The sequence below is a fragment of the Schistocerca serialis genome, chromosome 8 (assembly GCF_023864345.2).
Source record: "Schistocerca serialis cubense isolate TAMUIC-IGC-003099 chromosome 8, iqSchSeri2.2, whole genome shotgun sequence".
Lineage (NCBI taxonomy): Eukaryota > Metazoa > Arthropoda > Insecta > Orthoptera > Acrididae > Schistocerca > Schistocerca serialis.
This window is the reverse complement of record NC_064645.1, coordinates 140,293,763-141,447,195: the sequence shown is the minus strand read 5'-3', so window position 1 is coordinate 141,447,195 and position 1,153,433 is coordinate 140,293,763. Positions and strand designations below refer to the sequence as shown.

Below are 1,153,433 nucleotides of genomic sequence, written 5' to 3'. Positions count from 1 at the left end.
TATTGTAAAGACATGACAAATCTATCGGCCAGCATTGCACTGAGCTGCGCCAGAAAAATTTCTTCTAGGAGCAGATATATATGCGTTATCCGGCGGCTTCATTGAGGTAAGAATTTTCAATTTATTCAGTATGATCTTTCAGGGCCATGACGCAGCAATGCTTACGTCCAAATTTACCAGTTTAGATTCACAGTCAGTCAATTATTGAAAGGTTATAAGTGAACCACAATTTTACTGAGAGATTAGTCACGTTATTATTGGTAGGTTACGGAATAATAAACTGTTGCTATGTTACACTAAATGTCAATGCTATACATATTTTTACTGTTGGGTAGTCACCTTAAATGTGAATAATATATAATTAATATATTTTTACTGTTGGGACGTTACAACATGCTGTAACAGTCGTGAGCGTTTGTTACCATTGAGTTTGGACGTCGTGAGTTGACGTTAGTCAAGAATGCCTGTAAGGCGACAAAGATGCCATTATAAACACCTCACTCTGTTTGAATTAGGTCCTGTAATAGGGATACGAGAAGCTGGATATTCGTTTTGCGATACTGCAGAAAGACTTGGCAAGAATGTAGCCCCCGTACATGATTGCTGGCAGAGGTGATCACGAGAATGTACGGTTCCAAGATCAGGCTCTGGATGGCCACGTGGTATTACCGAGAGGGAAGACCATCGTGTTCGACTTACGGCTCTGGCGCGTCGCACTGCCTCTGTAGCGGTAATGCGAGCAGCTGTTGGCATCGTTGTGACACTGCGAACTGTTGCAAATCGGTTACTTCAAGCACAGTTCCGAGCCAGACGCCTGTAGCGTACATTCCATTGACCCCAAATCACCGCCATTTGCGACTTTAGTGGCGTCAAGCCAGAGGTTAGAGTGGAAGCCTGTTGTGTTTTCTAATGAAAGCTGGCTACGCCTCGGTCCCAGTAATGCTCGTGTATTGGTTAGAAGGATACTAGTTGTGAGCCTGTAACCAACCAGACTGTGTGCTAGATACACTGGACATACTCATAGAGTTATTGCCTCAGCGAGATTTCGTATGACAGCGAGAGGACTCTCGCTATTATCCCAGGCATCTTGACGGAAAATTTGTACCTCAGTTTGCTGATTCCACCTGTTGAGCTGCCATTCATCAATAGCATTCCAGGAGATATTTTGCAATAGGATAACGTTCTCCCACATACCGCTGATGTAACCCAACATGCTGTACCGCGTGTTGACATGTTGCCTTGGCCTGTTCGGTCACCAGAACCGTCTCCAATCGAGTACGTATGGGACATCATAGGACGATATTTCAAGCGTCATCCACAAACAGCATTAACCGTCCCTGTTTTGACCGATCAGGAGCAAGAGACATGGAACTCCATCCCACAAACTGACATCCCAGCACCTGTACAACACAATGCTTGAACGTTTGCATGCTTGCAATCAACATTCCGGCGGTTACACAGGTTTTATAAATTATAGAGTGCAGCAATCAGTCGTCCTTTTTAGATTTTATTGTGCAAATCCAGATTTCGGCTAGTAGCTAGCCATTCTCAAAGCGCTATTTTGAATGTCTGAAAGTCCCTGTTGTTCGGGCGTGTCACACTTCTTTGAATACTCATACCACTTAATATTGACAGCTCTTTGAATACTCATACCACTGAGTATTCACAACTCTTTGAATACTCATACCACTGAGTATTCAAAGAACTGCGACACGCCCGAACAACAGGGACTTACATGCATTCAAAACAGCGCATTGAAAACGGCTCAAATCCAGATTTCGGCTAGTAGCTAGCCATTCTCAATGCGCTATTTTCAATGCCTGAAAGTCCCTGTTGTTAAGGGCATGTCACACTTCTTTGAATACTCATACCACTTAGTATTCACAGCTCTTTGAATACTCATACCACTGAGTATTCACAACTCTTTGAATACTCATGCCACTGAGTATTCAAAGAACTGTGACACGCCCGAACAACAGGGACTTACGTGCATTCAAAACAGAGCATTGAAAATGGCTAGCTACTAGCCGAAATCTGGGTTTGCATAATAAAATCTAAACAGGATGGCTGATGGCTGCACTCTATAGTTTATAAGTGACATACAGGCGCGAGTGCATCCACTTTCCGAATGGAAGGTAACCTGGTCACACTGGTTATTAACGTACCAGTATTTCACATTTGCAATGCTATAAATGTTCAAATGTGTGTTAAAACCTAAGGGAGCAAACTGCTGAGGTCATCGGTCCCTAGACTTACAAACTACTTAAACTAACTTATGCTAAGAACACACCAGTGCCCCAGGGAGGACTCGCACATCCGGCGGGAGGGGCCGCGCAATCCGTGACATGGCGCTTCAAACCGCGCTGCGAGTGCAGTGGCGTATCTTGCCTTTTCATTAACCTGTGATCTTGCAGTGTGTACTATTAGTATCTGTTTCGATAGCTTAAAAAAAACTTACATTCGATAATCTAACCATGCAGGTTCAAAAAACCCGTCTGTGTAAAAAATTTCTTAGATCGTCGCTGAGCAGTGACCACCTGATATTTCAAAGAATACCTTACGCGCCACGGCGCGGGATATGAATTGTTCATAATTTGTATCGATAGAGATATTTTGTGTTTCTTATTTTTTGACAGCTGAAGAATTGTCATCCTCTTCTGTTAACACAGCCATGATATTTTTTAATGACGGCGGACGCGTATATGGCGTGGTCCGCAATCACTAATTATTTATTATAAAATATTACTATTGTGCAGTTCTATGTAAGAATTTATGTGTGCAGCTAAGATAAAATGTCGAAAATGTTAAAGGACTGTATTTAAAGAAACAGTCAGCAAGGCATAAAACTGAAATGTACGGATCCTATTGTTAGAAATACTAAGGTAATTAAATTGGTTATTGTGCTCTCAAATGCTGTAGTGCCTACTTATTACTTAAAGTATTTCTATACTACCATCTACTATTAATGGCAACAGAAATCACGGTGTTTTTATAGTTTTCATACAGCTACCAGGGACCGACTGCATGTCGGCAAACGTCATAGTCAAGGCAGAAGGTGCATTGCTATTTACCTTGTTTGTGATTTAAATCCAACTTCTTTTAATGTGTGGTGTAGTATAGCAAAAAAAAAAAAATTCCAGCTCTGTCTGGTTCCTTAGGTTTCTGTGTTCGTAGTTGCTATGTCTCATATCCGGTCGTGATCGAACATGATCACGACACAAATAAATTAAGTGGCAATGCGAACTCTGTTCTTAATCTTGAGAACGCTAGGCCTTCTGCAAACGATTTCAGGTGAAATATAGATAAACTATAACTTACATTACTTAAGGTTTTTGAAAAGTCTTTGCTCTTCCCGCCAAGAAGTGGTGCAAAACTCAACAGATTTCTGAATCTTCATAAGAGAATAATAATTTGATCAATATATATTTAAAAAAAGCACCACAAGTGTTAATCACTTAAATGTGACACCGAGACAAATGTACTCCCAAAATTTCATTAGTCTACATTAATTATTTCTTGGTGTTGTGATTTTTTTCTTTCAGTATATTTTCCACTTATTCCTCTCCTCGCCGATTGAGAGTAGAACTTCCTCATTTCGTAAGAATACACCTAATTTTACACATCTCTCTGAAGTACCACACCTCAGACGCTTACATTCTTTTCTTTTCATGTTTCTCAGTGTCCAAGTTTCACTACCATACAATTCTCCACTCTAAAAGTACATTCTGAGAAATATCTTTCTCAAATTAAAGCCGATATTCGATACCAACCGACTTCTCTTGGGCAAAAATGCTTTCATGCCTGTGATAATCTGCTTTTCATGTTCTCCTTGCTTCGAGCATCGTGTGTTATTCTGCTTCAGAAGTAGGAGAATCCCTTAAATTCTTCTACTTCTTGGTGCCGAATTCTAATGTTAATTTTATCTGCTACTCCTCGTTACCTTCGTCTTTGGTCGCTTTTACTCTCAATCCATATTCTATACTCATTAGACTGTTCATTCTATTCAACAGGTCCTCGAGTACTTCTTGGCTTTCACTGAGGACAGAAATCCCGTCAGCGAATCTCGTCATTGACATCCTTTCATCCTCAATTTTAATCCGACTCTTGAATCTTTCCTTTATTTCCGTCCTTGCTTCTTCATTAAACAGTAGTGGTGAAAGACCTCATCCCTGTCTTTTACCCTTCAAAATACGAGCACTTAGTGCTTCGGCTATCATTTTAATTGCTTCCTCTTGATTGTTGTACTATTTTAATATGATATCCATCTACACCTATAGCTTACTCCTTTTCTAAGGATTTAAAACGTCTTGCACACTTTTTCAGGTCGGCAGGTCCTATGAACTGGTCTTGATTTTTCTTAAGACTTCCTTCAGTTTTCAATAGCAACGTCAGAACTGCTCTCGGATGTCCTTACCTTCACGGAAGCCAAACTGTTTGTCATCCCCAGCGTCGACTGCAGTAGATTTCGTAGTAGCCCTTGCCAGCTAAGATTGTAACAGTCTTAGTGTACGGAAGATGTGTTGGATGCCTATCACGTCTTACCAGATTTCGATAGCTTTGTTTGCGTATGCGATCAGTGTCTTACTAGATATCCCCAGAAACGAGAAGCTGTGAACCATCTAGAACTGAAATATAAAGGGTGAGTCACCAACTATTGCCACCAAGAATAACTCCTAAAGTATGATAGGAGCTGAAACGTTTGTGGGACAAAAGTTGCATGGGACAACAGGGGCCATAATATGACGGGTCTTTGTTCCTAGGTTGGGTCGCTTCGGAGACATGAAGGTAATCTTTGTTTTTTAAATGGGATGCTAGAGTTTGGTACTTATTTTCTGATAGCGGCTATCGAAACGAAGCCAGTGATGAGTAACAGTAAGGTCTTTGAAAGGCCCGCCTGATTAGCTGTGCGATCTAACGCACTGCTTTCCGGACGGGAAAGCCTGCCGGTCCCCGACACGAATCCGCCCGGCGGATTAGTATCGAAGTCCGGTGTGCCGGCCAGTCTGTGGATGGTTTTTAAGGCCGTTTTGCATCTGCCTCGGCGAATGCGGGATGGTTTCCCTTATTCCGCCTCAGTTACACTATGTCGGCGACTGCTGCGCAAACACTCTTTCCACGTATGCGTGCACCATAATTACTCTACCACGTAAACATTGGAGTTACACTCGTCTGGTGTCAGACGTTTCCAGGTGGTGGGGAGGGGGGGGGGGGGGGTGTCCACTGGGGGCCGAACCGCACAATAACTCTGGCTCGGTTCGGTGAGCAATGGATTAGTGGTCTGTTGTAGACTGTTGTGTACCACTGCGGGGACGAAGCCTCTCCGTCGTTTCTAGGTCCCCAGTTCCATACAATACAATACAAGGTCAACGAAGGTCAAAAAGGTGGCATGAACGTCCATGTACAGAATGTGCTCGAAGTGATGACCATTGGTAGCAATGCAGTGCTGCAATCTTCTTATCATGGATTGAGTACTATCCCTTGTCACTTCGGCACTTACTGAAGCACAAGCTCTGACAATTCTCAAGACTAGTAGGAACGGCAAGATTAGTAACATCGAATCAAGAGAATGTGAATGATGTATTCCTTCGAAGAACAAGTCGATATGCTTCTCATTTACGGAGAATGCCAACGAAATTCACTGGGAGATAGAGACTTATACGCGGAAAGGTACCCTCAGCGTACTCGCCCTATACGTCGTACATTTAAATATCTGTATGATAAATTGAATCGGAAACATATCCGGCAAAGGAAAGTTACTAACAAGGAAACGGAGATTGGTAATCTTGCCACTGTGGTTCGAGATCCTTGTGTTACTTCGCGTCAAATCGCAGGGGAATCTGGCATGAGCGAGGGTAGTGTTGTTCGTAATCTGTATCGCCATAAATATCTTCCTTACTATATCATTCTCCACGAATAATTAACTGGTACGGATTTTACGCGTCGCATTGAATTCTGCCGATGGGCTCAACTTCAGATTCAGAGGGATGACTCATTTATTAATTTGATTTTATTCACTGACGAGGCTACATTCACGAACCACGGAAATCTTAATTTGAATTACATGCATTATTAGGCAACTAAAAATCCATGTTGGCTGCGGCAAGTTGCACACCACAAGTCGTGGTCGGTGAATGCATTATGAGGGATTCTGGACAGAATTATAGGCCCCTATTTTACCGAAGGTACTCTTAATGGTAGGAAGTGCACCACATTCCTGCAAGAAACATTAGTTCTGTTATTGGAAGAAATACATTATGTGACCAAAAGTATCCGGACACCTGGCTGAAAATGACCTACAAGTTCGTGGCGCCCTCCATCGGTAATGCTAGCAGCCAATAACTAACGTCATATTATAGCCCCCGTTGTCCCATGGAACGTTTATCCCACGAACATTTCAGCTCCTATCATACATTCGGAATTACTCTTGGTGGCAATAGTTAGTGACTCACCCTGTATAAAGCGCCACCTAACCTTGGAACACTTTTGTTCTACTTATTTATCCTTCCATCTGTTACTTAAAAATGAACGTTATTTATAGCAAAATTGGAGCTGTCAGTGTTCAGTTCAGATTTTATTCGAAAATTGTCGATCTGCAGCGTGAAACAAAGGTATGTTGCAGCAAAAGTAAAGAAACATACAAATTTATCATACAGCGCTAAAATGCAATTTCCTGAGAGAAAGATAAAATTAAAAAAAGCAAAACAAAAACTTATTAAACATCATTTTAAAGCTTCGTCGAGCTCATATAAAAAAAGTTTCTGTTCAAATGGTTCAAATGGCACTGAGCACTATGGGACTTAAGTTCTGAGTTCATCAGTCCCCTAGAACTTAGAACTACTTAAACCTAACTAACCTAAGGACATCACACACATCCATGCCTGAGGCAGGATTCAAACCTGCGACCGTAGCGGTCGCGCGGTTCCAGACTGTAGCGCCTAGAACCGCTCGGCCACTCCGGCCGGCTCAAGTTTCTGTTATTCAAGAACAAATTTCACACTTACTTAGAAAAACAAGAGACCCTTTGCCTTTGACTACGGTGAAGAACATTCTTTGAGTACACAATAACAACAATAATTACGTACATATCTTTACGGCTGAGCCCGTAAAATATGCTCACACCAAAAGTAGTTGTTTTAGTTCCACAAAGCGCAGAGAGTACGTGAACAATTTATTTTATTACGTAGAAAATGCAATTTATACTTCGTAGTGATATAAAATACACAATGGTCTAACACTGGATGTTGTCCGTTTCTAGATATATGTAAAACAAACAAATAATAAAGAAAAGTTGTCGTCTCCCAGTTTCTCTCTTGCAGATTCGTTTCTGTCCCTTTCCCTACCAGTGCTATCAATACTACTGGTAATCCTACCATTTACTACGTCATTTATGTTGTGTACCAAAACTACCGAACCATATTTTCGGTAGACCGCAACTCTAGGAGTGAGTACGAGGTTTGTGAAACGCTGTTTTAACACTGGTAAAATATAAATCTGCAGGCTTTCGTGGTCGTTGTCACTAAAGTTAAAATCATCGGCTTGGTATGCCGCGTCATATTTCTTCAAACAATCGGCGTTTCGACGCCTCTGCTGGGGTCTTCTTCAGGATTTTGTTGTGTCCACTGTAATTCAGCACTCAGTCTACAGTTGATACCACAAGATCATGAAGGAGCAGAAGAGTCGAAACGTCGATTGTTTGAAGAAATATGACGCGGCCTAACAACCAGAAGATTTTAACTTCATTGGTAACATGCTTTGCTCACTATGGCAAAGCGAGAGATATCTGACCTGTAGCCGACGCCTGAGATCTCTTGCTTTGAACATTTTTATGTTGCTGTTCAAAAATGCAGTGTCAATGAATGAAACGAATTAATGTCATTAAACAAGTAGCGTAGCGCCAATTCTTTTTTTTTTTTTTTTTTTTTTTTTTTTTTTTTTTTTTTTTTTTTTTTTGTAAGGCTCTATGAGACCAAACTGCTATGGTCATCGGATCGGTCTCTAGGCTTACTCACTAATTAATGTAACTTAAACTTAGTCTATGGACAACACACACACACACACCCATGTCCGAGGGGGACTCGAACCATTAATAGCACTATAATGCGTTATTGTTTGTATTTTAAAGATAGTAGTGTTATAGAGGAGTACATTTGCGTGAGAAGCACTGTTCTCCTACGCGATTCGCATGAATAAGTAGTAAAACATAATCCTTAACTTATTTTATTACAGTTCTCCAACTGCCTAAGGCAGTATGTATAGCTGCAGTATATCAATACGAGGATGCTATTAAATGTACCTACACTAAAGCGCCAAAGAAACTGGTGTAGGCATGCGTATTCAATACAGAGATATGTAAACAGGCAGAATACGGTGCTACGATCGGCAACACCTAGTATCTGGCGCAGTTGTTGGAGCGGTCACTGCTGCTACAATGGCAGGTTATCAAGGATTAAGTGAGTTTGAACATGGTGTTATAGTCGGCGCACGAGTGATGGGAAACAGCATCTCCGAGTTCCGACTAAGTGGGGATTTTCCCGTACGACCGTGAATATCAGGAATCCGGTACAACATGAAATCTCTGACATCGCTGCGGCCGGAAAAAGATACTGCAAGAACGGGACCAACGACGACTCAAAATAATCGTCCAACGTGACAGAAGTGCAACACTTCCGCAAATTGCAGCAGATTTCGATGCTGGACCATCAACCAGTCAGCGAAATATCGTCGATATGGGCTTTCGGAGCCGTAGGCCCACTCGTGTATCTTTGATGACTGCACAACACAAATCTTGAAACGTCCCCTTTGAACAATTATACAAGACTGTGCTTAAACTGACACACAATATTTTTTGCGCAACGCATTCTGACTTTCAAAAATCCCTACAAAAGAATGGCCCCGACTAACATTAACCTATACCTTTCACAAATCACTTACCTCACAAAAATCTTCGTTACTCGAACTACTGCAATACAGCGAGCGCCACTACTGCCAGCTAAACAAAAGATTCAAACTACGGAAGGCACTAATAACTGATAGGCATAGTTAGCAAATGAAAGATTTTAATAGAGAACAAATGATGTATTTACCTTAATACTCATAATATATATAGCAGTTCATGACATCCAGTCTTACAAATTTCAAAACTCCGCCATCTCTCTCCCCACATCCACCACTGCTGGTGGCTCACCTCCAACTGCGCAATGCTACGCGCTGTTAACATACAGCTGCCCAACACTACAATGGCAGACAACAATGCAAACTAGCCACAGACTGCACACAGCACAGCCAGTGATTTTCATACAGAGTGCTACGTAACGTTGCCAATAAGAAAACATAAACAGCCTACTTACAATCTTTACGCCTCGCCTGGGCCCATCAACACCGACATTGGGCTGTTGATGACTGGAAACATGTTGCCTGGTCAGCCGAGTCTCGTTTCAAATTGTATCGAGCGGGTGGATGTGTACGGGTATAGAGACAACCTCATGAATCCATGGACACTGCAAGCCAGCAGGGGCCTGTTCAAGCTGGTGGAGGCTCTGTAATGGTGTGGAGCGTGTCCAGTTCGAGTGATATGGGACCCCTGATACGTCTAGATATGACTCTGACAGGTGACACGTACGTAACCAGCCTGTCTGATCATCTGCAGCCACTCATGTCCATTATGCATTCCAACGGACTTGGGCAATTCCAGCTGGACGGTGCAACACCCGACACGTCCAGAATTGCTACAGAGTGGCTGCAGGAACACTCTTCTGAGTTTAAACACTTCCGCTGGCCACCAAACTCCCCAGACATGAACATAAATAAGCATGCCTATGCCGTGAACATGCTGTTCGGAAGAGATTTCCGCAACCTCGCACTCTTACGGATTTATGAACAGCGCTGCAGGGTTCATGGAGTCAGTTCCCTCCAGTACTACTTCAGACATTAAGCGAGTCGACGACACGTCGTGTTGCAGCACTTCTGCGTTCTTGGGGGGGGCTCTACACGATATTAGGTAGGTGTACTAGTTTTTCTGGCTCTTCAGTGAATATGTGCCTATATTACATACTTACGTTACTTAGTGTTTTTCTCGTAGAATAACGCGTGCTCTAGATCAAGATTTCAAAACACGTTGGACAGATGTTTCCACCTCTCCTCCCCTATTCTTCTTCCCACGTCTTCAACGTTTCGCGAATAGGAGGGCTTTGGTTGCCACTCCACTGTACAGTACTTCGCGCACGATGCGCGCGAAAGTTTAAAAGTTGTGCTTTAAGAAGGTCACAACTGCGTACTACGAGAGTGACACTCCAAACACTACTCAGGGACCACATGGTCAGTAGGGAATTACTGTCTGCTTATACGAAAACTTGAGTGCACACTTTTCCTGCGTCCTCTTACTGTTTCTCTAGCTGCCATAAGCGATGAACAGCCTGCGTTCTCGTGTGTCCTTTGTAACGCATCAGGATCCTCGTGCCATTTTCCAACAGGGGAATGTTCGTCCACATATGACATGTGTCTCTGTGAAGTATCTGCGTGAAGCTGGGGTACTCCCGTGGCCATCGAGATCCCTAGATCGTATCTTACACCGATAGAACGTAAGTGGGATCTGCCGGACGCCCATACCCGTGCCACTGTGCAGTATATCAAGGTGCAGTTACAGCAGTTACGTAACAGGAGAGGATAAAACGGATTTATGGCACCATTCTCAACCAAATCTGTGTATGGATCCAGGTTAAGGGGAGTGCAACGTTGTACAAGTGCGTTCAAATTAGCAAGTTCTTTGTCAACTTGATTTTCTAATCACTGCAGTAATATTTCAAACCCTCTCGAACAGTGAAGTATCATTTAGCTTCAACCTGCCCTTCTGGATGCTTGAAATTTGTTTATTCACTTATTATTATTAATACTTTTTTCGTCAGGCAGTGTACGATACCTTGTGAGAAAAAAGACCAACCTAAATCACAGGGACGTGACGGGGTACTGCAACAAGTTGACCCATTGGCTTATATACTAAGCAGTATCACTAGAGATGGAAGAAGCAAAGAAGAAAAAAGATGCAGAATTTCACATAAAAAAGCGCCTCTACTAAAAAGAAGACGAGGAGGAGACAAAACTAGCTGTTTATTGTCACGAAGTAAAGAGTGCTTTCGACGGGGGATGTCAAATAGATTCCATATATTTAGATTTCCAAAAGGCTTTTGATACCGTGCCTCACAAGCGACCTCTATTTTAATTGCATCCCTAAAGAGTATCGTCTCCATTGTGTGACTGGATTCTTGATTTTCTGTCCGTAAGCATTTGTAGACTTAGAGAAAGCTTTTGACAATATTGATTGGAATACTCTCTTTCAAATTCTAAAGGTGGCAGGGGTAAAATACAGGGAGCGAAAGGCTATTTGCAATTTGTACAGAAACCAGATGGCAGTTATAAGAGTCGAGGGACATGAAAGGGAAGCAGTGGTTGGGAAGGGAGTAAGACATGGTTGTAGCCTCTCCCCGATGTTATTCAATCTGTATATTGAGCAAGCCGTAAAGGAAACAAAAGAAAAATTCGGAGTAGGTATTAAAATCCATGGAGAAGAAATAAAAACTTTGAGGTTCGCCGATGACATTGTAATTCTGTCAGAGACAAAAAAATGGTTCAAATGGCTCTGAGCACTATGGGACTCAACTGTTGTGGTCATAAGTCCCCTAGAACTTAGAACTACTTAAACCTAACTAACCTAAGGACATCACACACATCCATGCCCGAGGCAGGATTCGAACCTGCGACCGTAGTGGTCGTGCGGTTCCAGACTGTAGCGCCTTTAACCGTTCGGCCACTCCGGCCGGCTGTCAGAGACAGCAAAGGACTTGGAAGAGCAGTTGAACGGAATGGATGGTGTCTTGAAGAGAGGATATAAGATGAACATCAACAAAAGCAAAACGAGGATAATGGAATGTAGTCGAATTAAGTTGGGTGGTGTTGAGGGTATTAGATTAGGAAATGAGACACTTAAAGTAGTAAAGGAGTTTTGCTATTTGGGGAGCAAAATAACTGATGATGGTCGAAGTAGAGAGGATATAAAATGTAGACTGGCAATGGCAAGGAAAGCGTTTCTGAAGAAGAGAAATTTGTTAACATCGAGTATAGATTTAAGTGTCAGGAAGTCATTTCTGAAAGTATTTGTATGGAGTGTAGCCATGTATGGAAGTGAAACATGGACGGTAAATAGTTTGGACAAGAAGAGAATAGAAGCTTTTAAAATGTGGTGCTACAGAAGAATGCTGAAGATTAGATGGGTAGATCACATAACTAATGAGGAAGTATTGAATAGGATTGGGGAGAAGAGAAGTTTGTGGCACAACTTGACCAGAAGAAGGGATCGGTTGGTATGACATGTTCTGAGGCATCAAGGGATCACCAATTTAGTATTGGAGGGCAGCGTGGAGGGTAAAAATCGTAGGGGGAGACCAAGAGATGAATACACTAAGCAGATTCAGAAGGGTGTATGTTGCAGTAGGTACTGGGAGATGAAGAAGCTTGCACAGGATAGAGTAGCATGGAGAGCTGCATCAAACCAGTCTCAGGACTGAAGACCACAACAACAACAACAAGGTCCCATTTCGTAATATGAGGCGTGTCTTTTAAGTAAGTACCGTTTTGAAATTAAAAAAAACACACTAAAATATCTCAATAATTTTATTTTTACATTAAAGCCTGTACCTTAATCTAATTTTCTACATAATTTCCCTCAATATTGAGGCACTTGTTCCAGTTTTTGAATAACCTCCTCATAGAAGTCTGCCGCCTGACTTGTTAACCACTGCATCACCACTGTTTTGACTTCGTCATCGTCTTGAAGGCGCTGACCGCCCAGGTGTTTCTTCAAGTGCAGGAACAGATGGTAGTCACTGGGCGCAAGATCGGGGCTGTATGGAGGATGATCTAAAGTTTCCCATCGAAAAGATGTGATGAGATCTTTGGTCTGATTCGCCACATGCGGATGGACATTGTCTTGCAGCAAAACGATGCCCTTGCTCAACTTGCCACGTCTTTTGTTCTGAATTGAACGGCGCAGATTGTGCAATGTCTTACAGTAAGCTGCTGCATTGATTGTCTCATTACGAGGCAAAAATTCCAGAAGCAATACTCCCTTTATGTCCCAAAAAAATTGTGCACAAGATTTTCCGGAGAGAAGTTGTTTGCTTAAACTTCACTTTTCTGGGTGAATCTGAATGCTGCCATTCCATGGACTGTTGCTTTGATTCTGGTGTGACGTAGGCCACCCATGTTTCATCGCCTGTAACAATTTGGCTTAAGAAATCATCGCCAACGTCGTGGTACCGCTCAAGGAAAGTCAATGCACTGTCTAAACGTTTGGTTTTGTGCACATCTGTCAACATTTTCAGTACCCGACATGCGCACAATTCAAGTGCTCGGTCACAATGCCATACAAAACACTACGAGAAACATTAGGAAAGTTATCCCGCAAGGAGGAAATCGTAAAGTGTCTGTTTTCTCTCACCTTATTGTCCACTTCCTGCACAAAGCTTTCATTAACGACCGAAGGACACTGCTGTTCGTCATGCACATTTGTGCGGCCATCTTTAAATGCTCTCACTCACTTTCTTACCATTCTATCACTCATAATCTTTTATCCGTAAACTGCACAGGTCTCACGATGCATATCGATCGCTTTTAGGCCTTTAGCACAAAGAAATCTTATGACAGCCTGTACTTCACAGTCGGCGGGACTCACGATTATCGGACGCATCTTAAAAACTCAGTACACAACGTAAATAAGGAAGACTCAGACTGTAATTGCGACAGTGCGTAGACAACAGATGTAGGTACCCAGTGCGCATGCGCAGAACACCGACCGCAGCGCTGCAGCCGCGGTGTGGCAAAACGGTACTTACTTTAAAAACACGCCACGTAACTGACGGAAGGTCATCGAGTAAGACAGAACTACGAAGGTTACACAGAAAGTAACGCAATGCATTTTTTCTTCTCCGAGAATTCTTTATTGAACATAACAAGAATTACACACATAAAAGAATGGTGTTTTATCTACACCCTATTTTTCCACGTAATCTCCATCCCGTTCTATGGTCTTCCTCCAGCGCGAAACAAGGGAGTGTATGCCCTGTCGGTACCAATACTTGTCGTGGTGGCAGGGCCGGTGCTTTCCTGAGCGAACTTCCTTTGCTGACTGACAGATGCAGCGCCGACTGCCGAATCGTAATGCGTCTGTCATCACGAGTGACATCATCAGCTCGCTGCAACAGGTCAGGTATGACAGCTATGGATGGTCTCCCCGACCGCTGCAAATTGCGGAGCTCCGACCTCACCCTCCGTGGCCAGCTACTAACTGTACTTCTCTCGACAGCAGATGCTCCATAGACTTGCACAAGCGTTTGTGAATATTCCCCACAGTTTCTTTCTCTGCCGGGAGAAATTCAATGACTGCCCGCTGCTTGTGAAGTACATCACCTACAGACGCCATTTTGAAACTGTCCTTCAGCTACGCTATCTGTCGGAAGTGAGGGTAACTTGCCGCGCTCAAATGATTCAAATGGCTCTCAGCACTATGGGACTCAACTACTGAGGTCATCAGTCCCATAGACTTAGAACTACTTAAACCTAAGTAACCTAAGGACATCACATACATCCATGCTCGAGGCAGGATTCGAACCTGCGACCGTAGCAGCAGCGCGGTTCCGGACTGAAGCGCCTAGAACCGCTTTGCCGCGCTCACTCAGGAGGCTTCAGATAATACATACGTAACTTTTCGCGTTCTACATCTACATCTACATACATACTCCGCAATCCACCATACGGTGCGTGGCGGAGGGTACCTCTTACCGCAACTAGCATCTTCTCTCCCTGTTCCACTCCCAACCAGAACGAGGGAAAAATGACTGCCTATATGCCTCTGTACGAGCCCTACTCTCTCTTATCTTATCTTCGTGGTCTTTCCGCGAAATGTATGTTGGCGGCAGTAAAATTGTACTGCAGTCAGCCTCAAATGCTGGTTCTCTAAATTTCCTCAGTAGCGATTCACGAAAAGAACGCCTCCTTTCCTCTAGAGACTCCCACCCGAGTTCCTGAAGCATTTCCGTAACACTCTCGTGATGATCAAACAATAAAACGAATGCAATAAGGCTGAAAGTCGCATGGCCTGTCACGTGACTCTCGCTCCGCCTACTGCTCGAGTTTCATCTGCCTCCTGCACTCAGTCTGCCCGTGGCGTCTGTTTTAAGTAGTTGACGTTTTGTCTGTGCGTCGGAAAATGTTGAGTGTACAGAAAGAACAGCGTGTTAACATCAAATTTTGTTTCAAACTAGGAAAATCTGCAAGTGAACCGTTGGTATTGTTACAACAAGTGTACGGCGATGATTGTTTATCGCGAACACAAGTGTTTGAGTGGTTTAAGCGATTTAAAGATGGCCGCGAAGACACCAGTGATGACACTCGCACTGGCAGACCATTGTCAGTAAAAACTGATGCAAACATTGAAAAAATCGGTAAACTTGTTCGACAAGATCGCCGTTTAACTATCAGAGCAGTGTCTGAGTTAACAGAAGTTGACAAGGAAAGTGTTAGGCAGATTCTTCATGAAAGTTTCACCATGAACAAAGTGTGTTGAAAACTGGTTCCAAAGTGTCTCACAATTGAACGGAAGGAACGCCGAAGAATGATTTGTTCTGACATCCTGGAAAACATTGAAAGTGACCCCACCTTCTTACAAAATGTTATTACTTGCGATGAATCGTGGTTTTTTACTTACGATCCCGAAACTAAACGCCAATCGATGCATTGGAAAACTCCTGGTTCTCCACGACAAAAAAAAGCACGAATGTCAAAATCGAAATTCAAGGCAATGATGATTGTTTTTTTTGAAATCAAAGGGATTGTGCACATTGATTGGGTACCAGAGGGACAAACAGTGAATCAGCATTACTACATTAGCGTCCTGGCTACCCTACGTGAGCGAATATGGAGAAAACGGAACGACTTGTGGAGAAAAAAGTCATGGATCCTTCACCAAGACAATGCCCCAGCTCACAGTGCGTTGTCAGTGAAGACGTTTTTGGCAAAACACAACATTCCCATCTTAGATCATCCACCCTACTCACCTGATTTGGCCCCCTGTGACTTTTTTCTTTTCCCTAAAGTCAAGTCAGCTTTGAAAGGAACTAGATTTGAGACTGTTGAAGCAGTAAAAGAAAAAGCGACGGAAGTAATGTATGGACTTACCGAAATTGCTATGAACAGTGGAAAATTCGTATGGAGCGGTGTACAGACCGAGGAGGAGAGTACATTGAAGGAGATAACATGAAATTGTAAATAATTGTAAATAAATGTTTTTTCCAGCATCAGTCCGGTTTTTTTCTAGCCGCACCTTGTATGTCCTCCCTCAATCCGACCTGACAAGGATCCCAAACGCTCGAGCAGTACTCAAGAATAGATCGTATTAGTGTTTTATAAGCGGTCTCCTTTACAGATGAAGCACATCTTCCCAAAATTCTATCAATGAACCGAAGACGACTATCCGCCTTCACCACAACTGCCATTACATGCTTGTCCCACTTCATATCGCTCTGCAATGTTTCGCCCAAATATTTAATCGACGTGACTGTGTCAAGCGCTACACTACTAATGGAGTATTCAGACATAACAGGATTCTTTTTCCTATTCCTCTGCATTAATGTACATTTATCTATATTTATAGTTAGCTGCCATTCTTTACACCAATCACAAATCCTGTCCTAGTCATCTTGTATCCTCCTACAGTCACTCAACGACGACACCTTCCCGTACACCACAGCATCATCAGCAAACAGCCGCACATTGCTATTCACCCTATCCAAAAGATCATTTATGTAGATAGAAAACAACAGCGGACCTACTACACATTCCCTGGGGCACTCCAGATGATACCCTCACCTCCGATGAACACTCACCATCGAGGACAACGTACTGGGTTCTATTACTTAAGAAGTAGCATTGTTCTTGGCTCAGAAAGAAATGCGGTGCATTACTTTCTGGATTACCCCTCGTAACTTTTGGCGTTCCTCAAGTAAGTGTTATAGACCCTCTGTTGTTCCTGATCTCTGTAAACGATTTAGGATACTACCTAAGCAGCCCCCTTAGACTGTTTGCAGATGATTCTGTCATTTACCATCTTGTAAAGTCATCAGTTATCAAAACAAATTGCAAAATGATTTAGAAAAGATATCTGTATGGTGCAAAAAGTGGCAATTGGCTATAAATCATGAAAAGTGTGAAGTCATCCACATGAGAATTAAAAAGAACCCGCTAAATTTCAGTTACACGATATATGACACAAATCGAAAGGCTGTACACTCGGCTAATTACTTAGCAATTACAATTACGATTAATTTAAAATGGAACGATCCCGTAGATACTGTTGGAAAGCATATGAAAGACTGCGATTTATTGACACAACACTTAGAAAATGCAACCGATCTACTAAAGAGACTGCGTGCCATACGCTTGTCCGTCCTCTTCTGGAGAACCGCTGTGCTGTGTGGGACAAACACCAGATAGGACAGACGCAGGACATCGACAAAGTCCAAAGAAGAGCAGTTCGTTTCGTAATATCAAGAAATAAGGGAGAGAGTGTCACAGATATGATACGCGAACTGGATGGCAGTCATTAAAACAAAGGTGTTTGCCGTGGCAGGACCTCCACATGAAGTTTCAGTCACCAACCTTCTCCTCAGAGTGTGAAAATATTTTGTTGGTGCCCACCTACATAGGGAGAAACGATCATAATAATAAATAAGAGAAATCAGAGGTCCCACGGAATGATTTAAGTATTCGTTTTTCCCGCGCACTGTTCAAGAGTGGAACGATACAGAATTACGCTAAAGATGCTTCGATGAATTCTCTGCCAGGCACTTAGCTGTCAGTTGCAGAGTACTCATGTGGATGTCGATGTAGATTTATCGCTAAACGTTAACAGCCTGCACATCAGGAGACCGTTTCTGAAAGCATACGTGTGAGTATGGTTTTGAGACCTGGACCGTGCATACTGATAATAGGAAAAGACCTAATTCCTTAGAGATATTATGTTACAGGCGCGTGCTGAAAATCAGATTGGCTGGTAAGATCGCAGATGACGAAGTCCTTAAATGAGTTAGGAGAAGAATGCATGGAACACTGTTGTTATAAAAGAGTCATCTACTGAGACATGAAGGGCTCCTCAAGACGATAATGGACAGGTACGTCGCTGGAAAAAAAAATTTTTTTTTGAGAAAAACACGACTGTAGTACACAGATCAATTGTAATGCGCTGGCTGTAATTGCTACACAGAGATGAAGAAGTCAGAAGACCCGAAGATCTGCTGTCAACGGCCTCTACATCAACATCTGTATCTATCTGACTGAAATTCGTGCTTAATTGTTTTGGAGACTATTTCTCGACCACTTCACTCTCGAATATCTCGTGGAAAAAACTGGCGCCTAAATCTTTGCATGCAAGTTCTGATTTCCTTTATTTTATTACAAGTATTATTTCTCCCTTAGTAAATCTGTTGGAATTCAGATGAGAAGATTAAGACTTGACCCGGGTTCCCGGGTTCGATTCCCGGCGGGGTCAGGGATTTTCTCTGCCTCGTGATGGCTGGGTGTTGTGTGCTGTCCTTAGGTTAGTTAGGTTTAAGTAGTTCTAAGTTCTAGGGGACTGATGACCATAGATGTTAAGTCCCATAGTGCTCAGAGCCATTTGAACCATTTTTTTGATTAAGACTTGAAATTTCTTAAAAACAACAAAACGTCCGCGTTTTAATTATTGCCGCCCCTGCTAACTTATCTTGGTCACTCCTCTATGTCGCAGTAACACGATGTCCACCACGTAGCAATACTCGAGAAGAGGTTTGACAGACGTTGTAACTCCCTCTCACGTGAAAGGTAAATTGTTATAATTTTACTGAGATGTAATGATTCATTAGAGGAGTCATTATTTCACACTAAACCCAGTTACTGTATGGAGATTTGTGGTGAAAATAAGTAACCTCGATGAAAAGCTTTTATTCATTTCATTACTTCTTTGATTTAATTATTATTATCATTACTGATTCAAGGAATTAGTTCTTTAGTATTCCGTCTCTCTAAGAAAAGAGTTCAGTTCTTTGAAATGTGTAAATAACAAAACAAATCTCACAAGACGACGTTTATGTTCAGCGTGTTCTGCATGGTAGACTAGAGATCTGCTGCTGCACACTGACTGTAAGCTGTACTCGATGTCTCCGCCGGTCGTCGAACTGTGTGCTGAATCTGTAGGAATCTTAGTCTACGTGAACTACGGTCCAATTCTCCTTTCCATGGAAGCTTGTCCCTCAAAGTGAATTTATTTAAATTTTAAATTCATGACCGCATAGGGTTTGCAAGTTCAAGGTTCCACAGTCCAAAGAAATGTCTCGTAGGTATGCACAAATGGTTGAAAATGTGAAACCATAAGGTGGAGAATAATTTACACAATACACACCTTGTTCAAGCTACCGAGAAATTGCTTTATTGGCTTATTATTCTCGCACAAAATCAGAAAATGCCTTTCAATTAAAGATGGCAGTCTCGCAACAATGCCTTCTCTCTTAAGTGGTAATACATTCGTCCATACTTGTTAAGATGAGAAGCTAGGCTCTACTTTTTCACAATAGTTAACTTCGAAATAAAGCTCTCTTATAAGTAGTTCAAGGAATAGCGACAGCATCAGCGATAATGCTGCTTTCTCGCAGTCAGTTGCGCGCGAGTACGTTTCAAATATTATCTCGTTCCGCCACCGTCACACCTCCACAGTGAATGCAAACCATGTAATTTGTGATTAAATCTTTGAAATCTGCTCTGGGTAGAGAATTTAAGATATGGCTACTAGGGGGATATTTAGTCTTTTCCAGTTTGTTCATTCCTGAAGTTTAGTTTTGAATTTCGGTATCTTCAACATGCTCTTAATAGGTTACAGAAAAAATTACTTGCTAGCAACTCGTTATACTACAAAATGTGTTAAGAAACATAATCTTAAGTACTCCTGGTACTCAACAATGTAAATAACGAGTGCAAGAAGTACTTAAGTACGGAGCTACTATACTTTATTTCGTACTATTTAAAGATATAAGCGGAATACATTTATGGAACAGAATGTTAAAGTGCTTTAAAAGTTTGAAACAATGAAATGGCGATTTAACTAACTTCAGTAATGCATGATAGATATGATATTTCCATTATAATTTTTGTGTTTGGGTTTCTTGTCATGATGACTGATTATTGTTCTGTTGAAATGGGTAAAGTTAAACCCCAATACACCCAAAAGTTTTCGGAAGAGTGGTTAAAAAATCCGAGATTTGTGTAATGGTTATCACAAGCTGTAGGAGATAACACAAAGGCATTCTGTAAAGTGTACCACTGTGAGCACGGTTAGCGGATACAGAAATTCACACGAAAAAAAAAGAGTAAAGAAAACAAACCGGCAGTTTCTTCCTTTTACTCCTAAAGATAGGCAAGAATTATTTTCAAACGAGTGGAGGTTTCCGCAGTACGTAACGAAGCTGAAGGATCATTTGTCCATTGTGTGTCCGCTCTCATTGCGCTATAATGTTGTATGACCACTTAGGAGAAATGTGTAAAAACACGTTCAAAGTTTGTGTTATTACATGGCAGATTACGCTACATTCTACAAAGCGTAGAGCTGTCACCAAGAATGTCCTTGGGCCCTATTTTGTGAAAGATCTGAGAACAGATGTTGAAGGTGCTATGTACAGTATTTTAATTGACAACCCAACTAATGTTATTGTCACTAAACTCATAGCAATCACTATAATTTATCAGACTACAATGTCTCACAAGACTGTATCGGCATTTCTTACGAGTCTATTTTATCCGTATTAAAGATGCGTTGAAAGAAGCTTATTTGGATATAAAGAAACTACAAGGAATAGGAACATACAATGCTAGCGTGATGGTCGGTATTAATAACGGAGGGTATAAAAAACTTAACAGGAAGGTTCCACATTTGACACTTACAAGTTGTGTCTGTCACTGCATTCAATTGGCAAACTCTGAAGCAACTGCAGAATGTCTTCAAATAACTTTGGACTTTCTGATTAGGTAAAGTTACAACAGATTTCCTCGATCTGCTTCACGACAGCTTTTTTACCGCCAGATTTTCTCAGTCGTGAATGACGGGGAGGAACCATTGAAAATCCCCTAGGGTTGTGGCACGATATGGTTATCTACAGAACTTTGGGTATGTAGAATAATTAATCAATGGCTCGAATTAAAAACTCATTTTGAAATTGTTAGGCTAAGTGAAATGTGCTACACAACTGAAATGCTCTATTTGATGTTCAGTGATGAACTTAATTTAGTATATCTCCTGTTTTTGAAACTTATCTTTTCATGTCTTCAGAGAGTCAATACAGCATTCGAGTCAAATGGTTGGACCCATGTAAGTTATTACATGACCTGGTAGTTCTTATTCAATCTCTTTTTAACTAAGTTTTAATTCCCTTCTGTCCAGTTTAGAGAAAATACGCACATCAAAAAAAGTTTAGCATTACCCCCGGTTCCCAGAACTCCTGAAGATAGACGTTGACCGTGGATATTGTATGACAGACGCAGTCCCTTTGACTGTTCAGAGATGTCACTAAACCCGCGCAAAGATGTAAACAACCATGCATGAGTAGCGCCTATTAGAGAGGGTCCGACAGCTGATCAGTTCCAGTCATTCCAACAGGAAGGAGGTACACAGCTCGTGTTGTCTGTAGCTCAATCATGCCTAGGCGGTAATACCGCGGTTTGATCGCGTCCACATTGTTAATTTGTGCCAGGAAGGGCTCTCAACAAGGGAAGTGTCCAGGCGTCTAGAAGTGAGCCAAAGCTATGTTCTTCAGACATGGAGGAGATACAGACACACAGGACTGTAAATGTTATCCCTCGCTCAGGCCGCCCAAGGGCTACTACTACTGCGGTGATCACCGCTACCTAAGGATTGTAGCTCGGAGGACCCCTGACAGTAACGCCACCATGTTGAATAATGCTTTCCGTGCAGCCACAGGACGTCGTGTTACGACTCAAACAGTGCACAATACGCTGCATGATACACAACTTCACCCCCGACGGCCATGGCGAGGTCCATCCTCGCAACCACGACACCATGCAGCGCGGTACAGAGGGGCTCAACAACATGCCGAACGGGCCTCTCAGGATTGGCATCCCGTTTTCTTCACCGATGAGTGTCGAACATGCCTTCAACCAGACAATCGTCGGAAACATGTTTGGAGGCAACCCGGTCAGGTTGAAAGCGTTAAGCCGTCGGCACACGGACCGTGCATCCGAACGTTGAGCGTTGAGCGTGCCGAGTTTCTGACGTCATAGCGTACAATAGCACGCTCGGGAGTCTTTCCGAACGTGCAGAGCAATATCTGGCATGTCAGATATCCTGAGCGTGCGTCTGAACGTTGACCAATGAGATGGCACAACGCCGCCTACGTCACACGCACGCCATCTCCCTTCAGTACAGATTTGAGAGGCGCCATATTGGCATTCATTTCAAGCTTATATGTATATATGCCGTTTCCGAGCACCAGCAAATTGAGAATCACTGGAAAACCAGTTGTTAGTTGTGTGATTCGTTCCAATAACATAATGAGAAACATCATATTCGTGGCAAAAGAATTACTATAACTTGCGTATTATGAGAGGAGGCTATTTGAAGGCAGCGACACACTGAAGATCCAGCCAAAACGCATTGTTCTTGGTACAGTTCGTTATAATTAAATTTCAATTAGTAACATACTTATCTACGATTAACGTTTTCGGTAAGAGCTAACATAATATGATTAAATACAAGGACCGAGTTGTTGGTTTAGCGTAATTAGTAGCGTCTTTCTCCGGTAATGGGTTTTTGTTGAGGCAGTGGTTCGCGTGTCAACACTTCCAATTTTTTTTCCTAACATTCACGTTTTTATTAGATTCTGATACTTTATTATTAGTTTAATATAAGTATATGCTATAATATTTGATGTTATGTAAATATAAGTTCACCTTGTTTTGAGGAGTGACTTTATTCGATTGGCTAAATCTGCAGGACAGCTTGCGCTACTTGTATAAAGATATTTTGCTCCTTTTTCTTTTACGCTTCGTAATTCACATGTTGCAAAGATTCTGCTACTGGGTAGGAACAGTGATCAAGTAAGACTGACCTTGGGGTTTTACTAAAATGTGGGAATGATGAAATAATGTTTATCTTATGCGGAGAAGTGTTCCAAATTTGTACCGCACTGTTTGTAATGGAACTTTTATAAGCCTGTGTCCTTATTGATTGGACACGGTACTTTCCTTTTCGTGGACGATGGAGGAAATGTGTGCTTTAATAAAGCTAACATGGGAATTTTACGCGCGCCCGTTGAGTAAACACTGTGATTTACGAACTAGAAACATGTCTCAAACTGCCGCTGGAGTGCGTTGCGATCGCGTGTACCACGTTGGGGGCCCACGAACCGTATGCACAAGTCGCACCGTTCCTGAGCGTTCAGCAGCACGTTGAACTTGGCACGCTCAACGTTAACGTTCGACAGCACGGTCCGTGTGCCGACGGCTTTAGACACACTGTCCAGCGAGTGCAGCAAGGTGGAGGTCCCTGCTGTTTTGGGGTGGCATTATGGGGGCCGACGTACGCCGGTGGTGGTCATGGAAGGCGCCGTAACTGCTGTACGATACCCGACCGATAGTGCAACCATATCGACAGCATACTGGCGAGGCATTCGTCTTCATGGGCAACAATTCGCGGCCCCTTTGTGCACATCTAGTGAATGACTTCCTTCAGGATAACGACATCGCTAGACTAGAGTGGCCAGCATGTTCTCCAGACATGAACCTGCTTACATCAACCTACAGACGCCATTTTGAAACTGTCCTTCAGCTACTCTATCTGTCGGAAGATACGGAAACTTGCCGCGCTCACTCAGGAGACCTCAAATAATAAATACGTAACGTTTCGCTTTCATAGCGGTGCCAACAGAATGTTTTCGCAATCGGAGGAGAAAACTGGTGATTGAAATTTTATGAGAAGGTGAAACACGTATGTAACATAGCAGCGATGGCGAGGCATTGTAGCATCTGTGACCAGAGAGTATGCGCTTGACCGCGCGAGTGTTGCGAGCGGTTCTCAGTCTGTCTGTCAGTCGTTGCGAGTCTGTAGCTCTGTTTAGTTGGGTACAGTAGTCTGTCAGTAGTCGTTGCGAGTCTGTAGCTCTGTCTAGTTGAGAGCAGTACTCTGTTAGTAGTAGTCGTGCAGTACAGTTGCGAGCAGTACGCTAGTAGTCGTCATGCAGAGCGGTCGGTCAGTGGTAGCAGTCCAGTGGGATTGCGTGATGTGTTCTGGCGACAACACTGGTCAAGATGCTGAATGAGGTATACTGTTAATTAAGATAATCATCGGATAATGTAAAGTTTAATTATTGTAACTAATTTTCAACAAGTGCCCCCAATAATAACTTTGATTTCAAAAGCAATTTTACATAAAAATTTTCATTTTTTATTGAAGTAACTATTTCGTTCCACTTCCCCTAAACAAAAGTTTCAGTTTTCAATTAGATTACAAAAAAAAAAAAGGGAATATTATTATTTGCAATGCAGTTCCTCCAAGCGGTGCGCAACAACAAGAGCAGAAATTTGACTAGGTGTTGCAATGAGGTAAGAATTTAATTTTGATTTTTTTGCACAGGGCCAAAGACCGATATTTCGGTTTAATTGAATAATCATTATCACTGAATGGACCTTAATTTTTTTTATGAAGAACTTATACTTGAGTCAGATTGCGATTCTCACTTTTATTGTCATTAAATTTAATTGCAGGGAGGTTACGTTTGGCTCCCATTTCTATTAAGTATTGTCATTACATTCCTTTTAAATTTTTGTGGGGAGGTTACACTTGGCGACACCCAGTCCAGGATCGTATTTCGTTGAGAGTCTTTTGAGCGACAGTCAGATATCTGCTCTTATTTGCTTAGATATAATTAGGATTTAGCGCAACGCTTTTAATAATATTGTGACTTTCTTTCTACAGGTCAACGGCAATTTGTTGCTTTGTTGTATTTGTGTGTTGCTTTTGCATTGTGCTTATTTATTTTGTGAATAATTTTGACTATTGTTAAAATGCCGCGAAAGACTGTGAATAGTGTATCGCGAGGTATTATGAATGAAATTACCGACGCAAACAACTTTACCGATAGGACATGTGACACGCAGTGTAATGATGACAATCCTGCGTTCACTAACAATCAGTGCATTCCAACCACTAATGATGACTTTTACCTTAATGATGAACAAACGAACTCAATTGTCTCGTGTGTTAACTTGACGACAATTGATGACGCGGAGCGGTCTATAGTAATGAGCGCTGCCGAGCTTAACACAGCCGATTTGGAAAACTCAAGTAACGTACAGACAAATTTGTCTAATGAAAATGAACAGGATACACAAAGTACGACGGATTTATTTAATTCTGAAATAGTGAGTGACAGTGTAGGTCCGACTGATAATCCTTTTTGTAAGTTGCAAAATGACCAAATGGTCACACAAAGCGCGACAACTGCACATATACCACCACACAGTACTGAGAATGCAACAGCTACTTTTGGGTGGGATCAAGTTATGGCATTTTTACGACAAATGGCTGAAAAACAGGATAATGATTCCAAACACTTAAATGAAAAACTTGACAATAATGACAAAAAACAAGACAAACTTAGTGAACAGGTCAAACAACAGAGTGTAGATAACAAACAAGATAACGAAAAACTCAAACAATACTTAAATGAAAAATTAGACGACAATTCCAGACAGCTTAGTGAACAAATTAGAGCCGTTGCCGCGCAGTGCCATGACACTAAGGAACAGTTGCGCGTGGAAATTGAGGCTTGTTCACGAAAAAATAGCGAAGAAATAAAGTCTGTTGCGCAAGAATTAAGGGAAATGCAAACAGCCGCAACAGAAACACTCAGAGACGAAATTAGCGGAGTCGCTAAACAGTGCTCTGAAAAAGCTACACAACTACGGGACGAGTTTAAAGCAATGACAGCAGAACTTTCGCGCACAATGGATGAAAAGATCGACGCGAAATTCGACCAACAGAACACTCAGATGAACGAACGCTTTAATCTTCACATACAAAACAGTGATACACGGTTCCGTAAATTTATTCAGGATCAAAACAAAATAAAACGACAAGTAATGGAAACAATCACAGCACAGAGACAAGAAGACAAACGTAAAATGTTCGCGAAAGTGAAGACGTATGTAGACAATAATATTACTACAGTGTCCGACAAAATTAATACCATAGAACAGTTGAACGCGGAATTACGGGATGAAATTTCTGATCTTAAATCAAAAACAGATACACACACAGTAAATATTCAAACAGTGACAGACAGATTCGAACAATTAGATCTAACACAGGATTGCGATGTCATCAAAGCTGATGTTAAAAAACTGAGCGAAACTACGCGTAAGTTGCAAAAACAGATTAATGCGTCTGATTCTAAAACCGATGATCAGGTTAAAATACTGACTGAAAAATGTGATGAATTGGCCAGTCGTATTGATGTTATCGAAAATACTAATGACAATAAATCAGACGATACTGCACCGGTTTCATTTATCCAAACACCTGAATTTCAAAATTTACAGCAGACAATTAATAAGATCGATTCATCTAACAACACGTTACGTAGGAAGTTATCGAGTTTACAACAAGAAGTAACAGAGATGAAAAGCATCTCAGTTAATAACACATCACAGCAGACGCCACTTAGCGAACATTTGTCAGACTTACGCAGCGCGTATAATGTGAGCAATTTACAGAGACTACGAGACGTAAAATCCGAAAAGCCACGCGACTTAAAATATGAAAAGCTACGCAACTTGAAGTACGAAACGACACAGACGAACAGATTCACACACAAACCTGAACGTGTTCTCAAATTCAGTGACGAGAGCGTTGATAATAAGCAATTTGTATTTGTAAGAAAATGTAAAGAATTTAATAATGACAGAACACAGGTACACGCTTTGAGCTATATACGACAATTTGTTTTTGTACTTTCACCGCTATTATCTGTAATGGAGAAACTAGCTTTGAATCTGAGGCGACAATTTGCTATTGTATTTTCATCAGCATTATCTATTATGCAGAAATTTGAATTAACATGGTTACAACAATTTGGTTTTGGAATTTTACCGCCATTGCCTGCAACGCTAAAGCTAAAATTTATTTGCAGTGCGTAATTGACCTCAGGGGATTCATTACGCTTTAATGAATATGTGCCGTAGCGAGCATAGGGCCCCGAGCTGTAGTAGTGCTGTTTCATCTTTAGTTTTCTGCACTGCTGCTTTTTCTTCTACTATCCTTTATATCTATCCAAACTGCTCTTTAACTATTGCTCTACCTAGTATTAAGAAACGAGTAATGAAAACCGGATATGACAAATATTTCACCGAATGTGACAATTTTCAGTAGGCACTCCCGTATTGATAACTACCGCCGTAATTTTAATTACAGATAAAATCGTAATCATCAGTATGTGTAAAATTAACAGCAAACGCATTTTTTGGTAACAATAGACCTTTTTACCACAACAGCATGAAAGTCAACCGCTTAGCATACCTAACCAACAATGCAGTCTACAAGGTCAACCAAACTTTAATGTTTCGCCGCGTGCACGTATAGTCCCAGCCCCAACAAATAGTAACGCATGGCAGCAAAGAAATAACTACGTACAGACAACACACTATTTCAACTCGTATCGCAATTCGCCGTATAGAAATTACTATCATGACAGACGTAAAAATAACGAGCACAATTTTCAGCGTACATTTAATAACAGTCGATCTTTTCAGCAGCAAGAACATCAGCAACAACGAATAATCATGAATGATCCAAACAATAGGTGTCATCTATAGCGTAATACGTCAGTAAGAAATAACAGAGCAATTCATATAATGGATATGCCACAGCATCCTCCCATAAATAATAACACGTACGATAGATTTTAACCAGATACAGCACAGATTGCATATTACAGTAACGTAAGCAATAATTTTGACACGCAGAATCTTCTTCACGAAAATGTTATTAATTTTGACGACATCCGACACACGTTTGCATTAAGGACAGAATTACGACGTATGTAGACGACATTCTTATCGCAGAAGCTAACTGGTCTGAACACAATCTGATTCTTGAACAACTGTTACAAACTTTCCATGCACAAGGACTTACAGTTAATCTTAGTAAATCGCACTTTGGCAAAACTTCCATAAAATTTCTTGGACACGTAATTTCAGCAGAAGGCATTGCACCTGATCCGGAAAAACTTCAAGCTCTACGTGACATTACTGTTCCTACGACGAAGAAGCAATTACGCAGTTTTTTGGGCTTAATTAACTTTTTTCGTAAATTTATTCATCACTCTGCTTTAGACACACCCAGATTATGTCAATTAACAGGTAAAAACAGTATTTGGTCTTGGGATAAGCAAGCACACTCTGAATTTGTGAACCTGAAACATGCTTTGTTGAATGCACCACTTTTATCGCACCCCGATCTTACTAGAAATTTTTCCATTGCCACCGACAGTTCTAACACCGCTTTAGGCGTACACATTTTCCAGGAAATTGAAGAAGATGGTTCTACAGTAATTAAAAACATCGCGTTTGCAAGCCGCATTTTGTCACCTGCTGAAAGAAATTATTCTGTTACAGAACTTGAAACATTATGTGTTGTATGGGCTTTTACGAGATTTAGGCACTTTCTTTATGGCAGACATACCACCGTCTACACAGACCACAGAGCGATACAATTTTTACTTTCGGCTAAATTCACTCACGACAGGTTAAGTAGATGGAAACTATATTTACAAGAATTTAATTTTACGATTGTTCACATTCCCGGCACAAAAAATGTTATAGCAGACGCACTATCGCGTTCTCTCGGCAACAATCAGCAAGACGTAGCAACCAACTTCTGCAAAACAAATTTCAGTGTCATGTACATTCAGCAAGTCGCATTTGAAAACTTTATTTCATCGTCACTACAGGACATAGCGCAAGAGCAAAATAAGGACAATGTGTGGAAAGAAATTAAACACCTTTGGCAAGATAGGAAAAATGTTACGATTAGGAACCACTACACTGTACGCAATGACATTCTGTTTCGCCGCTCTCATCCTGACAGCAACAATTGGTTATTATGCATTCCTGACGAACTGGTTAACAAATTAATTTGGTACACTCATTTAAGTTACGCACATTACGGAGCACGAAAATGTTTTCTTATACTGAGACGGAACTGTTATTTTACCAACATGGAGAAACGAATACGACGAGTTTTAGCGTCTTGTAAAATTTGCCAGAAAGCTAAATCAGACACCACTTCACATATTCCTCCTTTATATCCCATTGTACCTGTTAAATTAAGACATATGGCCGCAGTAGATATTTTTGGTCCTATTCCGAGAACTAACAGAGGTTTTTGCTACATCTTTGTCGCTGTTGAGCTCACTTCAAAATTTGTTACTTTCACTCCATTACGCAAAGCTACTGCTAAAACTGTTTCGAAAGCATTTGTAAAACATTTTCTATTTCATGTAGGGCATGTGATGAGAGTAATTTCTGACAATGGATCTCAATTTCGTAGTAGCGTATGGACACGCATGTTACGAGCCAGAAACATTTCTCCGATCTATATATTCAAGTACCACGCTTCTTCGAACCCCTGTGAACGATTAATGAAAGAAATTGGTAAACTGTGTAGAGTATACTGCCACAGAAGACATATTGATTGGGATACACACATACTCTCATTCCAAGATGTAATTAATTCCATTCCAAATGAATCCACTATGCTATCTCCGTCTGTTATATTGAAAAACGTTGAACCACCAAACAAAATTAAAGAATTAGTAAACTTCCCCAAATGTTGTCGACTAAGACACCACGAAATAATTGACATTGCGCTGAACAACATCAAACGTGCCGCAGAGCGCCGGAGAAGACAGCAAAAACAGGTTTGTACACGCCGCGACTTTCACGTTGGACAGAAGATATTAGTACGTACACACTATTTATCCAGCAAAATAAAAGGTGAGTGCAGTAAATTTGAACTTCTATACGCAGGTCCATATCGGATTCGCAGCATCCCTCACCCCAATGTTGTACACGTCGAAACTTTGAGAACTGGAAAATCGAAAGGCAACCACCATATCTCAAACATTAAACCGTTTATTGAATGAAGACACTTTATGATTCAACACACTATGATGTCATTTATTAATGCAACTATTTCACTTAACTAATTACTGATGATTATCGCATTTTTTCTTGGCAAGTGCCCGGCAAGGTAAGGTTAGCAGGTCGCTTTTCTTGTCGTTACACATCAGACCGTGCACATTTTCCATTTTTTTTTTTTTTGTGTATATGATTGTACTCCAGTTTTGTTTGTATGCACTGTGAAATAGTTAAGATATAACACACCTGTTGACTTTGACATTTTTTGCCTTATGACATCTCAACATCGTGACTGTTTTACATTTTTGCTGCTGCATTGTGATATTATCTGTACATTTTGCCTCTGAACACTGTCAATGCCTTTGACATATTACGTTTTCTGTCATGTTATGCTGTATGCTTAATTGTGTTACCATAAACCAGTTATTATTTAGTGGGTATATGATTTAAATGCAAGACATTAATCTTTGTTCATCAATTTCAGAAAGAAATAATGCGTGTAAGAAATAAATTCAACAGAAATGGGAATTTCACCTACGGAATAAACGAAAGAAGATGCAATAACTTTATGAGGAAGAGTAAATGGATCAGGATTAACAAGCATTAACAAGAGTATACTATACACATCGTAGAATAGCAGTCTTAACTAATTATTTCTTTCAGAATACAAGGTGATTGATGCAGGCTGTCAGACTGAACTACACATCTTAGTTTTAGTGATGAAATATGCTAGAGATAAGGAATAGTTGTATAATGAGTAATGAAGTGATTTTTTTACAGATGATAATGAATACTGATGAATAATGATGAAGGATATGGTATTATGAATAATGAAGTTTTTATTTACAGGTGATGATAATAGTGAAGTTATGATAATATGGATAATGAAGTGATTGATAATGAAGTTTTTTCTTTACAGATGAGGATAATGTTGGAGTTTTATATTTATGCTATGTAGTTATTTAAGTATTTGTTGCAGTTTGTTTTGACAGCAGGTGTTATATTGCATAGTAGGATGACGGAAAGTTTTGGAAAGGACAGCTATGGAACACATTTTATACACATTTCACTACTTGTTAATTCGAAGTTCACTACTTTTCAGCATAGTGTGCGTTTCTTCTTTCAGGTCAATAATCCATTTTGTATTTTTTCCAGGAGATGCTTGTCATGATACTTACTAAACCTGTTACCTATTATACCTGTTCTAGTACTTGCATTTTTTTTTACCTATTTGTGTTTATCATTTATGAATGTGATCACATATACTGCCTTGTTACATAACCTTGCTACAGCTGACTCATGACGAATGACGTTACTATCCTCATTTGCAGCAATAGGTCAAAAGCAAATAGTGTTATGCCTCAGCAATTAATTATCGATCCCAACGCAATGCATTGCTAACAAAAAAAAAAGTGTATTACCAGTCCCAAATAGTGATACCAGTTTGAGAAAGTTCTGAGTAATGCTGATTAGCTCTGAATAGTATGTCACTTCAGTAATGACTTCTTAATGAGACAAAAAAATATATATGTATAAAATAATGCTTTGTAACTGGCTAAAAACTGCCACTATTTATTGTAATGAGACTACTTATAATGCCCATGATTATTAATGCTATGACTGTAATTAACTGATTTTAATAATGACTTTGTAATGATCTGAATACTACTGAATGAGGAACACTGTTTATTGTAATGAGACTACTTATAATGCCCATGATTATTAATGCTATGACTGTAATTAACTGATTTTTAATAATGACTTCGTAATGATCTGAATATTACTGAATGATGAACAATGTTTTATTCTATTCAATACTTGCTGGCAACTGAGTGCCAATAATTAATGTCACTCCATGAATATGTTATTAATTATGCCATTAATTAACTCTTGTTTTCAATGCTATACTTTGTAACTGGAAAAGAATGTGATTGTTTAATAGTGCTTTGTAATTAGGAGAAAGCTAATGATTATTACTATTGGAATGACAAATGATTAATTAACTGTAATTAGGAAAAAGCTAAGGATTATTACTATTGAAATGACAAATGATTAATTAACGATGCCATACTTTGTTATTGGAAATGAATGACTGTTTAATAATGCTTTGTAATTAGGAGAAGGCTAATGATTCTTACTATATTGGAATGACAAATGATTAATTAAATATGCTATACTTTGTAACTGGAAAAGAACGCGATTATTTCATAATGCTTTGTAACTAGGAAAAGAAGGCTACTGATTCTATGTAAAACAATTCATGAACATTTTTCTGTAATACTACATACTTGGTACAGAAATGTTCAATAACTGGGCTATGAATGCCACAAACTATCAATGAAGACTGTAATTGTCAATATTATGTGACATCATGTCCTTCACCTCATGAACTAACTACCCTGAATTAATGCAATGTCCATTTGTCCTGTTTATCCTAGTGATCATGGAGCACTATCTTTGGTTTTGCACTAATTCTACGTTGGTGTGCCTTGTAAGAGCGTGGTGTTGACACGACATGCTGTCCACCACCGTGAGCGGTGAAGACGTTATTATGGTCCCACTGTTTGGTGTACCTAATGTACTGCCAAAATGAAAACATGGAATATTACTACGACAATTCAGTGTCTTGGCTACGCTGATAAATTCTGATGGGAAAAGAACTTCAAATTGTGTCACTTGGTGTTGTACTTCTGTGGAAAGATATGGACTTTCAGAACAGCTGTGTGCAATCTAAAGTGCTACAACCACGATGCAATCCTTCCCTTTCCTATCCTAATTCTTGTCACATAGTGAAAATCATTTTTTTGCTAACATCATTTCTGTTCGTGGCTATACATTTTTTTCAATTCGCTGAACTCCAGTGCGAGTACACTTATGTCACTGGTCGACATGATTTTTTGCTATTATGTTTATTTATTGCCAAAATGCTAAAGACATTTTTTTCGATTTGTTCTGAAGTACAGTATATGTGCACTCTTGTCTTTTATATTGTATATACATTTTTTTATTTTAATGATATGTTCTGAACTACAGTGCATATGCACTTCTCTTAGGTGTTAATATGTTTTCTACTGAACTTCAGTGCCTGTGCACTTTTCTCATTTTTCAATATGATTTCTACTATTCTGTATATTCAATACTTTAATGCGAATGCACTTATGTCATTTGTTACTAATTGTACATACATTTCATCAATTACTGATATGTTCTCAACTGCAGTGCATGTGCACTCATGTCACTTGTCAACATAATATTTTGCCAGTCTGTTTATTTGTTCCGAATATGTAAAGAATTTTTTTTTCAGTGCCTGTGCACTTTGTTATCTGTCAAATAATTTGTATATACATTTTTCTGATTTGCTACTATGTTTTGTACTCACATTTTGTCTTTGTCTGATATATTTTGTACTTAGTGCGTGTGCACAACATTTAAATATTCTGTAAGTTGTAGAATTTTGTTAATTAAAGAAAAATTTTGCCGCGCTTGGCAAGTCCAAATGACTCACCATCGCTGCCAAATTTTTGCCCCCCCAGTGGAGGGTTATGAAACACGTATGTAACATAGCAGCGATGGCGAGGCATTGTAGCATCTGTGACCAGAGAGTATGCTCTTGACCGCGCGAGTGTTGCGAGCGGTTCTCAGTCTGTCTGTCAGTCGTTGCGAGTCTGTAGCTCTGTTTAGTTGGGTACAGTAGTCTGTCAGTAGTCGTTGTGAGTCTGTAGCTCTGTCTAGTTGAGAGCAGTACTCTGTTAGTAGTAGTCGTGCAGTACAGTTGCGAGCAGTACGCTAGTAGTCGTCATGCAGAGAGGTCGGTCAGTGGTAGCAGTCCAGTGGGATTGCGTGATGTGTTCTGGCGACAACACTGGTCAAGATGCTGAATGAGGTATACTGTTAATTAAGATAATCATCGGATAATGTAAAGTTTAATTATTGTAACTAATTTTCAACAAGTGCCCCCAATAATAACTTTGATTTCAAAAGCAATTTTACATAAAAATTTTCATTTTTTATTGAAGTAACTATTTCGTTCCACTTCCCCTAAACAAAAGTTTCAGTTTTCAATTAGATTACAAAAAAAAAAAAGGGAATATTATTATTTGCAATGCAGTTCCTCCAAGTGGTGCGCAACAACAAGAGCAGAAATTTGACTAGGTGTTGCAATGAGGTAAGAATTTAATTTTGATTTTTTTGCACAGGGCCAAAGACCGATATTTCGGTTTAATTGAATTACCATTATCACTGAGAATTCTTATCACTGAATTGTTTTTCATCATTTTCGTGACAGTTTATACTTCGAGTCAGATTGCGGTTCTCATTTTTTATTGTCATTAAATTTAATTTCTAGTGAGGTTACGCTTGGGTGCCATTCATTTATTATTTCTGTCTTTAAAAATTTCAGTGGAGAGGATACACTTAGCGCAATGTCCATTAGCTTTTCTATATAATATTGTCTTTTTAAAATTTTGTGGGGAGGTTACAAAGGTCCCGTCGCAAAGAAAAACGCCTTTGTTTTAATGATTGCCATTCGAATTCACGTATCATGTCTGTGACACTATCTCCCCTATCTCGCGACAATACAAAACGAGCTGCCCCTCCTTGTACTTTTTCGATGTCATCCGTCAGTCCCACCTGATGCGGATCCCACACCGCACAGTACTCCAGAACAGGGCGGACAAGCGTAGTGTAAGCAGTCTCTTTGGTAGACCTGTTGAACCTTCAAAGTGTTCTGCCAATTAATCGCAGTCTTTGGTTTGCTCTACCCACAATATTATCTATGTGATCGTTCCACTTTAGGTTATTTGTAATTGTAATCCCTAAGTATTTAGTTGAATTTACAGCCCTCAGATTTGTGTGACTTATCGCGTAAGCAAAATTTAGCTAATTTCTTTTAGTACATGTGAATAACTTCGCACTTTTCTTTATTCAGAGTCAATTGCCACTTTTCGCACCGTACAGATATCTTATCTAAATAATTTTGCAAGTCGTTTTGATCATCTGATGACTTTACAAGACGGTAAATATATTTAGTTGAATTTACAGCCCTCAGATTTGTGTGACTTATCGCGTAAGCAAAATTTAGCTAATTTCTTTTAGTACATGTGAATAACTTCGCACTTTTCTTTATTCAGAGTCAATTGCCACTTTTCGCACCGTACAGATATCTTATCTAAATAATTTTGCAAGTCGTTTTGATCATCTGATGACTTTACAAGACGGTAAATGACAGCATCATCTGCAAACAATCTAAGATGGCTTCTCAGATTGTCTCCTATGTCGTTAACATAGATCAGGAACAATAGAGGGCCTATAACACTTCCTTGGGGGACGCCGGGTATTACTTCTGTTTTACTCTATGACTTTCCGTCTATTACTACGAACTGTGACCTTTCTGACAGGAAATTACGAATCCAGTCGCACAACTGAGGCGATACTCCGTAGGCACGCAGTTTGGTTAGAAGACGCTTGTGAGGAACGGTGTCGAAAGCCTTCTGGAAATCTAAAAATATGGAATCAGCTTGACATCCCCTGTCGATAGCACGCATTACTTCATGATTCTAAAAAGTTAGTTGTGTTTCACAAGAACGATATTTTCTGAATCCGTGCTGACTATGTGTCAATAAATGGTTTTCCTCGAATACAGTATTTGTTCCAAAACCCTACTACAAATCGAAGTTAGTGATATAGGCCTGTAATTCAGCGGATTACTCCTACTTCCCTTTTTGGGTATTGTTGTGACTTGAGCGATTTTCCAGTCTTTAGGTACCTATCTGTGAGCGAGTGGCTGTATATAATTGCTAAATATGGAGCTATTTTATCAGCATACTCTGCGAGCAACCTGACGGGTGTACAGTCTGGACCTTTTTTTTTTTTTTTTTTAAATAGAGGTGGAGCCCCTCCACGCCCACACCGGTATGATGGCCAACACAAAAGGTCTACTGCCATCTCTGCATAAGGGTTAGTTTTCACTAAAGTGAGGTGTCGCAGGATGTGGATACTGCGATGTTTGCGTACGTCTGGTTAGGATTAACCATTAATACGCGCTCATCTGGAGATAGATTGGTCGAAATCTGACGAAGGGTAGCGGTTTGAAGGGCAGAGGAAAAAAAGTGCCAAAGCAAGAGCCAAGGGAAAAAAACCTCTGCAGTTAGGTCGGGCGGCAAGAGCAGTAGCGGTTGTCTTGCTGCCTGCGATAGGTTGTGCAAGGATAGGCTTTGTTAGTAGTGGGTATCATGCATGTCGATACCTTGACGTTGTGGGTTTGTGCTGCTCGGCGGCTGGCGCTGGGTGCTGGTACAGAGTCCTCGTTCAGCGTCCTGCAACCTGCAACAGTTATGTTTGTTATCGGTCTCGTGTCCGATAGGTCATATACCGGAGGCACAGTGTGAGGGAGTGTTGGCAGATTGTTCGTGCGTCTGTGGGCGAGCTCGTTGGTGTCCCTGCTGTGGCCTGTTGGTTGGCTCTAATAGCAGCTGGTAGTTGCCAGTCAGTGTTGCTGATATGCAGGGGCTTACCGGCGTTTGTCGCTGTTTGCGTATGTTAGTTTACCATAGGTGGTTATGCCCTAGCTAGCAGTGTCTTTGGCCGCTTGTGTTTCCACCTGTGGTTGTGATCGTAGTTTCCCAGAGTGAGGATGAAAGGATTGTTCGAGTGTCTCGAGTTCCTGTATAGTCGTGTGGCGTGTTTCTTGAATACTTCCTTGAGGGTATCAAGGCGGTATTCATGGTGAAGATCCACGGTGCGTGTGTAGCGTGGAGCATTGCTGATGATTCGTAGCACCTTGTTCTGTATGATCTGCAGGCGGCGCAGTCGTGTGGGAGCTGCATATCCCCAGACGGGAGCTGCGTACGTCATCAGAGGTCTAATCAGTGTCATGTATAAGGACCTCGACACCCTCCTATTCAGTGTGCTTTCCCTGTTGAGCATTGGGTAGAGCTGTTTGAACCTCGCGTGCGCTCGGTTGGCAACGTATTCGATGTGGTCCCCCCATGTAAGTTTCCGGTCCAGCCAGACACCAAGGTATCTTTCACTCGGAAACGTATTGGGCGTGTATGTAGTGTTATCGGTCTACAGTGTTGGTGTTTGTGCAGTAGTTTCGGTCTGCGTGTGAACAGAACTGCTTCGCACTTGTCGACGTTTACTTTAATACGCCATCGCTCCAGCCAAGGCTCAGCTGTTCTGAGTGCTGTCTGTATTCGTGAGTTGATGTTCGACGGTTTCCAGTCTTGCGCGAGGATGGCTGTGTCATCCGCGTAGACGGCTAACGTCGTGTTTCGTGTCGCTGGGAAGTCATTAATGTACAGGTTAAACAAGATGGGCCCTAGGATGCTTCCTTGGGGTACTCCAGCTTGGATACCGTGTTGTGTTGATTGTTTATCCTGCACGTTAGTGTTGAAACTTCTGTTCGTGAGATATGAGTGTATGAGACGTACGAGTCCGTCCGGTAAACCAGCTTCGCTTAGTTTGCGTATGAGTCCGTTGTGCCAGAGACGATCGAAAGGCTTTTCGATGTCTAGGAACACGGCCCCTGTGGCTTTGTTCATGTTGTAGCCGTGTGTTATATGTTCGACTACGCGGAGGAGTTGTTGTGTTGTCGAGTGGTGATTCCTAAAGCCGAATTGCTCCGGTCTTAGGGTGTCGTTGGCGATGCAATGCCTAGTGATACGTTTTAGTATTACCTTCTCAACAATCTTGCTGAGCGAGCACAGCAGATTGATAGGTCGGTAATTTTGTGGGAGGGAGTGGTCTTTCCCTGGCTTCCTGAACATCAGGACCTTGGCCGCCTTCCAAAAGTCAGGGAAGTGTTGGTGTGTCAGGATGGCATTCGATAAGTGTGTGAGGTATTCTACGGCTTTATCCGTGAACTCCTGGAGGACACGGTTTTGGATGCCATCAGGCCCAGGGGCTTTTCTAGCGTTGGTGTGCTTGATAGCCCATGTGACTTCATTTGTGCTAGTACGTCTTATTTCGTTGCGCGAGGGCTGGGCTACAAGTCGTGTAACCTCCTGGTCCGTTTCAAGTGTGAATGCTGGGTCTGAAGGAACCAGATTCGGCTTGAAAGACGCTGCAAGTGTTGTGGCCATAAGCTCTGCCTTCTCCGTCGCGGAGTAGGCTGGGCCGTCTGGTCCTTGTAACGTGGGAATGTAATGTTTCTCCCTGGTGAAGTGTCTGGCCAGCTGCCACACGCCAGGACGTGTGGTATCCAGCCCAGCGAGTTTCTGTCCCCATTGTTCGTTTCTGAATGTTTGAATTTTATTCCGTATTATGCCCTGGAGTCTGTTGACGTGCAGTTTATAGAACGGGCGCCTGGTACGCTGCCAGTATCTCCTGAGGCGGTTCCTCATTGAGATAAGGCCCAGGATTTCCTGGGCCAGGGCCGTCGAGTGTTGTCTTGGTGTTGTAAATGGAATGGCGTCAGTCATTGCGTCTTGGACGGCAGTTGTGAGAGCCTCCACAGCCTCATCGATTTGCTGTGTGTTGTTAATTTCGTGGGTGTCAGGAATGCGACTATCAAGCGTTTCCTTGAACAGTGTCCAATTCGCACGCTTGTAGTTAAGCATCCTGCGTGGTTCGATGTCCTGCAGTGTCTCTTCCATGTGCAGTATTACAGGCGTGTGGTCTGAGTCCCGATCGTTTTCAACCGTTAGGTTGAGTGTACATGTGATGCCCTTTATGAGGGCTATGTCTAACACGTCTGGCCTATGTCGGGCCTGTGTAGGCACGAACGTGGGAACGTCCGGTCCAAGTATAATGTAGTTTCGGCCTAGCGCGTGTTCGTACAGTTTCTTGCCGTTGGAGGTTCGTATTCGTGAGTTCCAATCAGGGTGTTTTGTGTTGAGGTCTCCAGCGGCTATTACCCGCGGTGCTATGTTGAGTACTGTGCTGATATCGCGTGTTACTATGTTTTTAGGAGGATTGTATAGCGATACCAGTGTGGTGTTGGCTCCGTTGAACTTGACCCTGACGGCCGTAGCCTCTAGTCTTTCAAGTGCTGGGAGCTCGATGTTCGTGTGGTCTATGTCGCTGTGTATGATGATTGCCGTGCCGCCTCCCCTCCTGCCATCCGCTCGGTCGGTACGATAGACGCAATAACCTGGGAAGTTTAGTTGTTTGCGATGCGTAAGCAGTGTTTCGTTCACAAGAGCGATTCGGATACCCTTTCGCTCCATGAACGCGGCCATCTCGGCTTTTTTGCTTGCGATCCCGTTGGCATTCCAAAACAGGATCTGTGTGATTGTGGTTAAGTCTGCGTTTCTGGGCTGGTGTGGTGTATTATCCATGTAGTAGTGTGAAAAGCGGTGTGATAGTGGCTTGGAAGCTAGTCCAGTTGAGCGTACCCGACATGAACTGCATGAAGAGTTGTGAGACACACCCCATAATCGCCGGCCGCGGTGGTCTCGCGGTTCTAGGCGCGCAGTCCGGAACCGCGCGACTGCTATGGTCGCAGGTTCGAATCCTGCCTCGGGCATGGATGTGTGTGATGTCCTTAGGTTAGTTAGGTTTAAGTAGTTCTAAGTTCTAGGGGACTGATGACCACAGCTGTTAAGTCCCATAGTGCTCAGAGCCATTTGAACCAACACCCCATAATCTTCGAGACTATTTCGGTGGTCGTGCGTCCGGGGAATAATGTTTCCATTATTCTCTGGAATGTTGTCGTAATGTTGGTCATGTCGGCCTGCGAGTTATTGGTCGTGTTAGCGGCCGCTTGTTCCAGTGTTGGCGTCTGGTGAGGGCTGGCCTGCGAGTCGGTTGTTCGTGTGGCAGTTGTGGGCGCCTGTGTATTTTCTGAGGTGAGTGGGTGTGTTATGTGGGTTGTTGAGTTGGTGTCCGGGATGTATTCGTGGGTGTTGGTGTTCTGTTGCCTGTGTACTTGTTGTGGTGTGGTCGTGTTCCTCGTGCTGCGGCTGTTTCTCCTTCTCCTCCTCCTCTGGCGCTGTGGTTGTCCCTGTGTAGGTGCGTTTTCTGTAGCCTGTGGTGGGCTGCAGTTCGCGATCTCAGGGGGTAGGGTGGTGTTGTTGCTGGTTTCGTGTGGTGTGCCCGGTGCGGGTGTGGTGTCAGGTGTTGTGCTTGTCTGTTGTGTGTCTGTTGCTGGGGGTGTGTGCTGAGCGTGTTCTGAGCTCTGGGGCTCCTCTGACCGTCCCGCGCTGCTGGGGCTGCCAGCGACCACTCCAGCGAAGGATATTCCACTTCTTACTGGGCGCGGGGGCGGTTTTGGAACTGTGATGGCGGTAGGTTTCGCATGTTTCGCTATTTTGCGCCTCAGAGCTGCTTTGTAAGCAATGCACCCTCTTTAGTTTGCCGGATGGGCAGCACCACAGTTGGCGCACTTGCGAGGTGCTGTATGGGGGAGTTTGCAGCGTTGGGTTGTGTGACCGCCAGCGCAAATGCGGCAGCGGGGTGCGAGACCGCATCTGATACCCGCGTGCGCATAGCGCTGGCAGTTGTGGCATTGTTGGGGGGTGCGCGGCGTGTTGTAAATTTCTTCATTTACGACCATGTGAAGAAATAGCTTTAACTTCAGCAGGTCGCGGGATTTGGCCGTGTCGGCCAACTCCGCCATGTAGTTATGAGACGGTCTCGCTGTGCCGAACTCTGACATTCGGTTTACCCGAATGCACTCCCACCCGAGAGCAGAGAGTTCATTGTGTACTGTGTCGGTCGGGGTTCGTGAGTCTATCCTCTTTATCACGTACTGCTGTGTTTTTTCCAGGACTGTCCTGTACGTGAAGTGTTCTACCTTCCTTTCTTTGAGAAAGTCCAGTAGATTTGTGTAGTCTGCCTTGTTCGCCACGTACAGTGCGGCGTGTTCCCCGGTGAGCTTAGAGTAGTATGTTGTGGGGCTGTGCTGATTGTTAAATTCCTTGTTTAGGAGACTTACGTCTCCGTAGTTGTGGATGATGACCGGTGGGAAGCCAGTCGCGGTGTTGTTTGTGTTCTGCGTAGCTGCTTGTATATTTGTGGTTGCTGCAGTCGCAGGGTTGTTTGTGTTGGTCCCTGTGTTGTTATTGTTGTTTGTTCGCGATGTAGATGGTGTTGGCAGCAGCGCTCGGCCGTTGCCTCGTGAGTTTGTGGGCTAACTTGTTTGCGTATTTGGCTGCTGTTTGCGCCTTGGGCCGACCTGCTGCCACGGCCCGTCTTCATCTGTGTTTGTTGTGTCCTCTGTCGGCTCTGGATCCGGTTCCGTCGGTGCCTGGGCCGCCAGAGGTGAAATAGGGGGCGTGTCCTTCTGTTGTTCAGCAGGTGCCTGTGTGTGTGGTGTGGGTGCTTCTGTTTGTGTGTTTTCACTGCCCATCAGCTCTGCGATCAGCTCCAGCTGTTCCGCGATCTGTTTATCCTTCAAGGCAACCTGCTCTTGGAAGGTGGACAGTGGGACGGAAATGATGGCGGGAGTAGCCGGCATTACCGCCTCTTGTGCTGCAGCTTTGCTGCGGGTGAGTGGTGGGGAAGCACAGGAAAGATCGGACATCTTTGCTGTTTCGGGAGTATTTATTTATTTGGATAGGGAAGGATGGATGCACGACAATTTTGCTCTTTTTCAAGAAGCGACAATATTTGCTTTTTAGCGAAAGCGCTGTGTATCGTGTTCCTACAGAAGAGAGGGTGTCCCTACGACCTATCTGCGCGGAGTGCAATGCGCGGCGCAAGAGAGCGCGGGTTGAAGAGAGCGGCCTACAGTGCGCGGGGTTATCCGATGTGAACGGGCCCCTGACACTGAGATCACCCTACCAAAGAACGGGAGAGTCCCGCTGGGGAGATTTGCAACCGAAGTTGCAGGAAGTTGAGCCGAAGCTCTTGCCACTTAGCGCCCGAAAGCGTTAAGCGGCTTGCGCGGGTTCGTGCCGCTCAGTAGAGCGTCACTGGCAGCTACGCCAATTGCAGCTTGTTAGAGACCAGTCCGAGGAGCTATCAGCGGGCAGCTACGCCAGGTGCAGAGAGCAGCGTTCCGCTCGGGTCGGCTGCTCGACTGCGAGTCACAGTCTGGACCGGAGGCCTTGCCTTTATTAAGTGATTTAAGCATTGTCCATAATGCTCTGAACTTTCTCAACTGGGGAGAGATCCAGCGGACCTGCTGGCCAAAGGATGGTTTGGAAAGCGCGGAGACAAGCAGTAGAACCTCTCGTGGTGTGCGGGCTAGTATTAACTTGATGAAATACAAGCCCAGGATGGCTTGCAATGAAGAGGAACAAAACAGGGCACTGACATACCACTGTGCTGTAACGATGCCGCGGATGACAACCAAGGGTGTCTTGCCATGAAATGAAATGGTACCCCAGGTCATCACTACCGGCTCTCAGATCGTACGGCGAGCGACATTCAGGTTGGTATCCCACCTCTATCCAGGGCGTCTGGTCATCGGGGCTCAGTTCGAAGGAGAACTCATCAATGAGGACAATTCTAGTTCATTCAATGAGATTCCACGCCGAAAATTGTAGAGACGCCACAGACAGCGGTAGAACACCAACGTGACCGTCGCTCGTCATACGGTCTGACGACCATGACCAATGGTCTGGAGAGCCATGGCGGGATCCCTTTGGTTGGTTGGTTGGTTTGGGGGAGGGGACCAAACAGAGAGGTCATCGGTCCCATCGAATTAGGGAAGGATGGGGAAGGAAGTCGGCCATGCCTTTTCAAAGGAACCATCCCGACATTTCCCGGGAGCGATTTACGGAAATCACGGAAAACCTAAATCAGGATGGTTGGACGCGTGTCTGAACCGTCGTCCTCCAGTATGCGAGTCCAGTGTGGTAACTACTCGCTCGGTAGTATCCCTTTGCTTGTCATCAACCGAAGCCTTACAACATAGCGGTACATCGACGATGTCCAGCGCCTCGTTTTGTCATTCCTGGCTTACATTTAGGAAGATAATACCCGCCTGAGCACGTCTGCTTGTCTTTGTCCTTGCCAAACTCTACCTTGGCCAGCATGGTCGCCAGACCTCTCCACAGTTGAGAGCGTTTGGAGCATTATGGCTCAAATGGTTCAAATGACTCTGGGCACTATGGGACTTAACATCTGACGTCATAAGTCCCCTAGAACTTAGAATTACTTAAACCTAACTAACCTAAGGACATCACACAAATGCATGCCCGAGGCAGGATTCGAACCTGCGACCGTAGCGGTCGCGCGGTGCCTGACAGAAGCACCTAGAACCGCTCGGCCACCAAGGCCGGCGGAGCATTATGGGCAAGGCCCTTCAAACACCTCGTGATTTCGACGATATAAGGCGCCGATTAGACAGAATGTGGCATGATATCACTCAGGAGGACACCAACAACTCTGTCAATCAACGCCACGCCAGGTAACTGCTTGCGTAAATGTCAGAGGAGGACCAATGTGTTACTGACTTGCTCGGATGTGTAGCTCTTTCTCATGAACAAGTGAAGTAATTTTTCTGAAAGTGTAATCACTTGTTTGTCTTTACATGTACATTACATCTACCGATATCCGACCCATTCGGATAATACCGACGCGGTGCGTCCTTCTTTTTTGTCTTAGGCTGTACATAAGGATGTAGATTATTCCGTTCCTTTCTAATGGCTCAGATAGTCTCTCTCCTTGACACTTGCCGTGGCCATACACCACGGAGTTATTGTTCAGACGTCTCCTTGCCTCATAACGCCAATGGAGCCCGATATATAGTCCCCGGAACGCCGCTCCTGTGTTCTCCCATGTCCCTGGGGCGCGCTATTCCGGAGGAAGCTCTCACAATTAATGGACTGCCCCGTCTCCGTGGTAAGGGATTTCCGGGCGCGCTCCCTATATTTCCTTCTTAAAATTCCCTCGTAGCTCCCCCTCTCGCTCTTCATCTTGCGCGACCATTCTCTCTATCGCCGCAGTAACTCCTGCGCGGAAACTTACGAGGCCGGGGCCCGCAGAGCCCTTTGCGGAGCCTTCCTCTGCATGAGCTTCACGGGAACCCACACCAGGAGGTAAGCAGGTCCTCACTTTCACTCCTACTTACAGAGCATGCACCACCTATATACTACGTATTAACACATTTCGTTTTGACATCAGTCGAACTGCAGTTTCCAGTCCCTGTGCAGAGGCGCACTCAGTTTTTCAAAGTGTGCCCTGAAAATAAAACGCATCTGGTTTCGCTTCAACAGTTTCCGCTGATAAGCTAGCACGAGGACTTGTCTGATAACATGATGGAAACAGGTTTGACAGGGAAGAGACAGGGGGAACCATTATTAGAATTATGATTTAAAAGAGCTTTGGACGACTTAAGGTCAAAATAACATTCCATCAGAATTTCTAAATTGGTTTGGGTAAGTGGCAACAGAACAACTATTCACGTTCATGTGTACACTGTATTGTAAGTAGGCTGTTCATGTTTTCTTATTGGCAATGTTACGTAGCGCTCTGTATGAAAATCACTGGCTGTGCTGTGTGCAGTCTGTGGCTAGTTTGCATTGTTGTCTGCCATTGTAGTGTTGGGCAGCGGCAGCTGGATGTGAACAGCGCGTAGCGTTGCGCAGTTGGAGGTGAGCCGCCAGCAGTGGTGGATGTGGAGAGAGAAATGGCGGAGTTTTGATATTTGTAAAAATGGATGTTATGAACTCCTATATATATTATGACTTTTGATGATATTAAGGTAAATACATTGTTCTCTATTATTATCTTTCATTTGCTAACTATCCCTATCAGTAGTTAGTGCCTTCCATAGTTTGAATCTTTTATTTAGCTGGCAGTAGTGGCGCCAGCTGTATTGCAGTAGTTCGAGTAACCAAGATTTTTGTGAGGTAAGCGATTTGTGAAACGCATAGGTTAATGTTAGTCAGGGCCATTCTTTCGTGTCTATTGTCTTGCTAGTTGAAAGATTGTTTACTGCATTATGAAATGCCATATAGCTAGTGAATGACGTTTCACGCCTTGCTTTGCCAATTTCGTTTAATATCTAGTTTCTAGCTGCACTGCAACATTGGTTAAAATAAAACTTAATAGATGTACTAATATAAATATTTTATGCCTACAGATCCAGTAAATAATTTTATGATCTATTCAAAAAAACGAAGGAGCATAAAAAGACATTTCCCTTCACAGGAATTGCATACGGAATTTTCTTTTCAACTACTTGGTAATTTTTTTGGTAGAATAACTTCTTGTGGTGCACCACTTTAATTACATAGACATTAAGGTGTGAATACACATTTCCCTTGTCTGCATTGTTGTCGTTAGTGTAATTTTTTTTTTTTTTTTTTTTTTTTTTTTTGCTTGAGCTATGTCATGTTTAGATATAAGTTATTTCATTTGCTGCTGCTGTTTGCCAGACATAGTGTTACTGAATTTGACTTTGTGTTACTCTGCTAAGCCAGTTTACTACTGATTTATTTTTCTTGTTTGCTGCTCATTGCCTTACATTAGTTGTAGTATTGTTGCTTACTTTGCCAATTTGAATTTTTTTGTCATTGCTGTTTGTGTTAATTGTTTTGTGCTGCTGCATTGCCTCATTCCTTAGTTTAGCATCTGAGCTCAGTAGATTTAAGTTAGCTTAAGATGGGGTAGGCTATATGAGAGAACGAGTTGTGATGAACTGGAAGAAATCAACTGAGAAGCTATAAGAAAATGGTTTGGCCAAAAAAAAAAAAAAAAGTATTTTGAAAGGGGATATGAACAAGAAAGTAGGGTTTAGGGACAACAGGTTTAGGTAGGATTTCTTGGAAATAAATGATGAGGTAAGGTAATGGAAATAAATTATGAGATAAGAAATATGTGAACATATAAATACAGATAGATTGCTTGGATAGGTTTTTTTTAGTGGAAACAAATGTTGAAATAAGACAAAAGATCTATGGAATGAAGTTTTGGGTTGGATTGCAGTACCAAATGTTACACTGAAAACAAACCCTGCCTTTTCCTCTTGTGTTATTCCGCTATGTGTTTGTGTACTCTTTTGTATTTGTGTTTTTCCTGTCTTTATGTGTTTAGCTGATATGAGTTATGTTGTGGAATTTTTCTAATAATATGTTATTTACTTTGTAAAGATGTTTAGACATTATTTATCTATTCTGTTTTGTTGCTCATGTATGAAGTTGATGTTTCAATAATTATTCTGATATTATATGTATTTACTTATGTCATAATTCCTGTAACACTGATGTATATGTTTATTTCTATTCTTTTGTAAAGCCCCTATTACTACAAATGTTATCTGTATGATTACGTTTTTAATGATGTATTTTGTACCTTTGTTATTGTATTCTTATGTTATAAAATTGTAATTGATACCAGTTCATCATATTATTAACTTGTAAGTTCCATTTCACTGCACACATTTCAGTTGGTCATAGTATATGGACAATATGTGAGAAGTAGGGACTGTTAGTGTTTGCACGTGTGTTAATAATTCAGCAATGGACTGGATGACAGCATTGCTGGTTCTAAGGACAATTCCAAAAACTTTGTGAGTGCACAAGTGGTGGTTATGGACTTGCTATATTATCCGCAAGACTCTTCAATGGTGATTGTGCACCTTCACAGTCACAACAGATGGCTGCTGGCCATTTCTACAAGGACTACAGTGGGTCTACACCTTTGCTGACTCACCAGTACCATTATTTCTACAAGGACTGCAGTGGGTCTGCACCTCTGGTGGCCCACCAATACAGTAATCTCTACCAGGACTACAGTGGGTCTGCTCTGTGACGACCTACCTACCAATATTCTTCAAAACTTCGACTGACTCTGTGGTGGGTTTGCATTGTTGTGGCCCATTACCTGTCTGCATGTCAAGAGTCAGCACTGTCTTTCCATTGGAAGGACAACACTACTTCTTCAAGACTGCATGGAAATCCACTACTTCTGTGTGCATTTTCTTTTAGTGCTCAGACTTTGAGAAAAACACTGCGATTTTACTGTGATGAACGATCAGGACTGTCTTTATGGACTGTGAGAAAATTTTAGCTTTTGACCAACATTGTATCAATACGTGTGTGCATTTGATTTCTTTGTTATTGTAATTGTGAAAAAATTTTAACAAATATGTATTGGCCAGTGCCCAAAACAATTTGTAAAATTTTTTGTGGGGAGCCTGGGGGCTATGTAAGTAGGCTGTTTAGGTTTTCTTAGCGCTCTGTATGAAAATCACTGGCTGTGCGGTGTGCAGTCTGTGGCTGGTTGGCATTGTTGTAATACTCGCCATTGTAGCGTTGGGCAGCTGGATGTTAACAGCGCGTAGTGTTGGGCAGTTGGAGGTGAGCTGCCAGCAGTGGCGGATGTGGGGAGAGAGATGGCGGAGTTTGGAAATTTGTAAGACTGGATGTCATAATTTGTTATGTATATTATGATCTTTCAACACTATTAAGGTAAATACATTGTTTGTTCTCTACTAAAATCTTTCATTTCCTAACTATGCCTATCAGTAGTTAGTGCCTTCCGTAGTTTGAATCTTTTATTTAGCTGGCAGTAGTGGCGCTCGCTGTTTTGCAGTAGTTCGAGTAACGAAGATTTTTGGTGAGGTAAGTGATTTGTGAAAGGTATAGGTTAATGTTAGTCAGGGCCATTCTTTTGTAGGGATTTTTGAGTCAGATTGCGTTGCGCTAAAAATATTGTGTGTCAGGTTAAGCACAGTCCTGTATAATTTTTCTAAGGGGACTTGGAAGAAATGCATTGAGAAGATATAAGAAAATGGTTTGCCAAAAAAAAAAGTAGTGCACAGTGGAGAAAAACTATTTTGAAAGAGGATGTGAACAGAATACAGAAAGCAGGCTTAGATAGTACTTTTGGGAATAATGATGAACAAAGGGAGATCTCCATGCAAAATACTGCAGTAAAACAAACCCTGTCCTTTCCTTTTGTGTCATCCCTCTATGTGTTTGTGTACCCTTGTGTATTTGTGTTTTTCCTGTCTTTATGTGTTTAGCTGATGAGAGCTATGTTGTAGAATTTTTCTAATACTATGTTATTTACTTTGTAAAGATGTTGAGACATTATTTATTCTGTTTTGTTGCTCATATGTGAAGGTGATGTTTCAAAAGTTATTCTGATCTTTATGTATGTACTTATGTCATTATTTTTTTAACACTGATGTATATGTTTATTTCTATTCTTTTGTAAAGGCTGTGTTTCTACAAATGTTATCTGTATTGTTATGTTCTTTAATGATGTATTTTGTACCTTTGTAATTGTATTCTTATGTTATAAAATTGTAATTGACACCAGTTCATCATATTATTAACTTGTAAGTTACATTTCACTGCACACGTTTCTGTTGGTCATAGTATATGGACAATATGTGAGAAGTAGGGACTGTTAGTGTTTGCACGTGCGTTAATAATTCAGCAAGGGACTGGATAACAGCGTTGCTGGTTCTAAGGACAATTCCAAAAACTTCGTGAGTGTACAAGTGGTGGTTTATGGACTTGCTATATTGTCTGCAAGACTTCTAAGGACAATTCCAAAAACTTTGTGCGTGCACAAGTGGTGGTTTATGGACTTGCTATCTTCTCTGCAAGACTCTTCGATGGTGATTGTGCACCTGCACAGTCGCAGTAGATGGCTGCTGGCCATCTCTACAAGGACTACATTGGGGCTGCATCTTTGATGACTCGCCAGTACCATTATTTCTACAAGGACTGCAGTGGGTCTGCACCTCTGGTGGCCCACCAATATCGTAATCTCTACCAGGACTACAATGGGTATGCTCTGTGATGACCTACCTACCAATATTCTTCAAAACGTCGAATGACTCTGCTGTGGGTTTGCTCTGTTGTGGCCCATTACCTGTCTGCATGTCAAGAGTCAGCACTGTCTTTCCATTGGAAGGACAACACTACTTCTTCAAGACTGCGTGGAAATCCACTACTTGCGTGTGCATTGTCTTTTACTGCTCAGACTTCGAGAAAAGAAACGGCAGTTTTACTGTGATGAATGATCAGGACTGTCTTATGGACAGTGAAAAAATTTTAGCTTTTGACCAACATTGTATCAATAAGTGTGTGCATTTGATATCTTTGTTATTGTAATTATGAAAAATTTTATCAAATCATTATTGGCCACTGCCCAAAACAATTTGCAAAATTTTTTGTGGGGAGCATGGGGGCTATGTAAGTAGGCTGTTTATGTTTTCTTATTGGCAATGTTACGTCGCGCTCTGTATGGAAATCACTGGCTGTGCTGTGTGCAGTCTGTGGATAGTTTGCATTGTTGTCTGCCATTGTAGTGTTGGGCAGCGGCAGCTGGATGTGAACAGCGCGTAGCGCTGCGCAGTTGGAGGTGAGCCGCCAGCAGTGGTGGATGTGGAGAGAGAAATGGCGGAGTTTTGATATTTGTAAAAATGGATGTTATGAACTCCTATATATATTATGACTTTTGATGATATTAAGGTAAATACATTGTTTGTTCTCTATTAATATCTTTCATTTGCTAACTATCCCTATCAGTAGTTAGTGCCTTCCATAGTTTGAATCTTTTATTTAGCTGGCAGTAGTGGCGCCAGCTGTATTGCAGTAGTTCGAGTAACCAAGATTTTTGTGAGGTAAGCGATTTGTGAAACGCATAGGTTAATGTCAGTCAGGGCCATTCTTTCGTAGGGATTTTTTGAAAGTCAGATTGCGTTGCGCTCAAAATATTGTGTGTCAGTTTAAGCACAGTCATGTATAATTGTTCAAAGGGGACGTTTCAGTATGAGATTGGAGATGTACCACCACCCTTTGGGAGGAACATTATCCATACAATTTCGAGGACAACAAGAGATGACAAGTACGAGAACTAGCCCACAGACAGCGTAATAGTTCGTTGATCGAAGTTGCAAACAAGAATGATATGTAAGAGGACGGAAAAGAAAACTGAGGATCTGTTAGACGACGACCAATTTGGCCTTAGAGAAGGAAAAGGCACCAAAAAATTGTTCAGATGGCTCTGAGCACTATGGGACTTAACTTCTGAGGTCATCAGTCCCCTAGAACTTAGAACTACTTAAACCTAAGTAAGCTAAGAACGTCACACACATCCATGCCCGAGGCAGGATTCGAACCTGCGATCGTAGCGGTCGCGCGGTTCCAGACTGTAACGGAAAAAGGCACCAGAGAGGCACTTCTGGCGTTGTGGTTGCTAATGGAAGGAACATTAAAGAAGAATCAAGACACAATCGCAGAACCTGTTGACCTGGAAAAAGGTTTCGGCAATGTCAAATGGCGCAAGATGTTCGAAATTCCGAGAAAAATAGGGGTGAACTGTATGGAAAAACGGGTAATGTGCAAGAATCAAGAGGGAACGACAAGACTGGATGACCAAGAACGAAATGCTCGTATTAAAAAATGGTGTAAGACAGGACTGTAGTCTTTCGCCCCTACTGTTCAATCTCTACATCGAAATAGCAATAACGGGAACGAAAGAAAGGTTCAAGAGTGAGATTAAAATTCAAGATAGAAGGATATCAATGATGATGTTAGCTGACGACATTGTGTGGGGTGGAATGAACAATTCGAACTGATAGTAAACGGAAGAAAGACAAAGTAATCAGAAGTAGTAGAAATGAGAACAGCGAGAAACTCAACATCATAATTGGGGATCACGAAGTAGACAAAGTTAAGGAATTCTGCTACCTAGGGAACAAAATAACCCATGAGAACGAAGCATTACTCGACGACATTGTTGTATAAAACATTCCCGAACTTCTTCCCCCGTGAATTCAGTACAAAACCTCGAGCTTTCGACGATTACATCTCTCTCTTGGTCGGGAGCAACTGACTGCCAAAATTGATGGTGTGGTGGCCTTATACAGCACATAGACGGCTTTTGATTGGTCGGCAATTACGCAATGCCGTCGCAGATGATGTCAACGTCTGCGTTCGAGACCCACCGTTCCGACCGTAGCCTAGAACTCTCGATGGAGAGAAGAGCCAGAGATATTCGTCTCAGTTCTTACGCAACGGCCAGAGCAGTTGCGCCTCCGCGCAGACGTTGACACCATCTGCGACGGCATTGCGCAATTACCAACCATCAGAAGCCGTCTATGGGCAGCAGTCTTGTCAGTCAAGAAGACAACGGAAGCAGTTGTTGAAAGCTTGAGGTTTTACCCTGAACTGACGCGGCAAGTAGTCCGAGAATTTTTCTCGTAAAGTAACCCACGATGGATGGAGCTGGAGGACATAAAAGACACACTAGAACTGTGCCAAGAGAACTCTACTATTATCAAACATACTCCTTAAGTTGGGGAAGAAATTTTTGAGAACGTACGTTTGGAGCACAGTATTGTACGGTTGTGAAACATGGACTGTGAGAAAACCGGAACAGAAGAGGATCGAACTTTACACATGCTCATAAATTAAGGATAATGCTGATACATGGTGAAACAACGCTCTGGTGGGCGGTTTGCGGGTTTAAATCACCTCGGGTTATGACCATGCGGTTCATTTGACCTGCGGTCGTCGCACGGTGGCGCTGGCAGCAGTCCACATACTCAGAGGTGTGTTGGTACATGTCAGAGTACGGTGCAGCGAGTAAGTGTGCAGACGTTTTCAGACGTGCTAATGGTGTCTGTGTGTTGAAAATGGCTTAAACAACACATATTGATGACGTTATGAGGGGTAGAATACTAGGACGACTGGAGGCTGGTCAAACACAGCAGGTCGTAGCACGGGCCCTCCGTGTGCCACAAAGTACGATCTCAAGATTATGGCAACGATTCCAGCAGGCAGGAAACGTGTCCAGGCGCTACAGTACGGGACGTCCACAGTGTACAACACCACAAGAAGATCGATATCTCACCAGCAGTGCCCGCTGACGGCCACGGAGTACTGAACGTAGAATTGCTCGGAGCCTTACCGCAGCCACTGGAACAAATGTCTGCAGACATACTGTCTACAGGCGACTAAACAGACATGGTTTATTCGCCCGGAGACCTGCAAGGTGCATTCCACTGACCCCTGATCACAGGAGAGCCCGTAAAGCTGGTGTCAAGAACACGGTATATGGTCATTGGAACAGTGGTCCCAGGTTATGTTCACGGACGAGTCCAGGCATAGTCTGAACAGTGATTCTCGCCGGGTTTTCATCTGGTGTGAACCAGGAACCAGATACCAACCCCTCAATGTCCTTCAAAGGGACCTGTATGGAGGTCGTGGTTTGATGATGTGGGGTGGGATTGTGATTGGTGCACGTATACCCCTGCGTGTCTTTGACAGAGGAACTGTAGCAGGTCAGGTGTATCGGGACGTCATTTTGCACCAGTATGCCCCCTTTTCAGGGGTGCAGTGGGTCCCACCTTCCTCCTGATGGATGATAACGCACGGCCCCACAGATCTGCCATCGTGGAGGAGTAACTTGAAACAGAAGATATCAGCCGAATGGAGTGGCCTGCCTGTTCTCCAGACCTAAACCCCATCGAGCACGTCTGGGATGCTCTCGGTCGACGTATCGCTGCACGTCTTCAAACCCCTACGACGCTCTGAGAGCTCCGACAGGCAGTGGTGCAAGAATGGGAGGCTATACCACAGCAGCTGCTCGGCCACCTGCTCCAGAGTATGCCAACACGTCGTGCGGCCTGTGTACGTGTGCATGGTGATCATATCCCATATTGATGGCGGGGAACATGCGCATAAAACAGTGGCGTTTTGTGGTACATGTGTTTCGGGACGGTTTTCTCAACTTGTCATCAATACCGTGCACTTACAGATCTGTGTGGTATGTGTTCCCTATGTGTCTATGCTATTAGCGCCAGTTTTGTGGCATCACATTCCACAATTATCTTTAATTTATGAGAATGAGTGTATTTGAGGTATGTTGTTACAGACGAATGTTGAAAGTTAGGTGGACTGATAAGGTAAGGAATGAGGAGGTTCTCTGCAGAACCGCCAAGGAAAGAAATGTCTCTTAAACACAAGAAGAAGGGTCAGGAAGATAAGGCATCTGTTAAGCCACTAGGGAATAAGGTACTAGAGCGTGCTGTAGAGAACTGAGATGGTAGAGGAAGACAGAGACTGGCATACATCCAGCAAATCATTGAGGATGTAGGCTGCAATTGCTAGTCTGAGACGGAAAAGTTGGCACAGGAGAGAACTTTATGGCGAGTTACATTCAGAAGACTGATGACTAATAAAGAAAGGGAAAAAAAAGAAAAACCTGAGTCATCCAGAGAAGCGCGCACTTTGACACTTTGCGATGATGATGTAGGGTCTACTGTAGCTCTTTGACCTGGGCGGATGTGTGACATATTTCGTGGGAATCCCTTTGGGTTTCGGGGGCCAATCAGAGAATTTGCCGTGAGAATTTGTTTCCTGAATTTGTGTGCCATGGGCCCAGTTTCGGGTTTGCCCGAATTACTGATATTTCTGCTTTGTGTTCTGGTTTTCGTTCTGCTTCGTAATGTGGTCACCGGTTGCTGTTCCACATAACACTGCTGTGAAAATTATGGTGAGATCGCTAAATACTATTGGCTTCATCAATGCGGTGCAGGTGTAATCCAATGCACTCAAACAAGACATGTTGTTTTCCTATGTTGTCGTCAGGCACGGCAATACTCTCGTCATTACCTGGTTTAACAATACCACCACTTGCAAAGTAGATTAGAAATGAGATTAATAATGTTGCTCAGGCAGCATATGTTCGCTTTATCGGGCAACAACTAATTTATTCACTGTAGATGGTATCGTAGAATAGAAATAATGAAGTCACTGTCAAAAAGGTCATTAATTTTGCACTTATCTCGAATGGATTCCCACGTAGATTTCGCCGAAGTCGGTATGACTCATCTTGTTGATTCTAGGGTGATTCCATTTTGGCTGCTAGAAGGTCGAGATCTGTATTTTAGCAATATTTGAAGACCTAACAAATGCGTTTTACAGGAAATTCTTAATGATCAAACAATCCCTGATCAGAACAATGGTATGGTAGAAATAATTTTTGACTTGGTGTTCACGATCCACATTTTTAATAAATTTCTTGTAAAATCACATATACATCTTCTTAATTGTCACATCATCAAGAAAACAGTTTTGTATCAATCTTCACATATTTAATTTCCACTTTAACCAAACACAAGACTTGACTGTTCTTTTACAAAGCGAAAAAACAACATAGCTTCTGCAAAGTCAAACAAAGACTGCTCTGTGCGCATTCGCACCAAAACGGATACAAAAAAGTCAAAGATTATGACAGTCTCACAGAAATACATACACACAAGAACCATATCACTGTAATATATCGATACATCGGAGTACCTATACATTAATAAAACCAAATGTGAATATTGTCACAAAAATATGTCTGTCACTTCACAGAAAAGTAGTTCGATGTTACTGGTATCGAGAACTGGGGTTGGAGTGCCGTAATGGTCACGTAAATAAAGAACCATTAAAAAATGGCTCTGAGCACTATGGGACTCAACTGCTGAGGTCATTAGTCCCCTAGAACTTAGAACTAGTTAAACCTAACTAACCTAAGGACATCACAAACATCCATGCCCGAGGTAGGATTCGAACCTGCGACCGTAGCGGTCTTGCGGTTCCAGACTGCAGCGCCTTTAACCGCACGGCCACTTCGGCCGGCAAAGAACCATTACATTGGCCTTTCGAATAAAAATCGAAATTTAGTTTCTTTGTGCATCAGCTGCGTTGCGTGTCCGCGTGGTCCACAATTTCCGTAAATGCCGCTGCCATGCATGAACATGCTAGATTCTGAAACACTCTCTCGTTCAACAGCAAATTTCTTTATATACTCCTCATCTCCTACCTTCCAAACTTCACAGAAGTTCTCCTGCGAACCTTGCATGACTAGCACTACTATAAGAGAGGATATTGATGAGACATGACTTAGCCACAGCCTGGGGGATGTTTCCAGAATGAACTTTTCACTCTGCAGTGGAGTGTGCGCTGGTTTTTAAACTTCCTGGCAGATTAAAACTGTGTGCCGGACTGAGACTCGAACTCGGGACTAGCACTACTATAAGAAAGGATATTGATGAGACATGGCTTAGCCACAGCTTGGGGGATGTTTCCAGAATGAAATTTTCACTCTGCAATGGAGTGTGCGCTGGTTTTGAGACTTCCTGGCAGATTAAAACTGTGTGCCGGACCGAGACTCGAACTCGGGACCTTTGCCTTTCGCGGTCAAGTGCTCTACCAAGTGAGCTACCCAAGTAAGACTCACGACCCGTCCTCACAATTTTACTTCCGCCAGTACTTCATTCCTACGCTGCAAAACGTTCTGTTTTTTAAAGTTTCGCTCAGTTTGGGATCCTTTCCACAAACGGTCATTATTTTGGTCCTGTTGGCCGACATAGACGGAAAAAAAAATCGCAACGCCAAGGTGTCGTGCGACACAAACTAAAGTTGTTAGGCGCGTTTGTACATCTGGAAAATGATGTCTATTCAAATTTCGCTCCACGCAGATACGAGTGGCAATAGTATCGTCACTATGACGATGCAAATCAGATTTTATTTAAATACATGCTGTAGCAGTCATGAACTTTAGTTACCTTTGAGGTTGGACGTGAACCATACTGAGTTTGACTGAGGTCGTGTGATATGAATAGGAGAAACTGGATTTTCCTTCTGTGGTACTGCAGAAAGACGACGGGAATGTAGCCACTGAACATGATGTTCAAATAACTTCCGGGAATGCAGCCAGGTAACACTTTCAGCGACAGCCGATATTTCGGCGGAAGAACAGCTCTCCATTTTCAAGGCAAACTGCAACGAACAGGCGACGTACATGCAAATTTAAAACCTCGGTTCTCGGACTGAAGCAGGAAAGATAACGCACACACTGAACACTAGTGCCACCAACCATCTTCAGATATGTTCACGATACCTTTGTTGTTTGGCCTCATGGTAGGGAAGAATTTGAATGCCTTTTTAGAACATCTGAACTCCATCCGCCCGAACATTCGTTTTACGATGGAAGTGGAAGAGGATGGTTGTCTTCCCTTTCTTGTCGTGTTGGTTAGGAGGAAGGATGATGGATCATTGGGACATGCAGTCTACGGGAAACGTACTCACACCGACTTGTACTTACCGGCTAATAGTTGTCACCATCCGGCTCAGCGTGAAGGGGTACTTCGTACCTTGGTACACAGGGCACATGTCGTTTCTGACGCTGAGACTTTGCCAGCTGAGCGGTCCCATCTTGAAATAACATTTCGCCAAAATGGTTATAGTGATAGACAGATTGAACGTGCGTTGCGCTATCGACCAACTGTACATCGGGTGATTTATGATAATTCTGAGTCGATACCTAAGTCTACTGCCTATTTGCCTTACGTAGGAACCACTTCCAACAAGATCGGTCGTATTTTACGGAAATACGATGTGAAATGTGTTTTCCGACCTCCATCTAAAATTAGAGCGCTTTTGAGTTCTGTTAAGCATGATTTTGGTCTGCGTAAGGCGGGTGTATATCGTATTCCTTGTAGCTGCGGCATGGCATATGTTGGTCAAACTATCAGGACCGTGGAGGACCGATGTACTGAGCATAAACGGCGCACACGATTACAGCAGCCAAGTAGATCAACTATTGCCGAACATTGCTTGGATACTGGTCACCCCATGTTATATAACAGAACCGAGATATTGGCATGCACGTCCCGCTATTGTGACAGTGTAATTAAGGAGGCAGTTGAGATTAAACTAGCGAGCAACCTCGTTAACAGGGATGGAAGTTTTTGTTTAAACTCTGTTTGGAATCCGGCTCTCACCGTTGTCAACCAACAGAGGGACAGAGTCAATGCTACCTCACCTGCGAATTCGTAGTCTCACTATCGATAGCTCTGACTTTGGTCATCTTTGTTGGCACTAGTGTTCAGCGTGTGTGTTATCTTTCCTACTTCAGTCAGAGAACCGAGGTTTTAAATTTGCATGTACGTGGCCTGTCCGTTGCAGTTTGCCTTGAAAATGGAGGGGTGTTGTCCCGCCGAAATATCGGCGGTCGCTGAAAGTGTTACCTGGCTGCATTCCCGGAAGTTATTTGAAAGTTGTATACCCCAGGAGAAACTCAGGTCTCACACTGTGCATGATGGTTGGCAGCAGTGGTCACGAGAATGTACGATCGCAAAAAGATTGCGCTCCGGACAACCACTTGACGCTACCGAGAGGTAAGACCATCGTATTCGGTGTATTGCTGTGGCGCGTCCTACTGCATCTGCAGCAGCAAACTGAGCAGCAGTTTGAGCTAGACACTGGACCTACATCTAGAGTTATGGCCTGGGGTACGAATTTGTATGGCAACTTCAACACTCTAGTGGTTATCCTGTGCACCCTGACTGCAAATTTGTACATCAGTCTGGTGATTCGACTTGTGCTGCCATTCACGATCAGTATTCCAGGCGGTATTTTTCAACAGGATAACGGTCGGCCACATACCGCTGTTGTAACCTGGCATATTCTACAGAGTGGCGACTTATTTCCTTGGCCCGCTCGATCACCAGATCCATCTCCGATCGAGCATATATGGGACATCACCAGACGACAAATCCAGCGTCGCTACAAGCAGTATTAACCGTCCTTTTATCGACCGACCAAGTGCAACAAGCATATAACTCCATCTCACAAACTGACATCCATTATCTGTAAAACACAATACATTCACTTTTGCATGTCTGAGTTCAACATTCTGGCAGATACACAGGTCATTAATGCACCAGCATTTTACATTTTCAATGGCTTATGTCACGCTTGCATTAAACTGTGACCTTGCAATGTTACAGCATTTTACATTTGCAATGACTTATGTCGCGCTTGCATTAAACTGTGATCTTGCAACGTTACTTACATACGTTATTTAGTCAATTGTACTGCCGAAATTCTGTTAATCTACATTAATTATTCTTGGTGCTGCGAATTTTTTTCCCGTCAGTGTGTTTCTGACCTTATCGACAGACCTTGTAATCGTTTTCAGTGATTACTGTTTAGTCGAAATAGCCTGTAAAAATCTGTGCGTCTAGGTATAGATTTTTATTGACGGGGACTTAATCGGATTTTGTTGGCCTGAAATCTCTTATTATGGCGTTCATGTTGTAAGTAGGCTGTTTAGGTTTTTTTATTGGTAACGCCACCTCTGTATAAAAATCACTGGCTGTGCTGTGTGCAGTCTGTGTCTAGTTTGCATTGTTGTCTGCCATTGTAGTGTTGGGCAGGATGTGAACAGCGCATAGTGTTGCGCAGTTGGAGGTGAGCCGCCAGCAGTGGTGGATGTGGGGAGAGAGATGGCGGAGTTTTAAAATTTGTCATGAACTGCTATATATATTATGACTATTGAGGTAAATACATTGGTTGTTCTCTAAAAAAAAAATTAAAAAAATAAACGAAGGTGCACAAAAACATTTCACAGGAATTGCATACAGAATTTTCTTTTCAAGTACTTGGTAATTTCTTTTGTAGAATAAATTGTGATGCATCACTCTAGTATTAAGATGTGACAGAGGTATTAGACATGGCCATTTTTAGTGTAATATTTTTTCTGCTTGAGCTATGTCATGTTTAGATATATGTTTTTTTTATTTGCTGCTGCTGTTTGCCAGGCGTAATGTTACAGAATTTGACTTTGTATTACGCTGTTAAGCCAGTTTTACTACGGATTTAGTTTTCTTGTTTGCTGCACACTGCCTTATATTAGTTGTAATATTGCAATTGCTTTGCCAATTTGAATTTTTGTCATTGACGTTTGTGTTCATTGTTTTGTGCTGCTGCATTGCCTCGTCCCTTAGTTTAGCATCTGAGCTCAGTAGATTTAAGTTAGCTTAAGAGGGGGTAGACTATATAAGAACCTAACTATGGAGAATAGGGAAAGAATGCATTGAGAAGTTATATGAAAACGATTTGGGCCAAAATGAGTATTGTACAATGAGCCATAATTATTTTGAAAGAAATATGGTTAGAATACAGAAAAGAGGTATAGATAGGACTTTTGGGAATAATGATGAACCAAGGGAGATCTCCATGCAAAATACTGCAGTAAAACAAACCCTGTCCTTTCCTTTTGTATTATTTTGCTATGTGTGTATGTACCATTGTGTATTTGTCTTTTTCCTGTCTTTAAGTGTTTAGCTAATAAGATTTATGTTGTAGAATTTTTCAAATACTATGTTATTTATCTTGTAAAGATGTTTAGACATTATTTATTCTGTTTTGTTTTAATGCTCATGTGTGAAGTTGATGTTTCATAATTATTCTGATCTTTTATGTATGTACTCATGTCATAATTCCTGTAACACTGATGTATATGATATTTCGATTCTTTTGTAAAGCCCATATTACTACAAATGTTATCTGTACTATTATGTTCTTTAATGATGTATTTTGTACCTTTGTAATTGTATTCTCATATTGTAAATTTATAATTGTATAGACACCAGTTCATCAAATTAAGTAACTTGTAAGTTCCATTTCACTGCACACTTTTCTGTTGGTCATAGTAATGGACAATATGTGAGAAGAAGGGACTGTTAGTGTTTACACGTGTGTTAATAATTCAGCAAGGGACTGGATAACAGCATTGCTGGTTCGAAGGACATTTCAAAAAAAATTTTTTTGAGTGCACAAGTGATGGTTCATGGACTTGCTATATTATCCGCAAGACTCTTCAATGGTGATTGAGCACCTGCACAGTCACATCAGATGGCTGCTGGCCATCTCTACAAGGACTACAGTGGGTCTGCATCTTTGATGACTCGCCAGTACCATTATTTCTACAAGGACTGCAGTGGGTCTGCACCTCTGGTGGCCCACCAGTACTGTAATCTCTACCAGGGCTACAATGGGTCTGCTCTGTGATGACCTACCTACCAATATTCTTCAAAACGTCGAATGACTCTGCTGTGGGTTTCCTCTGTTGTGGCCCATTACCTGTCTGCACGTCGAGAGTCAGCACTCTCTTTCCGTTGAAAGAACAACACTACTTCTTCAAGACTGCATGGAAATCCACTACTTCCGCGTGCATTCTCTTTTACTGGTCAGACTCTGTGAAAAACACTGCAATTTTACTGTGACGAATGATGAGGACTGTCTTTATAGACTGTGAGAAAATTTTAGCTTTTGACCAACATTGTATCAATACGTGTGTGTATTTGATATCTTTGTTACTGTAATTATGAAAAATTTTATCAAATCATTATTGGCCACTGCCCAAAACAATTTGTAAAATTTTTTGTGGGGAGCATGGGGGCTATGTAAGTAGCCTGTTTAGGTCTTTTTATTGGTAACGCCACCTCTGTATAAAAATCACTGGCTGTGCTGTGTGCAGTCTGTGGCTAGTTTGCATTGTTGTCTGCCATTGTAGTGTTGGGCAGCGGCAGCTGGACGTGAACTGCGCGTAGTGTTGCGCAGTTGGAGGTGAGCCGCCAGCAGTGATGGATGTGGAGAGAGAAATGGCGGAGTTTTGATATTTGTAAGAATGGATGTTATGAACTCATATATATATTATGACTTTTGATGATATTAAGGTAAATACATTGTTTGTTCTCTATTAATATCTTTCATTTGCTAACTATGCCTATCAGTAGTTAGTGCCTTCCGTAGTTTGAATCTTTTATTTAGCTGGCAGTAGTGGCGCTCGCTGTATTGCAGTAGTTCGAGTAATGAAGATTTTTGTGAGGTAAGTGATTTCTGAAAGGTATAGTTTAATGTTACTCAGGGACATTCTTTTGCAGGGATCTTTGATAGTCAGATTGCGTTGCGCTAACAAAATTTTGTGTGTCAGTTTAAGGACTGTCGTGTATAATTGTTCAAAGGGGACGTTTCAATGTGCAGGATGATGATGCCTCAGGGGACGTAGAAGCTAGAATTTTGCAAATAATTAACCTTTGTTGAGCTCCGGCCGGAAGACCGTAGTTCATCAGTGGCGACCTCGCATAAGTGTGCATTTAACGTGACTTAGCTTTTCTAATGCCTGTTATGCTAAAGAGCGTAGTTACTCGTTCAACTAGCTCAAGGTGCTTGTTAAAACTACATGGTCAAAGCTAGTTGAATTTTAAATTTCTATCCACGGCTGGTCTCGTTAGATGCCTTTTTTTATGTGACGTTAACTGTGTAAAGCTTGACTATTAAATTAGCTACGCTCCAGATACCATAAGATAATAATCTACAGTAATAACGTGCACTACAGCAACATCACTGCAATTTGTGTATGGTACCGTAAGGTGCTGTGTTTTTACTTATGACACCTAAAGTGCTTTTATTTTAATTATTTTAATTTTTTCTAATAGACGAAGAGCCTGAATGAACTTAGCTCCTAATAAGTAGATCAAAAGCTGTAAATTAAAACACTGATGTAACAGCTAACGGAATTTACTTTTTAAACATCTGCTTTGTCAAATACCACTTTTTGGGAAATTTTCGAAATAATTGCCTCCGTCATCGCCATATAGTAATCACCCGCGAAGAAATGGTTACTTCGCCATCCCAGAAAGTGTTCTAGTGTTGTGAATGATTGTGGTAATCTCAAAACACATTGTGACCTGCTCTTGATGGCTGTTGAATTCCGGGCATTCTTCGCTGGACTGACAGTGGTTGCCTGTCTGACAATCACCAACAGATATTTCTCAGTTCACGCCTCCTACCCTAATCCGAAGTGATTATCAGTATTTTTTCTGCACTTGTACAGAGGGTGAAGCCGCACTCTACCGTCATGATTTCGGTGTTATACTATGCGATCAAAAGTATGCAGAAATCGCCAAAACATACGTTTTTCATATTAGTTGTATTGTGCTGCCACTTACTGCCAGGTACTCCATATCAGTGACCTCAGTAGTCATTAGACATCGTGACAGAGCAGAATGGGGCGCTCCGCGGAACTCACGGACTTCGCACTTAGTCAGATGATTGGGTGTCACTTGTGTCGTACGTCTGTACGCGAGATTTCCACACTCCTAAACATTCCTAGGGCCACTGTTTCCGATGTGATAGTCAAGTGGAAACGTGAAGGGACACGTACAGCTCAAATGCGTACAGGCCGACCTCGTCCGTTGATTGAAAGAGACCACCGTCGGTTGAAGAGGATCGTAATGTGTAATAGGCAGACATCTATCCAGACCATCACACAGGAATTCCAACCTGCATCAGGATCCACTGCAAGTACTATGACAGTTAGGCGGGAGGTGAGAAATCTTGGATTTCATGGTCACGCCGGTAAATGCCACACGACGCCGCGCTTGGTGTGAGGAGAGTAAACATTGGACGATTGAACAGTGGGAAAACGTTGTGTGGAGTGAATTATCACGGTACACAATGTGGCGATCCGATGGCAGGGTGTGGGTATAGTGAATGCCCGGTGAACGTCATCTGCCAGCGTGTGTCGTGCCAACAGTAAAATTCGAAGGTGGTGGTGTTGTGCTGTGGTCGAGATTTTCGTGGAGGGGGCTTGCACCCTTTGGGCCGGCCAGGGTGGCCGAGCGGTTCTAGGGGCTACAGTCTGGAACCGCGCGACCGCTACGGTCGCAGGTTCGAATCCTGCCTCGGGCATGGATGTGTGTGATGTCCTTAGGTTAGTTAGGTTTAAGTAGTTCTAAGTTCTAGGGGACAGATGACCTCAGATGTTAAGTCCCATAGTGCTCAGAGCCATTTGAACCATTTTTGCACCCTTTGTTGTTTTGCGTGGCGGTATCAAAGTACAGGCTTAAATGATGTTTTAAGCATCTTCTTGCTTCCCTCTGTTGAAGAGCAATTTGGGGATGGCGACTGCATCTTTCAACACGATTGAGCACATCTCCTTAATGCACGGCCTGTGAAGGAGTGGTTACACAAGAATAACATCCCTATAATGGACTGCCTTGCACAGAGTCCTGACCTGAATCCTATAGAACACCTTTGGTATGTTTTGGAATGCCGACTTCCTGCCAGACCTCACCGACCGACATCGATACCTCTCCTCAGCGCAGCACTCCATGAAGAATGGGCTGTCATTCCCCAAGAAACCTTCTAGCCCCTGACTGAACGTATGCGTGCGAGAGTGGAAGATGTCAACAAGGTTAAGGATGGACCAGTACCATATTGAATTCCAGCATTACCGATGGAGGGCGCCAGGTGGTCCGGATAGTTTTGATCATGTATTTCTGCTGGAGGGACAAGAGGTCTCAGTTGGCTCGTTACAGAGAAATTTCATTAAGTCTGGACATCAACGGTTTGGTCGCAGTGGTCCTTTTCCAAGCCCATCTGGTTCACCAGACATGACAACAATGTATACCTTGCAGCCTAGTTTCCGAGACCGGTCGATACTGACAAGGACTTGGATGCTAGAACTATCGTAGCCACGGAAGTGGTACGCCAGACACACTGGATTCTTGAGCGGGTACGACGCCGCCATGCTCCGGTGGCCCATACACAGCAACATTCACTGAGTAGTCATTGAGGAGACACTTCTGGTAGCCCCTTGTTTCATCTGGGCATTCAGTTTCTGAACAGTTGCACGTCTATTCGCCCATACACACGTCCGCAGCCGTCATTCACCCCTGTCGTCTGTGGCCTATAGTACACCACATGTGTCTTGTGCCATTTTCAGATAACTTATCATGCACTTTTGAACGTCAGATAAATCACTCATTTTCCGCATTAGGACAACGTTTGCACTGCTTTCTACGCCCTCCCCCCCCCCTCACCCCCTCTCACCGCCATGTGCTTTATATACCTACCACTGCTTGTGTTGCCACCTACCGTCTGTGAGTGGTTTTTGCACCCCCTTGACGGCGAACAGAGGCGTGATGGAATTAACGTAACGGGACCGTGCACCAAAATACTCAGAAAGCATCCCTGAATGACATTCGAAATTCTCTCGATGAATTTCGGTTTCCCTCTGCATATTGGACAGGAAGACAGACAGTCCTCCTCCTTGCCTGACTTCTGCCAAACTGTTTGCATTCATAATCAGTACATCGCATATTCGTGTGAATTTCCTCTGTACTTAGTACGCATTACATCAAAAAACAACACAGCTTAAGTACCAGGTGATCAAAAAGTCAGTATAAATTTGAAAACTGAATAAATCACGGAATAATGTAGATAGAGAGGTACAAATTGACACAGATGGTTGGAATGACATGGGGTTTTATTAGAACCAAAAAAATACAAAAGTTCAAAAATGTCCGACAGATGGCGCTTCATCTGATCAGCAAAGTAATACAAAGCAAAGATGATATTCTTTATAGGAAATGCTCAATATGTCCACCATCATTCTTCAACAATAGCTGTAGTCGAGAAGTACTGTTGTGAACAGCACTGTAAAGCATGTCTGAAGTTATGGTGAGGCACTGGCGTCTGATGTTGTCTTTCAGCTTCCCTAGAGATTTCGGTCGATCACGATACACTTGCGACTTCAGGTAACCTCAAAGCCATTAATCGCACTGACTGAGGTCTGGGGACCTGGGAGGCCAAGCATGACGAAAGTGGCCGCTGAGCACACTATCATCACCAAACGACGAGCGCAAGAGATCTTTCACACGTCTAGCAAAATGGGTGGAGCGCCATCCTGCGTAAACATCGTACGTTCCAGCAGGTGTTTATCAGCCAGGCTGGGGATCATGCGATTTCGGCGTACCTCTCACCCGTCACGGTAGCAGTTTTGCTGTCCAGCGCCATCTGTCGGACATTTTGTGAACTTTGTTTTTTTTTTGTTCTAATAAAACCCCATGCCATTCCAAGCATGTGTGTCAATTTTTACCTCTCTATCTACATTATTCCGTGGTTTATTAAGTTTTCAAATTTATACTGACTTTTTGATCACCCTGTATTTAGTAGTGTACAGCACAGTCTTCTAAATAAAATACTGGTTACTTTTTTTACATATTCGTGTCCGTGTGAATTGTCAGCCATGTTCTCTGATATTAGTCACCCTTTTAACATTTTCGGCCCCATATTTGGGGACTACAGCTACATTGTTTCCCAGCCACACGTCTTCGAGGGGGCATTTGTAATCACTGATAGACAGTATAATCTATATCCTGCACCTCACCAGACTTGCATAAAAGGAAACTGTAACCTTGACCTTGACACGCTTGTCTTTGCTGGTACAACGCCTGTTGCTAGTCTGCTCACGGTCCTCCAAGTTTCAAACTCCAGTTGGGCACCTGTTGTCTCATTTTCTTGTGATGGATACCATTCGAGAGGGTCTAGGCCCATACTATTCATGAAGCTTCTTCTGGATTTTAATCACAGTGGTAACGTTTTATACACATAATGCGGTACATGCCTGTCATTGAAAGACTGACTGAACATTCCCACCCTATTCCTGATCGTCGGATTCATGGAGCAGAGAAACCAGTTCATGCAGAGGTGTAGCCTGCATACAATTAGTTTTCAAACGGCATGTTTCAGTCAGAATGACACCTTCTACCGTATGGGCAGATCTTTGAGTAGCCCAGAACGGACAGGTGTGCTATACAGTGGAAAAGAACAGGACCTTAACAGATGATCTGAGCACAATAGTATTTGCTCCACACTTACTGAGAATTTCTTCGAAACGTTGTTTCCAGTTGTTACTTTCTTAGCAGTTTGAATACCGTGATTTTACTGATCAGAGACCTGTCAAGGAACATTAATAGATATTTAAGAATTTCTTTTTTTTCAGTTACTAATCCTCCCGAAATACACTGAGTTCTTCTTACGAGTCTAGATCTTAAGTGATATGCGTACACTTGAGTTTGGGAAACGCATTTTTTTCTTATTCGTTGCCATGGTAGACGGAACTCCATTTAGTTACTCTTCAACAAGTTCAAATTTTTACCCGGTACAGTAAGAGCAAAGTCATCTGCGCAGAGGAAATGCTTCATGTTGCAGATAACTGGTTGGTCGTTTGTGTACAAGTTAAGTAGTTAGCGGAGGTAGACCATTACGTTGATTTTTCTTCCTACATCTTCCCTTATCCAAACAGACTGCCTGAAGATCGATACTGGAATCGGGTCGTATTCTGAATAACGCTGACTTTTGTAGCGGCAGATCTTTCAAGTACCTTGCAAAGATAAGAAAAGAGACGTCAACGGCGAAAAATTCAACATACGGTTCTTTTCAAAATATTCAGTCACTGTTATCAGCATTACGAGAAACAAGGAAGATATATTGTCAGCCATATTCACAAACAACTTTTGCAATGTGTTATATGTTCAGAAACAAACAAATACTAGAACATCATTAATCCAGAAATACCTCATATGGTTTTGGTGAAAGAGTTATCACACGTAACTATGGAAGTACACCGTATTTGAGAACTGGGACTAACATAGCGCAGCTGCTATGTGATAAGCAAATGCCATTTCCCACAACTAGTTTCGGCTAGCACTGCCAACATGTATTCGAAATATGTGGTCGCCAAATTGATGTTCTGATAAGACAGTCTACAACTTAAAATACAGAAGCAGTACGAGTAATTTGCCAATACCCCAATGCGAAAGCTGTCACCGGCAGACCGTTGTAGCATAAATCGAAACGAAAACAGTTGCCCCATCACGTAACAGGGGACGGCCCTGTTCTGAGGCTGTAACACTCCGTCCCACAGCAAGGCGAAATGACGTGCCACACACTTGATGGAGGGGCTGTACTTTCTCAGCTTCAAATAATTCACGGCTGGAACGGCTCTCTTACGTCATTGGTGTAATTACCAGGTGACGCACTGGGCGGGTTCCCGCGTTCATAGACCCTTAGCAGACACGAAAAATTCTCTTCATTTCTAACTTGTTTGGAACGGGACCGTGCTTAGCATTTACACGTCCATAAGTTGAACCTGCTGCCACTATTAGAGGACATTTTGTGGTACCTAACCTTGACAGATGTGAAAATTACCGAAGTATCAGTTTAATAAGTCACAGCTGCAAAATACTAACGCGAATTCTTTACAGACGAATGGAAAAACTGATAGAAGCCGACCTCGAGGAAGATCAGTTTGGATTCTGCAGAAATGTTGGAACACGTGAGGCAATACTGACCCTATGACTTATCTTAGAAGAAAGATTAAGGAAAGGCAAACCTACGTTTCTAGGATTTGTAGACTTAGAGAAAGCTTTTGACAATGTTGACTGGAATACTCTCTTTCAAGTTCTAAAGGTGGCAGGGGTAAAATGCAGGGAGCGAAAGGCTATTTACAATTTGTACAGAAACCAGATGGCAGTTATAAGAGTCGAGGGATATGAAAGGGAAGCAGTGGTTGGGAAGGGAGTAAGACAGGGTTGTAGCCTCTCCCCGATGTTGTTCAATCTGTATATTGAGCAAGCAATAAAGGAAACAAAAGAAAAGTTTGGAGTAGGAATTAAGATCCATGGAGAAGAAATACAAACTTTGAGGTTCGCCGATGACATTGTAATTCTGTCAGAGACAGCAAAGGACTTGGAAGAGCAGTTGAATGGAATGGACAGTGTCTTGAAAGGAGGGTATAAGATGAACATCAACAAAAGCAAAACGAGGATAATGGAATGTAGTCGAATTAAGTCGGGTGATGCTGAGGGAATTAGATTAGGAAATGAGACACTTAAAGTAGTGAATGAGTTTTGCTATTTGGGGAGCAAAATAACTGATGATGGTCGAAATAGAGAGGATATAAAATGTAGACTGGCAATGGCAAGGAAAGCGTTTCTGAGGAAGAAAAATTTGTTAACATCGAGTGTAGATTTAAGTGTCAGGAAGTCATTTCTGAAAGTATTTGTATGGAGTGTAGTCATGTATGGAAGTGAAACGTGGACGATAAATAGTTTAGACAACAAGAGAATAGAAGCTTTCGAAATGTGTGCTACAGAAGAATGCTGAAGATTAGATGGGTAGACCACATAACTAATGAGGAGGTATTGAATAGAATTGGGGAGAAGAGGAGCTTGTGGTGCAACTTGACTAGAAGAAGGGATCGGTTGGTAGGACATGTTCTGAGACATCGAGGGATCACCAATTCAGTATTGGAGGGCAGCGTGGAGGGTAAAAACCGTAGAGGGAGACCGAGAGATGAATGCACTAAGGAGATTCAGAAGGATGTAGGCTGCAGTAGGTACTGGGAGATGAAGAAGCTTGCACAGGATAGAGTAGCATGGAGAGCTGCATCAAAACAGTCTCAGGACTGAAGACCACAACAACAACCTTTAACTATAGCACTGTAGGGCAATTCTCTAATTAAAATCCTTGAAAGTTCTCGTCCAGCGAATGAAACCAACTTACAGTAACAACAGACGAGCGAGTGCAATGCTCGTTGCTTTCATAAAATAATTAGTAAATTATCCTTCTAGTTGTCCACTAAGCACAAGGGCAACCCTGACGCTGTGAAGTGAACTAACTGGCTACACAACAGGTTCATTTATAATGTGTCGTCTAACCAGGGCAAGTTGTACATCGAGTTACTGCTGAGACTGACAGTTATTCATTTTCCCTGGCTATTAACATAAATCACAATGAAATTAAGAGAGATCAAAGTCCTAATACAACTCGGATCGAATTACAAAATTACACTGACAAAGCGGGAAAGCACCAAAAAGTGTGGAAGACTGTATGGACAGTTCGTGAAATCAAAGCTAAAGTTGCAACAAGAATCCACAAATTGAAACCAAAATAACCAACACGAGTTGCGTGGCAAAGTAAACAGTTACGAGCAGCACAGAAAATGGCTGGCGCTACCGCAGTTGAAAATTTCCCTAAACAACTGGAGTGCGCCGATGAGCACCTGACACTGGCCGGGGATGACTTCTCCTCTGTGATGACCCCGAGCAGAATCCCTGCAACTGCAGTTTGTAGCTCTCAACTCTCTACTTACAGAAAAACTCTACAAGGACGGGACGACTGTGGTACCACCCAGAGATCCCTGTGTCACACCAAAATCGGCAAAGCACGTCGATGCCATAAACGTAAGCAAGGTCTGCCTGCAATCCGCAACGACGAATGGGAAGTGCTGCGGAAGACACACCTCTCAGCACTGCACCTCCCTCTCATAGATGTCAACACAGAGCCAAGCTTTGAAGCACTCTGCCCAATTCGCGACCTCAGCTGACGTAGTCACCATCATTTAGTGGGACTAAGGAGTTATTCGAACCTCAGATGGAAACGTATTTTTATAAATGTTAAACATTGTACTTCAAGAAGACAGTTCAATAATAAGGGCATCTGACTGTCAGTGACAGTTGTAAATTATCAGCTACTCCTGTGACAAAGAACTGTATCAAGTTATCTTTTCATCATTTATGGAATAAAGTGAACTAGTATTTCATATGTTGTAGTCCAATGAATCCTCTCCCATAGCAAACTAAGAACACAGACGTATTGCTGGACGATTGTAGTTTTGTCTGGTCATATGGTGTTGCCCATCTGATCGAGTGAAGTCTTGAAAATTCACAAAAAAAGCACGAAATACACACGTAACTTCGCTCCTTTTGTGTACAAGGCGCATATTCTTAAACACAATGTTGGTACTGTGCCAAAGGAGCATCTCCATGATTGGTCAGCCTTATGTGCCAAGAACACTGTCCAGAGAGACACAATACTACTGATTGAGTTTTAACATTTCGTTGACAGGGAACAGCAACTTTATTCAAATTTCTTCAAGCGTTCATTAATGGTTCTTTCAACAGTTGCAGATTATGTCGCAACGTCTGGCTCTTTGAAGTAAGTGAAGTATGGCAAAAGCTCTCGAGCTCATTTGTTTTCTAGGGGCTGTGCAGCAGCCGCGACGTTCACTTAGCAGAGGGGTGCACATGCCTGCCCGGCATACAATAGTCATGGTGTGACTCACTTCCAGACTGTCTTCTGCTGACAACAATGGTCATAGAGACATTCCCAGTCTAACACCTACCCAGCGTGGCGAGCACGAAGCTACCTTTCCAAGCACTCTTCTCCAGTATACTAAAATAACGGACGCGACACAGTGGCACGAAATAAAATAACAGCACACAGCGATATGTAAGGGCAACGTCACTTCGCAACAGTAATGTCACAACTTACAACAGAGAATTTAAGGCTTATTACACTGGGCAACAATGAAAAATTTTCAGGCTTAAAAATAGTATATTTACATGTATTTCCATCTGCTGAATTCAAAAATCACCATAAAAATGACAGATTAGCTCTTATTTTGAACACAAAGTGACATTTCATTTTTTAGAGTGAATATTTTAAATTTTGGGGATTTTTTTTTGGGGGGGGGGGGGGGGAGTTGGCACAACTGTCAAATAACAAAGCACAAATGCTCTTCAGCTGTTTGTAAGTCATAAACATAGATACCGTTGCTGTGACTGCGAATTACATGTAGTTTCTACTCAAATTAATGCAAAATTTCTGGTTCGCGAGAGTTTTTTTAGTGTAAAATTTGTAAAAATGACGCGAAAATGTGTAAATATGGCGAATAACTTTTGTTATATTTGTGGTGAAATAACATTTTCCTCACAGAAATGCAATCTGACGCCTCTTGTAAAGACTGCCTATCGGTATTATTTCGGTATGAAAGTAGTGGAGCAAGATAAGTTTTGGGCTCCACATACATGTTGCAACGCATGTTCAGTTACATTGCGAGAATGGCTGAAAAGAAGAAACGATGTATGGCTTTCGCAGTGCCTATGATTTGGCGGGAGCCTACAAACCATACAGATGACTGCTATTTCTGCCTGACTCCACCTATAAAGCCAGGATTGTCTATGAAGAAAAGAAGAACAGTTCAGTATCCGAACCTTCCATGTGCTATTCGACCTATTCCACATTCGGATAGTTTACCAGTTCTTACTCCACCCGAAAATTGTGTGTTTGAAGTAGAAAATGAAGACAGTGTGGAACAAGAAGAACCAAACAAGCCTTCCACATCCCATGACCCTGCTTTTGAGCGGAAAGATGACAAACCGCACAGACTGAGTCAACCGGAATTGAGTGATTTCATTAGAGACCTTGGCCTGTCAAAGGAGAATGCAGAAATTCTTGGGTCTCGACTACAGCAATGGAATCTTCTCCAAAGTGATGTGAAGATCTCACAGTACAGAAAATGTCACATGGAACCGCTTCCCTTTTTTTAAAAGAAAAATAATCTTGTTGTTTGCTGCTTTGAATTTGAACCATGATCCAACTGAATGGAGGCTATTCATAGACTCCTCCAAGCTTAGTTTGAAAGCTGTGTTGATCCTTTCATCTATTCCTGTTGGTCATGCTCTTCACCTGAAGGAGACATATGCAAATATGACAGCTCTCTTGGACTCAATTAAATATCATGAACACAAAGGTAAAATCAGTGGTGATCTAACAGTCAAGCGTTGCTGCTTCTTATGTATATGGGACAGTTGAGATAGGAAATTGCATTATATTAAAGAAGACTGGCCTGCGAGAAATCTTCACCCTAGCGAGAAAAATGTTGCCAAGCCTCTTATGGACCCAAAAGACGTTCTTCTTCCACCCCTGTATATCAAGCTGGGTTTGATGAAAAACTTTGTCAAAGCTATGAACCGATAAGGACAGGCTTTTAAGTACATAAGGAGAAATTTTCGAAATTAGGTGATGCAAAAGTTAAGGAAGGCATTTTTGTCGGACCACAAATAAGAGAACTTGTAAAGGATCCTGCATTTGACCAAGTTTTGGAGGGGAAAGAAAAGGAAGGGTGTTGTTCATGGATTTTTAGGCAACAAAAGAGATGACAACTACAAGCGTTTGGTGACAGTGCTTCTTCAAAAATACCATAACCTTGGATGCAACATGTCCCTTAAGATCCATTTTCTCCACTCTCACCTAGACTTTTTCCCTCGTAGTTGTGGAGCTGTTAGTGATGAATATGGTGAGAGATTCCATCAGGATATTTCTGTTATGGAACAAAGATATCAGGGCCGTTGGAATGAAGTAATGCTTGCGGATTACTGTTGGTCTTTGTGTAGGGATTCTGCGGAACTCCATTACAAGAGGCAAGCTAAAAGACGACGAAGTCAGTAGGCCACCACATGATTTTCTTCAGACACGACCAACTGCGAAGTATTTTTCCGGCAATTTAGAACTCTTAGCATGTAATTACCAGTTAAAAAAATCAAATGCACTTTCATTGTTGTTAGCATGTATGTTATTAAAATGTATCCTTTTCTCTCAATCCGTTAATCTGTAATACTAGAGCTAATAAAAATTTTTCATTGTCATATTTGCTTTTCTCAACCCAAAATTAGTAGGAACTGCTTCATGAAGTGCTCGAAACATTCAAAAATTATTTTTTTGTTGCGCAGTGTTTATTTGACTGTATAACCACCTCCACAGCTGAGGTCACCAACGCACGCCTGTGAGGTGGCACGCGACTCAGAGGTAAGCCAGTTCGAATTCTGGTGAGGCAAATGTTCACTGCAGTTATTTGACAGGAGAGGGGAGGAGAGGTAGTGGAGTAAAGTTCCTAATCATCAATGTCCTGCATTAAATTCCACAGTATCTGATGAAGGTCATGTTTTTTTGTTGTTGGTGATCCATACATCAGATGGGTACGTTAAGGTCAACAGCCGCTTGGTGCTATTAAAGAGAACTAGACTATGAGCTGGCACCAGATTCCACCCTCTCCCTTCCTTTCATCCATGACAACACAAACTCAACACTACACGGTACGCGCACTCATCATAGCCACCCGTACGACGAAGATACACAGATGATAACAGATCGGAGGAAAGCAACGTCTGATAAACCACCTGCACTCGGACTGTGCCTTGAAACGTTATACAGCGTTCTTGCTGATGTGACAACTTGGAGTCATTTTCACTTAACTGCATGAATGTTTTTGAAACAGTTAATGATTTAAGGAATCTCTGAGATTTAAAAAATGAAGATAATCGAAAAAATGATATTCAACATGATTATTAACATGAGCACGACTAGTTATATTTTCTTTAAAAAGAAGAAGAAGCTGAGATTTTTGCCCAAACAAAAATTAGTATTTCAATTTTAAAAATGAGGTACTGTGACTAGAGACAAACATGATTCTTAGGCAAATTCAAGATAAAAGTAATATATCAGCCAAGCAAATCTAGACATATTACAAAGTAGAGTCTCCGCCATGTTTTTCTGTCTACATGTGAAGACTGATCTCAGGAACTACTGTAGGAATTTTGATACGGTTTTCGCTAATAGTTGGACTGATTCACAGGGAAGATTTGTGGGTATAATTTATTACCGCTACAGCAGATGAAAGTTTTAAATATTCTTATTAGCTAATCGCTCAGCGTCTACGCTTCACATTATTGTCTTAAAATATCACTTTGATACTGAGCTGTGGCCTACTTAGCCTGTGTGTAAATGTGACCCTGGTTTCTAATAAAGTAAAGGGTCTCTCATAAATGTACTGAGCCATTCAGAGACGGAATTCGCCGTGACAGTGCTCTTGACAATACCAACCCGATCTACAACAAAAATACCGAGTTCCTTGCAAGCAAGAACCTGCCTGAATGAATTTTCACGCTGGAGTATGCGCTGAAATGGAACTTCCTGGCAGATTGAAACTGTGCGCCAGGAAGTATTAACAACCTACCTTCTCATGGCCCCTTCCCAGAAAAATATGAGGCATAGGTCATTTTCTGTCGGATCACCATAACGACCATCAGTACTTCACTTGATCCTCAAGTTATTTACCATGTCAAAAGTACAGAAATATTAAAAAAAATAAGTGTTGACATAATTTTACACAAAAGAAGACCAAAAATTGGACACTTCAAGTGCATTTGGTGTAGCTCTCATAAGGTCTTGCATGGTGGAGGTGGTTGGTGATCAGGAACACTGAAGGAAATTGCTGTTAGTCTGCTCAACGCCACACTGCTAAAGAACTGAGTCCACAGAGAAACGCCAAGTCCGCAGATTGGTCTTGCATCTTGTTTTGTTTGATCGTAATCTATTGAGAGACCTCTATGTTGACCACTTCTCCGGAAGTCCAGGGGGAAGTTCTTTCTTTGGAGCCATATCCATTCTCCCAAATACCCACATTTCTCCCGCCATCGCGAGCTCCTTGCCGCATGTGGATTCTCGATGAGAGCCTCAGTAGTTGTCAAGAAGCTCTTCCTTGATTTCAACCTAGTATGTGCGGGCTGATGACCGTATGATGGATCGGCTTCCTTCGTTGTGACCTTACTTTTCTCATATCTCGCAGCTACGTCACATCTGATTTCAGGAGGAGGTATGCCAGCGAGGCAATGGAGTTCGTCCACAGAAGTAGGTCTTACGCAACCCGTGATAATCCGGCAAGACTCATTTAGAGCCACATCTACGTTCCTGGCATGACTGGACTTGTACCATACCGAACATGCATATTCAGCAGTGGAATAACACAGAGCAAGCGCGTTTGAGCGCACACTGTATGGATTAGTGCCCCATGATGTACCTGTCAATTTTCACAATATGTTATTTCTTGCTGCCACTTTCTGTTTGGTGTTTAGGTAATGCTTTTTATATGTTAGTGCGCGATCCAGAGTTACTCCAAGATATCTAGGAGTAGGATTATGTTCGATTACGATGCCTCCCCAGGATATATTTGGGGATCTATTTGCCTGTTTATTCATCAGGCGGAAAGCGCAAGTCTGAATCTTGGGAGGATTAGGTTTCAAGTAATTCCCATGATAGTAAACAGTGAATTCTTCCAAAGATTTTGATAGTCTGAGTAGTGATAGCGCAGTCATCAGCATAAATAAAGCTTCGGGTTCCTTCAGGGATAGGTTGATCGTTGGTATAGATGTTGAATAATAGCGGCGCAAGCACGCTGCCTTGTGGTAGCCCATTTTTCTGACTGCTCCATCTGCTTTTCTTACCCTGAAATTCCACACAAAATCTGCGGTTCTAGAGAAGGTCCTAATACTGCACATTAGTGTGAAATCTTTAGTTATGTCATAAACTTTATTCAGAAGGAGCCGATGGTTGATCGTATCGTAAGCCGCGGATAGATCGATAAAGACATAACCTGTAATGAGCCGTTTCTTATATCCATCTTCGATATGTTGTGTTCAACTTAATGTTTGAGACGTGCAACTTTTTCCCTCTTCTAAAACCTGCTTGCTGTGGTATTAGAAGAGGCTCCAACTTTCTAATCATTCTCTGAAGAATGAGCCTCTCCAGTATTTTGTAGAGGTGACAAAGTAACGTCTATAATTTTTGGGATCTTTCCTATCCTTTCCTGGTTTCGGTATGGCAATTACTCTTGCTTTTCGCCATACTTTAGGGTTCTTGCATTATGGAATACAGTTGTTCATGTACTCCAGTAACCAAAGCATTGTAGCAGGACCAAAATTCCTGAGTTGTTCAGCTCTAATGTCATCCAATCCTGCTGCCTTTCTCAATTTGTACACTACTGGCCATTAAAATTGCTACACCACGAAGATGACGTGCTATAGACGCGAAATTTAACCGACAGGAAAAAGATGCTGTGATATGCAAATGATTAGCTTTTCAGAGCATTCACACAACTTTGGCGCCGCTGGCGACACCTACAACGTGCTGACATGAGGAAAGTTTCCAACCGATTTCTCATACACAAACAGCAGCTGACCGGTGTTGCATAGTGAAACGTTGTTGTGATGCCTCGTGTAAGGAGGAGAAATGCGTACCGTCACGTTTCCGACTTTGATAAAGGTCGGATTGTAGGCTATTGCGATTACGGTTTATCGTATCGCGACATTGCTGCTCGCGTTGGTCGAGATCCAATAACTGTTAGCAGAATATGGAGTCGGTGGGTTCAGGAGGGTAATACGGAACGCCGTGCTGGACCCCAACGGCCTCGTGTCACTAGCAGTCGAGATGACAGGCATCTTATCCGCATGGCTGTAACGGATCGTGCAGCCACGTCTCGATCCCTGAGTCAACAGATGGGGACGTTTGCAAGACAACAACCATCTGCACGAACAGTTCGACGACGTTTGCAGCAGCATGGACTATCAGCTCGGAGACTATGGCTGCGGTTACCCTTGAGGCTGCATCACAGACAGGAGCGCCTGCGATGGTGTAGTCAACGACGAACCTGGGTGCACGAATGGCAAAACGTCATTTTTTCGGATGAATCCAGGTTCAATTTACAGCATCATGATAGTCGCATCCGTGTTTGGCGACATCGCGGTGAATGCACATTGGAAGCGCGTATTCGTCATCGACATACTGGCGTATCACCCGGCGTGATGGTATGGGGTGCCATTGGTTACACGTCTCGGTCACCTCTTGTTCGCATTGACGGCACTTTGAACAGTGGACGTTACATTTCAGATGCGTTACGACCCGTGGCTCCACCCTTCATTCGATCCCTTCGAAACCCTACATTTCAGCAGGATAATGCACTATCGGATGTTGCAGTTCCTGTGCGGGCCTTTCTGGATACAGAAGATGTTCGACTGCTGCCCTGGCCAGCATATTCTCCAGATCTCTCACCAACTGAAAACGTCTGGTCAATGGTGGCCGAGCAACTGGCTCGTCACAATACGCCAGTCACTACTCTTGATGAACTGTGGTATCGTGTTGAAGCTGCATGGGCAGCTGTACCTGTACACGCCATCCAAGCTCTGTTTGACTCAATGCCCAGGCGTATGAAGGCCGTTATTACGGCCAGAGGTGGTTGTTCTGGGTACTGATTTCTCAGGATGTATGCACCCAAATTGCGGGAAAATGTAATCAAATGTCAGTTCCAGTATATTATATTTGTCCAATGAATACCCGTTTTTCATTTTCATTTCTTCTTGGTGTAGCAGTTTTAATGGTCAGTAGTGTAATAAAACCTAATCGCAATATCGTGGTCTTACATCCCCTCTGACTGCAACCCACATTACGTCTGCACTACGAGGGCAGCCAGCATTCGTACAAACGATACTTAAGGATGACCGCGCTACATCCGGCCACTAAACGGCGACTGAGGCACCTGTAGAGGTCGCTGGCCCCACGAACATCTTTCCTACTCCGTCCACGTGGCAGGAAGCAAGAACGAACGTATCCTGACGCCAGAGGCTGTACTTAGACTGGTGCTCAGACCTTGCCTGGCCACTTTACTCCAAGCGGCCATCCCGGGCCAGGTGCTGAATGCTTAAGCGTTTCTTCCATCGGGAACTCATTCCGGAGCTGTGCAACGCTGTAACCGCTATTTGAGCCTGTCTTCTCGCTGAACTCTCACTGCTATCCGAGCCAGCCTTCTCACTATGCTGTCACTGCTAACTGAGCCAGCCTTCTGACTAAACTATCACTGCTATCTGAGTGAGCCTTCTCGCCCCAGATCCTGCAACGTGACCATCCAGAAGTAGACGCGACCACGTAGTGGTAATATTTCTATAATTGTCTTCAATTCGGCTTTACCAGTTCTAGAAATTTTGACTCTAGCAGTTCTCTCACTGACATTGTTTCTTCACATGTGCGCCCAGGAGCCGTTAATCGGACTTTGTTCGACCTTATGATTGTCTAGTATCTTTAATCGGACTTGGTTGCTATACTGTGCTGTGTTAATAACTTCGACTGGCTTTTGCTTCTCAGTCGCTTAAGAACTTTAACCCAGAACTTTTGTTTCCACCTTTACCAGGCGTTGTGTTTGATTTACTGTTTGCGCTCAGTCTAGAAGAGTTTACTTTGTTCACACGTAAACTAGTCTTACAGTGATGAGACATTCTGAAGGAACTAGTTCCGTCATAATTGTGCCAAGAACGTTTACGTCAGGATTTATTTTCTTTATTACCAGGTGTTCTGTCTGACGTACTGTTTATGTTCAACCAGAAGACCTTAATTTGACTATAAGACATTTTTGCAAGAAGAAAACTTGTACTCACTTACTTGTCTGATCGCCTGCGATAGAGACTTTACTAATGTTGTAGATTCATTTGTGCATTGCATTTAATTTGGAGTAGATATGTTATTATCTGATGAATCAGGGGAAGGCTGTTGTTGACTTTCACTAACTTGAAAATGAGGACTTAACGTTAGGTGGGGAACATACGTTGCTGAAGTGTAATATGTTTTCTAATGAGTACATCGAAACGTAGTAGAGTAGCTACTCTCAGACTACTGCCTTGTAGTTGGTGGTTTATTGAAGTGCTACTCCACATTGTGATTGCTAAATGGCTCAAATGGCTCTGAGCACTATGGGACTTGACATCTGAGGTTATCAGTCTCCTAGAACTTAGAACTACTTAAACCTAAGTAACCTAAGGATATCACACACGTCCATGCGCGGGGCAGGATTCGAACCTGCGACCGTAGCAGTCGAGCGGTTCTGGACTGAAGCGCCTAGAACTGATCGGCCACCGTGGCCGGCGTGATTGCTAAAGTGAAGGTAATCTACAGTGAAATATTCTGACTGAATTGAAAATAATTTCGTGATTTAATGTTCAAATGTGTGTAAAATCTTATGGGACTTAACTTCTGAGGCCTTCAGTCCCTAAGCTTACGCACTACTTAACCTAAGTTATCCTAAGGACAAACACACACACACACCCATGCCCGAGGGAGGACTCGAACCTCCGCCGGGACCATGTGATTTAATGGTGAACATTTATTTCTTGGAAACGATAGAATCTTTGGGAGAGTGGAAACTCTTTAGGTTGCGTACTATGATGCAGGTTAATCAATACTGTTTTAATGTGTTACAATACCTTAATTGAACATAGCGTTTCTACGGGGGATATGCTACAGTGCCATCTTGCTGGTGATCGCACGTAGATTGAACTTAATGGTTGTTGCGCATACTGAATCGGGAAGGTGTTACATTGTGTCGTTAGTCTAAAAACATTTTAATTTTCACCTCCAGAATTTTTTCTAGTATGTGTTCCACTGTTCATCTCTACTAGGCGTCGTCATAAATTTCACATTATCCCCTAGAGAGAATAAAGTTGTGTAATTAAGTTTTTATTTGTTTGATAATACGTATTTGCAGGTCTTTTACACGTTGAAATGTGCGTGCTGCTGTACCATACCACACCAAAACAAAATGGCAGAGCCAACTGAAAAGGTGGAGATCGTGTGTTAATGTGTTTTCTGCATTTGACAGGGAACAACGGCGCAACATTTCATCCTGAGTTAGTGGAAGAAAACAGCGCATTAGATACGTGGCACGAACTCTTTCATTGTGATCAAACCATCTCTCTCTGAAGAACAGGGAATCGCAAGGGCAGTGGAAGCCGTGGAGCTGGAAGATTGGCGTTAGTGGAAACAGAGAAAATCAGTGAGGGATCAATTTTCAATATCTTTGCACACCTTCTGAATATGACAAAGGGCCCCGGCCACTGGGTCTAGCGACTGCAGCAGCGGGTAGTGTGCAGCTCTGCCTCATCGACCCAGGTGACCAGTGGAGCCGCGCAATCGCCGTGGGGACGAGCTGTGGGACAGTCACTATGACCCCGAGAGAAGCACCAAAGCAAGCAGTGGAAACATGTGGATTGATCACCGCTGACAACGCCGGAGACAAAACCATCATTGATCAAAACGGCGGGACTGCCATGATGAAGCGCTAACAGTGACACAAAAGTGGACATTCCGTCCCATTACTTTATCTCAAGGTACACTATATTCCTTATTAATAATGACACATTGGTCATATTCATAATTTGTTGTGATACCGAGAGCCTCTTGCGAAGTTGTGAGCATCACTGTGTTTATTTATATACTTTGTTATACACTTTTCCTATTCGTATTATGTTGCTTCAGCTATGGAGTGAACGATTGTTTTGATTGTGATTTCATGAGCAGATCAGCTGCAGTTCAGTGTTACGTATGTCATATAGGTTTTGGTGTCAATCTAATTCGGGATGACTACGGTTAATGATGCACCTGTAGTGGTGGAATCTTCAGAGTTTGGTAGGATGTTCTCTCCTCTCCTTCAGGGATAAGCCGAGTGAACGTTAGCGGTGCTCCGTAATTTCTTTTCACTCGTCTTCTGGTTGACTGACAGTATGGACGGACTCGGTGCAGGTCTTTGTCAAGCAGTACGTACATACATACATACATTAATACGTATCCCATAGGTCATAAATGCGACAGTTCGTAATGATGTGGAACGTGTCACTTTGACATACGTTTTCTTTACAAAAAATGATTAATTTTTTTACAGTTACTACTTTATATCTAAAAGTTTGTCTATTGAGTAGAAGGAGTTGTCATTGAGAAATTCTTTTAATTTGTTTTTAAATTCTGGTTGGCTATGTGTCAGGCTTTTAATGCTATTTGGCAAATGACCAAAGATTTTTGTGGCAGCATAAGTTACCCTTTTATGTGCCAGAGTCAGGTTTAACCCATAATAGTGAAGATCATCCTTTCTTCTAGTGTAGTACCTAACCAGTTCACTGTTATTTTTGAACTGGGATGGGTTATTAATATCAAATTGCATAAGTGAATGTATGCATTGCGAATGTAGTGTGAATATCCCGCGTTCCTTAAATAAAGATTTGCAATGTGATCTTGTGTGGGCTCCAGCTATTATTCTCATTACACGCTTTTGTGCAATGAATTCTTCTTCTCTTGATGATGAATTACCCCAAAATATGACGCCATATCAAAGCAGTGAATGAACATAGACATAGTGGGCTAGTTTAATGATATGTTTCTTACCAAAATTTGCAATAACCCTAATAGCATGAGTAGCTGTATCTAACCGTTTCGCCGGCCGGAGTGGCCGAGCGGTTCTAGGCGCTTCACTCTGAATACGCGCGACCGCTACGGTCGCAGGTTCGAATCCTGCCTCGAGCATGGATGTGTGTGCTGACCTTAGATTAGTTAGGTTTAAGTAGTTTTAAGTTCTAGGGGACTGATGACCTCAGATGTTAAGTCCCATAGTGCTCAGAGCCATTTGAACCATTTGAACCAAACCGTTTCAGCAGATCATTGATGTGTTTCTTTCAATCAAATTTCTCATCAATGCACATATAAAGAAATTTTGGATATTCTGCCTTAGCAACAGACTTCCGTTCATAGTCTACATTTATCAAGGCGTTATGCAATTTACTGTACAGAATTGTATATACTGAGTTTTCTCAAAATTTAGTGAGAGTCCACTTGCAGAGAACCATTTAATAATTTTCTGAAAGACATGATTTACAATTTCCTCAGCTGATTCTTGTTCGTTGGGTGTGATTACTAAGCTTTTCTCATCAGCAAAAAGAACTAGCTTCGTGTCTTTATGAATATAGAGTGGCAAGTCATTAACGTACATTAAGAACAATAAGGGATCCAAGATTGAACCCTATCAGACACCATTCTTGATACCTCCCCAATTAGAGGACTCTGCTGATTTTTGCGGACTATCTGTACTATTAATTTTAACCCTCTGCATTTTTCCAGTTAAATTATCATTTGTGCACTATCCCACTCATACCACAAAACTTAGGCTTATCTAGAATAATTACATGACTCACACAATCAAAAGCTTTTCACAGATCACAAAATATCCCAGTGGATGATGTTCAGGTATTCAATGAATTTAATATTTGATCAGTAAAAGCATATATAGCATTTTCTGTTGAAAAGCCTTTCTGAAAAACAAACTGACATTTTGTTAGTATTTCATTTTTACAGATATATGATGCTACTCTTGAATACATTACTTTTTCAAGAATTTTGGATAAAGCTGTCAGAAGTGAGATTGGGCGGTAGTTGTTAGCATCAGACCCATCCCGTTTTTTTGGAGTGGTTTAACAATAGCGTATATCAGTCTATCTGGAAAAGTGCCCTGTTTGAATGAGCTAATACAAGTGTGGCTGAGAATCCTACTCATGTGTTGGGAACAAGCTTTTAATACTCTGTTGGAAGTGCCATCAGTTCCATGTGAGCTCTTACTTTTGAGTGAATTTATTATTTTTCTACTTTCAGTAGGAGAGGTGGGTTGAATTTCAATTTCATCGAATTGCATATGTATTGCCTCTTCCATATACTGCCTTGCATTTTCTAATGAATACCTGGATCCCATTTTCTCTACAACACTTAAAAAATGATTATCAAAAATGTTTTCTACTTCTGACTTCTTGTTAACAAACTTTTCATTGTGTCTCATAGAAATACAGTCTTCCTGTGCTCTTGGTAGACCTGTTTCCCTTTTAACAATATTCCAAATTGTTTTAACTTTATTGTCAAATGTGCTAATCTCAGACACAATGGACACACTTCTGGCCTTTTTAATAACTTTTTTTAGTACAGTGCTACAGTTTTTATAACTTTTCTGGATCATTACTCTTCCTGGCTATAAGATACATTTCCCTTCTCTGTTTACAAGATACCTTTATCCCTTTAATAAACTATGGCTTTTTAGATGATTTATTACAATTATATTTCACTGTTTTCTTAGGGAAACTGTTTTCAGATATACTCACAAATATCTGATGAAGTAGGTTAAATTTTAAATTGGCATCGGGTTGCCTGCACATCTGATCCCATTCTAACTGTTGTAAGCTTTCCTTAAAATTTTGAATTGTTAAATCGTTAGTTGAATGCACTACTTTGGAGGATTGTTTTACATTACTGTATGGAGCTATGTCATATACTGTAACTAGCTATGCATCATGAACAGACAGATCATTCATAACAAGAAGAGATTTTTTTTATTAAATTTATCTTGGTCTATAACAACATTATCTATCAGTGTGCTGCTTCCCTGTGCCACCTGAGAAGGAAAATCAATAACTGATGTCAAATTGAGAGAACCAAGTAATACATCAAGGTCAAGCTTAGTATCAGACCTTTTCAGCAAATCCACATTGAAATCCCCTCAAACAATAATCTGCTACCCTCTGCCTGACAGATAACATAACAAAGAAGCCAAGTTTTTCAAAAATAGCTGAAAATTTCCCAATGGAGACCTGGACTTATACATGGCAACAACTATAAAAGTACCATTATTTAGTTCAAGCTCATACATATATGCTCATATATGTTGATCTACACAAATTGTTTTAGTTTCCACATTTTTCACACTATGACAGATTTTAACATACATAGCAACTCCTCTCTCCATAGTGTCTTTACTTACATGTGCTGAAAGCTTATATCCACCTACATTTACCATTTCCATACCTGTGAATATATGATGTTCAGACAGGAGTAGTACATCTATTCCACCCTCAGTTTCTAAATCTTATGAACAAACAAGAAGCTGATCTATTTTTTTTTAATCCCCTGATATTCTGATGCAGTATACCAACTTTATTTTTCACTGTGCTATTATGAGAATCTTGTGACACGCTAACATTATTTTTCACTGTGCTGTTATGAGAATCTTGTGATATTTTAACATCTCTAGTACCTAGCTTCTGAGCTTCTCATTAAGCTCAATTTCAATCGATGTTGGATGACTGGACACTGATCTTAGCCTAAAGAGGAGGTATTCCTATGAGTTTCAGTGCCCCCTCCCTCTAGAGATTTTGCTATAATCCCTTTCCTACTGAGCCTGACAAAATTTCAAATGGATGAGATATATTATAGTTAAAATTGCTGATCCATTCTTTTTCAGCACCATCGTAGTGAGGGTTACATTGCGACTACGATTTTTAATCATTTTACAAGTATAATCACCGGTTAGGACTTAGATTTGTAATGAAATCATAGTTCTCATTTTCGCCCAGTCAAATGAAGTTATGCCTTCAGCAAATTTGATGTTTATTCAGTTTTTTTCAGTTCCCTTGCACTTATTCATTTAGTTAAGTTGTTTGCTGAGTATTTGATAGTTTTTCCTTTATAGAATGGACATTACCCTTTTCGTTCAATGAGCTGTGTGGTCCCAATAGTCGTAACAAAGAACGGGCCTTCTCATACAATGTTTGCACTTCCCCCTACGAATATCAGTAGATTAACCCCTTGCACCACCACCACCCACCATATCCACTCCCTCCCTAGCCTTCCCTGCGTGTAATATTTAAGTAATCTTGCGTGTGAGATTATGTGATTTTATTTCTTTTTTGGTCTGGTGGTCGTAGTCTGCTTACTGCCACGTGTGCAGTACTGCTTGGAGAAGAGACCATCTGCATCCTAAGTTAATTAAAATAGGTCTTGTGTGTGTGACGTGTGAAACTTTACGATTAATCCAAGAATGATCCACTTGCTGAGTACACATTTAGGCCACTGATTTCCAACTTCACACTTGCAATTGGCTGCACAGTCACTGAGCTATGGACGTTCGGATGGTTATTCAAATTAGGTCATCCATGTGGAACTTTTGCGATCAGTCCACGAACAATCAAATTAGGTGAGTAATTGTTTATAGCATTGACTTCCAATATCCTGAACGGTATTGGTTGCACGGTCTTTGCACTATGATCGTTCTTGTGGAATTTCATAATAGGATGTATTAATAATTTGTATGTGTGTTATGACATGTACTTATGTCTGCTTTAACCATTTTGCCCCAATGTGCATTATCTTATGGACCTCATGTACCGTTTGTTCCCGCCAAAAGCATGCATTCCCAACACACATTTTGTGTAGTTAATCGTTAGAATTTTCAGCCATAACTCCGTGTATGGATGCAATGAGAGTGATAGCTATGCATGAAACAGGATTTCATGAACAACATGACATTTGTCCCGTACACAATTTACGAAACCGATTAGATTATGGTGAGCGCCGTCAGCGCACGTAATATTTTTATCGTTGTTTGTTTCCCACAGAGACACTTTTGAATATCGGAATAAATTGCACATCTAATTGAGAACCCACACTTCCTTCGACTAATGATATGAACCACCTGATCCCACGGGACTGAATTATCCCTGGTTACGATTCTAATCAAGCAGGTAAATAAAAGTGCGACTCTTGTGACAATGGATCCTGTCTGACTGTGGTGCTAACATTTTCAATAAGTAAGCTTCTTTGGTTGCTTGTTTCCCCCAGTTGCGTTATCCATTGTGCAAAACTGTTCCGTTTAGTATCTGAATCATTACCTGATCAAGTATATGTACCGCACTGACCCCTTTTTATGAATGACTAACAAGCACTGAATCAGGAAAGGTAGTGAAAGTATTAGTTTATCCCACACATTAACGCCCAACGTCAGGCAAAGACCTCCAAACAGACTCGAGGGGGTTAAAATGAAAGTTCAGCCCAACAGCAAATACAACAACAAAAAAAGCATGCTACAGGTTCAACAGATTGTGCTCAGAAGTAGCAAACCGTTACAGCAGCAAAGAAACAATGTCTCCTGAGAAGTTTACGGAAGGCTATGAAGAAGCTTCGGGAGGAGGAGGTGAGCTTGTAGGGAAGCAGCCTACTCACGCCTTATAAAATTCACATCAGTCTTTCCATTGTGTGCCAGCCAGTCTGCTGTAACTAGCTCTGACGTCATAAATATTGTGCAATACTTTAAGATGAAGTAAATAACCTGAAACGTTTCTAGCATGTCAGGAGTAATACTAAATCAATATGTGTTGAATATCAGTTCAATAACTTTAACCATTTTCGAAATTTGGACGTTTTTCTGTAAAAATCATTGGCGCAACAGAAAAGAGCTAGAAACTTAAAAATTTATATTTAGATTCCTTTTGCATAATAATTTAGTAGAAACAGTATTCTGGATCTCACAAATTAAAATTTTAGTTGAAATTTATGATTTTCTGGTTTTTGTCTTAGAAATTAAGGAAGTAAGATAGATTAAGTAGGCGAATAAATAAAGCTAGGATGTTTAAATTTAAGTAGAAGGGAGATCCGCTATAATTGTAAAAATGTGAGAAGTTTCAATAGAATTACTATAAAACTATAGCTCCAAAGAGCAAGTTCAGAGCTTGTCTACTGAGTGTAGTGTAATTAAATTCTCTCGCCCAAAATATTTGACTTATCCACGTCAGACTTTTATTATGATTACTTACCTGTGTGCTGATTGCACAGTTAAATTTAAAGCTTCATCGGCCATCAGCAAAGAAAGCAATGATTTATTCGATAACTTAAAGTGGTGCATTAATAGCCCAGCGGCTAGTCGGGAGAGCAGATTCGATCAGGCGTTCCCTTAGCCATCCACACCGCAGCTTTATATGTAAGAACGCTGCACGAGAAAAAGAAGGCCCCAGTTCTCTCCAGACCCTGATTAGCACACCACCTGTGCCGGGAGTCGCGTCGCGTCGGTATCGTTGATATAAACAGCCTCGGATGCAGTAATAAGTTACTTGGATACGCGTAACCATGAAATCGTTTTCGAGTGAAGTGTTAATTTTGGGATGACGTTAATGATCTATCTTTAGTTTGCGTATGTCGTATTTTCACGTGCTGCCGCAGGACAGACATTCTACCATTATTTAGCGTGGCGTTTGATGAACATTATCATCAAATTATGGCGAGCATTCACTTAAACATTTAATTTGAACAGTTATAGTGGCACCAGCACATTAGACTCTGAACTGCTCTGGTAGTTGGATTGTGTGGATTCTTTTTGGTCTGTGACTTTCAGAATATAGTGAACATTTTAGAGATAATATTTTTTGATTGTGAATCCCAGACAGTCTCCTAATTCCTCAGAGCTATAAGCTGTAGCTATAAATGTATTTCTCAGATGAAGTGGGCACTAGGAATTCTAATTACAGGCTTCACATTTTGCTAATCACTTTCTGGTTGCCAATATTGTAGTTAGAGAGCCAGTGTTGAGAATGGCAAACAACAGCATTAAATAAATAATAGGAACATTTAACAATTATTCCACCCACCGCCCCACATATGGTGCATTGGCCGGGAAACAAACTGAGTAAAAGTGAAAGTGATTTTTAAATATTCGGATTCGGGAGTGAAATGCGACACGCAACTGAGTAATAGAACAGTGCTAGTGTTACGTGTGCATGTGGACGACGCAATTGGATTAACAACGCATCTGGATTGACGGAGCTGGCACTGAGTCTAGCGGCGCTGCCGGCATCACGAGAAGCCAGTTTCGCCTCACCGCAGTCGTCCGCCAGAGCAACCGGAGCCGCGCCTATGGTTGCGGGCCACGCAAACACACAGCAGCCGTCGAAGTGCCGTCTGCAGTTCAACGCATCAGTAATCCTGGTACGCCGCGCCGGCAACGCCATACGTCGTGCAGAAGGAACTAAGTTAAGTGAAAATCTGTTAAAAATTTTACTAACCTGCACTAAGAGACCGTTGGCGATGGAACCGCCAGAAGAAACTGAGGTTAAACTTAAATCAGAACCTATGTCTGTTGAGGGAACTGTAAATCCAGACAACGGTTCAAGTGTAAATATGCATGAAAATAGTAATGTTAAAGTGAAATATGAAGTATTGGCTCCTGACAGTAGTGTGAAAGAGGCAATGATTCAACAATAGAGACCCCTGTAGTAAAGCAGAAATCAAAAATTGTTAATTTATTGGATGATAGTTTATCTGATGAGTTAAAAACGAAACAGTCAGCAGAGGTGGTAGAGTTTAAAATGGATAAGTTAGATATGACTGATATATCAGATGTTTCATTTTGTTTTGATGATTCTGGTATTGGAGCTAGTTTTTCGTCACCTGAGTGTGATAAAAAATCAGCTAGTGAGCAACCCAAAGATACTGGGGCTATTGATTTAAATGTTATATTACAAGCAATAGCTACCAGTAATGCTAAAATGACAGCTGAATTAAAGTCTGAAATAACTGAGGTCAAAAGCAGTAATGCTGAATTAAAGCATGAGATTGTGGCCAGCCAAACTAATTTTAATAAACGATTGGAGGTAATGGACAATACCTTCAAGGCTGGTTGCAATAAGTTGAAAGAGGATCTGGACAGTTTGAATTATAAAATTGATTATAATCATGAGGATATTAAGAAAAAGGTTGCTCAACAATTTTCTGAAATGTATAAAACAGTGAAATCCGAAGTTGCTGAGGTTCACAAAGACTTCCAAAGGAAGATGCGAAGCTGGAGCACAAGTTAACAGAAAAGATCGAGGCGGAATCTGAACTGTGCTCAGACAGGTTTAAAGATGTTAATATAAAAGTAAACATATGTCAAGCAGAAGTAGATGCAATCAAAACTGATACTACTCACATTGTGCAAAGAGTAGATAATGTTGAAATGAGAGTAGAAAATATTAGTACTAACACTGCTAACATTGAGAGTAAAGTAGCTTCAGCAACTTCTGGTAATGGTAGTATGCAACAAGTTGTAGCTGCAAACGCCGCTTTTATCGGGTGTCGGCAGTTCTTGCGGTTCGATCCAGATAAAAATATCCACCCGCTAGATTTCTGGAACAATTTCGAAGATGTGATTCCACCAACTTGGTCTGAACGAGAGAAAATCTCATTTATTAGAAGCCATTTGGCGGGTGACGCCATGCGTTGGTCAGCTAATGTTATGTTGAAGTGTAAAACATTAGCGGAATTTAAAACAGCTTTCATTAATGAGTATTGGTCTAGCAATAAGCGAAATGAAGTGTTGAGAGAATTTTGGAGTGGAAAACGCTTCAATGCGGGCAAGGAATTTATTGAAGAGTTTGCTAGGTCATGGATCTCACGTTTGTTACATTTGGCGGAAAAGCTGAAACCTGAAATGATAATACTAGGTCTTGAAGCCAAACTGCCCCTAGAGACAATCTGGATCGTTTCATTGAATATTTGGAACGTGTAGAGCGTGTGGCTGCCAATGAGGAGCAAGCACATAATAACAGAAATGCTAATAACACTAGTAGTAATTTTAAGAACGAGCAGAATGGCAATATAAACATCAGAACAGTAGGTGTTCGCCATCCTAAGAAAGGTAGGAATTGGAGAAATAATTGCCAGAACCAACAATGGCATCCAAATGATAGTAATTTTGTTCTTAACAAAAATGTGCAAGTAAACAACAGTGTTGAAAGCAATGCTGTGCCAGTTAACTATAATGCAAATAAAGGTAACAGTAGTAGTCAGAGGCTGGAAAACTAGTTCCCGTCTATGAGGATACCGGCGCTCACCAGGCGGTTTCTTTTCCTAAGCCAGTAATTACAGTAATTAGTATGACAGATCAGAATACTCAAACTGAGGATTCGGATGATGGGTCGGTAGCATCCATTGATATTGATAGATACCGTGTTAGAGACGCTTTCCAAGTGGGAAGAGAAAGAGAAAGCGCAGCAGTGTAACGGTAGGGAAGAGCAACAAAATACTGAATTGTCAGGTGAAGAAGCAGAAGAAATTCATGCTTATATTACGATGAGGATGATGTGCTCTTATCTAAAGTGCCTGTGCAGGATGCTGATTCTGTACTAATAGATTTAGGACAGGAGGTAAGTGAGAATGTAGAGGATAGCCTGTTGGGGTCGATGAACCCAGTAGCTGTGACCAGTTGTCGCTTGAGAAGGAACCCGACGATAATAGTGAAAGTGGTTTAGCTGTAGCTAGTGTTATGCCCTGTCTGTAGGCGCAGAATCGCTCAGACTACAGTAATTTTGGTCATGTTCAGCAAACTAAATGTAATTAAGTCGTGCGGTGTTTCGATTTAAAATTAATAGACCGACTGGAAAAGGCAGCTGAAAATGTAATTCAGGAAACCCCTACACACTTTGACCTAAATGTAATGAAGACAGATGTCGATCACTTTAGTTGGAGACAAATCCAAAAAGGAACTAATGGATGAGTTTGAGGTACCACCAGTACAACCTAGAATAATAATGAATATGTTGGGTATCAATGTACGTTGTCTCGTAGACTGTGGAAGTGAGGTGAGTGCGATATCTCAGTCCTTCTTTGATGCATTACCTGGTAAAGACAAGCTTACAGTAATGAGGGTATCAGGACTAAGAATAATTGGTGCTACTGGCAAGGTGTCAAAAACGGTAAAGAAAGAAGCTTTACTGCCCTTTGATATTAATGGTAATTTAATTGATCATCCATGTTTAATTGTAAACAATCTCAGTATTGAGCTTTTAATTGGCATAGATTTCTTGTCGAAATATCAGAGTGTTGTTGACTTTGAAAGAAGCCAGTTAAAATTGTTCTTGCCGATAACCGGAGTAATTACGGTACCTTTTATTGATAAACATGTAGTAACTAATGATGAAACTTGGGAGCTGCCTATACAAGTTCTGAAAAATAGGAGATATTGGGACGAAGGTGTTAATCTTAGCAAAAGTAAGCTAAACACAGTAGAAAGAAAGACGCGTCATGACGCAAAACCTGTACCCACCAGTTTTGAAATAGGTCAGTTAGTCCGTGTCAAAACCAAGGAAAAATCAAAGAAAATAAATGCAGAAACAAAGAAATCCATGTTCGTATACCAAGGACCTTTCAAGATCATAGGAAAACCACATGCCAATGCATATAGGCTAGAGTACCCTAAGAGTAAAAAGCTATTAGGTCTCAGGAACGTGATCGACCTAAAGAGATTCATAGGTAGTGAATGAATTCTGTAGGGAGGAGGTTGTTCTGTAACCTCTACACAGTGTGGCAGCTGTGCAGTCCCAGCTGTGTGAGATCTTCCTTCCTTTTCAGGTCTCACTCATTCTTCATCTTTCCTATCCACCAAAATTTCGGCTCTTACTCTCAAATACTAAAATCTTCCGGTATGACTATCAAGTCAGCATTAAGCTAATGAATTCTGTAGGGAGGAGGTTGCTCTGTAACCTCTACACAGTGTGGCAGCTGTGTAGTCCCAGCTGTGTGAGATCTTCCTTCCCATTTCAGATTTCACTCTCTCTTCATCTTTTCTATCCACCTCTTCTTTCCAACGCATTAAATTTTCCGTTATGGTTATCAAGCCAATAATAAACTAATGAATTCTGTAGGGAGGAGGTTGTTCTGTAACCTCTACACAGTGTGGAAGCTGTGCAGCCCCAGCTGGGTGAGATCTTCTTTCCCATTTCAGGTCTCACTCTATCTTCATCTTTCCTATCCACCAAAGTTTCGACACCTTCTTTGCAATACAAAAATTTTCCGTCATTACTATCAAGCCATGAGTTCTGTAACCATTCTATCCACCGATTAGTGAAAAAAATACCCAATGTGACAAACCTAACAGTGACATGAACAACGGAAAAGTACGATGTAATTAAGATACAAAGGTATTTGAGTAACAAGTATGTATAGAACCCTGGTAATATTATAAGTACAAAGTTGTTGTTTTATTGGAAATGGTCCACCAGCAGTAATTTAAAAAGATATACAAATTCGTGTACAAGCAGGATCTGAAGTGGCAGTGAAACCTATTGTATGCTGTAGAGCTAAATAATTAATAGTAAAAGAGATTGCTTAGTGTTATGAAAAATATGCAGATAAGTTGTAAGAATGAACTCACCTTGTGTAGTAAGGAATGGCAATGTAATAGAATTGAACAGTGTTTGTGGTTGAGACGCGAAGGACACGTCCTTGAAATATTTATAAGGTTGGAGCTGGCCGTTATTTGGTGTAGTGTGTGACAGGACACACCTACACGTCTTGAGGTTATGAGTTGGAGGCGCGACCATATGTACCCTTATGTTAGATGAGACAGAGCAGCTCATGGTGTCCTATAGGTTTGAGGAATTTAGCATTACGCTCGGCCATAATTACTTAATGCACTTTACTGGTAGATCGAGAGAGACTACCTGTGGTTTCAGCATCCAATCAAGTGGAAATGGATTGCAACGTGAGCAAACTGATCAGCTGCAATACACTATAGATATGAAATAAATGTGCTATCCTATGTGTTAAATGTTAATAGAGTGAGTGTTAAATAAGTACATACACTAGCAACATAATTGAGTAACAAAATGGCAGACATGAAACATTATTTATAGCTCAGCATAAATACACTTCGATGAAGTAAGTGCATAATTGCAGATGTGGAACTGACACAGCAGCAGAGGACCAATAAGTGGATTTAGTAGTAAATTAAACGTAGTGTGTTTTGAACACTCAGAACTGTACTATTACCACAAGTTACTCACATGTGCAAAGAGGCTGAGAAGACAACTGCTAATCAAATATACTCATAGTATATTTAAGAATAAGGTAATCGAAGATGATCCAGTTAAGTAAATAAAATACAGATTTGTCAGGAATGTACCGAGCATTGGTTCAGTATTCCGGCCCAGAAATAATAAATTGAGATTAAATAGGATTCATGATCGTATGCCTTGAGCAAAAATTTTTTCTAGTACGTGACTAACGGCGTTTCGAGCCATTTGTTTACCGATGTTATGACAGTTAAGTAACTGCGAGAGTAAAATTGAAAAAGTTCTGTTAACTTTGTTCCAGTAACATATTGAAAGATAAAATGTATATATCCCCATTTCATTGTGACCCACCCTTAGATATTAAGTGAACATAGTCTGAAGCACTCTTTTTGTTTGTTCTACAGGACAAACCAGATAATGGCAGCCTGGTAGCTGCATGAAAGCGTGGAGTAACTTGGACACAACTCACAGTGACCCCTCCCCTTTCGCCATGTAATTTAGAGTGAACGTGAAGGACGCACACCATAGCAACTTCCCCTCCTCTACCCTTGTGAATGGAAGTGTAGAACGCCAGCCAAAGCTGCTACAACCGCGTGTGTAAAAATGAAATTGTCATGATTTGTGAAATTTTCTTTCAGGTTTAGAAAGGACTGCTGAGATATAAATATCTGTTTATGTATCATGAATAACTGTGTTATTTTCTTTGACTTTGTGTATGTAAAAATATTTACAGGCAATTTAATGGATTTAAGATTTTCATAATTTTACATATTTTTATGTGTTTATCTGTCTAAGGCAATATGTATGCCAAAGTGTTTCATTGATTTTGCTTAAATGTTGAGTGATAATGTTGCTTAAGAGGCAGTGAACATGCCAGCAATTTAAATAATTGAAGTAGGTAATAAGTTTTCTTTTAATATTTCTATATGTTTACATTTCAATTTTAATTTTCATAGGGAGTTAAGCTGTACTCTTGCTTCCCTTTTTGTAATTAATTTCTTTTCATTTACATTCAAATAAATTAAGTAGAGGGTGATGTAGGGAAGCACTGAATCAGGAAAGGTAGTGAAAGCATTAGTTTATCCCACACATTAACGCCCAACGTCAGGCAAAGACCTCCAAACAGATTCGAGGGGGTTAAAATGAAAGTTCAGCCCAACAGCAAATACAACAACAAAAAAAGCATGCTACAGGTTCAACAGATTGTGCTCAGAAGTAGCAAACCGTTACAGCAGCAAAGAAACAATGTCTCCTGAGAAGTTTACGGAAGGCTATGAAGAAGCTTCGGGGGGAGGAGGTGAGCTTGTAGGGAAGCAGCCTACTCACGCCTTATAAAATTCACATCAGTCTTTCCATTGTGTGCCAGCCAGTCCGCTGTAACTAGCTCTGACGTCATAAATATTGTGCAATACTTTAAGATGAAGTAAATAACCTGAAACGTTTCTAGCATGTCAGGAGTAATACTAAATCAATATGTGTTGAATATCAGTTCAATAACTTTAACCATTTTCGAAATTTGGATGTTTTTCTGTAAAAATCATTGGCGCAACAGAAAAGAGCTAGAAACTTAAAAAATTTATATTTAGATTCCTTTTGCATAATAATTTAGTAGAAACAGTATTCTGGATCTCACAAATTAAAATTTTAGTTGAAATTTATGATTTTCTGGTTTTTGTCTTAGAAATTAAGGAAGTAAGATAGATTAAGTAGGCGAATAAATAAAGCTAGGATGTTTAAATTTAAGTAGAAGGGAGATCCGCTATAATTGTAAAAATGTGAGAAGTTTCAATAGAATTACTATAAAACTATAGCTCCAAAGAGCAAGTTCAGAGCTTGTCTACTGAGTGTAGTGTAATTAAATTCTCTCGCCCAAAATATTTGACTTATCCACGTCAGACTTTTATTATGATTACTTACCTGTGTGCTGATTGCACAGTTAAATTTAAAGCTTCATCGGCCATCAGCAAAGAAAGCAATGATTTATTCGATAACTTAAAGTGGTGCATTAATAGCCCAGCGGCTAGTCGGGAGAGCAGATTTGATCAGGCGTTCCTTAGCCGTCCGCACCGCAGCTTTATATGTAAGGACGCTGCGCGAGAAAAAGAAGGGCCCAGTTCTCTCCAGACGCTGATTAGCACACCACCTGTGCCGGGAGTCGCGTTGCGTTGGTATCGTTGATATTAACAGCCTCGGATGCAGTAGTAAGTTACTCGGGATATGCGTAACCATGAAATCGTTTTCGAGTGAAGTGTTAATTTTGGGATGACGTTAATGATCTATCTTTAGTTTGCGTATGTCGTATTTTCACATGCCGCCGCAGGACAGACATTCTACCATTATTTAGCATGACGTTTGCTGAACGTTATCATCAAATTATGGCGAGCATTCACGTGGTAGTTGGATTGTGTGGATTCTTTTTGGTCTGTGATTTTCAGAATATAGTGAACATTTTGGAGAGAATGGTTTTTGATTATGAATCCTGGACAACCTACTAATTCGTCAGAGGTATAAGCTGTAGCCATAAATGTATTTCTCAGGTGAAGTGGGCACGAGGAATTCTAATTACAGGCTTCACGTTTTGCTAATCACTTTCTGGTTGCCAATATTGTAGTTAGAGAGCCAGTGTTGAGAACGGCAAACAACAGCATTAAATAAATAATAGGAACATTTAACAATTATTCCACCCGCCGCCCCACAAGCTATCCAATGGACTGTTTCTATTCCATCACAGAGACCCATCTCATTCTCTCTGGATCTATGAAGAAGAAGCTATTCTGTAATGGCATTTCCAGAATGATTTGCGAGGTGGAACATTTCATGACCAGCCTAAATGTAATAGTCTACAACCAAATTTTCCGCCAAGTTTTCCGTCGCTGGGGAAAATGTATCCGATTGTAGAGAAAATATGAAGAGAAGGACTACCGACTTTGATTTTTTCGCGGTGATAATTGAAACTTCATGACTACCGCTCGCATTATATAGCATAATAACATGGAATGAAAGAGGTGGAAAATTACGTTATTCATACTGAAATATTGCTACACCCTGAGCAGAGGATTAAATGGTACAGTTGAAGACGTAATAGAACACATTAAAAACGCCTTTCCACAAAACTTCAAGCAAGTAGAAGCGGCACCAACATCCTTCACTGAAATTAACAGAATTCAAAAAATTCTAAAAAACGAAGTCCCATATGGTGTTGATGGAAAATCAACAGAATTTCTAAAAGCTGTTCTACCTTAATAAGTAAACTCCTTACTGATGTATATAACGCATTTGTCACAAAGGGAATTTTTCCAGGCAGATTGAAATATACTATTGTTAAACCGCCTTGTAAGAATTGTAACACGAAAGACTTAATTAATTATCAACCAATTTCTTTATTGCCATAAGTTTCCAAAATATTCGACAAATTAATGTGCTGAAATGTCGTCTCACACTTAGTTGGATACCATTTCCTTAGCATATCACAAATTGGATTCTGGAAGCGTTGTTCGACTGAGAATGCTATTTATACACACACACACACACACACACACACACACACACACACACACACACACACCAAATATTACAAGCTTTTAAAAATAAAATCTCGTCAGCTTATGTGTCCTTGCACACAATTGCTTTGAATCACACTTATCAAATAATATGCTAAACGTTCTACTGAATAATTCAATTATTATTGAAATTTAGTTAATGGGGAGAAATCACAAAGGGAGTCATGCAGGATTCAGTTTTGGATCTACTCCTATTGCTTACATGTGAATACCCTTCCATTTCGCATTCAATATGCAGAATTGGTACCTTTTGCAGGTTGCACTGAAGTTACCTTAAATTCTACTAGACAGAAAACAATGGAGGGGACGGTTAATTCTTTTCTCAAAGGATATTACGTGCTACTCTGAAAACGAACACTCGCTTGGTTTTGAGAAAGCACACTGCATTCAGTTCTGTACAACAAACAGAGTCATACCAGTGGCTGACGTATCACATGAACAGGAGTCAGTAAATAGGTTAGTTTGCTCCAAATTTTTCGGTTTAGGGCCTACTTATTGAAGAAAATTTGAACCAGAAGAAGCATATTACTGATCTTCTCCAACAATTAAGTGCAGCTACCTTTTTCTTCGTATAATTGCTAGCCTTGTAAACAAATTAATCAACCTCCTGACGTAATTTGCACATTTTCACTCATTGATATCCTATAGAGTAATTTTCTGGAAAAAAATATTAATTGTACAAGAAGGAGCAGAAAGAATATTTTTGCCGGCCGGAGTGGCCGTGCGGTTCTAGGCGCTACAGTCTGCAGCCGAGCGACCGCTACGGTTGCAGGTTCGAATCCTGCCTTGGGCATGGATGTGTGTGATGTCCTTAGGTTAGTTAGGTTTAATTAGTTCTAAGTTCTAGGCGACTGATGACCTCAGAAGTTAAGTCGCATAGTGCTCAGAGCCATTTGAACCAACCAACCAAAGAATATTTTGACGTGTTCACCCACAGTCATCACGTAGGTACCTATTCGAGGAATTACGCGTTTTAACTGCACCATCACCATACATATTTCCTAACAAAGTTCATCATAAAGTATCCATTACAATTTAAGAAGAATTATAATCTCCATACCCGCAACACTAAAGGAAAAAAATTTTTAATACCCATTATTTTGGTTGTCGGTGGGTCAGAAAGTTCACCACGTAACAACAAAAATTTTAGATGATTTACCCATTAACATAAGCTGCCTGACAGGCAACAAAACAAATTTTAAATCTAACCTAATAGGATTTCTTCTGGACAACTTCTTCTATTCCATGGACGAATTTCTGTTTGACAACTAATTTTTGAATGTAATTGCATGAGTAGGACAAAAACAATGTATTTATTAATGTTAGCGTTAAACCTGACAAATCCTGGAAACTGACTCGCTCATCAGTCCAATAAGAGAATCGTTCGAATAATCTATGGGGCGTGTAACTAACATCTGGATCTTCATTATAGTAAAACAGAAGTAAGTCTGAAAAAATTGAAATAGGAGTTCCCAATTCATAAGTAGCACATGTTACAGCAACTGTATAAGTCCATCTTGGAGACATTTCAGTTAAATTACTCCAGAGATTACCATTTCGAATTCATGCTTCACAAAACGATCTCTTGCTCTGTGCTTCTAAGTCACAGGTTATAATATAGTAGTAGACGAAAATAACAAAGACAGTACATCCATGGGACTCAGTTTACATTATCTTCAGGCTGAGTTCGTTATAATGCCTTCGACCACACTCCTGCTAACTGAGCTACTTACAAAAATTGCTTCTATTGGCCAGAACAGTACAATGTAGTATACATAGGCTTCGTATGCACTAACTGTTGTGTGCATGTATTACAAGGTTATTCGTTTTTGTAATCGTTTTATGTTTCCTTTCTGTGCACAAACTCCAATTTAGATTCTTGCTCTCATCTAGTTCGTTAATTAGTTACACTTTCGCTCTTCATTTTCGCCATTTCTAGCAAAATTGGAACTGATCAGTTTAGAGTCTTTGTACAATCACTTACTTTTGCATAAGCTGTATTCTCACCCATTAAAGAATAGTAAATGACCGAATGGGTTAAATGTACTGACATGAACTACACTGATCAGCCAAACTATTAAAAATGGGACCACGGATCGATGGAAATGTTTTGCCTGTTCCGATGAATTGCCATGTTACTTGCGCTGAATCATGGCAGTATTGCGATACGCCGTTTTCCATGGACCTGTGGTAGTAATTAAAGGCACAATGACAGCTGTGGAGTACATGAGCACTTTTGCGGGTGATCTGCATCCACCATCGAATGACATCTACCCTAACGGTGATGGCATCTTTCAGCAGACAACCATGAGTGCTTCTAGGCCAGAATGGTAGTATAGTGGTTAGAGGAGCATGACAGTGAACTTATGTTGATGTTTTGGCCTGCAATTTACCTGACAGCAACCTGATGGATCACATCTGGGACATTGCCTGGTGCCAGTTCGGCGTCCACAAACCCTCTTGTAAACATCTGATAGCACGTGCCACAGGAAACCTGCTAAGTACTTGTCGAATCCTTGTAGTGCAGAATCACTACTGTATTGCGTTTCGAAGGATGACTAAAACGCTATTAAATAGTCTTCATGTTTTGGCTGATCACTGTTGCTCCTCATGGACAGCACAGTATAATTGTAGGGGCCCACACTTTCCCTTGGCTTCGTATGCAGTCACTGTTGGACGTAAGTGTTGCACTTTTTTGTGATCCTTTAGTTTTCCATTCTGTTTACAATATCAAATTAATAGTGGCGTTAAAGTTTATCCACCACTCCCTTGTAGCTAATAGGTTACTCCTTTCATATATAATTTTCCCAATTTATACCAAAATTATGGGGAGTTGATCAGTTTAAAAACGAAACAAAATTAATTACTTGCATTTATCGCTGCATTCTGCTAATTACACGATAATAACATGAACACATTAGTCTTTGTCAGTGTCATGGTACAAGTGAAACACAAATTACAATTGTACAAAACATATTTCGCTACTGTGACACGTAGACTACGAGCGTTTAATTAAATTGTCGTCTGTAGGGTAGCGAAAGATCTGTACAAAAAGTGATTTCAGATTAAGTAAAAATTCATTTTTATACCTGTCATAATTATTCTTATTGTCTTCGTAAGTGATGTGTTAGTTCAGAGAGATATATCATAAGACGTTAATAAGTGGTAACATAGAAATTATGTGAAAATGTTCTTTTCCTTTCTCCCAAGATTAGTAAAATATCCGAAGTGCAAGTGAGCTCAACTTAGCTGTTTGAGAAGGTAAATATTATGTGCCTTCCAGTTAAAATTTTCATAAAATGTACAGCCAAAATTTGAAATTTTCTGACCTATTCAGCGATAGTTTGTATATAGTAACTGTTAGTTTTAGCCTGTTTGTTCTACAGAACTGAACATACTGTATTTTTCGAAATTAAGTATGAGAAACATCTATTAATTCTTTCAACTATTCAAAATGTCTTATGTTATTATAATACTTACTTAAAATACAAACAGACCAAGATACACTTGATGAATGTTAAGTGGAATGTCAGTTACATGTACAAGTAGTTAGTTTGGATCCAAAACTGACCTGTATTCATGATTCCCCTTCCATCAAAAAAATTTTCACTTATTCCCACTTTCTGCATTCCCTTTGTTGAAGTGATTCAGATAAGTCGTTCAAAGAGTGTCATGATCAAAATAAGTGCCTTGGAAATATAACATAATGTAATTTAAGACTTTTAATATTTGGTGAGTAAATGTATAAATTATGTTGTCAGTTCATCAACACTCCAGAACCAAACCTCTCACATACCATCCCAAAGGGACGATGTATCTTGTCATAATAAGGTTGGGGGGGGGGGGGGGGGGAAGGAGATAAGTCAATGTTCGTTAAAAAGATGGAAAAACTTCAAACTTTTGGTAAATAATACAGAGATATAGTGATTTAATTAAGCAATACAGAAATGTAGTGATTTAATAAACAGAATAATTGAATCTTAATATTACAGAGCGTAATAAAAGTCATAGGTAGATTTTTATTCTTCAGTATTGAAGAAAAGCAGATGTTCTTTTTAAAATTCCCACTACTCCTTTCATTAAAAGAAGCAAAAAAGAGGTCATCAATGGTAAGTCAATTACGAATGCTGTATACTGAGTTCTTAATTTCTATTAATATTGTAGTTATGATTAGTATAGTTAGATTTAGTCAATGTCATACACTTCAGTCCCTTACATATACATTAGAGTCAAGTTAATTTTTTTAATACTTCACACAGAACAAAAGTGTTTGGCCCAGAGGTTGTTCTATTTTTTTGGTTTTGGTGCCACCACCAACTACACACAATGTTATCACAAAGTTGTCAAGTCTTTCTCATGACATATTTTCTGTAACATGAAGCACCACAATTAAACTGGTCAAATGTTGGTTCTGCTCATTGTGTAATTCCAGATGGTTTCAGTTACGTAATACTCCCGGCAGTTCAGTTGTTGAAAAAATAAAATTCAAACTACTGTATTTGCAAGGGGTACCAATTTTATGGCTACTTAGTCTTACTTGTTTAGTAACTTTGGACGTCTTACCGGTCTTGTATCTTTTCTTTGTCTGTAAACGGAGCTTACCATCTACGTCTGAGGTACTGGCAGCACGAAAATACTCGTCACTTTTCGTCAATAAATCAATACTACAGTCCAAGTAACATATAGAGCATAACCTGACGACGCATCGCAATGATAACACAGTGTAAGAATTGCGTTTGGTCTGATCTCTGTCATAAACTAAGTGACTTTTCTTAATTTCCACTCTACTCTTCCCGCATCTTAGCAGTACAGCAAAACTTAAGCAAAACTTCTGTTTCACACAACTCTTAAGTTAAATGGCAATGTTGAAAAACTTTTGACAGAATTGGGTTACCTATGATATTGTACTTTAAACATATAGCTGGATCATGATATAGCGACATCCATTCTGGCATTTTTTATATTTTTATGCAGTCATTGTGTCACCGTAACTCAAGACAAACCCGCCGAGTAGAAAATGTATGGGCTGTCTCAAAATTTTAAGTTGTCAGCACCGTTTTAACCATAGCTAATAATCAGCATTTCTACTTACTCTTTCGTTGAATCAATTTATATTGTTATTGGTCCTAAAATGTTAGATAGTGGTGATGGTAGTGATAAATGTCAGGAAATAATGAAAAAAAGAAAGAATGCAGTGGAATTTCCGAAACACATAGCCATAAAACGAGCAAGGGTGAAATATGAAGCATACATAAATTGTAAAGGGAACAGAGCTCCATCAAAACATCACGGCTATATCTTCAGGTGTGCTCTAACCTGAAACTTAGTACTGCTTCAAAATGAAGGTTTAACTAACATAGTGATGTACAATATTAAATTCAAACGAATATGTAATTCTGTTTTCAGTTTCCAGACGAAATGCATGACAACTAACATGATGGAGGACAGTAAGATAGAATTATCTGCTAAAATTATTGACTTCCAAATAAAAAAAGAACAGGATGGATTTCTTCAAAGTTTCATAGAAGTAAAACCATTGGCAAGAAAGAAGCTTAGTAGTGATAAGGAATTTGGCAGCAAGAAACCAAAAAGACAGTTATATGTTTTTTTCCTTATAAGTGTCTGAAGGTAAATTCAAGCTTATAAAACTGCCTTCCAAAGTGAGTCAGTAGTGACTGAACAAGGCGCCTGTGCAACTCGCTGAAAGAAGGTAAATTTCTGCAAGATAAGAGGTGAAAATATCGTCCTGGAAATACAAAACTAGTGGCTTTAATAGTAGAAATAAAAATCACATCAGCTCATTTCCAGTCAGGAAGGTGCATTGTACAATGAAGGATGGAATCATCTTGACCCTAAACTTAACGTAAATATTATGTGGCAGATATTCAAAAATATTAAGTGGGATAATCAAGTTGACAATCAATTTTATCTGATAATTTTCCGAGAACATTTTAATTTAAAATTTGGGCAACCACAAGTGGAAACATGTTGCACATGTGAAGAGCTCGGTGTAAAAATAAGAATTCCATCTCTGAATAATGCTGCTAAAAGGGCAGCAATAGTTGAGTCAATAGTGCACAACAGGTGTGCTGATAAACTCTTCAAGAAATTACATACAGTTAAAAAGCAAACTGAAAATGATTATGCCATTGCAGGCTTCTCGTTCCATTTTATTCAGATCTGCACTTGCCTCAGATACCAATATAAGATACGTTTTAATCACGTCAGCTTTCAGAAAATGCCTTTAATGTGCTTTACATATGGAGTGGAAGACCCAGGTTTTACCTCTGTCATGAAGGATTAGCAAGGAAAAGTCTCATGAAACCTCAGGCACAGATACAAGATACGTTTATTTGCGTCACCTTTCAGTAAATGTCATTCATGTACATGCCTTACAGAGTGCAGGAACCAGGCTTTACATCTATCATGAAGGAATAGCACGAAAGACCCCGATGAAATTTGTTGATTTCTTTTTTTGTCCATATAAACAAAAAAGTTGAACTACATGCTAAACACCTTCAGTTGTACTCTGACTCTTGTGGAGGTCAAAATAAAAACCAGTCAGTGCTGAGATTTTATTTACCGCTTGTCACACAGGGAAGATTTCAGTTCATCACCCACTACTTTCCAATAAGAGGCCACTCTTATCCGTCATGTAAAAGAGATTTCGGTATGTTGAAATGGAAAATCATAAAACTGGATAGCATATATTTACTGGCAGAATATGCAGGATTAATAACAGAATCCAGCACAAAGAGGGACACATTTGCTGGACGAATATGCAGAATTAATAACAGAATCCAGCACAAAGATGAATTTTGAAGTGAAAATACCAAGAACATGTGAGGTGCTACTAAATTTTAACGATTGGGGTAGCCACAGTCCTACCGAAAGAATCGTGTTTTCGTTGAAACTCAAGGAAAGGCTACACACAGAAGCAACAAACGGCACTTTCATGTGACACAGTTCATGTAGTTCTGCTATTCACATGACATTCTTGGTGTTAAAGTTCGGCTATTCATTGGTGGGGTAGAGTACTCGTTCCAAATGGCTAATAAAACTATAATTCCACCAAGTAAGTCAGACTTATAAAGGTCATGTGCCTTTAAATGAGAAGTACATGTATGACCCAAGGCGATTTCTACAATTCCTGCCAAATGAAGAAATCATCACGAACTTCTTTCTGGCATATATAGTTGCCCAACATGTGCCAAGGAATGAACCATGTGTGTAATATGATACTAGAGAGAATGAAAAGTAGCCATAATTTGTTTGACTTTTGTCCATATTTTATCATTAAAATGTGAGTTAAGTACTGATTTATGTTTATTTATTATAAAATATTGAGAAATCCTGCATGTTCACGAAATAAATTTTAACATAGCGTCAAGAAAATATATTAGTATTGCTTGCAGAGCTTTGGCATTCATCCCTCTACATGTTTTGTAGCTCTTTGAAAAGTTTAGTTTCTTGGTCTTTTTTTTTTTTGTGCACTGCGTCCTCAATGATTTGTTGGATATATTCAAATCTCCGTCTTCCTCTATAGTTCTACAGTTTATAGTTTTTACCTCTCCCTAGTACCATGGAGGTTATTCCCCGATTCTCTGATGCCTTAACGCATGTCCTGTCATACTAACACTTCTTGCCAGTGTTTTCCATACCTTCCTTCCTTCGCCGTTTCTTCAGAGAACCTCCTCAGTCGTCATCTTATCAGTGCATCAAATTTTCAACATTTTTCTGGAACACCAAATATCAAATGCTCCTATTTTCTTTTATCTCGCTTTTTTACTGTCCAATACTCACAACGTACATTCTCAGAAATGTCTTCCTCAAATTGTGTCAATGATTGATACCAGTAGACTTCTCTAGGACAATAATGTCGTCTTTGCCTGTTATAGTCCGTTTTTATGCCCTTCTTGCTTCGTATGTCATGGATAATTTTGCTTGCAAGGTAGCAGAACTCTTTAACTTCAACTACTTCAGGATCCCCACTCTTGATATTTAAATTTCTCGCTATTCTCATTTCTGCTACATCTCGTTACCTTCGTCTTTTTCCAGTTCACACTCAGTCCACCTTCTCTACTCATTTGACGGTTCATTCTATCCAGCAGATCCTGTAATTCTTCTTCACATTCGCTGAGCATAGCATTGTCAACAGCGAATATCCTTTCACCCTCAATTTTCAACCCACTTCTTTTATTCCCGTCATCACTTCTTCGATGTACAAATTGAACATAGTGCCGAAAGACTGCATCCCTGTCTTACTCCCTTTTTAATCCGAACACTTCTTTCTTTGTCTTCCAGTGTCTGTTGCCCCTCTGTTCTTGTACACACTCTATATTATCGATCTTTTCCTACAGCGAACTCCTATCTTTCCCATTATTTCCAATATCTTGCCGCACTCGACATTGTCGAACGCTTTTTCCAAGTCGACAAATCATATGAACGTGGTTTAATTTTTCTTTACTCTTGCTTCCATAATCAGCCGCAATGTCAGAACTGCCTCTCTAGTGCCTTTGCCTTTCCTAAAGCCAAACTGTTCATCATCTAACAGATCCTCAGTTTCCTTTTCCATTCGTTTGTATGATATTCTTGTCAGTAACTTGGATGCATGAGCTGTTAAGCTGATAGTGCGATAATTCTCGCATTTATCTGCCCTTCGGAATTGTGTGGATGATATTTTTCCTGAACTCAGATGGTATATCGCCAGATTCATACATTCTGCATACCAACGTGAATAATCGTATGGTTGCTACTTCTCCCAACGATTTTTGATATTACAGTCCATTGTATCCCTTCCAACTTATTTATTCTCAAGTCTTCCAGAACTCTTTTAGATTCTAACTCTAGTACTAGATACCCTACGTTAGACTTATCGAATCCAATTACTTCTCTTAACACGTCGTCAAACAATTCCTCCCCCTCATATGGGCCTTCAATGTACTCTTCCCGTTTATCCACTCTCGCTCTTGCGTTTACAAGTGGATTTCTCATTGAACTCTTAATTTTACCACCCTCACTTTTAGTTTCAATGAAGCATGTTTTGACTTTCCTGTAGGCTGAATCAGTCCTCCCGATGATCATTTCTTTATCGACCTCTCCACGTTTTTTCCTGCTGCCACTTTGGCTTGGTTGCTCTTGCGCTTTCTATTTATTTCACTCCTAAGGGATTTATATCGCTGTATTCCGGTATTTCCCTCAATATATTTGTACTTCCTTCTTTTGTCGTTCAATTGAAGTACCTTTTCTGTTACCCAGGGCTTATTCACAGATACTTCAATTTTACATATATTTGTCAGTCAAACATCTGTGATTTCGTTTTCAGAGATGTCCTCTCCTCTTCAACCGAGCTGTGGTGTTCCTCATCACAGCATCCACATCCTTAGCTAATACAAAACGTATCTCGACATTCCTCAGTACTGCAGTATCCAACTTCCTTCTGTTGTGTCAGGTACTGTGGGCTGTCGGCACCGATACAAACAAGGAAGGAGAGAAGTTGCATTGGCCGGTGGAAGGAACCCAATATGATCTGTACGGAGCACTTTCAAATTAATAGAGTTCTTTGTTTCTAAAAAAGAAAGAAACATAACTTAATTTATCGTTATGAAATGGATTCCTGTGCTTCCAGTGCCTCCTACAGGCAATTGCTTTTCACTATTACTAGGCGCAGAATGCAGGCTGAGTATCTTCTTGCTATTACTCAGTACTCATACTTTCGAAGTCTGCAACCGAACTGGACCCGACGAGAGATGGGTGGCTGGTTATGTCAGCATTGACAGGGGGCGCTGAACGCTGTCTTTCTGGAGATATGGCGCTGCCGCTCCTTTTGCTGCAGCAAGGGTGAGCATCTTTGTACTGTTTCTCCTGGGTGGAATGCCTATTCCATGGATCTCAGATTCTGTGTTTGAACTCTGACCTCTTTTGTTATTACTATTCTTCTTCTTGGCTTATGATCTGGACGCGAACGCCGGCCGTTGTGACCGAGCAGTTCTAGGCGCTTCAGTCAAGAACTGCGCTGCTGCTACGGTCGCAGGTTCGAATCCTGCCTCGGGCATTGATGTGTGTGCTGTCTTTAGGTCTCATTTGAACCATCCATTTGAACCATTTGGAAGCGAACTGTAAGGAGCGTTTAGCGAAGGTTCATCTTGCTGTATCAGCCAATGTTAAGTTATTAACAGAACTGAAAACAGAGTTGTTTGTGATTTAAAAATTGTGTCCGAGTTGAATTCATTTGTAATCCTAAACCTTGCTTGTCTAGAGTAGACATGGGCCTTGACAGAAGTTCTTCATTGTTAGGTGCCATCTTAAAAAATAATTAAGAACTTTCTTTTAGCTCACCGTAGAGACGTGCCGCCGGTTAGAAAACTAAACCTTCCTTTCAGATTGTACGAGCCTATCGGTCGCTGCAAATAATTTAATAAGATCCACTTTCAGATTTTCTCAAAGTTGCGAGATGACATCGCAGGCAGGAAGGCCTGGTCACAGGATTCTAGTTCTCTTATAAGATTTCATTTGCAAAAGCTACGCTTGTTATCTTATTTTGGGAATTAAGACGAAACCACGATTTTGAGTTACGGAATTTAAAATGGTTCAAATGGTTCTGAGCTCTATGGGACTTAACATCTCAGGTCATCAGTCCCCTAGAACTTAGAACTACTCAAACCTAACTAACCTAAGGACCTCACACACATCCATGCCCGAGGCAGGATTCGAACCTGCGACCGTAACGGTCGCGCGGTTCCAGACTGTAGCGCCTAGAACCGCTCGGCCACCAACGGCCGGCTAATTACGGAATTTATTGTTGTACAGTGAACGGACTGGTGAGGTATTCTCTGGTGCTATAAGCACACGACTTTTAACCTGACGTCGACTAGGCATATATTGAGCAATGTCTGTGTTGTTTTAATAGTTAAACAAATGAGTATTTACAGTTCCGGAACCCCTGAGAAATGAGCTAGTTTACTGAGTGCTTATAAGAGTCAGGCTAAATTAAACAACATATTACCCTGTTAATAATACTCCTACATTAGTTATTTCTCTTTTATGCTGACCCATTGCATTAATGTGTGTTTCTTTTTTATACAAGTCACGGCTCGTATTCATTCTATTACATACACTGATAGTAAAGAAAATGAGTCACAACTATTTTTATTTTATTACATCTTCTCAATGCTGTCGCCGTACTACGCTGGTCGGTGTGCAGTCACTGCATTAGCATTGCACAATCCTCTCCAAAATACCACCCCATTGTCTTACGAGAACGGGTGGGGGGGGGGGGGGGGTCGTGAGGTGCCAGGAGCTGGAACTGGGACTGATGCCAAGCCCACAGTCACGTCCCTCGTCCCTACATCTGTCCCGCACTCCGAGGGGAACGTTGGCTGGAAAAACCCCGAAAATGCACCCACCCTCTTCCTGAGCTGGTATAATGAAAAACGGAGAGGATGGCGACGTCGACGGTGGCGGCGACAACGACGATGGCAATGACGACGACAGCGCCGGTCAACGGTAGGCAGCGGGACGAGTGCGGGGAAGTTGAGCTGCTGCAGCGGCGAAGCCAATGAGTCGAGTTCCATCGTCCCACAGGTGGTGCCCAAGATGTCCCTGGAGGCGGCCGTACCCTCTGGAAGGTCCTAATAGGAAGCGAGTTTAGGAACAGAAAATCTGCGGAAGAATCTCGCAATCGACAGGCCCAAATCTGGTTCCGATGGCGGTGCAGCAACGCAGCAGGACCTTAAATATATGCAAGCGCTTACATTTCGAAGAATCGTTCCTCCCCCCCTCCCCAGCGCCTGGTGTGACCAAAAGCTCTGAAAAGAATAGGGTCATTAGGCGCAAAGCGATACTTATGGAGCCTTGGAGGCGCCGTGCGCTGCGGTGAATGTGGCAACTGTAGAAGCTCAGCTGGCGATGGCTCCGCCGCGGGGCTGGAGCGCTATGTCTTGAGGAAGAGCAGCAACACTTGATCCCATGTGTGGAAGGTACGTAGTTAGTTAATCTGTTGCTTCTCCATTCAACTGAGGATGAAATGGAGCATTGGCAAGTTGAATGGTACCATTGGTTGTACAACATTTGTTTAAGTCCTGAGCTGTAAACTGTGGTCAGTTGTCTGTAACCAACACTCAGACAAACTTTCCAAGCGAAAAGTACATGACAAAGCTTGAATAGTACTAAATAAATAAATAAATGTCGTGTGGCTAGGGCCTCCCGTCGGGCAGGCCGTTCGCCGGGTGCAGGTCTTTCGAATTGACGCCACTTCGGCGGTCTGCGCGTCGATGGGGATGAAATGATGATGATGAGGACAACACAACACCCACTCGCTGAGCGGAGAAAATCTCCAACCTGGGCCCTTAGGATTGACATTCTGTCGCGCTGACAACTATTTTCTTCTTTTTTTTTTCATTTTGTTCGTTGTTGATCGTTGTGTTTGTTCGCTGCGGACCTCACATGATATCCGGTGAAGTCCGTTTGTTGATCCTTCCACTCAGTTTTTTATTACAGAGGTAACTTAGCTACCGCGACGGACTGAATGGTACTACGCGACTTAGTCGAGTTCATGGACACTGCAAACGGATGTTTGCTAAACAGAGTCCACAACAATAAGCCAACGAGTGTTCCAAAAGGAACCAGTAAAGTCAATATGCACTCACTGCCATGGCGATTGAGACTTTGACGCCGGCCGGTGTGGCCGAGCGGTTCTAGGCACTTGAGTCTGGAACCGCGAGACCGCTACGGTCGCAGGTTCGAATCCTGCCTCGGGCATGGATGTGTGTGATGTCCTTAGGTTAGCTAGGTTTAAGTAGTTCTAAGTTCTAGGGGACTGATGACCTCAGATGTTAAGTCCCATAGTGCTCAGAGCCATTTGAACCATTTTTTTGAGACTTTGACCAAGCTGCAAACGTTGGCAGCGGGGCCGATAGGGTTACAGCACAGGCGCGACACTGTGACATCATCTGTTCAATGTGGGCGTCTGTTCTCCGCCAAACACAGTGCCGACTGGCTAACGGTTCGTGCGTACAATTTCCCAATGTCCCTGGTGGAGCAATTCCAACGTGTCAGTTTGCAATACTTTAGGAATAAGCACACGCGACTGTCCAGAGGTATTTTGCAAAAAAAAATATCACACCATGCTGGACAGAGAGGCTATGATGACAAGCAAAATATCGGCGCACGAAAGAATTCTTAATGTTTTTCACCGAACGAGGCCAAGCAGTACAGACGTAGTGCAACGGAAAGTTCAAGTCAGGGCCGGCTTCTGTGGCCTGTGCATTTTTCCTATAGTGCAGTGTCCTGCCCACCGACCTAACAAAAGGACGTGGCAGTAGCATCGAATTCAGGATCAGGACCAACAGGAAGGCGAGAAAGGGCGTCAGCATTTGCATGCTTCTACGTGGGCCAGTTTAGTATTTCGTACTGGTACTGTGACAAGAACAAAACCCGACGTTGCAGCTTCAAAGCCGTGCGTAGTGGAACAGGCTTGGACGCATGAAACGAAGACTGAAGTGGATTACCCTCTGTCACTAGGTAAAACTTCCGACCAAACAGATGATGTGAAACTTTGTAACACGGTAGATAATAACGAGCGCTTCCTTCTATATTTGGGAGATTTGGGAATAGTTACGTAGAGTCTTGGTCAATAACTTTGAAGCGAAAGCGATCGGCCTGTCCTATAAACCAAACCTCCGCGACAGCACAGCTTCGATTCCGTCCGAAGAAGCGTCCATAGCTAAAACGACAGGCTTAGTGGGATCGAAATTAACAAGGCATCTGCCACTCAACAAGTCATTTTTAAGCGTCTGGAATGCGTCCTGAAATCTTTTGTCCAAACAAAAGGCACGTTCTTCCGGCGCGAACGATGCAATGGAGCCGCCGTCTTGGTTGCGTTGGGTATAAATCGGATATAATAGGTCATCTTCCCGAGAACTGACAGCAACTCCGCGACGTTCCACGGGGCACGGAGGACCTACAAGACCAGCAAATGTGAGTGAAGGGAATTAACACCCTGGCTATTAAGAATATGGCCTATGTACGGAATTTCAGTTTGAAAAAAAGTCACATTTGTCTAGGCGGCACTACAAACCTGCAGCTGAAAGTACTTGAAAAAGCGTACGAAGGTTACTGATATCTTCCTCTGGTGTACGTCCTGGCACCGCAGTACCGTCCAAGAAATTTGAACAGCATGGAATTTTTGCAGTAAGCTGTTCCAAGTAGCGCTGGAATATGGCAGGCGTGGAGGCGCTGCCGAAGGCCAAGTACAAAAATTTGAACAACTCTAACTGTGTGTTGACCACAAACATATTCTGAGACTCCTCATCTAGCGAAATTTGCTAATGCGCATCGTATAAGTCAGTTTTTGAAAAATAGCGGCGTGCACAAAGCCTGTACATTAATTCCTCAGGGGGAGGCATTGGAGAAGTACTCGTATCAATTATCGTTTGTGGACAGACAGTGGATTTAAAGTCAGCACAAAGACGAAGTCTTCCAGGAGGCTTTGGTAAGATTACTAAGGGGCAAGTCCATTGAATAGCCTGGATTGGAGAAATAACACGACTGTCTTCCCATTCTTTAAGTACACTTTCAAATTTGTTTCTAAGTGCATGAGCGACGGGACGCACCCAAAAACTTAGGTTGCGCATTGTCCTTCATTGTAACGTGCGCCACAAAATTAGTTACTCTGCCTTGTCCTTCAGCAAATAAATCTGGAAACGCCTCAATCAACTGAGTAACACTATCTTTTGGGTTTAAAACAGAAACAGAAAGTACATTGTCCTGAATACAAAGACCAAACAAGTCAAATTAATCTAACCCAAAAATATTTTCACAGTCTCGCAAACGGTAAATGTCACTGTTCTAGTGTGATACTGGAATGCGGTATGCAAAACTACATGTATCAAGCACTGAAATATACTGACCCTTATACGCAGCACGTTGTGTGCAAGATTTTGTCAACTGTTGGGGGGCCCAACTGTTCATAAGTGGCATGATTAAGTAATGTAACGGAAGAGCCAGTGTCTAACTGCAGTAGCACACAGCCTCCGGCTTTGGCTAAGTTCACAAACAATTTGGGCAGGATGAAGACACATCCTGAAGCTGGTGATTACTAGTACCAGTAGCAGGTTTAGAAAATACTACATTCACTGAGTGAGAAGGTGCTCTGCACTTAGAAGAGCAAACATGGGTAGAGTTCTTGTTCTGTTACAAACACACAGAATGAACTGGTTTTCCACAAGCAAAGAAAAGAGCAGTATTGTCTTTTATGCATGGAAAAGCAGCGGCGACTTGATTTCACAACAGACACAAGCATTGACATCAGTTTACTCTGTCCATGGTGTGGTAGCCCGTTTGCACACTGTTGTCAGTCACAAAGCCAGACCTGTTTGTCTCTTTGCATTACACCGCAATTGGGAAATACCTCATACTTTTCAGCGGCATTATCACACGAGTCCTGATGTTCAGTAATTTGTAACACTTGTTTCAAAGTACGACCAGAATATTTGAATTTGTTCGTGAATCCTACTGTCTGGCACACTGTACATGATGGCATCACGAATCATTGCGTCACTATAGTACTGCCCACAGCTACATCGAAAACGACATTGTACTGTCAAACTCTGAAGTTCAATGACCATTGATGGTATGTCTGCTCTGTCTTTTTCCACAAGCAACGGAACTTGTAACGGGCTGCAGCAACCTGTAAGGGATCCTCGTAATACACTACTGGCCATTAAAATTGATACACCACGAAGATGACGTGCTACAGACGCGAAATTTAACCGGCAAGAAGAAGGTGCTGTGATATGCAAATGAGTAGCTTTTCAAAGCATTCACACAAGGTTGGCGCCGGTGGCGACACCTACAACGTGCTGACATGAGGAATGTTTCCAACCGATTTCTCATACACAAACAGCAGCTGATCGGCGTTGCCTGGTGAAACGTTGTTGTAATGCCTCGTGTAAGGAGGAGAAATGCGTACCATCACGTTTCCTACTTTGGTAAAGGTCGGATTGTAGCCTATCGCGATTGTGGTTTATCGTATCGCGACATTGCTGCTCGCGTTGGTCGAGATCCAATGACTGTTACCAGAATATGGAATCTGTGGGTCCAGGAGGGTAATACGGAACGCCGTGCTGGATCCCAATGGCCTCGTATCAGTCGAGATGACAGGCATCTTATGCACATGGCTGTAACGGATCGTGCAGCCACGTCTCGGTCTCTGAGTCAACAGATGGGGACGTTTGCAAGACAACAACCATCTGCACGAACAGTTCGACGACGTTTGCAGCAGCATGGACTATCACCTCGGAGACCATGGCTGCGGTTACCCTTGACACTGCATCACAGACAGGAGCGCCTGTGATGGTGTACTGAACGACAAACCTGGCTGCAAGAATGGCAAAAAGTCATTTTTTCGGATGAATCCAGGTTCTGTTTACAGCATCATGACGGTCGCGTCCGTGTTTGGCGACATCGCGGTGAACGCACATTGGAAGCGTGTATTCGCTGACGTATCACCCGGCGTGATGGTATGGGGTGCCACTGGTTAAACGTCTCGGTCACCTGTAGTTCGCATTGAGGGCACTTTGAACACTGGACATTACATTTCAGATGTGTTACGACCCGTGGCTCTACCCTTCATTCGATCCCTGCGAAACCCTACATTTCAGCAGGATAATGCACGACCGCATGTTTCAGGTCCTGTACGGGCCTTTCTGGAGACAGAAAATGTTCGACTGCTGCCCTGGCCAGCACATTCTCCAGATCTCTCACCAATTGGAAACGTCTGGTCAACGGTGGCCGAGCAACTGCCTCGTCACAATACGCTAGTCACTACTCTTGATGAACTATGGTATCGTGTTGACGGTGCATGGGCAGCTGTACCTGTACACGCCATCCAAGCTCTGTTTAACTCAATACCCAGGCGTATCAAGGCCGTTATTACGGCCAGAGGTGGTTCTTCTGGGTACTGATTTCTCAGGATCTATGCACCTAAATTGCGTGAAAATGTAATCACATGTCAGTTCTAGTATAATATATTTGTCCAATGAATACCCGTTTATCATCTGCATTTCTTCTTGGTGTAGCAATTTGAATGGCCAGTAGCGTACTCAGTGAGGCCTGAAACTAAATCGTCAAAATCTAGCAACTCTGGGCTACTAGTCTGGAATAACTTCTGAGCGAGGTGGTAAACTCCTGTGCCGGCCATTGAGAGGAAATAAGAAAGTTCCACATACCTTCCACTTGATGTGTAACACTATGAGTGTTGAACTGAATGTACTACTCGTTTCATTCCTCTTGGTATTCACGGAAAGGCCGGAACGGTGGAATGCATAGAGGCGGTGCTATGGACATGGCTGGCTGTTGTGGAGTTGACAATGGCGCAGATGATGCAGCAGCGGCTTATGCATTAATGAGCTGCTGGACTGCCGTCATCAACTGCGACGTTTGATGATCCTGAAACTGAATAAACTACACTGGATCAAAAGCAGCAGCAACCGGAGGCGTAGGCATAGGTGGTGTAGGAGGCAGGTTAGAGACGTTATTAATGAGAGGAGCGCCGCAACAAATTATAAGCAAAGCAAATACACAACAGTGCAAGTGTTGTGGCTACTGAGCAAGAAAGAACGCAGTTAGTAGCAATGCTCCTCTGAAAGAAAAGAAATATTAGTGCCGCGCTGTGATGGAGGGTGAAAGGCGAAGCAGCGTTGGCTCTGAAATCGACGGCGTCAGGTGTTGTGTCGGCTACTGTAGACTGTCAACACCGATACAAATAAGGAAGGAGAGAAGTTGCTGTGGTCAGTGTCAGGAATCGAAAATTATCTGTACAGAATACTTTCAAGTTAATAGAGGTCTTTATTTGTAAAAAATATAGAAACGTAACTTCTCGTCATGAAGCGGTTTCCTGTACTTCCAGTGTCTCCTGGATGTAGTTACTTTACTATCACTACTCGCAGAACGCAAGCTAGGTATCCCTTCCTATTACTCAATACTTATTCTCTCGAAGTCTCCAGCCAAACTGGGGCCGACTAGCGACGGGTGGCTGGTTATTCAGCGTTAACAGGGAGCTCTGAACTCTGTCCTCTTGGAGGCGTAGCGCTGCCCTCTCTTTCCATGGGCGCGCGCATCCGCACCATCTTGATGTCGTTTGACGACGCTACGCTGGTCGGTGTGCAGTCGATGCATTTGCACTGCGCACCATCCACACTGAGTCCTTTAAACTTCAATCTACTCTTCATTAGTACTAAATTCTGATCTGAGTCTTCATCGGCACCTGGGTACAGCTTACAACTCAACCTCAAATTTTGGTATCTCTGTCTGACCATTATTTAATCCAGCTGGAACTTTCCAGTGTGTCCCGTCTTTTCCAAGTGTACCATCCTCCTCTTGTGATTCTTGAACATATTTTTCGCCATTTTCAGCTGAAATTTATTGAAAAACTCAATTAGTCTATCACCTCTCTCATTCTTGCTGCCAGGCCCACATTCTCCCGTAACACTTTCTTCTCTTTTTCACCTCTCTTAACGTATTGAATAATCCGTTCATTATCCTCATATGTTCTATCTCCTGCTGTAAGTAGGCTGTTTAGGTTTTTATGTTGGTAACGCCACGTACCGCTCTGTATGAAAATCACTGGCTGTGCTGTGTGCAGTCTGTGGCTGGTTTGCATTGTTGGAATATTTGCTATTGTAGTGTTGGGCAGCTGGATGTGAACTGCGCGTAACTATGCGCTGTTGGAGGTGAGCCGCCAGCAGTGGTGGATGTGGGAAGAGAGATGGCAGAATTTTGAAAGCGGACGATCTGGACATGTGTCCATCAGAAAGAGTAAATTTGTAATACTGGATATCATGAACTGATATATATATATATGATCACTTTTGAACATTATTAAGGTAAATACATTGTTTGTTCTCTATCAAAATCTTGCATTTGCTAACTATGCCTAATAGTCGTTGGTGCCTTCAGTAGTTAGAATCTTTTATTTAGCTGACAGTAGTGGCGCTCGCTGTATTGCAGTAGTTCGAGTAACGAAGATTTTTGTGAGGTAAGTGATTCTTTAAAGGTATAGGTTATTGTTAGTCAGGACCATTCTTTTGTAGGGATTATTGAAAGTCAGATTGCGTTGTGTTAAAAATATTGTGTGTCAGTTTAGTGTTGATCAGAATAAGTAAAGAGAGAAATGTCTGAGTACGTTCAGTTCTGCTCAGCTGTTTAAAAATCAAATAACGTAAGAGGTTTTCCAGCACTGTCATTTTTAAATTTTCCTTAGGGGACGTTACACTGCTTACAACATTGGCACGTATACCTGAACTATTATTGTTGGAGTTGGTTTTCTGTCTAATCTGATGAGAATAACTCTATCAATGACCTGTTCACAGCAGCCGACTCTCTGCATAGCTTCCTACTAATAACGAATCCTACTCCCTTTGTAGCATTTTCCGTTTCAAAAATGGTTCAAATGGCTCTGAGCACTATGGGACTTAACTGCTAAGGTCATCAGTCCCCTAGAACTTAGAACTACTTAAACCTAACCAACCTAAGGACATCACACACGTTCATGCCCGAGGAAGGATTCGAACCTGCGACCGTAGCGGTTGCGCGGTTCCACACTGTAGCGCCTAGAACCGCTCGGCCACTCCGTTCGGCGGAGGGGCTACATTTTGAATGCTGCGGACCGGAGCGAAGTCGACGTAATGTCTCGTCCAAAAGGTGTCCCATTGGGTTCAGATCTGGGCAGGTCAGTCCATTTCACTAATGTTATTGCCCACAATCTTTTTCTCACAGATGCTGCCTTATGGCAGGGTGTATTGCCGTGGTGATACATACTTTGTCTCTGCATTGTTTCGCCAACGTACACGGTACACAATGCCGCAGTACACAATGCTGCAAATTTTGTTCATATCCTCCTGCATTTATCGTTTTCTTAAGTGCAAGAAGGGAACGACACTCTGATCACGACAAATATCCCCATGTTGTAACACAATCGCCCTTGAAAAGCGCTGTTGGCACTACACACAATGATAGGTAACATCCTCCAGCTATTCGCCAAACCCAAACCCTTCCATCGGGCTGACACAAGGTGTAGCGTGATAGATTACTTCCAAGTCACTCGTTTCCAATCATCCACTGTCCAGTGGCGTTGCTCAAGCGTCCCTTACCAATTACCTCAGAAACGTATAGCTTCAGTGGAGCTATTCGGCCGTTGTACCCCATACTTTTTAACTCACTACATATAGTGTGGAACACTGTGGAACTCACGATTTATTCCTTCAGCGCCGGCCTTTGTGACCGAGAGGTTCTAGGCGCTTCAGTTCGGAACCGCGATGCTGCTATGGTCGCAGGTTCGAATCCTGCCTCGGGCAGGGATGTGTATGATATCCTTAGTTTAGTTAGGTTTAAGTACTTGTAAGTCTAGGGGACTGATGACCTCAGATGTTAAGTCCCATAGTACTCGGAGCCATTTGAACCATTTTGATTCCATCAGTTGATTTCATGCGATTTTTTTTCACAATCACCCTATGGAATGTTTGCCAGTCCCTCTCCGTCAGTACATGAGATCTGCCTTCTCTCTGGTAATCTATCGAACAAAATGGGACAGCAAATGGACATGAAATACTTCAACGATACTAGGGTAATCCCAAAACTAAGGTCTCCTCTTTTTATAAGTAGATAGACGTGTTTATTTCTACAATGGTTTACATCAGTTTACAGCTTGAATATTTAGCTATTTTGCGACATAATCACCATTTCTGTCGATGCACTTTTGTGGACGCTGTGGCAGTTTTTGTATACCCATGTCATACCAGCTCGCCGCCATATTGTTCAGAAAGTTACGAACCTCTTCCTTCACCTCGTCATCGGAGCTGAATCGCTTTCCGGCCAAATATTCTTTTAACCTAGTCACTGGGCGCCAAGTCAGGACTACAGGGACTATAGGGTGGGTGGGTGATTATGTTCCACTGAAACTGTTACAGGAGAGCAACGATTTGCCGATTTATGTGTGGGCGAGCGTTGTCACGGAGAATGTGTACGCCCTTGCTCAACATTCATCTTCTCCGGTTCTGCATCGTCCGTTTTAGTTTTTTCAGAGTCTCACAGTACCTGTCAGCGTTAATTGTGATCCCAGCGATTCAGCACCGGCGACGAGATGAAAGACGAGGTTCATAACTTTCTGAACAGCATGGGGCGAGCTGGTATGACATGGGCATACAAAAACTGCCACAGCATCTACGAAAATGCATCGACATAAATAGTGATTATGTCGAAAAACAGCTAAATGTTCAACCTGTAAACTGATTTAAACCATTGTAGAAATGAACAGGTCTATGTACTTATAAAAAAAATAGGAGACCTTAGTTTTGGGATTACCCTCGTAATAAAAAAACCAACAGCTTTATTGAAATCCAACGTCTTTTATTTCTTTTAACACATGCAACCTGTTTGACACCAAAAGGTGTGATCTTCAGGCCCAAGCGTAGCCTGCCATCCACATTCGCAATAACAAAGGCCAACGAAGTCTTCAGATGGGAACAGTTATCAAGCATTATACGAGAATGCAGGCTTTGGCGGCGCCTGGAGAGGGGTAAGGGGGGGGGGGGGAAGAGCCGCGGATGCCAGGTCCTGGCTTCTCGTCTCGGTGCGGTGTGTTTATTCCATCAGCCGCCATCGTTCTGCCTCCAACGGTGCGCTCTCGTTGTGTTCTTCCAAATGTGTCCCACATGGTGCTGATCTGGAAGCCGCTGTCCCGGATGGCCAGGTTATCATTGACTCGTATATCTACTGCCTCTTTAGTAATAGAGACCCAGGAACCTTTCGCTCTACACAGCATCTTGGTTTGTTCAGACTGAAACGCGTGTTCTTCACTAAGGCTGTGCTCCGCTACGGATGATTTTTCATTTTGTCCGCGGCGAACGCTTCTCACATGTTCAGAGATGCGTTGTGCGATGCAACGCTGCGTCTGTCCGATACATTGTTTTCCACATTCACTGGAAATGCTGTAAACACCTGGTGTTCTTAGACTCAAGTTGTCCTTCATTCAGCCCAGCATATTTCTGATTGTTGCTGAAGGACGGAAGATGGTTTTGTTCTTCTCCAGTATACTGGCAATCTTTGCTGTGGGCGGCCCCACGTACAGGAGGAACGCCAGGCCGTTGTTGTCCTCTTCTTCCTGAAGGTGTTCCTTCTTCTTCACTTGTTCAACTCGAGAGCGCATCTAAACTGCGTTTCAGGGTAGCCATTCTTCTGGAAGATTTTCTTCAGGTGCTGCATCTGCGCAGGTAGATTGTCCTTGTCGCATTTGGCATGAGCTCTGCGGGTAGTGAGCACGGATTTCCGTTGTGCTGGATGATGGCAGCTGTTGGCGTTGAGGCACAGGTCCATGATTTTTTTCCCCAGTAGATTGAGTGTCCCAGTGTGCCATCCATTTTCTTCTTTATTAGGATATCGAGGAAGGGTAGGCACTCATTTTCTTTTAATTCCGTTGTGAACTATGGAATTAGAATTCACGAGAGGCCGGGGTTCGGTTCCCGCAGATACACCCTGTCGTGCATATGTGCATTCCCTTCACGTGTTTAAGCCAAGTAGTATGCATATTTATGCGATCGGGAATGCTCAGTAGCAGCAAGGCTACATGTACATTTGACAATTAAGCGTCATCAAGGAGTATTAGTGATTAAATCATAAGAGGCAATGTTGTGCAACCTTAGTAGGGACAAGATCCGACTATTCGGGACTAGGATCTTACAATATGGGACAGTGTACCGAGCCAAATTTCCGTCACAATGTCCGCAAACTTGACGTCAGATTCGCCTAGCAACAGCGATCTGAAAGCCCATTGGCTGAAAGTTTGGATATATATACACTCCTGGAAATGGAAAAAAGAACACATTGACACCGGTGTGTCAGACCCGCCATACTTGCTCCGGACACTGCGAGAGGGCTGTACAAGCAATGATCACATGCACGGCACAGCGGACACACCAGGAACCGCGGTGTTGGCCGTCGAATGGCGCTAGCTGCGCAGCATTTGTGCACCGCCGCCGTCAGTGTCAGCCAGTTTGCCGTGGCATACGGAGCTCCATCGCAGTCTTTAACACTGGTAGCATGCCGCGACAGCGTGGACGTGAACCGTATGTGCAGTTGACGGACTTCGAGCGAGGGCGTATAGTGGGCATGCGGGAGGCCGGGTGGACGTACCGCCGAATTGCTCAACACGTGGGGCGTGAGGTCTCCACAGTACATCGATGTTGTCGCCAGTGGTCGGCGGAAGGTGCACGTGCCCGTCGACCTGGGACCGGACCGCAGCGACGCACGGATGCACGCCAAGACCGTACGATCCTACGCAGAGCCGTAGGGGACCGCACCGCCACTTCCCAGCAAATTAGGGACACTGTTGCTCCTGGGGTATCGGCGAGGACCATTCGCAACCGTCTCCATGAAGCTGGGCTACGGTCCCGCACACCGTTTGGCCGTCTTCCGCTCACGCCCCAACATCGTGCAGCCCGCCTCCAGTGGTGTCGCGACAGGCGTGAATGGAGGGACGAATGGAGACGTGTCGCCTTCAGCGATGAGAGTCGCTTCTGCCTTGGTGCCAATGATGGTCGTATGCGTGTTTGGCGCCGTGCAGGTGAGCGCCACAATCAGGACTGCATATGACCGAGGCACACAGGGCCAACACCCGGCATCATGGTGTGGGGAGCGATCTCCTACACTGGCCGTACACCACTGGTGATCGTCGAGGGGACACTGAATAGTGCACGGTACATCCAAACCGTCATCGAACCCATCGTTCTACCATTCCTAGACCGGCAAGGGAACTTGCTGTTCCAACAGGACAATGCACGTCCGCATGTATCCCGTGCCACCCAACGTGCTCTAGAAGGTGTAAGTCAACTACCCTGGCCAGCAAGATCTCCGGATCTGTCCCCCATTGAGCATGTTTGGGACTGGATGAAGCGTCGTCTCACGCAGTCTGCACGTCCAGCACGAACGCTGGTCCAACTGAGGCGCCAGGTGGAAATGGCATGGCAAGCCGTTCCACAGGACTACATCCAGCATCTCTACGATCGTCTCCATGGGAGAAAAGCAGCCTGCATTGCTGCGAAAGGTGGATATACACTGTACTAGTGCTGACATTGTGCATGCTCTGTTGCCTGTGTCTATGTGCCTGTGGTTCTGTCAGTGTGATCATGTGATGTATCTGACCCCAGGAATGTGTCAATAAAGTTTCCCCTTCCTGGGACAATGAATTCACGGTGTTCTTATTTCAATTTCCAGGAGTGTACATGTAGGAAACGAGAGACGTGCCCGTATTGGCTGAGGGAGAAAGGGGGGGGGGGGTCTCTCTTGCCCTTCGGAGAGACAGGGCGAGTTAGTCGCGAGGAGCCACTCAAAACGCACGGTCGAGTAACCGGGGTGGCCCTAAAAGAACGGTCGCGAGTGCATATTTGAGATGTTAAGCAAGATATAAAGTGAAGTTACTACTTATCAGAACGTCACGTGTTGTGGGCAGTGACTATCATTATCTAAAGTCAGAAAACTGTGTTAGTGCGTGTAAAGGGTCGCATATAATGGCGTAGCCCAGAGCCGCCATACTGCAAATTCTGATTCTGTGACGTGCGTGACCAAGCAATTTCTGTATTAAATCAACTGTAGTACAAACGTTGTAGACAATTAACAACTGGCATCCCTAAACCCCCCCCCCTCCCCCCATGAACCATGGACCTTGCTGTTGGCGGGGAGGCTTGCGTGCCTCAGCGATACAGATAACCGTACCGTAGGTAAACCACAACGGAGGGGTATCTGTTGAGAGGCCAGACAAACGCGTGGTTCCTGAAGAAGGGGCAGCAGCCTTTTCAGTAGTTGCAGGGGCAACAGTCTGGATGATTGACTGATCTGGCCTTGTAACATTAACCAAAACGGTCTTGCTGTGCTGGTACTGCGAACGGTTGAAAGCAAGGGGAAACTACAGCCGTAATTTTTCCCGAGGGCATGCAGCTTTACTGTATAGTTAATGATGATGGCGTCCTCTTGGGTAAAATTCTCCGGAGGTAAAATAGTCCCCCATTCGTATCTCCGGTCGGGGACTACTCAAGAGGACGTCGTTATCAAGAGAAAGAACACTGGCGTTCTACGGATCGGAGCGTGGAATGTCAGATCCCTTAATCGGGCAGGTAGGTTAGAAAATTTAAAAAGGGAAATGGATAGGTTAAAGTTAGATATAGTGGGAATTAGTGAAGTTCGGTGGCAGGAGGAACAAGACTTTTGGTCAGGCGAATACAGGGTTATAAATATAAAGTGAAATAGGGGTAATGCAGGAGTAGGTTTAATAATGAATTAAAAAAATAGGAATGCGGGTAAGCTACTACAAACAGCATAGTGAACGCATTATTGTGGCCAAGATAGACACGAAGCCCACGCCTACTACAGCAGTACAAGTTTATATGCCAACTAGCTCTGCAGATGACGAAGAAATTGAAGAAATGTATGATGAAATAAAAGAAATTATTCAGATAGTGAAGGGAGACGAAAATTTAATAGTCATGGGTGACTGGAATTCGGCAGTAGGAAAAGTGAGGTCAATGTGGTTTGGAGGTAAGAAATGAAAGAGGAAGCCGCCTGGAAGAATTTTGCACAGAGTACAACTTAATCATACCTAACACTTGTTTCCAGAATCATAAAAGAAGGTTGTATACATGGAAGAAGCCTGGAGATACTGGCAGATTTCAGATAGATTATATAATGGTAAGACAGAGATTTAGGAACGAGGTTTTAAATTGTAAGACATTTCCAGGGGCAGATGTGGACTCTGACCACAATCTATTGGTTATGAACTGCAGATTGAAACTGACGAAACTGCAAAAAGGTGGGAATTTAAGGAGATGGGACCTGGATAAACTGAAAGAAACAGAGGTTGTAGAGAGTTTCAGTGAGAGCGTAAGGGAACAAATGGCAGGAACGGGGGAAAGAAATACAGTAGAAGAAGAATGGGTAGTTTTGAGGGATGAAGTATGAAGGCAGCCGAGGATCAAATAGGTAGAAAGACGAGGGCTAGTAGAACTCCTTGGGTAACAGAAGAAATATTGAATTTAATTGATGAAAGGAGAAAATATAAAAATGCAGTAAATGAAGCAGGAAAAAAGGAATACAAACGTCTCAAAAATGAGATCGACAGGAACTCCAAAATTGCTAAGCAGGGATGACTAGAGGATAAATGTAAGGATGTAGAGGCTTATTTCACTAAGAGTAAGATAGATACCGCCTACAGGAAAATGAAAGAGACCTTTGGAGAAAAGAGAACCACTCGTATGAATATCAATAGCTCAGATGGAAACCCAGTTCTAAGCAAAGAAGGGAAAGCAGAAAGGTGGAAGGAGTATATAGAGGATCTGTACAAGGGCGATGTACTTGACGACAATATTATGGAAATGGAAGAGGATGTAGATGAAGATGAAATGGGAGATATGATACTGCGTGAAGAGTTTGACAGAGCACTGAAAGACCTAAGTCGAAACAAGGCCCCGGGAGTAGACAACATTCCATCAGAACTACTGACGGCCTCTGGTGAGCAAGATGTACGAGACAGACGAAATTCCCTCAGACTTCAAGAAGAATATAATAATTCCAATCCCAAAGAAAGCAGGTGTTGACAGATGTGAAAATTACCGAACTATCAGTTTAATAAGTCACGGCTGCAAAATACTAACACGAATTCTTTAGAGAACAATGGAAAAACTAGTAGAAGCCGACCTTGGGGACGATCAGCTTGGATTCCGTAGAAATATTGGAACACGTGAGGCAATACTGACCCTACGGCTTATCTTACAAACAAGATTAAGGAAAGGCAAACCTACGTTTCTAACATTTGTAGACTTAGAGAAAGCTTTTGACAATGTCGACTGGAATACTCTCTTTCAAATTCTGAAGGTGGCAGGGGTAAAATATAGGGAGCGAAATGCTATTTACAATTTGTATAGAAACCAAATGGCAGTTATAAGAGTTGAGGGGTATGAAAGGGTAGCAGTGGTTGGGAAGGGAGTGAGACAAGGTTGTAGCCTCTCCCCGATGTTATTCAATCTGTATATTGAGCAAGCAGTAAAGGAAACAAAAGAAAGATTCGGAGTAGGTATTAAAATCCATGGAGAAGAAATAAAATCTTTGAGGTTCGCCGATGACATTGTAATTCTGTCAGAGACAGCAAAGGACTTGGAAGAGCAGTTGAACGGAATGGATAGTGTCTTTAAAGGAGGATATAAGGTGAACATCAACAAAAGCAAAACGAGGATAATGGAATGTAGTCGAATTAAGTCGGGTGATGTTGAGGGTATTAGATTAGGAAATGAGACACTTAAAGTAGTAAAGGAGTTTTGCTATTTGGGGAGCAAAATAACTGATGATGGTCGAAGTAGAGAGGATATAAAATGTAGACTGGCAATGGCAAGGAAATCGTTTCTGAAGAAGAGAAATTTGTTAACATCGAGTATAGATTTAAGTGTCAGGAAGTCGTTTCTGGATGTATTTCTATGGAGTGTAGCCATGTATGGAAGTGAAACACGACGATAAATAGTTTAGACAAGAAGAAAATAGAAGCTTTCGAAATGTGGTGCTACAGAAGAATGCTGAAGATTAGTTGGGTAGATCACATAACTAATGAGGAGGTGTTGAATAGGATTGGGGAGAAGAGAAGTTTGTGGCACAACTTGACTAGAAGAAGGGATCGGTTGGTAGGACATGTTCTGAGGCATCAAGGGATCACCAATTTAGTATTGGAGGGCAGCGTGGAGGGTAAGAATCGTAGAGGGAGACCAAGAGATGAATACACCAAGCAGATTCAGAAGGATGTAGGTTGCATTAGGTACTGGGAGATGAAGCAGCTTGCACAGGGTAGAGTAGCATGGAGAGCTGCATCAAACCAGTCTCAGGACTGAAGACCACAACAACATCCCTAAACACTCCACTTCAGCAGGGTCACCACCTACATGGAACCTGGCGACTGAGCGCTACTACTGTGTTACGAGGGACTTACCGAAGCAGCAACACACCAGGTTAGTCATATCGCCCAGAGAAGTACTTCCTTCTCGCTACAATGCCACTGAGGATGTTGTAATCTCCCCCCCCCCTCCGGCACCGATTCTGCTCGCGCCTGGTTGGCCCGACCGGCACTGAGGATGCAGAGAAGCATGTGGTCCAGCGGCTATAAAGACCCGGACGAGATGTGAACCCAACACTTGAAGATGGCAAGTAAGAAAATTGCTGAAACGTTGCCAGAGAACGGCGCATTGACTCGGCTGTCAACTCGAGAAGATTTTATCAAAGTTATCAAGTATGTGCGCCAGCATGTGCTGCAAACAGAGTGGTAAACACCAGGGCCAAAAATAATCGGATTCCATACCTTCGTAGCAGTAACAAGTCCAGTATGGTTGTCTGACAGTCGGCTTCTGTAGCTTTAGAAGGGTTGAAATGTCCCTGACGGATTTTTACTCAGATGACATCGAATGAACAGTCAACGTCCGCATTCATTGGGCTCTCCCGACCCTCCTTTTCTGGTGTGCTGCTTTTCTACTGACACCACAATGCTTCCCGCATCCTTTTATATTGGTGAGTCCACCTGTCGTGACATCTAGTGGTGAATACTGCATTACACAAGGTCGTCTGGATACGTTTGAGCAGATTGGTGTATACATACACTACTGGCCATTAAAATTGCTACACCAAGAAGAAATACAGATGATAAACGGGTATTCATTGGACAAATATATTATACTAGAACTGACATGTGATTACATTTTCACGCAATTTGGGTGCATAGATCCTGAGAAATCAGTTCCCAGAACAACCACCTCTGGCCGTAATAACGGCCTTGATACGTCTGGCAATTGAGTCAAACGGAGCTTGGATGGCGTGTACAGGTACAGCTGCCCATGCAGCTTCAACACGATACCACAGTTCATCAAGAGTAGGGACTGGCGTATTGTGACGAGCCAGTTGCTCGGCCACCATTGACCAGACGTTTTCAATTGGTGAGAGATCTAGAGAATATGTTGGCCAGAGCAGTTTTCGAACATTTTCTGTATCCAGAAAGGCCCATAAAGGACCTGCAACATGCGGTCGTGCATTATCCTGCTGAAATGTAGGGTTTCGCAGGGATCGAATGAAGGGTAGAGCCACGGGTCGTAACACATCCGAAATGTAACGTCCACTGTTCAAAGCGCCGTCAATGCGAACAAGAGGTGACCGAGACGTGTAACCAATGGCACCCCATACCATCACGCCGGGTGATACGCCAGTATGGCAATGGCGAATACACGCTTCCAATGTGCGTTCACCGCCATGTCGCCAAACACAGATGCGACCATCATGGTGCTGTAAACAGAACCTCGATTCATCCGAAAAAATGACGTTTTGCCATTCGTGCACTCAGGTTCGTCGTTGAGTACACGATCGCAGGCGCTCCTGTCTGTGATGCAGCGTCAAGGGTAAACGCAGCCACGGTCTGCGACCTGATAGTCCATGCTGTTGCAAATGTCGTCGAACTGTTCTTGCGGAAGTCCCCATCTGTTGAGTCACGGATCGAGACGTGGCTGCACGATCCGTTACAGCCATGCGGATAAGATGCCTGTCATCTCGACTGCTATTGATACGAGGCCGTTGGGATTCAGCACGGCGTTCCGTATTACCCTCCTGACCCACCGATTCCGTATTCTGCTGACATTCATTGGATCTCGACCAACGCGAGCAGCAATGTCGCAATACGATAAACCGCAATCGAGATAGGCTACTATCCGACCTTTATCAAAGTCGGAAACGTGATGGTACGTATTTCTCCTCGTTACACGAGGCATCACAATAACGTTTCACCAGGCAACGCCGGTCAACTGCTGTTTGTGTATGAGAAATCGGTTGGAAACTTTCCTCATGTCCGCACGTTGAAGGTGTCGCCACCGGCGCCAACCTTGTTTGAATGTTCTGAAAAGCTGATCATTTGCATATAACAGCATCTACTTCCTGTCGGTTAAATTTCGCGTCTGTAGCACGTCATCTTCGTGGTGTACCAATTTTAATGGCCAGTGGTGTATTATTACCGACTGGGACAAAGAAAACGTATCATTGACAAATGTCCAAAATGATTTCAGAAAATAACGCTCTTGTGAAACACAACTAGCTCGATATGAGTAATAAATAATTAGTGCTATCTACAGGGTGTCTCAAAATGATTCCACGTTTTTGGACTTCCAGAAGACTTTTGACACTGTTCCTCACAATTGACTTCTACTCAAATTGCATGCCTACAAAGTATCGTCTCAGTTGTGCTACTGGATTCATGATTTCCTGCCATAAGGGTCATAGATCATAGTAACTGACGAGACATCATCAAGTAAAAGAAAAGTGAATCTGTTATTCTCCGATGCAGTATTATGGCCCTCTGCTGTTCCTGGTCTATACGAAAGATTTAGGAGACTATCTGAGCAGGCCTCCTAGATTGTCTGCAAATAATGCTCTCAATTTTTGTCTCATACATTCATCAAATGATCAAAACCAATTGCAAAGTGATTTAGACAAGGTATCTTTTTGGTGCGAGATGTAACAATTGACTCTAAATAATGAACAGTGTGAACTCATCCCAATGAGTACTAAAAGGAAGCGTCAAATTTCCGTTATAAGATGAATCATACAAATATAAAGCTGTGAATTCAACTAAATACTTAGGGATTACAATAACAAATAACTTAAATTAGAACGACCACATAGATAATGTTGCGAGGAAAGAGAACCAAAGACGGCGATCTGTTGGCAGAACACTTAGAAAATGCGACAGGTCTACTAAAGAGACTCTTTACACTACGCTTGTACATCCTCTTCTGGAGAACTCTTGCGCAGTGTAGGATCCGCATCAGATGTGATTGACGATGGACAACGAAAAAGTTCAAAGAAGGGCAGCTCGTTTTGTATCACCACGAAATATGGGAGAGGCCCCCTTGGATGTGACCTACATCTACATCTTCAAACCACCGTGAGGTGCATGGCAGAGCGTATGTCCCACCATATCAGTTATTAGTGTTTCTTCGTGTTCCATTCACGTATGGAGCGTGGGAAGAATGGTTGTTTGAGTACCTCTGTGTGTGCAGTAATTATTCTGATCTTATCCTTATGGCCCTGTGTGAGTAATACGTAGATGATCGTAGTATATTCCTACAGTCATCGTTTAAAGCTGCTTCTTGAAACTTTTTAATAGACTTTCTATGGATAGTACACACCTGTCTCCACGTTTTTTTTCCATTTTAGTTCCTTCAGTATCTCTGCGACACTCACCCACCGATCAAACAAACCTGTTTCCATTCGTGCTTTCGTTTTCTGTTCATGTTCCATATCCCTTGTTAGTACTATTTGCTATGGGCGCTATACACTTGAGCATTGTTCTAGATCCAATCGTATGTTTGGTTTGTAAGCAGTCTCCTCTGTAGACTTACTGCATCTCCCCAGCATTCTACCAATAAACTGAAGTCTGCCGCCGGCCGGTGTGGCCGAGCGGTTCTAGGCGCTGCAGTCTGGAACCATAGTGCTCAGAGCCGTTTTTATTTTTGAAGTCTGCCACCTGCTTAACTTGCAACTGATCCAAAGTGGTTCAAATGGCTCTGAGAACTATGGGACTCAACTTCTGAGGTCATTAGTCCCCTAGAACTTAGAACTAGTTAAACCTAACTAACCTAAGGACATCACACACATCCATGCCCGAGGCAGGATTCGAACCTGCGACCGTCGCGGTCTCGCGGTTCCAGACTGCAGCGCCCAGAACCGCACGGCCACTTCGGCCGGCGATCCAAAGTGATAATTATATTTCATATCCCAGCAAAGTGTTACACCCAGGTATTTCTATGAGTTGGCCGATTCCAACGGTGATTCATTGCTATTATACTCATAGGATACTATGTTTTTTGCGTTTTTTTAGGTGCGCAATTTCACATTTTTAAACATTCAAAGCAAGTCTCCAATCTTTGCATCACTTTGAAATCCTATTAAGATGTGACAATATTTATGCAGCAGCTTTCAGGCAGTACTTCATCATAGATAATTGCATCATCTGCAAAAATCCAGAGATCACTATTGATATTGTCAGCAAGGTCATTGATATACAACATGAACAGCAAGGTTCCAACACCTGTCCCTGGGATCCACCTTAAGTTATTTGTATATCTGACGATGACTCTCCAACCAAGATAAAATGCTGTGTCCTCCCTACCAAAAAGTCCTCAATCAAATCACAAATGTCACCTGATACCCTATATGATTGTACTTTTGATAGTAAGCGTAGGTGTGGTACAAAGTTAAAATACTTTTCGGAAAGCAAGAAATACTGCATCAACCTGACTGCCTTGTGACCCGCGAGTTTGTATGAAGATCATTAAAAAAAATGAAGATTTTCATCACAGGAGGACGCTCTCATGAAATTTCAGTCGCCAACTTTCTCTTCCGAATGCGAACATATTTTGTTAGGGTACACCTATGCAGGGAGAAATGGCCACTGTAATGAAATAAGAGAAATAAGAGCTCGCACGAAAAAATTTAAGTGTTCGATTTCCCGCATGAGCCGTGGCTGGCTCGTGTTATACTTTGCATTAAACCTTGGTCGTTATTCTGTGATTAGTCTCCGGCAGTTATCACGGTTATGCTGTTATCCTCTCTCTCCACGAGTTGCACCAGGAGCGTGTATCGATATTCGTACCCTTGTACTATCTTTGGCCTCGCTCTTAAAGTTTCCGGCTGTGCCGTGTGCGGGCAGGTGGTCGGTTGGCGTGGAGCAGCGAGGCAGTCGCCATGGCGCCGCTGGCGGCGTCCATGCGCGGTCGGAGTGTGAGGGGCTGTTCCCATTGCTACGAGGTCCGTGGCTCACCCATCCCGGACACGAAAGTTGAGTCTTTACTTAATCTACCAGCCAGCCCCAACTGTTCACATTGTGTCGTTTGAATTTCGTTTTGGACTGTTGGGACATTCCAACGAGCAACAACGTGTGTTTTCAAGTTGGCGAAATTCTAGCCACGCTCCTGTGGAGTTTAACTGAATTTGATTATTTTTGAATTGAAGTGCACCAGAGGAATCTTCTGCCTCGTGGCCGGCCGTTAACGTTCCATTTACCTGTCCTGGCCACTGACGTAAATCCACGCAGTGTAGTTTCCTCATCGTGTTGTGGCTGTCCAGCACGGCGTGTAGTTTGACAGCTGAATGTGTAATTCGTTGTGGCCGCCGATACCTTCTGCGTTGTTCCATTGAACTCCCTGTTGTGTGCTGGTCGGGTGGAGCGGAAGTTATCCTGTTGTTTGGTCCATTGACTGTCTGTCGGTTGGGTTGCCGTCGGATTGAGAATTGTTGGGCCGACTGCCTGTCTCACCTAAGTGAGTGTCAGAGTTTGCAATCCAGGCCTACACTTGGAAATTTCTGAGCGCCGTTTGATGAGCTGCCTTATTTGTCCTTGTTGTTTGTTTATGTATGGCTTCTAGCCGATTTTAAATTAAAGTTGTTTTGCCCTTAAGGTGTGAGATTGTTTGGGCCTTCAGCGTGATTTAAAGAAATTTTAGGATGAGGCCTTCTGCCTCTTGAAATTCAAATTTCTGTTTTGAGTCTTAAGTTATTGGCTTTCAGCCGTTTTTAAGTTAAATTTGTTTTGCCCTTAGGGTGTGAGATTGTTTGGACCTTCAGCTTAATATAGAGAAATGTTTTAAGATTAGGCCATCTGCCTTTTAAATTCAAATACCTGTTTTGAGTCTTAAGTTATTGGTCTTCAACCGGTTTTAAATTAAAGTTGTTTTGTCATTGAGGCATGAGATTGAATGGCGCATTTAGCCAGGAGTTAAGTTCTAAAATTCATGTTTGGCTTGCTCTGTTTTTAATGTTTTCTCCACTCTTGTAATATTTGTCAAATGAATAAAGTAGTATGTTCGAGTGCAACTGACAGCTATTCATTTTGACCCCTTTCCACAAATTAAACTATCTGTCCTGTCCTGCGGGTATAGAGAAATAGCTGAAGGTGGATCGATGAACTCTTTGTCAGGCAGGGTAGTCATGTAGATGTATAGTCAGAGACAGCGTTAATGGTCTGTGACTGCACAGCTCACAAGGAATGCTGCGTTGTCAACTCGGCTGAAAGTGCATAGACAGCAACTACTTTACGTTCCTGCACTTTGGCAACACCGTAGACCGGCTCGCCTGAATCTGCCTCATGTCTGAAGAACAAGTACGCTTTAAAATTAAAGGTCTCTTACCTGTTCGTGAAACACTTGGCACCTTCTAGATGTTTCATTTATTACCAGAAAACTCATAGAATACCGCAGAAATCAGTTAATAGTAGTTTCGCGCGCGTAAAACACAATAGAACCTCAAATACGACGGAAGTTAACACAAAACGGAGCGCTGATTGGCTAGTTGCGCAGCTGTCTCCTGCGCATCCCCGGCAGAGGGGTTTTAAGCGCTGTCGCGGACTGAAGATGTAGAGACAGCGTTGTATGTGAGAATTTTTCTGTAAGCCCCGTGTTGCACGAAACATATCGGAAAAGAGCAGGAGGACCCAGCTGCGTGTGTAAAACACTGGTTAAGACATAGTTACTTTTATTAACGAGCAGTTGAAGCCTTAGTTTCAAAATGAGAACTTCTATTGCAGGTAAATATTGCTAGCCGCTGTTTGGCACGGATACAGGCCTTGAGAACGACGCCAGCGCCCCTGGTGGCGTCGCGCTGAAGGCCGGGTGACTCCTCGTGCACAATGCGGCCGCCGGCGCCGCCGCAGACGAATTCCCTGAAGGCGGAAAGAAGACTCGGCGGCCCCGGTGAGCAGCCTCGCTGATGAAAAGGCGCCTCCCAAAATAATACTCGGCGCGTCTGCGTCTGCGTTATTAAAAACACGCCGAACCATTGACTATATGGATATATATACATATAAAAACTTTCTGCCCGGAAATCCTTTCAGAAAATCCCCGCGGCGCCTTCATTAAATATTTTTGGTCGGGCATTAATCGGCAGCGGGAGGACCGGAGGTAAATTTCTGGCCGGGCTGCCGCCGCTGTTGCGACCGAGGCCCGCTTTTTAAAAAATGCAGCGGCGTTTCTAACGACGCGCCTGTTTCCAGGCGCGACATCGCCCCCACCACCGCCGCCACTCCCTGCTCGTCACACTGTTTCGGCTCCTCTCCCTCCACCCTTTCCCCTCAGTCCCCCCCCCAACTACCCCCACCCCACCCCCAGCACTCTTGTTTACCTGCGCAGGCTCGGTGACGTCACACGCCTCTCGAATTTCGGGCGCAGTTCCAGCAAGTAAGAATCTCTTCAATATTCATTGCTGTGCTCTCCGCAGTTTTTAATAGCGGAAAATCTCGGTACATACCTTTTCTCTCTGTCTCGGTATGAGTCCTATCGACTACATTCTTTTCAGTTGCCTGCTTCCTATTTTGTTCTTTTATTTTGCGAAATGTTTCTCACGCTCTCTTGGGTTTTCTCTCTTTTGTCGCTCTTCCAGTTAACACTAGATGTTTCTGGTTCATGTCTGCCACGTTACTGGTAGACAGCAGCAGCGATCAGTCTTTTTTTTGCAGTAAATTTTCAACGAGCATTCAAATGAGTACAGAATATGGATTGAGAGGAACGGAAGAGAGATAAAACTAATGAAAAGTAGCAGAACTGAGAATAGCTGGAAGCTTAATATCAATATTGTTGAGCATGATGTAGACGAAGCTAAGGAATTCAGCTTCACTGGAAACCAAATAACCTATTTCGACCAGAAAACTTAAATAAAATCACATGCTGCTTCTCATGAAGGCTCTGTTGATCATGTCAGCTTCCTGTTCTGCTCATTGCTGAGAAAGGGTTATGGGCAGATCTCATTGAACAATTACAGATTTATATTCACAAGCTAAAATCATTGCAAAAAATCCTTAACAAACAAAGTGAAACAATGCAGAATTTTTTATTGCAGAATTTCTAAGACATCCTACCACCAAAATACCAAAAAAGACAATAATAAGACATAATTATTTTTGGTTGAAATGGCTCTGAGCACTATGGGGCTTAACATCTGAGGTCATAAGTCACCTAGAACCTAACTAACCTAAGGACATGACACACATCCATGCCTGAGGCAGGATTCGAACCTGCGACCGTAGCAGTCGCATGGTTCCGGACTGAGGCGCCTAATACCGCTCGGCCACAGCGGCCGGCCATAATTATCTTTATTCATCACCCTGTGTAAATTATATTTTCTTGGTCATGTAACAACTATTGCAGTAACTCAGTCACATTTTAATTTCATAGTAAATATTTTACTCTCTTAGTTACATAACAACTAAGGTATGCTGTAACCAACGAGTTAAAATTTCATAGAGTGGCTATAGGTCCGCCATGTTTGAAGCAAATTGAAGTTCTGGCCGCCATGTTTTCTTTAGTCAAGGCATTCGTCTGCTGTGTCCCGCCCCCTTGTAGCTGCGTTTGACTTACTTGAAATAGCCCATACTAGCTTTATTTTTTTCTAAAACAAGCAATAGACAGCAGTGATTTCAGTGTACACTGACAGCAAAAAGGGATCTTTTTGTCGAAATATGGCTAAACTTTTCGATGTAGATAACACTACAAGACAACTCAAATAAGTCTGTCCATCCACTATAACGTTACTTGTTGCCCATAAATTAATGCAATTAAAGCAGGTACCACCAGAATATTACGGTGAAACTTCTAAACATGCTGTGGTTAACTATTACAAACAGTAAAGGGCGCAGAAATGCGATATTTTTGTCGCTATTTCAAAGTAAACAGTCAAAGCCTCAAAAACCAGTACACTGCGAACGAGAATTTATCTGAAATATGTGTTACAAGTAGTTAACACAAGCATAGTAATTCAATAACAAAGTCGAAGCGTTCTTGGGTGGGGTAATTTCACAAATTTTCGTAAGTAGCTGTATGCCTTGGCAGAATAAAAGTGTAGGGTCAGGGCAAATTTCCTTATTTGTTGAGAATAATGGCATATTTTAGCACCGCACTGAATTTCCAATAGCTCCTTCAACAAACCAACTACATGTTCACTGTTTAACATATCAGAAACTGAACTACATAGCCTTCTTCTCAAACCAGCAACTAAAGTCTGTAACTGCACTATTCTTCTTTTGTGTCGTACACTAAGTTGCTTCATTTGCTTTATCCGTTTCTTTAGTCGCACATTCTCTGCTTGTACTCTGTTATATTGTGTTTTCAACTTCTTAGGGCTTGGTAGACAGTAATTGTGGTCAGCAGAAACAGATGTGGGTCCGACAGGCACGGAAAGAATGTAGTTACATCATAAGTTTATAACAGAGTTACACCATAAGATTATAATAGAAAGTATGTAATTCAAAGTAATAACAACACGGAGTAAAATTAAATTATTGACTTACTTTGTGCTAATGATGTCACTGTAATAGCACTATCTTGCAAATTGTCGAAAGATCGCTTTCTGGGTTGTGGTCGTAATACTTAATCTTGCTTTTGTAAATGTGGTGGAAAGTTAAAAGATAGTAGGTACTGGTTTTGACAAAAGGCGCCTCTGGACATTTGTGTGGTACATATATTTCTCTTCAAAATGAACTGAACAGAGGTAACTGGCTGTAGTAGGAAACCAGTTTTCTCGCTTCATATTTATAACCCATCTTTTTCTAATTTCCTTATCTTTTAAAGGAAATCTGTAATCAACGATAAATAAATTACTTCCTGCATTTGTCTTAAGCATAATTACAGTTCCAATGCAAATGACTCTTTAATAAACATTAAAAAACGTGTGTCGTATTTCGGTACTAATATACTTACTTATAATATGAAATATTTGTTGTTTTATCGCTTCAATTTGTGCAGTTGAACGCTGAACACACTGCAGGCATGTTGACTTTATATTTTGTAACAAAAAAAGTCAACTAGAAAAGTTAAATATTGCAGTAATATCACAACAGCTGACACACTTCCAACACAAACAACAGTAACGCTTCCCTAATGTTTTGACTAAGGAGAACATGGCGGCCGAGTTAGCGTTGGTTGCCGCTAGGAGCGCTGTAACTAGTATCTCAGCCACTCTATGAAATTTTAACTCGTTGGCTGTAACTCATTCATACTTTAATTTCATAATAAATATTTCACTCTGTTTGGCTCTTTTTGTGTAACTTTCTTATCCCCAATGTAATGAATCCAAAATAAGAACACCCATGCAGCTTGCAAGATTCATTTAAAAATATTATCTGTATTTGTAAATATGTATTCCTTAATACAGCCCATCTCAGGTCAAAGATCACAATGTAGCAAAGTGTGATATCAATCATATTCGTGTTCTTTGTAATTACACACAATGCGTACGTTCTGCGAATTACGGCAGCTAAATGTTGCGTATATTGTGTGTATTACATGGTAATGTACATCATGGGAACGTATTTATTATGCATTCCACGATGCAGTGCACTTTAAGTACTCAAAATATAACAACAGTTCGGTTTCATAAACGTTTCGTTACCAGTTACTAAATGGCCGTCAGTTTCGGAATCTCATCATCACAGCATATCCATCTGATGATGAGCGTCCAGTAGGTCGAAAAGTAGTTAATGGGTCCACAAAACGCATCAAAAATCCAAAAAAGCAACTCATTGCATATTTATATCCAAATAAATCGCTAAATATCGTATGGCTGATGAAGCACAGAGGACATATAAAACACACTAGCCACGCAAAGAGGGCATTCGTGTCCAAAAAAATCTGATAGTATGAAACATATTTTTTAATTAGCGGAAGAAATTTTTCATAGTGTTCGTCTTGAGCACAGTGTTGCGTGGTAGTAAATCACGGGCCGTGGAAGAACTGCAAAAGGAAGTAATCGAAGCGTTTGAGTTGCCGTGTTACAGAAGAATGTTGAAAATTAGGTGGACTCATAAGGAAGAGATTCACCACAAAATTGCTGAAGAAAACTAAAGCAAAAACAAAAAAATAGTGAAAAACCACTTTAAACCCGAGAGTCATATTCCAAAAGTAGTTGTTGTTGTTGTTGTTGTGGTTTTCAGTCCAGAGACTGGTTTGATGCAGCTCTCCATGCTACTCTAACCTGTGCAAGCTTCTTCATCTCCCAGTAACTACCGCAACCTACACCCTTCTGAATCTGTTTAGTGTATTCACCTCTTGGTCTCTCTCTACAATTTTTACCCTCGACGCTATCCTCCAGTACTAATTTGGTGATCCGTTTATGCCTCAGAATATGTCCTACCAAGCGATCCCTTCTTCTAGTCAAGTTGTGCCACAAATTTCTCTTCTCCCCAATTCTATTCAATACCTCCTCATTAGTTATGTGATCTACCCATCTAATCTTCAGCATTCTTTTGTAGCACCAAAAAAAGTAAAGAAAGTTTATTTGGATTTCACAACACATTTTAATACTGTAGCTATTTTACTACGCAGCCACCGTATAGTTTTAAAAATATGTCGTACTGCTCCACTAGCTTTCCTGTATCTTATGCACTCGGTTGCCGCCAAGTTGTTGAACAGTCACTCAAGTCCTCTCTCACATCGCCGATAATCCTTGGTGCTTTCCGCCTATTGAATCTTTCAATCTGAAAAAAATAGCTGGTAATCGCTCAGGGCCAAGTATGGGCTATAAGACACTTTAACTGCCGACGCAACCTTTCCATCTCGAAACATTGCGGCCATAAATTTTTTGGTACTCAGCATCTGTTTGACTTTTTTTGTTGGGAATCGTGAATGATGGCGCTCTGTTTCTGGATTTTTATGCAAAACCCATATCTCCTCACTAATAACAACGTGGTTCAAAAACTCGTGCTAATGAGAAAATTCACTGCAGCTCCCATTCGTTGTTCTCAGTGATCATCTGTCAAACGTCGAGAAACCCAACTGTCAGACAATTTTCTCAACTTTCTATAGCCCAAATCACGACTGAAAGTTTGACAACGAACGCATCTTGGAATTTTAGGAAAGCGCGAGATCAGTCCATGAACAGTGAACGTTGGATTTTTTACCTCTGTTCTTGATTTGAGTTCGTCAGTCACAACTGAAGGTCGAGCTGATCGACCTTCTAGAACATACGTTCGTCCGCCATTAAATATGATGCACCGTTTTAGAACTGAAGCTTCATTCGCCGCACTTCCATAAAACTCAGTTTTCTGTCCATTCATTTATCGGCGAGCGGACTTTTTTGTTTCACAAACCGTGTTACGCAACGAACGTTACACTTGACAGTATCGATATCATATACACTCCTGGAAATTGAAATAAGAACACCGTGAATTCATTGTCCCAGGAAGGGGAAACTTTATTGACACATTCCTGGGGTGAGATACATCACATGATCACACTAACAGAACCACAGGCACATAGACACAGGCAACAGAGCATGCACAATGTCGGCACTAGTACAGTGTATATCCACCTTTCGCAGCAATGCAGGCTGCTATTCTCCCATGGAGACGATCGTAGAGATGCTGGATGTAGTCCTGTGGAACGGCTTGCCATGCCATTTCCACCTGGCGCCTCAGTTGGACCAGCGTTCGTGCTGGACGTGCAGACCGCGTGAGACGACGCTTCATCCAGTCCCAAACATGCTCAATGGGGGACAGATCCGGAGATCTTGCTGGACAGGGTAGTTGACTTACACCTTCTAGAGCACGTTGGGTGGCACGGGATACATGCGGACGTGCATTGTCCTGTTGGAACAGCAAGTTCCCTTGCCGGTCTAGGAATGGTAGAACGATGGGTTCGATGACGGTTTGGATGTACTGTGCATTATTCAGTGTCCCCTCGACGATCACCAGTGGTGTACGGCCAGTGTAGGAGATCGCTCCCCACACCATGATGCCGGGTGTTGGCCCTGTGTGCCTCAGTCGTATGCAGTCCTGATTGTGGCGCTCACCTGCACGGCGCCAAACACGCATACGACCATCATTGGCACCAAGGCAGAAGCGACTCTCATCGCTGAAGACGACACGTCTCCATTCGTCCCTCCATTCACGCCTGTCGCGGCACCACTGGAGGCGGGCTGCACGATGTTGGGGCGTGAGCGGAAGACGGCCTAACGGTGTGCGGGACCGTAGCCCAGCTTCATGGAGACGGTTGCGAATGGTCCTCGCCGATACCCCAGGAGCAACAGTGTCCCTAATTTGCTGGGAAGTGGCAGTGCGGTCCCCTACGGCACTGCGTAGGATCCTACGGTCTTGGCGTGCATCCGTTTGTCAACTGCACATACGGTTCACGTCCACGCTGTCGCGGCATGCTAGCAGTGTTAAAGACTGCGATGGAGCTCCTATGCCACGGCAAACTGGCTGACACTGACGGCGGCGGTGCACAAATGCTGCGCAGCTAGCGCCATTCGACGGCCAACACCGCGGTTCCTGGTGTGTCCGCTGTGCCGTGCGTGTGATCATTGCTTGTACAGCCCTCTCGCAGTGTCCGGAGCAAGTATGGTGGGTCTGACACACCGGTGTCAATGCGTTCTTTTTTCCATTTCCAGGAGTGTATTATTGAGACAACAGTTTTTCGTTCGCATGAGGTAATGTGTCGGATGGCCGAGTTAAACACACAAGTCGTCGTCCACCGTAACGAGGCAGGTAACGTTGACGTGCGCCAGACTGGATATCCAACGTCACGAGACACTGCGCCGTAGGTACACGGTTGGGTGGTTGGTTGGTTTGGGGGAGGCACCAAACAACGAGGTCATCAGTCCCATTAGGGAAGGAAGTCGGCCGTGATCTTTCAAAGGAACCATATCGGCATTTTCCTGAAGCGATTTAGGGAAATCACGGAAAAACTAAATCAGGCTGGCCGGACGCGGGTTTGAACCGTCGTCCTCTCGAATGTGAGTCTAGTATGCTAACCACTACGCCAGCTCGCTCGTTCGGCAGACGGGACTCTCTCCAGCGGCAGTTGTCAATTGTATTTGGCTCGGGAACAATACAGTTTTTTCATGAAAACGGACTCGTTTAAGATTCCTACTATATGAAAACGCACGTTATATTCTATATCCATATGCTAATCGTGTTGTTCTGTCTATGGCATACATAAATGAAAACTTGAGTATCCATGAACATGGAGTAAGATAAAAAGAAAATATACATGTCCACTCAGTTTGGACATCAGCTAATAGTTCTCCAGATGGAACAAACTTACTCCAGACAGAAAATGCACTTATATTTACATAACATCAAATGTTACAGAAATTATTTCTATTAATGTCATAGTTCGGTCCCACGGCCTTTTAGAAATCACGACGGGGAGGGGTGGGGTGGAAGAGAAATTTTAGTTGCAGCGAGACACGAACCCTCTGTCGTTCTAACCCCTTTTCTGTTATGTGGTGCTTCTACTAACAACGCTATGCTCAAACTCTGGAATCAGTGACCTTTTATTTCCTGACTCAGTCTTCTTAAGGCGTTAACCGCCGAAATATTATTAACTGACATTTAAGTACAACAAATTCTAACAAGTGTGACACGTTTTCCACGAGTCTTCGATGTACCGTTGCCTCAAAACGACTTACTTTCGTAGCAGGCGAGCTATAACAAAATAACGACACAACAAAATTATTTGACCACCAATATGACGTTTCCTGTCATTTTATTACAACAAATGGTACCAACAACGATTCGTTCTCGAGACTTTCAGTGTGCTGGTGCTTAGAAACAGCTCATATTCGTAGGGTGTAAGGGTAACATAAAACCCACCGAACATGGCCTTCTACTGAACAAGACAAAAACAGTACGACAATATGACGATTCCACTATGGCTTTATTATATTAGGATAAGTTCTAAAATAGATCTGAAGATGGTCATTACTGAACGAAACCGCTAGTCTATGGACCAAAAGTTATGGACCTTTGACGGAAATAAAATAAATTCGAAACGCAATAGGGCATCTTGCTTTCTGCTTGAGGAAGCGTTCTTGTTTCCTATTGGTTCTGCTTTACAGGGCACTTTGCCGAAACAATGCAGAATTTATTTTGTGTTTCACATGAGAAAATGGCAGGAAGTGACGTCACAAAACTCGTAGAGCGCCATGTGAACGTTATCTGCCTCGCCACGTACATCTACGCCTCTACGGCTTCAGGGCACGGCGCCTCTCTTTGCATCCATGAATTTGCCAGAATCTTTTCGTAGTACATTCAGAGGAGGTTCTGCATCGGGCTGTCGCTTTTTAAACGTTTCAGGGATCTGTCACACCAGGATTCTAGTGGAATATGCCGTGGCGAATTAACGATGCATGCATGCTGGTGCCAGTGGAGAACTGACAACCTACTGATTAAGTAGGAAGTTACGTTCCCTGCTGACGCACTGGTCTGGCGTCATAGATATTAGCGGTATCTTCCAAAAGTACGTGGAATGGTCGGGGGGGAGGGGGGGGGCGAATGAGCAACTTTCTGCTTGTGAGATCGATGGAGAACAGTTGGTGTTTCAGGATCCGAGGCAGCAGCCAGGATGATAAGTACTTTTGCTGTAAGAATAGGATTTAACAGACACTGGCATCGTGTGAAGTTCAGGAACCTTGCGATCAAGTTGGAGTAGTTTCACAGTCGTAGTCATGACTCTAAATTTTATCACTTAACTTCCTTCACGTTTCGTGCCTCAATGTTTGTTACAGTAAATATTGAGTTACCATGACTTGCTCATTAACTTGCCCATTGCGTGTATTAAGTCTAATACATGTTTTATACTGTGTTTTCCAGTTCCTTGCAGACTGATATACACGCATTACTCGTAGGTGAGATAGTTTAATACTATATGTATTTCTGGTTATTTTTGAACGAAGACGTTCTCCACGTTTAGTTTTTCCCATGTCCGTAGAGCTTCGTAACGTAAACGTTTAATAATCGAATCCTTCTCGATCTCATTTCGGTACTTAATTATTCCCATGTCATTTGAATATAGATTAACCAAGGCCTTCATCCAACCTTACATGTGAGGAACATTGTCTCTTACGACAATTCCGTGGTGCAAAAGTTCTTTTAAATAACAGATGGTTTCCTTTCGGCGTATAGGCCATTGGATATATTGCTATATTTTGTATTAATCATTGATATACAGGTTTAGTTCCTTCAACATAGAAGCAGACAACTATTAACACCAACCTGAATAGCTGTTTGGTTGCTGCTTCCCCCAATGACCCCAGAAATTCATGTGTCACTTCTGTTTTGTTTGACCGCAACTCCTCTGGAGCAATGTCAAACTCTGGCTCTGATACTCGATATCCTATAATGACTCCCATTCTTCGTCAGTCACGTCGACAAGTCCTCCTCCTCGTAGATACGTTCAACGTTATCTTTCTACCTATCAGCTCTCTCCTCTCCGTTTAACTATGGATCTTAAAATAAGGTAAATAAGTAGTAAACGACCGTTCCTACTCGTTAATAATGTCATTCTGACGCAAACAAATAGGACTGTCTACGACTCAGTAGCGGGGTGGGCAAAAATTGGGAGGTTCGTCGGTTCAAAATATTCTTTACTTTTAGTATGGCCCTCGTATTTCTGCGGCTATGCCAGTATTTTTCTGAGTGTTTTTCGTAGACAAAGGAACTGGTCTTCGCCTAAGGTTGTGTCATAAAATGTCATGTTGCAGAGACAAACTGTTTTAGCTCTTGAAAATTATTGGTTCAAATGGCTCTGAGCACTATGGGATTTAATTGCTGGGGTCATCAGTCCCCTAGAACTAAGAACTACTTAAACCTAACTAACCTAAGGACATCACACACATCCATGTCCGAGGCAGGATTCGAACCTGAAACCGCAGCGGTCGCGCGGTTCCAGACTGTAGCGCCTAGAACCGCTCGGTCACCCTGGCCGGCTGTAAATTATTACCTTATGCTGCTCCTTAATGTATAGTTAAGGTTGGCAGCAGTGCTGTGAAAGGTAGTGTTTCTGCAGAGGTGAGAAGGAGTAGCGTGCCATCTCTTTCACTGAAATCTGGTTTTATTAGGTCTACATCTACATTTATACTCCGCAAACCACCCAACGGTGTGTGGCGAAGGGCACTTTACGTGCCACTGTCATTACCTCCCGAATCTGTTCTAGTCGCGTATGGTTCGCGGGAAGAACGACTGCCGGAAAGCCTCCGTGCGCGCTCGAATCTCTCTAATTTTAAGTTCGTGATCCCCTCGGGAGGTATAAGTAGGGGGAAGCAATATATTCGATACCTCATCCAGAAACGCACCCTCTCGAAACCTGGCGAGCAATCTACACCGCGATGCAGAGCGCCTCTCTTGCAGAGTCTGCCACTTGAGTTTATTAAACATCTCCGTAACGCTATCACGGTTACCAAAGAACCCTGTGACGAAACGCGGCGCTCTTCTTTGGATCTTCTCTATCTCCTCCGTCAAACCGATCTGGTACGGATCCCACACTGATGAGCAATACTCAAGTATAGGTCGAACGAGTGTTTTGTAAGCCACCTCCTTTGTTGATGGACTACATTTTCTAAGCACTCTCCCAATGAATCTCAACCTGGTACCCGCCTTACCAACAATTAATTTTATATGATCATTCCACTTCAAATCGTTCCGCACGCATACTCCCAGATATTTTACAGAAGTAACTGCTACCACTGTTTGTTCCGCTATCATATAATCATACAATAAAGGATCCTTCTTTCTATGTATTCGCAATACATTACATTTGTCTATGTTAAGGGACAGTTGCCACTCCCTGCACCAAGTGCCTATCCGCTGCAGATCTTCCTGCATTTCGCTACAATTTTCTAATGCTGCAACTTCTCTGTATACTACAGCATCATCCGCGAAAAGCCGCATGGAACTTCCGACACTATCTACTAGGTCATTTATATATATTGTGAAAAGCAATGGTCCCATAACACTCCCCTGTGGCACGCCAGAGGTTACTTTAACGTCTGTAGACGTCTCTCCATTGATAACAACATGCTGTGTTCTGTTTGCTAAAAACTCTTCAATCCAGCCACACAGCTGGTCTGATATTCCGTAGGCTTTTACTTTGTTTATCAGGCGACAGTGCGGAACTATATCGAACGCCTTCCGGAAGTCAAGAAAAATAGCATCTACCTGGGAGCCTGTATCTAATATTTTCTGGGTCTCATGAACAAATAAAGCGAGTTGGGTCTCACACGATCGCTGTTTCCGGAATCCATGTTGATTCCTACATAGTAGATTCTGGGTTTCCAAAAACGACATGATACTCGAGTAAAAAACATGTTCTAAAATTCTACAACAGATCGACGTCAGAGATATAGGTCTATAGTTTTGCGCATCTGCTCGACGACCCTTCTTGAAGACTGGGACTACCTGTGCTCTTTTCCAATCATTTGGAACCCTCCGTTCCTCTAGAGACTTGCGGTACACGGCTGTTAGAAGGGGGGGCAAGTTCTTTCGCGTACGCTGTGTAGAATCGAATTGGTATCCCGTCAGGTCCAGTGGACTTTCCTCTATTGAGTGATTCCAATTGCTCTTCTATTCCTTGGACACTTATTTCGATGTCAGCCATTTTTTCGTTTGTGCGAGGATTTAGAGAAGGAACTGCAGTGCGGTCTTCCTCTGTGAAACAGCTTTGGAAAAAGGTGTTTAGTATTTCAGCTTTACGCGTGTCATCCTCTGTTTCAATGCCATCATCATCCCGGAGTGTCTGGATATGTTGTTTCGAGCCACTTACTGATTTAACGTAAGACCAGAACTTCCTAGGATTTTCTGTCAAGTCGGTACATAGAATTTTACTTTCGAATTCACTGAACGCTTCACGCATAGCCCTCCTTACGCTAACTTTGACATCGTTTAGCTTCTGTTTGTCTGAGAGGTTTTGGCTGCGTTTAAACTTGGAGTGAAGCTCTCTTTGCTTTCGCAGTAGTTTCCTAACTTTGTTGTTGTACTACGGTGGGTTTTTCCCGTTCCTCACAGTTTTACTCGGCACGTACCTGTCTAAAACGCATTTTACGATTGCCTTGAACTTTTGAGCTTTTTCCATAAACACTCAACATTGTCAGTGTCGGAACAGAAATTTTCGTTTTGATCTGTTAGGTAGTCTGAAATCTGCCTTCTATTACTCTTGCTAAACAGATAAACCTTCCTCCCTTTTTTTATATTCCTATTAACTTCCATATTCAGGGATGCTGCAACGGCCTTATGATCACTGATTCCCTGTTCTGCACTTAAAGAGTCGAAAAGTTCGGTTCTGTTTGTTATCAGTAGGTCCAAGATGTTATCTCCACGAGTCGGTTCTCTGTTTAATTGCTCGAGGTAATTTTCGGATAGTGCACTCAGTATAATGTCACTCGATGCTCTGTCCATACCACCCGTCCTAAACATCTGAGTGTCCCAGTCTATATCTGGTAAATTGAAATCTCCACCTAAGACTATAACATGCTGAGAAAATTTATGTGAAATGTATTCCAAATTTTCTCTCAGTCGTTCTGCCACTAATGCTGCTGAGTCGGGAGGTCAGTAAAAGGAGACAATTATTAACCTAGCTCGGTTGTTGAGTGTAACCTCCACCCATAATAATTCACAGGAACTATCCACTTCTACTTCACTACAGGATAAACTACTACTAACAGCGACGAACACTCCACCACCGGTTGCATGCAATCTATCCTTTCTAAACACCGTCTGTACCTTTGTAAATATTTCGGCAGAATTTATCTCTGGCTTAAGCCAGCTTTCTGTACCTATAACGATTTCAGCTTCGGTGCTTTCTATCAGCGCTTGAAGTTCTGGTACTTTACCAACGCAGCTTCGACAGTTGACAATAACAATACCGATTGCTGCTTGGTCCCCGAATGTCCTGACTTTGCCCCGCACCCGTTGAGGCTGTTGCCCTTTTCTGTACTTGCCCAAGGCCATCTAACCTAAAAAACCGCCCAGCCTACGCCACACAACCCCTGCTACCCGTGTAGCCGCTTGTTGCGTGTAGTGGACTCCTGACCTATCCAGCGGAACCCGAAACCCCACCACCCTATGGCGCAAGTCGAGGAATCTGCAGCCCACACGGTCGCAGAACCGTCTCAGCCTCTGATTCAGACCCTCCACTCGGCTCTGTACCAAAAGTCCGCAGTCAGTCCTGTCGACGATGCTGCAGATGGTGAGCTAATTTCAGAAAGTTCGAGAGTGTAAAAGCTTCTATAGGTCTTGGTTATAGCACTTTAATTCAAGTAAGCAGTTTATACTGACGTGTAGCTCTTATAGATACAGATTAATCTAACCTGTATATATTACTTCATCAGAGGAGATGTCTCTTTCCCCCTACACTATATTTCTCGACCTCTCAGAGCAATCACTGTCTACTCTGTCAAGGCACACAGAGGACTTGCTTTCGTTATGCTTACGTCCAACTCTTAACAGGACTATCTTTCCAAGAACAAGTACTGTTTGTCAACTAGTTCTGAATGATATACAGAAATTCGCAGTGATATGAATTTATAGTCATTAAATTCGATCTTCAACACGAACGGTAACTACGATTCAAAGACATTCAAGTTTTAAACCGTCTATAATTTTTTTCGTCGCTGTACTTCGGCAGCTGCAGAATATTTCAACAAAGGTAAAAATCAATCGTCAGCTGTACGAGAAAACCTTTATTTGCTTGACTTCACCGATTTCGACAAATTAAACTGTCATCTACAGGCATGTGCGATAAGTAGCAAACAATAAACTGTCCAATCTCACATCGTACATCGTACGTGCGAAGACACTGATGACATAAGGGCATTAATGCTCCTATGCACGGTCATTCAAAAGTAATCGTGTAAGAATTGTATAAGAATTAAACAACTGCGTCTTAGTCAAGGGTTAGTTTTGATCTGGTCTCCCTGTTTACACGTGTTCCAGTTAAAGACTGTATAGATCTCCTCCCCCAGTTATTTGATAGCACAATTGTGGGACTGTTTAAGCACACGTTGACATAGTCGTACTTCCTACATGGCGTCGTATTTCGACCAGTTTGACGGCGTGGCTATGAAAAGCCCATTAGCTCCATCCATAGCCAACCTTTTTATGGAAAAATTTCAAGAAATCGCCTTCGACACGCCTCCAGCTAAGCCAAGTTGCTTTTATCGTTACGTCGATGACACTTTTACCATCTGGCCCCATGTTAGTGAAAAACTGGGTGAATTTTTAGAACACCTGAACAGCATTCACGGCCACATGAAGTTTACGATGGAAGTCGAGATAGATGGTGCATTGCCCTTCCTTGACTTCCTCGTTCGACGGAAAACCAATGGGCACCTCAGCCACAGTGTCTACTGGAAACCGACGCACAAAGATCGGTATCAGCACGCTCTCAGCACGAAGGTATTTTGGGATAGCGTCATAATAAGCTATTGAAATAAAAACCTCTGAAAACACCATCAACAAGGACGGAGGTTTGCAGCTCAGCACACCCTGGGACCCCGCTATCGCGATGTTAAAACGGGCGCGACGGACGTGGAATGAAAACATTACCATATGTGGCGAGGAAGAGAGCACCAGTGACGTCACAGCCAGCAGTGTGGCTATATAACGACGCGGCCACGGCGACACAGCAGTCAGTCTTACCACTTGACAATGACCGGGGAGAGCTCGGTCGAAAGCTCGTGGGATTTTAACCATGTGACGCCGCTGGAAGCCCTAGAAAATTTTAGTAATTATATACACTTCGAGGGTGTACTGTATGCCTCAAAATTAGCGCAAAATGTTAAGTAAAGTTTTGTCTGAAATTGGTTTATTTCAGAGTTATGCAGTAGGTTAGGGATAACAAGTGTAACACAAGCAGTACAAAATTAATTCTTCTCAGAAAGCAACGACACGAAAGCACCCGGAATTCAACACAACTACCACCCGGGAACATGTTCAAAATGATGTCCATGCAGACGAAGACAGTGACATGCTCGACCGTCCTGTAGCTCTCAAAATGCATGCTGGACCGTCCTATCGCTCTCAAAATGTTGAAGGACCCGTTTCGTCTCATTGTGCACAGCTGCACATCAGTTTTCAATTAACTGCTGGAGTTGTGCTACATTCTCAACAGCAACATCATACACGATCTCCCTGAGACGGCCCCAAAGCTGGAAGTCCAGAAGGTACGGAGTCTGACAGGCCAAGCAACTGGTCCTGCACGACCTACCAAGTAACCTGAATAAGCAACAAATACATATTCTCTTGCTTGGCGACTGAAATGCTGAGGGCACCGTCGTGCATAAACCGTAAGTTGGTTTCTGTAGCGAGTGGGACATCATGAAGCAGACCAACTGTAGTGGTTAATAAAAAAAAAGAAAAATAAGAGAGAAGAAAAGAAAAAGAAAAGGTTGAAAATGTGGGATGAAATGGTGAATAAAAAAAGGGGTTTTATAATCGTAAATGACCGTGAAAAAGGGAAAGAATGAAAAGCAAATCGGACTTCGTATTATAGAAAAGCTATCGAACTTCGTTATTCGGAAAAGCTATTGTTGGGGTGGTCCTTGTGGTGTTTTTGAGCAAAAGTTAAACCAATTTCCACTACACAAATTTTTGAAAAAGAACAGAGAATAACAAAATGTAACACAGGGGGAAATGGCGTAGCTTTGAGTTCATTCTCTACCAGGATAACATGTCTTCTTGTTTCGTGCGGCGTCCAGGTCTTCAAAATCTCCTTCAATTCTGCGGCCGGCTGAAGTGGCCGTGCGGTTAAAGGCGCTGCAGCCTGGAACCGCAAGACCGCTACGGTCGCAGGTTCGAATCCTGCCTCGGGCATGGATGTTTGTGATGTCCTTAGGTTAGTTAGGTTTAACTAGTTCTAAGTTCTAGGGGACTAATGACCTCAGCAGTTGAGTTCCATAGTGCTCAGAGCCATTTGAACCATTTTTCAATTCTGCGTGAAAAGTCTGCTCCGAAATCTTGCAATCAGTTTCATTGTCGAGGAATTTCTAATGTACACAAAACCGTCTTGATATTAAATGCAATTTATTTTAGTTGCTTCTCTCCATCCTTCCTCAATATGTCTACACATTAAAATCATATCAAGACTAGCTAATAAGTTTTTTACGTCAGCATCAGATCACGTCGGCATTAAGCTTCCGCTCTCGAGAAACAATAAAGAAACGGATAGAAAAACAAAAAAAGTTACAATTTTAGTATTTTCTCTGCCGCCGAGCGCTCATACAGCTGCGACAGTATAATTTTTATCTGAGGGAACGAGTGCAGCGCGGCGAAATTCAAAGTCCCGCTACACAACCAATTCATGCTCCAAAAACTACCGACACACTCTGCCAGTCAGACGCTGTGGAATAACATGCAGTCCGAGTAACTGATTTTCCACTATACCACACCAAATACACTGCGAAACGATGTTGGTATCTCGTACCACTGTTACGTTAAGATTTTCGTACGCCCACAAGTGCATATTATGAGTGTTCACAATACTTCCGTGAGTAAAGAGGCTCTCATCTGTAAACACTACCCGACGACCGAACAGTGAATCAGCCATATGGCGCTCGAGTAACCACTGATAGACATTCTGATGTCTAGGATAGCTACAGGTGTCAGCTCCCGTGCCTTCAGCAGGTGAAGTGGATGGAATTGCTGTCTCCGAAGCATGTGCCATACATTTGATTGAGTAACCTTTACAGTGGCACTTACACGGTGGGTACTCATGGCCGGGTTTCCATCTATTGTTCCCAGGATGTTTTTAACACCCACTCTACCCAACTGATTGTGACCTAACAGTGGCAATCCCACGAATGCCATATTATTCCCTTAAACGTCTGCCCACAGCTATGACAGTCTGATGGTTTTCTACTCTTCTGTTTGGAAACATTTCCTTATACCGCTGTCTTGCTGCTTGTGCGTTACCTTCTGCTCCGCCATGAAGGAGATGCATATACTACTATTCACCGTTTGAGTACGCCACAGAATGGTTCACAAAGATTGCAGTCTATGGACTACCAACAGAAGGAATGTATATAGTGCGTCTAGTACCGCCATAGACTACAACCGCCCACACCGAAGGGAAGTAAACAAAGGCATTTCGTGCCAGAATCAACCTAGCGGTATAGAAGGCTGTACAAAGCCACATCAGTCGATATACAGGCGAGCACGACGTACTGCCCCATTATGTAATACCTGCCACACATGACAGCAATTTCAGACAAAAATGTATTTAAAATGTTACTCTTATTTTGATGCATACATCCCACCCACGAATTGTACACAATTATCTTTGAATCACGCTGTATACAAAGTGAGATCGCTAGTGCACGCAAACACTGTAAGAAATTCTGCAGCGTGCGGTTCTGGGCGCTACAGTCTGGAGCCGAGCGACCGCTACGGTCGCAGGTTCGAATCCTGCCTCGGGCATGGATGTGTGTGATGTCCTTAGGTTAGTTAGGTTTAAGTAGTTCTAACAAGGGGAGGCCGCCAATTGTGAAATTCAGATTCGCTTCATACTGCGCATAATAAAAGCTCATGGCCAGAGGTGTAATGTGGCAAAGCACCAAGATGCACTTCTCAGCCCTTGTCGAGAAAATCGACAGTTAAAAGAAACCGTTGCGGTGAAATACTCTCTACGGTTGATAATTTTCTACAGCGTAGTGGCGCAGCGTTAAGCGCTCGGGTTCGTAACCCGAAGTTCGCCGGATCGAATCCCGCGGCATGCAACTTTCTTTTATTATTAGTTTTTTGTAATTCAAATATATATATATATATATATATATATATATATATATATATATATATATATAGGCATGCATAAGCAATGGGTTCGTAATCCGAAGGTCGCCGTATCGAATCCCGCGACATGCAACTTTCTTTTATTATTAGTTTTTTGTAATTCAAATATATATATATATTTTACGTTTACCGCGTTTACCGAGCGTTTACCGCTGCGCCACAACGCTGTAGAAAATTATTAATCGTAGAGAGTATTTCACCGCAACGGTTTCTTTGTAACTGTCGGTTTTCTCGACAACGGCTGAGAAGTGCATTTTGGTGCTTTGCCACATTACACCTCTGGCCATGAGCTTTTATTATGCGCAGTACGAATCGAATCTGAATTTCACAATTGGCGCCCTCCCCTTGTAAGTTCTAGGCGACTGATGACCTCAGACGTTAAGTCGCATAGTGCTCAGAGCCATTTGAACCAAATTCTGCAGCAGTTGAAGCGCAAGTATGCATTAAACCATATACAACCATATAAGTTGATTAACAGAAGACAATAAATCATGGACCAAGTATTAAGCTAAGAGACATACAGCAAATAACATCATTACTATGTGAATGGTGCTAAACAAAGGAAGGTAAACTGTTGATATTTTGCTATCGTTTTAAGGTGGCGCCATGGGGATACTGGAAAAGCGACAATACGCTGAACTGTTCAGTATCATGGAGACAAGGCCGCCCCCTGGACGCGCGATAGCAGGAAACACAAGTAAGTGAGCTGCAGACGGGCTTCGATAGCAGGGACTGGATGGCGCAGACCCGATGGTTTGCACACCTGTCGCTGGGAAAAAAATATTTTACAGTACCTTTCATAGGGGACATGCCATATCGGACTACCAAGTTGTTAAGAAAATAAGACCACAATGTGGTTCAAATGGCTCTGAGCACTATGGGACTTAACATCTGAGGTTATCAGTCCCCTAGAACTTAGAACTAATTAAACCTAACTAACCTAAGGACATGACACACATTCACGCCCGAGGCAGGATTCGAACCTGCGACCGTAGTGGTCACGCGGTTCCAGACTGAAGCGCCTAGAACCGCATGGCCACTGCTGCCGGCCCACAATGTCGTGTTCACCACTAATAATGCCACTAAGTTTTTCCTCAACATAATGGCAAGAATTCTTGGAGCCGTGTGCGGCTCGCGTTCTTGCCGTTCGTAACTTGGCGTCTTGTAGTGGTAGTGGCAACTTGTTTCCCTCTTGTGTTAATGGCACCACTGAGTTTGCTAGTATTGGTTGTCCGTGAGTGAGCAGCAGCGGTTATCGATAGCCAGTACTGTGGTAGTATCTTTGGTGCCACGGCTAGTATTTCCGGGTCGTCGTGTGTGTCAGGCAGTGAGGCTTCGGACGTAGCAGCGAGGAGGTCCACAGCACGGGGGCAGACCGGGGCTGCTGGCAGCGTGCAGGCACTGTCAGACCGAGGGGCTGTAGCCGACGACCGAACCCAGGAAGTTTGAAGTTGAGTGAACCGTGTCCAGTACTAAAACCTCCACTTTTGAGATCTCACTGTCGTCTGCATGTTGCTGCTCCCAGGGTCGGTGAGACCAACTGCAACAAGTGGAGTCTGTCAGGTCGTCAGAAGCTATTAGCCGATTTCTTCTCCTTGATGTTAGTTTGGATTTAGTATTATTCTTATTAGTTAAGTGCAACCAGTAGTGTTTTCTGCCTTGTGACCGCTAACGCCCCAGTTAGCGTACTTTTCCGGCAGTGTACCTTTCTCGTCATGTTGATGCTGTCCGACACGGCGTGTAGTTTGACATCCTCTTGAATTGCACTGTGCATATGTTTTTGTGAGATCTCCCTTGGATTTAGTGTTTCCTTCGGCCTTGGGTGTGTTTCTGAAGACGTGGTGCTGTCCGTCTCTTCGCCCTTGCCTAAAAATATTACATCATTGTACCAATGATCGGACATTAGGCGGATTGGTTAGTTGGTCAGTCGGGGCTTAAGCTACCACCTAGAGTGAGTTGCCATCGTGTTACGTGAGTACAACTCTTGGCTGCCTGTCTCACCGCTTACACAGCTGTAGTCACCTTCCTCAGGTCGATCCAGGGAGCACTGTCTTATTTGGACAAGTTGTCATAATTGTTTAAAATTTACCCTAGTGTTTTAACATGTTATTGCCTTCCCCACTTGTAATTCCAGCCTTCAGCCGTTAAGTGTTTGTAACATTGCTTGTGGCCTTCAGCCGACAATATAATTTGCAATTCTTCTAATAAGGCTTCCAGCCGCCAGTGTAGTAAAATCGCCGGCCGCGGTGGTCTAGCGGTTCTAGGCGCTCCGTCCGGAACCGCGCGACCGCTACGGTTGCAGGTTCGAATCCTGCCTCGGGCATGGATGTGTGTGATGTCCTTAGGTTAGTTAGGTTTAAGTAGTTCTAATTTCTAGGGGACTGATGACCACAGATGTTAAGTCCCATAGTGCTCACAGCCATTTTTTGTAGTAAAATCTCTAAAAATGATGGTTGAGAGTTTTGTTTTTTAAAAATAAAGTGTATGTATTTTCTGTGCTACCACACGTTTTCTGCTTACCCTAAGTGCCACGTCTCATTCTTCAGTCTTAAAATAGAAAAACACACTTATCCTCCCCCTCCCCCTCCACGACCACAACCCTGTCTTTAATGCATGTGGTAATTTTGCGTATAGTCGACAAAGGGTGCAAAGTGAAACCTTTAAAAGAAGTTGAAATTTATATACATTCCCGAGGTAACTCTAAAGGTTTGTTGAATGATGAACTTGCACTGAAAAACAAGCTGTTCTTTTATTGTGTAGCTACTCTGTTACATGACTTAGTTACTTATTTCATGGTCCAAATGTTGTCGTATCCGATTACACATTCGAAACTGACTTGCTCATTGACTTTAAAGTAATTTTATTTCATCCTTCCTATCCAATATGTAATAATGATTTATAGGTAACAATTTTTTTTTCTTTCTGACGATATTTTCTCAGCATAACCAGAACTATTATTTATTTGCAATGAGTGTCACACGCTGAATTGTTAAAACTCCTACCAAAGTTTATCAGCTGCCACACACCAGGTTTTGCTGACATTTGAAAAAGCTACAGTCATCGTTCCCCACACCAAGCCATATTTGTAAACACGCCCTGTGGATCGGCGCACACCATCAGGTCTGCGTCACAGAGTCCCTGCTATAGAAGCCCGTCTGCAGTTCGCTTACTTGTGTTTCAAGCTAACGCGCATCCAGCGTCCGACCTCGTCTGCAGGATAATGAACAGTTCAATGTATCGCCGCTGTTCCAGTATCCCATCCGTAACCTGCTAATACAATCTGAACAGTTTGCCTTCCTCTGTTTAGCTTCCTTCACATAGTAATGATGTTATTTTTTGTATGTCTGTCTGCTTAAAACTTGGTCCATGGTTTGTTGTCTTCTGTTAGTCAATTTATATGGTTTAATAAGGTTTTTTGCATACTTGCGCTTCGACTGTTGCAGACTATTTTACGGAGCATATGTACTCTAGCGCTCTCACTTTGTCTACAGGCATGCTAAAGTCCCTTTATGCTATCAGTATAATGGTTGAACGTTTTCAGCACGTACTGTGTTGTTTATTGTTTGCTTCTTACGCACGTATCATTTACATTTAGCGATGTCACTCTCATGACTGATTCTGTAGCGAAGGTATGTTGTGGCTCATAAGCTTGACTATTTTATATTTGTTTTAACAAACCGGTTTTACTGGTGCTGGTCAATCTTGGTATTGTATTTGTTTTAAAATGCTTTCTTTGTATATGTACAATGTTGCCAGTTCTTTGTAGGACACTACTATCGGATTCTGCTTTCGACGTTGGCTTACCAATGATCTGACCTAATTTCACTTATAAAGACGCCAGGCTTAAACTGTCGAAACCTATAAAGTGAACTAAATAAAAGTTTGATTGTGCAGCTGACGACTGAGTTTTTGTCTTCGTCTAAACGGTCTACTGCGGGCTTTTATACACATCACCTGTTTGTATATTGGACCCACCCAGATAGCTGTGCATGTTAGATCTCTGCTTCTGGTACTGGGAAGAGCGCCGACCCCTTGATCGGATCCGTATGGAAGATTAAGGATGAGGGCAGGTGTGCCGGCGAGTCTAGATTTGGTTTTTGGGTGGTTTTTCTTCTTCTAGGTAGGTTAATACGAGGCTGGGGCTGGTATCCATGTCCCGCCTCAGATACACTATTTAAAAGAAAAAAAAAACTTTCGCAGGAGCTTCACATGTCGGTGAAATATTTTTCGCCAATTTTTGGGAGAAATAAAATTTATTGTAACTTATTCCGTTCTTTTCTATTGTGTGCATGTGTGTGTGTGTGTGTGTGTGTGTGTGTGTGTGTGTTGAACCGGAGACCTAGAAACAATTGAGAGGCTTTGTCCCGCCTTAGCCAACAGTGGTCCGCAACCCCACAATTAGCCACAGTAGTCCACCCTCCCCACCGCCGCCCCACACCAACCCAGGGTTATTGTGCGCTTCAGCTCCCAGTGAAACCCCCCCTCCCCCCCCCCCCCCCCCCACGCCCGGGCAATGTCTCATACCAGACGAGTGTAACCCCAAATGTTTGCATGGTAGAGTAATGATGGTGCACATGTACGTGGAGAAAGTGTTTGCGGAGCAATCGCCGACATAGTGTAAGCGAGGCGGAATAAGCAGAACCAGCCCACATTCGCAGAGGCAGATGGAAAACCGCCTGAAAAACCTACATCTACATACATACTCCGCAATCCACCATATGGTGCGTGGCGGAGGGTACCTCGTACCGCAACTAGCATCTTCTCTCCATGTTCCACTCCCAAACAGAACGAGAGAAAAAAACATCCAAAAGCTGGCCGGCACACCGGACCTCGGCACAAATCCGCCAGGCGGATTGGTGCCGGGGACCGGCACGCCTTCCCGTTCGGGAAGCAGCGAGACCGCGCGGCTAGCCGGGCGGGCTTTTTTCTGGTTAATTCAGGTTCTTTTTTTCTACGCTGACGATAACTTGGAATAACTTTGGAATACCTTCTACAATTCAAATACTTACGGGAATGCAGCCCGGTCAAACCGTCGACAACTGCAGTTGTCAACATTGTCTCCTGGTTGGATTCCCATATATTATTTGAACATCGTACGCATCGGTAAAAAGCTCTCACGTCTTCTAGTGTAATTTCTAGTGCTGCTATCACTTTTTTGGTTAGCCACAGAAATTCATCATACAGGCAATCACAGAAATAGTGTACAGTATAACGCCAAGTAGTGTTTTAGACGCTGTTCACAGGCAGGTAGAATTCAACTGACAGTTGTGCCTGCAGTGCAAGTGAGAGAAATGATGGCTGAGCGAGTGAAGAGGAACATGGAGAAGTGGTGTGATGCAAGTATAGAGGAAAGCAAAAAAAAAAAAAAAAGAAAAAGGTCTGGGACACTGAGAGATCTAGGTTTGAGATTATGAGGAGCTGCTGATTATTTGATCTATAGAGCTAGATGCTCATGTAGGCGTAGAACAGGATGCTCAGATAGCTTGTCACATTACAGCCATTTTAACTGGATGTATGAGGCACTCATATGGTGAAATGGGAGTAAACATTCAAGCATTCATAGTAGCTCCAATGTCCGCCCCCAGTAGCTGAGTGGTCAGCGCGACAGAATGTCAATCCTACGGGCCTGAGTTCGTTTCCCGACTGGGTTGGGGATATTCTCCGCTCAGGGAATAGGTGTTGTGTTGTCCTAATCATCTTATCCCCATCGACGCGCAAGTCGCCGAAGTGGCGTCAGATCGAAAGACTAGCACCCGGCGAACGGTCTACCCGACGGGAGGCCCTAGTCACACGACATTTATTTTATTTTATTTTATTCTAATCTTAGCGTAGTAACTATTCTGGCAAAGTGATTCGAATTTGTCCGCTGGAAGGTCAAAAACCATTCAATTATAGTTAGCGGCACCTCGCGTAAGGGCAATTTCAGATATTTCGAACTCACATCGTCACACTATTGTCTATGACGATTTGAACACGGTTTTTTCCCTGTGAAAAGCTATTTTTATATAAATTTCGGAAAAACGAAAATCTACAGGAGGTCTAGCCTGTGGTCTTAAAATTGGCCATATCTGTCTCATTTACCAGCACTTCTTCCAGCTGTTAGATGTTTCACTGAACACAAAGACTTTAATTCACGAGGATCCGCGGCCCTCTCCAATATTTCGCGAATTCGGAGTAGCTCCTGATGTTTGTTAAAGCATTTAGGGGTTTTCACCACGCACAGCTGTAGCTACGCAGGCAGTCTGGCTTGTCTCTCGCCCACGGGCATTCTCAATTATTGAGCACCTTCCTCCGTTGATAACCTCACACTCGTGAGCGTATTTAGAAAGCTAACGATCGGAAAAGTTCTCATGACGCCACAGGAAACACTGTAGCCCTGACAGCATTCCTGAGTGCCACACCTCATCCCTCTCATACTGCCAATAAAGGCAGTATCATGCCTCCCGCACAGAAACTCCCGTTCTTAAGCGTGCGTGTATGCTGCTGCATCCTTGTTGCTCGCACCTCGCTGGCATGGACTGACGCTGACGAAGGTAAGCCCTTCGAGTCTTACCAGCGCTTTACGCTGCAACATCGCTGCGCGCAATGCTGCTCACTACGATCCTTCACAGGCGAAAATATTGATAGGGAGTAGGCAAGTGGCTCGGAGTGGCGAGGTGTTAGACCGTGGACAATTGCGATGCTTAACTAGGATATTTGCTCAAATAATTTTTCTAATGGATATTAGCTTAGCCTTCTACAAGATAATAAAATTACTCAACACATTATTTTTTAAAACAATTTTTTGTTTGTAAAAAGATATCAACGTTTACTAAACGAAACAGAACAACATTTGCGCACCTGAATGAAATTTTCACTCTGCAGCGGTGTGTGCGCTGATATGAAACTTCCTGGCAGATTAAAACTGTGTGCCGGCCCGAGACTCGAACTCGGGACCTTTGCCTTTCGCGGGCAAGTGCTCTACCATCTGAGCTACCCAAGCACGACTCACGCCCCGTCCTCGCAACTTTACTTTTGCCAGTACCTCGTCTCCTACCTTCCAAACATTACAGAAGCTCTCCTGCGAACCTTGCAGAACTACCACTCCTGAAAGAAAGGATGTTGCGGAGTCATGGCTTAGCCACAGCCTGGGGGATGTTTCCAGAATGAGATTTTCACTCTGCAGCGGAGTGTGCGCTGATATGAAACTTCGTGGCAGGTTAAAACTGTGTACCGCACCGAGTCTCGAACTCGGGACCTTTGCCTTTCGCGGGCAAGTGCTCTACCACTAGCACTTGCCCGCGAAAGGCAAAGGTCCCGAGTTCGAGTCTCGGTCCGGCACCCGGTTTTAATCTGCCAGGAAGTTTCAACATTTGCGCAGTTCGAAGAGATTTCAGGATTGCAGCCGGTCGTCGTAAACTTCACTCCGCGACATCGCAACTGGACACTTGCCTGTCATCTTCCGGTAAACCATCGAAGATTGACGAAGACGTTCTCCGCTCCGGCTTGTACAGAACGCTGACAATATTGCTGCGCATGGGTGAGGATCACGGTGACCGAAGGACCACACCTCCCGGCGGCAGCGCCCTCACTGGAGGAACTCCAGGGATCAGCTGTCTTCGGCGTTGCAGCTCCCCGCAATCATTGGAGCATTCTGGCGTCTTCGTTTGGAGATGACGGGATTCCACACATTATCAAGCCTGTAGCCGCTGTCACGCTCAGTTCATTAGATTTTCCGTGATGCGTGTTTGACCGGATGCTTTTATAATGGAGTCCCAACAAGACGATGCTGCGGGCAGAATTGTTTTGTTATACTCCACTGAATGTCCGTTGGAGATACAATATTTCGCAATTGCAGACTTGCTGAGTTGCAGAAGGCGAGTGCAACGTTTACGTTCTGTGCAACAGTTTTCCACTGTTTTCCACTGTGTATCTTGTTTGTTCTATATAGGCTACAGCACACTGGCAAGGTATTTTGTAATTTTGTTACTTTCTTATTTTATAATTGTGTGATTCTGTTATTGCGGAAAGCAGGAATTTACAAAATGTCACATGCAAAAGGGGCAGTCAAGTAAAGCACTGCGGTGTTAATCAAATCTCTGGATTATTGGCAGCTTCACCTCTTTTCATTTTTTAATTGTTTGTGTGACGTATACTTCAGCTGACTGTTGAAAGAAATCTAGGAAAAGAAGCGAATAATTTCACTTAGGACCGAAAACAGTAGCAAGTGCAGGGAAAAGGAAAGATGGGAAGAAATCAAAGAGGTAATGGTCACCAGAAGAGCAGATTTTGCATACAGAAGCGTGGAAACAGCGAAAATTCAAGCGTGGGTACCAACATTCAGAATTCAAAAAAAGTGTCGTCACTAAACACAGAGAAGAGAGAGAGAGAACAGTCTCCTCATTGACAGAAGAAGAAATGTGGGTCAGTTTGGAATGCATAATTTTGAAAGAGTTTAGGAATACTTGCAATTAAGTGAGATGGAAGACATAGATAACGTTTCCTAAAAACTTCTAAAACCGTTTGAGGAAGTTGAAACCAAATGGGAAGATATCATCCACACAGTCTTGAAGATAACAGATACAGTTAAATTTGAAAACTATCGCACAGTCAGCATAATAATTCATGCATTGACGTTGCTCTCATAAACGATATCTAGAACAATTTGAAAAGAAAATTAAGGATCTGTCACATAACGACCAGTTTGGGTTTATGAAAGGTAAGGGACTAGTGATGTAGTTCTGACATGGTGCTTCATGATGAAGGTGAGACGTTGCATGGGGGCTTAATTAAATAATGAATGCAAATACTTTTTTTTTAGTAGCTGTCTGTCCGATCACGAGGTCTCGTAAACGGTTGGCCCTGACTAGTTTTAGTACGCAATCTGACTGCATAGAATAACAACAAAGAATGAAAGAAAATTTCCGTTAACACAATTAATTAATTAAGCCCCCAGCAACTATAAAACGTACGAAACCAAAGCACAAGTGTAACTGTTCTGTGTGTGGAAGTGTGATTCAACGTGCACATCTGGCACGGTTCTTCTTCAATAAGACAAGAAATTTTAAATACCATTTATACTGAAGTAATTAAAAAAATAAAAATACTATAATTGCGCAAGAAAACCAGAATTACACTCTAATACAAGAACACGAGCCAGGTGCTTTGTTGACTGAACCGGTGACGAGGCATAGTTTAAGAGATAATGAAAAAAAAAGGAATTTTTTTACCTTCATATATATTGACGAAAAGCACTCTGATCATTACAATATCTCCATTCGAACAACATCTGCTGTCTAGCCCATCAAACAACTGCATATAACATGGCCACAAATAGCTATCAATACCCTCTCAGCAAGATCTGCACAAGCACTCACTACTGCCACATCTCGACAAGCACTCTCCACCACGACTTCTCGACAAGAACTGCCAGTGGAGGCGGCGGAATAAAAATCTTTGGCGTAATCACTGGCGCTGTGGCTCAGTGTAGCAACCTTTCAACGTATGAAAAATCAAAACATTGTCGTAGGACTGTGACACCTAGAAAAACTTTTTGGCAACATAAAATGTTACAAGACGCTTGAAATTAAAATAAAATGGGTAAAACTTGTGAGAAGTGCCAGGTATTATATAATATGTAAAAGGACCTGAAGGAATAACGCAAACTGAAGACCAAAATAGAAGCGTATAAATCAGTTACACAATTGTATCTTAGTAATTTTATCACGGGGTGCCAATTATAGCGTTTACACGAAGTTGATTTTTAATTAATCTTAGCCATGTCACCAAATATAAATCAACGGGAGAGCTATATTTATGTAATTCTGGCACTGTGAACCAACTAAAATCTGCTTATGGCCCCTGTCTGAAAAGTTTATTATTTGTGTGCAATGGAAATTTTGACGTTGTTTATATTACTTAATTTGGCTTCATTTTAGATTAAATCCATCTGCTTTTCTGAACAGAATTTAACTTCAAATTAAAGTTACTTGTAGTTCCTGTGACACGGAAACAACGTTGATCATGTCTTTCTGTATGGAAATTTGCTGTCAACAGACCAGATTGAAAGTAAGTAACATGTAAAATCGTTCCCTTTTTATTATCCTCATTCCATTCACTACAGTTGTGGCACCAACTATTACAAGCTACTTTTTCCTGACTGCACCATGTTTATTCACCCTCGAGGAGAACGGAGCAAGTACCATAACCCTATTTTCCAGATACTTCGGTCACTGGAAGAAGGGTCAAAATAAGCGAACATAGGTCTCATTTTATCTGTACGCACTCGACCATTTCCGAGAAAAAGACTGTCAAAGTTTGCGAGGTACTTTATATGCTGTACAGCATATAATTACCTCAGTCGGAGCGTTGGCACAGTGGCTAATATCTGGACTTAAGACTTCTGTGCCCCATGCTCGAAACCGGATTAATGCTCTTTCATTTTATTTTCAACTATCTACCCACGTTCGTATAACATGCCTATACGAATGTGTAAAAATATACGTGAATGCAAAAAATTTGAAATTGTTTTCAGTCAAATTCCTGTTGTGTGGCTTGTCAATAATATTGGCGGTGTTGTGTAGTTGTTTACTAGAAGTGGATTTCGGTCGTCAGCAGGTACACCCGTTGATTCGTATGGCGTGCAAGGAGGGTCTTGTACTGAATCGATTCTGACCTGCCCATCTGGTTTTGTCCTCTTGAGGGTATCAGTAGGGAAAACAATCAATATACACCTATTATATAATAAATACACACACAAAAAAAGTTTTGTATCGCCTCGGTTCCGAGAGTTCCGGAACCTGTACTGAAAATTGGAATAGAGACCAACATAAACATCAAATAGCTCAAATGGCTCTTAACACTATGGAGGACATCACACATCCATGTCCGAGGCAGGATTCGAACCTGCGACCGTAGCGGTCACGCGGTTCCAGACTGAAGCGCCTAGAACCGCTCCACCACACCGGCCGGCCATACACAAAATTTCTGCCCCTTTTATTGCTCATGAAAACCACACATTGAATGTTATACCACCATACAGCGAGACCTTCAGAGGTGGCGGTCCAGATTGCTGTACACACCGGTACCTCTGATACCCAGTAACACGTCCTCTTGCATTGACACATGCCTGTATTCGGCGTGGCATACTATCCAGAAGTTCATCGAGGCACTGTTGGCCCAGATTGTCCCACTCCTCAATGGCGATTCGGCGTAGATCCCTCAGAGTGGTTGGCGGGTCACATCTTCCATAAACAGCCCTTTTCAATCTATCCCAGGCATGTTCGACAGCGTTCACGTCTGGAGAACATGCTGACCACAAAAGTCGAGCGATTTCGTTTTCCTGAAGGAAGTCATTCACAAGATGTTCACCATGGGGGAGCGAATTGTCGTCCATGGAGACGAATGCCTCGCCAATATGCTGCCGATATGGTTGTACTATCGGTCGGAGGATGGCATTCACGTATCGCACAGCCCTTACGGCGCCTTGCATGACCAACGGCGGCGTAGGTCTGCCCCACATAATGCCACCCCAAAACAGCAGGCCACCTGTACCTTGCTGCACTCGCTGGACAGTGTGTCTAAGGCGTTAAGCCTGACCGGGTTGCCTCCAAACACGTCTCCGACGATTGTCTGGTTGAAGGCATATGCAACACTCATCGGTAAAGAGAACGTGATGCCAATCCTGAGCTGTCCATTCGGCATGTTGTTGGGCCCATCAGTCCCGCGCTGCATGGTGTCGCAGTTGCAAGGTCGACCTCGCCATGGACGTCGGGAGTGAAGTTGCGCATCATGCAGCCTATTGAGCACAGTGTGATTCGTAACACGACGTCCTGCGGCTGCACGAAAAGCATTATTCAACATGGTGGCGTTGATGCCAACGTTCCTCCGAGCCATAATCCGTAGGTAGCGGTCATCCACTGCAGTAGTAGCCCATGGGCGGCCTGAGCGAGGCATGTCATCAACAGTTCCTGTCTCCTTGTATCTTCTCGATGTCCGAAAAACATCGCTTTGGTTCGCTCCGAGACGTCTGGACTCTTCCCTTGTTGAGAGCCCTTTTCGGCACAAAGTAACAATGCGGACGCGATCGAACCGCGGTATTGACCGTGTAGTCACGGTTGAACTACAGACAACGTTAGCCTTGTCCCTTCTTTCTGGTGGAATGACTGGAACTGATCGGCTGTCGGACCCCCTCTATCTAATAAGGACTGCTCATGTGTGGCTGTTTACATCATTGGGAGAGTTTAGTGACATCTCTAACAGACAAACGGACTGTGTCTGCGATACAATATCACAATCCCAATTGTAATTTTACAGATAATATAACGCCCTTACATCCCCAAAGTTGACAGGAAACCACCGTGTAGTAACCTTCTACGGACATGGGTAGATAAAGGAAACAGAAAAAAAAAAAAGAAAATGAAAACAATAATCGGATTTGAACACGGGGCGCAAAATTATGGAAACTATGATGCTACCAACAGTACTAATGCTTCGACTGTTCTTATCGCGCAGTAAAAGGCATCTAAATTGCGTCGAAAACCCTGCCCGAAAGTGTGTTATGGCACTTGCTGTGTTCTCCTAGTCAGTCTAAGTAAACTTGTTCACATAGTTACAGTGACACAACAGTTCTCTCTTAAAATCTCTTTATACTACCTTCCCAATGTTAATTAATCCATTTGTCTTCACAAAAATTGATCTAACCACTTTGAATCCGCTGCAGCCTGCTGTCCGGCCTTATTTGCCCCTACCGAGCCTTTGCCTCTTTCTGCCCGTGTGTGCACTGCTTGGCGTCACTCCAGGAAGAGTACAACAATTGCGTGATGCTGCGGGTAGCATCCTGATGCCACCCATGGACATGACAAGTCTTGTAAAACTTTGGTCCATGTGATCTGATGATTCAGTAGTTGAAATGTCCTGCTTAAGTCGGCAGGATAGATCAGGTAGTTGGAATTGTGGAAAGGGGCCAAAAGGGGGCTGTCAGTTACACTCAAACACATATAACTTTATTTTGCTGTCTAAACAGTACAGCAAAATTTTTTGAACTTAGTTATCGGCTGAATAGGCCACACCATCATATGCCTCAAGGGCACAACCACTTTAATTTAAAAACGGCTGAAAGCCATTAACTTAAAATTCAGACTCAAAACAGAATATTTAGAAGGCAGAAGGCTTCACGTAAGTGAGTTCTATAACTTGGCTGAAGACCCAACAAATCTAACACTTGAAAAGCAAACAAGTTTAATTTAAACACGGCTGAAGGCCCATGATTTAAGACTGCAGGTAAAAATAATTTTAAAAAAAAACACAAGGCAAAAATGGTTCAAATGGCTCCGAGCACTATGGGACTTAACTTCTGAGGTCATCAGAACTTAGAACTACTTAAACCTAACTAACCTAAGGACATCACACACATCCATGCCCGAGGCAGGATTCGAACCTGCGACCCGAACGGTCGCGCGGTTCCAGACTGTAGCGCCTACAGTCGCTCGGCCACCTCGGCCGGCAAAACACAAGGCAGAAGGCCTTATCTTCAATTAAGCTGAAGGCCTCACACAGTCTGATACTTGAATGACAAGAACTTTAATTTAAAAACGGCTGAAGGCCGTTTACTTAAAACAACTAAAATAATTTTTTGGTATGCAGAAGGCCCAAAGCTTTATCTATAAACATTATTTTACACAATCTAAGATTTAACAAGTAAGGAATTTAAATTTTAAAGCGGCTGGAGGCCCATTATTGAAAAAACAACTACAGTAAATTTTCAAAAGGCAGAAGGCCCAAAGCTTTATCCAAAAATTTATTAATGAGTCTGAAGGCCCAAACAATGCAAGACTTTACAAGTAAAGAACTTTCAATTTCAAAGCGGCTGAAGGCCCATTACTTAACACCCAGCTAAAAGCATACAAATTCAAACCATCGACTATAAGCCATTAAAATACACAATCAAACACCAATAAGAAAAGGCAGTACAGCTAGCGGCGCTCAGAAGTTTCCGGAGGTCGGTCTGCAGTTGAAATATTAACGTTCGCTTAGGGTAAACAGGTAGTCGGCCCAACTATATCCGATCCGCCAGCAACCCAACCAAGAGAGAGTCAACGGACCCACCGACAAGACTACTTGCTTTCCACCCGACCAGTACACAAGGAACTCCAAAGCCAAAACCTAAAAGGCGTAGCCGCCAACAACCAAGTATGCAACTACACACACGTGTTGGACAGCGACAACAGGGCGAGGAAAGGACACTGCCTGAATTTTACGTCAGCGGCCAGGGCAGGCAACCGGAAAGCTAACGGCCACAATGCAGAAAATTCCGCTGGTGCACTTGGACTTCAAATAACCAAAATACAGTTAAACTCCACCGGATGGTGGCCAAACTTTCGCCAACTCGAACACTAGCTGTTACTCACGGGAATACACCCAACAGCCAACCATGAAAACCAACGGCACAATGTGAACTGTCTGGCTTCGGTAATTAAATTACCACCCAACTTTGATGTCCTGGGTCGGTGAGCCACGAACCGCGTAGCAATCAGAACAGCTCCCACACACTCCGACACTGCGTAGAGACCACCAGCGGGCCCGGCCCACTGGCGCCGCGTGGAGATTTCCTGGCTGATCCACACCAACCGACCGACTCGGTACACAACAGCACGCCGACACCATTTGAAATAACTTGTCAGTCGAAATCACACAAACTACACACAGTTTCACGAACACTTGCACGAAGAACTAGACAGTACGAATGGCAGTGACAGTGCAATAACAAGTCGAATCACGAGTCAGCACACGCAGCCAACCCGTAAGCGATCGCCGGCCAACACACACGTCGTCCGACCCGACGACCGACCGACGACCAACCAAGGTGGTCCGCACTCAAGTGATATGTATCGGCAACCGTCGGGCGATTCATGACTGTCCGGACGTCACTGCAGCTGCGCCCCGATTGGACTCCAGCCGCGTCCTGAGTCAAACACTGCCAGGTCCGAACTGCACTGCTGGCGCCCTCCAACTGACTGAGATCCGACGTAACACCGAACACACAACCGGGAAGAAATAGCAGTCAGCAAAGATAATACGCCAGGGCTTATATCGATAAGCGCCGCTGCTGCCGCTCACGGGCAGGCAAGGCGGCAACTCAGTGACACCATTAATTGTAATTAACATAACGAGGTGGTAGTACAGTAAAAACAGGTAGTCAAATGAGATATGGCACGAACACGACCCACGCATGGCTGAGTAAATTTTTGTAACAATCGTCTTTTCTTATTGGTGCACTGTAATACAGGCTGGTCAGAAACAGTCTGAAAAGCTTGTAAGGGTTTTGCAGGGTAGGTCGCTCTTAGAAATAATTGTTAAGAAAAAATTGTATGCGTCGCGCCGTTTCCGAGTTATCTAGCACTGAAATTAGCCTATCAGGCTGTTGCATGTGCGAATTCAAGCGGCCCTCAAATATTCGGCTTAAAAGAGGGATAAAGCTAGACTTCAGTCCATTTCTGCCATCATTAAACCTGTACACCAACGAAGTACTGATGGATATAAAAATGTCAGGAATAAAGTTAAAACACTTTGTGAAGGATATCAAAGGCAATACCGTATTAACTGATGATATGTCTCTTCTCAGCGAAACTGAGGAATAATTACGAGACTTGGTGAAAGGAATCGAAACTCCAATAGACATAGAATATGAAAGAATAAAATAAAGGGAAAAAAGTAATTAGGAGTAGGAGAAATGCAATTAGCGATAAACTTGACATCAAAATTGTGTATCACGGAGAAGAAGTGAAGGAATTACGCTATCTTCGAATTAAAATATGGCAGACGGTCAAAGCAAGAAGCACCTAACAAGTACACTGGGCCAGTCTGGGGATATTCTTCACTAAAAGAAGTCTACATGTATCGAACGTAGGCATTAATTTGAGGATGAAATGTACGTCTGGATCATGGACTATGGGATAACTGCAAAAGAAAAGACTCAAAGCGTATGGTGTTACAAGTGAATGCTGTAAATTATGCAGGCTGGTAAGATAAGAAATACGATCATCCCCAAAGATGGTGAGGAAAGAAATACATGGAAACACTACGTAGGAGAAGGCATAAGATAACAGGACGTGTTTAGCCACCAGGGGAAAGCTTTCATAAAAATACTAAATGGAGCCGAGGAGCCTTAGAAAACCTGAGATGTAGGAGAAGACAGAGGTCAGAGACTGGAATATACCCAACACCTGCTTCGCTGCACTTCTGTCCCTGGATACGAGAAGATCGACAAGCATATAGAAACACCAAGACCCCAGTACATTGCCATACCTAATGCGGTACAGGGAACTCGTTGTTATTCGAAACAACTTCTAGTCGTCTCAGAATGGATAAATACAGATCCTGCATGGATTTTAAGGAGATTTTATATCATTCCCCCTGCAAAATAATGGCAATTTCAGGTACTTATGATGTAGGTGGATAGTGATCATGTACCCTGCTTTCCAGAGTAGACCACAAAGTGCAACCAGATTGGTAGGTACTCAGAGAGCGCTCAGGATAAGGTAACGAATGTGGATGGGGCTGTAAACAGTTATTATGAGTTGCTCAATCAAACACACAACTTGATTTTTCTAAGAGCCACTCATTTACACATTGCTTTAAAAGATCACAATTAAACAATTCGGCTCAAGGCCTAGTTAAAGAACTTGAGATGCTTTCTGGGTTGAAAGCCCAAAACCACACCAAAAACAAGAACGGCTGAAGGCCTGGCTTAGAAATCAAAAGTGTAATGTTGTTGCATTAATTTGTTATGAAAGCGGTGCTGATAGACAATAAAAGCGGGTTAAAAGCTGTGAGCTATGTGGGGAAGTTAACCTTGCATTACTGAGCAACTGTTTCACCAGGTATCCAGTCTAGCTTACCAAATTCCCAACCAGACTAACATTAATTATAATCTTTTAATCGTCATACGACAACCGGTGATTATATATATATATGAAAGAGAATTTAAATAAAAAGAAATAAATCAGTTTATATTTGGAAATTTATTTTAACATTGATCATTGAAATTTCAGCATATTAAACTTGAGCTGGTGCCTTATTTAGGACTGTGAAAACGTGAGTTTGTAATCTTACGGCACACATCAAATATGGAGCCAAGATTGGGAGACTGCATACAACACTGCATTCATAAAATAACACACGAAGAACGTTGAAACATATGCAAGAGGAAATTAACCACAACCAACCGATTCAATTATCACCCAAAGAAGTTACGTTCGTAGCGCAATCCTGTCCGTCATGTAATTACCACACACTGGTATACTAAATTCATACTAACTCTCTCTGAAATCTTCCCGAAAAGAATAGCTGAGGGCTACTTTGATGATTACACCACATGCTTCACGTGGTGAACTTGGTTTACCCAAAGAGTGTAACTCCACAATAATTTTGATAATTAAAATAAATTAGATCGAAAAGCAATTTACAAAAGAAAAACCTCGAACTGGTTACTATCGTCTTACTATTAACCTAATGGGTCAAACAATTGTATAAGCACGTGGTACTGGTCTCACAAAGTACACCCCACGTGGGTTGAACGTAAAGAAAAGTTGCTATATTGAAAAACAATCTCACGCAAATTCGCATTTAAGATTGATGCTCTTAGTTAGAGTTACTGATCAACACGTGGTTCCACTTTACTCACGAAGTAGTAACAAAGCAGCTACTGGAAGGTATTCTAAACTTCACACTCGAATTTCACTGCGTTGCAATTTAAGATAACATAAGATATTTTAGATCTAAACCTGAAATAAAGGTGATTAAATTTTCAGTTAGGCTGAACTTAAGAAATCCATTGTCCTACGGACTTAGCTGACACGCGCTTAGCCGGAGATCTTACCACTTCAGACGCTCGCCGGGGACAGACTGCCGTGGTCCCTTCCTGAGGGAGGCTCACAAATACAAACGGAAGTGGCCAGAGAGGCAGCTTCCTATACCAACATGACAAGGGACGGACAGGACCATACTAAGTATAGAAACCTCTTTGCTTTTAGAAAGCGTAGCTACCTGTTCCGACGTTGGTCCTACTGTTCTCTAGCAGACAGGCTTGTCTGCTACCCTGAAGCATGCAACTAGAAATACATTTGCTCATTCATCCTCTCACACAGAAGGGAAGGGGGATGACAGTATCTTATCATATACAGTATATAAAAGAAAGCGGATGTAGGTTCCGTATGAGACTGTGTGACATGAATTACATATAAACTGTGTTTTAAAGTGTAGTAGTGTGACAGATCGTTCTTGTTTATGTGTAAAAGTAACACGTTCCACTACTCAGTCTCCTCCCAGATAGTCAGAAACGCCACAGTAAATTTAGAAGAGGAATTTATGCCGTAAATGACAACAGATTTAAGAAATCAACATGAAAGGAATCCAACAGAGACCTTTCAAAAGCAATCAAAAAATAGAAGGTAAAATTTTTTTCCTTAAAAAAACCATGCAATTGAAAACAATTAGCGGCTGAAGGCCTACACAAGACGTCTGAAGGACAACTATAATTAAAACACATTAATGAACAATTTTCCCAACCAAGAAATTTCTTTTCAAACCTACAACAGAATGGCCGAAAGCCTAATTAAAGAAATATTAACTTATTGCACGGCTGACGGCCACAAACAAATTTGAAACAACGGCTGAAGGCCTGAACAACAAGTCACACCAACAATTTAAAATGAACCCCTTCCTTCTTATAAAAAATTTTCCTTTAAAGAATACACGAGGCTGAAGGGCTTATTGAAAGGGGTTCACGTAAATCCTCGGCTGAAGCCCACACTGAACACATAGAACAACTAACAGCTTAGGGCATGGATAAAACCAATTTCAGATAGAACAAATTTTAAGGAAAAAAATATTTTTTTAAAAATTAAATCAATATTCAAAATTTTAATTTAACACAGCTGAAGGCCTTTATGCAAAATTTAAAAAGAACTGAATTAATACAGAGCCAAAGGCCTCGCACAATGCTTCAAACTAAAACGAAAATCGCAATCTAAAACAAACAGAACAAGTGGTGCTCAGAAGCGTTGCAAGGGTCGGCCTGGGAAGGTAGCTCAAACGTAAGGTGAGGTGAGACAGGCAGTCAAGAGCTGAAGTTAAATAATCGGATGGCAACCCAAACTAGGGACAGCCCAAGGGCCGACCAACAATTTAACCAATTCCCTTCCATCCGACCAATGGCACAACGCTGGAAAATATTGGCCAAGGACAAGGATAAGAACAGCACTACGTCTTCAGAAATTGACGTTTAAAAACAGCCAAGGGAACAATAACCACTTTAACCAAATATGAACCAAACTTAAAAGGCTGTCGAACTACACGCTGTGCCGGACAACATCAGCATGACGAGGAAAAACACACTGCTGGAAAACTACGCTAACGACCAGGGCAGGTAACAGGGGCGTTAACGGCCACAGGGCAGAAAACACCGCTGCTGCACTTCACTGGTAAGTAACAGTCAATTTGATAATTAATCACAATATAGGAAAACGGCTGCAAGATTTTGCCGACCCCAATACATCATACGTTGCTGCTAGCGCGAACGGCCCAGGGAGCAACAACCCGCAAATGAACAAAGAGATGTCACAATGGTTGAGGCTTCATAACAGGTTAACTGATCACTCAGCTTCAGCGTCCAGGTTCGGTGGGCAACGAACTTTGTCGCTCTCTCAGCTAGCGCCTCACGATCCGACAGCTCTTGCACGCCGCCAGCAGTTCCGGCCTGGTCACGCGCCATGGAGAGTTCACCGCTGCTCCATCCCAACCGACTGACCGCCACACACCATCACCACCTGGAAATACTAGCGGTGACACCAAAGATAGTACGACAGTACTAGTATCGATAAACGCTGCTGCACTCAAGGAGGCAAGCCAGCAACTTCGTTACTCCAGTAAGTAAGGAAGAAACAAGACGTCACTCGATGTGACAAAATGCCAAAGAACAAACGGCATGAACACGAGCCGCACACGGCTCACAAAGGTTAACTATTACTGAGAACTGTATTGTGGTGGCCAGGGAAGATGCGACAATTCATACTCGCCCTGTCGTCTGGAACACAGCATCACGATTGGAGAACAAACATTGTACCATCGGACAGAGTGCCACGATATGGCTGCCCGTATCATCACAGAACACCCCATCCCCAACCTCTCACCGCGTGTTTGACTCTTGGGACGTAAACTCGGGAAAAAGTAGGAGCCAGTGTCAAACAAGACGTATCTGACCAAATCGACTCACCCAAAACTGAATTCTTACACCGACCCATAGCTCAATTGTTCGTTCTTCTGATAACTGTTCTTGCATCAGTTATGAGTGGTTTTGGAATTCCAGCTGCCCTGTAATTCCTTGCTCATGGAACTCCTTTCGTCTTGATTTAATCTCGACAGGATTCTCGCGCACGACGTTCAGTCTGCAGCAACTTTTGCAGATGTCGTTCTCCTATTTTTCGCCACAATACTTTTCAGTGGTCTCGAGCCACGCTCATTCAGAGCACACTTCCGTCCGCGTTGTGACTTAGCGAATGTTGTTTTTCCGCTTTCCCTGTATGAGCCATAAATCTTCGCGAGGCACACGTACTTAGCTATGGAGGCACCCACCATAAGAGCACCAACAATTTTCCCACGTTCCACATCATTTAGCTCCGACACAATCTTTTCACAACTACACAGAACCCTTTCCCGACCGCGACATACACTTGCAACGTATTGAGGACATTCCACAGATGCTGTTCATGGCCATACACAACAGTACAACCTTCAGGCTTGTCTAGCATTTGCATGTCTATTCAAGTATGCATTTCTCGCAGTGTTTCCATACAGGGTAGTCCGAAATTGGACTTGAAGAGGGGAGTGAGTACATCGTATTTTGAATAAGAACCCATGTCCGGAAACGTCAGCCAACGAGACTACAGAGCGTCAAAGTAATAGGCGCGGTCGTCTGTAAATGTACGAATACATGGGGTGATTCCGTGATGATGTTAGAGTGTTTCTAGGACGATGGAGAACGATAAATGTAATAATTTAAAGTAAGGATCCCTGTACCGGAAACGAACGAGTCGAATGTTACACTCCTGGAAATGGAAAAAAGAACACATTGACACCGGTGTGTCAGACCCACCATACTTGCTCCGGACACTGCGAGAGGGCTGTACAAGCAATGATCACACGCACGGCACAGCGGACACACCAGGAACCGCGGTGTTGGCCGTCGAATGGCGCTAGCTGCGCAGCATTTGTGCACCGCCGCCGTCAGTGTCAGCCAGTTTGCCGTGGCATACGGAGCTCCATCACAGTCTTTAACACTGGTAGCACGCCGCGACAGCGTGGACGTGAACCGTATGTGCAGTTGACGGACTTTGAGCGAGGGCTTATAGTGGGCATGCGGGAGGCCGGGTGGACGTACCGCCGAATTGCTCAACACGTGGGGCGTGAGGTCTCCACAGTACATCGATGTTGTCGCCAGTGGTCGGCGGAAGGTGCACGTGCCCGTCGACCTGGGACCGGACCGCAGCGACGCACGGATGCACGCCAAGACCGTAGGATCCTACGCAGTGCCGTAGTGGACCGCACCGCCACTTCCCAGCAAATTAGGTACACTGTTGCTCCTGGGGTATCGGCGAGGACCATTCGCAACCGTCTCCATGAAGCTGGGCTACGGTCCCGCACACCGTTAGGCCGTCTTCCGCTCACGCCCCAACATCGTGCAGCCCGCCTCCAGTGGTGTCGCGACAGGCGTGAATGGAGGGACGAATGGAGACGTGTCGTCTTCAGCGATGAGAGTCGCTTCTGCCTTGGTGCCAATGATGATCGTATGCGTGTTTGGCGGCGTGCAGGTGAGCGCCACAATCAGGACTGCATACGACCGAGGCACACAGGGCCAACACCCGGCATCATGGTGTGGGGAGCGATCTCCTACACTGGCCGTACACCACTGGTGATCGTCGAGGGGACACTGAATAGTGCACGGTACATCCAAACCGTCATCGAACCCATCGTTCTACCATTCCTAGACCGGCAAGGGAACTTGCTGTTCCAACAGGACAATGCACGTCCGCATGTATCCTGTGCCACCCAACGTGCTCTAGAAGGTGTAAGTCAACCACCCTGGCCAGCAAGATCTCCGGATTTGTCCCCCATTGAGCATGTTTGGGACTGGATGAAGCGTCGTCTCACGCAGTCTGCACGTCCAGCACGAACGCTGGTCCAACTGAGGCGCCAGGTGGAAATGGCATGGCAAGCCGTTCCACAGGACTACATCCAGCATCTCTACGATCGTCTCCATGGGAGAATAGCAGCCTGCGTTGCTGCGAAAGGTGGATATACACTGTACTAGTGCCGACATTGTGCATGCTCTGTTGCCTGTGTCTATGTGTCTGTGGTTCTGTCAGTGTGATAATGTGATGTATCTGACCCCAGGAATGTGTCAATAAAGTTTCCCCTTCCTGGGACAATGAATTCACGGTGTTCTTATTTCAATTTCCAGGAGTGTATAAACGAAAACCGTTCTGATGCTTCTGGCAGTTGAATACATGTACCGGTTCTTGTGTTGCGAAGAACGTAGGTTTGGTAACTGTCTGTGGTGGTAGTGTGGACAAAAACGAGAAAAAAGTCCAATAAACGTGGGCTCGAAAGTGCGTACCTTAACAGCTATGAACACTTGCTCAGTAGAGGAGATGTGTTTCATATTAGCGAAGATGAACGAATAGTCATAGCTCCTCAGGTATGCAATTTAGAGCCCACGTTTATTCGACATTTTTTCTCTTTTTTTTGTCCACACTACCACCACTGAAAGTTACCAACCCTACACTCTTCGCAACACAAGAGCAGGTACATGTATTCAACTGTCAGAGGTATTCGAACGGTTTTCGTTTATACCTTTCGACTCGTTCGTTTCCGGTACAGGGATCCTTACTTCAAATTAATACATTTATCGTTCTCCATCATCCTAGAAAGTCTGTAACATGATGACGAAATCACCTCGTGTATACGTACATTTACAGATGCCCGCGCCTATAACTTTGACGCTCTGGACATTGGATCCTATTCAAAATACGATGTACTCACTCCCCTCTACAAGTCCTAGAAGTCTGTAACGGGAATTTCCGACCACCCTGTGTATTTGTACACTCCCTGTATACAGGATGTCGACCAGAGCAGCGCCGTAGTATCAGTAACCAGCAGCGCCTTAGTATCAGTAACCATCTGAAGGTGGCAACAAGTCTGTTTGCTGAAATACCGTTGAGAATTTATAATGCGACCTGGTCGGTCAATGGAGAACTCTACAAACCTAAGTTCTGTGATGCTGATGGAAGCAGAAGAAATGAATTACAAATTTGTGCAACAGCCGGGACTTGAACCCGGGTCTTCTTCCTTACTAGGCAGAAATGCTAAGTATCCGAGCCGTTCTAGGCGCTTCAGTCTGGAACCGCGCGACCGCTACGGTCGCAGGTTCGAATCCTGCCTCGGGCATAGATGTGTGTGATGTCCTTAGGTTAGTTAGGTTTAAGTAGTTCTAACTTCTAGGGGACTGATGACCTCAGATGTTAAGTCCCATAGTGCTCAGAGCCATTTGAACCATTTTTAGCCAGAAATGCTAACCATTACACCATCGCAGCACTGTGGTGAACAGTGGTGCACGAACTACCTGAGTCAACTACCCTCGCCAATACTAACTTCATTTCACATCTTCAGCTTATCTTCCCCTTACATTGTCACTATTGCCAGAGCTCTCTGGCATTGGAAGATCACCCCAGCATTGGACGTAAGTGGTGTAATGGTTAGCGTTTATGCCTAGTAAGCAAGAAGGCCCGGGTATTGAGTCCCGGCCGTAGCACAAATTTTAATTCATTTAATCTGTTCCATCATTATCTTAGATAAAGAAGAGACTTAAATGTTTCGGGGAAAATTTAATTAAACTTAAGTTCCTTCGTTGACGTACCGCAAGCAATGCTGTTGAGACAGACGTGGATGGTTTCGATGCCCTCTAACTCTCTAAAGTACCAAATGTTGTTGCGAGCACTGCGCGAAGTTACATTTGCTTTCCGTCAGTTTATAAACCTCATATTTGTTAACAAAAAGTAGCCCAGTGGCAGTCATTGGCACCTATAATGTCAATAGTCCGTATCACCGTTGGACGACGTTCGCAGACATGAGTTCCTGTCCTCATTTTGTTCTTCTAGACACAGTGTACAACCGCACAAATGGCGTTGCAATCGTTTTGCTGCATCGTCTATAGAGACTACTTCAAAATTTGTATGATCAGCTGAAGCGACGAAATAAATTTTAAAAAGCTGGGACAATCAGACATTAACGCGTAGGTAGCTTACATAGAACCTCACGTGAAAGAGTAAACACAGGGTGAGCAAAATTAAATATTCCATTCACTTTAAGACAGGCATCACAACATACATCGTTCCCACCAGACACAGTTGTGGTAAGCTGTGCTGCCTACCTTAAGGGGTATAAAATATTCTGTAGACCACTTTTATTTTGCCCTACATTCCGGAGTCTTATGTCGTTATACAGCTGTTGACAAACAGCACCTTGTGGCCCAGACGTGAAGTTATCTGCAGCACAGACTGGAACCGATAGTCGCTAGAAAAAGAAACTGTGTTTCTTCTTTTATTACGACGAAAGCAAAACTGACCTGAACAACGTTTTCGTCGTTTTGTGACGAAGCAATGCAAATAGGAGTTCATTAGAAACTACACAGTCATTTCAGCTGTATGGAGCAACAGAATATTCTGCACATGCAACCTTATCAAGAGTGTGAGATACTCGACTGCACAAGGTCACCTGATCTATCCCGCTGTACATTCAACCTATTGGACACGTTGAAATGTTTGGTGTCCTCTGTTAATGCCACATTCAGTGGAAGAACTAGAGGAGAATATAGAAGAAGCTATTGTAGCCATTCCTCAGTCAGTGAACCTGTGAGTGTCTCTTCTGGAAAGAGCTGCAGTCCTGTTTATTAGCTAGGAAAATATATTTCATGTCGGACTTATCCATCGAGCCACTACCTGAGAGCCCGTCATCAGTTTTCTTGGTTTGATGCGCTCCGCCACGAATTCCTCTCTTGTGCAAGTCTTTTCTTCTCAGAGTTGCATTGGCAACCTATGTTCTCAGCTATTTGCTGGATGTATCACAATCTCTGCCTTTCCTCTCTCTACAGTTTTTACCCTCTACAACTCCTTCTAGTATCATGGAAGTTATTCAATGATGTCACAACAAATATACTATCATCCTGTCCCCCCTCCTTGTCAGTGTTTTCCATTGATCCCTTTCCTCGCCGATTGTGCGGGGAACCTCTTCGTTCCTTACCATCTCAGTCTACCCAATTTTCGACATTCTTCTCTAGTACCACATACCAAATGCTATTAATCTAAGAGTTTACGAAAGCAAATTGCCACACATGTATTTGCAACTTTCTTCTTGACGAAAATTATCGTACTCAGTCATTATTGTGAGAATTTTTTTACGTACTATGGCGGACATAAAAGAGGAAATTACTTTTGTTCAAATCATGGAGTAACTTTCCGCCCATTTATGCCAGCTAAGCTCGATAATGGTCAGTGACTGAAACTAGCAGCGATTTGGGCAAAATAAATGATAGCTGAAGATTTCACCATGAACTTTAATGATTGTTTGGCGGCTGAATATTCCAACCTGCAAACGTATATAAATTGTCTTCGAGTTTTTTCAGGCTAGGAAATGTTCTTCTGTCTGGCACTTCACAGTCACATCTCTCTTCCCCAGTCAGGTGTCCCCACGTAACAGTATTAGTTCCACATAGTGAAACTCCTGTCCTCAGTGGATTAAAGGACTTCCTAGTGAGCTGTGGATGATGAAATCCAGTAGAGGGGGTCTCCTTGAACTTGATCTGGCCACAGTTCCATTCTGCAAGTATCTGCATTACCAGTGACTGGCCATTTGCTTTGAAAAAGCTTTTGCTCGATCTGAGTCTGGATAGTAGCATCTGATGATCCTCCAACGGATGGTGTGCTTTCCCCACACGATTTCTGCTGCGACGATACTCTTTGTATCTTATTTTTCTTCTGGCTAGTGCCATCGTTTTGGAACAAAGTTCTCTTTTTGCTTCAAAGTATATCATTTAACGTACTTAAAATACATTCCAATCTGAGTTTAGAATTTCATTACTGTTTGCATCTGGTTTGAGCCAACTTCCTCTCCCTAGTACTATGAGGGCATTGTGACCGTTTATTAATGAGAGTAGTTCTGGGACCTTTCTATAGACGCTCCTGCAGTTTACTATTACCACATTAAAATTGTTATTCCCTGCTGCTACCCACATGTGCACTCCACATGTACTCCGCTACCTTTGTAGCCGATGACATACGAACTGATCCCGCACGTTCTGGTTACTCAGATTTTGCCCAAAAGTTGATAATAAACTAGTATCTCGATTGCGTAGTTACAGCTCAGTACTGTGAGCATCCTCCACACTATTATAAACAAAATCTGCATTACATTTTTTTTATTCACATGTTTCATCTCTCAGGTGAGCGAAGATGCAGTAGCTGACACATAACGTCATGAAGTGGAACGAGGTAAGACAGAAGTTGTTAAACTTACACGGATGGTGAGAAATTGCGCAAAATACACAGTTTTGTAATTCCATTGACGGCTATGATAGATGAAGTATTTATCATCGGGACTGCTCACCAGAACTCTCATTTTCATTCATTAATTATTATATCAGACTTCCGTAAACATTGCAGCACAACATCTGCCGTAATAAAGATAACAGATGACTTGAAGTGTCCGCAGCCGTAAGATAAAAAAAAAGTGGTCAGCGCGACAGAATGTCAATCCTAAGGGCCCGATTCGATTCCCGGCTGGGTCGGAGATTTTCTCCGCTCAGGGAGTGGGTGTTGTGTTGTCCTTATCATCATCATTTCATCCCCATCGACGCGCAAGTCGCCGAAGTGGCGTCAAATCGAAAGACTTGCATCCGGCGAACGGTCTAACCAATGGGAGGCCCTAGACACACGACATTATTATTATTATTATTATTATTATTACTTGAAGTTTGCTGCGGGTGTACAAGAGGCAAAAATAACGTGCTTCTCAGATTTCAGCAAACCCTTTAACACAGTCGACTATGACATTTTACTTACGAAACTTAGCAGCCTAAATTTCCCGCCAATTTCCGTAGATTGGTTTCGTTCACACCCGATCTCTCGCCAGCAATGCCATATAGTCACGATGGAGTGAGGTTGTATCAGGCGTCCCCCAGGTATTGGTATGAGATCCTATACTAAAAAAAAAAAATGGTTCAAATGGCTCTGAGCACTATGGGACTTAACTTCTGAGGTCATCAGTCCCCTAGAACTTAGAACTACTTAAACCTAACTAACCTAAGGACATCACACACATCCATGCCCGAGGCAGGATTCGAACCTGCGACAGTAGCGGTCGCGCTGTTCCAGACTGTTGCGCCTAGAACCGCTCGGCCACCCCTGCCGGCAGATTCTATACTCTTTCTTTTGTACGTAAATGATGTATCATCAGTTTTTTCCCCTGTGGATAATACCATGGGTGCGCTAATGACCGCCAGTTGAATCTAAATGCAAAACCCATAAACCTGAAGACAGCTTTCGTGAATTTCAATACCGACCTGAGTGGACTATTAAATTGCGGCAGGCTATAGGTTTAAAGATCAACCTATCCAAAACTCAAGCGGTACTGGTTAGTCATTCTACACTCAATAGGCCGAAATATCCAGTATCCCTACCATTTTTAACCCTAAATGGGACAAATATCAACTTCCCTCTAGTAAAGGGTCTAGGAGTAAAAACAGATGAAAATCTAAACTGGATAGAGTACCCAACTGAAATTCGCAAAAAGACATCAGCATCTCCCCATGTCATTAAAAAATATAAAAACCTCTTCCCTCTTGAACTGAAAAAGAAATTTGTACAAACACTTTTACTCTCTATTATTGATTACAGTGATGTTATCCTGCAAGGCCTTTCTCAGGAAAGCTCACGGCGTGTGGAACTGGTTACGAATGTACATATGTGTTCGTTATATCTGTGATGTTGGACTCTTTGATCACATTTCAGCATCAGATGCATTGCTATGCTGCCTGCTTGCAGACAAGCCCAAAGGTTTCCATACCCTCCGTTTTCTCTACTGTCTCATCAATGAACACTCTCATATACCTCTCAACCTTAACGCTCTCGCCCGATCAACATCGCAGAAACACCAGTTCGCATCAGAGCAAAATCCTTTCTGTCCCACTTTCACAAAATCTTTCTCAGTCGCAGAAACCCGACTCTGCAATAACTTTCCGCGTTATATTAGAGAACTGAATAATATCTCCAGCTTCAGAAGGCAGTTAATGACGTATCTATTAAAACAACAATAATGATTCCCATTGTTCCTGTACACACTCATTATCTTTGTACATCCCTCCTTGCAACCTGATAATCCTCGCTTACAGCTACTCTTATTCAGTGCTGTCCCCTTAAATTTCCTTTCCTAAGAACTCGCTATATCATAACATCTAGTTTGTATGGCTATAAATTCTTCTTATACCTGTCAATATCATTATTCTCATAATTTTCAATATTATTGTTATTAGTATTACTATTATCACTATCAGTGGCAGTAGCTGTAATAGTACAAGTAGTGGCAGTATTAACTTAATTACCTTCCAGTCAGTAAAATTTACTCGCGATGCCACTTCAGAGACTCAAACCATATTAGTTGTCATATTAAAATTGTTATTTCTTAGGTAACTATGATGTAAGAAGGATATTACATGTATCAGACCCTGGTCTGATGTAAGAGACGACCTGATGGCTATAATCAGACGACATTAAATGAGTAAATAAAAAAAATGTAATGCAGATTTTGTTTATAATAGTGTGTAGGCTGCTCTCAATACTGAGCTGTAACTACGCAATCAAAATACCAGTTTATTATCAACTTTTGGGCAAAATTTGAGTAACCAGAATGCGCAGGATCAGTTCGTATATCATAGGCTTCGCACCGAATGACCCATTAGTTAAGCGGTTCACGCTACACAGTTCAGTCATGTAAGGAATAGCTGAACTGTTCGGTTGAGTGGATTTCAGTGTCCGTCTAACATCTCGAATCTGTGAACAATGAAGAGTATAACTGAGCTTAGGAAAGTGTAACTTATATTGTGAAATGTTAACAATGAAATGTTAACAACATTTAATAATGATCAATAACTTATCATTTGATTATTGAGGCATATTCATTACAGCGGTATATTATCGACCAGTTTTCTACTTCGTCTGATGCTAGGTGCATAATAAAAAATATATGGAATCCCACATACTTCGGAACTTATGACTTGAGTAAGAGACAGGCTTAGTCAATTCCTAACGGTTCCTTTGCAGCCTCGCAGCAGACAGAAAAAGCAGGGTATTCAAGATCGTGCTAGCTTTGTCCTGGGACGATATCATCACGAGAAGACGCCAGCATGGTGGACATTTAAAGGATTCTCTATCTTACTCTGACGCTGCTAGATACAACTAGTCCCTTCGCACATGCTGGTACTCCGGGACAAAGGGAGACAGCGACGGGGAGCCTGTGGTGACAAAGGAAGGGACTTACGTCATATACAGTCGCAATGTGTAATTGACACGATTGCGAGGGTCCCCGTAAACTTTACACCAAGCAGTAAGGAAACCCAGATAACTTGCCAGTGTATTTGTTCGTCTAAATTCGATTAAACAGTTTTCGACAGTTTACTTTAGTTTTTGAGCAATCGATCGTCTATTACAACGAAAATTCTGATCGCAATAGCAAGTTTGCGACAAGGATTTTATTTATTTATTTACCCATATTCAGTGCAACAAAGTTATGTCCGATGATCTTCGTCACCAATAAATGTGACCACGGCGGCCGATCTTTCGTCCGGGAATGTTCCTTCCACCTGACGTTTCGCCTCTCTGCTGGAATTTCCAAGGGGTCAGCAATAACGAAAGCGTAGCCCAGTCTTTCAGTCAAAGGCTACTTTCACAGCCCTGCACACATGGTCCCTCCGTGACATTCCCGAAATGCAGCAGGATCAGTTAACTAACTGTTAATTACATGACACGAACAGACTCAAACTTCACGTCGTAAACTAGTTGCCTGTGTGCTAGTAATCTGTTCCAAACTTGCTCCTCACGCGGCTTTCGACAGTAACTCCAAATAGCTGTAACTACATACGTGTCAGAAACAGGCACCACGTTTCTCAGATTTTCTACTAGTAACTCTCCGTACTATCGTCTGCGTAAATATTAAATCTGAAACGTATAGAGGTGACACTACCAAACAATGCTGCAATACTGGTGTTCCGTCTCTATCTTTGTGGAAATTAATAATAGTCTGCAGTAGTCTTCTACCCTGTAGGCTAGCTGTTCATCTTCATACAGATCTTGAACCATAATCCAGTTTTCCTTGTATTAATTGTCTTCGTATAAATCTGATCGTCTATTAACATTGCAAACACTAAGATGTAAAATACGAGAGTGGATCAAAATGTGATGCTTCCTGTATCATACAATGAACATATAACAGCGAAATTAGTACAGACGTGTTCTCTATATTGTACTACCGTAATACATAATCACCGTGCATTTTTAGACATTTGCGCCATAGCTGAACGCAGGCATTAATACGAGTTTGGCAACATTCAGGGTTTTACGAACTTCCAGTACGCTGTATTTTTGGTGTGCACTTAAAAATTTGGTTTTACTTGTATTCTGTATGATTGTAAATTTGGTTTTCTATCCTGTAAGGTGATTTGGAAACGGGTCCCGGTGCGAAACTAGTCATGAAGCAAATAAAAAAAATGAAATTTGCAACTTTGGCTGCTTTTCCGTTGTACTGATTCAGCCGTTTGCTTCTTCTCCAATGATTTTAAAGCTGTATTAATCTCACCCACGAGGAAAGTGTGTGGTGACGTTCTAATGAACATCAGCAGTGTGCGGCATTGTATGGAGCAATTTGGTAACGGAGAAACGTACATTGCGAATAAACCACGCAGCTGCAGGTGCGCAACATCTGTCACAGATGCCTATCGAGAACTTTCTGACAAGTGATTCGAGGCGACAGATGCGTTCAAGTTCACAGTCAACAGTGAAACGTGGGGTTTTTAAAATCATGGGTCAAGAACAAAATCCTTGAATTTTTCCAAACTGGTTTTTATGCCTAGGCTCAGTGATTGGTCTAACGTGTACAAATGCATAGCGACTGTTTTGAATGGTAAAGCATTGTAGAGGACAGTTCAGGTTATGATCTGTACTAATTCCGCTGGTGTATTTCCATTATAAAATTTTCATGACAGAGGAATCATTAATTATTTTTCCACACTCATACAACAATATGATTATTAAAACTTAAATTCTCTGTAGTGTGTTCGAAGAAAAGTGTCCCATACTTTTACAGAAGACAGTAACGTAGTAATTGACAAAACTAGACGAAAGTCGTATGAGGACAGGTCTGGAATCAAATACTTGTTATGAAATGTCAATCATCCGTCTGCTGACAGTACAGAAGGTGGTCAATGTTGACTCACTCACACACATTCTTCGGTTCTCTTTGTCAAAAAATTATTAATTCGAATGACACCTGCCCACCTTCGGGTTCGATCTCACGCATGGGACTCATGCTACTATGATTAGAGCACATTGTCGATGAGTGTGGAATACATCAATGCCTTTCATGACCGCAAGGCCAGAAAAATATTCAATTAAGGTAATGTGAACGGGGAGGTCGTACTACTAGGCCAGTCCATTGCACAGTAATCGTATGCGTTGGGTACTGTCGTGCCATGCGTAGAGAGTGGACCGGTGTCTTGTCACGCATAAACAACATCCGTTGTCTTTCTTCAGTGGTAGTGTTCCATAATAGTGCGGGTAATTTCTCGCTCAGAAACTGTTGATAATCAGAGTCTGTAATTCTGTCCGGTGAAATATACTGCTCCCATCCATACAGTTATACTAAAGCGAGCCTGATACTTTGCTGCCAACTGCAGATCTTCAGGCCTCTGTAACCTGGTGGGTAGTCTTGTGGCCTGAAAGCTTCCGTGCTCTGTGAGTGATACGGATAAAGTAACTGTTCCCGCAAAACGGGGCACACAAGGACGTTGCCAGGGCAAACTTTCTCCTGACATACCTGGAACCAACGTAATTATTTTCTTTCTTTTTTTTTCTTTCCACCACTGTATTTTCTAACGTAACTAGAGTAGTGTATGGAAAGCAGTCGTCATTTAGTGACTGTAGGAGGATACAAGATGATAAAGACAAAATTTCTAGTTGTTGTGATGAATGACAACTAGCTTTAATGTAAAAAAAAAGGAAGTTAATGCACATGAGTCGGAGATACAAACCCATAATGTTCGATTACAGCATTAGTAGTGTGCTGCTTGATATAGTCAGGTCCATTGAATTTCTAAGTGTAACGCTGCAGGGCAAAATGAAATGGGCGCCTGCCCAGCTAGCCGCGCAGTGTAACGCGCATCTTCCCGAGTGGGAAGCCGTGCCGATCCCCGGCACGAATCACCCTGCAGATTAATGTCGAGGTCCGGTGTGCCGGTCAGCCTGTGGATTGTCCTTAAGCCAGTTTGCCATCTGTCTCGGCGAATGCAGGCTGGTTCCCCTTATTCCGCCTCAGTTACAGTACACTGTCTCCACGTAACCATAATTACTCTGCCACGCAAACATTTGGGGTTACACTCATCTGGTATGAAACGTTGCCGATGGTAGGGAGGGGGGGGGGGTCCACCGGGGGCGGAACCACACAATAACCCTGGGTTCGGTGTGGGCAGGCAGTCGGGTGGGTGGAGTGCTGTGGCCTGTTGTGGGGTTGTGAACCACTGAGGGCTACGGCTGGACGAAGCCTCTCCGCCGTTTCTAGGCCACAGTTCAATGACTCTCCATCCAAGATAACACAATGTGTCCTCACCACCAAGAAATCCTCATTCCATCACAAATCTCGCTTGGCTCTCCATATGATCGTACTTTTGATAAGAATTCAAAGTGTGGCACTGAGTCTGATGACTTTTGGAGGTTAAGAAATACTGCATCTGCCATGATCCATGGCTTTCATGGTGTTAAGTGAGAAAAGTGAGAGTTGGGTTGCACATGATCGATGTTTTCAGAATCCATGCTGGTCGACATGGAGATCATTTTGTTCGAGATACAAGACATTTGAGCTCAGCATATGTTTTAAGTCTCTAAATCAAATGTATGTCAGGCACATTGGACTGTAGTTTTGGGATCATTCCTGTTGTCCTTCTTGAAGATGGGTGTGACCCTTACTTTTTCCAACCACTGGGCACATCTTTTTTAGCGACTTCAGCTCTTTTTTAATCCACTCGCAGTAGTATCTATTTCACTCATGTTTGCAGTGGTAAGAGAATGAAACTCGGACAGTTCCCTGAATTTTCTGATGTTAAAGAACACGTGGAAATGGAGTTCAGCTCTCTGTTTCTGCTTTGCTGTCATCACCTGTTTCGTCTATGAGTGTCTGTACATTAAATTTGGTGCCACTAAAAGCCTTTGCGTATGTCTACAATTTCTTCAGCTATCGTGAGAAATCTTTTTATAATATTCTGATACGGTAGTCATTGATGGATTCACTCATTGCTCTCTTGACAGCAAACATGTTTCATTGAGAATCTCTCTGTCTGTACCACTATGTTTTGTTTTATTCATGTTATGCAATGGCCTTTTTTTCTTTTTAACTTTCTTTATTATTACTGTATGCCCTGTTTGGCTAGGTACATACCTTTCCAGAGCACGATAAATTATCATTTTAAACTGGAGCCATAGTTCCTCCAGTTTCTCCTCCCCTAAGCTGACAGTTCCCAGTTCTTCATTAATGGAAACGAATAGACCTGACTTCTCATAGGAAGTCCACATCGAAAATGGTATCTGTGACCAAGGTGCAGTTGTAGCAACAACGATCACCAAAGTACAAATGGAATTAAAATAAGTAGAAAGGTTAACATGTTCAGTAAACTAGATAAAGAAGCAGTAGTGCCGTGTCTTAATCTTCAAACTGTCCGTTCTATGTAACTTTCGCAGAAGCCATTTGCTAATGTTCCACAGAATGTTTTGTCAGGCCCACCACTAACAAAACCGTAACTATCCCATTTCATTGTTGGATGATTAAAGTCCCCTGTGATGATCACAGTATGACTACGGAACTTATGCACTACCAAACTGAGATTTTGTTCTGAAGATTTTGATTACATCTGGGTGTGAGTGTGCTTGTCAATAAAAGCACCCAGTTACAAATTTATATCCAAGTCTGATACTGAGTCGAGCCCAAAGAATCTGGTATATAGCTTCAGCTTCTGTTTTGGAGGACTTGAACTTCTCGTCAGCTGCAACAAAGACACCACATTCATTTTCCATTAGGGATCCTTTCAACAAACATTTAAATTTCCCCCAAAAATCTCGATATTGGTCGATATTGGTCATTTCGGGTTTTAACCAGCTTCCTGTACCTAGTGTTATGTGAACTTCTTTTTAGGACTGCTTCAAACTCTTGCAATTTTTACGAATGTTTTGGCAGTGAACAACTAGGATTTTAATACTATCGCCTGTATGAGGCATTGTTTTGGATCTTACATAGATACTTCCAGGTCTCCTACAACTGTATATACCTGGACTTGGTGGAGAGCTGCCTACTGTAAAAAGACCCTCGTGTGCAACCCACACACAGTCGTCTACTTAGATAGCAGTCTGTGATATGTAGTGCCCACCTGACACGATTATAGGAGCTGTACTATGGGAAGTATCGTCTGCCATGCACTTCACAGTGATTTGCAGAGTATAGATGCAGATGCAGATGTAGATGTAGAGGTGTAATTGTGCACCGCTAGATACTCAGTTTGGAACACAGGAGTGTGGCACTGGCAGAATTGAAGCTATGAGGGAAGACCGAGGGTCGTACATGGACAGCTAAGGAGATATGAGCTATACGTGAACCCACATAGCAGTTCCGCCGGTTCTGCCTTCTGGTGATGGGCGAAAACATTATTGTCAGCTGGCCCAACTTTGATTTATCCAAAATTAAAGTTGTTTCACGCATCCTAGCATCCAAATTCCCGTTCCATCTGCAAATTACTTTCCAACATAGCTCTTCTGACTGTCTCTTCCAACGTTATTGGACGGCTATCTGATCTTCCTCTATTGGTGGGAGTCTTGTCTATCATATTCTTACATCATCTGTCATCATCCGGCTCACACGCCCATACAGTAGTTTCGCTTCACCTTGTATCTATTACAGTGGTGCCCCGCTTCATTCTCTCACGTATGTTTTCATTTTTAATTTTATGCGTTACCGTCAACCTACAGCAGTATCTCCAAAATCCCATTTACGTTCTCCATAAGTTCCTCCTAATTCTTTTAGCTATTTTCCACATTTCGGCTTCATAGGTTGCTTTACTTTCCACAACAGTTTTAAATGCCCCATTTTTCGTTTCTGATCTGAGTCTTCCATAAAACTGAGTTTAAATGTTTGGTTTGCTTGTCTACTTTGGACAATGCTGTCTTTAATCTCACCGTTATTGGATCCGTCTTTGTCAATAATGACCCCCAAATATTTATATGTAAACTGAAGTTCACAGACCTTACTATATCAAATTCTATCAGGTCTTCACTCACTCCTCCAGTAACCAAATGTTGCGCTTTCTCTAAATTAATAGTAAATATTCCTTGAGTTATTTAATAACAATGTAGTTTATGACATCGTCATCCTCTGGAAAAATGACTTCGTCATCAGCAAAATGCAAGAGGGAGAACTTGACATCATTCATAGGCACACCCATATTACGACAGGAACGTTTCCGTACTTTAATTATGCAAGTTGTGCCACTATACAAAGCTCTAACAGCCTGACTATATGAACGACTCACTCCATTCACCAGCATTGAATAGTACAATTTATAAAGGGGAATGTTACCACAGACTTCTTTCAGATAAATGAAAACCATATGAGTCTCTAAATTTCTGACCAATCCCGTTTCCACGAGCTGTTTTAGGAAAATACGAGAATATTGGCTGTGCAAGATCTTCTGGCACAGAACCCATCCTGTTCTTCTTTTTCGAGAGTCTGTGATTCGATTCTTGCCTTCACAAGTTTCCCATATAATAAAAGGACTGAATCTGTCACAATGAGCATTTTTTCTTGTCACTCTCTCTATGCATATTGGATATGTATGATGTTTTCCATTTTTCTGGTAATTTATCCACCTTTAGGAAGGAATTGCAAAAATAGGGCATTAATTCCAGAAGTTTATGTGATCGACTTTTTTACCATTCGATGGGCATTCCACATGGAACTGAAGCTTGTCCATTCTGAACCGTTATAAACACTTTTTGACTTCTACAGGCGAAATTATTTCGTTCTTCGAGCTAAAAAAACTCATCGTCATTTGTTACAAAGTACTGTAGATGGTTTTCACTAAATAGTTTCCCATCATCTTCATCCATTCATCCAATAGAATTAAACTAATTGGAATCCTTTCCATTCTGTGTCGTTGTGGCGAGTTTAGTATTCTTCATGCTACGTTGCTTCGCCCACCTTCAGTATGCTGTTCATCTATTATTCCACACTCCATGCTTTGTATTTCTGATCCTTCGTATTTCTGATTGCCTTCTTCATCTTTGTTCTATATTTTACATTGCCATTCCTATTTATTTTGTTCTTCAACGTCAGACATATACTGTATGCATTTTTCTTTTCCAGTACCAATTGCTCAATGTTCTCATTCTCGTTTGAAATCGCGGTTTGTGCTAATCCACTCATAAAGTTCCTTTGCTGCTTTCCTCAGACATTTAACAATATCTTAATATATATTATTCCCAGAAGAATGTATTACATTATTTTATTTCAAATACAATCCAAGCCTCTAGACGAATGCTTTATGGTTGTCTCCAAACTTGCAAACTTTCTAGGTTGCACCTCACTTCTCTTACTTATCCATCATCGCCGTCTATCTGATTTTGCTATTCGGAAAAATATTTTAGTTTTCAGTACCACATCTGGCGACTCCATACACCGCACCTGTGCTGAAATTTTGAAAAGGATTTCTGTCAGTTTATAATCTAAACTCTCCGTCTCAACAGGCCTTGGAAGGCCCCACGGTACCGACCGGCCGCCGTGTCATACTCAGCCACAGGCGTCACTGGATGCGGATATGGAGGGGCATGTGGTCAGCTCACCGTTCTCCTGGCCGCATGCCAGTTTACGAGACCGGAGCCGCTGCTTCTCAATCAAGAAGCTCCTCAGTTTGCCTCACAAGGGCTGAGTGCACCCCGCTTGCCCACAGCTCTTGCCAGACCGGATGGTCACCCATCCAAGTGCTGGCCCAGCCCGACAGCGCTTAACTTCGGTGATCTGACGGGAACCGGCGTTACCACTGCGGAAAGGCCGTTGGCAGTTTATAATCTAGTGAATTATAATTTTCACTGGAGCGTAGCCTGTGCCCACGTAAATTCATATGAATCTTTGCGGCTAAAATACCCAATTTGAATCCTTAGCTAATACAGCTCTCATATGGCTATGAGTCCCTTATCATTCTCATCATTTTCTCCATATAGTCCCACAATTGCATCCATTAGTCTGGACACAATATGACCACTAAAACCAGCTAAAAGACTTATCTGTTTCCTGCTGTTGAACCGGCCGGTGTGGCCGAGCGGTTCTATGCGCTTCAGTCTGAAACCGCGCGACGGCTACGGTCGCCGGTTCGAATCCTGCCTGCATGGATGTGTGTGATGTCCTTAGGTTAGTTAGGTTTAAGTAGTTCTAAGTTCTAAGGGACTAATGTGAGCCGTGGCTGGCTCGCGTCATGCCTTGTTTGTTTTTTTTATCATTTTTGCAGTCCACTGGTGTGTCATTTCTTCTTTGGTTACTGCCATAACGTTGCTGTCTTCTCTCCTTGAGTGGCAGCAGCAGCGTGTATCGATATTAGTAGTGCTGTACGATCTTTGGTGTGGTGGATATATTTTCCGGGTGTGCGGTATGTGGCAGTCCGTCGGTTGGGGCAGAGCAGCGAGGAAGTCTCTGTGACGCGCGGTCAGGCCGGAGCCGCTGGCAGCGTGCACACGCGGTTGGAGTTGTGAGGCGCTTCTTGCGAGGGTTGCGAAGTTCGTCGCCCACCGATCCTGGACACTAAAGTTGAGTGCTCACTTAACCTACTATCAAGCCTCAACTGCTATGACATCATTTGATCATGGTTGTTGCTTTCTGGGAGATTCCTGTGAGCAACAACGTGTGAGCATTGAAGTCGGCTACAATTGCGGCCGTCTTCCTGTGTGGTGTTTAACTTAATTTAATTCATTCCTTCATTAATGAAGTGTACCAGCGATATCTTCTGCCTTGTGGCCGTTGATGTTCCGGTGATCTGCCCTGGTCGCTGACGTAGTTTTTGGCAGTGTATTTCCCTCGTCGTGTTGATGCTGCACAGCACGGCGTGTAGTTCGAAGGCTGAGGTGTTGCTGGTAGTTTTGGGTGTTTATTCTGACTTGGCTGGATTAGGCACCAGTATCCACAACGTTGTGCTATTGACATATTGTTGTCGTTTGGCTGATCGGGTGGAGCACAACTGATCTTGTTGGTTGGTTCATCGGCTGGCTTTTGGTTGGGTTGCCTTTCGATTAAGAGGTTGTCGGTCTCGCTGCCTGTCTCACCTAAACATGCGTTAGTGTTACCTTCCCAGGCCGATCCTTGGGACCTTCTGAGCGCCTCTACTTATGTTTTACATAGTGATTTCCTTTTTTAGTCTTAAGAACTCTGGGTTGCCTTCAGCCGAGTTTCAGCTTATTAAAATTGCAAGGCTTTTCTTCTTAGGCGTTAAGCTGTAAAAAAAGAAATTGTTTCTTGTTTAGTACGTGGCCTTCAGCCGAGTTTCAGCCTTTCAAAATTAAAACTGAAAATTTCTTGTGCATAGGCCTTAAGCCGTAAATTGGTTTCAAGTTTGTTTGTGGCCTTCAGCCGAGTTTTCAGCCTATTGAGATTAAACTTTGAAAATCTTTGTCTCGGCCTTAAGCCATAACACTGTTCTTGATTAATGTGAGGCCTTCAGCCGAGTTCTATGGCAAAAATTTAAGCTAAGGCTTTCAGCCTATTTATGTTGAAGATAAAAAAAAATTTCTAAAGAAGTGAAACCTCCAGAAGAACTCTTGTACCTCAATTCCCTGCTTAAGCCTTGTGCCTTGAATTTTCGATGTGGCCTTCAGCCGATCTAAATTAAATCAAAGGAGGTCTTTCGTTAAAACCTTGGGAGTTTTGATTCTTGCTTGTGTGATTGTGTGTTTTAAGAAATAAAGTTTACATGTTGAGTGCAACTGACAGTATTCTACTTAGGCCCCTTTCCAGAAATATAACCGCATCCACTCTGTCCTGCTAGCCCAGGGATTTCACAATGTTTTAAAATGTTTTCGTATTCTTCCACATTTAGCATTTCCTTACGAGCTTTCGAAGGGGGGAGGGGGGCAGACACACTACTCAAAACACTCCCCTACTATAAGATCACCTAAGACCACCTCCTCTGCAATTCACTGCTGGTATTGCATATAATGGTAGGTAATGTTCTCCAGGCAGTCGTCAAACCCATATCCTTCCATCGCGGTGCAGCAGCGTATAGCGTGATTCATCACATCAAATTGGTGGTTTCTGTTCAACCACTCTTTACACTACATCAAGCGTCGGTTAGAACCAACTACAGAAATGTGTGGCTTACGAGTAGCTGCTCGACCTTTGTGCTCCTTCCTTTTTCACTCTCCACGCACAGGAATTGCGATAGCTGAGCTGCTGGTCGCAGTTTGGAACTCACGATTGATTCCTTCCCCTGGTTTCCTGAATTTCTCACAGCCTTCTTCCGAAATCATAGACGATTCCTGTCCGTCGTTACGTGACGTCTACTTGACCTTAGCTTGGCTGTGGTTGTTCCTTCGCTTTTCTACACTGATAGCCATTAAAATTGCTACATCACGAAGATGACGTGCTACAGACGCGAAATTTAACCGACAGGAAGAATATGCTGTGATATGCAAACGATTAGCTTTTCAGAGCATTCACACAAGGTTGGCGCCGGTGGCGACACCTACAACGTGCTCACATGAGGAAAGTTTCCAACCGACTTCTCTTACACAAACAGCAGTTGACCGGCGTTGCCTAGTGAAACGTTATTGTGATGCCTTGTGTAAGGAGGAGAAATGCGTACTATCACGTTTCTGACTTTGATAAAGGTCAGATTGTAGCCTATCGTGATTGCGGTTTATCGTATCGCGACATTGCTGCTCGCGTTGGTCGAGATCCAATGACTGTTAGCAGAATATGGAATCGATGGGTTCAGGAGGGTAATACGGAACGCCGTGCTGGATCCCAAAAGCCTCGTATCACTAGCACTCGAGATGATAAGCGTGTTATCCGCATGGATGTAACGGATAGTGCAGCCACGTTTCGATCCTTGAGTCAACACATGGGGACGTTTGCAAGACAACAACCATTTGCACGAACAGTTCGACGACGTTTGCAGCAACATGGACTATCAGCTCGGAGACCATGGCTGCGGTTACCCTTGACGCTGCATCACAGACAGGAGCGCCTGCGATGGTGTACTCAACGACGAACCTGGGTGCACGAATGGCAAAACATCATTTTCTCTGATGAATCCAGATTTTGTTTACAGCATCATGATGGTATCAGATAGATTACATAATGGTAAGACAGAGATTTAGGAACCAGGTTTTAAATTGTAAGACATTTACAGGGGCAGATGTGGACTCCGACCACAATCTATTGGTTATGAGCTGTAGATTAAAACTGAAGAAACTGCAAAAAGGTGGGAACTTAAGGAGATGGGACCTGGATAAACTGAAAGAACCAGAGGTTGTACAGAGTTTCAGGGAGAGCATAAGGGAACAACTGACAGGAATGGGGGAAAGAAATACAGTAGACGGAGAATGGGTAGCTTTGAGGGATGAAGTAGTGAAGGCAGCAGAGGATCAAGTATATAAAAAGACGAGGGCTAGTAGAAATCCTTGGGTAACAGAAGAAATATTGAATTTAATTGATGAAAGGAGAAAATATAAAAATGCAGTAAATGAAGCAGGCAAAAAGGAATACAAACGTCTCAAAAATGACATCGACAGGAAGTGCAAAATGGCTAAGCAGGTATGGCTAGAGGACAAATGTAAGGATATAGAGGCTTATCTCACTAGGGGTAAGATAGATACTGCCTACAGGAAAATTAAAGAGACCTTTGGAGATAAGAGAACCACTTGTATGAGCATCAAGACCTCAGATGGAAACCCAGTTCTAAGCAAAGAAGGGAAAGCAGAAAGGTGGAAGGAGTATATAGAGGGTCTATACAAGGGCGATGTAAATGAGGACAATATTATGGAAATGGAAGAGGATGTAGATGAAGATGAAATGGGAGCTATGATACTGCGTGAATAATTTGACAGAGCACTGAAAGACCTGAGTCGAAACAAGGCCCCCGGAGTAGACAACATTCCATTGGAACTACTGGCGGCGTTGGGAGAGCCAGTCCTGACAAAACTCTACCATCTGGTGAGCAAAATGTATGAAACAGGCGAAATACCCTCAGACTTCAAGAAGAATATAATAATTCCAGTCCCAAAGAAAGCAGGTGTTGACAGATGTGAAAATTACCGAACTATCAGTTTAATAAGCCACAGCTGCAAAATACTAACACGAATTCTTTACAGGCGAATGGAAGAACTAGTAGAAGCCGACCTCGGGGAAGATCAGTTTGGATTCCGTAGAAATACTGGAACACCTGAGGCAATACTGACTTTACAACTTATCTAAGAAGAAAGATTAAGGAAAGGCAAACCTACGTTTCTAGCATTTGTAGACTTAGAGAAAGCTTTTGACAATGTTAACTGGAATACTCTCTTTCAAATTCTAAAGGTGGCAGAGGTAAAATACAGGGAGCGAAAGGCTATTTACAATTTGTACAGAAACCAGATGGCAGTTATAAGAGTCGAGGGACATGAAAAGGAAGCAGTTGTTGGGAAGGGAGTGAGACAGGGTTGTAGCATGTCCCCAATGTTATTCAATCTGTATATTGAGAAATCAGTAATGGAAACAAAAGAAAAATTCGGAGTAGGTATTAAAATCCATGGAGAAGAAATAAAAACTTTGAGGTTCGCCGATGACATTGTAATTCTGTCAGAGACAGCAAAGGACTTGGAAGAGCAGTTGAATGGAATGGATAGCGTCTTGAAAGGAGGATATAAGATGAACATCAACAAAAGCAAAACGAGAATAATGGAATGTACTCGAATTAAGTCGGGTGACGCTGAGGGAATTAGATTAGGAAATGAGACACTTAAAGTAGTAAAGGAGTTTTGCTATTTGGGGAGCAAAATAACTGATGACGGTCGAAGTAGAGAGGATATAAAATGTAGACTGGCAATGGCAAGGAAAGCGTTTCTGAAGAAGAGAAATTTGTTAACATCGAGTATAGATTTAAGTGTCAGGAAGTCATTTCTGAAAGTATTTGTATGGAGTGTAGCCATGTATGGAAGTGAAACATGGACAATAAATAGTTTGGACAAGAAGAGAATAGAAGCTTTCGAAATGTGGTGCTACAGAAGAATGCTGAAGATTAGATGGGTAGATCACATAACTAATGAGGAAGTATTGAATAGGATTGGGGAGAAGAGAAGTTTGTGGCACAACTTGACCAGAAGAAAGGATCGGTTGGTAGGACATGTTGTGAGGCATCAAGGGATCACCAATTTAGTATTAGAGTGCAGCGTGGAGGGTAAAAATCGTAGAGGGAGACCTAGAGATGAATACACTAAGCAGATTCAGAAGGATGTAGGTTGCAGTTGGTACTGGGAGATGAAGAAGCTTGCACAGGATAGAGTAGCATGGAGAGCTGCATCAAACCAGTCTCAGGACTGAAGACAACAACAACATCAATATGGACGCATCCGAGTTTGGCGACATCGCGGTGAACGCACATTGGAAGGGTGTATTCGTCAATGCCATACTGGCGTATCACCCGGCGTGATGGTATGGGGTGCCATTGGTTACACGTCTCGGTCACCTCTTGTTCACATTGACGGCACTTTGAACAGTGGACGTTACATTTTAGATGTGTTACGACCAGTGGCTCTACCCTTCATTCGATCCCTGCGAAACCCTACATTTCAGCAGGATATTACACAACCGCATGTTGCAGGTCCTGTACGGGCCTTTCTGAATACAGAAAATTTTCGACTGTTGCCGTGGCCAGCACATTCTCCAGATCTCTCACCAATTCAAAACGGCTGGTCAACGGTGGCCGAGCAACTGGCTCTTCACTATACCTCAGTCACTACTCTTGATGAACTGTGGTATAGTGTTGAAGCTGCATGGGCAGCTGTACCTGTACACGCGATCCAAGCTCTGTTTGACTCAATGCCCAGGCGTATCAAGGCCGTTATTAGGGCCAAATATGGTTGGTCTGGGTACTGATTTCTCAGGATGTATGCACTCAAATTGCGTGGAAATGTAATCACATGTCAGTTCTAGTATAAGATATGTGTCCAATGAATACCCGTTTATCATTTGCATTTCTTCTTGGTGTAGCAATTTTAATGGGCAGTAGTGTACTTCACAGCCACAGAACCTCCAGTCGACCTGAGCAGCTTCAGATGGGTACGCACGTCCCTGATGGATTTGTTACTCAGCTGACATCCACCGTCTGGTCCACGATGGAAGTCATTGACCTCTCCTGATCGAGTCACTCTGCTATTACTGCTTCTCTGCTGACAAGGCAACACTCCCTGCCTCCCTCTACAATGCCTTTCCTAATAACTAGGAGTCCTCCCGCATTATTTTTGTAAAACTTGACATATATCGAATAGCAGTCTTAATTTTCAATTTTTTTTTTATTTTTCGAAATGGAAAATTTATACAGTGATAAGACCGGTATTCACGTTGGTATGTAGAATGTATGAGCCTGCTGATATACCATCTGACTTTCGGAAAAATATCATTTACACAATTTCGAAGACTGCAAGATCTGACAAGTGCGAGATTATCGCAGGATCAGCTTAACAGCTCATGCATCCAAGTTGCTCACAAGAATAATGTACAGAAGAATGGAAGCGAAAATTGAGGGTGTGTTAGATGACGAATAGTTTGGATTTAGGAAAGGTCAAGGCACCAGAGAGGCAATTCTGACGTTGCGCTTGATTGTGGGTGCAAGACTAGAGAAAAATCATGATCCGTTCATAGGATTTGTCGACCTGGAAAAAGCGTTCGACAATGTAAAATGGTGCAAGACGTTCGAAATTCGAAGAAAAATATATGAGTAAACTATACGGAGGGGTGGGCAATACGCAGTATGTACAAAAGCACAGAGGGAATAATAAGAGTGGACGACCAAGAGCGAAGTGCTGGGATTAAAAAGGTTATAAGACAGGGGTGTAGTCTTTCGCCCGTACTGTTCAATCTGTACACCAAAGAGGCAATGATGTAAACAAAAGAGAGCTTCAGGAGTGGAATTAAAATTCAAGGTGGAAGGATATCAGTGATACGTTTCGCTGATGACATTACTATCCTGAGTGAAAGTGAAGAAGAATTACATTATCTGCTGAATGGAATGAACGGTCTAATGAGTACAGAATACGGACTGCGAGTAAATCGAAGTAAGATGAAATTAATGACAAGTAGCAGAAATGAGAACAGCGAGAACCTCATCATCAGGATTGATGGTCACGAAGTAGATGAAGTTAAGGAATTCTACTACCTAGGCAATAAAATAAACAATGACAGACGGAGCAAAGAGGACAAATGGTTCAAATGGCTCTGAGCACTATGCGACTTAACTTATGAAGTCATCAGTCGCCTAGAACTTAGAACTAATTAAACCTAACTAACCTAAGGACATCACACACATACATACCCGAGGCAGGATTCGAACCTGCGACCGTAGCGGTCGCTCGGTTCCAGACTGTAGCGCCTAGAACCGCACGGCCACTCCGGCCGGCCAAAGAGGACATCAGAAACAGATAAGCACTGGCAAAAAGGACATTCCTGGCCAAGAGAAGTCTACTAGTATCAAACATATGCCTTAATTAGAGGAAGAAATTTCTGAGAATGTGCGTTTGGAGCACAGCAGTGTATGGTAGTGACACACGGACGGTGGGAAATCCGTAACAGAACAGGATCGAAGCATTTCAGGTGTGGTACTAAAGAAGAATGTTGAAAAGTAGGCGGACTGATAAGGTAAGGAACGAGGAGATTCTTCGCAGAATCGGAGAGCAAAGAAATATATGGAAAACACTGATAGGGGAGAAGGGACAGGATGGTAGGACATCTGTTAAGACATGAGGGTATGACTTTCATGGTACTAGAGGGAGTTTTAGAGGGCAGAAACTGTAGAGGAAGACAGAGATCGGAATACGTCCAGTAAATAACTGACGTAGTAGGTTGCAAGTGCTACTCTGAGATGGAGAGGTTGGGATGGGAGAGAAATTCGTGGCGGACCGTATCAAACCAGTCAGAAGACCGATGATTAAAAAAAGAAAAAAGAAAAGACTGGTTTCAGTTGTGGTGGCAGTTATCTCCAGTGCCTATGACGAGTTACACACCCAACGATAATTTTAAACCGGCCGCTGAGACAGAGCGGTTCTAGGCACTTCAGCCCGGAACCGCGCTGCTGCTACTGTCGCAGATTCGAACCCTGCCTCGGGCATGGATGTGTGTGATGTCCTTAGGTTGGTTAGGTTTAAGTAGTTCTAAGTCTAGGGGACTGGTGACCTCAGATGTTAAGTTCCATAGTGCTTAGAGCCATTTTTTTACTATAATTTTATGATCTGAAGCTGATTGCTAGCACAGTCCAAACACGTCGTACCATTGTAAAAATTTTAGTTCTAAACAAATAAAGAAATATTACACTAATATCGCATAACATAAGAGCGTCCGAGTGCTTTTGATCGTACAATGTCAAATTTTCATCGTAAGTATGGACACTCCAGCCTTTGCTCGCTTGATTTTATAGACACCACTGTATACATGGATATAACTGCCCAGTTGTTCAGTTCCTTCCCCCTTCCATTTAGTTTCGTTAATGGGCACTACGCCCATTCGAAACTGCCTTACTTCAGCTAAATCCACTTTTATTTTTGTTTGCAAGTGTTTTACATTCCAAGCTCCCAATTCAAAATCTGTTTTTGTTGGTATTGTGGTCTTCTGTTAAATCCATCCGAATTATTCTTCTTATGACTTTAGTGGTGGTTGTCCGCAGAATGCGCAGTTAGCCTAGTGCTGCAACCCCAGGAGGCCCAGGTACATTTTCATCAGAGTTTTCTTCCTCTACCTTTTGAATAACAACACCGTGCACTGCAAGGTAGAAGCGTTTCTAGAGAGAAATATCTTCCGAATCTTTGACTCTTGGTCGAGCAGTTCCACTCTCGGAGCCTTTGGACTTCTTCTCGGATGCGTTTATCGTCCACATTGCCTTTCCGCACAAGTTCACCTTCCAGATAAATATCTTCAGATACGATTTCCTTGAAATCAATTTAAGTTTGACGATGACAAATTTCTCTTTTTCAGAAACTCTTTTCTTGCTATTGGCAGTCTACATCGTCTCTACTTCAGCCATCATCGGTTATTTTGATGCTGAAAAAGAAAAACCCATCGACTGCTTTTTCCTAATATTATTCCCTCATTATCACCTGATTACATTCGACTGCATTCCATTCACTTGTTTTACTTTTGCTAATGGTCGTTTCATAACCTATTTTCAGGACACTGTACATTCTGTTCAGCTGATTTTCCAAGTCCTTTGCCGTCTTTGCCAGAATTACGATGTAACCGGGAAACTCAATGTTTTATTTCTGCCCGCCGGGGTGGCCGAGCGGTTCTAGGCGCTTCAGTCTGGAACCGCGCGACCGCTACGGTCGCAGGTTCGAATCCTGCCTCGGGCATGGATGTGTGTGATGTCCTTCGGTTAGTCAGGTTTAAGTAGTTCTAAGTTCTAGGGGACTGATGACCTCAGAAGTTAAGTTCCATAGTGCTCAGAGCCATTTGAACCACTTTTTTTTATTTCTTCTCAGTGAACCGTAATTCCTTTCTAAATCTCTCCTTGACTTCCTTTGCTGCTTGTTCGGCGTACAGATAGAATAACATCGGGGATAGGCTACAACACTGTCTCATTGCCTTCTTAACTACCGGTATCTCTCATTACATTCGACAGTTTTAACTGCAGTCTTATCTCGCGTGTTGCTACGTTTGTCTGGAGCCCAAAATGATTGTCCCCAAGTCGGCTTCTATTAGTTTTTCCTATATTCTGTGAATAATTCACAACTCCATGGATCATGCTGGGCTTGTTATTGCCACGGAAGGTACGGAATCCACTTCATTTAGACCCATTGCATATGGTTCTGCTCATTGCACATGAAAACGGTTGTGGATGGCAGGTTACGCTCGGGGCGAAGATGACACCATGTGGTGTCGAAACCGGTAGCATGTTTTAAAAAAAATGAGTGATGTTAGATTCAAATACAGACGCTGGTTTTGTCACCGTTATTGAAGTACTACAGGGCGGGCTGCAGTCCCACTTGATGGATTGGTTCAAATGGCTCTGAGCACTGTGGGACTTAACTTCTGAGGTCATCAGTCCCCTAGAACTTAGAACTGCTTAAACCTAACTAACCTAAGGACATCACACACATCCATGCCCGAGGCAGGATTCGAACCTGCGACCGTAGCGGTCACGCAGCTCCAGACGTAGCGCCTAGAACCGCTCGGCCACTCCGGCCGGCCTGTATGCACACCAGCAGTTACTATTTGCTATAAAATCAGCTGGTTGGATGACTATTAGCACGAAGGTGTGCGTATGATTTAGGGTTATTGCCACCAAGCGACGTCCCTGGTATACTGCTGTAAAATAAAATTAAAAAAATCTTGCAGCCAGTTATTCTCTTGTTAGTAAAACTTGTATTTGTAAAGCTAGTCATTTATATATACTTCCTTGTACACGTGCACTTATTGAATGCACTCACTCAACAGTAACTGGTTTGTGTATTTTATTATCTATTTCTTAACGTATATTGACTGATGTTTGGTTGGTGTTTGCCGTGTCTTCTGCGGTCTGTTTGTGTTCTAGTTTCTGTGAGTTGGGTTGCGTGGGTGCGGCGCCAAGTCCCGCTTAGGTGCACAGAAGCTGTGACGTGCTGTCTAATGGGAAGTGACTCCCGGTTGGGCCATGGGGTTTAGGTGTTGTTTGGACGGCTGGTCTGCTGCTTCCGGCATTTAAGACACTTTTGCCCAGGGCAGCCTCAGGTCACTGCCCGTTTGATAAACGTAAACTATTTCATGTAATGTCTCTTTTTTTTAAAAAAAATGTTTTAAATTTATTGAGTATGAATTGTAATTCTAGGCACGTGTTGTGCTGGTTGGGTTTTTGGGGGTTCTAAACGAACTGATGCTTTTCGTAAACCAGTTTCATACTGTAAATTATTTGTTTAAAAGTAAAAGTTTGTGCCATTTCTTTAAATCAGCTTCAGACTCTAATTTATTTGAAATCTCTGTGGATCATCTCTTTAAGTCTGTTGGTGGTAATCGTTATCTGCTGTCTTGCTTGAGAAGCAAGATGCCCACGTTGATTCTCTCACCTGTTTTGCATAATCAATGAATTTGGTAGTTGTTGTTTAAGGAGTGACATTACAGGAGCCTTGACCTTCCATTTTAAATGTACTCACAATTGGTTCACTTCTTACTTTAACAACAGACAGCAAAAGGTCATTATTCCCTGTGTTGAGAATGGCTGTGATGTGGGGTCTGAGTGGGTTACGGTCAAATAAGGGGGGTGGGGGGTGCCCCAGGAATCGGTGTTGGACCCACTCCTGTTCCTTATTTATATAAATGATATGCACTCTAGTATCACAGGTAGCTCTAAAATATTTCTGTTTGCTGATGACAGTAGCTTGGTAGTAAAGGATGTTGTGTGCAACATTGTCTCGGTTTCAAATAATGCAGTACATGAAATAAGTTCATGGCTTGTAGAAAATAAACTAACGCTAAATCGCAGTAAGGCTCAGTTTTTACAGTTTCTAACACACAATTCAACAAAACCTGACGTTTTAATTTCACAGAGTGGGCATATGATTAGTGAAACTGAACAATTCAAATTTCTAGGTGTTCAGATAAACAGTAAACTTTCGTGGAAAGCCCACGGTCGGAATCTTGTTCAAAGACTTAATGCTGCCGTTTTTATTATTCGTACGGTATATGACGTAAGTGATCGTTCGACACGAAAATTAGTCTACTTTGCTTATTTTCATCCGCTTATGTCGTATGGTAATATATTTTGAGGTAAATCTTCCCACTCTCAAAGGATATTTTTGGCTCAGAAACGGGTGGTTTGGGCAATAATTGGTGTATGTTCGAGAACCTCTTGTCGACACCTGCTCACTAGTCTGGAAATTTTGACATTGGCCTCTCAATATATATGTTCTTTAGTGTTGTTTCTTATTAACAATATCAGCTTATTCCCAAGAATAAACTGCTTTCACTCAGTTAATACTCGGCAGAAATCCAAGCTGCATTTGGATCGGTCTTCCTCAACTCTTGTGCAGAAAGGTGTGCAGTATACTGATGCATCTATTTTCAATAAGCTACCACAAGAATTCAAAAATTTTAGCAGTAATCCACGCGGTTTCAAATCGAAACTGAAGAGTTTCCTCATGGGTCTATTCTGTTGAGGGGTTCCTTGAAAAATTAATCTGATTCTTATGTTATATTGTTGATTGCGTTTACCTTAATTTAGGGCTTGACTTATTTTGCTTCATAAAACTTTTATTTTTATCTGTTACTACTTTTTTGTTGTAATTTGGTGTACTGACACGTTCCATGACCTTGGAGATTTGCTCCTCAATTTTGTCCTACGAAACTTAACGGGTAAATAAAATAAAATAAACGAATAACCTGTGGTGTCACCGCCAGACACCACACTTGCTAGGTGGTAGCCTTTAAATCGGCCGCGGTCCGTTAGTATACGTCGGACCCGCGTGTCGCCACTGTCAGTGATTGCAGACCGAGCGCCGCCACACGGCAGGTCTAGAGAGACTTCCTAGCATTCGCCCCAGTTGTACAGCCGACTTTGCTAGCGATGGTTCACTGACAAATTACGCTCTCATTTGCCGAGACGATAGTTAGCATAGCCTTCAGCTACGTCATTTGCTACGACCTAGCAAGGCGCCATTATCATTTGCTATTTATCTTGTGATGCATGTACCGTCAGACCGATGTTCACCAATTATAGATTAAAGTTAAGTATTCCACAGCTACGTCCTGTTTTTGCTAGTTCATTTCCGTGTCCTATTCCAGACCTCACGCCAGCCTGCGTGAGCTTAAACGCGTGCCTTTCGGCTTCACCTCGTAGTGGCTTGGCTGTCTTGCCAAGTCACAACATAACCCATGAGGCCTCCACCATACTGGAACTGCCGTGAGAAACAAAGGAAGAGCTCCGGCTGTCACTATTAACATACGAAACTGAAAGGGAAAAAGACGAGAAGACAGTGGTACCCGACTACGACGGCTTCCTGCAGCCGAGAATAACTGTTCGACGAGCACATTTATCAAGCACTCTCCCAACAGAAGCTGGTAATGCATTTACACTGCTCTCAATGTTTTGAGAAGGCTCAGAATGCGCTACCACAGCGCAAAAATCTGATATACTTCTTAAAACACTTGAGCCGTCCACGGCTCGCGTTTACCCCATTTATTTTTTGTCATCTTCTATTACCGTACTGCCTCCTAGTTTTCTTATTCCATTTACTGGCGTCACTTACTTCCTGCCTTACTTGCCCGTGAGCGGCAGCAGTAGCGCGTATCGACAAGTGCACTGTCGTACCATCTGTAGAAGGACCGATAGTATTTCAGGGTTGTCGTGTGTCTGGTAGTGAGTCGGAGACGGCCCAGCAGTGCTGTCGGGACGGAGCAGCAGTGAAGTCGGGGACGGTGCGCCGGTGAGGCGCCGACAGCCAGTGCTCGCCGACCGCTGGCGACACACATGAATTGTCCGACGGAGGGAGATTGGAGCGGGACCACCGTTGGTTGGTCGTTCGGTTGGTCGTCTCATCGGCCGATATATATTTGATCCATTCGCCGTTTCCGGGCCTGGGCAGTTGGTCGGTTGGCGTGGAGCAGCGAGGAAGTCTCCGTGACTCGTGTCTGGCCGGGGCCTGGCGGCGTCCACGTGCGGTCGGGGTGTGAGGGGCTGTTCCCATTGCAACGAGGTCCGTGGCTCACCGATCCCGGACACGAAAGATAAGTTATCCTGTCGCTTGGTCCGTTGACTGTCTGTCGGTTGGGTTGTCGTCGGATCGACAATGGTTGGACCGACTGCCTGTCCCACCTGGGCGAGCCCATCCTCGGAACTTGGGTGTACTGACTTTTCTTGTTTTTCTTGTTGTTTATACTTGTATGGTTCTAGCCGATTTTTTTAAAATTAAGTTAGTTTTGCCCTTAAGGCGTAAGTTTCTTTAGGCCTTCAGCCTAATTTAAAGAACTGTTTCGCGTAAGACCTTTGGCATTTAAAAAAATTTTAATGTTGTTGAATTTTAAGTGTTTGGCCTTCAGCCGATTTGAATTTAAAAAATGGTTCAAATGGCTCTGAGCACTATGGGACTCAACTGCTGAGGTCATTAGTCCCCTAGAACTTAGAACTAGTTAAACCTAACTAACCTAAGAACATCACAAACATCCATGCCCGAGGCAGGATTCGAACCTGCGACCGTAGTGGTCTTGCGGTTCCAGACTGCAGCGCCTTTAACCGCACGGCCACTTCGGCCGGCCGATTTGAATTTAACTTGTTTCTTGTTTGCTCTTAAAGTGTCTGATTCTTTGGACCTTCATCCTAACGAAAGAACTGTTTTAAAATAAGGCTTTCCCCTTTTAAATTTCTGTTTTGGTTGAGTTTCGCCTAATTAAGAACTGTTTTAGGTATGGCATTGTTTTTTTTTTATAAAAAAAAGAGGTTAATGTTGTTTAGCCTTAAGTGTTCGGCTTTCAGCCGATTTTGAAATCAAATTGTTTGCTCTGAAAATCTCAGATTCTTTGGGCCTTCAGCCTAAATAAAGAACTGTTGTAAGATAAGGCTTGCCTTTAAATTTCTGATTAAGCTTGCGTTTTAAGTTATTGGCCTTTAGCCGTTTTTACATTAAAGTGGCTTTTGTAGTGTCACCGCCGGACACCACACTTGCTAGGTGGTAGCCTTTAAATCGGCCTCGGTCCATTAGTATACGTCGGACCCGCGTGTCGCCACTGTCAGTGATTGCAGACCGAGCACCGCCACACGGCAGGTCTAGAGAGACTTCCTAGCACTCGCCCCAGTTGTACAGCCGACTTTGCTAGCGATGCTACACTGACAAATACGCTCTCATTTGCCGAGACGATAGTTAGCATAGCCTTCAGCTACGTCATTTGCTACGACCTAGCAAGGCGTCATTACCAGTTTATATTGAGATTGTTATTAATGTACCGTCAAGAGCGATGTACACCAATTATGGATTAAAGTTAAGTATTCCAAGAACTACGTTCTTTTCTTATTAGACTCACCTTCTTTAATTGTTCCAGACCTCACGCCAGTCTGCGTGAGCTTTGAACGCGTGCATTTCGGCCTCCTCTAGCAACACGGTGTTGGCTCTTCTGCCAACACTACAGCTTTCAGCTAGTAATTAAGTCCCAAAAATTAAAGCTGTGTGTTTAGAAAAAAAATTTTGGGCTCTTGTAATGTTTGATCAAACAATAAAGTTGTATGTTCGAGAGTAACTGTCAGCCCCTTATTTTGGCCCCTTCCACAATTTAAACTACCTGTCCTGTCCTGCGGGTTAAGCAGGGCGTCTCAACACTATTACTTCAGTTTCTGTCGAAATAAAGTCAGCTTCAGCAGCTCCTCTTTGGATGGACAGCCGCTGTGTTCCCGCTCAACGTTTGCAGTAAGTGACACGGAAAGAAAACTACCTTCCTATACTAACGCCTCCAAGCCTGACGAAATGATCAAGGTGGTAAACTCCATAATCTGCCCCTTAACATGAACCCAGATCAAATTAAGGACGGACTTGACGGTCTGATCTCCCCTGTAAGAATGACCGTAAGATATAAATCGCCCAAGACAACAGAGGACACACCCCAACCCACAATCGGGAAAACAGAAAGGTTTACCAACTAACGCTTCATCAACCTCACGATGCAAGCAAGAAATCTGAGAGCTAAAGAGGGCCCAGCGCAGTGCTATTGGTGGCAGGGGATTATGTTGCACGCCGTTGTTCCACGTCAAGCGAAAGTGTCAAATATACTGGCAACCGCACTAGTTGTGATTGACCTCACTTACAGCGTTCGATGCTGCTAGGCACACTCTGTGTCAGCGCAGGTGATGTGGCTGACTACCGCGGCTGCACTGTATGAAGCGCTGTATCTCACTAACGTGGAGAAACTACTAAGTTGCAACAAAAGTAGTCGGTCTAGTCAACGGTGCCATGCACTGCGAAAACATCTGCCCTGCAGCGCCATAGCATCTCACAGAGGGGGACCAATGACCATAGCAGTCTGGTCCCTTTAATCCCACAAACCAACCAACCATCTCACAGAGGGAAAACAGCATCAAAACCACGCAAAAGACTATTCGGGGCCTGAAGATGCTGCCATCTTCCCAGCAGCCACGCGAAACAATTCAGCAATCTACTTTCGACGCTCCTACTGATACAGCCGAAAGCTGTGTTTCGACGTAACAAGAGCTGAAATAAGGACGAAGACGAGAAGCAATGCCAAATTGAAGTTGGGCGTCCATGAAAACCGTCACTGACGCAGCCCATGAAACTGGACACAGCACCCGTGTGATTACAGCTGCTCCAAACAACTATCTCAGCAGCTTAAAGCCGCAGGTCATAGTTATGGTTAACAGCGTAACGAGGCTGACAGAGCTCCTTCCGCAGGAAACTGGCGCTGCACTGATGTCAGTTATGTAAACAGCCACCTTGTCTAACCACAACAGCCACATTATGGACAGCATCAATGAGCTGACAACAGCAGGGGAACGCCAATGGCGTCCGCTGTCAAACTGGTGATCTTCGCCAGTTTCTCCCAAACAGTGTTATTGACCAGACTAAATTATATGTTCCAAAGATTTATTAAATCTAAATTTTACCTGTGAGAAAGAATGCTGACCGAAGCAATGAATTCAAATACACTATGTGATCAAAAGTATCCGGACACTTGGCTGAAAGTGAGTTACAAGTTCGTAGCGCCCTTCATCGGTAATGCCGGAATTCAACATGGTGTTGGCACACCCGTAGCCTTGATGATAGCTTCCACTCTCGCAGGCATACGTTCAATCAGGTGCTGGGAGGTTTCTTGGGGAATGACACCCCATTCTTCAGGAAGTGCTGCACTTAGGAAAGGTATCGTTGTCGATCGCTGAGGCCTGGCACGAAGTCGGCGTTCCAAACCTTCCCAAAGGTGTTCTATACGATTCAAGTCAGGGCTCTGTACAGGCCAGTCCATTACAGGGATGTTATCGTCGGGTAACCATTCTGCCACAGGCCGTGCATTATGAACAGGTGCTAGATCGTGTTGAAAGATGCAGTCGCCATCCCCGAACTGTTCTTCAACAGTGGGAAGCAAGAAGGTGCTTAAAACATCAATGTAGGCCTGTGCTGTGATAGTGCCACGCGAAACAACAAGGGGTGCAAACCCACTCCATGAAAAACACTACCACACCGTAACACCACCGCCTCCTAATATTACTGTTGGCACTACACACGCTGGCGGATGACGTTCACCGGGCATTCGTCATACCCACACCCTACCATCGGATCGCCACATTGTGTACCGTGACTCGTCACTCCACAACGTTTTCCACTGTTCAGTCGTCCAATATTTACGCTCCTCACACCAAGCGAGGCGTCGTTTGCCATTTACCTGCCTGATGTGTGGCTTATGAACAGCCGCTCGACCATTAAATCCAAGTTTTCTCACCTCCCGCCTAACTGTCATAGTAGTTGCAGTGGATCCTGATGCAGTTTGGAATTCCTGTGTGATAGTCTGGATAGATGTCTGCCTATTACACATTACGACCCCCTTCAACTGTCGACAGTCTCTGTCGGTCAATAGACAAGGTCGGCCTGTACGCTTTTGTGCTGTATGTGTCCCTTCACGTTTCCGCTTGACTATCACATCGGAAACAGTAGACCTAGGGATGTTTAGCACTGCAGAAATCTCGCGTACAGATGTATGACAAAAGTGACACCCAATCACCTGACCACGTTCGAAGTTCGTGAGTTTCGCCGAGCGCCCCATTCTGCTCTGTCACGATGTCTAATGACTACTGAGGTCGCTGATATGGAGTACCTGGTTAGGAGGCAGCACAATGCACCTTATATGAGAAACGTATGTTTTTGGGGATGTCCGGATACTCTTGATCACACAATGTATGTACGAAGGTCGAGATGCGAACCTGGGTCTTCCCCTCATTAGGTAGATGCACTAACCATTGCGCCATCATGGCACTGCAGTCTAGCTACAAGGGGTATCATAGTACATCTTCTGACCTTGGTACAAATTTCAGTTCATTGCTTCAGCCTGTATCCATTATCATAGATAAAGTTATTGACATTTGCCTCGCGCTTGTAACATATCTAGTGTGCTGCGTACATCCTCGTGTGTAGAACTGCTTATGTTTCCACATGGATATACCGACGGCAGGCAGATGGCGGTTCAGCATTATACGTGCAAAATACACTCCTGGAAATTGAAATAAGAACACCGTGAATTCATTGTCCCAGGAAGGGGAAACTTTATTGACACATTCCTGGGGTCAGATACATCACATGATCAAACTGACAGAACCACAGGCACATAGACACAGGCAACAGAGCATGCACAATGTCGGCACTAGTACAGTGTATATCCACCTTTCGCAGCAATGCAGGCTGCTATTCTCCCATGGAGACGATCGTAGAGATGCTGGATGTAGTCCTGTGGAACGGCTTGCCATGCCATGCCCTGTGTGCCTCGGTCGTATGCAGTCCTGATTGTGGCGCTCACCTGCACGGCGCCAAACACGCATACGACCATCATTGGCACCAAGGCAGAAGCGACTCTCATCGCTGAAGACGACACGTCTCCATTCGTCCCTCCATTCACGCCTGTCGCGACACCACTGGAGGCGCGCTGCACGATGTTGGGGCGTGAGCGGAAGACGGCCTAACGGTGTGCGGGACCGTAGCCCAGCTTCATGGAGACGGTTGCGAATGGTCCTCGCTGATACCCCAGGAGCAACAGTGTCCCTAATTTGCTGGAAAGTGGCGGTGCGGTCCCCTACGGCACTGCGTAGGATCCTACGGTCTTGGCGTGCATCCGTGCGTCGCTGCGGTCCGGTCCCAGGTCGACGGGCACGTGCACCTTCCGCCGACCACTGGCGACAACATCGATGTACTGTGGAGACCTCACGCCCCACGCGTTGAGCAATTCGGCGGTACGTCCACCCGGCCTCCCGCATGCCCACTATACGCCCTCGCTCAAAGTCCGTCAACTGCACATACGGTTCACGTCCACGCTGTCGCGGCGTGCTACCAGTGTTAAAGACTGCGATGGAGCTCCGTATGCCACGGCAAACTGGCTGACACTGACGGCGGCGGTGCACAAATGCTGCGCAGCTAGTGCCATTCGACGGCCAACACCGCGGTTCCTGGTGTGTCCGCTGTGCCGTGCGTGTGATCATTGCTTGTACAGCCCTCTCGCAGTGTCCGGAGCAAGTATGGTGGGTCTGACACACCGGTGTCAATGTGTTCTTTTTTCCATTTCCAGGAGTGTATCACCTGCCAATACCCAATGTATCTCCTGCCGCTGGAAGCCATTGGCATTGTTGTCCATACTTTATTGTGATGTAACACGTTCACTGCAGCAGACAGGTCACGCTCTTGTCCTCTGCATCACAATAATTTCGTGTCCTTGGTGACTATATGTGGCAGGATTTTCATTGCAGGCGACATAAATGTCAAGCATGCCGCATCGCACTGAAGACTTGCAAATGTCTTATGGGTGTTTACTGTTCGTCGTCTTAGTGAAGGGCTCTTACGACCCTAGTGTATTTCCCAACAACAGAAGGCAATTTGATGTCAACTATGTCGGCATCACTACAGGCATACCAAGACAAATTTCTGCCTCTACAAGCAACGTTATTTTCAGACGATATCGCAGTCAGTTTTCACAATGATTCAGACGCCTCACCACTGCCTCAGCTTATAATGTCATTGAGAGGCATAAACTGGATACACTACAGTGCCAAAATTACCGGAAAGATTTCTACAGTCTCTGAACCTATGAAAAATGGGATCGATGCCATGCTATTTCAGTTCAGTAACGCAGCACTATCCACTGCTACGGGAACAATACCATGTACACTCACAACTACCTCCAGATGTTCTTGCAACCATAACTTAGAAGAAGAGAATACAGTGGGAATTGCAACAATGAAACTAATTGGTTGCTCAAACATCACAGTGGCTATAGAAGCACATCGAAACTCAGAAGGGGCAAATGAGGTCTCTACAGGTTGGAGATGATTCTGTCTAGAGAAAAACCAAGTACTTCCTTCGTTACACTTAGCGAATACCTCCACTCCAGGACGGTAACAGAATCATCGGCGAACCAAATAAAAAAGCTAACTCTCTAGCTGATTACTGCAAATTTCACAACGGCCCAGCACACGCAGCACATATCGCTTTGGTGGGTGATTGACTCGCAAACTAGCTAGCGGCGAGAGCTGAAAAGAACGAGGTAGATAAAACATCAGCTGAAGACTCGACCCCAGGCAGGCTCGAGATCATAGCGACGTCAGTAGTGTCATACTGAAGAAGATGCCACCAGCTGCCGCAACACATCCAGTCAGCATGTTCGAGATTTTCAGACCAGTCACTACCTCTTAGAACTGAATTATACAGTGATAGTGGCATATCAAAAACGCAGAGATCTGCGACTTGTGTAGAGTTTCGCAACTATAAGCTTATTACCAGCCCTACACAGTGCTTTCAAGAGGGTATATCTCAAGAGCTTTCAGCGTCACGCCACTTCGGGGCGATAATACCTGAGGAGTAGCTCGGCTTTCAGACCATTCAACCGAGAATCAACTCCCATGATCAGAGCAGGAGACCTTCGTCACTCTGGGGCCCCCTCAGCACCTTAATTTTTTCCAATTTTTTCCAGAGTGCTCGACTGTGAATGGCATGACAGCACCTTGTTAAGTTTATTTAAACATGTTGAGCTTGTGTCAAATGTCCACCTTATTAGCTCCTGTCTCGACGATAGGATCTTCAGTGTGCAAACTGAGCCTGGACTGTCCACAGTTCCTCGTATCTTTTCTGGCGGCCGCATGGATTTGTTTCAACGTTACTTGTTCTAAACAGAATCCACTAGTAAACGAAAAGTAAAGCACCATGTGATCTGGGGGTAACGTCTTTAACTAGGTTCTGGGATCCATATCACAACTTAAATTTACAATAAAAATAATCAGCAATAGTACCCCAAGGCTTCTGGCATAATAAATAACCCCCTTCTGTCAAAGACCTCGTCACAGAGGGTGGCCAGAGGTTCAGGATACCTTCTTGCTCTTGGGATGGGTGCCCCCAAAAGGAGAAAGTATCAGCAACGATCGACGGCATGAGGATGCAGACCGAAAACCACATAAGTAATGTTCAGTGGACTTGTGGCTTGTAATTGGATAAGCATCATGATGATATTTACATTGACAAAATAATCCCCACTGGTCGCCCTTTCGGATCTGCAGGAGGTGTCTGCAAAGGCGGAGGCGAACTTGGGCAAATGAATAACCATCGAAATGGTGGCATTCTACGAATCAGAGTGTAGAACTTCAAAAGTCTGAACTACTCGGGAAACTAGAAAATCTGAAAAGTGAAACACAAAAGCTCAATCTAGATTTAGCGCGCTTATCAAAGTGGAAGACGATAAGGACTTGTGGACAGGTTAATACACAACTGTGTCAGAAATGGCGTAATGGCAGTAAGATTCTTTACAAATAGGTAGAGATTGAGTTAAGATGAACGTATTTGCTTCTGGAGGGCGTCTGCCTTGAGCAAAATGCCATTTTATCTTTTCTTCTACATTCCAAACATGCTGAGGTGAAGTTTCAGCATGATCAGTGGGGTTTTAGTGTGTTTTTTTTAAACAGGAAAAATGCGTTTCACTACTTGTACATATGTAATTTTGGGTTTTTCAGACATTATTTAGAAAGCTGAAGAACAGACAAACGTTTGTATATTGTTTTTCTTTTAAGCATTTGTTTTCTTTCACAGTTTGTCATCAGTAATAGAATAAAACCTTATGTAGGAAATTTTACGACTGGAAATGTTATGGGAATGTTATGACTGGGGATTTAGGGATAACATTGACTAATTCTATGCGCAAGATTGTATATATATGTGTGTGTGTGTGTTTGTGTGTGTGTGTGTGTGTGTGTGTGTGTGTGTGTGTGTTTTGTGTGGGCGAATGGATGTGGGTTTTGTTTATTTAAGCACTAATCTTTTCATTTCTTTTTTTCTTTATTTTTATTTTTTTACTCTATTTGTTGAAGTCTGTCAGTATCAATACTTGAACCAGTTTCTTGTGTGTCTGTGTGTTTGTGTGTGTGTGTGTGTGTGTGTGTGTGTGTGTGTGTGTGTGTGTGTGTGTGTATATGTGTTTGTGTAAGTACCTCATTCACACAAAGTGACAGATAAACCTCACAAAGATTCAAATGCCCCACCCTGACCACATCAACTGTTGAGTTGACCGCCATCGTGTTTTCGTAGTTTGTGAACAGTGTCAGTGAAACTTCCTGGCGGATTAAAGATGTGTTCCGGACCGAGAATCGAACTCGGGAGACCACTTGCCCGCGAAAGGCAAAGGTCCCGAGTTCGAGTCTCGGTCCGGCACACAGTTTTCATCTGCCAGGAAGTTTCATATCAGCGCACGCTCCGCTCCAGAGTGAAAATCTCACTCTGGAAACATCCCCCATGCTGTGGCCAACCCATGTCTCCGCAATATCCTTTCTTTCAGGAGTGCTAGTTCTGCAAGTTTCGCAGGAGAGCTTCTGTAAAGTTTGGAAGGTAGGAGGCGAGATAATGGTAGAAATAAAGTTGTGAAGATGGGGCGTGAGTCGTGCTTGGGTAGCTCAGATGGTAGAGCACTTGCCTGCGAAAGGCAAAGGTCCCGAGTTCGAGTCTCGGTCCGGCACACAGTTTTAATCCGCCAGGAAGTTTCATATCAGCGCACACTCCGCTGCAGAATGAAAATCTCATTCAGTGTCAGTGAAAGTTACATAGTGCTGTGTTTCTCAGTGAAGATAAAGGGGTAACAAGAAAAACTATTCAAACATATTGCAAATACACACACACACACACACACACACACACACACACACAAACAAACAAACAAGCACAAAATCTTTCACATAGAATTAGTCCGTGATGGGCCTAACAATAACACTCCCAGTCGTAAAATTTCGAAGTGGATATCTTTTCTACACTAGGTTCTATATGGTTGCAAATGACAAACTGTGGAAGAAAACAAGTGCTATAAATAACGAGGAAAACGACGGCATGTGGTAACAAGGTATGTATACAAAACTTTGTTTGTTCTTCAAACTTGTAAATACTGTCTTAAAAACTCAAATTTATACATGTACAAGTAGTAAAGAGAATTTTTCCTGTTTAACAGAAAGGAAATAAAAATCCACTGATAAAGCTGTAACTTAAGCGATCATGATTTGGAAACAGAAAAAAAGACTACATTGTGTTTTTCTCAAGGCAGATCCACTCGAGAAACAAATTTATTCGTAAGAAAGCCTCAAGGTGACTATGAAGAACACTTTAGTGAGAGATAGGATCATTCTTATCAGAACCGACATCTAACCAACGTCAACAACTGTTCAGTACATGCCGACGTCACAGTCAGAAGGTGAAGACATAACTGAACGGCCCGCATCTCGTGGTCGTGCGGTAGCGTTCTCGCTTCCCACGCCCGGGTTCCCGGGTTCGATTCCCGGCGGGGTCAGGGATTTTCTCTGCCTCGTGATGGCTGGGTGTTGTGTGCTGTCCTTAGGTTAGTTAGGTTTAAGTAGTTCTAAGTTCTAGGGGACTGATGACCACAGATGTTAAGTCCCATAGTGCTCAGAGCCATTTGAACAACCATAACTGAACGGTTAATCCAATATTTAAAGGGAAATGAAAATTTTCATAATCAAGGGTTTTTACAACGCTGTATTTGGGCAAGCAATGGAACATGAAGCTACGAGGGTATATGGACTCGGTAGTAGAAATGAAAGAGGAGAAAAATACTAGTAGTCTTGCAACAAATTTCAGCTGGTAAGAGCAAAAACCTTTCTCAAGGATCGCCAAGGGAAGAAGCGTACTTGGAAAAGCACAATAGCAATATAAGCCGCTTAGAAATGATACAAATAGGAAATGCAGAGACGTCATGGCGAAAAGGCTGCAGGATTACTAAGAAGTAATCGAGAAACGAATGGTCGTCGGAAGGACTGATACAGAAAATATCAAAGTCAAAACTAGTTTCGTTCAAATTAAAACATTAATAGTGCTAGTGTAATTTTATTTTAAAACACAGAGGAGACAGTGGATAAGTGGAAAAAGTACATTGAAGGCCTCGGAGAGGGGATGAACCGTTTCATGACGTGATAAAAGAAGAAATGAGAGTCGATTTGGAAGAATTAAGGGATCCAGAATTAGAAGCAGCGTTCAATGGAGCTTTGGAAGACTTGTGGTCATATAAGGTGGATTTGTACATGATTGGAAGAAATGGTAAGCAGAGGCCTATTCGATTTGTTGGGTAGAATGTGTAAGACTTTGGTAAAAATATGTTGCACAAAAATCAGAAGAAAGCAAGTGCAAATAAGTGCGCGAGGTATCGCTCAATCAGCGCAACACCTCGTACATCCAAGTTATTGACATGAATAATATACGGAAGACTGGGAAATAAAACCGAACATCCGTTAGATGACGATCAGTTTTCTTTTAGGATAAGTAAAGCCACCAGCGAAGCAATCTGAGGTTAGGCTTTGTTAATGAAGCAAGGTTTATGATCGATGACGTAAAATGATTAAGATGGTCTGAATCCCCAGAAAAATAAGTGTACGATCCTGGAGCAAAAACAATAAGAACACTGAGCTAATAATAAGAACGGAAGGCCGAGAACAAAGTACTCGGATTTTAAAGTTAGTGTAACAGAGGGGACCAACCTTTTCCCTCTGCTGTTCAGTTTGTACAATGAAGAAGCGGTGACGGAAGTAAAAGAAAGTTTCAGGACATAGATTAATATTCATGGTGAAAGCATATCGATGTTAAGTTGCACTGATGACATTACTGTTATCAGTAAAATGGAAGTGGAATTGCGGAACATACTGATTGGAATGAACAGTCCGATGAGCACTAACTACGCATTGAGAATAAACTGAAGATAGAAAAAGTGTTGAGGAGCAGCAGAGAAAAGACTAATAATAAACTTAACATCAAGACGAAGTGAAGGAATCACCTACCACAGGCAAAGAGGAGGTTCTTCGCTATACAAAAAGCCTGCTAGTGTCAGACATTGGCCACAATTTGAAGAGGAAAATTCTGAGAATATGTGTTTGGAGCACAGTGAGCCGTGTATGGCTCGCGTTGGTGCCGTTGGTAGGTTGGCATCGTGTAATAGGGATAGTGGCGTCTAGTTTTCTTCTTCTGTTTACTGGCGCCACTACGTTTGCTAGCATTGTCTGTCTGCGAGTGGCAGCAGCAGCGTTTATCGATATCTAGTACCCCTACCATCTTTGGAAGGACATGAAGTGTTTTCTGGGTCGGGGGTGTCGGTAGTTCGGTTGGGACAGAGCATCAGAGAGGTCCGGCAGCGCGGGAACATGCCGGGACTGCTGGCGGCATGGATCGAGGGGCTGTAGTTGCGAGGACCACAACCTCGTTGTCCACCGGACCCAGCATGTTGAGTTGAGTGAACATTAATCCAATAGTGAAACCTCCATTATCTGTGATGATGCCATTTCTTTGCATATTGCCGCTTGCAGGGTCGCCGTGAGGCGTCGAGTTGGCAGAATCTGTTAGCTGTTTTACTGCCTGTTCTAGTATTTGAGTTTTGTGTTATTATTGGTGAAGTGCAACCAGCGGTATGTTACTGCCTGGTGGCCCCTAACGCCCCAGTTACCTGCCCCGGAGATCAGCGTATTTTGCGGCAGTGTACGTTTCCTCGTCTTGCCGATGCTGTCCAGCATGATGTGTAGTTCGACAGCCTGCTTGATTGTGGTGTGGATTGTGGTTTCTTTTGCCTACCTTGGCTGTAGTCGTTCCTTCTGCCTTTCAATATTTTAAACAACGGATTCTGAAGGCGCAGTGCTATCTGTCACTTCACCCTCACTTGAATTATTCCATCATTGCACTGGTTATCATAGGTGGATTTGGTATGAGGACTGATCGGCGTTTAAACTGTTCCTAGTTTGACTTGCCATCCTGTTAGGTAAGCATAACTCTTGGCTGCTTGTCTCACCACTTACGCAGCTGTAGGGGCTTTTCTCGGGTCGATCTGTGGATCACTCCCTTCCTTATTTGGTCTGACTGTCAATTGTCTAAAAATAACATTTTGTTTAAATTATTCCTTTCGCTTGTGGCTTTCAGCCGACAAATAATTTGAATTCTTCTTAATAGGGCCTTAAGCCGTCAGTGTAGCTTGTGTTACAGTCATTTTTTTAATGATTGTTTTAGTAATCACTTTGGTATTTCCAACGTATAGTTGGCTTCCTCACTTGTAATTGAGCCCTTCAGCCGCTAATTGTTCTGAAGTATTCCCTGTGGTCTTCAACTGACACATAATTTGAATTCTTTTCAGCTGTCAGAGTAGCTTGTGTTACAGTCAGTTTTTTAATGATTGTTTTAAAAAATCATTTTGGTATTTCCAACATGTAGTTGTCTTCCTCACTTGTAATTCAGGCCTTCAGCCCTAATTGTTCTGTAGTATTGCTTGTGGCCTTCATCCGATAAATAATTTTGAATTCTGTCTTAATAAGGCCTTCAGCCGTCAGTGTAACTTGTGTTACAGTCAATTTTTTTTAAAAAATGATTGTTTCTAAAAAAAAAAATTCCTGAAATGAAGTGTATGTGTTTACTGTGCAACCAAAAGTAACTGATTAGGCCCCATCCACACCTTTTCCTGCTTCCCCTAAGTCCCACTTTCACACAGCATGGTATGGAAATGAATCGTGGGCGGTGGGACAACCCAGAAAGCAAGGAAAGCGAATCGATTGACATGTGGTGGTGTAGAAGTACATTGATAGCGAGATAGGCTAATTGGGGACATATGCCACAGAATCGTCGAAGAAAAGAATGATACATCACGTTTTGAGATATCATGGAATAGCTTCCACGGTAACAGTGAATGCTGTAGAGGGTAAAACCGCTAAGGGAAGTGAGAGATTCAACTATATCCCGCATAGTATCTACTGTGAGTCTCCAAAAAGAAATATGTTAGAGGACAGAGCTGAGACGTGGAGAAAGTACACAGTGAGCATCTGCGAAGGGGAGGAACTGCCTGATGACGTGGAAGGATAAGAAGTAGTTGTCCATTTCAAGGACATAGTTTATGCACACATGGTCTAGGGGTTATCAGGGCTCAGTTCGAAGCAGGATTCACCATTGAAGGTTTTATTCCAGTCAATGAAATTCAAGGCCGAAAAGGTGCAATACCAACCTAAAAGACTGTCGCTCACCATATGAACCGACAGCCAGGAGTGATGGTCTGGGATGTCATTTCTTTTCATAGCAGGATCCCTTTGGTTGTCATCCGCGGTACCTCTACAGCACTGCGGGAAGTTGACAATATTCTACGCACATTTTTGTTACTCCGAAAGACAAGCCATCTTGGGCTTACACTTCAGCAAGATAATGTCCGCCCGCACACGGTGAGAGTTTCTACTGCTTGTCTTCGTACTTCCTTGCCAAACCCTACCTTGGCCAGCAAGGTCACAGGATTTCTCCCCAGATCAGAACGTTTGGAGCGTTAGGTGCAGGCGCCCCACCCAGCTCGGGATTTTGAGCATTTAACACGCTAATTGGACAGAATTTGGCACGGTGTCCCTCACGAGGACATCCAACAACACTGTCAGTCAATGTCAAACCGAATAACTGTACTTATAAGGAGCAGAGGAACAAAGTGTTATTGACTCTTTCTCTAGAATAAACCTGTCACTTTTTCTGAAGTAACAATATGTTTGTCTGTACATTTATATGACGTTTACCGATTTCCGTCCCATTCGGATAATTTCTTTGTGGTGCTTCCCTTCTTTGTCTTACAGTGTATAAAAGTGTGGAACATACTGTATAAGAAACATAGTGATGTGTCGACAGAAGTGCCGACACAGTGTGGTTTGAGGAGACCGAAATGCACGCTATAAGCTCACGCAGGATGGCGTGAGGTCTGAAACAGGATACGTAATGAGTGCTATAAAGAAAAGTACGTAGCTGCTGGAATACTTAACTTTAATCCATCATTTGTACACAGCGTTCTTGATGATACAAGTGAGACTCTCTCTAGATAAATGCAATGTAATGCTAATGGCGCCTTGCTAGGCCGTAGCCCTTGACTTAGCTGAAGGCTATGCTAACTAGCTGCTCTGCAAATGAGCGAGTCTTCGTCCGTGTAGTCGCTAGCAAAGTCGTCCGTACAACTGGGGCGAGTGCTAGTAAGTCTCTCGAGACCTGCCGTATGGTGGCGCTCGGTCTGCGATCACTGACAGTGGCGACACGCGGGTCCGACATGTACTATTGGACCGCGGCCGATTTAAAGCTACCACCTAGCAAGTGTGGTGTCTGGTGGTGACACCACACATAGAACTTGAAATAATGGGTCATAACACTTAAAGGCCAGCTTTCAGTATTTTTTGAATTTCACACACACACTGGGATATAAAATTGTGGCAATTGAAAGCTTTGTAAAGGATTAGGTGTCGAAACGTGCTCCCTGCCTTACATTGGGAGTGAGTTAGCAGTTGCGTAATACTGTTTATTTACATACTATGTATCACAAATGCAACTCAAAATTTACACAACCCTGTGATCCACGGTTACACTGTTTCCGTTAATTCGACAAAACTGATCTCCAAACACCATTTTACCAGTTGTTGTAACTGCGACTAGGGCGGTCGCGGGGTTGAAAGCGCTGCGGGACCCGCGGAGCGGCCAGAGGATAACAACACAACAGCAGAGGGTGGACACGACCAACGGAGGACACAACGAACAGCAACGGAGTCACAAGGAAACATAACAACAACGTCCACTCGTACACAGAACAAGAAAGTAAGTAAGCTGCCTAACGCGAGGCGATGTGTCCACAGACGTACGCGAGATTAGACTGGCTGCTTTTTTTTTTCCTTTATTGATTTTCAATTCCCCCCCCCCCCCCCCAAAGGGGGCAAGATGGCAGCAGCTTAGTACGCTGCTCTACAGCCTGCAGACTTTTTTAAAAATGGAAGAAGAAAAGAAACAAGAAAAACAGGCGATAAGACGTGTAAAATGGCGGAAAAATGCGGAAAGTAAAAGCAGAAAGCAAAAGGGGTTGGCAATGTGAATAAAATACATAGGAATCAGACAAGTAACATAGCAGACACACAATTAAAAAACATGGCGACAGTCTGGTTTCTAATCGCAAGAGAGAAAAAAGCACACCCAGCGACAGTATGATGGCCGTTTGCAACACTTCCCAAAAGACACAACACGGAACACTTACTGTAAAAACACTCACTGTAAAACACTGCACGAAAATGGCGGCACAAAGATGACACTCCCGAGCCAAAGGCAGATGGGGGGGGGGGGACCTGGAGGAGGGGGAAAAACAATGAGGGTGGAGAGGAAAAAACGAAAAGGGGGGAAACCAAGGATGGAGAGGACTCAGAAGGGGGGCTAGACTGACTGCTTTTTTTTTTCTTTATTGTATTTCAATTCCCCATCGGGGCGGGCTGGCAGCAGCATATGCACTGCTCTTCAGCCGAAAGATACAACAAACAATAGAAGACATTTAAAAATAACAAAGGAGAGAATATGGCGAACATAGATATAAAAAAGGGGGAACATCATGGAAGGCAATAGACAAAGAACGGGGTGACTGTAAAATGGAGATAAAAAAACTGTTTAAAAGTAGCACACACAAAAAGCCACACACTGCGACAATTAAAAGAGCACAAGGCACATGACTGGAGCATAAACGGTATCGGCAGATGGCGTAGCACAGAACAAACACCGACGGCAAACCGCAAGGCAGTACACAATAAAAATCACACCTCTTGACGCACAGGAGAAACAGCACTAAACACAACACTGATGTGGCACACCGACGATGATCAATACGGAGGATCTGCCAGGCGCAAGGAGATGAGGGAGACCGGAAGAAGGGAGGGAGGGGAAGAGATGGGGGAGATGAGAGGGGGGCGCGCTGAAGAGGGCCAGGTAGGGAGGGATGTGGGAAGGAAAGAGGCAAGTATGGGGTGCAGTGTCTCTGAGGGGGGGGGGGGGGAAGGAGGAAAATCCGCTCTGGGAGAAGGAGGGAAGAGGAAAAAGGGGGCCCTGGGGAGGGGGGGGAGAACAAGGCCAGGTTATAGTTGGAAGGAAGGGTAGATGTCACTGCGAAGTTCGTCATCCGGGAGGGGGAGGCGTTGGAAATTGCCCTGATGAAGGAGATAGAGGGCGTGTAGGTGGAGAGAGGGAGGGATACAGCGATAGAGGCGCGGCAACAGGTGGGGGTGGAGAGGAAGGAGGAAACCAGAGGGTGGGGGGGATCAAGCCTGCAGACATTGTAAAGGATGCGGAGATGTTGGAGGAACAGGAGGAGGTGGGGGAAGGGGATCAGGTCATACAGGAGCCGTGTGGGGGAAGGAAGGCGGATACGGAAGGCAAGGCAGAGCGCATGGCGTTCAAGGATTTGGAGGGCCTTGTAAAAGCGGGTGGGGGTGGAGTTCCGGGCAATGCTGGCATAGCAGAGGATAGGACGAATGAGAAATTTGTAGGTGTGGAGGATGGTAGAAGGATGTAAGCCCCATGTCTGGCCAGACAGGAGTTTCAGAAGGCGGAGGTGGGAATGGGCTTTCTGCTGGACGGTCTGGAGATGAGGGGTCCAGGTGAGGTGTCGGTCGAGGGTGAGGCCAAGGTATTTCAGGGTGGGGGTGAGCTGGATGGGACGACCATAGAGGGTGAGGTAGAAATCATGGAGGCGAAAGGAGCGAGTGGTGCGGCCTATGATGATTGCCTGGGTTTTGGAGGGGTTGAGACGGAGGAGCCACTGGTTACACCAAGTCGTGAACTGGTTAAGGTGGGTTTGGAGAGTACGTTGAGACTGTTGAAGGGTAGGATAGAGAGCCAGGAAGGCGGTGTCATCAGCGTACTGGAGAAGGTGGACTGGTGGGGGTGGCTTGGGCATATCAGCCGTATACAAGAGATAAAGGAGAGGGGAGAGAACAGAACCCCAGGGGACGCCAGCTGTGGGATAACAGATACGGGAGTTGGTGTGGTGGAGGGTGACATAGGAAGGATGGTGTGAGAGGAAGGAAGCGACCAGACGGACAAAATTGATAGGCAGGGCGTAGTTTTGGAGTTTAAAGAGGAGACCGGGATGCCATACACAGTCATAGGCGTTTTGGAGGTCAAGGGGAACAAAAATGGCGGAGCGATGGGAGTTGAGCTGGAGGGACAGAAGGTGAATGAGATTGAGGAGTTGGTCTTCAGCAGAGAAGGAGGGTCGGAAGCCACACTGGGTAAGGGGGAGGATGTGGTGTTGAGCAAGGTGCTGATGGATGCGGTGGGAGAGGATGGATTCAAAGACTTTACTGAAGACGGAGGTGAGGCAGATGGGACGATAGGAAGAGGCGGCAGAAGGGGATTTGTTGGGTTTGAGGAATAAGAGGACGTGGGAGGTCTTCCACAGGTCAGGGTAGAAGCCAGTAGAGAGGATGACATTATAAAGACGGACGAGGACAGTCAGGAAGGAATATGGGCTTTCTCGAAGGTGACGGTAGGTGACACAGTCGTGATCAGGGGCCGTGTTGTGTTTGGACCAGAGGATAAGTCTAATGTCTTGTGCTGTGATGGGAGTGTTTATGTCGGAGGGGGGGGGCAACTGCCCCAAGTACTGGAGACTAGGAGCAAGTGGAGCGACCGAGGTATCGGCACGTTCCATGACGGTGGGGAAAAGAGAAAAATCAAAGTGGGGATCATCGGGGATGTACAAGACCTCGGAAAGGTGGGAAGCGAAGTGGTTGGCCCTACTGACGTTGTCAGGAAGGGGGCGATCGTTATGGAGAAGGGGGTAGTGGGGAGCGGAAAGGGAAGCAGTAAGGCGATGGAAGGCGGACCAGTACTTGGAGGAGTTGATAGGGAGGGTGGCGTCGAGTCGTGTGCAGGTCTGGCGCCAGTCTCGGCGTTTCGTTGCTGTAATAAGGTTCCGTACGTGTCGCTGTATTTGCCGGTGGCGTTGGAGTGTATCCCTGTCACGAGTGCGCAGGAAGGAGCGATAGTGGCAGCGGGATTCACGGAGGAGGAGGACAGCCCGTGGAGGGAGAGTGGGACGGTGGGGGTGGATGGTTTTAGTAGGAACATGGGCCTCCACGGCGTCAGTAGACTGACTGCCTGGGCGAGAGGCTTAAGTTATCGGGGGCACCGCTATTGGACGCTGGGACCACGTGTTCCACTGTGGCACCCTCACACTAAAAGCGGGCCAGGAGGCGCGCGCCGCCACAGCTTACGGCGCGATGGTGCAGAGACCTCTACGGGTCTTCGACGTCCATGACGTCTGGCGGGGTTTCAAATTCCGCGGCACGCGGTACCAGACCAGTTGTCCTTTTGCTGGACGCATATTTCGCCACATAAACAGCGTTTTTTACCGCTACTCCCTAAAGCCAAAATTTTTATTATAAATGCCACAGAGGGGAAAGAACGAAAAATTTTCACATGTTGGAAATCGAACGCAGGGCGCAGTTCTTCCACTTCAAGCTAACAGTGAATACCAGAAGATCCTGAAGAATATCCGAGCAGAGCGGCCGAAACTGAAGGGAAGCATGATGTGGCTTGACAACGCAGATGTTTTCACTTTATTCCGGTCCTTTCCATTTCTGTAGTAAATGTAAATAACACGGGCCTGTGTCTTCCGCATTTGTTATGCTGCAATTCTGTACGATTGTACAGTTGTGTGAAACTGTAGAGATATACACTCCTGCGCTAACCGAAACTAATTTCCACAGCTCTCGTATCCCAGGTAGCCTGAACGAATATCCCAGGGAGCCTGAACGTAAAGCCCTTGCCCCACCTCGCTGGCGAGATAAAAATTGATTGATAGGCCTTCGGCATCTGATATTAATATTTTCACCGATATCAGAGCGTGGTGAAAGCATGAACTATGACCCTAGTTGCACGGAGCCAATGACTTGAATAGATCCTGGGGAAAGGTGTAATCACAACACTGATAAATAAAATATTTAGGTTTTGAAAATAAACACAACGAGATATATTCAGAAATTAGCATAGAACAAGGTACTCGTAACCGAGGGCAGCCTCCACTGGTACATAAACATTCACGGGACGACTTTAAGAAGGGGCATTGACATATAAATTCATCTGAGAATATTTCGGGGAGAGAACACTGAGGTCTGAGAACTGGGTTTAGCCGACAAGAAGGAGGGTGGCAGACGCCCACTCGCTCATCACGACACATGGCGTTCTTGGGAGGGTTCGTAGCACGATTTCTTATAAACCCAAGGAAAGGTGACCCAGGTTACTTGACAACACACTGAAGAGTAAAAAAGGAACTGGTAGACCTGCCTAATACTCTGTAGGGGCCCTGCGAGCACGCAGGAGAGCCGCAATAAGGCTTGGCATGGACTCGTCTAATGTCTGAAACAGTGCTGGAGGGAATTGACACCAAGGATCCTCCAGGGCTGACCGTAAATCCGTAAGAGTATGAGGGCGTGGAGATATGCTCAATAACGTTCATGTCTGGGGAGTTTGGTGGCCAGTGGAAGTGTTTAAACTCAGAGGAGTGTTACTGGAGCCACTCTGTAGCAATTCTGGACGTGTGGTGTGTCGCATTCTCCTACTGGACTTGCCCAAGTACGGCGGAATGCACAATGGACATTAATGGACGCAGGTGATCAGACAGGATGCTTACTTCCGGGTCACCTGTCACAGTCATATCAAAACGTATCAGAGGTACCGTATCACTCCAACTGCACACGCCCCACATCATTGGTTCAAATGGCTGTGAGCACTATGCGACTTAACTTCTGAGGTCATCAGTCGCCTAGAACTTAGAACTAATTAAACCTAACTAACCTAAGGACGTCACACACATCCATGCCCGAGACAGGGTTCGAACCTCCGACCGTAGCAGTCGCTCGGTTCCAGACTGTAGCGCCAAGAACCGCACGGCCACTCGGCCGGCCCACACATCATTACAGAGCCTCCACCAGCTTCAACAACTCCCCTGCTGACATGCAGGGTCCGTGGACTCACGTACACGTCCACCCGCTCGATACAATTTAAAACGAGACTCGTCCCACGAGGCAATACGTTTCCAGTCATCAACAATCCAATGTCGGTGTTGACGTGCCCAGCTGAGGTGTAAAGCTTTGTGTCGTGCAGTCCTCAAGGGTACACGAGTGGACCTTCGGCTCCGAAAGCCCGTATCGATGATGTTTCGTAGAATGGTTCGCATGCTGACACTTGTTGATGGCCCAGCACTGGAATCTGCAGCAGTTTTCGGAAGGGTTACACTTTGTTTTGTTGAACGATTCTCTTCAGTCGTCGTTGGCCCCGTACTTGCAGGATCCTGTTCCAGCCGCAGCAATGTCGGAGATTTTATGTTTTACCAGTTTCCTGATATTCACGGTACACTCGTGAAAGGGTCGTACGGGAAAATCCCCCCTTCACTGCTACCTCGGACATGCTGTGCCCAATCGCTCGAGCGTCGACTATAATACAACGTTCAAACTCACTTAAATCTTGATAACCTGCCTTTGTTTTGTCTTATATAGCCGTTGTCGGCCGCAGCGCCTTATTCTGCCTGTTTACGTATCTCTTTATTTGAATACGCATGCCTCTACCAGTTTCTTTGGTGCTTCAGAGTATAATTTATAAAGAAGTATATAAACCATTGAAAGAAATTTGTGTAAAAGAAACGTCGATTAACAGGACGCAACCTGAGACATCAAGTAATCGTCAATTTGGAAATGGCATAATGGAGGGAAGTTCTGGATCTGAGAATTGTAGACTGAGGCCAAAGCTTGACTTACATAGGTAGCTTCAAATGGAGCTACGTATGTTGCAGTAGGTTTGCAGAGGAGACGCTTGCAGAAGATAGCCTAGCGAGGAGAGCTGCGCCAACGTATGAACAGTTTCGTATCGTCGTCCTGGATGTGGAACAAGCCTTGATGCACATTAATAAGGTGAACTTCTCACGATGGTAGAAGACAGAAAAATATCTTAGAAAGTACAAAAGAGGGCAGAACGAACAATTTAAAAAGGCTGCAGACGCAAGCAGCAATCTAATTAACTGTCCGATAGGCACCGACGGAAAACGAATCGCAACACCATAAACAAATAGTGTAGAGTGAATGGAAATCACCGCGTGGAATGCTGTTCACGAATGGCAGCACAACATGTCGTCGAGGCACCAGTTGATGTACGATACTGGGATAACAAAGAGAGTGCTCCTGCTGTCATTCGAAATCACACACCAGGCCATAACTGCAGGTGGAGGTCCAGTATGTCTGGCAAACAGACACACCGGTTGCAGGCCGCCTCCTAACCAACACACGGTCATCACTGGCACGGAGGCAGAACCAACTTTCCTCAGAAAACAAAACAGACGTCGACCGTACCCTCCAATGAGCTCTCGGTTGACACCACTGAAATCACAAATGGCCGTGGTTTGGGGTCAGCGGAATGCACGCTACAGGGCGTCTGACTCGGAGCTAAGTAGCCAATGTGTAACAGTTGGTTGTGTCACTGCTGCCTGCTGTTGCAGATGCAGTACGATTTGCCAGAGCCAGACGCCGAAAACGATGATCTTCCCTTATACACTACTGGCCATTAAAATTCCTACACCACGAAGATGACGTGCTACAGACGCGAAATTTAACCGACACGAAGAAGATGCTGTGATATGCAAATGATTAGCTTTTCAGAGCATTCACACAAGATTGGCGCCGGTGGCGGCACCTTCAACGTGCTCACATGAGGAAAGTTTCCAACCGATTTCTCATACACAAACAGCAGTTGACCGACGTAGCCTGGTGAAACGTTGTTGTGATGCCTCGTGTAAGGTGGGAAATGCGTACCATCACGTTTCAGACTTTGATAAAGGTCGGATTGTAGCCTATCGCGATTGCGGTTTATCGTATCGCGATATTGCTGCTCTCCTTGGTCGAGATCCAATGACTGTTAGCAGAATATGGAATCGGTGGGTTCAGGAGGGTAATACGGAACGCCGTGCTGGATCCCAACGGCCTCGTATCACTAGCAGTCGAGATGACAGGCATCTTATACGCATGGTTGGAACGGATCTTGCAGCCACGTCTCGATCCCTGAGTCAGCAGATGGGGACGTTTGCAAGACAACAACCATCTGCACGAACAGTTCGACGACGTGGTTGCGGATACCCTTGATGCTGCATCACAAACAGGAGCGCCTGCGATGGTGTACTCAACGACGAACCTGGCTGCACGAATGGCAAAACGTGATTTTTTCGGATGAATCCAGGTTCTGTTTGCAGCATCATGATGGTCGCATCCGTATTTGGCGACATCGCGGTGAACGAACATTGGAAGCGTGTAATCGTCATTGCCATACTGGCGTATCACCCGGCGTGATGGTATGGGGTGCCACTGGTTACACGTCTCGGTCACCTCTTGTTCGCATTGATGGCACTCTGAACAGTGGACGTTACATTTCAGATGTGTTACGACCCGTGGCTCTACCCTTCATTCGATCCCTGCTAAACCCTACATTTCAGCAGGATAATGCACGACCGCATGTTGTAGGTCCTGTACTGTTCGACTGCTGTCCTGGCAAGCACATTCTCCAGATCTCTCACCAACTGAAAACGTCTGGTCAATGGTGGACGAGCAACTGGCTCGTCACAATACCCCAGTCACTACTCTTGATTAACTGTGGTATCGTGTTGAAGCTGCATGGGCAGCAGTACCTGTACACGCCATCCAAGCTCTATTTGAGTCATGGCCAGGCATATCAAGGCCGTTATTACGGCCAGAGGTGGTTGTTCTGGGTACTGATTTCTCAGGATGTATGCACCCAAATTGCGTGAAATTGTATTCACATGTCAGTTCTAGTATAATATATTTGTTCAATGAATACGTGTGTATCATCTGCATTTCTTCTCGGTGTAGCAATTTTAATGGCCAGTACTGTAGGTGGTGCTGCGGGGCTATCTGGAGCCCGTCTTGCGACCATGCTTTCTCGTGACCACCGCTTCCATCTGTCATATATAGCGACTTCATTCCTGCCATGTCTTTCTTTAGTATCGCAGAAGGAACATCCATCTTCTAGTAGCCCTATTACACGACCTCGTTCAGTCTCAGTGAGGTGTTGGTAATGGCTTTTTTTTTCTTTTTTTCGCCTTAAAGGTCTTCTTGAGAGTAACATCAAATCACCACGTCGAATTTTAAAGGTAACCTGAAATGCACCCTCGTAGCAGCGCTACTACCGCTACTCTTATGCGACTGGTGCGAAATTTGAATACATATCATCTTTCAAATGTAGAACATGCCTATCAACTTTCGTTTTGGTCGCACAACTCCTTGGCGTTCCGATTTTTTTTCGCTCAGTTCATAACTGCCGTGCCAGGTCTTCAGTGCTGAGATATCCGCTTTGGCCCGTAGCAATTCTCAATCAATCATCAGCTGCTTCCTCCCATAATCTGTAGATACCGGTAACGCCGATATGTGTCCATCAAGCAACAGTCGCTTAACACATTTCTAACTCAGTAGCCCTCCCATCATCTTCAGCCCAGCCAACCAGAGTGTCACCAAAGGGTGAGTAACTCGCCACCCCAAGCAAAATTTTTGAAATATGCAGACAACTGATTTCACAGATCCGGATGGAACAGTTAATCTTCACCCTTGTTAGATACTCCGAATTGTGCTAGCAAAAATTTTTACATCATTTTTCCACTCCTTGATATATTCCTTCACTTACTCTGTTGTAACTGTAAATTTTATTGTCATTGCAATGGTATTGAGTTCACAAATGGTCTTGTGCAGCTTTCCCCGTAAGTCTACCCCGTGAAAGCCTCCTAGTCTTTGTATAACTACAGTAACCTACATGCACGGGGACCTGTTTATTATTGGGTTGGTGCATGGGTTCATAACGACTAATAAACAAAAATGGTTCAACTGGCGCTGAGCACTATGGGACTCAACATCTGAGGTCATCAGTTCCCTAGAACTCAGAACTACTTAAAGCTAGCTAACCTGCCCGAGGAAGGATTCGAACCTGCGACTGTAGCGGGCGCGCGGTTCCAGACTGAAGCGCCTAGAACCGCTCGGCCACACCGGCCGGCCACTAATAAACACAAAAGGTACACGCAACAGGGCTATAATCATCAATAATTTTTTCTCCTACTCTATTTACAACAGTCTGCCAAAGCTGGGGTAACTTTTAGACTTCGCGACTATAAACATCACCCGGTTCTTTGAGGCGGAGAACTCGTCGAGCCATGTTCGGAGCTCATTTTCATCCGGAAAGGAAGTTTCTTGAAGGCTGTTCGATAGAAGGCAGGAAAGGTGAAAATCTCAGGGTGCAAGATTACGTGAATGAGGCTGGTGCGAAATGTCTTGCCAACCCAATTCCAATATAGCTTTTTTTTTTTTTTTCAGTCCAGCGGAAGGCGGACGGGCGTTATCGAGAGTAGCACGACACAGTATTTCTGGTCGTTGTTCTTGGATTGCGTCTGCAAGACGTCTGCCGGCCGAAGTGGCCGTGCGGTTAAAGGCGCTGCAGTCTGGAACCGCAAGACCGCTACGGTCGCAGGTTCGAATCCTGCCTCGGGCATGGATGTGTGTGATGTCTTTAGGTTAGTTAGGTTTAACTAGTTCTAAGTTCTAGGGGACTAATGACCTCAGCAGTTGAGTCCCATAGTGCTCAGAGCCATTTGAACCATTTTTGCAAGACGTCTCAATTGTTGACAGCAAATGTCAGCAGTGATGGTTACAGCTCGGTAGAGCAATTCGTAATACACCGCACCGTCGCTGTTGACACCAGATGAATAAGATTAACTTCAGTCGATGCGCGTATATCTTTGAACGGGAAGTTGCTACTTTGTTCGGGCTCAACCATTCAAGTCTTTTTTCCTTACGTTAGATATCATTTCTCGTCATCAGTAATGATACATTACAGGAAAGATCGGAGTTGTTCACGAGCGAACTGATGACGAGCAAGTAGAGATGCGCATATGGCCACTGACAAATTTTTGTGATTTTGGCATAGAGCTCATGATCAATGCTCATCACATTTGCCAGTTCTCGAGAATACTGGGTTAATGTGTCGAAACGATCTTTATCATACCGCAATGGTGTTCCTAAACGTTGGGAGTCACTATTGTCAAAACGAGCATTCTTAAAACGAGATAACCATTTTCTTGCCGTACTCTGTTAAATGGCATTATGCCCATATATGGCATAAATGATTCTGCGTACCTCCGCTGCTGTGATTTCTCTATTGAACTCAAACAGAAGAATATGTCGGAAATGTTCAGAATTCTCCACTTGGCACTCCGTTTTCTAGCGTCCACAGCTCCACTCATTATCTCCAAATGACAAATAGGCAGTATGTAAACACGAATAGCAACGGTGTACTACATATAAAAAATGGCACTCTATAAATAAACCCATAGCAACAGGAATGCCAACATGCAAAAACCCTACGAACTTATGCATCGACCTAACATATTCAGCTCTTGGTCTTCCTCTATAATTTCCCCCCTCCGCTACACAAACACTTCTCTGCATTACCAAACAGTCAATTCTTTCATCCCTCAGGATGTGTCCTGTTAATTCATCCATCATCCATTCTTTTATTCAAATTGTGCTACAAATATCGTTTTTCTGTAGTTCCATCCAGTACCTCCTCTTCAGTTGTTCGATCTATCAATCTAATCTGTAGCAGCCCTCCATAGCACAACATTTAAAAGGCTTCTGTTCTCTTCAATGTCTGAACTGTTTATCGCCCATGTTTCACTTCCGTACAAGGCCACCCCCCAGACAAATATCTTCAGACAGAGGCCCAAACACTTAAATTCATTTTTTAAGTTAATAAATTCCTTTCTTCAGGAATGTTTTCTTGCCACAAGCAGTCTACATTTCATATCCTCTCTACTTCGAAAATCTTCAGTAGCTATACTCGTCCACTTTTAATCTCTTAATATCTAATCTAATTACTTCAGCATCATCTAATAATTCGACAACATTCCATTATCCCTGTTGATATTCATCTTATAATTTCTTTTCAAGATATTTGTACCTTCCGTTCAAGTGCTTTTCCAAGCCCTTAACAACATCATCGACAAACCTCAATATTTTTATTTATTATCCCTAAACTTTAAACCTGTACCCAAGTATCTCCCGGATTTGCTTCAGAGCTTGCTGAGTGCACAGACTGAAAAAAATCACGGATATGTATCAAATCTGCTTCATTCCTTTCATAACCACTACTTCCGTACAAGGCCACCCTCCAGACAAATATCTTCAGATAGAGGCCCAAACACTTAAATTAATTTTTGAAGTTAATAAATTCCTTTCTTCAGCAATTTTTTCTTCCTATAATCAGTCTACATTTCGTACCCTCTCTACTTCAAACATCTTCAGTAGCTAAACTTATCCACTTTTAATCTCTTAGTATGTAATCTAATTTCTTCAACATCATCTGATAATTCGGCAACATCCATTATCCCTGTTGATATTTATCTTATAATTTCTTTTCAAGACATTTGTACATTCCGTTCAAGTGCTCTTCCAAGTCATTTACAGCATCATCGGCAAACTTCAATATTTTTATTTCTTATCCCTAAACTTTAAACCTGTACCCAAGTATTTCCTGGATTTGCTTCACTACTTGCTGAGTGCACAGATTTAAAAAAATCAGGGATATATTTCAAATCTGTTTCATTCGTTTCATAACCACTACTTCCCTTTCATATCCTTCGGCTCATATAATTGCAATCTGGTTTTTGTAAAAGTTGTAAATAGCTATTCGCTCCCTGTATTTTAACCCTGTTACCTATAAAATAAAAGAAGGCAGACCAGTCAACATTGTCAAATGCTTTCTCTACATACACTCCTGGAAATTGAAATAAGAACACCGTGAATTCATTGTCCCAGGAAGGGGAAACTTTATTGACACATTCCTGGGGTCAGATACATCACATGATCACACTGACAGAACCACAGGGACATAGACACAGGCAACAGAGCATACACAATGTCGGCACTAGTACAGTGTATATCCACCTTTCGCAGCAATGCAGGCTGCTATTCTCCCATGGAGACGATCGTAGAGATGCTGGATGTAGTCCTGTGGAACGGCTTGCCATGCCATTTCCACCTGGCGCCTCAGTTGGACCAGCGTTCGTGCTGGACGTGCAGACCGCGTGAGACGACGCTTCATCCAGTCCCAAACATGCTCAATGGGGGACAGATCCGGAGATCTTGCTGGCCAGGGTAGTTGACTTACACCTTCTAGAGCACGTTGGGTGGCACGGGATACATGCGGACGTGCATTGTCCTGTTGGAACAGCAAGTTCCCTTGCCGGTCTAGGAATGGTAGAACGATGGGTTCGATGACGGTTTGGATGTACCGTACACTATTCAGTGTCCCCTCGACGATCACCAGTGGTGTACGGCCAGTGTAGGAGATCGCTCCCCACACCATGATGCCGGGTGGTGGCCCTGTGTGCCTCGGTCGTATGCAGTCCTGATTGTGGCGCTCACCTGCACGGCGCCAAACACGCATACGACCATCATTGGCACCAAGGCAGAAGCGACTCTCATCGCTGAAGACGACACGTCTCCATTCGTCCCTCCTTTCACGCCTGTCGCGACACCACTGGAGGCGGGCTGCACGATGTTGGGGCGTGAGCGGAAGACGGCCTAACGGTGTGCGGGACCGTATCCCAGCTTCATGGAGACGGTTGCGAATGGTCCTCGCCTATACCCCAGGAGCAACAGTGTCCCTAATTTGCTGGGAAGTGGCGGTGCGGTCCCCTACGGCACTGCGTAGGGTCCTACGGTCTTGGCGTGCATCCGTGCGTCGCTGCGGTCCGGTCCCAGGTCGACGGGCACGTGCACCTTCCGCCGACCACTGGCGACAACATCGATGTACTGTGGAGACCTCACGCCCCACGTGTTGAGCAATTCGGCGGTACGTCCACCCGGCCTCCCGCATGCCCACTATACGCCCTCGCTCAAAGTCCGTCAACTGCACATACGGTTCACGTCCACGCTGTCGCGGCATGCCACCAGTGTTAAAGACTGCGATGTAGCTCCGTATGCCACAGCAAACTGGCTGACACTGACGGCGGCGGTGCACAAACGCTGCGCAGCTAGCGCCATTCGACGGCCAACACCACGGTTCCTGGGGTGTCCGCTGTGCCGTGCGTGTGATCATTGCTTGTACAGCCCTCTCGCAGTGTCCGGAGCAAGTATGGTGGGTCTGACACACCGGTGTCAATGTGCTCTTTTTTCCATTTCCAGGAGTGTATACTGGCAACCGCACAAGTTGTGATTGACCTCACTTACAGCGTTCGATGCTGCTACGCACACTCTGTGTCAGCGCAGGTGATGTGGCTGACTACCGCGGCTGCACTGTATGAAGCGCTGTACCTCACTAACGTGGAGAAACTACTAAGTTGCAACAAAAGTAGTCGGTCTAGTCAACGGTGCCATGCACTGCGAAAACATCTGCCCTGCAGCGCCATAGCATCTCACAGAGGGGGACCAATGACCATAGCAGTCTGGTCCCTTTAATCCCACAAACCAACCAACCATCTCACAGAGGGAAAACAGCATCAAAACCACGCAAAAGACTATTCGGGGCCTGAAGATGCTGCCATCTTCCCAGCAGCCACGCGAAACAATTCAGCAATCTACTTTCGACGCTCCTACTGATACAGCCGAAAGCTGTGTTTCGACGTAACAAGAGCTGAAATAAGGACGAAGACGAGAAGCAATGCCAAATTGAAGTTGGGCGTCCATGAAAACCGTCACTGACGCAGCCCATGAAACTGGACACAGCACCCGTGTGATTACAGCTGCTCCAAACAACTATCTCCAGCTTAAAGCCGCAGGTCATAGTTATGGTTAACAGCGTAACGAGGCTGACAGAGCTCCTTCCGCAGGAAACTGGCGCTGCAGTGATGTCAGTTATGTAAACAGCCACCTTGTCTAACCACAACAGCCACATTATGGACAGCACCAATTACCTGACAACAGCAGGGGAACGCCAATGGCGTCCGCTGTCAAACTGGTGATCTTCGCCAGTTTCTCCCAAACAGTGTTATTGACCAGACTAAATTATATGTTCCAAAGATTTATTAAGTCTAAATTTTACCTGTGAGAAAGAATGCTGACTGAAGCAATGAATTCAAATACACTATGTGATCAAAAGTATCCGGACACTTGGCTGAAAGTGAGTTACAAGTTCGTGGCGCACTTCATCGGTAATGCCGGAATTCAACATGGTGTTGGCACACCCGTAGCCTTGATGATAGCTTCCACTCTCGCAAGCATACGTTCAATCAGGTGCTGGGAGGTTTCTTGGGGAATGACAGCCCATTCTTCAGGAAGTGCTGCACTTAGGAGAGGTATCGATGTCGATCGGTGGGGCCTGGCACGAAGTCGGCGTTCGAAACCTTCCCAAAGGTGTTCTATAGGATTCAGGTCAGGGCTCTGTACAGGCCACTCCATTACAGGGATGTTATCGTCGGGTAACCATTCTGCCACAGGCCGTGCATTATGAACAGGTGCTGGATCGTGTTGAAAGATGCAGTCGCCATCCCCGAACTGTTCTTCAACAGTGGGAAGCAAGAAGGTGCTTAAAACATCAATGTAGGCCTGTGCTGTGATAGTACCACGCAAAACAACAACGGGTGCAAGCCCCCTCCATGAAAAACACTACCACACCGTAACACTACCGCCTCCTAATATTACTGTTGGCACTACACACGCTGGCGGATGACGTTCACCGGGCATTCATCATACTGTATAAGAAACATAGTGATGTGTCGACAGAAGTGCCGACACAGTGTGGTTTGAGGAGACCGAAATGCACGCTATAAGCTCACGCAGGATGGCGTGAGGTCTGAAACAGGATACGTAATGAATGCTATAAAGAAAAGTACGTAGCTGCTGGAATACTTAACTTTAATCCATCATTTGTATACAGCGTTCTTGATGATACAAGTGAGACTCTCTCTAGATAAATGCAATGTAATGCTAATGGCGCCTTGCTAGGTCGTAGCCCTTGACTTAGCTGAAGGCTATGCTAACTAGCTGCTCTGCAAATGAGCGAGTCTTCGTCCGTGTAGTCGCTAGCAAAGTCGTCCGTACAACTGGGGCGAGTGCTAGTCCGTATCTCTAGACCTGCCGTGTGGTGGCGCTCGGTCTGCGATCACTGACAGTGGCGACACGCGGGTCCGACATGTACTAATGGACCGCGGCCGATTTAAAGCTACCACCTAGCACGTGTGGTGTCTTGAAATAATGGGACATAACACTTAAAGGCCAGCTTTCAGTATTTTTTGAATTTCACACACACACTGGGATATAAAATTGTGGCAACTGAAAGCTTTGTAAAGGATTAGGTGTCGAAACGTGCTCCCTGCCTTACATTGGGAGTGTGTTAGCAGTTGCGTAATACTGTTTATTTACATACTATGTATCACAAACGCAACTCAAAATTTACATAGCCCTGTGATCCACGATTACACTGTTTCCGTAATTTCGACAAAACTGATCTCCAAACACCGTTTTACCAGTTGTTGTAACTGCGACTAGGACGGTCGCGGGGTTGAAATGACGGAAAGCGCGGCAGGTCCCACGGAGAGGCCCGCGAACAACAACACAACGGCAGAGGACGGAAACGACCAACGAAGGACAGAACGAACAACGGAGCCACAAGGAAACCTAACAAACACGTCCACTCGTACACAGAACAAGAAAGTAAGTAAGCTGCCTAACGCGAGGCGATGTGTCCACAGACGTACGCGAGATTAGACTGACTGCTTTTTTTTCCTTTATTGATTTTCAATTCCCCCCGAAGGGGGCGAGATGGCAGCAGCTTAGTACGCTGCACTACAGCCTGCAGACTTTTTTAAAAACGGAAGAAGAAAAGAAACAAGAAAAACAGGCGATAAAACGATGACTTAAAGTGTAAAATGGCGGAAAAATGCGGAAAGTTAAAACAGAAAGCAAAAGGGGTTGGCAATGTGAATAAAATACACAGGAATCAGGCAAGTAACATAGTAGACACACAATTAAAAAACATGGCGACAGTCTGGTTTCTAATCGCAAGAGATAAAAAATCACACCCAGCGACAGTAGGATGGCCGTTTGCAACACTTCCCAAAAGACACAACACGGAACACTTACTGTAAAAACACTCACTGTAAAACACTGCACGAAAATGGCGGCACAAAGATGACAGTCCCGAGCCAAAGGCAGATGGGGGGGGGGGACCTGGAGGGGGGGGGGGGAAACAAACAGGGAGGAGAGGAAAAAACGAAAAGGGGGCGAACCAAGGACGGAGAGGACTCAGAAGGGGGGCTAGACTGACTGCTTTTTTTTTTTTTCTTTATTGTATTTCAGTTCCCCATCGGGGCGGGCTGGCAGCAGCATATGCACTGCTCTTCAGCCGAAAGATATAGAGCAAACAATAGAAGACATTTAAAAATAACAAAGGAGAGAATATGGTGAACATAGATATAAAAAAGGGGGAACATCATGGAAGGCAATAGACAAAGAACGGGGTCACTGTAAAATGGAGATAAAAAAACTGTTTAAAAGTAGAACACACAAAAAGCCACACACTACGACAATTAAAAGAGCACAAGGCACAGCATGACTGGAGCATAAACGGTATCAACGGATGGTGTAGCACAGAACAAACACCGACGGCGAACCGCAAGGCAGTACACAATTAAAATCACACCTCTTGACGCACAGGAGAAACAGCAAACACAACACTGATGTGGCACACCGACGATGATCAAAACGGAGGATCTGCCAGGCGCAAGGAGATGAGGGAGGCCGGAAGAAGGGAGGGAGGGGAAGAGATGGGGGAGATGAGAGGGGGGCGCGCTGAAGAGGGCCAGGTAGGGAGGGATGTTGGAAGGTAAGAGGCAAGTATGAGGTGCAGTGTCTCCGGGGGGGGAAGGAGGAAAATCCGCTCTGGGAGAAGGAGGGAAGAGGAAAAAGGGGGCCCTGGGGAGGGGGGAGAGAACAAGACCAGGTTATAGTTGGAAGGAAGGGTAGATGTCACGGCGAAGTTCGTCATCCGGGAGGGGGAGGCGTTGGAAATTGCCCTGATGAAGGAGATGGGGGGCGTGGAGGTGGAGAGAGGGAGGGATACAGCGATAGAGGCGCGGCAACAAGTGGGGGTGGAGAGGAAGGAGGAAACCAGAGGGTGGAGGGGATCAAGCCTGCGGACAATGTAAAGGATGCGGAGATGCTGGAGGAACAAGAGGAGGTGGGGGAAGGGGATCAGTTCATACAGGAGCCGTGTGGGGGAAGGAAGGCGGATACGGAAGGCAAGGCAGAGCGCATGGCGTTCAAGGATTTGGAGGGCCTTGTAAAAGTGGGTGGGGGCAGAGATCCGGGCAATGCTGGCATAGCAGAGGATAGGACGGATGAGGGATTTGTAGGTGTGGAGGATGATAGAAGGATGCCATCCCCATGTCTGGCCAGACAGGAGTTTCAGAAGGCGGAGGTGGGAATGGGCTTTCTGCTGGACGGTCTGGAGATGAGGGGTCCAGGTGAGGTGTCGGTCGAGGGTGAGGCCAAGGTATTTCAGGGTGGGGGTGAGCTGGATGGGACGACCATAGAGGGTGAGGTAGAAATCATGGAGGCGAAAGGAGCGAGTGGTGCGGCCTATGATCATTGCCTGAGTTTTGGAGGGGTTGAGACGTTGGAACCACTGGTTACACCAAGTGGTGAACTGGTTAAGGTGGGTTTGGAGAGTACGTTGAGACTGTTGAAGGGTAGGATAGAGAGCCAGGAAGGCGGTGCCATCAGAGTACTGGAGAAGGTGGACTGGTGGGGGTGGCTTGGGCATATCAGCCGTATACAAGAGATAAAGGAGAGGGGAGAGGACAGAACCCTGGGGGACATCAGCTGTGGGACAAAAGATACGGGAGTTGGTGTGGTGGAGGGTGACATAGGAAGGACGGTGCGAGAGGAAGGAAGCGACTAGATGGACAAAATTTATAGGCAGAGCGTAGGTTTGGAGTTTAAAGAGGAGACCGGGATGCCATACACGGTCATAGGCGTTTTGGAGGTCAAGGGAAACAAAAATGGCGGAGCGATAGGAGTTGAGCTGGAGGGACAGAAGGTGAACGAGATTGAGGAGTTGGTCTTCAGCAGAGAAGGAGGGTCGGAAGCCACACTGGGTAAGGGGGAGGAGGTGGTGTTGAGCAAGGTGCTGATGGATACGGTGGGAGAGGATGGATTCAAAGACTTTACTGAAGACGGAGGTGAGGCAGATGGGACGATAGGAAGAGGTGGCAGAAGGGGATTTGTTGGGTTTGAGGAATAAGAGGACGTGGGAGGTCTTCCACAGGTCAGGGTAGAAGCCAGTAGAGAGGATGACATTATAGAGACGGACGAGGACAACCAGGAAGGAATATGGGCTTTCTCGAAGGTGTGACGGTAGGTGACACAGTCGTGACCAGGGGCCGTGTTGCGTTTGGACCGGAGGATAAGTCTAATGTCTTGTGCTGTGATGGGAGGAGGGGGGCAACTGCCCCAAGTACTGGAGACTAGGAGCAAGAGGAGCGACCGAGGTATCGGCACGTTCCATGACGGTGGGGAAAAGAGAATAATCAAAGTGGGGATCATCGGGGATGGAGAAGACCTCGGAAAGGTGGGACGTGAAGTGGTTGGCCTTACTGAGGTTGTCAGGAAGGGAGTGATCGTTATGGAGAAGGGGGTAGTGGGGAGCGGAAAGGGAAGCAGTAAGGCGATGGAAGGCGGACCAGTACTTGGAGGAGTTGATAGGGAGGGTGGCGTCGAGTCGTGTGCAGGTCTGGCGCCAGTCTCGGCGTTTCGTTGCTGTAATAAGGTTCCGTACGTGTCGCTGTATTTGCCGGTGGCGTTGGAGTGTATCCCTGTCACGAGTGCGCAGGAAGGAGCGATAGAGGCAGCGGGATTCACGGAGGAGGAGGACAGCCCGCGGAGGGAGAGTGGGACGGTGGGGGTGGATGGTTTTAGTAGGAACATGGGCCTCCACGGCGTCAGTAGACTGACTGCTTGGGCGAGAGGTTTAAGTACTCTATCGGGGGCACTGCTATTGGACGCTGGGACCACGTGTTCCACTGTGGCGCCCTCACACTAAAAGCGGGCCAGGAGGCGCGCGCCGCCACAGCTTACGGCGCGATGGTGGAGAGACCTCTACGGGTCTTCGACGTCCATGACGTCTGGCGGGGTTTCAAATTCCGCGGCGCGCGGTACCAGACCAGTTGTCCTTTTGCTGGACGCATATTCCGCCACATAAACAGCGTTTTTTCCCACTACTCCCTAAAGCCAAAATTTTTATTATAAATGCCACAGAGAGGAAAGAACGAAAAATTTTCACATGTTGGAATTCGAACGCAGGGCGCAGTTATTCCACTTCAAGCTAACAGTGAGTACCAGAAGATCCTGAAGAATATCCGAGCAGAGCGGCCGAAACTGAAGAGAAGCATGTTGTGGCTTGACAACGAAGATGTTTTCACTTTATTCCGGTCCTTTCCATTTCTGTAGTAAATGTAAATAACACGGGCCTGTGTCTTCCGCATTTATTATGCTGCAATTCTGTACGATTGTACAGTTGTGTGAAACTGTAGAGATATACACTCCTGCGCTAACCGAAACTAATTTCCACAGCTCTCGTATCCCAGGTAGCCTATAAAAATTGATTGATAGGCCTTCGGGATCTGATATTAATATTTTCACCGATATCAGAGCGTGGTGAAAGAATGAACTATGACCCTAGTTGCGCGGAGCCAATGACTTGAATAGATCCTGGGGAAAGGTGTAATCACAACACTGATAAATAAAATATTTAGGTTTTGAAAATAAACACAACGAGATATATTCAGAAATTAGCATAGAACAAGGTACTCGTAACCGAGGGCAGCCTCCACTGGTACATAAACATTCACGGAACGACTTTAAGAAGAGGCATTGACATATAAATTCATCTGAGAATATTTCGGGGAGAGAACACTGAGGTATGAGAACTGGGTTTAGCCGACAAGAAGGTGGGTGGGAGACGCCCTCTCGCTCATCACGACACATGGCGTTCTTGGGAGGGTTCGTAACACGATTTCTTATAAACCCAAGGAAAGGTGAGCCAGATTACTTGACAACACACTGAAGAGTAAAAAAGGAACTGGTAGACTTGCCTAATACTCTGTAGGGGCCCTGCGAGCACGCAGGAGAGCCGCAATACGGCTTGGCATGGACTCGTCTAATGTCTGAAACAGTGCTGGAGGGAATTGACACCAAGGATCCTCCAGGGCTGACCGTAAATCCGTAAGAGTATGAGGGCGTGGAGATATGCTCAATAACGTTCATGTCTGGGGAGTTTGGTGGCCAGTGGAAGTGTTTAAACTCAGAGGAGTGTTACTGGAGCCACTCTGTAGCAATTCTGGACGTGTGGTGTGTCGCATTCTCCTACTGGACTTGCCCAAGTACGGCGGAATGCACAATGGACATTAATGGACGCAGGTGATCAGACAGGATGCTTACTTCCGGGTCACCTGTCACAATCATATCTAAACGTATCAGAGGTACCGTATCACTCCAACTGCACACGCCCCACATCATTACAGAGCCTCCACCAGCTTCAACAGCTCCCCTGCTGACATGCAGGGTCCATGGACTCACGCACACGTCCACCCGCTCGATACAATTTAAAACGAGACTCGTCCCACGAGGCAATACGTTTCCAGTCATCAACAATCCAATGTCGGTGTTGACGTGCCCAGCTGAGGTGTAAAGCTTTGTGTCGTGCAGTCATCAAGGGTACACGAGTGGGCCTTCGGCTCCGAAAGTCCGTATCGACGATGTTTCGTAGAATGGTTCGCATGCTGACACTTGTTGATGGCGCAGCACTGGAATCTGCAGCAGTTTTCGGAAGGGTTACACTTTGTTTTGTTGAACGATTCTCTTCAGTCGTCGTTGGCCCCGTACTTGCAGGATCCTTTTCCAGCCGCAGCAATGTCGGAGATTTTATGTTTTACCAGTTTCCTGATATTCACGGTACACTCGTGAAAGGGTCGTACGGGAAAATCCCCCCTTCACTACTACCTCGGACATGCTGTTCCCAGTCGCGCGAGCGCCGACTATAATACAACGTTCAAACTCACTTAAATCTTGATAACCTGCCTTTGTTTTGTCTTATATAGCCGTTGCCGGCCTCAGCGCCTTAATCTGCCTGTTTATGTATCTCTTTATTTGAATACGCATGCCTCTACCAGTTTCTTTGGTGCTTCAGGGTATAATTTATAAAGAAGTATATAAACCATTGAAAGAAATTTGTGTAAAAGAGACGTCGATCAACAGGACACAACCTGAGACATCAAGTAATCGTCAATTTGGAAATGGCATAATGGAGGGAAGTTCTGGATCTGAGAATTGTAGACTGAGGCCAAAGCTTGACTTACATAGGTAGCTTCAAATGGAGCTACGTATGTTGCAGTAGGTTTGCAGAGGAGACGCTTGCAGAAGATAGCCTAGCGAGGAGAGCTGCGCCAACGTATGAACAGTTTCGTATCGTCGTCCTGGATGTGGAACAAGCCTTGATGCACATTAATAAGGTGAGCTTCTCACGATGGTAGAAGACAGACAAATGTCTTAGAAAGTACAAAAGAGGGCAGAACGAACAATTTAAAAAGGCTGCAGACGCAAGCAGCAATCTAATTAACTGTCCGATAGGCACCGACGGAAAACGAATCGCAACACCATAAACAAATAGTGTAGAGTGAATGGAAATCACCGCGTGGAATGCTGTTCACGAATGGCAGCACAACATGTCGTCGAGGCACCAGTTGATGTACGATACTGGGATAACAAAGAGAGTGCTCCTCCTGTCATTCGAAATCACACACCAGGCCATAACTGCAGGTGTAGGTCCAGTATGTCTGGCAAACAGACACACCGGTTGCAGGCCGCCTCCTAATCAACACACGGTCATCACTGGCACGGAGGCAGAACCAACTTTCCTCAGAAAACAAAACAGACGTCGACCGTACCCTCCAATGAGCTCTCGGTTGACACCACTGAAATCACAAATGGCCGTGGTTTGGGGTCAGCGGAATGCACGCTACAGGGCGTCTGACTCGGAGCTAAGTAGCCAATGTGTAACAGTTGGTTGTGTCACTGCTGCCTGCTGTTGCAGATGCAGTACGATTTGCCAGAGCCAGACGCCGAAAACGATGATCTTCCCTTATACACTACTGGCCATTAAAATTCCTACACCACGAAGATGACGTGCTACAGACGCGAAATTTAACCGACACGAAGAAGATGCTGTGATATGCAAATGATTAGCTTTTCAGAGCATTCACACAAGATTGGCGCCGGTGGCGGCACCTTCAACGTGCTCACATGAGGAAAGTTTCCAACCGATTTCTCATACACAAACAGCAGTTGACCGACGTAGCCTGGTGAAACGTTGTTGTGATGCCTCGTGTAAGGTGGGAAATGCGTACCATCACGTTTCAGACTTTGATAAAGGTCGGATTGTAGCCTATCGCGATTGCGGTTTATCGTATCGCGACATTGCTGCTCTCGTTGGTCGAGATCCAATGACTGTTAGCAGAATATGGAATCGGTGGGTTCAGGAGGGTAATACGGAACGCCGTGCTGGATCCCAACGGCCTCGTATCACTAGCAGTCGAGATGACAGGCATCTTATTCGCATGGTTGGAACGGATCGTGCAGTCACGTCTCGATCCCTGAGTCAGCAGATGGGGACGTTTGCAAGACAACAACCATCTGCAAGAACAGTTCGACGACGTTTGCAACACCATGGACTATCAGCTCGGAGACCTTGGCTGCGGATACCCTTGACGCTGCATCACAAACAGGAGCGCCTGCGATGGTGTACTCAACGACGAACCTGGGTGCACGAATGGCAAAACGTGATTTTTTCGGATGAATCCAGGTTCTGTTTACAGCATCATGATGGTCGCATCCGTATTTGGCGACATCGCGGTGAACCAGTGAACGCACATCGAAATCCTGCATTCGTCATCGCCATACTGGCGTATCACCCGGCGTGATGGTATGGGGTGCCACTGGTTACACGTCTTGGTCACCTCTTGTTCGCATTGACGGCACTCTGAACAGTGGACGTTACATTTCAGATGTGTTACGACCCGTGGCTCTACCCTTCATTCGATCCCTGCTAAACCCTACATTTCAGCAGGATAATGCACGACCGCATGTTGCAGGTCCTGTACTGCTGCCCTGGCAAGCACATTCTCCAGATCTCTCACCAACTGAAAACGTCTCGTCAATGGTGGACGAGCAACTGCCTCGTCGCAATACCCCAGTCACTACTCTTGATGAACTGTGGTATCGTGTTGAAGCTGCATGAGCAGCAGTACCTGTACACGTAATCCAAGCTCTATTTGACTCATTGCCCAGGCATATCAAGGCCGTTATTACGGCCAGAGGTGGTTGTTCTGGGTACTGATTTCTCAGGATGTATGCACCAAAATTGCGTGAAATTGTATTCACATGTCAGTTCTAGTATAATATATTTGTTCAATGAATACCTGTTTATCATCTGCATTTCTTCTTGGTGTAGCAATTTTAATGGCCAGTAGTGTAGGTGGTGCTGCGGTGCCATCTGGAGCCCGTCTTGCGACCATGCTTTACCGTGACCACCGCTTCCACCTGTCATATATAGCGACTTCATTCCTGCCAAGTCTTTCTTTAGTATCGCAGAAGCAACATCCAGCTTCTAGTAGCCCTATTACACGACCTCGTTCAGTCTCAGTGAGGTGTTGGTAGTAACATCAAATCACCACGTCGAATTTTAAAGGTAACCTGAAATGCACCCTCGTAGCAGCGCTACTACCGCTACTCTTATGCGACTGGTGCGAAATCTGAATACATATCATCTTTCAAATGTAGAACATGCCTATCAACTTTCGTTTTGGTCGCACAACTCCTTGGCGTTCCGATTTTTTCCGCTCAGTTCATAACTGCCGTGCCAGGTCTTCAGTGTTGAGATATCCGCTTTGGCCCGTAGCAATTCTCAATCAATCGCCAGCTGCTTCCTTCCATAATCTGTAGATACCGGTAGCGCCGAGATGTGTCCATCAAGCAACAGTCGCTTAACACATTTCTCACTCAGTAGCCCTCCCATCATCTTCAGCCCAGCCAACCAGAGTGTCACCAAAGGGTGAGTAACTCGCCACCCCAAGGAAAATTTTTGAAATATGCAGACAACTGATTTCACAGATCCGGATGGAACAGTTAATCTTCACCCTTATTAGATACTCCGAATTGTGCTAGTAAAAATTTTTACATCATTTTTCCACTGCTTAATATATACCTTCACTTACTCTGTTGTAACTGTAAATTTCATTGTCATTGCAATGGTATTGAGTTCACAAATGGTCTTGTGCAGCTCTCCCCGTAAGTCTACCCCGTGAAAGCCTCCTAGTCTTTGCATAACTACAGTAACCTACATGCACGGGGACCTGTTTATTATTGGGTTGGTGCATAGGTTCATAACGACTAATAAACAAAAATGGTTCAACTAGCGCTGAGCACTATGGGACTCAACATCTGAGGTCATCAGATCCCTAGAACTTAGAACTAGTTAGAGCTAACTAACCTAAGGACATCACACACATCCATGCCCGAGGCAGGATTCGAACCTGCGACTGTAGCGGGCGCGCGGTTCCAGACTGAAGCGCCTAGAACCGCTCGGCCACACCGGCCGGCCACTAATAAACACAAAAGGTACACGCAACAGGGCTTTAATCATCAATAATTTATTCTCCTACACTATTTACAACAGTCTGCCAAAGCTGGGGTAACTTTTAGATTTCGCGACTATAAACATAAACTGTATGATTAAATGATGATGGCGTCCTCTTGGGTAAAATATTCCGGAGGTAAAATAGTCCCCCATTCGGATCTCAAGAGGATGTCGTTATCAGGAGAAAGAAATCTGGCGTTCTACGGATCGGAGCGTGGAATGTCAGATCCCTTAATCGGGCAGGTAGGTTAGAAAATGTAAAAAGGAAATGGATAGGTTGAAGTTAGATGTAGTGGGAATTAGTGAAGTTCGGTGGCAGGAGGGACAAGACTTCTGGTCAGGTGACTACAGGGTTATAAACACAAAATCAAATAGGGGTAATGCAGGAGTAGGTTTAATAATGAATAGGAAAATAGGAATGCGGGTAAGCTACTACAAACAGTATAGTGAACGCATTATTGTGGCCAAGATAGATACGAAGCCCACATCTACTACAATAGTACAAGTTTATATGCCAACTAGCTCTGCAGATGACGAAGAAATTGAAGAAATGTACGATGAAATAAAAGAAATTATTCAGATTATGAAGGGAGACGAAAATTTAATAGTCGTGGGTGACTGGAATTCGAGTGTAGGAAAAGGGAGAGAAGGAAACATAGTAGGTGAATCTGGATTGGGGCTAAGAAATGAAAGAGGAAGCCGCCTGGTAGAATTTTGCACAGAGCACAACTTAATCATAGCTAACACTTGGTTTAAGAATCATGAAAGAAGGTTGTATACATGGAAGAACCCTGGAGATACTAAAAGGTATCAGATAGATTATATAATGGTAAGACAGAGATTTAGGAACCAGGTTTTAAATTGTAAGACATTTCCAGGGGCAGATGTGGACTCTGACCACAATCTATTGGTTATGACCTGTAGATTAAAACTGAAGAAACTGCAAAAAGGTGGGAATTTAAGGAGATGGGACCTGGATAAGCTGAAAGAACCAGAGGTTGTACAGAGTTTCAGGGAGCGCATAAGGGAACAATTGACAGGAATGGGGGAAAGAAATACAGTAGAAGAAGAATGGGTAGTTTTGAGGGATGAAGTAGTGAAGGCAGCCGAGGATCAAGTAGGTAAAAAGACGAGGGCTAGTAGAAATCCTTGGGTAAGAGAAGAAATATTGAATTTAATTGATGAAAGGAGAAAATATAAAAATGCAGTAAATGAAGCAGGCAAAAAGGAATACAAACGTCTCAAAAATGAGATCGACAGGAAGTGCAAAATGGCTAAGCAGGGATGGCTAGAGGACAAATGTAAGGATGTAGAGGCTTATCTCACTAGGGGTAAGATAGATACTGCCTACAGGAAAATTAAAGAGACCTTTGGAGATAAGAGAACGACTTGTATGAATATCAAGAGCTCAGATGGAAACCCAGTTCTAAGCAAAGAAGGGAAAAAAATGGCTCTGAGCACTATGGGACTCAACTGCTGAGGTCATTAGTCCCCTAGAACTTAGAACTAGTTAAACCTAACTAACCTAAAGACATCACAAACATCCATGCCCGAGGCAGGATTCGAACCTGCGACCGTAGCGGTCCTGCGAAGGGAAAGCAGAAAGGTGGAAGGAGTATATAGAGGGTCTATACAAGGGCGATGTACTTGAGGACAATATTATGGAAATGGAAGAGGATGTAGATGAAGATGAAATGGGAGATATGATACTGCGTGAAGAGTTTGACAGAGCACTGAAAGACCTGAGTCGAAACAAGGCCCCCGGAGTAGACAACATTCCATTGGAACTACTGACGGCCTTGGGAGAGCCAGTCCTGACAAAACTCTACTATCTGGTGAGCAAGATGTATGAAACAGGCGAAATACCCTCAGACTTCAAGAAGAATATAATAATTCCAATCCCAAAGAAAGCAGGTGTTGACAGATGTGAAAATTATCGAACTATCAGTTTAATAAGTCACAGCTGCAAAATACTAACACGAATTCTTTACAGACGAATGGAGAAACTAGTAGAAGCCAACCTCGGGGAAGATCAGTTTGGATTCCGTAGAAACACTGGAACGCGTGGGGCAATACTGACCTTACGACTTATCTTAGAAGAAAGATAAAGGTAAGGCAAACCTACGTTTCTAGCATTTGTAGACTTAGAGAAAGCTTTTGACAATGTTGACTGGAATACTCTCTTTCAAATTCTAAAGGTGGCAGGGGTAAAATACAGGGAGCGAAAGGCTATTTACAATTTGTACAGAAACCAGATGGCAGTTATAAGAGTCGAGGGACATGAAAGGGAAGCAATGGTTGGGAAGGGAGTAAGACAGGGTTGTAGCCTCTCCCCGATGTTATTCAATCTGTATATTGAGCAAGCAGTAAAGGAAACAAAAGAAAAATTCGGAGTAGATATTAAAATCCATGGAGAAAAAATAAAAACGTTGAGGTTCGCTGATGACATTGTAATTTTGTCAGAGACAGCAAAGGACCTGGAAGAGCAGTTGAACGGAATAGACAGTGTCTTGAAACGAGGATATAAGATGAACATCAACAAAAGCAAAACAAGGATAATGAAATGTAGTCTAATTAAGTAGGGTGATGCTGAGGGAATTAGATTAGGAAATGAGACACTTAAAGTAGTAAAAGAGTTTTGCTATTTGGGGAGCAAAATAACTGATGATGGTCGAAGTAGAGAGGATATAAAATGTAGACTGGCAATGGCAAGGAAAGCGTTTCTGAAGAAGAGAAATTTGTTAACATCGAGTATAGATTTAAGTGTTAGGAAGTCATTTCTGAAAGTATTTGTATGGAGTGTAGCCATGTATGGAAGTGAAACATGGACGATAAATAGTTTGGACAAGAAGATAATAGAAGCTTTCGAAATGTGGTGCTACAGAAGAATGCTGAAGATTAGATGGGTAGATCACATAACTAATGAGGAAGTATTGAATAGGACTGGGGAGAAGAGAATTTTGTGGCACAACTTGACCAGAAGAAGGGATTGGTTGGTAGGACATGTTCTGAGGCATCAAGGGATCACCAATTTAGTATTGGAGGGCAGCGTGGAGGGTAAAAATCGTAGAGGGAGACCAAGAGATGAATACACTAAGCAGATTCAAAAGGATGTAGGTTGCAGTAGGTATTGGGAGATGAAAAAGCTTGCACAGGATAGAGTAGCATGGAGAGCTGCATCAAACCAGTCTCAGGACTGAAGACCACAACAACAACAACAACAACAAACATCATCCGGTTCTTTGAGGCGAAGAACTCGTCGAGCATTGTTCGGAGCTCATTTTCATCCGGAAAGTAAGTTTCTTGAAGGCTGTTCGATAGAAGGCAGAAAAGGTGAAAATCTGAGGGTGCAAGATTACGTGAATGAGGCTGGTGCGAAATGTCTTGCCAACCCAATTCCAATATAGCGTTTTTTTTTTCAGTCCAGCGGAAGGCGGACGGGCGTTATCGAGAGTAGCATGACACAGTATTTCTGGTCGTTGTTCTTGGATTGCGTCTGCAAGACGTCTCAATTGTTGACAGCAAATGTCAGCAGTGATGGTTATACCTCGGTAGAGCAATTCGTAGCACACCGCACCGTCGCTGTTGACGCCAGATGAATAAGATTAACTTCAGTCGGTGCGCGTATGTCTTTGAACGGGAAGTTGCTACTTTGTTTGGACTCAACCATTCAAGTCTTTTTTCCTTACGTTAGATATCATTTCTCGTCATCAGTAATGATACATTACAGGAAAGATCGGAGTTGTTCACGAGCGAACTGATGACGAGCAAGTAGAGATGCGCATATGGCCACTGACAAATTTTTGTGATTTTGGCATAGAGCTCATGATCAATGCTCATCACATTTGCCAGTTCTCGAGGACACTGGATTAATGTGTCGAAACGATCTTTATCATACCGCAATGGTGTTCCTAAACGTTGGGAGTCACTATTGTCAAAACGAGCATTCTTAAAACGAGATAACCATTTTCTTGCCGTACTCTGTTAAATGGCATTATGCCCGTATATGGCATAAATGATTCTGCGTACCTCCGCTGCTGTGATTTCTCTATTGAACTCAAACAGAAGAATATGCCGGAAATGTTCAGAATTCTCCACTTGGCACTCCGTTTTCTAGCGTCCACAGATCCACTCATTATCTCCAAATGACAAATAGGCAGTATGTAAACACGAATAGCAACAGTGTACTACATATAAAAAATGGCACTCTGTAAATAAACCCATAGCAACAGGAATGCCAACATGCAAAAACCCTACGAACTTATGCATCGACCTAACATATTCAGCTCTTGGTCTTCCTCTATAATTTCCCCCCTCCGCTACACAAACACTTCTCTGCATTGCCAAACAATTCATTCATCCCTCAGGATGTGTCCTGTTAATTCATCCATCATCCATTCTTTTATTCAAATTGTGCTACAAATATCGCTTTTCTGTAGTTCCATCCAGTACCTCCTCTTTAGTTATTCGATCTATCAATCTAATCTGTAGCAGCCCTCCATAGCACAACATTTAAAAGGCTTCTGTTCTCTTCAATGTCTGAACTGTTTATCGCCCATGTTTCACTTCCGTACAGGGCCACCTCCAGACAAATATCTTCAGACAGAGGCCCAAACACTTAAATTAATTTTTGAAGTTAATAAATTCCTTTCTTCAGGAATGTTTTCTTGCCACAAGCAGTCTACATTTCATATCCTCTCCACTTCGAACATCTTCAGTAGCTATACTCGTCCACTTTTAATCTCTTAATATCTAATCTAATTACTTCAGCATCATCTAATAATTCGACAGCATTCCATTATCCCTGTTGATATTCATCTTATAATTTCTTTTCAAGACATTTGTACCTTCCGTTCAAGTGCTTTTCCAAGCCCTTTACAACATCATTGGCAAATCTCAATATTTTTATTTATTATCCCTAAACTTTAAACCTGTACCCAAGTATTTCCTGGATTTGCTTCACTACTTGCTGAGTGCACAGATTTAAAAAAATCAGGGATATATTTCAAATCTGTTTCATTCGTTTCATAACCACTACTTCCCTTTCATATCCTTCGGCTCATATAATTGCAATCTGGTTTTTGTAAAAGTTGTAAATAGCTATTCGCTCCCTGTATTTTAACCCTGTTGCCTATAAAATAAAAGAAGGTAGACCAGTCAACATTGTCAAAAGCTTTCTCTACATATATACGTGCTATAAAAGTAAGTTTGCTTTTCCTCAACCTATTCGCGCCAGAATACATAATGATCTTCGCCAGTGTCGGCTTCTATCAGTTTTTCCAAACTTCTGTAAACAATTCGTGTCATTCTTCTGCAACCATGACTTATTAAATTGACGCTTAGGTAATATTCACACCTGACAGAACCTTTCTTCTTTGCTGTATGTATTATTACATTCTTGACCCGCAAAGGTAACCGAGAGCGCTAATGCGCTGCTTCCTGGACTGGAGTAGGCGGGCCGGCCTCGGATCGAATCCGCCTGGCGGATTACCGACGAGGGCCGGTATGCTGCCCATCCTGGATGTGGTTTTTAGGCGGTTTTCCCCATTCCGCTAGGTGAATACTGGGCTGGTCCCCACGTACCGCCTCAGTTACACGACTCACACACATTGGAAAATGTTCGCCCTATTCCATGGTTTACACTAGACGCAGACAGCTGGCGTAATTCCATCCCGGTTGGGGGGCGGGGGGGGGGGGGGGGTTGGGGGTGGTGGCAGGAAGGGCATCTGGCCACCCTCTGCAAATAACACTGCCAAAGCAACAGTAACACGGCCAACCCCGAGTGACGCTGGCAAAGGCCCCAAGATAGAAAGAAAGAGAAAAAGAAAATTATTACATTCTTGATTAATTCCGAAGGTATTTTGACTGTCTCATACAACTTGCTCACCAGATACTACAGTTCCATCGTGGCTGGCATTCCAAAGGATCTCAGAAATTATGAGGTAATATTTCGTCTTGCATCTTTCAGTAACCTATCAAATTGTTCTCGGGGTATCATATCTCCTATCTCATCTTCATTTCTCTTCCCATTCTATAATATTGTTTTCTACTTCATTTCTTTTGTATAACCCTTCAGCTTTCCCTTCTTTTCTTAGTAATGGTTAGCAATCTGAGCACATGATATTCATAGTTCCTTCTCTTTTATCTAAAGGCCTCTTTTCCCTAGTTGTACACGCTGCTACAGTCTTGCATTTGCTCTCTAGCCATTCCTGCTTAGCCATTTTGCACTTGGCCAGTCTCATGATTAGGCGACTGTATTTACTTTTACCAACGGCCTTGTCATAGTGAAAACACCGGTTCCCCTTGAATCACCGAAATTAAGCGCTCTCGGGCTTGGCTACCACTTGAACGGGTGACTGTCTGGGTCTTCCGAGTGCTGTTGGCAAGCGGCTGCACTCAGCGTTTATCAATCCATTTGAGCAGCTACCTGACTCAGAAGTACTGGCTTCAGTCACGAAAACTAACAACGGCGGGAGAGCGGTATGCTGACCACACGCCCCTCCATATCCATATGCAATGGCGCCTACTAACTGAGGATGAGACAGCGGTCAGTCTGTACCGTTAGGCCTTACAACGCCTGTTTGGAGTTAAGATTTTTTTATATTCCCTTTCGCTTGCTTCATTTTGTGCATTTTTACTTTTTCTACTTTCGTCAGCTAAATTAAATATCTCCTGTCTTATCCAAGCATTTCCACTGCGCCCTCTCGTTTTATCTATTTAATCCTACGGCGCCTGAACCACGTCATCTCTGAAGCTTATCCATTCTTCTGATGTATTCCTTTCCCCCTGTTTCCGTCAATCGTTGCCCATGTTCCTTCTCAGACTCTCAACAACCTCAGTTCTTTCAATTTATCCAGTACCCGTCTACTTAGCTTCCTACTTTTTGCAATTTCTTCAGTTTTAATCTTCAGTTCATAATCATTAAATATGGTTATAGTCAACATCTGCCCCTGGAAATATGTTGCAGTAGGACGTACAAAATTTAGAAAAATCGATTTTTCAAAAATAGGCCTGTTTCGTAGCGCACATCTTCCTGAATAGTTTGATGTATAAAACATATATATTTGAGAGATAAAGACACGTTATTTGGTCTTAAGTGTACCAAGATGCAGCGCCACATCCCTTTGCACATCAATCTTCTGTAAGTGTATTTCGCTCTGTAGAATTCAATGTATATATTTGCGACATCAAACCTACATTCAGGGACCTTGCAAATGAAAACGTATTGAAGAAACGTCTTCATGGCGGTACCCAAAACCCAAATGAAAGTATTAACCAATGTGTAAGGGAAAGACTGCCAAAAACCGGTTTTGTGGGAAGAAATGCAGTTGTTATTCGTGTTTTCTTATTCAATATTAAGCCTACTTTTGTGGGTGGTGGCTGTATGTCTGTCTAGGCTACTAGGATGTCTGTTATTCATAGTAGCTTACCTGCATTTCTATTTTCATACTCAGTAGTACGCTAACTCTTGCATTACCCCTGTTTGGTGTTTATAACCCTGTACTCACCTAACCTGAAGTTCTGTTCTATCTGCCGTAGCATTTTGCTAACTCTCACCATGCATACCTTCAAGCTATCCGTCTCGATTTTTAAATTCTACTACCTACCTAACCTATTAAGGGATTAACATTGTGCGCTCGGACCCATGTAATGTCAGTTTTGTTTCTCCTGATGTCGACGTCCTCCTGAGTAGTCCCCATCTAGAAGTCTGAATGGAAGAGTATTCTACCTCGAATATTTTACCCATGAGAGTGCCATCACCACTCGATCATGTAGTAGAGGTTCATGCCCTTGGAAAGAATCACAGCTGTAATTTCCCCTTGCTTTCGGCCAATCATATGAGCAGCACAGTAAGGCCAGGCTGGTTGTGTAATACGGCCAAATTAGTTAATCGTCGAGACTGTTTCCCCAGCAACTATTGAAACGGCTGCTGCCCCAGTTCATGAACCATACCTTTTGACCTCTCAGCAGGCACCCCTCTGCTGAGTTTGCACCTACAGTACAACTATTTGTAACGTTGGGGCATGCAAGCCACCCCACCTCATGAAGCTCAATTGTTCATGGGTTGTGGGAGGTCAGATGTGGGTTATAAGTCCAGAGTCCAATCTTTAATAACTGCAGAAGGGACAAGGTAATCACAAAGTAATTGTTTCGTATAGTGAGGCTCACAAAAAACACAACATTACATATATGGTTTACTCCATTTGCTGAGTGTGAATTACTTGACTTCAGCTGTATTAGGTATAGATCTACCACCCAAGTGGTTAATGCGACCGACCGTGACAAGTGGGAAATACTGGTTCGGGTCTCCGGCCAGCACTAATTTTCGAACGTCGCTATTGAGATCTATACCTAGTACAGCTGATATACGTAACTCACAGAAAGCGAATTAATTTCGAAGTATTTCATACAGCTGTGGATCATCAACAGTGTCTGTTATTTGAGACACTAGGCATGCACATGACAATAAGTATACCGGTCCATATTCGTTGTCTCATTCACCCTGTGCAGGAATCCAACTAATGTTGTGAGCATTAGGTGTTGAGTTTAGTGGACGACGATATAAGGATGTTGACCGTGTCACATACGGAAAATTGTGTCGGTCATGGCGGCGTGCACGGATATCCGATAAACAGGAAATCCGGGTTCTAGTTCTGATCCAGCACAAGATTTTTATCTGTCACTAGCTCGATACCTAATACAGCTGATGTCACGTAATTCACAGTGAGCGAGTTAATTAAAAAGTATTTGCTACAGCTGTTGTTTGGTTGGTTGATTTGGGGGAGGAGCCAAACAGTGAGATAATCGATCCCATCAGATTAGGGAAAGATGCAGTCGTGCCCTTTCCAAGGGACCATCCTGCCATTTGCCTGAAGTGATTTAGGAAAATTGCGGAAAACCTAAATCAGGTTGGCCGGACGTCAGCCCCACGAATGCAAGACGAGCGTGCTAAGCACTGTCCCTTCTCGCTTGGTGGTACAGCCGTGGATCGACAACAATGTCTGTTATTTCAGACGCGCATGTAAATTTATTCCAGTATTTTTCAGGCATGCGTCCATTATATGTTGATGTTCGGACATATTGATATATCTGGAACGTACATCTGAAAACTGAGGGAATATTCTGTCTGCCACTGAGGGAATATTCTATCCGCCAGCAAAACTTCAGCAGTCCAGTATGTTCACATGTTTTCATGTACCATCACACCGAGACCAATGACGTCACAGAATGTATAGGCATGTGAACAAATCATTTCTTAGTATTTTAGTTCCTTGTAGAAATACCTACAGAGCTGTATTAAAACTTGGATTTGAATGTCATCTGGACTGTTACCAAAACGCCTAGCGCAACCAAGACTGTGAATTCTTAACTACATAGGCTGTTTTTATATAACACACATTTCTCACCCTCATCTAACAACCCTAGGTGTCTCACAAACTCTGAATTTTGTCCAGTGTTAGTAAAACATAAATGTATCGAGCTCGGTGTCCACAAGTTCTCATACGCACCCCTATGGCTTTGGCTAGGGATTTCTTTACCCTGAAGTAATTTTCTCTAAGGCAGTAAGTCAGATATGTTCCAAGTTTGGTTGACGTTGCATCAGGCATTCCAGAACTTTCGTCAATGTGAGATTTACGTTAATGCATGTGCCTCTATGTTGTTCCAGTCTTATAAGTAAAAACATTCAACAGCCGAGATCGTATAAATATTACTTTACTTAAAACAAATGGTTATGACAGACTTTGCTGTCATCTTCAGGTCTTAGTAATTATTTTATTATGAGACGTGTTCATTTTACGCTGGACCTCACGCCAAGTTGTAATGCGGATAAAAATCAGCACATTATAAAAGGTTTGTCACAACTAAAATATTTAAAAACATAAAGCACCTTGTACAAATGGCCATGTCTACCATATATCGCTCACAGATGCTTGCTGCGTTACAAAAACATGCTGTTCTTTTATCCATATGAAAACTTGGCGTGAGGTCCAGGGCAAAATGAACATGTTTCATAACAAAATTTCTTTAAGACTTGAAGATGACAGTAAAGTCTGTCGGAGAAAGTTGTTTTAAACAAAGAAATATTTGTGTGATCTCGGCTGCAGAATGTTTTTAGGAACCAAAGCAGATCGGTCCTTTGGTCTTCTCAAAATGAGGAAACTCAGTTTAAGTAAGAGATCAGAAACCTGACTAGTTTTACTGTTTTTTATTTATTGAAAATAAACTGCAGAGCTATACTACAAGATATGAAAATAGGTTAGTGGAGATGAAATAGAAGTTATGTAAAATAAAATGGGATACTTCATGGAGATCAAATGATGTCGAAACAGGTAGACCACAGAAAGGAATAGAACACGGAGGAATGTCTACTTTAGCCATTATTATAAAAAGACAGCATTATAGATATTCTAGAACTCTCAGGTACTTCTTTTACACAGTAAAGAAAAGACATACCTTGGAAATCATTCACCTGCAATTAGTTACAGAAAGCATTAATGCCAGAAAAATTCAGTGGTATATAACAGTAGGGGATTTTAATGAGAAATTAATACAAAAGCGACGGGATGATTCTTAAGGGGAATCTTTGGGTTCTATGCTGGAAATTACAGATCTTACATTAGTGGAATATGATATGATAATATCCTCAAGAAAACGGAAATCAAAATGAAAATGAAATGCCTACAACAAAAACATTATGCATGATGTGACTGTCTTTTCCCAGTTTAGAATTTCAAGTGATCACTGACTAACGACGGCCATAGACAAAACACAACCTCATGAAGCACTAAATCAAAAATAATTATTAGCTCCACATGCGAACAACAACGCTCTTTTTCAAAAAGAAAAATCGCACCACAAGGAATTATCGGAATGGGACCGAAATCGGTAGATGTGATGTACATAAACAGATAAACGAATGTAATTTCAGAAAAATGGCATGATTTTTTTCAAGAGAAACAGCTTCAAAAATTGAGCAAATCAGTAACACGTAGATCCCCCTGCGGCCCTTACGCAAGCAGTTATTCGGCTTGACACTGACTAACAGAGTTATTCGATGTCCTTCGGAAGATCATCGTGCCAAATTCTGTCCTACTGGCGCATTAGATCTTCAAAATTCCGAGCTGGTTCGAGGGCCCCTGCCCTTCACGCTCCAAACGTTCTCAATTGGAGAGAGATCCGGGGATCTCGCTGGTCAAGCACGAAGGAAATGGAAGGCTATCTTGCTGAAATGCAAGCCTAGGATGGCTGCCATGAAGGGAACTGTAGAACGGAGCGTACGAAATCGCCGACGTACCGCTGTGCTGTAAGGGTGCAGTGGATGACAACCAAAGGCGTTCTGCTGTGAAAACAAATGGCACCCTAGACAATCACTCCTGGTTATCAGATCGTATGGCGGGTGACAGGTTGGTATACCCATGCTATCATGGTCTTCTCCACACACGTCTTTGCTGGTCATCGGGGTTCAGTTCGAAGTGGGACTAATGACAATTTTACTATCGTCGCCATACGCCCGACAGGCAGGGGTGATTGTCTGGGATGTCATTTCTTTTCACAGCAGGACCCCTTTGGTTGTCATCTGCGGCCCTCTTACAGGACAGTGATACTTCTACAATATTCATATTCCTTCGTGGACTGGCCCTTCTTTTCGTCTTCGAGTGTACATAAAACTGAGTAAGTTCAGCAACGTAGAAAATGAAATATTAGGACCAAGACGGAAGGTGCACTTACTAAACAAAGGTGGTTAGGAAAACAGCGAAATACGATGCAGGTATGAATAAACGAAAGTAAATGTTTGAACGGAAAGAGTCAGTTATTAGACAGGAGACCAGAATCTCAAGCGGAGGATAATCGCAACATGATAAATTAAACAGAATTAGTTGACAAGATACACTGAAAATGTTCATGGAAACATGACTGAAATCAGTGACAATATGATGAAAACAAAACAGAAACATCATACTTCATCCGTTTAGGTACCACATGGCACAGTAATAAGACCACAGTAAAAATTGTAGCAGCATTCCAGAATTTCGTTAAAAGTTGGCATCGCTCAAAAGATGAATCAGAAACACAAACAGGTGATAAGGCGCACATTGATCTTCTGGAACTTATTAGTTTTATAAACTGATTCGAGGTGTGAAAAAAGGCAAATCACCTGGAAGTGTGGGTTTTTCAACAGATAACATAAGCAGGGAGTAAAATACTACAATAGGAACTTCTAAATTATTTGTAGCGTATCTGTTGATGAAAAAGTTTCCAAAAACTGGAACGATGTTCTAATGCTTCTGCTTCGTGAACCACTAAACTGAAAGTCGTACAAATACGAATAACAAAGAGCATGAATTAAAAGCTTTTGATGCAGAAGTTGTAGAATTAAAAACCGAGATGATTACCTAATGGAAGGTAGGCACATGAAAGGCAGTTCTGACGTTGAAGGCGATGAATGAGTTTTTTCGCTATTTTCTCGAGAACTGACATGTTGAGAATCGTGGCAATAGTACTATAAGGCCAAAGAAACTGGCATAGGCACGCGCATTCAAATACAGAGATATGTAAATAGGCAGAATACGACGCTGCGGTTGGCAACAATGGTCTTGTGCAATTGTTAGATCGGTTACTGCTGCTAAAATGGCAAGTTGTTGGTCAAGATTTAAGTGAGTTTGAATATGGAAGTATAGTCGGCGCACGAGCGATGGGACACAGCATCTTCGAGGTAGCGATGAAGTGAGGATTTTCCCGTACAACCATTTCACGAGTGTACCGTGAATATCAGGAATCCTGTAAAACGTAAAATCTCTGACATCGCTGTCGTAGGAAAAAGATCCTGCAAGAACGGGACCAACGATGACTGAAGACTATCGTTCAACGTGACAGAAGTGCAACCCTTCCGCAAATTGATGCAGATTTAATGCTCGGCAATCGACGTCAGCGTGCGAACCATTCAACGAAACATCATCGATATGGCCTTTCGGACCCGAAGACCCACTCGTGTACCCTTGATGACTGCACGACACAAAGCTTTACGCCTCGCCTGGGTTTGTCAACATCAACATTGGGCTGCTTATGACTGGAAACATGTTACCCAGTCGGACGAGTCACGTTCCAAAATGTATCGAGCGGATGGACGTGTATGGGTATGGAGACAACCTCATGAATTCATGGACCCTGCATGTTGGCAGGGGACTGTTCAATTTGCTGAAGGCTCTGTAAGGGTGTGGGGCGTGTGCAGTTGGAGTCATATGAGACCCAGTGGCTCCAGGAACACTCCTCTGTGTTTAAACACTTCCGCTGGCCACCAAACTCCCCAAACATGGAACTTTATTGAGCATAACTGTGACGCCTTCCAACGTGCTATTCAGAAGAGACTTCGACCCCCTCGTACTCTTACGTATTTATGACCAGCCCTGCAGGATTCATGGCGTCAATTCCCTCCATCACTACTTCAGATATTATTCGAGTCCATCCCATGTCGTGTTGCAGCACTTCTGCAAGCTCGGGGGGGTGGGGGGGGGCTATACGATATTAAGTAAGTGTGCAAATTTCTTTGGCTCTTCAATGTAATCGATACAGGAAACAGCGTTACAGATCCATATTCAGATGGTTGTTACACGTCTGATATCGGTTTTCTGCACTTGGATAGACATACCGCTCTTTGTGTATCATCACCCTGAGCCGCGTATTACGACCTCAACTTTTCCATGCATCGCGAAAATTTTCTGCATCCATATTGTTTGAGCGTGTTTTCTCAAGTCATCTACTCACCTTCTATCACGTCATTTCTCAAGTCTTATCTTGCCTCTTCAAATGGAGCAAAGAACGTCGTTGATCCATCTACCACTCATTCACCAGACCCATCTCTTTCATTTTCATCTTATAATTACGTCTCCCGCTGCATTATCTTACCGATTCCATTTTGTTTATTTTCCTGCCTGTGATTGTAAATATGAATTCAAAAGTTGAGGGCAACCCAACGAGTAATGTGTTATTATGTGCGTACGTGTAGGATGAACAACAAAATCCCAGAAATGTTTTTTCTACATTTTGTAACAAAGATATGTTCATTAAGTAGGGTTACTACTGCATGGCATGCTTACAGATGGTTCCTGGGCTAGATCTGTTTTGGTCTCCGTACAAAACTACGTGCAGTTAGAAACATTTTTTTGCGATCTGTGTATAGCGCACTGTGTACCAAATCCAGAAAAATAATAAGAGTCTTTGATAGTGAGGTCATAATTTACAGTGCTGATGTTGTCATGGAAAAATAGTTACTCGACTTCTAGCTAAGATTAGTGGTAATAACAGACAATTAATCTTGTACGGGTTCTTGTTGAGGTTTCGTAGTTCTTAATTACATTCCATTTGCCCTTGTGCTTTTACGTACCTGTTGTTGATGAAATGTCTGCAGCATCTTCACTGCCGCTTGGCTCACGGATCGTACAGCGCCGACGCATTTTTAATAAGCTGACAAGATGCGAAATGAAAGGGTTATTTGGGGTAGCCCATAAATGACGTCACATCGTTCGCTAAGTGAGGAAATGGTGTAGGTGGCAACACATTAATATACACAGGCATAAGGTGTAAACAAATTTAATTATAATACACATTACAAAACTGTTAATTCCAATCCAAAAAATAAGTTGTAATCAAATATAATTTCAAAAATACCTGTGTATAATTATGCTATGCAACATTCTCATTTTTTTTCATTTCACACACATAGGTATCTTAAACAGTAGTTTTGGATGTGTGTACATCCAGTTCTATATACCATGCAAATGAGAAGTGTCAATGTAAAAAGCGTTGCAATAGCACAAAGTAACATTTATTATATCCATGCCCATAAAAGCGAGGGAACTTTCAAATCGGGATGTCTGTATAAGGTTAACCGCAATACGTAAGCGTGTACTCCTCGTGTTACAAATCGCACGCAGCCGAGTGAGTTTTCGTCTCGTATAACAAGGGTCGGTCGCCCACAGTACCTCTGTCGACGGTACATTAATATCAAAATCGTATCAACTGCGACAGTTAAAGTTAATGTACACCTCGGTGTTGGGCGGTCACAAGCAGTAATTACTTTCCAATCAGAAACATCCATGGATGTGTTTTATGCCATAGCTGCTAAACCACTGCTTTACTGGCATCTTGAACGGTGTATTTTCCACGTTTTATGCAGTCCCCTGCTACTGGAGAAGCTTTAGGACGAACCAATTCTTTCTGAATTTCCATCGGAATTACATTTATCTGCACGTCGTCAGACTCTTGACGCGAGGGCAAAATTCATGCATTTTTTTAACGGTTCCAGAATCAGAATCGTCTCTTCCATTTTAAAAGGTAAAGCCACAGCTTTGGCACAGGTACTTCAGTTTGGCTCCGAAGACACACAAACACACTCAAAGTTTTAAGGATGGTCGCCAAACGTGTGCCACCAGGATACGTGAAACAAAGTTTCCTATTTTCTTAGTTTATCGTTATTTTTATTAGACATTATCAAACAACAACAAAAAATACTCGGTTCACGACTTTACAAGGTTCTAGACGAGAAACAATCGCTCCAGTGGATTATGAAATCTTTTATAAACTGCTAAGTATCAAGACTTTCCGAAACAACTTGTGGCTCTGTCGTAACTAAGAAATTAACAAACCGATAGAAAACTGATTTTAACCTGTGCAGCAAGAATGCGATCTGCCTCTTCACAAATTACAGTTAACAGTAATGAAATAAATTCGCAGTGAACCAAAACCAATGGATGTCCCAAGCTTGCAGGCAGTCACATCAAGCACAGAGGCCGCACATCAACTTGCTGGTGTATAAACAGTCTAAGTAACATTGACAAACTCATTAAGTTTCTGTAGTTTTCTGTCGTCTAGTCCTTCCTTTGTACTTCACACATTTGGTTTTAACAGTGTGTCCTGTTACATTGTATGGTACCTGATGTGCATACTCAAAAACTCGTGCAGTTTTCAAGCAATTTAGTGAATGTAATTGTTAAAGTAATGTGTTTCCATCAGTTACATAAAAGGTGCTATTTAAAGCTGATGACGTCATTCATGTCACTGCCCCTTTATGATAAGGAATATGTTGCTAGGTGGTAAAATGATGAAATATTAAAGACAAAACATAGTTATTAGTCTTTGTTATTTCATTCTCTATTATGGGTGTAATATGAAAACCTATTTTCTAACAATGAATAGAAGAACATTACTGGTAAGCCAAGATGTCTGGTTAGGCTCATAAAAAGACTGCTGTTAGTTGGGCTGAATTTCTCAGATTTGTTTACAATTTATTTTGCGGGAAAACAAACAGCAGCTTAGTAAGTTTCTTTCTTTTTTGTACACTCAGGTGCCCCACGTTTCTGCACTGTACCCTATCTCCCCATCAAACACAATATCACTCAGTTTCTTTGCAACATGACACTTCATTTTATTAAAATAATACATCTCATTCATAATAGATAATATTTATACTCATAATTTCAAATTAATGTGTGCATACGAATAGGTGATGAGTTACAATCAGTTACAAGACCAATATCTTTAAGCGAACGTTAGCGCATCGGTGCTCGTATCGACGTAAAGTTAGTGTAGGTTTACTGAAAAATGTAAATACAGGTAGTGACAATTTTAGAAATGAAATTTCCATACTTGACATTGGCGTCTGAAGAAGAGTACTGGATGAGCCCCTACGAAAACAAACAATTGGCAAAAATTATTTTACTATAGCACAACATATCTGCCACCTTGCAGTGCTTTTAAGTTACAACTCTTTTCATGAAAATAATTCAGAATTTTCGTGAGGTAGAGTGGCAGTAATGTTTTTGTACTTTTCTTTCAAATAATGGAAAAGAACACACACATTCAGAGTTCTATTACAATATAGTCATTGGCAGACTTTTCAACTCCATTTGGCAAGGATTTTGACATTACATTTTTGTGTTTCTCTTTTTTTTGCAAAATTTTTCATATTGGAAGTTTAAATTGACACTGCCATGCCACTAAAGCAGACTTGAGATTTTTTTTCCATTTTTTCACTTATGTAATACTTTGCTTTTAAATTTGTCTGCTGCACTAGAAACAATGAAGCACGTGCAATTTGCCTGCACAATACTAGATTTAAACTACCATGTTTCCATTGTTATACAAAGAAATATATGTCTACAATAAAACATCATAGCATCATACCATTGAGTGACAATTACATTTAGGTTCTATGTCATTCTCGTTGCGTTACCAGTTTTTTTTTTTTTCAAAATAAATGTTGACAGTGTGCCAAATATTCAATACAGTGCTTTTTTTAAATCTTTTCGACACAGATTACACATATTATGTTTTTCCCCAAAAAATGTACGTTTAAACAGGAAAAATCTCCACGAATTATATGCCGAGCCTGTGCTGCTTACAATTACAATAATGACAACAATAACGACAATGTGAGAATGAGACTGCACTTTTTTTTAAACCACTCTGCACGTGTCGATCACTCGCATAGCAGATCTGAATCATTGTTAAGCACTGGTACAAAAAAAAAGAAAAGTTTACCAATAAAGAACACCTATCATTTCCCTTAGTAACCCCTCTTAGGAAATACATTTTCAGTATTCTTGCTACCAAAACATCTGGACTGCATGCCGCGAAACATACCGTTAATGTTGGTGGGTTAAATAACAACACAAAGAAAAGGATACATTTTGAGATCAAGAGTATAACATAAAACACTGCAAGGGAACGGCTGCTGCAATAAAGCAGCCGCTTCCCACAACATACAGACCGACATCATAGTCTTGGCCACTGTGACGCACACTCGCTCGCACCCCGCGCCGTATGTCAACATCAGCAAGGATTTGCTTCATCCGCGTAAGTCAACTGGCTCCCGTCACAGTGTGCGTTGCATGGCGAGGAATAAGCTGCACCTCTCGAACTGATTTAGTAACATACAACGTAGAAACTATACATACGGTTAAACACATTATAAAGACACACACACTCACTCATGTACGTTCCTTGTCAGCAACAAACAGCATCTCTCTTCTCTGAAAGCAATTAATGCGAGGCTCGGCCCTGGCAAAATCTATACTAGTTCACGAACGAGGATGCCCCGTCAGTTAACACTTCCTATTAGGTCATGCCCTCCCCCTTCCAGAGCACACGCCGGTATTGCTGAAGACGACAAAAAAAGCGTAAAAAAAGAAAGACTTCTTGGGAAGATTATTTACAGATAATCAGTCTGCGTTCAAAAAAAAAAAGAAAAAAAAAAGAGTAAGCAACTTGACACCCTCCAACTTTGTACTAAACGAGAGAAAAATACTCGCGCAAGCGCAATGCCAGCGTAAGATATTAGGTACCGCACCGTAACCACATAATCATGTTACATAAAAAAGTACTGGATAATGACACAACAAAAAAGCAATGAATCGCTACATTTATTATCATTATTATTATTTTTACAAGTCCACATACGTAACAGCTTCAATCGCTGGCTGATAGCCTGATTCACTTGTATGTCGAAACGAATAGTCTTACCGCGACACAGTACCAGAGTCAGAACACAAATTGCTCGTCCACAGCCAGCTTTCGGAGAAGTCGTCCACTCCATGGTCACGAGCCGTGATTGGCTCCTTTGGGATTGCGAGACGTAGTGGCAATGATGCACTCAACAAAGCAAACAACAGTCCCAATCGTAGCACTGACTAGTTTGTGCACATATTAAGATACACTTGTATTACAGGTCAGACTAATGTACATTGTCACCTCGCAGCAGAAGAGCTGATCACAGGAAATGTGCACGCGTATAGGTTAGTGACGATGTGAAGGGAAAAGAAGCGGAGAGGGAGCAGATGACATGGAGTGCCTTTAAAACGCTGAAACTGTTGAACTATGGAAGGAGTGACACGACGCTGACCGAGGTGGGAGTAAGATGCACAACCCAAAGGTGGATAGGCAAAGTACGTCATGCTGACGTCATGCAAAAATGTCTCACCAATTAAAAATTTCTGCGATAGTGTGCATACTCTATCGAGGTTCCATTTAAACTTCATTCTGTTCTTTTCCCAACAGAACTGAAATTACGGTTATTAAAATAACACAATCGCATAAATTATTTGGGCGAAAGAAGGCTGATTAAAAATATTCAGGGTTTAAAAATGGGAAAACTAATTGAATATTTTTTTAAAGGACGTTGCGCATAGAAATGTTTAAAAGTAAAATAGGCTAACAGAATTAGGTATAGAGAAGAACAGAAGAGGGGAAGAAAAGCGATGAGAATGAGGAAAACATTTTGGCTGCAGTGAAGAGTCGTCGAAGGAAAGATTGGAAGGGTAAAGAGGAGAAAGAAGATTTGGAATGGTGAATTATATGGCAAACGGGAAATGTCAGCAGCAAGTTAGGGAGCTTCACCGAACAAAAAGAAGTGGGCAGCGACGAGTCGAATAAATGTCATGAGAGAGATATACGAAAAAATGAGAAAAGTGAGTGAATAAAAAATAAATACGCATAGGGTATACAAAGCAGATTATTTCGCAAAAAAAAAGAAGCAATGGAATTCACACCAGGCACGGAACCGCGTAAACTGTTCTGTGACTGAATACAGGCAAACGACTGACGTCGGACGAGTATGCCACTATCATTTCAGTGCCCCTAGAACTTTAACGAGTAACGAAATTCTGTTTGTAGAAAAATAAGAATAGAGAAGCTCTATTTTGTCTCTTTGTCTGTCCCGTTCACCGATGTAAACACAGCAGTGTTCCGTGTTCACCTTGCTGAGCAAGAGATGGCTGCAAGCGAGGTGGTAATTGCAAGCAAAAGGTACAAAGTCTGTACGGTGATACAGGCGTCAATAGTGGCAATTTATCAGGCACAGAGCTAATTTCTTTGCCTTCCTCTGACCAGTCAATCTCAACAGATAAAAGCGGAGTAAAAGCCACGGCCGAAACGTTATATTCACAGAGCGTTGCTGAAGGAGAGAGGGGGGGGGGGGGGGGGGAGAAAGGGGGACGAGAGCAGGGAAGAAATACTAACGACCCGCTGTGGGTCGATCTCAGGACCTCTGGAATTGGAATCAACAGGTTACTTATGCAGTTCCCAACACAAATGCCTCGAAGTGAACGACCTATATCTCCAGAAGCTTTGGCTGCAATTTACTTCTGACCCGGCAGTTCGGAGACGTAACGTTGTACTAATCAAACGGCAAATTCACGTAAAATTACCTCTGACTCACATCAGTTACACACGGAGAAATAAATTCACAGCGACATTGGTGTGTGTGTGTCTCTCTCTCTCTCCCTGTCATGTGGCAGGAACACACCAGTCGTCTAGAGCTGAAATTTATTTATATATAAGCCGGTGGTAGCAACTACAAACAACTGCCGCACACAAGACGTAAACAGAAAAACATAAACAAACAAATAAACGAATAAACGAAAGACGCGCCCGCAATGCGACGAACGGCAATGAGATCTAGCCGGTTGGACGCCGGCGATGCAGTCCAGACAAAACTCAAGTCCCTCCCCCCCACCCCCCACCCTACCCACAAAAGAAAATCCCCACCCTTCCCCATCACACAGGTCAGCCCGCAGCCCAGTACGCTGAGTGCTGCCAACTAAAAGCAGTAGCATTAGCTCGTTTACGTGTATACTAAGGCTCAAAACGTGTAACTCAATACAGCAATAATCATAATAACCACAATAATTATAATAATTATAATATAATGATAATAGTATTTATAACATTTTTCCTTTTTTATTTGCATAGAATAGCATTAAACGTAAATCTCTTCGCACTCTAGCTTAGTTCGTTACCCACTCTCATAATTTTTTTTTCCCATCTCGTGTACAAAGTCGCTTCACATTAATAACTAAAGAATTAACTCGTTAAACATAAAACAGAAAAAGAAAGGCCATTTGCTCCATCCTTTCGGGCTGATAACAGCCCACAACTCTCTCTTCTCTAAACAAAAAAATGCGCTCTTGCGGGAGGAAAAAATAAAATAAAAATAAAACAAAGGCTGGAATTGCACCACACAACCGCATCGCAAAACAGGAAGATGCTTCATCTCTTCCTCAGCGCGTACACACTTTCTGTCACGTTCAAAATACCAAGCCATTTTATTTTATTTATTTTTAAAAAAACGTCCATGTGTTTTATCTATTATGTTAGAATTATATTTCATGTATATATCCTGTATTATATATATATATATATATTTATTTATATTTGTGTTTGTGTGTGTTTTGTGTGTGTGTATATATATATAATTTGTTTTTCCGTGTTGTACAGTTTGTTTGTACGGTCCCTGCCGCTTGGCAGCGCTGGCGGCGTCGTCGTCGTCGTCGTCGTCGACGTCTTGGTCGTCGTGGCCGGCCTACCAGCAGAAGACGGACAGCTCGCCCCCACGGTCTCCTCCGTGCCTCCACGCCGTCACCGCTCGCGCCTTCAGCTGCAACAAGTTACACGGAACGTGTAAGTGACGAAACACGTGACAACAACTCGAAACAACAGGAAAAAAGTAAATTTCATTTGTACACGACCCACAAAGCTGAAAACCTTAAGGCATATTACATAAACTCAAGGTGGAGGGGGAGAAAGGGAAGGGAAGGAGCTGATGATAGCAGCTGCATCGGGTCTTTATGCAGAATCGACGTGGACGAATGAAAATATGTACAGGATCGGGGCTCGAACCCAGCATCTCCGCTTACTAGGCAGCTGTGTTAACCAATGCCCCATCCAGACGCAGTGTTTATCGCAAATGCACAGACTATCTCGGCACGCTCCCCGGGTCTGCAGCTCGTGGTCTAGTGGCTAGCGTTGCTACCTCGAGGTCCCGGGTTCGATTCCCAGCCGGGTTGGGGATTTTCTCTGCCCGGGGACAGGGTGTCTGTGTTGTCCTCATCATTCGTGACAGCGGCTGGACTGAATTGTGTAAAAATTGGACTGTGCAAAAATTGGGACTTTGTACGGGCGCTGATGACACAAACCAAACATCATCATCACCATCATCAACGATCCCCGGCAGACCCACATTCCCACCTAGCGCCAACTATCTATCCTCCAGTCCCCGCTGATGTCCTCCACGCTCGCTAAATTTAGATTAGATCGAAAGATATTCTGCATCTGCTCTGAATGTTGTGAATTCACTGCCCGTGGATGTGGTTCAATTATGTGAATGGATATTGTTAATCCTTCTAAACCACAAGGGGTAAGGTGTCACAAAACTGATACAGTTATGCGGCCATTGTTTAGAAACAGTTAGCCGTTTTTCCATTAGAAATTTCACTTTGGAGGTAAAAATCAGTTCTGACAGAGAGCGCTTTCGGACTCAAAATAAATATACAGACGATCTTAGAACATTGCCCACATCCAAGCAAATATTGACTATGTACCCAGGCCGGCCGGAGTGGCCGTGCGGTTCTAGGCGCTACAGTCTGGAGCCGAGCGACCGCTATGGTCGCAGGTTCCGATCCTGCCTCGGGCATGGATGTGTGTGATGTCCTTAGGTTAGTTCGGTTTAATTAGTTCTAAGTTCTAGGCGACTGATGACCTCAGAAGTTAGGTCGCATAGTGCTCAGAGCCATTTGAACCATTTGACTATGTACCTACCAAATTTGCGTTACATGCACACAACATTGCGGTCTTTTTACTGAATTATTCATTATTCTCACATTCATTGTATGGAGATAATTATTAAACCATACATATAACCCTTAATGCAGTTTAATCCTAAAATTGGTGCGCTAACGCCTACGACTCATCCACCAGACATGCAGAGGTAATCCGCTTGCTGAAGAAGAAAAGCCTCCAAAGAAAAAGGGAGTAGGCCAAACGTAGGACGGCCAGAAATCTATGCCTGTGACCAAAGCTGTTCCAAGTAGTCAAAAATAAAGGAAAATGAAGAGACTGGTTGTGATTCCGACATCTCTTTGAAGAGTGACAACACCATGGACGATGTCAATTTCTTTGGAGAATCCAGATCCTATTGTAAAGTCTGCACATGCAGGTGTAGGGGATTATATCTTAGATAAATTTCGAGGAGGAAGGAGGAATTCATACGAGATATGTTTGCACAAAACTACTAAATAATGATCCCAAAGTTATAGATCTAGAATCTATGGACAAGAAAGTTTTTAAAGTAAATGAAAAGTACATTTGTCTTATTAATAACAGTGATATGAGGTAAATTGCCAATATTCCCCATGCTGCCACTGGGATGGTAAATATAAAACGAGGAATCTGCTTTGTGTTTAACAGTCCTGTTGAAGTTCATGAAAAAAAAGGACAATGGTTCTCTTTTCGATATATCTTATTGTTAAGTATGATTGTTAAGAGTTCCTAACCCATTGTTCACTTTATAGTACTGAAAATACGGAAAACAAAGAAATTCCTGTGGTTCGCTCTGATATGCATGTCATGCCATAAAATGTCAATTGTACATATGTATCGTTTTGCGTGTTCTCTATCTCATTTTTAAGAGCTCAAGTTTCTATTTTCAGTGTATATAACAACATCACGTTTGTATCATATCTTGGAGCAGCTGTACCACATTTAAGAATTTCAGTTCAAAAAACGATGCACTGTTTTTTTTCTAGTCTTCATCTGTAGCTTTCAAAAATGAAATACAGTGCCATTTTAAAGCAGATTATAGTCTCAAACATTAACATTTGTTTCTAACAGTTAACCTTTCTACTTCAAAAACAGAGACAAATTTTGCGATTTTGTATGACAATTACGAGGTGCGGCTAGAAAAAAACCGGACTGATGCTCGAAAAAACATTTATTTACAATTATTTACAATTTCATGTTATCTCCTTCAATGTACTCTCCTCCTCGGTCTCTACACCGCTCCATGCGAATTTTCCACTGTTCATAGCAATGCTGCAGATCATTTTCGGTAAGTCCATACATTACTTCCGTCGCTTTTTCTTTTACTGCTTCAACAGTCTCAAATCTAGTTCCTTTCAAAGCTGACTTGACTTTAGGGAAAAGAAAAAAGTCACAGGGGGCCAAATCAGGTGAGTAGGGTGGATGATCTAAGATGGGAATGTTGTGTTTTGCCAAAAACGTCTTCACTGACAACGCACTGTGAGCTGGGGCATTGTCTTGGTGAAGGATCCATGACTTTTTTCTCCACAAATCGTTCCGTTTTTTCCGCACTCGCTCACGTAGGGTAGCCAGGACGCTAATGTAGTAATGCTGATTCACTGTTTGTCCCTCTGGTACCCAATCAATGTGCACAATCCCTTTGATGTCAAAAAAAACAATCATCACTGCCTTGAATTTCGATTTTGACATTCGTGCCTTTTTTTGTCGTGGAGAACCAGGAGTTTTCCAATGCATCGATTGGCGTTTAGTTTCGGGATCGTAAGTAAAAAACCACGATTCATCGCAAGTAATAACATTTTGTAAGAAGGTGGGATCACTTTCAATGTTTTCCAGGATGTCAGAACAAATCATTCTTCGGCGTTCCTTCTGTTCAATTGTGAGACACTTTGGAACCATTTTTGAACACACTTTGTTCATGTTGAAACTTTCATGAAGAATTTGCCAAACACTTTCCTTGTCAACTCCTGTTAACTCAGACACTGCTCTGATTGTTAAACGGCGATCTTGTCGAACAAGTTTACCGATTTTTTCAATGTTTGCATCAGTTTTTGCTGACAACGGTCTGCCAGTGCGAGTGTCATCACTGGTGTCTTCGCGGCCATCTTTAAATCGTTTAAACCACTCAAACACTTGTGTTCGCGATAAACAATCATCGCCGTACACTTGTTGTAACATTACAAACGTTTCACTTGCAGATTTTCCTAGTTTGAAACAAAATTTGATGTTAACACGCTGTTCTTTCTGTACACTCAACATTTTCCGACGCACAGACAAAACGTCAACTACTTAAAACAGACGCCACGGGCAGTCTGAGTGCAGGAGGCAGATGAAACTCGAGCAGTAGGCGGAGCGAGAGTCACGTGACAGGCCACGCGACTTTCAGCCTTATTGCATTCGTTTTATTGTTTCACCAGTACTAGTCCGGTTTTTTTCTAGCCACACCTCGTATATAGGTCACAGTTTCCTATATTATAGGTTAATGGAATATTCTGTGATAAGTCAAAAGCGTCTGACTGCATAATCATAACATCCCTTCAAGTAAATTAGAATATTACAGTCACTAGGCACTTCACGACTTATTCATGTAAGAAAAAACAAAAAGAAAGAGAGAGAGAGGGAGAGAGATTTGGGGGGGGGGGAGCGGGAGAGAGAGGGAGGGAGGGAGGGAGGGAGAGAGAGAGAGAGAGAGAGAGAGAGAGAGAGAGAGAGAGAGGTCATTACCCACCTATGAATTAAACACAAAGAAATAAATGTAGAAAAGTAGGAAACCGACAGTATCAGCGGGAAAGAGCCCTGTCACTGTCTGACTGAGAAATAAATTCATGTGGTGTCCCGCAAGGATCCATCTTAGGACCCTAGTTTTTATTGTGTATGTGATGTTCCAGTTATATCCGCCGCATATTACTCCTTCTAAAATGTTAGTTTAAAATTTAAAACGAATGATGGCATATAAAAAAAAGATCTCTTGCTGAGTGCCAGAATAAGGGTGAAAAACGGGGAAATTCTTTTTTATTGATCTGTGCGTTAAATTACGTTTCACATTACTGGCTAGAAAAGAACATCTGAGCTGACAGCCGGCATTGCATGCGAAGAAGGTCACGAAGAATGGAAACGGAATATGATGGGGAAATTTCTTCAGCCAGCAGGTGTATTACAATAAAGGAGATGAACAATGTGCTGTAAAAAACTCAACCGTTGCCTTGTTTTCGAAATGAATTGACGGCTTTTGGCTGTACCAGAACAGAACTATACTGATTTATCGTTCTGTATTCTCAAAAACAGGTAGTACAAAGAGGCGCAGTGTTTGAAATTTTATTGACGAATTAGTGTATTAAAGAGTGTCTGTGAACAAATGAAAAAAGTGAGCTGTCCGTCGTAACATTTTCTTCAGGGTGATATAAGGTTTTCAAGTTTTCTAGCTAGGGCAGTTGTTTATTCTTTCGAATTCCAACAGACACTCTAATAAGAAAAAAATGAGGCTCCACGAAGGAATTATCCGAATGGGACGGAAATCGGTAGATGTGATTTACACGTACAAACTAACGAGTGATCACGATTTCAGAAAAATTGGATGATTTATTCAAGAGTAAGAGTTCACAAAATTCACAAAATAGGCAAGTCAGTAATACGCTGTTCCACAGCCGGCCCTTATGATGGCAGTTATTCTACGTAGCATTGAATGGTAGAATTGTTGGACGTCCTCCTGAGAGATATCGTGCCAAATACTGTCCAATTGGCGCATTAAACCTCCCGTAATGCTGCAAACCTTCTCAATTGGGCAGAGATCCAGCGACCTTGCAGGCCGAGGAACGGATTAGCAAGCAAGAAGAGAAGCAGTAGAAACTCTCGCCTCGTGCGGGCCGACACAGTCTGGCTGAAATTAAGCTCAGGATAACTTGCCATGAAGGGCAACAAAAGGCGGAGAAGAATACCGTCGACGTAATAGACTGCTGTAAGAGTACCGTGGATCACAACCAAAGGGGTCCTGCTACGAATTAAAATGGCACCCCAGACAATCGCTCCTGGTTGTCGGTCCGTATGGCGGGCGACAGTCGGGCTAGTACTCCACCGCTGTCCACGGCGTCTCCTTCGCTGGTGATCGAGTCTCATTTCGAACCATGACTCATGACTGAAGACAATTCTACTCCAGTCAATGAGGTTCCGGGCCGAAGACGTGTCTGGAATCACTCCAGTCAGCGAAGGTATACCAACTAGACTTTCGCCCGCAGTACGACCCGACAACTGGGAGTGATGGTCTGGGGTGCTATTTGGTTGTCATCCGCTGCACCCTCACAATACCGAGCTACGTCGACAATTTTATACACTCTGTTTTGTTGCCGTTCACGCCAAGCCATCCTGGGCTGAAATTTCGGCAAGATAACGCCCGCCCGCACTTCAAGTATGATGATGATATGTTCTGCTCATTCGGCACGTCTGTCACTGCGAGTTCAGCGTTCTCCAGTCCTTGCAGGTTTCCGCCATACTTTTCGTAGCAACTTACGACGTATTTTTCTTGTGTCGTTGAGTAAAACCTCACAAAATGCTGTCTATTTCATGAACATTAATAAAGAGAGACAAAAAAATTTTGTGTCACTAAACCTCGGAAGACAGACTAAATGCACATCATAACTTCTGTTCAGAGAAGTATACTACAGAATTTCGTGAGAGATCACATTTTGGGGGAACTCGGTTCGAGCTGCTCGCTGCCATGCCCTCAGCTGCCAATATTGAGAGAATCTGCTTTTGCTTCATAGCGCAGAGAAATCACCAGGTAATGGGCGCGGCGCCTACACGATCGCTCCTTGGTAATGTTTCTGTTTGTCTCACAGTAATAACGAATACCCCAACACTGAGATCTTCATTAGCACAATCGATATATTGCTGCTTTCTTTTTAATCTTATTCCGTGATAGAAAGCTGTTTCAGATAAATTCTGTATGCGATAACTGCTCAAAACGGTTCAAATGGCTCTGAGCACTATGACACTTAACATCTGAGGTCATCAGTCCCCTAGAAGTTAGAACTACTTAAACCTAACTGACCTAGGGACATCACACACATCCATGCCCGAGGCAGGATTCGAACCGCGACCGTAGCAGTCACGCGGTTCCGGACTGAATCGCCTAGAACCGCACGGCTACCACGGTCGGCTGCGATAACTGCACTCAATCTGACTGTGACCAAAAACGGAATATCTATGAAAGTAAAAGCATTTTTAATGTATTTTAATCACATTCCCATAGCAAGTGTACCTAATTTGTTTATTTGGTACTGAAGCTACACTCCAATTTTACAACAAATAAATATAATTTGCTTCTCAATCAGCAAAACACGAAAATCCAACTTCTTTCCTTTATTTATTTATTTTCCAGTTTCTCTACGGGGCCGGCATTTTTATATATTCGTTTCGGCAGTCTGTGGCGTTTGGTAACTAGATGTCCTTCCCGTCATCACTAGTCTCCCAAGAAAGGAACAAGTGTACCCCATATGTCTGTGTCTAGTGTGGATGTCATGTTCAAGCACGATAACGTTGTATAAATGTTTGTGTAGTGTGTATCTGACACGGGACTTGGGTACCGGCCGGTGTTCACCTGATGGAATGTGGGAAACCGCCTGAAATCACATCCAGGCTTGGCGGCACACCGGCTCTCGTCGATCCCGGACGGCCTCGCCTTCGAAGCGAGCTACTACTGCTCCCCACTGTCAAGGAGGGTGAATGTAAAAAACCAGTCAGCATCTGAAGTAGCTTTCCAATGTGGTGCTAACAGAATTCTATGATTAGAATACCGAACCATCACTTATACTTTTTCCTTCTTTGATTCTTGCCAAGAATAAGCATGTGTGGTGTAAATTTACACTGATACGTAATCCAGAACGCCTGATCATTATGACTCACACTTCAGCGATTATGTGAGCGCTGTGAGGTACATCCATCATTAAAAAAGTAGCGCGACTTCCTTTCTGTTAGATTTGAAAACAAGTTTCTGAAACGGACCTCGTGACAAAAGGTAGGCTCGATATTTCTTTAATGTTGTCATTCTTCTTCTTTCTGCTACAGTGTATGCGTCTTATGGCACGTTTCAACTGGAGGTTCCCCAACAAGTCGTGTACTGAGCATCTTTCTTCACCCGTCTGTAAGTTCGTCCTCTTCTAATGTCGGTCATCACTCCAATTCCCTTTCTATCTTTTGCTCTCATTCCTTCCACTATTGCCTCCATAATTATTTCTTGTAGACAGTTTCTGAGCAGTATACGTTAAAATCAAGATTTTTTTCCTCTTTCTGATCACTTCCAATAATCTTCTTTCTTACCCTATTTTCTTCTTCACATTTTCATTCTTAAGTCACTCAATCCACTTCACTTTCAGCATTATTCTCCGCAGACACATTTGAAAACTTTCTAAACATCTCTCTTCTTTCTTTTCATCTGTCCATGCTTCACTGCTGTGTAACAAAACACTTCACACATAAGTTTTTGCAAATCTTTTCCTCAGCTCCATTGGAATTCTTCTAGATGTTAGCAACTGCTTCCTCTTTTGAAATGCTCTCTTTCCCAGAGATATCCTCCTCCTTATGCGTTCTGAACAACTTCCATTCCACATCATTAAGCTTTCCAGGTACAGGAAGGATATTACTTCTTCTATATTTTTCCATCTAAGAATATGTTACTAAAACTTGCTTCTCGCTTATTCTCATCACTTTTGTCCTTCATATAATTATTTGCATTTCAGACACCTTCTGTTCAATACTCTTCAACTTCTTCTGTAGCTCCTTTCCTGATTCCACCAACACATTTGCGTAGTCTTTATCCTTTATCCTCCAATAGCAATGCCTCTTGCATCCTCTATGGCTTTTCCTCTCAGTTCTTCTCCATATACTTGAATAGCTTCTGTGCCAATCAGCCTCACTGCCTTCCACCCCGACTGTCGTCTTATTCCCTACTCTGTCTCTTTTTGCTTTATGTTCACCACTTAGTCTGTACTCACATCTTTTAAAATTCTCAGTAGTATACTCCAGTTGACTCTACCCATAAAACAAACGTACATCACCTTATTCATTTCTATCATGCTTTCCCCAATCATCCTCAGACAATCTATAGTAACTCTTATTCCTTTACACTTTCTGGACCTGAACTGGTATTATCCAGTATTTTCCTCAATTTTCTTTTCGTTTCTCCTTAGCATGACTCTCGATGTAGCCTTTGTAACATTGCTATTAAAAAAAGCAATTGTCCTGCATTCTTTAACGTTGCACTTTTTAGGTAAAGGTATGAGAATGGTCTTTTGAGTAAGTCTTGAGGCCTGTGTCACGAATTTTGTATACTTCCTTAGTCAATCCGTTTATCATGCAGTCAAGCCCCATTGTCCGAGCAGTACAACTTTGTAAACATATGTTTAAGAAGTGGAAAATGAAAAAGAAAGTGGAATTTGGCTCATACTTAATGAGCATGGTTAGAAGAGAAACGGTGTAGCACAAGGGAAAGATAAGTTATCTAAATCGGCCTCCGGCAAGCGCTTTCCCCGTCACTCCGTGACAGCAGCTTCGATTTTTCGATACAGACCCACGCGTTCAGTTAACAAGCTCGCCGTTTCTATCACGTGTAAGCCATTTATGTCGCAGCCATCTCTCGAGACGGACACTGAACACGTACCGTAAGCGCGGGAGATTTGAGATGGGACTAGTCCCACGAAAGGGAGAAGTCAAATTCTCGGCCAGAGCGATCGAATACTTTTCAAGCATTTCCCGCCAGGGTAATCGTAGCTGGGTAATAACCAAAAGCACTTGGTCACCTAAAGCAGCGATCATTTTGAAACGCTGCTACTCAAGATTCTAAATGAAACTGAACAGAGCAACAGGTCGCAAGCACTATTACAGCCCGTTCAAATTTAATTTGGGATTTGTATAAAATGAATGAAACAGTGCTAGTTTTTAATTTTGTGTTTATCCCGAACGGTTTTGGTATTAAACCATCATCCAGAGAAAAATAAAAATAAAAAAGCTCTCACATATTATATATTATGCCGAAACCGGTCGGAATAAATACGAAACTAATCATGCATTTATACGATATATCTCACCTGTTGACTGTCGCTAAAAAGGTACAGGGTGTTTGAAAAAGAACTTCCTAGTTTTAAGTATAAATTTAATGGGGAAATTAATGAAAAATCACATCAATGAGTACATATCATGAAAGAAAATTCCTTCAAGTTTTGTTTAATGTTAGTAGTCGTCAACGTGGGATCCATTTGTTGCCCTTCACACGTCGACACCATATTCCACTTCTCGGCATGTATTCACCAACACTGCAGGTGTAAGTGTCCCAACCGCTGCGAAGATTCTTTCCCGTAAATGATTGATGTCTCTGATACTTTCACTGTACACAAAATTTTTTATGTGGCCCCAAAAGAAAAGATCCAGTTGGGTTACGTCTGAGTTTCGTGGTGGCCAAGGTATTGGGCCAGCCCTGGCTATCCACCTACCTCGAAAGTGAGTCTCTAGAGCCGCATGGACATGGTTACTGTAATGAGTTGGGGCGCCATCTTGTTGGAAAAACACAAGCCCCTTTTCCGCCTCAGTATCGTACTCTGTCAATATGGTCACAGTAAACGTCCCTTTTTATTGGTTTTTCTACAAAAATGAAAGGACCAGTCACATGATATTCCATCAAACCGCACCAGACATTAATTTTGGGGAGTCACGTTGATGCTAAATAACTTCATGTGGATGCTCTGTCCCCCAAATTCTACAGTTACGACAATTAACTGTTCCACTGACATGAAATGTAGCCTCATCAGAGAAGTGGAAGTTTTTTTAAAAAAAATTGACATCGTCAACAATTCTGTGTAGAAAGTCAACAGCAAATACCTTTCGATTTTTTCCGTACGTTTTATTTCACGTAACAGTGGCAATTTGTAGGTGGGCAACTTTTTAACGCACAACATCATACACAGTACCTTTAGGCTACGTCTAGACTACGTCTATCTGTTCAACATCATATTCAGAAATTCTCGTATACCTGGTAATTTGGCTTTTAAAACACTACCAGTTTCCTTGAAAGTCTTTAGCCAATGACAGTTTTCGCTGTAGGTGGTTCACCACCATACTGACGTCTGAAATTGCGTTCCACTATTATGTGTTCAAATGTGTGCGAAATCTTATGGGACTTAATTGCTACGGTCGTCAGTTCCTAAGCTTACACACTACTTAACCTAAATTATCGTAAGGACGAACACACACACCCATGCCCGAGGGAGGACTCGAACCTCCGCCGCGACCAGCCGCACAGTCCACGACTGCAGCGCCTCAGACCGCTCGGCTAATCCCGCGCGGCTGCTGCACTATTATGACTGACTCAGTTTTCACAAGCCAAATAACACACTGCGCTTTCTGTTGCGGGTACACATTGTTGCTGAGTTGCTCTGCACTGCACTGCACATACGCCTGGACTGAACTGAGGGGAACACAAGAAAAAAACAGCACTGGTGCCGTCTCAAGGTCAACCAGACCTGCCAACTGCAGGGGAGCCACACTTTGAGAGTTGATGAATCGAACACTGCAAACTAGAATAGTGGATGTCACTTTGTACAGATTCTAGGACACATTAAAACTAGGGAGTTCGTTTTCAAACTTACAGTATTTACTTTGGAACTGACGCTTCGGTAGCAGGACCACGTGGTGGCACGGACCGGAGTTGCCACGTCCCGAACGGAGCACACGTGAAAATTTCATTCAACTCGCTCAAACCCGCAAACGATTTAATATGCAAAGCTATAACTGGCACCTGTGTCTTCCGTATGAGCTGTACTATGTTATTTTTTTCTATTTTTATCTTTATTTGCGGCAGAAAATTTTGAAAACACTATACAGAAATTTTATGAAAAAGTATCTCCTAGCGACTTTATCGAGTTTTGGATGTGCGGTGAACCATTTTGTCATCGAATTTAGGTGAAAACATTATGCGACGAAATCTTGAGAATTTATGCTAACATTATAACTGCGGAAGTGACTCTGTCTGTCACGTGTTCACGATTAAACTGCAGAACGAATACTGATGAAATTTAGTATGGAGACAGCTTGCTCTCTGAGGAAGGATGTAGGCTACTTTAGAAAGTAGTACCTCTCATAGGGGTGGGGGTGAGACTAAAAGAAGCACAACGCACAGTGCACAATTGTCTGGAATATATTCATGCAGTATTTGAGAATGAAAGCACTTAGTGACTTGCAACAAACTTCACACATAATTTCAAACCTTCAAAAAACTTTTTCTCGCTGACACCCTCCGCAAAATGATAAAAGGAAAAAAGATAATCGCTTACTACATTCTCGCTGTTCGTGCAATAAAACTGCCTCATCAGGCATGACTTTATAATTTATTACTTCTCCACTAACAACTTTGTTCACAACATGCTTTGCAGACAGTATCACTTATACCACTGAATATGCCTGCGAAATTGTATCGCTGTATGACGCACAGTTGAGGAGATATAACGTCAAAGATATAAGTGCGTGAGAAACTGCCGCATCACGCATGGCGTTTTAATTTATTATTTTTTTACTACTAACTCTATTCGCAACGCATTTCACAGTCAGTGTCCACTCATACCACTGAAAGTACCTGTAAAATTATACATTTTACGACACACAGTTCAGGACATTTTACTTCACAAACATTGAAAAGAGATGACAAGTCTGGAACACGTGGAGCAATTTCATGCAGATTTATTACGGACCTGAGTCGTTATTTTTATAAAAATGTTATGAAGTAAGATACCCCTGGGTGCGAAGGAGAAGGAATAGTGTCAGAATGTTAGCAGACGAAACTGCAGGGCAAACTTCGCTACACATCATGTCGAACACGTGTATAACTATATGTAAAATATATTAGATGGACGTGAAATGTTTGTGATACGTCCGTGCGAGGCCAAAACCGCGGGTATAAGGTTAGTACTTCATATTTTCATGTGCTTCGAAATGGTATTCTGTTGTAACTCTCTAACACGAGATAAAAGAAGTTAAATGTGACGCATGGTGCTTTACAAGAAACAGATCTAGAGGTTTTAAAATAACACGACAAAAAATTAAGCCTGTTAATCGAGGTGAGGAAACGATAAAGAGAATAACGATAAAAAAATATACTACCTCAGTATTCCAACAGCTACAATGCAAACAGTTGAAGGGAATTCTTTTGTGCGTTTAAGCCTTAGATTTTGACATGAAGTTCTTCAGGATTCACTTGCTGATAAAAATGGTTCAAATGGCTCTGAGCACTATGGGACTTAACAGCTGTGGTCATCAGTCCCCTAGAACTTAGAACTACTTAAACCTAACTAACCTAAGGACATCACACACATCCATGCCCGAGGCAGGATTCGAACCTGCGACCGTAGCAGTCGCGCGGTTCCGGACAGCGCGCCTAGAAGCGCGAGACCACCGCGGCCGGCTCACTTCCTGATAACAGCCTTCATATTACCAGTCAATGTTGACGAAGCAATACTTTTGCTATGCAGGTACTTGAATAAGACACACCGTACTTTCGACAGTGCACCTTAAACTCCACTGATATTACTCTCATAGCTACCACATATGCTTGAATTAACACAATTCTTGGCGTTATTTAATAAGGCGTAGCTTCATATAACGATTTATATTTCACACAGCTTCATTCTGCCACGCCGTTTCTATGATGCGCTGTTCTTCCAGTCTTCGGAGATGACTCAGTGCCTCGACTCAAGGCAGTGTAATACACCTGTTTTTAAGTTCCGTAACTCAATCGGTAAAAATGGAATCCTTATAGGATCATTTTGTTGTCCGTGCGTCTGTCCGTCTGGTTAGATCCCTTTTTTTCAATAGTGCGTAGACGTATCAGGTTCAAATTTACGTCAAATACTAAAATCGATGGCGATGTAAAACATTTAAGCTTCTCGATCCCTGCAGTCAAAAGATGAAGCCATTTATCTCATGTATTTTGATAGTCGCAAATTCGCTTAGCAGAGCCATATGTGAACTAACAATGATACAGAATTCCTATTAAAGGCTTGTAGGTGTTGTAGAAGGGTGCTAGTAGATTAAGTTTTGATACGGAACACATGTCCGCAAATGTACCGTTTAAAAATAAAATAAATATGAAGATCGGATCACTTTCAAATCTCCCACATCACGGTAAGCATATAAGCTAGAAGAGGGCGCAGTCGTCTCTCCCTGTTGTAATTATCACGTCACGTAACACCTTCCGAGTTCAACAACAGCTACAAGTAGTTGCTACGTTCGCAACTAGGAGGGTTGGCTCTGGTGCTCCACGGACGTGCTGCACTCTCGACTTTGAAGAGGGCGTCCTTCGTCACGTAGAAGAGAGCCCGAGGACAAATACTCGAAATGCCGCCTAGCCACGTGCTCCTGCAACTTACAGGTCACAGTTCAGTGTCGCCGCCGTGTGCGTGCCGTGACGTGAAGCGGGGGACTTGAAAGTGATTTGATGAACCGATTTTACATCTTTCCCAGACATGGTGTCCTTATCGAAACTTCATCTAATAAGTCCCCTCTGCAACCCTAGAAGTCTGTAATTCGAAGTTCGAGTCACACTGTACACAAAATTAAGTTTGCACGGAACCCTCAGAGCACGGGTACTATTCGCACTTGCTCGCAACGTAACCTTTTATTTGGCTCCACATCAATTCTATTGAGTTCAAATGGGGATGACGAAGTGATAGCCTAATGACAGTATGGCCGTATGTTTCTGCCCGCTCGTCGATTTCGTATACGGGGAATTGTAGTTTATGGAGATATTAGTTCCACCCTTTCTTATCAGTTACTTTGACGTTTTGTCACTGGAGCGGATCACCGTTTCTTTCGCTTTGCCATTGCACACGTCTTGTCAACAATAACAGAATCGTTGGGAGCATTATCAAGAACGGTTGTTGATGGTGTAGGCATGCATCGACGTGAGCTTCGTGATACCTCCTGATAGTGAATAATTTTTTTCTCTAATGTGCTTACTGTGGTATTACGTCGAAAGAATTTGATATTTCATTGTATCCTCTGTCTTCCGACGCGTGTGCGAAATTGGTGAAAGTGTCAACGCGGTTAATTTCACATATGTTTTGAAATTTAATGCATGACCGGTTTTTAAGTCAGATCTCGACAGACTAAAATATCTGTTCATTGGCATACATTTTTTTTTTTTTTTTTTTGATGGACTTGTAGTCCGGGGTGATATGTTACAATACAGCATCGCCGGTCTATCTGTGTTGGTGAGGCAGTAAATTTCCACTGGGCAGTGACTGCGTCACTGGAATTCACTTTGGAGGTGTGGCGGTAGGACTTGTAGTCCCGTACCACCCTCTGACGGTGATAGTGCTACATGAGTGAGGCAGAAAAATTTTGCCTAACATGGGCAGATGAAGGTGTGGCGGTGGCGCGTCGGCATACATTTTATAAACTACGACGGTAATACTGACATTCAAAGATTTAGTGGCTGCGAGTAGCAGCAGTGGTGCTAAAAAGAGACTGTTGTACATTGTATCTCTGGCTTTGTTAGCCGACTTGGATGTAATTTCTAATGTTTTTTGTTTTGTATTATCTTCCCAGCAGGAGTGGAGAGACGTATGTATTGTTATATGAATGGGATAGTCTGCCACTGGAATCAGAATTGTAATTTTAATGTTTGGTGTCTATATAGAAAAGGTGGAAGGATTAAAAAACCATTTAATTCGAAAGAGCTCATCTTGATGAATAAACGGCGAATATAATCACCGTCAAAGACAACAAAACATGAAAATGTAATTCATTCTTTTAAAAACTCGACACTTCATATTGGACATTATATATGTTTAAGTTTTATCAGCAAGATTTACATCCTGTGGCGAAAATAATTTCAAGAGCCTGCATCGAATTTATAATAACACGGATCAAAACCAGCGACATTGCCGTCTTTTCTCCAAAGGAACATCAACAGCCCGGACATGGATTCATTCTCGCTACGACGATTAAGGATCTGCTGCCAATTTTGTTCCCCTCCCGTTTTTCTTTGAGACTGTGCAGAACCATCACAGGGTGTATACGGGGACAAGGAAAAAAAATTCCCGGATTATTCCCGGATTTCTCCCGGATATCCCGTTTAAAAAATATGCTTTTTCCCGGGCCAAAATACACTTTTTCCGTGCTAAGTGACAGTAGGTTTTCCCGTAGATTTTCCCTCGGAACTGTAAAACTTATCAATCCTTTGAATGGTTAACGTTTGATACAATCGCGTAGAACTTCCCGGGGAGAGAAAAAAAAAGAAGAAGAAGAAAAGACGGGTCAGAAAAGGTTTAGGAGAGACTTTTAATTTAAAAAAAAGGGGAGAAGTTTTCGAAAGACCTTTGATCTGCAGTAACATACGCTACATATTTTCGTATTACGAAAGTATAAATTCGAATTGCACCAAACACAGTGCGTTAGTTTCCGGAGCGTTGAAACCGAGGTTGCGATGTCCTTTTGTAAGCGAGTCATGTCTCAAGCCACGAGATCTCGCCAGCCGATGACAGCAGCTATTCAGAGCTTAGGACACGTGTTATAGTCAGCCAATAGCAAGATCACTGGTTGCATAGCGCGAACACACAAGAGGAAAAGTTAACGGTTTACATTAATGTAAACAGTACCGTATATCTACAAGATAAGCTAAGCTTTCACATATAATATTGGTCTCTAAGATAAACAGGCTACAACAGAAGCTAAGCTTTCACATGTAATATTGATCTTTTTTTGCGTGTGTTATGCTTTAAGATACGTCACACAAATGTGCCAGTAAATTTAAAATTATGACGTAAATGTCTCGGCTCGAAATTCTTGTAAGTGGCTGGTTCTCAAACTGTTCAGTTTCGAACGCTCTGTGATTTAGATATCCGTCCCACTTTCTTACACGTGACATATTTCATCTTGCGTAAAAAGAAATTTACTTTAAAAGTAACGCTTTTCTAACCACCGTTCGCAGTATTATCCGGAGGCTGTTAAAAATAGGTTCGATTTACCAGTTGCCGGAGAGCGCCAGAAAACAGGCATTATTGTGCGTGTGCAACTGCAGCGTGGTGTAGGAAGCCCGCATGTTCGTGTGCATAAAGCACTAAGAGAGCTTACATTACACCATAAAAGAAACAGGGCATCAGAGGATACTCCAAAGAGCATTAGAATTTCGTAAACCATACTAAAATGCATAATTCGGCTTGGAAGTGCAAATTGGCTTTTTCCAGATTCAGAATGAAGTAGGTCCCATCTGATATTAAGCTTTTCAGTGTGGTTTTTTGGGATGTAAATTTTCTTGGAGTACCAGTACTCTACGATCTCATTTTTGGTTCTTTGTTAGGGCATAATGCCATACATGGCAGAAGATGATAACGTGCACTTGAAATACAGCGAACAGTTGGAACTAGCCAATACTGTAGAATGAAACACTTGGTTTCAAATAAAATGATTGCCTCAGCGGAAAGATTAATAAAGCCAAATTTCTTTAGCAAACTTGCAAAAATAACTTCATTGTTCTGCAAGGCGATTAATGCTTGACTGCTACTAACTTGGAAATTATATAAAATCAGAAAACTGAAATTAATAATATATTTTTGCCCTCCATAATTATGTGAATGTATTTTAATTCACTTGATAGCTTCCGGCCACAGAAATCCGTTTTGTTTTCATTTGACATGGGAGCTGTACACGAAGAGAAGCAGCGAAATCACTTAACGTAAACACGGGTCACATGGAGACTAACCCCCTCCCCACTGCAACTCAGACAACTCTGTGCAAGCGCGAATCTGGCAGCTAGAGCGCGCGAGCAAAATTTTTCTCGTTTGCATCTGGCTGCTTGCTGCTACTACCGATACAGCTAACAGCCAAACTTCAAGTAGGGAAGCGGGAGAAGGTACTGCTTATACGCGAGCCAAATGCGCATGCGCAACAGACCGCTGGCAACTGGTCAAACGAACCTAATGTGAACAGTTGTGACGTCAAGCTCATAACAAGCAGTTTATTGTTACGAAAAATTACAGTCTGCACCCTACGGCCTTTGACATATTTTTGCTATTTGCATACGCTTGTGTGTGCACGGTGTTTTGTTGTTGTAAATTGCACATTTCCTTTGCCACTAAAGTTTTATTTTTTTCCCTCTCGTTTATATTTTACTGCTGCAGTATCATTCTCCAGTAGCAGGATACAATAACATTCTTTGCTAGAGATCAATTCTGCAGTCAAAATCACAAAAATTTAACCGAAAGCTAAAACAGTGAAAAATTCCCGGAATTCCGAAAAATTCCCGGGTTTTTCCCGGTTTTCTCCCGGACGAAAAAATTCCCGGGTTTTTCCCGGATTTCCCGGTTGTCCCGGGTCGTATACACCCTGCATCAATACTAAATCGTCGATCGCCTGAGCTGTGGAGTACCGGGATCGACATCGACGAGATTCAGAAGAAGAATTCTTTCTCCAGTGAATCTGTATGGCTGGAGATACAATAATAATAATAATTATTATTATTATTTTCAGAGAATCTTCAAGATTATTCTTAGGAAAAGTCCTGCAATTAGCTTCGCAAACATTCATAATATTTTTGTTCTTTTTTTTTTCATTTTTTTATCTGCACAGTCGCCCAGTACAGTACACATTCATAAAGAGAGAATTAGGACATCATTGCAATTAACTTGGGGAAGGGTTATTACATTATGAATGGCACATTTACCGGCACACTATTGTCAATGCCTGTCCGCTACGTTTTCTCATCGCCTTCAAATAATCAGAGGCAGCTAACTGCACCCACTGACCTGCTACACTTCGGTCAGATGACCGTACCTTCAGTTTCCCAAAACACAACAAGCTTCCAATCAAATACCGTAGTAACCACAAGTGCAGTGATTCATCTTCTTTCCCGAGACTTGAAATTCTAATGGATTTACTCTGTGTCCTTCTGACTTCACTGTAAGATTTGGCTGAGAAATGTAACATGTTAGCAGTACGTTCGTACGGTCTTCTTCGATAAAGGTTCTCTACATTCACTCAACAACATCGTGTTTCTTCCAATAATTCCCATATAAGTTATACTGGGACAGTAACCTAGAACTGGTCACGCTAGCGTCTTGTACCTTCGATGACCCTCATGTGGTACCGCCTACACTCCTACACTCAGGCACAGCAGCAGACGTGTGGCACGCTCACTGAATAGGTGTCGAAGTCCCTGAAGGTAGATTTTTATAGCGCTCAAAAAATGTGCGTGGGTGGACTGAGGGTGGATGCCGAACTGAGGTGTCTTAGAGGGACATATTGCCTTAGTCACACCCACATGTGAATGTTGCTCTCTCCCATGATCACGACACAGAGGGGCGCGAAACAGGAGGGCTGGAAAAGCATAAATACCCTTTGACGCTGTGGAATCACATTTATATTTTGTCAAATGGTTTTAGTCCTTCGTGACTCCACCCTGTATACGAGAGCTAAAATTTACTGCTTACCCCTAAATATTTACGTGATCAAGGCGTACCTACTAATTTCCTGCTGGTTTATTTCTCTAATGTAGGTATTATCTTACATCAATCCACATTTGAATAGATCTCCCACTTATTAGTTATCACATCACGTGGAAATATTGTACAAGTCATTCGGCATTTGCTTACCACCGATAAACGGCGATTCTTTCCTGTAGACCGTCCTGATCCTGTCTATAAATCGTTTAAGTAAATATATCACTTCAGATGTCCCTTTAATCTTTCTTGGGCACTTTTGCAGTCGAGTACTGGGTTGTAACAGTGAAATATTACAAGAGACTACCACGTACCTCCGAAGACACTGCGTATGATCGTATGTTGGTTAGGAATCGACAACCTGGCGCTGTATTTAACGCCCTTTGGAAATCTAGGAAGGTGTAATCTACGTGTTCATCTACAGCTACGGTTGTAAGACGCGAGGCTTGGTTCAAATGGCTCTGAGCACTATGGGACTCAACTGCTGAGGTCATTAGTCCCCTAGAACTTAGAACTACTTAAACCTAACTAACCTAAGGACATCACACACATCCATGCCCGAGGCAGGATTCGAACCTGCGACCGTAGCGGTCTCGCGGTGCCAGACTGCAGCGCCTAGAACCGCACGGCCACTTCGGCCGGCAAGACGCGAGGTATAATGCAAACAACCGCATGAGTACTGTTTGCATCGCCTCTTGAAGAGAATTCGCCACGCAGGACTGAGGAAAAATAGTGTGCATGGGATCGTGAGACGGGAACAGACGGTCAGGAATCTATCCTGGACCTTGGACTGTAAAACGTCGTTCGCCCTTTCACGGAGCGCGCCTGCGTCATGTTGGGTCCGCTGCCCAGCAGCAGCAACAAGCTGAGCGGGTTGTCTCCACACACGGCTCGTCCGCTCACGCAAGGACCTCTTTGTTCGCGTTTACGTTACACACAGCAATTCAAATCGAAATACATTTCAAAAAATTCAGTTGTCATTCTGACATACCTCAAAACTGTGCCCTATGGACAAGACGTGAATGTTAATATATAAAAACACACCGCACGCCTTTGGACAGAACAACGCTTCGAAATAATGTTGGAGCTAAAATATTGACTACTGAAGATGCTTTAAATAAAGCGAAAGGCGCCTAGTAAAATAAGATTCCTATTAGGAAGCAAAACACGGCATGTCTCCCTTATTACTTACAAAATTCCTACGGCAGAAGCCATAAAATAAAAAAGGCAAATAAAAAGATTAAAAAAAGGTAAATAAAAAGCATACACGAGAATGTTTTGTCGCAGAGGATGTATCTAAAAACTGTAACATTTCTGGCTCTTGCTGCTATAACCTTTATTGCCACATTTCACATCTCGGCGGAACAAAGACGCAGTAGCGCCGACAGATGACGTTTTACATTGGTGTCACATGTGAACAACAGACGCTACAACGCTTACACGTATCGTGAAAAGTTTTCGCCAGCTGAAACGAATTGTGTTCTGACTGGTTATTGAAATGAAAGATATGAAATTAACCCTCGGGCCAGCGCGCCGAAGCTGATGTTTTCTTTTACTAGCAATTAATAACTTAACATCGAGATTTCGTTTGTAATGCAAGGTCACCTCTTAACATTGAGGTAACACAACAGAGTCATAACATCATTTTATTTTCAGCTTCTAGGAAACATTTGAGCAACTAGTGACAGTCGAATTTGTTCGTCTGTCATTGGCTTTGCGCCGAATGACCGACTAGCTAAGCGGTTCTCGCTAGACAGTTCTTTCAGATAAGCAGGGGCAGAACAGTTATGTTGGATGGACTGGCAGTGTCCGTCTAAGATCGCGACTCTGCGAAAAATGTTAGGTATAACAGAGTCGTGGAAAGTGTAATTTGATTTGTGAAATGTTAACAGTACTTTCCTTCTTGTCTGAAAGTGAGAAGGAATTGTATTATGAATAACAATGATTAATAGATTTGTGTGTGATTATTGTAGGCACATCTCTACATCACATCATTGGAAAAGATGCTGTTTTGTCTCATGCACTGTGCTTATTAAAACGTACCTGTCATCCCTACAAACTTCGGAACGTATTTTTTCAATACACGGAAGTCTGAGCCTGTTGCTTGGTTTCATTATAGCCTTACAGTAAAAGCAGCTGACTGCAGATCTTCGTCCTGCCTCAGCGCTGAAAAGACAACATCATTTGGAGACGGCAGGTTGTTGGACATTTTTAGAGATTCTGTATTCTGCTTTGATGTGGCAAGAGACAACTAGGATCCTTACACGTCGTGTTAACACAGGGAAGGGAATCGCATGTGTCGTATTCAGTAACGACGTCATGTCTATGGGGATCACTGTACAACACACATATTACAGAACGAAATAGCAATCGTGGTTTTGGTAAAAACAGTGGTGATGGAGACACAACGAGGAAAAAATGGTTCAAATGGCTCTGAGCACTAGAACTAATTAAACCTAACTAACCTAAGGACATCACACACAGCCATGTCCGAGGCAGGATTCGAACCTGCGACCGTAGCGGTCGCTCGGCTCCAGACTGTAGCGCCTAGAACCGCACGGTCACTCCGGCCGGCTTACAACGAGGAAGAAGATGAAGAAGAAGATGATGATGATATGATGATGTCAATGATGATGACGATGAATTGCGGATGAAGGATGTAAATAAGTTCACGTCTGAAATCCTGAAAGTAGTGATGGTGATGACCACTACGAGGAAGTGGAAGCCGAGGATGTAAATGAATTCATGGATCACACACGTCTCAAATCCAGGTAGCGGTGGTGGTGATGGCGATGACGAAGGTGAAGAAGAAGAAGATGATGATGATGATGATGAAGATGATGATGATGTGGTAACTGTAACGACGATTTCTCTCGTGACGACTAACGCAATGACGATGACGAAGGAGACAGCGACAGGTATTGCGACAAAGGTGAGAAGGGCGGGGATGTGGCCCAACCTGCGGCCCGACACGCATCGATCGGGTAGCGCGCCCTGGAGCAGCCACTTTAAAGCGGACGTGTGGGCGCCACGCTGCGTCCTGTAGTAACGCCGTAGTACTAGCGCCCGAGTTACGGGAGAGGGAGGGAAGAGGGAGAGGGAAAGGAAGGGGGAAGAAGGGTCGCGGCAGCAGAAGGAGGGGGGGGAAGGAGGGGGGAGGAGTGAAGCGGGGGGGGGGGGGCAGCGGACGTGGTCGGCATGCCAGGCCAGACCCGCTCCGCTCGGCTCTTTCACGGTCGCTCCGTGGCGTAGCGCAGCACTCCATTCAGAGGGGTCGCCGACTACCGCCTCAAATACAACCTCAGCCCTCTAAGCTGGCGACACTCAACTGTCCTTCTCGACATAGTGACGTCTGTCCATTTCTAGTTCCCATGTTTCCAGGAACTCTGAAAAGTCGAGACTACCACTAGTACAGACGTTACAGAAAAGCTACTCCCACAAAGGCGCAGACTGTGCCTTCCTCCCTTACTCTAGCCTGTTAGGAAACCGATTATTTTTGTGTGTGGGGCACTATCATTGCTAAACGATACGTTGAGGATAATAGAAACGTTCTTTGTTTTAAAATAGCATTTGATTGTCTGAACCATGCAATACTTTCGCGTCTGTTGGAACACTATGAGCTTAGGGAAATAGCTCAAGAATGCTGCACTTAATATCCGGAAAGAGCAAAGCAGATGGGTGGCTTCCAGTGTCAAAAAACAGGTAAGAAGTTTGTTTCTGACTGGGGATGCCTTTCTTCAGCTGCAAGATTTTTTACTAATATAGGTGGCCTACAAACGAAAGGGCAAATAAAGAGGGTTGCCTTTCTTCATCTGCAAGGTTTCTGACTGATATAGGTAGCCTATAAACGAAAGGACAAGGAGAGAATAATAAAACAAGCAAATACTCCTAATATGCGCATGTAATATAACCAATGGTTTCCACGGTATGACGCATGCACAAGTGTAGTGTAATGCAGCGTCCAGTCGCATTAATGTGACCGCCTAGCAAAGGACTCAGTAACCACCTTTTGTAGCCGCACCGCTATGAGACGTGCAGGAAGGGAGTCAATGAGGTTCTGAAGGTACCGGCAGGAATGTGGAGCAATGCCGACTCCAGGGACGTGGCCTTCTGCGTCCAGGTTTCTCGGTTGATGGTCCCTGACGCGAGAGCCCGATCGAGGTGGTCACACAGATTCTCGACTGGGTTTAAATCCGGTGAGTTTCACTTAATTCAGTAGTTTGTGGTTTTCACCAATATGGCGTTTTCCTCTGCAAGGGAGCCCTTTGTGCTAAGTTTTAATGGCCCTTCGTCTCATGAATACGCCAGTAAGGCGCCGTACTGACCATTAGAAGAAGTCAGTGTGTAACAACCTTACGTCGTCGAACAGCCTGCCAAAACAGTGTAAGTGAGTACAGTTAAGCTGTCTTTGAAAAACAAAACTCATACCAAGAGCTGTGCCTCACCGCGACCCGAGACGTCCAGTTGTCAAGACGCGTTTTTGGGGACTGGTACAGTCAAGTCTCCAGATTACACGGTCCTACAGATTGGGCATCGTCTTGAGACAGTTTACATGGCTGCTACAGGCACCACGAGAGCGATCAAACATTGCCGGGTAGTCACAGAAACAATTAATGATCTTATTGTTCGGTAGTTGCGACAATAATATCATCCGGAATTGCGATGGCAACTTGTAATTATAATCTCATACGGACCAGAGACGCTCCCATGGAGCCGCTAAGGTGATCTGCCACGTGTGTGCAAGCATTAGAGTGTATCTGTGTCGCTCGCCCTCAGTTACATGTTTTGTTTCTTCATTTTGAACACGACCACTGATTGCTTGTTGTTTTAGTAAAATGACCGGTCTAGAAATAACTGTCTTGTAAACAGGTACTTTTACCACCTATTTCAGTGCCTTTTTACCTAAAGACTATAGAGGCAGTTGTGTTTCACAAGAATGAAATATATATGTAGAGTATTCGATAACACACACTCTTCACAGCACGAAATGCATTCAAATTACAACTATCCGATTTTTTGCTCATAAAGTAATCACATGAAAACTGTGAAACTTGAGTCGCATCTCTTGAAGTAATCTCCCTACAGCCGTACACGTTTTTCACAAAGTCGACGCCACGATGCCATAGCCTCTACGAACGCTTTTTAGAAGACCGGTTTAACGCTGAAACCCGTTGTTGCAGTAGCGGCACGGCTAGTAACGTGTGACACGGAGAGTGTCTCTCGTCGTTGAAAATTGCCAAATGCCGCTAGGAGACATTTCAGGTGAGCAGGGAACATGAGAAATCACTTCAGACATGTTGTGACGGAGAAAGTGCAGTGTCGCGCTCGCCCGACGCGATGGTGCGTTGTCTTGATGAAAGAACACGCGTGCAACCTTTTCCGGCTGTTTTTCGCGTAATACTGGAAGGAGAGTGTTCTTCAAAACAACTTAGTAGAGTGCACAAGTCGCCGTACAGCCCTTTTGAAGGCATAGGGGACGGATTACGCCATCATTGTCCCAAAACATGGACGCCACCAGTGTTTCAGCACTGGCGCGAAATTTATTTCGTCGCGGTAAAAATAAATGTCGTTTGACTACGGCCTCCCGTCGGGTAGACAGTTCGCCGGGTGCAAGTCTTTCGATTTGACGCCACTTCGGCGACTTGCGCGTCGATTTCGTGGCGTTGAGTGCGTGTGTTTCCACTGAGCTGACTGGCGCTTCGTATCGGGACTGAAAAACGTCATCCGCGTCTCATACATTGCCACAATCAATTCATGCCGTCATCACACGTCAACATTGCCTAGCAACTTCCTACGAGCGCAGCCTTGCGGCCGTCTGTCAGTGTCCGTGGCACCCACTAGGAAGACACTTTTCGTATCTTCAGGTCTTCATTCAGGATTGTGTGCACAGTTCAAACGGAAATCTCAACCATGCAGCCGATGTGTTCCACATTCATTCGGCGAGCTCCAAACCAACTTTCTCCACTCGCTCGATTATGTTGTCGGACCGACTAATGCGATGTCGACGCTGTCTCGGTTTGTTGTCACACGAGCTCTGCCTCCTTTGAACTTACGAAAGCACAGCCATGGCATTATCACGACATGCCTCATTCAACTGGCGATGAATTTCAGTCAGTGTTACACCTAGAAAATGGAGAAAACAAATATTTTACGCTATTTTTGAAGTGAAAAACTTCGCCATTTTTAGTATCAAAAACAGTCCCCAATCTCTGCACTGCCGCTAGAGTCCTGTGTACTGTACAGTGCTGCTATCTATGCCACGCATTCACAACGGAAGCACACGCATGATCCTATATGCATCTCGAACAAACTCCTGAGGTCAAAAGTTGCTATCAGTCATACATTGATCAGCCAGAACATTAAGATCACCGACCTTCTGTCGAGTCAAACCCGCCCAGGTGATAGTAGCGTCAGGTGGCGAGGAATGACTGATAGTATCACTGCTGGTTGTGTGTAGAAAGGGGAAGGCGGGCGAACTGAGTTTGACCGAGGGCAGACTGTGATGGCCCGGAAGCTCGGCGCGAACATTTCGAAAACTGCACGACTTGTCGGGTGTTCGAGGAAAGCTGTGGTGAGTGTCCACAACACGTGGCGAAACCGAGGTGAAACCACTTCCAAACGTCGTGGGATTTGGCGATGAGCCCTCATTGCAGATGTCGTACCTCGTAGGCTGGGCAGACTGGTAAACCAGGACAGTTGAGGCGGAACTAACTTCAGACTTTAATGCTGGGCTAAGTGCGTCTAACACAGTGCATCGAACACCCCTAATGATGGGCCTCCACAGCCGACGACCCATACATACGCCAATCTTAACACCAAGAAATCGGCAACTACGATTGAAATGGGCACGTGACCCTTGGTACTCGACTTAGGCGTAGTGGCAGAGCTCTGCATGGTCTGACGAATCCCGATACCTTCTTCGTCATGCCGATGGGAGGGCGAGTATCCGCCTTCTTCCGGGGGAAACAGCTCCATGACACCTTTACTGTGGGACGTAGACAAGCTGACGGAGGCTGCATTACGTTCTGGGAGGCCATTCACGTGGGAATCCATGCGTTCAACGGAGCTCGTACAAGGCTCTAATGACGGCCAAGGAATATCGTACACTGGTAGCAGACCACGTACACCACTTCACGAGGATCATGTTTCCCGACGGCTGTAGCATTTTTCAACGACATAATGCGCCATGTCACAAGAGCAGGGGTGTGATGGAGTGGTTCGAGAAACACTGTGGCGTGGTTCAATTGATGTGCTGTCCCCCCAGCTCACCAGATACGAACCCGATCGAACACATCTGGCATGCGACTGAAAGTAACATCAAGACTCATCGCCCCCTTCCTGGAATTTTGCGGGAATTAGGTGACTTGTGAGTGCAGATGTAGTGCCGTCTCCCTCCACCGGCCTACCAAGGCATCATCGCTTCAAAGCCACGACGCGTTGCCGATATTACCCGTGGACATGCCGGCTATTAGGTAGCAGGTCATAATGTTCTGGCTGGTGTAAATTCTCTGGCGTGACGGTCTCACTGTGCCACTGATACATGTTCTGACTGCTTGCTTGGAAGAACTCTGCAGCCAGTAGCAAGCAAATTATGCACACGGCCTACAACAATCGCTGCTACAATTTGTTTGCGAACTGTTCTGAAAGAAACTCAAAGTGCTGTGTGTGGCATCCCCGCCTGAACGGGTTAAAAAGAGGCGGGTCGCCAAGGCCCGATCCGTTACGAGGTGCATTCAAGTTCTAAGGCCTCCGATTTTTTTTCTAATTAACTACTCACCCGAAATCGATGAAACTGGCGTTACTTCTCGACGTAATCGCCCTGCAGACGTACACATTTTTCACAACGCTGACGCCATGATTCCATGGCAGCGGCGAAGGCTTCTTTAGGAGTCTGTTTTGACCACTGGAAAATCGCTGAGGCAATAGCAGCACGGCTGGTGAATGTGCGGCCACGGATAGTGTCTTTCATTGTTGGAAAAAGCCAAAAGTCACTAGGAGCCAGGTCAGGTGAGTAGGAAGCATGAGGAATCACTTCAAAGTTGTTATCACGAAGAAACTGTTGCGTAACGTTAGCTCGATGTGCGGGTGCGTTGTCTTGGTGAAACAGCACACGCGCAGCCCTTCCCGGACGTTTTTGTTGCAGTGCAGCAAGGAATTTGTTCTTCAAAACATTTTCGTAGATGCACCTGTTACCGTAGTGCCCTTTGGAACGCAATGGGTAAGGATTACGCCCTCGCTGTCCCAGAACATGGACACCATCATTTTTTCAGCACTGGCAGATACCCGAAATTTTTTTTGGTGGCGGTGAATCCGTGTGCTTCCATTGAGCTGACTGGCGCTTTGTTTCTGGATTGAAAAATGGCATCCACGTCTCATCCATTGTCACAACCGACGAAAAGAAAGTCCCATTCGTGCTGTCGTTGCGCGTCAACATTGCTTGGCAACATGCCACACGGGCAGCCATGTGGTCGTCCGTCAGCATTCGTGGCACCCACCTGGATGACACTTTTCGCATTTTCAGGTCGTCATGCAGGATTGTGTGCACAGAACCCACAGAAATGCCAACTATGGAGGCGATCTGTTCAACAGTCATTCGGCGATCCCCCAAAACAATTCTCTCCACTTTCTCGATCATGTCGTCAGACCGGCTTGTGCGAGCCCGAGGTTGTTTCGGTTTGTTGTACACTATGTTCTGCCTTCATTAAACTGTCGCACCCACGAACGCACACTCGACACATCCATAACTCCATCACCACATGTCTCCTTCAACTGTCGATGAATTTCAATTGGTTTCACACCACGCAAATTCAGAAAACGAATGATTTCACGCTGTTCAAGTAAGGAAAACGTCGCCATTTTAAGTATTTGAAACAGTTCTCATTCTCGCCGCTGCCGGTAAAATTCCATCTGCCGTACGGTGCTGCCATCTCTGGGACGTATTGACAATGAATGCGGGCTCATTTTAAAACAATGCGCATGTTTCTATCTCTTTCCAGTCCGGAGAAAAAAAATCGGAGGCCTTAGAACTTGAATGCACCCCGTATTTTCACTGTGGCGTCCTTCCCGCGGTCGTTGCTTCACTGTGTGATAAGAAGCCTCGTGGCGGCGGCTTGCCAGCCTCTCCGAATCGTCTGTCACCTCTTGCAAGCACAGTGGGCGCACTGAAATCTCAAGTTACTCCGAGATACCGTTGCATTCCTCTCCAGCAGCTTTGCCACAGTTCGTAGGAAGCCAAGTCTCTCCATGCGTTTGTATCAATCACGTACTCTCGCATGTTTTTCGTTGATTTTGCTGGAGGTCTCTGGCGTACTGAATCGTCCCTTCGTCTCGCCCTACGAAAACGGTTTAACCACGTGCAGCTTCACCCACGGTAGCGGCCCGAGCTTTGGCTTTCTTTGACTCGCGAGGCAAACTATGTGACACATTTCTTCCCGAAGATGAACTCGGAAACGCCAGACGGCGGATTCAGATTACTGCTAGACTCCGTAAACTTTCTCACTAGCGGACACCGGCGTTGCTTCGATACACGAGACAGAGCTCAAACTGACAGTGCTCCAATATTAATAATAAATATCTCGCACCAGTCTACTTTCAGAAAGACTTCCTTGTCCCGAAAAATGTAGACTGCGAACCAACAACAGACTTTCTCGCTTGCCCCTTTCAACTTCCACAGATAACTCCCACAAAAACAAAGTGACAGTTCACAAACGTTTCAATTCTAAGAAAAACATTGAAGTTTTGTTGACCCCAGTTAAACCTCGCCAAGTATGTCTCTTCATGAAAACCAGTTACACCCCCCCCCCCCCCCCAAATCCCTGATTCTTTAAAGAATCGAACTCCTACACCCCCCCCCCCCCCCAAATCCCTGATTCTTTAAAGAATCGAACTCCCATGAATAAAGCAGCTTCAGACTTCTGGGTAAATTGCGCTCCATTTCAAGAACAAGTAATTTTTCACGCGTATGGATGTTTATGAAGTGATATCTCCTGCACTGTATGTCGTACGATGCTATAAGTTTGCAGAAAGATTCAGTGGTACTGGTGGACAGCGTCTGAAAAATATGTTACGAATAGAGTTAGTAGAAAAGACGTAACAAATTAAAACGTCATACCTGACGCTGTAATTTTACTGCTTGAGTAGCAAAATGTAGTAAGCCATAAACATTTTTTATTTTTTTAGGCGTGTAAGGAAGAAAAAATTTCGAAAGGCTTAAAATTATGTGTAAAGTTTTTTGGAAGTCACTAAGTGCTCTCATCACGAATGTTCTATGAATACAATCTGGATAATTTGCGCGCCGTCGGCCGCACTGATTCAAGACATATACACAGTTTCTAACTTTAATACTTTTATTATTGTGTTAAGTCTTTAACGCTAGGTTACACCTCTTAATTAATTTTTACTTTCCGTCAGTTATTAAATGAAATGCTCAAAATCAGTTTTTTTTTCTCCATTTTCTCTCATGAAAGTCAGGTAGGCACTCTGCAAGAGCGCCCAGGTGACCGCTTTAGCCATTTAGTAATGTAGATACCGCCATCAGCTAGCTATTAACTCTAGAGTCTTACACGGACCTCAACCTGCCAACCATCTGCAGTTGCCTGTATAATTTGGCAGAACTGATTCTACACTGTAAACCTGCACACGGAGAACAAGCTTGCAAATGCTTTTAGGTTTTTCTACTGCAAGAAAACTTTATGGATCACGTCGAAACTCGGAAATTTGTCATTCCCTCCCAACTGGAACGTCCGATATAGAGATTCCAGTACCCTAACAACCAGAAGAGTGGCCAAACGACTTCTCATTGTCATGAGTTCCAAAATGCTCCGTGAAAGTCCTTGTCTGATTCGGGTATTCAAGCCTTGGGAGCAGAATGCAGGCATATTCACTGGTCACCTGCCGCCCCCACTAATATCACCCCTCTAAAGAGTTCTGTTTCTTTCCAGCATCTCTCGTAATTTCATTTCCATCATTTGCTGGAAACCATCTGCCACTAAGGGAAAGTCACTAAACCTTAAACTGTCCTACTGAGGTCAGGGGAAACCATCTGAACACTTGAAGGACAACGTTATTTCTAGGATGACTAAATATATATTCTGATATGTGTTTCTGTTACAGACACGACAAGTTGCTGATGCAACTTCACAGATGTGAAGGTCGTCCTGGGGGATCGTAACTTTTCATACTCTATTAATATGTGACACTGGAATCGAAAAGTAATCGATGTATTAAAATTGTTTCATACTTATATGAAAATTTCGGCGACAGAGTCAAAATGGATTTGAATGTAAAAATAATGACTTCAAAGTATATGGCTTTCAATCACGAGGTAGCACTATACGCAAAAAACTACGCTATGGTAAGACACACACACACACGCTTTCATCTAACGCCATGAAGTATATAGTATGTGTTCTCCCCCTTGCAGATGAACAAACGGCCTGGTGATTCTTTACATGTGGCGGTAACTTTTTTTAATGTCATGTGACTTGTATTCAGAGTCATATACAGTCAAGTCCTTCAATGTGGCGCTACCGTCGTAACTGTCATTAATTTTCAGATTGTGATACTTTGTATATACTTTGTATATATGCTGCGTAATTTCCATTAATTCTCGTAAAGAATGAATTTTTTATACTGTTATCCATCATAAGCTGCTGACAGCTCTAGTCGGTGGCTGAATTATTTGCCGGAAACTATTTTACACAAATCATAATGGTGGGAATTACTCCACGGTAAAAAAAAAGAGATTCATGAGGTCCGTTCTAAATGAATGTCCGAACATGTTAACGCAGTCCAGCAGAACACACACACACACACACACACACACACACACACACACTTCTCTTAGGAGTCCAGACTCCGTCTGTCAGAACGGTAAACAGAGAGTGATAGAGACGTAATATAACTACACTGGCTGATAGCACATCGTAATGATCTCTTGACCAATTACAGTAAATAGTGCAACTGTTTACGAAATGAATCAGGGGATCACCAGCACGGTTCACAGAGGGGAAGCAGAAGCCGTCTGTTGAGGATGAGACACAAAGAAGCTTCATCATGAAGAACGGCGGCAGTCCCTCCAATATCCATACATGGCGGAAATCAACGAGACTGGTGCGGTAATTGTAATATTGACTGCAGACGCGGTCGGGACGACTTTAATAAATGCAGTACTGCGATGTGGAAGGCGACAACAAACTTCCACATTATCTTGTCCCAGTACAGGTTTGTTCTCTACCAAAAATTACATTCTATCTCCATCGAGGAAGGAATGAAGATTAGAGTTTACCGTCCCAAGGACAATGATGTAGGAATCAGCATGAGTTTCGAAAAAGACGATCGTGTCAAACCCAACTCGCGCTGTTCGTCCACGAGACTCAGAGGGCCATAGGCGCGGCGTCCCAGGTAGATGCCGTGTTTCTTGACTTCCGCAAGGCGTTCGAAACAGTTCCCCACAGTCGTTTAATGAACAAAGTAAGACCATATGGACTATCAGACCAATTGTGTGATTGGATTGAAGAGTTCCTAGATAACATAACGCAGCATGTCATTCTCAATGGAGAAAAGTCTTTCGAAGTAAGAGTGATTTCAGGTGCGCCGCAGGGGAGTGTCGTAGGACCGTTGCTATTCACAATATACATAAATGACCTTGTGGATGACGTAGGAAGTTCACTTGTGGATGACATTGAAAGTTCACTGGGGCTTTTTGCGGATGATGCTGTGGTGTATCGAGAGGTTGCGAGAATGGAAAATTGTACTGAAATGCAGGAGGATCTGCAGCGGATTGACGCATGGTGCAGGGAATGGCAATTGAATCTCAATGTAGACAAGTGTAATGTGCTGCGAATACATAGAAAGAAAGATCCCTTATCATTTAGCTACAATATAGTAGGTCAGCAACTGGAAGCAGTTAATTCCATAAATAATCTGTGAGTACGCATTAGGAGTGATTTAAAATGGAATGATCATATAAAGTTGATCGTCGGTAAAGCAGATGCCAGACTGAGATTCATTGGAAGAATCCTAAGGAAATGCAATCCAAAAGCAAAGGAAGTAGGTTACAGTACGCTTGTTCGCCCACTGCTTGAATACTGCTCAGCGGTGTGGGATCCGCAACAGACAGGGTTGATAGAAGAGAGAGAGAAGATCCAACGGAGAGCAGCGCGCTTCGTTACAGGATCATTTAGTAACCCCGAAAGCGTCACGGAGATGATAGATAAACTCCAGTGGAAGACTCTGCAGGAGAGACGCTCAGTAGCTCGGTACGGGCTTTTGTTGAAGTTTCGAGAACATACCTTCACCGAGGAGTCAAGCAGTATATTGCTCCCTCCTACGTATATCTCGCGAAGAGACCATGAGGATAAAATCAGAGAGATTAGACCCTACACAGAGGCATACCGACAATCTTTCTTACCACGAACAGTACGAAAGTGGAATACATCTACATCTACATCTACATCCATACTCCGCAAGCCACCTGACGGTGTGTGGCGGAGGGTACCTTGAGTACCTCTATCGGTTCTCCCTTCTATTCAGTACCACAGAGTGTCTGGACATTTTGTTTTGATTCACCTACCGCTTTGACATAAGATCAAAATTAGGGGAACCGATAAAGGTACTTAAGGTACCCTCCGCCACACACCGTCAGGTGGCTTGCGGAGTATGGATGTAGATGTAGATGTCCTAAGAGTCGGAAGACAAACTCGGACTGGTGAAAGAAATCGGCCATGTCCCTTTCAAAGGAACCATCCCGCAATTCGGTCAGGCGATTTAAGGAAACAGCGCAAAACCAATACTGGATAGCTGAAGGGTGATTTGAGGTGTCGTCCTAACGAGTGCGAGTTCAGATTTGTACCACTGTTACAGCTCTCTCGTTGGCTCCTCCTGGGTAAAGTATCCTGGCGGTAGAACAGCTACCCATTCGCTGGGAACTACTCGGGATGAACTACAAGACTATGTGAGAACTACAACTAAAATAGTACATGTCCATGTATTTCTGGTTACACGCAACCTCACAGTCGGCAGAGTATGCCACCGTTCAATACGGCTCAGCAAATTTGAACTCTTTGATTTTCCCCTCCTCAGACACTAGTCTTTAATCGACGGCAATTTCAGCAAGCGCGGTGGGGCAGCGTCTCGCGACATGGAAGGGTCCGCAGTTGTGAGAGCAGCTCAGCTGATGCGCCCTGGGCGTGGCTCGCAATTCGTTGCGGCTCTCACGGCCTCGCTCCTGCCGTGTTGCGTACGTCCGCTGCTAGATGGTAGCAGCTGCGCCTCCAGCGCGGAACGCCACGTTCCAATGCTTTCTCATCCTGCACCGCTGCACACGGACGTATCTGCAAACGCAGCGGGACGTAGGCGTGGAGTAGTGTAGCGCCAAACACATCCCCCTCCGCGCCACCAAAAATACTGAAGTGGTACGTGGTATACCTACGAAGTTATTTACACAACTAAAATAAAAATTATTTCTAAGATGAGGCCCTTCGAATGTGGCATAATTCTTGTGCATGCACTGCACCGCCTTCTACAAAGATCGTAAGCCAGCAAACCACCGATAAATGAGGAACTGCTTTAAACTATAAGCTCTTTAAAATTTTTTGGAACATTGTTTCAGGAAAAACACCGATCTTTATACGAGGAGCGTTTGAAAAGTCCGTACAAAAATAAAAACTACTTACGTGTGTGGGGTAAACCTTTTTTATTTTTCGACATAGTCTGATTTTAGACTTACATACTTAGTCCAACGCTGTTCTGATTTGTTGATCCCTTCCGAATAATAGGAATTGTCGAAGTCTGCAAAATTGCTATTAGTTGCTGCAATCACCTCGTTTGAATAAAATCTTTGTCCCGCCGGCCATTTCTTCAAATTGGGAACAAATGGTAGTCCGAGGCAGCCAAGTCTGGAGAAAAAGGGGGGGGGGGGGCGTGAAACGAGTTGGAATCCTATTTCCATTAATTTTGCGACCACAACTGCTGAGGTGTGTGCTGGTGCATTGTCGTGATGGAAAAGGACTTTGGGGTCCAATCGCCGGCGTGTTTTTTGCAGCTCGGTTTTCAGACTGTCCAATAACGATGAATAATATGCACCTGTAATAGTTTTACCCTTTTCCAGATAGTCGATAAGGATTATCCCTTGCGAATCCCAAAAGACAGTCGCCATAATCTTTCCGGCCGAAAGAATGGTCTTCACCTTTTTTGGTGCAATTCTCCCTTGGTAACCTATTCTTTAGATTGTTGTTTGGTCTCAAGAGTATAGTAATGTATCCTTGTTTCAGCCACAGTGACGAAGCGCCGTTTTAAGTCCTGCGGATTCTTCCTGAACACCTGCAAACCATCCTTGCAAAACTTCACACGATTCCGTTTTTGGTCAACCGTGAGCAATCGCGGAACCCATCTTGCAGATAGCTTTCTCATGTCCAAATATTTATACAAAATATTATGTACCCGTTCATTCGAGATGCTCACAGCACTAGCAATCTCACGCACCTTAACTCTTCTATCATCCATTTTGAAACCACTTATAAACTGTTATAATCGAAGGTGCAGAGTCACCGTAACGTTTATCAAGCTTCTCTTTAGTCTCCTGAGGCGTTTTGCCTTTCATAAAGTAATGTTTAATCACCACACGAAATTCTTTTTCGTCCGTTTCTTGACAATCACTCGACTTCCTTGATACACACGAATGCCAATCACAAAGAAATAGACCAAACTGCCTGAAACTTGGTGTGCGTTCTTTCCAAAGATGATACTAACTAAACATGATCTCGACACGCGCCGGTACTGCCATCTCTTGGATTTTGTACGGACTTTTCAGACGTCCCTCGTAATATTATAACGTATTTCATTACACACGAATGTAATCATATTTCAGTTGTTTATTTTTATTTTTGGATGACCGGTTCCGATCTTCTAAGAGATCATCTTCAGATCTTAAACTGAAGATGATCTCTTACAATATCGAAACCGGTCATCTAAACATAAAAATGAACAACTTAAATGCGAACACGACTGTTTCTATTGAAATAAGTTATAAAAGCTCTTTGATTCGCAAAGTAAAGTTTTGTAATAATAACAATTGGTTCTGATACAGTACAACACATCTGCTCCTATACTTCACAAGTCACCATTCGGTGTGGAATAGCGTGATTCACGTGCCACTCTCATTTCCACATTTTCCAAATTGTGTGTGTAATTTCGCTAAGCCTCCCTATGTACTCTAATTTGTCTAATTCTTTTCTTTTTTTCAATGTGACGTATTATATTCTGTGGAGCAATTAGATTTTGTGGGAGAACGGCTTACATCCCAGTACGGCTGGAATACCAAAGTGCTGCACACATGACTACAGTCAGTTTTTATACAGTTTGTAGTAATTACTATCCGAGTCAAAGTAAAAGGCCAGAATAATCCCGTTCCCATATTTACTGTATCTCAGATTTAATTGTTCCTTAATGTTACTAATATTACCAGCCTTGTCGGCACTCTGTGAGGGAATCCCTACACTATTACTGGTCATAGAATTACACAGTAAAGTAACAAATATAGCTATAATTTGACCCAGGAGTGATGTAATTGCGACGTATCGCTCGTTTGACACCCATACAATGAAGCCAGAGGCAGTGGCTTAAAAGAAACTGCTTCAGCTGAAGCTATAAATATGTGGAAGGCTGAGATATAATGGGTGCTAAGAGTCTTTAGGCGCGTTTTTCACTGGTGTTCCGTCAGATACTTACAATTTAGAATTATATATTAATACCTTCAGCTGCTGACGGGCGTTGACATATATCAACGGGGACAGGTGAAAATGTGTACCCCGACCGAGACTCGAACCCGAGATCTCCTGCTTACATGGCAGACGCTTTTTTTGTTCGTTGTTGATCGTTGTGTTTGGTCGTTGCGGAAGTCACATGACATCCGTTCAAGTTCGTTTTGTTGATCCTTCCACTCAGTTTTTTATTACAGAGGCCAACTAGCTCTCTAACCGAACACGCTGAGCTACCGTGCCGGCAAAATGATATTGGGGAGATTTGAACCTAAGCACGAATATCCGCTCTTTCATATTATTCCATTACGCTACCGAGTGCGCCACAATGTCAATCCATCTGAGCCACCGAGGGCACGGAGGATAGTGCGACTGCAGGGACTATCTCGCGCACGCCTCCCGCGAGACCCACATTCTCACCTTGTATGTCCATACACTGCATTCGTAGTGTCCCTACCCAACGCACTCATTACCCGTGGAAGACATTCTTACCGAGTCCCGTAAGAGTTCGGGTAAAATGTGTGCCTCAGCACACAAGAAGAAGGTCATGGCCGGTATTGCCAGAACTGTATACTAATATGGCTCTGGTGTCTGTTCTTTTGGACATGTCCGAAAGAACAGACACCGCCGTCTAGAACAAATTAGAATTATATATTAATACCTTCAGCTGCTGAAGGGATATACTTATATGGATACGGTGTCTGTTCTTTCAGACATGTCCATAAAAGGACTTAGAAATTAGTTTTTGTACTGTATAGCTGGAGTCAGCCAAAACAAATAATGCTTACCATCTCTTTCACATGAAGCCCACCGTCGACGGAAAGCGTCAGATTGTTTCCCGTTACAGACAAAATTATTTTTAAAGCGGAAATTTACGTGCCTATTCGACAGAGTGATCCCAAATTAGTCTGTGCAATGTTTGTTTTATCAGTTAACGAAGAATAACCAGCCCGCGCTGGTTGCTGCCGTGCAGCAGCGCTGTTCAATCGCAGCTGGAGTACTCGTTACTCTACGTGTTTTACTGCTACTGTTATCTCATACCGACAAAACAAATACAGCACTAGACGAGTTTGGAACCACTCTAACGAATGGACACGTAAAATTCCGTTTCAAAAATCATTTAGTTCGTGACGGGAAACAAACCGAGTTCTGGCTATTCTTCGTGTTTCACTGCTCCTGTTAACTTATACCGACAAAACAAATATCACACTAGACGAATCTGGAACCCGTCTATCGAACGGGCACGTAAAATTCCGTTTTAGCAATTATTTAGTTTGAAACGGAAAACAAACCGACGCTTTCCTTCGACACTGGGCAACGCACGAAAGACGTGATAAAGAGTATTTGTTTTGGATGACTCCAGCTACACACTGCAAAAACAAAATTGCACATATATCCGAAACATCAGAGTAAATACGCCTGACGACTCTTAACCACCAAATCTTTGGCCTCCACGCATCTCTGTAGTACCATAAGACTTCCCTGAGGTCTTTAACACACGTGTCAAGCTGTCTCTTCTTGTAGTTTGAGTTAAGCACAGGTTCCTTCTCTGCTGTGGACAGTACTGTAAGCATCCGACTAAGATTATTCCCAGATGCTTGGGGGTGGTATTATACCACAATGTATGACTCCTGAGTTTGACCGTCGGCTGGCGGTTTACTTTCACGTTACCGAGGAGGTACGTAGTTATTTCTGCCATTAGCTGGCTACGTTGCAGTCACGAACGCATCATCACTTCTCTTCTGCAGGTCTTCAGGCAATGAATTCTCCAACTCGCTGAAATCTCTTCTTTGTATGGCGAAATCTCTATCGTCACCATGGACGATGTGCAGATGCCGTTTGTGCAATGTCGTGAATGTACAAGTTTACAACTGAATTTAATCGGTCATTTCTAAAAGGCCTCATAAAACCACCGGGCTACTTTCGAGAAACACGCCAAAATGTGTTTTAAAATCAAATTATTGGCCCCAGGGCAACTATTTCTTTACACCAGTAGTTAACATCAGAGAATATGTTCTACACTAAAAATAGTTTTCCACATTCAGTATGAAGAACGCGACAAGCTGCCGATTTCTGTGGGACAAGGAACATTCAGCAATGACTTCAGAAATACTTTTTTTATAATCCGAATATTTAAGAATTCATCTTTTTAAAATGCAGTGTCACAAGTTTTGTTTTTTGAAAATTAACGTTGTCTTTCAAATATAATTAATGAAACGGCGATGAACGTAATCGCGAAGAAACAGGTTTTATTGTGCAGAATTATTAACGAATGGATAGGACAAACGCTGAGGTACCACAATATGGTCAATTTGGTAATGCAAGGAAGAATAGACGGTAAAAATTATAAAGGGAGACGACGGCTTGAGTACAGTAAGTAGGTTCAGGAAGATGTAGGTTGCCACACTTACGCAGATATGAAGAGCTTTTGCACAGTACAGACTAGCATAGAGTTGCATACAACTAGCCTTCAGCTTCAAAACAAAAGCAACAACAACAATAATAACAGAAAAAACCGTCCAGATACTTTTTGAAAAACGTACGTGATGAACTACACCCTTGTGTGATGCCTTTGTTTTGTATAGCGTGCGTGTGTAAATGGGAGGAAAACTGTAGAGCGAGAAAACGGTTTACAACAGGAATCACATTCAATTGGATGCAGCAGTTAAGCAGATACGAAGAAATTTACGCTGTATAGAGTAGCTCGAAGAACTGCGTCAAATCAGGCTTCCGACTGAAGGCGACGACAAGAGGTTGAAAGTATACCTTTAAAAGACCACCAATGATATCAAATGTGATCAACATACGTGGAATGTTTGTGTTGTTCTGAGCAACTAACAGATCCGATGCGTGACGTCACACATCTCTTCCTCGCAATTCTACGGAAAATGCACCAGTCCTGCAGAAATGTGGCCACTACCTTTTACAATATAAAATTTCCCTCCGTATTCACCAACTGAAGATGTGTAGCTCTTAACGCAGTTTACAACTGTTGCCGGCTTAAATGCGCCATTATTGAAGAAAATGAGCATTTAAGAAATAAATGAAAACATTGTTCGACACAGTAATTTCTGCCGGCGTATAAAACGCTGAAACAACTTAGGGGATTCCCCGCCGTTATTTTGACAGGTGCTCACAAACTCTGTGCCTTTGTCGATTGACCAGAAGGCAAGCAGGGTTCCAAGCAGAATTAAAGCATAAACCTCCATCTCTATAGTGTCACTTGCTAATTTAACCACAATTATTTGCTTAATAACTCCATCGCAATAGCTGGAAGTGTAGGCCAGAATCTTTTACTCCAAAGGATGGCAGGACCCAAAGCATTGATCAGCAAAAGTAAATTTGCTCGGCTGTTTAAGTGTGTGTCATGCTCAACACACCGCTCCCCCATGGTCCTGAACGGAAACACCGTCGGTTCCTTATTGTTAACAACTACCAAAGAGGCCTCGTTAGCGTAGTATAATAGTACGATACGTCTCTCCCTCCACTCCCATGGATGGCGGCAAAGCACTTTTTCCAAAAAGTATGAGGAAGGTACTTATAGAAATGAACAATTCAGTTAGAGTAGTAAGCTGTTATCTGATGAGCACACTCCTTATTAGAGAGAGAGAGAGTGAGAGAGAGAGAGAGAGAGAGAGAGAGAGAGAGAGGACGATGGGAAGCGGGGGGACGGGGGGGGGGGGGGGTGGAGGGGCGGAGGAAAAAAAAAGAATATTACCGAAAAATGTGAGAAAGGGCCTTTTGGAAACACACGATTCAATTGAACACTATGGTACCATGCTCTTAACTGCTATAAAAATGACCAACACGAATTCGATAAAGTATTAGGCCCGTGCATAGCTTTGTAGCGTTTATATTTTCGATGTTGGTGTACCTGTTGCTAACGGTTTATTTATAGATTGCGACTTTTATTTGTAGTTTATTGTTGCTACATGAGTTTACATGTTGTCATTTGGAGATAGTGAGTTTAAATGTGGACGCTAGAAATTGGAGAGCCAAGTGGAGAAATCTGAACATTTCCCGACATATTATTCTGCTTGAGTTCAACAGAGGGATGATACGTACTAACAAAGGCAAACAGGAACATTAGCGCCATCTTTGGGTATAATTCCATTGGACAGGCCATGGCAACAAAATGTTCTCGTTTTAAGAGGGATCGTTCTGACAACAGCGACTCCCCACATTCAGAAAGACCATTGCGGTTTCATGAAAATCGATTGAACGTATCAATCCACAATGATCCGCGTCAGTGTCCTCGAGAACTTGCAATTGTGATGAACAGTGATCACTCCACCATCGTGCGACATTTGCACGCAGTGAGGGAGATTCAAAAATCTAGAGTATAGATACCGCACGCTGTAAGCCAAAATCACAAGTGGATGACCTTAGGTGTATCTCTGCTTGCTAGTCATCATTTGGCTCGTGAACAACACAGATCATTGCTATGCTGTATCGCTGCTGGAGACGAGAAATGGTGTCTTTATGCAAACATAAGAAAAAGACTTGAATGGTTGAACCCAAACAAAGCAGTAACTGCCCGTGTAAAGACATGCGCGCGTCCCCAAAAGATAATGTTATCCCTCTAGTGGAACAGCGACGGTGAGGTGTATTAAGAATTGCTCTCCCGAGGTGCAACCATCACTGCTGACAGTTACTGTCAACAACTTACACGTTTTACAGACGCAATACAAGAACGAAGACCTGGAAGACTGCGTGATGCTACGCCACGGTAACGCCCGACCGCATTCTGCTAGACTGACAACAAACATTATACTGGAGGTACGTTGGGAAGACACTCCACACGTACCCTAATCACCTGATCCGGCGCTCTTCGAGTTTCACCGATTTTCACCTTTTCCGCTCTCTATCGAATAATCTTCAAGTAACTTCCTTTCCAAGTGAAAACGCACTCCGAACGTGGCTCGAAAAGTTCTTCGCCTCAAAAACACGTGATTTCTACAGACGCGGAACCGGAAAGTTATCCCAGCGTTAGCAGATTGTTGTAAATAGTGAAGGGAGAATATATTATTGATGATTAGGTTCTCAGAAACTGGTACACCTGCCGAATATCGTGTAGGCCCCCCGCGAGCACGCTGAAGTGCCGCAACACGACGTGGCATGGACTCGACTAATGTCTCAATTAGTGCTGGAGGGAACTGACACCACGTATCCTGCAAGGCTGTCCGTAAATCCGTAAGCGTACGAGGAGGGTCAACAGCACGTTGCAAGGCATCCCGGATATGCTCAAAAATGTTCACGCCTGGGGAATTTCGTGGCCAGCGGAAGTGTTTAAATTCGTAAGAGTGTTCTTGGAGCCACACTGTAGCAATTCTGAACCTGTGGGGTGTCGCACTGTTCCGCTGGAATTGCTCAAATCCGTTGGAATGCACAATGGACATGAGCGGATGCAGGTGATAAGACAGGATGCTTACATGCGTGTCACCTGTCAGAGTCGTACCTAGACGTATCGGGGGTCCCATATCTCTCCAACTGCACACGCCCCAAACCATTACAGAGCCTCCACAATGTTGAACAGTCCCTGGTGACATGCAGGGCCATGGATTCATGAGGTTGTCTCCATACCCGTACATGTCCATCCGCTCGATACAATTTGAAACGACACGCGTCCGACCAGGCAACATATTTCCAATTTTCAACAGTCCAATGTCGGCGTTGACGGGCCCAGGCAAGGTTTAAATCTTTGTGTCGTACAGTCATCAAGGATTCACGAGTGGACCTTCGGCTCAGAATGCCCAGTTGGATGATGTTTCTCTGAATGGTTCGCACGCTGACATTTGTTGATGGCCCAGCATTGAAATCTGCAGCAATTTGCGGAAGGGTTGCTCTTCTGTCACGTTGAACGATTCTCTTCAGTCGTCGTTGGTCCCGATCTTGTAGGATCTTTTTCGGGCCGCAGCGATGTCGGAGATTTGATGTTTCACAGGATTCCTGATATTCACAGTACATTCATGAAATGGTCGTACGGGAAAATCCCCACTTCATTGCTACGTCGGAGATGCTGTGTCCCATCGTTCGTGGGCTGCCTATAACCCCACGTTCAAACTCACTTAAATCTTGATAACCTGCCATTGTAGCAGCAGTGACAACTACGGCCAGACACTTTTCTTATATAGACGTTGCCGACCGCAGCGCCGTATTCTGCCTGTTTACATATCTCTGTATTTGAAGACGCATGTTGGCGCTTCATTGTAGCTCCTCTTGTCGTTTTTTGGGCTTTACGATAAGGATCCGTTAAGGCACGAATACGAGATGAAAGACATGTTGGAAAGGATGGGAAGGGAAATTGAATCTCGCCTATTCGTTCTACGGGCAACAAACGGAGCACATCTGGAAGTGTATCCATAGGAAACTTCACGAGTTAAGCTATCATCTGCATCAAACCGCGTAGCAGTATCTAGCATAGTTCCTTCGAAATAAATCTGTGCCACATTGAACGATTCTCTTCATTCATCGTTGGTCCCGTTCTTGTAGGATCTCTTTCTGGCCAGTGATGTAGGAGATTTGCTGTTTTATCGGATTCGCCATATTCACGTGAAGTAATCGTATGGGGAAATCCCCACTATGTCGCTACGTCGGAGATGCTGTGTCCCATCGCTCGTACGCCGACTATAACATTACGTTCAAACTCACTTAAATGTTGATAACGTGCCACTGTAACAGCAGTAATCGATCTAACCAGACAGTTGATGTCTTATTTAGGCGTTGTCGACCCCAGAGCCGTATCCTGCCTGTTATATATCTCTGTATTTGAGTACGCATGCCTATAACAGTTTCTTTGGCGCTTCAGTGTATATATATAGGGTACCACAGCAATGGCTCTGAGACGTGGATACCATCGTCGCTGGCGGCGCAGTGCTCCAGTGTATAAGTCACTGAGAGCTATAGACATTGACTTGGCTGGTCAATTCAATAAGCAGCAGCTTATGGGTGGTCCGAATGTTTTTCGTGGACTACGAATGCATATCACGTGTGATGTCCAAGCTCTGTTTGGGGGCAGTACATGGCTGACATTGGCTGTTGTATGGGGGAATCATGCTGATTATGGTGGCCTTGAAGCATTTCCCGATGCAAACATCTCGGCTTGGAAGACATGGAGTATAGCCGAGAGTACAGGTCTGCTGCCCAAAGTTCCGAAAGGTCCTTTGTTACATTTTTTGGGATAAGTGTTTTGCCAAATAATGTGTATTGTGCTGCCACCTACTGCCAGGTACTCCATATCAGCGACCTCAGTAATCATTAGACATCGTGAGAGGGCAGAATGGGGCGCTCCGCGGAACTAACGGACTTCGAACGTTGTCAGGTGATTGGATGTCACTTGTGTCATACGTCTGCACGCGATATTTCCACACTCCTAAACATCCTTAGGTCCACTGTTTCCGATGTGATAGTGAATTGGAAACGTGAAGGGACATGTACAGCAAAAAAGCGTACCGACCGACCTTGTCTTGACTTACAGAGACCACTGACAGTTGAAGAGGGTCGTGACGTGTAATAGGCGGACATCTATCCAGACCAACACACAAACTGCATCATGATCCACTGCAAGTACTATGACAGTTAGGCGGGAGGTGAGAAAACTTGGATTTCATGGTCGAGCGGCTGCTCATAAGACACACATCATGCCGGTAAATGCCAAAAGACGCCTCGCTTGGTGTAAGGAGCGTAAACATTGGACGATTGAACAGTGGAAAAACGTATTCTGCCTGTTACATATCTCTGTATTTGAGTACGCATGCCTATAACAGTTTCTTTGGCGCTTCAGTGTATATATATATATAGGGCACCACAGCAATGCCTTTGAGATGTGGATACCATCGTCGCTGGCGGCGCAGTGCTCCAGTATATAAGCCACTGAGAGCTATAGACATTGACTTGGCTGGTCAATTCAATAAGCAGCAGCTTATGGGTGGTCCGAATGTTTTCCGTGGACTACGAATGCAGATCACGTGTGATGTCCAAGCTCTGTTTGGGGGCCGTAGATGGCTCACATTGGCTGTTGTATGGGGGAATCATGCTGATTATGGTGGCCTTGAAGCATTTCCCGATGCAAACATCTCGGCTTGGAAGACATGGAGTATAGCCGAGAGTACAGGTCTGCTGCCCAAAGTTCCGAAAGGTCCTTTGTTACATTTTTTGGGAAAAGTGTTTTCCCAAATAATGTAAGAAAGAACCATTCGCAAAAAAAAAGAAAAAAAAAACGATTCAATTTGAGACAGGAGTGAACCCTGTGGCAGCTTGCTGTTATGTGCTACATACATGATCAGCACAAATTCGGTAAAGCATAATGCCAAGCATACTTCGTATCAGTATGTATGTGTCTGTGTGTGTGTGTGTGTGTGTGTGTGTGTGTGTGTGTGTGTGCGAGAGAGAGAGAGAGAGAGAGAGAGAGAGAGAGAGAGATGGATGGTGTGAGAGTGTAGTGAGGGGAGAGGTCGGCTTTAAGAGGGTGCAGGCCCGGGCTGGTGGGACGCGCATGAATGAAACGGCAGCCAGCCCGGGCGATGCAGCGGCGATCAATAGCGGCCCAGCACAGCAGACCACGGCACGGCAGAGCCGAGCCGAGCAGGGCCCAGCTCGGCTCAGCACGGTGCCACACCAGGGCTGGCTGGGCGAGTTACGACCCGGGACAGGCACACAACGACTGCACTCGGGAAGACCATCTCGGAGAAAAGTCCACTGGTCGCCAGGCCTGCTCCACCTAGCAAACTCAGAGCGCTGGTATGTAAGGACGCTACTGAAAGTTAGTCCACTGGTATAACATTGTCTGGCACACAGTATGCGGGTAGCCGGCCGCTGTGGCCGAGCGGTTCTAGGCGCTATAGTCTGGAACTGCGCGACCGCAACGGTCGCAGGTTCGAATCCTGCCTCGGGCATGGATGTGTGTGATGTCCTTAGGTTGGTTAGGTTTAAGTAGTTCTAAGTTCTAGGGGACTTATGCCCTCAGCAGTTGAGTCCCATAGTGCTCAGAGCCATTTTAACAGTATGCGGGCACCCATGTCGGAACTGACCAGTACGGAAGTGGAAATCAGCATAAAAACGTGCATACTTGTAGGAAAATGAACACTGTCGGTTGGAATAGTTGTGCACAGTGTATACTAAATAGTAAGAGATCGAGTACACCAACAAATGCAGTGGTACGGCATCGCATTTGATGTCAGTAGAACAGTATACAGGGTGACTTTTTTCACTGGGTACAAACTCTAGGACATGATCGATGAGAGGATACGGAACAAATAAGGTCAAATGAACTTACATCCGGAAACGCATGGTTTCCACGCTAGAGACCAGTTATTCAATCACACTTTGCTACAGAGACTGCGGTCTGATATGCACTGTACCACGCAGCCACAGTTACAGTACGCATGTTATCCTACTCGAGAGTGGTATTCTTCCTCGTACGTCATACCCTAGCGCCCTCTCCTGCCATAGTAATTGGCAATGTTGTCCCGGATTCACTTCTCCTGCTGACTCATCTTGTAGTGGATGTGATACAGCATTGTACACAATGGTTCCGTAATCGAATAGAGAGCTTACCGATATGGTGTATACTTACGCAAAGGCAAATGGCAATGGGCGGCGGGCAGCAAGGTTGTATCAGGAGACCTATCACTGCCGACAACAACCACACCATTCAATGTCTGCAGCAATGTTTCGCCGTTTGTCTGAGACAGGGTCGTTTCAGGAAGCAGGAAATAATGAAGGAGGTATCCGAAAAGTCCGGACACCAGATCTGGAGGAAAATGTGATTAACATTGTGGAAGGCGACCGCCGTATCAGTACAAGGAAGTTGGCCCGTTAGTACAGGTTAAGCCACACGACAGTGTGGAACATTCTCGATGACAATTGTTATTACCCTTATCGCCGGCCGCGGTGGTCTCGCGGTTCTAGGCGCTCAGTCCGGAACCGCGCGACTGCTACGATCGCAGGTTCGAATCCTGCCTCGGACATGGATGTGTGTGATGTCCTTAGGTTAGTTAGGTTTAAGTAGTTCTAAGTTCTAGGGGACTGATGACCACAGATGTTAAGTCCCATAGTGTTCAGAGCCATTTGAACCAATTTTTTACTACCCTTATCGCTTACAGTACGTGCACGGCTCGCATTGAAACCATTTTCAACACATATTGTAAGTGTGGCTGATAGGAACAGCGCTTATTACACCGCACTCTCCCTAACAATGCATGGTCGAATAAATGGTCTCCGGCTGGTGAGGCCGAGCGGTTCTAGGCGCTTCAGTCTGGAACCGCTCGACCGCTACGATCGCAGGTTCGAATCCTGCCTCGGGCATGGATGTGTGTGATGTCCTTAGGTTAGTTAGGTTTAAGTAGTTCTAAGTTCTAGGGGAATGATGACCTCAGATGTTAAGTCCCATAGTGCTCAGAGCCATTTGAATCATTTGAATAAATGGTCTCTAGCATGGATGCCATGCATTTCCGGACATAAGTTCATTGCAGTTTTTTTGCTCTGTATCCTCTCATCGATCAGTCCCTAGAGTTTGCACACGGTGCAAAAAATCAACCTGTATAACATGACATAAACGATTCAGGTGTCAGAGGGCCGTACTCGGTATAAAGGCAGTAGGCTGCAGTGTTAGTAGGCTGCAGTGTTAGCGTGTGCGTATGTGCCCTTACTGCGGATACGAAACAGACACCATTAATGGCAGTGCGTGTTCTGTACATAAACCACGAGTGTGACAATGCTACGCGGAAATCAGTTATCATGTGATGGAAAAGCAAAAATCAGCGCATACAAGGAAATGAGACTCTCTAACCATCAAATCGCCATGAAGATAAACCGTTCAGTTACTGTGATTGATAATTTCGTTAGATTGGAAGCACGCTATAGACACAATGAAAAATATGGACAAAGTGGAAAAATTATCTGAGGCATCGAAATGGTTACATTTGCGCAAAGCAAAGCCCGCAAATCATCATTCTTCTCAACCTGCTGCTGATTTACAGTTCCCACTAACTGCCAGACGTGTACGACGAATTTTGATGGATGACAAACATCTTGCATTCGCAAAATCCTCCTGCAACACCAAAACATAAACAAGCTAGATTGAAGTTTGCTGAAAAATGTATGTTACGGACTTCAGAATAAGATAAAGGGAGCTTCAGTGATGAGATTTCAGTATTATTGGCATGATCCGAGAACAGAGCAGCAGGTAATAATGAGCAGAAATTTTGGTGACGGGAGTGTTATGATTTGGGCAGTTTTGTGCGCTACATCACGCATTGCTTGGCTGAAAATTATAATGCATCCCATCACGTACACTGAGATATTAGAAACAAAACTGATTAGAGAGTATGAGGACGTAGGGGACGTAAGTCTAATGCTTCATGAACATAATGCGTCTGTGTAGGTTTCTGCTACAACCAAAATGTGTTTTGAAGACAAAACTACAGATATCCTGCCAAGGCCTGCCCTTAACTCGGATTTGAACCACGTGGAAAACATTTCCGGAATACTTGCAAGGCGTATTTGTCGCAATAGAAGGCAATTTGAGGCCCTCTGTGAGCTAAAAAGAGCGATACGAGAAGAGCAGGTGACAGTTACATTGTAAGGACTAACACAATTAATGCCGAAGTGAATTATTGAAATAATTTGGAAGAAAAGAGGTTGGGCAACGTACTAACAACGCAGGAACACAACAGGACAGTGGAGGCCTTTATACTAACTTCCATCCACGACATCCAAACGCCTTCATTTGTTACTTGTGGTATGAAAGAAAAACTGGTTCAAATGGCTCTGAGCACTATGGGACTTAACATCTGAGGTTCCAGTTTGAAGAGCCTAGAAAATGTGTGTGAAATCTTATGGGACTTAACTGCTAAGGTCATCAGTCCCTAAGCTTACACACTACTTAGCCTAAATTATCCTAAGGACAAACACACACACCCATGCCCGAGGTAGGGCTAGAACCTCCGCCGGGACCAACCGCACAGTCCATGACTGTAGCGCCTGAGACTGCTCGGCTAATCCCGCGAAGCACGCCTAGATCCGCTCGGCCACATCGGCCGGCTATGTTTGGCTACTTGGAGACCATTTGCAGCCATTCATGGACCTCATGTCCGCAAATAACGGTATCATATAGCTGGGCCATGATCGTGCGCTATTGGTTTGAAGATCATTCTGGACAAACCGAGCGAATGATTTGGCCACCCAGATCGCCCGACATGAACCCCATCGAATATTAATGGGACAGTTCGTGCACAACATCATCCACCGGCAACACTTCCGCAATTATGGATGGCTATAGCGACAGCATGGTTCAGTACTTCTGCTGCGGACTTCCAACAACTTTTTCAGTCCATGTAAAGTCGAGGTGCTACACTACGACGGGAAAAAGAAGATTCGACACGATTTTAGAAGGTATCCCACTACTTTTGTCACCCCTGTGTATTTTCCGACCACCTACGGAGATAAAAGGACATGCAGCGCCCGGTTAAGGACAGTCTCGGCCTCACAGTCCCTGGGATTAATAATATCTCCTGAGAGTGCGGAAGCAATTACATCGGTCAGTCCATCCGTACCGCTTCCAAGCGCTGAGCAGAAAAACAGCGGCACATTAATAAAGGGAACTTGAGAAATCAATAGTTGCTGAGCACAGTCTCACGAAGGAACACTAAATACTATTTCACGAAACGAAAGTTTTCACCCAGCCTTCTACATACTGGGATTCTCTTATTAAACAGGCGGTGGAAATAACCCAGCGGATATGATCTTGGTGGTGCATTGAAGCGACCTCTCGACGCAGAGAAGAAACAGAGAAATTAACCGCATTGTTTAAGGCTCCTGCGGGAGGTGACGCCAGCAGTGCAAACATTGACATCATCTCTGGCAGTATGACGGAGGTGCTGACTAACCAGAAGCCGTCCATTGGCTACATAAGGTCACTATGCAGCAACCACGACAGTCATTTTCTTCTCTCACAAACAATGCTCGTCGTCGAAAGCTCGATGTTTGATGCAACAAGAAGTTCGAGAACATTAAATGTAAATATGTATTGCCTGTTCCTAAAAGCTCTTGTCCTGTGCTCATAGAGTGTTCTCACAACTTGATTTACGCTTTCGTCATGTTCAAAGTATGTTCCACATAGAGAACCCTTCAGAGGCCCAAACCGAAATCAGAGGCTCCCAGGTCTGAGTTACACGGTGGATGAGGCAATGTTGTCCAAACCAGCATGGTGATGTCCTCCCGATTTCTGAGGTTTGTGTTTGGGCGTGTGTCTTCGTGTTGGAGCAAAATTTCTTTCGATTCTTGCCAGACCGAACACGTCGGAAACGCTTTTTGAGTGTGTTCAGAGTCCTGACACATGAATCTGAATCAATGGCTATGCATCTGCGAGAATAACACCTTCACTTACCCAAAAGACTGAAATTATGACTTTGCCAGCAGAGAGAGCTACCTTGAATTTCTTTTTTGGCGAGTGTGGGTGGTGTCATTTTGCCTTTCTCTTTCCAGCTCAAAGCAACATACTCAAGTTATGGCACCTGTAACGATCCGCAACAGAATGACCTCTCCGTTGACCTTACTACTCCAAAAGTTCAGATGAAATGGCTTTTCATTGAATTTTGTGCTCTGTTGTCCCACTGATGGAATCCTTGAATATGCGCTGGTCTGCTCTAAAAATGGCATTCGCGCAACTCACCATGTCGGGAGCAGCGGTTGTGACGGGACTTACCAAAGGTGTCCGAACATGGAGCTCAGTTTCTGCACTTACTTACACTTTAGCTCTCTTTACCCAACAGTACCCTATCAATATCGTTATCCACCATTCACTGCATACAAACGTTTATGGATGCTACCGTGTTTTCTTTCTCTACAGCCGAGAGTTCAATTATAGCACGTTCCTAATAATGAGTGTTAACGTAGATACCATTGTTGATGGTTCACTGCAGCTCTACCATCTGTCGGACCTGTCGGAATTTCTTACACATGCAGAAAATGGTTCAAATGGCTCTGAGCACTATGGGACTTAACATCTGAGGTTATTAGTCCCCTAGAACTTAGAAATACTTAAATGTAACTAACCTAAGGACATCACACACATCCATGCCCGAGGCAGGATTCGAACCTGCGACTGTAGCGGTCGCGCGGTTCCAGACTGAAGCGCCTACAACCGCTCGGCCACACCGGCCGGCATACAGAAAAAACATCAAATTTGGAGCCTCTAAATGATCGTGTTCCTACATATACATAAGGCTGTGAAAAAAATGGGGCGTTATTTATTTAACGGCTCTAGTGCAACTAGAGGGTGAGAGACCGAAAACGAGTGCAAAAACGAGGCATCAGATGGCTGTCTGTCAACATTCACAAATCCAGAATTTGGGTAACCAAAAATCCTAAGACTGCCGTGGAACACCCGTTGTATGAGAAAATGAGTTTTTGTGGTGTGGATTTACTACTCCAATCGTGATCGGTCCCTTTTTGTTCGGGGAAATGCGGGTTGCTGCATTTTACACTGTGAGCGTGACGGGTGCGAGGTACGCCGATATGTTGCAGAATCGCATTATCCCTAGCCTGGCTGATAGCCACGAGGTGGAAGGTAGATTTTTATGCGGGATGGCGCTCCACCCCATACTGCTACACGTGTGAAAGATCTCTTGCGCATATCGGTCGGTGAGAATAGCATTCTGAGCCGCCTCTTCCGTCGTGCTTGCCCCCCCCCCCCCCCCTCCAAGTCCGCAGGCCTCAATGCGTGTGATTACTGGTTGTGGGGCTGCCTGAAGTGGAAAGTCTACCACGTTCATCCGACCGCATTGGGGATGCTAAAAGATCCGACAGCAATTCTCACCATACCTACTGACATTCTGTACAGTTCTGTCCACAACATTGTCCCTCGGCTGCGGGTATGTCGATGAATAACGTTCGACATGCTGAGTACTTGTTATAAAGAACATCGTCTTTGCTAAAAAAATTAATTATCATGCTAATTATTCATTTTGTATCATATGAAACGCCATCTGTTCTTCATTTTGTATATTTTTTGGTTTCAGTAAAACCCCACGTCATTCCAAGCATGTGTGGCAGATTTTACCTCACTACCTACATTGCTTCGTGAAGTACTGAATTTTCACACGTTACCGGGCTTTTGTTTCACCCTGTATATTTTGCAAAGCTGAGAGTACTTCTCATTGCACCAATCATTAGGGCTTCTTCCAGTTACATTCACGTATGGGTCGCAAGAAGGATAATTATTTAAGTGCCTCTAAGCGCTGTAATTATTCTAATGCTAAGGGAACGATACGTAAGAGGTCGTAATATATTCTTCTTCCTCTAACGCTTGTACTTGAAACCTTGTAAGAAGGATTCAGCAGGATAGTCTGCGTTTATCTTCGAACGTCTGCCCGTTCAGTTTCTACTCGATGTCCGTGAAGCTCTCCCATAGGTCAAACAAGTATGGTGACCTTTCCTTCTTGCCTTCTTCACATACGTTCAATACTGCTTGTTAGCCCTATTTGGTTTGGGGCCCACAAACGTGTGTTGCACGAGCGATGTGTAATTTACTTGTCGGCAGGAGCGGCCGAACGGTTCTAGGCGCTACAGTCTGGAACCACGCGACCGCTACGGTCGCAGCTTCGAATTCCGCCTCGGGCATGGACGTGTGTGATGTCCTTAGGTTAGTTACGTTTAGGTAGTTCTAAGTTATAGGGGACTGATGACCTCAGAAGTTAAGTCCCATAGTGCTAAGAGCCTTTTTTTTCTTTTTTTTTTTTTTGTAATTTACTTACATGCTGGTGGCATTTTCCTAGCTTCCTACCAATGAAAAGTCTGCCACTTGCTTTACGTTCGACTAGGCCTATATAATCGTTCCACTTCTTATTCCCAGATACTTGCATGAGTTGAAGATTCAGATTATGATTCATCGATATTGTAACTGTACGATGTCACTTTTCTTCCGTTTTGTGAAGTGCACAATTTTACATTTCTGAAAATTTAGGAAGAGAAACACTGATCAGAATAAGGTCGCATTTGAACAGCATATTACTGATGCAGGAGGAAACGTCATGGAACAAAAATGAAATTAACGACAATTTGACCAATAGACGGTACTGTCAGTATCAGAATATTCACAGCAACAGAGACGCAGCACACGGGTATTCCTCAGTTTACATCCGAGACGCCCACCACGGCTGTCTCAATGAAGGATCGGGCGCTGCTGCACAGCTTTTTTACAAAAACGGTGAATGTGCACCAGTAGGCCTGCAGAAGTTCTGGAGACTCACGGGTTTGAAAAAAGTCATTGGTCCGATGTCCGCTAGCGGTCTGGAGGAAATGATTACAAAATTCGGAAAAACAGTGAAGTGAAATGCGGTGAAGGGAGGAAAGCAATTGATCAGGCGTCTGTCGAAGATGTGACCACAGCATTCCAGGATGGGTCGAGCGGTTTGTGCAAACATGCAGCGTACGGTGAATTTCCCGAATGCTGTACACGCCTTCCAGCACAGTGCACACAAATGCTACGAAACATCCTGCATTGCTATCCACACAAAATCACCCATTTTCAAGGTTTGCTTCCTGCTGACCTGCCAGCAAGACAGACAAAAAATGGTTAAAATGGCTCTTAGCACTATGGGACTTAACATCTGAGGTCATCAGTTCCCTAGAACTTAGAACTACTTAAACCTAACTAACCTAAGGACATCACACACATCCATGCCCGAGGCAGGATTCGAACCTGCGACCGTAGCAATCGCGCGGTTCCGAACTGAAGCGCCTAGAACCGCTCGGCCACTGCGGCCGGCCAAGACAGATAGAATAACCCTCAACTCAGACTATTTCAAGGCATGTCGCAAGAGCGATGGGTCTGTGAACGATGTAAGCACTCCCATACGATGTGTCAAGCTCCCGGGAAATGGCAGTGATGTGCACACGCCGATCTTCTTTCATCATTGCATCCATGCTAGATACGTTGTCGTCAGTCAGCGACGAACACGACTTCCCCGACCGCTCAATATCATGCAAGACTTCACGGCCTTTGTCGAACTCACAACACCACCACCATATCGTTCTCAAAGAGAGACAGTTTTTCCCACCGATAGGCTGCATTTCCCTGTAGATCTTGAGGGGCGTTCGGCCCTTGTCCCATAGAAAACGAATGACACTTCGTTGCTCTACCGCCGTGGACGTGTGAAGCACAACCGCCATCTTTAGCAACTGACAGCAGCGCCGTGCGACGGAGCTACCGGCAGATAGGGCCGGCACGAACCTACACTACTGGCCATTAAAACTGCTACACCACGAAGATGACGTGCTACAGACACGAAATTTAACCGACAGGAAGAAGATGCTGTGATATGCAAATGATTAGGTTTTCAGAGCATTCACACAAGGTGGGCGCCGGTACGACACCTACAACGTGCTGACGTGAGGAAAGTTTCCAACCGGTTTCTCATAAACAAACAGCAGTTGCCCGGCGTTGCCTGGTGAAACGTTGTTTTGATGCCTCGTGTAAGGAGCAGAAATGCGTACCATCACGTTTCCGACTTTGATAAAGGTCGGATTGTAGCCCATCGCGATTGCGGTTTATCGTATCGCGACATTGCTGCTCGCGTTGGTCGAAATCCAATTACTGTTAGCAGAATATGGAAACGGTGGGTTCAGGAGGGTAATACGGAACGCCGTGCTGGATCCCAACGGCCTCGTATCACTAGCAGTCGAGATGACAGGCATCTTATCCGCATGTCTGTAACGGATCGTGCAGCCACGTCTCGATCCCTGAGCAACAGTTGGGGGCGTTTGCAAGACAACAACCATCTGCACGAACAGTTCGACGACGTTTGCAGCGGCATGGACTATCAGCTCGGAGACCATGGCTGCGGTTATCCTTGACGCTGCATGACAAAGAGGAGCGCTTGCGATAGTGTATTCAAGGACGAAACTGAGTGCACGAATGGAAAAACGTCATTTTTTCGGATGAATCTAGGTTCTATTTACAGCATCATGATGGCCGCATCCGTGTTTGGCGACATCGAGATGAACGCAATTTGCAAGCGTGTATTCGTCATCGCCATACTGGCGTATCACCCGGCGTGATGGTATGGGGCGCCATTGGTTACACGTCTCGGTCACCTCTTGTTCGCACTGACGACACTTTGAACAGTGGACGTTACGTTTCAGATGTGTTACGACCCGTGGCTCTACCCTTCATTCCATCCCTGCGAAACCCTACATTTCAGCAGGATAATGCACGACCTCGTATTGCAGGTCCTGTACTGGCCTTTATGGATACAGAAAATGTTCGACTGCTGCCCTGGTCAGCACATTCTCCAGATCTCTTACCAACTGAAAACGTCTGGCCGAGCAACTGTCTCGTCACAATACGCCAGTCACTACTCTTGATGAACTGTGGTATCGTGTCGAAGCTGCATGGGCAGCTGTACCTGTGCACGCCATCCAAGATCTGTTTGACTCAATGCCCAGGCGTATCAAGGCCGTTACTGCGGCCAGTGGTAGTTGTTTGCGTACTGATTTCTCAGTATCTATGCACCCAAATTGCGTGAAAATGTAATCACATGTCAGTTCTAGTATAATATATTTGTCCAATGAATCCCCGTTTATCATCTGCATTTATTCTTAGTGTAGCAATTTTAATGGCCAGTAGTGTAGAAAGGTCCAAAGCTGGGAATGGATACACTGACTTCGCATTTACAGCCGTAATATGGCTAAGAGTTTCACACCTGGCATTTCCAGGTTCGCGGTGAACAAGGGTAACTCGGCTGGTGCGGTCGTGTCACCGGCTGCGACCGGCGGCGCTAGGATTGGCGAGGGGGAGGGGGGGTGGCAGTCGACGCCTGGGCTGCGCGGTGTGGGATGCAGCTGCCGGCGTGTTTAATGAACGGCCCAGATTAATGGATCCTCTGGCCAGCGCGCGCGCATTATTAAAACGGGTCGGGGACCGGACTGCGCCGCAGTACAGCACGGACACTGGGCAGTCGGCGCCGCGAGGTAATTCGGCGACGCGACGCCGGCCACACTGCGGCCGGACACCGGCTGCGACGGCGCGCGGCGGCGCGGCTTCCGCTAGCGCTGAGAGTGGACACTGTGCGGCAGGTAACATCAACGGTGCACGGATGTTTCAGTCTGCAGCGGAGTGCGCGCTGATATGAAACTCCCTCGGAAAACAAAGCTGTGTTCCCGATCGGCAATCGAAACCGGAAGCTCTGCCTTTCGCAGGCAAGCACTCTACCGAAACTTCCTGGCAGATTGAAACAGTGTTCCGGACCGAGACTCGAACTCAGGACCTTTACATTTCGCGGGCAAGTGCTCTACCAACTGAGCTACCCAAGCATTACTCACGCCCCGTCCTCACAGGTTCAATTCTGCCACTACCTCATCTCCTACCTTCCAAACTTTATAGAAGCACTCCTGCGAACCTTGCAGAACTAGCACTCCTGGAAGAAACGGTATTGCAGAGACATGGCTTAGCCACAGCCTGGGGGATGTTTCCAGAATGAGATTTTCACTCTGTAGCGGAGTGTGCGCTGATATGAAACTTCCTGGCACGTTAAAACTGTGTGCTGGACCGAGACTCGAACTCTGGACCTTTGCCTTTCGCAGGCAAGTGCTCTACCAACTGAGCTACCCAAGCACGACTCACGCCCCGTCCTCACAGCTTCAATTCTGCCAGTACCTCATCTCCTACCTGCCAAACTTCACAGAAGCTCTCCTGCGAACCTTGCAGAACTAGCAGTCGTGGACGAAAGGATATTGAGGAGACATGGCTTAGCGACAGCCTGGGGGATGTTTCCAGAATGAGATTTTCACTCTGCAGCGGCAGGAGAGTTTCTGTGAAGTTTGGAAGGTAGGAGATGAGGTACTGGCAAAATTGAAGCTGTGAGGACGGGGCGTGAGTTGTGCTTGGGTAGCTCAGTTGGTAGAGCACTTGCCCGCGAAAGGCAAAGGTCCCAAGATCGAGTCTCGGTCCAGCACACAGTTTTAATCTGCCAGGAAGTTTCATATCAGCGCACACACCGCTGCAGAGTGAAAATCTCATTCTGGAAGCACTCTACCAATTGTCGCACTATATATTCACAGCTATTCTCCTGCCATTACCTCGTCTTCCAGGAGCGCTACACCTGCAAATAACGTGGGAAAACTTCAACAGGGTGCGGCAAATAAAAGTGTGCCGGACGTTTGGCGCGTTACACTGCCAACACTTTGAAAGCTTTTCTGGCAGCATTAAGGAGGAGGAAAATACCTATGCTTCCAACAGGATGGAGCAACTGCCCATACATCTGGCAGAATTACACAATTATCAGGCCAATCTGGTCGGGGCCCTAGCTGGCCACACAGGTCACCTGATTTTTCAGTGTGCATTACTTTATGTGAGGAGTGATCAAGTCTGAGGTGTATCCCAGCACCCCCATTGTCTTCAAGAAAAGCAGCTGAACATTTCGCGTGAGACTGCAGTAATTCAAGCAGTCCATCTTCGATCTGCCTTCAGCACTTTGGCCAAAAGTGCCAAGAGGTGAACGGTGGTCACTTTCAATATCTGCTATACTCAGGCTAGTACCGTATTTCCTTTCCCCTGCTGTACTCCTTTGTACTCTGGGTCTCTGTTCTCCGGGCCACCTATTTGCCACACACTATAGCAAGTTTGGGAGATTGGAGATGAGGTACTTGGGAAAGTAAATCTGTGAACAGCCCGTAACTCGTGCTTGGGTAACTCATTCGGTAGAGCATTTGCCCGCAAAAGGCAAAGACTTCGGATTCGACTCCCGGACAGCACACAGTTTTAATCTACCAGGTTGTTTCAAGTCTAAACATGTGTGGTAAAAATACTACGAAGAATAGTCAGAAAGCAATGTTTTCATTAAATTGTAATGCAGTTATCATGATTTTGGCGCACTCCCGCAAACCTTCTACAGCCCACTTCAGTAACAGAGTGTTATTGTACATCGACATATGCATGCAGTGTATAGCTTTCGAAAATGGCCGATATTGACGCACGTGCAAGACAGAGTTTTTTTTAATTTTAATTCTTCACTGCAGAAGGTGAAACGACCAATTGCGTTCATGAAAGACTAAAGAAGTTGTACGGGGTGCTACGGTGGACGTCAGTACCATTACACGATTAGTTCGTCGCTGTAAAACAGGTGAAGGTCGAATGCAGTTGATTAATGCAAGCCGGCCGAAGTGGCCGTACGGTTAAAGGCGCTGCAGTCTGGAACCGCAAGACCGCTACGGTCGCAGGTTCGAATCCTGCCTCGGGCATGGATGTTTGTGATGTCCTTAGGTTAGTTAGGTTTAAGTACTTCTAAGTTCTAGGGGACTAATGACCTCAGCAGTTGAGTCCCATAGTGCTCAGAGCCATTTGAACCAAGCCTAGCGTTTGACAACCGTAGCTGTAGATGAACACGTAGATTACACCTTCCTAGATTTCCAAAGGGCGTTAAATACAGCGGCAGGCTGTCGATTCCTAACCAACATACGATCATAGGCAGTGTCTTCGGAGGTACGTGGTAACCTCTTGTAATATTTTTTTTTTATTAATGCAACCGGAGCGGAGCGGCTAGCCAGCGACTGCAGTGGCTGTCGATCAGAACATCCGAGACGAACTCCGGGTAACTACAGATGAATTGTATCGCCTGTTATCCATTGGTAAAGGCAGCATCGTGGCCATTACCGAAAAACTATGCTATTCCAAGATCTGTGCCCGCTGAGTACAGAAAATGTTGACTGACCAGAATAACGAGACAAGGAAAACAACAGAACCCTTTCTGTCAAAGCGTTTCAAACTGGAGGGTGTAATGGAAATAGTCAGTGGACCAATTTCATTACATATTGAACAACTCGACACACTCCATAATTTCATTCACGATATAGACAAATTTTATGTGCAAGATCAAAATTTGTGTTTCTGACTGAAAGGTTTCTCGACATGGGAGTCGTATTCCGTTACTAAAGACTGCAGGCATGTCGGAACGATGCCGAATTATTAAACTAGGTGTAAGTCAAATAGTAAGAGAGAGAGAGAGAGAGACAGATGAAGGAAGGAAGGGATCAGTGCCGTCGACCCGAAGATCACTGGAGACGGATCACACGCTCGGATTCGGGAGGGATGAGGAAGGATGTTGGCTGTTTTATCTTCACAGTAACCAGCTCAAAAATTACAATAAATGAGTCTGGGTAATTATCGGAAGCAAAAATCTGGACCGGGATTTGAAACCTCGTCCTCGCTAACGCTAATCCAGTGTCTTACCACTACACCACATCGCTCGCTGTGGCCAGTACTAAAGTTTCATCATCTACAAGTGCAGTTTCTCCGATTTTGTTCTGTACCATTAAAGACATACATGTGCATGTACAGTGAACGCAACAACAAGTGCATCAGATGTTACAAAACTTTGGTGCAATCGCATGTAACTTTACTTCTGATAATTCAATTTTCTTTGAAAATTATTAGTATTCTAACTATCTTTACGCGAATAAACAACTACCCCAGAAAGAAAAGTGTTTTTTACTATATGTTCATCCACACTGTTCTTCTCTTCTTGGTCGTAAGGACACCTTCCAGAAGTCTGCACCGTTATTTATTCGATATCCTGTATACCTACTTTCACGTGATCTTCGCACTATGTCTAGTTGTTTGACGATGTGGTACATCGAAATTATAAATAATTACAACTGCACTGATACCGTCGTTAGACAGTTGCAGACAATTATTAGTTCTATGGTTTGTCTCAAGGATCCAAAACAAACTTTCGAATCCAGATTTCTCCAGTTCTGGGGTAGGGCAGTGAATCTTGTCATATACTGCACTCTGTGACCACTACAATATCTTTAGCAAGGAAACAATATCAGCTACTGGAGCTGGGGTAGAGACTAGGGGGTCTTCCCATTCGAAAAGAAGAATGAAACAACGTTTAACGAATTAGAAGGGATGTTTAAAAGAGTTCTACCAGATGATGACCTCAAGATTGAAACGAAGAATATTAAAAACAAAACATTTTGCAGGTTGTTGTGGTTATTTACTACCAAAATCTCCATTAAAATGAAACTATGTTAAACAAATTAAAAAAGTCACTTAAATCAAATTTCTCAATGTCGTAACAAAACTGGCTCTTCTATATGGGACAGAATAAATCATAGAACAGAACATACAGTACACCGCTGGATCTGAAAATGCAAGAAAACAATGGAGCAGAAGTAATGGTACATGATCTACAGACACACGAATCTTAGCTCATCGGACAAAAAAGCAGTCACCCCTAGAGAAATCATTACAAGCACCATTTACTACCGTGGATTCCGCCTCTGTACTCGATAACCGCCTGGTTTCGGCTAGGAAGTGAGTTCACAAAGTTGTGAAGGTACGTCGCATCCAAGTTCAGCCACTTGCTGAGTATTTGGTCACGCAATTCCACCAAACTGCGGGGATGCTGATGTCGGAGTTTTAGCGCTGTTCCAACATGCCCCATAGATTTTCTGTGAGATTCAAGTGAGCTGATTTTGCAGGCCAATCGGGATATAATGGGGTGGTGGACTGTTCAGAAAACCAGTCACATATTCTTTCAGGCCGATGAACGTTGCTGTTGTCATGTTGAAAAACAGGGATATCAGTGGCTTACTCCTCATGCAGATGTTGGCTAAAAGGCAACACCTGATCATTCGGAAAGCTTAAATAAGCACGGTAGTTCATGTTTGTTGTCACCTCAGTGAGCGGGTCCAATTCATAAGAAAAACACTCCCAAAAAATCATGGCCTCACCTTCGGCACGCATCTGATCTTGCACACATTCAGGATGATATGTTTCACTTGGCCTTCGGTGCATCATTTGATTATAGGATGCTGCGGAATTTCGATGATTTTCAGCCCATCGGAGACGCGCAGGTTTGGGTGCCTTTGTGAGCAATGGCCTCTTGAGAGGTGATAGACTCCAAGTGTTCACTGCTTGCAGTTCCCGCTGCTATGTTGGGATGGGTCTTCATTCACTGTCTACTGCAATTCCCGTCGGCTTTGGAAGCGATTTTCTCTCACAAGCCGTCTGCGATTGATCTTAGTCAGGCTCTTACTCCGACATCTATTCTGACCTCGTGTTCCCTTGCCACAAATATCGCCGCTTATACACATATTGAATAGTCCGCCGCGAAACACCTACAAATCCAGCACCTTCACACACCGTATGGCCATGGGCACGGCCAAACACGGTTACCCCTTTTTGTCAGTCTGTCACGTCCTTACATTTACCCATGTTCACTTGGAACACTAATATCTCACTGGTAGCTACTGCCTCAGGCTCACGTAGAGGCAGTGAGCGTGCGGTTGAGAACGTGACTCGATCACTGTAAAAGGCTTAACGATTCATCTATGCGTGCGCGCTGGGGTGACTAATTATATAGCTCCAGCACATCATGAGGATGGGAGAGGATAGCTTCCCAAGTAATGTGTTGACGTGTTGTTGGAGTAGATGATTAATGGAAACGACACAATCACCAATCAGGCCAGAGAGTGATTTGATGCAGTTCTTCATACCAGTCTCCCCAGTGCAAGCCTTTGTTAGATTTTGCGAACATGCAAGAGAACATCGACCAATGAGTAGCAAGACTTGCTTTCGTGGCTGCCTGATTCGACTGCAGTTCAGTATGTTCTAAAAATTCTGCTACGGAATAGAAGAAGTGGTCTAGAAAGAATGACCTTAGTGTTCTACTAGCAAGTGAGAACAATGAAATAACTTTTATCTTATGTGGATGACTGCTGTAAATTTATGTCGCACCATCTGTAATGGAAGTTTTAAAAGCTATTTTGCTTACTGACTTGACATTTCAGCCTTGTATCATGTTAATGGATTGTATTTCAGCTGCGTCCATTTTCGTAAAAAAATAATGTGGTTTGCAACGCAGAACGGCCAGCATCGTCTGGAAAGCACTCCAGTCAAAGTACACGATTAGCTCAAAGTCCCGTGTGATGTATCGGCTCATTTTTGAGCGTGCAAGCAACCGCGTCTTGTGCGCTTCACGATGTCAAACACGTCCCGTGTGAGGAAGGCATATGACAGCGTGGACGCCACGACCTCTCCTAGTAAGACATGATTATGACGTTTACACGTAATGCCCATTGCGTGGAAACAAAGCTCTGGGAGTGCAGTGCGCTCCGTTTGCAGGAAAGAGTGTTTCGCTTTGGGACAGGAGTCGACCGTCGCTGGGCAGCGCCCCGGGTTTCCTTTCGTTTCCCGTGAGACAGGAAGGCAGTCGGAGACGGCCACGGCCGCGTTCACGCTCACGCTCGGCCGAGTGGTCGCCTAATTGCAAAGCCCTGTCGCGCTGTGTCCACTGTGCGGCGTGGGAGCGCCTGCCAGCCCCACGCCGCGCCTCTGCTGCAATATTCAGCCGGCCGGCCGCGCCGCCGCTGCCGTAGTAACGGCCAACTACTGTCCAACAATTAAACCGAGTTTATCTGTCCGAGGCACCGGTTTACGTACTAATCAAATCCCTGCCGAATCGTAATAACTTTACAACACAATTCTAGTCGTTAAGCAGTGCGCCTGCCTATCACGGCTAAGGGAAAATGCCAGTTAATTCGGATGAGTGAGAAGAATAAACCTCTAATGTTCGGATACAGCATTAGTAGTGTCCTGGTTGAAACAGTCAAGTCATCTGGTACTAAATGGCTCTGAGCACTATCGGAGGTCATCAGTCCCCTAAAACTTAGAACTACTTAAACCTAACTAACCTAAGGACATCACGCACATCCATGCCGAAGGCAGGATTCGAACCTGCGACGTAGCGGTCGCGCGGTTCCAGACTGTAGTTCCTAGAAACGCTCGGTCACCGCGGCCGGCTTTAAATATCTCGGTGTAAAGTTGCAAAGCGATAACCACCGAGACTCGAACTCTGCGAAAGTTCGCAGGAGAGCTTCTGTAAAGTTTGGAAGGTAAGAGACGAGATACTGGCAGAAGTAAGGCTGTGAGGGCCGGGCGTAAGTCGTGCTTGGGTGGCTCAGATGGTAGAGCACTTGCCCGCGAAAGGCAAAGGTCCTGAGTTCGAGTCTCGGTCGGGCACACAGTTTTAATCTGCCAGGAAGTTTCATATCAGCGTACACTCCGCTGCAGAGTGAAAATCTCATTCAGTATGAAAATGACTTGGCGGCACTCTTAGGGGCCGGCCGGAGTGGCCGTGCCGTTCTAGGCGCTACAGTCTGGAACCGCGTGACCGCTACGGTCGCAGGTTCGAATCCTGCCTCGGGCATGGTCGTGTGTGATGTCTTTAGGTTAGATACGTTTAAGTAGTTCTAAGTTCTAGGGGACTGATGACCTCAGAAGTTAAGTCCCATAGTGCTCACAGCCATTTGAACCACTCTTAGGAAGTTCCATTGAACTCTACACTCTCGCAGATAGAAACAACAAATCAACTCTACTCCCATTGCTGCATTAAACTGTCGTAACAGCGGACGAGGCTGTACGAGTTTTCTGACGTCACTCCCTGTTATTTTATTATGAGGAGCCAGTCTCTCGCATGAAACACAAAATAACCAATAAGAACTGATATGAGGCAAGAACGCTCTCTACGTCACTCGCAGAAGTTCCGAAACGTGATGTTGTATTAGTTGTTTTCAGTTCAAGGCCATATTTCGTGGGATTTATACATACAGTATTATAAATTAAACCCTCTACATACAACGACTTCATTTAGACCAACCATCTCCCTACACTTCTTATAATGTGATTATCGTTCGTACCAATTATTTACTTTCATATTCTTCCGATTCGTAGTTTGCGAGCTCTGTAAATCTTGGTTTGCTGGTTCCATAATTAGCTTTGTAACGTCTAGAGCAATTCCAAACAAACGTGGTGAGCATAAGTCTTAGCATCTGAAACAAGCGTTGTGTGAGGGTCAAGGGCGCCGTCTCTGAAGTACCGGCGACGATCTCACCGCGCTTCACCCCTGGCCCTGCATCGATGCCGCGTCAGCTACTGTCTCTGGTCAGTCGTCACAAATCCCTACTTCCATGTCTTTCATTTTCTTCGTCCCGTGCATGCGGTCTGATTTAGAGTGGTAATTGTTATCCCATGTCCTCCTGGCCTACGCCGGGACCGAATGGACATAACAAAACATCGTAAATATGTAATAACTAATGATTTAAAGTTTTTCAACGAATTTGCTTGTGACGAAGAAGCTAGATGGGACATTACTGCCGGCCGTTGTGGACGAGCGGTTTTAGGCGTTTCAGTCTGGAACCGCGCGACCGCTACGGTCGCAGGTTCGAATCCTGCCTCGGTCATGGATGTGTATGATGTCCTTAGGTTAGTTAGGTTTAAGTAGTTCTAAGTTCTAGGGGACTGATGACCTTAGATGTTAAGTCCCATAGTGCTCAGAGCCATTTGAACCATTTTGGGACATTACTTTGCCCAAGCACAAAAATTGACGGCATAGGCATGCAGAGTCACAGAAAGAACCGTGCAACGTGTTAGTGATATCGTAACTTCCTCACAGGCTGCGGGTCTGAACGCTGTCTACCATTCACCACGAAATGGGTGTAAAGTGCAAAGTACATTTACTCAAATGGACGGTTTTAATAAAGAAGATGTGCGCAGGCCTTTTAGTATCCTATTTCCAGCAGCGTCCGTGCCTAATTAATATACAGTATTGAGTCTGATGGTTCTGATACGTCCGTTCTTCCCTTTCTACATGACGTCGATGTTACGTCCAGAAATTGTGGCGATGGACACAAACGTTTTGTGGATGGATGCGATATTATCACCCCAAAAGATAATTTTTTTACGCGAATAAATATATTTGGCACGACTCCGAGGGAAACAGTGGCCCCAAAATACCTATAGGCACTTTTGTATAGCGAATATCCGTGGTTTGACTCATGGCTGTAGTGACGAAGAGTCTGCAAACATAATACCTTCGGGCGGTAGGGAATATTCTCGGTCGTATTAAGGCGAGCCGTCAGAGCAAAAACTCTGGCAGTGGCTTTCAAGTCGTCCGAGTATCTCGCAAGTAAATCTCGTTCACAACGACGATGTTTTTCGTTGCATTGTTAAAAAATTTCTTGCGTCTAACGGTATTTTATTTCTTACCTCGGAATACATCATGTCTTCAAGATAAAATATGTATGGCATACTTCTATGAGATTTGAGATTGTTCATACGTTTTTTTTTTTTTCCCAGTCCAAATACGTTAGTGCTTCAGGCTGTTTCCACAGCTCATGTACATACAAATATTTTTCTTTAAAATTTCTTGTAAAGTTTGTTTTTCTTCTTTTTTCACAACGACTGGTAATAAACTACTTTCCGATAGTACTGCATCATATTTTAGACTAAGAACAGAGATGGGTCACCTTTTTTTCGGAGCAAGCAGTAAAGGAAACAAAAGAAAAATTCGGAGTAGGTATTAAAATCCATGGAGAGGAAATAAAAACTTTGAGGTTCGCCGATGACATTGTAATTCTGTCAGACACAGCAAAGGACTTGGAAGAGCAGTTCAACGGAATGGACAGTGTCTTCAAAGGAGGATATAAGATGAACATCAACAAACGCAAAACGAGGATAATGGAATGTAGTCGAATTAAGTCGGGTGATGCTGAGGGAATTAGATCAGGAAATGAGACACTTAAAGTAGTAAAGGAGTTTTGCTATTTGGGGAGTAAAATAACTGATGATGGTCGAAGCAGAGGGGATATAAAATGTAGATTGGCAATGGCAAGGAAAGAGTTTCTGAGGAAGAGAAATTTATTGCCATCGAGTATAGATTTAAGAGTCAGGAAGGCGTTTCTGAAAATATTTGTATGGAATGTAGTCTTGTATGGAAGTGAAACATGGACGATAAATAGTTTGGACAAGAAGAGAATAGTAGCTTTCGAAATGTGGTGCTACAGAAGAATGCTGAAGATTAGGTGGGTAGATCACATAACTAATGAGGAGTAATTGAATAGGACTGGGGAGAAGAGAAGTTCGTGGCACAACTTGACTAGAAGAATGGATCGGTAGGTAGGACATGTTCTGAGGCATCAAGGGATCACAAATTTAGTATTGGAGGGCAGCGTGGGGGGTAAAAATCGTAGAGAGAGACCAAGAGATAAATACACTAAGCAGATTCAGAAGAATGTAGGTTGCAGTAGGTACTGGGAGATGAAGAAGCTTTCACAGGATAGAGTAGCATGGAGAGCTGCATCAAACCTGTCTCTGAACTGAAGATCACAACAACAACATACCAAGACCTGAAATTATCACAAAACAGCATTGCTGTAAGGCGAAACTTTATTCGCCTATTTTCATGACTACCACTATGGAAGTGGGAGCAGACGGGGAGTGATGCATAAAAATAATCGGAAACCACTGAGAAAAAGAGTCCACCTCTGTAGCTCATTGGCCAGCGTGCCCGGCACCAATGCGAAAGAGCCGAGTTCGGTTCGCGCTCCTGTCAGGGATTATTCCTTCGTGGAAGGACTGTCTCGTGAGGCCCATAACTGAGAAGCCACCTGAATGAGTGGTAGCGGCTCCAAGGTCAAGAATGCCGGGAGAGCATCCAATGATGTCACTGGCAGTGGATGACACGGCAGTCGGTCGCTCCCGATTGGCCCATCAGCGTCAGCACGAGGAGCTTCGCTTTGTTTTTACTGAGAAAATGGAAATAAACTTGTTGAATGTGCTTTCTGCTTACGAAGTAAAACACGACGGCGACTCTTAACTGCAGAAATACAAATATGGAGTCATCACGTATTCGTTACAGTTCGAGTGTCGAACTATCGGCAGACGTTTCTCAGCCAGCAATGTTTCACGAGCTCCAGCCCATCTAATGGCAGCGGCGCGACGCGGCAGCAAAGCTGTTCAGGCTGCAGCAGCCCCCACTCCTAGGCTGAGCTGCCGACGCGTCGCGTTGGCGCACAGTGCTAAATTATTCCAACAGCTAACGCGAAAAATGAAAAGAACCGCTCCGTAGTTTGACTGGGCTCTTAGCGAGCTGCGACGGATGAATGTTTTATGGGACATCTCCTCACAAAAAAAAAAAACCACACCTTACGGTACTTTTTCTCCCTAAAAGATGAAATGTGCCCTGAATCAACAGTTGTTTCCGATTCTTTCTGTAGGTATTCACGGGATGTTTTTCTTCCGCCCCCGCCTCCTCCCTCGCTCCACTCTTGTCGCGGGCCCCCCGGGGCGGAGCCCGCGGCGGCCGCAGCAGAAATTATGTTCATGTTTTATGTATCGGCCGCGCCGGCGGGACGCTGCTCGGAAATAATTGAAGCTAAAAAACGGGTGGCAGCGTAGGCAGCACAGTGCGACGTTGGGGAGGAGGAGGGAAGGTCGTGTCGTGCGATGTGCGGGTGGCCGACACAGCAGGCGCTTACCAGACGGGCGGATCCGTCCGCTGACTCGTGCTGACGGGACGTCTGTTTTACTTGTCTGCCACCAGAGCGAATTAGTGAAAATACAGGGTGTTCGAAAATACTTTCCCTGATTACAGAAATTGATAACTCAGGCTAGAAGTAAGATACAAATATGAAACTTGTGTCGAATTGTTAACAACTATCAAAGTTTTTTTTCTGTTTTAGGTTCGCAGTACGTAAGTAGTGTATGAGGTGCAGTGCCCAAGAATCCATGATAACCAATCAGGATAAGGCACAGTGTGTCCTGTGGTACCATGAGACACGATCACCAACCACAGTGCAGAGACACTTCCAGACAACATTTGGAAGGAATCCACCTGATGTCAAGAGCATTAAAGCCTGGTATGAGAAGTTCAAGAACACAGGATCGGTTGCTGACCTTCCGCGGTCTGGTCGACAACGAACCTCAGCAGACAGGGGGGAAGCTGTAAGGCAGTCTTTTCTGCGAAGTCCGAAGAAATCGGTGCGCAGGGCCTCACATGAATTACAGATGCCAAAAAGCTCTCTCCATGACATTTTACACAAACGTTTACTGTTTCGTGCATACAAAGTGCAAATCGTTCAGGCCCTGTTGCCCAATGACAGTACAAGTCGATATGACTTTGCGGTCGAAATGCGATTACGTATTGAGGACGATAATGGTTATCTCAGATGAATTGCCTTTTCCAACGAAGCGACCTTTTTTGTCAGTGGCGTAGTGAATCGACATTATGTGCGCATTTGAGGTTCACAGCCCCCTGGCGAGATCATGGAGTGCACCAAAGGCAGTCCAAAGGTGAATGTTTGGTGCGCGCTATTGCACGATTCTTCTTCGCTGAGACTACCATCACATCTTCAGTGTATCTGGACGTGTTGCAACTGTATGCTGTTCCTCAGCTGCTGCAGTATCACCCCGATGTCTTGTTTCAGCAAGATCGTGCACCGCCTCATTGGGGTTTGGACGTCCGTGCCTATCTCGATATGACCTTTCCTGGGCGATGGATTGCTCGTGATGAGCCAACGGTTTGGCCTCCACGCTCTCCTGACATAACCCCATTAGACTTCTTTTTACGGGGTTATGTCAAGGACGAGGTTTACCGAACACGTGTACCAGATGTTGAAACCCTGCGGCAACGGATAACCACAGTCGTTGAATCGACCCCTCCAGTGATGTTGGCTAATGTGTGGACGGAAATTGAATATCGCCTAGATGTGCGACGTGCTACCAAGTATGCTTATGTGGAAGTTTACTCAAGTGTGAAAAACCTTTGATAGTTTGTAAACAATTAGACACCAGTTTCATGTTTGTATCTTACTTCTAGCCTGAGTTATCAATTTATATAATCAGGGAAAGACTTTTCGGACACCCTGTAATGTAAGTTGCGTGGCACTGGGAGCGGGAGAATGCTCGCTAAGTTGGTTCTAGCTACGAAAGGAGTCCTCTGGGAGGAAGTTCATTACAAAAGACTGGGGGCTGCTCAGCTGAGTAGGCAGCGGATAGCTTCATCGCCTTCGGGTCCGTAGACCGTTCTCTTTGCGAGCGTGCTCCAGGATGTCGATGTTTCTTCCTCCAGTTACGTCGTGAAAGAAACTGCGCTTTCATAATCAAGGCCATATAAGCTCACCGTACAAAATGTACACTTGTAGCTTTCGAACGCTTGTAGTATTCGGCGCCAACCCGGCTCGTGTTTCGCCAAATACTTCAGTTTTCCCTGTCAGACAGGCGACACTCGACAGGAAAAGACATGCTGGAAGTTGGTAAGTCGAAACAATGTCACGGTCGAAAATGTTCTGTTTTCTGTAAGCGAGAACGAGGTGGTCAATGGTGGTCGCGACAACCAAATCGACACCACCTGTAGCGTTGCAAATACGCTCTTAGACAAAAAGAAAGAAGCGCCCGGTGGAATTATCCGAATGGGACAGAAATCGCTACGTGTGATGTAAATGTACAGACAAACAGGTGATTACAATTTCAGACGGAGTGGATGCGTTATTGAAGAGAAAGAGCTTCACAAATTGAGCAAATCAATAACGCGTTGGTCCACATCTAGCCTTTAAGCAAGCATTGGCAAGCACGAAGAGAAGCAGTAGAAACTCTTGCCGTGTGCGGTCGGTCGTTATAGTGTTGAAATGTAAGCCCGGGAAGGCTTGTCATGAAGGGTAACGAAACGGGGCTAGAATATACTCGACGTACTGCTGTACTACGAAAAGAAATGGCACCCCAGGCGTGATCGTCGGCCCATACGGCGGGCGACAGAGGTCTATATCCAACCTCTGCCCGGGATGTCTCCAGACACATCTCCGCTGGTCGTCGGGGCTCATCACAAACGAAAGTTCTACTCCTGGCAATGAGATTTCAGGCCGAAAAGGTGTCTTGAGACGCTGCGCACAGTGGTGGAACATCAGCCTGACTCTTGCCCGCCATACGGCCCGACACCCGGGAGCAATGGTACGTGGTGCCACTTATTTCCGTAGCAGGACCCCTTTGTTTGTCAACCGCAGTACCCTTATAGCACAGCGGTACACTGATGATATTCTACGCACCTTTCTGTTGCCCCAAATGGCTAGCCATCTTGGGATTACATTTCAACAAGATAACACCCGCGCGCACACGGCGAGACTTTCTACAGCTGGTCTTCGTACTTGCCAAACTCTATCTTGTCCAGCAGGGTCGTCGAATCTCTCCCCAATCGAGAACGTTTAGAGTGTTATGGTCAGGGCCCTCAAAGCAGCTCGGGATTTTGACCATCTAACGAGCCAATTGGACTGAAAGTGACACGATATCCCTCAGATGTGTACCAATCAATGCCAAGCTGAATAGCTGCTACCATAATGGCTTCATGTGGACCAACGCTTTATTGACTTGCAGAATTGGTGAAGACCTTTCTCTTGAATGAATCAACCAATTTTTATGAAACTGTAACCATCTGTTTGTCTCTGCATGTCCATACATCTACAGATTTCCGTCCCATTCGGATAGTTCCTTCGCGGCGTGCCTTTTTTTTAAGTCTCGTTGGACCACGACGTTGGAGACCGCAAAAGCGCTGAATTCCTATGAAGCTATTATTTGGTACGTAGGGTCTTCAGAAATTAAGTTACACATGTTGACGTACGCTAAGGCTATTGCGCAACAAGAGCGGCTCATTGTTGAAAGCGAGTACATGTTCTGGATTTGCTGCGGACACAGTTCTGCTGCGGTACGAATGACAGGTACGTCACAATGCGTGATCGAAATGGCGCGGTAACTGGAAAAGTACTCCACTGTTCAAGTACGCGGGACAATTAGATTCTTGTGGGCAAAACTTCTAAATTACACAAAAACCCACAGCGAGATCCTGGCGGTATAAGGACAAAATACAATTTCGCATCCAGCTGCAGTAAAATAATTTGATCAAGGCTGCACAGTCGTGAGTGATGCCAGTCGGGAAGTCCAGCTATTGCACCATGCGATTTCTATCTTCGAAAGAAAATCTGTAGGAAAAGAGATTTCCCAATGATGAGAACGTGCACACAGAACTTCTCGAATAGCTCTGTGACCAAGAAGCAGATTTCCATTATTGAGGTATTGAACGATTTATACAACCCTGTATGTCCACTTTTCAGAGATGGTCCTGGGTTCGAATCCTGCCTCGGGCATGGATGTGTGTGATGTCCTTAGGTTAGTTAGGTTTAAGTAGTTCTACGTTCTATGGGACTAATGACCTCAGATGTTAAGTCCCATAGTGCTCAGAGTCATTTGAACCCTTTGGTGGTCGCGGGATCTCAGCTGTTCAGTACAGAATGTCAAATCAGAACACCTTTCAGCCATCTAAATTTTCGAACTGTGATTTTATTGCGTTACCAGTTTCGGCGCCATATTACGCCATCTTCAATCCCCTTGACCGACGTGTAGGTAGATTACAACCTCTGTTTCGGTCAAAGTACAGATCATCATTCAGAGACTGGTATCTGTAGATTTTTGATACAGCAATAACTTCAAACATCATCTGCCATCTGAATCAGTTCAGTCGGCAGATGATGTTTGAAGTTATCGCTTTATCAAAAATCTACAGATTCCAGTCTTTGAATGCTGGCCCCTGTTTTGACAGGAAACCGACATTGGAAACTTCCTACACGGTGGTCCGGGGGCCTGAAGATGGCGTAACATATCGCCGAAACTTGTAGCCCAATAAAGTAAGAGTTTGGAAATTTAGACGGCTGGTTTGATTTGTCATTCTGATTTGTAGAACATTCCGATGGTTGTTGACAGATACTTGGTGACTATGTTAAAAACAGAGCCAGACATGTGTCTGCGTCATTTGGAAGTATAGTGCAGCAATCAGTAGAAGTTACTTGGACCCCCATAATGATTTATTACTTACTTTTTGAAGTTCCCTCGTAATCATGCTGCATCATAATGATATTTTCACTCTGCAGCGGAGTGTGGGCTGATTATGAAACTTCCTGGCAGATTAAAACTGTGTGCTGGACCGAGACTCGAACTCGGGACCTCTGCGTTTCGCGCGCAAGTGCTCTTCCAACTGAGCTACCCAAGCACGACTCACGACCCCTCCTCACAATTTTACTTCCACCAGTACCTCGTCTCTCTCCGCTGCAGAGTGAATGTTTCATTCTGGAAACATCCCCTAGGCTGTGGCTAAGCCATGTCTCCGCAATATCCTATCTTCCGGTAGTCCTAGTCCTGCAAGTTTCGCATGAGAACTTCTGCGAAGTTTGGAAGGTAAGACATGAGGTACTGGCGGAAGTAAAATTGTGAGGAGGGGTCGTGAGTCGTGCTTGGGTAGCTCAGTTGGAAGAGCACTTGCCCGCGAAAGGCAAAGGTCCCGAGTTCGAGTCTCGGTCCGGCACACTGATTTAATCTGCCAGGAAGTTTCAATGCTACATCATGCTTGAACAGAAGGAAAAAAATAAGAAGGCGGAGGTGTAGCCTAGTCATCTGCTTTCTCCTCTTCGTTTTAACAGCAGAATTCCCACAGCACTCTTAATGTTACCGTTCTTTGATTTTAATTTCGTCGAAAGTTGTTATGGCCTTCCTATGCAATGATTCAGTCCTCCCGACGACCATTTGTTTTCGATTTCTTCATATTCTCCCTGCAGCCATTTCGCCTTGTCTTCCCTGGACTCCCGAATGATTCATACTGCTGTATTCCCGTCTTTCTCTAAAACATTTCTGTATTTCCTTCTTTCGCCTATCACTAGTACTAGCTTTTTGTTACCCACGGTTTCTTCTCAGTTACGTTCCTTGCCGCTATGTTTGTCTTCCCAACTTCAGTGATTGCCTTTTTCAGAGGTGAGCATTCCTCTTCAAATGAACTGCCTAATGTGGTATTCATTTTCATTGTATCTACAGTCATGGAGAACTTCAAACGCATCCCATCACTCCTCAATACTGCGGTATTCAACTTCTTTCCTCATACGGACGACTCTTAAATTTCAGTCTACTCGTCGTCATTATTAAACTATACTCCTGGAAATTGAAATAAGAACACCGTGAATTCATTGTCCCAGGAAGGGGAAACTTTATTGACACATTCCTGGGGTCAGATACATCACATGATCACACTGACAGAACCACAGGCACATAGACACAGGCAACAGAGCATGCACAATGTCGGCACTAGTACAGTGTATATCCACCTTTCGCAGCAATGCAGGCTGCTATTCTCCCATGGAGACGATCGTAGAGATGCTGGATGTAGTCCTGTGGAACGGCTTGCCCTGCCATTTCCACCTGGCGCCTCAGTTGGACCAGCGTTCGTGCTGGACGTGCAGACCGCGTGAGACGACGCTTCATCCAGTCCCAAACATACTCAATGGGGGACAGATCCGGAGATCTTGCTGGCCAGGGTAGTTGACTTACACCTTCTAGAGCACGTTGGGTGGCACGGGATACATGCGGACGTGCATTGTCCTGTTGGAACAGCAAGTTCCCTTGCCGGTCTAGGAATGGTAGAACGATGGGTTTGATGACGGTTTGGATGTACCGTGAACTATTCAGTGTCCCCTCGACGATCATCAGTGGTGTACGGCCAGTGTAGGAGATCGCTCCCCACACCATGATGCCGAGTGTTGGCCCTGTGTGCCTCGGTCGTATGCAGTCCTGATTGTGGCGCTCACCTGCACGGCGCCAAACACGCATACGACCATCATTGGCACCAAGGCAGAAGCGACTCTCATCGCTGAAGACGACACGTCTCCATTCGTCCCTCCATTCACGCCTGTCGCGACACCACTGGAGGCGGGCTGCACGATGTTGGGGCGTGAGCGGAAGACGGCCTAACGGTGTGCGGGACCGTAGCCCAGCTTCATGGAGACGGTTGCGAATGGTCCTCGCCGATACCCCAGGAGCAACAGTGTCCCTAATTTGCTGGGAAGTGGCGGTGCGGTCCCCTACGGCACTGCGTAGGATCCTACGGTCTTGGCGTGCATCCGTGCGTCGCTGCGGTCCGGTCCCAGGTCGACGGGCACGTGCACCTTCCGCCGACCACTGGCGACAACATCGATGTACTGTGGAGACCTCACGCCCCACGTGTTGAGCAATTCGGCGGTACGTCCACGCGGCCTCCCGCATGCCCACTATACGCCCTCGCTCCAAGTCCGTCAACTGCACATACGGTTCACGTCCACGCTGTCGCGGCATGCTACCAGTGTTAAAGACTGCGATGGAGCTCCGTATGCCACAGCAAACTGGCTGACACTGACGGTGGCGGTGCACAAATGCTGCGCAGCTAGCGCCATTCGACGGCCAACACCGCGGTTCCTGGTGTGTCCGCTGTGCCGTGCGTGTGATCATTGCTTGTACAGCCCTCTCGCAGTGTCAGGAGCAAGTATGGTGGGTCTGACACACCGGTGTCAATGTGTTCTTTTTTCCATTTCCAGGAGTGTATGATCCGAGTTACTACACTGCTGGGCATTAAAATTGCTACACCATGAAGATGACGTGCTACAGACGCGAAATTTAACCGTCAGGAAGAAGAGGCTGTGATACGCAAATTATTAGCTTTTCAGAGCATTCACACAAGGTTTGCGCCGGTGGTGACACCTACAACGTGCTGACATGAGGAAAGTTTCCAACCGATTTCTCATACACAAACAGCAGGTGACCGGCGTTGCCTGATGAAAGGTTGTTGTGATGCCTCGAGTAAGGAGGGGAAATTCGTACCATCACGTTTCCGACTTCGATAAAGGTCGGATTGTAGCCTATCGTGATTACGATTTATCGTATCGCGACATTTCTGTTCGCGTTGGTCGAGATCCTATGACTGTTAGCAGAATATGGAATCGGTGGGTTCAGGAGGGTAATACGGAACGCTGTGCTGGATCCCAACGGCCTCGTATCACTTGCAGTCGAAATGACAGGCATCTTATCCGCATGGCTGTAACGGATCGTGCAGCCACGTCTCGATCCCTGAGTCAAAAGATGGGGACGTTTGCAAGACAACAACCATCTGCACTAACAGTTCGACGACGTTTGCAGCAGCATGGACTATCAGATCGGTGACCATGGCTGCGGTTACCCTTGACGCTGCATCACAGACAGGAGCGCCTGCGATGGTGTACTCAACGACGAACCTGGGTGCACGAATGGCAAAACGTCATTTTTTCGGATGAATCCAGGTTCTGTTCACAGCATCATCATGGTCGCATCCGTGTCTGGCGACATTGCAGTGAACACACATTGGAAGCGTGTATTCGTCGTCGCCATACTGGCGTATCACCCGGCGTGATGGTATGGGGTGCTATTCGTTACACGTCTCGGTCACCTCTTGTTCGCATTGACGGCACTTTGAACAATGGACGTTACATTTCAGATTTGTTACGACCCGTGGTTCTACCCTTCATTCGATCCCTGCGAAACCCTACATTTCAGCAGGGTAATGCACGACCGCATGTTGCAGGTCCTGTACGGGCCTTTCTGGATACAGAAAATGTTCGACTGCTGCTCTGGCCATCACATTCTCCAGATCTCTCACCAATTGAAAACGTCTGGTCAATGGTGGCCGAGCCGGCCGGAGTGGCCGTGCGGTTATAGGCGCTACAGTCTGGAACCGCGTGACCGCTACGGTCGCAGGTTCGAATCCTGCCTCGGGCATGGATGTGTGTGATGTCCTTAGGTTAGTTTGGTTTAAGTAGTTCTAAGTTCTAGGGGACTGATGACCACAGTAGTTAAGTCCCATAGTGCTCAGAGCCAATGGTGGCCGAGCAACTGGCTCGTCACAATACGCCAGTCACTGCTCTTGATGAACATAGGTATCATGTTGAAGCTGCATGGGCAGCTGTACCTGTACACGCCATCCAAGCTCTGTTTGACTCAATGCCCAGGCGTATCAAGGCCGTTATTACGGACAGAGGTGGTTGTTCTGGGTACTGATTTCTCAGGATCTATGCACCCCAACTGCGTGAAAATGTAATCACATGTCAGTTGTAGTATAATATATTTGCCCAATGAATATCCGTTTATCATCTGCATTTCTTCTTGGTGTAGCAATTTTAATGGCCAGTAGTGTACATCAGGTGCAGCGCTAACAAATGAGCCCTTCCACTGCCCACAGCCGGTTTCGTGGCCGAGCGCTCACCGCAGACGTTCGCATAAGCAGGGCGACGTTATGAACTGCGGTGAGCGGAGATGTGACGTGAGGTGGGCGCTGGTTTAGGTTACGTCGCATTGCGCGCGCTTGCCTCAGACGCCGACCGCACGCGCTGGGCGTAATTGCGAGCGAGTGTAATTAAAGCGGCCAAACTAAATGCCCAGGCGCCCCTAATTACCTGGTCTAACTCCGTGAGCTAAAAAGAGTGCGCCGTCCGGCTGCGTAATACCGCCAGACCCGGGAAGAACGCCACGGTTCCACCACATTTGCCTCCTGCTTTTTTGAATATTCTCTCTCTTATAAATATTCTCTCTCTTCAACCCTGTAAGTGGTATACACGGGCACTGTGGGGGTATCTGCTGGACGGGTGGAAGAATTAGAAAATCCACGTCTCTTCAACGCTGTAAGTGGTACACACGGGCACTGTGGGGGCATCTCCTGGACGGGTGGAAGAATTAGAAAATCCGCGCTGCCTCAAGAAGTACTCAACCACGCGATCACTTGTGTCTGCGGCTGTCTTGCATTCATAACGAAAGCCCACGTGGACATGAATACGTCCGTGGTTCACAGCGTCATCGGTGCCCGCTCACGAACACACGGGCGTGGTCACCGCTGTGATATACGATCGCAACGCTCTCTTAAGGCTCCCAACAAAGCACACTCTAAAGCGAAAAGTCCCGAGCGATTAGGCGCGGCACAAAACGCACATCAGTTCTGCACGAACAGAACAAGCTACTAAGGCGCCGAGAGCTGAAAGGAAATCAGCAGTTCTTGCTTTATGCCGTGGCAGTGAACAGCAAGAGAGAAAGAAGAAAACAGTTACTGTGGGGGAGAGGGGAAGTTGACTGTTCTTCCAAAGTAACTTATTTTAGAGGACGAACACACGTTTCGAATTTCCTTCAGCAAAGAAGACGACAAAATATTCCACAATACGAATCGAGAACAAATACCAACATGAATAACTTAGAAGTAGATATCCTCGGTGCAGCTTTGATCACTCAGCATGGCAAGGGTTCTGATGCAGACCGTATACCTGTCAGCTTCCTTTTACGGTATGCTGACACAATAGCTCCATACTTAGCAATCTTATACAACCGCTCGCTCGTCAAAAGTACCGCACCCAGACAATGGAAAGTTCAACATGTCACAAAAATGCTCAAAAAAGGGAATAAGAATGATCCGCTGAATTACAGGCCCGTATCACTGACGTCGATTTGCAGTAGGATTTTGGAACGTATAGGCCTACTCTGTTAGTGACACATAGTCAGTACGAAAACATCATTTTTGTGGAACGTAACTAATTCTTTGTTCAAACGAAGTAATGAGCGCTATCGACGGGGATCCCAAAATGATTCCACATTTCTGGATTTCCAGAAGGCTTTCGACACCATTCCTCACAAACGACTTCTGATCAAACAGCGTGCCTACGGAGTATCGTCTCAGTTGTGCGACTGAATGCGTGATTTACTGTCAGAAATATCACAATTTGTAGTAAGTAATGAAAAGTCGTAGGTTAAAACAGAAGGGACATCTGGCGTTCCCCAAAGAACCATTACAGGACCTCAGCTATTCCTGATATATATAAACGATTTAGGAGACAATCTGAGCAGCCCTCTCAGACTTTTTGCACATGATGCTGTCATTTACCGTCTTGTTAAGTCATAAGATGATCAAAACCAACTGCAAAATGATTTACACAAAGTATCTGTAAGGGGTGAAACGTGGCAACTGATTCTAAATACTGAAAAACGTGACGTCATGCACGTGAGTACCAAAAGGAACTTCGGTTACACGATAAATCATACAAATCTAAAGGCATTCAAGTGAGCTAAGCCCTTAGGAATAACAATTACGAGTGACTTGTACTGGAACGATCACACGGATAACCAGAGACTGCGACTTATTGGCAGAACACGTAGAAAATGCAACCGCTATACTAAAGAGACTGCCTACACTACTCTTGTACGTCCTCTTCTGGAGTACTGCCGCACGATGTGGGATCAGAATTCAGATAGGATTGACGGAGGACATCGAAAAAGTACGAAGAAGGGCAGCTCGTTTTGTATCATGGAAATCATGAAAACAGAGACGTTTCGCGTTGTGGCAGGATCTTCTCATGAAATGGCCATCTGTAGCTTTCTCCTCCGAAAGCGAAAATTTTTGTTGGCGCCCACCTACGTAGGCAAAATGATCATCACAATAAAATCAGTAAAATCAGAGCTCGCACGGAACGATTAAAGTGTTCGTTTTTATGACGTGGTGTTCGAGAGTGGAGCTGTAGAGAAATAGCTTGAAGGGGTGGTTCAATGAACCCACTACCGGGTGCTTAAATGTGAATTGCAGAGTAATCATTTAGATGTAGAAACTGAGGATGAGCAAGGATAATTACCGGTTCCTTTTGGAACTTCTGCAACAGAAACTAACGAAAGTGGACACTGCGACAAGAAAAGTAATTTCATCTTCCGAAACGTTAACGCCTACTCTAAGATTCCAGGCTACTGGTAATTCGAAGTCTGTGAAAAAAGCTATACTTTTGGTATGTGGACACACATACTGTCAGTACCACTTTCCTTCAACGTCTCAATGACGTGCCTTTCTCGCTAGTGCTGGAAACACAGAGTATTATTTTCTTATTAATTTCCCCCACTATTGCCCGCGACTAACACTCTTTTGCCTATTTCGTTTAATGGTGTATCAGGTTTCGTGGTAATCTTTACTCCAGATGTTAAAAAGCCTTGGCTTCAGTTCATACTGCTCAACTACAACATTCACGCGTTTTTTGCACGAAGCTACCTTCTATCTTGTCGAAACAACTTTCAGCGCGCTGCTTGAGCTGTGACGTGCTCGCTGCTGACGCCTCCACTGCTAGGAAACACACGTGTGAGCGAACGCTTCGGCAGCCTTCGTGTAACATCGTATGTGCTTTCACGCACGTATACAGACTTCGGCTCCGTGCAACATTCTGCACGCAGAGTGCAGGTAGCGTCTTTAGGCAGTCCGCACAAGTTGGGGGATTCTTTCTGTTACAAGGAACATATCAGTGGGCTCTTAGCGGTAGCTATTTATTTGGTTTCGAGAATGTACACGCGTGAAACTGCTGCGTTAACTTCATATTCGATTCTCTAATGAGAGAAGCATACAAGCAAAGAGTCATCGATTTTGCTCATCTTCGGCATGGTTGTGCCCATACTTGGATGATCAACGTTGCTCCATTACGATGGGTTTCTCACGTGTGTTCGAGAAATATAGGTTCTTAGTTTTGCGAGGCTGCTGAGGAAGGCTGGAAGTGCTGACCGTACCGCGGTGTAGTTTCTTTTATTTTCTAATCTTGAATCGCAACAATGAATCATGTTTCTGCAAAAACGTATGTAGTGACGTCATCCCAAGCTATACCAGCCTTGAACGACGAACACTGCATTGGTGACACATGCATGAATGTATCGATAAATGAATGTTCACTTCATCTATTTCCTATTATACCTCGCCACGAATGTTCGTTTACGCAGAAAAATGACTCGATGCTGCAGTGCTCGTGGGTAAGTTCCAAGAATGATTGCCTATCGAAGTTGCGGTGTCTAAACGATACATACCGAAAGTGCGATCGTAAATCGATCATGCGACTCTGGTGGCGGGCGTTGTGATCAATTATTTGTGATCGTCATTTTTATCTGTTTTCCGTCGTTCCCTTAGTTGCTCTAATTTACATACCTCCGCGAATTATTTGTGTGTTGCTAGGGAATGCCAGACGATTTATGTCGTTAGTGAGTGGGATGTCTGGTGTTCTTGACGTTTCTCCGGCGGATTCTCTCAGATGAAAAAATCTAATTCCATGTTTATCCAGCGTGGAAAATTCTTCGACTTTCTGTCGTAAATATGGAGTACCACCGGACGAGGAAAGAAGGGACTATGTAGACTGTGGTGGTGAGAAGTGTGTAAAACTTCGGAAGAACAGTATCGATGCTGAAATACCGTTTACAGTTTCATTGCGGACAGTGCGGAAAACGAACGAGTATCAGGAAGAATACATGGTTCGACTCTTCCAAATTATCAAATGGCTCTGAGCACTATGGGACTTAACATCGGAGGTCATCAGTCCCCTAGAACTTAGAACTACTTAAACCTAACTAACCTAAGGACATCACACACATCCATGCCCGAGGCAGGATTCGAACCTGCAACCATAGCGGTCGTGCGGTTCCAGCCTGAAGCGCCTAGAACCGCTCGGCCACTCCGGCCTGCTCCAAATTATCCATCCAGACCACCGTAATGGACTTTCACATGATGACAACACCGACTACTTACGATCGCACGTTAGATATGTACCGTTTGGACCCCGCGACTTCGACACGCAATTATTGTTGGAAATTACCTGCTCGTGTTTGGCGGAATACAGGAAAATATTGACGAGACTCGTACGTAATAACGGCAGATTTCCGGTGATTTCCCTTAGCCAGTTGTGCTAATGCCGCTTCTCTCCTACGTTATTCAGCAATTCCACAAAACTTTGAAAGTCCACGTCTCGAAAATGGTCGGGAAGCGCATCGTAGCAGACCAGCATCCGTTACATCTAAGTACGCAGTGCAACCGTGTCAAAGACCAGCAAAATTCTTGGCCCGTTGGATGTATGCTTCCGTTGATGCGCGGAGAAAATCACAAAAGAAACTGTGAAGATGTAAATGCATACAATGGAGTCTGAAAAATAGATCTCTAAAAATATTCGAATTTTTGCTTCACGAAAAATCGGTGAAAACATATCTGAACAAGCAGACTAAGATTCGATTACTTGTGAAGAGTAAAAACTGTGTGCCCTTTCGAGTACCTGTACGCAGTATCGATCCCCCCACCTGTGAAAGCCGTGGCAGTCCTGAATACGTTATCTCTGCAAGAGACACGAATACCATCAAACTTTGAATTTCTAATTTGTTTACCTTCATACCTTCCAAGTTTAACTCGATCAAAATTTTCATTTCTTTCTAATCTGCGGATACGCACAGAGACACTGACTGAGAAAAACTTCGGGAGAGGCTTACATTCCAATCTCACCGATTTGCTCGTTTTAGAATAGTCAGATGAAATTTCAAATTAAACTTACTGGTTTCCGCCGTCACCGGCCTAAGATGTGATTAAGCCAAACTCTACCAATCACGGCACTTCGGCTACCTAAGTTGTATTTCAAGACGGCGTGTGCTCGGATCAGCGTCTGACACAAACAAGCACTATTGGATCGTATAAGCCGACACTCGAGCGCTACGTCACAAGAACGTGACCATCCATTTTAAGGATGAAGTTTCTAAAACCATAATCCGGCCAGTGTTGTTTTACGGCTCAGAATCTTGGGCTGCAATAATAATCTCTGTTGGAATGGACATGACAGTCTTGTGAAGGTCCAAGAAGACGTAAGGGGATGGATGTGAGAGAAAGCAATTTCGGGCAAATTGAGATAAATATGCCTTAGTTGGTACCTGTAAACCCCACTTCCCTCCCCCCCCCCCTTTCCCTCCACCGCTCCGGCAATTCCTTAAAGAACCGATCTCCGATGGATAAAACCGGTTTTGCGCATCTGAGTATTTGTAATGAATAATGACACACTTCCTGAACTCTGCGTAGTCCAGTGATATAACTCAGTGGTATAAGTGGATGCTGTCCGCAGAACGCGTTGTGAACAGAGTTAACAGTAAGTAATAAATTAAAACGTCAGAGAATGGAACACAAATATTAAGAGTGGTTGCAAAAAAAAAGAGCTTTAACGTAAATTGCATTGCTTTTGCAGATGATATGGCTCTGTTTGCTGAAACAGTGGAAGAAGCACGGGAGCAAATCCCCTGAACTAAAGAAACAAGCAGCTAAAATAGGTCTTCACATCTCCTTTGAAAAAAGTAAGATACTGACAAACATCAAGCACTCAAAGTTCAAGATCAGAAGATCGAAACAGTAAAAGAATTCAAATATCTCGGGGAATGAATTAGTTGGAATGCTGGGGAAAGCAAAGCAATGGAATCCAGAAAAAATAAACTTGAATTGACCTTCCAACTAACAAAAAATACATACAACAAAAAATCCCTTTCATGGGGGTCCAAAACTACTCATTACAAGACAGTGATTAAGCCAGAAGCACTGTATGCAGCAGAAACACTAAACACGAATTTCAAAGGCCAAATGGAGAAACTTGAGCTAAAGGAAAGAAAAATTTTAAGAAAAATTATAGGACCGAAATTTCAAGACAATAAGATTATATACATCAAAAATGAAACTCTCTACAAGAAAACTGAAAAACTTTCAGATACTATGCAAAGGAGGAGGACAAATTTTTATGGTCATCTTCTCAGAATGAATTCCAACAGATTAAATAAACGAATCTTTGACTTTTCCGTAACCGCAAAACGAAACTCAACTGGTTTAAAGAAACTGAGAAAGACCTAATAGAATTAAAGATTTCAGAAAATTCACTTATTGATCGAACAGCTAAATTAATTACTAAAGATTAAAACATAAGGTTCCAAGACAAATCTTCACAAACGTCCAAACCCTTCATCTCGGAAGAAGAGAGGAAAAGAAGAGCAGAAAGAATGAAGAAATACTGGGCCCTAAGAAAAGAAGAACGCACAAATAAATGATTGATCCAGCGCACCCCCAAGAGGGTGAAACGAAAGAAGAAGAAGAAGAAGAAAACGTCAGGGCTGATATATGTAGTATTACTGCATGAACCGCGATGAACGTAAACGAGAAACTTTTTTCTTTTCATTATTTTGTGTGTGGTATCACGGATAAAAAGTTTCACAAAGGTTTCAAATTAAGTGTAAAGTTTGTTGGAGGTTGCTAAGTGCTCTCAGTCTCAAATACTGCATGAACGCAGACTCAGCATTTTGCGCGCCACGAGTTCCGCCGCCTTAAAACAGTTCGTAATTTGGCTTATTTGTTAAACTTTTAACGTAACGTTATCCCTCTTGATAATTAGATTATGAAAACATTTTAAATTTTTAAATTCGGTCACTAATTACAAGAAATACTGATAAACAAAGCTTTGTTGCCCGTCGAGGCCGTGGAGTAGGCAACCTGCAACTATGATTGAATCATCGCTTTAACTGCCTAGTAATGCACAGGATGTTTCACAATTCACACTACATTTCTAGAGGTTTTAGAGGGCACTGAGTAAATCAAGTTTTAATAGGAACCCATGTACGGAAACGTCATACAACTACGCTACAGAGCGTCAAAGTTATAGACTCCGGCGCCTGTAGATGTGTGTGTATACAGGATGATTCCGTGATGACGTTACAATCTTTCAAGGACGTTGGAGACGGATACATTGATCAGTTTGAGGTAAGTGTCCCTATACCGGAAACGAACGAGTCGAAAGTACAAGCGAAAATCATTCTGACACGTCTGACAGAGGAATACATGTACCAGTACTGTTGTTGCTAAGAATGTAGGGCATGCAACTTTCAGAGGTGGTAGTATAGATCAAGACAAGAAGAAATGTCTAGAAACTATACTTGAGGATCATGAGCACTTCTTCTTCTTCGCTAGTGTGAAACACATCTCCTCTACTGAAAAAGAGCTCGCAGCTCTTAAGGTATGCATTTTAGAGCCCATGTTTACGAAACATTTTTTCTTGTTTTGATCCAGATTACCACCTCCGGAAGTTGTCTACCCTGCAATATTTGCAACAGCAGTACCGGTAGATTCATTCCACTATCAGAGGTATCAGAACGGTTCTCGTTCGTATCTTTGGACGGGTTCGTTTCCGGTACAGAGACGCCTTACTCCTAACTGATACTTTATCGTTATCCATCATCCTTGAAAGTTTTCAACATCACCACGGAATCACCCTCTATATACACAGATTTACAGGCGCTGGATGACCTTTCCAGAAATGAGTTCCTCTGTAAAAGTGGATCTACTAAGTTTCCTCTACAATCTCTAGAAGTGTGTAACATGAATTGTGAAGCACCTTGTAGATGGTCGTATGACACCAAATGACGACAAATCCCCCAATACGATGCACGAGGAAGTCGACCCAGTGGCCGTCTCAAAAAGCGATGGTTAGATGAGGCCAAGGCGGACACACTAGTTGCAGGACTCAATTCCGACGATGCACTCCACAGAAATGTTCTGGCGGAAAGCAACCGGGAAGGAAAGAAGAGGAAGAAGGGGGGATGGCTGCGTCCGAATATGTCCTCCTGACGTCCAACTTCACATTTACGTTTGCTTTGGAGTACACGCTTCGGGATTGGATGATTGGTCGTGTGGACCACCTATAGTACACTGCCGCTGATGTTCCATTAGCTTATCATGTATGCGTGTACGTTTAGAAGGAAAGACGGAAGAGCAAAGTATAAGGTCGTGTCGACGACGAGCCCATTAGAGGTGAAACACAGGCTCGGTTTGAGTAAACATGGAGAATGAAATCATTTGTATTCTTTTCATAAACCATCGCAGTATTCACTTTAAGCGATGGACTGTTCCCTTACACTCAAAACCTACGGCGAAGAAATAAAGCTCACAGTACCTGAATGGAACAACATCATATGCAGACTTACAGGAACCAGCTGGGATTTGAACCGAAAGTGTTTCGAACATCTGCCCTAGCACTATGTTTCCCTGCAGCAGAATATTCTGTACCAGTTTGGCAAAATGTTGTACATGCAGCTTTAAACGAGACGGGACGCATTGTGCCAGACTGCTTAGGTTCCACTCCAGTCTGTAAACTGTACCAAATTAAGGGTACAGCACCACCCGAGTTTCGGAGAATAGCAACTTCAGAAGTGGAGAGGAAGAAATAGAAAACTGATCCCACACATCCCTTGTTTGGACACGAGCATTAACGACCAAGGCTCAGATCAAGAAAGACCTTCGTGCAGACTACAGTAATTCCTTCGTTTCTCCGACATCTCGGAGTGGACTTTTTTTTGGCGATATTCTTTACCTGAAGCACACGTAAGGAATGTAAAAGAGGAGCATTTTGTGACATGGAAGATGTGCTCTCCATTAAGAGCTAGGGTGTCACGATACAAAGTCAGCCTCAGCAAATGGCTCTTCGGCAATGATGTTCAAATGTGTCCGTGTAGTGACTTGCAGGACCAACATTACTAGTTTGCGAAAGCCTGCCGGATACATGTGTTACCAGTGACCTTTCCGCAGCTAACGAAACACCAGCCAAAACTGCCGAATACTGGGCTCTGTACAAAAAACTGTAAAAAATCTTTTCGAGTCTTAAATGTCTATGATGTACACATGTAGACTGAAGTGACGAATGAAAATTTGTACTAAAAAGTCGAACAGCATTGCACAGGCTCTCCAACAGTACTGGAACAGGACCTCAGTATTGAACAATATGGGGATCCTTCCCGAAACCTATGCATAGGTGCTTTCATGAAATGGAACTATATGGTCCCAGAATCCTTTTCACGTCTCTACCATCTATGATGTACATATGCAGATTGAAGAGACGATGCGTAGTGTTCGTGCAAACGGTTTCTCATCTGCTGCGAATCACTTAGTGCCTTCTCTGCCACGTGATGACTGGGTGTTGTGTGCTGTCCTTAGGTTAGTTAGGTTTAAGTAGTTCTAAGTTCTAGGGGACTGATGACCTCAGAAGTTAAGTCCCATAGTGCTCAGAGCCGTTTGAACCATTTTTGAACTTAGTGCCTTACAATCGCTATAGAACATGTACCCAGCTGAGAAGTTGCCCCAGATGATATATGACAAACTATACACTTGCTCCAACCGCAGGGAAAGCAAGTGTCATTCTGCTGGATGCCTGGGGATATGGGGAAATAAACAGGCCAATCGGGCTGCCAAAGAGGCCTGCGGAGGGCACGATGTGTCACAGCGTCCTATTTCCCTGCATGCTGGCGTTTCTGCACTACACAGGAAGTTTATCAGTTGTGGGATGAGGAATGGCTGACAGTAACGGACAGTTGGTGAAGTCAACTATGACGGCCGCGGTGTTCCTCTTGCTGGTTGTTCAGGCGGGATGAAGTGGTCCTCAGACGTCTTCGCATTGGGCACTGCCCTCTTACACGTGGCTTTTTACTACGGCGAGAGGATCCACCGTTTTGTGATGCCTGGGCGTGCGCATCACGGTACGCCTTGTTTTAACACAGTGCATTTTATACCGTGATGCAAGGGCAAAAGGAAATATCGATGGGGATCTGTCCTCTACTTTAGCTGATGATGTGACGAATCTGACGAAAGTTTTAAAGTTTTGTGATGTATCTGGACTCTGGCCGAAGCTTTTAGGCTGGAGGTTTTAGAGTGCTGCAGAGTGGCTGGCTCGTCGTTTTTTTACTCTTGCGGTCAGCCATCCACGTCCATCTGCTATATTGTTTTAACTCTTTTCTACCGTTTTTTCCTGTTTAGTCGATGTTTTAATATTGTCACGATACTTCGTTTCGTGCTTCCATGTAGACACATACATAGTTTTCTACATTTTGTTACTTTTCGTTTCCGTGCTGTTTTATACTCCTACTTCGTATATTTTCCCGACGCCTATCTCAAACTGTTTTCGCGCGGGCGCTGAAGACCTTGCTGTCGTCGCCCATATAATTGTATCCATCATCCATCTTGAAAATTTGCACCAATATAAGTTCGAATCCTGGCGTTGGTACAAAATTTCAATATTAATCCCTGTGTTTTATTGCTGTTAATTTCTCTCTGTGTTCGTTGAATTTCTTCTTATTAATGATCTGACAGTATCGTAATAATTTCATGTCCTAGAGATGTAACCAAATAAATGAATAACCTTTGCGATTTAGGGAAAACGGGAAATCTAAAATTGGTTGCTCGTCAACCCGAACGCGAATCCAATGTCTTACAATTATGTCACCTCTTTCTTTTCCAGCGCTAAAATTAGGTGGGTTAATCACTGTTATCGCGGTGTCTTATAGTCCTACACAAACGTACTTCCGGCATCCGTGTCAATGAAAATTCCTACTGGAGGAGTTTTGAATGCGGTAGATAAATGAGAATTCGCCGGCCGGGGTGGCCCAGCGGTCCTAGGCGCTACAGTCTGGAACCGCGCGACCGCTACGGTCGCAGGTTCGAATCCTGCCTCGGGCATGGATGTGTGTGATGTCCTTAGGTTAGTTAGGTTTAAGTAGTTCTAAGTTCTAGGGGACTGATGACCTCAGAAGTTAAGTCCCATAGTGCTCAGAGCCAAATGACAAATGGCGCAGACAAATTCAACAGCTATTGTCAGGTGCGTTATTATTTGCAACTGTGTCTTCAGCTATTTGTGATCGGAACAACATAGAGTTACCTCTTTCACTCTGACATGAAAATCGGTTGCACCTTAAGAGGATAGTGCGATCATCCTAATAAGTCCCTGTACGAAGCTGTGCGAGGTTTACCTCTGGCGCTGAGCATCTAATTGTTGTGACGGCAGACACACAAAGTCGCGAATGCAGTGTGCAAAACTGGCCAATGTCTCCGCTGGATACACCACAGGCGGGAAGAGACTATAAGTGTATTAAGGAGACCAGCTCACGAACGTAAAACTATTGTTGCGCAATAGACTCTCTCTTTCCCAATGTTTATCCTGTTGTATGGGGACCACTGTTTTTTTCCCGTTACTTTACATTTCTTTTGCACCTCTGTGGACGGATGCCCTTCCTAGAGCCATAGTCGTCTTAATCTGAGGGAGGGAAACTGCGTCTTCCATCTCCGGGAGGCGACTGCCAAGGCGGAAGTAACTATGAGAAAAAGATTGATTAACCAACGAACGGGTAACATTCTGCTAGACAGTGCGTCGACTGTCGGAAGTCTGTACGTGGTAGGGAAGCTAGAAAATCTGAAAAGGGAAATGCTAAGGCTCGATCTAGATGTAGTAGGCGGTCACTGACGTGAAATGGAAAGGTCAGAATTTCTGGCCAAACGAATACAGGGTAATATCAACAGCAGCAGAAAAAAGGCTTAGAAGTAGTAGGATTCGTTATTAATAAGAAGATAGGAGACGAAGGGAGTTACTGTGAACAGTTCAGTAATAGAATCACCGGCAAACCAGCGCCAACAATAGTTCAGATATACATGCCGACGTCATAAACAGACAGTGAAGAGATAGAGAAGACTCGTATGAGGATGTTGCACGGGTAACTGAGTATGTAGGGGAGATGATAATTTAATAATCAAGGGAGACTGGAACGTGGTAGTAGGGGAAAGAATATACAGCTAGGGGAGAATATGGGCTTGATTGTGGGAATGAGAAAGAATAAAGGTTAACTGAGTTCCGCAATAAATTTCAGCTAGTAATGACAAGTTCAAAATTCACAAGAGGAGCAGATATAGCTGGAAAAGGACGGTGAATAGGCGCAAACTTTGTTTTGAATGTTTTCGAGTTTTTACTGTTCGTGTACAGATGTTTCTGTGGCGCCGGCCGGGGTGGCCGAGCGGTTCTAGGCGCTTCAGTCTGGAACCGCGCGACCGATACGGTCGCAGGTTCGAATCCTGCCTCGGGCATGGATGTGTGTGATGTCCTTAGGTTAGTTAGGTTTAAGTAGTTCTAAGTTCTAGGGGACTGATGACCTCAGAAGTTAAGTCCCATAGTGCGCAGAACCATTTGAACCATTTTTTTTGTTTCTGTCGCGCGGAATGGGAATCAACCCACTATTTGTCTAAACTAGCGTGGAAAACCGCATAGAAGCCACACTCACTCTGGCCGGTGCACCACGTAAAGCACTTATGTTTAAGCTGTACGAATGTGTCCCGTTCCTCAGTGAACTAATGTGTAAATTTTGCTGATAAAGAAAGCTATCTTTCACTGTGAGGAAGAATTGCAGACCCTGGCTAATGGCAAATGGAATGACTGTAAATCTATTAAAAACGGAAGTACTGTGGAGCAGTGTCGCAGAGACTGACAAAATTAGCACCAAAATTAGGGACTGTACACAAGAGGGAGATAAGAAATTCTGCTACCTTGTCAACACGGACGAACCTGGTAGTGTATCAGAAGCAGTAACGTACAGGGAAGGAGGGCAATGCTCATCAGAAGAAGTCTATCTACTAACATGTAACGCAGGCCTCAATGTGAGGAAATCACTGACTACAGGAAGGGATTAAAAACAGGGAAATAATTTTCATGCCACAAAAGGGAGCCGTAGCCAGCAATCACCGTATGTGATTAGAATATATCTAAAAAGTATTTGGGTATATTACTCAGGGTCGAAAAGACTGGTAGAGGAGAGAAATCAGTCACACGGAAAAAAAATCTAGTTCATAGCAGCACCAATTCTCCCCAAAGCTTCACAGTTGCGAATTGCCTGACATGCCTTTCAACGGTGGAGGCAGAGAAAAGAAGTCAGAGGGGCCAGCACGAAAATACGCCATTTCACTGCACCATCGCATTTAATATCCGTCGACGAAGTGTCTCTTCCGGTACGATTGGTTATAATTAAATAATAAGAGTAACATCGACGTTTAAAAGTGCTACCATACCACTAAAATGGAGTAAAAGTTTCAGTTACTGAAATGCACAGAATCTACCAATGTTTTCACCGAGAAATGTACAGGTAAACGTACACGTTCCGCACCATAGCGAGTTAACGCGGGTATGATCCAAGAAGCAACACAAAAGCTAAACTAAACGAAGAGCGAAGTTTCGAATGGAATTATTAACTTCTTCAGAAGCGTTACTAAAAAAAATGGGTGTGAGCATATCCAGAGATTACTTGAGATTAAGAACTTTATTCGCGATGAACTTCGAAGGCAGGAAGACTTGCAAGTTAGAAATATGAATTTTGAGAAGTTTTATAATGCGTGCCCACAAAGCAATATAATAAACCCACTGCTTTCAGAATTCTGGGATTGTGATTTGTTCCTGCTTAATGAATTCATGCCTTGTCTCCCTCTACAATTTTTCCGCCCTCCCCCCCCCCCCCCCCACCCCCCTTTAAACACACACATGCTTCCCACCAATGCTAAACTGACAACTCCTTGATGTGTCAGAATACGTCGTATCAACCTGTTTATTTTGTTAGTCAAGTTGGGTCATAAATTTCTTCTCTCGTCAATTCGATTCAGTGTGTGTGTGTGCGTGTGAAATCTTATGGGACTTGAACTGCTAAGGTCATCGGTCCCTAAGCTTACACATTACTTAACCTTTTTTTTTTAAAATCTCATTTTGTTCGTTTTTGTTCGTTGCATCTGCTCGGGGCGGACGTCGTAAGACATCCGTTTAAGTTCGTTGTTGATCGATTAGCTCAGTTTTTTTATTACAGAGGGCTGCTAACCCTCTGACCGAACACGTTGAGCTACCGTGCCGGCTAACCTAGATTATCCTAAGGACAAACACACACACCCATGCCCGAGGGAGGACTCGAACCTCCGCAGGGACCAGCCGCACAGTCCATGACTGCAGCGTATTGGACCGCTCGGCTAATCCCGGGCGGCTAATTCGATTCAGTACCTCCTTCATTAGTTAGCCATTTAATCTACCCATTTATTCTTCCCGCCCGTTTAGTCTTTAGTTTTGTGTGTATCGCTACATTTTATAAGCTTCCATTCTTGTCTGGACGGTTTATCGTCTAAGGGTTCCACTTCTGCAGAAGACAACACTCCAGACAAATACCTTGAAAATGACTTCTTAACTCTAAATTGATGTTACATGTTAAGAAATTCCCCTTTTTCTGAAACGCTTTTCCTGCTATCGTCAGTCTACATTTTATATCCTCTCTACTTCGGCCGAAACGGAAAAACACGTCGGTTTCTCGTTTCCTAATTCCCTCAACATCGACGGGTTTATTTCGATTACACTCCATTACCCCTGTTTTGCTTCTGTTGATGGTCATCTCATAACTTATTTTCAAGACACAATCCACTGCGTTCAACTCTTCTTCCAAACTCTGACAGTATTACAAAGTTATCTGCAAACCTAAGAGTTATTATTTATTCACCATGAAGTTTAATTCCCTTTCCCTCTCTCCCCTCGGATTCGTTTACTGCTTGCTCAACGTACAGGTTCAATGATGTCGGGGTATGTTACAACCCTGTGACGCTCCCTTCTCCACTACGAATTTCCTTTCATGTCCTTCGAAACTTGTAACGGCAGTAACTTTCTGTAAAAGTTGTATATAACCTTTCGTTCCCTGTATTTTATCCCTGGTACCTGCTGAATTCCAAGGAGTGTAGCCAAGTCAACATTCTCAAAAGATTTCTCTAAATCTACAAATTTTATAAATGTAGTTTTGCTCTTCAACCCATCTTCTTCAGTAAGTCGCAGAGTCAGTATTACCTCATGTGTTCCTACATTTCTCCGGAACCCAAACTGATCTTCCTCGATGTTGCCTTTTACCAGTTTTTCCATTTTTATGTAAATAATTCGTGTCATGAGAAGAAAAATGTGCGCAGCTGGCGCGGCAGATGTTACTGACAACTGCCGCTGGATAGCGCGGCGGTCGCAGATGACCCCGCGCACGTAACCTGTGATCGTTTCTGGCTGCTCACCGACCACGCGAGAAACCACGTCTATTTCCATGTCAGGATTCAAAACGCTTGTAACATCTGCTTAAAACCCCGAACACAGTAGTTCCTCGCCGCAGACGACGACTGCAGCTAACGATCTCTGCCACTGCGGCAGCAACGTAATGCATCATAGCAAGGGCTTCAGCGATTACACAGAAAATTGCCTCGTGATGACTGGGTATTGTGTGATGTCCTTAGGTTAGTTAGGTTTAAGTAGTTCTAAGTTCTAGGGGTTGGTTCAAATGGCTCTGAGCACTATGGGACTTAACATCTGAGGTCATCAGTCCCCTAGAACTTAGAACTACTTAAACCTAACTAACCTAAGGACATCACACACATCCATGCCCGAGGCAGGATTCGAACCTGCGACCGTAGCAGTCCCGCGGTTCCGGACTGAGCGCCTAGAACCGCTAGACCACCGCGGCCGGCTACGTGCTAGGGGACTGATAACCATCGATGTTAAGTCCCATAGTGCTCACAGCCATTTGAACCATTTTTGAACACAGAAAATTGCGTCTATTAAGATGCACATGAAGTGGTCAGCTGCAAAGAGTGCTCTAACAGACGACCCTCTACGCCAAGAGACAGTAGCGAAGCAGCCGTAGAGCGCGGCAGAATACGCCTGCGCTCGCAAACCGCCAGCGCGTTGCATTAGAGGCGGCCGGGCGAGCCCCATAAAGTAAGGCGAGGCGTCGTGTGTGTGTGTGTGTGTGTGTGTGTGTGAGAGAGAGAGAGAGAGAGAGAGAGAGAGAGAGCGGCAAGTAGTACGGCTGACCTTCGGCCGGTTGTAAGGTTGCGCTGCTCAGCTGTTCGCGCCCCTCCGAGCCGCCGCTCCCCACCACTGCGGTCGCACCCGCCCCTCCCGCGATTCCCCCACCACCGGCTGCCACTCGGCGCGGCCGCTGACACACCCACCTCCTCTGGACGCCATAACGCGGAGCCAGCGCGCCACGTTCAAACGCGCTAAACAGGGTGACAAGTCTCCCGCCGGGCATTTAAGAACTGAAATACGCACCTTCTTTCCAGGTTGTGACCTTCTAGGTCAGTGTTCTTTATCAAACAGTCTGGAAACGCTCTGAGCAGCCTTTAAGCCAATTTTACAGGACGACTTTCTTGTCTAAATCGACCGCTCGGGACAAGCGAGTTTACAGCGACGCCCCTGGCATATTGTTCCTGTACTAACAAGGGAACCTCCCCATCGCACCCCCCTCAGATTTAGTTATAAGTCGGCACGGTGGATAGGCCTTGAAAAACTAAACACACATCAATCGAGAAAACAGGAAGAAGTTGTGTGGAACTATGAAAAAAACGTGCCTCTCCAATGGGAACCGAAAACATTTGGTCACAAGGTCATAGGTCAACCGATTCCTCCACATCAAAATACGCCTGATATATTCTATACGACACTGGTGATGGCATGTGCGTCACATGACAGGAATATGTTGTCGACCCACCTAACTTGTACACTTGGCGAATGGGTAAAAAGATTCTTCTACCTTGCCCGATTTAGGTTTTCTTGTGGATGTGATAATCACTCCCAAAAAAGTGATGAAAACACAAGAGTTTGTCACATAAACTGCAACAAATGAATCCAACAGTTTCACAGTCGCTCAGTTTTCCCTGTGCTCTGTCAAAACATATGTTTTTAACGTTTTCAAATTTTTCCGTGTGTAGACCGTCAAATCCTGCATATGTCCAAGCAAATCTGAACATGTCCTGGAATTTTGGAGAGTGAAGTTGATTTTGTGTGAGTGCCTGAACTTTGATAATTGTCTGAAAATAAAAAATTAAAATTTTCACTCTAGGGAAGACTTGAACCAAGGACCTCTCGTTCCGCAGCTGCTCAAGCTAACCAGGGACCACGGTGCTCCTCAGCTCATATTAACCTCGATGTTGCTTATGTTGCACATGGACTACTCAGTTTGTATATTTTACTTATTTTTTCATATTTCCACATAACTTCTTCCTGTTTTCTCGATTGATGTGTGTTCAGTTTTTCAAGGCCTATCCACAGTACCAACTTATAACTAAATCTGAGGGGGGTGCGATGGGGAGGTTCCCTTGTAAGTGTCGCCTGTCAAGAATGGGCTTTTGTGTTTACACGTCGGCTTAAAGCTGGTTGTGTTTTGACAGCACTGAGCACTACAAGCTACGCCTGTGAGACACTGTCGGTGGAATAAGATGTCGATAAATAATAACAGAATTATGAAACTAACAATGACAACAGAGCTCATTAATCATACGTCTTTAGAAACAGTATATGTAAGACACAATGGAACGGCATAAGATAACAAAAATTTTGGGAAGGTACTGGACCCAATAGGCTGGTCACGTGCCAAAGATGTTTGAAGAGGGAACATGTAAACTCGTCGCGGAGAGAAAAACAATAACAAAACATGTCCGCTTAGCAGCCCTTAAGTGAGGTAGTGGGATGAGCTGCAAAACTAGATCGACTGAATGTTTCAGAACATCAGAAGGAAGTGCTTGTGTGAGGTAGGCAGAGACAGTTTGTTAAGGGTTTGCATCGTCTCCAGCGCCTGTCATAACTGGACGATGATGGTGGTGGTGATAGACTACGAGAACGATGATGACAACTATAGTATTGACGATGATGACCGATAACTACAATACTAATGAGCATTGTGATGAGTACAATAGCAACGACTAGAATGACAATTACATTAACGATGACAGGAATGCAGAGTACAATAACGATGACTCGAATTTCCACTATAATAGTGATCCCTAGGATGTTGATCACAGTAATGATCACTACAGTGACGATTACAATATTGAGGAGTATACTGACGTTCACAAATAGTGATGATTACAGTTATTACAGTGACAATTAGTCCAGTTTTTTAGTTTACTTATGTTGAGCAGCAAGGGCCGATCTGTGGTTATCATTAGAGAATATAAAAGTCCTTGCCATATCTAGGTTTGGACGTAACCACTGCTTAAATTGCTACTTTAATGACACTGTAAAAGCCCAGATTGTAATTTTTTACTCCTGTATTTTTAAGATTTGTAAATTTTAAAAAAATTCAACATTTTAATGGCTTTGTACGGCTATCTGTGTGTTTTGTACATTGTTAAAGGCTGTGTAAGGTAATCTATTGTATATCAGTTTGCAGTAATTGTACCAAATACAAATTCGGCTTCTACATAGGTTTACTGCGTAAATAACGCTTTAAGAATAAGTTTTAGTCAGCCTTAATTAACTGACAGTAATTTTGTAAACATGTTTTTTAGATTTATTTTCGTCCACGTTTCAGCTACCACATTGTAATGTAATCATATAAATAGTTTTAAGAAAGAATGCAATGTTACCCTAGTGAAACCTGTCGATCCAACTGTCAATGCTTATCCTTTCTTGATCACCGCCTTCCAGTCAAGGGGCGCCCTGGCTTCAATTATGTGCTCTGTTTTGAGTGACATACAACGGATTTATGTGGTGAATAACTGTGTGTATAGTTGTTTTAATGCTGACATGCCGATGCATCAGTCTTCTAGTCTGTTACGTACCTGCCAATTCATCAGAAAGAGTACTTTTACTGCTACTTTAAGAAAAATTCAATAACCTGTCTGTCGAGGTGTGTTGTTCTTATGCTTTTTTCTTCTTTTATATCTTACCTGATACTGTACATTACGATTGTTTTGTATATAGTCGCACTGTATAAATACTTTCGAGATCTGAAGACGGTAACATTGATTACTGAAATCGGTTATGAAGAAAAATAGCGATCTCGGCAAAGAAGTTCAGAATCTCCAACGTAATTACAATAGTGATTGATGATTATGATAATGAGTGCAGTGATGACTATGGGGTGATGACTTCAGTGATAATGGTTCTAGTGGTGATGACTGCAGTGGTCATGACTTCACTGATGACAACTATGGTGATGATGTCTGTTGTGGTAATGCGTATGGTGATAATTACTGGTGACAATGACAACACTGATGATTACTACGACTGCGACGGTGATGACTGTGAGGCTGATGACTGTGACGGTGACAAGTTTGATCACGAGAACTGTAACAATGATTGTGACATGGGTTATGACGTCTGGAACGATGATGATGACGTTGAAAGCGATGATGCCTACAACAGTCGCGATGATGAGTGAGACAAGCAGTAGAAAGCAAATGCGATTTACAAAAAATGTTTAAATGTGCATGAAATCTTATGGGACTTAACTACTAAGGTCATCAGTCCCTAAGCTTACACACTACTTAACTTAAATTATCCTCAGGTAAACACACACACACATGCCCGAGGGAGGACTCGAACCTCCGCCGGGTCCAGCCGCACAGTCCATGACTGCGAGTTACAACAACAGTCTGTTCACTTCTAAGAGTTCTCTATACGACGTTCCCTGTCTAGGTCAGTCCTGAACGATGATCTTCGAAAGAAAAACCAACGATAATGACCGACTACAATACGTACTTCTTATCATCTTTGCGCAGTGCACAGTTCTGCACGGAGCGAATAACGAAGTAAAATTAAACGTCACCGGCCGACTTCAATAAATCGACTCGACAATCGGGAAATTACCTGCTTTTGTCTGCGGTGTTGTGACGTTTGTGTTGTTCGTAGTTCGTACTGATTGTCCTCTGAGGTATCCTTTGATTAAATCGTCATTTCCCTGTTTTGTTTTGTGTTAGCGACTAATTTCGGTGTAAACGTAAATGCTGAAATATAATATAAAATGTCAAAACGATCATATAATAGCAGAATGAAAAAAATCTGTACATCAGAAGGAAGTAACTGAAATGTTACCAACATTATCCGCGTATTTTACTACCACACCTGGAGCAACTTCCGTAAGTAGCATTCAGATAATAAATCTTTCACGTGATGAGTCATGTCGACCCACAAATTGCGGGAATTTCTAAATGTTCATGTTCTACAAATATGTCGCTCTTTTTTTTTAAGAACTGGTGACAATTGTCAGCCGAAACCTGTTATTCATGCCAATAAATCAAAATGAAACCAAGCTTGCGACTTATGCCGTTAATTTAAGAGCAAATTTATCGAAATGAATCGCGTTTCAAGTGCTCGTACTGCACCCTCACTTATTATGCTACCTTCATAGCTGATACGTCATTAAGCACGGCTCGTGTAAATGCAGCGACGGTATCTCCGACCACTTGGAGGAAGTCTTCCACAGTCACAGTTCCACAATCACACAATAAACATTAAGAACAATACGACATTGCACTAGTCCTAAACAATGAAATATTGAAATTCGTTCGTTAGAGTGTCATCTGTAAAGTTATTCCTGGACGATGATCTATAACCAAGAGGGCGAGCGTTGCTCTTCTATCTTCCGAGTAGGCTTCTGTCTGTTGTCGTCCGGTTTTTGGCCGATTTTACTCGGCCGGCAATGGACCGAGGCGAAGTCGATACCTTCATCCTCAGCGCCGCCTGTGGCGCTGGTGGAACTCGCGCAAGTGGAGAGTCTTTGTGGCATTGGCAGCAGCTCGCATCTTTGCGCCTGTGGTGTTTCTGTCCTGGCTGTGTCTTGTTCGGACGACACAGCAAAGACGACTGAGTGTATCTGAACGCAGGACGCCGTTCCTTCGAGAACAGGAGGAGGAAAGAGGGGATAGGTGACAGTGAGTGGCGTGCCGTCGCTTAGCAACGAGCACGCAAGATGAGCCTGACGCCGCACGCTGCCCGCAACATGCTGGGCAATCTCGACGTGAAGCCCAGCAAGTATCCGTTCGCGGCGCTGCTCGTCATAGCCAGCAACCTGTGCACGGGCACCATCCTAGGCAAGCACTGGGTGCTCACTGCGGCCCGCTGCCACCACAGTGAGTATAGCCTATACCTGCACCACCTAGCCACACGCCGGTACTCTCCCAAGTATATTCCGTAAAGTTGTTTTTTTTTTTTTTTTTCGTCATCAGTCTACTCACTGGTTTGATGCGGCCCGCCACGAATTCCTTTCCTGTGCTAACCTCTTCATCTCAGAGTAGCACTTGCAACCTACGTCATCAATTATTTGCTTGACGTATTCCAATCTCTGTCTTCCTCTACAGTTTTTGCCCTCTACAGCTCCCTCTAGTACCATAGTACCATGGAAGTCATTCCCTCATGTCTTAGCAGATGTCCTATCATCCTGTCCCTTCTCCTTATCAGTGTTTTCCACATATTCCTTTCCTCTCCGATTCTGCGTAGAACCTCCTCATTCCTTACCTTATCAGTCCACCTAATTTTCAACATTCGTCTATAGCACTACATCTCAAATGCTTCGATTCTCTTCTGTTCCGGTTTTCCCACAGTCCATGTTTCACTACCGCACAATGCTGTACTCCAGACGTACATCCTCAGAAATTTCTTCCTCAAATTAAGGCCGGTATTTGATATTAGTAGACTTCTCTTGGCCAGAAATGCCTTTTTTGCCATAGCGAGTCTGCTTTTGATGTCCTCCTTGCTCCGTCCGTCATTGGTTATTTTACTGCCTAGGCAGCAGAATTCCTTAACTTCATTGACTTCGTGACCATGAATCCTGATGTTAAGTTTCTCGCTGTTCTCATATCTACTACTACTCATTACCTTCGTCTTTCTCCTATTTACTCTCAAACCATACTGTGTACTCATTAGACTGTTCATTCCATTCAGCAGATCATTTAATTCTTCTTCACTTTCACTCAGGATAGCAATGTCATCAGCGAATCGTATCATTGATATCCTTTCACCTTGTATTTTAATTCCACTCCTGAACCTTTCTTTTATTTCCATCATTGCTTCCTCGATGTACAGATTGAAAAGTAGGGGCGAAAGGCTACAGCCTTGTCTTACACCCTTCTTAATACGAGCACTTCGTTCTTGATCGTCCACTCTTATTATTCCCTCTTGGTTGTTGTACATGTTGTATATGACCCGTCTCTCCCTATAGCTTACCCCTACTTTTTTCAGAATCTCCAACAGCTTGCACCATTTTATATTGTCGAACGCTTTTTCCAGGTCGACAAATCCTATGAAAGTGTCTTGATTTTTCTTTAGCCTTGCTTCCATTATTAGCCGTAACGTCAGAATTGCCTCTTTCGTCCCTTTACTTTTCCTAACGCAAACTGATCGTCACCTAGCGCATTCTCAATTTTCTTTTCCATTCTTCTGTATATTATTCTTGTAAGCAGCTTCGATGCATGAGCTGTTAAGCTGATTGTGCGATAATGCTCGCACTTGTCAGCTCTTGCCGTCTTCGGAATTGTGTGGATGATGCTTTTCCGAAAGTCAGATGGTATATCGCCACACTCATATATTCTACACACCAACGTGAATAGTCGTTTTGTTGCCACTTCCCCCAATGATTTTAGAAATTCTGATGGAATGTTATCTATCCCTTCTGCCTTATTTGACTGTAAGTCCTCCAAAGCTCTTTTAAATTCCCATTCTAATACTGGATCCCCTACCTCTTCTAAATCGACTCCTGTTTCTTCTTCTATCACATCGGACAAATCTTCACCCTCATAGAGGCTTTCAATGTATTCTTTCCACCTCATAGAGGCTTTCAATGTGTTCTTTCCACCTATCTGCTCTCTCCTCTGCATTTAACAGTGGAATTCCCGTTGCACTCTTAATGTTATCACCGTTGCTTTTAATGTCACCAAATGTTGTTTTGACTTTCCTGTATGCTGAGTCTGTCCTTCCAACAATCATATCATTTTCGATGTCTTCACATTTTTCCTGCAGCCATTTCGTCTTAGCTTCCCTGCACTTCCTATTTATTTCATTCCTCAGCGACTTGTATTTCTGTATTCCTCATTTTCCCGGAACATGTTTGTACTTCCTGCTTTCATCAATCAACTGAAGTATTTCTTCTGTTACCCATGGTTTCTTCGCAGCTATCTTCTTTATACATATGTTTTCCTTCCCAACTTCTGTGATGGCCCTTTTTAGAGATGTCCATTCCTCTTCAACTGTACTGCCTACTGCGCTATTCCTTATTGCTGTATCTATAGCGTTAGAGAACTTCAAACGTATCGCGTCATTCCTTAGTACTTCCGTATCCCACTTATTTGCGTATTGATTCTTCCTGACTAATGTCTTGAACTTCAGCCTACTCTTCATCACTACTATATTGTGATCTGAGTCTATATCTGCTCCTGGGTACGCCTTACAATCCAGTATCTGATTTCGGAATCTCTGTCTGACCATGGTGTAATCTAATTGAAATCTTCCCGTGTCTCCCGGCCTTTTCCAAGTATACCTCCTCCTCTTGTGATACTTTAACAGGGAGTAAGGGATGTAAAATGTGGGTTTAAAGAATGGGAACAGGTGCGAGAAACAACCCCGCAGCTGAAAAGTACTTTAGGTTTCATAGCTTCATCCCAGGCGTATGTAGGATGACGGGCCTTAATATCGTCCCCGCTCCTGCGCTACATTCGAGCCCTACCATCAGCTCTTACCAACTGAAATCGGGGTAATTTCCAAGAACGATTGCCTAGCGCAGTTGGAACGTCCCAAACGATACATATCGAAGTTGCGATAGGAGGTCTCGTGGCGCGCGTTACAAGTATGTTTCATGTTGTCACTAGAGAACGACAAAAGAAAAGCGTTAGAGAAGCACTGGTAAATTGAAAGGAGACGACTTACCTTAGTCGCCATCGGTGTTATCGTCTTGTGAGAGTCCGCTCGATGTATAAGCTGCAGGGACAAATCCTTTTTTGCCATACCCGGGGTATATTCTGCCAATATCGCGTAGGAATATCGAAGAGTGTCGCATGCGTCGACTTTCCCCTGGAGACGCAATTTGTGAAAGTATAGGTAGTGGAACAAATAGAGTTGGTCCCTCTGATCTGGACGGCCTTCTCTTTTTATGGTTGACTTGACAGACTTCCACAGGCGTTCTATGTTCTGGGTATGGACACTGGCGTCATCTGAAGAGACAGACTCGACAAAGCGGTTCACAAATTCGTGCTCGAACCCTTCAGCTTTGAGACTCTGGTATGACTGAAACCCGTCGGTGATGACTTTTGTTCCTGGCAGTACGAAATGGTTTATAAGACCCACTAGAGTCACCTTCTCTCGCAATACCCTGACAACGAAACACTTGCGTGACTCCCTTTCTATCCCACCAAAAACCCAAATATGATCTACTTCAGTTTTAGTAGGCCGCCCTCTCTGATTCTTTCGCCTAGCAATGTGAAACTCGTCTACTTCCACTATTTTATGCGGCCCACCAATCGGCACACTGCCGTTTGTCACTATGACGCAGCACACTTCTCGACAAAATCCGAAGTAACCATAGACTGTACTCGCCGATAGCCCAGTTTCTGAGCTGTGGCTTGCAGAGTGTAATCACGAATCCAGCACGACACAAGAATTATGCTCGTCTCAATCGATAATTTAGAGGACTCGATGCTAGTTCGCTTTCCACAAAGCCCGCAATGATATTGCAATGGAATCTCTGTGTCCGCACTCCTCTTACGCAGTTTCACAGACTTGGCAGCACCACAGTCAATAGAGTCTCTCGTGACTTCGTCGGGCAGAAGTCCATATTTCCGGGAAAAAGTCAAACGTTTGTCTACACTGCTTATGCATGGGATGAGAGTTCTCCATGTGAGGTAATCCGCAGACGAAACTTGAGAAGCACCACTCATTACACTCGCTATGAAGGGAAAATGTCACAAACAATTATGGCCGAAACGTAATTTACTGAAACTGAAGAAACAACATAAACCTGATACAAATGACGATCACAAGTAATTTATCATAACGCGCGCCACGAGACCTCCATAATCGATTTACTATCGCAACCTCGATATGTATCGCTTGGAGCGTTACAACTTCGATAGGCAATCATTCTTGGAAATTACCGAAATCGGGGCTCATCTCACCAGGCCAACGTTTTCCAATGGTGTAGGGTCCAACCGATATCGTCACAGGCCCAGGAGAGGCGCTGCAGCCGATGGGATGTTAGCGAAGGCACTCGCGTCGGGCGTGTGCTGCCATAGCACATTAAACACAAATTTCTCCGCACTGTCCTAAGGATACGTTCGTCGTACATCCCCCATTGATTTCTGCGGTTATGTCACGCAGTGTTGCTTGTCTGTTAGCACTGACAACTCTACACGCAAAGGCCGAAGCTCTCTGGTGTTGAGTGAAGGCCGTCGGGCACAGCGGTGCTCGTGGTGTTCTAGGTACATTTTTCACACTGTAGATCTCTGAATATTGAATTCGCTAACGATTTCCGGAATATAATGTCCCATATGTCTACCATTTCGCGTCGAAAGTCTCTTAGTTCCCGTTGTACGTCCATAAGCACGTCGGAAACCTTTTCATACGACTCACTTGAGACCAACAGACGGGTCCGCCTACGCACTGCCCTTTTATACCTTGTGTACGCGATACTACTGCCATCTCTGTATGTGCATATCGCTATTCCATGATTTTTGTCACATCAGCGTAAGTGACCTGTTCGATACACCTCACTCTAACAGAAAAATGGCTCAAAGTATAAATTCTGTCTAAGGAAGGCTGAAAGAACAAGCTTTCCTTAGACAGAATGTATACTTTGACACATTAGCATCTTTCGTTTATCCGAGTCAGTGCTATAATCCAGCTTTATCCTACCTCATGATCGTTCTCGTAAATGAGTGGATAGTCAATATATTTAAACTAGTAATTTCATACAATAACATGTTTATAAATATAGGTTCAATGGCTCTGAGCAGTATGGGACTTAACTACTGTGGTCATCAGTCCCCTAGAACTTAGAACTACTTAAACCTAACTAACCTAAGGACATCACACAAAGCCATGCCCGAGGCAGGATTCGAACCTGCGACCGTAGCGGTCGCGCGTTTCCAGACTGTAGCGCCTAGAACCGCTCGGCCACTTCTGCCGGCTTACAAACATAGGCGAAATATGTGAGTAATTATGGTGTAGTGATGATATAAATGTTAGACTTTAGTCGTCCAAGTATGTGGGTGATTTGGCATTTCAATGATTGTTGTTAACTTATGTCAACCCTTGACTGGATTACGTATAACAATATGAGAGTTATACTTTGTATATCTTACTGTGTACTCTTCTTTAATAATTAGTTATTAGAGGTACGACAAGTATTTTACATATGTGACGAACTGTTTTGACTGACAACACACTGTTTACTTCTATTTGGAGCATTGTTATGTAGTTGATCGTTCTTTTACTTATGCGGGCATGTTAGAATTAGATTACCTTAGACCAGGGTCACGGCCTTAAATGAGGCACCGACATTGAAATGGTACATTTTGGTGGCATGTTAGCTTACATTTCTCTTGTGGGAATGAGTAGATTAATGAATTTACTCATATGCATTTATTTTACACCATTGACTACCTTTTAATATATTAACTGGGTTCCACACCATTCTTCTTGTTCCTCCTCACTTGTGTTTTGTATCGTTATGATGTTGTTTCAGTAACCTGTTTCACTTTGTTATGCAAACGTAAATCCTTTCCATCTTTCCCACCATTCACTATTTATAAACAATGGAATCATACCTTACATATGAATGATTGGCAATGCATATTTTCCTTCCTGTTAGTTAAACAGTATACACAAATAAGAGTTTTTAGGGTATTATTATTAGTTTTTAACACAATTTTAGTACGGTTTTATTCCTATTTTATTATCTCTAAGAGTAATGGCATGTCAGCTAGACTTATATATACCCCCATTTTTATTCTAATGTCCGGTATTGATCTATAACGGAAATAACCGTGTATATTTAACGCAATTTGTACTTGTTTGTACCATTAAAATTGTTAATGTCAAGGTAAATTGCATCTTAGTGAAAATGAACGAAATGTGACTACTTTTAATGAATTCTTCCTATATATAATATGTTTATAATATATTTATTTTGTACACTAGCTCATAGACTACTGATGTCTCACATTGTTTTATGTATGGTGTTGTTATATAGGGCCTGAAGATGGCGTTGACGCAACGTCGAAACTAGTAGGGAAGTAAATAAATATCTTAAGTACAGCTGGAGGAATTTCATTTTTAATAAAAAGTGCTATGTAGGTTAATCAGGTAAAAGTACACGCGCGCACCAAAGGAAGAGTACTGCACCTCATTTGTTTATTCAGACGATCTGGCCCTCTCAACTAGGATAAAACATTTGAAGGCGCCGAAAGACAACTCTCTTTTGCTCTTGACGACCTGGAAGAGTATTACGAAGCCAACAGCCCGACGCCAAACCGTAACAAAACAGTACTCACTGCTCACCACCTCCGCAACAAACGTGTCAACTACAAGTTAAAAGTTTCATGGCTCAGCACTCATCTCAGTAACAGCTCAGCCCACAAATACCTCGGAGTTATTCTCGACAGCAATCTGACGTTGAAAGAGAAGTGCGGCAACATCAGAATGACACTTGCAACATGACATAACACACCGAAGCGCCAAAGAAACTGGTTAAGATATGCGTATTTTAATACAGAGATATGTAAACAGGCAAAATACTGCGCTGCGGTCGGCAAAGCCCATGTAATACAAGTGTCTGACGCAGTTGTTAGATCGGCTACTGCTGCTGCAATGGCAGGTTATCAAAATTTTAAGTGAGTATGAACTTGGTGTTAGAGACGGCGCACGAGCGATGGGACACAGCATCTACGCGGTAGCGATGAAATGGTGATTTTGCCGGACGACCATTTCACGAGTGTACCGTGAATATCAGGAATCCGACGTCGCTGCGGCCGGAAAAAGATCCTGAAGGAACGGGACCAAAGCCGGCTGAAGAGAATCGTTCAACCCAACAGACGTGCAACCATTCCGCAAACTGCTGCAGATTTCAGTGCTGGGCCATCAACAAGTGTCAGCGTGCGCACCATTCAACGAAACATAATCGAGCTGGGCTTTCGGAGCCAAAGACCCACTCGTGTACCCTTGATGACTGCACGACACAAAGCTTTACGCCTCGCGTTGGCCCGTCAGCACCGATAGTGGACTGTTGATGACTGGAAACATGTTGCCTGGTTGTACGAGTCTCGTTTCGAATTGTATCGAGCGGGTGGACGTGTACGGGTATGAAGGAAACATCATGAATCCATGGACCCTGCTTGTCGTCAGGGGACTGTTCAAGCGGGTGGAGGCTCTGTAATGGTGTGGGGAATGTGCAGTTAGAGTTATGTGGAACCCCTGGTGCGTCTAGAAACGACTCTGACAGGTGATACGTACGTAAGCATCTTGTCTTGTCACCTGCATCCATTCATGTCCAGTGTGCATTCCAACGGACTTCGGCAATTCCAGCATGACAATGCGACACCCCACACGTTCAGAATTGCTACAGAGTGGCTCCAGCAAGACTTCTCTGAGTTTAAACACTTCTGCTGACCACCAAACTCACCAGACATGAACGTTGTTGAGCATATCTGGGATGCCTGGCAAGGTGCTGTTCAGAAGAGAGCCACCCCCTTGTCCTCTTACGGATTTATGGACATCCCTGCAGGATTCATGGTGTCAACTCCCTCCAGCATCACTTCAGACAGTAGTTAGAGTCCATGCCACGTCGTGTTGCGGCACTTCTGCGTACCAGTTTCTTTTTGATAGAACCCAAATGTATAAGTAGGGAGGGGGGGGGGGGAGGGGGAGGTGTTTCCTGGCAGGAGAATATGTTTCTCCTGTGCGGTATCAATCCTGCCACTCTAAGCAAGTTGACATTAGTTTTCACCAAACTTGCCACGAGGGACGGATCGCTCGATACGAACTCCAGTCGAGAAGATGTAGCCGGAACAGCTCCAGCAGACAGCTGATGGATAGGAACAGACAAATCCGAAAGATGCATAGTCAACGCTCATGGTAGACATCCACTTTATGGGCATGAATCTGTGGAAAAGCAATATCTGGAGTACCGCTGCCCTAGTGAAATCAAAGGGAGAAGAGAGACCAACACTGGCAGGACAGAGCTACATGTGATTGGATACCACCAAAAGAGGAGCTACCCCCCGGGAAACATCCTAACTTGCCGAACATGGATATAACTTAACCGTCTTCGCGCTGGAAATGTCCGAAATACAACTGCCATGTCAAAATGAGGACTTTGATGTAACGATGATGGGTCCTGTGCTACGCAGACGATGAGTCACTTCCGTCATTTCCCCGCCCACGCCAAACTCCTCGCATCGGGACCCAAGAGGATCTGGCATCAGCAGGCGCAACAGCAGTGCACCTTACTCAGGTGCTTCACTTTATCTAAATGTTATTCAAATTATTGTCATTGACACGCTAAGAAGAAGAATGGGCGCATCATCAGTCCAATTTCGTACGCTAGCTGGAAAAAGTAAAGCCGAATCACGAAGCGACAGCTGAGCGATGAACGCACAGTCGGCGAGGCGAAACTACGTGACCGGCATGGGCCGCGCTAGCCATTGTGTTCGGGAGTGCTGCGGAGTGCAAAACGAGCTGCCAGCTCCAGGGGTGTCCACACTGGCGGCCAACACGCACGGAGTGCCAAGCGCTGCAGTCAGAGGCGAAGCAGACCCAACGACCTACCGATTCCGCCGAGCTTCGGCAAACTGGTCAGTGGCCACTCGAACGTCACTCCCGTAAAAGGCCACTTCCATTTTAGAAAAAATCGTAACGGATCAAGTGAAACCGTTAGAACTCGCAAAAAAGGAAATTTTATTTTTAGATGTAGTAAAATGGTTCAAATGGCTCTGAGCGCTATGGGACTTAACTGCTGTGGTCATAAGTCCCCTAGAACTTAGAACTACTTAAACCTAACTAACCTAACGACATCACTCACATCCATGCCCGAGGCAGGATTAGAACCTGCGACCTTAGCGGTCGCGCGGTTCCAGACTGGAGCGCCTAGAATCGCTCGGCCACTCCGGCTGCAGATGTAGTAAGAAACTAAATAGTTTTAGAGAAATAGAAGGATTTCCGATGCGCTGCGGATATACTTTTCCAGAATAACTGTTCCTAAGTACAACAGTGGTCAAGTTATATAAGAAATGAAATATGTTAACTTCTTTTTCTGAAGCTTACGATTTCATTACTTGTTGTGGCTCGCTCGGACTTCGATAACAATTAGTCTGTTTCTGGGTTCTATTGCAATCACGCCTCATACCATGACCAGACCGTATTTAGAGACACGGACAGACACACACACACACACACACACACACACACACACACAGTGAGAGAGGGGGAGCGAGAGTGTGTGAGAGAGAGAGAGAGAGAGAGAGAGAGAGAGAGAGAGAAAACAATGAGAACAATAATTGAGTAGCAGCTTTGGTCGAGTTTCCCTCTTCTTTCTTCGTATTCACAAAAAAAAAAAAAAAATAAAGGGTACTACGCGAGAAAACGAGAAAAAAACAAAAACAAACAGTCAGAACCGAAGATTAAAAACGCGTCTTAAGTAAGTTAGGTATCAGTCGACAAAGTAAACTAAAGACGACGTGAATAGATCGGCACTGCTGAGTGTTTACGCCCAAGAAACAAATGGTTCAAATGGCTCTGAGCACTATGGGACTTAACTTCTGAGGTCATCAGTCCACTAGAACTTAGAACTACTTAAACCTAACTAATCTAAGGACAGCACACACATCCATGCCCGAGGCCGGATTCGAGCCTGCGACCGTAGCGGTCGCGCGGTGCCAGACTGTAGCGCCTAGAACCGCTCGGTCACAGAGGCCGGCCAAGAAACAAATAGGCGCTGTATTACCCCTACATTACTAAAACTAAAAAGAAAAAAAAACTAAACTCCGACCGAACAAGTCATGAAGATCAACGGTACCGACCGGCCGCCGTGTCAACCTCAGCGCATAGACAGTACTGGATGCGGATATGGAGGGGCATGTGGTCAGCACACCGCTCTCCCGGCAGTATGTCAGTTTACCACCGGAGCCGCTACTTCTGAGTCAAGTAGCCCCTCACTTTGCCTCACATGGACTGAGTGCACCCCGCTTGTCAACAGCGCTCGGCAGACCGGATGGTCACCCATCTAAGTGCTAGCCCAGCTCGACACCCCTTAATTTCGGTGATCTGACGGGAACCGGTGTTACCACTGCGGCGAGGCAGTAGGCCTACATTACTAAACCCGTGTAAAATTTACGATTGCAGTAGGGTATAAAACAAGGCATTTTGAACTTAATTTGGTATGTAACGCACCACTGCAGCAATGTAACATTCCCTCTCCCCCCCCCCCCCCTTTTACTGTTCTAAGGTTAAGAACGTGCACTGCAGTAATCTCAAAAGAAGATAGCTGTCGCAAGCTACAAGCTGTGCACCAATACCTCAGTTAAACAGTGAGATGCAGTTTTGTTTGACAATAAGCTTCACGTACTTTGACAGCATTTATTCACAGTGCAAGGTGTATGAATCCACGTTCCTTCTGGTGCTTAATTCTTTCAAAAGATTTTTTGAAATTATGTCGTCTGCTTCGCGCACATGACAAGTCGTTTATTCTGGCGTCTTTAAAACCAAATACCGTAAACAGAATAACTTTTTTTCGGAGATTGTTTGATGAACTATAAAGACTTTATTTTCACTAAGTATTTAATTCGTAACAGTAACTCCCATCCCCGTTTACCTGGGGAATCGAACTCATAGGTATAAAACAGCTTTCAAAAGTCTGGTTACTTAACAAACGATTTCCTGTGTTAAATAATTGGCGTTAAGCATCCAAAACATTTATGGTTGAAGACACAAAACCCAGTTTATAATAGTTTTGTCAGTTTTGGGTTATTTTCTGATAAGTATTTTCTATAAAGATGGTTTTTCAGACATCTTAGCCGTGCGGAGTGGCCGCGCGGTTTAAGGCGCCAGCCGGCTGCGGTGGCCGAGCGGTTCTAGGCGCTTCAGTCGGAACCGCGCTGCTGCTTCGGTCGCAGGTTCGAATCCTGCCTCGGGCGTGGTTGTGTGTGATGTCCTTAGGTTAGTTAGGTTAAAGTAGTTCTAAGTCTAGGAGACTGATGACCTCAGATGTTAAATACCATAGTGCTTAGAGCCATTTGAACCATTTTAAGGCGCCATGTCAAGGATTGCGCGGCCCCTCCCGCCGGAGGGTCGAGTCCTCCCTCGGGCATGGGTGTGTGTGTTGTTCTTAGCCTAAGTTAGTCTAAGTAGTGTGTAAGTCTAGGGACTGCTGACCTCAGCACTTTGGTCCCTTAGGAATTCACACACACACACGTCACACATCTTAATGTTTATGACGTCATATCCGTGAACTTATTGTCATACAATGATAAAACTTTACAGATACATTCTGTCTGCAACATGTACTGTGAATAGCGTTTGTAGTGCAGAATCAATAAAACGTAACGCCCGATGTTCAGGTTTTACTACATGAACAGCGAAACTTGTAAATAGCCGGCCATTGTGGCCGAGCGGTTCTAGGCGCTACAGTCTGGAGCCGAGCGACCGCTACGGTCGCAGGTTCGAATTCTGCCTCGGGCATGGATGTTTGTGATGTCCTTAGGTTAGTTAGGTTTAAGTAGTTCTAAGTTCTGGGGGACTGAAGACCTCAGAAGTTAAATCCCATAGTGCTCAGAGCCATTTGAAGCATTTGTTGTAAACAGTAAACATTCCTCCTTTCACTAATTTGTATATGTGTGTTTGGGGAGAGGGCGGCAGCAGCGATAGAAATTTTTAAAAAGGTTTGAAATTATTTGTATAGTTTGCTGGCAGTCGCTAAGTACTCTCATTCCCAAATACAGCACGAATATGGTAATTTGCTCGCAGTGTGGTAAGCCTCCTCAAGACACACACAGTTTCTAACTTTAATACTCGAGTTATTGTGTTGCTAACCTTTAATACAGGCTCGCCCAGGGACTGGGTGTTGTGCTGTCATCATCATCATCCTATCATCCCCGTCGACTGCAGGTCGCCGAAGTGGCTTCAAATTGAAAGACCGGCACCCAACGAACGGTCTCCCCGACGGGGGGCCCTTGCCATACGATTAAAAAAATTAAAATACAGGCTGAAGATTAATAAAACCGAAAAATGGCAGGGACGGATTCCTGACTGCAAATGGAGGAAAAAAGGTCCTACGAACATGTGTCCAGAAATGTATCGTTTGCCATAGTAGACGGCGCTGACGAATGCCAGTTCCTCTGACGTCGGCTGTGTGATTGACGCAGAGTACTGTAAGCAGCAGAATGGTGCGGTAATCATGTCGGGAACAAACCGAGATGGTGTCTGTGTGCGACCAAGCACATGGAAACGGTCGAGATGCAGCCCGGCTATACCAAAACAAGTACCCTCGCAGACACCAATCGCACGTTTGAACCCCCTTTTAGGTGTTTGTGTGATCATCGGTGCATTCAGACAGACGTGCAAGGAGGCTGTGGATTGTGCGTACACCAGATCTGGAACTTGTCCTGTGGTTCGTCTCAATGTCCTGCAGAACTTGGTCCTTTACATCTAGTTAATGCACAATCAGGCGCCTATCTGCCCGTTCGTCTGTATGAAAGGACCCATGATCACGCAAACGCCCAAAAAGGGCTTGAAATGTTGTGTGCTGTTGTTGGTGTCTGTGGAGGTGCCCTTCTGGTGTAGCCGTGCTGCCTATCGACCGTTTCTATCCGTTTAGCCGTACACAACACCATATCGGCTTGTTCCCGACATGAATACCGCTCCATTTTGCTGCTTACAGTACTCTGCGTCAATTACACAGCCGGCGTCAAAGGAACTGTCATTTTTCAGTTCCGTCTGCTGTGGCAAACGATGAATTTCCGGACACATGTTCACAGGACCTTTTTCCCTCCATTTCCAGTCAAGAATCCGTACTTGTAATTTGTCGGTTTTATTGAAGTTCACGCTGTGTAATAGCTCATTAGGAATAGGTTAAGACAGCATTTCAAATTTTTAAATTCGGTCAATGGACATATGAAATATAAATTCGGTCAATGGACACATGAAATACAGAATATCAAATTTTTATTGCCCCTGGAAGCAACCTGCAACTGAAGTGTCTGACCCTTTCAGTAGGTTAGTAACGCAGCTTCTGCAAAGACGCTGATAAGCACCAGGAAACAATCAAGATCACTACCATTATAATTTCAGAGATTCGAGCTCAGACGGCGTTTTGTCCAGCAGTCTTTCTCCCGTGCACCACTCGCGACTCAAAGAGGAAAACGAGAGATGTGGCAAGATCCCCTCGGTTCTAAACTGGTACTGTTATTACTCAGCTCAGCCGCGAGTCCGTAGAGGCTGGTGTATGTGACGTACAGTATAACTGGTCAGCATTTCCAACCGGAATTTGCTAGTGTAAGTTCCTTGATCCGCCTTGGTGGGTCGTGTCGTCGGATTTACTCCTACCTGTGCGCGGTGCAGCTCTCGTAAATGTCGTCCCGTGCACATTCTTCATTGGCGCATTGGATGTCTGTGTCGGTGGCAGCTAATTATCTGAAATTGCTGTCGATCAACTTTGGGGTATCTATTTACTCGAAATTAACATTCAGAATGCCGTAATGTCACTTTTATTCCTATTAGATCAATAATGAAACACGTCACAAACTACTCGTAACCGAGAGCATGGCTACCATCGAAGAAGACAGGAAGAGCTCTTAACGCCGACTGCCGACTTTGGCGCGCAGTCCGTATCTCTTACTAGTTTCGTCACAGTTCGTGGATTTCCGATCAAGTTCGTACTTACTAAGATATGCATTTGTTAATGAACGGGCGTGAATTTTAACGAGGCAAAATTATGATAAATAGTTTTAAACTTCCGGAGACTCCTCCTAGTATTCATGTTGTCATAAACGACTTTAATTATTAAATATAAATAAACAAAATCGGTGACTTTGGCGCCAAGATGGCGGTTCTTCCCGTCATGTATATTTCCCTGGCTGACGCTTGTTGCTACGGTCCAGCGCCGAGTCCAAACCTACTACGCGCGACATATGGTCGCTTCGTCACCTAACCAGCCAGCGTGGGAAATGCTCTCCGACTCATGGCCGGCTACGGACTACAACACTTACTAACTATCGTGAGTATATCAATAAGAGACAATAATTTATTAAAACTGGTAAAAATGTTTTCCTCACGTAAGAGGCACCTTACAATGTGACAGTGGACGCGAAGTACCCTACGCCACAGCCTTATTCTCAATAGACGTAGATATGGAATGTACTCTGATGAGGGAAACTCCCCATCGCACCCCCCTCAGATTTAGTTATAAGTTGGCACAGTGGATAGTCCTTGAAACACTGAACACAGATCACTCGAGAAAACAGGAAGAAATTGTATGGAACTATGAAAAAAATAAGCAAAATATACAAACTGACTAGTCCATCCGCAAGATAAGCAACATCAAGGATAGGTGAGCTCAGGATCGCCGTTGTCCCGTGGTTAGCGTGGGCAACTGCGGAACAAAAGGTTATTGGTTCAAGTCTTCCCTCGAGGGAAAATTTTACTTTCTTTATTTTCGCAAAGTTATGATCTGTCCGTTCGTTCATTGACGTCTCTGTTCACTGTAAGAAGCTTAGTGTCTGTGTTTTGCGACCGCACCGCAAAACCGTGCGATTGGTAGACGAAAGGACGTGCCCCTCCAATGGGAACCGAAAACATTTGATCGCAGGGTCATAGGTCAACCGATTCCTCCACAGGAAAACACGTCTGATATATTCTATACGACACTGGTGACGGCATGTGCGTCACATGACAGGAATATGTTGTCGACCCACCTAACTTGTACACTTGGCGAATGGGTAAAAAGATTCTTCTACCTTGCCCGATTTAGGTTTTCTTGTGGATGTGATAATCACTCCCAAAAAAGTGATAAAAACACAAGAGTTTGTCACATAAACTGCAACAAATGAATGCAACAGTTTCACAGTCGCTTAGTTTTCCTTGTGCTCTGTCAAAACATACGTTTTTAAAGTTTTCAAATTTTTCCGTGTGTAGACGGTCAAATCCTGCATATGTCCAAGCAAATCTGAACATGTCCTGAAATTTTGGAGAGTGAAGTTGATTTTGTGTGAGTGCCTGAACTTTGATAACTGTCTGAAAATAAAAAATTAAAATTTTCACTCTAGGGAAGACTTGAACCAACGACCTCTCGTTCCGCAGCTGCTCACGCTAACCACGGGACCACGCCTCTCCCGAGCTACCACTATCCTTGATGCTGCCTATCTTGGGCATGGACTACTCAATTTGTATATTATGCTTATTCTTTTCCTAGTTCCACACAACTACTTCCTGTTTTCTCCATTGATCTGTGTTCAGTTTTTCAAGGCATATCCACTGTGCCAACTTATAACTAAATCTGAGAGGGGTGCGATGGGGAGGTTCCCTTGTGAGCACTATTTTCAGTGTATCGAGTGAAAGGCTGACAACGCACAGGGTTTCACATCTGTCCCCTGTTTATTGTTGCGACCGTAATGGGAGACGTTGCGGTCCTGCAGACGACTGGGAGAGCCGTTCGCACCTGCTGGCGGGCGACGTGCGCTACAGGCTGGGCGACGAGGTGCTGCGTGCGGGGGTGCAGCGCCGCCCACTCTTCCACCTGCTGGTGCACCCCGAGTACTGGGGCGGCGTCGCCCACGACGTCATGCTCGTTGGCGTCAAGGAGGCCCTCGTCTTCAGTGAGCGCTGCCACCATCTGCAGCTCACAGACATGATCGTGTGAGTGTGGTTTCCTCCGGTCCCCCACTCACATCGCGTCTGTCACTCATGTTGGCTACCAGAATGCAAAATGCTCCTTCCACAGCAGAAACAGGTGAGTATGTGCTGGGCAGAGTTAGGGATGTAAAAGAAGGGAACTAGGGTTTCCAACATATCGTGCAGCTCCAAAGCCATTTAAATCAAAACATCGCGACATACTCGCAAATTTTTACCGTAAGTATTAACACCCACGTCATGTAAATCTGCACTGATCAGCCTGAACACTACAACCACCTATACTAACAGCCGGAATATCCATCTCTGGCACAGATACACTCTGATCATTAAAATTGCTACACCACGAAGATGACGTGCTATGCAAATGATTAGCTTTTCGGAGCATTCACACAAGGTTGGCGCCGGTGGCGACACCTACAATGTGTTGACATGAGGAAAGTTTCCAACCGATTTCTCACACACAAACAGCAGTTGACCGGCGTTGCCTAGTGAAACGTTGTTGTGATGCCTCGTGTAAGGAAGAGCAATGCGTACCATCGCGTTTCCGACTTTGATAAAGGTCGGATTGTAGCCTATCGCGATTGCGGTTTATCGTATTGCGACATAGCTGCTCGCGTTGGTCGAGATCCAATGACTGTTAGCGGAATATGGAATCGGTGGGTTCAGGAGGGTAATACGGAACGCCGTGCTGGATCCCAACGGCCTCGTATCACTAGCAGTCGAGATGACAGGCATCTTATCCGCATGGCTGTAACGGATCGTTCAGCCACGTCTCGATCCCTGAGTCAACAGATGGTGACGTTTGCAAGACAACAACCATCTGCACTAACAGTTCGACGACGTTTGCAGCAGCATGGACTATCAGCTCGGAGACCATGGCTGCGGTTACCCTTGACGCTGCATCACAGACAGGAGCGCCCGCGATGGTGTACTCAACGACGAACCTGGGTGGACGAATGGCAAAACGTCATTTTTTCGGACGAATCCAGGTTCTGTTTACAGCATCATCATGGTCGCATCCGTGTTTGGCGACATCGCGGTGAGCGCACATTGGAAACGTGTATTCATCATCGCCATACTGGCGTATCACCCGGCGTGGTAGTATGGGGTGCCATTGGTTACACGTCTCGGTCACCTCTTGTTCGCATTAACGGAACTTTGAACAGTGGACGTTACATTTCAGATGTGTTACGACCCGTGGCTCTACCCTTCATTCGATCCCTGCGAAACCCTACTTTCAGCAGGATAACGCACGACCGCATGTTGCAGGTCCTCTACGGGCCTTTCTGGATACAGAAAATGTTCGACTGCTGCCCTGGCCAGCACATTCTCCAGATCTCTCACCAATTGAAAACGTCTGGTCAATGGTGGCCACGCAACTGGCTCGCCACAATACGCCAGTCACTACTCTTGATGAATTGTGGTATCGTGTTGAAGCTGCATAGGCAGCTGTACCTGTAAACGACATCCAACCACTGTTTGACTCAATGCCCAGGCGTATCAAGGACGTTATTACGGCCAGAGGTGGTTGTTCTGGATACTGATTTCTCAGGATCTATGCACTCAAATTGCGTGAAAATGTAATCATATGGCAGTTCTAGTATAATATATTTGTTCAATGAATGCCCGTTTATCATCTGCATTTCTTCTTGGTGTAGCAGTTTTAATGGCCAGTGGTGTAACAGCGACGACGCGTGGTGCTGTGGAAGCAATAAGACCTTCGTAAGTCGTTGAGGGAGCTGGCACCGCATCTGTACACCGCATCTGTACACGTAATTCCCATAAACTGCGGCGAAGAAGGCGACGATCTTTTGACGCCACGTTCAATCACATCCCAGAAGTATTCCATCGCATTCATATCTGGCGAGTTCGAGGGCCAGAATACCAACTGTGTTCCTCGAACCACTCCATCACACTCCTGGCCTTGTCACATGGCGCATTGTCTTGTTGGAAAATGCTACTGGCGTTGGGAAACATGATCGTCATGAAGGGGTGTATGTGGTCTGCAACCAGTGTATGATACTCCTTACCCGTCATGGTGCCTTAGGCGAGCTCCGCTGGACCCATGGTTGCACACGTGAATTTCCCCAGAACATAACTGAGTCGCCGCCAGCTTGTCTCCATCCCACAGCACAGGTGTCAAGGAGCTGCTCCTCTGGAAGACGACGAATTCGCGCCCTCCGATCGGCGTGATGAAGAAGGTATCGGGATTCATCAGACCATGCAACCCTGTGCCACTGCGCCAACGTCCAGTCCCGATGGTTACGTGCACATATCTGTCGTAGTCGCTGTTTCCATGGTGTAAACTCTGGCACACGCATGTTTTGTCGGTTGCGGGGACGCATCATTACGAGTGTTCAGTGCGCTGTGGTTTCAGACACACTTGTACTCTGCCCAGCATTAAAATCTGATGTCAATTCCGCCACAGCTCGCCGCCTGTCTTGTTGCACCAGTCTGCCCAGCCTACGACGTCCGACATATATAATGAGGAGTGGCAACCCAACACCACTGCGTCTGGACGTGCTTTCACCTTCGTTTCACCAAGTATTGAAGACACCCACCATAGCACTCGTCGAACACTAGACAGGTCCTGCTACTTTCGAAATGCTCATGCCGAGGCTCCGGTCCACCACAATCTGTTCTCGGTCAAACTCAAAAAATGGTTCAAATGGCTCTGAGCACTATGGGACTTAACATCTCAGGTCATCAGTCTAACTAACCTAAGGACATCACACACATCCACGCAGGATTCGAACCTGTGACCGTAGCGGTTACGCGGTTCCAGACTGAAGCGCCTAGAACCGCTAGGCCACACCGGCCGGCGTCAAACTCAGATAAATCACGCGCCTTCACCGTTCTACACACGGCCAGAACGCTCACTGATACCTCCATGCACCGTACGTGTGTCTGACTAGAAGTCATTCCTCGACAGGTGACGCTGCTGTCGCCTGGATGGGTTTATATCGATAATAGGTCGGTGGTCGTAATATTCTCGTTGATCACTGTAATGCATCCATCACCAGAAATTTTATTCCCCAGAAAAACTTTCCTAGGCATTACATGTATCCTCTTCAGTCACATTATATTATCTCTTGTTTACTATTGCTGGTGAATCTTCTGGATTTTGGGCACAGGATCAGGTAATCAGGTATTTCAGCTTACAAATCGCAAGATACAGGGGTGCCAACACCCTGCAGCTAACAGAGCTCACTGCGCCGTTCACAAAAATACAGGACGACGATTAATTAAATGTATTTGTCTACCGTCTGACAAAATTTTAAAGGATTCGTACAAGTTTGAAACATAGAAGTGCCATGCGTAAATAAACTCACAAAAAACGTGCAAAATCTGGATGAAGCTAGATTTTTGAAAGCGAGTTTTCAATTTTATCGTAAGAACGCATTTTTTATTTATCTGATTCACTTTAAACCGTTTCCGCACATTCAGTTCACTTTAGACTATAATATCACGAGAATGGATAAAAATTATGCGACAACAAATTTTCGTTTTAACTTTAGCCATGCAAAGTCTGAATTGATTCATACAAGTTTAAAGTACGTAAGTGGCGTGCTTCAGAAGCCTCCCAGAAAACGTGTTTTTTACATGTAAAATCCCAAGAAAGCAAGACTTTTCAGATGGTTAATTTACCTTGGAGCAACGTCCGATACACCACTGGACCATATCTGAACCATAATAGTCTCATTCCAGTCCGGAGTTATTTAAGGGTAACTGTTTTTGATCGTTATATCCGAATGGTTCAAAGGGCTCGGAACACTATGGGACTTAACATGTCATCAGTCCCCTAGAACTTAGAAATACTTAAACCTAACTAACCTAAGGACATAACACACATCCATGCCCGAGGCAGGATTCGATCCTGCGAGGGTAGCGGTCGCGCGGTTCCAGACTGTAGCGCCTAGAACCGCTCGGCCACACCGACCGGCCCTGTAAGTGGGAAGACATGCTAAAACGTCACATAGAATTAGAGCTGCAGCGAAACTCTCTGAAGTTCCCAGTTCGATCAAAACAACGAATGCGTTTAAAAGGACGAGTGTACCCCCGACTGACTGGCGCTCGAAATATTAGATGCATTTTCTTTGATCCGATGCGCGACAGTCCTCAATCTCCTAAGAATTACCTAGTGGCTACTAAGCAGACTTACTAGTCAATAATAGCTGCAACAACCGAAAACAGAATCATTAGACGACGAGGGGAAATAGGGAAACGCCACAGTAATGTGGTTTTTGCTCATAAAATTATTCAGTACCTCCAGGATATTACTGCATGAAACCCACGAACAATGCAGTGATATGAATGCGTGGTGTCGGTATTTTCGGTCATGTCCGAAAGAACAAACACCACGGTTTCATGTCAGTGATTCGCCTAGATGGACAACGGATCCATCTTCTTCAGTGCGCATGACAGAGCTCCTGCGAGAATATCCGAGTACCAAGCATGAAGGGCATGCACAGGGACTGTGGATAGGTGGCGCTCGTTGGGAGAGTGGGTCGGCCGTGAGGCGTGCCGAATTAGTCCGCGCAGGGTCGATAGACCCTGTGTCTGGTTGGCGCGTCTGCCTACTAAACAGGAGGTCGCAGGGTCGAATTCCGGTCAAGCACATATTTTCAACCATCATTGGCGATGCCGCATAAAATCCTGATGCAGCTGATATCAATAGTCCCTTTCCTTCACTTTCTTCCTCCCCCTTCTTCAGTTTAGAAATATAATGATCATGATAGACAAACGAAATCTCTGTGCATTCGACTAAAAATGAAGCGTATTTGTGAATATTAAACTTCCTGGCAGATTAAAACTGTAGAACTCGGGAACCTTGCCTTTCGCGGGCAAGTGCTCTACCAACTGAGCTACCCAAGCACGACTCACGCCCCGTCCTCACAGCTTTACTTCTGTCAGTACCTCGTCTCCTACCTTCCAGACTTTACAGAAGCTCTCCTGCGAACCTTGCAGAACTAGCACTCCTGACAGAAAGGATATTGCGGAGACATGGCATAGCCACAGCCTAGGGGATGTTTCCAGAATGAGATTTTCACTCTGCAGCGGGGTGTGCGCTGATATGAAACTTCCTGGCAGATTAAAATTGTGTGCCGGACCGAGACTCCAACTCGGGACCTTTGCCTTTCGCGGGCAACATCTCCTAGACTGTGGCTAAGCCATATCTCCGCAATATCCTTTCTTTCAGGAGCGCTAGTTCTGCAAGGTTCGCAGGAGAGCTTCTGTGAAGTTTGGTAGGTAGGGGGACGAGATACTGGCAGAAGTAAAGCTGTGAGGACGGGGCGTGATTCGTGCTTGGGTAGCTCAGTTGGTAGAGCACTTGCCCGCGAAAGGCAAAGGTCCCGAGTTCGAGTCTCGGTCCGGCACACAGTTTTAATCTGCCAGGAAGTTTCATATCAGCGCACACTCCGCTGCAGAGTGAAAATCTCATTCTATTTGTGAATATTGTTTACGCTAGTGCGTCGAGAAAAAAATTCCTACTGCTGCTCAAATGTAATTTCGTATGGAAAGAAGCACCTATAAAATCGGAACAAGAACACATATAGACCACTACCTCCGAAATTTGCCATTGAAGATGCATTTCAAATTACAAGTAAAACGCCTACACCATTAAAGTTCGTTTCATTCAGATGTAATTAGAGAGATCCCAATGGATAATTATTAACGTAATACTACACTGAGGACAACAGACCAATGAAAGCTAAAGATGTTATCAGAAAGCAGGTTAAGAAATTCAGAATTCTTGAACTGTCAAAATTCTTGATTCATGTTGGATCTACAACACTCACAGATCCATTAACTCACGTATGGGCAAGTTGGCGTTGGCAGCATTCTTTCGTCAGTTCTTACCTGAAACAAAGGAAAGCACAGTTAGAAACTCAAAAGGATATTCACTGTTGCAGTGACACAAACACAGATACACTTCCTTAAGTACATGTCGTAAGAGAACAAGAACCTGATAGTACGGTCAGCAAGGTTGCAGTGTAGGAAACGTGTAATCGGGAAAAATTTTTCAAACAGCCAGCGGTTGGAAGGGCGCCATTGTCGAGCTACAACCATAAAACGACGGACAATGAACAATGAGTGCTCGGAAATGTGTGCATTTAAACTAATTTGTTCCAGCTAAATATGTTATACTACGTAAGGAGCGCAGTTACTGACTAAATAAGATGGAGGTATTAGATTCAGGTGAACAGCCAAGGCAAACTATAAATATTTATGCATGGCTCGTTACGTCATGCGTGATTATTTCTGTGACGTTTTCTGGGTACAGCTTGCCTATTAAATCAGATACACTAAAAGTACCTTCTGCCATTAATTTATTGAGAGTACAAACTGTACTCCGGAAATACCTCTGCAGGAAGATAACGAGGTGCCATGTTATTAACTATGAAATGTAAAGGTCACATGTTTTACTTTTTACTATGGTACAGGGAGCATGCATGAACTTTTATTCTGTTGAGTACTGTGGAGCACAACAGCAACAGCATAACACAGCAGTACCGAAGTCGGACATAGCCAGAGTGATACACACACCAAAACACATTCAATTTCTGGATACAATCCTGCATTCCCCGCCTACGGTAACATGGAAACTTTTATTGGATTCAGTGACCCCTAGCCTTCTCTTACCTTATTATCAGGTTGTTTTACTCCATACCGTGTACATCTGTACAATATACACGGACAATTAAAATGAGAAACTTATACATGTAATGAAACTAACTTTATAATAAAGGGGAGGCGAGTATATTTCTCTCTTCTTTAGTGGAAAATGCGCCGCGAAAGATTTAGGTCAAAGAATTTCACTCCGTACCACACCAGCTTTCATCTGCAAGTATATTGTCTTGTGGAATACTGAAAGGAATTCGGGACGGGGTTGGCAGGGTACAGCAAGTTGTCTTGGATGCGAAGTCAACGACAGATGTAGAAGCAACTTCGCCGGCCGAAGTGGCCGAGCGGTTCTAGGTGCTTCAGTCTGGAACCGCGCGACCGCTACGGTCGCATGTTCGAATTCTGCCTCAGGCATGGATGTGTGTGATGTCCTTAGGTTAGTTAGGTTTAAGTAGTTCTAAGTTCTAGGGGACTCATGACCTCAGATGCTAATTCCCATAGTGCTCAGAGCCATTTGATTTTTTTTTTTTTTTTTTTTTTTCCTAGAAGCAACTTCTGAATTACCGCAGGGAAGTACAACCTTGTTATTCATGTCGTGTATTAATGATCTGTCAGACAATGTCAACAATAACCTCAGAATTTTCGGAGTTAGGCCTACGTAATTATTTGCAAAAATTATAAAAATATCCATCAGATATTAATAAGATTTGAGTGGAGAAAATTGAATACTGAATCGGCGAATGCAGAATATAATACGAGGGGGAATAAAAAAAATATTTCAATGCATTGATACAACGATTGCGCAAACTTCTCAACACAATTACTAAATTCGCTCAATGTTCCCCGTACCTCCTGCCACAAAAGCATCTAACCAACACCCTAGAAGCGGAAATATTAATCCGAAAAGAAAAGGCAAATTAATATTCACACGAGTAATTCCAAGGATTTCAACAAACTTATCATTCTGTTTTAAAAGGCTCCACTTCCCGTTAAGATTGGCGTGCAGTATTATCGTCAATAAATTACAAAGGCAAACATTCCACTGATGCGGAGTGAGTTTGTTCACCGTCAAAACTTTTACTACTAAGTCCGGGTCTACTCCCGCCAAAAGTCTGTAATTAGGAGTTGTGCAGCACCATAAGAATTATAACTTTGTGTAATATTCTCGATTTTTTCCCTTGAAAAATAAATTGATGCGAAAGAGACAGATGTCCTGGTGATCATGTGACGATGTGACGGCGCCCACTTCAAACACTCACATCTAGAGAATCACAACACATACTACCACAGGCCCACTGTAGTACACAACGGAGAAACCAAGACACAAAAAGCAATGACTGGCGATGGGTGGTTTTGGAGGTATCGTCAATTTCATCCCCAAACACTTTTCCACCTGCAATTTTCTGTGGAATCACAACTCGTTGTGCCTGACCTGGACGAGTAGCATCTTCCACTGAAGTCACAACATTTGCGAACTTCCTACTCCACTCGTAGACTTGCTGCTGTGACAAACATGCATCTCCGTATGTAACCTTCATTCGTCGATGTATTTCAATAGGTTTCACACCTTCACTACGCAAAAACCGAGTAAAAGAACGCTGTTCTTCCCTGGTGCTAGTCGCAAGTGGGGCGGCCATCTTTATCTGATACTACGACGGTATGTGTGCATCTGCTCTATGCTGAACACCTAACAGGCTATTCTGCACGCTGTTTGTAGCACGCTTACCAACATACAGGATAACGGCGCGAAATTTCGATTTGTATTCCAGATTTAAGGTTTTCATTTTATTCACCCTCGTAATTTAGATCACCCGCTTATTTAACCTCAGAGTGGACAAGACGAACACAAGCCGTCGTGGAGTGGTTAAATGTGCGTCTGCCTTGCCGCAGGGTGGCGGACAACACAACTCTGGACTGCGAGATGACCGGATTCGGCGTGCGCGGGCGGAAGGGGTCGGTGAGCCTGCAGACGTCTCTGCAGAAGGTGACCAACCTGACGCAGTGTCGGACAGGGACCCCCGAGGAACGGCAGGTAGCCCTCTGCACCGACAGCCCCAAAGAGTCCAGCGAGAGCGCCGCGTGCAGCGCTGGCTCCGGCGCACCCCTCGTCTGCAGGCCCGGCGTACTCACCGCCGTCACCCACTACAGGTACACTCTGGGTGCACGCCGCTACCTCAACCTCCTGCCCTCATGCTGCGAGGCCTTTACAGACCCTCCCACCTGTAGACAGTCGATTCAAGGCAGTTCCAAGTACACTCTGGCTGCACGCCGCTACCTCAACCTCCTGCCCTCATGCTGCGAGGCCTTTACAGACCCTCCCACCTGTAGACAGTCGATTCAACGCAGTTCCAAGTACACTATGGGTGCACGCCTCTACCTCAACCTCCTGCCCTCATGCTGCGAGGCCTTTACAGACCCTCCCACCTGTAGACAGTCGATTCAAGGCAGTTCCAAGTACACTCTGGCCGCACGCCGCAAACTCAACCTCCTGCCCTCATGCTGCAAGGCCTTTACAGACCCTGCCACCTGTCGACAGTCGATTCTCGACAGTCCCAAGTACACTCTGGCTGCACGCCGCAAACTCAACCTCCTGCCCTCATGCTGCGAGGCCTTTACATACCCTCCCACCTGTCGACAGTCGATTCTCGACGGTTCCAAGTACACTCTGGCTGCACGCCACAAACTCAACCTCCAGCCCTCATGCTGGGAGGCCTTTACATACCCTCCCACCTGTCGACAGTCGATTCTCGACAGTTCCAAGTACACTCTGGCTGCACGCCGCAACCTCAACTTCCTGCCCTCATGCTGCGAGGCCTTTACATACCCTCCCACCTGTCGACAGACGATTCTCGACAGTTCCAAGTACACTCTTGCTGCACGCCGCAAACTCAACATCCTGCCCTCATGCTGCAAGGCCTTTGCAGACCCCCCACATGTCGGCAGTCGATTCTCGACAGTTCCAAGAACACTCTGGCTGCACACCGCAAACTCAACCTCCTGCCCTCATACTGTGAGGCCTTTACATACCCTCCCACCAGTCGACAGTCGATTCTCGACGGTTCCAAGTACACTCTGGCTGCACGCCACAAACTCAACCTCTTGCCCTCATGCTGGAAGGCCTTTACATACCCTCCCACCTGTCGACAGTCGATTCTCGACAGTTCTAAGTACACTCTAGCTGCACACCGATACCTCAACCTCCTGCCCTCATGCTGCGAAACCGTTACAGACCCTTCCACCTGTCGACAGTCGATTCTCGACAGTTCCAAGTTCAACAGACCTCCGAAAAGGTTCGAATAATTGGTATTCCAATTTAATCAAGGTGTGACGTGTGGAGGGGTGGGTACATGTTTTGAGCTGTGTTGCTCGGAAACAAGTACCGGCTACATTCCTCTCTTCCCTAACCTAGCCTAAAAGCCGGGTTGACTTATGCTGCCACCTCGCCGCTCGCCGGCACGTCCCAGCGATGATGGGATAGGAACGCAGAGTTTTACCGCCTCATGTCACCTACACCATCACTGATCGCCGCGCTGCTCGCTAGATTCTCACAAGGTCACGATATCAAGCTGGTTTGTGTTTCGCGGTGCGAACATCGCTGCATGTCTTGTAACTTGAGACATGATTGGTAGCTGTGACAATGTTACTCTTGCAGTACCGTTTTTCACTACGCTTACTATGTTAAGGGGACCACACCGTGGTTCAGGTCGAAAATAATCGATTTTCGGTTTTCATCATATTTCGATAGATTAAGCTTTTATTTAAGTATTCTGAAAAGGATTTTGCGGAGAAACTTTTTTTTCGAGCATTTAAAGAGCATTTTCCTACCACGTGTGTTTATGTGCCACGCCCACTTTTCTGTCACCCACTGTCGACCCACCCACTGCCAACTCTAAGAAACATGGAGATGCCATTATTAGCAAAATACGATGTGTAAGCCATGTTCAAAAACGTTTGGGAACAAGGCTGAGAAAACTAAATGTTGATAGAGAGAAAAAAAATTAGGAGGTGGAAAACTGTTGACCGGACAGGGTCGGTTAACCAAAACTGAAATAGAAAACATGCAGGTATACTATGGGCAGGCAATTAGGAGAAATAAAGAAAATCTACAGGCAATTAACAGAGATGTTTGGGCAATATTCTTCCATAAGTCCTCTACTGATGATAAGCCATGTCATGGATTGTGCTCATCAGGAGAAAATTCGTGGTGCAAATACAATAGGGCTCAGGCAACTGGAGAATCTTATTCTCACCAGCATTCTCTTCCTGCTGCTGTCATTACAGCAATTAAACCTATTTTCAGAGACATGTCTCACCCTGACCTTCTAAGGAAATGTCTGCATGGGCAGACACAGAACCCAAACGAATGTTTCAACAGCATAATTTGGAACCACCTTCCTAAAACTGTATTTTGTAGGCATCTTACAATGAAACTAGGAGTTTATGATGCTGTTATTACATTCAATTGTGGTAATACTGGAAATTGTTGGGTACTGAAGAAGCTGGGAATTAATCCTGGTGAAAACATGATCACTGGGCTGCAACATCTAATACGGCCAGGAAGGTGAAAAATAAACTGGAAGACCTGCTAGAGGCCAAAGAAGGGCCATCATATGCAGCAGGACAGTTTTGATTAACTGTAAGTAACAAATTTCAAAAGTTTCTCCCACAAACTAAAATTTTCAGTACATATGCCCCATTATATCATAGATAAATGAAAGAAATTTTCAGAGACTCTGCATAACATAAAAAGCCACCTCTGGTACTACATTCATTAATATTCCCCCATTAGGAAGTTCACAAAAAATATTTTCTGCAGAAAAAACTTAATATTTTTTGTTAATAAATTTAAAAAAGTATTTGTTTAAACCATAAAATGGATAAAGTAGCTTTTAGCACAGTTGACTATATTAGCATCATGTAACATACAGTAAAAATATTAAGGTCCTGCATGAAATAGTTTTTTCAGAAATGGGTCAAATACTTGCCTAAATTAACATGGGTTAGATAGGGAGGGTGCAGCTGCAGACTAATCGCTCATGGGGAGCAGTACCGTAAGCAGTCCATTACCACAGCTGAGCAGTCAGTGCGACAGACGCGGCGAATCTGGGTACATTCCCAATACTGCCAGGGATTTTTGCATAGTGAGAGGACTGGCCAGGGTGCACTCAGCCTCGATCAGGAACTCTCTGACTGAGAGGTCTACATGTCAACAATGGTGAGAAGTGCAGGGGTGCTGACTAGATGCCTCTCCATACCACATCTGAGTACGAATGGCTGAGGATGGACACTGTGGTCGGGCAACTATCGTGTGGGAAGACACGACTTCAGGGTTTCATCCTCCCCCCCCCCCCCCCCTCTCCCGTGGAGCGAGGCTGCACAGCGAAAATCTACGGAAGCTCCCGGCGAGTAGCGATGTTCCATCTGCGAAGTGCCAGTACCTAAGCTGCAGCATAAGCGTACCCTTACCGTCCCATTTAACCTGCAGCATCACTGCTCGCCCCGCTGCTCACTGAGATCCTCGCCAACGATGATATCAAGCCGGTTTGTGTTTCGCACCATGTCCAGCACCTAATGCCATGAAAATTAAGCTATGACTGACTGCTTAAAGGTCACTCCAAAAAAGTCGTGCTTTAGTCTGTCGGCACTCTGCTAGCTATATGAACAGCTGCATGGTAATTACGCCTGGCGAGCAGTGATTCTGCAGCGAAAAGGTAACAAGGCTCCCAGGGAGCAGTGAGGTGCGATGTGCCACTACAGCTGGAGTCACGAACGATGGCGCTCGAGCTTCGGCTTGTTCCGCGCACCTACGTCACGTTTTCTCCGACAGCCAATGAGCGCTCAGTAGTGTTCTGAGCGAACTGCTGTGAATCCCGTAGCTAATGCGAGCAATAAGCGTGATTTTAGTGACTTGTTTACTGAATACGCGAGTTGCCACTGCTGATTGTGGTGCTAAGTGGTAAATTCTGCATAAGCAAGTAGGAGACATAATTTGCAGGACGTACACTTTCTTCAAGTGGAAAGCACGCGCATGCGCGTACCGCAATTGTCGCTTGGAATTGGCAACGATACAATCCCCGTCCGTGCCTCGACATGCTCGAACCTCGGGCATGGGTGTCTGTGTTTGTCCTTAGGATAATTTAGGTTAAGTAGTGTGTAAGTTTCAGGACTGATGACCTTAGCAGTTAAGTCCCATACGATTCCACACACCTTTTTTTTTTTTCTGTGGATACAAGTCGGCGTTCCCACCCATGAATGCGAGACAACGCCTGGTAGGACACGAAAAACCGCACACACAAATTGTTAGAGAACACTTGCAAACGAAAGAAATAAAACATGTAACTGACAGTGTGTGTGCGTGTGTGTGTATGTGTGTGTGTGTGTGTGTGTGTGTGAGAGAGAGAGAGAGAGAGAGAGAGAGAGAAAGTGAATCAGAGAGAGAGAGAGAGAGAGACGATCTATTGATTGCACAAGGCAGTAGTTTAGTAGATTACGTTAGCGGCATCATGGAGGTCCCGGTTGCCTAGTTAAGATCGTAATTACGTGTGGTCATTATAATTTGAGATGGTCTCATTATCGCAATTAGCGTGCAACAACACCATGTATTGATTCCCCGACCAACCATTAATATTAGATCCACCTCTTGGTGCTTCCAGCACACAGCTAAAATCTCTCCACATGGCATATGATAGGTCCATGTTGTTTTGAGACTCTACGTACCAACATGCGAAATCGCGTCTTGACTACAGATGAAATCGGGCCCGGGGCAGAGCTCTTGCTGTAGGGGTCATTTAATAACTCGGGTTTCGAAGAAAGCGGCCCACTTTCCGGAGAGCTCTCCTTTTCGTAGCTAACTTAACTGTGCTCATTTGTACAGCTTTGGGCAGACTGCAAAGTTACGTTAGGCTGACAAACACTGCCTACCTCTAACGATCAAGGCTACTTTCCTGGCGACTCGCTGGTGTGTCCATGTGCGGAGGAAAATCCAAAGGTAGCAAAAAGGGCTACCTTGCAAAGGGAAAGGCCATCTTGGCGAAATTTACCAACTTCTGAATTAATAGCAGTCGCAACCTGCAAAATGTATGGACAATATTCCTGTATAGTAGCATTATCACAGTCTATTCGGTATTTTTTTTCACAATAAAAGGCGTCGTCAGTAATTAAGATATCATCTCCATTTGTATAACATGTGTAATGGGCACGGGGTAAAAGTTTTATTATTCTCCATTGCATGATGTAATTCTAGAAGTTTTACTTCTGATGAAGGTATATTTATATGTACCGAAACCTTGGTCAGAATTTTAATAAAAAAATTTTATCCTGCAACTGTTTTTGGCTGTCATCCTTTTATTGTGAAGAATTTTAACAGTTGCTGCTACAGCCATGTTTAAAATCTATTCGGTATATTTCGTCCGCTCTCGCAACACGCGTAAAATCATAAATAAATTATAGTTAACATTAATTATTTTACAGAGTGACAGTTATGAAATAATATAGTCATAACTTCTGAACGGTTTGCGTTAGAACGTTCAAACTGCACGGTCTGCCGTGGGGCATTATGGGAATTAGTATATGCATGCATGGTTTGATTTGGCGACAAAGCCCACTTTCATATGGATGGGTTCGCCAATAAGCAAAATTGGCGCTTTTAGGGGACTGAGAATCCGCATTTCGCGATGAAGAAGTCTTTTCATCCTCAGTGGGTGATTGTGTCTCAACGTCCAGTCACGGAATAATCGGTGCGATATTCCTTGATGGCACAGTGACTACCGAACGGTACGTTCTGGAAGATGATTTCATCCGCATTATCCAAAGTGACACTGATTTCGACAAGACGTGGTTCATGCAAGACGGAGCTCCATCCCATCGAACCAGGAGAGTGTTTCATATCCTGGAGGAGCGCTTTGGGGACCGCATTCTGTCTCTGGGATACCCAGAGGCCACTGGCTTGGACCTCGAGTGGCCGTTATAGTCTCCGGATCTCAACACATGGGACTCCTTTTCAAGGGGCTACGTTAAAGACAAGGTGTACAGGAATAACCCCAAAACCAGTGCTGAGCTGAAAACAGCCATTCAGGAGGTCATTGACAGCATCAGTCCTCCGACACTTCAGCGGGTCATGCCGCTATCCGTCTGCGCCGCATCATCGCCAATGATGGCAGGCATATCGAGCATGTCATAACCTAAATCCGAATATCTGTACTGACGTTTACATGTTGAATAAAGGGTGTCCACGCTGTAGTCTTTAACTAATTTACGTATTTATTTTTTTTCAAATAGTTCAATAATTGTCACCCTGTATATAGAAATCTCTTTGTAGCATCAAAGGCTTGTTAAGCCATAATTACCCAAACTCAAATGTGGCGATAAAAGTTTGCCCTGTGCTGTAGCGCGTGGCATCACATGATCAAGAAGAATTAGGAAAAAGTAAGAGTAATGGAACCCCCTCCTAAGACGCAGTTAAAAAATATATTGTTGGAGTTTCAGCAAATTTTGTATTCTTTTAAAAACCAACAACTGGAACTCAAAAGAATGTTCGCTCTTTTACGTTTTATTAATTGTCACTTTTTTAACATTTAAAACGAAAGAATAGATAGAAATTTCCGATAATATATAAGAAAAATTCAATTTTATTTTGCAAAGACCTCCATTAGCACAATGGACTCGCATTCGGCCGTCCTGATTTAGGTTTTCCGTGATTTCCCTAAAGCGCTTCAGGCAGATGCCGGGACGATTCTTTTGAAAGGGCACGGTCGTCTTCTTTCCCCATCCTTCCCTAATTCGAGCTTGTGGTATGTCTCTAATGACCTCGTTGTCGACGGGATGTTAAACACAAATCTCCTCCACCCTGCACCTCTGTGACCTCCAGTGCGCTTGATTAAGCACATTTTCTGAAGTCACCAAAAATCGAACATCACGGAGTACTTCCTCTTTTAACTGAAACCGCTCAACAGAGGAAATGCGACTGAACCGTACGGGATACCACTCATTTCGGTTCTACACAGAGTATGCGAAAGAACTTGCCGCTGTTGTAGCAGCAGTGTCTCGCGGATCTCTTAGAGAAGAGAAACGTTCCTAATGATTCTGAAAAAAAGCAAGAGCGCTCCCGTTTTGAAGTAGGGTAGCGAAACAGACGCACAACACTATAGGCCTACATCTCTGACGTCTGTCTGTTTTGCTACTTTCTAGTCTTTAAGTATGCACATTTCGTCGAACGAGCAGTTGTATATGACTGCTAAATACGGAGCTATTATATCAGGATTCTAACGCATATTTTAGGTATACAACTTTGCATCCGCCGTTTTGCAGTAGACGGCATTAGAGGAAAGTAGTGGCGCAAGTCGTAGGTCGTAAGTGTCATACAGTAAGCTTAGGCATTTGACAACATAACGCCATAAAACTGTTCGTCGATTTTTGATTGCATCTCAAAGTTATTCTCGGCTGAATATGTCAACTTACGAACCCAATTCTCGTCATCTACGGTAGGTTTTAATATTCTGCTTTGATATGAAGAAATCTGCGGCTGAGGCTCATAAAAAGCTGGGTAAGGCCTATGATGAGACGCCTGTTAGTGACAGAACTTTGCAGAAAATGGTTTCAATGTTTCAAAGTGGCTCTGAGCACTATGGGACTCAACTGCTGAGGTCATTAGTCCCCTAGAACTTGTTGTTGTTGTTGTGGTCTTCAGTCCTGAGACTGGTTTGATGCAGCTCTCCATGCTACTCTATCGTGTGCAAGCTTCTTCACCTCTCAGTACCTACTGCAACCTACATCCTTCTGAATCTGCTTAGTGTATTCATCTCTTGGTCTCCCCCTACGATTTTTACCCTCCACGATGCCCTCCAATACTAAATTGGTGATCCCTTGATGCCTCAGAACATGTCCTACCAACCGATCCCTTCTTCTGGTCAAGTTGTGCCACAAACTTCTCTTCTCCCCAATCCTATTCAATACTTCCTCATTAGTTATGTGATCTACCCACCTTATCTTCAGCATTCTTCTGTAGCACCACATTTCGAAAACTTCTATTCTCCCCTAGAACTTAGAACTACTTAAACCTAACTAACCTAAGGACATCACAAACATCCATGCCCGAGGCAGGATTCGAACCTGCGACCGTAGCGGTCTTGCGGTTCCAGACTGCAGCGCCTTTAACCGCACGGCCACTTCGGCCGGCAGGTTTCAATGTTTCAAGAACGGTAATTTTGACAAAGACCGGCATGGCTGTGAAAGAGAGAAAGCTTTCGATGCGACTGCAACCGACGGGAACAATCACAGGAGATCGTTATTGAAAGCAATTGATGTGTTTGGGCCGATCACTGGAAGACAAACGGCCACAATACAGCGACAGACATGAAAAGGCGATTTTGCAGCATGACAGTGCTCGACCCCACGTCGCAAAACCCGCCAAAACATACATGGAAACGTTGAAGTGGGAAGTCCTACCCTACCCGCCGTATTCTCCAGGCATTGTTCCCTTTGACTACCAATTTTTTAGTTCAATGGCACACGATTTGGCTGCCCAGCGCTTCCTGTCATATGAACAATTGCAAAATTGGATCGATGCATGGATCTTTTCGAAAGACGCCCAGTTCTTCCGCCTCGGGATTCGTATGCTGCCAGAAAGATGGGAGAAAGTAGTGGTCAGCGATGGCCAATACTTTAAAACGTAAATTTTTTGTAAGATGCTCACAATAAAGCCTCGAACTTTGAGAAAAAACGGCGGAAGGAAAGTTGTAGACCCAGTACAACCTGGACTGGAAGACTTGTCTTTACTAAGCGATTTGAGTTGCTTCGCTAGACCTAAATACTTTCTTTTAACTTACTCATGTTGGCAGCAGTTGTTGATTCGAATTCTGGAGTATTCACTTCGTCTTCTTTGGTGATACAATTGCTGAAAATCGTGTTGACTCTGCTTTAGTGGTACTGTGATCGGTAACATCATCATCGCTACCGCGCAGTGAAGGTATTGATTGTGTCTTGCCGATGGTGGATTTTCCGTCATATTTCAAGACATGTCCAAAAGATGTTACGATCTAGACAGCTAGGCGCCTCACACAGGTCTACATCTACATTTATACTCCGCAAGCCACCCAACGGTGTGTGGCGGAGCGCACTTTACGTGCCACTGTCATTACCTCACTTTCCTGTTCCACTCGCGTATGGTTCGCGGGAAGAACGACTGCCTGAAAGGCTCCGTGCGCTCTCGAATCTATCTAATTTTACATTCGTGATCTCCTCGGAAGGTATAAGTAAAAGCACTCCGTCTCCAGGCCACATGTGGCCCATCGGTACCATCCGACCGCCGCATCATCCAGAGTTGAGGATGCGGATAGGAGGGGCATGTGGTCAGCACACCGCTCTCCCGGTCGTTATGATGGTTTTCTTTGACCGGAGCCGCTACTATTCGGTCGAATAGCTCCTCAATTGGCATCACGAGGCTGAGTACACCCCTAAAAATGGCAACAGCGCATAGCGGCTGGATGGTCACCCATCCAAGTGCCGACCACGCCCGACAGCGCTTAACTTCGGTGATCTCACGGGAACCGGTGTATCCACTGCGGCAAGGCCGTTGCCGGAGGTATAAGTAGAGGGAAGCAATATATTCGATACCTCATCCAGAAACGCACCCTCTCGAAACCTGGACAGCAAGCTACACCGTGATGTAAAGCGCCTCTCTTCAAGAGTCTGCCACTTGAGTTTGCTAAACATCTCCGTAACGCTATCACGCTTACCAACGTGACGAAACGCGCCGCTCTTCGTTGGATCTTCTCCATCTCGTCTGTCAACCCGACCTGGTACGGATCCCACACTGATGAGCAATACTCAATTATAGGCCCAACGAGTGTTTTGTAAGCCACCTCCTTTGTTGATAGACTACATTTTCTAAGGACTCTCGCAATGAATCTCAACCTGGCACCCACCTTACCAATAGTTAATTTTCCACTTCAAATCGTTCCGTACGCATACTCCCAGATATTTTACAGAAGTAACTGCTACCAGTGTTTGTTCCGCTATCATATAACCATACAATAAAGGATCCTTCTTTCTATGTATTCGCAATACATTACATTTGTCTATGTTAAGGGTCAGTTGCAACTCCCTGCACCAAGTGCCTATTCGCTGCAGATCTTCCTGCATTTCGCTGCAATTTTCTAATGCTGCAACTTCTCCGTGTACTACAGCATCATCCGCGAAAAGCCGCAAGGAACTTCCGACACACTAGGTCGTTTATATACAGGGTGTCCCAGCTATCTTGTCCACCCAAAATATCTCTGGAACAATAACAGCTATTGGAAAACGACTTTCACCGGTATCAATGTAGGGCTGTGGCCCATGAATGTACATTTTTGGAAACATTCTAAAACGAAAGCATATGTGTTTTTTAACACAAACTTATGTTTTTTTAAATGGACCTTCTATATTTTTTCTTCAGCAATCCATAGCATGACAAAGCACATACACAATGGCGTTGATTGCATTGCAATATTCCCATTACATCCCGAGATATTAAGACGCAAAGTTCACGCTTGAAACACCCGACATGCGCTGCTAGCGCACGTCCTGAGGCTCAGGCGTGAACCCCATGCTGCCCGTAATCGCGATGTGATTGACATGCGTAATCACACTTCCATACTTATCAAGAGGTCCGAAACGAATAATACGGTCTGCTGCCATCCTGCATTAACGTCGTACATTCCAGCAGGTATTTACCCCATAAGCTAGTGGTGATGCGGTTCCGTAACGTATCTGTGTACCGCAACGTTAGTCACAAAGTTAACTTCGCTTATCGTGATGCCGTTCAACTTTAAAACTTTACTTTAATGTAGATCTAGCGCAAGTGACAGTTAATCATTCACTCGTCATAGTAAAATTCATGTTGATGGTTTTAGTGAAACGAGCAAGTGGACTAAAAGTTTTACCGTTGTTTCGGACCTCTTGATAAGTATGGAGGTGTGATCACACATGTCAATCACATCGCGATTACGGGCAGCTTGGGGTTCACGCCCGAGCCTCAGGACGTGCGCTAGCAGCGCATGTCGGGAGTTTCAAGCGTCAACTTTGCGTCTCAATATCTCGGGATGTAATGGGAATATTGCAATGCAATCAACGCCATTGTGTACGTTCTTTGTCATGCTATGGATTGCTGAAGAAAAAATATAGGAGGTCCATTCAGAAAAACATAAGTTTGTGTTAAAAAACACGTATGCTTTCGTTTTAGAATGTTTCCAAATATGTACATTCATGGGGCCCAGCCCTACATTGATACCGCTGAAAGTCGTTTTCCAATAGCTGTTATTGTTCCAGAGATATTTTGGGTGGACAAGATAGCTGGGACACCCTGTATATTGTGAAAGGCAATGGTCCCCTGTGGTACGCCAGAGGTTACTTTAACGTCTGTAGACGTCTCTCCATTGAGAAGGTCTCAGCAAAGCTCCCTGTATGCCCGGCAGCCGGCACCTGCACTGCGACCAGGCGGCGCGCTTGAACGTCTACCTGTTCGTGGGCGTCTTCCGGCCCTGGCTGGAGAGCGTCGTGCCAGACCTGGCCACCGCCGCCTGGAGCCGCGCCACTGGCTCTTCCTGCCCACGGCGGCTGCTGCTGCTCGCCTTCCTCGCTGCGGCCGCAAATGCTGTCCCACCTGCCTACGGACGGCGAGGACGCGGACAAACACTCTTCAGTGCCGTGTGAGCTCGCTACGTCTGCCTGGACTCGAGTATCGATCTGTTTTTCAGTACTTCTGCTCGAAGCACCACGCCAGATCTAAAGACTAACGGGATTCGGAAACGTCGCATTTCAAATTAATTTTAAGAATATCTGTAAAAGCGTCCTATGTATCGACAACAAGTGCACTGACGTAAGCAACTTTTTTGCCTTTTTTCATAAAAATTATAAGGAAACTAAATACGTAAAACTGAAATACACGTAAAATTTAGTCCATTCCACTTTGTCGGGCTGGTACAACAATAGTTTTAAATTATCTCAAATTGAAAAGCAGACTGCGTTGCAAAGTTATTTAACTTCAGTAACGCGTTTCGCCCCTTTGGGGCACTGAACAAAAGTAAGGATATAAAACATATGCGTCATAAAATCATATCGTACGAGCGGTTGACTTCAAACACTACAGCAGTCACCACCATGGCACCACAGTAGAGGACCACGCTTACAAGAGATATCAGCGTGCACGGTACTATAGGTCCGTTTAGCGCTCACACAGATATGACTTCTGGTGTGCTTCAGATCCATCTCTCACTTTATATGACTCTATTCTTATGGCGTAACTACAAGCGCCGGAACGAAGATGAAGGGGAGCGGCCTCGGCTGCACAGTGTTCCCACAGTACCTGACCGGGACTCGCAGACCAGCAAAGTATTGGCACAGTGCTAGGTGAGCACTACGGCAGCACTGACGTGTGATCCACATCAATTGCTTACATGAACCTCGTATAGTCCACAGAAAAGGACTTCCATTGTTTGCATGTCGCCCATCGCTTGCGACATCGCTATAAATTCAAAGTGTTGCCAAGCTCCTTTATTGTAATGAAACTATTAATGTCATTTGCTTGAATTGTTGTATAGCATTCCGAGAACGCAACATTCTTTAGGCTCCCTGTAAGAGACGAATGGGTAGGACCCCACATCTATGACGGACAGGCTTTATATCCAGTTACTTTTCTACAATCTGATGCCGGCCGAGTGGCCGAGCGGTTCTAGGCGCTTCAATCTGGAACCGCGCGACCGCTACGGTCGCAGGTTCGAATCCTGCCTCGGGCATGGATGTGTGTGAAGTCCTTAGGTTAGTTAGGTTTAAGTAGTTCTAAGTTCTACGGGACTGATGACCTCAGATGTTAAGTCCCAAAGTGCTCAGAGCTATTTTTTTTTCTTTTTTTGGACAATCTGATGCTGCCCCATGAGGCTGACACGCGTTACTGAAGTTACGCGTCTTTGCAATCCAAACTGCTCATTCAAATGGTTCAAATGGCTCTGAGAACTATGGGACTTAACATATGAGGTCATCAAGTCCCCTAGAACTTAGAACTACTTAAACCTAACTAACCTAAGGACATCATACACATGCATGCCCGCGGCAGGATTCGAACCTGCGGCCGTAGCAGTCGCGCGGTTCCGGACTGAAGCACCTAGAACCGCTTGGCCACAACGGTCGGCCATATACAGTGTATGTAGGGTTGAAGAGGAATGCGTGCGGTAGCGTTCTCGCTTCCCACGCCCGGGTTCCCGGGTTCGATTCCCGGCGGGGTCAGGGATTTTCTCTGCCTCGTGATGGTTGGGTGTTGTGTGATGTCCTTAGGTTAGTTAGGTTTAAGTAGTTCTAAGTTCTAGGGGACTGATGACCTAAGATGTTAAGTCCCATAGTGCTCAGAGCCATTTTTTGAAGAGGAATGCACAGGGTACACTCGCGTGGTGATTTGCATCAAATCAGTCTTCGTACTCTAGAACACAACAACGACAACAAAAATAAATAATAATAATAATTTTTCCGTTGTATCATCACATCATCGACTCAATTATCACCTTTATCAGTGTTCAAATAATCCGGAAAGTTAACCCTCTGGATTTCATAATCCCGGCCTCCGTGGCCGTAGCGTCCACATTTCTCCCCAGCTGTACAGGTGGGTCCATTGCGACTCGTCTGCCCTTTTATACGGCAGGGCCAGAGTGAGGAGTGACCAGTCGGAAGCCATGTTTTCCGATCTCCCCCTGCTGCGGGGGCTCAGAACGTACGGACCTGTAACGCCGTGCCGCTCTGCAGCATAATTTTCGCCGCGGAATGTCGCGTTAGTGCGAGTTTTTGGCGCTTTTTTTATCGGCGACATTTATCAGCGAGTGCGCGGGGATTAGCTAGCTGCTCCGCGCCGGGTGGGACGCGTACACACTACACAGCGCGCGCGCCTCTATAAATATAAGTACCCGCGTGCTCCATCTGATGGCTGGCGCGCTGAACTCGGCGCCCTTTCGGGGTCGCTGCGACGGGAGATTTCTGAAATAAGCGCCGCACTCCACGGGGCGCGAATTTTTCCGTCCTCCATTTAGGTAGCAATTTTATACGTTGCGTCCACTCTCCTACTAACCTCTCACTCCGCCGCACTACGTTTCTCACTCACTCGCAAGCTTTTGCGCCTCTACACACACACACACATACACACACACACACACACACACACACACACACACACACACACATACTTGATTGTCTGTGACTTAGACGAAAATTTAGCTACACAAACTGGTCCACCAGGGTGGAACCACCCTTCTAAAACCAAATGAGGGATCAACAGATATTCAAAAAACATGCAGTAGGCGCTGGGAGGCGGAATAAAACCTGGAACTCTACGTCACCAACGTGGTTGCCAGTTCTGAAGCCGCCATCTTAGATGAAACTCTTAATTTTCAAATGGAAATGCGGTCACGTGACGTATCAAACAGAAAATTATTTATGGCTGCTTCCGTTACTTCTTGGTATCACAATTCCATATTTAAGGTTAAATAACAATGAGCTGCTTTTGTTCTACTGATTTTTGGTTGTTCAGAAGCCAGTTTTCGGCATCACAGCCATATAACCTTTAATAGTTTAAGATTAAGTATTATATTATTGGGTGTTTAGTACTGTCCATTGCCTAAACTTTAGTATACAATGCTAAAAAACATGTTTGCTACACAACATAACTGAACAGTACTCAGCTTAACAGTTTCTCAGCCAATGTCAAGACTACAAAAAAAGGCATTATAACCATTTAACCCGTAACACTGTGTAGTTTAATTACTTATTGTGCTTAAAGTTGTCGACTATGTATAGTGTAATTTGAACTTTACGAAATACGTTTGATGTATAGGCCCGACACTATGCCAGTGATTGTATCTTCGCCTATAATGTTTGACTACCTAAGAACCAGTTTCTTTCCAGATACTAGTCAGTTGTTTCCTGATGATGGGTTAATGCACCAAAAACTAGGTCTGTATAAACAAAATCAGTAGAATACAAACACTGTTTCTTACTTAACCTTAAACAGAGATTTACATGAGAAAAACAATAGTTCCTTTCCTTCAAGCGTAGCTTTACTCATTCTCTGATCGTTTTGCCCTTACAGGTGACGTAGGAAGCGATGGATTTAACACATACCGAAAGCACTAAGATCGACAGTGACTTTTTTTAGACATTATAATTTCATGTCTGATACAAACCTTCAAAAATGTAAGCAAACAAAATACAAAGGGTGTAAAAATATTAAGAAATCAACGTGCGTATATTCTTATGACATACAGACATAATTCTTATGACATAAAGATCTAGAATTCTATTAAGTAAAGTGTCACAGCATTGTTTAGTGTGAAAATGTTCGAGTACAACCTACAGAAGATACTATAATTTCGAAAAATCTTAATGTTCCGACACTACCTGATCTTCCCCTACACCTCTGAGAATAGTGGAGGGTACATTTTATTTCATACAGGGTGTATCTGGAAAGATCAGTGAATGATCTCAGAAAAAAACAAGAGTTATAAACAATATATGTTTACTGGCCTTCAAAGTAATCAGCATTAGATATAATACATTTCTGACATACCTTCTAAAGCAGTTGGAATTTGTCAGCAAACGTTTCTTGTGGAATCGCTGGACGCAGCGTGGTTAGGCACTGCTGAATGTCCTCAGCATTACAGCAGATTAGGCATACCGCTACCAGTGCGATTCGGAGACCAAGCGATGGCCAATGGCTTGGTGTTCATCATCTTCCCACCCCAACGCTCCGTTCCTTTAGCAGAAATTCATGATGGATCAAGCCCTTGGTATCCAAAAGGGCAATCAACATCGTCGAAATTTTGGATTTTGTCAGCCGACTTTGTTTGGGTGCCTATTGACTGTCGCTTAGCCCCTGAGTAATGACCATAGTCTTTCGAGCGATTCCAGAAATGTTCGCTGACAGTTTCCAAAAACTTTACAACCGATGTCAGAACTGAGTAGTAGCTAACGGTGATTACTCAGAAGACCAGTAAACCTATTTTGTTTACAGCTCCTGTTTCCTTTATTTTCTGGAACCATTCACCGGTCTTCTGAGACGCAACTTGTATTAGTTTATAGAGATGTTTTGTGTTAACGGTAGGCATAACCATGCACCAGATAGTGGGCGAGAATATGAATAGTGTGGTGCAATCTCCATATGCCCGTAGTGAAGTAACCAGACGAACGAGAAAAAGAGCGAATTCATACTTTGAGTCTCTTTGCGGCCAAAGATGTAAGCACAGATAATCGTAGAAGTGCCATCTTGACATACGGTGGTGGGCTGGCTGGCAAAGGGAAAGCACTGTCGTCAGATGGTCAAATATGTGGCTTTCGTGATTTTAGTGGAGCTTGGTACCTTGCTAAAGCCTGACGTCTATTTGTTGGTGTTGGTGGTGCCATGAAACATAATAATATAACAGCACGTGACATCGGAACACGTGCGTCGTGCATCAAATAAAACTATATATATTCCGGGAATGAGGTCGGCATCGCTGGCAGCTGTAAATACTTTAATCTGGACCGCCTCTATCTACGTCGGTGCATCCGCCTCTCCTAAATTCTGTCACTCCGTAAACTACTCTCCTACGGCCCCATTCCCCGTTCGCTGTTTAAAATACCTACGTGGCTTCCAGAACCGTGCCATAGCAGATGCGAGAAGCATTGAGTTATGCTTTTACCAGAAACGGCTCTTGGTGTATAGTTCATCTATTGCACGTCAGTACATCGCAGATACTGCTCTCATAAACCTGACATTCGATCCGCGCCGCCTTTCTTGCTAGTAACGACTGAAAAGTACCTTTTGTCACGTCTCGAGAGCTTGCGCTTCGTCGCGCGAAATCGCACACATGCGCCAGGGATCAGAACCCACGCACTCTTAGCGCTGCGCTGCGCTAGAGGCAAATAATACCACGTACTGCTCCGCGTATTTAATTACAAACGTTTATTCGGGAGTCTGAATTACTTTTCTGCACTGTCACACTATCTTATTATTGTAAATAAGAGTAGATCAGACGAACATCCGCAACTGAGAAACATATTAATAGAACAAAAATCCGCTTCAGTTGCCAGTAATCTCTTATTTATTGCATGAGTGGTTTCGAAGCCTAAAGATTCATCTTCAGGTGCCAGCAGCACTCGAGCCAGCCATTCAAGGCGGGTTCCACTCTACGTCGGCTGATGAGGCGGGCGCCTTTGTTGCTAGTCCTTAGCTCCCATGCGTTTGTTTGGCGTGGGTGTGACCCTTCATGATAGACTGACCCGACTGTCAAAAAGTTATGTTCCCATAATTATTTGGTGGCACCTGAAGACGAACCTTTAGGCTTCGAAACAGGTTCTGTCATGAACAAGAAACTATTGACCACTGAAGCTGATTTTTATGCTATTAATTAGTCTAAATAAGATTGTAAGCAACGCTTTGTCCAAATAATTAAAGAACGGTATCATAAAACTTTCAGGGAAGATTACGACGTCCGACGACTGGACTGCAATATGTTCACCGCTAATATTTATATACACCCCCTACAGCCAGCTCCTACAATCTTATGCATGACAACAAAACAGGAAATAGAGGACATTTACTGGCATCAGCTATTCCTAGCTAGAGTAAGTGAACGCGGACGCCATGTTACTGGACCTCCTCGATCAACTTATCGTTTCATTAAATGTTTGTGTTAGGTGCTGTCGTGCGAGGCACACAAAATGGGTGATGTCCCGTTGTGTATAAACCTCATGTGGTGTGTTCGTGGCCAGCCTGAATCTGGGATGTATCCCTGCCATGCATAAACCACATCTGCTGTGTGTGTGTGTGTGTGTGTGTGTGTGTGTGTGTTTGTGTGTGTGTGTGTGTGTGTGTGTGTGTGTGTGCACAATCAGCGAAGCAAGCACAGAGATGTACACAACGATTAAAAAGTGAACAAAGAACGTCAACAGGAAGACAGCCTGCAATACTGAGAACAAGACACACGTGAAATGGCCAACATTTCAACTATTTACACTTTTTTCCGTACAGATGTCTACAGGTCACTTTTCTCTAGTTTTGATCAGAGTGTCGTTTATATTTAATAATACAGCGCATTTTTTAAAAGTTTTGCATACTACTACCAGAAGGTAGTACTTGTCAAAACCACAAGAAAAGTACCTAATGATACGTTCCGAAAGATTTGCCGCGCGGGGTAGCCTTATCAGGGGCCGCGCGGCTCTCCTCGTCGGAGGTTTGAGTCCTCCCTGTGGCATGGGTGTGTGTGTTGTCCTTAGCGTAAGTTAGTTTAAGTTAGATTAAGTTGTGCGTAAGCTTAGGGACCAATGACCTCAGCAGTTTGGTCCCGTAAGACCTTACCACAAATTTCCAATTTCTTTGTCCCGAAACAAATACTTGTTGAGATATCGGCCGTTGAAGATGCGCACTCCAGAGCCTGCATTTTAGTTACAGACGAAGCAGGATTCACAAGAGATGACATAGTAAATTATCACAATATGCATGAGTGCACAGATGCGAATCCTCGAGCATTCATGGAGGTGAGCTGTCTGGATAATGTTAGAACAGGTACTCAGTATTTCTAACTGCAAATACTACTCATAATACCATACAGACCATGTTGTAACGTCCGCTCTTACTCGCGTGCTCCGTTTCCTTTGTTTCAGTTACAATTTCTCTTGTATTAAATAAAATAGTTTGTGTAATAACAGCTGCATCACTCACATGCTTAATATCACTATTATATCTCATCTGTTCGTAATTTATGGACTATTAAGAACAAGATTAGTTTGTTCAGCCACGTCTATGGAACATGTCACCAAAGCTTATAGTTCAGTTATGTTCTTCTATGTACAACTGTTGCAATTTGTCAATAGTTCATTAGTTAATGTCCATATTTTATCTTGCATTGTATGGAACTGGGGACCTAGAAACGACGGAGAGGCTTCGTCCCCGCCGTAGCCCTCAGTCGTTCACAACCCCACAACAGGCTACAGCAGTCCATTCACCCCAACGCCACCCCACACAGAGCCCAGGGTTATTGTGCGGTTCAACGACCCCCCGGGGGAACGTCTCATACTAGACGAGTGGAGGCCAATGTTTGGGTGGTAGACTAATGGTGGTGTGCGCGTACGTGGAGAATGTGTTTGCGCAGCAATCGCCGTCATATTGTAACTGAGGCGCAATAAGGGGAACCAGCCCGCATTCGCCGAGGCAGATGGCAAACCGCCTTAAAAACCATCCACAGACTGGCCGGCACACGGCACCTCGACACTAATCTGCCGGGCGGATTCGTGCCGGGGACCGGCACGCCTTCCCGCCCGGAAAGCAGTGCGTCAGACCGCACGGATTACCGGGAGGGCTATATTTTACCTTCAGAAATGTTGAAATGTGTGTGAAATCTTATGGGACTTAACTGCTAAGGTCATCAGTCCCTAAGCTTACACACTACTTAACCTAAATTATCCTAAGGACAAACACACACACCCATGCCCGCGGGAGGACTCGAACCTCCGCCGGGACCAGCCGCAGAGTCCATGACTGCAGCGTCCTACAACGCTCGGTTAATCCCGCGCGGCATATTTTATCTTACTTAAATACCTTACATCACATTTACACTGAAATAACCTCGTCGGTTTTTCTCCTATTGTAACATTAACAATCTCGTCTCTGGAAATGGAGATACTCCGTACATCGACTGTTGTAACAAACAATTTGAAAGTTTTTACAACACAATTTTTGTTTACGTGAGTCTACATGGAAATAACTAAATAACAACTAGAAGTCACAGTCACAAAGCCAGTAAGAATTTCCTACTAGAGGCAACAAACGATAACTTCTAAGTTTCGCACAAGAGTCCGTGGTAACACACACACACACTTAATTCCACGTCCTATTCCGATGGCGAAGACGTAGTGTTCCGTGGAGACGTCGTTGAGGTCGGTATTCGGGGTGAACTGATGGCCGGTGCTGGTTCTAGCCTTTAAATATTATTGGCCAGCCAATCAGAAGTTGGTGTAGTAATACTTCCTGTAGGCCATCTCGAACTCCCTCTGCAGGAAGTAGTATGCGAAATGTCTGTTTCCAAAACAGCCGATGTTTACCATTGTTTACGCCTTGGGCATAGACAACTTCGGTCCTGTGTGGTGTTAGATGCGTTGCCGGCCCGCAGGGGCTACCTCGGCGACGTCGTGACACCCACTAGTTTAAAATTTTTTAGCTAACCAACTTTCAGTGCACCACATACCTATCCTTGTAGCTGATGACGGCGTAACAGCAGAAAATCGGTTCGTGTAACAAATAATTAGTTTCGTAAAATATTAGACCAGTGTTTTGTGTGCTTCATTCATAATATACCGCCAAATTCATGAATAATGAATAATACACCCGTCAAACGGGGTGATTTCGGACGGTTTTGTCGTTATTTTGATTGTAACTTTCGTATATATTGTTAGATTAAATTGATTGTTATAGAAGTGGTAGGGTACATGTGTAACAAAATATCCCAGAACCAGAAAGTTCCCGGGCTCGATTCCCGGCGGGGTCAGGGATTTTCTCTGCCTCGTGATGGCTGGGTGTTGTGTGCTGTCCTTAGGTTAGTTAGGTTTAAGTAGTTCTAAGTTCTCGGGGACTGATGACCATAGATGTTAAATCCCATAGTGCTCAGAGCCATTTGAACCATTTTTTGAACCAGAAAGTGTATGTCTAGGTATATTTATCTGAGGCAGTTGAAGAAAGTGTCTGAAGTCACCCCATGAATCCATGGATTGGAGTGATTTCGGACACATCTGCTTTTTAAATCTCTGTCCGAAGTTACAGTATATAGAGGGCGAATTCGGATAGTTACTGCCTTTTTTTAAATTCTACATGCTTTTTATTTCACTTTGGTGACATTTTACACATTTTAAAGCAGCCCTTTGTTACGAATAAGTGATATGGAATGATATAATGAATTTTATATATTACAGATAAGTTTTTATTTTGCAAGAATTTGCCGGCCGGTGTGGCCGAGCGGTTCTAGGCGCTACAGTCTGGAACCGCGCGACCGCTACAGTCGCAGGTTTGAATCCTGCCTCGGGCATGGATGTGTGTGATGTCCTTAGGTTACTTAGGTTTAAGTAGTTCTAAGTTCTAGGGGACTTATGACCTCAGAAGTTAAGTCCCATAGTGGTCAGAGCCATTTGAAGCATTTTGCAATAATTTAAATAAAGAGTCTCTTTGTTCACTTCTGCATGAGCTCATTTAATATTTTCGCTTAAGCGAACGGAAAGATCTTCTGACTGTCGTTTGGGGAATAAATGCACCCATTCTTGTCCTGGCGAATTATTACGAAATTTCTTGTCTTTTCGGCTAGATTTATCAAGGTAGCCTTTAACTAAATATCTAATATCCAATTTAGTAAAGGGAAATCCCCAATGTGCAGGCCTCAAGATACCTTGCTTCAACATTTCTTCTTCTTCTTCTTTATTTAGCACTGGCTGTCCTCCCATTTTTTTCGGATGTGCTTCCTGCACTTTATTTTGTAGGGTTGATTTAGGTATACCATACAAATCACATGCTTTTCTGTACGATAATTTACCACTCTGAATATCACGGACAGCTTTATCTGACAGTTGCGGGTCATAATTACACACCACTCCTGCTCTTATACGTTCTTGGCATTGTCCGAAATCACCCCACACACTACACAGTTTTACAGAAACGGTCGTTATTTTATAACCTTGCACGAGATACTCGACAAACGTGTACAGGAATTGTCTCAATACTGTTATACTTCAATTCTTTTATCTTGGCAGCCCGCGCATGCTCGCACAGACGCGGCAGATTGCTGCGTTGCCAGTTGCACGCGCCAAGAGAAGCAGCACCATAGTACAGTATAGTTCGCAAAATTACGTTTAGGGTGGAGCGCGCAGTTTATGAAGTAAAACCACCACGGCCGCATTAACCCTTTCGCTGCTTGGGAGACGTGCTCCCCGCATTCCGCGCTGTGCGCGATTTTGTCATCACTGCACTGCTCGCCTGTGCAGACACATGGTGTTACGACTGCTTTGACCACTTATCATTCGATTTCACAAAAACTATTTGGACCAAAAATTTAATTTTTACACATCTTTTTGACTGATACCTTCCCCCCATAAATGACTTAATTTTGTTTCGATGTTCAACGCAGTTATTGTGCGGCTTTAAATGTAGTAAACCATTGCACGAAATTTTGAGGAGTTTGCAGAGGTAAAAGTCCACAGCGTATACTTTCTGTATGGTCGATTTTAGTCGCCACTAGAAATTTCTAAATTTACGGTCCAACGAATAAAATTCTTGAAGTAAAACACTTTGATATTGTTTTTAAATAAACAAAATATTAAGCACCGAACAAGATTTGAACTCGGAAATCCTTTGCTTAGCAGTCAAGCGCCTTAACCGTTACACTAACGCAACTCGTCGTTCAAAAGATTTCCTGGAGTACTTTAAGGAATCAAGAAAAACATCGACAAACACTGTTGATATGACTATGAATTACTCACGTTTCGTCGAAGTACAATAGGAAATAAACAATTACCACTGTTCATTATTGCGAAAAAGCGGTTAGTGAGAATGAATTTCGTTGCTATCGCCTGAATTAGGAGGCTTATTGCTTGTTTGGTTTAAATAATTAATATAATATGAAACAGTTGGTATAAAGAATGCTTTTTCCAAACTTTCTTTTATAGAAAGTCTGCTATCAAGACATTGCTTTTGTTCAATTACTTTATTTATGACTGAACGTTTCTAAAACTGAAGACAGTCGTCCGTGCTCTGCACTGCAGTCGAACTCTGGCAATGTCGTTCTCTGTTCATTGGCTGACTGTGTTTCGTGACGTCAAATGCGCAGAACGAACCTAAACTCGGCCGCCGTCGTAAATGACGCGCACTTTAGCTACCGAGCGCACCGACAATTACAGTTACAATAACTTCCTGCTCGGCGCAACAATAGGAAGTTGCCACTTTACGCTAATGCATGGATTTTTAACACTGATACTGTTCGTCAATTAATCACCTAGGGAAACAATTGACGCAAAATAAAAGTTGTGGAAAGTGATAAATGCAATCTTGCGCTTAAAATAACTGGCGCACAGACGTTAAAATAAGTAACTCTTCGTTTCTATGCAAGAACAAAGAGAGCAAATAAGCCATACTGTCCGAATTCTTCCCGGTGTCCAAAATCACCCCGTTTGACACATTTAAACTGTCTAGTTCCGGGAAATACTACCTAAATATACTCTGTTGTTGTAGTCTTCAGTCCTGAGACTGGTTTGATGCAGCTCTCCATGCTACTCTATCCTGTACAGGCTTTTTCATCTCCCAGTACCTACTGCAACCTACATCCTTCTGAATCTGCTTAGTGTATTCATCTCTTGGTCTCCCCCTACGATTTTTACCCTCCACGCTGCCCTCCAATACTAAATTGGTGATCCCTTGATGCCTCAGAACATGTCCTACCAACCGATCCCTTCTTCTGGTCAAGTTGTGCCACAAACTTCTCTTCTCCCCAATCCTATTCAATACTTCCTCATTAGTTATGTGATCTACCCATCTAATCTTCAGCATTCTTCTGTAGCACCACATTTCGAAAGCTTCTATTCTCTTCTTGTCCAAACTATTTATCGTCCATGTTTCACTTCCATACATGCCTACACTCCATACGAATACTTTCAGAAATGACTTCCTGACACTTAAATCAATACTTGATGTTAACAAATTTCTCTTCTTCAGAAACGCTTTCCTTGCCATTGCCAGCCTACATTTTATATCCTCTCTACTTCTACCATCATCAGTTATTTTGCTCCCCAAATAGCAAAACTCCTTTACTACTTTAAGTGTCTCATTTCCTAATCTAATTCCCTCAGCATCACCCGACTTAATTAGACTACATTCCATTATCCTTGTTTTGCTTTTGTTGATGTTCATCTTATATCCTCCTTTCAAGACACTGTCCATTCCATTCAACTGCTCTTCCAAGTCCTTTGCTGTCTCTGACAGAATTACAATGTCATCGGCGAACCTCAAAGTTTTTATTTCTTCTCCATGAATTTTAATACCTACTCCGAATTTTTCTTTTGTTTCCTTTACTGCTTGCTCAATATACAGATTGAACAACATCGGGGACAGGCTACAACCCTGTCTTACTCCCTTCCCAACCACTGCTTCCCTTTCATGTCCCTCGACTCTTATAACTGCCATCTGGTTTCTGTACAAATTGTAAATAGCCTTTCGCTCCCTGTATTTTACCCCTGCCACCTTTAGAATTTGAAAGAGAATATTCCAGTCAACATTGTCAAAAGCTTTCTCTAAGTCTACAAATGCTAGAAACGTAGGTTTGCCTTTCCTTAATCTTTCTTCTAAGATAAGTCGTAAGGTCAGTATTGCCTCACGTGTTCCAGTGTTTCTACGGAATCCAAACTGATCTTCCCCGAGGTTGGCTTCTACTAGTTTTTCCATTCGTCTGTAAAGAATTCGTGTTAGTATTTTGCAGCTGTGACTTATTAAGCTGATAGTTCGGTAATTTTCACATCTGTCAACACCTGCTTTCTTTGGGACTGGAATAATTATATTCTTCTTGAAGTCTGAGGGTATTTCGCCTGTTTCATACATCTTGCTCAACTCTGTTTATGTTAAATTTGGCTGTGCAATGGTAAAAAGCTACATAAAAATATGTGCAGCATGTAAGTTTTGAGCCTTCTAGCCGTTACGATATGTGCAAAAATAGTTCGCCGGCAGTGTGACAAGTGGCGATCCGCCGGAACCGCCCGGTGACACCTCCACAGGCCGTGAACGCGGCACCGCGGCTGCAGGGGGCCGCGTTTTAGCGAGCAGAGCCGAGCTGAGCCGAGCCGAGCCGCGTGTGGCAGGCAGGCAGGCCGCACTGCTGTGTTCGCGACGGCCGTGCCCCCCGCTTTCGACGCACGCCCGCGCAAATGTTATTTACCCAATTTCGTCTCATTACCGGGCGACATTAAACGAACAGATGGCGTTATTAAGCGCGTTATTCCGCCGCCAGTAATTACCGCCACAGCGGCGGCAGCTGGCGGCTCTGTTTACAGACACGGCGGCCGTAGAGCGAAACCGGGCCCCGTGCGTAAGCGCCACAGCCGGGCCAGGCCACTAGCTGCAGCAGCGGCAGCAGCGCGTGACACGCAGCGAGGGGACTACGCGCGTGCGTAGCGGCCCACTGCGTGACGGCGCGACTCATTTTAAGAGCTCCAGTATCGCTCATCGGGCAGACCTGTGCGCCGTAGACTGACTTTTTTCCTATTGGCGACGCCAACAAATAACTTAGTTCACTTTTTTTGATTTGTAAACAAAAGAACCCTTCCATTGCTCAGACTGGTTTAAATGGCTCTGAGCACTATGGGACTTCACTTCTGTAGTCATCAGTCCCCTAGAACTTAGAACTACTTAAACCTAACTAACCTACGGACATCACACACATCCATGCCAGAGGCAGGATTCGAACCTGCGACCGTAGCGGTCGCGAGGGTCCAGACAGTAGCGCGTAGAACCGCTTGGTCACTCCGGCCGGCCCTTCCCTTGCTGCGCTCTCTTTGATTCTCCCAGACGCGTTTCGCCTTTTTTTTTTCACTTCAAGGCATCATCAGTGAGATCTATAACGTTACAATTATGATACCTTTTTGTTGTGATACGTATTATTCGTAGATTATAAAAAAGTTCGCATCTCGCTTTTTATGTAAATAAGTGATTACTTTCAGTTCTTCGCGTTTTTTAGTTGCCACCTGCGTTTCCCCTCATCTCGTCACATAGAGGTCGCACTACCGCTCTACTTACGAAACTTAAGCATGTTTTTACGTTTCGAACATTCTTCTTCCCACTTTTCATTTTGTTTTCCCTTGCTCTAGTGATGAACTACAAGGCGTGTTTTTTAAGTAAGTACCGTTTTGAAATTTTAAAAAAAGGCGTGCTAAGATATCGCAATAATTTTATTTTTACATGAAAGCCTGTACCTTAATCTACTTTTCTACATAATTTCCGTCAATATTGCACCACTTTTTGAATACCCTCCTCATAGAAGTCTGCCGCCTGACTTGTTAACCACTGCATCACCACTGTTTTGACTTTGTCATCATCTTGAAGACTCTGACCGCCCTGGTGTTTCTTCAAGTGCAGGAACAGATGGTAGTCACTGGGCGCAAGATCGGGGCTGTACGGAGGATGATCTAGAGTTTCCCATCGAAAAGATGTGATGAGATCTTTAGTCTGATTCGCCACATGCGGACGGGCATTGTCTCGTGGACTGTTGCTTTGATTCTGGTGCGACGTAGGCCATCCATGTTTCATCGGCCGTAACAATTTTGCTTAAGAAATCATCACCGTCGTTGTGGTACCGCTCAAGGAAAGTCAATGCACTGCCTAAACGTTTGGTTTCGTGCAAATCCGTCAAAATTTTCGGTATCCAACGTGCGCACAGTTTTCGGTAATTCAAGTGCTCGGTCACAATGCCATACAAAATACTACGAGAAACATTAGGAAAGTCATCCCGCAAGGAGGAAATCGGATAGCGTCTGTTTTCTCTCACATTATTGTCCACTTCCTGCACCAAACTTTCATTAACGACCGAAGGACGCCCACTACGTTGTTCATCATGCACATTTGTGCGGCTGGCCGGTGTGGCCGAGCGGTTCTAGGCGCTTCAGTCTGGAACCGGCAGGTTCGAATCCTGCCCCAGGCATGGATGTGTGTGATGTCCTTAGGTTAGTTAGGTTTAAGTAGTTCTAAGTTCCAGGGGACTGATGACCTCAGATGTGAAGTCCCATAGTGCTCAGAGTCATTTTTTTGAACATTTGTGCGGCCATCTTTAAATGCTGTCACCAACTTTCTTACCATTCCATCACTCATAATGTTTCTCCGTAAACTGCACAGATCTCACGATGAACATCGATAGCTTTTAGGCCTTTAGCACTAAGAAATCATATAACAGCCCGTACTTCACAGACGGCGGGACTCAACGATAATCGGAGGCATCTTAAACACTCAGTACACAACGTAAACAAGGAAGAATCAGACTGTAATGGCGTCCGTGCGTAGATTAAGCTACAGGCTTTCATGTAAAAATAAAACTATTGATATATGTTAGCACGTCTTTTTTTTAATTTCAAAACGGTCCTTACTTAAAAAACACGTATCAGTCTGCTGTAGTCACTGGTAAACCAAGATTCCAAGTATTGCAACAGGTGAACTTTCCTGAACCTCATGCCATCTACCTCAAGAAATTATTCCCGCTCTTGTCTTCCTCCTAACTACATGAACTCCCTTTTGTCTTGATCCCCATTTATCCCAGCCTTCTGCGCTCAGTTGTCCATTTTCTGCTACATTTCTTCCGACTCATGGTTTGCATTACTTAGTAGTACCATATCATCTGCATATGTGAGGCAACTGAAATTTCCGTCGATCTGTACTCCAGCCCACTCCTGTTGCCTACAAGCCCCCATTACTTTTCCAAAGATGACACTGAACAGAAAAGCTGAGATAGTATCCTCTTTTCCGAGACTTGTCTCAGTCTCAAACATTCCTGATGTCACCCCTCGGGAGTGCACTGCTGCCCTCGAAACATCCATACAGGTCTGCACCATTTTCACTAGCTTCTCAAGAATTCTGAAGTCATGTAATGCGTTGTACACTGGGGTGAAATAAGTCATGTGACACATCCTAACATCGTATCGGACCTCCTTTTGCCCGGCATAGTGCAGCATCCCGACGTCGCATAGACTCAACACATCGTTGGAAGTTCCCTGCAGAATACTGGACCATGCTGCCTCTACAGCCGTCCATAATTGCGAAAGTATTACCGGTGCAGGATTTTGAGCACGAAATGACCTCTCGACATGTCCCATAAAACATCGATACGATACACATCGGGCAACCTGACTGGCGAAATCATACGCTCGAATTCTTTAGAATGTTCTCCAAACCAATCGCGAACAACGGTGGATCAGTGAGATGGAGCATTGTCATGCACAAAAATTCCATCGTCGTTTGGGAACATAAAGTCAGTGAATGACTGGAGATGGTATCCAAGTGGAGGAACATAACCATTTCCAATCAATTATCAGTTCAGTTGGACCAGTCCATTTCATGTGAACACAACCCACACCATTATGGAGCCACCACCAACTTGCACAGTGCCTTGTTGATAACCTGGGACCACGGCTTCGTGGGGTCTGCGCCAGACACAAACCCTACCATCAGCTCTTACCAACTGAAATCAGGACTCATGTGATCAGGTTTTCCAGACGCCTAGGGTCCAGCCGATATGGTCACTAACCCAGGAGACGTGTTGCACGCGATGTCGTGGTGTTAGCAAAGGCACTTGCGTCGGTCGTCTGCTGTCATAGCCCATTAACACCAAATTTCGCCGGACTCTCCCAACAGAAACATTCATCGTACGTCCCACATTGTTTTCTGTGGTTATTTGTCGCAGTGTTGTCTGTCTATTAGCACTGACAAATCTATTCAAACGCCGCTGCCGCTGTTAAGTGAAGACCGTCGGCCACTGCTTTGTCCCTGGTGAAACGTAAAGCCTGAAATTTGGTAGCGTTGGCACGCTCTTTAACACTGTGGATCTCGGAATACTGAATTCACTAACGGATTCCGAAATGAAATGTTCCATCCGTTCGTTAATTCCGACCGTGCGGCCACAATTACGTCGGAAACCTTTTCACATGGATCAGCTGAGCACAAATGACAGCTCCGCTATTGCATCGCCCTTTTATAACTTGCGTACGCGATACTACCGCCATCTGTATATGCATATCGCTATCCCATGACGTCTGTCACCTCACTGTAGTTAGGCACGTCTAAATCTAGATCCTGCGAGTACGAAAATGAGGAGGAGAAGATCGGCAATACGGGTCCATACTCGTACAAATAAATTTCGCTAGCGAAATGTGGAGTGCAGAGCCGCCACCTGCAGCGAGGTGTGGTCCCGGGCCGGTCGCAGCTGGGTTTGAGCTCGACCGCTGCCGCCAGATGTCCGGGCGCTATTTTTAGCCGGACCAAGGATAACGGCCCAGCCAGGCCGCCTGCATCTGGTTCGGCCGCGGGACGCTTTCCCAACTCCAACACTCGCGATCGCCCGTCATTTCCCACCTGCCTCGGACACCCGGCGCGATGCAGTGTCTGCATCTGCATCTGCACCGACACACGTGCTCTACAAACCACTGTTAAGTGCATCGCAGAAAACACTTCCCATTGTACCAATTATTACAGCTTCGTCCTGTTCCATTATGTACGCAGCTAGGGCAGCATGAATGCTTGAACGCCCGTGTTGCGTGTTATCTTTTATCTTCAAGCGTCTACCAGTTCCGGCTGTTCAGCACTTCCGTGGCGTTCCCTCGTGAGTGAAACAAGCATATGACCATTCGTGCTGTTCTCCAATGCATACGTTCAGTTTCCACTGTTGGTTGAAAATCTCAGTAGTTTTGGTCGCAATAGAAAATAAAAATTACAGCTTGCTGATTACCAGTTTCGGTTGCCTAACAACCATCTTCAGATCTATGAAAATAATCGAAAAATTACCTTTCATTTAATGTCAACTTGACAACTCTTAAAACACATACATTCCTTAAAAAAGTACCATGCTTACTAACGGAAGGGATATTTCCAGAAGAAAAAGTCAGGTGCTGTTAGGTCAGGCGATCGTGTAGGCCAAAGTCCCTGTGAAATTATGCCTATGTACATTACATCTGTTGGTGGGTGGGACGTGCTTTGAGCAAAACACCATTTTTTCTTTTCTTCTGTTACACAAACATGTTTCGCTGAAGTTTAGTATCACCAATCTTGGACTCTTATTTTCTTTCTATTAAACAATAGGAAAACTGTTCTTTACTACTTGTGCGGGGTGTTCAAAAAGTCTCTTCGCAGTGCCGTATGATTGTTAGCCGCGCGTGCCGTATGCCGTATACCGGAATGAAACTAAGTGAAATACAAGTTATTAATTTATTGAATATTCATTTTTACTTAGAAATTTTCACATTAAATGTTGAAAGTGTCCCCCCTGTTGTCGAATACACAATTCAATTCGTCTAATCATGTTTCCAAACCCAAGCAGTAACAGATCTTCTGTAAGAGAAGTAGTGAAAGTGTATATTCCTGTTTTGAATTCATCGATGGATTTTGGACGGTTTTTATAGACAGTTGCTTTCGCTGCACCCCAGAAGAAAAAGTCAGGTGGTGTTAGGTCAGGCGATCGTGTAGGCCAAAGTCCCTGTGAAATTATGCGATCACCAAAAACATCAGCAAGCAGTGACATTGAAACGCGAGCTGTATGCGCGGTTGCACCACCTTGTTGAAAATAACCGTTCAGTATTTTACTTATGAATTGGTACAGAACATCACTGCAGTATCCTTGTGCGTTTATTGTTTCGTTGAAAAATATGGGACCCACAATCGCACGTCTAGAAATTGCAATCCAAACTCCTATTTTCACAGAATGTTCCTCATGAACACACAATGGATTTCCAGTACTCCACATACGAGAATTTTGCAAGTTCATGTACCCGGATAAATGAAACCACGCCTCATCAGCGAAAAACGTTTCATTAAGAATATCCCTTCCATTTTGTTGAACGAAGTTTTTGAACCATTGACAATAATGAAATCTCTTGGCATGATCAGTATTTTTCAGTTCTTGTACGACTGTCACTTTGTATGGGAAAAGTTCTAATTTTTTCCTTAAACAGCTGTGTGGGCCGTTCCGACACTAACATCGATTTCCTGGGCGAGTTTCCTTACTGACTTGATGGGACTCATGGACACTTTATCGGAATTATCAAGCAGTTTATCCTCAGACAAAACACTCGGACGACCACTTCTCGGTGCATCTGTCACTGAACCCGTACTTCGAAATCTTTTAATCAAATCTCGCACAGTATAGCGATGTGGGAGTGTTGTCTCCGTGAAAACTGAATTAAATGTTTGACGAACTGAAACCGTATATTTACCGCCAGCTATGAACACTTGTTCGAAAAAAAAACACACGTTCTTCAATGGTTAGCACTTTAACTGCGACAAAAACGAAACAAACGAACAAAGAAACTAAACTTAAACGTTCACGTCAACACGTAACGACACACACCAACGATACTAATGACGCTGGCTGAGATACACGAAACAGTGGAATGTTCTAGGCGCCCAGTCCGGAACCGTACGACTGCTACGGTCGCAGGTTCGAATCCTGCCTCGGGCATGGATGTGTGTGATGTCCTTAGGTTAGTTAGGTTTAAGTAGTTCTAAGTTCTAGGGGACTGATGACCACAGCAGTTGAGTCCCATAGTGCTCTGAGCCATTTGAGCCAGTGGAATGTTGGTAGAGTCCACTTGAAGGGAAGTAACCCAGGCAGGCGAACAATCATGTGGCACGCGCGGATAACAATCATACAGCACTGCGGAGAGACTTTGAACACCCCGTATGTACACTGAAGAGCCAAAGTAACTAGTACACCTGCTTAATGTCGTGTAGAGCCCCCGCGAGCACGCAGAAATGCCGCAACATGACGTGGCATGGACTCGACAAATGTCTGAAGCAGGACTGGAGCAATCAGATACCATGAATTCTGCAGGGCTGTCCATAAATCCATAAGAGTACGAGAGATGGAAATCTCCTCTGACCAGTACGTTTCAAGGCATCCCAGATACGGTCAATAATACTCATGTCTGGGGAGGTTGGTGGCCAGCGGAAGTGTTTAAACTCAGAAGAGTGTTCCTGGAGCCACTCTGTAGCAATTCTGGACGTGTGGGGTGTCGCATTGCCCAGCTGGAATTGCCGTCGGAATGCACAATGGACATGCACGGATGCAGGTGATCAGACAGGATGCTTACGTACGTGTCATCTGGCTCAAATGGCTCTGAGCACTATGGGACTCAACTGCTGAGGTCATTATTCCCCTAGAACTTAGAACTAGTTAAACCTAAATAACCTAAGGACATCACAAACACCCATGCCCGAGGCAGGATTCGAACCTGCAACCGTAGCGGTATCGCGGTTCCAGACTGCAGCGCCGTTAACCGCACGGCCACTTCGGCCGGCACGTGTCATCTGTCTGAGTCGTATCTAGACGTATAAAGAGTCCCGTATCACTCCAACTGCACACGCTCCGCACCATTAGAGATCCTCCACCTTGAGCAGTTTCCTGCTGACATACAGAGTCTCCATGGATACATGAGGCTGTCTCCGTAGCCGTACACGTCCATCTACTCGATACAATTTGAACCGAGACTCGTCCGACCAGGCACCAAGTTTCCAGCCATCAACATTCTAATGTCGGTGTTGACGTGCCCAAGTGAGGCGTAAAGCTTTGTGTCGTGCAGACATCAAGGGTACACGAGTGAGCCTTCCGTTCCGAAAGCCCATACGAAGATGTTTCGATGAATGGTTCGCACACTGACACTTGTCGATGGCCCAACACTGAAATCTGCAGCAATTTGCGTAAGGGTTGCACTTCTGTCACGTTGAACGATTCTCTTCGTTGTCGCCGGTCCCGTTCTTGTAGGATCTTTTTCTGGTCGCTTCGATGCCAGAGATCTGATGTTTTACCGGTTTCTGATATTCACGGCACACTCGTGAAGTGGTCGTAAGGAAAAGTCCCCACTTCATCGCTACCTCGGAGATGCTGGGTCCCATCGCTCGCTGGATCACGGCATCGATTCCCGGCCGGGTTGGAGATTTTCTCTGCCCGGGGACTGGGTGTCTGTGTTGTCCTCATCATTTCATCGTCATCATCATTCCTGACAGCGGCTAAATTGACTATGAAAAAATTTGGACTGTGTGAATATTGGGACTTTGTATGGGCGCTGATGACCGCGCAGTTGAGTGCCCCACAAACCAAAAATCATCATAACCCATCGCTTGTGCACCGACTAGAACACCACGTTCAAATTCACTCGGATCTTGATAACCTGCCATTGTAGCTGCGGCAACCAATCTAACAACTGCGCCAGACGCTTGTTGTCTTATACAGGAGCTGCCGGCCGCAGCGCTGTATTGGTTCAAATGGCTCTGAGCACTATGGGACTTAACTTCTGAGGTCATTAGTTCCCTAGAACTTAGAACTACTTAAACATAACTAACCTAAGGACATCACACACATCCATGCTCGAGGCAGGATTCGAACCTGAGACCGTAGCGGTCGCGCGGTTCCAGACTGTAGCGCCTAGAACCGCTCGGCCACCCCAGCCGGCGCAGTGCTGTATTCTGTCTGTTTACACATCTCTGTATTTGAATACGCATGCCTATAACAATTTAGTTGGCGCTTCAGTGTATATAAATTCGAATTTGTAAGAAGGTATTTACAAACCGAAGAATCATATCAAGTATTTACAATTATTAAAAGACCAGATTTTTTTTTATATCTACTTTGTTCCAACATGCTGTGGTTTTTCAGGCATTACATTTGTTTCTTTCTCAGTTTTTCATTTGCAGACATATCGAACCTCATGATGAAAAGTTATTTAATCCAAATGTGATCGTTAGGTGTGATATTAATCAACCATAACATTCCCAGTCGTATAATTGCGATGTTAACAGCTTTTCTACATTAAGCTCTATATGGATGCAGATGACAACCTGTGAAAGGAAAACAACTTACTGTAACATAGAAAAAGTAAAACAGGAAAAGCACACCATGTGGTAATGAGATACATATAGAAACTCTTGTGTGTTTTCAAAATCGTAAATACTTTTTTAGAAACTTGAATTTATATCCGATATTTACAAGCAGGAAAGACCCATTTTCTCGTTGTTTAGTAGAAAGAAAATAAAACCCCACTCATGCTGCTGCTACTTCATCGAAACATGTCTGAGTAATAGAAAAAAAACAATTTGAGTTACGCTCGAGGCATAGCCTATGCACAAACAAATTTATCTGAAAGCATACACGGATGAAAGCGCTTCAGTCTCAAGAAGAATATCTACGTACAATGTTGGCCACAACATTATCGTTACTATTACTCAGATCCAATGAATGAAAGGAACTTGCCTTTCAGCAAGTGAAAACTTCACACTCTTTAAAAACACACATTATTTATAAAGGTATTAAAGCATTCAAATAGTAAAAAACATACCATGCTTACGAAGGAGTTGGTAACCACGTAGAATGTTGACCACATCAACGTTACTAAGTGTAACATATAAATACCAGGAAGTTGGTCACAGAATAACTTAACTGTGGAACCATCAGAAGACTAAGCTGTTGTACCTATCTGATATGGATCTCAAATACGTGAGCATTAATCTAGAATGGGTAGCACTAGATTTTTGTAAGCTATCTCCTTTGTAGATGGATTGTATTTTTTTAGCATTCTACCAACGAACCGAAGTCTGGCATCTGCTTTATCTATGACTGAACCTATGTGATCATTACATTTCATATCCCTACAAAGCATTACCTGCAGGTAGGTATATGATTTGGCTGACTGCATCTGTGGCTCATTGATATCACAGTCATCACACATTACGTTTTTTTCATATCGTGAAATGCACAATTTCATATTTTTGAACGTTTAAATAAAGTTGTCAATCGTTACACTACTTTGAAATCTTATCAGTATTTGGCTACATTTGTGCACTTTTTTTCATATAGTACTTCACTGCACACAACTGCTTCATCCTGTACACAGTCCACGTTGCTGTTAATATTGTTCGCCAGGTTATTACAACAAGAAAAGCATGCGTTCCAACACACTTCCCTGTTGGTACCTCCGAATCTTCATATAAGACAACATGCTGCGTCCTCCCTAGTGTGGAATCCATTCTCAAACCAGTCACAAATTTTGCTTGGTACTCCACACAATCGTCTCCCTGATAACAAGCGTAGGTGTGACATTCACGCAAATGCTTTTGGGGTGCCAAAAGGTACTGCATCCATGGCTTTCAGAATGCCATTGGAGAAAAGGGCGAGTTCGGTTTCTCTTTTGATGGACGTTTTCGGAATCCAAGCTAGTTGTCTTGGAGGAGATCATTCTGTTCGAGAGACCCCACAACCTGTTGGAGCCAGGTATTTCTAAAAGTTGACTGATTCCAATTGTGACTCACTGATATTGTACTCCTAGGATATTACGCTCCTGCGTTTGTGATTTGCACTACTATACATTTCTGAGCATTGAAAGCGATTTACCGACCTTCGCATCACTTTGAGATCTTATCAAGATCCGACTGGATATTTGTACCACTTTTTCGCTACTACTTCATTATTAACAGCTTTGTCACCTTAAAAAAAGTCTGAGGTTGCTAATGACACTGTTTTTCAGGTCTTTCAAAATGGTCCAAATGGATCTAAGCACTATGGGACTTACCATCTGAGGCCATCAGTCCCCTAGACTTAGAACTAATTAAACCTAACTAACCGAAAGACTCCACACACATCCATGCTCGAGGCAGGATCGAACCTGCGACCGTAGCAGCAGCGCGATTCGGGACTGAAGTGCCTATAACCGCTCGTCCACAGCGGCCGGCTTTCAGGTCTTTAAGACGGTTCTCAGGCGTATGCCTAAAGTTACATCTACCTCTGTCGATGACTCATTGTACCATCGGATGCACATGATCACCCAAAACGGTCACATAAACCTTGGTAATAACGTGACTATGTAAAGCAACCATGGGGCTTGTGGAATACCACGCTATGGCTGCCCAAATCATCACCGAACGCCAGCGATGTTTCACTCTTGGGACGTAAACTCGACCAGAGGTTTGAAACAGTTTGAAACAAGATTCATCTGACGAAATGACCTTCTTCCATGGTTCTATAGTCCAGCTTCTATGGCTTCGGCACCAAGTTCTTCTGTTACGGGCATTTGCATGTGTGATGAGTGGTTTTGAAATTCCAGCTCGTCATGCAGTTCCCTGCTTCTAGAGTCCCCTCTGTGATGGTTTGGTGCTGAGAGGGTTCGTGAGCGCGATCTTCAGTTCTGCAGTGACTTTTGCAGCTGTCGTCCTCTAATTTTTCGTCACAGTCCTCTTCAATGACCGCCTGTCATGATCACACATCATGCAACGTATTGAGGACATAATACATGTGCCGTTCATGATCAAAATACAACAGCGCAACCTGCAGTTCTGGCTAGGATATGCATTTCATGTTCAACCCTGAAAGTTGTTAAGTTGTATTATTCGTGGCTTTTTCTACCAGATGTTCATAGTGTGTATATATTCAGGCTATGCATGCTCCATCTTTCTAGAATTTGCTTCTGCAATCACGCCAACTCGTCTTTGAATTACGATTATTTTATACGGTGCATATCATAAGCTTATCTGTAATTCGCAGTTTTCATGTTACCACGATTTCTTAAATACTCGGCGCATCTTTCCTTTGACAGACCTCCACGTATCTTTCAGTAAAAAAAAAACTTAAAAATATCAGGAATTTCTTGACTCTTTGACCACAATTCTTGTGTTTCTTGTGTTGTATTTGAAACTAATAAATACACATGTCAACGAAAATAGAAATATTATGAACATGTCGTGGGGAATGTAAGAAACTAAAACGGTATGTTAAAAGACTAACCTTGGGTCCCTGCCGCAATCAACCAGCCAGTCAAGAAAACCAAAGCAGTTTTTATGACGCCAGCTGCACGTTATTCATTTCCCTCGGCCGGTTTAGGGCTTAATTCGACAGTCAAGTGGGTTATATAAAATGTTACTATAGTTTACTTTCGCACTGTTCACGGTCATCTTCTTACGACGATGTTGTAACGTAACAGTCTGGGCCAGTAACTCCGGATTATAAGTGGAATTCCACGCCACAGTGGACCTGCACAAACAGCCACAAGAAGAATAAACTTCTATATCATAATTATCAAAAAAAAAACATCAACCACGCCGTACGTTCACCAGTGAAAGACGCCATGAATGTTGCAGGTAAACGACTCTGACATTCTGAATTTTCCACTTGAGAATAGGTTCACCGATCGTGAGAGCGCTTGTTGTTTCCACTGGTGCCGTATGACTCAGTGGTAACAGCAGGAGATCCGTTTCGAATTATGTTCTGTAGTCTGACAGACTACTGTGTGTTAAATGGCTATCACGATCCACAGTTAACATCGGCAGCGGAGCGTGCTTTAAGTGGATATCCTTTTTGGAACCAATGTCCCAGGATGTAGCACAGCCGTGTCTCCGCAATGGTAGCCCCGCAAGCTGTGCGGGAGAACTTCTGTGAAGCTTACAAGGGAACCTCCCCATCGCACCCCCCTCAGATTTAGTTATAAGTTGCCACAGTGAATAGACCTTGAAAAACTTAACACAGATCAATCGAGAAAACAGGAAGAAGTTGTGTGGAACTATGAAAAAAATTAGTAAAATATACAAACTGGGTAGTCCATTCGAAGATAGGCAACATCAAGGACAATGGGAGTCAAGGAGCGCCGTGGTCCCGTGGTTAGGGAGAGCAGCTACGGAACGAGAGGTCCTAGGTTCAAGTCTTCCCTCGAGTGAGAAGTTTAATTTTTTATTTTTAGTTTATGTGACAAACTCTTATGTTTTCATCACTTTTTTGGGAGTGATTATCACATCCACAAGAAAACCTAAATCGGGCAAGGTAGAAGAATCTTTTTACCCATTCGCTAAGTGTACAAGTTAGGTGGGCCGACAACATATTCCTGTCATGTGACGCACACGCCGTCACCAGTGTCGTATAGAATATATCGGACGTGTTTTCCTGTGGAGGAATCGGTTGACCTATGACCTTGCGATCAAATGTTTTCGGTTCCCATTGGAGAGGCACGTCCTTTCGTCTACTAATCGCACGATTTTGCGGTGCGGTCGTAAAACACAGACACTAAACTTATTACAGTGAACAGAGACGTCAATGAACGAACGGACAGATCATAACTTTGCGAAAATAAAGAAAGTAAAATTTTCAGCCGAGGGAAGACTTGAACCAAGGACCTCACATGCCGCAGCTACTCACGCTAGCCACGGGACCACGGCGCTCCTGAGCTCAAGTTCTCCTTGATGTTGCATATGTTGCGCATGGACTACTCAGTTTGTATATTTTATTAATTTTTTTCGTAGTTCCACACAACTTCTTCCTGTTTTCTCGATTGATCTGTGTTCAGTTTTTCAAGGCCTATCCACTGTGCCAACTTATAACTAAATCTGAGGGGGGTGCGATGGGGAGGTTCCCTTGTTAGAATGTAGGCGATGAGGTGCTGGCAGAAGTACACTGAGGTGACAAAAGTCATGCGGTATCTCCTAATATCGCGTAGGATCTGCTTTTGCCCGACATAGTGAACTAGCTCGACGTAGCATGGACTCTGCGAGTCGTTGCAAGTGTCCTGCAGAAATATCGAGCCATGCTGCCTCTGTAGCGATCCATGATTGCGGAAGTGTTGCTGGTGCAGGATTTTGTGCACGACCTGACCTCTCGAATATGTCCCATAAATGTTCTATGGGACCCATGGAAGGCGATCGGGCTTACCAAATCATTCGCTGGAACTGCCGAGAATATTCTTCAAACCAATTACCAACAACTGTGGCCTGGTGACATGGCACAACGTCATCCATAAAAATGAAGTCCATGAACGACTGCAGATGGTCTCCAAGTAACAGAACATAACCACATCCAGTCAATTATGGATTCAGTCGGACCAGAGAACCAAATCCATTCTACGTAAAGACAGCCCACACCATTATGGAGCCACCACCAACTTACACAGTATCTTGTTGACAATTTGGGTCCAGCTGGCCGGAGTGGCCGAGCGGTTCTAGGCACTACAGTCCGGAACCGCGCGACTGCTGCGGTCGCAGGTTCGAATCCTGCCTCGGGCATGGATGTGTGTGATGTCCTTAGGTTAGTTAGGTTTAAGTATTTCTAAAGTTCTAGGGGACTGATGACCTCAGAAGTTAAGTCCCATAGTGCTCAGAACCATTTGAACCATTTGAACAACTTGAGTCCATCGATTTGTGGACTCAGCGCCACACTCGAACCCTACCATCAGCTCTTAGCAGCTGAAATCGGGACTAACTAGGGGACGGTGCTTTAGCCGTCTAGAGTCCAACCTATATGGTCAGGAGCCCAGGAGAGGCGCTGCAGGCGATGTCGTGTTGTTACCAAAGGCACTTGCGTCGGTCGTCTGCTGCCACAGCCCATTAACGCCAAATGTCTCCGCACTGTCCTATCCGATAAGTTCGTCACACGTCCCACACCGATTTCTGCGGTTATTCCACACTGTGTTACTTTCCTGTTAGCGCTGACAACCCTACGCGAACGCCGCAACTCTCGGTTGTCAAGAGCAGGTCTTCGGCCACTGCGTTGTCCGTGGTAAGAGGTAATTCCTGAAATGTGTATTCTCGGCACACTGATATGTGGATTTCGGAATACTGAATTCCGTAACGGTTTCGGAAATGTCCCATGCGTCTGTTAACTTCCATCATGTGGCCATAACCTGTTCACATGAATCACCTAAGTACAAATGACAGCTCAGCTAATGAAGTGCCGTTTTACACCTTGTGTACGCGATACTACCGTCATGTGTATATGTACATACAGCTATTCCATGACTTCCGTCACCTCACTGTAAAGCTGAGACGGCAGGTCACGAGACGGGCTTGGGTAGCTGAGGCGGTAGAGCAATTGCCAGCAAAAGACAAAGGTTCCAGGACACAGTTTTAATCTTCCAGGAAATTTCACTGTCACGATGTTCAACAGATCAAGAAATGTGTGTGTGTGTTGGGGGGGGGGGGGGGCTGTAGGTCGGTGGATGTATGTGTGTTTTGAGGTGGTAGGGAGATTGGGCAGTTGGGCAGGGGAGAGGGACTGATACTGAGTTCTCCAATGGGCTGATAGTTCAACATTTCGTTGACGTCTATGTCATTAGATACGGAGTAAGGGCTAAAGTAGGACAAGGTTCGGACAAGGAAGCGAGAGCTAATCGCCAAGTTTTAACTGTCACATCGAAAAAACAAAGTTATGTAATGTTTCCAGAGCATTGGTTCCCAAATTCCAAACACCCAACCTAGACCTATCGTAAGTCCAATTACTGCTTCTACAAAACCCGTTTCGGCAAGGTAAAGGCACTAGAGAGGCAGTTCTCACGTTGCGCTTGATAATGGAATCAAGGCTGAAGAAAAATCAAGGCGTGTTCATAGTATTTATCGACCTATAAAAAGACATCGACAGTGTAAAATGGTGCAGGATATTCGAAATTTTGAGAAAAACTGGGGTAAATTGTAGGGAAAGATGAGTAATGTACAATGTGCACAAGACCACGAGGGAACAATACGACTGGAAGACCTAGTGCGAAATGCTCGGATAAAGAAACGCGTAAGATAGGCACGTAGTCTTTCGCCCCAACTGTTCTGTCGAAGAAGCAATGACGAAAAAAAAACGAACAGTTCAAAAGTGGGATTAAAAAATCAAGGTGATAAGACATAAACGATGTGATCCACTGGTGGCGGTGCTATCCTCAGTAAAAGTGAAGAAGAATTACAGGTTCAAATGGTTCAAATGGCTCTGAGCACTATGGGACTTAACTTCTGAGGTCATCAGTCCCCTAGAACTTAGAACTAGTTAAACCTAACTAACCTAAGGACATCATACACATCCATGCCCGAGGCAGGATTCGAACCTGCGACCGTAGCGGTCGCGCGGTTCCAGACTGTAGCGCCTAGAACCGCTCGGCCACCCCGACCGGCAAGAATTACAGGATCTGCTGAATGGAATGAACAGTCTAATGAGTAGTTGAAGTGAGAGTAAATCGAAGAAAGAGGAAAGTAATGAGATGTAGCAGAAATGGGAACAGCGAGGAAACATCAGAAATGAGGATCACCAAGCAGACGAAGTTAAGGTATTCTGCTACCCAGACAGCAAAGTAATCCATGATGGACTGGGCAAGAAGGACATAAAAAGCAGACAGGACATTTCTGACGAAGAGAAGTCTACTGGTATAAAGAAAAAAAGCCTGAACTTGAGGAAGAAATTCCTGAGGCAGTACGTTTGGAGCACAACACTGTATGGTAGTGAAACATGGACTGTGAGAAAACCGGAACAAAAGAGAATTGAAGCATTCGACATGTGGTGCTACAGAAAAATATGGAACTTAAGATGGATTAATAAGATAGGGATGAGGAGGTTCTCCGGAGGATCGGCGAAGAAAGGAATACGTGGAAAACAGTAACAAGAAGAAGGCACAGGGTGACAGACATCTGTTAAGACATCAGGGAATACTTTCCGTGATACTAGAGGGAGTTGTAGAGGGTAAAAACTGTAGAGGAAGACAGAGATTGGAATACATCTAGAAAATAACTGAGAACGTTAGGTTGCAATTGCTACTCTGAGATGCGAAAGTTGGTGCCAGAGAGAAATTCGTTACCGGTTGCATGAAACCAGTCCGAAAACTGATAGGAAAAACGAGGGTCCCAAAGAATTCCATTCACAACACGATACAATTAAAAAAACTGGGATGTGTTCTCTGAGATACTAACATCCTTGAGTTGAAAATAAATCCTGCCCTGAAGCATTAGATGATTCTGTAGCACCCATTCTGGAGTCATCTGATGCCGTACCAACAACGTTCCTGGTCTTGGTAATGGAAATGTCCACCTGCTGCAAGGAGACACAAAACTCTTCGAGGAAAACACTTTCAGTGAGCAAACGTCAGTTGCTGCTTTCAAATGTATTCTATATCTGGCAGCAGGTAAGAAAAATCAGTGGACACAAATGCTAGAAGGGCAAGGCATGATCAAAAGTAATCGACTCGCAAGGATCCCACGTCGTCTGAGTACCGATCCAACACGAAAGGAAATTAACGCGGTCATTACAGAGAAACAGATTTTTAGCAGTTTCTAAAAATGTTAAAACAGACAAATATGGGGGGGGCTCAGCTTTCAGAGGCAACAAAACCTAGAAACAAATGAGACTTCAACCCCAGATCGCGAAGAAGAGCAGCAAAAAGCTATACAACAGTGTAAGAATAACAAGGCAACTGGCTTGGTCCACATACGAATAGATCAGGTAGAGAAATTCGGATCAACAACACTGAAATGGCTTGCACAGTTCTACAATGACTTCTTAAAACAGAACAAGTTTCCAAAAATATGGAAGCCAACGTAACTGCTACCTTGAAACGGGGAAAAGAGTCTTCTGATACTCTCAGGCATATCGACCTATCTCGTTATTACGATATGGACACCTACACATTTGAGAGGATGCTTTTGAACCACAGACTGACAACTTGCTTATAACTGAACAGGCCGGCTTCAGATCCCAAGGAAAGCGTCCAGTACAAATTATCGCAGCAAGCAGACGATAATTTGAAAGGGGAAGTTCACTGGAGTAGCGTTTATTGACCTTTCATCAGCTTACGAAGCAGTCGAAACCGCATAATGCTTCACACGATCTACGCTCTACCACAAAATGACCAACTTTAGGTTTCCTTTTTCTTTCTTTCTTTCGTTTCATGAGTCCTTCGTGATGATCTAAGTTATATAATGACGTAGATTAATCGGCAGCTTAGAGAAACTTGATATGTTGTAGGACTACTTGGCTCAGCAACCAACGAACATTTATTTCTGCACAGCTCCAACGGCAAGCTGTTTTAAACAGAAAACAGCTGTTAAATGAGGGCTGTCTGCGAGATGTATCCGAAAATGAGGCCAGATGGCAGATGGATACGAAACATAGGCTGTACTGGCCTTCGCACATTTACTGATGCCAAGATCGCAATCTGCCAGCTACACCACGATCATAAAATGTCGAGTCAGCAAAACAGATGGCTTCCTCAGCAGATATGCAACGCGTGGAACTAAAGATAACTACAAACTTCGTCTTGAAACTGTGTAGCTCGGCACCTCCCGCTGTCCGATTACGAAAGACTCACTGATGCTCCGAAATTACGGCCAGGGAGAGAGAGTAGCCAATGGGGAAAAAGGAGACCCCGGCTCACACTTTCGAAATTCGCTTTGGTTGCTGGCCAAAAGCTTGCTAGGTGCACAGCTGACACCCATCCAGTCGTTCAGTAATCCCTACGAGGCCGATTTGCCGATGTAAGTTCCTCACAATGGGCGCTTTCGTATCACAATTATACCGATGGCAGAGGATCCAAAACTGGTATTTTAAGATACAAGGAACCAATGGTCGGAACTGTGAGTAAGAAATGTGAGTGTGTTTGTTAACTGTTTAAGTTCATCTACACCTAAATCTACATCCATACTCCGCAAGCCACCTGACGGTGTGTGGCGGAGGGTACTTTGAGTACATCTATCGGTTCTCCCTTCTATTCCAGTCTCGTATTGTTCGCGGAAAGAAAGATTGTCGGTATGCCTCTTTGTGGGCTCTAATCTCTCTGATTTTATCCTCATGGTCTCTTCGCGAGATATACGTAGGAGGGAGCAATATACTGCTTGACTCCTCGGCGAAGGTATGTTCTCGAAACTTCAAAAAAAAAATGGTTCAAATGGCTCTGAGCACTATGGGACTTAACATCTATGGTCATCAGTCCCCTAGAACTTAGAACTACTTAAACCTAACTAACCTAAGGACAGCACACAACACCCAGTCATCACGAGGCAGAGAAAATCTCGAGACTTCAACAAAGGTTATAAGTTCTAGGGGACTGATGACCTTAGGAGCTAAGTCCCATAGTGCTCAGAGCCATTTGCACCAAGGAATCGATGTCGGTCGGTGAGGCCTGGCACGAAGGCGGCGTTCCAAAATATCCCAAAGGTGTTCTGTAGGATTCAAGTCAGGACTCTGCGCAGGCAAGATCATTATAGTGACCTTACTGTCATGTAACCACTCCAAAAAAATGGCTCTGAGCACTATGCGACTTAACTTCTGAGGTCATCAGTCGCCTAGAACTTAGAACTAATTAAACCTAACTAACCTACATGCCCGAGGCAGGATGCGAACCTGCGACCGTAGCGGTCACGCGGTTCTAGACTGAAGCGCCTTTAACCGCACGGCCACACCGGCCGGCTGAACCACTCCGCCACAGGCCGTGCATTACGAACAGGTGCTCGATCGTGTTAAAAGATGCAATCGCCATCCCCGAACTGCTCTTCAACAATAGGCCTGTGCTGTGATAGTGACAAAAAAAAAAAAAAAAACCCTAGGGGTGCAAGGCGACTCCATGAAAAACACGTACGCACCACAACCTCCGAAATTTTCTGTTGGCGCTATACTTGCTGGCAGATGACGTTCACCGGGTGTTCACTACACCCACACCCTGCCATCGGATCGCCACATTGTGTACCGTGATTCGTTACTCCACACAATATCTTTCCAGTGTTCAATCGTCCAATGTTTACGCTCCTTGCACCAAGCGAGGCGTCGTCCGGCATTTACCAGTGTGATGTGTGGCATATGAGAAGCCGCTCGACCATGAAATCCAAGTTTCCTCACATCCCGCCTAACTTTCATAGTACTTGCAGTGGATCCTGACGCAGTTTGGAATTCCCGAGTGACGGTCTGGATAGATGTGTCCGTGTTACACATTACGACCCTCTTCAACTGTCGGCGGTCTCTGCCAGCCAACAGACGAGGTCGGCCTGCACGCTTTTGTGCTGTAGGTGTCCCTTGACGTTTCCACTTCACTACCACATCGGAAACAGTGGACCTAGGGATGTTTAGGAGTGTGAAAATCTCGCGTACAGACGTATGACACAAATAACACCCAATCACCTGACCACGTTCGAAGTCCGTGAGTACCGCGGAGGCCCCCATTCTGCTCTCAGTATGTCTAGTGACTACTGAGGTCGCTGATATGGAGTACCTACCAGTATGTGGCAGCACAATGCACCTGATATGAAAAACGCATGTTTTTGGGGGTGTCCGGATACTTTTGATCACAAAGTGTATGTATGGTCCACAAGTTACTTGGCACTGACACCTCAAGCGAAAGTTACTTTCGTCCGTAAGTTTTGCACACAAGTGTATTTCCCGCATTCATTAGCTTTAGATACACGTTACTGTAGAAAACAGCAAGTTGCTGGCACTGCGCACTCGCGCTGCAACCTTTCCCCCCCCCCCCCCCCCCCTGCCACTCCCCTGCGGCCACCCTCGCTTGTTACGCCTCCAGAGAGCAGAGCCCCACGCATCCTGGTGGGCAGCCTTCGACCGCGTTCAGACAGCTGACGTTTCCAGCTCCCTTCTGTCTGCCACTCCGTGCAGGCAGCTCACTAGTGACTGCCATCGGCTGTAAGATATTCCGCCTCTCCCTGCCAATCAGCTTTCAGATAAGTGCCTTAACACTTATCGTTGTGGCTGACGTAATTTCAACGGCACTCGCGGTAAATGGAAATGTGCGGCGGACGTAATATTACGTCACGCCAGTTGCGATGACTTCCGCGATGCGAAACGTATTTTTAAGGATCCCAGAATCGTCTGTGAGGTCTGCAGGTTTCGCAGATCTCAATAGCAGTATCACTTAAACAATTATTGTCGCTTGCTACGTACGCATTAGGTGAAGTTCGAGTTGTCACTGTTTCTGTGCTTTTATTTTGATTTTGTGGAGGGGAGGAAGATTTGGAGAAAATTATTTACAAAGTTCTTCAAGGGTCTACAGAAGATAAAAACGGAGTATTTGATGACGATTCTGATTACACGTCATCTGTAAATTGTAGTAATTCTTGGCTTCTTTGGAGGTGCTGCATACGCTTATCGTATTTTTTTCGCAAATACTATGATTGTGAAGGTACGTCATAGAACGAATGAGAGCACAGGAGGCCAGTGACCGTAATGTTAGACCGTGGATCTCTACGTGTTTCAATTTACATCACACAGTATTCCACTATGACCGCAAAATTTTACTTTGATCTTATGTTTTGTGTGTTTCTTTAGATGATTACTGGCTGTACTAAACATGTACACGGAAAGATCATATGTTTGTCTACATATTTGAATACTAGAATTCCTTTCCAACTTATCACCAATACGGTGGACTTACAGATCTGTGTCGTGTGTGTTCCCTATGTGCCTTTGCTATTAGCACCAGTTTTGTATAGTGCCACGTTGTGTGTCACCACATTCTGCAATTATCCTTGATTTATGAACATGAGTGTAGATTGGCGTCAGCAAAATATTTTAGTATTCGGAGGGGAAAGTTGATGATAGAAATTTCGTTAGAAGATTCCACCGGAACAAAAAATGCCTTTGTTTTAATTATATCCACCACAAATCCTGTATCATGTCCGTGCCACTGTATCTCATATTTCGCTATAATGCAAAAGATGCTGTTCTTCTTTGAACTTTTTCGATGTACTCCGTTAACCCTATTTGGTAAAGATCCCAGACGCGCAGCAGTACTCCAAAAGAGGGCGGACAAGCGTGGTTTAGGCGGTCTCTTTAGTAGATCTGTTCCATTTCTAAGTGTTCTGCTAATAAATTGCAGTCGTTGGTTCGTCTTCCCCACTACATTTTCTATGTGTTCTTTCCAATTTAAGTCGCTCGTAATTGTAATTCCTACGTATTTAGTTGAATTCACGGCATTTAGTTTTGGCTGATTTTCCTTTTAGCACTCTTGTGGTGACCTCACACTTTTCATTATGTAGGATCAATTTTCACAACAAAGTTTAATTTTATCGATTAACTTTTCAAATAAATATTGAATATACGTAGAAAATACATTACATATGTCGTGGTGCGCTAAGATCGTTGCAAAACAGTTGTGCCGCGTTGTCAGAAGACAACACGTGTTCTGGGTTTCATGCATGCAAAGTTCTGCTGCTGTACGAATAACAGATGCTTCAGAGTGTGCGAGTGAAAAGGTGGGGTAACACAAAAAGTACTACAAAAATGATAGTGCAAGTCTTGTGGACAAAACGTCTACAGCCCCCGAGATACACCTTGAAAGTCTGTATATGGACTAAACGCAGCGTCGCGTCCATTCGTAATGAAAAGGTGACAACATTTTGACCAAGGCTGCACGGATATGGGAGACGCTGAAGTGGAAGGAAAGCCATTAAACGGACCACAGAAGACAAAAACTCCAGGCCATCTAAGACCTAATTCCCAGAAATCGCACTAGTAGACATGTCTCAGCCTATGCAGATCTCAACACACAGTACACATCCCAGCGTCCAACGTCGTCTGCAGTATCTGAAGCCATGTCCGCTCCGGACTTCACGGTCACTATGGCGTCTCTTGACTTCCTTGAGCGCTACTCCGTCGAAATCGAGGATTTCGTAAGCTGCATCATTACGGGCGATGAGGCACGGGTCGCAGCATTTCACACCTACAACAAAGAGTGTCTGTGGAATAGAGACACACCTCCTCGCCTTCGCGGAAGAAATGCAAAGTTTCTTTTCCAGCAGGGAAGATCATGGCCACCGTTTTGTTCGACAGTGAAGGAGCTGTGTACACACAGTTCATTGCAAAGGGCAGAGCCGGTAATGTCAGTTCGTACTGCGCAACAATGGCACCGATTTGCAATGCAGTGGTGAACAACAGGCGTGGAAAATTAAATAAAGGCGTTGTTCTCCTGTACGCCAATGCAACACACCACAGAGCACGCAAACACAAGCTTTGCTTCAACGTTTCCGACGGGACATTTGGAATTATCCGCAGTAAAGTCCAGATCTTGCACCATGGGATTTTCATCAATTCGACCTAGATGAAACAACATCTTGGGGAAAATGATTTTCCAACAATGAGGACGTTCACACAGAGCTGCTAGAACAGCTACGCGACTACTGAGTGAGTCTCTAACTGGACGATTGTTTGAATTTTACGACCGTTATTTATAGAGACTTGGTGACTATATAGAAAATTAGTCTCATGTATCTCAGTTTCTTGGAAGTGTAGTTCAGCATTCAATAAAATTTAATTCACGTGCCATGGTGATGTGTGATTTACGTTTTTAAGTCCCCTTGTAATATTGTTGCATTAATTTGTTATGAAAGCGGTGCTGATATACAAGACCATAAAAGTGGGTTAAAAGCTGTGAGCTATCTGAGAAAGTTAACCTTGCATTACTGCGCAACTGTTTCACCAGGTATCTAGTTTAGCTTACCAAATTCCCAACCAGACTAACATTAATTATAATCTTTTGTTAGTCATACGACAACCGGTGATACATATATAAAAGAGAATTTAAATAAAAAGAAATAAATCAATTTATATTTGGAAATTTATTTTAACACTGATCATTGAAATTTCAGCATATTAAACTTGATTCATAACTAAACTGGTGCCTTATTTAGGATTGTGAAAATGTGAGTTTGTAATCGTACAGAACACATCAAATATGGAGCCAAGATTAGGAGACTGCATACAACAGTGCATTCATAAAATAACACACGAAGAACGTTGAAACATATGCAAGAGGAAATTAACCACAACCAACCGATTCAATTTTCACCCAAAGAAGTTACTTTCGTAGCGCAATCCTGTCCGTCATGAAATTACCACACACTAGTATATTAAATTCATACTAACTCTCTGTGAAATCTTCCTGAAAAGAATAGCTGAGGGCTACTTTGATGCTTACACCACATGCTTCACGTGGTCAACTTGGTTTACACAAAGAGTGTAACTCCACAATAATTTTGATAATTAAAATAAATTACATCGAAACGCAATTTACTAAAGAAAAACCTCGAACTGGTTACTATCGTCTTATTATTAACCTGATGGGTCAAACAATTATATAAGCACGTGGTACTGGTCTCACAAAGTACACCCCACGTGGGTTGAACATAAAGAAAAGTTGCTATATTGAAAAATATTGTCAAGACGAGACGTTATAATCTCACGCAAATTCGCATTTAAGATTGATGATCTTAGTTAGAGTTACTGATCAACACGTGGTTCCACTTTACTCACAAAGTAGTGACAAAGCAACTACTGGAAGATATTCTGAACTTCACACTCGAAATACACTGCGTTGCAATTTAAGAAACATTAGATATTTTAGAGCTAAACCTGAAATAAAGGTGATGAAATTTTCAGTTACGCCCCACTTAAGAAATCCATTGTCCTACGGACTTAGCAGAGACGCGCTTAGCCAGAGATCTTACCACTTCAGACGCTCGCCACGGACAGACTGCCCTGCTGGGCTCCTACCGAGCGTGCTTCACAAATACAAATGGAAGTGACCAGAGAGGCAGCTCCCTATACCAATATGACAAGGGACGGACAGGACCATACTAAGGATAGAAACCTCTTTGCTTTTTAGAAAGCGTAGCTACCTGTTCTGACGTTGGTCCTACTGTTCTCTAGCAGACAGGCTTGTCTGCTACCATCCAGCATGCAACTAGAAATACGTTTGCTCATTCATCCTCTCACACAGAAGGGAAGGGGGATGACAGTATCTTATCATATACAGTATATAAAAGAAAGCGGATGTAGGTTCCGTATGAGACTGTGTGACATGAATTACATATAAACTGTGTTTTAAAGTGTAGTAGTGTGACAGATCGTTCTTGCTTATGTGTAAAAGTAACACGTTTCACTGCTCAGTCTCTTCCCAGATAGTCAGAAACACCACAGTAAATTTAGAAGAGCAATTTATGCCGTAAATGACAACAGATTTAAGAAATTAACATGAAAGGAATCCAGCAGAGACCTTTCACCCTCTTAAGGTCTTGTAAGCATGTGAGTCAATGGAAGCTTGTAAATATGAGAAAAGTTTCTTGGGATATGCATGCGTGTTCGAAGTAACTTTGCATTGCACTTTTCAACAACACAGGCACGGCAGTATCGTATTTATCCTCCGAAACCGGGCAAACGACTTTCAGTTACAATGTCTCCCCTCTCCAGTGTATTGTCTCCTGGAAATGGAAAAAGTGCTAAATAAATATTTTCTTGCGTTTGAAAAATACACGAAGTGACAAAAGCACAAAATCCAATAAACTGAGATAACAGCCGTATCTGCGATGCAACAAACAATGTTCATAGTTGACACTAATTGTGTTAAGACTGTGATGTTATTCGCACTTACTTCTGTTCGAGCTCTTGGAAGAATAAGACGCAAACTTGCACGCTAACATTTTATTACGTTGGTTGGAAAGGTCTGTGATGTAATAATTTCTGTTTGATATCTCAGAATATATTTACTGTCCGTTAAAATAAAATAACTGATTTTATTTACTGTTCATACACGTGTAAAGCACTTTTCCTCCGAGTTATCGCGATTTTCAGTGTAGCAGATGTACGTTAATTGTTGGCAGCCATTGCTGCAACATTCTCTAAATACACCCAAGGCTGGGTGTGGCGCCCACATACTCGCAAAAAACTTGCTTCATTAATCAAGAGACGTAAAATGTGCAAGCAATACAAGCACATGTGCTCCGAATTTTAAATTATTTCAGGTACACCAGAACGCAGCCAGATGCATATGTTAAACAACCACGCAGTTCATTTCCTAATACTATTTTCAGCTACTTATAAATATTTTCTACGTCATCAACAGCCACACATGCAGCAACGACATTTACCCTGAAACTAAAGTAGCTCATGTTCTATTTAATCTGCTGTTCAAGAGAATACTCTTCGTCACAGTCTGATGGAGCTAGCCACACCTTGAAGCAAATATTAATTATTGCGAGACATTCGTCTTTAAATACTTGTACTATTACGTGAAATGGACAACATTCTCTCCACAGTTTCGTATAATCCACCTTATATGAGCTTCGTATGAAACTTAAATAACTTTCAAACCAAATCTTTAAGGAATAACAATAACCGTTCTTCTTTTATATTTTCCATCAAGTTTAGGGAAATTAAAGGGCAACATTTTTCCCGTTTATTCATTGTATACATTTTTAATAAGTTAGGATTTATTATAACAGGAATATGCATAATTGATGTAGGAGTATAGGTAGTAGACACATGGTTGACGACATATGCAAGTTTGGGTCCGGACATCAGTCGTACTAGGATAACCTAATGGTAAGGTGACCGTTCGCGATAAGAGGGAAATCTGGATTCTAGCCCCGGCAAGGCACCAATTTTCATCATACAGCTGATGGTTGTCCATATTCGCAGTGATTTCCCTACATCGCTTCAGGAAAATGCCGGGATGGTTCCTTTGAAAGGGCACGGTCGATTTCCTTTCCCATTCTTACCTAATGCGATGGGACCGATGACCTCGCTGTTTGGTCCCCTGACCCAAACCAGCCAATCATATTCGCAATTGGGGGATACATTTTATGTAATACAAGAGGAAGCTCTTTGAATCCCACTTAACATCTTGCAGCGAAGCACGTATGAAACGAATTCGCCTTGACAGCTGAGTGGTAAGCGGAGCGGACTGGCATGCGGATGATCCGAGTTCGATTCTCCGTACTGCCAGGGGTTTTTCGTTGGTGGGAGGACCGGAACGGAGTGCAGTCGACGTCGTGATGCCAACTTAGGAGCTGCTTGGCAGTTTAGTAGCGGCTCCAGGTCACGAAAACAGGCAACGGGAGGGAGAGCGATGTGCTAACCTCACGCTCCTCCATACCGCATCCAATGAAGCCAATGGCAGAGGATGACACGGCGGTCGGTCGGTTCCGATGTGACCGCCAGGATGTGTGGACCGAGGGCCACGAGAAAGACAGGCCGCGGCGCGTACGTCACGAAGGTAGGCATGAGCTCGCTCGCTCGCTTAACTCAGCAGACAAAATGCGTTTCTAAACCTGTCGACTCGCAACTGGGTGTGTACCTACTAACAAGTACTGCATCTTTTACTGGAATCTGGTACTATGAAGTCTTAGTGATTACCAGTCGTACAACAAAGTTTAAGACCAATTATCAACATAAATAGTATAACGGCTTATTTATAGCTTTAGTCTCTTCCGCGTAACAATCCTCATTTCACACAAGATGTGGTGCCTTATGCAACTGATAATCATTTTGACATGATTTTGGTTTTATTGTACCCCAGTACAGCCGTAACAAATTATTAGTAGGTCTATGCACCTTCTATCATTGTAGGACTAATAACAGTAAGATTCCATAATAGTGGGTTTCAGTAGAAGATACAATTCTCGTTTGTACGTACGTAACCAGTTACGAGGAAAGAGTTGTAGAAATGCAGTTCCTCTGCTGAGTTGAGCGAGCGAGCTAGGCCTACCTTCGTGACGGTACGCGCCGCGGCCTTACTCGTAGGCTTCGGTGTGGACGGAGTTTACGTTTACGTACGTGATGAGCGCATTTCCAGTATGTCGTGCGCCCCAGGTGACTACATCACCAACCCCAATTACGTAAATTTTAAAATACAGGATGTATCGAAAAGGATCATCCGATTTTAAAAATATCAAACTATTATGTTATTTGAGATATGTGTGTGAACAACGAACTGTTCGAAAGAGAAAACTTTCGAGTTTTACATGGTGGCACACTGGCATCTAGAAATGGGGGAATATTTTAATTGAAGGATTACTGAACGATGTACCGGCTCAGTGGACCAAATGATTCACTCTTACATTACTGGCCTCCAAAGTCACCGGACCTGACTAAATGTGGTTATTTCTTGTGGGGGTTTATTAAAAGACTCTGTTTATGTGCCTCCGTTAGCAACAACAATGAATGAATTCAGACATTGTGTAACAGCAGCTGTGGAAGCTGTAGCTCAAGACAGGCTCTCTGCAGTGTGAGAACAATTTGAATACCTCGTTGACATATGCCGTGCATCTCAAGGGTGCATGTTAAACACCTTTCGAAAGTATGAAAAAAAACTTTTTGAGCTTTTGGTTCATCAACAAAAATTAATTGTGTATATTTATCTATTTAGTTCTGTTTCCCAAAAGTTTATATTACGAAAATGTGTTGCCTGTTGTTCCCTTTTTTTGTGTTTTTTTCAATGTACCCTACCGTCTCGTGTCACCTTGTACACCGGCTTAAGCTCGGCCACGATGACACGAACGTGCGACAGGGGGATGTAACGTCACCTGGCCAGTCGTCATAAAAAGCGTGTGATAGAATTTTTTTCCGTGTGTAAGACCAGTTAACATGTATCGATATAGTGCCACGCACACGGCGGAAGAGAAATAATTTAAACACGACCAAGTGAAGCAATAAAGCAAGACTGTGTAAACATTTCACGAATGCACTATGTGTGGATGTAGAACATTCATTATTATTTGACGCTTTATGCATTTGTTAACTTTGAATCCATGACACAGTATTATCTTTGAAAATTTTGTTAAATGAATTAGTGCCTCAGATAAAAAGGACAATTCAGTACTTGTATAAATAGTAAAAAGCATTGTAATAATCTGTTCTCTTTGGGGTTCGTTACGAGTAACAATCGCGTGTTAAGCAAATGTATATGCTAGCCGTGAGTCTTTTGTTCATGAAGCTTGGGATCCGCCATTAGGCGAGTTGTTGTAAAAGGTGTGTAAAATTAATGCATTTTTGTTTGAATATATAGAGTTTGAGCAAATATGTTTTTAAAATAATTTGTAGAGTTGCCAGCAATTCGTCCCGTAAATAATTTAGACATTTTCAGCAATTAATTTAGCGAAAGCCGCTGTACCAATCTGCGAGGGCAACGGCCATAGACGCGGCACATTTAAAAAATATATATTTATTTCAGACATCGCAGTCGCCTCGCCGGTAAAGCGAGGTAACATAATAGTGTTTAGCATTTCCTTACAGCTTCCAGCAGTGCCGGCAGACTATATCATATTATTCAGTGCATTTCTCAGTTTGATTTGGAAGGTGCTGTGCGACATGTTCCATGCGGCCGCAAAAAATATAACGAATAACTGTGTTATGACTTTATCATTTTCACATTTGTGGCAAGGTCTGCTCTATGAAACTAAAGCAATATTTTACATTTTTTCCCTGAGATTAAGAGGACGCGGGCTAGCCGTGCGCCTATTCTAATTAACAGTATTTAAAAATCCACTGCATAACGTAAACAACATTCAGTGCTGTAACGATCATTTGAATTTCATTACTGACTTTTCTGAATACTATGCAAGATAGTGAGTTCAGATACAGTTTTCTTTCTTTCTTGGTTACGTTACAGTAGCAAGTGAATGTTCCCTACATGATTATCCAGAGCAGATGTGGAAAAGCAATAACTTCATCCACGGTGTGCCACACTTATGATAAAAGTGTTTATTGCCTCTCCCACTCCATAACCACAAGCCGAATAAAATTAACTCCAGCAGTAAAAAAGTGAGAGGTGGAGTAAGGGAGACGGAGTAGGGTCTTCGGTGGCAAATGCAGATTACCCGAAAGCTGGTAAGGCTAGGAACGGGGCACCGGCGACGGAAAGTCCTGCCGCGGCAACGGGTAACAGGCACAGGGCAGCCGCGAGCTGCCAAACCTGATCCACTGTGCCGTTATATACCTGCCTACCCGCCGCTCACTGTTGGCAACCAACTGCTCGCCACCCGCGGCACGTAGCAACTCCGACATGTCTACGGCACGGAATATGCCGAGCGAAAAAACAGTCCGCGAAAGGCGTGAGCAGTTACCAGACAAAAAGCATCCTTCCACGGAAAAAAAAAAAAACATATCGTACTAGACAACACAGAGCCCTAATAGCCACCAGTATAACAAAAAGGTTTCACGGAAGTATGCGGGCGACAGCGTCTATGAAGTTGAGATAAACGCCAATTTAGATGACTTCGGTACATTTCAGTGATGAGATCCGCCGTTCACATTCAAGAGGCGCCGAACACAAAAGCAAAACTGTCAACAACTCGAAAATTGGTGTTGTCCTATTTGAGGTGGTACCAGTAAAAAGCTTGAAGGTGGTTCGATGAACCCTCAGCCAGGCACTTAATTCTAAATGCAGAGTAGTCATGTAGATGTAGAACACAGCATAGGAAACCTTTTTGTTGATGTTCGATGGAGCGATACGTGTTGGAAATCGTATTTTCCACATTATTTTCCCCATTTTTTCTGAGACAGCGCCGGCAGAGAGCTCCCAAACTATGTGAGATAAGTGGTGGCACCAAACGACGCACACGATATCAGCAAATTGGAGACTTATATCTAGAATTAGGTAAATTAAAAACTATAATTTCAACTTCAAGGGCATGATCTTTATTAAAACATACCCACATTAGAGGTAGAAAAACTCTTCCGCCAAAATGATGTTCTGTCCAAAGATCCATCTCTATGTTATCAAGGATAAATAAATTTCTTTCGAAAGAAAATTTGTTTACAAATGCTTTATGCTTACGTTTGTAGCCTCAGTTCCTGAACAACAGCCGATGTCGGGAGCGGCTTTACGATTCTTGATCCTTTTCTTACCTGAAACAAACACACAATTTTTAAGTCCTTATGGACTATAAACTTCCTGGCAATGAAGCAAAGGCATAATTTTATTATATGTTTATTAGCGTTTGGATAACATCCCAGGAATCCAACGCCATTTTATGTACACTGTATAACTGAAACTTGAAAATAAAGTATGGAAGAGCATATGTAACATAAACATAGTACTGCAGTTAAATGAAGCTAAACTCCATAGAATGCAGTATGGTGTAAGGCAGATGGTACATTTACATATCCATATACATCTACATCAATATCCCGCAAGCCACCTTACGGTGTGTGGCAGAGGTTACTTTACGTAGAGTCTGCGCAAAATGTCGTGGCCGGTAGATGCGCAAAAGACAGGGCACGCATGGGAAGAGTGGTAGTGGTGGGGCTGCGACGTGGCGCTGCTGTAGGGGAAATGCTGAGCACTGGAGGGGAAGGGCCATTCTAAACTGAAGCTCACATCTTTTATAAATGTTAAGTGGGACGCCTCCACGCCCACACTTGCATGGTGACCATTTAAAAAGATCTATCATCTCTGCTTTAGTTAGTATATAAAAGGATTTCGCTGAAAATGCAGCGATTTATTTTCGCCTGGCTTGTTAACCATTTGTAACTTTCAGCGGAGTTTAAACAGTTTTACCTCATCAACATGCTGTGCAGATGCCATTGCAAGAGAATTCTGAAACAGTGGTTTATTAAGTTTCAGTGAGGAACTGAGAAAAACTAAGGACAGTAAGGAAAAAGCAGCCCACCCAGTTAGCCATGCGGTCTAACATATGGCTTTCCGGAGTGGGAAGGAGCACCTGGTCCCTAGCATCAATCCACACGAAGGACTTGTGTCAAGGTCCGGTGATCCGGCCAGTCTGTGGATGGTTTTTAGGCGGTTTTCCATCTCCCTCAGCGAATGCGGGCTGGTTCCCCCTATTCCGCCTCAGGTACACTATGTCGGCGATTACTGTGCAAACAAGTTCTCCACGTACCCTCTATCACACAAACATAGGGGTTACACTCGTCTGGTGTGAGACGTTCCCTGGGGGGTCCACTGGGGGAAGAACTGCACAATAACCCTGAAACAGTGGTTCGGTATGGGTGAAGTGGACTGTGGTAGTCGTCATTGGGTTGTGGACCATTGCGGCTGCAATGGGGATGGAGCCTCTCCATCGTTTCTAAGCCCCCGTTAACATACAATACAATAAAATACAAGGGAAAAGCACATCCTCTGTACAAAATAAATGTGTAGTGTCTTCACTTACATTGTTTCATCGAAAAGATCAATAGTTAGTGGAATAACACTGTAGATATTGAAGTTGCGCATAATAACCACACGGCAGGAAACTCTCTTTTTTTATACAGTCATTTTCCACAATCTCATTTCGATATCTGAAAACGTTTATGAAATATGAGGAATGTTGTGGACATTTCACTCTTGGTTTTATTGCTGGCGCGGAGCGATCGCAAATGTGTGCTATGTCAGAACAATTTTCTCGGTATTGGTGACAGATTGAGACCTCCACCCAAGTCTAAAGAAAAATATGTTAAATAAATTTCATACACAGCAACATGTTACGTAATATGCACCAAACGCAATATCGAAATGACTCTTATTTTCACTGGAAAGTTTTTCCAATTTCGCGCAGTGTCTTACATTCAGGAAAATATCACAATGAGTATAACCATTAACGAAATTGTAGGCACATCATAATGAACTGACATACAAAGCTGCAAGTAAAAAAAAAACGAAATTTTTTCCCCGAATAATTTCTATGATATGGTCTGACATAGATTTGCAGGGCGTGCGCCTCGGTTCTGTCATCGCCGACCGGCCGAAAGGTGGCAGACACTTGTCGCCCTCCCCTTCCAAACAAATGAATGAATTCGCAAAGTGGTCTGGACGAAAATTGGTCACTGAGCCTCGGCCACCGTATCCTGACCGAACTGTATCAACGTCACTTCCCTTTTCCTTGTTCAGTCGCGAATGTCGCGGGAAGATTGACTGCTGGTAAGGCACCGTCTGAGTTCGAATCTTTCTCATTTTCCCTTAACGGTCTTCTCGCGATATATTCGTAGGAAGAAGTAACATATTGGTTGGCTCTTCTAGGAGTACACTCTTGGAATTTTAACAGTAAACCACACCGCGGTTCAGAAGGCCTCTCTTGCAGTGTGTGGCACTGGAGTTGGCAGGGCAACTATGCAACGAAACGTGCTGCTCTTCTTTGGATATTCTTATTTCCCCTATCAATCCTATACAGACAATACTCAAGTACCGGCCGAACGAGGTTTTAGCCAGCTACTTCATTTGTTGTGCTGTGGATTCTTCAAATGATCCCAGTCTGGCATCTGCCTTACCTGCGATTCGTTTTATGTTGTCTATGTTAAACCGCTCCGTAAGCATAGTCCTATGTATTTTGTGGGTGTGACTGCCTCCAGTGTTTGTTCTTCGACTGTGTAATCATACAAGAAAGGACCTTTCTGCCTATCTGTGCGCAATAAGCTACATTTGTTTATGAAATCTTGGATATTCGGGAACCCAGCCGGATGTTCGCGTCGATCTCGCACGATATTTCAACAGCGTGCCTCGCTGTCTTCTTCAGGTGCTACGTGAGACTAATTAAATCAGCCATAGCAGAGCATTGTCTGGAACTTGACCATACAATGGATTACAATGACACCAAGACTGTGACACAGACCTCAAGATTTTGGGACAGTTTCATTAAAGAAGCCATTGAGATTAAGGTCACAGATAATCTAATCAACCGTGACTCGGGATACCAAATCAGCATTGCCTGGAATCCAGTGCTTGAGCTTGTGAAAACTCAACGCAGGACACTCGGAGATTCTACAACAGCCGTGAGACAAGGTGTCGGACATTAGAGACCAGATTTGACACACCCCGGATCATGAACTCGACTTCAGAAGACGGCCAGGCCGGGCGCGGACGGAGGTCGGAACGCCGGCGACCAGAGAGGGCCAATGCAGCCGCGTCTGGCGGGCGCGGACCACAGACAGAAGACACGACGCAGCGCGGACCGATTATGGAGCGCCCAGCACGAAAAAGAAGTGGAAATCATAGTAACAGTCATGAGACACAGTACCCAACATCTCAGATCGGGTCTGACACACCTCAGATTACGACCACAACCGTTGGGGACTACCAAAACTGGCGCGGGCAGCAGTCGGAACATCCGCGACTAGAGGAGTCCATTGAAGTCGAGTCTGGCGGGCGCGGACCACAGACGGAACACTCGACTCGGCGCCGACCGATTACAGAACGCCCAGCTTGTTCCAGGCATAAATACTGGACTCAATCGAAACAAGGACCAGTCTCAGGTAGCACCTGGCGAAGACCGCGAGGCACGCTGTTGAAATATCGTGCGAGATCGACGCGAACATCCGGCTGGATTCCCGAATATCCAAGATGTCAACAGATCGCCGGGAAAGCATGAAGAATTACATCAGAAGACTCTACGGAGTAAAGAATTACATTTGTTTATGTTTTAGCATCAGCTGTCAATCCCTGCACCAAACGTAAATCCTCAATATGTCTTTTGCATATCCCTACCGTTTTCTAGCGTTGCGGCCTCTCTGTATACAACAGCATCATATTGTTAGATTTAATGCTCCTTTGAGGCACCGAAAAAGTTAAATTTGGAAATTTCTCTCCGTTGAGAACGACTTGCTGTGTTCTGTTGCTACACACTCTTCAATCCACACAGTCGGTCTAACATTCCATGGTCTCGTATTTTGTTCAGTAGGCTGCAGTGCGGAACTGTATCGATCATCTTCCGGAAGTCATGAACACGGCACCAACCTGGTTGCCTGTATCTACTGGTTTCTGGGTCTCGAGCACAAACAGAGCGAGCTGGTTTGATACGATCGTTGTTTACGGAACCCACGTTGATTCCTGCACCGAAGATTTTCGGTGTCCAGAAGTATCACAATACGAGAGCATAAAATATGTTCCACAAATCTACAACAGACCGACGTCGGAGATATAGGCCTATAGCTAACCTCGTACTGACGGTGAATGACCATCCTATAACGACGATCCTATAACGTCCTTTGAGATGATGAAAGGACACAATGAAACAAGACAGGCTTCACGGGATTTCTATTCAATAGATCTAAATGACGAACGATGAGACAGAAGTTACAACTCCGGTACCGTGCGGAGATACGTACAGAGAGGCAACAGCGAAGAAGAAACGCGTCTATCAGTTAATATACTTTCTTCGTATGTTACCTGTTTCCCAGCTAACAAAGTCGAAGAGCATTCTGTAACTGTGATGCTGATTTATGAGTAGCGTTTCGCCGATTCCTGACGGTATCTAGCAATGATGTATAGCCGCTACGCTGGTTCGCTACAGCCTAGAAATCTCTTTCACTGTCCGAGCCTGCAGAACGTTTACAGTGCGAGCACGCAGTCCTTGGGCGTAGTCTGTTTCGTTACGTTCCGTCGCACGTAAGGGGCGATCAAATACCTTCTAGGTGAATCTCCGCACGCAAGACTGCCTCTGCGACACAACTCGCTACCACTGAAATGTCACCTACTGGAATTTCCTTACGACATCTTTAACAAATTTCTTTAATTCCCACATTTTCTACGGTGAATATATAAACAGATACTTTATATTTCGCTAAAGCATTTCCGCTCTACCTAACGTGACGTAAACTTGCTTATCCACAATTCTTTTGCTTCTTTACGCAAATATGATGTAATGTCTTCAGAAATAAGCAGTATTAAAAATTGTCTCTTTTCTTTATTGGTTTAGGCTACTAAGGACAACATGAAATAATTTGTGTCTTCTTTCTTTTCTCCTTTCTTTCTGTCCAGCAATTTTTCATTCTTTCTCTGTGTTTTTCTCTTTCTTCTTCTGCCCACATTACGCCTGTCTCTTTCTTCGTTTCCTCCTGGAAGCCCTTGAAACTTTTTACTTTTTCTCTGAAATTTTCTCTTTCTCCTATTTCTTCCTCGGTTATTTCCATGTATCTCAAGTCTGCTTTAACTTCTTTGATCCATGTGATTTATGATGTTGGGCTTCTGTCAGAAAAGTTAAAAATCTTTTCTGTTACCTTCTTTTCATCGAGCCGTTTTTGGTGTCCATACAGTACACACCTCTCTCGTGTCTGACAATGGTTCTATTCTTTTCACAAATTTCTTGTTACTCTTTAATTTCCGTTTTCATTCTCATATTTTGGTTCCAAGACTTTTCTGATTATTTTTCTTTTCTTCTTCGCTATTTCATCTAATTGTTTACCTGTATTTAACGAAGTGCATTCTGAAGCATAGGAAGTAGAATTCTTGTAATACATTTCTTTTGCTAACTGAAAAGCCACCCCCGTTTTCCTTTTCCTTGCTAAGTTAGTTTCTTTGTCCAAAGTACTTGGTTGTTTTATTTCACCTAGATATTTAAATTTTGTAGGCTTTTTTATTCTTCCATAATCAGTTTCCATGTATTTCGGTGCCTCCATCGCATATTTTACATACTCTCTTTTTCCAAAAGATATACATTACATAGGTATGCTTTTGGAGAGGTCTTTTGTAGGAGATTTACCTGCATTCTTGCACCTTCTGTAGATTCAGCTACGATGGCAAGATCATCTGCAAAAGCCAAACAGTCGAAACTCAGATTATTCCGCTTTTTTCCCCAATTGTGATACTTTAAATTCATCCTTCTTTTATTCTCTTCCTCCACTCCATGATTATCTTTTCTAGTACACAATTGAATAGCGATGGGGGCAATCCATCTCCCTGCCTTACCCTATATTTTACCTCACGCAAAATTTTTATTGTAATTTATATAACATATAATGTTACCTATTTTGGTAGTTAAGTTCGAAAAATTCGTCCCTATGTCTCGGCTTTATCTGGTCATGTGGTCTTTACCTAAGACCAATAAATTAAATTAAACGAAAAAAGTATGTAATGTGACATCCACCAATCTACACCTACATGATAACTCCGTAACTCAAACTTGCGTCGTTGGCGGTGGGTTGGTAGAACCACTTCTTCCACTCTATTTCTTTAGCGTTTCATTATCAGTAAACACGTGGGGAAAATAAACACCTCCATACGAGCACTGATTTCTCTTATTTTATCACGATGGTCCATGCTCCCTGTGTAAGGTGGTAGTAATCAAATTATTTTGGCATTCGGAGAAGAAATTTCGGCATGATAATTTCGTGCAAATATTTCGCAGCAACGAAAAGTGCCTTTTTTTAATGATGGCCATCCCCACTTGCTTATCATATCTGTGACACTTTACACAATTTCGTTATACGACATATAGGGGGGAGTGTCGAATAGTATTACAGATCTAAACTCCGCTCACAACAAATTTTCATCAACTCTCTGTGTGGGATGCATCATTTGATACCAGGTACATTTTTGAGTTCCCCATAACATAATTTTTCATTTCAGATTCATAATTTTGTTGAAGAAAAGAGGCAGTCCAGTCACGAGCGAATACCGCATAGGTCCTAACTGTAGATCTTCGGGATGCGTCCCCTGAAAAGCGCCGTTCGTTCAGTAAAAAATTGAGAGGGCAACGCACATGTAACATATATCATGTGAATAATGTGGGAGCTCAGTAGTAATGGTTGTTTCCTGTTTCACATCATTGAACAGAAGAGGAGGAAGATATAAATTGATGACAGAATTTTTCTAACAAAAAATATGTCACGGATTCATTATTTTTTTTTTATTTTGGTCGTAAAAGACTTACACCGACAAGGCCAGAGAAAAAAACACAACAGAACTTCTAATTTAACTCTAAGTTCATCTATTAATGTTTTAAAATAGAGTCCAAAGCTAATTTTCGATATTTCAATTCTAGAGTATGTAATCCTTAACACATCATGCCAAAGTCGTCAACGTTGTTTACCAAGCGGGGGTTCTGGGGAACCCGCTTTTTTTTCTTATTTTCTCAACATAATATCATAGATTAGGTTCTTTGGATTCTAACAGTATATTTAAGTAACCGTTGTAGACCTGTTGTTTTATCGTCAAATCCGATAAACTGAAAAATACGCGCAAATCAGTTCCCTTCCATGGCAGCAATAAAAACTGCACAACGAATATATTCGTCTACTGTGCACATTTAAAAAATCGATTCCTTGCGGCAGCGAAGAGCTCCAGCAATCGGTAGGACACACACACACGCACACACACATACACACACACACACACACACACACACACACAAACCTCAGTTTGTCAGAATCTACAATTGACCTTTTTCTCATTCTGCTCAGAGCAGCATTTGCATTGTAGTGCTGAACGACACATGATGCTTCAGCAAACGTGAAGGTGTATATAGTATCTACAGTTTGGTCACCAAAGAACATGAAGACTTCGGACACTGTGAGTGCAAGCCTACTTTCATTCGTTGGCCTCGGGGATCCCCCGACAAATGTTGCTCTGACGACAGTACGTCACGGGGACACTGAACTTGTCCATTTTCATCCTGACTTTGCAGTAAACGCATCTGCTTCATCCGAATCTCTATCAGAATTTACACTGGCAATGTCACTTTCTTCTGTTATCTTCCCTGTCTGACGCATGTTGTTCCGGAATAAAGTCATCGGCCTCGTTCTTGACATCTTCTGGTTCACTGCGGTCGCATTCATCCAGCACCTGAAGAATGTCGTCGTCTGAGATTTTCTTGCAGGCTATTTTTTGAAAATTTGTAGCGTTCCCATTATGAGAAATAAAATAAATAAATAAATAAAACCGTCAAAATATGTAACATAATATACAAGCTGGGGGTCCCGCCAGGATCCCAAGAATGTTTTTATATGTTTTTAGTACACGCATCAGAAATCTAATTATGTAATATATATCTCAAACAGATGCAGGACACACATAAAAATCAATCAGAAAAAATCGTTCTCTGGGGCTCCTAGAGGACTCCACTTGGCACGCTGAAGTGTAATACCTTTCTTCAGTTATAGCTTAGCAAGATCGTGTTTTACTTTTACCTTAGGCACTAATCTCTTCCAAACCTGCACTCATACATATTCGTATTACTGGTTTACACCGTTCAAAATTCTAGTTAATGCTCAATTTCATCATTAAATTTCTTCCGTGAGCAGATTTCTTTATCATAATTCCATGACACTTACGTCTGCCTCCTTCGTTTGATTTTCTTCTTTTTCTCGTGCCTTTGTCCCGCATCTGCGCAGGGTCGCCATGGTTTTAACGGATTTGGCATGGTTAGTACAAGCGGTGGCTGCAAGGCTCTCCTGTAGCCAACTTTTACTCCCCAGACGGAATATGTCTGAGTGTAATGTTATTCAAGTGAAAGTGAGCGAAGCTTCTCTAATGCTTGCAAATCGTATAACTGTGGCGGGATTTGGGAACCAGCCCGTTATTCGACTAGACACAAGGTCCTAGTCGGATATCGGAGACCGCCTAAAAACCACATCCAGGCTGGACGGCACCCCGACACTCGTCTGCTTACTGCTCTGAAATGGCCACATAATATACGTTATTGACAAGTCATTGGTGTAATGAAACTGTGTACAGAATATTGTCTAATAATGTGTTTTTATAAGAATGATTCATCGTAATGACAAATGCCATTATTTCATTGTGGTCAGTTTTATGTATGAGCTACTGCTAAGTTGATGTCAATCTGCCTTTACCTGATGTAGGTCAGCCACTGTACTCGAACTAATAATTGATCTGAAGATGGCTCAATGTTCAGCCGAAACAAGCAATCATTGAATGTTACACAACTACGATATGGTTTTTTACAAGATTCTGTCCATACCATTTTTTAGCCTCTTAACACTTTAATGTGATTTACGGTTTGTTCTGTGCAGAGCTGTGACGATGGCAACACAGAGACAAAGAATTGTCGACGGAAAACTTTTGTTTGCAATGAAAAGTCGCACGTCTTCCGACAGTCAACTTCGGATGTAATACCTAGTGTCTTTCATCGCATGCAGTATGTACACAGGTGCCATTTGTGAACAGAATGAAGTCACGCTACGGCGGCGTTCGCAAATAACACCTTCAAGGGACGTATATTACGTGCCGCACCACGCGAACGCCATGCATCTCTCTTCCTTTATTAATCCCAGGTGCGTTTAATTACTTATTATACATGTATCAATGTTACGTTAGTGCCCGCTTTAATATAGGGAGGGTAATTTTATGGAGGGAATTTAATGAGGGAGCAGTTTAATGAATGGAGTAAGAGGCGGAAGGAAGAGAAAGAGGAGGAGTGAAAACAACAACAACAAATGGGAAACAAGATGAATGAGTAAGGAAAACGGCGTTGGTGTGGGAAGAGAGGAGCCGCACAAAAATATAACGTAATCAACTGACCCGCACTCTGCACACACATAAAACGTCCTCGGTTTTCAATGTTAATGTAATCGAGGATTTCGTGGTCTCTTCTCATTTGGTTTTTCTCTCTCTTGCCCTGTTTTATAGGTGGTGTTTTCCTTTTAACGCTTCACCGTTCCTTCGACCGAGGTCTCGCCAGAATGGCAAGAGCATCTCACCTTTCAGTAAAATGATGATGTAAACATACGTGCTCACTGGTCCACAACAGAGCGAAGTGACTGATGTATAAGGCTATGCTCGACGTCCACTGTCCACAATATCGTACAGAACGCCATCAGTAAAAAAGTGTTACATGATGTCACATATTTGAGCAGGTACTTCGACACTGTACTGTTTCGAACGCCTTTCAGAAGTACATGTCGAACACGATTCTTTTGAGGTAGTACACCTAATGTCAAAATCAGGGAGCATGAAGTAAACCTAATGAAGGAATTCTGCCACCTTGGAAGCAAAATAACAGATGACGGACGAAGCAAGGACAGAGAAAGCAGACTAGTACCGTCAAAGAGGGCATTCCTGGCCAAGGCAAGTCTCCTAGCAACCATCCGGCGTTAATTTGACGAACAGATTCTGAGAATGTATGTTTGGAGCATAGCATTGTATCAGAGTGAAACACGGACTGTGGGAAAGACGGAAGAGAAGGGAATCGAAACATTTCAGATGTGGTACTACAGAAGAATGAAAATCAGGTGGGCTGGTAAGGTAAGGATGTTAAGGTTCTCCGTAGAATCGGCGAGGAGAGGAACATGGAAAATATTGACAAGAAGAGGATACAGGTTGACAGAAAATGTGTTAAGACGTCAGTGAGTAACTTCCATCGCAGCTGAGGAAGCTGTATAGGATAAAAAATGAAACGGGAAATAGAGATGGGAATATATCTAAAAAATAATTGAGTACGAGAGAGGGGGGAAAAACAAGAATCCACAGTGTGTATCGTAAAAATTACGACGCTACAAGCATGGGACTCTTATCGCTTCTCCATTGTTTCAGTACTGTTGCGCTGTCATATTTGCACGGGTATTAAATAAGTCAACTGAATATCACCTAACATACACTCTCAGAAAAAATAGAACTATGCACCAAGAAGGATTTTTGCGTCACAAATCAACAATTTTCGAATAAAATCTAAATTAAACATTGACAGTTTCATTTTTTCTACAAATACAGTTTTTTTTTAATAACTGACAGGAGGATAACTACGTACAACAAAGGTGTTCCACAGACTATGTGGCGCTCTATATATATCATCACTCAGTTTCTAGATGGTTCAGAGCTTCCAGTTTTTAGGGGAATCGAAGAGAGACACTGATCGCATACGCAACAAAGCGATGGAAATGATGTGACGCCCGTCAGTTATGCAACACACCTAACGTATAGGTAACGCGGTTACACGCTTAACTGACCAAGACTACCAGAAAAACTACCGCAGTCTTCAGTAACTTATGATAGCCTACGGTAGTTCTACAAATCTATACAGGACACTCTATACAGCAGCGGCGTAGATATAGATGCACGGTGGCTCCATCTCTTCTCTCCGCAAGGAAGTACTCGCTCTCCAGTCTCGCTTTCTTCACAGCCGCACAGTGCTCGGCCTTTTAAAACTAGGCGCGCCAGAGTTCCTCTAGCAATCAGAGGTTTTAATTTGGCGCGAGGTATCGAACCAAGACAACCACTGAAGCAAGGTCAACCCCCCACAGCTCATTTCTGTTACATGAGAGTGTCTATTGTGCAGCGTTTGTAAATATCACGAGTGCTGTATAACAAATGGCTCAAATGGCTCTAAGCACTATGGGACTTAACGTCTGAGGTCATCAGTCCCCTAGACTTAGAACTACTTAAACCTAACTAACCTAAGGACGTCACACACATCCATGCCCGAGGCAGGAGTCGAACCTGCGACCGTAGCAGCCGCGCGGTTCCGGACTGAAGTGCCTAGAACCGCTCGGCCACACGGGCGGCGCTGTTTAACACATTAAAGCTATTTTGAAGATATTGTCAGTTCTTCGTTTACAGAGTTTTGTGATGAGTAAAATTCTGTGTGATTTTAAAACGAGTTCCATAAAGTGTGGACGGCTAAGCCATCCTCGTCAGTCGTACGCCATCATGTATCTTTAAACGGAAGGTCTTTTACCATGGAACATGCGATATTTGCAAATGAACCGAGTTTCTTTAATCTCTCAACAATTTCCCCATCTCGAAAATGGAAAATTGTGTTGGTTTCCAATAGCTTCTCGATCAAAATCTTTTTAACTTCCAACTGGTTTTTGATAATACTGCTTCTTAACGTGATTTCATACACTGATTTTTGGTGTGTCACAGAGTAATAATGAGGCCGACTATTAAATAGGGCACTGACAAAATTTTCTCGCTTGCAACGCTTGTAAATCTGAACAGAATGTGTGTTCCTAGATACAGGACCACGTCGTACCTTGGAACAGTTTTTCACATGTGTAATACCTTACCTTTTTTCCTTCTTAATTGGCATTTGTTCATCATAGAACCTTACTTCTCCGGAGCAATTTTTTGTAAGTTCAGAAAAAAGACTGCAGCACACGTAAAATGCTATCCCCTCAAAATATAATTCTTACATATGTATTACTATTATGTAGACATATTACGATTCTACTACAGGGTTGGCTAGAGCCGAAACTCTGAAAAGTGTTGAAAGGTACAGCACTCCCCATTATTAAATGACGAATCGGAAAGTTCTAATTGTTGGTCATCTCTCTAACGGCTTCCAGTGGTAAACAAAAATTTGATTTTCATCATTTTTTACAAACGGAATTTAAAAATTTAAAACGTTACAATAATTTCCTCATTCAGATGTAACGCAACAACTCGAGTAGTACAATCAGACACAGCTAACTCAAAGTGCGCAAATTACCCAGACTATATTCATCCCGTATATCCAAATGAGAGCACTTGGCGACTTTCAACAATCTTTACGCACAATTTCAAAATTTTTGAAACTGATTCTCGCTGACAACCTCCAAAAATTAAAAAAATAATAAAAAGAAAGAAGTTTATCGCTTGCTACATTTTCGCTGTTTGTGCAATAAAACTACAGCAACAGGTATGACGTTTTAATGTAATACTGCTTTACTAATGACTGTATTTATAACACCGTTTGCAGGCAGTATGCACATATACTATTGACTGCACCTGCAAAATTATATAATATTATATTTCAGGAGATATGATGTCATAAACATTGAGATGTGTGAAAAGCTACCTTTTATTAAAACGGAACGGAAATTATCCAACACTTATCCGGTGTTTTATAATCAGAGCAACTTCATGATTTCTTATAAACTCTAAACATAATTTGAAAACTTTTCTAAACATTGTCTCTCTTGCAACTCCACGTATTACACGCTTAATAGGTGTTAGCTCTTCTTGCGGTAAAACTATTGACTATTACATTAGCATGTGGGTAAATAATCCGCAAGTAATAAAACCTCAACATTATTTTGTCCTTTGCACCTTCAACTATAAAGGTTTTAGATGTTTAACAACTAACACATTCACTTATTTGTAATCAGATGTCTGTACCTGTTTTACGTACGAGTGTTTGATTCTTTAAAGAATCGGGGGTAGGTGGGTTAGTAGTCACTTTCAAAATGACTCGAAGTAGTGAACTGCAGGCGTATCTGATCTGCCATGATAACAGGGTGCAAAGAATTCCAAGGTTCGTCTCTGACGCAACAGTGACGAAAAGCTATTATCTACTCTTTTTTCCGAATGACGCGGATATAAAGCGGACACGGCCGCACTCACAGTCTCTAGCGCAGGGCATAAATACGGTAGGTGTTTCTGGTCCTTAGTGGCATCTGACGTAAGTCAGACCGGTTCTGCTCGACTGCTGTGAAGAAATTTCAGGAAAATTGCCTGATGGGCTGACGGTTGTAACCGACGTTCAGCGCACTCGGTTGCCGATAGCAGCTGACATTTCTCGAGGAGTTCCACGCAAGGTGTTTCAGAGGAACACCTGTGATACAATTCTCATGAATACTTTGCTGTAGACTTTCAAATACTGACTACAAGCACTCAATAGATATTTCACTGACTGCTTATATTGACTCTGATGTTTCGTAACACAATAATTCGTCTTAAACTAAGACTACTTGAAATTTCCTGTTTCTTTTCATTGCAATCAGTTTACAAATACTTACCTGATCAGATCATATATTACTCAAGCTTTTGCTTTTCTTTTCTTTTATAGAAATTGTGTTATCATTTACTGACTGCCATAAGAATCTTTCATTTGTACTGAGACAACAGGCAGGTTTTATTTGCGTACACCCAGCTTCAAATTAATATATGGACAGCAGCTGACAAATATATGTGAAGCAATGAATAACACCGGCACCTGTGCACTTGTATTTATCATTTATTTAAGTGCGAGCGGTTTCGATGGTCCGCATCACCGTCATCATGTATATAGATACAGCAAATATGTCGTTAACATGACGTAGCGAAAAAAAAATGCAACATCATGACGTAAGTAATACCTATTATACTAGCTAATATTATTTTTTTAAATTTATTACTCGTTTAGCCACTGTAATTGACTGTTGGTGTCGGCCGTTACGAGAATGTACGTTCTCAAGAAGACCGAAACGGAAGACCATCGTGTTCGGCTACATCTGACCAGGAACAACACATACCAAAATCATTCACAGGAATAATAATAACAACTGGCACTAATGATCTGCATCCACATAGATACACCGCGAGTCACCGTGAGGTGCTTGGTGGAAGGTACCCTGTACCACTCCTTGTCATTTCCCCTCGTGTTCTACTCGCAAATAGACCGAGGGTAAAACGACTGTCTGTACGCCTTCGTATGAGCCCTAATTTCTCGTATCTCATCTTCGTGGTCCTTACGTGCGATGTATGTTGGCGGCAGCAGGATCGTTCGAGACTCAACTTAATAACTATGATAATAATAATAATAAACGGCATTAATAATAATATGCATTAATTTAGCACATTTGGATACATGTTTGGTATTACAGAAGCGGAATGGGTAAATAAAGAGGATAAGAACGAAATGACTGTGACATTGGCTGATACGGAAGAACAGAATTTAAATAAGGTACTCTCCCAAAATGCGGGAGGGAAAACTTGCGGGGGAGGGGGGGGGGGGACATTGACGAGAGTGACCTGCAGAATTTTATATGGGAGAGATGGCTACAGTGATAGAACGTGGGCTATCAATCATCTGTTGAAGTTTGGAAGGAATTTGATTTCTCTGACTGAACCAAATGATGTTAAGTCTTTTCGTCTTACAAATGGTTCTGAGCACTATGGGACTTAACATCTGAGGTCATCAGTCCCCTAGAACTTAGAACCACTTAAACCTAACTAACCTAAGGACATTACACACATCCATGCCCGAGGCAGGATTCGAACCTGCGACCGTAGCGGTTGCGAGGTTCCAGACTGAAGCGCCAAAATCCGCTCGGCCATGCCGGCCGGCCTTTCGTGTTACAAGAAAAAGACATAAACCATTAAAGAACCATACTCGCAAATGTTGTTCCGTTATACACTGATGGAAAATAAGGAGTGATCGAGCAGGCCAAGACAACATGTCGACTCTGTGTAGAGTTACAGCAGCGATACGTGGGCGAGCGTTACCACCTCCTAGAATGATGTTCATGAATGGCAGCACAACACATCGAATCAGCAGGCTGGCGTACAAATTTGCTGTCAGGTTGCGTGGAATAACCACGAGATTTCTCCTGGTGTAATACGAAATCGCACCCCAGACCACAATTCCAAGTGTAGGTCCAGTGTATCTAGCACACGAGACAGGTTTGCCTGCAGACCCTCATCTGGCCCCCTGCTAGCCACCATACTCCCATCACTACCGCGGAGGCAGACACATATTTTATCAGAAAACACAATAGTCTACCAGCATACTACTACTACTACGTGATCAGGCCCAGTGGACCGCACGCATCTACAAGTTTCCTCCTCCACTGTATTCTGTCCATTGCTGCTATCCGCCATTCGTCCACATCTATTGACACTTGGTTTAAATCTTCATGGAGTCCATCCCTCCAACGCTTCTTGGGTCTCCCTGGCGGTCTCTTTCCTGTAGGTGTGAAATCCAGGAGCTTCCGAGGCCATCTGTGATCCTCCATCCGGGCCACATGGCCGGCCCACTGCATTCGTTTGGCTTTGACAGTTCCTGCTATATTGGGCTGCTGGTATAGTTCCTCAAGCTCTTGGTTGCATCTGATCCTCCATTCCCCTGTACCTGCATCCAGAACCGGACCGAAGATCTTCCGAAGCACTTTTCTCTCAAAAACAAGGAGCTTATGGAAGTACCGTTTCCGGATACTCCATGTCTCACAGCCATATAGAACAACAGGCTGGATCAGGGTTTTGTACAGTCGAATCTTGAACTGTCTGGAGAGATATTTGGACCGAAGCAGTTGTGCTACGCTGTGGTAAGATCGGTTTCTTGCTTGTATTCTGGCATTGATCTCTGCTTCACATGACGAGTTCTCAGTGAAAAGTGCCCCTAGGTATTTGAATTCTTGCACTCTCTTGTAGGAATGGTCCCCAACCTGCAGTGATTGTAGATGATCAGCAGTCTGACAATGATCACGCGTCATAACGAGGTACTCTGTCTTGGCTTCGTTTATGTTTAGCCCAAATTTGCTGGCAGCCTCCTTTAGTGCTTTGGTCATTTGCTCCAACTCCTCTTCCGACCTAGAGAGTAAACATATGTCGTCTGCATAGGCCAAGTATGCCAGTCTCTTTCCTTCGATTTCAGTCCCTTCGTTCTCTTGGAAGGTCTTGCGTACGATCTTCTCGAGGGCAAAGTTGAACAGGATAGGGGACAACCCATCTCCTTGCCTGAGTCCTGTCACAATTTCAAACTCTTCAGTTACGCGATTTCCCATCTTCACCTTTGCGCGTGTTTCGTTCAGACAGATCTTTATCAGATTGATGAGTTTCTCTGCTGTGCCAAACTCGCTTAAACAGTTGAGCAGGCTCTTGCGATGTATGCAATCATAGGCCTTCTTAAAATCAACGAATAAAATATGCAAATCTTTACCATATTCACCCAGTTTCTCAGTGAGCTGCCGGAGACTGAAGATGTACCCTCCACGTAACTCTCACTAGACACCACCAAAGTCGCAAACGACGGCCTACTGCAGACCGTCACTTAAACGGGCACGAAACACAAATCGACATCGAGAGAGAGACCCTGTCATATGACACGTGCGGTGTATACGCTGAATTCTTTTGTGAGCTTCGCTCTACTGCAGTGTCACACATGACGCATAAACAGGGAAACAGTAGAACGTCTGTGTATGGTCATGTTTTATCCACACTGTCATATGGCTGAATGTGTACAAGGCTCTGTGGCACTATACAAACAGAGCCAAATCGTCATAGTAGCTGTGTCTCGCTCATAAAGGCACGTTACAGGGCACCTGGCTCTGAGCTCTCCTCGAAGTAACCAATTTTTAACAGTTCGCCGTGTCAGTGTGGTGCCATCCGCTGCTCATACTGCTGTTGCAGACGCAGTACGACGCGCCAGAGCCATACGCCGAACACGATGGTCTTCCCTCTCGATAGTGTTCCGTGGCCGTCAGGAGCTCGATCTTTTTCAGACAGTACATTTTCGTGACCACGATTCCAACAGTCAAGCACCGTGGCTACATTGCTGCCAAGTCTTTCTGCAATATCGCAGAAGGAACATCCGGCTTCTCGTAGCCCTATTACATTACCACGTTCAAACTCAGTGAGGTGTTCATAATGGTGTCTTTGTCGCCTTAAAGGCACTCTTAACTAACATCAACTCACTACGTCAGATCTCAAAGGTAAGTAACGTTAACGATTCTTAAAGCGTGTATTTAAAGGAAACCTTATTTTCATCCTTATGCCACTGGCGCGAAATTTGAATAGGCATCAGCTTTCAGATATACAGGGTGTTACAAAAAGGTACGGCCAAACTTTCAGAAAACATTCCTCACACACAAATAAAGAAAAGATGTTATGTGGACATGTGTCCGGAAACGCTTAATTTCCATGTTAGAGCTCATTTTAGTTTCGTCAGTATGTACTGTACTTCCTCGATTCACTGCCAATTGGCCCATTTGAAGGAAGGCAGGTAATGTTGACTTCGGTGCTTGTATTGACATGCGACTCATTGCTCTACAGTACTAGCATCAAGCACATCAGTACGTAGCATCAACAGGTTACTGTTCATCACGAACGTGGTTTTGCAGTCAGTGCAATGTTTACAAACGCGGAGTTGGCAGATGCCCATTTGATGTATGGATTAGCACGGGGCAATAGCCGTGGCGCGGTACGTTTGTATCGAGACAGATTTCCAGAACGAAGGTGTCCCGACAGGAAGACGTTCGAAGCAATTGATCGGCGTCTTAGGGAGCACGGAATATTCCAGCCTATGACTCGCGACTGGGGAAGACCTAGAACGACGAGGACACCTGCAACGGACGAGGCAATTCTTCGTGCAGTTGACGATAACCCTAATGTCAGCGTCAGACAAGTTGCTGCTGTACAGGGTAACGTTGACCACGTCACTGTATGGAGAGTGCTACGGGCGAACCAGTTGTTTCCGTACCATGTACAGCGTGTGCAGGCACTATCAGCAGCTGATTGGCCTTCACGGGTACACTTCTGCGAATGGTTCATCCAACAACGTGTCAATCCTCATTTCAGTGCAAATGTTCTCTTTACGGATGAGGCTTCATTCCAACGTGATCGAATTGTAAAGTTTCACAATCAACATGTGTGGGCTGACGAGAATCCGTACGCAATTGTGCAATCACGTCATCAACACAGATTTTCTGTGAACGTTTGGGCAGGCTTTGTTGGTGATGTCTTGATTGGGCCCCATGTTCTTCCACCTACGCTCAATGGAGCCGTTATCATGATTTCATACGAGATAATCTACCTGTGCTGCTAGAACATGTGCCTTTACAAGTACGACACAACATGTGGTTCATGCACGATGGAGCTCCTGCACATTTCAGTCGAAGTGTTCGTACGCTTCTCAACAACATATTCGGTGACCGATGGATTGGTAGAGGCGGACCAATTCCATGGCCTCCACGCTTTCTTGACCTCAACTCTCTTGACTTTCATTTATGGGGGCATTTGAAAGCTCTTGTCTACGCAACCCCGGTACCAAATGTAGAGACTCTTCGTGCTCGTATTGTGGACGGCTGTGATACAATACGCCATTCTCCAGGGCTGCATCAGCGCATCAGGCATTCCATGCGATGGAGGGTGGATGCATGGATCCTCGCTAACGGAGGACATTTTGAACATTTCCTGTAACAAAGTGTTTGAAGTCACGCTGGTACGTTCTGTTGCTGTGTGTTTCCATTCAATGATTAATGTGATTTGAAGAGAAGTAATAAAATGAGCTCTAACATGGAAAGCAAGCGTTTCCGGAGACATGTCCACATAACATATTTTCTTTCTTTGTGTGTGAGGAATGTTTCCTGAAAGTTTGGCCGTACCTTTTTGTAACACCCTGTATTTAAAGGAAACCTTGTTTTCATCCTTATTCCACTGGCGCGAAATTTGAACAGGCATCAGCTTACAGATATAGAAACACGCCTACCAACTTTCGTTTACGTCGCATAACTCCTTCTTGGTGCTGCGATATTTTTCCGTCAGCGTAACATTCATATTTGCCGTTGAAAACCAGGCGGCTAGAACAACTTGTGTATTGGTCAGGAAAGGCAGCCTGTCGCATATGTTGAGCAACGTACAAATGTATAATAAAACATGTATAGTTATCTTAGACAAATTGAATCATATAGCAGAAACATTCAAATGATGCAGAATTAATACTGTAATGCTTGTTACATCTGACTGTCTGCGACGTTCCACCCACTTCGTCCAGAAGAGGCAAGAAGTGTTATTTGTATTGCTGTTAGTGTGTTGCTGTCACAGTTTTTATGTTTACAACACTAAATTGTCTGTCCAAACACTTTCACTTTTCTTTTGTACGGAGCTGACAGATAAATATATCACACAAAGTTTATCATTTATTTCATTCCTTGGCTATATTAGCAAAAACAACCTCAAAAGCCGAAGACAAGCCGTCAGCCTATGCCTATGGAAGAGACAAAGAAACACGTTAAGTATGATATTCACGAAACTATTAGATATGTAGATCGATGTAGACCGCCATGAGTAGGGGGACTGGTGATAGCATGGGCCTTTCAACGGAGAAATATCAGACAAACGTACGATCTGGTCACAGTACTAATCTAACTGTGTGTTTTGGTAGAGGGAAGACTGCGGGGAGCTAGGTGAAACACAACATTGCACTAACCCGTTTCTGTGAAAGGAAGAGGTAGTTAGATGCCACCACATGAACCATAAAGTCTTCTACGAGGATATCGGATGCTTTTAAGGTCGATGTGAACAAAGAAGAGTGTGAGCTAGCGAATACAATAACACACCTTTGCGATATTCTTTCACTGTTGAACATTTTTCCGGCACGAACGCTTTTTAAGAGTTCCCTGGATGTCAGACTAGTATCTGATGCGAGCATAATTGTATACCTCACAGCGAACCTTAGTTACTAAAATCTTAAATTTCATTGATCCATTTTGGTTTCTAACGAAAACCACATGCGGCGACAGACTCCACAGTTTTATACGACGATGTTTTTTTTTCGTTTCTTTTTTTTCTGGCGTCCTTGTTGTCCATTAGTACAGGGGAATGCAGACTCTGTGTCCATTTTTGCAAGACTTTTTTCTGTAAGGTCCAATAACTTTACTGCACTTAACTCGGGGCGCATTAACATATGCAAGAGTCCTGTAAAAACTCCGGTCCCTGTAAGCTGACACGCATTACCGGTCTTAAATCCACCGGTCTCTTTCGCTTAAGCCATTTGTCCATCAGGGCGTACACGTTTCCAGACTTGCCAGTGGTACAAAAGAAGGAAGAAAGACTGTGGTTCAGCACTCCGTCGATGAAGATGTCACTGGAGTACAAACTCGGATGAGGGTAAGAGGTGAAGATGGAACCATCCCAATATTTGCCTTAATTTGGGGAAATCCTGTACGTCTTTGTGGCTAGACGCAGATTTGAACCGTTGTCCTCCCGAACGTGAGTTCAGTGTCTAACCACTATGTTATATCAGTCGGTGCCAGCGGTACAACCGCATCAATGTTTTTCTTTACTTCTCCGATAGTTAACTTGCGGATGACACACCGCATGTGATACTAAGTTGAGAAAATGTTGTAAAAATTTGAGATTCTTAGCATCTTTGTGTTTTCCTTCACCTGTGTGGGACTGTTTCTGAGCGATTCAACTCATAAATGGTTACAACTGGAATGTAAATTCTTTCTGGGAAAAGTTCAGTATCGTTCTTGGGTCTATATGTTATCTGTCTGATGTGCATAAAGGCGCGATGGTAGTCGAGTTTGCCCGTTAACTCTGTTGCAAAGAGTGAACTGTTGCTGCTAGCCGAGAGTCTCTGGGAGTGTCTCTCAAAGAACGCCTCAGGCACATAACATCTTGGAAGATGTCAGCTGAAAAGAAATAAACTATGTCGGAGTGAGTTACCGAAGTATGGTTCAAATGGCTCTGAGCACTAGAACTTAGAACTACTTAAACTTAACTAACCTAAGGACATCAGACAACACCCAGTCATCACGAGGCAGAGAAAAACCCTGACCCCGCCGGGAATGGAACGCGGGAACCCGGGCTCCGAAGTATTTATGCGAAGGTGAAAAGAAGAGAAGTAAATGACATTGCGGTTCCTTTGCCAGTGAATGGTGGTTTACGAATATTTGTAGATGAGACCTCTCTGTTCGTCAGGGAGAATCTACACTCCTGGAAATTGAAATAAGAACACCGTGAATTCATTGTCCCAGGAAGGGGAAACTTTATTGACACATTCCTGGGGTCAGATACATCACATGATCACAATGACAGAACCACGGGCACATAGACACAGGCAACAGAGCATGCACAATGTCGGCACTAGTACAGTGTATATCCACCTTTCGCAGCAATGCAGGCTGCTATTCTCCCATGGAGACGATCGTAGAGATGCTGGATGTAGTCCTGTGGAACGGCTTGCCATGCCATTTCCACCTGGCGCCTCAGTTGGACCAGCGTTCGTGCTGGACGTGCAGACCGCGTGAGACGACGCTTCATCCAGTCCCAAACATGCTCAATGGCGGACAGATCCGGAGATCTTGCTGGCCAGGGTAGTTGACTTACACCTTCTAGAGCACGTTGGGTGGCACGGGATACATGCGGACGTGCATTGTCCTGTTGGAACAGTAAGTTCCCTTGCCGGTCTAGGAATGGTAGAACGATGGGTTCGATGACGGTTTGGATGTACCGTGCACTATTCAGTGTCCCCTCGACGATCACCAGTGGTGTACGGCCAGTGTAGGAGATCGCTCCCCACACCATGATGCCGGGTGTTGGCCCTGTGTGCCTCGGTCGTATGCAGTCCTGATTGTGGCGCTCACCTGCACGGCGCCAAACACGCATACGACCATCATTGGCACCAAGGCAGAAGCGACTCTCATCGCTGAAGACGACACGTCTCCATTCGTCCCTCCATTCACGCCTGTCGCGACACCACTGGAGGCGGGCTGCACGATGTTGGGGCGTGAGCGGAAGACGGCCTAACGGTGTGCGGGACCGTAGCCCAGCTTCATGGAGACGGTTGCGAATGGTCCTCGCCGATACCCCAGGAGCAACAGTGTCCCTAATTTGCTGGGAAGTGGCGGTGCGGTCCCCTACGGCACTGCGTAGGATCCTACGGTCTTGGCGTGCACCCGTTCGTCGCTGCGGTCCGGTCCCAGGTCGACGGGCACGTGCACCTTCCGCCGACCACTGGCGACAACATCGATGTACTGTGGAGACCTCACGCCCCACGTGTTGAGCAATTCGGCGGTACGTCCACCCGGCCTCCCGCATGCCCACTATACGCCCTCGCTCAAAGTCCGTCAACTGCACATACGGTTCACGTCCACGCTGTCGCGGCATGCTACCAGTGTTAAAGACTGCGATGGAGCTCCGTATGCCACGGCAAACTGGCTGACACTGACGGCGGCTGTGCACAAATGCTGCGCAGCTAGCGCCATTCGACGGCCAACACCGCGGTTCCTGGTGTGTCCGCTGTGCCGTGCGTGTGATCATTGCTTGTGCAGCCCTCTCGCAGTGTCCGGAGCAAGTATGGTGGGTCTGACACACCGGTGTCAATGTGTTCTTTTTTCCATTTCCAGGAGTGTATATACACTGGTGAAAAATAAATAAAAATAAATGTATCACCCACAAGGACAATGTTAAGTTGTTGACAAGTGATGCGACATGTAGTTCATCGTTGTAGGAGTATGTGATGAAAAATTTTGACCAAACGAAACACATGTCACAGTCAAGGGTGCCAAAACAATCGCATCAGAAAACACTGTACTCCTCTCCAGCGGCAATGCAACCGTGTATTCACGCATGCAAACCATCATACAGGTGCCTAATGGCATCCTGCGACAGACTGCAAAGCATTTTGCGCCCTTTTTTGTTGCAGGTTCTGGAGAACGTGTAAATTCCCATTTCATCGTGTCCCAAACGTGCTCAGTTGGCGAGAACTCTGATGATCTAGCTCGCCAGGTCAGTTGAGCACCTTGGGTCATAGCAGCCGTATGCCAGTCGATCTTGCCCCCACTGTTGTTGAACGATACGTCAAAATCTTCTGAGTGTGGAATTTCATGTGGCTTGTGAATAAGATGTTTCGAATCCTTCAACAAAGGATGATTTGAGACTCACTACCGCTGTAAAAGAGCACTAACTAAAAAAAAGGATATACCTGAAATCTGATTTTGAATTCTCTAGCCGGCCGGAGTGGCCGTGCGGTTCTAGGCGCTACATCTGGATCCGCGTGACCGCTACGGTCGCAGGTTCGAATCCTGCCTCGGGCATGGATGTGTGTGATGTCCTTAGGTTAGTTAGGTTTAAGTAGTTCTAAGTTCTCGGGGACTGATGACCACAGCAGTTAAGTCCCATAGTGCTCAGAGCCATTTTTTTAATTCTCTACTTCTGTTGTGTAGTTCTTATGTACATGTCTTATTTCATTTTTTTGTGTCAATTAGATCGCTCTTAGAGTACGGTTGTGGTGCTATGTTTATTTTATTACGGAATTAAGCCATAAATTAAAATAAAAAATCCTGTCTAACGATTTACTGTGTTCCCAGAAGAGAGTGAAACGGAAATTATTTAACATTATTCCCTCTGAACAGGAGTAATTTTGGGCTACGTTAATTTTAAACTACCCTATAGGGGAGAAAATACTGTAAGCTACAGGTTATCTACAACTTGTACAGAAACCAGGCTGAAGCAATAAGAGCCAAAAAAACATGAGAGGGAAAAAGTGGCTGAGAAGAGACTGAGACAGGGTTGTTTCCTCTCCCCGCTGTTATTTAACCTATTCAATGAGCAAATTGCAGTTATTGGTGGTCATCAAGGTGGTGAACGTTATAGAAACTCGTTGGTATAAAGACGAAGGCCAACAGTGCAGGGGTAGTTGGGACGTAGTAGCCTACTTGGACCTTCCAGGCAATGGCAACCAAACAGATCTGGACAGTTCCCTCAAACCGTATCGGTAAGCCGCGTAGCTCTTTGCAGGGAAGGTCGTTTATGGTGACAACAGAAAGAAGTACCTTCTTGACAGTCTGCTGCATTCTTGTTAGGACCAAGTTTTTATGTAGAACCACAGAGTAACACGTTTGTCTGCGGCAGAACCCAACAACGTCACTAAGCCTCGCTACTGTCGATATCCAAAAACAGTCAACGTGTAGCGTCTATCAAAGAGGTTCTCGTGTCATGGACGACTGCCAGCCGCAGTCGGTACAACACGGCGAGATGCTACGGCCTACTGCTAGGTAACGCATGTTCTTCTGTTCCTCGTCACTGCTAGCATTTTTCTCTCTAGCTCGTCTCCACCTTATAGGCGCTTCTTTAATTCCTTTTCTGTTGCTTTGCAAATCTCGAATGCACAATCAACCTCATTTAAGTAGTGAATTTGGGCTCTTCCCGTTGTCACGGTTGTGGTACTGCCCTTCCTCTTCACCTTCATCGTCATGATTAGCTTCGATTAGCGTGTGTTCAAAATGACAGCTTGATTCACACCTACAAATAGGATAGAGTCAGGTACTTCCATGGCTTCCGTTGGGTTCCGTTTGTCACCGGAAGCGGTGAGCAGGCGAGGTGTAACCACACGCATTCGATGAAGCTCACATTTGAACCCTTCAAATAACACCAAATATGATGGAGACTTCTCCCTACAGTAGAAACGGTACTGCGCTCATTCGAACCTCGCCACGGAAGAAATTTTAGCTTGTTGTCTGCAATTTAGAGGCGTTGTTTTTTTTAGGTAAAGGCGCAAATTGCGTCTGGGTAAAGGTAGTTGGTCATATGCGTCTGTCTATCTTGACGTATGTCCTTTCCACCTTTTATCAGCTTGAGCAGATTTTGTTTTCCATATTTTAGATACCAGCGAGAAGTAATTAAATGCACTAAACGAATCGATGGGCGTTCATTTCGCACATCCGTTGTGGCAAGCTAAGTCACGGTCCTCCACAGACTACGCTACCCCAATGGAAGAATCCCCTGTTAGCAGTGTTCGGAAATAATTTTCGGAAAAATCACTGGAGACGTGCTCATGTAACATACTGGTTAAAATAAATAATCCCGAAATGCAGGAAATCCAGAGTTCGAGTTCCGATCTGACAAAAATTATCAATTATCACTGCCGGCCAGAGTGGCCGAGCGGTTCTAGGCGCTACAGTCTGCAACCGCGCGACTGCTACGGTCGCAGGTTCGAATCCTGCCTCGGACATGGATGTGTGTGATGTCCTTAGGTTAGTTAGGTTTAAGTAGTCCTAAGTTCTAGGGGACTGATGACCTGAGAAGTCCCATAGTGCTCAGAGCCATGTGAACCATCAACTATCACTACGTAGTCAATGTGAAATATGCTACGATCCACTGGAGACGCAGTCAGAACTCGTAAAACGTATAATCCAACTGAGGGCTATGTCAGTGAAACTGTAAGGTTTCATTGTCCTACGATCCCTCGTTTTTCATGGGGGCTCTCTCAAGTAGCGAAAGTTTGATTATAACTACCCTGTATTTAACACATTGACTCATTTGTAATCAGGCGTTTGAAGCTCTTTTATTTACGGGAGGTAGGTTCTTCAAAGAATCGGAGGGTGGGGATTACTGATAGAACACTGTGCAAGGTTGTAGAGCAGTGTGAAAGCTATAGATATACACATACTGATTTTAAATTGAAAATTTTTCAAACTTATTTGTTGTAGGACCCTTTTTCTTTGTTGCTGCAACTTTCTTCCTTGTTCCTTACCTTGAGTGAACGTTCTACAATTCTGAGAAATGCACCACAATAACTCTACAAAAGACACCTTTACAACGACAAAGGACACAGTAGCTGTGCGCGGAGGAATCAATTGAGAAAATGGAAACACATCTAAGCCACAAACTGGGTGGATAGGTTGAATTGAAGAATGCTTTCGAGCAAACGGTGGAACGGAGGAAAAGGATGTCAGGTACTTTTCCACATAAACTCGCAATGGCAAGGTAAAATTTCAGATGTGATGTTGGTTGAATGCGGAGAAGTTGGGCCGACAGAAGCTGGATCATTTCCAGTGCTGGAACCGTAACCAAACTCGACAAGACTCTCGAAGGTCAGCCAGTAACGGTAGAAAGCGCCTCAGTTTAGCTGGTGGCTTGGACAAGCCAAGGTGCTGTCATCTTCCGCAGCAAACTGGGGAGAGAGAACGGAGAGTGAATGACAGAACTAAACGTGAAAAGGGCAAATAAAACTCATCCAGATAAGGTATGGAGTTTTATTCTGCAACATTATTGTCACATTACAGCGGAGGCTGGTGATCCTTTTAAAACTCCCTACGCTCTTTCACTGTGTCAAAGGTTCGACATATTTGTACTTAAACAAGAAATAAGAGCTCTTCTGTGCCCATGAATTGACCTCATGCTCAAGAAGGACATTTACTTCGTTATTTATTTTGGCATGAGAAAGCACTTCTGTAGAATCTTTTTTACTCCACAGTTCCAGAACCGTGTTTAAAATTCAGTGCCAATCCCAAATTATCTCCCCGCGTTACGTATAGGACTGCATTGAAGTCGTGTTTCAAGGACGCTTGTCTCACAGAGCAGAGGCGCGTTATTGGTGGGTCAGTAGTTGAAAAAACGTATTAGTAGTTGAAATATCTCAGACTCGATCTATGATTACTATAGATCTTTTATGGCACCTAACACGTTTACCACAGCCAGTACTCTGTAGATGCAAAAATTACTACGTGCTGGTGTGGTTCCAATTAGACACTAGACAGTACTTTGCCACGTAACCACTCGGTTCTCCGGAAGCAGGAGGGGATGTACAACTTGTTGAAATAAATCTTCCGATTGAGAACAGCTTTTTAGACTAGAAGAATGTAATGTCTCTTAATATGTAACATGGAATCGATACTCAGTACCGGCAAAGGTGTGCACGGGAATTTCAATGGAGATTAGAAGCTACAAGCTAGCAGAAATGAAACAGATCATGAAGTGCGTTTGGATAGCTTAGTCGTATTATCATTACATACAAGAGCTAAGGATCAGGATTAAAATACCGATGCGTCGCACTGCTTTAATCCGGCAGAAATTTTGAGATTGAACAAAGTACAAGATGAGAATAAAGTCTTTAGTTGATCTATTCCTAAAGAAGTATACTAGATACAGCTATATGGTTTGTTGCAGATGGTAGTTTAAATCACAAACGTTTATATGATACACTTCCACATATCCACTGACAGCATTTGATTCCTTTTCTCTTTCTTTCTCTCTCTCTCTTATTACAGGTACCGTAATTCAGGAGTGCTGTTGTCGCATTCATTTTTGTTCGCCAGTTCTTGAGTGAAATCTTTCCAGATAGCTGGATCGGCAGAGACGGTACAACATCAAGATTACCACGTTCAACAGACATACATTGAAGAGCCAAAGAAACTGCTACACCTTCCTAATATCGTGTAGGGGCCCCGTGAGCACGCAGAAGTGCCGCAACACGACGTGGCACGGACTCGACTAATGTCTGAAGTAGTTCTGGAGGGAACCAACACCTTGAATCCTGCAGGGCTGTCCATAAACCCGTAAGAGTACGAGCGGGTGGACATTTCTTCTGAACAGCACGTTGCAAGGCATCCCACATTTGCTCAATAACGTTCATGTCTAGGGAGTCTGGTGCCCAGCGGAAGTGTTTAAAGTCAGAAGAGTGTTCCTGGAGCCACTCTGAAGCAATTTTCGACGTGTGGGGTGTCGCACCGGCCTGATGGAATTGCCCAAGTCCGTCGGGATGCACAATGGACATGAATCCATGCAGGTGATCAGACAGGGTGCTTACATACGTGTCACCTTTCAAAGTCGTATCTGGACAGATTAGTGGTCCCATGCCCGCCCCCAGTACTGAATGGTCAGCGCAACATAATGTCAATCCCAAGGGACCCCTCAGAGAGTGGGTGTTGAGTTGTCCTAATTATCATCATTCCATCCCCATCGACGCGCAAGTCGCCGAAGTGGCGTCAAATCGAAAGACTTGCACACGCCGAACTGTTTACCCGACGGGAGGCCATAGTCACACGACATTTACATTTTTTTTTAGTGATCCCATATTAGTCAAACCGCACACGCCCCACACCATTACAGAGCCTCCACCAGCTTGAACAGTCCCCTGCTGACATGCAGGGTCCATAGGTTCATGAGGTTTGTTTCCACACCCGTACACGTCCATCCGCTCGATACAATTTGAAACGAGACTCGTCCGACCAGGCAACATGTTTCCAGTCATCAACAGTCCAATGTCGGTGTTGACGGGCCCAACGAGGCATAAAGCTTTGTTTCGTGCAATCATCTAGGGTACACTAGTGGACTTTCGACACCGAAAGCCGATATCGATTATGTTTCGTTGCATGGTTCGCAGCTTGACCCTTGTTGATGACCCAGCATTGAAAGCTGCAGCAATTTGAGGAAGGGTTGCACTTCTGTCACGTTGGACGACTCTCTTCAGTCGTCGTTTGTCCCGTTCTTGCAGCATCTTTTCCCGGCCGCAGCGATGTCGGAGATTTGATGTTTTAACGAATTCCTGATATTCACGGTACATTCGTGAAATGGTCGTACGGGAAAATCCCTACTTCATTGCTACGTCGGAGATGCTGTGTCCCATCGCTCGTGTGCAGACTATAACACCACGTTCAAACCGACTTAAATCTTGATAAGCTGACATTGTAGCAGCAGTGACAACTACGCCAGACACTTGTCGTATATAAGCGTTGCCGACCGCAGCGCCGTATTCTGTCTGTTTACATGTCTCTGTATTCGAAGACGCATGTTGGCGCTTCAGTGCAGCTCCTCTTGTCGTTTTTGGGCGTTACGATAAGGATAAAGTGTTCAGTTCTCCAGTTCCTGTTGTGCAAACTGTTAAGGGAAGAATAGGAGATGAAAGACATGTCGGAAAGGCTGTGTAGGGAAATTGAATCTCGACTATTCGTTCTACGGGCAACAAACGGAGCACATTTGGATGTGTATCCATAGGAAACTTTACGAGTTATGCCATCATCTGCAGCAAACCGCGTAGCAGTATCTAGCACAATTCCCTCGACATAAATCTGTGTAATAGAGGAAGGATTTTACGCTCACGCTTCGTATCTACGAGTAACTGGTTGGTTCAAATGGCTCTGAGCACTATGGGACTTAACATCTGAGGTCATCAGTCCCCTAGAACTTAGAACTACTTAAACCTAATTAACCTAAGGACATCACACACATCCATGCCCGAGGCAGGATTCGAACCTGCGACCGTAGCGGTCACGCGGCTCCAAACTGAAGCGCCTAGAACCGCACGGCCACACCGGCCGGCTACGAGTAATTACTTCATTTGGTACAGGAAGGGCAGAAAGCATTAGGAGGAGCTACGTAATAGTTTATGAGTATATTGCTTACGCCAATGAAACGACAGGATAATGAGAATAGGGTTGGCGAGTAACGAAAAATACGTTAAAGTAAGCTACAGGAGAAGCATCTGTCAATGAAGGCTCACGGTGTAAGAGCATGGACAGGAAGGCGGTGTAGTGTGTGAATGTTGAAAGACGTACCTCGAAGCACAGGAAAATTAATTTATTCGGGCACAGAATGGAGGGGCATAAAAACGTTTCCCGCAGACGCGACGGTGCTTTCTGGGTAGCTGGTGGCGGCGACGCGTGAATGTCAGACGGTTGGCCCTTAAAGGCCATCGCTCGCAGTAAGCCGCGGCTTTCCTTGTTCGCTGGGTTCCACACGTTTTGCCACGTCACCTGATGGCCGTTCCATTGCAGTAGCGCGCCTGGCATAAGGCAGCGGTTTCTGAGAGGACAGCGGCCGGTCGTCACCGCTGCAGATCGGGTATTTACCGCAGCGCCTCTGTTCTTCGTCACATATGCAAGAGGCTTTCAAGACATTCAACCGTTTTCACAATATAACATCTCCTATCTGGATACAGTCAGAGGCTTGGGTTGTGTGATATCGTCTAGATATTACGGTTTCATACCAAAGTCGGCACTGCGAATCGATATCACAGACAATAATTAGGGGTCGCTGCAGTCCGCAACAACCCCATCTACATCTACATCTACATCCATAATCCGCAATCCACCATACGCTGCGTGGCGGAGGATACCTCGTACCACAACTAGCATCTTCTCTCCCTGTTCCACCCCCAAACAGAACGAGGGAAAAATGACTGCCTATATGCCTCTGTACGAACCCTAATCTCTCTTACCTTATCTTCGTGGTCTTTCCGCGAAATATAAGTTGGCGGCAGTAAAATTGTACTGCAGTCAGCCTCAAATACTGGTTCTCCAAATTTCCTCAGTAGCGATTCACGAAAAGAACGCCTCCTTTCCTCCAGAGACTCCCACCCAAGTTCCCGAAGCATTTCCGTAACACTCGCGTGATGATCAAACCTACCAGTAACAAATCTAGCAGCCCACCTCTGAATTGCTTATATGTCCTCCCTCAATCCGACCTGATAGAGATCCCAAACGCTCGAGCAGTACTCAAGAATAGGTCGTATTCGTGTTTTATAAGCGGTCTCCTTTACAGATGAACCACATCTTCCCAAAATTCTACCAATGAACCGAAGACGACTATCCGCCTTCCCCACAACTGCCATTACATGCTTGTCCAATTTCATATCGCTCTGCAATATTAAGCCCAAATATTTAATCGACGTGACTGCGTCAAGCGCTACACTACTAATGGAGTATTCAAACATTACGGGATTGTTTTTCCTATTCATCTGCATTAATTTACATTTGTCTATATTTAGAGTTAGCTGCCATTCTTTACACCAATCACAAATCCTGTCCAAGTCATCTTGCATCCTCCTACACTCACTCAACGACGACACCTTCCCGTACACCACAGGATCATCAGCAAACAGCCGCACAATGCTATCCACCCTATCCAAAAGATCATTTATGTAGATAGAAAATAACAGCGGACCTACCACTCTTCCCTGGGGCAGTCCAGATGATACCCTCACCTCCGATGAACACTCACCATCGAGGACAACGTACTGGGTTCTATTACTTAAGAGTCTTCGAGCCACTCACATACTTGGGAACCAATCCCGTATGCTCGTACCTTAGTTAGAAGTCTGCAGTGGGGCACCGAGTCAAACGCTTTCTGGAAGTCAAGGAATATGGCATCCGTCTGATACCCTTCATCCATGGTTCGCAAGATATCATGTGAAAAAATGGCGAGTTGCGTTTCGCAGGAGCGATGCTTTCTAAAGCCGTGCTGATGCATGGACAGCAACTTCTCTGTCTCAAGGAAATTCATTATATTCGAACTGAGAATATGTTCGAGAATCCTGCAACAAACCGATGTTAAGGATATTGGTCTGTAATTCTGAGGATCCGTCCTTCTACCCTCCTTATATACAGGTGTCTTCTGCGCTTTTTTCCAGTCGCTCGGGACTTTACGTTAGGCTAGAGATTCGCGATAAATGCGAGCTAAGTAAGGAGCCAATGCAGTAGAGTACTCTCTGTAAAACCGAATTGGAATCTCATCAGGACCCGGCGATTTATTTATTTTCAACCCATTCAGCTGCTTCACAACCCCAGGGATGTCTATCACTATGTCCTCCATACGGGATTCTGTACGATAATCAAACGGCGGTATATTTGTACGATACTATTAGGGAACACCCCAAAAGACACGCCCTCCCTCTCAATATGCTACCACCATCGCACTGAGGTCAATATAGTGTCGATAATGCAAGAGTAGGCGTGATCAACGAGTTGTTACAAGTTTCTGATGAACGTCAGCAAAGGTCGAAAATTGTAACTCAAGAGAGCGGTTCAATAATTAGTGCATCAAATGGTGCTTTGTTAGCGAATCACAGTTGTTAACTGTCCAATACTCCTGCGGCAAAGAAGTGTGGCGAAGGTAAGGAAATCTTTTATTCATTAATGTAATGAAGTGAACCAGTATTTCATGAGTTACAGTTCCTACGTGCCACGAGCATGATTGTAAGCAATCACAGAACCCACAACTATGGCCTGACAACATCAGTTTCATTCAGCTTACGTAACCTGATTAAAAGTTACCCTTGGTTCCTCTTGTCGTTACTGGTTTTTGCGGTAGCTTGTAGGGGGTCTCCACGGCACAGTTAACTCGTTCACTTGCTCATTAAAGTCATCCTCATATGGGTGATGACGTTGACGTGGAACTGTAGGAGTTTTGTGACGTCTCTTCGTGTTATTTTACGTTGCGAAGCTATTGCCTCGCGTGAAACACAAAAATAAATTCCTTGATATTTCTATAACGTGCTACAAAAGGCTGAACCAATAAGACGCAAGAACGCACTCTACATCACAAGCAGAACTTGCTATATACAATAATGTATTTGTCGCTTTCGGTTGAAGTCCATATTTGGTGGGTTTTATGCTGTAATTTACAGTCTACGTTGTTTAAAAGGAGGAGCACTTTGAGGCTATATCGAAAATGCGTCGTTATTGGCACGATTTGTTGTAATAAGATAGCGCGAAACTTAAACTGACGCTTAAAGTATTTTCATATTTAGTTATTTTCGTGTTATAACTCGCCTGTTGCGAAAGTACTTCGTTTTCAGGGAACGGAACACTGAAGATTCATCAAAAACGTGTCGTTCTAGGTAACATTTGTTATAGTTAAATGCTAGGTAATAACAATTATAGCCTTCAGAAGTTCCTAACATAAAGTACAAGGTCCACTGGTTGTACAAGTTCAGTGTGGAGTAGTTTACAGAGGTGTCGAGTTTCGAAATAATTAGTACAACGAGTAGTAGGTTCGTGTCTTGGTGTATCTTTTTTTCCCTACCTTCGTTTTTTCTAAAAGGTTGTGGGGCATTCCTACTAAATTAATAAAAATATTTTCTGTAGTATTCCATGTTATGTAAATATATGTGCGCTGGCTCTCTGGAGTGGGTTCGTCCGAGTTTGTAAAGTTTTATAAGCTACGTCCTTACTGAGTGGACATTATACTTTCTTTTTCGTCTTATAACGTGGTTATGAATACTGAAGTTCTTATGTATTTATTACAGACAGAGTAACGAGTATATGGACAAGGGGGAAAAAGTGCGTTTTAATAGAGATAACGCCCACTATCATAAACAAACTCTGTTGTTTTCGAGCAGCATTGTAAAACTACCGTAGGCTGCAGGAGACTACAAGAAGTAAGAGTCGACTGCGATAGTTATCCAAGCAGCCTTGGTCAGTTAATACTGTAACCGTGTTACCTGTACACTAAGAGTGTTGCATACGTATCAGGCGTTACCTCATTTCGATCGCTATATTTGCGTATGCGATCAGTGTCTTGTGAGATTCCCCTAGAAACCGGAAGCGGTCATCCGTCTAGAAACTGAGTGAGGATACATGAGTTGCACGTCAGTTACGGAACAATTTTGTTCTACGTTGGTATCCTCCCATCTGTTACTTAAAAATAAAGAGTATTTATAGCACAGTTGAAATAGTCGCTGTTTAATTAAGGTTTTATTCGAAAAATGTTGTTTTGTAAGGTGAAACAGGGGAATGTTTAGTAATTATAAAAACAATGCATATTTATTTATACAGCGCTAGAAAACGCGATTAGGTGTAATAAAAAAAATGGAAACAAAAACTTATCGAACATGGCTTCAACACTTCGTCGAGATTATATGAAACGTGTTTCTATTATTCGTAAACAACTTTTGCACTTATCAACAGAAGCAGGAAACTCTTGCCTTTGATCATGACGAAGAGCATCCTATTGAGTTCAAAATAACAGCAATAAGTTATATTACATTTGAGTATTTAAACAGAACTCGCATCAAAAGTAACTGTTTCAGTGACATACAAAAACAGAATTTAGGCGATCAGTCAATTTTCATTACTTACAAAACGTAAGTTGTATTTTGTAATGATATAGTTGTAACACTGAACCAAACCAAGCGAGGTGGCGCAGTGGTTAGCACAATGGGCTCGCATTCGGGAGGACGACGGTTCAATCCCGCGTCCGGCCATCCTGTTTTCGGTTTTCCGTGATTTCCCAAAATCGCTCCAGGCAAATGCCGGGGTGGTTCCTTTGAAAAGGGCACGGCCGACTTCCTTCCCTGTTCTTCCCTAATCCGGTGAGACCGATGACCTCGCTGTTTGGTCTCTTCCCCCAAACAACCGAACCCAACCCCACTGAACGAAGTGCAGCTGTAATAACGTGAAAAACAAAAGCAATAAAGAGAAGTCCTCGGCTCCCAATTTCTCTCTCACACGTTCATGTACGTTTCTTTGTGTACCCGTGCCACCAATATAGCCAGTAATCCTAGTATTTACTAAGTCATTTATGTACTGTACCAAAACTACCAAACCGTAGATTTCGAAGAGCACAACTCTGTTTGCGAGCAACATACAGGCGATAGCTGCTGCTGGACAACACTAAAGTCGCAAATCACGTTTAGTAGCATGTCCCATATGGTGTGAGCATTGCGTCTCATGAGGTTGGGTTTCCCGTTCGCGTCCACGTCCACGTTGGCTGCCTCGTCCCGTATGAGGGCGGTGTAAGGTTAGTTTTGCACGACGACTCTAAATTCTGAAGCTAACAATAAGCTTCGAAACTACATTACTGGCCACTGCGCACGAGCGATTGCGCAAGTCTCCATCGAAACTGAATAGCTTTGGCTTATTCGATCTTTGGCGACCAGAAACTAGTAATTACGCTTGATTTGGGGGTATCTATCGTGACGGTGGCGTGTCAATGAAGTTAAATATGAAGTGGGAAATGGAGCAAATTGTTCGCTTCTCGAAAAACTATCCTACTCACAGGGGCTTGCAGATTTTCAATGATACTGATTACAGAAATAAGCAGCAAGGTGTTTCTGCACATGGGGCCGTCCTACGAGACGTGAACGTGGATGGATTGGCGGTATATGAGCAGCAGAACAAAATTTAATCCATTAGAAATATAGACACAAATGAATTGGGAGAAATACAAGCAACTGAAACATCTGCTTGTGGAAAAGATCGCATCTACGAGACAAAAATCCCGCGGTACAAGTCGGCTGATACAAGAGGAAAAACTGCAAAAATTGGTAAGCTGAAATCTTTTTCAAATACTTATTTATCTTACGTCATATCACTGCATCACACAAATTGTAGTTATGGCTTCACAAATAATTGGAGAAAATATTGGCTGATGGTCATTTTGGATCACGAAATAGATCCTGAAGACAGATACGAATCCGTTCTTGCCAAAAAAAAAAAACGCAGCATGATCCGTAGTTCCCGTTTTGGCGACAATTCTTCACGCATTATAGTATCTTTCGTCCTTATCGCATTATAAACGTTCTCAGATATTGAAATAACTTCTCGGAACTTCCATAAAAATTTGTTTCAGCAAGACCGCTGAGCAACCGAACTAACGTCTTTTAGTTTTTTAATCGAATCACGAATCTGAACCCGTTTCTTGCCTCATTCCTTATACAGCTATTTTATGCAGACAAGCATTAACTCCACCATTAATCGTGCAGCTGCCGAAACCATTTCAGACACGATTCCGACACAAACAAAACAAAAAATTAAGTGTATACCGGTGTCGCCGTTTCGCAACCTAATGTCGTCCTGCAAAACAGATAACTGAACCGCCACAACGCAAAAATATGCGAAGCACAACAGGCACATACAGTGGTGCAAGACTTAAGGAGTAAAGTAACTTTAGCATGGTGTCTCGCTAACTAGTGGCATAACTAGATTAAACTTGACCGTACATAGAAAGAACTGCTACAGTACAATGCAAAAGCTAACTGATTTCGACAAGATGTGGTTCATACAAGACGGAGGGATCCAATCGAAGCAGGAGAGTATTTGATGTCCTGGAGGAGCACTTTGGGGACCGCATTCTGGCTCCAGCGTACCCAGAGGCCGCTGGCGTGGGCTCGATTGACCGCCATATTCTCCGGATCCGAACACATGCGACTTTTTTTTGGGGGGGGGGTTATGTTAAAGACAAGGTGTACAGCAGTAACCCCTAAAATCAATGCTGAGCATGAAAATAGCCATCTATGTTCCGATACTTCAACGGGTCACACAGAATTTCGCTATTCGTCTGCGCCAAATCATCGCCAATAATGGCAGCCGCATCGAACACGTGATAACCTAAATCCGAATTCTTTTTCATATAGTTCAATAATTGTGCCCCGTACATTCATGCAAAATACAGTATAGTCCTGTAAAATTTGACCGCTACGGTCGCAGGTTCGAATCCTGCCTCGGGCATGGATGTGTGTGATGTCCTTAGGTTAGTTAGCTTTAAGTAGTTCTAAGTTCTAGGGGACTGATGACCTCAGAAGTTAGGTCACATAGTGCTCAGAACCATTTTTGAATCTGTAAAATTCGATCAACCTTCGTGAAATACTCCGTGCAGTGGTTTCCAAACTGAGCCTTACAAACTCCGACAGCGTGTTAGAAAGCGCTTGGCAGGCAACATTTTGAACGGGAATAGCGAACCACGCACGCTGACGGCCCGTAGCCTTGCGTCAGGAACAAACATTTAAAACTGACTCTCCCACGTCAGTTGGCGGAAAGAGAAGCACATTAATTATTACAACTAACCCATGCGGTAACGACGCGCACGCAAAGCTATTGTGCAACGGGAAGTGGGGCATCAAGGGAGGATGAAGCACCTAATGTAGCAAATGGACACTGTGCCTTCCGTGTGCACTGTAGCAATGAGCATTATTACCACAATCGGCACATGGTTACAATGTAGTAATTACCAGACTCTACGAAAATTGCTATTATTGTTTCGTTCAGTAGACGCAGGAGAGGGAAGCCTTTTTTTTGTGGGAGGGGGGAGTTGAGGGGGGGGGGGAGGGAAGCTTTTAGTCTAGATGCTGTAATTGTGTTTTGCTCCTAGTTATACTGCCAAACATCATCGATAAATCTTGTATAAAGCTAGGACATGAAACATCTTATAAAAAATTTGTTATAAAGTTCTTTTACAGGTATTGAATGCATTAAGAATTTCTGGACCTTTGAGGGCAGGGCTAAATTTAAAGCAGGTGTCCCAGGAGTAATGGTCAACATCTAGGGATATGGTAGGAACGATCATTCGAAGCAGAGAAGTCTAGTAAACTGGTGCTCTAAAAATCTTATCTTAAGAGTTATGAGCAGTTGTTCAAGAGAGGCGATGTGTTTCATAATGGAAAAGATGGACAAGTGCTCATAGCTCTTAAGATATGCATTTTAGAGCCCACGTTTACCAAACGTTTTGCTTCGAATGAGCGTTCCTGTCATATCCGTGAATACTCACTATTACTCCTGGGACACGCTGTATAAATGCTGTGTTGTTGTTTTTAGTATTAATGTTTTACTTTAATTAAGGTGAAGAGCCACAATAGTAGATAATGTTTGGTTACATCTGATTAACTCTAAGAAAAGTACTTCTTGATTGATGCATAGTCTACATGGAAAGGAAATGTGATTTATTCTCCTTCAAATTATCCATCTATCACAAACACTTGTAACCATTAGTTTATACGTGTACACAGAGGAGATGGCTTGAGAACTGTCAGTGACTGAAATCTGCACATTACGAAACTTTCATAATTTTTATCGGCTTTAAACGTGCAGAAACACGGCTTAGAAGGAATGTTCGACTGTAGCTGTTGATGATTTTTCCATTCACTGCATTTGAGACTTGATATTCGCCTTTCCATTGCCGTCTTCTCTTCTATATAAAAAGTATCCTTAAGTCTGATGACGGTAGTTTGACATTTTCAAGCGATTGTTTTCACTTATTCATCATTTACTTCATTACATTTAACTTTAGCGTGCCTCTTCACCCACATAAATTTCACCTTCCTTCAGAGATTTTTGAATCATCCATGGTGACGCATAATATCCATTAGACCTCTTAATAGTGGCTAAGGTCTGCAGTCTTCGACCACACTGCTGCAATGCGTTATGATTCAAGTATGGTTTGCTGTGCGATTCCATACGCACAAACACATTATATCACACGTTGACCCTGTGCCCTCCACACTTTTTAAGATTTTTTTGAGGTATAAACAGAAATACCCTCCATTCAAAATGCAAAGCTTCCATAAACATCTAGCTGCAAGTGAATAGTTTTGTACCTTCTGAAAGTCCATTCACTCAGATTTTCAAATTGTTTCCAGCTTCCAGATTGTGGAATTAGCGACTCTTCCTAACTCATCTAACTTGCTCAATTCGTCCCCGCCGAATCATAATCCCCCTTGCCTCCTTGGCTGTACTGTTCTTTCCATTCCATTTAATTATGTAACGATTACATCGTTACATAATTAAAAACATGTAAGTGATCAATACTTTTTTCGAATAACTAGTAATAGTTGTTGTTGCTTTAACATCACTTAGTCTAAAAACGCAAATCTGCACCGCTGATAGTCTACCCTCGCCTGTATGCAGAGGAAATGAAAAAATAAAAAGAACAAAAAAATCCGCATCCTCTGAGGAAGGATAACAGAACCGGTATTGTCGTTTGTCACCCTACCGTTGCACAGCCGAGGTCAAAGCAAGCGCTACGTGGTAACCTAACTCCATGGCCCTAATGACTAGCCTTTGCTTCTTCCTCGTCCATAGACGGCGGTATTTGCGTTTGGGCCGAGCATAAAACCCCCTCACCTCACCCCCTCTTTCCGTAAAAGTAAAAGCCCTATCCCCAAATGTCGAAAATTTCAGCATTCGATCGCCTTTCTTCCCTGCGTAAATGAAATCCCTCTTCCAGAGATAAACGCAGGAAGAAATTTCATTCGCACACTTAATTATTTATCTGTCCTTTGACCTTTATTTTCTAAAATATATCTGTGAACATTGAGTTTTAAGTACTTTCATTTGTTAAAGTCTAAAACGACGGCTTCGCCGACACTACAAATTTTTTAACAGGTGTTTCTTCTGTCTGAATGGGAACCCAAAGTTATGCTGGTATTATCTGTTCCGGATTACCAACAATTGTACAACATTTGTCATTTCTTCAACATTCTCCAAAATTCTCGAATATTCCAATAGGAATTCACATTTGTTTGGCGCGACGCACCGAGAATGCTTAATTAGTGCAAGATTTAGTGGTTATTTAGTTAAGTCATTAGCAGTTTTTTTAACTTAACGTGAGTTAAAGGAAGATGTTCTCAGTCCCATAGTTTGAGCACCACAGTGCTTTACTAGTCATCAGTTACGCCAATAATGAAACTGCTATGCTTCAGGCCTTTAACCTCAGTCAGTTGTGGGGTGATGGGGTTTCACCTGAGCTGTTAATCATAGTTCAACAAGGCATTTTCATGAACATAGATCATTACCTAAGTGAAAGAAGAGACGACTGTGAGAACAATAAGCGCCAGGCTTTTGGATGAAGGGGAACTGAATGAAGAAGACCGAGTTACTGAGGTATTGAAATGGGAACTGGTCAAAGCAGTTCTGGTGTTCCAGGAAAGAAAGCGTTGGGGTGTGAAGAATACCATCTTAGGCACTGAAAGTCTTAGGTTCACATTCAACGGTCAGATTGACTGAGGAACTAAACTGAATTTATGACAAAGATATCTGGTCTCAATGTCTACTTAAGACCATTCTAGTACCTGATCCTACAAAAATTCAATTTAGAAGAGAGCAATGACCATAGGATAATTATTTTTATCAGTCAAGTTACAAAGGTTGTAACGAGAGTCATACTAAGGAGAAGTGAAAAGAAAACTGAGGAAGAAATTGGGAAGGTAACGGAAAAAGACATGGTATAGGTTCTCTGAGGATGGTTGGAGAAAGAATGATAGCAGTGAACAAGTCGGAATATAGTTGTGTTATCGACAGTGAGAAGGCTGTCGATAGAGTCAACTGGAGTATACTGCTCATAATTTTAAAAGATGTTGGCATAGACTGGAGAAGTAGAAGGTTAATAAAGGAGATCCATATAATGCAAAAACTGGCACAGTAGGGAATCAAGAGGTAGAAGTGATGCGGGTTGGAAAGGATATAACACAGGAATATTCACTGACACAGAAGCTGTTAAACATATATGGAGATGAACTGATATGTCATGCGAAGAGGCATTGTAATTGGAGGAGAACGGAAGAAGATTGTAAAATATATGGATGATCAAGCAGTGCTGGCGGAATAAGAACAGGAGTTACATAAGATGTTGAAGAGTGGTTCAAGAAGGGGTGACGAGTATGGAATGAAGATAAATATAGGAAACACAAAAGTGATGAGAAAAAGCGAGAAGTTAACATATTGTAAGACGGAAAAAAGACATAACGAGTAAAATTCTTTCTGTAACTGAGAAGTTTAACGACATGGAACAGAAGGTCCACAGGAGAAATAAGGAGGAAGATATGCTGTTACTAACATGTAGCAGAACGGAGCTGAGGAAAAGATCTGCTACACATTTTGTGTGGAGTGTAGTATCATACAGCAGTGAATCATGGACAGTTAAAAACAAAAAAGGAAGATACTTAGGAAGTTTTGAAATGTGGCCATGGAGAAGAATGCTTAAGGTGAAGTGGACTGACAGATTTAACGGTTGCGTTGTTTTGAGGGAAGAGACCAAACAGCGAGGTCATCGGTCTCATCCGACTAGGGAAGGACGGGAAAGGTAGTCGGCCGTGCCCTTTCAAAGGAACCATCCCAGCATTTGCCTGGAGCGATTTAGGGAAATCACGGAAAACCTAAATCAGGATGGCCGGACGCGGGATTGAACCGTCGTCCTCCCGAATGCGAGTCCAGTGTGCTAACCACTGCGCCACCTCGCTCGGTAGATTTAAGAATATACAAGTAATGAAGCGAAAGTGGGAAGAAACCAGATTGCTGTAAGCACTCAGAAAAGAGAAAAAATTTGGCTGGGACACAAACTGCGTCGTGATTGTCTGCAACAAAGAGTTATACACTCATTCTCATAAATTAAGGATAATTGCAGAATGTGGTGCCACACAACGTGGCACTACACAAAACTGGCGCTAACAATATAGGCACATAGGGAACACACACTACACAGATCTGTAAGTCCACGGTGTTGGCGATAAGTTTAGAAAACGGTCCCGAAAAACATGTCCTACAAAACGCTACTGTTTCTTGAGCATGTACCCCGACATCAATATGGTATATGATCACCATGCACACGTACACAGGCCGCACAACGGGTTGGCACACTGGATCAGGTGGTCGCGCAGCTGCTGGGATATAGCCTCCCATTCTTGCACCAGTGCCTGTCGGAGCTCCTGAAGTGTCCTAGGGGTTTGAAGACGTGCAGCGATACGTCGACCGAGAGCATCCCAGCCGTGCTCGATGGGATTTAGATCTGGAGAACAGGCAGGCCTCTCTATTCGCCTGATATCTTCTGTTTCAAGGTACTCTTCCACGATGGCAACTCGGTGGGGCCGTGCTTTATCATGCATCAGGAGGAAGGACATACTGCATCCCTGAAAACGCGGACACACTGGTTCAAAATGACGTCCCGATACACCTGACGTGTTACAGTTTCTCTGTCAAATACATGCAGGGGTGTACGTGCACCAATCATAATCCCACCCCACACCATCAAACCACGACCTCCATACAGGTCCCTTTCAAGGACATTAAGGGGTTGGTATCAGGTTCCTGGTTCGCGCCAGATGAAAACCCGGCGAGAATCACTGTTTAGACTATACCTGGACTCGTCCGTGAACATAATCTGGGACCACTGTTCCAATGACAATGTACTGTGTTCTTGACACCAGGCTTTATTGGCTCTCCTGTGACCAGTGATCAGTGGAATACACCTTGCAGGTCTCCGGGCGAATAAACAACGTCTGTTCAGACGTCTGGAGACAACTTTTCCAGTGGCTGCGGTAAGGTCCCGAGCAAGGCTACCTGCAGTATTCTGTGGCCGTCTGCGTGCACTGATGGTGAGATATCGGTCTTCTTGTGGTGTTGTACACTGTGGACGTACCGTACTGTAGCGCCTGGACACGTTTCCTGCCAGCTGGAATCGTTGCCATAATCTTGAGATCACACATGTGGCACACGGAGGGCCCGTGCTACGATCTGCTGTGTTTGACCAGCCTCCAGTCGCCCTAGTATTCTACCCTTCATACCGTCATCAATATGTGTTCTTTGAGCCATTTTCAACACACAGTCACCATTATCACGTCTGAAAACGTCTGCACACTTTCTCGTTGCACCGTACTCTGACGTGTACCAACACACCTCTGCGTATGTGGACTGCTGCCAGCGCCACTGTGCGACAACCGCAGGTCAAATGCAGCACATGGTCATACCCAGAGGTGATTTAAACCCGCAAACCGCCCACCAGAGCGTTGTTTCACCATGTGTCAGCATTATCCTTAATTTATGAGCACGAGTGTAGAAGGAACGAGAGGAAGAGGTAGGAAGAGAACTGATAGACGACACTGGAAGAGAAAGAAATTAGGAACAGATGAAGGAAGATGCTCAGAACATGACACGATGGACAGCCACTTGGTGTAACCTGTTTTAAGACAGATACACTAAAGAACAAGAAAGAAAAAGCGTGGCACAGCCATAGGGCCAAAGAGACGCACACGTCTCGATTGACCATTAGCATCGAGCGTAGCCCCCCCCCCCCCTTCTCGTACAGCCTTGATGCTGAAGCGGCTCTTAGTTTCTCGTCTTCGGCAGAAGCGCCCGCTTACGTCACCTTTGGACAGCAGGGCTCCTTTACAAATGGACTTGCAGCTTCTCAAGGTCCTTCACAGCTCCTGGATGAACTATGGCGTGCAATTAGCGGTCCGACCGCGTCCTTCAACCTCCTATAGCGCGCTCAGAATGGTCCTGCGTTTGCGGACGAAACCGCCCGCTTCAGAAACGGCGGAACCGTTAGCCGTGCGCTCACACAGACACCTTACAGCGAAGAAATATGCCCCATAGGATACGTATGAAACGGGAACCCATATCAGGCTACCGGAGGAATGGGTCTCGGTACTCTGCAAGTGCTAAAACTCGTTCATTAAGAGACAGTGACTTTTTTTTTTTTTTAAGCTGCATTACTAAACGATTAAAACGGTCACTCGATTCCAGTTGCAGCTTGCCTACCTAGCGGCTACCAGGACAACAAAAATTTAACTTTCAGTGTTTCATAAACACTGACGGAAAAGATATCGCAACACCTATACGGAGCTGTGCGACATAAACGAAAGTTGTAAGAAGTGTTTCTACACATGAAATATAATTCTATTTGAATTTCACGACCGCCACTATGAGAGTGCAAATCAGGTTTGCTTTAGATACGCACTGTAATGGTAGTGTTAGTTATCTCTGAGAGATGACATGGTGAGCTGATGCTAGTCAAGAATGCCTTTAAGGCGACAGTGACGCCATTTTCAACACCTCACTGAGTTTGACCGTGGTCGTGTAATAAGGCTACGAGAAGCTGGATGTTCCTTCTGCAATACTGCAGAAAGACTTGGCAGGAATGTAGCCACTATACATGACTGTTGGCAGCGTGGTCACGAGAATGTACGAGGTGCGGCTAGAAAAAAACCGGACTGATGCTGGAAAAAACATTTATTTACAATTATTTACAATTTCATGTTATCTCCTTCAATGTACTCTCCTCCTCGGTTTCTACACCGCTCCATACGAATTTTCCACTGTTCATAGCAATGCTGCAGATCATTTTCGGTAAGTCCATACATTACTTCCGTCGCTTTTTCTTTTACTGCTTCAACAGACTCAAATCTAGTTCCTTTCAAAGCTGACTTGACTTTAGGGAAAAGAAAAAAGTCACAGGGGGCCAAATCAGGTGAGTAGGGTGGATGATCTAAGATGGGAATGTTGTGTTTTGCCAAAAACGTCTTCACTGACAACGCACTGTGAGCTGGGGCATTGTCTTGGTGAAGGATCCATGACTTTTTTCTCCACAAATCGTTCCGTTTTCTCCGTACTCGCTCACGTAGGGTAGCCAGGACGCTAATGTAGTAATGCTGATTCACTGTTTGTCCTTCTGGTACCCAATCAATGTGCACAATCCCTTTGATGTCAAAAAAAAAAAACAATCATCATTGCCTTGAATTTCGATTTTGACATTCGTGCTTTTTTTTGTCGTGGAGAACCAGGAGTTTTCCAATGCATCGATTCGCGTTTAGTTTCGGGATCGTAAGTAAAAAACCACGATTCATCGCAAGTAATAACATTTTGTAAGAAGGTGGGATCACTTTCAATGTTTTCCAGGATGTCAGAACAAATCATTCTTCGGCGTTCCTTCTGTTCTATTGTAAGACACTTTGGAACCATTTTTGAACACACTTTGTTCATGTTGAAACTTTCATGAAGAATCTGCCTAACACTTTCCTTGTCAACTCCTGTTAACTCAGACACTGCTCTGATTGTTAAACGGCACAAGTTTACCGATTTTTTCAATGTTTGCATCAGTTTTTACTGACAATGGTCTGCCAGTGCGAGTGTCATCACTGGTGTCTTCGCGGCCATCTTTAAATCGTTTAAACCACTCAAACGCTTGTGTTCGCGATAAACAATCATCGCCGTACACTTGTTGTAACATTACAAACGTTTCACTTGCAGATTTTCCTAGTTTGAAACAAAATTTGATGTTAACACGCTGTTCTTTCTGTACACTCAACATTTTCCGACGCACAGACAAAACGTCAACTACTTAAAACAGACGCCACGGGCAGACTGAGTGCAGGAGGCAGATGAAACTCGAGCAGTAGGCGGAGAGAGAGTCACGTGACAGGCCACGCGACTTTCAGCCTTATTGCATTCGTTTTATTGTTTCACCAGTACTAGTCCGGTTTTTTTCTAGCCACACCTCGTACGGTCGCAAGAATATGGGGCTCCGGACAGCCAGTGGCACTACCGAGAGGGAAGACTGTCGTGTTCAGCGTATGGTTCTGGCGCATCGTACTACATCTGCAGCAGCAATTACAGCAGCAGTTGGAACCACAGTGACACAACGAATTGTTACAAATCGGTTAGTTCAAGGACAGCTTCGAGCAAGACGTCCTGTAGCATTCCGGCGACTCCAAAACCATCGCCATTTGCGAGGTGAATGGCGTCAAGCGAGAGCTCGTTGGGCGACAAGGCGGGGGTCTGTCGCGTTTTCTGATGAAAGCCGGTTCTACCACGGTACCAGTGATGGCCGTGTGTTGATTAGGAGGAGACCAGTTGAGGGCTTGCAAACAACCTGTCAGCTCCATGCATTCACCGTGGGACACAAAGATATTGACCATCTTAGGTCAGAATTTAAAGGTAATGTCCACCATGTGCTAGAGAAGTATGTGCCTAGCAAAAGTATAGGGGAGGGAAACGGTCCACCTTGGTACAAAAAACATATTAGGAAGTTGCTAAGAAAGCAGAGAATTTGGCACAGTCGTTTTAAACGTAGTCACTGCCCCGCTGACAAACAGAAACTATGCGAAATGGAAGCAGCTGTCAGAACGACAATGAGAGTTTCTTTTAACGAATTTGAAAGCAATATTTTATCTGCAGATTCTAAAAATAATCCCAAAAAATTCTGGTCGTTCGTAAATTCTATGAACGCTACAAATAATTCAATGCCTTTTCTTGCTGACAGTATGGGTAATGTAACTGATGATGATAAACAGAAGGCCGAAATTCTAAACCTAGCTTTCAAAAACTCGTTTACGATAGAGGACTGCAGCACCATTCCCCCTGGATGGCTGACATAGTGCTAGGGTATCTGGGATTGTAAAACAGTTAAGATCCTCAGACGCCAGGAAGGTATCTGGCCCAGACGGTATCCCCGTAAGATTTTATGTTGACTATGCTACAAATATAGCACCATTCTTATCCGTCACCGACCAGAGATCATTGGAACGGCGGAAAGTTCCACGGGACTGGAAGAAGGCCCACGTCATAGCAATCTATAAAAAGGGTAGAAAACCGGATGCACATAGTTACCGGCCAATTTCACTGACATCGATTTGTTGTAGAATCATGGAACATATTTTGTGTTCAGACATAATGACCTTTCTAGACTCTCAGAAGCTCATCTGCAGAAAACAGCACGGTTTTGGGAAACAGCGGTCGTGCGAGACAAGCTGGCCCTCTTTGTGCATGATATGCAGCAGGCTCTAGATACCGGCTCCCAAGTTGATGCCATATTTCTCGACTTTCGAAAAGCGTTCGACTCAGTTCCGCACTGTCGCTTGCTACAAAAAGTGCGCGCTTACGGTGTATCCGATGACATATGCGGTTGGATAGAAAGTTTTCTAACAGTCAATGAGCAGTATGTCGTCCTGAGCGGGATGACTTCAACAGGAACACGCATAACTTCAGGTGTGCCCCAGGGCAGCGTAATAGGTCCTCTGCTATTTACGATTTACATAAACGATCTGGTTGATGGTATTAACAGCGGCATTAGACTGTTTGCCGATGATGCTGTAGTCTACGGGAAAGTAGTATCACACGAAAGTTGTGAACAAACCAATGAGGATTTGTAGAAAATAAATGCGTGGTGTAATGGCTGGCAGTTACCTCTCAATATTAGTAACTGTAACCTACTGCGTATAACAAGGCGAAAATACCCATTAATATATGAGAACAAAATAAATGCCCAGTCTTTGGAAGCGGTAACGTCCGCCAAGTATCTGGGTGTGACTATTCGAAATGATCTCAAATGGAATGATCAGATTACTCAAGTAACGGGTAAGGCGAACTGTAGATTGCGGTTTATTGGTGGAATCCTGAAGCGATGCTGTCCTTCAACAAAGGAAATAGCTTACAATATGTTAGTTCGTCCAGTCTTGGAGTATTGTTCGTCTGTATGAGACCCTTACCAGTTAGGTCTGATTCAAGAGATTGAGACGGTCCAAAGAAGAGCGGCAAGATTCGTGACTGGTACATTTAGCCATCGCGAGAGCTTTACAAATCTCATAGAAAGTTTAAAGTGGAACACACTTGCAGATAGAAGGCACGCTAAACATAAGAGCCTGCTCACTAAATTCCGAAATCCGATTTTCACCGAGGATGTAGAGCAAATATTATTACCACCAACTTTCAAATCGCGCAATGATCACGATTCAAAGATAAGGGAAATAAGAGCTCGTACTGAGGCGTTCAGACAGTCGTTTTTCCCTCGCGCGATCCGCGAGTGGAACAGAGAGGAGGGGAGGGGGGAATATGACTTTGGTGCGAATTGTGCCCTCCGCCGCACGCCGCTTGGTGGCTAGCGGAGTATATATATGTAGATGTAGAACCTGCCGGCTTGCTAGACACCCTAGCCGTACACCTGGACTTATGGTATGGGGTGCGATTTCGTATGACATCAGGAGCACTCTCGCCGTTATCCCACGCACCCTGATTGGAAATTTGTACGTCAGTCTGGTGATTCGATCCGTTGTGCTGACATTCATTCCAGAGGATGTTTTCCGACAGGATAACGCTCGACTACATACCGCTGTTGTAAACTAACATGCTCTGCAGACTGTCGACATGTTATCTTTGCCTGCTGAATCACCAGATCTCTCTCCAATCAAGCACGTACGGGGCATTATCAGGCGACAACTCCAGCGTCACCCACAAACATTAACCGTCCCTTTATCGAGTGATCAAGTGCAACGGGCAGGGAACTCCATACCACAAACTGCCATCTGGCACCTGTACGACACAACGCATGCACGTCTGCATGCTTGCATTCCACAGCGTCGCGGTTGCGCCGGAAATTAATATACCAGCATCTCACATGTTCAATGGCTTACCTCGCGTTTATATTAATCTGTGATCTTGCAATGTTAATCACTTTAACAAGTGACCTAGACAAACGTATTCCCGAAATTTCATTACTCCACTTCGACTACTTTTTGGTCTTGTGATTTTTTTCGTCATTATAATTATTGATCGACTTTAAAAACACCGTAATGTACTCATAAAGAGGTATAATCGAATTTTTCACGAGAGTTTGGCGAGAAATTTATGTTAGCGTTGTTTCCTGACAGCTGTTGGCGCAGCGGATAGAGTGCAGAACGGGAATCCGAGGATCGCGAGGTTGAGTCCGTACGTGGAATATATTTTTTATTTCTTATTTTCAATTTGTATGTTACATAAACTGGAAAAAAACCGAAATAATATTCAATATGTTGGAATTATTAATATTTTGATAAAATGCATCGAAAGGAAAGGCAAAGGCAAAATACTGAATAAGTTCGATGATGAGTAGGAATTAATTCTAATACATGTTGAAGAGCTGAAAAACCTACGAGCAGCTGGACATCTCGATAGCTTCTTCTGTGTTTACCAGTTTCAGGCTGGTTTGCTCATCTTCAGACGACGTCTAGATTAGAATGGAATATGACAGTTTGGTTCTGAGTTGGCGAAACCAACGAATTCAAAAGCAAAACCCCTTGTTCTGGTGACAGACTGATTCGTAGTTTAGGTTAGGTTGAAATGTCACAGATTGGGTGTGAGTTGGCGAAGGCAACGAATGTGAAAGCAGAAAAATTCCTGAAGTGTCTTTGTCTCCGGAGAAATGTCCCCACATTCGATCTCTGCACAAGTGTCGTTTCGCAGAACTATCATAAACTCGATGAAGAGGCTGCCACAGGACAGGATGTGGGGGCGGACCGCACATAAGCAATGAGGCGACTGATAAAAAAAGAAAAAGAAATCTCATTGGCGTAGTACCCAGAGGAAGAGCCAAGTCTCTTGAGTTCGAAACATAACAAGGGGAAAGTTACGAGAGAAGAAATGCTGTTCGCCTAGGCGCGATAACAGCCAGATCTCGGAGGGAGGTTAAATAAAATGCCAGAGGCTCCTAAACGCATCGGGGAAAATACACATCAGCGGCGGCAAGGCGGCGACGGGCGCGCATAGCGATAACACAATAAGATGTAAGAAAAAGAGAGATATAACTGCAGACAAGGAGCAGGGGTAAGAGTGGGACAATGGGAGAAAGTCTTTGGAAGGTGCACATATTCATCATAAACAGCATACAGCAGGCCTACGACGTAATTTAACAATAAACGCCTGTAGTGGGACGCGAAATTGAAGCGTCACCCATCCACCAGTGTCAGCCCAGTTTGCAGGTGAATATAAGTTTAATTTAGTGTTTTGTTTATGTATTTTGTAATATTTGTAATGTTTGTGAATTATCTAAAGTTTTGGATTTATTTTTATGTTTCATGTACGGAGAAGGCGGCGCAACGAACGGAGACAGCATCTCCACTGCCGGGACCAGACAGAAAATTGCTGGCCACTATACGTCGTGGGTCGACAGCCAAAGAGCAGCAGAAGATCCTGAAACCGAGTTGTTGCGTCGTGCTTCTCAAAACTGAAAAAATAATAATTTGTAATGTTTCTACAACAATGACGTCATAGAAAGTTTAATCATGTTGTGAATGTTCAGTCCTATCTTGTCAAGGCTCATGTTCACGTCTATATGTAGTATATATGAAGATAATAAACTAGTGGATACTACAAAAGTTTAAATACGTGTTCCGAGAATTTATTTATGAAGAACTATATTAAGGAAGATTTATTTGACAAGATTATTAATTTTTGACAACGTTCATCGCGAGTTTGAGTCTTAAAAGTTTATTCATTGTGGTTTTAATATTTATTAAAGCAGATAACTTGCATTAATATAATTTCTGAAAAGAAACAAACGATATCTAAATTGAAAAAAGTTTGCGCAAACCAATTGGACTGAGTGACGTAATTCTGCGCATACGACTCAAATGATGATGTTTTAATTACAGTTTCGTTCAAGAACCATTCAGAGACAACTTTAAAAAAAAATTAAATAGTTTGGAAGTGTTTTGTAACTGACATAGGTGACGAAGTCTGCACATGGTCATATGTCAAAAGAAAATCATTTATACAAAACTTACGTCGTTACACTACACGCCTCCCTCCCTCCATTCAGCCTCTGAAGAATACTTTGAGGTGACAAAAGGTGGATACCTCCTAATATCATATCGGGCCTTCTTAAGCCCAATGTATGCAGCACTTTTTCGCGGCACAGATTCAAGTAGGAGGTCCCCTGCAGTAATACAAAGCCATGTTGCCTCTATACCCGTCCATAATTGCGAAAGTATTGAAAATGCAGGCTTTTGTACATCAACTGACCCTTCCATTATGTGTCATAAATGCTTGATGGGAAATCACGCAGGCAATCTGCTTGGCCAAATCATTCGCTCGAACTATCGAGAATGTTCTTCAAATAATTTGAGAATGGTTGCCACCCGGTGAGAAGGAGTACATGAAAGGTCTCCAAGTACACGAAAATAACCATTGCCAGTCAATAATCAGTTCAATTGGACCAGGGGACCTATTCCATTCCGTGTAAACACAGCCCATACCATTATGGACCCACCACCAGCTTGCACAGTACCTTGTTGACAACTTGGGTCCATGGCTTCGTAGGGTCAGCGCCATACTGGAAACTTACATCACCTTTTACCAACTGAAATCGGGACTCCTCTGTCAAGATCACGGTTTTCCAGTCGTCTAGTGTTCAACCGGTACGTTCACGAGCGCAGGAGAGGGGCTGCAGTCGAGGACGTACTTTCGGCAAAGGCACTCACGTCGGTCGTTTGCTCCCAAAGCCCATTAATGCCAAATTTCAAATGGTTCAAATGGCTCTGAGCACTATAGGACTCAACATCTGAGGTCATCAGTCCCCCAGAACTTAGAACTACTTAAACCAAACTAACCTAGGGACATCACACACATCCATGCCCGAGGCAGGATTCGAATCTGCGACCGTAGCGGTCGCGCGGTTCCAGACTGTAGCGCCTACAACCGCTCGACCACCCCGGCCGGCTATATCGCTATACCATGACTGTTTGTCACCTCAGTGCACTGCACAATTAGAGCCACTGAGACGGTGGACCGCTTCAACAACACAACGTTTCAGGAACTGGCGGAGGCGAAGGGAAAAACTGAATAAAACTCGAAAGCACGACGTTCCGAGAGGCCTACTGCAGTCAGATTAGGAAGTTGGTAATTGCATCAGCAGAGATGCAGCCGAGAGCGTAGCTAGGCGGGGCTAAGCAGAATTATCTACAGTAGTTGCAGCACAGCTGGTGGAATCCTAGTCGTTCAGCTAGCACTGAAGATCAAGGCCACTGCTGGTGCAACTGCTAGGTGTGTGCAACCACCGCGGTCTACTGCGTGTCGTGTCATGGGTGCGGGCAGTACTGACAGTTTCGTTTTAAGTAGAAGGAATAGTGCTGGATGGTCACCGTGTCCGTGTAAAGACTTGTTCTCTTCGTGGATACAAATCATTTAGATAAATTATACACTAATGGCCATTAAAACTGCTACACCAAGAAGAAATGCAGATGATAAACGGGTACTCATTGGACAAATATATTATACTAGAACTGACATGTCATTACATTTTCACGCACTTTGGGTGCATAGGTCCTGAGAAATCAGTACCCAGAACAACCACCTCTGGCCGTAATAACGGCCTTGATACGCCTGGGCATTGAGTCAAACAGAGCTTGGATGTCGTGTACAGGTACAGCTGCCCATGCAGCTTCAACACGATACCACAGTTCATCAAGAGTAGTGACTGACGTATTGTGACGAGCCAGTTGCTCGGCCACCATTGACCAGACGTTTTCAATTGGTGAGAGATCTGGAGAATGTGCTGGCCAGGGCAGCAGTCGAACATTTTCTGTATCCAGAAAGGCCCGTACAGGACCTGCAACATGCGGTAGTGCATAATCCTGCTGAAATGTAGGGTTTCGCAGGGATCGAATGAAGGGTAGAGCCACGGGTCGTACCACATCTGAAATGTAACTTCCACTGTTCAAAGTGCCGTCAATGCGAACAAGAGGTGACCAAGACGTGTAACCAATAGCACACCATACCATCACGCCGGGTGATACGCCAGTATGGCGAAGACGAATACGGGCTTCCAACGTGCGTTCACCGCGATGTCGCCAAACACGGATGCGACCATCATGATGCTGTAAACAGAACCTCGATTCATCCGAAAAAATAACGTTTTGCCATTAGTGCACCCAGGTTCGTCGTTGAGTACACCATCGCAAGCCCTCCTGTCAGTGATGCAGCGTCAAGGGTAACCGCAGCCATGGTCTCCGAGCTGATAGTCCATGCTGCTGCAAACGTCGTCGAACTGTTCGTGCAGATGGTTGTTGTCTTGCCAACGTCCCCATCTGCTGACTCGGGGATCCACACGTGTCTGGACGATCCGTTACAGCCATGCAGATAAGATGTCTGTCATCTCGACTGCTAGTGATACGAGGCCGTTGGGATCAAGCACTGCGTTCCGTATTACCCTCCTGAACCTACCGATTCCATATGTGGAATCTCGACCAACGCGAGCAGCAATTGTCGCGATATGATAAACCGCAATCGCGATAGGCTACAATCCGACCTTTATCAAAGTCGGAAACGTGATGGTACGCATTTCTCCTCCTTACACGAGGCATCACAACAACGTTTCACCAGGCAACGCCGGTCAACTGCTGTTCGTGTATGAGAAATCGGTTGGAAATATTCCTCTTGTCAGCACGTTGTAGGTGCCGCCACCGGGCCAACCTTGTGTGATTGCTCTGAAAAGCTAATCATTTGCATATAACAGCATCTTCTTCCTGTCGCTTAAATTTCACGTCTGTAGCACGTCATCTTCGGGTTGTAACAATTTTAATGGCCAGTAGTGTACTTAATGAACATAATAGTTTTCTGTCCATGCGGCTATCTGAATAAATTCAGGAGTTGTGCAACACTCGCAGTGTATGTCATTTCAGTACTTATTCCAAGCCTTACTTTTCGTAATACGGGAATTTTAACAACATAATCGGCGCAAGACTCCGTCAATTAGGCCAACCGACTGTTTGCCTTCTTCCCGAGCCCTGTCGCAGAGTCCCAACCATCATTCACCCTTGGGACACGACACTGTACAACCTCTGAAGCCAACAGAAGTATACCTTTCGTCCTCTCTTCACAGTGTGACAAAGTCGTTGAAGTTCAAGGCCACTGCCAGAGCTACTACTAGGTGCGTGCGGCCTCCGCGGTCGCACCTGCAGCAGCCGGTCGCCATTCACTGTGCGCCTGCACATTCACGTCTGCGCACGCCGGACGCCGGCGAAGGTGACCGTCCGGCCGGTCGGCGCGGGTTTTTTGGGCGACTGGGTTTCCGCCGTGACCGGACTGCGGGGCTCGACGCCCGGACCAAGGTCTCGCGGCTCACGTCGCGCCGGCCGGCGTCTGCATTCCGCGCCAGCAGCCGGCAGCCAGCAGGTAGAGGCTGGCTCCATCCTGCAGCCTCACCGCTCAGCTACCCGTCAACGACGCGCGCGGCGCAGGTGCCGAATACACCTCCCGACACCTGCTGTGTACATCTGTTTCCATCCGACAACATGAGTAACTAACACGTTCCAAAAAACCGCGCATATTGTCGGGATTTTCCGGTGCATACCTTGGGTTCTATTGCCGATAAAAAGGTAGCGTCAAGAATTTTGGATAGCCCTTGAGCTACGGATCATTTCTATGCCGAACAGAAAGATCAGATTGTGTCACTATCCTACAGTACAGGGTCATATTATGAATATTTCACACTTCCTCCTGCTTAGCCCGTTATTACAAAATGGCTCTGAGCACTATGCGACTTAACTTCTGAGGTCACAAGTCGCCTAGAACTTAGAACTAATTAAACCTAGTAACCTAAGGACATCACACACATCCATGATTCGAACTTGCGACCATAGCGGTCGCTCGGCTCCAGACTGTAGCGCCTAGAACCGCACGGCCACTCTGGCCGGGCCGGTATTACACTATCAAATTTCTTTGTCAAAGATTTGGTCAAAGATGTGATCAAATATTCCGTCAAATATATTTGACAAAGGTCTTTGACGTAGCGCTAGAAGGGGTATTACACTGTCATCATATTTTTCGTCAAAGTTCAAGATGGCTGACAACAACAACTTGTTATTAACCGCAGCAGTTGCATGTACCACAGCTGCATTGTGTGCACATGCGGAAGAGAAGCGGGGGAAAAAAAGGACACGTACCTGGGTGTAGCCGTGGGTTTTACGACGACACGATAAAAGCATTCAACAAAACTTATTACGTGAGCTTATAGTGGAGGACGTCAAGTCGTACGTCAATTACTTAAGAATGGATGAGCATACATTTCTGTATGTGCTCAGTGAAGTGTATCCTCATATCACAAAGCACAATATTCACTTAACAACTGCTACATCTGCAGAAGACAGGCTCACTGTAACACTCCGATTCCTTGCTACAGGACAGAGTTAGGTTAGGTTAGGTTAGGTTAGGTCTCCAATCTTCTTAATCTATTTTTGTATTCAGGGTGGCTCAAGTTGTAAAGCGCCCCTTCAGCATTATAAATCTCTATTAATTTTGTAGTTGTTGGTACACACCAATTGCATTTAGCGACAATGTTTATAAAAAAAACTACAGATGACAGAATGCTGCAGCGATGCTAGCGCTCCACGTGGTAACATGTCACATTGCAGTCAACAGAAGACAAGCGACTTCCTTTATCAAATCTACAGCGAGGCCCTAGATTTGATCAAATATTTGACGACATTTGACAAAGTTCCCTATTACACCATCAAATTTCTTTGACAAAGATACTTGGCAAAGATATTGGACAAAGAAATTTGATAGTGTAATACCGGCGTTAGGCAAATGGATCAAATTTGTTGGTTCTTTTTGCATTTGATGTGGTCTACGGTGAGCTTGATGGGACTTATGGAGCCACCATTAGTTCATAGGCGCTTACTGCAAAACCCCATAAAAGTGTTTCTTTACTATATTTTCGGCGTCACCAGCAGACCAATACGCGGGCGAGGATTCCACGACGGCTAAGCATAGCAAATGGCTGACATTTTTGCAACATACTCCTAAGATCCTGATCTCGAATAACCTTGAAAATTTTCTCGATACCTGAACGCGTTTACGATATACAGAAGTTCAAAGTTACCCAATTTCTAAACGTAAAATACGCACGTAAAACCACCTGAGAGGCGGAAAAGTGATTTACAAAGTGACGTGGCACGGATAAATATGCTGTGAATTTTCTCTATTATCATCAGGGAACACCATGTTGTAGTACTGAAACACATGCAACATTTTCTGTACGTAAAATCCGGTCTGAGATGTAAAATTAGTTTTGCGTTATTTCAGTTTCTGATGAGTAAAATATCTACATTGTATTCATCAATACTTTTTTTTCACATGAGTTACATGCCCTGCTGCAGCAGGGAGAAGGACAAAAGCGGGAAAAAATATGCGAATATGTTGCTGTTTTTTTAAAAGGCTCTGACTGAAAACTGGAGTACCTCCTCAGCTCCTTAAAATTTTGGCACGCGAACATATTCAGGCTTTTTTATCCAGAGAGACGGCCGCGGTGGCCGAGCAGAACCGCGCGACTGATACGGTCGCAGGTTCGAATCCTGCCTCGCGCATGGATGTGTGTGATGTCGTTAGGTTAGTTAGGTTTAAGTAGTTTTACGTTCTAGGGGACTGATGACCTCATCTGTTAAGTCCCATAGTGCTCAGAGCCATTTGAACCATTTTTATGCTGAGAGAGAAGGAGACAGTGCAGTTCCAAAGAGATGGAAAAGCAATAAATACTGGGAGGTAGTAGACAGTGACTGTGTTATAGAAAGAGATGTAGGTATAGAGGGAAAGACGTGATACAGTGGCAGTGGAACTTAGTTGGCCGTGACAGGACAGTGCTAGGAAAAGAGTGAAAGAGAAAGTGCCAATGGGGGGAGGAATAAAGAGAAAAAGGAAAGTTTAAGTGATAATGAGAAGGAGAGTATATGACAATGACAACTAGTAAGAGAGAGATAGTGACAGTGAGAAGAGACAGCAGCAGTAAGTGGGAAAGAATGAGATATTAACAGTAAGAGAGAGAGAGAGCAAGAGGGAGAGAGTGATAGAGAGACTTTAGTAGTAGGACAGAACGAAGGGGACTGTGGCTGTGACACAGGATTACAATGACCGAGAGACACAAAGAGATAATGAAAATGAGTTGGGCTGAATGAATGATTGGGAAATGGCAACTGGCGATGCACTAGTGGATTTGAGTGAGTTGCAGTTAGGCGAGCTTGTGGATGTTTGAGGTGAGCCGCAACTTAATAAAAGCGCGAATATGTTCGCATGCCAGAATTATTGGGAAAGTTTTGAAAGGTGCTCCGGAAGTTAGAAATAGGCAGCTGGTAACCCCACTTTTTTGTCACAGTCTTTTAAATTAACAGGAACATGTTCGTCATTTTTGTGCATCGATAGGAGCATTTTTCTACGGATGCTGTATATTGCTACACTGTTCCCGCAATACGCGAAAAAGACTAAATTCCAACTTGTACTATATATACACTATCTGATCAAAAGTATCAAGACATCTTCACTATCTCATCAAAAGTATGCACACACCTATTACTGTACGTTCATGCGGCGTGTGCCCACCCTGAACCTTTATGATAGGTTGCTGGGAACACTTTCAGCGAGGTTGTTGATTGCCATTCTTCCTCAAGAGCTGAGACCAAAGAAGGTAGCTATGTTGGATGCTGGTGTCTAGAACGAAGTCTACGTTCTAACTCGTTCCAAAAGTGTTCCACTGGGTTCAGGTCGGAACTCTGGGCATCCCAGTCCTTTTCAGGAATGCTATTGTCCACAAACCATTGTCTCACAGATTCTACTTTATGACATGGCCCACTGTCATTCTGCTACAATCGATCATCGTTCCCAAACCGTTCCCCTGCTGTACGAAAACCACAGTTCTGTAAAATGTGTTCACATCCTTCCGCGTTTATCGTTATCTTAAGCTCTGTAATCGGACCACTCCTTAATCAAGGAAACCGCCTCTCATGGTAAACCACCTCCTCTGTACTTCACTGCTAGAAGCACACATGATGCAGGTAACGTCATCCAGTCATTCGCCAAGTCCAAACCCTTCCATCGCATTGCCACAGGGTACAGCGTGGTTCATCGCTCCAAATCACTCGTTTCCAGTCATCTACCATCCAAAGTAGTCGCTCTTACACCACTTCAACCGTCGCTTAACACTGACTAGAAAAATGTATGCGTTATGAGGAGCTGCTGGACCACTTTACACCATCCTTTCTAACCCCCTACCTGGGCTACTGGTAGCACTTTGGAACTCGCAAATAATTCCAACTGCCGATTTTATGCGATTCTTTTTACAATGGCTCTTGGACATGACCGAAAGAACAGACACTACACACTCATATAATCTGATAGTCCTAACTGGGCAATGAATCCACCTTCTTCAGTGCGGATGCATAAATACGTCCCACCTCCTGTGGGGATCTCGGAAGAGTGAATATGGAGGAAATGGACAGCGGCTGCGGATTGATGGCGCTCGATGAGAGTATGGATCGGCCTTGAGGCTTACCGAGATACTCCGTGCAGTAGCGATAACGCTGTGCCCGGGTGGCGCAGTGGTAACCGCACCTGCCTAGTAAGCAGGAGATCCAGCGTTCGAATCCCGGTTAGTACACATTTTCACTCGTCGCCGCCTATTCCGTGTAATTTCCCAATGCGGCTGACAGCAGTGATCCCTCCCCTTCCTTTCCTCTTTTCCCCTACCAACCTTCAATTTCCATACACTTACCGATATATTTCAACGTGCCTCATAACCACACAAAAACGTTTCTCCCGGTGGGCTTGGGCTCTGTTTCGTGACTGGTATATATTCCCCAATAATAATAATAATAATAATAATAATAATAATAATGAGCGTATGGCACTGGTGGCAGCGAGACTCCTCGCGGGGCAGTTCAGCCGCCGCTCCACAAGCTCTTTAACGCCACTACGGCGAGGTATCACAAAGTAACAAAGTACCGAAAGGACTTGTTAAATACGGTTGCCTATCGAAAATCCGATATGCCAAAGTTGTAAAGTTTGTTTTAAGCAAATTTTACGAAATTTTGTAGTTCACTGACATAAATTAAATTTTTCATCCCTCAAAATGGACTTTTTATTTTTCTTCCCACTGGACGTCCCATAAGAGATAAAATTGTATTTTCTATGTCGTTTTAAAGCTAAAGCTTTAAAGAATAAGGTACAACTAATTGTAATATGTCTAATACAGTGCATCACCTCTCAATTAAAAAAAAGTAAAAAAATCAAATTTTTCATTTTTTTCTATTTCAACACCACCGCCAAGTCAAAAAGTGTGCGATATGGAATAATGAAAATAGTATTCCAGTAAAGAGCGTGTTTCAAGCTTCATTTAAAAAAAATCAAAAAAATTCACCGATAAGTCAAATACTGTAGATTTTATAAGAGACGAAACAAACGCCGGCCGGTGTGGCCGTGCGGTTCTAGGCGCTTCAGTCTGGAACCGCGTGACCGCTACGGTCGCAGGTTCGAATCCTGCCTCGGGCATGGATGTGTGTGATGTCCTTATGTTAGTTAGGTTTAAGTAGTTCTAAGTTCTAGGGGACTAATGACCACAGATGTTAAGTCCTATAGTGCTCAGAGTCATTTGAACCATTTGAACGAAAGAAAGCTAAGGGATATGGGACCCGCACAGCGCCGCTGAATTGCTCCGCTTTGGGGAAACGCACACCGTCTCGAAAGGGTTAATGGTTGCGGCAGAGAAAGGGGCAGGCAGGCTGGAAGGAGAATTTATACGCCTCTGGTCCTACAGCACTACCTTGGGGTGCGCTCGAATTTACTTTTGCGTCTGAAGATTTCACTTCGTAGCGTATGACATGCTGTGTTCTGTTTGCTATAAACTCTTCAATCTAATCACACATGTGGTCTGATATTCCGTAAGTAAAGTCGTATTTTCAGAATGAGATTTTCACTTTGCATTGGAGTGTGTGCCGATATGAAACTTCCTGGTGGGTTAAAACTGTGGGCCAGACCGAGACTCGAACTCGGGACCTTTGCCTTTCGCGAGCAAGTGCTTTACCAACTCAGCTACCCAAGCACGACTCACGCCCCGTCCTCACAGCTTTACTTCTACCAGTAACTCGTCTCCTACCTTCCAAACTTCCCAGAAGCTCTCCTGCGAACCTCATATCAAGCTCGTATTTTGTTGTTTAGGCGACAGAGCGGAAACTGTATGGGATACTTTCCGGTAGTCAGTCATTTAACACGTGTAATTACGCCGCTGCCTGCGAGAGTCGTGGCACCATGAAGGACCCGCGCCGCGGGCGTGAAATGTGCCGGATGTGTACGCAACGGCCAGAGATGCGGCCGCGATACAGTCGACGACGGATATCGCTGCTTGTGGCCGCGCTGCGGCGCTGCGCGCGCGCGTCAATGGCTCTACTGACAAGGGAACCTCCCCATCGCACCCCCATCAGATTTAGTTATAAGTTGGCACAGTGGATAGGCCTTGAAAAACTGAACACAGATCAATTGGGAAAACAGTAAGAAGTTGTGTGGAACTGTGAAAAAATAAGCAAAATATACAAACTGAGTAGTTTGTGGGAAGATGGGCAACATCAAGAAGCATGGAAGCACAAGAGTGCTGTGGTCTCGTGGTAACGTGAGCAGGTGTGGATCGATAGGTCCTGGGTTCAAATCTCCCATCGAGAGAAAATTTTAAATTTTTATTTTCAATGTATGTGACAAACTCTTATGTTTCCATCACTTTTGTTGGAGTGATTATCACATCCACAAGAAAATCTATATCGGGCATCGTAGAAGAATCTTTTCACCCATTCGCCAAGTGTACAAGCTAGGTGAGTCGACAACATATTCCTGTCATGTGACACACATGCCGTCACCAGTGTCGTATAGAATATATCACATGTGTTTTCCTGTGGAGGAATCGGTTGACCTATGACCTTGCGATCAAATGTTTTCGGTTCACATTGGAGAGGCACGTCCTTTCGTCTACTAATCGCACGGTTTTGCGGTGCGCTCGCAGAACACAGACACTAAACTTATTACAGTGAACAGAGACGTCAATGAACGAACAGACAGATAATAACTATGCAAAAATAAAGAAAGTAAAATTTTCACCCGAAGGAAGACTTGAACCAAGGACCTCTCGTTCCGCAGCTGCTCACCCTACCACGGGACCACGGCGCTCCTGAGCTCGCATAGTCCATGATGTTGTCTATGTGACCCATGGACTACTCAGTTTGTATATTTTGCTTATTTTTTCACAGTTCCACATAACTTCTTCCTGTTTTCTCAATTGATCTGTGTTCAGTTTTTCAAGGCCTATCCACTGTGGCAACTTGTAACTAAATCTGAGGGGGGTGCGATGGGGAGGTTCCCTTGTGAGTGCTGAAAACACGGCCGGCGCGCTTTTTGTCGTCCTAACGCCGTCGCGATATGCGACGTACGTGGGGCAGTAGAGGCCCCTACACGCTCGGGAAACTGCGGCGGGCTTCTTCTTGAGGAGATAACCGGTCGTCGCTTCCAATGAATCACTTCTGGAGCTCTTGCGTTTTATCTTTACCACTAGACTCCAGCTGCGAAATACACTGGTGCGTAACTCTTCGTGCATACATAGGAAGAACAACTACGGTATACTACACAAGGAAGTACGCAACGAGACGAACAGAGAGACATTTCTATTCAAAGACAATAATTACACCGAAGGCACCGTGATTTACAATGGTCCCCTGGATATGGTTCTTAATACGGTGAGTTATCACCACGGACAAGAGGTGCATGCTGTACAACGTCCTCCGATGAATATCAATTTGGGATTAATTTCAGATTTCGGTTGCCGTATCAAAATAACGCAACTGTTGGAAACTGCCTCCTTCTTCTTCTACATCAACATTTATACTCCGCAGGCCACCCAACGGTGTGTGGCGGAGGGCACTTTACGTGCCACTGTCATTACCTCCCCTCCCTGTTCCAGTCGCGTATGGTTCGCGGGAAGAACGACTGCCGGAAAGCCTCCGTGCGCGCTCGAATCTCTCTAATTTTAAGTTCGTGATCTCCTCGGGAGGTATAAGTAGGGGGAAGTAATATATTCGATACCTCATCCAGAAACGCACCCTCTCGAAACCTGGACAGCAAGCTACACCGCGATGCAGAAGCACCTCTCTTGCAGAGTCTGCCACTTGAGTTTGTTAAACATCTCCGTAACGCTGTCACGGTTACCAAATAACCCTGCGACGAAACGCGCCGCTTTTCTTTGGATCTTCTCTATCTCCTCCGTCAACCCGATCTGGTACGAATCCCACACCGATGAGCAATACTCAAGTATAGGTCGAACGAGTGTTTTTTAAGCTACCTCCTTTGTTGATGGACTACATTTTCTAAGGACTCTCCCAGTGAATCTTAACCTGGCACCCGCCTTACCAACAAGTAATTTTATACGATCATTCCACTTCAAATCGTTCCGCACGCATACTCCCAGATATTTTACAGAAGTAACTGCTACCAGTGTTTGTTCCGCTATCATATAACAGAAGTAACTGCTACCAGTGTTTGTTCCGCTATCATATAATCATACAATAGTGGATCCGTCTTTCTGTGTATTCGCAATACATTACATTTGTCTATGTTAAGGGTCAGTTGCCACTCCCTGCACCAAGTGCCTATCCGCTGCAGATCTTCCTGCATTTCGCTGCAGTTTTCTAATGCTGCAACTTCTCTGTATACTACAGCATCATCCGCGAAAAGCCGCATGGAACTTCCGACACTATCTACTAGGTCATTTATATATATTGTGAAAAGCAATGGTCCCATAACACTCCCCTGTGGCACGCCAGAGGTTACTTTAACGTCTGTAGACGTCTCTCCATTGAGAACAACATGCTGTGTTCTGTTTGCTAAAAACTCTTCAATCCAGCCACGCAGCTGGTCTGATATTCCGTAGGCTCTTACTTTGTTCATCAGGCGACAGTGCGGAAGTGTATCGAACGCCTTCCGGAAGTCAAGGAAAATAGCCTCTACCTGGGAGCCTATATCTAATATTTTCTGGGTCTCATGAACAAATAAAGCGAGTTGGGTCTCACACGATCGCTGTTTCCTGAATCCATGTTGATTCCTACAGAGTAGATTCTGAGTTTCCAGAAACGACACGATACGCGAGCAAAAAACATGTTCTAAAATTCTACAACAGATCGACGTCAGAGATATAGGTCTATAGTTTTGCGCATCCGCTCGACGATGATTCTTCCTCGGAGACGCGTTGTAATACAATGTGAAATGCGTTGCTAACGGTTGTAACAGAGCCGGCATAGGAAACCTCTGTCGACAAAAGGACGTGAACGGATGCTGTGTCTCATGAACTCCCGAGGCGGACCAGCAACTGCAACTTTGTCTCCATTACTGACGCGCCTTGCTACAGGAATTCGTCGCTTTTCGGATAGTAGCAGCTTAGCTGTTCATCAGCTTGAAAAGAAACAGGTATGTTTCCTATGCTCGCCTTTTCGTTCTACTCTCTTCGTTCAATACTCTTCTCTCCCTGGCTTGATCGTAGTTCTGTGTCCCTGGCTGTTCTTTTCAATACATGTGCTCTGTGTCGTTTATCACTGCACAACTTTATTGAACGCTGTCCCCTGGCTAAATATTACGTTTTTCTTCATTCTAATTTCAGAATGTGTCAATATTTTGGTACGCCTTGTTTCTTTCTTATTAAGGGCAGTGATACCCAAGAAATCGCGGACCACCTGCAGCCGGCCACTGTGGCCGAGCGGTTCTAGGCGCTTCAGTCTCGAACTGCGCGACTGCTACGGTCGCAGGTTCGAATCCTGCATGGATGTGTGCAATGTCCTTAGGTTAGTTAGGTTTAAGTAGTTCTAAGTTCTAGGGGACTGATGACCTCAGATGTTAAGTCCCATAGAGCTCAGAGCCATTTGAAGCATTTCAACCACCTGCAAGTAGGGACTTTGCCGACGCCTTACCGAGTCGAATATTGCACAGGTAATCAATTTAAAATCCCGGCGGCCAGAAAACATTTATCGAGCCTGGAAACTGAGACAAACTCTCTTTACTTTCGGCGGCTGGGATGGGATTGCTAGAGCTGTAAAAACTGTCTACGGAGGTATTTGCTCCATGTACTAAGGCACGTGCACACTACACACTAGCCAGCCGGTATGGCCGTGCGGTTCTAAGCGCTTCAGTCTAGAACCGCGTGACCGCTACGGTCGCAGGTTCGAATCCTGCCTCGGGCATGGGTGTGTGTAATGTCCTTAGGTTAGTTAGGTTTAAGTAGTTCTAAGTTCTAGGGGACTCATGACCACAGATGTTAAGTCCCATAGTGCTCAGAGCCATTTGAACCAACACTACACACTAGGCCAACGAACTGCAATCAGCCGCTACGTTGTCCGACGTTTTCTTAGTGTGTACCGGCGGCAAATCGGAGCCAACGAGGCGGTTGACTTTGCTCGCGGTTCGGTCTGCTGGCGGTAACATCACAGCGTTGGCGGTTGATTAGCTTTGGGATCCCTCTCTAATGCGGACTACAAGTCGAAAGTTCGTTAGTTGAGAAGAGATTTCTTGTGTCTCTAAAACGAGTGCGTATTCAAGTTTTTCAGGAGAGCAAGAAGTCGCACTTAGTTTCATTGACCGGTTTCGCTTCTTAATTTAACTAGAGCATAATCAGAAAATCTGTAACTTACAGTTTAAAGCACAGTAGTTGGTTCTTAAATGAAACATACTGAGTGAGACTTGTGACTGTCCAGGAACACTTAATTTCATCAGTTGCTGTTCTCCTGTAGGCAGTCCCTGCTGTCGCTGTGGGTGTGTATTTATTGTGTTTAAAAATACTGGCGTATGGAATCGAATATGGTGAGTGCATTAAAGCTGACAGAACTTTATCGTGAAGGGGTATGTTTATGGGCCCCTAAGAACTGCGACTATCAAAATAAACTGAAAAGACTAGACGATTGGAGAAAAATAACTTACCTATTATAAAATGATACGCACAGTGTGAAACAGGAAATGATGTCTTCATTGACGTCTTTTTTGCCGTGAACTACAAAGAGAAACAACCAAATGATAATTAATTGAAACCTTCAGCTGCCACCAGGCGTTGTTGACATACCTCGATAGGGACAGCTGAAAATGTGTGCGCCGACCGGGACTCGAACCCGGGATCTCCTGCTTACATGGCAGAAGCTCTATCCATCTGAGCCACCGGCCACTGACCTTCGTCTCTGCGAATGCGCACAGGTTGTCAAACTCTTACGGGAATCGTCACCTTAGTGGGCGCGAGTAATGAGTGGATAGGCAAAGTATCTATTAGGAACATTACGTGTGTAGATTGTGGACAGTTGGGAATGTGGGTCTCACGGGAAGCGTGCAAGAGATAAGCCCCTGCAGTCGCGCTATTCATCTGTGTCCTCTGTGGCTCAGATGGATAGAGCGTGTGCCACGTAATCAGGATAAAATGGTTCAAATGGCTCTGAGCACTACGCGATTTAACTTCTGAGGTCATCAGTCGCCTAGAACTTAGAACTAATTAAACCTAACTAACCTAAGGACATCACACACATCCATGCCCGAGGCAGGATTCGAACCTGCGACCGTAGCGGTCACGCGGTTCCATACTGAAGCGCCTAGAACCGCACGGCCACACCGGCCGGCGTTTGTTTCGTCTCTTATAAAATCTACAGTATTTGACTTATCGGCGAATTCAGCGGCGCTGTGCGGGTCCCATATCCCTTAGCTTTCTTTCGTTCAAATGGTTCAAATGACTCTGAGCACTATGGGACTTAACATCTGTGGTCATTAGTCCCGTAGAACAACTTAAACCTGACTAACCTAAGGACATCACACACATCCATACCCGAGGCAGGATTCGAACCTGCGACCGTAGCGGTCACGCGGTTCCAGACTGAAGCGTGGTTCACGCACCATCACTACAATTGGACGGGCGAGGTGCCAGGCTACACGGCCCCGGCTGCACAGTGACTTTTCTCGGTGTTGCCGGCGATACGTACAGTAGAGCGGAGGACGGGGCGGTGGCCGTCCCACGGTGCGTGCGCGAGTGGCCGGTGGTGGTGGTGGTGGTGATTTATTCAGGCGTCGCTACCTGGCCTCTAGGGAGCGCGACGCGCCGATACATAAATAAGACGCGCCGCTGCGCTGGTCGCATTGTGGCACGGGAGGATTTCCACTGCGTGCGCATGCGCATCGAGCGAGACACCGGCATAAAAGCTGAAACACCGGTGGCCGCGGCTCGGCGCCTGCTTATCAACAGCACACAACACCAAAACACAACACAGCACAACACGCACGGGCCGGATGCGGGCGCTTCACCTGCTGCTACCTGTAGCTTAAGCCGCCGGCACAAGGACAGTGCTGTCGAAAGTCAACGTTGAGCGTGCCGAGTTCTACGTCATGCTGACTGTTAAAAACGATGTGACATGTAAACCACTGGCCATTAAAATTGCTACACCACGAAGATGACGTACTACAGACGCGAAATTTAACAGACAGGAAGAAGATGCTGTCATATGCAAATGATTAGCTTTTCAGAGCATTCATACAAAGTTGGCGCCGGTGACGACACCTACAACGTGCTGACATTAGGAAAGTTTCCGACCGATTACTCACACACAAACAACAGTTGACCGGCGTTGCCTGGTGAAACGTTGTGATGCCTCGTGTAAGGAGGAGAAATGCGTACCATCACGTTTCCGACTTTGATAAAGGTCGGATTGTAGCGTATCCCGATTGCGGTTTATCGTATCGCGACATAGCTGCTCGCGTTGGTCGAGATCCAATGGCTGTTACCGGACTATGGAATCGGTGGGTTCAGGAGGGTAATACGGAACGCCGTGTTGGATCCCAACGGCCTCGTATCACTAGCAGTCGAGATGACAGGCATGGTTGTAACGGATCGTGCAGCCACGTCTCGATCCCTGAGTCAACAGATGGGGATGTTTGCAAGACAACAACGATCTGCACGAACAGTTTGACGACGTTTGCAGCAGCATGGACTATCAGCTCGGAGACCATGGCTGCGGTTACCCTCGACGCTGTATCACAGACAGGAGCGCCTGCAATGGTGTACTCAGCGACGAACCTGGGTGCACGAATGGCAAAACGACAGTTTTTCGGAAGAATCCAGGTTCTATTTACAGTATCATAATGGTCGCATCCGTGTTTGGCGACATCTTGGTGAATGCACACTGGATACGTGTATTCATCATCGCCATACTGGCGTATCACCCGGCGTGGTAGTATGGGGTGCCATTGGTTACACGTCTCGGTCAACTCTTGTTCGCATTGACGGCACTTTGAACAGTGGACATTTCAGATGTGTTACGACCCGTGGCTCTACCATTTATTCGATCTGCGCACAACCCTACATTTCAGCAGGATAATGCACGACCGCATGTTGCAGGTCCTGTACGGGCCTTTCTGGATGCAGGAAATGTTCGACTGCTGCCCTGGCCAGCACATTCTTCAGATCTCTCACCAACTGAAAACGTCTGGTCAATGGTGGCCGAGCAACTGGCTCGTCACAATACGCCACTCACTACTCTTGATGACCTGTGGTATCGTGTTGAAGCTGCATGGGCAGCTGTACCTGTACACGACATCCAAACTCTGTTTCACTCAATGCCCAGGCGTATCAAGACCGTTATTACGGCCAGAGGTAGTTGTTATGGGTACGGATTTCTCAGGATCTATGCACCCAAATTGCGTGAAAATGTAATCACATGTCAGTTCTAGTATAATATATTTATCCAATTAATACCCTTTTATCATCTGTATTTCTTCTTGGTGTAGAAATTTTAATGGACAGTAGTGTAGGTTTTTCGTTGTTTTGCTAAATCGCTCAAAGCAAATGCCGGGATGGTGCCTTTGAAAGGGCACAGCCCTTCTGAAGGTGGTATGCGCGCTCCAGCGGCAGTTACCGGCTGCATCTCGCTCTCACGTCACACTGTTTACGAAAGGATTTGTGTGATGATGATGATGCTTGGTCCGCAGGACGCTGAACTACGTGGTTATCAGCCCGCGTACAAATTCCCAATCTTTTCACTATCCAGTCTAGCCACTTTCCGAATGGTGAGGAAATCGTGAAGACAACACAAACACCCAGTCCCCGGGCAGAAAAAATCCCCGACTCTGTCGGAAATGAACCCTGGGATTCCGTGATCCAGAGGCGATAGTTTACAAAAGGGACAGGGGTAAAATTGCCACGTTACCTATTAAAATCCACATTTGCTCCCTTGTCCATAGGCTAGTAATGCTGTTCTGTCTGTAGTATACATAAATAAAAACCTCAATATCCATAGACATGTTGTAAGGCAAAAAGGGAAAGTACCACGTCCATTCAATAAGGACATCAGCTTATAAAAGTTCAATGACATATAGAACTGTACAAATGTGCAATAGTACTCCACATGAGGTAAAATTTATTTCATCGTTCTCACATTTTGGTAAAACACTAAGGTCATTGTTACGTGATCACTGTCTCTATTCAGAAGCAGAATCTTTACAAGATGCGGAATATAAAACAATACAAGAAAGTGCAGAATATCTCACTGCAAATAGTGGAAGCCGTCTTGTAGATTAAGCAAATCGAACAAACTCACTCCTCCAAAGAGTGCACTTATATTTACGTAATATGGAATATCCCCGGGATTAGGTAACATTCCATTAGAACTACTGACAGCCTTGGGATAGCCAGACCTAACAAAACTCTACCATCTAGTGAGCAAGATGTATGAGACAGGAGAAATATCCTCAGACTACAAGAAGAAGATAATAATTCCAATCCCAAAGAAAGCAGGTGTGGACAGATGTGAAACTTACCGAACTATCAGTTTAATAAGCCGTGGCTGCAAAATACTAACACAAATTCTTTACAGACGAATGGAAAAACTGGTAGAGGCCGACCTCGGGGCAGATCAGTTAGGATTCCGTAGAAATGTTGGAACACGTGAGGCAATACTGACCCTGCGACCTCTCTTAGAAAATACATTAACGAAAGGCAAACCTACGTTTCTAGCATTTGTAGACTTAGAGAAAGCTTTTGACAACGTTGACTGGAATACTCTCTTTCAAATTCTGAACGTGGCAGGAGTAAAATAGAGGGAGCGAAAGGCTATTTAAATTTGTACAGAAACCAGATGGCAGTTATAAGAGTCAAGGGGCGTGAAAGAGAAGCAGTGGTTGGGAAGGGAGTGGGTCAGGGTTGTAGCCTGTCCCCGATGTTATTCAATCTGTATATTGAGCAAGCAGTGAAGGAAACAAAAGAAAAATTCGGAGTAGGTATTAAAATCCATGGAGAAGAAATAAAAACTTTGAGGTTCGCCGATGACATTGTAATTCTGTCAGAGACAGCAGAGGACTTGGAAGAGCAGTTGAACGGAATGGACAGTGTCTTGAACGGAGGATATAAGATGAACATCAACAAAAGCAAAACGAGGATAATGGAATGTAGTCGAATTAAGTCGGGTGAAGCTGAGGGAATTAGATTAGGAAATGAGACACTTAAAGTAGTAAAGGAGTTTTGCTATTTGGGGAGCAAAATAAGTGATGATGGCCGAAGTAGAGGGGATGTAAAATTTAGACTGGCAATGGCAAGGAAAGCGTTTCTGAAGAAGTGAAATTTGTTAACATCGAGTATAGATTTAAGTGTCTGGAAGTCGTTTCTGAAAGTATTTGTATGGATTGTAGCCATGTATGGAAGTGAAAGGTGGACGATAAATAGTTTGGACAAGAAGAGAATAGAAGCTTTCGAAATGTGGTGCTACAAAAGAATGCTGAAGATTAGATGGGTATATCATATAACTAATGAGGAGGTATTGAATAGATTTGGGGAGAAGAGAAATGTGTGGCACAACTTGACTAGAAGAAGGGATAAGTTGGTAGGACACGTTCTGAGGCATCAAGGAATCACCAATTTAGTACTGGAGGACAGCGTGGAGGGTAAAAATCGTAGAGGGAGACCAAGAGATGAATACACTAACCAGATTCGGAAGGATGTACGTTGCAGTAGGTACTGGGAGATGAAGAAGATAGCACAGGGTAGAGTAGCATGGAGAGCTGCATCAAACCAGTCTCAGGACTGAAGACCACATCAACAACAACATGGAATATTACAGAATATACTTTTATGAAACTAATAAAAAGTATAAGAACGTATTAGGAAACGCGAAGGATAGAAAAAAAATTTCTGCATCCAATGAGATGCGAACCAGCGACGCAGTGCATAACAACTTACAGTTCTGCAACTCTAGCCACTGCGCTGTACCGACCGTAGCTACAATACGACCATTCCTTCCAACCCACGGTCTCCTGGAAGCTTTAATCGTAGATACGTTATAACTATCACTTAATTATAACGAACTGCATTTCTTATGGATTTTCCGTCTGACGTTGCCCTGAAACGGTAGACTTTCAAAATATGAAAGTTACAATAATTCTTTAACCACCAATGTAACGTTTCCCTTCATTTTATTACAACGAATCATACAATTAACTACGTGTTTTCAAGAGATCTCAATGTGATGATGCTTAGAAACGCCATACGCACGAGGGGCGTTCAGTAAGTAATACAAAACATATATATATATATATATATATATATATATATATATATATATATATATATGAAAGCAGTGTCAGTTCATTCAGGATTCCAATACGCCATACTATTCGCCACTCTTTTGATGACAAAACCCTATTTTTCTCAATGTAGTCTCCATTGAATGCGATGACCCTTAGCCACCTTACTGGGAGGGTGTGTATACCCGCATGGTACCACACTGCTAGCCGGCGTCGGAATCAACCGTTGCTGTATCAATAGCCGGCAGCTGATGGCCGAACGGTTCTAAGCGCTTCAGTCTAGAACCGCGCGACCGCTACGGCCGCAGGTTCGATTCTTTCCTCGGGCATGGATGTGTGTGATGTCCTTAGGTTAGTTATGTTTAAGTAGTTCTAAGTGTAGGGGACTGATGACCTTAGATGTTAAGTCCCATAGTGCTCAGAGCCATTTGAACCATTTTTTTGAACCGTCGTCCTCCCGAATGCGAGTCCCGTGTGCTAAGCACTGCGCCACTTCGCTCGGTAGCACGCTTGCGTCTCGGTGTCATGGTTGCCTGCTTGCTTCAAACATTTGCTCCACACTGAGCCCGTTGGCTAGGAGGTAACAAGGGAAACTCCCCATCGCACCCCTCTCAGATTTAGTTATAAGTTGACACAGTGGATAGGCCTTGAAAAACAGATCACAGATCAATCGAGAAAACAGGAAGAAGTTGTGTCGAACTATGAAAAAAAATAAGCAAAATATACAAACTGAGTAGTCCATGCGCAATATAGGCAACCTCAAGGATAGTCTCAGCTCAGCAGCGCCGTGGTTACGTTGTTAGCGTGAGTAGCTGTGGAAGCACAGGTCCTTGTTTCAAGTCTTCTCTGGAGTGAAAAGTTTAATTTTTTTATTTTCAGATAATTATTTTGCGAAGCTGCACAGGTACACGTGATCGTGTGTCAATTATCAAAGTTCAGACACTCACACATAATCAACTTCGCTCTCCAAAATTCCAGCACATGTTCGGATTTGACGTTTTACACGCGGAAAAATTTGAAAACGTTAAAAACATATGTTTTGACACAGCACAGGGAAAACTGAGCGACTGTGAAACTTTGCATTCATTTCTTGCAGTTTATGTGACAAATTCTTATGTTTCCATCACTTTTTTGGGAGTGATTATCACATCCACAAGAAAACCTAAATCGGGCAAGGTAGAAGAATCTTTTTACCCATTCGCCAAGTGTACAAGTTAGGTGGGTCGACAACATATTCCTGTCATACGACGCACATGCCGTCACCAGTGTCGTATAGAATATATCAGACGTGTTTTCCTGTGGAGGAATCGGTTGACCTATGACCTTGCGATCAAATGTTTTCGGTTCCCACGGGAGAGGCACGTTCTTTCGTCTACTACTCGCACGGTTTTGCGGTGCGGTCGCAAAACACAGACACTACACTTATTACAGTGAACAGAGATGTCAATGAACGAATAGACAGATAGTAAATTTGCGAAAATAAAAAAAGCAAACTTTTGACTCGAGGGAAGTCTTGAACCAAGGACCTCTCGTTCCGCAGCTGTTGCCGCTAACCACGGGCCCACGGCGCTCCTGAGCTCCCGCTATCCTTGATGCTCCCTGTCTTACGCATGGACTGTTCAGTTTGTATAGTTTGCTTATTTTTTTCATAGTTCCACACAACTTCTTCCTGTTTTCTGGATTGATCTGTGTTCAGTTTTTCAAGGCCTATCCACTGTGTAGGAATGAGTGTAGGAAAAGGGAGAGAAGGAAACATAGTAGGTGAATATGGATTGGGGGACAGAAATGAAAGAGAAAGCCGCCTTGTAGAATTTTTCACAGAGCACAACATAATCATAACTAACACTACACTCGGTGAAGGCAGCAGAGGATCAAGTAGGTAAAAAGACGAGGGCTAGTAGAAATCCTTGGGTCACAGAAGAAATACTGAATTTAATTGATGAAAGGAGAAAATATAAAAATGCAGTAAGTGAAACAGGCAAAAAGGAATACAAACGTCTCAAAAATGAGATCGACAGGAAGTGCAAAATGGCTAAGCAGGGATGGCTAGAGGACAAATGCAAGGATGTAGAGGCTTATCTCACAAGGGGTAAGATAGATACCGCCTACAGGAAAATTAAAGAGACCTTTGGAGATAAGAGAACGACTTGTATGAATATCAAGAGCTCAGATGGAAACCCAGTTCTAAGCAAAGAAGGGAAAGCATAAAGGTGGAAGGAGTATATAGAGGGTCTATACAAGGGCGATGTACTTGAGGACAATATTATGGAAATGGAAGAGGATGTAGATGAAGATGAAATGGGAGATATGATACTGCGTGAAGAGTTTGACAGAGCACTGAAAGACCTAAGTCGAAACAAGGCCCCGGGAGTAGACAACATTCCATCAGAACTACTGACGGCCTCTGGTGAGCAAGATGTATGAGACAGGCGAAATACCCTCAGACTTCAAGAAGAATATAATAATTCCAATCCCAAAGAAAGCAGGCGTTGACAGATGTGAAAATTACCGAACTATCAGCTTAATAAGTCACAGCTGCAAAATACTAACACGAATTCTTTACAGACGAATGGAAAAACTAGTAGAAGCCAACCTCGGGGAAGATCAGTTTGGATTCCGTAGAAACACTGGAACACGTGAGGCAATACTGACCTTACGACTTATCTTAGAAGAAAGATTAAGGAAAGGCAAACCTACGTTTCTATCATTTGTAGACTTAGAGAAAGCTTTTGACAATGTTGACTGGAATACTCTCTTTCAAATTCTAAAGGTGGCAGGGGTAAAATACAGGGAGCGAAAGGCTATTTACAATTTGTACAGAAACCAGATGGCAGTTATAAGAGTCGAGGGACATGAAAGGGAAGCAGTGGTTGGGAAGGGAGTAAGACAGGGTTGTAGCCTCTCCCCGATGTTGTTCAATCTGTATATTGAGCAAGCAGTAAAGGAAACAAAAGAAAAATTAGGAGTAGGTATTAAAATTCATGGAGAAGAAATAAAAACTTTGAGGTTCGCCGATGACATTGTAATTCTGTCAGAGACAGCAAAGGACTTGGAAGAGCAGTTGAATGGAATGGACAGTGTCTTGAAAGGAGGATATAAGATGAACATCAACAAAAGCAAAACAAGGATAATGGAATGTAGTCTAATTAAGTCGGGTGATGCTGAGGGAATTAGATTAGGAAATGAGGCACTTAAAGTAGTAAAGGAGTTTTGCTATTTGGGGAGGAAAATAACTGATGATGGTCGAAGTAGAGAGGATATAAAATGTAGGCTGGCAATGGCAAGGAAAGCGTTTCTGAAGAAGAGAAATTTGTTAACATCCAGTATTGATTTAAGTGTCAGGAAGTCATTTCTGAAAGTATTCGTATGGAGTGTAGCCATGTATGGAAGTGAAACATGGACGATAAATAGTTTGGACAAGAAGAGAATAGAAGCTTTCGAAATGTGGTGCTACAGAAGAATGCTGAAGGTTAGATGGGTAGATCACATAACTAATGAGGAAGTATTGAATAGGATTGGGGAGAAGAGAAGTTTGTGGCACAACTTGACCAGAAGAAGGGATCGGTTGGTAGGACATGTTCTGAGGCATCAAGGGATCACCAATTTAGTATTGGAGGGCAGCGTGGAGGGTAAAAATCGTAGAGGGAGACCAAGAGATGAATACACTAAGCAGATTCAGAAGGATGTAGGTTGCAGTAGGTACTGGGAGATGAAAAAGCTTGCACAGGATAGAGTAGCATGGAGAGCTGCATCAAACCAGTCTCAGGACTGAAGACCACAACAACAACAACAATCCACTGTGCCAACTTACAACTAAATCTGAGGGGGGTGCGATGGGGAGGTTCCCTTGTAAGAAAGGGTAGACGCTCTGGTAGGTATGCCACTACGGAATCTGTAGGCGGACGACGTCGAAACCATTACCAATACATCCACTATCCTCCAGGTGGCATATGTGGTCATCGGAGGGAAATGGAGATCGTCTTTCAAGGTGTACTTTTTTTTCCGCTGCGCATGTCACACGTCTGACAACTGGAGCGATACTCTGTCTGCAGAGAACATTACAAATGCATTCGGGTCTTGGCAGCGAACTGCAGTCAGGTTAGGGGGGACGACACGAAGAGGGAGACTCCAGCTAGAGCACACTTGTCCGGCACACTGGCCGGACACGCGGTGACAGCGTGGCATCCCCGCAAGACGGGAAGAGGGGCTGTCCGTCCGAGTGGCGTGCCGGATGCTAATTGCAAAATCGAACAAGCAAACAGGGCAGCGGAGGGGAGTGGGGGGAAAAGCGGGCGGCTTGGGGCGGGGGGGGGGGGAGCAGGAGGAGGCAGAGGGTCGCACAGTGTCGAGCGGCCGTGATTAAATTGTCGGCCGTGACGGCGCCGGCGCTAGCGTCGGCGCGCGATTAATTAGGCCGGTCGCTGGCTTAGCCCGACCTCCGACCGCCGCCCATACACTAATTGCTAATTATAGGGGGGGGGGGCCGGGGGCCTGGGGAGGGGAGCTTCCGCGTTTAGTGCCCCTCCCACTGTGCGGGGGTGAGTCGGGACGCAGCGCGAGCTGCGCTACTTCTGCGCTCTGCCTCTGGTCCGCTAGGGAGTAATCTGCATCTACATTTACGTAGATAGTCCGCAAGTCACCGTAGTACGTTGCGAGGCGGAGGGTACCCCGTACCACTACTAGTCATTTACCTTGCCTTTCCCTTCGCAAATAGAATGAGGGAAAAAAGACAATCTACATGCCTCCGCGTGAGCCCTAATTTCTCGTATCTTATCTTCGTGGACCTTACGCGCAGTGTACGAGGTCTGTTCAAAAAATTCCGGAACTTAGCCCACAAAATTTTTCTACGCTTACCTTTAACTTACTGTGCATGGTCTCCTTCGAAACACACTCCTCCACAATTGTTACACCGCTCCCAACGCCGTTTCCACTCCGGAAGCAGTCGTATGCCTCTTGCTGGATCCCGAGAAGCGCCGTATCCCAATTTTCTTTTACGAGGGTCACTCCAAAAGAAATTCACACTATTTTCGTAAAAATACAGTTTTCATTCTGCATGTGTGAAAGTTTTACAGTGTGTAGATATATCCTTCCCGCCTGTTTTCAAACTTAGTTCAACCTGTTCCCGTGAGTAGCGCCGTCACAGCGTATCTTCAAGATGACTGCTACACTTGACGTTCGTCAGAGGCAACGTGCTGTCATACGCTGGAACAAGACGGTCAACGCCTTCTCGGAAAAATGTTTGCGGTTTGAAGAATGACTCTACACAGAAGTACCCGTCTTCGCCCAATGCAAATCGACGCCCACAGATGTCTTTCTTCAGGGCTCCAAAAATATGGAAATCGCATGGGGAGAGATCGCGACTGTATGGAGAATGTGTAAGGGCTTCCCAGCGAAACGTCTGCAGCATAGTCGAAACAATTTTGTCAACAGGTGGGCAGGCATTATCTTGCAACATAAAAATGACTTCCGTCAACTTTCCTGGGCGTTTGGACTTGATGGCGCGCTTATATTTTTGCCAAAGATCCACGTACCACTGTGCGTTAACTGTAGTGGCGTTTTCCTGAAAGTAAATGAGCAACAGGCTCTTGCAATCAAAGAAAAAGGTCATCACAACTTTCCCGAAACAGCCGAGCCTGATGTTTCGACTTCTCTGCAGAAGTTTCGATGGGGAGCCCTTACACATCCCCATATAGTCCAGTCTCCCATATGCGATTTCCATATTCCTAAGACCCTGAAGAGACACATTCGTGGCCGTCGATTTGCTATGTGCCAAGAGGTGCTTGCCTGGGTACGACCATGGCTCCGCAAACATTTTCTCATGAAAGCACTGACCGTCTTGTCTCACAGTGGGATAAGTGTATTAACAATTATAGCGATTACTTTTCAACTGTTCCCTTACTTTTTTCTACCTGTCACGTTTTCATGTGACTGCCCCTTATACATCTCGTGGTTGGTGAGACCGTCTATGCAGATGGCCTCATTTTTTTTCCACCGACAGCTGACGTTCTTCGTTGAATGTAGTTCTCATAAATGTCTCATAATAGTCTCTTCCCAGTTGTCCGTTATAGTCACCAGAACGTCGATTTATATGAAATTCGTTTTCACATATCGTCCCCATCCACAGCACAGTGGTCGGCGTTTTTGGCTGCTATGTGGAGGACCTGTGTTCGATTCTGGGTACTGCCAAGGATTTTTTCTTAGTGAGAAGGCTGGAACGCAGTGGATCCGGCCTCGTGATGCCAACTGAGGAGCTGCCTGAGTGAGAAGTAGCTACTCACAATTCAAAGAAAGCCGAAAACGGCAGGGAAAGCGGTGCATCTACCCCATGAACCTCCAAATGCCGAATGACGTCACTGGCAGAGGATGACATGGCGGTCGGACGGTACCGATTCGCCCGTTTGGGCCATAAAGTAGGGCTTTGTTTTGCTTTCTACATATTAGGCTTTGAAATAATTGTTGAGAAAAGAGTATTTGTGCCTTCTGTTTGAAAACAATTGAATTGGATTATAATAGATGTATAATGACACAGTTAGTTTGCTGTAACAGGTTCCTACATGTTCTGTTATCACCTTCCTTTAAATTTTTGATTCATTACTCACGGCAGATACTGTATAGAACTGGTCAACATATGATCCTCTTAGAGCAGAACTGGTGTAACATTATTTTTCTTCCGAGATAATTAACAGTTTAGCTGTCACCAGAGTGTTTATAGCAGAAATCTGTGCTGCTATCAATGCGACTGCTATGCGAGTCACGAATTACACCATTTGCTCTATTAACAGAATACCACTTGCTCAGCAAGATCTCGACTGTATCTAAAAAATAAGTGAAAGTGGATTACAGCACTTGGGCTGTAAAGAGGTTCAAATGTCAAGATACAGAATCGATTTTTTAAAACTGTAAATAGTTTTTAGGAAATAAAAAGGTTTAATCTGACAGTTCCCAATAAGTAAAAATTTATTACTGTCGTGACATAATAAATTAGTTAATTGCTCCGGTTTTGTGGGCTCTTGTTCCTTTGCTGTTTTGCCTTTTAATTTAGTACTACTCTTTTATTATTTTATAGAGCTCTGGTAACTCTAGTGTTGTTGCACTGCACGAATTAACTATAACCTTTTTTTATGTAACCGAAAATCATTATAGAGGCGTGCTACCAATTTCAGTAACATTACTAAAACAATTTAAAACAGGTGCTAGGTCGCGGAATAATGGTCACTCGGTGTTACTAAAAGATTTTCATTTCTCCATTACGCTTTTCGGGCGCTGCCCGTCTTCAGAGGATCTACCAGCTGTTTTAAAATCTTTTAATAATTTTACTGTAACCTGTTGCAACAAGATGAATCATAGTAACAAGGGAAACTTCCAGTCTCAGGCCCTCCCCAACCCTCCCCCTCAGGTGTATTGGTAAAGTGTCTCAGGAGATAGCGCCTCAAAAACTGAATACAGATCAAGCATGAAAACAGGAAGAAGATGTACGGAACTGTGAAAGAAAGAAGCAAAAATAGAATTAGTGAACGATACAAGCTCAAGATATGCAACATCTAGCGACAAACAAGTGCCAGGACGCGACGTTTTTGAATGCCAAAAGTTCTCCCACACCGTACTTAGATTTTTGTCCCCCCCGCAATGTGCTCAAGCGGGCAAATACCAGAACTCAGCCGGCAGATGTGGCCGAGCGGTTATAGGCGCTTCAGTCTGGAACCGCGCGACCACTACGGTCGCAGGTTCGAATCCTGCCTCGGGCATGGATGTATGGGATGTCCTTAGGTTAGTTAGGTTTAAGTAGTTCTAAGTTCTAGGGGACTGATGACCTCAGATGTTAAGTCCCATAGTGGTCAGAGCCATTTGAACCAGAACTCAGCAAATCTGGGAAAATCAAGATGGGCTAAGGCATGAATTTAAGTTTGTTGTAGGGAGGGCATTGGATCAAAGTAATCTGAGCAGCTCTCTCGCCACATGCCAAGATGGTTTAGTGGACAACACGTCTGCTTTGTAAATATACGACACGGGTTCGAGCCCCAACCGAGGAACAAATTTTAATTCATTACTTCAGTTTCTATCCTTATCGAAAATAACGCAAAGTAAAAAAATCCTACCAGCATACAACACAAACGCTACAATGAATCACGTAACGTATTAATTTAAGTCACATTTGGGGCTAGGAGTAACATCACTGTTGAACCATTGTTACAGATATCATTCCACACCTATTTATTGATTTCAACCTCATCCACCCATTCAGGGATAATCAGTTATTCAAACACTGTGTCTGATCCTACAAACCACCTCCAATTTAAATTGTCTAGATATACATCGAATAGCATTGGGATAAAACAGGAAAGAAATCGTGGACGCGGCCAGTCTCAGAGTCCTGAGAGCGTACTGTGCGCTTGCAGGCACACAACGCACAAGCCGATGTTCGCACAAATTTCGTGAGGTCGTCCAACGATGCTGAGTCGGCGGTCAACCGGGTACGACCTCAGCGACGGCCGAATCAGATCTGAGGGCTAGGACGCTGCTCCCAAAGAACACGTTGGGCCAGCTGTCCGACTGGAACAGAGGGTCCCTTCACTGTGCGAGAGAGGGCCCATTTCTGTGAGGTGCGTCCTCTTCTGTTGCAAGCCTAAATGCGTGAGGACCCCACCCTGGTCTAACAATAACTTCTTTCTTGACTGCCCGAGGTCTCTCACCAGCTGCGCGCGACAGTCAAGCTCTGCTGCACCCAGTGACACACACGAGGAAGATCTCATGTGAGACGCAGTTCCAAACAAAAATGACACTGCACGAAATTCAGATTACAAAAAAATGTGTGTGAAATCTTATGGGACTTAACTGCTAAAGTCATCAGTCCCTACGCTTACACACTACTTAACCTAAATTATGTTAAGGACAAACACACACACCCATGCCCGAAGGAGGACTCGAACCTCCGCCGAGACCAACCGCACAGTCCATGACTGCAGCACCCCTCGACCACTCGGATAATACCGCGCGGTTCAGATTACAGAAAGATAAGATTTACAGAAAGATTTGATGGTCAGTGGAAGGTTCGAATGGAAGAGAATGGGGAAAGGGACAGCTGGCTTCGCTATGATTTAACAGCGCGTTACAGCATTTCTGGCGCCAGACGTCGACGACCGATCTAACAGCAAGTTGTCACAAATTGCGCAAGCGGAAAAGGGTCTGGAAAAGGCTTTCTTCTCAAGCAACTATGATTTTGTATAGCATATAAAACACAACGCAGACGAAGTTTGTGTTAAGAATACGTTTTTGGATGTTTTTACCTCAGGCTTTCAAACTGTTTAATGCTGCTTCAAGGAATAATCAGCAACAAGAAACGAAGTAGGTTTTCATGATTTGAGACATACTAACAGCTGAGTATTCCTTGTTACGCACCACTTTTTTTTGGTAATTCATTTCGATCCGTAATGACCAGCCATATATATATATATATATATATATATATATATATATAAAGAGACAGGGTGGATATTTGTCGTACATCCCTTTCGGCAATAGCTGCAAGCAGGGTAAACTGTCATCTGTAGTGAACTACGTCGTCTATGTATTTGCAAATGCCTCAGCATTTTCTGTTTTCTTAAAGATTGCAAGTGCGATCTCCTAGTAACATGTACTAGTATGCTATTAGAGTTCACACACAACCCCAGTCTTTAGAATCTAACTGCCATGTATAAAACAGCTTCAAACGTCAGATTACTTTACACATCGGTCAGTCTCTTAAATGCTTGACGTTAAGCATGAAAAAACTTCACGCTTGAAGATACAAAACCCAAATTACGTTGGTTTCATTGGTGTCGAACTATTCAACGACAGACTAATTAAAAAGTCAAAACCGAAACTGGTAAAAGAAAAAGTGGCAATTTCTTCATAGGTTAATGTAGGACCAATTAGGGAAATAGTGCTTAGTGTCAAACCGTTTATTTTAGGCCTGATCACATCAGAAGAAACTCGTAAAATAATAATCACTAAATTACAATTTAACATATAATTTCGTGTACATACCACGGAACCATTTTTTAATTTACATGATGATCATGTTACAAAATAAAAATGCGTGTAGTTGTACTTTACATGTAAGTAAGACGAGTAAGAAGAGTTCAAATGGTTCAAATGGCTCTGAGCACTATGCGACTTAACTTCTGAGGTCATCAGTCGCTTAGAACTTAGAACTAATTAAACCAAACTAACCTAAGGACATCACACACATCCATGGCCAAGGCAGGATTCGAACCTGCGACCTTAGCGGTCTCTCGGCTCCAGACTGTAGCGCCTAGAACCGCACGGCCACTCTGGCCGGCGAGTAAGAAGAGTTAAAAAAGAACAATGTACACTTTTCGAAACTAAAAGTTTCCTTAACTTATTTCAGGTAAAGGTTCTGACGACAGTAAAAAAAGTCCAACAACAATTATTCTTTTATTTGAAAAATGTTTAACCTTAACATTTTTAAGATTTGTTTTAAAAGCAACTATATTTGTCCAAAAGTTAAATTATCAAAAATTCCTCTGTACACAATACTGGATGATGATAATATTTAGTAATTGGGTCGCTCAAATGCGCGGTCATCAGCGCCCGTACAAAGTCCCAATGTTTACACAGTCCAGTTTTGACACAGCCCAATCAAGTCACTGTTATGAATGATAATGATTATGAAGAAATGATAAGGACAACACAAACACCCAGTCCCCGTGATCCCGAGACAGCAACGCTAGCCTTTTTTTTTTTTTTTTAAATCGTAGTGTTTGGTCGTTGCGGACATCACAATGACATCCGTTCAAGTTCGTTTGTTGATCCTTCCACTCAATTTTTTTTATTACAGAAGCCAACCGGCTTTCTGACCAAACACGCTGAGCTACCGTGCCGGCGTCACTAGACCACGAGCTCTTGACAATAGGATGAGAGCCTTGAATTAGCTTACAGTGGTGAGGAGTAAGTAAAACCTTTACTTTACGTCACATGTACGTCGAATGCAACGAACTGGGTGAATGTAGCCTGTGTAATTTGCGATAACGACCACGAAGCTGAACCTGGCCTCAGTGACGCATAAACATTTAATTTCGTTAACAGGCAGCGTCAGTGAAACCATGCTACCACGCTGACATCTGGACTAGTTGCCTCACTCTTAGCTAGTAAGATAGCAACCACCAGAATCAGAAGTAACAAACAAATATTTGATCGATGAAAAGAAAGCAGCTCGTAAAAATGATGCCATGTGAAAGGTGGTATGTACGATGGAAAAAAATCAAGTGATTCTGCTGGTATTGGACGGAGGAGGACGTGGACACGATAGGGACACGTTGCGAAAAGAATGGAAGAAGTATGGAGTATGTAACAACCAGAATAATATTACGAGGCAGTAGGGGAAGTGCTGGGAAAACAGTAGCGGACTACGTAGACAGGGAGCTTCCGACACAAGCTGTGTGTGTGTGTGTGTGTGTGTGTGTGTGCTACGTGCCAGCACGCCTGGTGGCGGTCCAGAAGCGACCTCTCACCTCCTGGCACGAAGGATACCGACTCCCACACCAGAGGGCTCGCAGTGGTAGCGGTGAAATCGTGATGCACAGGCGCCCGGCACGCAAACACGACAAATCGCGGCGCGAACAGGTTTTTCCGCCGCTGGTGTTTGCTGGCACCAAAGTGTATAAGATATCGACGTTCCGGTTCTACCACCTACGGACACCGTCTCTCTCTCTCTCTCTCTCTCTCTCTCTCTCTCTCTCTCTGTGTGTGTGTGTGTGTGTGTGTGTGTGTGTGTGTGTGTGTGTGTGTGTACAGCCACATGTACTCAATATTACCGGCCACTATCGCCGAATAACGTTTGCGGGCCGGAAGTGTTTACACGGGCTCACACTACTGCGACAAAATGGACGAACGCGACCTAGTGGAAGTGAGTGTTTACTTCACACAAGGAATAAAGAAAAGAAAGAGAAATCGGCGCTAGTGGCTTTGTTCTTTTTTAAGTAACATAAGAGATAACACAGAGGAGGACTGCCTGCAAAGTATTTACATTTACTTGCTACGTATCGGTCGATACATGAAACGATAGAGTAGTCTATATTATTATGTACTGCACGCACCTTTGGGCGCTTTTTGTTAATGCCACTTGTCGTTGTTTTCAAATTATATACAAGTACATGAGATAAGTGTCGAAGGCAGTGCAGTATCAATGATAAGTCAGGAAACGCACAAAATCATCATCATTGCACCACTAAAACGACGTACGAAGTTCTTCACCTGCTTGTACTTGCACACATACGGTCATCGAAAAAAGTATCCATGCACCGTCGTTCATGTAAAATAACTATACTTATCTGAACTAAAAATCACAACCAGGTATGTTATTTCGTAAACTAACAGTATTGTGTTTCCTTCCTAATTATATATATATATAGTTTGCAAAAAGCTAGTTAATCATTTTATATATTAGGAAGGAAACACAATATTGTTAGTTTACGAAATAACATACCTGGTTGTGATCTTTAGTTCAAATAAGTATAGTTATTTTACATGAACGGCGGTGCATGGATACTTTTTTCGATGACCGTATGTGTGCAAGTACAAGCAGGTGAAGAACTTCGTACGTCGTTTTAGTGGTGCAATGATGATGATTTTGTGCGTTTTCTGACTTATCATTGATACTGCACTGCCTTCGACACTTATCTCATGTACTTGTATATAATTTGAAAACAACGACAAGTGGCATTAACAAAAAGCGCCCAAAGGTGCGTGCAGTACATAATAATATAGACTACTCTATCGTTTCATCTATCGGCCGATAGGGAGCAAATAAATCTGTGCCAATGACGGACAATGATTTAAGTAATAATATAAGCAGCGGGTAACGTTACCAGTACCAGGAAATTAGCTATGACGTCCATTAAAGGGATTCAGTAGTTACCGGCACCTTTATAACTGTTCGCGAAATGCAAGATATCTGAATTAGAATCGCGCGGTGGCACCAATTTATAACAGTCACTAATTATGAATTCTTCCTGGGTTATCAGCCGAGTGGTGGCGTCGTCTTGTCGCAAGGTTTCAATGAGTTTCGTACCCATCATCTTCGTACCCATCATCTTCGCCAGAAGAACAATCTTGAAACCTTGCGACAAGACGACGCCACCACTCGGCTGATAACTCGAGAAGAATTCATCAGTGGAATACGCCGAGAAAGACAAATCGCAACTGTCACAACTAGTTTATTGCAAGGCAGTTCAGCATATTTGAATGGTAAGAGCTGATATCAGTTCGTATCACTGCATCTCCATTTATTTCAACCTCTGTGATCCACTTTAGTGGATGTAATTCATTTAATAAAAAACTTGATTTTACAATACAGATATGCTGTACTCTGATACCTGTCTACAACAGAACTGGGATAAATTATCGTAGTGTCGTAATATCGTACAGTAACAGCCTTACACCTAGTGAACATGTATTTCTGTATACGTAGTACACAATTTTCATCATATTATTGCACAGGGGGGTGGTGACGATGTTTATTTCATTATAGCAGAACGAAGGTACGTAACCACGCATTAGCTACGAAAAATAAACGGCTTCTAGCTTCATGGCGCCTGCACACTTGGAGGAGACTTTGAAGGTCGCCTTGCGTCAGTTAGCTGTATTTCGTTCGTCATCGTGTAAGCACCGATGGATTGAATTTTTCGCTGCTATCGCGCTTCCCGCCAGCTGCGAGATATGTCCTGTCATTCGCTTCCTGCAAGCGGAAGGTGCTGTGTCGTCCGAAGGAGACACAGCCAGGGTAAAAGCACCCCAGGCGCAAAGATGCGAGCTGCTGCCAGTGCCATAGAGACTCTACACTTGCGCGAGATCCACCAGCGCCACAAGCGGCGCTGAGGATGTCGATATCGACTTCGCCCCGGCTAATTGCCGGCCGAGTACAATCCGCCACTGACCGGACGATAATGGACAGAAACCTACTCGGAAGATAGAAGAGCAGCTCTCACAACTTGGTTACAGATCATCGTCCAGGGCTGACTTAGACAGGGAAAGTCGATTAGTGAACTCTTGGAAGTGAACAGACAGTTGTTGTACTCGTAAATTGCATTTGCCATGTTCCCTGAAGTTTAACTAAGATTGTTCCACCTAACCATTGAGGACCTTTTTATGTTGTATTACAAGCAGTGTTGCAGATTTCATTATTCAACTACTCACAAAGATAAGTAAACTTTTTAACTCATTTGTGTGACTTCGTTACTAATTTGTTGGAGTACTGTAAAACCTTCGATCTCCTATCCTGTTACCCGGAGGAGGACTCGAACCTGCGACGGGGGGAGCCGCGCGGACCGTAACAAGGCGCCCTAGACCGCGCGGCGGACGTTCGTATTCACGCGACATGTACTCACAAGGGAACCTCCCCATCGCACCCCCCTCAGATTTAGTTATAAGTTGGCACAGTGGATAGGCCTTGAAAAACTGAACACAGATCAATCGATAACACAGGAAGAAGTTGTGTGGAACTATGAAAAAAATAAGCAAAATATACAAACTGAGTAGTCTATGTGTAAGATAGGCGTCATCAAGGACAGTTTGAGTACAGGAGCGCCGTGGTCTCGTGGTTAGTGTGAGCAGCTGCGGAACGAGAGGTCCTTGGTTCAAGCCTTTCCTCTAGTGAAGATTTTAATTTTTTATTTTAAGACAATTATCAAAGTTCAGGCACTCACACATAATCAACTTCGCTCTCCAAAATTCCAGGACATGTTCAGATGTGCTTGGACATATGCAGGATTTGACGGTCCACACACGGAAAAATTTGAAAACATATGTTTTCACAGAGCACGGGGAAAATTGCGCGGCTGTGAAACTGTTGCATTCATTTGTTGCAGTTTATGTGACAAACTCTTATGTTTTCATCACTTTTTTGGGAGTGATTATCACATCCACAAGAAAACGTAAATCGAACAAGGTAGAAGAATCTTTTTACCCATTCGCCAAGTGTACAAGTTAGGTGGGTCGACAAAATATTCCTGTCATGTGACACACATGCCGTCACCAGTGTCGTATAGAATATATCAGACGTGTTTTCCTGTGTAGGAATCGGTTGCCCTATGACCTTGCGATCAAATGTTTTCGGTTCCCATTGCAGAGGCACGTTCTTTCGTCTACTAATCGCACGGTTTTGCGGTGCGGTCGCAAAACACAGACACTAAACTTACTACAGTGAACAGAGACGTCAATGAACGAACCGACAGATCATAACTTTGCTAAAATAAAGAAAGTAAACCTTTCACTCGAGGGAAGACTTGAACCAAGGACCTCTCGTTCCGCAGCTACTCACGCTAACAACGTGACCACAGCGCTGCTGTGCTCGTGTTCCCCTTGATGTTGCCTATCTTGCGCATGGACTACTCAGTTTGTATATTTTACTTATTTTTTTCATAGTTCCACAAAACTTCTTCCTGTTTTCTCGATCGATCTGTGTTCAGTTTTTCAAGGCCTATCCACTGTGCCAACTTATAACTAAATCTGAGGGGGGTGCGATGGGGAGGTTCCCTTGTCAGTATGTTCTGGTTGGTTGGTTGGTTTGGGGGATTAAAGGGACCGTGATGACTGGGTGTTGTGTGATGTCCTTAGGTTAGTTAGGTTTAAGTAGTTCTAAGCTCTAGGGGACTGATGACCATAGATGTTAAGTCCTATAGTGCTCAGAGCCATTTGAACCATTAAAGGGACCAGACTGCTACGGTCATTGGTCCAGTATTTCTGCGGAAATGATTAGCATTTCAGTCACCTCGGTTCAGCATGTGTCCTGTTGCCTAGTAGGAACAGGGTCCGCCATAGGCCCTGATAACATTCCCATGCGTGACAGCATCGAAGCATATAAGGCGCGAATGGCGTTCTGTGGTGCAGCCATGCATGCTGCATTCACGTGGTTCAAAACTTCATCTGTGGTGGTTGGCATTGGGTCACAGCACTGAACCCGTCCTTTCACCATACCCCATAGGGACAAGTCAGGTGATCTGGAGGGCCAGACCAAATGGCTAATATCCTGTGACACCAAGAAGGCACGTGTTCGTGCAGCAACACGTGGTCGTGCGTTGTATCGCCGAAAAATGGCGGCTGGGGTGCTGTGCAGAAAGGGCATGGCTACGGGTCACGGGACGCCATTCACGTAGGTCACCCTGGTGACAGTGCCCTGGTTACGCACTAATTGTGACTTGCACCCCATACCATAAGGCCTTAAGCTGGCGCTGTATGTCATGCGTGAATCTGTCTGCGGCTGGAGTCATCTGAAAACACTACTTGATGTTTCCTCTCCCCATTGACGTCGTTCCATCCACCATTGCCGTCTAGCATATTACTGCATATTCGCCAAAAGTGGATGACGCGTATGTAATCCGTGCCGTAATAGACGGTGTCGGACTAACCACCCCTGATAGTGTACGATGTGATACACTGTTCTACTGTTGCACCAGAGCCACGGAGGACGCAGATCTGTCCTGCAGTGCCATTCGGATGAGGTGTCGATCTTGTCGTGGGGTGGTCTGGGTCAAGCGACCTGACGCATCTCGCCGTGCTCTACGGCCTTCCGTAAACCGTTCTGCACACATCCGTTGCGCTGCCGAATGCTTCATCCCACATGAGGAGCAATTTCCCGGATGGATGTATCATATTCTCGACAGATTAAAACTGTGTGCCGGACCGAGACTCGAACGCGGGACCTTTGTCTTTCGCCCCGTCCTCACAGCTTTACTAACATCCAGCACGTCTGCTCAAGTCACACTGATGTATTACTTTCGGTTTACAGCGAGAACGACAGCCGCAGGCACATTATACTGGTAGCTGGTGTTGCGCAGGGACATTGATGTTGACACTGATGCCGCAGGCCGACATCGTTCAGATGCTAATGTACATGTACACGTCCTGTGAATCTGAACGTCCTATCTCTAGTCGTTCAAGGTGTTCTTTTTTTTTTCTGAACATGATCGTAATATGCATTTAGCAACAGCCGAATCCAAAAACATCCACTAACGTTAAGAACTTCATAAGAGTGTAATTTTTCAAGCTCAGTAACAAACAAAAATACTTTCAGAGACAATAATATTTCAAGACGTGTTTAATTTTAACTGACGTTGGTTAATTTGGCCGTAAACTGAGTAGAGTTGGCCTCTTACCTCAGGGCACAGAGGAAATCAGCACAGCTCCTGTGGGGGTACAGAGTGTGAGAAGGGGAATGCTTTGCGGTTTCTCTGCCAGTACTTCCACTGCTCACAAGTCAAGTGCGTCAGCGAAGGTACGAAGTAGCTGCAGGCATAGGAATATCGACATGGAAGTAACATGGATTTGCGAATAAGCATGAGGTAGACAACCTTATTCAACAGCGAAATTAGAATTATGTGTTAATACCTTCAGCTACTGACGGGCGTTGATATATATATATAAATGGGGACATGTTCAAAATGTATGCCCCGACCGGGACTCGAACCCGGGATCTCCTGCTGAGCCGGCCGGAGTGGCCGAGCGGTTAAAGGCGCTACAGTCTGGAACCGCACGACCGCGACGGTCGCAGGTTCGAATCCTGCCTCGGGCATGGATGTGTGTGATGTTCTTAGGTTAGTTAGGTTTAAGTAGTTCTAAGTTCTAGGGGACTTATGACCACAGCAGTTGAGTCCCATAGTGCTCAGAGCCATTTGAACCATTTTTTTCTCCTGCTGACATGGCAGCAATGAGGCCTTGGTAGGTCGCTAGAGTAAGTTTGCACCACATCTGCATAGGCAAGTCACCTAACTCCCGTAAATTCCGAGGAGGGGGGGGGGGGGGGGGCGGCGACGTGACGCCACGTCCAGTCACGTCCCAGATGTGTTCGATCGGGTTCAGATCTGGCGAGTTGGGTGGGCCAGCACGTCAGTTGGAACTCGCCACTGTGTTGCTCGAACCACTCCATCACACTCTTGGCCTTGTGACATGGCGCATTATCTTGATGAAAAATGCCACTGCCGTCGGGAAACATGATCGTCATGAAGCGTTGTACGTGGTCTGCAACCAGTGCTCCCTAGTCATCCCGGGGCCTTGCATGAGCTCCATTGCACCCATGGATGCAAACATGGATGTTATCCCAAAGCATAACGGAGTCGCCGCCAGTTTGTTCAAAATGGTTCAAATGGCTCTGAGCACTATGGGACTTAATATCTGAGGTCATCGGTCCCCTAGAACGTAGAACTACTTAAACCTAACTAACATGAGGACATCACACACATCCATGCCCGATGCAGGAGTCGAACCTGCGACCGTAGCGGTCACGGGGTTCCAGACTGAAGCGCCTAGAACCGCCGCCAGCTTGTCTCCGACCAGAAGCAGAGGTGTCAAGCAGGTGTTTCCCTGGAAGACGACGGATTCGCGCCCTCCCATCGTCATGATAAAGAACGTGTAGGGGTCCATCACACCACGCAACGCTCTGCCACTGCGCCAATGTCAAGTGCGGATAGTCACGAGCCCATTTCAGTCGTAGTTGCCGACGTCGTGGCGTTATCATTGCCATATGCATGGGCCGCCGGCTGCGAAGGCCCATCGTTTGGAGTGTTCGGTGTACGGTGTGGTCATAAACACTTGCACTCAACCCGGCATTAAAGTCTGACGTTACTTCTGCCAGAGTTCGCCACCTGTCCTGTTTTACCAGTCTACCCAGCCTACGACGTCCGACACCTGTACTGAGGTGTGGCCGCCCCACCCCACGATGGACCTGGTTTCACTTTGGTTTCGCCACGTGTTGAGAAACTCACCACAGCAGTCCTCGACAATCCAAGTCGTGCAGTTTCCGAAATGCTCTTGCCGAGCTTCCGGGCCATCACAATCTGCCCACGGTCAAACTCAGATAGATCGCGCGCCTTCCCCATTCTACACATACACAATATGCTCACTTATACTACATGCACCTGACTAGCCGTCATTCCTCGCCACGTGACGCTGCTATCGCCTGGACCTGTTTATATCGATAGTGTGCCGGTGGTCATAATGTTCTGGCTGATCAGTGCAAATACAATACACTGACTGTTCTTAACCAGTGAATCGTCCGCTCACACAGACATCACAATAACACTTCGCCAGCGTTACAACTTTGGTGTCGCTTAGGGAGGCAGCGATAGGAAACACAGAACAGTCGACACTAAGTGTTCCGAATAGTGCCGACTCTTAACCATCAGTACGAAAGGGTCGGTGGTCAACTTATGGCGCCTTTAGTGTAAATTGTCTATTGGGGGCTTACAGGATACTAATTTTTTTAGGTTACCAATTATTAACAAGATCGGTACACATGCAGCCAAAGGCGTCGGCCCGTAATTTCCGTATTGGCCCTTGAGCAAAAAGTTTCACTGACTTAGAAGCTTAAATTTTTCTACGCTGCCAAGGGACTGAAGACCTTCGTATTTGACATAAATTGCAAGTTGTTACCTTTACCCGTGCTTGAGAAAAAGAGTTCTTAACAAAGGGATGGACAGACGAACAACAAAGGGACGTTGTACGTAAAGTTAAAAATGAAAAAACAATTACCATCTCTGGTTCTCTGTACCCTATTGTGGAAGAGTGCGTAGCGGTACAAGACTGTTGTGGCATCATGGGAAGTGCTGGCAGCGACCACGCCCCGACAATACCCGTCGCTCCGGAAGCGCATAGCTGGCCGTTCCGTTGCGAAGGAGTTCGTGGCGACGTGACGCACATACTTGCGTGGGTATGGCGGTCTCTCAGTGTGTATGCGAGTGTGTGTGTGTGGGGGGGGGGGGGAGGGAGGCGAGGGTTTTAGGGGGTGCGTCACTCTCCAGAGAGTGCAACACAACACAGCATCCGCCGTTGCAAAACTCGCAGAGTTTTTCATATCGCACAGGTCCACATTTGTTGAGTGACGAGCACATGTCGCACTTGTGGACGCCGGGAGGTATGTGTGCCACTCTACTGCTACTCGGAGGGTTGTGCCCCGAGTGCAGTGTATCTGCGAATGTGACGCTTGCAGCACATATTCCTTAAATACGTAAACGCATTTCGCGAATGATGCTGTTCTGTACCAGGTATAGAAGTATGAAATCGGAATTTCACTATAGATGTTGCTAGTGGTCAGTGTAGGGCCAGTGAGATCGCGTCTGCAGCGCCATCTGCTTCCTGTAACGGCTGAGACGAATGTCAACACATAGTAACCCAAGTTACATACATCGGTATCTGTTCCAAACCCGTAAACATGTCGAGTTTTGTGCCTACGAACTACGATTTGCGGACAGCATTGCTTTTCTGTTATCATTTGAAGAAATCTGCTGCAGAATCGCATCGAATGCTTGTCGATGCTTTCGACGAATGTGCTCTTAGGAAAACACAATGCTTCGAGTGGTTCAAAAATTCAAAAGTGATGAGTTTGACGTGAGAAACGAACCACACCGAAATAGTACGAAGACAACGAATTGCAAGCCTTATTGGATGAAAATGACACTCAACAGGAACTCGGGGAACAATTGATTAAGACACAGAAAGCCGTTTCTCTTCGGTTGGAAGCGATGGGAAGGGGGCAGGAAGCGGGAAAATGGGTTCCGCATGAACTGAATGAAAAAATGGTTCAAATGGCTCTGAGCACTATGGGACTTAACATCTATGGTCATCAGTCCCCTAGAACTTAGAACTACTTAAACCTAACTAACCTAAGGACATCACACAACACCCAGTCATCACGAGGCAGATAAAATCCCTGACCCCGCCGGGAATCGAACCCGGGAACCCGGGCGTGGGAAGCGAGAACGCTACCGCACGACCACGAGCTGCGGAAAACTGAATGAAAGACAGCAAGCAAATTGGAAGACCACTTATGAAGCGCTGCTTGCCAAATACAAAAGAAAGTCGTTTCTCCATCGAATAGTGACAGGTGATGAAAAATTGAGATATTTTGAGAATCGTAAGCGTCATAAATCATGGGTGAATCCAGGCAAACCATCTACATCCACTGCAAGACCAAATCGCTTTGCAAAGAAGACAATGCTCTGTGTTTGGTGAGATCAGAAGGGTGTGCTGCTAAAACCTGGTGAAACCATCAACACTGATCGCTACGGAAAGCAAATGATCGATTTAAATCGATCATTACTTGAGAAACGACAGGAATATGGAAAAAGGCAACACAAAGTCATATTGTTCCATGGTAACGCTCCGTCACATACAGCAAAATGAGTCAGTGAAACGATTTTGGCGTTCAGTTGGGAAATACATGCGACTTATTCTTCATACTTCGCTCCGTCTGATTATCATCTATTCGCATCACTGGGACACGCTCTCGCTGAACAACGCTTCAGTTCGTACGAAAATGTACGAAAATGGCTCGGTGACCTGTTCCCTTCAAAAGTAAAACTGTTTTCTTGGCGTGGCATTCATAGCCTGCCGGAGAGGTGGGAGAAACATATAAATAGCAACGGAGATTATTTTGAATAAAATATTGTTTACCAGTTTCAAACAACAAACGTGTAATTATTGCAACCAAATTCCGGTTTCTTACTTCTACACCTGGTATATAGAAGTCGCAACGTTAGGGAATTGTAAGCAAGTGCAGGACCTGAAGAGTATCGACGCTTGATGGCGTGCTCGGAACTGACCCTCAACAAATGTAAACATAACGTGTAGTTGATAAATAGGCAAAAAGACCCATTATTGTACGAAGGGACTTATTGCTATAGATCAACTGATTTTTATGAAACGCTGCACTACACTTCAAACTGATACAGAGACGCGATACTTTCCTTCAAAACAGTAATTAAGTCTCTGTAAACAATGGTCGAAAGATTCTACCAATTGTTCAACCGGTCGAGGATAATAATTCGCTCCTAGATTACAGAGCTGTTAGACACCCACTATTTGAACATCCTCATAGTCGGAAACTCTGCGATTGCTTCGAAAACAGTTCCTCGATTAGATGGACGTTGCGGTCTGTGGTCGATATCAATGGCCTTCCTTCCCGATCAACATCATCCACGTCCGTGCGTTCTTTGTCAGACTGTTGACACTATTTCGCAAACGGCTGTACGCGACAGTACATTTGTTCCATAAACCGCCACAATTTCACGGCGAATTTGTGTGCAATTTATGCACTTCTCCCACGATAATCGCACTGCCTTGCTTGCTTCGTATTTGGTATACGTTTCCAGTTGCCGCGCTATTTTGCTCCCACACCTGTTACCCGCAACGCAGCGGAACTGTGTCTGCATGAAACCCACAAGAAGTAGGGAAAAGTGTTGTAGGTAGAGTAGAGCGCGTTTTCTGCTCGGTACTTCTGTTCAGTAACTGACCAGAATCACAAGAAGGAATGTGCGATAGAGAACACCATAAGCAGTTTCTTCCATATATATATATATATATATATATATATATATATATATATATGTGTGTGTGTGTGTGTGTGTGTGTGTGTACAGTTGTATATAAATATACAAATATACATGCACTGTTTTGAGCAGTATTTGTAAATATTTCGCGTTCTACACATTTAAGTGTTGTATGGTACATTAAAGCTATTTGGGATGCATTGTTAAATCTTCAGGTACGTAACTGTACGGTGAGTAAAAGGCTACACATATATAGAATCACTTACATAATATGTGGAGCGTTAACCCATGCTTCGTCGATAGTGCACTACTTTCTATTTTGAAACAGACGAAGGTCTCTTTACCAGGAACATGTGGTACTTGCAAATGAACTGCGTTTCTTTAGTGTAACAAATTGGTTCAAATTGCTCTGAGCACTATGGGACTTAACATCTAAGGTCATCAGTCCCCTAGAACTTAGAACTACTTAAACCTAACTAACCTAAGGACATCATACACATCCATGCCCGAGGCAGGATTCGAACCTGCGACCGTAGCGGTCACGCGGTTCCAGACTGAAGCGTCTAGAACCGCTCGGTCCCAACGACCGGCCTTTAATGTAACAGTTTCACCCGTCTTGAAGATGGAGATATGTGTTACTTTCCAATAAATTCTATTTTAAAATGTATTTAACCGTAACTGGTTTTTGATCATATTGTGTCTAGGAATCTGCCACTCAAACAAAAAATGGTTCAAATGGCTCTGAGCACTATGGGACTTAACATCTGTGGTCATCAGTCCGCTAGAACTTATAACTACTTAAACCTAACTAACCTAAGGACATCACACACATCCATGCCCGAGGCAGCATTCGAACCTGCGACCGTAGCGGTCACGCGGTTCCAGACTGAAGCGCCTTAACCGCACGGCCACACCGGCCGGCCCACTCAAACAACTCGTATTAATGGGTTTTCTTACAAGACCATTACAATACTTAACTCTGATAGACGTGTGGCAACCACTGGGCGACATACAAAATAATCAGTCTTTTTCAGGACAGACAAACACAAGTCTGTGCAACGTAGAGAGTACTAACGATATAGATTACGATGCGTCGGCTAACGTTGAAGCTGATATCAAAGTGGGCTGCCATCAGTCGGTCGCGGCGCTTACGTCCTCTTCATCTATCGGCCGCTGCGTCACGTTGTCGTCCTGGAGGGAGGTCTGTCAGCGTGCCATTGGCTGATCTCACAGACGTTTTTTTCTCTGTTGTTCCTGACTGGCGTGCCGGCGCTGCCTTCACGCCGTAACAGATCATACTTCTGTTTTCGTTCATATGACCTATTGATTATTGTGTGTAGTAGGTTAATAACGCAACAGACAGGCTATTAAATACACTATTGACAAGATTAGCTCGATTGCAACGTTTCCAAGTTTCAATTTGTTCCTAGGTACATGACCATGTTGTACCTTTACATATGTTTTTCACATCAGGTTCAAATTCAAATGGGTCTGAGCACTATAGGACATAACATCTTAGGTCATCAGTCCCATAGAACTTAAGAGCTACTTAAACCTAACTAACCTAAGGACATCACACACACCCATGCCCGAGGCAGGATTCGAACCTGCGACCGTAGCAGTCCCGCGGTTCCGGACTGAAGCGCCTAGAACCGCACGGCCACCACGGCCGGCAGGCTGCTGACATCAGGAAAAATCTTAATCTTCTGGAGTATCTTTCGTGATTTCAGAAAAAGACTGCAGCACACAAAAAGTGAATGCCATCATTTAAAACTGGAATAAGAAAATATATTAAATTTTTATCACAGGGCTCACAAGAGGAGAAAGTCTTAACAGTATACCAAGGTACAAAACACTCCCCAACTCTCTCCTGACAACTTGCCACTCTCGTTGTGCAGTGGTGTTAGCGTGTGACTATACGTGTAAACTTACTTTTCGAAGTTCTCTACATGATTACAAAATGGTTCAAATGGCTCTGAGCACAATGGGACTTAACTTCTGAGGTCATCAGTCCCCTAGAACGTAGAACTACTTAAACCTAACTAACTTAAGGAAATCACACACATCCATGCCCGAGGCAGGATGCGAACCTGCTACCGTATCGGTCGCGTGGTTCCACACTGTAGCGCCTAGAACCGCTCGGCCACTCCGGCCGGTACATGATTACACATTAGCAGAATAAACGCTGGAACAAGTGATATCCATTAAATATCTGGAGTAGGCGTACGGAACGGTTTAAAGTGAAACCCCACATAAAATTAGTGGCAGGTAAGCCAGATGACACATACTGTCTTTGAACGAATTCTCACGAAGAAAATCCCACGAAGAGGGTGGCTTACAAAATCCCCGATCGACCGACGCTTGATGCTGCTCGTCCCTCAGAGATCAGTGCCAGACAGGACTGACAACAAAGACAGTGCGCTTCGTTATAGGTTCAGTTACCAAGAGTGAATGCGTTACCGAGACGCTCACACAACTCCCTGTGGCAGACGCTACAAAGACAGCCGTTGTGCATCACGCTGTTATTTACTATTAAATTTCCGAGAGCGTACGTTCCTAGAAGCGTCAACTGACGTATTGCTTCCTCTTACACCTATCTCGCGAGAAGACCCTGAGGGCAAGATTAGAGATATTCGACCCTGCACAGACGGCTGCCCCTCTCCGCCCCCTTTGGCAGGAAAGAAAAAAAGAATATTTGAAACCGAGCTAGCATCCTGCCCGGCCATACAAACAGGCCTATCGATCCAGTATCATTTTTTAAATAAATCCGCAACATGATCTTTTTTTTCACCGCAGTTCTCTTTGTTACTGACAATGACTGTTGGATCTGCGATCTGAAAGCTTCCAATAGTGCTGTGTCTTCCATTTCCAATAGCGCTGTGTCTTCCATTCGCGAAGTTTTCCTCGCGTTATTAGTCAATATGGAAACTGCTAAGAAACTTAATATAAAAAGTATTCACATTTATACATGTATCTCAACGTTACTTGCATGACACCATAATACTATATACAAATCCCATACGAACTATGCTCTCTCAATTATGTACAATGTACGTAGCAACTACCTATTATATACACATTAAAAAAAAAAAAAAGGTAGCCGGCCGAAGTGGCCGTGCGGTTAAAGGCGCTGCAGTCTGGAACCGCAAGACCGCTACGGTCGCAGGTTCGAATCCTGCCTCGGGCATGGATGTTTGTGATGTCCTTAGGTTAGTTAGGTTTAACTAGTTCTAAGTTCTAGGGGACTAATGACCTCAGCAGTTGAGTCCCATAGTGCTCAGAGCCATTTGAACCATTTTGAAAAAAAGGTTTTGCATCACCTCGGTTCCGAGAATCCGGAACCTGTACAGAAAATTGGAATAGAAATCAACATATACATCATTTCCGCCCTTATTATTGCTCATGAAAACCACACATTGTATGTTGTACCACCATACAGCGAGACTTTCAGAGGGGTTGGTCCAGACTGCTGTGCACACCGGTACCTCCAATACCCAGTAGCACGTCCTCTTGCATTGATGTATGCCTGTATTCATCGTGGCATATTATCCACAAGTTCATCAAGGCACCGTTGGCTCCACATTGTCCCACTCCTCAACGGCGATTCGGCGTAGATCTCCCACAGTGGTTGGTGGGTCACGTCGTCCACATACAGCCCTTTTCAATCTATTCCAGGCATGTTCGATAGGGTTCATGTCTGGAGAACATACTGGCCACTCTAGTCGAGAGATGTCGTTATCCTGATGGAAGTCATTCACAAGATGTGCACGATGGGGGCGCGAATTGTCGTCCATGAAGACGAGTGCCTCACAAAAATGCTGCCGGTATGGTTGCTCTATCGGTCGGAGAATGCCATTCACATATCGTGCAGCCGTTACGGTACCTTCCATGACCACCAGCGGAGTACATCAGCCCCACATAATACTGCCCCCAAAACAGCAGGGAACCTCCACCTTGCTGCATTCGCTGGCGTTCAGCCTGACTGGGTTGCCTACAAACACGTCTCTGACGATTGTCTGGTTGAAGGCATGCGCTACACTCATCGGTGAAGAGGACGAGATGCTAATCCTGAGCGGTCCATTCGGCATGTTGTTGAGCCCATCTGTACCACGCTGCATGGCGTCGTGGTTGCAAAGATGGAGCTCGCCATGGACGTCGGGAGTGAAGTTGCGCATCATGCAGCCTATTGCGCACAGTTTGAGTCGTAACACGACATCCTGTGGCTGCACGAAATTCATAATTCAACGTGGTGCCGTTGCTGTCAGGGTTCCTCCGAGCCATAATCCATATGTAGCGGTTATCCACTGCAGTAGCAGCCGTTGAGCGGCCTGAGCGAGGCATGTCATCGGCAATTCCTGTCTCTCTGTATCTCCTCCATGTCCGAACAACATAGCTTTGGTTCACTCCGAGACGCCTGGACACTTTACTTGTTGAGAGCCCTTCCTGGCACAAAGTAACAATGCGGACGCGATCGAACCGCGGTGTTGACCATCTAGGCATGGCTGAGCTACAGACAAGACGAGCCGTGTACCTCCTTGCTTGTGGAAAGACTGGAACTGATCAGCTGTCGGACCCCCCCCCCCCCCCCGTCTAATAGGCGCTGCTCATGCATGGTTGTTCATATATTTGGGCGGGTTTAGTGACATCTCTGAACAGTCAAAGGGGCCAGTGTCTGTGATACAATATCCACAGTAAGATCTGGCTTCAGGAGTTCTGGGAACTGGGGTGATTCAAGTGGTTCAAATGGCTCTGCGCACTATGGGACTTAACTTCTGTGGTCATCAGTCCCCTAGAACTTAGAACTACTTAAACCTAACTAACCTAATGACATCTCACACATCCATGCCCGAGGCAGGATTCGAACCTGCGACCGTAGCGGCTCCGCGGTTCCAGACTGTAGCGCCTAGAACCGCTCGGCCACTCCGGCCGGCGAACCGGGGTGATGCAAAACTTTTTTTGGTGTGTGTATAATGGTAGTATTAGTATGTTTAGAAGTTAAAAATGCAATTTCTCAAGGGTTTTTAATTTTATTTTGTTGTAAGAATCGCTCTTCTTTTCCTCCGCAGCCCCCTTTTTTTCCACGTAACCTTTATGCCCCCCCCCCCCCACTTTCCCTGTCAGCTCAAACCCTGGGTATGCATTTGAGTCATATATCTAGTAATGTGTACATTCGCCGTAATCGCGGGGACAAAGCATCCTGGCGTGGACACACCTCAGTCGTGTCGGGGAGCCACCTTGAACCACGACGACTCAACTGCAGTCCAAAACACTCAGTTCGGTGGCAGATCAAAGCGATACGCATTCGTCTCAGTCGATGGTGTCTAATTTAATGATATGCTCCACAGGCTGTCAGGCTACCTGGAGAGAGCGGGACATGAAGGACCATTATTTTTGTAGAAGAGTTTCTCAAACCTTTCAGACATATCCGGAGCGATGGAGAGGTGTCCTGCGGTACTGATGGCAGGACTTACTTGCGGAGTGCCGTCGAAGACAATAGGTTCCCACACCGTTCAAAGATGAAACACAGCTGCACAAGTATTAGGGTCGCTATTGCATCTCACGCTAGCACCTCCCAAGGCGGAATATCCCCTCGACCTTGGCTGATCATTGCCCTATCAGCAAGTATCATGCATGACGCTCTCGACGCCCTCATAAGCCACCACAAGCGTGTACCACAGTGTGTCGCGATGCATCAGTGAAGGCTTAGAAGAACCTGTGGCCGTGTTTCTGCGGCCATGTTAATCTGTTCGCTCTGCCGCGCGCTGTGCAGAGGTGCACTTCTCGGCCTGTGGTCAGCGTGTCTCTTAGCTTGCCGGTGTTGTCCAGCTTGTAACCGAACTGTCATCTCCGGCAACCAGCAAGCCCCACACAGTTTTTTTGAAACATCGGCTTCCCCTGTATAAAACTTGTTCAAGAGTCTGATTACAAATCACTTAAAGTGTTAAATATGGAATGTTAAGTATGTAAAGGTTTATAATTAACAACGCAAAACCTTAATTATTTTGGTTTTATTAATTTCGGATTATTCGCCCAATGACTAATGAAGACGACAGAACCAAAAAAGTTACGAAGTGTAATCAAGAATTTTTTTTTAAATGGTTGAAATTAAGTTTGAAGTTTGTTGGAAGTAGCTAAATGTTCTCATTCTCAAACACTGGATGGGTATAGTCTGTATAATTTGCGCTCCATTTTAAGAAAAGCCAGTTTTTCATGCTTCTCAATGTTTATGACGTTATACCTCCTGAGCTATGTGTCAAACAATAACATGATTTTTTAGGTACGTTCAATGGTATATTTAGATGCCGTACGTACAATCTGTTGCGAAGAAAAGTGATAGTAATGATGTAATGAATTATAACGTTGTACCTGATACTTTAATTTTCCTGCATGAACGGAGAAAATTTGTACGTTAACCTCTTTTCGTTTCATTATTTTGTGGGCAAGGGAGAGTGGCAGTGAGAAAACGTTTCGAAATAGTTTGAAATAATGTGTAAAGTTTGTTGTTCGTCGCTAAGTGCCCTCAGTCTCAAAAACTGGATGACTATATTCTGGATAACTTCTGCGCCGTGAGTTACGTAGCAGCGAAACCTGCAGACACTTTCTAACTTCAATGCTTGACTTATCGTGGTAAACCTTTAACGTAAGATTACACCTCTTAAATTCGATCAAGTTTTTGTTGCCCCTGGGAGTCGTCATACCGGCAACCTGCAAAGGGGATAGAGTGACTGGTTTAGTACGAGGGTTGTTTTTTAAGTAAGGCCGTTCGCGCGTATAGTCCCGTAGTTCGCGCGGACGCCGCAACAAGCCACCGCACCACTTACCGGCATCCTTCCTGTTCACACTGATGCAAGTTGCAGCTCTGTAGCTGACGTGTACGTATCGCTGCGCTACTTTATAATGTTTACGATTATTGAATCGCCCGCCGCCTGTGAGATACAGTCAGTGATACGTTTTTTGACCGCGAGAAGCCTATCAGCTGCAGAAATTCATCGTCAGTTAACAGAAGTTTATGGCTTGAATGCAATGAGGAAGGTAAAGTGCGTCAATGGGTTAGAGAGTTTAAAAAAGGCCGTCAAAACGTCCATGACGAAGAACGCTCAGGCCGGCTCTCTGTGATCACTGATGATTTGGTGGCTGCAGTCGAAACAAAGATTCGTGAGGACAGAAGATTCACAATTTCCACTCTTTCTTTGGAATTTCCACAAGTTTCAAGATCGGTTTTGTACAAAATTGTGTCTGAAAACCTAAACTTTAAGAAACTGTGTTCTCGGTGGGTACCCAGACTCCTCACAGAGGACCACAAAGGGAAGAGATTTGCCACTTCATTGGACTTTTTGATTCGTTACGAGGAAGAAGGGGATGACATGTTGAGTCAAATTGTCACTGGAGATGAAACATGGGTATCCCATATCACTCCCGAAAGCATCACCCGTCAAGGTCAAAGCCAAACAGACGCTGTCAAAGCGCAAGGTTATGGCAACTGTGTTCTGGGACCGGCGCGGTGTTTTGCTAGTGGACTTTATGCCACGAGGAACGACAATCAACTCAGATGCCTACTGTGCAACTCTAAACAAGCTCCGCAGAGCAATTCAAAACAAAAGGCGCGGCATGCTGACAAAAGGAGTTTTGCTCCCGCACGATAACGCTAGGCCTCACACCTCTCAAAAGACTCGGGATTTGATTGATTCTTTTGGCTCGGAAGTTTTGGACCATGCACCATACAGCCCCGACCTTGCTCCTAGCGATTTTCACTTTTTCCAGTACCTGAAACACCATCTTGGCGGGCAGCGCTTCAATGACGACGATGAAGTGAAAGCGGCCGTGAACTCTTGGCTGTCGGAGTAGGCGGCCGAATTCTTTGAAGAGGGAATTAAAAACTTAGTTGTACGGTATGACAAGTGCTTAAATAAGCAAGGCAACTATGTAGAAAAATAGGTAAAAGTGTGTAGAATCAGAAAATAAAAGTTTTTTACAAAAGTATTTGTATCTTTTTTTAAAAATAAAAACGGCCCTTACTTAAAAAACAACCCTCGTACTTCAGCAATACAGATGTGGCCAATTTATGCTTTGTTACAACTGTAATCGATGGCTGCCCATGTCATCAACACGCCGTTACGCACGGCAATTCGCTCTGGTGGTGGCGGTATTCGCTACATAGAGATACCCAACGCACATTCGTGACACCTTGGCATTTGGACAGCCCAGTAATCACACGACGTCGGAGAGTGTAAGCTGCATGCGTGGTGCACCTACGCACTGGTCGCTATCTGACTGACTGGTATCGCGCTGGGTGTTTATCTTAGAAATAAGTCGGCACAGGTAAGAAATAACAAATCCTACAACGAAAATTCCTGGCAGATTAGAACTTCGTGCGGAACCGGGACTCTAGACGCTGTAACTTACCTACCCATGCACAACCCACAATCTGCCCTCACAGCTTCACTTTCGCGACTACCTACTTCCACATCATGCTTCGCAAGGCACCTTTCGGTGTGTGGTGGAGGGTACTTTGCACACCGCTGCCCCTTTCCCGTTTCAATCGTACATGGTCCGCGGAAAGAACGATTGCCGGAAGCTTCCGCGTCGGCTTGAATTTATCTAATTTTACCCTCATGGCCTTTTCGTGAGGTGTATCTAGGAAGATGGTTGACTCTTCTGGAAACATGCGCTCTCGAAACTTTTGACAGTAAACCACACTGTGATGCAGAAAACCACTTTTGCGGTGGCTGCCACTGGATTGGTTGATAATTTCCGTGACGCTTCCTGTCGTACTAAATGTATCTGTAACGAAACTCGCCGCTCTGTTTTGGAGTTTTTCTTCTTCTTCCATCAATCCTATCTGGTACACCTACCACACTGAAGACCAATATTCAAGTATTGGTCGAACGAGGGTTCTGGCAGCTAAATCGTTCGCTGACGAACGACATTTCCTGGGGATTCTTCAAATGAATCTCAGTCTGGCTTCTACCTTACCCGCGACTAATTTTATATGGTCGTTCCACTTTAACTCGCTCCGTACGCAGACTCTTACACGTTTTCTGGAACTATTTGCTTTCAGCGATTGTTATGCAACCGTGTAATCATACAATAACGGATCTTAGGCTCTATGTACGTTACATTTGTTCATGTTGAAGTTCAGTTGCAACTCCCTACACCAAGTTTCGATTCTCTGCGGGTCTCTCTTCTTCTTCCCAAACTTCTCAGAAGATCTTGAACGCATGTTGCGGGACTAACACTCTAGGATACCACGGAGAACTGGCTCAGCTACAGCGTACGAAGATGCTTCCAGAACGAATATTTTACTCTGTGTAGATGTGTGATGTGGAGTCGAAAGTCGTGTCTGCATAGCTCATTAGACAAGAACATTGTCTTTGGAAGGCAGGGTTCCATGTTAGAGGCCCGGATCGGCACACAGTTTTAACGTCAGAAATTCTGAAGAACAGATCTTACTCTACTACACTGCGATGGACTGATTCTGAAAAACTTCAGTATTTCCTACTCCTTACATCAGTTTCTCTATAAAAAAATTTTTGGTTGCACAGAGCGGGCAGTCCGATCCTTCCAACCTCTTTTCATCCAACCCCTAATTCGCGGCACAATTCTGACAATAATCTGCCTCTTGTTCTACACTGGGATAACATAATGAACTGCGTGAGTTTTCACATTTAAGGAAGTAGGAATCGATATCGTCTAAATTAGTTTAATACAGGAACCACAACACACTAACTAAATCACAAACACAAATATGTAGTTTAGATCAATACTAGGAACTTGCCCGCTAGAATCCAGTCTTAGCAATACTTTACTTGGATGTTTGCGGAAGGTTATAGGAGGGTAGCTTGAAAAGTTCTTGGAGCGGAATAGAAACAAACGATTTAAATGGGTCAAATGGCTCTGAGCACTATGGGACTCAACTGCTGAGGTCATTAGTCCCCTAGAACTTAGAACTAGTTAAACCTAACTAACCTACGGAAATCACAAACATCCATGCCCGAGGCAGGATTCGAACCTGCGACCGTAGCGGTCTTGCGGTTCCAGACTGCAGCGCCTTTAACCGCACGGCCACTTCGGCCGGCTCAAACGATTTAACTAACTGATACTTTTTTATTTTTCAGTTTAGTCTCCCAATGCACTAATGCACTTGGTCCAGCGATGTTACAGTGCCTTTATCCGATCTCGAAAATTAAATTCGAATAGTCCTGCAGAATATCGCAAAATACCCGTCAACTTCGACAGTCAGTTCTTCGTTTGAAGAGAATCTTCGTCCACCGAGGAAAATTTTGATCTCATAGAAGAGATGGAAGTTTGATGGACCCAAACAAGATGAGAAAGGCGAGTGCGGCAACAATTCGTATCTTCTTTCATACATTTCTGCCGTGACAACGACACATGCCCCGGCGTACATTATCTGGATGAAAGATGACCTACTTACTTATTTACTTCCTTGCCAATCTTGGTACATTTTCGTGGGTTTTTGCTATGTTTGGCCCAGGGGTTAGTGAAGCATTGTCCCATAATCGTCTGACCAGCAGAATCCCTTTCGCATCCCAGAAAACTGATGCCACGACCTTTCCGGCCATACTGCATTTGTTTTCTTTGGTGAATGTGAATCAACATATTTCCATTGCTGTGACTGCTCTTTCGCCTCTGTGGTATAGTAGGGGACCAAAAGTTCAGCTATGAAAGAACAGAGTCACATAGTGTGTCCTGAAAATCGGCTTGAATTTCCATTGCTTTCAAACCGTTCTTTACGAAGTGCTTAATCACTGCATGGCCAAATACTATTGGTAAGCGCTACCAATATTTTAACTTTCGTGAACTGTAATCAATATATGCCACTTAATTGCACATTCATCCCGGAAGATAAAATCCAGGAGCATAAAATTAAATTTAAGAACTTACATACCACACCATACGACAAAATGGCCTCTCTCTAAAACCCGTTCTCTTTATGGAACCCATTCAGCTTCTTCCAAGTTTTCTTATTCACTTTTACAGGTATAAAAAGGCTGAACCAACGCTCAAAATTAAATTTCGCGAATAGTACGAGTAAACACTTCATTTGATTTTGGCCATCTTCCAAACGATTTTGTAGGTCAACTGAAATACACAAATAATTAAACTTTCCACAAAGCTATTTTTTTTTCTTTTCAATTTAAGTAAATCCACCTGATGAACGCAAATGCATTCGAAACACGAAGTGGAAAAATCAGTAAAAAAGACGTTAAAGTTATTTATTTACATCAGCTGATACTAGTAACAGTCAGAGGCCAAATCTAAAATATGCCCTGAAATGGAACACGCGACTTGAGTGCCTCCACCTCTCAAAAAGAGTGTGTAACGAAACGAACTCTTACAGCGGCTTTTCAAACAAATTTTGTTCCTAAAAAGACGTAGAATACGTCCTTCACTTCTTCTTCATGTATCGGCGATGTAATGAACATTCGCCGCGACGGTTTTTCTGATGAAAAATACACTCCTGGAAATGGAAAAAAGAACACATTGACACCGGTGTGTCAGACCCACCATACTTGCTCCGGACACTGCGAGAGGGCTGTACAAGCAATGATCACACGCACGGCACAGCGGACACACCAGGAACGGCGGTGTTGGCCGTCGAATGGCGCTAGCTGCGCAGCATTTGTGCACCGCCGCCGTCAGTGTCAGCCAGTTTGCCGTGGCATACGGAGCTCCATCGCAGTCTTTAACACTGGTAGCACGCCGCGACAGCGTGGACGTGAACCGTATGTGCAGTTGACAGAGTTTGAGCGAGGGCGTATAGTGGGCATGCGGGAGGCCGGGTGGACGTACCGCCGAATTGCTCAACACGTGGGGCGTGAGGTCTCCACAGTACATCGATGTTGTCGCCAGTGGTCGGCGGAAGGTGCACATGCCCGTCGACCTGGGACCGGACCGCAGCGACGCACGGATGCACGCCAAGACCGTAGGATCCTACGCAGTGCCGTAGGGGACCGCACCGCCACTTCCCAGCAAATTAGGGACACTGTTGCTCCTGGGGTATCGGTGAGGACCATTCGCAACCGTCTCCATGAAGCTGGGCTACGGTCCCGCACACCGTTAGGCCGTCTTCCGCTCACGTCCCAACATCGTGCAGCCCGCCTCCAGTGGTGTCGCGACAGGCGTGAATGGAGGGACGAATGGAGAAGTGTCGTCTTCAGAGATGAAAGTCGCTTCTGCCTTGGTGCCAATGATGGTCGTATGCGTGTTTGGCGCCGTGCAGGTGAGCGCCACAATCAGGACTGCATACGACCGAGGCACACACGGCCAACACCCGGCATCATGGTGTGGGGAGCGATCTCCTACACTGGCCGTACTCCACTGGTGATCGTCGAGGGGACACTGAATAGTGCACGGTACATCCAAACCGTCATCGAACCCATCGTTCTACCATTCCTATACCGGCAAGGGAACTTGCTGTTCCAACAGGACAATGCACGTCCGCATGTATCCCGTGCCACCCAACGTGCTCTAGGAGGTGTAAGTCAACTACCCTGGCCAGCAAGATCTCCGGATCTGTCCCCCATTGAGCATGTTTGGGACTGGATGAAGCGTCGTCTCACGCGGTCTGCACGTCCAGCACGAACGCTGGTCAAACTGAGGCGCCAGGTGGAAATGGCATGGCAAGCCGTTCCACAGGACTACATCCAGCATCTCTACGATCGTCTCCATGGGAGAATAGCAGCCTGCATTGCTGCGAAAGGTGGATATACACTGTACTAGTGCCGACATTGTGCATGCTCTGTTGCCTGTGTCTATGTGCCTGTGGTTCTGTCAGTGTGATCATGTGATGTATCTGACCCCAGGAATGTGTCAATAAAGTTTCCCCTTCCTGAGACAATGAATTCACTGTGTTCTTATTTCAATTTCCAGGAGTGTATCAGACTTATTAATTTCAGTACAATGCTCAGGCGTAAGCTTGTCGAAGAAGAACAAAGAAAAAGGTCATATGTCGTAGTTGGAATGATATACTGGATGTGACTCTGCACAACTGCAGATCGTATCTCTTTTCACCAACTGACAACGTCAGCGCGACACAGAGAAGGAAAACTTGTTTTGAAACCCTGCCTCAGGCGGGTGAGCTACCAGCAACGTAGCAACAAGAGATGCGGACCGAAGGCATCGCTGCTGTAACGCCGGAGATTAAGAAATAAAATGTCGTATCGCACTGCTGGCTAACATGCCCTGAGGAGTTGTCCGGTCTCCTAACAAAAAAGGTCTTTTTCTTTCTTCCGTGCACAACGGTCCGTTTCCGGGTAGAGCCGTGTCTTACCTTTATCTGTACATAGGCGACTGTAGTAAGTGCGTGCGTGCAGTGTGGTGTGATGTTTGTTTTCTATAATGAGCAAAGGGACAAGATGTAAGGTGCAAGGCGCAAAGAGAGCAGCTTGTCATACAACCGACTCGCTAAAACAAACTGTTAAATCTCCTGGTTACCAACAGGCCCGAACCTTTAGACTCAGCGTACGACAGGTAATCGTAAGGCCGGTATAGCATATCTCAATACGGTTGAACATAAGAATATAAAGAAAAGTAGAAGATCGTTCTGCTTAGCAAGCGCGGCAAGAAACAGATTTCAGATAACCTCAGCGGTCAACACGAAAATTTCATTTCCAGCACTGACAATGTTGAGCATCCACAGGCAAAGTTCAAGAGTATTCTACAGTACGCCTTAGACAGGTGTGCGCCGAGCAAAGGTGCGAGGGATGGGGAAATCCCGCTGTTGTTCGACAGACGTTCCAGAAAGCAACCATGAGAGTCAAGAGAACTTCACCGCATATTTATACCTAGCCAAAGCCCCACAAACAAACAAAAACTGAACGAAACCAAAATTAGCGGAAGGAGAGCCGCACTTGAAGAGTTCCACGAACTGGAAACTGACATCATATTTACCAACTTGACGGAAAATCCTAAGAATTTTTTGTCTTACGCTGTATCACTAAACGGATCGAAGCCATCGGTGCAGACACAGTGACCATACCGGCGTCAAAACAGATGATGATACAGAGACGGTCGGAATACTGAAGTCGTATTTATTTTCTCTTGGGCCCGCAGCGTGGTACTTGTCTTGTAATGACATAATGATAAACGGCTGCTATAACAGTTAAATGCTACACATTTTGCATTAGCAATAGGCCTATTTCGCCATTGTCGCCATCTTCAGGCTGTTTCCACATTGCATCGTGGCGCTATTGCTGTATTATAATCTCATTGCTGCATAGGGCGTTTCCAAATGCAGCCATTTTTTTTAAACATTTAACTTAATTAGCTCTATTAGTTGCTGTTATTCGCAAATGTAAGCTAGGTCTTTTATCGTTTGTATATATTGTTGTGATTTGAGAGTTACGATTGACAGCGCCACGATGCAATATGGACATAGCCTGAAGATGGCGATAATGCCGAAATGGGCCTACTGCTACCGTCGCAGGTTAGAATCCTGCCTCGGGCATGGATGTGTGTGATGTCCTTAGGTTAGTTAGGTTTAAGTAGTTCTATGTTCTAGGGGACTGATGACCTAAGATGTTCAGTCCCATAGTGCTCTTAGCACACTGGTCTCGCATTCGGGAGGACGACGGTTCAATCCCGCGTCCAGCCGACCTGATTTAGGTTGTCCGTGATTTCCCTAAATCGCTCCAGGCAAATGCCGGGATGGTTCCTTTGAAAGGGCACGGCCGACTTCTTTCCCCGTCCTTACCTAATCCGATGAGACCGATGACCTCGCTGTCTGGTCTCCTGCCCCCAAAACAACCCAACCCAACAAACCCATAGTGCTCAGAGCCATTTGAACCATTTTTGAGGAAAATCGCGCCACAGTTCCTGCTTTTAAATCGACTCACGAACGTCAATTGAAAAAGACACCCAAACAAGTGACCGCGGGATCAAAAAACCACTAATATCGCTCAATAAAGGACCGATCATTGGACATGACTGGACAACAATATGATTCTACAAAGGGTATGCGAAAAAATAACTTGCCCTCTTTTAGCAGAAATGTACCGTAAGTCGCTGAAGGAGCAAAGTGTTCCTTGTGACTGGGGAAACGAGCAGATCATCTCAGTTTTCAAGATGGGTCGCCGAGGAAACGTGCAAAACTACAGGCCTATACCTCTGAAGTCCGTATGTATTAAAATTTTTGACCATGTTGTATCGTCGTGTAGTGTGACATTTCTAGAGACCAAAAACTCTGTACGAATCAAAAATGTTTTGCGGAATCGACGATCAACTTCGTCCACTAGCTCTAGAGAACGGTAGGTACTTGAGCCCAGGATGATTGTTTCTTGACTTCCGGAAGGCGTTCGATACAGTTCCGTACCGCCGCCTACTGAATATAATACCAATGTATGGTATCTCAGACCACTTGTGTGACTGGACTGAACAGTTTCTAGCAAATAGAAAATAGCATGCCATTCTCATCGAAGAGGAATCTTCTGACGTGAAAGTAACTTTCGCACCTGCCTTAAGGGGCCATTATTTTCCGCAATACATACACTATGTTATCAAAAGTAAACGGACACTCCCAAAAACACAGTTTTTCATATTAGATGCATTGTCCTGACACCTACTGCCAGGTACTCCATATCAGCGACCTCACTAGCCATTAGACATCGTGAGAGGGCAGAATGGGGCGCACCGCGGAACTCACGGACTTCGAACGTGGTCAGGCGATCGGGTGTCACTTGTGTCATACGTCTGTACGCGAGGTTTCCACACTCCTAAACATCCCTAAGTCCACTGTTTCCGATGTGATAGTCAAGTGGAAACGTGAAGGGACACGTACAGCACAAAAGTGTACAAGCCGACCTTGTCTGTTGACTGACAGAGACCACCGACAGTTGAAGAGGGTCATAATGTGTAACAGGCACACATCTATCCAGACCATCACACAGGAATTCCATATTGCGTCAGGATCCATTCCAAGTACTATGACAGTTAGGCGAGGGGTGAGAAAACTTGGATTTCATGCTCAAGCGGCTGCTCATATGCCACACATCACGCCGGTAAAGGCCAAACGATGCCTCTTTTGGTAAGGAGCTTAAACATTGGGCGACTGAACAGTGGAAAAACGTTGTGTGGAGTGACGAATCACGGTACACAATGTGGCGATCCGATGGTAGGGTGTGGGTATGGCGAATGCCTGGTGTACGTCATCTGCCAGGGAGTGTAGTGCCAACACTAAAATTCGGAGGCGGTGGTGTAATGATGTGGTCGTGTTTTTCATGGAGGAGGCTTGCACCCCTTGTTGTTTTGCCTGGCACTATCACAGCACAGGCCTACACTAACGTTTTAAGCACCTTATTGCTTCCCTCTGTTGAAGAGCAATTCGGGGATGGCGATTGCATCTTTCAACACGATCGAACAGCCGTTCATAATGCACGACATGTGGCAGAGTGGTTACACGACAATAAGATCGCTGTAATGGACTCGCCTGCACAGTGTCCTGATCTGAATCCTACAGAACACCTTTGGGATATTTTGGAACGCCGACTTCGTGCCAGGCCTCACCGACCGACATCGATACCTCTCGTCAGTGCAGCACTCCGTGAAGAACGGGCTGTCATTCCCCAAGAAACCTTCCAGCACCTGATTGAACGTGTGCCTGCGAGAGTGGAAGCTGTTATCAAGGTTAAGGGTGGGCCAACACCATACTTAATTCCAGCAGTACCGATGGAGGGCGCCACGAACTTGTAAGTCATTTTCAGTCAGGTGTCCGGATACTTTGGATCACATAGTGTATAAATTATGTAATGCATAAGGGAAGCTCCATCAGGCTTTTCGCGGATGATGCTGTTGATTACAGAGAAGTCGCGGCGCTAGAAAACTCTAGCGAAATGCTGGAAGGGCTGCAATTGTAAAGTATTGCGCACGCTTAGGCAGAAAAGACCCGTTACTCTAAGATTACACGACTGCAGGAAAATCACATTGATAAAATACCTTGAAGTACGCTTACGGAACGATAGAAAGTCAAAGGTCTACATAAAATTAATCGCTGGTGAAAATGAAACGTCGTGTGGTTAGTGCCTCCCGTCGGGTAGGTCTATCGCCTGGTGCAAGGCTTTTGGGTTGACGCCACTTCGGCGACATGCGTGTCGATGGGGATGATATGATGATGAGAAAGTTAACACAACACCCAGTCCCTGAACGGAAAAAAATCTCCAACCCAGCCGGGAATCGAACCCGGGCCCCTTTGCAAGGTATTCCGTCGCTCTGATCACTTTCCTTTTTCTTTTTTTTCTTCATTTTGTTCGGTACTGTTCGTTGCGTTTGGTCTGCGCGGACGTCACATGACATCCATTCAAGTTGATCGTTGATTCCTTTACTGAGCTACTGTGCCGGCAGCACTCAGCTATCGAGGTGGACAATTGCTGGTAACGTACACGCAAGGCAGATTCATTTGAAGATTGCTCAAGAAATGTTGCCTACCGACAACAAGACACAGCATTAAAAATATCGATAGACAGTACCATATAGGACTGACAGAGTAAATGGAGAATATCTACAGAGAAGCATCGCGTTTTGTTACCGGTTCATTTACTAAGCGTGAAAGCGTATCGCAGATACTTATCCAACTCCAGTGGCACACACCACAGGAAAGGCGTTCGGCATCACGGTATGGTTCAGTGTTAAAATTTCAAAGACAGTACGTTTCTAAAAGAATCAATCATTAAATCTCCCGAAAAGACCATGAACGTCCAGAAAGATTCGAATTCATAGGGACACTTGCTCTCATTGCAAACCATTCGCGACTAGATCAGGATACAGAAAATACCATCCGCCACACACCGAAAGGTGGGTTTCGAATACAGTTGTAGATTTAGGTGAATTCCAGCGCCGGTACACAACCTACTCCTCTCGATCAACACCGGACTTTACGTCCACAACCGACGGACAGGTCACTACGAACAATGTCACAAGTACTCACTTCGTCGCACGCTGTGAAGAGACTTGAAATTCAATCCAGCGGATGGTTTTTAGCAGCTTTACGCCAACACTTCTCCTCGTCTTGCCAGGCAAAACCCGGAGGTGAATATTTTTTTAATCACCAGGTTTCGAACCGGGTAATTCATAGTGATCGGCACCGGACAGCTATACGAGGGCATCTTCCGCTAAGGCTAAGGAGAACGTTTGCGACAGAGGTAGTGTTACGTGCTGAATTCACGTATCCGTGTCGCGTTAAACAAGTATCTGCTCGGTCCATCAAGAAAAACGGCCTTCCTCGTACAAGAACACAACGGCGCACTGGACGCGGAGACATGACGGCTGGCGCTGGAACAGATGACGTCGCCAAAACAGGCGACTCGTTTCATGCACGCGAGACGTGCATTACGGAGCTTGCGTACACCGCCAATTAGGGGCCAGTATGAGAAATTCACCTGTCACCCCAGCAAAAAAAACGCTCTCTCGGCGCAACACATTTTAATTACGGTAGCCTTGCAAGGGTCATACAGCGCTGGGCATGTTTCACGACACGTAATGTGTTGCGCTGACATGCGAAAGCTTCTGAGAACCTGAGGGTCCGTGTCGCGCTCTCTCCCTTTAGCAGTACCTTAGAGGTAACAAACAGTTTACGATTACTTCGAAATTAATTCTCTGGCTGCGAATTCCTTGACATCAGCTGTATTAGGTGCAGATCTACTACACAATAGTGAAATATGCAAATTTGTGCGGGACCAGGACTTCAACCCAAATTTCCCGCTTTTAAACACGTCGGCTATCCGTGCACGCTTCCTGGACCGACCCAAACTTCCATAGGTTCATAATGGTTCAAATGGCTCTGAGCACTATGGGACTGCCGGCCGAAGTGGCCGTGCGGTTAAAGGCGCTGCAGTCTGGAACCGCAAGACCGCTACGGTCGCAGGTTCGAATCCTGCCTCGGGCATGGATGTTTGTGATGTCCTTAGGTTAGTTAGGTTTAACTAGTTCTAAGTTCTAGGGGACTAATGACCTCAGCAGTTGAGTCCCGTAGTGCTCAGAGCCATTTGAACCACTATGGGACTTAACATCTGCGGTCATCAGTCCCCTAGAACTTAGAACTACTTAAACCTAACTAACCTAAGGACATCACATATATCCATGCCCGAGGCAGGATTCGAACCTACGACCGTAGAGGTCGCTCGGTTCCAGACTGTAGCGCCTAGAACTGCTCGGCCACCCGGGCAGGCCACTGGTCCAACCCTAGAGTATACCTGAAGTAACTAAAACTTGCTATCACCTGAAAACAACGGGATAACTGACGGACTTTCTGAACGTGGCACGTCGCATAATTCCGCTGGTGTATGCGCAGCTGGAGAGGCCGGATCGCCGGTTCCGAGAACTACCGATAACGGCCTGCAGGTCGTGCCTGTGCTAACGCGAAGGCGGAGCCTGTGGTTTTCCATAATCCGTCTGCAATATTCACGCCACGTCGCTAAAATCCGCTCGTGTGTAGCCAGCCATTGTAACACTGGGCAAGATCCTAATGGAGGCGGACAGCTTTTCACAGTTCAATACAGATCGGAGGAAGGCATGTGTGTGTTGGTCTAACGTGGATGAATGCATTTACAGTAGTGTTGTGTTGCAGATTGAGTATTTCCAGATTTTCGAAAAGCATTTGACACGGTACCCCACTGCACACTTTCAAAGAAGGTTCGAGCGTACCGGTACATGTTCGCAGATATGTTAGTGGTTCAAAGATTTCTAAAGTAGTAGAACACAATATGTTGTCCTTGAGGGCGAATGTTCATTTGGGACACGGTTTATCTTCAGGAGTGCCCCCGAGAGGTGTGGTATCATGTATTCATACCACGACATGGGCGCCGCGAAGTTGGCAAAGGATCTGGAAATTTCCATCAGACGCCATAGTGGTCGTACCGGATCTGGCGGACCCAATGGTGCGCGCCCGCTGGGGCACGCCTACAGCGGCTTTGTACTATGAGCGCCCTCTGCCTCCACGATATACGGCGGCTAGTGGCACTCGCTCTTGGAGCCACTTCGCTTCATAACGCTGTCCTATTTTGGCCCCCGACACCATTGGTCGTGCTTTAGTTCAGAGAGCCTCATCCTTATTTCTTGCTGCATTATTCGTAATGAGTCTTTATACATTTGGAGAAAAACAAGTAAATCTTCTATTTAACGTCTTAACTTGTTCGCTGATCATTTCTCCTCCAATGCAGATTTTCTATGACAGTTGCTGCACCACTCTTCGTACTTTTGTGTTCAGAGGTCATACACAACAGAAAGCGTGATAGGACTGCTATTGCTTGCTACATACGTAAATGATCTGGCGGACAGAGAAGGCAGTAACCTGCCATTTGATGCTGTGGCATACAGGAAGGTGTCGAAGTTGAGTGCCTGCAGGAGAATGCAAGAAGATGTAGCCCAAATTTCTATTTGGAATGATGAAAGGCAACTAGCTCTACATGTAGAAAAATGTAACTTAATGAGGATGAGTAGGAAAAACAAATCCGTAAAGTTCGGATGCAGCATTATTAGCATCTTACTTGACACAGATGCGTCGTCTAAATATCTGGGCGTAACGGTGCAAAGCGATGTGAAATGGGACGAGCATGTCAGGACTGTGGTAGGAAAGGTGAATGGTGGACTTCGGTTTGTTGGGAGAATTCCACAAAAATGTGGTTCATCTGTAACAGAGACCGAATTTAGGACGCTAATGCGATCTATTCTAGAGTGTTTCGGATCCGCACCAGGTGGATTAAAGCAATTCTGCGATGGGCTGCTAAATCTGTTATCGGTGGGTTCGAACAACAAGCAAAGATTGCGAGATGCTTCGGGAAATCAAATAGGAGTACCTGGAAGCAAGGCGCCACATTTTTCGAGGAAATGAGAAAATTTAGAGTAGCGGGATTTGAAGCTGACTGCAACGATCCTACTGTCGTCAACATACATTTCCCGTAAGGACCACGAAGATGGGTACGAGAAATTAGGGCTCATACGGGAGCATGTACACTCTTGCTCATAAATTAAGGATAATGCTGATACATGGTCATACCCCTAGGGGTATGACCATGCGGTGTATTTGACCTGCGGTCGTCGCACGGTGGCGCTGGCATTAGTCCACATACACAGAGGTGTGTTGGTGCATGTCAGAGTACGGTGCAGCGAGTGGGTGTGCCGACGTTTTCAGACGTGCAAATGGTGACTGTGTGTTGATAATTGCTCAAAGAAATGTTAATGACGTTATGAGGGGTAGAATACTAGGGCGACTGGAGGCTCGTCATGAACACAGCAGGTCGTAGCACGGGCCCTCCGTGTGCCACAAAGTGTGATCTCAAGATTATGGCAGCAGACAGGAAAGGTGTCTAGGCACTACAGTACGGTACATCCACAGTGTACAACACCACAAGAAGACCGATATCTCACCACCAGTGCCCGCAGACGGCCACGGAGTACTGCAGGTAGACTTGCTCAGGCCCATACCGCAGCCACGGAACAGTTGTCTCAGACACACAATCTACAGACGACTGAACAGACACGGTTTATTCGCCCGGAGGTGCATTCCAACTGACCCCTGGTCACAGGAGAGCCCGTAAAACCTGGTGTCAAGAACACAGTACATGGTCACTGGAACAGTGGTCCCAGGTTATGTTCAGGGACGAGTATAGTCTGAACAGTGATTCTCGTCGGGTTTTCATCTGGTGTGAACTAGGAACCAGATACTAATCCCTTAATGCCTCTGAAAGGAATCGGTATGGAGATCGTGGTTTGATGGTGTGGGGTGGGATTATGACTGGTGCACGTACACCCCTGCATGTCTTTGACAGGGGAACTGTAGCGGGTCAGGTGTATCGGGACGTCATTTTGCACCAGTATGTCCGCCTTTTCAGGGGTGCAGTGGGCGCCACCTTCCTCCTGATGGATGATAATGCACGGCCCAACCTAGCTGCCATAGTGGAGGAGTACCTTGAAACAGAAGATATCAGGCGAATGGAGTGGCCTGCCTGTTCTCCAGACCTAAACCCCATCGAGCACGCCTGGGATACTCTCGGTCGACGTATCGCTGCAAACACCTAGGACACTTCAGGAGCTCCGACAGTCACTGGTGAAAGAATGGGAGGCTATACCACAGCAATTGCTCGACTACCTGATGCAGAGTATGCCAACCCGTTGTGCGGCATGTGTACGTGTGCATGGTGATCATATCCCATAGTGATGGCGGGGTACATGCGCAGGAAACAGAGGCATTTTGTAGCACATGGGTTTGGGGGCGGTTTTCTCATCACCAATACTGTGGACTTACAGATCTGTGTCGTGTGTGTTCCCTGTGTGCCTATGCTATTTGCGCCAGTTTTGTGTAGTGCCACGTTGTGTGGCACCACAATCTGGAATTATCCTTAATTTATGAGCATGCGTGTAGATAGTCTGTTTTTACAGGGTACCCTCAGCCGTACGGTGGCTTGCCGATTTTATACGCAGAAGCAGATCAGTTTTGGATAAGTACACAGCCTACTGTTTCGAACAGCACAACAAGGTCGCCGATGGCAGTATCACTGACCATACCATCATAGGAAGCTTTGAGAGGACATTTGGAATTTATTGGTGACATAATGTGGCCGACTTCGCACCTAAATGGTCAGCGTTTGACATGCGGAAGGCCCTGTTGCAATTCCCAGTGCTGAAATGAATTTTCCCTTTATGAGAGGACCGGAACGGAGTGCACTCAGCGTCGTTATGTCAGCTGAGCAGCTATTTGAACGAGAAACAGCCGCTCCCCTAGACTGACAACGGAAAGTGGTATGCTGTCCTCAGGCTCCTTCATACCGCATCTAAATGACGCCATCGGTAAGAGTATGAAACGCTGGCTGTTCGGTACTGTACGTACGCGGAGCTGTTACTGGGGCAATGTCTGCTGTCTCTGCGTAGGGGTTTGGAACTACGTTCAGGACACTGGCGCAATGTCTGCTCATCAGAATCGTAACTCCATCACTTCTCTTCCCACTGACGTTCAATTACTGTTGGTAAAAATTCCGTCTAGCGCCAGGATTCGAAATGAGTACCTATGAGTCGAGTGCTCCGTGAGTTAAGGGCAGCGACTGGTCAGTCATGGATCACGATGGCTCGCCCAAGCTTTGATGCGTCGTCGCCGTCGCCACCAGAGCGAAAGTAGGTGCTAAACTCTACTAGGTAGCTGCCATTTTCACTTAGTCATGTGACTATAAAACCCATAGTTCAACGGAGAAAAGATAGTCATTTAATTTAAAGTACAACAATTGTTTCAGATACTTTACTAGCAAATTTTTGCAGAACTTTTCCACAATACAAACTGAAATTTCACTGTAGTATGTTTTGTGTGTGTCCACACATAACTCACCACAGCCATGGTACACCTTACTCACGAGCGGTTACTCACCTGTAAAAAAAAAAAAAGATACAAAAAATCAGTCACTAACACGTAAAAAATATAGACATTATGTGATACTTCTGTAACCACCTCTAGTTCGCACAAATGCTTTCCCAGCAATTGCTAGGTACGTAAACACACTTCCCTGAAACTACTCACAGTTGTTAATGCTCCTTCCTGAAAATCCACAATCCAGTTACAAATTTCCATAGAGATCCACTATGATCATACTTTCATTAACAAGTGTTGGCACTTGTTATGGTGTAAAGTCAGCCGCCGGCACGGCAGTCGGGAACGATGAAGAAGAGATGGCTGTGAGAATATGTCAGCCAATCGTACGTTGACTGACCCCTTTCCAGGATGACAACGCTACAGCAGCGGCCCATATGTGAAGAGGACATAGCGCTGCGACCGATTGGCGAAGCCCCATTGGAATCGCTTTAAGACAAGCGACTTGGATAGAAGTGTCAATGCTCGTTACTTCGCTTGTAGCCGGCCGCTCTGGCCGAGCGGTTCTAGGCTCTTCTGTCCGGAACCAAGCGGCTGCTATGGTCGCAGGTTCGAATCCTGCCTCGGGCATGGATGTGTGTGATGTCCTTAGGTTAGTTAGGCTTAAGTAGTTCTAAGTCTAGGGGACTGATGACTTCAGATGTTAAGTCCCATAGCGCACAGAGCCATTTTTTGAACCTCGCTTGTACACTCTATGTAACACAGACTTGGCAATTGTTATACTGAACAGTTTGCTTATTTTGTATGTCGCCCTTTGCTTGCGACACATTTGTGTAATTGTCAAAGTTAACTATTATCATTTACTTTTTTGTAATAAAACTCATTAATTCGATCTGTTTGAACTGTTTGTCTAGCGAACCGAGTACGTAGGATTCCTAGACTCCACGTGTTTGACAACAAGCATAGAAACATAATATTTGACGACAAAGTTGGACATAATAGTACTTACGATGTAACAATACTGATTATTGCGGTGAAACACTACTGTTTATGCATTGAAGTAGAGGCTCTCTCTGGCTCTGGCTCTGAGCACTATGGGACTCAACTGCTGTGGTCAACCGTCCCCTAGAACTTAGAACTAATTAAACCTAACTAACCTAAGGACATCACACACATCCATGCCCGAGGCAGGATTCGAACCTGCGACCGTAGCAGCAGCGCGGCTCCGGACTGGAGCGCCTAGAACCGCACGACCACCGCGGCCAGCTTGAAGTAGAGGGATTTACTACTTTATAATTCCGGATATAAATTAACAAATGATGTTCATGCAAAACAGCTTGATCTGTAACACACACAATGAAAACGCAATCCTTGTTTCTCACTAAACTGCGATGACATATTTATTAACGGACGCCACTAAATTCTACATTAAACGTTATCTCTGTCAAGGGGCCAAATGATCACATACACGCCACATGCTTCTAAGAGCCAACACGGTACAAGCGCCAACATATGAGTGCCAAAGAACGAGTGCCCTGCACGGTTACAACCTTTTAGTGTTTGAAAAACTCTGAGGAAACTCGTCGTTTTCAAGGCATGAACTGCAGCCTAAGCTGTTGGTGGTCTGAAATATAAAAAACTGTTAGCTTTCAAGTCAAGTTTAAGACGACGTCATGCCGCCATATGTACTAAAGCATTATAAATCCTACGTTTTAATTTTCGATGAATTGAAGGGACCATTATGTCAAGCACCGGTACCATAATTGGAAACGTTTGCCTTAATGTTCTCGTTATATATCTCTTGGCTCTGTACCCCATGCAGGACCTATGTCTACCTATAATATTCTCTGTACCAGAGAGTCAAATGACACCAACGTACAAGGGATTTATCATCGACACTTCTACTAATCATTAATGTTACGCCGCTATATTGAAACCGTCACTTCCACTACTCGTTCGCTGTGTCCTACAACCAACAAAAATCCCTTGACGATACCGAGTATCGAACGGGGGCCTCTCGTGAGGCAGTTTTCAGCACACATCCAAGAAGGTGTATACACAAGCACGCACACACAGCTACACACAGACAGACACACACACACACACACACACACACACACACACAGAGAGAGAGAGAGAGAGAGAGAGAGAGAGAGAGAGAGAGAGAGAGAAGAGGGTGTACTTGCAGCGACCTCTTACGTCAGAGCACAGAGTGACAGCGAAAATGGCGGTCCACAAGCAACAGGCTGCAACCGGCGCGCCGTGTGCTGCTGTACTTTTGCTGTTCTTGCGTCTATGGTCCCGCATTCCAGCACTCGACAGATGCCAAACGGCCAAATCGTGACGCGAGCAACGATTACTGTCTCCTCTCCTTCCCACTTGGCCCTCCCGTTCCTCGCCTTGCTTATACCAGTTGGGTCGAATTCTGGGTACTTCGCCAGGTAACTACAGTGGAAAGAAGCCAAACGTTATACATATGAACGTAACTACTGAACATCACAGACATACTGATATCCCACGATACTAGAATTACTAAAACTAACACAGATATTTAGTTTTGGGGAGCCTTATACTTACTACAATAAAAGATGCTGTGATGCAGCAAGTGCATTTCATTTCGATAACTATGCCCAAGTGAAGATGACATCAAAAAAGGGCTTGAACTAGATGGCAAACAAAGTAAACACAACCGAATGAAAAATTGATATGAAAATAGGCCGCATCCTTCAAAATAAAATAATTTACCGCTGAAGTTCCCAATATTCAGCGTCATGAAAGCAACAAGATCATACAGACTCGTCTTTGCAGTCACGAAAAGATAACACTGAGATGTAGATCTGCTGATAAACTGGTAACGTGAGAGCGAACGTGACTGAAAAGAACGCTCAGACCGTTCCTGTCTACATACTATAATATTCTATTTTCCTCTGGATAGTTGGAGCAGTTGTGCGGAGTAACTATTCTGTAGCGGGACATTTATGCAGAGCCAGGGGCTCCTGCTGTGATAAGCAGGTAGCATTCACGCACGCTAACTTCTTTCCCATCTAGCAGCGTAGCACAGGGTACTGTAGCCTACGACACGAGTAACTGGGATTTTGTTCCAATATTTGTTGAAAGTTTGAATAAATTACGACCAGCAACTTTTTATGGTAATGTATTTTGCCTTTACTAGCTTCAGGCCGATTTCCTCATCTCCAGATAAGGTCTGGTTAGGTTGTAAAGGGACAGTTTAGTTGTGAGTTGGCGAAGCCAAAGAATGTGGATGTAAAACCGTAACCAAAGTGCTCTGAGCTCGGACGAGGTCTAGGTTAGGTTGGAATGGGACAGTGTGGTTGTGAGTTAGCGAAACCAATGAATTAGGTTCATATGGCTCTGAGCACTATGGGACTTAACATCTGAGGTCATCAGTCCCCTAGAACTTAGAACTACTTAAACTTAACTAACCTAAGAACATCACACACATCCATGCCTGAGGCAGGATTCGAACCTGCGACTATAGCGGTCGCGCAGTTCCAGACTGAAGCGCCTAGAATCGCTCGGCGACACCGGCCGGCCAACGAATTAGGAAGTGAAACCGTAACCAAAGTGCTCTGAGCTCGGACGAGGTCTACGTTGGGTTGGAATGGAACAGTTTGGTTGTGAGTAGGCGAACCCAACGAATGTGGAAGTAAAACGCTAACCAAAGTGCTCTGCGCTCGGACAAGGTCTAGGTTAGGTTGCAATGGGACAGTTTGGCTATGAGTTGGCGAACCCAACGAATGTGAAAATAAAACCCTAACCAAAGTGCTCTGAGCTCCGGAGAAGTGCCACTGCATTCAGTCTCTGCACAAGTGCTACCCCGCACAGCCATCACAATCTGTACCTCTGCACGTGTCCTAATCTCACTATCTTTATGTGAGGAGTACTGTACTGTGGTGGCAGCAGAATAGTGAAACAACCTTCCTCAACAGGCGTTCTAGAGTTAGGCGAGAACTACGTCGTCTTTCTTCGAAGGATTTCATATCAACCACGGCGTCCTGTTACGGTCCCAGCAATTAATTTGATGAGTAGTTACTTCATAAGGCCTCCAAACAATGGAACAGTAGTCTAGAACTGGTAGCACTGGCATCTTCTATAGATTTTCTTTTACAGAAACTGCACTCTTCTAAACCCTTGCAACGAATCTGTCTCCCATTCGATGTAATGTCTCTTGCAGCGGTCTCTCCGCGATATTTTCAGAAATTTTATAAATTATATAACTCAGTACATATCTCGAAATATCTCTTCTTATCTTACCGATTATCAATGCAAGGTAGTTTCAAGCCCAATTATTCCTTGGAGCGTCCATTTACTCCATGGAATAGCTTCTCTGCTATCTATGTTTTCTCTTATGAAAAGAATGGGGACTTCTTGCCGATTAGTCGTGAAAGAAGGATGTATATGTATGTATTGTTGAGCTAGTCGCCATCTTGATGAGATTCTGTATGAGAAGGAATTTAATACATGAACTAAACTAAAGTAAGTGTGTTCGCGTATTATTTAATTGACAGTGTCTGCTTACTACGCTGTGTTGCACGGGATCAGTGGGGAACGTCTGATTTACACTGGACGAACCTGCCGTTTTGTATGCTCAAGATATCCAGTTATTTCAAATAAATAGGCTAACACGATCTTACCAGCAGATCTCCGGTCTTCCTTATGCGATCACCGAAAGTTAATAATTATTACAAATGTTTCCAGGAGATCGACTGACAATTTTCGTCGCACCGAGACTTCGAAATTGCTTCACTGCCTTATGGAATTTAAGTCAAGCTCAATTTAATCAGGATAGAACAGTATTGAACTGTGTGAATGAGATAAGCCTGCTTTTTCAATGAAAATTCCCTTAATATACGCATGTTTTTACTATCCTGATCAGTGAAGCTAAATCAGGCCGGTGTGAGAGAGGTTTTAAATTTATGAAGTATTAAAACTGGAATCTTCTATAGATTTTCTTTTACAGAAACTGCACTCTTCTAAACCCTTGCAACGAATCTGTCTCCCATTCGCCTTCCTTAATACTGATTTTACTTGATCCTCTGCTTTTATACTATTTGTCACTATTAGGTGGGGTTCTCTGTGAGGCTATATGATATACAATATGACATGTTGCAATAGAGGTCACGCGGCGCGAAGGTTGTTCATGTGTCACTCGCATTCTCATTGCAGCGATACGACAAGTAACAAGACGCAGCTTCAGTATGGAAAACTACCAATTATGTTTCGTATTTACTAGCGACTGGAAAGCGGCATGGCTCTTCCTACAGCATTAAAGACAACTGAACATGTTAGCCACATTTGGTACACAGCATTGTACGACGTACAATGCACAAAATATAAGCTGGTCACTGGCTGCGTTCCTTACTGCAAACTTTTCAAAATATGTACTATGTTTTACTTAATTTCCAAGTATCACAATAACTATGGAAAATAGCGAAAAGAAATAAAGTTCATTATCGAGCTATGGTATCAAACTATACGATGCAAAAAAAAAAGAAAAAAAAAATCAATTTTTTTTTCAAACAGTTTCCTTGAAACCGAATGAGAAAGTTTGCATAGCGGAGAACATACACGAATCTCAAAACATGGTTTTTAGTTTTTCACGCGAAAAATAAAATCTTTACTGAGAAACTGACAACAGAGACGGGTGTAATATAGCTTCATGTACATGAAACAACTTCTTTAAAGGTGAGTTCCCCTCCCCAAATATCACAAGATACAGTTGAATTGAGCAACCAGCACTATGTGTTGCGCCGGAGAGATAGTACAGAAAATAGTGCTGTATCGTTGTAGTCGCAGTTGAAACAGTTAAGCCGCTTCAAATAAGTTTCCACGCGTTCCACCAATGCACGTTGCTCGAGCATCGTATCATGAGTGGCATCGCGTACAGCATCCTCATTCAGTCAGAATCGCAGCTTACCCCTACATGATGAAGATGTTCAACACTTACTAAGTATGGATACAAATGTAGAACGTTGCTTTTGCAAGCGAAAAATGTTGTACACGGATGTTGTTGTTGTTGTGGTCTTCAGTCCTGAGACTGGTTTGATGAAGCTCTCCACGCTACTCTATCCTGTGCAAGCTTCTTCATCTTCCAGTATCTACTTAATCTGCTTAGTGTATTCATCTCTTGGTCTCCCTCTACGAATTTTACCCTCCACGCTGCCCTCCAATACTAAATTGGTGATCCCTTGATGCCTCAGAACATGTCCTACCAACCGATCCCTTCTTCTGGTCAAGTTGTGCCACAAACTCCTCTTCTCCCCAATCCTATTCAGTACCTCTTCATTAGTTATGTGATCTACCCATCTAATCTTCAGCATTCTTCTGTAGCACCAAATTTCGAAAGCTTCTATTCTCTTCTTGTCCAAACTATTTACCGTCCATGTTTCACTTCCATACATGGCTACACTCCATACAAATACTTTCAGAAATGACTTCCTGACACTTAAATCTATACTCGATGTTAACAAATTTCTCTCTTCAGAAACGCTATCCTTGCCATTGCCAGTCTACATTTTATATCCTCTCTACTTCGACCATCATCAGTTATTTTGCTCCACAAATAGCAAAACGCCTTTACTACTTTAAGCGTCTCATTTCCTAATCTAATTCCCTCAGCATCACCAGAGTTAATTTGACTACATTCCATTATCCTCGTTTTGCTTTTGTTGATATTCATCTTATACCCTCCCTTCAAGACACTGTCCATTCCGATCAACTGCTCATCCAAGACATTTGCTGTCTGTGACAGAATTACAATGTCATCGGCGAATCTCAAAGTTTTTATTTCTTCTCCATGGATTTTAATACCTACTCCGAACTTTTCTTTCCTTTCCTTTACTGCTTGTTCAATATACGTATTGAATAGCATCGGGGACAGGCTACAACCCTGTCTCACTCCCTTCCCAATCACTGCTTCCCTTTCATGTCCCTCGACTCTTATAACTGCCATCTGGTTTCTGTACAAATTGTAAATAGCCTTTCGCTCCCTGTATTTTACTCCTGCCACCTTAAGAATATGAAAGAGAGTATTCCAGTCAACAGTGTCAAAAGCTTTCTCTAAGTCTACAAACGCTAGAAACGTAGGTTTGCCTTTCCTTAATCTTTCTTCTAAGATAAGTCTTAGGGTCAGTACTGCCTTACGTGTTCCAACATTTCTACGGAATCCAAACTGATCTTCCCCGTGGTCGGCTTCTCTCAGTTTTTCCACTCGTCTGTAAAGAATTCGCGTTAGTATTTTGCAGCTGTGACTTATTAAACTGATAGTTCGGTAATTTTCACATCTGTCCACACCTGCTTTCTTTGGGATTGGAATTACTATATTCTTCTTGAAGTCTGAGGGTATTTCGCCTGTCTCATACATCTTGTTCACCAGATGGTAGAGTTTTGTCAGGACCGGCTCTCCCAAGGCTGTCAGTAGTTCTAATGGAATTTTGTCTACTCCGGGGGCCTTGTTTAGTCTCAGGTCTTTCAGTGCTCTGTCAAACTCTTCACGCAGCATCATATGTTCCATTTCATCTTCATCTACATCCTCTTGTACACGGATAATCAGACTTAAATTTAGAAAATCTTGTACACTCAAATAATATACTTCAGAGTGTTCTTGAGTATTAATTGATATTTACATTAATCAGTATCCTCTAATAATCGTTAATGACCAGCGACGAAACTTCCTGGCAGATTAAAACTGTGTGCCGGACCGAGACTCGAACTCAGGTCCTTTGCCTCTCGCGGGCAAGTGCTCTAATGACCACCGACGACTGACGGCAAGGTGAACACAGGATACTGAATGTATGTAAAGAAAGAGAGCAGGACTGTCCACAAGTTTGTTTCATACACGGAAAAGCGTCACGAAAATGTTGAAAAGCATGAACTGGTAGAGTCTTGAAAACAGACGCAAATTGCCCCGCGAATACCAACTTACAAAATTTCAAGAACCAATGCTCAGACAATATTCTAGAGTTATTTTTCAGGCCTCTACGTACCACTTCCCCAGGGTTCGTGAGGACCAGCTTAGACTATTTACTACACGTACATAGAGGTGACAAAATTCACGGGATACCTCCCAACATCGTGTCGGACCTTCTGCCCGCCGTAGTGCAGCAACTCGACGTGCCTTCGACTCAACAATTCGTTGAAATTTCCCTGCAGAAATAGTAAGCCATGCTGACTCTATAGCCGTCCATAATAGCAGTAGTACTGCCGGTGCTGAATTTTGTGCACGAACTGACCTCTCGTCTATGTCCCATAAAATGTCCGATGACATTCATGCCCGGTGATCCTGGAGTCCAGATCATTCCCTCGAATTATATAGAATGTTTTCAGACCAATCGCGAGCGAGCCGGTGTGGCCGAGCGGTTCTAGGTGCTAATCCTGCCTCGGGCATTGATGTATGTGATGTCCTGAGGTTAGTTAGGTTTAAGTAGTTCTAAGCTCTAGGGGACCTCAGATGTTAAGTCCCATAGCGCTCAGAGCCATTTGAACCATTTTTTGAACCAATAGGGAACAATTGGGGCTTGATTACATTATATACTTGGGAACATGAAGTCCACGAAGGTCTGCCAATGGTCTCCCAGTAGCTTCAAAAATGACTCTGAGCACTATGGGACTTAACATCTGAGGTCGCCAGTCCCCTAGAACATAGAACTACTTAAACCTAACCAACCTAAGGACATCACACACATCCATGCCCAAGGCAAGACTCGAATCTGCGACCGTAGCGGTCGCGCAGTTTCGGACTGAAGCGCCTAGAACCGCTCGTCCACAACGGCCGGCGTCTCCCAATAGCCGTACATAACAATTTCTAGTCAGTGATCCCATCAGTTGGACCAGAGGACCCAGTCCATTCCATGTGAACAGATTCCACACCATTATGGAACCAGCACCAGCTTGCACAATACCTTGTTCAAAACTTCGGTCCATGGCTTCGTGGGGTTTTCGCCACGCTCGAATCCTACCATCAGCTCTTACCAACTGAAGTCGGGACTCATCTGACCAGACCACGGTTTTCCACTCGTCTAGGATCCAACCGACATGATCACAACCCCAGGAGAAGCGCTGCAGTCCGATGGGCTGTTAGCAAAGGAACTCTCGTCGGTCGTCTGCTGGCATAGCCCATTAACGCCAAATTTCGCCGTGCGATCCAAACACATACTTTCGTCGTGCGTCCCACACTGATTTAAGCGGTTATTTCACGCACTGTTGCTTGTTTGTTAGCACTGACAACTCTACTCATACGTCGCTGCGATCGGTCCGTAAGCGAAGCTCGTAGGCCACTGCGTTGTCCTTGGTGAGTGGTAAAACCTGAAAATGGTGTTCTCGGCTTCCTCTTGACATTGTGGATCTCGGAATATTGAATTCTCTAACGATTTCTGAAATGGAGTTTACCATGCGTCTAGCACCAAATGCAATATCGTGGTTCAAAGTCTCTTAATTCCCGTCGTGCGGTGATTATCATGTCGGAAACCTTTCCACATGCATCACCTAAGTACAAACGAAAGCTCTGCCAACGCACTGCCCCTTTTATACCTTACGTACGCGGAACTAACACCATCGGTATGTGTGCATATCGATATCCCACTACTTTTGCCACCTCAGAGTACAGGGCATTCAAGGCGTCATTCTTCCTTCGCACCATATGCGATTGTAACGGCAAAAACCCCTAAAATGCGGTACCATGTAAAGTACCTCTTGTTCCGCACTCCGTAATTGTTGTACATTTAGCTGTAGTGCGGAGAGCGTTCTGGAAAGTGGTCAGCTTACAGGAGATTTTGCATGATTTTCCATAGCCGCTAAAAATATTCCCAGGCTACGAGATCCCTTCTCTGGTCCACAATACAATTCAAAATGTGAATACACGTTAGATAAGCTGGAAAAAGAGAAAGAGATAATAGAAATAAAAAGCCTAAACCTACAGTGACAAGAAATGCCAGACAAGTACTGATGCCACGATTTCGTGACTGCGCTGCAGTTCTTACTCGGCACGTTCGTGCGGTCGTAGAGATAGTCCGTGCTGCTCGCACAACTGAATAATCAGCTTTAATCATCCTTTTTTACAGCCCGGATATATTTGAAACGGTCAACATATGACTACAAGTTTTCTCTCAGATTTTAAGCCTATATTAGAGACATAGGTTCTCTCTTACGCGAAACTTGAAATGCTAATTCCAATCACTGTAGTCATCAGTAAGGTTGGCGCAAGTTCTCCGCTCTGTGTCACTGTAGGTTACGTATATTATGTGTACAAATGACTGCAACCCTTCTCTCATGGTTTTTGCTTCTGTTTGAAGGTGTAGCGGAAGCGTGAAAGTGACAGATGATATTGCGAAATGTTTTTTTTTTGTTTTTTTTTGTTTGTGTGTACTACAAATGGACAGTTACAAGTTGAGTGTTTGTAAGAGGAATCCGTTCCTCTATGCACTGAGGAAAATCACGGTGCCGGCCGCTGTGGCCAAGCGGTTCTAGGCGCTTCAGTCCGGAACCACGTGGCTGCTGCGGTCGCAGGTTCGAATCCTGCCTCGGGCATGGATGTTTGTGATGTCCTTAGGTTAGTTAGGTTTAAGTAGTTCTAAGTCTAGGGGACTGATGACATCAGATGTTAAGTCCCTTAGTGCTTAGAGCCATTTGAACCTTTTTTTAAATAGCGGTGAATCCGAAGTTGGTGAAGATAACAATTACTATAATGTGCAGTCTGTTGCATGTAAATGGAATGTTTATCGAGACGATAATCTTAATCAGGTTACCGTAGTCTGCCCGGCAACGAGAGTCACGCTTCCTGTAATGGAACAGTTATTACTTTATGCAGACTAACTAATTCGCGAAACTGAGTCCAAAGCAAATACGTACGCGGCAGGAAAAAATGCAGAAGGTTAATCCACTAACAAAGACTTCATTGTGTCACTCACGGATAGGTGTTTGATCATAAATAATGAAAGCATTTTTCGCGTGATAATTAACGTGGTACTGGTCTCAAAAACAGAATCAGGTGACTATTTTACCGAAGATTAGTTAGATCGTGTCCAATTCCACAAGAATGCTTTCGTTTCCGATTTTCCCAAAAAATCTCTGAAGCTATTTCCCGTCCAAAATATATAGTAGTTGGTGAGAACACGGTTGGCTAAAAAGAAAGTAGAAGTCGAAATAGTTAAACACCACTCTGTTATCCACATAACATTTAATATGCTCTTGCAGGTTTTTGGATAAATGTGTACACAGTGTTCTCGTTAATGCACTAATGCAGTCTTTTTAGAGGCTTGTTTTGGTCCTAGAATTGTATTAACGGCTTGCATAATTTCTCTTAAAAAAACGTGATACCAGTGACAACAATTGCGAGAGAGAGAGATAGAGCGAGGGAGAGAGAGAAACAGAACACAATTCGTTTTTAGAAGATATCTAACCGAAAGTAAGTTGACACGCGTTAGTGCATTCCTTAGTGCATTCCCTGCAATAATGTATCATAACAACATTTTTATCAGCTCTGTCTCTGTCAGACAAGGTCTTAAATTGGCGTTATTACATGTGGTACTTGGAGAGTGTGTACGGCCTTAGCCGAGGGAAGATATACATCGACTGCTGACACTGCAAGTAGTTAATGTTGAAGTGGTCACAACGTAACGACACTGTCAGCTCAGGGAAACAGGGAAACGTAATTCCGGTCCAAGGAATGCCGTCCCAAGGATATCTGCTGCAACGGTGGAAAGTCGCTCATTAGTCGGTCCTCATGGGACACTTGGCGGTTCAACTTACTCACTCTCCAAGCAGTTCCACTGCGTTTCTCAGGCTACTACCGTATACCAGATTACGATTCCGTCGCGTTATGAGGCTACGTTTCCGATTAAAGCGTGCCTGAGTCAATTTCTTCGTACAAACACGTACCAAGAGAACGGCAAGTAGGTATTACAATTACAGTAAATAAAAAAGGAAATAGACAACTATTACATATTTACTGGCGAACTACCCTGCTTCATGCCACTTATAACTATTAACAGCAATAATCAGAGACAGTGACACACAGAAATAGTAGAAGAACAGCAATGATTCAGGAAAAATAGGAGCGCAATAGATGCTATTTCTGCTCTAAGACAGACTGAACCCAACAAACAATCGAAACCCTAGTCAGCAGAAGAAGAAGAAGAAGAAGGAGAAGAATAAGAACCGCGAACACGTATTATTATGAATATTTATCAAAGTAATCGCCCCACTAATAAAACATCATTTAGCAAGAAACGCATTTCGAAGCGTGCAGTCGCTGGACCTGGTGGGATACCAGTTCGATTTTACACGGAGTACGCGAAGGAACTTGCCCCTCTCCTTGCAGCGGTGTAGCCTACGTCTCTAGAAGAGCGTAGCGTTCCAAAAGATTGGAAAATGGCACAGGCCATCCCCGTTTTCAAGAAGGGACGTCGAACAGATGTGCAGAACTATAGACCTCTATCTCTAGCGTCGATCAGTTGTAGAATTTTGTAACACGTATTATGTTCGAGTATAATGACTTTTCATGAGACTAGAAATCTACTCTGTAGGAACCAGCATGGGTTTCGAAAAAGACGATCGCCTGAAACCCAGCTCGCGCTTTTCGTCCACGAGACTCAGAGGGCCATAGACACGGGGTCCCAGGTAGATGCCGTGTTTCTTGACTTCCGCAAGGCGTTTGATACAGTTCCCCTCAGTCGTTTAATGAACAAAGTAAGAGCATATGGACTATCAGACCAATTGTGTGATTGGATTGAAGAGTTCCTAGATAACAGAACGCAGCATGTCATTCTCAATGGAGAGAAGTCTTCCGAAGTAAAAGTGATTTCAGGTGAGCCGCAGGGGAGTGTTGTAGGACCGTTGCTATTCACGATATACATAAATGACCTTATGGATAACATCGGAAGTTCACTGAGGCTTTTCGCGGATGATGCTGTAGTATATCGAGAGGTTGTAACAATGGAAAATTGTACTAAAATGCAGGAGGATCTGCAACGAATTGACGCATTTTGAAGGGAATGGCAATTGAATCTCAATGTAGACAAGTGTAATGTGCTGCGAATACATAGAAAGAAAGATCCTTTATCATTTAGCTACAATATAGCAGGTCAGCAACTGGAAGCAGTTAATTACGTGAATTATCTGGGAGTAGGTATTAGGAGCGATTTTAAATGGAATGATCATATAAAGTTGATCGTCGGTAAAGCGGATGCCAGACTGAGATTCATTGGAAGAGTCCTAAGGAAACGCAATCCGAAAACAAAGGAAGTAGGTTACAGTACACTTGTTCGCCCTCTGCTTGAATATTGCTCACCAGTGTGGGATCCGTACCAGATAGGGTTGATAGAAGAGACAGAGAAGATGCAACGGAGAGCAGCGCGCTTCGTTACAGGATCATTTAGTAATCGTGAAAGCGTTACGGAGATGATAGATAAACTCCAGTGGAACACTCTGCAGGAGAGACGCTCAGTAGCTCGGTACGAGCTTTTGTTGAAGTTTCGAGAACGTACCTTCACCGAGGAGTCAAGCAGTATAATGCTCCCTCCTACGTATATCTCGCGAAGAGACCATGAAGATAAACTCGGAGAGATTAGAGCCCACACAGAGACATACCGACAATCTTTCTTTCCACGAACAATACGGGACTGGAATAGAAGGGAGAACCGATAGAGGTACTCAAGGTACACTCCGCCATACACCGGGAATATAGATGTAGGTGTAGAATATGGGTTCGCTCACGTTAAGTGCGCCCCTGTCTATAAGTAGAGCGTAGTACAGTGTCTGCGTTGTGAGTTTAATGTTCCTCGCTACTTGATGGTTCAATCATTCTCGCTGTTGGACGTTTGCTGGACCGCTGTTGGACGTTTGTTGGAAGAGCTACCTTTAGTGGGACGGTATCATCAACCATCTTAACGTCCACCTATGGGTTACGTTGAGTCCACATGGTAAGGTGGCAGCCCAGCACCGGTTCAGCCTCAACGTGTTGGCGGGGGTTATTGGCTACTGCTTCGTGGGACCAATCACCCTCGCACAACGCCTCACGGCCGAGGCATACCTGCACTTCCCGCGGATAACCCTGCCCTGCCTGTTGGAAGAGGTGACTTTGGAGGTACGAATGGTAACGTGGCTACTAGATTATGGTGCTCCAGCTCATCATCTTCTTGTGTGAGGAGATACAACACTTGTACAGGCGAGACTTTTCCACTGGCCTGGTCTGCTCTCATGCGTGCTTTCAGTCACCGAAACGTACACTGTCAAAGATCTTTCATCTCCACCTTCAAGTGGTACGCATTTCCGGCTGTATGTCGATATGACCTCTTTTGCTCGTTTGTCACCATTCAGCACAACCACCCCGTAATTATTTATCTACTTCTTTACGGGTTGCTATGCGCACGAGAAGTTACGTTCAAACTCTGTAACGGACAGTCAAGATTAGACTGCTTGTTTCCAGAATGAATAATTCACTCACCAGCAAAGTGTGCGCTGTTTTGGAACTTCCTGGCAGAGAAAAGCTGTTTGCCACACGTGGACTGGAACATGCTACCTTGCCTTTCGTGACCAATGCTGCCACTGACTGAGCTTCTCAGGCAGTATTGGCTATCTGTCCTCACAGCAAGAACTGTGTCGCTACCTCTCCCCCCCCTCCTGTATACCATCCCGCTTTAGCGTGATTACGGTCAAGTGCCGGACATGTACGGTTATGCGTTCGAATTCCGGTCCGCTAGAAGGTTTGAGATTGCTCAATTATTCCGCCTCAATGCCGACAGAACACAGTGTCGGTAACCAGCGAGTTGTAAGGGGCTAGCCATATTTAACTTCCACGACTTACCGCCAACGGTATTACATTTATTCACTTCAACAGTCAACATGAACCGATTTGGAGTTTAATGTCAGGACAATGACCCGTAGTTTGATAGTGAGGAATTGTTCCTCATCATGGTGTGTGGCGGCAGGTAATTTGTATTTTGTGTAATCCCTTTGCGGTTCCAGTCGTGAATAGTCCGCGGGAAGAACAGTTGTTTACAAGCCTCCGTGTGAGCTCAGATCTCTTCAAGTGTTACCTTCACTGTCCTTTTGCGAGTTAAACACAGGTGGAAGCAATATACTGACAGACTGTTCCAGAAACGTACGCTCTCGGATCATCAACATTAAACCACACTGTGGTGCACAGTGACTCTTTTGTTTCGTCTGCGACTGGAATTCGATGAACATCTGCGAGATGCTTTCGTGCTAACTAAATGATCGTGTAACGAAAGCGCTCGGATCTTCTTTGGAACTTCCCTCTCGTTCTGTTTTATTGCTTTTTCAATCGTCAGTCATGTGAGTGGTACGATGAAGCCCGCAACGAATTCACTTCTTGGTACCAATATCCTCACATCAGAGGAACAGTTGGACCTTACGCCCTCAATTATTTGTTGTATTTATTCCAGCCTCTGTCTTACCCTAGAGTTTTACCCTTTACACCACCTCTTATATCACGGAAATTATTCTCTGATATCTTAACACATGTCCTAACATCTTCTTCCTGTCAGTGACTTCCATATTTCCTTTCTTCACCTATTCTGCGCAGAACTTCCTACTCTATCAGTCCTATGTAGTATGGATCCCCGACTGACGAGCAATATTCAAATATTGATCGAACGAGCTTTTGTAAGCAACTTCCTTCGTCGCTGGGCTATACTTAGTGACTATTATGCCAATGAAACTCAGTTCTGGCACCTGCCATATCTGGGATTTACTTTTATGTGGTCGTTATGCCTTAAATCACTCCGTACCCATACACCCAGATACGTAATGGATGTGTTTCCGCCGCGCGGGATTAGCCGAGCGGTCTGAGGAGCTGCAGTCATGGACTGTGCGGCAGGTCCCGGCGGAGGTTCGACTACTCCCTCGGGCATGGGTGTGTGTGTGTTCGTCCTTAGGATAATTTAGGTTAAGTAGTGTGTAAGCTTAGGGACTGATGACCTTAGCAGTTAAGTCCCGTAAGATTTCACACACATTTTTTTAATGTGTTTCCAATTAGTGTTCTGCTATCGTTTAATCATGCATTGAAGGCTCTTTCATCCCATTTACGTGCAATTCGCTGTATTAGTTTGTGTTGAATTTCAACTGGCATTCCCTGCACCAACTGTCGATCCTCTGCTGATGTTCCCGGATTTCGCCAAAATTTTCTGGCACTGAGATTACTCTACACCTGCAACAGTATCATCCACGTAAAGCCACACTGTAGTCGCGACGTTATTCAATTGGTAATTCAAACATAGGGCTAGCCCGACTACAGAAATTTATTCCAAGGAACAAAAAGGAACACCTATGTGGTTTGTTGCAAAAGGTAGTTTTTTATGGTTATACTTGGCCTAAACATCAACATCAACACCAACTTCCCCGGACGGTGTGTGGCCGAGCGGTTCTAGGCGCTTCAGTCCGGAACCGCGCAGCCGTTGCGGTCGCAGGTTCGAATCCTGCCTTGGGCATGGATGTGTGTGACGTCCTTATTTAGGTTTAAGTAATTCTAAGTTCTAGGGTACTGATGACCTCAGATGTTGAGTCCCATAGTGCTCAGAGCCATTTGAACCCGGACGGTGGATAGAAGTCGACGCCCTGTAGCATGACTTATCGATCATAGGACTGGATTTTTACCTCTGGGGAGATCTGAAAAGCGTTTTGTATGGTGAGCCAGTTCCTGGCGTGTAGACCTTTCAACGGCGTGTTCACTGCGCCTTTGACGCTGCTCAGTGAGATGTCGGAACATGCTAAAAAGTCCGGCAATCCATGATGCGATGCATGAACGCAAGCTCTGCATCCCATGGAGGCCACTTTGAGCATCTGTTGTGACGTGAATAAGATTTACTGTGATCCAGGCGATTAGTTGTCGTTGCACGCACACTGTCCATTTCCGGGACACATGTCCAAAGGTCCTTTTTTCCTCCATTTCCAATGAGGAATTCGTCCCTTCAGTTTATCAGTTTTACTAATTTCATCCTGTACGTATATTACGTGAAATTCAGAACTCTGAAAAATTCTCAAGAAAAATGATTCTGAAGTTTTTTTGAGTTTACTTAACACCCTAACAGAGGCGTGTACAAATAACAGCCAATAGGTCATGTGCGCAAAGAGTTTTTGTGTGGCTCACCAAGACTGTCAGAAAGATATGCCTTTGCTCGAGATTTCCTTTCCGTGAGCGACCGTATGTCTTCAATGGGACAGCCACGTCAATACATATTTCTTTCTTTCTTTGGATCTGTGTCCCGCTTCCACGTGGGGTCGGCGTTGTTATTACGGATTTGGCAGTGTCAGTTGCAGAGGGTGCCCAGATGCTCTTCCTGCCGCCACACCGAACCCCCTGGGACGTAAGTAGTCTAACCCAACTGTCAGTACCTAGTGTAAGCCAGGTAATAGTGCGAACGTCGGCAAATGTCTGTGAATCGTGTAACTGAGCCGGAACGTGGGGACCAGCCCGGCATTCGCCTAGCGGGATGTGGAAAACCGCCTAAAAACCACATCCAGGCTGGCCGACATACCGGCCCTCGTCGTTAATCTGCTGGGCGGATTCGATACGGAGCCGGCGCTCCTGCCAGAGTCCAGGAAGCAGCGCATTAGCGCTCTCGGCTATCCTGGCGGGTAGCCACGTCAATACGTATGCGCAAGTGTACATACTATTCGCGCAAGCCAATTTGACAATCGGAGCGCCGGTTGATGGCAGCTACCGTAAAGGCATTTCCAATTTACGCTCGCTCCCATTAGCCACCGGATAAGTATCACGAGTATCAACATGATTTGCGCATACAATACGATGCGCGGCTTTTCCGGTTAATCTTATCTGTTTCCAGAATATAAATGTCCAACTTTAGGGAAACCATAATCCTCACAAAAAGAAAGTAAGGTAAGTGATGAGTGTCTTGTGTACAATGAAGAATCGACGTTTTCCGAAATACAGAGTTAACAAATGAATGCAAACTTTTTAAAAGGTGCGACCCCCATCAAACTCTGCGCCCCCAAGCTGCAACAAATGCCCATTCCTGCCCTAGTTAGGTCGACACTTCCGAGTACCAGCAGGCTGTGTGGTAGAATGCTTGCCTGCCACGTAGGAGTCATGCGTTCGATTTGTGGCCGATGCTACCTTTTGAACAAAAGTGCATTTCTTACGCACATTTACGCGAAGGTGAAAGTACATAAGGTTGGCCGACCGCTGTGACCGAGCGGTTCTAGGTGCTTCAGCCCGGAACCGCGCTGCTGCTACAGTCGCAGGTTCGAATCCTGCCTCGGGCATGGAAGTGTGTGATGTCCTTAGGTTAGTTAGGTTTAAGTAGTTCTAAGTCTAGGGGACTGATGACCTCACATGTTAAGTCCCATAGTGGTTTGAACCATTTGAACCTAAGGTTGAAAAAAAACTGTAATGCGGAAATGGGATGATGCTCCATCATACAGAAACCACATAAACTGTTGCATGCTCAAAGGCAGAGTATTCCGCAGAACATCCAATTATGTTCCTTCGTCAAGGCGTTGTGGAATAATAACCGTTCCAAGTAAATGATTGCCAAGAGTCTTTCCCCACGCATAGATGCTGAATCGATGCTGAGGAGACGCCTCAACCACTCCCTGAGGATTGCCCACAGCTGACAATTATGCAGACTGATGCTGCCAGTTCTGGTAAAGGCTGCTTTGTCGGTAAGGATGACTGATGACAGAAATCTCACAACTGTGGTGGTCTGGAACGGAAACAATCAAATGGTTCAAATGGCTCTGAGCACTATGGGAGTCAACTGCTTAGGTCATTAGTCCCCTTGAACTTAGAACTAGTTAAACCTAACTAACCTAAGGACATCACAAACACCCATGCCCGTGGCAGGATTCGAACCTGCGACCGTAGCGGTCTTGCGGTTCCAGACTGCAGCGCCTTTAACCGCACGGCCACTTCGGCCGGCCGGAAACAATCGACAAAATTTTTGTCGCAGAGGGATAGCAGCTCATGATAATCCTTCCACTCGTTGTAGGTGATAGGGATAACAGCGTTTCTCATGCAGGATACATATAATCGTACTTTGGGTTACACCACGTAGGCGGGCCACTTGCATGGAGATTGTACTACTGTCATGCAGGAACTGGTTCTCCAAATCTGGTGTACGCACAGTCCGCCACCTCCCTGCACGTTCGAGTATCGCAAAGAGCTTGAAATATTGTGTGATGTAGTTGGTGTGTGTGACGGTAATTGTTTCTGTATAGCCATGCTGCTTATCGACCGTTTCCATTTGCTGGCCGTAGACCAACACCATCTCGGTTTGTTCCCGACACGAATACCGGACCATTCTGCTACTTACAGTACGCTTCGTCAATCGCACAGTCTGCAACACACAAGAAACACACGGCACATCGTCAGAAGAACTTCCATTCGTCAGCGCCAGCTATCGTGGCGATGATGCATTTTGCGGGCACATGTCACTGAAACTTTTTCCCTGCGCCGGCCGGTGTGGCCGAGCGGTTCTAGGCGCTCCAGTCTGGAACCGCGCGACCGCTACGGTCGCAGGTTCGAATCCTGCCTCGGGCATGAATGTGTGTGATGTCCATAGGTTAGTTAGGTTTCAGTAGTTCTAAGTTCTAGGGGACTGATGACCAACAGAAGTTAAGTCCCATAGTGCTCAGAGACATTTGAACCATTTTTTTTTTCCTGCGTTCCCAGTCAGGAATCCGTCCCTGCAGATCGTCAGTTTTATAAATATTCACTCCGTATAGTAAAAATACAAAAATTCGATTGCCAAGTGGTCTCCTTGTAAGTGGAACACTACCGTACTATCTTCATTACGGAGACGAGTAGGCAGGTAAGTGGGACGCTGGAAACGACCGCCACTTTAACTGAGCGGAGCTCCTGCAGCAGAGTAAAATTTCAAAAGGCGAGAGGTTTGCCTGCAGCGGGCAGTGTGTACACACTGCGACGGCCATTTGTGCAGCCAAAAGCCACGCAGCGAGCGCGTGCTAATTGGCGTGGGCTGCTAAGTGGTGGGCACGTGCGGCCCTGCCTGCACAGTGTTTACCAGAGTCCCGCCGGCCTTCACCGGCGCCTCCTGTGGACCTCGCTGCGCTCGCTAGCAGCGGCGTCAAGAGGTCTGCCGCACAGAGGGCGCCAGATGGTCGCAGGCTACACAGACCCATCTCACCGTTTTAACCCTCGCATTACCAAGCGGGGTATTCTGACTACCCCAGGTCGATTTTTTCCCTATAATAAAGTTATCTGAAGTGCCACATCCCTGTAGTTTCATGACTTTCTACTAGAATGATTGACGCTGAATTCACACTCACGACTGTCTAATTTTTTTGGCTTTATCACAGTTCTTCAAGTCTTTTATTGGTGGGATTGTGAGACTACCCCGCTTGGTATGAAATGTCTTATTTTCTTATTTGTAGAAAAAGAAGATTTTTGGGAGCATATCTGTCATTCATCTTCTTTGCTGAGTTTTGCCATATTTGTTATTGTTGCTGTTTACTATTGTTGAGTTGAATTTGACGTTCACTGTTGAGCTGACATTAGACGAGTCAGTATTTCATGTGCAAGTAAGGATGTCCAAAGGACTTTCTAGCGAAGAGATCATGGAAATTCTATACAATTCTGACGATGAAAATGAATGGGACATTGATAATGAACTGAATGAATATATGGAACCTCTTGACATAGACCATATCATAGCATCAGATGAAGCTGACGATGAAATATCAGAAGACACTACACATTCACGTGAACAAGTAGAAGAAGAAGAAGAGGATGACGGTGAAGAAGGAGAAGAAGACGAAAACACTGGAGATTTGTTTGTTTTTGGAAGTGGACTACAATTTTCTAGTGAACTACCAAAAGGTGGACGGCGCCGACGTCGCGACATTTTGAACGTAACACCTGGCCCAATGAATGATGGAAAAACAATCAAAACAATAACAGAGTCATTTTTATTATTTATCTCACCGGAAATAGTGAGCATCATTGTAGAAGAAACGAACAGGTAAGCAAAACGAGTGGAATGAAGCTCATTCTTCGAACAAAACGACATGGACAGATATAAATGCAACTGAAGTGTACGAGCTGGTCGAACTCATGGACATCGCACAAGTGCTTCCGATCTGTGGGGAGGTAGTGTTGCCTTTCGGCAACCATTCTTTTCTGCTGCCATGTCAAGAAACCGATTTTTGTCTATACTGAAATTCTTGGGATTTGACAACAGAGACACAAGAGCATAGAGAAATGATGAAACCAAGGACAAGCTACAAGCCATCAGTGTGGTGTTCGACAAATTTCAGTCTAACATGTGCAAGAACTTCTATCTTTCTGAATACGTGACTATTGATCAGCGATTAGCAATGTACCGAGGAAACTGCCCTTTTAGGGTTTATATGAAGAAAGTATGGCATTAAAATTTGGGTTAGCGCTGATGTGAAGACATCTTACTTACTACTGATCCAAATTTACACAGGAATGGTGGACAATACCCGGGAAGTGAATCAAGGAAAGAGAGTTGTTTTGGATCTGATGGAACCATTTCTGAATAACGGTCATGGTGTAACAACTGCTAATTTTTTCATCAGTTTTCCATTGGCTGATGAACTACTAAAACGAAACACGACATTGGGTGGTACATTTGGTTCCAATAAGAAAGAGATTCCGAAGGAATTATTGCCAAACAGAAAGAGATAAGTTCACTCTTCAATGATTGGTTTCACAAATGACTTGACCCTAGTATGCTATGTTCCAAAGAAGGGAAAGGCAGTAATAGTACTCTCTACTCAGAAGAATGAAAGACAAATGAGTGGCGAAGAAAGTGAACACAAACCCGAAATCACACTGCACTACAACAAAACAAAAGGTGCTGTAGATAATGGGGACAAAATGACAAGAGAATACAGTTGTGTTAGAGGAACGAGGCGGTGGCCACTAAGAATCATCATGGAAATGATAGATATTGCAGCACTGAATGCATATATTCTGTACACTCAAAAATTTCCTGAATGGTAGAAGAATAACCGAAGCCGACGTAAACTCTTCACGACTGAACTTGCATTTGGACTCAGAAAAGGAAACTTGGAAGAAAGAGCCAAAAATATCAACAGTCTTCATAAAGCTGTACAAGATGCACTGAAAGCTTGTGGTATTGCAATTCCTACAGCAGTGATCCAGACCCAGTGTTCCAAGTTACCAACGCCACAATGATGTCAACATTGCAAGAGAAACGAAGATCGGAAAACAAGATCTGCTGTGTAACGTGCAAGAAACCCGTTTGTAATATACACAGAGAACAAACTGTTACTGTGAAGTGCTTGCAGTGCAAATATGTACTTGACTGAAAAGTTGAAAAAAGTCTTGTTATTTCACTGCAGTGACTGTTGAGGTACACAGATTATTAATTTTCTGTTCGTTGAGTACTGAATTTAGTGAAAGATATAAAACGTTTTTTGTACTTTGTATCTGTGATCGGATTAAATACTACTAATAACCCGAAAAGCTGTTTTTCAATACTAAATAAACCCATTCAATGGAAATCCTCCACCCATGAACCATGGACCTTGCCGTTGGTGGGGAGGCTTGTGTGCCTCAGCGATAGAGATAGCCGTACCGTAGGTGCAACCACAACGGAGGGGTATCTGTTGAGAGGCCAGACAAACGTGTGGTTCCTGAAGAGGGGCAGCAGCCTTTTCAGTAGTTGCAGGGGCAACAGTCTGGATGATTGACTGATCTGGCCCTGTAACAATAACCAAAAACGGCCTTGGTGTTTTGGTACTGCGAACGGCTGAAAGCAAGGGGAAACGACAGCCGTAATTTTTCCCGAGGGCATGCAGCTTTACTGTATGATTAAATGATGATGGCGTCCTCTTGGGTAAAATATTCCGGAGCTAAAATAGTGCCCCATTCGGATCTCCGGGCGGGGACTACTCAAGAGGACGTCGTTATCAGGAGAAAGAAAACTGGCGTTATACGGATCGGAGCGTGGAATGCCAGATCCCTTACTCGGGCAGGTTGATTAGAAAATTTAAAAAGGGAAATGGATAGGTTAAAGTTAGATATAATGGGAATTAATGAAGTTCGGTGGCAGGAGGAACAAGACTTTTGGTCAGGTGAATACAGGGTTATAAATACAAAATCAAATAGGGGTAATGCAGGAGTAGGTTTAATAATGAATAAAAAAAATTGGAGTGCGGGTAAGCTACTACAAACAGCATAGTGAACGCATTATTGTGGCCAAGATAGACACGAAGCCCACACCTACTACAGTAGTACAAGTTTATATGCCAACTAGCTCTGCAGATGATGAAGAAGTTGATGAAATGTATGATGAGATAAAAGAAATTATTCAGGTAGTGAAGGGAGATGAAAATTTAATAGTCATGGGTGACTGGAATTCGACAGCAGGAAAAGGAAGAGAAGGAAACGTAGTAGGTGAATATGGATTGGGGCTAAGAAATGAAAGAGGAAGCCGCCTGGTGGAAATTTTGCAAAGAGCATAACTTAATCATAGCTAACACTTGGTTCAAGAAACATGAAAGAAGGTTGTATACATGGAGGAACCCTGGAGATACTAAAAGGTTTCAGATAGATTATATAATGGTAAGACAGAGATTTAGGAACCAGATTTTAAACTGTAAGACATTTCCAGGAGCAGATGTGGACTCTGACCACAATCTATTGGTTATGAACTGTAGATTAAAACTGAAGAAACTGCAAAAAGGTGGGAATTTAAGGAGATGGGACCTGGATAAACTAAAAGAACCAGAGACTGTACAGAGTTTCAGGGAGAGCATAAGGGAACAAATGGCAGGAATGGGGGAAAGAAATACGGCAGAAGAAGAATGGGTAGCTTTGAGGGATGAAGTAGTGAAGGCAGCCGAGGATCAAGTAGGTAAAAAGACGAGGGCTAGTAGAAATCCTTGGGTAACAGAAGAGATACTGAATTTAATTGATGAAAGGAGAAAATACAAAAACGCAGTAAGGGAAGCAGCCAAAAAGGAATAAAAACGTCTCAAAAATGAGATCGACAGGAAATGCAAAATGGCTAAGCAGGGATGGCTAGAGGTCAAATGTTAGGATGTAGAGGCTTATCTCACTAGGGGTAAGATAGATACTGCCTACAGGAAAATTAAAGAGACCTTTGGAGAAAAGAGAACCACTTGCATCAATATCAAGAACTCAGATGGAAACCCAGTACTAAGAAAAGAAGGGAAAGCAGAAAGGTGGAAGGAGTAAATAGAGGGTCTATACAGGGGCGATGTTCTTGAGGACAATATCATGGAAGTGGAAGACGGTGTAGATGGAGATGAAATGGGAGATATCATACTGCGTGAAGAGTTTTGACAGAGCACTGAAAGACCTCAGTCGAAACAAGGCCCCGGGAGTAGACAACATTCCATTAGAACTACTGACAGCCTTGTGAGAGCCAGTCCTGACAAAACTACCATCTGGAGAGCAAAATGTATGAAACAGGCGAAATACCCTCAGACTTCAAGAAGAATATAATAATTCCAATCCCAAAGAAAGCAGGTGTTGACAGATGTGAGAATTACCGAACAATCAGTTTAATAAGTCACAGCTGCAAAATACTAACACGAATTCTTTACAGACGAATGGAAAAACTAGTAGAAGCCGACCTCGGGGAAGATCAGTTTGGATTCCGTAGAGATGTCGGAACACGTGAGGCAATACTGACCCTACGACTTATCTTAGAAGAAAGATTAAGGAAAGCCAAACCTACGTTTCTAGCATTTGTAGACTTAGAGAAAATTTTGACACTGTTGACTGGAATACTCTCTTTCAAATTCTGAAGGTGGCAGGGGTAAAATATAGGGAGCGAAAGGCTATTTACAATTTGTACAGAAACCAGATGGCAGTTATAAGAGTCGAGGGACATGAAAGGGAAGCAGTGATTGGGAAGGGAGTGAGACAGGGTTGTAGCCTCTCCCCGATGCTATTCAATACGTATATTGAACAAGCAGTAAAGGAAACAAAAGAAAAGTTCGGAGTAGGTATTAAAATTCATGGAGAAGAAGTAAAAACTTTGAGGTTCGCGACGACATTGTAATTCTGTCAGAGACAGCAAAGGACTTGGAAGAGCAGTTGAACGGAATGGAAAGTGTCTTGAAGGGAGGGTATAAGATGAACATCAACAAAAGCAAAACGAGGATAATGGAATGTAGTCGAATTAAGTCGGGTGATGCTGAGGGAATTAGATTAGGAAATGAGACACTTAAAGTAGTAAAGGAGTTTTGCTATTTGGGGAGTAAAATAACTGATGATGGTCGAAGTAGAGAGGATATAAAATGTAGACTGGCAATCGCAAGGAAAGCGTTTCTGAAGAAGAGAAATTTGTTAACATCGAGTATTGATTTAAGGGTCAGGAAGTCGTTTCTGAAAGTATTCGTATGGAGTGTAGCCATGTATGGAAGTGAAACATGGACGATAAATAGTTTAGACAAGAAGAGAATAGAAGCTTTCGAAATGTGGTGCTACAGAAGAATGCTGAAGATTAGATGGGTAGATCACATAACTAATGAGGAGGTATTGAACAGAATTGGGGAGAAGAGGAGTTTGTGGCACAACTTGACTAGAAGAGGGGATCGGTTGGTAGGACATGTTCTGAGGCATCAAGGGATCACGAATTTAGTACTGGAAGGCAGCGTGGAGGGTAAAAATCGTAGAGGGAGGCCAAGAAAGGAATACACTAAGCAGATTCAGAAGGATGTAGGTAGCAGTAGGTACTGGGAGATGAAGAGGCTTGCACAGGATAGAGTAGCATGGACAGCTGCATCAAACCAGTCTCAGGACTGAAGACCACAACAACAACTACAATGGAAATAACGAAATCTGTCCAACTACCTTGCTTGGTAAAGTAGAGGTGTGAAAAAGCTTCGTAACGGTGGGGTAAACTGCTTGACTCTAGGGAAGAAAATTTTCCCAAGTTTCGGTAAAGTCATTTCGACATCTATTAGGTTCCTTGCGTTTCTATTTTGCTTTTGGTTATCTGGTTGCTATGGGTTTATTTATCGATTGTCATTATTTATTTGTAGTTCACGGTTGCTATTTGAGTTTACATATTGTCATTTCGTCATTTGGAGGTAGTGAGAGGAGCTGTGGACGCTAGTAAATGGAGTGCCAAGTAGAGGAATCGAAAACATTTACGGCATATTCTTCTGTTTGAGTTCAACTGAGGGGTGACAGCAGCGGAGACAGCCATAAATATTTACACCATGTATGGGGATAATGCCATTGAACAGAGCACGCCAAGGAAATGGTTTTCTCGTTCTAAGGAGGATCGTTTTGGACATCAGAATGATCTCCGGAGTTTTCATAAAGATCGTTTAAATCCATTAATTCGTAATGATCCACTCGAACAGTCCACGGGTATACCGCCGGTTCATAGTGTCCAACGGGCACAGTATTTCTGCGATCAGACATGTCGCCATTGTCAGGTGCGCTGACGAACTGAGCTCTTGAGGGCGGGCGGCCGTATTAAATCCCCTCCCCTCGCGAGGCGTTCTCTCCGCGGTCCGCGCCCGTGCGTCAGCGGTCGGCGAGACGCTGGCGTCGGCGTCTGTGGTGGCGTCGGTGTAATTGCCTCATCCGCCCTAGTCACCCGATCATTTCCTTTGCTGAGCGCGTTTTTAATTAGACTCAGTGCTGGATCCCATGCCCTGCTGAGGTTGTAGCCGCAATCTCGGTTGATGAGACCGTCCCTGGTACGAATTTCGATAGCCTCTCTAACGACGCTGTCGCAGTATTTATATGTCTGTGACAAGACCCTGGTATGTTGGTTGTCCATTTCATGATTTTCGGACAAACAGTGCTCTGCAAAGACCGACTCGTTGGGCTACCCAAGTCGAGTGTGCCTCTGATGATCTCGGCAACGGAAATATGGACGTGAAAATGATAAAAATTGTGTAACTAACAAGGGAACCTCCCCATCGCACCCCCCTCAGATTTAGTTATAAGTTGGCACAGTGGATAGGCCTTGAAAAACTGAACACAGATCAATCGAGTAAACAGGAAGACGTTGTGTGGAACTATGAAAAAATAAGCAAAATATACAAACTGAGTACTCCATGCGCAAGATAGGCAACATCAAGGATCATGTAAGCATAGGTGCGCCGTGGTCTCGTGGTTAGCGTGAGCAGCTGCGGAACGAGAGGTCCTTAGTTCAAGTCTTCCCTCGAGTAATAAGTTTACTTTCGTTATTTTCGTAAAGTTATGATCTGTCCGTTCGTTCATTGACGTCTCTGTTCACTGTAATAAGTTCAGTGTCTGTGTTTTGCGACCGCACCGCCAAACCGTGCGATTAGTCGACGAAAGGACGTGCCTCTTCAATGGGGACCGAAAACATTTGATCGCAAGGTCATAGGTCAACCGATTCCGCCACAGGAAAACACGTCTGATATATTCTATACGACACTGGTCACGGCATGTGCGTCACATGACAGGAATATGTTGTCGACCCACCTAACTTGTACACTTGGCGAATGGGTAAAAAGATTCTTCTACCTTGCCCGATTTAGGTTTTCATGTGGATGTGATAATCACTCCCAAAAAGTGATGAAAACATAAGAGTTTGTGACATAAACTGAAAACAAAAAATTAAAATTTCCACTCGAGGGAAGACTTGAACGAAGGACCTCTCGTTCTGCACCTGCTCACGCTAACCACAGGACCACGGCGCTCCTTACCTCACCTTCTCCTTGTTTTTGCTTATGATGCGCATGGACTACTAAGTTTGTATATTTTGCTTACTTTTTCATAGTTCCATACAACTTCTTTCTGTTTTCTCGATTGATCTGTGTTCAGTTTTTCAAGGTCTATCCACTGTGCCAACTTAGAATTAAATCTGAGGGGGGTGCGATGGGGAGGTTCCCTTGTAAGTGGCAAAACTGTCACCACAGCGTAACTATAATAATGGTGTCTCATCTTTATGTAAGTACAGATATATTTTCGTCAAATGCTGCCTTGCCACTTACAATTGTCCCACTTGTATCTGTTTAGTCACCAGCAAATAATTTTTTGTATTTATACAGTTATCTCCAATAGTATAAACATGTACATGAATGTATAAACACCTGAAGATGGGCGCAAGCCCGAAACCGGTCGTGTGACAAATAAATGACCTTTTGTTGTGACTGGTAGCGGATATTTTTCTGCACCCTATAAAGGAACACTCACGGAGTACGACAGCATCCACTAAGGATAAAATTCATTTAAAGGGTGTTTTGCTTTATGTTTATTCCTTCTTGGTAACTGTACGAAACAAGAAGTTTAGATTAAGTACAGCGCACGTGCAGAGTAATGACGACAGCAGAGGAATCAAGAGGGAGTCGCGAGGCGAGTGCAACAGGAGACGAGCAAGAGCAGAGCATAGCCGTGAGATGAGGGCGAGGCCACGTGAAGGCTAAGGCCGTGTCTGGAGGGAGGGAGGGAGGCGCCGTGTGACGGCGTGGCCACAGCTGTGCCGCACCGGCTGTAACCCTAGCCTCGCTCCGCCAGGGCCAGGGCTCTGGTTTCTTCTCCGGGACGCGCCTGGAATACCACGCGAGGGCCTGGCCTACACACAGGACCCTGCACCCCAAAGCACCTGCATCCGCGCCCCGAAAGTCCGCGTAAACTAGGCCAGTACTACAGTAGTCGAGTGGGCAGGTGATTTGTAGTAACTACACTGTGCGATCGATATTGTTTACAGTCAAGTACGAGGCGTTTGCGATCCTCGCAAGTAAAATATCCATCGCAACGAATACGACGTCAGATAGTCAGTCATCAGTGCAACTGTGATTTCCTTCTCTGTCTTACTACACACGGCACTAAACTACTAGGGTTGACTGAAAAGTAATTCCTCCACCTTCGTAACTCTTCAACAGTTGGTAGCATTGGTATGCGGCAGGTACTGGCTTGTTTCGTAGCCCCTTTCCTACAGCTCCAGTTGGCGGGAAGCCTTAGCATTGAACGGTTGTGTTGGTACAGTGTAAAGTACGGAACCCTACGCAGACGGTCAGTCAAAGCGATTTACGCAACGTGCAGTCATTGAATTCTTGACGGCAGAAGGTGTCGCCCCAAAGGAGATTCATCAGAGAATGAAAGCAGTTTATGGTGACTATGTTGATGTGAGCACTGTGCGTCGTTGGGCAGATAAGTTTAAAGATGTTGAGGCGGGAACATCTGACGTGCGTGACTAACAAAGAGTTGGACGGCCTGTGACAGCAACCACCGAGTTCCACAAGCGAAATGTTGACAGGCTGATTCAGCACGATCGTCGTATCACCCAGAGAGAAATTGCAAGCACAATCGGTATTTCACAAGAACGAGTGGGTCACATTATTGCTTTTCTTGGCTATCGGAAGATCTGTGCACGATGGGTAACCCCGATGCTGACTCGTGAAATGAAAGCGCATAGACTTGAAATTTGCCAGGAACTCCTCTCGCGTTACGAGAATGAAGGTGACGCCTTTCTCCATTCATCTGTGACAAGAGACGAAACGTCAGTCTACGGAATATCGACACAAAGTCTCGCCCCAGAAAAAGAAATTCAAGACGCAGCCCTTTGCTGGAAAAATCATGGCCACAGTGTTCTGGGACGCAGATGGTGTTATCCGTTTTGATTTACTTGATCGTGGAACAACAATAAATTCAGAGTGTTACATCAAAGCGCTGCGAACTCTGTAAAGACGGCTAACAAAGGTCAGAAAGAAAAGGGGAAATGTTTTCCTGCAGCATGACAGTGCAAACCACACACCTCACGTGCCACCGCAGCAGAACTTCAGAGAGTGAATCTCACCACCGTACAGCATCCTCCATACAGTCCACGTTTAGCACCGTCTGACTTCCATCTGTTCCCGATAATGGAAGACGATCTGCGGGGACATCATTATGCTTATGATGAAGACGTTGAGAGAACTGTGAGGCCGTGTTTGAGGAAACAGAGTGTCAACTTCTTCCGTGACGGCTTCAGAAAACTTGTTCATCGATGGCTGAAACGTATCCAAATGGCTGGTGATTATGTGGAAAAGTGAATATTGGTATTTACAGATCACATTCAAAGGATTATTTCTGAGTTTGATTTATTAAAATATTCCCGTCCAAACACAATTAACGAAGGTGGAGGCATTACTTTTCATTCAACCCTCGTATCTTCGTCCGAGAGGCGTTCAATAAGCAACGCAACACCCTTTTTCCTGGAAGCAGCTTGGTTTTATTCAGGATTCCAAAATACCTTAATACTCTCCATTCTTTTGTCCACTAAACCTTATTTTTCAGCATAATCTCCGTTCGATGCGACGGCCTTTCGCCACCTTACTGAGGTGGCCTGTATGGCTGCATGGTACCGCTCTACTGGTCGAGCCGGCCGGAGAAGCCGTGCGGTTCTAGGCGCTACAGTCTGGAACCGCGGGACCGCTACGGTCGCAGGTTCGAATCCTGCCTCGGGCATGGATGTGTGTGATGTCCTTAGGTTAGTTAGGTTTAAGTAGTTCTAAGTTCTAGGGGACTGATGACCTCAGAAATTAAGTCCCATAGTGCTCAGAGCCATTTTCTACTGGTCGACGTCGGTGCCAAGGTGTCGCTGCAACACTAACCTCCCAATTATCGACATACTGCTTCCTGCGGAGTGCATCCTTCATAGGGCCAAACAGATGGAAGCCAGAACGTGCGAGATCCGGGCTGTATAATCGTTGAGGGAGACCAGTCCAATGAACTTTTGTGAGCGCCTCACGAGAGCGCCGACTTGTGTGACGTCAACGCCTAGGGCAGGTAACCGGAACGTTAACGGCCACAAGGCAGAAGATTCCGCTGGTGCACTTCAATTCAAATAACCAAACAGAGAGAAATTCCACCGGAGGGTGACTAGAATTTTCCAACTTGAAAACCACGTTGTTGCTCGCGGGAATAACAGCCGACAACGAACTCCAAACGACACAGTGTGAACAGTCTTGACTTGCTGGTAGGTCTAATCAAAACTCAACTTTCGTGTCCAGTGTCGGTGAGCCACGGACCTCGTAGCAATGGGAACAGCGCCACACTCTCCGACACTGCGTAGAGGGCCCCGGCCAAACTACGCCCCGCCGAGAATTCCTCCCTGTTCCACGCCAATCAACCGACTCCTCAGAGGCAGTACGCCGACAACATTTAAAATAACTTAGCAATCAAAATCGCACAAACTACACACAGTTTCACGAACACTTGCATGAAGAACCAGACAATGCTAACGGCAGTGGCAGTCCAATAACAAGGACGAATCACGAGTTGCCACACACACAGCCAACCCATAACCCATCTGTGTCTGGCGATCACATGGAAAAAGAGAAGTTCATTTGCATTTTCGTGGTGACTAATATGCTGAAGACGTTTCTTCAGTTTGCTGAGGGCAGCACAACACACTTCAGAGTTGATGGTTGCACCATGAGGGAGGACGTCAAACACAATGACCTCTTCAGAGTAGCAGAAGGCCTTCGCCATAGCTTTACTGGCTTAGTGTGCGGCTTTGAATTTTTTCTTCGGACAAGAGGTGTTGTGGCGCCATCAGAAGTGTACAGCGAGTACAGGAGTGGCCCCAAGACCGAGCCCTGCGGCACACTGGCGTTGATGCGGCGGACGGAGGACAAGCCATGCGCGGCCCGCAAATGTAAGGTCCTATCGGCAAGATAGGAATGGGTGAGACGGACGTGCGACGTCGGGACCCCAAGTTCAAAAAGTTTGAATAAGAGGCCGCGGTGCCACACACTGTCGAAAACACGCGACACGTCCAGGAACACCGCGCCGAAGAACTCGCGCTGCTCGAGGGCGACGAACGCATCTTCCACTAGCCGAAGGAGTTGGTGAACAGCCGAGTGGCCCCTGCGAAAGCCGAACTGCTCTTCGGGCAGGAGGCCTTCCTCGTCAACGTGGCGCTGCAGCCGCCTGATGTACACCCTTTCAAAGACCTTGGAGACGGCTGGCAGTAAGCTAATAGGTCTGTAGTTCGCGGGCTGACGCAGATCCTTCCCCACCTTCGGAATCGCCACGATCTCTGCATGCTTCCAGGACTGAGGAAAACTGCAGGACCGGAGGATTACATTAAAGACGTCGGCGAGATGAGTGACAGCCACCGGCGGCAACTTCTGGAGTAGGGCGTTGGAAACTTCGTCTGGGCCCGCAGGTTTCCTGGGGTTCAGGGCACGCAGGATGGACGACACCTCCTCCGCCGTTGTCTCTTCAATGACGTCATCGTCGGCGCGTTCCTCCAAGTCGCTTGGGAGCCGGTCAGCAACCAGGGCGTCGTGGACAGCGTCGGTCGGGTCTTCGATCGGCGTAAACGCAGCCTCAAAGACGTCTGCGTGGGCATCAGCGAGGGCTGGTTCGCAGACAGCCTGACCGTGGACCAGCAGCGGAGGGATACGTTGCGTGCGGCGTAGGAAACGCTTCGTCGTCTGCCAGGCCGTGCCGTCGTCAAGACAGAGGGTGGCGACCTTGTTATTCCAGTCGTGATTGCGATGGTTGTCAATGGCGGCCCGGATGTCCCGACGCATCCTGTTGAGGAGGACTGCCGTTTTGTTTTCGGTTCGAAGTGATGAACCCATGTTTCAACGCTTTTGGCGATATTCGACAACGCGCGAGCAATTCCGCACAGACGGTCCTTCGTTGCCGTTTATGGTCTTCAGTTAGGCGGCGAAGAACCCCGTGAGCACGCAGCTGAGTACCCCATCTGGTGGACGAGTGTGTTACCACTACCAACACAGAAGTCCAGCCGAGCAGCGAGGTGTTCGATTGTGATCCGTCGATTGCCTCGAATGAGAGTATCCGCACGTTCCAACACAGGAGTCAAAGCTGTGTGAGGCCGGCCAGCAAGGGACATTGTTGCAGTGATGACAGACGCGTCGTCCGACAACACACAGTGCTTTTGTTCACTGCCACGGCTCCGTAGACATTCTGCAAACGGCCTATAAATATGTGCGATACTCTGGTTTTCCTACAACAGAAACTCAGTGACAGATCGGAGCGCACCTCAGTTACATACGCCAATTTGAAGACTACGTATAGCACCGCCACCTGTCGGAACTTTATGAAACTACAGGGGCCGAAGCGGGAGTATCCCACGATGTCCCACAACAAACCACATTTTTTCAACAGAAATTGGCCGAGAAAAAATGTGTTGCATTGCTTACTGAACTCACCTCGTACTTGAGTAGCTGGACGTGTTCAAATGGCTCTAAGCACTATGGGACTTCACATCTGAGGTCATCAGTCCCCTAGACTTAGAACTACTTAAACCTAAGGACATCATACACATCCCTGCCCGAGGCAGGATTCGAACCTGCGACCGTATCAGCAGCGCGGTTCCGGACTGAAGCGCCTAGAACCGCTCGGCCACAACGACCGGCTAGCTGGACGTGTAACGGTCCTAGTTGTGGCTTGGCGCATCAAAAGAAAGGACAGAATTTCTAAAATGTCCATCAATGGCTTTTTGAAATGATGTCGTCGTTCCAGCACATCGGCAGCAAGTGTCTCTCGAGTACGCTGCTTTGGCTTCGAGACTTTAATGGAACTATCAAGAAACAAGCAAAGAGACTCTCTACTGAAGTAATGAAGTCCGTAGTTTGGACGGATGTCGGAAACTTTTCGGTGTTATGCTCACATCTTCAGACTAAACTGCGAACTGTGGTGTAATGAAACTTCCTGACAGATTAAAACTGTGTGCCGGACCGAGACTCGAACTCGGGACCTTTGCCTTTCGCGGCAAGTGATAGATCTGCAAGGTTCGCAGGAGAGCTTCTGTAAAGTTTGGAAGGTAGGAGACGAGGTAATGGCAGAAATAAAGCTGTGAGGACGGGGCGTGAGTCGTGCTTGGGTTGCTCAGATGGTAGAGCACTTGCCCGCCAAAGGCAGAGGTCCCGAGTCCGAGTCTGGGTCCGGTACACAGTTTTAATCAGTCAGGAAGTTTCATATCAGCGCACACTCGCCGGCCGCGGTGGTCTAGCGGTTCTAGGCGCTCAGTCCGGAACCGCGCGACTGCTACGGTCCCAGGTTCGAATCCTGCCTCGGGCATGGATGTGTGTGATCTCCTTAGGTTGGTTAGCTTTAAGTAGTTCTAAGTTCTAGGGGACTGATGACCACAGATGTTAAGTCCCATAGTGCTCAGAGCCATTTTGAACCATTTTTGAAGCGCACATTCCGCTGCAGAGTGAAAATCTCAGTGTGCTGTAATAACGAGTATTCTTACACGAGCTACACCTAAAGTTGCTTACCATTCTCATCAGTCAACATACAAAAAATGGTTCAAATGGCTCTGAGCACTATGAGACTCAACTGCTGAGGTCATTAGTCCCCTAGAACTTAGAACTAGTTAAACCTAACTAACCTAAGGACAACACAAACATCCATGCCCGAGGCAGAATTCGAACCTGCGACCGTAGCGGTCTTGCGGTTCCAGACTGCAGCGCCTTTAACCGCACGGCCACTTCGGCCGGCAGTCAAAATACAGTTCTTCCTCATTTTCAAACTGAGTAGCAAAAAATGCTAACGTTTCACAAACCAAATTACACTTTCTCAAGCTCAGTAATCGTCTGCAAATGGTTCAAATGGCTCTGAGCACTATGGAACTTAACATCTGACGTCATCAGTTCCCTAGAACTTAGAACTACTTAAACCTAACTAACCTAAAAACATGACACACATCCATGCCCGAGGCAGGATTCGAATCTGCGACCGTAGCCGTCGCGCGGTTCCAGACTGAAGCGCCTAGAACCGTTCGGCCACTCCGGCCGGCTTATCGTCTGCACTACACGCAGAGTCGCGATCTTAGATGCGCACTTCATTCCATCGATACTAACTATTCGACCCTTCCACAAACAACTGAACTGTTTGGCGTGAAACATTTCGCTAGTCGTTTATTCGAAGCAATGCCAAAGACACACGAAGTGATTCGGCTCTTTTCAGTTACTCAAATGTTTTCTAAAATTTGTTAACGAAATAGTCTTTTGATTATTTACTGTATTAAGCGGTTATCACATATCATTATCAACGAAATCAGAATGTTAATTCTGCAATGACTGATTAATGAAAATGCGTTTTGGCGTGCATGACAAACGGTAATCCCTGTTATTACAGAAGCCAGTCAGAATACAAGTCGATTCAGTTGCCACAGTTTCGTTCAAGCTTTACAATACGGTAGTAGCAGCTGTCATTCCTACCTGAATCCACCTTACGACGTAATGTGCTAGTTACAGTATCTTCGCTCAGCTGAGATGTGATATGTGAGACTAAAGCTTTGGTTCCAAGAGCCAGGAAAGTTGCACGTGTATTAAAAAAGTAAGGCCATCAATACATTTGTTGGATTTTTTTAGCTGATGTGGCCATAGTGTGAGCAGTTATTTTACAATTATTAAAAGTATTTAAAATCATTCTGTGCAGTGGCGAAAATGCGGATTTATATTGCCTTACCCGATTCGTTTAATTGATTTAAAACATCTTCAATGACATGCAATGAAAGATATTCACAACTTTAATTTGCTCTCAGATCTAAAAACAGATCGTTACTTTTACTTACAGCACTTTTTGCCTGATTTTCGCTTAGCCACTGAAGTGACGCCAATTTTCAAATTTTGCAGTACTGACTTTATTGATGAGAAAGACGACACAATATATCACCAAACGCTCTTCTAGATAAACGTATGTGTAGTGATGCCAATGATACTGTAAGTTTAGGTTCCGGCTCTGTATAAAAATGTCCTTTCGACCTGTCGCTGCCACTTGTGTGTTACGTCGTTTTATTTATTTTGTCGTAAACCGCATCAAGAAATGTGTAGTGTTGCAACCCACAGCGAAATTACACTAAAACATGTGCCCAACGGCCGAAATACCTGGAAAACGTGCAAGCAGACGACAATTCCACATGTAAGAGGACATCCTACAAAAATGCTGTAAGAAAACAAAATCATACGTAAAGAGCTTTTGTAGTGACTGATCTTAACTGTAGAAAGCAAACCAAAAGTACAAATATGTTCCACTCCACTGACAATGTTTTAAATTATAAAAACGAATTTTGTACGACAGCTTTTTAGTAGTTGCTAAGACTGATTGCAAATACTACAATAATCGTCAGAAAAAGGTTTTACTGGTACTTTTAGTTTCCTGCACAAATACTTCGATTTCCCACGTAATCGTGGATCACTCCTAGACTAACGATGCACTGCGTTGTTTGACATAGTAGTTTTCACTTGGAAATGAACAAAGGCAATCTTCAGTTCGTCCTCGTCATCCAACCTTTGCCCATCAATTTATTGTTTCGAGGGCAACAAAAGATAACACTCGATGGATGTGCCATAAATCAAGGATTTTGTATCCCTGCTATTGTATAAACCAGTCCACGCCTACAAAACTTTACACTCAATACAATAACTGTTGATTTTTTCTACGACCGACGGGGGTGGAGGACCTTCATTAACTATCCGTCACCTGCAGCAACTTGGATGGAAGCACCTTCATATCAGGAGAGACCTAAATTGACGCCTTATGTACAAAACCCAGCTTCAGGATTATTCACAAGCAGATACTCGGTCACTCGAGATCACGTACAAAGTAGCCTCGAAATGAGAGGTCCGCTTGTTGATGTTTACACCACAAATACCAGCACATTTGACACACAGTTTTACGGAATATTTCGACACCAGCATTAAAAAGCTTCACGTAACAGTACTCAAAAGTAAACCATTCTACTAAGAAACATATTGGCCGCAAATCATGGTTGATGCAAGAGTTACAACTGCTTCAGATTGATTAGCAGCATCGAAGTTTTTCGCAGCGGCATCCTTGTGTCAAATCTTTTCGTTGTTCATACCGAGTCAAATAGGAGTTAAAACTCTAGCTTTCGAAGGTTGACGCTTCGTCAAGAGATGACTGTCTGCTGGGAGCGAAGTCAGCTTGCTTTACAGTAGCTTTTAAGCATGCGAATCCCGCCCTTCAGGTGACCTCACTGCGAATAGAAATTAGAATTCCAAGCGACGTCGCCCGACCATTCACAAGCTTGAACGTTATTACAGAGTGTCAGGAAACTCCCGTTACAAATTTCTAGGACTTGCAGATGGGAGTGAGTACATAATGTTTTGTCCGGAAACGTATAGTTTCCATTCTACGACAGTTTCAATTCAGGTGTGTACAGTTCTACGTCTACTGAGAGCAAGAGATACTGGTCCTAGTGTGCAATAGGGCAGACAAAATGACTTGTACTATGTCAGACGGTCACCTAATGTCACTCGATGTCCACTGCTGCGAGAAGTCGGGCGTGCGGCTTTGTCGTGGAGAACCACAGTCCTGCCTCCTCGCGGTGAAGGTACCTGTTTCTCGTAGCCGCTACGTAACTCGGGCAAAAAGTTTGTGCGATGGCGTGCTACGTTGCGGGAAACGTTCGTGATACAGCCGACTCGCCGTTCTTGCGTCACATTCCGAAAACGTGTACCGAGCCATATTTACTGTTCGAAGACGCACATGTTTTGTAAAAAGTGATAAACGGATGTTTCGTTAAGTTTCCTTTCAAATCGCTACTTAATAATTATAGTGCGACACGCCAAATTCAATTTCTCAAGCAGAATTGAAACCGTCGTGGTTCCGGACAAGGGAACCTATTCGAAATATTATGAACTCACTCCCCTCTACAAGTTCTAGAAGTTTGTAACGGGACTTTCCGAACACCCTGTATAAATGAAACAGATTTTCTGCCTGTTATCTCCTGACGAAGAAGACACGTTAAACTTCGAAAACCCGAGTTTTAGCTCCAAAGTGACGCAGTCTGAACACAAAGAAAAATTTTATACCTTCTAATTCTGTCAGGTATTGACGGTCTGTGCTTTTGCATCGTCCCGCTTGAAACAGTCATAGGTCTTTTCGTTAGTACTTCTTTTTCAATGTTCTGAGTGGTTTGATGTGGTCCGCCACGAATACCTCTCCTCCCACAACGGAAAAGGCCTTTGTTTTAATGATTACCACCCCCGTTCGCGTAGCATATCCGTGGCACTCTCTCCCCTATTTCGCTATAACACAAAACGAGCTGCCTTGTTTCAACCTTCCTGATGACCACCGTCAATCCTACACGATGCACATCCAACATTGACCAGCAAAACTCCAGAAGAGGGCGGGCAAGCATCTTGTAGGCAGTCTCTCTAGCAGACCGGAGTGCGTCAATGGAGGTCCACTACAAAGGATCACCGACACCAAAAAAGTTCAAGGCCATCCCACAGCAGGCAATGTCATGCGCACAGTGTTTTGGGATACTCAAGGTGTCGTGTATTTGGAATTCATGCCTAAAGGCACCACCACCACAAGCTGTGCAACGTTCTGTGAGAATCTAAGAATACTGAAAGCACGACTTCGACCAATTCGTCCCTACAACGGAGCATCTTATGTTATAGCACGACAATGCCAGACCACACGGGACGAGCGCTGTGGTGGCCGTGCGGTTCTAGGCGCTGCTGTCCGGAACCGCGGGACTGCTACGGTCGCAGGTTCGAATCCTGCCTCGGGCATGGATGTGTGTGATGTCCTTAGGTTAGTTAGGTTTAAGTAGTTCTAAGTTCTAGGGGACTGATGACCTAAGATGTTAAGTCCCATAGTGCTCAGAGCCATTTGAGCCATTTTTCGAGCGCTGTGACGTGCAACGATCAGACTGCTTGGGTTCATGTCCTCCATCGTCCTCCATACAGTCCCGACTTGCCCCCCCCCCCCGACTTTCATCTATTTCCAAACCTATAAAACACCTTAAAGGACCACCTTGATAGTGATGAAGCGATGCAAGCAGAGGTCAGGTTGTGCCTCCGTGAATTAAGCCAAACATTCTACAGTGACAGTAATGAACTGCTCTCTCGTTCGGATAAACGCATGTCGTCACCAGGATGAGTGTGTAGAGGAATAAGTATGTAGACATGAAGAATAAATGTGTAGAATGTTAACAGCGTTTGTTTTGTTAAAAAGCTTTAAGAGTTTTCACATACACAATTAGGAGACATTACTTTTCAGCGTGCCCTCCTAGAATTCCTTATACAGGGTGATCCACTGATAGTGACCGAGCCAAATATCTCACGAAATAAGCGTAAAACGAAAAAACTACAAAGAACGAAACTTGTCTAGCTTGAAGTGGGAAACCAGATGGCGCTATGGTTGGCCCGCTAGATGGCGCTGCAATAGGTAGAACGGATATCAACTGCGTTTTTTAAAAATAGGAACCCCCATTTTTATTACATATTCGTGTAGTACGTAAAGAAATATGAATGTTTTAGTTGGACCACTTTTTTCGCTTTGTGATAGATGGCGCTGTAATAGTCACAAACATTTGGCTCTCAATGGTAGACAAACAGTTGGTAACCGGTAGGTTTTTTAAATTAAAATACAGAACCTACGTACGTTTGAACATTTTATTTCGGTTGTTCCAATGTGATACATGTACCTTTGTGAACTTATCATTTCTGAGAACGCATGTTGTTACAGCGTGATTACCTGTACATACTACATTAATGCAATAAATGCTCAAAATTACGTCCGTCAACCTCAATGCATTTGGCAGTACGTGTAACGACATTTCTCTCAACAGCAAGTAGTTCGCCTTCCGTAATGTTCGCACATGGATTGACAATACGCTGACGCATGTTGTCAGGCGTTATCGGTGGATCACGATAGCAAATATCCTTCGACTTTCCCCACAGAAAGAAATCCGGGGACGTCAGATCCAATGAACGTGCGGGCCAATCCACCTGTCATGAAATACGTCATTCAATACCGCTTCAACCGCACGCGAGCTATGTGCCGGACATCGATCATGTTGGAAATACATTGCTAATCTATCATGCAGTGAAACATCTTGTAGTAACATCGGTAGAACATTACGTAGCAAATCAGCATACACAGCACCATTTAGATTTCCATCGATAAAATGGGGGCCAATTATCATTCCTCCCATAATGCCGCACCATGCATTAACCCGCCACGGTCGCTGATGTTCCACTTGTCGCAGCCATCGTGGATTTTCCGTTGCCCAATAGTGCATATTATGCCGGTTAACGTTGCCGCTGTTGGTGAATGACGCTTCGTCGCTAAATAGAACGTGTGCAAAAAATCTGTCATCGTCCCGTAATTTCTCTTGTGCCCAGTTGCAGAACTGTACACGACGTTCAAAGTCGTCGCCATGAAATTCCTGGTGCATAGAAATATGGTACGGGTGCAATCGATGTTGATGTAGCATTTTCAACACCGACGTTTTTGAGATGCCCGACTCTCGCGCAATTTGTCTGCTACTGATGTGCGGATTAGCCGGGACAGCAGCTAAAAACACCTACTTGGGCATCATCATTTGTTGCAGGTCGTGGCTGACGTTTCGCATGTGGCTGAATTCTTCCTGTTTCCTTAACTATCCGGCGAACGGTCCGGACACTTGGATGACGTCTTCCAGGATACCGAGCAGCATAGACAGCACAGGGCCGTTGGGCATTTTGATCACAATAGCCATACATCAACACGATATTGACCTTTTCCCCAGTTGGTAAACGGTCCATTTTGACACGGGTAATGTATCACGAAGGAAATACCGTCCGCACTGGCGGAATGTTAGGTCGGCTGGTCCCGGCGGAGGTTCGAGTCCTCCCTCGGGCGTGGGTGTGTGTGTTTGTCCTTAGGATAATTTATGTTAAGTAGTGTGTAAGCTTAGGGACTGATGACCTTAGCAGGTAAGTCCCATAAGATTTCACACACATTTCAACATTTTTTTTAATGTTACGTGATACCACGTACTAATACGTTTACGACTATTACAGCGCCATCTATCACAAAGCGAAAAAAGTGGTCCAACTAAAAAATTCATATTTCTTTATGTAGTACACGAATATGTAATAAAATGAGGTGTTCGTATTTTAAAAAAAACGCAGTTGATATCCTTTTGACCTATGGCAGCGCCATCTAGCGGGCCAGCCGTAGCGCCATCTGGTTTCCCCCTTCAAGCTAGACGAGTTTCGTTGTTTGTAGTTTTTTCGTTTGATACTTACTTCTTCCCTGGTTTGTCAATTAGAGGTGGGACTCCGTCACCTCCAAAGATGCGAGGCATTTTGCTCTGATTGTTGCCAGCATCAAATTTAAAGTACCAGGAAAGCAGGTTGCTAGCCTTACTTGCCCCGGGTCCCATTGAGTTTTACTCCCAACAGTTGAGGGACTAACTGGTCGATTTGGTAGTCTTTGCCGTCTGAGCACAAAGGTGACGACGACACAGAATATGTCCGAGATGTCGAGCCTTATTCCAAAGTAACTGGTATACCGAGTGTCAGGACCACTTACTTGGCCACTCATACGTTGCCCGTGGTTCATGAAAGAGAACATGACAACAGGAACCCACACCATGTACCATGGGCTTAACATCAGAAGAGGCACTAATGTAAGCACTGAATAGGGGATCATGGAGGAATTTTATAAGGGGGACTATGCTCCAGCCTGAACTCTGAAGGCCGGCCGGGGTGGACGAGCGGTTCTAGGCGCTACAGTCTGGAACCGCGCGACCGCTACGGTCGCAGGTTCGAATCCTGCCTCGGGCATGGATGTGTGTGATGTCCTTAGGTTAGTTAGGTTTAAGTAGTTCTAAGTTCTACGGGACTGATGACCTTAGAAGTTAAGTCCCATAGTGCTCAGAGCCATTTGAACCATTTTTTTGAACGCTGAAAGGCATAATCAGTCTTAAATGATGATGATGCTTATTTCGTGAGATATTTGGCCCGGTCACTATCAATGGACCACCCTGTATGGAGATAAACGTATGAACTAAAACTTTTTGGCGGGGAAATGGATCCACTCTCCACCTCCCACAGTGCTTTCACCTAACCCCCCCCCCCCCCTCCCACACACACACACACACACACACACACACACACACACAATCGAACCCGGGATCCACGCGTTTCCAGCGACCACGACGTGCAGCGTGTACGCCTTTCGCGTCATTCTCCGGCGCTCAGCGAGGAGTGTTTGGTGCGGACGACAGGGGGCTACTTGCGGCCGCCTTCCTCGCGAGTGTAAGTGATAGTCTGGTCTGGGAGCCGGCCGGGTCGCATCCGAGACGAGCGCCCCCGGTCGGGCTTCCCTGGCGCCCCCTGGAAGGGAATCCCATGCAGTGCCGGCGCGGCGCGGCGCAGCGAGTGCAGGCAGGGAGGCGGGCAGAAGCCGTGCGAGGCCTGGGAAATGCGGGCGGCGCGGCGCGCCCAATAAAGCCGTCAGCAGCCGGCACATCGATCTGCACGCGTGGCGCGGACGCGGGAGCGGGCGTGGCCCCGGCTTTCGCTCTGCCTCCGGCTCGGCTGCCCGCGCTGCTGCGGTACCGGCGAGAAGCGCCGGCAACGCTACTGTCTCGTCTCCTCCTCCCCCCTACCAAAAAACCACTCAATTTGTATTTCTTTTTATGAGGACTGTAGTGACGAAGTGCTAGCAACTTAGTGGCTGGACTTCCGTTGTGGATGGTCAAGGTGTAACTTTATCTTTATTGCAATCTTGATATGGGATTGGGCTTTCAGTCCTTTGGCCGTTATAACAGCTGCCAACATGAGTAACGTAGAAGTAAATATCCTCGGAGCAGTGAAGCAACTCAAATCACTTAATGAAAGCAAATCTTCTGGTCCAGACTGTCTACCAATTAGGTTCCTTTCGGAGTATGCTGATGCACTAGCTCCATACTTAACAATCATATACAACCGTTCGCTCGACGAAAGAACCGTACCCACAGACCGTAAAGTTGCACAGGTCACACCAATATTCAAGAAAGGTAATAGGAGAAATCCATTAAATTATAGGCCCATAGGTTATATAATGGTAAGACAGCGATTTAGGAACCCGATTTTAAACTGTAAGATATTTCCAGGAGCAGATGTGGACTCTGACCACAATCTATTGGTTATGAACTGTAGATTAAAACTGAAGAAACTGAAAAAAAGGTGGGAATTTAAGGAGATGGGACCTGAATAAACTGAAAGAATCAAAGGTTGTACAGAGTTTCAGGGAGAGCATAAGGGAACAATTGACAGGAATGGGGGAAAGAAATACAGTAGAAAAAGAAGGGGTAGCTTTGAGAAATGGAATAGTGAAGGCAGCAGAGGATCAAGTAGCTAAAAAGACGAGGGCTAGTAGAAATCCTTGGGTAACAGAAGAGATACTGAATTTAATTGATGAAAGGAGAAAATACAAAAACGCAGTAAGGGAAGCAGCCAAAAAGGAATAAAAACGTCTCAAAAATGAGATCGACAGGAAATGCAAAATGGCTAAGCAGGGATGGCTAGAGGTCAAATGTTAGGATGTAGAGGCTTATCTCACTAGGGGTAAGATAGATACTGCCTACAGGAAAATTAAAGAGACCTCTGGAGAAAAGAGAATCACTTGCATGAATATCAAGAGCTCAGATGGAAACCCATTTCTAAGCAAAGAAGGGAAAGCAGAAAGGTAGAAGGAGTGTACAGAGGGTCTATACAGGGGCGATGTTCTTGAGGACAATATTATGGAAATTGAAGAGGAGGTAGATGAAGATGAAATGGGAGATATGATACTGCGTGAAGAGTTTGACAGGGTACTGAAAGACCTAATTCGAAACAAAGCCCCGGGAGTAGACAACATTCCATTAGAACTACTGACAGCCTTGGGAGAGCCAGTCCTGACAAAACTCTACCATGTGGAGAGCAAAATGTATGAGACAGGCGAAATACCCTCAGACTTCAAGAAGAATATAATAATTCCAATCCCAAAGAAAGCAGGTGCTGACAGATGTAACAATTACCGAACCATCAGTTTCATAAGCCACAGCTGTGAAATACTAAAGTGAATTCTTTACAGACGAATGGAAAACCTGGTAGAAGCCGACATTGGGGAAGATCAGTTTGGATTCCGTAGAAATGTTGGAACACGTGAGGCAATACTGACCCTACGACTTATCTTAGAAGAAAGTTTAAGGAAAGCCAAACCTACGTTTCTAGCATTTGCAGACTTGGAGAAAATTTTGTCAATGTTGACTGGAATACTCTGTTTCAATTTCTGAAGGTGGCAGGGGTAAAATACAGGGAGCGAAAGGCTATTTACAAATTGTGCAGAAAGCAGATGGCAGTTATAACAGTTGAGGGGCATGAAAGGGAAGCAGAGGTTGGGAAGAGAGTGAGACAGGGTTGTAGCCTCTCCCCGATGCTATTCAATCTGCATATTGAGCAAGCAGTAAAGGAAACAAAAGAAAAGTTTGGAGTAGGTATTAAAATCCATGGAGAAGAAATAAAAACTTTGAGGTTCGCCGATGACATTGTAATTCTGTCAGAGACAGCAAAGGACTTGGAAGAGCAGTTGAACGGAATGGATAGTGTCTTGAAGGGAGGGTATAAAATGAATATCAACAAAAACAAAACGAAGATAATGGAATGTAGTCGAATTAAGTCGGGTGATGCTGAGGGAATTAGATTAGGAAATGAAGCACTTAAAGTAGTAAAGCAGTTTTGCTATTTGGGGAGCAAAATAACTGATGATGGTCGAAGTAGAGAGGATATAAAATGTAGACTGGCAATGGAAAGGAAAGCGTTTCTGAAGAACAGAAATTTGTTAACATCGAGCATAGATTTAAGTGTCAGGAAGTCGTTTCTGAAAGTATTTGTATGGAGGTTAGCCATGTATGGAGGTGAAACGTGGACGATAAATAGTTTAGACAAGAAGAGAATAGAAGCTTTCGAAATGTGGTACTACAGAATAATGCGGGAGATTAGATGGGTGGATCACATAACTAATGAGGAGGTATTGAATAGGATTGGGGAGAAGAGGAGTTAGTGGCACAACTTGACTAGAAGAAGGGATCGGTTGGTAGGGCATGTTCTGAGGCATCGTGGGATCACCAATTTCGAACTGGAGGGCAGCGTGGAGGGTAAAAATCGTAGAGGGAGACCAGGAGATGAATACACTAAGCAGATTCAGAAGGATGTGGGCTGCAGTAGGTACTGGGAGATGAAGAAGCTTGCACAGGATAGAGTAGCATGGAGAGCTGCATCAAACCAGTCTCAGTACTGAAGACCACAACAACAACAACCGTTAACGTCGATACGCAACAGGATTTTAGAACATATATTGTGTTAGAACATTATGAATTACCTCGAAGAGAACTGTCTATTGACACACAATCAACATGGGTTTAGGAAACATCGTTCCTGTGAAACACAACTAGCTCTTTATTCACATGGTGTGTTGAGTGCTATCGACAAAGGATTTCTGATCGATTACGTATTTCTGGATTTCCAGAACGCTTCTGACACTCCACCACACAAGCGGGACGTAGTGATATTGCGTGCTTGTGGAATATCGTCTCAGTTTACTGAGTGGATTTGTGATTTCCTGTCAGAGAGGTCACAGTTCGAAGTAATTGACGGAAAGTCATCCAGTAAAACAGAAGTGATTTCTGGCGTTCCCCAAGGTAGTGCTATAGACCCTTTGCTGTTCCTTATCTATATAAACGATTTTGGAGACAATCTGAGCAGCCGTCTTCGGTTGTTTGCTGATGACGCTGTCATTTATCGACTAATAAAGTCATCAGAAGGTCAAAACAAACTGCAAAACGATTTAGAAAAGGTATCTGAATGGTTCGAAAAGTGACAGTTGACCCTAAATAGCGAAAAGTGTGAGGTCATCCACATGAGTGCTAAAAGGAACTCGTTAAACTTCGGTTACACGATAAATCAGTCTAATCTAAAAGCCGTAAGTTCAACTAAATACCTACGTATTACAATTACGAGCAACTTAAATTAGAAGGAACACATGGAAAATGTTGTGGGGAAGGCTAACCAAAGATTGCGTTTTATTGGCAGGACACTCAGAAAATGTAACAGACCTACAAAGGAAATTGTCTACATTAGGCTTGTCCGTCCTCTTTTAGAATACTGCTGCGCGGTGTGGGATCCTTACGTTTTGTATTATCGCGAAATATAGGAGAGAGTGTCACAGTAATGATACAGTATTTGGGCTGGAAATCATCAAAAGAAAGGCGTTTTTCGTTGCGACGGGAACTTCTCACGAAATTCCAATCATCAACTTTCTCCTCCGAATGTGAATGTATTTTGTTGACACCGACCTACATAGGGAGGAACGATCACCATGATGAAATAAGGAAAATCAGAGCTCGTACGGAAAGATATAGGTGTTCATTCTTTCCACGCGCTATACGAGATTGGAATAATAGAGAATTGTGAAGGTGGTTCGATGAACCCTCTGCCAAGCACTTGAATGTGATTTGCAGACTATCCATGTACATGTAGATGTAGATGTATAACATGTAAGTGAAAGCAGACATGTATAGCTACTGTGGGACGTCTATAATCGTTCTAGGCACCCCGACCCGGTGCTGAGGCTCAGGAGCTAATGAGCCAACATATACAAGGTGATGTGATGTGACTTGGGTCGTACGGCTCCTAGTTTGTCCACGGGCTTGCGTGTGTGTTGGATGACGGTTTCCTGGGTGGTTGGTTGTTTAAGCTGTTCATGTAGGTCACATATTCTTGCCCACTGGGACATCCCAAGAATGAGTGGAAGACATCGATTTTGCAAAGTCTGAATGGTTTTCAAATTAGAGGGGCTGATTGTTCCCCACGTGGAACAACCTCATAACGTAGCTGGGAGGACTGTTGCCCTGTAAGGGCATTCACGTTCATCTGCGAGCTGGCAGATTAGTTGAGAAATCTTGATCCTCTTATCCAGTACATGCAGTTTGAAAAGTAATTTCTTGTCGAACGTGACCCCTCTAGTTACACTACTGGCCATTAAAATTGCTACACCACGAAGATAACGTGCTACAGACGCGAAATTTAACCTACAGGAAGAAGATGCTGTGATTTGCAAATGATTAGCTTTTCAGAGCATTCACACAAGGTTGGCGCCGGTGGCGACACCTACAACGTGCTGACATGACGAAAGTTTCCAACCGATTTCTCATATACATACAGCACTTGACCGGGGTTGCCTGGTGAAACGTTGTTGTGATGCCTCGTGTAAGGAGGAGAAATGCGCACCATCACGTTTCCGACTTTGATAAAGGTCGGATTGTAGCCTATCGCGATTGCGGTTTATCGTATCGCGACATTGCTGCTCGCGTTGGTCCAGATCCAATGACTGTTAGCAGAATATGGAATAGGTGGGTTCAGGAAGGTAATACTCAACGCCGTGCTGGATACCAATGGCCTTGTATCACTAGCAGTCGATATGACAGGCATCTTATCCGCATGGCTGTAACGGATAGTGCAGCCACTTCTCAATCCCTGAGTCAACACATGGGGACGTTTGCAAGACAACAACCATATGCACGAACATTCCACGACGTTTGCAGCAGCATGGACTATCAGCTCGGAGACCATGGCTGCGGTTACCCTTGACGCTGCATCACAGACAGGAGCGCCTACGATGGTGTACTCAATACCGAACCTGGGTGCACGAATGGCAAAACGTCATTTTTTCGGATGAATCCTGGTTCTGATTACAGCATCATGATGGTCGCATCCGTGTTTCGCGAAATCGCGGTGAACGCACATTGGAAGCGTATATTCGTCATCGCCATACTGGCGTATCATCCGGCATGATGGTATGGGGTGCCATTGGTTACACGTCTCGGTCACCTCTTGTTCGCATTGACGGCACTTTGAACAGTGAACGTTACATTTCAGAAGTGTTACGACCCGTGGCTCTACCCTTCATTCGATCCCTACATTTCAGCCTCTCACCAATTGAAAACGTCTGGTCAATGGTGGCCGAGCAACTGGCTCGTCACAATACGCCAGTCACTACTCTTGACGGACTGTGGTATCATGTTGAAGCTGCATGGGCAGCTGTACCTGTACACGCCATCCAAGATCTGTTTGACCCAATGCCCAGGCGTATCAAGGCCGTTACGGCCAGAGGTGGTTGTTCTGGGTACTAATTTCTCAGGATCTATGAACACAAATTGAGTGAAAATGTAATCACATGTCAGTTTATCATATGCATTTCTTCTTGGCGTAGCAATTTTAATGGCCAGTAGCGTACTTGACGTGACTGCTCCACAGGATTTCCTGAAGGTGAAGAATCAGCCTGCCTCTCAAATCTGGGCGGCTTCGGATAAATATCACCGCTCTCGTCTTGTCTGCACTGACAGTACTTGTATTTTCCTTGGCCACCGTGATTTGACGTTGTAGGCGAACGATGACCGCGTTGACCCTCCGGCTGCTGGTCAACAAGTCGGTGTCGTCCGAGAATTAACCAGGCATCACCCGAGGCGATAGCGGAGTGTCATTGACGTAGATGACAAAGGGTAGTGGACAGAACACAAAACTAGAGGGATGCTGTCAGTGAGGAGTCTGAGGCTCGAGTGCTGTTCCTCGATCTTCACAAGTATACGCCCGTCGTACAAAAATCTGTCGATGATCTTGAGGCTGTAGTCCGGGAGTAGTTACAAGTTCGCCAGTTTGAGTAGTATCGTGTCTCCAGGCCACGCCTCGCATCTCGAGTTTCGCCAAGTTCTCCTCACGTCAGCCACCAACTTCCCGCAGTCTCCTCCCGAGCGACCATATTGCGTCACTGACAGCGACTAGTTCAGGACCGTAAGTTGGTTGGTTGGTTGGTTTGTGGGATTGAAGGGACCAGACTACTAGGGCCATCGGCCCCTTTTTCCATGAACTTGAAACCTCCATATGGAATAAAAATAAACAATGGAGATGGCAAGAGACGACACTTGACAAGAAAGACACAGACAGACACCAGACAAAAGGAATTAAAATCACATCGAGTGGGACAGTGGTTGGCCGACCATAGAAACAAAAAAAGGAAAAGCCAACCACCAAAAAACGCACTAAAAACCACAGTCTAAAATCGTAGGCCAAAGGCCAGACTCAACACAAAAAAAAGGACAAACACTTAGATCGAGCGATAAAAACCGCGTGCACAATTAAAACTCAAAACTAAATCTGCCATCGCAACGTCATCTGATAAAAGTGCAGGAAGCGTATCAGGCAGCGCAAACGTCTGTCTGAGCGGAGTTAAAAGCGGGGAGTCCAACAAGGTGTGGACCACAGTCAAAGATGACCAGCAGCAACATAAAGGTGGATCCTCGCAGCGCAATAAATAGCTGTGCGTTATCCAGGTGTGGCCAATGCGCAGCCGGCCGAGGACAACTGAGTCCTTGCGAGAGACCCGCAAGGAGGAGCGCCACGCACCGGTAGCCTCCTTGATGGCTTGGTTGGTTGGGTTGTTTTTGGGAAGGAGACCAGACAGCGAGGTCATCGGTCTCAACGGATTAGGGAAGGACGGGGAAGGAAGTCGGCCGTGCCCTTTGAAAGGAACCATCCCGGCATTTGCCCGGAGCGATTTAGGGAAATCACGGAAAACCTAAATCAGGATGGCCGGACGCGGGATTGAACCGTCGTCCTTGATGGCCCGAAGTTTGTTGGGTGAAGGAATGGTGCGCCATTCTTCACCTCAAGTGCGAAGTACCTTCGGCCGCAAAACTGACCTGAGGTCACTCTCCGAAAGGCCAATCTCCAAGGCTGGTGCACCGACAACCTGTTTGGCCAGCGTACCAACATGTTCATTTCCCGGGATGCCTACGTGACCCGGGGTCCATACAAAGACCACAGAGCGGCCGCAACGGGCAAGATTATGGAGGAACTCCTGGACAGCCATCACGAGATGAGAGAGCGGGAAACACTGGTCGATAGCTCGTAAACCGCTCAGGGAGTCACTAGAGATTCTCTTTGACACGCTCCTACAACACAATGGGACGCCACGTAGCCTATGTTGTCAGCTGCTACGATTACTATTATACTGAATAACGGAAGCGTATGCCTTTATGCAAGAACATAAATTGTTATTTTATCTTCCGAACATGTTTCGGCGCAGTTGTGACATGCTAAGTGAGTTTTTTTATTACTTTCCTGAAATTCATAAATACAGGTTATTTTTAGGTTAAGGAATATGACAACATCTGATTTTATTGTCATATACAGTAAATTGTATGTGCACTTTAACATTGCGTGCGGCTGTCAACCAAAGTCAGCCACAATTGTAAATTAGGATACCATATCATCTGCAAACATGAAGGATTTTACAATATCATCTGAAATGAATTTCTTGTTTATTATCCGCTAATTCGTTTAGAGTGTTGAACACAGTTTTGTTACACAGTACTGTTTGGTGACATATCTTTTTTGTCTTGTGTGATAATTTTCTGGACGTGGTAATTCAGCACTCTAAACGAATTATCGGAGAACACAAAACACACACACAAAGTTCGCGGATGTCAGATCAAAACAAAACAATAAACAAACGACAGTCGGACGCGCATCACAGGCGTAAATTTGTGCAGTGAAACGTGTGTCAAGCCACAGCAACATAACAGGACTCAGTAGTTACAGAAGAACTGGAGAAAACATTAGTAAACACTGTCAAAATACAAAACTCAGTCCATGAATATACAAACCGCACGAAACAGTTCGCCATACTTAAGCTTCACAAAACTTTTATGATACCCACAGGCCCAGCTAAACTACACAAAAACTCGTTTGATAACTAAAACCAAGATGTCACAGCTAAGAACTAGAACAATAATACAATGATAAGGACAAAAACATGTATACGCCATGAATTTTACCGAAATATATATTTTAAAGACACGATTATAAACAAAAAATTCAATGCAGACGTTAGTCTAATATCCTTCATGTTTGCAGACTACATGGAGCTGTAAAAAATAGCCGTTGCTAATGTTGGTTAGCAGCCACAGGCCACATACAAATTAAAATAAAAGGTAAAGAGCGCATACAATATATGACAAAAAAACTGACGTATCATATTACTTAACCTAAAAATAAACTGCGTGTATGCATTTCAGGAAAATAATAAATAAACCACTGAGGATGCCACAAAATGTTTGGATGATAAAACAAAATAATAGGTTTTGCACTTTCCAAAACGCTCACCCATCCTTAATTCACTATCATTTTTCTGCAAGCACGGGAAATGAGCTCAAATCTCCAGTATGATAGTGATTACTAATACGTTGTTATTTGGTGACAAATACACGCAAGTGTATTTGCTTTCGGTAACTAACTCTGACCGTTCTTTCGGTCATTGGTGGCCCCCAAAACACGTTAAGAATTTTTTTTCAGTGTATTTCAATAGATTAATTTTATTAGTTTTCAACAATAACTTTCTTTTATTCTTCAGTCACTCCATGATCCAATACTTTCCTGGGTAGCATTTACGAGGGGCATCTTCTATTGCTTGACATAGGCCCACAGGAACATATTTTAATCGAAAAAGTGATGACAGCCCGTAATTTCGACACACGTCAGCCTGTTTCTGTTAGTTGTTCCACGTTACATGCGGAGTGCCACCACCTCATTTTCTTTTTAGTTACTGCTTCACTATTTTAATCAAGGATCAGTTTCTCATTCCTAATTCTATTCCTTCGCTTTTTAGACTGGACACTCATCACTGATGCTGGTTTTCTGCAGTTGAGGAGCGCTAAGAACTTTGCCTACCACGCCAACTGTTATTATGCGCGGCATTCTGTAACAACTCCCTATGTCATATGACACAGCATTTGCAACTAACCGTAGCTTGGTATGAAATTACCAACCTCATTTATTAAATCCGTACAGCCTGTTCTTTGTGGGACTTGCGTGACCCACACCTAGTTTCCTGACTAGATGCTTAATTTTTCTTTTTCATTTAGTCTGTCCACTCAGTACTTAAATATACAGAGTGGTTATAATTAAACTTTCAAACCGCTGTAGAAATAACACCACTGGTCAGAATAACGTCAAATTGCAACGGAATATTATCGGAGAAGGTGGAAAAACGTATGGCATAATAAAAATAAATAGTTATCAAATGTAGCAATAGATGGCGCTGTAAACATCATACTTTAATAGTGGTTGACTACAAATGACAAATGAATTACACAACAATGCCTACGGTGTACGTTTGACGTCAAACTGTACTACTCAGTGCCCATGAGTGTGCAGGTGTGATGCTGTTAGTTACGTAAGCCCATCCACCAAGGCAAGATCAAATCACATGGGATGGGAAAAGTCGGTTTTTAATTGCCCTGAAGCCAAAAACCGCATAACAAGCATCACTCACATCGGTTTTTAACTGTCCTGAAGCCAAAATTCGCACAAAAACATCAATCACGTCGGTTTTTAATTGTCCTGAGGCCAAAAGCCGCATAACAAACATAAAGATGAGGGTCTGATTGATAACGATGAGTTTGGCTTTAGTCAAACGAGAGAGAGTTTAAAGGTTCCGCCTGATAATGAAAACAGTGCTGAAGAAAAATCAGGGCACTTTCACAGGGTTCGTTGTCCTAGAAAAAGCATTCGACTATGTAAAATGGTGCAAGATTCTGAGAAGGAGTACGCGAAAGGAAAAGACGGATGATATACAGCACGTAAAAGAACAAAGAGGGAGCGAAGTGCTCGGATTACAAAGGGAGTAAGACAGGGATGCAGTCTTTGACATCTACAATTCAATCTATACATCGAAGAAGTAAAGACGGAAATAAAAGCATGGTTGAAGAATGGGATTAAAATCTGGGGTGAAAAGATATCAACGATAAGATTCAATGATGACATTGCCGTCCTCAGTAAATGTGAAGAGGAATTACATGATCAGTTGGGTGGGATGAACAGACTAATGAGTACCGAATATGGACTGAGAGTAAATCGAAGAAAGAGAAGTAGCATAATGAGAACAGCGAGACTTAATATCAGGACTGGGAAAAACGAAGCAGATGAAGTTAAGGAATTCTGCAACCCAAACAACAAAATAACCGATGACCGACGGAGCGAGGAGAACAACCAACAGAAATCTCCTAGTATCAAACACAGCCCTTAATTTGCGGAAGAAACTACTGAGAACGTACGTTTGGAGCACAGCTTTGTATGGTAGTGAAACATGGACTGCGGGAAAACCGGAGCAGAACAGAATCGAAGCATTTAAGATGTGGTGCTAAATAAGAATGTTGGAAATTAGACGGACTGATAAGGTAAGGAATGGAGAGGTTCTTCGTAGACTCAGCGAGGAAAGGAATAAATGGAAGAAGTGACAAGAAGCAGAGACATGACGATAGGACATCAGGGATTAACCTCTATGGTATTACAGAGATGTACAAAGGGAGAGACAGAGATTGGAATATATCCAACAAATAATTGAGGACGTAGGTTTTGGACTCAGAGGTATTAGATTATAAAATGTTGAACTGTTCTATACTTTGTACGGAAAAGGAACTGTTTTAAGAAATTTCATTTGAAATAGTACAAAATTCAATCATTTTTTCGGCCTCAGGAAGGACAGTGAAGTACTTATAGCTCACATGCGACTTTTACGAGCAATGGTGCTTACTGGCAACGTATACTATTTTGAAAAAAATTGTTTACATGATCATAGATATCTAAAAAAAATGGTTCTGAGTACTATGGGACTCAACTGCTGAGGTCATTAGTCCCCTAGAACTTAGAACTAGTTAAACCTAACTAACCTAAGGACATCACAAACATCCATGCCCGAGGCAGGATTCGAACCTGCGACCGTAGCGGTCTTGCGGTTCCAGACTGCAGCGCCTTTAACCGCACGGCCACTTCGGCCGGCTCATAGATATCTAATTTCAGTTACTTAATACCATTTTCATCAAAATATTTTTAAGTGTATGCCAAAAAAAAAAGGGGGTTAGCACAAGACGATTTCCAGTTGCTTTCGTGCCCACGCGCAGGGGTCTTTGAGCTGGCGGGTAATATTCGAGTCACGTAAACGCAGGACGTTAACAAGCCGACGGTCCCTGCTGTCAACAATCAACAGCAAATCTGACACGGATGGTGAGTCCACAGTTAGCACCGCCCATCACAGGAAAGTGGTTAAAGCAAGGCTGAAAAGGAAAGACCCAATAAATATACACTGATCAGCCAGAACATTCAGACAAACCACCTACAATCGATATAAACCCGTCCAGGTGATAGCAGCGTCAAATGCTGAAGAATGTCTGCGAGTCACACACACGCACGTTGCACGTAATACCAGTGTGTATGCTGGCCGCGTATAGAGCGGGGAAGGTACGCAATCTATCTGAGTTTGACCGAGGGCTGATTGTGATGGCCTGGGTGCTCGGCACGAGCATTTCGGAAACCGCACGACTTGTCGGGTGTTCGGGGAGAGCTGTGGTGAGTGCCTACAGCACGTGGCGAATTCAAGGTGGAAACACGTTCAGACGTCGTGGGTTTGGGCGGTCACACCTCATTACAGATTTCATAGCCTGGACAGACTGGTAAAACAGGATAGGCGGCGAGCTGTGGCGGAACTAACATCAGACTTTAAAGCTGGGCAGAGTACAAGTGTGTCTGAACACTCCTAGAGATGGGCCGCCGCAGAAGACGACCCTTGCATGTGCCAATGTTAACCAACGACATCGGCAGCTAAGACTGAAATGGGCACGTGGCCCTCGGCACTGACGTTGGCGTAGTGACAGAGCGTTGCGTTGATGAATCTTGGTACCATCTTCAACATCCGGATGGGAGGGTGTGAATCCGTCGTCTTCCATGGGATCAGCTCGTTGACACCCGTACTGCTGGAGATGGCGGTGGCTCCATTAAGCTCCTCGGAACATTCACACCGTCATCGATGCGTCCAGTGGAGATAGTGCAAGGCACCATGACGGCCAAGGAGTGTCGTACACTGGTTGCAGACCACATACACCCCTTCACGACGATCCTGTTTCCAGACCGCAGTTCATTTTTCACAAAGATACTGCGCCATGTCACAAGAGCAATTACAGGGTGGCGCACGAAATGTGTTACCAATTGTTTCTTTCACAATTTACGACGCACATTGGATATCCCGCTGGGATCTCTACAGCAGTACCAGCAGACCTTGGGAAAACAAATGAGTTACGAAATGACGTGTAATTCACGATACTGCCGCTAGGAGACTAGTAAGCAGCAATGGCTGACAATGGAAGACTGACGACACAGCAACGATCGGCAATTGTGTTACTTTATCAAGAAACGAAAAGCCTTGTTGTGACTCAGAGGCGTTTTCGACAACAGTTTAACACACGATGGGTCCCTTGCAACAAGACCATCCACAGGTTGTACGATAAATTTGTACAGGAAGGAACAGTATTGGAAGCGAAGCGACCTCGGCCTAAGCCTGTTTGTTCGCCGGAGAACACTGAAGCGGTACGAGTTGCTGTCCCGGGAAATCGTGTAGAAAGCCAGCAGTGCAGCTGGGAATATCCAGACCCTCCGTTCAACGCATTCTTAAAAGTGACCTCCATATGTACCCATACAAGATGACCTGTGCACAGAAGCTCACTGAAGAACACAAGCAGCAGAGGCTACTGTTTGCTCAGTGGGCGGAGGATAGGGAAGAAACTCTCAACAACGTTTGGTTTTCAGACGAGGCGCATTTTCATTTAGACGGTGTGGTTAACAAACAAAATGTACCCTGTTGGGCCACTGAAAACCCACAAGTGCTTCATGAACGACAACATTATGCTCCGAGGATTACAGCGTGTGCAGCAATTTCCAGTCACGGACTTATTGGACCCTTTTTCTTTGAAGGAACTGTGAACAGCGAGCGTTATTTGAGCATGCTCCGCAATAGCTTCGTTCCACAGCTTCTTGCTACTGCCTTGCCCTTCAACACGCAGTGGTCCATGCAAGATGGAGCAAGGCCACATGCTGCAAACACTGTGTTGGAGTTTTTACACGAGCATTTCGACATGCGGATCATTTCACTCAGGTTTCCAGGTCGCTTCAATGACGGACAAAATTGGCTCCCCAATAGTCCAGACCTCAATCCATTTGACTTTTTTCTTTGGGGGTACCTAAAGGAAAAAATTTTCCCGAAACGTCCACGTGATTTAATGGAGCTCAGAAGACTTATTCTTCAAGCTTGCAGTGAAATTACGGAAGACATGTGCCGTAGGGTAATCACTAACTTCAGCGTTCGTTTGAAGGAAGTTAGGAAACGAAATGGTGGACATATTGAGCATGTGCTGAGTTAGAACAAATCTCCATGGACGGCTCTTCATTGTAGTATATGTTCCTTTCAGATTGCATTGACAATAAAGTTTATATTCAAAAACAAAACGGTAACACATTTCGTGCGCCACCCTGTAGGTGACTTGTGTATGCAGATGTGGTGTCAACTGCCTCCAGCGGCCTTCCAAGGCCTGCTTCCACGCCACAGCGCGTCGTTGCTGTCATCCGTGCCAAAGGTGGACGTACCGGATGTAAGACAGGTGGTCATAATGTTCTGGACTATCAGCGTACACGTATGGAATGAATTACCTAAAACTTGCGCCGCAGATATTGCGGAAATGGAAAGTGCTATTGAGGTGCGGTTTTCACAGAGTGGATTGGTTGTCAGAGGCTCGTATTCTTAGCCAGTCAACACATTGCAATAATAGAAAGTGTATTTTTTGTGCAAAAATATACTTTTTTATTGAAACAATGCCTATTGACAATAACAAACTAAAAGTAGGGTAAATTAGAATGTCAATGGTGTTTGTTGCAGGATTCTAGTGCGAGTCGTTTACAAGGTATCTACATCTACATCTACATTGATACTCTGCAAATCACATTCAAGTGCCTGGCAGAGGGTTCATCGAACCACCTTCACAATTCTCTATTATTCCAATCTCGTATAGCGCGTGGAAAGAATGAACACCTATATCTTTCCGTACGAGCTCTGATTTCCCTTATTTTATCATGGTGCTCGTTCCTCCCTATGTAGGTCGGTGTAAACAAAATATTTTCGCATTCGGAGGAGAAAGTTGGTGATTGGAATTTCGTGAGAAGTTTTATTCGCAACGGAAACCGCCTTTCTTTTAATGATTTCCAGCCCAAATCCTGTATCATTTCTGTGACACTCTCTCCATATTTCGTGATAATTCAAAACGTGCTGCCTTTCTTTGAACTTTTTCGACGTACTCCGTCAGTCCTACCTGGTAAGGATCCCACATCGTTCAACAGTATTCTAAAAGAGGACGGACAAGCGTAGTGTAGGCATTCTCCTTAGTGGGTCTGTTACATTTTCTAAGTGTCCTGAGAATAAAACGCAGCCTTTTGTTAGCCTTCCTCACAACAATTTCTATGTGTTCCTTCCCATTTAAGTTGTTCATAATTGTAATACCTATGTATTTAGTTGAATTTACAGCTTTTAGATTAGACTGATTTATCGTGTGATCTAAGTTTAACGAGTTCCTTTTTGCACTCATGAGGATGACACACTTTTCGCTATTTAGGATCAACTGCCACTTTTCGAACCATTCAAATATCTTTTCTAAATCGTTTTGCAGTTTGTTTTGATCTTCTGATGAGTTTATTAGTCGATAAACGACAGCGTCATGTGCAAACAAGCGAAGACAGCTGCTCAGATGGTCTCCAAAATCGTTTACATAGATAAGGAACAGCAAAGGGTGTATAGCACTACCTTGGGGAACGCCAGAAACCACTTCTGTTCTACTCGATGACTTTCCGTCAATTACTACGAACTGTGATCTCTGACAGGAAATCACAAATCCAGTCACATAACTGAGGCGATATTCCATAAGCACGCAATTTCATTACGAGCCGCTTGTGTGGTACCGTGTCAAAAGCCTTCTGGAAATCCAGGAATACGGAATCGATCTGAAATCCCTTGTCAATAGCACTCAGCACTTCATGTGAATAAAGAGCTAGTTGTGTTTCACAGGAACGATGTTTTCTAAACCCATGTTGACTGTGTGTCAATGGACCGTTTTCTTCGAGGTATTTCATAATGTTCGAACACAATACATGTTCTAAGATCCTGCGGCATATCGACGTTAACGATATGGGCCAGTAATTTAGTGGATTACTCCTACTACCTTTTTTGAATATTGGTGCGACGTGTGCAACTTTCCAGTCTTTGGGTACGGATCTTTCGTCGAGCGAACGGTTGTATAAGATTATTAAGTATGGAGCTAATGCATCAGCATACTCCGAAAGGAACCTAATTGGTATACAGTCTGGATATATCGTATTGGGCATAGATGTGTGTGATGTCCTTAGGTTCGTTAGCTTTAATTAGTTCTAAGTTCTAGGCGACTGATGACCTCAGAAGTTAAGTCGCATAGTGCTCAGAGCCATTTTAACCATTTTTTTATATCGTATTTTGGAAAGTTACTACACCGGCTCTCGTACAATACCTGTGGTAGCTGACAGTAAAAAATAACGGAATCACATGCACTAGTTATGTGGATTTTAACCAGCAACGGGACAACTGACCGTCACAAGCTGTATCAGAATGACCACTGGCAACGGCAATACCGCTTCCAGTCTGCTAATGAATGACTGCTGCAGACTTGCTACCATTTCAGCGGAGATGTCCAAGCAGACTGTAATAATATGTCGTTGCAAGTCACTGGGTGTAATTGGTATGTCCTTACAGACAGCATCTTTCATCTTTGTCCACCGGCCAAGATACAGGTCACATGCGTCCAATGCAACGATTTGGAAGCAGTTCATGAACATGTGCTACAGTACTTCGTGCACTATGCACTGGACAGCCATCTTGCTGGTATCACATGTTCCTCTTAGTCCACGACGAACGTGTTCTAATATCCGCAGAAGATGGTCTGTTAGGTGGCTGAGATACTTGTGCACGTTCACTGCTCTGTCTATGAAAAACGGGCCTATGAGCTGATTGTTCACTATCCCACACCAAATGCCTACACTCCCCCTCGTCACTTGTTTTCTTCTGTTGCGTTGTCTAGGTGTTACACTACCACTTTCAGGTAAGCGGTTGAAAAGGATGATAAATAACTGCCGAGATGGTTGACGTCTGTTGGGATTCTGGCCACATACACTGTACAAGAACAAACTGCTCTCTCCAAACACCATGACCATGTCAGTTAGGTCTGCATTCGTATATCCCATCGTCCACTCACGGCCTACTGCTTGGACTATCACTCTCTATCAAGTCGCAATGCACTCTATGAACAGAAATACACATTGTAAGCAAACATAACAACATCGTACCTAGCAACTACGCAAGTTGAATGTCACAAACAAGTGTCAGTGTGGGAGCTTTTCAAAACACGATATCTGTAAAAGGACTCCAACTAGAATCCTGCAACAAACACCACTGACATTCTAATGTACCCTACTTTTAGTTTGTTAAGGAAAACAGTCATTGTTCCATTTAAAAAATGTATGTTTGCAGAAAAAATACTATTTCTAAGTACTACAATCTTTTTATTGGGTAACAGTACGAGCCTCTGACTACGAATCCATTCTGTGAAAATGGTACGTCAATAGCGCGCTATATAGTTACAAGCGTACAGGAAACATCTTACAGTACTGGTCATTAAAATTGCTGCACGACGAAGATGACGCGCTACAGACGCGAAATTTAACCGACAGGGAGAAGATGCTATGACATGCAAATGATTAGCTTTTCAGAGCATTCACACAAGGTTGGCGCCGGTGGCGACACCTACAACGTCCTGACACGAGGAAAGTTTCCAATCGATTTCTCATACACAAACAGCAGTTGACCGGCGTTGCCTGGTGAAATGTTGTTCTGATGCCTCGTGTAAGGAGAAGAAATGCGTACCATCACGTTTCCGACTTTGATAAACGTCGGATTGTAGCCTATCGCGATTGCGGTTTATCGTATCGCGACATTGCTGCTCGCGTTGGTCGAGATCCAATGACTGTTAGCAGAATATGAAAGCGGTGGGTTCAGGAGGGTAATACGGAACTACGTGCTGGATCCCAAAGGCCTCGTATCACTAGCAGTCGAGATGATAGGCATCTTATCCGCATGGCTGTAACGAATCGTGCAGCTACGTCTCGATCCCTGAGTCAACAGATGGGGACGTTTGCAAGACAACAACCATCTGCACGAACAGTTCGACGACGTTTGCAGCAACATGGACTATCAGCTCGGAGACCATGGCTGCGGTTATCCTTGACGCTGCATCACAGAGAGGAGTGCTTGCGATGGTGTATTCAACGACGAAACTGAGGGCACGAATGGCAAAACGTCATTTTTTCGGATGAATCCAGGTTCTGTTTACAGCATCATGATGGTCACATCCGTGTTTGGCGACATCGCGGTGAACGCACATTGGAAAGGTGTATTCGTCATCGCCATACTGGCGTATCACCCGGCATGATGGTATGGGGTGCCATTGGTTACACGTCTCGGTCACCTCTTTGAACAGTGGACGTTACATTTCAGATGTGTTACGATCCGTGGCTCTACCCTTCATTCGATCCCTGCGAAACCCTACATTTCAGCAGGATAATGCACGACGGCATCTTGCAGGTCCTGTACGGGCCTTTCTGCAGAAAATGCTCGACTGCTGCCCTGGCCAGCACATTATCCAGATCTCTCAACAATTGAAAACGTCTGGTCAATGGTGGCCGAGCAACTGTCTCGTCACAATACGCCAGTCACTACTCTTGATGAACTGTGGCATCGTGTTGAAGCTGCATGGGCAGCTGTACCTGTACACGCCATCCAAGCTCTGTTTGACTCAATGCCCAGGCGTATCAAGGCCGTTATTAAGGCCAAAGGTGGTTGTTCTGGGTACTGATTTCTCAGGACTTATGCACCCAAATTGCGTGAAAATGTAATCACATGTCACTTCCAGTATAATATATTTGTCCAATGAATACCCGTTTATCATGCGCATTTCTTCTTGGTGTAGCAATTTTAATGGATGCAGATACAGGGGAATGGAGGATCAGATACAACCAAGAGTTTGAGAAACTGTACCAGCAGCCCAACATAGCAGGAACTGTCAAAGCCAAACGAATGCAGTGGGTCGGCCATGTGGCCCGGATGGAGGATCACAGATGGCCTCGGAAGTTCCTGGATTTCACACCTACAGGAAAGAGACCGCCAGGGAGACCCAAGAAGCGTTGGAGGGATGGACTCCATGAAGATTTAAACCAAGTGTCAAGAGATGTGAACGGATGGCGGATAGCAGCATTGGACAGAATACAGTGGAGGAGGAAACTTGTAGATGCGTGCGGTCCACTGGGCCTGATCACGTCCTAGTAGTAGTAGTAGTAGTAGTAGTAGTAGCAGTAGTGTATGATAAGTAAGTGATGGGAAGTCTGTTAGACGGTAAGAAAGAAACAACTAACACACTGTTGTGGTTACACATTAAAGAACCAAACCACGTCATGAAACGTGTGTTTGTTGCTATTATAGTTCTTACATTACTGCGTACTCATGTAGTTCTCAATTGAAAGCGATTTTCAAAGGTTATATTTTTCAGAATTGCAATCATCTTGGACATTATCCTACAGCAATACACTATTTTCTGATACAAATAAATCATTATATTAATTTTTTATATATTTCATAGTCTTAACATTGCGGTTGCCTCCATTTGGCGAACGCAAGCTACACTATGTGATCAAAAGTATCCGGACACTTGGCTGAAAATGACTTACAAGTTCGTGACACCCTCCATCGGTAATGCTGGAATTCAATATGGTCTTGGCCCCACCCTTAGCCTTGATGACAACTTCCACTCTCGTAGACATACTTTCAATCAGGTGCTGGCACGTCTCTTGGGGAATGGCAGCCCATTCTTTACGGAGTGCTGCACTGAGGTATCGATGTCGGTCGGTGGATCCTGGCACGAAGATGGCGTTCCAAAACATCCCAAAGGTGATCCATATGATTCAAGTCAGGGCTCTGTGCAGGCCAGTCCATTACAGGGATATTATTGTCGTGTAACCACTCCGCTACGGGCCGTGCATTATGAACAGGTACTCGATTGTGTTGAAAGATGCAATCGCCATCCCAGAATTGCTCTTCAAAAGTGGGAAGCAAGATCGTGCATAAAACATGAATGTAGGCCTGTGCTGTGATAGTGCTATGCAAACCAACGAAGGGTGCCAAGCCCCATCAGTGAAAAACACTACCAGAAAGTAACACCACCGCCTCCGAATTTTACTGTTGGCACTACACACACTGGCAGATGACGTTCACCGGGTATTCGACATACCCACAACCTGCCATCGAATCGCCACATTGCGTACCGTGATTTGTCACTCCACACAACGTTTCCAACTGTTCAATCGTCCAATGTTACGCTCCTAATACCAAGCGAGACGTCGTTTGGCATTTACCGGCGTGATGTGTGGCATATGTGCAGCCGCTCGACCATGAAATCCAAGTTTTATCACCTCCCGCCTAACTGTCGTACTACTTGCAGGTGATCCTGATGCAATTTAAAGTTCCTGTGTGATGGTCTAGATAGATGTCTGCCTATTGCACATTACGACCCTCTTCAACTGTCGGCGGTCTCTGTCAGTCAACAGACGAGGTCAGCCTGTACGCTTTTGTGCTTTACGTGTCCCTTCACGTTTCCACCTCAAAATATCACATCAGAAACAGCGTACCTAGAGATGTTTCAGAGTGTGGAAATGTCGCGTACACGCGTACGTATAATGCAAGTGACTCCCGATCACCGAACCACGTTGGAAGCCAGTGAGTTCCGCGGAGCGCCCCATTCTGCTCTCTCACGATGTCTAATGACTACTGAGGTCGCTGATATGGAGTACCTGGCAGTAGGTGGCAGCAGAATGCACCTAATATGAAAAACGTATGTTTTGGAGGGTGTCCGGTTACTTTTGGTCACATAGTGAGTATTTGGCGGGGAGACAACAACAAATTGCGACTCCCCCACCACGAATCGGACACTGGATCCTCGCGTGTGAAGCATATATGGAGTGACAGATGCCAGCGCATTAGAATATGCATATTTTGAAGCCTGGAATTGTTTTCGGCATAGGATGTACATACACAACGTGTTTCACATACCTTCATCAAAAGAAATCAACGGTTCTAACGTCCAGAGATACCGGTCTTTTGTGTATGTAATAGAACTACCGAACCACAGTCATTCCGGCAGAGCGCAACTCTACCAGAACGTTCCGACGATTTGTGTGTATACTGTATCGGAAAACAGCGTCAGGTAAATGTGTTACTTTCAAGTATGGTACAGCATTCAATAAAAGGTACTTGGCATGCCATTAAACTGTGTAATTTACTTTCTGAAGTCCCCTCGTAATAATAAAGAGCGGCCATTGCTTAACAGCTGAAGATCCAAATATCTTTTTATACGACAGCAGGTGTCTCTTGGAAATGTTGGGTTCCTCCACGACAGTATTGTAGACCAGCCTCTGCACCTGCTGCACGGAGAAGCGGTTGCAACGTCACCACAATGCTATGCGTCCCGCAGTGCGCCGAAGGACACAGGAACTGAATGCACTGTCTCAGCCACTATGCCCAGGAGCCGTCTCTGAATGAGGACAGAGGACAGGCGTCCTGGGTGACTCAGATTTCATTCACCCACTACTCCTTTAACGGCAAGAGCAAGTACAGTACAACAAACGCTGTTGCCACCGCGGACCTAGCACGCAGTGACAGAACTACTGCTCTACTGTCATCGTGACAAGCGTGGCAACGACGGTGGGGAACGCACTCAGCACCTGCCGAGGAAAAAATAGCACGCGAGCGCCATTTGCATACAATGGTCAAACATACGTGCACTATAGACGAGGATGGGTCGCGCTGTGCCTAGGCGGCGGAAGCGAGGCCCGGCGGCCGACCTTGCGTCGCCGTCTCGCGAAGTTAATTCAGTTTCGCCACGCGTCTATCTGTCTCGTCCGTTAAGGTGTGCGTACAGCCGTGACTTCTGGAGTTGTTCGCTTGCCTTGTGAAGTCATACATAATGTTTTCAGTCGGTGAGAGATCCTGCTGTGTACGAAGCCAGAGATACACAACAAATAACGCGAGAGACCGCCTGGCGCCTCTGAAGTTGGTGCTACAGCCTCCAGATGGCGTCCACGAACAAGGACTTCTTCCTGTTTCTGTCTCTCCTTCCTTCAGCGCATCGTGTATGTCATTCAGTAGAGTGGACAGCAGCCAATAAGGAACGCTTTCCGGCGCTTGTTGGTGGACCTGTAAATCTTTCCATCAACAGGCAACGAAACCAGCAGACTCTCAGTTAGCTCTACACCAGTAATTAGGCATACGTGAACAATAAGTTTTACGAGGGTAGTTGGAGAAGTCTGGTAAAAAAGCTGGAAAAAATGTTTGGTTCGTAAACAAGTCGCCTTACTTCTCGACACAGTCTCCTTTGAGGAACATAAACTAGATCCAGCGATCCTCCAGCTTTTTCGTTCCATCAGAGAAATAGGTTATGTTAAATTCTGCAAAATACTCGTTGACTAGCTCAATCGCTTCCTCATTTGATGTACCGGGTGATCAAAAAGTCAGTATAAATTAGAAAACTGAGTAAGTCACGGAATAATGTAGATAGAGAGGTACAAATTGACACACATGCTTGGAATGACATGGGGTTTTATTAGAACCAAAAAAATACGAAAGTTCAAAAATGTCCGACAGATGGCGCTTCATCTGATCAGAATAGCAATAATTAGCATAACAAAGTAAGACAATATATTTACTAAGATGGTATCTGTACTTTCGGGCATGTCCGAAAGAACAGATACCATCTTAGTAAATATATAGTTAAGGCTCACCGGCCACTTGACCATCTTCTTCTTCTGTGCGGATGCACAAAAAGTGCCCGAACTCTTAAGGGAATCGGCAACGCTCCGCGAGTAATGAGTATAATGGGCGGGGGCACTACGAATGTAGTGCGGGACAATACCTTGAGAATGTGGGTTTCGCGGGAGGCGTGCCAAAGATAAATATCCTGCAGTCGCGCTGTCTTCAGTGGCTCAGATGGATAGAGCGTCTGTAATGTAAGCAGGAGATCCCGGGTTCGAGTCCCGGTCGGGGCACACACTTTCATCTGTCTCCGTTGACGTATGTCAACGCCTGTAAGCAGCAAAGGGTGTTCATTTCATTGTAAAGTAAGACAAAGCAAAGATGATGTTCTTTGCAGGAAATGCTCAATAAGTCCACCATCATTCCTCAACAATAATGGTTCAAATGGCTCTGAGCACTATGGCACTTAACATCTGTGGTCATCAGTCCCCTAGAACTTAGAACTACTTAAACCTTACTAACCTAAGGACATCACACTCATCCATGCCCGAGGCAGGATTCGAACCTGCGACCGTAGCAGTCGCGCGGTTCCGGATCCTCAACAATAGCTGTAGTCGATCAATAATGTTGTGAACAGCACTGTAAAGCATGTCCGGAGTTATGGTGAGGCATTGGCGTCGGATATTGTCTTTCAGCATCCCTAGAGATGTCGGTCGATCACGATACACTTGGCGACTTAGGTAACCCTAAAGCCAATAACCGCACGGACTGAGGTCTGGGGACGTGGGAAGTCAAGAATGACGAAAGTGGCGGCTGAGCACACGATCATCACCAAACGACGCGCGCAAGAGATCTTTCACGCGTCTAGCAGTATGGGGTGGAGCGCCACCCTGCTTAAACATCGTACGCTCCAGCAGGTGTTTATCAGCCAGGCTGGGGATGATGCGATTCTGTAACATATCGGCGTACCTCTCACTCGTCACGGTAGCAGTTACTGACGTTTTGCTGTCCAGCTCCATCTGTCGGACATTTTGTGAACTTTTTTTTGTTTGTTCTAATAAAACCCCATGTCATTCCAAGCATGTGTGTCAATTTGTACCTCTCTATCTACATTATTCCGTGGGTTATTAAGTTTTCAAATTTATACTGACTTTTGATCACCCTGTAAATTTCTTCCCAGGAAGTCAAAGTTGCAAGTTAGCGAACAAAAAGAAGTCACCTGAGGTTAGATCTGGTGAATAGGGTGGATGAGGAACCCATTCAGAGCACACTTCATGCACTTCCACCATTGCTATCGTCGATGTGTGGGATGGTGCATTATCCTGGATAATAAGCATTCTTCTGTGTGTCAATCTTGGTCGCTTTTCAGCCAACGCAAGTTTCAAACGATCCAACAATGAAGCACAATAAGATCACGTTATGGTTCTGTCCTTTTCCAAGTAATCTACGAGGATTATCCAAACAAAAAGCGGCCATCACCTTACCAACTGACAATATGGTTTTTGCCTTCTTCGGTGCACTTTCCATTTTTTTGACTTCCCTTTTGTCTCTGGTATATAATGATGGATCCAGTATTCATCAACAGTCACAAATCGGCGCAAAAAGTGCTGCGGATTGCGATTAAACATCGTCAGACATTATGTTCAAGCGTGCCTAATGCACTTTTGGTCGACTGTGAGCAATCGCGGCATCGAACTAGCACACAAGTTTTTCATAGACAATTCTCCATGCAGGATATTATACTCTCCACTCAGTTGACATGCCTACAGTCTCAGCAATCTCATGAATTTTTATTCGGCGGAGTTGCATTACCTTAGCATGAATTTTGTCTGTGGTTTCCTTTTGCGGTGATCTCGACTGGATGACCAGAGCACGCTTCGTCTTCGGTGCTCGTCCGACAAAGTTTAAATTCATTAATACAAAAGTAAACGATCTTCAGTGATGTTGCCGGCCGATGTGGCCGAGTGGTTATAGACGCTTCAGTTTGGAACCGCGCGACCGCTACGGTCGCAGGTTCGAATCCTCCCTCGGGCATGGATGAGTGTGATATCCTTAGGTTGGTTAGGTTTAAGTAGTTCTAAGTTCTAGGGGACTGATGACCTGAAAAGTTAAGTCCCATAGTGCTCAGACCCACTTGAACCATTTTTTCAGTGATGTTGCAGAGTTTGCGTGAATTTCATACAGTTCTGTTTTGATTTGTGCGGCAGTCCAATCCTTCAATTGAAAATGTTTATAATAGCAGCATGAAACTCGATTTTCTCCGTTTGCAGTCGTAGTCTACACATGGCAGTCAATAATGAATTATACGCTGTGCATTGTTGAAATTCCTTACACGATCGTCGGAATAATCAAGATTACCAACGATGAACTCGCGACAATTCCATTATTTCATGAAAATTTACCAGACTTATCAAACCATAATCGTACAGATTAGTTCATTTCAGTGCAGTAACCTGAAGACTGCCTTTCGATTTAGTAGTCGCTACTGGTAACTGGACTACTAAGTCTGTTTCCAGCATTACTATCAGTTATACATCATAGACTGCCAAGAGATAGCAAAAGTATTCAGCAGTTACGTTTAGGACATCAAGAGCCACACATCAAAATGTACCAAAGTTAAGTACCATTTTATAACATAAAAATTAATAAATGTTTCCAGAATGAGATTTTCACTCTGCAGCGGAGTGTGCGCTGATACGAAACTTCCTGGCACATTAAAACTGTGTGCCGTACCGAAACTCGAACTCGGGACCTTTCCCTTTTGCGAGCACTTTGCCCGCGAGAGGCAAAGGTTCCGAGTTCTAGTCTCGGTCCGGCATACAGTTTTTGGGTTGGCACATTTCTGTTGTAGTGCGCCCCAACACATTTAGGAGTTTACTTAACAATCTTAGACTGCAACACCTGCCTCTAAGGAACAATAGCAGGGAAGCATTTTTCTACTATCCAGGATGTCTGGGCTGGTTTAGTGGTAGTATTGGGTGAGTTAATACATTCACAACAGATCTGGAGAACACGCTAGCTAGTACAACACCTTCTGTATCAAGATCAACTGCATCACAGAAAGACGCAGTCGTCCACTACCTTGCAGAAAGATAACATCATGGAGACCTCGAAGACTGGGCACTGAGCTTAAAATATCATAAATGCCACCTGCTGTCCAAAATTAACCATCACGCGAGGACTGAACCAGTATCACGGTGACAAAGGCCACATGGCAACGGTCAGTGACCTCATAGCCTCAACACACAATTACGTGTATCGCGATGCTCCACGCTGTTACGGGACTGGTCTGAAAACTCGACGAGATGCCCTCCTGTGTCTAGTATGGTCGTCGGTCACACCAACGACGGCGCCACTCGCTCTGCCAGCGTTTCAAGGAAATCCGCATCAAAGGACGCCGTGCTGCTTGTCTTTGATGCTCCAGCATAGTCACCCTGCCCATGTGAACAGTTGTCTTGCTGAAAAATGCCAATTTCGACATTTAATGTATGTAGTGTAACGGTACAATCCTGTACCACCAAACGAGCAATATATCCTCTCTGGCGCAAGTCGCGTGCGGCCGTTGAAGCTCAGCACGGCATTGAGTATGGCCCTTCATCGATTCCATATGCACATGGCAGTCATGTGATCTCAACCAGCGTGAGCAGCCAACATCGAGTGACTATAAATTGCAGTCCCGTTAGGCCACGTTTCTCTTTCTGTCCCAACTCCAATGGCTGAAACCGAGTAAAAATGCTCATTTATTCACGAATGTCTTGATACACAATTAACCGGCTTCAACTGTAGGAGGTCACCATAGGAACTAGTATCTTGTTACAAAACAAACACGTCCAGACGTAATCTAGTGCTCCTGGTGGCGACTTGGTTGTTGTTGTTATAGTAGTAGTTGTTGTTTTCAAAAACGTGTGTGTGAAATCTTATGGGACTTAACTGCTAAGGTCATCAGTCCCTAAGCTTACACACTATTTAACCTAAATTATCCTAAGGACAAACACACACAGCCATGCCGGAGGGAGGACTCGAACCTCCGCCGGGACCAGCCGCACAGTCCATGACTGTTGTCTTCAGTCTGTACTGGATTGATGCAGGCAGCTCTCCACGATAGTCTACCGTGTGCAAGCTTTTTCATCTCTGCAAAAGAACCGCAACTTCCATGCATTTGAAGCTGCTTATCAAGCATTGGTCTCCCTCTACAATCTTTATGCAGAGGTCACTTAGAATCACTTAACTTGATTCTAGGTGACCATGATGAGCATTAAATGACGAATCCGTAATAATGTGCTGCTTATGATGATGACTCAAGAGCTGAAGTGGTTACCTGTCAAACCCACCAAATTTGATCACGACATATATGACTAACGGCAAGCTCCAGTTGATAATGTCAAATTTCACCGAATAAAAATGATTTTAAAATACAGAGATATGTCTCTTCTCTTATTCAGCAACGTTACATGTCTCTTCATTTGTGTACAATTGATGTTTGAAAGTTAAAGAAATCAAAAACTATACAAGCGCAAGTCTTCGAAGAAACAATACCCTGTGTAACAGACCATATACTGTGGCCAGCGGATTCACAGCAGGAGTGACTCATACTTCCCAGAATAGAAGTTACTGCGTTGTCGCACATTCTTCCTTTATTCGTCATCGAAATGTGAATGTGCATTTCAGTGTGGCGACCAGCTAATAGCGGAACGAAACAGCTAGTGGCAAAGACATGAGTAAAGCGACCCTTATCGCTTTTGACACTGGACCAGTGCAGTGCAGACACGCCGAAAAAACATCTCTCGACCTGTTGCCCTTGACAGCTATGCTCACTGTTCCATTCCGCTGTGTTTAAATCGCTTTAGTGAAACTCTGTATTCCCACTTCAATGACGATTAAGGGTACAACACACACCACAGCGGTTCGTGTAGTCGTGTGATTGTCTTATGCAAATGTTCTTCATTCTATAGAGGAAGCTGCTCCCAAAACACTACCATATCTTGATGCTGACGGAGTCTTATAAAAAGGAGCGAGCGGGCAGTGATACAATCATGATAATAGGCACGAAGCACTTACCATACTATTCAGCATGAATGGCGACCAGCGGCACTCACCTGGAAGATAAACCAAATATTACTCACATATAAATATTATGTAGCGCACGTTAGACAATTACATTACCTGACGACATCATTCATAACTGGTTGATTATATTAAACGACACATTAAAGAGTGATATTTTTTATTTCATTACCTGTTATATGTTCATAATCAGAAGAATGCGAAGAAAAGATTCAAACTGTACTTTAGTCAATTAATACAGAATGAGAATACCGACAGATAAAACAAATGCATTTCATAGATGGACAAACAAATGAACATGTAAGTTTTAAATTCCTCAAGTCAGATGATGTAGAGCTAATAAAGTGCTCTCCGCCACACACCGTTGGGTGGCTTGCGGAGTATAAAAGTAGATGTAGATGTAATATTGGCCAGATTCAGGCACATCTCTGGAACCATACAATATACACTAAAATATAACGTACGGAAAAACATTCATTAAGGTTTACAAAGCAATAGCCTTGCCTTTGCTGCTGTATGGTAGCGAATGTCGGATCATAACTTTAAATCAGTTACGACAAATCGAATTATCAGAGATGAAATTTCTCCGCTTTGTAGCAGGATCTTCATTACTGGTCCATATAAGAAACATCTATACCAGAAAAGAACAGAATTTAGACCCCGTTACTACTGAACTACTAAAATATATACACTGTGCTGCAAGACCATGTCCAGTGTAAATCTCACCATAGAAAATACTGAAATATACAGGGTGTGACGGGTATAAGTGAAGATACACTGAAGAGACAAAGAAACTGGTACACCTGCCTATTATCGTGTAGGGCCCCCGCGAGCACGCAGAAGTGCCGCAACACGACGTGGCATGGACTCGACTAATGTCTGAAGTAGTGTTGGAGGGAACTGACACCATGAATCCTGCAGGGCTGTCCATAAATCCGTAAGAGTACGAGGGGTGGAGATTTCTTATGAACAGCACGTTGCAAGGCATCCCTGATATGCTCAATAATTTCCATATCTGGGGACTTTGGTGGGCAGCGGAAGTGTTTAAAGTCAGAAGAGTGTTCCTGGAGCCATTCCGTAGCAATTCTCAACGTGTGGGGTGTCGCATCGTCCTGCTGGAACTGCCCAAGTCACTGGGAATGCACAATGGACATGAATGGACGCTGGTAACAATGCCACTGACTGGTGTTATGTACACGCGATCCTTAACAAACCGCAAAATACGTCTAATGGCGTGGCATCGAGAACGTGTGGCCCATGTTATGTGACCATCACGATCCATCCACATCTCTGAAAATACGTTCAGCACATACAGCACGTTCAAACTCCAGTGTGTAGGTGCACCATCGTGCTGGAAGATGATGGATGGCTGCAGCTCTTCCATCTGGACGGTTCGAGCATATCCGTGGAACATTTCCCGTTATGGTTTTCCCTGGGAAGAAAATTGAGTGTATCACGCTGCTCTTCATTAGGCTACTGCAAACAGTACGCTTCGGGTTTCGGAGCTGAAAATCATTTTGTTGTGACGATTCGCATATACAGTAATGCGGAACAGCGCGTCATCTGAAAACAGGCAGTTTCTCTGATAGTCATTGTCAGAATCTGTAGGGGGAACGTAATGCTTGCCGCAGAGGACGATCTCCGGGCTGCAGTGCTTGTACCATTTGCGCTTTGTATGCGAAATGGCATAACCAATTATGTAACTATATAGACAGTTGATCTTGCTTCCTGCAATTCGAGTGATGAAGACGAATTGACTTCTGGGGTCTGTGTTGAAATGAAGCTTGCACTCTCTCAACATGTGACTGAGACTCAGGGGGAAGTCTACTTCGAGGAAGGTCTTTGACACTGCCTTTTTCTTCAAAGAATTTGCTCCACCTCATTACACATATTGCTGTCGGTGGTCCCCACCCACACCAGCGTCGATAATTCCGCAATACTGCAGATTGGGTTTCTGCGTCTTTCGCCATTTTTATTCACTCTAAGTCATATCTGTGACAAAAAAAAAAAAAAAAAAAAAAAAAAAAACGAGCGAGGTGGCGCAGTGGTTAGCACACTGGACTCGCATTCGCAAGGACGACGGTTCAATCCCGTCTCCGGCCATCCTGATTTAGGCTTTCCGTGATTTCCCTAAATCGTTTCAGGCAAATGCCGGGATGGTTCCTTTGAAAGGGCACGGCCGATTTCCTTCCCAATTCTTCCCTAACCTGAGCTTGCGCTCCGTCTCTAATGACCTCGTTGTCGACGGGACGTTAAACACTAACCACCACCACCACCACAAAAAAAGAAAAAAATTGTTTTGAGAACTGCGAAACATTTTATAGAAAACCGCTATTGTCTGCCCGTATATCTCATAACGCGCGAAATGACAGCGACAAAAAAACATCAGAGATGTGTGTGGTCATATGGGGCATAAGGGGGGGGGGGGGCGCGAAGAAGGGGGGAAAGGGGGGGAGGGGAAGACGTTCATGGAATTGACCGAAAAAATCAATTTTCATTTATTAGTAGACCTCTTGGACAGTAACCACCCAAAGTTTCATTGATGAAATCACAAACGAAGCGCCTGAAAAATAATTAAATGTGTGATGCGATCTTCCCGCCACGTCCATTTTCTGAAGAAACTCTTCAATACTGGTATCGAGCGAGATGGTGCAGTGGTTAACTGTATTCAAATTCGGGAGAACGACGGTTCAAACCCGCGTCCGGCCATCCTGATTTAGGCTTTCCGTGATTTTCGTAAATCGCATCAGGAAAATGCCAGGATGGTTTTTTGAAAGGTCCATAATCCGAGCTTGTGCTCCGTCTCTAATGACCACGTTGTCGACGGGACATTAAAAACTAATCCTCTCCACCTCCTCCTTTTCAATACTAACTCGATGATCAAGGATTCTGTGTATCGCTTCCAAGAAATTTGCACGCGAAATATACTCTTTCGTTTTATAGAGCATTTGAGACTGTGTTTCGTATCCTAAAAGCAATAACGAACCAGCTGTTTGTTTACAAAGAAGCAGTTCTTCTTTTGCCTTGTGCCACTGACGAAGATTTACGCAAGTGTTCGATTACGATGAAGTTCTTGTATTTGATGATGGGATCTTAGGGAGGTTGGACCTATCAGAGAGAAAAAGCTTTGAGATAGGAAATTTCACTCAACGTATCTTGAGAAACGTAACTTTACAGCGTCTCTGCGCTGAAAATTCAGTTGAGGACGTGGTAAAGGTAAGGAGGCAGAAAACATGGAAACATAAACGAAGGCTTGAAAGGAAAGGGCCCTGAGTACCAATCTGGAAGGTGATGAGGTGAAAAAAGAAAAGAAACATTACCTTGAACTTTAAGTTGCATTTCCTGAAAAGTATGTTTTTTTAAAGTTCATGGTCCAATTTCTCAGAATCTATGAGGTCTTTAAAAACGAATTTTTTTACAGCTATTTCTATAAACTCAACAACTGTACATTTTGGCCACGCGGGATTACCCGAGCGGTCTGGGCGCTGCAGTCATGGACTGTGCGGCTGGTCCCGGCGGAGGTTCGAGTCCACCCTCGGGTATGGGTGTGTGTGTTTGTCCTTAGGATAATTTAGGTTAAGTAGTGTGTAAGCTTAGGGACTGATGACCTTAGCAGTTGAGTCCCATAAGATTTCACACACATACGAACTTTTTTTTGTAAATTTTGAAATTCTAAGTATATGCTTAGATATGGGATTTAGAATTTCGCACGAATTTTATATTATATTTAAAGATTTATAATTAAAAAATTATTGATAGTCTCCCATTTGATATAATTAAAATTCCTCATGAGAGGAACTTTCTATATGGAACGAGATTAAATACAGAAAATTTTGTATAAATCCCTTGAGTAGTTTGTGAGAGAAGAAGTACATACAATATTTTTTGAAAATAATGTTTTTAAATTCCATGAATATACTGTATGTAATCAAAGGAACTGTATATGTGTCAATTTCATGTAAAACATGGTACAAAACTTTATTGCCGTATCATGAAATTGTGTATTTGGTGTCTCTGTTAAATAATGCGCGTCTTTCTTGAACGTCCCCACATCCCTCCCTTAACAACAGTAGTTCCTCTCCAGAACTATTCATGACTGGAACAGCCGGCCGCTGTGGCCGAGCGGTTCTAGGCGCTCCAGTCCAGAACCGCGCTGCTGCTACGATCGCAGGTTCGAATCCTGCCTCGGGCTTGGATGTGTGTGATGTCCTTAGGTTAGTCAGGTTTAAGTAGTTCTAAGTCTAGGGGACTGATGACCTCAGATGTTAAGTCCCATATTGCTTCGAGCCATTTGAACCATGACTGGAACAGGGAATGGAGTAAACGATGTTTGTAACGATAGTATCCTCCATTAGACACAGAAAGATGGCTCGCGATGTGTAGGTGTAGCGTAGATGTAGATGGAGAGCTACATCTACATCACACTGATACTCCGCCAGCCATCGTGGGGTGCGTGGCGGAGAGTACCCTGTACCACTACTAGCCATTTTCTTTCCTCTTCCACTCGCAAATTATAGCCCTTGGAAATACGACTGTCTATACGTCTCCGTATGACCCCTAATTTCTCGTATGTTATCTTCGTGATCCTTAGGCGCAATGTATATTGGCGGCAGCAGAACTGTTCGGCAGTCAGCTTCAAATGCCGCTTCTCTAAATTTTCTCAATAGTGCTTTGTAGTTTCAAGGTCTAGGGTAAGTCCACTGCGTGTGGGCAGCCCAACTAGCTGCTCACGACAGTTTTCAGACAACGCGTTCAAAAGTATGTCGCATGACTGTCTTTCTGCACCCCCCGCAAAGAATCCATAGACATCCGAATCTACACTCGGTAGGTTAGAGTCGCCTCCAAGCCGTATTGCAAGATTTGGGTATTTACGCGCTATTGACCCTAGACTTTCTTTGAATGATTCTAGAACTGTCACAGCAGGATCGGATGGAGGGTAAAAACCTGCAACAATTAACTGGGTTTCACCTACATCTGTTATAAGTGACCAGATAACTTCACTGCCACACTCAACTTCGGCCTCATATTTTTGTCAACTGCAATGAACACTTCCTCTCCTATGGCATAAAAATCCGTCATCCCGATATACACTACTGGCCGTTAAAATTGCTGCACCACGAAGATGACGTGCTACAGACGCGAAATTTAACCGACAGGAAGAAGATGCTGTGATATGCAACTGATTACCTTTTCAGAGCATTCACACAAGGTTGGCGCCGGTGGTGACACCTACAACGTACTGACATGAGGGAAGTTTCCAACCGATTTCCCATACACAAACAGCAGTTGGCCGGCGTTGCCTGGTGAAACATTGCTGTGATGCCTCGTGTAAGGAGGAGAAATGCGTACCATCACGTTTCCGACTTTGATAAAGGTCGGATTGTAGCCTATCGCGATTGCGGTTTATCTTATCGCGACATTGCTACTCGCGTCGGTCGAGATCCAATGACTGTTAGCAGAATATGGAATCGGTGGGTTAAGGAGGGTAATACTCAACGCCGTGCTGGATCCCAACGGCCTCGTATCACTAGCAGTGGAGATGACAGGCATCTTATCCGCATAGCTGTAACGGATCGTGCAGCCACGTCTCGATCCCTGAGTCAACGAAAAAATGGTTCAAATGGCTCTGAGCACTATGGGACTCAACTGCTGTGGTCATCAGTCCCCTAGGTTTAAGTAGTTCTTACTTAAACCTAACTAACCTAAGGACATCACACACACCCATGCCCGAGGCAGGATTCGAACCTGCGACCGTAGGAGCAGCGCGGCTCCGGACTGGAGCGCCTAGAACCGCACGGTCGTTTGCAAGACAACAACCATCTGCACGAACAGTTCGACGACGTTTGCAGGAGCATGGACTATCAGCTCGGAGACCATGGCTGCTGTTACCCTTGACGCTGCATCACAGACAGGAGCACATGCGATGGTGTACTCAACGCCGAACCTTGGTGCACGAATGGCAAAACGTCATTTCTTCGGATAAATCCAGGTTCTGTTTACAGCATCATGATGGTCGCAGACTGGAAACGTCTGGTCAATGGTGGCTGAGCAACTGGCTCGTCACAATACGCCAGTCACTACTCTTGATGAACTGTGGTATCGTGTTGAAGCTGCATGGGCAGCTGTACCTGTACACACCATCCCAGCTCTGTTTGACTCAATGGCCAGGCGTATCAAGGCCGTTATTACGACGAGAGGTGGTTTTTCTGGGTACTGATTTCTCAGGATCTATGCACCCAAATTGCGTGAAAATGTAATCACGTGTCAGTTCTAATATATTTGTCCAATGAATACCCGTTTATCATGTGCATTTCTTCTTGGTGTAGCAATTTTAATGGCCAGTAGTGTACGTCCAACGGTGTGCACGTTTTGTGTAGCAGTCGGCGCTGGCCGGTCCCAGCTCGCCGGCTGCTTATAGATGCAGAAATGGCACTGCCTCGCCAGTCGGAGCAGCCGGCCACGCCCATGTGGCTCGCCTTGGCTGGAGGGCGGCCGTGCCCCTCTGGCAGTCCGGTGCCAGCCCGGCCAGCCACCGTGGGCGCGGCTCGACCACACCGGCCCACTGAGCGTCCCCTGCCTGTCTGTCAGCTGGTGGCCGCCTCGCACTCACACGAGCCCTCCTACTCTGCCGCCTGTCCCGCGGTAATGGTCATCTGCGGATGTACAGCGAAGCGCCAAAGAAACTGGTACTGGCATGCGTATTCAAGAACAGAGAGATGTAAACAGGCAGAAACGGCGCTACGGTCGGCATCGCCTATATAAGACTATAAGTGTCTGGCGCAGTTCTTACATTGGTTACTGCTGCTCCAGTCGCAGGTTATCAAGATTCAAGTGAGACTGAACAGGGAGTTATAGTCGGTGCACGAGCGATGGAACACAGTATCTCGGTGGTAGCGTACGACCATTTCACGAGTGTAGCATAGTGTTGTGTACATAGTTCCGCGTAGTCAGCGCATACACAACTTTCCCACTAGAGTGCGCCCTGCTAAGCACAACAGCGCAGGCGCAGCACTCGCCCGTCTCAGTACTACGAGATGGCGCTGCCTTAGAGACGGACCAAATTCTGCTTCCACCGATCCACGAATTAATATGTAACGCAGCCAATGAGATTGCTGCTTACATAGAACCTTTTCTCCTCGCAGATCACACTCGCGCAGTGATACATGAACGCGCAATGTATTATAACGAGTGTACAGACCTCCGATTAGTCAGTCAGCATTAGTCTGTACCAGTCCGTACGAGTTCTACACTTGTCTGTACCAGTCTATAGTCAAGTTTCAGTCTGCGCCTAATAAGATTCCCATACTCCTGTACATAGCCATGAAGATAAATGTATAGACACTTTTGTCAAGTATCAGAGATATATGTGAGAATAAGATTGACGTACCAATACCAAAGGAACTTCAGATTGTCAATTGTAGATAGCATCCAGAACCAAGTTAAGTAATTTTTATGCTTGTTATTATTTTAATAAATGTGTGTGAAAATTAATCAAGTTCTGTTTAAAGTTGGTCAGCGGCAATCTGCTACTCTAAGCGTGCAAGTGGCATTTCAATCGTCTGACCTAACGGCAGAAGATAAACACACCACGATAAGACCACGAGACATATTGCTGACACTCGCCTACTTCGTTAGAACGACAAGTCAAATAATCTGATGGTGTGTGTACTGAAGGTCTTACAGTACGCACACCACACGTAGCTATTAGGAATCCTGTAAAACAACATCAAATCTGTGACATCGCTGTGGCCGCAAAAAAGATCCTGCGACAACGGGACGAACAGCGACTGAAGAGAATCGTTCAATGGGACAGAAGTGCAACCCCTCAGCAAACTGCTGCACGTTTCAATGCTGGGCCATCAACAAGTGTCAGCGGGAGAACTATTCAACGGAACATCATCGATATGGGCTTTCGCAGCCGAAGGCTCACTCGTGTACTCTTGATGACTTGACGACACAGAGCTCTATCCCTCGCCTGGGAGAGTCAAGAGAGACATTGGATTGTTGGTGACTGGAAACATGTTGCCTCGTTGGACAAGTCTCGGATGGATGTGTACAGGTACAGAGGCAACCTCATGAATCGAGGGATCCTTCATGTCACCAGGCGACTGTTCAGGCTGATGGAGACTCTGTAATGGTGTGGGGTGCGCGCAGTTGGAGTGATATGGGACTCCTTATGTGTCTAGATACGACGCTGACACGTGATACGGACGTAAGCATCCTGTCTGCTCACCTGCATCCATTCATGTCCATTGTGCATTCCGAAGGACTTCGGCACTTTCAGCAGGACAATGCGACAACCCCCATGTCCAGAATTGCTACAGAGTGGATCCAGGAACACTCTTCTGAGTGAAAGCACTTCCGCTGGCCACCAGACCCCCCAGACATGAACATTATTGAGCATATCTGGGATACCTTCGAATGTGCTGTTCAGAAAAGTTCTCCATCCCCTCGTACTCTTACGGACTTATGGACCACCGTGCAGTAGGCATGCTGTCAATTCCCTCCAGCACTACTTCAGACATGTGTCGAGTCCATGCGACGTCCTGTTGCGGCACTTCTGGGTGCTCGCAGGGACCCTACTCAATGTTACGCAGGTCTACCATTTTCTTTGGCTCCTCAGTGTAGCTGCTCGTGGATTACTGAAAGTATTGGGGCAGGGGAGATTCTGGCGCACTCTGCATTGTTGCCAGATGTATCCAAGACGGCGGTGATGACGTCATCCAAGTTGGCGGCGATCACTTATTTTCTCGATCGTAGTCCATGGAATCGGTACTGGTTTAGCATGGTTTTTGATTATTCACATACTTATCGTTTTCTAGATGGTTTTTTTCTGTGTGTTTTGAAACATGGCTTTCTATACCATGTGATACATGTCACATATGCAAAGAGTACAAACCGTAAACAATGGACCTTTCTTAGACTCGATAAACCACGGAAACTGCTTCACGAAAACAAGAGCTAAATTTTTTGCGATAATGAAAGACAAAACACCGAATCGAAATCCTTTCTGGGATTCGGGTAACAACATAACACTCATATCCATTCACTCTAACGAGTTATATAGATTATAAAATCAAAGACTAATAAGCGATTTCACTCAGGCACAACGATGACACACAAACACAAGTCAGAACAGAGCACAACACCGAGCAGTATGAGTATAAATTCTACAAAATGCGAGAAAAAGAGGAAAAATAACTTTCAATATACTGGTCAGGGATGACTTCCTGATTTCTACAAACTTCTGTACGTATTTCAACTGAAAACGACTGATAAGCTAAAGAGTTCAGACCACTGGCCAAAGATACTGAAATGTCGCGTTTTGAAAACAAATGTCTTAGGTTTGACGATAATTAACGAAAAATAGGCAAACATAATTGAATAATAGCGAGTGGAAGATCGGGAGTTTCCCGCCTACATTGGGATAGTTGGTAGCTATGCAATGGCATAGATTCTTTTGCATATGGTAATGTGAAGAATGGCTTCGTCCTCTGAATTTTAGCAGTGGTCTTCGGCCTGGTATGTTATATTAAACGGATAGTCGATACATTTGGATGTCGTTTGACACACTTTATACACTACAGCGGATCTTCAAACCAGTAGTCATAAACGAATACTATATATGAAAGTAGTATCTGCTCCCGGAAGAACAGATACCAATGATGACCGTGCAGCTTCTCTAGAATGAAATGAAAATTAAATCCACACCGTAGTTACAAACAGGCGTTCATATACATCATTGGGGACATGTTGAAGTTGTATGCCCCGAGCGGGACTCGAACCTGGGATCTCCTACTTACATGGCAGGCTCCTACTTACATGGCAGACGCTCTATCCATCTGAGCCACCGAGGGCACAGAGGACAGTGAGCCTAAAGGCACTTCCACGCTCTCCGTGAGACCCACTTTCCCAACATGTGCACACCACTACATCGGTAGTGCGCCTAACATCGTGTACCCATCACACTCATTACTCGTGGCAAATTAATCTACCAAGTCCCGTACATGGGTTCAGCAGTAGAGGGTAAGAGGAGTCAGGGTAGACCAAGGAGAAGGTACCTGGATTCGGTTAAGAATGATTTTGAAGTAATAGGCTTAACATCAGAAGAGGCAGCAATGTTAGCACTGAATAGGGTTGGGGTTGTTTTGGGGAAGGAGACCAGACAGCGAGGTCATCGGTCTCTTCGGATTAGGGAAGGATGGGGAAGGAAGACGGCCGTGCCCTTTCAGAGGAACCATCCCGGCATTTGCCCGGAGTGATTTAGGGAAATCACGGAAGACCTAAATCAGGATGGCCGGACGCGGGATTGAACCGTCGTCCTCCGGAATGCGAGTCCAGTGTCTGAATAGGGGACCATGGAGGAATTTTATCAGGGGGACTATGCTCCAGACTGAACGCTGAAAGGCATAATCAGTCTTAAATGATGATGCTGATGATGAGTCCCGTATGAGTTGGGGCATAGCGTGTGCGTTCGCACAAGAAGGCCAATGGCCGAGTAGCCATATTTTAACTATATATGAAAGTAGTATCTGTTCCCGAAAGAACAGATACCATTGATGATTGTGCAGCTTCTCTAGAACGAAATGATAATTAAATCGACGCCCTAGCTGCAAACAGGCGTTGATATACATCATTGGGGACATGTTGAAAAGTGTGCCCCGACCGGGACTCGAACCTGGGATCTCCTGCTTACATGGCATTATGTATATCAACGCCTGTTTGCAGCTATGGTACCGATTTAATTATCATTTCGTAAACGAATACACCTAAAGCGAATGAGGTTATTTAAACTTTGGTGCATCGTGTACTATAACAGCCACCGCAATGGAATTTGGACTGAACTCTGAATGTGCTCAAAACACTGATGATCCAGTGGAGAATATGCAAGACAATTATTGAAAATGCTGAACGCAGCCACTCTCGTTGGAGACCACAGCAAACTGCAAGTACGCAGTTGATCACCGCAGTTGGAGAGAGGGGCTTCACTAGACTCAGGGCTACCCGTCTTCTCGCTTCATTAGAATACAAACGAGCGCCAAACGCCGCTGGATCACGTAGCGCCTCCTCAGTCTTTCAGAGCCAAGTTCTGTTGCCCGAAAACCCACCCAGGACGTGCCGCTATGTGGCACTGTGTTCGAAGCGCTCTACCCCTCTGTATTCTGTTCGTGGCGAACTCACGCAATTAGCTTGACCGGGCATCCTTTGAATTTCTGAATAGCTTCCTTCTGGGGCCGAAAACAGTTTTCAGCTAAGGGCGATGGCTGCTGATGGAAAGGTTACTCCTTCACCTTCACTTTCGAACAACTGAACTTGGTCTTCCGTGTTTTTCAGAATATCCCATTTCTGCGAACTGACTGACCACAAGCAGACGTTAACTCTCGTCACTGATGAGGCTGCGTATCCGTCACGCAAACTTCCACAATCGCCTCCACAGGACAGATGTCTACCTAGTTTGTTCGGCTCATTATCGAAGGTGACTTAGAGCACATATTCTTTTCCAGTGAAGATGTGTCTAGAGACGCCCCGGACAGCGGTGGGGTACCAACCCGACTGTCGCCCGGCATACTTTCCGACAGCCAAGAATGACGTTGTGGGGGCCATTTCTTTTCATAGCAGGACCTCTTTGGTTGTCATCCGCCGCACCCTTACAGCACAGCGACACGTCGACGAATATTCTACATCCCGTTTCGTTGCCCTTAATGGCAGGCCATACTGAGCTCACATTTCAACAACATAATGCCCGCCTCACACGGCGAGAGTTTCTACTGTTTCCCTTCGTGCTCGTCAAACCCTACTTTGGCTAGTGATGTTGCCGGATCTCTCCCGCATTGAAAACGTTTGGAGCATTATGGGCAGGGCCCTCCAGTCATCTCGTATTTTGACGATCTAACGCGCCACTTGGACAGAATATGGCACAATATCCCTTAGGAGGTCAAGCAACAACACTGTCAATCAATGCCAATGAGAACAACTGCTCGCACAAGGGCCGGAGGTGGATCAACGCATTACTGACTTGCTCGGTTTGTGAAATCCTTTGTCATCCCCAGATGGGCGCCCCCGGCCAACAATGTCATACAATCATTTCATTTTATCTTGAGTAAATTACCCTATTTTTCGGAAATTGTGATCATCTGTTTGTCTGTACATGTACACCACTTGCTCAGTTTCTTAAGTCCTTGCTCTTGAACAAATCACCCCATTTTTCTGAAACTGTAATCGTTTGTTTGTCTTTACATGTACAGCATATCAACCGATTTCCCTCCTATTCGGCTAATTCCTTCGTGGTGTGTCGTTCCTTTTGTCTTATAGTGTATACTCACAGAAAGTCAATACATTATGACCACTGTCCTCCTGTGGACCAATACCGCCTGGTGGCCTTGTGGACACGTGATGCGGTAAAGAAAGTACGTAAGCGGAACAGCGACCAATGGGGAATTATTCCAGCGACGACATTGGCCGCAAATGGTGAAATCTACTGACAAAAGCGACTTTGACAAAGGGTAGAGTATTAGGGGCGGGCGTCTAGAAAATACACTACTGGCCATCAAAATTGCTACACCAAGAAGAAATGCACATGATAAACGAGTATTCATTGGACAAATATATTATACTAGAACTGACACGAGATTACATATTCACACAATTAGGGTGCATAGATCCTCAGAAATAAGTACCTAGAATAACCACCTCTGGCCCTAATAACGGCCTTGATACGCCTGGGCATTGAGTCAAACAGAGCTTGGATGGCGTGTACAGGTACAGCTGCCCATGTAGCTTCAACACGATACCACAGTTCATCAAGAGTAGTGACTGGCGTATTGTGACGAGCCAGTTGCTCGGCCACCATTGACCAGACGTTTTCAATTGGTGAGAGATCTGCAGAATGTGCTGGATAGGGCAGCAGTCGAACATTTTCTGTATCCAGAAAGGCCCGTACAGGACCTGCAACATGCAGTCGTGCATTATCCTGCTGAATGTAGGGTTTCGCAGGGATCGAATGAAGGGTAGAGCCACAGGTCGTAACACATCTGAAATGTAACGTCCACTGTTCAAAGTGCCGTCAATGCAAACAAGAGGTGACCAAGACGTGTAACCAATGGCACCCCATACCATCACGCCGGGTGATACGCCAGTATGGGGATGACGAATACACGCTTCCAATGTGCGTTCACCGCGATGTCGCCAAACACGAATCCGACCATCATGATGCTGTAAACAGAACCTGGATTCATCTTAAAAAATGAAGTTTTGCCATTCGTGCACCAAGGTTCGTCGTTGAGTACACTATCGCATGTGCTCCTGTCTGTGATGCAGCGTCAAGGGTAACCGCAGCCATGGTGTCCGAGCTGATAGTCCCTGCTGTTGCAAATGTCGTCGAACTGTTCGTGCAGGTGGTTGTTGTCTTGCAAACGTCCCCATCTGTTGACTCAGAGATCGAGACGTGGCTGCACGATCCGCTACAGCCATGCGTATAAGATGCCTGTCATCTCTACTGCTAGTAATACGAGGCCGTTGGGATCCAGCACGGCGTTCCGTATTACCTCCTGAACCCACCGATTCCATATTCTGCTAACAGTCATTGGATCTCGACCAACGCGAGTAGCAATGTCGCAATACGATAAACCGCAATCGCGATAGGCTACAATCCGACCTTTATCAAAGTCGGAAACGTGATGGTACGCATTTCTCCTCCTTACACGAGGCGTCACAACAACTTTTCACCAGGCAACGCCGGTCAACTGCCGTTTGTGTATGAGAAATCGGTTGGAAACTTTCCTCATGTCAGCACGTTGTAGGTGTCGCCACCGGCGCCAACCTTGTGTGAATGCTCTGAAAAGCTAATCATTTGCATATGACAGCATCTTCTTCCTGTCGGTTAAAATTCGCGTCTGTAGCACTTCATCTTCGTGGTGTAGCAAATTTAATGGCCAGTTGTGAACCATCTGAGAAACATTGAAGGTAGTCGGCTGTTTGGCGTGCTACTCTTGTGAGCATCTATGGCAAGTTCTGGAAGGACGGTGGATCAATGAGATGGCGACCAGGTGTCGGATGGTCACGCCTCGGAACAGAACGTGGAGGACCGAGCATTGGCTGCTCTGTAAAGCTGGGTGGGTGGTGATCCCAAGACAATACAGTGCCGGTGCCGGCACAAATGTATCCGAGCTCGTCGTTTAGCGCTCATTCTTGAACGTGAGGACTCCGAAGTAGACGATCCTTCGTATTTATACGTTGACCGAACAACATCGCCACTTACGATTGCGACGGGAACGGGGTCGTCTAGATAGAAGCGTGGATCAATGGAACCGCCTGGTGGATGAATCACATTTCTTGTTTCACCAGTTCGGTGGTCGTGCCCGTACACCCCGTCGTCCAACTGAAGAGCTGCTTGAAACATGCAACGGGCCGCACACGCAGGCCGGTAGGAGCTGTATTGTGCTTTGAGGGACATTCACCCCATGAAACCAGTGGCAGTAATCGAACGCACCATGATAGCTGTTGGACTACGTGAACATTACCGCGGTCCACCTGCACCCTCCTGATTTAGGTTTTCCGTGATTTCCCTAAATCACTCCAGGCAAATGCCGGGATGGTTCCTCTGAAAGGGCACGGCCGACTTCCTTCCCCATCCTTCCCTAATCCGATGAGACCGATGACCACGCTGTCTGGTCTCCTTCCCCAAACCAACCAACCAACCACCTGCACCCCTTCAGTCTTCTCCGATGACGATCGCATCTTCCAACAGGGCACCGCCCATGTCACGACGCCAGAGTCGTGCTGGAGTGTTTTGAGGAGCATTGCAGTGAAATGTTAATGTCTCGTTGATCTGACACGAATGAAAAACATACGGGACACTATCGGGCGTCAGCTTAGCGCCCTCAGCGCACCGGGCCGCAATATACAGGGACTGCTAAGGACTTGTGGTATCCGTGTCACACTGCATCGCTGCTGTATTGCTTTGCAAAGGTGGACCAACACACTGGTCATGACATTTTGACTCACCAATGCGATAATGTCCTGTTAACAGTGTTAAACCCCACCGTACACACTTCACATACGCCGGCCGCTGTGGCCGAGCGGTTCTAGGTGCTTCAGCCCGGAACCGCGCTGCTGCTACGGTCGCAGGCTCGAATCCTGCCTCGGGCATGGATGTGTGTGATGTCCTTAGGTTAGTTAGGTTTAAGTAGTTCTAAGTCTAGGGGACTGATGACCTCAGATGTTAAGTCCCATAGTGCTTGGAGCCATTTGAATTTGAACACTTCACATACGACACTGAATAGGTTTCAATAGTGCCACCAACAGGAAATTGTTTCCTACGAAAAGCAGCTTACAAACACTTTACTGACAAGCATTACTCAGAGTATTTCGCATTACGTAATGTATTATTTCTGACCGTTGGTGATTTGAAGGTATTATTTGTAATTCTGTCGAAGTTCCGGTGAGAAAAAGTCTTTTATTTGCGGGGCCTAGTTTCGGACATGACGTCCGTTACCAAACCATCTCCTTCATCGCAAGTACTGATACGTAATACAACCAATAGATTTGCAAATAGCCAGTACCTGCAATCAAGAGTAACACGTACACACTCATGATTTCCAGTTGTGGCTATTTGCAAATGCACTTGTTGTTTTATGTGTCAGTAGTTAAGATGAAGGCGATGGTTTGATAATGGACGTCATGTCCAAAACTATTCACCGCAAGTAGTGAATTTTTTGTCGCCGCAACGTCGAGAGAATTAAAAATAGTATTTTTAATAAAAGTTAGCTGCTGATTCATTTTTCCTGCCTCATTCTGATTACCCATAAGCATTGGTTCTTTATCTCAAAACACTTGGTTTAGAACGCGACATACTAGAGGCATACTAGTAAATGGGAAGATTATGTACATGTACGCCAAAAAATTATATTCATTGCCTGCAAAGTGACTCTTGTCACGACATTAAGATACTTCGTAAAACTGATGTTCGGAATATGGAACTAGTTAGAGAAGACATCGTTCACATCTCGAAAATGAAGGTAGCCACGAAAACAGTTACATTGGTGACGGGTCAAAAGCCAAAAGATTTACCAACCACCAATGATAAATTTGTTTTTTAAGTGCGACAAAATTAATCACAACTACATGATGAACGGAAAGGTAACCTGTATCAAAAAAATAAAAAAAAGTCGGTATATCTAAAGCATGTCTAACGGTAAAATAATTTCTTTTAAAGCAGCTTATTTTGTTTGAATTCCAAGTTTTTCTTGCTCTCTTTCTGTTCTCTTTACAAAAGGAAGACTTATATCTTTGAGAAAGATGCATTGCTAAGTGCTTCGGAGGACCAGTTTTTCTGATCGTTTCAAGCTGTCATGCCGACATTCATTCTGGCTCTGTACCAAGAAACATAAGCAACAAAGTGTAACGTGGTATTCAGCAGCTCCGTGGAGCCGTGGGGTACGTGTAATCTTACTTTACTGAGAAACAAGTTCCCAGTACTACAATGAATATTTTTAGCCTCTACTTAGTGGTTGCTCGTGTGGAATCATACCAATATGCTACAATGTGGTGGCCTGTACTTTCCACTTAGAACGGTAGTAAACGTAACTTAACCAAATATACAGGGCGGCGCATGACAGGTCACCCTACTGAATTTTGATCCTACAAGCATACTATTGGGGCAATAGCTTTCAAATTGTGCGCTCAACATCGTGCAGTTCATGGAAATTACGCCAGATGTCGTTGCGAGTTCATCGCTTCCGTTGTGAGTCCGTCATTTCAGTCGGCCGCGATGGCGGACAAAGGACGGTTGACCGTCGCACAAAAGACGAATATTGTGTTACTGTTGGCGGCTTAGAACAGCGTTACATTGAAACAGAGAAGGTTTCGTGCTCATTTCGGCACACGCTGGGCTCCCAGCCAACAGACAATACGCAGATAACATAAAAAATTTGAAGATACGGGATCTGTTTTGGAGTGTCAGCAACCACATGCACGTACCGTACGTTCGCCGCAACACATTGGACAGTTCGAGTGGCTTTGGCTCGTAGTCTGAGTAAATCAGCAAGAAGAGCCAGTGCTGAGCTGGGAATATCACAAAGAATTATTCAATCCGACCTGCGCTTGTATCCATACAAGATGACTGTGGCGCATAAGCTTACTGCGAGAGATAAGGAGCGGTGACTACAGTTTGCTAGGTGGGCAATAGAGCAAGAACAAGAGGCAGTGTTACACAACACATGGTTTTCTGACGAAGTTTATTTTTACGTGCACGGTGTTGTGAAGAAACAGAACGTTCGATTCTAGGCACGTGAACCTCTGCGAGCACGAAATCCACCAAAGGGGAGAAAGTGTGGGTGTGGGGTCGCGATGTCAAGCCACGGGATCATCGGTCCGTTCTTCTTCGATGCTACAGTAACTGGTGAACGCTGTTCACACATGCTGCAAAACTAGTTCTTTCCTCAACTCGTGGCCTCGTGTCTTCCATTTCAGACACAATGGTTCATGCAAGATGGAGCATGCCGCCGTACTGCCAACGTTGTGCTTGATTTTTTACATGAAACACTTGGCCCTAGGGTATTGTCAAACAGATTTACAGAACGTTATGCAGGAGGAGGAATGCGGGCGCCCCACAGCCCAGAATTAACCCATGTGACTTCTTCCTTTGGGGGTTCCTTAAAGATGTACCACAGAAAACCCAAAAATGCAGTGCAACTTAGGGCCATCACTGTGGAGTTACGCCGCGCCATTCCAGAAGATCTGTGTCGGAGAGTCGTCATAAATGCACGCGTAGGACTTGAGGAAGTTGTAAACCAAAACGCCAGTTATATTGAACATGCACCTCATCAGATTGTATTTCCAAGCTGTATTCTTTACTTCTACATCAGTAAATTACAAATCTTGTCAACAACAAATGTGTTATTCATGAAACAAATCAGGTGACTTATCGTGCACTACCTTGTACTAAATTTACGTATATAAATTTAACTGTTTAAATATATTTAAATTTTATAATGAATTAACATTGGGAGAAATAAAATAAGTCGAAAAAAATGTTTGCATCTGCGGAAGTCAACACAGGTCTACTAATTACCAATCAACGCTTTAGACCACCTGTCAACGGCACTTTAGACGTTCCCCCTACTGCAAGCTTGCGCAGAGCACTACACGCAGTTTCAAACAAAAATACTGACCTTTTGAATTCAGTAATCTGTGGCAAATGTTTGAATTTGGATTAAATATTTGTTCATAACTTGATCTGCCCTTCCTAAAACCACCTTGATACACACCTAAATTACTTTCCAGTGTTGTTACCACTCTCTTTAGTTGTTGTTGTTGTTGTTGTTGTGGTCTTCAGTCCTGAGACTGGTTTGATGCAGCTCTCCATGCTACTCTATCCTGTGCAAGCTTCTTCATCTCCCAGTACCTACTGCAACCTACATCCTTCTGAATCTGCTTAGTGTATTCATCTCTTGGTCTCCCTCTACGATTTTTACCCTCCACGCTGCCCTCCAATGCTAAATTTGTGACCCCTTGATGCCTCAAAACATGTCCTACCAACCGATCCCTTCTTCTAGTCAAGTTGTGCCACAAACTTCTCTTCTCCCCAATCCTATTCAATACCTCCTCATTAGTTACGTGATCTACCCATCTAATCTTCAGCATTCTTCTGTAGCACCACATTTCGAAAGCTTCTATTCTCTTCTTGTCCAAACTGGTTATCGTCCATGTTTCACTTCCAAACATGGCTACACTCCATACAAATACTTTCAGAAACGACTTCCTGACACTTAAATCTATACTCGATGTTAACAAATTTCTCTTCTTCAGAAACGATTTCCTTGCCATTGCCAGTCTACATTTTATATCCTCTCTACTTCGACCATCATCAGTTATTTTACTCCCTAAATAGCAAAACTCCTTTACTACTTTAAGTGTCTCATTTCCTAATCTAATCCCCTCAGCATCACCCGATTTAGTTTGACTACATTCCATTATCCTCGTTTTGCTTTTGTTGATGTTCATCTTATATCCTCCTTTCAAGACACTGTCCATTCCGTTCAACTGCTCTCCCAAGTCCTTTGCTGTCTCTGACAGAATTACAATGTCATCAGCGAACCTCAAAGTTTTTACTTCTTCTCCATGAATTTTAATACCTACTCCGAATTTTTCTTTTGTTCCTTTACTGCTTGCTCAATATACAGATTGAATAACATCGGGGAGAGGCTACAACCCTGTCTCACTCCTTTCCCAACCACTGCTTCCCTTTCATGCCCCTCGACTCTTATAACTGCCATCTGGTTTCTGTACAGATTGTGAATAGCCTTTCGCTCCCTGTATTTTACCCCTGCCACCTTCAGAATTTGAAAGAGAGTATTCCAGTTAACGTTGTCAAAAGCTTTCTGTAAGTCTACAAATGCTAGAAACGTACGTTTGCCTTTCCTTAATCTATCTTTTAAGATAAGTCTAGGGTCAGTATTGCCTCACGTGTTCCAATATTTCTACGGAATCCAAACTGATCTTCCCCGAGGTCCGCTTCTACCAGTTTTTCCATTCATCTGTAAAGAATTCGCGTTAGTATTTTGCAGCTGTGACTTATTAAACTGATAGTTCGGTAATTTTCACATCTGTCAATACCTGCTTTCTTTGGGATTGGAATTATTATATTCTTCTCTCTTTAGTATAATCTTGGAAAATATGTTGTATGCAACTGGTCGCAACGAAATTCCTCTTCTGTTGTTAACATCTTGTTTGTAGCCTTTCTTATTAAGCGGATGTATCAACGTCACCTTCCACTCTTTTGCGAGTTTTTCTGTTTTCCAAGTTTTCTCAATGATTAATTTTACCTATTTTTTTTTAATTTTTGGTAGAGACTATTTCAATAGTTCTGCTGTAATAGAGTTTGCTCCACTATCTTTGTAAGGTATAAGAACTTCAATTTCTTTGATATTTGGGGTAAATCTACTTCTAGATTTTCATGAGTGTTTGAGTATTTCAGGTTATGGATCGGTTCTAAGCAATTAAGAAGCTGACTAAAATATTTTGCAAGAATTTAGAAATTTTCAGTGTTACATACACCATATCGGTGACCTTGTCCCGCACTCCTTTGTGGTTAGATTTTCATTTGAAGTGCATCTACCTAAGTTGTTAAACCTCACTTTCTCCTGTAAAAGTCTACTTGAAAAGGGTCTCTCAATAGATCAGCTACAGAAATACTTTCACACTAAATTTTCTCGTTTACTCACTTGTTTTATGACAATCAAGTCTATTGCCTTTCGATTTACAGAGGTATAAATCGAAATTAAATGGAATATATTAATTTTATGTATACAATCTGAACAGTCATTTTTAAATTTTACAACTAGTAGTTTAATATTGTGCCAAAGGCCTTGCCGCAGTGGTAACACCGTTCCCGTCAGATCACCGAAGCTGGACTAGCACTTGGATGGGTGACCATCCGGTCTGCGAGTGCTGTTGGCAAGTGGGGCGCACTGAGCCCCTGTGAGGCAGACTGAGGAGCTACTTGACTGAGAAATAGCGGTTCCGGTCTCGTAACCTGACATACGGCCGGGAGGGTAGTACGCTGACCACATGCCCCCCCCCCCCCCCCATATCCGCATCCAGTGACGCATGTGCTCTGAGGATGACGCGGCGGCCGGTCGGTACCGTTCGGCCTTCATAACCTGTTCGGGCGCAGTTTAGATTTTTTTTTTTTAGTTTAATATTGTGAAGAATAAAATAGAATAAAATGTTGGTATCTGCGGGAATCAAACCTGGATCCACACATATCGCCCACAGCGCTGTCACGACAGCAGTTCTTAAAGAAGTCATCTTACTCTAGGCTTGCACAATACGCTACACACAATTTCAAAGAAAAATCCTGACCTGGTGCTGTGAGCAACGCAGCATTCGTAGTCCCAGGAGGAATGATGTCACAAAACAGCATGCGTAGTAGCAAACAGGCCGCTGCATCGCTTCTGTGAGTCATTCCGGCACTAAACACTGGTTTCTAGTTATCATGAAGAGACTGCTACAAAACACGCTTTAGTCCGTTTTATTTGTCTACCAGCACGCATTCAAAGAGGAACGGCCTAATTTTAGTTCGATTTCGGCTCGTATTCGAAGAGAAATGGCGTAACTTTATCGCGATTTTTAGCTCGCATTCGAAGCGTAATAGCATAATTTTAGCCTGTGATATTTAGAGTATGTTGTAGCACATCAGCACATGATAACTGGCCACCACTGCATCCTGGCTCGGCTATCGACGGCTGGTGGAGTAGTAAACCAAACGTTCGGTGTTTAACACCCCGTCAATCGTAATATGTTTGGCATTTTAAGTGTCTTATATCTATGGATACATTTTTCGTACTGCTACACTCGTTTTCCTTATCAGGCTATGAAAAACATAATGCTGCTAAGAATTAATTCAGTATACTACTCCCATTGTCTAACATTCTCCTTACGAGTGGTATACATCACAGGCCTGTCGAGACAGTTTTATTTTGGCCGAGATCTGTTAAAAATACTTGGATGAATTATTCTAACATTCAGATAATGCAGTCTACAAGGAGTTAACAGACAGTGCTCGGAATCCCTTAACCCTTTTTCATTCCAGAGCCGCAGGAAACAAATGATACGGGCATGATATTTCTTATCAGCCTATTACCGTGGTTCGTAGTGGTACTAGAGAGAAGAATGTGGTGTCACCGCCAGACACCACACTTGCTAGGTGGTAGCTTTAAATCGGCCGCGGTCCATTAGTACATGTCGCACCCGCGTGTCGCCACTGTGTGATCGCAGACCGAGCGCCACCACAAGGCAGGTCTCGAGATACGGACTAGCACTCGCCCCAGTTGTACGGACGACGTAGCTAGCGATGCACACTGTCGAAGCCTCGCTCATTTGCAGAGCAGATAGTTGGAATAGCCTTCAGCTAAGTCAATGGCTACGACCTAGCAAGGCGCCATTAGTAACATTGCATGTATCTACAGAGTCTCACTTGTATCGTCAAGAGCGATGTACCACAAGTATGGATTAAAGTTAAGTATTCCAGAAGCTACGTACTTTTCTTTATAGCATTCATTACGTATCCTGTTTCAGACCTCACGCCCATCTGCGTGAGCTTAGCGCGTGCCTTTCGGCTACTTCCGTGGCGTGGCAGTCTTGCTACGCCACAACAAAGAAAATGTGCGGTTACTTGAAAAGCTACTTACAAACCACAAACTATCCTTCCACTGCAGTGTTAAGTAGTTTATTTTTGTACCTGAGCGAAACGCTGTGTATCATAGCACAATCAGTACCTGTAATCAGTATTTATGGGGGTGACTGTCACTGTATGCAACATTACGTCAAAATCTGGAAGAGCATCTGAAAGGAATGAACAGTGTCTTAAAAGGAGGATATAAGGTGAACATCAACAAAAGCAAAACGAGGATAATGGAATGTAGTCGAATTAAATCGGGTGATGCTGCGGGAATCAGATTAGGAAATGAGACGCTTAAAGTAGTAAATGAGTTTTGCTATTTGGGGAGCAAAATAACTGATGATGGTCGAAGTAGAGAGGATATAAAAGGTAGACTGGCAATGGCAAGGAAAGCGTTTCCGAAGAAGAGAAATTTGTTAACATCGAGTATAGATTTAAATGTCAGGAAGTCGTTTCTGAAAGTATTGGTATGGAGTGTAGCCATGTATGGAAGTGAAACGTGGACGATAAATAGTTCAGACAAGAAGAGAATAGGAGCTTCCAAAATGTGGTGCTACAGAAGAATGCTTAAGGTTAGATGGGTAGATCACGTAACTAATGAGGAGGTATTGAACAGAATTGGAGAGAAGAGGAGTTTGTGGCACAACTTGACTAGAAGAAGGGATCGGTTGGTAGGACATGTTCTGAGGCATCAAGGGATCACAAATTTAGCACTGGAGGGCAGCGTGGAGGATAAAAATCGTAGAGGGAGACCAAGAGATGAATACACTAAACAGATTCAGAAGGATGTAGGTTGCAGTGGGTACTGGGAGATGAAGAAGCTTGCACAAAATAAGAGTATCATGGAGAGCTGCATCAAACCAGTCTCTGGACTGAAGACCACAGCAACAACAACAACAATAACAACAAGGACAGTCATGGAAGAATGTAGTACTGTCGAAAGTACGATCGTATGGGTTATCAAATGAAATTTCTGACTGTTTTCAGAGTTTGTTGGTAGGACGACACAGCACGTTATCCTTCTTGATTGAGAGTCATCGACAGATGTAGAAGTATCCTCAGGAGTGCCCTGCAGAAGCGTATTGGAGTTCATGCTGCATACTAATTACCTTGTAAACAACATTAACACCAGACTTCTCACAGAGCATGCATTGTCTGAAAAAAGCTGCACAAATATTCCTCCGTATCTAGATAAGATTCTGATTAGTACTACAAGAAAAAGGAAATTCAACGACACTTGACATGGACCATAAAAAGCTTATACAAGGACACTAAATTTGTAATACAAACGGGGAACAAAATAAACAATTAAGGCATTATAGCTAACCAACGAGTTAAACAAAGCTGCACTCTTCCTCAAATTTTATTCAGTTTATATAAAAGGTGTTTCAGAATGACGTATTGAAAATTGGGAGACATTTTCCCTACAACAAAACAAGAACAATAAGTCTGTTAACCATGGTCTCTAAAATGCATACTTTTAAGAGCTATGAGCACTTGCTCGTCCTTAAAATACTGCGAAACACATTTCTTCTACTCCTAACTCTCTGTTTTTTATATTTTGGTAGAAGGTTGTATGAACAAAAACAAGAAAAAAAAAACGTCCTGAAAACGGGCCCTTAAGGTGCATACCATAAGAGCTATGAGCATGAGCCCTTGTTAAGCAGAAATTTTTTTCTTGTTTTGGTCTAAAGAACCTGTGCCCAAAGTTTGCAAAGGATTTTCTGGAACATTTCGTATATCTCATAGATAAACGTATGATTCAAGGCTGCCATCTGTACTATTATTCTCCGCACGAAGCGGTGTGTTTAGGGAAAAACAACCCACACTGCGACTTTGTTTGCCGGAGAGATCCAGCTGCCCCCTATATCCGAGCAACTGCTGGAGTGTACGGTTGCTGGAAGCCGAAGGGATCGAACCCACCAAACTTCGGAAATTGGAATTCCCGGCCACAAACTACATAGTGCGCAGGGTACTCTGAAGAGTTTGCTTTGCGCTATACGTGTTGCATTCAAATGCCGTGTAGTTTCCTTTGAGAAAGAAGCCACATGAGACAGGGCTCTTTCGCGGCTCTGTCATGGACCCTCGTCTCTACAGTACTGATACTGCTGATACTCGAAACACAGCAGAGGAACCTGTGGCCCTCTTCAGCAAACATACTGGTTTTTATAACAGCCACCATTACGTCTCTCGATTTTATTGTCAACTGGAACAAATCTAATGGTCAATTCCTTGTTCAGGAATGGAATCTACCGTGGTCTCAATCAAAGAATTACTTAAGATTTCAAATGAAACGTCTCTTTGGCAACTTTCGTGTCCCTAACCTGCCCCAGTTATCCATCATGGGAAACGAGACCAACCGTTTAACGTGGAATTCGAATCATGTTTCTGGTGACTCCTCACATCTTCGAGATGTACTCGTGGACGGGCTTTGACGATGGAGCTTGAGACTATCAAACTATGTGACATATATGACCGTATCTTTTGATTATATTGACTTAGAAGCTTTAATTTTTCATATCGGCAAGGGACCGTAGACCTTAGTGAGTAACACATATTTTAACCTGATAACTCTGCCGTTCCTGAGAAAAAGGGGCCTTAGTAGTCAGACAGACAGACAGACAGACGGTGAACAATATAGTGATCCTGTAAGTGTTCTGTTTTTACCGAATGAGGTACGTAACCCTAAAAAGTAAACTATTATTTCAAATGCAATCGCTATAACTGTTAACACATTTATCCCACTGTGAGACAAGATGGTCCACGCCTTCATGGAAAAATGCTTACGGTCGCCTATGAAACGATTATTTTACCCTGGCGTGCACCTCTTCGTCCGAAACAAACCGAAAGCCACGAATGTCTTTCCCAGGGGTCCAAAAATATGTAAATACACTATGTGATCAAAAGTATCCGGACACTCGGCAGAAAATGAATTATAAGTTCGTGGCGCCCTTCATCGGTAATTCTGGAATTCAGTATGCTATTGACCCATCCTTAGCCTTGATGACAGCTCCCACTCTCGCAGGCATACGTTCAATAAGGTGCTGGAAGCTTTCTTGGCTAATGGCAGCCAGCCCCTTCTCCACGGAGTGCTGAACTAAGGAGAGGTATCAGTCTCGGTCGGTGAGACCTGGCACGAAGTCCGCGTTCCAAAACATCCCAAAGGTGTTCCATAGGATTCAGGTCAGGACTGTGTGCAGGTCAGTCCATTACAGGGATGTTATTGTCGTATAACCACTCCGCCACAGGCCGTGCATCGTTAACAGGTGCTCGATCCTATTGAAAGATGCAATCGCCATCCCCGAATTGCTCTTCAACAGTGGGAAGCAAGAAGGTGCTTAAAACAACAATGTAGGCCTATGCCACGCAAAGCAACAAGGGGTGCAAGCCCACTCCGTGAAAAATACGACCACACCATAACACCACCGCCTACGAATTTTACTGTTGGCACTACACACGCTGGCGGATGACGCTCACCGGCCATTCGCCATACCCACACCCCGCTATCGGATCGCCACATTGTGTACCGTGATTCGTCACTCCACACAACGTATTTCCACTGTTCAGTCGTCCAATGTTTACGCTCCTTACACCAAGCGAGACGTCGTTTGGCATTTACCGGCGTGATGTGTGGCTTATGAGCAGCCGCTCGACCATGCAAGCCCACTCCGTGAAAAATACGACCACACCATAACACCACCGCCTACGAATTTTACTGTTGGCACTACACTCGCTGGCGGATGAAGTTCACCGGGCATCCGCCACAGCCACAACCTGCCGTCGGATCGCCACATTGTGTACCGTGATTCGTCACTGCACACAACGTATTTACACTGTTCAGTCGTCCAATGTTACGTTCCTAACTCCAAGCGAGACGTCGTCTGGCACTTACCGACGTGATGTATGACATACACTCCTGGAAATGGAAAAAAGAACACATTGACACCGGTGTGTCAGACCCACCATACTTGCTCCGGACACTGCGAGAGGGCTGTACAAGCAATGATCACACGCACGGCACAGCGGACACACCAGGAACCGCGGTGTTGGCCGTCGAATGGCGCTAGCTGCGCAGCATTTGTGCACCGCCGCCGTCAGTGTCAGCCAGTTTGCCGTGGCATACGGAGCTCCATCGCAGTCTTTAACACTGGTAGCATGCCGCGACAGCGTGGACGTGAACCGTATGTGCAGTTGACGGACTTTGAGCGAGGGCGTATAGTGGGCATGCGGGAGGCCGGGTGGACGTACCGCCGAATTGCTCAACACGTGGGGCGTGAGGTCTCCACAGTACATCGATGTTGTCGCCAGTGGTCGGCGGAAGGTGCACGTGCCCGTCGACCTGGGACCGGACCGCAGCGGCGCACGGATGCACGCCAAGACCGTAGGATCCTACGCAGTGCCGTAGGGGACCGCACCGCCACTTCCCAGCAAATTAGGGACACTGTTGCTCCTGGGGTATCGGTGAGGACCATTCGCAACCGTCTCCATGAAGCTGGGCTACGGTCCCGCACACCGTTAGGCCGTCTTCCGCTCACGCCCCAACATCGTGCAGCCCGCCTCCAGTGGTGTCGCGACAGGCGTGAATGGAAGGACGAATGGAGACGTGTCGTCTTCAGCGATGAGAGTCGCTTCTGCCTTGGTGCCAATGATGGTCGTATGCGTGTTTGGCGCCGTGCAGGTGAGCGCCACAATCAGGACTGCATACGACCGAGGCACACAGGGCCAACACCCGGCTTCATGGTGTGGGGAGCGATCTCCTACACTGGCCGTACACCACTGGTGATCGTCGAGGGGACACTGAATAGTGCACGGTACATCCAAACCGTCATCGAACCCATCGTTCTACCATTCCTAGACCGGCAAGGGAACTTGCTGTTCCAACAGGACAATGCACGTCCGCATGTATCCCGTGCCACACAACGTGCTCTAGAAGGTGTAAGTCAACTACCCTGGCCAGCAATATCTCCGGATCTGTCCCCCATTGAGCATGTTTGGGACTGGATGAAGCGTCGTCTCACGCGGTCTGCACGTCCAGCAGGAACGCTGGTCCAACTGAGGCGCCAGGTGGAAATGGCATGGCAAGCCGTTCCACAGGACTACATCCAGCATCTCTACGATCGTCTCCATGGGAGAATAGCAGCCTGCATTGCTGCGAAAGGTGGATATACACTGTACTATTGCCGACATTGTGCATGCTCTGTTGCCTGTGTCTATGTGCCTGTGGTTCTGTCAGTGTGATCATGTGATTTATCTGACCCCAGGAATGTGTCAATAAAGTTTCCCCTTCCTGGGACAATGAATTCACGGTGTTCTTATTTCAATTTCCAGGAGTGTATGTGCAGTCGCTCGCCCATGAAATCCAAGTTTTTTCACCTCATGCCTAACTGTCATAGTACTTACAGTGGATCCTGATGCAGTTTGGAATTCCTGTGTAATGGTCTGGATAGATGTCTGCCTATTACACATTACGACCCTCTTCAACTGTCGGCGGTCTCTGTCAGTCAACAGACGAGGTCGGCCTGTACGCTTTTGTGCTGTACGTGTCCCATCACGTTTCCACTTCACTATCACATCGGAAACACGACCTAGGGATGTTTAGGAGTGTGGAAATCTCGCGTACAGACGTATGACCCAGGTGACACTCAATCACCTGACCACGTTCGAAGTCCGTGAGTTCCGCGGTACGCCCCATTCTGCTCTCTCACGATGTCTGAGGTCGCTGATATGGAGTACCTGGCAGTAGGTGGCAGCACAATGCACCTAATACGAAAAATGTATGTTTATGGGGGTGTCCGGATATTTTTGATCACATAGTGAAGCACGGTGAGAGATTGGAACTTTGTAGAGGATGTGTAAGAGCTTCCCAGCGTAGTTGAAACAACTTTGGCAACATATGAGCGGTGTCACAATTCCAATAGGCAACAAAGATAATCTTTGCTCATAAAATATGTTACATAATTTAGAGTCACAATCGAAAATAAATTTCCTATTGACACTCTCCAGTCTGCATTGCTCGCAGATACTTGCACAAACAAAATAATTGCACAGAAGGGGCGCGTATAAGATGTTAGACGTACGGCCTCCCATCTACAACCGTACCGCCCAACTGCTCTATCCGGGCGCCTCATCCGACATAACCCTCTACAGTAAGATAAGGATGGCGGTTATCGCTGGTTGAACCGGTCCTCATTTACAGTGGTCCTTTTTCGTCTCCAGTTTAAGATGATTGCAAAAATCGCTCAGAACAACAGGTTTCTGAAATAATCGATATTCGGTTTTCATTGTTATTATTTTCAGTAATAGCTGTAGACGTCCAACAAAGATTGAAAAAATTCTAATCAAGGTGAAGAAGTAGGAGATCACGATCAATATAGTGTTGAGACTGTGGCAGGAATGGGTCTCATTGTCTCAAAGAAACACTGCGAAGGCGAAAGAGACAGGTGCAAAGTCAGCGGGAGTGAAAGGTCACAGTTTGATGTTGCTGAGCAAATCATACAATAATTGTTAAATGAACACACCGCCATTTGACTTCATTGTTGTTCATTTAATTACGACCCAGGTTTCGGCCTTTTACGCCATTTTCAAATGACTGAGTTTATGTCTTTAAGTTGTATTGCAGGACACCAAGCTCAAAATTGGTCATAAATTAAGAAAAATATTTGCTTTTCGTGGGGAGAAAATATTTTCTTAATTTATGACCAGTTTTGAGCTTGGTGTCCTGCAATGTTAATGACATAAACCCAATCACTTGAATACGGCATAAAAGGCCGAAACCGGAATCGTAATTAAACAACACTACAGCCAAATGGCGGTGTATTCATTTAAAAATTATTGTATGACTGTTGCTCAGCAACAGCAAAAACTATTTATCAAACTGAGACCTTTCACTCTCGCTGACTTTGCACCTGTTGGGGACATGCCATCGGAATGCAATGCCAACCCTCAGATTTTCGTGAAAATAGAGCCACACCTCTCAACCCCGTCCACTAGGAAGGTTCCAACTGCGGGGTGGGTTGTTAGGAAAAGTGGAACGGTATTTGACCTGTCGTCTAATTATGTACTGCCGTGTTAGCAAAAAGGTCGAAAAATCGACCATGTTCTTGTGTCCTTTATCTAACTAAGTGACCGTGTGCATCCTTGGTGGTGGAAAATACGTCGCTTTCGGATAGAAGAGATTGTGACCTCCCCACAGATAATTAATATGAATAATATTCATATTTAGTGTAACCTCACAAAAAATAAATTGCGTAACCTATCAATAATAAAATGTGACTAATCTCTCAATAAACAATTGTGGCTCACTTATAACCTTTCAATAATTGACCGTGAATCTGAACTGGTAAATTTTGGACGTCAGCAGTGCTGCGTCATGGCCCTGAAAGATCATTCTGAATAAATTGAAAATTCTTACCTGAATAAGGTCGCCGGATAACGCATATATATCTGCTCCTATAAGAAATTTTTCTGACACAGCCGAGTGCAATGGTGGCCGATAGATTTGTCATGTATAAAAAGGAACAACTGATTTTTCTTTTCAATAATCGAGATGACCAAAGACTGAAGAAATTAGTAAATTCTTTAAATTGAAATGAACGATTGTCAAAAGTTACTTTTTATGAGAAAGATTATTATTAAGAGATTTTTAAAAAACATTTACATGGGACTTGATATAACAATACTACATATGCGCGAGGCTGCTTTTACCTTATACTACAACGCTCAGGCTCCGCCATCGCTCCCCACGACCGGCCCAGCCAACTCCACAAACACGACTGCTCGCCAGCTACTACTTACTCCTACTGCTACACAGTTCCTACTACATACAACACTGCTCTCTGGTCTGAGATTCTCTTATAGCTTACATATCGCAGGCAGCGCGTGAGCAATCCATCGAAATTACATCTGCTCGGGTGCGCTAGCAACAAATTCCTTAGTCATGGACCTCTTACAAGATTACTGGGGACAATCGCGTGTGTTAGCACCAGGAGATAATGGGCCAGTAGCTACAGGTGAAGGAACGATACACCCGCCGCCGCGAGGCAGATCAGACAATGTTCGTCCTTGTCGCCCACATTACGCCTGAGGCAGACGAGGATGTCTGGCAACGCGATGGCATGGACTTCGTGTCGTGTCGAGTTGGGTATTTACCAACTGGCGCCCGTTGAAGTATGGTGTTGATGAACTGCGCAGGCCAACTGATCTCTGGGTGACGACTTCGGCTACGGAGGCCGAGCAGTGGCGGCGCTGCTGTGGCGTTATGGCGTGCGCTACGGGCAGGAAGAAAAGCCCCGCGCCGGGTGCAGCGGCGCCGGCGGCCTTGCCGGCCCGCCACGTGCTCCGCCATGACGTCACGGCCACTGTGAGTATAACGAGCCGACCGCCAAGGACGCGCCCCCGGCCAAGGCGACAACGCGGCCGGGGATCCACCGCCCCGCCTGCCTGCCCGCCGGCCTGCGAATATGCCGACGTCGCGTAACCTCTCTCAGTCCTGCCAACTTACCAGCCCCCGTCCGACACACTGCTGCTCCTGATAATTGCTCATCCACTCCATAGGAAAGTTATGAATATATGCGGGTCCCCTAAAAAGGTGATCGATGCAGTATCGGTTGAAATAGCACTACTGGCCAATAACATTGCTACACGACGAAGACAACGTGCTACAGACGCGAAATTTACCCAACAGGAAGAAGTTGCTGTGGCATGCAAATGACTAGCGTTTCAGAGCATTCACACAAGGTTGGCGCCGGTGGCGACACCTACAACCTGCTGACATTAGGAAAGTTTCCAACCGATTTCTCATACACAAACATCTGTTGACCGGCGTTGCCTGGTGAAACGTTGTTGTGATGCCTCGTGTAAGGAGGAGAAATGCGTACCATCACGTTTCCGACTTTGATAAAGGTCGGATTGTAGCCTATCGCGATTGCGGTTAATCGTATCGAGACATTGCTGCTCGCGTTGGTCGAGATCCAATGACTGTTAGCAGTGTAAGTAGGCTGTTTAGGTTTTGTTATTGGTAACGCCACGTAGCGCTCTGTATGAAAATCACTGGGTGTGCTGTGTGCAGTCTGTGCCTAGTTTGCATTGTTGTCTGCCATTGTAGTGTTGGGCAGCTGGATGTTAACAGCACGTAGCGTTGCGCAGCTGGAGGTGAGCCGCCAGCAGTGGTGGATGTGGGGAAGTGAGATGGCGAATTTTTGACAGCGGATGATCTGCACGTGTGTCCATCAGAAACAGTACATATGTAAGAATGGATGTCATGAACTGATATATATATTATGACTTTTGAACACTATTAAGGTAAATACATTATTTGTTCTCTATCAAAATCTTTCATTTGCTAACTAAGCCTATCGGTAGTTAGTGCCTTCAGTAGTTTGAATCTTTTATCTAGCTGGCAGTATTGGCGCTCGCTGTATTGCAGTAGTTCGAGTAACGAAGATTTTTGTGAGGTGAGTGATTTGTGAAAGGTATAGGTTAATGTTAGTCAGGGCCATTCTTTTGTAGGGATTATTGAAAGTTAGATTGCGTTGCGCTAAAAAAATATTGTGTGTCGGTTTAAGCACAGTCATATATAATTTTTCTAAGGGGACGTTTCAGCAGACTATGGAATCGGTGGGTTCAGGAGCGTAATATGGAACGCCGTGCTGGATCCCAACGGCCTCGTATCACTAGCACTCAAGATGACAGGCATGGCTGTAACGGATCGTGCAGCCACGTCTCGAATCCTGAGTCAACAGATGGGGACGTTTGCAAGACAACAACCATCTGCACGAACAGTTCGACGACGTTTGCAGCAGCATGGACTATCAGCTCGGAGACCATGGCTGCTGTTACCCTTGACGCTGCATCACAGACAGGAGCGCCTGCGATGGTGTACTCGACGACGAACCTTGGTGCCGAATGGCAAAACGTCATTTTTTCGGATGAATCCAGGTTCTGTTTACAGTATCATCATGGTCGCATCCGTGTTTGGCGACATCGCGGTTAACGCACACTGGAAGCGTGTATTCGTCATCGCCATACTGGCGTATCACCCGGCGTGATGGTATGGGGTGCCACAGGTTACACGTCTCGGTCAACTCTTGTTCGCATTGACGGCACTTTGAACAGTGGACGTTACATTTCAGATGTGTTACGACCCGTGGCTCTACCCTTTATTCCATCCGTGCGAAACCCTACATCTCAGCAGGATAATGCACCACCACGTGTCACAGGGCCTCTCTAGATACAGAAAATGTTCGACTGCTGCCCTGGCCAGCACATTCTCCAGAACTCTCACCAATTGGAAACGTCTGGTCAATGCTGGCCGAGCAACTGGCTCGTCACAATACGCCAGTCACTACTCTTGATGAACTGTGGTATCGTGTTGAAGCTGCATGGGCAGCTGTACCTGTAAACGCCATCCAAGCTCTGTTTGACTCAATGCCCAGGCGTATCAAGGCCGTTATTACGGCTATGCACCCAAATTGCGTGAAAATGTAATCACATTTCAGTTCTAGTATAATATATTTGTCCAATGAATACCCGTTTATCATCTGCATTTCTTCTTGGTGTTGCAATTTTAATGGCCAGTAGAGTATTTGTAACTTTGCTGGCAACCCATCTGCGCCTGACCAGAGCACCGCTGCTCCTGCAAATTGATCATCCGTTCTATAGGCATTATCAGTGCGTGTGGAACCCCCTGAAAAGACATTGGTTCAAATGTCTTTGTAACGGCAGTTCGGTGATACCGACTGAACTCTTGACACTAGTTGCGTCGCACAGTGGCAGCGTAAAAAGATGGTGCGTGACGCATTCAGCGTAGGGAATAATATTTACGTGAAGTGGTGCCTCACAGCTGATAGAGCTGAAAAAAAATACTAATACAATGAGGCGACTAAAGACATGGGACCCCTCCATATATCTTGTCCCGCCTGGTGTATGTAATGCAGCAGCTCGACGTGGCATGAACTCAACAAGTCATTGTACGTCCCCTGCAGAAATTTTAAGCCATGCTGCCACTATTGCCGTCCATAATTGCGAAAGTGTTCCCAGTGCAGGATTTTGTACACGAACTGACCTCCGGATTATGTCTCATAAATATTCGATGGAGAGGTTAAATCATTCACTCTAGCTGTCCAGAACGTTCTTCACATCAATGGCGAATAATTGTGGCTCGGTGGCATGCACATTGTCATCCATAGAAATTCCATCGTTGCTTGGGAACATGAAGTCTACGATAGCTGCAAATAATCTCCAATTAGTGGAACGTAACCATTTCCATTCAATGATCTGTTCAGTTGGACCAGAGGACCCAGTCCATTCCACGTAAACACAGCCCACAACATTATGGAGCTCAAAAATGGTCCAAATGGCTCTGAGCAGTATGGGACTTAACTACTGAGGTCATCAGTCCCCTAGAACTTAGAACTACTTAAACCTAACCAACCTAAGGACATCACACACATGCATGCCCGAGGCAGGATTCGAACCTGCGACTGTAGCGGTCGCGCGATTCCAGACTGTAGCGCCTAGAACCGCTCGGTCACTCCAGCCGGCTCATTATGGAGCCATCAGTGTCTTATTGACAACCTAGTTCCATGGCTTCCGCATTTGTTGTTGTTGTGGTCTTCAGTCCTGAGACTGGTTTGATGCAGCTCTCCATGCTACTCTATCCTGTGCAAGCTTCTTCAACTCCCAGTACCTACTGCAACCTACATCCTTCTGAATCTGCTTAGTGTATCCATCTCTTGGTCTCCCTCTACGATTTTTACCCTTCACGCTGCCCTCTAATGCTAAATTTGTGATCCCTTGATGCCTCAGAACATGCCTTACCAACCAGTCCCTTCTTCTTGTCAAGTTGTGCCACAAACTCCTCTTCTCCCCTACTCTATTCAATAACTCCTCATTAGTTACGTGATCTACCCATCTAACCTTCAGCGTTCTTCTGTAGCACCACATTTCGAAAGCTTCTTAAGTCTGTTATTTCACTTCGTGCGGCCATAACCACGTCGCAAACCTTTTCACATGAATCACCTGAGTACAAATGACAGCTCCGGCAATGCGCTGCTATTTTATACATTGTGCAAGCGATTCTAACGCCATTTATATATATATGTGCATATCGCTATCCAGTGATTTCTGTCACCTTAGTGTAATATGGGTCTTTTATTCAGTTAGATTAAGCGTATACTGACTTGATAAACACATCTGGTGTTCATAATGTGAACAATTTTGCGTTTCGGAGGCGGTTTTGCACCTGAAGATGGTCCGAACGGCTAAACTGGCTGTAAAATAAAACCAGTTCACTCAGCAGCTACCTCATACTTGATGAGTTTTATACAAAGAGAGAAAACTTCGCACCGTCGTTGCATTCTTACAATATCTCACCACTGCTACACTGTTCTCTATTCACGCATCTCATCTCACAACGCTGGGCCACGCTGCACATGGAAACAAAGTTTCTCCTTCCGCTTCTCTCTTTATCACGTGTCTTTAAACAAGTACAAGGTTCTTATAAATTGTTGAAGCAACTTCGTATGTTCGCGGTAGTTACATTAATCGATTTATTGTCTAAAAACTCAAACCACATATAGAAAAACTCACAAAGATTCGTCTTGCCGGCCGGGGTGGCGGAGCGGTTCTAGGCGCTACAGTCTGGAACCGCGCGACCGCTACGTCGCAGGTTCGAATCCTGCCTCGGGCATGGATGTGTGTGATGTGCTTGGTTAGTTAGGTATAAGTACTTCTAAGTTCTAGGGGACTGATGACCTCAGAAGTTAAGTCCCATAGTGCTCAGAGCCATTTGAACCATATGCCCACCCCACTTGGATCTACGCCTCCCCCCCCCACATACTACAAATCCCCCCAACCCCTCCTTGAGCGCCATGCACTCTGCCTCACTTATCGCATCCGTCTCCCGTCCCCCATGCGGATCCTTTATGATCTGATTCCCTTCCATCATCTCCTCCTGTTCCTTGAACGAATACGGATCCTATACGTCTCCCGCAAACTGTATCCCCCCCCCCATCCTTTGGTTTCCCCCATCCTCTCCCACCCTAGTCCGCTGCCGCGCCTGTACCACATGTTCCCGCCTGGTCTCCATCTCCACACACTCCATACCCTCGCCCGAGGTGGCTTCCACCAACTCCCCCTCCTGGATGATGTCCTCGTGCCTCCCACTACCCCTCCTACCAGATCTAATCCCTCCTTCTTCCCCCTCATCAGGGCTCCCTCTCTCCCTCCCTCTCCCCCTTCCCTTCTTTTTCCCTGCCGAACACCTTCTTTCTCCTTTTCACCCCCCCCCCCCCCCAGGCTTCTGGCTCCTTTCCTTCTCCCCTCCACTGGCCCCCTCCTGGGTTTCCCGCTACCGTCTCTCCTGCTCCCTTTTCTTCCCCCCCCCCCTCCTCCCATCACTCGGTGTAGATTCCCTTTGGTGTAGTGATTTTTAACGTTTTCGTAGTGGTGGCAGTGTTTCTTTAGTGTCAGGTGCAGTGATATGTTCCACCAGCACCAAGTGTCACCAGCATCATTCATTTGTGTTCCCACTGTGGGGTTTTCTTTGTTTTCATGTCGACTCAGAGTGTTCATTCTCCGCATGTGTGTGTGGCTCTTGTCAATATTGTTTTCAAATCTACCATTTACACTCATCTATTTTTGTTCTTGTTTATTCATCACTTTATACCATTGTATGTTATGTGTTCTTTTCTAATTTGACTATGTTTTTTTCTGTAACTCTCTTGGCTGAAGAGCGACGTATTATGCCGCTGCCAGTCCGCCCCATTTTGGGGAGTGAAATAACAATAAAGAAAAAAAAGACGAATAGAGCGAGCAGAGAGCTGAACATACCACAATCGGCCATTTGGGATGGGTTTTGTGAGAACCTCATCTTCAGTGATAAAGCAACATTTTTTTTTTTTTTTTTTTTGGCACAGTGAACAGACACAATGTGCGAAACTGGGAGACACAGAACCCCCACGCTATCATGCAGCACGTACGAGATTCACCATAAGACAATGTGTTCTGGGCAGTCTCATGGTTTAAAGTTTGCGATCTTTATTTCTTCTGCGAAAAGACCGTTCCGGGACACATGTATCTGGACACGCTGCTAAATACTCATGCCACAACTGGAGACCGACAATGTGGTCTTCATCTGCCAACAGGACGGTGCTGCACCCAACATCCATCATTATGTTTGTGAATTCATTAACAGGAAATTGAGAAATCGATGGATCTTGTCGTAGTGGATTTGATTAGTAAATCTTGTCATGGCCTCCACGCTCTCCCAACCATGCATGGTGTGTTTCTTTCTTTTTGATGCTACGTGAAAGATTCAGTGTTTACGCCTCCTCTACCAACAAACCTACCAGAACTACGAGTTCGCATAAACAGTACCTTTGAACAGACTGAAAGGAACATGGTGCGCCGAGCGTGGGAAGAACTTGACTATCGAGTTGATACCTACAGAGTCAGTAACGGGGTACTTACGGAAATTGGTAAATGTTATGTAGAAATTCGAAAAATGGAATGATTTATTCAAGAGAAAGAGCTTCACAAATTCACCAGGTCAGTAACGCGCTCGTACACCTCTGTCCCTTATGCAATCAGTTATTGGGCTTGGAGCTGACTGACAGAGATGTCGGACGTCATCCTTGAGGGCTATCGTGCCAAATTCTGTCGAACTGCCGGGTCAGATCGTCAAAATCCCCAGATGGTTGGAGGGCCCTGCTCATAATGCTCCAGACATTCTCAACGGCGGACAGATCTGTCTACCCTGCTGGCCCAGGTAAGCTTTGGCAACCACGAAGACAAGCAGCAGGGCTCTCGCCAAATCCGTGCGGGCATTATCTTGCTGAAATGTAAGCCCATGATGGCTTGCCATGAAGATAACAAAATGGGACGTACAACTGTGTTGTAAAGGATGCTGTGGGTGGCCACCAGGGGGGTTCTGCTGCGAAAAGAAATACACTAATGGCCATTAAAATTGCTACCTCAAGAAGAAATGCAGATGATAAACGGGTATTCATTGGACAAATATATTATACTACAACTGACATGTGATTACATTTTCACGCAATTTGGGTGCATAGACTCTGAGAAATCAGTACCCAGAACAACCACCTCTGGTCGTAATAATGGCCTTGATAAGCCTGGGCATTGAGTCAAACAGAGCTTGGATGGCTTGTACAGGTACAGCTGCCCATGCAGCTTCAACACGATAGCACAGTTCATCAAGAGTAGTGCCTTGCATATTGTGACGACCCAGTTGCTCGCCCACCATTGACCAGATGTTTTCAGTTGGTGAGAGATCTGGAGAATGTGCTGGCCAGGGCAGCAGTCGAACATTTTCTGTATCCAGAAAGGCCCGTACAGGATCTGCAACATGCGGTCGTGCATTATACTGCTGAAATGTAGCGTTTCGCAGTAATCGAATGAAGGGTAGAGAAACGGCTCGTAACACATCTGAAATGTAACGTCCACTGTTCAAAGTGCCGTCAACGCGAACAAGAGGTTACCGAGACGTGTAACCAATGGCACCCCATACAAACACGCCAGGTGATACGCAAGTATAGCGATGACGAATACACGCTTCCAATGTGCGTTCACCGCGATTTCGCCAAACATCATGATGCTAGAAACGGAACCTGGATTCATCCGAAAAAATGACGTTTTGCCATTCGTGCACCCAGCTTCGTCGCTGAGTACACCATCGCAGGTGCTCCTGCCTCTGGTGCAGTGTCAAGGGTAACCTCAGCCATGGTTCCGAGCTGATAGTGCATGGTGCTGCAAACGTCGTCGAACTGTTCGTGCAGATGGTTGTTGTCTTGGAAACGATCCCATCTGTTGACTCAGGGATCGAGACGTGGCTGCACGATCCGTTACAGTCATGCGGATAAGATGCCTGTCATCTCGACTGCTAGTGATACGAGGCCGTTGGGATCCAGCACGGCGTTCCGTATTACCCTCCTGAACCCACCGATTCCATATTCTGCTAACAGTCATTGGATCTCGACCAACGCGAGTAGCAATGTCGCGATACGATAAACCGCAATCGCGATAGGCTAGAATCCGACCTTTACCAAAGTCGGAAACGTGATGGTACGCATTTCTCCTCCTTACACGAGGCATCACAACAACGTTTCACCAGGCAACGCCGGTCAACTGCTGTTTGTGTTTGAGAAATCGGTTGGAAACTTTCCTCATGTCAGCACGTTGTAGGTGTCGCCACCGGCGCCAACCTTGTGTGAATGCTCTGAAAAGCTAATCATTTGCATATCGCAGCATCTTCTTCCTTTCTGTTAAATTTCGCGACTGTAGCACGTCATATTCCGTCGTGTAGCAATTTTAATGGCCAGTAGTGTAACACCCCAGAGTCCTGGCAGTCGGGTTGCACTGCGGCCAGTGAGGCTGTTATCCCACCGCTGTCCGAGGTGTCTCCAGAGACCTCTTCGCTGGTCACCAGGGACTGGAATCCCGCTGACTGGAGTACAGAGATGAGCCCTGCTTCGAATCGTGACCGTTGACCTGCGAAGACGTGTCTGGTGAAGACCCGGACATCGGAGGGCTGCCAGCCAAATGGAAACATAATTCTTTGTCACGTAAGCTGCTACAAATTACGCGACAGTTTCACAATCACACAGTCTCTCTGTGATCTGTCAAAACATATGTTTCTAATGTTTTTGAAGTTGCGTCCTGTTTATCTGTTATTTTCATTTCTGTGAGATGTCTTAATGTTATATGACCCTCAGTGCCCCCCTTTTTTTAAACTAATTTGTGTCTGATTTTATTCTGAGAAGCTCAGTAATGTATGTAAATACTGTAAATGTAAATTTTTATTCAAAAAGTACTTGAAGTGAAGTGAAGCGCAGCTCGACAGCAACAAACTCTTTAGCGCGCAATCCTCGCAACGATAGTAGTTGTGAATGTTTGAGTATGGACTCTAAAAAAAAAAGACAATTGATTTATTAAGAAAAAGGGAACTGTTGATCTGTATCTTGTGGAAAGAGGACGTTTTGCTAGGCCGTCGCTCAGAACGTATTGTTACATTTAATGAAAATTTATATTTTAGTGATAAAACCGAGTAAACTATTTGTAAGAGTTGCCAAACATTTATGTATACAAATTTTCTGGAAGTGAAGAATAGAAATATCTTGTTTTTGGAAAAGGAAGTGAACTTCATTGTCGTCGCCGGCTATCAATCGACAGAATTGTAAGTGTACAAAGTTCACAAAAATACAGGAAAACAAATGCATTCTCTATATTTTTCATTCAATAAGTAACAACCTCTCATAATTTCTTAATTACAGTAATTGGATTATGTTCTTGTACAATAGTATGGTGCTGAACTCCACTGACCAATTTTGATGTAGCAGGACGTGTAGTTTGAAGGAAGTTTGTGTGCTTTTCTCACGAAAAGCAGATTGCTGTTTGATCTTATTTACTTAGAACAGTGGTCCCTTAGGTATGAAAAGCTACGAAAACTTGGGCTCAAAGCTATCCGCAATACGGCCAAGTAACTAACAGAGTCGAATTTTAAACCTTAAAGAACAATAACCTCCTCCAAATTGTAATACGTCACCAACTGGTGCAGAAGCTGATCATTCAAGGAGGAAGCAACCAAAATTCAGGTGCCAGTTACGACTCAAAGTAAAAATCTCAATCAAAAATTAACCTCTCTCTCTCCAAACACATATATAAATATTCATATTATTATTTTTTTAAAAGTCATTTTATATTGGCGCCCGAACAGGGACGCAAAACGAAATTAAAAATATTTCATGCTGCTGTTCGAAACGCCTTTGTAATTATCTTGTATTTGTTAGACTCGAAATGTTTAAGATCTGGTAAAAAAAATTTCTATTTCATCGTTGCTAATCGATGTCACTTATTTTCATGTACCACGACAAAATTATGCCGGAAACAATACTGATTTGCTGAGCTGGTAAATAAAATGCGGAACGGATGATAAATGTTGCCGTGAAAAGAACATTTTGGACTTTGAAAAATTCTTCAGCAGTAGCAGACACGCAAGAGTCAGTATCATTTTTGTTTCCGTTGAGAAGCTTCATTAATGCCATCTCATGTAACAAGATTCTGGGTTTTTTCCATCAACCTATTCCAAATCCAGTAGAAAGTGCATGGAGGTATTTTGTAGGTAGACATTTAGTAGCATTGTATAATTTCAGGTATTGTTATAGTCAACTTAAAAAAAGGGGGGCAGTGAGGCTCACATAACATTACAAAGTCTGTGTGGTATCTCGTGTGCTATCACTATTCACCACATTTACTTGCGACGGTAACGTATTCTTACCACATGACTCATATTCTGTAACCAATGTATAGAGTGACTGCTGCCAAGACTACAAAAAGAGAATAAACATTTCAATGTCCGGACGGACAGTTCATAATGTTGTCGGGAAAATAAAGACAGGGGTGAGTTTTGAACACGATCCGCTCGCTTAGCAGTCCAACACTGACGCCGTTGCTGTGTCAGACTGCCCTTTATTGCACGTCTTGTTCTTGGACCGTTCACTCTTTCTATATTGCTTTTTTCCCACAGTTCAATACACCCTCTTCCTGTTTTCATGCTTAATCTGTGTTCAGTTTTTAACGCGGTATCCAGTGGGCCATCTTGCCACTAAATCTGACGGGGGTGCGATGGGGCGTATCCCTTATGAGATGGCGTGCATGCGTCGTTCTTCCATCTCACTGGTCAACGTTCAGACGTACGGTCAAAATGTCTGTCATGCTAGATATTGCTCTGCATGCACGGAATGACACCCCAACGTGGTTTTTCCGCGCTATGACGTCAGAAACTCGGCACGCTCAACGTTTGAATGCCACGGTCCGTGTGCTGACGGCTTCAGCCGGCGCGGCGGGGTGCCTTCCATAACAGATCGCGCTAGTGGCGGGGAGACGTTAATGACGGCGCATGCACGCGTGGATACGGGTCACAGGCGACTCGTGGCTGACCCACTTCTTGTGGTGTAGACGCTTTGAGCAGCAGCGAAACCAGAGCTCTCGTGTGGAGTGCTGCATCTACTCACTAGCGGGGTTTCTGCTTACTAAACATGGGAACCAGCCGGTTTGCGAGTCTGACGCACTGCAAAAATATTCGTACTGAGGGTGTTGCACTAAGGAGGCAGAAAGTTTCGACCGTGGTCGTTTTCATGAACATTTAACGATAACCTCATTAAAGCTATCTTCGTCTTTAGAACGAAATTTTCACTCTACAGCGGAGTGTGCGCTGATATGAAACTTCCTGGCACGTTAAAACTGCGTGCCGGACCGAGACTCGAACTCGGGACCTTTGCCTTTCGCGGGCAAGTGCTCTACCAACTGAGCTACCCAAGCACGACTCACGCCCCGTCCTCCTCTAGAAACATCCCCCAGGCTGTGGCTAAGCCATGTCCCCGCAATATCCTTTCTTCCAGGAGTGCTAGTTCTGCAAGGTTCGCAGGAGAGCTTCTGTGAATCTGGAAGGTACGAGACGAGGTACTGGCGGAATTAAGGCTGTAAGGACGGGGCATGAGTCGTGCTTGGGTAGCTCAGCTGGTAGAGCACTTGCCCGCGAAAGGCAAAGGGCCCGAGTTCGAGTCTCGGTCTGGCACACAGTTTTAATCTGTCCGGAAATTTCATATCTTCGTCTTTCTTATAATAAATGTATTCTAAACGTTAGACTGCGATCACAGTGGCGCCGATATCGCTGGAAATCTGTCGAAGGCGGCCGGTCTTTTCAAATCAGTACGCCACTTCGTGCGCGGTCACACTTTAACCGATCTCACCGTCCAAGCTATAGACTACGGACGACAATAGGTGAAATTCAAACGATCTGTTTTCTTTGGTTAAATCGACCGGCATACTCACACACGAAATATGAACTGTGAGAAACTGATGAGTTTCATCAAAAAAAAAGTGAGTTCTGGCATCCTGAGAATAAAAGTACCATAATCCTAACATATTATCGAATTTATGGACTGAAATCACAGGTTTACTGGAAACCACAAGACGGCAAAACCTTTATCGGAAATTTTGGATGTAAATTATAACCTCAAAAAATAACTTGTTCAAGTGAGAACGATGGGTTGTCTCATGCTTAAAGTTACTGTAGTGGGTCCTTTTTTTGGTTGTGACAGATGGACATTAGTTGACTAAAACTGCTATTAATGCTTACTGGAGTTTTTATGTCTTACATGAAGTGGTTTCCAAATGTGGTGTATGTGTCTCCATGTTTCTGTGCTTTAGCTGTTCAGAGTATCTTATTCTAAACTTTATATCTGACTTCCACACGTATGCTGGATGACAGCCATTAAAGAGTAATTTAAGTCTGCACAACACCAAATAAACGCTGTTTGTAATCTTGTTTCCCAGGGGCACCAATAATCATCTCGAGTACGAGTATGTAAACCTGAAGACTCATCCGTGTAACACTTTCGGATAACGATGCTTAATTTCCAATAACTGTAGCGATGTGATTCGAATTCTTTTAAAAATCGGTACTCACATTAAAGATGCAGTTCTGGGTCATGTAAAACTGAAAGCGACACTTCGATATTTGACATTTGGCAATTACATTTTCCGAATATTTAGACCTAAACAAAGCTCAGAAAAGTACAATTTCAAAGTCTTTTTTGTGATACGTTTGGTGCTATTTACTATGACCCAAATACTAATTTAAAAGCTAATATCTTCACTCTTGCACCCAAATACTGCGAAATACTCGACTCGCATTCGGGAGGACGACGGTTCAAACCCGCTTCCGGCCATTCCGATTTAGATTTTCCGTGATTTCTCTAAATCGCTGCAGGCAATGGCCGGGATGGTTCCTTTGAAATGGTACGGCCGACATCTTTCCCCATACTTCCTTAATCCGATGGGACCGATGACCTCGCTGTTCGGGCCCTCTCCCAAATCAATCAGAAAAACCAAACACTATATATTGAATTTATTCTACACCGAATTTTTGGAGATATGCTTTGTGCAAGTGCACTAAAAGAGACTGTAATATAGTTGATTTCCTTTATTGAAAGTTACACCCAGTGTGAAATAATAACGCTACCATAAACTTTGCTTCTTCCTTTCTCCAACTCTCTGGGGCAAATTTTTAACTCCACGTCCCCTGGAAGCGCAACTCATTGTATCTAGACCATACATCTGCCCTCACCGGCTTGCAACTGTGGCGCGGTGCGTGTTTCGTGCAGCCATTCGCCTGGATGACGGCTTGTACTGACCTGGTGTAACAAGAAATGCGTTTCATTCGATAGGCGACACGCTTCTATTGGTCCACGGTAAAAACCCAGTGATGTTGTGCCAACTGCAATCATAACTGTCGATATCATTGGATGAACACAGAACACAGGTGTGTCGTGTGATATGGAGCTCCTTGTTCAACAATGGTCATTGAACGGTGTGCTCCGAACACTTGTGCCTGCCCCAGCACTGTACTCTGTCGTCACATCTGTCACAGTCCGCTACCTATCCAGGATTACACAGTGGGACATCCCCCAACCTCGAAGTTTTATGATGACATGAGGTCGTCCAATACCATACGGCCTATTCGTTATTTCTCCAACCCATAACCACAACCCACAGGTGCTCACGACTGTAGTACGCCAACAAGCGACCATCTTCGCCTGCCACCATGCAGAATACCAACAGTGAAATACAGAAGAGGTAGTGTTACGATATGGCGGTGTTTTTCGTGGTTAGGGTGTGTTTCCTTATTGCGCTTAGGAAAACGCTAAATGGGGAAGGATATTGACACATTTTACAAAATTCGTACTGCGTGAGGTAGTGAAACAGTTTGGAGACTGTAAGGCGTAAACAAATTAAATTTGATGAAAAATGATAACAAGAAATTTAAAATCTTCGGTCAAACGAGTGGCAGCAGCCAGAGTAGATAAAAATAAAGAAACACAAAAAGGACGTAAATGAGCTTTTAGTTAAACGGTGCTCAGCTAACATTACAGAAAGGAGCTTTCTGCCATTTTTGCATGAAACGATAAGGAGTTGGAAAGTGTATGTAGAAATTCAAAACATTTAATGCGTGTTAATACTGTTTCCTCGAGAAGCTATCTTATAAACTGGAATAAAAGTTTGCACCGGCCGTTGTGGCTGAGCGGTTCTAGGCGCTTCAGTCTGGAACCGCGCTGCTGCTACGGTCGCAGGTTCGAATCCTGCCTCCAGCTCACACTGGCCACATTCCAAACATTATTGTGTGTGTGTGTGTGTGTGTGTGTGTGTGTGTGTGTGTGTGGACGGAAATAATAGAAGACAAAGGAACCCGCTGGAGAAAATGATTTGGAAGCAAACGAGAGAACAGAAAGAAAAAAGTGCATCCGAGTTTTCAGATATGATACGTCTTTAATTGAAACGAGGAGAAAAATACGTAATAAACATACTAAGGGAAGAGGGAGAGAAGCTCAGTGACTAAGTTGATGGAGCAGAGTCACTATTTAGGCTGCGGATGACGGGGCTCTGCTGCCACATCCAACTAACAAAGGTCGATGTTTTACTAACAGAGAGTAAAGCAATTTCCGCAATTATCTTTAGAGGAAATTAAATTTTTCCGGCTGCGACTGTGCTGACGCGGCCACGGCTACTCTCTGCGACAATGGCACCGTGCAATGACCGTAAATTTGCGCGGACAGACGGGTGCCTTTGCGTCCCATCAGAACAGACGACCCCTTTAGATGCAAACGCAATTAACACCAACCTGCAAAGAATATCTTTTTCTGTAAGACACATCAAAGTATTCCTTCTCGTTTTTGGCTTCTGAAATACAAATACGAGGATTAGAATGGCTCAACACATACTGTTTTTGAGTTACAAGAAAATTTGAACGCTTTAATAAATACTGAAAATATTCTGAATAACTCTAATTACAACCACAGAAGGTGTAAATATTCTTAAAGAACACAAGGCATTCGTCTTTATGTAAGACTAGAGAAGCAAGTGAACAATTAGAACCTCGATGACACAAAGCTGTTTTTTCTCTCTTATGTGGTGTTAAATCTTCTTTCTCAAAGAAAACAGCCGTAATAGCCTATCCCTCTGTATCCTGTTGGCTTTGCAATCTGTTTTCCATTGTTCTAATGTCTTGGTGAAATCTTTCATCTTCTTCATCACTAATTGCTGCTAGATTCTCTGGGATATAATCCACGTGTGCACGGAGAATGTCTTCAGATGGGTTCTAACAAGGCACTGGTAATTTTTCCTGGTTTTTGCCAAGAAGGCTTTTCATTACCTTCACAAATGCCTTTCATGCAACCTGCCCTGTTTCTTTAGCTTACTCTATTCCTTAACTGTCTCTGCCAGGAAAAACCTTATTATAGATTATTTCCACTAATATGCGATATGGTGACTGATCTCGTATCCCATTACAGGTAAATTCGAACATACAAATAAGTAACACGTTTTTGTTTTTATTTAATCATCTCGAGAATTACTGTAAATGTGAAATTTGATATAACTGTCGGCCACTATCAACTCTCGGTAGACGTGTCCACCACACAGGGCAGCTCTAAACGAATATAGATATTACACACGTTACAACAGTTTATGCACAGCGAAACATCGATGACGATTAGAGTGAATGTAAAAAGAGAGTTCAAAATTTCGACAGTCGTGTAAGCCAGTACCGAATTTGTAAATCAACACCTTCCAAACTACTACGCAATGTTCTACTCTTGGCCACCTAGATCTCTAGGTCTGAACCAATGGACTTCTTTTTTAGAAGCCGGCCGGAGTGGCCGAGCGGTTCTAGGCGCTACAGTCTGGAACGGTGCGACGCTACGGTCGCAGGTTCGAATCCTGCCTCGGGCATGGATGTGTGCGATGTCCTTAGGTTAGTTAGGTTTAAGTAGTTCTAAGTTCTATGGGACTGATGACCTCAGCACTTAAGTCCCATGGTGCTCAGAGCCATTTGAACCATTTGTTTCTCTTTTAGAGGCTATGTGAAATCATTTGCGCTGTCTGAAACACTGCTACAACTCACAATACGCATTATTCATGCGTCCATGTCGGTGAATGGACATGCGCTTCAGAGTATATGGTGTGAAATCTATTATCACTTAGATGTTGTCCATTTGAGCAAAGTAAGTCAGTAATTTCGTGTAGCTCAACGGCCTGGTGCAAGTCTTTCGATTGGACACCACTTAACGCGATTTGCATGTCCCTAACCTGCCGCAGTAATTCCACTGGGGAAAGAGGACCTGTAGTTCAATGATATAACCGAACTATGAGTCGTAACTGGCGAATCTGTACATAACTGAGAGGTGAAAGCTAGGTTGAAGGCAGAATAAAAAATTCGCGCTCCGATCGGTATTAGAATCCTCACCTTTCGGTTTTCCGGCATGCATTTCACCGCAAGAACAGCTAACCCGATTACATTGTCTGTAATTCTTATCGATTTATCGATGTGCATTAAACAGCTATAGACATGTGTAATCGCTATATTCATTCTGAACTGCCATTTATTACTGAACAACTGAGATCTCACTTCTCACAACCACAAAAATCTGTGAACAGATGGATATACAGGTTGTTCCGGCGTATTGCCGGCACGAAGATGAAGAACACACGAGCAGAGAAGGCTGCGAAATGACGTTAGCCAATGGTACGCTGACTAGCACGTCACCACGACACTAGCGGCCTCTACAAGAAGAGAATACAAGCGTTTCCTGCCAGCCTCGGCTGCGCAATACTAGACCGGCACTAGGAGAGCACTGCGGTAGCAATTATTAGTGATCCATATCCATTGCTTTAATGGGCATAGTATATACAGAAAGACACTGACTGTTTGCCTGTCGCTCAAATGGCTCTGAGCACTATGGAACTTAACATCTGTGGTCATCAGTCCCCTACAACTTACAACAACTTAAACCTAACTAACCTAAGGACATCACACACACATCCATGCCCGAGGCAGGTTTCGAACCTGCGACCGTAGCGGTCACGCGGTTCCAGACTGAAGCGCCTACAGCCGCACGGCCACACGGCCGGCTTGCCTGTCGCCCAACGCTTGCGACACGTTCCTGTGATAGAAAGTTAAGTATTGTCTATCTTCTTTGTTGCAATAAAGACTGCCAATGTGATTTGCTTGAATTGTTGTATAGCATTCCGAGAACGCAAAATCCTTTAGGCACCCTATACGGGATGAGTGGACAGGACCCCACACAGGGTGATCCAAAATTCCCGCAGTGGAGCACAGCAACACGATTCCTTGCATACTAACATTACAATCATGTCTCTAACAATATTTCTTCCTGTGCAAATTGTCGGTATAAAATGGATGAAAAAGAAAGGCGATTTGGCAACGCTGTAGTTACTAGAAGCAAAGCAATGTTACACAGCTGTCAGTTAGTGTAGTGCGTAGAGTTCTCTGTGAGAATACTCGAGTCCGCGAAATCGATTCTAGGTCTAGGTGTACATCTACTTCATAATTTTTATCTGCCAAATGACTGAGGAGCTAAATGATTGGTAAATAGCAGCCCCAGGTTCGAGAAAGCCAACACCTGTGGGAGGGGTGTACTGGCTCCATGCTCCTTCGCACCACGTCCAAGTGTCACCACTGGCAGAGGGTGACGCGGCGGTCGGCCGGTTCCAGTTGTCCCGTGTGGGACCAGAACGTGGAGCTCTGCTTTGCTGCATATATATACTCCAGGACACGGTCCGAGTTTTCCCTTGTCTCAGCTACAAGGAGCAATTCGTGTCTAAAAATGGTTAAAAATGACAAGTTTCCCACTTCTTTACTCAAGCATCACTACTTGTATCGTAGCAGAAAAAAATACAGAAGATTTGCAGCGCCATAGTGGACGATATCAGAAAGTGAGTAAACAGGCGGAGTTGGGAGTGCGCAGGCGTTGCTGGCCGTCTGGTGCTGCGCAGTGCCGGATCAATAGGCGCCCGGCCCGAGGCACCGGCAGCGAACCCCGGCAGGGGCACACCTTGCACGCCTCCGCTTCCTCTGCGCGCCACACACACCATACAGTAGTAAAGACTCGTACGTGTTCAAACTTTAGGGTTCACCATGTGTAAGAAGATAACCGGTACGCGTCCCTCCTCTCTCTCTACGCTAGAACTCACAGGATTCTTTTTCTAACTCTTCTTGGAAAGCTTAACTTTTAGAGTCCTAACGCCGTTACGAACGACTGATTTTAATCATACTGAACAAAAAGTCCTCCAAAGCCAGTTCCACGTAACTAAAGATGGTGATTTGGCGGAAATGATTGTTTCATGTGCACAAGAAGTCGGTGGCCTATGCCAAAAAAATAAACAACCAAAGAAATTCAGTGCCAAAACTGAAACCCTTTTACAACAGAGGAGAGAAATAAATATCCAAACCGATCGTGACATGGTAGCGTATTCCGAACTATGTAAGGCAGTGCGAAGAGAAATGAAAACTGACATACAGAAAGTCACTGAAGACACCTTACGAGCAAGCTTGGAGAACAAGACAAGTTTAAAGTTAGCCAAACGCAAACTCACAATCGGCAAAAAGCAGATTATCGCACTCGATGGAAATGACAGTCGAATCACTGAAAAGAAGGAGGTTTTGAAGTTCATCAGAGACTTTTATAGCAATTTGTATAGCAATCCAAGGGAAAATTTGAGTGTAACTAAATTAAATGATGTACCTAGGGTTCCAGATATACTCCCATCGGATGTAAAGTGTGCTCTAGATAGCATGAAGAAGGGAACAGTGCCGGGTGATGATGAGCTCAGTGCTGACATCCTCAAACTGGCAGGAGAGGTAACAATAAATCACTTGGCAAAAGTATTTACTTCCTGCCTGCACTATGCTTCAGTCCCACTATCGTGGAACAAGGCTAAGATTATTTTGATACACAAGAAAGGAAGTATTCACAATATTAAAAACTACCGTCCTATCAGCTTCCTCTCAATTTTGTACAAAATGTTCACAAAGATCTTATTAAACCGAATTAGTTCCACCCTAGACTCAGCCCAACCTACAGAACAAGCAGGATTCCGAAGCAATTTTAGCACTATTGACCACATTCTGACCGTTAGTGAAATGATAAGCAGAGCGAATGAATACCAACTGCCTCTCTGCATTGCCTTTGTTGACTTTGAAAAGGCATTTGACTCCGTTAGCTGTATAGCTGTCCTCCAAGCTTTGAGTGAGCAAGGAGTGGGAGCAGCATACATTGAAGTGCTCAGGAAAATCTACGAGAATTCTTCAGCTTATGTTAACATCGGCGAATCAACTAAAGAATTCCGCATCATGAGGGGTGTCAAGCAAGGCGATCCCATCTCCCCAAAACTGTTCTCTGCTGTACTGGAAATGGATTTGTCAAAGCTGAGCTGGGAAGGTAAGGGAATTAGAATTAATGGAAGAAGGCTTACCAACTTGAGATTTGCTGATGATATTGCCTTACTGGCCAAAGACTGCGCAGAGCTCCAAAACTTAGTTACAGATCTTGCAACGGAATGTCAGTTGGTTGGCTTGAACATGAACCTTTCCAAAACAAAAGTAATGTCCAACAAATGGGTCCCAGCTGGAGATGTGAAAGTCAAGGATAGTCTATTAGAAGAGGTCAGTGAATATGTCTACCTCGGCCAGATTATAAAAATGAAGGGAGCCATAAGGCCAGAAATCTTTCGACGCATCAAGCTTGGCTGGCAAGCATTTGGGAAGAATTGAACGGTATTCACATCAAAAATGCCAGTAAATCTGAAGAAAGCAGTATTTGATCAATGCATTCTTCCTGTGATGACGTATGGCTGCGAGACATGGACACTGAACTCATTTACAAAAGGGAAACTTAGGACAGCACAGAGAGCCATGGAGAGATCAATGCTGGGCTATACAAGAAAGGATAGGAAAAGGGCAGATGACATCCGGTCTGTGACGAATGTTAATGACATGTAAGAGACAGTAGGTTCCTTGAAATGGCAGTGGGCTGGCCGCGTCGCCAGAAGAAAAGACAACAGATGGACGAAGCTAGTACTGGAGTGGAGTCCGAGAGAGCACCGGAGGCCTAGAGGTAGACCACCAGACAGATGGGACAAAGACACCAAGAAGATTGCTGGTAACATCTGGCAGAGAACTGCCCAAGACCGTCCCACTTGGAGAAGACTGCTGAAAGCCTACCTGAATCCACGACTCGAAGAGGCCATATCGTTTAATGACTGAATTGGCTGATGATGATGAACAAAAAGAACCTCTCCTCCCCAAAAAAAAACCATAACTGAAACCTTGCTGGAAGGCGATAGGAGGTACCCAGCGAGGGGTTGTTGCCTCTCCCCCCCCCCTTTTTTGCAAAGTAAATTATCTTCGCAAATTGCATCCTGGTCCACCACAGACGTATCAATGCAGTCTGTGAGTAAACTCAGAATATGTGACGGATACCTAACAGCAAGCCATTTCGGCACGTATGCTGGCAAATGGTGTAATCACAAAAAATTCAAATAATTAGTTGGATGAAAATGAATTTTTAATACACATGTTTTTAAGGGGATACGGAATCCCCTATCCCCGCAATGTTAATATATGCCTACTATAGGGAACATTTTCTCACAAACTACTGGAGACAGAGAGGTAAAAATTTTACTGTATGTGCATTCATATGTTACAACAATACTGAAACAACAGTTTATTGTCAAAGTATTTTCTTACAGAGATATTGTACATTTATTTTTAAGTAAATTTTTTCCATCGCTTTTTACTAGACTATCACCTCTAAGTCTTTTGTAAATCAAGTAATTAAAAAATCGTTGTTTCAGTATGTAATAGGGACCTATGTCACTACGTCATAAAAATTTCAGACTTCTAGGTTGACCAGTACCTGAGATAATGTTCCTAGATGAAGTAAAAAGTAAACTTACGGGAAACGGAGAAAGAAGATTAAAACATTCCTGATCCGTAGCTAATACCCCCTTCACAGTCTTCATAATCATCTTCAAGTCTTCTTTTGGCACCCCTCTGCACCTGTCTTGCTTTTTTCACTAATGTCTTGATTATATTATCAGCATGCCTTAGTCTGTGCTGATCTAAAAAGAACATAGCACGTACCGTACGGGAACCAACACACATACCCAACTTTTGAAGGACCTGGCATTTAGTTATATTTCCAAGATTGAAGGTTGCCACAGCATCATACACACCAAAATGTAGTGTATTAATTCCGACAAACACTGTTTTTGGGAGACGATGCCATATCACACTATTCAAGCACTCGTTGGGGTTCTGCGTTTTTCCGTGAAGACATTTCATCAGAAGACTTCTGTCAGCCAGATCTCTGAAAATGGGCTTTATTTCTGCCATGATGGCTGATGGTAGACTGTGGTGGTGAATGTATTTCTCTCCTGTTGTTAGTCCCCTATTGTATTTACACCAGCTGTTTTCACCTTTGGGGCACAAACCATGTTGTGGATGCTCATCCGTGGATGCGGTGTGGAAATATAAAGCCCATATAGCTCTCCTCATTTCTTCAAGATTGCCTGTATTTTGCCTGATTGCAAGGCCATAGCAGTTCTGAATGTGGTCTATTATGGAATCAGTCAATCTTCCTCTGCCATCCAAGGTTTTCCCATCATCTAGTTTTTTCCCTTTCATAACTGATTTTAACCTTCTCAGCCTGGCACCCATTCTCTTCTGCACATGTCCTATACATTCAAGTTTGCTTATATTTACACTGTTCCCATATGGTTTGCTTTCCAAAACTTCTTTGAATGCTTTAGAGTCACCATCTCCCAGATATTTGACATAGCGAACATTATACCACTGTGAAGAGCGATGAAAAATTTTCTTCACCCCAGCAACCTCCATGCCACCACTACTACCATAATAATTAGCAATACAGTCATCACTGTGTTCATTTTTCAGCCTGCCTGTGCACCTACAGTATTTAGACATTATTGCAACATCAATAACCTTGCCAGTATCAACACTAGTTGCTGTTACAACACCATTGTTGGAGGTGTGGCCCCTTTTCTGCCACGTGCCATCAAACGCCACTGTGAGGTCACGACTGCCGTCATTTTCTTCCACTGCTTCTTCCACAGCAACCTGCATTGACTTCTGTGCTACATCTTCAACTGCAGATCCTAGTACATAATTGTAAGCTTCAAACTTTGAAGGTGCACTTGGAAGATTTAGAACACCACATAGCATATCACCAGCTGCTTTGCCCTTACCAATTGCTCGCAATCCATAAACTAACCTAATATTTACACTATAAAGTTCAGTTTTCTTGTATCCATTATTTACAGTTACTGAAACCGAACTTGGAAACTTACAGCTGTATTTACAAACACTGCATATTAAATTAAACTGGGCAGCCAGGCCAACATGGGATTCTACTTTCAGAGAAACGTTTCCATGACATTTTTTGCAGCACAAACTGTTTTCAAGAGCTTCACACAATATATTCGTATCAATGAGTTCAAAAACTTCATTCCCTCTATCAAGTAAATTATATTTCTCTTCCAAATCTCTTAGTTTTTTATGAGAAGCACTGTTTTCATTTAGTGTAAGTTCGTTCGGCAAATCAGTAATAAGTGGATTCACATTTTCCAACAGTGATGATGATGAACTGCTTTGCTTTGCTAATGAATCATTATTTCTTTTCTTTTGCCAGTTCACACGCTTTTTAAATACTTTTGCTTTAGCTCTAGGCATTTTCACTGCGAAAAATGAAGCACTAAATACGAAATAACTCAACAACAACTACTTTCTTATATCACACTGTTTACAAAACAGTCCCGCCACAAAGTCAAAGAGTAACTTGAGGAAACCAGAGAGAAACATTTTCGGGCAACTAGTGTATAAATAGTCGCTGGAAACCGGGATATTTGAATTATTGTCACTTTAAAGGTACTGCCAAAAAGTTCATGGTCAGCCACGAGAGACGTGTATAACTAAAGCGCAATACCCGATCTCACAAATATATAAAAATAAAATAGTTATAATTGTAGTAGAGCTATGTATGATACGTCATTTTATAGAGGAAACATGGCAGAATATAATACGCCAATAAAAAAAATTCGATTTTTTAACCCAAAATCCGATTCCGTATCCCCTTATCGGACTAAAAGGATAAAATGATTTCTTCTAGCCCCATACAGATCCTAACTTCACACAAACAGTCGTGACAATTTGTAATTGAGAATTTTTAACAGCTGCAATACAAGTATTTTTATTCTTCGCAACTCGCATCCTGGTCCACCACAGACGTATCAATGCAGTCTGTGAGTCAACTCGGAATATGTGACGGATACCTAACAGCAAGCCATTTGGGCACGTATGCTGGCAAATGGTGTAATCACAAATAATTCAAGAAATTATTTGGATGAAAATGAATTTTTAATATACACGTTTTTAAATCGGACTAAAAGGATAAAATAATTTCTTCTAGCCCCATACAGATCCTAACTTCACACAGACAGTCGTGACAATTTGTAATTGAGAATTTTTAATAGCTACAATACAAGTATTTTTATACTTGTAAGATATTGAGTGAAAAACATGGAGAGCACGCAACAGAAAATAGTAAGGAGTTGAACTATTCACACAACAATTATGTACTGCTAGCGCCCCCACCTTTTTCGTTTTAAATCTAACAGTATTTTCAGAGCTATCAAAAATTCACAACCATGTATTTTCAGGCCTATTTGTGTTGGGTTAAGAATCGGTATGGGGCTCAGAAATTATTTTAATCCAATTTAAAAACGAGATACATTAATAATTCATTTTTATTTAAATAATTACTTTCTCCTTTTCGGTCAGTGTGTGTGAAGGTTTCCAATCGATATCACACATTCTGATGAGATTACAACAGACTCGTGTGGCATATTTCAGGTTTACTTTAGTTTCCTTCATTAACTCAAGCAGTAAATTGATTACTCCTAAGTATATCTCGCAAAAAGACCGTGCAGGTAAAAATTCAACAGTTTCGAGCTAACTCAGAAGCTTACCACCAATCGTGCTTCCCATGAATCAGCCACAAGTGGAATACGAAAAGGGGGCAATGGCCATGGTGCATAAAGTATCCTCCGCCACACACCAGACCAAGAAAGCGAGTTAATACTGCATTGTCATTCAGTTCTGAGCTACACTGAAAGTTTCAAGTCTCGAGCTCATCGAGAAATCACAGTGGTAAAGAAAGTCCCCTAAACCACAAACCCGACAACAAAGCAAGTTAATATTTCATTGCCATCCAGTTCCGAGTTATATTTAAAATTTCAGATCCCTGGGTCATCGGAAGTTAGTTTAAATCAGTTGCAAAACTTGTACCAAATAGACAGACAGACAAGAAAGTGACATCCCCTTTCTCTCCTCATCTGGGCCTATTTGCTCTCATACTGCCTGGAACGCATTCTGATACTACCTGTGCGACACGCTGGTCTGCACACAAACGAGATGTCAGGCATTATCAACCTTTTCACCCTCACCCCCACTCGTCATAAACATACAGTTCTGAGCATAGTTTACAATTTCAAGCCTCTAGATCAGCAGGAAGTTAGTTTAAAGTCGACTGCAAAATCTGTATCATACAGACAGACAAGAAAGAGTTGCAATAAAAACGTGATAAAATGGAGTGACACCACTTATCATTACTAGACAGGCAGATCTTTGTATCCGATAAGTGGCGCTCTTCCTAGATCAATAGTTCACTCACAGCATGCATAGGATGTTATTACACTGAACGAAACCGCTAAGCGCCTTGGCAGTTAGTGGTGTACATCCAAGTGCTCATTGCAGTCAAGCCTCCTACCATCGCCTGGTAACCTTGATTACTTGTGTGCCACTTGTTCTGTTGCGAGTGAAACATTCATATTATTAGGTTCGCATTGTTCAAGAGTAAAATAACATGGCTTATGCGTTAGAGACTGTAAAAATGTGGATGTGAGTGCTGCAGTTCCACGGTAGGAAACGTAAGAAAATTTGACGGTCGTCAATGCGATATCGGAAAAGGGTTGCTGAACAGTGGCGAATCATACGAGGATCGCTAAGGTAGGCTTACACTGCTTACAGTGTTTCGTAATGCAGACTGAACTGCCAGAAAGGTGTCTTTAGTGTCTCTAGAAAGCTTGAAGTTCCACAGTAGATTTTTTTATGTGACGTCCAATGATCAGTCCACAATAAAAGTCACGGAGCTCTCTGATCGACCCATTCTGCTCTTACTGCTCTCCGCCGACAACACAATACTCCCCGCAGTCTTTTATACTGGGAGGCTTGTCTTTCATGACATGTAATGGTTATTTCCGCATTGCATAGAGGTATCCGGTATTTTTCATCAAATAACGTACGTTCCCCAAATATGCGTGTTCCATGCTACGCAACAGTTTATATTCCCAGCGTGCAGCATTCCGTATTTTCAGTGTACCCAATGGATGCAGCGTTCCTTACTGTAGGGTACGAAAATTTCCCAAGAAGGGGTACAGAATTGGTCATTAGACTTCACTCGTCCCTCACTGCCTTAACCCACTCTCTTACGAATTTTGTCTCGCTGTTTGTTTCTTCTGTTCAAAATCACTCTTTGTACTAGCATCCCCCAACTGAATAGATATACGATGGTGAAAATAATCACATGGTGGGATGCAGTATAATGTATTATTTACGCACAGCACAGGACAAAGATGAACACTATGTTTTGAAAGAAAATGATTTTTGCTTGGGGCTTTTAGTGTGCTGAATCGTAACATGATCACCCATCGCTTTTTGCAGCTAATAATCTACATTTAAGGAAAAATATGTTTTTTGGAAGACATCAGGATATAATTTAGATTGTACTAGTGGGAGCTGTAGAGGAAAAAGAAAACTATAGAGGCAGATGAAGTTCCCACCTCCTGCCACATGGAGGGTACGTAATGCACTCACGGTCGAACATGGTCGTCTTGGTCGTCCTGGTGTTAAGTGTTGGGAGGCATAATGTTGCAAGTGTGTTCTAACCTCCAAATCTTTGACCGCGACGTAGTCACAGGTCAAAGTTATTGCGACACTGTACTCCTTCCTCACATACGCCCTCTCAGGAGTGCATTCGATTTTGACTTCATTTTTATGGATGACAATACCCGGACGACCACAACCAGGTCTTTCACATTCGTCGGCTTCGTAAACTCACAGACTACCTGTGAAAAGCCAGCTATCACAGCAAGAGCCTCAGGCTCGGCATATATGTCTCTTTGCAGAAATACCACTCCGCAGAAGTGCTCCAATCCAGGTCCTAAAGGACACCCTATCATTTCGAGTATGTCTTTCTTTATCAAGCACCTTCAAATGTTTCTGAACGACGCATTTATTAAGTTGGTGTTTAAATTCATGGCTTTTTTTTCTTTTGTTCCGATTGCTGTGAGTTTATTTATCGATTTTCATTTTATGTTTGTAGTTCACTGTTGCTATTTGAGTTTACATACTGTCACAACGAAACTTTGTCTCGAAACCTGGCAGAAAATACAAAGATATTCTGGTCGTACGTGAAGTATGTTAGCGGCAAGAAACAATCAATGCCTTCTCTGCGCGATAACAATGGAGATACTATCGAAGACAGTGCTGCCAAAGCAGATTTACTAAACACAGACTTCCGAAATGCCTTCACGAAAGAAGACGAAGTAAATATTCCAGAATTCGAATCGAGAACAGCTGCCAACATGAGTAACGTAGAAGTAAATATCCTCGGAGTAAAGAAGCAACTCAAATCCCTTAATAAAAGCAAGTCTTCTGGTCCAGACTGTATACCAATTAGGTTCCTTTCCGAGTATGCTGATGCATTAGCTCCATACTTAACAATCATGTACAACCGTTCGCTCGACGAAACATCCGTACCCAAAGACTGGAAAGTTGCACAGGTCACACCTATATTCAAGAAAGGTAGTAGGAGTAATTCACTAAATTACAGGACCATATCGTTAACGTCGATACGCAGCAGGATTTTCGAACATATATTGTGTTCGAACATTATGAATTACCTCGAAGGAAACGGTCTATTGACATACATTCAACATGGGTTTAGAAAACATCATTCCTGTGAAAGACAACTATCTCTTTATTCACATGGTGTGTTTAGTGCTATTGACAAGGGATTTCATATCGATTCCGTATTTCTGGATTCCCGGGATGCTTTTGACTCTGAACCACATAAGCGGGTCGTAGTGAAATTGCGTGCTTATGGAATATCGCCTCAGTTACGTGACTGGATTTGTGATTTCCTGTCAGAGAGGTCACAGTTCGTAGTAATTGACGGAAAGTCATCGAGTAAAACAGAAGTGATTTCAGGCGATCCCCAATGTAGTGTTATAGGCCCTTTTGCTGGTTCAAATGGCTCTGAGCACTATGGGACTTAACATCTGAGGTCATAAGCCCCCTAGACTTAGAACTACTTAAACCTAACTAACCTAAGGATATCACACACACCCATGCCCGAGGCAGGATTCGAACCTGCGACCGTAGCGGTCGCGCGATTCCAGACTGAAGCGCCTAGAACCGCTCGGCCACACCGGCCGGCCCCTTTTGCTGTTTCTTGTCTATATAAACGATTTGGGAGACAATCTGAGCAGCCGTCTTCGGTTGTTTGCAGATGACGCTGTCGTTTATCGACTAACAAAGTCATCAGAAGATCAAAACAAACTGCAAAACGATTTAGAAAAAATATCTGAATGGTGCGATAAGTGGAGTTGACCCTAAATAACGAAAAGTGTGAGGTCATCCACATGAGTGCAAAAAGGAATTCGTTAAACTTCGGTTACACAATAAATCAGTCTAATCTAAAAGCCGTAAATTCAACTAAATACCTAGGTATTACAATTATGAACAACTTAAATTGGAAAGAACACACTGAAAATGTTGTGGGGAAGGCTAACCAAAGGCTGCGTTTTATTGGCAGGACACTTAGAAAATGTAACAGACCTACTTAGGAGACTGCCTGCACTACGCTTGTCCGTCCTCTTTTAGAATACTGCTGCGCGGTGCGGGATCCTTACCAGATAGGACTGACGGAGTACTTCAAAAAAGTTCCAAGAAAGGCAGCACGTTTTGTATTATCGCGAAATATGGGAGAGAGTATCACAGAAATGATACAGGATTTGGGCTGGAAATCATTAAAATAAAGGCGTTTTTCGTTGCGACGGAATCTTCTCACGAAATTCCAATCACCAACTTTCTTCTCCGAATGCGAAAATATTTTGTTGACACCGACCTACATATGGCGGAACGATCACCACAATAAAATAAGGGAAATCAGAGCTCGTACGGAAAGATATAGGTGTTCGTTCTTTCCGCGCGCTATACGAGATCGGAATAATAGAGAATTGTGAAGGTGGTTCGATGAACACTCTGCCAGGCAATTAAATGTGATTTGCAGAGTATCCATGCAGATGTAGATTCTGTCATCTGGAGATAGTGAGTGTGGACACTAGACAATGGAGTGCCAAGTAGAGAAATCGGTACTTTTCCGACACATCCTTCTGTTCGAACTTCGTAGAGGAGTGACAGCACTGGAGGCAGACAGAAATATTTGTGCCATGTTTGACGATAATGCCATTGGACAAAGCAAAGCAAGAGAATTGTTTTCTCGCTTTAAAGTGGGTCGTTCTGACATTAGTGACTCTCCATGGTTCAAAAATCGGGTGTATGGGTACCGCATGTCCTAAGCCAAAATCACAAAAATCATTGGGTGTTTATATGTGCGTCTCGTCATCAACTGACTCGTGAACAACGCCGACCACTTCTACCCTGTATCGTTACTGGTGACGAGAAATGATGTCTTTATGTCCAAAAAGCAGCAACTCCCCGTACAAAGATCTGCGCGCATCCACAAAAGGTAACGTTATAAATATGGTGGAAGAGCGACGGTATGGTGAACTACGAATTTTTGCCCCGAAGTGTAATCGTCACTCCTGACATCTGTTGTCGACAACTGAGACCTCTTGCACACGCAATCCACGAACAACGACCAGGAAGACTGCGTGAAGTGATGCTACACCACGATAATGCCCGCCCGCATTCTACTAGACTGAAAAACAAAGAAAAAACACACACACTGTACAGTAGTTGAGTTGGGAAGCTATTCTGAACCCACCTTACTCAGCTGACCTTGCGTCCTCAAATTTTCACCTCTTCCACTCCCTATCGAATAACCTCCAAAGAAATTTCTTTCCGTATGAAAACGCGCCCCGAATACGGCCCAACAAGTGCATTGTCCCAAAGCCACGTGATTTCTACAGTCGCAGAATCGGAAAAGTTACCACAGCTTTGGGAGACTGTTGTAAATAGTGAAGGAGAATACACTAGTCAGCCATATTATTAGTTCCTGCCTAATAGCTGGTCTGTGCATCTTTCGCACGGAAACAGCGGCGACACGTCGTGGTGTGGAAGCAATGAGGTCTTGGTAGACCGCTGGAGGGAGTTGACACCACAACTGCACACACAAATCACCTAATTCCAGTAAATTCCGGCGAGGGGGACGATGAGCTCTGACGCCATGTTCAATCACATCCCAGATGTGTTCGATCGGGTTGATATATGGCGAGTTGGGGGAGGGGGGGGGGGGGGGCAGCACATCAGCTAGAACTTGCCACTGTGTTCCTCGAACCACTCCATCACACTCCTGGTCTTGTGAAATGGCGCATTATCTTGTTGAAAAATGCAACTACTGCCGGGAAACATGATCGTCATAAAGGGGTGTACGTGGTCTATAAGAGTACGATACTCCTTGGCCGTCATGGTGCCTTGCAGGAGCTCCACTGGAGCCATGGATCCCTATGTGAATGTTACCTCAGAGCATAATGGAGCGTCTCCGTCCCACAGTACAGATGTCACGGAGCTGTTCCCCTGGAAGATGACGGATTCGTCCCCTCCCATCGAAATGATGAAGAAGGAATCGGGATTCATCAGACCTCGCAACGCTCTGCCACTGCGCCATCGTCCAGTGGCCAGGTGCACCCCATTCCAGTCGTAGTTGCTCATGTCGTGGTGTTGACTTAGGCGCATGCATGGATCGTCGGTCCATCGTTAGGAGTCTTCGGTGCACTGCGTGTTCACACACACTTTCACTCTTCAGACATACTTGTACTCTGCCCAGCATTCAAACCGCAGTTCGCCGCCTGCTCTGTTTTAGCAGTCTGCAGTTCGGCATCTGCAATGAGGAGTGGTAGCCCAAACCCACGACGTCTCGACGTGCTTTCAGCTTGGTTTCGCCACCTGTTGAAGACGCTCACCACAGCACTCTTCGAACACCTGCAAAGTCGCGCACTTTCCGAAATACTCGTGCCGCGCCTCCGATCCACCACTCAGCTAGATCGCGCGGCTTCCCCATTCTACACAGAGACAGTACGCTCATTGACACTTCATGAACCGTGCGTGTGTCTGACTAACTGTCATTCACTGCCAAGTGACGTTGCTATCGCCTGGACGGGTTTATATCGATAGTAGGCCCATGGTCAAAATGTCTTGGCTGATCAGTGAAGTCTCTGTTGCGCGTATCTGTTGTGTTCATGAAACTTATGGAAAAACCCTACAAACTTAAGCACCCACGTAATAGTTATTCCTGTTTCCAGCGTTTCTGCAGCCGAGTTACAGTCGAACGCAGAAACTGGTGGTGCGCTTCTTCGGTCAAGCAATTTCGCAAGACGGTGTTAAAATGTTAAAAAATATATCGGGGCTCAACGACTTGTTTATAGTCTAAAACTCTAAGATTGACGCGTTTCGGAAGTCAAACTTCCTTCATCAGAGTAATAAAAAGTAAAAGAACCTGTTAAAACTCGCTAAAATGGAACATGCACCAGGCACAATAAAACTGATAATAAAATTAAAACATAAAATTGATAATAAAATTAAAACATCGTGGCTACTTCCCTTGTTGCAGCCGTGTCTTCCAAGGTGCATCTCCACATATTCGTCAAAATATAAAGAACTCTAAAATGGTGTCGCCTATGGTGTACAACATCTAACTACATGGCTCTCTCCTCTGTCGTCGTAAAACCGCCCGTGTGTCTTCGTTGATACCACACACCAAGTAGCCAAACACGACAATGAAACGCGAGTGAGCTCACGCGCAAGTAAACAAGGAAGTCACAGAGATGTCTATACAAACAGATAACGTATACATGTTCAAAGGACCTCATGAAATGATGGTATCCTGCCAATTGCTAAAAATGTAGTTACTAAAAGAAACCAGTGAAATGTTCGAAAAAGTTATTTGTATCACCAGTTAGCTGTTCATTCAGTGTGTTCTGATTATCCACGCTATGTATCGTAATTTCCAGTTGTTCTAGTAGATCCAGCTTTTTGCCTTTGTCCTGTCTATGTAAAATAACGAGATGCTGATCTATTCCCAACATGGGGTGTCCCGTTTCCCAAATATGCGTGGCTACAGCTGATTTTTCGAAATTATTAAGCCGGAAAGCATCGCTATGTTCTTTGTAACGTACTTTAAAGGACCTACCAGTTTGGCTTACATAGCTTGCCTTGCACGTGTTACACTGAATTTTATAGACCCCAGCTCTCTCATATTTATCGCTTTCCTGCTGTAAATTATTTCTTAGTTTAAACCAGAGCGTATTATTGGTCTGAAAAGCGGTATCAACTTTAAAAGGTTCGAAAATGTTAGCCACTTTTTGCGAAATATGTCCGAAGTATGGTATTGTGACTCGCGTAATATTATTTGCGGTATTCTTCCTTGCATTCGCGCGCTGTTTCTGTCGTATTAATTTATTGACAACGTTTTGGTGATATCCGTTAGCTCTGGCTAGTTGTTTCACGATGTTCAGCTCAGTCATTCTGTCTCCTTCATTCATAGGGACTCTAAAGGCTCTATCTGTGAAAGATCTAAAAGCAGAAAGTCTCTGGATATTAGGATGGCAGGAATTATTTTGTATCAAGACATCATTTGTGGTTGGTTTCCTAAATATACTTCATATATACTTCTCTCGGGACCCTACCATCTTCCCCTTCGATACAGTCACTTTCAACGGCCATCTGGGCGGACGACTCAAGAGTTCGCCGTCAGTGCCCGTCCAGCCGCGCAAAGTACAATGTCGGAGGTCCCGACCGCGCCGGGGTGGGAAGGGGCGACGGTTTGGGAGCGAGCGACACGGTCGCAGCGGCGTAATATTTGAGAGTGAGCCTGGGCGCGGATTTCTTTCTGAGGGGTAGGCGAGAGGCGGGAGGCAGGGCAGGTAGCAACAGAGGCGCGGCAGGGTGGAGGCGGCGGGCGCGTTGCGGGGGCGGCGGGGGCGAGGCGCAGCGGCGCACACAATGGGGCCAGGAGGCGGCCGGCGGTCGATAGGCGGCCGTAATGAGAGCGCCGAGTGAGCCGCTAATGAGCGCCGCGCTCTTATCACACCTGAAGATGATGCCACTGCTAGAAACCACTTCGCCGGCAAATATTTATATCAAAATATTTACCTTCACCAACGCGTATAGGCTCTCATTACTATTACTGCTAGCAGTATTTATCATTGTTACTAATGCAAATAATCTGTCAAATGGTTCAGTGCAGCTCACTAAGGCAGGAAATAGACAAAAATATGCCTTTCAGATATACGTATGTTTGGCCCCTGCTTTTGTGACTGTTTTGAAATATAAATGAAAATATAAAGTGAACAGTCACTAAATTTGAAAGTTTTTATTTTTATTCTTTAGCGTTCCGGCAGAGGCCTCGGGAGCAGACAACACTCCATTAGAACTATTGACAGCCTTGGGAGAGCCAAGCCTAACAAAACTCTACCATGTAGTGAGCAAGATGTATGAGACAGGCGAAATACCCTCAGACTTCAAGAAGAATATAATAATTCCAACTCCAAACAAAGCAGGTGTTGACAGACGTGAAAATGACCGAACTATCAGTTTAATGAGCCAAGGCTGGAAACTATTAACACGAATTATTTGCAGACGAATGGAAAAAATGGTAAAAGCCCACGTCGGGGAAGATCAGTTTGGATTCCGTAGAAATGTTGGAAAACGTGAGGTAATACTGACCCTACGACTTATCTTAGAAAATAGATTAAGGAAAGGCAAACCTACGTTTCTAGCATTTGTAGACTTAGAGAAAGCTTTTGACAAGGTTCACTGGAGAACTCTCTTTCAAATTCTAAAGGTGGCAGGGGTAAAATACAGGGAGAGAAAGGCTATTTACAATTTGTACAGAAATCAGATGGCAGTTATAAGAGTCGAGGGACATGAAAGGGAAGCAGTAGTCGGAAAGGGAGTGAGACAGGGTTGTAGCTTATCCCCGATGTTATTCAATCTGTATATTGAGCAAGCAGTAAAGGACACAAAACTAAAATTCGTAGTAAGAATTAAAATCCATGGAGAAGAAATAAAAACTTTGAGGTTCGCCGATGACATTGCAACTCTGTCAGAGACAGCAAAGGACCTGGGAGAGCAGTTGAACGGAATGGACAGTGTCTTGAAAGGAGGATATAAGATGAACACCAACAAAAGCAAAACGAGGATAATGGAATGTAGTCGAATTAAATCGGGTAATGCTGCGGGAATTAGATTAGGAAATGAGACGCTTAAAGTAGTAAATGAGTTTTGCTATTTGGGGAGCAAAATAAGTGATGATGGCCGAAGTAGAGAGGATATAAAATGTAGACTGGCAATGGCAAGGAAAGCGTTTCTGAAGAAGAGAACTTTGTTAACATCGAGTATAGATTTAAGTCTCAGGAAGTCGTTTCTGAAAGTATTTGTATGGAGTGTAGCCATTTATGGAAGTGAAACGTGGACGATAAATAGTTTAGACAAGAAGAGAATAGAAGCTTTTGAAATGTGGTGCTACAGAAGAATGCTGAAGATTAGATGGGTAGATCACATAACTAATGAGGAGGTATTGATTAGAATTGGAGAGAAGAGAAATTTGTGGCACAACTTGACTAGAAGAAGGGATCGGTTGGTAGGGCATGTTCTGAGGCATCAAGGGATCACCAATTTAGTACTGGAGGGCAGTGTGGAGGGTAAAAATCGTAGAGGGAGACTAAGAGATGAATACACTAAGCAGATTCAGAAGGATGTAGGTTGCAGTAGGTACTGTGAGATGAAGAAGCTTGCACAGGATAGAGTAGCATGGAGAGCTGCATCAAACCAGTCTCTGAACTGAAGACCACAACAACAACAACAACAACAGGGTTCCGGCACTCAGTCGGTAAAACTTGAACTCCTATTGCATCATTTTGTCGTCCATCTGTCTGTCCGACTATTAAAAACCTTTTTTCTCAGGACCGGGAAGAAGCATCAAGTTGAAATTTATCTCACAGGCTAAGATCTATAGGACCTCGGAGGAGTAATGAATGTAAGCTTCGAAATCAATGCAACCAAAAGATGTAGCCAATTATGTCACATATTTCAATACTCGCAAGCTCACTAATCGAAAGCTACGGGGCCTAGAATCATGAAATTAGGAGAGAAGCAAGGTTTCACGGTACATCGAAAGGAAAAAATCCGAAAACTTTAAATTTGAAACTATATCACACAAAAAAGTTTTTTTATCCTTTCTTATCAGAGTCTGTATGTCCGTCCGTCTATAAAGACCCCTTTTTCTCTGGAATGGATAGACGTATCAAGTTGAAATTTATGTTACATACTAAGGTCTATGGTCCCTTGTCGATATACTAAACGTTATCTCCTAAGACAAAAGGTACCGCCATTTATGTGACATATTTTGATACTCGTAAAATCCAAAACCCATACGGTACTTTCCACTGGCCTAGAATCATAAAATTTGGCAGAAAGAAAAGTTTCACGGTACAAGCAAAGGAAAAATCCCAAAACTGTAAATTTGTAATTACATCACACGCAAAAATATTTTGTTATTTTTTATCAGTTCGTCCGTCTGTTACGGCCCCTTTTTCAAAGGAACAGGTAGACATATCACGTAGAAATATACGTCATACACTAAGGCCTATAGGTCCTTCGCACTGTAATACATGTTAGCTTCCAAGTCAATGCAATCAACAGATACTGCCATTTATGTCACATATTTCGATACTCGCTAACTCACTCATCGAAACCTATAGTATACTTCACGTTGGCCTAGTATCATGAAATTTGGCAAGAAGCAAGATTTCACAGTACAAGCAACTAAAAAAATCCTAAAATTGTTAATTTGTAATTATATCACATGAAAAAATATTTCCTTTGTCATGGTGAACTAGAAATTTAAACTATCAATAGTTCTGCATTCAGGCTTGGGTTGCAAAGGTAAAAGTCAGACATCAGGCAAGGACTAAATTAACTGCTCATATAACGCGTTTCGGAATTTACCCGTCATCAAGTATCCACGAACTGTGTTCAACGAAACGCTCAGTGTAACGCGGTGTCTGCCAGGAAGTTGAATGCAGGCATGCAAACATGCATGTATTGTGTTGTACAGTGCGGTAGCGTTCTCGCTTCCCACGCCCAGGTTCCCGGGTTCGATTCCCGGTGGGGTCAGGGATTTTCTCTGCCTCGTGATGACTGGGTGTTGTGTGATGTCCTTAGGTTAGTTAGGTTTAAGTAGTTCTAAGTTCTAGGGGACTGATGACTATAGCTGTTAAGTCCCATAGCGCTCAGAACCATTTGAACCATTTTTTTGTGTTGTACGGGTGCCGGATATCAGTTTGTGCGATGGAATTCCGTGCCTCTTGCACATAATTGATCGAAACTAAGAATCAAACAACATATTTAAAAATTCTACAAGTTCAGGCGCTGGATCGCCATCGCCATACGTTTATTGTGACCACGTCGTACTTTATCATAATGGAGATTGTACAGTAAAATACTGATCCCAACTACTGAGAAATGGACAAAGTGATCGGCGCTCTTCTGTTAACTTTGTGAAGGGCAGTCACAGACAGATGACAGTAACCTGGCAGTGGTGCCTGTTATAAAGTGTAATTCAAAAGCCTCACACAGCCTTTCCTACAAACCTTTGTTGTCACATACGCTCCATCCAACCGCTGTTGTTAGACGTTACTCCATGAAACACGAAATTTTATTTAGAGTTACGCGATAAACATATTTTTGTTCGTTATTTCAATGTATCTGCGCGCAGAACTCACCAGGTCCCTGGCAAGCTTAAGATGAATCACTCACCTGAAAAGAAGAAAAGAAAATAATTAATCATGTTAATGGTTCCCTTCGTATCTAAGTATTAGAACAATTTCTTATTTACGAGTAAAAGACACACAAATTTCAATTGTCGTTCCTGACCTCTAAATTTAGTTGCCGTATGCAGAATGTTCACTACGTATCACGTGTTGCTGTATAATCCTTGTTCACAGATTCAGTGTCTCTTATTTTTGGAGCCGATACACTTAGTTTCTATTCATTCGTCCAAATGTACAATTTGATCACTTTCAAACTTTCATAAGTTCGAGGTTTAGTTTCTCAAATTTAACTTAAGGCAATTTTCTGTTTTTTCTAGTTTTCAGAGCTGAATATGTTTGCTTAATCAACAGAATATAGACATCATATTTTAATGTTTTATAAGGTACACAATCTAGACAACAATTATAGAAAAAAGAATTTTTTAAATCTTAAGAAACTTACAATCCATTCTTCTGAGTAATTTAATTAGGGTGTGTAGTTTAAGTTACAAACAGGAATCTATGTACAGCCTATACTGCAATTAAGTATTCATATGTCTTTCAACATAACTGTTATTTCGTTTATGATCTGAGACCTACTCTTAACTTCACATCGTACCATTGCACGTAAATCATTAGCTACTAGATTGTAGGAGAAGTTAGTTTTAACATGTGTGGACAAAATACTCTATCAGAAACTTCCGTTACGACGTTGTCAGCTGTATGTATAACAGTGATGTCTGTATTTACCAAGGTATGATTAATTTTCATGCTAGCGCCTATGGGGACGCTAGTCACTGGTAAATTATCTATGAACTAATAAGCCGAAAGTCGACTAGCAACAAAATAAATGCTTGTTGAACAATCATGATATGTCTATTTTTCACTTTTATTCAAGAAAAGAATTAATCCTTACTTGTTGGTACAGGAGAGAAATTTATGGCGGGTCGCAACAGACCAATCAGAAGACTGATGACGCAAAACAAAAACGGTTAAGAGTTACTGAGCAGTGTTGTTCTTCGTTAAGGAGACTCCTTCGAGGTGGAGGGGGACGTGGATGGATTTAAACCATTCTGATATTATTATTAAATTATTTCCAGTGGTTCAGCAAGAGATGGGTGGATTTCATGATTAGTTTTTGCCCAAATGACTCCAGTGCTCTCGGTGGGTTAGTTTTTGAATGTCCGATGTCAGTCCTCAATCTGCCCTAGACTCACTCATATGGCGTGTAGGCACGTTCTTCAACAGAAGTGCCACTAGGGAGTCAGCTAGTACTATTGATTTCTAACATCCAGTCAAAGTTGTTTCCAGTTGTTCTTCAATAAGGTGCATCGGTCCAGTTACATCCGCTTTTTTTATTCCCCCTACAGTATTAAATTGCAGCCAAAGAAGGTATATAGAAACGATTAAGTTGTTGAGTACAGAAAGAGGCGAACAAGCAGGGAAGTTCCACGTACTAATCCGAGCGTCAAAATATGTTTCATATTACTTCCTTGTAAAAAAATCATCTTAGCCGTAAACCAGAATCCTATCCTGGGGAACTGAGTACCCAAAAACGTCATGTGGATGCGGCGGAGGTAGTGAAGAATGCCCACAGAGTACGATGAGGCAACCTCCATAATCGGCCTATTTTTAGATTAAAGTAAATTAAAACTGTATTGTACTGAAGTCTTTCGTTGTTTTTTATTCGAACTGGAGTGAGGACTCTTTGGTTGCATCAGGCCACGACTATACTGATTTACTGCTTCCTGTTCTCAAAATTATTTGGTCAGCTAATACAAAGATACGCATCATTTGTAATCATACTGAGAGATTATAGCAACCGTTTTCTCAAAATTATTTGGTCAGCTAATACAAAGATACGCATCATTTGTAATCATACTGAGAGATTATAGCAACCGTTAACCAACATGCAGTATTTGTATTTTAGAAGGTACAGGTGAAGAGATGGGGAAAGTGTGCTTTCAGTCTTTATATTTGTTACAGAATGATACAAGGTTTTCACATGAAAAGATTTAGTCGACGCTTAAAAACTACAATAGTTTTTTACTCTGCAAAATTTCCGCTTTTATTTCAGTTGCTTTATGGGAGCTGTTTTACTGAATACGAACAATCTGATGCTTATTTTCGGTTCATGTAACCCAGCGAATTTCGTCAGGTCACTAAAAAGCGGTGCTTCACCTGATCGGAATTTTACAGACATATTTTATTCCGAGCGATTGCGCTTGAGATAAAAATTACCTATTTCAATCCTCCTACATTTAACAAGTGACTAACGCTCGTAAAGAGGGCAGAATACTGTATAGTAAAAACACTATCGCCGTAGGAGGGTGCACTGAAGAGGAAGGAATTCTTTGCTAACGTCCAGAGAGGGAGCGCCACGGACGAAGGAACCGAGCGAGGTGGCGCAGTGGTTAGACACTGGACTCGCGTTCGGGAGGACGACGGTTCAATCCCGCGTCCGACCATCCTGATTTAGGTTTTCCGTGATTTCCCTAAATCGCTCCAGGCAAATGCCGGGATGGTTCCTTTCAAAGGGCACGGCCGATTTCCTTCCCCGTCCTTCCCTAATCCGATGAGACCGATGACCTCGCTGTCTGGTCTCCTTCCCCAAACCAACCAACCAACCAACGGACGAAGGGGATATTTGTTCCTCGGCCTTGTTTAAGGAACCTCCCCAGCATACCGCTCAGATGCGTTAGAGGAACAATACGAGCAGACGCAGGTCTCAACCCAGCCCCTCACTGTTGAGAGTACAGAGTTTTAGCTCCCGTAGAACCGTACTGGACTCTTACCCATGAGGAGCTCAGGCCAAATCCCCTTTCCGCTGCTGCTAACTGGTTTACGTACTTCCAACTAAATAGGCAAGCTCGCTCTGCTGCTTTCAGTAAGAGCGAAGCCCACTTCCTTATCCGTCTTTCTCTACACGGTACTCAATCTCTAATGCCGAAGGTACCTTAACTACACTGCCTGACACAAAGAATCACGCACCCACAAGGAGATGGGAAAATAAAACAGCACGCGTTGAGGCGTATGTGCCGTTACTACAGTGATTGCAAAACTGAGTCAGCCTCACAGAAAACTTGGCCGTATGAGCCCGCTTATCAGTATGAATTTGGACCCCTTTGATCTGGATACATGCACTGATTGGATCGGGAATGGACTCATAACGCCGTTGTATCTCTCCTGACCCAAGCTGCCCCACAACTGTTGTAACTGGCCCTTTGACATCCTGGAATACTGGCACTAGGTATGAGTTTACGTCAGAATTGGTCCCTCACTATCGGGGACACGGGTGTGCCTCACCATGACGCAGACAGTTCGTAGACAAATGCGCCACGTGCGGACGAGCACCATCCTGTTGAAAATGGCACCACGATACTGTCGTACATGAGGTAACTTATGAGGACGCAAGACATCCGTGGCGTACTGTTGACCGTTAAGTGTTCTCTCAATCACTACCGGCCGTGACCTGAAATTCCCACACCATGAGGCTGAGAGTAATATCGCTGCGGCTCTCTAAAAGATCGGACCTCTCACCAGATTGCCGCCATACTAGGAGACGATGATAATCCGCGGTATTTAAGAACAATCGCTGAATACAATGCGACGCCATTCGTCAGCAGTCTATGCTTCTCGATCTCGTAAACATTCCAAACGTTTCCAGAATCAGGTTTCACTCTGCAGCCGAGTGTGCGCTGATATGAAACTTCCTGGCAGATTAAAACTGTGTGCCGGACCGAGACTCGAACTCGGGACCTTGCCTTTCGCGGGCAAGTGCTCTACCACTTGTCCGCGAAACGCAAAGGTCCCGAGTTCGAGTCTCGGTCCGGCACACAGTTTTAATCTGCCAGGAAGTTTCATATCAGCGCACACTCCGCTGCAGAGTGAAATTCTCGTTCTGGAAACATCCCCCAGACTGTGGCTAAGCCATGTCTCCGCAGTATCCTTTCTTTCAGGAGTGCTAGTTCTGCATGGTTCGCAGGAGACGAGGTACTGGCAGAGGTAAAGCTGTGAGGACGGGGCGTGAGTCGTGCTTGGGTAGCTCGGTGGTAGAGCACTTGCCCGCGAAAGGCAAAGGTCCCGAGTTCGAGTCTCGGTCCAGCACACAGTTTTAATCTGCCAGGATTTCATTCCAAACGTTGCCGTTTGCGTTGCGTTGTTAACGGCAGCCTACACTGTGGACAGTAATTCTCTACTTCGGCTGCTACAGGTCTCCGACCAGTAGTACTGCATCACACAAAAAGTCGCAGAGAGTCAGTTACTTAAGTCTCTGTGGATCCATTATGGACGTGGGTCAGCGGCGGGTCAAATACACTCATGATCATAGGGTAATTGCCGAATGTGGTCCCACTCAATGTGGCTATACAAAAAACTGGCGCTAATAGCATAGGCACATAGGGAACACACACTACACAGATCTCTAAGTCCACAGTATTGGTGCTAAGTTGAGAAAATCGTCCCGAAACACACGTGTTACGAAACGCCACCGATTCCTGCGCATGTACCCCGGCATCAATATGAGATATGATCACCATGCACACGTACACAGGCCGCACAACGGGTTGGCATACTCTGGATGAGGTGGTCGAGCAGCTGCTGGGGTATAGCCTCCCATTTTGCACCAGTGCCTGTCGGAGCTCCTGAAGTGACCTAAGAGTTTGAAGACGTGCAGCAATACGTTGACCGAGAGCATCTCAGATGTCCTTGATGGGGTTTAGGTCCGTAGAACAGGCAGGCCACTCCATTCGCCTGATAACTTCCGTTTCAAGGTACTCCTCCACGATGGCGGCTAGGTGGGGCCGTGCGTTATCACGCATTAGGAGGAGGGTGGCACCCACTGCACCCCTGAAAAGGCGGACATACTGGTGCAAAATGATGTTCCGATACACCTGACCAGTCACAGTTTCTCTGTCAAAGGCATGCAAGGGTGTACGTGCACCAATCATAAACCCACCCCACACCATCAAACCACGACCTCCATACAGGTCCCTTTCAAGGACATTAAGGGGTTGGTATCTGGTTCCTGGTTCACGCCAGATGAAAACCTGAAGAGAATCACTGTTCAGACTATACCTGGACTCGTCCGTGAACGTAACCTGGGACCACTGCTCCACTGACCATGTACTGTGTTCTTGACACCAGGCTTTACGGGCTTTCCTGTGACCAGGGCTCAGTGGAATGCACCTTGCAGGTATCCGGGCGAATAAACCATGTCTGTTCAGTCGTCTGTATACCGTGTGTCTGGAGATAACTATTCCAATGGCTGCGGTAAGGTCCCGAGCAAGGCTGCCTGCAGTACTCCTTGGCCGACTGCGGGCACTGCTGGTGAGATATCGGTCTTCTTGTGATGTTGTACATTGTGGAAGTCCTGTACTGTAGCACCTGGACACGTTTCCTGTCTGCTGGAATCGTCGCCATAATCTTGAGATCACACTTTGTGGCACATGGAGGTCCCGTGCTACGATCAGCTGTGTTTGACCAGCCTCCAGTATTCTACCCCTCGTAACGTCATCAATATGTGTTCTTTGAGCCATTTTGAACACACAGCCACTGTTAGCACGTCTGAAAACGTCTGCACACTTACTCGCTGCACCGTACTCTGACATGCACCATCACACCTCTGCGTATGTGGACTGCTGCCAGCGCCACCGTGCGACGACCGCACGTCAAATGCACCGCATGGTCGTGTCCTGAGGTGATTTAAACCCGCAAACCACCCACCAGAGCACTGTTTCACCATGTATCAGCATTATCCTAAATTTATGAGCATGAGTGTAGTTAACAAAGAAATTCGCCGAACAGCCGTGCGAACTGAGAAGTTCTTTTATAGTATTTTTGCTACCAGTTTCGGAAGTTCATTATGCCATCTTCAGGCCCCATGTGCACCTCTCAAAAATAATCGATACTGGCACGTTGGGGCTATGTGTTTCTAGATGTCGTGAATTCTCAAGTGCTTCCTTCGAAGACTTGACTGCAAGGGTCAAGTCTTTGAAGGAAGCACTTTAGCTACGAATTGACGACAGCCAGAAACATATGGCCTCAGTATCCCAATATTTTATTTTTGAGAGCTGCATATGGAGCCTGAAGATGGCATAATGAACTGCCGAAACTGGTAGCGAAAATAAAATAAAAGAACTTCTCAGTTCGCACGGCTGTCGGGCGAATTTCTTGGTTAAATAGTCAATAACTTATTCTCGGATAGCGGACGCAGGTATGAAGGGGTTACGATGTGCCTGGTGCACTATACGGAGACCCTCCCTTGCGGTGGACATAAAAAAATGTGGTCTACCGCAGCCTTCACGACGACTATACCAGCCCTCACGTTTCCGAGCAGTTCAACATCGGACTACTGTCACATCAGAATGCCCTACAAATCCGGATATTGCACGATTTGACCAGCAGGCCAAATGGAGACACACAATGATGACACTTTCAAACTTTGTCAGGTGATGATAACGCTATCTTATATGAGTACACGACATCGACGTTTCTTTCACAGTGATTACTTATCTGACGCTGTTCTACCAGGCCTGGTAACAACACTAAACACGAACACTAACGCACTCTGGCGGTCGTCCTACCTGTCACAGAGATAGTGTATACCAATACGAAGTTCCTTATAAATCTGACCATGTCTTAAGACAGCGTATATAAAACAAACAAAAAAACAAAAAACAAAAAAAATGAAAAAGACATCAAGTCGAAAAAAATACTCCAGACCTACGCGTGATTAAATTCGGTTTTATAGGGAGCATCTGACACTAGAAATTACGAGGACACGTAACTTTCTTTTCCAACTTTTGACCTGTTGAAAGCTCTTCGGCAATGTAGACCAGAAATCTCTCTGCAAGGTTACTCTTAAACCGTTGCGTGTCGCGTAAAATTCGTTTTATGGACTTGTTTAACACGTTTCTGAACCAACCACTTCAGTTTCGCAAGTTACGCGTCTTGAGACTACCTTCCCAGTGGGCTTTAACGCACGATCATAAAACGAGAACATTTTAAAAATTATTTACTTACCCTAAGCAGTGATTAAAAATTTAGTGCTTACTTCCTATGGCGTGGCATAACTGTTCACCCAATTTTCCCTTTTTCATCGCGTACCTTGCTCCCAGTAGTCTCCCGTGTAATAAGGGTATTTCAGTTTAGTGCTATCTGAATACAACGGTTCAAGTCTAATTACAAGTTGAAAGTTATACGTTAGCTCTTGAATTGTGTTCGTAAAGTAAATTCCTCGTGGAAAGTAGGTACGTTTGAGTCCCAGCACGGTACACTTTTAACATCACCCAGTGCCCAGTTATCACTTCCAGATCAGCACCCCCTGTGCAAAGGAAATAGCGAAGGTCTTCGTGCCTGCCGAGGTGGCCGAGCGGTTCTAGGCGCTACAGTCCGGAACCGAGCGACCGCTACGGTCGCAGATTCGAATCCTGCCTCGGGCAATGTATGTGATGTCCTTAGGTTAGTTAGGTTTAAGCAGTTCTAAGTTCTAGGGGATTGGTGACCTTAGAAGTTAAGTCCCATAGTGCTCAGAGCCATTTGAACCAAGGTCTTCGTTATTTTGATGTTTATGGATTCGATCGAGAACAGACGCCTCACGCTTTTGAATGCACGTTTAACAGTGAACTGTTCACGTTTCTCCCCAGCGCCCAGTCTTACCAAAACTCTACACCCCACAAGACAGCTTACGTGGTATCGTGGAAAGCGAAGTACCACTCCTCTCGTCTTTCGTGTTTCAGTTGCGTATGGTACGCGAGAAGAGCTGTTTGTAAAAGACCAAGGCTTCTGGGCCTTCACGCGAGATACATGCAGGAAGAAACAATGTAGGCTCTTCTTTGAACCTTCTGTATCCCGTCAGTCCTACCCGTTAAGCATTCCACATTGAGAAGCAATTCTGAAAAATTGCTCGAACGGCAGTTTTCTGAACTACCTCCTTCGTAAGTGGACTACACTCCCTGATGATTCTTCCTATGAATCTCAGTCCTACCATTCCTACGATTAATTTTATGTGCGTTCCGCTTTAATGCGTTCTGTACCTATACTCCCTGATATTTAATGGATGTCAGGTTGCGGGTTATTGGATTACATGCAATACGTATCACCTGTCAAGTCTCAATGACTGCGTCGATCCTTTGCAGGTCTTCCTACATTTCACTACTATTTCCTAGGTAGCGTCTTCTCTATACAGTGTGTAACAAAAATGTACGGCACAAAATTGCAGTACACATTTCCCACGCGTAGACGAAGACATTATGTTACATAAACATTGGTCTGGATACGCTTTCTTTCACATTTTCTCGAACTCATTAATCATGAGAAACACACACAAACATAACTCACCAGCATAGCACATGCAATTCTTTCTCTCAGGAGACGTTCCACATGCTCTCCGTGCGCATTGATACATGCATCAACTCCCCGTCGTAATGTATCTCGGATGCGTTGATGTATCCCTGGAGTATTGCGTATGGTATCGCAGCCTTCCATAATATGGACACGGAGGCTCTGAACATCTTGTACTGAGATTCCATACACAAAAGCTTTCAAATGCCCCCACAGAAGTCTAGTGGCTTTGGGTCCGGAGAGCGTGGGCTCCAGGCAGTTAGTCCATCTCTACCTATTCATCTCCCACCGAACCTGTTATTTAGAAGCCGACGGACGTTAACGCTAAAATGAGGAAGTGCTGCACTGAGCATCAAGCACATGTTTTGTCGCACAGCTAAAGGCACGTCTGGTAACAAATGGCTCTGAGCACTATGCGACTTAACTTCTGAGGTCATCAGTCGCCTAGAACGTAGAACTAATTAAACCTAACTAACCTAAGGACATCACACACATCCATGCCCGAGGCGGGATTCGAACCTGCGACCGTAGCGGTCGCGCGGTTCCAGACTGAGGCGCCTAGAACCGCTGGGCCACACCAGTCGGCTGTGAACATTTCTCTCCGTTTAGGTTAACATGCTGTGTTTTCTTTGCTAGGAGCCTAAAGCTGGTCTGATACTCCGTATGCTATATTTTGGTCACTAGGAGACAGTATGGAAGGCTACTTTTTGAGTGTCAACCAACTGGCTTCCTGGGAAACGTCCTTGGGTGCGGCGGGTTTCTAACCCTTGATCTGCTGTCCTAATGAACGCAGGATTTTTCAGGAGGAAAAGTGACTTTTTGTAGGAGGTAGTAGTGTAGACTAATTCGAATAAAACATTCCATGTAACACGAGTCCAATTTTTGTTAGTTGCGGCGACACAGATGATTATAGAGATAAGTTTTCATTTCGCGTGTTGATGATCCAGTTGCTGCGGATTTATTTATCGTTCGTTATGTTCGTTTTGAAGTTCAGTCTGTGAAGTTTTGTTTGGGTTTACATAATTTAACTACTCAACTGTTATTGTGATTGCGAGGATATAAAATGTAGACTGGCAATGGCAAGGAAAGCGTTTCTGAAGAAGAGAAATTTGTTAACATCGAGTAAAGATTTAAGTGCCAGGAAGTCGTTTCTGAAAGTATTTGTATGGAGTGTAACCTTGTATGGAAGTGAAACATGGACGATAAATAGTTTGGACATGAAGAGAATAGAAGCTTTCGAGATGTGGTGCTACAGAAGAATGCTGAAGATTATATGGGTAGATCACATAACTAATGAGGAGGTATTGAATAGGATTGGGGAGAAGAGGAGCTTGTGGCACAACTTGACCAGAAGAAGGGATCGGTTGGTAGGACATGTTCTGAGGCATCAAGGGATCACCAATTTAGTATTGGAGGACAGCGTGGGGGGGGTAAAAATCGTAGAGGGAGGCCAAGAGATGAATATACTAAGCAGATTCAGAAGGATGTAGGTTGCAGTAGGTACTGGGAGATGAAGAAGCTTGCACAGCATAGAGTAACATGGACAGCTGCATCAAACCAGTCTCGGGACTGAAGACCACAACAAGAACAACAACAACATTGTGACTGCAATTTGCTGCCCAATGCATCGTTTAAGTATTCCGCACGTATTTACAAATGCTGATCCCACTGAGGTGACGGAAGTTATGGGACAGCGATATGCACATATATAGGTGGCGGTAGTATCGCGTACACAAAGTATAATAGGGCAGTGCACTGGTGGAGACGATTATGGAAGCGGAATGGTAGTTGGAGCTAGACAAATGGGACATTCCATTTTGGTAATCGTAAAGGAATTCAGTATTTCGAAATCCACAGTGCCAAGAGTGTGCCAGAATAACAAATTTCAGGCATTACTTCTCACCTCGGACAACGCAGTGGCCGACGGCCTCCAATTAACAACACAGGGTAGCGGCGTTTGCGTAGAGTTGCCAGTGCTAACAGACAAGCAACACAGCGTGAAATAACTGCAGAAATGAATGTGAAAGGTACGACGAACGTATCCGTTGGAACAATGCAGCGAAATTTGGCCTTAATGGGCTATGGCAGCAGACGACCGATGCGGGCGCCTTTGCTAACAGCGCGACATAGCCTGCAGCGCCTCTCCTGGACCGGCGACCACATCGGTTGGACCCTACACTACTGGAAAACCGTGGTCTCGTCAGATGAGTCGCGGTTTCAGCCTGTAAGAGCTGATGGCAGGTTAGAGTCAGGCGCAGACCCCAGGAAGCCATCATAGACCCCAGCTGTCAATAAGGCTCTGTGCAACCTGCTGGTGGGTGCATAATGGTGTGGGCTGTCCTCTGGTCCAACTGAAAGGATCACTGACTGGGAATTGTTATGTTTGGCTACTTGGAGGCCATTTGCAGTCATTCATGGACTTCGTCTTCCCAACAAACGATGTAATTTTTATGGATAACAATGCGCCATTTCACCGAGCCAACGAGCGAATGATTTGGCAACTCAGATCGCTCGGCATGAATCCCAAAGAAAATTTATGGGGCATAATAGAGAGACCAGTTTGTGCACAACATCCTGCACCGGCAACATTTTCGCAATTATGAACGGCTATAAAGACAGCAGGGCTCAATATTTCTGCACGGGCCTTCCAATGACTCGTTGAGTCCATGTCACGTTGAGCTGCTGTATTAACCCCGGACACAAGGAGCTCTGACACTATATTAGGATTTATCCCCTGACTTCTGTCATCTCACTGTATAGTTCAAAAAATGGTTCAAATGGCTCTGAGCACTATGGGACTTAACATCTGAGGTCATCAGTCCCCTAGGACTTAGAACTACTTAAACCTAACTAATCTAAGGATATCACACGCATCCATGCCCGAGGCAGGATTCGAACCTGCGACCGGAGCGGTCGCGCGGTTCCAGACTGTAGCGCCTACAACCGCTCGGTCGCACCAGCCAGCCTCACTGTATGCCGACATGGTATTTGTAAACAGGATTTGTAGCGGAAATGCTGCCGCTACTTATAGATTTATATATTTAGCATATGGCTAGCACAACTATATTTTACAAGTACTTACAATAAAGTTGATACGAGGTAAGATAAAATGATATGAATCAGTACAAACAGATACATCTATTTATATGCATCTATTGGAAATAATGAAAGCTGAAGAACCGGTAGTAGCTAAAAGAAGATGTGATACAGTTTTCCCATAATAGCTGGAGATCCAAAGGCTCTAATCAATCAACTACTGCAAGTGTTGCCACTCGGAAGTCTTTCCAGGTACCCATGAATTTTCCCTCTGAGCAGTCGTGCAAAATGTAAATGCCGTGCGGCTAGGGTCTCCCGTCGGGTAGACCACTTGCCTGATGCAAGTCTTTCGAGTTGACGCCACTTCGGCGACTTGCGTGTCGATGGGGATGAAATGATCATGATGATGACGACAACACAACACCCAGTCTCTTAGCGGAGAAAATCCCCGACCCAGCCGGGAATCGAACCCGGGCCGTTAGGTATAACATTCCGTCGCGCTGACCACTCAGCTACCAGGGGCGGACGTCGTGCAAAATGTGCTTCAACGTTCCTTCTGGTGTCCCGCACACGCACTGGTTATCATCGGTATTTCCCGTTCGAGTAGTATTCCTTTGGTCACAGCATGTCCACTTCTCATACGTTTGAGGGAGCTCCACATGTTTCTTTGTTAGTTCGCTCTCGGATTTAGACGGCCGGATCTATATTAACTAACTTCTTCTGAACATGGAAGAACACTACTAGTTTCTCCATTCATCTTTTAAATTGCAGATATCTGATGCTTGTACAGAATATGGATTCGTGAGTGTGTATTCATGTTTTCACTGTAAAATGGTTCAAATGGCTCTGAGCACTATGCGACTTAACTTCTGAGGTCATCAGTCGCCTAGAACTTAGAACTAATTAAACCTAACTAACCTAAGGACATCACACACATCCATGCCAGAGGCAGGATTCGAACCTGCGACCGTAGCGGTCTCTCGTCTCCAGACTGCAGCGCCTAGAACCGCACGGCCACACCGGCCGGCTTTTCACTAAACAAAAAGAGTCCGTCACGGTGCCCGATAGCCGTATTCCATTTCAACGTGCAAATGAACAGAGGGTGGGTGACGTAGAAGACATCATTCAAGTGATAACAATGTAGTCCTTCGACAAGCACTCGCAGAATTTCTACACACGTCGGTGTTCTATACGTGGCAGTCAAATGAAAACGAGTAAGTAAACTGTTCACTACTTCAAAAGTAATCCTCATAATTGTTAATATATTTATCCCACCACGAGACAAGACGGTCTATGTCTTCATGGATAAATACATGCAATTGTCTATGGAACCATGATTACACCCACACGTGCACGTCTTCGCCCTAAGCTAATAGACGGCCATGAATGTCTATTTTCATGGCTCCAAAAATATGACGCGGCATGGGGAGGAGTCGGGACTTATGGAGGGTGTGTAACGGCTTCCCAGCGTAAATTCAGCACACTCTAAACAAGCTTAACAAAAAGTGGGCCCGCCCACGAATGTCCTTCCTCAGGACTCCGAAAAATAGGGAAATAGCATGGGCAAAGATTGGGATTGTATGGAGCATGCATAAGGGCTTCCCAGGTAAACTTCTGCAGCACAGTTGAAACAACTTTAGCAACATCTGGGCCCGCCTGGATACAATCATGGCTCCGCAGGCAACCGCAAACATTTTTCCATGAAGGCACTGACCGTATTGTCTCACAGTGAGATATACTGTACGTACTAACCGTTATGGTGATTATTTTTTAAATACTGAACACTTTACTTACTTTTTCCCGTCTTTTTCGTTTTCATTTCTCTGCCCTTTATACATGGAAGAATATAGCTGACATTACGTACGAACGGCCTCTACCCTCACATTTACGGTGGATTCAACTCTTCGAGAACGAAATGAAGGCGTACGGTTGAAATATTGTTGTTGGCTGATTGGAAGTCGCCGAGTAATCCCATTAATACTGTCCACTCATGAAGCCACTTTCACTCGTGACGGCATCAATAAAGATGGCGCGAATTGTGCCCTCCGCCACACACCGCCTGGTGGCTAGCGGAGTATATATGTAGATGTAGACGTAGCTCACATTGGTTGTCCGACGAGTACGGGTTCGTGAATAGATCTTTTCAATGAAGCTTCTCTGTAAATGTGTGGTGTGGTATACAGTCAGTAGGCTGAGCCTGCTGTGCTACCGAATCGTCTTTCAGGGAGTCGTTACCTAGACTTTCTCGAAATCCAACTTCCAAAGTTATTGAAAGAGGCCCCTTTGGCTTCAAAGATAAAATGAGGTGACAAGAGTCAGGGGGTATCTCCTAATATCGTATCAGACCTCCTTTTTCCCGGCGTAGTGCAGTAACTCAACGTAGCATGTGTTCCGGCGTTACGAAAAGCGCCGGCACGAAGATGAAGAACGCAAGAGCAGAGAAGGCCGTGAGACGACGTGAGCCAATAGCTCAATGGAGGTAAGAATAGAGGGAGACGCCGTGACGTCACAGCTGTGAAGCTATGTGAAGCCGAGGGTAGCCATCTCAATCCGACCAAAACATTGCTGCTGTAAGCTTGTGTGCGTAGGCTTGTCGCTCGCTTTTGAAAGGATTTTGCGCTGTTATGGTGACTTGTGTGGTGTTCGGATGTACGAATCGTTCTGATTGTGATGCGAAATCGAAGGGAATAACATTTCATGTGTAAGTTGTCTCGTTAAGTGTGATTTTACAACTTCATTGTGAATGAACGTGTGCTACATCGGTACTTGTACTATAGCGTGTTTTCCTCCTGTATGATTTTAGATTTCCTAAAAATGAAAGTCGGAAAGCTCTGTGGGAGAATGCCGTGAGGAGGAAGAATTGGCGTGCGTCTAAATGGAGCACTATATGTTCTCAGCATTTCCCAGAAGAGGACATAGACCAAACTTCCCTTTCAACAGTAAGGCTCCGAGAAAATGCTGTACCATCAGTTTTCCCTACACACCCAAAACATTTGCAAAAGGTATGTTAATTCAAATAATTAAATTCTTAGTTTTCAAGTTCACGTTTCAGTATAATACGTACGTATCGTCGATAATCGAAGTGTTGAGTAACTCACTTTGTCTTCATCAAGTACCAAATTAAAAGCTAACACTACATAAACTGGCGTAAAGTATAGGCCTAAACAGGACACTGTGTAGATTTGCCATTCTATGTACCGTATTTCAGTAAATATTGGTGGTAATGAACAGTGTTTCCCAGTAGTGTAACGTAACTGAAATGTCCCAGTACGTATTACAAACAAGATGTATTTATGGGGCTTTGGAGGGAGGGTATAGCTAACTTAGTTTCCAGTTTCTATTATTTAGTTTGTGATACACGTTTATTACTGAATTAACAAAATTGTATCGTTTACATTGAAGGCTAGCTATTCGTAATATTACGTTAAAAACTATTTTTAATCAGAAGAAACGCGGAATTTCGCCTTTACGAGATTTTATTTTAAACAAAAACTTTGAAACAACCAATCTGCTGACGTTACATGCGTATATGGTGCAATTAGCGACTGTAATACACGCAGCGCTATAGCACACTGGCAATGTTTTCGTCAGAGTGTGATGGCAGCGAGCCACGCCCCCATGGCTTCAAAACGTAGTACGGCTGGTATACGTAGCGCCATCTCCTCTTATTCTTACCTCCATGCTAGGACCGCACCACGACAGGAGCGGCCTCTACCCAAAGAGAACATAAAGCGCCCCTCCTGCGAGTCACGGCCGGACAGACGCAGACGCACACTAGCAGACCCGGATTAGAAGAGCCGTCATCCAAACTCTTATACTGAGAATTGTGCCTCGCATCAATTGCTTACATAGCCGCTGACTATTTTCATGTCGCCCGTCGCTTCCGACACCAATGTAAACCAAAGTTATTGTCAATCTACTTTATTGTAATAAAAAAAGTTAATGTGATTTGCTAATGCAGCATCCTTTAGGCACCCTATAATAAGAGCCGAGAGGGCAGGACCCCACAGGATGGACTGAACAAGTCGCTGAAAGTCCCCCCCTCCCCCTCCCCCCCCCCGGAAGTACTGAGGCATGCTGCCTCTCTACAGTCGTCCGTATTTGCGCAAGTGTAGCCGGTGCAGTATTTTGTGCACGAACTGACCTCTTCACTATGTACTATAAATGTTCAACGGGATTCACGTCGGGCGATCTGGGTCGACAAATCATTCGCTCGAATTGTTCAGAATTTTCTTCAAACCAACCACGTACCATTGTAGCGCGTTGACATGGCGCATCGCCGTCCATAAAAATCCCATCGTTGTTTGCGAACATGAAGTCCATGAATGGCTGCAGATGGTCTCCAAGTAGCCGAACATAATCGTTGCTTGTCAATGATTGGTTCATTTCAAGTAAACACAGCCCAAACCATTATGGACCCACCACCAGCTTGTACAGTGTCTTGTTGACAATGCTCTTACCGCCTGAAATTGGGACTCATCTGACCACGCCACATTTTGACAGTCGTCTAGAGCCCAAATGACATGGTCACGAGCCCAGGGGCCGGCCGGTGTGGCCGAGCGGTTCTAGGCGCTTCAGTCCGGAAGCGCGCTGCTGCTAAGGTCGCAGGTTCGAATCCTGTCTCGGGCATGGATGTGTGTGATGTCCTTAGGTTAGTTAGGTTTAAGTAGTTCTAAGTTCTAGGGGACTGATGACCTCATATATTAAGTCCCATAGTGCTCACAGCCATTTGAACGAGCCCAGGAGAGCAACTGCAGGCGACGTCGTAGTGTTAGCAAAGGCATTCGCGTCGGTCGTCTGATGCCAAAACCCATAACGTCAAATTTCGCCGCTCTATCCTAACGCATACGTTCGTCGTACATCCCACATTGATTCCTACAGCTATTTCACGCATTATTGCTTTTGTGTAGCACTGACAATTCTACGAAAACGCCGCTGCTCTGGTCGTTAAGTGAAGGCCGTTGGGCACTGCATTATCCGTGGTGAGAGGTAATGCCTGAAATTTGGTATTCTCGGCACACTCTTGATGACGTGGATCTCGGAATATTGAATTCCCTAACGACTTCAGAAACTGAATGTCCCATTGGTTCAAAGTCTGTTAATTTCCGTCGTACGGCCATAATCACGTCCGATACCTTTTCATATGAATCACCTGAATACAAATGATAGCTCCATCAATACAGTGCCTTTTTATACCTTCGGAAAGCGATACCAGTGCCACTTGTATATGTAGCAGTGGTCACGTTTCTTAGCCACCAACTTCCTCAGACGTCATTTCATTGGATTTTTGACTGTGGGTATGGTTGATAGGCGACGTCAACAATGAGCAAGTGAACAACTAGAGAGACGAACTGATCGGATTATGAATAGCATTGCTCTAATAAAAGACGCTCTCAGAAGATCTCACGAGGTATCAGCAAGCGATTTAGAAAGTGCATTGAAGTCAGAGGTGCAATTTATGAAAAACAACTTGGAACTTGAAAGAATGAGATTTTCACTCTGCAGAGGAGAACTCAGGACCTTGCAGGTCGAGTCTCGGTCCGGCACACAGTTTTAATCTGTTAGGAAGTTTCATATCAGCGCACACTCCGCTGCAGAGTGAAAATCTCTTTCTGGAAACATCCCCCAGGCTGTGGCTAAGCCATGTCTCCGCAATATCCTTTCTTTCAGGAGTGCTAGTTCTGCTAGGTTCGCAGGAGAGCTTCTGTAAAGTTTGGAAGGTAGGAGACGAGGTACTGGCAGAAGTAAAGCTGTGAGGACGGGACGGGAGTCGTGCTTGGGTAGCTCAGATGGTAGAGCACTTGCCCGCGTAAGGCAAAGGGGCCGAGTTCGAGTCTCGGTCCGGCACACAGTTTTAATCTGCCAGGAAGTTTTAACTTGGAACTTAATCGGTTCCATTTGCTTAACTCCTTTTGTGGGTACTTTGGGTTTATGTTCTAACGACTGTATCTCTGTACCCAATTAAAACTGGAGACATGTTACATGATGGAATGTTTTATTCGAATTAGACTATGCTACCCTCTCCTGAAATATTTACTATTCTTCCTTAAATATCCTGTACTGTCCGTCGTTTTTCAGTACTATAAAGGAGGTTCCTTTTTTTAAAAAGGTCACGGTAGACTTCTTACTCCACTGTCAATACCGTGCTAGTGCTTCGCCTCCAACTCATCTTGTTGTCTATTCCACGCTAAACCTCGTACCTTCTCCTTCAACCAAGGAAATTTATCTGCTTACAAAATAAACTTTTCCCGCGAATTACTGCACTCTACTCAAATCATATCAAATGGCCTGACAACAAATAATAGCGGTTACCCGCGAGCGATATCGCTGCCGGAAACCGCGCCGTGTCGCAACCAACTGTGTCAGGTAGCTGTCTGGCTAGCGTATTACTTAACGGGATACAGTGGCTGCCGGCGAGATATGCACGGCTTTCTGGTCTCCGCGAGAGACGCCTGAGTAGAGCGCACGATTGCAACGAGATTTAATAAGTGAAGCTCTCAATTGTCTCACGATTATTTGCAAATTCTCTCGCATTAGTTGACACTACACGACAGTAGGAAGCGCAGTGATCAAATACACTGGTGTTCAAAGCTTAAGGACGAAAGTAACTTTCGCATGATGTGTTACTGCCAAGTAATATAGCTCGACGAAACTTTGACCACACATAGTATAGAAGGTAATTGAAAGAAACACGGAATCAGACGAACAGAAATGAGACTTTTATCCGACAACAACAATTACACGAGAGTCATTGCGATTTATAATGATTCGCTGGACATTAAAAATGACGGGATCTGTTTTTTAATACGGTTTGTCATCACTACGGGCGACAGTGCATGCTCTGTAAAGTGCTCCCATGCTGGTGACAAGTTTGGTAAGGGGGTTGTTTAGAGTCATCATACTCAACCACAAGAAGATCTTCTTAGAGCATGTGAGAAGGCAGCAGTGGGAAGATGACGTTGTGTGGTGTGATGTACAGACCGCAGATGCGTTGTTGCAGCAGTGGAAAGGTGACGTAGTGCAGTGTGAGGTACAGATGGCAGATGCGTTGTTGCAGCAGTGGAAAGATGACGTAGTGCGGTGTGAGGTACAGACGGCAAATGCGTTGTTGCAGCAGTGGAAAGATGACGTAGTGTGGTGTGAGGTACAGACGGCAGATGCGTTTTTCGGCACGTATATCGTGAGAAAGATCGCCTAAATTGTAGCCCTCCTCCGCGATTGCCTGCTGCGCGCGGAAGCTGCGCGTCAAAATGGTAAATTTCTGTTACTAACATTAGAGAAATTAGTCAGTGAATTTACTTAGCTTTCACATAAAAGCATCTCTCGATAGCAGGGTATCATTCCATTCTTTCGAAAGTGTTAATTACCAGCAGGACAATACACAATTACTGTCCGTAAAGGTAGACGAAGCACTTCGGAGATCTTCGGATCGTACATAACTTAGATGGCTAGCGAAGTGGTTCTGCTGTAAGACCAGAGGTGGTTCGGGAGTCTTGGAAGACAGAAATGTTGTCTGTTTTGATCAATATCGGCCAAGAACTTAATTAGCAATCTCTGGTTACTTGGACATGTAACTGAGAACAATTTGATAGTAATTATGCAAATACAAATACGCAGTTCATTGTTTTATTTATTTTCTATGAAAGTGTGAAGAAAAATGTTCAAATGTGTGTGAAATCTTATGGGACTTAACTGCTAAAGTCATCAGTCCCTAAGCTTACACACTACTTAACCTAAATTATCCTAAGGACAAACACACACACCCACGCCCGAGGGAGGACTCGAACCTCCGCCGGGACCAGCCGCACAGTCCATGACTGCAGCGCCCTAGACCGCTCGGCTAATCCCGCGCGGCAAAGTGTGAAGAATGCAGATTATTTGTGATTCATAAAGTCAAATATAACTGTGCAGTTTCTCTTTTTCTGCTAAGAAAAACAGAGATTTGTATCCCGTACAAACAAAGTAATTGAAAATTTAATCATTTATAATACATATTAAAGACTTTGTTAGAGTCTCAAGATAACGGATTCATGGCCCACGTGCTGTTTTCTGCGCAGGGACAGTAACTATAGAAGACTGCAGGTTGGTGGACATCAATTAGAGCTTATCATCCCACTCATGTCAGTAGAAGCAACTAGGCACCTCGCGTATACTGCTGTCTTAGTACAAATGAGATCAGTGACACGCTCTCTGTGGTGACGGAGCGGAGATATGAAGGAGAGAAATTTTCAAGGGAAGGGATTTATCATATACACGTAAATCTCTCTCCCTCTCTCTCTCTCTCTCTCTCTCTCTCTCTCTCTCTCTCTATGTATCTATCTATCTCCCTCTCTCCTCTACTTGCCGTAACGTCTTCCATTCCTTCACCTGCACTGCCGGCAATTTGTGGATGGTCGATGGTGCATGTGTATGTGCTGCAATACATGCCCCCAATGCATTCCACACGTGCTCGATAGGATTTGCCATAAGACAGTGGAACGGACTGGCCAGTCCATTCGCCGAATATCCTCTCGTTTCAAGACCACCTCCCCTGCGCTCTTGCATAAAAATTGGTCAAGGGCGAATAGGTCTCCTGTTCTGACAGTTCTGTGCAAACTTAATTATGTACATAGATAATAACTTCGTGTGGCTCAATGGCGTTGTACTTGTATTGAACTCCACTTCAGCTCCTTCCGTGTCTGTAACTTACCCCTGTTATCCAATTGGGGAAAGGGCATGTATAGCTTAATGTCGAATCTGAACAACGTATTAGCCGGCCGGTGTAGCTGAGCGGTTCTAGGCGCTTCAGTCTGGAGCCGCGCGACCGCTACGGTCGCAGGTTCGAATCCTGCTTCGGGCATGGATGTGTGTGACGTCCTTAGGTTAGTTAGGTTTAAGTAGTTCTAAGTTCTAGGGGACTGATGACTTCAGAAGTTAAGTCCCATAGTGCTCAGAGCCATTTGCACCATTTTTTTGTAACATTGACGACCGTATCATTTGTTTGCCCTGACTTATAACCTTAAATGTTTTACACTGACAAGGGACCGTAGATGTCATTATGTGACACAAATTTCAACTTGACACCTCTATCAGTTCGTGAGAACAGTCGGACAGAGACTGACAGACAAAGAGACGGACGAAGTGATCCTACGAGGGTTCCGTTTTTACGGATGAAGCCAGGACTCCTGAAAAGACACACATGCGAAAGGAGTACAGCGTCAAAATAGAGTTGGCCGGTGAGAGTACCGTGTTCGAAGATTCAGAGGTCAGTACGCACATGCAACATTATCGTGTCACACACCACAACATCCGGACCACCAAAACGATTAGGTTCGACAGTGTTCCTGGGTGCATCACGTCCCCTCATATGACACGTATCACAGTAATGTCGAATGGGCATAGTTGTGTGTGTGTTGGGGTTTATGGGCGCTCAACATCGAGGTCATCAGCGCCCTGACACACAGTAAAAGGAACGAATGTGGAGAGACCTAATAAAACTGAAAAACACACTCAAAGCAGGAAAAGAGGGAAAATACGACCTGAGAAGGTAAAACCTAAGGTAAGGGATAACATAGCGACAAGAATGACACAGGAAATCGTCATTATCTGGCCACTTACATAAAATATGGGCGAGCTTGTCACACAGGAAACAAGTTAAAATCCCCTCCCTAAAATCTTTGTAAAAACATTCGACATGGCACAGAACTTTAAAACTTTAACCACATTCGTCCGAGTGTTGCCTAAAAGAGTTGGCAGGTCCGCTGGCAAGGCAGCCGCGGCCCGCTGGTCAGAAAATAAAACGCAATCCAATAAAACGTGGCGCGCAGTGACCTGGACGCCGCAAGCACCACACAGTGGAGGGTCCTCCCGCCGGAGCAGGAAGCCATGCGTCATAGGGCTGTGGCCTATTCGAAGCCGAGTGAGGAGAACCTCGTCCCGTCGATGGGGCTGAAAGGAAGTACACCACACACGCGTTGTGGGCTTGACTAGACGGAGCTTATTGTCAGTCACGTCCAGCCACTCGTCCTCCCACCGACACATGACTCGGGAGCTCAACAGCGAGGTGAGTGCGTGCAAGGGGATAGCACACTGAGATACGTGTGGATCAAGACACGCTTCCTTGGCTGCGAGATCTGCCCCTTCATTCCCAGGAATGCCAACATGCCCCGGAACCCAGCAGAAAGCTACAACCTTCCCCATGGGCATAGTTTTTGCCACGGTACACCCACTGGTCAACGGTATTGTGACACTGTAGATTTCGACTTTTCCTTACATTGTGCGCTCATGAGGAAGAAAATCCTCAAGATAACTACATGCTCTGACCTCTGAGCAGAACAGCTGGAATTGACTGACATGGAGTCCGGGCCGCCTGGTGGGTCCCTGGGGTCTGGACCTGGGTTGGGTTCGGGTCCGAGTTTGCAGCTCCCACGGGTCGGCGCCGCCAGCCGAGCAGGATAACGAACCGGAAGACCAGAGCCTCGAATTTCGGGCCGTCGGTTGCAGCCCTGCGGGGCTCTCGTCTTAAGGGGGAGGACTCGCCAATCGCAAATCAAAAGCTATGCCCGTCACACTGAGGTTACGACCGAACTGCTGCACAGGAATATCACATCTGCAAGTAAGTGGGAATCTAGAGATGCCCAGTCACATTTACAGGTTACCTATCTAATGGCCAGCACGGGCAATAAAATTTCGATAAGTCAAAATTGTGAAAGAGTCCACACATTAAGAGGTATAATTTTGTGTTAAAGTGTCAGCGCAGTATGTCAAATACTCAAGTTCGTAACTGTTTATATGTCTTCAGGCGGCATAACTCACTGCGCATACATTACTCGTTTAATGAAACGGAATTTGTGACTTTAGCTGCAAAACATTTCCGTAACTTTGCGAAGTCATATGTGTTTATGTTACAATTTGAAGGGTATTGTATACTGTTTCTGGAGATAAAACACATACACTCTTAAGGCAAAAAAAAGACACACCATGAAGTAATTAACTGAATGGTACGGAAATCGGTGGACGTGTTGTACATGTACAGACAAACAAATGATTAAATTTCAGAAACATTTAATGATTTAGTCAAGATAAAAAACTAAACTCCGAACGAACAGGCCATGAAGGCACTACGGTACCGACCGACCACCGCGTCATCCTCAGCCCAAAGCGTCACTGCGGATACGGACTGGCACGTGGTCAGCACACCGCTCTTCCGGCCGTATGTCAGTTTACGAGACTGGAGCCGCTACTTCTCAGTCAAGTAGAGGGGATAGGCGAAATAATGTGAAAGCCTGTACTTACTTGGGAGTGGTTTATTAATAAGGGGCTGGACCCCCATTTGCCCGTAATACAGCTGCGATTCTTGTTGGAATACTGGCATATAATGATTGTATAGTCTCCAGAGGAATGTTATGCCACTATTCGATCAGAGCCTTCTAACTCCTGCAGTGACGAGGGAGGCGGAAATCTGCTCTGGAGTCTGTGCTCCAGTACCGCCCACGAGGGTTCGATAATGTTAAAGTTCGGGATCTGTGCTGGCCAGGGAAGACGCTGCAGTTCAGTTGCATGCTCCTCATACCACGATGGTACTGTCCTGCTGTGCAAATTGTTGCATTATCGTCCTGAAATGTGGCATCACTGTTGGGGAAGAACATTTGAATCATGGGGTGATAACCTAAAATATTCACACAATCGTTGGCTGTAACACGACCTTTGAGAGTGATGATGGGACCAGCAGAGTACCGTGATATGGCTTATCACACTATTACACTTTCCATGCTTAGCCTTTGGAATCAAGCAATCAGTACTGTAGGCTTCTTTTGGCGTTCTCCAGACGTAAACCCGGCCCGATGTTGGAAATAATGGAAACGTTGACTCGTCGGATCATATGGCGTGTTTTTACTGATCAGCCGTCGAGGATTTATTCTCCTGACACCATGTTTTACGTTTTTTTTTTCCGTTGGTTGTAGTCACTAATGGTTTCGGTATAGCAGCTCGTCCATGAATATTCGCTTAGTGGAGTTCTCGGCGGACAGTGACGACAGATATCGGGTCTCGAACATGAGCTCTGCAGCCACCTTAGCCGCCGTAGTTTTGTGTTGGTTTAGCACAATTCGTGTTAGCGTACGACGATCTCTTGACATTTAGCTTTGATTTGCGTCCACTATTACGTTTCAATAAGTTGGCTGTCTTGATTACTCATGCTCCTCTGCCCTCTTTAGAATTCTGTTAGGTCTTTCATTGCACGTCGACCTCGGCCTCTGAATGTAAATACGAAGTGTGCAGCACTTCTAACTAACCTGCACGGATGCCTAGTTCGCACTGAACACGCGCAGTCCAGCGCGACAAGTGTCTTACCTGCGTTGTTGACCGTCAAACACAACCATCCCGTTACTACCACTGTTCACGTTATTTTGCGTATTCCCTGTGGCTCTGTAGTTTGCCTCATAAGCGCCGAGTGCACCCCACTTGCCAACAGCGCTCGGCACACCAGATGGCCATCCATCCAGATGATAGCCTAGCCCGGCAGCGCGTAACTTCGGTGATCTGACGGGAGCCGGTGTTATCACTGCTGCAAGATAAAGCGCTTCACAAATCGAGCAAGTCAATAACGCGTTGGTCCACCTTTGGCCCTTATGAAAACAGTTATTCCACTTGGCGCTGAGCGGTCGAGTTGTTGTATGTCCTCCTGTGCCGAATTCTGTCCATTTCGCGCAACAAAATCCCGAGATGCTTGGGGTGCCCTGCGCATAATGTTCCAAATGTTGTCAGTTTGGGGGCAGATGTAGCTACCTTGCTGCGCAAGGCAGGGTTTGGCAAGCAGGAAGACAATCAGTGGAAATTCTCGCCGTGTGCCGGCGGGCATTATCGTGCTGAAATGTAAGCTCAGGATACCTTGCCATGGAGGTGCATAATATCGTCGAAGTGCCGTTGTACTGTAAGGGTAACGCGAATGACAACCAAAGGGATTTTTCGATGAAATGAAATGGCACTCCAGATCATCACCCCTGGTTGTCAGGCCGTTAGGCAGGCGACAGTCATGCTGGCATACTACCGCTGTTCAGCTCGACTCGAATCGTAACACAATTTTACTTCCATGCCAAAGACATGTTGTATATCAATTGTGTACCACCCATCTTTGTCTATAGCTTACCTCTATTTTTCTCAGAATTTCGAACATCTTGCAGCATTTTACATTTCCGAACGCTTTCTCCGAAACGTGTCTTCACTTTTCTTTAGTATTTCTTCCATTATGAAGTGCGACTTCAGAATTGTGTCTGGTGTCTTTACCCTTCATGAAGTCAAAATGATCGTAATCGAATAGGTGGTCAATTTTCTTTCCCATTGTTCTGTATATTATTCTTGTCAGAAACTGAGATGCATGAGCTACTAAGCTGATTAAGCAATAATTCTTGCACTTGTCGGCTCTTGCTATCTTCTGAATTGTGTGAATGATATTTTTTTCCAGAAGTCTGATGGGACATACTGAACAAGTACACTACTGGCCTTTAAAATTGCTACAGCACGAAGATGACGTGCGACAGACGCGAAATTTAGCCGACAGGAAGAAGATGCTGTGATATGCTAATGATTAGCTTTTCAGAGCATTCACACAAAATTGGCGCCGGTGGCGACACCTACAACGTGCTGATATGGGAAAAGTTTCCAACCGATATCTCATGCACAAACAGCAGTTGACCGGCGTTGCCTGGTGAAACGTTGTAGTGATGCCTCGTGTACGGATGACAGATGCGTACCGTAACGTTTCCGACTTTGTTAAAGGTCGGATTGTAGCCTATCGCGATTGCAGTTTATCGTATCGCGACATTGTTGCTCGCGTTGGTCGAGATCCAATGACTGTTAGCAGAATATGGAATCGGTGGGTTCAGGAGGGTAATACGGAACGCCGTGCTGGATCCCAACGGCCTCGTATCACTAGCAGTCGAGATGACAGGCATCTTATCCGCATGGGTCTAACGGATCGTGCAGCCACGTCTCGATCCCTGAGTCAACAGATGGGGACGTTTGCAAGACAACAACCATCTGCAAGAACAGTTCGACGACGCTTGCAGCAGCACGGACTATCAGCGGAGACCATGGCTGCGGTTACCATTGACGCTTCATCACAGACAGGAGCGCCTGCGATGGTGTACTCAACGACGAATCTGGGTGCACGAATAGCAAAACGCCATTTTTTCGGATGAATCCAGGTACTGTTTACAGCATCATGATGGTCGCATCCGGGTGGAAGCGTGTATTCGTCATCGCCATACTGGCGTATCACCCGGCGTGATGGTATGGGGTGCCATTGGTTACACGTCTCGGTCACCTCTTGTTCGCATTGACGGCACTTGGAACAGTGAACGTTACATTTCAGATGAGTTACGACCCCTTCTCTACCCTTCATTCGATCCCTGCGAAACTTTACATTTCAGCAGGATAATACACGACTGCATGTTGCAGGTCCCGTACGGGCCTTTCTGGATACAGAAAATGTTCGATTGCTGCCCTGGGCAGCACATTCTCCAGATCTCCCACCAATTGAAAACGTCTGATCAACGGTGGCCGAGCAACTGGTTTATCACAATACACCAGTCACTACTCTTGATGAACTGTGGTATCGTTTTGAAGCTGCATGGGCAGTTGTACCTGTACACGCCATCTAAGCTCTGTTTGACTCAATGGTCAGGCGTATCAAGGCCGTTATTACGGCCAGAGGTGGTTGTCCTGGGTACTGATTTCTCAGGATCTATGCACCCAAATTACGTGAAAATGTAATCACATGTCAGTTCTAGTATAATATATTTGTCCAATGAATACCCGTTTATCATCTGCATTTCTTCTTGGTGTAGCAATTTTAATGGCCAGCAGTGTAATTGACGATGTTGGGTGCCACTGCTACTCTGAGACTGAAGAGGTGTGTACGACAGCGGAATTCGTGGCGGGTCGCATCAAACTAGCGAGGGGAAAACGTAGCCATGGATGCAGAGTGTGACGGCGCACTCAGCGCGCTCGGTGGATTAACTTTTGGCGATACAGTCAACACTTGTGCAGCAGGCGTAGACACAGTGGAACGCTAGACAGAAGCGAGACAATCTGTCCCGCCCGAGGCCCCCGCCCCCCTCCACTCCCCCCATCCCTCCCTACCCCGGCGTCCCGCGCTGCGATTAACTCACAAAACAGCGCCGGCAGTCAATTTCAATTACAAAACGCGCGCCGCCCAGGAATCGCATTAACGTCCGCGCCCGACGCCCTCCCGGATCTGGGCGCGCTCTCCCTGCCGCACAGCCCTAACCGCGCGCTTTCAATTTACATAATGGCCGGCGAGGCGCGCACCACTCAAGAATGGACGGGGCAGGCCTCGCCTGCGGTGTTAACCCGCGAGCCGGCGACAATCAGCGCGTCCGGAAAAGTGTGTGTGTGTGTGTGTGTGTGTGTGTGTGTGTGTGTGTGTGGCGGAAGCAGTCACGAGACAGCACGGTAAGCCAAGCGGACGTGCTCGGTACCGACTGGCCCAACCGCGGCCATTTGTTAGACCTCGGCGTTGGTCCAGCTCTTTACTACCCCGAACATCCATCTGGACGAGCGACCGCGAGATGGAGCTAGGACCTGAAATAAGCTGGTCCAGTTAAATCTTGATCCTACGTCTGTGGGATTTAAAATATTTTGGCATTTGCAGGAGAAAGAGGTTAGAATACTTGTGCGGAACGACCCCTCTGCAGAGGGACATTCCTCCAAAGCATGGGCAAATTTTTGGGATAAGTCGTTTGTTTCCCGTCTAGCACAGAGTGCTGTAGTCTACAACACGTGTTACTGGGAATTAATTTTGATATACGAGGGTCGTTCAATAAGTAATACCCCGCATTAAAAAAAAAAAAAAAAAAAGCCATTAATATACACTACTGGCCATTAAAATTGCTACACCACGAAGATGACGTGCTACAGACGGGAAATTTAACCGACAGGAAGAAGATGCTGTGATATGCAAATGATTAGCTTTTCAGAGGATTCAGAGCTTCCCGGTCAGAGCATTGGGTTGCCTCCAACACTACTCAGAAATTAGTCGAGTCCATGCTACGTCATGTTGCGGCACTCCTGCTTGCTCGCAGGGGCCCTACACGATATTGGGCAGGTGTACCAGTTTCTCCGTCTCTTCACTGTAATTTAAGCTGCTCGTAATTGTTGCTCCTAGGTATTTAGTTGATCCTACAATCTTCAAATTTATGTAATTTATCCTGTAACCGAAATTTAACGGAATTTGTTTACTGCTTTGAGGAGAACGTATACTTTCAGTTGTTTAGGGTCAATTGTCTCGTTTCAAGGAAGGCAGATAGCGTTCCTACATCATTTTCCAAATCGTTTTCATCCTATGATGACTTTATTACACCGTAACAATGTCATCATATGCCAACAATCTTATGAGAGCCGCCCAGATTGCCTCCTAAATAGTTTATATAGATTAGGAACAGCAGGGGTCGTAAACATTCCCTTGGGAAACGAAAGATGTTACTTCAGTTTTACTCGGTAACTTTTCGTCAGGAAAGACCAACCGTCACCTTTCCAACAGAAAATGACGAATGTAGTCGCACAACTGAGACGATAATCCACAGGCACGCAATTTGAAGAGAGTCCACTGGTGAGGAGCGGTGTCAAAAGTCTTCTATGAATCCAAAAAGCTAGTTGAGATTTCCTGTCGATATCACTCATTTCGTCGTGTAAATTGCAAGTATTGATCTTGAAAGATCTGATGATGGAGTTATGCTGAAACGCCTAAAGAGATGACAAAAATTATACTGGTGACCATTTCAGTAATATTTATTTCAAAAGCCTAATATTTTCTGAATCCGTGGTGGTTATGTGTCAATAGGTCGTTTTCTTCGAAGTATTTAATGACGGAACACACTATCTGTTCAAAACTCATACAACAGCTCGATGTCAATGATAAGGCTTTATAATTCGGCATATTACTTCCTCTTCCTTTTTTGTTTGTTCGTGTGACCTATGTAGCTTCCCGGTCATAGGCATGGATATTTCGTCGAGTGAACTGCTAAAAATTAAGCTACAAGTATTTCATCTGCATGCTCCGAAAGGAACCCAGTGGATATACAATCTGGACCGGAAGCCTTAAGTGACTTAAGTTGAATGTTCTGAGAACGTACGGCTGGAGTACAGCATATTGTGGAAGTGGCACATGGACTGTAGGAAAAGTGTTACAAAACTATACTGAAAGTAAAGTAGAATAAGATTAAACATAGGGAAGTTCTCTTGGCGGCTTCCAACACATTTTACACACAATTTCAAATTCTAAACTTTTTCTCGACGACCCCTTCCACCCTCTCGCCAATAAAATAATGAAACGAAAAAGTTTATGGCTTACTACATTTTTGTTGTTCATGCAGTAATACTCCAGCATTAGAGAGCCACTTTCGGTGAGTAGATTATAGCCCAGTGTCGATTACAGGTTGGCGTCAGAAGTCTGTCAGTTCTGTTTCTCGACGTGAGGACTGATCTGTAGATGCACCATGGGGAATGGAGGGAGACTCTTTTCTGAGGCTGATATTTTTTAGAGTTGTGGGGTATAAGCTCTACAGATTCTAGTGCTTTCCATATCCGTCACCACAACACCACACCGCTCTCAAGCACTCGTCTCAAGCCGTTAAGCATGAATTGCTGTGTTGTTTTTTAGTCTTAATTTCCCTTTCCTTTCTACTCGCCCACCTTAATCTAGTAGATCGGCTGTGCCTATACTCCGCTGAAGATCACAGTATTTGATGCAACTCGGTGTCTCGCAGGACACTGTTTTGGAAACGTAGCAGAAACCCCTTTACCTTAAGCTGCGGGGCGCAAAGCAAGAAGTGTGCACGGAGAGACAGCTGCGCGCTAGGGACCTCGCGTTGTCCATTGTACCCAGGTGGCCTTTGTTCCTTATTTCTTTGTCTCATCTATCTGGAAAGCAGTATGTTAAGGTCTGTAAAAGGTACTACCTAATGCAGCATTTTGCGTTCGCATTGAGGACAAGAATATCCCTACATCTTTCACTCTGAAGCACGACGAGGAAGAAGAAGAAGAAGAGGAAGAAGAAGAAGACACTCCTCTAGGCCCGGCCTATGGGCCTAGGTTTGTTACGATGGTGTTCTATAACTCTGGTTAGAAAGCAAGAAAAAATGTTTCATAAATAACTTACATTTCGACATAGTCTCCTTTGAGGGATATACACTTGGTCCAGCGATCCTCCAGCTTTTACAAGCCGCCCGAAAAATAGGTGCTGTCAAACTCTGCAGAATACTCGTTGACTGCAACTATCAGATCCTCATTTGATGAAACTTTCTACCCAGCGAGCCAAAGTTTCAAATTCGGAAAAAGGAAGAAATCAATTGGGACTAAGTCTGGTGAATAGGGTGGATGAGCAACCAACTCAAAGCCCATTTCATGAGTTTTCGCCATTTTTGTTGGTATGTGTGGGATAGCGCGTTATCGCGGTGAAAATGTTTTTTTGTGTGCCAACCTTGTTCTTCTTTCAGTCAACACAAGTGTCAAGCGATCCGACAATGAAGCATGATAAAGGGTCCACTTATGATTCTGCCTTTTTCCAAATGATCTATGAGGATTACTGCTTGGGAATTCCACAAAAAAAGCAGTAAAAGGTGTATGACTTTCTCAGTCAGCAACGTGACTTGCGTTTACTTCAGAGTTCAGTTTGACCAGCTGTCGTTTCATCTTTTGCTAGTATTTACAGTGTTGTGTTAAGCGTTCCAGACTTGCAGTTGATTGTGTCTCGTGAGATTATCCTGGCATCGCTCGTGGGAGACTTTGCAAGGCGATTAGCGCCCCTGTTGAAACACGGCCAGACCGTCAGTTGGCGTCTTTCTGCTGCGTCTCGTGTATTTTGAGAGGGGAGCGAAGCCAGTATACAAGCCATACGAGCTAGGTGCCTGCCTCCGTGTTTATGAGAACTTCTAAACGTGGCTGACCGCACACGCTCAGCTTCCAGCCTCGTCAGCTCACTAGTGCAAGTTGGCGAACTGATGTCAAAAACAAGTAACAGCTTGGTAATATGTGAAACACTGACGAACATACGTGGTAACTAATATAAATTTTATGCAGTCGCGAGGAGACTAGTCACCGTCATGGTGTGAGGACTAATCTGGTTTGACTTCAGGTCAAGACTGGTATTGGTCGAAGCACCTCTAACGGTACAACGGTAGGTCAAGAACATGCTGTGTCCTCATGTATTACTTCCCATGCGACTGCGTCATGGTGGCATTTCTCAACAAGATAATGCTCGTCCACACATAAAAAGCGCCTCTATGAACCGTATGCGTGATGTTGAGGTTCTCCCGTGGTCACAAACATCCCCAGATCTCTCCCTGAACACGTGTGGGACAACCTTGGACGTCAACGGCGTCCCAGAGTCAGTACACAGCCTGTTAGATCTACATCTACGAGGGTGAGTCAAATGAAAACCTTAAGTATTTTTGTAAATATTATTTATTGTGCAGAAGTGGTACAAAGCTGTATCACTTTTCAACATAATCTCCCCCACGCTCAATGCAAGTCCTCCAGCGCTTACAAAGTGCATAAATTCCTTTAGAAAGAAATTCTTTTGGTGGTCCGCGCAACCACTCATGCACCGTGAGGCATACCTCTCCATCAGAACAGAACTTCTTTCCTAACATTGAGTCTTTGAGGGGTCCAAACATACGGAAATCACTTGGGATAAGGTCTGGTGAGTATGGTGGTCGAGGAAGACACTCAAAATGGAAGTGAACCCAGGTTTGGTCCCCAGTAACGATTCTTGCAAGGAAGCCATCACCTTCTTGTTCAAAGCGCCGCCGTGTGGGATTAGCCGAGCGGTCCAAGGAGCTGCAAAAAAATGGTTCAAATGGCTCTGAGCACTATGGGACTTAACTGCTGAGGTCATCAGTCCCATATAACCTAGAACTACTTAAACCTAACTAACCTAAGGACATCACACACATCCATGCCCGAGGCAGGATTCGAACCTGCGGCCGTAGCGGTCGCGCGGTTCCAGACTGTAGCGCCTAGAACCGCTCGGCCACCCCGGCCGGCCTAAGGAGCCGCAGTCATGGACTGTGCGGCTGATCCCGGCGGAGGTTCGAGTCCTCCCTCGGGCATGGGTGTGTGTGTTTGTCCTTAGGATAATTCAGCTTAAGTAGTGTATAAGCTTAGGGACTGATGACCTTAGAAGTTAAGTCCCATAAGATTTCACACACATTTAAACATTTTTCAAAGCGCCGAAGAAGTTCTTCACAAGCATCAACACGTCGTTTTCTCATTTCAGGAGTCAGCTGCTGTGGCACCCATCTTGCAGACTTTTCTGAAACTGGAGCACATCATGCACAATGTGGTGTGCTGACCCACGAGTAATCTGTAAACATGCTGCAGTGTCATTCAGTGTCACTCGGCGGTTTTCCTTCACTATGGCTTCAACTGCTGCAATGTTCTGTGGAGTCACAACTCGTTGTGGCTGACCGGGAGGAGGAGCATCTTCCACTGAAGTCACTCCATTTGCGTACTTCCTACTCCATTCGTAGACTTGCTCCTGTGACAAACATGCATCACCGTACTGAACCTTCAATCGGCGATGAATCTGAATAGGTTTCACACCTTCACTACGCAAAAACCGAATAACAGAACGCTGTTCTTCCCTGGTGCAAGTCGCAAGTGAGGCGGCCATCTTTATACTGACACTGCGACAGTATGCGTGCATCTGCACTATGCTGCCACCTACAGGCCATTCTGCACGCTGTTTGTAGCACGCTCACCAACTCAAAGGATAACGGCGCGAAATTTCGATTTGTTATTACAAATTTAAGGTTTTCATTTGACTCACCCTCGTATATATATACTCCGCAAGCCACTATATGATTCGTGGAGGAGGGTAGCCTGTACCACCACTAGTCACTTCCTTTTCTGTTCAATTCACAAACAGAGCGAGGAAACGATCATCTATAAGCCTCCGTACAGCCCCAATCTCTCTGATCTTATCTTCGTGGTCCTCACCTAAATTTACGTTGGCGGCAGGAGAATCGTTCTGCAGTCAGCCTCAAATGCCCGTTCTCTAAATTTTCTCAACAGTTCTCCTCCATAAGTACGTTGCCGTCCCTCCAGTGATCACCGTTTGAGTTCCCGAAGCATGTCTGCAATACTTGCGCGTTGTTCTAATCTACTGGTAACAAGTCTGGCAGCCTGTCTCTGAACTGCTTCAATGCTTCCTTTAATCCGACCTGGTGCGGATCCCAAACACTCGAACGGTAATCAACAGTGGGTGGCACTTTACTTGTGTCCTATATGCTGTCTCCTTTATACAAGAACTACATTTTCCTCAATTTCTACCAATAAACAGAAGTCGACCATTCGCCTTCCCTACTACAATCCTTACATGCTCATTCCATTTCATATTGCATTGCAAACATTATACCTTGATATTCCATCGACTTGACTGTGTCAGGCAGCACACTAGTAATATCGTACTCGAACATTATGGGTTTGTTTTTCCAATTCATCTGCATTAACTTACATTTTCCTACATTTGGAGCTAGCTGCCATTCATCACACCAACTAGAAATTTTGTCTATCTTGTATCCTCCTACAGTCACTCAATGACGGCATCTTCCCAAACACCACGGCTTCATCAGCAAACAGCCGCAGACAGCTGCATACGCTGTCCGCCAGATAATTTATGTGTGTAGAAAATAACAGCAGTCCTACTTAAGTTATACGAGGTGCGACAATAAAGTAATGAGACTGATTTTCTTTGCAAGATGTGGCGACACTCCAGGCTTGCGTAGGCACAATATCTTTCACCTTGGTCTATAAGCTGCTTCTAGTCTAAGCGGCACATCGATGCAACTGCTCAGTCGTGGGTTGTGCTGTAATTAGTTAACACGTGTTTGTGTCTCTCGTCATGGAAATGGAACCACATAATATTGCGCAACGGTATGCCATTTCTTTTTGCGTTAAAATGGGTGAAAACGCGACGACAACTTACGGTAAGCTTCAGAAGGCTTTTGGAGAGGAGGTTATGTCAAGAACTCAAGTTTTTCGTTGGCATAAAATGTTTAGTGAAGGCAGAACGAATGTTGAAGATGAAGACCGCAGTGGACGACCATCAACCTCACGGACGGATGTCAACTTGGCCAGGGTGTGTGAACTCGTACGACCTGATCGAAGATTATCTGTGAAAATGATTGCAGAAGAACTGAACATCAATCGAGAAACGGTTCGTCTAATAATAACTGAAGATTTTGTATAAGAAAGATTTGTGCAAAAATCACGATAATGCGCCATCCCACACTGCTCTCTCAGTACAGCAATTTTTAACCTCAAAACAAACTTCAGTACTACCACAGCCACCTAATTCACCACATATCGTTCCGTGCGCCTTTTTTCTATTTCCAAGAGTCGAAACGGCAGTCAAGGGACACCGTTTTCAAACAACACAAGATGCCCAGAAAGGTGTGACGAGGGTCTTGGAGGATATTACAGAAGATGAGTTCCAGAAATGTTACCATCAATGGCAGAAGCGCTAGAAAAAGTGTGTGCAATCAGAAGGGAACTACTTTGAAGGAGACTACACGGAACTTGACTAAAACGGTAAGCAACATTTTTTTCATATCAATCTCATTACTTTATTGGGTTCAAATGGCTCTGAGCACTATGGGACTTAACTTCTGAGGTCATCAGTTCCCTAGAACTTAGAACTACTTATACCTAACTAACCTAATGACATCACACATATCCATGCCCGAGGCAGGATTCGAACCTGCGACCCTAGCGGTCGCGCGGTTCCAGGTTGTAGCGCCTAGAACCGCTCGGCCACAGCGTTCGGCCATTACTTTATTGTCGCACCTCGTATTGTGTGTGCTTTATCCACATGTTTTATGAACATTCTGTTCTTATTTTTACGCAAATCGTGTCACTTCCACATGTGGGCTGTTAGATGGATTTCTATGTTACATTCGTTGTGAAACGTTGCAAAGAGGTTATCTGAATGTTGTTAGATAATGACTAAAAGTCGGAAGTTGTACATCCTATAGCGGGCAATATTTTCATTGGGACAAAATTCCTACGCTGTGGACTCACGCGCAAACAAAATTTCCAAGCAGTACTGATCGGTTAGAACATTACGACCACCTCCCTTATAGCCGGTATGTCCACCTTTAGCCCAGGTAAAAACGGCGAGACACCGTGGCATGGAAGCAATGAGGCCTTGGGAGGTCGCTGGAGAGAGTTGGCACCACATCTGCACACACACAGGTCACATAATTCCCCCCTAAATCCCGGGGAGGGTAGCGATGGCTTCTGACGTCACGTTCAGTCACATCCCAGATGTGTTCGACCGCGTTCAGATCTTAGGAGTTGGGCGACCTGCACATCAATTAGAACTCGTCACTGTGTACATCGAAGCACCCCACCACACTCCTGGCTTTGTGACATTGCGCATTATCTTCTTGAAAAATGCTGCTACCGTCGAGAAACATGATCGTCATAAATGAGAGTGTGTGGTCTGATAGCAGTGTAAGATACTCCTTGGCCGTCATTATGCCTTGAACGAACGTCACTGGACCCACAGATGCTCAAAATATAACAGAGCCGCCGCCAGTTTGTCTCTGTCTCTCAGTACATGTGTCAAGGACCTGTTCCCTGGACGACGACGGATTCGAGCCCTCCCATCTGCATGATGAAGGAGGTATCGGTATTCAGCAGACCATTTAACCTTCTGCCACTATGTCAACGTCCAGTGCCGATCGTCACGTGCCCAGTTGGCGATGTCGTGGTGTTAACAGTGGCACGTGCGTGGGTCGTCGGTCGTGGAGGCCCAGCGTTAGGAGTGTTCGGTGCACTGTGTGTTCAGACACACTTCTACTCTGTCCAGCACTAAAATTTAGTGTTAGTTACGCCACAATTCGCCGCCTGTCCTGTTTTACCAGTCTGCCCAGCCTACGACGTCCAACATCTGTAATGAGGGGTGGCTGCCCAATCCTACGACATCTGGACGTGGTTTCACCTCGGTTTCGCCACGTGTTGAAGACACTCGCCACAGCACTACTCGAACACCCCACAAGTCGCGCAATGTCCGAAGTGCTCTTGCCGAGTCTCCGAGCCATCACGGTCTGCCCTCGGTCAAACTGAGGTAGATTGCCCGCCTACCCCATTCTACGCATGGACAGCACGCTCACGAGAACTACATGCACTATGCCTGCATCTGTCTGACTAGCAGTAATTCCTCGCCAGGTGACGCCGCTATCGCCTGGTCGGGTTTATACCGACAGTAGGTCGGCGCTCACAATATTCAGGTTGATCAGTGTGTATGTAGGCGGCGTAGCTCACGACGCGCATATGTGCCTGACTGTATTCATCGAGTATTTGAGAATGGTAGCACTTAGCGAATTGCAACAAAATCTACAAGTAATTTCAAATCTTTTCGAAACTTTTCCTTGCTGACAGTCTCCACCAAATAATTAAATGAAAGGAATTACGTCTTACTACGTTTTTGCTATTGATGCGGTAAACTTTTAGCATCAAGCAACTCTTTTATTTGTAATTTCTTAAGCATTACGTTTTAGCCTATTATTTCTTTACTATTACCTCTGTTCGATACCCACCTTGCAGAGAGAATCTGTATATACCACTGAAGATGCTTACAAAATTATATCACTGTGCGACATACATTTCAGGAGGTACTGCGTAATAACTGCGTGAAACACTCGTACTACCTTTTCTAAAAAGAGACCGGAAATTACCGGGATCATACTTATCGAGTAGTTGGTAATACGAGGCGTGTTTTTTAAGTAAGTACCGTTTTGAAATAAAAAAAAGACGTACTAAGACATCTCAGTAATTTTATTTTTACATGAAAGCCTGTACCTTAATGTACGCACTGACGCTATTACAATCTGATTCTTCCTTGTTGACGAGTGTTTAAGATGCCTCCGATAATCGTGAGTCCCGCTGACTGTGAAGTACGGGCTGTTATAAGATATCTTAGTGCTAAAGGCCTAAAAGCGATCGATATTCATCGTGCAGTTTACGGAAAAAAGATTATAAGTGATGGAATGGCAAGGAAGTGGGTGAGAGCATTTAAAGACGGCCGCACAAATGTGCATGATGAACAAGGGAGTGGGTGTCCTTCGATCGTCAGTGAAAGTTTGGTGCAGGAAGTGGACAATAAGGTGAGAGAAAACAGACGCTTTACGATTCCCTCCTTGCGGGATGACGTTCCTAATGTTTCTTGTAGTGTTTTGTATGGCACTGTGACAGAGCACGCCGGCCAGTGTGGCCACGCGGTTAAAGGCGCTTCAGTCTGGAACCGCGCGACCGCTACGGTCGCAGGTTCGAATCCTGCCTCGGGCATCGATGTGTGTGATGTCCTTAGGTTAGTTATGTTTAAGTAGTTCTAAGTTCTAGGGGACTGATGACCTCAGATGTTAAGTCCCATAGTGCTCAGAGCCATTTGAACCATTTTTGTGACAGAGCACAGAATTACCCGCTAGCGGTTCTGGCGCTGCAGTCCGGAACCGTGGGACTGCTACGGTCGCAGGCTCGAATCCTGCCTCGGGCATGCGTGTGTGTGATGTCCTTAGGTTAGTTAGGTTTAAGTAGTTCTAAGTTCTAGGGGACTTATGACCTAAGATGTTGAGTCCCATAGTGCTCAGAGCCATTTGAACCATTTTTGAACAGAATTACCGAAAATTGTGCGCACGTTGGGTACCGAAAATGTTGACAGATGTCACAAAACCAAACGTTTAAACAGTGAATTGACTTTCCTTGAGCGGTACCACAAAGACGGTGATGATTTCTTAAGCCAAATTGTTACGGGCGATGAAACATATGTGGCCTACGTCACACCAGAATCAAAGCAACAGTCCATGGAACTTGAGCAAGGGCATCGTTCTGCTGCAAGACAATGCCCGTCCGAATGTGGTGAATCAGACCAAAGATCTCATCACATCTTTTCGATGGCAAACTCTAGATCATCCTCAGTACAGCCCTGATCTTGCGTCCAGTGACTACCATCTGTTCCTGCACTTGAAGAAACACCCGGGCGGTCAGCGACTTCAAGACGATGACGAAGTCAAAACAGTGGTGATGCAGTGGTTACCAAGTCAGGCGGCAGACTTCTATGAGGAGAGTATTCAGAAACTGGTACAACGTTATGACAAGTACCGCAATATTGACGAAAAATAGTGTAGAAAAGTAGTGTAGAAAAGTAGATTAAGGTACAGGCTTTCATTTAAAAATAAAATTATTGAGATATTTTAGCACGTCTTTTTTAAATTTCAAAACGGTACTTACTTAAAAAAACAAGCCTCGTAGTTTGGATTTATTTCATTAGTTATGTGCGAGTAGTCCGAAACTAGTAAGACATAACTAACATTCCGCACATCAAACATAAAGGTTTTACATGCTTAACGTCAAATATGTAGCACACTAGCTTAATTGTAATCAGATGTTTAACGCTGTTCTAGGACGGTTACTTGTATTCAGTAATTCATGACATAAGATGACACTGGCTAGCTTCATTCAGCCAGTAAGACTCAATCACGTTCAACCCGATAAAGGAAATTCTACCGTCTATAGTCGCTGAATAAAGTGAAGTTTCCTGGCGGTCACCTGTTTTCACACTCCCAGAAGCTGTCGAGCGCCACCTGTGCAAAGCTACAGCCTTATCTCTGCTCTGAATGATCGATTATCTTGCAGGCGAGTAACCAGTTACTCAGCAAATGTCTCAGCCAGTTCCTCGTGACGAGACCATTTCCCCCCCCCCCCCCCCTGCTCTGTTCGCACACCGTCTAGGCTGGCTGCCTAATAGATCTTACAGAGTACAGGAGTCAGAATGAATTCGTCTGACTGCACATCTGCACTAGGTTTATGATCGTTTTCTTGTGTGGTTCGGTAAACACTGTTGGTTTGTCACTTCTTTTTGTAGACTATAGTCCGATCGACGAACGATGACGGTTCACGCATGTCGAGGAAGGGGGTTGCATTGTTGACGATTCCAAGCGGCAGTTGTGGTACGCACTTGCGCGTGCTTTCCGCTTGATGAAAGCGTATATCCTGAAAACTACACTACTGCCCATTAAAATTGCTACACCACGAAGATGACGTATTACAGACGCGAAATTTAACAGACAGGAAGAAGATGCTGTGATATGCAAATGATTGGCTTTTCAGAGCATTCACACAAGGTTGGCGCCGGTGGCGACACCTACAACGTGCTCACATGAGGAAAGTTTCCAACCGATTACTCATACACAAACAGCAGTTTACCGGCGTTGCCGCCGGCCGAAGTGGCCGTGCGGTTAAAGGCGCTGCAGTCTGGAACCGCAAGACCGCTACGGTCGCAGGTTCGAATCCTGCCTCGGGCATGGATGTTTGTGATGTCCTTAGGTTAGTTAGGTTTAACTAGTTCTAAGTTCTAGGGGACTAATGACCTCAGCAGTTGAGTCCCATAGTGCTCAGAGCCATTTTTGAACCGGCGTTGCCTGGTGAAACGTTGTTGTGATGCCTCGTGTAAGGAAGAGAAATGCCTACCATCACGTTTCCAACTTTGATAAAGGTCGGTTTGCAGCCTATCGCGATTGCGGTTTATCGTATCGCGACGTTGCTGCTCGCGTTGGTCGAGATCCAATGACTGTTAGCAGAATATGGAGTCGGTGGGTTCAGCAGGGTAATACGGAACGCCGTGCTGGATCCCAACGGCCTCGTATCACTAGCAGTCGAGATGACAGGCATCTTATCCGCATGGCTGTAACGGATCGTGCAGCCACGTCTCTATCCCTGAGTCAACAGATGGGGACGTTTGCAAGACAACAACCATCTGCACGAACAGTTCGACGACGTTTGCAGCAGCACGGACTTTCAGCTCGGAGACCATGGCTGCGGTTACCGTTGACGTTGCATCACAGACAGGAGCGCGAGCGATGGAGTACTCAACGGCGAACCTAGGTGCACGAATGGCAAAACGTCATTTTTTCGGATGAATCCAGGTTCTGTTTACAGCATTATGATGGTCGCATCCGTGTTTGGCGACATCGCGGTGAACGCACATTGGAAGCGTGTATTCGTCATCGCCATACTGGCGTATCACTCGGCGTGATGGTAGGGTGTGCTATTGGTTACACGTCTTGGTCACCTCTTGTTCGCATTGACGGCACTTTGAACAGTGGAAGTTACATTTCAGATGTGTTACGACCCGTGGCTCTACCCTTCATTCGATCCCTGCGAAACCCTACATTTCAGCAGGATAATGCACGACCGCATGTTGCAGGTCCTGTACAGGCCTTTCTCGATACAGAAAATGTTCAACTGCTGCCCTGGCCAGCACATTCTCCAGATCTCTCACCAACTGAAAATGTCTGGTCAATGGTGGCCGAGCGACTGGCTCGTGACAATACGCCAGTCACTATTCTTAATGAACTGTGGTATCGTGTTGAAGCTGCATGGGCAGCTGTACCTGTACACGCCATCCAAGCTCTGTTTGACTCAATGCCGTGGCGTATCAAGGCCGTTATTACGGCCAGAGGTGGCTGTTCTGGGTACTGATTTCTCAGGATCTATGCACCCAAATTGCGTGAGATGTCCCTCCCCCCCCCCCCCCCCCCAACCCCTGCTCTGTTCGCACACCGTCTAGACTGGCTGCCTAACTGATCTTACAGTTTACTGGAGTCCGAATGAATTTGCCTGACTGCGTATGTGAACTAGGTTTATGATCGTTTTCTTGTGTGGTTCGGTGAACACTGTTGGTCTGTCAATTCTTTTTGTGGACTACGATCGACGAACGATGGCGGTTAGCGCATGTCGAGGCACGGTAGGAGATTGCATTGTTGACAATTCCAAGCGGCAGTTGTGGTTTCGCGCTTGCGCGCGCTTTCCGCTTGATGAAAGCATATATCCCGCAAACTATGTCTCTCGCTTGCTTATGCAGAATTTATCACTTACCTCCACAATCAGCGATGAAAACTCGTAATAAATGGAATCGAAATTCACTACATAACTCGCTATGATTACATTTAATGCTCGCGTCAGCTACGGCATTGAGAGTAGAGCGCTCAGAACACTACTGAACGCTCATTGGCTGTCGGACACTACGTGACGTATGTGCCCAGAAGAAGCTTAAACTCGACCGGCATCGTTCGTGACTCCAACTATGGACAAGGTAGTCCCGAGTAACAACTCAAGATCTCTAGAGAGCATTTACTGTCTGAACACAATGGAGTGCCGAGAGTGTGGTGGTGATATTGTGGTTAGAGGAGACGGCGGTAGAGGAAAGAGCCTCGCCGGTTGTATGTGCAGCTGCGTTCGGTTTCCTGGGAGGAGTCCCAGCAGGAGAAGATGACGTGGCGCACTGAGATCGGCTTGCGAGCTAGCCAGAGAAAGACGCGGAGAGAGCCCAGGGCAGGCCACGGCGGGCCAGTACAGGCCAGGCCTTGACTTTTTGGACGGCTGTGGCTGCGGCTAAGGCTGTGACCGTTACAGGGCGGCAGCTCCTCTCCCGTCGCCGTTGCACAACCGCGGGGCCGTTGCAGCCCACATCCCAATCCTGCTGCGCCAGAACCTCTAGTTGTAAATCACTCTGTGTAAGTGTGTGTGTGTGTGTGTGTGTGTGTGTGAGAGAGAGAGAGAGAGAGAGAGAGAGAGAGAGAGAGAGAGAAAGAGACAGAGAGAGAGAGAGAGAGAGAGAGAGAGAGAGAGATGGGGAGAGACGGGGCAGGAGAGGAGGAATGTTGCGTCCAAAATGGTTCAAATGGCTCTGAGCACTATGAGACTTAACATCTATGGTCATCAGTCCCCTAGAACTTAGAACTACTTAAACCGAACTAACCTAAGGACAGCACACAACACCCAGCCATCACGAGGCAGAGAAAATCCCTGACCCCGCCGGGAATCGAACCCGGGAACCCGGGCGTGGGAAGCGAGAACGCTACCGCACGACCACGAGATGCGGGCTGTTGCGTCCAAACCTCAAGCAAAAATACTCTCTCTCCCTTCCCGATCCGTTCTGCTTAGACGCATTCTCACAGCCATACTTTTTGTTAAAGCCACCCTCACACGGGACGCGGCAGCTAATGCTGACTTGGACTTGGACGCGGACGGGACATCCGATCTCACGAGAGACAGCGCTGTCGGCACACGGGACGAACTGGTTACCGTGATCTGTGCTCTCAAGCGCTCACCAGCGGCAGTTGTCTGCTTTATTTGGCTCGCAGACCAAACTGTTTCTTTACGAATACGGAGGCACATAAAATATCGGCGATAGATCTGCCAGCGATTGCCGAAGAAGAGCGGAGAAAATCGCGAAGTAGATTATCAACTCATCGATCGCTTGAAAGCCGCGATCGCAGGTATTCGTTAACTTAACTGAATTTCCATCGTCGGTTTTAAATCGCCAAATTTCAGTTTCCAATTGAATATACATGGTTATTACAAATGATTGAAGCGATTACACAGTTCTACAATAACTTTACTATTTGAGATATTTTCGCAATGCTTTGCACACACATACAAAAACTCAAAAAGTTTTTTAAGGCATTCACAAATGTTCGATATATGCCCCTTTAGTGATTCGGCAGACATCAAGCCGATAATCAAGTTCCTCCCACACTCGGCGCAGCATTTTGGTGAATTGCGAATTTGCTGCACGAATGCGTGAGGATTCTCTACCACCCTGATTCGCACATTGTGTCTGTTCACTTCACCATTAAGAAAAAATGTTGCTTCATCACTGAAAACAAGTTTCGCACTGAATGCATCCTCTTCCATGAGCTGTTGCAACCGCGCCGAAAATTCAAAGCGTTTGACTTTGTCATCGGCTGTCAGGGCTTGTAGCAATGGTAAACGGTAAGGCTTCTGCTTAAGCCTTTTCCGTACGATTTTCCAAACCGTCGGCTGTGGTACGTTTAGCTCCCTGCTTGCTTTATTCGTCGACTTCCGCGGGCTACGCGTGAAACTTGCCCGCACGCGTTCAACCGTTTCTTAGCTCGCTGCAGGCACCCGTTGATTTCCCCTTACAGAGGCATCCTGAAGCTTTAAACTGCGCATACCATCGCCGAATGGAGTTAGCAGTTGGTGGATCTTTGTTGAACTTCGTCCTGAAGTGTCGTTGCACTGTTATGACTGACTGATGTGAGTGCATTTCAAGCACGACATGCGCTTTCTCGGCTCCTGTCGCCATTTTGTCTCACTGCGCTCTCGAGCGCTCTGGCGGCAGAAACCTGAAGTGCGGCTTCAGCCGAACGAAACTTTATGAGTTTTTCTACGTATCTGTAGTGTGTCGTGACCATATGTCAATGAATGGAGCTACAGTGAATTTATGAAATCGCTTCAATCATTTGTAATAGCCCTGTACAATGAAGCGCCACAGAAACTGGTATAGATACGGGTATTCAAATACACAGATATGCAAAAAGGTAGAACACGGCGCTGCGGTCGGTAACGCCTAAATAAGACAACAAGTGTCTGGCGCAGTTGTTAGATCGGTTACTGCTGCTACTATGGCAGGTTACCAGGATTTAAGTGAGTTTCAACGTGGTGTTACAGTCGGCGCACGAGCGATGGCACACAGCATCTCCGAGGTGGCGATGAAGTGGGGATTTTTCCGTACGACCATTTGACGAGTGTACCATGAATATCAGGAATCTGGTAAAACATCAAACTTCCGACATCGCTGCGGCCGGAAAAAGATCCTGTAAGAACGGGACCAACGACGACTGAAAAGAATCGTCCACCGTCCTTCTGCAAATTGCTGCAGATGTCAATGCTGGACCATCAACAAGTGCCAGCGTCCGAAGCATTCAACGAAACATCATCACTATGGACTTCCGGAGCCGAAAGCCCACTCCTGTACTCTAGATAATTGCACGATATAAAGCTTTCCGCCTCGCCTCATCTGGGCCTGTCAACACCGACAATGGACTGTTGATGACTGGAAACGTGTTGCCTGGTCGGACGAGTCTCGTTTCAAATTGTATCGATCGGATGGACGTGTACGGTTATGGAGGCAACCCATCAACCAGTGGACCCTGCATGTCATCAAGGAACTGTTCAAGCTGGTGGAGGCTCTGTAATGGTGTGGGGCGTGTGCAGTTGGAGTGATATGGCACCCCTGACACGTCTAGATACGACCCTGACAGGTGAGTTGTACATAAGCATCCTGTCTGATCACCTTCATCCCCTCATGCCCATTGGGCAATTCCAGCAGGACAATGTGACGCTCCAAACATCCAGAAATGCTACAGAGTGGCTCCACAAACACTCTTCTGAATTTAAACACTTCCACTGACCACTAAACTCACCAGACATGAATATTATTCAGCATATCTGGGATGCCTTACAACGTGTTGTTCAGAAGAGATCTCCGCCCCCTCGTAATCTTACGGATTCATGGTGTCAGTTCCCTCCAGCACTACTTCAGATATTACTCGAGTCCATGCCATGTCGTGTTGTAGCATTCCTCCCTGCTCGCGGTGGCCCTCCACGATATTAGGCAGGTGTACCAGTTTCTTTGGCTCCAGTCTTGTTAAGGTGCAGAGTCTAATGTCTGTCTGCGCGAGCATAATATCCACATATTATCGATGTTGTATTTACTACCAACACTCCGAAACAACGTCCAACATCACACAGATTCAAGATCGAGATTCGTTTCGTACTTTCATTTGAGTGGCAGAGGAGATTTTTTCGAACCTGCTTTCCATCTATGACACAGTTATTAACTGGCTTGTGCTAGTCTATACACCTAAAGACATTTTACAGAAAGTTTCATAAGAGCAAAACCTTGTAGTGGCTAATATGTGTTTACTTTCTGACATAGACTGCCAGTCACGGTAAGACTCCCGGCCACTGTAGAAACATTCCGGTCGTTAGACTTAAAAAAAAGAATTGCAGCAAATACATTATTTATAGCAATTAACATCGACGTTTTTAGATAATACTTCTATTAAATCAATAAGAAATCTTTTAGAAAACATTTTTTTTACGACACCGTTTGATACTTAATATGCAAATTGTACCAAAAAGATGCGCTTTCGAATGATCATCACTGTGCCACGGCATACTTTAAAATATCAACTACAAGAAGCCGTTACCTGCCGATATGTAGTTTCCTGTCATTTTATTATAACCAATCGTAGCTAAAACGACGCGTTTTCGAGATATCCTCAACTTTCTAATGCTTTGAAACAGCTTACATTCGTGCCGCGTACTCTATGAGAAAGAAAATACACCAAATACGATCTTGAACGACATACCATATGACGGCTGCTATCTTCTGCTTATGACATAAATCGATGTCGGATCTCATTAGCTATGTTCCCGTGAGAGGATGGCTTTGAGCCGTCCTCACACGGGACGTGTTTCTCATCGCGAAGCACGCCACACGTTGTGCCCTTTGTGACTGCTGCACGCTCTGAAGCAATCTGCTTCATCTCACGGAACGTGACGTGCTCCTCATTGGAATTTGCGACATCAACGTGCTCCAAGGATAGTTCTCCGCTGTATATGGCGCGCAAATCACACAGTTCCTTTGCAAAAATGGACGCGCGTAAAACAGCGGTATTAACTTTGTTAGCGATTGTCGAAGAAAAGCGGAGGAAACCACGAAGGAGATTCTTGGCTCGTCGATGGCCTGAACAACTATCTACTTACATACTAGTAGATGCCATCTGTTAACTCAAATGAATCTTCATCCCATTTTCGCTTTAAATTGAATACAGTTAAAATATAGTGTCTAAAGTCATATGTGCAAAGTTCTATTACGTCTCTCCAAACCCTCGAACGCTATGCACTCCGTCTTGCTTTCTCCATCCGTTTACCTTTCCTCACTTGGATCCTCTACTGTCTCATCAAATTCCCATCTCTCCTCACCCACATCGAACACCTCCGCATCTCCTATAAACTAGACTCCTATCACCCCACCGTTTCCCCTCTGCTCGTCAACCCTAGTATGCTGCCGCGGCTTCACGAACACATCTCTCCGCCCCTGCATCTACAAACTCTTCACATCATATCCCAAGGCAACTTCAAGCAAGTCCCTTTCCCAGACAATGAGATCCGCCCTCATGTTTGTCGCTCCTACTAAATTATACTCTTCCCCAACTATCCGACTCCACATCAGCGCTCCTCTCCATCGACCGCTGCCGTGCGGGATTAGCCGAGCGGTCTCAGGCGCTGCAGTCATGGACTGTGCGACTGATCCCGGCGGAGGTTCGAGTCCTCCTCGGGCATGGGTGTGTGTGTTTGTCCATAGGATAATTTAGGTTAAGCAGTGTGTAAGCTTAGGGACTGATGACCTTAGCAGTTAAGTCCCATAAGATTTCACACACATTTGAACTCCATCGACCGCATCCCTTTCCTCTTGCAACCACTGCCCTATACGACACACTACGCCTCACCCTCCATCTTCCCAGCGGACTGTATTTCCCACTATACACTTCAGCTCCTACCTCTCATCTCCATAGTTTTCCTATCTAACAGACCTCTATCTTTCCACACACACCTCTCAATCCTATGAAACATATTCTCTCCTCTGGCAATACGTCTCATCCTAGTGCTGTTCCCTCGGATTTTAAATACGAGTGCAGTGCTTCGGTGTTTTTATCAGAAGAATTTTACCTTCCTGTGATGTGTTTTTACAATGTATCATGTCCGTTTTCAACTTTCTGGCTTTGATTTTTAATTTTAAATAGAAAGCAATCCCAAATTTTATTTGTGTTTTTCACTGTAATTTTCTGTATTTTTTTTAATTCGCTTGGTTGAAGAGCTAGTTGTCTGGAACGCTTATACCCCACCCCCACCCCCGCCCATCTGGGACGGTATCAATCCTCTCCTTTTTATGACCAACAACTCTACAAAACTTCTCTTCCTATCAAAACTAATGATCGGAACGATCCTGTCCATTTCATCAAATTCCTCATTTGGGGTTTGAATAGGCATGAGAACGAAATAATAATGAAGGGGATAAAGGTCTTATAGCATGAATAATGTAATATCGTACGTGTTCTCGATGTTGCATTGCCTACAATCACGTTTTAAGTAACGTACTCCATTACAGAGATTTTCAGAACGAGATTCATTTCGTAATTTTATTTGAGCGGAAGACGAGGTTTTTTCGAAGCTGCTCACCATCGCTCAAAAAGATATTTACAGACAAGATACAAACACGAGGCAGTCCACAAAACTTAGAGATAGGTATATATATTTTACACGAAGTTTCATAAGGGTGTGTAAATTGTGTTTACTTCCTGACATAGACTGGCACTTACATTAAGATGTTTGGCCACCTGGGAAACATTCAGTCGCTGGCTTTTGCAACAAGAATTCCAGGAAATACATTACTTATGATAAACAACATCGACAACTGTAAGAAAATCTACTAAATTAGTAAGAAGGATCCAAAAGATTTTAGAAAGCGGAGAGAACAAAACTTTGGACCGAGGTGGACGCGAAACTGCCCCCGTTCTCTTACGCTCTTTACAGCGCACGAAGCTCGTGGTACACACTGCACAAAGGCTGTTTTTAATTTCGACAAACTGTCTCAAAACGACGAGCACTTAGTACATCATCACTGTGCTGCAGCACTGAAACGGAGCACTGCCGTAGCACTCAAGTTGTAACACTACGTAAAACGTCCAATACAGGAATCCTTTATCTACCGATATGTAGTTTCCTGTCTTTTTATTACAACAAATCGTAGCTAAGATAACGCGTTTTCCAGCGAACTCAATAACCATAAACATAACGTAAAAGGGAAGTTCCTTGTCCCGTCAGTAAGTACATCAGCTTACAAAAGCTCGATGACAGATCGCATGATAAAAATGTACAGTAGTCTCACAAATAAGATAAAAATTACTTACGTATTCTACGTTTTTAGGAAAACTCTTAGATAATTCTTCATAGATCACTGCTTCTATTCAGTAACAGAATTTCAGAACATGTGAAAAAAAAAGATTTTAAACAAGAAAGTACAAAATATCTAACTAAGCGTAGGGCAAATTATCCTATACATAAAACAAAAATGTGATATTTCCTCGTTGTTACGTAACCTCCTCTCAGTTACTTGCTCTTCTGGCATTTCAGTTACAAAATAATATCTTCGTCTGTGCAACAAGTTTCCTCTCATGCTCTCTCCTTCGCCTGGTTCAGGGTCCAAAATAAGCATCGATGTACTACTTAAGCGTACATCATCAAGAGCTTCACATCAGCGCTTGTTTGGACTAAGCACCTTACAATCTTTGGTCTTGAGCATTCCTCGGCAACACGCTGACTTGTGTTGAGTACAGTACAAAACCATCCTCGAGTCTACTTTGGCTCTCTTTATGATAGACGAGTAACCTTCATAGTGCCCACGTGACTTATCGCGAATGGTCACTGACACTTCATATCAATCTAAAAGCACGCATCGTTTACGTAACTTTCAAGCAGTTAAATCACACGTTGAAATGGGTGAAACTGATGAACATACAGCTGAAAGAAATTTCTTTAATCCACTATAGCTGTATTTATTTAAAGTGCCTCGCACAACCGTTTTGGAAAATATTTTGTTGCATTTTCTGGTGCATCTATCATTTTACATGTAGCTACTCTAGTTAACGATTGACGAGGTGTAATATTGGACGCCGATCGGCATATCCTCACTAGTTATGTGCTTACGGAAGATAATTTTAAACCAAGGGCACCCACAGCTAAAATACTTGTACATAGTTTACAGATGATTCAAAAGCAAAACCACTTGTTAAAATGGGTAAAACTGATGAAGATATGGCGGAATGAAAGCTCTTTAATCCACTACAGCTGTATTCATTGAAGTCCTTGTAGTCTCGTATTACCGGTTTCGCAACGTCATTTGCTGCTTCTTCTGATGCAACTATTGCTGTTACAGGTAGCTATTGTAGTTTACCATTGACAAATAGGGGTAAAGCAGGAGTAGATTTAATAATGAATAGGAAAATAGGAATGCGGGTAAGCTACTACAAACAGCATAGTGAACGCATTATTGTGGCCAAGATAGATACGAAGCCCACACCTACTACAGTAGTACAAGTTTATATGCCAACTAGCTCTGCAGATGACGAAGAAATTGAAGAAATGTATGATGAAATAAAAGAAATTATTCAGATTGTGAAGGGAGACGAAAATTTAATAGTCATGGGTGACTGGAATTCGAGTGTAGGAAAAGGGAGAGAAGGAAACATAGTAGGTGAATATGGATTGGGGGACAGAAATGAAAGAGGAAGCCGCCTGGTAGAATTTTGCACAGAGCACAACATAATCATAACTAACACTTGGTTTAAGAATCATGAAAGAAGGTTGTATACATGGAAGAACCCTGGAGATACTAAAAGGTATCAGATAGATTATATAATGGTAAGACAGAGATTTAGGAACCAGGTTTTAAATTGTAAGACATTTCCAGGGGCAGATGTGGACTCTGACCACAATCTATTGGTTATGACCTGTAGATTAAAACTGAAGAAACTGCAAAAAGGTGGGAATTTAAGGAGATGGGACCTGGATAAACTAAAAGAACCAGAGGTTGTACAGAGATTCAGGGAGAGCATAAGGGAGCAATTGACAGGAATGGGGGAAATAAATACAGTAGAAGAAGAATGGGTAGCTTTGAGGGATGAAGTAGTGAAGGCAGCAGAGGATCAAGTAGGTAAAGAGACGAGGGGTAGTAGAAATCCTTGGGCAACAGAAGAAATATTGAATTTAATTGGTGAAAGGAGAAAATATAAAAATGCAGTAAGTGAAACAGGCAAAAAGGAATACAAACGTCTCAAAAATGAGATCGACAGGAAGTGCAAAATGGCTAAGCAGGGATGGCTAGAGGACAAATGTAAGGATGTAGAGGCCTATCTCACTAGGGGTAAGATAGATACCGTCTACAGGAAAATTAAAGAGACCTTTGGAGATAAGAGAACGACTTGTATGAATATCAAGAGCTCAGATGGAAACCCAGTTCTAAGCAAAGAAGGGAAAGCAGAAAGGTGGAAGGAGTATATAGAGGGTCTATACAAGGGCGATGTACTTGAGGACAATATTATGGAAATGGAAGAGGATGTAGATGAAGATGAAATGGGAGATACGATACTGCGTGAAGAGTTTGACAGAGCACTGAAAGACCTGAGTCGAAACAAGGCCCCCGGAGTAGACAACATTCCATTGGAACTACTGACTGCCGTGGGAGAGCCAGTCCTGACAAAACTCTACCATCTGGTGAGCAAGATGTGTGAAACAGGCGAAATACCCTCAGACTTCAAGAAGAATATAATAATTCCAATCCCAAAGAAAGCAGGTGTTGACAGATGTGAAAATTACCGAACTATCAGCTTAATAAGTCACAGCTGCAAAATACTAACACGAATTCTTTACAGACGAATGGAAAAACTAGTAGAAGCCAACCTCGGGGAAGATCAGTTTGGATTCCGTAGAAACATTGGAACACGTGAGGCAATACTGACCTTACGACTTATCTTAGAAGAAAGATTAAGGAAAGGCAAACCTACGTTTCTAGCATTTGTAGACTTAGAGAAAGCTTTTGACAATGTTGGCTGGAATACTCTCTTTCAAATTCTAAAGGTGGCAGGGGTAAAATACAGGGAGCGAAAGGCTATTTACAATTTGTACAGAAACCAGATGGCAGTTATAAGAGTCGAGGGACATGAAAGGGAAGCAGTGGTTGGGAAGGGAGTAAGACAGGGTTGTAGCCTCTCCCCAATGTTGTTCAATCTGTATATTGAGCAAGCAGTAAAGGAAACAAAAGAAAAATTCGGAGTAGGTATTAAAATTCATGGAGAAGAAATAAAAACTTTGAGGTTCGTCGATGACATTGTAATTCTGTCAAAGACAGCAAAGGACTTGGAAGAGCAGTTGAATGGAATGGACAGTGTCTTGAAAGGAGGATATAAGATGAACATCAACAAAAGCAAAACAAGGATAATGGAATGTAGTCTAATTAAGTCGGGTGATGCTGAGGGAATTAGATTAGGAAATGAGGCGCTTAAAGTAGTAAAGGAGTTTTGCTATTTGGGGAGCAAAATAACTGATGATGGTCGAAGTAGAGAGGATATAAAATGTAGGCTGGCAATGGCAAGGAAAGCGTTTCTGAAGAAGAGAAATTTGTTAACATCCAGTATTGATTTAAGTGTCAGGAAGTCATTTCTGAAAGTATTCGTATGGAGTGTAGCCATGTATGGAAGTGAAACATGGACGATAAATAGTTTGGACAAGAAGAGAATAGAAGCTTTCGAAATGTGGTGCTACAGAAGAATGCTGAAGATTAGATGGGTAGATCACGTAACTAATGAGGAAGTATTGAATAGGATTGGGGAGAAGAGAAGTTTGTGGCACAACTTGACCAGAAGAATGGATTGGTTGGTAGGACATGTTCTGAGGCATCAAGGGATCACCAATTTAGTATTGGAGGGCAGCGTGGAGGGTAAAAATCGTAGAGGGAGACCAAGAGATGAATACACTAAGCAGATTCAGAAGGATGTAGGTTGCAGTAGGTACTGGGAGATGAAAAAGCTTGCACAGGATAGAGTAGCATGGAGAGCTGCATCAAACCAGTCTCAGGACTGAAGACCACAACAACAAAAACAACAACAACAAGGTGTATGGTGGACGCCGACCCGAAACACGAGTACCCTCAACAATTGTAAAATTTAAAACGTGCGTGACCACATTTTCTGTGTATCGTACGGGCAGGAATCCCTTAAAAGCAATACCGTTGGATATCGAATGTGCAGATGCTCTATGCAGACATGAGCATTACTGTTGTTACTTGTAAATGTTTTACCCGGATAACGCGAGTTGCCTAATATCCCGTGCTGTGGTGAGATGTAAACGGCTCGCACCACGGCGTCGAATGTCAGGTCACTCACGGATAAAACATTTACAACAGTAATCCTCATGTTTGCATAGGGCGTCTGCATATTTGATATCGAGCAGTACTGCTTTTAAAGGATTCTACATAGCAAAGGTGGTCACGCAGGTTTTATTCTTCACAATTGCTGAGGGTACTCGCGTTTCGGGTCGGCGTTGACCATTATACCATGTCAGTTGTCAACTACAATACCTTCATGAAACAGCAATAGGTGCACCAGAAGAAGCAGCAATATACGTTGCGAAACCAGTGGTGTGAGACTACAAGTACTGTGTTTATATAAGCTACAGTGGAAAAACAAGCTTTCATCAGCTACATGTTCATCAGTTTTACCCATTTTAACACTTGGTTTTACTATGTGAATGTTCTGTAAACTATATACGAGGGTAATCCCAAAAGTAAGGTCTCCTATTTTTTGTAAGTACAGAACTCTGTGTGGCAGTTGGTCACACTGTTATGAAGAGTGCTTCACGCGTTGTGTGTAAACACGCGTACGCCTCGCTGAGGCACTCAGTCTTGCCTTGGCAGCCGTTGAGAATGGAGCTCCCGATGGATGTTACCGCCAAGTGCGAATTGCGCGCAATTATTCGGTTTTTGAGCGCAAAGGGCACTGCGCCGATTGAAATCCATCGCCAACTGACAGAAGCGTATGGTGATTCGTGCATATATGTCAAAAATGTTCTTAAGTGGTGTAGAGAGTTTGCAGCTGGTCGGACCGAAATTCACGATGAACAAAGGAGCGGGAGACCGTCAATTTCTGAGGGGACTGTGTTGAAGGTTGAGCAAAGCATGCGTGAAGATCGGCGGATCACCCTAGATGATCTGTGCACGTTGGTTCCTGAGGTTTCCCGAAGCACCGCTCACAGAATTTTATCGGAAACATTGAACTACCGGAAGGTGTGCGCAAGATGGGTGCCACGCATGCTGACTGAGGACCACATGCGGCATCGAGCTGATGCTTCCCGCGCATTTCTTCGCCGCCTTGCAGCCGAACAGGACAACTTGCTGGACTCAGTGGTCACGGGTGACGAAACCTGGACATAGCACTTTGGCCGGAAAGCGATTCAGCTACGAGGACGAGGTGAAAGAAGAGGTTCATAACTTTCTGAACAGCATGGCGGCGAGCTGGTATGACATGGGCATACAAAAACTGCCACACCGTCTACATAAATGCAACGACAGAAATGGTGATTATGTCGAAAAATAGCTAAATGTTCAAGCTGTAAACTGATGTAGACCATTGTAAAAATAAACAGGTCAATGCACTTATAAAAAAATAGGAGACTTTACTTTTGGGATTAACCTCGTACAATTATTTTAGCTGTGGTTGCCATTGGTTTAAAATTATCGGACTGGACACTAAAGAAAGCAGAGTAGTGCCAAGCGCTGATCCACCGCCATGGGCGACAACTTTCGGAGTGCTCGTAAACTTTGACTCACAGGATGCGCTTTTGGTGGACGATGATTCTCGGAGTGCATTCAGACTGTGACTTACGTGACCAGGTAGATTTCCAGGTACACTAGGCGCAAATTTTATGGATTTTTGTGAGGGAAAAAATAGGAGGGGCGTCATTAGGAAGAAAAATAACCTAAAGGGAAGTATGGAAGTTGAGCCTTGGAAGAGCGACGACTATGGCAATTGTATCTCAATGTAGACAAGTGTAATGTGCTGCTAATACGTAGAAAGAAAGATCCTTCCTCATTTAGCTACAATATAGCAGGTCAGCAACTGGAAGCAGTTAACTCCATAAACTATCTGGGAGTAGGCATTAGGAGTGATTTAGAATGGAATGACCATATAAAATTCATTGGAAGACTCCTAAGGAAATGCAGTCCGAAAACAAAGGAAGTATGTTACAGTACCCACTACTTGAATACCGCTCACCGGTGTAGGATCCGTATCAGATCCAACGGAGAGCAGCGCGCTTCGTTACAGGATCATTTAGTAATCGCGAAAGCATTACGGAGATGATAGATAAACTCCAGTGGAAGACTCTGCAAGAGAGACGCTCAGTAGCTCGGTACGGGCTTTTGTTGAAGTTTCGAGAACATACCTTCACCGAGGAGTCAAGCGGTATATTTGCTCCCTCCCACTTATATCTCGCGAAGAGACCATGAGGATAAAATCAGAGAGATTAGAGTCCACACAGAGGCATACCGACAATCCTTCTTTCCACGAACAATACGAGACTGGAATAGAAGGGAGAAACGATAGAGGTACTCAAGGTACCCTCCGCCACACACCGTTTGGTGGCTTGAGGAGTATGGATGTAGATGGATGTAAATGTAGAGTACAACGTGCAAAGTGGGAAGACCGACGGCACTGGCAACTGAGATGTGAAAGGCGGGAGTAATCTGCATGTTAATGATAACATTAGTGTGGTCCCCTCACGCTTCTTTGGGGCACAAGGGATGTACTTTCCCGTGGACTAAAGCTCACGTCTGCAGCGCCTGTCTGATTTGCCTATCTTACCTACGAGGAAGGAAAGAATATTACGGTTTAATGACGCGACGATGACGAGGTCCTATTCGCTCAATCTCGGACTGGGGAAGGAACGATATCGACCGCGCCGTTTTCAAAGGAATCGTCCGACGTTTGGCTTAAGTGACTTAAGTAAACTACGGAAAATAGAAATATGGCGAACGGAGATCTGAACCGCCGTTCTGCCGAAAGCGAATCCACTGCGCTGACCAGTGCGACACTTCGTTCGGTCTAGAGACGGGTAGTTCGCAATTGAACGGGTGCAAAGGAACGGTTCACCAAGATGAACGAAAGGACCGAGGAACGAATTCCAAGGAACGATCGGTTCATAGTTCACTTCGGTCGCGGCGGTCTACTTATAGTTCCCGGGAACGAGGAACGATCGGTTCATAGTTCACTAGTTCACTTTGGTCGCGGCGGTCACTTCGGCAGTTCTCGTTCCAGCCTCGGTCGCTTGCTCGTCTCAGTCTCGGTCTCTCTCGGCCGAACTCGTCGTTCTTCGCATGACCACCTGTCTCAATTCCACTGCCGACTGCTCCTAGTTAGTTCAGCATCCAGTTGTTCGTTTCGTTCACTGCGCTCGCCTATTTTACATGTGTTCCAAACTGTTCTTGCACTTGGTTCTGGCTAATCAGCGTCCACGACCGGTAATCAAAAAGTATTTTATAGTTACGTGAATTACATAAAAATTGCGTTGTATGTAATAGGTACGTCTTTTCAGGTAGCAAAAGGGCATATCAGCTCACTTCATTATATCGATGAACAGCAAAAGACATACTTACAACAAGGCAAGTTTTTTTTGTTATTCATATACACTCCTGGAAATGAAAAAATGAACACATTGACACCGGTGTGTCAGACCCACCATACTTGCTCCGGACACTGCGAGAGGGCTGTACAAGCAATGATCACACGCACGGCACAGCGGACACACCAGGAACCGCGGTGTTGGCCGTCGAATGGCGCTAGCTGCGCAGCATTTGTGCACCGCCGCCGTCAGTGTCAGCCAGTTTGCCGTGGCATACGGAGCTCCATCGCAGTCTTTAACACTGGTAACATGCCGCGACAGCGTGGACGTGAACCGTATGTGCAGTTGACGGACTTTGAGCGAGAGCGTATAGTGGGCATGCGGGAGGCCGGGTGGACGTACCGCCGAATTGCTCAACACGTGGGGCGTGAGGTCTCCACAGTACATCGATGTTGTCGCCAGTGGTCGGCGGAAGGTGCACGTGCCCGTCGACCTGGGACCGGACCGCAGCGACGCACGGATGCACGCCAAGACCGTAGGATCCTACGCAGTGCCGTAGGGGACCGCACCGCCACTTCCCAGCAAATTAGGGACACTGTTGCTCCTGGGGTATCGGCGAGGACCATTCGCAACCGTCTCCATGAAGCTGGGCTACGGTCCCGCACACCGTTAGGCCGTCTTCCGCTCACGCCCCAACATCGTGCAGCCCGCCTCCAGTGGTGTCGCGACAGGCGTGAATGGAGGGACGAATGGAGACGTGTCGTCTTCAGCGATGAGAGTCGCTTCTGCCTTGGTGCCAGTGATGGTCGTATGCGTGTTTGGCGCCGTGCAGGTGAGCGCCACAATCAGGACTGCATACGACCGAGGCACACAGGGCCAACACCCGGCATCATGGTGTGGGGAGCGATCTCCTACACTGGCCGTACACCACTGGTGATCGTCGAGGGGACACTGAATAGTGCACGGTACATCCAAACCGTCATCGAACCCATCGTTCTACCATTCCTAGACCGGCAAGGGAACTTGCTGTTCCAACAGGACAATGCACGTCCGCATGTATCCCGTGCCACCCAACGTGCTCTAGAAGGTGTAAGTCAACTACCCTGGCCAGCAAGATCTCCGGATCTGTCCCCCATTGAGCATGTTTGGGACTGGATGAAGCGTCGTCTCACGCGGTCTGCACGTCCAGCACGAACGCTGGTCCAACTGAGGCGCCAGGTGGAAATGGCATGGCAAGCCGTTCCACAGGACTACATCCAGCATCTCTACGATCGTCTCCATGGGAGAATAGCAGCCTGCATTGCTGCGAAAGGTGGATATACACTGTACTAGTGCCGACATTGTGCACGCTCTGTTGCCTGTGTCTATGTGCCTGTGGTTCTGTCAGTGTGATCATGTGATGTATCAGGAATGTGTCAATAAAGTTTCCCCTTCCTGGGACAATGAATTCACGGTGTTCTTATTTCAATTTCCAGGAGTGTATTTTTTGGTTTCATCGACTTGATTTAGCAGCTAATTTTCAATAATTTGCTTAATTATTAGTGTAAGAAAATTCATATAAAACGATTTTCGCGTATCTCTCACATACAAAACATCACATTTAGGAAGGCTCTAATTATTTTTAAGTTTGGTTGTTTCCAATTTGCATTACCTGCTAGTTTGGTATCTTTGAAGAAAAAAAAAGTGGGTTGTGGGTCATTTTGGCTCAGTAGGAAAAGCGGTGCTTCTCCATTTGTAAAGACATAGACTGCCAAAAATCGTATTTACTTATTATCTCAAAAACATTTGTTCAGAAGGAGCTTTCAAACCAAAAACTTCATTACTGCGAACTTAATTATTATTATTATTGCTGCATTAACCTTAATAATGCAACATAAAAACCTAATTTTTACTAAGCGTGTTACGCAAGTATGAGAAAACCACAATATATTTTATGCTTCCATAAAGTCTCTACTTCGCCTACGAAATCAGAGACAACGTGAAGTATATATAGGGTGTAAACGATTATTGTTTACAACGTAGCATAGCTATGTAGTGGAAGTCGAAACGAAGAATTTTATACAACACACTTGTGGTCTATTAAGTTGGGAAATAGCCACCAACAGGTTTACAAGACTACATGAGCTATAGCCCATGCGCGTCGCGTGAGATTTTCATGTTCTCTTCTCCAGCTCTCTACACATCGTCATCGATTGTTTCGCAATTGTTGCTTGCATTAGCTTGTTATTTCTTCACTGCCTAATTATTACACGTTTATCTGTTTATTGTATCTGCTCGTAACGGGCAACACATCGTCCGTAATTGGCGAGCAGTCTGTACTCGGGGCGGTTTTCCGTGCTCGCGCCACCCTATATTATTTCCCTGCGATCAGCCACACAAGGCTACAGTTGGCTAAACGAGATTACAGAAATTACTTCTAAAAGTGTGCAAGAATTCTGTAATGAATAAAAACTCTATACTCCAGGGGAGAGACAAGTGCCCCCTATTGGTGCCCTCCTTCAGTCACCTACACTACCAGTTTTCAGTTTTTCATAAGAACCATATACCAAGCACAAAAGAACGGTGAACGAGTAAAAATGAACGGTTCCCAAAAACGAACGATCAGCAGTGAACTAGTTCCCAAGGATGAACGAGTTTGCCCATCTTTAGTTCGGTCTCATGCTGCAGATGAACAGAAGAGCGGGGTGTCCCACTGCGCGGGGGAGTAGTGTGTATTGTGATGAGGTGTGGGTGCAGGTACGCTTTCGCGTCGAGGTCGGGCATAGCGTGGCGTAGCGGGCGACGTGGCGTGTCGCGGGCGCATCTGGCAACAGCGTCCTGGCCCGTAGCTAGCAGCGTATACTCTCTCTCTCTCTCTCTCTCTCTCTCTCTCTCTGTGTGTGTGTGTGTGTGTGTGTGTGTCCGCACGCAGAGCAGAGCCACTAGCGGCGTTGTCCCCGGCGGGTAACTGGTTCGCCGCCGGCTGGCGCGGTCGGACCTTCCGGTGCAAAACGTGTCGCGTTGGCGGTGCACGACGTCCTGGTAGCCAGACGCGACCTCCAGGGAGAACTTGCGGCACTGTCAGGCCACTCCTGCAGGGAATCTGCTACTGGTGACGTGGGCGGCTACAGTCACACTCTGTTCCCAAATATTTTTCTCGTTATTGTTTTTGTGACCTTGAGGCCGGTGCATCTCTATACCCTAGACCGGGGATCCCAACCTTTTCAGCTGGCGGACCCCTTCTTCAGTCAAAAATCCATGGCGGACCCCTAGTCAGTCAAGAGCACAGTAACTTTAAATTTCAGAGCGAAACCCATGGGAACTGAAAGCTTCTTAATGCAAGTGCCATGTTCCCAATAACCCCCCCCCCCCCCAACCCCCTTCCCCCGTCCGAAGTATCAATAGTCTTTGGTTTTGAGATGAATGATAACAACTTGAAATTAACGATCCAATTTGAATTCCTACTGTATCCAGACACTTACTAGTGGATTTACTCCCTTTGTTCAACACACTATAGTCTGATTAAAATTACTTGCTAATTGAAATTTCACACGATGGAGCTGTCTTCCTCCAAGAGCAATCAACGTCACGTCCAAACTCTTCGCTGTTGACAAGCTACCGCTTATGATCTGTTCACTTCCACTCTTTGGCTACTGTAGTGTAAGGATCATGCATATTTCGTAACAGTCGTGTGTGTGTGTGTGTGTGTGTGTGTGTGTGGTTTTTCGTGAAATCCGAAGAAAAATGTTCAAATGTATGTAAAGTCTTCCGAAGAAAAATGTTGAAATGTATGTAAAGTCTTCCTTTGGTCGTCCTCCTTCCTCATTCATTTCAACTGGAAACTTCCCTTGCTGTGAAGGCGATGGAGAAACTGCACCCTTCTTCAATGATCCTGACTTCAGCCACCGAACCACATTAGAAGTAATTAACTGGTCAAAAATCGACTTATGAAATAGGTAGAGCACTGACAAAGCAAGTTCAACATTTAATGATGCCAGGGGCGGCACACAAGCCAGCGACTGCTGTGAATGGTCGACAAAGCTCGCGCCGCGCATGCGTAAAAGGTTTCAGCGCATCTAGCGCCGTGAGCCGGCGGACAAACGACCCCCGTATTGTTGCGAAACAGTCGATCAGAGAAGCCGCATTCACCGGCACTAAACTGTGTATACGTTCTCACTAAGGAACCGCAAATGCTGCTTGGGGGTACGACCTGAAGTAAAAGTACACATATTTTTCAGACGAAAAAAAAATAGTGATGAATTTGATTTCCACATTTTTATTCAATAATTTTACATGATTTGGTGAAAGGTGGCGGACCCCCTAGAAAGAGCCGGCGGACCACAGGTTGGGAAGCCCTGCCCTAGACTGTCCTCAGCAAGCTACTTTCTGCATAACTACTACCATTTGAACCTGCTTACAGTGTTCGAGCCTTGGTCTTCCTCCACAATTTTTACCCCCTCCCCCTCCTCCCCAACTTTCCTCCATTACCAAACTGATGACGCCTTGATGCCCCAGGATGTGACCTGTCAACTCATCCCTCATTTTGACTAATTTGTGCCGTAAATTTCTCCCCAATTAGTTTCAGTACCTCTTTGTCTTCATCGGGGACATTGGCATCAAAACGACTATTCACGATCGGGTGCACAGCGTATGAAAATGGCGATATGCCAACAGACTTCGCCGAGCGGTTCTAGGCGCTTCAGTCTGGAACCGCGCGACCGCTTCGGTCGCAGGTTCCAATCCTGCCTCGGGCATGGATGTGTGTGATGTCCATAGTTTAGTTAGGTTTACGTAGTTCTACGTTCTAGGTGACTGATGACCTCAGACGTTAAGTCCCATAGTGCTAAGAGCCATTTGAACCAACAGACTTCCGGAAAAACAACATAGAGTAAATAGAGATTAAGCGCATCATGGATTGTAATTAATTCGAATTGACACTCGACGAGATCACATACTTAATACAAGAATTACACAGCTTGTATTTTACTGAGTGGCTGTGTTTGTGTGTATTTATTAGAGGAACAACAAAGAGATTACATATATGACCGTTTTATTTCAACTATCCTTACCTAGGTTGCTTCTATTGAGGGCACTGCCGTGTGCCTGATCGTACTTGTGACCACGTAAACTTACTGGAATTGTTTATTTTAGACCCTGGCCATAGCCTTCGATGAGACGCTAAGTAGGCTGTTTAGGTTTTTATGTTAGTAACGCCACGTAGCGCTCTGTATGAAAATCACTGACTGTGCTGTGTGAAGGCTCTGGTTGATTTGCATTGTTAGAGTATATGCTATTGTAGTGTTGGGCAGTTGGCTGTTAACAGCGCGTAGCGTTGCGCAGTTGGAGGTGAGCCGCCAGCAGTGGTGGATGTGGGGAGAGAAACGGCGGAGTTTTGAGAGCGGATGATCTGGACGTGTGTCCATCAGAGACAGTAAATTTGTAAGACTGGATGTCATAAACTGCTATATATATTATGACTTTTGAACACTATTAAGGTAAATACATCGTTTGGTCTCTATCAAAATCTTTCATTTGCTAACTATTCCTATCAGTAGTTAGTGCATTCAGTAGTTTGAATCTTTTATTTAGCTGGCAATAGTGGCTCGCTGTATTGTAGTAGTTCGAGTACCGAAGATTTTTGTGAGGTAAGTGATTTGTGAAAGGTATAGGTTAATGTTAGTCAGGGCCATTCTTTTGTAGGGATTATTGAAATTCAGATTGCGTTGCGCTAAAAAAAATATTGTGGGTCAGTTTAGTGCTGATCAGAATAGGTAAAGAGCGAAACGTCTGAGTACAGTTCTGCTCAGCTGTTTGAAAATCAAATAATGTAAGAGGTGTATCAGCACAGTAATTCATTAATTTTTCTCTAAGGGGAGGTTTCAACACCGATATAGAAATTATTTCAGCAACGTGTTAACTTTTACTTTTATTGGAATGAATAGTTTTTTTAAAAAATTGATTAGCTTGCATTTTACGCTTTTGACTACCATGTATCAACTGGGTTTCACACCATATTTTTGGTCCCTTACCATTTCTTCCGTGGTGTTAGGAACGAAGTTGCCTAATTAAATTACGCCACTGTTACTTTAATATGATGTCAGTATAGAATTTTGCAAACGTAACTATAGTCTACCTTGCCCACCGTTCACTACTAGAAAACAATGAAGTTTACCTAACGTATGTCTGATTGGCAATGCGTATGTTCTCCTTTTTGTAGTTCAGTATTTTTTAAAAAATTACAATGTTACACGCCTATATTATAATCCATTAGAATAACGGCTTGTCGCTTAAGCTTTTATATACTCCCATTTTTTAATACCTGATATTAACCTATCATAAAACTATTGTACATACACAGCTTCATTTGTATTTAGAGATACCACGTAAATGGTTAATGTCCAGTGTGATGGAATTTTAACGGAATTGACCAAAAATATAATTAGTTCATTAAAATTACCCATTATGTAATATGGTTACAATAGAATTGTTTTGCATAATAACTCATGAATTACTGTTGTTGCATTGGTTGTTTATGTATGGTATGTTGTATTCAGGGCCTGAAGATGATGATGATGTAACACCATCGAAACTAGTCGACCAAAAAACCAACACCTTAATACAGCTGGAAAAATTTCGTCATTTTTTAACATATAACATACAAACAAGTCCGAAGAAAGCAAGAGTCGACAAGTGCGAAAATTATCACATAATCAGCTTAACAGCTCAAGCTTCTAAGTGGTGACAAGAATAATATACAAAAGAATGGGAAAGAAAATTGAGGATCTGTTAGGGAAAGTAAATGCAGAAGAGGTTGATAATGGTAGCAAGACCGAAGAAAAATCAACACGCATAGGATTTTTCGACCTGGAAAAAGAGTTCGACAAAGTAACATGGTGCGAGATACTCAATATTCTGAAAAAACAATAGAGGAAAGAAACGTAATGTAGAATATACACAAGGACCAAGAGGGAGCAGAAAGACTGGAAGACCAAAAACGAAGTGTTCGTATTAAAGGGTGTAAGACAGGCATGCAGTCTTTCCACCCTACTGTTCAATCTATACATCTAAGAAGCAACGAGGAAAGTAAAAGAAAGATTCAAGAGTGGAAATAAAATTCAGGGTGAAAGGATATCAGTGGTGAGACTTGCTGATGACATTGCTATCCTCAGTGAAAGTGAAGAAAAACTGCAGGATGTGTTGAGTGGAACGAACAGTCTAATGAGAACAGAATATTGGATTGAGAGTAAATCGAAGAAATACCAAGGCAATTAGAAGTAGCAGAAATGGGAACAGTGAGAAATTTAACATTACATTTGGGGATCACGAAGTAGACGAAGTTAAGCAATTCTGCTACGTAGGCAGCAAAATAACCTATGGCGGACGCAACGAGGAGGACATAGAAAGGAGACTGACACTGGCGAAAAGGCGTTCTTGGCCAAGGATCGTCTATTAGTTTCAAGTATATGCCTTAATTTGAGAAAGAGGCCGGCCGCGGTGGCCGTGCGGTTCTAGGCGCTCCAGTCCGGAGCCGCGCTGCTGCTACGGTCGCAGGTTCGAATCCTGCCTCGGGCATGGGTGTGTGTGATGTCCTTAGGTTAGTTAGGTTTAAGTAGTTCTAAGTTCTAGGGGACTGATGACCACAGCAGTTGAGTCCCATAGTGCTCAGAGCCATTTGAACCATTTTTTTGCGAAAGAATTTTTTGAAAATGTACGTTTGCTGCACAGCATCGTATGGTAGTGAAACATGGACTGTGGAAAAACGGAACAGGAGAGAATCGAAGCATTTGAGGCGTGGTGCTACGGACGAATGTTGAAAATTAGTTGGGGTGATAAGGTACAGAATGAGGAGGTTCCCCACAGATTCGGCGTGGAAAGCAATATTTGGAAAACACTGACAATACAAAGGGACAGGAAAATAAGATATCTGTTGAGACATCAGGAAATAACTTCCGTGGTATCAGAGGGAGCTGTACAGAGCGAAAACTGTAGCGGAAGACGGAGATTGGAATTCATCCAGCAAATAATTGAGATGAAAAGGCTGGCAAAGGGGAGGAATTCGTGGCGAAATCTTTATCGTTCACGTTTTATTTCCGTACAGGGCTACATTCGAGCCATATGTCTTCAGAAAATATTTACTAGTGCTTAAAATTCATATTCGATGGTAAAACATTTCTTTTGTCCTGGCAAGCTTTTCTTGTTACTCTCAGTCTGCATTTTATATCAACTCCGGTCAGTAGCATCAATTATTTTGCGACCCAAATAGCAAAATTCATCCACGAATGCTACCTTCAGTGTATTATTTCCTCACTTGATTCGCTCTACTAGATTCTATTACCCTTGTTTCACTAATTTTTATGTTCAGTTTACAATATCGTTTCAAATCATTATTCATTCCCAGCTCGTTGTCGATGAGTTTGGATTCCGGAGAAATGTAGGAACATGCGAGACAACACCGACCCTACAATTTATCGTGGAAGATAGGTGAGGGAAAGGCAAACCTACTTGCAGACTTAGAGAAAGCTTTTGATAGTGTTGCCTCGAACACTTTCTTGGAACTTTTGAAGGTAGCAGGTGTGAAATACAGTGAGCGAAAGGCTATTTACAACTTGTTCACAAATCAGATGGCGGTTATAAGAGTCAATGGGCATAAAAGCGAAGCTGTGGTTGAGAAAGGAGCGAGACAGGGCTGCAGCCTATCACCGATGTTATTCAATCTGTACACTGAGCAAGCAGTAAAGGAAACAAAAGAAAAATTTGGAATAGGAATTAGAGTCCAGGGAGAAGAAACAAAAACTTTGAAGTTTGCTGATGACATAGTAATTCTGTCAGAGACAGCAAAGGACTTGGAAGAATAGTTGAACGGAATGGACAGCGTATTGAAAGGAGAATATAAGATGAACACTAATTAAAGGAAAACAAGGATATAGAATGTAGCCGAATTAAATCAGGTAACGCTGAGGGAATTCGTTTAGGAAACGAGACACTAAAAGTAATAGATGAGTTTTGCTATTTGTGCAGCAAAATAACTGATGATGGACGAAGTGGAGAGGATATACAATGTAGACCTGCCTATGGCAAGAAATGCGTTTTGAAGAAGAGAAATTTTTTAATATCGAATACAGACTTAAATGATCGAACGTCTTTTCTGAAGGTATATGTCTGGAGTGTAGCCATATATAGAAGTGAAACTTGGACGATCAACATTTTGAACAAATGGAGAATAGAAGCTTTTGAAATGTGGTGCTACAAAAGACTGCTGGAGGTTAGATCACGTAACTAAGGACGAAGTACTGAATGGAACTGGGGAGACAAAAAAAATTAGTGGCACAGTTTCACTAAAAGAAGGGATCGGTTGACAGGACATATTCTGAGACATCACGGGATTAGCAGTTTAGTATTGGAGGGAAGTGTGTGTGTTGGTGGTGGTGGCGGTGGTGTGGGGAGAGGGAGGAGGGAAGTAAAAGTCCTAGAGGTGAATATAGTAAGCAGATTCAGAAGGATGTAGGTTGCAGTAGTTATTCGGGCAAGTAAAGGCTTGCAAAGGACAAAGTAGTATGGAGAGCTGCATCAAACTAGTCTTCCGACTGAAGACCATAACAACAAACAACCATTCCGTTCAACTGCTCTTTCAAGTCTTTTGTCTGGGACAGAATTACAATGTCATCGGTTAACCTCAAAGTTTCAGACGACAGATTCTGCACGACAGTTTGTACGTACGAGTTTGTTACGCCACTGTCTGTCAGTGGTCACTTCCTGCACATAGGCTTATAAAAAGAAAATTAAGATAACGGTTTGCAAGCAGAAGAGACTCTTGGACATCTTGATAAATTTTGCTATCTGGGAAACAGAAGGCGATGGAAGATGCAAGATAAACACTGTAGCAATAATTACACAAGGCGAATGGTTTTCTACAAAAAGAAATGGCCGCTGACTTCAGAAATGCAAACACCTTGACCAGAGCTAGATGCTTTAAAAACTATGTTTGGAGTGGCAGCATTGTGTGGTTCGGAAACATGGGCAATGAGGAAGACAGAACTGAAACTCTTGAAAGCCTTGTAGGAGGCGCTGCAACAAAGTTTGCGCTGGTCTGAAGCTTCCTGGCAGAGTAAAACTGTGCAACAGACCGGGGCTCTAACCTGGGACCTTTGCCTTTCGCGGACAAATGCTACCCAAGCACGACTTTGGGCCCGCCCTCGCAGCTTTCCTTCCGCCAGTACCTTACCTGCAACCTTGTCTCCGCAGTATTCCTTCTTGCAGAAGTGCTAGTCCCGCACGGTATGCACGAGCTCTGTGAAGTATGGAAGGTACGAGCCGAGGTACTGGCGAAAGTAAAGCTTTGGGGCAGGTCGTTAGCCGTGCTTGGAGAGCTTAGTTGACAGAGCAATTGCCTGGAAAAGGCAAAGATCCCAGTTTCGAGTCCCGGTCCGGCACACAGTAGTAATCTTTATAAAGTTTGTTGTAGATATTTCAAGACCACATGGATTGATCGAATAAGGAATAAATACGTAACACAACGAGGCGACTATATGCTTGGTTGGTTGATTTGGGGAAGGGGACCAAACAGCTAGGTCATCGGTCCCATCGTATTAGGGGAAGGCAGTGAAGGAAGTCGGCCGTGCCCTTTCAAAGGAACCATCCAGGCATTTACCTGAAGCGATTTACGGAAATCACGGAAGACCTAAGTCTGGAAGGCCGGACGCGGTTTTGAACCGTCGTTCCTCCCGAATGCGAGTCCAGTGTGCTAACCACTGCAGCACCCCGCTCGGCGAGGCGAGTAAGAATATGATAATGAAGAGGCGGAACGGCTGAGAACTCAATTCGAAGGGATGGTGGTAGGAAAGAATCGCAAGGGCAAGCCTAGGTATGTGTAAAGCCGATCGCTAGTCATTTCGGATGCACACTTTTTCCTAACATGAAGAAGGCAGGTGGCAAGCGACAGGACTTATTTTATATTAATAATACCTGGCAGACAAATTTAATATAAACCTTAGACTTTTTGCATATGATAGAGTTAACCATAACAAAGTAGTGACTGAAATAAAAACTACGCAGCCAGCTCTTGCTGTTTCAGAGTGGAGCAAAGACTGGCAACTTGCCTTAAGTGTCCAGCAATGTAAATTTATGCATTCCACAAAACAAAACAAAAAGTAGTATCCTGTGACTACAGTATCAATGACTCACATCTGCAACCAGTGAACTCGTAGAAACACCTCTGTATAGGATACAACGGAAAGATCACAGAGGCTCAATCGTTGGTGAATCAAATGGCAGAATTCGGTCCATTGGCAGGATACTGGAAAAATTCAATCAGTGCACAGAGAAGGCTGATTACAAAACACTTGTGTGACCCATCCAATGAAGGTGAGTAGAACCCATGCCAAAAAGGACTACACGTATATAAGAAAGGGCGTCACGAATGGACATACGTTATTTTACTCCTGGGAGAGTCATGAAAATCCTGAACAACGTCAAGTAGCAGACATTTACGGATAGACACCCTACAATCCCGTCGACCAATACTGAAAGAGGAATCTGAAAACATACTAAGACCCCCGACGTATCGCTCACGTAGGGATCACAAAGACAAGATTACACTAATCCCAGCCCGTACCCGATAATTTTTTCTTCCTACGCTCCATTAACTTCACAACGATTTGCAGCGAATAGAAGTAGATATAAAACGCAGCATTGCATCGAACTGTTCTGAGGCTTATAACCGAACTGCGACAGGGTATCTTTCGCAATCTTCTTTACGTCAAACTTTTTGGTATTTGTAAAATGGCTCTGAGCACTATGGGACTCAACTGCTGTGGTCATAAGTCCCCTAGAACTTAGAACTACTTAAACCTAACTAACCTAAGGACATCACACACATCCATGCCCGAGGCAGGATTCGAACCTGCGACCGTAGCAGTCGTGCGGTTCCAGACTGTAGCGCCTTTAACCGCTCGGCCACTCTGGCCGGCCTTTGGTATTTGTAGATCTGTCACATCGATGTGGATACGGGGCTGCGGCTATCAATAACTCGTATAAAAAGGATACCAACACGCGTAATCCTTTCTAAAAATTTTATTACTTACGCAGCAAGTTTCGACGCTTCATTAGCGTCATCTTCAGGCCCCTGTACACCAGAAATCAATAAACATACAATACGGTGTAAATCCGGTATACAACTGTTGATGACGTTATAACGACAAATTTAAGTCAATAAAAAGTTGTTGAAATATGTACAGCATATACATGAACAGATATATAAAGTTAAATGTGCAAAAGACCTGTAATAACATAAACATACAATCAAATACTGATTGGCATTACCAAAACATTTGCATTGTAGGTCCTTTACTAATGTGCATAATGTTTTGTTTGCTTTAGATGGGTTTACGCATCTCCCTCCTCCCCTCTTCCGTTTCTTTCCTCATACCTCCATTCTGTTAGCTTCTTACTTGGTGACTGCTTCAGAGCTACATTTCCCTCATGTTTCGGTAAGTTTCATATAATGATACCTAATGTAAGTGTTATCGTTTTATTATGCACCCACCTATCATATTGTAATTGACATAGTTTCATGTGTAGTCTTTATTTTTCGATACAATGTTTGAAGTTCCATTTTTCGACTCGTAAAATGTGCCAGTACTGTACTATCACGGATTATTCATTGTTAATGATACACTTAGCACAGATCTATTCCCTTTGTACTGATATATTAAACATTCAACTTTAATGCTTACTCTTTACTTCGTCATTGTACACTGTCTCCTTCGCACAGTAATTTCTGACTGGTGTGTTCTTTGTCAGGCCGGCTGGTCCCGGTGGATGTTCGAGTCCTCCCTCGGGCGTGGGTGTGTGTGTTTGTCCTTAGGATAATTTAGGTTAAGTAGTGTGTAAGCTTAGGGACTGATGACCTTAGCAGTTAAGTCCTATTAGTTTTCACACACATTTGAGCATTTTTTTTAACTTTATCAGGCGTGACACATTCTTTTTTAACAGAGCTACGGTTTGAGATATTTTTATGACTTGTTAGTGGTAAATGATAGTCACGTAGCTCGTACCACGTAAGAATCTCATTTCAGCCTAAAATGAGAGTGTATTGTCTTTGTTAGATTTCATTAGCAGAACATTGCAGGAAGTAATGCAAGAGTATACGGTATATTTCACTCCGATGCAGTTTTCATCTACCCTACATTAAGGTATGAAATGACTGACCACCCAAAATATGTTATGACGTCTTGTGAACTGTTTGCCGGCCGGTGTGGCCGAGCGGTTCGAGGCGCTGCAGTCTGGAACCGCGAGACCGCTACGGTCGCAGGTTCGAATCCTGCCTCGGGCATGGATGTGTGTGATGTCCTTAGGTTAGTTAGATTGATTTAACTAGTTCTAAGTTCTAGGGGACTAATGACCTGAGAAGTTGAGTCCCATAGTGCTGAGAGCCATTTTGAAAATAACGAGTCAGTGCTTCGAAACTAATTATGTAAACGTGTAAAAATTTCATTATTATCAGTGACTGTGACCTGACGACCGTATGTGGTGTTAAATAAGCAATTTAAATGAACTGATTGTGTGATTGTGCTGTCGCGCCTCTACCAGTGCGTAGCTCCCAGGCTGTGACGTCAGTAGAGGCTGTATCATATCACAAAGGCCTAGATACAGCACGTCTCTGACGATTAACCGGAAGGCTAAAACCTGCCACGATGCACACAGGTGCAACCCTGATCCCTGTCTCCATCCTATGGTTGTAAACAACCGGTCGCCTGGTGCTGTGCTCCAGGAGAGAGATAAGAGCGACTGCTAACGGGTCCTGGAGCTCGGAGCTGCCTCCAGCAGCCGACCTCTGGCTTGAATAGCGCCAGGTGGGCTGGACGCAGGTCTGCAAGCCACGGCGGGGCACAATGCACTGTCGCCCCGTCCAGTTTGCATACAATACTGCGGCCGCACAATGCGGATGCGCTCCCTAATAGCATACCAGCCGCCATCGCAAATTTGGCACTCCACTCTCTCCCCCTCCCCTGATTCCAGCTACTACACGTCAGCCTGTTCTCTGCGAGCCGCACAGTTCGCCAATTATATGGTGGGACACAGGTCGCATGCCGAACGTATTTCAGTCCAAGTACGCCCTCCCAGCAAATCACACGATATAGCAAATCGAGCAACTTAGTAAGGGAAGGAGTCATATCTCGTTCCACGCCAGGACCGTAAGCTAGCCTCGAATACACTTAAAAGTACTTTTCGCCTACAGCTTTAATTAAGAGACCAGTTCGAGCTCTGGAGAAATGTAGGAATACGCGAAGCAATACGAACACAGCAGCTTCTCTTAGAAACTTGATTTAAAACTGGCCAGGCGTGAGTTGGGCTCGCGCACTGACGTTTCCGTACATACTTAACTATATATGTAGACACCTCATCCATTGAGGAAATCGAGCATCTCGATAATTTTTGCCTGTAACCGACACTGATACTGAAAAGCTACCGGTTCCACAGTTTCCAAGACTTTCGAGGATATTTTAATTTCAAGTTTGAAGTCTGATAAAACACAAAAGAAACACTTTTTCGTGTGATGTAATTACAAATTAACAATGTTCTGTGTTTTTTCCTTACTTGTACTGTCAAATGTTGTTTCTTGCCAAATTTCATGATTCTGTGTCAACAGGATGTACCCAAGAGGTTTTAATGAGTGAGTTTGTAATTATCAAAAAAGTAACTAAAATTGCAGTATCTTTTGGTTGTACTGACTTAGAAGCTTCCATTTATTAAACCATCATGGGACCACAGAGCTCAGTACGTGACACAAATTTCAAATTAATACAGGGTGGACAGACAGCCAGATAACGAATGACAAAATATTTTTTTCGTATGATATAATCACAAATTCACCATTTTCGGTTTTTTTTTACCATGCTTGTACAGTGAAATCTTGCCTATTGCCAAATTTCACGATTCTTGACCAACGAAAAGTATCCTATAGATTTTGAGAAATGAGTTTGGCGAGTATCAAAATATGTGATATAAATTGCCGTATCTTTTGACTGCATTGACATAGGAGATGAAATTTAAGATACCTCCTATCATCGTAGCAATGTTCTCCGTCGTCACATTGCCACAGATCGCTGCCTATATTGCTTTACAGAGCAAGCCAGCCTCCGTTCTCCACGTTCCGTGACGAGGAGTGGCCGTCCACAACCTCGTCGCCTGCTTGTGGTTTCACCGTAATTCAAACCACGCCCTACCGATGTTCTTGGCAGTAGTGAGCGAACAGCCAACCAGCTTCGTCGGTTCCGAGTCGCTCGTTCCCAGGCACCGGGCCACAACAGTCTGTCAAAGTAGCTTATGTAAGTGGTGTGGTGTCACCGCCAGACACCACACTTGCTACGTGGTAGCCTTTAAATCGGCCGCGGACCGTTACTATACGTCGGACCCGCGTGTCGCCACTATCAGTGATTGCAAACCGAGCGCCGCCACACGGCAGGTCTAGAGAGACTTCCTAGCACTCGCCCCAGTTGTACAACCGACTTTGCTAGCGATGGTTCACTGACAAAATACGCTCTCATTTGCCGAGACGATAGTTAGCATAGCCTTCAGCTACGTCATTTGCTACGACCTAGCAAGGCGCCATTACCAGTTACTATTGATACTGTGAATAATGTACCGTCAAGAGCGACGTCCACCATTAATGGATTAAAGTTAAGTATTCCACCAGATACGTCCGTTTTTTCTAAATTCTAATTTCCTTGTCTTGTTCCAGACCTCACGCCAGCCTGCGTGAGCTAAAACGCGTGCCTTTCGGCCTCCTCTAGTAACACGGTGTTGGCTCTCCTGCCAACCACAACAAGTGGATTTAACCATTCACGAGCCAAATCGTCACTACAGTTATTCTCCATTCGCTCTGCTCCGCTTTTACAGGGTGTTAGAGGTATAAGTGCAGATATTATTTCGGTAAGGTCATCGTTTCTTAACGTTTCATAAGAGCGAGGTCTGCGAATGGAATCTCGCTGCTGCCGTTGTCCTTTTTTCACGTAATTCTAAGGAGAAGACATATGCATGGTACGGGACGGTACTGTATGATGGACCAGAACAGTTTATGAATGTAAACCAAGTTTGCTTTGAAATAGACACACTGAAAAAAACCATGCACATTTAAAAAATTGGCTATCATTCCTAATGTTTCACGCCGCAAAACTAATTATTTTCCATGTTTCTATGGTCAATATTATCCCGATAATAGCAGTGATCCATTGACCATTCGTTATACTTGTTACAAATGTAGATACAATAACATAAATAAAATGATAATAGTGATTTGGCTGAAAGGTCTTGTGTATCCTTTTTTTAATTTTCAATTTTCTTCGCCAATTTCTTTCTCCTCTTTTCAGAATAAACATTACGAAAATAGAATTACGTGGGAGTGAAAACAGAAAAATATCAACGTCGAGATTCGATCCAACGACCTTGCTATTTTGAAATAAAGCGCTTCTTCGTTCGGCTGTGGACTCCAGCCATATACGAGGTGCGACAATAAAGTAATGAGACTGATTTTCTTTGCAAGATGTGGCAATCCTGCAGGCTTGCATAGGCACAGTATCTTTGACCTTCTTCTATAAGCTGCTTCTAGTCCAAGCGGCACATCGATGCAACTTCTCAGTCGTGAGTTGTGCTGTAGTAAGTTGACACGTGTTTGTGTCTCTCGTCACGGAAATGGAACCGCATAATATTGCACAACGGTATGCCATTTCTTTTTGCATTAAATTGGGTGGAAACGCGACCACAACTTACGGTAAGCTTCAGAAGGCTTTTGGAGAGGAGGTTACGTCAAAAGCTCAAGTTTTTCGTTGCCATAAAATGTTTATTGAAAGCAGAACGAAAGTTGAAGATGAAGACCGCAGTGGACGACCATGCATGCTTGTGTGCTTCTTTGATTCCAAGGGAATTGTTCATAAAGAGTGGGTGTCTACTGGACAAACAGTTAACCAAAATTATCACAAAGAAATTTTAGAAAGACTTCGTGAAAGAGTTCTTCGTGTCCGTGCCAACATTGCTGTAATTGGATTCTGCATCACGATATTGCGCCATCCCATACTGCTCTGTCAGTACAGCAATTTTTAATCTCAAAACAAAATTCGGTATAGCACAGCCGCCTTATTGACAAGATATCGCTCCGTGCGACTTTTTTCTATTCCCAAGAGTCAAAACGGCGGTCAAGTGACACCATTTTCAAACAACACAAGGTGTCCAAAAAGCTGTGACGAAGGTCTTGGAGGATATTACAGAAGATGAGTTCCAGAAATGTTACCATCAATGGCAGAAGCGCTGGAGAAGGTGTGCGCAATCAGAAGGGAACTAGCCGGCCGGTGTGGCCGTGCGGTTCTAGGCGCTTCAGTCTGGAACCGCGTGACCGCTACGGTCGCAGGTTCGAATCCTGCCTCGGGCATGGATGTGTGTGATGTGCTTAGTTAGTTAGGTTTAAGTAGCTCTAAGTTCTAGGGGACTGATGACCACAGATGTTAAGTACCATAGTGCTCAGAGCCATTTGAACCAAGCCAGCCAGAAGGGAACTACTTTGAAGGAGACAACACTAAACTTGACTAAAACGGCAAGCAACATTTTTTTCACATCAGTCTCAGTACTTTATTGTCGCACCTCGTAAAATACACTCCCGGAAATGGAAAAAAGAACATATTGACACCGGTGTGTCAGACCCACCATACTTGCTCCGGTCACTGCGAGAGGGCTGTACAAGCAATGATCACACGCACGGCACAGCGGACACACCAGGAACCGCGGTGTTGGCCGTCGAATGGCGCTAGCTGCGCAGCATTTGTGCACCGCCGCCGTCAGTGTCAGCCAGTTTGCCGTGGCATACGGAGCTCCATCGCAGTCTTTAACACTGGTAGCATGCCGCGACAGTGTGGACGTGAACCGTATGTGCAGTTGACGGACTTTGAGCGAGGGCGTATAGTGGGCATGCGGGAGGCCGGGTGGACGTACCGCCGAATTGCTCAACACGTGGGGCGTGAGGTCTCCACAGTACATCAATGTTGTCGCCAGTGGTCGGCGGAAGGTGCACGTGCCCGTCGACCTGGGACCGGACCGCAGCGACGCATGGATGCACGCCAAGACCGTAGGATCCTACGCAGTGCCGTAGGGGACCGCACCGCCACTTCCCAGCAAATTAGGGACACTGTTGCTCCTGGGGTATCGGCGAGGACCATTCACAACCGTCTCCATGAAGCTGGGCTACGGTCCCGCACACCTTTAGGCCGTCTTCCGCTCACGCCCCAACATCGTGCAGCCCGCCTCCAGTGGTGTCGCGACAGGCGTGATTGGAGGGACGAATGGAGACGTGTCGTCTTCAGCGATGAGAGTCGCTTCTGCCTTGGTGCCAATGATGGTCGTATGCGTGTTTGGCGCCGTGCAGGTGAGCGCCACAATCAGGACTGCATATGACCGAGGCACACAGGGCCAACACCCGGCATCATGGTGTGGGGAGCGATCTCCTACACTGGCCGTACACCACTGGTGATCGTCGAGGGGACACTGAATAGTGCACGGTACATCCAAACCGTCATCGAACCCATCGTTCTACCATTCCTAGACCGGCAAGGGAACTTGCTGTTCCAACAGGACAATGCACGTCCGCATGTATCCCGTGCCACCCAACATGCTCTAGAAGGTGTAAGTCAACTACCCTGGCCAGCAAGATCTCCGGATCTGTCCCCCATTGAGCATGTTTGGGACTGGATGAAGCGTCGTCTCACGCGGTCTGCACGTCCAGCACGAACGCTGGTCCAACTGAGGCGCCAGGTGGAAATGGCATGGCAAGCCGTTCCACAAGACTACATCCAGCATCTCTACGATCGTCTCCATGGGAGAATAGCAGCCTGCATTGCTGCGAAAGGTGGATATACACTGTACTAGTGCCGACATTGTGCATGCTCTGTTGCCTGTGTCTATGTGCCTGTGGTTCTGTCAGTGTGATCATGTGATGTATCTGACCCCAGGAATGTGTCAATAAAGTTTCCCCTTCCTGGGACAATGAATTCACGGTGTTCTTATTTCAATTTCCAGGAGTGTATATAAAGACGCGTAAAATTTTTAAAATTCGATTTTCTCGGAAATGGTTGAGAGTTGCGTCTTCCTGTTTACAATACGCTGGAGTCCTAGTCGTCCACTAAATATCCTGTCAATATGAAACAAATTGGTGAGGGTAGGTTTGTATGGTCCCCCTGTACTCCTTTTAGACCCTGCTGTTACTGCTTCCCTAGCGACTACACGGAACTCTCTATTTCCTTTTATACTGGTGGGTTCGTCTTTGTTGACATCATGAGACTGGGGTGTCCGGATGGTTATGATCAGCTACTGTATACGTCTCCCTATAAGTGACTGGGCGAATTATTTCGGAGATGTGAGCATCCACCACGTCCACTAGCACCGTGTCAGGTAGAACTGTGCGGTGTCTGAACGAGCCTTCGGACCGAGCACAGCTGTAAGACCCTGCAGTTACTCAGCGATCGTCAGCTGTTCGGCAAGTGCCCGCCCGTCACGGCTATAAATACTGCGGGCAGGTTTCTTGCCTGCGGGCGTCAACGTGCCGCGCGCCCAGAAGCTCCTGCCTCCGTTCAATATCACCGTGCACTCATCGCCGTCTTCTCCGGTGTCTGTAAGTCGTTGCCCCTCGTGCGCAGCCGAGGCCGCCAAAGTAGTCGGTTCGAATTCCGGTAGTGGCAGATACTTTCATCATCCGTATTTGGCTAACAGAAGGTGGATGGACGGCAGAATAGAGTTTTTAGTCGACTGCACAAAACTGGGTGCTTTGCGTACTTTCACTCAATTTTGTCCTATGGCATATCTTCTGTAAAAATGTTTTGTTTGACGTACCGGATAATAACAGCAGCTGAGTAGTACCAGAGGAGGTTATTGGTTATTGGCTCTGAGCACTATGGGACTTAACTGCTATGGCCATCAGTCCCCTAGAACTTAGAACTACTTAAACCTAACTAACCTAAGGACAGCACACAACACCCAGCCATCACGAGGCAGAGAAAATCCCTGACCCCGCCGGGAATCGAACCCGGGAACCCGGGCGTGAGAAGCGAGAACGCTACCGCACGACCACGAGATGCGGGCGCCAGAGGAGGAGCGGTGGCTTTTCCAAAGTAGCTATGTTTCTCGTAACACACATATGTAAAATAATCTAGGAGCAATTGCTGTGATCATCAGCGTTAAGTGACTTTTGCATGCAGTGTCCCTGGCATATAACTAGGGTCGACGAAACTTGTAACCTGTATACGAAGAACTGCTAAGGTATTGTAAAGAAGGTAAATGAAGGAAGTACGCAATGAAACGAACTGAAATGAGAAGACAATAATTACATTGAAATCACCGCTATTTATGATGGTCCCTTAGACGTCACAAAAGGCAGGACATGGTTCATAACAGGGTGTTCGATCACCACGGACAACAATGCATGTTGTCAACGTCCTCCTATGCTGGCCACAAGGTTGACAAGGAGTTTTCTACGGTAGGACTTTCCATTCCTTCACGAGCGCGGTTAACAACTATTGGTTGGTCGTTGGTGGATGTGGATTTTGCTGAAATACGTCCCCTCAGCGCACCCCTCAAGTGCCCAGTGGGATTTAATTCGGAAGAGTGGGCAGGCCACCACACAGGCATAACCATTCGCCCTAGCGCACCTCTGTTCTCGGGAGCAGTCTCCAGATGGTGCTCACAAACCAGACCTCTTCCTGCTTCGGCGCCACTTCCTCCAATGTGTCGTATACGTCTGACGTTGTTGTTGTGGTCTTCAGTCCTGAAACTGGTTTGACGCAGCTCTCCATGCTACTCTATCCTGTGCAAGCTTCTTCATATCCCAGTACCTACTGCAACCTACATCCTTCTGAATCTGCTTCGTGTATTCATCTCTTGGTCTCCCTCTACAATTTTTACCCTCCACGCTGCCCTCCAATACTAAATTGGTGATCTCTTGATGCCTTAGAACATGTCCTACCAACCGATCCCTTCTTCTAGTCAAGTTGGGCTCCAAACTCCTCCCCAATTCTATTCAATACTTCCTCATTAGTTATGTGATCTACCCATCTAATCTTCACCATTCTTCTGTGGCACCACATTTCGAAAGCTTCTATTCTCTTCTTGTCCAAACTATTTATCGTCCACGTTTCATTGCCATACATGGCTACACTCCATACAAATACTTCCAGAAACGACTTCCTGACACTTAAATCTATACTCGATGATAACAAATTTCTCTTCTTCAGAAACGCTTTCCTTGCCATTGCCAGTCTACATTTTATATCCTCTCTACTTCGACCATCATCAGTTATTTTGCTCCCCAAATAGCAAAACTCCCTTACTGTTTTAAGTGTCTCATTTCGTAATCGAATTCCCTCAGCATCACCCTACTTAATTCGACTACATTCCATTATCCTCGTTTTGCTTTTGTTGATGTTCATCTTATATCCTGCTTTCAAGACACTTTCAATTCCGTTCAACTGCTCTTCCAACGATAGTGTGGAAACCACGATAGAGAGCGCTGGCAACTGCGTACTATACTGCTTGCGGCTCGTTCTGGTGGACAATGAAATTCTTCCACCGACAGGCACAAAACGCGACGCGCCCCAGTCACACACACAAAGTTGCTGATTAGCAGTTAGACAGTTCAGTTCAGTGCCTGTAGCATGCTCAGTACAGTACTGTGAAGAGTGCCTTCTGACCTACCAGCAGCTACTTACAGATAACTAGGGCCAGTATCAGAGAGTCTGCTTAATTACATTCTGTCATAGCGACAATATCATAGACTATACGAGGGGCGTCTGAAAAGTCCGTGCAAATTGCGAGAGATGGCACCACCTGCGCTTATCGAGGTCATGTTTAGTTAGTAGCATCCTTGGGAAGAACGCACACCAAATTTCAGCCATATTGGTATATTTCTTTGTGTTTGCCATTCGTGTGAATCAAGGAAGTCGAGTGATTGTCAAAAAATGGACGAAGAAGAATTTCGTGTGGTGATTAAACATTACTTTATGAAAGGCAAAACGTCTCAGGAGACTAAAGAGAAGCTTGATAAACATTACGGTGACTCTGCACCTTTGATTAGAACAGTTTATAAGTGGTTTCAAAATTTTCGGAGTGGCCATATGAGCACAAGTGATGCTGAACTTTCTGGACGCCCTGTGGAGGTTACGACTCCAGAAGAGTTAAGGTGCGTGAAATTGCTAGTGCTGGGGGCATCTCGAATGAACGGGTACACGATATTTTGCATAAACATTTGGACATGAGAAAGCTATCCGCAAGATGGGTTCCGCGATTGCTCACGCTTGGCCAAAAACGGTATCGTATGAAGAGTTGCAAGCATGGCTTGCAGCTGTTCAGGAAGAATCCGCAGGACTTCAAGCGTCGTTTCGTCACTGTTGATGAAACATGGACACATTACTATACTCCTGAGACCAAACAACAATCTAAACAATGGGTTACCATGGGAGAATCTGCACCAAAAAAGGCGAAGACCAGTCCATCGGCCGGAAAGGTTATGGTGACTGTCTTTTTGGATTCGCAAGGGATAATCCTCATCGACTATGTCGAAAAGGGTAAAACTATTACATGTGCATATTATTCATGGTTACTGGACCGTTTGAAAACCGAGCTGCAAGGAAAACGCCGGCGATTGGACCGCAAAAATGTTATTTTTCATCATGACAATGCATTAGCACACACCTTAGCAGTTGTGGTCGCAAAATTATTGGAAATAGGATTCCAATTCGTTTCACACCCCCCCCTATTCTCCAGACTTGGCTCCCTCGGACTACTATTTGTTCCACAATTTGAAGAAATGGCTGGCGGGACAAAGATTTTATTCAAACGAGATGGTGATTGCAGCAACTAATAGCTATTTTGCAGACTTGGACAATTGCTATTATACAGAAGGGATCAACAAATCAGAACAGCGTTGGACGCAGTTTATAAGCCTAAAAGGAGACTATGTCGAGAAATAAGAAAGGTTTACCCCTAACACGTAAGTAGTTTTTATTTTTGCACGGACTTTTCAAACGCCCCTCGTATGAATGCGCGGTGTGTGTTCTATCAGACATGTCCGAAAAACAGATACCATGCATTCATACGATCGATTCGCCCCAATAGGCAATGAATCCATAACCTTCAGTACAGATGCACATTTACGTTCGATCTCCAGCGAGAATCTATAATTAGCAAGCATGGAGGATGTGGACGGAGAATGTGGATAGGTGGCGCTAGGTGAGTGTGAGTAGGTCGGGGGCGTACCGACATAGTCCACGCGACTGCCATAAACAATGTGTGCGGGTGGCGCAGTGGTTAACATAACTGCCTAGGTAGCAGGAAAACCCGGGTTCGAGTCTCGATCCAGCGCATATTTTCACTTCTCGTCGCTGATTTCGCATAAAATTCTGATGCAGCTGATATCATTAGTTCCTTCCCTTTCCTTTCTTCCCCCTCCACCTTCAATTTACATAGCAAATACGGAGTGTTCAAAAAGTCTCACCGCAGTGGCGTATGCCGCAGTGAATATACCGAAATGAAACTCAGTGTAATACAAGTTATTAATTTATTGAATATTCATTTAGCTTACAAATTTTCACAGAAAAAGTTGAAAGTGTTCCCCCTGTTGTTGAATGCACAATTCAATTCGTCTAATCATGTTTCCAAACACAAGCTGTAACATTTCTTCTGTAACTGAAGCAGTAAAAGTGGATATTGCAGTTTTCAATTCAGCGACGGATTTTGGACAATTTTTTTTATAAACAGTTGCTTTCGCTGCACCCCAGAAGAAAAAGTCAGGTGGTGTTAGGCTAGGAGATCGTGGAGGCCAATGTGCCTGTGAAATTATGCGATCACCAAAAACATCAGCAAGCAGCCACACTGAAACGCGAGCTGTATGCGCGGTTGCACCATCTTGTTGAAAATAACCGTTCAGCATTTCACTTAACACAAGTTCTCCTATGAATAGGTGCAGAATATCACTGCAGTATCGTTGCACGCAAACAATCATACGGCACGCGCGGGTAACAATCATACGGCACTGCGGTGAGATTTTTCAAACACCCCGTATCATGGACCGCTAAGAAACAGCGAAGTTATTTACATTTCATTGTATTAGGTTTAGGACAAGAGCCACGCATCAAACTGTATCAAAGTTAAGTAGCCTACAGTTTTGTAACATACTTTTAACGTAGGTTATTGGTGATTTGTTATTACATTTCTGTTATAATGCCATCCTATCAAACAAGTGTGCTATCGACCACTATTGCTTGATACTGTCGATGTTTGGGCTGAATTAATAGTAGCATTCAGTTATATTCTCAGTGTCCACTGTCATAACGAGCGCATTGCTACGTATAATACCATGTGGTATATTTGACGTTAAAATGATGTGTTTAATGTAGTGGGTTTTTTAATTCAAGTTTAAACACACAGTGACACGTGACATGTGATATCCACAGATAAGAATTGTGAATGTTATGTTTTATTCCATGAACCCGTTTTCGAACCTTTTCAGGTTCATCTTGAGATGGTTTCCGGAAGTAACAGCATTATTGCTAGCATAATGTTGGAGGCTGGCTCTATGACAAAAAGATGGAACACACATTAATGTATCGCCATGACTATAGCTTATCTGTCGATATGGATGTCAATTTAGTTTTTTACGTACTGCGACAGTGTAGGCGACTTTGTACGGTTAGTGTCCATCTGTCTCTCTCCATTTTGATTTCCTGTTGTTATATCACTACACATACGTCCACACAAACTATATTAATTTACACTCTGACAGCGAGACTTTTCCAGCATCCAGTATGCGCTTTACAACTGTTGCTTGTAACAAAGATCTTGACAGAAAGATATGATAAGAACAGAAATAAGTCAACAGTTCATCTGAAGATTTGTTAAATTTAATAAAATTAATTTAAATTTAAATATAAAGGTACTAGTCATACAGACAGCTGCATCTCACTGCAGATACAATAACTCTGTATCATTGATTCCTGGGTATTCATGTTAATGCCAATCATGACAAAAAACTGCTATAAACTGCCTGTATTACACGTAATATACAAATAGAAATAAGAAAAAAAATGGTTCAAATGGCTCTGAGCACTATGGGACTTAACTGTTGTGGTCATCAGTCCCCTAGAACTTAGAACTATTTAAACGTAACTAACCTAAGGACATCACACACATCCATGCCCGAGGCAGGATTCGAACCTGCGACCGTAGCGGTCACGCGGTTCCAGACTGTAGCGCCTAGAACCGCACGGCCACTCCGGCCGGCTAGAAATAAGATACCAGATCACCTGAAGTCTGTTCTTGTAGTAATTTATTTATTTATTTATTTTATTTTGTGCTCTCATATTATCGCCGGTCTGATTAAAATATTTACCCTTACATCGACTTTAATACATGTAAAGAAGAACAAATTACAGCTGTGTGCAAAGTAGGCCTATGCCATATCTTTCTGTCAAGATCCTTGTTACAAGCAACAGTTGTAAAGCGCATACTGGATGCTGGAAAAGTCTCGCCGTCAGAGTGTAAATTGATATAGTTTGTGTGGAAGCGAGTTTAGTGATATAACAATTGGACATCAAAATGGAGAGAGACAGATGGACACTAACCCAAAAAAGCCGCCTATACTGTCGCAGTAAGTAAAAAACTAAATTTACATCCCTATCGACAGGTAAGCTATAGTCATGGCGATACATTAAAATGTCTTCCATCTTTTTGTCATAGAGCCAGCACCCAGCATTATGCTAGCAATAATGATGTAACTTCCTGAAACCATCTGAAGATGAATCTGAAAACGTTCGAAAACCGGTTCATGGAATAAAACATAATCATTAAAAAAAGTGACTTACTGCAGTTTTTACAACTTATTTACATTCAGTATACAGTCACGGTTCTAAAATATCCGTAATGGATAAGCATAATAAGAATTGTGGAATCCACATGACGTGAATGGTCAGAGCAGGTATTCTCAATACGTACTGGGAAGAAACAAAGATAATGCTGTGTAGCAGCAGATATACACAAGGCTTCTCTAGTTTTGACCACGAAATACAGACGATTCACAGCAAATTGAACAGGCAGGGGAAGCTGGCTATGGAGACAACCGTATTCATTCGTCTGGTCTAAATCGTCATCGTTCACGGCATATTTTCAGTTTTTAAACATCATTATATGAAGACTGTCCTACGTAATTTTATCACGTAGTATTCATACAAAAATATTTCAAAATAAACAGATGTCGCTGAACAGTAGCGAAATTAGTAGAATTTAGTAAGTTCCGTTAACAGTACATGAAATACCCGTCGATAACATATTTTCAGGCTGTTCATTAAAAGAAACTGTTGTATAGGATAACAAAGACCACAGACAAATTAATATTCGTGTCCAATAATGAAAACCACAGGCTCCTCTCAAACTCGGTAGCAGTCAGTAAAAATCCGACATTTCGCTGTTCCGGTTCTGTGGCCGGTCACAGCGGCAGTACTACAAGAGCAAGTTTTAATCAATCTGCTGCGATGAAAGCCAGAGTAATTACAGCGCCCAAGCAATTAATTAATCGCTGGCACCACATTCAGCGGCCGACCGATTCGTCTAATTCGTCTAGGAAACACGTGACCAACTTTGCCCATTATTTAGTCCTAGTTCGCCTTTTTTTGCTGGCTGCTCATAATCTACTACGAGCTGCAACCAGAGAGAGAAAGAGAGACAGAGAGAGAGAGGAGAGGGCGGGAGGAGGGGAAGGAGACAGAGAAATAAAATGGCGCTAGGGTAACTTTGAACGCCCAGTAATAATTGCGGTACTGAAACAAAATTTATCATTCCGATTGCTGTTAACACAAACTATCCTCGAGTCTATCAAACTATACAGATTCCCACTGTGTACCAACCAAAAGCGTCATTTTTGGAATCTTTTAGCCGACGAGTAATAGTTATTTATTTAAAAACGAATTTTTAATAAACCACGTTTTTAAATAGGGCTAAAAAGGATAAAATAATTCACCCAATACAGATAGTCCTGAAAATTAGTGATTGCGAAGTTTCAATAGTTATGAACATATTTTTAAGATTCAAAATGAAAAACGTAGGGTACATGCAACAGATAACAGTAAGGAGGTGAAATGTTTATGCATCATTTAGTAAGTGGAGTAATAGTCAGGAGGTGAGCTACTCATGGATCAGTTATGTATTCATGTACCCTACGTTTTTCGTTTTAAACCTAACAAATTTTTCACAGCCAATAAAAATTCACCATCACAAATTTTCAGGGCTATCTTTATGGAGTTAGGACTCCGTATGGCTCTAACAGAAACTATTTCATAACTTTTTACTCCGGTTTAAAAACTTGGTAGATTTAAAAATTATTTTCATTTCAATAACTATTTTCTGCTAATAGTATTGAGTGTGTGAAATTTTTCACTCGATTTCAAAGACTCTGATGAGATTATAACAGAGACGTGCAGAAAATTTTAGGATTAGTTCAGTTATCCTTCGCCTGACCCAAGCAATATATTGCTACCTCTAATATCAAGCGTCTGTGAAGACAAAAATTAGAGAGTTTCGAGGCTAACCAGCAGTTGTCTTCCTGGAGAATCACTTGCGACTGCAAAAGGAAAAAGGGCACATCGCAGTGGTAAACAAAGTACTCTCCATCCGCCACACACCAGACAAGAAAGCGAGCTAACATTGAATTCCCAGCACGTGTGAGCTATGTTTAAAATCTCGAGTCCGTAATTTATCGGGAAGATAGTTCAAAATCAACTGCAATATTGGTACCCAACAGACCTGCAGACAAAAGAAGTACTCAAATTAAACTGTGCTAAAAAATTAGATCACCTGAGGTAGGACCGATACCTGCCAAAATTGTCAGATCACCAGTGCACCAATGCGCTGTTGGCTGCGATAGTCACTTGGATAACTTATTTCTTTATCTTGCGATGTCATTTTCCTTCATGAAACGATCTCGTTACGTTTAGAGGGTATCTTTTTTGTCTAGGCGACGTGGTTCGAGGCGCCATGTCACGGATTGCGCGGCCTCTCCCGCCGGAGGTTCGAGTCCTCCCTCGGGCATGGGTGCGTGTGTTGTCCTTAGCATAAGTTAGTTTAAGTAGTGTGTAAGTCTAGGGACCGATGACCTCAGCAGTTCGGTCCCTTAGGAATTCACACACATTTGAACATTTGATTTTGTCAAGGTGAGTGCAACGGATGTATGTGCATCGTAACAAGCACAGAAAAACGTCGGTTAACCGAAACCGCGTCAACCTAAACCCGGGTTATCCGAAACACCTCCGAAAATCACGGAAATAATTCGGGGCAGGAATGTACCGGAGACTGGACTGACGTTAGAGGGGAGAGTTATACGCCTGGTCTTGAGTTGTTTCCCCACCCACCGACTCACAAGTCTAAACAAAGCTGCACTGCCAAGAATAGTGCATTCGAGTGCTTGTTTCTTTCACTTGCGTGTGTATTTTTGTTCTATGCTACAAACTTTTACGTACAGTATGCTGTATATAAATGTACTGAAATCCTAAAAATGTAATTTTAACTTTAATAAACAACGTAAGAGTAGCACAGAAGAAGATTTTTTAATTCGTTTGGCCTTTAGAACTTTTGAAAAATATATTCTGTAATAACACTACAGAATACTGTACTACATAGTACATGTTCGTGGCTTAACCGCAAAATTGTCATCCCAAACGGCTTTCCCCCTTTAGTTCGGTTAAACGGGGTTTTAATGTATTTCATTTCTATTGTTAGTGCCGGAGGAGGGGTGTGACAAAAGTCGATGGTCGCAATTGTAGAACACTGGACTCGAAGACTGAAGAGTAGCGGTTCAGATGTGTGTCTGGTTTTCCGTGAATTTTCGTAATTTTCTGAAAGTGAATTCTTGGATGGTTCGACTAATCGGCATGGCCGATTTTCTTCCCTGTCATTTGCAAGTCTGAGCTTGTGTTCCGCATGTAAACGACATCGTCCTCGACAGGTCGCTATACACTAATCTTCCTTCCGATGGTGGCAGAAAGTCACCCAGTACATCATTCGACCCTCCCACTTTGCCTTGCTTTACCGCACTGCAGATACCTGCATTTGTATGTTGGTATTCCTGTTGCTATGGGTTTATTTATCGATTTTCATTTTTTATCTATAGTTTACTGTTGCTGTTTGAGTTCAGATTCTGTAATTTGGTCGTTTGCAGACATTGAGTTCAACAGACGCGTGACAGCATTGGATGCAATCAGAAACATTTGCGCCGTGAATGGAGGTTAATTACACCGGACAGAGCACGGCAAGAAAATGGTTTTCTCGTTTTTGAGGAGGATCGTTTCGACATCAGTGACTCTCCACGTTCAGGAAGACCTGTAGCGTGTGATGAAGATCGTTTAAACGCGTTAATCCACAATTATTGACATCAGTGTACTCGAGAAACGGCCAATATGATGAAATTTGATCATTCCAACACCGCGCGAAATTTGCATGCAGTGGGGAAGGTTCAAAAATCGGGTGTATGGGTACCGTATGCTGTAAGCCAAAATCACAAAAATGAGCAGGTTCTTCTTGCTCGTCATCAACTGGCTCGTGAGCAACGTCGATCGTTTCTATCCTGTATCGCTACTGGTGACACTGCCAGCAACTGAGACGTCTTTCAGAAACAGTCCTAGAACAACGACCAGAAAGACTGAGTGATGTTACACCACGATACCGTCCGCCCACATCCCGTTAGGTTGACAAAAGAGAGTATACTGGAGCTGGGTTGAGAAGTCAGTCCACACCCACCTTATTCACCAGATTTTCATCTTTTTGGCTCTCTGTCAAAAGACCTTCAAGGATCGTCCTTTCCGGATGAAAATGACCTCAAACATGACTCGACGAGTTCTTCGCTTCAAAACCACGTGATTTCTACAGTCGAGGAATCGGCAAGTTACCCTAGTGTTAGCAGACTGTTATAAATATCGAAGGTGAAAACATTATTGATGGCTAAAACCTATTTTTTTTGTACACAGTATGGTTTGAGAGTAAATCGGAGAAAGACGAAGGTAATGAGAAGTAGAAGAAATGAGAACAGCGAGAAACTTAACATCAGGATTGATGGTCACGAAGTCAATGAAGTTAATGAATTCTGCTACCTAGGCAGTAAAATAACCAATGACGGACGGAGCAAGGAGGACATCAAAAGCAGACTCGCTATGGCAAAAAAGGCATTTCTGGCCTAGAGAAGTCTACTAATATCAAATACCGGCCTTAACTTGAGGATGAAGTTTCTGAGGATGTACGTCTGGAGTACAGCATTGTATGGTAGTGAAACATGGACTGTGGGAAAACCGGAACAGAAGAGAATCGAAGCATTTGAGATGTGGTGCTACAGACGAATTTTGAAAATTAGGTGGACTGATAACGTAAGGAATGAGGAGGTTCTACGCAGAATCGGAGAGGAAAGGAATATGTGGAAAACACTGATAAGGAGAAGGGACAGGATGATAGGACATCTGCTAAGACATGAGGGAATGACTTCCATGGTACTAGAGGGAGCTGTAGAGGGCAAAAACTGTAGAGGAAGACAGAGATTGCAATACGTCAAGCAAATAATTGAGGACGTAGGTTGCAAGTGCTACTCTGAGATGGAGAGGTTAGCACAGGGAAGGAATTCGTGGCGGGCCGCATCAAACTAGTCAGTAGACTGATGACAAAAAAAAAACTCTTTTATTAAACTTACGGAGAAAGCCACGAACTTATTTATTAACCGAATACATTCGTCTAGGGTGAACTGCCAGTTCCTTCACCAAGCGTCAACCCTATTCAGGTCTTACTGCATTTTGCTACAATGTTCTGGCATCGCAACCTTGCTATGGACAACAGAATCTTCAGCGAATAACCTCACGGGGACTCCAACATCATGCAGTAGATCATTAATACAAACTGTTCTAGATTACGAGTGACGTTGGGAATGGATTTACAATTGCGTTGTTTTACAGTAAATATCGCCGGAACGACAAACAGGTCGTCTCGTATGGCGTTGAACTAGAACATCCCGCAGACGTTAGATGTCAGTTGTGAGCACTGTGTACAGTGAAGGAACAAGCGCTTGTTTGCTGTTAAGTAGAGGAAGCTGTGGACAAGATGGAAGGCGAGTGCCGTGGATAAAGATGGACCGCACGGTTTTTGTGGAATTAGGGAGTCAAAACAACACATATTCAGAAACGTTTAACTGCGGTGTTTGGGCAAGAAGCTGCACGTAAGACTGTTTACAACTGGATCGCTAGGTTCGCTAGTGGAAGGGAATGTACACGCAAGGACGTGATCACTGGTCGTCGGCCAACATCGCGCTCTCCGGGAAACACTGAGGTTGTATCTCAATTGATTACCGCTGATAGGCGCGTAACCTTCGATGGGCTGGAATGTCAGACAAGCCATAGCCGAGCAACCCTGCATTCGTGGGCGATTTGTATATGACAAACGTTCCACAGGATTTGATACATGCTCAGAAGGACAACAGAGTTGAAGTCTGCCGTCGACAGTTGAAAATCAAGAATGAACACTCATTCCATGACATGAAGATTGCAGCACTGCATTGATACCAATGGTCATCACTTCGAGCACCTTCTGTAAATGGACGTACATGCCACTTTTTTGACCTTCGTTGACCTTCAGAGACCTTACTGTTACACATCACTGGATTCGTCTCGATAGCCGCTATCAGAAAATAAGTACCAAACTATAGCATCCCATTTCAAAAAACAAAGTTGACCTTCAGATCTCTGAAACGACCCCACGTAGCAACAAAAAACCAAAGTCACATCATGGCCCCCGTTGCCCCATGCAACGTTTGTCCCACAAACTTTTCTGCCACAGATCTGTTACTGTTGCTACAGTGGCAGGCTATCAAGATTTCACAGACTTTGAACGTGATGTTATAGTCGGCGCACGAGCGATGGGACACAGCATCTCCAAGGTAGCGATGAAGTGGGGATTTTCCCATACGACCATTTCACGAGTGTACCATGAATATCAGGAATCCGGTAAAACACCAGATCTCCAATATCGCTGCAGCCGGAAACAGAGCCTACAAGAACGGGACCAACGATGACTGATGAGAAACGTTCAACGTGACAGAAGTGCAACCTTTCCGCAAACTGCTGCAGATTTCAATGCTGGGCCACCAAAAAGTGTCAGCCTGCAAACCACTCAAGGGAACATGTTCGATATGGGCTTTCGGAGTCGAAGGCCCACTCATTTACCCTTGATGACTGGACGACACAAAGCTTTACGCCTCGCCTGGGCCCCTAAACGCCGACATTGGGCGGTTGATGACTGGAAACGTTTCCTGGTCGGACGAGTCTCGTTTCAAACTGTATCGATGTACCCTGCATGTCAGCAAGGGACAGTTGAAGCTGGTGGAGGCTTGTGATATCGGGCCCTGACACGTCTAGATACGACTCTGACAGGTGACACGTACTTAAGCACCCTGTCTGATCACGTGCATCCATTCATGTCCACTATGCATTCCGCCGGACATATTGAGCATTTCAGTAGGACAACGCGACAACCCAAGTCCAGAATTGCTACAGAGTGGCACCAGGACCACTTTTCTGATTTTGAACACGTCCGCTGGTCACCAAACTTCCCACACATGAATATTATTGAGCATGTCTGGGGTGTCTTGCAACGTGTTGTTCGGAACAGATCTCCACCTCCTCGTACTCTTACGGATTTATGGACAGCCCTGCAGGATTCATGGTGTCAATTCCCTCCAGCACTACTTCAGCAGACATCAGTCAAGTCCAAGCCATATTTACATACCTTACTTTCTGAGTATGTCTCGTAGACCGAGAAATTCCATGTATATTGCCTCATGTTCAGTCATAAATAAGGTACAAAAAACTACTACTGTAAATCATTTCTGAACACTTATCGTAAATCGATGTAACATTTGTGTTTGTCCAGGTGGGCCTCACTCTCGGCCACCAAGGTTTAAAGCTTTTTCTGAGCTACATTAGGTTCATTGAGACAAACTTCCCATTCAGGAGGCGGTCAAAAAGTAAGTGAGACGATTATATTTTAACTAAAGTTCAGTCTTGATCACAACATTTATGTCTCAATAACATAGGTGACCGGTTTCGGTTGTATTTATATAACCATCTTCAGACCCATGGATTTCCTTGGAGGATGGTAGACGGAGCTCAACTGATCAGTTGACTTCATAGCAGCTGTGGAGAGCTCAACTGATCAGTTGACTTCGTAGCAGCTGTGGAGAGCTCAACAGTTGACTTCGTAGCAGTTGAGGACATCTCCGCCTACCATCCTCCATGGAAGCCATGGGTCTGAAGATGGTTATATAAATATAACCGAAACCGGTCACCTATGTTATTGAGACATAAGTGTTGTGATCAAGACTGAACTTCAGTTAAAATATAATGATCTATTGACCACTGTATTCCAAAAATGTTTACCAAAATTGTTTGAGTGAGACGAGTAAGCGGAGTACAGTGGTTACCTGCTGCATCTTCTCGAAGTCGAGGCAGGGCCGCTGGATGTGCGAGGCGCGCGGCGTGTGGCGGTGCCTCTTGCGCGGCGAGGCGTCCGCGGCGGCTGCGGCGGCGGAGGCGGAGGAGGCGGAGGCGGCGGGGGCGAGGCCGCAGGCGGGCGCGGGGGCGGCGTCGGCGGAGGCCGCGTAGTGGAACAGCTTGGGCGGCGGCGACAGCGAGCGGCCCGGCTTGTGCGCGTCCAGCGGGGGCCACGTGCGGAAGCGCACCGGCGTCGACATGGCCGCCAGCAGGCCCTGCACCTCGTCGTCCGACGACGAGCTGGACCCGCCGCCGCCGCCCGCCGAGCAGTCCGCCGCCAGCAGCACGTGCGGCGCCGCCTGGTGCGTCACCTGCAACAGCCGTGTCGTCACGCGCTGTCCTGGAGAACAGCCGAGGAAGGTGGGCCACACCTGGATCGAGTCTGCTCCCCAAGCTGACGACGAATGGGGTCTGGATCGCCAGCCAGTACGGCTGTCAACTGGGTTCAATGGTTCAGTGGTTTAACTGCCAAACAGCATATCCAAAAGTGTGGGGTTCGATCCATCATGTGTTAAGATATTTGTCATCAGTTGTTTCACCGCTGCCTAAGCCGACCGGGGTGGGCGAGCGGTTCTAGGCGCTACAGTCTCGAACCGCGGGACCGCTACGGTTGCAGGTTCGAATCCTGCCTCGGGCATGGATGCGTGTGACGTCCTTAGGTTAGTTAGGTTTAAGTAGTTCTAAGTTCTAGGGGACTGATGACCTTAGAAGTTAAGTCCCATAGTGCTCAGAGCCATTTGAACCATTTGAAACACTGCCTAGGTTTCTTAATGTGAAAAAACGCCGAGTTATACTGTGTTTCCAAAACTGTACGACACGGTAAGTCAGTCCGAAGGTAAGAGGAAGCCTAGGCCCTGAGGCTTTACCAGCGCTGCCCCAAATGGTGCGGGCACCGCTGAGCGGTGCGTCAACTCGCTCACAAGCATGCGTACCTACAAGGGGCAGTCAAATGAAAACCCAACACCCGCCACAACGGGGCCATGGATTGGTTTCATTGAAAAGTAATCACTAAACCCGTTAAGACATTTATTCCGCTAGGAGACGAGACCATGAAATCCTGTTTTAGAGCACTGCCTGCCGCTGTCGCATCCAAAATCGCACCAAATTTTGCATTTCCTCGTGTGACTTAAACTGCCATTCACACATGTCGTTCTTCAAGTCGCCACGGTGATAGATCTGGGCTGCACAGACGATGATGCGGTGTTTTCGAAAGAAATTGCGGAGCCGGCCGGTGTGGCCGTGCGGTTCTAGGCGCTTCAGTCTGGGACCACGTGACCGCTACGGTCGCAGGTTCGGATCCTGCCTCGGGCATGGATGTGTGTGATGTCCTTAGGTTAGTTAGGTTTAAGTAGTTCTAGGGGACTGATGACCTCAGATGTTAAGTCCCATAGTGTTCAGAGCCATTTATACTGTGTTTCGAAAACTGTACGACACTGTAAGACAGTCCGAAGGTAAGAGGAAGCCTAGGCGCCTAGGCTTTTCCAGTGCTGCCCCACATGGCGCGGGCACCGCTGAAGGGGTCCGTCAAATGAAAACCCAACACCAGCCACAACGGAGCCATGGAATGGTTTCATTCAAAAGTAATCACCAAACCCGTTAACGGGGGTAGGACGTCAAACAGGCCGACTTGGAGCAGGAGAGGCACCACAGGAGATTTTAATATCCAGCGCCTATTCTTTTACAAATAAATTCATAAAACTTTGTCAGCATGACCAGGAAGGATTCAGGATTCACAGTCATAGCAGTGGAACTTCAAAAACATAACAAAATAATTTTTTTTTTTTTACATGTGAAATTTCAACATTTTTTCACTTACTATTGGCTGCATTTGTTGCTATAGGTACATTATTCTTGACAAGTAATAGAGATTCTTTGATGAATTTTGCACAGCATACAAACCATACTTGCAGGTGTATGAAACTCTAGAATTTTCCAAATCTATTAAAAACTATGGTAAAAATAGATATAATTAACTACAAAATTTTATTTTTTTCTAAACATAAAGCATAAAACGTAACAGCTCATTCATTTTTTCATAAATTAAATAGATTCTAGAGTTTCAGGCACCTGTAAGTAAGGTTTGTATGCTGTGCAAAATTTATCGAACAGTCTCTCTTACTTATGAATAAAAGTGTACCTATAGCATGCAGCCAATAGTAAGCGAAAAAATGATAAAATTTCACATGTAAAAAAATTTATTTTGTTATAGATTCCTTCCTGGTCATACTGACAAAGTTTTATGAATTTATTTGTAAAAGTATAGGCACTGGAAATTAAAATGTCCTGCGGTGCATCTCCTGCTCCAAGTCGGCCCGTTTGGAGTCCTACCCCCCGTAAGACATTTACCCCGCCAGGAGACGAGACCATGAAATCCTGTTTCGTAGACCACTGACTGCCGCTGTCGGACACAAAATCGCACCCAGTTTTGCATTTCCTCGTATTACTGAAACTGACATTCACACACGTCGTTCTTCAGGTTGCCACGGTGAAAGATCTGGGCCGCACGGACGATGGTGCGGTGTTTCCGAACGAAATTGCTGTACCGTAGCCTTTGTCCGATTCGCAGTGTGGGGGCGGGTGTTAACGTGCAACACGATGATTCCGTCTGACAGCATTCACGTTCGTTTTGACCTCATGGTACTAAGCAGTTTCTGCAAAGTGTCTTTATTACGCTGCGATTTGATTGTGATTTCAAACTGGAGGAACTCGACGAGCAGAGGGTCCCTGCAGTTGAAGGAGCCTGTATGAATAGTTTTGGATTTCTTTGGCGGGGAAGTTGTGGAATATTCCCACTTTTGGCTTTGCCGTTTGCACTCGGTCTGTCGGCATGAATCATTCTGTTGCACGATAACGCCCGTCCCCATACTGCCATTTGGACGATGGCCACACTTTAGGGATTTGCATGGGAAACACTGCAACATCCTCCGTACACCCGGGATGTTTCGGCGTCTGATCTTCATATCTTTGGTGACCTGGAAAAGGCATGCCTAGACGTCGGTTTTAGTCGGATGAAAACATGCAAGCGTTGGTGCGATTGCGGATCCGTCAGCGGCCAACCGCGGTCTACGAAACAGGAATGTTCTGAACGTCTCCTCTCCATGTATGATACGTGTCTTACGCGTGCAGTGACTACCTTTGAATAGAAGCATTCCATTGTCCCCCTGTGGCAAGTATTCTGTCTTCATCTGATTGCCCCTCATGGTATAGACTACCCGCCAGGCGGCCCTATCACATGAGTTCTGGACATGCACCACCCACGAGGCTACTCGTGCCCGCATCGGCCTTTTGCTCAACCCTACCCACGTGTGCTCGTGGGGGTCCAGCTGTCCGCCGACAGGCACGCGAGCTGGAACAGCAGCTCTAGGAACACTTCCAATAAGATCATCAAATAATTTTACAACAACTTTTATAGCTAATCCACAACGCCTTGTTTTCCCGAGCTTAAAACAAGGCACAAACACTTGTCAAAAAACCTTGTTCTCTGAAAGCATTTCGCCGGCCGAAGTGGCCGTGCGTTTAAAGGCGCTGCAGTCTGGAACCGCAAGACCGCTACGGTCGCAGGTTCGAATCCAGCCTCGGGCATGGATGTTTGTGATGTCCTTAGGTTAGTTAGGTTTAACTAGTTCTAAGTTCTAGGGGACTAATGACCTCAGCAGTTGAGTCCCATAGTGCTCAGAGCCATTTGAACCATTTTTTTTGAAAGCATTTCATTGTTTGCCCAGTGACTTCAAGCTCCATGTCTGACAAGAAGGAAGATTGAAAGCTTAACATCTCATTAACTACAAGGTCAGGATGAAGCATGAAGATCGGAGTGGGGAAGGGTACGACAGGAAACTGCCCTAGCCACTTTCAAAGGAACCATCCCGGCATTTTGCCTGGAGCGAATTAAGGAAATCACGGAAAACATGAACTAGATGGCCGAATGGGGATTTGAGCCGTCACTCTCCCGAAACCGAGTCCACTGTGCTAACCACTGCATCACCTCACCCGGCCTCATGTTTGAGAGGACGTCTCCATATATCAGTGCTGTCTTCGAAAAGTGCCTTAATCTTGCAAATTACTTACATCCCTATAACGTGCTAAAACAAGGGCTGGGTTTCAACTGTCCCTTCCAGTTCATTCAGTAGAGTTTCCATGGGCTCCTCTGGCGTCTAGGTTCCTGTGCCTAGGGTTGGCGTCGGCCACTGTGGCCGAGCGGTGCTTGGCGCCTCAGTCCGGAACCGCGCTGCTGCTACGGTCGCAGGTTCGAATCCTGCCTCGGGCATCTATGTGTGTGATGTCCTTAGGTTAGTTAGGTTGAATTAGTTCTAAGTCGAGGGGACTGATGACCTCAGATGTTAAGTACCACAGTGCTTAGAGCCATTATAACCATCTAGGGTTGGCTGGCTGTCAAGTAGATCTCATTGCTCATGCTCCATACAGCCCAAGCCGTTAGCTCCCCGTGGCTCAGGGCGGCGTATGTGTCGACTGGTTTATATTACACACATGAGTGATGTAAACCCGTCATCATATCACCAAAGAAAAGCTTTGTTGTAACATCACAATATTATTGAAGATGACGTGGCCTCTCTTTCACTGAGTGTTGAAGTTACTTGGCGGTTATACGGTGTGAGCAAGGGGGGGCGGGGGGCGTGTCGAGGGGGTGTAGGGTCTACTATTTAACGAGAACTATGAACCACAGTGCAACTTGGTGCTTGTTTTTGTACCTTAGTAACAAACTACTGGCACAGATAGAAGACAAAACAAGTATTTGGACCATAGCGCTTTTCATAATCCAACTATTTGTTTACTGAGAACTACAAAAGACCAGAAAGATGCTCTGAATGCAGTTTCACGTAACTTCCACTCTTTACAACACTGAAAAACTGCGTAAATCTGCTACCTTCTTTCTCTCCTGTCATACCACGCAGAAACACACATGCAAATGGAGTCACAAAATTTTCGTTCTGATTTCACAAATTGCAACAACCAGCATTTTAAAAAATTAAATTTTTGATGCCTGGAAAAAACTCTATTCCAATTACTTACATATACTGCTTAACAATTGAAAGTTAATTATGCTTCATATTTCGAAACACAGAAAACACAGTGTGACAGCTGTATTGTGGCCGGCATTAGCCATCGACATGATACCTAGTCGAGTATGCTTCAGTATAAGTTTTCGTCGTGAGATTTGTCACCACAAATGGGTCATTCTTATAATTCTTCGGTGGCTCTACAGTTCAGTGTGGACCTTGGCCTCATCATGAATCCTCTCCCAGTAATCACGATCGAGCGCTGCATCTTTTCATTTCCTACAGCCCATTTTCTGCAGGTCCTTCACAACTCCATCTTGTTCATGGTCGGCACAGACCTGTCGATCCCTGGATATCCACCGAATATCCTTTTCGTTACTTCCGTACCCAGTGCGAAGTGCCTGCTATCAACATGTGGCTCACTGGACTCCTCTTGTAAAAGATCGATATTTATATACACTTTACAGTTCACGACTGTACCGCCTGCTCCTCCCTCTTCCTCAAAGTACCTTTCTCTCTGTCTAGAATTTCAGTATTTCTTGGTATCAAAGATACTGACCAAATTTCGGAGACATGTGTAAGCACTGGTCTAGTAAGTGTTTCATAAATCTGGAGATTCGAGTTAAGAGCATAAGGGCAAATAGCATTCTTCATGCAAAACATGCTCTGTTGTCTGCTGTTAATCTCTGTTTAACGTCAAAGGAGGCCCTTTTCAGTGGGTGACTGTCGATCCTAGATATTCAAACTGTTTAAGTCTCTCGAAAGTACACACTAAGACAAAAAAAAAAAAAAAAAAAGACGGCGCACCGCGAAGGAATTATGCGAATGGAGCGGAAATTAGTAGATGTGATGACGTGTATAGCCAAACAAATGATCACAGTTTCAGAAAAATTGGATAATTCAGTCAAGAGAAGAGCAACAAAAATTGAGCAAGTAAATAACGCGCTGGTCCACCTCTGCCACTTTTGCAAGCAGTTATTCTGCTTGGCACTGGTTAAAGAAATTGTTGGGTGTCCTCCTGAGCAATATCGTGCCAAATTGTCGTGTTTTATCGTCAGAATCTCAAGCTGGTTGGAGAACCTACCCATAATGCTCCACACGTTCCCAACTGTAGACATATCAGGCTGGTAATAGGGGATCTGTTCGAACAGGGACTCGTCACTGAAGACAGTTCTACTCTAGTCAATGAGGCCTGTCTGGAGACCATCCCCCCCCCCCCCCCCCTCCAGACAGCGGTGTTATACCAATTTGACAGTCGTTCGCCATATGGCCTGACCAACAGGTCGCCTTTGGTTGTAATCCGCCGCACTCTTGCTGCACAGCGGTACGTCGACGATGTTCTACGGTCCGTTTTGTTGCCCTTCATGGGAAGCATTCCTGGGCTTACCTTTCGGCGAGACAACGCCCGCCTAAACATGGCGAGAGTTTCTACTGCTTGTCTTTGTGTTTGCCAAACCATACCTTGGCCAGAAAGGTCGCTGGGTCTCTCCCTAATTGAGAACGTTTGGAGCATTGTCGGCAGGGACCTCCAACCAGCTCTCGATTTTCATTACATGACCCTCCAATTGGACAGAATGTGGCACTGTGACCCTCAGGAAGATACCCAACAACTCTGTTGATGAACGTCAAGCCGAATAACTGCTCGCATTACAGGCAGAAGTGGACCAACATGTTACTGACTTGCTCAATTTGTGAAGTTCATTCTCTTGAAAAACAAAAAATCACCCAATTTTTCTGAAACTGTAATCATTTGTTTGCCTGTACTTGTACATCACAAAACTACCGATTTCCGTCCCATTCGGATAATTCCTTGGTGTTGCCTCGTTTATTTTGTCTTCGAGTGTGTAACCACGAAATGTTGTTGGTGGTGGCATGTTCGCCGTACGTGCTTTTCGTTTTGTTTTCTGTTGATTGATACTGCATGCGGCCGGCCGCTGTAGTCGAGCGGTTCTGGGCGCTTCAGTCCGAAACCATGAGGCTGCTACGGTCGCAGGTTCGAATCCTGCCTCCGGCATGCATGTGCGTGATGTCCTTAGGTTAGTTAGGTTTAAGTAGTTCTAAGTCTAGGAGACTGATGGCCTCAGATGTTACGTCCCATAGTGCTTAGAGCCATTTTTGATATTGGATCCCAAATTCTTATTGGCCTGCTCAAGTGCGTTAAATGTGTCCTGCACTGCCCTCCGATTTCTTGCAACTACATCTGTGTCTTTGGCATAATCGAGCATAAGAGCATCTCCTTGCTTACTCTATATTGTATATTTAGAGGAATAGACGCTACTTCTCCTGTTCATAAACTACGCTGACTCATCAATGTCTTTCTCAGAAGCCTTATCAGTCTTGCAGGAGTTCCTAGTTCAGTCCAACCACGGTACAGTTGCTCTCTGTCTATGCTTTCATATGCTAATTTCTAATCCATAAAAAGGTGATGCGTGCCAGTCCCGAATTCAATCTTCTTTTCTAAAATTTGTCTTATGGTGAAGGTGTGATCGGGTGTTGATTTCCCTGGGAGAAATCCGTATTGGTATAAGCCAATCTCTCTCTGAACGCCCTATGTTGGAGAATACTTCATATTCCAAGTTTAGTAGCGTGCGTCTTCGATTCTCGTTACATTTCAACATGGCTCCTTCTCATCATACCATACCGAAATGGCCAGCTTTAGCAGAGTCTGTTTTTACCACAGTCACTATGGTTTGTAAATCATCTCGTCTGCACATGAAATTCGCCGTAACTCTGCGAAATGTGTAGTACCTACACCCAAATACAAGGGGCGTTTAATAAGTAATGCAACACTTTTTTCTGAAAGCAGGTTGGATTTATTCATGATTACAATGCACCATATTATTTCCCACTCTTTTTGTTACAAAACCATATTTTTCGCCACAATTTCTGTTCAATGCCATTATAGTAAGAGGGCCTCTACGTCGGCACGATACCACTCTACTAGTCGCTGTCGGAGCCAGCGTCTTGCTGCATCAATAAATAATCTCCCAATCATCCACGCACTGCTTCCAGCGGAGTGCACTCCGCCCCCGTTTGCTGAGTGGTTCGCGCGGCGGAATTCCACGCCAAGGGTCACGGGTTCGAATTCCGGCTGGGGCAGGAGATTTTCTCAGCTCCGGGACTGGGTGTTGTCTTGTCCTCATCCTCATTTCATCCGCATCTCCGACGACCAAGTCACCCAATGTCTACATCTACATCTACATGATTACTCTGCAACTCACATTTAAGTGCTTGGCAGAGGGTTCATCGAACCACAATCATACTATCTCTCTACCATTCCACTCCCGAACAGCGCGCGGGAAAATCGAACACCGAAACCTTTCTGTTCGAGCTCTGATTTCTCTTATTTTATTTTGATGATCATTCCTACCTATGTAGGTTGGGCTCAACAAAATATTTTCGCATTCGGAAGAGAAGATCTCGCCGCGACGAAAAACGTCTTTGCTTTAATGACTTCCATCCCAACTCGCGTATCATATCTGCCACGCTCTCTCCCCTATTACGTGATAATACAAAACGAGTTGCCCGTTTTTCCACCCTTTCGATGTCCTGTGTCAATCCCACCTGGTAAGGATCCCACACCGCGCAGCAATACGCTAACACAGGACGGACGAGTGTAGTGTAAGCTGTCTCTTTAGCCGTCGAATGCAATAAGTACTTGCCGTCGGCGGCCGAACTTCTTTGAATGCCGTACGCTCATTTCATTTTTAGCGGAGTGCATCCTGCATTGGGCCAAACAAATGGTAGTCGGAAGGTGCGAGATCCGGACTGTAGTGTGGATGACGAAGAACAGTCCAATGAAGTTTTATGAGCTCCTATTGGCTACGCAGATTCCTGTAAGGCCTTGTGTTGAGTTGGAGACGGAGAAGTTCGTTTGGTGTTCGTCTGCATTTTTTTTTTCTTCCAAGGAACACGCTGAAGTCGTGACTTCAGTTTACTAAGGGTAGCACAATAAACTTCTGAGTTCATCTTTGCTTCATGAGGGAGAACATCAAACAGAATAACACCTTCATAGTCCGAAAGGCCATCGCCATGATTTTACCTGCCGAGGATGCGGTTTTGAACTTTTTCTCCGGAGGAGAGGTGATGTGGCGCCACACCATGGATTGCCGATTTGTTTCTGTTTCGAACTGATGAACTCATGTTTCATCGCCTGTGCAAATGATCGACAAAAAGGTCGTCACAATCAGCCTCGTTACGCACAATCATTTTCGTACAGATGGTCCTTCGTTGCTCTTTATGGTCAGCTGTTAGACAGCAAGGAACCCAGCGGGCAGATTTTAAGAAACCAAACTGTTGGGCGAATGTGTTAGCATAACCAACAGAGACGTCTAGTTGAGTAGAACAGGTAGGTGTTTGTTATACCTCGGTCATCTCGAGTCAGTGTCCGCACGTTCCAACAATGCTGCAGTCACGCGACCATGTTGCGATGACTAGAATTCTACTCTGAAGGAATCAGCATGGGTTTCGAAAAAGACGATCGTGTGAAACCGAGCTCGCGCTATTCGTCCACGAGACTCAGAGGGCCATAGACACGGGTTCCCAGGTAGATGCCGTGTTTCTTGACTTCCGCAAGGCGTTCGATACAGTTCCCCAAAGTCGTTTAATGAAAAAAGTAAGAACATATGGACTGTCAGACCAACTGTGTGATTGGATTGAAGAGTTCCTAGATAAAAGAACGCAGCATGTCATTCTCAGTGGAGAGAAGTCTTCCGAAGTAAGAGTGATTTCAGATGTGCCTCAGGGGAGTGTCGTAGGACCGTTGCTATTAACTATATATTTAAGTGACCTCGCGGGTAATAACGGAAGTTCAGTGAGGCTTTTTCCAGATGATGCTGTAGTATATCGAGAGGTTGTAACGATGAAAAATTGTACTGAAATGCAGGAGGATCTGCAACGAATTGACGCATGGTGCAGGGAATGGCAATTGAATCTCAATGTAGACAAGTGTAATGTGCTACGAATACATAGAAAGAAAGATCCTTTACTATTTAGCTACAATATAGCAGGTCAGCAACTGGAATCAGTTAATTCCATAAATTATCTGGGAGTACGCATTAGGAGTGATTTAAAATGGAATGATCACATAAAGTTGGTCGTCGGTAAAGCAGATGCCAGACTGAGATTCACTGGCAGAATCCTAAGGAAATGCAGTCCGAAAACAAAGGAAGTAGGCTAGAGTACACGTGTTCGCCCACCGTTTGAATACTGCTCACCAGTGTGGGATCCGTACCAGATAGGGTTGATAGAAGAGTTAAAGAAGATCCAACGGAGAGCAGCGCGCTCCGTTACAGGATCAATTAGTAATTGCGAAAGCGTTACGGAGATGACAGATAAACTCCAGTGGAAGACTCTGCAGGAGAGACGCTCAGTAGCTCGGTACGGGCTTTTGTTGAAGTTTCGAGAACATACCTTCACAGAGGAGTCAAGCAGTATATTGCTCCCTCCTACGTATATCTCGCGAAGCGACCATGAGGATAAACTCAGAGAGATTAGAGCCACACAGAGGCATACCGACAATCTTTCTTTCCACGAACAATACGAGACTGGAATAGAAGGGAAAACCGATAGAGGTACTCAATGTTCCCTCCGCCGCACACCGTCAGGTGGCTTGCGGAGTATGGATGTAGATGTAGAGATGTAGATGACAGACTACTCGCCCAACAACTCACCGTGCTTTTGTTCACTGCCAGGTTCCCATACATATTCTGCAAGCGCCTATGAACGTGCGCGATTCTCTGTATTTCCGCAAAAAGAAACTCAGTGATAGACCTCTGCTTGCAACGCGCTTTCGTTACAGAGGCCATTTTTATAGCTACGTACAGCGCAGCCAGCAAAATGGAACTTTATGTAACTAGAGGGGCTGAAGCGGGAATATTCCACGATGTCCCACAACGGATTTCGCATTTTTTTCAATCGATGTTGGTCGAGCAAAAAAAGTTTTGAATTACTTATTAAACGCCCCTAGTCATACACTTAACGTGTTTCCCATTAGCAACAGTGCCCTACCCCTCTTTCGCGTGTCTGCGAATACTTCTGAACTACAAGCTTACGCACAGTGTAAATGAACACTACCGGCAAACTTCCGGAAGTGGCTGTGTGTTGGGAAGGTGCGAGCTGTTCTGTAAAGTACTTTGATACACTTAATTATGTCTGCAGGGAACCTTTCCTTAAAAAAACCGCCTCGCCTAGTGTAGATTTTCTGCATTTACAAATAAACAATTTCTATGTACTGCCTGATGACACTTTTTCATTCGCCGCTGAAGGTTAGATTCTCGTTAACACGTTCCCTCGTTTTCGTTACACTATTATAGGACAAAGGAACGCATTTCCCACTGGAGTCCTAAGAAATGGTTCAAATGGCTCTGAGCACTATGGGACTCAACTTCTGAGGTCATTAGTCCCCTAGAACTTAGAACTAGTTAAACCTAACTAACCTAAGGACATCACACACATCCATGCCCAAGGCAGGATTCGAACTTGCGACCGCAGCGGTCTCGCGGTTCCAGACTGCAGCGCCTAGAACCGCACGGCCACTTCGGCCGGCGGAGTCCTAAGAAGATCTCAGTTTTTTTTTTTTCTTCACATGGAATTTGAATCCACCATGTCCGTGCTTGCTACAAAAGTCGCAATCGCTAAGCGCGTGCTATACCTGCCAGCAATACTGCTGATTGTGTGATATTTGCTAACACTTCTTCAGATAACAGTGATTCAGATTTTAAACATATGAACAAAGGTGGGGGACAACAAATCTATATAGTGTAGGTTCGCTTATACGAACATCTTTGCATTCTGGCTGTTTTTCACACACTGACCACTCACAATTAACAACTGTCCACATTTATCAGTGCGACGGAGATCAGTAAAAGATCACAATTTCACATTTGTCTGCTGCTCAGTCTTTATTTGTTATTCGTTCTATGGCTGGTGCCGATAACGTGATAAGAAGAATAGTCCATTAATTATTGTTGGATAACTATGAGAACCCATCAGTCAGAACCCATCTATCATTATACAACAGTCGTAAGTTGTCCGACACGCCAAAATCCTGTAATAACGACTCATACTATGGTCCCCAGCAAGCAGTGACATTTAAGAGGTAGAGTTTGGCGATAATCAATTGTGCAAGAAGCACTTCGGCAGCACAACGTGTGTTTTAAACTCCTGACGTAATACGTAAGGTCGTTACTCATTCGCACTGGAGATAAACGAATGTCTCAGAGAGTTATCGCCTCGACGGTTCTTTAATAACTTAATTCATTACGTGTGCACAAAATGGCTGACAGCATACCCACTCAGCGCTGCCGTTATCTTTTCTTCGGGAGATACGAGTACAATGGACAATGAACGGCTTATCCACACTCTGAGACAAGCTAAGCTCAGGCGTCGGCAGTAAAAACTGTGCGGCCACTCGTACATCCTCTCCGTTGCTGTGAAAGTGACTGCCGTCATACATCTGTGGTTACCATCAACATTGCCTAAAATATGAGACGGTAACGTCACTTTATTTGCCGTAATCGTTAGGCTGACGGAGCAGCTATTTAAATCACAACAGACTGAAAGAAACTTTGAAGATTATTCAAGAGCATTAATTTAAGAATTAAAATAAATGGGTTGCTCCTCAACACAACAATATGCAGGGGGAAGCAGAAGTTTGCGAACTAGAAGTAGAAAGGCCGTTCAGTTAATAATGCAACACTTTCTTTTTCTGGAAGCTGGTTGGTTTTAGTCAAGGTTCCAATACACCAAACTATTCCCCACTCTATGGCTACAAAAACCTAATGTTCAACGTAATCTCTGTTCAGTGCAAAAGCCTTGCTCTACTTAATTGGGAGGACCTATACGCGGTGCGTTTGAAAACTCCGTGGAAAAATAAAAACTACTTACGTGTTTGGGGTAAAACTTTTTTATATTTTGACATAGTCTCTCTCCTTTTAGACTTATACACTTCGTCCGACGCTCTTCTAATCTTCTGATCCCTTCTGAATAATACGAACTGTTCAAGTCTGCTATTAGTTGCTGCAATCACCTCCTCGTTTGAATAAAATCTTTGTCCCGCCAGCCATTTCTTCAAATTGGCGAACAAACAGTAGTCCAAGGGAGGCAAGTCTGGAGAATAGGGGGGATGTGAAACGAGTGGGACTCCTATTTCCATTAATTTGGCGACCACAACTGCTGAGGTGTGTGCTGGTGCATTGTCGTGATGGAAAAGAACTTCTCTGCGGTCCAGTCGCCGGCGTTTATCTTGCAGCTCGGTTTTCAAACGGTCCAATAACCATGAATAATATGCACCTATAATAGTTTAACCCTTTCCCAGATAGGCGATGAGGATTATCCCTTGTGAATCCCAAAAGACAGTCGCCATAACCTTTCCCGCCGAAGGAATTGTCTTCGCCTTTTTTGGTGCAGATTCTCCCTTGGTAACCCATTGTTTACATTGTTGTTTGGTCTCAGGAATGTAGTAATATATCCATGTTTCACCCACAGTGACGAAGCGACGCTTAAAGTCCTGCAGATTCCTCGTGAATAGCTGCAAATCATCCTTGCAACACTTCACACGATTCCGTTTTTGACAAGCGTGAGGAACCGCGGTAACCATCTTGCGGATAGCTTTCTCATGTCCAAGTGTTGAAGCAAAATATTATGTAGCAATTCATTGGAGATGCCCATAGCACTAGCAATCTCACGCACCTTTACTCTTCTGTCATCCATAACTATATCATGGATTTTATCAATGGTTTCTGGAGTCGTAACCTCCACAGAGCGTCCAGAACGTTCAGCATCACTTGTGCCCATATGGCCACTCCGAAAATTTTGAAACCACTTATAAACTGTTCTAATCGAAGTTGCAGAGTCACTGTAATGTTTATCAAGCTTCTCTTTAGTCTCCTGAGGCGTTTTGCATTTCATTAAGTAATGTCCCAACGCGGTCCCGAAGGCCCAACGGTTCCGACCGCCCGCCGCGTCATCCTCCGCCGATAGGCGTCTCTAGATGCGGATATGGAGGAGCATGTGGTAAGCACACCGCTCTCCCGGCCGTTGCCCTTTTTCGTGACCGGAGTCACTGTTCCTCAATCAAGTAGCTCCTCAACTGGTCTCAAAAGGACTGAGTGCACCCCACTTGCCAACAGCGATCGGAAGACCTGGACGGTCGCCCGTCTGATATCTAACCAACCCCGATAGCGTTTAAACTGGGTGATCTGACGGTTACTTGTGTTACAACACGTAATTCTACGTTATATACAAATACTTTGAGAAACGACTTTCAACACTTTATATTCGGTGTTAACACATCTCTTTTCCAGAAAAGTATTTCTTACTATTGCCTGTCAGCATTTGATATAATCTTTATTTCTGACACCATCTGTTATTTCGTCGCCCAAAGAGGAAACTTCATCTACTGGTTATTCTGCCTCTTCATCGTCTGATTTGATCCGATTACACTCCACTAACCTTAGCCGGCCAGGGTGGCCGATCGGTTCTAGGCGCTACAGTCTGGGACCGCGCTACCGCTACTGTCGCAGGTTCGAGTCCTGCCTCGGGCATGGATGTGTGTGATGTCCTTAGGTTAGTTAGGTTTAAGTAATTCTAAGTTCTAGGGGACTGATGACCACAGATGTTAAGTCCCATAGTGCTCAGAGCCATTTGAACCATTTTATGTTTACGCGTTCAGCGGAGAGGAGAGAGAGTTTTGTCCCGTGCTTTGTATTTAGAACATTACTTACCTATTATTGTGAGAATTTCACTGCAAACTTTAATGAATTCGGTTCACTGACTGCCTCTTTCCAAAAGCTTTCGAATGACTTTAAAAAGCTGTATCGTTCGAGTAGAGCAAAAAATCATAGTTGAATCTGTATCTGTATACATAAAAAGTGCAAGCAATACAACTCATCGCGGTCTGCTTGAAGCTGTATGTTAGCAAAATGATGTGGAACAGAATACTGAAAACATTTATCTTGTTTCTGTATTATTGTTTGGAAAGTATGTTGTTGTAACAATCCGTAGCGCAGTCTGCGCTCTAGGTTAGGGTGGAAGGTGGTAGTATGAGTTGACGAAATCCACAACTGTGATATCGCAGGAATCACCATACTCCTCGTTATAACGTATATTTTATGTATATATGACTGCCGTTTTCTTGACGACATGAGTCCAAGTAGACGAGTGATGCCGGTACGTTCATTTGCCGGAAAATTCGTTTCCATATCTGGAAGCGTGTATGAAATGTTTGGGGTCACCTCACATATAATGCATTCTTTGTAGAGATCTGATGATAGTCACTGGAGGCAGAAACCTGTCATTCCTCCGGTTTGATACAGTCCGGCACGACTTCCTGTCCTGCGACATCCTCATCATCTCAGAGTGGCACTTGCTCCCAACGTCTTCCATTATTTGTTGGACACACTCCAATCTCTGGCTTTCCCTGCAGTTTTTATCCTGTACGGCTCCCTCAGGTACCGTGAGACTTACTTCCTGATTTATTACACATGCCCTATCATCCTCTTCCTTCTTCTTGTCAGCGTTTTCCAAATATTTCTTCCCTCGCCGATTCGACGCAGACTGCTATCATTTCTTATCATTTAACCTAATTTTCATCATCTTTCTATAGCACTATAATCTCCTCTTCCCTGGTTTACCCACAGTCGTCGATTCATTTCGGTACAATGCTGTGCTGTGCTCCAGGCGTGCCTTGTCGTAAACTTCACTCTGAAGTTACGTTCAAATGGCTCTGAGGACTATGGGACTTAACATCTATGGTCATCAGTCCCCTAGAACTTAGAACTACTTAAACCTAACTAACCTAAGGACATCACCACATCCATGCCCGAGGCAGGATTCGAACCTGCGACCGTAGTAGTCGCGCGGTTCCGGACTGAGCGCCTGAACCGCTAGACCACAGCGGCCGGCTGAAGTTACGTCCAATGTTTGTTAACAGTAGGTCTCTTTTGACTAGGTATGGTTTTTATGTCTTTCGTGAGTGAGCCGGTGGGTTTCTGGTGCCAGGCGATATCGATTCTTACTTCCATCTTTGATGGTTGTCCCTGTGCCTTGTTCTCTTTGCGTCTTTGAGGCAGGCTATTTATGCTGGCGCGCATGCGCAAGTCGAGGAGAGTGGTCCGTGCATGAGCCGAGTCAGTCTGTGACGTGACGTGCTTTCGATGTTGTCGTTGTCGGGAGTTGGCGACACCATGTCACGTGGCACGGCCGTATGCCGTGAGGAGCAACGAAGAAGCATGGACCGCTGCCGGAAAGTATTAAAGTTGTATTGACACGGCTGCCCAGGGGCGACCAGGATTTGCTAATACCTCGAGAGCTATGTGGATGGATGGCTTGTGAATTTAACACGAAGAAGAAAACATTAATCGCCAAGCTTTCGTGGTGGGTTCCTCCTCCTATATATAGTGAATATTATTGTGTACTTAAGGACTGTTGACTGTTGCAGTTGCTCGTGCTAGTGGCCAGCAAAACATTCACTGTAGTGGTGACGAGGCGAGTTATGATCTGGAACGACCATGAAATTATGTTACTAAAGTGGCTTGAAATAGCACCTCGCATTTGTAAGTTTGGATTTGGTGCTTAGTGGCACGCTGAAGATAGCTGGTTCACTTGAACGTCATTTCTTAATTTAGTTGTAGATTTAGAATTTTCTGGTTTTACGAATTAGTGGTAGCTGTTGTTTCTTAATAATTTCTTGTGGGTATGGATTGTCAGGCAACGGCCTTGCCGCAGTGGATGCACCGGTTCCCGTGAGATCACCGAAGTTAAGCGCTGTCGGGCGCGGTTGGCACTTGGATGGGTGACCATCCAGGCCGCCATGCGCTATTGCCATTTTTCGGTGTGCACTCAGCCTCGTGATGCCAACTGAGTAGCTACTTGACCGAACAGTAGCGACTTCGGTCAAGCATACCATCATAACGACCGGAAGAGCGGTGTGCTGACCCCACGCCCCTCCTATCCGCATCCTCCTCTGAGGATGACATGGCGGTCGGATGGTCCCGATGGGCCACTTATGGCCTTTAGACGGAGTGGTACTGGTGGTACTATCGATTGTCACGTCAGGTACTTAGTATCTAGATTTTTTTTATCACAGGAAATTAAGCTCCTTAATTCTGTTCATGGGTCAACTTGTAATATGTTTATATTCAGGTATTGCTTTTGTAACTTGTATACACTACAGTGTGTCTGCCGCTCATGTTTTCCTGTTTTCAGAAACGTGTATAGTGGTCGACGCGAGCAAACCTCGCACTGCGAGCTTGCAGTGTGACGGAAATCTCAGGATTTGAACTCAGGGCCGTCCGGACCCCGTTAACGCGCGATTTCTCTATTCCATTCAACGAGAGGCTTGTTCTAGGCAGAAGATTTTCTACTGCCCAAAGTTTATAAGTTCACCCTCTGGATCGTGTGTTTGTGAAATCGTAACAGATTAACGTTTGCTCGCGTCCATCAAATGTTCATCAAATTGACTTTTTGCCTTAAGCTTGCATAAATGTAAAACTGAGTGATAATAAAAAGAAGTCAGTAAATTTATGAACATAAACACACACAAACGGCAAATTAGACCCTGGTTGTGCCCATACCTAAGTTGCATATTTAAAGTAAATTAAGATTTGGTCATATTGCAGTATGGCTGTGGCAAGACTGAAATAAGTCCTGTTTGCAAGTTCATTTAAGTTACTGCTTCCATTACATCGAAAAGTTTCATTCCTGTATAACATTTTTAAATGACTATATATTTGAAGCTGTTTCTGTGCTCTACCATTCTTTATACTCATTTTTGTGCATTTTTAAATACTAATTGTGGATAGGGCTGCAATATTATTGGGATTTCTGTAGTATGAAAGCTGTGAGTACCCTTGGAAAGGCATTCTCACCTATCTGTATATTAAGTGATCAACTTATAAGATGAGACCTATTCTTTGAAAGATATTTGTTTTATATAATTTACGTAACTATAAAGATGCGCATCTAGCGCGGACGCTAATACATCGATTGCGCAGTCAAAGAAACATTTTAACAGAAGCTGAACTGAACGTTCTGCTTCGATTCAAACAAAAGATGACATTAAAAACTTTTGTAGATCTTCAGATTTTATCGTACTTCTGCTTGTAATGTGAAAGCGTAAAGAAGGTCGTCTTTAAGCCATAAAAAAGAGCGGTCTTGTCAGCGTGAAGACAACATTATTAATTAATAAAACTCGAGTAATTTATGTTCGAAACTGTAAACCGGGACGTTATTGTTATGAAGGTGCTGAACGGTGCAAGAATTGTCTCGAAGGAAGGAGAAAAGTAATGACTGTAATTTGTGATAAAAACGTGAACCAAGAAACTAGTACAGGACAGGCTGAAGTCTGATCGCACCATACAGTTAGAAAATTACTTATGTAAGTTATACTGTTTATAAAGAAGCTCTAATTGCTTGTGAGAATTATTAGAATATACACTCCTGGAAATGGAAAAAAGAACACATTGACACCGGTGTGTCAGACCCACCATACTTGCTCCGGACACTGCGAGAGGGCTGTACAAGCAATGATCACACGCACGGCACAGCGGACACACCAGGAACCGCGGTGTTGGCCGTCGAATGGCGCTAGCTGTGCAGCATTTGTGCACCGCCACCGTCAGTGTCAGCCAGTTTGCCGTGGCATACGGAGCTCCATCGCAGTCTTTAACACTGGTAGCATGCCGCGACAGCGTGGACGTGAACCGTATGTGCAGCTGACGGACTTTGAGCGAGGGCGTATAGTGGGCATGCGGGAGGCCGGGTGGACGTACCGCCGAATTGCTCAACACGTGGGGCGTGAGGTCTCCACAGTACATCGATGTTGTCGCCAGTGGTCGGCGGAAGGTGCACGTGCCCTTCGACCTGGGACCAGACCGCAGCGACGCACGGATGCACGCCAAGACCGTAGGATCCTACGCAGTGCCGTAGGGGACCGCACCGCCACTTCCCAGCAAATTAGGGACACTGTTGCTCCTGGGGTATCGGCGAGGACCATTCGCAACCATCTCCATGAAGCTGGGCTACGGTCCCGCACACCGTTAGGCCGTCTTCCGCTCACGCCCCGACATCGTGCAGCCCGCCTCCAGTGGTGTCGCGACAGGCGTGAATGGAGGGACGAATGGAGACGTGTCGTCTTCAGCGACGAGAGTCGCTTCTGCCTTGGTGCCAATGATGGTCGTATGCGTGTTTGGCGCCGTGCAGGTGAGCGCCACAATCAGGACTGCATACGACCGAGGCACACAGGGCCAACACCCGGCATCATGGTGTGGGGAGCGATCTCCTACACTGGCCGTACACCACTGGTGATCGTCGAGGGGACACTGAATAGTGCACGGTACATCCAAACCGTAATCGAACCCATCTTTCTACCATTCCTAGACTGGCAAGGGAACTTGCTGTTCCAACAGGACAATGCACGTCCGCATGTATCCCGTGCCACCCAACGTGCTCTAGAAGGTGTAAGTCAACTACCCTGGCCAGCAAGATCTCCGGATCTGTCCCCCATTGAGCATGTTTGGGACTGGATGAAGCGTCGTCTCACGCGGTCTGCACGTCCAGCACGAACGCTGGTCCAACTGAGGCGCCAGGTGGAAATGGCATGGCAAGCCGTTCCACAGGACTACATCCAGCATCTCTACGATCGTCTCCATGGGAGAATAGCAACCTGCATTGCTGCGAAAGGTGGATATACACTGTACTAGTGCCGACATTGTGCATGCTCTGTTGCCTGTGTCTAGGTGCCTGTGGTTCTGTCAGTGTGATCATGTGATGTATCTGACCCCAGGAATGTGTCAATAAATTTTCCCCTTCCTGGGACAATGAATTCACGGTGTTCTTATTTCAATTTCCAGGAGTGTATTTAGTGTTTACCAGATTTCTTATTCTATTCTTTTCCTTTATTTTTTTACCTCCATATCATGTTATTTTTGTAAATATCAAACAGCCTTCACTACAGCAGAGAATACTGCGGCATCCTGATCGTAGACAGAAGGCCGCTCCTTGTCTTCTATACAACTCATAGCTGCCCCATTTATTAATGATTTCATTTGCAAATGCAATTTTTTTATTGTTCATTGTTAAAGATCCCTTAGGTAATTATAAAATTCATACTGATTACGTAAAAAAATCCGGGTTGTTCTTTTCCAAATAATAGAAATCCTTGGGTAATCAAAAACTAGCCTCCTTCTGAAAACGATCAGGAGCCGACCAGAAGACGGACGTCTTCGACCGCTTTCGTGTTTCCTGTGGCAAAGCTGCGCCAAACAGGGAACACGACATTCTAGTATGAAATTATCAGATTAAAATTGAAAAAAAAATCAAATATATTATTTGTTTTTTCATATTAGAGGGCCTAGATATGCAAATGTTGTTAATTCATTATTACTGCTGACGAATTCATGTGTCTGTGTAATCAGTAAAGAAGTGTTGCAACTACTAACCAGTTCTGTTACTGGTATACAAGGTTAGAGTGTGTAATCGCCACACCAGTGAGACCAAAGAGGCGAGCCGGATATGAGATGAAAGAGTGGAATAGAGACCAGATGAAAGAGTGGAACAGAGAACCTCGCCAACGTTTCGAGCAGCGCAGTGGCGACTTCACCTCAGCTGGGACCGCTGTCAGAATCAGCAGGTAGTGGATACCACTGTGCACCCACCTGGGACCACTTGCGCTTCTCGGGCACGGTGACGCTGCCGCTGCGCACCGTGACGAGCAGGGCTCCCGCGCCGGAGGCGGGCCTCGCGCCGCTCCCGCTGCCGCCCCCGCTGCCGCCGCCGCCGCCCCCGCCGGGCAGGCGGCAGCCCGAGGACGCGGCCTCCGGCGGCGAGTCGCTGCTGGCGGGCGCCACGGCGGCGGGGCAGCTGTTGATCACCTCCAGCTCCTCCTCCGAGCTGTGGTGGTCGTGGTCGTGGTCATAGTTGTGGTCGCTGTCGCTGGGCAGCGCCGAGTCCAGGAAGTACGGGCTGCAGGCGGTCAGCGCCGCGACGCCCGCGCTCGGGCCCGCAGACGCCGACGTCGACGCCACCGACGGCGCCAGGCTGGGGAACGGACTCACCGCAGAGCCGCTCGACCGCTCCGCCTCGCTCTCCATAGCTGTAACACCAGAGACGGCGCCGTCAGACGGGGGCTATGGCCAGACACTGCGAGGTATACAGGGTGACAACTACTGAACTGTATGAAATACACTACTGACCATTAAAATTGATACACCAAGAAGAAATGCAGACGATAAACGGGTATTCATTGGACAAATATACTAGAACTGACATGTGACAACATTTTCACGCAACTTGGGTGCATAGATCCTGAGAAATCAGTACCCAGAACAATCACCTCTGGCCGTAATGACGGCCTTGATACGGATGGCGTGTACAGGTACAGATACCCATGCAGCTTCAACACGAAACCACAGTTCTTCAAGAGTAATGACTGGCGTATTGTGACGAGCCAGTTGCTCGGCCACCATTGACCAGACGTTTTCAATTGGTGAGAGATCTGGAGAATGTGATGGCCAGGGCACCAGTCGAACATTTTCTGTATCCAGAAAGGCCCGTACAGGACCTGCAACATGCGGTCGTGCATTATCCTGCTGAAATGTAGGGTTTCGCAGGGATCGAATGAAGGGTAGAGCCACCGGTCGTAAAACATCTGAAATGTAACGACCACTGTTCAAAGTGCCGTCAATGCGAACAAGATGTGACCGAGACGTGTAACCAATGGCACCCCATACCATCACGCCGGATCATACGCCAGTATGGCGATGACGAATACACGCTTCCAATGTTCGTTCACCGCGATGTCGCCAAACACGGATGCGACCATCATGATTCTCTAAACAGAACCTTCATTCATCCGAAAAAATGACTTTTTGCCATTCGTGCACCCAGGTTCGTCGTTGAGTACACCATCGCAGGCGCTCCTGTCTGCGTCAAGGGTAACAGCAGCCATGGTCTCCGAGCTGATAGTCCATGTTGTTGCAAACCTCGTCGAACTGTTCGTGCATATGGTTATTGCCTTGCAAACGTCCCCATGTGTTGACTCAGGGATCGAGACGTGGCTGCACGATCCGTTACAGCCATGCGGATAAGATGCCTGCCATTTCGACTGCTACTGAAACGAGGCCGTTGGGATCCAGCACGGCGTTCCGTATTACCCTCCTGAACCCACCGATTCCATATTCTGCTAACAGTCATTGGATCTCGACCAACGCGAGCAGCAGTGTCGCGATACGATAAATCGCAATCGCGATAGGCTACAATCCGACCTTTATCAAAGTCGGAAACGTTACGGTACGCATTTCTCCTCCTTACACGAGGCATCACAACAACGTTTCACCAGGCAACGCCGGTCAACTACTGTTTGTGTATGAGGAATCGGATGGAAACTTTCCTCCTGTCAGCACGTTGTAGGTGTCGCCACCGGCGCCAACCTTGTGTGAATGCTCTGAAAAGCTAATCATTTGCATATCACATCATCTTCTTTCAGTCGGTTAAATTTCGCGTCTTTAGCACGTCATCTTCGTGGTGTAGCAAATTTAATGGCCAGTAGTGTAAAATCGTCATAACTGCTGAACGGTTTGCCTTAGGACGTTCGAACTGCACGGTTGCCGCGGGTCATGACTGGAATTAGTATGGTATGTGCGGTTTGGTTTCGCGATGAAGCCCACTTTTATTTGGATGGGTTCGTCAATACGCAAAACTGGCGCATTTAGGGGACTCAGAATCCGCTTTTCGATCAACGGGTGACTGTGTGGTGCGCAGTGTCCAGTCACGGAATAATCTGTGCGGTGTTCCTTGATGGCGGGGTGACTACCTAACGGTACGTCAAGGGTTTTGGAAGACAAATTCATCCGTATTATCCAAAGTGACCCTGATTTCGACAAGATGTGGTTCACGCAAGACGGAGCCCTACCCAATCGAAGCAGGAGAATGTCTGACGTCCTGGAGGAGCACTTTGGTAGCCGCATTCTGGCTCCAGCGTACGTAGAGGCCACTGGCATGGTACTCGAGTGGCCCTCACATTCTCCGAATCTGAACACATGCGTCTTCTCTTTGTGGGGCTATATTATAGAAAAGGTGTACAGCCCCAAAACCATTGCTGAGCTGAAAACAGCCATTCAGGAGGTAATCGATAGCATCGATGTTCCGACACTTCAGAGTCTCATGCAGAATTTCGCTATTAATCTGCGCCACAGCCGGCCGTTGTCGCCGTGCGGTTCCAGGCGCTACAGTCTCGAATCGCGCGACCGCTACGGTCGCTGGTTCGAATCCTGCCTCGTGCATGGATGTGTGTGATGTCCTTAGGTTACTTTGGGTTAAGTAGTTCTAGGTCTAGGGAACTGATGACCTCAGATGTTAAGTCCCATAGAGCTTAGAGCCATTTGAACCATTTTTTCTGCGTCACATCATCGCTAATGATGACAGGCATATCGAATGTGTCATAACCTACATCCGAATATCTGTGCTGACTTTTACGTGCTGAATAAAGTGTGTGCACGCCACAATTTGTAACTAATTACGGTTTTTTCATATAGTTCAATAGTTATCACCCTGCAGAACCAAAAAAAGTTTCACTCATCACCTAGAAAAACTAAACTTAGGTAATTAATTTTTTGTTTTATTTAGTATTTTATGCATCTTCAGCAACTGTTGTCGTATATAACGAAATAATAAGCAACGAGTTGCATAAAAGAAATTTAATTTCTTTACCAGTTTCGGGCACTTATAGCCCTTCTTCAGAAGGTTATGCCTATCGCATTATTTGCCAATGTCAGTAATAAAGTGCTGTTATTGCTACGCAGTTGGAAACTGGCAATAGCGCCGCTATCATGGATCTCCTTACAGTGACTCCACTGTAGCACCATCTCCAAGTTCCATGGTTGGAGATTGATTTTTTCGAGGTGCCTCTCGTAACCCAAACCCCAGACAATAGTTACAGGACAAAGCATCCCAACATCCATGACTTTTTCCTAACCATTTACAGCTGTCATATCCAGTTAAATATCACACTCCAGACACCTGGGACTATGTCTCGCCTGTAAACTAACATGAAGACACCACCCTCAACTAATCATCCAACAGAATTTCCATAACAGATTAAAACTACTAACCGGTCGAAAATGGGTACTGAAACCCTTCACTGTCCTTCAGACCTACAACGTCTTGACTCGTAGCAACCTCCGCTATGCCATTGTAGCCTGGTATTTGTTTCAAATGGTTCAAATGGCTCTGAGCACTATGGGACTCAACTGCTGAGGTCATTAGTCCCCTAGAACTTAGAACTAGTTAAACCTAACTAACCTAAGGACATCACACACATCCATGCCCGAGGCAGGATTCGAGCCTGCGACCGTAGCGGCCTCGCGGTTCCAGACTGCAGCGCCAGAACCGCGCGGGCACTTCGGCCGGCTTGGTATTTGGTCCACAGTTGTATAGCTCTCTCGTAAACATTGCTGAGCTGAAAACAGCCATTCAGGAGGTAATCGATAGCATCGATGTTCCGACACTTCAGAGTCTCATGCAGAATTTCGCTATTAGTCTGCGCCACAGCCCTTTTCCTTCCGTACAGCTCTGTCCTCCCTTACGTGAATCCTTTATCAAACCATCACTCTCCTCTCCACCTCCACAATTACTGAACATCTCCAGATACACTACACAATCCTCGAACTCAAATAACCCACTTGTTTCCTGTCTACTTTCCAATCGTAATAACGTATCGTATCTATGCAAACACATCGATTCAGCTCTAAATTCACAATTAAATCTCTCTCGTCAACATTAGGGCTTCGCTTCCTATTCTCTCCTAGTGTTTCCCCCGTACGACCACGACCTGACCTAAATGCAAGTTATACCTGTCCAAAATCCCATGCGTCCCAACCATTTTACTCCGACATTAGCATATTCCCAAATACCAACCATCCTCCTCCATAAATAACTCGAACAAAACACCACCAAATATTCTTCGCAAACTACCCTTCTCGGTACAGAGTTTTCTGGTTTTAGAGCTGCCAAGGTCTCGTCAGTTTTTTCAGAACTTAAATTAAAAGTATCAGACTAAATTATATTAATTTCTATTTCACTAGTAATTAGCGTTTTGGTTATATAACAATTATTAATAGACCAATTTCTGAAATAGATAATAAAAACAAGAGTAATACGATACTGGCAGCAAGGAATCGCAACACAAAAACCTCAGTAAAAGCGTGCAGTGTTTTAACATGTCTACATCAGGAGTCAGTCCGTCTAGCCGCAGTGTAAATACCATTTGGTATCCGTCACCGATTACTGACTATCTCGAAGTTCTCATGTTATAGATACTCCGATACTGAACATCAAAGTAGTTTCCATCGAGGGAGCTTGTGCATCTCCAAAAGAAGGTAATCACATAAGTTTGTAAGGCAAATGCAGAAATAAGAAGGATAATATTTGCGAACTACTTCACCTAGTCGAAGAAAGAGGAAATCACAAAAATTTTCACAATAAGAAAGATAAGAAGAAAACAATCCAGCAATATGATTCACTTAGGAATGAAAGCAATAGCAATTACAAGGAAACTAAAGAAAAATAGCTGCTGGGAAAATGAGAAGAAATCTGAAGGAAAATGATCGCCGGAATAATTCATGAAAGTCAGAATAAATTACGGAAAATTCAAAAGCAACGGCGCAAACATTAAGACTGCAAAACAACCGTGCTGTTAAATGCGTTAAATGCGAAGTAGAGAGTAGACAGGCCACGCGGGATTAGCCGAGCGGTCCGAGGCGCTGCAGTCATGGACTATGTGGTTGGTCCCGGCTGAGGTTCGAGTCATCCCTCGGGCATGGGTGTGTGTGTTTGTCCTTAGGATAATTTAGGTGAAGTAGTGTGCAGCCTTAGGGACTGAAGACCTTAGCAGTTAAGTCCCATACGATTTCACACACACACACACACACACACACACGCATACACACACACACAGAGAGAGAGGGAGCGGACAGGTGGAAATACTATACTGAATATCTCTGCCAAACGCAGAAATCGTCTCCTAAACGACGTAAGAAGACGGATGTCCATTCTGTGGACACAGGGGATCCAGAACGAGATTTTGACAAAGTTTTCAAAGACTTGCGACAAGCCAAGGCTGAAGAGCTCAGAAACATTCATTGGGAATTTCTAAAATCATTCATGGAAGTGGCAACCAAGTTAGTGTGTAGGATCTACGTGACTGTAGACATCAGGCTTCCAGTGTAACATCAGCCGAACAATACGTAAGACAGCAAATGTAGGTAAATGCGAGAACTGGAAAAGAATGGGGCGGAATCAGACAGTGGACTTTTCAGAAAAACTACGGCTTCTTGCCTGTCTTGAAGTAACTCAGAACTGAGAGCTGCAAACCAAACAATCAGCTGGATGCCACCACTCGCTAATTCCTCTGAGCTCGGGAGCGGGAATACACTTGTCACGCAACTGCAACGTATCTTGTGTGAACAATCGTAACAGGCAAATAAAGACGTTGCATAACACGATAAGTCTCGCGATGGCATCAGTCACAGCCGCTGCATAGCAGCAGTAGCCAGCTGACATGCCTAAACCTCGGATTGCTCAACAGTCGGAGCGATAAACAAGATACTGAAAAACCGATTTCCTCTCTTCCATGTCATTCAGAAGCGGTTGCCTTATGCAGCAAATGTTTGTGTTTGCAGTAGTTTATGTGTCTACCAAAAGAAAAATCAGGCAAAATAACAAATGAATACCTACAAACATTTCATCCTGACAATACCTGAAACCAAGCTGGCCATACGCCAGGGGTAACACGTGTGTGTGTGTGTGTGTGTGTGTGTGTGTGTGTGTGTGTGTGTGTGTGTGCACGCGCACTGTATACCAACAGGGAGCCTCTGGTACCAAAAGGTATTTTTTTCATATTTTCTCGCTTATCTTTGTATAATTTGTTTTATGTAGTACCGTGTGTCTTATGTTTTATTGTGACGTTCTGCTCGTTACGTCAAGCCTATATCTAAAACTAGGTCCATACTTTACTATAGAAATACAGCGCCCAGCCACTTTTTTTTAATGCGTTTTATTTATGCCAATATGCATTTCGAGTTTGCACCCATCTTCAGCTGGCTAATTACATGTATCTTCAGTTTCTACAGTGGTACAATATCGACAGCAGTTTGGATGCTGCAGCTGGCCTCTGCAAAAGCAACGATTCCGATCTTTTACTTCAATTTCGCGAGTTTAAAGTTACGCACTATCAGTTGTTCATTTTGCTTACATTCTCCTCTCCTTGTTTTTTCTTGGCTTTTCTTCTTTTTTGTAACAGAACAAACACTTTTTGTCACGTATTTTACACAGGCGCACTGCGTTATCCGCCATGTTGTCGACTGACAGTTTTTGTTCACATACAAGCAGTTTATCTATGGACAGAATTATATTTTACGAAAGTTTTGAGGTTCTAGCTAGCATTGAAGTAGATGATTGGAATCGTTGCTTTTGCACAGGCCAGCTGCAGCATCCAAACTGCTGTCGATATTGTACCACTGTACAAACTGAAGATACATGTAATTTGCCAGCTGAAGATGGGTGCAAACCTGAAATGCATATTGGCATAAATAAAACGCATTAAAAGAAAAAAAGTGGCTGGTCGCTGTATTTTTATAGTAAAATATCATTATCCACGGCCACGGAGCTCAACAGTCCAAATAAAATGGACAAATTGTTATAGGTCCAAACTGTTCAAGCCACTGTGAAGTGTATGGCAGATGACACTTTCCATTGTACCAGTTATTAGGGCTTCTTGCTTTTCCACTCAAGCAAGGAACGCAGGACGAATGACTGACTGAACATGTACATGGTCACTGTAATTGGTCTACCCTTGCTTTCACGATATCTACGGGAGTGACATGTAGCAGTTATAGTACATTACTAGATTCGTCTCTTAAAGCTGATTCTTGAATCTTTGTAAATAGGCTTCCACGGGATAATGTAAGTCTGCCTTCAAGCGTCTGTCAGTTCAGTTTCTTCAGCATCTCCGTGACACCTTCCCGTGGGTCAAACAAAACTGTGACGATACGTGCTGTCCTCCTTTGTATACGTTCAATATTCCCTGTTAGTCCTATCTGGTATGCGCCCCACACACTTGAGTAATATTCCAGGTGGATCGCACGACAGTTTTGTAATCTCCTTCGTAGAAGAATTTCATTTTTTCTACTATTCTACTTATGAACTGTTTGCCGCCTTCTTTACCTTAAACTGAGCCTATGTCATCTCTACATTCGATATCCCTACACCTAGATATTTGCAGAAGTTGACCAATTTCAACCGTATGATTCATTGATATTGCAGTCATAGGATACACCGGTTCCCTCTACTCTCCCCCCCCCCCCCCTCCCTCTCTCTCTCTCTCCTGATTTTGTGAAGTGCATAATTTTATATTTCTGATTTAAAGCAAGTTGCCAGTCTTTTCACAAATTTGAAATCTGTTCACGATCTGACTCAACATTTGCGCACCTTATCTCAGACAGTACTTTATCACAGACAACTACATCATCTGCGAGAAGTCCGAGGTTACTATTCATACTGTCTGAAATATCATTAGTATTCTAGGGTCCCGTCACTCTTCCCTGCGGCATACCTGGATTCCTTCTGCATCCAACATGATATACTGCGTCCTCTGAGCCATGTAGTCCTCAGTCCAATTGCAAATTTCGCGTGATAATTGTATCCTGTCGCACGGGCTTTCTGGTTTGAACATACGACCATAAAGAACATACTTGATACTAGGAAATTCAGTATGTAAATAAAGAGAAAGCATGTCACATTTAAAAGAAAGCAGAATATTCAAGATTGGCGATGTTTTACAGAAGCTCGAAATTCAGAGCGGACTTCAATACGAGCTACTTTCAATAGCTTGCACAATGGCACTCATGTCTCGATGTCTGACAAAAATACCAAAAAGATCCTGGTCGTAGATAAGGCATATCAGTGGCAAGACGCCATCAACACTTTCACTGCGCGATAGCAATGGCAATGTTACTGATGACGGCGCCACTAAATCAGAGTTATTAAGCAAAGTTTTTCCAAAATTCATTTACCAAATAAGATACAGTAAATATTCCAGAATTTATACCAAGAACAGCTGTCACCACGAGTAAATTATTAGATACCCCCGGTGTAGCGAACCAGTTTAAATCACTTGATACATCAAATCTTCCGGTTCAGATAGTATACCAGTTAGATTGTTTTTTTTTTTTTCGGAGTATGCTGATGAAATAGCTCCATCTTTAGCAATCATTCATCACATAAAACCGCTTGCTCCACGGAAGATCCGGAAGTAACGACCTGAAAGCTGCACAGTTTACACCCATGTATAAGAAAGGAAATGGAAATAATCCGCTGACATTATAGAGCCTTACCACTGACGTCTCTTTGCAGTAGAATTTTGGTGCATACGCAGTGTTCGAACACTATGAATAACCTGGAAGAAAACGATCTATTGACACACAGCCACAACAGATCGAGAAAATATCGACCTTGTGAAACATAAATAGTCCTTTATTCACACGAAATAATCACAGGGGATTTCAAGTTGATCCCACATATCTAAATTTCAAGAAAAATGTTGACACTGTCTCTCAAAACTGGGTGCTAATCAAACTGAATGCTGGATTCCTGTTTTCCTTTCAGAAAGGTCGCAGTTCACAGTAATTGATGGGGAGACACCACCTGAAACATAAGTGACATCTGGCGTCCCCCAAGGTATCCTATAGCCCTCGGCTATTCCTAATCTATACAAGCAATTTAGGAGACAATACGAGCAGACCTCTTAGATTTTTTGCGGATGCTGTCGATTATCGTCTAGTAACGTCATCAGAACATCAAAAAGAATTTCAAAATGATTTAGATAAGATAACTATACGGTGTGAAAAGTGGCAACAGAACCAGAACAATAAAAAGTCTAATGTCCTCCACATGACAATTAAAAAATGTCCGTTAAATTTCGGTTACACGAAAAATCACAATAATTTATAAGTTGTCAATTCGACTAACCTACAGATTACAATTTCCAGATGATTTCAATTGAAACCATCGCCGCGCGGAGTGCCCGCGTGGTTTGAGGCGCCATGTCACGGATTGCGAGGCCCCTCCCGCCGCCGGAGGTCCGAGTTCTCCCTCGGGCAAGTCAGTTTAAGTTAGTTTAAGTAAAGTCTAGGGACCGATGACCTCAGCAGTTTGGTCCCTTAGAAATTCACACACATTTGAACATTTGAAACCATCACACAGATAATGTAGGTAAGGTGGACGAAACACTGCGTTTTATTGTCTGAGCATTTAGAACATGCGTCAAATCGGCTGAAGAGACTGGCTGTACTACTACTCTCCATCTCACCCTCTGTGGAGTGACGCAAGGCATCGAGAACGTTCAAACAAGCGAAGCTAGTTTTGTATTATCGCGAAATAAGGGAGAGCGTACCATGGATATGATACGCGTGGCAAACATTAAAACAAAGGCGTTTTTAGTTGCACCGAAGTCTTTTCACGAAATTTCAATCGCCAACATTGTTGGCCGAATTTTGTTGACTCCCAATTACACTAGAGACATGATATTCGTAAACAAATAAGAAAAGTGAAGACTCGCGCGAAAGATTTAATCATTCGCTCTTCGCCACGTACTATTCGAGGGTTGAACTGTCGAGCAATAGTCTAAAAGTGTTCCTATGAATCCTCTGCCATGCACTGAAGTTCGAATTACAGAGTGGTTACGTAGATGTAGAAATGGGTATTTTCTATGCGAAGATCTGCAGTGTTTTCGGGAGTGAATAAACAGACCTATACAGAATACAGCAGCAATGGTGAAACATATCTGGCAACTACGATATTGCATTACCTGCGTTGTTCCAATGTACCATGCAATACTCATTCGGACATACAAGCATGTCCAAAGAAATATTGCATTGTACATTGGAACAACACTGGCAGTACAATATTGTATTTATCTGCCGACAGCAGGCAAGCGACTTTCAATTAAAATGTCTCCCCCGTTCGGGAATATGCATAATGATGATCGTATGGCATTTTTGGCTGGGATATCCCTTTCGGGGTTCGGCTGCCATATTGCAAATCTTTTAGTTGACGCCACTTCGGTGATGAAGGACACAAAACACCCAGTCCCCTGACGGGAATCGAACCCAGGCCCCCTTGCTTGGTAGGCGGTAACGCTACAGCTGCGATACGGAGGCGGACATATCCATAAATGATGCAAATGCATACGAGTATGAAAGTTTGGATCTCGCAGTGAGTCGTGCTCGGATAGCCTAGTGATACGTCGACCGCTGGTGACGAGCGAGAAATCCGGGTTTGAGTCTTGCGCAAATTTTCACTGTCGCTATTCCATTACACAAGATATGTTCAAAAAATTCCGGAACATTCGTAATTTTGCACGAACGGAGTGTTGGTGAGAAAGGCGGTTGGCATCCCTGCATGCGCCTTTGTTTAATGTATAACTGCCGGAAGTTTCATTGTTGTATATCTGTTAGTTATTGTTCAGTGCTGTATTGAGTAGAACGTTGTGTTGCGCAGTTTGCAAATTTGAAATGACAGAGTTAGAGGAGAAACACGTCTGCATTAAATCTTATGTGAAATTCAAGAAAACCTTTATGGACACACCAAATGATGCAGAAAGACTACAGCAATGAGTTGTTAAGCCGTACTCGGTGTTACGAATGGTTCACATGGTTTAAAAATGGCCAGACGGAAGTTAAAGACGACCCTCGTTCAGAACGCCCTTCGACATCTACGGACGACGTTCACTCAGGAACGTCAACGAAATTGAGCGTGCTAATCCAAGACTGACTGTCCAAGAGATTGCAGAAGAATGTAACATTTCAGCTGGATCATGCCATGAAATCCTGACACAGCATTTAGGAATGCATCGTGTTGCCACCAACTTCGTCCCACGGCTCATGAGTCAAGACCAGAAAGATCTTCGCCTCGCAGTTTGCTGAAGAGTTTTTGGATCGCGCAAACGAGAACGACATGTACCTTAAGAGAATCATAACTGGTGATGAGACGTGGGTCTACGGTTATGACGTTGAGACCAAGGTTCATTCTTCACAATGGGGCGGGAAAGTTTCTACAAGACCAAAAAAAAAAAAGCCACTCTGTCAGTTTTCTTTGACTTTGAAGGATTCGTTCCCCATGACTCAGTGCCACAGGGACAACCTGTTAATAGATGGTACTATCAGGACGTGTTGCGATGCCTGCGAGAAATTGTGAGAAGAAAACGGCGTGAAATGTGGGAGACAATTCATGGCTCTTGCATCAAGATAACGCACATTCGTCCCTGTTGATTCGTGACTATAGCGCAAAAAAACGAAATCAACGTGTTGCTTCGTCCTCCGTATGCTCCAGACCAGGGCCTTGTCTTTTTTTTTTTTTTTCTTCATTCTCAGAGTTGAAAACCCCGTTGAAAGGACGAAGGTTTGCAACGATAGACGAGATAAAAGAAAATTTAGACGAGATAAAAGAAAATTCGCAGACGGCGCTTCGCGCTATCTAGCAAGAGGCGTACCAAGATTGCTTCCGGACGTGGAAACGGCGTTGGGATCGGTGTATCAGTTATGGAGGAGAGTATTTCGAAGGAGATCACGCACAATAAGTAAGAGGTAAGGGCAGAAAAAAAACTGTGGACAAAGTTCCGGAATTTTTTGAACAGAACTCGTACAGGTGGTGGTTGTCCATATTCGCAACTGCGCATGCATTTCATGCATATCTGGGTAACGTTTGCAGTAGGTACGATGCAGCTTCAAGTATATTCCCAATCGCACACAGTGAATAGTCATCTAGCCGTAGAATGTCATCCGGCTACAGTTGACATTTATTGTTTCCTAAATAGCCTAAATTATTCTTGCCCAAAGGGTACATACATACCTTCTTCCCCACAACTGCTTTCAACTGAGCAACAACGGTCCGCTCTTTGTTCGTCTGCCCTGCTTGATAACTTCTTTTTGCAGCCGTTTCGAACATGCGTTCGCATCAGTACGTACGATTACCACGCTGCCCAGAGTACGGGTGATTTGTCAGCATACGACTGGCTACAACCGCGGTGGCTCTACACCAGAAACGCACGCATGCAACCACACACAGCGCGATCTGCTTCTGGAACTGTGCTTTCAAGCCTTCAGTGACGGCGCGCACCCTCCACTGCAAAGTAATAAGACTGGAGTCGACCCCACCCTACCTCCTCCCCTTCCGTCAGTGATCCCGCCCCCTTCCATCCTCGCTCAGTAAGTTAAGCGGTCAAAGTCGTCCAATTACGGTCTGCCGTTCGCCGCATGCATATCGTCCGGTTGTGCTCATATTACGAAACTTGCAGCGACCCCTTCCGAGCGGCTGACCCGGACCTAGGGCAGCTAAACTTCGCAGGCCGGGTCCCCCATGCATCTGCATATATACTGCATGAGTCACAATTAAATAAGCCGCAGGGGTTGCCGGCTGAAATCCAGCGAGAGTAAACGTGTCTCCCTCTCTATCCGCTCGCTATATGCGCCGCAGTTCCATGGCAGTACCGCTCAACGACTAGCTTCACATCTTTCCAAAAAGGCCAGGTGACACAGCCCTCAATCCCAGACTCACAGAGACGATTTTGGTATCAAAGAAATTTTGTGTCCGTCACTTTTGTGCGCATTGAGCAATAACGTAAGTCACCTTCGTCACATGAAACAAGACATCAAAATTATTAGAGAAAACAGTCGCACGAGAACTCTCATAACATTACCGGAAAACTTTAACTTACAAAGAGCCCTTGGAATGAACAAGTAACTAATAAATGGCCACGTTAATATAATTAACAACAATCTTATCACGTTAGGCACTAAAACAATGACAAACGGAGACGTAGAACATAACCAGACACAGAACTTACTAAGTCTCTCCAGCACTAATACTTCCACCCATATTAAAAAGAAAAACAATGGTAATAATAATATTTGCGATTTCCTTCGTTCAAATTCCCCCTTTTCCCAGAGTATCCCCCACCACCCACAATAACGCACGCACCTACGTAACAAACAAACGTATGTAAAACTTCGTACAAACACCTCGACGCAAACGAAAGACCACTGAAAAATGCACAGCGACGGTGGCAACGCTACAAATCGTTAACACATACAACTAACACATTGTTAAAAAAAAAAAAAAAAAAAAAAACATGACGAAAATAAAACATCCTGGGGTGCGCAAAACAGACAGGTACAGTTCGAGCGACACATCAGTGATAACAAGATCTCAAAACATAATAAGTAGAATCAACGGTAATTGACATGTACGAATATTATGCTAGAAAATATTTTTCTTGCGCAGCAATAAGAGACTAAGGAAAAGACATACCCAGAACACGTTTATTATGCAAGGCTTTAAATAAAAGTGTCACATATTCCTATAGGATGTAGCAGTGAAACATTTTCTGTAATGATATGTACGGAAATCAATACCTGTTGAAATATGGGCTGATCAGTCCTCTTTCTGATTTCCATCTGTCTGTTGTGTGGAAGTAGACACTACAGACAGTACTGCGTGTGTTACCACACATCCTGACACATGCTTCAGCCCATCTTCACTTTGCCGAGCGGTCTAAGGCGCTGCAGTCATGGACTGTGCGGCTGGTCCCTCCGGAGGCTCGAGTCCTCCCTCGGGCATGGGTGTGTGTGTTTGTCCTTAGGATAATTTAGTTTAAGTAGTGTGTAAGCTTAGGGACTGATGACCTTGCCAGTTAAGTCCCATAAGATTTCACACACATTTGAACCATCTTCACTTTATGTCCATCCTTGTGATTGGAGGTCTAGGGGACTTCATCCGTTCAACCATGTAACAAAAGGAAACACTACAGCCGTCGTTATGATGTCGTTTATTGTATGGCTATCAGTTTCGGTGCTTCAGTGCAGCATCTTCAGGCCTTAGCAGATGCTGAGGGGGTTAACACCAGGCGTATACACGATGCATGAGTGGCCTAAATCTATAACTGCATTTCGCAGACTGCATGTAACCGCGATGTTGCCACTCAAACCAAGAGAGACAACATTGCGGTTACAGGCAGTCTGCGAAATGCAGTTATAGATTTAGGGCACTGATGCATCGTGTATCCGCGTGTGTTAATCCCTTCAGCATCTGCTAAGGCCTGATGATGCTGCACTGAAGCACCGAAATTGCTAGTCATACAATAAACGACATCATAAGGTCATCATAAGGTGTTTTATTACATCTTCACATTGCATCACGCATTCTTTCAAATACACATGGCTCCATTCGGTTTGCATCACACGCAAAAGTCACACGCTTCTGTAACGTCTGCACGTAGCCGATGGGTTGGGCGCACACCCACAGCCAGAAATAAAACGGATTCAGGTCCACCGAAAGGGAAGGCTAAGCTAGCAGAACTCCTCGATCACTCCATTGCCCATAAAACGTTGCAGTGAGGTAATGGGGCACGATCTGTACAAAAAAAAGGGCGGTTCTCTTCCCGCAATAGTAACGTTCTCCAACTACCGCTGGTTATTCATTGCGCAGAAATCGATGATAAACAGCACCTGTTAATCTGTATGGTAACGTGTATGAACCTACGACTCTGTCACCGACTATTCCTGTCCATACACTGATACTGAAGCCGTCCTGATGGCTCACCTCCACAGCTGCTAGAGGACTTGCACCTGCCGACACGTGCATGTTGTGGTAATTGACTGTGTCGTGTCTTGTGAATCCTTCCTCACATGTAAATAAAATGCAGGCTGTGAACTGCGAATTTTCAGCGGCCCGTATCTCAACAACTATAGGTTTCCGGATGTTGTTGTTGTTGTGGTCTTCAGTCCTGGGACTGGTTTGATGCAGCTCTCCATGCTACTCTATCCTGTGCAAGCTTCTTCATCTCCCAGTACCTCTGCAACCTACATCCTTCTGAATCTGTTTCGTGTATTCATCTCTTGGTCGCCCTCTACGATTTTTACCCTCCACGCTGCCCTCCAACACTAAATTGGTGATCCCTTGATGCCTCAGAACATGTCCTACCAACCGATCCCTTCTTCTAGTCAAGTTGTGCCACAAACTTCTCTTCTCCCCAATTCTAATCAATACCTCCTCATTAGTTATGTGATCTACCCATCTAACCTTCAGCATTCTTCTGTAGCACCACATTTCGAAAGCTTCTATTCTCTTCTTGTCTAGCCGGCCGCGGTGGTCATGCGGTTCTAGGCGCTTCAGTCCGGAACCGCGTGACTGCTACGGTCGCAGGTTCGAATCCTGCCTCGGGCATGGATGTGTGTGATGTGCTTAGTTTAGTTAGGTTAAAGTAGTTCTAAGTTCTAGGAGACTGATGACCTCAGATGTTAAGTCCCATAGTGCTCAAAGCCATTTGAACCATTTGAATCTTCTTGTCTAAACTATTTATCGTCCATGTTTACTTCCATACATGGCTACACTCCATACAAATACTTTCAGAAACGACTTCCTGACACTTAAATCTATACTCGATGTCAACAAATTTCTTTTCTTCAGAAACGCTTTCCTTGCCATTGCCAGTCTACAGAGGCGGACATATGTATGCAGAGTGCCGCATGTCCCCACAGGAGATAATATTCGCTAAACATAGATCTTCCTGGTTTCCGGATATACAGGAAGATTTCTTCTATGTTTAACGAATATGATCTCCTGTGGGGACATGCGGCACTCTGCATACATACGTCCGCCTCCGTAGCACAGTTTTCAGCGCAGCTGACTGCCACGCGGGGGGGATCCGTGTTCGACTCCGTGTAATGGCAGGGATATTTCGGTGGTGGGAGGAACGAAGTGCACTCAGCTCGTGAGGTCAACAGATGAGCTACTTGATTGCGAAGTACCGGTTCCGAGGTCGCGAAACCCGACAACGACCGGGAGAGCGATGTGGTGGGCACGTGCCCTTCAATGGCGCATCCGATGCCGCCAGTGCCAGAAGATGACACGGCGGTCGGTCGGTAACGATTGGTCCGTCTAGGACCGGATCGCGAAACTTCCACTATGTATATAATGTTCTGCATGTTACTGCGGATGCATGCAACATGAAAGGATGCGTGATGCGGATGAAATAAAGAAGTACAGCTTTCTATTTAGTTACTTGCAAGGACCATGTCTCTAATATGCTAATAATTATAAGAAGAAGAAGGAGAATAATAATATAGAAGCAACTGAGGAATGTCAGAAACAATAAAAATGACAATTATAAAGGTTTGCATTACAACTGAGGGTGACAATTTTCGATAAATATTTCCAAGAGTTGGGGTACCAACTACTGAAAATATTTGGTTTCGTAGAGCAATTACAGCTGTTACGGATACGCAACCATCAAGGGACTCCAGAAAGAGTTCACCAATGCAGCGGTAAAGATTCCTAGAAAGCTGCCCCACCTGCAATAATTCTCTTTTCTATGCAAACAAAGGAGCTGTTTCAGTCTATCGAAAGATGTTATTTGGAACAACGCCATGAGGCACTTACGAAATTCAGCAAGCACATGCTGTACTAATAAACAGACAGTCATACAGACAACTGAGCTGTTTATGCAGCTCAGAGAACTATTGCATATATGTCCCGCGTCCGACACATTTAACATGAGCGTCAGCAAGTGTTCTCCAGAGGTCAAAGATTAGTGAGGAGTGTATGCGTCGACCGCAAGGTCTCTCTAACAACAAAAGCTGATGCAGTCAGCATTACGTGTCGCGCTGACGGTAGTATAGGGCTTAAATCTTCCGCCTAGGGCGACGTGTGGCACTCGCGGCTCGAGGCGACAGGAATACAATTGAATTTCAATCATTTTCATTTCCAAACGATGTTTGCGTCTTGCTGTAACTAGGAAGTAAACAGCCACTGCTCAGACAGATAGACTTTTTACTCGGCATTCAGTCCCTCGCTAGCCTACAAGTACAAACCGCCAACACCAAACGCCGTCTCTGAAATTATTCCACAAAAAACACGCTGTCGAGAGATCGGAGAGACAGACGAAGGGGAGAGAGACAGAGGGTGAGGCAAAGAGAGAGAGAGAGAGAGAGAGATAGAGAGAGAGAGAGAGAGATAAGGCGCCCTTTGGACTACATATATCACCGTCTCTAGCAGTACGCGTTTCTGTCTATCATCACTCACTTTCCATTGCGTCACTATCTTTTTATCGAGGGCTGTTCGTTTATTAAGGTCCGATCGGTCGCAAGATAGAAACCACAGCGAAAATCAGAAATGTTGTATTTGTGCCGGCCGCGGTGGTCTAGCGGTTCTAGGCGCGCAGTCCGGAACCGCGCGACTGCTACGGTCGCAGGTTCGAATCCTGCCTCAGGCATGGATATGTGTGATGTCCTTAGGTTAGTTAGGTTTAAGTAGTTCTAAGTTCTAGGGGACTGATGACCACAGATGTTAAGTCCCATTGTGCTCAGAGCCATTTGTTGTATTTGCAACAACTAGATCCACCTTCCACCTACTTCTCTCCATAGTCGCCGCTCCTACTTAAGACATTTGCCGTAGCGTTGTACCACCTTTCCAATACCCCTGTCATAGAAGGCAGCCGCCTGTGCTTTCCGCCAACTCTCTTTATGAATGTTGGGCTTCATAAGGTTCCCTTTCAGTGCAGCGACCGAGAAACATAAAATTATAAAAAATGTACCAACCAGTCGCGGAAACATAATTTATTTATCTTGTTGCAAATCGATTTCGACTGATATCAGTCATCACCAGTGATGAAATAGGTTTGCAACGAGACAAATAAATTATGTTTCCGCGACTGGTTGCCACATTCTTCATAATTTTAACTCTCTTTATGCTGGTCTGCAGCTTGTTGTCTGTGCCTAAATGTTGTCTTCATAGTCAGCGGTTCATGTGAGGAGAGCTGAAACTCAAAGGGAACCAAGTCCCGGCGGTACGGTGTGTGATCAAACACTTCCAATCGAAAACGCTGCAGGGGGCGTCTTTATTGCCCCTACAGTGTTCGACTGACAGTTGACATGAACAAGGAGATGCATGACAGGTACGTTACGAGAACTGCATGAGATCAGACATTCATACAGCTCTGCAGACACTATTGTTCTAGGCAACTTCATGTGCTCACTGTGCGCTCAAAGAACGGCATGAGGCGATTCACGAGCATACTATAGGCACTGTCCAATGCATCAGTGCAAAGCCTCATCGGATTTTCACTGTGGTTTCGATTTTGCGACCGGTCAGACCTTAATAAACGAATAGCCCCGGTATCTTCTGGAATCCAGCAATGAACCCCCTCGGTCCACCGGAAATCCGTTCGCCTAGCTACATGTTCCACCTACCTAAATGTTATTTGCATGGCAGTCTAAATTAAGTTTGCCAGCCGCAGTGGCCGAGCAGTTCTAGGCGCTATAATCTGGAACCGCGCGACCGCTACGGTCGCAGGTTCGAATCCTGCCTCGAGCATGGATGTGTGTGATGTCCTTAGGTTAGTTAGGTTTAAGTAGTTCTAAGTTCTAGGGGACTGATGACCTCAGAAGTTAAGTCCCATAGTGCTCAGAGCCATTTGAGCCATTAAATTAAGTTTCCCATTCCAGTCTTTTCCCTAATCCGTTTCTTTGCTTCTCCATCTCTCTAGCAATTCCCAAGATGTCTCTCCCCATTATAAGTCTTATGGAGCGGACTTCGTAATCGAAGCAGGAGCGGAGGCCTGTATTTCATAATGAGACACCGATGAATTTGTTGCAAAATGCATGCTAATGGTTCAAAACCGAAACTGTACGAAAAGAAATGGCGCTGCAGGCAGCACTAAATCATTTGGAGAATTCATCCCACCTGTGGATCCAGTCCCAGCGAAGATCATTAGTAGATGAAGTTTGAACATGGAATCCACGATCGGATCTGTACCGTTTTGATAATGTAAAATGAGCTTCAAAATATCGCATCACTTCCATATCTCTGCTCGCTTCACTGTACGAACACAAACTACTAAGAGAGCGTCGTCATCAGTCCCTATTGTAATTAGACAACACAACATTTTCGTCCCATTACAACAACGGCTGCAGGAATGTGGTACGCTCGCAACTTGCAGGCTTGACTTTGAAGCTCCAAGGACGCGTCGTGCTCTCTTCTTTGAAGAGGAGGTTCTCCGACAAACAGAAGACAACCCGACGACGAATACTCGAAACACGCTGTAGAGAATATAGGCCATAGCTCATTGTGTCTGCTGTGTACGTACCGTGAAGTGGGAGATTTGAAAATAATACGATCTTCAAATATATTTTACATCCAGACGGTACGTTTCCGGACATGGGTTTCTTATGAAAACTTCACCTGTTACGCCCCCTCTGAAATTTAAAGCCTGTGGCAGGAATTGTAAAACATGCTGTGTGTAGCACACTGTCGATGCGCCGTTTGTATGAAGGTGGTTCAAAGAGACGACACCATAGGGCATTAGCTTGGGTTGACTATATTTTTCCCATGTGCGTGTCGAGAATGGGCAGAACAGAACTTCAATTATTCTTTTCCGTCGGAAACACCACTTTGCTACCAGGCCTGGTGAAATTACACCGTTTCAGCTTTCGTATAAACACTATTATCCGAAAGACATTTTGCCGATGGAAATTACACATGTTCTTAGTGCGTCACGTACGTTTGTCCTGTGTGTGTGTGTGTGTGTGTGTGTGTGTGTGTGTGTGCGTGTGTGTGTAAGCGCGCGCGCGCGCTCGCGCGCAGAGTATTAGAGCGTTGAATGTAATAACGGTGCTTACACTACGAGAAAGGCAGGAAAATAAATGCAGAAATATAAGCAGAACTTCAACCAGCCATAATCGCTATTGTTCAGCCTTTATTGTGATGATCGGTTTCAGCCAACTACGATGCGATCCCCACATTTGTAAAGCATACATCAAGCATCTTCAAACACACTGGGATCGGATGTGCTTGAAGAGACTGCTCTATGCTTTACAGATCTGATGATAGTAACGTAGTTTGCTGAAGCCGGTTGTCACAGTAATGGCTGTACAAATGCGATCTTGGCTGTTTGAAGCTGTACCCGCTATATTTCTGCATTAATCTAGAGCGCTCCGTAGCTTGACAATGTCAAGCATATATGAGGAAAATGTATATTTAACAGCTCGTAGACAACGAGGTCATTAGAAATCTTGCACAACATCCAGATGAACTAGAATGAGGGAGTAAATAGGCTATGTCTATTTCAAAGAAACCATCCCGGCATTCACTTTCACCAATTCCGGGAAATCGTAGAAAACTGAAATCTGGATGGCTGGATGCAAAATTTAGCCCCGTCATTTGGAATGACAGTCCAGTAGGATAAGTGTACCAAATCTTCGATAAGTATACAATGGGACAGAGGAAACACATGTTTTTAAAACGGATAGTGCAGTGGAAGGAAATAGCGAGTGTCTTGGCCTGTTTTCCAGTCAGATGCGAATTTTTCCTGCGCCACTTGCCTATCTTGATTTCAGAGAATTTATGTATTCATGAAGTTATACTCGTCTTTGCAACTAAATGAAAGGCACCTTGTTTTTTTATTATTATTCATGTTACATCGCCGGCCGCTGTGGCCGAGCGGTTCTAGGCGCTTCAGTCCGGAACCACTCTGCTGCTACAGTCGCAGGTTCTAATCCTGCCTCGGGCATGTACGTCTGTGATGTCCTTAGGTTTAAGTAGTTCTAAGTCTAGGCGACTGATGACCTCAGATGTTAAGTCCCATAGGGCTTAGAGCCATTTGAACCATGTTACATCTTCAAAACGTTATACGCTTTTAAAAAGTATTTTTCTTCTACGTCACCTTGTATAAAATGGTTCAAAACTTACTTCCGTCAGACAATGGAATGAAGCACGTAGGTGCGACAGCTACAACACAAATCTCTATCAAATAAGCAAAAAAAAAAAAAAAGAAATACACCAGTGATGACAGACCATACAGTGACATACTGCACACAATAGTTTGTATGGCACAGAGCCCCTACTAGCGCAAGATATTCTTAGTCAAAGTAGATAATATTTCAAAGTCACTTGAGTTAATGACTCCACTGTAATCCAACTCTGCATTTTTTGAAGCCATATCTCAGGGAAGAGGATACTGGATTTGACGTCCTTATCATTTAATGGCTCCCACGGCTTATCGCTATCAGGTCATATCGGAATAATTAGCTATACCCGTCGCCGTGCGATAGTCCGATAAGCGAGACTCGGATGAAACCAAACGTTCTGATAGTTCGCGTAATAATATCTTCTCAAGATTTTGTAGGTTCCGAGGTACAGTGCTGTGAAGACTAAAAAGTACACAAGAAAAGGAACATTCGACGCTTTTATGGAAACTGTGCCTCAATTTCTTATGACTTTCGTCAGAGAGGGGCAGTTTGGCTAAGAGAAAAACACTTTTAATTTTTTCCTATATTATGTCATCCGGGACTTTCAATAAACTGTGTGAAAGCTATATTAAAACTCCAAATCACTCTTTTTTGTGCTACTTGTTTCGCTTTGCGCTCACTGTAATTTGTAGGAAATGAAATCGTCAGAAATATATAATCCGTAGATTGCTTAGGTTGTTTGACTGGTTGGTGTTAATTCACGTACATCACCCTCAATGAGATAATGAGCATACAGAATCCTTATTGTTGAGTTCGCACGTTATATTATTCGTTGGAGGATAGCATAGCAGAAAGTGTAATGTTGATCTCAAAATCAGTTTTCGCACAGAAGATACCTTCAGAATGAACATGATGCGTAAAATACCACAAACTGGCATATGTAACGACAGTTTATAGGAAATACTGTAGAGTGGTTATATGTACCAATCTTATAGTTTTTCTCAGGGCAGAAAAAGAAGGAACACACACACACACACACACACACACACACACACACACACACACGCGCGGGTGTAAAAGCAAGCAAGTACTATCAGAACTATGAAGACAAATGTACGTCGAAAAAAGGAGTCTCAATTACAAATAAAGAACAATAAGAAAAAGTCATTGCAAACACGCACTGCGTATGCCTAAATATCATATAATAGATCGATCCTTATCCAGAGATGATATCGATACAATTACTGACAAGGCTAGCAATCATATCTCTGACCAGTAACAGCTTCCTTACATAAAAAAAACAAAAAAACAATTAACACTATAAAGCCAACCTTATCCAAGTAATTGCAATCACTCTAACTACGTAATCATACTCTTAATATATATTTTTGTTTCATTTAGCACTTGCAACGTTTGTTAAGATCGTGTAAGAACTGCTAACTTAACAAGGCATCAGCACATCAACGGAAAAAATAAGTAAGCTAATCTATCATCAATTTCTAACAGCTTCATTTTGTGCACATATGGCTTGACAAGAAGCACAATGCGAAACTAGCAGCAAAAAAAGGAAAGTATGATACAGTACTTGCAGAACACTTGGTGACACCTGTCGGAGCTTGTGTGCTCTTGGTGCAAAGACCCTTATGTGGCCCTAACTCCAGTATTTACCTTGCCCAGAATAAATTTCCCGTATCTCTCGAGCCGCACAAGAAGGAAACAAACATCGTATCAGCGTTATCTAATCACGGCTGCAGAACATAAAAATACAACGAGAGCAAATAGTGGCTCAGCTCAACTCTCCGTGTTTACCAGTCTTGCGTCACACAAGCGGTGTGAGTAAAAACAATTCGGAACGCGTCACCCGATTCAGTGAAATCCGTCGGTCATTCTGTTCAAAAATGGCTCTGAGCACTATGGGACTTAACTTCTGTGGTCATCAGTCCCCTAGAACTTAGGACTACTTAAACCTAACTAACCTAAAGACATCACACACATCCATGCCCGAGGCAGGATTCGAACCTGCGACCGTAGCAGTCCCGCGGTTCCGGACTGCGCGTCTAGAACCACTAGACCACCGCGGCCGGCAGTCATTCTGTTCGATGCTGATTAAGGCCGTTAGCATTTACGTGTCACGAACTGAGTTTATGAAGCACACGGAAATGTATCATTGCTTCCAATGGGAAAAAGCAATAATTCAACCATTTGCCAAGCAAACACCTCCAGCATAGAACTGTATTCAGATCTGGTGGCTCGAACACTTATTATGTATTTCATTCGTAAAAATAATGAAACAAAATCAGTAAATACATGACAAATTACATATTTTTAAATACTCCACAACAGTGAACAAGGATGAATGACTTGCAGAATGGGCTCTGAGCACTATGGGACTAAACATCTGAGGTCATCAGTCCCCTAGAACTTAGAACTACTTAAACCTAACTAACCTAAGGACATCACACAACACCCAGTCACCACGAGGCAGAGAAAATCCCTGACCCCGCCGGGAATCGAACCCGGGAACCCGGGCGTGGGAAGCGAGAACGCTACCGCACGACCACGAGCTGCGGACTGACTTGCAGACAGATACTCCGGAAAGCATGTGACAAATTAAGTTTGGTGATAACATTTCATTTCTAGGAAACGAATGTATCTCATGTGGCAACACAACACTTCCTGAAACTTATGGATCCTCACATCTTAGCCATTTAATTTCAAAGATTTAACATACCGATGTTCCCTCAGCGGTGGCCTAATAATGAACTGCCACTATTTTACTGGTGGTAAAGACTAAATGTTTGACTAAATATTGTAAACACGTCAACTGGTTCACGACACACCTTCTCAAACGTACGATTGAGAGTAACATTTTTCTTGTATTTCCCAGAAAAATGCCCGATCATTCAGAGACTGCCTTTAAACTATTTTTTTATTTATTTTTCTGGTTCCATTGGACTACGCGAGCCAAAAGTGCTCAGACCACGTATGATAGCCGGCCGAAGTGGCCGCGCGGTTCTGGCGCTGCAGTCTGGAACCGCGAGACCGCTACGGTCGCAGGTTCGAATCCTGCCTCGGGCATGGATGTGTGTGATGTCCTTAGGTTAGTTAGGTTTAACTAGTTCTAAGTTCTAGGGGACTAATGACCACAGCAGTTGAGTCCCATAGTGCTCAGAGCCATTTGAACCACCCACGTATGATACCAAACATAGTTTACAGAAAGAAAATTAGATAACAATTATTTAAAAAGAAAAAACCCACATTTTTAAATCAGATAAAAACTATGAAGTAATTTCTTCTAGTTCTATACAGATTCCTAACCTCATTCAGATAGTCCCGAAAATATGTGATTCTCAATTTTTATAGCTATGTAAGGTTTACATCTGCGCGCAAACCTTGATTTTCCCAAAATTTCAGAAGCTGTAAATCATCGCCTCCTCAAAATACGAAAATTATAGTTCTTCCTCTGGTTCTGTCAACGCTGCTGGATCACCTGCATATCTATTTATCCTTTCTACTCCCGTTACGATGTCTCTTGCTTCTTCCAATACTCAGTCTGTTAGTTTGCTACGTAACTATTTAGAAGCGCTGGTGACAAAGAACACACTTGTCTAACACTCTTCCAATACCAGTCTCGTCTGTTTTCTCATCGCCAATCCTTGCTACCACTTTGAAAGGGGTGTACTGATAGAAACAATTGTGCTGTACGAGGTATACCAGGTGTGTGGAAAAGTAATGAGGCTGACAACAATGCGAGCGTTCTAGCAACGCTGTGTTGTGTAGACCAGTTTGTTCATCCCTTCTAGACGCTCAGTCCTGAGACTAGCTCCGTACAACCCTCACGTGATTTTTGAGAGCGCTATCAATGAAATTGTGTTTTTGTTTTGTGCTACGAAAATGCAACAGCGGAATTTACAGCAGCGTTATGCAATCAAATTTTGTGTTAAAACTTGGGTAATCCGCGAGTCTGACTTTTGAAAAGTTGAAACAGCCCTATGAGGAACATTCCTTATCAAGAGCATATGTTCTTCCCTGGCACAAATCGTTTTTGGAAGCCCGAGAACACGCTGAAGATAAACCTCGCTCGAATGAACAAATCGAAGATCAAAAGAACTGTGATTTTTTTTTCTACATCAGGGATATCGCGCATAAAGAAATTGCTCCTCCAGGACAAACTGTCAACCAAATGCTTTACAAAGATGTCCTTGAAAGGCTCACCAAAAATGTTAAAAAATGTTCAAATGTGTGTGAAATCTGATGAGACTTAACTGCTAAGGTCATCAGTCCCTAAGCTTACACACTACTTAACCTAAATTATCCTAAGGACAAACACACACACACACATCCATGCCCGAGGGAGGACTCGAACCTCCGCCGGGACCAGCCGCACAGTCCATGACTGCATCACCAAAAGGGTGAATCGAGTGAGACCGGCCAGGTGCAGACAAGTGGATGCTGCATCACGACAACGCCCCATGCCAAACGGCCACTTCCATCCTGGAATTGGCATTCCTGTTGTTCCATAGCCCCCCCCCCCCTCGCCAATCCACCTAATCTGAGCCCTTGTGACATTTTTCTTTTCCCGAAATTGAGTAATCTCTTAGAAGGACGTCATTTTGGGACTCTGAAGAACGTTCAAAAGAATGTGACCGACAATTTCATTGCCGTACCAGGTGAAGTTTTTTGGCGCTGCTTCCAAAATGGGGACAACGACTCCACCGGTGTGTAGCTGCCGAAGGGAACTGTTTTCAAGGGGGCAATGTTATTGTCTGAAAAAATAATAACTTTGGTAGATAAAAAATCAGTCTTATTTCTTTTCTGACACACCTCGTACACAGTGTGTGAAATTCAGGTCAGAAGTTTAGTAGACCTAGCACGTCCAGCGCACCACATGCGAGACTCCCGCTAGATTCGCGTTAAACTGGCAGACTGGCCCTCGCCCGAGGCCCGTCAGGTTGTCAGCCTGTCTCCTCTACAGCTGGGGACTCCCCCCCCCCCCTCCCCGCCCTCCCATCCATTACGTAAGAGAAGACCGCACGGTGGGGCGCCGTCGCTGCGTTTATTCACGCTGAGTCAACTGCTCGCCCGACGGCCGACAAGTGACGTAAGCCAACTCCGCTCAGGCGGGCTGACCTTCCGCGCTGCACAGCTCCCTGAACCCTGCAGTTCAGCGGCGTGTATTCAATGGTTCAATGGACTTCCAGGAAAGAACCGCTTACCCAGCATACAGCCGAAACAAAGACGAAACTAATGGAAACAGCAACGTAGAATAGCATTCCTTGTATGGGTTGACAAATGCTACATAGGCGCTGCAGATTTTACAGATTATCAGCAAAATTAATAAGCTTGCGTCCACCATAAATATGCACCTCATTTTCCTGAAATGTGCGATCGCAATAGTGTTCTCATCAACATTGCCGCAATGTGGTAGCTTTAAATGGAAACAATGCAATATTACTGATGGAACAGTCTATTGTAGATACTGTGGTGTCACCGCCAGACACCACACTTGCTAGGTGGTACCCTTTAAATCGGCCGCGGTCCGTTAGCATACGTCGGACCCGCGTGTCGCCACTGTCAGTGACTGCAGACCGAGCGCCGCAACACGGCAGGTCTAGAGAGACTTCCTAGCACTCGCCCCAGTTGTACACCCGACTTTGCTAGCGACGGTTCACTGACAAATTACGCTCTCATTTGCCGACACGATAGTTAGCATAGCCTTCAGCTACGTCATTTGCTACGACCTAGCAAGGCGCCATTATCATTTGCTATTTATCTTGTGATGCATGTACCGTCAGACCGATGTTTACCAATTATGGATTAAAGTTAAGTATTCCAGAAGCTACGTACTTTTTTTACTAGACTCAACTCCTTTAACTGTTCCAGACCTCACGCCAGCCTGCGTGAGCTTAAACGCGTGCCTTTCGGCTACCTCATAGTGGCTTGGCTGTCTTGCCAAGTCACAACAGATACTACACGAGGTGTGGCTACATAATAACGGAACTATTGCTGCAAAAAAAATTATTTCAAAAACATACGTATTTAGGTATTATCACCTACAATATACTCCCCTCCTCTACCGCTTCTACGGTCCTTGCGAATTTTCCTTTGATGGAATGCGTTCTGGGTGTTTCCTCTGCTCCACGATGAGGCGTGCCCCTTTTTCTTTCACTGCTTCAAGGGACTGAAATCTTGTTCCTTTTTAATGCTGATTTGACACTTGGGAATCAATAGAAGCCACATCGTGCTAATCAGGCGAATAACGCATGTGTCTAACACTGGGATGTTGTACTTCGCTAGAAACGTCTTAACAGACAGTGGGTATGAGTCGCTTCGCTGTCTCCATGCCGTACCGTGAGTTGTTCTACCACAATCCGGGTCGTTTTTTTTTCCTGTTCTCTCACGGAGTTGAGCATGCACTTCAAGTTAGTACTGTTGATTAATAGTTTGACATTCAGGAACCCAGCGAACAAACTGAGTTCCATGAATATCGAAAAAAAAAAGTCATGATCTCTTTGAAACTTGGCCGGCCGAGGTGGCCGAGCTGTTCTTGGCGCTACAGTCTGGAACCACGCGACCGCTACGGTCGCAGGTTCGAATCCTGCCTCTGGCATGGATGTGTGTGATGTCCTTAGGTTAGTTAGGTTTAAGTAGTTCTGAGTTCTAGGGGACTGATGACCTTAGAAGGTAAGTCCCATAGCGCTCAGAGCCATTTGAACCATTTTTCTTTGAAACTTGATTTTCTCATTTGAGCTTTTTTTCGTCCTTGGTGAAATTGGGCCCTTCCGACGCATGGACGGTTTACCGCTTAGTTTCTGGATCTTAAGTGAAAACCCAACATTCGTCACACGTTATCACTCTTTCCAATAAATTAGGATCATTTTCAATGGTATGAGAAGTGTCAGTACAAATATTTTCACGAGCTTCTTTCTGTTCGATCGTGTGATGTTTGGGCACCACTTTCGCACACAATTTTCTCATGCTAAACTGGTTATGTAAAGTTTGCCTTGCGCATTCTTTTGTCAAATCCTACAGTTTCAGCAATCGATCGAATACTCAACTGACGGGCAGATCGAATCATACTACCTCCTTTATCGTCATTTTCATTTTTTTTTTTTTTTTTTTACATTCGCAGGCGTCCCGGGCGTGAGTCATCTTCAACGTCTTCTCGGTCGTCTTGCAAAGTGGAAGCGTTTAAACCACTCAAAAACTGTCGAACGTGATAAACAGTTCTTGAGGTATTTTTGTTTCGTCGTTGAAACTACAAAAATGCGTGATTTTTTTTCACCAGGTGCGTTTCGCTTTATTGAGGTAAAACATCATCAGTGATCTGTAATTAAGTTATTTACATTTTGGTTCGTTTTTAGATCGAAAAACAGTTCGTTAAGAATAAATTGATTTGTAGTTACGGTGAATTTCGGCTGATTTCTCCCTTACATCGGGAAACGCCGTCTGTTAGCACGTCGTCGTTTCTCTCCGTTAGACACCGACAGTTTTGGTCCAATTTTTAGATGTTCTGCAGCACTATTCATTTCTTATGCTTTTCAGAACACAGTTTCATGCACACCACTGTAATCTGTTTGTTGTTGTACTTCAAATTATCTAGCCCCGCAAAAAATTATTTTAAAACCTTGTTTACAATATTTTACACTGTTCATTCGTAATTGTTGTCGTAAAGTTAGAAAATACGCTGGCGGAAAGAACATTAGCGACAAACATTAGTTTTATCTGGACGAAGTATGTCCTGAGAAACCTCCCTAGGGCAGCCCTGATGAAGAAAATTGTCGCTAATTTCAGAGCGGCTGGCTGCGTACGTCGTTGGTATTCTTTGGCACCTCGCCAAGTTGCAAACGCAGCTGTAGCACGTCCTGCGCATGAAAATGCAGCTGCACTCTCAAAACATGGAGAACAAATTGAGGTTACGGCTGTTGTGTCTGCTACAGCAGTCACCATATGCGACCTGCTGGAAGACTAGTACGGACCTTCAGACGGTCTGCATATGTGCCGTTTCATATTCCGGCCGGCGACACGAGAATCTCGCGCAGTATGTAATTTCGCCTACATATAGTGGATGTGAATGTCATGTAAACATACGGTGCGGTCTGTGTGGGGCAGGCTGGAAGCTGGGACGAGTCTGGCTTCCCGATAGAACAGTTCCGTACTGTCTGCACAGCAAGGAGAATTTATTCTGCGGGTGTGGGGTGGGTGGTGAGGGGGGGGGGGGGGAGGTGGGAGGAATAAATTAACTCTGTGAACGCAGTATAACGAAAGACCGGAGTATGTGCCGTCCCCTTTAGTCAGGTGCGGAAATAAACTCAAATAAATCAAATTTTGAAGCGTAATACCAATACCGGATAGAAATTTCTTAGAGTAGAACTTTTCGAACGGCAGGTTCGATGTATCGCCAAGAGTACGGCGGATCCGAAGAAATATACGAGACGCCCTGCGAAATATTTTCGTCGAGTTAAGCTCTTTTTACTCCCTTCTCCGGGCTGACATATCCAGCACTTCAAGTAGAATCCCCTAACCCCTCACAATCCCTAATGCATCAGATTATTCTCATCTTCTAGTTGCTCTATTATCACCTAGTACGAAACGGCGAGTTCTATACCACTAATGCCTACTGAGAAGACTGTAGAAACACGCAAGTTAATGCACATGAGTAGGAAAAACAATCCTGCTATGTTAGAAGAGAAGCTTAGCGGTGGTCTGGTCTACCCAGTCATGTCGATTACGTATCTAGGCGTAACGATGCCGACCGAAATGAAATGGAACGACACGTAAGGTCAGTAGTACGGAAAGCGATAGATCGGCTACGGTTTATTGAGATAATTTTAGGAAAGTGTAGCTCATCTATAAACGAGACCGCGTATTCAACACTAGTGCGAACCATTCTTGACTACTAGTGTTTGTGATCCCTACCAGATCTATAATATATTTGGGAACTACAGCGACGTAAATCTTATTTCTTTTTTTTAAAAAAAAAAAAAAACGAACAATGTCTCCATCGCTAAAGCGATGTTTTATATGTGAGCAGTTTGTCTTGAAAGATCATCTTCAGACTACAGGGAATCACCGTCGTTGACCCGCTTAGATGCTGGGCACAGTTGTAGTGTATTCAAATTTAAAGACGGACAGCAATCACTTGCAAAATCCATCATCTACCAGATTTCGGCTTTTATACACCCCTCATCATCGCTGAAAATACAAAGACAGGTAGAATCAACAACAGATAGAAATATGTCTAATGCCACAGGCACAGGATCGATATGTGTGTATATAGCAACAACACACAAATTACCAAAGAGCTACATAGGACCCACACGTGTCAGAACATAAACACTGATAAATGACACAAGTCTTTACATGGGTGACACAAAACTGAGGCCGTTGCTTACGTCCATCGCAAAAGGCATGTACAAGCATCGTACCCTACATTGGAATATACATCGAAAAACTATGCTTAAATTTTTTAATAGGCACGTAGCTGGTAACTGTATCTTATAAAAATGTATGTCTGGCATTTAAAAATTACAAAGAAAATATATATATCTATAAAAATGAACACCAAAATTTACATGCAAATAAACGCATGAAGAATATGTAACGTCTCGTAATGAATAAGATTCGACAAATGCATAGTGCATTTAATATTAAGACTAATTGTTCACAATCTATTGTATTTGCAAAAGCTTCATACAATATTCAACTTGGTGTGTGTCAGAAGGTATAAAATCATTTTAAGTAACTCTGGAAATATACTGTGAAGTGTTTAGAGGGTCACGAGTCGCCCTCTCTGGCTTCTATTTAAGTGAGGTGATAAATCAGAAGAGCTTCTTATTACAAAGCGAAGTAGTGGACAAATACATTTACAAGCACTTCATAAATTTTGACAGGACTGGAAAATAAAAACCAACTAGTTGCAGAATTGAAGGTTTATTAATTTAAATGTGCCTTTCTCAGAAGGAAAATGGGCTCACAAAGTCACATATTGACATGAATGGATGTTGAAGCCATTAAGGCTCCACGTGTGCGATTTCCATGTTCTGTCACTCGGTACACGCAAACTATTGGCCCCACGGAAAAAAAATGAATAGGATCTTTTTTGAAGGAAATTTAATATAGTTGAACTTTGTACCGAGACACGTTTTTAATAGAGTCCGTAGTTTACGATTTATTCAAGAAAAACATAATAGAAAAGTGCCCTTCAAACGCACCCTCACTCGCACACTCAGCGCCCATCGGTCAGTGTTTCTAATACGCTGTTCATTACATTCCCTTCTACCACTGTACAACTTACGATTGCACGAAGTATTTTCCACGTTTTGCCTTTTTTGGTGTTCATTGACTGGCCGCATTACGCCACTGGGTTAGTCGAGCATTTACAAACTGTAAAACTGACGTGTGCGTAAATTTTACATAATAATTTTGTGAAATTTAACAGCTTAAAAGAAACAATTACATCGTTGCATTCGTTAGGCCTTCTGACTACGAAACTACTGTGCATGTGTGGGTTAAGTTTGGATCGAACTGTCAAGATAACTCGTTTTAGCGTAACATTTACAAAAGTCTTTTTTTTTCATTGCACTCGCAGGCACGATTAAATTAACAACGTTAACGAAATAATAGACTATCTTGGTGGAGCTATAGCCCCATCAATAGAGGCCAAAAAAGGTCATATACAGGGAATAGTTGGTGCAGTCGGAAACTTTTATAGATTGGTAGGAGAGAGTGCTGCGAACAACATACTAGAAGTCCTGACTGGTGAAGTATGAATGTGGGGGTGGAGGTGAATGTAAAGGTCACTTTTTGACGTTTTTCTTGAATAATTCGAAAACCGTGCGCTCCAGTGGGAACATATCCCAGCACAAAACTTTACTACAATTTCCTACAAAAAAGGCCCTGTTCGCTTTTTTCCTGTGGGATTAATAGTTTGCGCGTAGCGAGCGAGAGAATACAAAAATTTCGCGCGTGGTTTTTGAAGGCCAGGTATAACAATGCGGGTTGCATAAAACGGCATCGGTAGGGCAACTGACTCAATCTGTACTGGGTGATCAAAAAGTCAGCATAAATTTGAAAACTGGATAAATCACGGAATAATGTGGATAGAGAGGTACAAACTGACACACATGCTTGGAATGACATGGGGTTTTATTAGAACCACAAAAATACAAAAGTTCAAAAAATGTCCGACAGATGCCGCTTCATCTGATCACAATAGCAATAATTAGCATAACAAAGTAAGACAAAGCAAAGATGATGTTCTTTGCAGAAAATGCTCAATATCTCCACCATCAGTCCTCAACAATAGCTGTAGTTGAGGAATAATGCTGTGAACAGCACTGTAAAGCATGTCCGGAGTTATGGTGAGGCATTGGCTTCGGATGTTGTCTTTCAGCATCCCTAGAGATGTCGGTCGATCACGATACACTTGCGACTTCAGGTAACCCCAAAGCCAATAATCGCACGGACTGAGATCTGGGGACCTGGGAGGCCAAGCATGACGAAAGTGGCGCCTGAGCACACGATCATCACCAAACGACGCGCGCAAGAGATCTTTCACGCGTCTAGCAATATGGGGTGGAGCGCCATCCTGCATAAACATCGTACATTCCAGCAGGTGTTTATCAGCCAGGCTGGGGATGATGCGATTCTGTAACATATCGGCGTACCTGTCACCCGTCACGGTAGCAGTTTTGCTGTCCAGCGCCATCTGTCGGACATTATGTGAACTTTTTTTTTGTTCTAATAAAACCCCATATAATTCAAGCATGTGTATCAATTTTTACCTCTCTATCTACATTATTCCGTCGTTTATTAAGTTTTCAAATTTATACTGACTTTCTAATGACCCGGTATATAGATGGTACGAAAACGACACTACTGACTTAGCACACTGTGTCTGCTCACATGTTAAGATGGCAATCACTTATTAATAATCTCATCGATAAAATCACTGATTAATAACCTCATCGATAAACTCTTGTGGTTCACGACTGGAATTGTAATAAAATAAATATTTCCTGGACCGCTGTAAAACTCTAATGTGACATGTCGCAATTCGTGCATAATAATTTATTCACTGAAAAAGCGACAAGATGAAGCAACATGTACTCCTTGCGTGAATCAGGTAACAAATACACAGCTCTGAGCGGACTGGAAAACCACGAGACAGGATCTGGTCCAGCAGCAAATGAGTCCAGATGGGAGTAATCCAGGGCGGAGTAGACCGGCGTGAAGGGGCCCTCCAGGCTGGAGCACCTTTCACCGCGGCAAGCCTCGTGGCGGTTGCATGACGGATCAGCTGCAGGTGTTCTAATCTGGGCGAGCGCGCCATTACGCCTGTGGTACCTGCCATCCATTTAGCTATGGCAGACCCAACACCAGTGTTACAGTCCACACCGTGTATCAGAATTCAGAATATGAACGCTTTATAACCAGGATGGATAGAATGTAATGTGCACTACGCCATTACAATTGTAAGTAGGCTGTTTAGGATTTTATATTGGTAACGCCACGTAGCGCTCTGTATGAAAATCACTGACTGTGCTGTGTGCAGTCGGTGGCTGGTTTGCATAGTTGGAATTTGCTATTGTAGTGTTGGGCTGTTAACAGCCCGTAGCGTTGCGCAGTTGGAGGTGAGCCGCTAGCAGTGGTGAATGTGGGGAGAGAGATGGCGGAGTTTTGAGAGCGGATGATCTGGACGTGTGTCCATCAGAGACAGTAAATTTGTAAGACTGGATGTCATGAACTGATATATATATATATATATATATATATATATATATATATATATATATATATATAATGGCTTTTGAACACTGTTACGGTAAATACATTGTTTGTTCTCTATCAAAATCTTTCATTTGCTAACTATGCCTATCAGTAGTTAGTGCCTTCAGTAGTTAGAATCTTTTATTCAGCTGGCAGTATTGGCGCACACTGTACTGCAGTAGTTTCAGTAACGAAGATTTTTGTGAGGTAAGTGATTCATGAAAGATATAGGTTATTGTTAGTCAGGGCCATTCTTTTGTGGGGATTTTTCAAAGTCAGATTGCGTTGCGCTAAAAATATTGTGCAACAGTTTAGTGTTGATCAGAATAAGTAACGAGAGTAATGTCTGAGCACGTTCAGTTTTGCTCAGCTGTTTGAAAAGCAAATAACGTAAGAGGTCTATCAGCACAGTAATTCACTAATTTTTCTCACTAATTTTTCCAAGGGGACATTTCATATGGCGACCCTGCCAGGGTTAATTCACTAATTTTACTAAGGGGACGTTTCACAATGTGTTCATGATTTAGGACCAGTACCGTGAACATGATCATCATTCTGAAAATAAACATCATCATCATCATCTCCATCGTTATGGTCACTAATGCAACCATTATCACCATTATCATCATTATAGAGTGCTGGCGAAAGCCGTCGCCAGCAGTGGGACAAGGTATGTTTTAGACCATTTTGTTAGTGCGGGTTGCCTGCACTACCAAAATTGACTGAAACATAGCTTGTCCCACTACTGTTGCCAGCACACCGGTCGGCAACAATGTAGTGAAAAGATCGATAGTAGGCACTTGATCAAACGAGCCTGTCACGAGAGAGGCCAGAGACAACCCAACAAGCAACACGCCGCGAACATCCTCTTCCTTGCTGCCTTGCGGTACAAGAATCTACAATCAGCAACACAAGCACCATCATCAATGTCATCATCACCATCACCACCACCATCGCCATAATCATCATCATCATTGCTGTGATAATAAAATTTCATCAAAACTGGCATCATTACTGGGATCATTATCATTGTGACCTTCCAGTCTGTCACCACTGTGCAATCTCAGTTGACTACTGCATAAAGGCCTCCTTCCGATTTCTTCACACGCAGCAAGGCCTTGAGTTATATTTATCCACCTGTTCCTGAATGTCGTCCAGCGTCATCCACCTACCTTCCATTTGCTCATCTGGCTGTCCATACTTCCACATCTTTAAGTTGCTAAGTATGTAAAAAGTACTGTTAAGTCTTTCTTCCGGTAATAATGGATTCATGCCACCAATCATTGGCAAAAATATTGTTTTCGCAGACCAAATAACTGGAATTTGACTCCAATATGACTCCCTGAAAATATTCTTCATTCATAGAAAATTGCGCTTTCTAAGACCCACCCACATTTCTGTGGATTATTCAAATCAGGAAAGTAATTCCTAATAGAATTTCATGCTGAGGCCAGATGCTGATCAACTTAAAACACAGATAAGAATTCTTCGTCACTCACGTTAATCCTGGGAGCACAAAACGTGGTCAACGTCAGTCCTGCATTGGTAATACTCCAATTTGGAAAGACAAGTAGCTACCTCATTTTGAGTAGCCAAAATGTTCACCATATTTGCTCTCAAGTCGAACTTAATCGTATTTATTTCTCCTATGATACCGGCAAGACATGCTAACTTGTAAATCAACGTGTTATCCGCTATTGTGACTTGCTTGGAACACATTTCTGGTGACCGTACGACCGTATTTGCTCATCTTCCAGCGATCGTTTCCTGCAATTTGTGCCCGTTTAGCATACAAGAAACTCACGATTATGCAGAAAAGATGATTATATGGTATACAGGGTGATCCAGTTTTATGCAATCCGCAACGCCTTCAAAAACCACGTGTGAGCTTTTCAGAGTTATCAATCGCTATGCACAAACCATTAGTCCTACAGAAAAAAATGAACAGGACTTTTTTTTGAAGAAAATTTAACGTAGTTAAATTTTGTACTTTGATGCATTTTCGCTGGTGGCCACTGTTTTCTAGCTGTTCAAGAAATACGCATCTGACTGTCGCTGTTGTAAGTTTTTCTTGGATAATTAAAAAACTATGGCCTCTAGCGAAAACGAATACCAGTGCAAAATTTAACTACATTAAATGTCCTACAAAAAGTTTGCTCATTTTTTCTATAGGACTAACAGCTTGCAAGTAGCGACAAAGAGAATATGAAAATCTCGCACGTTGTTTTTGAAGCAGTTGCGTGTTGCATGAAACCCAGACATAGGGGCAGTTCAATTAACCTTTATAACGACAGGTATCGCGTAAGAGAAACAGTAGCATACGTCACGGAGAACCAGGGCGTTAGACTAAGCACTGGTACAAAAACTGCAGACTGGTACACAGATCGAAAGATAAGTTTTCTTTTAGAATTACACTAATCTGATTTTTGTAAGATAATCAATTATTATTTCTAGAATTTGTTTCATATCTACATCTACGTTTATACTCCACAAGCCACCCAACGGTGTGTGGCGGAGGGCACTTTACGTGCCACTGTCATTACCTCTCTTTCCTATTCCAGTCGCTTATGGTTCGCGGGAAGAACGACTGCCGGAAAACCTCCGTGCGCGCTCGAATCTCTCTGATTTTACATTCGTGATCTCCTCTGGAGGTATAAGTAGGCGGAAGCAATATATTCGATACCTCATCCAGAAACGCACCCTCTCGAAACCTGGACAGCAAGCTACACCGCGATGCAGAGCGCCTCTCTTGCAGAGTCTGTCACTTGAGTTTGCTAAACATCTCCGTAAAGCTATCACGCTTACCAAATAACCCTGTGACGAAAGGCGCCGCTCTTCTTTGGATCTTCTCTATCTCCTCTGTCAACCCGACCTGGTACGGATCCCACACTGGTGAGCAATACTCAAGTATAGGTAGAACGAGTGTTTTTAAGCCACCTCCTTTGTTGATGGACTACATTTTGTAAGGACTCTCCCAATGAATGCCAACCTGGCGCCCGCCTTACCAACAATTAATTTTATATCATCATTCCAATTCAAATCGTTCCGTACGCATACTCTCAGATATTTTACAGAAGTAATTGCTACCAGTGTTTGTTCTGCTGTCATGTATTATTCTGCTATCATACAATCATACAATAAAGGATCCTTCTTTCTATGTATTCGCAATACATTACATTTGTCTATGTTAAGGGTCAGTTTCCACTCCCTGCACCAAGTGCCAATCCGCCGCAGATCTTCCTCCATTTCGCTGCAATTTTCTAATGCTGCAACTTCTCTATATACTACAGCATCATCCGCGAAAAGCCGCATTGATCTTCCGACACTATCTACTAGGTCATTTATAAATATTGTGAAAAGCAATGGTCCCATAACACTCCCCTGTGGCACACCAGAGGTTACTTTAACGTCTGTAGACGTCTCTCCATTGAGAACAACATGCTGTGTTCTGTTTGTTAAAAACTCTTCAATCCAGCCACACAGCTGGTCTGATATTCCGTAGGCTCTTACTTTGTTTATCAGGCGACAGTGCGGAACTGTATCGAAAGCCTTCCGGAAGTCAAGGAGAATGGCATCTACCTAGGAGCCTGTATCTAATATTTTCTGGGCCTCAAGAACAAATAAAGCGAGTTGGGTCTCACACGATCGCTGTTTCCGGAATCCATGTTGATTCCTACAGATTAGATTCTGGGTTTCCAGAAATGACATGATACGCGAGCAAAAAACATGTTCTAAAATTCTACAAAACAGATCGATGTCAGAGATATAGGCCTATAGTTTCTTGAAAACTGGATCTACCTGTGCCCTTTACCAATCATTTGGAACCGTCCGTTCCTCTAGAGACTTGCGGTACACGGCTGTTAGAAGGGGGGCACGTTCTTTCGTGTACTCTGTGTAGAATCAAATTGGTATCCCGTCAGGTCCAGTGGACTTTCTTCTGTTGAGTGATTTCAGTTGTTTTTCTATTCCTTGGACACTTATTTCGATGTCAGCCATTTTTTCGTTCGTGCGAAGATAGAGAAGGAACTGCAGTGCGGTCCCTCTGTGAAACAGTTTTGGTTCAAATGGCTCTGAGCACTATGGGACTTAACTGCTGAGGTCATCAGTCCCCTAGAACTTAGAACTACTTAAACCTAACTAACCTAAGGACATCACATACATCCATGCCCGAGGCGGGATTCGAGCCTGCGACCATAGCGGTGGCGCGGTTCCAGACTGTAGCGCCTAGAACCGCTCGGCCACTGCGGCCGGCAAACAGCTTTGGAAAAAGGTGTTTAGTATTTCAGCTTTACGAGTGTCATCCTTTGTTTAATTGCCATTATCATCCCAGAGTGCCTGGATATGCTGTTTCGAGCCACTTACTGATTTAACGTAAGACCAGAACTTCCTAGGATTTTCTGTCAATTCGGTACATAGAATTTTACTTTCGAATTTGATCACTGCAATTTTTTCCTATTCTTATTCTCATTTATATGACTGTAGTAGCTTTTCAAGCACTATAGTTTTAATTCAGACGTATAAACTGCTACTGCTAGAATTCATCAAATTCGCACACAGCAAGCTGTCCTTGCAACGGACAGCTGCGAATCTCCCTTCCATAGCTGCAGCGGGTGTAAGTGGCGGGCGCATGCGTGAACTAGTTGCTATTTAAAAGCGCCTTTGCCCTGGGTCCGGAGAAATACTGGCCATTAGCGCTGGCTGCAGCCCAGGGCATTCCGCGCGGGTCCACGAACTCCTCCCCCCCCCCCCCCCTCTCTCTCTCTCCGCTCCACCCCAGAATCTCGCATCCCTCGAGCGTCAGCTTTGAGGGGGAGAGGAGGGGAGCCACACCTAATGTGTGTATTTCGCACCACGCGGAAGCATCGCTCCCCACAACTCGGCGGTGCGCCATGCAAGATTTGGCACGTCGGACCCCGTCTGTTGCCGTAAGTTCTGGAGCTGCGTGGCGGAGGAACACACGGGTCGAGGAGGTGCGGAGGGGAACGAATCGAAACCAAACAAAGCGCCTAGGATTCCGTGCTCTCCTTGAAACAGGGACGACTACTTCGAAACACAGACAATCCGATGCCGGTCTTGATGTTTTCCCAGCGAATCGACTGATCTACATCTACGTACATACTCCGCAAGCCACCGTATGGTGTGTGGCGGGAGGTACCTTGTACCACTACTAGTCATTTCTATTGCTGTTCCATTCGCAAACAGAGCGAGGATAAAGCCGACTATCTATACGCCTCCGTTAATTTCGTGGTCCTCAGCCTAAAAGTACGTTGGCGGCAGTAGGATCGCTCTGCCGTCAGCTCCAAAATGCCAGTTCTCTAAATTTCTTTCAAAAGTTTTTCACGAAAAGAATGACGTCTTCCCTCCAGGCATTCCCATTTGACCGAGCCCACCGATAACAAACGTAGGAGAACGCTTCTGAAATGCTCTTTGATGTGTTCCTTAAATCCGACCCGGTGGGCCCGGCCGCTGAGGCCGAGCGCTTCTAGGCGCTTCAGTCTAGAACTGCTCGACCGCGACGGTCGCTGGTTCGAATCCTGCCTCGGGCATGGATGTGTGTGATGTCCTTAGGTTAGTTAGGTTTAAGTAGTTGTAGGGGACTGATGACCTCAGATATTAAGTCCCATAGTGCTCAGAGCCATGTCAACCATTTGAATTTGACCTGGTGGGAATTCCAAACACTCGCGCAGTACTCGAGAATCAGTTGAATCAGGTTTCTTTACAGATGAGCTAGCCTTTCCTAAAATTCTCCAAATACACCGAACTCAACAATTCGCTTTGTTACATTTCAGCCGCGTGGTTAGAGGTGCCATGTCACGGATTGCGCGGCCACTCACACCGGAGCTTCGATTCCTCCCTCGGGCATGGGTGTATGTGTTGTTATTAGCGTAAGTTAGTTTAAGCAGTGTGTAAGTCTAGAGACCGATGACCTTAGCAGCTGGGCCCCTCAGGAATTCAGACACATTTGAGCATTTCCATTTCATACGGCTCTGCAGCTTTACGCCTAGATATTTAATGGTGCGACCATGTGAAGCAACACCACCTACTAAAGCTGTTTTTTCCCTACACATTAACTTACTATTTCCTATAATTCGAGTAACCTGCTATTCATCCCACCAGCTAGAAATTTGTGAGAAAATACAACGCCTACAGTTGTACTTATGATTTTATTTATTTTGTTACACCCACATTTAGCGCTTCAATGCGTCCTTTTCAGGATTTAGTTGATGAGGAAGGGGATGACACGATCCCTATATACATCGCATCAGTGGCCAGCATAACCGGTTACGCGGATTATCTGAAACCTTAGGTGTCAGCACTCTAACTATCAACTGGCAGTTGATCGGTGGTTATAATTAAATGCGCAACTACTCAGGGAGGTCCAATGTGGGCTGCAGTTACCGCATGGCAGCGAAACTTGGTAGATGTTGAAAGGTGGCTACACTGAGCCACAGCGCCAGAGATTGCGCCAAAGAGTTTTATTCGGCCGCCTCCACTGGCAGTGCTTGTCGAGATGTGGCAGTAGCCAGTGCTTGTTGAGAAGTAGTAGGAGTCAAGTCGTTGTTGAGACGTCGTCGTAGCGAGTGCTTGTGCAGATCTTGCTGAGAGGATATTGATAGCTGTGCTATTTGTGGCCATGTTGTATGTAGTTGTTTGATGGGCTAGACAGCAGATGATGTTCGAATGAAGATATTGTAATGATCAGAGTGCTTTTCGTCAATATATATGAAGGTAAAAAAAATTCCCTTTTAACGCGTTCATTAAATTTTCCCTGATTTTCAACATGCTTATTTATCTTCTGGTACCCTTCGGTTCTTGCAAATGGTAATGGAGCTGTATCATCTGAATCTCTGTCCCCATTTAAACTAAGACTTGTCAGTTTATCTGAAATCTCCTCAACTCTTTCCGATGAGTAACCTATTTTTTCTTTCTCTTTATTTACGTCTTCCGTAAGTGTCGCGACCGGGGTTTCAGTATTGACACATTTAGTAGTTAACTGTTCATACTGTTGTGTTAGGTTATTTATTCTGTCATCCGGTACGGATTCCTCGATTCTTTCAAGTATTTCTTCCTTATCGTGTGCACGTTGTAAATTTAGCTCTGAAAATTTTTGTACTATCACGCGCCGGCCGAAGTAGCCGTGCGGTTAAAGGCGCTGCAGTCTGGAACCGCAAGACCGCTACGGTCGCGGGTTCGACTCCTGCCTCGGGCATGGATGTTTGTGCTGTCCTTAGGTTAGTTAGGTTTAACTAGTTCTAAGTTCTAGGGGACTAATGACCTCAGCAGTTGAGTCCCATAGTGTGCAGAGCCATTTGAACCATTTGAACCATTACTATCACGCGATCTCTTTCTTCCTGTTCTCTGTCCTGTTCCTCTTGTCTAATTTCTATTGAAATTAAACTATTATTGTGAGCATTCAAAATCGGTTGTACTTCTTCTCTAATTTCTTTCTTTGATTCATCTTTCATGTTTTTGAAACATGTCCCTGTTCGTGAGCCTAACTGTGTTTCCATTGTTTCCATCTCGGTTTTACTTGTTCCTATTTGTGAGCCTAACCGTGTTATCATTGCTCTTAATTCAGATCCCAAATTTAATATTGCACTCATCAACTGCTCCATCCATATCTTCTTCGTTAACCACGAATTCTGAAAATTTTTCGATTGTGAAAAATTTTGAACTGTTTCCGGACTATTTTCCCGACTTATTAAATTGTTTTCAAATTCATTATTCATCATCACACTGTCCTCCTGTGTTGGCGAGTTCGCCATGTTAACAATTTCGTCATTCTCACTATTCATCATTTTTGCCTTTTTATCGATCGCGTAATCATTTACAAAACATACAAAACTCGGCACTGTACGAAAATTACACAAAATGACTCTTTATCTCCAACAATACCATTCACACGAAATGTTTCCCTCAATCATGATTAACGAACAATTGAAATAATTGCACTAAATTGTCAAACCCGTAGACAAGACAACAAAAATTAAATTCTGCAAAAAAAAAAAAAAAAAAAAAAAAAAAACCATTAGAAGAATGACAATTACCAAATCTACACATGCAATATAGACTACAATTACTAAACTACAAATTACTACAACAATACAACTGTCTACTATTTTTACAATCAGAAGATTTCCAAGGGACGATCCGAAGCAGCGGTCGCCACGTGCATGGGGGCTTAATTATATATTAATGAAAATAATTTTTATTTTTCGTAGCTGTATGTTCGGTTACGCTGTCTCGTAAACGGTTGGCCCTGACTAGTTTTAGTACGCAATCTGACTGCATAGAATAACAACAAACAATGAAAGAAAATTTCCGTTAACACAATTAATTAATTAAGTCCCCAGCAACTATAAAACGTACGAAACCAAAGCACAAGTGTAACTGTTCTGTGTGTAGAAGTGTGATTCAACGTACACATCTGACACGGTTCTTCTTCAATAAGACAAGAAATTTTAAATACCATTTATACTGAAGTAATTAAAAAAAATAGAAATACTATAATTGCGTAAGGAAACCAGAATTACACTCTAATACAAGAACACAAGCCAGATGCTTTGTTGACTGAACCTGTAATGACGCATTATTTAAGACATTGAAATAATGAAAAAAAGGGAATTTTTTTTACCTTCATATATATTGAAGAAAAGCACTCTGATCATTACAATATCTTCATTCGAACAACATCTGCTGTCTAGCCCATCAAACAACTACATTCAACATGGCCACAAATAGCACAGCTATCAATATCCTCTCAGCAAGATCTGCACAAGCACTCACTACGACGACATCTCAACAACGACTTGACTCCTACTACTTCTCAACAAGCACTGGCTACTGCCACATCTCGACAAGCACTGCCAGTGGAGGCGGCCGAATAAAACTCTTTGGCGCAATCTCTGGCGCTGTGGCTCAGTGTAGCCACCTTTCAATGTGCTAATGTGTTAATGTGGAACCGATTTACGCTGGAAAAAATTAGCTAACATTTTGGCCACTAGGTGCAGATGTGGTGCCGTACAGTATCCTGTCGACGTCTCCAGTGTTCATATTGGACAAACTGTGTAAGTGGCAGTACAAAATCAAACCAACACTCTGCCATTCTGATTTGTTTGACCTTTTCTGCCTACGCCGTAATCCATTAAGTATGCAAACATTTCTATAAGTCTTTCTTGTATCTGCACCCGGTGACCAAAACTGGAACTAATTGTTTTACAGCGTAAATAGGTTACACATTAACGCATTACCGTATGAACCAAGTTTCGCCGCCGCACGATAATTACAGCCCACAATGGACCTCTGTGAATAACTACACTTTAATTATTACTACCTGCTATATCACTCATTTCCACAACTGGTACGTAACATTCTGAGCACGGAAAGTAGGCTAATTTGTGACGTACTGCCGTGTTCACTACACATTCGTCTGCAACAGATAATTCACACATCGGATCAGCAATTGCGCCAAGCGTAACATCTAGCTGCAATATTCGGGCGTCACGCAAGGCACGTGTCCAAATGGGACAACTTTTCCCGTGACTTTTCGCCATTCAGTTCCATTTTAATGACAACAAAACAAGCACTGAAATAGCAAGCAAGGAAAAATATTTAGAGCTTAAGAGTGGACTTCGTGCTCTGGAAGGGCACTGTGCCGCTAGCTCGCAGGCAAAACGCCTCTTGACCTAGAGGCGGCAATTTTGGCTCGCGTCAAGTGGGTCGTGCTTCTGGCTCGGAAAGCGTGTCGCCGATGTAGGCGCGGTTTCTGTCCGTCGCCTGCTGAATGGACAACAGTGTCCCACACCTTGCCGGGTCGTGCAGCGACTGCACACATCGTCTCTGCGACCGCTCCAGGAGCTGCGAGATGTAGTCTCGATTTTCACAACAGTGAAGTCCGCTCCCGGCAGCTGAGTGGTCATTGGATTTTAGACAGAAATTATTTACATTAAATTTTTGGAAGGTTCGGGTTAGGTTAGGTCAGCCGGCACGGTAGCTCAGCGTGCTTGGTCAGAGGGCTGCTCGCCCTCTGTAAAAAAAAGAGTAAAGGAATCAACGATCAACCGGAACGGATGTCTTGTGACGTCCGTCCAGACCGAACGCAACGAACAATACCGAACAAAATGGAAGGGAAAAAAAAGTGGTCAGCGTGACAGAATGTCAATTCTAAGAGCCCGACTTATTCCCAGCTGGGTCGGAGATTTACTCCGCTCAGGGACTGGGTGTTGTGTTTTCCTAATCATCATCATTTCATCTCCATGGACGCGCAAGTCGCCGAAGTGGCGTCAAATCGAAAGATTTGCACCCGGCGAACGGTCTACCCGACGGGAGGCCCTAGTCACACGACATTTACATTTATTTTAGAACAGTCAAGACGTTTCATACGATCATTTAGCGAAAACATGCACTTACCATTTTAATAAAAGAATGCGGTGTCCGATGTAGGATGTTTTGCGTTTTATTAAAATCGTGGTATTAGCTAACTTCCGCAGTAAGCCATTATCAAACATCTGAAATAAACCAACATCGACGTGCGTCATATGTCTACATGGATCGTGATATTTAAATAAAACATTCCATAACTCACATTAACGTAACCAGATTCGCAGTGCAATAGTATTACTTACATTTATTACGTCATGTATTACATATCGTTCTCGTCACATGGTTTTATGTCACATACATAAAACCATAAGTCATACGCCATCGTAACATTAAGACAGTGGTTCCCATCCCTTATTAGACCATTACCCCTGAGAGCAGACATTAGCCAATACCTCCGCCCTCTCCGCCTCCCCCCCCCCCCCCCAACATTATCGCCAACTTTAACACCAAACAAAACTGGAAAAGGAAAGACTTTTTTTGGAACACTTTCACTTTTAAAATGAGGAAAGATGACTGATAATTAGTGTGTGTGTGTGTGTGTGTGTGTGTGTGTGTGTGTGTTAGAATGAACGACGAAGGAATTCGTAGTGCGTCGCAAGTGCTACCGACAACTCCTTCTCAGGAAAGAAAGCTAACTACCCGGATTGAGGGTACACACTTGTTACAAAATAAACATCACATGCATTACTCCTCTGCATTGCGAAACCTGCTTACTCTACACACTGCACAACCAATACTTTGTGTCTAACCACTCTACTACTACTAATAATATTAATAATAATAATAACAATAAAACTGTGTATAGCACTACAGTAACCTTTAGGTAGTTACTGCGGTGTTGTGTTGTCAAATAATTCATTTATCTGTCTCGAGGCAAACAGTGAAGTAATTTGTGGACTGTTGCATGTACTGTAATCGAATCGTTTACTTTTACCTCTCAAAAAATTTCGTTTTACCCCTCAGGAAGTAATTACCCCCAGGTTGGGAACCACTACGCCAACGTACTGCAGGCTGATAACTAAAACAGCTGTTACGAATTCAAAACATTATAAACCTATCGATAGCTAGGTGCAGTTACGTTACATTATTGCTGGCGTGCCACATTACGTGACGCATTATGTACTGGTAATTGGTGACCAAGGGTACTTAAGGGTATAGACACACATCAAAAAAAGTTTTGCATCATCCCGGTTCCCAGAACTCCTGAAGATAAACGTTGACTGTGGATATTGTATCTCGCACACAGCCCCTTTGACTGTTCAGATATGTCACTACACCTACCCAAAGATGTTAACAACCATGCATGAGCAGCGCCTATTAGACGGAGGAGGTCCGACAGCCGATCATTTCCAATCATCCCACCAGGAAGGAGGTACAAGGCTCGTGTTGTCTGTAGTTCAACAATGCGTAGATGGTCAACAAGGCGGTTCGGTAGCGACCGCATTGTTACTTTGTGCCAAAAAGGGCTCCCAACAAGGGAAGTGTCCAGGCGTCTCGGAGTGAACCAAAGCGATGTTGTTCGGACATGGAGGAGATACAGAGAAACAGGAACTGTCGATGACATGCCTCGCTCAGGCCGCCCAAGGGCTACGACTGCAGTAGATGACTGCTACCTACTTATTATGTGGCTCGGAGGCACCCTCACACCAATGCCACCATGATGAATTATGATTTTCGTGCAGTCACAGGACGTCGTGTTACGACTCAAACTGTGAGCAATAGACTGCATGATGCGCAACTTCACTCCCGACGTCCATGACGAGGTCCATCTTTGCAACCACGACACCATACAGCACGGTACACATGGGCCCAACAACATGCCAAATGGACCGCTCAGGATTGGCATCACTTTCTCTTCACCGATGAGTGTCGCATATGCCTTCAACCAGATAATCGTCGGAGACGTGTTTGGAGGCAACCCGGTCAGGCTGAACGCCTTAGACACACTGTCCAGCGAGTGCAGCAAGGTGGAGGTTACCTGCTGTTTTGGGGTGGCATTATGTGGGGCCGACGTACGCTGCTGGTGGTCAGGGAAAGTGCCGTAACAGCTGTACGATACGTGAATGCCATCCTCCGATCGATAGTGCAACCGTATCGGCAGCAGATTGGCGAGGAATTCGTCTTCATGGACGATAATTCGTGCCCCCATCGTGCACATCTTGTGAATGACTTCCTTCAGGATGACGACATCGCTCGACTAGAGTGGCCAGCATGTTCTACCGACATGAACCCTATCGAACATGCCTGGGTGAAATTGAAAAGGGCTGTTTTTGGACAACGTGACCCACCAACCACTTTAAGGGATCTACTCCGAATCGCCGTTGAGGAGTGGGACAATGTGGACCAACAGTGCCTTGATGAACTTGTGGACAGTATGCCACGACGTATACAGGCCTGCATCAACGCAAGAGGACATGCTACTGGGTATTATGGGTACTGGTGTGTACAGCAATTTGGACCCCCACCTCTGAAGGTCTCGCTGTATGGTGGTACGACATGCAATGTGTGGTTTTCACGGACAAAAAAAAAGGGGGCAGAAATGATGTTTCTGTTGATCTCTATTCCAATTTTCTGTATAGGTTCCGAAACTCTCGGAACCGAGGTGATGCAAAATTAATGTGAGTATATTCTTTATTATTCATTATACTTCGACTAATTCTGGCACGCCAGCAGTAAATGTAATGTAACTACATATAGCTATCGATAGGTGTACAATGTTTAGAAAGAAGTTCATCTTTGACAACACCGTAACAGCCGTTTTAGTTGTCAGGCTGAAGCATTTGGAGCATGTTAGTCTGGTTTTGTGTATGTCACAAAAAAGGATGTGATCAGCACGATACGTATACATGACAAAGCAAATGTAAGTAATGTTATTGCACTGCAAATCTGGTAATGTGTGTTCTGGAACAGGTTATTTGTACGTATGACAATCTACCCAAACATGTGACGCTCTTCGTCGTTGGTTTATTTCAGGTGGTTGATTATGGCTCACGGCCGAAATTAGGTAACAGCACGATTTTAACAAAGCCAGTACTGGCTACAAGGGACAATGTATTCTTTTATTAAAACTTAGAGGCTCCCCACGGAAGTCAAATCTTCATTTAACATTTTATTAGGCGATGTAGATCAGTGTTAGTACTACGCTAGTGATATGGGACTCTAAGAACAGCGCAGCAGCAGGCCGAAGTTCAAGCCTGCAAGCATAGCTCGCAATTGAAGATGAGGACATATTTTGTACATATGGTACCTCACAGCGCGTAAATATTTGAAGAAAGCGACGATTAAACCATCAGCTAGAGTTAACAATAATAAACGTTAACTCGCTACCAGTTTCGCTCAAGCATTAATCTTCGTACAGTTGCTATTCTTGGAAGCAAACGAAGCAGGCTTCTGACACTTTTCGCATGTTTGCACTCAGTAATGTTTTATGGAATAATTTTCAGGGGTAACTCATCACTTAGAAAGAAACACAGTCGATTCTTCCGCCACTGCACCACCGCATCTCAAATTCGTGCGTCATACGCGAGATTAGTGAGTCCCGCTAAACGGCGTTTAAATCCACGAACAGACAAACACTGTGTCATATTTCGTTCATCCGCGTGTGCAGCGTAGGTCTGACAGCGCTCGAAGTCAGCTTACACCCAGGTATGGGTTGAGTTACTTTGCGAGAGGCGTTGCGAGCATCATTTTGGCAATTGTCTTAAGCGATTCAAGACGGGTGTGCTGAAAAGTACCAACAGTGCCTCAGACATTTTTAGTCTGTTCACATCTTTTGAGGTATTTCATGACATGCACTTTACTCGTACTCGGTAGATTTTCTCGCTTCGCTGATGCAAGTTACAACCCTCTACCACTAGAGGACTCCGAATTACAGCGAGTAACATAGCGGTGTGTAACGTAATAATGCCTGTGCGTGGGAAACAGCTCAAACAACTGGAAGCACGAATTGAGTCACTCTCGTCAGAGAAACGAAGAGTAAAGCTTATTTCTTTTTAAGTATCTGAAGTACTTCCTTCATTGGATATTTCCAAAAAAGGAAAAAAAAACATTGTTGTAATGAACAGCTGAACAACCAAGTCTTAACTAGTTTAATGATACAAATGTATCAATAGTAATACACCCACGACAGGTCACTAAAAGAGAAACATACTGATTCTAGAAGTTTCTAGATGTGTCAACAAAGGTTCCTGAGTTTCGTAACCAACGTCTTCAAATGTGAGTTCTCGAAATTCCTTAATGGTCCATGATGAGAAAATAATCAACGACGTAAGCGCGGGAACGACATAAGAAGGACACTCACAGAAACACACTGTAGCACAACAATTCCAGAGAGACATAATCAGTCATGTAAGCGCTTATCTCAAGGTTCGGTCAACACTACAAATTCATTTACACATCTAGTACCATTTTACTCACTTTACCCGAATCGAAAGAAATACCACAGATAAAATAAAATAGTGCGAACTCACTGACGGAACTGAAACGAGCTATTCCTGACGCATACACTGTAACATGGTGACGACAAAAGCCGGAATCTGCACAGGATGTTTAAATAAATCTGCAATTTAGACTCTGGTACAAGTTGATGTGACTGTCAGAAAGGCATTCCGAAGCAATATAATGTCTTTGTAATGACGGAATCACCGTTTTTCCCCGCAGCACGATGCCTCCGCAGACAAGCTCGGCGTGTCCATGGACGGGACGGAGGTGGTGGTGGGGGGAGTACTATGAGAACTCAGTGACACTACGATGAGCTGGAATCCTGGCACAGGACAGCGGCGTGACGTCATTAAACTGTGATGGGCATCTGTGTGGCGCGCTCCTAACGACAGCCATTACCGTCATCAGCGTAGCGGCGTAATCGTCGTCGTTAACAATGCGATACCGGCCAGTGGGGCTCCCCGTGTCGTCCAACCCAGGGGGCGCCGCTGGCTGCGAAACAAGAAAATTACCACACACCCACACACCGACGCCTCAGACGCCCAGTACCCAGAGGCTACTGACAACTTCACGCCTATTATCCCCGGAGCCGGCCGCGGTGGTCTCGCGGTTCTAGGCGCTCAGTCCGGAACCGCGCGACTGCTACGGTCGCAGGTTCGAATCCTGCCTGGGGCATGGATCTGTGTGATGTCCTTAGGTTAGTTAGGATTAAGGGGCTCCGGAACGCCCTATACTTGCAATGTTCAAATAACGCTTATAAATTACATCTTTCCTCACAAAGTATTTGAGGTAGGAAGTTGAACTTTTTACAGATTATTTATTGGAATATGGGCTACAACTTAACACAGGGATTTTACAAAATTTTAGTTCAGTTATTAAAGATGATTTTTTTTCAATTGTAATGAAAATTCACAACATTTTTTGCAATTTTTTTTTTATATATTGAAAAATATACAGTTTTTTGGAAAAAGGCTGTGTTAAATTATGCAGAAGGTACTGTGTAACATTTACTGAAAGTTTGAAACAAATATGTTTGGAAGATCCTTAGAAAACATGTAATTAGTATGAGAAAATCAAAGTTTTGGGAATCGAGCGACAAAGATTGGATTAACTTTTTAGTGCATTCCAGGTCCATAGGATGGATTATCTTCATCCTATGCAAACTCCTCCTCTAGCTTCCTCTTGTTCCTCCTCCTGTTTACTCTTGCTTGTATTTCTAGACTCTTTACAGCCCTGTCTGCAGCCCGAAGGCGTTCCTTGTCTAAAGCAAGCATCGCTCGTTGTTGTGTTCGTAGATTTTGCTACCATTTTCTCAGTTGCAGTTACTGCAACACTGTTCCAAAAGGTGGTCATGTATGAACACTTATCACATTTCAGTTGTATTTCACTACCAAGTCCTACGTGCTTTATTATGGAGAGTTCCAGACCAACCTCACTACAATGAATACATCTTACACAGTTTGAAAAAATTCCTTTGAGAACCGACATATCAAATATTTCATTCACATCCGATTCGCCCATAAAACATTCATAGTTTTCACTCATTGAACCAAGCTTCTTCTGTGAAGCATTTTCTTTCCCACTTTGACTGCTATGGGCAGGTGTACTTGAGAGGTTAGGTTCACTCACTTGGTTATCGTCTTTATTGTTTACAGTAATAACACATACCTTTGGCATTCCAACATTTCTCCTTTTCTTAAAAGCCTTCAGAGGATTTCTAATAACTTTACTTTTACTCATTATTATACTTCAACAAAACAGAGACTCAAGAAACAGAATTAATTACGAATATTTTCGAGATAACGACAGAGTAAATAAACATGAAACAATCGACAATCACACCAGCGATATATATTGAACCATCACAGGTTAGCCACAACACATACTTTATCTCACATCACTAAAATGTACCTGATGAACACGGACGTTAATAATAACACCATTTGACAGCAGTTTAACTGCGCCACAGTGGGTCACGCCCATGTAGAACACATTTCAAAAAAAATTTAAAAATAGTTGTAGTCTTCGGAATTGAATAAATTATATATCTATTAAAAGGTAATAGTCTGCAGATTCAGAAAACGCAAAAAAGTAAAATTGAACTTTTCATGATTTTGAGCCTTTCCGGAGCCCCTTAAGTAGTTCTAAGTTCTAGGGGACTGATGACCACAGATGTTAAGTCCCATAGTGTTCAGAGCCATTTGAACCATTTATCCCCCGGAACGTCTTCTGCAGAACCTAAAAGCGCCGGCGGGTAAATCAAAATACACTGGCGCGTTCACGGTCCGACGCACCAGTCCCATATTTAACAAACTTTGTTGAGCTGTTCACAACATAACGAGCATTAATGAGACCTGCTCTCGAAAAAAGACCAAAAATTTGAAAAAAATAATTTTTCTGCTCTATACAGGGTGATTCACGAAGATATGTAAATATTTTTAATGTTAATCGACAATTAAAATCAAAGAAAATGTTCATATAGCAGCAAATGTTTAGTTGCGGAGTTACAGCTAATAAAAGATTTTGCCTGAAATTTAGCAACTTCGCTAATATGAAGCCATCGCAAAACTATACGAGGTTAAGGCACAATTCCCATTATTTTTGTTTTTATTGATCTGGTGAATCTAATAAAACATGTCCCAGACATGTATCTGAAATAGATTCCAGAAAATCCAGAGAAGCAAAGAACTAATTTCGTTAAGTTTTTAATTTATTAACTACTTGTCCCAGTTTGTTTTTTAAATTGCAAACAACTCCACAAAGTTTTCGACAGAAGTTGTAGAGAATTTAATTTTCGAAAAATGATGGTAATAACGTTAACTGAAACCTTGTAAATGTATTAGATAAACTTCTTTGATGAATACCACAACACACGTGAATTCGTGTTAAACTGGAAAAAACGAAGCTCAGTGTTGATGTTCTTTCACTGAACAAAACAGAAAACTAACTCGTTTCAAGGTTAGGAAACGACTGAATCAACTCACCAACGGTTGCCAACAATGACATAAACGTTTCTACATTCTTAATGGAAAGTAAACAAACTTACTTGTATAATAATCTTTGCTTCTCTGGATGTTCTGGAAAACCACTGCAGATACGCGTCTGGGACATGTTTTATTGCCGCGCGGAATTAGCCGAGCGGTCTGGGGCGCTCCAGTCATGGACTGTGCGGCTGGTCCCGATGGAGGTTCGAGTCCTCTCTCGGGCATGGGTGTGTGTGTGTCTGTCCTTAGGATAATTTAGGTTAAGTAGTGTGTAAGCTTAGGGACTGATGACCTTAGAAGTTAAGTCCCATAACATTTCACACACTTTTTTTCATGTTTTATTAGATTCACCAGACCAATAACAACAAAATAAATAGAAATCGTGCTTTACTTTAACCTCGTACAGCTTTGCGATGGCTTCATATTAGCGAAGTTGCTAAATTTCTGGCAAAATCTTGTATTAGCCGTAACTCTGTAACTAAACATTTGCGGACCTATGTTTATATGAACTTTTTTCTTTGTTTTCACTTGTAGAATAACATATTAAAATATTTGCATATCTTCGCGAATCAACCTGTAGAAAAGAAAACTTCGTGCCTATAATAAAAATTTTCGGTTTATTCGTAAATTAATTTCAACCCAATGTTGTACAAGTGCCATACCGCTCTGTCATTTTGAAGTGTATCAGAATATGTGATGTAATATTCTTGTCCGGAATTTTTTCAGCTTTTAGATATTAATTACAAGCTCACGTGTATTTCAGAAGGCGCTGACTACTGGAACCTAAGTACAGACGTATCTAGAAGGCTGTGGCTTAGCTGCAACCAAAGATCTTATCATATATTTGTTTACTTCTTGCTTTCGGAATTTTAAAAACGTGTGCTTCGTAGTTACTGGTATGTTGCTGTATTTCAGCGGATGTATTTTCTGTTTTAGAAATGCCCAGAATAAATAAATTTACCTTCCAACGGAGGTTTCGAGACAACCAGTTCAAAGCACATCGAATATGGTGGCAATTAAGCCTAAAGAAAGGAACAAGGCAAATACAAATATTCTTAAGAGATAGTGGCAATTACGCCTGAAGAAAGGAACATGGCAAATACAAATCTTTTTAAGAGATACCTCCATGGTCCTCACAGAATCCTAACTAAAGCTTCAACAGGAGCATATGAAAGCGAATACTGAAAACTGTACTTGTACGGCTCACAGTATGCAAGATAGGTGTAATGGATGCAGTAATGTTTTGTGTGATTTCTAGGATTCATGATCTGAAAAAATTAAATATATTGACTGGAAGAAATATGGTTCAGCTCTAACTCCTATTGATTGGCTGCGAGTAACCAAAGTGCAAGGAACCTGCAGAAACTGCTACCAAGGAGGCTAGGACAACTACAACAATGAAAAGAACGAGTGTGGAGTACAAAGAAACAAGTGAGCCAAAAGAATATACAGCTTTAATTTTCCAAAACTGCCAAGTGGTAAGCTAATAAGTTCTTGAATTTTCTTTTGGGGTTTACAGGAGAGATGAATTTTTATCATTCAGGTACACTTTACTCCAAGTGACTGAAGCTAAATTCACCAAAACTGGCGCATATAATTAAAATGACTTTGTCTACCTCCCATGCCTATGTTTCCAGAAAATTCTAAAACATGGTTCGTGCGACTATTGATCTAATTTTTTAGATATATTTCTCGTAATAAAATAAATTTTGTATGTTTTTCACAGGTCAGCTTCAGAAGAGGAAACAGGGGGCTTAAGATACTTCACTGTATGTTGTCTGTAGTCTGACTGTGCAGTCAGTGGTACCAAAGAAAACGGTACCTCAGTTAAACAGTGTTCTTCTTTTTAGTCTTTTATAAATATTACTGCCAGTATCACAAGATAATAAATACCTAACCGATTTTCTCAGAAATGCTTCGGCTAATAAGCCTAACTGTTTGTACAAAGAGCTACGTCTCCTTTCTAGATCAATAACGCAGCTAAGGGGAGGAGAATGATAAAAACGCATCTCGTTCAAGGACGGGTCCCCTTAAATAGCTGGTCATTACGTTCGAAACTGCTGTCCATCAGTTTGAGGTGTGAGACCCACGGGCAAGGATACACCCTTGTAGACGCTCTGGAAGGGAAGCAGAGAGCCTCCGAACGTCATCTTGGGGAATTCCTTGTCAAGTCTGAAACACATGCTGTAACAGTTCACAAAGATACCTCGTTGGAGGCTGATAAGAACGTGTACGTCTTTCTATCACAGATCGGCCAAGGATCCGTTCATTCCTCAAGGCGATTATGATCGGAACTGCGGTGTGTGGCCTTACATTGTCGTGCTGGAATATATATGGTACACTGGCCATGAATGGTACGACAAAGGAGTATAGCATTCTTCCCACATACTGGCGAACATCCACCCTCCGTTCAGCAATTACCACATCAGTCCAAATACATCAGCTCCCAACGTTAAGATTCAAGGAATGGTAGAGACGAAGGCCTCGAGAATCGGTGCTTCATATGATCTTTCACTTGGTCGTGTACAGTTGGCGTCGATCTCACCGCCACATCTCTGAACGCCACAGAATGACATTCAATGTGCATGTTGACTCTCTCTAAATAGTGCATGTCTGTGGTGTGGTATCAGCGGTAAGTAATGCATGGCAACTCGACATCTCAATCCGACCGCTCGTTGTGATCCTGTAATAGTGAGATAACAGTAAGGAGGTGAACTATTGATGCATGAATAATTAAGTAGTGTAATGGTAGGGAACTGAACTATTCGCGCATCAATTATATATTGCACGTGCCAACTGGTTTTCGTTTTAAGTCTAGTAAGTATTTTCATAGCTATTAAAAACTCACGACGACAAATTTTCAGGACTATCCCCAAGGGGTTATAAATTGTAAAGGGGTAGAAGAAATTATTTTTAACTTTCTAATCCGATTTCAAAACGTAAGATATTAAAATTCATTTTATTTAAATAATTATTTTCTGCTGTTTAGTCTGGTGTACGTTAAATTTTTCAAATGATTTCTAACATCGTGATGTGATTACTACAGAAATATGTGGTAAATTTCAGGTTTATTTCAGTTTCTCTTATCCTGACACACTCTTTACAGATTGTAATGGGCATAAGTGCAGATATTTCTATTGGCGACTGAGGACGGTGTACTGAATAACATTACATCAGTATTTAGTCACTTGCGGACTATTATTCATACTATTACAAATCGTATAGTTTTGAGTTGGATAGCCGCGCGGGATTAGCCAAGCGGTCTAGGGTGCTGCAGTCATGGACTGTGCGGCTGGTCCCGGCGGAGGTTCGAGTCCTCCCTCGGGCATGGGTGTGTGTGTTTGTCCTTAGGATAATTTAGGTTAAGTAGTGTGTAAGCTTAGGGACTGATGACCTTAGCAGTTAAGTCCCATAAGCTTTCACACACTTTTTTTTTTTTTAGTTGTATAGTACATCCACGTACAGGTGGCACGAGGAAGTCATTAATGTTCAATTTCCCCATGGAAGGAGGTCAGATATTGAAGTATGGACGCGTGGATGCAAAACGGGTAATCTATACTGCCAGGATCGTTCACTTGGCCGGCGAGATACCGCCTTGCATAAAACATCAGGTTGTACAGCTTGTGGAAAGACTGTCTGACACAAGGAAAAAACAACCAACTCACTAATATGTGTACACATTAAGGTACCAGGTGCAAAAATATTCTGTTCTTATACCCCGTTAACCCTGTATATTGGTTCCACCCACATGTATCTCGCGAAAAGATCGTGGAGGTAAATATTTGAGAGATTCAAGTTCGCATGAAGCATTACTAACAATCGTACGACTGGAACAGGAAAAACAGGAAAATATCAGTGGGATACGAAGTACGCTTCGTCACACACCACACAAGAAAGCGAGTTAATATCGCATTATCTTTGACTTCTCCTCTACACTCAAAAATTGTGGTAAGTTCCTATGAAACCAAACTGCTGGGGTCATCGGTCGCTAGTGTTACACACTACTTAATCTAACTTTAACTTACGCTAAGGACAACACAAACACCCATGTCCGAGGGAGGACTCGAACCTCCGACGTGGGGAGCCACGTGAACCGTGGCAAGGCCCCTAGACCGCGCGGCCCTATACTGAAAATTTCACGTCTCCAGCTCATCGGGAAATTGTTTTAAAATAAACTGCGAAATTCGTCCTGGAACGACAGACGAGAATGCGATATCCATCTCCCCTTCTCTCCCGCCTTTCTCCATTCAGCTGTGCTGTTCTCCTCGAATACAGCTTGGAACGTACTGCGATACTGCCAGCACAATACACTGGTCCTGCAGGACTACCGAGATGGCCAATGCGTTCTATCCTTTTCACCCAGCAAAGAAAGCGAGTTAGTACTGCACATTTCATCCGGTTCTGTGCTATGTTTTAAAAAAAGAAAAACGGTTCAAATGGCTCTAAGCACTATGGGACTTAACATCTGAGGTCATCAGTCCCCTAGACTTAGAACTACGTAAACCTAAATAACCTAAGGACATCACACACATCCATGCCCGAGGCAGGATTCGAACCTGCGACCGTAGCAGCCGCGTGGTTCCGGACTGAAGCGCCTAGAACCGCTAGGCCACAGCGGCCGGCTATGTTTAAAAATTTAATGTCTCCAGCTCATGGGAAAGTTAGCTAAATGTCAACAGCAAACTTTGTACGGAGCAAGCAGACAGACAAGAAAGTGGCCTTATGAAAACGTGATAAAAAAAGCCTACTGCGACCCCAGGAATCGCGGCTGTCGAATGCATAATTACGCGTCGTGTAAACACTCGTCGTAGATATTTATGTAGTTTATCCAGCACCTGAGCTTGCTACATGAGAATCGTATCAACAATAAAGAACTTGGGAGTCAGGGAATCCTGGCGTGGTGACAAACCTTTAGGAATCCATTGGTCGAATTCTCAGCGACAGCGTACAAGGTGTGGCTAGAAAAAAACCGGACTAGCACTGGTGAAACAATAAAACGAATGCAATAAGGCTGAAAGTCGCGTGGCCTGTCACGTGACTCTCGACTCTCGCTCCGCCTACTGTTCGAGTTTCATCTGCCTCCTGCACTCAGTCTGCCCGTGGCGTCTGGTTTAAGTAGTTGACGTTTTGTCTGTGCGTCGGAAAATGTTGAGTGTACAGAAAGAACAGCGTGTTAACATCAAATTTTGTTTCAAACTAGGAAAATCTGCAAGTGAAACGTTTGTAATGTTACAACAAGTGTACGGCGATGATTGTTTATCGCGAACACAAGTGTTTGAGTGGTTTAAACGATTTAAAGATGGCCGCGAAGACACCAGTGATGACACTCGCACTGGCAGACCATTGTCAGCTAAAACTGATGCAAACATTGAAAAAATCGGTAAACTTGTTCGACAAGATCGCCGTTTAACAATCAGAGCAGTGTCTGAGTTAACAGGAGTTGACAAGGAAAGTGTTAGGCAGATTCTTCATGAAAGTTTCAACATGAACAAAGTGTGTTCAAAAATGTTTCCAAAGTGTCTCACAATTGAACAGAAGGAACGCCGAAAATGTTATTACTTGCGATGAATCGTGGTTTTTTACTTACGATCCCGAAACTAAACGCCAATCGATGCATTGGAAAACTCCTGGTTCTCCACGACAAAAAAAAGCACGAATGTCAAAATCGAAATTCAAGGCAATGATGATTGTTTTTTTGACATCAAAGGGATTGTGCACACTGATTGGGTACCAGAGGGACAAACAGTGAATCAGCATTACTACATTAGCGTCCTGGCTACCCTACGTGAGCGAGTACGGAGAAAACGGAACGATTTGTGGAGGAAAAAGTCGTGGATCCTTCACCAAGACAATGCCCCAGCTCACAGTGCGTTGTCAGTGAAGACGTTTTTGGCAAAACACAACATTCCCATCTTAGATCATCCACCCTACTCACCTGATTTGGCCCCCTGTGACTTTTTTCTTTTCCCTAAAGTCAAGTCAGCTTTGAAAGGAACTAGATTTGAGACTGTTGAAGCAGTAAAAGAAAAAGGGACGGAAGTAATGTATGGACTTACCGAAAATGATCTGCAGCATTGCTATGAACAGTGGAAAATTCGTATGGAGCGGTGTAGAGACCGAGGAGGAGAGTACATTGAAGGAGATAACATGAAATTGCAAATAATTGTAAATGAATGTTTTTTCCAGCATCAGTCCGGTTTTTTTCTAGCCGCACCTCGTATGCCGTTAGGGGGACACGCCCGTGTTATGTAGACACACTCTCTCGAGGAGCCCTCAGTAAATAGAAGGGAAGACGGAACGGAGGGATGCAGGCGCTTTTTCTCTCAGGACAAATGCGGGCTCTTTACGGGTGCCGCGAGTCCTATAAAGAAAAAAAAAGGGAAGGGAAAGAAGAGGGGGGGGGGGGGAGGAGCAGCGTCGCCGTGGCCAGGAAGTTGCAGTTGGGTCTTATCAGGGTGGTGGCTGGTGGGCGCGGCATTCCGCTCACGTGCGCAGCGCGGCTAAACGTGAGGAACGGTGCACATTACGGCCGCGTGTGACTGCCGTAATCTTGGCCGCCGCGCCCCGCCACCTACAAAACAGGCTGGCCACACTTCCCCCGGCCAGAACAAATCTCCGCCACACCAACAGCCGAGCGCCAGAACTACCCTGGACCCTTCGTCGAACGTCTACTTGATCACACTGGAGGTATCGCCTACTTCCAAACAACAATGCATCACCTTTCAACATACCTGCTGTCCGGCCCTTTCTTATACGAGGTGCTAGAGTGTACTCGTCCAATACACGCTAGTTTTGCTGGTATAAAAAACGTAACCAGTGAAGAGCAGGGGCAAATACACACACCAAAAAAAGTTTTGCATCACCCCGGTTCCCAGAATTCCTGAAGATAGACGTTGACTGTGGATCACAGGCACAGTCCCTCTGACTTCAGAGATGTCACTAAACCCGCCCAAAAAGATGTAAACAACCATGCATGAGCAGCGTCTATTAGAGCCAGGGGGTCTGACAGCCAATCAGTTCCAGTCATTCCACCAGCATGGAGGTACAAGGCCCGTGTTGTCTGTAGTTCAACAATGCGAAGACGGTCAATACCGCGGTTCGATCGCGTCCGCATTGTTACTTTGTGCCAAAAAGGCCTCTCAACAAGGGAAGTGTCCAAGCGTTTCGACGTGAACCACAGCGATGTTGTTCGGACATGGAGGAGATACAGAGAGAGAGAGAGAGAGAGAGAGAGGAATTGTCGATTGTGGTGTCACCGCCAGACACCACACTTGCTAGGTGGTAGCTTTAAATCGGCCGCGGTCCATTAGTACATGTCGGACCCGCGTGTCGCCACTGTCAGTGACAGCAGACCGAGCGCCGCCACACGGCAGGTCTAGAGAGACGTCCTGGCACTCGCCCCAGTTGTACGGACGACTTAGCTAGCGATGCAACACTGACGAAGCCTCGTTTATTTGCAGAGAAGATAGTTAGAATAGCCTTCAGCTAAGTCAATGGCTACGACCTAGCAAGGCGCCATTAGCATTATATTGCATGTATCTAAAGAGTCTAACTTGTATCGTCAAGAGCGAGATACAAATGATGGATTAAAGTTAAGTATTCCAGAAGCTACGTACTTTTCTTTATAGCATTCATTACGTATCCTGTTTCAGACCTCACGCCATCCAGCGTGAGCTTATAGCGTGCATTTCGGCTTCCTCAAACAACACGGTGTTGGCACTTCTGCCGACACATCATCGATGACATGCCTCGCTCAGGCCGCCCAAGGGCTATTACTGCAGTGGATGACCGCTGCCTACGGATTATGGATGAAGCCTGACAGCAACGCTGCCATGTTGAATAATGCTTTTCGTGCAGCCACAGAACGTACTGTTAAGACTCAAACTGTGCGCAATAGGCTGCATGATGCGCAACTTCGCTCCCGACGGCCATGGCGAGGTCCATCTGTGCATCCACGACACCATGCAGCGCGGTAGAGATGGGCCCAACAACATGCCGAATGGACCGCTCACGATTGGCATCACCTTTTCTTCACCGATGAGTGTCGCATATGCCTACAACCAGACAATCGTCAGAGACGTGTTTGGAGACAACCCGGCCAAGCTGAACGCCTCAGATACACTGTCCAGCGAGTGCAGCAAGGTGGAGGTTCCCTGCTGTTTTGAGGTGGCATTATGTGGGACCGACGTACGCTGCTGGTGGTCTTGGAAGACACCGAAACGGCTGTACGATACGTGAATGCCATCCTCCGACCGATAGTGCAACCATATCGACAGCATATTGGCGACTAGAGTGGCCAGCATGTCCTCCAGACACGAACCCTATCAAACATCCCTGGGACAGATTGTAAAGGGCTGTTTGTGGACGACGTGACCCACCAACCAGTCTGAGGGATCTACGTCGAATTGCCGTTAAGGAGTGGGACAATCTGGACCAACAGTAGTTCATGAACTTGTGGATAGTACGCCAAGATGAATACAGGGAATATTGGGTATTAGAGGTACCGGTGTGCACAGCAACCTGAAGGTCCCGCTGTATGGTGGTACAACATGCCATGTGTGGTTTTCATGAGCAATAAAATGGGCGGAAATGAAGATTATGTTGATCTCTATTCCAATTTTCCGTACAGGTTCCGGAACACTTGGAACTGAGGTGACGCAAAACTTTTTTGGTTGCGTGTAGATGCTACCTAAAAAAAATAATTAAAAAAAACACCATATAACACAGCGAGGGGCAGGGGGGAACAAATCACCTCTTCAAACATACATATATACTGCCGGAAGAAATAGAACCTCTGGAAAGACGACGTCGATTTTGATACGATGACGGCATATGCTACCCGGGGCATAGTACATGTACTGATAAAGGTTTCAACGTCCCCGCGAACAGATAGCGTAATGGCACAGCTAACAGAACGCCGTCTGTGTCCACCACTTAATGGTGAATCCTCACAGCCAGAACGCTCAGTATGGCACAAACGTGTGAAGCAAGCAGGCAAGCATACCAAGGAGACGCACTGGTACTTCCTACAGCCAACTGAGCAAGTTTGAAACAGGTCAAATTGTGGCCTTCCGAGTGGCGCGATGTAGATTTGCCACACTTGCTGGACACACTGCGTTACTTGTGCAAGAGCGCTGGTGTCAGAGGTCACGTGAACATTCTCACGCGCCTGGACAAGGTTCTGGAATGTCGACGCAGCAGAAAAGCCTGCCAGAATCGTCGTATTGTAAAGACGGCAGTGGCAAAGCGTACAGCTACCACAGCAGAGGTAAAGGGGCTTGTGATCCCAGACGTGTCAACACGAACTGTTGCGAAACGGTTATTAGCAGTGGGACTATACGAGCACGCACACCTCTACTTCGTGTTCCACTCAAGCCATAGCATCGACGTGCACGGCTCGACTAGTGCCGTCAGAGCATCACTTCGAAGATGAAATGGCGCGCTGTGGTCTTCAATGATGAAAGCAGATTCTGCCTGCACGCAAGTGGCGGTCGTTTGGGCGTAGGACGTAGACTGATGAGCGCTGTCTCGTAGAGTTAATCCGTCCAAGACACACTGGGCACAATCCACGCCTTATGGTCTGGAGCACGATAAACTACAACTCTCGTTCACCTCTGGTGTTTCTGGAGAGAGAGGGTAACCAGCGCTCGGTACGTGCAGAATGTTGTTAGACCAATTCTTTTGCCGTTCTTGCCACAGGAAGGTGATGTGTTGTTCCAACAGGATAATGCTCGTCTACACACTGCCCGCGGAACTCAACGTGCTCTGGGAGACGTGTAGCAACTTCCCTGGCTAGCGCGATGTCCGGACGACTTGTTTCCAATCGAGCACATGACGGATGTGATGGAATGATGAGTGACTTCTGCGACTCGTCGACCAACAACTCTTACAGAACTACGTTAACAGATGGAGCAGGCGTGGTATCACGTATCCCAGGACATTATCTGTATCGACTGGATGCCGGAGTGAGCGCCTACACTGCTGCCCGTGGGGGTACACCACGTACTAATATGGATGTTTCATTTGTCGCCGCGCGGGATTAGCCGAGCGGTCTCAGGCGCTGCAGTCGTGGACTGTGGGGCTGGTCCCGGCGGAGGTTCGAGTCCTCCCTCGGGCATGGGTGTGTGTGTTTGTCTTTAGGGTAATTTAGGTTAAGTAGTGTGTAAGCTTAGGGACTGATGACCTTAGCAGTTAAGTCCCATAAGATTTCACACACATTTGAACAACATTTATCGATGCCTGGTACCTCAGAACCGCTTGTGCTATTGATCTGCACATGTAATCGTTTCATGTATTCCATATGCACCGTTGCAACAATAAATCTTGAGTGAATTGGAAACCTCTAAAAGGATGTACTATTTTTCTATTTTTTCTTTTATATATATATATATATATATATATATATATAAGATTTATTGTTGTGTAGGGTGAGGCAGCTCAGACAGACCACCACAAATATGTCCAGAACGATTAAATACGAGATGCGATTTTCGTGAAGTTATTGCGGACAGTTTGGCAAATTTCCTGACGTTCGCAAGTAATTTTTCTCGTTTATAGTCGCCGAGGTACGACATCGACTTCTTTTTTTTTTTTCTAATAGAACTGTATATAATTTTATGTGGCTTTTGAAAGACGCTTCTAAGAGAACTTCAACGACATAAAATTTATGGAACTTAATTTAATAGTATCTAGATTATAGCGTCGCTAACCAGTGTCCCGCCGCCAGGAAGATAGGTTCCACAAATAGCGGCCCTATTATACCAAATGTGAGCAAGCAGGAAACTCAGGTATGGTTCTTGTGTTTGCCTGTGCGCTTGAAGCCCATCAGTCTGTGTAGTGTTGTTGTAGCAACAAGGTGTGAAGTCCACAAAGTTGTGTAAAGGAATTACGACAGTGAAAATGTGTGCTGGATTCGAACCCCGATTTTCCGCTTCACACGGGAGTTCGACTTAACCGCTTTGGCTATCCGTGCGCGACTGACAACCAGACCCAAACTTGCATATGTCGTCGTTCTTAACGGCTGTAGTCTTTAGTCGCCGCAGTGCATATTGCTCCAGAACACGCATGTATGTCCAAAGCAACGCTGCGTTGCACTCCCTAACAATACAAGCACTGCAATATCGCATTTATCCACCGTGATCAGGCAGCGACTTTCTTACGAACATTCGTAAGACGAAAAAATCGAGCAATGTTCCGCGTTTACTCCGACATACTCGGATTCTTCGCGAATTTCGCACACTGCGCAACTGAAACTGCTAGGCGACAGGAACGCCCTTTAAAATAAATAAATAAATAAATAAATAAAACGCTTGCCTGAAGTGCACTGTCCACATCGTGTTTTTACATTGCTGATTGCGGCGTGTTTTACAGAGACCATGCCTTTCATGCCACACACACGGACGATGATTTTCGCTTGCGAGAGATTTATTTTCGTGTGACATTTGGGCACGGTTCAAGGCAATTGCTTTCGTGTTTATCGCGCATGTGTATACTCGCAGTGTGTGTGTGTGTGTGTGTGTGTGTGTGTGTGTGCAAGAGCTTATCTCGCATCGGCGAAAAACGTGCCCCGCTATCCCGCTGTGAGAAAACGTAAATGCCAAATAGCTCCCGGAAGACCAGAAATTCAGACTTCCTAATAAACCTGCCCTGCGTGACATTCTTACAGAGTAAGGGACTGAAGTAACAGCAGGTTACCCGGACTCGCGCAATACTAAAAAGAGTAGCTCTTCGGTTGGAAATAAGGTTGAATTCCTATCAAGTGTGACATAGCTTAACGTTGGAGAAATCTACCAACACTTCATGAAAACAGCTGGTGTCACACCGGTAGTGTAATTTTACCAGTCTGTTTTTTACACGCTTATTTTCATCATTTGCCCTCTGTTGTAATGTATGGCACAGACCTTTACTTCACAGTAAAAATTAACGACGAGTCCACGAATCAATGAGACGCTTCAAAGAGCGCTGTGGTTCCAAGTAATACGTGCCGGTGTCGTCAATAAATCGTTGCTACCAACTACAGTTTAGAGTGAATCGAACTGGCTGCGGTCCTCGGTTTGAAGTAAATAAGAACATAGGCCCTACAATGGAAAAAAACGTGACAAAAGAGGAGTCAGAATACTGACGAAAGAATTGGAAGGGAAGGACTATGAAGTGCGTACTTTTATTACATTTGCTTTTCTTCTGACGGAATATTTTAGAGGATATAAACTTGTGTGTGTGTTTGTGTGTGTGTGTGTGAAATCATGAGAGAAGGCAGAACATGATCGCCCCCTGATTAACAACGAGAGAGGAGAGTACCAATAAGAGGTTTTCAGGAAGCCAAAGTGGCGATGCTTCGGAAAGCATTCGAAAATTTGTGTGGTATACATAATATTACCTCTCTTTTATAATACACGGCGTAACTTTCACCAACAACTGGGGCGATTCTGATACCAAAGTAATTTTCGTGCGTCCAGCAAGAGTATAAGGGCGTTCGCTGCTACGCAGAAGACATCAACTCAGTTAACGGGCCAAAACAGCGAACCAAGTTTAAGAAAACGTTATGGCCAACAAAGCAGGCCATTAAAACACCTGTCATCAATATTTCCAGCTGTGCTAAGTCACGTTTCCTTGAAGAGCACATTGCCTCGCCGGATACAATAATTTGACGATGGCTCCAGCAGCAAAATAACAGCTGTCGTGGGCAAACACAGACCCCCTCATCTATTTGTGATCTTCATAAACCTGCTGCAACACGATAGCTGCGCATTAAGTATCTCCCCCCCCCCCCCCCCCCCCGCAACACACACACACACACACACACACACACACACACACACACAGGAGGTTAACGGGGAGGGCTTTTAGTTGGAGGCTCGCACAGGTACTAAGGAGCAGTGGGCAGAGGGGGAGGGGGCGTAAGGGGGCGTAAGCAGTTTTCTCTTCCCGTCGCAATGTGTCTCTGCTGTCGAGTGAGTACGGATCTTCGCCCTTGGCTGTGTCAGCGGCACGGCGACTGACTCGACAGATACTCCCAACTTTCGGCTCCTAGGTCCTGATTCCCAACTCCTCTTGTAGCAATAGAAATTCACTCAAGTCTGATGTCGCCCTTTCCCAGCCTGTGTTCAAATGTTTTCATCAATATGACAAACGAGTTGGCTTCAGATTTCAGGAGGCCAATGTCTTCTTGTAAACGTGTATGAACCGCGTCTTTTTTCAGTCGGTTGGAACGCTTGGATTCTCCTACTACCTACGACAAAAAACTGAAACGAACAGGTTCTTTCGTAATACTCTGTGACCAATCGCAGAGGTACCCAGTAAGGTTAAGTTGCCTTTGTTCTATATATACTAAGATGGTATCTGTTCTTTCGGAAATGTCCGAAAGAACAGATACCATCTTAGTATATACACTCCTGGAAATTGAAATAAGAACACCGTGAATTCATTGTCCCAGGAAGGGGAAATTTTATTGACACATTCCTGGGGTCAGATACATCACATGATCACACTGACAGAACCACAGGCACATAGACACAGGCAACAGAGCATGCACAATGTCGGCACTAGTACAGTGTATATCCACCTTTCGCAGCAATGCAGGCTGCTATTCTCCCATGGAGACGATCGTAGAGATGCTGGATGTAGTCCTGTGGAACGGCTTGCCATGCCATTTCCACCTGGCGCCTCAGTTGGACCAGCGTTCGTGCTGGACGTGCAGACCGCGTGAGACGACGCTTCATCCAGTCCCAAACATGCTCAATGGGGGACAGATCCGGAGATCTTGCTGGCCAGGGTAGTTGACTTACACCTTCTAGAGCACGTTGGGTGGCACGGGATACATGAGGACGTGCATTGTCCTGTTGGAACAGCAAGTTCCCTTGCCGGTCTAGGAATGGTAGAACGATGGGTTCGATGACGGTTTGGATGTACCGTGCACTATTCAGTGTCCCCTCGACGATCACCAGTGGTGTACGGCCAGTGTAGGAGATCGCTCCCCACACCATGATGCCGGGTGTTGGCCCTGTGTGCCTCGGTCGTATGCAGTCCTGATTGTGGCGCTCACCTGCACGGCGCCAAACACGCATACGACCATCATTGGCACCAAGGCAGAAGCGACTCTCATCGCTGAAAACGACACGTCTCCATTCGTCCCTCCATTCACGCCTGTCGCGACACCACTGGAGGCGGGCTGCACGATGTTGGGGCGTGAGCGGAAGACGGCCTAACGGTGTGCGGGACCGTAGCCCAGCTTCATGGAGACGGTTGCGAATGGTCCTCGCCGATACCCCAGGAGCAACAGTGTCCCTAATTTCCTGGGAAGTGGCGGTGCGGTCCCCTACGGCACTGCGTAGGATCCTACGGTCTTGGCGTGCATCCGTGCGTCGCTGCGGTCCGGTCCCAGGTCGACGGGCACGTGCACCTTCCGCCGACCACTGGCGACAACATCGATGTACTGTGGAGACCTCACGCCCCACGTGTTGAGCAATTCGGCGGTACGTCCACCCGGCCTCCCGCATGCCCACTATACGCCCTCGCTCAAAGTCCGTCAACTGCACATACGGTTCACGTCCACGCTGTCGCGGCATGCTACCAGTGTTAAAGACTGCGATTGAGCTCCGTATGCCACGGCGAACTGGCTGACACTGACGGCGGCGGTGCAAAAATGCTGCGCAGCTAGCGCCATTCGACTGCCAACACCGCGGTTCCTGGTGTGTCCGCTGTGCCGTGCGTGTGATCATTGCTTGTACAGCCCTCTCGCAGTGTCCGGAGCAAGTATGGTGGGTCTGACACACCGGTGTCAATGTGTTCTTTTTTCCATTTCCAGGAGTGTATATAGTTAAGGCTCACCGGCCATTTGACCATCTTCTTCTTCTGTGCGAATGCACAAACAGAGCCCGAACTCTTACGGGAATCGGCAACGCTCCGTGAGTAATGAGTATAGTGGGCGGGGGCACTACGAATGTAGTGCGGGACAATACGTTGAGAATGTGAGTTTCGCGGGAGGCGTGCCAGAGATAAATCCCTGCAGTCGCGCTATCCTCTGTGACCTCGGTGGCTCAAATGGATAGAGTGTCTGCCATGTAAGCAGGAGATGCCGGGTTCGAGTCCCGGTCGGGGCACACGTGTTCATCTGTCCCCGTTGACGTATCTCAACGCCTGTAAGCAGCTAAGGGTGTTCATTTCATTGTAATGTCTTTGTTCTGTTGGACAATTCTGTGCAAATGAACATTACTGCGCTTGTTGCGTTTAGCAGGTTTATGTTGGCCATGCATAGAATGCTATGAGAACCCTGAAGACATTAGGCAGCGTAAACAAGCAGCTCCTTCCAGTGTCACGCCTTAGTTTCCAGTTCTGATAGTGAAATAGAGATCCTTTCGTGGTAACTTTCTTGACTGTTTTTCATTAAAGGGCCCCAGTACACTCTGTTACGCCTGTGCAACCGGCATCTGGCGTACTTCCTGGACTGAGAAAAGCGCGTCAGTAATTTGTTTAGCCCAACATGCTTCTCGGACATTAGGCATCTGTTTCACATGTCCTATTACAGTCCTCTAAGGCTTTTAGCTGGATTTTAATAGATAATGTTTTGATCACGAACCAATGTCCAACAATGTAGTCTGCCGTTTGGATACAAAATACGTTCCAAGAAAGGAAGACTTCTCCCCCTTCACGGTGTGCGCTAAAACTGAGAAGAGGGCGCTGTCATCAGTCTCTGTTGCAATTATGACGCCACATACCATTTTCGTCCGACTTCAACAACGGCTGCAATACACTGGTACGTTCGCAACTTGTAGGGTTGGCTGTGGTCCTCCACGGTCGCGCCGCATTCTCGAGTTTGAAAAGGACGTCCGTCACGCAGAAGAGAACCCCATGACGAATACTGGGAACATGCTCATGCCCGTAGAGCTCACGGCTCAGACTTCATTGCCTCCACTGTGTGCGCACCATGAAGACGGAGACTTTAAAATGATCTGATCTTCAAACTTACTTTACATCCAAACGGTAAAATTTTGAACCTCCTGCTACGGTCGCATGTTCGAATCCTGCCTCGGGCATGGCTGTGTGTGATGTCCTTAGGTTAGTTCGGTTTAAGTAGTTCTAAGTCTAGGAGACTGATGACCTCAGATGTTAAGTCCCATAGTGCTTAGAGCCATTTGAACCATTTTGAACCTCCGTTCCTGATCAGAAACTTCACCTACTATCCAATAACTACGGCAACAAAAACAAGAACATCACAGTGGAAGCACGAAACGTGATCCAGAATTCTACAATTGCTAGAGGTCAACGGGATAGAGGGATTAGTGAACACAGGGCTGTCGTAGCGTGATTGAATACTGTAACCTTCAAATACTCCAAAATAAACGAAAAATATACCTACTCACAAAAGCAGATAAAAATTCGCTTGACGCCTTCCTGAGAGACAATCTCCACTCCTTCCAAATTAACAATGTAAGAGTAGACCAGATGTGGCTTGTATTCAAAGAGATAGTATCGACAGCAATTGAGAGATTTATACCGTATAAATTAACAAACGATGGAGCTGATCCCCCTTGGTACACAAAACGGGTCAGAATCTCTTTGGATTTTTTGCCACGTTTCGAGACAGAGTTTCGTTGTGGAAACTGTTAGAACCATCCCGCATTTAACTCCGCGCTAAATTTCGAGATTCTGTAAAAGATCGCCAGTCTTGGAGATTTTGCGTCAGTTTGAATTTGGTATGCTTTTTTTGCTGTTTCTGCATCATGCATGAAGTTTTAATTTGTTACGTCTTTACTGCTAACTATTTTCGAGCATATTTCGCGGCCAGTATCTATATACAGCGCTGGATGTACCTGCAAAGTTATGTCACTGAACGAACACAGTTCAGGAGATATTACAGCATAAACATCGCGCTGCTGGTTGGTTCAAATGGCTCTGAGCACTATGGGACTTAACTTCTGAGGTCATCAGTCCCCTAGAATTTAGAACTACCTAAACCTAACTAACCTAAGGACATCACACACATCCATGCCCGAGGCAGGATTCGAACCTGCGACCGTAGCGGTCGCGGGGTTCCAGACTGTAGCGCCTAGAACCGCTCGGCCACTCCGGCCGGCCGATCGCGCTGCATGAAAACGAAACTGCTGGGCGAAATTCGCTAGAGAAATATGTGTACAAATATTAGTAAGATATGTTAAATGTATGTAAAATATATATGACATTGACTTACATGGGCAAAGCCAGGGGGAAAAAGCTCCACTTGGACCCCTGTATAGATTTCAACCAACGTGGTACATATATTACTTAAGATCTCGAAGTAAATACTGCAGGGGTAATAACTGGCAAAGTCCGTTTGGGATGGGGTGATAATGTGGTGAGAGGCAGCGGAGGAGGAAATGGCAGACAGAGATGGGAAATGAGGAGATGAACAGAGATAGGGGCAGGACGAGATGGATAGAGAGAGAGGGAGGAAGAGATAGACTGTGAGAGGCTGGCTGAAGAAATGGTCGAGAAGACGGGGAGCAGGAAATAAGCAAATAAAGGTAAGAGGGGTGGACAGAAAGAGGGGAGAGGACGAGATGCACACATAGAGGGGGGAGGAGGGGATGAACAGAGAGGAAGGTGAAGGAGATGGACAAAGAGGCCGGGAAGGAGGGGATGGGCTAATGGTATCGATACATATCCCAACAATGCCGGGTTCTCTGCTTCTAAATAATAAACAGTAATCACACGTCCTCAAAGTTGTCCTCTACCACCATTATTTTCTTTGGGCCTTTGTCCCACTTCAACAATGTTAGTGTCAGAGGACGGCCGGGTGCCCTTCCTGCCGCTGACCTGTATCTCCAAGATGAAATTAGTGTACTCCAGATGTCTGTGTCTAGTGTAAGCGTTGGAACAGTGCAAACGTTTTAAATGTCTGCGAGTAGTGTAACTGAGGCGGGACATGGGGACCAGCCCGGTATTCACCTAGTGGGATGTGGAAAACCGCCTAAAAACCACAGCCAGACTGACCAGTACACCGGCCCTCGTCGTTAATCCGCCGGACGGATTTGATCCGGGGCAACGCGCCTACCCGAGTCCTGGAAGCAACGCATTAGCGCCCTCGGTTAACCTGGCGGGTCTAAGTTAACCTCTACCTTTATCTCACATTAATACAATGCGACCATCTATGAATAAGTGGACCTATAATAGGGAGTAACGGGACTCTGCGATCACTCGTCATTTATACGACTGCTTTCGGATCCAATGCCTTCATCAAGTGTTATGCTTTTCGTAAGTTGCTTCAGTATGCTGAAAAGCGTCATTATGTGCACCGACCATACAACATAATCAATGTTCCCCTCCGTCAGCGAAATCCTTGTTTTGATTAGTGGTTCAGCGCTTAGCTCGAGGGTAGTGACGTCATGATAGTTCTAACAATGGCAGTTGACAAATAAGGTCGAATCGTTGATGAAACACACAATTATTCGATGTCGTTGGCAAATTACATAAGCACCATGGGGCGAGGAATACGAAGCTAGCACCCGACGCTTACTTTCTATAGCTACTGCACCTTGTTTGGACTAATTGGCGTCAGGAAATATATTTTCGTCTAGTGGGAGGCTAGAAAGACGACAGAAAGCCAAATATTAATTAACTTGTTACGAGTGTGGCGGGATCATGACGAGATCCGAGTCGGGGGCGGGGTGTTGAGACCAATTATAAGCACCGCGACTGACGTCACGATCTCCAGAGTGGCGGGGCGCCGGGTCGGCGGGGCGGAAAATGCGTCGCGAGGCGCGCTGCGGTCTGGACCGGCCGCGGGTAGCAACAGTGCGGCGGGGGCGGGAAAGGGAAGGGTGGAAAAGGGAAGAGAAGAGGCGCTGGTGGCGGCGCCGGTATTTTTAAAACGGCGGCGCCTCGAGAGCGTCCGTGACGCGCGAGCGGGCCGTCGGCCAATGGGAAGCCGGCTCGGCGCCGCGCCGCGCCGCTAGCGGTCGATACCGCACCAACAAGTAGCGGCGGCGCGAGTCGCCATGGCAACGCGCGCTCGTCTCTGTTGCCGCAAGAATGTCGCCCCGGCTGCTGCCGCGACCGCTGTACGAAGTTCACCAAAAGCAGACTTCCCTCTTAGCAGCAGACGAATAACACACTACTGCGACAGTCGTCTTTTATCCGTGGGACGAAGGGATTTTACAGCTCTGGACACACACAGAGCTGGTTTGAATCATACCTGATAAACAGAATACAAACAGTTGCGCTGAAAAATTTAGACAGTTTCGGAAAGGTAGAAAATTTTAGTGACCGGGGGGGGGGGGGGGGCGATCACATTGGGGGTCACACAGTGTTCAATTTTGGGTCCACTACTATTCCTTATATATGTGAATGACCTTCGAACTAACATTCAACAAGCAAAATGGATGGGTACTTTCTGCCGACGACACTGGTGTTATAATGTATCCGTTTAGAGAGAAAGCCACAGAAGAGATTGTTAACAATGTTTTTCAAAGAGTGACTAAGTCGTTCTGTGAAAATGCACTCTAAATAAATGTTGAAAAAAACGCACTGCGTTCAGTTCTGTACAACAAATAGAGTCATACCACAACTGATGTGACACATGAGCAGAAGTCAGTAAATACGGTAGAATACTCCAAATTTTTGGGTGAAAGAATTGATGAAAATTGGAACAGGAAGAAGCACATTACTGAGCTTCTAAAACAATTAAATTCGACTACTTTTGCTCTGCGTACAATTGCTGATGTTGGAAACAAATGTATCAACTTCCTGATATATTTTACATTTTCCACTCTATAATGCCGTATGATATAATTTTTTGGGATAACTCATCACTTAGAAAGCACGTGTTTATTCCACAAATCGAGCAGTAACAATAATATGTGGTGTTCACCCACAGACGTGATGTAGGTACCTCTTCAAGGAGCTAGACATTTTAACTGCGCCGTCCCGATACATATTCTTTATTTGTGTAGCCATATTTGTCCGTAGTTGCTTTACATTTGCTGGGAGTATTTTCGTTCTGTCGTTGCAACTACAAACAAATGCGCGTTTTTTTCTCCAGACGCGTTTCGCTTCATTGGTGTAAAGCATCATCAGTGGTCTGTAATTAAAGATATTTACAATTTGATTTGTTTTTAAAATCGAAAAACAATTCGGTAACAGTACTTACGTGATTTCCGCTTGGTTGGCCTACTTCAGGAAATGCAAATCTTCCTTCATTAGATGCTGATCTTTTAGTCTTATCTTTGTTGCTCTGCAAAACTATGCATTTCTGATGTTTTAGAGCACACTTTTTCGCACGCTACTGTTATCTGTTTATTTTTCTACTTCTAAGTGCTTAAAAGTGTGCTTTGTAAAAGATAAGAAATGCATCCTTCTGCACAGCAACGAAAAATTAGACTACAAGTATCAGTGTTTAATGAAGAAAAACACCAAAGATGTGATGGCACATAGCATTTCCCGATGTAGGCGACAAACCAAGAGGAAATCACAGTAAGAAAAAAAATGACATATTGTTAACGAACTGTTTTTCAGTCTTAAAAAGAAATCAAATTGTAAATATCTTTAATTACAGACCACTGATGATGCTTTACGTCAATAAAACGAAACGCGTTTGGTGAAAAAGAGAGGCATTTTTTTTGTAGATGCAATGACAGAATGAAAATACCCTCAAGAACAATACATATGTTTCCTAATGAAATTCATCGAAAATAATCCACTAAAATTTGAGAAGAACCCACCAGAATTTGAGAATAACAGTGATGTACATAGTTATAACACTATAGGGAAAAAACGAGCCTATCACCAACTGTTAAAAATGTCAGTAACTCACAGAGGAGTTGAATATGTAGCAACAAAATCTTTGATCATTTGCCTAATACCATAAAATGTCTGACGGACATCGAAGTAAGTTTTACATCTACGAATTTCTACTTAAAAACTGGTAGCCAGTAAAAAAATGTAGTTGCATTTTAGGACTAAAAATACAATATGTTTATTAACGTTAACGCTAATCATTTATACATATCCTGTAAATTGCCTTGTTTCACAACATTTCGTTAAACAAATCGTTCACATGATCTATGGAACATGTAACTAACGTACCAACTAGAACATATTCTGAGGTCAAACTTAATGCCGCAGCCTATCTCGAACTGAATGACATTCTCCACGCCAACCAGCATGATTTCCGAATATCCATACTTCGCAAGCCACCTAAAGGTGTGTGGCGGAGGATACTTTTGGCACCAGTATGTGAATCCCCTTCTCTGTTCCGATCGCGAATGGCGCGTGAGAAGAATGGTGTTCGATAACTCTCCACACTGGCTCTAAATACTTGAATAGTGGTAATTTCACGAGCCGTAAGTGGGAGGAAGTAATATGTTGTGCGACTCTTCGCAGAACGTACGAGTACTCTCTCAGAATTTCACTAGCAAACCTCTCCGTGATGCACAATATCTCTTAATAGTGTTTGCCATTGGAATTTGTTGAGTATCTCCGTAACCCTCCCGTGCTGACTAAACAATCCCCTGACGAAATGCACCACTTTTCACCGAATATTTTCGATCTCTTGTACTAACCTACCTGGCAGGGGTCCCAAACTGACGAATAATACTCAAGAAACGGTCGAACTGATGTTTTGTAAGTCACTTCTTCCGTGGGTGAATTACATTTCCGTAAGATCCTTCTTCATTTCGAGTCAGATCTTGATAAGATTTCAGTAATGCATAGAATGGAAACTTGTTTTAAATGTTCAAAAATGTATAACTGTGTGCTTCACAATACGCAAAAATGTAGTGACTAGAACATCAACGGGCCGCAAATGGAGTGAGTAGACCTGTACAAATACCTGGGTGTTACAGTCTGTAGGGATAAGAAATGGAACGATCACATATGCTCAATCATAGGCAAGGCGGGAGGGGGAAAATTCGCTTCATTGCCAGGGAACTGGAAAAATACCATCTGCCTACAAAAGAGACTGTTTACAAATCGCCCGTACATTCCGTGTGTGGCGCTAATATGGCTATTGAACGTATACAGAGTATGGTTCAAAAGGCTCTGAGCACTATGGGACTTAACTTCTGAGGTCATCAGTCCCCTAGAACTTAGAACTACTTAAACCTAACTAACCTAAGGACATCACACACATCCACGCCCGGGACAGGATTCGAAGCTGTGACCGCAGCAGTCGCGCGCTTCCAGACTGTTGCGCCTAGAACCCCTCGGCCACCCCGTCCGGCTATACAGAGTAGGAGGCACGAATGGTCACGTTTTACCTGTCGTAGAGCGTCACACAAATGTTGAAAAACTCGAACTAGCAGATGGACGCCAACTATGCCGCCAAATCCCACTTACCAAGTGTCGGGAAACAAAATTTAGCGACGAATCTAGAGGTATTATTAATCCCTTTTAGTACAGCCCCCGTAAGTGTCGTGAAGAGAAGATTAGACTTTGCACCACGCGCACAGAAACACTTGAGTGTTTCTTTCCGCGTTCCATCCGCGATTGGAAGGAGCTGAAGGCATGTGGTAGCATGCTCCGCCACCCAGCTGAGGAAAAAAAAAAAACAACAGGTTTGCGGGACCGGTATCTGCATACAACAGCACGCAGAAGCCCTCAATACAATCACACATCTACGGCGGCAGTTCCAAACAGCTATAGCATAACAGGTGTCAACAAAAATCATAACAAATAGGCTCCACGAGCGAGCATTACGCGCCACACCTTTGAATGCTCTTCCTCTAAACCGGGTTCGGAGAAGGACTCGTATGGGCACAAAACCACGCTTTGTGGACTAGATGGCAGTGGCACTAAATGCTTCTTTCTGATGAGGGTCACCTCAGTCCCCACCCTGACCACATTGGTATTTGTGTGTGGAGGCAACGAGGACAAGTTTACATAATAGCTGTACCGGCCGTTCACTCACGTTCTGGACCAATAAATGGATGACTGGTGTGAAGTATCGGGACGACATCCTCGCACGCATCGTGGGTCCATTTAGTGAACATAATGATCGGGAATCACGCCGTGGGACGGAATGGTCTCCACATCCTCCCAATCTCAGCTGTATTCAGAATGCATTGGCCATGCTACAACGAACGGTCTGTATTCAGTTGTCTCGCCAGATACCTTAGAGGGCAACACAGAGGCTGCTGTGAAGGAATGGGACAACGTTCCGCAGGCTTATGCGGACAATTTAGTAAGTTCATAAATAATGTGTTATGCAATATGAAAGGACAAACTGTAGCGTTTGCTGTGGAATCATTTCCTAAGTTTTGTTTTTGTTTTCTTGCTTGTGTTTATCAAATGGAAATGCGTTTATTTCCTTCACTTTTATTTTCTTCTGACTATACCTGAGAGAACAAAATCAGTTTTGTTCCCTATTACGTCCAGTATTGACAATAAAGCAACATGCAACCTTTATTCTGACCACTATATATCATGTTTAAGCTACTAGCTGAGGCCTCGTGGTACGTACTTACTGTGATGACAACTGCCCGTAATAGTAGCTCTTATCTTAGCTCTTTTTACAGCATAGTGCAGCAACGTAGGTTGAAGACTTTTACTGCCTTGGGGTGAGGGGGGGGGGGGGAGGAGGGGTATGAAAGGATGAAAATTGCAAAAAAAAAGGGAAAACAGTGATTTAGCAGTTTAAAATTAAAGTATCCAGTTACTTCTAGAAGCAATGGTTTACAGAGGTGCCAATACTACCCCTGGCATAAGGTAAGAATTTAAGATCTCATATGCTCAGTCCACTAATGATAAATGGAGATGAAGGATCAGCGAACTTAGCGACCATTGCCCATCACAATTTCTGAGTATGTCTGAGTTTCCTCTGGTACCACTTTTATTCTAGAAACTTTTGTATGCACACATCATAAAAAGTTTTCCATCACACTGGTTCCCAGAAATCCTGAAGATAAACGTTGACTGTGGATAATGTATCACAGACACAGCCCCTCTGACTGTTCAGAGATGTCACTAAACCCTCGCAAAGATGTAAAAAACCATGGATGAGCAGCGTCTATTAGACGGAAGGGGTCCAAAAGCCGATCAGTTCTAGTCTTTCCACCAGCAAGGAGGTACACGGATCATGTTGTCTGTAATTCAACCATGACAACACGGTCAATACCGCGTCCGCATTTTTACTTTGTGCCAGGAACGGCTCGCAACAAGGGAAGTGTCGAAGAGCTTCGGAGTGAACCAAAGCGATGTTGTTCGGACTGGAGGAGATAAAGAGAGACAGGAACTGTCGACACGCCTCGCTCAGGCCGCCCAAGGGATACTAATGCAGTGGATGACCGCTACCTACGGATTATGGCTCGGAGGAACCCTGACAGCAACGCCACCACGTTGAATAATGCTTTTCGTGCAGCCAAAGGACGTCGTGTTACAACTCAAACTGTGCACAATAGGCAGCATGGTGCGCAACTTCACTCCCGACGTCCATGCCGAAGTCCATCTTAGCAGCCACGACACCATGCAGCACGGTACAGATGTCCCCAACAACATGCGGAATGGACCGCTCATGATCGGCATCACATTCTCTTCACCGATGAGTGTCGCATATATCTTCAACCAGACAATCGTCGGAGACGCGTTTGGAGGTAACCTAGTCAGGCTGAACGCCTTAGACACACTGTCCAGCGAGTGCACCAAGGTGGAGGTTCCCTGCTGTTTTGGGGCGGCATTACGTGGGGCCGACGTACGCCACTGGTGGTCACGGAAAGCGCCGTAACGGCTGTACGATATGTGAATGCCATCCTCCGACCGATACTGCAACCATATCGGCAGCATATTGGCAAGGCATTCGTCTTCATGGACGACTGTTCGCGCCCCCATCGTGCACATCTTGTGAATGACTTCCTTCAAGATAACGACATCGCTCGACTAGAGTGTCCAACATGTTCTCCAAACATGAACCCTATCAAACATGCCTGGGATAGATTGAAAAGCGATGTTTATAGTAGACATTATCCACCAACCACTCTGAGGGATTTACGTCGAATCGTCGTTGAGGAGTGGGACAATGTGGACCAACACTGCCTTGGTGAACTCGTGGACAGTATGCCACGACGAATACATGCAAACATCAATGCAAGAGGACGTGCTATTGGGTATTAGAGGTACTGCTGGGTACAGCTATCTGGACCACCACCTCTGAAGGTCTCGCTGTATGGTGTTACAACATGCAATGCGTGGTTTTCCATGAGCAATAAATAGGGCGGAAATGATGTTTATGTTGATCTCTATTCCAACTTTCTGTACCTTCCGGGACTCTCGGAACTGAGTTGATGCAAAACTTTTTTTGATGTGCGTATAATGATCGCAGCAGTAATACATAGTCACCAGCAGCGCTTATGTCCATTGTTACTTCCGCGAAACTGTTCCGCTACGTTTCAGTTGTGGAAACAGTACTGAATCCGTTGCTCAGTTCCACAGAATTACAGGAGTTTTTACATTGTTTTATGAGCCACGCGGTCAGCTCGCGAACGAGCGAAAGAAACGGCGATTATAGGTTTCAGAAGTACAATAAAAGATGGCTCTAAACGAAAAAATATTCTCCTGTGATATATGGAAAACATTTAAATAAACTGCGAGATATTATTGATAAAATAAGTAAGAAATTTCTAAAAGGGGTGAAATATTATAAAGTCGCTGATAAACTAAGAAGAGAAATGGCATCTTGTTCACAAAGTTTTTTAATCCTGCATTAAGTGTGCATACCGACGAGAGACGTCTCGCTTTACTTAAACCACTCTCGAAGGATACTGCGCAGGTTTCTTAGTTGTTTTCTCCCACAGTTCCAATATTTTTTGCGTGCAGACAAGTGCATATATGTGCCACAGTTGCTTTTCTTCTGTTTATTTTCTTTTACTTCATTCAGACAGTGATTCTTTTTTCTTCAGCCGCCTTCTGTCTGCTCTCTTACTGTTCTGACATCAGAATCTTTTTCACTCTATAATGTGTTCTCTGTGAAAAACACATTCTACTAATTCGTTTTTGTGCTGTATATATATTCTTCCCCATGAATGCAATTGCTACCACTAAATAAGTGAGGATTCAACAACTTCACCGGGCACCAAGATGAATCGACGCATTTTTTGGATCCTACAAAAGGTATCTTTAAACAGAAATCTAAGAGCAAAGCAGTTTATTGTACGACTGCTTCAGGACGCCATATAAAGACCCTAATTAAATACGTATTCTTGAAAACTGCAGCTTTCGACCCTTCGACGTACTCTCGCGTGTTTAATAACCAATATTTTGCCCCAGACGATGATGATATTGATGACTGTCGTCGTCATCATGCGATGAATGACGGATTCAGCTGCCCTAAATAAATCATGTGTAAAAAACGGGTAGGTGAATAGCCTAGGATACCTGCTTTGTGGAACTACTCGAATAGGAACACTTATAATGACGACATCTGCAGACCATGAATACGTGTGGAAAGCTGAGTGCAGAGAATTATCAAGGGGGTCGGAATTGCGAACGGGGAGAATAATGGTGCACCGGAAAAGTACGACGCATCGATGGCAAAATAAAAAAAAGGTGAAAGGGGGTAAAAATTCAGCAGCGCGGCGCAACTAGTTGGGTGGAAATTTCGCAATGTTGGCGCGGAGCGTTGGTAGCACTGCTGCTGGCTGCTACGTCAGCAGCGCGACTCTGGGTCGGAGTCGATTCTGCAGCGGGCTGAGGGGGAGGAGTGGGGGAGGGGGTTAGTCAGTCCCGCTGCAACGAACGCCACGAGGCCAGAAAAGGGGCGGGTGGGGGGAGGTGGGCAGGAAAGGGATTAGCGTCCCGGGCGCTTAGAGAGACGGGATTTTAGTAATTACTGACAATGAAGAAATATCTGTGAATCGATTATTACGGTTTGGTGCATCGACGACGAATCAGAGAGCCACCTCCCCCCCCCCCCACACCAAATGCCGTGTGATAGAGGGGAGGGGGTGGGGGGGAAGAGAGAGAGAGAGAGAGAGAGAGAGAGAGAGAGAGGATACCTAGCGAGCAGCTATACCGGTAATCCCATTATTTGCGGACCGATCACCTACTGCTTGCTCATCGACAATTCTCACTTTGATTACTGCAAAGACGCGAGCCCTCCCGGATCCACATCCTGTTACCTATCCCCTAACTCACATCCATATGGTACGGGTACGGACGGTTGCGCCATGTGATTTGCGTCTAAATTGCTCAAAAAAAAAAAAAAGTTCTGTATCACTTGCATATCTCCGGACGAGCGTGAGCTTAGACTGAAGGGGTGAAGAGAATGAAAGAATAAGCTTTATGATACTAAAAAATTAAGTTCACTTCTAAATACCAACGAATCAAAAAATACAGCCTGTTCGAAAGTGTACCTCTTTGGTAGCAGGACTTCAAGGAAAACAAGACACGTTCATAGGATCTGTAGACCTGGAAAAACAGTGCGAGAGTGTAAAACAGCCGGCCGAAGTGGCCGTGCGGTTAAAGGCGCTGCAGTCTGGAACCGCAAGACCGCTACGGTCGCAGGTTCGAATCCTGCCTCGGGCATGGATATTTGTGATGTCCTTAGGTTAGTTAGGTTTAACTAGTTCTAAGTTCTAGGGGACTAATGACCTCAGCAGTTGAGTCCCATAGTGCTCAGAGCCATTTGAACCAGTGTAAAACAAACAACGACGGAAATGAAGAAAGGGTTCAAGAGTGGGATCAAAATTCATGGTAGAAGGATCAATGAAGGTCATATGTATCCTGTTAGGCACTGTTTGTGCTGACAAAAGTCTCCTGTCAGCTGGTAACCCAAATAAGAGCCTGTGACTGACACAATAGCGCCAGTTTCATAAACAAAAAAAAAAGGGATACATTCTAGTGTCCGATTCCACCCGTCGGCTTTGAGCAATGACATCATACCTAAGGCAAAGATGCTGCATATCGGCAATCTATGACCGGAACGGATCATACTCGTAAACAAACGAATATAGCATGCGATAAAATAATACATTTAACGCGATTATTAGTTAGGCACGAGTTACATGTAAACGAGTTGAAAACAACCGAAATAAATACGAACAGGAGTGTAAGATATTTGTGTCTAATTAGAATTATTATCGTAATTTATGCGAGTGGAGGAGAACAGAGAACCATAAACTGTATTACAGTATAGCGCATGGTGAAATCGTCCTATTGCAAATTTACGTTAATTCTATTATTGATTCAAACGGGAGAAGCACAGGATAGTTGGGGTTATGGGCGGCGGAAATTAAATTAGAACACTCGAAAAAGTAAAACGCAAAAATGACCAAACTTTGGAACCGATAAATATACTACACGAAAGTGACACCAGCTACGGCAGCTCCAAAATAACACTCAGTGAAAGTGATACATCATGAATGAAAGTAAAATTAAGAGAAGTATAGCAAAAACATCCAAAAGGAAAACATAATAGTGTCTACACAAAAAGGAGCTTACCACATATGAACTTCCAAAAAGTAGCACAGTACAATACAGTAAAAAAAGCAACGTAAAAGAAGAAAAAATATAAGACCTAGCAACACCTAAGTAACAATACGAGGCTTGTTCATTTTGCTGACTATTTTCATAAATGCAAGAAACACACAATAACATTTACGAATACCCTTCCTCCAACAGTGTTCATCTAAATGGCTTTGCAACACTGAAATCCTTCTGTTTCCACGCCCGACAAGAGATTTTACAGCCCCCCAATTCTCCTCCTGGTACATGCCCCGTCTTGTAATCTTTAAACTGAATATTGTGATTCACGACCAACTGATGATAACCCCTTTCATCCAACCCCTTGTACGAAGTAAACCATCCGACCTGACTACGGAACCTTCTTTCACATAGTCTTCCATTAATGATGTCAACACTTCTTTGTACGATCTGGAACGATCCTAAATACAACACCAGCACAATCCCCTCCAGAAACTACTACTCCAAAAACCCAAAGCCCAACAACCTCATGCCCCCTTTCGTACCTTCTCTTTTCAAAATGTGATTCATCTGCTTCAACTGTGACTTCTGCCCCCGCCCAAGGATCCCCTATACTTTATCATACTTTGTCATAACCATATAATTTCCACACACACTGCACTTGCAAAATTCTGCAATAACCCCCAATGAGTGCAAAAATTTTATAGTTATTTTCGGTTAGTCATTTTCTGAAGGAGAATTTTTGCTGTAAACACAACTTACTCATCCATAACGAAAAGCAATTGCGAGAGAAATCAACATTTTATAAATCACGACTACTTTCATTAACACAAGATGCCGAAAACAAATTACGATACGAAAACAAAACAATCCTCATCGAATTTTTAATACAAGCGCGTAACGAGGAAATCCAGAGAAATCATTTAAACTTCACTGACACCGATCTGCGGCACAAACAAAATAACATCACACATTACGTCATTAGTCAAAGCCGACGGGTGAAATCGGACACTAGAATTGACCCAAAAAATGTACCAATCATGGCGAAAACCACGATGTTACATGTTCTCGCTATAAATCTGTGAGAGCTCATTAGGCAAAGATTTCCTGCTGCTCACGTGATGCAACCAATAAAGCGGCAAACGATCTTCTCCACTATGGACCAACTAACCGCTCTTTCTATCAGCTATCGGACACTCATTATTCGTTGAGGCATCTGATAGTCCTAACAGTGTTCTTACCTAGATAGAACGACCCGTGAAAAGCCTAGTGCCAGCATGAAATTGCGGATGTGGCCGCTATCAAGGGAGCTAGTATGTTACCTGATTTAACGCGGATCAGAATAACAAAGTGATTCGCCGTCAGTTATTTACGGTCCAGCTACAATAGCCGAAACCAATCACGGACTGCGCATGATTCGCCCCTGTCATATCGCTGTGTCTCTACTGTGGTATAGAGTTGCGGGCGAGCTAGCGCCCGGCAACGTAAACAGTTGAGTGACGTTTGGCTTTTGTTCTTTCTTTGTCTATGGAACCCATTTATCTCAAGCAATTTTCTGTTAGAAACCAACAGCTGAAAATGCGCAAAAAAGAGACTAATCTATTGCAGAACTATAAATCAATCTCAGTAGTGTACTGTACTAAAACCACGCACACCAACGATCTAAATAAAGACTGCAGTCCAGAAAAAAAACTTCCTGAGCAGTACACAACTCCTTTACATACTAAGCGGAAAACAACTAGATTCTAGTTATGGTTAGACTCAGCAACCTGCTGAACTGGGATCCTCAACGTAAGTTTTACCATCTGGAATGGAAGATTTGGAAGTCACGAAACAGATTAAGGATCAGAGTGGGAAGAACAGAAGTATCAGTCGGAACATGGAATCGCCTCTGGAACTGCCGAGTGTTTCTTAACTAAAAATTTGTGTAGGTAACTATCGACACCTGTGAGATATTTGTATATTTTTATTTGCCATCATCTGTATTATTATATTTATTCTTGACCGATTTCGTTTACTTCAACCATCATCAACTGGAAGAAAAATTATAACATTTGCATTTTTAAAGCAATAGACGCTATAATCTTCCTTCCAGCTGATGATGGTTGAAACCGCTCAAGAATAAATTTCATATACACTGCTAGTGGCAAATAAAATGCTTTTCTATAGAAGTCTCTTCATTATCCAGCACTTCTATCCCTGTTCGCTCTATCCGGCAATACGCTTACCGATATAGCTTGGTGGACTTGTCTGATGACGTCTTTAGAAAGAAATCGGAGTCAACATGGAAGACATGGAGGATCCTGTTTTAGTCATAGTTTAATATAGCTCTAGAAGACTTGCAGTCACATAAAGCAGAAGGTATCGGTAACGTTCATTCGGGATTTCTTTAACCGTTGGGAATGTGGCAAATTCATTTTTTTTTTTTTTTTTTTTTTTGTGTGTGTGCAACGTGTGAAACTGGAGACATGACAACCGACATTCGGAAAAATATTATCCTCACAATCCCGAAGATAGCAAAGATAGATAAGTAAGAGGACTGTCACATAAGAAGCTTAACAGCTCAAGCTTTGAACTTCCTGACAAGGATAATATACAAAACACTGGAAAGCAAACGTGAGGATCTGTTAGACGACTATCAGTTTGATTTTTGGAAGGTAAAGGCTTTAGAGAGACGGTTCTGACGTTGCTATCGATAACGGAAGCCACAATTAAAGAAGACAAGGAAACGTTCATAGGATTTCTCGACGTAGAAAAACCGTTCGACGACATATAATGGCTCAATATGTTCTAAATTCTAAGAAAAGTATGAGTAAATTACGGGGAATTCGGATAATATGCGATCTATATAGGGAAAGAGAGGGATAAATAGGAATGGTAGACTAAGAATGAAGTGCTTGGATTTGAAAAGTTGGAAGATACGGTTGTTGCATTTCGCCCCCCATTGTTCAGACTATACGTCGACGAAGCAATAACGGAAATGAAAGGTTCAAGAGTGGCATTAAAATTCAGATTGAAAGAATATCAATCATTCGCTGATGACATTGCTTGAAGTGGTATTACAGGATGTGTTGAATAGAATGAGCAATCTAAGCAGAACAGCTTGTGGACTGAGGGTAAACCGGAGAAATACGGACGCAATAAGAGGCATCAGAATGAGATAGCGATAAACGTAAGATCGAATTTGGGGATCAAACGTAAGATCGAATTTGGGGATCACGAAAGTAGAAGAAGTTCAAGAATTCCGCTTGGAAGCAAAAGAGGACATGACGGACGAAGCAACGAGAATATAAAAAACAGATTAGGACAGGCCAAAGAGGGCATTCCTGGACAAAAAAGTCCACACTGGTATGAAACACAGGCTATAATTTGAGGAAGAAATTTCTGAGAATGTACGATTGGAGCACAGCATTGTACGGTAGCGAAACATGGACTATGGCAGTATCGAAACAGAAGAGAATCGAAGCATTTGAGATGTGGTGCTACAGAAGAATGTTGAAAATTAGGTGGAGTGATAAGAAAAGGAATAAGGAGGTGCTCCACAGAATCAGAGAAGAAATGAACATGTGGAAACATGAAAAGAAAAAGGACAGGACGATAAGACGTATTTTCTCTTGTACTGGAGGGAGGCGTAGAGGAAGAAGTACAAAATGTGGATTGGGAACAAGTAACCGAGGGTGTAGGGTGCAAGTGCTAATCTGAGATGAAGAGTTTGGCACAAGAGAAATTCGTGACGGGCCGCACCAAACCAGCCAGAAGAATGATTTAAAAAGTAAAAAATAAACCTTCATCTGGCCATAGAAAATACTGTGTAGCTTGCAAATTTCAGACTAATCAATACCGATGTTTGAAATGTTTACTTTACTACCACTGCTGACCACTTTCCTTTCATGTTATTTTGATGGTGTTTTCAGTACTATGCTACACACGTGCAATTTCTCGTCGTAATTTACATTGGCTTGTGTCATTAAGAGGAAGTAACTTGGATACATTACACAGCGCTCTTTACATGAAAGAAATAACTGATAGTGAAGTACAATACCACGGAATATTCGAATGTGCGCACTACGGAACGGAGCTGCAGTTAACGTCATAGCTATATTATGGGAGCGGCCAGGTGTGATCGAAAAACGTGACTCCTTCCATGTCTAACTCTGTGTGTCGACCACTTCGTTATTCTCATAAAGGAGCAGCGGTAGCTGTTGGAGAGGGAGGCGGGGCGGAACGGTGAGGTACCCTTTTTTCTTCATTTTTTATACAGTTATTGGAAGACCTTGTGTGTTTTTACATAGTTTTCTACCCAGATGCATTCACCACAAATAAGTGATGGTAACGAAGGTAAGGTAGCTACTACTTTTACGTTTAAGCTAGATGCTTGGTACTTTCCCTAGCTTATTATTTTCCTTTTAATAAAAAAGTGAGATCCAGCCGCGCTCCCTGACTGAACTTAACCGGGCTGGCCGACTGAAATGCTGGAACAAAGTACCGTCCATGAATGAAGGAGCGCCAGCCGAGGTGGCCGAGCGGTTCTAGGCGCTACAGTCTGGAACCACGCGACCGCAACGGTCGCAGGTTCGAATCCTGCCTCGGGCGTGGATGCGTGTGATGTCCTTAGGTTGGTTAGGTTTAAGTAGTTCTGAGTTCTAGGGGACTGATGACCTTAGAAGTTAAGTCCCATAGTGCTCAGAGCCATTTGAACCATTTGAATGAAAGAGCCTATTAATTAGGCATGTGTGTCGGAGCAGCTCTTCTGTGAAATCTATACTGCGTTTTTATGCTACAGGTCATGTTATCGTTGTAATAGAGAAGGCCATCTTAGTTAAACACTAGCTGTGGTTTAATTACAGTATGCGTCAAAAAAAAATAATGATGTTCCTCTATCTCGCTTGTTTTTGCTGGTAAAGGTGCCATCGATCAGTACCTCATTAATAATTAATGATTGGTACTGCAAACTTCGAGCGATACATAACAGAGATATGTTTCGAGCTTTTATACACAACAATCATATGCTTTAGCCGATTGTATTAATGAATGGAGGAATGTGCGAGTTACAACAATAACACTGACTGTTTAATGGTGGGATGAGAACTGGGACTGCAAATTATTTATGATGTTTGTTGGAGAAATATATTTTAATGAGACTGGGAGAAAAATTTGATCCTGTATCTGCTAATATTTTACAGATTGTCTAAGTTACGAGTAATTCTTGTGTAAGCGGGCTATATAAAGACATTTTTTTTCGTTTACGACGACACGCGTCGTCCCACGCTCAGGCCATTGCGTAACAAGTGGCGCATTGTCAAAAAAGAATACACGGTCCGGGTTTCCTGCAGTACCGATAACTGGTGTAATACAAGAGTGCCAGTGAAATGTATTCGAAACTCGACGTACGTAAGCGGGACAGTACGATTCTTGTGGGCAAAATGTCTAAATTCCACACAAATTCACAGTAAAATTCAAGCAGCTTACAGACAAAATGCACCTTCAAAGTCCAGCATGACAACTGCTGGATCAAGACCGCACTGAAATGGGCGGTGTTGATCGGGAGATCCACATCTTGCAATACGAGGTCTGTTCAGAAAATTTCGGAACATTCGCAATTTCGTGCGTTTGGCATCCCTGTACACTCCTGTGTTTAACGTGTAACTGCCAGAAGTTTTATTGCTGTGTGTCTGTCAGTTACTGTTCAGTGCTGTATTGAGTAGAACGTTGTGTTGCACAGGTTGCGAATTTCGAGACGGCAGAGTTAGAGGAGCAACCCGTCTGCATTAAATTATGCGTGAAACTCAGGAAAACCTTTACAGAGGCACACCAGACGATGCAGGAACCCTACTGTGATGAGTGCTTAAGCTGTGATGAGTGCTTAAGCTGCGCTCGGTGTTACGAACTCGGTGTTACGAACGGTTCGCACAGTTTCAAAATGGCCAGACGGAAGTTAAAGATGACCCTCGTTCAGGACGCCCTTCGACATCTACCGATGACGCTCATGTCAGGAATGTCAACGAGACTGTGCGTGCCAATCGAAGACTGACTGTCCGAGACATTGCAGAGGAATGTAACATTTCAGTTGGATCATATCATGAAATACTGACACAGCACCTTGGAATGCGGCGTGTTGCCACCACGGCTCATGGCTCATGAGTTAAGACCAGAAAGACCTTCGCCTCGCAGTTTGGTGAAGAGCTTTTAGATTGTGCAAATGAGAACGAGATGTTCCTTAAAGGAATCAGAACGGGTGATGAGACGTGGGTCTACGGTTATGACGTTTGAGACCAAGGTTCAATATTCACGGTGGGTCAGGAAACGTTCTCTAAGACCAAAGAAGCTCGTCAGGTCAGGTTATATGTCAAATCCATGCTGATCGTTTTCCTTGACTTTGAAGGATTACTTCATAACGAATTCGTGCCACAGGGACAAACTGTTAATCGATGGTACTATCGGGACGTGTTGTGACGCCTGCGAGAAAATGTGTGAAGGAAACGGCCTGAAATGTGGCGGGGCAATTCATGGCTCTCGCATCACGACAACGCAACCGCACATTCATCCCTGACGGTGTCTGTCTATTGCACAAAAAACGAAATCACTGTGCTGCCGCATCCTCCGCACTCTCCAGACCTTAACCCTGCGGAAATTAAAAATTAAAGAGGCTTTTCCAAACATACAACCTTAAAGAAAAAATTAAGTGGTGTTGAATAACAAGACTACAAATCCAAAAATTGTATAGAATATGCAAATTTATGTCACAATCGAAAGTTACAAGTCTCAACTCGATCAGAGCAATATTTTGGTCAAAATCGACGTTTTTCGCAAAAATTTATTTCGCTAAATATAAAATTCAGTAATATGAAAATTCGTGTGTAGCCTCAGTTTTGTGTCAAACCATTAAATCTGTGATAAAAATAAGATACCACTATTAGTTGTCAATTTATTTACTAAAAACCAAATTTGGAAGGAAACCGTCCTTATTCATGATGGGTTAAGTATCACTTGTATTTGAAACAGAAAGTTCTAATTACAAAAAAATGGTTCAAATGGCTCTGAGCACTATGGGACTTAACATCGATGGTCATCAGTCCCCTAGAACTTAGAACTACTTAAACCTAACTAACCTAAGGACATCACACAACACCCAGTCATCACGAGGCAGAGTTCTAATTACAGCACTCGGTTATATTCATGGAATAATACAGCTTTATCAAGTTTCAAGTCTGAAGTTTGAGTAACTATGTTTACAAAGAATCTTAAAGAGGCAGTTCAAAGGTCATGTTCGACTGTCGGTTCCCTTCTAAAAATTCTAGCCGACAAGGTTTAAATGCACTCAAGCTAAATCTTTTTCACTAACTAATGCAAACTTAACTCTGTGTATATAAATATTAAGAAGATTGTAATTTGTTAAACGACACAGCTATTAATTAACACGTGTCCGAAGAAGGTGTCGTTTACATGCTGCTACCTATTGCCGGCCGCGGTGGTCTCGCGGTTCTAGGCGCGCAGTCAGGAACCGTGCGACTGCTACGGTCGCAGGTTCGAATCCTGCCTCGGGCATGGATGTGTGTGATGTCCTTAGGTTAGTTAGGTTTAAGTAGTTCTAAGTTCTAGGGGACTGATGACCACAGCAGTTGAGTCCCATACTGCTCAGAGCCATTTTTTGACAAAACGACGTAACAGGTGGCGAGATTATATTTCACTTTTACGGCGACCTATTAACTTTTGCTGATTCGAACTCAGGACGACTGACCATTTTACTTGTAACTTCCTGCAGAGGTCGCCTCTGAGCTGTTAATAGTGCTGTTTCCCATAGCTACATTATACAGACTAAAAGACGTGTAATCTTTTACAGAATATGTGAGTCAGTTAAAATTCAAAATTTTTAATTCTAGTCATAGTTCCAGATCCTGCTGAGTAAACGGCAAGTATGAACATTTTCTTTCAGCGAGCACAAACAATAATGTGGACTTGCACACTGGAAATTATTGCCAGTATGCCCTCCATCGCTTTCTGGCTCAAGGCAAAAATAGTTTCCAGTCTCCTGTAAACGATGAGGGTAGGTGTAAACCACGCAAGACAATTCAAGTATCTTTTTATAACGAAAAACACTGTCGACCATTATTTGATGATTACCCAGTGCCTCACAACCATGTTTGACCATTTATAGCCGGCCACTGTGGTCGAGCGGTTCTAGGCGCTTCAGTCCGGAACCACGCGGCAGCTACGGTCGCAGGTTCGAATCCTGCCTCGGGCATGGATGTGTGTAATTACCTTAGGTTAGTTAGGTTTAAGTAGTTCTAAGTTTAGGGGACTGATGACCTCAGATGTTAAGTCCCATAGTGCTCCGAGCCATTTTTTGACCATTTATAAAGGATGCGTAAGACTGATTGTTCGTTTGTAGACCCATGTTTACTGAACATTTTTGCTTATAATGTTGGTGTTTCCACCCCGAGCGAATACCTGTAACACCGGAATTGTAGCTGTTGTGTGGTAATTGATTACGTATGATCACCTAATATATTTCGCGTGTAGGACTTTTTTTGTGATGTTACAGTTGGCCCAAGTGACACTGATGAGATTTGAGGCGTGGGACGGTGGAGGGGGGGGGGGGGGGGGGAGGGAGGGGGCGGAAGATAGATGAGCTAAAACAAAATGTGTCTCCGGGACTAGCGAGCGATCGGCCCAAGAGGTAGCAAAGTGCTTTGCAGGTGAGTCTGACATCCAACGTGCCCATCTGGACAGGTTGCGTGACATCTCAAGGAGGCAATAAATTCGTAGACTGTAGTGCAGGTAAGCTGGTCTAACCGTGAGCTTGAGCACTGAATTAGCATTTCACCCCTCGCGTTAAAACCTAGATCTCGCAAATGTGCTCCAGTGCTAGCGTGCAAAGTTGCCGGAATTGTGGAAGAGAATCGCGAATCCTAGCCAACTGGTTTAAAGAATCCAGAACACCTTGGTTTTGTCATCATCGACGTGACCAATAGGCCGCACAGAACGAGAATAAGTTTTCATGAAAACACGTTTTATGTGTTCTACACGATTTGCAAGACGCAGTGTAAAGTTCGCGTGCTTTGAATGAATATACGTGGCAGGTGAAGTTTCACACGAAGTAGTTAGTCCTCACTGCTGCATGTTTTTCAAGTTTTGTCACCGCTCGCTTTTGCACGAAAGCACGCACTTGTAAATTCCTCGAGTGCGTGTCTCGATACGTGCCACATCACAATGAGTCATCGTTCGTTAAGGTCAGTCGACAAAACAGCATGCGACGTTATTTCGATTAAGAGGCGTTAGTAAGCGAGCAACAAAAGACTTCCGCTCATTCGGGATAGCGTACCTGTCTACAAATTTATCTGGGATGTGTAGTCCCTCACGTCATCTGTCATATATACACCAGATTAGAAAAGACATATACCGCAGAGCCACCACACTAGTACCACCGCATCAAGCTCTGATAATGGTTCACTTCGTCGAGGAAGAAGGTCGGAGAGCTTCTTCACGCATTCCATATCCAGCTGAAACAAATCACTGACGATTACATCCTGACGAGCTACAGCATTGCGGGGTGTTTTTTTCACACGCTGTTCCAAACAGTCCGAGATATTAAGATATTTTCTATGGGAGGAGGGTCGGGTGATTTAACGGACTTGTCAGGTGCGGCATGTGCCCGAGTGTTCGTCGCAGCAGAAACTATGCGTGCGACCCTGTCAACACGGCTGTTGGCATCTTGGCAGGAGTGTGAAACTTCCCCTTTTTAACAATTATACACGACTGTCCTTAACCTGACACACAATATTTTGTTAGCGCAACGCAATCTGACTATCAAAGATCCCTACAAAAGAATGGCCCTGACTAACATTAAACTATACCTTTCACAAATCACTAAATCACTTACCTCACAATAATCTTCGTTTCTCCCACTACTGCAATACAGCAAGCGCCACTACTCCCAGCTAAATAAAAGATTCAAACTACTAAAGGCACTAACTACTGATAGGGATAGTTAGCAAATGAAAGATATTAATAGAGAACAAACAATGTATTTACCTTAATATCATCATATATAAATATATCAGTTCATGAAAAATTACAAAACTCCGCCATCTCTCTCCCCACATCCACCACTGCTGGCGGCTCACCTCCAACTGCGCAACGCTACGCGCTGTTCACATCCAGCTGCCGCTGCCCAACACTACAATGGCAGACAACAATGCAGACTAGCCACAGACTGCACACAGGTGGCGTTACCAATAAAAAAAACCTAAACAGCCTACTTACATAGCCCCCATGCTCCCCACAAAAATTTTTACAAATGGTGTTGGGCACTGGCCAATACAGATTTGACAAAAATTTTTTCACAATTACAGTAACAAAGATATAAAATGCACACACTTATTAATATTATGTTGGTCAAAAGATCAAAATTTCTCACAGTCCATAAAGACAGTCCACATTGTTCATCACAGTAAAAATGCAGAGTTTTTCTCAAAGTCCAAGCAGTAAAAGAAAATGCACATAGAAGTAGTGGATTTCCATGCAGTCTTGAAGAAGTAGTGTTGACCTTCCAACGGAAAGACAGTGCTGACTCTCGACATGCAGACAGGTAATGGGCCACAACAGAGCAAACCCACAGCAGAGTCATCCGAAGTTTGGAAGAATATTGGTAGGTAGGTCATCACAGAGCAGACCCACTGGAGTCCTGGTAGAGATTGTGGTATTGGTGAGCCACCAGAGGTGCAGACCCACTGTAGTCCTTGTAGAGATTACGGTATTGGTGGGCCATCAAAGATGCAGACCCACTGTAGTCCTTGTAGAAATAATGGTATTGATGGATCATCAAAGATGTAGACCCACTGTAGTCCTTGTAGAGATGGCCAGCAGCCATCTGTTGCGATTGTGCAGGTGCACATTCACCATCAAAGAGTCTTGCAGAGAATATAGCAAGTCCATAAACCACCACTTGTGCACTCACAAAGTTTTTTGAAATTGTCCTTAGAACCAGCAATGCTGTTATCCAGTCCCTTGCAGAATTATTAACACACGTGCAAACACTAACAGTCCCTACTTCTCACATATTGTCCATATACTATGACCAACAGAAACGTGTGCAGTGAAATGGAACTTACAAGTTAATAATATCATGAACTGGTGACAATTACAATTTTATAACAGAAGAATACAATAACAAAGGTACAAAATACATCATTAAAGAACATAACAATACAGATAACATTTGTAGTAAAACAGGCGTTACAAATGAATAGAAATAAACATATACATCAGTGTTACAAAAATAGTGGCATAAGTACATACATAAAATAATGAGAATAGTTTTCGAAACATTAATTTCACACATGAACATTGAAACAGAACAGAATTGTAAACAACTTTACAAAGAAAATAACATATTATTAATGCAACTTATATTTGAGGATAACAGTATTCCTCCTCATAGTGAATGTAGCTTAATATTAAAAGAGAAAAAAATTCTATGAAACTACACAGAGACAGGAAGAAAACAAATACACAAGGGTACACACACACATAGTGGGATAACACCAATAGGAAAGGACAGGGTTCGTTTTCAGTGCAACACTTGGTACCGCAGTCCAACCCAAAACTTCATATATCCCTCCTCTTATTTCATCCTTTGTTTCCACCAAAAAAATCCTATCCAAGCATGCTTTCTGTATTCTGTTCATATTTGGGCCCAAATCCTTTTTATATAACTTCACAATGCATTCTTTACCTATTCTCCATAGTCAGTTTCTCATATAGTCTACCCCCTCTTAAGCTAACTTAAATCTACTGAGCTCAGATGCTAAACTAAGGGACGAGGCAATGCAGCAGCACATAAAACAATTAATATAAACAGCAATGAAAAAAAATGGAAAATCGCAAAGCAAGCTACAGTAAATCTAAATTAACAAGCAATGCAACATTACAACTAATATGAGCCAATGTGCAGCAACATGAAAAATCAATGAGTAGTAAAATTGGCTTAGCAGAGTAACACAAATTAAAGTTCAGTAGCACTATGCCTGGCAAACAGCAGCAGCAAATATAAAAAAAAATAAAAACTTATATCTATACATGACAAAGCTCAAGCAGAAAAGATATTACAGTAAAAACAACAATGCAGATAAGGGAAATGTATATTCACATCTTAATATCTATGTAATTAAAGTGGTGCACCACAAGAAGTTATTCTACCAAAAAGTTACCAATTACTTGAAAAGAAAATTATGAATGCAGTTACTAGTTCCTTCTTATTGTTCTTTCCTTTCCAAGTGCTCCTTTTTTAAAGAATGTGGATCATAAAATAATTATATAATAGATCTGTTGACAGAAAGTGTTCACATTAGCAAATGCATTTTATTTTATAAAAGCAATGCTGCAACACAGCTGGAAAACAGATGTCAAATGAAATAAGCAACTATGAAAAGCAAAGCATAAAAATATCATTCAGTAGTCATGTGACATTTCATAAGTTAGTAGCTCTCAACTCTCGTAGAAAGACGCTTGTCGTAATCAGGTGTGCAGATGTACGAATATTTCCCATCAATTCATAAGCATTTCAGTAATTAGCACAAAGTGCGAGTAATCATATGTTTTCAAGTAACGAGGGTGTCGCATTAGCGATGAAAGGCACACCCTAATGGCTTGTTCTCCAGGTGTTTGACACGTCCCACGTCCCCTTTTTTTTTTTTCTACCTGTGCCTCCGGAAAGGCTAATGGCTTTTTTCTTTCGGGCGGCTGTCGCCCAGGTGGGTGCCCGCGACGCATTATGTGCAGGTGGTCACTCAACTTTCGTACGGAAATATTTACGACAGCAGTTTCTGCTACCGTTGGAGTCTCATTTAAAAATATTTCACAGGTCAAGAATTAGCGTTGCAAATCTGTAGAAACAAAATCCTATAAATATAAATGTCCAAAAAAAAATATTCGTCAGCATTGTGATACAGTCACACATTTCATAACTCTTAAAGTACGTTTCTTGGTTTCCAACATCCTTTTCATAAATCAGAGTCCCTAAACACTACTCATTATTGAGTTCTGAGGGGCTGTATGGGTTTGAAAGATACTGATTCTTATGCAACATGTCTTCAAAATATTTCATAAGACTGGAAAATTCAGATTGTTCGAAACGTTTCATCATTATGATGCTATGTTTCACACGGTCTTGTGTGGCTTGAGACCAGTATGCTGAGAGGAAGGCATGGTAAAATTCTCCTTCACTGTGGCAATCGTGAATTACCGATCGCATTCTTACAGCTGGTTCATTCTCTAAGTAGCCACACATAAATTCTAATCTGTGTTCCAACGACCAGTTGGGAGGAAAACAATGAGAGAATTGATGGAGCCATGCTTGTGGATGAATGTCGTTGCCAGAATTCTTAAACGTTTTGAATTTACGTGTAGTAATGAACAGCTTATAGTCAAAATCATCATGTCGGCGAGTCGCATGTCGGTCATTGTTACGTCGCTTCGGCGGTTCCATCTCAAAATTCGGTGCACATTCCCAATTTCTTTCATTACTTCCGAAATGCCCTGTGTTATTATTTTGCAGCTTTTCCGTGTTTCTAAGTCCCTCTTCCCGTGTTGGAGCGCGAGTGTCCTCTGAAATACGTAATTCTTGTATTACCTGTGTTAGCTGATCTTGTACTTCCCGGATTTCTCTTTGGTGTTGCGTATCAATTTGATTCAGATTTTGTTTCAGTTTCCTAATTTGTTCGCTCTCTTCTGTGTTATTAAAGACTACCGGTTTTGTGTCATTCAGATTATCATCTACCTTCGTAGATAAATTATTTAGCTGATCCGAAAGTTCAACTACTTTCTCTGATAATGAACTAATTTCCTCCATGTGTCTTTCTACTGTGTCCTTTAAGTTTTCCTGAGTTTTTGCAAGTTGCGTAACCGAATCGGTAGATGCAACTGAGTCAATTTTAGCTTGCAAGGTCTCATGATTTTCATGAACAATGGCTTGCAGTTCTTTTATGGCTGCTTCGTGATTCTGTAATGCATTTTCATGCCGCGAAAAAATAGGTTGAAAATGCTCACAAATTTGTGTTTTTACGTCATTACAGACTTTTTGACATTTCGATTCAATGTTATGTAACTCAGTAGTTAAATCTTCACGTGTTTGTTCAAGCGTGGTGTGAAGATTTTGTTCCATTGCGTCTAACTGTTGCTGTGTTTGTCTCTGGTGTTGTTCCATTGTGTCTAACTTTTGAAGATTTTGTTCCACTGTGTCTAACTTTTGAAGCTTTTGCTGTGTTTGTCTCTGATTTTGTTCCATTTGTTGCATTAATTGCAATAATAATGTATTAGTGTCTGGAATCTGTTTCTCTACGCTTTTCGGCAGTGCATTTGCACCGGCAACATTCACATTTTGACAAGCAGAAAATGCGTCTTGACTTATTTGAGAAAACGGTGATAACCCAAAACCTGAATCTACAGTATTTGCGAAATTGTGTCCTGTCATTTCGGATTCCTGAGGCGAGCTGTTGCCGACCGATCGATCGATAATGCTTCCCTCTTCACTAATTGTTTCACTGTCCGTGCCATTGTTTGCCGCCCGCTCCATTTCCCTATGCACGATTACCAAATTACTACTTTGAACATCAGTTAATTCATTACTCTGCGGCGCTAACACACTGCCTTCGTCTTCACTGTCATTTCTCAGTTTACTTTGGAGCCTAGTATTACGTTTTTCACACGCCATTATTGTCACAGTATTTCACACGACAACACAGAAAAACACAATTTGAAGAGCAAAATAAAATAACGTAGCAATGGAAATAATGTCTAGTTAATTGCAGCTGCGAAATACTTGGTGCAAATCTACATGCATGCCACAACTGTTTTACTCTACAACAATGAAAACTACAACTACAAAGGAGATTCTCTCTACAATTACGCGCTAGCAATAAACAAAAGCTACACTAAATACACAAACTACAAGAAAAAATCAGAAGATTCCAGTGAGGTATCCTAGGCTAAGGGTCGACATATGAAACTTCCCCTTTTTAACAATTATACACGACTGTCCTTAACCTGACACACAATATTTTGTTAGCGCAACGCAATCTGACTATCAAAGATCCCTACAAAAGAATGGCCCTGACTAACATTAAACTATACCTTTCACAAATCACTAAATCACTTACCTCACAATAATCTTCGTTTCTCCCACTACTGCAATACAGCAAGCGCCACTACTCCCAGCTAAATAAAAGATTCAAACTACTAAAGGCACTAACTACTGATAGGGATAGTTAGCAAATGAAAGATATTAATAGAGAACAAACAATGTATTTACCTTAATATCATCATATATAAATATATCAGTTCATGAAAAATTACAAAACTCCGCCATCTCTCTCCCCACATCCACCACTGCTGGCGGCTCACCTCCAACTGCGCAACGCTACGCGCTGTTCACATCCAGCTGCCGCTGCCCAACACTACAATGGCAGACAACAATGCAGACTAGCCACAGACTGCACACAGGTGGCGTTACCAATAAAAAAAACCTAAACAGCCTACTTACAAGTGTTCACAGTATACTCATACGAAGATGGGGAAGAAAAGACAACACTTCTCACCGGGAATGTTGAAATATGCATGTTGGTTCATTTCACGAAAACCTCAACGGGTTAGCCCAAGTGACGGTAGGAAAAACACCAGCAAATCATCACAGAACCACCTCTAGCCTGAAATACACCATCCACATATTGCTGGTTAAATGTCTCACTGGGTCGTCGGTGCACCCTGTAACGTAAACAAGGCCATGCCACGTAGTGAGTCCTACGATACCAGCGGGGGGTATCGATACCTTCGTTTGTATTACGGAAAATACAAAACTCTGTCCTTGAAAAATCAATATTTTGAGCCTAAATATTTGTATTCTACATATTTAAAATAATATTGAAGTTTTAACACAAAATTTTGTAAACTGAATTCTGTTAATTCTGTTAAATATGTACCCGCGATTGTCTCTGACAAAGACGCAAACTCTTGCTTTTTAAAGGATCTCCGTCCTTTTTCACTGTGTGGAGATTTGGTGAAAAGGAGTTGTAAATGGGGGCTGCACGTGTATTTTTAGTTTTGTTTCTTCAAATAGCGCCATCATAATTTATGAAATGGTGCAGAATACAGTTTAAAAATTCAGATACTTTCCTCCATTTAGTATTTCGAGACTCACCCCATTTTCACAATCCTTTCATCAATTAATTTCGCCCGTACTAGAAGAAAACCTGGGGTCGTTATCATGTATCCAAAGAAGACACATAATTAGCTACGTAAAAGTTCATAGTTTCGTGTGCTTATATGCCCTTCTATGAAACTCACTTTAAAATAGTAACTAACGTCCGGTTTGTGGACAAGTTATTGAAAAACAAGCATCGTCACATATTTCGAAACGAGGCAAAATCGTGACTACGCAGACAACACTATAGGAATCCTGTTTCCTACTGTCCAATATCTGTGTTGTTTGGCAAAACGAACGCGTGCAGCTTCATGTGTCGCTGTGAGCGATGTCCTTTTGCAAAGCGTGCGACTCCAGATGTCCATTCGCAACGTTCGTTCGGGAACTGCTTGAGACGGACCTGTGTTCAGTGACTGTAGCAATGCCTGTCAATTTTGAAACCTACTGTCTTCGACAAGGCTTGAGACTCGTCTCCTGTCCTGGTCGGTTGGGAGCTTTTTACGACTACTATTCTTATACCGTACTACATGACTGAAAGCGTTACACTATTCTTTGTACACACATTGGAAAGTCTGCGTTGATAATACGAAGAACACAGGCAACTACATTCACAGTGCGATCACAAGCACGTCCAAACACGGTAGCTACTCTCTGCCGCTTCATCAAGTGTCGAAGACGGTCTGTCTTACTTCGCTGACTCGATACAATCGACAGGCATACATTGCGAACGCTCGGCTATACGTTCGGTGCCCACAGGAAACCAGCATGTAAATGGAAAGTATCTACCGAAGTCCTTAACTTGGTTATCAAGAGTTCGGGTGCATTTAAATTCGCAGCTGTTGTTGCTGTTGCGGTCTTCAGTCCTGAGACTGATTTGATGCAGCTCTCCGTGCTACTCTATCCTGTGCAAGCTTCTTCATCTCCCAATACCCACTGCAACCTACATCCTTCTGAATCTGCTTAGTGAATTCATTTTTCGGTCTTCCTCTACGATTTTTACCCTCCACGTTGCCCTCCAATACTAAATTGGTGATCCCTTGATGCCTCAGAACATGTTCTACCAACCGATCCCTTCTTCTAGTCTAGTTGTGCCACAAATTTCTCTTCTCCCCAATTCAGTACCTCCTCATTAGTTATGTGATCTACCCATCTAATCTCCAGCATTCTTCTGTAGCACCACATTTCGAAAGCTTCTATTCTCTTCTTGTCCAAACTATTTATCGTCCATGTTTCACTTCCATACATGACTACACTCCATACAAATACTTTCAGAAATGACTTCCTGACACTTAAATCTATACTCGATGTTAACAAATTTCTCTTCTTCAGACACGCTTTCCTTGCCATTGCCAGTCTACATTTTATATTCTCTTTACTTCGACCATCATCAGTTATTTTGCTCTCCAAATAGCAAAACTCCTTTACTACTTTAAGTGTCTCATTTCCTAATCTAATTCCCTCAGCATCAACCGATTTAATTCGACTACATTCCATTATCATCGGTTTGCTTTTGTTGCTGTTCATCTTATATCCTCGTTTCAAGACACTGTCTATTCCGTTCAACTGCTCTTCCAGGTCCTTTGCTCTGTCTGACAAAATTACAATGTCATCAGCGAACCTTAACGTTTTCATTTTTTCTCCATGGATTTTAATATCTACTCCGAATTTTTCTTTTGTTTCCTTTACTGCTTGCTCAATATACAGGTTGAATAGTATCGGGGAGAGGCTACAACCCTAACCCTGTCTCACTCCCTTCCCAACCACTGTTTACCTTTCATGTCCCTCGACTCTTATAACTGCCATCTGCTTTCTGTACAAATTGTAAATAGCCTTTCGCTCCCTGTATTTTACCCCTGCCACCTTCAGAATTTGAAAGAGAGTATTTAGGCGCTCAGTCAGGAACCGTGCGACTTCTACGGTCGCAGGTTCGAATCCTGCCTCGGGCTTGGATGTGTGTGATGTCCTTAGGTTAGTTAGGTTTAAGTAGTTCTAAGTTCTAGGGGACTGATGACCACAGATGTTAAGTCCCATAGTGCTCAGAGCCATTTGAACCATTTTTTGAAAGAGAGCATTCCAGTCAACATTGTCAAAAGCTTTCTCTAAGTCTACAAATGCTAGAAACGTAGGTTTGCCTTTCCTTAATCTATCTTCTAAGATAAGTCTAGGGTCAGTATTGCCTCACGTGTTCCAATATTTCTACGGAATCTAAACTGATCTTCCCCGAGGTCCGCTTCTACCAGTTTTTCCATTCGTCTGTAAGGAATTCGCGTTAGTATTTTGCAGCTGTGACTTATTAAACTGATAGTTCGGTAGTTTCAACATCTGTCAACACCTGCTTTCTTTGGGATTGGAATTATTATATTCTTCTTGAAGTCTGGGGGTATTTCGCCTGTCTCGTACATCTTGCTCACCAGATGGTAGAGTTTTGTCAGGACTGGCTCTCCCAAGGCCGTCAGTAGTTCTAATGGAATGTTGTCTACTCCCGGGGCCTTGTTTCCACTCAGGTCTTTCAGTGCTCTGTCAAACTCTTCACGCAGTGTCATATCTCCCATTTCATCTTCGTCTACATCCTCTTCCATTTCCATGATATTGTCCTCAAGCACATAGCCCTTGTATAGATCCTCTATATGCTCCTTCCACCTTTCTATTAAACAGGTCCAAAATAGTAACTCGTAGGGCCTGCAGTTTTGACAGGGGGCTGTAGATAATTTCATAGGCATTTCTATAGTAAACGCGTACGCGGCATTCTGCTGTTTGAAATTATAAGCGCGCAGTGTCATCAGAGATGCTGTGTCGCCTAGGTCTTGCTTGGAGATATCTGCTATGCAACATGCGCGGAAGATGATGCACACTGTTAATCGTGAAGTGAGACAGTAGTCGGCAGTGGCGTGTCATGAGTAACAGTACGGCATACATTTGATGTTACAATTTATCCCAAGTCATTGTCCGAATCCGAAGTCCATGCCAAAATACGAGTTATCATTTTTACTTATTCAGACTTGTTACGAACCAAGCGCTTTGCCTTTTTGTAAAGGAGAGCGCAATGCACCGGGCGCACCTCGGTAGTAAGTTTTAGCTCACCAAATGCGATGCGCTTTCAAGACAAGACAATTGTCGCAGTGTTTCCATTGCGCAACAGGTAAGCCAAAATCAATGGAGAGACGTCTACAGACGTTAAAGTAACCTCTGGCGTGCCACAGGGGAGTGTTATGGGACCATTGCTTTTCACAATATATATATAAATGACCTAGTAGAGAGTGTCGGAAGTTCCATGGGGCTTTTCGCGGATGATGCTGTAGTATACAGAGAAGTTGCAGCATCAGAAAGTTGCAGCGAAATGCAGGAAGATCTGCAGCGGATAGGCACTTGGTGCAGGGAGTGGCAACTGACCCTTAACATAGACAAATGTAATGTATTGCGAATACATAGAAAGAAGGATCCTTTATTGTATGATTATATGATAGCGGAACAAACACTGGTAGCAGTTACTTCTGTAAAATATCTGAGAGTATGCGTACGGAACGATTTGAAGTGGAATGATCATATAAAATTCATTGTTAGTAAGACGGGTGCCAGGTTGAGATTTATTGGGAGAGTCCTCAGAAAATGTAGTCTATCAACAAAGGAGGTGGCTTACAAACACTCGTTCGACCTATACTGGAGTATTGCTCATCAGTGTGGGATCCGTACCAGGTCGGGTTGACAGAGGAGATAGAGAAGATCCAAAGAAGAGCGGCGCCTTTCGTCACAGGGTTATTTGGTAAGCGTGATAGCGTTACGGAGATGTTTAGCAAACTCAAGTGGCAGTCTCTGCAAGAGAGGCGCTCTGCATCGCGGTGTAGCTTGCTGTCCAGGTTTCGAGAGCGTGCGTTTCTGGATGAGGTATTGAATATATTGCTTCCGCCTACTTATACCTCCCGAGGAGATTACGAATGTAAAATTAGAGAGATTCGAGCGCGCACGGAGGCTTTCCGGCATTCGTTCTTCCCGCGAACGATACGTGACTGGGACAGGAAAGGGAGGTAATGACAGTGGCACGTAAAGTGCCCTCCGCCACACACCGTTGGGTGGCTTGCGGAGTATAAATGTAGATGTAGATAATAAAAAAAGGGAACACTGAGTTTATCCAGGGCCCATTTAACAGTTTAAAAGTTTAATGATTCAGACATTGCCATTAATATTGTTTAAACAGACAGGGAACCAGACAGACACTTTCAAGTTACTTTCTCGCCGTCGGATTTTGTAACACATTCTCGCAGTCGAGTTCTTATGCTCAAAGTTTACGAATTCCCATGCTGAAAGGTTACGTAAGCTTACTAATAGCGAAGACTGCCAGCAAGTAAAACTTTTAATGAATCACAACTATCATATTATTTGTATTAAGATAACTTTAAATGTTGCGTGCTGTGACGTATGCCACAGGACCCATATATCTCGTTGCCTCCATCACTGTCATGGCTTTCGTCAGAGGTGAGGTGTCACAGCACACCACTTAACAGCGCTCCGAAGCGCACAGTGCCCTCCCTTACGGGTGAGCTTATGATCTGATCAGCGTGCAGATTTGGGTTAAATACATCCCTCTCCCCGCCCGAACCCACCCCAATTAACCGCCTCCTACCGCCACCGTTATACTGGCATGGAAATTTCCACCGTCGCTATGTGCCCATCAGATGGTTGGCGTGGTCACCGGCTCTTATCCGGTTCGCGGCCTGGCGTTATCTGCAGCAGATAGCGACGGCCTCGTACACGGTAACTAATATGCTGTCCGCACCGAACTGCATAATTACGCGCCCAGTCTAACGCAATGTCGTACTCTAGTGTTACAGTCGACGAACAGTGGCTCACGGACCAAAATAGATGTCGACCAGTTACTTGAGGCCGCCAGTACAAGGTACAGGTTCACAAATCGTTATTCTCGTTATCACTACGAGAGATACATGAAGAAAAGTAGACACGTACGACGGACGTACTGGGGAACAGCCATCCTCCTCAAACTGACTAAACTTAATGAAAATAATTTTCTGCTTGACGCATGAGTGAGTCGAGCGGTAAGAGCCAGCAAGCACTCGCCAAAGCCTTCATCTACAAGTTCCGAAATCGATATTCCCAAACTATTCCCCCTGCTTCATCAGAATATTTTCAGTGTGTTACCTTCGCTCTGTCTTAGAGTGCACTTTTTATTGGAATTTCGCAAAATGAAAATAACCCTACATTCACTGGAAGTGACTCTTGAACCAATGCTTTCATTTGTCTAGTTTTCGTAGTCAGGAAAATCTATATTACCGACCGGTTAAAAGGGTCAACCGGACTCAGTTGCAGGTTGAGTGCATAAACGATCCCAGGAGTAACGAGTAACAAAAAAAACTGAGTTTCGGTATCTTACTAACTGCTGACCAAATACGAAAATTTGAAATGGTGTCATAATCTACTCATTATGGGGTATAGGTTCATGTTAACGGTGTACTACTCAAGTACTGAAGTCAGGAACTGTGTATAAATCTTGATGCACTGTGCCTCTCGTTGCGAATTACCCACACTATATTATTATTCATCCTGTAACAGAATGAGAGCAGTTAGCGACTTCCAACACTATGCACGTAACTTAAAAATATTTCGAAACTTTTACTCGCATACATCCCACGCAAAACAACGAAAGGAAATAAGTATATCACCCATTTTCCTGTTCATGCAGTAAAAAGGATGCATCAAGCACGATGTTTTAATTTACTTCTTCTTTACTACTAACACTATTCGCAATTTTTTTTGCAGACAATATCCACATACATCACTGAATGTACCACCAGAATTATGTCATTGTGCGGCATATAATTTAGGAGATGGAATATTTTTACGTTTTCATAATCTAAAACTACCCTGTCCCCAAAAAATGTACATACTCTTTTGCAGGTGATAACTATAATACATTTTTGCTTTTTCAGGTGTGACAGCTTGAAACATTACGGAAGGCAGGCTGAATTTGAGGAAAGAGAGTTCATTCTGAAGTGCAACTATAAGACTGCAAATGAAGTGCAAAGACAGTTCAACACGAAGTTTCTACGAGGTGTGCCATTGCGACTCACAATTACTCGTCTGCGAGATACGTTTGGGTAAGAAGAAACTGCCCACAAAAAGCATCCCGGAAGAACACGATCATCCACCGGCCTCACAAGAGGAAGAGAAGCCATCGAAAGATTTCAGCAGTCTCCTAGAAAATCAGTGCGGTAAGCGGGCCTTGAGACATGAATTAAAAAAACCAACTTCGATCGCATTTTGAAGCGTGTCCAATGGAAAAGTTTTATTCCTAGATTATTCCATGCTGTGAATGTGATCATGACCGAAAAGTTGAAGAGATATACTCACAAGATAAACAATTCCCATACAAAGTTGTTTGAATTGATGAGGTCGCTTTTAAGTTTAATGGTTCAATTAATCGTCACAATTGTACCTACTGGACAGCTGAAAATCGTCACGTGACAGTGGAACACCATGTTTACCTACCATGAATTACAGTGAGATGCGGCTTATCAGTGTTCGGTTTGATTGGACGTTTCTTTTTTAAGCGCACCACGCTCACCAGATTTGACCCCTACGGACTTTTTTCCATGGGGGCATGTGAAGCATAAAACCAGCTAGAATCAATGAATTGAAAGCAGCCATCGAAAAAGAAATTTGCTAAAATAAATCAGGAACGTTTCGATAAGGACTGTGTCCGTAGTCTTGGTGCAGTTACTGAAAGTTGTCATTTCACTTAGGCTGTACGAAAAACTTTTATTGTTTGTACATATCACTACCGCAATATTAACATTTTGTCTGGAAGCAATCAGTTCCCAAAAAAAAATGAATTACACGAAATTTACAAATTCGACCATAAAGAAAAATACGAAAGTACAATTACTTACGTGGGGTTGGTACCCACATAACAACATGAAGTTGTCATGTATGGCACCATGGTACCGAACAGTGTAAAATAAAATCCTTTTTTTTTTTTTAGTGGCGTGTTGTGCCCAAAGAGTGATCGCCTTTGTCGATTCTTTTTTCTGGGATGGCAAGGTAAGGGAAATAGTTTATTCGCTTGCATGCCGGCCGTGGTGGTCGAGCGGTTCTAGGCGCTACAGTCTGGAACCGCGCGACCGCTACGGTCGCAGGTTGGAATCCTGCCTCGGGCATGGATGTGTGTAATGTCCTTAGGTTAGTTAGGTTTAAGTAGTTCTAAGTTCTAGGGGACTGATGACCTCAGAAGTTAAGTCTCATAGTGATCAGAGCCATTTGAACCATTTTATTCGCTTGCAAAGGCACTTGGGCTCTCTATGGGTCCTTTAGTTCTTTGAGAGTGTTGATTAGGGGTATTCGTACCAGTGATTGACATTAACTATTTACATGTAAGATACCAAATAACTGAACATTGCATCATCTTTAATGGTCTTGTGGGGGTATAAAATCACCAAAAATTTATCCACCTTGGGAATACCATGCAAGAACACATATTACCACAGCTTATTAAGTTACAAACCCTTCACATAATGATAAGGCCAACATCCACGCCAGACACATAAGACAAGTTCCACGTAACCTAAGCGGAAAGACGACCTCTAATGATTCTGAACGTTTTGGACTGCATTGATCAGCGTTATTAGCTATGTCTGTACAACAATGGCCAACAATATGAACACTTTCGATAAACGGGTGGTTTTTACATTTGTTCACATGATTTTGAATTTTTAAATTTTTTCCATATCTTAATAAATATTAGTTTTACAGTCGTAAAAAGAGTGTATACATTTTTTTCGACCACCCTATAGAACCTACATAATAGGGGCTCTGTGTCTTCAATCATAATTTTTTACATGCTTTACATCAAATGTCTAATAGACAGACTCATTTGTAGAGCAATCCGACTCAAGCTTTTTTGTACGTGGAAGTTAGATTCTTTAAAGAACTGGAGGTGTGTGTCGGGGGAGGGGGGGGGGGAGGGGCGGAATACTGATACCACCCCTACTCTGCCACTCGGTATTTCTGTCGCTAGAATGGCAGGCTATTGAGGTACATCACATGAGAAAATATTCAGAAACAACATGGAAAAGAAGAATTTTAACAGTTGCTGCTGCAGCCATGTTTAAAATCTTGAAACATGGAAAAGTTTAGAGGAACCCTTATCCAGCAGTGGGTATCAAATTGCTGCTGCTGATGCATATTACGAGTCTAACGAAATAAATAGAGTAGAGATTATATTTTGAAAATATTTTACAGTCCAGTCATGCCTTAAGTATAGTGTGGGGCAAATAAAAGTGGCCCGGACGAATGGATACATTTGAGCGGGAATGTATGCATATAACCACATCCCGTGACGCACACCGGTTTCTTGGAGTACATTTACACGATCTTGACGCCTGACGGATTTGTGAGGAGAGGTCAGTCCGATTCCGGTCCTCGTTGGCCAAATGGGTCACCTGATCTGTCAGTGTGCGATTATTTTGTGTGAGGAAGCCCTTAAGTCTTAGGTGTATTGCAGCAACCCTCACTGCAGCAGAACATTTCGGACGAGACTGCTGCAATCCCAGCTGTGCAGCTTCAAACCACGTCCAGCAACTTGCTGACTCGAGCCCAAAAGTGCCAACGGATGAATGGTGGTCACTTTCAACATCTACTATAATCAGCTTAATAACTGTAATTCCTTTCCTCTGCTGTGTTTCTTCGTACCTTTGAACTCTGTTTTCCGGCCAATTCCAGTTGTGCAGCTTCAATCCACCTTCAGCAGCTTGCTGACCAGAGCCCAAAAGTGCCAAGGGATGAATGGTGGTCACTTTCAACATCTACTACGATCAGCTTAATAACTGTAATTCCTTTCCTCTGCCGTGTTTCTTCGTACATTGAAACTCTGCTTTCCGGCCAATTCCAGCTGTGCAGCTTCAATCCACCTTCAGCAGCTTGCTGACCAGAGCCCAAAAGTGCCAACGGATGAATGGCGGTCACTTTCAACATCTACTACGGTCAGCTTAATAACTGTAATTCCTTTCCTCTGCTGTGTTTCTTCGTACATTGAAACTCTCTTTTCCGGCCAATTCCAGCTGTGCAGCTTCAATCCACCTTCAGCAACTTGCTGACCAGTGCCCAAAAGTGCCAACGGATGAATCGTGGTCACTTTCAACATCTACTATGACCAGCTTAATAACTGTAATTCCTTTCCTCTGCCGTGTTTCTTCGTACATTGAAACACTCTTTTCCTGCCAATTCCAGCTGTGAAGCTTCAATCCACCTTCAGCAACTTGCTGACCAGGGCCCAAAAGTGCCAACGGATGAATGGCGGTCACTTTTAACATCTACTATGACCAGGTTAATAACTGTAATTCCTTTCCTCTGCTGTGTTTCTTCGTACCTTGGAACACTGTTTTCCGACCAATTCCAGCTGTGCAGCTTCAATCCACCTTCAGCAACCTGCTGACCAGGGCCCAAAAGTGCCAAGGGATGAATGGTGGTCACTTTCAGCATCTACTACGATCAGGTTAATAACTGTAAATCCTTTGCTGTGTTTCTTCTTACCTTGGAACTCTGTTTTCCGGGCCACTTTTATTTGACCCACCCTTTTTTCGTTTCCAGCGCTGACAAACTTTAATTTTACACAGTGGGAGGCAATCGCCCATGGGTTGGGTCCACTGGTCTGACAGTAAAGCGCAGTTCTCTGCCCTGGCACTTGGCGCGCTGCAGTCGCCTGCACGACCGAGACGACTCGCGCGGCACTCGCGCAGGGAGGCGGCGGTGGCGGCAGTAGCGACGGCGGCGGCAGCCGCCTCTCTGGGGTAGACGCGACGCGGGGGCGGAGGGGCGCGCGACCCCCGGTGCCGGGTCAGCTGTGCCCGGCCGCCGGCTGCTGGCTCCGGCACCATGTTTTATTCAGCGCGGCGCGGCGTGCAGCCGGGCTGGCCCGCTCGCGTCACGTGCGCAAGTACACCAGGCGGGGCCGGCTCGATCAATACGCGTGACGCAACTGCCACCACCATCACCACCAGCGGCACCATCACCACCATCGCCATCATCACCACCACTGGCCCTCCTCCGCTCCACTCTTCCTTAATTTTGCGACGCTGCAGCTTTCGCCCGCGCTGCTCTGCACTACACTACAGTTCACTTCACCCGATGCTCGAGGGCTCTGGCACGGCCTCGCAAGTTCCCGACATACCGCACTGTCACACAGTATGGCATTTTCCGATTGAGGTTGGCGTAGGAAGCATCAGTTCACACCATGCACACCAACATTACAGTCAGTGAGACAACAACAATGACAAAGATGTTTCAGATTTACTCTAGTGACCGAACTCAAACGCCCTGTTGACGTCGCTCTTAGCCGGCCGGTGTGGCCGTGCGGTTCTAGGCGCTTCAGTCTGGAACCGCGTGACCGCTACGGTCGCAGGTTCGAATCCTGCCTCGGGCGTAGTTGTGTGTGATCTTCTTAGGTTAGTTAGGTTTAAGTAGTTCCACGTTCTACGGGACTGATGACCTCAGCTGTTAAGTCACATAGTGCTCAGAGCCATTTGAACCATTTGAACGTCGCTCTTCCAGAGGTAACAAGACCTTTTACTGGACAGCAAGAAACGAAAAAGCAGACGTCCAACGCAGGTACCCAAGAACTGTCCACCATCTCATCACCGCTCCAAGGAGAGAGCTTCATCCAGTGCGCTAGACCCTTGTATCATACTCCGGAAACCAGATACAGGAATTTGAAACCTACAATACTGGCCATTAAAATTGCTACACCACGAAGATGACGTGTTACAGACGCATAATTTAACCGACAGGAAGAAGGTGCTGTAATATGCAAACAATTAGCTTTTCAGAGCATTCACACAAGGTTGGCGTCGGTGGTGACACCTACAACATGCTGACATGAGGAAAGTTTCCAACCGATATCTCGTACACAAACAGCAGTTGACCGGCGTTGCCTGGTGGAAACGTTGTTGTGATGCCTCGTGTAAGGAGGAGAAATGCGTACCATCACGTTTCCGACTTTGATAAAGGTCGGATTGTAGCCTATCGCGATTGTGGTTTATCGTATCGCGACATTGCTGTTCGCGTTGGTCGAGATCCAATGACTGTTAGCAGACTATGCAATCGGTGGGTTCAGGAGGGTAATACGGAACGCCGTGTTGGATCCCAAAGGCCTCGTATCACTAGCAGTCGAGATGACAGGCATCTTATCCGCATGGCTGTAACGGATCGTGCAGCCACGTCTCGATCCGTGAGTCAACAAACGGGGACGCTTGCAAGATAACAACCATCTGCACGAACAGTTCGACGACGTTTACAGCAGCATGGACTATCAGCTCGGAGACAATGGCTGCGGTTACCCTTGACGCTGCATCACAGACAGGAGCGCCTGCGATGGTGTACTCAACGACGAACCTGGGTGCACGAATGGCAAAAAGTCATTTTTTCGGATGAATCAAGGTTCTGTTTACAGCATCATCATGGTCGCATCTGTGTTTGGCGACATCGCGGTGAACGCATATTGGAAGCGTGTATTCGTCAAGGCCATACTGGCGTATCACCCGGCGTGATGGTATGGGGTGCCATTCATTACACGTCTCGGTCACCCCTTGGGCGCATTGACGGCACTTTGAACAGTGGACGTTACATTTCAGATGTGTTACGACCCCTGGCTCTACCCTTCATTCCATCCGTGCGAAACCCTACATTTCAGCAGGCTAATGCTCGACCGCATGTTGCAGGTCTTGTACGGGCCTTTCTGGATACAGAAAATGTTCGACTACTGCACTGGGCAGCACATTCTCCAGATATCTCACCAATTGAAAACGTCTGGTCAATGGTGGCCGAGCAACTGGCTCGTCACAATACGCCAGTCACTACTCTTGATGAACTGTGGTATCGTGTTGAAGCTGCATGGGCAGCTGTACCTGTACACGCCATCCAAGCTCTGTCTGACTCAATGCCCAGGCGTATTAAGGCCGTTAACACGGCCAGAGGTGGTTGTTGTGGGTACTGATTTGTCAGGATCTATGCATCCAAATTGCGTGAAAATGTAATCACATGTCAGTTCTAGTATAATATATTTGTACAATGAATACCCGTTTATCATCTGCATTTCTTCTTGGTGTAGCAATTTTAATGGCCAGTAGTGTATAATGCCCAGAAGACTGTGATGTAATCTAGCCTTACCCGTATTAAGAACCCTCTGACACCGGTGGATATCGATTACTTAATTTCTATAAGAATAACACTTTGTGTCCATCGATTTATATGTAAAGGATATAGTTTGTACAACGCTGCTGTCATTCGTTACGAGTAGACTAGTTGTGGCGTTACTTAACAAGAAACTTAGCTACGTAAATTTTACAAAGTTATTTTCAGCAATTATCCGCTACATAGCGTAGTAATTACGTGCAAAATATATGTGAAGTCATCTGAAATACACTGCTCAGCAATACTTTATGGATGAGAGAGATAAAGTAACACAACATATTGACTGCTCTGTGGAAATGAATGTGTGTGAAAGCATATTGCCACAGAAATCCCAGTCCTGCTGCTACGGTCGCAGGTTCGAATCCTGTCTCGGGCATGGATGTGTGTCATGTCCTTAGGTTAGTTAGGTTTAAGTAGTTCTGATTCTAGGGGACTGATGACCTCTGATGTTAAGTCCCATAGTGCTGAGAGCCATTTCAACCATTTGAAATCACATGGCGTGATTTCAGCATGACTACAGTGCCATATTAGGCTGGTGCACTTCGTACACTTTGGTGGTGTTTTTCATTGCAACACGGTCCGGAGACAATATCTGGATGATTTCACATGGGGGAAAAAAATCTTCGGTAACATGGAAAGAGGACGAAGTGTGACGGATGAACCACAGAGTTTAATATTGCTCACAGCGTTGTTTCACGTGCATTTGGAGCGTTTCGAACCGCAGGTAGTGCTGCCCGAAGGAGAGATGGTTGATCATTGTCAGTTCCAGCAGCAGATGACCACTACACTGTGCAACAGGCGAAAAGGAACTCACGTCTGACAGCGGACGTAATTTGCAACCAAATGCAACAGGCACAGACACTACATGACAGTGGTCTCTTTGCCCGAGGACCAGTACGTTGTGTTCTGTTGACATCCGCGTACCGGGGGAACCGTTTCTGGTGGTGCCAAGAGAACAGGGAGTGGACCAACGAGGAGTGAGCTCGGATGAGAGCTGACCCAGCCTGAGTACTGATTCTGGACGTACCCTCATGTGGCTAGAGGTGGAAAAACGTAATGCACCAAGGAACATTGTCGAAGATGATCGTTTTCAAGGTCAAGATGTTATGGTGTGAAGCAAAGTAATGAAAATTAAATGTCGTGTGGCTAGGGCCTACCGTCGGGTTGACCGTTCGCCTGGTGCAGGTCTTTCGAGTTGACGCCACTTCGGCGACCTGCGCGGCGATGGGGATGAAATGATGATGATTAGGACAACACAACACCCAGTCCCTGAGGAGAGAAAATCTCCGACCCAGCTGGGAATCGAACCCGGGCCATTAGGATTGACAGTCTCTCACGCTGACCACTCAGCTACCGGGGGGCGGACAGGCAAAATAATATAACATTGTCGAAGATGATCGTTTTCAACGTCAAAGTGTTATGGTGTGGGGCATAATAATATTGCACGGTCGTACTGACCTCCAAATGGTTGAATACAGTACATTCAGCGGTCAACATTATTTTAACACTGTACTCCTTGCCCACGAGCATCTTCTCGGAAGTGCAGTCGGACCTGACTTCAGTTTTATGGCTGCCAATACGCGATCGCAGCGCAGGTAGGAGAGCTCTTGGAACGAGAGGATGTTCGGTGGATGCACTGACTTGCCCGTTCCCCCGACTTAAATCCAATTGGGCACATGTGGGATGCGTTTGGACGATGTACGAGTGTTGTACCACGTCCACATGCACCAACAACCATCCATCAGTTGCCAACAGGTCTGGCGGAGGAACGCAATGCCCTACGCTCAGGACTCCTTACCAACCTTGTGGCCATCGTGGGTAACGTTGCAGATCATGGATTGCTGTCCTCGATGATCACACACGCTATTACGAAACATGCCGCGACATCTGTAATGTTGTCGCGGTGACTTCAGTGTAATTATTATCTTTGAAGAAAAGTGTAATTTCTTTTCTTCTCGTTGTGTATTTCTTTCAGTTACAGTCTTCACGATACTGCAACAGCTCTTTCTATGTACGGTCGAAGTTTCAACGAGCTACATTACTTGGCAGTGGCAGTTACTTTCGTCGTATAGTTTTATACAGCAGCGTAGTTTGGTTGGCAGCAATGTAAATTACGAGGGTCACTCCAAAAGAAATCTACACTATTTTCGTGAAAATAGTTTTCATTCTGCATGCGTGAAAGTTTTACATTGTGTAGATACATCCTTCCCGCTTGTTTTCAAACTTAGTTCATCCTGTTCCTGCGGGTGGCGGCGTCACGGCATGTCTTCAAGATGGCTGCTACACTTGACGTTCGCCAGAAGCAACTTGCTGCCATACAATTCCTGTGCTGTGAAAACGAGACAGAGGGAAACATCCACAAGAGGTTGAAAAACGTGTATGGAGATGCTGGTGTCGATCGCAGTACAGTTAGTCGGTGGGCAAGCAGGTTACGCGATGAAAGCGGGCACGGCAATATTGAGGATTGTCCTCGCAGCGGCAGGCCTCGTACTGCACACACTCCAGACAATGAGCATAGAGTTAACGAATTGGTGACTGCTGACAGACGCATCACAGTGAACGAATTGTCACAATACGTTGGGATAGGAGAAGAAAGTGTTTGCAGAATACTGAAAGTGTTGGCGTTAAAAAAGGTTTGTGCCAGGTTGGTTCCCAGGATGTTGACAGTGGCTCATAAACAAACAAGAAAAACGGTATGCAACGAACTTTTGGAACAGTACGAGAATGGTGGAGATGAATTTCTTGGAAGAATTGTGACAGGTGATGAAACATGGCTCCATCATTTTTCAAAAGGGACGAAGAGGCAATCAATGGTGTGACATCATGCAAATTCACCCAGGAAAAAAAAAAAAAAAAAAAAAAAAAAAAAACAAAAAACAAAAACAAAAACAAACGCACAACTTCTGCTGGAAAAGTTATGGCTACGGTGTTTTTCGATTCCGAAGGACTGTTGCTTGTGGACATCATGCCAAGTGGAACCACCATAAATTCTGATGCATATGCGACGACACTGAAGAAACTTCAAGCTCGACTGAGCCGTGTTCGACCACATCGGCAAAAGCAGGATGTTTTGCTGCTGCACGACAATGCACGGCCACATGTCAGTAAAAAAAACATGGAAGCGATCACAAAACTCGGATGGACAACACTGAAACACCCGCCTTACAGTCCTGACCTGGGTCCATGTGACTATCATCTCTTTGGGAAACCGAAAGACTCTGTTCGTGGAACAAGGTTTGAAGATGATGATTCCCTTGTGCACGCTGCCAAACAGTGGCTCCAACAGATTGGTCCAGAGTTTTACCGTGCAGGTATACAGGCGCTGGTTCCAAGATGGCGTAAGGCAGTTGAGAGGGATGGAAATTATGTGGAGAAATGAAAATATTGTTCCTACAGGATGTATATACACACTGTAAAACTTTAAAACACGTAGAATAAAAGATGGATTTAAAAAAAATAGTGTGCATTTCTTTTGAAGTGACCCTCGTATTAGGTTCTTTGCCTACAGTTGTAATCTTTCTGATCTCTCTCGCTTGGCATGAAGAGACCATGTAAAGTCAGGCATATCAGACATTCCTAAGGCCGGGATAGTTGGAATTTTGCAGCTCGTGTGGGCTCATGGAAATTACAAGATGTAACAGGTGTGGCAAATACGTGTATATGTGGTATTTTAATATGTACATATATCAGTATGGTGATTGTTTTTTCTCTGCGTCGAACAGTCTTCCCGCAGACAGGACACATAATTTACTATCTGATGTTTTCTGCTCTGTCGTAACGGCACGACTAGGTGGACTACATTTTTAATTATAGACCTTCAAGTATAGAATCACCGTTTTGCGTCCATGCGTGGTTAAAGAATTATGGTTCAAATGGCTCTGAGCACTATGCGACTTAACTTCTGAGGTCATCGGTACCCTAGAACTTACAACTACCTAAACCTAACTAACCTAAGGACATCACACACATCCATGCCCGAGGCAGGATTCGAACCTGCGACCGTAGCGGTCTCTCGGCTCCAGACTGTAGCGCTAAAGAATTATTCTAAGTTGTGTACCGTAAGCCTATTACGAGTGTATGCTGTTCGAAGGCAACGCCACGTTGAGAATCTATCGAAAACACATTGTTCTCGGTACAAAACAATAAAATTTCAGTTAGTAACAAGGCTACGATTAAGTCATTACACAACGGTGGTCGGATCTGCGCTGCCAGCAGCGTCACAGCTGTGATAAGAAACGTGTCAGATGTTCCTAGTTTGCGTCCCACTACCGCTGAATTTTTGTCTTAACCTTCTTGTATTTAATAATTTCTGAGTCTTTCTCATTAGTTTAATGTAAGTGTAAACTATAACATTCGATGTTTTGTAAATTTAAGTGTACTCTTTATTAAGAATGACTTTGTTCGATTGGCTTAATCTACAGGGCAGCTTAGACTACTTCCAATAAGACATTTTGCACTTTCTTCTTTTAAGTTTTATATTTCACATGTCAGAAAGATTCTGTTACTGGTGTGGAACAGTGATCAACTTGTGGTGTCACCGCCAGACACCACACTTGCTAGGTGGTAGCCTTTAAATCGGCCGCGGTCCATTAGTATACGCCGGACCCGCGTGTCGCCACTGTCAGTGATAGCAGACGGAGCGCCACCACACGGCAGGTCTAGAGAGACGTACTAGCACTCGTCCCAGTTGTACAAACGACTTTGCAAGGAAAGGTTCACTGACAACTACGCTCTCATTTGCCGAGACGATAGTTAGCATAGCCTTCAGCTACATTTGCTACGACCTAGCAAGGCGCCTTATTCAATTGATATTTATTATGTAAAGCATGTATCATCAAGAGAGATGTTCTACAATTGTGGATTAAAGTTAAGTATTACATCATCTACGTACTTTATTTGCAATTCTCAAGATATTGTCCTGTTCCAGACCTCACGCCAGTCAGCGTGTAATTAAACGCGTGCATTTCGGCCTCCTCTAGATACACAGTGTTGGCTCTTCTGCCAACACTACACAACTAACAATGACCTTAGTGTTTTAGTAAAAAGTGAGAATGATGAAATAATTTGTACCTCAAATGGAGAACTGTTGTAAAGATGTATTGCACTATTGGCAATGGAACTTTTATAAGCCGATGACCTTGTTGACTGGAGTTAGCACTTTCCTTTTTGCCTTGTAACATGTTCACGAATATTGAAGTTTTAATTTATGTATACTACAGACAGAACAACCTGACTAGCATATGGACAGGGGAGGAAATGCACGTTTCAATAGAGCGAATATAGAAATTCCTCGCCAGTCCATTTCGTAAATAATGTGATTTGCGAGCCATATACAGCCAACAACTGCCGCATGTCTGCATCTACATCTACATTTGCATCCATAGTCCGCAATACATCTTTACAACAGTTCTCCATTTGAGATACAAATTATTTCATCATTCTCACTTTTTACTAAAACACTAAGGTCATTGTTAGTTGATCACTGTTCCACACCAGTAACAGAATCTTTCTGACATGTGTGGCGGAGGGTACTTGAAGTACCCCTATCGGTTCACCCTTCTATTCCAGTCTCGTATTGTTCGTGGAAAGAAAGACTGTCGGTATGCCTCTGTGTGGGCTCTAATCTCTCTGATTTTATCCTCATCGTGTCTTCGCGAGATTTACGTAGGACGGAGCAATATACTGCTTGACTCCTCGGTGAAGGTATGTTCTCGAAACTTCAACAAAAGCCCGTACCGAGCTACTGAGCGTCTCTCCTGCAGAGTCTTCCACTGGAGTTTATATACCATCTCCGTAACGCTTTCGCGATTACTAAATGATCCTGTAACGAAGCGCGCTGCTCTGCGTTGGATCTTCTCTATCTCTTCTATCAACCTTATCTGGTACGGATCCCACACTGCTGAGCAATATTCAAACAGTGGGCGAACAAGTGTACTGTAACCTACTTCCTTTCTTTTCGGATTGCATTTTCTTAGGATTCTTCTAATTTATCTCAGTCTGGCATCTGCTTTACCGACGATCAACTTTATATGATCATTCCATTTAAATCACTCCTAATCCCTACTCCCGGATAATTTATGGAATTAACTGCTTCCAGTTGCTGACCTGCTATATTGCAGCTAAATGATAAAGGATCTTTCTTTCTCTGTATTCGCAGCACATTACACTTGTCTACATTGAGATTCAACTGCCATTCCCTGCACCATGCGTCAATTCGTTGCAGATACTCCTGCATTTTGGTACAATTCTCCATCGTTACAACCTCTCGATATACTACAGCATCATCCGCAAAAAGCTTCAGTGAACTTCCAATGTTATCCACAAGGTCATTTATGTATATTGTGAATAGCAACGGTCCTACGACACTCCCTTCGGCTCACCTGAAATCACTCTTACTTCGGAAGACTTCTCTCCATTGAGAATGACATGCTGCGTTCTGTTATCTAGAAACTCTTCAATCCAAACATACAATTAGTCTGATAATCCATATTCTCTTACTTTGTTCATTAAACGACTGTGGGGAACTGTATCGAACGCCTTGCGGAAGTCAAGAAACACGGAATCTACCTGCGAACCCGTGTCTATGGCCCTCTGAGTCTCGTGGACGAATAGCGCGAGCTGGGTTTCATACGATCGTCTTTTTCGAAACCCGTGCTGATTCCTAAAGTCTCCAGAAAAGTCATTATACTCGAACATAATACGTGTTCCAAAATTCTACAACTGATCGACGTTAGAGATATCGGTCTATAGTTCTGCACGTCTGTTCAACGTCCCTTCTTGAAAACGGGGATGGCTGCGTATGCCACGTCGGGGCCCGCAGGCTTAAGTCGCACCGTTTCTGAGCGTTCAGCAAGACGTTGAAACCGGCGCGCTAAATGTTGACGTTCAAAAGCGCGGTTAATGCCGTCGGCACACGGGCCGTGCTGTCGAACGTTAACGTTGAGCGTGCCAAGTTCAACGTGCTGCTCAACGCTCATGAACGATGCGACTTGTGCATACGGCACGTGGGCCCCAACGTGGTATACGCGAACGCAACGCACTGCAGCGGCGGTTGTGGGATGTTTCTAGTTCAAAAATGGTTCAAATGGCTCTGAGCACTATGGGACTCAACTGCTGAGGTCATTAGTCCCCTAGAACTTAGAACTAGTTAAACCTAACTAACCTAAGGACATCACAAACATCCATGCCCGAGGCAGGATTCGAACCTGCGACCGTAGCGGTCTTGCGGTTCCAGACTGCAGCGCCTTTAACCGCACGGCCACTTCGGCCGGCGATGTTTCTAGTTCGTAAATCGCACTGTTTACTCAACAGGCTGCGTAAAATTCCCACGTTAGTTCTATTAAAAGGCACATTTCCTCCATTGTTCATATCCCTGTCACGTTCTTTTATATGTAATATACACATATAAAAACTTCTGTATCGATGTACATGGTTTAAGACAAAAAGGAAAGGACCACGTCCAATCAATAAGGACAAAGCGTATAATAACAAGCTCCATTACAAACAGTGGGACACAAATTTGCTATAGTTCTCCGCATAAGATAAACACTATTTTATCTTCCCCACATTTTAGTAAAAGCCTAGAGTCATTGTTACTTGATCACTATTCCTACCCAGTAGCTGAAACTTTACAACATGTAAATCACGAAACTCAAAAGAAAAAGGAACAAAATATCTTTATACAAGTAGCGCAAGCTGTCCTGTAGATTAAGCCAATCGAACAAACTCACTCCTCAAAAAAAGGTGAACTTATATTTTCATAAAATCTAAAATTATAGTATATAGTTACATTAAACTAACAATAAAACATCAAAACCTATTATACACGCGAATATTATGAAAAACAAAAATATTGAGACTTTGCGAGATGCGAACTATCATCGGATCATGTAGCTGGTCTTAATTCAGTAACGCTACTCATTACGCTTTTTTTTTCTTTTTTTTTTTTAAAAAAAAAAAAAAGCCGGCCAGAGTGGCCGAGCGGTTAAAGGCGCTACAGTCTGGACCCGCACGACCTCTACGGTCGCAGGTTCGAATCCTGCCTCGGGCTTGGATGTGTGTGATGTCCTTAGGTTGGTTAGGTTTAAGTAGTTCTAAGTTCTAGGGGACTTATGACCACAGCAGTTGAGTCCCATAGTGCTCAGAGCCATTTGATTTTTTAAAAAAAATCTCATTTTGTTCGCTTTTGTTCGTTGCATCTGCTCGGGCCGGACGTCGTAAGACATCCGTTTACGTTCGTTTTTGATCCATTAACTCAGTTGTTTTTTTTTTTTATTATTACAGAGAGCAGCTGACCAAACACGCTGAGCTACCGTGCCGGCTACTAAAGTGATAACTACTCATTTAGGGTCTTCTTACAAGACCTTACGACATGCTAAAAGCTTTATCGTAGCTATGTTACTAGCTGAAATTTAATTATAACAAATTGTACCAAGAACAATGTGTTTTTCGTGGATCCTCATTGTGTCGCTACCTTCAAATGATATACTCTCATAATATGCAAGTTACAATAATTCTTTTGCCACGAATATGGTGTCTCCCATTATTTTATTGCAACGAATCACGCAGTTCAGGTTTTCGAATGATTCTCAAAAATGGTTCAAATGGCTCTGAGCACTATGAGACTTAACGTCTATGGTCATCAGTCCCCTAGAACTTAGAACTACGTAAACCTAACTAACCTAAGGACAGCACACAACACCCTGTCATCACGAGGCACAGAAAATCCCTGACCCCGCCGGGAACCAGGGAACCCGGGCGTGGAATGATTCTCAGTTTGCTGGTGCTCAGAAGCGACATATATACGAGTAGGCTTGAACTGAATGCCAATATGGCGCCTCACAGATCAATGCTGAAGGGAGGTGGCGTGCATGTGACGTAGGTGGCGTTGTGCCATCTGATTGCTCAACGTTCATACGCACGCTCAGAATATCTGACATGCCAGATATTGCTCTGCACGTTCGGAAAGACTCCCGAACGTGCTATTCCACACTATGACGTCAGAAACTAGGCACGCTCAGCGTTCGGATGCACGGTTCGTGTGCCGACGGGTTTACGTTAGGTTTCACGACGCCTGTAAGCACAGCTCTACTGCGTTGTTCTTGGGCGCCCTCGAACGCTGTTAAGCCGTCGGCACACGGACCGTGCATCCGAACGTTGAGCGTCCAGCGTGCCGAGTTTCTGACGTCCTAGCGTGGAATAGCACGCTCAGGAGTCTTTCCGAACGTGCAGAGCAATATCTGGCGTGTCAGATACTCTGAGCGTGCGTCTGAGCGTTGACCAATGAGATGGCACAACGCCACCTACGTCACAAGCACGCCCTCTCCCTGGAGTACAGAGTTGTGAGGCGCCATATTGTCATTCATTTCAAGCTTATATGTATATATGCCGTTTCTGAGCACCAGCAAATTGAGAATCACTGGAAAAACCTTTGATAATTGTGTGATTCGTTCCAATAAAATAATGAGAAACATCATATTCGTGGCAAAAGAATTATTGTAACTTGCGTATTATGACAGTAGGCTATTTGAAGGCAGCGACACACTGAAGAGCCATACAAAACGCATTGTTCTTGGTACAATTTGCTGTAACTAAATTTCAGATACTATCATATCTACGATTAAAGTTTTCAGCACGTGGTAAGATACTATAACTAGAAACGAAATGGGAGATGTTGGTTTAGCGTAATGAGTAGCGTCGCTGTCCTACTGGGAGTCATTTTGTTGGGGCGGTGGTTCGCGTCTTGACACAGCCAAATTTTTTTCCTAACATTCGCGTTTTTATTGGGTTCTGATACTTTATTATTAGTTTAATATAAGTATATACTATAATACTTGATGTTATTTAAATACAAGTTCACCTTTTCTTGAGGGGTGACTTTGTTCGATTGGCTTAATCTAAAGGACAGCTTGTGCTACTTGTATAAACATATTTTGTTCCTTTTTCTTTTACGCTTCGTAATTCACATGTTGCAAAGATTCTGCTACTGGGTAGGAACAGTGATCAAATAAGACTGACCTTAGAATTTTACTAAAATGTGGGAATGATGAAATAATGTTTATCTTATGCGGAGAAGTATTCCAAATTTGTAACGTACTGTTTGTAATGGAACTTTTATAAGCCTGTGTCCTTATTGATTGGACATGATACTTTCCTTTTCGTGGACGATGGAGAAAATGTGCGCTTTAATAGAGCTAACGTGGGAATTTCACGCTCGCCCGTTGAGTAAAAAGTGTGATTTAGAACTACAAACTGCCGCTGTAGTGCGATGCGATCGCGTACACCACGTTGGGGCCCACGTACCGTATGCACAAGTCGCATCGTTCCTGAGCGCTCAGCAGCACGTTGAACTTGGCACGCTCAACGCTAAAGCCGTCGGCACACGGACCGTGCTGTCGAACGTTAACGTTGAGCGTGCCAAGTTCAACGTGCTGCTGAACGCTCAGGAACGATGCGACTTGTGCATACAGTACGTGGGCCTCAACGTGGTATACGCGATCGCAACGCACTCCAGCGGCAGTTGAGCGATGTTTCTAGTTCGTAAATCACACTGTTTACTCAACGGGCGCGCGTAAAATTCTCACGTTAGCACTATTAAAACGCACATTTCCTCCATCGTCCACGAAAGGGAAAGTACCATGTCCAATCAATAAGGACAGAGACACATAAAAGTTCCATTACAAACAGTGCGGTACAAATTTGGAATACTTCTCCGCATAAGATAAACATTATTTCATCATTCCCACATTTTATTAAAACCCCAAGGTCAGTCTTACTCAATCACTGTTCCTACCCAACAGCAGAATCTTTGGAACATGTGAATTACGAAGCGTAAAAGAAAAATGAGCAAAATATCTTTATGGAAGTAGCGCAAGCTGTGCTGCAGATTAAGCCAATCGAACAAAGGCACCCCTCAAAAAAAGGTGAACTTATATTTACATAACATCAAATATCATAGTATATACTTATATTAAACTAATAATAAAGTATCAGAACCTAATAAAAACGCTAATGTTAAGAAATAAAATACGGAAGTGTCAAGAAACGAACCACCGCCCCAACTATCAACTAAATGTGAGACAGTTATGTTACTCATTACGCTAATCCAACAACACGCCGACACATCTCGCAAGTAATCCAAGTATATTACCCGTTGCAGAAAACGTTATCGTAGATACGTTACTAATTGAAATTTAATTATAACAAATTGTACAAGAACAATGCGTTTTGGGTGGATCATCCTTGTGTCACTGCCTTCAAATAGCCTACTCTCGTAAGACGCAAGTTACAATAATTCTTTTGCCATGAATATGATGTTTCTCGTTATTTTATTGGAACGAATCACAGAATTAACAACGGGTTTTCCAATGATTCTCAATTTGCTGGTGCTCAGAAACGGCATATATACATATAGGCTTGAAATGAACGCCAATATGGCGCCTCACAACTCTGTACTGAAGGGAGACGGCGTGCGTGTGACGTAGGTGGCGTTGTGCCATCTCATTGGTAAACGCTCAGACGCACGCTCAGAATATCTGACATGCCAGATATTGCTCCGCACGTTCGGAAAGACTCCCGAACGTGCTATTCCACGCTATGACGTCAGAAACTCGGCACGCTCAATGTTCATCGTTCGGATGCACGGTCCGTGTGCCGACGGCTTAACGTTCGACAGCACGGTCCGTGTGCCGACGGCTTTACGGGCAGCAACGAAGTATTCTGTGCGTCACCACGGGCAGCGGTCGGTCACGGTCGGTCGGCAGCTCGACCAGTGGTCCATGCCACGCCACGCGGCGGGGCAGAGCGCCTCGTAGAACGGAACGGAACGCGAGCGCGAGCGTGAGCGGAGGCAGCCTGCCCGCACGTTTCCGCCGCTTTGTTCCGCCACGGCTGTGAGAGCGTGGGGTGGGGAGTGCGAGGGGAGTGGGGAGGGGGGGGGGAGAGCGAGGGAAGCCGTTATTACTGCCGTTTGCGTAAGCCGCGGTTGTACGAGACACGCTCGGCGGCCCCTCGCCTTTCTTCGCCCCCCAGCCCGGCCGGGCTGTCCCGCGCGCTTGCACCGGCCTCCACACGGCCGCTTCCTGGGCTCGGCGCTCCAACAAGCGCGCCCGTGATCAATAGGCCCGGCTGACACCGCTCGCCCACGCTAGGCGGCGGCAGCGAGGACAACCACGGCGGCCGGCCCGCGGCTAGCCCGGCGGTGGTGTACACCTCTTATGACGAATTTCTACAGTTACTCGCTAAATGGCGTGGCACACTGCTTCGTGGTTCCTGGTAGCTGCTACGAGATGCCAGCAGAATGGTACAAGCGTGTTTTTGTAACATTACTTGAAAGTAGGACTTCGTGAGATGCTGTTGAAACAATATACCACGTAAGAGCCTTCGGTTCATCTACCTGTTGGGTAAGTTGTGGGTCTGGGGCAAGGCGATTTGTGGAATTTTTCTAGATCTTTTTTGGGAGCAAATTTCAATGGGCAAGTAGTCGCCTCTCTAGATTTTCTCCTTGCGAAAAGACGGCAGCGCGAGAGTGATCTTAATTTTTGCATGGACATTGTAGCGCAAAAATGCTTTCTCCCAGATCCATTACATGCCCAAAGGTCCTCCAAATTCATTGTACTTCCCTTGTAGCTTCCTGCTAAATACAGGAGCGCACTTCCATCATTATTTCGTGCTCTGTTGTAGGTTTTAGTACGATTTCTCGCGAATACTTCTTTCACTGACTCTTTGTGCGCTTATTTGTAAACAAATCAATTTTGTTCAGTTATATCAGAAATATATGACACTGAAGCGCTCTAATGGTGCAGCACATCATTTGGCATCACAAACGACACCTGGAAGGCGAGTGATAATACTGTGCGATCTTGTCCTAACATTAAGTGGTGGAAATTCTTTCCTCCATTTAGCGGTTCCACCTTTTCCAGGTCTCAACTACGTCATTTTCCTCTAGATCCTGAGCTGATGTTGTGTCGTGATCTGTGACAATAACAACATCCTCTTCAGTTCCATCATCGGAATCAGTTTGCCCTTCATCGAGTACGTGATCAATCAATGATCGCACTTTGTTCTCTTCTGCCCCATAAGAATCTAAAAATATTTGCTATTAATTATACGATTAAGTATCGTATACACTGAGGCGCCAAAGAAACTGGTAAAGGCATGCGTATTCAAATACACAGATATGTAAACAGGCAGAATACGGCGCTGCGGTCGGCAACGCCTATGTAAAACAAGTGTGGTTATTAGATCGGTTACTACTGCTATAGTGGCAGGTTACCAAGATTTGGTGACAGCACGACACGAATCTTGACGCCTCGTCTGGGCCCGTTAACGCCGACATTGGACTGCCGATAACTGGAAACATTTTGCCTGGTCGGACGAGTCTCGTTTCAAATTGCAGCGAGTGGATGGACGATTACGGGTATGGATACTTTGGCTCTGAGCACCATGGGACTTAACTTCTGAGGTTATGAGTCCCCTAGAACTTATAACTACTTAAACCTAACTAACGAAAGGACGTTACACACATCCACGCCCGAGGCAGGATTCGAACCTGCGACCGTAGCGGTCGCGCGGTTCCAGACTGTAGCGCCTAGAACCGCTCGGCCACCACGGCCGGCACGGGTATGGAGACTACCTCATGAATCCATGGATCCTGCATGTCAGCAGGGGAACTGTAAAAGCTGGTGGAAGCTCTGTGATGGTGTGGGTCGTGTGCAGTTGGAGTGATATGGAACCCCTGGTACGCCTAGATACGACTTTGAAAGCTGACACGTTTGTAAGCATCCTGTCTGATCACCTCCATCCATTCATCTCCATTGTGCCTTCCGACGGGCTTGGGAAATTCCAGCAGGACAGTGCGACACCCCACATGTCCAGAATTGCTACAGAGGGGCTCCAGGAACATTCTTCTGAGTTTAAACACTTCAGCTGGCCACCAAACTCCCCAGACATGAACATTACTGAGCATATCTGGGTTGCCTTGCAACGTGCTGTTCAGAAGAGATCTCCACCCCCTCGTACTCTTACGGTTTTACGGACACCCTACAGGATTCATGGAGTAAGTTCCCTTCCGCACTACTTCAGACACTAGTAGAGTCCATGCCCCGTCGTGCTGCGGCACTTCTGCATGCTCGCAGGGCTGTACACGATATTAGGCAGGTGTATGAGTTTCTTTAGCTCTTCAGTTTATCATGTAAACTGCGCACAAAAGTGTAATGAAACAGCTACCTTAACTTTTTATTCGTATGGGATGAGAGTGATGTTTTTGGAATTTCACAAACCTTAAATATTTTTTAAAATATTATTTATTGTGCAGAAGTGGTACAAAGCTGTATCACTTTTCAACATAATCTCCCCCACGCACAATGCAAGTCCTCCAGCGCTTACAAACTGCATAAATTCGATCAGAAAAAAATTCTCTTGGTAGTTCGCGCAACCACTCATGCACCGCGTGGCGCACCTCTTCATCAGAACGGAACTTCTTTCCTGCCATTGCGTCTTCGAGTGGTCCAAACATATGGAAATCACTTGGGGTAAGGTCTGGTGAGTATAGTGGATGAAGAAGACACTCAAAATGCAGGTCTGTGATTGTTGCAACTGTTGTACGGGCAGTGTGGGGCCTTGCATTGTCATGTTGCAAAAGGACACCTGCTGACAGCAATCCACGTCGCTTTGGTTTGATTGCAGTCCGCAAATGATTTTTAGGAGATCTGTGTATGATGCACTGGTGACAGTGGTCACTCTAGGCATGTAATGATCCAAAATGACGCCTTTTTTTGTCCCAAAAGAGAGTCAGCATAACCTTCCCTGTTGATGGTTCTCTTCGAAACTTCTTTGGTTTTGGTGATGAGGAATGGCGCCATTCCTTGCTCGCTCTCTTCGTTTCCGATTGGTGGAAGTGAACCCAGGTTTCGTCCCCAGTAACGATTCTTGCAAGGAAGCTATCACCTTCTCGTTCAAAGCGCCAAAGAAGTTCTTCACAAGCATCAACACGTCGTTCTCTCATTGCAGAAGTCAGCTGCCGTGGCACCCATCTTGCAGACACTTTGTGAAACTGGAGCACATCATGCACAATGTGGTGTGCTGACCCATGACTAATCTGTAAACAAGCTGCAATGTCATTCAGTGTCACTCGGCGGTTTTCCTTCGCTATGGCTTCAACTGCTGCAATTTCTGTGGAGTCACAAATCGTTGTGCCTGACCTGGACGAGGAGCATCTTCCACTGAAGTCACACACCATTTACGAAATTCCTACTCCATTCGTAGACTTGCTGCTGTGACAAACATGCATCACCGTACTGAACCTTCGTTCATCGGTGAATTTCAATAGGTTTCACACCTTCACTACGCAAAAGCCGAATAACAGAACGCTATTTTTCCCTGGTGCAAGTCACAAGTGGGGCGGCCATCTTCATACCGATACTCCGACGGTATGCGTGGATCTGCACTATGCTGCCACCTACAGGCCATTCTGCACGCTGTTTGTAGCACGCTTACCAACTTACAGGATAACGGCGCGAAATTTCGATTTGTTATTACAAATTTAAGGTTTTCATTTGACTCACCCTCGTAGTTTATAATAACTGCTCATGAACCGAGTGGTATCACGATACCAGCCCGCAGGCGTCACAGTTGGCAACGGAATTGCAAGGTTCCGTCTGACGCCGATAGTAGTCGCGCAGGATACGGCGTGCCTCCAATCACCCACGCCTCCAGTGGCTCCGTAGCACGTATATCCTCTGCCGTTGCATTATAAGACGGCCGGCGGCACTTGGAGTCTCATCGCTTCATGCTTAGTACAGCGGACCTCTTCCTTGTGGACAATGTGTCATCTGGACTCTAATTCTTCCTGCAGTATCTTAACGAGTCTTTGTTCACTCTGTTTACTCGTTCGCTAATCATTTCTGATCCTGTCCAGTGTTCGTACAACGGTAATTGCCACACAACACTCTGTAGTCCACCTCTCCTTACCAATGTGTAGCGAAATCATAGACAAACAAAGAGCACTGGGGATGCTCGGACAACATCTACAATCCAGAATCAATTTTTCACTCTGCAGCTAATCTGATACTTCCTGGCAGATTAAAACTAACTCGAAATCGAGACCTCTGCCATTCACGTGCAAGTGCTCTACCAGATGAGCTACCAAAACGCACAGCTCTACCTCCGCTCATACCTCGTCTCCTACCTTCCTAACTTTACAGAAGATACACAATGACAGAATATTTACATTTAGAAGTGATTGTTTCATTTTCTGACGCAATTAGAAATTCATGCTTATAAAAGGTCATCTTTTACAACCTGCACCACGCAAGTAACGAGCAGCCCTTAGTGGCTCGCCATCACAGTTTTTTTTATCTTAAACATCTTTGTGACTAATGCCCTTTTGCCACATTTATTATTTTATAAATGACATATAAGTACTGCCAGTCATTCAAGATAATTCCGTACTTGTAATTTATATCATACGTTTTTAGTCTGTGACCATGTTATAGACCATTGTTTGGTGGAAATTCTGAGGACGACACTCCTAGCAATGTCGAAACCCGGTTAATTCGTTAAAAATTATTGACCGAGGGCAGTTTTTCTTTTAATTGTAACTATTCACCGTCTCTGAACGTGCAGCAATGTACAAAATTTTGGTCATCTTTTATACACCATGAGCTGCACTAGAAATGTTTTGCGCGTCAAAATTGATTTTCAGGTTTATTATTAGTGACATCTGATACAGAGCAACAAACGACTGCTTGTACATCGATTTCTACAGACTGATAACTCGAGATTTAGTACCAGTAATGTAAATTTGTTTATACTATGTACCTCTGTAGCCATGGCATGTGTGTCAGGTAATACTGCAGGATCTGAAATCTTTTTTGACAATTGCTATATGCAGACAGACTATACAAAATCGTAACTGACATATACGAATGTATGTCACTGATATATATATTGCCTTAGAATTAAGAGAAGACAGGTAATATAGACTCTTTGACCTGTCAGTTCCTTATTTACATTGTATGGCAGTAATGTCAGACGTTATCAAGAATTGCCACTGCCAAAGATTGTAAGTAGCCTGTTTATTTCTTGACAGCGCGATAAACTGCATTAATAACTCTGACAGCGCTGTGCGCCCTCTGTAAGACTCTCTGACCGGTAGGACTGGCAGTTGGAATGTATAGCCAGCAGTGATGGATGTTGGAAGTTTATAGTTGGCAGTGATGGACGTTAGAGGTTTGAAGCGTCAGCGCGAGCGGACGGTCTGGACGTGTGCGTCATAGAGATTTACAATTATTGACGATTATATAATTTTGTGGAACTGGATGTCACGGACGATTATATAATTTTTGAACTGGTTGTCACATGATTAAGGTAAAACCTGCTAAATACATTGTTTGCTCTGCAACAGAATCTTTCCTTTGCTAACCACATACCTATTAGTAGTTAGAGCCTACAGTAGTATCTTTCATTTAGCTGGCTGTATTGGTGCTTTCTGTATCGCTGTAGTTCGTGTAATGAAGATTTTCTGTGAAGTAAGTCACTTACGAAACGTATAGGTTATTGTTAGGATTTCTTCTAATTCAGTGCCATTCTACTGTGTTAATTATGTGCGCAGTTAGATTTTGTCAGGAATGATTCTGTAGGTCAGATATGAAACGACGAAGACAGCCAATGTGACAATACGTTGTTTCACACAGCAGTTTTAGAAGGTTCAGTTGTATTCTGACCATATGCGTTACTTGCGTTAGTATTATCATTAGCATCATATATGAACCTATGAAGGAAGGAAGTGGCATGATCACAATCCAGTGAGATACCTTCACCACCACCCCCCCCCCTCCAATCTGTAACCACCGGTACACAGTTTATCCCCTTAATATGGCTGCTCTGCTGCATTTAGATGTCGTACACACATTTCGTATTTGTCTTTAGGCCATTTCATTTAAAAATAAGCATTAATATTATGACGGTAGAATAATATTTTTAACGATCTGCGATTTTTCCTTCCTTTACAACGCGGAAACTATTAGTCCTAGAGAAAAAATTGATAGGATCTTTTCTATGGGGAAAAAGTTTCGGTAGCAGCCGCCGTTTTAGATAAGAACATAAAAAGTGGTATTTAAACGCAACCCCCCCCGCCCCCCCCACCCCAATGCTGACAGTACTTTTAGTATGTTGTTTAGGACACTATCTTCTAGCATTGTACAAAAATGTCCGATTACACGATTTTTTTCTCCTCTCTCCTTTGCTGACTGGGCTACACGAAAAACATGGAGCTATCTTTGCTATCACTGAATAGCCGTACCGTTCCGAAGATGAATGACATAATCGGTACCAACATAATCGGTACCAACGGTCGTGAAAGGCAGTTTAATTCAATAGAATTGAGTAACGCCCCAGGGTATCAATCAGTCCCTCTTAACATCTATACGGGAAATGCGAGTGAATTAGCTTAGCAACTAAGTATAATTCATCTCAGATCGCTCGAGCAGACATGTTTCGTGAGATAGGGAAAGAGCCTAAGCCACAGCCCTTGACAAAAAAGGAACCACCATCCTATGTTGCACAGTACTACGACTTGTTCAGGGTTCAAACTTTGTAACATATCTGGAAAAATATTCTGACGTGAAATGGGCATAAATCGCCAAAACATCGATCGTACGAAACTGACAAATGTTATCTCAGGGCCTTGGATGTAGAGTCAGGCTAATTACGTGTTTGAAAGCGCACATAAGTGTGAACCCTACGCACAGTCAGCTTAACAGATCACGCGGCGAAGTTACTGACAAAAATACAGAAGAATGGAAAGAAAATCTAGGATCTGCTAGATGACGATCAGATTAGTTTAGGAAAGGTAAAGGCACCAATTAGACAGTCCTGACGATGCAGTTGATAATGGAAGCAAGAGCAAAGAAAAATCAAGGCACTTTCTTACGATATGTCTACGTAGAAACAGCGTTCGACAATGTAAAATGGTACAAGACGTTCCAGAGTACCAGAGAAATAGAAATAAGCTATAGGGAAACACGGTTAATACACAATATTTATAAGAACAAAGAGCGAATAGAAGGGTGGAAGACCAAGAACGAACTGCTCGGATTGAGAAGGACGAAAGAGAGGGAAGCAGTCTTTCACCTCTATTGTACAACCTACACGTCGAAGAGGCAATGACGGAAATAAGGGGAAGGTTCAAGAGTGGGATTATAATTCAGGGCGAAAGGACATCAATGATAAGATTCGTCGACCATATTGCTATTCTCAGTGAAATACGTAAAAGCCTTTGAATGGAATGAAATGTGTATTTGGCACAGAATGTGGATTGAGGATAAACCAAGGACAGACGAAAGTAATAAGAGTAGCAGAAAAATTTGATTAGTGAGGAACTTAACATCAAAATTCGTGACCACAAATAAACTGTGTTACCTTGGAAGTAAGATGAGACAAGAAGCAAGCAGTACTTTACAAGCAAATTAATATGGGCAAAGAAGGCATTCCTGGCCAAAATAAGCCTACTAGTATCAAACATACGTCGTAATTTGAGGAAGTAATTTCTGAGAATGTGCGTTTGGAACACAGCATTGTGTGGAAGCGAAACATCGATTGTGGGAAGACCGAAAGAGAATCCAAACGTTCGAGATGTTATGCTACGGAGGGGTGTTGAAAACTAGTTTGATAAGAAATGAGGAGATTCTCAGCAGAAACAGCTAGTAAGGAAATATGTGGAAAACTCTGGCAAGAAGACGGGCCAGGATGATAGGATATGTGTTAAGACACAAGGGAATAGCTGTAAGTGGGCTGTTTAGGTTTTTATGTTGGTAACGCCACGTAGCGGTCTGTATGAAAATCACCGACTGTGCTGTGTGCAGTCTGTGGCTGGTTTGCATTGTTGGAATATTTGCTATTTTAGTATTGAGCAGTTGGATGTGAACAGCGCGTAACGTTGCGCAGTTGGACGTGAGCTGCCAGCAGTGGTGGATGTGGGGACAGAGATGGCAGAGTTTTGAGAGCGGACGATGTGGACGTGTGTCCGCCAGAAAAACGAAATTTGTAAGACCCGATGTCACGAACTGATTTATATACAGGGCTATTACAAATGATTGAAGCGATTTCATAAATTCACTGTAGCTCCATTCATTGACATATGGTCACGACACACTACAGATACGTAGAAAAACTCATAAAGTTTCGTTCGGCAGAAGCCGCACTTCAGGTTTCTGCCGCCAGAGCGCTCGAGAGCGCAGTGAGACAAAATGGCGACAGGAGCCGAGAAAGTGTATGTCGTGCTTGAAATGCACTCACATCAGTCAGTCATAACAGTGCAATGACACTTCAGGACGAAGTTCAACAAAGATCCACCAACTGCTAACTCCATTCGCCGATGGTATGCGTAGTTTAAAGCTTCTGGATGCTTCTGTAAGGGGAAATCAACGGGTCGGCCTGCAGTGAGCGAAGAAACGGTTGAACGCGTGCGGGCAAGTTTCACGCGTAGCCCGCGGAAGTCGACGAATAAAGCAAGCAGGGAGCTAAACGTACCACGGCCGACGGTTTGGAAAATCTTACGGAAAAGGCTAAAGCAGAAGCCTTACCGTTTACAATTGCTACAAGCCCTGACACCCGATGACAAAGTCAAACGCCTTGAATTTTCGGCGCGGTTGCAACAGCTCATGGAAGAGGATGCGTTCAGTGCGAAACTTGTTTTCAGTGATGAAGCAACATTTTTTCTTAATGGTGAAGTGAACAGACACAATGTGCGAATCTGGACGGTGGAGAATCCTCACGCATTCGTGCAGCAAATTCGCAAATCACCAAAAGTTAACGTGTTTTGTGCAATCTCACGGTTTAAAGTTTACGGCCCCTTTTTCTTCTGCGAAAAAAACGTTACAGGACACGTGTATCTGGACATGCTGGAAAATTGGCTCATGCCACAACTGGAGACCGACAGCGCCGACTTCATCTTTCAACAGGGTGGTGCTCCACCGCATTTCCATCATGATGTTCGGCATTTCTTAAACAGGAGATTGGAAAACCGATGGATCGGTCGTGGTGGAGATCATGATCAGCAATTCATGTCATGGCCTCCACACTCTCCCGACTTAACCCCATGCGATTTCTTTCTGTGGGGTTATGTGAAAGATTCAGTGTTTAAACCGCCTCTACCAAGAAACCTGCCAGAACTGCGAGCTCGCATCAACGATGCTTTCGAACTCATTGATGGGGACATGCTGCGCCGAGTGTGGGTGGAACTTGATTATCGGTTTGATGTCTGCCGAATCACTAAAGGGGCACATATCGAACATTTGTGAATGCCTAAAAAAACTTTTTGAGTTTTTGTATGTGTGTGCAAAGCATTGTGAAAATATCTCAAATAATAAAGTTATTGTAGAGCTGTGAAATCGCTTCAATCATTTGTAATAACCCTGTATATATATATATATATATATATATATATATATATATATATATATATATATATATATGACTTTTGAACGCTATTAAGGTAAATAAATTGTTTGTGCTCCATCAAAATCATTCATTTACTAACTATATGCCTATCAGTCGTTAGTGCCTTCAGTAGTTAGAATCTTTTATTTAGCTGGCAATATTCGCGCTCGCTGTATTGCAGTAGTTCGAGTAACTAAGGTTTTTGTGAGGTACGTGATTCATGAAAGGTATAGGTTATTGTTAGTCAGGGCCATCCTTTTGTAGGTATTACTGAAAGTCAGATTGCGTTGCGCTAAAAAAAATACTGTGTGTCAGTTTACTCTTGATCAGAATAAGTAAAGAGAGAAACGTCTGAGTACGTTCAGTTTTGCTCAGCTGTTTGAAAATCAAATAACGTGAGACGTTTACCAACACTGTCATTCTTAATTTTTCAAAAGGGACGTTTCATAGCTTTCACAGTGAACATGTAAGACGTCAGCCTCAGCTGCAAATAGAAACTAATCTTTACACAGGTTTCAGCCAACATAATTTGGTCTTCTTCAGAAGCCAGTGACACTAAACTATTGCATGCCAAAGTTTGGAAATAGTTTTGTGTCACTGGCTTCTGAAGAAAGCCAAATTATTTTGGCTGAAACCTGGGTAAAGATTGGCTTCTAACTGCGACTGAGGCTGACATGTTACATGTTCAATTATCACAGTTGCTGACAGGGCTAGACAATGTTAACAATTCTTAAGCTTTCATAGTACTACACGGAGCTGTAGAGGATAACAAAATGGTTCAAATGGCTCTGAGCACTATGAGACTTAACTTCTGAGGTCATCAGTCCCCTAGAACTTAGAACTACTTAAATCTAACTAACCTAAGGGCATCATACACATCCATGCCCGAGGCACGATTCGAACCTGCGACCGTAGCGGTCGCGCGGTTCCAGACTGTAGCGCCTAGAACCGCTCGGCCACCCCGGCCGGCTGTAGAGGATAACAACTGTAGGGAAAGAAAGAGGTTGGAACACATCCAGCAAATAACTGTGCTACTTGAAGATTAAGAGGTTGGTACAGGAGAGGAATTCGTGGTGGGCCGCGTCAAACCAGTCTGACGACTAAAGAAAACCTTGTCTGTGCTTCAATTTGTGAATAAATGAGAGTAACCATTTCAGAGTCTATTGCTTCACCTTCCGATAATAATATTCGGATATTTCGTAATATCGAAATGCTACGAGTCGGGGTACAGCAACTAGATCCCAGTCCCGGTAGATAAACGAATTAACACTCCGACTTTTCCGAACAGGTTTTCCCCTTTCATGAGTCGAGCGAAGGGCCAACAAAGCAGGGCGGAAAGAGCGTTACGTCAGTGGAATTCATGGGCGGCGAGGGAGCACAGTGGCCGAGGGGGCTTGGCACAGCAAACACACCGGCTGGGACAGGACTGGACGCGAGAGAACGCGCCGGATGCGGCCGAGGCGAGGCCGCCCACACCAGTGGAACTTACATCTGCTGCTCAGCGGTGGTCTGCGAGGGCGGACTCAAACGATCAGTCTTCTCACCCACATACATACACACAAACGCGTGCGCGACGGCACCAAGCAAAAAAGGATTGTAATATCTTCTCTTTCTCGCATTAAGGCCTTGTACGGCCCACATTCTTCTTTCAGTTCTTAATCCTCTGATGTACATGAGGGCCGAAGCGACGCATGAAATTTGGTTCCAAGGCCAGAATTCGAACCTGGGACACCTGCTCCCTAGGCAGATGTGGTAACCGCTTCGCCACCACCTTGCACAACTGCACGGACCGTGCCAGTCGCCCCCCCCCCCCCTCCCCCCTTCCTCAATCCAAATTCCCATAAATACCTCAGCCCACTTTGTATTCCTTCCAAACTCCTCGAGCAGCACTGCAAACGCTCTCCACCTGTATTGGAACAGTACCTCTCCATGGTAATTTGGATTAAAGATGGAAGCATGCTACGATAGCCCGTGCAATTATGCAAAGCCACTGTGGCAGGTTGATGTGCTGTTCAGCGCATTTGACTATTAAGCGGGAGATCCAGGTTCGAATCCCGGTCTATGCACAAATTTTCATGCGTCGTTTCAGTCTCCATACGTAACAATATAGATGGGTAAGACCTCCGTACATAGTTTCATTTGTCTTTATCCTTTGTTGTTCTTTTATTTTCTTCCAGTATTCCTTCATTGTTTCACAATGTTTCTTTCTCCTGTCTTCAGGCCACTTTGTGACCGTCGCAGGTTCGAATCCTGCCTCGGGCACGGATGTGTGTGATGGCCTTAGGTTATTTAGGTGTAAGTAGTTCTAAGTTCTAGGGGACTGATGAACTCAGATATTAAGTCCCATAGTGCTCAGAGCCATTTGTGCCATGTCACTCACAAACGGCACGTGGCAGCACTAGCAGTGGAGGTTATATAAAGCGTGTCAGAGGGGAGGGGGGGGGGGGGGGAGGGACGCGGAAAACGGTGCAGTCGTTGTCGTAATGCAGGTGACTTCCAAAAGGGCGTGATCGCTGACTTTCGGGCCTAGCGTGGAAGCACATTCGAAACAACTCTGTAAGCTGTTTGTGTGCCGCCGTGGTTAAAGTATTATCCAAAACCGGCGCTGCGGCAAGTGTGGTGCATCACGGGCCACATGGGGCGCAGATGAGGAAAATCGTAAATTTGTTCAAAAATGGTTCAAATGGCTCTGAGCACTATGGGACTTCACATCTGAGGTCATCAGTCCCCAAGAACTCACAACTACTTAAACCTAACTAACCTAAGGACATCACACACATCCGTGTCCGAGGCAGCATTCGAACCTGTGACCGTGGCAGTCGCGCGGTTTCAGGCTGAAGCGCCTAGAACCGCTCGGCCACCAACCACGGCCGGCTGGAAATTTGTGGTACGATCTTATAGGACCAAATTACTGAGGTCATCGGTATCTAACTCTAACTTAAACTAAGGTACGCTAAGGACAACATACCCACCCATGCCCGAGGGAGGACTCGAACCTCCGACGGGAGAAGCCGCGCGGAATTTGCCAAGACGCCTCAGACCGCGCTGCCACCCCGCGAGGCTATAGATCAGGCACTAACGTATGAATGTTGTCTCCAATGAAAATACCACATAGCAACGTCAGAAATGACAAAATGTGTAATATATTTATTTTCATAACACAAACATTTTTGTCTCCTGGTTCCCGACGAAATGTCGTTCTCGAGATGAAAAGGTCTCAAATTGGGTCCACCCAGATAAATAAGTCACTAGGGTAAGCAGTGAAACTGGAAAATAAGCCGAGGAAGTGGCGTCAATTCTACTGGCCACAGGACAAGTATTTGTTCCTACTTAACGCTAAAGTAGATCGCGGATTTGTTGCGCTACCTTGAGAACCCTACATTTTTCAGTCTACTGCTGTGGACTATTACTGAGAATTTAGCTTCAATCATTTATCGCATTAGTAGTTACACATTTAAAGAGAGTAGTGTCAGCAGTTATGTTTTAATCCATACCACCTGCGATTGTCAGATTTAGGTACATTTCTCGTATTATCGTGCGATTTGGGTTTTTACGCTATACTCAGGTATCAAATGCCTCTGAGCACTATGGGACTTAACTTCTAAGGTCATCAGTCCCCTGTAACTTAGAACTACTTAAACCTAACTAACCTAAGGACATTACACACATCCATGCCCGAGGCAGGATTCGAACCTGCGACCGTAGCGGTCTCGTGGTTCCAGACTGAAGCGCCTAGAACCTCTCGGCCACACCGGCCGGCTACTCAGGTATCTAGCAACTGTTAATCAGTTACGAGGACAACCATGACATCAGTCTTTTACCAACTGCTTCGTTCCTACTACCCTCGCCCTTCCTTCCTTTTCTCCCTCCTCTCTCCTCTCAGGCTTATCTAGCGCCGCAGACTTTATCCTCGTCCTTTGCCATTGTGACGTTACTCCTCTCTGCGTCAGTGTTTTATTTGAGAGCAGCGCCGATGCCCGACATAGAAATCTCTGTGAATCGCTCACCCTAGACACGTCAGCAGTAACACTGGATTTTCGAGCCATTCGGCAGTCGCCTGTAACAGAGACGCAAATCATTATCAATTGCTATTGAAAAAGAAACGGTACGCTCTCAATACGAATCATGGCGGGGTGTATGTATAGCCTCCCTGACTGGCGGCACACTGAACAACTGACCAGTCATATCGCCCTGGAAAACTCCCTGTGTCTCAAATATTATGCGGATGCGCTGTTTCATCGAACTCGTTCCTATGCGTCCTTTTTCTCGTTTTACGTCGTCCTCTGTGAAATGTTGGCGTTCCGCGGTCTTGTGAACCTTTTGTTCGGACCGTGCATTGTCCCACTGAATGGTAGTTCGACAGATGCCGATGCTCGCTCCTAGAACGCAGCATTGGATATCTCCACAAGGAGCAATGGGAGCAAAAGTCTGCACAGCTGCATTAAATGTCATTATTACTAAACTACTTAAAATTTGTTATGTTAAACTAGGAAGACGTGAAACAATTTAATTCCAAATCCAGAATACAGCCAAAAAGTAATAAGCTATGTAACAGTAATACAGAGGCCTACGGAGGTCGAAAACTGCTAACTCCTCTGGAAAATCGCCGAAGAAGAGAAGGTAATCTGCTTTGAATTACTTGTTTCGTTGTACTGCCAGTCACATTACTTATTTATTTTTTTAAATATACTTCATTTTTACACGTTTCAACTATGATTTCCTCACCAGCAGACCTTTTTATTGCATGTATATGGAAACAAAATTAATTAAATTACCTAATATTAATTATCTGATATTTATAACAATATCTTAATTCCGTCGCCTCTTGTACGCAGTTACTATTAGCAGTCAGCTGCTCCTGACGATGACGATGGAGGTAATCGTCGAAAGCTCGAGATTTTATCCATAACTGACGCAGCAAGAATACCGAGAATGTTTTACATATACGTGTCGTCGCGAAAAACTTCGTTCCCAAGGATTCGATTGGTAGAACACATTCTGAGGCATCAAGGGATCACCAACTTAGTACTGGAGGGAAGCGTGGTGGGGTAAAAATCGCAGAGGGAGACCAAGAGATGAATACAGTAGGGAGATTCAGAAAGATGTAGGTTGCACTCGGAATTGAAAAGGCTTGCACAGGATAGAGTAGCATGGAGAGCGGCATCAAAGCAGACCACAACAACAACAAGAAAGTGCACTTACGTCAACTAATCTTTTGCTTGCCTGTCCAGATTCCTATGGTGACATCACACTGGCCACTCTGCACCCAGTTACTATGAGCAACCAGGACATAACATTTGCCTCCACAGAACAAAAGTGTTGCCGACTCGCATCACAACTTGGCTTGGTAGCCATAACGCGACATTGTTATTTTCCAAGTTTACACGATCTTATGTTCAGTTTCCCTTTTCTGTAGGTGACCAGGATTCGGACTTACAGCGTCTTAGGGATAAGCTAATCGGCTCAACTGGTACCTCGCAGTATGTGTGACTGAAAGTCATCTGACGATGAGCAAAAGATGGCCGAAACACCTAACAATGTATTAGGCATTACTGTTAGCAGGACAAAAATGTTTTCATATCAATCATGATGCTAACACTTAAACATTGTGAATGCTAATTAAGCGGGCTCTTTAATAACCAGGCATCCGTGCCTTCCTACACTGAAGCGCAAAAGAAATTGGTTTGGGCATGCGTATTCAAATACAGAGGCAGAATACGGCACTGTGGACGACAACGCATTTGTAAGACAAGAAGTGTCTGAGCAGTTGTTAGATCGGTTACTGCTGCTACAGTGGCAGGTTATCAAGATTTAAGTGAGTTTGAACGTGGTGTTATAGTCGGAGCACGAGCGATGGGACACAGCATCTCAGAAGTAGCGATGAAGTGGGGATTTTCCCGCACGACCATTTCACGAGTGTTCCGTGAATATCAGGAATCCGGTAAGACATCAAATCTCCGATATCGCTGCGGCCGGAAAAATATCCTGCAAGAACGGGACCAATGACGACTCAAGAGAATCGTTCAACGTGACAGAAGTGCAACTCTTCCGGAAATTGCTGCAGATTTCAATGCCGGGCATTCAAGAAATGTCAGCGTACCGACCAGTCAACGAAACATCATCTGGGCCCGTCAACGCCGACATTGGACTGTTGATGACTGCAAACATATTGCCTGGTCGGACGAGTCTCGTTTCAAACTGTATCGAGCGGATGGGCATGTACGGGTATGGAGACAACCTCTTGAATCCATGGACACTGCATGTCAGCAGGGGACTGTTGAAGCTGGAAGTATATCGAGAGGTTGTAACAATGGAAAATTGTACTGAAATGCAGGAGGATCTGCAACGAATTGACGCATGGTGCAGGGAATGGCAATTGAATCTCAATGTAGACAAGTGTAATGTGCTGCGAATACATAGAAAGATAGATCACTTATCATTTAGCTACAAAATAGCAGGTCAGCAACTGGAAGCAGTTAATTCCATAAATTATCAGGGAGTACGCATTAGGAGTGATTTAAAATGGAATGATCATATAAAGTTGATCGTCGGTAAAGCAGATGCCAGACTGAGATAAATTGGAAGAATCCTAAGGAAATGCAATCCGAAAACAAAGGAAGTAGGTTACAGTGCACTTGTTCGCCCACTGTTTGAATATTGCTCAACAGTGTGATCCGTACCAGATAGGGTTGATAGAAGAGATAGAGAAGATCCAACGGAGAGCGGCTCGCGCCGTTACAGGATCATTTAGTAATCGCGAAAGCGTTATGGAGATGATGGATAATCTCCAGTGGAAGACCCTGCAAGAGAGAGGCTCTGTAGCTCGGTACGGGCTTTTGATGAAGTTTCGAGAACATACCTTCACCGAGGAGTCAAGCAGTGTATTGCTCCCTCCTACGTATATCTCGCGAAGAGACCATGAGGATAAAATCAGAGAGATTAGAGCCCACACAGAGGCATACCGACAATCTTTCTTTCCATCAACAATACGAGACTGGAACCGATAGAGGTACTCAAAATACACTCCGCCACACACCGTCAGGTGGCTTGCGGAGTATGGATGTAGATGTAGATGTAGAAGCTCTGTGATGGTGTGGGGCGTGAGCAGTTGGAGTGCTATGGGACCCCTGATACGTCTGTATAGGTCTCTTGACAGGTGACACGTGTGTAAGCATCTTGTTTGATCGCCTGCATCAATTCATGTCCATTGTGCATTCCAACGGGCTTGTGAAATTCCAACAGGACAATGCGACACCCCATACGTCCAGAAGTGCTACAGAGTGGCTCCAGGAACGCTGTTCTGAGTTTAAACACTTCCGCTGGCCACCAAACTCCCCAGATACGAACATTATTCAGCGTGTCTGCGATGCTTTGCAACGTGCTGTTCAGAAGAGATCTCCATCCCCCCGTTCTCTTACGGATTTATGGACAGCTCTGCAGGATTCGCGGTGTCAGTTCCCTCCAGCCATACCTCAGACATCAGTCGAATCTATGCCACGTCGCCGGCCGTGGTGGCCTAGCGGTTCTAGGTGCTTCAGTCTGGAACTGCGCGACTGCTACGGTCGCAGGTTCGAATCCTGCATCGGGCATGGATGTGTGTGATGTCCTTAGGTTAGTTAGGTTTAAGTAGTTCTAACTTCTAGGGAACTCATGCCCTCAGATGTTAAGTCCCTTAGTGCTCAGAGCCATTTGAACCATATGCCACGTCATGTTGCGGCATTTTTCCGTGATCGCGGGGGTCCTAGACGATATTAGGCAGGAATACCAGTCTCTTTGGCTTTTCAGTGTATTTGCGTTCAGTTATCAGTTAGGGAGGGCGTAGTTTCTCTGGTGGTAGTGAGGAGGTTGAGTGCCGGGCTGCCAGCGCGGGCCGGGTCGTTCGCTGCACGTGCAGACTGAAGGCTGCCCGCGAGGCGAGGCTTGGTGTAGGGTAGCGGGCGTCTGTAGCGGGACGGCCCTGCGCCGAGATGGCGATTTGCATCGAAACGAGCGAGCGCGTGCTGTGCGCCGCGTAGTACCCCTGCTGTTGCTGCGTCTGCTTTTAAACAGCCGCACGACGGACAAATACTTGGGGGCACGAAACGTCTGCTCCGCCTGGTCGGCAAGTCCTCTGTCCTCGATCTCGCAATCGGTTTGCTACCAATTCGAAATAGCATTCCCGCATTTCTGTTTGATTACTGGCTGACCGCCCGGCTTTGACTGGTTGCTCATTTATCTCAATTTTCTGTTAGACTCGAAAATTAATCAAATCCAACACAAAGACGTGCAGTGGTGCTGCATCGGACGACCCGACAGGCTGTTCTCTGGGGCTACCGCGCCCTACCCACATTCGCCCCAACACTTTTTTCAAATGAAGACTGGAAATGGAAAATGTTCCAAGTGCCAAATCCGACACTTGTCAAGAGAATAAAACAAAAAGTGTATCTCTGTTTGTACATAACTGACTTGTTTGTATATCTCCGTTATCAGAGAATCGTTTTAGAGTTAGAATTCTCAAGATTTATAATTATAAAATATTTCAGGTCACGGTGCAGCTTATAGTTAAGAGGAGGTGGGTGACAATAGATTTTTGTTTATAACGGATTTGATGGTGAAATACTGTTAATGAAGGTGGATTTGATAGTAATGTAATTTATTTAATTTAACTGATATTGGCTCTGGTGTGTACACATCGCCCGTCGCTCTCATTATTGATTATTCTATTTTGATTGTTTTAAAGTAGCTTCAATTTAGATGAGATAAGTCGTAACATAGTAGATGTACTGGAAAGTGTATCTAGGAAGAGGTTCAAGATATAACGTATTAGTAAAGTGTTTCACTTACACTGAAAATTTTTCTGTGCAAATCAGGATATCTTGATTATTTATTTTATTATATTTATTTTTTGTTTATTTAACTATTTAATATAAATAATTTTGTTGGATTTCGTCTTAGTTAAATTTTATAGAATTGATTTTTTAAATTATAGTGTATTGGTAATGTAAAATCAAAAATTTTTAGAAGATAATCTGATTTAACAGACTTACGCTGCTCGCCGCACGTACGCAAAAAAATAATATTAAAAATTAGAAAATAAATACTTCTTTGAGAACGTTGGTAAGTGCTACACCAGAAAACTGGCTCTCAGTGCCAGTAAGGAAGTTTCTGCCAGTTGATTCTTGTAAAGAAGGAAACAGCAACCATCGACTTTTAATAAAGCTGTTTATTTACACAAATAGAAATCAAATGGCTCTAGGCACTATGGGACTTAACATCTGAGGTCATCAGTCCCTAGACTTAGAACTACTTAAACCTAACTAAGCTAAGGACATGTCCGATGCAGGATTCGAACCTGCGACCGTAGCAGCAGCGCGGTTCCGGACTGAAGCGCCTAGAGCTGCTCGGCCACAACGGCCGGGACACAAATAGAACCGTTCATTTTTATCTTCAGACGGCTGTTCATATTCATATTATTTTTTGTTGTTTACGTGAATTAAAAAAAAACAGCCAACAATTACTGCAAACAACAATAAATGAAATACAAATGTGAACAGGTTCATCTTCATCTTCAGAAGGCTGTTCACATTTGTACTACATTTTTTGTTGTTACATGAGGCGTTGAAAAAAAGCAACAATTAATGCAAACAACAACAAATGAGTTATAAAGGTGAACAGTTGTCTAAAGGAGACCTATCGGTTCGAATCTGCTAACGGCCGTATTTGTGCTAATAAATAGCTTTATTGACAGTAGCTGCTTGCTATTTTTTTCTTTGTAGGAATTAACTTGTATTTTGCACAAAGTACAGTCTCAAAAATGTCAATTTTCGACAAAATAGCAGGAGGAAAGTTTTTGTTTCAAGTGCCATTAATACTAAGCCATTACGTTTTATTTGTGGTAATACAAGTATGGAAAGACAGAAATACAGCAGCAGGTTTCTCATTGTATTGTATTGTATGTTAACCGGGGACCTAGAAACGACGGAGAGGCTCCGTTCCCGCCGCAGCCGCAGTGGTCCACAACCCCACGACGACTACCGCAGTCCACTTCACCCCTCCGCCGCCCCACACCAAACCCAGGGTTATTGTGCGTTTCGGCCCCCGGTGGACCCCCCAGGGAACGTCTCACACCAGACGAGTGTAACCCCTATGTTTTGCGTGATAGAGTAATGGTGGTGTACGCGTACGTGGAGAACTTGTTTGCGCAGCAATCGCCGACATAGTGTAACTGAGGCGGAATAAGGGGAACCAGCCCGCATTCGCCGAGGCAGATGGAAAACCGCCTAAAAACCATCCACAGACTGGCACGGCCAACCGGGCCGGCAGGTTTCTCATTAGTGGAATTGTAGTCAATAGAAACCACTCCCCATTTTTTTAAAAAATTTAAATATTTTACTAGCATCGTTGACGCTTGACAGATTCCAAGTGGCGATCCTGACTTCACGAGGTGTGCCTCTCCTCGACCCTCTGTAGCATTAATAGCTCACATAGCGAATTATGGGTGCAGACTAGAGGCGTTTAACTATTTACATCCTTAGAGATTTCAAACTAACGATGTAAACCATTTAGATAGCAGATGGCGCGTGCTCTTTGCTCCCAGCTATACTTCCCCTTCATCAGATTGTTGCCTTTAAATATGATGCTGGCAACAATCTAAATATGATGCTGGCAACAATCTGCTGAAGGGGAAGTATAGCTGGGAGCAAAGACCACGCACCATCTGCTATCTAAATGGTTTACATCGTTAGTTTGAAATCTCTAAGGATGTAAATAGTTAAACGCCTCTAATCTGTACCCATAATTCGCTATGTGAGCTGTTAATGCTACAGAGGGTCGTGCAGAGGCACACCTCGTGAAGTCAGGATCGCCACTTGGAATCTGTCAAGCGTCAACGATGCTAGTAAAATATTATTAGAGTTCAGTCATTTATTCTCAACGTTTACAGGTCGTCATTCTTTCGCAACAACCTCAGCTATTGCTCATCTAGTGCGCGTTGGATTTTAGCTGACGTCTGTCCAGCCAGTTTCCTGGTTGCACTCCCAGGAAAGGCTTAGCGATCTTAGTACCACTGCAGGCTGCCAGCGAACAGACGTGGCCGTTGTTCAGCGCTGTCTCGGGCTTGCTACTATAATGTCCTCGGTCCCACTCTGAATTCTACAATAACCCTTGATGTCCCATGCGCGGTGTAGGTGGCGTCGGCAGTCCCCTGGTAGGTTTCAGCATATGGAGGCTCCTGCGTGTTGAAAAGGAACGCGGGCCCCAAGAGGCCGTGTTGCTGGCTTCCGTATCAAATTCTGTGCTGGCAGCAACCTGTGATGTGCTGTTGTCAGAAGGCGGTCAGTTTCTCCATCAGTAGGTGGTAGGTGGAGGGCACCATGAAGTTCATCAGGTGAAGGCTATCATTTCGAATACTAGTGCATCTAGTTCGTAAGGCTGCGCTGGAGCATCTAGGACACAGATTCACTACAGTATCGTAATCATGGAATCTACATTGTGAATGTTATCGAACCCACTGGTCTGCTCAAGACGACCGGGCGAGATGGTGCAGTAGTTAGCTCACTGGACTCGCATTCTGGAGGACTACTGTTCAAACCTGTATCCAGCCATCCTGATTTAGGTTTTTCTTTCATTTGTCTAAATCGCTTCAGGCAAGTGCTGGGATGGTTCCTTTGAAAGGGCACGGCTGACTTCCCTCCCCATCCTTCCCTAATCCAATATGACTGATGACCTCGCTGTTTGATCCCCTATACTAAATCAACCAACCAACTAACAACTCAAGACGAGACCTGGGGTATGTGGTTATGACACAAGGCTCAGTTTATAGTGAGCGCATGTGTCTCCTTTATTCTGCTACATTCACTTAACAGGCTGTTACCTGCTGTATCATTTCCTCGTTATGTGCTCCTGTGAAAGAGATAGAATTTCTTGCAACGTACCTTACAAACTTGCGAATATGTCTGTCTCTTTCCTTTGGTTTTCTGCTGAATGCGTATACTCACTCAGCAGACGTAATGCATCGATGACTTAACCCCGATGACCTACCCCACATGCAACATACTGTCTCTTTCCTGCTTCCGTCTCTGTCCCCCTTACCATTCTACGCCGTAGCAACGCTCTTTGGCTTTGAAGGCACTACACTGTATTCCTCCTCGATCTCTGGACTGAAGTGTTCAAATGGTTCAAATGGCTCTGAGCACTATGGGATTTAACCGCTGAGGTCATCAGTCCCCTAGAACTTAGAACTACTTAAACCTAACTAACCTACGGACAACACACACATCCATGCCCTAGGCAGGTTTCGAACCTGCGACCGTAGCGCTCGCGTGGCTCCAGACTGTAGCGCCTAGAACCGCTCGGCCACTCCAGTCGGCACTGAAGTGTTTGTGAGCAATATACAGTAGAACAAAAGTGTGTATATAACGGTCTTCAGCGCGCTTTTTGGTGGAACATTCTGTAAGTATCATCGTCACGTTTATAGCGTATGTCTCCAGTGCCGTATTATGATAATTAGTGACAGATAATACCTAGTTTGTTGCGATACGAAACGTTACGCACACCTGCGGCTGGATCGAGGAGAAGAAGTACAGATGTAAACCACTGTACCCACCCCTCGAAACTCGTCGAGGAAGGTGTTAAAAATTACTAACACCGCTAATTACTTCTTTTGTAAACCCTCGTCGCCAATTCTGTAAAGGCCTTGTCGCTACTGCTGTGGAGGCCGAGTTGCCACTGTTCTTACGGTAGGCCGAGTTTGTGAGTTCGAGAAACGGCTTCTGGTGCAGTACACCGCTAAGACAATTTGTCCCTGCCACTATTACACAGCTATGCCCAGGGCAGGTAACAGGATAGGAGATCGAAGATTCTACAACACTCCAGCAAATTAGTAACAAAGTGACACAAACGAGTTAAACAAGTTTGCTTATCTTTGTGACTTATTGAATGATTAAGTCTGCAGCACTGCTTGTAATATAAGAAAGGCCCTCAATGACCAAGTGCAAATAATCGTAGGTAAACTTTACCCTACACAACAAATGCAGTTTACAACAACTCTCTGTTCACTTCTAAGAGTTCACTGAACGACGTTCCCGGTCGAAGTCAACTCTGGACGAAGACCTATAAAGAACTGGGCAAGAGCTGCTTTTCTGTCTTCCGAGTAGGCTTCTGTCCATTATTGTCCGGTCACTGGCGGATTTTACTCAGCCGGCAATTGGCCGTGGCGAAGTCGATATATATCTTCATCCTAAGCGCAGCCCGTGGTGCTGGTGGAACTCGTGCAAGTGGCGAGTCTCTATGGCACTGGCACCAGCTCGCATCTTACCGCCTGTGGTGCTTTTGCCCTGGCTGTGTCTTGTTCCCAACACACAGCAAGTTCATCTTGTCCTTTCTACATAGAGACTGCATATACACTCATGCTCATAAATTAAGGATAATTGTAGAATGTGGTGCCACACAACGTGGTGATAAGTTGAGAAAACCGTCCCGACTCACATGGGCTACTAAACACCACTGTTTCCTGAGCATGTACCCCGACATCAATATGGGATATCATCACCATGCACACTTACACAGGCCGCACAAGGGTTGGCACACTCTGGATCAGGTGGTCGAGCAGCTGTTGGGGTATAGCCTCCCATTGTTGCACCAGTGATGTCGGAACTTCTGAAGTGTCGAAGGGGTTTGAAGACGTGCAGCGATACGTTGACCGAGAGCATCCCAGACGTGCTCGATGGGGTTTACGTCTGGAGAACAGGCAGGCCACTCCATTCGCCTGATATCTTCTGTTTCAAGGTACTCCTCTACGATGATAGCTAGGTGGGGCCGTGTGTTATCGTCCATGGAGGAAGGTGGGACCCACTGAACTCCGAAAAGGCGTACATACCGGTGCAAAATGACGTCCCGATACACCTGACCTGTTACAAAAAATGGTTCAAATGGCTCTGAGCACTATGGGAGTCAACATCTTAGGTCATAAGTCCCCTAGAACTTAGAACTACTTAAACCTAACTAACCTAAGGACATCACACACACCCATGCCCGAGGCAGGATTCGAACCTGCGACAGTAGCAGTCCCGCGGTTCCGGACTGCAGCGCCAGAACCGCACGGCCACCGCGGCCGGCTGACCTGTTACAGTTCCTCTGTCAAAGACATGCAGGGGTGTACGTGCACCAATCATAATCCCACCCCACACCATCAAACCACGACCTCCAGATAGGTTCCTTTCAAGGACATTAAGGGGTTAGTATATCTGGTTGCTGGTTCCTGAAAACCCAGAGAGAATCACTGTTCACACTATACCTAGACTCGTCCGTGAACATAACCTGGGACCAGGGGTCAGTGGAACGCCCCTTGCAGGTCTCTGGGCGAATAAATCATGTCTGTCCACTCGTGTGTAGAATGTGTGTCTGGAGACAACTGTTCCAGTGGCTACGGTAAGGTCCCGAGCAAGACTACCTGCAGTACTCCGTGGCCGTCTGCGGCCACAGATGGTGAGATATCGCTCTTCTTTTGGTGTTGTACACTGTGGACGTCCCGCACTGTAGCGCCTGGACACGTTTCCTGTCTGCTGGAATCGTTGCCATAATCTTAAGATCACACTTTGTGGTACAGGACGGCCCGCACTACGACCTGCTGTGTTTGACCAGCCTCCAGTCGCCCTAGTATTCTGCCACTCATGACGTCATCAATATGTGTTCTTTGAGCCATTTTCAACACACAGTCACCATTAGCACGTCTGAAAACGTCTGCACACTTACTGGCTGCACCGTACTCTGACATGCACCAACACACCTCTGCGTATGTGGAGAGGTGCCAGCGCCACCGTGCGACGACCGCAGGTCAAATGCACCGCACGCTCATACCCCGAGGTGATTTAAACCCGAAAAACCGCCCACCAGAGCGTTGTTTCACCATGTATCAGCATTATCCTTAATTTATGAGCGTGAGTGTAGTTCAATTCTCGTGACACTGGCAGTGAAATCTTATTATATGTCCAGTCACCGTTCCAGACTTCCTGTTTTATCGTACGGAGATAGCATTGCCACACCCAAGTTGGGAACGCGAATCGATACCATTGACATTAGAGATGGCTCGCTGCAATCTGCAACGGCCAATAGGAGCCGCTTCTCAAGACCACGCCTCCCCTCTTATATAGCAGCGCCCTCACGCTGAGGTCAATATAGTAGTGTCGATATAACAAGAGCTCTGACCCAGGTCGAGACCTCATTTGAAGGAATCAAGATCGTACTATCGGACCAAAGTGATAGTTAAAATTTCTGATGGAGTTGCTCATTTACATGCGGAACACTGTACTGCAAGAGAACAGTTTGTTTATCGGTGCCTCAAGTGCTCTGCTAGTCCGTCACAGATGAAAATTGTCCAGCACTCATGTAGCAAAGAAGTGTTTCAAAGTTAAGTAAATCATTTAGTCATTCGTGTAATAAAGTGAACTAATATTTCGTTTACGAAATCTTCTCGGATTATCCGCCTAGTGGCGTTGTCGTCTTGTTGCAACGTTTCATTGAATTCCGTATCCATCATCTTCAGGCGAAGACTTCACCTGAAGATGATGGACACGGAACCCATTGAAACTTTGCTACAAGACGAGGACGCGACTCGGCTGATAACCCGAGAAGATTTCATAGCTGAAACACGACGAGAAAGCATGCAACCAGCATTTCATTTGTTCTAGTATGATGAGCCCTCTCGCAGACCAATCAAATAACCCACACTTGTGCGTAAACGAAAGTACACTACCGGCTATTAAAATTGCTACACCACGAAGATGACGTGCTATAGACGCGAAATTTAACCGACAGGAAGATTGTGCTGTGATATGCAAATGATTAGCTTTTCAGAGCATTCACACAAGGTTGGCGCCGGTGGCCACACCTACAACGTGCTGACATGAGGAAAGTTTCCAACCGATATCTCATACACAAACAGCAGTTGACCGGCGTTGCCTGTTGAAACGTTGTTGTGATGCCTCGTGTAAGGAGGAGAAATGCGTACCATCACGTTTCCGACGTTGATAAAGGTCGGATTGTAGCCTATCGCGATTGACGTTTATCGTATCGCGACATTGCTGTTCGCGTTGGTCGAGATCCAATGACTGTTAGCAGAATATGTAATCGGTGGGTTCAGAAGGATAATACGGAACGTCGTGCTGGATCCCAACGGCCTCGTATCACTAGCAGTCGAGATGATAGGCATCTAATCCGCATGGCTGTAACGGATCTTGGAGCCACGTCTCGATCCCTGAGTCAACAGATGTGGACGTTTGCAAGGCAACAACCATCTGCACCAACAGTTCGACGACGTTTGCAACAGCATGGACTATCATCTCGGAGACCATGGCTGCGGTTACCCTTGACGCCACATCACAGACAGGAGCGCCTGCGATGGTGTACTCAGCGACGAACCTGGGTGCACGAATGGCAAAACGTCATTTTTTCGGATGAATCCAGGTTCTGCTTACAGCATCATGATGATCGCATCCATGTTTGGCGACATCGCGGTGAACGCACATTGGAAACATGTGTTCGTCATCGCCATACTGGCGTATCACCCGGCGTGATGGTATGGGGTGCCATTGGTTACACGTCTCGGTCACCTCTTGTTCGCATTGACGGAACTTTGAACAGTGGACGTTACATTTCAGATGTGTTACGACCTGTGGCTCTACCCTTCATACGATTCCCTGTGAAATCCTACATTTCAGCAGGATAATGCACGACCGCATGTTGCAGGTCATGTACGGGACTTTCTGGATACATAAAATGTTCGACTGCTGCCCTGGCCAGCACATTCTCCAGGTCTTTCACCAATTGAAAACGTCTGGTCAATGGTGGCCGAGCAACTGGCTCGTCAGAATACGCCAGTCACTACTCTTGATGAACTGTGGTATCGTGTTGAAGCTGCATGGGCACCTGTACCTGTACACGACATCCAAGCTCTGTTTGACTCAATGCCCAGGCGTATGAAGGCCGTTATTACGGAAAGAGGTGGTTGTTCTGGGTACTGAAAATGTAATCACATGTCAGTTCTAGTGTAATATATTCGTCCAATGAATACCCGTTTATCATCTGCATTTCTTCTTGGTGTAGCAATTTTAATGGCCAGTAGTGTATTTAGTACTTGGTATCTGAAACGGTACAATAGGTGTTGAGGCAGATCGATACTCGCTACCTTGGCGTACCTTCAGAAAGAGATGTGGACTATATACAATTCGTCACGAAGAAATGGAACGCACCTGCTTCCGACAAAAGTGGAGCAAATATTCGCTCGTGAATAATAAACGAGCCAGGATGGACGTCGGACAGACGCACGCAAACAGTGGAGAGTGAGAGAGAGAGAGAGAGAGAGAGAGAGAGAGAGAGAGAGAGAGAGGGGATGGGGGGGAGGGGGCGCTGAGAAGGGACAGAAGGGAGTAGTGGAGAAAGGACGGGACGGGCGGACTTCGCGTGCTGCAGCCAGCTAGCCGTATAGCTGCTGCGCGGGGCGCGGCAGCAAATGTTTATATTTTGTGCTGTGCGCTGGCACGCGAACCCACTCAGCCGCCCACGCCAATTTCCGCTCTTAACGTCGGGGCGCTGTTTAGTTCTGGGGGGCGGTGCCAGCTAGCAGCAGCGCTCTGTCGATTCAGCAGCCGCTATCTGCCGCTATTTACATGTCTGCAGGGGTGGGGTAGAGGTCTGGTCGGTTGTGGCGAAGAGGGGGGGGGGGGGGGGAGGGTTCTGAGGAGCAGGGCGATTGTCTCTGCGCGCTCGCAGCCAGCCAGCTGCCTTGGCCGGAGACCAACTGAGCTGTCGGCAGTCGCTGCCTGCTCCGACCATCTCGTTCCTCCACACTCCACAACAGCCAATCCGTAGCCGATTCAAGCACTAGAGATACGGAACGCCCGAATTAAGGTCGTAGTTCCCGCGAAGCAATAACTCCTCACGTTCAGGGTCAAGTAGAATTTTTTTAAAGGACATCATCTTCGCCGTTGACTGTGGAAATTATTCACTGAACGGTAGCAATTTCGGCCTATGGACCACTTCTCGCGCGCAGGACTAGCCGAGCGGTCTGAGGCGCTGCAGTCATGGACTGTGCGGCTGGTCCCGGTGGAGGTTCGAGTCCTCCCTCGGGCATGGGTGTGTGTTTGTCCTTATGATAATTTAGGTTAAGTAGGGTGTACGCTTAGGGGCTGATGACCTTAGCAGTTAAGTCCCATAAGATTTCATACACATTTGAACATTTTTTACGGCCTATAGGGGACCATTTTTCTGGTGGTACCGCAAACGATTTCGCTTCAGCGCATGTCAGACTGCAAAAACCTCCGATATGTATACAGTTGAGAAGGTTTGTTTTTGACGATGACATGTATACAAGTCGGAGAACTTTAAAAGTCTGACATGTGCTGAAGCACAATCTTTTGCAGTACCACTAGAAAATGCCAAAGGCAAAAACTGCAATTGTGAAGTAAATAATTGCTACACTCAACGACGAATATGATGTCCTTTTAAGAAATACTACACTGAAGTTTGTGCGCACACTGTCCGATCAAACTCACCTGCGTAATGCGGGATTCACCACTCGATGTCATGAGAAGTTGACACGCCAGTATAAAAGAAGGCAGGTGATATTGTGCTGCCAGAAGAGAAGCAATAACATCAGAATCGGACGGTCAAGAGAGTTAAAGTCGATGAATGTCACGTGAGTAATACTCTGAGATAACAGGATAGCGTTATATACATGCACAGATGGTGCTATAGTACAGTGTACACGAGGTATAAAAGGGCAGTGCATTGACGGAGCTGTTGAAATGGCTCTGAACACTATGGGACTTAACATCTAAGGTCATCAGTCCCCTAGAACTTAAAACTACTTAAACCTAACTAACCTAGGGACATCACACACATCCATGCCCGAGGCAGGATTCGAACCTGCGACAGTAGCGGTCGCGCGATTCCAGGCTGAAGCGCCTAGAACCGCTCGGCCACAGCGGCCCGCGACGCAGCTGTCATTTGTACTCCGGTGATTCATGTGAAGAGGCTTCCGAAGTGATCAAGCCACATGACGGTAATTAGCAGAATCTGAACACGGGATGTAGAAGTGTGGGACATTCCATCGGAAATCATTAGGGAATTCAATATTCCGAATTCCATGTTGAGTAGAAAATTTCAGGCATTACTTCTCATCGACGGCCTTCACGTAACGACCGACAGCAGGATTTGTAAGTGCTAACAGACAAACACCACTAAGTGAAACAGGCATAGAAATCACTGTCGGGCCTGCAAAGAACGTATCCGTTAAGAGAGTGCGGCGAAATTTGGCGTTAATGGGCTATGGCAGCGGACGACCGACGCGAGTGCCTTTGCTAACTGTTGTGACTTGGCAAGACAGCCAAGTCACTATGAGAGGAAGCCGAAAGGCACGCGTTTAGCTCACGCAGTCTGGCGTGAGGTCTGGAACATTACAAGGAAATGAGAACTTAGAAAAACGGACGCAGTTGCTGTAATACTTAACTTTAATCCATAATTGTTGTACATCGGTCTGACGGTACAGGCATCACAAGTTAAATATATATAGATAATGGCACATTGCTAGGTCGTAGCAAATGACGTAGCTGAAGGCTATGCTAACTATCGTCTCGGCAAATGAGAGCGTAATTTGTCAGTGAACCATTGCTCGCAACGTCGGCTCTCAACTGGGGCGAGTGCTAGTAAGTCTCTCTAGACATGCCGTGTGGTGGCGCTCGGTCTGCAATCACTGACAGTGGCGACACGCGGGTCCGACGTATACTAACGGACCGCGGCCGATTTAAAGGCTACCACCTAGCAAGTGTGGTGTCTGGCGGTGACACCACACTAACAACACGACATCGCCTGTAGCGCCTCTCCTGGGCTCGTGACCGTGTCGGTTGCATCCTAAAGGACTGGAAAACCGTGGGCTGGTCAGAAGAGTCCCGACTGCAGTTGGTAAGGGCTGATTTCGGTTGGTAAAAGGTGATGGTACGCCTCGACTGTGGTACAGAGTCCTTAAAACTCGTGGACCCAGGTTGTCAACAAGGCGCTGTGCAACCTTGTAGTGGTTCCATGATGGTATGAGCTGTGTTTACGTGGAATGGACTGGGTCCTCTGGTCCAGTTGAACCTATCATTGACTCGAAATGGTTAGGTAGAAACATGAAACACCTTGTTTTTTATTGTATAGCAACAAGTTTCGGTGATTCATTACACTATCTTCAGGGGGATTTTCTCCGCCTGGGGACTGGGTGTTTGTGTTGTCTTCATCATCTCATTCGGGTAGTGGCGAGACTGGAAATGGAAAGATTGCAATTTGTAAGGGGGCTGATAACCACAATGTTGAACGCCCCACAAAACCAACTTCATCATCATCACTATCTTCAGGCCTTAACTGTCGATCTCATCAGTGGACAACATTTATGCACTGCCCTCCATAGACTACCGGAATGGCGGAGTGGAGTCTGCAACCATTAACTACGAAGTAGTTACGTTCGGCTACTTGGAGACAAGTTGCAGCCATTCATGGATTTTATGTTCCCAAACAACGATGAATTTTTTGTGGATGATAATGCGCCATGACATCAGGCCACAATTGTTCGCGATCGGTTCGAAGAACAATCTGGGCAATTCGAGCGAATGATTTGGCTACCTAGAGCGCTCGACATGAATACCATCGAACATATATGGGATATAATCGAGAGTTCAGTCCGTGCACAAAATCCTGCACCGGCAATACTTTTCGCTGTATGGGCAACATGCCTCAATACGTCTGCAGGGGGCTTCCAACGATTTGTTGGGTCCATTCCACGTCGAATTGCTCCACTACACCGGGCGAAAGGAAGTCCGAGACTGCATTAGGAGCTCTCTCATTATTTCTGTCGTCTCACTATAAATTCAGTAGTGACATTTCAACCGTTCTGAAGTTGTCCTACTCGTCTGTGTGTGGTGTGACTGTGGAGCATTTACACGAAATAACAACCATAGCAAAAACAAGATCAGGCAGACCTCATGGATTGGCGGACAGCGACCGTCGAGCAACGCGGAGGGCGTTTGTAAAAATCACATGAAAGCAGCTAAAGGAATCACTTGTCAGTTCCAAAGAACTATCAGCAGTCCAGCTAGCTCTCTGCACCGAGAGATACAGGGAAAGGGGTTAAACTATCGAGCAGCTCCTCACAAGCCACACATTTCTGTAGAAATGCTAGGCGACGCCACAGGGCAGTGAACGACTGGAAGGATTTGAAGGTCGCGTCGACTTCGAGGTCACTAGAGGCGAAGCCCAAGCTCGGATTGTTGCATGAGAGGGGAACGACAACGGCCGTGGCTTTTCGAAGGAACCATCCCGGCATTCGCCTAGAGCGATTGGGGAACTTCACGGAAAACTTAAACCTGAATGGCCGCAAGAGGATTTGAACCATCGTCCTCACGAATGCGAGTCCAGTGCGCTAACGACTGCGCCACGCCGCTAGATGTAAACGACTGAAAACTAGTGACTTGCAGTGATGAATCACCCTACACACTGTGGCAATCCGATGGGAGGCTTTGGCTTTGGCGAAAGCCTGGAGAAAGTTACCTGCCATCATGTGTAATGCCAGCAGTAAAACACGGAGGAAGTGATGTGATGGGATGGGGGTGTATTCCTGGTAAGGACGTGGTCCCCTTACTGAGCTTAAGAAAACGCTAAATTCCGAAGGATATGAACACATTTGACAGCATCGTGTGCTGCGTACAGTAGAGGAACAGTTCGGAATAAAGCAGCGTCTGTGAGGCAATGGTTTCTGAACAATAACACTCCTGAAATGGATTGACGTGCTCAGGGTCTCGAATCCAAATAGAACACCTTTTGGAATCAGTCTGCTTCGCTCCAGATCGCAGTGTCCAATATCACTAGTTTCTCTGATTTCGGCTCTTGAGGAAGAACAAGCTGCCATTCCTCCACAGGCACCGCACTAAAAGTACGTGCAGTAGTGCTAAAGTAGTAATAAAGGCGAAGGGTGGATACACCCCGCATTTGTGCCCAGTAACAGTTGCCCCCAAATTTTTTGACAGACAAGTGCCGTGATTTACTCCAACCACTAAGGAAACCACATTGTCAATACCAGGGAAAACATGTAATTCCTTACTGTGCCGGGAAGATACATCATTTTCAAAACAATATTAGTCAACCACAATATTATTGCACCTGCGAGTGGTACTGTCCACGGCAGTCACGGTTAGTTCGTGTAAAAATGTTGTAACTGTACGGGTATTGAACATGAGAGGGTCGGTCAAAAAGTTATCCAAGACGTGGGAGGCAACTGTTTTTCTTGTATCCTGATTCTGGTCGATTAACATTCCTGGTACCCCCAAGTTGCACAAACCTCTGAGTATCCCAGTTGTTGAATAATCGCCATTATAATGCCTTTACTGAAGGAAGTAATGCGACACACATCATCTGTAGACAACCGGCGGCCATCACGAATGATGTCATCGACTCGCTGAATGTTGTGAGGAGTCACTACGGTCACCAGCCTGCAGCTCCGAGCTCTCAGCCAACAGTGTTTGCCCTTCAGCGTTGTTATAGCGACGAACCCATAGTCTAACAGTGCTGATATTCAATGTTGCATCAAAGTGCGCATTATCAAATTTCTGTTTTCAGTTTATTCGTTTTCAGGCCGTGCCGATTCAGCAATCTCTATGGTAATGTCAATTATGATGATACGAAAGTAAGGACAACACAACACCCAGTCCCCGAGCGGAGAAAAATCTCCAACCGGTTTGGGAATCGAACTAGGGCCTCTTCGCTTAGTAATCCACCAGGCTGACCGAGCAGCTCCCAAGGAGGACTTTTTTCTGTCTTTCGTGGATGCGAATGGGCTTCCCATCTCCGGCATTCAAGAATTCCCTCACACAGCGGTGTCTAATACGATCATTGATGTCGGCTATTTTGCACGCGACTACAGTACTGATATCTAGTGACGCAGGAAGTTACTACAGCAGAGGATTGGAAAAGATGATTAGGACTCCAGCGTATGTAAATACACTCCTGGAAATTGAAATAAGAACACCGTGAATTCATTGTCCCAGGAAGGGGAAACTTTATTGACACATTCCTGGGGTCAGATACATCACATGATCACACAGACAGAACCACAGGCACATAGACACAGGTAACAGAGCATGCACAATGTCGGCACAAGTACAGTGTATATCCACCTTTCGCAGCAATGCAGGCTGCTATTCTCCCATGGAGACGATCGTAGAGATGCTGGATGTAGTCCTGTGGAACGGCTTGCCATGCCATTTCCACCTGGCGCCTCAGTTGGACCAGCGTTCGTGCTGGACGTGCAGACCGCGTGAGACGACGCTTCATCCAGTCCCAAACATACTCAATGGGGGACAGATCCGGAGATCTTGCTGGCCAGCGTAGTTGACTTACACCTTCTAGAGCACGTTGGGTGGCACGGGATACATGCGGACGTGCATTGTCCTGTTGGAACAGCAAGTTCCCTTGCCGGTCTAGGAATGGTAGAACGATGGGTTCGATGACGGTTTGGATGTACCGTGCACTATTCAGTGTCCCCTCGACGATCACCAGTGGTGTACGGCCAGTGTAGGAGATCGCTCCCCACACCATGATGCCGGGTGTTGGCCCTGTGTGCCTCGGTCGTATGCAGTCCTGATTGTGGCGCTCACCTGCACGGCGCCAAACACGCATACGACCATCATTGGCACCAAGGCAGAAGCGACTCTCATCGCTGAAGACGACACGTCTCCATTCGTCCCTCCATTCACGCCTGTCGCGACACCACTGGAGGCGGGCTGCACGATGTTGGGGCGTGAGCGGAAGACGGCCTAACGGTGTGCGGGACCGTAGCCCAGCTTCATGGAGACGGTTGCGAATGGTCCTCGCCGATACCCCACGAGCAACAGTGTCCCTAATTTGCTGGGAAGTGGCGGTGCGGTCCCCTACGGCACTGCGTAGGATCCTACGGTCTTGGCGTGCATCCGTGCGTCGCTGCGGTCCGGTCCCAGGTCGACGGGCACGTGCACCTTCCGCCGACCACTGGCGACAACATCGATATACTGTGGAGACCTCACGCCCCACGTGTTGAGCAATTCGGCGGTACGTCCACCCGGCCTCCCGCATGCCCACTATACGCCCTCGCTCAAAGTCCGTCAACTGCACATACAGTTCACGTCCACGCTGTCGCGGCATGCTACCAGTGTTAAAGACTGCGATGGAGCTCCGTATGCCACGGCAAACTGGCTGACACTGACGGCGGCGGTGCACAAATGCTGCGCAGCTAGCGCCATTCGACGGCCAACACCGCTGTTCCCGGTGTGTCCGCTGTGCCGTGCGTGTGATCATTGCTTGTACAGCCCTCTCGCAGTGTCCGGAGCAAGTATGGTGGGTCTGACACACCGGTGTCAATGTGTTCTTTTTTCCATTTCCAGGAGTGTAGAAAGACGCAACTCTCAGCCCTTTTCGAGAAAACCGTGTTTGAAATTTTGGGCTCACTTAAATACTTTATATGGCCAGTATTCAAGGAGTCCGCAACAGAGTGAGAAAGCTCTTAGTTTCGTAACTGAGTGGTCTCTGGATCAAACCTCGCTGCCTGTATTTCTTCTTCATTTGCACGTAATTCTATTAACAGATTTACTTTGGCAGTTCAAATTACCAAATTTTAATGATTCATTTATTATATTCATAATCTTTATCCTGAACAAGTAGAAAAAAATACTTTTTTCGTTAGAATATTGGAAATAAAAAAAAGGACTCTCAATCAAATCAGTACAATCATTTTATTTATATTATTGTATCTATATTTGTGATAAGTATGACGTGTAACCTATGGAGCACTGCACGAATCACGATGTTACTGATCATAGAAACAAGGAAAACAATAACTATGGCGACATTCAGCACATGTAATGAACGCCAAATTTTTGAATGTTCATGGTTTTTTAAATGTGTCTATTGCAAAAAGAATTTGGTTTTCATTCCTAAACTGTTCTCTATAGCACAATTGCACGGCGTATTACGCGTATCTGTATTGAAAAAAAAAAGTGCCGACAGCGAGGTCCGTTCCAGACACCTCGCGGTTATGAAACTAAGCGTTTATTCGATCGACTGCGGAATCCTCAATATTAGCGGTCACGAAAGTTATGTATCAAGTGCAAAATTTTCGAACTCGATTTTCTCGAAAATGGTTGAGAGTTGCGCCTTCCTGTTTACATGTGTCGAAGTGTTAGTCGTGCCCAATTCATACTGTCACTGCGAATCAGATCGATGACGGGAAGTTTGTACACCCCCTTTGTAAACTTTTGTCGTACAAGGCGTGTTTTTTAAGTACCGTTTTGCCACACCACGGCCGCAGCGCCGTGGTCGGCGTTCTGCGCATGCGCACTGGGTACTTAACATCTGTTGTCTACACACTTACGCCATTACAGTCTGATTCTTCCTTGTTTACGTTGTGTACTGAGTGTTTAAGATGCCTCCGATAATCGTGAGTCCCGCCGACTGTGAAGTACGGGCTGTTATAAGATTTCTTGGTGCTCAAGGCCTAAAAGAGATCGATATTCATCGTGAGATCTGCGCAGTTTACGCAGAAAACATTATGAGTGATGGAATGGTAAGGAAGTGGTTGGGAGCATTTAAAGATGGCCGCACAAATGTGCATGATGAACAACGGAGTGGGTGTCCTTCGGTCGTTATTGAAAGTTTGGTGCAGGAAGTGGACAATAAGGTGAGAGAAAACAGACGCTTTGCGGGATGACTTTCCTAATGTTTCTCGTAGTGTTTTGTATGGCATTGTGACCGAGCACTTGAATTACCGAAAATTGTGCGCACGTTGGGTACCGAAAATATTGACGGATGTGCACAAAACCAAACGTTTAGACAGAGCATTGACTTTCCTTGAGCGGTACCACAACGACGCTGATGATTTCTTAAGCCAAATTGTTACGGGCGATGAAACATGGATGGCCTACGTCACACCAGAATCAAAGCAACAGTCCATGGAATGGCGGCATTGAGATTCACCCAGAAAAGTGAAGTTAAAGCAAACAATTTCTGCCCAGAAAATCATGTGCACAGTTTTTTGGGACAGAAAAGGAGTATTCCTTGTGGAAATTCTGCCTTGTAATGAGACAATCAATGCAGCAGCTTACTGTAAGACATTGCACAATCTGCGCCGTTCAATTCAGGACAAAAGACGTGGCAAGTAGGGCAAGGGCATCGTTTTGCTGCGAGACAATGCCCGTCCGCATGTGGCGAATCAGACCAAAGACCTCATCAAATCTTTTCGATGGGAACCTCTAGATCATCCTCCGTACAGCCCCGATCTTGCGCCCAGTGACTATCGTCTGTTCCTGCACTTGAAGAAACACCTGGGCGGTCAGCGTCTTCAAGACGATGACGAAGTCAAAACAGTGGTGATGCAGTGGTTAACAAGTCAGGCGGCAGACTTCTATGAGGAGGGTATTCTGAAAAACTGGTGCAACGTTATGACAAGTGCCTCAATATTGACGGAAATTGTGTAGAAAAGTAGATTAAGGTACAGGCTTTCATGTAAAAATGAAATTATTGAGATATCTTAGCACGTCTTTTTTTTAAATTTCAAAACGGTACTTACTTAAAAAAACATGCCTCGTACAAAGCGATCTCGCATCGTCTTGATCTGATAGCGTGTCGCCGAAATCCGACATGACGTTACGAGTTTTTCAAGCGTGTGAAAGCGTCACTACATGAAGTTACACGTTCTGACGTAAAAAAGAAAAGAACCGTATTCCGCTTCGTGTCTGTATGAAGTTTACGTGTCATGTGACGACGGGTTTAGTTTTCTTCGGTTAACTTTCTCCAAATGAGAGAACTTTGTTCCTTAGGACGGCATTTACTAGGCGTTAAACAGTAATCTACCTACCTTCTTTCCTGGCTTCCTTCCTCCCTCCGTTGTTCGCGCGTGTGCATCTCATAAATAGTCAGTCGAATCGATATCTTGGCAACTGGAATATTTACACTGCGTGTGTAGATGAAAAACAGGGCAGCCGGACTGGTTGTACAACCTTAGTAACTCAGCGTTGTCGGCTGCACCCACACTCCCCGCTGTGGTAGCCAACAAGTAACCTTTACGACAGGATAACGCGGAGGCACAGACAAAGCTTACTTGTCCCCAGTCAAGATAAACCGCCCAGGCTGACAGAGTGTCCACACGGCGTTGCTTGGCGTCGTGAAGTAACAGCTTTAACGAGGACTACACACACTGGCATGCGACGAGATGTAGCGACATTCGAAATGTGCTGTCATGGGAGATACTTTTACGTGGCTGGTGATAATCCTACATGAACTGTGTGTTCCTCACAGTTCGACTCATCTCCCTCTTAATGTCGCTTGCAGCGTTAATTTCAATTCCCGCCACGCGCCATATTTTGTTTACTGGCGATTCCAAGGGGGCGCTGTGTGCTCTGCGCGGAGCTGTTTCTCGTTGCACGCGCAGCAGGGGGTGACGGGCAGTGGGGAGTGGTCGCGAGTAGTACGACCGTTGTCGACACTCTATGCCGGGTGTGGACGTGGCCTCGACGAGGTTCCTGGCGGCGGGACGTAATAGTGGTGTTTGATTCAAGACTTTATGGGACCCGCCAGGATGGCCGAGAGCGCTAACACGCTGCTTCCTGAACTCGGGTAGGCGCGCCGGCCCCGGATCGAATCCGCCCGACGGATTAACGACGACGGCCGGTGTGCCGGCCAGCCTGGATGTGGTTTTTAGGCGGTTTTCCACATCCTACTAGGTGAATACCGGGCTGGTCCCCACGTCCCGCCTCAGTCTCAGTTACACGACTCACAGACATTTGAAACACATTCACACTATTTCACGATCTACACTCGACACAGACAGCTGGGTTACACTAATTCCATCCTGGGGGGTACGGGGTGGCGGCAGGAAGGGCATCCGGCCACCCCTTAAAACTAACATGCCAAATCCGGTTAACCATGACCGACCCTGCGTAACCGCGGGACAAGGCGCAAGCGATAGAATTCAAGACGTTATGGAAATTCTGTTAGTTCTCTTTCCTCTATGTTGCCCGTGTGGAAGCAGGACTGTGTCCCGGTACAGGTAGCTATTCGTCGGAGTGTGTATTAATCAAAGTAAGACCTATCAAACACCTTTGTTTAGCGGTCGCTGACATTCACATTCCGCTAAAACGGTGATTCAGTTACCCGGCCATATTAACGAAGTTATTCGTCGTGACTACTGTTGACTGTTCCTATCAGACGCTTTAGTATTCTCTTCCGTTTACTAGGCGTTAGACAGTAATCCACCTACCTTCTTTCCTTGCTTCCTTCCTCCCTCCGTTGTTCGCGCATGTGCGTCTCATAAATAGTCAGTCTCTTCCGTGCTGTTGGGTTCATTTCAGTGTTAATATTCAGTCCAGTGTATTAGAAATGAAATTTTGTTGTCCTGTGGTTGAGTCCTGGGTTTGTTTGAATCGATAACCAGGACGTCCCATACCACTCACGACGCACGTCATGCAACCAAGATAAATGTGACTTACATTGGCATTTGTGTAACTTGTTTAACCAGTTTTCAAAAATGGTTCAAATGGCTCTAAGCATTATAGGACTTAACAGCTGAGGTCATCAGTCCCCTAGAACTTAGAACTACTTAAACCTAACTAACCTAAGGACATCACACACATCCATGACTGAGGCAGGATTCGAACCTGCGACCGTAGCAGCCTCGTGGTTACGGACTGAACCGCCTAGAACCGCTCGGCCACCGCGGCCGGCTTATCTAGTTTTCTATGAGATTTTAGTTAAGTAGTTCAATAACTATTTTAACTTTAAATTATGTAAAACTTGTTCGGCCTGTTAAATGGGGTTTTGACAGGCGCTGTTCTCTCTTTTTTGGGTTCTGCTCAAGTCCACGTTATGTCATCTTAATGGTCTGTTAAGTGTCTCAGCACTCAAGTCATTTGGGGATATATCTAATTTATTACTTAGGTTAATTAATAGTAATTTTATTCGGTTCATTCCAGTCCTCTCATTTCTTGAGTGACTACAAGCTCTTCTATTTTCTACCCTTAGTCGGAAAGTGTGAATTCCTGTAATCTGAAAAGATTTATTGGCGGGTCTCTTCCTATAAGCCGTTACAGTCTCCCGGCTCCTGGTGGCTGTTACGATTTCTATGGGGCCTTGTTTGTTCTTCAGCCAATCGCTTCAATTAATGAGTTTAGCATCTTCTGGAGGTTAATCTTACACTTTCTTATCTGCCTCAGCCTTAGGGAGGGGTTTAATTCCTCTAGCTAGCTTTTGGGCCAGCGGTGGTCCATTAGGATTCCTTTGACCTTAAGACAGTTTTAGATAGCTCTAGAGAGTAACTTATTGTGGTCGAGTTTATTAAGTTGATTTTACATGGCCAATGTGATCCCAAAGTGATGGTTTTAAGAATAATTTGTAACCCCTTTTATATACTGAATTGTTCAGGGTGAAACAGAGTTGTGTTAGAAGCCTGCTTATATATATTTATGATATCTTTAAATTTATTGTGGTATTTACATGATTTAATGTATATGCCCCTTTTAATGAGTGCTAGATTTATCCTGTCTTATTTAGTATTTAAGTAACCCCACTAAAACATCACTCTCAAATTAAACTAACTGATCCGGTTTCCTGTAGCACGTGAATTTGCTTAGTTCTCCGTGTTCCACGATCTATCTCGTTGAAAAGTGTTTCAGTGCTATAATGTATACCAGTCAAATCTGAACCAAATTTATTTCCAGTTTGTTTATTCCCTACTTTTCGTGGAATTTAAAATTCCTAAATATACAAGCCTTAATCTGTTTTGTGTAATTTGTTGTCAGTATAGCTGTGACCTACCTAATCAATTGCAACACGTAACTGTTGGTGTTTCAACTGGTTGTGTTGCAATAAATGCAAGCTTAAAGTGAAACTTGTGGGTGATTCATATTCTCCGGTTCCTCATCCTGAATAATGCTATAATTAATTTTTTTTAAATTAAAGCTTGCGTTAAGATTTTTCGGTGAGTTACTGGGAGAAAAGGAGAGGAGGCGCTACACTATTGTTTGGAGTTAGACGCCGGGAATGTCATTTTCGTTCTACATCTGTCGCGACACTAAATGCTGAAACTGACCAACTATCATCGTCGTTGCCGAGTTTCGTCATTGCTGTCGTCTTTAGCGGACATTTTCTGGTTCTACCCACTCAAACAAAGAGGCACATACAGCTGGTGTATAATCCGTGAAGCCAGTATCATACACGAAAAAAAAGTCATGGCGTATCTCCTAATACCGTGGCCGACCTCTCTTTGTTCGGCGCAGCGCAGCAGCTCGAGATGTCCTCTGCAGAAATAATGACCCGCCCATAACTGCGAAAATGTTGTCAGTGCAGGATTTTGTGCACGAGCTCACCTCTCTATTATGCCCCCTAAATCTCAGATGGGGTTCATCTCGGGCTATCTGGCCGGCCAAATCATTCGCTCGTATTGTCCAGAATGTACTTCAAACAAATCACGAACAACTGTGGCCCAATAACATGGCGCATTGTCATCCATAAAAATTCCATTCTTGTTTGGGAACGTAAAGTCCTTGAATGGCTGCAAATGGTCTCCAAGTAACCGAACATAACCATTTTCAGTCAATCGTCGGTTCTATTGCACCAGAGTACCCAGTCAGCTCCATGTAAAAGTAGCCCACATCATTATGGAGTGACCAGTACCTCGCACAGTGCCTTGTTGACAAGTCTGCACCACAGTTGAACTCTAACGTCACCTCTTAGCAACTGAAATCGAGACTCATCTGACCACGACACGCCTTGCAGTCGTCTACGGTCCAACTGATATGGTCTTGAGCCCAGGAGCGGCGCTGCAGTCTGATGTGCTGTCAGCAAAGGCACTCGCGTCGGACGTCTGCTGCCACAGCCAATTAACGCCAAACTCCGCAGCTCTGTCCTAACAGATACGTTCGTCGTACGTCGCACACTGATTTCTGCGGTTATTTCACGCAGTGTTGCTTGTCTGTTAGCACTGGCAGCTCTAAGCAAACGCCGCTGCTCTCGGTCGTTAAGTGGAGGTCATCGGCCACTGTCTTGTCCATCGTGACACGTAATGCCTTAAATTTGGTAATGTCGGCACACCTATGACACTGTGTATGTCGGAATACTCAGTTCCATAACGATTTCCAAAATGCATTGTACCATGCATCTAGCTCCAAATACCATTCCTCATTCAGAGTCTGTTAATCCCCGGCGCACGGCCACAATTACGTCGGAAACGGTTTTACATGAATCATCTGAGTATAAAAGACAGCCCCCCTAATGCAAGAATGCCCATACGATAGCTTACTGGTGGGGCGGGGTGGGGTGGGATGGGCTAACTAGGGCGGGGGTTTGAAGTATTTTTAATATCGGTACTATGGAAGACGAATGGCTACTTGCAAGTACTCAAGCTTTTTAGTTTCGACCACGTTAAAAACCTGAGTAATACCGACTTTTAAATCTTTTGTTGAAAGAAAAACACAGTACTACACAATATTTTTTCCTATTGCTGAGATCCATGGGGGAGGGGAGAGCGCGTCCTCCCTTTGCCAATGCACTGCCCTTTTATACCTTGTGCACACTATGCTACCGCCTTCTGTATATGTGCATATCGCTATCCCATGACTTCTGACACTTCACTGTACTACATCAGTAGTACGTCTGATGTTACAAAAGACGTGTGTTCCCAAAGGACGTGTATTAGGAAGTAGAGAGCACAGAGCAGGTGCCAATCATAACATGTGTATGTGACACTCTCTTAAAATAGCTATTTGGAATGTTGCATTGTAGAAGAGACTGGTTGCTTCTGAAATGTAGTGCAATAGATACTGTTAAGTTGCATTCAGTGTGCGTAAATAGATGTGACGCTAGTGGGAAATGGGTTTTCAGTTTCAGCCTGTCACTATGCCACCACATGAGAGTAATGTTGCGGTGTTCAGTACGAAGACTAGTTCCATACAGCTACTATATCCCGCGAGTACCACACGTTGGTCACTTCTGTATAACTATTGCAGTCTACATCACTTTGAAAGTGCTTATTGTTGTCAAGCCATCGCCTCCCTGTGCAATTCCCCCTCCTCCCACTCTTCCACTACCATCCACCTGTACACACACACACACACACACACACACACACACACACACACACACACACACACACTGACTCCCTCACTCACTCTCTCTCTCTCTCTCTCTCTCACACACACACACACACACACACACAGTACAGCACACTTCCCTCCCATTACGAAGTCAATTATTTCTTGATGCCTGAAGATGGGTCGTAGCACAAGTTGTGCCACAAATTTTCTTTTATCCCCAATTCGATGCAGTACCTTCTCATCAGTTATCCTATCTATCCATCAAATTTCCGTATTCTTCTCTAACACCACATTTCAAAAGCTATATTTTCTTCTTATGTCTATTGTGAAAGTTTTCCTTCCGTACAAGGCTGAAGTCCAAATAGTTTCACAAAAGTCTTCCTGACAGGTAAATGTACATTACGTGTTAATACATTTCACTTTTTCAGCAAAACAGTGAAATTTTACACCTCGCTATAAAAAAACTGAAGACTATAAAAACGGAAAATATAACAATTCATTCAGTTTGAAGTGGAAACAAAAACTTGGATTGATGATGATGTGTGTCGAAACATATTTTGGAGAAAATAAAACAAAACTTTGTTTTACGTCCAGGTGGAACCACATGATTTGATCATCTCGTCTCGCAGTGGGATAAAAGTCTTACCGCATGGGTGATTACTTTTGAGCGAAACCATTCCATGGTCCAGTTGTGGCGGGTGTTCGATTTTCATTTGACTGCCCCTCATACTACTACTACTACTACGTGATCAGGCCCAGTGGACCGCACGCATCTACAAGTTTCCTCCTCCACTGTATTCTGTCCATTGCTGCTATCCGCCATTCGTCCACATCTACTGACATTTGTTTTAAATCTTCATGGAGTCCATCCCTCCAACGATTCTTGGGTCTCCCTGGCGGTCTCTTTCCTGTAGGTGTGAAATCCAGGAGCTTCCGAGGCCATCTGTGATCCTCCATCCGGGCCACATGGCCGGCCCACTGCATTCGTTTGGCTTTGACAGCTCCTGCTATGTTGGGCTGCTGGTATAGTTCCTCAAGCTCTTGGTTGTATCGGATCCTCCATTGCCCTGTATCTGTATCCAGAACTGGACCGAAGATCTTCCGAAGCACTTTTCTCTCAAAGACAAGGAGCTTATGGAAATCCTGTTTCCGGATACTCCATGTCTCACAGCCATATAGAACAACAGGCTGGATCAGGGTTTTGTACAGTCGAATCTTGAACTGTCTGGAGAGAGATTTGGACCGAAGCAGTTGTGCTAGGCTGTGGTAAGATCGGTTTCCTGCTTGTATTCTGGCATTGATCTCTGCTTCACATGACGAGTTCTCAGTGAAAAGTGCCCCTAGGTATTTGAATTCTTGCACTCTCTTGTAGGAATGGTCCCCAACCTGCAGTGATTGTAGATGATCAGCAATCTGACAATGACCACGCGTCATAACGAGGTACTCTGTCTTAGCTTCATTTATGTTTAGCCCAAATTTGCTGGCAGCCTCCTTTAGTGCTTTGGTCATTTGCTCCAACTCCTCTTCCGACCTAGAGAGTAAACAGATGTCGTCTGCATATGCTAAGTATGCCAGTCTCTTTCCTTCGATTTCAATCCCTTCGTTCTCTTGGAAGGTCTCGCGTATGATCTTCTCGAGGGCAAAGTTGAACAGGATAGGGGACAACCCATCTCCTTGCCGGAGTCCTGTCACAATTTCAAATTCCTCAGTTACGCGATTTCCCATCTTCACCTTTGCATGTGTTTCGTTCAGACAGATCTTTATCAGATTGATGAGTTTCTCTGCTATGCCAAACTCCCTTAAACAGCTGAGCAGGCTCTTGCGATGTATGCAATCATAGGCCTTCTTAAAATCAACGAATAAAATATGCAAATCTTTACCATATTCACCCAGTTTCTCAGTGAGCTGCCGGAGACTGAAGATGTGATCTACTGTTGACCGTCCTGGCCGGAAACCTCCCTGGTACTCCCCAATCACCGATTCTGCCACTGGCTGAATTCTATGTATGAGGCAATTGGACAGGATCTTATAGCAGACGTTAAGCAGTGCGATTCCTCGATAGTTGTCACATTTCAGTTTGTCGCCCTTCCTATGTATTGGACAGATCAGAGCTGTTTTCCATTCTCCTGGTAGTTCTTCTTTGGTCCATATTGCCTGTATCAGTCGGTGTATTTTTTCTGCAAGTTTCTCTCCTCCTGCCAGGATCATTTCAGCCTGTATTCCATCTTGACCTGGACTCTTATTCTGTTTAAGGTGTCTGATTCTGGTTTTTATCTCATCCAGGGTAGGTGGGGGATAGTCTGCATCGGCTGTAATTGGGTACTGGAAATCAAACTGCAGTTCGGGTTCATCACAATTTAGCAGCTGTCGAAAGTACTCTTTCCATCTCTCAGCTATGTCCCTATCGTTCGTCAGGATCTTATCACGGGAATCTTTGACAAATTTCTGCTTGGCCTGGTGACCTTTGCAGAGGTACTTCACCCTCAGAAACATTTCCCTCGCTTTTTGTCCTCTGAAGTCTGTTTCTGCTTCAGTGATGATATTCCTTAAATATTTCTTCTTTGCTCTTCTCAGAATTGCTTGTGTAGTCTTTCGGACCTCCTCAAATTGTGCTTTGGCCTGTGCCAGATTTGTCCCCTTCAGCCATTTGTTCCTGGCTTCCTTTCTCCTTTCCAGGGCATCTGCACATTCCTTTCCAAACCAGATCTTCTTGCCCACTGGGTTTCCCATGAGTGTTTCCTTTGCTGTATCCCTAACTGAGCTCTGGATGTTTCCCCACATAAGTTCGAGGTCCTGATTCGCGTCCACTTCGCTGTTTCAAAGCGGTTACTAAGTTGCAACTGGTATCGGGTCTTCGTTGCCTCATCTTTTAGTTTCTCCATATGGTACCTTTCCACTCTTTTTAACTTAGGCCCCGTTCTTCCTTTACACTGTATGTTTAAATGGCCTCTGACCAGGAAATGATCACTCCCACCTTCGGCACCCCGCGCTGTCTTAACGTCTAACACCCCTCATACTAGTAGCGGTTATTGTTTTTTTTTTTCAGTGTAATAATGCAGAGATAGAACGTGTTAACGGAAGGAAGTAAAATCAGTGGTAATGTAGCTATTAGTTGTTGCTGTTCTGTCCCATTTCGGAACAAACACCTGTGCTTACTATATGATACCAGTAGGAGGCGAGTGGTAATTGGCAGACTAATCCAGTTATTACTTCATTGCATTCTTCAGCTCAGGGCGTAGAGTCGACAGAAGAACAGAGACAAATAAAGATCCGTTCATAATCATGGCAATATAATTTTGTGAGTAATAATAAACCGAAAATAAAGTGCATGGTTAGCTGTGTCGCGAGGATATGCACGAAGATCTATATCAGCAAGAAGACAATTGGATACCATATTACTCGCAGCAAAAAAAGCTATTATTCGCAGCAAAAGCCAAAGAATCAGTTACGCAAAGAAGCAGTCATAGAGAATTATAAACTCTGTGAAAATATACGAAATAAATTACAGCGTATGGCTAGGCGAACAAAATATGTCATGGGAATATGGACAGAAGCGTTTACAATTAGGAACATGTGTGCCACTATGTCATGTTAGGGGGAAGCTGTCGCCTGGTAAAACGGCGTGAAGCCATAGGAAGGAGTGAAGACTGGCTTACACGGATTAATACATAAGCACATTGTGAAAGATTTGTGGCCCGATGAAGGGATTCACCCACGTCGATACAACTCACCGGTCGTATCGAACGAGGTGAGTGGACAGAAGAACGGTGATAAGTTATCTTTGGAGGTACTGGTGAATACGGCGAGTATAAAAGCGGGCCCTAGGTTCCAATAAAGGCATTTCATAGAAGGGTTGACGGCCTGACGATGCGAACATTCCGAAATTTTCACTAGACAGGGATGTATCACGAAAACAATGAGGTATGGCGGACCTATGGTCTTACCAGAAGCTCTAAAAGTAGTCTCCAGTAATGAAGTTAGAAGAAGGAGAGAGGTGTGTGGTTTAGCATGAGCAACACTTAAAACATCACTGTATTTTTACATAACTACAGTGGGACAGAAAGAGGATGAATCGTAGTTGTTGAAAAATATGTGGGTGACAAAAAGGGAAATAAATGGGGTGTAAAAGCGAAACAAAAACTGGATAGAGAGATTACTTCAGGAAGTGGTGCATTGTGGTCATTGACCCTAGTACAGTAAACCGCAGAAACTGTCACACAAAACGTACATTAGTGTCACAGTGACACACAGCCGTTTTATGCAAACACCTCATAATCCCACTTGCTGTAACACTCAGAGAACAATATTCCTGGTAACAAATTTTAATTTTAAAAATGAGAACGGGAGTGTTAAGTACAGTGGTATTCTCGTTCAAAGTCGTTACTCCATGATGTTCCTTCCTGTCTTCTGAATCCTAAGTTGTGTTTGAAAGTGACGGTCATAGGTGACCGTAAAGAAGGAGCGGGGATTTCCCTCCTAGAATCTGAAGTACAGGATTTTTTTTTCATATAATTAAGTGAATAACCGTCAATTCTCTGGTATACAAAATTAGTTTTTTGTGTCACCTATAAAATTTAGTTCTTAAATCATGAGAAGTCGCGGAACTGCCCAAGTCATTCATATTTATTTGGAATCTTGCCATTCTCCCCCCCCCCCCCCCTTTATTTTCAGGATAAATTTCTGTGGACGGTTCTGATGATGCGAACGAGTTGTCAATGCGAAGGTTTACGAGAACCGAAGAAAATGTTTCATGGATAATAATTTGTGTACCAGGAGTTACAACACCCTTCTTCACGAATGGTTCGCAGAACGGCAGCGAGAGATCTGAATTATCGTCCTCGATCCTTGCAAGCAGTTCACTGCATACGACTACAGCTGGCGAATAATATAAACCAGTGAAAGCAATGGATAGCCAAATGACTGAAGCTCAGGCAGAACCATAGAGACATAGCGTTGACAGGCGAAAGAAAGTAAAAAAATTCAGCTGTGGACGGATCTATTATTAGATGCCATGCGTCCTTCTCAGAACTGGTAGTCTTCCATACCAGTAGCCTCCTTCCATAAACAGAATATTAACTACAATGGTCTGAACTACTGGACGACCTCGCGTAAGAGGACGTCTTTTCTTCAACGATTACCAGTTTTCCGTGGTCGAGAGTCTCAACATGATTTCCGACTCCGTACATTTTTTTCGGAGCTTCTACAGGGGCATGATCTTCATATTCAGGGTCAGTTTTATCAAGAGAATCAAGAATGGGTTATCCTGTTTGTGCTTATTTTTCTTTTGTCTAAATACATTTCCTACGCGCCATATGTATAAAAAACACTATGTAGAAAAACGAAAACGCGAGATCAGATAGTAATTATGGCTGTGCTCCGAACAGCAAATACACTTGTGAACACCAATTAGCTATAATAAGATAATAGATAAAACCCACTGAAGATGGAGCAACTTCTCTGAAACATGTATCGCCAGTAGAACACGAAAAATTGTGTTTACTCGAGGCAAATGACAAAAAGTACGTACACCATTGTCAAACGGACCCTACAGGAGTTCTTTCTGCCGAATTAATTTAGTAAATTGCCACAGACTGGAAGGTCCATGTTCTACTACATGTTCACACTGATAAGAGCTGCGTCAGACAGCAAAAAAAAAAGCAATAAGTAAGCTTACAGGATAAGAGTGATGCAGGAATAAATTAGGTATTACGGTTAACAGTCGTCACACTATACAGCAGGCAAGCCGGGAGAGGACAGAGTTATTTCCGTCGTCAAGGGACAAGAATAAAAAAAAAAACCCCAAAGACATTCCGAGGTACCTCAAAGACAGGCGAAGCGGAAAAAAAAGAAATGAGCGAGTTTCCTCACCAGAAAAACCGTCGAGAACGGCCAACTCGGCGACCCGGATCACTACGCGGTCGCGCCGCTACCGAGCTACGCTGGCGTACTACGGTCGAGTATCTGCGTGGCCTCGGACACAGCTGGCGCGGAAGGAGTGGAGTGGCGCGGCCAAGAGAAGGGACTTTAAGGGGAGGGGTGGAGGGGGGGAAGGGCGTCAAATGGGTCACCGGCAGGAGGGGGCCCGGGCCAGCTCCGGCTGGCGGGAGGGGAAGGGGGGAGGGTGGCGGGAGAGAGCCGCAGCAGCAGCCGCGCCACGAGGAAGAGCCGGCGAAACTTTTGCGTCACTACACACACGCACACACATACACATACACATACATGCATACAGGGTGACGTGCCTCTTGCGCAATGGCGGCGCCCGAGAATATAAACAGCTTTGTTTTCGGCGAAGCGCGCCGCGCAGGCTACTGTGCACATGACAGCAGCGACCTTGCGTGCGAGCATGTATGCTCGCTCGCACACACGTGCACGCATGCGTTCACTCGCAAAAATGCAATTCCGGAAAGGCTGTAAAGGCGCAGACGTGCCGCCTAAGAGGAGACAAAACAAACTTTACAGTACTTGCTCCGCCGCGTTCCAGCACAAAACAGTCAATGGTGCCTGACTGCTCGACCCCATTTGCAGAGGTCGTAAAGTTATTGCGCTCTTTGTGTGTGTGTGTGTGTGTGTGTGTGTGTGAGAGAGAGAGAGAGAGAGAGAGAGAGAGAGAGAGATACTGCCCCTTACTACTGTCACTGTAGATAATTTTAAAACTGGGGCAACCACAGCTAAAATAGTTACACAGAGATGCTTCACACTTCATCTACATCTACATGATTACTCTGCAATTCACATTTAAGTGCTTGGCAGAGGGTACGTCGAACCACAATCATACTATGTCTCTACCATTCCAATCCCGAACAGCGCGCGGGAAAAACGAACACCTAAACCTTTCTGTTCGAGCTCTGATTTCTCTTAATTTATTTTGATGATCATTCCTACCTATGTAGGTTGGGCTCAACAAAATATTTTCGCATTCGGAAGAGAAAGTTGGTGACTGAAATATCGTAAATAGATCTCGCCGCGACGAAAAACTTCCATCCCAACTCGCGTATCATATCTGCCACGCTCTCTCCCCTATTACGTGATAATACAAAACGAGCTGCCCTTTTTTGCACTCTTTCGATGTCCTCCGTCAATCCCCCCTCGTAAGGATGCCACACCGGCCAGCAATATTCTAACAGAGGACGAACGAGTGTAGTGTAAGCTGTCTCTTTAGTGGACTTGTTGCATCTTATAAGTGTCCTGCAAATGAAACGCAACCTTTGGCTCGCCTTCCCCACAATATAATCTATGTGGTCTTTCCAACTGAAGTTGTTCGTAATTTTAACACCCAGGTACTCAGTTGAATTGACAGCCTTGAGAATTGTACTATTTATCGAGTAATCGAATTCCAACGGATTTCTTTTGGAACTCATGTGGATCACCTCACACTTTTCGTAATTTAGCGTCAACTGCCATGGGACACACCATACAGCAATCTTTTCTAAATCGCTTTGCAACTGATACTGGTCTTCGGATGACCTTACTAGACGGTAAATTACAGTATCATCTGTGAACAACCTAAGTGAACAGTTTTTTTTCTTTTTGTAAAGGTGTTTAAACTGCTAAAATGAAACTGAATCAAATGTGCAAAGGTCTTTTGTAGCTGTATTTCTTCGGGTAACTTATAAACCCACACAACCGGTTTCGTAACTGCATTGCGGTACGGAGCTGGTGCTGAGTGGAAAAGTATTGAGCCATAATGAATTTATTAAAGTTTCTAAAAAACACTAATGTATTTAGTTTTATTACCAAAAGTCCAAGAATAACATTGACTGAAAAGACTAAATTTCAGCAAACACCTCAAAACGGCAACAGTATAAAATGGCTTCCTTTTAGTAAAGAATATTAAATGAAGTAAAAAAAATACATTTACATTATAAATAGCAAAACATAAGGGAGTTTCAGCTCTCTGAGACTGCAGACGTGTGTGCAAGTTGCGCTTGCGTGAGGTGTGTGTGTGCGTGTGTGTATGTGCGTCTACTGCTGACAAAGTCCTTACCGGCCGAAAGCTATAATTGTGTGAATCTTTTTATTCTGCCTATCGCGACTCGGCATCTCCGCTATGTGGTGAGTAGCAACTTAGCTTCTCTCGTATTGTTACAGTCCATCTTGGATTTTCCATTGTTTGAAAATATATGATCAAATGATTATGTCACAAATTTCAACCTTCGGCTGTTGCCAGTAATTATCAAAACGCCATTGCGTTAGAGGTAGCCAAAATGACTGACAAATATGGTTCAGATTTATGATGATAGAGGCGGTTGTAGAGGCAACGCCATTAGCAATCATTCCTCCTTCTCTACTAAAATAGGACAGCAGTCCCTACCACAGTACTAGAAACCTTCACTGAAAATTTCAGTCATGGTACACAGGCATTTTTAACCAGATCACATGTAACAAGAGATACAATCACCTATCCTGTAACACTGAGACAACTCGTTAATTATTTAGTAAAAATTAAATACACTACAAATGCAGACATTCTTCTTTACTTTTTTTGTAAAAGTAAACAATATAGTAAACAGCTCGAGCTCGTGATACTAACAAACAGGTAACTACAGACATGCCCTAGAAATAAGGTAGCTAGATTCAACAATTTTCACTGACTATAAAGTACAATTCGTAAATCAGAAGAATTACATCTGCATTCCATACCCTTAGATTCTAAAATCAGTTTGAAATAGTGATAGCCACAACCCCACACACATTGACAGAACTGAACTCAAGTAGTACCAGGAAAAACCCGCATAAATAACCCATTTATATACATAACACCAGGCAACCAGGATACTGAGTCAAAATAGCCACCACACGACACCAAGTGACGTGCACACTAATCGAGTGCGCACAGTGATTTCTCGTAAAATCCAGCGCCCATTGACAAACGCTTGCTTAGATAGCGCCTAGAGAAGGATTTAACAAACATTACTCGCAGCCGAAAACCCACGGATATCATCCAGCAGACGCCACCGCGTCCATCACTTGCGCAGGTCGCACCGGACTCCAACCCGGCGCCACAATGGACACAAACTGCTTGCAACTTCAATAGCAAAGGACGCGCTGAATACTGTCGTCCTGCCGAAGTAGCTTTTAACGAGCCATGTTCACGGCAAAGGCACCACTTGCCAAAGGGCCACGGCAGAGGCTTGGCCATTACACGCCGCCTCACTCGTGCTCTTCGCCGTCCGTGTCACACACACACACACACACACACACACACACACACACACACACACACACACACACACACGCCGCCTCACTCGTGCTCTTCGCCGTCAGTGTCACACACACACACACACACACACACACACACACACACACACACACACACACACACACACACACGCCGCCTCACTCGTGCTCTTCGCCGTCCGTGTCACACACACACACACACACACACACACACACGCCGCCTCACTCGTGCTCTTCGCCGTCAGTGTTACACACACACACACACACACACACACACACACACACACACGCCGCCTCACTCGTGCTCTTCGCCGTCCGTGTCTCAAACACACACACACACACACACACACACACACACACACACACACACACACACACTTCCCTCCAGGTCGCAGCAGCCATAACTACCTTCTCCTCCGACCTGCCATCTACTGGCGACGGTAACGCTCCATGCGCTCTTGTGGCCAGAGGGATTCCAAATCCGCGGGAATTAGGCGAAATTAAACACAGTAGCTATATAAGTTGCATCTTTTGGTGCAAATACAGGGTGTTACAAAAAGGTACGGCCAAACTTTCAGGAGACATTCCTCACACACAAAGAAAGAAAATATGTTATGTGGACATGTGTCCGGAAACGCTAACTTTCCATTTTGGAGCTCATTTTATTACTTCTCTTCAAATCACATTAATCATGGAATGGAAACACACAGCAACAGAACGTACCAGCGTGACTTCAAACACTTTGTTACAGGAAATGTTCAAAATGTCCTCCGTTAGCGAGGATACATGCATCCACCCTCCGTCGCATGGAATCCCTGATGCGCTGATGCAGCCCTGGAGAATGGCGTATTGTATCACAACCGTCCACAATACGAGCACGAAGAGTCTCTACATTTGGTACCGGGGTTGCGTAGACAAGAGCTTTCAAATGCCCCCATAAATGAAAGTGAAGGAGAGCGTGGAGGCCATGGAATTGGCCCGCCTCTACCAATCCATCGGTCACCGAATCTGTTGTTGAGAAGCGTTCGAACACTTCGACTGAAATGTGCAGGTGCTCCATCGTGCATGAACCAGATGTTGTGTAGTACTTGTAAAGGCACATGTTCTAGCAGCACAGGTAGAGTTTCCCGTATGAAATCATGATAACGTGCTCCATTGAGCGTAGGTCGAAGAACAAACTAAAATGAGCTCTAACGGGGAAATTAAGCGTTTCCGGACACATGTCCACATAACATCGTTTCTTTATTTGTGTGTGAGGAATGTTTCCCGAAAGTTTGGCCGTACCTTTTTGTAACACCCTGTATAAATGCTGTGTCATAGGTAACAGAACGCCGCAGTGTAACGGTTGGCATGGCTAGGTAAATGACTTCAGCACTCCTTTGCTGACAAAAAACAATCGTCAAATGATAAAAAAGACCATCCGGTCACCGTCTCAGTACCCGGACGACAACCTCAGCACAAGCTTAGGCAACACACCAGACGCTCGTATGTTGTCTGCTGCTCTGCTGGCGACAAAAACACAGATGTGCGTCGGCTTTTGTCACTACAGGACCCAGTACTCCCCAGAATAACATGTACGAAGGGCATAGGCCGACATAGGCCGACAAGAGCGTATTTTAGTCGGAATGTGTACAGTTCGCGACTTTAATTCAGACATATGAAGCTGGTATCTGTACAGATATATTGCTGCTCTCGAAGAATGAAGTTATAATGAAACCTTTCGCTGCTTACAGGCGTTGATAAATATCAACGGGGACAGTTGGCACATTTTTCAACTTATAAGTTCCCGTCTCCTTGGAGATTATATGGGTTAGTTAATGATTATTCAGATGCTACGAGAGAGGCGTTGTGCATCACGGAGAGGTTTACCACTGCAATTTCTAGTGAGCAGTTTCCGGGACGAGTCGGACAACGTATTACTTCCTCCCACATACGTCTAGTGAAGTGACCACGACGAAAAAATATGAGAAATTAAAGCTATTACAGAGGCTTACCGCAATCGTTCTTCCCAAGCGCCATTCGCGAGTGGAACAGGGAACGTGGGGGCCAAAAGTACCCTCCTCCGTACTCCGTTAGGTGACTTGTGTAGTATGATGTAGATGTACTTGTACAATACATGAAAGCAATTAATATTTTGTAATATCGTCGCTGTCGCTATTTTCGGGTCGATGTTATCGAGATATCGATACAATTCTAGGCATTGTTATCGATACTTAAGATTGTACCCAATCTGATATTGGCACGACCCTACTAACTTGCCATCACTGTATATTATATTCTACAGAGGTTTGAGATTTAACTCAAGACACAGGCTTGCAGTCTACTTACATCAAACTGTATGTCATGATGTCTCCTCCGCTCGCAGATCAATTACTGCTGATTAAATTTTCTCCCACCACAAGGATAAATTTTCTTCCACCACGAGGACTCGAACCGGCTACCTCCGACTCGAGCGCCACAGCACTAGCGGCCGTTCGCGACCTCGCGCCACAGAGGCCGGTTATTATTTTGTTTACCACCTACAAAGAGAAAATGTACGCAGCCACGTCATGGCAGGAATATGGTGCTCCCTCGGGAAGCGAGCCAGCCGCAACGTATTTACTGGGCGGCCCGTAAAATGCTCTTAGCCAAGCAGTCGAGTTGCCAAGAATTCGTGTGGCTTTACGGTCCAACACGTCATCTCCAACGAGGTCGCGATGGACTCTTCGCTTCTGGTCGCCACCTCCTTTCTTTTTTACAAAAATAAATTTCGGAAGAGGTTAGGCTGGATTTATGGTAAGCCAAGTATTCCACAGTTCATTCGAAACAACGTACGAAAAATGCTTATGTTTCGTGAGTCCAGTGACTGTTGGCTCTCCGTAATCATGAAATTACTGATAACGCTGCAATGCATACTTTCAAGTACGGGCTGTGCCAGCAGAAGTCCTACACAGTGGTTCTTTCACGCTGTTCGATGAGGGATGAAACGGTCGTGCAAAGTGCACTGTGGTTGCATGATCTCTAGTCAAGTTACATCTGCCATCACCTTGACTTTTAGAGTCCTCGCGTGCATTTCACATGCAAATGCAGACCAGTGAAAAGCTTGTGGGACTTTTCGATTCCAAGGACTTGGATCATTGGTTTGGTAAGGACATCCGGTTTCTGATGAGACTGTTTGTGAGGGTAGGAGATGCATGTGACTGCCACTTTCACTTTCTTCCTTCTTCCAGACGACGAGTGAGTCTAGAAAGATCATGACGCAATACGCAAATAACGCAGAAGGTTCGATCAAAAAATTCGAACAACTTGTATCCCGTTCAGTGACATCGAACCGAACCAGGTCTCATCCTTATTGATTACTTGTAAGGTTTCAAATATACGCTATGCGTGAGTTGGGTTCAATAAGTAAAGCAACATGTTTGTCTCCAGAATGACACTTTCACTCTGCAGCGGAGTGTGCGCTAATATGAAACTTCCTGGCAGATTAAAACGGTGTGCCAGACCGAGACTCTAACGCGGGACCTTTGCCTTTCGCGGGCAAGTGCTCTACCATCTGAGCTACCCAAGCACGACTCACGCCCCGTCCTCACAGCTTTACTTCTGCCAGTACCTCGTCTCCTACCTTCCAAACTTTACAGAAGCTCTCCTGCCAACCGTGCAGAACTAGCACTCCTGAAAGAAAGAGTGAAAATCTCATTCTGGAAACATCACCCAGGCTGTAGCTAAGCCATGCCTCCGCAATATCCTTTCTTTCAGGAGTGCTAGTTCTACAAGGTTCGCAGGAGAGCTTCTGTGAAGTTTGGAAGGTGGGAGACGAGGTACTGGCAGAAGTAAAGCTGCGAGCACGGGGCGTGAGTCGTGCTTGGGTAGCTCAGACGGTAGAGCACTTGCCCGCGAAAGGCAGAGGTCCCGAATTCGAGTCTCGGTCCGGCACACAGTTTTAAATTGCCAGGAAGTTTCAACATGTATGTCTGTTTGTTTTTCTCAAAGCGAGTTGCTTTTATTCAGGATTCCAGTGCATCATATTATTCCCCACTCTTTTGGCTCAACCATACTTTTCAAAATAGTCTCCGTTCAATGCGACGGCCTTACTGGGGTGAGCCGCGTGGTATCACTCTAGCGCCGCGCGGGCTTAGCCGAGCGGTCTGAGGCGCTGCAGTCCTGGACTGTGCGGCTGGTCCCGGCGGAGGTTCGAATCCTCCCTCGGGCATGGGCGTGTGTGTTTGTTCTTAGGATAATTTAGATTAAGTAGTGTGTAAGCTTAGGGACTGATAACTTTAGCAGTTAAGTCCCATAAGATTTCACACACATTCGAACATTTTTTTTATCACTCTAGTGGTCGACTTCGGAACCAACTTCCTGCTGCGTCAATAACCTCCCCATCATTAACTTACTGTTTCCCGAGGTGTGTTTCCTACATTGAGCCAAGCAGGTGGAAGTTGGAAGGTGTGAACTCTGGGCTGTAGGGTGGACGAGGAAGAACACTCTAATGAAGTTTTCTGGCAGCGAAAACAGACACAATGTCTGATGGGATACCGCAATCACTGGTTATTCAATGTTACTTACAATTCGTCTTGATTGCAAAAACTTTTATTCACATGACCAGTTTCGGTTCCTCTGGAACCATCTTCAGATCTGAAACGATGATGATACTAATTTACTATTTCAAAAATGCAAAACTTTTTTCATGCTATCCGATCAACATCAAACGTACCAGAAGGTACCTGCAATTTCGGTTACAGGAGTAACACGTCGACACACAGCAACCTTCACATGCTGCGTCACATAAAATTGGTTGGCAGAATGCACGTCATTTATATTAATTATAAAACCATTACCGACAGGTGGCGTCTGGTACATTTGTTACAATACATATGCACATATTGTATTAAGCAGATATTTGTAATACACTTTTACCTCTAAAAATACTTAGTTAAAATCTGTAGATGTCAAGGTTAAAATCTGTACTTGTCAAAATTAAAATACACAATATAATTATCATTTTTCTACGATCTAAAACAAAGGGCGACTTCTATATTCGTACAAAAATGATAATTATATTGTGTATTTTAATTTTGACAAGTGCAGATTTTAACCTTGACATCTGCAGATTTTAGTTAAGTATTTTTAGAGATAAAAGTAAATTACAAAAATCTACTTAATACAGTATGTGCATATGTAACGTAACGAATGTACCAGACGCCACCTGTCGGTAATAGTTTTATAATTAATATAAATGACTTGCATTGTGCCAACCAATTTTATGTGACGCAGCATGTGAACGTTGCTGTGTGTAGACGGGTTACTCCTGTAACCGAAATTGCAGGTACGTTCTGGTACATTTGATGTTGATCGGATAGGATGAAAACAATTTTGCATTTGTGAAATGGTAAATTAGTATCATTATCGTTTCAGATCTGAAGATGGTTCTAGAGGAACCGAAACCGGTCATGAATAAACATTTTTGCAATCAAGACGGTTTATAAGTAGCATTGAAGTTTTTTGAGTTCGTCTTGGTTGCACAGACTTGTGTGGGGCGTTGCGCTGTCATGGAAAAAGAGAAGTTCGTACGCATTTTTGTGGAGATGAACACACTGAAATTGTTTCTTCAATTTCCTGATGGCAGCACAATACATTTCAGAGCTGGTCGTTGCACCGCGAGGGAGGACATCATACAGAATAACCCCTTGAGAGTCACAGAAGAGCTTCACCATGAGTTTACCTGCTTAGAGAGCGGCTTTGAACCTTTTCTTCGAAGGAGAGGTGATGCGGTGCCACTCCATGGATTGCCATTCTGTTTCCGGTTGGAAGTAGTGAACCCATTTTTCATCGCCCGTGACGCTGTTCGACAAACTAGGTCACGACCAGCCTCGTTATGCGCAAGCAATTCCGCACAGATCGTTCTTCTTTATAGTCTTCCGTTGGGCGACGAGGTACCCAGCCGCAGACACCTTTGACTGCCCCAACTGGTGGACGAGTGTGTCAGCATTACCAACAGAGACGTCCAGTTGTGCAGCGATCTGTCTGATTGTGATCCGCAGGTCACCTCAAATGACATGCCCGCACGTTCCAACATAGCGCGAGTCAGTGCAGTGAGCGGTCGATCGACACGCGGGATGTCGAACTGGTTTGCGTGACTGTGTTGTAGTGACGGCAGGCGGCTCGCCCAACGATTCGCAATGCTTTTGTTCACTGCTTTGTCTCCATAGACATAGCAAGCGCCTGTCAGAATATCGTTGCTTTGGTTTTTCGACAAAAGAAACTCAATGACAGCTCTCTGCTAGGAACGCACCTCTGTTACAGACGCCATTTTGAAGCCTAAGTACAGCGCCGCCACCTATCGGAACTGCATGAAACTACAGGGACAGAAGCGGGAATATTCCACTCCGCTCCATTACAAATTCCGCATTTTTCATTCGAAATTGGCCAAGAAATAAAATGTGTTGCACTACGTACTGAAAGACCCTCGCACAATATGTACAGCAACCTGTAGGGGTAACAAAAAATGAAAAGTACGAAAGAGAAATGCTCAAATTAAAAAGAGATGAATGTAGTCCTTAGCATCTGCTGTTCAAGCAGTATATCGGATGAAACTATGAAGGAAATAAAAAAAAGCCTCACAACTGGGAATAAAATTCGGGGTAAAAGAATATCAAGGTAAGATGCGCTTCTGGCAAAAGCTGTCCTCTAAGAACCTGAGGAAGAATTATATGACTCTTGGATGGAATGAAGAGACAACTGAGCACAGAATAATGTTTTAAACCAAAGAAAGGCGGAAGTATTGAGAAGCATCACAAAAAATGGTTCAAATGGCTCTGAGCACTATGTGACTTAACTTCCGAGGTCATCAGTCGCCTAGAACTTAGAACTACTTAAACCTAACTAACCTAAGGACATGACACACATCCATGCCCGAGGCAGGATTCGAACCTGCGACTGTAGCGGTCGCTCGGCTCCAGACTGTAGCGCCTAGAACCGCACGGCCATTCCAGCCAGCAAGCATCACATAATTGGAGGTCATGTAGTAGACAAAGAGAAGGTATTCTGCTCTCTTGGTAGTAAAAGAACTCAAGGCGGACGAAGGAAGGAGGACATGAATGAAAGGCAAACCAGTACCAGCAGAGGGAGCAGTGTCCTGAGCAATAGAAGTCTACTAGTATTTTTGTTTCTTCTTTCACTGGTGACATGTCCTGTGCTGCCGCAGGGTCCGCATTGTTAGGAACGGATTTGTCAAGGTTAGTGTTAGGGGTGGCCGGATGCCCTTCCTGCCGCCACCCCGTACCCCCCTCCCCCCCCCCCCCCCGGGACGTAATTAGTGTACCCCTGCTGTCTGCAGCTAGTGTAATTAATGGAATAGTGCGAACGTGTTCAGATGTCTGCGAGTCGTGTAACTGAGGCGGAATGTGGGGACCAGCCCAGTATTCACGTAGTGGAATGTGGAAAATCGCCTAAAAACCACACCCAGGCTGGCCGGCACACCGACCGACGTCGGTAATCCGCCAGGCGGATTCGCTCCGGGGCCGGTGCACCTGTCCGAGTCCAGGAAGCAGCGCATTAGCGCTCTCGGCTAACCTGGCGGGTAAGTCTATTAGTATGAAACAAGATATTAATTTGAGAAAGAAAGTTCTGAGAATGTAAGTCAGGAGCACAGCACTGTATGGCAGTGGACGTCGTCTGTGGAAAAACCGGAACAGAAGAGAATCGAAGCATTTGAGATGTGATGATCAGGTGGACTGATAAGGTCAGGAATGAAGAGGTTCTCCGCAGAATCGGGGAGGAAAGGAATATATGGAATATATGGAAAACACCGACAAGAAGAAGGGAGAGGGAGGTAGGGCATCTGTTACGACATCAGGGAATAACTTCCACGGTACTAGAACCAGCTGCAGAGGGTAAAAACCACATAGCAAGACGGAGACTGGAATACGTCCAGCAAATCACTGAGGACGAAGGTTGCGAGTGCTACTCTGAGATGAAGAGGTTGGCGCAGGAGAGGAATTTATGGCGGACCGCATCAACCAGGCAGAGGTTTATCGCGAAGGAGGCACCGAAATGCATGGAATCTAGGTGAAATAATAACACTGAATGCATCGGACAAAGATGCCAATTTAGCAACGGCAAGGAAATGGAATTGAGTTTTCAGTTAACAAAATAACTTGTATAACAAGAAATGACTTTATCACAAATGAAAAATACCGGCACTAAAAACGCTGTCATTAGATTACACCACCTTTATGCCCTGAATGAGTTTTGTTAAATACAGCCAAATAACAGGTTAAATAGAAAAACAGCAAAGGAAAACAGAAAAATATTGGGACCAAAACATGACAACGAAAAATGGAAACTAGTTAGTAATAAAGAAATAGTAATAAAGGAATATGTGACAGAACAGTATGAATACTAGACACAATACGAAAGAGAAGATTGGTATTTCATCGACTAGATGAAAAAAGACCGAGACCCACAAATATCAATCACATTTCAAAGAATTTAAAGCAGACTTGATGGAAATGGAAATAAGAGAGAAAGAAATAAAAAAAAGAGAAAAGTTCAGAGGAAATGTAAAAAGTTTCAAGGGATTCAACGAAAAAAAGAAAAAGACAGGAGGGCTATGTATACTGCATTTTAAAAACAATGTCCCACCTTTTTGTAAAGTCCCGAGGGCCAACATGAAACCGGTGGCGTCAGTATAGCTACTGCCTTTGAATAACAGTGTCGCTTCTGTTCGACTCATTGCGTATTTCCTTCAGTTACCTTCTATGCTGTAATGTACTATACTGTAGCAGTTCTTTGTATGTATGGTCCAAGTTACATCGAGCTATGTTACTTGTTATCACGCGAAAGTTTGCATACCAGCGTAATATACACTGAAGAGCCAAAGAAACTGGTACACCTGCCGAATATCGGGTAGGACTCCCGCGAGAACGCAGAAGTGCAACACGACTTGACATGGACCCGACTAATGTCTGAAGTAGTGCTGGAGGGAATGGACACGACGAATCCCGCAGGCTCTTAATAAATCTGTAAGAAAACGAGGGGGTGGAGATATCTTCTGAACAGCACGTTGCAACGAATCCCAAATATAGTCAATAATATTCATGTCTTGCGAGTGTCATGTTTAAACTCAGAAGAGTGTGCCTCGAGCCACTCTGTAGCAATTCTGGACGTCTGGGGTGTCGCATGGTCCTGCTGGAATTGCCCAAGTCCGTCGGAATGCACAATGGACATGAATGGATGCAGCTAACTAGACAGGATGCTTACGTACGTGTCACCTGTCAGAATCGTATATAGACTTATCAGGGGTCCCATATCACTCCAACTGCCCACGCACCACACCATTACAGAGCCTCCACCAGTTTGAACAGTCCCCTGCTGATATGCAGGGTCCATGGATTCATTAGGTTGTCTCCATATACGTACACGTCCATCCGCTCGATACAATTTTGCCGTGCGGAGTGGCCGCGCGGTTTGAGGCACCATACACGAATTGGGAAGCCCCTCCAGCCGGAGGTTCCAGTTCTCCCTCGGGCATGGGTGGGGGTGTTGTTCTTAGCATAAGTTAAAGTTAGCTTAAGTAATGTAACTTCAGCACTTTGGTCCCTTAGGAATTCACACACATTTGAACATTTGATATAATCTGAAACGGGACTCGTCCGAGTAGGCAATATGTTTCCAGTCATCAAGGTCCAATGTCGGTGCTGACGGGCCCAGGTGAGGCGTAAAGCTCTGTGCACGACACAAAGTCATCACGAGTCATCAAGGGTACACGTGTGGGTCTTCGGCTCCGAAAGCCCATATCGATGGTATTTCGTTGAATGGTTCGCCCGCTGACACTTGTTAATGGCCCAGCATTGAAATCTGCAGCAATCTGCTGAAGGGTTGCACTTCTGTCACGTTGAACGATTCTCTTCAGTCGTCGCTGGTCCCGTTGTTGCAGCATCTTTTTCTGGCCAGAGCGATGTAGGAGGTTTGATGTTTTACCGGATTCCTGATATTCACGGTACACTCGTGAAATTGTTAAAATCACCACTTCATCGCTAGCTCAGAGATGCTGTGTCCCACCGCTCGTGCGCAGACTATAACACGACGTTCAAACTCTGTTAAATCTTGATAACCTGCCAGTGTAGCAGCAGTAACCGATCTAACAACTGCACCAGACATTTGTTGTCTTATATAAGCGTTGCCGACAGCAGAGCCGTATTCTTCCTGTTTACACGTCTCCGTATTTGAATGCGCATGCCTATACCGGTTTTTTTTGCGCTTCGGTGTATAGTAAGAGACATAAGATGGCTTCCAATGGTACACCGGCTTGCGGGAGGAAAATCAAAGTACGTAGGTCACTCGAAAAGAAATGCACCCGATTTTTTAAAATCAATCTTTTATTCTACATGTTTGAAATTTTTACACTGTGTAGATACATCCTTTAGGAACAATATTTTCATTTCTCCACATAATTTCCATCCCTCTCAACTGCCTTAGGCCATCTTGGAACCAGCGCCTGTATACCCGTACAGTAAAATTCTGGACCAACCTATTGGAGCCACTGTTTGGCAGAGTGCACAAGGCAGTCATCATCTTCAAACCTTGTTTCACGAAGAGAGTCTTTCAGTTTCCCAAAGAGATGATAGTCACATGGAGCCAGATGAGGACAATAAGGCGGATGTTTCAGTGTTGTCCATCCGAGTTTTGTGATCGCTTCCATGGTTTTTTGACTGACATGCGGCCGTGCATTGTCTTGCAACAGCAAAACATCCTGCTTTTGCCGATGTGGTCGAACACGACTCAGTCGAGCTTGAAGTTTCTTCAGTGTCGTCACATATGCATCAGAATTTATGGTGGTTCCACTTGCCATGATGTCCACAAGCAAGAGTCCTTCGGAACCGAAAAACACTGTAGCCATAACTTTTCCAGCAGAACGTGTGGTTTTGAATTATTTTTTCTTGGGTGAATTTGCATGATGCCACTCCATTGATTGCCTCTTCGTCTCTGGTGGAAAATGATGGAGCCATGTTTCATCACCTGTCACAGTTCTTCCAAGAAATTCATCTCCACCATTCTCGTACTGTTCCAAAAGTTCGCTGCATAACGTTTTTCTTGTTTCTTTGTGAGCCACTGTCAACATCCTGGGAAACCACCTGGCACAAACCTTTTTTAACGCCAACACTTTCAGTATTCTGCAAACACTTCCTTCCCTTATCCCAACGTAGCGTGACAATTCGTCCACTGTGATGCGTCTGTCAGCAGTCACCAATTCGTTAACTCTCTGCACATTGTCTGGAGTGTGTGCAGTACGAGGCCTGCCGCTGCGAGGACAATCCTCAATACTGCCGTGCCAGCTTTTATCAAGTAACCTGCTTGCCCACCGACTAACTGTATTGCAATCGACAGCAGCATCTCCATACACCTTTCTCAACCTCTTGTGGATGTTTCCCACTGTCTCGTTTTCACAGCACAGGAATTCTATGACAGCACGTTGATTGTAACGAACGTCAAGTGTAGCAGCCATCTCGAAGACATGCGGTGACGGCGCCACTCACGGGAACAGGTTGAATTAAATTTGAAAACAAGCGGGAAGGATGTATCTACACACTGTAAAACTTTCACACATGCAGAATGAAAACTGTATTTTTACAAAAATAATGTGCATTTCTTTTGAAGTGACCCCTCGTACTAGACGTCGGATAAAGAGATCACCGGTACGCACTAGTCGAGTCACTTTGGAGCGGTTTTGGCAGTCCTTTTCAGTGTGGTTTCAATTTCACCCATTGTTTGTCGTGATTTCTTTCTTACCCGTTGCAGTGGTTGTCTGCCGCTGTGATTGACCGTGGTCGACCATCTCCTAACCTTTGGGCAGCAGTGGTAGTGGTCGGGAACACTCCCCATGCACATGAAACACTGCTGTGAGCAATATCAAAATCCCTAAGCTATACTTGTCACACTTCGTCCTCCTTCCAATTTCCAGATGATTCGTCCCCCTGTGGAGTGACCCTCGTATGTATGATACGGTCGTAGGGCCGTCATCTATGACTGAACTGAGAAGTTGTACAGTTTGGGCGGGATCGCCGGAAGTGACCAGTTTGTAGTATAGTTACTGCTGTGCGGCAGGTGGACACTGTGCCCCGCCAGTAACGCAGTAGTCTGCGACAAATGAGCGACGACCACAGCTCCCGGCTGGAATGCGCATCCTCACATTTCGCCGGCGACAGTGGCACGCTCGGCCTTGTGCACCGCTCTGCGTGAATGAGTCGCTTCGGGGCGCCAGAATGTTGGATCACAGCTGGGAGCCGTTCGCCCGCTGGCTGCAGGCACCTAAACACTGGCACTGTTTGTAAGCCGGCCTAGAATAGAGGCGGCCGCTCTATTTCCGGCGCCCCCACTTGGCTGCAGTTCAGAAATGCACTGACAGGCACGTAGCACAGAGAATCCGGCCATCTGGGAAAGCCCTCTCGCCTCGATGCAGCGACACGCACTTGTACGTAACAAACACTACTGGCCATTAAAAAAGCTACACCAAGAAGAAATGCAGATGATAAACGGGTATTCATTGGACAAATATACTGTACTAGAACTAACATGTGATTTCATTTTCATGCAAAATGTAGATCCTGAGAAATTAGCAGCCAGAACAACCACCTCTGGCCGTAATAACGGCCTTGATACGCCTGGGCATTGAGTCAAACAGATCTTGAATGGCGTGTACAGGTATAGCTGCCAATGCAGCTTCAACACGTTACCACAGTTCATCAAGAGTAGTGACTGGCGTATTGTGACGAGCCAGTTGCTCGGCCACCATTGACCAGACGTTTTCAATTGGTGAGATATCTGGAGAATGTGCTGGTTAGGGCAGCAGTCGAACATTTTCTGTATCCAGAAAGGCCCGTACATGACCTGCAACATGCGGTCGTGCATTATCCTGCTGAAATGTAGGGTTTCGCAGGCATCGAAAGAAGGGTAGAGCCACGGGTCGTAACACATCTGAAATGTAACGTCCACTGTTCAAAGTTCCGTCAATGCGAACAAGAGGTGACCGAGACGTGTAACCACTGGCACCCCATACCATCACGCCAGGCGATATGCCACTATGGCGATGACGAACACACGCTTCCAATGTGCGTTCAGCGCGATGTCGCCAAACACGGATGCCACCATCATGATGCTGTAAACAGAACCTGGATTCATCCGAAAAAATCACGTTTTGCCATTCGTGCACCCAGGTTCGTCGTTGAGCACACCATCGCAGGCTCTCCTGTTTGTGATGCAGCGTCAAGGGTATCCGCAGCCACGTCGTCGAACTGTTCGTGCAGATGGTTGTTGTCTTGCAAACGTCCCCATCTGCTAACTCAGGGATCGAGACGTGGCTGCACGATCCGTTCCAACCATGCGTGTAAGATGCCTGTCATCTCGACTGCTAGTGATACGAGGCCGTTGGGATCCAGCACGGCGTTCCGTATTACCCTCCTGAACCCACCGATTCCATATTCTGCTAACAGTCATTGGATCTCGACCAACGAGAGCAGCAATGTCGCCATATGATAAACCGCAATCGCGATAGGCTACAATCCGACCTTTATCAAAGTCTGAAACGTGATGGTACGCATTTCCCTCCTTACACGAGGCATCACAACAACGTTTCACTAGGCAACGCCGGTCAACTGCTGTTTGTGTATGAGAAATCGGTTGGAAACTTTCCTCATGTCAGCACGTTGTAGGTGTCGCCACCGGCGCCAACCTTGTGTGAATGCTTTGAAAAGTTAATCAAATGTGTGTGAAATCTTATGGGACTTGACTGCTAGGGTTATCAGTCCCTAAGCTTACACACTACTTAGCCTAAACTATCCTAAGGACAAACACACACACCCATGCCCGAGGGAGGACTCGAACCTCCGCCGGGACCAGCCACACAGGAAAAGCTAATCACTAATCATTTGCATATCACAGCATCTTCTTTCTGTCGGTTAAATTTCGCGTCTGTAGCACGTCATCCTCGTGTTGTAGCAATTTTAATGGCCAGTAGTGTACATGTAGACCTGCCTCTGTATTCTGCTGGAGTCGCTGATTAATTAACGGCACTGTAAGCTCTAACGTTTCCCACAATGTTTCATTTCCCTTGACTTCGTTACTGTCCGTCCCAATAGCTGAATGGTCAGTGCGTTAGAATGCCACGCACGTCGGCCCGGGTTCAATTCCCGGCTGGGAAGGGAGATTTTCTCCCCTCAGGGATTGAGTGTTGTGCTGTCCTCATCATCATTTCATCCCCATTGTCGACTCGCAAGTCGCCCAGTGTGGCGTTGCACTCAATAAGACTTGCACTTGGCGGCCGAACTTCCCGACTGGGAACTTGGTTCAAATGGCTCTGAGCACTATGGGACTTAACTTTTGAGGTCATCAGTCACTTAGAACTACTTAAACCTAACTAATCTAAGGACATCACACACATCCATCCCCGAGGCAGGATTCGAACCTGCGACCGTAGCTGTCACACGGTTCCAGACTGTAGCGCCTAGAACCGCTCGGCCACCCCGGCCGGCGAATGGGAACTCCCGGCCCCTGACGTCATACGATCATTTCCGTTTCCACTTCGTTACCAAGTGGGACTCAAAAGGTACCAGGTTGTTGTAACTGAACTGACGGTGTTTCGAGTGCTGCAATGCGAGCTGTATACATCCCAGGACGCTGAAACATCGTAAGTATGTTCATTAACCGGTGCGCTCGTGGAGAATGCTGAAACATAATTGTTTCACTTTCCGCCGCCACGTAAAGGCGCTGTAAGCAGTCAGAATGTAAAATATTTCGTTTCGACGTCAGTACGTTGTCTGCCGCTTCGCGGTGCATATTGACTTCTTTTGTGAAGTGACTATTGCTGCAAAGGGTTAAGGGGGACATTCATGAAATAGACCGAAAATTTCAACTATGATTTTTTTTGTGGAATCGCTGAACAGTTAGTTCCTAAAGCTTCAACGATGAAATTGCACCCTTAGTGTCTGAAAAACAATTACTCGTACATGTGTGACGCGAGCTTCCTGCCACGGGCACTTTTATGAAGAACTTCGATATTAGCTCGATGAACAACGATTCCGTCGATTAGTTTCAAGCAAACGTGCACGAGATACATTTAGAAGGCTGTGATACGTTACTTTTTAGGTTTATAGATCATCCTGGCTCTGTTTCGTGTCTTAGAAACAGAAACAAACCAACTGCTTTGTTTGTGAATAAGCAATTCTTGTTTTGCCACATTTTCATCTGCTAAAGTTGTCGGAATTGCAGCTTATGATGCAGTTTTAGTACTTAATGTGGGAGCGGAGGGAGGATGAAGGTACTAGAGAGAATGGGCTTTGACACAGGAAATGTCACTCAAGAGATCTTGAGAAAAACACATTTACAGCGCCTTTCTGCAGCTGAATAATCCCTGGTGAAGGAAAGAAACCACAAGCCAAGAAACCAGAAGAGGAGCCTTGAAGGGAAAGAAGACCTGAGTACAAATCTGTGGCCTTCTGAAGAGGTGATGTAAGAAATGGTTCAAATGGCTCTGAGCACTATGGGACTTAACTTCTGAGGTCATCAGTCCCCTAGAACTTAGAACTTCTTAAACCTAACTAACCTAAGGACATCACACACATCCATGCCCGAGGCAGGATTCGAACCTGCGACCGTAGCGGTCGCGCGGTTCCAGACTGTAGCATCCAGAACCGCTCGGCCATTCCGGCCGGCGGGTGATGTAAGACAAAAACGTTAGGTTCAACTTTACATTGCATTTTCTGAAAATTAGATTTCTACAGTTTATGTAGTTTTTTCTAAGAATCTATGAAGGCTATAATTATGAAATTTTGTGCACTTATTTCTGTAAACCCAATAGATGTTGTCTCATGAGTGAACTTTGAAATTCTGCGTATAAGTTGAGATGTGGGGCAAAGTGCTTGAAATTTTGCATGAACTTTCTCGTACTTGCAGAATTATAATTAAAAATTATTAAACTTTCGCTTATTCGGTATATTCAAAAAACCTCACCAAAGGAGCTACAATACGCAAATACATTAAACAGAGAAAATTTTGTAGAAATCCCTTGAAGAGTTTCTGAGAAAAAGGTATGTTACATTATTTTTTGACGGCCACAGTGGCCGAGTGGTTCTAGGCGCTTCAGTCTGGAACCGCGCGACCGCTACGGTCGCAGGTTCGAATCCTGCTTCGGGCATGGATGTGTGTGATGTCCTTAGTTTAGTTAGGTTTAAGTAGTACTAAGTTCTAGGGGACTGATGACCTCAGTTGTTAAGACCCATAGTGCTCAGAGCCATTTGAACCATTTTGAACATAATTTTTTGAAAATTTTTTAAGTTCTATAAAATAGTTAAATATACATAATCCAAGGAACTTAACAGTAAATGTGTTAATTTCATATAAAGCATGGTACAAAATTTCATTCCCGTATCTTCAGAACTGTGGATTTGGCGCATCTTTTTAAATATTGTGTGTTCTTCATGAACGTTTCCTGTTAAGAAGGTTGGAGTTTTCTGAACGCAAAGAAACAGCTATTGGGACGAAAAACTGTGTGCTGTTGGAAAGCTGTTTTATCGGAACGACAGGAACAGCAACGCTGCCTTGCGAAAATATCGGCGACAGAAATAGATGCGAAGAAACCCCATCCCAATAAATGGGCTACAGAATATGGTCAGGAAATTTGAAGAAACAGGTGCATTAGGCGGTGGAGCAGAGATAGGAAGGCCGCCTATTCCAATGGCAGTTGTTGAAGTTGCTACAGATACAGCCAACCGTGCAACAAACACATGCTTCAAATTCTACAGTCAGTGCTTGAGACGTGTCATGGGAATTATCGCTTCCTTTGTCAACAGTTCAACAGATTTTGCGGCACATTTTACACTGGCATCCCTACAACATTCAGAACGTGCACCAAATGAAACCCCAAGATAAGCTACAATGGCCATCACCTTAAGCCGTCGGCACACAGGCCGTGCTGTCGAACGTCTACGTTGAGCGTGCTAAGTTCAGCGTGCTGCTGAACGCTCAGAAATTATGCGATTTGTGCATACGGTACGTGGGCCCCAACGTGCTATACGCGATCACAACGCACTCCAGCGGCAGTTGCGGGATGTTTCTAGTTCGTAAATCACACTGTTTACGAAAGGGCGCGCGTAAAATTCCCACGTTAGCTCTATTAAAACGCACATCTCCTCCATCGTCCACGAAAAGGAAAGTGCCACGTCCAACCAGTAAGGACGCAGGCTTATAAAAGTTCCATTACAAACAGTGCGGTACAAATTTGCAATACTTCTCCACATAAGATAAACATTATTTCATCGTTCCCACATTTTAGTAAAGCCCCAAGGTCAGCCTTACTTGATTACTGCTCCTACCCAGTAGCAGAATCTTTGCAACATGTGAATTACGAAGCGTAAAAGAAAAAGGGGCAAAATATCTGTATACAAGTAGAGCAAGCTGTCCTATAGATTAAGCCAATCGAACACCCAAAGAAAGGTGAACTTATATTTACATAACATCAAAAATTGTACTATATCCTTATATTAAACTAATAATAAAGTAACAGAACCTAATAAAAACGCAAACGTTAGGAAAAAATTTCGCAAGTGTCGAATCGCGAACCACTACCCTAACATGCTACTTCATACGGATTAGTGACGCTACTCACTTCGCTAAACCAACACCTTATAGGTAGTCAATCATAGAACATTAGTACTTGCTGAAAACCTTAATCGTAGATATGTTACTAACTGAAATTTAATTATAACAAATTGTATCAAGAACAATGCGTTTTGGGTGGATCTTCAGTGTGTCGCTGCCATCAAATAGCATACTCTCATAATGCGCAAGTTAGAATAATTCTTTTGCCACGAATATGATGTTTCTCATTATTTTATTGGAATGAATCATACAGTTAACAGCGGGTTTTCCAGTGATTCTCAATTTGGTGGTGTCCAGAAACGGCATATACAGGGTGCTACAAAAAGGTACGACCAAACTTTCAGGAAACATTCCTCACACACAAATAAAGAAAAGATGTTATGTGGACATGTGTCCGGAAACGCTTAATTTCCATGTTAGAGCTCATTTTAGTTTCGTCCACCTACGCTCAATGGAGCACGTTACCATGATTTCATACGGGATACTCTACTTGTGCTGCTAGAACATGTGCCTTTACAAGTACGACACAACATGTGGTTCATGCACGATGGAGCTCCTGCACATTTCAGTCGAAGTGTTCGTACGCTTCTCAACAACAGATTCGGTGACCGATGGATTGGTAGAGGCGGATCAATTCCATAGCCTCCACGCTCTCCTGACCTCAACCCTCTTGACTTTCATTTATGGGGGAATTTGAAAGCTCCTGTCTACGCAACCCCGGTACCAAATGTAGAGACTCTTCGTGCTCGTATTGTGGACGGCTGTGATACAATACGCCATTCTCCAGGGCTGCATCAGCGCATCAGGGATTCCATGCGACGGAGGGTGGATGCATGTATCCTCGCTAAGGAGGACATTTTGAACATTTCCTGTAACAAAGTGTTTGAAGTCACGCTGGTACATTCTGTTGCTGTGTGTTTCCATTCCATGATTAATGTCATTTGAAGAGAAGTAATAAAATGAGCTCTAACATGCAAAGTAAGCGTTTCCGGACATATGTCCACATAACATATTTTCTTTCTTTGTGTGTGAGGAATGTTTCCTGAAAGTTTGGCCGTACCTTTTTGTAACACCCTGTATACGTATAGGCTTGAAATGAATGGCAATCGCCGGCCGCGGTGGTCTAGCGGTTCTAGGCGCGCAGTCCGGAACCACGCGACTGCTACAGTCGCAGGTTCGAATCCTGCCTCGGGCATGGATGTGTGTGATGTCCTTAGGTTAGTTAGGTTTACGTAGTTCTAAGTGCTAGGGGACTGATGACCTCAGAAGTTAAGTCCCATAGTGCTCAGAGCCATTTGAACTATTTTTTGAATGCCAATATGGCGCCTCACAACTCTGTACTGAAGGGAGACGGCGTGCGTGTGACGTAGGTGCCATCTGATTGGTCAACGCTCAGACGCACGCTCAGAATATCTGTCATGCTAGATATTGCTCTGCACGTTCGGAAAGACTCCAGAACGTGCTATTCCACGTTATGAGGTCAGAAACTCGGCACGTTCAACGTTCGGTTGCACGGTCCGTGTGCCGACGGCTTTACAGTTCGCTTTCGGGCACCCTTGGAAATGGTTGAGATGCGGCGAGGAAAGATTCTTTGGACGGACGAAGCAGATCCTTGTCTCCACGGCGCCGTGAATGCACAGAACTGTCTTATATTGGACGCTACTCCGCCACATGTTGTGCAGGAACATGCACTGCACTCAGCTTACGTGACTCGTTGGTTGGTTGTTTTGGGGAAGGAGACCAGACAGTGTGGTCATCGGTCTCATCGGATTAGGGAAGGATGGGAAGGACGTCGGCCGTGCCCTTTCAGAGGAACCATCCCGGCATTTGCCTGGGGTGATTTAGGGAAATCACGGAAAACCTAAATCAGGATGGCCGGACGCGGGATTGAACCGTCGTCCTCCCGAATGCGAGTCCAGTGTCTAACCACTGCGCCACCTCGCTCGGTGCGTGACTGTATTGTGTGGTTTCACAAGTAGGGCTGGTTTAGCCGTCCGCGTCCACGTTAGCTGCCTTGTCCCGTGTGAGTACTAGAGATGGGCAAACTCGTTCTTCCATGGGAATTAGTTCACTGCTGATCGTTCTTTTTTGGGAACCGTTCATTTTCACTCGTTCACCGTTCATTTGTGCTTGGTATACGGTTCTTATGAAAAACTGAAAACTGGTAATGTAGGTGATTGAAGGATGGAGGGCACCAAGAGGGGGCACTTGCTTTCCCCCTGGAGTATAGAGTTTTTATTCATTACAGAATTCTTACACACTTTTAGAAGCAATTTCTGTGATTCTGCAGAACCTTTCGTTTAGCCAACTGTAGCGTTGTGCGGATGATCGCTGGGAAATAATATAGGATGGCGCACGGAAAACCGGCCCCGAGTACAGACTGCTCGCCAATTACGGACGATGTGCTGCCCGTTACGAGCAGATACAACAAACAGACAAACATGTAACAATTAGGCAGTGAAGAAATAACAAGGTAGTGCAAGCAACAATTGCGAAACTATCGATGACGATGTGTAGAGAGCTGCAGAAGGGAACATGAAAATCTCACGCGACGCGCATGGGCCGTAGCTCGTGTAGTCTTGTAAACCTGTTGGTGGCTGTTTCCCAACTTAATAGACCACAAGAGTCTTATATAAAATTCTTCGTTTCGACTTCCACTACATAGCTATGCTACGTTGTAAACAATAATCGTTTACATCCTATATATACTTCACGTTGTCTCTGAGTTCGTAGGCGAAGTAGAGACTTTACGGAAGCATAAAATGAAATTTGGTTTTCTCATCACACTTGCGTCACACGCTTAGTAAAAATTAGGTTTTTATGTTTCATTATTAAAGTTAATGCAGCAATAATAATAATAAGAAGCAGAAAGTTCGCAGTAATAAAGTTTTTGGTTTGGAAGCTCCTTCTGAACAAATGTTTTTGAGATAATAAGTAAATACGATTTTATGTCAATATACGTCTTTTCAAATGGAGAGGCACCGCTTTTCCTACTGATCCAAAATGACCCACAACCCACTTTTTTTTTCCTTCAAAGAAACCTAACTAGCAGGTAATGCAAATTGGAAACAACCAAACTTAAAAATAATTAGAGCCTTCCTAAATGTAATGTTTTGTATTTGAAAGATACACGAAAATCGTTTTATATGAATTTTCTTACACTAAAAATTAAGCAAATTATTGAAAGTTAGACGCTAAATCAAGTCGATGAAACCAAAAAATATATGAATAACTAAAAAAACTTGCCTTCTTATAATTATGTCTTCTGCTGTTCATCGATATAATGAAGTGAGCTGATATGCCCTTTTGTTATCTGAAAAGACGTACCTATTACATACAACGTAATTTTTATGTAATTTTCGTAACTATAAAATACTTTTTGATCACCAGTCTTGGACGCTGAATAGCCAGAACCAAGTGCAAGAACAGTTTGGAACACATGTAAAATGGGCGAGCGCAGTGAACGAAACGAACAACTGGATACTGGACAACTAGGAGCAGTCGGCAGTGGAACTGAGACAGGTGGTCATGCGAAGACTGAGGTGAGCACGCGACCGAGGCTGGAACGAGAACTACCGAAGTGACTGCCGCGACCGAAGTGAACTATAAACCGATCGTTCATCGGAATTCGTCCCTCGGTCCTTTCGTTCATATTGGTGAACCGTTCCTTTGCATCCGTTCGTTCGCGAACTACCCATCTCTAGTGGGGACGGCTTATAGAGAGCTCGGCTGATCTGTGCTGAGAATGTAGCTGTTTGCCTGTGTGAGGAAGGGAGCGGGGGGGGAGGGGGGGAGAGAGGGGTGAGGGGTGCAGTAAGGGCTGGAGAGTGTAGGAGGCAGGGGTGGGGAGTGGGGGTGGGGGTGGAGAGGAATGCGAGTCCCCAGGGCTGAGACAATGGCGGCCGCCCGGGGCCGATGCAATCTCTTAGGGCTGGCCACGCGTAGGTCCCGCCTGGACGCCGCCGTAAGCAGGCAGTTTCTATTCCGCCCGGGGCGCGCCTCACCATTCATTAGACGCCTCGCTAAATTATTAGACGCCTGTCTGTAAGTCTGTAATCATAAGTGTCTCCACGGATTCGCCTTCCCTCGTGTTTACCGTTCCCTGCCGGCGCGGAAACCGGTGGCGCAGTAAAGGGCGTTGCCACATTGGCAAACTGGGGAACACCAATCCCTCATCCACTCCCCTACTTCCATTTCCCATCACCGGACGAAATCTTTGCAGGCCTTCTTGCTGCGCGCTGCTATCCATCCAACCAACTACGCGTCTTATACCGAGCCGAATGGCGCAGTCCCAAAATACCGGATTCGTACTCGGGAGTACAGCGGTTCAAATCTCAGTTTGGCCATCCCGACACAAGTTTTCCGTGATTTTCCTTGACCACTTACGGCAAAAGTGAGCTTGAGCTCTGACTCTAAAGAACACGTCGTTGATCGGACATTCAATCCTAATCTTCTTCACGAACCTTTTTCTTTCTGACTAGTTTGAAGCGTCCCGGGAGATCTTCCTCATACAGCAAATTTTGAGAATCCAATTTGATCTGAAAAGTTTTTACACTTCTCTTGGGTTTCCTAAAATTTATCTGTTTTTAACATACGTAGGTTTGCTATCATCATCTTTTCCCATAGAAATGTAATCATGTTCGGCAGGTATTCACCTGCTAGTATTATCATTACAAAAATTACTCTTTCACTAACAGAACAGTTCAGTTTTAGCAGACAAGCACTGTCCAGGTTTAGGGTCAGAAGTAAGAAATAGGGCATTTTCTTCCACTATTTCTTTCATACCTTGCAGTTGCTTACTACAAACTCTTTTTCTGTATGAGTTGGGTAGGAAAGTCAACACTGAAAAATTTCACTTTTACTACTTGTCTTTAAACTTGTCAATCATTTCTGCTTGTGTATTATCACAGCCAAATATTTCCTGATTTTCACCGGTTTCTTCCTGAAAGAAGGTTTCACTTAATTTCAATGTAATTTTGTCAGCTTTATCTTTTTTGGAGCTGATATTACTGAGGATTTCTGTAATGAAGGCAGGGGCTTTCAAGAAATACAAGCCTTCTTCAGCATCCACAAACTCAGGGCCTTTCTGACTAGTTTGAAGCGTCCCGCGACATCTTCCTATCCTGTACCAACTTTCTTGATTTACAAACAAAATACGGTAACCACACGACCGTGACGTTTTGCTGTATGCATCTTACTGCTGACACTCGCAAATAATTCGATAGGTATAACCTTCTGAAGAAGGGCACTAAGTGTCCGAAACCAGTAAAAAAATTAAATTTCTTTTATACAGCTAGTTGCTTACTATTTCGTTATACGAAAAACTGTTCACAAAAATAACTTATATCAAGTTAGGCTGAAGCTGTAAAATAAAAATCTGGTCTGGGAAAAAGATGTCAGAACGATTGAGAAAATACTGCTGTGTATCAACGAACATGTCGCATTAACATCCCTTGAAGTGGAGAAACAGTGAATAAAAAAAGGCTTATTCAACGTTGATGCCAGCTATGACACTTCGCTTCTAAACTTGTAAATCTGCTCGTGCTAATGGATTTATTGCATTACTTTCATGGTTTCCATGTTTCATTGTCGACTCAAAACTGGCATAACTATAAATCTACAAAATGTGATTTTAGAGCTACATTTTGTTGACTTGGTTTGGCAAAGTGTAGCCCACTGTCAGTATACCGCTAGATGAGCCTGGGTAACCTCCCAAAACCATCCCGTAGAATCAACTTCTGGCAGCCGCAGGCTGCACCAACGTAATCCTCATCTTTCCAGTTCGTTACATTATTCTGTAGCATGCCAACTGGAATGCACAATTCGTAGCTCTATTAGTGGATGTAGGGCGCTGTTGCATCCAACGAGTTTTGAAATTTCACACTTTTTCGCTCTGTTGTAGCGGAGAAATGCTATATTCTCTTTTCCACTGATATGCTTGGGTTCAAATGGTTCAAATGGCTCTGAGCACTATGGGACTTAACTTCTAAGGTCATCAGTCCCCTAGAACTTAGAACTACCTAAACCTAACTAATCTAAGGACATTACACACATCCATGCCCGAGGCAGGATTCGAACCTGCGACCGTAGCGGTCGTGTGGTTCCAGACTGTAGCACCTAGAACCGCTCGGCCACGACGGCCGGCTAATATGCTTGGGGTTAAGGATAAATTTACACACTTACCATAAAGTATGGCTGTCTTCTTCCGATTGGCTTTGACGTATAAAACTGAATGGAGAATCAGCAACCAACGTTTTACCTCCTTTGATAAACAATTGGCAAACAACAGTTGAGATTCTGTTGTGATTAAGAGGAGGGGGCGCATTTGTAGGAATTGGGAAGGCGTCAGTGGCACGTTTATGTGTTGGGAATTGGCAATGGAACTGTGCAAGGTGTTAAAAGAGGCTCTTTTCTGCAATTCGGTACGCGCTGAACGAACAAGAGACAGGGACAGATGGAAGACATCATTCCAGCAGAATTCTTAAAACGTTCGTATTCATTTTAACCGCACATCAGCGCGGGAACCGCATCACGCACAAGGAATCAGAATAATTTCTTGCGAACAGTGTAACAACTAACAAAACACAAGATGTACAGTGCTTTCTAAGGCTACAGTATTTTGTTTGTCGTGGTCATCAATGTTAAATCTGCAGTTTAATCTAGCCGCAGAAAATGATTTCTACAAATTCGGGAGAATTCTATAATTAATAAAAAGTCTGTGCCCCAGAGGCCAGGCTGGACTCGCTTTCGGGAGGACGACGGTTCAAACCCGCGTCCGGCCATCCTGATTTAGGTTTTCAGTGATTTCCCTAAATCGCTTTACGCAAATGCCGGGATGGCTCCTTTCAAAAGGCACAGGCGAATTCCTTCCCCGTCCTTCCAAATCCTGTGGAACCGATGACCTCTCTGTTTGGTCCCCTCCCCCCAAATCAACCAACCACGTCTCTCTCCAGATCCCAAAGGGCGCAAGTGCCCCCCTCTTGCCCCCCCCCCCCCACCCCCCACTTCCTTTGTTGACGCCTGTGGGAACGAATTTTCACTCTACAGAACACTGTGCGCTGGTTTAAAGCTTCTTTACTTATAGATAGTGTAGGGCTTTTTTGCCCAGGAGTCACACAACCTAAAACATTTTTCTCAGTTGATCCCTCATGGACCGGGGACATCAGCTGGTTAAGTACCTGTCAATATTAATGAAATTCTCCAACACCCGTGTAACTAAGATGTTATTTATTTTATTTTGACGTCAACCAGTTTCAGGCCCCATGTGCATGTCTAAAAATAAACGATAATGCCGTACAGTGCTATATATCTCTTCTTCATTCGAAGAGTTGGCATCAAGTCTTCGAGTGAAGTACTTGTGAGCGATTTGAATTCACGAAACCCAGGGATATACGGCACTGTATGGTATTATCGTTTATGTGACGCTTCCGCGGGCGGATATGTTGTAAATAGTCTTCACGGGTTTGCCGATGGATCATGTTGTGCAAATTCCACAATATTTCTTCGGAGCAACTGTCCGATATTCTTAGGTGGTTCAACCTTGCTGGTGGCTAGGTACAACTGTCGCGCCAGTCGTACTTAGCCACCAGCAAGGTTGAACCACCTGAAGATGTCGAACAGTTGCTCCGAGGAAATATTGTGGAGTTAATATATGCTGAGTTATTAGGCCGCGTCATGTTTCTTCTAAAATGATTGACGTTTCGACCCTTCTGCTGGGATCTTCCTCAGGATCTTCTGGTGTCCACTACTGCTAGAACACTGCAGATCCTGAAGATGATCCCGGCAGAGGGGTCGAAACGTCCATCATTTTAGAATAAACATGACGCGCTCTAATAACCCAGAAGATTTTAACTTCAGTGACAACGGCCACGAAAGAATGCAAACATACATGAAAGATTGTGGAATGTGCACAACTTGCAAACAAGTGGAGATATTTACAACATTATGCAGATGTAAAAATTACCAATAAGTCACAGCTGCAAAACACTAACGTGAATTCTTTAAAGACGAATGGAAAAACGGGTAGAAGCCGACCTCGGGTAAGATCAGTTTGAATTCCGTAGAAAAATTGGAACACGTGAGGCAATACTGACCCTACGACTTCTCTTAGAAAATAGATTGAGGAAAGGGAAACCTACGTTTCTAGCATTTGTAGACTTAGAGAAAGCTTTCGACAATGTTGACTGGAATACTCTCTTTCAAATTCTGAAGGTGGCAGAGGTAAAATACAGGGAACGATAGGCTATTTACAACTTGTACAGAAACCAGATGGCAGTTATAAGATCTGAAGTCAGCAATCGCCCCCACCTGCAGCGTTGGTCGAAGATTTCTTCCTGAGAACCTTTGGCTATTAAATGATCTTACGGCACTGATCCCTCACCTCGGGAAATTCGTTGCAAGTCTTCTCAGTTGTCGCCACATTGGGCGACATGCGTGAGGTGCATCGTCTGAAATGTATGGCGGAATGCTTTGGCGTTCCGTTCAGTCACGTCAAACGTGGATCGACCGTCAAGACGCATAGGATCGGCTCCTGGAAATACGGTGCACGTTAATTGATCGGAAGAAGAGCGGTGTAGAAGCCAAAGCTTTCTGGGGCAGGTTGGGGGGAGGGTGGGGGGAGGGTGGTAAGGTGTCAGAACAGGGAGTCGGGCAGCGGCAGGAAACCGGGCCCCTCTCCCCGGGGTGTGGGGCGTAGAACAGTCTGCGCAACCCGAGGCGAAGCTTTTAAAGCGCGGGGGCAGGCGGGGGACCAGTTCTGCTTCATAATGGACTGCTGCCGCTGCCTCCGCCGCCTAGGCGCTCCCGGAAAGCGGCGCCGCAAATATTTGAGGTTTGACAAAAACCGGCGAGTGTCGCGGCCACGGGTACAGACAGGCAGGCACTGGGCGGTCGGTCGGCGAGTTATGCCGGCGGAGTGTGCGGGCCCACAGAGCAAACACCATGGCTGGGAGGGGGAAGTGTAGGAGGGGAGGGGACAACTTCCTCTGGTGCTCAGCCCCGGCGGATCCTAGTCGCTATGCCGTCTGCCCCACACAACTCCAAAATGTAAGGAGTGCGAGACGGAGTGTTAAGGCCCTCGTAAACGATCTACATCTACATCCATATCCCGCAGGCCACCTGACGGTGTGTAGCGGAAGGTACCTTGAGTACCTCTATCGGTTCTCCCTTCTATTCCAGTCTCGTATTGTTCGTGTAAAGACAGATTGTCGGTATGCCTCTGTGTGGGCTCTAATCTCTCTGATTTTATCTTCATGGTCTCTTCGCGAGATATACGTAGGAGGGAGCAATATACTGCTTGACTCGTCGGTGAAGGTATGTTCTCGAAACTTCAACAAAAGCCCGTATCGAGCTACTGAGCGTCTCTCCTGCAGAGTCTTCCACTGGAGTTTATCTATCATCTCCGTAACGCTTTCGCGATTACTAAATGAGCCTGTAACGAAGCGCGATGCTCTCCGTTGGATCTTCTCTATCTCTTCCATCAACCCTATGTGGTACGGATCCCACAATGGTGAGCAATATTCAAACAGTGGGCGAACAAGTGTACTGTAACCTACTTCCTTTGTTTTCGGACTGCATTTCCTTAGGATTCTCCCGATGAATCTAGTCTGGCATCCGCCTTACCGACGATCAACCTTATATGGTCATTCCATTTTAAATCACTCCTAATGCGTACTCCCAGATAATTTATGGAATTAACTGCTTCCAGTTGCTGACCTGCTATATTGTAGCTAAATGATAAAGGATCTTCCTTTCTGTGTATTCGCAGCACATTACACTTGTCTACATTGAGATTCAATTGCCATTCCCTGCACCATGCGTCAATTCGTTGCAGATCCTCCTGCATTTCAGTACAATTTTCCATTGTTACAACCTCTCGATATACTACAGCATCATCCGCAAAAAGCCTCAGTGAACTTCCGATGTTATCCACAAGGTCATTTATGTATATTGTGAACAGCAACCGTCCTACGACACTCCCCTGCGGCACACCTGAAATCACTCTTACTTCGGAAGACTTCTCTCCATTGAGAATGACATGCTGCGTTGTGTTATCTAGGAACTCTTCAATCCAAACACACAATTGGTCTGATACATATGCTCTTACTTTGTTCATTAAACGACTGTGGGGAACTGTATCGAACGCCTTGCGGAAGTCAAGAAACACGGCATCTACCTGGGAACCTGAGTCTATGACCCTCTGAATCTCGTGGACGAATAGCGCAGCCTGGGTTTCACACGATCGTCTTTTTCGAAACCTATGCTGATTCCTTCAGAGTAGATTTCTCGTCTCCAGAGAAGTCAATATACTCGAACATAATACGTGTTCCAAAATTCTACAACTGATCGACGTTAGAGATATAGGTCTATAGTTCTGCACATCTGCTCGGCGTCCCTTCTTGAAAACGGGGATGACCTGTGCCCTTTTCCAATCCTTTGGAACGCTACGCTCTTCTAGGGACCTACGGTACACCGCTGCAAGAAGGGGATTTGTTGGGTTGTTTGGGTTGTAAAAGGGACCAAACAACAGGGTCGTCAGTCCCTTTTTCCTCGTGCAAACAAGGCTCAAGTTAAAACAATTCCCAAAAGGAGTCGGGGAAACGAAAGGGGCGGAAAACTAACGCGATGCCACACGGAAAGAGAAAACGAAAGAAGCTAACCTAAAGGGGAAAACGTACACTGAAAGGAAAAGTAGTGGAAGGTATAACATAGCAGATGGCCGAGGCTGGCTGATCACAAGAAAGGATGAGCCAGCCACTCTGCAACACACCAAAATCTCCAGCCTAAAAGAGAAGGCGAGATGAACACACATAGTGACAAGAAGAACACCAAGGCGAACAAACAGCAAAGAAAGAGTGAGGAAGAGTTAGAATGGAGGGCGGGTGGAAGACTGAAAACATAAAACAACATCAGCCATTGAGGCATTGTGGCCCAACACCGTAGGCAGGGAGCTGGGAAGGTTAAAAGTCCGTCGCAGAGCGGCTAAAATTGGGCAGTCCAACAAGATGTGGACGACAGTCACGTGGGAGCCACAGCGGTGGAACGTCGCGACGGAGAAGGTGACCATGTGTTAGCCAAGTATAGCCGATGCGGAGCGGACATAAGACAACTGAGCCCCTCCAAGTGGTTTGCGTGGATGACCGCCACACATTCCTTGTCTCCTTGATAACACGTAGTTTGTTTGGCGTACTGAGGGTGCGCCATTCAGTATCCCAGATCGCGGAAACTTTGTGGCGGAAGATCGATCGATATCAGTCTCCGGCAGTCCAATCTCGAGAGTTGGTTTTCTGGTAGCCTCTGTTGCACTCTTTGAATTGATTGTCAATATGTTGCTCATACTCTGCTTTATTTTTGCATGCGTATGAAATATTTTGTGTATTAAACGAGTCCATGTTTTTTTTTGTTTCATGTAAAACAAGCTAGTTTCGTCGCGTAGTGTTCTGTGGACATTTGTTTCTCCCTAGAGGAAGGGATTGGTTGATAGTGACACATTCTGAGGCATCAACGGATCACCAGTTTAGTATTGGAGGGAAGTGTGTTTGTGTGTGTGTGTGTGTGGGGGGGGGGGGCAAGTAATAAAAATCGTACAGGGAGATAAAGAGGAATACAATAAGCAGCTTCAGAAGCATCTAAGTAGTGGTAGTTATTCGGAGGCGAACAATCTAGCGCAGGATAGAGTAGCAAGGAGAGCTGCAGCAAACCAGTCTTCATCTAGATGTAAGTGCATTGTAAATATATTGTACGTATTGAACTTTATTTTATCTCGCATCAGTTTTTCGCTCTTTCTAGCATTTAATGGAAAACTACATGTTAGGAGCTTTGGACAGCAACGGTATACAGCTTTATTAAGTTTTGACACGGAGTGAGTACGCATATCCGCTCCGAGTGGTGTCGCTTCCTGCTATCGAGTTTGATTAGCTGTCTTACTAAGGAAGGCGCATCTCGCGAACTGCAAATCCCACATACGACTCTTTGGTGGGTGCTGAAAACCAAACAGATTGACGATGGTACAAGAAATAAAAGACACTTGTAAAATTTCTCGCAAGATCTTCCGTGCGGATTTGTTGAATCGATTACACGAGGATGAACATTTCTTGGACAAAAAAATCTTTTCTGACTAGCAGACATTTCACTAAATTGGCAAGGTTAACGCACATAACTGTAGGATTTGGGGCAGTGAAAATCCACATAAAAAATTACAACATGTTCGTAATAGCCATAAACTGAACGTTTCTGTGCATTGAGCACGAATAAAGTGTACTACTCCTTTTTTTCCGTGAGAGAACCATCAACGGGATAGTGTACCTGCATATGTTACAACAATTTTTGATACCTCAGATCGATGAGGATGACCAAGAACGAGATGGTACACCACGCCACTACCTGGCTGACGTGCGGGATTTTCTCAGTGATCGCTTTCCAGCTCAATGGATTGGCCGTGATGCGCCAATTGCATGCCCACCACTTTCCCCAGGCCCGACACCATTCGATTTTTTTAATGGGGGTTCATCAAGGATATCGTGTTTGTACCTCTGGCTTCTCTATCTAAACTTAGAGAGCAAGAACTTATGCCACCACTGAGCAAGTTACACCTGAAATGCTATAGCAAGTTTGGGAAAAAATTGACTTCCGACGGGATATGTGCAGGATATCCAACGGACGCCACATACAACATCTTTAGCTTAAGGAAAAAACAGTTGATGTGTTTCCCCTCAAAATAGCACTAAACGCAGCTCTGTATCTTCTTTCAATAAATTTATATGAATTTTTAAAGTTGTAAAGTCATTTTTGAAATACCCTGTATTTCCTTTAGGGGACCCGTCACCCATATAAAACTGTTTCATTGTAAAATCGTGTAGATCTCAATAAACAAATGAACAGGCTAAGTAGTGATGAGCATGAAACAAAACTGGGCAAACATCGGTTATCGGTCGGGGAAGGGACGGCATAAGGTTTGCCATGCGCGTCAGCTATTGTAGTAGTTAAGCCACGTTGAGAGGCTGTGGGGATCAAAGACGCACTGAAAAAGTTTTCGGACCGAAGAGCAGAGCTGTGTAGCAGAGAGCAGGAGGTTTCCAAGCGCGGCCCCTGAGACAGGCAGGCCGGCTGAGTCACGTGTCTGGGCGGCCGTCGAGATAGCAATTTATCTGCAGTCTGCGCTGTCGTATGCAGGGAAACGTACAGGCAAACGCAATCCGGCCGGCGCGAACGCTACTCATATGTCGCCCGCATAGATGGGTACATCACATAACTAATGAGGAGGTGTTGAATAGGATTGGGGAGAAGAGAAGTTTGTGGCACAACTTGACCAGAAGAAGGGATCGGTTGGTAGGACATGTTCTGAGGCATCAAGGGATCACCAATTTAGTATTGGAGGGCAGCGTGGAGGGTAAAAATCGTAGAGGGAGACCAAGAGATGAATACACTAAGCAGATTCAGAAGGATGTAGGTTGCAGTAGGTACTGGGAGATGAAGCAGCTTGCACCGGATAGAGTAGCATGGAGAGCTGCATCAAACCAGTCTCAGGACTGAAGACCACAACAACAACAACATGTCGCCCGCACTGGGTGGGGGTGGTAGGGGGGAGGGGGGGGGCTAGTCAGATGAGTTCCAATTTCAGTTGGTGAGAGCTAATGACAGGATGCGAGAGCGGCGCAGACCCCTCGAAACCATGGACTAAGTTGACAACGAGACACTGCAAGCTGGTGGTGGCTGCATAATGGTGTGGGCTTTGTTTACATTGAATGGACTGGGTCCTCTGGTCCAGCTGAATCGATCATTGATTGGAGATGGCTGGGTTCGGCTACTTCGAGACCATTTGCAGCCATTCACGGATTTTGTTGTGTTGGCAGAAGAGCCAACACCGTGTTACGAATGGAGGTCGAAATGCACGTGTTTTAGCTCACGCAGGCTGGCGTGAGGAGGGAAGAGCTATACTGACGTGAGGTTTGGAACATGACAATGAATTAGAATTCAGAAAGCGGACGTAATTAGTTTGATACTTAACTTTAATCCATTAATGATGAACGTCGCTGTTGACGGTACATGATTCACAATATTATCTATTCAGAACACATTCATAGTAACTGAATATGCCGCCTTGCTAGGTCGTAGCAAATGACGTAGCTGAAGGCTATGCTAAACTGTCGTCTCTGCAAATAAGGGCGTATGTAGACAGTGAACCATCACTAGCAAAGTCTGCTGTCCAACTGGGGGCGAGTGCTAGGGAGTCTCTAGACTAGACCTGCCGTGTGGCGGCGCTCGGTCTGCAATCACTGATAGTGGCGACACGCCGGTCCGACGAATACTAACTGACCGCGGCCGATTTAAAGGCTACCACTCAGCAAGTGTAGTGTCTGGCGGTCAGATTTCAGGTTCCCAAACAAACATAGAATTTTTATGGGAGACAATGCGCCATGTCACTGGGCCGCAATTTTCTGCGACTGGTTTGCACAAGTTTCTAGGAATTCGAGCGTATGTTTTGGGCACCCAGGCCGCCCCATCGAGAACTTACGGGATATAATTGAGAGGTCATTTAGTGCACAGATCCCTGGAACGGCAACGTTTTCGCTCATTATTTCTGCAGCGGACTTCTAACAACTTGTTGAGTCCATGTCACCTCGAATTGCTGCACTACGCCGGGGCCGGCCGGTGTAGCCGAGCGGTTCTAGGCGCTACAGTCTGAAACTGCGCGGCCGCTACGGTCGCAGGTTCGAATCCTGCCTCAAGGCATGGATGTGTGTGATGTCCTTAGGTTAGTTAGGTTTAAGTAGTTCTAAGTTCTAGGGGACTGATGACCTCAGAAGTTAAGTCCTATAGTGCTCAGAGCCATTTGAACTACGCCGGGCGAAAGCAGGTCCGACACGGTATCCCATGACTTGTGTCACCGCTGTCTGTGTCGATCCACGTGTACATCCGAAAATCGATCCGGACGTATGGAGACAGCACAGCTGCAGGTGCTCTTTCAGCACAGCTCACGTCAGCGCCTGTGGCAGCGGCCTTGGCACTTTAGAGGGACAGCACCGCTGACGCTCCTCATTAGACCGTACGCACAGCACTGGTTGCTGCGGTTCTCGATACGAGTCAAGCATTCGACAAAGCGTGGCATAAACTACATCAACACAACCGTCCACTTCACCTAGTTGTATGTAACAATTCAAAAGTGCAACACCGGGCTGATTCCGACTGAAGTATGTGTCCCGCAAGGGTCGATTATAGGACGCATTCTGTCTAGAAACAACGTTCGTCTGAAAATTCGGACATGTCCGAAAGAATAGACACCACTGATGACCTAGAGCCATCCAGAACGAAATTAGAATTGTATTAATACCTTCAGTTGCTAATGGGCGTTGACATACAGGGTGATTCAAAAAGAATACCACAACTTTAGGAATTAAAAACTCTGCAACGACAAAAGGCAGAGCTAAGCACTATCTGTCGGCGATTTAAGGTAGCTATAAAGTTTCATTTAGTTGTACATTTGTTCGCTTGAGGCGCTGTTGACTAGGCGTCAGCGTCAGTTGATGCTAAGATGGCGGCCGCTCAACAGAAAGCTTTTTGTGTTATTGAGTACGGCAGAAGTGAATCGACGACAGTTGTTCAGCGTGGGGCACTGAGAATCCGCGGGAAACAACTCAGTATGAACGTGACTCGCCTAAGGTGAACGTTTTCTGTGCCATTTCAGCCAATAAAGTTTTTGGTCCCTTTTTCTTCGAAGGTGCTACTGTAACTGGACTACAGTATCTGGAGATGTTAGAGAATTGGCTGTTCCCTCAGCTCGAACAAGAAGCACAACAATTCGTATTTCAGCAGGATGGAGCGCCACCACATTGGCACTTATCTGTCCGTAACTACCTGAACGTCAACTACCCGAGGCGATGGATCGGCCGCCAGGCACCCCGTCACAGAGCACTTCATCACTGGCCTCCAAGAAGCCCTGATCTTACCCCCTGCGATTTTTTCTTATGGGGGTATGTTAAGGATATGGTGTTTCGGCCACCTCTCCCAGCCACCATTGATGATTTGAAACGAGAAATAACAGCAGCTATCCAAACTGTTACGCCTGATATGCTACAGAGAGTGTGGAACGAGTTGGAGTATCGGGTTGATATTGCTCGAGTGTCTGGAAGGGGCCATATTGAACATCTCTGAACATGTTTTTGAGTGAAAAAAAAACCTTTTTAAATACTCTTTGTAATGATGTATAACAGAAGGTTATATTATGTTTCTTTCATTAAATACACATTTTTAAAGTTGTGGTATTCTTTTTGAATCACCCTGCATTTCAACGGGAACAGATGAAAATGTGTGCCCCGACCGGGACTCGAACCCGGATTCTCCTTCTTACATGTCCGAAAGAACAGACACTATATCCATATAAGTATATAGTTCTGGCACTACCGGCCGTGACCTCCTTCTTCTGTGCGGATGCACACGTATTCCCCGAACTGTTTCGGGACTTGGTAAGAACGTCTTCCACGAGTAATGAGTGTGTTGGGATGAGATACTACGAATGTAGTGTGTGGACATACAAGGTGAGAATGCAGGTCTCGCGATATACTCCCTGCAGTCGCGCTATCCTCTGTGCCCTCGGGAGCTCAGATGGATGCCGGCACGGTAGCTCAGCGTTTTAGAGTGCTAGTTGGCCTCTGTAATAAAAAATTGAGTGGAAGGATCAACAAACGAACTTTAACGGATGTCTTGTGACGTCCGCAACGGGCAAACACAACGATCAACGACGTACAAAATGCAAAACAAATAAATAAATGGATAGAACGGCTGCTATGCAAGCAGGAGATCTCGGGTTCAAGTCCCGGTCAGGGCACACATTTTCACCTGTCCCCGTTGATATATATCAACGCCCGTCAGCAGCTGAAGGTATTAATATGATTCTAATTTCATTTTGTCTGAAAACGACTTTTCTCTACAGAAACATTTCTAACTTATTATGTATATAACACATTTCTGAGGAAGATCTCAAAAAGTGATAAGTAAGTTTTTAAAAGTTTCACACCATTGCCATCACTGGTTTCGGGCCATAATGCCTTTCTTCAGCTGACATAATTTTATGCATCCTCTCCGTTGTGCTGCCACAGCTGTTCTTTGTAAAATACCGCCTCAGCTGCTGTTCCGAAATACTTTTAATTTGCACTACCTGTTACGTTCAGTTAACATCCTCAGGCGACAGGCAAAGACAACATTGTTACATTTAGTTGTCCAGATCTTCGTTAGTCGTGTTCAAGTAATCGTGGCGTTTCACTGGCCCCAGTACTTTTCTTAGGACTCACCTGTCTTTCTTTCCCATGTTTTCTATTTGTCCTGGCTTAGTAAAATCGAAGCATTCGCCTGCGTATAAACAACCTGGTTTTATTACTGTAACATTGTGACGAGATAGGTCTCTTGTTGTACACGTCTTTAGTTAACTGAGAGGCCATTACAGTTCTCCTTGCTCTGAGTTTATTAGCCTCCTCACCACGGCCAATCCTCTGTATTACCTCATCGAAATATTTAGATTTATTGGCTCTTTTAATTTTTCCGTAATCAGTGTTCATGAAATTTGGAGTATCTTTCATATTTGTCATGTACGCTGTTTTGTGTAAACTATCTGAACGCCTGTTTTTACAGCAAGGAAAAAGGTCATTAGAGACGGAGCACAAGCTCGGATTGGGTCGGATATGAAAGGAAATCGGCCGTGCCCTTTCAAAGGAACCATCGCAGCATTTGCCTGGAGCGATTTAGGGAAATCACAGAAAACCTGAATCTGGATGGCCGGACGCGGGTTTAAACCGTCATCTTTCCGAGTGCGAGTACAGCTTGCTAACCGCTGCGCCACCTCGCTCGGTTTTTCAAAACACTCTCCTGCAGTACCTACGTTGTTCCTTTGGACGTGCAAAATAGGAGATACATCATCTCCTTGTCTAATAACTCTAATAATTAGTGTCTGTCGAATTATATCTCTCGTTTCATCATCTACATCAGAGTCATCCAGTACACGTCATAGAACATTCATCTCGCTATTCTGTCTTGGATTATGAGCTAAACACTCAGGATCTGTTCCACACGTGACTTTCCCTTCCGAAATCCACCTCGATACTCCCCGATCTTGTCGTCTACCTGCTTCTCTAGCCTACTATGTGTGACTTTAGAATGGAGCTTGTTAACAGTGACACTTCTTTGCAGTTGTCATTCTCACGCATATTATATCCGTCACCAACCTGTATGTGTGTATGAGATGTTATGGAATGCTCCCCTTTCACGCGGTTTCATCATACTCTGTACACTGGGATGTACATGTGCGTCGTCTCGCCGTAGCACACTTAGGACCTACAATCGCACCAAAACGTATTGGCACACGTGCGTATTTATCGTTACTGGTTACAAACGCCGCACCTTCCGGTACACAGCACATGTACGTGCTACATCACATACCAGACATTACAGTTCTGTCCACAGTGCCTACCATTAACAAAGAAATGCAGTGTTAAAGGGAAACATGTATCTCCTCTGCACACAAGAAGTATTGGCACAGAGCGTGGCTTCTCGGTATTTTGCTGGGTTTTCAGGTACCGGAACGCCATCTGTTGACGCAATAGACACTGCGTGTTGTTGACGGTCCAGTCGCTAGTATGTTGCTGTATTGCGCGATAGTGGTAAGCATGGGGCCGAAGAAGAAGGAACATTCAGTGGCGTTGCGTGAGGGAGTGATATTGCTCCATTCACAAGGGAGAAGCTATCGACAAATCTGAGCAGAGGTGTCCGTTAGCTACACCACGGTACGAGCCATCATTCATAAATACAAAGAGACTGGAACAACAGTGAATAAGTGTCGTCCTGGACGTCCAAAAGTGCTTACAACCCGAGAGCGTCGCCGTATCATCGCACTTGCTCGGAAGGAACCTGCTACAAGTGCAGCAGCTATTGCTGGGGTTGTTCAGACAATGTCCGACAAGACGGTTAGTATTCAAACTATACGAAGTGTGTTGAATGAGGCTGACATGCATGGGCGTTCTCCCAGGAAAAAGCTATGCACATTGGAAATTAACCGTCAGAGACGCCTGCAGTTTGCCAAGGACTACATCAGCAATCTGATGGAGTTTTGGACCACAGTGATATTTAGCGACGAATCAAAGTTCAGTGTGTTCGGATTTGATGCAAGAAAGTAAGTTTGGCCCAAGCCGAATACGCACCTCAATATCAAACACATGCATCCCACAGTCAAACACGTTGGGGGCGGTACCATGGTCTGGGGCTGTATGGCGGCGTACGGCGTTGGAAATCTAGCTGTAATCCACGGTACAATGGATCATATGAGATACATCGACGTGTTGCGAGATAATTTACACGCTAGTGCACAGACATTGGGCATTACTGGGGTGTTTCATTTCCAGCAAGACAACGACCCAAAACATATCGCCATGAAAACCCGGGAGTGGTTACGGCGCAATGCCCCCAGAAGGGTTCTAACACCACCTCAGAACCCTGATTTGAACCCCATTGAGAACCTGTGGGCTCATCTTGACACACAAGTCAGAGAAAGGCGTCCGTCCGGTAAAAACGACCTGGAGAAAGTGCTCCTGGAGGAATGGTCGAAAATTACCCCTGATATCACCCGGAATTTAATGCAAAGCATTCCTAGGCGTTTACGTGCTGTTATAGATGCTAAAGGGTTGCACAAGGTGAACATAAAAATATGGTTCAAATGGCTCTGAGCACTATGGGACTTAACTTCTGAGGTCATCGGTACCCTAGAACTTAGAACTACTTAAACCTAACTAACCTAAGGACATCACACGCATCCATGCCCGAGGCAGGATTCGAGCGTGCGACCGTAGCGGTCGCGCGGTTCCAGACTGTAGCGCCTAGAACCGCTCTGCCACCCCGGCCGGCAAGGTGAACATCAATGGAGAAAACCAACACACTATCCGATTCATACGCGTGTGCCAATACTTATTTGGATGCAGAAGAGCGATGTTTATTTTCATTTGGACATATTTGTAACCTATGTAATGTAAGGAGGCACGTGTCTGGGCTCTGTTCTGAAATGTATGTTTCGTTTAAACTACGACCACTAAAATGTAACTGTGCCAATGCTTTTTCGTGCGATTGTATGTGAAGAGTGCGGCGTTTGTGCGTGCAGACTTGACAGGCATTTTTTGCAGCAGTGGTGAAAGCCGGCGGCTGGCTGACAATGCAGTGGCCATTACTACCGCAGCGTGTCCCAGTTAGCGTTGGCACTCTCCTATTAGATAAACTTAATTACACGCCATGAGCTGTGCAGCCGTCCGTCTCGCTTCTATCTTAATTGAAATATTACATCTAATCGCTGAACTGGTTACTTTCGGTCGCCTTTCGCAAAAATCTCGTGCTGCTATACGAAAGCAGCTTGTAGTAGACCTCTATGCCAGGGCGACACAACATGGGCAGTCATCGTAATGAAGCTAGAATGACGCCGAAAAGAGTATCCAATACGCTGTGGGTAGCAGGCAGTATTGCCAGACGTCATTTTCGTCGGATATCCAGCTTTTTAGGATGTCGTGATATGAGCCGCGTAAGCGCTACGCGGGTGGCCCAGTATCACGACTTTTGGGTACTGGCCACAAAGACGAATGTAATGAGAAGTAACAAAATGAGAACCTCGAGAAATTAAAAATCAGGATTGATGGTCACAAAGTAGTTGAAGTTAAGGAGTTGTGCAACGTAGGCAGCAAAATAACCAGTGACAAACGGAGCAAAGTGTACATCAAAAGCAGACTAGCACTGGCAAAAAGGGCATTCCTGGCCGCAAGAAGTCCACTAGTATTAAACATAGGTCTCAACGGAAGGAAGAGACTTTTGAGAATGCACGTTTGGAGAATAGCATTGTATGATAGTGAAACATGGACTGTGGGAAGATCGCAACAGAAGTGAATCGAAGCATTTGAGACGTAGCGCTACAGACGAAAGTTGAAAATTAGATGGATTGATGAAGTGGAGGGGGTTCTGCGCAGAATTGGCGAGGAAGGGAATATACGGAAAACACTGATAATAAGAAGGGACAGGATGACAAGACATCTGGTAACACATCAGGGAATTATATCCGTGGTACTAGAGGGAGCTGTAGAGGGTGAAAACTGTAGAGGAAGGGATTGGAATACACCTAGCAAATAATTGAGGACATGCTACTCTGAGATGAAGAGGCTTGGCGCAAGAGATGAATTCTTGGCGGGCTGCATCAAATCATTCAGAAGACTGATGACGCAAAAAATAAATCGAATTATAATGAGTGTTCACATTAAGAATGGTCGACTAGATGCAAGTACCGAAATGAGTCGATGGCGATATCCACGAAAGACAGATTACGGTGCAGCAGGGTTTTGCACAGGTTTCTTTTAACACCCTGTCTCGATGTTCTGCAAATTCGTTCTGGCAAATATAATCGCTCGTGGTACTTACAAACTACGAGGGTGAGTCAAATGAAAAGCTTAAATTTATAATAACAAATCGAAATTTCGCGCCTTTATCTTGTTGGTAAGCGTGCTACAAACAGCCTGCAGAATGGTCTGTAGGTGGCAGCGGCAGCATAGTGCAGCTGCACACATACCGTCGCAGTATCAGTATAAAGATGGCCGCCCCACTTGCGACTTGCACCTGGGAAGAACAGCGTTCTGTTATTCGGTTTTTGCATTGTGAAGGTGTGAAACCTATTGAAATTCACCGACGAAAGAAGGTTCAGTACGGTGATGCATGTTTGTCACAGCAGCAGGTCTACGAATGGAGTAGGAAGTTCGCAAATGGTGTGACTTCAGTGAAAGATGCTCCTCGTCCAAGTCATAGTGAAGGAAAACCGCCGAGTGACACTGAATGACATTGCAGCATGTTTACAGATTAGTCATGGGTCAGCACACCACATTGTGTATGATGTGCTCCAGTTTCACAGCTGTCTGCAAGAAGGGTCCACGGCAGCAGACTCCTGAAATGAGAGAACGACGTGTTGATGCTTCTGAAGAACTTCTTCGGCGCTTTGAACGAGAAGGTGATGGCTTCCTTGCAAGAATCGTTGCTGGGGACGAAACCCGGGTTCACTTCCACCGACCGGAAACGAAGAGAGCGAGCACGGAATGGCGCCATTCCTCATCACCGAAACCAAAGAAGTTTCGAACAGAACAATCAGCAGGGAAGGTTATGCTGACTCTCTTTTGGGACGAAAAAGGCGTCTTTTTGGAGCATTACATGCCTAGAGGGACCACTGTCACCAGTGCATCATACACATATCTCCTAAAAAATCATCTGCGGCCTGCAATCAAATCAAAGCGACGTGGATTGCTGTCAGCAATTGTCCTTTTGCAACATGACAATGCAAGGCCCCATACTGTCTGTACAACAGTTGCAACAATCACAGACCTGCATTTTGAGTGTCTTCCTCATCCACCATACTCACCAGACCTTGCTCCAAGTGATTTCTATATGGACCATTTGGACCACTCAAAGACGCAATGGGAGGAAAGAAGTTACGTTCTGATGAAGAGGTACGCCACGCGGTGCGTGAGTGGTTGCGCGGACTACCAAAAGAATTTTTTCTAAAGGAATTTATGCACTTTGTAAGCGCTGGAGGACTTGCATTGTGCGTGGGGAAGATTAAGTTGAAAAGTGGTACAGCTTTGTACCAATTCCGCAAAATACATAATATATTTAAAAAAATAAGTAAGGTTCTCATTTGACTCTCCATCGTACGTTATGCGCCATGACAGTGCTCGCAGAGCCCTTCTTTGAATCTTTTCTGACTCTTTTGTTAACCCTTTGAGTGACACTGGTAAACCTAACGGGTGACCCTCCTAAGAGTCGTCAGGCGTGGTTACTCTAATGTTTCGCCAGGTATTTTCAGTTTCCTTTTTGCAATGTGTAACTGACGTCAGACCAACCTAATATTGCTCATCACGTCTTTTCTGCGAAGCCCAGTGCTGACGGAAAGCGTTGATTTCTTCCCCGTTACACAGAAAACGGTTTTTAAACCTTCTCATTCGATGGAGTGGTCCTAAATTGATTTATTGTGATGTATGTTTTATCGATATGTATCAACAGGAACACTAAAACACGAAGAATAAGTACTCCAAAAGCGAGTGAGCAGCGCTTCTGTATGGCTGTAACGATCAGCTTGGGTTAGGGCGATGCTATCGCTGCTGGAGTATTGTTTATTTCATATTTTACTGTTCCTGTTAGTAGATATCGATAGAGCAAATATCGCATTAGACTAATTTGGGACATCGATAAAACGAATATCGCATTAGACTAATTTGGGACCGCTTTATCGAACAGGCACGCAGAATTCCGCTTTAAAAACGATTTTGTTTGTAGTGTGAAGTAAACTGACGCTGTTCGTCTACATTGTGGCGTCGCATGAAATACATGATGAGCGGTATTTGTTTGGCCTGACTCCAGCTGCGCATCGCAAAAAAGGAACTGCAGATACCTGCCGAAACACAGAGACTCTTAGGAGGAACACCCTGATACCCCACAGGTCTTAAATGCTGTTTACTGCTTTATTTACTTCAAATAAACGACGCTATTGGTATTAATAATTTCACCGTAGTTTCTCTGAAAAGTATGAATTAGATTTGTAAGTTTCTAAGTTGGCAGTCTTGGATATCAGCAAACAAGTGAGTAGTGGGGTTAATATTTACCGATGCCATTTGAGGCACTCGTTTTCAGAGCCGGCTTCGTTTTCATCTAGCATTTGTCACCTGTGGATTTACTGTTCTGATATAAACGTCGCTAAGTTCAATTTACAGTAACATTTTCAGGATTATAAAGTAGACCGGAGTTGTTTGTAGCCATGTTTACAGCTAGTTTTCTACTGAGCCCTACTTGTAAACAAATAGATCGTCCTAAATTCTGTTCCTAGTTACATCCAATTTTACTCATTATATGTTGTGAAATGCTTCTTCCAATGAAGAATGAAAATGAAAATATTGTTTCACAAATTAGCCCGAAAACATTAGCCACTAAGACAGTATAAATTATTTCCCCTGACAGTGCACATGTAGGAATACTGAAAATATGCAATATGACGAAAGCAGTTTATGCACACACTTGAATGTAACAGCCATATTATTTACTCATTTTTGCTTGGTTTTTATTATTAGAGGGATATTGTCTCTAAATATGTTGGAACGACTTCATGCTGGTGGCATAGATCCGCGATGGATGAAGTTCTGGCTGATCATACAATGAACTGTTCGGGAGAGATTACAGAAGAGCACGCAGAAGATTCAAAATTCGGACGAGGCTCTGATGCAGATTATGTAGCTGTTATTTCTACAGTTTAAAACATTACTACGAGGTGCATTCAAGTTCTAAGGCCTCCGATTTTTTTTTCTCCGGACTGGAAAGAGATAGAAACACGCGCATTGTTTTAAAATGAGGCCGCGTTCATTGTCAATACGTCCCAGAGATGGCAGCAGCGTACGGCAGATGGAATTTTACCGCCAGCGGCGAGAAAGAGAACTGTTTTAAATACTTAAAATGGCGACGTTTTCCTTACTTGAACAGCGTGCAATCATTCGTTTTCTGAATTTGCGTGGTGTGAAACCAACTGAAATTCATCGACAGTTGAAGGAGACATGTGGTGATGGAGCTATGGATGTGTCGAAAGTGCATTCGTGGGTGCGACAGTTTAATGAAGGCAGAACATCGTGTGACAACAAACTGAAACAACCTCGGGCTCGCACAAGCCGGTCTGGCGACATGATCTAGAAAGTGGAGAGAATTGTTTTGGGGCATCGCCGAATGACTGTTGAAAAGATCGCCTCCAGAGCTGGCATTTCTGTGGGTTCTGCGCGCACAATCCTGCATGACGACCTGAAAATGCGAAAAGTGTCATCCAGGTGGGTGCCACGAATGCTGACGGACGACCACATGGCTGCCTGTGTGGCATGTTGCCAAGCAATGTTGACGCGCAACGACAGCATGAATGTGACTTTCTTTTCGTCGGTTGTGACAATGGATGAGACGTGGATGACATTTTTCAATTCAGAAACAAAGCGCCAGTCAGCTCAATTGAAGCACACAGATTCACCGCCACCAAAAAAATTTCGGGTAACCGCCAGTGCTGAAAAAATGATGGTGTCCATGTTCTGGGACAGCGAGGGCGTAATCCTTACCCATTGCATTCCAAAGGGCACTACGGTAACAGGTGCATCCTACGAAAATGTTTTGAAGAACAAATTCCTTCCTGCACTGCAACAAAAACATCCGGGACGGGCTGTGCGTGTGCTGTTTCACCAAGACAATGCACCCGCACATCGAGCTAACGTTAGGCAACAGTTTCTTCGTGATAACAACTTTGAAGTGATTCCTCATGCTCCCTACTCACCTGACCTGGCTCCTAGTGACTTTTGGCTTTTTCCAACAATGAAAGACACTCTCCGTGGGCGCACATTCACCAGCCGTGCTGCTATTGCCTGAGCGATTTTCCAGTGGTCAAAACAGACTGCTAAAGAAACCTTCTTCGCCGCCATGGAATCATGGCGTCAGCGTTGTGAAAAATGTGTACGTCTGCAGGGCGATTACGTCGAGAAGTAACGCCAGTTTCATCGATTTCGGGTGAGTAGTTAATTAGAAAAAAAATCGGAGGCCTTAGAACTTGAATGCACCTCGTACAGTAACTGACGGTAGTCTGGGTAACAAAGTGTCAAGTGGGCCGTTGGATGAAAAACCCAGTACAGATGCAGCAGACAAGATAGACAGTTTGCCTGTGTTTGAAGAAGATTTCATGTAAGTCGTGAAACTGATCTGATGCTGAAGTGACTGCAAATGTGGCATTACATGCATGGTCTAAAGTTGCTTGTGAACTCCAATCCTTTGGAGACTTTCTTCCTCCTGGGGACGCATTTTTACTCACGGAAGTTTTTCAAACTTTCTCATTACAGGTTTTGTGCTTTTGATTCACTGGTATGAATATGTACTACCCCGTAATTCAAACTGGACTTACAAATACTTAACAAATTGAGACGTTTTATTGATTATTATTCCAGAAAAGTAGGCTTATATACTGACTTGACTATCAGCGATGTCATGAAAAGGATCTGTCGCTACCCACTGTAAAGATGGCACGTTCAGTTGCCGATAGGCACGATGAAAAGACTTTTATATCTTTGCTTTCGGCCAAGTCCTTCTTCAGAAAAGAGAAGCGCATACACATTCACACAGACGGTCATGTTTGTGTGAGGTGTGCTTGCCTGTGTGATGTGGGTGCGCTTCTCTTTTGTGGAGAAGGGTTTGGCCGGAAGCTAAGATGTAAAAGTCTTTTCATCGCGCCAGTCTGCAACACAACGTGTCATCTTTCCGGTGAGTGGCAATCTGTCCTTTTTATAATACTGTTGACACTCCAACCTGGACTTTCCATTGTTTGGTACTGACATGCATTTCATTGTTATGCTGGATAAAAAGTTATGTCGCTAAAAGCGTGAATCCTCCATGGCAGGGTTTCAGAATGACGAAAAGTTTTGCCTTTCATTGATAACATCATCAATATGAACTTTAAAGAGAGAAGGGGATAGCGGTTTCCTTTGTTCAAAGCCACAGTTTATCGCATCTTGTGCTGTCTCATCTACAATGCTGATATACATTTCGCTGCACGTACTATCAGTTACATTCAAGAGGCGAAATTTCAGTACTGCTAATAGATACATAAAGGGTAAGAAAAAAATTCTAGCTTGCTCAAACAAGAAACAGTTTTTTTTCTCTAATTTGTATACTGGTAGTGCTAAAATTTTACCTTTGCAGGTACGTTGAATTCAGTCATTCTGTCTCCTTGTAGCTTTGCAGTTTTCTCAAGCGAGTCCTAATTTGGATTCATTTATTACAAATGTCGTGGGAGACATTTGCTCAGTAAGAATTGGAATATATAGTAACATTCTCACTCGATCGAATGCTGTTTCACAATCAGTAAGATGCAATGTTAGTTATTTTGTGTACTTTTCTACTATCTGGGCCATGCTGAGTGCCGCGCGGGATTAGCCGAGCGGTCTTAGGCGCTGCAGTCATGGACTGTTCGGCTGGCTCCGGCGGAGGTTCGAGTCCTCCCTCGGGCATGGGTGTGTGTGTTTGTTCTTAGGATAATTTAGGTTACGTAGTGTGTAAGCTTAGGGACTGATGACCTTAGCAGTTAAGTCCCATAAGATTTCACACACATTTGAACATTTTTTTGCCATGCTGAGTGTAATCTGTGCACGAATTATTTTTGCGGAAGCTACTTTGCACATCATTTATGAGTGTTTCTACTATTCCACTCACCCGTCTTTGAATTAATTTGGCGACCTGAATCTCGTTACCACCAAACGCAAAACTACTGGCATTACGGTCTCCCTCTCGGAATGTGCTTTGCGGTCAACAACCTTGGCAGCCATCGCGCAAGTCGATTTTTACAAGATTTCGCTGTCTGCGTAGTGAAATTCTTTATAAGTCGTTGCCCGAAAACTCTTCGGCCTTTCTTCAATCGGTGAACATTTACTTTAAGTAAACTACAAATTTACAAAATCGATGATAAGCAGTTAGTAAACTTTATTTCTTTACGAGTTCAGTTTGATGTGTGCTGCAGTTTTCGCTCGTGATGGTTCCCGTAACAGTTCTGTCACTATATTTCCTAGTAACATACAGTCAACGACAACCCTTCGGACTGATAAATTACCTAGCCAACATTTCGGCAACCTATGACTTTGTTTCGTTGAGACAATTCCTCTCGGCAAATGAGCCACCACAGACGGATCAGGAAAAGTGCGAGTGGCACACACTGTTCCCTGTTATGCTACAAGGGCTGGACGAGAGAGAGAGATTCAGGTACTCCAGTAACCAGACCGAATAATTTTAATTGTACGTGGAACCTTCAGAAATCGGTGTTACACACTTGCCTGAGGAACAAAGGCACACGTCTGGTTTAACCTGTCTGAACGTGCAATTGTACAAAAACACACACACTCAACAGATGGCCACAAATGATGATACTCAAAACCAAAATAATCCAGCTACACATCCTGGAACTTCAGTACCAAAATCTAAGAAACCTTTAAACAATGCCATAGTATACTTCCTTTAAGAGAAATTAATGTGCCTAAAATAACCTATCAGATAAGAAAAAAATCCAGAAATTTCAGAAAGAAATTAATGAAGGAATCATGTACAATGGCGCATCCAAGTATCATGAGGCAGAGCTATAAACTATGAATTAGAGCTTTTGTATTCGTGTAAATAAAAAGTTAAATAAACTGAAAATCCTAAGAGATAAACATAAGTGGTGATCAAAAAGTAGAAAACTAGAAATTTTCGAAGCAGGAAATGATGCTAGGCATTCTGCACGACTAGGCCTGTATGTGTGTTAAAGTACAACAAAGTATATGGTTCTCATCTGTCCAGTTCATTACATTTTTTGCAAAACATCGCAAAAATTCGATTACTTCTCATTGCTTGAAAGGCTTTGGCATGTATAAGTCCGGGAAATGACTGCACTAAGTGGTGTAAGTTCTTCGTGTTTCAATGCGGGTAGTTTTCGCAAGATAGCAGTTGACAAGCAGAGCGTTCGTCCCGTGCCTAGAGCTAACACGTTTCTGACACAGGTACTAGTGCTATCGGCAACTGGCAAACACGCGGTGTGGAGTTCCATACACACACAACTTAGTCGCCTACACTGGAAGAGGCCGATCCAAAACGCGCTTTACGAGGAATAAGCCCAACGAAACAGATTAAGCTCCGAATCTACAAAATTCTGTCTCTCTGCTGACGTTCGGAGGGAAAAACGCGGAGGCATAACATTACTGCAAGTACCGAAAAACCAGAAGATTCAAAGATTTTTGGCAGCATGCCGCCGGACGGAAAGAAATATTCCATTCTCTCAGTAGACCTCCTAATCACCATGCAATAGCCAACTGCAGAGCTAGGGGATTCAAATGGTTCAAGTGGCTTTGAGCACTATGGGACTTAACATCTGAGGACATCAGTCCTCTAGAACTTGGAACTACTTAAACCTATCTAACCAAAGGACATCACACACATCCATTCCCGAGGCAGGATTCGAACCTGCGACCGTAGCAGTCGCGCGGTTCCGGACTGAAGCTCCTAGAACCGCTCGGCCACCGCGGCCGGCGCTAGGGGATTAATAGAGCTTGAAGTTCTTCTGATACGTTAGCGACTGTCATTGAAATGACTTAGAAAATCGCCGTCCGTAAAGCGGGAGGTCAGAAAGAATGGTGACGGCTGCCAGTGAAAAATCTGGCGCCAACGGGTCAAGCAGAAACGCACTGATAAATGAATATCTGACTTTTATAGCTGAACTCTGATGATTAATAAGCCATTCCCGAAGAAATGATAATTCCCCTCCCCCCCTCGCCGACCCCTCTCCTGAAAAAAGGCTTGTAAATCTAACAAACTCAGCAATAAAAGAGAAAAATGGCAGATAAAGTAGCTATATGTGACTGTGTAATTGTTTACGCTGTCATGGCACCCCCTGTCGCTACAAAAGGATGACGCAAGTCAGCTGCTTGATAAGTCAGGCGAAGTGCGGCGACCGTCCTCTGCAGAGGTAAATATGCACTCTCACTCTCATCCGATACTTTCCCCTCTTGGGGAAGTGTGTTGGGGAGCTTGTAGCCTTTCGGCTTTTACTCCACGTGTTTACTTGTGTGTGTGATTATTTCTGTGATTTTTAGGTGTCTGCGTAATGCGATGAATGTTCTGTGTGTGTCTGGTACTTGCCTGAGGTTGGCGACATGATTTGTTTTATGGGGGAGGGAGGAGGATTAGGGATTGGATATGGGGATTATCTCTGCAACTTAGTCGTCGAAGATCGTCATTAGGTGTTTGTGCTTGTCGCGGGACATGTCATACCGACCTAGGGAGTGGATGAGGGCGTTTCCTTATCTGGAAGGCCCTTGCCAGATCTTGGAAGCGCTCTTTCAGGAGTGGGTTTTCAGCTGCGGCGTGCAGAACGTCGGTGGGGAATCTCAGGGGTAGATGCAGTGCTCTCCTGAGGGCGCGGTTCTGCAGCCTCTGGAGTTTGTCCAGGTGCTGCTTTGCTGCGTGTCCCCAGACAGGGCATGCATACTCCATTACTGGCCGTATAAGGGCCTGATAAACATTCACTCCTACAGAGCAGAGAAGGGAACTGGATGTATTGAGGAGTGGGTATAGGATGGACATTCTGGCACAGATCTTCCTGCGGACCTCGTCTATGTGGGGTTTCCACATAAGACGAAGAGTCCAAAATTACGCCAAGATACTTGGTGGTTCTGCGCCAGGGGAGGTGAATACAGAAGCAGAAGAATGTTGGAGAGGAGCGCGAGACAACATTTTAGTTGCAATGTCTGCTAGCTTTTGTGGCCATAATATCTTCTCTGCGACGATGACAGAAGGTGAAGAAATGAATTAAAATATGTGCCACAAGCAGGACTTTAATGTGGTCTTTTGCTTACTACGCAGATGTGCTAGCCATTACACCACCACAGCGGTATAACTGATACAGTTGCACAGCCTACCCTGGTTCAGTGCTCTCCCTATCACAAACTTGACACCTTCAGCCTATTTTCTCCTTTTTAAATCGTCAGTATGGCCCTCTCCGGTATTGGAGTAGCACCCCAGCTATTCCAATAACGAAGAGCCCCGGTAATACTAACGATTTAAGAAGCGGAAAAGTAGGCTGAAGGTGTCAATTGAAGTTTGTGTTAGGGAGGACACTGAACTAGGGTAGTCTGTGCAGTGTAATTGTTACGGTAATGTAATGGCTAGCACAACTGCCCAGTATGCAGTAGACCTCGGTTCATCTCCCAGCTGTGGCACAAATTTTAATTCATTTCTTCAGCTTCTGTCATTATCGTAGATAAAGTTGAGACTCATATGTCTCAAGGAAAATTTACTTCTACCAGATTAATATCTTCTCATTGATAATTAGGGACCGTCGTTTCTTCCTTCTATCCCACCTGTAACCTCGAATTTCGCAATCCTCTGTTGCGATCTTTTCCATTCACCCACAAGATTTCACTTTAGTTCGTCGTATTAAATGAATAGTAGCTTCAAAACGACATCACCTGGAAAAGCGAGAAAGATAGCCATTTCAATGAAGTATCTGTATGTCATATCGTTTCAAAAATTGTTTTTATGGAAGTACGTAAGAGTTTTGTTGTACCATGATAATAGTGTACTTAGGAACATGCGATGATCCTTGCTCAGTATTGGCCGAGGTGGTGCAGTGCTTCCCACACTGAGCTCGCTTTCGGGAGGAGGATGATGATTAAAAACCGCGTCGAGCCATCCTGATTTATGTTTTTCGCCATTTGCCTAAATCGCTCCAGGGAAACGCCGGGATGGTTCCCTTTGGAAGGGCACGGCCGATTTCTTTCTCCATCCTTAAAACAATCCGAAGCTGTAATCCATCCGTAATGGTCTCGATATCGACGGGACGTTAGACCCTAACCCCTACCTTTTTTTCCTGGTCGGTATTTCACTCTATTGACCGATTTTAGAATCACATGAAGGCGTGAGTGGCAAAGAGCGCCGTACCCAATTTCTACTGATTTTGTTGTTGTGCGAGAGGAGGATGTGTTCTGTCCATTGTTTGTAAACATTTTCAGAGCTACAAAAATTGTTCAAATGTGTGTGAAATCTTATGGGACTTAACTGCCACGGTCATCAGTCCCTAAGCTTACACACTACTTAACCTAAATTATCCTAAGGACAAACACACAAACCCATGCCCGAGGGAGGACTCGAACCTCCGCCGGAACCAGCCGTACAGTCCATGACTGCAGCGCCTTAGACCGCTCGCACAGCTGCATATTTAAGTACTGTATAATATATTAAAGCTGTTTGAGGATAATGTTAATTCTTCAGTTTCAGAATGTTTTAGTGAGCAAAATTATATGTATTTTTAAAACTACTTATATCACGTGTGAATGGTTAAGCCACACTTCGTCAGTTGTTCGACATCTTGTACCTTGAAACGGAAGAAGTTCTTCAAAAACGGAGCATGTTACACTTGCAAATTAAATGAGTTTCTTTCACGTCTTAACAATTTTATCTGTATTGAAAATAAATACTTGTATTAGTTTTAAGCATCTTTTATTTCCAAATGTATTTAACTTGCAAATGGTTTTTGTAACACTTCTCCTTAATTTGATTTCACTTACTGATTATAAATTTCTGAGAGCGTACGTTTGAAGCACAGTATTGGATGGTAGCAAAACACTAACGGCGGGATAAATGGAACTGAAGAGAATCGAAGCATTTGTGATGTGGTGCTGTAGACGAATCTCGAAAATCGGGAGGACTGGTAAGGTAAGAAATGAGGAAGTTCTACGCATACTCTGCGGGGAAAGCGCTATACGGAAGACAGTGGGAAGAAGAAGCGACAAGATGATAGAACATTTGTTAAGACAACAGGAAATAACCTCCATGGTAGGAAACTTCCTGGCAAATTAAAACTGTGTGCCGGACAGAGACTCGAACTCGGGACCTTTGCCTTTCGCGGGCAGGTGGAGCACTTGCCCGCAAAAGGCAAAGGTCCCGAGTTCGAGTCTCGGTCCGGCACACAGTTTTAATCTGCCAGGAAATTTCATATCAGCGCACACTTCGCTGCAGAGTGAAAATCTCATTCTGGAACGTCCATGTACTAGGGAGAGCTGTAGAAGGTAAAGCTGCAGACGTAAGCAGAGATCAGGACAGATCCAGCAAATAACTGAAGATGTAAGTTGCGATTGCTACTGTTTGACACAAGAGAGGAATTCGTGGCGGGCCACAGAAAACAGGAAGGATGACTAAAAAAAAAAAAAAAAAATAAAAAATAAAAAAAAAAAAACTGGTTAGTGTGGTTAGTGGTGTGTAATATACTAATATGTAACAGACAGACCATCAAATAACAGTATTTACAAGATTTTCTCGATTGGAACTCTTTTGAATTTCAGAACTCTTTTACACATTTGGAATTATCTTAGTCTTCAAGAGTAATTTTTGAGATCATAGAAGTAGACCGCAGCACACGAAAAGTGAATGCTATCGTTTAAAACTGAAAGAAATTACCCTTCAATTACAGGGCTGGCTAGACGCAGAAGTATGAAAACTGTTTCAATGTACAAAACGCTACCCTAAAGGCGAGGTTTCCTCCACCTGTGAATAATCATTAATGAGCTCGAGCTTATGGGAATTTAAATCACTTTCTTCCTTTCTTCTTTCGAAACGTGCATCCAGTGCCATAAATATTGTCCCACCTTGCTCAATAGCTCTCCCAATCATTCTCCGACTAAACTAGCGTTGTCTCTAACGATCTCGACGTCGACAAAAAGTCAATCTAAATCCACGTGTTTGCCTACCAAGCACTGGGCCAGGGTTTGATTGCCGGCCGCTTTGCAGATTTTTTCCGCTCGTGGACTCGTGTTGTCCTCATCATCATTTCATCATCGCCGACACGCAAGTTGTCCAATGTGGCGCCACTTGAAATAAGACTTGCAATCCGGCGGCCGAATTTCCCCCAGATGGAGCCTTCGGACCATCAATGCCACATGATCATTTCATTTTTTATGTCAATTTTGTAATTTCCTCAACCAGTGGTATAAAGTTCTTTTCCATTAGAGTATCTCTTCAGGAGATGCTAATTTTATGAATGAAATCTGTGAAAGTTGTGGAAGTTACATATTAACCGTGTGATCGAAATATCGAAAACGCTGGAAGAAAGAAAAGTGGAAAATATAAATACGAGGGCTATTCAGAAAGTAGGGAACGTTTTGGCATTAAGGAAAACTAAGAACAAGAAATACATTTTATTATATACATCTGAAAGAGCGACTGACATACTACTTTTCCACATACTCACCAAACACACTGAGGCACTTATCATAGCGGTGGACAAGCTTTGAAAGACCTTCGTCGTAAAATTCTGCCGCCTGACACTTCAGCCAGTGAGTCACACCCGCCTGGAGTTCTGCATCGTCATCAAAGCGCTGCGTTGCCAGCCAGTTCTTCATCTTGGGTGCAAGATCGGGGCAATAGGGTGGATGAGAGAAAATTTCACATTTGAATGAATTAAGGAGTTCTTTAGTGCGGTCTGTCGTGCAGAAACAAAATTTTGGATATCAGCTTTCCTCGGCGTTTGTTTTGAACTGTTCTTCTAAGGCTGTGCGAAGTTTGACAGTACCGGGCAGAATTTATGGTTGCTCTACGTTCGAGAAAAATCAATAATAAGCATACCTTGCCTATCCCAAAACACTGTCGCCATCAACTTCCTTGCTGACAAGGTTTGCAAACATTTTCTTGATTTTGGGGGGGGGGGGGGGGGGGGGGTCGTGTGCCCCCACTCCATGGACTGTAATTTTGTCTCGCAATCGACGTCTTTCACCCAAGTCTCGTCACCGGTTACGATTCGATCCAGTAATGAATCACCATGTTTGTAGTAGGCCTCCAGAAATGTCAACGTTGCCCCATTCGTTGTTCTTTATGGTGCTCTGTAAGCATTTTGGGCACCCATCGTGCACAACATTTGTGGTAGCCTGGCTTTCGAGTCACATTTCAAAGTCCTTGAAACATGTGGAAAAGAAAGCGAAAGCTCCGTTATCGTGAAGCGACGGTTTCCACGAATCGTTTCATCAACTTTAGCGACAGGATCGTCAGTCACAGTGCTCGGGCCTACACTTTCTCTTCATCATGAACGTTGGTTGGGCCATTTTTAAACAGCATGCACTATTTCCGGACGGAACATTCACTCATTACGTTGTTTCCGTACACTTCGCAAAGTTTACGATAAATTTCTATGGGTTTTAGGTTTTTTGCCAACATAAACCGTATCGCAGACCGCACCTGACAACTGGTGGGATTTTCGACTGCAGCGCACATTTCAAATTCGAATATCGAAAAAACCAGACGCGCAGAGGCGTTCCGCTGTCACGGATGGATGCCGACTGAGCTGCAGAGCACACACATACCAAAATATACGCGATCGGCGCGCGCCTAGCGGCGTCAGACGAAAAACATACCCTACTTTCTGGATAGCCCTCGTACAATAATACAGAAATAAAACTAGAATATTACCAAAATTAACTTAGAAAATTATGGAAATAAAGCTAGAAAATTACAAAAATGAAACTAGATAAAAGATGATTTGTCAAGCACATATAAAAATTTGAGAAATGGAACTAACTTAGTATACGTAAAATACGGGAAATTATAATAATCCATCTTTAGGAAAGAAAGTGGTGGTTTGTACGATTTGATGAGATGCAGTTGTTTCAGGCATGTTGGGGAGGAGGGGGAAATGCTGTAGTTAGTAAAACAGGCAACTATATTATCACACTAAAGTTTCATCTGAACCCTCAGCTAAGATTCTGTTGTTTTTATTTTATTTCCATTTCTCCATACTTTTGTACGTAGTGAGCCTTTTGCACACCAGTGGTTCCCCACAGAGAATGAGTAACGTGTCTTCCGTCGCCGCTGCTACACATGTGCGTGGTGCAAACTAATATTCCGCTTCGACTTTCTGCACGGGTGCCTTGTGTTCTGCGAATGCAAGTGTCACAATCTGCGTTAAATGAACGTCTACAGTTGTCTCTTCAATAGGAAGTAATTCGCAGTGCAAAGCAGTGGTGTCGTGCTAGCCGAAGCCATACAGTTTTTTTCGAGTAGCATGCTACGCAGAAGCCACAGTAAGGAATATCAAGTTCCGTTTGTTGAAAACAGTGCTGACCGTGTCATCTACCCATAGCCGCGCACAACGGTTCCGGATAAGAAAATAACAAATGTGTAACCAATGTCTATCTCATAGTTTGTTTTCATGATGAGGTAATTTCTTGTGGGCTTCGCTTACGAAAAAAAAAAAAAGTTTGTTGACGAAATGGACATTTGGTCTTCCTGTACGTGTAGCTCGCTGGGTAGGTAACTTTCAAAGTGCTTTAGCCGCCTCGTTTTCTGTGGGCTGTTTAAGAAAACGTGATTTTCTGTATTACTGAAAATACTGCTTGTAACGCCATAATTGTTTACTGGGAATACACATCGCTAATGACTTGAGGCACGCTTTTAATCGCGAACGTACAATCACGGTTCCTTACATTTATTTAAGCATATCATATTTCAAACCACGAGGAACTGCACTCAGCTGAGTATAGCTTTCATGTCACTAGCGACGTTCTTGTAATCAAAATAGAACGCATAAGGCTTAGCAAACATACCGCTGTTTTCAGTCTCAGGTGCCAAGTGCGATTCAAGACATTAATTTCTATAGTTTTTTAAAAATTGTTGGAACATGATTTTCCCAGTTCGTTAAGTGCAACTGAAATGTTTTCTAAATCGTTAAGTTCAGCTCTGAAGCAGTCTAAACTCAATGTGAAAAACTCTTGGTGATCGTGCAGCGACGTCACAAGAACTTAGATTACATTCAGCAGTTTCCACACCAAATTATTCTCAGAGATGTTTTATGAAAGTACCTGACTGCTGTCGGTAATTATGTACATCGTATGTTAGCTTGTCCTGGTGTGTAGAGTCCCCCACAGTTCCAACCAGCACATGCGTGTATGTTATTTTAAAGCAGAGGCAATCTATAAGCAGCACGTTCTTACATAGTTTTCTTCCGTGCTCCGCGACCGTTTCAGCTCCTTGTGAACGCTCGACGGATGCAGATCGTAGAGGCACGAGCTGACCGAGAACTGGCGAGATACAGGGCTGTTCTGAGTCTGGAAATAGGAAAATCAGCACCAGTAAATTATCTGCTACCAGCAGCGACCACTCACCTAATAAATAACTTGTCTATGTCATCGCAATAAAATATCTACCGATGAAAGAATTCCATCATGTAATCATCATCCCAGCAGAAAGTGAACAGTCACGAGAAAACAGAATAAAAACTTATTCATACCATCATTTCACTACAACAGGAAGATTTCTGTTACTATACAGGGTGATTCGCGAAGATATGCAAATATTGTAATATGTTATTCTACAAGTAAAACTAAAGAAAAAAGTTGATATAAACATAGGTCCGCAAATGTTTAGCTACGTAGCTACGGCTAATAAAAGATTTTGCCTGAAATTTAGCAACTTCGCTAATATGAAGCCATCGCAAAACTGCACGAGATTAATGTAAAGCACGATTTCCATTTATTTTGTTGTTATTGGTCTGGTGAATCTAATAAAACATGTCCCAAACGTGTATCTGCAGTAGTTTTCTAGAACATCTAGAGAAGCAAAGATTATTACAGAAGGAAATTTGTTTACTTTCCATCAAGAATGTAGAAACGTTTATGTGATTGATGGAAACCGTTGGTGAGTTGTTTCAGTCGTTTCCAACTTAGAAACGGGTTAGTTTTCTGTATTGTTCAGTGAAAGAACGTAACAACAACAATGTATTTAAGTGAAACCACATTGTAACTTTTGTAGTTCGTAGATTATTTATGAAATAGGGATGCCTTTCAAATTTACGTCAGAGGAATACGGCAAATGTGACGGTAATGCTACGACTGCAGTTAACGAATATCGCGTACGTTACACAACTCGGAGGATTCCGAATGCACGAACCATTACTGGAGTATTTCGAATGTTACTGGAGACACGTTTATAATCAGTACGAGCGCTCGATACGTGAAGACGATGATGATGATATTATGGATGGTTCAACGTATCCCGGGTACCAGTAGACGACGAAGCGAATTTACCGAAGTTGCTACACTTCAGGCAAAACTTTTATTAGCCGTAACTCCGTAACTAAACATTTTCGGGCTTATGTTTACATGAACTTTTTTCTTTAGTTTTACTTGTAGAATGACAAATTAAAATATTTGCATATCTTCATGAATCGCCCTGTATACTGCTATGCGAAACTTAAGGACGAGATAAGTAAACTAGTAATATAACATATTAACAGCTCGGTGGAAATGAATGAAAGTGCGTGGGTACGTTGCCAGAGGTCTCCCAGACGCGCGCAGGTAGTTGGATGTCAAATGATGTGAGATCACCATGCCAAATGGAGCTGGCCCCGCAACAGGATGCAGCTGAATGAACGGAAAAAGACACTGTGTGTCAATCCAAGAGCAGTTACAGTGCACAGGGGTGTTGTTTTTGATTGAAACGTGGCCCGGAGACTACATTTGGATGACTTCACAGGGGGACGAATCATCTGGAAAGTGGAAGAAAGACGAAGTGTGACAAGTATAGCTTAGGGATTTTGATATTGCTCACAGCAGTGTTTCATGTGCATGGGGAGTGTTCCCGACCACTACCACTGCTGCCCAAAGGTTAGGAGATGGTCGACCACGGTCAATCACAGCGGCAGACAACCACTGCAACGGGTAAGAAAGAAATCACGACAAACAATGGGTGAAATTGAAACCACATTGAAAAGGACTGCCAAAACCGCTCCAAAGTGACTCGACTACTGCGTACCGGTGATCTCTTTATCCGACGTCTAGTACGAGGGTCACTTCAAAAGAAATGCACATTATTTTCGTAAAAATACAGTTTTCAGTCTGCGTGTGTGAAAGTTTTACAGTGTGTAGATACATCCTTCCCGCTTGTTTTCAAACTTAGTTCAACCTGTTCCCGTGAGTGGCGCCGTCACAGCATGTCTTCAAGATGGCGGCTACACTTGTTCGTCAGAAGCAACGTGCTGTCATAGAATTCGCGTGCTGTGAAAACGAGACAGTGGGAAACATCCACAAGAGGTTGAAAAAGGTGTATGGAGATGCTGCTGTCGATCGAAGTACAGTTACTCGGTGGGCAAGCAGGTTACGTGACGAAATCGGGCACGGCAATATTGAGGATTGTCCTCGCAGCGGCAGGCCTCATACTGCACACACTCCAGACAATGTGCAGAGAGTTAACGAATTGGTGACTGCTGACAGACGCATCACAGTGAATGAATTGTCACGCTACGTTGGGATAGGGAAAGGAAGTGTTTGCGGTATGCGCCAGGTGGGTTCCCAGGATATTGATAGTGGCTTACAAAAAGAAACAAGAAAAACGGTATGCAGCGAACTTTTGGGACAGTACGAGAGTGGTGGAGATGAATTTCTTGGAAGAATTGTGACAGGTGATGAAACATGGCTCCATCATTTTTCACCAGAGACGAAGAAGCAATCAATGGAGTTGCATCATGCAAATTCACCCAAGGAAAAAAATATTCTAAACCACACCTTCTGCTGGAAAAGTAATGGCTACGGTGTTTTTCGATTCCGAAGGACTCTTGCTTGTGGACATCATGCCAAGTGGAACCACCATAAATTCTTATGCATATGTGACGACACTGAGGAAACTTCAAACTCGACTGAGTCGTGTTCGACCACATCGGCAAAAGCAGGATGTTTTGCTGTTGCACGACAATGCACGGCCACATGTCAGTCAAAAAACCATGGAAGCGATCACAAAACTCGGATGGACAACACTGAAACACCCGCATTACAGTCCTGACCTGGCTCCATGTGACTATCATCTCTTCGGAAAACTGAAAGACTCTCTTCGTGGAACAAGATTTGAAGATGTGCACGCTGCCAAACAGTGGCTCCAACAGGTTGGTCCAGAATTTTACCGTGCGGGTATACAGGCGCTGGTTCCAAGATGCCGTAAGGCAGTTGAGAGGGATGTAAATTATGTGGAGAAATGAAAATATTGTCCCTAAAGGATGTATCTACACACTGTAAAACTTTCAAACATGTAAAATAAAAGATGGATTTAAAAAAAAATAGTGTGCATTTCTTTTGGAGTGACCCTCGTACGTTTGTTCCGTTCACAACCGATCATCGGCTGCACCGTTTGCGAAAGAGCCAAGGGCATAGGCACTGGGCCAACGTGAAGTGGGGTCGATTGCTCTTCTCGGATGAGAACAGGTTCAGTCTAGTGATTCTGGCGCAGATAGGAATACGTAATGCACCCAGGAACATTGTGGAACATGATCGTTTTTGTGGTCTAGGTGATATAGTGCTGGGAAGGCATAACGATGCATGGGCGTACTGACCTCAAACCTTTGAACACGGTACACTCACCGGTAATTGTTATTGTGAGACTGTACTGCTTCTCCATGTGCGTCTTTTCAGGGGCACATTCGGCCCTGACTTCACTGTTATGGATGACAATGTGCGGCCGCATCGAACAGCCCATGTGGAGGAGCTCTAGGAACGAGAGGCTATTCGGTGAATGGGCTGACCGGCTCGCTCCCGCGACTTAAATCCCATCGAGCACGTGGGGGATGCGTTGTGGACGTACTGCAGCACGACCATCCACAAGAACTCCTTACAAGCGTTGTCCCATCATGGGATCGCGTTGCAGTACATGCACTGCCGTGCAGCTTACCACACACCATAACATGTCCCAGCTTTTGTCATGTCCAGGCGGCCATCATAAATCGCGGTGACTTCATTGTAATAACTGTCTTTGAATCAGAGCGTCATTTATGTTCGTCTCATTGCGTATTTCAGTGGTAATACCGGTTCCCGTCAGATCACCGGAGTTAAGTGCTGTCGGGCTGGGCTAGCACTTGGATGGGTGACCATCAGGTCTGCGAGCGCTGTTGGCAAGTGGGGTGCTCTCAGCCCTTTTGAGGCCAATTGAGGAGCTACTTGACTGAGAAATAGCGGCTCCGGTCTCGTCAACCGACATACGGTCGGGAGAGCGGTGTGCTGACCATATACTTCTCCATATCCGCATCCAGTGACGCCTGTGGTCTGAGGATGACACGGCGACCGATTGGTACCATTGGGCCTCCCAAGTCCTGTTCGGATGGAGTGTAGTTTTAGTTCAGTTCATTGTGTATTTCTTCCACATACATTCTGTACTGTACTGTAGAAGATCTTTCCATGTATGGCCAAAATTTCATCGAGCTATGTTACTTGGTGGTGTCACATCATGCCAAAGTTATTTTCGTCCTTAAGATTTTGTACACCAATGTGTGCGTATAGTCGGACGGGTTAACATAGCCCTGGACTGGGTAGAACTATTCCGACGGAATTTCGTACACTTTTGTCTTACCTTGGGTGTAAGACACCCCTGTACCCCTGGTACCTTTACGGGAGGGGCAGAGCCGTGAAAGAGGTGACATGTAAAATAACAGTCCCAACGACATATAATTCCTAAGAAATCGAGGTGGATTTAAGAGAGGGTGTCAGCAAGCGTCAGTCTTGAATGACTAGCCTACAGAAAAAATATTGTGTGAGGAAAAAAAAAAAATTCTCTATAAGTTTGAGACAGCTAAATAGACAAGGACAGGTAATCAGCTAGCAAAAAAATAAACCTTTGGATTATTTGATTGACAATTTGCTAGTTGGTTACAACTACTTCCTTACCAGCAAATGCTCCGGTCAAAGAACATTAATTGAAAATAAAAATCGCTAAGAAATAAAAAGGCTGTGTGAAATCCCATGTAAAGGAAAAGGAAATTTCAATGGACTCAAATTAATGCTGACAAAAAAGTTTTCACCGGATTAATACAGATATGATGCTCTGAAGTTACAGTCGATGTTGGGAATACATGGCAATAAAGAGAACCAAATTGTGTGAATACAGGTAATGACTAAAAATCAAAAGAACAAATTGTTTGTTTTTGCAAGATTCAACTAGCTGCACTTCTTACATGCAGCTGTCAGTCCCTGGAATACTCTTCCCAAAATAGTGAAACATGTTTATCTGAAAATCTATAAATTTTGTCTATGATAAAATTATACGTGATGATCTGAGCGTATTAGGTAATCAAAACATTTCCATAACATACTCAAGTTTAACTATTAATAATTGTTAACATGGTTTATAACACAAATTCACGAATATTATCTCTCTAAGCTATTTATGAAATTTATTAGTTATTAATTAACAATTCAATGTTAGTAAACATTTTAAAGCCATTAAACTTCACCAAATAAGTAGAAGAAGCATTTTATTAAGAAAACTATTTAAAATATTGGCAAAATTATTTTGTTTGGCTTTTTAAAATTATAAGTTTAATAAACTACTTATTATTTTAAAAATATTCATTTGTCTGTTAACATTGTAATTACAGGCTCCTAGGGTATCGTTTTGCTTGATTTACTACTTAGTGAACGACAAATTGAAAAATTTGGAGACAAAAATTGTAAAGTTAATTTACATGTACTAAGAAATATTATGGACAATTTTGCAGTAATAATGTAATAATGCATAATCACTCTGTACTATGTGTGCGTATCTGTGTGTGGGCAAGCTTTAGCTCACCTCAAGTGATTATATGCTTTTATAATCATAATATACATCATAACTGAATTCAAGCTTCTGTAATTACATTGCATTATCTGGAATGTAGATGCTTTCAATAAAACCACAAGAAGATGCTAGAGCCGTGTCAACATGGCCAGTGAAAGCCTTAAAATCATTATGGTTTCATAAAAAAGACTTTCTCACGTGGACAACTTCATGTTAACGTTATAACAGTACCGTCAAACGCATGATTTCCTTTCACTTAACAGATGTCCAGCTTATCGTGTCTCAATATTTTTAAATACAACGAAATTTTCTTTTAAAAAAGATTTGGTAATATTTTGTTTTCTGACTAGACATTCACAGAGAGTGGGTAACCAATCACCAATCCCTAACTCCATATCATTTGCCAATACAGCTCTGATTAAGAAAAGCAGTATTACTTCATTAACAATGTTCAGGTTAGTGCAGCGTTGTATGTTGTTGTAAGCTAAACCAAATACTGGGTAATTAAAAATGAATGAAGCTTTAATTAATCTGAAACGCACGTGTCTGAACCACATTAAAAGTATGTATGTGGTGTAAATCTAGCATCTTGTTTGCAAATCTGTGCGGAAGTTATACGATACGTACAAAGCAAACTAATGACCTTGCGGTGTTAATAGCACTGCATATCGCCAGATCAGAGTAACAAGACTCTCCATTCAAGGACATCAAATGGAGATGGGAAAACAGGGAATGTCTCTAACAATGTTATCTGACATGTATCAACGCAGTGGCTTCGAAATTCCTTTAATCTCGCTGTCACTGTCTAACTCTTTCTTCGCAAGTTCATTGTATTTCATCTCAAAGACAGGAGCTTGCATCCTGTGTTCCCACCCTTCTCTGCAGAGATAGATCGCACACTCGAAACATAAAAAAACTATCATAAACTACCAGATAAAGCAACGAGATATGACAGAATAGGAGCTGAGACTAACTCTCACGGAGAAAGAATCAAATTATATTTAGGAATGTGCTGAGTAGCCCCAGCTTTCATGCCCGTTGAAGCGCTCAGTATTAAATTACACTGACTATAAAGACGTACAGGTAGTTCTATATAGTGTGATCCCTCCCCCGTGTACAAACTCTACGGATTGATCGATGAGAGGATACTGAACAAAAATGGTCTAATGAACCACCCGATAATGGATGGTTTCCACTAGAGGCCATTTATTCAATAAAAAAAAAATCGTGTGACTAGGGCCTCCCGTCGGATAGACCGTTCGCCTGGTGCAAGTCTTTCGATGTGACGCCGGCGACTTGCGTGTCGAAGGGGATGAAATGATGATGATTAAGACAACACAACACCCAGTCCCTGAGCGGAGAAAAAAAAAACAGTGTGTTTACAAAAAGGCGGAACACATATCCTTTGATGTCTCTGAACTGTTGTAACGGATTTGAATTCATGAAACCACTAACAACACTGCACCCACTGTCTGCCGTTATACGTCTCCACGATGACTGGTGGAATAACTCATTCGCACAAACCACCTAGCGGGAATGTCGGAATCTAGCGGGAATGTCTGAAACTAACGGTGCAAGGAGGGAATAAAACTTGAAGATATACTTCATGCAGTGCTTTATCACATATTTTTTGTAAGTTATTGACCCTTTTCACAATTAAAGGTTGCTTTTGTACAACGAATTTGTGAACATCCTGTACTTTCCGTTTTCATTTATACTGGGGGGTGCACCCATTGTACATCCAGCGACCAAGTCCGCATTCTTTAGGGATGCCTAGATACTTTTGATCAGATAGCGTATGATCGTTACGTAGACTGAATGGAGGCAAACAGAACGCTGTCACAATCACAATTTGTCATGCTGTGTACAGACATGCTGCTATAGGCTGGATATCTGAAGGACACGACGATAAGTGATTGGACACAGTTCACGAGGAGGAAGAAAAGTAGAATTAGCTCTCCGAACCACGCGAATCAGGTGATTGTCTGCCGTTTCGTCATTTACGATGCCCGCACTGTCTGAAACTGGACGGAGAGCGGCCCATCAAATGACCAGAACGTGAGAGGGGCATTAAGATCGTAGCTTTCACTCCACCTTTCGTGCTTCCGTCATGAAGCAACGAACGAAGCCGCATCGAGGCAAAGGACAGTCTTCAAACATAAGCACACGACTTCCTTGTGTATTTATACCCACAGTTACACAACGCCTTTCTCCATTTTTAAGTGATACTAATTTGTTGAGCGATATTTTATACTCGTTACCCTTTCCTCTCTGACTGCCTCACTAAGGACTGAATAGACCAATGCTGTCACGTAATAAAAGAGTGACTTAATTTCATGCGCAATAAACAATGTTTGAAGAATTTCAACAACTGACAATAATGATTTAAATAACATTTTCCTAACATTTCTATCGTATTTAATAATCATACCCACACAGGAAATATCTTGTACTGGATGTAACTGGTGTAAATAAGTGCAGATATTTTTATTGGTGACTGGAGCGGTTTACTGAGCAACATTACATCAGCAATTACTTTATTTAAGAAAGTAAACTTCGCCCGAACAGGCCGTGAAAGCCCAACGGTACCGACCGACCGCCGTGTCATCCTCAGACCACACGTGTCATCCCCAGCCCACAGGCGTCACTGGATGCGGATATGGAGGGGCATGTGGTCAGCACACCGTTCTCCTGGCCGTATGTCAGTTTACGAGACAGATTTACTTTATTTGCAGACTAATACGAGGGTAATCCCAAAAGTAAGGTATTCTATTTTTTTATAAGTGCAGAACTCTGTTTGTGTGGCAGTTGGTCGCACTGTTATGAAGAGTGCTTCACGCGCTTTGTGTAAACATCCGCACGACGCACTGAGGCGCTCGGTCTTGTCCAGGCAGCCGTTGAGAATGGAGCTCCCGTTGGATGTTACCGCCAAGTGCGAATTGCGCGCGGTTATTCGGTTTTTGAAAGCAAGGGCACTGCGCCGATTGAAATCCATCGCCAGTTAACGGAAGGGTATGGTGAGTCGTGCATGTATGTCAAAAATGTTGGTAAATGTTGTAGAGAGTTTGCAGCTGGTCGGACCGAAATTCACTACGAACAAAGGAGCGAGAGACCATCAGTTTCTGAGGAGTCAGTCTTGAAGGTTGAGCACAGCATGCGTGAAGATCGGCGGATCACCCTGGATGATCTCTGCGCGTTGGTTCCTGAGGTTTCCCGAAGCACCGCTCACAGAATTTTAACCGAAACATTGAACTACCGGAAGGTGTGCGCAAGATGGGTGCCACTCATGCTGACCGAGGACCACATGCTGACTGAGGACCACATGCGGCAACGAGTTGATGCTTCCCGCGCATTTCTTCACCGCCTTGCAGCCCAACATGACAACTTTCTAGATTCAGTTGTCACGGGTGACGAAACCTGGGCATACGACTTTACACCTGAGACCAAGCAACAATCACGTCAGTGGCGGCATCCTTCTTCGCCAAAGCCGCGGAGCTGGCGGCGAACTGGTATGACATGGGGATACAAAAACTGGCACAGCGTCTACTAAAATGCACCGAAAGAAATGGTGATTATGTCTAAAAATAGATAATGTTCAAGCTGTAAACAGATGTAAACCATTGTAGAAATAAACAGGTCTGCGTATTTATAAAAAAAGGGGAGACCTTACTTTTGGAATTACCCTCGTAATTACGAGGTGCATTCAAGTTCTAAGGCCTCCGATTTTTTTTCTCCAGACTGGAAAGAGATAGAAACATGCGCATTGTTTTAAAATGAAGCCACGTTCATTGTCAATACGTCCCAGAGTTGGCAGCACCGTACGGCAGATGGAATTCTACCGCCAGCGGCGAGAATGACATGTTGCCAAGCAATGTTGACGCGCAACGACAGCATGAATGGGTTCAAAAATGGCTCTGAGCACTATGGGACTCAACGTCTTAGGTCATAAGTCCCCTAGAACTTAGAACTACTTAAACCTAACTAACCTAAGGACATCACACACACCCATGCCCGAGACAGGATTCGAACCTGCGACCGTAGCGCATGAATGGGACTTTCTTTTCGTCGGTTGTGACAATGGATGAGACGTGGATGCCATTTTTCAATCCAGAAACAAAGCGCCAGTCAGCTCAATCAAGCACACAGATTCACCGCCACCAAAAAAATTTCGGGTAACCGCCAGTGCTGAAAAAATGATGGTGTCCATGTTCTAGGACAACGAGGGCGTACTCCTTACCCATTGCGTTCCAGAAGGCACTACGGTAACAGATGCATCCTACAAAAATGTTTTGAAGAACAAATTCCTTCCTGCACTGCAACAAAAACGTCCGGGAAGGGCTGCGCGTGTGCTGTTTCACCAAGCCAACGCACCCGCACATCGAGCCAACGTTACGCAACTGTTTCTTCGTGATAACAACTTTGAAGTGATTCCTCATGCTCCCTACTCAACTGACCTGGCTCCTAGTGACTTTTGGCTTTTTCCAACAATGAACGACACTCTCCGTGGCCGCACATTCACCAGCCGTGCTGCTATTGCCTGAGCGATTTTCCAGTGGTGAAAACAGACTCCTAAAGAAGCCTTCGCCGCTGCCATGGAATCATGGCGTCAGCGTTGTGAAAAATGTGTACGTCTGCAGGGCGATTACGTCGAGAAGTAACGCCAGTTTCATCGATTTCGGGTGAGTAGTTAATTAGGAAAAAAAATTGGAGGCCTTAGAACTTGAATGCACCTCGTATAATCATTAAGAGTAATATGTCTTTAGGTTGGTCAGTAGTTCCAAGTACATGTGGCAAGAGCAAGCCATTAATGCTGATTTTCCCCTGAACAGCAGGTCCAGTATTGAAGAGTGACACTTGAATGCAAATTGGATCGTCTATGCGGACAAGTGTCGCCCACTTAAGGGTGCAGTTACGACCGTGTAGAAAGCGTTAGGTAGTAAATTATGAGACGTTTTTAGGGGAATACTGTTACACGCAGAGAAAAAAAACAACGAACACACTAATGTGTGTACAAATTAAGGTATCACATATAACAATATCTGCCCTCATACCAGTTACATCCTGTATGGCACAATGCTGAAAAGACTAATAAAGCCGTAATCTTTGTTGAAAAATATTTATTGTTATTAATCGAGGCTGTTGGTAAAAATGTAATGGACTGGAGACATGTAACAAAATACGTAATCATTTACTGGAAGCTAGAGTCTTTGGCAAGCAATACCGTCGCAATAGCTTCGTATTGTTACCATCCAGCGTAGGCATAACAATGCACCATGTCATAGTATCATCCAAGAAGCAATGGTTTGCGGACATTAACATCCCTGAGACTTACAGGACTGCACAGAGTCGTGATGTGAATCAAATGGAACACGTTTGTGACGAGCCAGATCGTCGACTTCGCTCCAGACCCTGCCGTCCAATTACCTTCTCTTTTACAAACGAAAACCTGATCCGTTGTAGGCTCTATATCAATTTTCTTTATTTAATTTGTGACATTAGCTAATTTCGACACTACATCATTTTCAAGCACATACCTGACACACGCTTACATACGACTACGTCACGTTTTACACTGTGTAAATATAAAATTCACCTTACGCACTTCTGTGACTGGATGTCATAATCCATAAATGCATGTGGACAGAGACCAGATCATAATGCTTCATGCTATCATGTGACGGTGTAGCATTATGATTTGGATCCTGTCCTCATGCATTAATTGTCGCCGGACGCCGGCTGCGGTGGCCGAGCGGTTCTAGGCACTTCAATCCGGAACCGCACGACTGCTACTGTCGCAGGTTCAAATCGTGCCTCGGGCATGGACGTGTGTGATGTCCTTAGGTTAGTTAGGTTTAAGTAGTTCTAAGTTCTAGGGGACTGATGATCTCAGATGTTAAGTCCCATAGTGCTCAGAGACATTTGAACCATTTTTGACGCCTGACTTTTTAACCTATTCTTGCTTTAGAGCAGCGTTACAACTGGCGAGTTCCGAGTAACGCCCAAGTTTCTCTTGTTGCCACGTAAAATTTTGCTTCTTCTGCCAAAATACAGCGATGGTGGTTTCACCTATCACACTATTGAAGTTGCAGTTCTGTTACAAAATCCTGACCTCAGTGTACATGGGTGTTTCAGTTCCGTTAGGATTGCTTGTGTGATATTGCGAACTGCATTGCACTATTAGCGTCAGTTGCGGCGTTAGGAGCCCTTAAGTTCCAACAACAGCTGTGTAGAATGTCAAAGAGCTAGCATCGCTGCAGCAGCGTCCTGGCCTCAAAACTAACTGCTGTGTCGTCCGAACAAGACACAGGCATTGCAAAAGCACCACAAGCGCGAAGATGCGAGCTGGTGCCATTGCCATAGAGATTCGCCATTTGTGCGAGTTCCATCATCGCCAGAGGCGGCGCTGGGGATGAAGATACCGACGACTTCGCCACGGCCAACTGCCGGCCGAGTACAATCCCTCAGTGACCGGACGACAGCGGACAGAAGATACAAGAGCAGCTCTCGCCCACTTGGGTAGAGATCATCGTCCAGGGCTGAATTACACAGGGAACGTCGTTTAGTGAACTCTTAGACGCGTACATACAGTCGTTGTACATTGCATTTGCTATACAGGGTGGTCCATTGATAGTGACCGGGCGAAATATCTCACGAAATAAACATCAAAAGAAAAAACTACAAAGGACGAAACTCGTCTAGCTTGAAGGGAGAAACCAGATGGCGCTGCCATATGTCAAACGGATATCAACTGCGTTTTTTTTAAATATGAACCCCCATTTTTTATTACATACTCGTGTAGTACGTAAAGAAATATGAATGTTTTAGTTGGACCACTTTTCTCGCTTTGTGATAGATGTCGCTGTAATAGTCACAAACATATGGCTCACAATTTTAGGCGAACAGTTGGTAACCTGTACGTTTTTTAAATTAAAATACAGAACGTAGGTACGTTTGATCATTTTATTTCGGTTGTTCCAATGTGATACATGTACCTTTGTGAACTTATCATTTCTAAGAACACATGCCGTTACAGCGTGATTACCTGTAAATACCACATTAATGCAATTAATGCTCAAAATGACGTCCGTCAACCTCAATGCATTTGGCAGTACGTGTAACGACATTCCTCTCAACAGCGAGTAGTTCGCCTTCCGTAATGTTCGCACATGCATTGACAATGCGCTGACGCATGTTGTCAGGCGTTGTCGGTGGATAACAACAGCAAATGTCCTTCAACTTTCCCCACGGAAAGAAATCCGGGGACGTCAGATCCGGTGAACGTGCGGGCCATTGTATGGGGCTTCGACGACCAGTCCACCTGTCATGAAATATGCTATTCGATACCGCTTCAACCGCACGCGAGCTAAGTGCCGGGCATCCATCATGTTGGAAGTACATCGCCATTCTGTCATGTAGCGAAACATCTTGTAGTATCATCGATAGAACATTACGCAGGAAATCAGGAAGTCACAAAGATAAGTAAACCCTTTTAACTCATTTGTGTAACTTTGTTACTAATTTGTTGGAGTGTTGTAGAATCTTGGTTCTCCTATCCTGTTACCTGACCCTGGGGCATATCTGGTTGGTTCAAATGGCTCTGGGTACTATGGGACTTGACTTCTAAGGTCATCAGTCCCCTAGAACTTAGAACTACTTAAACCTAACTAACCTAAGGACATCACACACATCCATGCCCGAGGCGGGATACGAACCTGGGACCGTAGCGGTCGCGCGGTTCCAGACTAGCGCCTAGAACCGCTCGGCCACCCCGGCTGGCGGGGCATAGCTGCGTAATAGTGGCAGGGAGAAATTCTTTGCGTTGTACTGCATCAGAAGCAGTTCCACGAACTCACAAATCCAGCCTACCTTGACAACAGTGGCGACAAGGCCTCTACAAAGCTGGTGACGAGGATTTACAAAACTAACAGAACTTGTGATACATTCGTCGAAAAACGGCAGTGGAGCAGTGAGATAATATCAAGTTTTGTGCCAAGTATTGTCTTTGTGGGGAAGAATTCGTCGAATTCGACCCAAATACCGAGAGGCAGGTTCACGGTCGCTCCTCACCGCACAAAGCGACGATCGTGGGAGCATTTTTGCCCAACAAACGGATCACAGTCCTGCAACACCCGCCGTATTCGCCGTAATTGGCCCCAGAAAACTTCTGATTGTTCCCCAAACTGAAGTTGACAATGAGAGGTGCACCGTTACAACGCCACTAAGGACATCCAATGAAACTGTGCTGCAGTACTAAGTGTAGTTCCAATAGAGGACTAAAGTGACTGTTTCAAAACACTGTAAGACGATTTCAGCTGTTTATTGATTCCGGGGAAGACTATTTTGAATAAACATTCGGTGTACATTATCCATGACTTTCACCTTTCATAGCTACAGCTCTAACGAGACTGGGACACATTGTGTATTATTAAACAAGCAACTGAGGACATGACAGGTCAACAGCTCAAAAAAAGCTTTTTGTCAGTATAAGAAACATCTAATTTGTTTTCTTATCTTTTTGCAGGCCCACACAATTCCTCATTTCATCAGCTATCATTGGCCCTTAAAAATTACATTATTTGATTGATAAATATGTGGCCACTGTTATCTGTATATACGAAAGTTCCGCATATTAAACATATGACAAAATATTCTTTTGAAACTTTCTGGCACATTAAAACTGTGTGCCGGACCGAGACTCGAACTCAGGACCTTTGCCTTTCGCGGGCAAGTGCTCTACCAACTGAGCTACTCAAGCACGACTCACGCCCCGTCCTCACAGCTTTAGTTCCACCAGTACCTCGTCTCCTACCTTCCAAACTTTACAGAAGCTCTCCTGCGAACCTTGCAGGACTAACACTCCTGGAAGAAAGGATAATGCGGAGACATGGCTTAGCCACAGCCTGGGGGATGTTTCCAGAATGAGATTTTCAGTCTGCAGCGGAGTGTGCGTTGATATGCAACTTCCCGGCAGATTAGAACTGTGTGCCGGACCGAGACTCGAACTCGGAACCTTTGCCTTTTGCGGGCAAGTTCTCTACCACCCGCACTTGCCCGCGAAAGGCAAAGGTCCCGAGTTCGAGTCTCGGTCCGGCACACAGTTTTAATCTGCAAGGAAGTTTCATATCAGCGCACACTCCGCTGCAAAGTGAAAATCTCATTCTGGAAAGTATTCTTTCCTTTGCATGATGTTATTCGCAAAAAATCTGTTATGCTATGAATAACGTTATGAATAATTCACCACTGTGCTTATTGTACCGCATTTGGGCAGAACAGAGTGCAGTACTCAAAATCCATTTTCCTAAACTAAAGAAAAATTCAATATGTTAGCTACATTTCATTTGCAGCAATGTATGACCTAATATGCACCAAACGCAAACTCACAGCGACTCCTATTTTTCTTTGCGAACTATACGAATATCGGGTCTACGTTATTTCGAAATATCACAAAAACTATGATCATCAAAGGAAAGATAGACAGTTCATCACGAACCTGACATATGAGGCTACTAGTGATGAAACTGCCAAAAATTTTTACCGAATAGTTTACATAAAATGTTGGAGAAAGATTTCAGAACATCTGGCATCCACGTGACGTACTGTATCGTTTTCTTTGTGCACCTGCAGGCGTATGTAGCTGCACAGGACAGTGCGACAAGTCAACTCGTGGTTTTTTTTTATGTTGCCAGACTTAGAGCATCAAAAATCATAAGACTGTGTCAACTGCTGTTCTAACTGGTAATAGCCTATAAAAAATGTAGTGCCATATTTGACAGAGTCAGGGAGCAGCCGGGACTTTGCGGGGTTTAGGAATCCACCTTGTCATGTGGAACTAAAGTATAGGCACTGTGAAGATATAGCGAGCTTGGTCCCTTCGCTGTCGCCTGCTGAATATCGTCGCGTGGTGTCACGCTATCGGCCGTTGATCTCTGGGGCACCGCCTGTTTGTCCGCTTATCTGGTGGCCGCCACGTCCGTAAACACAGCTACGCCACGCTACACCATCGTGGTGGCGACTCCAGCATCTCTGTCGGTAGCAGCGGTATTAACTTGGCCCGGGATAGGGAATAGCTGCGCCGCGGTCGGTAGACTGCGGCGCCATATCCCCAAACTTAAAACAATAAAGCGACTAATTGAAAGGGAAAACGATGTGGCTTCCAAAAAATCTCGAAATGCATCAATTATGGTGCATTGTCATCTTGAAACTAGTCCCCTTAGGCGCGAATACACCGAGCACAAGGTTTCTGCTACTTTTCAAACACATCCTGGAATTCTTTCCTTGTTAGGCCGATTAGCATCGTCTGCGAAACGTCCTGAATCCCCTCCACTACAACAAGTTTTCGACTCTTCAATTTGATTTTTGTCTCGGAGAAGAGTAAGAAGGTCACACGGAGCTGTGTCTGGAGAGTACCGCAGGTGGGAACCAGCCATCGCCTTGTTCTCAGTCAAAAGGTTTTGGATACTGTAGGTGGCAGGCATTGTCATCCGGACGCCACTTTCTGGACATTTCCTCTCATGTCCTCCCTCAAACGTCGCAGAAGATCGCTGTAGACCTTTTTATTAACATACGAGCTGACGGCAGAATCCTCGCGTTCTCGTGTTAAAATAAATTTTGTGGGTGACATAAGACGACACGAAGACAAAAAACACACAATCGACAGAAGGACTCGAACTGTGATAATCGTGGCGGAAAAAACAGCTACACCTTCGATAATTTCGGTATTAATATCTAAAAGGATTCTGAACAACACAATAGAATAATATATTCTTTTAGAGGAAATAATGTAAATCGTTGTAAACTAGCTGAAATTACATGAGTAGACTCAGGGCGAATGAAGGCACTGATGTCAGAAAAGCCTGTTCAAAATGGTTCAAATGGCTCTGAGCACTATGGGACTCAACTGCTGAGGTCATTAGTCCCCTAGAACTTAGAACTAGTCAAACCCAACCAACCCAAGGACATCACACACATCCACGCCCGAGGCAGGATTCGAACCTGCGACCGCAGCGCTCTCGCGGTTCCAGACTGCAGCGCCAGAACCGCGCGGCCACTTCGGCCGGCGAAAAGCCTGTTCCGAAATTCCTTATCCAGCAATGTTATGAATACGTCGTAGAAAAATCTTTTACAGCAGGATAAGTCAATGTTCCCAGCACAGGTATCCTTTATCTTCTATCAGTGTCGAGGTCTTGCTACATTTTAGCAGTACTTCGCATTAATTTGAATATGTCCCATTGCTTAACATGCCTAGTTTCAATAGGGTCAATACGACCCCATAAGCACATTTCAAACATGAACCTCCCCTGTTTCAAAACTATTATTATCAAAATATATGACTTTCTCCCCCTGAGTCAACTGTATCCAATGATTTTCTGTACAGTTTTATACTTACAATGGAATAAAATTTATTTATGGTTTTTGTGCTGTACCCTTTGTTTTTTGAATACATTATGAAAATAGAATGATCATAAGGTATTCCACGAAACACCTGCAATAACAAAATTAGCATTTCCTACTTATTTTTGTACCCGTTGTTACAGTTTCTTGCTTCAACTGTCGTCATGTATTGCCTCAGTTATTATTAGCGTTCTATCTCGGCGTGTCGTACAGTAGAAAACTTTTCAGTAGTCCTGAAATACAGGAAGTTTTGAATGAAGAAGAGGAGCCGGCCGAAGTGGCCGTGCGGTTAAAGGCGCTGCAGTCTGGAACCGCAAGACCGCTACGGTCGCAGGTTCGAATCCTGCCTCGGGCATGGATGTTTGTGATGTCCTTAGGTTAGTTAGGTTTAACTAGTTCTAAGTTGTAGGGGGCTAATGACCTCAGCAGTTGAGTCCCATAGTGCTCAGAGCCATTTGAACCATTTGAAGAAGAGGAAGTAAGTGAAACATCATGTTTTGAGGGTGAAGAAATTGATGCTACAACTTGCAAAGGCAGTGAATCACCTGAAAATACTGACGATGATGATGGAGATTTGGAATCTATTGTTCCTGAAACTGGTAACCTCTGAAATCAGAATGTTTTCAAGCAACTGTATTTCATCTATCATGGGCAGCTGTACCTGTACCGCCATCCAAGCTCTGTTTGACTCAATGCCCAGGCGTATCAAGGCCGCTATTACGTCCAGAGGTGGTTGTCCTGGGTACTGATTTCTCAGGATCTATGCTCTCAAATTGCGTGAAAATGTAGTCACATGTCAGTTCTAGTGTAATATATTTGTCCAATGAATACTCGTTTATCATCTGCATTTCTTCTTGGTGTAGCAATTTTAATGGCCAGTAGTGTATTTCAGATCACTCTTTTACTCACGAATGTCTTGATCACATTTGGTGCATACATTACGGTTGGCCCGGTTTCGAATCGCAAGACTCATAATAGTAACTAAAGCTAGAGTACACTACGTTCGTAACACGACACGGACTATTAGTCCTAATGATGACTCATTAGAGATGGCTCTAAATTGGCTCTGAGTACTATGGCACTTAACATCTGAGGTCATCAGTCCCCTAGAACTTAGAACTACTTAAACCTAACTAAACTAAGGACATCACACACATCCATGCCCGAGGCAGGATTCGAACCTGCGACCGTAGCGGTCGCGCGGCTCCGGACTGAAGTGCCTAGAACCGCTCGGGTTGGGTTGTTTGGGGGAGGAGACCAGACAGCGAGGTCACCGGTCTCATCAGATTAGGGAAGGATGGGGAAGGATGTCGGCCGTGCCCTTTCAAAGGAACCATCCCGGCATTTGCCTGGAGCAATTTAGGGAAATCACGGAAAACCTAAATCAGGATGGCCGGACGAGGGATTGAACCGTCGTCCTCCCGAATGTGAGTCCAGTGTACTAACCACTGCGTCACCTCGCTCGGTCAGAACCGCTCGGTCACACCGGCCGCATTAGAGATGAAACTGGTTAATTGTAATACAGGGGTTGGACAATACCACGAGAAATGCGTGCTTGAAAAATAAATGCAGATGCTAGCTAAGCCTGCAGGTTGCGCTGTTGTATTTCACAATGAACGGCGTTTCCGCAATATTCCAGGTGTCAGTCGTGGGCACAAGTGTGTTCTGTGTAGTTGTGTTGTGTCAGCGCTAATTGAAGTCGAATGTGGTGTCCGCATGACGAGTGCTTACGAAATGAAAGTAGCCGAAGTGTTTGTTGTTTTAAGAGGCACCACATTAAAGATTTATACCGCATACAAGGAAAGCAGAAAAAAAATCATCCGCTAAGTCACATCGCGAACGAAAGTGAGTTTCGCGTGAAGGTGACGGACGATTATTGAAGAGGATCGTCACGAAATATACAGTCGCTGCGGAAGTCACTGCAGAGTCGAATGACGCACTAGCGAAACCTGTCGGCACCAAAACAACTCGAAGGGAGCTCCATAAAGCGGGACTTGCATGAAGATCTGGTTCAAATGGCTCTGAGCACTATGCGACTTAACTTCTGAGCTCATCAGTCCCCTAGAACTTAGAACTAATTAAACCTAACTAACCTAAGGACATCACACACAGCCATGCCCGACGCAGGATTCGAACCTGCGACCGTAGCGCTCGTCCGGCTCCAGACTACAGCGCCTAGAACCGCACGGCCACTCCGGCCGGCACGAGCTGGAATCCGTCTCTAATGACCTCGTTGTCGACGGGACGTTAAACACTAACCACCACCACCGAGCTGGAATTTCAAAACAACTCATCAGAGACGCAAATGCCGGTAACAGGAAAACGTGGTGCCAAAGCCACAAAATCTGGTCTGTGAAGCAATAGAGGAAAGTCATTTGGTCGAATGAGTCCAGTTTCACACTTTTTCCAGCTTGTGACCGAGTTTACGTCCCAACAGCGGGGATGAGGTGAAGACTTGGGCAGTAATATAGTGGTATTCCACGGGCCTCACGATTGATCTGGAAGGGTTCGCATTACTGCCACGGGTTATACGACCATTCTGTCTGAATCCCACGGAAATGCCGCGTGGCTAGGGCCTCTCGTCGGGTAGACCCTTCGAGTGGTGCACGTCTTTCGAGTTGACGCCACTTCGGCGACATGCGTGTCGATGGGGATGATATGATGATGATAAGTGCAACACCCAATACCTGAGCGGAGAAAATCTCCGACCCAGCCGGGAATCCAACCCGGGCCTGTAGGTATGACATTCCGTCGCGCTGACCACTCAGCTACCAGGGGCGGACTCTGAATCCCATGCAACAATGTTTGTTCCCCAATGGTGATTTTCCAAGACGACACGGCCCGTGTTCACACAGCGCGTGCCGTTCTAGCACTGACAACTGTGAGCACGAGGATGAATTGTCGCATCTCCCTTCGCCGTTGCAGTCACCAAATTTCAGAGTGACTGAGCCTCTGGAGCTGGAGTGTCTGGAGAGAAGGATATGTGATCGCTGTCCAACCTTCATTATCGTTATCTGAACTTGCCTCTATTTTGCGGGAATAACGGTATAAGATTCTCTTTATAATCACACAGGACCTGTACAGGGCTATTACAAATGATTGAAGCGATTTCATAAATTCACTGTAGCTCCATTCATTGACATATGGTCACGACACACTACAGATACGTAGAAAAACTCATAAAGTTTCGTTCGGCTGAAGCCGCACTTCAGGTTTCTGCTGCCAGAGCGCTCGAGAGCGCAGTGAGACAAAATGGCGACAGGAGCCGAGAAAGCGTATGTCGTGCTTGAAATGCACTCACATCAGTCAATCATAACAGTGCAACGACTCTTCAGGACGAAGTTCAACAAAGATTCACCAACTGCTAACTCCATTCGGCGATGGTATGCGCAGTTTAAAGCTTCTGGATGCCTCTGTAAGGGGAAATCAACGGGTCCGCCTGCAGTGAGCGAAGAAACGGTTGAACGCGTGCGGGCAAGTTTCACGCGTAGCCCGCGGAAGTCGACGAATAAAGCGAGCAGGGAGCTAAACGTACCACAGCCGACGGTTTGGAAAATCTTAAGGAAAAGGCTAAAGCAGAAGCATTTCTTGAACAGGAGATTGGAAAACCGATGGATCGGTCGTGGTGGAGATCATGATCAACAATTCATGTCATGGCCTCCACGCTCTCCCGACTTAACCCCATGCGATTTCTTTCTGTGGGGTTATGTGAAAGATTCAGTGTTTAAACCCCTTCTACCAAGAAACGTGCCAGAACTGCGAGCTCGAATCAACGATACTTTCGAACTCATTGATGGGGACATGCTGCGCCGAGTGTGGGAGGAACTTGATTATCGGCTTGATGTCTGCCGAATCACTAAAGGGGCACATATCGAACATTTGTGAATGCCTAAAAAAACTTTTTGAGTTTTTGTATGTGTGTGCAAAGCATTGTGAAAATATCTCAAATAATAAAGTTATTGTAGAGCTGTGAAATCGCTTCAATCATTTGTAACAACACTGTATTTATCCATTCCGAGAAAAATGACAACGTTTTTCCTACGCCGCATGGTAGAACGATGTGTTTTTGGTGTTTCCATATTTTTCTCCATCCCCCGCGTATACAACACATTTATAAGGGCGTTGCTGTCAGACAAAAACAAAATTTTTGTATTCCTCTTATTTCCTAATTTAATCACTTGTCCATCTTATGATTTAATTCGACTATGCTTCATTAGTTTTGTTTTGTTCTTACTGATGTTGATATTATTCCCTCTTTTTCATGATTCCGTTCCGGTCAACCTGCAGTCTTTGACAGAATTGCATGTCGTCATGACAAACTGTGAAGCTTAATGCCTTTTCTACACTTCGCTTTAGTTTCGTTTACGTCTTTCTCAATGTACATACTGAATGATATTGTCTCCTTTTCACCTGCTATCTCTACTTCATGTCCACTAGCTTCCCGTCGATGACGAGGTTATTAGGGACAGTTCAGAAATTTGCACTGGCCACGGAATTCGGCTGTGTACTTTCAAATGATCCCTACCAGCGTTTGCCACAAGTGATTTAGGAAAATTGCGGTGATTCTACATCGGAATGACAGAACGGAGATTTGAAGTGACGTCCTCCCGGTGTAAGTCCAGTGTCATTGAGCCACCTTTCACAGTCGACTCTACAGTCTGTACAACTTTTATAGCGTGGGCAAAATAGAACTGGCCTCGAAAATATTTCCTGCACCTTACGCAGGAAATCCAACTTACATCACCAGCGTCCGCATCTCGTGGTCGTGCGGTAGCGCTCTCGCTTCCCACGCCCGGGTTCCCGGGTTCGATTCCCGGCGGGATCAGGGATTTTCTTTGCCTCGTGATGACTGGGTGTTGTGTGCTGTCCTTAGGTTAGTTAGGTTTAAGTAGTTCTAAGTTCTAGGGGACTGATGACCGTAGTTGTTAAGTCCCATAGTGGTCAGAGCCATTTGAACCATTTACATCATCAGCATCCAGGGTGGATGGTGTAACTTGGGTTGCCTGTCTTAGGGTGCATGTTATTTTTTTCAAAGCCAGTTCTGTTTTGCTCACCAAACAGACAACCTTTCGCTCCATGCATTTCACCAACCTACGTCCTCAATTATTTGACAGATGTGTATCTATGTGTCTTTCTCTACAGTTCCATCTAGTACCATGGAGGTTATGCCCTGATATCCCAACAGTTCTCCTGTCATCCTGTCCCTTCTCATTGTCAGTATTTCCCGTATTTTCCTTTCTTCGTCGATTCTGCGGAAAATGTCCTCATTCCGTATTTTATCACCTAATTTTGAACATCCTTCTGTAGCAGCTCATCTCAAATGGTGCCATGAACGCCCTCTTTGCCTGTGCAAGTCTGCTTTCTATGTCCTCCTTTCCTCGTTCAGAGGTTACTTTGCTTCCAAGGTGGTAAAATTCCTTAATTTCTACGACGTGATCACGAATATTGAAGTTACGTTCATCGCTATGGTCATTTCTGCTACTCTCCATTGCTTTCGTCTTCCTTCGGTTTACTCTCGATGCATATTCTATACTCGTTAGACTGTTCATTTCATTCAACAGGTGCTGTAACTCTTATTCATTTTCACTGATGATAGCAATGTCATCAGCGAATCATATCATTGATATCTTTTCACCTTGGTATTTAATCCCATTCTTGAAACTTTCTTTTATTTCTGTCTTTGCTTCTTCGACGTATAGACTGAACAGTATGGGCGAATGACTAAATCCCTGTCTTACACCCTTTTTAATCCCCGCACTTTGTTCTTCGCCTTTCACTCTTTTTGTTCCCTCTTGGTTCTTGTACACATCGCATATTACCCTTTTTTCCTTATATCTTAACCCTATTTTTTTCGAATTTGCGCCAGATTACATTATCGACCGTTTTTTCTTCATTTGTCATTAGTCTTGCTTCCATTATTAAGCGCAACGTTAGGACTGCCTCTCTGGTGCATTTACTTTTCCTAAAGGCAAACTTACTGTCATCTAACAGATCCTCAATTTTTCCTTTGGATGCTTCCATGTATTATTCTTTTCAGAAACTTGGATTCATGAGCTATTAAGGTGACTGTGCGTTAGTTCCCGCAGTTATTGGTTGTTACTATCTTCAGAACTGAATGGATGGAGTTTTCCGAAAGTGTGCTGGTACGTCGCCAGTCTCTTAGATTCAACTTGAATAGTATGGTTTCCACTTCCCCCGGCGATTTTAGAAATTCCGATGGAATGTTATTTGCCACTACTGACTTATTTGATCTCAATTGTTCTAAAGCTCTTTTAAATTCTGACTCAACTACTGGCTCCCCTATCTTTTACATACTGACTCCAATTTCTTTTTCTATCACGTCTTCAGACATCACCAGTTCTAAACGAATAATTTTTTCATAAATTTCGAATCGATTCAGTGCACCGAACAGCGTGGCGCAGTGATAAGATACCGTATTGGCGTTACGGAGAACGACAGTTCGATTCCTCATTTGGCAATACAGGCATATGTTTCCTGCGATTTCCCTAAATCGCTTAAGAACATGATGCGAGTTTCTAATGACTTGGACACTTTGAGTTGTCAAGGCTGCGCGCCTGGTTGGTTAGGTTCAAAATGGTTCAAATGGCTCTGAGCGCTATGCGACTTAACATCTGAGGTCATCAGTCCCCTGGAACTTAGAACTACTTAAACCTAACTAACCTAAGGACATCAGACACATCCATGCCCGAGGCAGGATTCGAACCTGCGACCGTACCGGTCGCGCGGTTCCACACTGTAGCGCCTAGAACCGCTCAGCCGCTCCGGCTGGCGGTTGGTTAGGAAGGAGTTGAAATTTGTGGTATGTAACTCGTATGACCCGATCCTATTGTCTGTAACGTTACGACGTGTTGAATGTGCTGTTCACTTATGTTTTGTATTTTTTTGTAACAGATGTCTGAAGATGGGTGTAATCCCGAAACACGTATAATGTTCTAATAAAAGAGTCAATTGAACATCTCATGACTTTATTGCGATTGTACAGCATTGGTTGCCAATTATTATCTAACGACCTCGTTGTCAACGAGACATTAAAGCTTGACTTTTCATCTTGTTCTTCGATCATTAATGGGAAGCTAATGTAACCTTTTGCAGTCACAGTGAGTGGCCTCGAATGGAGCAGGTACACACTAGTCGTGTTTCAAAACAACGTCTACCGTACATAATAGTCAAAATATTACAACGGGACAACAGAAAATTTCGACGTCATACAACGATCGCGAATAATAACGACATTGCGTTTCACGATTTATTGCGCCCACACAACGCCGACAGTATGGAGGATAGATTACGCCACTCCCAGGATTAAGCGTGTTAAAAACAGTATCTTTCGAACCACTATGGTGTAAAAGAAGCGCTATTCGACCTGTACTGTGCTATGCGTGCCCTAGCAGAGCGTAAAAAGCCGGAAGGCTATTTCCGCCTGCGGACTGAGAGCCCGATATGGCGCCAGTGACCTTCCAGCGGATTTGCACTGCGCCGGCTGATAGGCCAGGGGCACAAAACCAGTCTGCAGTCCAGATAACATCTCTGCAAATCTGTCAGCTGCAAGTTTACACGGCCAATATGTGCACGCTACTGATGGGCTCTCGGTCACTAAAATGAGTATGTTAAGCCATGACGTGTATCCGTGAGACGGTTTCCGAACTCTCAGTCGTCATCCCGTCTGCTTCCGATATTGTTTTACCTTTTACCTTCATATATGTTTCAGTTGGGGTGTACTGTAGGTGTACGCCCTATTTCACCTTCAATCGTTAGATGTAAAGAAGCACCAGTAGTAGAGAGTTTCGAAGGGAGTATTATGCAGTAATTGATTGTTACCGGGGGGAAGGCGTGCAAGAGATAAATGACTGTGAGAGACGGAATAGTCAAGCAGAGGACCAAGTATGCACACGACGAAGTCCAGTAGAAATTCTTGGACCTGCAAAGGGTGAACCAGAACTCCAATGAAAAACTTTCAGAGGTGGTAGTACGATCCAAAGAAAAGTCTAGTAAACATTGACTCTAAACTGTGTACCTTAAGAGCTGTGAATACTTCTTCTTTAGCAGATATGTGTATCACAGCAGTGAATGTGAACAAGTGCTCGTAGCGCTTACAATGAGCATTTCAGGGTCCGTGCTTAATGCACATTGGTTTTGGCCCGTACTATCGCCTCTCAAGGAAAGCAAAGAACTTTCAATAGAAGAAGTGCATCTCACAGCAATGAAGATAAACAAGTGCTCGCAGCTCTTAAGGTATAATTGCTAGATATTTTTCCTAGTCACACGTACCATCCCACTGCATTCAGCCGATCATAAATACAAATTCAACCAGGACACACCGGCAGACTTTGAGAGGTGATAGTATGAAATAAAGCAAAAAACAGCTGCCCAGTAAATACCGATTCCAATTAAGAGCAGCGAGCACTGTTCCATTTTCCAATACTGTAAGACATCTCTCTCTGTCCGCAGCTCGTGGTCGTGTGGTAGCGTTCTCGCTTCCCGCGCCCGGGTTCCCGGGTTCGATTCCCGGCAGGGTCAGGGATTTTCTCTGCCTCGTGATGACTGGGTGTTGTGTGATGTCCTTAGGTTCGTTAGGTTTAAGTAGTTCTAAGTTCTGGGGGACTGATGACCGTAGATGTTAAGTCCCATAGTGCTCAGAGCCATTTTTGAACATCCCTCTCTCTCTCTCTCTCTCTCTCTCTCTCGCTCTCTAAGCCCATGTTTCCATTCTTTCTAATTTTGGTCCATGCTACAACCCCTGAAAGTCAGTCGGCGGAGTTCTGCTCTGGTTTAATGTTTATATCAGACAGTGGACGAAAGTTGGAAAAAAAAAATGCAGCAGATAAAGTAGACGAAACAAAAATCCGAAGTCTAAAAAAATGAGACTGACATGCGAAGACAGAGATGTAGAAAGGGTGAAAAAGGGACAGACGGATGCTATAGGAAAATAGAGAGACCTCTGGTGAAAAGAGAAACAAGTGAGTGCATATTAAAAGCTCAGATGACATGCCAGAACAAAGTGAAAAAGGAAGTCTGAAAGGTTGAAGGAATGTATAGAAGAACAATATCAGGGGAATGAACTATCAGAATAATTGGACGAACGAAAGAAAAACGTAAAGCGAAATAAGACACTAAGGCACCTAGAGTAGACGACAGTCCCTCAGAATTGTTGTGATCTTTGCGAGAACATGACAATACTATTCTGCCTAGTTTCCAAGGTATGATACAGGAGAATTACCCACTTATTTCAAGAATATGATCCCATTTCAAACAATGAAAGGGTTGACAGAGTTTACATTTATCCACTGAAGGCATGAAGTCTGTTTATCGGGTCCGCCACGATGAGCCAAAACATTATGACCACCTGTTTAATAGCTTGGGTGTAGCAAAATTTGATTCACCCGAAGAGCCGATATATTTCCATTAGTCGACGGTTGAACCCCCATGGTCCCGTGCCCACTGCAATCGTAACTGACGATGTCGTTGGGTCAACATGTGAACACGTATGGATGGTGTGGTGTCACCGCCAGACACCACACTTGCTAGGTGGTGGCCTTTAAATCGGCCGCGGTCCGTTAGTATACGTCTGGGCGTAACTTCATCGACGCTCTCCGCGCCCGCATCAACGCCTTCCCCACGAAGGCACGGCGCAGTCGCGGGCGGGAGGCGGACACCAGATGCCGCGCGGGCTGCCAGGCCGTAGAGACCGCCAACCACGTGTTACAGGCTTGCTTCAGGACGCACGGGTCCCGGGTCAAGCGGCATGACGCGATCGTGCGCTATGTCGCCCGTGGACTCGCGCAGAGGGGCTTCAATGTTTCTGTGGAGCCCCACCTCCGCACACCTGAGGGAATCCGCAAGCCTGACGTGGTGGCGGTTAAAGACGGCATCGCCCGCGTGATCGACGCCCAGGTAGTCGGAGACCATCTCCGGCTCGACTGGTGTCACTCCGAGAAAGCGGCCTACTACAACACGCCGTCCATCAGGCGTGCCATCTCCAACCTGCACCGAGACGTTGAGGAGGTTACAGTGTCCACCGCGACATTGAATTGGAGGGGTGTATGGTCTCCAGCGTCGGCAAGAGATCTCTCCACACTTGGATTTAGACCCCGAGAACTGGCGGTGCTTAGCACAAGAGTACTGCAGAGCTGCTGCACGAGCTATCGCATTTTCGAATATATGACGGCGCAAAGACTGATGGAGCGAGCCGGCGTCGGATAGGATGCTGGTTATTTTCTTGCTTGGGTGTAGCAAAATTTGATTCACCCGAAGAGCCGATATATTTCCATTAGTCGACGGTTGAACCCCCATGGTCCCGTGCCCACTGCAATCGTAACTGACGATGTCGTTGGGTCAACATGTGAACACGTATGGATGGTGTGGTGTCACCGCCAGACACCACACTTGCTAGGTGGTGGCCTTTAAATCGGCCGCGGTCCGTTAGTATACGTCGGACCCGCGTGTCGTCACTATCAGTGATTGCAGACCGAGCGCCGCCACACGGCAGGTCTAGTCTAGAGAGACTCCCTAGCACTCGCCCCAGTTGTACAGCCGACTTTGCTAGCGATGGTTCACTGTCTACAGGCGCTCTCAATTGCAGAGACGGCAGTTTAGCATAGCCTTCAGCTACGTCATTTGCTACGACCTAGCAAGGCGCCATATTCAGTTACTATGTCTTCTGAACAGATAATATTGTGACTCATGTACCGTCAAGAGCGACGTTCATCATTAATGGATTAAAGTTAAGTATCAAAGTAATGTAGGCTGCAGTAGGTACTGGGAGATGAAGAAGCTTGCACAGGATAGAGTAGCATGGAGAGCTGCATCAAACCAGTCTCAGGACTGAAGACCACAACAACAACAACAACATCAAAGTAATTACGTCCGCTCTCTGAATTCTAATTCCTTTTCATGTTCCAGACCTCACGTCAGTATAGTTCTTCCCTCCTCATGCCAGCCTGCGTGACCTAAAACGCGTGCACTTCGGCCTCCACTCGTAACACGGTGTTGGCTCTTCTGCTACCACAAAAGATGGTCTGCTGTCGAGCTCCATGTTCAACAATGTACGATGAACGGTGTGCTCGGAAACACTTTTGCGTTCGCCAGCATTGTGCTCTTTCGGTAGAGATGCCACAGATCACCGTCTGTTCCACTTTATAGAGCAGACAAGCCTCCCAACCCCACGTTCTACATCTACATCCATACTCCGCAAGCCACCAGACGGTGTGTGGCGGAAGGTACCCTGAGTACCTCTATCGGTTCTCCCTTCTATTCCAGTCTCGTATTGTTCGTGGAAAGAAGGATTGTCAGTATGCTTCTGTGTGGGCTCTAATCTCACTGATTTTATCCTCATGGTCTCTTCGCGAGATATACGTAGGAGGGAGCAATATACTGCTTGACCCTTCGGTGAAGGTATGTACTCGAAACTTTAACAAAAGCCCATACCGAGCTACTGAGCGTCTCTCCTGCAGAGTCTTCCACTGGAGTTTATCTATCATCTCCGTAACGCTTTCGCGATTACTAAATGATCCTGTAGCGAAGCGCGCTGCTCTCCGTTGGATCTTCTCTATCTCTTCTATCAACCCACACTGCTGAGCAGTATTCAAGCAGTGGCCGAACAAGCGTACTGTAACCTACTTGCTTTGTTTTCGGATTGCATTTCCTTAGGATTCTTCCAATGAATCTCAGTCTGGCATCTGCTTTACCGACGATCAACTTTATATGGTCATTCCATTTTAAATCACTCCTAATGCGTACTCCCAGATAAATTATGGAATTAACTGCTTCCAGTTGCTGACCTGCTATTTTGTAGCTAAATGATAAGGGATCTATCTTTCTATGTATTCGCAGCACATTACACTTGTCTACATTGAGATTCAATTGCCATTCCCTGCACCATGCGTCAATTCGCTGCAGATCCTCCTGCATTTCAGTACAATTTTCCATTGTTACAACCTCTCGATACACCAGAGCATCATCTGCAAAAAGCCTCAGTGAACTTCCGACGTCATCCACCAGGTCATTTATGTGTACTGTGAATAGCAACGGTCCTATGACACTCGCCTACGGCACACCTGAAATCACTCTTACTTCGCAAGACTTCTCTGCATTGAGAATGACATGCTGCGTTCTGTGAAGAATCGTGGACGTCCAACCGTTTAGCGCCTACTGGCAGTTTCAGTGCTCTTCTACCTCGTTCCGTAAATGTTCACGACAGTAGCACAACATTCGACCAGCTTTGCCGTTTTCAGATACTGGTTCACAGGTTCTGCGTGATAATACACTGTCAAAGTCGCTTAGCTCAATGGATTTCCCCGTCTGCAGATCATATCTTCGCGAGGGTGACACAAATGGCCGTCTTGCTGAGGTTCGGTAGACAACTCACACTACCAGTTTCGGCTTACTGCTATCGTCAAACCTATTCCAGACAGATAACAGAAAAAAATCGTAATGTGACAATATGGCTAAATATGCAAAAACCTAGGAGTACATGAAAAGACGGTTAGCAGCAATACGTACCATCAGAAGTATTAAGGTACAAAAAATGGCTCTGAGCACTATGGGAATTAACTTCTAAGGTCATCAGTCCCCTACAACTTAGAACTACACTGCTGGCCACCGTAAATGCAACACCAAGAAAGAAAAGAGGTAGCACAACAAAATTTATTTTGTAGATAACATGTTGACCAAGTATCAAATGATTACGTTTACAGACGTCTGTGGCATGTGGTTCCTGCCAGAATCTGTAGCCAGAGTAGCCGCCATTGTTGGAGATCACCGCTGCCACACGTCTCGGCATTGAGTCAAAGAGACGTTGGATGTGTTCCTGGGGTACAGCAGCCCAAGCAGCTTCCACACGTTGCCAAAGATCATCTGGTGTGGCGGCTGGGGATGTAATCTGGGTCACTCGTTGAGCAACCATGGACCACATGTTTTCTATCGGCGAAAGATCCGGAGAGCGAGCCGGCCAGGGAAGCACTTCAATCTGGTTATTGACGAAGAACCTTTGGACAATGCGTGCCACGTGTGGTCGCGCATTATCCTGTTGAAATATGGCTGTGGCCGAGCCCTGAAGGTAAGGAAGGACAACTGGCTCCAGCACCTCGGATATGTAGCGCCGGCTATTTAAAGTACCGGCAATGCGTACTAGAGGCGTGCGAGAGTAATATCCAATACCGCCCCATACCATAATACCCGGTGCAAGACCAGTGTGGCGGTGCATAATGCAGCTGTCCAGCATCCTCTCTCCACGGTGTCTCCACACTCGAATCCGACCATCGTGGTGCTGCAGACAGAAGCGTGCCTCGTCAGTAAAGACAACGTCATTCCATTCTGCCGTCCACATCCGTCTGTCATCACACCATTGGCGACGGAGACGTCTGTGGTTCTGCGTCAATGGTAGACGAAGCAATGGACGTCTTGCGGACAGACCACTCTGCTGTAAACGGCGTCGAATGGTACGCGCAGACACTGGATGATGCGTTACAGACGCAATGTGCTGTACTATGGTTCGGGATGTCACTGAGCGATCCGTCACTGCCATGCGCACAATTTGCCTATCAGCACGTGCAGTGGTGCACCGAGATGAATGCGATCGACCACGTCGGTCCGTCGTACCCTCCTGCATCCAACGGTCACATATCCGCATTACAGTTGTTTGGTTTCGTCCAACACGACTAGCGATTTCTCTGTATGATAATCCACAATCTCGGTAAGCCACTATCCTTCCTCTGTCGAACTCGGATACTTGATCAAACGATGTTCGCTGTTGTCTACGAGGCATAATTGATCGTCTTGTCAAACAACCACAAGGTAAACACACGTGCCGAACGTACACTCGTCGAAATCGCCAAGCCTTAAATGGCGCTGTGAGGTGGCGCCACAGGCGCGCGTGATGTGCGTCTGCGCTGAAATTCTAATCAGTTGCATATCTCTTCGCTGCAAACCCATGGTGTAAATTTCACTTGACTCGGATGCTTCCTTCAGGGTGTTGCATTTACGGTGGCCAGCAGTGTACTTAAACCGAACTAACCTAAGGACATCACACACATCCATGCCCGAGGCAGGATTCGAACCTGCGACCGTAGCGGTCGCGCGGTTCCAGACTGTAGCGCCTTTAACCGCTTGGCCACCACGGCCGGCTATTAAGGTACAAATAACATTGTCAAATAATTTGTACCCATGGGTACTTAAAAACTGCTGATAATGGTCTAGTACATACTTATACAAACGTAACGAAGCCATTAGAGGCTATTAGTGCTGCGGGACATTAGTCATTATCGCCGCGCGTTGTAGCCGCGTGGTCTTAGCCGCCTTGCCCCGGTCCGCGCGGCTCCCCCCGTCCGAGGTTCGAGTCCTCCCTCGGGCGTGGGCGTGTGTGTTGTCCTTAACTTAAGTTAGTTTAAGTAGTGCGTAAGCTTAGGGACCGATGACCTCAGCAGTTAGGTCCCATACGACCTTACCACAAATTTCAAAATGGTTCAAATAGCTCTGAGCACTATGGGACTTAACATCTATGGTCATCAGTCCCCTAGAACTGAGAACTACTTAAACCTAACTAACCTAAGGACAGCACACAACACCCAGTCATCACGAGGCAGAAAAAATCCCTGACCTCGCCGGGAATCGAACCCGGGAACTCGGGCGCGGGAAGCGAGAACGCTACCGCACGACCACGAGCTGCGGACCCACAAATTAGTCAGTATCATAAATGCGGTAGGTTAGAATATAATATTCACTGTAGTTGATTAAAATGATTTCACACGCCATACAAAAAGATACAAAATGAAGAAATGAAATCCACAACTAAAATCTAAATAAAGCATGTAAAAGGTAAAAGACTATTAACAGAAATTTACTGGCATATTACCGAATAATTAGTTCAATAAGTCATCGTTGCAAAATACCGAAACGAATTATTTACAGACATAGTAGCTGATCTCGGACAAGACCAATTTAGCTTCCGCACAAGTGTAGGAACATGTGTGGCAATACTGACCTTACGACATATCTTACACAACAGAAAGGCAAACTTACTTTTACTCAAATGGCATATTCAGGGAAAGCTTTTGACAATGTAGTCTGGAATACATTATTCTAAATCCTGAAGGTAGAAAGGTAAAACGTTATCTACAACTTTTATAGAAACCAGAGTGCAGCTTTTGCTACTGTTGTTGTTGTTGTTGTTGTTTTGGTCTCTTGTCCGAAGATCTTTTCTATGCAGCTCCCTACTCTAGTTTATCCTGTGTAAGGCTGTTCACCTCTGCATAACAGAGGTGACCTTCATCCATACGAACCTACTTACGGTATTCACCCCTTGGTCTTTCATTCTTTAATGAGAGTGGAAGGACATGATACGGAACCAGCAGTTAGGAAGTGTGCGAGACGGGGTTGTAGCTTAACATGTGCAATGGCCAAGCAGTAGAGAAAACAAAGTAGAGACCTGTAATACATGTGCGGATGACATTGCAATTCTGGCAGGGGCGGAAAAGGACATAGAAAATCTATTGAACAGAATGCATAGTGTCTGCGAAAGAGGAAATAAGATGAACAATACAAGAAAAACAAGGATAAAGGCGTGTAGTCAATTTAATCAGGCAATGCTGATGGAGTTAGATTACAAAATCATAAGCTTAAAAGTAGTAGTTCTCGAATGAAACAACAAGTTTGATGTTACCAGTCACTGCTTATTTATATCCACAACGCATTTCGAAGGTTTAAACCCCCATCATCACGTCGATTTGTATGTGTTAGCACGGCATGTGTGCGTGGGCGCGCGCGCGTTTGTGTGTGTGTGTGTGTGTGTGTGTTTTACGACTTTGGGGTAATCTGGGGCACTGTCTAGCGGAGAAAGTAAAAGACTATTTCAAAACATGGTTTTGGGGAGGTTTCTGACTTAAATCTGAACGTACATCTACACGTAAAAATCATTAAAACAGAATATCTCCAGTGGTCACAGGCTCTTTCTCTGTCGTATTCCATCATATCTAAACTGTCATACTTTGTAAACAAAGAACGTGTCCGGAAACTACTAGGTGCAACGATCATAAGGCAAAACAGAAACATTTAAGTGCAAAAACTATATAAGAAAATTACACTATTATTTCAGAATAAGTTTTAAAGGATTGTGGCTATATTTGTTTGAGGTGATGAATACAAGCGTTAGAATAAATTTTTTAAGCAGTATACAAATCCTTTTTTGTCAAGTTTATATAGCTTAAATTTCATACTCGTTTATGCAGTCAAGAGATGTTGCAAACTACAAGTACAATAATTATGTTGCCGTCAGTGGTAAAATTATACATAAGTAAGAACTTCGGCTGGGATTCAGAGACAGAGGATTAAAGGATTGCAAGAAAGAGAGCGAAGTATAAATAGATATATGTAACATCAGGGTGACGTGCGTAACAAACTATTGGTTTTATTTCGAGGGATCTGCTGAGGTTTGTGAGTTAGGTAGGTTACTGTTTACTTGGAAAATATGAAAGGAACCATGCAAATAACTAGATTAATTTATGGAAAATATGAAGGGGAGGATGCAGGCAGAGAGTAAATAACTAAATTAATTCATGGAGAATATGGAGGATGGAGGGAGAGAGAGAATGAGAAAAAGAGAGAGAGAGAGAGAGAGAGAGAGAGAGAGAGAGAGAGAGAGAGAGGGAGGGAGAGAGAGGGGGGAGAGAGAGGGAGAGAGAGGGAGAGGGAGAGGGAGAGAGAGAGAGAGAGAGAGAGAGAGAGAGGGAGAGAGAGACAGGGGGGAGGGGGGAGGGAGGGATGAGGCAGGGAGGGAGTTTTGCCATATGGGCAGCAAAATAATTGTCAGTAGCACAAGACGATATAAAAAGCAGACGTAATAGCAAGAAAAAACATTAGAAAAATGAAACTTGTTGACATCAAATATAAATGCGTTAGAAAGTGAAAATCTAACGATAACAGCTGAGATAAGTAAGAACAGAAGCTTCTGAAATGTGGCTTTACAGAAGAATGCTAAAGAGTAGATAGATAGATTAAATAATGAGGAGGTACAGAATTGAGCTGAGCATTAAAGGAATTTATGGCACATCTTGACTAAAAGAAGAGATAGGTTGATAAGACGTATGCTGTGGCATCAACGGACCGGCACTGTAGGGCTGTGTAAAGGGTTGAAAATTGGAGACCCCGGCTTGACAACAGTAAGCTGGTTCCTATTATCGTAGGTTGGAGTAAAGCATAGATGGAGATTGCACAGGACAAACAAGCTTCAACAAATCAGTATCCGGTTAGATGATGATTTCGACTTAAGGAAAATTAAAGGTTCGAGAGAGGCAATTCTGATGACACATTGGTCATCTAACTGCTGACTAACGCACGGAGCGACTCTGGGAATGAGGAAGGCTCTTGGCTGGAAGCTGGGTGAGGACTGGCAGGCTGCGCGCGACGTGAGCAGGATGCATGGGCCATTAGCCTGGGATGGGAGCGAACACAGTCGGCCAGCCAATTCTGCTCTGCTGTGTTCGGCCCCACTCTGGGCGCCAGGCTTGGCGGGGAAACACACAGCTTTCTTTCGATAAAGGCAGCGACTCTGTGCTCGAAGTGGCCCAGCGTACAAAGAAGTTTTGGGAAACCACACTGTTGGCCATTAAAATTGAACAATAGGAAAGATTGCTTTACGGAGTTTTTGCCATGCCATACTCGTATGGAATCTCGAACTCTCGACGACTTCCTCCAACGTCAGCGTTAGGAGATTTCAGGATGCCGTTAGGTGTTTTATTTATACTGCTCTGCAAAACTTAAGGACGAGCTAGATAACGTAGCATGTTAAAATCTCAGAGGTAATTAATGAAATTCAGGGGGCGCCAAATCCATATTCTTGAAGAAAAAAGCTTGTTTCACAAAGCGCCTAGCTTCCACCGCACATTGGTCTATCGATTATTCATATGATTTTGAAACGAGTCCATGTTGGTTTTCGAACACATCCTAAGTTGATTTCTGAATGCATGCATAGCGTATGTGATGTCTCTGCAAGGGGGAATGCCTGTCGTACCAATAAATAAAAAACTTCCCCGCAGACAAAAAGGGGGCGGGACTATACGAGCTGAACCGAATCCGAACGGGCGAATGCCAATCTCCACTATCAAGTTTATAACCCGGTTCGGAAATGTCGTAAATCCGAGGCTGACAACGGCTGTAGGTATTTCATTTTATTATGATACCAAAGTCAGTCTGAATAATAATTCTGGACTTACCCTCATATGGCGAGAGATGGGGAGACGTAATGCACTCAGGAACATTGTCGAACACGATCGTTTTTATGGCCCATGTGTTATGGTGTGGGGAGGCATAATGTTCTATGGGCGTACTGACCTCCACATCTTTCAACATGGTGCACTCATTGGTTAGTGTTGTTGTGACACTGTACTCCTTCCCCATGCGCGTACATTCGGCACTGACTTCATTTTTATGGATGACAATGCGTGTACGCATCGACCAGCATACGTGGAGGAGCTCCTGGAGTATTCGGCGAATCGAGACTGTCCTGCCCGTACCCCCCCCCCCCCCCTCAACACGTTAATTCACTACAGGTATTCGGATTTAGGTTCTGACATGTTGCATATGCCTGCCATCATTGGCGATGACACGCTGAAGTGTCATGGATGCTGTCGATGACCTCCTGAACGTCTGTTTTCAGCTCAGCAATGGTTTTGGCATTATTGCTGTACACCTTGTTTCAAATATAGCCCCACAAAAAGGAGTCGCATGTATTCAGATCCGGAGAATATGGCGGCCAGTTGAGGCCCATGTCAGTGCCCTGGGGGTACCCCAGAGCCAGAATGCGGTCCCCAGACCGCTCCTCCATGACATCAAACCTCTCCTGCGTCGATGGGATCGACATCCATCTTGCATGAACCACATCTTGTCGAAACCAGGGTCACTTTGGTTAATGCGGATGAAATCAACTTCCAAAACCTTCACGTACCATTCGATACTCACAGTGCCATCGAGGAACATCGCACCGATTATTCCGTGACTGGACACTTTGCACCACACAGTCACCCGTTGAGGGTGAGGAGACTTCTCGATCGCGAAATGCGGATTCTCAGTTCCCCAAATGCGCCAATTTTGCTTATTGACGAACGCATCCAAATGAAAATGGGATTCATACATAAACCGAACCATGTGTGTGCATAATAATTCCCATTATGCCCTGTGGCCAACCATGCAATTTGAACATCCTAACACAAAGTGTTCAGAACTTATGATGATTTTATTCCATATAGTTCAATAATTCTCTCCCTGTTAATCGCACTGAGCACGTTTGGATGCGTTGAGGTGACATATAGCAGGACGTCAGTAGGGGGGGCAAAGCAGTTTGTGGGCCATTTTGTTAGTGTGGGGTGCCTACATCAGGGGCAGGTATGCATTCAGGAGGCAAACTTATTGTTCTCCTTTGATTGACAGGTACTTCACTTATTCTTCTGGTAAGTGGTTTTCCATGTCACCCCCATTTCCTTTTGATGGACAGGCACTTGACCTATTGTCCACCCCCCTCCTCTCCCTCCCCCAATCCCCACCCCCCCCTCTCCTCACTGCTACAGTTTCAGGTCTGAGTTAACCTATTGTTCTGTTAAGTGCTTTTCCATGTCATGCCCATTTCCTTTTGACTGACAGGCATTTAACAGAACAATAGGTTAGACCTGAAAGTGTAACTGTAGCAGTGAGGGGGGGGGGGGGGAGATTGGCGGAGGGCGGAAGGTGGGGGGCACAATAGGTTAAGTATCTGTCAATGAAAAGGAAGTGGGGGTGACATGGAAAACCACTTAGCAGAACAATAGGTTAAGTACCTGTCAATCAAAGGAGAACAATAAGTTTGCCTCCTGAATGCATACCCGCCCCTGATGTAGGCAACCCACACTAACAATATGGCCCACAAACCGCCTTGCCCCCCTACTGACGTCCACACGTATCAACAAGCATCGAGCAACAGCCAACAGCACAGGTGGAGGAATGGAACACGCTACCACACAAACTTGTTACCAACGTTGTGGCCAGAATGGGAACAAGTTGAAGAGCATGCATTGCCGTCCTTGGTGAATACCACCCTATTAAGAACCATGTCCGGCTATCTTTTAATGTCCTGGGGACCATCATCAATCGCGGTGAGTTCAGTGTAATTATTACCTTTGAAAAATGTCATTTCCCTTCATATCATTGCGCAATTCTTTCAGTTAACTTCTGTACTATATTTTATCAGTTCCTTCTATGTATGGTCCAGGCTTCATTGAGCTATATTACTTGGGAGTACCATATCATACGACACTCACTTTCGTTTTTCATAATTGTCACCTTGTAAATCCCACTGAGCACAAATGATACCGCCGGCCGCTGTGGCCGAGCGGTTCTAGGCGCTTCAGTCCGGAACCGCGCTGCTCTTACGGTCGCAGATTTGAATCCTGCCTCGGGCATGGATGTGTGTGACGTCCTTAGGTTAGTTAGGATTAAGTAGTTTTAAGTCTAGGGGACTGATGGCCTCAGATGTTAAGTCTCATAGTGCTTAGAGCCATTTGAACCAATTGAACGAATTATGCCGAATTATGTTGTGGAGACATCACAAATAACGGAACTTCCATATGCTACAAGAGAGTATGTCGATGTCTATGACCAAAGAATATGAGTAGCGATGCTGATTTCGTTAGATGTAGATGACTGAGCTGATCTCTTTTTGCCGTTCAGCATCAAGCGTCCATTTCACACGGACCACTAAGGGTGTAGCCACTGTCCTGGCTAAAATTGTCCGTATACTTTCTGATCTCTGTGGTTCCTTTGAAGACAGAATCCCCAATAGGGAAACTCATGAGGAAATACTTCCGTTTCGTAGAATATTATTGTGTGTTTACTCAAGAGGCAACAGCAGATTGCTAGAAACTGCGATATTGTAGCATCGGTGTTGTGTGCAGCTACCTGAAATCATTCGTACTGGGTGACACGTGTAACTGCTACCACACTATGAAGGTACAGGGATGCCCAAAAATACAGAACAGCGACACATTATCATGCCTAATTGGGTGTAGGAAATCCGCTGGCATTGACACAGCTTCCAGTCGTCTCGGAATGGTTAAATTCAGATCCCGTATCGATTATCATTCTTCCTGCAAAATTAACAGACGTGGATAGCCATCGTTCATATTTCAAGTAGACCACATGGGCTCAGTGATACTGAGATCTAGTGACTGTGGTGTCCAGGGGAGATGCACGACTTCATCCTCGACCTCACAAAAGCGGATCTGGCCGATGCAAGAGGTGTGAACAGGAGCTCTGTGGTCTTGGATCATAATCCTTGTCAGTAATGCAATCTTCCAGAGTTGTCGAGGGAACCAGTTACACGATACGGCTACCAAAATTATCACTGATTCTCCCCCATGTTTCACTCTTGGGGCATAAACTCGGCCAGTAGTTGGAAACAGTGGGAGACAAGAGATCCCACCAAATAACATCCTTGCATTGCTCCATTATCTAGGTTTAATGACGTCGGCATCACGTTTTCCTGTTACGGGCATTTGCTTCATTTGTGAGTGGCTTTGGAATTCCATCTCGCCCTTGATTTCCCTGCTTCTGGAGCTCCCTTCGTGTTTTTTAGTGTTGACAGGGTTTGCGAGTATTCAGTTCTACAGTGACTGTTGCAGCTGCCGTTCTCTCATTTTTCGTCACAATCCTCCTCACTAACCAACTGTCGCGATCAATCAACACGCAGTTTCGTCCGCGTGAGAAATGCATGCTTGAACATAAACGCAGATGCTGGCCAAGACTGGAGGTTCCACTATTGTATTTGACCACGAACGGCACAAGTGCAATGACCTCCATACGTTGCAAGTGTCAGTGCTGGTCAGAACAGTGTTCTGTGTAATTATGAGAGCATTATATCGGTGTTAACTGATTTCAAATGTGGGCATACTTACTGTTGGCGCTAATATTGGGTTGTCCTCGTAACCAAGGGAGCCGAAGTGTTTGGTACTTCAAGAGGCACCGTACCGACGATTTATACAGCATACAGGAAAAGTGGGAAAACATAATACGCTAAGTCAAATGGCTCTGAGCACTATGGGACGTAACATCTGAGATCATCAGTCCCCTAGAGCTTAGAACTACTTAAACCTAACGAACCTAAGGATATCACACACATCCATGCCCGAGGCAGGATTCGAACCTGCAACCGTACCACTCGCGCGGTTCCGGACTGAAGCGCCTAGAACCGCTAGGCCACCGCGGCCGGCCCGCTAAGTCACAAAGTGGACGAAAGTGTAGAGTGATCGCGCCAGGCGGTCGTTGGAGAGGACTACGACGAAAAATAACAAGGCGATCGCTACAAACGTCACTGCAGAACTGGATGTAGCACTCGTGAACCCTGTCAGCACCAAGCAATTAAGGAAGGTAGCTCAACAGACAGAGAATTCCAGTGCGAGCTGGGGTTCGGAAACCACTCGTCAGTGATCCAAATGTAGCAGAAAATCTGGCGGCAAAGTCGTGAAATCTGAACTAAGGAGCAATGGAAGAAAGTAATTATATGTCAATTGAAGGTGGAGAGGCGAAAAAAGGAAACGAAACGGAGGGGATCACTGTTGGCAGCTGCCGGCCGCTGTGACCGAGCGGTTCTAGGCGCTTCAGTGTGGAACCGCGCGACCGCTACGGTCGCAGGTTCGAATCCTGCCTCGGGCATGGATGTGTGTGATGTCCTTAGGTTAGTTAGGTTTAAGTAGTTCTAAGTTCTAGGGGATTGATGACCTCAGATGTTAAGTCCCTTAGTGCTCAGAACCATTTGAACTGCTGTCATCTGCATCGGGACATTACGCGGAATCAGCGGCGACGAGTGAAAGTTTGTACTGGACCGGATTCACATTTGGGATCTCTTGCTTACAAGGCACGTTGAGTTAATCACTGCGCCACCAGGGAATGAGTGTTATCGCAACTGCGCGGGCTATCTCAGTACGCCTTATGGCCGATTCAGGCTCCGATTCAAACTCTCGTCGAGCGCCACCTAGCCGCATTCCCTGTCCATTTCCTTCATATTCGCTACTCTGAGATTCCCACTGGAAGTCAGATGTATTTGTGAGAAAGTGGATCCATTGCCCAGCTGGGCGAATCGGTTATATGAATGCGTGGTGAAATGTCAGAAAGAACAGACACCACACATTCCTGCTAATATAAGAAAATCATTTGGTTGGATGAGTCTTGTTTCCAGCTTCTGGCCTGGTGTATGTTCCAAGCATGGAAAATGCTGGGGGCCGCGCAGGGTAGCCGCGCGGTGTGAGGCGCCTTGCCACGGTTCGCGCGGCTCCCCCCCCCCCCCCCCCCCCTCGGGCATGGGTGTATGTGTTGTCCTTAGCGTAAGTTAGTTTATAATCCTAGGGACCGATGACCTCAGCAGTTTGGTCCCTTAGAAACTTACCACAAATCAAAATTAAACATGTTGGGGGTTCGGTGGTGATTTGGGTAGCCATATCGTGCTATTCCATAGGTCCCATGGTTATTCTGCAAGGTAGCATTACTGCCTAGAATTATATGACCATTTCAGCTGATCGGGTCTTTCCCATTGTACAATATTTGTTCCACAGCGCTGATGCCGAGTTCCGAGATGACACCGGTCTTGTTCACACAGCTCGCATAGTCCAGCGCTAGTTCTGTCAGTACAAGGATGAGTTGTGAGACCTTAACTTTTCCCGGCGAATTGTATGTTCAAATAACTTACAGGTTTGCTGCCGGGTGACGTCGTCGACCACTGCCGATATTTCGAGAGGAGAACACCCTGCCATTCTCAAGGCACAACTGCAAGGAGGAAGCAATGTGCAAGGGAATTTAATACCTCGGTTCACAGAGGAGAAACGCCGGCCAGTGTGGCCGTGCGGTTCTAGGCGCTTCAGTCTGGAACTCCGTGACCGCTACGGTCGCAGGTTCGAATCCTGCCTTGGGCATGGATGTGTGTGATGTCCTTAGGTTAGTTAGGTTTAAGTAGTTCTAGGTTCTAGGGGACTGATGACCTCAGAAGTTAAGTCCCATAGTGCTCAGAGCCGTTTGAACAGAGGAGAGCCGGCCACGGTGGTCTCGCGGTTCTAGGCGTTCAGTCCGGAGCTGCACGACTGCTACGGTCGCAGGTTCGAATCCTGCCTCGGGCATGGATGTGTGTGATGTCCTTAGGTTAGTTAGGTTTAAGTAGTTCTAAGTTCTAGGGGACTGATGACCACTGATGTTAAGTCCCATAGTGCTCAGAGCCATTTGAACCATTTGAACAGAGGAGAAACAAGGAAGATACCACATACAGAACAAGTAACCGCAGAGTTAGCACACAACCAAAGATAACCAACATCAGAAATATCGATAGTGACTATTAATCAGCAGGTGAGTTAGCACTAATTCTGTCCCTCTGCTTTTTGGTGAGAGACAGAGATGGATTCCAAGCAGCATTGAAACAAAATGCATCATCTCTGCTTATAAGGTTGCTTGATAGTTTTATTTCGGCAACTTCCTTAATAACACTATCCCAATAGCTGGACGTGCGAGCTACAATCTTCGTGTTGTTGCATTCCACAGGATGAGTTGTCGCATATCGCCTCGCCAGAGAAGCCACCAGATCTCAATATTACTGAACCTTTGTGGTCTAATTTGGAGAGAATTATATGTGATCGTTGTCCACCTCCACCATCGTTACCCGAACTTGCCACTATTGTAGTGCAAGAATGGTATAAGGTTCACTCGAAAACCATACATGATCCGTATGTACTCATTCCGAGACGACTGGGTGCGTTTTGAATGTCGGTTTCCTACACCACATTAGGCATGGTAATGTGTGTTTTTGATGTTTCCATTTTTCTGTCCGACGCCTGTATGCGTAAACAGATGTAGAATGTCGTCACCAGGCACCGCGAAGTACTGTTAAGTGCAACAGTAGCAAATGCGAGGCTGCTCTCGCGTCGAGCGCTAGCCTGGCTCCCTGTGGGCTGCGGAGGGTTACGTCACGGCGATAACAGGCGTATATCTGTCGAGGACATCCCGGACGCCTGGAGTGCAGGGGCGCGGCCGAGGAGGGCCCAGACGTCGAGCCATCTGGTCACCCAGATAACCCCAAGACCGCTGACCACGCCTTTTAATCGCACGTCACGACTTGGCAGAGGAGATACTACCTGGTATCAAAGCTACTCGCGAAAGACTCGATTTACGAAACAGCATCTACAAATCATCCCTAAGTACACTCCTGGAAATTGAAATAAGAACACCGTGAATTCATTGTCCCAGGAAGAGGAAACTTTATTGACACATTCCTGGGGTCAGATACATCACATGATCACACTGACAGAACCACAGGCACATAGACACAGGCAACAGAGCATGCACAATGTCGGCACTAGTACAGTGTATATCCACCTTTCGCAGCAATGCAGGCTGCTATTCTCCCATGGAGACGATCGTAGAGATGCTGGATGTAGTCCTGTGGAACGGCTTGCCATGCCATTTCCACCTGGCGCCTCAGTTGGACCAGCGTCCGTGCTGGACGTGCAGACCGCGTGAGACGACGCTTCATCCAGTCCCAAACATGCTCAATGGGGGACAGATCCGGAGATCTTGCTGGCCAGGGTAGTTGACTTACACCTTCTAGAGCACGTTGGGTGGCACGGGATACATGCGGACGTGCATTGTCCTGTTGGAACAGCAAGTTCCCTTGCCGGTCTAGGAATGGTAGAACGATGGGTTCGATGACGGTTTGGATGTACCGTGCACTATTCAGTGTCCCCTCGACGATCACCAGTGGTGTACGGCCAGTGTAGGAGATCGCTCCCCACACCATGATGCCGGGTGTTGGCCCTGTGTGCCTCGGTCGTATGCAGTCCTGATTGTGGCGCTCACCTGCACGGCGGCAAACACGCATACGACCATCATTGGCACCAAGGCAGAAGCGACTCTCATCGCTGAAGACGACACGTCTCCATTCGTCCCTCCATTCACGCCTGTCGCGACACCACTGGAGGCGGGCTGCACGATGTTGGGGCGTGAGCGGAAGACGGCCTAACGGTGTGCGGGACCGTAGCCCAGCTTCATGGAGACGGTTGTGAATGGTCCTCGCCGATACCCCAGGAGCAACAGTGTCCCTAATTTGCTGGGAAGTGGCGGTGCGGTCCCCTACGGCACTGCGTAGGATCCTACGGTCTTGGCGTGCATCCGTGCGTCGCTGCGGTCCGGTCCCAGGTCGACGGGCACGTGCACCTTCCGCCGACCACTGGCGACAACATCGACGTACTGTGGAGACCTCACGCCCCACGTGTTGAGCAATTCAGCGGTACGTCCACCCGGCCTCCCGCATGCCCACTATACGCCCTCGCTCAAAGTCCATCAACTGCACATACGGTTCACGTCCACGCTGTCGCGGCATGCTACCAGTGTTAAAGACTGCGATGGAGCTCCGTATGCCACGGCAAACTGGCTGACACTGACGGCGGCGGTGCACAAATGCTGCGCAGCTAGCGCCATTCGACGGCCAACACCGCGGTTCCTGGTGTGTCCGCTGTGCCGTGCGTGTGATCATTGCTTGTACAGCCCTCTCGCAGTGTCCGGAGCAAGTATGGTGGGTCTGACACACCGGTGTCAATGTGTTCTTTTTTCCATTTCCAGGAGTGTACGTACAATGAGTTGACTAAAATCACGGTATACGCCCTAAAATCGTGTAGGACCTCTTTTGCCCGGTGTAGTGCAGCATCTTGACGTAGCAAGGGCTCAACAACTCGTTGGAACTACTCTACAGAAATATTGAGCTGTGCTGCCTCTATAACCATCCATAATTGCGAAAGTGTTATCGGTGCAAGATTCTGTGCACGAACTGACGTCTCGATATGTCCCAGAATTGTTCGATGGCATCTAAGTGACCAAATCACTCACTCGAGCTGTCCAGAATGTACTTCAAACTAGTCGCGAACAGTTGTGGCCCAGTGACTGGTTGTTGTGCCGGCCGCGGTGGCCGAGCGGTTCTAGGCGCTTCAGTCCGGAACCGCGCGACTGCTGCGGTCGCAGGTTCAAATCCTGCCTCGGGCATGGATATGTGTGATGTCCTTAGGTTAGTTAGGTTTAAGTAGTTCTACGTTCTAGAAGACTGATGACCTCAAATGTTAAGTCCCATAGTGCTCAGAGACATTTGAACCATTTTTTGAACTGGTTGTTGTGTTGTCCTCATTATTATTTCATCATCATCAGTGGAAGGCAACGGGAAACCACCACTGGAATCACTTCCCCAGAGCCGCGCGGGATTAGCCCGTAGCAGCAGCGCGGCTCCGGACTGGAGCGCCTAGAACCGCACGACCACCGCGGCCGGCCACGGTAAACAGGGACCTCATTGTCTCAGCAATGTTGTACCAATTTTTATGCTATGTCTTTGTTGCTCTTTACTCCTTTTTCAAAAAGATTCATTGAAAAACGAAAACTTTTAGCATTGCTACTACGGCTAATTGATATTTCGTTATTTTATTCGGTTATTAGTAAAAAATTAAAAAGTTTCTGTTATAACCGAGAGCAAACAAATACCGAAAAATACCGGTTATGCAGAACTAAAATAGACTAATAAAGTCATCAGAAGATCAAAACAAACTGCAAAACGATTTAGAAAAAATATCTGAATGGTGCGAAAATTGGCAGTTGACCCTAAGCAACAAAAAGTGTGAGGTCATCCACATGAGTGCATCTTCGATTACACGATAAATAGTCTAATCTAAAAGCCGTAAATTCAGTTAAATACCCAGGTATTACAATTACGAACAACTTACATTGGAAAGAACACAGAGAAAATGTTGTGGGGAAGGCTAACCAAAGGCTGCGTTTTATTGGCGGGGCACTTAGAAAATGACTGCCTACACTACGCTTGTCCGTCCTCTTTTAGAATATTGCTGCGCGGTGTGGGATTCTTATCAGGAAGGACTGACGGAGTACATCGAAAAAGTTCAAAGAAAGGCAGCACGTTTTGTATTATCGCGAAATACGGGAGAGAGTGTCACAGAATTGATACAGGATTTGGGCTGGAAATCATTAAAAGAAGGCGTTTTTCGTTGCGACGGAATCTTCTCACGAAATTTTAGTCACCAACTTTCTCCTCTGAATGCGAAAATATTTTGTTGACACCACGATAAAATAGGGGAAATCAGGGCACGTACGGAAAGACATAGGTGTTCATTCTTTCCGCGCGCTATACGAGATTGCAATAATAGAGAATTGTGGGTGTTCATTCTTTCCGCGCGCTATACGAGATTGGAATAATAGAGAATTGTGAAGGTTCGATGAACCCTCTGCCAGGCACTTAAATGTGATTTGCAGAGTATCCATGTAGATGTAGAAATAGCGGTATAGGTTTTAACTTGTCGGTTTTTTCCATCCTTGCTGTACACTTCTTCGGCTATTATGTATGCACGTATACTTTTTTCTCTTTTCTACATCAGGATGTGAATAGTAGTACAACATAAAATAACCTGTGGAACAAATGGACGATGCATGTTTCTCAAGTTCAGCGTCTTCAGAGTCAGATTAGGAGCTTGCCGAAGAAGTCCACGAAGCAAAAGAACCAACGGTAAATGAAACGTCGTGTTAGCAACAAGTCGGAAGGTTCAATGATTGAAATAGAACGCGATTTCGAATAACTGGCCACATATTGTCTCCTCTGGATTATTCGGTCGCATATTGCAGTATTTCGTTTCGGAACGTGAGCGAAATCGGCACGAACGACCTGCTTTCAGGGCCCTTAGCAACAGTGTTAGACTGGCGTTGAGGTTGGCGGCCCTGCTCGGGACGGGCGAGGCCAAGTCTAGCACCACGCCCGGGAAAAGTGGGGGTGTGGAAGGGGGTGAGGGGTGGGTAGACCGGAAAGCAGAAAAAAAAAAGGTCTGATGAAAATTTTTCGCTTCTCCTCCTTTCTCCCCCTCCAACTTTCTCTCCTACGTCTATCTTCCTTTCTGATTGTCTTTCTGCATTTCTCTCTCTCTACACACACACACATACACACACACACACACACACACACACACACACAGCGAGAGTGTACAGGGGAGGGGGTAGGGGGTGGCAGAGGTTTCCCTCCGCTCCCCTTTACGTCTTCCTCTAAACACGGGCTATGAGCGACACCCGACGACGCCATCGAGCACCCCCCCCCCCCCCCCCCCTTTCCTCCCGATCCCTTCCCTACACACAAAGGCTAGGTCGCGCGCTCAGTCGGTAACTGGCAAACGAAATAAAACGGCGCGTGGCTGCCTGCGGAAGCTGCGGAGCCAGCATAAAATATTTCCGTCGGATATTCCAGGAGGAGGGACAGACAGGGTGGGGGGTTGAGGGTGTTGGGCTGGATAGATAGAAGGGTGAGCGGGGGTTGGGGGTGGAGGGCGGGGGGGGGGCGCAGTGAGCGCGCCTGCGTCGACTCCCGCCGCGACACGGCGGCCAGGCGAGGCCCATAAAAATCATTACGCAGCTCGCCGCGGCCGCCATGACACCCCTCATTTAGCGACACGCCTCGCCCAGCAGGTAGACGCAGCGACTCTGCCCCGCCCTCCAGTGCACTAGTCGATTAGACCTACGGTTCCCGAACCTCCTGAGATTGTTAACCCTGAATGTAATCAGATATTACCTATTTTCATTAAGAAATTTCCGCCATTTGACTGTTAACTGGTCATTTATTTAACACAATCGTAACCTCGGCCTTACAGTCATTCTCAAGAGCATGTTGAACTGTTAAAATATATTTCATGTGTCTGACTTCATCGTCGGCAAGACATACTTCTTCTTCTCGTGGGGGGGGACTAATGACCTCAGCAGTTGAGTCCCATAGTGCTCAGAGCCATTTTTCTTCTCGTGGTTGTATAGCGCTGATTTCATCTGAAGCTTCTGGTCTGCAGACCTTATGCAGGTATCTGGAATTGTTACTAAGGAGCTCCGACATACAGTCCACTTATTGGGCAACCCTTGGAGTAGTTAGTCCACTATTCGCATATACGTCCTCAAGCGTGTGACCATTCCACCCCGCTTGGCTATTACGCATGGTTAATGTAACTGTTTAATATGTCAAACCAATACCGAAATGCCCATGATATGTATCAACGGGGACAGGTGAAAAATGTATGCCCCGACCGGGACTCGAACCTGGGATCGCCAGCTTAATGGCAGACGGTCGATCCTTTTTGTTTGTCTTTTTTTTTTTTGTTAATATCTCATTCTGTTCGTTGTATCTGTTCGGGGCGGACGTCGCAAGTCATCCGTTTCAGTTCGTCGTTGATCCACTAACTCAGTTTTTTTATTACAGAGGGCAGCTAACCGTCTGACCGAACATGCTTTTTTTTTTTTTCATTGTGTTCGATATTGTTCGTTGCGTTTGGTCGGGGCGGACGTCACAAGACATCTGTTCACGTCGATCGTTGATTCTTTGACTCAGTTTTTTTAACTACAGAGAGCACGCAGCCCTCTGACCGAACACGCTGAGCTACCGTGCCGGCTCCATCTGAGCCACCGAGGGCACAGAGGATAGTTTGACTGCAACGCTCGTCAGCAGATGAAGGTATTGATATAAATCATTCTAGTTTCGTTCTAGAGGGCTGCAGGTCATCAATGGCGTCTGTTCTTTCGGACATGTCCGAAAGAACAGACGCCATATCCATATAAGTATATGATTCTGGCAATACCGTCCATGACCTTCCTCCACTGTGCGGAAGCACACATACTACCCGAACTCTTACGGGACTTCTTAAGAATGTCTTCTCTCGCGGGAGGCGTGCGCAAATTACTTCCTGCAGTCGCGCTATCCTATGTGCCCTCGGTGGCTCAGATGGATAGAGCGTCTGCCATGCAAGCAGGAGATGCCAGGTTGGAGTCACGGTCGGGGTACACATTTTCACCTGTCCCCGTTGATATACAGGGTGATTCAAAAAGAATACCACAACTTTAGGAATTTAAAACTCCACAACGACAAAATGCAGAGCCAAGCACTATCTGTCGGCGAAATAAGGGAGCTATAAAGTTTCATTTAGTTGTACATTTGTTCGCCATTTCAGCCAATAAAGTTTTTGGCCCCTTTTTCTTCGAAGGTGCTACTGTAACTGGACTACAGTATCTGGAGATGTTAGAGAATTGGCTGTTCCCTCAGCTCGAACAAGAAGCACAACAATTCATATTTCAGCAGGATGGAGCGCCACCACATTGGCACTTATCTGTCCGTAACTACCTGAACGTCAACTACCCGAGGCGATGGATCGGCCGCTAGGCAGCCCGTGACAGAGCACTTCATCACTAGCCTCCAAGAAGCCCTGATCTTACCCCCTGCGATTTTTTCTTATGGGGGTATGTTAAGGATATGGTGTTTCGGCAACCTTTCCCAGCCACCATTGATGATTTGAAACGAGAAATAACAGCAGCTATCCAAACTGTTACGCCTGATATGCTACAGAGAGTGTGGAACGAGTTGGAGTATCGGGTTATATTGCTCGTGTGTCTGGAGGGGGCCATATTGAACATCTCTGAACTTGTTTTTGAGTGAAAAAAAAAATCTTCTTTAATACTCTTTGTAATGATGTATAACAGAAGGTTATATTATGTTTCTTTCATTAAATACACATTTTTAAAGTTGTGGTATTCTTTTTGAATGACCCTGTATATCAACGCCCGTCAGCAGCCGAAGGTATTAATATATAATTCTAAATATAAACAACTGGTTGGCTTGCCATGAAGGACAACAAAACGAGGCGCACAATATCGTCGGTGTAGCTTTGTGCTGTAAAAGAGCCGCAGATGATAACGGAAGGAGCCCTGCTGTCACTCATGGTTGTCGACCTGTGTGGCAGGCGACAGTCAGACTGGTATCCCACTGCTGTCCGGGACGTCTGCGATGGTCATCGGAGCCCGGAATCTCATTGACTAGAACAGAATTGTCTTCAGTGTCGCGTCCCGCTTCGAACTGAGCCACGGAGACCAGCAAATATGTGTCTGAAAACGCCAACACGCGGACGAAATTGTATGTTAAGTGATAGTGATGTACGGTCACTGACGAAGATTGTGACGAAAAATGCAACAGTTAACGAAAGTCACCGAATGTCGCACTCGCGAACCCTGTCAGCACCAAGACAACAGGAAGGGAGCTCGATATGCAAGGAATTCCACGGCGAGCTGGAATTCGAAGACCACTCATCAATGCTGCAAATACCCGTAGAAGGATACGAAGCACCGAAGACGTAAAATCTGGATTACGGACCTACGGCAGTAAGTCGTTTGGTCGGATAAGTCTTGTTTGACACTGTTTCCAGCTTCTGAGACGACGTGCTGAATTCATAAAATCTAGACTACGGATCAGTGGAAGAAATTCATTTGGTCGGATGAATTTCGTTTCATACTGATTCCAACTTCTACCCGCCAGGTTAGCCGAGAGCGCTAATGCGCTGCTTCCTGGACTCGGGTAGACGCGCCGGCCACGGATCGAATCCGCCCGGCGGCTTAACGATGGAGGGCGGTGTGCTGGCCAGCCTGGGTGTGGTTTTTATGCGGTTTTCCACGTCCCACTAGGTGAATACCGGGCTGGTCCCCACGTCCCGCCTCAGTTACATGGCTCGCAGACATTTGAACACATTTGCACTATTCCATGGGTTACACTAGACACAGACAGTTGCGGTACACTCATTCCGTCCCGGGGGGGGGGGGGGGGGGGGGGGGTGTACGGGGTGGTGGCAGGAAGGGCATCCAGCCACCCCTTAAATTAACCTTGCCAAATCCGATTAACCATGCCGACCTTGCGTCATTGTGGGAAAAAGGCACAAGCAAAAGAAAGAAAGGCTGATTCCAACTTCTACCCCTATTTACGTTCAAGAGTGAAACATGGCGAGGATTCGGTGATGATCAGCCATATTGTGGTACGCCGTAGGCCCCACGGTTACTCTGCAAGGTTGCTTTCCTGCCATGGATTGTCTGACCTTTTTGACAAATCGTGTCTATCCCACAGGAAAATGGTGTGTTCGCCAGTACTGATATTATGTTCCAAGACGACAGCGGCCCTGTCCACAGAGCTTGAATGTCCAGCATTGGTTTTGTGGGCATCAGCATGAATTGTCTCACATCCTCTAGGCACCACAGTCACTAGATCTCAAGGAGGAGAGAAAGGTGAGTCATCAGTATCCTCCTGCAACGTCGTTACTTGAAACTGCGACTGATTTGCAGGAAGAATGGTATAATACTCCCATGGAAACCTTACAGGACCTGTATTCCACGATTCCGAAATGAGTGAAAGCTATTTTGAATGCCAACGATTTTCCCATAGCGCGTTAGGCATGGTAATATGTTGTGGTTTTGTGTTCCCATATTTTATTCCGCTAACTGTATCACTTCCTGTATCACACGTGTTTGACGGTCAGAGCTTTGAGAATGGCTCGAAACTAAGAGCAAGGAAATCCTCTTGCCTTCGCACGGACTTATCACTTAGTATCGTTCTTATGCGACAGGATTACCAGCTCAGCTTTTATGACTGCCACACTACAGCTCAAAGCATTACTCACAGGGCGAGGAACTTCGTGCCTAGCAGTGCAGTTACGAGACAGCAAAATTTTAGGTCTACTTAGGAAATACTTTTTTTTAACCTCGGATATTCTCTACCTTAAGAAAGAATCACTGATATTATATCCACAGCTCATCGTCTAATGACTGACTTGCTGCCTCCAGACTGCAGGGTCCTAGGTTCGATTCCCAGCTGGGAAGGGTTTTTTTTTTTCATCGACGTCCAAGTTGCCCAAGTCGATCAAATAAAAGGTCTTGAACCAGGCAGTCCAATAACCGCAGAAAGGATTTCTCACCCACTGATGCCATACGATCATTTCATTTCACTGAACAGACAAATGCACTTAAAATGTTTCTCCTACCTCTAAATTGTGTAGACGTTAGTTATGGGTCCAGTTATATGGCACCTTTAATCAAACTGGATGTTTCTTTAGGGTACATTGTACGAAAAGTCGTCCTTACAACCAATAAAAAAATTATTTCTAGTTTGGCCTAAGTTCCAGGCATCTCTCGTTTAAAGTGAACTATTTTTCATGAGCATATCCTGAGTTTATCGTCAAGCTGCTGTAGACTTTGGTAATAAAATGAGAAATGAACGTACAGTGAGGGAATGGGCATACAAGCCCACTCTGCATTGTTACCAGGTCTCTCAAACGTCAACAGTCAAGGTTACGGTGTTGCCAGATCTCCCCAAATTGTCAATGCCCCGAGATGAACGTAAATAGTGAGGGAATGGCCATACAAGCCCACTCTGCATTGTTACCAGGTCTCTTAAACGTCAACAGTCAAGGTTACAGTGTTGCCAGATCTCCCCAAATTGTCAATGTCCCGAGACAGTTGTCCGTATCTTCGAGGTCATGGTCAAAGTCCTGATTCAGCAATTCTCCTTGGAAGTTACAGGTCAATGTTTTCACTGACACACACACACACACACACACACACACACACACACCGATACTAACAAAATATGCACGTTTCATACACAGCACTAACCAAACACTTCTGGATCCTTCTGTGCAAGGCATGATTCAGAATCATTTATACAGTTACTGTAATCACAGAGATCGGTTTACATTAGATAAGCTTCACATGACATTGCGTGAGGCTGAATTTTTTAAGGCTGTTCATCATTGCGATTAGGACACCAGGCTCATAAATCCAACAACCTCCTGCAGTGTAATGGCATAGTGTAGCGGTTAGCGTATAATCATGACATACAGATGGCTGAAGGTTCGAATCACGTAAAGTGCAGAGAAAGTTTTTATTTCTCTAAATCTAATCAAATGACTTTGATTATCATTTTTATTCAGTTAACTGGTTTGTATGTAATTTTTAATTTCTAGTACTTTGCGGTGTCCTTTACACCATAGCACTGACTTTCTTACTTGCTCTATTTTTCTTGCTTCCGTTATTTTTTCGTTTGGAATCTGTGTATGTCGCCTATACTCTGCAGCCAAGTGTCAACCAGAACTGCTCATTCGTTGGCAACACAGCATCCCATGCAGCCAGTGTGAGGATAGTTTCAGGTAACCAGTGGCAACGAGAAACTACAGTTTGCTTTTGTCGGTAAAACTGAAATTGGCTACACAAAGAAACATATTACGAAATTTTTCAGTCTTGAGTTTGTTCTTAGAGGTTAGCTTTAAAGGCCAAGAACAAAGTGATCGCTATGTTAGTTCTACCGCAGATTGCTGATCGCCGTTTTCTCAGATACGCTGAACATCACGAGGTTGTGGTTAGGGTAGAGCACGAGTTTAAATTTAGTCCGCAGTTCAGTCATTGGTCACGTACAACCAGTTCTCGACAGAGCACCTCCCATTCCCGTCACACCTTATGGCAGCCGCTTCCAACATCTCTCGGCATTACACATTAACAAAATTTGTAGAGATATCCGCCGCGTTTTTATGCCAGCTATAACCGAGCAGTAGCCGGCAGCGAATGTGGCAACACTGTAGCAACACGTGACAGACGCCAGCTGTCAAATAATATGAATCGGACTATAGTAACGCGTCACTTTATAACCTCACCAGACAATAAACAAGTCAGCTCCTAGTAGACATCAAGCTAATACCATTTAACACCAGCTCAGGCGTTGATAATGAGTGAACTAAGGCCATTATCAGGGCCTCAGTTTACTACCATAGCCGCGATAGTTGGTACTGTTGTCTCAGGACAAGCGGTTCAGCTTCATTTTGTACATGCATTTATGTTCTATGATATCTGAAAATTGAACTTCGGACCATTGCGATAACAGCTACAATGGATTGTATTTTTTCTTGTAATAGCTTGAAGAGGTATAAGTTTTTTTTAAAAAAAATCGGCGTATAGTGGATTCTTTCAGAGCAGTACGTAATTTACTTTTATGTCTCCGGAAAATATGTTTTAAAGTTTTTCAACCCACTACTGGGGCACGTCCAGGGCTTATTCTAGTCAAGCTGTAGCCTACATAAATCGTCAAGAGTACAGGGTTATTACAAATGATTGAAGCGATTTCACAGCTCTACAATAACTTTATTATTTGAGATATTTTCACAATGCTTTGCACACACATACAAAAACTCAAAAGTTTTTTAGGCATTCACAAATGTTCGATATGTGCCCCATTAGTGATTCGGCAGACATCAAACCGATAATCAAGTTCCTCTCACACTCGGCACAGCATGTCACCATCAATGAGTTCGAAAGCATCGTTGATGCGAGCTCGCAGTTCTGGCACGTTTCTTGGTAGAGGAGGTTTAAACACTGAATCTTTCACATAACCCCACAGAAAGAAATCGCATGAGGTTAAGTCGGGAGAGCGTGGAAGCCATGACTTGAATTGCTGATCATGATCTCCACCACGACCGATCCATCGGTTTTCCAATCTCCTGTTCAAGAAATGCCGAACATCATGATGGAAGTGCGGTGGAGCACCATCCTGTTGAAAGATGAAGTCGGCGCTGTCGGTCTCCAGTTGTGGCATGAGCCAATTTTCCAGCATGTCCAGATACACCTGTCCTGTAACGGTTTTTTTCGCAGAAGAAAAAGGGGCCGTAAACTTTAAACCGTGAGATTGCACAAAACACGTTAACTTTTGGTGAATTGCGAATTTGCTGCACGAATGCGTGAGGATTCTCTACCGCCCAGATTCGCACATTGTGTCTGTCCACTTCACCATTAAGAAAAAAATGTTGCTTCATCACTGAAAACAAGTTTCGCACTGAACGCATCCTCTTCCATGAGCTGTTGCAACCGCGCCGAAAATTCAAAGTGTTTGACTTTGTCATCAGGTGTCAGGGCTTGTAGCAATTGTAAACGGTAAGGCTGCTGCTTTAGCCTTTTCCGTAAGATTTTCCAAACCGTCGGCTGTGGTACGTTTAGCTCCCTGCTTGCTTTATTCGTCGACTTCCGCGGGCTACGCGTGAAACTTGCCCGCACGCGTTCAACCGTTTCTTCGCTCACTGCAGGCCGACCCGTTGATTTCCCCTTACAGAGGCATCCAGAAGCTTTAAACTGCGCATACCATCGCCGAATGGAGTTAGCAGTTGGTGGATCTTTGTTGAACTTCGTCCTGAAGTGTCGTTGCACTGTTATGACTAACTGATGTGAGTGCATTTCAAGCACGACATACGCTTTCTCGGCTCCTGTCGCCATTTTGTCTCACTGCGCTCTCGAGCGCTCTGGCGGCAGAAACCTGAAGTGCGGCTTCAGCCGAACAAAACTTTATGAGTTTTTCTACGTATCTGTAGTGTGTCGTGACCATATGTCAATGAATGGAGCTACAGTGAATTTATGAAATCGCTTCAATCATTTGTAATAGCCCTGTACATCTCGATGGGGAGCAGGGACATTGTAGCAGGTGTTCCATGTCCCGGACGTCACCACACTCGCACTTATTTTGTGCTTCGTTTTGGAGGTGATCGACGGATCACAACCAGACACCTCACTGCTCAACTGGACGTCTCTGTTGGTAGTGCTCACACACTCGTGCACCAGTAGGGGTACTCAAAGGTGTGTGCCCGATGGGTTCGTAGCTGTTTACCACAAGATCATAAAGAGCAATAAAGGACGATCTGTGAGGAATTGCTTGCGCGTCACGAAACAGATCGTGAAATACTTGTCAAACATCGTCACAGGCGATGAAACATAGGTACATCACATCGAACCGGAAACAAAACGGCAATCCATGGAGTGGCGCCATACCACCTCTCCTCCGAAGAAAAAGTTCAAAGTTGCACCCTCGACCGGTAAAGTCATGGCGACAGTCTCCTGGTACTCTGAGGGAGTTATTCTGTTAATATCTTCCCTCACAGTGTAACGATCAGCTCTGTAGTGGATTGCGTTAACCTTATAAAATTGAAGAAATGACTTCAGCATGTTCGTCGCCACAAAAATACAAATGAATTTCTACTTCTTCATGGCAATGTAAGGCCTCGTACAAATTTGCGCACCAGGGAGGAGATCGCAAAACTTCATTGAACTGTTCTTCCTCAACCACCCTACAGTCCGGATCTCGCATTTTCCGACTTCCATCAGTTTGGCCCAATGAAGGATGCACTGCGCGGGAAGCATTACGCAGGTGATGAAGATGTTACTGATGCAGGAAGATGTTGCCCGTGACGTCGACCAGCAGAGTGGTACCATGTGACCACACAGTCCCTCCCAGTGAGATTTTGTTGAAAAATAGGGTTTTGTACCCAAAAGAGTGGGCAATAATATGGTGTATTGGATTCATGAATGAAAGGAAACAAAAGAAGTGTTCCATCACTTACTGAACGCCCCTCGCTTATAACAGTGTCTTGTGTTTTGTTAGTGGTTACCAATACTTGTTCCGAGTAATTATTGTTTCTACATCTACATCTACATTTATACTCCGCAAACCACCCAACGGTGTGTGGCGGAGGGCACTTTACGTGCCACTGTCATTACCTCCCTTTCCTGTTCCAGTCGCGTATGGTTCGCGGGAAGAACGACTGTCTGAAAGCCTCCGTGCGCGCTCTAATCTCTCTAATTTTACATTCGTGATCTCCTCGGGAGGTATAAGTAGGGGGAAGCAATATATTCGATACCTCATCCAGAAACGCACCCTCTCGAAACCTGGCGAGCAAGCTACACCGCGATGCAGAGCGCCTCTCTTGCAGAGTCTGCCACTTGTGTTTGTTAAACATCTCCGTAACGCTATCACACTTACCAAATAACCCAGTGGCGAAACGCGCCAGTCTTCTTTGGATCTTCTCTATCTCCTCCGTCAAACCGATCTGGTACGGATCCCACACTGATGAGCAATACTCAAGTATAGGTCGAACGATTGTTTGTAAGCCACCTCCTTTGTTGATGGACTACATTTTCTAAGCACTCTCCCAATGAATCTCAACCTGGTACCCGCCTTACCAACAATTAATTTTATATGTCATTCCACTTCAAATCGTTCCGCACGCATACTCCCAGATATTTTACAGAAGTAACTGCTACCAGTGTTTGTTCCGCTATCATATAATCATACAATAGAGGATCCGTCTTTCTGTGTATTCGCAATACATTACATTTGTCTATGTTAAGGGTCAGTTGCCACTCCCTGCACCAAGTGCCTATCCGCTGCAGATCTTCCTGCATTTCGCTACAATTTTCTAATGCTGCAACTTCTCTGTATACTACAGCATCATGCGCGAAAAGCCGCATGGGATTTCCGACACTATCTACTAGGTCATTTATATATATTGTGAAAAGCAATGGTCCCATAACACTCCCCTGTGGCACGCCAGAGGTTACTTTAACGTCTGTAGACGTCTCTCCATTGATAACAACATGCTGTGTTCTGTTTGCTAAAAACTCTTCAATCCAGCCACACAGCTGGTCTGATATTCCGTAGGCTCTTACTTTGTTTATCAGGCGACAGTGCGGAGACAACAAGTATTTGCGAACAACGTGAAACTAGCCCAGATTCACAGTACCAGAGCGCTGTCACGAGTCGTTAAACTGAGTATACATCGACCACAAGCAAACTCTGTAACGAGGAACACGCGATTTAGGACACAATAGGAGCTCGAGAAGATTTCCTGGTGTCACGTCGTTGAAGCTTCCATTGAGCCATCAGTGCCGCTACACGCGGTAACCAGCAGCCCTACAATCGCGAGTGTACTACACAGTGCTGCAGCCTCCACTTAGCTTGATCGCTGGTGGGACACGCCCAGTCGACAGCGGCCGGATACCGGGTATTAGGGGGTCTGGATGGGCTAGCGCACCGACGGTGTCTGGCCGCGGGGTGAGCACGTGAGACAGTGCCGCCCGTTCATCGTGCCTCACTCGCGTAGTAAGGGAAAAGGCTCTCCTAGCAACAAGGAGTATCGCACTAGGTTCTTACTTGTACGGCCCGGTTCTATGGACCATGACTTGGTGGGGGCGGGGGGGGGGGGGGGGGAGAAGAGACAGAGGGGCCTTAATACAGTGGAATGATACAAAGGCAGAACTGGACTCAACAAATAAGACTATTTTCCTTACGTTAGCTTCCACCGCCACTGAGTGTGCTAACACGATTGTTCCACTGAAACACACTTTTAGCCAAAATTAAACTAGCCACTACAGGCCTGTTTCGGCTTCTTCTACATCTATATCTGCACCTCCACTTCTCAAGCCACTATAAGGTATGTGGCGGAGGGTACTTCTGCTACCGTTACATTCCCCCCCCCCCCCCCCCCCCCGCCACACTATTGACGGGAAATTATTGAAAACAGTAACCATCGTAAAATATTTAGGAATAACTATTCTGTGCGACATAAAGCGTAATGATCACACAGCACAAATAGCAGGATAAAAAGAAGCCGCGCTGAGATTCATTGGGAGAATCTTAAGGAGATGCAGTTAAAGTCCGAAAGAAGTGCCTTACAGAACAATCTATTCACGAATGGCACGTGGAAATACGCCTGTCGTAGGAGGAAGATGGAACTTAGCCTCTCGGAATATCAACGGCACATCTCTCCGTGAACAACAAGCCTCTCTTTTAGCGTCGGTTACTGTAGTTCGTTGGGCATGTTCGTAACGCTCTCGCTCAGATTACGCAACATCTTGACGAAACGTGCGGCTCTTCGTTAGATTCCTTCCCCCCCCCCCCCCCCCCCTCCCTCCCTCCCATTTTTTCTATTAATTCAAGCTAGTAAGGATCCCTGACTGACGAGCAATACTCAATAATCGGTCGAACAATTCTTATGTAAGGCGTTTCTTTCGAACTTGAACTGCATTTCCTTAAGATTCTTCCAATGAAACTCGGCGAGGCATCTTCTTACCCTGCTATTTGTGCTGTGTGATAAATCCGCTTTATGTCGCACAGAATGGTTATTCCTAAATATTTAAGATAGTTACTGTTTTCAGTGATTTCCTGTCAATACACACTACCGCCCCATTCGGACAAATAATATATGACGCATCACGGAACAATTATCCGAATGGGGCGGAAATCGCTAGACGCGATATACATGAACAAACAAATGACTACAATTTCAGAAAAAATTCATGATTTATTCAAGACAATGAGCTTCAAAGATGGAGCAACTCCACCCGTGGCCCTTATGCAAGCAGTTATTCGGCTTGGCACTGATTCAGAGAGTTGTTCTGTCCAACTGGCGCCTTACACCCTCAAAATCCAGAAATGGTCGGAAGGCCCTGCCCATAAGTCTCCAAACGTTCAGTTGGGAGAGATCCGGCAACCTTCCCAGCCAAGGTATGGTATGGTACAGACGAAGGCAACCACTAGAAACTCTCGCCGTATGCTGGCAGGCATTATCTTGCTGAAATTTAAGCGCAGGCTGGCTTGATATAAAGGCTAACAACATGGGACCCAGTATCGTCGACCTACTGCTGCGATGCGAGGGTGCCGCGGATAACAACCAAAGAGCCCTGCTATGAAAGGAAATGGCACCCCAGACGATAAATTCTGGTTGCCGGGCCGCTGCACGGGGCGTCTCCGGACACAGAATTGTCTTCAATGATGACTCCTGCTTCAAACTGAGGTCCAACGACCAGGAAGACTTGTCTGGAGACGCCCAGGTCTGACAACTACGAGTGACGGTCTGGGGTGCCATTACCTGAGGAATGTTGTTGTTGTTGCTGTTGTTATGGTCTTCAGTCCAGAGACTGATTTGATGCAGCTCTCCATGCTACTCTATCCTGTGCAAGCTTCTTCATCTCCCAGTGCCTACTGCAACCTACATCCTCCTGTATCTGCTTAGTGTATTCGTCTCTTGGTCTCCCTCCAATACTAAATTGGTGATCCCTTAATACCTCAGAACATGTCCTACCAACCGATCCCTTCTTCTAGTCAAGTTGTGCCACAAATTTCTCCTCTCCCCAATTCTATTCAATACCTCCTCATTAGTTGTGATCTACCCACCTAATCTTCAGCATTCTTCTGTAACATCACATTTCGAAAGTTACTATTCTCTTCGTGTCCAAACTATTTATCGACCACGTTTCACGTCCATACATGGCTGCACTCCATACAAATACTTTCAGCAGAAATGACTTTCTGACACTTAGATCTATACTCGATGATAACAAATTTCTCTTCTTCAGAAACGCTTTCCTTGCTATTGCCAGTCTACCATTTATATCCCCTCTTCTTCGACCATCATGAGTTATTTTGCTCCCCAAATAGCAAAACTCATTAACTACTTTAGGCGTCTCATTTCCTAATCTAATTCCCTCAGCATCACCCGAGTTAACTCGACTACATTCCATTATCCTCGTTTTGCTTTTGTTGATGTTCATCTTATATCCTCCTTTCATGACATTGTCCATTCCGTTCTACTGCTCTTCCAAGTACTTTGCTGTCTCTGACAGAATTACAGTGTCATCGGCGAACCTCAAAGTTTTAATTTCTTCTCCATGGATTTTAATTCCTACTCCAATTTTTTTGTTTCCTTTACTGCTTGCTCAGTATACAGATTGAATAACACCGGGGATAGGCTACAACCCTGTCTCACTCCCTTCCCAACCACTGCTTCCCTTTCATGCCCCTCGATTCTTATAACTGCCATTTGGTTTCTGTATAAATTGTAAATAGCCTTTCACTCCCTGTATTTTATCCCTGCCACCTTCAGAATTTGAAAGAGAGTATTCCAGTCAACACTGTCAAAAGCTTTCTCTAAGTCTACAAATGCTAGAAACATCGGTTTGCCTTTCCTTAATCTATCTTCTAAGATAAGTCGTAGGGTCAGTATTGTCTCACGTGTTCCAACATTTCTACGGAATCCAAACTGATCTTCCCCGAGGTGGGCTTCTACCAGTTTTCCCATTCATCTGTAAAGAATTCTAGTTAGATTTTTGCAGCCGTGACTTATTAAACTGATAGTTAGCTAATTTTCACACCTGACTTGAAGAATAACAGGAATGAAATTAGCGACGAACTTTACATCGTAATTTGGGACAACGAAGTAGACTAAGTTAAGAAATTCTGCTACCTTGGGAATAAACTAATACATGAGGGAGCAAGCTAGAATTAAAAACCAGATTAGCAAAGGTAAAAAAGGCCCTCCTGGTAAAAAAAAAGTATATTAGTATCAAACAAAGTCCATAATTTAAGGAACAAATTTCTGAGAATGAGCATTTGGAACATATCATTATATTAAAATTATATATCAATACCTTCATCTGCTCACGGGCGTTAATATATATCAACAGGTGAAAATATGTGCCCCGACCGGGACTCGAACCCGGCATCTCCTGCTTACACGGCAGGCGCTCTATCCAGCTGAGCCACCGAGGGCACAGAGCATAGTGAGACTGCAGGGGCTATCTCGATCACGCCTCCCGCGAGGTCCGCATTCTCTCCTTATATGTCCACACACTACATTCGTAGTGTCCCTACCCAGCACACTCAGTACTCGTGGAAGACATTCTTATCAAGTCCTGTAAGAGTTCGGGTAATATGTGTGCATCCGTACAGAAGAAGGAGGTCATGGCCGGTATTGCCAGAACTGTATACTTATATGGATATGGTGTCTGTTCTTTCGGACATGTCCGAAAGAACAGACATCATATCCATATAAGTATATACATTATAAGGCGGTGAATCACGGACTGTGGGCAACAAGAAAAGAAATGAATCGTAGTGTTTGATCTGTGGTACTATAGAAGGTGTTGAAAATAGGGTTAACTGAGAATAGAGGAGGTTCTCCGCAGAATGAGCGAGGAAAGAAACGTCTGGAAAACATCTAAATCTACATCTACATTTATACTCCGCAAGCCACCCAACGGTGTGTGGCGGAGGGCACTGTCATTACCTCCCTTTTCTGTTCCAGTCGCGTATGGTTCGCGGGAAGAACGACAGTCTGAAAGCCACCGTGCGCGCTCGAATCTCTCTAATTGTACATTCGTGATCTCCTCGGGAGGTATAAGTAGGGGGAAGCAATATATTCGATACCTCATCCAGAAACGCACCCTCTCGAGACCTGGACAGCAAGCTACACCGCGATGCAGAGCGCCTCTCATGCAGTCTGCCACTTGAGTTTGCTAAACATCTCCGTAACGCTATCACGCTTACCAAATAACCCTGTGACGAAACGCGTCGCTCTTCTTTGGATCTTCTCTATCTCCCCCGTCAACACTGAGAAAAATAAGGGACACGATTATAGAAAATGTGTTAAGGCATCAGGAAATAGCTTACATGACAATAGAGGGTAAAAGCTGTAGGTTACAACAGATTGGAATATATTCAACAACTAACTGAGGACGTCGGACGCAAAGTGCTACTCCCGGACGGTGAGGTTGCCGCGAGAGAGGAACTCGTGGCGGGCCGCATCGAAGCAGTCAGGGACCTGATTAATAAAAGAAAAGTAAGCTGTTTACGTTAGAAATCTGCATTTCTGATCATTAGCTCTTTACTAGTAACTGCTCAGATTAGGAAACTCTGTAATCAGTATAATTTTTACCCAAAGATTTTAGTTTCCCTGAATATTTCTGCTGTGTTATTACAAGACGGAATATTTTATCTTTAATGATAGCAGCTGAGTACCCAATATCGAACGGTGGAGAGAGCACTACTTTTTAAACGTCGGTAAAGAAGTACCAGGCGATCAAAAAGTCAGTATAAATTTGAAAACTTAATAAACCACGTAATAATGTAGATAGAGAAGTAAAAATTGACACACATGCTTGGAATGACATGGGGTTTTATTAGAACAAAAAAAACTAAGTTCACAAAATGTCCGACAGATGGCGCTGGACAGCAAAACGTCAGTGATTGCGCATGACAATCGTCATGCTTGGCCTCCCAGGTCCCCAGACCTAAGTCCGTGCGATTATTGGCTTTGGGGTTACCTGAAGTCGCAAGTGTATCGTGATCGACCGACATCTCTAGGGAAGCTGAAAGACAACATCCGACGCTAATGCCTCACCATAACTCCGGACATGCTTTACAGTGCTGTTCACAGCATTATTCCTCGACTACAGCTACTGTTGAGGAATGATGGTGGGCGTATTGAGCATTTCCTGTGAAGAATATCATCTTTGCTTTATCTTACGTTGTTATGCTAATTATTGCTATTCTAATTAGATGAAGCGCCATCTGTCAGACATTTGTTGAACTTTTGTATTTTTTTGGTTCTAATAAAAACTCATGTCATTCCAAGCACGTGTGTCAATTTGTACCTTTCTATCTACATTATTCCGTGATTTATTCAGTTTTCAAATTTATACTGACTTTTTGATCACCCTGTAGAATGTCCACAGGCAAAAACCTTAACGAAAAAGAAGAGACAGAGGAGTTTTAAAACTACACCATGGGGAATGAATCATGGTAACACCGCTGCAAGAGTAGTAGTTTTATGGAATGACATGGTGCACACATTAATTACTGTGTAAAGACGTAAACTACCATGGCATGTAACCGATTTCCTCTCAGAACTTACGTCACAATTACGCGTCGAGGCTTCAGCAGCTGTAAGAGCAGGAATTTTCCACACCTAATGACAAGCGCTAACGATGTACCAGATAGTCGCTCTATTTTTGACGTCCGCAGCGGGAAGCAAGTGGGCAAGTAAAGCGCACAGCGACGGACGTAAAAATACTCCACTCCCTCTGTATTATTTCCTTTAAGAATGAGAGGCAGCCGTTAATGTCAACCGGCCAGAGTTCCTGAAATCGAATTTTAATTTAGATCGTTCAACGAAAACGATATAGGCTACACTGGCACGTAAGTACTTAGAGAAAAAAATGTTCTGTTTCCTTAAACATCAATCAGCAAATATTTCAGCACCAAGTTTCGAAAGTACACGCTAATCAGTAGATATCCGGTTAACTGTAGTAGCTGGTATTGATGAACGCCATGTCCACGCGATGACGTAAATCAAGTACAGCTGTAGTAGTGGAACATGGAAACGCTTTGGATCGTAGAAATCAAATAAACTAAAATATTGTCACAGGGATAGGTAATGTCCGGCCCCGGCAGCTGAGTGGTCAGCGCGACAGAACGTCAATCCTAAGGGCTCGGGTTCGATTCCCGGCTGGGTCGGAGATCTTCTCCGCTCAGGGACTGGGTGTTCTGTTATCCACTTATCATCATTTCATCCCCATCGACGCGCAAATCGCCGAAGTGGCGTCAAATCGAAAAACTTGCACCCGGCGAACTGTCTACCAGACGGGAGGCCTTAGTCACACAACATTTTAGGGGATAGGTAATAATATACAATGAGGAGATAGGTCTGGATGGTAACACTGGTCATGAGTTTTACAAGCCACCACAGTCCCATACAAGTAGAGGGTTGGACAAAATACGGAAACACTAAAAAGACAACAGATTACCGCGCCTGATACCGTGCAGGAAACCAGTTGGCATTCAAAACTGCTTCCAGTCGTATAGTATTGGATAAATACAGATCCTGTATGGTTTTGCAAGGGAATCTTATACGATTCTCCCCGCAAAATAGCGGCAACTTCATGTACCGCTAAGTAGTCTTCAGTCTGACCGCATATCTTGTAAGAAAATGAAACGGCTACAGACGTCCTTATGATCATGTTTATTTTTTAGCTACCAGTTTCGGCGCTTCAAAGCGCCATCTTCAGGCCGTAGTTGATACTGAGGGTTGACAAGATTCCTATATATACCGCATCAGTGGGCGACCTAACAGGTTACGCGAACTATCTGTGTATCTGTTATGCTGGCCACTGATGCGATATATATACTGACCGTGTCAACCCCATCAGCATCAACAACGGCCTGATGACGGCGCGTTGACGCGCCGAAACTCGTAGCTACAAAAAAATGTTCAAATGTGTGTGAAATCTTAACTGCTAAGGTCATCAGTCCCTAAGCTTACGCACTACTTAACCTAAATTATCCTAAGGACAAACACACACACCCATGCCCGAGGGAGGCCTCGAACCTCCGCCGGGATCAGCCGCACACTCCATGACTGCAGCGCCCAAGACCGCTCGGCTAATCCCGCGCAGCGTAGCTACAAAATAAACAAAATTATACGGACGGCTGTAGGCGTTTCATTTTCTTAGAATAGTACACGGCCGTAGTCGCCAAGACCTCCTCTCAAAAGGATGGACGTACAAAAACGTGATCGCATGTCTATTCAGATTACGTACAGTCAATTTACCTTAGGTAGCGTCTTCCTGAAAGCAAATAGTAAACGCGTAAATTACTAACAAATGGACGTCCAAGATGTGAGAACTATGTGCCATCCGCGTAGGTTTCAGCAACGAGGAGCTGAAAAGTCTCTACTGGTTGGCAGACTTTCCTCTGCTTAATGAGACAACCGTGTACTTGCAGCAGAAGAAATACTCATAGGGTTCAACGCCTGCTGCCCTTGTTTGCGGCTGCTGGCATCACACCCAGAGACGGAGCTCAGTGGCCATGAAGTTTATTGGGCCATCGAGGGTCATTACCAGTGCTGGTGCGGGGGCGGTGGCGCGTTGGCTGCGGTTAATGTAACGTTTCCTAGCAGGCAGGCGCACACAAATCTGCCCCCCAGGCGTGACTAATACACGTTCACAGTCCGTTCAGCTCAACAGATTATTCTGTAGCAACTTACAATTTGGCGGCCGTGCGAGGAAACTAGGCCACACATACATCACTACATGGCAGACGTGTAACCCGTGGCAAGTGGAGCAAATCTTACGAATGTTATTTTATCAATGTTGGATCTTGTGACCTCCGCGGCCGTTAATGGTACTTGGTGAATGACACAACCAGCCATAAACACCTTTCAAATGTTTTATTTTAGTGCCATAACCGGTTTCGAGCTACCACGCTCATCGTCAGAGGGCTAACATTTTTCGTTACGTAGATGTTTTGATCAACAGCATGTCGTATGCTCCACAATGCATTAGCCACTAAATACTCAAATATTCTTGTGTAGTGTGGAGCATACGAAATGCTGTTGATCAAAACATCTATATGACGAAAACTATTAGCCATCTGAAGATGGGCATGGTAGCCCGAAACCGTTATATATATAGATAATATACGGATTTTCTAAAATCATGGAGGAAGTGGGAACCAAACGACTACGAGACTGGAGACACACTATCAGACTTTCGCGAAAATATCTGCCACACAATCCCGAAATAACAAGGGCAGATCTCGTGGTCGTGCGGTAGCGTTCTTTCTTCCCACGCCCGGGTTCCCGGGTTCGATTCCCGGCGGGGTCAGGGATTTTCTCTGCCTCGTGATGGCTGGGTGTTGTGTGATGTCCTTAGGTTAGTTAGGTTTAAGTAGTTCTAAGTTCTACGGGACTCATGACCATAGATGTTAAGTCCCATAGTGCTCAGAGCCATTTGAACCATTTGAACAAGGGCAGATAAGTGTGTCAACTACTGTCCAATCAGCTTAACATCTGTTGCATGCAAGCTGTTGACAAGAATAACATACAGAAGAATAGAAAAGAAAGCTGTGGATGTTATAAGACGATCACTTTGGTTTTCGGAAAGCTGAAGGCACCAGATACGCTGTTCTGACGTGGTTGATAACGGAAGTAAGACTTTAAGAAAAATCAACACACTTTCACATGATTTGTCGACCTAAAAAATACGTTCTACCATGTAAAATCGTAGCAAGATATTCAAATTTTGAGGAAAATGGGAGTAAACCATAGGGAGACAAATGGGAGTAAACCATAGGGAATGTGGGTAATAAACAATATGTACAAGAACCAAGAGGGAACAATAAGAAGACCAAGTCGAAGTGCTCGGATTAAAAAGGGTGTAAGACATGGACGCAGTATATCTGCATTACTGTTCAATCTGTACATCGAAGAAACAACGACGAAAATAAAAAGAGAGGTTCATTTAAGGCTGATGACATTGCCATCCTCAGTGAAAGTGAAAAAGAATTACATGAAATGTTGAATGGAGTGAACAGTCTAATGAATACAGAGTTTGGATCTATGGTAAACGGTAGAAACCAAAAAATATGAGAAGTAGCAGAAATGACATTACGAAAAAAGTATGTACTGCGATATAGCCGTTCAGAATACCGAGAAAATACTACAGCTCTAATCACCAACATATTCTGGGGCGTATGTCATTTATATAATTGTAACTCTGGACCTTAGCGCGTATTGTTGGCCGGTTGGCAGGAAAATAGATTTCATAAAGAAACCTGCCATTCACACAAAACATGATATGCATACGCATAGACTTTTCTATAGCAGTTTAGCAGGCAGAAATAATGTAGTTAGCTTTACCAGTGTTTACGATTCCAGGCAGTTCGTAGCCGTAATATTGTTTTTGTTTCAATCACTGGAGGGATGTTTTATACGGTAGTTTCAAACGCTGAGAAATTCGTCAAAATTTGATATACGCTACTAAAATACGTGACTCAGATATATGTTCTGACAGCAGTGAGGTTAAAGAACAGCTCTAAAATTTAACTCAGTTAGTAAATTAACTGAACTTCAATTTGCTGTTGCAAGTTAATATACGAGTTATTAACATGTTAGCATTTTCAGATGCCTATTTGCATAATTTCTTTTATAGCGAAAGTAGATCTCTCGGTACGCATTTTATCAACATCTGCACCCATTTACCCTATGCACAGTTCATACGACGGGGACGGTGGGAAAGGACGGGGGTAGGACACAGGACAATTAGCTGATGACCGGACGGAAAAAGGATTGGGAGTAGACGTGGTTGACGTAAAGGACCCATTAGAGTTTAATAGAGCTTTGGAAGACCTTCAATCAAGTAACAACACTGAAGGCGTTCATGGGAATTTTACTGTGGTTCCCATTTCGCGATAGATCGGACCTTACTTTGCGAAGAGCCCGCTTACTATTTCCACCCATCTGCTCTCTCCTCAGATTTTAACAGTGGAATTCCTTCTGCACTCTTAATGTTGACGTATCAGCCCTTAATTTCACCGAAGGTCGTTTAGACTTTTCTGTGTGCTGAATTAGTCCTTCGAATGACCATTTCATTTTCGATTTGTAGGCATTTCCTTCCAGCCTCTTCACTTCGCTTTTCTTGCGCTTTCTGATCAATTCATTCCAATCTTCCCCTGAACATACATGTACTTCCTTCAAAATGGTTCACATGGCTCTGAGCACTATGGAACTGAACATCTGAGGTCATCAATCCCCTAAAACTTAGGACTATTTAAACCTAACTAACCTAAGGACATCACACACATCCATGCCCGAGGCAGGATTCGAACCTGCGACCGTAGCAGCAGCGTGGTTCCGGACTGAAGCGCCTAGAACCGCTCGGTCGGCTTATTTCCTTCTTTTGTCAATCAACTGAAGTATTTCTTCTTCTGCATAAGGTGTCTTCGCATTCACTTTTCTTGTACGTATATTTTCCTGTCCGGCTTCTGTGGTTATCCTTTTTAAGGGATATTCATTCCTATTCAACTGAACTGCCTATTATGGGGCATTCATTAACGTTGTATCAATAGCACTGGAGAACTTCAAACGCACTTCACCACTCCTCAGTATTTCAGTGTCCCACTTCTTTCCTCGTCGATTCTTCCGGACTATTATTTTACGCTTCAGTCTACTATGCGCCGTTAATAAATCGTGATCAGAGTATATTTGCACTTTACAATCCGTTATCTGATACAGGAATCTCTTTAGACCATGATGTAGTCCACCTGGAATCTTCCCGTGCCTGCAGACCATTTCCACGTATACCTCCTCCTTTTGTGTGTTCGGAAAACTATCACCGTAGCTTGGTAACGCAACACTCGACGATTTTGCTTTATGCCACCGTAATGCACAGTGCATTAATTAGATGTCGTCACTCTCCGTCTTCAGGCCACAAGTGGCCCATCGAGACCATCCGACCGCCGTGTCATCCTCATTTGAGGATGCGGATAGGAGGGGCGTGTGGTCAGAACATCGCTCTCCCGGTCGTTATGATGGTATTCTTGACCGAAGCCGCTACTATTCGGTCCAGTATCTCCTCAATTGGCATCACGAGGCTGAGTGCACCCCGAAAAATGGTAACAGCGCATGGCGGCCCGGAGGATCCCCCATGCAAGTGCCGACCACGCCCGACAGCGCTTAACGTCGATGATCTCACGGGAACCGGTGTATCCACTGCGGCAATGCCGTTGCCTTAAATGTCGTCAGCACATGTAAAATAACATTAAAATCGACGCAAAAGTGCACTCTGCGGACAGACGGGGCAGAATGATGCTACTGGCTGGTTTGTCATATTTTACACTGACCCCTGCTACCGCGTTAAACAGACACCCGCCTTCTTACGTGGACAACACTGTAGCAGTGAGCCTAGAGACTGCGACTTGCAAAACACTGAAGTGACGAAAGTCATGGGATACCGATATGCACATATACAGTATCGCGTACACAGGGTATAAAAAGACAGTGTATTGGCGTAGCTGTCAATTGTACTCAGGTGATTCATGTAAAAGGGCTATACGGCGGAAATTAGCGTACTTTAAAGGTGGAATGGTAGGTGGACCAAAGGCGGAATGGTAGGTGGACCTGGACTCGTGGGACATTCCATTGCCGAAATAGTTAGGTAAATCAATATTCCGAGATTCACAGTGTCAAGAGTTCAAATGGCTCTGAGCACTATGGGACTTAACATCTGAGGTCACCAGTCCCCTAGAAGTTAGAACTACTTAAACCTAACTAACCTAAGGGCTTCACACACATCCATGCCCGAGGCAGGATTCGAACCCGCGACCGTAGCAGCAGCGGGGTTCCAGACTGAAGCGGCTAGAACAGCTCGGTCACAGCAGCCGGCTTGTGTCAAGAGTGTGCCGTGAATACCAAATTACAGACATTGTCTCGGGCCACGGATAACGCAGCGGCGGAAGGCCTTCAGTTAAACACTGAGGGCAGCGACGTTCGAGTAAAGTTGTCAGCGCTAACAGACAGGCAACATTGCGTGAAATAACGGTAGAAATCAATGCGAGACATACGAAGAACGTATCTGTTAGGACAATGCAGCGCAATTTGGCGTTAATATGCTACGGCAGCCGACGACCGACGCGACAGCACGACAAAGCCTGTAGCGCTACTCCTGCGCTCAAAAGCATATCAACTGGACCCTAGACTGCCGCGGTAGGGTCCGAGTGCGACGCAGACCACACGAACGGCTTTTCGCGGATGATGCTGTAGTATACAGAGAAGTTGCAGCATTAGAAAATTGTACCGAAATGCAGGAAGATCTGCAGCGGATAGGCACTTGGTGCAGGGAGTGGCAACTGACCCTTGACATAGACAAATGTAATGTATTGCGAATACATAGAAAGAAGGATCCTTTATTGTATGATTATATGATAGCGGAACAAACACTGGTAGCAGTTACTTCTGTAAAATATCTTGGAGTATGCGTGCGGAACGATTTGAAGTGGAATGATCATATAAAATTAATTGTTGGTAAGGCGGGTACCAGGTTGAGATTCATTGGGAGAGTCCTTAGAAAATGTAGTCCATCAACAAAGGAGGTGGCTTACAAAACACTTGTTCGACCTATACTTGACTATTGCTTATCAGTGTGGGATCCGTACCAGATCGGGTTGACGGAGGAGATAGAGAAGATCCAAAGAACAGCGGCGCGTTTCGTCACAGGGTTATTTGGTAAGCGTGATAGCGTTACGGAGATGTTTAACAAACTCAAGTGGCAGACTCTGCAAGAGAGGCGCTCGGCATCGCGGTGTAGCTTGCTCGCCAGGTTTCGAGAGGGTGCGTTTCTGGATGAGGTATCGAATATGTTGCTTCCCCCTACTTATACCAACCGAGGAGATCACGAATGTAAAATTAGAGAGATTAGAGCGCGCACGGAGGCTTTCAGACAGTCGTTCTTCCCGCGAACCATACGCGACTGGAACAGGAATGGGAGGTAATGACAGTGGCACGTAAAGTGCCCTCCGCCACACACCGTTGGGTGGCTTGCGGAGTATAAATGTAGATGTCGATGTAGAACCCATGGGCCTAAGTAGACATCAAGGCACTGTGCAAGCTGGTGGTGGCTCCATAATGGCATGGGCTGTGTTTGCATGCAATGGACTAGGGCTTCTATTTCAAGTGAACCGATCACTGACAATCTGTAGACATTCATTAACTTCCAGAAAGAGATTTTCACTCTGCAGCGGAGTGTGCGCTGATATGAAACTTCCTGGCAGATTAAAACTGTGTGCCGGACCGAGACCCGAACTCGGGAACTTTGCCTTTCGCGGGCAAGTGCTCCACCACTCTAGAGCACTCGCCCGCGAAAGGTAAAGGTCCCAAGTTCGAGTCTCGGTCCGGCACACAGTTTTAATCCGCCAGGAAGTTTCATTCATTGACTTCATCTTCCCAAACAACGACGAAACTTCTACGGATGACAGTGCGCCAAAGCACTGGGCTACAACAGTTCGAGACTGGTTTGATGAAAATTTTGCACAATTCGACCGAATGATTTGGTCACCAGATCGCCCGTCACGAATCCCATCTAACACTTACAGGGCATAATCGAGGGGTCAGTTTGTGCCACAAAATCTTGCACACTTTCGCAATTATGGACGGCTATACAGGCAGCATGAACAAAGTAAGAGCATATGGACGATCAGACCAATTGTGTGATTGGATTGAAGAGTTCCTAGATAACAGAACGCAGCATGTCATTCTCAATGGAGAGAAGTCTTCTGAAGAAAGAGTCATTTCAGGTGTGCCGCAGGGGAGTGTCGTAGTACCGTTGCTATTCACAATATACATAAATGACCTTGTGGATGTCATCGGAAGTTCAGTGAGGCTTTTTGCGGATGATGCTGTGGTATATCGAGAGGTTGGGAGAATGGAAAATTGTACCGAAATGCAGGAGGATCTGCAGCGAATTGACGCATGGTGCAGGGAATGGCAAATGAATCTCAATGTGCTGCGAATACATAGAAAGAAATATCCTTTATTATTTAGCTATAATATAGCAGGTCAGCAACTGGAAGCAGTTAATTCCATAAATTATCTGGGAGTACGCATTAGGAGTGATTTAAAATGGAATGATCATATAAAGTTGATCGTCGGTAAATCAGATGCCAGGCTGAGATTCATTGGAAGAATCCTAAGGAAATGCAATCCGAAAACAAAGGAAGTAGGTTACAGTACGCCTGTGCGCCCACTGCTTGAATACTGCTCAGCAGTTTGGGATCCGTACCAGATAGGGTTGATAGAGGAGATAGAGAAGATCCAACGGAGAGCAGCGCGCTTCGTTACAGGATCATTTAGTAATTGCGAAAGCGTTACGGAGATGATAGATAAACTCCAGTGGAAGGCTCTGCAGGAGAGACGCTCAGTAGCTCGGCACGGGCTTTTGTTGAAGTTTCGAGAAAATACCTTCACCGAAGAGTCAAGCAGTATATTGCTCCCTCCTATGTATTTCTCGCGAAGACACCACGAAGATGAAATCGGAGAGATTAGAGCCCACACGTAGGCATACCGACAATCCTTCTTTCCACGAATAGTACGAGACTGGAATGGAAGGGAGAACCGATAGAGGTATTCAAGGTACCCTCTGCCACGCACAGTCAGGTGGCTTGCGGAGTATGGAGGTAGATGTAGATGTAGATTTCTGCAGGGGACTTGCAACGAGTTGTTGAGTGCAATCCTCGTCGAGTTGCTGGACTACGCCAGGCAAAAGTAGGTCCGATACGATTTTAGGAGGTATCCCACGGCTTTTGCCTCCTTAGAATATGTGTTGATGCTACGCGACATGACTGCAACGTCTACCGGTAGCAAGGAGCTCACGTTGTTAAGCATTTCTTCAGCAGTCGCTGTCTCGCATAGCACAGCGCGTAGAGATGCTATACAGAGCACGCTACTTGCTTGCCAGGGAAGAGTACTTCAGATCACTGCAAAGTTAACCCCGGTGCTCGCGATGTTCCAGGAGAAGGGGCCGCGCCATTAGAGCGCCAGCAGTTTGATGAGGAACGCAGGCAGTTATCGGACGGACGCTAAAACGCGAACTTGGCTCATTCCGCGGAAACGGTGTTTGCGCTGCGGCTGCGTCGGCGACAGGTAAACACCATTAAGGACGGTCTCCGGCGCGGGCCAGGAATTATAAGGCCCGCAACTGGGAGCGCCGCGCTCGGTGAATAAATTTCCCGGCCGTATTACGCGGCCCGAAGATGGCGCACTTTACTTCCGGCGGAGGGCTCGCCAGGATTTTACCGGAGCTCCCGCGGCGCCGTTAAACAGTGCCTCCGGAGCCATCCGTAGTGGGCGGGCCTATTAGCGTGGATCTGGCAAGGAAACTGGACTCTACATCTTCTCTTGTTTACGGCGAGCGCGCGTGCCTGAGTCCGGTGCGTGCTCTGGAAAGTTCGGAACTCGACTGAAAGTGTAAGCATGAATACGAAGAAAATTAGGAAAGGAGTGACTAGCTAACATACTGGAAAAAAATGTCCGCCGTAAGAAGAAACGTACCAAAGACCACACAGCAGAACCGACAGTGATCCTGTGATACCATGGTTGGGGGTGGGGGTTTAAATGAAACCTTTTCGTCATCAGTCTTTTGAGTGTTTTGATGCTGCCAACCACGAATTCCTTTCCTGCGCCAACATCTTCATCTCAGAGCAGCATGTAGCACCCAAAGTTCTCAATTATTTGCTGTATATGTTTCAATCTCTGTTTTCCCATACAGCTGTTACCCTCTAGTACTAAAGAAATTGTTTCCTTATACAGGGTGATAAAAAAGGCAGTATAAATTTGAAAACTTAATAAACCATGGAATAATGTAGATAGAGAGGTAAAAATTGACACACATGCTTGGAATGACATGGGGTTTTATTAGAACCAAGAAAAACAAAGTTCACAAATGATCCACAGATGGCGCTGGACAGCAAAACGTCAGTAATTGCTAGCGTGACGGGTGAGAGGTACGCCGATATGTTATAGAATCGCATCATCCGTAGGCTGGCTGATAAACACCTGCTGGAACGTACGATGTTTACGCAGGATGGCGCTCCACTCATATTGCTAGACGCGTGAAAGATCTCTTGCGCTCATCGTTTGGTGATGATCGTCTGCTCAGCCGCCACTTTCGTCATGCTTGGCCTCCCAGGTCCCCAGACCTCAGTCCGTGCGATTATTGGCTTTGGGGTTACCTGAAGTCGCCAAGTGTATCGTGATCGACCGACAATCTAGGGATGCTGAAAGACAACATCCGACGCCAATGCCTCACGATAACTCCGGACATGCTTTGCAGTGCTGTTCACAACATTATTGATCGACTACAGCTATTGTTGAGGAATGATGGTGGACATATTGAGCATTTCCTGTAAAGAACATCATCTTTATTTGTCTTACTTTGTTATGCTAATTGTTGCTATTCTGATCAGATGAAGCGCCATCTGTCGGACATTTTTTGAACTTTTGTCTTTTTTTGGTTCTAATAAAACCCCATGTCATTCCAAGCATGTGTGTCAATTTGTACCTCTCCATCTACATTATTCCGTGATTTATTCAGTTTTCAAATTTATACTGACTTTTTGATCACCTGGTATATGTCCCATCAACCTGTCCCTTCTTCTTGTCACTGTTTTCCACATATTCCTTTCGTCGCCGATTCTGCAGTTCACCCTATTTTAAACAGCTTCTATAGCACTACATGCTGTATATGTCTTTGTACACACTGGTAAGGAGAGATGGGCTACCAGGTAGAGCAGCAGCTGTTGTAACAGGAAAGCTGGGTAGATACAGAAATGACTAGCGAACAAGTTAACACAACAAACAGAAGTTTTATTTAACTTGTATTTGTCCATGTGTACGAAGACACATTACAAATAACGCAGCAAGAAACCAAGTCCAGCTCTCAGTGTCCACCAGACAAGGATGCTGTCATAGCGAAGAGGATCCAAATGCAAGTTGGCTCAGTGGCTGCCGCAGGCCATCTTACACTATGTGATCGAAAGTACCCGGACACCCTCAAAAACAAACGTTTTTCATATTAGGTGCATTATACTGCCAGCTACTGCCAGGTACTCCACATCAGCGACCTCAGTAGTAATTAGACATCGTGAGACACCAGAATGGGGCGCTCCGCGGAACTCACGGACTTCGAACGTGGTCAGGTGATTGGGTGTCACTTGTTTCATACGTCTCTACGAGAAATTTCGACACTCCTAAGTACCGCTAGGTCCACTGTTTCCGATCTGATAGTGAAGTGGACACGTACAGCACAAAAGCGTACAGGCCGACCTCGTCTAGTGACTGACAGAGACTGCCGACAGTTGAAGAGGGTCGTAATGTGTAATAGGCAGACATCACTCCAGACCACCACGCAGGGATTCCAAACTGCATCGGGATCCACTGCAAGAACTATGACAGTTAGTAGGGAGGTGGGAAAACTTGCTCATAAGCCACACATCGCGCAGGTAAATGCCAAACGACACCTCGCATGATGTAAGGAGCGTAAACACTGGACAACTGAACAGTCGAAAAACGCTGTGTGGAGTAACGAATCACGGTACACAATGTGGCGATCCGATGGCAGGGTGTGGGTATGGCGAATGCCCGGTGAACGTCATCTGCCAGCCTGTGTCGTGCCTACAGTAAAATTCGTAGTCGGTGCTGTTATGAAGTGGTTGTTTTGTGTGGCAACCCTTTTTGTTTTGCGTGGCACTATCACAGCACAGGCCTACACTGACGTTTTAAGCACCTTCTTGCTTCCCACTGTTGAAGAGCAATTCGTCGATGGCGATTGCATCTTTCAACACGATACAACACCTGTTCATAAATGAAATGTCGTGCGGCTAGGGCCATCGGGTAGACCGTTCGCCTGGTGCAGGTCTTTCGAATTGACGCCACTTCGGCGACCTGCGCGTCGATGGGGATGAAATGATGATGATTAGGACAACACAACACCCAGTCCCTGAGCGGAGAAAATCTCCGACCCAGCCGGGAATCGAACCCGGGCCCTTAGGATTGACAGTATGTCACGCTGACCACTCAGCTACCGGGGGCGGACAACACCTGTTCATAATGCACGGCCTTTGGCGGAGTGGTTACATGACTATAACATCCCTTTTTTCATTTCATTTCAATGGACTGGCCTGCACAGAGCCCTGACCTGAATCCTATAGAACAACTTCGGGATGTTTTGGAACGTCGACTTCGTGCCATGCCTTACCGACGGACATAGATAACTCTCCCTAGTGCAGCACTCCGTGAAGAATGAGCTGCCACTCCCCAAGAAACTTTCCAGCACCTGATTGAACGAATGCTGCGAGAGTGGAAGCTATCATCAAGACTAAGGGTGGGCCATCAACGCACTGAATTCCAGCATTACAGCCACGTGTACGCCATTTTCAGCCAGGTGTCCGGATACTTTTGATCACATAGTGTATATATCGTGCTATCCACTGAATGCGTGGCTCAGCTGGTGTGCACCATTGGGTCCGCCACATTCCACGTTGCTACCAACTAATGCCGTACGTATTTGAACACTTAGTTTCTTGACATCGGTGTACAAGTACTAGAGTGGCAAATGTGTATTAGTTACATGACACAAAAAACATTTTAAGTCGACCAGAACAGCTATAGGATGATCTCCGCAGAATCAGGGAGGAGAAGTGTGGAAAACACTGGCAAGAAGAAAGGGCAGAATTATAGGATTGCGTTAAGACGTCAGGGAATAACTTCCAAGGGAGCTGTAAAAGGTAAAAACTGTAGGGGAAGGCAGACAGTGGAATATATCCAACAAATAACTAAGAACGTAGGTTGCAAATGCTACTCTGAGATGAAGGGGTTAGCACTGGAGCGGTATTCCAGGAGAGCCTCATCAAACCAGAGGGAAAAAAAAGAGCTCCACTGCATGTGGTCTGTAATGATCATGCAGTGAAGAAACCTGTCTGTATCTAATTCGTAACTTCACGTTCATTCCGTTTAGTTTCACCTTCTGCGCAAAGAAATTATTCGTGTCCATTACCCTGATCCGTGAACAGAGGGACTAATACTCACGCGCGAAATGATACGCATAAAGCATTACGTCACTCTTCTGCTGCTCCATTAGAGAAGATCAATGATCGAAAGGCACTGCTGTCTGGCGCAGCGACTGGCAGAAGACTTAAAAATTAAGCAAATGGCCTGTAATATGGGTAAGTAGAAGAGAATGTATGAGGTCTATACCCTGATGATGATCGCTTTTAATAGCCCCCCAAATTTTGTGATGTTTCACACAGTGGCGCATTCACACGCTCAGAATTTTCATCGAAATATGCAGCGACGCCGTACATAGTGTTAGAAGTGAAAATTACAGCGGGAAATGTAACATCTGTAGGATACATTCTAGATTACTACAGTTTACTTTAGTTCTTACTTAAGTTACTTCAGTTGTTTAATAGTTTCCTCTGTCTCATGCACTCTTGAAATTACTAAAGGCGATAAGAACTCCAAAGAAAGGCAGTGTTTTTGGTGTCACGTCTGTTCGAAAAGAGACAAGAGTGCTCAACGATCTCCATTAATAAACGCTGCCAGTCACCTGTCGTAAGTAAAGGGAGACATTTAAAATCCCTATAACTTTCCCAGCACACGCAAGGTTCATGTAACAGAAGATTACCGCAGACACACGAGTGAAAATATAGTTAGTTTCCCCCTCACATCGTTATTGATCAGCTTCCACCAAAGTCCATGATTCATTACCATACAATGCCGTGCTCCAATCACACATTCTCCGAAATTTCTTCTTCAAATTAAAGCCTATGATTGATACCAATAGACTTCTTTTACCCAGAAATACCCTCTTTTCCTGTGCTAAGCTGTTTTATGTACTCACTGCTTCGTCCGTCGTGTGTTATTCTGCTTCCAAGATAGCAGAATTCCGCAATTTCGTATTCTTTTATCGCTAATTTCATGTCTACTATTCTCATTACTTTATATTTCTTCGATTTCTTCTCAATCTACATTTTGTACTCTTTACACTGTTCCTTCCATTCAGAACAGCCTGTAATTCTTCTTCGCTTTCACTAAGGATAGCAAAGTTATCAGCGAATGTTAGTCACTGATGTCCTTTTACAATGAATTTTTTATTTCCATCATTGCTTCTTCTGCTTCTTCGATGTACAGACTGAACAGTAGGGGCGAAAAACTACATCTCTAACTTACGCCCTTTTTAATCCGAGCACTTCGCTATTGGTCTTCCATTCTCACTGTTCACTTGGTTCCTGCAAATATTGTATAACATCCCTCTTTCCCTATAGATTAATCCAATTTTTCTCAGAATTTCGAACAGCTTTCACCATTTTACATTGTTGTACGCTTTCTCCAGATTAAAAAATCCTTAAGTCTTGGTTTCGTTATCAATCGCTGCCTCTCTGGTTCTCTTACCTTGGATTAGACAAACATGAACCGACTATGACGTGGTTGTGGAAGTTACGAAAGATTTAAAAATGTCGAACCTCAATGAGTTCCAGATGCTACAAATAATAACATTTAGATGCAAAGTGCAAAATTTAGTAGGTTTCAAGTTGAAGGAAGACCTAGAGAAGTGAACGAACACGGGCACAGAGGAACAAAGAAAGTAGAGCAACGAATGCTTGAAGGAGTAGTGGGAACATGGAAAGCTCCATGGGAAAAAGGGAAAGAAAGTTCTATGCTCCTAAAATGTCAGTTTGATCGTAATAATAAACCAAACTCCGACCGAACAGGCTTTGAAGTCCCAACGGTACCGACCGACCGCCGTGTCATCCTCAGCCCACAGGCGTCACTGGATGCGGATACGTAGCGCCATGTGGTCAGCACACCGCTCTTCCGGCTGATGGTCAGTTTTCGTGACCGGAGCCGCTACTTCTCAATCAAGTAGCTCTTCAGTATTGCCTCATAAGGGCTGAGTGCACCTCGCTTGCCAACAGCGCTTACCCATCCAAGTGCTAGACGGGCCCATCTGCGCTAAACTTCTGTGATTTGGCGGGAAGCGGGCCTACCATTGCGGGAAGTCTGTGGACTGACTGTAATAATAATAATAATAATATTTTGTGTACGTAGTGCTTAACAGATTTGATGATGGTTAAAACTAGCATTGTATAACATACAGCTGTAGTAACTATATGTTATTAAAGACGAAAAACCTTTCTGGGACCCAAAGATGGTCAGAGTCATCACCGAATTCGATCGTTTATAATACAAACAAAGCAGTCCAGTAGTGTACTACACAGTGCTATTTTTAATAACAGTAATAATAATAAGAGTTATGCAGCCAGTGAGCTCTACAAAGCTGTAAACAAGGTGCATAACGAAACTTCCTGGCAGATTAAAACTGTGTGCCGGGCCGAGGGAGACTCGAACTCGGGACCTTTGCCTTACGCGGGCAAGTGCTCTACCAACTGAGCTACCCAAGCACGACTCACGCCCCGTCCTCACAGCTTTACTTCTGCCAGTACATCGCCTCATACCTTCCTACCGCCGTGCTTGGGTAGCTCAGTTGGTAGAGCACTTGCCCGCGAAAGGCAAAGATCCAGAGTTCGAGTCTCGGCCCGGCACACAGTTTTAATCTGCCAGGAAGTTTCATATCAGCGCACACTCCGCTGCAGAGTGAAAATCTCATTCTGGAAGGTGCATAACGTTGCTGAAAGGTATTGAACTGGATAGCGACGCAGAATAAAATTATTTCATATGGTACAAGAGCAAGAAAGACTTCTAATGTTAAATCTGTTGTAACGTTGAACGTCGGCAATGAATGGAATATTAAATGCGGGTTCCGCAGGACTGTTATGGCCTACGGCACTTCTGGTGAGTTTGTGCAGCTGCTGCTGTATCTGACCCCTGGCTAATAGTAGTGCCACGCTAGTGATATCTTTGCTAAGAAATCATTAGAGGTTTAAGGGAAATATGATGTTAACTTACAGCAAGGTACCAGATTAAAAAAATGGAAGTTCATCAAGTACTGCAGTGTTTCGCGCATTTCCATCAAATTACCCACTCACTACCTAAAATTTTGTTTACACAGTTACGTGACGAACAGCACGGTATTCCACCTCGGGAAATTCCGACCGCATTATATATATATATATATATATATATATATATATATATATATATATATATATAGAATAAAATTAAAAAAAACGACTAATTTCGCAAATCCTGTTGGGGGGAAGCGCCGCAGCCAGCAACAGCTTTTTGTTCTCTCGCTGCCAAAGCGAGTACAGTGTCTCACTTCAATATTCAGCCGCGTATTCTTTCGTGTTTAAACAAAAACATTTGTATGATTTTACAATACCGCTTTATTTCGCCAGCACCTTTTATTCACGGATGATAATTAGATAATAACGATGTAACAATTAACATAATCACAAAAAAATATAAACCGACGCCACTCTAATATTCAAGCATCTTGCTACAGACACATAACTTCAACCTCTTAGCGATAAGATGCTAATGCCTTCTTCTGCATCCTGTTTTTCTCTTTACTTCTTTCAAATTTTCTTGTAGGTTTCCTGGAGCGATTTAAGCTGGAACGTCCGCATAGCTGAAGCGAAGGCAGATGCCAGACCGAATAAGTCACTAAAGAAGACCGTCGTTCCATCTATGCTGTAGCACTGCTCGTCTGTTTGGTAACCTTACCAGGCAGGAGATGCAGTAGGTCTAACGAAGAGAAGCACCTTCCATCACGAGTTCCGTTAGTAAACGTTCGATGCCACACATGCTTGAAGTCTTCATTCACGCGCCCTGTAAGTGAATTCAATAGGAAGGAAGCTCAGTTTTCTTATCACTCATACCCACGAGATATCCACACCGAGGTGACAAAAGCCATAGGACAGCGACATGCATTTATACAGATGGCCGTAGTCTAGCGTACACAGGACATAAAAGGGCAGTGCGTTTGTGGAGTTCTTATTTGTACTCGGGTGATTTATGTGAAATGTTTCCAACATGATTATGACCGCACGACGGGAATTACCAGACATTGAACGCGGAATGGCAGTTGGAGCTAGATGCACGGGACATTCCATTTCGGAAATCGTTACGGAATTCAACATTCCTATACCCAAAGTGTCACAGGTGTGGCAAGAATACCAAATTTCAGGCATTACCTTTAACCGGGGAAGCGCAGTGGCCAGCGGCCCTCACTTAAAAACCGAGGGTGGGGACGTTTGCGTAAAGTTGGCAGTGATGACAGACACGAAACACTGTGTGGAGCAACAACAGAAATAAATGTGGGAAGTACGTCGAACCTATCCATTAGGACAGTGCGGCGAAATTTGGCATTAATATGTTATGGCAGCAGACGACAGACGAGAGAGCATTTGCAAACAGCTCGACGCAAAACTATAGACCTATATCTCTGAGGTCGATCTGTTGTAGAATTTTAGAACATGTTTTTTTCTCGCGTATCATGTCGTTTCTGGAAACGCAGAATCTACTCTGTAGGAATCAACATGGATTCCGGAAACAGCGATCGTGTGAGACCCAACTCGCTTTATTTGTTCATGAGACCCAGAAAATACTAGATACAGGCTCCCAGATGGATGCTATTTTCCTTGACTTCCGGAAGGCGTTCGATGCAGTTCCGCACTGTCGCCTGATAAACAAAGTAAGAGCCTACGGAATATCAGACCAGCTGTGTGGCTGGATTGAAGAGTTTTTAGCAAAGAGAACACAGCATGTTGTTCTCAATGGAGAGACGTCTACAAACAAAGTAAGTTCTGGCGTGCCACAGGGGAGTGTTATGGGACCATTGCTTTTCACAATATATATAAATGACCTAGTAGATAGTGTCGGAAGTTCCATGCGGCTTTTCGCGGATGATGCTGTAGTATACAGAGAAGTTGCAGCATTAGAAAATTGCAGCGAAATACAGGAAGATCTGCAGCGGATAGGCACTTGGTGCAGGGAGTGGCAACTGAACTTAACATAGACAAATGTAATGTATTGCGAATACATAGAAAGAAGGATCCTTTATTGTATGATTATATGATAGTTGGACAAACACTGGTAGCAGTTAGTTCTATAAAATATCTGGGAGAATGCGTGCGGAACGATTTGAAGTGAAATGATCATATAAAATTAATTGTTGGTAAGGCGGGTACCAGGTTGAGATTCATTGGGAGAGTCCTTAGAAAATGTAGTCCATCAACAAAGGAGGTGGCTTACAAAACACTCGTTCGACCTATACTTGAGTATTGCTGATCAGTGTGGAATCCGTACCAGGTCGGGTTGACAGAGGAGATAGAGAAGATCCAAAGAAGAGCGGCGCGTTTCCTCACAGGGTTATTTGTCAAGCTTGATAGCGTTACTGAGATGTTTAATAAACTCAAGTGGCAGAATCTGCAAGAGAGGCGCTCTGCATCGCGGTGTAGCTTGCTGTCCAGGTTTCGAGAGGGTGCGTTTCTGGATGTGGTATAGAATATATTGCTTCCCCTTACTTATACCTCCGGAGGAGATCAGGAAATTGTAAAATTAGAGAGATTCGAGGGCACACGGAGGCATTCCGGCAGTCGTTCTTCCAGCGAACCATACGCGACTGGAACAGGAAAGGGAGGTAATGACAGTGGCTCGTAAAGTGCCCTCCGCCACACACCGTTGGGTGACTTGCGGAGTATAAATGTAGATGTAGACATCGCCTGCAGCTCGTTTCCTGGGCCCGTGAGCACATTGGTTGGACCCTAGACGATTGGAAAACCGTGGCTTCGTCAGAGGAGTCCCGGTTTTAGTTGGTAAGAGCTGACTGTAGGGTTCGAGTGCGGCGCAGACGCCACGTAGCCATGGACCCATGTACTCAGCAAGGCATTCTGTAAGCTGGTGGTGCCTTCATAATGGTGTGGGCTGTATTTACATGGTATGGACTGGGTCGTCTGTTCCAACTGAACCGATCCCTGTCTGGGATGTTTATGTTCGGCTACTTGGAGAACATTTGCAGCCATTCATGGACTTCATGTTCCCAAATAACGATTTCATTTTTATGGAGAATAACGGGTCGTGTCAATGGGCAACAATTGTTCGCCGTTGACCAATTAACATTCTGCACAGTTCGAGCGAATTAGCTGGCCACCCAACACGAATCCCATCGACCATTTGGTGACATAATAGAGAGGTCACTTCGTGCACAAAATCCTGCACCGGCAACAATTTCGCAGTTACGTGCGGCTATAGAGGCAGGTTGGCTCAACGTTTCTACAGAGGACTACCAACAACTCGTTGAATCCATGCCACGTTGGGTTTCTGCGGTACACCAGGCAAAAGGAGTTCCGACACGATATCAAGAGGTAATCCATGACTTTTGTCACTTCAGTGTACTATCGTCGTTGTTTTCAATCATAAGACTGTTCTGACGCAGCTCTATCCTATGAAAGCCTATTCAGCTCCGCGTAAATACTGCAACTTGCACTCATTCAAATCTGCGTACTGCATTCACGCCTTGGTCTCCAATTTTCGCTCCACTTACTTCCCTCCACTAACAAATTAGCGATTCCTAGGTGCCTCATTATGAGTCCTGTCAACGATATACTCTTTAAGTCAAGTTGTTCCACAAATTTCTTTTCTCTCCAAGTAGACTCAAAATCTTCGCGTCACTCATCATCATCATCAGCATTCTCCTGTAGCCGGCCGAAGTGGCCGTGCGGTTAAAGGCGCTGCAGTCTGGAACCGCAAGACCGCTACGGTCGCAGGTTCGAATCCTGCCTCGGGCATGGATGTTTGTGATGTCCTTCGGTTCGTTAAGTGTAACTAGTTCTAAGTTCTAGGGGACTAATGACCTCAGAAGTTGAGTCCCATAGTGCTCAGAGCCATTCTCCTGTAGCAACAAATTGCAAAAACTACTGTTCTGTTCTTGTTCAAACTGTTTATCGTCCTCTGCTTTCGGAGATTCGCTTCCTAGTTTAAATCCCCTCAGCATAGCCACATTTCATTTACGGCATTTCATTATGCTTATAATTTTTGTGATGTTCATCCTATCACTCAGAGACAATAATCATTCTGTCAAACGGATCTTCCAAGTCTATTGACATATCTCTGACAGAACTATAATGCCATCGGCAAACCTAGCAATTTTTATATCTTCTCTTTGAACTTTACTGAATGAGGAGAGCCTCCGCACAGTCGGCGAGAACTGGAACATATGGAAAACACTGGCAAGAAGAAGGGACGGAATGATAGGGCATACGTTAAGGCATCAGGGGATAACTTCCGTGGTGCCAAAGGGAGGTGTAGACGGTAAAAACTGTAGAGAAAGACAGAGATTGGAAGACATCCAGCAAATAATTGAGGACTAAGGGTGCAACGGCTATGAAAAGATTGGCATGGGAGAGTAATTCGTGGTGGGCACCATCAGAGCAGTCAGAAGATTGATGACTAAAAAATAGTATATGATACATCTGATTACTAAAGATAACGATTAACCGTAATTTTGTTACGTAAACGTACATTCATGGCCACTTCCTAATTTTCAAGTTTACTAGTCATTGCATAACAATACTAGGAATAATAATTAACCTAGAGAAGGAAATACTTTTACTGAATTTTATATGATGAAGTATGTGATCATTATGGAAACAGACTTAACATTACTAGTTTTTAGAACGCGGTGAAACATTGTGTTTCGTTCTTAGAATGATAAAAATTTAGCATTAGAGTTGTCATTATTGAAGGGAATGGAAATACTAACTTAATTTTAATGAACATTTAAAAATGGTGATACTAATTTTTAAGAGACTCCTTTTGCGAAGAAAAGTTTTGTAATTCACAAAACAGTTAGCTGAAAAGATGTTTCTATGTTCTGTAGACCTTGATTCACATATGAAATGATCTATAGTAATTCATTTTTATTGTCACACTGCGCTCATATTCGGGAAGACGACGGTTGATACCCGCGTCCGGCCATCCTAATTTAGATTTTCCATGATTTTCCTGAATCACTAAAGGGAAATGCCGGGACGGTTCCTTTCGGAGGGCACGACCGATTTCCTTCCCCGTCCTTCCGTAATCCGAGGTTATGCTCCGTCTCCCATGATCTCGTTGTCGACGGGACGTTAAGACACTAAACTTGGTTACGCGCGGATAAAAAGGCTAGCACCTAATATACTGGCGCCGAAAGCTGCATCAAACAAATCATCCAGCTGAAGACCACAAAAACAATGACTATCCAAATATTTGGAAGTACAGACACATGCAGCTTTGCAGGAATTTACACAGACAGATACACCGTGACAGTTATTGAACTATATGAAAAAAAAAGGAAATTAGTTACGAACTACGACGAGCACACACTTTAAGTTATAGACATTTTCCAAATGCCTGCCATTATTGGTGATGACGTGGCGCAGACGAATAGCGAAATTCTGCAGCCCGCATCTCATGGTCGTGCGGTAGCGTTCTCGCTTCCCACGCCCGGGTTCCCGGGTTCGATTCCCGGCGGGGTCAGGGATTTTCTCTGCATCGTGATGGCTGGGTGTTGTGAGATGTCCTTAGGTTAGTTAGGTTTAAGTAGTTCTAAGTTCTAGGGGACTGATGACCATAGATGTTAAGTCCCATAGTGCTCAGAGCCATTTGAACCATTTTTTTTTTGAAATTCTACATGACCCGCTGAAGTGTCGCAACATCGATGCTGTCGATGATCTCCTGAACGGCTGTTTTCAGCTCAGCAAAGATTTTGGCATTATTGCTATACACCTTGTCTTAAATGTAGTCCCACAAAAAGGAGTCGCATGTGTTGACATCCGGAGACTATGACGGCCACTCGAGGTCCAAGCCAGTGGCCTCTGGGTACCACAGAGGCAGAATGCGGTCTCCAAAGTGCTCCTTCAGGACATGAAACACTCTCCCGCTTCGATGGGATCGAGCTCCGTCTTGCATGCACCACTTCTTGTCGAAATCAGTCACTTTGGATAATGCGGATGAAACAATCTTCCAAAATCTTCACGTACCCTTCGGTAGTCATCGTGCCATCAAGGAATATCGCACCGATTATTACGTGACTGGGCACTGCACACCACAGTCATCCGTTGAGGGTGAAGAGACTTCTAGATCGCAAAATGCAGATTCTCAGCCCCCCAAATGTGCCAATTTTGCTTATTGACAAACACATCCAAATGAAAGTGGGCTTCGTCTCTATACCAATATACTAATTCCCATCATGCCCCGCGGCCAACTGTGCAGTATGAACGTCCTAAGCCTGCTGGAGTGGCCGAGCGGTTCTAGGCGCTACAGTCTGGAACCGAGCGACCGTTACGGTCGCAGGTTCGAATCCTGCCTCGGGCATGGATGTGTGTGATGTCCTTAGGTTAGTTAGGTTTAAGTAGTTGTAAGTAAAGGGGAGGAAGAAGACTCTGGGAGAAGAACCTTCCAGTTTTTACCAGACGTAAAAGAGCGTGGGGGTATGAAATATTTCGAACCTACACGAGGACTCATTCACTTTCTCACTGGTCATGGACCCTATCCGACATATTTATGTCGGCTCGGGAAAAAGGGCAACCCCGGCGTGCGACTGTGGCGCCGCAAAGGGAACTCCCGATCATGTGGTTTTCGAGTGCCCTCTCTTCAACGATGTCGCGACAACACTCCGAGACAGACTTCCGAACAACGACACATACCAACTACTCAGACAAGAAGACACTTTTCCCACTTTGAATGCACTGGCAGATGGGGTATCACGAAAGTGTTAGCAGAATACCTGAGGGACCAAGAATAGGTTTCAAGCCATAGATCAAACCGATTGAGACCAGATCCCATTTCCATACCGCCTGTGCGTGGAATGGCCGACTTCTATCATAGTTGGAAACCGCCACGTACAGGAGTAGGGGGGGTCAACACCACCGATAATGACAAATGGTTCAAATGGCTCTGAGCACTATGGGACTCAACTGCTGAGGTCATTAGTCCCCTAGAACTTAGAACTAGTTAAACCTAACTAACCTAAAGACAGCACAAACATCCATGCCCGAGGCAGGATTCGAACCTGCGACCGTAGCGCGATGATGGCAAAAGCAGCGGATACGACGAAGTTTAAGTTAGTTTTTGTAGGACTTAGATTAGGATACTAATTTAGGAAACTGCAGCGAATACTAACCTTGGCCAGCCCAGTGCGAGGGGCATGCTCCTCCGGTTTAGCTCGAGGAGCCTGGCTATTCTAAGTAGGTTTGTACTCTACTGGCACACCCGTGACGCTGCAGGTAATAGTCATTTTAGATTAGTTAAGTAACAAGTAGGTTAGATCAAACTGTACATTGTTGTAGAAAACTAAGACACTGTAGTAGTTTAAACTGTAGCTCACTAACATAACTGTAATAGTAAAAGCTGCATTGTAAACCAATTTATGTATCATTTTATGACCCACTAATTATCTTAGGAGGTGGGTTAACATGTATAATTAGTATTGTAACTGAAATAAAGAATTTTTAAAAAAGTTTTAGGGGGCTGATGACCTCAGAAGTTAAGTCCCATAGTGCTCGGAGCCATTTTTTGAAAGTCCTAACGCAAACTGTTCAGAAGTTATAACCATTTTTTTAAAACAGGTCAATAATTGTCACCCTGTAAATTCCGGGGGTACACCAGTACCCATCTGTGGCGTTCCATACTCGAGAAGCGGAATCACAGACCACGCGAACAGACAGGGCGATGCGAATACCTGCGTTATTCTGTACCCCGCGCCTGAGACGGTGGGACAGGCACAGCGGCGCGGCCTCGGGAGGATAATAAGGAACACGTGCGTGGGTGAGTAATGAGGACGGGGTGGGAGCCAGACAGAAGTATGCAGCGTGGTATCGAGCCGGCTGCGTGCCCTGGCTCCGCGCGCCCATATTGATTGCGGCCGCCACCTGTTACGACTCCACGCCTCACCTCAGCGCTCAGGGCCGCTTCCGCCGCTGCACTCTGCTAGCCGATGCACCGGGGCACGCAGTTCCTCCCTGCGTACTCTGCAGCCACGGTTAGGGAGCCCTGCCGACCACTCACTGTCCAACAATGATACTGCAACGCCTGCCTTGTTCACTCTGTCGGTACCAACATCTACATCTACACCTACATCTACATTTATACTCCGCAAGCCACAAAACGGTGTGTGGTGGAGGGCACTTTACGTGCCACTGTCATTACCTCCCTTTCATGTTCCAGTCGCGTATGGTTCGCGGGAAGAACGACTGCCGGAAAGCCCCCGTGCGCGCTCGAATCTCTCTAATTTTACATTCGTGATCTCCTCGGGAGGTATAAGTAAGGGGAAGCAATATATTCGATACCTCATCCAGAAACACACCCTCTCGAAACCTGGACAGCAAGCTACACCGCGATGGAGAGCGCCTCTCTTGCAGAGTCTGCCACTTGAGTTTGCTAAACATCTCCGTAACGCTATCACGCTTACCAAATAACCCTGTGACGAAACGCGCCGCTCTTCTTTGGATCTTCTCTATCTCGTCTGTCAACCCGACCTGGTACGGATCCCACACTGATCAGCAATACTCAAGTATAGGTCGAACGAGTGTTTTGTAAGCCACCTCCTTTGCTGATGCACTACATTTTCTGAGGACTGTCCCAATGAATTTCAACCTGGCACCCGCCTTACCAACAATTAATTTTATATGGTAATTCCACTTCAAATCGTTCCGCACGCATACTCCCAGATATTTTACAGAAGTACCTGCTACCAGTCTTTATCCCGCTACCATATAATCATACAATAAAGGATCCTTCTTTCTATGTATTCGCAATACATTACATTTGTCTATGTTAAGTGTCAGTTGCCACTCCCCGCACCAAGTGCCTATCCGCTACAGATCTTCCCGCATTTCGCTACAATTTTCTAATGCTGCAACTTCTCTGTATACTACAGCATCATGCGCGAAAAGCCGCATGGAACTTCCGACACTATCTACTAGTTCATTTATATATATTGTGAAAAGCAATGGTCCCATAACACTCCCCTGTGGCACGCCAGAGGTTGCTTTAACGTCTGTATGGCTCTGAGCACTATGGGACTTAACATCTATGGTCATCAGTCCCCTAGAACTTAGAACTACTTAAACCTAACTAACCTAAGGACATCACGCAACACTCAGCCATCACGAGGCAGAGAATTTAACGTCTGTAGACGTCTCTCCATTGAGAACAACATGCTGTGTTCTGTTTGCTAAAAACTCATAAATCCAGCCACACAGCTGGTCTGATATTCCGTAGGCTCTTACTCTGTTTATCAGGCGACAGTGCGGAACTGTATCGAACGCCTTCCGGAAGTCAAGGAGAATAGCGTCTACCTGGGACCCTGTATCTCATATTTTCTGGGTGTCATGAAGAAATAAAGCGAGTTGGGTCTCACACGATCGCTGTTTCCGGAATCCTGCAGAGTAGATTCTGGGTTTCCAGAAATGCCATGATACGCGAGCCAAAAACATGTCCTAAAATTCTACAACAGATCGACGTCAGAGATATAGACCTATTAGTTTTGCGCATCTGCTCGACGACCCTTCTTGAAGACTGGGACTACCCGTGCTCTTTTCCTATCATTTGGAACCTTCCGTTCCTCTAGAGACTTCGTTACACGGCTGTTACAAAGGGGGGCCAAGTTCTTTCGCGTACTCTGTGTAGAATCGAATTGGTATCCCGTCACGTCCAATGGACGTTCCTCTGTTGAGTGATTCCAAGCGCTTTGCGGCTGATAGGTGGCGCTCGATGGGAATGAAGATCGACCGTGAGACGTGCCGAGTTAGTCCGCAAAATTGCAGTAACGCTGTGTCCCGGACGGCGAAGTATTAACGCACCTGCCTAATAAGCAGGAGATCCCGCGTTGGGATCCCAGTCCGGTACACACTTTCACTCGTCGCCGTTGATACCGCATAATGTCCCGATGCAGTTGGCAGCAGTGATCCTATCGCTTTCCTTTCCTTTCTTGCCCTCTACACCTTCAATTTACATATAACCTTGACAAAGGACACATTACGCAGAGCCTGTGAAAGAGAATCTCGAAAACGGCGAAGCTTGCCGAATGTTCACGTGATATTGTCTAGAGTATCTATGTTTGAGATAGAAGGACAGTGAAACTACCACCAAGCGCTAAATGGTTGGACGTCCACGACACAGAACGTGCAGTTCGGAGGCTTGCCTGCTCTGTAAACTAGGACAGATGGTGATTTGTGCCATCTCTGCCGAAAGAGCAGATTGTGAGCGCATAAGTGTTTCAGCGCACCCGGGGCCCCTAAGTGTTTCAGCGCACACCGTTCACAGTGCATCGATGAACACGGAGCTCCGCAACAGACAAACCCTTCGTGTTTATAGGTTGACCCAACGACATCGACAATTACGATTGCAGTGGGCACAGGACCACCGGGATTCGACCGTCGATCAATGGAAACGTGTCAGCTCTTCAGGTAAATCACATTTTTTGCTACACTTGGTCGACGGTCGTCTACACAAACGCCGTCATCGACGTGAACGGCGACTAAAAATGTGCAGCGCGCCACGGGCGCATCCTGGTGGCAGCAGTATTATGCTCGGGTGACAAAAAAATGGTTCAAATGGCTCTGAGCACTATGGGACTTAACATCGGAGGTTATCAGTCCCCTAGAACTTAGAACTACTTAAACCTAACTAACCTAAGGACATCACACACATCCATGCCCGAGGCAGGATTCGAACTTGCGACCGTAGCGGTCGCGCGGTATTGGAGGCATTCTGAGCATGCATGGGACCTGTGTTGGTAATTGAAGACACGCTAACAGCTGCGAACCACCTGAATCTCTTCACGTTTGATGTTTCTTTCGGCAGTATAATTGTACGTGTTTCGGATGCAGAACCGTGCTACAGTGGCTTGAGGATCATTATAGTGACGTCTCGGCAACCAAATTCGGCTGATATAAATCCTATGGAACTCATCTGGGTAGCTATGGACGCCATCACCGCGTACGCAAACTAGCAGCCCGTTATTTGCGCTAATTGCATGACCTGTGCGTAGACGTACAATGCCACCTACCTCCAGAACCTATCAACAAACTGTCGGCTCTCGTCAATCTCTTCGTCTCAGAGTACCAATTACAACCTACGTCCTAAAATTAGTTGCTCGATATATTCCAATTTCTGTCGCCCTCCACAATTTTTATCCTCTACAGCTGCCTCTAGTACCATAAAAGTAGCCGGCCGCTGTAGTCGAGCGGTTCTAGCAGCTTCAGTCTGGAACCACACGACCGCTACGGTCGAAGGTTCGAATCCTGCCTCGGGCATTGATGTGTGTGATGTCCTTAGGTGAGTTAGGTTTAAGTAGTTCTAAGTTCTAGGGAACCGATGACCTCTGATGTTAAGTCCCATGGTGCTCAGAGCTATTTGAGCCATTTTTGAACCATACAAGTTATTCCCAGTTGTCGTAACAATTGTCCCATCATTCTGTCCGTTTCTCTTGTCAGCGTTTGCGATATATCCATGTCCTGGCTTATTCTGTGCAGAACATCCTCATTCTTTACCTTATCAGTCCACCTAATTTTCGACATTTGTCTGCAACACCACATCGCAAATGCTTCGATTTTTCTATGTTCCGGTTTTCCCACAGTCCATTATTCCACGTTTCCCTACCATACAGTGCTCTGCTCCAAACGTATATTCTAAGAAACTTTGTCCTCAAATTAAGGCCTACGTTGGACATTAGCAGACTTCTCTTCGCCAGGAATGCCCTTTTCACCAGCGTTAGTCTGCTTTGCACGTACCCCTTGTCCCGTCCATCATTGGTTACTTTGCCGTCTAGGTAGCATAATGCCTTTAACTTCGTCGGCCGCGCGGAATTAGCCGAGCGGTCTCAGGCGCTGCCGTCATGGACTGTGCGGCTGATCCCGGCGGAGGTTCGAGTCCTCCCTCGGACATGGGTGTGTGTGTTTGTCCTTAGGATAATTTAGGTTAAGTAGTGTGTAAGCTTAGGGACTGATGACCTTAGCAGTTAAGTCCCATAAGATTTCACACACATTTGAACATTTAACTTCGTCCACTTCGTGATCTCGAATTCTGATGTTAAGTTTCTATCTGTTCTCATTTCTGCTACTTCTCATTACTTTCAACTTTCTTCGATTTGTTCTCAGCCCATATTCCGCAGTCATTAGACTGCTCATTTAATTCAACACATTCTGTAATTCTTCTTCACTTTAACTGAAGATAGCAATGTCATCAGTGAATTTTAATTCTACTCTTGAACCTTTCTTTTATTTTCGTAACAGCTTCTTCGATGTATAGCTTGTACAGTAGGGGCGAAACTCGTACGTACTCGTCTAACACCTTTTTAATAAGAGCACTTCTTACTTCGTCTCCCTGTTGGTTCTTGCGCGCGCTACTTTCAGTATGTGAATTTTAAAATGTCTACACATTATTCTCTCTGTCTAATGGAAAGTAAGTTTTGGCCATGCTGCCCACCGACTGCCAAGTGGGTGAAAGGGTTTCTACGCCCAGCCGGAGAGTAATGGCGGGATACAGACGTTACGACATGACACCAACGCTCGTTTAGAAACCTCCAGCAGTTGCGCAAAATGCACACAGTAGCTGCTCGCAATACGACGCCGCAGCACTTTAGCGCCCAACTGCAGCCTCTGCTTCATCATCCCCTTCCCTCCCTCCACTCCAGACCCCACCCCCCACCCGCCCCACGCTCGCGTCCCCCTACCCCATGCAGTCTTCAGACGATTACGTCCTGTTACGATGATTAACAGGTGGGCCGCAGCATTTGGCTCAACACGGGAACATAAGGCCAAGGGCAGGGCCAGTCACGGCTGCCAAATGCAGGCAGCAAGAGATACTATAGTTAAAAACCTCTCTTCCACTTCCGCTACTAAGTCCTTAACCGCGACATGTTCCATGTTCGTTATGGCGGTTATTTAAGGATGATCTTCATATTCTTCGCCAGGAACATACACTGCCGGAAAAAAAAAATAGAACACCTGGAAAGGCGATGTCGATTTTGATCCGATAACGACATATGTGACATGGGGTTTGGTAGATGTCCTGATAATGGTTTATACGTCAACCGCCAACAGACAGCGCAGAGGCATAGCTTCCAGAGTGCCATCTGTGTCTAACCTTTAATGAGGAATGTTCACAGCCACAAGGCTGACAAGGGAACCTCACCATCGCACCCCCCTCAGATTTAGTCATAAGTTGGCACAGTGGATAGGCCTTGAAAAATTGAACACAGATCAATCGAGAAAACAGGAACAAGTTGTGTGGATGAAAAAAATAAGCAAAATATACATACTGAGTAGTCCATGCACAAGATAGGCAACGTCAAGGAAAGTGGTGTGCTCAGGAGCGCTGTGGTCCCGCGTTTAGCGTGAGCAGCTGCGGAACGAGAGGTCCTTGGTTCAAGTCTTCCCTCGAGTGAAAAGTTTAATTTGTTTATTTTCAGACAATTTTCAAAGTTCAGGCACTCACACATAATCAACTTCGCTCTCCATAGTTCCAGGACACGTTCAGATTTGCTTGGACATATGCAGGATTTGACGGAAAAATTTGAAAACGTTAAAAACATATGTTTTGACAGAGCACAGGGAAAACTGTGCGACTGTGAAACTGCTGCATTCATTTGTTGCAGTTTATGTGACAAACTCTTATGTTTTCATCACTTTTTTGGGAGTGATTATCACATCCACAAGAAAACCTAAATCGGGCAAGGTAGAAGAATCTTTTTACCCATTCGCCAGGTGTACAATTTAGGTGGGTCGACAACATATTCCTGTCATGTGACGCACATGCCGTCACCAGTATCGTATAGAATATATCAGACGTGTTTTCCTGTGGAGAAATCGGTTGACCTATGAGCTTGCGATCAAGTGTTTTCGGTTCCCATTGGAGAGGCACGTCCTTTCGTCTACTAATCGCACGGTTTTGCGGTGCGGTCGCAAAATACAGACGCTAAACTCATTACAGTGAACAGAGACGTCAATGAACGAACGGACAGATCATAACCTTGCGAAAATAAAGAAAGTAAACTTTCCACTTAAAAAAAAAAAAAAATTATTTTGTTCGCTTTAGTTCGTTGCATCTGCTCGGGGTGGACGTCGTAAGACATCCATTTAAGTTCGTTGTTGATTTGTTAGCTCAGTTTTTTTTATTACAAACGGCACATTACCCTCTGACCGAACAAGCTGAGATACCGTGCCGGCTTCACTCGAGGGAAGACTTGAACCAAGGACTTTTCGTTCCGCAGTTGCTCACGCTAACCTCGGGACCACGGCGCCCCTGAGCTCGCATTATCCTTGATGTTGCCTACCTTGCGCATGGACTACTCAGTTTGTATATTTTGCTTATTTTTTTCATAGTTCGACATAGCTTCTTCCTGTTTTCTCGATTGATCTGTGGTCAGTTTTTCAAGGCCTATCCACTGTGCCAACTTATAACCAAATCTGAGAGGGGTGCGATGGGGAGGTTCCCTTGTTAGCTCCTAGCCAACAGGCTCAGTGTGGAGCAAATGTTTGAAGCAAGTAGGCAACCGTGACACCGAGACGCAAGCGTGCTTCCTGCAGCGACTGAGCGTGCGCGAAAGTGGTCAAATTGTAGCCTTCCTAGTGACGGGATGGTTCTTTCGGAGAACTGCCACACGAATTGGACGTGCTGCGTCAGTTGTGCAACGCTAATGCTATCAGTGGTCACGTGAACATTCTCATTCCTCTAGACGAGAATCTGGGCGTCCAGGCAGCACAGACGCCGGCCACGAGCGTCGTATTGTAAGGGCGGCAGCGGCAGCTCGTACAGCTACCACAGCACAGTTAAGAGTGCTTGTGATCCCAGACATGTCAACACGAACTGTTACGAACCGGTTATTAACACTGGGACTACGGGCACGCACACCTCTTGCCCGTCTCCCACTCACATCACAGCATCGACGTGCAAAGCTCAATTGGTGCCGTCAGAGGATCACTTGGATGATGGAATAGTGCGCCGTGGTCTTACCGATGAGAGCAGATTGTGAGTGCACGGAAGTGATGGTCGTTTGCGCGTAGGACGTAGTCTCATAGGATGCATTCGTCCACGAGACACTGCTGCACCCCAAGCCTCATGGTCCGATGGTCTCGTTCACCTTTGGTGTTTCTGGAGGGGACGCTAACCAGCGCTCAGCACATGCAGAATGTCGTTAGACCCGTTCCTTTGCCGTCCTTGCAACAGGAAGGTGATGTCTTACTCCAACAAGTTAATGCTTGCCCACACACTGCTCGTGAAACTCAACGTACTCTGAAACTTCCTGGCAGATTAAAACTGTGCCGGACCGAGACTCGAACTCGGGACCTTTGCCTTTCGCGGGCAAGTGCCCTACCGACTGAGCTACCCAAGCACGACTCACGCCCCGTCCTCACAGCTTTACTTCTGCCAGTACCTCGTCTGCTACCTTCCAAACTTTACAGAAGTTCTCCCCCAGGCTGTGGCTAAGCCATGTCTCAGCAGTATCCTTTCTTTCAGGAGTGCTAATTCTGCAAGTTTCGCAGGAGAGCTTCTGTAAAGTTTGGAAGGTAGGAGACGAGGTACTGGCAGAAGTAAAGCTGTGAGGACGGGGCGTGAGTCGTGCTTTAGTAGCTCAGTTGGTAGAGCACTTGCCCGCAAAAGGCAAATGTCCCGAGTTCGAGTCTTGGTCCTGCACACAGTTTTAATCTGCCAGGAAGTTTCATATCGGTGCACACTCCGCTGCAAAGTGAAAATTTCATTCTGGAAACACCCTCCAGGCTGTGGCTAAGCCATGTCTCAGCAGTATCCTTTCTTTCAGCAGTGCTAGTTCTGTAAATTGCGCAGGAGAGCTGTTGTAAAGTTCGGAAGGTAGGAGACGAGGTACTGGCAGAGGTAAAGCTGTGAGGACGGGGCGTGAGTCGTGCTTGGGTAGCTCAGTTGGTAGAGCACTTGCCCGCGAAAGGCAAAGGTCCCGAGTTCGAGTCTCGGTCCAGCACACAGTTTGAATCTGCCAGGAAGTTTCATATCAGCACACACTCCGCTGCAGAGTGAAAATCTCATTCTGTCAACGTACTCTGTAAGACGTGCAGCAACTTTCCTGGCGAGCATGATACCCGGACTTCAATCAAGCACTTGTGGAATATGATGGGACGAGGCGCGACTCGTCAATGAGCAACTCTTGCAGAACTATGTGAAGAGGTCGAGCAAGTGTGGAATAACGCCTCCCAGTACACTGTTCGCCATCTGTACGGCCGACTGGATGCCAGAAACAGAGCCTGCATTTCCAGCCGTGGAGGCTACACCACGTACTAATATGTTTCTGCATGGGTCGATTCCTGATACGTAAGAAACCCTTGTATTACTGATCTGTAAAAGTAGTCATTTCATGTACTCCCTATGCACTGTTGCAACAATAAATCTTGAGTGAATGGGAAACCTCTAAAAACGTGTAATAATTTTTTCTCCGGCAGTATTTTTAAAAGATGGGAAGCACTTTCTGTAAGAATCTTTTGCACGAACAAATGCAGGATCAGTTACTGGTTTTGCGTTAACATTGCTCCATTTCTCACGAAAGCGAAATAAAAACGTATTAGCTTCGTACACCGCGAAAATTTCGGTGGTTGTTCACGGATATTTTCTGAGTATGTTGGTATAAGTATCCAGTGATCACTGACGGCTCGTTATAGATAGCAATGTTATTATGGTTTATACGGTTTGTTACTCCTATTATCTTTCTTTTTGTGAAAATACCTCCTCAATAGTGAAATAAATCATGCAACATGCAGTCAGAAAAACGAACAACAGAAATCACACATAGATTACATATTAATAGAATCTTCCGTCGGTTCTTGGTAGAACAACATACCTGTTGAAGCAAGACGCCAATAATTATCTCAATTAGGTCTCCAGTTATTACATTTTATATTATTATATGATTAATCCGGACACACAGCATTGTAACATCACTATGGAATGCGATTGCAGAATAGTATTAAGACAATTTTAAGAGTTTTGATTTCGCAGTCTCAGTATTTTTTTAAAATGACAACATTTTCGTCATGGACTACACTATTTTTTATGATAACAGAGATTATTTCCAATCCAAGCCATTATAAAACATCATCATTTATTGGCCTGAGAAAATAAATACATACAAACACATCAAACAGTACTTAATAGGCAGTATATACCGACTTTTTACTTTATCGTTAGAGTTTTATTATCTTTCTAAGAGCCAAACTAACATCATAAACTGCTCTTCTCTTTCATAAGAGCTGACTTTTACACCGTTGGCACAACTTGCACTACAGAAAAATTATCTATTTACGTGCTTTTCATTTATTACATTGATTACAAGTGCGCCAGTGATAAAACGTAAAGTTTATGTAAATATAAAAAGAAATTTCCAAATGTTCTGCAAAATTACATTTTTTTGGTCACGAACCGGCTCTCGGATTCTCACACCATCTTCAGTTGTCATCCGAAGATGACTTGAGAAGCCAAAAGCCGGTTCGTGACCAAATACATGTAATTTTGGAGAACATTAGGAAGTGTTTTCCAGTTTTATATTATTATCATGGTCTGCCAAACACCGACGGAAAATTCAGATAATGTGATTAGGGAACTGTGATACAAATGAAAATATTCTACAAACTTCAACGATACAACACACAGCCGGCCGGTGTGGCTGAGCGGTTCTAGGCGCTTCAGTCTGGAACCGCGCGACCGCTACAGTCGCAGGTTCGAATCCTGCCTCGGGAATTGATGTGTGTGATGTCCTTAGGTTAGTTAGGTTTAAGTAGTTCTAAGTTCTAGGGGACTGATGACCTCAGAAGTTAAGTCCCGTAGTGCTCAGAGCCATTTGAACCATTTTACAACACACAGAAGTAAGTAAGGGTGCAACTTCGTATAATTTCCACTAAAATGTACCTGATGATGAAGCCACAGGTTTCGAAACACACCGTGCAATAAATAGTACAGGGTGTCAAAAATGTGTCACACATTCCTGTAGGAGGTAGTAATGATCAAAACTAGAACAAAAGTTCCTACAATTATACGTCCGGAAACCATTATCTGTTGAGATATGGGCAAATCTCTCCTCTCTCTCCCGTCTGTTACGTAGAAATAGACACTGAATGCGGTTACCACGCTTTCAGACAAATTCTTCATCTCTTGTTCTTAGCGAATCTTGCACTCTTTCAAATACACCTGGTACCATCTTGTTGGAAGATCACGTCACGAGGAGGTTGTGGCACAGCATACAGCTCCAACATGTCTACATACATTGTTGCTTTGGTCTTATGTCAAAGCGGTAGGTGGATCAAAACAAAATGTCCAGACACTCTGTGACCAAAATGGTACTGAAACAGAGGATGACAGACTAAAGGCCGAAATACTAAATGTCTTTTTCCAAAGCTGTTTCACAGAGGAAGACTGCACTGTAATTCCTTCTCTAGATTGTCGCACAGATGACAAAATGGTAGATATAGAAATAGACGACAGAGGGATAGAGAAACAATTAAAATCGCTCAAAAGAGGAAAGGCCGCTGGACCTGATGGGATACCAGTTCGATTTTACACAGAGTACGCGAAGAAACTTGCCCCCTCCTCCTTGCAGCGGTGTACCGTAGGTCTCTAGAAGAGCGTAGCGTTCCAAAAGATTGGAAAAGGGCACAGGTCATCCTCTAACGTTGATCAGTTGTAGAATTTTGGAACACGTATTATGTCGAGTATAACGACTTTCTTGGAGACTAGAAATCTACTCTGTAGGAATCAGCATGGGTTTCGAAAAAGACGATCGTGTGAAACCCAGCTCGCGCTATTCATCCACGAGACTCAGAGGGCCATAGACACGGGTTCCCAGGTAGATGCTGTGTTTCTTGACTTCCGCAAGGCGTTCGATACAGTTCCCCACATTCGTTTAATGAACAAAGTAAGAGCATATGGACTATCAGACCAATTGTGTGATTGGATTGAAGAGTTCCTAGATAGCATAACGCAGCTTGTCATTCTCAATGGAGAGAAGTCTTCCGAAGTAAGAGTGATTTAAGGTGTGCCGCAGGGGAGTGTCATAGGATCGTTGCTATTCACAATATACATAAATGACCTGGTGGATGACATCGGAAGTACACTGAGGCTTTTTGCAGATGATGCTGTGGTGTATCGAGAGGTTGTAACAATGGAAATTTGTACTGAAATGCAAGAGGATCTGCAGCGAATTGACGCATGGTGCAGGGAATGGCAGTTGAATCTCAATGTAGACAAGTGTAATGTGCTGCGAATACATAGAAAGATAGATCCCTTATCATTTAGCTACAGAATAGCAGGTCAGCAACTGGAAGCAGTTAATTCCATAAATTATCTGGGAGTACGCATTAGGAGTGATTTAAAATGGAATGATCATATAAAGTTGATCGTCGGTAAAGCAGATGCCAGACTGAGATTCATTGGAAGAATCCTATGGAAATGCAATCCGAAAACAAAGGAAGTAGGTTACAGTACGCTTGTTCGCCCACTGCTTCAATACTGCTCAGCAGTGTGGGATCCGTACCAGATAGGGTTGATAGAAGATCCAACGGAGAGCAGCGCGCTTCGTTACAGGATCATTTAGTAATCGCGAAAGCGTTACGGAGATGATAGATAAACTCCAGTGGAAGACTCTGCAGGAGAGACGCTCAGTAGCTCGGTACGGGCTTTTGTTGAAGTGTCGAGAACATGCCTTCACCGAGGAGTCAAGCAGTATATTGCTGCCTCCTGCGTATATCTCGCGAAGAGACCATGAGGATGAAATCAGAGAGATTAGAGCCCACACAGAAGCATACCGACAATCCTTCATTCCACGAACAATACGAGACTGGAATAGAAGGGAGAACCGATAGAGGTACTCAAGGTACCCTCCGCCACACACCGTCAGGTGGCTTGCGGGGTATGGATGTAGATGTAGATGCTCTGCGAAGAAGAATGGTGCTATAAACCTGTCCTTCAACAATTCACACCATACATTCACTTTCGGAGAGTCCCGTGGGGCGTTTTATTTTCCCACATGCGGCGAGTATGTGCATTTACCATGCCAGAAGCGTGAAATGTTGCCCCCGTCCGAGAAACAGACGAAATATTTTTGCCAGAAGTGTCTCAGTGAATGCCATCCGCCGCGGCCTGCCCTCAGGCTTGATTTTGTGACGAAGCTGCAGTTTGCTCGCCCGTAGGCGTAACCTTTTACGGACGACATCGTGTACTGTCAAACGAGGTAACTGTAACTGCCTACTTGCTTGTCGGATTGACTTACGCGGACTCCGCTGGAAGGACGTACGGAGTAAGTCAACAGTAGACTCTGGAACTGCGTGCTTGGCATGATGTCCCGACATCGAAAGCAAACTCCCAGTTTCCCGAAGCCGCTTGTCCCATTTCTTGACTTTACGTAATTGGGAATATCGACAGTTGGTCGCAGCCCGTACTCAACACCGTAAACGGCGTTCTACCTATGTACGAGCCTTTAGCTCCGCGAGAGAAAGCACACAGAACATCATCTGCTGTGGAGTCCACACAGCTGCACGTTTATGTGAACAAAGCAGTCATGCTCATTCGCACGTAAGTACCAACTGCTGCAAGCAAGGGCTGGAAACATTTTGAGTTACCATAGCTGCTGAAGCAAGACGTCAATAATTATCTCAATTAGGTCTCCAGTTATTACATTTTATATTATTATATGATTAATCCGGACACACACCATTATAACATCACTATGGAATGCGATTGCAGAACAGTATTAGACAATTTTATGAGTTTTGATTTCGCAGTCTCATTATTTTTTTTAAATGACAATATTTTCGTCATGGGCTAGACCATTTTTATGATAACAGAGTTTATTTACGACCCAAGCCATTATAAAATATCATCATTTATTGGCCTGAGAAAATAAATACACACAAATACATCAAATAATGAAACTTCCTAGCAGATTAAAACTGTGTGCCGGACCGAGACTCGAACTCGGGACCTTTGCCTTTCGCGGGCAAGTGCTCTACCAACTGAGCTACCCAAGCACGACTCACGCCCCGTCCTCACAGCTTTAATTCCGCCATACCTCGTCTCCTACCTTCGTGCTTGGGTAGCTCAATTGGTAGAGCACTTGCCAGCGAAAGGCAAAGGTCCCAAGTTCGAGTCTCGGTCCGGCACACAGTTTTAATCTGCCAGGAAGTTTCATATCAGCGCACACTCCGCTGCAGAGTGAAAATTTCATTCTAGAAACATCAAATAATACTTCATAGGCAGTAGATACCGACTTTTTACTTTATCGTTTGAGTTTTATTATCTTTCTAAGAGCCAAACTAACAACACAAACTGCTCTTCTCTTTCCTAAGAGCTGACTTTTACACCGTTGACACAACTTGCGCTACAGAAAAATTATCTATTTACGCTCTCATCTATGCAGTGTGTGTGCTTTTTTGGGGAGGTACTATACATTCTAGATAACTTTTTCTTTCAGATACTTGTTGTGAGAACAATTGTAGGAAAAATATCAAAGCCTTGTGCACCATTCGCAATGTGTCATCAAAACGCATTGAAGAATAAAACAAAGATTACGAAGGCATAGTATCCGTTACTATTCAATACTGAGCGCAGAGAGAATTGATTTAGTTCGATGTCGGCAGAAGATGCCACCATCCCCTGTTTCTATGTAAGTGCAGTACTTAGCATATTCAGAATTTTGGAACTCTGCTCCTTGTACAATCAACTGATGACTAATATCACTCCCACGCTTCCTCAATGATACAAAATTTCCACTTTTCATAAGGAATACGGTCTCTCATAGTCTCACTTCCACAACATACACCAGTGACAACCAAAGAAGTTTCGGTGCCAACGTAAGAGTTGTTTTCAAAAAGTATCGGGAATTTTTCATTTTTTGGAAATAAGTTTATTAATTCGTCTACATTAACGTAATCTCCTTCAAAGCAGTCCCAATCAGATAATATACATTTATACCAGCGCTTCTTCCAATCCCCGGAACACTTATGAAATTCGACCTTTGCACTTAGCTCTTTCAGCGATGCGCTTTTAATCTCATCTAAGCTTGTAAAGGGACGGCCCTTTAAGGTTCTCTTTATTTCTGGATGCATAAAAAAATTGAAGGGAGCCATATCTGGCGAATATGGAGGCTGGAGCATCATTAAGAGTGTAGGTTTCGCCAAAAATTTACGTACAAGCAATGAAGTGTCACCAGATGCATTATCGTGCTGCAAGAGCTACGAATTGTTCTACAATAAAGCCGGGCGTTTTTTTTTCCGGACTGTTTCGCGCAAACGGCGTTAAACTTCTCCTTATTCGTCGTTTGACCTTAAGGCAAGAGTTCATGATGCACAGTGCCGTTAAACTCGAAGAACCTTCACATTCGATTGAGCTTTTTTCTGTCCTGGGGATCCAGCATGCCTCCACTGGGATGATTGAGACTTAGTTTCGAAATCACACCTGTGCACCCACGTTTCGTCACCTGTTATGACACGTTGCAGCAGCTCTACGTCGTTGTTGACTAACTCCTCAGCAACTTCCATTCGCCGCTGTTTTTGCTCGAAATTCAACACCTTTGGCACAAATTTTGCTTCCATACATTCCATGACCAAAATATCCGAAACGATTTCATGGTTTGAGCCAGCTGATATACCAACATCATCAGCAACTTCTCTGATTGTGATTTTGCGATCACTTCTTCCAGTTTTTCCACGTTCCCATCGGCTGTTGACGACGTGGAACTGCCGGAAAGTTCATCATCTTCAACTTCTTCACGGCCATCTTGGAAACGCTTATACCATTCGCAACTCCTTGTTTCCCTCATATCAGACTTACGAAAAGCAACATTCAACATTTCTAAAACTTCACAACATTTTATTCCATTCTTAAAGCAAAATTTAAAGTAAATTCTCGGGTCCGTTTTTAAAAGAAATTAATAATCGCCTAATCGCCACTCTTAAGGAAACACATGTATCCTTCTTGACAAGTAATGACAGATTAGACATCAAATATGCCATCAGTGTACACATCATGAACACTTATGGAGTGAATATTCTGATACGCAGAACGAGAATTATGTCTGCAGCATCTCTTGCAGCTCAAGTCACGTGATTTTGGGACGGCACATTTTAGCCCTTATAGCGGTTAGCGTATTTTGAGTGTTACTACTTCGCTGTACAGCTAGATCACCTTCAGAAGTACTGTCAAACTTTGTACAAGCGTTTTACAGACATCGTAACAATTTCATCCCAGGGACTGAAGAAAGCTCAAACATGTGAAGAGCAATGCTATTCTGCTTTCTAGCTACAGTATCGTAGCTCAGATTCCACTTTCTTTACGCTTTTTCGGTAACTAAATAATAAAAGTCGGCCAATATTTTTTAATTTTTTTTTCACGTTTTCTATTTCACTTACTCATATTATCAGATACCTATTTTAATTAATTACGTTACAATTACACTGTATAGGAAACTGTCTCACGCAGGAAGACTTAGACAGGGCCTACACATAAAGGTTTGAGAACCTGCATAAATTAGAGGAAATTACTCAGATTGTCATGTATAAATTTTATCATATATTTTTTAGTGACACCAATATTTGTGCACTGACTGGCACTTTACTCAGTCACACTTGCAAATTTGTCTAGCACTTGTAAACACACTGCATTAAATTGTAGAAATTCTCTCTACATTTGTACATACCTAAGAAAAGTAACTGATCCTCCTTTCACATACTTCTCTTTATATCCATAACGACAATGCTGCACCACAGCTATTATTAAAACTCAAACGTTCAGAATCGTATAAGAAACAAGGCGAATACGTGTAATATTCAAGTTTCGCTATTACCGCAAACTGTTAACACGCAGCATCGTCCCAGAATCACGTGACTGGCCCAGTTTGACGATGAGAACATGCGCAGCAGACTACGCTCACTCCACAGATATACACACTCAATGGTACACATACGCTTCAGACGTGTTTACCAGCAACGAAAATGGAAATAAAACCCGTGAAATTACGATTTTCCCGATACTTTTTTAACACACCTCGTATAAACAGAAACACACACAAGTGTGAATGGAGATCTAGTACTGGAATCAAACGCCAGGGGCGCTGCAGTAGACTTCCTTACCACGATTAGTCGATTGAGACTCGTGTAAAATGCGCTTTACGCACAGTCACATGACGCGCACCCAGCACGAGAGGTCGATTGTGACCGGTTGTTCGTGGAAGCCTGCGTTCGCAGTGGCACCGACAACGGTCGTCAGACGTCGTCGCTACAGGTTGCCCAATAACATCGACCGACAGCTTGGTCACTGTGCGTCCGATTTCATTCGTCAGTTTTTGACGGGATAGAGGAGATTACGTTAGGTTATGTTAGAACCTATTTTATGTATGAATTAGGTTGTCTTATAACCTCTAAGGACGGGATGGATACCACGATGCATCTGTGATTGAATACGAATGCTGCAGTACGGCTTTCGCTACTAAAAGATGCATGTAAATGAGTTGTATCTGTCTCGAAACGAACGTGGCGATTACTGTACAGTCCTCAATTACTGGAATTACCAGACCAGTTTTACGAATATACGAGGTGAAGGGGAAAACACCATGCAACAAAAGTTGAAAACGCTTTAACTTTGTAACGCCATTTTCCTTCTGTCACCAGCGATTAGCGTCACAAGGGACCACCGCCTTAGAAACTAACAGGCCCTAATTGATGTTATTCATGTTTATACGCGTGTATTACGAAAATATGTTGTTTCTGTGGTACACTGCACTAATGATCTCTCAAAAACAGAGCGTGGTTTACTATGCTACGGCGGCATGATGTGCGACTTTGGTCTGTACAGTTTTTGCCATTGAGGTTACGAGCACATAATGGTTAATTTACGTGGTGAAAGTACATGTTTCCATTTTACTATGGATAAAATTTGTGTGTAAGGAAGCAAGTATTATCTAATTAATGAAAGGTGGCTTTCTGGGTTCACAACAGCTCTCTTTAAAAATGGTAAAAATTAATGCAGCACTGGCAGGATATTCAGATAATCAGATTGTAGTAACTTCACTGCTCTCTAAGCACTAACCTAGTGAATTTGAGAAAGGAAGTAACGATTTTCCTGGGGGCACAGCATTATTTCAGATTGAATGTTGCTTTTAATAAAGAAAATCAACAATATTACAGTGTCCTTTAGTGCACTTGCACAGCTTCAAAATTCGGTATATAAAAAATTAAAAATTTATTAGTAGAGATATTTGATGTGCAAGAGTGAAAATATTAGATTTTTAATTAGTATTTAGAGCATCGTAAATAACATCTAGTACATCACACAAAAACTTTGAAACTGTGCTTTTCAGAACGTGGTACGGCCTAATCATTAGAAAGATCTAACCTACAGATTTCAAATATCAGAGTGTCACTTCTGGTTTTACTTCAACCAGAACCGCATCTTTAATGTGACAATTGGATCTTTTTTTCAATAGACCTGGAATCACACCTCTACAAGCAGGAACCTACTCGAAATCTGTTTTGCTGAATTTATACAACGCTGTGCAGGCATACGTCAATTAAACTTCAATGGCTGTCATACAGTATATGTATGAAGATACTCTGAACATCTAAGGCACTAAAAAGTGGAAGCAAATACGTACACCGGCTGATCCCGGCGGAGGTTCGAGTCCTCCCTCGGGCATGGGTGTGTGTGTTTGTCCTTAGAATAATTTAGGTTACGTAGTGTGTAAGCTTAGGGACTGATGACCTTAGCGGTAAAGTCCCATGAGATTTCACACACATTTGAACAAATACGTACACCACTTTTGCAAATCACTTCACGTAACAGAATCACTGCCCTACTGCCCTAAAAAAAACGCCAGTAAGCAATAACAATAATTTGTAGACAGCTGATGTCGACCTACCACAGCCCAAAAAGATCCACTGAAGTAACTTTAAGCAGAAGATAAGCCATCCTTGTCACATTAACAAATTATTTTTTCAGGTTGTGATCCACACCTAAAGTTTCTGATAACCACAAGTAACTAAAATCTTTATCAGAAATTTTGTGGCTTGATACCTGCAATTTGAGTCCATAGATTCTGAACTGTTCCCCCGTTATGACATTTTTTTATGCTCAGGATACCACAAACTCCGCCTTTGACTAAACTGATCAGTTTCTCACAGTTCACGTTTCGTGTCGTTCTGGCCAAACTCCGCCTTTGACTAAACTGATCAGTTTCTCACAGTTCACGTTTTGTGTCGTTCTGGCCAAACTCCACCTTTGACTAAACTGATCAGTTTCTCACAGTTCACGTTTCGCGTCGTTCTGGCCAAACTCCACCTTTGACTAAACTGATCAGTTTCTCACAGTTCACGTTTCGTGTCGTTCTGGCCAAACTCCGCCTTTGACTAAACTGATCAGTTTCTCACAGTTCACGTTTCGCGTCGTTCTGGCCAAACTCCACCTTTGATTAAACTGATCAGTTTCTCACAGTTCACGTTTCGCGTCGTTCTGGCCAAACTCCACCTTTGACTAAACTGATCAGTTTCTCACAGTTCACGTTTTGTGTCGTTCTGGCCAAACTCCACCTTTGACTAAACTGATCAGTTTCTCACAGTTCACGTTTCGCGTCGTTCTGGCCAAACTCCACCTTTGACTAAACTGATCAGTTTCTCACAGTTCACGTTTCGTGTCGTTCTGGCCAAACTCCGCCTTTGACTAAACTGATCAGTTTCTCACAGTTCACGTTTCGCGTCGTTCTGGCCAAACTCCACCTTTGACTAAACTGATCAGTTTCTCACAGTTCACGTTTTGTGTCGTTCTGGCCAAACTCCACCTTTGACTAAACTGATCAGTTTCTCACAGTTCACGTTTTGTGTCGTTCTGGCCATTATGACCGAAAAAAAAAAAAAACGGATCCGAATTTCACCGGTTGTCGTGCCAAGTATGTACGTTCGGACGATGAGGTCGGCCACATTGTGACCGTGCACAGAGTGGCGCACTGATTTGAAACGATCGGCCGTCTTCGGTCGATGTCGGTCGTCGGCGGAATCCCCCGATATCGTTTCCGCTGTGACCGCAGCCTAAGACGGACCTTGTGGAGTATAGGTGTAAATGTTTTCCCGACTTCCACACCGCAGGTGCCGGGGTGAGCGGGGGCCGAGCAGCCTGTGTGACACATTCCAGACAGTGTGAGCCGCGCCTTGTAGAGTGCATCCGGCCTGGCCGTCATCCCGCCGGCTGTGTCACGTGGAGGCAACGCTGATCCGGAGGGCAGCCGGCGTTACGAAAGGCGTCTGCAGCACCGTTACCTGCCGTGACGTAAGACGCGACACTTTGAGAGTGAAGGCAACCGCGCCAAGCCGCCTGGTTCATTACCACGGGTTGCTCAACGCCGGAGCAGCTGCAGCAAGGGCCGGCTTGGTTCGCTCCCACAACAAGGTACACTGCCGCATCTACATCTACATTTATACTCCGAAAGCCACCCAACGGTGTGTGGAGGAGGGCACTTTACGTGCCACCGTCATTACCTCCATTTCCTGTTCCAGTCGCGTATGGTTCGCGGGAAGAACGACTGCCGGAATGCCTCCGTGCGCACTCCAATCTAATTTTACATTCGTGACCTCCTCGGCAGGTATAAGTAGGGGGAAGCAATATATTCGATACCTCATCCAGAAACGCACCCTCTCCAAACCTGGACAGCAAGCTACACCGTGATGCAGAGCGCCTCTCTTGCAGAGTCTACCACTTGAGTTTGCTAAACATCTCCGTAACGCTATCACGCTTACCAAATAACCCTGTGACGAAACGCGCCAATCTTCTTTGGATCTTCTCTATCTCCTCTGTCATCCCGACCTGGTACGGATCCCACACTGATGAGCAATACTCAAGTATAGGTCGAACGAGTGTTTTGTAAGCCACCTCCTTTGCTGATGGACTACTTTTTCTAAGGAATCTCCCAATGAATCTCAACCTGGCATCCACCTTACCAACAATTAATTTTACATGATCATTCCACTTCAAATCGTTTCGCACGCATACTCCCAGATATTTTACAGAAGTAACTGCTACCAGTGTTTTGTTCCGCTATCATATAATCATACAATAAGGGATCCTTCTTTCTATGTATTCGCAATAGATTACATTTGTCTATGTTAAGGTTCAGTTGCCAATGCTGCAATTTCTCTGTATACTACAGCATCGTCCGCGAAAAGCCGCATGGAACTTCCGACACTATCTACTAGGTCATTTATATATATTGTGAAAAGCACTGTTGCCATAACACTCCCCTGTGGCACGCCAGAGGTTACTTTAACTTCTGTAGATGTCTCTCCATTGAGAACAACATGCTGTGTTCTGTTTGCTAAAAACTCTTCAATACAGCCACACAGCTGGTCTGATATTCCGTAGGCTCTTACTTTGTTTATCAGGCGACAGTGCGGAACTGTATCGAACGCCTTCTGGAAGTCAAGGAAAATAGCATCTACCTGGGAGCCTGTATCTAATATTTTCTGGGTCTCATGAACAAATAAAGCGAGGTGGGTCTCACACGATCGCTGTTTCCGGAATCAATGTTGATTCCTACAGAGCAGATTCTGGTTTTCCACCCCACCGGTGGTCTTAGCGTTAAACGTTCAACGTATATCAGCGACAGGTGCAAGAAGCGATTTTTTTTTAAGACCTGGTGATACAATCCCTTTTTCGTGAGTTACCTTTAATCGGTCATCAACTGGCGTATTAAAACACATCGAACTCTGGTGCTTAGCTTTCTATCAGTGTAAAGGTTTAGAAGTTCACTACTACCCATCCTCGTATTCTATACTTATATTCTCTTCTATTCTATGGGAAATCCCGTTGGCCTTCTGACTGGTTTGATCCATCTCGCCACGAATTCCTCTCCTCTGCTAACCTCTTCATCTCAGAGTAGCACTTGCAACCTTCGTCCTCCATTACTTGCTGTATGTATTCCAATCTCTGTCTTCCTCTACAGTTTTTACCCTCTTCAGATGCCTCTAGTACCATGTAAATTGTTCCCTGATGCCTTAACAGATGTCCTATCACACCATCCCTTCTTTCTGACAAAGTTTCCCATATGTTCTTTTCCTCGCCGATTCTGCGGAGTACCTCCTTAGTTCCTTACTACATCAGTCCAACTAATTTTAAACATTCTTCTGTAGTAACACATCTCAAATGCTTCTGCTCTCTTCTGTTCCTGCTTCGCCACAGTCCTTGTTTCACTACAATACAGTGCTGTGCTCCAAACGTACATTCTCAATTTCTTTCTCAAATTAAGACCCATATTTGATTCCAGTAGACTTCTCTTGGCCAGGAATGCCCTTTTTGCCAGTGCTAGTCTGCTTCTTATGTCCTCCTTGCTCCATCTATCATGGATTATTCTGTTGCCAAGCTAGCACCAATTGCGATGGTAAGTTTTTCATTGAGCTCATTTCTGCTACTTCTCATTACTTTCGTCTTTCTTCGATTTACTCTCAACCCATATTCTGTACTCATTAGACTGTTCATTCCATTCCTGCAATTCTTCTTCCCTTTCACTGAGGATAGCAATGTCATCAGAGAATCTTATCACCGAGATCCTTCACCTTGAATTTAAATCCCATTACTGAACCTTGCTTTTATTTCAATCATTGATTCTGCGATGTATATATAGACCAATAGGGGCGAAAGTTTTAATAAGAACACTTCTTTCTTGGTCTTCCAGTCTTATGTTTGCATTTCCGTCTTTCCCTATAGCTTAGCGCTATTTTTCCCAGAATATCGAAAGTCTTCTACCATCTGACATTGTCGAACGCTTTTTCCATGTCGACAACTTCTATGAACGTGTCTTGATTTTTCTTCAGTCTTGCTTCCATTATCAACCACAACGTGAGTACTGCGTCTCTCTCGTGCCCCTGCCTTGCCTAGCCTCTAACTTTCCTAATAGGTCAAACGTATCATCTTCTAACAGAGCGCCCATTTTCTTTTCCAGTTTTCTGTATATTATTGTTACGAATAATGTAGTAACCCTTAGTAATAAATGGTCTGATCATACTACCCGGTGTGTTTTCGGACGCTCTAAACGTTGATAACAAGTACTCACATTTTTACCGATAGAAAGCGATATCTATTATACATACAGTGTACTGTTTCTTGTTCTTGTATACTGAATGCGCCGTCGGGCGCATTTTCTCTGATATTTCAATACATATTTGCAACTTTGTTTTTGCAGTCTGCAGCTGGAGTCAGCCCAAACAAAATACTGCTCATTACATCTTTCATGCGACACGCAATGTCGACGGAAAACGTCGGCTTGTTTCCCGTTAAAAGCAAAATAATTTTTCAAGTGAACTCACACGTCCATCTGATAGAGCGAGCCCAGTTAAGTTAAGTGCGATATTCGATTTATCGGTGAGTATTAAAAGAGAAAGTAAAACTCTAAGAATAACGTGTACTGCAGCAGCTACAGAGCAGCGTTGTTGCGTGCCGGTAGCAGTCGGCACTGACCAGGGTAATGCTGGATTAATGGGTATTCTTCGTATTTTACTGTCTATGTTAATACACACCGATAAAACGAGTACCTCACTTAACTAATTTGAGACCGCTCTATTAAATGCGCACGAAACTTTCCGCTGGAAAAATAATTTTGTTTGTACGGGGAAACAAACCGACGCTTCCCGTTGAAATTGGGCGTTGCATGAAAGATGTGATAAGCAGTGTTTATTTCGCTGCCTCCAACTACACATAACAAAAACGAAATTGCGAATACGTGCCGAAACACCAGAGAAAGTTAACTTGACAACTCTTTGGACGGACGCCCAGTACATCTCGTTTTCAAATTTAACCAGCATAAAACTCAGTAAATCAAATTATACTTTCGTCAGTTAGCATTTTCTTCGGTGGATTCTGTCGTGCTTTTTGTTGCAAAATTCTTGTTCTCTCTCTGCCTCCTTCGCCCTGTCAACCTCTCAATTTCTCCCCCTATTTCTGGTAGTCACTTTTCTCCTTCTCTCTCTGTCGAATTCTCTTCCTCAATCTATATCTCGCAAAAAATCATCTCTGTCTCCTCTCCCTCTTTCATTACTCTCCATACCTCAAATTCCATCATAATTCCCTCGTACCTACTCCCTTCTTCTCTCTCCATCTATCTGTAAATCTCTTTTCGTCTCATTCTCTCTCTACCCTCCATCCTCTCTCTCCATCTCTCTAATTCTCTGTCTCGTATTCTCAAATACTCTCTCTCTCTAGCTCTCGAATTCTCCCTCTAGATCTCTTATTTTCTCTCTTCCTCTCTCAAATACTCTCCATCTCTCAACTCACATACGCTCTCTCTCTCACTCATTCTCTCTTTCTTTCACCTTTGTCGGCGATTTCTTTCCGTTCTCCCTATCGTCAACAAACACAGTACCGTCTCCGAAGTTCCTTGGTGCAGTTAACCCTTACAGTGTCCTCAGTCATCTATCCATGCAAAAACGACGTCGCCTAGTTGTGAGGACCTGTCTGAACAGTCTCCTGGGCTCGCGACCAACAGACGCACTGCAGCGGATATTCCCCAAACATAGACTTCCATTCTGTGTTACTCTGCAACAGACCGCTTACCGTTACCTCTACCATCTGCTACAAGCAGGAACACCATTGCAACGCAACAACCCCTTTGCTCCCTAGCAGTTGTCAGGCAGGGGATGTAAACGAAAATGGATAAAGGAGTGGCTAGAGGGGTCAGTTAAAAGCCGTGGGGCGACGGACGCTGCACGGCTGTCAGCTCCGAGTGCAATTGTTGACAACATTCCCCTGTTCAAGCTGGAAGGAAGAACAGCTGGAGTGCTACTGGAGAATGCTCAAGTGGCGGAACGAGAGGGGCGGCCCACTACAGACACAAACCAGCACTCGGAATTGGGAAATCACGTTGTCGACGAATGAAGTGAACGGCGACAAAAGGGGTCGCACAGGCATTTACATACGTGTGAAAAGCTAAGGGTCAACAGGGAACGAAAAGTCTTTAGAATAAACGCCGGGATGGGAACAGGAGAGTCAAGTCGTTGTATGCAAACAGGCAGAGTAATGGCTGAGTTGGACTGAATGCTGAGATGAACCCTTTTATTCTACAGCTAAAGTAACTGAATTATCCGTCAGTGCTCACAAGCACATGATAATAACAACGGAAAATAAACTTTCTAGAAATACCACAGAAACGTTTCGTTGTCAAGATAAGCAGAGCAAAGACGTTTAGCTGACACCACTATTGACTACGTCGCCAAGACGACCACAGTACAACATTCTATACAGGGTGTTCCAAAAAGGTACGGCCAAACTTTCAGGAAACATTCCTCACACACAAAGAAAGAAAATACGAGTATGTTATGTGGACATGTGTCCGGAAACGCTTACTTTCCATGTTAGAGCTCATTTTATTACTCCTCTTCAAATCACATTAAACATGGAATGGAAACACACAGCAACAGAACGTACCAGCGTGACTTCAAACACTTTGTTACAGGAAATGTTCAAAATGTCCTCCGTTAGCGAGGATACATGCATCCACCCTCCGTCACATGGAATCCCTGATGCGCTGATGCAGCCTGGAGAATGGCGTATTGTATCACAGCCGTCCACAATACGAGCACGAAGAGTCTCTACATTTGGTACCGGGGTTGCGTAGACAAGAGCTTTCAAATGCCCCCATAAATGAGAGTCAAGAGGGTTGAGGTCAGGAGAGCGTGGAGGCCATGGAATTGGTCCGCCTCTACCAATCCATCGGTCACCGAATCTGTTGTTGAGAAGCGTACGAACACTTCGACTGAAATGTGCAGGAGCTCCATCGTGCACGAACCACATCTTGTGTCGTACTTGTAAAGGCACATATTCTAGCAAATAGTTCAAATGGCTCTGAGCACTATGGGACTCAACTGCTGAGGTCATAAGTCCCCTAGAACTTAGAACTACTTAAACCTAACTAACCTAAGGACAACACACACATCCATGCCCGAGGCAGGCTTCGAACCTGCGACCGTAGCGGTCGCGCGGTTGCAGACTGTAGCGCCAGAACTGCTCGGCCACCAGCGGCCGGCCATATTCTAGCAGCACAGGTAGAGTATCCCCTACGAAATCATGATAACGTGCTCCATTGAGCAGTACATACTGTAGAAACTAAAATGAGCTCTAACATGGAAATTAAGCGTTTCCGGACACATGTCCACATAACATCTTTGTGCGAGGAATGTGTGCGAGGAATGTTTCCTGAAAGTTTGGCCGTACCTTTTTATAACACCCTGTATATCTGTGTCTCTAGGTTATGTACGACAGACAAAAAAGTACAGTTGATGTGCATCACAACGAACGCCGTAGCGTTAATCCTCACCATAGTAACTTAACCGAAGATCTCTCGCTTACGTTAATATCTGGTGACGTCGACATTCTATATGAAACCTCTTGGCAGATTAAAATTATGTGCCGGACTGCAACTCGACCCTGGCACCTTTGCCTTCCGCAGGCAAGTGCTCTGCCAATTGGGCTATCTAAGCATGACTCACAACCTTTCCTCAAACCTGTACTCACACCAATACATCTCCTACTTTGATACTTGGACGCAAAATGCAAAGATCCATGCTTCGAGTCTCGGATCGGCACACAGTTTTAAGCGGCCAGGAAGTTTCGCATCAGCGCACACTCCGCTGCAAAGTGAAAATTCATTCTGGAAACATGATATGTATCTGTAGCTCAGCTGAGGTTATGAACGCCATACAGAGTACAGCGGGGCTATTCCGCTCAAGAGGCTAAGCCGCGTGAAATAGGAAACGTTGCAACACCCCAGTTCCTCACAGAGTCAAGGTTGTTTTGCCTTCAGTGTATGCATCTTTGTGTCGCCGCATTTGTTGTAGTAAGGGTGTTTTCTGTTACGTTATTGACAGGACAGAAGATCGAACTCTAGTGGTAAGCTAATTGTGATAGATTATTGCCGTAGTTAAAGAATACAATCCAACAAATTAAGGTGTACAATGCACAGTAACGTCAAATGTTAAACTGTTACTCTTACTATTACTTGACCGAGCTAGGTGGCGCAGTGGTTAGCACACTGGACTCGCATTCGGGAGGACGACAGTACACACCCGCCTCCGGCCATCCTGATTTACGTTTTCTGTGATTTCCCTAGATCTCTTCAGGCAGCAAATGCCGGTATGGTTCCTTTGAAAGGGCACGGCCGACTTGCTTCCCCATTCTTCCCTAATCCGATGGTACCGATGACCTCGCTGTTTGGTGTCCTCCCCCAAATCAAGTAACGAACGAACCAACCAACCAGCCAACGAACTGTTACTGCTGGCTTTTCCCATATAGGTCTGATTTGCCGTGTCTTTCGAAATGTCTGCACATGGGGCTATTTCAACCGTACACGTGGAGCTATTTCCGCTCAGTCAAATTATCAGTTTAATTGATGTTTCTCTGCGAAATTCTAGAGAGCAAGTTTTCTGGATTCTTTTCACATGATGCGTAGATATAAAAGGAAAAATTCAAGAGGTTCACGATCCGAGGAAGATATGACACGAGCAGTAACAAGTGTTATAGGCATCTCGCCTGGATGACGATGTACTACATCGTTTCATGAATTGTGTGGGGGTGCAAAAGGACGAAAAATGTTTACGTGTGGTAAATGGTTACGACTTTGACACTGATGTACACTGGGCGGAAAAGCCCCTTGACTGGGTGGAACAGCTCCACCATTTTTATGTATTGTGATTTCTGCCTTTTTCAGATGTTTGTTTAATACTCTGTTCGTGTAAAGGAATTTGTAACTAGTATATACTGGAATGTATTCACGATTGACATATCATAATTGTATCACAGTGACAAATTTTTTAAAAATTTTCATGTCATACTGTAACGTATGGTTCAAATAGGCGGAATAGTCCCGCTGTACCGTATGTGGCTTTTTTGCCACATTTCTTGTTGGTATACCAGTAGTATCTCATTGTCACTCGATTTTAATTTGTTTTTAATTCCGTAAAACATATCCGGAAGCTTTTCTTTATTCTCTCATTTGTAATAGATACGTATTATGAAGTTAAATTAATTTTAACGTTACGCAAAGGGGCCTTGGTTTAGCCTTTATACTGGGGGTGGACAAATATGTGGAGACACCAAGAAACACAATACAATATCATGCCTAATATGGTGTCGGAAAACCCGTTGGCATTTAAAATAGCTTACAGCCGTATAGGAATGGATAAATATAGGTTTCGTGTGGTTTTCATGGAAATCTTATACCATTCTTCCTGTAAAATACTGTCAACGTTAGGTAACGATGATGGGGGTGGATAGCGAATACGCACTCTGCTCTTGAAAGTAAATCACAATGGCTCAATAATACACACATCAAAAAAAGTTTTGCATCATCTCGGTTCCGAGAGTTCCGGAACGTGTACAGAAAATTGGAATAGGAATCAACATAAACAACATTTCCGCCTTTTTTATTGCTCATGAAAACCACACATTGCATGATGTACCACCATGGAGCGAGAACTTCAGAGGTGGTGGTCCAGATTGCTGTACACACCGTTACCTCTTATACTCAGTAGTAGATCCTCTTGCATTGATGCGTGTCTGTATTCGTCGTGGCATACTGTCCACAACTTCATCAAGGCACTGTTGGTCCATATTGTCCCACTCCTCAACGGCGATCCGGCGTAGATCCCTCGGAGTGGTTGGTGGGTCACATCGTCCATAAACAACCCTTTTCGATCTATCCCACGCATGTTCGATAGGGTACACGTCTGGAGAACACGCTGGCCAGTCTAGTCGAGCGATGTCGCTATCCTGAAGGAAGTCATTTAAAAGAGCTGCACGATGGGGGCGCGAATTGTCGTCCACGAAGGCGATAGCCTCGCCAATACGCTGCCGATAAAGATGGACCTCGCCATGGACGTCGGGAGTGAAGCTGCGCATGATCCAGCCTACTGCGCACAGTTTGAGTCGTAACACGACGTCCTGTGGCTGCACGAAAAGCATTATTTAATATGATGGCGTTGCTATCAGGGTTCCTCCGAGCCATAATCCGTAGGTAGCGGTCATCCATTGCAGTAGCAACGCTTGGGCGGCCTGAGCGAGGCATGTCATCGGCAGTTCCTGTCTCTCTGTATCTCCTCCATGTCCGAACAACATCGCTTTGGTTCACTCCGAGACGCCTGGACACTACCCTAGTGGAGAGCCCTTCCTGGCACAAAGTAGCAATACGGACGCGAGCGAACCGCGGTATTGACCGTCTAGGCATGGTTGAACTGCAAACTACACGAGCCGTGTACCTCCTTCCTGGTGGAATTACTGGAACTGATCGGCTGTCAGATCCCCTCCGTCTAATAGGCGCTGTTCATGCATGGTTGTTTACATCTCTAGGCAGGTTTAGTGACATCTCTGAACAGTCAAAGGGACTGTGTCTGTGATACAATATCCACAGTCAACGTCTATCTTCATGAGTTCTGTGAACCGGGGTGATGCAAATATTTGGATTTGGTGACTATGGTGGCCTTAGGAGATTCTGGTGCTCCCAAAACCTGTCCTATATGATCAGAGGTGTGTGGACACGAGTCCTGTCGCCTTGGAACATAGCCTTACCACTGGGGAGGGGGAGGGGGAAATTTTTACTATGGAATGACTGTGATCTGCCAAACCGTTGACATAATCCTTGGCCTTAACGCGACCTAGTAGAGAAACCATGTGGCCCATAGAATACCACGATATGGCTCTCCAAATCATCACCGATCCCGCGCTATATTACCCTCTTTGGACATAAACTCGATCAGAAGCCGAAAACAGTGTGAAACAAGACTCACTGCGAAAATCGTCTTTCTTCCGGTGCTCCACAGTGAAGGCTCAAATGGTTCTAAGGGCTATGGGACTTAACATCTGAGGTCATCAGTGCCCTAGAACTTAGAACTACTTAAACCTAACTAACCTAAGGACATCACACACATCCATGCCCGAGGCAGGGTTCGAACCTGCGACCGCAACGGTCGCGCGGTTCCAGACTGTAGCGCCTAGAACCGCTCGGCCACCCGGGCTGGCTCCTGCCTCGGGCATGGCTGTGTGTGATGTCCTTAAGTTAGTTAGGTTTAAGTAGTTCTAAGTTCTAGGGGACTGATGACCTCAGAAGTTCCATAGTGCTCACAGCCATGTTAGCGAAGCAAAAAAGCTCTTCGTTCATGTCCCCAGTCGTACTATTTCGAACGTTGTATACAAAGAAGTCAAAAATAAATTCCACATGTCCATAGTCGTAAATAAATACGTGGGCGAAACCGGGTTTAAAATAGAAGACTTTAAAACGTGATGCACTATTGGTGTTACTCCACAAACACGAAATTCTGCTGCACCATCGCGGCATGAGAGAAACGCGTGTATCATTGGGCGAGTGAGGACAATTAGTCACGATACGTTCTCTGAAACTACAAGGAAATGCCCCACGGTCGGATTGTCGGTTTGACTTGATGCTGCCGTCTTTCCCACGACACTGCAGCCGGTGTGGAAGCGTTATGGTGAACCGTAATATTCTTCTATCAAGACTGCTTTCGCTGCTGTATTACGCATTTCGTTTCCCTCGATCCTAATACGCCCTGCCACGCAGCGGAATTGCATCTTCTTTTTCTCCGCCTCTGTACTAGAAATATAGCATCCTCCCTTCTGAATAGTTTTCTGCTGGGTAGATTCGCTGAACAGGTTCTGTTGTATAGCGCTACTGGGTCGATATACAGTGATGAACCCACAAAGTAATGTCACTGTTTAAGATAGAAGACACTGTGCCAAACAGAAGGGCTCTAATGTGCCACTACAGATTATTGTTTAATAATGCGATTTGTAAAGTCTTGTTTATTTTGTAACGCGGCACTGCACGCATCCTGTGTTCAATATTTCGTCTGTGCAGGACACACACACACACACACACACACACACACACACAGTAACCAGACGTGCTTAATACCCACACTGATATTTGATGCAGATAGCACACAGTGTTTGAGATTATGATGGTAACAGGGATAAAATAAGGAAGCGAAAGCTTAATCACAACTTGTATAGAAGCCAGGGTGCAATTAGGGTCGAAGGACATGAAAGGGAGCAGTGATCAAGAAGGGAATGAGACAGTGTTGTAGCCTATCCCCGACGTTATTCTATCTTAAATTCAGCAAGCAGTAAATGAAACAAAGGAGACAACTGGAAAGGGAATAAAACTTCAGAGAGAAGAAATAGAAGCTTTGAGGTTTGCCGAAACATTGTAATTCTGTCAGTTACGGCAAAAGACTGGAAGGACAGTTGAACGGAATCGATAGTGTCTTGAGAAAAGGTTATAAGGTGTATATCAACAAAATCAAGCTATGCTGAGGGCATTAGATAGGGAAACGAGATGCTAAAAGCCGTAGATGAGTTTTGCTATTTGGACATCTAAATAACTAATGATAGCCGAAGCGGAGAGGATATAAAATGCAGACTGGCTACAGAGAGAAAAGGATTTCTAGAAAGACGAATTTCTTCATATGTAATATAAATTTAAACGTGAGGTTGTCTTTTCTGAAGGTATTTATCTGGAGTGTAACCTTGTATGGAAATGAAACGTGGGTGATAAACAGTTCAGACAGCAACAGAAGTCTTTGAAATGTGGTGATACAGGAGAATGCTGAAGATTGGTAGATTGCGGACCTAATCAGGAGGTACTGAATCGAAGCGAGGAGAAAATAAATTAATGACACAACTTGACTAACAAGCGATGGGCTTCTAGAACACATTGGTTCAAATGGCTCTGAGCACGGTGGGACTTAACATCTGAGGTCATCAGTCCCCTAGACTTAGAACTACTTAAACCTAATTAACCTAAGGACATCACTCACATCCATGCCCGAGGCAGGATTCGAACCTGCGACCGTAGCGGTCGTGCAGTTCCAGACTGAAGCGCCTAGAACTGCTCGGCCACAGCAGCCGGCTCTAGAACACATTCTAAGGCATTTTTGTCAGTTTGGTGTTGTGGGAAAAATGTGTATGTTTGTGTGTGTGTGTGTGTGTGTTGGGGGGGGGGGGGTAAAAGTCGTGTCATGTGTTTGTTGCTACTTCCTAACTGTGGGTGTTGTTATTAACATAGAGCTGATCGCTATCCCAATTTCTATAATAATCCAGTATTTCAGAGCAATGGAAATTTTGTGAATAACCATTACTCGTTTTTTTAAAAGAAGTTTTATTTAAAAACCAAAAATTTTAGCATTGCTGCTGTGGCAAGCTGATGTACCAGTTTTCATACCCAGTCATTAGTAAAAAAGAATGAACAACAAACTGTTACACAAACCACAAACGAGACCAGACAATACCGAATCATTCTGGTTATTCAGAAGTAACATACCTGCATCGGTTTTAAACGGTTGTTTTTTCCTATTCCTAATCTGAATGTGGTAATTACGTGACCATATAGTTAAAAACCAAAAATTTTAGCATTGCTGCTGTGGCAAGCTGATGTACCAGTTTTCATACCCAGTCATTAGTAAAAAAGAATGAACAACAAACTGTTACACAAACCACAAACGAGACCAGACAATACCGAATCGAAGTCTTCAGTTATTTGTAACTATTATACTGAAGTGTCCATGTTTTGACACTTGTCGAGAATTTCGTGAGAATTGTATTTAAACTTCCACCTGGCAGTATACTATTACCGAGTCTGCACAACAGTATTTCGTAAATGTGTTAATAATACAATCATCTTCTGCCATATTTGCGATAAAGTCATATTTTCTTCGAGGAATTGTTCAGTTACGCCTTTGATAAAAAAAGAGGCGGCTCATGTCTCGTACGTTATCTGCATGATAAGTGACAAGGACAATAAGTGGCTACCAGACGTTTGCAGTATTACATGTTCGTGCAACCTAAGAGAGGTGAATGAAAAATGACGTCGCATGTCGTTGAGACTGACGATGATCTGCAGGAAATCCAGTCATCAGCCACAATGTTGACAGTTATTTCTGTATGGTTGTTCCACCCCCCCCCCCCCTCCCCCTCTTACCCTAATAGACAAAGGAACTTCCATGAATAAAGAGACAGAGAGTTGTATACCGCGCAACCCTCCAAGTACCTCATAAGAGAAAGTACCTCCCTTCTTGAATCACTACAGAAGGCTTCAGTGATCTCTATTAAATCTTCAAATGGAGATCAAACACCGTCCGGTTGACAGATAGCTCTCTATTCACTTATGTACGTCAAAAACTTCGAAAACAGAGTAAGCAGATGTGGTCATCGATCCACAGAACAGAGAACATTTTTTAGACAGACACTGAGCTAATGCTGAAGACCAAGGAGAAAGTAGCATGGTAAATACTTTATGAATGTTTCGAACGATTTTCTGGGAAATTTTCAAACACCTTGTGGATGAGACGATGCTTTGTACGATGAGCTGTAATGCAAAAGCCGCTGAAAACGCCCTTTTTGGAAATTTCACCTGGATTTCTTCCCGCCAAATTGTGGTAATGTGGCCGATGAACATGGTGAACTCTTTTACCAAGTTTCTGCGCTGATGAAGCAGTTACGAGGGGGACTGGCTAGAAAAAGACTCTCAAGGCTACTGACAATTTTTTTCTTTTTACATCTTTTCTTCGCTTTGCTGATACATACATCAAATATCGTTACATCGAATATGAGAGCCAATTAAGGAATTAAAGCTTTATCTCAGGTTCTGTGGACCATGAAACACACAAAACCCAGAGTTTCTTCACCATATATTTCCTCTTCACAAAAGTTATAGGCCGATGTCATATGCCTTAAATTTTGATGTTTTATATGTTGTATCGGACTTCGAAATGATTTTCCCAAGTAGATATTGGTTGTTTTCGGTATGTCCTGTAGTGGAAAACAGATAATATACTATATGGACGGGAACCTAAAGGAAAAATTAAGGTTGGAAGATCAAGAGGAAAGTGTTCTGATTTAATTGGGCGTAAAAAAGAGATGCAGCCTTTCTCCTCTAGTCTTCAACGTGTACAAAGAAAAAAGGGAGGAAATATGTCCAGAAGTCGGATTTAAATACAGGGTGAAAGATATCAATAAGATCCGCTGATGAGATCTTTACAGGAGCAGAGCCTTTATCCCGCGGAAAAACTGATTCCGACGGATCTCTCTTTCACGAGTGCACTTTTTTTCACAGAGACACGTTCGCGATCATGACAAATACATCACAGGGGCAGTAGTTACGTTCTATGGAAGGGATTTTGAGATCACCATATTTCTCACAGGGATAACTTTATGTTTGTTGATGAAGAGTAGTTTCACCCAAGAATTTATTTATTCCTGCGCCTTAGGGGGGAGGGAGGCTAAGAATAAAGTTTGCTTTTATACCCTAGACTTCTTGTTGTTTTTATACTGTAGACTTCTTCTGCAAGGCTACTATAAATGATTCATTTGTTTTCAGAGTTCTATATTTTCCGAAGTATTACATGCTCAAATATGACTGATGCACGAATAGAAGCGTAAACTCATCGAGTTTGCATTGTGCCCACCAGCTGGCGTTACGACTGCAGTGCCTTGACAAAATGGCGACGAAGCAAGAAAATAGTTCTTGTGTAGGAAAATGCAAGACGTTTATCTGTTACGATAGTGCAGCGTGCATTCAGAAGGAATTATGGAAAAGAACCGCCATGTAAACAGACACTGTGCGTTGGTATCGACGATTTAAGGACACTGGTTGTCTACCGGGCGTCTAAGTGTGCCAGATGTAAATGTGGTGAGGGTGAGAGAAAGTTTCGCACGCAGTCCAAAAAAATAAACGGTCCGCGCAAGCCACGAACTTGAAATACCGCACCAAGCTGTTGTGGAAGATGTTGCGAAGGCGGTTACATTTCAGACCGTGCCGTCCGCAATTCGAGCAACACTTAAAACCGAGAACTTATGGCCGGCGCCTTCAATTTTGCATCAAAAGGCTAGAAACACTTTAGGATGAACATTTCGCCTGCAAGCTGATATTCAGCGACAAAGCATCTTTCCTTTATCTTGAAATGTTAGTCGCCACAATGTGAGCGTCTAGGGCACTTCAAATCCTCAGATTCTGGCGCATGAACGAGTTTCGCCGAAAGTTAATATTTTCCCTGCTACATCTAAGACGAAACTGAATGGACCGTTTTTATTCTCATAGAACATTTGTAGAGCGTAAAACTCAAACTTGTAAGTTTACCGTTCTATTCATGCATGAATCATATTTTTGCAGGTAATACTTCGGAAAACACAGAGCTTTGAAAACAAATGAATCATTTATAGTAGCCCTGTATCTAAGACTGGAATAAGTATGCAACCAGCTATCCGGATAATCAACTCGCATGGACGTATATAGCAAACTACCGCATCCAGTGCAGCTCACTGTATTACTTAAAAAAAAAAAAAAAAATAATCTCAGTTTACCTTGAAACTTTACTTACTTTTAGAGGAAAGTTGTCGCATACAGAGCGAATCTTGGCAACAGTGTATTCTGCCCTAAACTAGTGCGGTGACACCTGAACCAATCACAAAGGATTCACATATCGTCATGATAACATGTATCGATAATGGAGTGGATAAACATAGGCGAATCTTTACTTCGCTGCAAACCCTTCCTTCTAAGTGCACTACAGATCACCCTGTCACCACAAACAAGATTTCGGTCCAGGAGGAGAGGGGTGTGACTATGGCATACTAATCAATTTTGTTACGCAAACGAGCTGTGGGACTCTATAGAGGTTGTTTCAGAAGTGATGGTCAATATTCAGAGCTATGACAGGAATGATCATTCGAAACAAAGAAAGGTATACATTAGGAGTTATGAGCAATTCTTGATCTTCGATACTGTGACACTAACCTCCTCAACTGCAAGCTCTGTGCTTTCCACATTTTGGGAAGTGGTAGTACGGACCAAAACAAGGAAAAAATATCCAGCACACACGGGCTCTAAAACGCATACCTCCAGAGCTATGAACACTTGTTCATCTTCGCTACTTCGAAACGTAACTCTTCTAATGAAGAAGTCCTGATAACGTTTAAGGTATGAATTTTAGAGCACATTATTGAACATTTTTTCCTTGTTTTGGTCCACAATACCATCTCCCAAAATACGGAAAGCAAAGAGCTTGCAGTAGAAGAGATTCCAAATTCAAATGGCTCTGAGCACTATGGGACTTACCATCTGAGATCATCAGTCCCCTAGAACTTAAAACTACTTAAACCTAACTAACCTAAGGACATCACACACACCTATGCCCAAGGCAGGATTCGAGCCTGCAACCGTAGCGGCCGTCGGTTCCAGACTGAAGCGCCTAGAACCGCTCGGCCACACCGGCCGGCTAGAAGAGATTTGTTTCACAGTATCGAAGATCAAGAACTGCTCATAGCTCTTAAGGTATGCGTTTAAGAGCCTATACTTACTTGACTTTTTTGTTTCGAATGATCATTTGTGTCATATCTCTGAACACTGACCATCACTTATGAAACACCCAATATATTAGTCTTTCCTATCGACACGTTCCATCACAAATACGACACTGTTTACTTAGCACTGAAAAATCACAAGTGACATCCTTTGTTTGAGATGCAGCTAAACCGAAAATTTCGTTCTTCGTCTAACCACAGACTCAAATCGGGCATACATAATGATGCAATATTTCTCTGTCAGTGCTTGTCTGTGCTAACAAGAAATGACTTAGACGCTAAGAGTTTAACAATGGTCCTGCTCCACCCCCCTCTCGCCCAGAATTTTTCGTATTTTGGCTACGATATATGTACATAACATGCAACAAAATACGCTATGGAGACTTCTCCATTATCTAACCTAGGTTTTCTGAATTCATGACAAGAAGTGCGTTACATATCGCGAATTTTGATAACAGGCTACGCTATAGATCAATACGTACCCACAAATTTTATTTCGTTGGTTTCACTAACTCACTACTGTCACCTCGTAAGCTAACTTAGACCTCAGGCTACGACATAAATGTGTGTCACTGCAACTAGGATTCCAGTAGCAGGGGTGGGAGACGGGGGGGGGGGGGGGGGGGCGAGGGCGCTACAACAGTCTAGACGACTAACGTATTAAGGGAAAACACAAAAAGAAATGTGACATTACTCGAAGAGTGCTGAAGATTTTACAGAACTCATGAAGGGGCTCTGCATCAAACTGCGGAGAATTAGGGTTTATGAGACAACTTGACTAGAACAGGGCAAGTTGACACAAGACATCCTGAGGCACCAAGGATTGTTTAATTTGGTGATGGAATGAAGTGTGAAGGTAAAAATCATAGACAGAGACTAAAGCTTGAATACAATATGCAGCTTTAGTTACACAGATGAACAGATTTTCACAGGACAGTCTAGTGTGGAGAACAGCATCAAACCTGTCACTGCAACGAAGGCAACAGCAGCAGCAACATGAACAAATTCTGCATTTCGTAATAAGATTTTCTGCACTCCGTTGGCTCACATTCGGAAGTCTCCGAGTTTAAATCACAGTGTAGCAACTTAGGTTTTCCACAGTGTATTTAAATCGCTTAAGGGGAGTGATGGTATGGTTCCTATCCGAGAGTGAATGCTCCATTTTCAATGAACACGTCGTTAAACCCTACACATTCTACTTTTGCTATTTCCTCCTCCATTTTCCACTCTATGGACCACTACATTTCTTTGTTACTGTTTTGTTTTCACTCGCACAGGTTAGAAAAAGAACACAAAGCTCATCGTGCTTATAAACATCATTTGGGCGAACAGTGAATTTCTTTCTTACCTTCCTCCTACCCACAGGTATTAATTGCAACGGCAGAAACTAACCATCTAGTTGTTTATATGCCTGCATTCCATATTGGACACTGGCGGATCGTGAATATGACGCAAGTGAATTTTTACATTTAGTTCTCCGTATCAACAGCCTTCGAGAAACAATCTTTTCTTACACAGACTAGCTATGCTGCCTTTGAGACTCATAGACTATACTGTAGCTTATTCGTTATACATTTCAGTTTTAAGTCACCCAAATGGTATCATTAAAGGTTTTAACTTATTACATCGTAATCATCAGATGATTTAAGTACTTTATTAGTAAACTCATCACCTGAACATGTTCCACTTTGGGAGAGTGGACTAAAAATAAAGTTTGTTTCTACACTGTACAGACTAATAAGTCCGTAATTCATTTTTCTATCTAAAGCAAAAATGGGATAAGTATGCAGACGGACCATACTAGATAATCAGCTAGCATGGGCGTAATGTACACCAAATCACCGCCAACCACCGCAGTCAACGACTGTAGCTTACTGTACGTGTCACAGTTTTCTCAACTTACCTTCAGTCTGAACTGTGAGCACCTCCCCGGGCTTTCAGTTAACGAGTGTCTGTTTAACGTATTCACATCAACTGATGATGACTACGTCAACACTGGCAATGGTACCATTTGTGAGACAAGAAGCAGAAATATATAACTTAAAAAAATTATTTTGTATTTAGATTGACACTGTACTCAGCAATTAAATGAGTAGTAACGCCTAGACGCCTTAAAGTTATTGGTATTGGTTCAGATCAGTATAACTTACTACTGTACGAGCTGTACAGGAATTCTTTGACTCATGTAATGTTTTATTAACTTGGCTGATAATTTTTGTTGCAGTTCACGTAATTATCAGTAGTGAAATGTTGCCATACAGAAATATCCAGAGAAAACTTAATGAATACGTGCTTAGAGAAGGCCAAAGCTTCCGTCCTTTCGCATTTTCAAGCCCGTTTGCTCGCTTCATTTAGTACCTTCAAGTAGAAAATGAAAGAATCACAAAATGGACACATTCGTGTCACACAAGAGAATATCCGTGCACAGGGATATTAACTGGAAGCAAATACTGTTGCGGATAAAGTAAATGACTAAAGTACTCAGCGACAATGGAAAAAATGATGTTCACTGGGAAAAGAGATTACTCATAAAGCACTTACTCGATGGCTACGGCAATTTTACCCAAGTTTGTGGTGTACATATTACGTCGACTCAAGGACGAATTTCGAGTCTACACTTGGGGGAAAGATAATGTCACACGCAATTGTCGTCCCGTTCTGTTCCCGAAGTGGAATATTTAGTTCCCTATTTTATGGTATAGAAGCACTGCTACATTGCCAGAGAATCATAGAATACGTTATACACTAAGAAAGTATTGTCAACTTCGTGGTGCTTCCGGTCGATCAATCTGAAGGTATCCATACGAATGAATATATTAGGGCCTATCAGCTTTTGGCATGGTCTTAAGTCTCCCCCCCCCCCCCCCCCCTACGAAAAAAAAATTCTCGCACTGAGACAAAATATATGACTTCCTCACAATGTTGATAAAAAATCGGAATAAAATTTTGTAATAACTTTCAACCCCAGTCTATAGAGGACGTTAGTGTACTTAGATTATAGTTCTAGATTATACAGGTTAGTTTCTGTGACCGAAAATGGATACTTGCACTGTCAATATTGATTACTAACACGTCGACCATTTTAATTTCCATCAGATGAATTTTCCACAAAGTGTAAAAGTTCTTTCAAGTCTAAAGTTACCAGCAAGCACCTAAACTTCATTGTCTCAGGGGCAGATTCATCGGGAACTATTTCGAGGGACGAGTCTATGTAGACTGTTTATTAAAAGAACTGCTGTAAGTAACAAATAACCAAAATCATGAACGTCAGTAACCTGTCTTGCTGTTATTCATTGTGGCTTTTATTGTTAAAATCATTCATAGTTTCACTTATGTTACTTTACACTTCATTTTATTCTATGATTTGTTTGTGTCTAAAACAAGGCAATTCAATCGTTCTCCTTTGTGGGCAGAATATTGTATTTTCCCCAAAAATACGTTACTGTGTCTTGTCACTATTATGCCGTGTAAACATATTACTTCACGCTAGTTGTAAAAAAACGGACAAATAAGTAAATTATAACTGCTTATATCTTCTCAAACATTCTATATTGATACACATTGCGGACTGTTTGGTTGTAACAGATTCTATACATTCACAGAAACCAGAATATTATATTTCAATTCCCCGTTTATTTCCATTGTTATGCTTTTCTTATCTGCACTTTTTGTTTCGTTTCACTTGACTGCTTAGGAGCGAACAGAATACCGAATTTCTTGTATTGATATACTACTGCTGCGCTGCCCTTTAAAATTTTACTGAATAATTTGTACCACTGGCCAGGAAAAATATATTTTTCTTATACATGAAACATCAAGTGACGAGATCCACAAACATGACAAAACAACTTTTTGTTTCTTTTAGGGTGACATTTATGATTTGTTTTTTTAGGATAACATTTATGACAAAGCGATACCACGTTTCATATGCGAACTAAACATGCCCTCAGTTATCGATATATTCGTACTCATGGACAGGATGCAACGGAGCAATATCGTAGCAGACTGGTTTTAATGTGACAGATGCCTCAAAGTGCACTGCTCGTGTACGAGCACTATCTCACAGATAACACACAAGTAGAAAGCACCACTTTTGTTCTACTGAGCGGCTAACTGTCACGCTTCAGTCAGCCACTGAAGTCGCCGAGTGTGAAAGTCGTCTTTGTTATCAATGAAGTTTACGTGGCAGGTCGCCGATACCGTTCACTAGCTCTGCCAGCCGCAGAGCCGCAGCGCTCGCTCAGTGGATTTCGCAGCTAAGTCTGCCAGACTGCAGGCGTACTTACTGCTTTCCGGGTCGTCTGCCTCTCCGTTCTCGTCGTCAGATTCCGTTCCCGAGTCGTGGTCGTCGTCTGCCTACGGGGCAAAAACAGAAAACACAAATCGTGTCAGCCATATTTACAGCGTTGGCACACGTTCAGAGCACAATTTCTACAGCAAATACAACAGCCGGCACCGAATTTTCACTCTCAGATCGTAGCGCAGGGCCAGTTTAAACTTTTCACAGCTCGCCACGGACGCAGGAGGCCCGCGCAGGGTCGAAAACGACCGTCGAAAGCGGAGCTCTTTGTTCTACTTTGCAGCTCGCAGCGGCAGCCATCTTAGCTTGTGGGCGAGCTGGTGGGCCCCCGGTATGACCTTCAAGGAAGGTGACCAGCTCGAAAAAAAGGGGAAAAAAGCCGTGGCAGTTGTCGGGTTAATTAATGTGCCTACCTTGTCCTGGTGCGGCTGATCTTCATTCAGAGAATGTGTCCTCAGTTTGTGGGTGAGAAACTTGAGCATATTTCACTGACGCCCGGGACGTAAAAAAAAATTTTACGCCTTTTTTTCCGGTACCGGGGTGGGTGGCAGAGACGAGAGAACTGTTAGGGGTGGTGGCCGATGTCGGGTTTTGTTGAGATACCTAGGAAAAGAGAGTGTCCGCGTACACACGTACGGAGGGGTGGGGTGGTGGTGTCGAAGCACTGCGCGTCCCGCCGCCGCTGTCTGGGGAACGCGACAACAAAGGAAGGGAATGTTGTTGTTGTGGTGGTGGCGGCGGCTTTGTTGGCGGTGGGCCGCGGCAGCACACGGAGGGGGTCCGGCGTCACACGGTCCTCGCGGGCAGGCGCCGTCGCCTCTGCGGCATCCCGGGAGCGCTGCTGGGCTGGGCTGGGCCGGCCGGCCTTGCTCTGCACGGAGCGGACGCGTGCGCACCTCCTCCCGCGGAGCCGGCTCGGCGCTGACTGGCGCTGGCGCGCGCCCGCCTTACTACGGCCGCCGTACACGAGTACGGCAGTCAGCTGAACTGGAGTGGCCGCCGGGCGAGTCCAAGCGGCGCGCGCGCGGGGGAGGCCGCCCGGCTCGCCGGCCGCGCCAATCGATAGTCGCTCGGCTCGGCGCAGCGCGGCGGAGCGGCCGGCCGCGGCGCTGCGGTCGCCGCAGGGCCGCGAGCGCCGCGCGGGCCCACCCTCGGCCCGCTCATTCATAAGAATAGACTCGTCCACGAGGAGTAAGCGCCGCTGCTCTGCGATTGGCTATCGCCGATGCCGTGCGGCCCCGAGGGGGGGAGGCGATATGTGGCCCGCACTCCGGGAGCGGGGGCATCGCAAGGAGGCTGCTCTCCTCTGCTCCCTCTCTCTGTCGCGCCGTGTTACTTGTGAATGAAAACGAGTGCGTAGGCGCCGACACAGAGTCTTCCGAGAAGGCGCCGGCTGCCTAGCTCACCGCCTGTCTCGCGCGCCGCACCAAATTTTGCCGAAGCGCTGCTCGTCGCATCTTCGCAATGCTTCCGCTTTAACGGTGCGGGTCGCTCGCACCTCGCTACTAACCGTTTCGGAATAAGTACGGAGTAGCAAGGTACTGCTTAAAGATGGGCGGACTAGGAAAGGTAAACACAACAACCGAGTGCCTAAGACAGGAAAAATTCCCAAAAATTTGGAAAGTGGCAAATGCAGTTCAAATGGCTCTGAGCACTATGGGACTTAACATGTATGGTCGTCAGTCCCCTAGAACTTAGAACTACTTAAACCTAACTAACCTAAGGACTTCACACAACACCCAGTCATCACGAGGCAGATAAAATCCTTGACCCCGCCGGGAATCGAACCCGGGAACCCGGGCGCGGGAGGCAAACGTAGTGATCATCAAAAAAGGACCCAACAAGGACCCAGCGGATGTCAAGTCCTATAGACCGATCTGTCTACTATACATTTTTGGGAAATGATTCGAGAAATTGCTAGCTGACAGACTGACTGCACACCGAGTGCTGTGCGGGATGAGCGGCAGGCAGTTCGGCTTCAGGCCGGGGCGATCGGCAAACGATGCAATCGCTCTGGCGGCCGAGATCTGCAGCTCTACCCCGTACAAGTACGTTGTTGGCATCATGGTTGACATCAATGGCACCTTTGACAACCTGTGGTGGCATTCGCTCTTCTCCTGCTTGCGGGAGAAAGAGTGTCCAGAGCCGCTATATGGTTGCCTGAGGAGCTATTGTGAAGGACGGGAGGTCTGGCTATCATCCCCTAGCGGCAGAGTTGGAAGGACTATAACTAAGGGATGTCCCCAGGGTTCCGTCTGTTCTGGGACATCCATATGGAACCACTTTTAGATAGTTTGCAGCAGAGTGAAGAAGTGCTAGAGGTGATAGCCTACGCAGATGACCTCCTTCTGCTGGTCGGCGGCCGAAGCCGCGAAGACATCGAGCCAAAAATAGATAGAGCTATGACCAAATTGCAACTGTGGTGTACAAATACTAAGATGTCGATTTCACCAAAAAAATCAACGTACTTATTGCTGAAGGGACAGCTAGTAAGGAATTGGAGGCTCACCAGTTATAAGACGACAAGAGACACGCTACTTGGGCGTCATCATCGATGAAAGGTGGAACTTCGGAAGGCACATTGAGTCCGTAACCCAAAAAGCACTAAAGTACTCAACAACCTTATTTCCATAGGGCACAAACGATTTCACCTTCCACCACACCTAATCAAGCTATATCACAATAGTATACTAACTTCAATAGTGGGTTACGGATCGGGAGTCTGGGCACACAGGCTCACAAGGGTGGTGCCTGCCATGGCAGTGAGAAGAGTACAAAGAAACATGCTGTTAAGATCTGTAGGGGCGTACAGAACATCCCCAGGAAGTGCCCTATTAGTAATAATGGGGCTCTGTCCTCTAGATACAAAAATACGAGAACAAGCAGCATGGTATTGGGTTAAGATGGGGAACAACATGAAAATAGAGAATATCCTGGGAGCTCTGTTGAGGGACAAGGGAGAAATACGAAGAAGGGGTGAGGACTTATGGCAGGAACCCTGGGAAACGGATGAATCTGGCAGAAGAACCTTTGGATTCCTGCCAAATGTTAAAGAAAGGTTAGGCATGAGGTATTTGGAGCCAACACGGGGTCTAATACACTTTCTCACTGGTCATGGGCCCTACTCGACATACCTATGTCGGTTTGGGAAAAGGGCTACACCTGAGTGTGACTGTGGCGCTTTGGATGGCACTCCCGACCATGTGGTTTACGTGTGCCCCCTTTCCGATAATGTAGCAGCGACATTAAGACAACTTCCAAACAACAACACGCATGACCTATTAAGACACGAAGAGACTTTTGAAACTCTGAACAACTTGGCAAATGAGGTATCACGAAAAGTTCTGACTGCATACTGAGGGACTTTCGCGACTAGAGACTATCACTGAACGCGTCCTGTACCGCCTGTGCGTGGACAGGTCGACTTTTAGTTGGAATCCGCCACGTGCAGGACTAGGGGGACCGGGGTACACCTATTCTTGACTAAGATAGCACCGGAATTGACGTAGGTTAGTACAGTAGTTAGTAGCATTAGAAGTAGATACTAAATTAGGAACCTGCAGCGACAAGCAATTCTGGCCTGCCCAGTGTCAGGGACACGCTCATCGGGATTAGCTCGATGAGCAGGGCCTTGAAGTAGGTTTCTATCTAGGCTGACACACCTGTAACGCTGCAGGCAGTTAGGAATTGACAAGTAGGTAGGAAAATTAACATCTGGGTAGTAGCGTATAGATTAATAATTGTAGTCTGCCTATTAACATGTACTGTGTCACACTGTCTGTACCTCATAAATAAACATTGTAACACTGTAATAATAATAATAGCTGCTGATAACCCATAATATTGTATTAAGATTAGGACCCACTAATCACTAAGGTGGTGGGTTAATTTGTATAAATATTATAGATGCTATGGAATAAAGATTAAAAAAAAAACACAGCAACTGGTGTACCGATAAAGACGATGCGTCATCTTAAAAGTTGGCGTTTAGATACATGGCAAGGTGAGTAATAAGGGACGTTTGCTGTACGATTTCCTCCCTAACGTAAGGGAGTGTCTAAGAATAAGAATGGAATCACTGCGTTTACGTGGGCTACATCTTTCGACAACCGGATTTCGGAAAACGTTTTGCGCTGTTGTTTCTGCCCGCCGGTGTGGCCGAGGGGTTCTAGGCGCTTCAGTCTGGAACCACGCGACCGCTACGGCCGCAGGTTCGAATCCTGCCTCGGGCATGGATGTGTGTGACGTCCGTAGGTTAGTTAGGTTTGAGTAGTTCTAAGTTCAAGGGGACTGATGACCTCAGATGTCAAGTCCCATAGCGCTCAGAGCCATTTGAATTGTTGTTTTTAGATAGTCAGCTCTGAAGTGCATTTGCTAGCCGAGTGCCGGCCGGAGTGGCCTTGCGGTTCTAGGCGCTACAGTCTGGAACCGTGAGACCGCTACAGTCGCAGGTTCGAATCCTACTTCGGGCATGGATGTGTGTGATGTCCTTAGGTTAGTTAGGTTTAAGTAGTTCTGAGTTCTAGGGGACTGATAACCTCAGAAGTTGAGTCCCATAGTGCTCAGAGCCATTTGAACCATTTTTTTGCTAGCTGCGTTAAATATGGCATCTGGAAAACAGTTGTTCCAATTTCTGAATTAGCGCGATTGCTACTTCTCACTTGAATACCAGTAGTAGACACCTTTACGCTCAGCCTAATATTTCCGCTTCTCCTTTATTGCACTGTAAGTCACTCCGTCCGTTTCAGTCGAATATTTTGAAAACAAGACTTTACCTGACAGCCCTAGCACGTTTCAGAAACGGTTCTGCGTTCACACGAGAGCGAAAATCAATAGTGAAATTGGAAAACAGGCCACTAGAAACGGATTTCCAGAATCAGTTTTCGAGTGTTTTCATGACCATCCACAAGTGATATTGACAAATCGATTTACCAAATCCAGTTTGGGAGTGCATGTGAACATAGTGAATACGAGTATACCGATCTCAGCTGCAGTTTGCTATATTTCTTAAGCACACACGCATTTTAACCGATGTACTTACACCCCATGAATCGAAGACAGATACTTACGTGCACATGCGGGGAAGCAGGTTGCCCACAGCACACTGTCTTCTTCTGCTGGCAATATACGAAAGATAGACGTACACTACACTTAGACTACGCAAAAACGGAAATACCTACCCTGAAGCGCCAAAGAAACTGGTATAGACATGCGTATTCAAATAGAGAGATATGTAAACAAGCAGAATACTGCGTTGCGGTCGGAAACGCCTATATAAGACAACAAGTGCCTCACGCAGTTGTTACATCGGTTACTGCTACTACAATGGCAGGTTATCAAGATTTCAGTGAGTTTAAACGGGGTTTTACAGTCGGCGCACAAGCGATGAGACACAGCATCTCCGAGGCAGCGATGAAGTGGGGACTTTCCCGTATGACAGTTTCACAAATGTATCGTGAATATCAGGAATCCGGTAAAACATCAAATCTCCGACATCGCTGCGGCTGGAAAAAGATCCTGCAAGAACGGGACCAACGATGACTTAAGAGAATCGCTCAATGTGACAGAAGTCCAAACCTTCCACAAATTGCTGTGGATTTCAGTGCTGGGCCATCAACAAGTGTTAGTGTGCGAATAATTCAACGAAACATCATCGATATGGGCTTTGGAAGCCGAAGGTCCAGTCGTGTACCGTTGATGATTGCACCAAGCAAAGCTTTATGCTTTGCCTGGACTCATCAACATTGACAATGGACTGTTGATGACTGGAAACATGTTGCCCGGTCGGATGAGTTTCGTTTGAAATTGTTTCGAGCGGATGGACATGTACGGGTACGGTGACAACCTCAGGAATCCATGGACTCTGCATGTCAGCAGGGGACTGTTCAAGCTGGTGGAGGCTCTTAGTGGTGTGGGGCGTGTGCAATTGGAGTGATATGAGACCCCTGATACGTCTAGATACCACTCTGGCAGGTGACACGTACGTAAGCATCCTGTCTGAACACTGCATCCATTCACGTCCATTGTGCATTCCGAGGGACTTGGGCAATTCCAG

General features: G+C 44.4%; 1 protein-coding gene, 1 non-coding gene and 3 pseudogenes across 2 annotated transcripts; 1 reads left to right on the top strand and 4 right to left on the bottom strand.

The window, feature by feature from the left end:
• Positions 1 to 185,438: 185,438 nt before the first annotated feature.
• LOC126417369 (5S ribosomal RNA) lies at positions 185,439 to 185,556 on the bottom strand (annotated as a pseudogene).
• Positions 185,557 to 260,002: 74,446 nt separating this feature from the next.
• LOC126416749 (uncharacterized) lies at positions 260,003 to 1,148,284 on the bottom strand. The gene is made up of 7 exons (XM_050084588.1): positions 1,147,792 to 1,148,284; positions 1,147,365 to 1,147,434; positions 1,020,931 to 1,021,044; positions 795,707 to 795,964; positions 795,528 to 795,589; positions 774,787 to 775,167; positions 260,003 to 260,881 (listed from the first exon to the last, which is right to left on the bottom strand). Exons 1-7 carry the CDS (start codon positions 1,147,858 to 1,147,860, stop codon positions 260,807 to 260,809), a joined length of 1,029 nt encoding a protein of 342 aa, XP_049940545.1. The 5' UTR covers positions 1,147,861 to 1,148,284; the 3' UTR covers positions 260,003 to 260,806.
• On the bottom strand, positions 390,308 to 390,424 carry LOC126417892 (5S ribosomal RNA; annotated as a pseudogene).
• On the top strand, positions 791,580 to 791,697 carry LOC126417289 (5S ribosomal RNA; annotated as a pseudogene).
• Positions 1,081,096 to 1,081,170, bottom strand: Trnat-ugu (transfer RNA threonine (anticodon UGU)). Its single transcript has one exon. It is a non-coding gene; the product is annotated as a tRNA-Thr (tRNA).
• Positions 1,148,285 to 1,153,433: the final 5,149 nt, after the last annotated feature.

Coding starts and splice junctions, on each gene's coding strand:
- LOC126416749 (XM_050084588.1), bottom strand. CDS start 1,147,860: ATGCTCAAGTTTCTCACCCACAAACTGAGGACACATTCTCTGAATGAA. Junction 1,147,435..1,147,791: donor ATCAGCCGCACCAGGACAAG/GTAGGCACATTA, acceptor TTTGCCCCGTAG/GCAGACGACGACCACGACTC. Junction 795,965..1,020,930: donor GGAGCACGGAAGAAAACTAT/GTAAGAACGTGC, acceptor CTGGTGTTACAG/CTATGGAGAGCGAGGCGGAG.